The 1,153,433-nt window shown below is 40.4% G+C and overlaps 2 protein-coding genes, 2 long non-coding RNA genes, 1 other non-coding gene and 1 pseudogene across 9 annotated transcripts; 2 read left to right on the top strand and 4 right to left on the bottom strand.

Moving 5' to 3' along the window:
- The first annotated feature begins 50,879 nt into the window (after positions 1 to 50,879).
- LOC142073316 (U1 spliceosomal RNA) lies at positions 50,880 to 51,040 on the top strand. The gene has a single exon (XR_012670118.1). It is a non-coding gene; the product is annotated as a U1 spliceosomal RNA (small nuclear RNA).
- A 59,645-nt stretch (positions 51,041 to 110,685) lies between these two features.
- On the bottom strand, positions 110,686 to 112,640 carry LOC142073293 (uncharacterized). Its single transcript, XM_075132662.1, has 2 exons — positions 111,832 to 112,640; positions 110,686 to 111,243 (listed from the first exon to the last, which is right to left on the bottom strand). Exons 1-2 carry the CDS (start codon positions 112,391 to 112,393, stop codon positions 110,687 to 110,689), a joined length of 1,119 nt encoding a protein of 372 aa, XP_074988763.1. The 5' UTR covers positions 112,394 to 112,640; the 3' UTR covers position 110,686.
- An 883-nt stretch (positions 112,641 to 113,523) lies between these two features.
- Positions 113,524 to 113,687, bottom strand: LOC142073315 (U2 spliceosomal RNA; annotated as a pseudogene).
- An 82,050-nt stretch (positions 113,688 to 195,737) lies between these two features.
- On the top strand, positions 195,738 to 1,034,581 carry DIAPH2 (diaphanous related formin 2). Of its 5 annotated transcripts, XM_075132418.1 has the most exons (28): positions 195,738 to 196,000; positions 230,971 to 231,003; positions 233,700 to 233,873; positions 249,446 to 249,550; positions 263,669 to 263,689; positions 310,771 to 310,910; positions 356,460 to 356,534; positions 356,620 to 356,689; positions 358,603 to 358,739; positions 360,798 to 360,906; positions 366,412 to 366,522; positions 386,286 to 386,404; positions 390,595 to 390,711; positions 395,371 to 395,489; positions 396,404 to 396,468; positions 399,452 to 399,556; positions 403,210 to 403,515; positions 413,306 to 413,420; positions 503,355 to 503,456; positions 513,390 to 513,484; positions 551,880 to 551,981; positions 572,302 to 572,541; positions 614,194 to 614,323; positions 722,741 to 722,866; positions 810,414 to 810,577; positions 839,728 to 839,863; positions 866,432 to 866,527; positions 1,029,439 to 1,034,581. In XM_075132418.1, exons 1-28 carry the CDS (start codon positions 195,869 to 195,871, stop codon positions 1,029,501 to 1,029,503), a joined length of 3,309 nt encoding a protein of 1,102 aa, XP_074988519.1. In that variant the 5' UTR covers positions 195,738 to 195,868; the 3' UTR covers positions 1,029,504 to 1,034,581. The 5 variants fall into 5 exon arrangements, with proteins under 5 accessions (XP_074988519.1, XP_074988521.1, XP_074988520.1 ...); XM_075132420.1 differs by lacking the exon at positions 230,971 to 231,003; XM_075132419.1 differs by lacking the exon at positions 263,669 to 263,689.
- On the bottom strand, positions 488,357 to 499,623 carry LOC142073217 (uncharacterized). The gene is made up of 3 exons (XR_012669966.1): positions 499,500 to 499,623; positions 498,043 to 498,157; positions 488,357 to 491,971 (listed from the first exon to the last, which is right to left on the bottom strand). It is a non-coding gene; the product is annotated as an uncharacterized LOC142073217 (long non-coding RNA).
- On the bottom strand, positions 973,735 to 978,671 carry LOC142073292 (uncharacterized). The gene is made up of 3 exons (XR_012670094.1): positions 978,510 to 978,671; positions 976,419 to 976,471; positions 973,735 to 974,135 (listed from the first exon to the last, which is right to left on the bottom strand). It is a non-coding gene; the product is annotated as an uncharacterized LOC142073292 (long non-coding RNA).
- Positions 1,034,582 to 1,153,433: the final 118,852 nt, after the last annotated feature.

Here is a 1,153,433-nt window from a genome sequence, read left to right as displayed (position 1 = left end):
AGCCTACATACAGAGACTGGAGAGACTGCTTCAGAGAGCTGTCATGAGGGGAGCAGTGACTGCTGAGCAGATGGATCAGACCAGACTGGCTCAAATTGTAAGAGGAACTCAGTATCAGAACCCGATTCTACTTCATCTCCAGCTAAGAGAACGACGGGAACATCCCCCAAGTTACTCCCAGCTGATAAAAGAGGTCCGAGAGGAGGAAGAAAGGCAGGCTGCCAGTGAGTTTTGGGAAGCCCAAACATCGGATCCAGCCAGCGCAACACCACTGCAAACGGCCAGTGTACTGATGGTGAGCACCAGAGAGGAACTTGCCCAACAAATGCAGGTCCTGACGGAACGGATAGCTGAGCTGCAAAGTACCGTTGACCGAGTTAAGACTTCCAGGAATAAGAAGCCTCAAACTGTGGCGATTGAGAAGCCCGCACTTAGAGCCACCATCCCCCCCAGGCGAAGGGGGAAAGGTCAATTCTTCTGCTACCGATGTGGTCAGGATGGACACAGTGCTGCCAAGTGCCGTAATGAAGAAAACCCCTCCTTAGTGTATGGAAAGCTGAGGATCAGTTGGGAGAGATCCGGTAGCTGCCAAAGGGTCTGGGGACGGGGACCCCCCAGGTCTGCAGGATTTGAAGATTCCCCCAGAAAAGACTGTCCAGCTGGGATCCCTGCAGGACTGATAGGGCCTCGAGCAGAGGTCAAGGTGAGGATCGAAGGGGTGGAGTGTAAAGCAGTGCTTGACACTGGATCTCAAGTGACTATTATATTTCAGTCATTCTACCAACAGATGCTTAGGCACCTGCCTATACAGCCACTGACTGGCCTTGGCCTGTGTGGCCTCAGCATGGATGAATACCCCTACCAAGGGTATGTCATAGTGCACCTGGAATTCCCAGAGGAGGTTGCTGGGGTAAGAGAAGAGGTAGACACAGCTGCCTTAATATGCCCTGACCCTAAAGGGACTTCTGATGTGTCTGTGCTGATAGGGACCAACTCCAGTCTCTTCAAGGTACTGGCGGATTACTGCAGAAGGCGGGCTGGGGACCAGTACCTGAATACCCTGATGATCCATACGCTTTGTGCTGAAGCCTATAGGAAAATTGAGAGCGCTAAAAGGGACACATCTGAGCTACCACTTGGGGCACTGAAGTACGCGGGCACAACCCCCTTAGTAGTGCCTGCAAGGACGGAGCAAGAAGTGCTTGTCATGAGTACCTGTCTGAAAGGCAGTAAAGGGACGTTAGCAATGATAGAGCAGCCGATGGGAGGAGAGCTCCCTGAAGGAGTGCTGGTCCCCAGTGGAGTCATAACCCTACCTGCTGACACCCAGGAAAGGGTGACTATACTGATTGTTAATGAAACGAGTCGTGATATTTTTGTGAAGCAAGGACAAAAGATAGCAGACCTCTTTGAGCCTGAGTCGATTGTAAAACCCCAGTGTGAAACTCAAGTTCCGACAATAGACCCAGCAAAGTTTGACTTTGGAGATTCACCAGTGTCCGAGGACTGGAAAGATCGCCTGAGGAAGAAACTTTGTGAAAGATCCAAGGTGTTCTCACTGCATGAGTGGGATGTGGGATGTGCAAAAGGAGTAGAGCACAATATCAGACTACATGACTCTCGACCTTTCAGGGAGAGATCTAGGAAGATTGCTCTCTCTGAGATGGAAGATGTGCGACATCATCTTCAGGAGCTGGCTGCGAATGGCATCATAACAGAGTCCCGCAGCCCATACGCCTCACCCATTGTGGTAGTCCGCAAAAAGAATGGGAAAATCCGGATGTGTATTGACTACCGCACCCTAAACAGCCGTACTGTGGTCGACCAGTACACTATGCCTCGAGTGCAAGACGCCTTAGACTGTTTGCTGGGAAGCCAGTGGTTCTCTGTGTTGGATCTTCGAAGTGGATACTACCAGATCCCTCTGGGAGAAGAAGATAAGGAGAAGACAGCCTTCATCTGCCCATTAGGGTTTTATCAGTTCGAACGCATGCCCCAAGGGATTTCTGGAGCACCTGCCACCTTTCAACGTCTCATGGAGAAAGTTGTGGGAGACATGAATTTACTGCAAGTGTTAGTTTATTTGGATGACCTGATTGTGTTTGGAAGAACCTTAGAGGAGCATGAAGAAAGACTTCTTAAAGTGCTTGATAGGTTGGAGGATTATGGTCTGAAGCTTTCAATTGACAAATGCCAGTTCTGCAGAACCTCAGTGAAGTATGTGGGTCACATTGTGTCCCAAGAAGGTGTGAGTACTGATCCTGATAAAATAGAAGCACTCACTACATGGCCACGTCCAAGTAACTACAGAGAACTCAAGACCTTCCTTGGATTTAGTGGCTACTACCGCAGATTTGTGAAAAACTATGCTACGATTGTAAAGCCTCTGAATGATCTTACCAGGGGACATCAGTCCAGCAAGAACAAATCTAAGTCCAAGAATAAGGGGAGGTCCCCAAAGCCTCCTGTGCAGAGACACAATGGCCCCTTTGCACCATTTGGGCCACGGTGGGATGAGAGATGTGAAAGGGCTTTTCGAGAAATCATTACTTGCCTAACTCATGCTCCAGTCCTAGTTTTTGCTGACCCAAGCAAACCATTTATCCTGCATACTGATGCCAGTTTGGAGGGTCTGGGAGCAGTCCTGTACCAGGAAGTGGAAGGCAAATGTAAACCTGTAGCCTTTGCCAGCCGAGGATTGTCTGATAGTGAAACTCGCTATCCCACCCACAAGCTGGAATTTTTGGCCTTGAAATGGGCCATCACTGAGAAATTTCGAGACTACTTGTATGGTGCTCAGTTCCAGGTGTGGACAGACAACAATCCACTGACTTATGTGTTAACAAGTGCTAAGCTGGATGCTACAGGGCAGAGATGGGTGGCCGCCTTGGCTAGCTATGAGTTCAGCATTCAGTACCGATCAGGGAGAAGCAATGTAGATGCAGATGCATTGTCCAGGCGTCCGCAGGCTCCAGAAGTTGCTGTGATACCCACAGATGGAGTGAGAGCTATTTGCAGTGTGAGTCGCCGAGAGCCAGAGGCCCGTGAGGGCTTTCAGGGATGTGTTGCAGAAGCTTTGGGCCTGCCCCCTGAATGCATGCCTTCTGCTTCGGTGAACTATATTGCATTAGACCAATCTCCTTTGCCCATGCTCAATGCGGCTGACTGGCAAGAAGCCCAGCAGCAAGATATTGACATTCGTGATACACTACTTGCCAAAAGGGAGGGGCGAAGCCCAGCTGCGGTTGTCCCACCTAACCCGGAGGGTAAACTACTATTGAGAGAATGGACCAAACTAAAACTGATTCAGGGAGTGCTACACCGAATGACCACTGACCCTTTACAAAAACAACGAGCACAACTAGTACTGCCAAAAAAGTACAGAGCCCTGGCCATGAGGGCCCTTCATGATGACTTTGGGCATTTAGGGATGGAGAGGACCTTGGAACTTATTCGTAGTAGGTTCTATTGGCCCCGAATGGCTGAAGATGTTCGCAGGAAATGTGAGACTTGCGCTCGATGTGTTCAAAGGAAAACTCTGCCCACGAGGGCTGCATATCTCAAGAACATCACCAGCAACAAACCTTTGGAGTTGGTATGCATTGATTTCTTGTCTGTAGAGGTAGACAAGAGGAATGTTGGAAACATTCTAGTAGTGACTGACCATTTTACACGGTATGCACAAGCATATCCCACACGTGATCAGAGGGCCACCACCGTTGCTCGAGTATTGTGGGACAAATATTTCTCAGTCTATGGATTCCCGGCTCGGATACACTCTGATCAGGGGCGGGATTTTGAGAGTCACCTTCTGAAGGAGGTGCTGAAGATAGCAGGAATTAAAAAGTCTAGGACAACGCCTTATCACCCCCAAGGTGATCCTCAGCCAGAGAGGTTCAATCGAACCCTATTAGATATGTTGGGAACTTTGCGACCAGAGCAGAAGGCAACCTGGAGCCAGCATGTCGCATTTCTGGTGCATGCCTACAATGCCACAAAGAACGATGCTACGGGAGTCACCCCATATCTCTTGATGTTTGGGCGAGAACCAAGATTACCCATAGACTTGTGCTTTGGTGTATCAGAGGATGGAGATAGCTATGAAACTCATCAGCAATATGTATCCCGACTAAGAGAAAAGCTGCAGGATGCTTATCGCTTAGCTACCGCTGCGGCTCGGAAGAACGCAGACCGCAACAAACATCGATATGATGCTAGAGTGCGTTCGCAGGAGCTCCAGCCGGGGGACAGAGTCCTGCTGCGAAATTTGGGTATTGCTGGCAAACACAAGATAGCTGACAGATGGAAGGCAATACCTTACCTGGTGATGGAAAAGCTGGGAGATCTGCCGGTCTACAAGATCAAACCTGAAGACGGTCCAGGGCAAATAAAGACGGTGCATAGAAACCTTTTGCTCCCTGTGGGGGAATTGGTAAGCACCCCTTGTGAGATGGGCCACGGCAGGGCCGCCGGGCAGAACAGAGGTGCTAGACCAAAGCCGCTATCCAACACAGACAGTGGGCCCCCTGCAGCTAACTTATCCCTATTCTGCACATCTGAGAGTGAGTCTGAGGAGGAAGACACAACCCTGGTGTATCCTGGGATGGAGACAAGATTTCAGTCTCGATCAGCTGAACCAAACGAGAGTTTTCCCTCTTCCGCCCTAAACCCAATGGCGGAACTATTTAGGCCCCTTTCTGATACCCCGGTGCTGCTGATGAGACCCCCCTGTGATGACACACACAGGTTATTGGACAATGGGGACGGACAGGTAGAGGATGTCCTGGGCACCTTGGACCCTCCAGCGTTAGAACTAGGAGTGCAGGGGCCTACGCCAGTAGCCGAGGGACCCTCCAGGGAAGCCTCTCCATCCGTCACTCAAGAGGATGTTCCCCCTACCTCGACAACAGAGATTCTCAATAGACGAGACAGGGTGATAAGACCAGTGAAACGGTTAACTTATGATGCACCTGGGGTGACTAGTGAGGAGCCAATACATTTAGCACACAGGCTTGTGGAAGCTAAAGTGGGCTTCCTGAGGCCCTTTGGAGGAAACCAATGAGTTGGTATAAAGGGAGTGTGATTTGTCGGGACGACAAAGTCTCAGCTGGGGGGAGGATGTAAGCAGTGTCAGGATGAGCTCCACCCTGACATCTGGTGGTGAGGTGTGGCAAATTGTGGAAAAGAACTTCAGGGGCCGATCTCATTTGCATAGGCACACCCACCCCGCCTAGAATGAGACCATAGCTGCCCAAATGGTCACTTTGGCTGCTGTGGGATCCCCAGTGTCTCTGTTATTGGGGCAGGAAGAATAAATTGTTATTACCCTGATTATGGGAACTGTGCTTGGAACTGTATGTGGCCTTTTGTTATGATGGAGGGATTCACCATCAACTAAGTAGCACTCGCTAGGCAAGGGTCATGGGTTCCAAAACTGTGTGAATGGAGAGAGGCTGGGGACAAGTATTAATACTTGGTGGCATGGGCCCCTTGGTGAGGGCCTTACATGCTAATTGCACTTCCTCCTCTCTCCACTGTGGAATATCAGAGCTAATTTTGATTTCATTAGAAGTCTAGTTATAGGCTGCTGAGCTCACTTTGGGCTGACAGTGCACCAGCACTGGGGCTCCCCTACTACAAGCTGAATTCACCTAAGAGCTGAAATCACTGAGTGTTGTGTTAAGTAGTGGGGGAGCCTGAAGATATATTGTGGAGCAGTTTGCGGGACGGCTGGTGAAGCAGTTCGACGCGGAGCAGTGTGTGGATGGCAGGAGCGGCTTGTGGGCCGTGGAGCTGAGCGAAGGAGTTCGTGGGGCGGCTGGCGGAGCGGAGCGAAGGAGTTTGTGGGGCGGCTGGCGGAGCGGAGTGCAGCTGAGCGAAGGAGTTTGTGGGGCGGCTGGCGGAGCGGAGTGCCGCTATGGAGCTATGGGGCGGTCAGCTTCAGATCACGTAAGGTGCCTCTTACCCCTGTCCCATTTCCACCCAGGTTGGGAGGTAAAGCTCCGCAGATAAACTTTCGAACTCTGGGGCTGCCCTGACCAGGGTCAGAGACTTTTGGGGCATTGGACTTTTGGGACTTTGGGTGATTTGGGGTTGCTGGACTCAAGAACCAAAGGGAAAAGGGCATGCCCCAATTTGCCTGGGGTGGGTTCTTTTTTTTTGCTCATGGGTTGTGTTATGAATCCTGTTGGTGGTGTTTCCCCAACATAATGCCACATTGTTTCTCTCTGTTATTAAAAGGCTTTTGCTACACTCAGACCATGTGCTTGCGAGAGGGGAAGTATTGCCTCTTGGAGGCGCCCAGCGGGGGTGGTATATATTTGTCCCAGGTCACTGGGTGGGGGCTCGAGCCGGTTTGCATTGTGTTATTGGAATGGAACCCCTAGATATTGAACCCGGCCCTTGTTGCTGCCAACTCTGACGGGCAGAAGGGTTACACAAAGAAAACATTAAAAGCAATGGAAGAACCTACATGCATGCTAATAAGTTTACCAGAATCACCCCCTCACTCCTACAAGAGATCTAGTTGGTGATTAGTCTTTCAAACCCCACAAAAGAGTTTTTCCTGTAGTCTCAGTTCATCACAGCTTCAGCTCAAAACAAGCTCCCTCATGGTGCTGTGAGTCACTCATTTATCCAGTTTGGCTCTCTGAAGAGACCATGAATACATAATCAGCCAGACAATGGGTCCCCTCTCCAGGACAAAGCATTCAAATGGCTGATAATGGGAGGAACTTTATTAGCATACCCCCTCCTCTTAGGGATATCCTGGGAAACTCACTTAATTTCAAAAGTTTACATAATTTCAAAAAGTCCTCTGAAGTTGCTAACATTTCCTAAGGTTTACTTTAGTCACATATCCTTGATAAATCACATATAATCCCCAGAAATAACACAAACTACTGCAGTTTTAATGCAATGGACCCCCCCCCCCAAAGGCATTGAACTTAATTCCATAAGGTTTATCTTAATTCCATACACTTTGTCTAGGATAGTGCAGGCTCTTGTCATATAGGTCATAATCCCCAACAGAAATGAAGCTACCAGGCAGTTCTTTCTAACCATCTGCCACCACCCTTGGTTCACAAGAGAATGAAGCCAAGGTGCCTTAGGCGATGATGATGGCCCCCTATTGTCGATCATATTCTTCAAGGCAGCATTGTTTCACTCCCATTGGGAAGAATAGAAGAAGAGCACTCTTTTCAAAATAGGGTAGTTCTTTTTGGAATTCTATCAATGTTTTAAGATCCTGCTGGAAAAGGAACTTTCTACCATTATTTCTAAAAACATTTATTTAAATCTTGTCCATGTAGGATCTTCCAGGGAGCTTTGGGGAGTTTTAATGAGTCTGTATTATGATGTTAAAACCATTCAGGAGAAAAACAAGTGTCCAACACAGGGTGCAGAAGTTTCTAAAGGAAACTTTTTAAAAAAGTTTAAGCTTACCCGCTTTTACTTTTATCAGACAGTTCATTCTGTACTCAGAATAAGTGCTGGAAGATTTGAGGGAAAAGATGCTCTGTTTTTCATATGTAAAATGGATTAATTAATGACAAAGTTGTTGAATCCCTGCTTTAAGTGCAAAATTCAATGGAGCATTAACTGTGGAACCACAACCGATACTCATATAATACATGTTTGAAGATTTAAGCTTTTATAAATGTTATGTAATATATCCTTATGCACTGATAGCATATGGACCCAATAGAAGATCATGTTTGTACTGAAACGTACAAAAAGAAGAGATTTTCATACCTCAATATGTTTTGTTCTGTAGATTCACCAGGAACAGGATCTGGAGGATTTAGATTGATCCTTTGAATTGGTAGATACTTTAAATAGGTTTTAGGTGCTCAACACAAGGAATATGCTTCCTTTTTACTGTGAGGAAACAGATTCTTAAAGTGTTCTCAGGGGATATCATTTGTGCACATCTCCATCTCTGATCTCCAAAGTAGTTTTTTCAGTTTGTACCTTTTCTCCATATGAAATTCCATCAAGTACCTTAGACTCTCATTTTACTTCTGTAGTTGTGTCTCATTAAAACTCTAAGAAATTATTAGTAATGACAATTAGTTATTAGTATTAGTTATTAAGTAACTATTAAATTATGCAATTTCTTAAATTTGCATATGTTTTTGACCTAAAGCAAATTAGCTACTGTGGCAAGGTATCTCCTTTGCCTCACCAGGCTTGGCATATCCCCCTCTGGTTGGCAACCTGAGTAAATAGGTCCAAAAAGTTTTTATTCCTCACTCAGGTTTTATTCTTCAGTATTTACAAGATGGGCCTCAGGATAAGCCCAAGGAGCACGCTTCAGCCAAAAAAAAACACAAGCTCATAACACAAAGAGGAATACCTCTCCCAGCCCCCTTTTTGGGGTTGCCTTGTTATGCTGGCCTCCTTCCCCAGTCAGTGAGCTTGGTTGCTTCCTCTACAGGGAGGAGAGCAGCCTTCCACCCAGGACAGGAGCAGCCTTTTCTCCCTGCTGCAGCTTGTCTCTCATTTCTCCTCCTCTCTCACCAGAAGAAGGGGGTTTTAAAGATCACAGGCAACCCTTAATTGGATTTAGGTGTCCCTAGTTAATCTGAGGTAACCTCTTTCCTGCTTATGGGGGAAAAGAGCCTTTACACCTGATACACCTGCCTTCCACCACTCTCTGGAAGCTGTCCAGTCTGACTTTGTCACACTACCATAACCATGTTTGCTGCAATGTGTATAGCATTCCATTGTCTTTGGTGGCAAAAAGCTTGTTTCCATCATCTCCATAACCTAATATAACTTTGTCTGACATCTCTATGACTTGCCAAACAGTCACACTGAGGTCCTGATGGATGGATGAAAACATGACCCACATCATGGATTTTGATGCCAAAACAGCAGGTGGTGCAAGGTTTTTGTTTCAAGTTTTCATGAAAGGCTATCTTTTTACCATCCTGAACTAATACTCATGGGCATAGCCATGACTGCGTAAGTGTAGGCCTCCAGCAGCAGCATTCCCATTTCTTCCTTAAGGACTGCCATGCAGCAATATGGTGCACAAAAGACAAAAGGACAGTAGTAGAACTTCCTTTAAGGTAAGGTATCTCTCCCCTTGTGTGACCAGCAAAGGACATCAGTGCTGGCTTTGCCTTTTGAGCTGGTTATAAACCATAAAAACTAATGGCAAAATTCTGCTTTACTTCTAGTATTTCTGAAGCTCACGTTTCCAAATTTTATTTCTTGTTTCCCTTGTGGATCACACAGCTGTTGATTATATCGTCAGTCTGTCATTAAACCACAGAAAGAAACAGTACAATTACACAAAGCAGTTCCATCTAAAGCTTGGGATCGATTCATCACAGAAGGTTTGCAAGATACTATGGTAAATGCTGAGTAATACATACGTTGTCTCTGGCTTTCATCACAACTGATGGAAGAGCAGTCCTGCGTGTCAACTGCTCTGGAAAAAATTCATAAGTGATGCTCACAGCCATGGACAAGTGAGGTCTACAGTGAGTTTTGTGATTCATTGCCATTAAAAATAAAGATATTCCAGGCTTCATAGCAAGGTGGATTTTTGCAAGATATCCTGCCCAAAACACCCTCACTTATTCCATGTGCAACCACATTAAAATTATAAAAAATAACCCTGATTAGTCTATCACTGAATGATTTCTTTAGAGTAATGTAATCAGATACCTCGGGGAACTCCAAAATGCAGACTAGGAGAGCTTTGCAGGGAGGTCTGCCTTATTTTTGGTTGCTAAAATAATAAATCATAGCATTTTTTAAAATGATACTCAGTTTATAAGCAGGAAAGGTCCAAGATCCATGCACTTAAACTTTCTTTATGTAGAACTGGAATTCATCTTTCAGGGCTCACTAAAAGAGCTGAGTTGTCACCAAAAAAAATTCTATGCAAGGATCAGTAATTGACATACCTAGTCAGCTTTCTTCCTCTGCAAACAAAGAAACCTGGCAGGGAGAATAGAGACTTTTTACTCCACCCTGCCCCATAGGCACTTCAATATGATCAATTAAATAGAATTAAGTATTGCCATTAGAACTAATTAAATTGCATTTGCATGTGCATCAGTAAGTGCAGTTTATATCTCCAAACAGAGCCATGGCGAATCGGGGCAACCGCCCTGGGCCCTGAGCTTTGGGGGGCTCCATGCTTGGATAAAATCGTGAGGAGGTGGCTAGGGAGATGAGGTGTGTAGGTGAGCAGACGAATGGAGAGGTGAACGGCAGGTGTGATGGGGGTGAGGAGGCAGGCGGGTGGGTGGACAGTGAGGAGGAGAGCAGCCGTTGGGTGGGCTGGGGAGGTGAGGAGGCAGGTGGGAGAGCAGACAGTGAGGAGGAGAGCAGCGGTGAGGAGGCGAGCGGTAGCCACTGGCAGCCCCCTTACCAAAACCTTCCCCTCCCCCTAGTGCCTCCTGTCCACCAATCAGCACCTCCTCCTTCCTCTCAGCACCTCCCACCTGCCGTGGATCAGATGTTTCACCCGCGGTGTCAGGAGGCGCTGGAGGGGTAGGGGCACAGGGCATTCAGGGGAGGGGGCAGAACTAGGTGGGGAAGAGGCGAGGCAGAGCCTGTGCATGGGCGGGAAGAAGTGGGGCAGGGGTGGGGCCTTGGGGGACAGGGTGGAGTGGGGGCGGGTCTGGGCGGAGCCAGGGGAGAGGACCCCCGGCAAATTAGAAAATCGGTACCTATGTCCCAGACCCCACCGCCCCCCAGGGATGGACCTGTCTCCAAACACATATACAATAGTTTGGCCACAATCATTTAGCACACATTTCAAAACCACATGAATTAATAGTTAAGATACCAGTATATCCTATTCTGTCTGCTTCCTCATGGAATGCAATCTTGTCAGAGGGGATTCACCTTCACAAAGCTGGTGGAAAGAGCTGGAAGTTGACCCTTTCCCTATCTCTCCAGTGGGCATGCACCAGGACCCCAACTATGTAACTACAATGCCATTGATTGGTTGCTTTAAAATAATATATTTTCACAATATATTTCTGTTAAATTTAGTCCTGTCCACCTTATTGTATCTGTGTAAAGGTGACTAGCCACCGTTAAATCCTGGAATATGATAATTTGCAAACAGTTGCAGCTGGAGTCAGGGAATGACCCCAAGAACCAAGTGGGCCTGGATCCAGCTTATAGGTAAGGACCTACTCATTGCGTTAGCTTAAGTTATTTTTGATTTTACTAATTTCCTTGCTGTTCAAATATAGTTGAAGTCACTCATGAATTGAAAAGGCATTTGGATTTCAGGAGATGTGATTCTGGCAATAGAAAGTATTAAAACAGGTTTTCATTAAGATGATTGCAGTTTTCTCTCCTTTTCAAGACCAACTAGTGGTAGTATTGGTAACTGTGTTAGACCCAGGCATGCTTTACCGCTGCCATCTTCCTTAAGCTTCATTCTCTTAGCCGTAATACCAAAGGAAATTTACACAAGTACTCTGTGAACAAGATTCTACAAGAAAATGAGATGACCATATACAACGCTATGCACATCTTCACTGTATCGTGGCTTGCAAACTGAAGGAACCCCTAACTCTGTTTCCTCCATATCTTCCCAAGAGGGGAATGGAATTCCAGCTCTTCCCCATTTCTCCTCCTCTCAATGTCCTTGAAAGTATGTGTGGGATACAGAACCCCATGATGGATGTCCCCGTGAATATTCTCAAGAAAGCCATGCTGAAGTTAAGTTCTCCCTCTCAGCTTCCTGGGCTGTTATTTTGCCTGTGGCAATAGGGACCCCTCAGGACCTCCCCACTATAGTTTGCTTCCTCTACTTCCCACCACCACTGTGTCCCCTGTCCCACTGCTGATTCTGTAACAATCAGTAACAGGGATCTGAGTTAATCCTCTTCAGGGGGTTACTGCTTGTCTGACCAGCAGTAATTGCTGGACTTTCTGCCTTGAATTGCACCCAGACTCAGGAGGATCATGCTCTGGGGAATAGCTGCTTCCCTCTCCGCCCACTTGGAAGGCCAATGAATTTCAAAGTGTGCATACCAAAGAATGCCACCACATGGCCAGCGATCATGTGGGCACCAAAAACTTCAAGGCACAATAAGATTGCCAGTGAGGAATATAAACTGAATATCCAGCCGGCCCATCTTATGAACCTAGGCAAAAACTGATCTGGATGGCACTTGATCTGCAAGGCCACATCCTTCCCTCTCAATCTCCTCCCATTCTGGAACCTGAGATGCATGGTTGGGCTTCCTGGGTCAGATGGTTGGCAGGGAGGAATCCAGTTGAAACACTGCTCTTACTTTTCTTCAGTTTTGAGATTCTGTGCAGTGCAGTAGATGTAGCTTGTGGCCTGTGGTGTGAAAGCAGCTTGACCAGGGGTGTGCACAAGAGGAGGCAAGCACAGACAAGCCCCCGCCCCCCCCCCCCGCCACGCCAATATTCATCCCTAAATATATATATTTCTGCTGATCAATTCATTGCCTTTTGTGCTTTCTATCACTGGCACTCACAAACTGAAGTAAACATATTTCCTCATAACATGCAGTTATGAGGACGTGCAAACTCAGTTAGGTCGAACACATACTTCCAAAACATGAGGTTATGGGTGTGCGTATACTTATTTTGTGCATGTTCCCCACCATAATGTTAAGGATGCATGCGTATTTGAAGTAGAATAACAGTAGAGTTCAGCTGTAGTACTAGAATAGGAAGAAAAAATAGCCATTTTTACATGATGGATGTAAGAAAACTCTTTAAAAACATGTTACCAACACCTGACGTTCAGCCATCTGATTGTCAAGAGTCTGAACCTTTCTCAACTTCTGAAGAAAATCAAGACCTACACACATTTCAGGGGAAGGTAGTGCTTCAACTAGCAGCTTCAATGAAAGAACTGAATGATTGAAACGACATTAATTAAAGGATCTGAAAGCTTCTCTTAAGGTGAGTACTCTAGTAATTCTCATCATGGGCTGCCCTTTTCATATAATGAAATAGAACTTGTACACGTTGTAAAGCAAGGGCCAAATCAATCAGTGCTGAACAGGTACCCCCAACAAATGTTTGGAAATAGATTATGCTTGCTTAATGCAGCATGGCATAAAATACCAGAAGCAGCTTCTTGACTTGAATATTCCGGAAAAAAATGACTATGTTTTGTTTCACATATAGATTGTTTTCATGAAAAACAAGCAAACATGACCCAGATAGGATATCACCTGGCTGTTGCAACTGGAAAAGGGGACCTGAAAAAATGCAAGGGCAGGCAAAAACTAGCCAGCACAGAATGGCAGCTGAACGTATCAGCCATTTTAAATGTGAAAAGTTACATGTGGATTTCATGTTAAGCGAAGCAATGTAAGCATGCCACCAAAAAGGGGGGGGGGACGGAAAATGAGGGGGAAAGGGAGTATATTACACATCCGTTAGATCTGTGTCATACATTGGGCAAGCTTGGCTTACCAGTTCAGGGACATGATGAACATGCAACTTTGGAGAATAGGGGCCTTTTCTTGAAGATAGTTGATTATCTTAATTGCTGGGATCCCTTTATGCAAGAAAGAATGACTCATGTACAGAAAAATGTCACCTACTTATCAAACCATTCTCAAAATGACATGATATCTGCTTTAACCACCATTATACAGAATAAGATCAGAAATGAATTAGCCACTGCCAGATATTTCAGTGTGATACTAGACAAAACTCCCAATTTTGCTAGTAGGGAGCCGGTAGCAGTTGCATTTCAGTATGTAAGGGATAGTGAATATGAAATTATTGAGAGGATCGTAAATCTGCAGGATACAGCACATACAACAGCTGAAGAACTTTTTCATATTTTAGAGAATATGGTTATTAAAATGAACCTGTCCCTTTTGACAAGGTAAGAGGATAGTGCTATGATGGGGCAAAAAACGTAAGCGGTCATGGATCAGGGTCACAAACTCTTGTGCAGAAAAAATAACCAACTGCTGTTTACACACATATTGCTATGCAAATTGTCTAAATTTAGTCATGGTTGATACTGTGAGCACCAATACCATTTCAAAGATGTTTTTTGGACTTATTCAAGAACCTGGATACATTCATCCATGCTAGCAGTCACCACAACACCATCTGTAAAAAATACAGGACACAGACAGAAGGGATGTCAAGTGTCAGTGGCAATGAATATAGTGATCGAGAGAAACATCTTCAGGCTCTTCACGAAGTGTGCTGGTATTTACGCTGCCGAGCTTTGCAGGTCATAGATGAACAGTTTTCTGTTATTAGAGAATCAATATTCTGTTATTAGAGAGTCAATATTCAGCAGAATGCCACTAAACCATGTGTATCAGCAGAAGCAAGGGGGCTTATGATACAGGTGGATTTCAAATTCACAGTCTTCCATTTGGTATTTTTGGATGTGTTAAACTGTGCACATTATTCTATCACTTTCTTGCAGCTGGAAAAGATAGATTTTGCCAGTGCAGTAAAAGCAATAGACTTGTTTAAAAGTTTTGCGCAACCTGAGAATGAATGCTTCATAAAAGCTGAACATCAGGCTACTGAACTGAATCTGCAAATGCCAACTTACAGAAAAAGGCAACCGGCAAAAACTCTGGATCATTTTATTGGGAGTTACAGAGAATCCTACCTTTTTGAATCTTCAGAAGAGAAATATAAATTCCATTTCTTTTTCCCTGTACTCAATGACAGCTGATTTAATCAGAAAATTACAGTAATACTCCATGCCATGTCCTATCTTGCAGCAAAAAACCTGAAAACTTAATATACTAAAAGAAAAAGAAGCACTTGTGAAACTGAGAGCATGTCTCTGCACTAGAGTGACAATTGCACCTCTTCGCTCTCCCGTCAGTGTAATTACTCCACCTCCACGAGAAGTGGATGCTATGTAGACGGCAGAGCATCTCCCTCCTCAGAGCACGGTGTAGACAGCATTTTAAGTCAATGAAACTTATGTCACTCGGGAGGGTGTTGATTTCACACCCTTGAGTGACACAAGTTACATCAACTTAAGCGGTCAGGCAGACCAGCCCTGAATGAAGAATTTCAGAGCTCCTGAAATGCAGTACAAATTATTTCTACGCCACACTGGGCCTATTTTAAATGTTCAGGGATCAGACAGTGCAATATCTTTTCCAGAACTCATGAAGGTCTGTAAAGAACATGACCTGGAACTCCCAAATCCTGATGTATTTGACCTATTGGTGCTTTTGACAACTCTACCTGTTGCAGTTTAAACTGCAGAAAGATGTTTTAGTGCTAAAAAGCACATCCTTAGTAGACTTTGCAGCAGCCTGACAGAAGCTAGTCTTCAGCAACTGTTAATTCTTGCTGTAGAGACTTAACTAACAGTGTTAATGTAAGGGGACTGTTGTAATGTAAGGGGACTGTTACTAAAACTCCGTGGGGGTGTTTTAGTTGGCTAACGCCCAGTACCAAAAGAAAGGGGGAAGGGCCAATGGGAAATCAGGACCCAGAAACTGACAGTCCCCAGGAATAATGGAGAGAGGCCAATGCTCCAGGTCAGCCTGATTGACAAGGTGGGCAGGATAATCAGGGAGTCAGGAGGCCAGGGAGGTCCTGTCCTCCATGTGAACCAGAATTGCCTGGTTCTGACAGAGTGGGGCCGAGGTAAGGAGAGAGCTGGGGCCCAAGTTGAGCTTGTGAGAAGAGCGGTGCCAGATCCAGAGGGGCCAGAACAGCAGCCCAGGAAGCAGGTCAGTGCTGGGAGTAGAGTCACAGAAGCAGCCCACAGAGCAGACCTGTCCTGGGAGGGGAGCTGCAGCAACCAGGGACAGGGCAGCCAGAGAAGCAGCCATGCTGAGGCAGAGTGGAGCTGGGAGACTTGAGTGGTTGAGCTGGGGCTGGAGCAGTCTGGAGCCAGGTGCAGTGAGCAGCTAGGGAGAATGAGGGGGACCCTGGGCAGTGAGCCCAGCGCAGGGAGACACCCCCAGCCAAGACGCCATGCTGGCCAGACTTGGAGGGGGATTGTAACCCTGATGGGGGCGGGGGCGATGCTGGAAAGAAGGGTCCTGCCACCTTGAGCCTGAGGGCATGTGGCCACCACCAGAGCAAGTGTCCGACCCACAGCATCCCTGCAGCACAGCCAGGGCCTGAGAAGGGGCCTGGGACTTGTGAGGAACAGACTGAACTTCCCTTACATTCCAGAGATGCTGGTTGTGATGTCCGCATGCCACAGAGCGGGTTGACATGTTTTCCTTTAACCTTTCCCATTTTTTCCTTATTTTTTAAAATTGATTGCTGTTTAATAAATAGTATTTGCTTTGAATGATCAGTGGGTCAGGGAAGTGTCCAGTGCAGAGAGACCACCCCGGAGTGGGGACACCCTAGCCCCTGCCCTAAGTGACCAATGTTAGGGGTCCAGCCCCCCAGAAATCCTGGGCCAAACCTTGTTGGGGTTACAAGGACTCTGCCACCCAGGAGAGTGGAAGGGGCGCCCTGGAGGTCAGGCAGGCCTCTGGGTAAAGGAAGTGGGAGTGAGGACTCAGATCCTTTCACTAACCCACTTCACCGGGGTAATGTATAAGCCAGGAAAGTTCCTCACAATAGTTGGACCATTCCCCCACTTACATTAACATAGAAGAGGCTGTGGATACATTTATTCAGATTGCTCCTTGGTGCATGGATTTTCATTGAAATGGTGAGCGTCCTGCTGTTTATTTCTATGCATATGATGAATGTGTGTGTTTAATGAGTCCCTGCAAAAGTGGTCAAATTGAAAATCCTGTGCACGCCCCTGATCTTGACAGTATTGTATACAATGCGTTTTTGAAATAGTTTGCTTACTTGTTGAACAGGAGTCTTAATTCCATTAGGGTCCCATGGGAAGATTGCTTAGTTACATTTTTTCAGTAACTTTAATATAAGCTATCACACAGTATTGGGGGCTTCTAGCTTTGCAAAACGAAAGCAACAATGATTTTTAAGACAAGTCCTGCTATCCCCTATGAGTCTCATTTCCACATTATCCTGGGACTTACTGTGTAGGTACAGCATACCAGTGTAAAGGTTTAGAAACTTGCTCTCATTCTTTTCGTTTCACAGAGGTGAGACTTGTTTAAAATCTCGGTCATCAGAGTTTAGTTTAATTAAATGCAAACACAAATTAATGAGGATTTCTAAACTAAGATCAATGTAATATAATATTCTTTTATTTCATTTAAACTCAATTCTATTTTATTATAATATTAAATAGAAATGATTAAACACAATCAAGGAGCATTTTATCACTGTACATCCTCTAAGCCCTCTAAAAGCAGCAGCAATTCCCAGAGCCCACATGGCCAAATCTCTTCTCAGTAAAGAGGCAACAAAAAGGAGCTTTGTTATTATGGTCACAAGGAGGACAATTCCATTTAGGGAAGAACAGTGAGGTTGGCCTGCAACATACCGTCTTTCTGTAGGAACCATATTAAAGGGTGGATATTGTCTTTTACATGGAGATACATAGGAATGCTATCTCGGCATGACCTGCTGGAAGCAAGGCACCTGAAGAAGATATACCAGAGTAGGATCACAACATCCTTTTACAGGCTGCAGCATGTTCCCCTCCCACAAGCTACCATTAAAAACTGGTCATTGCATTGAAAGTGGGGCTCCATCCTGCTCCCAAGTAATACCACATTTAGGATTTGCTGCATTAGAGGAAGAGGATTTTTGGTGGCCTCTCTACAATGAGAGGGTGACAATAGGCGAGAGGCACATTGTGACTGAGGATCACAAAGGGAAGAATCATTCACCTGTAAATAGGTAATGAAAGTTACCTGTCACTGGGAGAAATCCATCTGTATCATACCCAGCTGCTGATTTTCTAACCACAGCCACCTATGTGGACAGGCAAAATACTTTGACTTGTTTAAATGTTGCGCTGGTGAGCAGGTTCACATTGGCAAGGAGCAATTCCAAAAGAGGGGACAGCAACAGCTCCCCCTCCCACTTCTTCCCATTTGCAAGTGAAATATATTCTAGGTAAACACAAACTGATACTTGTGTCTTACTTTGGATAAAGCACTTCCTCTTTATTCCTTTCTGCACTGTTGTTTATGTTAGTGGGTTTCAGATTCATTAAACACAAGCACTAAACTCAGAAACACATTTTAAAACTGCTATCATGAAGAGCTGCACCCACGTTGGATCATCTTTGTTGATAGAGATTAAGGCATCACAGAAAAGAAGATTAACTCATACAAACAATGAACTTCTTCTATTTGTCAATAAAACCTGCCAGTTTGGTTATAATTGCAATGCTAAAGGGTTACAAGATCAAGGAAGATATAGATATTAATCACCTTTGATATTCCAACACCTGAGAAGAAAAGAGAGCTGAGGAATTCAAAAATGGCTGCCAAAGTACTACGAAACAATGGGGACAAATGCATTCAGTGATGTGAAAGAGAGCGAGTGCTCCAGTGTAGCTTTTTGGCTGCACTCTGCAGCTTACTTCAGTGCCACTAGCTGATGGATGGGAGACTGAATTTTATGAATGAATGCAACAGTTCCACAATCATTTTCATTTAACAATTCAAATAGAAGCGAAGGGGTCAAGCATGACAGCTTTAATATAGTGTGAAGCATTGCACTTCCCTGCATTAGAGCTGAACATCTTCACAATGATCCAGTGCTGACCACAGAGTGCAAAACAGCAGGAGCATAATTTAGCAGCAATATACCGGTACGTGACCACACACACATACGAAGCTGTTCAAGGAGGCATGGGGAAAACAGTTCTGGAACTTGGAGCAACAATCAGACAAGATTTATTCCTTACTCCAGCTGGCTAACCAAAAGCAAATTATCCTAATGCTGTCAAGAAGGTAACAGTGAAAATGAGAATTTAACTGATAGGGGGAAACCTGCCTTCTTCCTAGTGCTTTCTAAAGATCCTTATGGCCTGCAATTTTTAAAAATATATTCCAGACAAAGTTGTCAATGTCACTTATAGTTAAGACTGCTCAATACTTACTAATGCAAGACCCTGTTTTCAATTGCTTGTAAATTGGCCAACTTTAACCTTGCAAGCTGCAATTTTCCTAAGCCAATTTTGTGAATTTTCAGCAAAAATCTTTTAGCCATTTGAAAACTTTGTTCTGGATATTAAATAATTGCTATCTGTTTTGCAGACTAGCTCTAGTGCTTCCTGTCCACTAAGTAATGCATGAGGCATGTTGACAAAACATTTTTCTGTAATTAACAACTATCTAATGCGTACACACAAAAGGGCAGAAAGAAGGTTTCATGGGGACACTTATTTCTGATCCTTCCTTGCTTTCAAGTGCTTGACTTTTCAACCTTAACATTTTTATAAAGTAGATTTTTTGTTTATATTTTGTTTAAAATAGAAAAATGGAGTTAGCTCCAGCATAATCAAGAATATCCTTAAGTCTTACACACTTCCATCTAACCCAAGACAAGCAGACAACATTTGAAGCAGTTGGCTAATGTAAGCCAGTGAAGGGGATGGACATGATCCAAGCAAATGTTCAGGTTAAGATTGGTACCTTTATTATGAGGAAATTCATTGGACTGGAGGAGAAAGAAACCACATTTTAAGCAATTGCAGAAATAGTTATGAGGGGAGGAAGACAAGGTAATGGGATTTGACAACATGTTCACTCTGAAGGCAGAGGAAATGATGAGATGGAGAAGAAATGGTAGAATAGATGGGAAGAACCAAGATGTCCGGCGATGGGAAGGTGCTTATTTGTTTGAAGAAGGAGAGAAAAGTGCTTGCTGAGAGACTGTAGTTGAGGATGTGGAAGAGGGCTGCACTAAGAAAGAGCAAGTGTCAGTGAATTTAATAAGGGAGATATCTGTGGTGAAGACTGGGCTAACAGAGGAAAGGATTGCTGTGGGGACAACTGACACTACCTCCTCAGTGTTCTCTTCAAGCACCTTGGCAAGATTCTGGACTTGAACAAACAGGGGGAAAGTGGGGCTATGTAAGATTTTAAGGTGGAGAAGAGATGGTAGGGGTTACAGTACTATTTTGTGCTTTAAAACATTTAAATAACTTATAAAGCACGATTTACACAGAAGCTCTATTTGTACTTTGCATAACTCTTCACATTATCTGAAAGAACTGACCAAGGTGGGTACATATAAATCTCTAGTACGTAGATGGAGAAACTGAGGCACAGAGAACTGAAGAATGTCACATAGAAAGTGAGTGGCAGTTAGGATGAGCATCCAAGTCTGAGTCCCAGTCTGGATGCTCTTACTAGTGGACTTTGTTGCCTTTGACATACTCACCAGCAACCACACACCACACAACAAAAACACTAACCCAGGAACCTATCCTTGCAACAAAGCCCGTTGCCAACTGTGCCCACATATCTATTCAGGGGACACCATCATAGGGCCTAATCACATCAGCCTAATCATATCAGAGGCTTGTTCACCTGCACATCTACCAATGTGATATATGCCATCATGTGCCAGCAATGCCCCTCTGCCATGTACATTGCCCAAACCGGACAGTCTCTACATAAAAGAATAAATGAACACAAATCAGATGTCAAGAATTATAACATTCAAAAAACAGTCGGAGAACACTTCAATCTCTCTGGTCACTCGATTTCAGACCTAAAAGTCGCAATTCTTCAACAAAAAAAACTTCAAAAACAGACTCCAACGAGAGACTGCTGAATTGGAATTAATTTGCAAACTGGACACCATTAAATTAGGCTTGAATAAAGACTGGGAGTGGATGGGTCATTACACAAAGTAAAACTATTTCCCCATGTTTATTTACCCCACACACACACACCACTGTTCCTCACACATTCTTGTCAACTGCTGGAAATGACCCACCTTGATTATCACTACAAAAGGTTTTTTTCTCTCCTGCTGGTAATAGCTCACCTTACCGGATCACTCTCGTTACAGTGTGTATGGTAACACCCATGGTTTCATGTTCTCTGTGTATATAAAATCTCCCCACTGTATTTTCCACTGCATGCATCCGATGAAGTGAGCTGTAGCTCACGAAAGCTTATGCTCAAATAAATGTGTCTGTCTCTAAGGTGCCACAAGTTCTCCTGTTCTTTTTGAGGATACAGAGTAACACGGCTGCTACTCTGAAACCTGACATTTTTGGTGTTTCCTCCAAGCAGAGCATCAGCTGGAGGTGCCACAAGTACTCCTTTTCTTTTTACATGTCAAATAGTGTACCTGAAATTGGTATGATAATTTATAGTGTCACCTTGTGAGCATATGGCAGTGTCAGATCCTTATGACCTGAGGAGGCTAGGTGGGAAGTTAATGCTATTACTTGCACTTACGCATTTGACTTCCAACCTTCATTACTGCATTACTTTAACATTCTTGATTAAAGATTCCACTGGAATGTAAGGAAGTACCCAGTACCCAGGGCAACAAGTACATTTTCTGACATATTTTAATCAGTAACAATGCAATTGAGGGAGGTAATGAGTTTATCATGAAGTGTTCATCACCACACCACCTTGTGATGGCCCTGTAAACATTTGAATGAGATGGTTGCCAGTCTACTTTAGTGCTATTTGTACCTATGCATTCCATGCGAAGAAAATTTCCTTCTTTTCTATCCAGTATGTGGCAGAAGAAAAAACATAAAACTTAATGCCCAAGAGAGAGAAACCTTTGCTTTGACTCATTAGGCAATCTCCAAACAAGTTGTCAGCTTGTTTCAATAAAAAGGCAGGTTAGCATAGATAATCACTCTTCAGCATCAGAGTTGGTACTTGACCTCTCTTCCTCTGCAACTTCTTGCTCATGATTACAGTGAATGGTAAAATGCTTAAGCAAGTTAAAAATAAAGCTGGCGGAGTACAGTGTCTCCCCCACTAAATCGTACTCTAACTAAAAATTGCGATCACGCTGGCAAGAAAAAAGGAGTCTGTCTTTTGTGGGACTGCCAACTTCATATGATATTTGAAGTGCTTTTTAATACACCTGTGGACCCTACACTCAGTCAGTGGTAGCTTGAATCAAGTCTCTTCTCTCTCCATTTTCGTAAAACATCAGTTGATATGCAATGGATCCCCTTCATTCTGCAGTTTTCCTTAATGAACTAACAAAAGTTAACACTAGCTGGCTGGTGAACTCCTGTACATTGTCTGTAGTGTTTGAAATCCTGGAATGTCACCCGAGTTCCACACTGTTCACTTTACACAGTTATAATTTATTAGGAAATGCCTTACGTGACTTGTCTAATGACATCACAGAAAAGGGCTGTACGCATTCCATTTGTAAGGTATCTGATAGCAGAATTACTCACCTTCATGTCTGTATCATTTGAAGATAGCCCCATCATCTCACAAAGGTCATCATTTCTCCAAAAGGCTTTTCATTCATCCAAGCACCAGCCAACGCTGACATTTTAGTCACTTTATCTGAACTGTTAAATATTCAATTAAAACTTCCAGTTTTGCCACACAGTAAAAATTACTAGCATCAGCCTCCATAAATACTGATATTAATCATGAACAGAGTAATTCACTTTCATTTTACCTTTCCAAGTTCAAGTCTATATATTGTTAGGACTTTAACAAGAGAGGGTCCAGGGGAAAGTTACCAAGTTTGTTGGAAAGGCAGGGAGCGGAGGAGAGGTCAGTCCTATCCCTACCCCTCTCATACACCAAACACAGAGGGCCAAGAGAGAGAAAAGAGCAAATGCCTTAATCCATCCTGTTAAAATACAAAACAGCCACTGGGGAGGAGCCCAGATGAGCACACATTCTTTGGAGCCTCTGAGAGGAGCTCAGTACTCTGGTCCAGCTTCATCCTCATCAGTTCAGTGAGCAATGAGCCACTGCCCCTAACTCAGCTGTCTGCCATCTTTGCAGGAAACTTTCCATCCCCTTCCCTCCAGCTTCGCTGGAGGGAAGGGGATGGATCTCAGGAGGAGGTGCACAGTCTTTAATGTTTGTGTGGGGTGTGGTTTATGATTTGTGCATCATGCAGACATTCAATTCATGTTGCTTACAGAAGAAGTATGATGTGTCTTTTATATAACTTTCATATTTGTGCCCTGTTCTCCATGATCATCCCATCACTCCCTCTAAAAATTGTCATGAATATATTGTCTCAGTGGTTTGTTTTCAATCCCAAGCTGCAGAGAGAGTTTGCTGGCGTGTATGTGGAAGTTTCAGGACAGAAGAACATCAATCCACATGATCCAATAAGCATACTATCAATTTGTCCACAGCCTCAGGACTAGAAAAAACATTCATTACTTACGATCTGAAATTTCACCTGTGTGTTCATGGACACTCCTAAAGTAGAAAATATTATCTACTATGCATTGAGAATTCCAGTAGCCAAATGATCCATTTGCTTTTAATCTGTTTTTTAATCTTCAGCCATTAGAATATGATTAAAATAGACTCCACCGACTGGGACTTTAAGGTGCTCCTAAAGCAAGGCAATATGCATGACCTAGAGCTGGCTGCCTCTTTCACTTTCAAATTTACTTCTTACGGGAAGCAGATGAATCCTTTATTTGACAGAGGATTTGGATAATCTGTCAAGCAAAGGTCTCAGTTAACACCACCACAGCATACGTTTCCATGGACAAATGATGTGCAAAAGAGGACATGAGATGTGTATCAAATAAGGACTCATATGGGGAAATCTGAAGCAGTGTGAAATCTGAAGCAAAATTTTTAAATGGTGGAAGTAAATAAGTCATTTACACCTAACCTTACCATAATTAGTCCATGTAACTGACTCCACAAGCTATCATTTAAGGCAAGAGCCTAACAGAGTCACATCAACTTATTACAACTGGCAATTAAATAAAGTTAACCTATTTAGTGTAAAAAGGGACAAGGATAAAGGTCATGTTATGCCGTTACATTAGGAAGGAAGAAACTTTTGGGAAATTTGTTCAGTAATTGTTAGAGTTTCTTGCACCTTCCTATGAAATATTGGCAGTTGAACTGCATTGCCATTTGTCAGACACAGGATACCAAACTAAATAGACCTGATATGATCCAGTATGGCAAAGCCTATGACTGTTTATTTTGTGGGGGAGGGTGAGAGATTAAGATAGAGAAGTCCATTCTGTATTGGCCTGTGGGGAATGAGATTGCTTCAAGAAAGAGCAGCTTTGTGTTTTACCCAAGACACTTTTTGACTTCTTAAAAAAATATTAACTATAACAGTCTAATGCACCAACACACAAATGGCAGTTTAAAGACTTCTCTTTCTTTATGCCAGTGTCTGAAATGGGACTGAAATTTTCCAGTGAAATCTACCAGTCAGGTTTTAATTTAACTCCTCCCTCCCTTCAGGATTGCTTGCTCCCACATCCCTGTCACCTATTATGCATTTTAGGAGAAATGTTCGCTAGAGTCTCATCATGCTTAAGACAAATATTTAATTGAGCTTTTGGTTTAAACAATCCAAGGTTACACATTACTTCCTTTAATTTGATTTCTTTTCTCCACTACAAGTAATGTTCTAACCTTATGGTACCTTCATTGTTCAAGGGAACATAACAGAACTTGTTCTTTCCACGGTCAAGCAAGACAGATTTATTCCAATGATTATTTGTCATCACGAATGATGGGCTAGCAAAATGAGTCATCATACTACTTGAATTAAGTATCCTAAGTGTCCTGGGACTTGCAACATAGTAGATCCAAGTAGTTTATTACAGTTGATGAACGAATACACTTATTGTTTCCACTCTATGCCACCAAGCACAATAGCCACATCAGACTTAGACTCAGTTGATTTCCGCATTTGTTCAACCTAATTGCCACAATATTGGTAATGAGCCACTAGATGTCACTAAATATAGTATAGTACTTACTATAAAGAGGCATTCTTCTTGACCATTGGATTGCCACTCCATTTTTGCTTTTTGAAGTCCACAAACCTACTTTTAGAAAATATAGCTATGGACAAACACAGAAGTATTCAAGGAGATCACTATGAATTTCACAGTTGGGAGTATTTCAGTAATCAGAATGCTGAGAAGCACTTCATACTTACAGATTTAAGCACTCTTGTTTGATTGTCTCAGGAAACCAAAGATAACAAGAGCAACTTAGCATAATAATTGACGTATCTAAACACATCTATAATTGGAGAAACTGTAAAGGTGCAGGACCAAATGCTTTTACTGATCTGCATCATGTTTCATTACAACTAGCAAGTAATGAGATTGACAGTTGAATCATAATGTGCGTGGATATGCAAATTGGACGTTAGAAACTCAGATCCATTGACGAGGCACTGTAACTGATGTTCAAAATATATTCACACATCAGATATGACATTAGAAGAATGTTAAGGACTGTAACAAAATAAAAGCAACAAAAATATCCGTTATATTGAGATGTACCATATGTCCTACCCCACTAAGCACAATGAAGTATATTAAGGAATTCATTCAACTGGTGGCCCATTTTATCTCTGTGTTGGAAAACATATGGTAGATTTATTCCACAACTGAATTTCCTTGTTAAAGAATCTTGCCCTGGATTCTTCCCATGCTAAAGACATATCATTAGTAAATCCCAGCCACATATGATTTTTTCCAAGTTTACTTGATACTCTGATCAATCCCATGGCAACATAGCTGTATAGAGGGCACTATCACTATACTCAGCATTCAAGACAGGTTCCCTATCCCAGTTAATTTACAGTTTGAGGGTACAAAATATGTCCTTTACAGGAGAGCTATATGAACAATAACTGTGAATTTTTCAGAATAGGAAGGATTCTTTAGTATGATCATTAATGAAATTCTGACTGATTTAGATTCCCAGCACTACCATGTCTGAAAGAGAGGGAGGAGGAACAAAAAGGCAAGAAACTTGTAATACTTGTTGCAAATGAGGGACCTGGGGCTGAAAAGGGTTTTGAGGGCCAATTGAAAAGTAAAAGTAATATTTAGAAGACCTACCCAGGCCATCTGTCTGGTTATGTGGCATGAGGGCGAGACTATTAATTGTTGCTTTGGGATAGAAAACAGAATAAATCAATCTGGGAATAAGTTTTCCTTCTCTGCAAAGGGTACTAAATTGATATATCATTTGTCAACAAGTTTTTTAAGGAGAAGAAAAGTACTGTTTAAACATTTGATCTGTTCCCATTGTAGGAAGAGTTGCATGCTTTTTTTTTTTTTAACTTTTTCCTCTATATAATAGGTTAGCCCAACTGAATAAAAGCAATGAAAATTTAAGACTATTTCTATTGATTAGCTTTCCTCTATCACAAGTGCTATCAAACTATTTTATAATGTCAAAGGAATAAAGACACCCATTAAGGAAGTGAAGGTGCTGGTTTCTCAAGCTGTAAATTAGAACGGGATGGGAACCTTTTTGTTGACCCCACAAATATTTTGGAGTTTAATTTTTTTTCAACATTGAATCAGGATGAAAATTGAAAATCTTAAAAAATACTAAGAAAAACTTTTTCATTTTGGAGCAAACTGTTATGTTTCAATAATTTTGAAATGTTCAGTTTCTATTTTGCCCCATTTTTAAGAAACTTTTTCTAAATAGCTTAAATATCTAAGCAAAAACCATTCTGAAATGAAAAACAATTTGTCATTTTTAAAATGCTGAAATGTTTTGACAATTTTGAAACTTTTCTTTTCCACATTTTTTCAAATTAGGAAATTTGTCATACCTGACCCTGTTTTGAGAACAGGTTCAGTTGTGATTAATCAGCATTTTAACAAAAATGAGTCTAAAATTCCTAACCACCTCTACTGTAAATACTATATCAGAAAGTTACCAGCCTTTATGCAGGTACTTCTTGACAATAACGAGAGAAAGGCAGCTGGGAGACTATGGGCTTTAGCCAGCTGAGTTCACCAGCACAGGAAGGGAGGGAGCTAAGGATCTCTCTCTTCTCTCCCGCCTCCACTTTCCCACAATGCTTCGCTGCTGGAGCTCACAGCCTGGGATGCTCACAGCCAGCCTAAAAGCATGCAGACTGCACCCTGAGTGTCTGTGTACTAGACAGTCCTGTAGCCTCCAAACCCTCTTCCCAGGGAGTGAGTGCCCTTTTCCGGCAGCAGCCCCCATCTGTTCCCAGCTTCCTGGCTTTATGGGCCCCACCTGTTCCTGCCCAGCTAAACCTGCTTGCAATCAGTTCCCTGCTCCCTGTCTCTCCCTCCAGCTGCAGCCCATAGAGTTAAAAAATCTACCTGGCCACCTTAACCCTTTCCAGTCCTCTCTGATGTGGACATCGCATCACTAGAACATGTATTCTATAAATACATTAGGAGCAAGAGAAAAATGAAGGAAAGCATAGGTCCCTTAACTTAGGGCTGGTCTGCACTATACAGCTAGATCAAAGTAAGGCAGCTTACGACAACCTAATTATGTCAGTGTCTACACTACAGCCTTCCTCCCACCAATGTAAGTACCCAACTACACCAACGTAATAACTCCATTTCTACAAGAGGTGTAAGGCTTATGTCCATGTAGTTAGGATGATGCAGTGTCTGTGTAGACACTGTGTTACTTAGACTCATACACTCATAGATATTAAAGGTAAGAAGGGACCATTATGATCATCTAGTCTGATCTCCTGCACAATGCAGGCCACAGAATCTCACCCACCCACTCCTGCAATAAACCTCTCACTTACGTCTGAGCTATTGAAGTCCTCAAATCATGGTTTAAAGACTTCAAGGTGCAGAGAATCCTCTAGCAAGTGACCTGGGCCCCATGCTACAGAGGAAGGCGAAAAATCCCCAGGGCCTCTTCCAATCTGCCCTGGAGGAAAATTCCTTCCCGACCCCAAATATGGTGATCAGCTGAACCCTGAGCATGTGAGCAAGAGTCACCAGCCAGATACCCAGGAAAGAATTCTCTGTAGTAGCTCAGATCCCACTTACATCAGCTGTTGGCTGTCTTGTCCCCAGCAGGGAACAGGGATCGGCAGAGATTCCAGAGGACTAGAAAAAAGGCAAATATAGTGCCAATATATAAAAAGGGGAATAAGGACAACCCAGGAAATTACTGACCAGTCATCTTAACTTCAGAATCCAGAAAAATAATAGAGCAAATAATTAAGCAATTTGCAGACACCTAGAAGATAATAATGTGAGAAATAACAATCAGCATGGATTTGTCAAGAACAAATCATGTCAGACCAACCTAATAGCTTTCTTTGACAGGGTAACAAGACTTGTGGATAGGTGAGAACCAGTAGATGTGGTATATCTTGACTTTCATAAGGCTTTTGATACTGTCTCCCATGACCTTCTCATAAACAAACTAGGGAAATACAACCTAGATGGAGCTACTATAAGGTGTATGCATAACTGGTTGAAAAACCATTCCCAGAGAGTAATCACCAGTGGTTCACAGTCAAGCTGGAAGGGTATATCAAGTGGGGTTCCGAAGGGATCATTTCTGGGTCTGATTCTGTTCAATATCACCGTCAATTATTTAGATAAAGACATAGAGATATATTTATAAAGTTTGCGGACGACACCAAGCTGGAAGGGGTTGCAAGTGCTTTAGAAGATAGGATTAAAATTCAAAATGCTCTGGATAAACTGGAGAAAATCCAGAGAAAAGCAACAAACATGATTAAAGGCCTAGAAAACTGACCTATGAGGGAAGGTTGAAAAAATTGGGTTTGTTTAATCTGGAGAAGGGAAGACTGAAGGGGGACATGATATCAGTTTTCAAGTACATAAAAGGTTGTTACAAGGAGGAGGGAGAAAAATTGTTCTCCTTAATTTCTGAGGATAGGACAAGAAACAATCTTAAATTGCAGCAAGGGTGGTTTAGGTTGGTCATTAGGAAAAGCTTCCTAACTGTTGTTGAAATGGACCTTTAATGGCCCACAGCTGGGCAGATTGTTACCGGTACCAGTGAAAATTCAGAAACAATATGCTTAATGCATAGTAATCTATTTGAGAAAGAATCACACAAGCAGTAAAGGTTATGTAATACACATCTCCCTACTAAGCCTCAATTCCCCAAGCATAAACTCTCAGTAACTATGTTGGCCTGACATAGTATCCTGACTGGCAAACAAAGCAGGTATAGCTACTAGTTCTTTTGGAGACTTCTTTTCCCCTCTCAGGTACTTGGTCTGTCAAATGTCCCTCGCAGCAGTGTCTTGGTTACCCCGAGGCCTTCTGTCTCACAGCATCTCTTCAGATGTTCATTGGGGAACTAACTAACTAACTTTGTTTAGCATTTATACCTTTTGTTCTCTGTCCCAGAAATATGCCCTGTGGGCATTTCATTACTGGTTTTTCTAATTAATATTTTGGAAGGCCGTGCAAAACAGACACGGACCAAAGCTCAATCAACATTTACCCTCTCATCAATCATTCACTTCAGCTCTTAGCGTGATGCCATCCAAAGGGGTCATTCTGACCAGGGTCAGCCTGTATCAGCTCACAGATCATGTGTTTTTACATTTTTTTTATTTTGTGAACTGGCCCCCCAGCTGATATATTCCAAAATTCGATGTCAAAATATACATGCAAATAGAGCTTTCATAAACAGTTCAAGTGCAATTTCAGCACTTTCAGTAAATTTCCACACCAACTGTCTAATCTAAGAGATTCCTGCTCCCAGAATCCTTTAGCCAATTCAAACATCCCAAGCCATACCAAACCTCATGCTTACCACATTCATTCATATCAGTCACAGTAATTCAAAATAATTTGGTGCTGTCCCAACAACTGTCAGGGTGGTTAAACACTAGAATAAATTGTCTAGGGAGGTATGGAATTTCCATCATTGGAGATGTTTAAGAGTAGGTTAGTCCTACCTTGAGTGCAGACGACTGGACTAGAAGACCTCTTGAGGTCCCTTCCAGTCCTATAATTCTGTACACTTTGGGTAAGCCCCTATAAAAGCCATAATGATCATGTACAACATGGAGTAGAAGTACCCCTGCACACAGCTGTTTCTGAACTGGGGCACCAGCCGCATCAGATGTAAGATCGTCCAGGCTTGCAGGCACTACTCAGGCTCACATAACTGCATTGGGTATCTTATGTATGTTACTGAGTCTGTTTGACTCAATTCTAGCCAAAAAGATAATAAAGGTCATCAGTCAGTGAATGGTGAACCTAAAAGTTTTGGTTTTCCCCAGAGAAAATCTGAAGAACTGATTGCTCAAACTAGCAGGGTAGACACATACGAAAGAAGAAGTTTGAAGTGTGTATCTCAATCAAATGTACAGGAATGAACTTTCAATCTACTTTAAGACTCAGGAACAGCTGCATAGCCCCAGGAGTGGGGGATGAAAGATGGCTTTAAGCCTTATTTCCTCCCTTCCCTTCTCCTCCAATCTACACAAAGCAAACCAAGGACAAACCTTAGGATCTGGCCCATTAGATCTACAAATATATACCTAGGTCAAATTCTGCTTTGATTTACACCCATCCATCCCCATTTAAATCAGAGTTTAATTTAACCCAGTGACTTCAGTGAGTTGATTCACTTTGTAAAAAAAAACCCAGGAAGTTATGAGATTCAAATTCCAAAAATAGATTATGTATTGAAACAGGTGAAACTTCATTTAGCAGTTGGGAACCACTAACATAGTTTAGCACTTTTGATGTAGCTTGCCAGTAACCAGAGGCTAGTTAGCTACACATCTTTTGGCTTGGGATTCATGTGGTAAAAATATTGAGAGCATAGCCAATTCAGATTATGACCCCAAATTCCATAAAGTTGACTATTTCACTGTGAAAGATCCTGAGGTTCATACTTAAAGGGCTGACCACAATTTGCTGCTAACATAGTAAATTCTCAATTGATGGTGGAATTTAAATATCCAATGGCACTTATTATTTTTTTTTGAAGAGGCTTATAGAAAAAACTGTAAAATCTGCATTTGCTGTTCCATTTAAAAATTTTGTACTGTCGCAGGTTATAGTTAAGTAGCATTTGAATACGTTATTGCTGTTGCTTTTATCTAACTAATCATGTTATATTTAATCATGCCAATATTTAATGTATTTCTTCATATAACAATTTGCAATATCATAAGAATTCTGCATCACTGGAAACTTTTAAGCAAAATTGGATGTATTTCTAGAAGATATGCTGTAGCTTCAAGTCCAATCGCTCTGCCTGAAGAAGATTAAATACAGTGAAATCTTATGCCCTGTGTTATACGGGAGGTCAAACTAGACTAGCACAATCATTTCTTATGGCGTTAAAATCTACATATCTATGAAAGAATAGATGACATTATAGACAGTAAAGTGGTATCTTATATACCCCAAAATCTGAGTCCCTCCTATTTTCTACTAAACATAGGTATAGTGAACAACATGCCAATTCTTACCCAACTGAGTCAAACAGGTATAAAATAATGACACAATATGTAAAGGGTTTACAATTTAGAGATATGAAATGCTATTAACTTAATTTGTAATCTAATATCTCAGTTAACTAAAATCTTTATGCATCCTAAACTTACAAAAATTGCACCTGGTGAAGGTTGATGCTAATATGCACACTGTGTGAGACTGCAGAATTATAATTTCATCTTTGGAAATTTATATGTAGTTGTGCTACTAAATAAAACCCAGGGATCAGAAGGCAGCTGTTGTGCCTTTAACTTTTTTACTGTTAATTACAGAAAAAATCCACGAAATAGATGTGTATTAACTTCTGTATAGATAATGCAGTTTCATCTGTGTCGACTCTTAACAAATATAGAAAAGATATATGTTAAGATCCCATGCAGTAGACTCAGTAAATCATTAAATAGATATAATCTATAAAACCTTTATCCTAATGTAGTACTAAGAAAAAATAAAACTTTTTTGTGTTAAATTACTGAACACAACTCATACTGCTCATCCATTTCCCTCTAATTTGGCTTTAGAGCTCCCAAAAGAATAAATTATAAAGATTATATCTATATCTACCAATTATTATTATATATTATTATATTATATCTACCAATTTTAAAACTAGCCTACTGGCTAAGTTTTTATCAGTAGATATTGTGACACAGTCAGGCTGGGGAGCTGTAAGAGGGTGGTCCTGTTGGATTATGGGAAGTGGGTGGGCACAAACCCGCCCACAGCTAAAGAACCCTTCCCCAACCTATGGGACACAAGTAAGTATGGGGGAGACAACAGAAAAAATGATCAGGTGTGAGGGACAAAGTGTCAAAAAATAGAGAACCTGAAGGGGACACCGAGCAGAGAACCCCACACAGTGCCCACTGCTCCTTGAAAGTGTCAAGGGAGCCAGTGGACGTCCCCCAGAAGAACTCTGCTCGGATACGTGAGAGGAGAGTGGAACAGAAATAGGCCCCACAGCCACAAAGAACCCTCTCAGCCAACATCCTCTCCCTGGTGTTATGGATGGCCACTTTGGCCATCGCTAAGAGGAAGTTGATGAGGAGGTCCCACAACTTTGTGGTGCCATGGACAGGCATCAGGAACATATATAAGAAGGTGGGGGGAGAAGTGCAGCAAAAAATGCAGGTGGTGTTCCAGGAGGAACAGGAATAGGGGCTGGAATAGGGGCTGCAACCTGGCACACTCTAGGTAGGTATGCGCCCGGGTCTCCCTCACGCCGCAAAAGGGACAGGCATCAGGAACAGGGGTGAACCATGCCAGGTACACGCCCGTGTTCACAGCTCCATGATGGAGCCAACAATTAATATCTCCACTGAACCGTGAGACCAAGGTGCAATATAGACTGGCCCACCAGGGTTCCTCACCCTCATTTAGTGTGAAGAAATAGATAGTATGGAGCACAAGCGTGTGGAGATGTGCCCTTAGTGCGGTTCAGAAGCAAACCGGCTGCACGTCACACAGCCAGCTTGGGGTGTTCGGGGAGGACAGTAGGAGTGGCTCCCGGGGCAGAGGTCTGATGTAATGGTCCGGAGGGCCGAGGGCATAGGGTGGGCAGGAAGCACCCTCCCTCAGGATCCACTCAAGGTAAACCCGAGAGATGGACAATAAGGCTGCCCTCACCTCCTGAAGTACGCGCCAGGGAGTTTGAAGGCACCCCATGCACCGAGCAAGCACCAGGAGATCCATCCAGTCTCTCCAGTCATAGTCCAGGAGGCCGCCGATCTGGTGACTCCTGCCAGGACCAACCTCTGGTGCACCAAGGGGGACTCCACAACCTGCACACTCATTAGGGGATTGTGTAGCAGGAGCTCCGCGAGGAGATGTGCCTCCTCATAGCCGCCACCGACCTGGTTGCCAAAACTAGCTTCCTGGCCCAGAGGAGGTCCTGGTAGAACACCGGCAACACATAGAGGTCTCTCTGAAGACCTCTCAGTTAGAGCTAAAGGAGCTGCTGGTCATATCGGAGCGCTCAGAAGCGACACAGAATGGTGTGCACCAGTGTACTCCACACCGGACTACTTGCACTATAAAAAAGTCTCTGCAGGGCCTGTAGGCAAAAGACATGGACCTGGGTGCACAGGCAAATCAGACCCTGTTCTCCCTCCTCCAGGGGGAGACTCGAGACCCCCGCAGAGACCCAGTGCAGTCCTAGTGAAAAGAACTCTAGAACTAATTACTGGGGATGGGCCAGGAAACCCAGGGCAGAGATCAGGGTGTTGAGCTGGTGCCAGACCATAGACAGGACTAGCTGATTGAGCACCAGTGCCCTCCCCCGCAGGGAAAACATGGGAGCAGTCCTCTCCATCTCGGCCACCCTGCCTTCCAAGCCTTTCCAGTTTTCCGGCAGAGAAGGATGCGTGGCGGAAAGGTAAATGCTGAGATAGAGCAGCGGACCCATGCTCCACCAAATGGCCTGAAGTACAGGTGAGAGGGAACTCGTCTGCCACCCGTCCCCGATCACCAGGCCAGAGCGCTTCACCCAGTTGACTCAGGCGGAGCATGCTGCCGGAGTAAATGGCCTGGAAAGCCTCCACCCATACCAGGTTGCCCGGGTCCTGGACCACAAGGAGCACATCATTAGCATACACTCATGGGACCAGCCACAACTCCAGCTCACGGAGCACTCGCCCCATTAACCTGAGACAGAGGAAGGGCTCGATGGCTAGAGTGTACAGCTGGCCTGACAGCAGACAGCCTTGATGCACCCCTCACCCGAAGCCAGATCGGCCAAGGTCCAGTTGAGCTTGACCAAATACTCTGTGGAGGTGTACAACACCTGGAGAAAACCCACAAACTGGGTCCCAAAGCTGAACACCCACAGAGTGCCCAGGAGATACCCGTGGTTCACCCTGTTGAACGCCTTCTCCTGGTCTAGGGACAGGAAGGCAAATGATAGACCATCCCTACACCCGCACTCTAAGAGATCCCGGACCAAATACAAGTTGTCAAAGATGCTACAGCCCGGGACGGTGTAGGTCTGGTTGGGGTGGACCACATCCGCCAGCACGGACCTCAGCCTAAGCAAGATGGCCTTTGCTACATCCTTGTAGTCCATGCTGAGGAGTGAGACGGGACGCCAGTTCTGAAGGACACGGATGCCCCCTTCTTCAGAAACAAGGTGAGCACAGCCTGCCTGCATGACAGAGAGAAGACCCTGCTCCCGAAGAACTCGGCCCAGACAGAGACAAGGTCTTGTCCGAGAATGTGCCAGAATGTGTAGTAGAACTACACGGTCAGCCCGTCCATGCCTGGAGATTTATTAGTGGGCATGAGATGGAGGGTTTTTGAGAGTGAGAGGTAGCTCCAGCCGGTCCTGGTTGTCTGTGCTAACCATCCCAGAGCACTCTGCAGGCATCGACATCAGTTGGATCCTGAGAGAAAAGAATGGCATAGAAGGCCCTGGCTCTTCCATGCATCTCCTCCAGATCTGCGAGGGGGGTGATGTCCTCTTCCAAAAGACAGGTGACATGCTTCTTATCCCCCTCCTTTTCTACAGGACGTAGAAGAAGCAGGAGTTGCACTCCATCTCCCAAAGGAGACAGATGCAATATCAAACAAACGTGCTCCGAGCCTGATGGTTCTCAAGGGCTCAGAGCTCCTCCCTCTTCTCCTGGCACACTCCACAGTGGGATGGATCCTCAGGGCTTGTGGCCAGATGCCTCTCGAGCTCCAAGACCTCCCACTCCAGCTGCTCTATCACCACATCCCTCCTCTGGCTGGTGCCCCGGGTGTAGTCACGACAGAAGACCCAGGTGTGCACCTTCCCCACATCTCACCACTTCTGCGCCCAGGGAAAAGTGCACCTCTGCCCTCACCAGGCCAGCCAGAACTCCCGGAAGGATGCCACAAAGCCCACATCCTCCAACAGACTGTTGTCAAAGTGCCAATATGCCAGCTCTGGCCTCTCCGCAGTCAGAGGGGCTGTCATGGCCACCAGATGATGATCTGAAAATAGGGCTGGCCAGATGCTGGAGGAGTGGGCCCATGAAAGATGATGACAAGATAACTAAATGTGATTGAACCAGAAGTGGCACAACCGGTCTGCCTCCATAAGTAAAAGTAGACTCATCATCCAGGTGGTGGTCACACCAGATGTCCACCAGGGAGAGATGGTCTACCATCTCCCGGATAACATCTGCGGTAGCCAGGCACTGCTTGTTCCCTGAGCGGTCTCGCTTTTCAAGGGTGGTGTTGAAGTCCCCTCCCAGAACCAGGTATTCGCAAGAATCCAAAGAGCCGAGGAAGGTGGACACCTGCCAAAAAAAAATGCACCTACTCTGGGCCCAATGTCAGGGAATAGACATTGACAAGGGTCAATGCCAGCCCCTCCACACAAGCCCAGAGGTGCAGCAGGCAGCCCAGCACAACCTCAGCAACCCCCAGAACCTTGGGCCATAGGTTGGGGAGAAGAGGGTGACTATTCCAGCTACATTAACTGTGAAATGCCTAAATTACACCTTGTCTCCTCATTCCAGCTGCCAGCTAGCCTTGGCAGCTCGATCCATATGGGTCTCCTGCAGGAAGATCACAGATTACCCCCCGTCCTGAAGCAAGAAGAGCACCGGGTGTGATGGGTTGGACCCCCTTTTCGAGGTACCACCTGACGTAGTGGGGTCCCACTGAGCCCGCATGTTTCACCAGCCTGGGGTCCGTCACCCTGTCCTGATGCACACACAGAGGTAGGGACACACCCAGCTGTAGAATCACATAGAGTCTGCAATCAGCTGTGTGTGGGAAGACTCAGTTTAGGGAATTGCCCAGCACTCAGGTGCACACACCTGCCGGAGTGTAAACCCAAAATTGTATTCTCTTGCACCGTATAGAGATCTGTACAGCATAAGTTCATCAAATTCACTCCCTCCCTCCCTCAATGTGGAGAAAGATATGCAAAGCTTCCTACCCCCGTACCCCCCATTACGAATTGCACTAACTAGGTTTTAGAATAAACAAAAAACAAGTTAATTAACTACAAAAGGTAGATTTTAAATGGTTATAAGGGTTAGCAAACAGAACAAAGCAGATTACTGAGCAAAGAAGAACAAACACGCAAACTAGGCTTAATACATTAAAGAAATTGGCTACGAATAGTAATTTCTCACTCTAAATGTTGTTATAGGTAGGTTGCAGAGTTTCTTAAAGGTAAACTGCACTGCTTGCAGCTTAAATCTCCAGGTACACCCTTCACAGGCTGACCTTTCTCCCCTGGGCTCAGACCCAGCCCCCCTCCCCCCTTCAGCTTAGTTCCTTTGTTTCTTCAGGTGTTTCAGCAATCTTCCTTCTTGGGTGGGCAGGCAGTGGAGAAGAGCCAAGATTAACTCACTTCCCAGCCTTAAATAGAATTTGCATATGTCGGTAACTCTTTGTTTCTCAGCCCTAGTCTACACTACAAGGTTAGGTCAAATTTAGCCGTGTTAGGTCAATTTTATAAGCAATGCATCTACACAACCAACAGCATTCCATTGACCAAAAGGGCTCTTAAAATCAACTGCTGTACTCCTTCCCGCCAAGGGGAGTAGCGCTAAAATCAACCTTGCTGGGTCGAATTTGGAGTAGTGCAGACACAATTTGACAGAACTGGCGTCCGGGAGCTATCCCAGAGTGCTCCAATGTGACCACTCTGGACAGCGCTTTCAACTCCGATGCACAAGCCAAGTACACAGGAAAAGCCCTGGGAAATTTTGAATTTCATTTCCTGTCTGGTCAGCATGGTGAGATCAACAGCACAGGTGACCATGCAGTCCCAGAATTGCAAACGAGCTCCAGCATTGGAGACACTGGATCAGATTCCTGTATGGGGAGAAGAATCTGTGCAGACTGAACTCCGATGAAAAAGAAGAAATGCTAATATATATGCCAAAATCGCACAGGGCATGGTGCAGAGAGGCTACAACAGGGACACACAGAAGTGCCGTGTGAAAGTTAAAGAACTCAGGCAAGCCTACCAAAAGACAAAGGAAGCAAACATTCAAAGCCTCTCTGATGCGCAGCGCACCTAGCTGTGCTCTTCTAATCGTTCTGGTGTCTGACTGCTCAAAATCGGCCACCAGGAGATTTGCCTCAACCTCCCACCCTGCCATAAACGTCTCCCTCTTACTCTCACAGATATTATGGAGCACACAGAAAGCAGCAATAACAATGGGAATACTGGTTGCACTGAAGTCTAACCTAGTCAGCAAACAGCACCAGCGAGCTTTTAAACATCCAAAGGCACATTCTACCACCATTCTGCACTTGCTCGGCCTATAATTGAACTGCTCCTTACTACTGTCCAGGCTACGTGTGTACGACTTCATGAGCCATGGGAGCAAAGGTAGGCTGGGTCCCCAAGGATAGCTATTGGCATTTCAACATCCCCAACGGTAATTTTCTGCTCTGGGAAGTAAGTCCCTTCTTGCAGTTGCTCGAACAGCCCAGAGTTCCTAAAGATGCGAGCATCATGCCCCTTTCCAGGCCATCCCATGTTGATGTCAGTGAAACGTCCCTTCTGATCCACCAGTGCTTGTAGCACCATTGAGAAGTACCCCTGGTGGTTTACGTACTGGTTGGCAAGGTGGTCCGGTGCCAAGATAGGGATATGCATTCCGTCTATTGCCCCACCACAGTTAGGGAATCCCATTGCAGCAAAGCCCTCTACTATGACCTGCACATTTCCTAGAGTCACTACCCTTGTTAGCAGAAGATCAGTGATTGCATTGGTTACTTCGATCACAGCAACTCCCACAGTAGATTTGCCCACACCAAATTGATTCCCGACTGACAGGAAGCAGTCAGGCATTGCAAGCTTCCACAGGGCTATTGCCACTTGCTTCTCAACTGTCAGGGCAGCTCTCATCTTGGTATTCCTGTGCTTCAGGGTGGAGGAAAGCAACTCACAAAGTTCCAGGAAAGTGGCCTTACGCATGCAAAAGTTTTGCAGCCTTGAAGGCTGGGAATCATCCCATACCTGCAACACTATGCTGTCTCACCAGTCTGTGCTTGTTTGCTGGGCCCAGAATTGGCATTCCAATGTATCAACCTGCCCCCTGCAGCCTTGAAGGCTGGGAATCATCCCATACCTGCAACACTATGCTGTCTCACCAGTCTGTGCTTGTTCGTCGGGCCCAGAATCGGCATTCCACTGTATCAACCTGCCCCACTGCCGCCATGATGTTCCAATTGCCACATCCCATGCTTTCAGGAACATCTGTGTCCATGTCCACCTCACAATCATCCTCATGCTGGCATCTCCTAGCCAGGTTCTGCACATACTGCAGGATAATGCGCGAGGTGTTTACAATGCTCTCAACAGCAGCGCTGAGCTGAGCAGGCTCCATGCTTGCCGTGCTATGGTGTCTGCACGGGTAACCCGGGAAAAAAGGCACCAAATGATTGTCTGCCGTTGCTTTCACGGAAGGAGGGAGAGAGGGAGGGGAGACTGACGACATGTATCCAGAACCACCCACGACAACGTTTTTGCCCCATCAGGCATTGGGAGCTTAACCCAGAATTCCAATGGACAGCAGACACTGCGGGGACCATGGGATAGCTACCCACAGTGCACCACTCTGTGAATCAATGCTAGCCACGGTACTGAAGACGTACTCCACTGACTTAATGCGCTTAGTGGGGACATACACAACTGACTGTATAAAATCGCTTTCTAAAGATTGACTTCTATAAAATCAACCTAATTTTGTAGTGTAGACACTATACCCGTAGCGTAGACATACCAGTTGACCTCCGCCCCATCTTAATGGAAAAACACTAGATGTCCAAGATGGGGTCTAGTACCAGGTGACATGATCACCTGACCCTGCAGTATCCAAGCAGCATCCCAGGCAACTTCCCAGGAAGGAGGGAGATTAGTATCTTCAAAGGTGCTGAGCCCATGCCTTCCACTTGCCCCGCTTTCCCTCGACAAGGATCCAGCCCCTCCAAGGTGTTAGTGAAGGGCCAGCCAGCAGAGCAAGGCCAGGGGCAAAGGCGATGATACCAAAGGTCAGGGAGGTAATGGGGAGCAGTGTGAGGAATGGAAATCTCACCCTGGGGCAGGCCCTCTGCCATGCCTGGCAGTAGCTCTGCCGTCCTCTCCTCTGCGGGCCGCACGGTAATACACACAACGAAGGTAGGGCCCGCCCACTTGTCTGAGTGCAACAGGGGGGCTATCTCTGGGCCCAAGCAGAGGTGGTGGCAGGCAGGGGAGGAGAAGGGACGACTACCTGTGCCAGGCAACCAGGGTTGCCAGCGGTGACAGAGCCGGCACCGTCCCAGGCATCCCTCTGTGCAGGGCCAGGGGGCAGTCCCTCCGGATGTGCCCCATCACCCAGCAGACGTAACACTGAGCCTCCTCCCAAAAGTAGTACACCCATTACCAGGCCCAAAAAGGACCCCTCGAGCACCTCTCTGTCACATGCCACTGGCTGCAGTTGAATCTGCAGCTGTTGTCGGAACAATAGGACATGATGGAAGGCAGGAGAGGGCTGATCACTGACAGGGGCTTCCCAGGGTAGAAAGAAAAGGGGAAAGGGTGGCATTGGGAAAGAAGACATTGGGACAGAGGTGAAAACCACCTGTACGCCCAGGTCCTCCAAGGGCTCAAGGGGGATGTACACTCCCACACACACACACACAGCCAGGGGCTTCTCCACTGTCTCCTGGGTGGTGACCTCTGATTCCAGGAAGAAAACCATCTTCCTGTACATTTTTGAGGCTGCCAGCACGGCCATGGGCCCCACCATCCTTGTCAATGCCCACATGTTGGTCTCAACGTGGGGAGAGGTGGGCACCAGGAGGCACTGGACACTGCTTCTTGGTCAAGGTGGAAAAGGGGCCCTGGCCACCAGAGGTGGAACTGGAGGCAGTGACCAGGGTAGATGACAAAGTGGTGGGCAGACAGGCCACAGCCACCTGGGCATACTCTCTGGGGGCCAAGGAAGATGCCTCCAGAGCTGGGGGAAGGAATGGCAAGGGATGGGCAGCAGGGGCTGTGGCCAACGGCAAGGCTGCAGAAGAGGGGGCAGTCCCAACCACAGGGGGCTTGGCCTTCTGGGCAGGGCTTTTGCTCTTTTTCTTCCCCTGGCCCTTTCTGCCAGCTGTGGGGTCTCTCCCTAGGGCAGAGGAGACAGGAGGCATGGCAGCAATGGAGTCCATACCCGTGCCCACCCTACTGCCAGTGCCCCAGCGAGGGCGATGGCAAGCAGTCCGGCAGAAGTGATCGAGAGGGCAGCCAGGACAACCCGGGGGGGTCTCACCCACCATTTCTCCCACCATTCGCAGAGAGGACAGGGGCGAGCACTGGAGGCAGGTGGAGGAAAGGGAAGGGGAAAAGGGAAGGGAAAAGGCCAAACATTCCACCCTGCTAGGCTGTAGGCAGGGGAGGAGGTCACCAAGAAGCGATAAGGTGAGACAAGCAGCCAGGTCCAGGATTGGAGAGTAGTCCCAGACAGTGAGTGGTGGTAGTGGGAAGGAAGACATTGGGATGGCCGGGGGTAGACAGACTCCCCCCTTTTCCACAACAACAGTAATTACCACCACAGGAGAAGGATGTTATAGTCACTTAGTCTGGCAACAAACCCCCTCCACAATGGTCTGCAGTAGCTCCAGATGGTCCAAGCTGTGCAGCTCCTCTCCCTTCTCCTCACAAACAGCTAGCTCCTCCACAACAGCAGCCAGCTAGGAGAGACCTCGCAGTTGGTAACAAAGTCAGTGGTGGAGTCCCTCACTTCCCCACTGGGGAGCAGGCCAGCAGGGTTCCCTAAGGAGCAGCAAAAACCAGGGAGACCACCAGCCGGCGAGGTAGCAGAGAGGGCTCTGGCCCAGGCAAAAAGCTGAGGCAAGTGCTCTGGGCCCAGCAGCAGTAACTCCACATCCACAAAAGAATGGTGGAAGACAGGGATATCAGGTCTAGAATGGTAAAGTGCCTTTCCCCCATAAGCTGAAAAGGAGTTACCTCAGGTCAGTTAGGGACACCTGAATCCAATTAAGGGCTGCCTGAGACCTTTAAAAACTCCTCCTTGGGGGCAGACGTGGAGAAACAAGCTGTTGCAGAGTTACTGGCAGTAGGGAGAAGGGCTGTTCCAGGGTGAAGAGCTGCTTTCCTCTCTACAGAAAAAGCTACAAAACAGACTGCATGTTTAGGGGAAGGATTGGCACCCCAGGGTGCCAATAAAAAGGCTACCAACCCTTACAGTGAGGATAAGGAAAGATATTCCCCTTTGTTTTCAGTCTTGGTTTCCCCTTTTTCCCCCTGTTGTTTGGCAGAGGGGTACTCTCTCTATCCTGCTCCAGGCTTGTCTGGAGAATACTGGGAAGTAAACGCCCAAGTGGGAGAATAAACATTGTCCAGAGTGGGCGCTGATTACTCTAGGCCCCTACCGCCAGAGCGGCCGGGGCGGCGAGTTATATCTCCATGTGGTGCCTTGGCACCAGCAATATTCAGAGCCCAGGGGCCCAGCTCCACCAATACTTGGGGCCGGGTGTCCCCCCCCCAGCCCACCTCACCCCCCTGTGCTTCCCCCGAGTGTCCCCCGGCCCCCACTTGCTGCCCCCACGACCTCTCCGGACCCAGGAGCAGAGCATCCCTGGCTACCTCTTCTGAGCAGCTCCATGCTGCCTCCTTGCAGCAACTCCTGCCACAGGATCCTACCACCCCACATCTCAACTGCCAGGGCAGACTGACTGAGCTTGCCCTTCCACCTCAGACCCTTCCCTTTTCTGGCAGGATCCTCCACCAGCACAGGAGGCCCCCCCCACCCGCAGTCACCACTCCTGCCCCATGCTGCACAAGGGGCAACCCCATCCCGCACCCCCAGTGAGGCTACAGTGAGGTGCAGCAGGAGGGGAGGAGGTGCACGCAGCACCCCCCGGCACCCACCATGGGGGAGGCGAGGGAGATTCCTGGACCTGAGCGGGGCCCTAGGACCACATGCAGTGACAGTGGTGGGGGTGAGTGTGCTGCTCGGGGGGGCGGGAAAGGGGGGCTCACTGCTGCCGGCTGGGAAAGGGCTGGGGGAGTCCTCCTCTCTGGCCCCTGACCTGGAGGAGCCTGCTTGCACCCCAAACTCATCCCCAGCCCTGCCCCACCCCAGAACCCACACCCCCAGCCAGAGCTTTCACCCCTCCACACACACACACCCTCAACCCTCTACCCTAACCCTGAGTCTTCCAACACCCCAAACACTTTATCCCCAGTCCCAGCCAGAGCCCTCATCCCCTGCACCCTAACCCTCTGCTTGAGTCCTGAGCCCCTCCAGCACCCCAAACACCTTATCCCCAGTCCCAGTCAGAGCCCTCATCCCTCTGCACTCCAACCCTCTGCCCCAGGCCTGAGCCCCTCTAACACCCCAAACCCCCCAGCCCCAGACAGAGCCCTCACCCCCACACTTCTACTCTCACCCTGAGCCCCTCCCACACCCCAAACTCCTCATTCCCAGCCCCAGACAGAGCCCTCACCCCCTACACCCCTACTTTCACCCTGAGCCCCTCCCACACCCCCAAACCCCTCATCTGCAGCCACACCCCACAGCCCTCACCCCTGCACCCCTCCCATCCCCAAACTCCCTCCCAGAGCCTGCACCCTGCATTCCAATCCCCTCCCCCACCCAACTCCCTCCCAGAGCCTTGGGCAGGTGGGGGCGGAGCTTGCGGGGGGGCAGAGTTTGGGCAGGGGCGGGTTCTGGGCACCACCAAAAATTATACAAACCTACCACCACTGAGAGCAGGATGCTCTTTTGGCCTACTCAGATTACAGCTGACCTTTTCAAATGTAAAATAACTCATTTTGCTTTGTTTCTTCCTCCCCAGAAAAAACAAACAAACAAAAATACCATTACCAAATAGTAGTTCAATTCTTCTGAGCTGAATTCAGTGCATTTTGGGTGGGGGTGGAAAGCAGAGATTTGATATTATAAACACTTTCTCCCCATTCTGTATACCTTCCCCCAAATCCTAGAGCCCATTTTATCCCTGACATGAAGTATAACTGTTCTGGGGTTGCTCTAGTTTCAGACAGTGGAAGTAGCTCCCTTGCTGATTCGACTGGCCCAGGATCACCAGAACTTTGCATTGTGCTCTGACCCTGGCCCTAACTTCCCATTCTGAACATGCATTAATTTGAGGGAATCCCCATCTACCTGTTTAATGCATTTTTAAGTCCCCTCTGTTCCACTGTTTGTCACAAAGACTGGGTGGGAGAAATGAGGGGAAGAACTAACTTTGCCTTTCCTAAAACCTCTTCAAAGTGCAGTTGTAGGGAGTAGTTTCTGCTAGAAATTTTAGATAGACAGGACAGTGGGGAAAAGAGAGCTACCAATAAACTTTAATACACAATGCTTGATTTCTCAAGGAAAAATTTCCCATGATCTTGTATCATAAAAGACACTTAACCATTCAGAATCACTCTAACAACACAATTTAAACAAACAGCATTTTCATTTCTTGTTGGTGTTACAGAAGCACCAGAACAGCTGCTTTTATTCTAGTATTAGAGATATGAGCATTTGCTGTACATCAGGCTGTGAAGAATCAAGAAATAAAGCTTAGGTCAAGGGAATCTGAATTACTTTTGTACGTTGATGGCATTTTGTTCACTATACAAATTTCTTCCTTCAATTTATCTGTTCAGTCTTTAACAGATCATTTTGGCAGCATCCCTGGATATAAAATTAATTGGTCCAAGACAGCATTATTTCCCATTTCACAGGGTGACTGGCATTTCTATCTTGTTTTGTCTTTAAGATTGCTTTGGATAAGATTAAGTATCCAGAAATATGGTTAACCCCAGGGTTGAAATATTTAGTTCAGAGAAACTTTGATCTCTTAATTATTCACATCAGATTGAACACTGGGAGAAATTGCATTTTGCATTGCTCAGGGAAATTAATCTGGTGAAAACAGCCCCTGATGCACAATTTGATTATCTTTTGTGTAGTAGTCCCCTTGATGTTCCCAACATCCACTTTGAAAACCAGATGAAGATGTTTGTGTGAAAGTTATTCAGAACTTATACCATCACAGTCGTGAAACCAAGTTAGTCAACTTCAAAAATGTACTATTCGGTGAGCTGTAGCTCACGAAAGCTTATGCTCAAATAAATTGGTTAGACTCTAAGGTGCCACAAGTCCTCCTGTTCTTTTTACTCTGAGACATGATCCCTTGCTGATTTGGGTTGGGTGGGGGTTTTTTTGTTTTGTTTTTTTAATGAGGGGGGAGGGGAGGGTGAAACAGGCCTCAGTGCTAGATCTGGATAAGACACCTGAAAAAGCTTGGTTTCTTGTCTGACCATTTGCACCTCCAAGCTGAGTAAGTTAAGCAGCCACCACCATGAGCCTGCCCTATTAGTGTTTGGACTCTGTCATATTCTAAATTGTATAGAAAAATCTACCCGACCAAGAGGCTGAGAGTAGGGAAATTGCTAGTTGGCTAGAAATTGCCAGGTGGCTAGTCTAATTACAACTAGAGACATATTTGTGACATCTAGGTTTGATTATTTCAATTCAGACCTAGGAATAAAGCCACACCCCTAAAAAGCTTCAATTGGTATAAAAACATAACACAGGTCACTCAAAGTTGTGCTTGCAGCACTGACTACCCATTGAATATTTAGTCTGGTTCCAAGACTGCCAAACACATTCAAAGATCTCCATTAGACTGGCCCAAGCTATCTGAGTGTAAAAGGGAATGATTTGTTGCCATGACTGGTGAATCTGTGTTGGAATTGCAAGTAATTGTGTTAAGAGCGGGGGAGGAGGGGAGCTTCCTAGGCCCTCCATGCAGGCTAGAAAGCTTTGTAGTGAAGTATACAAGTTCAGTCAGTCTGCAGAGAGACAGTCCACCATAAAGTGGCGGTGTGCCCCGCTGTTTTAGGAAGCAGCCCACTTTGTCGCTCTCTGCTTTTGCGTTCTTGTGTGTTGTCATTCTGAATTCTAAAAAAATATGTTGCACCTTCCAGCCCGAGTATTTATGTTTTTGTCTAGCTACTCTTTGTGTATGCCGGAAACGTAACAATGAACCCCAACCCCCAAAGAATTCACTGTTACCAGTTGAGGAGAAAAGTTTACATTTTATGTATTTCATTCCTAAACTTATTTCCTTCGGTGTTTGCCTACCAAGTATCAGGAGCTACCACAATCAAATCATGAATTAACTTAACACTGTTTGGAGAAGGGAGATAATTATTGAAGCTGGTACGTAACTATCTTTTACCATCTTTTTGAGAATGGCACCTCTGGAGTAGCAATTGAAGTGCTTCCTCCCCTCTTGTCAGAGGCGCATTGACCCAACCATCCCACCCCCAGTATGGAAAACTTGTTGGAATGTTTTCTGAGTGGAGAATTAAGTGCTGTTCTTGAAGTGTTTCCATTTTACATCACGGTGATGAAGTTCTCCATCTTATTTAGTACTTCAACAGAAGAAAACAATGTCCAGCTGTAACTGCAATTTATTCTATACGCTACATGTATAAGTGGTGCTTACTCTGTCGACACTATGTAACAACATATACTGTAAATCATTTCCCTGAACTTACACTTCAGATCCCAAAGAGTGCCTCCAGCACCATGTGTGTGCAGGGAACCACATGTTATTGCTGCTGCTGAAATGTCAAGAGCGTCTAATTTCTTCCTTCATGGAAATTTGTCTTTAAAACATAAAATCTTGAGGCCACGACTAAGTTGACACCAGTTTTCAAGTAGTTACATTTTTTGTAGCTCTTACCATTAGACAGTAGCAAGCAGTTACATGGGCAGCCTATCCTTACCCCCTCAAAATTACCACTTTGAGTCAAACTGGCACTGTAAACATTGCAAGGAAGTGTTTCATCTTCATTCTGATTGACACCACAACACATCAGTACCAAATACATTAATTTAACATGTTTGGAAATAAGATTTTCCCATTTGAAAATCCAGACTCAAAATACCCTAAACTTGGATATTAGTTTTATCTTGGCTGTAGTCAGACAGCATATACAATAGCTACGAAGTCTGATCTTTGCAGTTTCATTAGAGCAAGGGCTATAGCTTGTACAGAAACAAATGACCTTGAAGCATTCTGATCCCCTTTCCCTGGGGCTAGGACTCAAGATTCCTTGGCTAAAATTAATTAGCAATTTGTGTCAAGAAATCCCAGCTGCAGACATAAAGGGTTTAAATCTCTGTAGATCACTTCAATGCTCAATACCATTTTTAAGCAGAATAACAAATTTAAGACCACCTAGAAACATCCTCAGTCCAAACACTGGCATCTCCTTGACTTTGTTATAGTCAGAGCCCAAGACTATACCGACATCCATATAACATGAGCTGTGAGAGATACTAATCATTGTTGGACAGATCATCGATTAGTAAGATCATTCCTGTACCTGCAGCTCACTCCACCACACCACAAACACCCAAAGATTAAGCAAAAGCAGAACAACATCAAAGCACTTCAGGACCAAGCCAGCTGCGAGACGTTCCAGCAACATCTGTTGGAGAAACTCTCTAGCCTGCCTGACATCATCACTGACATTCAAGAGCACTGGGATCAACTTAAAACACCATTCCCAATGCATGTGCTGAAATCATAGAATATTCCACTAATTAGCACTGTCATAAATATAAATGGACGGGTGACCACCTTTCTGTATACAGTGCTATAAAATCCCTCCTGGCCAGAGGCAAAATTCTTTCACCTGAAAAGGGTTCAGAAGCTAAGGTAACCTCGCTGGCACCTGACCCAAAATGGCCAATTAGGGGACAAGATTCTTTCAAATCTGGAGGGGGGGAAAAGGCTTTTGTCTGTCTGTCGGTGTAATACCTTTGCCAGAAACAGATCAAAGATGCAAGCCTTCCAACTCCTGTAAAGTTAGTAAGTAATCTAGCTAGAAAATGCATTAGATTTGCTTTTGTTTTTTTTGGCTTGTGAACTTCATTGTGCTGGAGGGAATGTGTATTCCTGTTTTTGTGTCTTTTTGTAACTTAAGGTTTTGCCTAGAGGGATTCTCTATGTTCTGAATCTGATTACCCTGTTAAGTATTTACCATCCTGATTTTACAGAGGTGATTCTTTTACCTTTTCTTTAAATAAAATTCTTCTTTTAAGAACCTGATTGATTTTTCATTGTTCTTAAGATCCAAAGGTTTGGGTTTATGTTCACCTCTACCAATTGATGAGGATATCATTATCAAGCCTTCCTCAGGAAAAAGGGTGTAGGACTTGGGGGGGATATTTTGAGGGAAGACGTCTCCAAGTGGTCTCTTTCCCTGTTCTTTGTTTAAATCGCTTGATGGTGGCAGCGTATCAGGTTTTTAACCTAAGCTGGTTCCCAAGGCAAGAAAGAAATCTGTGCCTTGGGGAAGTTTTAACCTAAGCTGGTAAGAATAAGCTTAGGGGGTCTTTCATGCAGGTCCCCACATCTGTAACGTAGAGTTCAGAGTGGGGAAGGAAACTTGACAGGCACCAAGACTGGTTTGACAAAAACAACGAGGAAATCCTAGCATTAATTCAACATAAAAGAAATGCATTTTGTAACTGGAAAAATGATTCCTTTAACAAACAAAAACATAAGGCCTATCACCTGCTGAAAGCCAAAGTCCAAAGGCAGCTACGTGACATCAGAAACAAGTGGTGGCAAAAGAAGGCCTCTGAGATCCAGGGTTTCATAGACCAGGATGACATGAGAGGCTTCTTTCAAGCAATAAATGCTATATATGGGCCAAGCTTCAAAGGCCCAACCCCCTTACGTTCTCAGGATAGCTCCACCCTCCTCAAGGACAATGCATCCATTAACAACACTGGAAGGAGCACTTTGAGAGCCTACTAAACCGCGAATCCATCAAGTTTATTCTACAATGCTCAGCAACGGAACACCTTGCTGATCCCCCATCTTCTGAGAAAGTCCAGCATGCCATCACTCAGACAAAAAAATCACAAGGCACCAGGCCCAGACGACATCCCAGCTGAGGTTTTTAAAGCTGGTGGAACTATGCTCCAGCACAAACTTTGCCAACTCCTTGACAAAACCTGAACCTCCACAGAAATTCCACCGGACTTTAAGAATGCCAACATTGTTACAATATTCAAGAACGGGGACAAATCTTTGTGCGGGAACTACAGACGTATTGCTCTCCTCTCCATCGCAGGGAAGGTTCTTGCCTGGATCCTACTAAATCGCCCCTTCCCCCTTGCCAAAGAACTCCTCCCCAAATCACAGTTGGCTTCAGGCCATCCCGAGGCACAACCGAGATGATCTTCGTGGCATAACAGAGTCAGGAGAAGTGCAGAGAGCAACACCAGGAACTGTTCATGGCATTCATCAACCTAACCAAGGCCTTTGACTCTATCAATCGTGATGCCCTATGGAAGGTACTGTGTAGGTTTGGCTGTCCACAGAAATTCATTTCCATCATCAGACTACTCCATGATGGGATGACTGCCACCATTTTGTGCAACGGCTCAGAGACGGAACCATTCACCATTCGCACTGGTGTCAAGCAGGGCTGTGTCATTGTTCCAACACTCTTCTCCATTTACATTGCCATGATTCTGATTCTCATTCGCAACCACCTTCCTGACGGAATCGGGATTGAGTATCGTATGCATGGCAAACTCCTCAATCTTCGACGTCTCCAAACAAAATCTAAGATCATAAGAATTGGCATCACAGACCTTCAGTATGCAGATGACTGTATCATTCTTGCACACACAGAGGCCAACCTACAAAGCACCCTAAATCTTTTCGCAGATGCCTATCACAGCCTGGGTCTCTCTCTCAATATAGAGAAAACCAAGGTACCCTATCAGCCCTCACCTGCACAAACTACTCTTCGTACTCCACCAATCACCATCAGAGGAGAACCCCTGGAAAATGTGAACCATTTTCTGTACCTTGGCAGCCATCTCCCCCAAATAGCCAGCTTTGACACAGAAATTGAATACAGGATCCGCTGTGCCAGTGCATCTTTTGGAAGACTACTCAAACAAGTCTTCAGTGATAGGGATCTACAAACAGGTACCAAGATTTTGGTTTACAAGGCAGTTATCATCCTCACCCTTTTCTATGAGTGTGAGACCTGTGTAACCTACAGACGACATCTCAAGTGGCTGGAGTGGTTTCAGCAGCACTGCCTCAGAAGGATTTTCAGGATCAGCTGGGAAGACCAGTGCCCTAACATCAGCAATATAGAAGCAGAAATCATGAAATACCAACTCCACTGGGCTGTCCCCTGTGTACGTATGCCTGACACTCACCTCCAGAAGCGAGTATTCTTCTCTTAGGGTGACCAGATAGCAAGTGTAAAAAATCAGGACAGGGGGTGGGTGGTAGTAGGAGCCCATATTAAAAAAAAGCCCCAAATATCAGGTCCCTATAATATCAGGACATCTGGTCAACCTATCTTCTCTCAGCTAAATCAGGGAAGAAGGGCTTGCAGAAGTGTTTCAAAAATGTACTGAAAGTACAACTTAAAAAGGGAGGCATCAACCCAACAAACTGGGAGGACTTGGCACAGAACAGAACACAGTGGTGCCACACCATACACCAAGCCACAGCTCATTTTGAGAACAGATGTGCTCATGAGACAGAGAAGAGACAAAGGAGGAAAGAAAGGGCACAACACTCCAGCCAACAAATATGCCTCCTCCAAGATTACACCTGTCACTTCTGTGGGAAAATTTGCAGGGCAAGAATTGGGCTCCTCAGCCACTTAAAAATTCACCAATGAACCCTCTTGGAAAACATCATCCTCTCATGGAGGAATAGCCAAAGAGTAAAGATGCTGGATTTATGGTGCATTGCAATAATCTATAACTATTAGCCCTCTTTTGTCCTACAACTGCAGAAGTTGTAACAGCCCACTTCATTTTGAATGGTCTCTTACAACATGTTAATTCCTCATCTTGTTCCACCTTTTATTTAGCTTTAACATTCTGAGTACCTTTGCTGGTCCTGAAGAATGGCTCCGTGTAAGCTCAAAAAGCTTCTCTCTTTCACCAGCTGAATTTGATCCAATAAAAGATATTACCTTCCCACCTTTTCTCTCTGATTTTAAGACTGTCAACTAAGACAATGCATAAGAGATAGAACAGAAGAGGTGAATAAAGGGGGATGGGAGAAGCAAAGGAAAAATAAGGGTTACATTTAATCTTTTTATAATCAATTCCGATTTTACTGGTTCAGCTTGCTCTGAAATTTGCTGCAGATTTCAGAGTTAATATCATGCTTTGCAAGCTTCTCCACTAATTTCCCTTCCTACCTTAGGTTTGTCTGCCTAAGCATTCTGGAGGCATCACCACTGTTGCAACCTGACAGTACAACTGTAGAACACCAGGTTTCAGAGTAGCAGCCGTGTTAGTCTGTATCTGCAAAAAGAAAAGGAGAACTTGTGGCACCTTAGAGACTAACAAATTTATTTGAGCATAAGCTTTCGTGAGCTGCAGCTCACTTCATTGGATGCCACAAGTACTCCTTTTCTTTTTGTAGAACACCACACATCTACACAGCAAGCTTCCTCAGCACTTGCTCTGAGAAAAGCTAAGCATTAAGATGCCCTTTCCCATTTAGTGGCCTCTCTTGTCCAACTACTTCACTTTAATGCCATTGGGATTGCCTAGTGTTAACCTGGCAGGGGAGATACCATGATCACGAAGGTGGTTTTCCCAGGGTGAGGTTCATCCATTGCACTGTGGGTGTGCTGACCCCTGCGATTTCCCCAAATGCAGGAAACTCGACTGCATAATTTGTTAACTCTCATGGGCGTCAGTGCCAAACGAAGCCAATTTAAGTTAAGAACCTAATTAGGTTGTTTGCCCTTCTAAATGCATGTAAACCTTGTAAACTGGGCTGAAATTCCATTCCCCCCTCCCAGAAAAATACACATTTGGGTCAACTGAAACATTTTACAACTTCATGTCAATTGCACAGAATGGTTTTGATGGGGGAAAATCCCATGAAGTCAAAATATTTCATTTTTTTATTTGACTTCTTTCAAAATTTCTTTTTAGTTTTGTTTAAATAGCATTTTAAAAGCTCAAAAAACAAAACAAAATATTTTGACCCCAGTTTGTTTGTTTTTTTTAAGAACTGCCTGTGAACCAAAAAAAAATTTAAAAATCAGTTATTCACTCATGAGTAGTGGGTTGGTTTTTTTACCCCTAGATGTCTACTCCCATTAGAATATTGCTCTATGGTTAACAGGTCAAGTTAGAGATCCAAAACTCCTTGGCGTTGCATGGAAAATAGAACAAACCTTTCCTCCTAAACACTGAAGTACAAAGCTTGTTTTCTTCCCCAACATGAGGCCAAAGTATTCTGGAGGAAACTATCTATCAAGCATCCACTGGTCAGATGTTTCCTCTGATGCATGTAACTAACTACCCTTCGTTATGTTCACGGCATGCACACAGAGATGTTATATAAAAACATAAATTCTGTTCCTGGAAGGTTGCAACATAACACAACTATATTTTTTTAGGATTCAAAATAATTACACAATAACTCAAAAAGAAAGAGAGCCACAAAGCAGGCTGCTCCCTAAAACAGAGGCAGAACTCACCCTGCCTTATTCTAGGCTGGCGCTCTGCTCCCTGACTCTGATTTCACACTTCCCTACAAAGCCCTGTAGCCTACAAACAGGACCAGGAAACCCCTTATAAATTAAGAGGCTGTAATTTTAACACAGTTTCTGACACAGGTTCCCTGTGAGGATGGGGTTGACAACTAAAGCCTTAATCAAAGTATGAGTAGTGTATTTGTTCAGAAAGAACACAAGTACATTCACTCCTGTGTTTAGAACAAGATCAGTACTTCTGGACTCCTTCTTATTCGTTACATTTTTTCTGACCGTGCATCTTGGTCATGTCAGAGCCTTTAATTATCTAAAGAACCACTGTTCACTGTTAATGTGCCATTTCTGAATGCTAGTAAATTAAGATTTGTTTTGCCAGGTTGATCCTCTACATGCTCTGTACCTGGAGATCCCACTTGCAAGAATCCAGTGTTTTAAGCTTCAAGATCCTCAGAAGAGGAGTCTTCATGAAATTCAAGATTGAAGTTAAGATTCTGTATAGCTCCTTTCATTGCCCTCAGAACAATCACTCTGAAAATTTGGGTAATGGAGAGAATTTTTATTGCAAACATGCTATAGTATGAAGTAGGTTGAAGGATGAACAGAGGAAGGTATTGTGAAGACCAAAACAAGCCTTAAAAATAGGTTTGCAATTACTTTCACAGTTTTGTTTTTCCTCTCAACATTGTCTGCATGCTAGGGGTTTGGGGGGCTTTGTCTGGGGTTAATTTGACTACTAATAGGGTAGCTCATTAGTTACTGTCCTGTAACAAAAGTGGCATGTAGATTCTACATGTGCTGGATTGGCAAGAATTTCTCATTTCATACATCCTTAACATTTTGCTTGCTGTGGCAATTCCACAAAGCCAGTAGGCTTCAAGCAGCTGATGAGAAAAAGCTTGGCTAATTGAAAACATTCTATTGTTTGGGTACACTGGGCAGCAGAACATAGACCACTTTTACCACTAATTCCCTTCTTTTCCACTCCTCCCTCCTATTGCACTGCACTCAAAATACAACAGCTCACGGGGACATTAATGAATGAAAAAGCATGCAAGTTCTATACTTCAGCACATTCAACACTATCGGCTTCATTTTCAAGTGGCAATTTTTAAAGAGAAAAATCCAGATGCCATGCCAGTTTCCATGGGTATGGGCTTAAGGGGCATGGTACCAGGCCTTGAGTTGAATAGTCCTCCAGCCCAGGGGCGGATTTACCATGGAACACACAGTGCCCTGGCATGGGGCTCCACAACAACAGGAGGCCCCAGGGCTGGGCACTTGGGCAGCTCAGCACCGATGCATCCGCTGCAGAGGGGGCTGCTCCACAGAAAGGGGGCTGGGGGGGGTAGAAGTTGTGGGGAGCAGGAGAGCAGGGAGGGAGGCTCACCTGCAGCCTCAGGGGAGCAGGCGGGAGGTGCGGGTGTTGGGAGCGCTGCGAGCACAGGGCAGCCGCGCAGGCGGCCAGAGAGAAGCAGCACTTTGAAGGGGAAACTGCCGCTTCTGTCCGGCTGCTCCGGAGCACACTCTGCTCCTCCTGATTCCTCCAGCCCATGCTCCCAGGGCCGGATTCAGAGAGGGGGTGGGGCTTTAGGGGCTGAAGCCCAGGGCTCCCAGGCCCACTTAGCCCTGGGCTGCAGCCCCCTAAAGCCCTTGCATTCTAGCCCTGCCTGGAGGGGCGTGGGAGGCGGCTCTGAGAATCGCAGCCAATGGGAGCTGCGGGGGGCAGTGCCTGCGGGGCAAGCACAGGGCTGCGCGGAGCCACCTGAACTCTCTGCACCTGCACCCCCAGCACAAAACAGGAGCTGTCCCAGGTAAGTGCTCCACACCCCAACCCCCGTCCCAGCCCTGAGCCCCCTCCTGCACCCTAACTCCCTCCCAGACCCTGCACCCCCACTCCTGCACCCTAACTCCCTCCCAGACCCTTCACCGCCACCCCAGCTGCACCCTAACTCCCTCCCAGACCCTGCACCCCCACTCCTGCACCCTAACTCCCTCCCAGACCCTGCACTCCCAGCCCTGAGCCCCAGGAGGAGAATGCAGGAAAAAAAATGAAAAACGGGGGAGGGACGAGATAAGAGAGTATGCTCTCCCTGAGGGGGGGCAAAAATGAAGCTGAGCACAGGGCCCCACTAACTCTAAATCCTCCACTGCTCCAGCTCCATTCCCAAATGCACTAAACCCTTTTCTTCCTGAAAAAGAATATTCTGTTAGCCCCATGTTTTATAGTGATCCAACATTTCTCCATTTTCATTATATAGCATTAACAGAAAAGTCTTATCCTTTAATAACGTTAGTGTTACCTAGAAAATTGTTACTGTAGTTTCTAGAACAGGCACACAACCACCAAAGTTGGAGGAGTTCTAAAGCCATCACCACAAGTATTAATGACAACTGCAGCTCTGTACTCTCTTTCATCTCTCTATCTTGATGTGTTTTTTAACCCCACTACTCAAGGTAGCAAGCTACAGCAAAATCTCACCTTAAGACATAGCCAACAGTCAGAAAGATAATCACAGCCACTTCAATAGGTTCTGGTTTCAAAATTGCTTTTAGCTAAGCCAAACCTGAGTAAGAGGATCTTGTTAACATCCTGTGACAGGGTCCTTTTCCAAACAAAGGAAACATGCTTCAAAACCACACAAAATTAACTTAGCAAAGAAACCAACAAGTGATCCTCTAGAGCAACACTCAGAATGCCTGTTTCTTCCTTCTCCCCTTAGGAACTTTTGAATGGATCATTACCATTCTTTGGTGCCCACGCCGTCATTTCAATTTAGATCTTAAGTAACTAACAGCCAGATTTTTAAATGTATTTAGACTTTGGTGCACCAAATGTTGCAAGGCCTTTCAGATTTAGAAGCCTAAATTCCATTTTCAAAATGGATTTAGGCGCTGAAGAGCCAAAATGCCACTTGACAGTCAGTGGGATATAGACTTCTAAATCCCTTTTGAAAATGAGATTTCGGCATCTAAATCAGGAAGGCCTTGCAATGCTGAGCACAGTAAAGGCTAAACACCTTCAAAAATCTGGGCCTAAATCAAGGTAAAGAATTCAATAATAATCGCAAGCAAGAAGTGACATTACCATTTGTCACTCTTGCACAGCACTTGACATGTAAGACCATTATTATAATTATAAGCCAATAGCCAAGTGGTGAATGACTTCACATACCTGGTGTCCATTATTGCAGTCAATGTCTCACTTGAAATGGAATTCACCTTCTGCATCAGAAAAACCGCCAAAATAGTATCTAAACTGAGTGAGAGGGTATGGCAAAACAACAAACTGACAGAACAAAGATGTATGGATCGTGTATGTGTTATCAACATACTTTTGTATGGAGGTGAGACATAGACCTTATACTCTCATCAGGAAAAGAGGCTCAACAGCTTTCATATGTGTTGCCTTCATTGAAACTGGAACCTCCTGTGCAGACAGAGTCACCAATACTGACGTGCTCAAGTAGGCCAGTATACCCAGCATGAAAACACTCCTCAAACAGAGACGTCTCCTCTGGCTTCAGCATGTGTGCCAAATGAACGATGGGCACATCCCAAAGAATGTCCTCAATGGTGAATTAGCATCTGGAAAAAGACCCAAAGGATGCCCAAAATTGCGTTTCAAGGATGTGTGCAAGTGAGACCTCAAAGAAATGCACATGGATGTGGATAACTGGGAAGATCACACTTAGGACTGCTACCTTTGGAAACAAGAGCTTAACAAAGGTCTCCGGAGTTATGAGAGGAAGCAGTCCAGTTTAGCAGAGAAGAAAAGAGCTCGCAGAAAGCAGAGCCCAAAGGGTCGAAACATCACCTTTAAACATGACAGACGCAGCAGAGATGGTCTTTTTTGTGTGGGTCTCTTCAGCCACAGCTACCATAAAACCAATTGAGTAAATTCTTTACTTCTCAGGGGTGCATACCCATGGTCTCTCAAGACTACTAGACAAGGGGTAAAATATTCAAAATCTCCATGGGATTTAAGTCAAGGGCCAGATTTTTAAGGTATTTAGGCACCTTAAGATGCAGATAGGCACCTAATGGGAATTTCAAAAGCACCTTGATCCCTAACTCCCAATGTGTACAAGTTCCATACTTAAGCACATTCAGCACAATAGATCCTAGTGGGTATTTGGCACCTAGAATGCAAAATCCCACTATGCACATCTTTAGGTTCCCAAATACTTTAAAAATCTGGCCCCAAATGATTCATCTACTGTTAGAAATGGAATGTAGGAGCCTTTTAAAATTTTACCATAAGCTCTTTGTATTAAAAACGTAACTACAGCCACGACTTTCCACAAACTCAGTGCTACAGTATGGACACCGGCTAGGAAGCAAATGCAAGTTAGCAGATTCACAGGATAGATACACACAACTGTATCATTTGTTCCTGCTAATGCACTATTCATGGCAGCTGATTTACCTAGAGTAGGTATAAACTGGATTTCATTAAGTAGATTTCTACATCACATCACTTATAAGCAACATCTTAGAGTTCATCGTTTATAGTTTATAATTTCAGGGCCTTGCTGGATCAACATCTGTGTGTGCAAAAGATCAAGTAACAACAGTGGTCAAGAAAGCTATTTTAGCACCTATACCTGGCCAGGAGGACACAGCTTATCTTTGGGCTGTAGAACATTACCATCATCTACACTTTTGTCGCTTCCAGTGGTGTGGGGGGTTGGTTGGTTGTTTTTTTTCTGGGGGTGGGAGGGAGTATGTTATTTTGTTTTTGTTATAAGTCAATAGGAAATAAAGTTCTTTTCAATGTTCCTTTTTTTTTGTTTCTGTATTAATCAGAAGTGGAGCAGAATGCATAAAAAGAGTGCTGTCACAAGTTGTCATTTTTGGATGCTGAAATAAGTTTGAATACTAGATGGCCTTGTTGCTATATTATCCTCAAGTAGAAACCCAAATTGGCTTGTTATTTCAGCTAGACGCATGTGATTTTTCACCTCTACCTTGAAGACCCCGGGGAGGAAGCTCCCCTCCCCACAGACCAACCTGAGATGGACCCAATCCACAGCAGGAACCAGAACTCTCGGCTGATAAGTTACAGTGGACCCCCCCCCACCTTCCCCACGAATATCCCTCTTGCTCTGGTGCTCTATGCCTGATTTTTAAGATCCAGAGTATTTTAAAAATTGTGCACTGACGTTTTCTCCCTGGATAATAGACCATGCATTGTGAGTTTGAACTGCAGTGCTGAAGCTACGGCATTGTCATGTCCCATCCCCTTACCAGACTCCTCCAACTTCTCTCCCCTCCTCCATCCAGCATCCATTCTGCTCCACCCTGCAACAGTCATCAAGCAAGACACAGCTATAAATCAATGATGTTATTGATTTCTGTAGAATCACTATTAGAATCATAGAATCATAGAATCATAGAATATAAGGGTTGGAAGGGACCCCAGAAGGTCATCTAGTCCAACCCCCTGCTCAAAGCAGGACCAATTCCCAGTTAAATCATCCCAGCCAGGGCTTTGTCAAGCCTGACCTTAAAAACCTCTAAGGAAGGAGATTCTACCACCTCCCTAGGTAACGCATTCCAGTGTTTCACCACCCTCATAGTGAAAAAGTTTTTCCTAATATCCAATCTAAACCTCCCCCACTGCAGCTTGAGACCATTACTCCTCGTTCTGTCATCTGATACCATTGAGAACAGTCTAGAGCCATCCTCTTTGGAACCCCCTTTCAGGTAGTTGAAAACAGCTATCAAATCCCCCCTCATTCTTCTCTTCTGCAGGCTAAACAATCCCAGCTCCCTCAGCCTCTCCTCATAACTCATGTGTTCCAGACCCCTAATCATTTTTGTTGCCCTTCGCTGGACTCTCTCCAATTTATCCACATCCTTCTTGAAGTGTGGGGCCCAAAACTGGACACAGTACTCCAGATGAGGCCTCACCAATGTCGAATAGAGGGGAACGATCACGTCCCTCGATCTGCTCGCTATGCCCCTACTTATACATCCCAAAATGCCATTGGCCTTCTTGGCAACAAGGGCACACTGCTGGCTCATATCCAGCTTCTCGTCCACTGTCACCCCTAGGTCCTTTTCCGCAGAACTGCTGCCTAGCCATTCGGTCCCTAGTCTGTAGCTGTGCATTGGGTTCTTCCGTCCTAAGTGCAGGACCCTGCACTTATCCTTATTGAACCTCATCAGATTTCTTTTGGCCCAATCCTCCAATTTGTCTAGGTCCTTCTGTATCCTATCCCTCCCCTCCAGCGTATCTACCACTCCTCCCAGTTTAGTATCATCCGCAAATTTGCTGAGAGTGCAATCCACACCATCCTCCAGATCATTTATGAAGATATTGAACAAAACCGGCCCCAGGACCGACCCTTGGGGCACTCCACTTGATACCGGCTGCCAACTAGACATGGAGCCATTGATCACTACCCGTTGAGCCCGACAATCTAGCCAGCTTTCTACCCACCTTGTAGTGCATTCATCCAGCCCATACTTCCTTAACTTGCTGACAAGAATACTGTGGGAGACCGTGTCAAAAGCTTTGCTAAAGTCAAGAAACAATACATCCACTGCTTTCCCTTCATCCACAGAACCAGTAATCTCATCATAGAAGGCGATTAGATTAGTCAGGCATGACCTTCCCTTGGTGAATCCATGCTGGCTGTTCCTGATCACTTTCCTCTCATGCAAGTGCTTCAGGATTGATTCTTTGAGGACCTGCTCCATGATTTTTCCAGGGACTGAAGTGAGGCTGACTGGCCTGTAGTTCCCAGGATCCTCCTTCTTCCCTTTTTTAAAGATTGGCACTACATTAGCCTTTTTCCAGTCATCCGGGACTTCCCCCGTTCGCCACGAGTTTTCAAAGATAATGGCCAATGGCTCTGCAATCACAGCCGCCAGTTCCTTCAGCACTCTCGGATGCAACTCGTCCGGCCCCATGGACTTGTGCACGTCCAGCTTTTCTAAAAAGTCCCTAACCACCTCTATCTCCACAGAGGGCTGGCCATCTCTTCCCCATTTTGTGATGCCCAGCGTAGCAGTCTGGGAGCTGACCTTATTAGTGAAGACAGAGGCAAAAAAAGCATTGAGTACATTAGCTTTTTCCACATCCTCTGTCACTAGTTTGCCTCCCTCATTCAGTAAGGGGCCCACACATTCCTTGGCTTTCTTCTTGTTGCCAACATACCTGAAGAAACCCTTCTTGTTACTCTTGACATCTCTGGCTAGCTGCAGCTCCAGGTGCGATTTGGCCCTCCTGATAACATTCCTACATGCCCTAGCAATATTTTTATACTCTTCCCTGGTCATATGTCCAACCTTCCACTTCTTGTAAGCTTCTTTTTTATGTTTAAGATCCGCTAAGATTTCACCATTAAGCTATTATTTATTGGCTAAACCCCTAGACCTTAAAAACAGATTATTAATGAAAAATCATTGTGCCCCGGTGTCTGTGTATTTATCACCCAGCCATCAGGTAGCAATGATCTCAGGGCCACATGAACTGGGGAAAAGCAAGAGGCAGGTTAGAAAGGACCTGGCTGGGGATGAAACAGTTGTAGAAACTACATAGACTGCGTAGACTGTCGGTCCTTCATCAGTTGAGACTGAGCTGATCACAACACATCTTCCAATCTTCTCTCACTCTGGCCATCCTTCGCCATGCTTGTCCATATCTCCTTGTAAGGAAATCATCCCACCTCTTTGGAGGCCAACCATGTGGCTGTTTCTATTCTCGCAGATACCACTCGGATATAGCTGCAGTCCATCTGTTGTCGCTGAGTCGGGCCAGATGTCCGGCCCACCACATTTTGATGAGCCTGCTTTCAATAACATCTCATACTCCAGACTGCTGCCTAATTATTTCGTTGGGGATGTGATCGCAGAGCAAAATGCCCAAAAACGTTCGTTCCATCGCCCTCTGTGTGACAGACAGTTGATGTTCTTCAATCTTTGTCAGCGACCATGTTTTCGCTGCCATATAACATTGCTGGAAGCACAGTCAAGTTAAAAAGATTTGCACAAGTTGTTTTGCTGATCTTTCCTTGGAGGATGTCCTTAATGTCACTGAATGCGCACCATCCAGCTTTTTTTCTGCGTGACAGTTCACCTTTCTGATCGTGGCACATGTGGATTTCCTGGCCCAATAAAATGTATTTATCAACCTCTTTGGATCTGCTCTCCTCCAAGAGTTATTTGGGTTCTTGGCAGAACATCTGATCTCATATATTTTGTTTTCAACCGGTTCATTTTTAATCCTTCTTGACTACTTTTCGCATTCAGTTCTTTAAGCATTCTCTCAAGCTGGGCTGTATTTTCTGCTTTCAGCACTATATCATCTGCAAACCTGAGATGGTTTAGCAGCTCTCCGTTGATATAATCCCACCTTTCAAGTCTGCTCATTGAAAAACCAATTCAAGACAGACTCTGAATAATTTTGGTGAAACTATCTCCTTGTTTCACACCTTTCTCGATTGGGATTTGGAGGGGAGTATCAAACAGCGATATGTCTGTGCTGCAGCCAGAGTTTGCTTCCTTTAGTAGTGTGATATATTTCGCACTGATGCCCTGTTCTGAAAGAGCTTCAAGAATAGCGTGAGTCTCTACGCTGTCGAACGCCCTCTGGTAGTCCACAAAGGCAATGCACAAAGAGAACTTGTATTCCCTTGAATGCTCTAGTAGTTGGTTTAGAGTGAAGATGTGGTCTATCATGCTGTAATTCCTTCGAAAGCCGGCTTGCTCTCTAGGTTGCTGTTCATCCAGGTTTCGTGACAGTCAATTTGTTATTATTTTAGTGAACAACTTGTAGATATGCAAAAGCAGGCAGATTGGGCAATAATTCTTTAGATTTTCTCCATCGCCTTTCTTATGCAGCCAGATGGTATTTCCAACTGGACGGTATCTTCTGGATTTCCAGGTAGCAGCTGACCCTTTGGGAGAGAGCCTTCCAAAGTTCCTGACCTCCCACCTTAAGCACTTCTGCTGTCAGACTGTCCTTGCCTGGAGCCTTCCCCTCTTTCATTTGATGGACTGCATGACAGACTTCGCTGATGAGAACCGGGAGTATGTGTTCATTGGTTTGTTGAAGTGATGGCATTGGGTCATCCATTGGGGATGCAAACAGCTGGGTATAGAAATCCCTGCAGATTGCCTCTATCTCTGTTTGATCAGTTACTGATTCTCCATCCCCGTTCTTCAAAGCCAATAATGATGACCTGTACAACGCCATTCCCATTTGCATTTTTTTGAGACTTTTACAATCTTCAGCAGCCTTTAGGAGCTTTTCAGTTCGAAATTTCTCGAAGTCTTTCTTCAACTTCATTTGTATGAGCTTGCAGAGAAGGGAGTACTCAAGCCTGTTGCTGCCATTTATTTTCATTTTCCTCCTCTTCTCCAATAAAGTCTTTGTATTCTCAGAGATTCTTCTGCTAGCTCTTCTTGGTCTTTCACACTCAGCTGATTTAACACACTGTTTCAGTCTCTTACTGAAGTTCTCATAATCGTCTTCGCAGTCGTCCAGGAGGCTCCAATCTTCCCTAGAAATGTTTTCCTTCAGGATTGCCTCATCGAAAGCTAATGGTTGGTGCCTTCTGTTTTCCATACACAGTGCCTTTTTCTCTACCTTCACAGTGAATGTGAGTCTGGCTCTCAGTAGGCAATGATCGCTACAGATATTGAATGATGGCACTACTGAAATATGCTGCACGATGCATCTTCTATCGAACAGAAAGTAATTGATTTCATTTTTTGTCTTTGCATTTGGTATGATCCAGGTCCATCTTCTGTTGGCCTTCTTTTGGAATCACATGTTACCAATGAACATTCTCCTTATTTCTGCCAATATAGCTCGTCGTTCTCCGATACTGTACCTTCCTATGGACTTTTTGCCCTCTATCCCTCTTCCAACCTTGGCATTAAAATCTCCCATCACAATCATATATGTGGAACTCTGAGCAAGGGTTTCCTCCAGTTCTTGATAGAATCCTTCCACATCATCATCTTCGCATGCACTTGTGGGAGCATAGAGCTGGATGATTTTGAGGGTACTATTTTGGTTCAATCAGAGGTAAAGCACGCCGATACGCAATGACTTCAAATGGCATGAGACAATTTTCTAAAACTATTTCTTGTTTATGATGAATCCAACTCCTCCAACTGTCCTTGTGCCTTCTTCTTTTCCTAGCATGACCGTGCTTCCACCCCTCCAGCTGACCTCCATCTCCTTCTTTCGTCGTGTTTCGCAAACACCCAGCACATTGCAGGCTGTTTTTGCCTTTTCCTCCATGAGATGGTTTATCGATTCCTCCCTTCTCAGTGTTCTGCAGTTATAGGTGCACACTGAGAGAGTTGTCCAGTTTCCTTTTGGCGACCTGGCACCTGAGATTCTCTGCAGCCTCTAGTCGTTTGAATGCCTCACTGCCTCCGGAGTGGTGATCGAGGAACGTGCAAAGAACTGAGACTTGGTTTTCCATGTTGTTTTAGCCATTGTTTTCAGCCACCCGCTGGCTGGGCTGTTAGTGGCACATGTACCTCCTCAATTTAGCTAGCTTACAGCCTTAGAAAGAGGGATTATACTCCCCTCCACAGAGGAAGCAACCCCCACGCTGAGCTGACAGTCCGACACCTTGATATCATGGTTAGACCTGCTGGAGAATACACTCCGCTACCATCGCTGTCGAACAGCCGGGTCACCGCTGCGCCACATTGAGGCATCGAGGTAGGATTTGCAGCAGTGTAGAAACTGGTAGGGTTTTTTTCTCTCAAGTTAGTAACAGCTGTCTTTTGTCCCTTGGAAGAGAACATAGTTTCACTGCTTCTCTCACCTCCACCCCACATCTTATCATCCCCTTAAAAACAGGAATCTCAGAGAACAGGAGGGAGAGAGGTTGTGTGGGGGAAGGGGGTGGGATAGGTCCAGGATGGAGGAAGGGGAACAGTTGTAGAACACATTGGTTGACTGAGGAGAAAGTCACAGCAGTCCTTTCTCCCTTGGATGATTACAAAATTTTTACCTACCCAGTGTCTGGCCTCTCCCCACATCAAGCCATTCTGCACAAGCCAGTGGAAATGAAGGTGGGAGAAGCATCCGGCCTGGTGGCTTGATAAACACAGTGAAGTGTCCATGTGCAGCAGACAGGCATGGGCCTTGGGGTACCAAATGATGTTGCAGTCTCTCTCTTTCCTTGTCCATTTCTCCACTGTTAGGCAGGCACAGGGGCAGGATTTTCTGGTGATGCCCAGGCTGTGGTGTGGGACCGTGTTTGTGACTTGCATCTCCCTTTACATGGAAACTTTGTATTACTATATTCCCAACTAGCAATTTCCAGTCAAATTGCCTTCTAAGCCTTGAAAGCATATTTCAGCAAATATCTGATGTAGCAGAAACTCCAGCTGTTTCTTGAGGTTCAACAACAGTGCCAGTCTGTTTTGTCCACCTTCACAGCCAACCAAACCCCTCCAATTAAGCAATTTGAAGAGGGGTAACCATTAGGAGAAACAACTCTATGGCATAGACTGCTGGATCTCCTCCATGGGACTGGAAGATCACATCTCTTTTCCATACCGTTACCTTGAAACTCCTATGTTCTCCATATGCTGGCCAGTCTTTAAAGAAGAAATTGCAAATTTGTAACATATCCCCAAGAAGCAACTGCCACCCCCTTCCTTGTGACAGTAAGAATATTTATGTTTTTTTAAAAAATTAGTGCATTTTTCCGATTAGTAGCCTCTGCTCCTTCATCAGGGGCTGCAAAAGTTGTCTGAGAATCAAGGATTCTAACAGTTCCATTGCTGGAACACTTAAACTTTTCAAAATTGTGACCCTTCTACAGCAAAGTTATGTTATGTGGGGGGATTTTTCAGCTTCTTCCAAAGGAAAAAAAGAAATGCTACCCTCGTCTTTGCATTGCCAGGACCTTCAGCTACAGAGAGGAAAACCATTCCAGCAGGAATGAATCTCCAGGAGTGAAGGAGCAGTACCCTCAGAGATAGCAAAGGCAGACAGAGAAGGACCTTGGAAGAGATGCTCATAGGGATTGTCAGAAGAAACCAGGAGCATGTTTGAATTCCTCAGGACATGGCAGGAATGGGTTCTTCAGCAGGAAGAGATTTTGATGAAGTGATTCGTGGAACAGGACACATGGCATAGGGAAAGGGAATATTCCCTGATGGAGAAGCTCCTAGAACTGGTGGCCAAACAAGTTTGGAGTCTGCCTTCTCCTGGGGTCCCTGCACCTGTCAATGAACAACCACCATCAGCTGCTCCTCTGGATGCTGTCCAGCATGCTGCAGAGATGGATGACCCTCTTTCAAGAACCACACCAAGTGACCAGGGGGAGAACCTGAGCCTTCATGACTCCTGGGACAACACTCTCCATGAGCTTCCAAAACTCCTTGCCAAGGTACCCCCTGAGCATCCAGGAGAGGAATGACGAGCTTGCAGGAGTCCTGGAATCCCACCAAATGACAACTGTACAAATTGCATTTGCCACATTGGCATCCAGATGGGTGCATAGGCAATATCAACAAGATTTCAGCTTACTAAGTGCACACCATGACCATTTTACAGCTACTGTAACTGAATTGCATTTTTCCATTTATGTCAGAGTCTGGTTTCACAAGCCAAGTTAGGAGCAGGTCCACGGGGTCCTGGAAAGCAACCGTTGGCAGAGACACACCATACAGAACAATAGTGTTTCTGGGAAATAAAACCTGTTCTTTCCTTTTCAGATACAATCCTGATCTGCTCAGCATGCTGGCATCAGGAATCTTTCCAGTGTTTCTCATATTTGTGTTCATGAATCTGCTTCTGTGATCCACCAAGCCTTGTGAACAAGTGAATAGTGATTTTTTTTTTTTTTTTTGGTTCACACACAAACTTGCCCTCTATTGAGGGGAAAATATTGAGGTACGAGATCCATCAACGGCCCTGGGAAACCTCATCCTCTCAAATCTAGCTACCACACTCTGCTGGGTTTTCTTGCACCAGAAGCAACAGTCAACCAAGATCTGTTCCATGTGAGCTGAATGAATGGTCTTGACCCTCAGGGTCAGCTGCTTTTGAAATGTCACAGTTCTGCCCAAATTCCATCCAGGATCTCCCCAATCACCGACTCCACTGCATAACCATTTTCCTCCACAATAAGGAGCAAAAGCAGATCATCATCCCAATGTGCCATGTCTTTCACCCAATGTGGCAGGGAATAACAGTAAGGCGTGATGTGATCAGGAACTGCCATAAGCAAATGTGTGTAGGCAGTTGACAGTATCAACACCACACACAGCAAAGTACAGTACTTCCTGGAGTGTCTCACTGTGACTCTCAGAACTCTGGGATACTGCCCTGAAATGGTTACGCTTACCTCACATAAAGCAGAATTACACCCATGTCTAGCACAGTACATGAGGACTCTCAGCATGGATATGAGAACCATGCAAAGGCATATAAACAGTCCAGTAATGGGGTATGCATGCCAGTGTAGACAGTCAAAAAGTATGCTTGCTGAGGGGTAATATAGCATTCATGAGCAGAGTAGCAAGCCTAAACAAATCCACTTGAGTTATCCTTTTGTTTGTTTTTTCTGCTCCTGATGCATTCTACCCATTATTTTAGATTTAGCTAAATTACTTCATGGCATATAGATTTGAAACCCTAAAATCCTTTAAAATAATTTTTGCTTGTTTTTAGCTTTCTAAAAGCTGAGGACTGGAAAAGTAGCACAACGGTGACTTCAAAAGAGCGAATAGTGAAATGCCAGCATATGACGCAGTTTAATCATGTTGTTTCAAACCACTACTTCGGTTAGGTTTCTAATAAGTCTATTAGTTTAGTGATCTAGATTTTGAATGAAAGAAACTTTAAGGATTTCACACACACTTTTCTCAGTAAGGCATTAGAACATTTGTTTTGTAAGCTCCAATATCTCCCAATGACCCTTCCTTTAAGAGTTAGGGAAACCGGACTTGAATTCCTGATACAAAAATTTTAAAAAGTGAAAACTTAAAATTACATATATATACACAGAGAGAGACAGACAGACGCCAAATTTTCAAATACCTTTTTTCAGGTTACCTTTAACATGCATCTTTTAGAGAAACTGAGTTGATTAAGTTAATGTTTTGAGCTACTTCCAGTTGCAGCAAGGAAATTAAAGCAGAGATTCAATGAGTTTAGTATTCTGATATTGCAAACAATACTAATATATCTCTAATTAGCTCACTTTTACCCTTTTAGAACGCACTGCAATGTGTGTTCCTTTCTATAGGTTAAGAGGTAGCTGGGTTCTTGAATTCCTGATGGGGCCACAAAGGTGTGGGTTTGCATGTGGGAGGTCGATATTTTCCATTTAACTAAATTTTCCTTAAGTCTGCTGTGAAAATTTCATCAGGCCATTAGTATCTTATAGTGCTTTGTACAGTATGTTAGCAGTTTAAAACAGCTTTATTCCAAGAGACCTTTGAGAAACAGTTCCTATTCAAATGGTGACATTTCCTTTTTGGACATTAATCATTCCTATGGCAATAGTAAGGCACAAGAAACCAGGACAGACATTGGGCTTGTTTTGCAATACTTCATTAAATTTCGCTGTCCAAACTATGAGGAATCTTTCTCAGAACTCAATTAAGTAGTGGTTACATAATCTAGTAGTTCAAGAGTTTTGTCTCATACAAAGACGTAACTCCAAAGCATTACAGGAAATTTAGTTATTTGTTTTTCTTCCTGCTCTTGTGCAGTCATCTTTTTATTATTTTTGGGTGGGAAGGGATGCCATATCAATCGTAAACTACATAACCAGATTTATCATTAAGAGGGAAAGGATTAAGCACATTGGTTGTTAACTTAGTCTCCCTTTCTGAAAGTTGCTTAATCTGAACATTTCACGAAAACCATTTTTTGTTGCTGTATTTTTTGTGGCTCTCACCGAGCTTGTCACGTACTGGTTAAGAGATGTCAAAAGCAGAGATGATTCTTCTCTCTGTAAATAGAAAGTTTCACAATCCTTATCTTCTGAACCTGCTGAACAATATTCCTAATCCGGACAAACTAAGAATGCTCCTAATGCTTCAGGAGCACGCACATACAGTACAATAATCCTAAACCTAAACAGAAGAACCATTTTCAAAAGGGTAAGCCATTCATAGACTCATAGAAGATTAGGGTTGGAAGAGTCCTCAGGAGGTCATCTAGTCCAATCCCCTTCTCAAAGCAGGACCAACACCAACTAAATCATCCCAGCCAAGGCTTTGTCAAGCTGGGCCTTAAAAACCTCTAATGATGGAGATTCCACCAGCTCCTAGGTAATCCATTCCAGTGCTTCACCACCCTCCCAGTGAAATAGTTTTTCCTAATACCCAACCTAGATCTCCCCCACTGCAACTTGAGACCATTGTTCCTTGTTCTGTCATCTGCCACCACTGAGAATAGCCTAGCTCAATCCTCTTTGGAACCCCCATTCAGGTAATTGAAGGCTGCTATCAAATCCCCCCTTACTCTTCTCTTCTGCAGACTAAATAAACCCAGTTCCCTCAGCCTCTCCTCATAAATCATGTGCCCCAACCCCCTAATCATTTCCATTGCCCTCCACTGGACTCTCTCCAGTTTATCCACATCCTTTCTATAGTGAGGGGGGCTCAAAACTGGACACAATACTCCAAATGTGGTCTCACCAGTGCCGAATAGAGGGGAATAATCTAGGGTGACCAGATGTCCCGATTTTATAGGGACAGTCCCGATATTTGGAGCTTTTTCTTATATAGGCTCCCCCACCCCCTGTCCTGATTTTTCACACTTGCTGTCTGGTCACCCCTAGAATAATCACTTCCCTCGATCTGCTGGCAATGCTCCTACTAATGCAACCCAATATACCGTTAGCCTTCTTGGCAACAAGGGCACACTGCTGACTCATCCAGCTTCTCGTCCACTGTAATCCCCAGGTTATTTTATGCAGAACTGCTGCTTAGCCAGTCAGTCCCCAGCCAATAGCGGTGCATGGGATTATTCCATCCTAAGTGCAGGACTCTGCACTTGTCCTTGTTGAACCTCATCAGAGTTCTTTTGGCCCAATCCTCCAATTTGTCTAGGTCACTCTGGACCCTATACCTACCCTCCAGCATATCTACCTCTCCCCCCATCTTAGTGTCATCCACGAACTTGCTGAGGGTGCAATCCATCCCATCATCCAGATGATTGATAAAGATGTTGAAAAAAACTGGCCCCCAGACCGACTCCTGGGGCACTCCACTTGATACCGGCGGCCAACGAGACATCAAGCCATTGATCACTACCTGTTGAGCCCGATGATCTAGCCAACTTTCTATCCACTTTATAGTCCATTCATCCAATCCATACTTTTTTTTACTTGCTGGCAAGAATATTGTGGGAGACCGTATCAAAAGCTTTGCTAAAGTCAAAATATATCACATCCACCCCTTTCCCCATATCCACAGAGCCAGTTATCTCATCCTAGAAGGCAATCAGGTTGGTGAGGTATGACTTGCCCTTGGTGAATCCATGTTGACTGTTCCTGATTGCCTTCCTCTCCTCCAAGTGCTTCAAAATGGATTCCTTGAGGACCTGCTCCATGATTTTTCCAGGGACTGAGGCGAAGCTGACTAGTCTGTAGTTCCCCTTCTCCTTCTTCCCTTTTTTAAAGATGGGCACTATATTTGCCTTTTTCCAGTCATCTGGGACCTCCCCCAATCACCATGAATTTTCAAATATAATGGCCAATGGCTCCGCAATCACATCAGCTAACTCCCTCAGCACCCTTGGCTGCATTAGATCCGGACCCATGGATTTGTGCATGTCCAGCTTTTCTAAATAGTCCTTAACCTGTTCTTTCACCGAGGGCTGCTCACCTCCTTCTCATACTGTGCTGCCCAGTGCAGCAGTCTGGGAGCTGACCTTGTCTGTGAAGACCAAGGCAAAAAAAGCATTGAGTACTTCAGCTTTTTCCACATCAACTGTCACTAGGTTGCCTTCCCCCAGTCAGTAACGGTCCCATTGTTGTTCTCTGCCATCTAGTTTCCCCAAACTGAAGGCTACAAGGTTTTTCCAAGGATGATGCTTAAAATACTTTGACTACAAATGTATTTGGACACTAGTTGACCAGTGTGCCTGAAAGTAATATGTTTGCAGTGCTGTTGTAGCCATATTGGTCCCAGAATATTAAAGAGACCAAGTGGCTGAGGTAAGATCTTTTAATAGATCAACTTCTGTTGGTGAAAGAGACAAGCTTTAGAGCTGCACCAAGCTCTTCTTCAGATCCTGAAGATATCATCTCACCCATCTTGTGTATATGGAATATGGTAGTTGTATGCAAGTACTATACATTTATTAGTTAGTGTCATTTCCCATGAAGATAGTATAGTGTACCAACCAGCACTGACATACACAGCATTTTGTGGTAACTCAGCAGAGTCTGGATGATCAGTTGTAATTTATTTACTTCAAACGAAGTTTTCAAGTAAGCCAAGATTGCACCATTAGTCGGGAGCAGAATTTTTTTTAAGTACAGCCCATACACACTACACACACCCCTATCTTATCTGAAGTTCTACCATCCTGTCATGGTGACCTCTCCTGGCCTGCCTGCTCTAGACACCCGCAGTGAGTTCCTGTATCTTGGTCTCGTTTCAGTCTTGTTCCTCCACCTCCACCTCGCGTTCTCTGAGGGTATGCTTACACTGCCATTTGGAGATGTGATTTCAGCATGTGTAGACATAACCAAGATTAGCTGTGATCTAATTAGATCAAATGCTAGTTTGAGTAGTAATAGCAGTGAAGCCACAGCAACATGGTCAGTAGCTGATGGAATATGCACCCAGAGATCTGGAAGGGAAAGGCGAGCGAGATCAAAGCTAGCTCAGCTATTTCTACACATGCTGTAAATGCACCTCCTCACATACAAGAGTGTCTTTTTAAACACTGCCTGGTTCTTTGTCCTGTGTTTCACAGGCCTTGCACACAAAATCAGAGCTAATCATTCTATCTTTATCCCTTAACAACTCTGAAGCATTTGCTGAAAGGGGCTATCTTGAGCCATTCTTCTCCTTCATGACTGTATTCCACTGAGTTACACCAGGAATCAGATTAACATACGTAACATAATTAACATACTTGTCATAAAGTGAAAGCACTAAAATGGCTTACACAGGTAGCTGCAGCAGCTATATCACCAATTAATGTTGTCCAAATTCAAGCTTCTTCCTTGAGTTTCCTTTAAGTTTCCAAAGCTTTCACTCCAAACTGTGTATGTAGCAATATAAATCTTACACCTCAAGCTCCATCCTCTGAGAAGGCAGATAAAATATATCCATGAAGGACTTAGAACCTTCCCTTCATCTGCACTGCCTTGATGACAGATAGCCTTTTTCATCCTCATGGCACTAATGGTATCCGCCACGTCTGGCTGCAAAGTTGAATCAAAAATCTCTGCTTTTCCTTATATGGTCTTGCAGTCTGACAGCTCATTTGACATGTTCAAAAAAGCAATTCCATGATCAAGATGCAGCATGTTTTTATCGACCTCGCCTGACTGCCTACTAGTGTAAATACTAGAGACACTTGTAGCTTGAATCTTATATGTGGATGGGCCATAATTAATTTGGGAATATTCATTAGAAAAATAAGATTTCATTGGCACTGTACTAGTAAGTAGTCTTCTCTATATTTAAGGCAACAAATGTGCTTTGGGACAAGACAAGCTGTTTTGAAATCAACTCTGAAATTATAAAAGTCTCACCTGATTCCTGTGTATTTCTAAAGGCACAACTCATTAAAGCACAACAAGGGGTAATACAAAATATTCACTTATGCCATCCACTCTTGATGTTCAAGTTGAAAAAAAAAAAAGGCAGAGGCAATGGTCTGCAAAAATAGATGCAGATCACCAGTCAAGGGAGGAACTGATATTACACAGTAAGCTACCAATTACATTTTAATTTCTTCCTTAAAAAGTAGAGGTTCTAAGAGTTTTAGATTCTGACTGGAATTTTCAAATAAGGTTGGTGGAGTATGGTTCTTGGGAATTAAGCACAGAACTTTCTGGGGCTCCTTTGATCATCACAACATTCTCGCTTTAACATCTTTAGTTTCAGGCCACTTTGAATGCAGTGGAAACACCTCAACCAACCTTTGGCACGTGATGGCACATACCAATATAGCTAACCAGTTTCAGTTCAACAACACAAAGTTCTAGGGAGCCTAACAAAATCATAATAGGGAAAGGAAATGTTTTTCTAAGAAAAGTGTCAAGATCAAGATGAAAACCTTATCTTGTATACTAAAATGATGTTTTTGTCTGTAGTAAAGTACTAAAATTGGTTTATTTAAACTCCCAGAAACTCCACCCTACAGAGAACAGCTGTCAATGTGCTGGGGGTATGCATGAAGTTGCAGGAATGGTTAGGCCAGGTGAATTTCTGTGGAAGGCCTTAGCTGTGTGGAAACATCTAGCACAATGAAATTTAGCTTGCAAGGTAGAGTCAATAGTGAAGGATAAGAGTACAATAAAAAATAATAATAATGTAGGCAGAACCACTCAACCAGAAATAGAAAACTGAATTAGGAGAAAGGAAATGTGAATACAATGAAATCCATAAAGGGGCAGTGAAACTAGATGCTATACTCCTAGTGATAGCTGAAAAGGCAAAGTGATACTGCCTTTAGACTAAATAATCCCAGTTTGCCGCAATTTAATTATTTTTGGAGAAGCATTAGAAGATACCAGCATCTCTCAAAAATACTACATGCATAAACTAAATGGAATGTGTTGCAGCAATGTAACTAAGGGCACAAGTTTGACCAGTACATTTAGTTTTAACTTGTAGTCAGCAGACCTATATTTATATATATATGTGCGCATGAAAGAAGGGTGGGCATTGTTTGCTCCCAGTAGAACACGTAACGTACCACAACTCCCATTTGCTTAGAAGAGAGTCTTGCTCATTTTAGTTCAGCTCCTGTTTGGACATTAAGAGGGGATGCTGGCTGTGGACTTCGAGAGGACTGCCAATGTTTTTCATTTCTCCAAAATACTTATACAATTTCTGACTTTTCAGAGACTGAAGGACACTGAATTCATGTTTCAAATGCTAATGGAAGTGATACTACAAGCTTGAGCATGAGACTGCTTCAACCATAGTGACGGTCATCTGTTTCAAATGTCTAAAACAGTAGTTGATAGCTGTTGGAAGTTGGATTGGATATGTTTTTCTGCTTGTACATCTCTAAATAAAATATGTGATTTGTTTAGACATTAAAATTCCACAACCCTTAAGCATAATGAGATGGGGAATGAGAAATATTCACCCTTGAAAGTATTTAAGTTTATTGCTTAGACACTATAGAAGCTTTCTATTTCTTCAACTCTAGAAAAGACATGTATGATTTTTGAAAAGGATGAATAAGATAAAGTGTTTCTTAACATACCAAAACTTTCTCCAGCTATGTTCTGTGAATCCCTTGAAGGTTTTCAGAAAGCTGGGTTTCCTTGTTTCCCACTCCTACACAGCACTTCAAAAGGCCACCACTGAAGATACATGTCCTATATTAGTTAACCATGTTCATATTTGCTGTAGTTGTCAGCTCATTTGATCATGAGTAATACAGGATGTGGCTCAATCCTGAATTAACAGAGAGGTGGGCCACAAAACCCATTAAGGTGTGACTCAGAACCTCTCTACTTTAGCCTTTGCTCAGTTCAACATCTTGGGAAAAACACAAGCTGCCAAAGGCAACACACCTAGAACTAAAGATCATTTATATCACTTTAAAAAAATACACTCGAGTTTCAATTTACTTTTCGAACTATTGAGTCAAAAGGCTACAAAGAACTAATAAAAGGAAAAAACATGAAAAATCCTCAGTAAGGATCTAAAACATTCATGTCTGTAATAAACCATTGACAGATTTCTCAATATTCACACATTGTCTCTTCTCCAAAGGCTTGTAGCTTTTTTTAAACATTCCTGAAACCTCTATACTACTGTGTTAATTTTCCATAAAGTCCAATTTCCCTACTTCTACCATACTTTATACATCTCTTTTAAAGAAGCTTCTAGCATCTGCAGCTGTGTCTGGAAGAAACAGATGATCTCATCTTCTGAGAAAATTCACTCATTTCCCAAATTATATTTTTATTTAACACCACACACAACTATAAACTAAGATCACTGCTGTGAGGTAGATACATACTGAAAATTAATCAGTATATGGTTTTAAAGCCTCAGAATCCTATGAAATTATTTACATGGCCTCCATATCAAGCCTTTTGTTACACTTTTAGATGAGTAGGCTTTGCTTCCCAGATTATCAGCAGTGAATAAATTCCTGGAATGTGGACAAACAACATCTATCCTATTCATTGATGATTAAAATCCCTAATCTAAAGGACCCAAATGATGTTTTATTGTGTTTCTATGAAGGGGTGCAGGGCAAGCATTGGTAGTTTCACTATGATGAGGTCATGCCACTTGAATTCCACATTTCGAGACTCTGTTATAGCATTCTGAATAATTTAATACTATCTCGATTTTATGCCTCAGAAAAGCTTTAAATGATATAGACCTCTTCCTGGCTCCTCCTACATAAAGATGAGACTCATATTTAATTCAGAGTTTTATCAGAAGCTTTATTTCCCATTCCCTTAGACTGACATCCTGACTGCTGAATGTCTTGATTCTCATTTACATGGACAAGTAGGAATTATGCTCGATTTTTAGGTTGTATGTGGTTGATGGATGAGGATACACTCCCAGTGCACAGATCAGTAAAAAATATGAATAACCCCAGATGATTTTGAACAATTTTGTTTATGTAGACTGCACAGGCAATTTCTGAACCTCATCCCAATTATATTGCCTTGAAAGTTCGTCCTATAGCCTCTATGTTGTCTAACCACACCTATATTACATTTTGTTGCAATGGGCAAGCATGCTTTTAGAGGGAATCCAGCACAACTGTTCTAGCGATTGTACTAAGCTACAGATATTGTAAAGAACAGTGCCACGGGCAGTTCATAGAAGGCCTGGTCAGACAATTAAAAGTGGTCATAAATCATAACTTGTTTCCATACATAGTCATAACTTGCAAAGTCTTCCATACATTTTCACAAAAATGAAGGTGGTAACCGGAATCTTATCTCTCCTCATACTCAAGAAAATTTAGTGTCCAATTCTCAGTAATTAATGTTCTTGAATATTAAGTAATTACTTTGTCTCTGGTAATATGCAACAAAATAGGAAGCATCTATAATTACAAGAAAGGCTTTATTATGACATTCAAAATGCAAGCCCATAGCTTACAAGTAAAATCTAATTAAAAGTAACGGGAGAGGAGCATACTTAAAACTCTAACACTTTTTTTTAAGCAAAGGCTCAAAAGTAGAGCTTGTCAAACTCAGAATTTGAGTCATGAGAAATTTAAAGATTTGTTGTCATTCGGAGTTGGAATGGAACAATATTTTCAAAGTTTCCTATGAAATGGAAATTCCCCCAAAAATTCCATTTAAAAAAAATTCATTTTGGAAAAAATTCACACTTCCTTTTCAAAATATATTTTATGTTTATACTTATTGTTTATACATTATTTCATACATAGTAGTAATAATGCATAATGTGACATTTCATGTTATAGACAAAAGGTGAGTGAGGTAATGTCTTTTACAACACTGAAACATGTCATTATGACATAATGCAATGGTTAAAATATTAAGGGCAGCTGCTACTTAGTACAAATTGAAACATCCTATTTTCTTGATCAAACTTCCTTCTGTTTGTCTTAGAATGAAATACTTTGACATTTTATGCCCTTAAATTTTTTATAAATAAAAAATAGAATGTCAACTATTATGTCATAATGGCATGTCATATTATATACAACTTCTAACATGTTATGAAATAATGTACAAATAAAATAAAAAATATTGCAATATTTCCAAAACGTTTTTCTTTTAATTTCAGGAAAATTGTTTTTTGTGGGACATTTTCTTCCAAACTGACATGATTTCAAGAAAAAAAAAAGAGTTTTAAAGAAATATTTTCCAATGGAAACCTGTTGCAACAAAAATGTTGCCAACCAGCTGTACTCAGAAGTTTCTCAAAACATCTTTCTCGATCCAGAAAACCCAATACTTGTTAATACTATTCCACCTTCCCCTTTATAGGATTTGAATGCTCAGCTTTTAACTCTGTCTTTGCTATCATCATATTTGTACCCATTTACAGCATAGATCACTCCTTTCCTCCATCCTAAGTGAGTGTACTGGAAATGACTTCTCAACAAAAGTTCTATTCTCAAGTTTGATATTTGACAGCCTGTACTAACCTCAGTGGACCCAATAATCCCTAGCAGCCTTCAAATATTCATTACAATCTAGTCTGAGTAAATTCATTACCAAGCACTACATCTGAACTACAGGAGTTCAGTAAGCTAGGGTTTTTCACCCCAGTTTTAATTGCCTGCCCCCCCACACACCTTTTTTTTTTTTTTTGCGCCACTTAGCAGGAACTTCCAAGTCTTCAGCAACCTTCTACAAATCACTTCCAATTTAATCCAAAATGTCGAGCTCAGCCCCAGTACCCTTTCTGATGGAAAATATGACCCTTTTTTTTTTTCAAGCAAGAAACGCTGAAGTCTGGCTTCTACCGTGAACTCAGTTGCAATATTAAGTACGGAGTAGCTAACAGTGCAACATGTTACAATATATTTATTAATCTAGCGGTGCACACATTTGTAATTTGGCAAAGAATTGATGAAGAAAAGCTATGCTGGAAGTGGCTCAGTAGATGGAGTAATTCTGGCAATGCACAGTGTATACGATCACTGGAAAGGTTATGTTTCCTTGGCAACTATCAAATGCATTGTTAATGTCCCCCAGGAAGTTTTAGTCAATAATGACTCATGTAATTTAAAGCCTATTTTTAAACTAACTTTTTGTTTAGTTTCATCCTATTTCCAAATTGTATGTTTAATTGATTAATGGGACGTGGCTGAACATTTTTATGAAGAAAGGGTTTTAATCTATAGCTAATTTTTCCTTTACAGGTTTAGAACAGCAAACCTGAACAGACTTAAGCATGTCCTAAAGAGAAGAAACAGCTCACAAGTTGCCTACCCAAAATTGTATGACAGATGCCTGGAAATCAAACTGAATTAAACTGTACACTGTGCTGCTTTATTTTACATAGTTGCAAAGCATGAATTCACATATTAAACTGATCATGAAACTTGAAATCCAAGTCATTCCTAAGAGCACTGAAGAGTATTGGGTAAAAATCACAAGCATTTATATGTCACTTAGGTTTTTAAGTCCCACTGAAAGTTAATAAGGCTTAAACTGTCAAGTCACTTAACATTTTGAGACTTTGACCCATTATACTCATTACAGTAGCATGCAGAAGCTTCAATCCTGTCTGTGTCCCCTAAGTTAAACACTGTATTAAACACTATGAAAGCAGGGTCCCTGCTCCGGACAGCTAACAGTTGAAGGATGGTGGAGAGAACCATGAAGGGCAGAGGACAAAACTAATATAGCTACAATTATTTGTTTTTAATTTTAATTAAATGCCAGCTTCCATTGTTCTCAGCCTACCCATTAGTGAGGTGTTTTGTTACTCATCCTTAAGTGTTGTGTTAGAAGGAAAAGACAGTGAAGCAAAAATTTATTTTCATTATTCATATGAAATGTGCAGATGACTATCCCAGCTTTTAACATCTCTACCCCTTGATTAATTCCATTTTTCTGTTTTGTCCATCCTCCTTGCCTTTTCATGGCACTGTTATCCACTAGCCACAGGAGGTGCTTATGTTACAGACATCAAACGACCATAATCCCAGAAAGATAGCATCTCTTAGCTCATCACTTGTTAGCCACCCAGTTCCCTGTTTGTAATACCATGTCATTGAAGTACTATGCTTTTAGTCCTGGATGTATTGGAAATGCTAATGAAAGAGTTAAGTTGGATAGAAGTTCAAGTGATCAAGATAGTCAAGTATAAAACAATACTAGTTCAGCAAAAACACTCACAACTTGCCTGAGGGAAACTTACCTCACCTTTAAAAACAATCCAGCTACACAACTGGGCCTCACTTTCCATTACAAAGACCAACAGCCAAGTCCTCTGGCTGCCAGTTCAGATCCAAAAGTTGTGTTATCTCTGCATCCCACCCAACCCATGCAGCCCAGCCCCTGGATTAACAAGCTAGCCCAAACTGATAAAAGGATTGCTAAATTTGTTAGGGCACAAAGGGACAGTCAGCAGTTGTAATATCTTATCCAGTTCCTCCTGAGTACCTTTCATCATCTGGGGTCTGCATCTGAGAGGGTTTGCGGGTTTTTGTTTGTTTGTTTGTTTGTTTTTGTTATCAGAAATATTGCAAATCATGGAAAGGTTTGAGGATACTGTCTCTGTCAGCTGGTACAAGGGGTAAAGTTTTAAAAAGTAGCTACAACCTGTTTTCAATAGCAATTTAGGCACTGAAGAGCTTAAGCCTCAGTGTAAGACAATGGGATTTAGACTTTTAAGTGCCTAAGTCACTCTTGAAAATGGAACTTAGCTGCTTTTTAGAACTTTACCCAAAACACATATTTCATAAGAAATGGATGAGAGGGAGGGAGGGTACTGGACAACAGCAATTTTTTTAAATAGTAGATTAAGGCACAGGAATCCAGTAAGTATGAAATCTTTTTGCCACCACAGACCATAGCTGGCTTCAAAAACTAAGCCTACTTCCAATTTTTGTGTTGGGTTTATACTTTAAGCACAGTTGTGAAAGAACAAAAATAAAGACAAATTTTACTAACATCCAGCATGCCCACTCCTTCTGCGTGTCAATAGCACCTTTTAATAGCAATAAGTTTCCACTGATGAACACCCTGTAGCATTACAAGAGGAAGTTGGTTTCTCTGACTTCTTTATCAGCTCAACTCTCAACTAAATTTCAGTGGCAGAATGTATTCCTAATGAAGTTTTAAGAGCCAGAGAAGTTACAATGTTGTTTTCAAATCTTTAGACTGATAAACAAAGCTTAATCTGATATGTAAATCATAAAGAAGGGCCACAGTTAGAAACCCAAGAGGTTAATTTTAATAATTGACATGAACAGGAACATGAACATCATTTGAAGTCAGGCAACAGGATTAAATTTCAAGTTAACACAAACTGCACATTCCTCTTAAAATGCTTATGATGTGGCACAGAGGCCCCACACTGGCAACAAGAAGGTTACTGGTAGCCCCCATCCCACTAGACCTGCAGCAAATGTCAAAAATGGAGAGGGGAGTTAAGGGGAGGATACCAAGCACAATTCAGGGCTGACCAGCAAGGAGAGAAGCCTGATTGCAGCCCAGAGACTGAGCTAGGCTACCAACTTTACAAATACCCGCTAGAAAAGATAACCAAACCCTGGCTGATCAGCAGAAGAACTGACTGCTTGGAGACAAGCTCTGATAGAAGTCTAGGGTTCTACTGAAGGTTTGTCAGATGACCCTCTTTTGAGTTGTGGCTTTTATTGTTTCCAAAGTCCTTAGGGACCTTACCATCCTAGAAAGGTTAGAAATTAAGCGTGCATTGCCAAAGAGCCAAAGCACTACTACCTCAGCCCTCAGAGACAATGACCTACCCACAGAGAGTTGCCCAGAGGGTCCAAAACAGGCAACCCAGACACAGCACCAGAACTGTCTGGTGAAGGCAGCTGAAAGAAAACAGACAAATGTATTTCAAGTCACATAGGTGCAAAGGGCTGAAATGAAACTACTAGTGTGCTAGAATAGGGATAAATTATACTTTTTGCTGTTGATTTCAGCAAACACTACATCAAGCTTGTAGCTGGGGCAGATTCATGTTACCATGTTCACTCACAGATTTCCTTTAATAGAAAAACCTATTACAGAGCTTTATGACGCTGTGCAGACAAAAGTTATGCATGGCCTCTGGAAAGCACGGGCATCACATTCTGTGTTGGGGACCAGTGGTCAGATGGTTAATTACATGTCCATCACAGCAGAAAAGGTGGTTTTCCATTCTGAGTTCTCTCTTAAGCTGCCCTACCACCATGACACAAACAGCACAGGAAATGTATAGAACTGTGCAGCATTCAAGGTTCTGAAAACTATGCTGCAGTCAAAGTACTGCAAAAATGGTATGAAAAATGTGAATGATATGCAAGATATATGAGGTACAGTTACCAATGTGGCATGACAGCATTCACCTCCTGTTGTGAATGGACTTAATATTTTTGTGACTTTTTTTAAATGTTGGTAGGATAAGGACGTTGAAGAAAAAAACCTAACCCATCCCCAGTCTCATTAAGTTACAATTTAAGTTACCGCTTAATTGCAATTATAACTTGTGACGAATCAGGACTGTTCTTAATGTTTCCTCTGAATATTGTGGGGGTGCCTCAGTTTCCCCTATGCAATTCTTAAGTCTCTAGGTGGTGGGATAAGAGTGTATGATCGTTGCAGAGTTCTAGAGGGCAGGTGTGTGCAGGGGTCTGGACACAGAGAATGGCCGACACCCTGTTTCCTGGCAACTGATGGCCTGGGCCCTTCCCCCCTGCAAGGTGAGAGCTAAAGGGTTGGAGAACAAAGGAATCAGGTGACCTCCTGGCCCGGGAAAGGGACAAAGCCCAGAGGAGGAGGGGCTGGAGAGAGTCAGTTTGGGACTGGCTGGGAACAAGGAGTGAAGTGCAGACGTGGTTGACTGTCTCACTACCCCCCAAAATGGACCCAGCTGAGGGGTCCTGTTCTCTGCACCTACAAGCTCTGTGTTAGACCATGTTCCTGTTGTCTAATAAACCTTCTGTTTTACTGGCTGGCTGAGAGTCACATCTGACTGCAGAGTTGGAAGGCAGGACCCTCTGGCTTCCCCAAGACCCCGCCTGGGCGGACTCGCTGGGGGAAGCGCACGGAGGGGCAGCGGATGCTGACTGCTCCGAGGTCAGACCCAGGAAGGTGGAAGCTGTGTGAGCTGTGTGTCCTGCAGACAGTCTGCTCACAGAAAGGAGACTTCCCCATAGTCCTGACTGGCTTCATGAGGAGCAGTTCCAGAGCATCGCCAGGGGACTCTGTGACATAACTCTCTTAAGATTGTGTGTCTGAGGACTCCTGAAATGGCAGAAAGTTTTAATTTCAGGAAAAGCCAAACGAGCTACTCTGCTTGCATTACCCCACTGGGAAACTATGGACATGTTTACATAGTGATCAGATAAAAATGGTTGCCTCTCTTCCCCCCCACAAAAAAAACACTAAGGATTTACTTATCACTTCCTCTGCCTCTCCTATTTCATGTACAGGCAAAGTTTGTTTTACTCTATTGCAATTGGTTTGAAATATTGCAGTAACATCTGAGAGAATAATGGCAGGGAGCCAAGCAAAATACCATAATGGCAAGAAAGGGTTTCAAACTAACTTATGGACTATACTATTTGTTAATTATGTAGGGACCAGTATGGTAGTTTTGATCCAAAGCAGTAATAAATCCAACAGCAACACCTGATTAATCAACAGGTTTCTCTCCCCTCTACCCCATCATGGGTGGCTGCCCCTGTACAACACCAAACCCCTCATCTGCAGTTCCAGAAGGTTCATTTCTCTCTTCCTTCAATTCTCGCTACCATTTTTAATCAGATTGATATCCAATTATACTATTTTTATACATTTAATGACTCCTCCTTGTCCTCATCCCACTTATCTTGACCAATTGCCTTAAATTTCCAAGTCTGAAGAACCTCTGGGCACAAGAAGATTTAAGCTGAAATCTATATATCCTCTACTTCCCAAGGGCTTAGCCTCCTCAGAACCTTAGTGTTAATTTGCTATAGATCTCTTTCTACAGCTTCCTGCCACCATCAATGCAACACTGGCCTTGAGCACCATTGCCATCTCTGTTTATATTTAACCTTTCATCCATGACTATTACATCTCAATTTAGGTCATGCTCCATCAAAATAGCAGCTTTCCTTTCTTCAGCATCTATACAAAGCTGATGTTCATCTTCTCACCATAGACAGTGTGACATTGAACTCCATATGTTTTATGGAAGTATGCTAATGAGTGTGAATATAATGTAACTGGAATATGCTTCATGCAAAAGGTCTCTTGTAAGGTATCATTACAAAGCTTATGATCTACTAAGTCTGTTCATCCTATTTGTTTGCATATATTATTTCTGTGTCTGGAGTTAGGAGAATAAGATAAACTTGTATTACTAATGTAAACATGTTAAGTGGAAGCCATTAAGGGTGCTTCAGAATCAATGAACTGTGAATGGGTTTGTTTACGTGCAGGCCTTCCTGTGTAGTTGTCTTCCAGCTACTAGGTAATGAAGAAGGATATCTTACAATGATGTGATCATGCCTCCTGAACTGAAATCCATCTTAAACCTGGTGCTTTTCCATTTAGAAGGAGGGGTGGGGATCCAAAGAGACAAAAGATTCCCACCTTGTGCCAAAGCTATACAAGGGGGTGGAACAGAATAAAAGGGGCTGCCAGTCATGAGAAATCACCTAGTTACCATCTGAGCTGAAACTAACAAGGACTATACCAGGGGGAAGGATTGGGCCCAGACTAGGAAGGAGTGATTAATACCTGGGGGAGCAAACAGCTGTGCATATCTCTCTATCAGTGTTATAGAGGACAGACAATTCATGAGTTTACCCTGTATAAGCTTTATACAAAGTAAAATGGATTTATTTGGGGTTTGGATCCGATTGGGAACTTGGTGTCTGGGTGCTGGAGATAGGTGACCTGCTGAGCAGTTTTTGGTTTAAGTCTGCAACTTTGAGGGCGTGGACCAGATCTGGGTCTGTGTTGCAGCAGGCTAGCATGTCTGGCTCAACAAGGCAGGGTTCTGGAGTCCCAAGCTGGCAGGGAAAACGGGCTCAGAGGTAATCTCAGCACATCAGGTGACAGTCCCAAGGGGGTCTCTGTGACTGAACCCATCACAGATGGAAACATGATCTTACTACCCCTCCACTCTCTCACTTATCATTTCAGGGTTTGTTTCACAATTACTCATCTTGTTGTAAGATGTGGTTTTAATCAACTTCTCCACCAGTTGCTTTCCTCCAACTCCCTAGCCTTCTCTGTTCCTTTGCAGGGAATTGCTTCTGTTTATGCAATGGCCTTCCATACAACACTTGAAAATAAAAGTGTTCATATGCTCCATGCTGTAACTGACACCAAGTCCTCTTCTATCTGAAGTCTTTCATCACAGCAACATCTCAAACAATAGCAAAAGAAGAAATATTATGCTCTATAGCTATTTAATTGTGTAGCTTTTGGGATATAGTTTGTATGGAAAACACATATTACATTTTATTTCTACTCAGCAAGTGGTTGCAACAGTTGATTTCAGGATCCAACCCTGCAAAATCATTTCTCAATGCTGATTTTAGCAGAAGGATTTGATTTACCCCAACCAGGATGTAGGATTGATTTCAATGTCTAAGGCAAAGGGCACTAAAAGCTGGAACACGGGATGTGCTAGACGGAAGAAAAAACTGGGTAGATAAACATGGGGGAGGGGGAACTAAGGTTGTGTTTAATTTTTTGTTATTTAGCTTTAACTGAAGATGAGCCTCAGGAAGGAAGGAAGGAAGTGGAGTATATGTACTATGTGTATCCTCTGTTCAGAGTACAGTGAAAAGGATACCTGCATACAATGGTTAAATATTTTTAATTAGATAACTATAGTGATAACACAAAATGTGACTGTTCTCAACTATGTTAAAAATATTTCATATCTGAGAAAGCCCTCTGCAATGAGGTAATCAAAATAGTAACAAAGGACAAATGTACTCAAGTTGCTATGACAACCTGGACATTTAGATTGCAATTTATGCAAACCGTGTCATTGTATTTACTAATTAACACCATCCAAATATTGTTTTATTCTTATAACCTTCTCCCATAGACAGTCACTCCATTTTCTGGTACTAATTTTGCAGGAAGTTGCTATTTTTTCTGGTTACATTCAAAAACTCATTCAAATTACCTTCCTGGCATATGGTAACTGAGAATTGCATACAGCAATATTCATTCAACAAGTCTGTTTTTCATCAAGTTTCTTGAATATGTTTACTAAGAGGTGACGTTTCTTGGAAGAAAAGTCCAAGGGCTTTAAAAAACTCAGTGGAATGAAGGTACAAAAGGTACAGGCTCAAAAGGTGCAGGCACTCAGGTTAAGAATTTATAATAAAAGGAAAATCTGAGCTAGCAGTAATGCACATGCACAATTCAATCATACGGAAAAAGGCCAGAGGGCAAGAGGTCCTTCTTTGTTATGGATTTTAAGACCATTGCACACAGGCAGATCTAGAAGGATTTGCCTTTGTGTATATCAAAATGCACATATTATTTAAACATTTAAAATTCTGAATACTAAATAATGTTTTTGCTCAGGTATTAAAACTTGGCTTTATCTGACTATCACACCACAATTGTACGAAAAGCTAGGCTCTCTATAAAAGTGATCAATGATCAGTAAGGCCACTAGAAGGCAGTCCAGTTATTTTCTTCAGAGAGAGATTTTTCTACAAGCTAAAGCTTTGTTGTTAAAGAATTTCAGCCAAAAAATAGTTTATGGGGAAAGGAAGCCAATTGGTTTTGTAAGCTATAAAGGTTAAAATATTTCTGTGAAATATTCCCCCTGGAAGCCTTAGAAGCAACGCTTTTCTCCAAAATTTTATGACAGCTGGTATAGCAAGAAAGCATATGCTTTTTTTATATCTCCTAAATAAAAATGACTAATTTGACTTGTTAACACTGATTCTCTGGAGACAAAGCTAAGAGAGTTTCCTGTAGTTTTATCTAGTTCTTATTATACCTTAACTATGCCTGCTTTACATGAGAAATGATTATCCTAGCCATCTGTCTGCCAACACCAGTTAAAGAATTTACAACTGCACTCTTCAGCATATTGGCTTTTTTTGGAAACAATTTTTCCAGAGATTGTGAGATATGAATGACTCCTTTTCTGAAACTTTTGAGACTATGGAAGTAAACAGATAAGTAGTATGCTGTATTTAGAAGTCATACCTGTAATCATCAGACTTTGAAACCTAATATGTTAGGTTACTATTTCTATTTTGAAGGGAAACTTTGAATTTAGTCTTCAGTGTATCGTGATTATGACTGCAGGTAAGGTCCCAGAGGACCATATATAGAATCTACCAGTGAAATGGAAAATCTACTCTTCAAAACACCCAAGAAGCAAAAAGGAGATTAAGAGAGCTAAAGATATGTACAAGAAATAGACAAATACAAATAAGTCTAACAAATTCAGTACTTAAGACACCGGCCAAATCCACAGATTACTTCAAGGACTAGATAGTTAAATATTGGCTGGCCTGGTTGTCGCTGTAGCAGAAGGGAGAATAATATCTAATAAACTAGAATCTTTACCAAAATGAAAAAACCCCACATCTCCTGGCCTTCTTTCCACCACTGCTGGCACCCTCATTTAGATCTGTGCAAATAACTGGTGTCTGTTTGCTGGCAATTCCAAAAAATTGGAAAACTCTGTTTCAGGCTGAACTGAAAATGAAAATTTTCAGAGTTTTTAGCAAATCAAAAAGTAAAAAAAAAACAAAACAAACCCTTTTGTATCAAAACATCCCATTCAACATGAATAAAATGTTGTCTGTATATTTCCAGCACTTTTAATGGATTTTGCACTTTAAAAAAAAATTGAAGGGTATTTCAAATCAGAGTAATTTTGAACTGCAAAATCAAACTGCTGCACTGTAAAAATGTCCAAACAAGGAAGTTTTGCTGAGACAGAGATTTTTTTTTAAACACAACTTGGCAAAACCAAACAAGTTAACAACATGTTTTGTCATCAGCAAATCTGAATTTTTTGCTAAAAAAGTTTTGGCCAAAAATTTTCACCCAGCTCTACTCTTATTCAGGCAGCTATAAGAGAATACAGTCAGTGAGGCTGTCTAGCTTAGTAGACATACTGACATCTCTTCAGTCTGAAGTGAGGTTAGCAGGCAGTGTGCATGACTTCTTCCAGAGCTTAACGTTAAGTAGGGTTAATGAAGTGTGATTTTAGAGGTTATACATTTGGTGGTCGGCACAGAGGTGAAAGCTGTAAAATAACTATCTTGAACTTACTGTTTAGAGGAAACAAAAGCAAGACAACTGTAAGCTACTCAAAGAATATGATACATCATTGAATCCAGCTACTTGTGCTGAAAGACTGGAGAGTAACCAACTGTGTGTGCAACTTCTTTTTAAAAGGGACCTAAGTTCATATGAGAAATTACAGAATGATCAACCTAGCAAGTAAAACAAGTAGGTATTTAAATATATTGCATCAGAAACACCTTGAAAGTTATAAATTTGGTTTTCCTTTTTAATTTTGTAATTGTAAATTTCCGCAGAATACCTGGGAAAATTTAGCAAAACAGCAGACAAAGAAGAAGCAATACATATGCATTTAGATTTTTCAACTAGGATTTTCAAATGAGCCCAAGGGAGTGCAGTGCCCAAATCCCACTGGATGACTGCTGCACATACAAGGTCCTTAGGCTCTTTCAGAATTCTGTCTTAAAAGGTTTTGATTAAGACACTCACAAAAAACTCTTCAGGGAATCGGCTAATCAAAAGTAAAAAGAAAAGGAGTATTTGTGGCACCTTAGAGACTAACCAATTTATTTGACCATGAGCTTTCATGAGCTACAGCTCACTACATCCGATGAAGTGAGCTGTAGCTCACGAAAGCTCATGCTCAAATAAATTGGTTAGTCTCTAAGGTGCCACAAATACTCCTTTTCTTTTTGCGAATAAAGACGAACACGGCTGTTACTCTGAAACCTAATCAAGAGTGTTTGCTGAACTCCTGTCATGAATTGAAGAGTGGATGCTGAGCTGGGGAAGCATTAAATTTACCGTAAAATAAAGTTAAATAAAAAACAGAGTAGAATTATTGAATCACTTTTGCCCACAGAGCATCTTTCTGGCTCTCAGGAAAATGGAGAAGAATAAATTATTTTTTTCTTTATACTTTAGAAAAGAAAACAAGGCTTTACTCAGCCAAAGGCATTAGAAAGCCACTAGACACTGTCAAATTAGAGGCCTGTTATTGTTTTCACTTTGTACCAACTTCATATAGAAAATACAACACTGTGTGGCTTGCATTTATTTATTTATAATACTTTCCACATACATTTTTATTAGTAAATTAGATAATTTTCAAATTAAATTTAAGATTTGTCATTTCATATGCTTTAGACACTGGCAGATAGGACTGCAGCTGCTATAACAAGTTATTGAAAACTGGTCTCTTTGAAAGTAATTATATTTAACCTCTTCTCTTTGAAGTAAAAAAAAATTTGAGCTTTGTAATTGTCGCTAAGACCAGTTGATTGAATGGCAGGAAAAGCAATTCCTTTTGCTGAGAATTGGTCAATCTATTAAGGTTTTATTTACATACACCCACCACCACTACATCTTCGATTAGCTGTACATACAAAGCTATGTAGCAAGCATCTCTTGTGGATGACGGGGCCAAATGAGAATAGAGGCAATTAGAACTTAGTCTTTAGCCAAGTGGCTGTAGCTTTATGACAGTAGGAACCGCTACTTTATGAAGTAATTGGATTGAGAAGATAAGAAATACCAGAGTTAATAAAACTGAACACCTAAAAAATGACAGCAGGTACAGTGCACAAGTTTATTAACTATTCTGTGATCATGTATCTAACAAGTAGTAACAAATGCATACAGTGTGCCTGATTTCTTTTCTGTTACAGAAAACTGCATATCACGTTTGCTGACATCTCTCTCAGCCTTGTCAAATTTTAGCTGAAGATTTGAAGTCACATTTAGCAGCAGAAAGATGACTTTGGCAGCAGAAAAATGCTTCATCTAAACTGCTACTTTTAAGATCGATATTCATAACAATCAGGGATATACTGTTTAATTTTAAACTGTAATTCCCCTACAGCAACCTCGCCCAGCAACAGTGAGACCGAGAGCAATATCCATCACAAGCTGCCACTGGACTTCCCTCTGTTGATGTTGAAGTTCCAAGTGACTTCATTTGTTGTTCTCTTAACCAGTTTACTTAAAGTCAAGGCTAATGAGCCGCATCATGCCAAGTCCTGCAGCCCTGTGTAGACTGTATGGGGAAATCTCCAAACCTCACATGAGAGATTACAATTCCTTGTTCTTCCATTTCCTTTTGTTACTGAAGGTAGGCTGATGTTTAACATACCCCAACTCCCAACCTCTAGGCTAGATTATCTCAGTGGGGGGTGATAATCAGTCAAGCTCCGGATACCAAGAGCAACTGCTCAAAGTTACAATCCATAAATCAAGTATGTAATCTAAACTGATTCAGCAAGTAGACTACCTATTTATCCATGCAATGTGAAGCCTCATAACTTCTTTACAGTCCAGATACATAATGCAGACCCATGAGCACACTCAGTTAAATCCAGGGGAACATGTCTGTGCATAACATACAAACTGAGCAAGAAGGAAAATGACAGTTTTGCACACAGCTCAATGACAACCTCTGTCCAACATGCAGTGGTGGTGACAAAAGCCAACAAAATGTTATGAGGTAGAAGAAATTAACTGGAAGACATTTTAAATGGCATGCCTTCCTCTGAAGCATGGGGCACGGGTCACTTCCTGGAGGATTCTCTGCACCTTGAAGTCTTTAAACCATGATTTGAGGACTTCAACAGTTCAGACATAGGTGAGAGGTTTATTGCAGGAGTGGGTGGGCAAGATTCTGTGGCCTGCATTGTGCAGGAGGTCAGATTAGATGATCATAATGGTCCCTTCTGACCTTAATATCTATGAGTAAATAGATGGTAAGACTAAAAAGGACCATTAGGCCACCTAGTCTGACAGAAGTCACTACATTTCACCCAGTTAGCCCTGTATTGAGCCAAATATCTAGTATTGTTCTAAAAAGCATACCTTCTAGAAAGGCATCCAGTCTTGATTTGAAGACATCAAGAGATGGAAACTCCACCACCTCCCTTGGTAGTTTGTTCCAATGGTCAACCACCCTCACTGTTGAATTTGTGCCTTATTTCTAATTATGATTTTGTAAGGCTTCAGCTTCCAGACATTGGTTCTTACTATGCTTTCTATGCTAGGTTAAAGAGCTTTTAAGTATATTTTTTCCCTCCCCAACAATGTACTTACATACTGTAATGAGGACACCTCTTGATCTTCCTTGTGATCGTCTGAACAGATTGTGCTCCTTCAGTCTCTTCCTGGAAGGCACTCTCTCCAGCTCACAAATCATATTTTTATGGCTCTTCTATGCACCCTTTCCAGTTTTTCCAACATCCTTTAAAAATGTGAACAAGAGCCTGTTACATGCAATGTGTGTCTCAGCTGGTATGGGAGTTCAAAGTGCCAACATTTTAAACTTGAAACACATTGGGTTTAAATATAGACAGCAAAACTTGTATTCTCAGTGTAAGAAAAGTCTTATTTCAGATTAAAGGAAACAAAGAGAACCTGAATTACTTTCACTGTTACCATTTGTTACTTTAAGTTCACGGTCCATCCTACTCAACTCTTTACTCAGTAGTTTGAAACTTTTCACCCTCTTCATATGCAAATTGTTCCATGCTTCCACCTCTGAACCCTACATCTTGGTTATATCATTTTTGATAGTGCCCTGAAGCAAAAAGTATATTGCAGGTGATGGTGTCAGGACACAAAGTAGCTGTCCATGGAGAATGGGGGTGTTTATAGTGGGGTTCTGTAGGGAGCTGTATGAGGACTGAGGCTATTCAACATTTCTATCAAGGATCGAGGTGTCCAGTGCAAAAAACAAGTGCTGATAAATTTGCAGAGGACACAAAGATTGGTGAAATAGTAAACAACAACAAGGAAGGGGAAAATCACACAGAGCCATCTGGATGGTCTGGTAAGCTAGGCCTTTTCAAACACAATGTGTTTAATACAGACAATTATCCTAGAATCATAGAATATTAGAATTGGAAGAGACCTCAGGAGGCCATCTAGTCCAATCCCCTGCTCAAAGCAGGACCAACACTAACTAAATCATCCCAGCCAGTGCTTTATCAAGCCGGGCCTTAAAAACCTCTAAGGATGGAGGTTCCACCGCCTCCCTAGGTAACCCATTCCAGTGCTTCACCACCCTCCTAGTGAAATAGTGTTTCTTAATATCCAACCTAGACCTCCCGTACTGCAAATTGCAAATGTAGATGTCTATAAACAAGTTGACCTAAACTAATCCAAAGTTAGCACTTTGAGCACTGAAAAAAGTTTGTTTCTCTGCTACTGGATTTCAGACAGGACTGTAAAAGTCTAAGTACCCAGTTACTACTGGCATCTAATTTCCTCCTTGACTGAAGACAGGGAAGACATAAGAACTTAAAAATGGCCATAATGAGTCAGATAAATGGTCTATCTAGTGGCCAGTGCCAGATATTTCAGAGGCAATGAATAGAATAGATAATCATCAAATGATCCATCCCCTGTTGCCCATTCCCAGCTTCTGGCAAACAGAGGCGAGGACACCATCCCTGCCCATCTTGGCTAATAGCCATTGATGGACTTATCCTCCATGAATTTATCTCATTCTTTTTTGAAGGCTGTTATAGTCTTGGCCTTCACAACATCCTCTGGCAAAGAGTTCCACAGGTTGACTGTGCTTTGTGTGAAGAAATACTTCCTTTGTTTGTTTTAAACCTGCTGCCTATTAATTGCATTTGGTGACCCTTAGTTCTTGTGTTATGAGAAGCAGTAAATAACACTTTCTTATTTACTTTCTCCACACCAGTCATGATTGTATAGATCTCAGTCATATCCCCCCAAGACTAAGCTTGCAAGAAAACCTGCTGTCCAGACTCCAGTGCCCAGAATACAAAGTGTGTGTGTGTTTGAAGCTTCAGCTTGAGCTTTCTGTCATTTCATCATCAGTTGCAATACTAACCATACCTTTGTCAGACACCTCCCAACGAGCTGGACTCAGCAGTCCTGAATCCTGGGATCTGCCACAGTACAAATAACAGGCACACCAGAGCTCCCTACCAGTTAATCCACTCATCACCATTCATTTGGCTTGCTGAGAAACGTTCACACAACCACTGCTAGGAACTATGTGCCAACTCAAACTGCGGGAGTCTGACGAAGATGTAGAGCAAGTAAAAAGTAACAATGAGAAAACTGAAATAGCAAAATATAATGAACTAATCCATATTTCTAAGAAATACTCCTGAGGATAGCAAGTCTGGTTCAGCTTCAGGTATCCTATCAACCACAACATGCTAAGACAGCTCTTTAATCTTACAGCCTATCCATACCTACCTATTGAGGCTCTACAGAGCCCAAAGGAACACAATTTCACGTTCCTTTCTACACTTCTTCCCTTGGGCAATATTCAATGTTAATGTGTTAAACAAGCAATTCGCGCTCAGTGTAATACAACTAGAGACAAGCTATTCTTATTTTTCTTACTACCGTCCTTTCTTGAGGAACTCAGGAGGTTTTGATCATATTCTGAAAGTCAAATGTTAGAAAGAATCATGACTTCTTATTTAAAGTGAGATTGTAGCCACAAGCTTGGATACTTAGCTAGATGAATGGATGTAAGTATTTCAGTTCTTTGGTTGTCCTAGCATTTATAAGCTCAGACTCACTGACTTTTTTTATCTGTGAGCAAAATATATACAAGTTTTGTTATACTATAAAAGTTTGCAATTACCATATATTATTTATGTGGAGGTACTCACTCCATCATTAGTAATATTGTGCCCTAGGATCTGCTTGATGCTGACAGTGTTACAAATGTAAACTAGGAAAATAACATATTTCACAGTGATATAGTCAAATCACTTTACCTTAATTTGTTCAGCACAATGAGGCTATTAAATTACCTCATGCTACCAAATAAAATCATGTAACGAAAGTGTCATGCCCTGAGCAGACTGTTTAAGGAGAAACTCGCACCCTTTTGGTTGAGTTCTGATAATCAAATGCCAAGCACAACCTGTAACTTCCCACCTTCCTGACCCTTCCTTGTGAACAGAATTTGAATAGGAGTTTTAGTACAGGCAGCGTCTACTGAATATTGGCTACTGGGCCGTTTGTTAAGTTTCAGTTCCCATATCGTGTCAGAAGGCCATCCTTGTATCAGTCTGCTGTGCCTAGGTATTTTGACTGTCTCTACATTCCTAGTTTTATCTACTGTAGACCCAACCCTGCACTCCTTTAGCAGCCACAATTCCTACTTATGTTAGTTTCGCCTGCAGGAAGCTATAGGTTGAGCACCTATAGGAGATGAAGTGTTTAACAGTCACGTTTAAGTGATAGCAGAGTTTCAATTTAAACACAGTTTATTGGAGTAGATAAACAAATAGGTTCTTAATATTGCAGTTTTCTTGAGTGAAATCAGTTTCTTTACAGAAGATTATATGTTTAAATTGCATGCTGCAATATTTAAGTAACAGAACAAAGATTTAAGAAGAAACATTTTAAGAACCATTATAAAAGAGTATACCACATTTTAGGTCTACGGGTACACACAAAACTTCACCAACTGTGTGTGTGCTTAAGTAATCATAACACGTATTAGCAGAGGACAACAAAAGCAGTGGGCAAGTATTGTCTGTGTGATTTACAATTGTTTGTGCAAGCAGGATAGCTTTTCCCCTTTTAGAAATATCTGTTATGTAACAAGTGTATAAAGGTTTATCAAGATCTGCCATATTTCCATGTGTATGGCGGAAGTATTTCTACATTGTCCTCAGTCAAATTCCAGGTAATGTAGCTGAGATGTTAATGGCAAGTAGAACTGAGCAAAATTTTTCAAACAAAAACTTATTTTTATAGTAAAAAATCTAGAGTGATCAACCAAAGCATTTTGCAAATTCATGTAAGATTTCTGCAAATTTTCATTTCAGTTGAAACAAAAGAGAAGTTTCAGAAATGCCAAACTGTTCAAATGTTACCAAAAATCAAACATTTCAGTTTTTTAGAATAGAATCAGAGGAGGATTTAGGCACCATTCACAAAGTAGTAGATGGTGGTGCCATCTCATAACTTTTAGTCCAGAGGTTAGGGCTCTCACATGGGATGTGGGAAACCCAGGTTCAAGTCCCTGCTCCAGAGCAGGGACTTGAACCAGGGTCTCTCTCCTTCCAGTTGAGGCTATTCCAGTGTGGATATCACAAGATCTACTATTGAAGATGTTCCCTCTCTCTCAGGCTCCATGCAGACCTGATTGTGAGGTTATTTCCATAACAAGGGGAATACCTTGGTTCCTCCAGAGCAGGATTTGAACTTGTTCTCCCAAATTCCAGTGAATGCCCTAACTCTGGCTAAAAGTCAGAAGGCAGGCAGTAGCACCACTATCTTCTCCACTATTAGTCCTCAAGCACTGGGAAAAAAATGCTGCACTACTACAGTTTGCAACCTACATTTACCCATTCTCAGTTTGACTCCCCTGTCATGAGGACAACTATTGTCCTCGTGGTAGCAGATAGCACATTCTCACATTGTTAAAACAGCCATGTAGGAGAAGTCCTGAATTTTGTAGGATGGACTCTCAGAACAACTAATCATTGCACAGCACGAGGCAACTGTTCTTGAAGATTTAGATAAATCACTGAGCTTATTTTAATCTACAATCATGCCATATAGGCTAGGTAACAGAAAAATCTGAAGAAGACCTAGTCATCTGCTCCTATGTTGACCACAAGGAAACTACAGGGACACGTGCATTGTGTACCTTGTTATCACAGGGCACTACTAGAGCTGCTTGGATATTTTTCAGATAAAATGGTCCCTTGCCTTCAACAAAAGGACATTTTCCTCAAAACCAAAACTTTTTAAGATGGAATTTTTGTAAAAATTGCCCATAAAATATTTCAAAATAAAAAAGTTTCATTTTGAAGAATTGTGAAGCTTGTTTGGGAATTACAAAACTTTATTTTTAATTTTATTTAAGGAGAAGCTCCTAATATGCATTATGATTACTAACGTGTCATAATATAATAGCTGAAATATTCTGTTTTTATTTTTTAAATGTCAGGCAGCTGCAACTTTGTACCTGTTGAAATATCTTATCTATTCTCAAAGTGTTTGTGTTGTGAATTAAACAATTTGACACTAAGTAGAAACTGGTATGATCACTTAAGAATCAGAGCCTTGGAGTATGATATTCATTAGCTACTCATCTTTAACAGTTTATTTTCCCTCTGCCTCCAATATGGTTATTTCAAATCTGCGAGTTGCAACCTAAATCCCTTCCAGACTTTTCCTCTGTGGTCATAAGGGAATACAAATAATGGATTATACTGACTGATAAGTATCCTTTGATAGTCCAGACCTAGTTTCATTCCTGCCTATAGCAGTAAAGCAGTTTCGTGCAGCATCATGATATGCTGGAAGAAGATTACTGCATTAAACCCTTCATACAGCTATATGTCATGATTTCCAGACTATGTGACCTAGGCAAACTGCTGGAGGACCTCACTACTGTAGTTTTTTCACAGTTTTGAGGAAGGGAGCTGCAGCCCATAAACTTCAGTTTAACTTATTGGTAGGACCCAACTTAATCTACAGAACGAATTTAAAAACAGGACATCAAGTTTGGCCAGTTTTATCACCACACTTTCATTTTGATATACCTTTTCAAAAATCTGTTGCTCTACAAATACGGAAAGCCACATGAAGACATAGTGAAATGGCAACATACTCTATATTCCATTTTATGCAAAAACTGAAAATAGACTTTTCCCCCCACAGTGCAGTTGTAAACATCCTAGGTGCAAAGTGCAAGGCCGTTAAATATAACGCATCCAGACAAGTGTGATTTGTGTAGATGTCTTTCCTCTTATACAGGTTTAGGGTTTAAAGTGACGGCTTTTTAAGGTGAGACAAGTAAAGAAGCTTTGCTCAGATTCCCAAAACAGAACTACATTAAAATGAAGCTAAGGTTAAGTACATACCAGTATTTTAGAATTCCTTTTACTATGTTCCTGTAAATTATTTTGATCTTAGTACCAAGCAACATAGGCACAGCAATTTTAGAAGCAAGGTTAAAGTTAAGTGACGGAACATATTCAAATATGGAAACGCACAGTTCGAGCATTCAAATGGTTCTGCCACATAGTGACATCATGCATTGACCACAATTATAATTAAGACACTTCAGCAGGGGCGGCAAGTTGTATGGGCCCGTGGTGCCTAGGCTCCAGCAATATTCAGGGCCCGGGGGCCCAGCTCCACCAATGTTAGGAGTTGGGTCTCTCCCCCGCCCCCCACTTGCTGCCCCTGCGCGCCTCCCCCGAGTGTCCCCCAGCCCACACTTGTCGCCCCTGCACACCTCCCCCGAGTGTCCCCCAGCCCCCACTTGCTGCCTCAGTGTGCCTCCCCGGGGCCTGGGAGCAGAGCATCCCTGTCTCTCCCCTGCAGCTCCATGCTGCCTCCTGCATCAACTGCCACCGCAGGGTCCTAGTGCCCCCCAACCACTACTGCCAGGACAGGCTGACCCTGACCCTGCCCTTCCCCTCAGACCCTTTCATTTTCCAGCGGGACCCTCCACCAGCACAGGGGGGCCCCGGCTCACAGTCACCGCTTCTGCCCCACGCTGGGCAAGGGGCAGCCCCATCCCCAGTGAAGCTACAGTGAGGGGCAGCAGCAGGGGAGGAAGCGCACGTGTGATGGCAGCCTCCCCTCCCCCCCACGGCACTCACCACAGGAGAGGCGAGGGGATTTCCTGTACCTGAGAGGAGCCCTAGGAGCACATGCAGTGACAGTGGTGCAAGGTGAGTGTGGTGCAGGGGGGAAGTGGGGGGCCCCCTGCAGAGCTCGCTGCTGCCTGTGGGGAATCCTCCTCTCTGGCCCTTGCCCCAGGGCAGCCTGTCTGCACCCCAAACTCCTCATTTCCAGCCCTGTCCACCCCAGAGCCTGCACCCCCCCAGCCAGAGCCCTCACCCCCTGCACCCCAACCCTCTGCCCCAGCCCAAGACCCTCCCACACCCCAAACTCCTCATCCCCAGCCCCACCCCACTGCCCTCATCCCCACACCCCAACCCTCTTCCCTAGCCCTGAGCCCCCCCATACCCCACAGCCCTCACCCCTGCACCCCAGCCCTCTGCCTGAGCCCCCTCACACCCCCAAACTCCTCATCACCAGCCCCACCCCAGAGCCCTCACATTTTTACATTATTTTAAAAAATATACAGTAACTCCTTGCTTAACGTTGTAGTTCTGTTCCTGAAAAATGCTATTTTAAGTGAAACAATGTTAAGTGAATCCAATTTCCCCATAAGAATTAATGTAAATAGGGGGGTTAGGTTCCAGGGAATTTTTTTTTTTTGCCAGACAAAAGACTATATTTTATATATGTATACACAGTATAAGTTTTAAACAAACAATTTAATACTGTACACAGCAATGATGATTGTGAAGCTTGGTTGAGGCGGTGGCGTCAGAGGGTGGGATATTTCCCAGGGAATGCCTTCCTGCTAAATGATGAACTAGCACTCGGCTGAGCCCCCAAAGGTTAATGCATTGTTGTTAATGCAGCCTCACGCTCTATAAGGCAGCACGAATGGGGGGGGAGGAGGGAGAAGACAGCATGGCAGAGAGAGACAGAGACACACACCAGGTGTGTGAGAGAGAGATTTTGAGACAGCAGCTGCTGCCAGCAAGCTCCCTCCATTCTGAGCCCTGTCGTGTCCCCATGTGCTCTGTAGAGATGGGGGGGGCAGGAACGGGGGGAGGGGGACACCCTGACATCAGGACCCTTCTTCCCCCTCTCCCCTGCACAGCAAGTAGGAGGTTCACGGGAGCAGCTCCAAGGCAGTGGTGGGGAGGGACACCTGAACTGCCCAGCAATTGATAGTCTGCTAGGCGGCAGCCGCACAGGGAACTTAGGAGAGCTGATGGGGGGGCTGTTGGCCCACCCTGGTTCCAATCCCCCGCCACGAGCGCTCCAACGGGCTGTTCTTTCTGCAAGCAGTGGACAAAGCAGGCGGCTGCCAAACAACACTATAAGGGAGCATAGCGCAACTTTAAATGAGCATGTTCTCTAATTCAGGGGTTCTCAAACTGTGGTCCACAGACCACCAGTGGTCCATGAGCTCCATTCAGGTGGCCCGCAGATAGTTCCGTCTAAGATGCATGCCTGGGCAGCCGCACATGAGAGAATGAAGGGCCACCCATCTAATTAGTGGAGCTGCGCAGGCGTGGCTCCACTAATTAGGAGCCTGGACCCTGGAGAAGACGTATATGTAAGGTGAGATGGTGGCCTTGGGGGGAATAGGGGATAGGTGGGAGGGGGCAGTGGTGTGAGAAGAGGGGGTGGGGGGAATTTGGGACGTGCAGGGCTATGGCGGCCAGAGAAAGAGGCTCCAGTGTTGCGGCTGCTGGGAAGAGACCCACTTCCTTCCCAGCTTCAGCTTTGTGGCTGTTGTGACAGGGGAGAGACCCCCCTTCTTTCCAGCCTGAGCTCAGGGGCTGCTGCGGTGGGGGAGAAAGGGAGAGAACCCCCCTTCTTCCCAGCCCCAGCTTGGGGGCTGCTGTGGTGGGGGAGAAGGCACATCCATCGCTTTAGAAAGGTTAAGACTGCTGATATTAAAATATGAGTACTTTAATACTCAACAAGTAATTCCAGAAAAAAAATTATTTTTCATAGTTTGTATCTTTGTAGTATCTATTGAAATCTTTCTTTTATTTTCAAGGCCCAGTCCATTGGCTATTTTATTCCACCCTGCAGCAACCCAAAGCAACCAGAGCACAGCAGTCACTTAAACTGTGTTTACAGCTAATGTGCATCTTCAGATCAGCAGAAAACACCCAGAGCCTACTCCATAATTTCCCTGTTTCTCCTGTCTTCCATGCTCCTCTGAAGACATGCCCCCTTCCCAAAAAACACTCTTCTACCTTCACAAATGTTATTCCCCAGCAAAGACACCACTCATTTCTCCCTTCCTTGTTGAATAACTGGTGTAATCAGGGTTTTTGCCATCATTTTCCACAACTGACGTTTCCCGAAGAAGAAATTCATGCATCATTCTCTGGCAAAGAATAAGAAGTAGAATTCCCCTCTTTCAAAATGGTCACTACCTTCCTTGGTTCTCAGCTGAAGTGGAAACACAATTAAAGGCAAGTTGGTGGCCCCCTACATACTGTCAGGAAGTGCAGAGCAGCAGGTGAGTGGATACAGTGTTTTTCACTGTAGCATCAGGCCCATGAAACCATAGGAGATGGCCATTTTGAAAGAAGAGTTCTTCAAGCAGTTCTCTCAATAAGATCATTCTTCAGTATCTGCTGAAGAAGAAACTTTTGGTTATGACTAACAGGAAACCCATGTATAGCCTATGCAGAATATGTGTCGGCTTTTTAAGACGTACTCCATTAAAGTTGTTAAGAAAGGAGTTCTGACAGCTAAAATTCTTAACAGACCCATTTTTAAATAATTGAAATTCCTAAATTACTTCAATGATACTCATTCTATCCTACACAAAGAAGATTACATGCTTTGATTTTGAAAAGTATGTGTTATATTTTTCCATATGCAAGAGATTGAATCCTTGAGTAAGTGCCTAACTCACCTTGGTTTCAGCTACAAATCTGCAGCTGATGCCCCATAATGTTGTAATATGGAATCTAGTTTCACTTTAGCTTGACACTACATGGTGTATTTAATGCATTATATAGAATAATATACAACTGGTTAGTGAGCAAGGAATAGAAGGGAAGGGGGGTGGAAATCATTGGGTCCTTCCCATTCACAGACAGAATGATTTATAAAGAGTAAGGATTAGTGGAATGTGTTGGAATCTTTGATGCTCGATAATTGGGACACTAATTATTTCCACTGTTTTCTTTAAGCCTACACTTAACAGACATTCTATATGAGGGTTTATATTTATCTTCTCATTAAAAAAAACCTATGCTCTAACTTTTGATTTCACCTAGGTAGCAAACCCAGATTTCAGTGAAGTTGGTGTCTCGAAGCACTATCCATAAAAAACAGAACACCACAGTCCCTATATTATAAAGCACACCATCTAAAAATGAAAAATTGTAACTGACAGCTGTTAGGATATAGATATTCAGGCCTCTGTAAAGGCCTATACTCTAAGAATTTAGGTGTATTCTTATCACTTGGCTAGTTATTGAGGTATAAAAGAAAGAATCAAAATCACTGTCTGCCGGCGTAAGGGCCTTCTCTTACTGTGACAGTCTGAGGCCCTGTTCTTAGGCTAAGGCCTTTGGCTAAGCAACAGAGGCAGCCATAAGCTGGGAAGCGAAAGGTCACATCCTCACATTCCAAACTAGTCACATTGAAATAAGGTGCTATTGGGCTGTTAGGAATACAATCCTGTCCAGATAATGCCTATCGCCTCCAGAGAAAGGGAAGTGCCTAGAAGATGTAAAACGAAACTTAGTTTGATAGCATCCTGTCTGACAAGAACTCACTTATCAATACCTGGGATGTGAAATCCTCACTTCTGTATTGTTTTGTCATTATAGTTCCCACTTTGCTATTGTTTATTTGCATGGTCTCTGTCTGGTTCCGTGATTGTTTCTGTCTGCTGTATAATTAATTTTGCTGGGTGTAAACTAATTAAGGTGGTGGGATATAATTGGTTAGCTAATCATGTTACAATATGTTAGGATTGGTTAGTTAAATTTCAGTAAAATGATTGGTTAAGGTATAGCTAAGCAGAACTCAAGTTTGACTATATAGTCTGCAGTCAATGAGGAAGTGAGTGGGTGTGGGGGGGGAAATGGAAACAAGGAATGGAGGTGGGGAAATTGGAATCATGTTTAGCTAAGAGCAGGAATGGGAACAGGGACACAGGTAAGGTTCTGTGATGTCAGAGCTGGGAACGGGGACAACTAAGGAAGGAAACTGGAATCATCCTTGCTGGAAGTTCACCCCAATAAACATTGAATTGTTTGCACCTTTGGACTTCGGGTATTGTTGCTCTCTGTTCATGCGAAAGGACCAGGGAAGTAAGTGGGTGAAGGAATAAGCCCCCTAACAACAGCATTGAAAAATAGAAGGGTAGAATAACCAATCCCCCACATGCGCACACCCTGAAAATGGTCCTTAGAACTGTGGTATGAACCTCGCACATGTTCCTAAAAAACTGCTTCCCAACGCATAGATAATATAGGTTTCTTAGTTTATAGAGAGCGGCATAGTGAGATGTGGGATTTTGTGTGAAGAAACTGAGAAACTTGAGTCAAATAAGGGAGTCATTTCACTGCAGTTGTGGTGCGGCCGTTCACTGAGTTCTAGAATTTAAGAAGCTGTGTCTTGCATCCATATTTTATAAGCTGTGTCCTGCATTCATAAACCTTCTCTCATAGTTATTGATAGCTTCATTCGTCCAGTAGAAAGTAGCAGTTGTGCGAGGTCATGGAGGAAAATCTGTCCAATAACAAGAGCCAAAGTCTAGGGCCAGGCTTTTGAGTATCAGGACACAGACCCTGAAAAAGCAATCCGTCAGGCAACCAGTGTTCGGTTACAGCTGGTCTAATTTCAGGGGCTTCACAAAAAATCTTAAATGGAAACATGTTAATTGGAAATTTCTTTCCACTCCTCGCCCCCCAATTTTTGATGAAAAATTAGTTATTTTAGTTTTATTTTAAAGAGGTTATGTACTTATTTATTTTCCCCTCTTTCTATTGGAAAGATGGGGAGAGTTTTAGAAATTTTATAATGGTAGAAAAATTAGCTCACTTTTTTAAATAACTTATTTCACACTTCCTCAGTGGAAAGAAGAGACTGGTTTCTCACTTCTTTTACTTCACCTTTGATCCCATTCTTCCAGGGTTGCTATGGTTTGGGGGGGCAGGGAAGGGGGAAAGAAGAGACTATGTTCAAAATAACCTCTCCACTGCATCCCACCACAGCCACTGCATTTTGCAAACCAGGGATAGACCAAAACATTCATTTGTACTAAGTTTGCTCTGGTGCAGTTGAGGTTCAGGTGCACAATAAAATGTAATATTTCTCTACAGTGCATAACTTGCAACAGAATACACAGTGCATGTTCCAAACCCCTTCTTGAAGATGCATTTGCTGTCACACTACATAGACTGCTTTGTTTACCACCAATACCTTTCTCTTCATAATGAGAACTTTCAGTTGTACAAACTGACAACCATTGCTGCAGAAAATTCTTGCATAGCAAAATGGTTTTCAAATAGGCTGCATTAGATCTGATGGGCTAGATAGGTACTGAAATATTCCTAGCCATTTTCATGATGCTCAGGAAACAAAACAAGAAAAGCAAAGCAAATATCTTCTGGGCCAAAGCCTACAACAGGTATACCATCTGGGATAGTCTTCATACAAGAATGCTTTGTAAAATATGCAGTACGTCCTTATAATACATGAGACTAAAAATTTCAATGATAAGCAGTTGAAAATCCATTTATAGTTCAGCAAACAAGTGTATAGCATAGCACAACCCTCTGAAATATTTTTCAAAAGAATTTTAAACACTAACCTGAAGGTTTTTAGATTCTCAACATTACATGTCAATATTCAAGTTTTGTTTTGATGGCCTCTATTAAAAGCTTACATCATAAAGGGGAAGCACAGTTAGAGCAGAAGTCATCATGAATGCTGGGTTCTACTCCCATCTGTGCCACTGACTTCAGTGCCCTTGATCATTTTAAAGGGTCTGAGTACCCACAGCTCATCTTGTGTAGTTACTCAGAACCTCTGCACTAATATCTGTACCCATGTTTTTTCCTGCTATTAAGTCAGGATAGCAATACTTCAGGATTGATTGTTTCCCTCTCTGAAATCCTGTGAATAGCACTAAGTGCAAAGTAATTGTTCATGAAGCAATGATGGCACAGATGTATTGCTCTAAAACTCAAACTAGAGCAACGTTTAGACGAGTGCCTCCATTAGAATTGCAGTACAAGACAGAGCCTGATATTTACACTGTCATATGGGCGTGTCACAAGCCTTCTAAAGCTTCCAGTTTAGATGTGGCAGTCAATGAGCTCTACAGCAGATTCAGTAAGCAATAGCTCACATTAAGCCTCCACAGCTTTTGATGTCTTTTGGCACACTTAATTATTACAAGGTCTTTTAAACCCCATACGGGTAATTCCTATTGATTATTTTGTTGCCTACTGCTGAGAGCAAAGCGGATCCACAGCACATTTCTGTGCTTTTAATCTTTGCAAGCGTGCTGCTCATGTCTAACAATGGTTTTGCATTTTTAGGTGAAAGGAAAAACGGATAGCCTTTCTAGGAGGGTCCTACATTTGGCACTAAGCTCAGCTGAGGGGATGAACATCCCTTGTCACTGAAAGCTGCAGAATAGTGATTTGAAAGGATCTTTTTTGCAACTATAGTTCCAAGCTCATAATTGAAATACCTGAAAATATTTCCTATAGAATTGGATGTGGTAAAAACCCAAGTCACTTTCAATCCACCAAGAGCTAAGCTGCCTGGGTAAAAATCTCCTTCTCATTCCCCACTGAAACTCAACTTTTATACATATCCCCTTGGGAGAAGTGCACAAGTGGCTCCAACGGCAAGCACACCAATATTCTCTCATGAATACCCAAGTCACTCCTCATCCGTACTATACTTAACAGATTAAATTCACAAAGAATATGCAAACTTCTTTAAACCTTTCCCTGTTGAAGTTTAACTTTTTAGTTGGGAACACATTTGGATTTATAACTCAGAACAAAGTCTTAAATCTTTCTGTTATCTCTTATTTCCAAGCTGAATATTGTTTAAGGGAACGTCTCTGCCCCCAACACATCTTTCTGTCCCATTTTGACGCCACTGTGAAGCAATTAATATTTAATTGTATTATTTCCTTATATGACCACAGTTTATTGCCAAGGACACCAGGCAAACAATTCTGATGTCATTGCAGATTCCAATTCAAGGCAAAGTATTTGAGAGAGGAAATGCAGTTATTCAGACTCATCTACTATTAGTTACACCTAAACTGTTCCATCCATACAGCTATCACAAAGAGCCTAACAAATAACGATGCATCAACTCCCCTGAGAATCAAATATTATCCCTATTACATGGACAGGAAAGCTGCAAGTTTGAATCATTTGCCCAAGGTCAGTGCTGCAGTAGGAAATAAAGCCCCTGTATCACCATGCCCACTTTCGGCTGTTACCACTAAAATAGTGAGAACACAGAACAGGAGAGCCAATGAAATTCTCCAGTTATACATTCTTATTTTGTGTGAGCTGAACTATACAGTTGTGAAAACTCCTTGACGCTGTCAACTGCATACTGTATCTGACAAGGCAGAAACAGCATCCTCATACACATGTTTTGTCATTCCCTATCAGTATGGTGCAGTTGTTATCTCACTCACAGAAACTGTCAGCCCTCAGGAGGAACTGTGATTTAATTAGCTTAGGTTACACTCCAAAAGGCACACAACTTGAACGCAAAATACAACAGAATACTGAGAAGCAAATTGCTGTATCTGCTGAGTGTCTGTATTCTGTTAGAACATTGAAAGAAACCTTTCGTATTTTTAGGGTCATTTCATTGGGTGATCTCATTGGACCTGTTCCATTTAAAAATAAGTGTTTAAACGAAGTTTAGTCTGACTTCAGGCGAGCCTGGGGGATACCATGAAGCAGTTTCTGTACCTTCCACATTTAGCAAGACCCTTAAACAAATGCCTAAAAGCAAAGATAATTTTCCTCTCTTCCTACAATCCTGGCATTATAAAATCAGTAGTATTCATAAAAGCTATAGGAATGCCTGCTCACAAAATAGCAATAATATTAAGTGATAAGATTAATTCTGCAGAGTGGGGCCATTAAATATAGCACATATTTAACATTTTTCAATATACTCCTTATTTACCTAAAGGAAAAGGGCTGATGTCTGGATGTCTAGTTAGTCAATATTAACACAAGTGCCTTTATTTATTTTGTGATTTTCTTAGTTACCTGTAATGCTGACTTTCTGCGAATGCAAGCAGGCAAAAAAAACAAGCAGTTTTGCAAATACATCAATTTCAAAGTCATTGTTTCAAAAGAGTAACATTTGTTTAAAATGTTCATGAAATATTCTAAAACAGATGGAAGGTTCACTTTTGTCCTCCCCTGAGCGCACCCTTTATCACACCACCAAGTGCAAGAGAATCAATGATATCCAGGGGTTTTCATCTCTCCTCCCTTAGTTTTTCAAATGCAACAATGACAGAAAGAAAAATGGGAAAGAAAAAGCTTAAAGTGAAAACACCCTGGGAAAAAAAGGCAAGGGGAAAAAAAACAAAAAGCAAAATTCCCAGGTTATTCCTTTTCATATGCAAACAGAGACTTTTTGCAAGAGTATCCAGGTGCAAAGAAAAAAAATTAATGAAAAATAGATTAAAGAATTTTAATCAGCTCTTATCACAACCAATTAGTTAATGTACAAATCTTGGCAAGAAGTGCGCGTTTTCCAGTTCCAAAAACAACAAGTTAGTCTACAGGTCCATAAGAGCAGTTTATGCAGGCCACACTAAGGGTATGTCTACACTACGAAATTAGGTCGAATTTATAAAAGTCGGTTTTGTAGAAAGCGTTTTTATACAGTTGATGGTGTGTGTCCCCACACAAATGCTCTAAGTGCATGTAGTCAGCGGAGTGTGTCCACAGTACTGAGGCAACCATCGACTTCCGGAGCACTGCACTGTGGGTAGCTATCCCACAGTTCCCACAGTCTCGGCCGCCCATTTGAATTCTGGATAGAAATCCCAGTGCCTGATGGAGCTAAAACATTGTCACGGGTGGTTCTGGGTACATATCGTCAGGGCCCCGTTCCCTCCCTCCCTCCGTGAAAGCAAGGGCAGACAATCGTTTTGCGTCTTTTTTCTTGATTTACCTGTGCAGACGCCATACCACGGCAAGCATGGAGCCCACTCAGCTAACCGTCACTGTATGTCTCCTGGGTGTTGGCAGACGTGGTACTGCATTGCTACACAGCAGCAGTTTATTGCCTTTTGGCAGCAGACAGTGAAGTATGACTGGCAGCCATCATCGACGTAGTCCTGGGTGCTCTTTTAATCGGGCACCTGGGCAAACATGGGAGTGACTCAGCCAGGTCATTTCCCTTGTTTCGTCTCATGGCGATTCAGTCCTACCGGCAGTGCACTGTCTTTTAATCTGCAGCTAGAAGATGATGATGGCCGGTAGTCATATTGCACCGTCTTCTGCCGATCACCCAGGTGTTGACGATGGCTAGCAGTCATACTGCACAGTCTGCTGCCAGCAAGCTGTATAAAGATAGATGAAGTGTCTCAAAACAAGAAATAGATCAGATTTGTTTTGTATTGATTTTCTCCTCCCTCCCTCCCTCTGTGAAATCAATGGCCTGCTAAACCCAGTTTTGAGTTCTATCCTTGAGGGGGCCATTCAGTTTCTCACAAAGCCACCCCCTTCGTTGATTTTAATTCCCTGTAAGCCAACCCTGTAAGCCATGTCGTCAGTCGCCCCTCCCTCCATCAGGGCAACGACAGACAATCGTTCCGCGCCTTTTTTCTGTGCAGACGCCATACCATGGCAAGCATGGAGCCCGCTCAGATCACTTTGGCAATTAGGAGCACATTAAATACCACACGCATTATCCAGCAGTATATGCAGCACCAGAACCTGGCAAAGCGATACCGGGCGAATAGGCAACGTTAGCGCGGTGATGTGAGTGGTGAGGACATGGACACAGACTTCTCTCAAAGCACAGGCCCTGGCAATGCGGGCATCATGGGGCAGGTTCATGCGGTGGAACACCAATTCTGGGCTTGGGAAACAGGTGCAGACTGGTGGGACCGCATAGTGTTGCAGGTCTGAGACGATTCCCAGTGGCTGTGAAATTTTCTCATGCGTAAGGGCACTTTCATGGAACTTTGTGACTTGCTTTCCCCTGCCCTGAGGCGCAAGAATACCAAGATGAGAGCAGCCCTCACAGCTGAGAAGCAAGTGGCAATAACCTTGTGGAAGTTTGCAATGCCAGACAGTTACCGGTCAGTCGGGAATCAATTTGGAGTGGGCAAATCTACTGTGGGGGCTGCTGTGATGCAAGTGGCCAACTCAGTCAAAGATCTGCTGATATCAAGGGTAGTGACCCTGGGAAATGTGCAGGTCATAATGGATGGCTTTGCTGCACTGGGATTCCCTAACTGTGGTGAGGCGATATACGGAATGCATATCCCTATCTTGGCACCGGAGCACCAGGCCGCCGAGTACATAAACCGCAAGAGGTACTTTTCAATAGTGCTGCAAGCTCTGGTGGATCACAAGGGACGTTTCACCAACATCAATGTGGGATGGCCGGGAAAGGTACATGACACTCGCATCTTCAGGAACTCTGGTCTGTTTCAAAAGCTGCAGGGACTTTATTCCCAGACCAGATAATAACCATTGGGGATGTTGAAATGCCTATATGTATCCTTGGGGACCCAGCCTACCCCTTAATGCCATGGCTCATGAAGCCGTACACAGGCAGCCGGACAGTAGTCAGGAGCTGTTCACCTACAGGCTGAGCAAGTGCAGAATGGTGGTAGAATGTGCATTTGGACGTTTAAAGGCGCGCTGGCACAGTTTACTGACTCGCTTAGACCTCAGCGAAACCAATATTCCCACTGTTATTACTGCTTGCTGTGTGCTCCACAATATCTGTGAGAGTAAGAGGGAGACGTTTATGGCGGGGTGGGAGGTTGAGGCAAATTGCCTGGCTGCTGGTTACGCTCAGCCAGACACCAGGGTGGTTAGAAGAGCACAGGAGGGCATGGTCCGCATCAGAGAAGCTTTGAAAACCAGTTTCAGGACTGGCCAGGTTACGGTGTGAAAGTTCTGTTTGTTTCTCCTTGATGAAACCTCCCGCCCCTTGGTTCACTCTACTTCCCTGTAAGCTAAGCACCTCTCTACCTCCCTTCAGTCACCACTTGCAGAGGCAATAAAGTCATTGTTGCTTCACATTCATGCATTCTTTATTCATTCATCACACAAATAGGGGGATAACTACCAAGGTAGCCCAGGAGGGGTGGTGGAGGAGAGAAGCACCACGAGGGGGGGTGGAGGAGGGAAGGACAAGGCCACACAGCACTTTAGAAGTTTAAAACTTTAAAACGTATTGAATCCCAGCCTTCTGTTGCTTGGGCAATCCTCTGGGGTGGAGTGGCTGGGTGGCCAGAGGCCCCCCCACTGCGTTCTTGGGCGTCTGGGTGAGGAGGCTATGGAACTTGGGGAGGAGGGCGATTGGTTACAGAGGGGCTGCAGTGGCAGTCTGTGCTCCAGCTGCCTTTGCTGCAGCTCAACCATACACTGGAGCATATTGGTGTCATCCTCCAGCAGCCTCAGTATTAAATCCTGCTTCCTTTCATCACGCTGCCGCCACCTTTCAGCTTCAGCCCTCTCTTCAGCCCGCCACCTCTCCTCCCGGTCATTTTCTGCTTTCCTGCACTCTGACATGGTCTGCCTCCACACATTCGTCTATGTTCTGTCAGTGTGGGAGGACAGCATGAGCTGAGAGAACATTTCATCGCAAGTGCGTTTTTTTCGCCTTCTAATCTTCGCTAGCCTCTGGGAAGGAGAAGATCCTGTGATCCTTGAAACACATGCAGCTGGTGGAGAAAAAAAAAGGGTCAGTGGTATTTAAAAAGACACATTTTATAGAACAATGGGTACACTCTTTCACGGTAAACCTTGCTGTTAACATTACATACATAGCACATGTGCTTTCGTTACAAGGTCGCATTTTGCCTCCCCCCAGTGCATGGCTAGCCCGTCCACCCTCCCCCTACCCGTGACTAACAGGGGGGCACATTTCTGTTCAATGACAGGCAAACAGCCCAGCAGGAACGGGCACCTCTGAATGTCCCCTTAAGAAAAGCACCCTATTTCAACCAGGTGACCATGAATGATATCACTCTCCTGAGGATAACACAGAGAGATAAACAACGGATGTTGTTTGAATGCCAGCAAACACACACTGCAATACTTTTTTCTACAATGATTCCCGAGTACGTGCTACTGGCCTGGAGTGGTAAAGTATCCTACCATGGTGGATGGAATAAGGCTGCCCTCCCCAGAAACCTTTTGCAAAGGCTTTAGGACTACATCTAGGAGAGCCACGAATGCCAGGGCAAATTAATCATTAAACATGCTTACTTTTAAACCATGTATAGTATTTTAAAAGGTACACTCACCAGAGGTCCCTTCTCCGCCTGGCGGGTCCGGGAGGCAGCCTTGGGTGGGTTCGGGGGGTACTGGCTCCAGGTCCAGGGTGAGAAGCAGTTCCTGGCTGTTGGGAAAACCGGTTTCTCCGCTTGCTTGCTGTGAGCTATAGTCATCTTCCTCGTCCCCAAAACCTGCTTCCGTATTGCCTTCATCTCCATTGAAGGAGTCAAACAGCACGGCTGGGGTACTGGTGGCTGAACCCCCTAAAATGGCATGCAGCTCATAATAGAAGAGGCATGTTTGGTGCTTAGACCCGGAGCGGCCGTTCGCCTCTCTGGTTTTCTGGTAGGCTTGCCTCAGCTCCTTAAGTTTCACATGGCACTGCTTCGGGTCCTTGTTATAGCCTCTGTCCTTCATGCTCTGGGAGATTTTGACAAATGTTTTGGCATTTCGAAAACTGGAATGGAGTTCTGATAGCACGGATTCCTCTCCCCAGACAGCGATCAGATCCCGTACCTCCCGTTCGGTCCATGCTGGAGCTCTTTTGCGATTCTGGGACTCCATCATGGTCACCTCTGCTGATGAGTTCTGAATGGTCACCTGCAGCTTGCCATGCTGGCCAAACAGGAAATTGAAATTCAAAAGTTCGTTGGCCTTTTCCTGTCTACCTGGCCAGTGCATCTGAGTTGAGAGTGCTGTCCAGAGCGGTCACAATGGAGCACTCTGGGATAGCTCCCAGAGGCCAATACCGTCTAATTGCATCCACAGTGCCCCAAATTCGATCCAGCAAGGCCGATTTCAGCGCTAATCCCCTTGTCGGGGGTGGAGTAAGGAAATCGATTTTAAGAGCCCTTTAAGGGTATGTCTACACTACGGAATAAGGTCGAATTTATAGAAGTCGGTTTTTTAGAAATCGGTTTTATATATTCGAGTGTGTGTGTCCCCACAGAAATTGCTCTAACTGCATTAAGTGCATTAACTCGGCGGAGCGCTTCCACAGTACCGAGGCTAGAGTCGACTTCCGGAGCGTTGCACTGTGGGTAGCTATCCCACAGTTCCCGCAGTCTCCGCTGCCCATTGGAATTCTGGGTTGAGATCCCAATGCCTGATGGGGCTAAAACATTGTCTCGGGTGGTTCTGGGTACATATCGTCAGGCCCCCGTTCCCTCCCTCCCTCCGTGAAAGCAAGGGCAGACAATCATTTCGCACCTTTTTTCCTGAGTTACCTGTGCAGACGCCATACCACGGCAAGCATGGAGCCCGCTCAGGTAACCGTCACCCTATGTCTCCTGGGTGCTGGCAGACGCGGTACGGCTTTGCTGCACAGTAGCAGCAACCCATTGCCTTCTGGCAGCAGACGGTGCAATACGACTGGTAGTCGTCCTCGTCGTGTCCGAGGTGCTCCTGGCCACGTCGGCTGGGAGCGCCTGGGCAGACATGGGCGCAGGGACTAAATTTGGAGTGACTTGACCAGGTCATTCTCTTTAGTCCTGCAGTCAGTCCTATTGAACCGTCTTATGGTGAGCGGGCAGGCGATATGGACTGCTAGCAGTCGTACTGTACCATCTTCTGCCAGGCAGGCAAGAGATGAGGATTGCTAGTAGTCGTATTGTACCATCTTCTGCCAGGCAGGCAAGAGATGAGGATTGCTAGTAGTCGTATTGTACCATCTTCTGCCAGGCAGGCAAGAGATGAGGATGGCTAGCAGTCGTACTGTACCATCTTCTGCCGAGCAGCCATGAGATGTGGATGGCATGCAGTCCTTCTGCACCGTCTGCTGCCAGCCAAAGATGTAAAAGATAGATGGAGTGGATCAAAACAAGAAATAGACCAGATTTGTTTTGTACTCATTTGCCTCCTCCCCTGTCTAGGGAACTCATTCCTCTAGGTCACACTGCAGTCACTCACAGAGAAGGTGCAGCGAGGTAAATCTAGCCATGTATCAATCAGAGGCCAGGCTAATCTCCTTGTTCCAATAAGAATGGTAACTTAGGTGCACCATTTCTTATTGGAACCCTCCGTGAAGTCCTGCCTGAAATACTCCTTGATGTACAGGCACCCCCTTTGTTGATTTTAGCTCCCTGAAGCCAACCCTGTAAGCCGTGTCGTCAGTCGCCCCTCCCTCCGTCAGAGCAACGGCAGACAATCGTTCCGCGCCTTTTTTCTGTGCGGACGCCATACTAAGGCAAGCATGGAGGCCGCTCAGCTCACTTTGGCAATTAGGAGCACATTAAACACCACACGCATTATCCAGCAGTATATGCAGCACCAGAACCTGGCAAAGCGATACCGGGCGAGGAGGCGACGTCAGCGCGGTCACGTGAGTGATCAGGACATGGACACAGACTTCTCTCAAAGCATGGGCCCTGCCAATGCATGCATCATGGTGCTAATGGGGCAGGTTCATGCTGTGGAATGCCGATTCTGGGCTCGGGAAACAAGCACAGACTGGTGGGACCGCATAGTGTTGCAGGTCTGGGACGATTCCCAGTGGCTGCGAAACTTTCACATGCGTAAGGGCACTTTCATGGAACTTTGTGACTTGATTTCCCCTGCCCTGAGGCGCATGAATACCAAGATGAGAGCAGCCCTCACAGTTGAGAAGCGAGTGGCGATAGCCCTGTGGAAGTTTGCAACGCCAGACAGCTACCGGTCAGTTGGGAATCAATTTGGAGTGGGCAAATCTACTGTGGGGGCTGCTGTGATGCAAGTAGCCCACGCAATCAAAGATCTGCTGATATCAAGGGTAGTGACTCTGGGAAATGTGCAGGTCATAGTGGATGGCTTTGCTGCAATGGGATTCCCTAACTGTGGTGGGGCTATAGACGGAACCCATATCCCTATCTTGGCACCGGAGCACCAGGCCGCCGAGTACATAAACCGCAAGGGGTACTTTTCGATAGTGCTGCAAGCTCTGGTGGATCACAAGAGACGTTTCACCAACATCAACGTGGGATGGCCGGGAAAGGTGCATGATGCTCGCATCTTCAGGAACTCTGGTCTGTTTCAAAAGCTGCAGGAAGGGACTTTATTCCCAGACCAGAAAATAACTGTTGGGGATGTTGAAATGCCTATATGTATCCTTGGGGACCCAGCCTACCCCTTAATGCCATGGCTCATGAAGCCGTGCACAGGCAGCCTGGACAGTAGTCAGGAGCTGTTCAACTACAGGCTGAGCAAGTGCAGAGTGGTGGTAGAATGTGCATTTGGACGTTTAAAGGCGCGCTGGCGCAGTTTACTGACACGCTTAGACCTCAGCGAAACCAATATTCCCACTGTTATTACTGCTTGCTGTGTGCTCCACAATATCTGTGAGAGTAAGGGGGAGACGTTTATGGCGGGGTGGGAGGTTGAGGCAAATCGCCTGGCTGCTGGTTATGCGCAGCCAGACACCAGGGCGGTTAGAAGAGCACAGGAGGGCGCGGTACGCATCAGAGAAGCTTTGAAAACCAGTTTCATGACTGGCCAGGCTACGGTGTGAAAGTTCTGTTTGTTTCTCCTTGATGAAACCCCCCGCCCCTTGGTTCACTCTACTTCCCTGTAAGCTAACCACCCGCCCCTCCTCCCTTCAATCATCGCTTGCAGAGGCAATAAAGTCATTGTTGCTTCACATTCATGCATTCTTTATTCATTCATCACACAAATAGGGGGATGACTACCAAGGTAGCCCAGGAGGGGTGGTGGAGGAGGGAAGGAAAATGCCACACAGCACTTTAAGCACAGCACTTTAAAAGTTTACAACTTTAAAATTTATTGAATGACAGCCTTCTTTTTTTGGGCAATCCTCTGTGGTGGAGTGGCTGGTTGGCCGGAGGCCCCCCCACCGCGTTCTTTGGCGTCTGGGTGTGGAGGCTATGGAACTTGGGGAGGAGGGCGGTTGGTTACATAGGGGCTGCAGTGGCAGTCTGTGCTCCAGCTGCCTTTGCTGCAGCTCAACCATACACTGGAGCATACTGGTTTGGTCCTGCAGCAGCCTCAGCATTGAATCCTGCCTCCTCTCATCACGCTGCCGCCACATTTGAGCTTCAGCCCTGTCTTCAGCCCGCCACTTACTCTCTTCAGCCCGCCACTTACTCTCTTCAGCCCGCCACCTCTCCTCCCGGTCATTTTGTGCTTTCCTGCACTCTGACATTATTTGCCTCCACGCATTCGTCTGTGCTCTGTCAGTGTGGGAGGACAGCATGAGCTCGGAGAACATTTCATCATGAGGGCGTTTTTTTTTTTTTCTAAGCTTCACTAGCCTCTGGGAAGGAGAAGATCCTGTGGTCATTGAAACACATGCAGCTGGTGGAGAAAAAAAAAGGGACAGCGGTATTTAAAAAGACACATTTTATAAAACAGTGGCTACACTCTTTCAGGGTAAACCTTGCTGTTAACATTACATACATAGCACATGTGCTTTCGTTACAAGGTCGCATTTTGCCTCCTCCCACCGCGTGACTACCCCCTCAACCTTCCCCCCTCCCTGTGGCTAACAGCAGGGAACATTTCGGTTTAGCCACAGGCAAACAGCCCAGCAGGAACGGGCTCCTCTGAGTGTCCCCTGAAGAAAAGCACTCTATTTCAACCAGGTGACCATGAATTAGATCTCACTCTCCTGAGGATAACACAGAGAGATAAACAACGGATGTTGTTTGAATGCCAGCAAACATACACTGCAATGCTTTGTTCTACAATGATTCCCGAGTACGTGTTACTGGCCTGGAGTGGTAAAGTGTCCTACCATGAAGGACGCAATAAGGCTGCCCTCCCCAGAAACCTTTTGCAAAGGCTTTAGGACTACATCTAGGAGAACCGCAAATGCCAGGGCAAAGTAATCCTTTCACATGCTTGCTTTTAAACCATGTATAGTATTTTAAAAGGTACACTCACCAGAGGTCCCTTCTCCGCCTGCTGGGTCCAGGAGGCAGCCTTGGGTGGGTTCGGGGGGTACTGGCTCCAGGTCTAGGGTGAGAAACAGTTCCTGGCTGTCGGGAAAAGCGGTTTCTCCGCTTGCTTGCTGTGAGCTATCATCTTCTTCGTCCCCAAAACCTGCTTCCGTATTGCCTCCATCTCCATTGAAGGAGTCAAACAACACGGCTGGGGTAGTGGTGGCTGAACCCCCTAAAATGGCATGCAGCTCATCATAGAAGCGGCATGTTTGGGGCTCTGACCCAGAGCGGCTGTTCGCCTCTCTGGTTTTCTGGTAGGCTTGCCTCAGCTCCTTCAGTTTCACGCGGCACTGCTTCGGGTCCCTGTTATGGCCTCTGTTCTTCATGCCCTGGGAGATTTTCACAAAGGTTTTGGCATTTCGAAAACTGGAACGGAGTTCTGATAGCACGGATTCCTCTCCCCAAACAGCGATCAGATCCCGTACCTCCCGTTCGGTCCATGCTGGAGCTCTTTTGCGATTCTGGGACTCCATCATGGTCACCTGTGCTGATGAGCTCTGCATGGTCACCTGCAGCTTGCCACGCTGGCCAAACAGGAAATGAGATTCAAAAGTTCGCGGTTCTTTTCCTGTCTACCTGGCCAGTGCATCTGAGTTGAGAGTGCTGTCCAGAGCGGTCATAATGGAGCACTCTGGGATAGCTCCCGGAGGCCAATACCATCGAATTGTGTCCACAGTACCCCAAATTCGAGCCGGCAACGTCGATTTAAGCGCTAATCCACTTGTCAGGGGTGGAGTAAGGAAATCGATTTTAAGAGCCCTTTAAGTCGAACTAAAGGGCTTCATCGTGTGGACGGGTGCAGGTTTACATCGATTTAACGCTGCTAAATTCGACCTAAAGTCTTAGTGTAGACCAGGGCATAGTCAAAAAAAGGGCTTTGTCGTGTGGACAGGTGCAGGGTTAAATCGATTTAACACTGCTAAATTCAACCTCAACTCCTAGTGTAGACCAGGCCATATATGCTGTTTTTGGCCCATGCAGGCAACTCTAGTTAACTAGAGTAAGCGAGGAGGCATTAGAAACAGATTCAGGCAGAGACCTCTGCCCATTGCTCCAGCTGCTTTTATAAGGCTATTTTCATGGCTCCAAGTGGCAGGGACCAACTGCCCTTTTTCAGTACGGCCAGCTTCCCTCAGGCACACTGCTACTGAGTTTTTGGAGCCACTCCAGACTATGGCATAGTCTTGGCAGGCTGCCATAAATTTGAAAGCAGACCCAGGGTTACTTTTTTTTTTCTCTTCTTTTTTTTTTTACAGTGGAGGCCAGTTCAGCCCCTGAATCCAGAATCTTGAAGATGCAAAGGTATCAAAGCTAGCTTTGAACCATGGGCGCTGGAGCGGGGGGCAGGGATAAGGGCGAGCAATGGAAGGAGGGGGTGGAGAGGAGCAAGCGGGGGAAGAGTACGGGGAGGGAGAGGCGGCACAGGAACAGGTCCTCATAGAAAGGGGTAGCATGAGGGTGGGCATTCAGGGGAAAGGGCGGTGCGGGGTGGAGCCTCAGGGCACCATGGCATAGGGGCGGAGCCACCGTTCAGTGCCCCCTCCCCACTTTTAGAGCACTTATGCTGCTCCTGCTTTGAGCATCCCCTCCCCCATACGTTTCCCCGGGGCTGCACTTCCTGGAACTCAGTATCATTTTTTTCCCGTTCCTGGAAGCACTGCAATACCAGGTCGATGCATGGGGTGAACAGAGCAAGCTCCTATTCTATCCCCCTGTTCCAAAAATCAATTTAATATACAGTCCTCGAATATCGGACATATCAGATATTAAACTGATAAGATCATATAAGGCAGCAACCTCTTTCATCTCATCAAAATTCAGCTTTTCTTCCTCTGGCATTAGGGGGGCCTGGAGGAAATCAGTCCTGTTCTGCAGGTTTAATTCTTAACACTGGTTTAATTACAGGATAGGATTGGCCAGAGAGGTTTCTTTAAACAACAGAAATACATACCCTGATTCCCACTGAAGTACTGACTCTTGTTATGCTGGCTAACAGTTACCAGCCACCTTTTCTAACCCCCTCTGGACCCAGCTATGCTGGAAACCAAGGCCCTGACCCAAATCAGAAATAAACACAATATTTCCCTTACAAAGGAAAAAAGCCCTTTACGTAGAAGAAGCCTTTTCCTCTTCTGCAACCTGTTTCTCTTCCCTCCTCTTTCTCACTTGAAGAGAATTTAAGGAAAAAAACAGAGCACAGGTTGCCCTTAATTGGACTCAGGTGTCCATAATTAACCTGAGGTAACCACTTTCAGTTCACAGGAAAAAGGACTTTAACCATTCTAAGACTGATGTACCTGCATTCAATCACTCTTTTAGGACTGTTAGATCTGATTTTGTTACAATAGCAATTTAATTCTACTACAGAACATTACTGGAGCTCCATGAGCTTTGTCTAAAAAAGTTTAAACGAATTCATGTTCCCCATATTATCAAAATTAACATTTCTTACCTTTTCCATGGTACTTGTGATAGTCAATAATTACAGATGGCTTCCATTTTTTACTGCCTCCATATGCAATGCACCACTACAAAAAAGCCTCATGTCTACATGCTAGGTCCAACCTTACAAGTGTACTTTGCCCATTTTCTTCTATTCAGCTTAAACATGTACATGCACTAAACCACTGTCATTGTTATGTTTCAGAGTAACAGCCGTGTTTGTATTCGCAAAAAGAAAAGGAGTACTTGTGGCACCTTAGAGACTAACCAATTTATTTGAGCATAAGCTTTCGTGAGCTTCAGCTCACTCGAAGTCTGAAGCTCACGAAAGCTTATGCTCAAATAAATTGGTTAGTCTCTAAGGTGCCACAAGTACTCCTTTTCTTTTTGTCATTGTTATGGTTTTCCATTTTATACTTTGAAATAAAAAACTGAATTCTAACAATTCACTCATCTTTGAACACAAAATAAAAGGAAAAATATGAGCAAATCTGTACAAAGCTATTTCCCAGAACTCTCTCATCAGTACTCCTGAAATAAACAAGATTTATGAAACAGAATTCTATTTGGTGATGGGAGAGTTTATGTTTGGACTACTGTGATTATTTTGGTTTGAGTATATTCTTCAGCTTATGTTTTATTAGGTACAAATGAAGTCACTTTTCAGTCTCATATGACTAGTTTATGGTGGTTGTATTGTGATGCTTTTCTCAAGTATTAGCAACTCTTGCCTTTCAATGGACTGAGAAGTAAGCTGAACTGTAGTCAGGGTTACTCAGTTATTAGGGAATAGCAGTCAAAGTAGAGAAACTTACTGTCAACATCCCACATCCATGGGGTTAACTCAAGAGCTCAAAAAGATTTCGTTTGCCCAGAACTCTGAATCATCATATCAAAGAGACAAGTACCTGAATTTTCATAACAGAAGCAGAACTTCATCCAGTTACACCATCTCCCCTTCCTAAAAGGATAATTTGGCACCTACTGCACTAATCTAACCGGAAATCAGCAGATCACACTATTAAAAAGTAATTTGTTTATGTATCTGAATATATAGAAGTTCAACAAGAGCTTATTGCCAGTTGTGATTCCCTTTTAGAGATTAGCCCTATTTCCATTCAATTTTATTTAATGTACATTTCAGAAAATAAAGAATTACATGGTGCTAAAATATTACACACACAGGCCAGCTCACATTCCTATGTACACATCCCTCCTCCAGATGTAAAACTGCCAAAGGCTGAAGGCCCTTCATTCGAGGATAATATAACTGATGGCAGCAAGGGCTAGCCTTATGTCACAGTTCGGACTTGCCACCAAGAGTAGTTGTCTCACTGATGATCACTGGATGCCATCTTTGAACCCAACAATAGAAAAAAAGAAAGTTAATAAACTGAGTGTGGTAAAGCAATTTGTTTGGCATATAAAGAGTGAGGTGACGAGAAATTTTCTAGCATGAAAGTGTCTTATCTATGAGACCTGGCGCTTCCAAGTTAAGCCCAGTTTATATGTATGTAGCAGCTGTCAGTCTACAATTTAAGTATGTTTAGCTAATTACTGTGAAATTGCAGGATGATTTACTGTACAGTTTTAAATTTTTATACTGACGTTAGCATTTCTTCTGAGGACTCCTTGCATGCATCTCATAGAATTGACTACCACCCTATCTCCCCATACACTTATGCTTCCCTGACCTTCTGTTCCTGCCAGTGGGAGAGAATGGCAGAACCACTTTCAGAGCCCCACAACATTGCCTATCTTCAATACACACTCTTAGGGTCCCTGGCCGTCAGAACAATATAGGGACGGGAACTAGAAAAGTTATGCTCGAGTCCCTCACATGGCATTATGAAACAAGCCACTGGGCTTATTTCCCATTTCAGCACTGCCCTTTCTTTTTCATGTTAACATGCTTTCAGCTCTCATCCTTCCTGCCAATCAGCATATCCAACATCAATGGTTACACAAGGGATCTGACTGAACTTACAGGACAAAAACATTAAGCTCTGGAATATATTCTTCCAGCTGTGTGTTGCTAGCTGCTTTCACGGCTGTTTCTAGTAATTGCTCTCATGAGACCACTGAATTTAACCATCTTGCAATTAGGCTGTTGTCAAGTTGCTTGCCTTACTTGTTATCCAGGGTATACCATTTGTGACTCACATTTTCAGGGTGATAAGCATATCAGGGACCAAATTCCTCATTCTCTCCCACCTCCCATTCCATCCCCTGGAAATTTAAGACAAGGCCCCTTAAATAATGGTGCTGAATGGCAACTTTTGATACATCGTCTTACAGATATGCCTTCTCTATATTGATGTTGAGACTGAACTCTCATTCAAAATAAAAAATGTCAGCCCTTTTTTGAAGTTCACAAGGAGCACAGGAGAATATTACAATACTAGCCGCACACAGTGTTTTTTTACAGGAGACATATTAGTGGCAATGTGGACTCACACTAAGGAAATGATGTTCTACAGCATTTCAGGAGCACTGTAATGAGAAATCTGCCTCAAAAGAAATAACTAGTCCCTTTTTCTCTTTGAAGAGTTTATCTGCTTCTGACAAGCACACCATCAAGCAATACAAAATAAAAAAAAACAAAGAATACAGCCTGTAGTTTAGGAGTTTCTCAGTGTACACAGTAGGCTTTGATAGAACTGCTGCGACATCAGATCAACTTGTAAGCTGGATCAGTTTATAGGACAGAATAACTGCAAAAGCCTGATTTACACAAGAAGCACTAGATGGAAGCTTTAATAGGGGATGTCATAAACATCATTAAAACATATACTCCAAGACCTCAGTTCTAAGTTTCACCTTAGGCAGTTATCTGAATTCTGTGTATCCTAGAGCAGTGGTTCTCAAACTAGGGCCGCCGCTTCTTCAGGGAAAGCCCCTTGTGGGTTGGGCCAGTTTGTTTACCTGATTGCGGTTCCCACTGACCACGGTTCACTGCTCCAGGCCAATGGGGGCTGCGGGAAGCGGCGTGGGCCAAGGGATGTGCTGGCCGCCCTTCCTGCAGCCCCCATTGGCCTGGAGCGGCGAACCATGGCAGGTGGGAGACGCAATCAGCCAAACCTGCGACACGGTAGGTAAACAAACTGGCCCGGATAGCCAGGGGCTTTCCCTGAACAAGCAGCGGCCCTAGTTTGAGAGCCACTGTCCTAGAGGAGCGAGGATTTGGTTTACTGAAGAGTAGTTTCACAGAGTATTTGACAGCAGGGTAATTACAGTGGTTGTCACTGAAGTGTCAGCATTTACCAATCATTACCATATGATGCTGAGATTCTGCAGTTATGTTTTGAATTCTAAATGAGATATTAATTACATCAGCCCCATCCCAATGTTAACCAATATTGATTTCTTGATGGCAACCACTGCACATCTGACTGTTCTCAAAGTTGCTTTAGATGATTTAGTTGGCTTTGTGTGTCCACACACACCATTCAGCTGTTCTCAAACACAGAAATTTTGGGGGGAAGAAAAGTCAATCTGTGTTGCTATATAAGATCTTAAACATTTGAACTCTGCAGTATAGTGTCAGAAAGACGAACAAAATTCAGCTCTCTCATCCATTCTCCGCGCCCCCGCCCTGCCCCATGTTTTACCATAATTTACTGTTGGTTTCAATTTATTTATTGCGATAGTACTCAGTTCCTGACTGATGAATGAGATAACCAGAACTTGATAATTTTCAAGTTAAGTTCCAGTGCTGTTAAAAGAGTGGCATTAATAAAATGGACTAGTTCACACCATAGCATCTCACCCCTTCAACCTACTCTACATATAAGTTTAATATCTCTGAAAAAACTCGAGACTGCAAGAGCCATTGAAGTTCCATGTGATATACACCGTGATTATAGGCGCTTTCTGTAGCGATTTGAAAACAGAGTTTACGGTGCACAATACATGATCTAAAGTTTAGCAGCTTCTACCTACCCCTTGCTACTAATACCTCTTAACAGTCTTCTAATGTGCCTTCAGCCCTCATCTCTGGATATATTACATTTTGGACACATGAAAAATATCTGGGGCCAAATTTTGAGTCCTCTGAGTATAATAGAAGTTGCTGAATACAAAGCACTTGTGAAGACATGACTACTTTAGGTACCTAAATGAGAGCCATGGGGTGCTGCACTCATGAAAATCCAGTCCCTGGTTTCTCCTTGCAGCATGCTTGCCTGTCATTTGACAGTAACTCTACCTTTCTGCTAACCTCTGCATCAACACCTGTGTGTTACCTGCCAAACACTCACTACACTTGTTTGAGACCTATCCTTGGTTTTGTTTATATTCCACTAACACCTTCAAGGGCCCAGCCAGGGCCAGGCCCCATTATCCTCAGCTCCATACACACGGAATGTAAGAATCCCTTTTCTACATTGCTTATAGTTTAAAAGACAAATAGTTAGCTTCACTTGTCATTCAACCAGCAATGGAATCGGACCTGAATTTTTCACCCTAATATAGCATTTTTCTGTATGCAACCAGAATGATTTGCGCACATGATCAGAGGCTAAGCTGTTCCTCCATTACGAAGTCATTACCTTGGCCTTCAAACTGCTATTCTGTCTTGAGTTGAAGATATTTTTACATTTCTCCATTCATTAACTTGGGGTATGTTTACACTACGAAATTAGGTCAATTTTATAGAAGTCAATTTTTAGAAATCTATTTTATACAGTCGATTGTGTAAGTCCCCACTAAGCATATTAAGTTGGCGGAGTGTGTCCTCAATACTGTGGCTAGCATCGACTTATAGAGAGGTGCACTGTGGATAGCTATCCCACAATTCCCGCAGTCTCCACTGCCCACTGGAATTCTGGGTTAAGCTCCCAATGCCTGATGGGCCAAAAACATTGTCGAGAGTGTCGTCAGTCACCTCTCCCTCCCTCCCTCCATGAAAGCAATGGCAGACAAACATTTGGTGCCTTTTTTCCTGGGTTACCCATGCAGACACCATACCACGGCAAGCATGGAGCCAGCTCAGCTCACCACTGCTGTTGTGAGAATTGTAAACACCTCATGCATTATCCTGCAGTATATGCAGAATGGGGCAAAGAGATGCCAGCATGAGGATGATTGTGAGGAGAACATGGACACAGTTGTTCCTGAAAGCATGGGATGTGGCAATTGGGACATCATGGTGGCAGTGGGGCTGGTTGATACAGTGGAATGCCGATTCTGGGCCCAGCAAACAAGCACAGACCGGTGGGACTGCATAGTGTTGCGAGTATGGGATGACTCACAGTGGCTGCGAAACTTTCGCATGCGTAAGGCCACTTGCCTGGAACTTTGCGAGTTGCTTTCCCCTGCCCTGAAGTGCGGGAATACCAAGATGAAAGCTGCCCTGACAGTTGAGAAGCAAGTGGCGATAGCCCTGTGCAAGCTTGCAATGCCTGACTGCAATTTGGAGTGGGCAAGTCTACTGTGGGGACTGCTGTGATCCAAGTAGCCAATGCAGTTACTGACATTCTGCTATCAAGGGTAGTGACTCTGGGAAATGTGCAGGTCATAGTAGAGGGCTTTGCTGTAATGGGGTTCCCTAACTGTGGTGGGGCTTTAGACAGAATGCATATCTCTATCTTGGCACCAGACCACCTTCCCAACCAGTATGTAAACTGGAAGGGGTACTTCTCAATGGTGCTGCAAGCACTGGTGGATCACAAGGGATGTTTCACCGACATCAGCGTGGGATGGCCGGGAAAGGTGCATGAGGCTCTCATCTTTAGGAACTCCAGGCTATTCGAGCAGTTGCAAGAAGGGACTTACGTCCCAGACCGGAAAATTGCAGTTGGGGATGTTGAAATGCCAATAGCTATCCTATTAGCTCGCTGGCACTCTTTGCTGACTAGGTTAGACCTCAGCACAACCAGTATTCCCATTGTTATTGCTGCTTGCTCCATAATATCTGTGAGAGTAAGAGGGAGACGTTTATGGCAGGGAGGGAGGTTGAGGCAAATTGCCTGGTGACCGATTTTGAGCAGCCAGACACCAGGGCGATTAGAAGAGCACAGCTAGGTGCGCTGCGCATCAGAGAGGCTTTGAAACCCAATTTCATGACTGGCCAGGCTACGATGTGACAGTTGTGCGTGTTTCTCCTTGCTGCAAACCCGCCCCCTTTGTTGATTTTAATTCCCTGTAAGCCAACCACCCTCCCCCCTTCGATCACAACTGGCAAAGGAAATAAAGTCACTATCGTTTTGAAACCATGCATTCTTTCTTTATTAATTAAAAAAAAGTGAGATAACTGACAAGGTAGTCCAGGTGGGGTGGGTTGCAGGAGGAGAGAAGGACAAGGCCACACTGCTTCTTGTAGCCACACTACAAATCAAAACTGTTTGAATGACAGCCTTCTGTTGCTTGGCCATCCTCTGTAGTGGAGTGCTTGGGTGCCCGGAGCCTCCCCACCCCACATCCTTGGGGATCTGGGTGAGGAGGATATGGAACTTGGGGAGGAGGGCAGGTCGTTATACAATGGATGCAGCAGGGGTCTGTGCTCTTGTTGGCTTTCCTGCAGCTCCAACAGACCCTTCATCATGTCCGTTTGCTCTGCCATTAGCCTCAGCATCACCTTCTGCCTTTGCTCTTCGCGCTCACTTAATGCTTTCCTGGCCTCTGCCACTGAATGCCTCCATGCATTAACCTGTGCCCTATCAGGGCTGGAGGACTGTGTGAGCTCAGAAAACATGTCATCGCGAGTGCGTTTTCTTCGCCTTCTAATCTGCAATAACCTCAGGGACGAGGATGATAGGGGGAGCATAGAAACTTTTGCACCTGGGGGAAGATAAAAAGGGAGAGTAAAATTTAAGATGATACATTTCTGATAACAAAAGGGAGACTCTTTCACAGTGAATCGAGCAATTCACAGCAGACAGCACGTGTACTTTAGGTACAAGGTCGCAGTTTGCCTTTTATATTGAGCACCTGCCGGTATGGTGACACATCACAAGTGACTGAGCAACAGAATTCGGTCTCCAGGCAGTCATGGTAAACCTTTTGGTACACAGGGTTGGTTTCTTTCGCCTTTGTAACATGTGGGCATGGTTTCAAACTACAGTGCCATCCTTTCCCATAGCAAGCAATGAAAGTTGGGTTTCACATTTAAAAGGAGGGGCTGCGGTTTTCGGGTGGATGTGCAGCACACACCTCCCCTCACCCTGCCACATGGCTATTCTCTGGGATGATCCCTTTTAGCCAAGTGCAAACAACCCAGCATGAACAGGGTCCTTTTACTGTTCCCTTACAAAAATTCCCCTATTTCAACCAGGTGACTATGAATGATATCACTCTCCTGAGGCTGACACAGAAAGATAAAGACCAAATGTTGCTTGAATGCGATCAAAACCCAGGAGCATTCTCTGCCATGCTTTGTGCTGCAATGATTCCAGACTACTTGCTACTGGCTTGGCGTGGTAAAGCATCCTACCGTGGAGGATGAAATAAGGCAGCCCTCCCCAGAAATCTTCTGCAAAGGCGTTCAAACTACCTCCAGGAGAGCTTCATGGAGATGTCCCTGGAGGATTCCCGCTCCATTCCCATACACGTTAACAGACTTTTTTAGTAACTGTACTGGCCACGAATGCATCCCAATTCTTCAGGGCAAATCAAACATTTATCACTATTGCTTTTAAACCCTGTAATGTAGTTACAAATGTGCACTCACCAGAGCTACCTTCTCCGGCTTCAGGGTCGGGGATCCTGCCTTGAGAAGGTATTGGCTCCAGGATGATGAAAAGGTCCTAGCTGACAGGGAAAATGGATTCTCCACTTCCCTGCTGCGCATTCTCCTCCTCCTCTTCATCATCCTCAAAATCCTCCTCCCTGTTGCATGAGACTCCCCCTTGCAGGTGTCCACGGACAGTGATGGGGTAGCGGTAGGGTCCCCCCCTAGAATGCCATGCAGCTGATCATAGAAGCAGTATGTATGGGGCTCTGACCCAGAGCGAACGTTTGCTTCCTTTGTCTTTTGGTAGGCTTGCCTGAATTCCTTAACTTTCACATGGCACTGCTGTGTTGTAGCCTCTCTCCACCATGCCCTGTGCAATTTTGGCATATATATTAGCATTTCTTCTTTTTGATCAGAGTTCGGCCTGTACAGATTCTTCTCCCCATACAGGAATCAGATCCAGTGTCTCCCTTTCGGTCCATGCTGGAGCTCACTTGCGATTCTGGGGGGACTGCATGGTCACCTGTGCTGCTGAGCTCGCCATGCTGACCAAACAGGAAATGATATTCAAAATTTCCCTGGGTTTTTCCTGTGTACCTGGCTAGTGCATCGGAGTTGAAAGTGCTGTCCAGAGTGGTCATATTGGGGCACTCTGGGATAGCTCCCAGAGACCAATACCATCAAATTGCGTCTGCACTACCCCAAATTTGACCCAGCAAGGTCGATCTTAGCGCTACTCCCCTCTCCAGGGAGAAGTACAGAAGTCCATTTTAAGAGCCCTTTAGGTCAACGGAACGGGGTTGGTTGTGTAGACACATTCATTTTAAAGGTTTCAGAGTAGCAGCCGTGTTGGTCTGTATTCTCAAAAAGAATAGGAGTACTTGTGGCACCTTAGAGACTAACACGAAAGCTTATGCTCAAATAAATTTGTTAGTCTCTAAGGTGCCACAAGTACTCCTATTCATTTTAAAATCGACCTAACATAGCTAAATTTGACCTAATCCCATAATGTAGACCAGGGCTTGCTTTACAACATAAAACTGATGTACAGTTTACCATGCATGTAGTGCAAGTTGAATTACTTGCCTCATCCTGAACAGCATGCTGTTGAGGGGGAGGTTTACAAGTAAATTTATCACTACTAAAAATAACCATGATAAAAACCACATTCTTTCCCTGTACTCAGAATGTACTCTATCATTTTATAGTAAAATATCTTAGCTATGTATTTAAATATTAATTCCCAGTCATGATTTCTGGTTTAAAAAAAAAAGAGTTTAAGAAAGTGTATTGTAACTGCTTTTTTGGTTTGTGTAATATTGAATATTAATGCTGAATATTGAAGCTTTACTGCCTAGCTACAAAAGAAAGTGGATTCCAAAGGAGAGCAAGGCTCAAGTTATCTAAAGACTGTTATAATGCAGCATTCTCAGCACAAGTACTACCCAAATGTTTCTACAAACCTTTAACTCAGCCACTTAACTAGCTCTCAAGCTTGTTGACTGAGTAAGGTAGAGCCTCTCCACTTTCAAAAGCTTGGGTACATCACTGACATATGTACTTAACTCGCACTAATTTTCCTTTGCATATTTATGTTAACACACTCAGCTTGGCCTGTAAATTATGTACTTTACCATAGAATAATAAAACATATATCAGAATCACTTCTTGATCAGCTTCTTGCTGAGAAGGCACCCACTTTCACATTACAGTAAAAATAGTTGCAACAACACATAGGCTTACTTCATACATCTTGGTTTCTCCTTTCAAGTTGCAGTGGGGGAGGTTTAGATTGGATATTAGGAAAAACTTTTTCACTACGAGGGTGGTGAAACACTGGAATGCGCTACCTAGGGAGGTGGTAGAATCTCCTTCCTTAGAGGTTTTTAAGGTCAGGTTTGACAAAGCCCTGGCTGGGATGATTTAACTGGGAATTGGTCCTGCTTCGAGCAGGGGGTTGGACTAGATGACCTTCTGGGGTCCCTTCCAACCCTGATATTCTATGATTCTAGATCACTGTGGACAACACTGTCTTCTTGTCTGTCACTCAGACCCATAACTTGGGCATCACCTTTGACTCAAACGGCTCTCTAGGTACTCACATCTAAGCTATGCCTAAATCTTGCAGATTGCTTCTTCATAACATGTCTAAGGGATGGCCTTTCCTAACTATTCACACAGCTAACTCTTATGCAGACTGTTCAGAATGCTGATGCAAAGATCAGCTTCCTGACCCGCCAACTTGCCCATGTTAACGATCTGCTGGTTCCCCCTTCTCTATCACATCAGACATAAACTTCTTGTATTTCCTTATAGGAGCCTGCATAGCCTACCCCAATCCTACCCATAATCTTGCATTTATTATAGGGAGGTTGACTGCTGCCTCCCATAGACCAGCCTCTATCACCCACTTGTTGCATTTTCAAATATCTTATTGCTTTCTCCATGCTGCCCCACATGCTCCCGTAAAGATCTGCAAAGCCACCTCATTATCCTACTTCATATGCCTCCTCAAAACACTCTGCTGCGACCCCTACAAATCATCTGATTGATTAGGCCGCTGATGTGCCGAGATGACCGTCTTTCATGTTGACCAATACTGTCTTATTTTTTCCTCGTACTCCCCATATGTCTGTATCCATCTGTCTCTTGTTTTATATTAAGATTATAAGCTCTTTGGGTCAGCGGCCAACTTTTTGTTCTGTGTTTATACATGCCTAACACAATGGGGTCCTGATCCATGACTAGGGCTCTATGGTAGTATAAATAATAAATCACTGTATTTAAGCATGCACTTATTATGGTAAAAAATAGAGCCAGCCAAGGCCAGCATGCAAAATGACAGCAAGAGTATACAAACTATCACACAATATAACTGCATGGGAAATATGATCAGAGTTGGCAGAAGGCTAAGCCAGCTAGATGATGTGTTTGTCCAATAGCTTTCATTCCTGATTTAAGGAGGAAGGGAATTTATTTTTAGTATGTGGGAGTGAATGTCTTGAAAAATATTTATTTGTGAACATTTAACTCAACTGGAGAGTTTAAAGGTTGTTTGTTCCACCAGATAGGATTTTAAATAACTAGCAAAACATTGAAGTGGATAGTGTCAGACTCAAAGGGGGTAAAAAAAAACAAAAACCTTTAAACTGAAGGCATCGAAAGATGTTTCCAAATGGTCTCTTGCCCCACAGCTGTCAGTCACTAAAGTAGGATTGACTGGGGGTTTATGCTGCAGTGGCTGCTTAGTTTCAGCTTAACTCTGTACATTGACCTTTGAGGATTTCTCTCTCTCTCTCTTTCAAGTAAATATTGGCTAGAGACTTGGCTGGGAAGAGGTTTGAACTAGACCAAGAGTTGCATTACTCCCTTGGGACTCTAGAATTTACATTGCCCATGAAAGCAGGTTCAACTAAAACTAATCAAGTGTTTACCCAGCACCCAAGCAGATGTTCACCATATAGGCCTGCAAAACTTGGAACCTTCAGCAATGAATCAAGGATGAGTTGAGTTATTTATCATTAAGAAATGGTTAATATAACAGGTGCAGATCATCATTTAAACATCCCTCATCAAGTCTGATCTTCCATTACTGAAACATGTTTTCTCTGAAGAATTTAACTAAGACACATGCTTTACTATGTTTATTGCTATTACATGAAGGCAGTGAGACACTCTAAAAGATGATTTTCTGTCCTTAGCTGTCCACATTTCATGTTGACAATTCTGTGCACCTAATAAATAAATGGAAACTAGCCACAGAGACACTGATGCTCCCGGCAATTTCCCATAAAGCAAGAGTTTTAGATGCACACACATGGCTGGCTCTATCAGAAGAAATGAATCTTCCTCTTGCTGCTGTGGATATAACTCAGCAAGTAGAGAGGAAAAGAGCTCAAACTTTTTACATTTGTCCAGTACACTTACATGATGGATCAAAGACAAAACACAAAATAGCACCATTTAAGATTAAGGGAATAGCCTGTGAGTTAAATACAAGTTAAGCTTTTTCACTACTTCAAAGAAAGCCTGGAGTAAATGGGTTCTTTGCAACTTTGAACAGGCTGCACTTGCAGCTTACACATGCACACACCGGGGCTTTGACTACACCGAACTTCTCTGAAAGTCACCCAAATTTCATACTGCCACCACCTCTGGCTGGTGCTCTGTGGTCAGTCACTGGCAGCTGTACCATTTTATCACCATCCTTACACTATCTCTGAGCGGGGTTACATGGTGTGGTGGTAAAAATGCCAGCACTTAATTTACCCTAGAGCTCCAATTGGTGCTGCCATCAGTATTTTTTGTTAAATGATGTCAAAAAACTTGGGCCAAGTTTTTACATTAACACTTTTAATGGTCAAAGTTGTGATTACAGGAAGCTCTGCTTTGAAAGTAACTGGACAATTCAAGTTACTCTTGATCTCAAGAATTAAGAGGAAAATCAGCTTTAACTATCACCCAGTGATCTATCTTTTCTCGATTCTATTCTGGGTATAACCCTTCTTACAAAGTCCGGGATACTTTGCTACATATTTCATTTCCTTGATACTTCGATAAATATATTAGTTTAGTTAATAGTAGAAATAGAGTGGCTTAATAGATACACACACACTTCTTTTCCCTAAAACTAATCACGTTATTTCATCAACCACTCTACAAAACAAACATCAAGAGAAATTAGTGAGAACTTGTAACTAGTCTGTGCTGCAAATAAAAGACCCAGTTATTAAGTATTTCATAGATACAAAGCCATAATTAGAGAACCCTGGCCCTTCAGCTCTGTACATAGGTCTCAAACATCCACATTACAGGAAAGCTCCTTTATCTGGGAACAGGCCTTGTTCTCTGTGGGCCAGTCACCAGAGGGCAACATCACATGCCCAAATCCAGTGTGGTACAAGCTTTCTGCATTTCCCATTATGTGTTTGAATCTTACACAAGCAACTCAAGAAATAAACAGCTTCTCAAGCAGCTTTTTTAAAGTGAAGTCATGAGCTAAATTACTTGGAACCATTTGCAAGCCAAATCTAGCAAAGAATGATGCCAGCTACTCATTAAGTAAAGGTGCACACTGGGCACACATTAAAAATCAGTCATCCATTAAAATCAGACAGAAGGAGGGATGACAGGCAGATGCTGGCAGGCATTCTCTTCAAAAGCCCTTGGAACTCACCCCACCCTTGGTCTGCCCAAGCCCAGAAATGCTAATCTTCCAAGAACTCTGCAAGACCCATTTCCTTCTTCTCTTTATTATGAGTGTTGATGAGGGTGTATGCTGAGATATGTGTATGCCAGTATTTAAATGGTTTTTATTTTCTCTCTTCATTCTTAGAATATGTTCCTGGTGCACTATACCAGTGGATCTCGACTTTTCCAAACTACTGTACCCTTTTCAGGAGTCTGATTTGTCTTGCATACCCCAAGTTTTATCTCACTTAAAAACTACGTTGTTACAAAAGCAGACATAAAAATACCAAAGTGTCACAGCACACAATTACTGAAAAATTGCTTACTTTCTCATTTTTAAAATTTATAAAATAAGTCCATTGGAACATAAATATTGAATTTACATTTTGGTGTACAGTATAGAGAGCAATATAAACAAGTCATTGTATGAAATTTTAATTTGTACCAACTTCACTCGTGCTTTTTATGTAGCCTGTTGTAAAACTAGAGAAGTACCCCCTGGAAGACCTCTGTGTACCCCTAGTTAAAACTCCTGCACTATAGGGATGCGTAGAGGATTTTAAATAAATAAATAAATAAAATAAAGAGTTGACAAATTGGCTGCATGAGTTGGTAAAGTTTGCTGGGACAGTATTAGCTACTAACATCACATGACACTTCACAGTGTTGCTTTGCTGGGTTTCATGCAAATATTCTTTGGTTTTTCCATACCTGGATTCATAGCCAGAGATGTTCACTTATAATTTCAGATTCAAAGCAAGATAAAACAAAGTAGCTAAATTATACCAAAACTGGGCAATGAAAGCAGGAGACACTTTGAAATTCACAAGATTTCCATGCAAATCAGAGAATTGGTCCATACTCACTGAATATGTCCTTTTATTACCTCTGTCCTGACCTTGATCTGTGTTTTTGTCTAATAACAGTGCTCACTTTGTTTATATTGCTCGCTAGAAATAAACACCTATCCTGGCTGCTAGGCACCTTTGACATATTAGAAATGCTTCCTGAGAGATAAACGTTCAACACTACCCTAGCATACCTTCATATGACCTTATGACCCTCTCCCATAGTTAATGGTAAAGGATGGATCTTGCAGCATGTCAAAAAGATAAATACATTCAGGCTTTTTTGGAAGGGGAAGGGAGGGAAATAAACTCTCAATAAACCTGAAACCCAACTGGGTAACCAGTGCAGATCCTAGAAAAACGTTTCTGGCTAAGCACACAACATACCAGCTGCATTCCACATTGGCCTCCATTTCTAGCTTGATTTAAGGCGTGGCCCATATAAAGCACATTGCAGTCATTTCTAGCTGACTGAGGCCTGACTACTGTAGCAAGTTTTACCTGTAAGAGAAATGGTCACTATCCAGGTCAGATATAGAAAAGAGGATTCTGATGCTGCACGACTATACAGCAACAGGCAGAGACTTAATATACCCCTCAACTGCTAATTCTAGTTACAACTGGCAGACACCTTTACAGGGGTAGATACAACACAGGTCCTAACTTCTTATGCATATCCTAATTTACCACCACAAGTTTCTATGTAATTTGAAGTATGGTCATTCCCTGTTGTACACTGCATAATGCTGGGGTCATTTGCCTTAATGTGCTTCAGACTGGACGAATGAACTAAGACAAATGTCTTGAAGAGACTTGACATCGTTTCAGTTTTCCATCCTATAAAATCTTCCACCAAAGTTAATTTGCTCTTCCAACCTGGGGAAACTAGTCATAAAACCACTCTTGCACAAATAGGCTGTTACTAGAGACTTAACTATTGCTTTAACATTCAGCTTTAAGAAGAATTCGCCCAACCGCATGCATATCACCAGTTTCCCTGGGAAGCTAGTGAACTGAAGGGAAAGCAAAATTAGTAGATGGAACAAGTGTCAGTGCCTTGAGTGTTTTATCTTGAGGGCATGAGAATATGACTTTATATGACCTAGCATGCTTGCTTGGCTGCATGGAACACAGAGAAGTCTTTCCAACATTCAAATACAAAGACATAAAACCTTGTTTGTACCATTAAGCCATGATTCTTCTGAGAGATTTAATAAGAGTAAGAAAAATCAAAAATAGGATGCAATAAAGCCCTACTTTTTAAACATGGAAGCTTTAGATAAATCTAGAGCCAGCTACACAATCCTGCTGGAAAAAGAAAAAGAATGATGTTGTCATAAAAGCCTCTGAATCTGGCATGGTTCTGCTTATTATCAGTGTTTGGGTTTCAGGGTCAAACACAGCACCATGTGTCAGTCAGTGTCTGCTTGGTCATTTATGATCACTGAAGCAGAGGCTTTGCATATCTTTTAGAATCATCATTCTTCTTCCCCTCCCCTAACCCCCCAGTAATTTCATTTTCTCTTCCCTTCAGTTAGATCAAGGAAATCTTTCAAGCATCTTCATAGTCTTGAGTTACATCAGCCCTTCCAATACCAGGATTAGGCTGGGGGGAAGAGCAGGAAACAAAGCATCATATTGCTTCACACTGTGCCTCTCTTAGCACTTGGAAATCATGCTCTAGAATGGATAGCTCAGAATAGCTTCTCTGCAGCACAGACCCTCTTAAAGTAAGTGGGACTTTGACCCCTTAATACTGACCCTGTAAGCATACAGTTTGCCACTTCTCCCCCTCCACCATTGATGCTATTACTAAGAGCGCCTTCCCTGGTGCCTTGATCCCATACAGACGGCACAGGAACAAACCAACTCCTGTCCAGTTCCCTGTGGGTGCCTTCAGTCCTCCAAAGGGATTCTCAGGGAGTTCCAAAATCTCACCCTTTTCTCCTTTCTGCCAATCCTTAAGAGCTTGTCCAAGACTAACAAGGCTACTTAGCTCACAGAAAGTTGGTTCGCACTTGGTGAGCCAGCAGAAGCTCCAGGGAATGGGCCTCCAAGAGCTCAAAGGAGGGGTGTGTGCTTTTAAGGATCAACAAGCCCACTACTCACAAGAGGAGCCAACCCTCTTATTGTTCACTGGGGGTTTTCTCCTCTTGCAGGGCTCAGAAGATCCCCAGAAAAAGTAGTAATGCACCCCCATTCTCTTAAATTCCTTTAAAATCCCCCTGGCCCCAGACCTTTGCAGGTGTGCAGAAGTAAGGTTCCTTTCCTATGCACCTACTGAAGTGCTCAAAGAGAAAGGACTTGCTAAGAACAGTGGGATTCAGGAAGCAGATCATCCAGGTGGCTCTCCTAGCTTCCAGTAGGTGCCCTGAAAGTTGGAGGGACTAAGTGAGACCTCACCTAGCAACAGCTATGTATTCAGTGCAGAAAAAAAGTGAGTTTACTTGGATTAGCTAAGCCAAGTTACAATAGCAGGGAAGATGTAGCAACTTGGCTTTTAGCTCAGGTTAACAGCCAGAGTTCAACCCCAGGCTCCCACCAAGGTTTTAAAATGAGCAGAGAATCAGAATTAAAAGCAGACTTCCCACATCTTCCCTTCAATTTTTACCTAAGGTACCTAACCAGAGATAAGAACACTTTCCTGGCACACAACAAAGTCATACCCTCCCCCTCCTAAGGCCTAATACTCCAGATAGTTGGAGGCAGAAAGACAGTTGTCTGCTGTGGTGGCAGCTTACATTTCTCAGGCAACAAAAATGGAAACAAACATAAAACTGAGGGAGGAGAAGAGTGCTCAAACATTTAAAAGGGTCAGGAAACTACAACCACCACCCACCCCACTAATCTGTACCCTGTGTGGTGGCTCCTCCTTTGTGAATCTTCATCCTGATGGCCTGTAGTCACTCCTGGGGATTTGCATGTATTTTGCAATCTTTGCAAGGCAAAACAACTAGAAAGTTGTTGACTAGAGCTTGGGTCTCTAAACAGACATTTGTTGCCCTATACTAAGCTTTCCAGGTCAGCCTATAGCCATGTGGCAAATTCAAAGTTGATAATCAAGTTGGCTTTAAACTCAACTTTGATGATCATGGGCATTAGATCTGTTAGATGAGTCCAAAGAACTTAAATCCATTTTTTCCCATCTAGGAACAAATATCGACCATATAAGTCTAGCAAATCCTTCTTTTTTCTTCAGGGGGGAGGGGGGGTTATGTAGAATCTCCTTGTTGTAGTCATTTATTTTCTTGACAAAGTGCAGGACCCCAACCTAGCTTACCAGCTGAGGACCTTAGGTCTATTTTAGTCTACTTTAAAAGAAAGCCAACATCAGGTTTGCCAGCTTGCAGACTTTCCTGTAAAGCAGCTATATCTGCTTCATAAAAAATCATTTGCATTTACTATGAGTAACTCCCATTATCTTGGCCTATAAATGACATTGTCAAGTCAGAGAAAAAGGAATTTTTCCACAGTCTCTTCACTGAAACTGGCTGCAGTGCCCAGCCTCTGAAACTGGTCAGGCCAGTAACGCTAGGCCTTAAGCTTCCCCACCTGTAGAACGAGTACAATACTTACCACCATTAGGAAGCACTGATATCTGATAATGAGTTACATGAGAAACAGACATTATTACTTGTTATAGCCTTGAGCTCAATAAATTCCTACAAGCCAGATTTATCACCTGGAAAGTTCTCCTACTGCTTTCTCTCCCCAGCAATTTGATTTTAGAAACTGTACCCTGCTCTTTCTGTGAGCACATCATCAATTTCTTCTGACACACCAAGTTCGTCTGGTGATTGCTAGTGCGCTTTAGTACCCAAGAAGCTCTAATATCCAACTAACAATACTTTTAGGCCAAAAAGGTCTATTTTAAGCTGTTCAGCTGTAATTTTGGCTTCAATTTACAAATGTAATTTTTCATCTACAAATACAGAACTGTGGCTCAATTTTTATTAAATTTATCCTAAGTGATTTGATGCAAAGTGTGGTTAATTTTGCATTTAAACTGCTTGTCATTTTTTGTTGTACCAATTTTCCAAGTGTTTTCATGGGATATGCTTTGTATCCAAGTTCCACCTGAAGGAAAAAAAGCTACATTCCACAACACAAGTGGGCATACATCTTTAAGGGTATTCTTTTCTCTAGTGATGTAGTTAGGAACAATAATGCATTTATTAATTTAGTTTTCTGAATTACTAAAGGTACAAAAACAATGCTTAAGTATTATAAGAGTGTCTTTATTTCCCAGCTATGGTCAACAGATTCAAAATTCTTCTCAGGGATTCTGCTTTTTGCCTGGTTAAAAGGAACAGAAACCCACAGTTTTAAAAAAAATGAGTTTGTATTCATCAGAAAAAACAGATTGTTTTCCTGTGTCAAATATAGATCTAAAGTAGGAACAAACCCAGACACTTGAATTTCTCACATCTAGGAGTGAGAATATTTTCAATAAAACCCTCTAACCTGCTACCAGTAACTCTTGTTCCATAAGTGACTTAACCCCATATTTACATAATTAGTTGTGATTGTATCCACAGTAGTTGATTCAAGAGGCTGCATGACAGCCTCCAGTACATGATCTGACCCCTCTGTGGTCCAGAACGTGTTATAAATGGGAAGCCATAGGAAGTGTGATGCTTCCCTCATTATTCCTAATTTATGAAAATTCTCTTTTAATGCACTTCTGTGAAATTTTGTCTTTCAGGTGAATGTTTAAATAGATTGTTGTGATGATTGCTAGTTAAAAATCTTCAGTACCCTCTGTGTATGACATTCTAGCTTATGTAGTTACTATGTTAGCAATGATGATTGATATATATGAACCATCTCTTTCTCGCATATTCTTCTGAGATCTGAACACACATTCAACAATTTGAAACAAATTTTCAATATGTACCACACTACTTTGAAGGCAATCGTCTAATACCTTTTGCCTTGAACATCTGTACTCAACTTTTTCCTTCATGATGATTATGTAGCACTAGTAGGAAAAAGAAATGGAGCAATCTTCCAAGGTTGGAATGGTGTGAAATTAGTAAGTCAAACCACTAATGACAATGATCTAGACAATTGGTACTGAGAAAGAAAACTATTTGACTAAAGAGGACTTCAGTGTGTACAGCTAGTCCTCTACAGCCACATGGTTCAAAGCAATCTACCTTTCTTACCCTTCCTTACGCACATTGAAGAGTAAAGCAGACAAACTTATTTTTCTGGCCAGAGGCTTAAACATTCTGTAGGAACTTAATGCTTGTGACTGCCTACATGAAGCTAGCCATTTCAACCCAATTCCAACATATGCTGCTGTGTAGACAGAAGGAAACTTATTTTGCTAACAGCCCAAGGTGGTCCTTCCAGAGTACATATATTACACTCAAATCAGAGTTGTACTGAATTTTGTATATTTTCGGTAACAGGCTGTCATGCTAATCCTTTATTCCATATACACTATGCAGCTACTCCATAATTAAGGCTGTGTTATGTCTGTCATTTTTGGTATTACAGTTGCATGAAGAGACTAGATTCAAGGCAAGGGCTCTGTTGGGTAGGCACTATACTAGCTATATTAAAAGCACTCCTTTCCCCATAGTTTTTATGCAGCCAAGAAAGGGGTGTAGTACTGTCAGTAGTACCTGCCATACTGCAAAAGTTTCTCAAACAGTACTTCTGGGGAATCTACTTCGGGATATCTTCTGTAGCTGTCCAGAAGATAACTGCCATAATAGTTAACCATTGGTAATAGACAGCAGCATCCTGTGGTGATCTGACAGATATTAGATCACTCCAACCTTTAACCCTCCTGGAGCTCAGCTGAAGTGCCTACAAGGCCCAAGTCCTTAAGTTTGTCCCACCTCCCTTCGATAGAACTTCTGCTGTTAATAGTGTCTCGCCATCTGTATGATATTTTAACTAGGGACTCCCACAAAGTTTTCTTTAGCATCGGTTAAAGCCCAGATGCCTTTAAAGAAGGACAGTTAATGACAAAAAACCATGTGGGGAGTTTGGGGTGGTCTTTTAATTAACAGTTTCGAGGTGGGATAGAACAGGCTGGGTCAATAGCACAGTTGCCAACTTTCACGCAGTAAATAAGCACCCTGACTTTCACAATAAGCCAAAAATCAAGCTAATCCCATTTCAACACTAGGAAAAAACAAGCTAATCCCTAAGAACGCCAACATTCTATGTGACTAGATCCTCCCGGCATGCAGTCTGGGTCTGTGGTGGGCCCGCTGTGCACCCCTGACTCTCTCCTCCCCTTGCCCCTACTTCTTGATCAAAAAAAAAAAAAAAAAAAAAAAAGCAACAAGCTAGAAGCCAAACAAGCAACAAGCCAAAAACTTGCCAACAAGCTCAAAAGCCAATTAAGCCAAAAACAAGCCCAATTTCTGTGTTTTTTCCATGGGTTTGGCATGTCTGGTCAATAGCTTGTCAGGGCCATCTCAGGTGTTTATCTATTAATTCAACAGTATTTTGATCACAGGTCTTAGTTTCATAGTCAGGTGTACTCTGACCCACACTGTTCCAGCATGTGCTGTTCTTCAGCCTTTAATATTCAGCTAAGCTTGTCACATCATTTCTGGTTCCTAGCTGATACTGTGCAGTGGCAGCAGCCAGCTTATTAAAGTCCTCGATGGGTGGCTTCCCAGAGATGAGGTTCTCAGAATTCTGCAGCCATTTCCATGTTTAACCAGTTATTGACAGACAGTTGCCAGATAAGGATGAAAGAGAGATGGCTACTGCTTGGAGAACAAATTTTTGCAGGCATAGAACAGCTGCCAAGGACTGCCACAGTTCTTTCCAGACTGCTCCACCCAGCCAGCAGCAGGAGGCAGAAAGCAAACCGCAAAATCATGACTTTGGAAATACCTGACACTGTGGTAGCCTTCTCAGAAGAAACACCTTGTCATTGGTCTTCTCAATATAAATATAAATTATAAATACTGTTGTGTCTTCATCCCTGCCTTAGCAGGAACCATTTGACATTTTTTATCTAGAAACCACTATCACAGCAAGCAGAATCGTCGTCTGATGTAGTTGGAAAAAAACAAACACACATTATGTTTCCTACAATGTCCCCAGGTCTGCTGATCTCCTCCTGCCTGTCCCTTAACTACTCCAACACTCTTAGCAATTGATATATCCAGTGACTTATGCAATCTTTTTTAATTTTCATGGAAACCATCAGACAGCCAAAGAAGATAATGAGACTTAGGTGACCAATCAGTACACTAGTAGTATTAGATTAAAAGTACACCAACAATCCATAGTTTAGACATCTGAATTTGGCCAGAGTGGACTAAATTCACTGGAAATGATTTTTCATAAATAATTTAATAAGTCAAAGAAAGGCTGAAATTTGACAAGTAGCTTGCTATTAGAAGTCTGCGGAGCTCTACTCAATATCTCTATTAAGAGTAATGCAATACCTTTACTGGAGTTACTACTCGGTAGTCATGCAGTTAGACTTAGGTTTAACACAAGTTCTGAAGGGCTTGTGTATATGGGGAATTCCAAAATAAGAGTACCTTATTCTGAAACAAAAATGTCTATTCGTTAAGTTTCAGAAATAGTAGCCCTAAAGCTGATGGCAACACTCACAAATTATAAAGATTCTTCATTCAACACTGGATCATAGCCATCTGACTGTTACCCAGTTTGTATGTCTCCGTATGTGTTTTACGAAGGTCATGATGAATCCAACAACCGTCCAACCTGAATACTGTTATGTGACATGATCTGGAAGGCACATTAGAATAAGGAGTTAATGCACCAGCTTTTAGTTTCTGGAAACCTAGGTTTTAATCTCAGCGTATGTCGGAGATTTATTACCTATCTACATACATCTCAAACCTCCTCATAACTCTGCTTAGAGAACAAATGGGACTTAGAGAACTCTACTCAACCAGAATTGAGGTAGAATGGTAGAGCTATTGCCAAGTTCGTACTATATTTGCCTTCTCTCTGGAGATTTCATGAATACTGTGGCTTTGTTTTCCAATATTTTTACTTCAAGTGAGGTTTCAGTCCTTGTGGTTGGAGAGAGCTCAGTTATCCACTCCTGTAAAAAGGGAAGAGTGAGGGGGACAGAATATATTCACATTTATCTTTCAACAATAATGTCTGTCACCAGTGTGACATCAAAATAGACAATGCTCAGTCTTCAGCTTTACCTGTATACTTCAATGTGATTCATATCCTGCCACCGTGAGATAGGCTGTCCTGTCACACATTGTTCAATTGAATAATGGAGCAAAAAAGTAAAGCTTTTCATCTGAGGATGCAAACTGAGATGGGTTACATTATGTACTGAGGTTACTGTGATGCATATATGAGTGCATGGAGTACTTTTGCAGGGGAACTGAATATTGATGTTTATTTCTTACAGTCATCAGCAACTTTATCTTATCCAGTAGTCAGCTTTATCATATTAAAGGGTAGCTGCTGTCTTGTGAATTGAGCCCAAAGGCTGAGACTTGACTCTATGTAACCTTGGGCAACTCACTTAGCCCCTCTATAGTCATGATGCTTATATACCTTTGTAAGCTTTTTTGAAATGATCAGATAAATAAAACCATCAAGTGTGTACTTTTGGTAGCCATTTAAAAAGATGTATGCAACATCTTTTGAGTAGGCTTGAAATCCCTTAGAGTCTGGACATGAAGGAGTACTTTGAGCATGATTATATACTTGCTTTTGTACCGTCCTATTCAGTCCTGTATTAAACACTCTAACAGTGGTTTTCAACCTGTGGTCCACAGACCCCGGGAGGTCCACAGATTATATATAACATTTCCAAAGAGATCTGCACCCCCATTTGAAATTTTTTAGGGGTCCATAAATGAAAAGACGGTTGAAAACCACTATTCTAACAGCCTGATCCTGGAAATGCTCTCATGCCAGTAGTAGTTTTGAACTTGCATGTGTAAATGTTAGCAGGATACAAATGCTTTTATAGTATGTGACTACATTATTGCCCTCTTACTAACATTCAGTGGATCCCTGTGAACAGCTGACGTTATTGCAACTATCTCTACATTTAGACCTAGCTCTGTCATCTTTGCCTTTGAAGATTTGCTGGATTGAAGACTCGGACTCTAATGCTAGGGTAAACTCCCTGTTTAAGCCAAAATATTGTTTTCCTTGTCAGCACCTGTGAGTTCATTTTCCCCTCTCCCTAGTTCTCATAAGTTCAGAGTAATAGTAAGATTTATATCAAATTAAAGTGACTTGCCTCATTATCAGCCATCCAGCTATTCACAATAATAGCATTAATGTGTTTCACAGACAGAAGTATACTGCAATGTCCTTAGTAGGTTCTCTCTCTTCTGTATTTAATTACTTGTGTATGCATTTATGTAAGCCTGGCTTCCTCTTTTCACTGCCTCTTCCGCTTTCAAAGGCCCCAAGAACATAAATCGTGATATTATTTATGAATCGTTATTAGCTGTAATGTCTCTTTTCCTTTCTCAGGAAACTGTGCTGTGGTTAGATGTTGCTGTTATTACTACTGGCATCGGGAGACTCACACTTAGTATTGCTGCAATTAGAGACTGAAGAATCATTTCTCATTATCTAATTGTATCATCAAAAATGGGGAGAAAAACATTACAGTATTAATTACCAGCTTCTAAGTATGCAAAATGATCCTAGGTTATTTGCACAACCAATGTGTGTCTAAGAGAAAAAAAACTCTTCTGCTGTCATTTAAACCTGTGCTACTCCACTGATTTCAGTACGATTGCCTGGGTGTAAGTAAGGTCAAGATTCTGGCCATTACCTTTTAAGAGAAAAGGCTGTTATGTACCAGAAAAAAGTATTCTGTTGTAATTCCTCAATTTCTTATCACTTTCTTGTAAACACGGAAACCCTCAACCTGTCACCTTGTACTGACAGCCGCCTTGGACCGCACACTCAGCACTGAAGTCAAATTTGGGTCAGCTGCAAAGAGGGCCAGGTAGACTTTCCAGATTAGTAACCAGCACTTGGAGAAGGCCAGTCAAGTGATGAATTTATGAAAGAAGTCCCTAGCCAAAACATAGGAACAGCTAAATGGGAGGTTGGGAGGGAGGCAGATGAAGTGCAAAATAAATGAAATGTGTCAAGTGGTTTTCCAGTTTATAACCACTCATGAGTAACATGACTATCAAAGTCAAGCAGATAAAATCTTTAGACTATGCTACCATGTGTTCCTAAGTAGTAACACATTCATCCAAAGTCTGTAATGGCACCTGACGGAATGGTATCTCAACATATATATATTTACCAAAGTGGACTCACAAGCATCTCTCCTTCTTTAGTTTTCTAATTGGATTGTTTTAGGGAGGGGAGGAAAAGTAATTGAGGAAAGACTAGACTGAGAAAAGATTTCTACATATCTTTCCAAAGGTAACAAGGTTGATGCCTTCAACTTCCTAAATAAAGCCACACATCTTGATCCTGTTCTCAAATTTGGGCCAGATTTCCATTTGGAGTGTGAGCCACAATACTATATCCTTTTTCTAGAAGATTTAGTAACTGTGATATCCAATGCTGTATTTAAGATTATGATCCAATTCCCACAGCTCTGTTTTCACTTGTGGGGAGAGAAGGGGAAGAGTGTTAGGACTGAAGCATTCCCTTCATAATCTCAGCCATGAAGCAATTATTTTCAATTGTAAGAAAACCTCTTCATCCATTTAAGTTACAGAAATGATTCCAACCATGCATAATAATGTAACCCTTCTGCCTGTTAGAGTTGGCAGCAACAAGGGCCGGGTTCAGTATCTAGGGGTTCCATTCCAATAACACAATGCAAAACCAGCTCAAGCCCCCACCCAGTGACCTGGGACAAATATATACCACCCCCGCTGGGCGCCTCCAAGAGGCAATACTTCCCCTCTCACAAGCACAGAGTCTGAGTGTAACAAAAAGCCTTTTAATAACAGAGAAACAATGTGGCATTATGTTGGGGAAACACCATCAATAGGATTCATAACACAACCCATGACCAAAAAACCCACCCCAAGCAAATTGGGGCATGTCCTTTCCCTTTAGTTCTTGAGTCCAGCAACCCAAAAGTCACCCAAAGTCCCAAAAGTCCAACGACCCAAAAGTCTCTGTCCCTGGTCAGGGCAGCCCCAGAGTTCAAAAGTTTACCTGCAGAGTTTTACCTCCCAACCTGGGTAGAGATGGGGGGGGGTTAGGGGGCACCTTACATGGTCCAAAGCTGGTGGCCCCACCTCTCCGTGGGGCTCCATTCTGCCAGCCACCCCATGGGCTGCTCTAGGCATCCAACAAACTGCTCTGCTCCACCAGCTGCTCCGCTCTGCATCCCGCAAACTGCTTTGCTCCACCAGCCACTCTGCTCTGCTCTGCTCGCCATCCCGCAAACTGCTCCACCATATATCTTCAGGCTCCCCCACTACTTAACAAACACTCAGTGATTTCAGCTCTTAGTAAGTTTAGCTCTTTTGTGATTTCAGCTTGTAGTAGGGGAGCCTCAGTGCTGGTGCACCATTAGCCCAAAGTGAATTCAGCTCAGCAGCCTGTAACTAGACTCCTAATAGAATCAAAATTAGCTCTGATATTCCACAGTGGAGAGAGGAGGAAGTGCAATTAGCATGTAAGGCCCTCACCAGGGGGCCCATGTCACCAAGTATTAATACCTGTCCCCAGCCTCTCTCCATTCACAGAGTTTTGGAACCCATGTCCCTTGCCTAGCGAGTGCTACTTAGTTGATGGAGAGTCCCTCCAGTTCCACTGTCCTTGATTCCCATAATCAGGGTAACAACAATTTGTTCTTCCTGCCCCAATAACAGAGACACTGGGGATCCCACAGCAGCCAAAGTGACCATTTGGGCAGCTATGGCCTCATTCTAGGTGGGGTGGGTGTGCCTATGCAAGTTCTTTTCCACAACTTGCCACACCTCACCACCAGATGTCAGGGTGGAGCTCATCCTGACTCTGCTTACATTAAGTTACCAATTTGGTTAGAATATCATCTTCAAGTAAAAATATTGTGCCTCCATATTAATCCAGCTATGTAGAAAGATGGCTTTCAACAAGCTACAGCCACCAAGTAGTGAGCGTCCCATCTCTCCCCACTCACAGGCAGAACCATCCCACAGACCGGGGCAACCACCGGAGGCCCCTCACTTCGGGACATGGGGTGCAGGGGCGGGAAGAGGCAAGGTGGGGTGGGAGCCTGGGGGAAGGGGTGGAGTGGGGGCAGGGCCTGGGCCAGAGGTGGGGGCTGTTCCGGGCCCCTCACCCCCCTAGGGGCCGCCATGCTCACAGGTGGTGTATACATTTCGTCCTAGAAACCATTTTGCTCATGGACGTATGAATGTCACAAGTTCATAGCTATTCAACTGTAAGAAAAAAGCAAAAATACCCAGATTTTGGAAAAAATAGAGGCATTACCACAACTCTATGGTACTTGTTCTAACTCTAAAGTTAGTCACTATCCTTTGAAAACACCAAGTACCACTGAAAACTCAGATACCTAACTTTCTTCTGCTGAGTACTAAATACACAAGACATCACAAAAAAGCCAAAAAGAGAGGAAACAAATGTCAAGTTTTAAAATAGATCCACTGCAACTAAAATTGTGTCTGATTGACAGTGTAATTGTTACTAAGTTAAACTTTAGTTTATTTAAATGTGTTTCTGAAGATATATTAGTCCTATTCTTTCTGGACTTAAGAGTTACCTTGTATACACTAATTTGTAAAGCAAGTGTTCACTTACTAAATCAAGTGCTAGGAACTATAAAGAAATCCAATATGCAATGAACAAATATTGGTTTTAAAAATTGATTACTACTTGCTACAGGATTTAAAGGGTAAGTTTCACAATAAACTTCTTCTTTTGTTTCAGCCCGATATTTGTGTTTGGCAGCAAGCACGCAGGGGCAGAAGTCAAACTTGCCAACAGAATGATCTTATGAAATTCTATAAAATTAGGTTTGTCAATAATAGATCTGGGCATATGCTAAGAAAAGAACACACTAGGGTTCAGGGGGAACTTTAAAAACCCTTCCAAGAGCTTCTGGACTGCTCTGCTAACAAGAGGAAAGAGGCAGGAAGAAGGCTTAAGAAACAGTGACAGAGCTGCCAGAAACAAACCCAGGGTTGGAATAGCCAAGACGCTATACTTAAACTATGTTTGCTTGAAGTGTTTCCAAAGCTAAACAGAATCCCAGCAAGACCTTGATTCATGATATAGTTTCAGATGGACCCAGTTTGGCAATTGCCATACCCCCATTTTTGTTGCATGCTGCAAATGTTTAATAGTTTTACACCAACCTTGATTGGCCACCTTGTGTAAGTGGTAACTTCCAATCCTCCCCCTCACCGCTTCCCCCACTGCCTGAATGACTGGCTGATGTGTCAACATTTAGACTGAAATTTAGTTTATATATTTCTTTGGCTCTATTTACTAAAATGAAGTTGATAATAGAGCTGGCCAGACAACAAGAAATTCATTTCTCACAAAGATCTGCAGTTTCATCATTTTATTTTGTTCTACATTGGGACAAAACTGATTTTTTGAAATTTTCATGAAAAACTGGAGTGTGTGCCTTCAGAATAACTGATACCACAATAGTTCGGGCACTCAGGTTTAGTTCCTGATTAAATCAGGAGGAGTGGGGACTTGAACCTACATTTCCCTTACCCCAATAAGTGCCCAAACCACTGGCCTGCCGGCTTCTTAGGATATAGATATTCAGGCCTGTCTGCAAAGGCCTGTACTTTAAGAATTTAGGGGTATTCTTATCACTTGGCTAGTTCTAGAGGTATAAAAGAAAGAATCAAAATCACTGTCTGCTGGTGTAAGGGCCTTCTCTTACTGTGACAGTTTGAGGCCCTGTTCTTAGGCTAAGGCCTTTGGCTAAGCAGCAGAGGCAGCCATAAGCTAGGAAGCGAACAGTCACATCCTCACATTCCAAACTAGTCACATTGAAATAAGGTGCTATTGGGCTGTCAGGCACTATCAGGACAGGATTGTATTCCTATCACCTCCAGAGAAAGGGAAGTGCCTAGAAAATGTAAAAGGAAACTTAGTGTGATAGCATCCTGTCTGACAAGAACTCACTTATCAATACCTGGGATGTGAAATCCTCACTTCTGTATTGTTTTGTCATTATAGTTCCCACTTTGCTATTGTTTGTCTGTATAATCTCTGTCTGGTTCTGTGATTGTTTCTGTCTGCTGTATAATTAATTGTGCTAGGTGTAAACTAATTAAGGTGGTGGGATATAATTGGTTAGCTAATCATGTTCCAATATGTTAGGATTGGTTAGTTAAATTTCAGTAGAATGATTGGTTAAGGTATAGCTAAGAATAATACTATATAAATTAGGGGCAAACAGGAAGTAAGTTGGGATTCGAAAATAAGGAAAAAGGAACTTGTATTTAAGCTTGCTGGAAGTTCACCCCAATAAACATCGAATTGTTTGCACCTTCGGACTTCGGGTATTGTTGCTCTCTGTTCATGCGAGAAGGACCAGGGAAGTGGGAGAGTGAAGGAATAAGCTCTCTAACACGGTTATTTACAATGAGGTTGCCCATTGCCCAATTAAATGTTAGTGAAAACATGCTTCAACAAAAAAGTTTTGATGTGAATTAATCAGCATTTTCCAACAAGAAAATGTTTAATTGTTTTCCCACCTCTAGCTGCCAACTGTCCAAGAGCCCAGGCCTGCCTGACATGAAATGCTCTCAAAAGCCAATGACACATACCAGCTGGCTCCCCACTTCCTGCTATTTTAGAGTGCGGGATGCTGAATATTTTGGAGATGCTGCTACAGCACTACGGATAATGTTAGAGTCTGTAAAGTATCATGTTGATCTATCTGCCATGAAGTAAATCACGAAAGGAATCCAGCAGGAACACAGTTGAATGAAGTACTCTTATCCTCCAAGGAATCCGAGGAGAATTTTCTAGCGCTTATTGTTTCACTGAAACATAGGTAAGAAGTGTTTACTCACCTCTAAAAGCCATCCATCACCTCTGATGAGCTGAAGGGCAAGCTAGATGGACTGATGGGGGACTAAGAGAAAACATAACTCATGTGTACTTCACACCACCTTTTTGCCCAAATCCTTTACTTTTCACACAGTAATACAATATTTTAAATTAGAGACCTCCTGGAGTGATTTTGAAATTTTAAACTTCTTTAACATTAATTGCAAAAACAGCAAGATACCTGCCATCCCACCTGCCATCCCCCCTTCTTATGACTATTGCTTCTTAATGCTCTGAGCTTTAGATTTTTTAAAGTTTTAACAAAAATGGAGCTTTTAACCTTCAGGTTCCAGGTTAGTTGAAATAAGGGAAGCAAGTGTCCTAAAGCAGAAAGAATGATGGCCAAGTGTACAGGTGCTGAAGCACATGAATATGTTATTCATCTTCTTCTACTAGCATTTCCCCCTCAAGCTGAACTTCAGCTTGTCAAGTTATTTTGAAGTCAAATAACCTGAACCAAGTTTGTCCTTTCCTCCTTATTTGTACTTTAACTGAACAAATTTATCTTGACCCTAGTATGGAAAACTCACTCTCCATGAACACCCAAGTCCTGACATAACCCTTACAAAGCCTAAAACTCCTGAAAGCAAGACTATATGCAGTCCAGACTAGAATTGGATCTTTTACAACACCGTATTGCTTCACATGTTTTCTGCCCAGACCTCCAAGTGAATTTTCAGTGTCATACAGCAACTTCCAGCCCTGTGTAGAAGAGTGAGTCACCAGTCAGTACACACCCTCGTGGGTAGGCATCGCATAACAGGCTCTTTATCATCCCTTGGCCAAGTCACATTCAGTTCCACCCCACCACAAACAGTGACCTCACACCAGGTCTTTGGTCCTTGACTCTGGGACAAGTGCTCCTTATACCTCTGAACTCCAGGTTTTCATAGGTATCACACACTTGTGTCAGGGCGTTTCACACCACCTTCCTTGGTGGCTGGTAGAAGAACCTAGGCCCTCCCTCTACTCTGGGTTCCAGTCTAGGGACCCCAGAGTAGCAAGCAGCTAAGATCTGCTTCCTCAGACTTTTTGTTGCTTCCTTGGACTTTTTACCTTGGTCTCTTCTCTAGGCCCTTTTCCCCAGCATCTTTCAGGACTCTGCAATTTCTTCCTGGCTCTGGTAGAGAGCAACGCTTCACAGATCTAGTTCTTGCCCTGCTATCAAGGGTCACTGAAGGAGTTAGCTCCATCCCTGTGGCGTCTCAGTCTCTCTCCTGGCCTTTTGCCAGAGTACCCTTCCCAGGGGAGACCACCACCAAGGCTTACTCTCCCCGCAGCCTCCTGACTTCTTCTGGCATGAAATTATTTTATATTACCCACAGAGCTCCTCCCAGGTGGATCTCACCCTTAACCTAGTGACACATGTTTTTGCTACCAGGTGACTTAATTATGCTCTCCAGCGCCCTTCCGAAGTCTGATGGGGTATACATCACACCCTGATTATTCTTTTCCAGCAATTATTGCAATGTATGGGAACGGAATGCAATTGGTTATCCCCATCTTTGTCTGAGAGGATCCGAAATATACCCTTGACACCCATCAGAACTGGTCTTTGATAGTACAGCATACTATAGGGAAAAGTTAAGTTTTCACTAAGGTCATTAACAGCACCAGGCTTCAGATACTTTTGCTATCTTGTTCACTCGATAAGGTCACCTCCCATAAGCGACCATATTAGTTTTCCAAAGCACAGATCAAGTTTTTGTTACACCCTTAAAGAGTTGTCTTAGATGACCACCTTTAAATGCAGCAATGAGACTAAAAAATCATTTGTCTTCTAAGAATTAAAATATTTCTGTATGGCCTTCTAGGTTTGCATTAGAAGCTTTTATTAAAGTGAAAGAGCCGCATGAATGATCACTGATGAGAAAAGCTATAGCATTATTAGAGCAATAAAAGAGTAATTTTAAGATCCAGATTTTATGTTAATTTATGCCTCAGGACATTGATGCCACTAATATTTCTCTTTATGAGCCCAATTATTTAGTGCTGTCAAACCAGAGTTCTGTACAATAGTGAAGTGTTTAACACCTAACAGGCCCCTGTGGCATAAAGGCACAGTAACCTACAAATCAGCAATATAAACTCTTTACAGTTCCAAGCATAGTGTAATTTCATAACCAAATTGTTACACAGAATAGGTTTTTTGAGGGCGGTAATATTGTGTAGGATAAACCAGGATATTGTTCCAAGCACAGCACTGAGTAGTATGGAAGAAAGTATGAAGTCCTGAACAGATGACAGAAGGCAAGGAAGGAACATAGGTATAAGATGGTGAGGAAGAAGAGGGGAAAGGTATGGGAAAGTTATGGACAGATTTTAATTCATGTTTCAGCTAGTTATTTCACTTTCAGAAGTTGAACTGAACCGTGTTCTTCCCCTGTGTAGTGGCAACAATTAAATGCCACTATACAAATTAACATTTTCATTCTTTTGATTGTAAGTAGATAATAAACTTATCCTGACACAGAGCATCTACAAGACAGAAGGAAGATGTGCTTCAGTCAAATAAGCTAGAATACTACTACTTCATTCTTCATTTTAAGCAAGGGTTACAGAATACATTTCTCTTACTGCTGTAATATTAGAAAACATGTATCCCATTATTCAAAGTTGTGTCTGCCTTACAATTGGCATTTTCTATTTTTACGAGTGTGATTACTTTCATAGTAGAGCATGTCCACTTGAGTTTCAGAAGACGAGGTTCATGAGTGATGGTTCATTCTGGATGTTGTGCAAGAGATTTCTCCAAGATCATATCTCAGAAACGTATAAAAAATTACTGAAAGTCAATCTCAAGTTACTTATTGGAATCATTTCACCTTGGTAGGATACATTTAGATGATATGGAGGGAATGTTAACTTTGTCTCCCTGGTGCTCCCTGGTTAACTTTGTGCCAACCATACAAGTACAGCATTTGAGATTTAGCGGAATTGTATCTTGCAAGTCAATTCTCATCTGTTGATGATTTCACATATCTGACCAGTTATCAAACCACACAACACTTCCGTTAGCTTCAGCCTGGCCATTGTATAAAGCTGCAATGTTTTGAATTAATCAACAAGTTAGTCTCTTTTGTAAAGGTTATAGAAAGGTGTGAATAGCAGATGTCTCCAAAAGCAGGTGATAGCTGCTCGTTTTAATACTAAAACCAAGTAATAATTTGGATTTGAAGCATACGTCTCCATGTTCATCTAAACTAGCTAGCATCCTGAGCCACACAGTGATTTGAACATGTACACAGAAGGAAAACAAATTTAGTCTAAAAGTTATTCCCCTTTACATTATACATTACAAAGCAAACTTGTTAGATTTTTCTGCTTTCAATCTGTTAACAAGTATGTCTGTTTAAGAGTTATTTTAGTTAAATGTTAACATAGGTTAGGTTCAATGTTATCCTATGTTTGTTAAGAGATTTGGATTCTCAGATGTGAACTTATACCATCATATGCAGTTTCAAGTTGTTGCAGATACAGTGGGATTTCAAATTTCCTATTTATTCTGTTCTGCAAGGATATCTTTGATTCTCAGTGCTTACATTCACATTTACTTAAATTTTAGAATATCAGATTGTTTCAGATGCAACTCAATGATTTAGATTCCAGGCTTTGTAACTGTGTTGTGGTTAGACTCTACCCTAGTGGCTAGAAAGATCATAGGTGTTATTCCCTGTCCCCTCTGTGCTTAAGAAAATTCCAGGCACTTAAATACTGGCAAAGTTAAGTAATCAACACTGCAGAACTGCATAGGAATCAATTTTACTACTAGTAGGAGTAGGACTTAAAGTTGTTTTACAGGAGAGATTTGAGAGCATTTAATTATGTCTGCTTACATTTAATTGATTACACTGTGTCATCGTGCCTTAGTGGATCACAGCTGAGAATGCCAAATTCAGGACAGACTGCTGAGAAATAGGACAGATTCACCCCAAACTGGTGGTTATTCTATCATTAGATTATACCAAGCTAGTAACAAAAGTGAACTTCAGTATCACCCCACTAGTTAACAAGAAGTCAAAAATGCAGTCTCCTTAGGCATTCCAGCCCTTGGCTCTCCACTCAGACCCTAGACTTTGATGATGAGTGGTAACTGAAAACCAATTTAATCAATTCTAGGGTCTTCCAATCCCAAGGGACCAGCCACTTAGCAAGGTCAATATATAACTCAGATCTTACCCAATAATCACGCAGATAACAATCCTTTAGTGACTAAGAATTAAAGGTTTAATAATAAAAGAAAAGAAGAGAGTTATAAATGGTTAATAGATCATATACATACAAATGCAAAGTCCTTATACCAGGTGTGAAGCAGTGATGGGATAGACTTTTGCAAGCTAGCAGTTTATCTGGAATTACCCAAAGAGATTGGGTATTCAAAGCTTATTCAAAGCTTCCTTGTTAGAAATCCAGTCCAGAGAAATTAAGCAGGAAATGAAGACAAAATGGAGATGTCTCAGACGCTTCTTTACATTCTCTGCCACGTATAGAATGTTACTGTCCCAAACAAAGGCCACATCGCAGGCGCATGGAAAATTACTGACCCAAGATAGAGTCACATGAGCATATTACACACCCTTACATGCTTTGATGACTCACAGAGGAGCCATTGCCCATATTCTTTCTAACGTGTCTAATGTGTCCTTCTAATGCTTATTGGGCAGGATGAATTTCTTTAATTGTGAGCTGAGTGAACTTAATGGGTTATCAATATAAAGCTGTCTGGCTCTAGTGTAAATTCTATCTGGGGGATGTTACCCAGGAATACAATACATGTGCAAGATACCAGTACATAGCCATATTAATAACTTCAGATACAAAGATGATACATGCATATAAACAGCATAATCATACTGAGAAAATCATAACTTTTCCATTGACATCTTACATGATATACTTTGTACCAGATATGTTGCAATTGTAGAACAGTGGTGAAATCAAAAATGTACATCAAGGAAATCATATGGCATCACATACTGTGTCTGGGGATCCCTACTTCTTGCACACTGAATTTGTAGTTGAGAGATTTCCTCTCCACACACACACACCTCCAACAAATCACAGAACCTGAAACAAAAATTTCCTAATCTGAATCTAAAATGCACTATTACATAAATGTAGACCAACTCACATATAGTCTATGTTGGAGATCTGATGAGTACAAACATAAGTGTTAATGCTTGCAGTTTTCCCCTTTTCATTTCATTCAATCATTTTCTCCCAACTATAGACATAGAAATTCAAGTTAGCATTTGTATGTATTTCAGCACTTTGGGTGGAAACAACTTCAATTTTAAAACACACTGAGGCAGCAAGTGCAACAAACCATTTACACTGATGTCATATTTTATCTGGTTTCTGTCAATGGTAATGACTCATGTTTAGAATAGTCAATTGAAAAGGTAATTTTATCAGATGTCTCACTTTTAAAACTCCTCTGAAACTGCTGCCTACAAACTGATATTAATCACTACTCTGCTAGGCACATGAAATAACCGAACTATCAAGTTATTGCAAGGTATTTGCTGTTCAAGATGGAAAGTAGTTAAAATGAAGCATCCATGCACAGCATCTGTGCCTCCCCATATTTTTGATTGAATTAATTGCCCAGGTATACATCATCACAATACTGCAATCTATCAATGCTGTTAGAATTTTATGCAGTCTTCAGAATTTTTGCTGTTATGAATAAACTGTGGTTCTCTATCACCACCCCACTGGTTTAGTTTTTTTAAAAGGAAGACCTTATTTTGGGGTATGGTAAAGGATTTATTTATTTGTCAAATTTCCATCAGTATATTATATTTCTTGCAGTCAAATGTGCACATTTGTATTCTATTCAGCATAATATGACCTAATGAGTAAAGCTGACTTTATTTCCAGAACACTTGTCTACTATCAAGTGTTTTTTCCCCAAGGAATAAACAGACTAGATTACTGAATTTGGTACTCCCACACCCCCCACTGGCATAGTCCCTGAGAGCTTTATATTCTGACATTTACAAGCAGCAAACAAGCATCTCTTCTTCATTTTCTATTTCGCCTTGTATCCAAAGTGGTGCAGTTATTGGGATCAGCATTCCTTAGGTCTTGATAAGACTGTCACTCTTTTCCCCATAAAAGCAACTGAGGTCAGGTAAGAATTTACAAACCTTTCAGGCTCTGCCCATTCTCTCTTTAACAGAGATTTTAAAAAGACAGCGTGGAGCAGTTAACTAGCAGCTAAATCTGAGTTCCACAGGATATACAGCCCTCTAGAGTGTGTCTACACTGTAGCTGGTAGAGAACCTGCGTAGAAAGACTCACTAAAGACTTTAGTGCACTAAAAATAGCAGTGTGGATGTTGCAGCACAGGCAAAAGCTTGGGCTAAGCACCCAAGCTCAGATCAAGATGGTCAGACAGGATTGGACTCAGGTGAGTAGCCCAAGCCAAAATGCACAGCACAGCATCCACACTGCTATCTTGAGTGAGTTAATTTGAGCAGAGTCAGTATATGTCTGTCTATCCAGGCTAGGATGATCACTCCCAGTTACGGTGCACATATAGCCCTAGAAATAACCATTCCTCCCCTTCAAGCTCTTCCTCTATGTCTATCAGACCATGCTGGACCAGAAATCCTCATAGAGAGCTTCCCAAGCAAATAATTCAGCAATTATTCACCTGTAACAAAGCAGTACCAATATTGAGACCCAGCCCTTACAGCAACACTCTCATACACTCCTATGTTTAACAGTCACTAAATCCATACAGCTGTTTTTAACTCCTATTTAAAATCTTCCCCACCCAAAGGTCCGGCTGGGTCAGCTCTCAGAGGGTAACCAGGTTTGGCCAGTGAGGTGGTTTGCTCGCAATTAAAACTTCCTATATAGCTTCAGAAAGCCACAACTGAGCATGTACAGTAACTGGTCTGATCCATACACTTTGGGGGCTCTTCTAGCTGATTTGCCCTGCCCCCTTCTTTTGTGCAGAGATAGAGTGTTCCAGCTAAAATTCTTGTCTTCTGCCCCTTGTTTTTCTCCAATTCTTTAGATCAAAGTCAAATGTGGTAATATTTATTATGTAGGTCTCCTACACACACATAAGAATTGTTAGCTTCTTTAAAAAAGAATTCTCGGGTACTGGCAGTTATGCACTACACAGCAATGACACTTTCAGACTTTCAGATCCCATCTTAATTACTGGCCAAAGAAACCAGTCTTTACTTGTAAGCTGAACAAGTTTGATAGAGAATTCACTGAAAGAATATGGAACCTTCCTGGTGCCTTTTTTGACAGTTTTTGTGGAGAATACCAAAGTTACAGTAAGCACACAGAGAAAAGCAACTATCTTGATCTACAATTCTACCTAACTGGCTTAATTGAGCAAATGGATCAGAGCAGGCTTAAGTACCTGCCTTCCTCAGTCCAGGTGGAAACTGTCTGTAATTGTAAAGCACAACAGGCTCTCTGCCTCACTCTATTTAAAGCAATTAATCCTTTCAAGTAATCCTCATTTACCTCAGAGTTATGTAATATGTAGGGAAAGCATTTTTGTTACCTTATTTTTAAGAGCTGCAAATCAAGCTTAACGTTGGTTTTTACTTTTTTCTATGAGCACAAAAGAGTCAATCTCACTCGAGTTTGGTACCCATTCCTTTTTGGGTTCTTCAGCTCTGTTTTCCAAAAGAAAGCTTCCAGCTGGGAACCTTTTACCTTTGTCTGATCTTTATTACTCATCACAGTCTCATACCTAGGGAGCTGGGTACCTCTGTGGCTTCACCACAGCCCAGGAATCAATAGATGACTTGTCTTTCCAGGATCTCCAATCTCTATACAAATAATAGCTTTATATTTGATGTACTGATCCTTTGCATACATCATAGTATGGTTCAATTTCTGGTAACTGACAATAAGTTACCTTGAAATGCCCAGAAGAACACCCACTAATATCCTTTTGTACTCAAGTGTTAACATTCATTTTTTCAGCCATGTAAGTTATGGTCTATTATCCATTACCTTATTAAAGTGTCCTTAAGAATAAATAAAGTTTTGATATTGAACAGAAGGTATTGTGGAGAGTTATAATTCCACATTGAACAGCCAACACATTTAAAACATTTCAATTATGTTACCCTTACTTGTATACAGAGCTTTGTGAAGTCATTAAAAACATGGCAAAACAAGTTGCATGCTTTCTCTAATAACATAAGCCAACTTGTCTTTGTAGAAAAGACAAAGTAGGAACAAACATCTTTTCATTTGTGTTCACCTGTGTATTTGTCCCCAAACCATTCACTGGATTTCAATTTTTTTTTATTTTTTTTATTTCCAGTATTTCGTGTCAGCTGAAATGTTTCAGCAAATCTAAGTTAAATACAGATCAGAGTTGTAATTGTTTTCCATATTTATACACTGCATATTGTTAAGGCCTCCAGTTTTTAGAAGTTAAATACTATATAGCATTTCTAGGAAGTTTGGGTAAGAGATTTTGCCTAGTTAACTACAATTAGTATTTCCATTGCAAGTTTAACTTATTTGGTCACATAGTTTCATATGCCCGCTTCATCATTTGATCAAGTTTGAACATTGAGGTTAATGAAACAAATTCTATCTAGTTATCAGACATAAAAAGCTTTTCTTTATAATTGACATCGAAACAAGTGATTAGCATGCTGGAGTTCTTGCCAAGCCTTTTCATATGTATTAATTATTCAGAATTAATTCTTTCAAAATTCAGAAAGACAATGATTAGTACAAAATATGTAATTATTCCACATTACATAATGTTCATAATTTATCATTTATTTACATCAAGTCCTTACTTCTATACCCTTCATCCTGAAAATACTTTTTAAAAAAGGAGTAAGGTTTCCTTTGTAGTAAAGATGCAAAAATATCACTAAAGTATTAGCATTTTAACATATTTATATCACACATACAGTACATTTCCCAGAGGCTATATTACACCTTCCTGTTTTGTTATTTTTTGAGTTTGTTGAAAATTTCACATATTTTTATATCCTTTTTTGTCTTCCCTTTCTAAGCTTATCTTCAGAACAGCAATGAGAGTTGGCTTTCTGTGGAAACATTTTAAGTTACTCAATCACAAGTATGTAGAACATATTGAACAATTACAGCAGAACCCTGTTTATCCGATCTAATTGGAAATGGGGCCAGATCGGATAATCAAAAATTCAGATAATCTGGAGAATGTGAAAGTGCAAGGTTGCAGCACCATCTAGCAGCCAGAGGAGAGATCACCCACTTCTGGACCTCTGTGCGCTGTTCGGTTAATATGGAGAGCTGGATAATGGAAAGTCAGATAAACGGAGTTCTATTGTATTCTCTTCTGAGATTATAGGGGACCAAATTTTGGTGAAATAAGCATCTTCACACTGAAGTATCAGTTTATCAGTGGAAAAAGAAGTCAGTGAGGTAGTAAAATTTGCAGATGATACAAAATTCCTCAAGATACTTAAGTCTGAAGCCAACTATAAAGAGTTACAAAGGAATCTCACTAAACTGGGTGACTGGGCAATAAAATGGCAGATGAAATTCAATGCTGATAAATTCAAAGTAATGCATATTGGAAAAATAATCCCAACTATAAATACAAAATCATGGAGTCTAAATTAGCTGTTACCAACTCAAGAAAGAGATCTAGAAGTCATTGTGGATAGTGTGCAGAAAACATCTGTTCAATGTGCAGTGGAAGTCAAAAAAGCTAACAGAGTGTTAGGAACACTTTTCACAAAATGATTACCCCATATCTGACCTCTTAGTACTCATCCTCAGAGAAAACCTTCACAATACCTTCAAAAGATGTGCCTGGAAGCTTAAATTCATAACTTTACTAGTCACTAACAATCAAGAACTCAATAAAAACACTGAATTTATGCCTCATTACCACAAACTGTAACCCACAAACCCTCCTTGAGATGTTAACTGCCCACTTCACCTTGAATGGTCTCCTGCAACATACATTAGCTCTTTTGTTTAACAATTTGTTCCACCTCGCATTTAGCTGTGATGCTCTGAGTACCTGAGACCTGAAGAAGAGCTCTGTGTAAGCTCGAAAACTGGCTCCCTCATCAACAGAAGTTAGTCCACTAAAAAATATTACCTCACCCACCTTGTCTCTCTCCTGACCTTTAATGTCAACATTTCTATCTTTTTCAAACATGGGTTTTCAGAGGACTTTTGCTCAAAGTTCTATCATCTTGCTTGTAAATTATTAAACAGCCTTGTTCAAAATGATTGAGTCCATTTAAATTACATGAAGGCTTACAGAAGTTATTAAGGTGCCATAGTGCTGCTATATACCCATTTTAGTCTGCAAAACTCAGAGAACTGCATCATAATCATTCATGCCTTTTTAGCATCATATTCCCTGGTCCTGAAACAAATCATGTGACTCAGATAAAATGCAACTCAGTGCATCCATCTGTGCCCATCAAAAGCATCCCCAAAAGCCCACTGCATGCTGAAATTCTGATGTTTGTAGACATGCTTTTTGAGATATTAAATCATTTCTAGTAGTCACTGTACAAATACATACAACACAGTCAAGTGCCTAGGAGTTGGGGGGAAACTTGTGCAATCCCAGCTACTCAGACTGGAGAAAAACAAATGGACAACAAGCCAATATGCAACAGATGGCACCTTCTAGAGCAGACAAGGCCAATGAGTAATTTTGGAAAATATCACTATGTATCATTCCCTGAAAAGGGAAGTGCAGCAAAAAAGGCGGTTTCCTAGTTTCAGCAACTGTGTGGCCACATTGTTCACAATATGGCCAAACACCACAATGAACAGTTTAGGTCTTCCCACTGACAAAGTACCTTCTGTTTTCAGATGTTCAGACTTTTTAGAAGGTACAGATTTAAAATAAAATGATTTTTAGATAGGGTGTTACTAAAATGTTAAGAGTCTATTCCTGACTGATTGACTTTTGACGTTCTGAAGACAAAAAGAAACTGATCAAATTATCAGACTCCCCATTTGTCTCTCCTTACAGAGATGTTCTTAGTAGTAGGGCAATAGTCACATTTATTTGCTATGCTCATCATGTAAAGTCTCCATGCTCTCACTGCCTGCTCATTTCCTGCTTATCCCAAAGATACCTCTTTTAGATATTATACCTCATATTATGCTCTTACTTTCACCCCCAATCCCAAAACCTGACTAAGAAGGATCAACTCTGTTAGCAACTCCTCACATTAAAAGAACACCCAAAAACAAGAAGCATGCTTCACACTAATAGATTGGTGCAACCTGAAACTATAGTATATGATCAGTCAATTAATTCAGATTAACAGATTTCATAGATTTCATAACAGATTTCATAGTGACAGATTTCATAGTGACTTAACAAATCTGAAGCATCTTTGTATTTAGGGATAATTCAACAGATTCTTCCTTTGTACCACCCAAGAAACAATTGTGATTTACTAGGACAAGGTATCATCATATTTAACTTATTGGCCTATTGGTTCCAACATGCCATCCTCACGCTGAAAAGAAGGCATTTAAGTTCTTACCATCTGTACAAGACTGGGCCAATTGATAGGAACAAGCTGACGACTCACAGACTGAATGAGAAATGTTATAAATTTTCAGCAAGTAAAATCCTTAATAGAACCTGTCACTATCTTCAGCTCTAATGCTCAAGAAATAAGTTAAGGCATTTTATAACAATGTCATTGCCCTGCTTCAGAGATGGTTTGATTTCAGGGATTACAATTGTCTGAGATACATGGAACCATTTGCCTTGCAGAAGCTATTTAGATAGACCTCTCCTTCACAGCACAGAAACTTCATCTTATAAAACCTCGAGACACAGGCTGATTGATCACTGTTGCTGCACTGCTCCATCATTAAAAGAAGTTTGTTCTGACAAATGCTTCATTCCGCAGAAGAGCAGCATTCTAAACAGCAGTGAGAAGTGAGGGAGTGGGAATGGAAGTATTTGAGGGAGAAGGTTTTTTTAGAGACAGAGGGAAGCCCTAAACATAGAGAGGGAAGGTGTGAGTAAGCAGTTCTCCCGACCTACTCTGCATATAGTCCACAACATTTAAATTCAGACTCAAAATTTCACTATTAAAGAATTGAAACAGCAGCCTTCTTCACAGCCTTGGTTTCTCCTAGGGTTCCTCATTTATGACTGCTCAGACTACCCTTTCTCCTTCAAAGCCACTTCCATCTAAAATCCAGATGGGTTATGAGATGCCTGATCCAATGTGTCTAATATTTTCCCAGCAGGATTGACACCTGCTAATGAGATAGGGTTTTTCAGGCAAACAATGTTAGAGGAATAGGGAAATAAGCAGATCAGAAAAAAACTTGAGCTTGTAGTTAATTTCTAGATATAGGAGGAAAGGGAAAATAAGTGAATTATTTTGCCTTTCTTTCAAGACTAGTTGCATCATAAAGGGATCTAATGCCAGTCGAGGAGTCACAAGTAAAGGCTTCACCTTTTTGCAAAAGCCACTTAGAAATGTTACAATGCTATTCCCCTAGATAACAATGACAATAATGTGGTCATGTTACACATTAGCCCATGTATATAAAAATATTTAAATGGTTCTTACTTAAATTTTTGTGTAGGAGCCAAAAATAAGGACAGTGAAACTATTTTTCTCTGGTGTAGTTCTAAAACCAGTGTTTAATGTAGTGGGAATAAATTCACAGGAAGATAACTTGAATGTTTTTAGTACTAGGTAAAGAAAAGATTCTTAACTCATTTGCTAAAGAGTATCCTTGTATGTATGTATTAGGAATATTTATATCATGCTTCTTTAAAGGTCTGTGTTTATGCATTACTATCAATAGTACTGATGCCATGACTTCAGTATTCCTAATAACATTATGTCCAAAACATTCATTATTAGTTATACTTAGATACAAGAGCTAAAGAAAGACTAAATATAGCATGCATGCATATCAGGGTTTCAACACTGCATTTCTTGAGGTTTCATATAGTTTTGTACATCAAATCCATTCTATCCTGCTTCACTAGCAATACCATCTCCCTCCAAAAGGTCCTGATAAAGTTTGAAAACTGAGTAATTCTAACAGATTTAGAAGCTCTGAGTTCTCCTGTGGTTAGCTAGTGATCTAACTCTGAGCTAATATTGCAATACCTACCAAAACGCTGCACCAGCTCTTTTCCCAACATTATTTATATTACAGTTTCATTCAAATGCCTTAACCAGGATTGAACTAAGAATGTGCATACCCATAGTAAGGTGTGTGCTTACAAAAACGTACACTTTAAAGAGAGAAGACTAAGGGCTGGAGAAGAAGCAAGCAGAGGTGATATGGTTTACAACACATCACACAGCAAGTTAGTGGCAGAGTCAGGAATAGACCTTTGATCTCCTGTGTCCACTGAGTTCTTCCAAAAATGCAGTTTCTATGCACAAAATGTCTGAAACTATGACACTAGCATGGTGAACCCATGATGGATTTCCAATTAGGCACAGTAGGTATGTGCCTAGGGGTGCCAGCATTCTAGGGGCGCCTAAAAATTAAAAGTGGGTTAAAATTTTCATTTTTAATGGAAAACATGGTCAGCTGTAGGCAGGGGGGGCACTGATGATGCTGTGCCTTGAGACACATACAGTGTAAATCTGGTCCTGGGTGAACCCAGGACAGATGTAGGATTAACCACAATCTGTGACACGCTACAAAGTTCTCCAGCTAGCAGGAAAGGATCCTGCAAAAGATATTCTGGTGATGAGAGTTAATGCCAGGGATCAGATGCAAGATAGCCCACTCCCTCTTACCACAGGAAATAAGCTATCTGATGGGCCCGCCGTTTCCACAAAGAACAAAGAGCCCCAATTATTGAGCTTCCTGTCAGCTGTAAGCAATTTAATCAATGTTACATCTTTGGTACAGGATAGACATTTATCATTTTCAGACACCTGTAACCTGGAGTGTAACTGCATTTGATAATGTACAATCTTCTTATATGGGTTAGCATTATGCTTTTTCCTTCAGTTGTCTTTGCTTCTAGTAAATTGATTTTGATGTTTCCTGCATCCCTTAATAAGTCCTAACCCCCATTGGTTTGAATGGGATTTCTGCCTGTTTAGGTTCATTAAAGATTGCAGCTACTAAGAGTGTTAGTTGGAAGAGGAATGCCTTCTTTTATGGCCATGTATATGGCCTGTTCTCATTTCCTTGCTAAGCTATTTATATAACTCCACAGTAACTTATTTATAACTTCATTAAGCCACTGATATGCAAAGTCTTAGCCAGGGGATTTTGTTTTGGTTTGGTTTTTGCACTATTGTGAAGTAGTTGTAATTTTTTTATGTGTGCAGAATACATTAAGGTTGAAAGGCAGATCTTCTGAAGAACAATCAAGGGACTTTGTCCTTACTTCAAACTTCAGTTATTAAGAGAGGAATCCAATAGCCATTTTCTCTGGCCTAATTTAATATAAGAGGGCTTCTGGAATGTCCAGATCCACAAAGGAACTTAGGCATCTAACCCCAGACTTAGGTGCCCAACCCCAGACTTAGGCCCCACTGTGATCCACAAAACTCCTTCCCAACACTGGAGTTGTCTAAGCTCACTCAGTGCCTAAGTTTTTAAATTACAAGTTCCCTAGGTACCTCCCTCTAGGCATGCAGATGTTATCTCCCGCTTAAGCTCCAGAGTGATTCATGAACCAAGGGAAGATAATGTTCATCTGCCTAAATCACTTGAGGGGCCCAATCTGGTAGACTTTCTCAAAGGCTGCCAACCAGATCAGGTCCCATTCAAAATCTTGCCACCAGCAGAGGTGGTGGTGCTGATGCTCACTTCTAGTCCAGTGGTATAATTTGATACGTAGGCTGAGAAAAAGGTAAATATAGCTGTCTGTAAATATTATTCAGCCTGCCCAGTAGTAGGTTATCTACACTCCATCACACTGGAACTGGGGCTTTAGATACTACTGAATTATAGAAACCCACGACATACAAAATAGCATGAACAATCCTGCAAAGAGATTAAATTTATGACAGGGACATCATCCTCTTCCCCTTTATGTCCATCTACTTAACAGACATCAACCGATAAACTGTGCAGCCAACAAGCCCCAAAGACTAACGGCCTCCAACACTTCTTCGTACTGTCTGCTGCACTGTGTTAACGAAAGCAGCAATGTCAAACTTCTGAGTTTAAGAGGTCGTACCTCAAAGAGTTATTCGTTCTCTGAAATATTCACACTGTTTTTAATACCTTAGAATTTCTGGTTTACTATAGACTTTTGTGCCCTTGTACAGTAGTTGAGAGATTGTGAGGCTTTTGGAACCTGAGCTTTGCAGATGAAGGGGTATTGCTCTGTGACCCTACATTTATGGAACATTTTTCCTTCTCACTTCAGAAGGAAGTCAGAATTCTCCCCTTTTCAAACTTGTTGTGTTCTCAAAATGATAGGGACAGTATTGATTTCAAATGTATGCTCTTTATACTTCTGCCCCTTTGTTCATTTTTAATTGAGGATGCACTGATTAATATTTGCCTACGAATAAAATCTTTTTCTATTTGCATCAGCTGCACTAAGATCAGTAAAGGGTGTCAAGAGATGGGGTAAAAAAACAGCTCTGAATACCAACTACTTTTAAAAGCAATTTAAAGCCTACTCATGCATAACTGGGCAGCCCCTCTGTCTATTAGCTTATCAGTTGTTCTGGACACTTTAAGACAATAGAGATACACAAGAGATATATATGCTTGCGTGTCTACAAGTCATTGCTTTTTTGTAAATTATGTCTGTCGAGTGGAGCAAATACATGCCAGATGTTAAGCTGCCATTGCATAAGTTGCTTAGTTTTATTAACAACAGCCACAGATGTCAAGTATCAGGGGGTAGCCGTGTTAGTCTGTATCCACAAAAACAACAAGGAGTCTGGTGGCACCTTAAAGATGAACAGATTTATTTGGGCATAAGCTTTCGTGGGTAAAAACCACTTCTTCAGATGCATGGAGTGAAAATTATATATGCAGGCATTATTATACTGACACATGAAGAGAAGGGAGTTACCTCACAAGTGGAGAACCAGTGTTGACAGGGCCAATTCGATCAGGGTGGATGTAGTCCACTCCCAATAATAGATGAGGAGGTGTCAATTCCAGGAGAGGCAAAGCTGCTTTTGTAATGAGCCAGCCACTCCCAGGCCCTATTCAGGCCCAAATTAATGGTGTTAAATTTGCAAATGAATTTTAGTTCTGCAGTTTCTCTTTGAAGTCTGTTTCTGAAGTTTTTTTGTTCAAGTATAGCTACTTTTAAATCGGTTATAGAATGTCCAGGAAGATTGAAGTGTTCTCCTACTGGCTTTTGTATGTTACCGTTCCTTATGTCCAATTTGTGTCCATTTATTCTTTTACGTAGGGACTGTCCGGTTTGGCCAATGCACATAGCAGAGGGGCATTGCTGGAACATGATGGCAAATATAACATTAGTAGATGTGCAGGTAAATGAGCCTCTGATGGTGTGGCTGATGTGGTTGGGTCCTCTGATGGTGTCGCTAGAGTAGATATGGGGGTAGAGTAGGTAACGAGGTTTGCTACAGGGATTGGTTCCTGGGTTAGTGTTTCTGTTATATATGCCATCATGTGCAGGCAATGCCCCTCTGCCATGTACATTGGTCAAGATGGTCAAGGATGCTACCTCAAGCTCTGGGTGTCCCTAGGCCTCTGACTGCGAGATGCTGGGTCTGGATGATAGGGGATGAATCACTGCATAATTGCTCTATTCTGTTCATTCCCTTTGAATCGTCTGGCATTAGCCACTGTCAGAAGACAGAATACTAAGCTACATGGATCATTGGTCTTACCCAGTATGGCCATTCTTACGTTATTATGAGGCATTTCTAGAACAAATAACAGAAATATCCAAAACACAAAACCCGGTAATAGTGGGTGACTAACTCCCCAGCCATCTGCTGGAAAAGTAACATGGCAAAACACAAAATCTCTAATAAAGTATTTGAATGTACTGGGGACAAACGTCTTGTTTCAGAAGATGTAGGAACCTGGGGGACAGACATGTTATACTTGATTCTGTCCAACAGGGAGGAATTGGTTGCAAATTTGAAGGTGGAAAGCAATTTGGGTTGAAGTGATCAGGAAATTAAATTACTATAAAGTGGGACAAAACTGGTTGAAACACCATATACAACGGGTAGCTATCAACAGTTCACCTTCAATCTGGGGAACGCCTCTAGTGGGGTGGGAGATCTGTTCTGAGTCGGGTAGTAGTCAATATTTTCATGAATGAATGTAACTTGGATAGTGGAGTGCATTGCTTATAAAATTTGCAGATGACACCAAGCTGAGAGGGTTGCTAACACGTTGGAGAACTGGATTAGAATTCAAAACGACCTTGACAAATTGGAGAATTGGTCTGAAATCAAGATGAAATTCAATAAAGACAAGTGCAAAGTACTACACTGAGGAAGGAAAAATTAAATGCACAACTATGAAACGGGAAATAACTGGTTTCGCATTAGTATTTCAGAAAAGGATAGCAAATTGAATATGAGGCAACAATTTGATGCAGTTGCAAAAGAGGCTAATAGTGTCAGTGTCAGTGTGGACACTGCGTTGATTGCATTGACTGTTGCTGCCTTTCAGAAGCTGTCCCACAACGTCCCACGCTGACAGTTAAATCGGTGCAAACGCTCTTGGTGAGAATGTGCACTGCCAACACAAAGAGCACAGTGTGGACATGCAAAAGTGATTTAATTACTGCAGTGGCTGTATGTCAACATACTTTAAGTCAACTTAATATTGTAGTGTAGACTTGCCTTAACACACAGAAGATATAGTTGCCCTGAGTAGTTTCTTTAATAATGGATTTTAATGGTGCAGTTTGAGTAGTTCACAAAGTAGTTATTCTTGGATATATTTTCTGAAAACAATTTCTGTATTGGTGGGTCAACTTTTAAGTCAAACTAAAACTTGCAACACATAAGGAAAACAGGCAGTATCTTGGAGTTCCAATTTAATACAAACTGTCAACCTTCTTAAATATTAGTAGCTTTTATATATGCTGCTTGCTTTAAAATTGGGATCCTCTTTCCTTTTATGGGGTAACCTTCAGAGACATACCTAATGCATGAGTTTTAACTCATGGATTTTCCTTTGAGTATTTTAACGGGAGGTGGGATCAAGGCTTTACACACACTTGAAGAGAGTGGCTAGAGATGTGGGAACGGGAGGTTGTAATATCTCCTTCCACTGACAAGTTCCCTTGAAAGCAGGTTACATTTTAATCTCTCTATCCCTGTTGCTTGCAGACTTGCTTTTTTGTCATCTAAGGTCTCCAGCAGCCACTTGAGGCTATATAGTGAGATCACTGGAGCCAATGTGCTGTCGCAACATTACACACTCTTTTGAAATTGCAATTTAAAGAGATTTTTGTCCTGGGCACTAGATTTCTAGAGTGGCTCAGCAAGCTAACTTTTTTCCTCTTCTTTCTGCACTTTCTTGTCTGCAATGAGAATTGCAGAATTTCTTATCTGCAAGAAAATTGTGGGGTTTTTGGATTACAGACACCTAAATTAAATTTAAGATTATGTTGTGCAATTGACACAACAATTCTCTACTAAGCTTCTACTTCTGTCACAGACCTTACCTACCATTTGACAGTGTGTCTGTGTGTGTTTTTAGAGGGCTTACATGCAAATATATTTGTAACCTTAGCTATGGAACAACAGTAAGGTGACAATATTTCCCTAAACTGAAAACAGGATAGGTGGGGCTGGTCCAAGCCACCTGGTGTTGTCGCTCACCTCCCCCCCACAAATGGGAATGGGTATGGGCTGGGATCTGGGCAGCAAAGCAAGATGTGAGTGTGCAAGAGTGTGTACTTTTGGGCTCAGAGCCAGAAGGTGAAGCTATTGGATTATGATCTGGCTAGTGATGCAATACCCCTTTGGGAACTGGGACAGCAGAGGGACAGGAAAGAGACTCCTGGTAGCAGGAGGGACCAAGGAGAGTCCAGATAGCAGCCCTAGGAGGGTAGGGGGAGGCCGTGATGTGGCAGAAGTGGGCGACTGGAAGCGGTCAGCGTAGGGAAAGAGGCTGGCTGGGAGGGACTGGTGAGGGCTTCAGGGACTGACCCCGAAGGACAAGGGGTGTGGAGGACATGAGGCCAGAGTAGGGGCTCCAGGAACCACTCTGGGGCAGGAGGGCATGAGGCCGGGCTGGGAAACTCTGGGGATGACTAGGGGGCAGGAGGAATAAGGCTGGGGTGGGGGAATAAGGCTGGGGTGGGAACCACTCAGTGGGGAGGAGACACGAGGCTGGAGTGGGGTATAGGGAGGATGGGCTGTGCCCTATGCCCTGGCAGACGCAGATGCTACGAGACCCAGCTGGGCACTTACCAGCCAGGCTCTCTGGTAGGGTCTGGGGCACAGCTCCATGGTCCGGCTGGCCCCACCATCTCCATGGAAACCAGAGAAGAGTTTGAATTAGGGCCCACAGCACTGCCCTCTGATTGGGTTGCATAGTGAGCATGTGACACTGCATTGCATAGCCGGAACACATCAGCCAGGCACCTGTGCAGCCTCCCAGTGGGGGGGTTACTGCCAGGATGTGGAGATGTCCCCCGCCAAACATCGCCACTTACCCCCCCTAAACTTCCCTCTGCACCCCACAGTTTGAAAACTGGGCATTTGTGCTGTTTGCTCATCCAGGACAAGGCTTAAAAAGGGACTGTCCCAGCCAAAACTGGATGTATAGTCACCTTAAACAACAGTCATCCTATTACCGGGAACAAAGAACAGGGAAAGGACCACTTGAAGTTCCTATTTCCCCAAAATATCCCCCCAAGCCCTTGCACCCCCTTTCCTGGGGAGGCGTGAGAATCAACAAGATGAGCACAAACCAGCCTTGGATTTTTAAGACCCAAAAAACCCAATCAGAGTCTTAAAAAACAGAACTTTATGAGAAGAACAAAAAAAAAAGGATAAGAGAACAACTCTGTAAAATCAGAATGGAAGATAATCTTACAGGCAGTCAGATTCAAAGCATAGAGAATCCCTCTAGGCAAAACCTTAAGTAACAAAAAGACACAAAAACAGGAATACACAGGAATACACATTTCATTGTTTTGGCTTTTGAAATCTGCAAATTTCAAAAGCCAAAACAATGAAAACCTAACGCATTTTCTAGCTAGATTACTTACTAACTTTACAGGAGCTTATGCTCAAATAAATTTGTTAGTCTCTAACGTGCCACAAGTACTCTTTTTCTTTTTGTGGATACAGACTAACACGGCTGCTACTCTGAAACCTATTACAGGGGTTCTCAGACTGGGGGTCGGGACCTTACAGGGGGTCACAAGGTTGTTACATGAGGGGTCATGAGCCGTCAACCTCCACCCCAAGCCCCGCTTTGGCACAGAAAAAAATTACATCATAAACACAAACAGTACGATAATGAATTGCATTGACCAATTATTCTTCTGAATTATTTCTGTGATAAAGCTCTGTGAACAATTAATTTTATGATTTACTGCTTGAATTGGGGGAAAAAACACTGAAGAAAAATTTCCTTTATTAACACTAAATGAGAAGTTTTCGGATTTCTCAGAAAAACAATAAATGAATGCATGTGCTTTGGGTCCAATGAAACATTTCATTTGACCCAGAAAACAATGTTTAATTTTGATTTGAATAGTCTAACTGCATTTTTATTAAAAGCAGAGGCTATTTGGAAATACCATTAACAAAATGGGTGGTGGTTATGCCCTTATACCAGGGGTCTCAAACACGCAGCCCGTGGGCCGCATGCAGCCATGGAGCTATTTGCTGCAGCCCGCCAAGCTCCCTCCGCCTACCCCGAGTTATTTCCTGCGGCTGCCAAGCTCCCCTCCCCCACCCTCCTCCGCAGCCTGCCGCGTCCCCACTCCTCTGCCTATCTCAAGGCACTTCCTGCCGCCAAACAGCTGTTTGGCAGCGCTTAGTGCTTTCTAGGGGGAGGAGCGGGGAGAACTGCTCCCAGGGGAGGAGGCGAAGAAGAGGCAGGGCAGGGGTGGGAATTTGGGGAAGGGGTTGGAATGGGGGTAGGGAAGGGGTGGGAAGAGGAGGGCAGGGGCAGGGCCTCATGGAAGGGGTGGAGTGGGGGTGGGGCCGGGGGCAGCGGGGGGGGGGTGGTGTCAGTACTGCGGCCCTTGGCCCAATGTACTAGTCCTCCTGTGGCCCTCATGGTAATTTCAGTTTGAGATCCCTGCCTTATACCCTATAGGCCCATGGTTAGAGCACTCCTTGGGGAGACCTGAGATCAAGTCCCTACTCTGCCTTATGTGGAGCAGGGAGTTAAACCTTGATTTTCCACACTGCAGATTAAGTGTCCTAATCACTGGACTATAGCATATTTTGGAGCAAGTTTTTCAGTCTCTCCTGTTGAAGTTGTTCCCCTTTATACAAATAATTCATTGGTCCATTGTTGGCATATTAAAGAAGGTCTGTATTAAAATCATAGAATCATAGAATATCAGGGTTGGAAGGGACCTCAGGAGGTCATCTAGTCCAACCCCCTGCTCAAAGCAGGACCAGTCCCCAATTAAATCATCCCAGCCAGAGCTTTGTCAAGCCTGACCTTAAAAACTTCTAAGGAAGGAGATTCTACCACCTCCCTAGGTAACTCATTCCAGTGTTTCACCACCCTCCTAGTGAAAAAGTTTTTCCTAATATCCAACATAAACCTCCCCCACTGCAACTTGAGACCATTACTCCTTGTCCTGTCATCCTCTACACTGAGAATAGTCTAGAACCATCCTCTTTGGAACCACCTCTCAGGCAGTTGAAAGCAGCTATCAAATCCCCCCTCATTCTTCTCTTCTGCAGACTAAACAATCCCAGTTCCCTGAGCCTCTCCTCATAAGTCATGTGTTCCAGACCCCTAATCATTTTTGTTGCCCTTCGCTGGACTCTCTCCAATTTATCCACATCCTTCCTGTAGTGTGGGGCCCAAAACTGGACACAGTACTCCAGATGAGGCCTCACCAATGTTGAATAGAGGGGAACGATCACATCCCTCGATCTGCTCGCTATGCCCCTTCTTATACATCCCAAAATGCCATTGGTCTTCTTGGCAACAAGGGCACACTCTTGACTCATATCCAGCTTCTCGTCCACTGTCACCCCTAGGTCCTTTTCCGCAGAACTGCTGCCTAGCCATTCGGTCCCTCGTCTGTAGTGGTGCATTGGATTCTTCCGTCCTAAGTGCAGGACCCTGCACTTATCCTTGTTGAACCTCATCAGATTTCTTTTGGCCCAATCCTCCAATTTGTCTAGGTCCCTCTGTATCCTATCCCTACCTGCCACCGTATCTACCACTCCTCCTAGTTTAGTATCATCCGCAAATTTGCTGAGAGTGCAATCCACACCATCCGCCAGATCATTTATGAAGATATTGAACAAAACCGACCCCAGGACCGACCCTTGGGGCACTCCACTTGATACCGGCTGCCAACTAGATATGGAGCCATTGATCACTACCCGTTGAGCCCGACAATCTAGTCAACTTTCTACCCACCTTATAGGGCATTCATCCAGCCCATACTTCTTTAACTTGCTGACAAGAATACTGTGGGAGACGGTGTCGAAAGCTTTGCTAAAGTCAAGAAACAATACATCCACTGCTTTCCCTTCATCCACAGAACCAGTAATCTCATCATAGAAGGCGATTAGATTAGTCAGGCATGACCTTCCCTTGGTGAATCCATGCTGACTGTTCCTGATCACTTTTCTCTCGTGTAAGTGCTTCAGGATAGATTCCTTGAGGACCTGCTCCATGATTTTTCCGGGGACTGAGGTGAGGCTGACTGGCCTGTAGTTCCCAGGATCCTCCTTCTTCCCTTTTTTAAAGATTGGCACTACATTAGCCTTTTTCCAGTCATCCGGAACTTTCCCCGTTCGCCACGAGTTTTCAAAGATAATGGCCAATGGCTCTGCAATCACATCCACCAATTCCTTTAGCACTCTCGGATGCAACGCATCCGGCCCCATGGACTTGTGCACATCCAGCTTTTCTAAATAGTCCCTAACCACCTCTTTCTCCACAGAGGGCTGGCCACCTACTCCCCATGCTGTGTTGCCCAGCGCAGCAGTCTGGGATCTGACCTTGTTCGTGAAGACAGAGGCAAAGAAAGCACTGAGTACATTAGCTTTTTCCACATCCTCTGTCACTAGGTTGCCTCCCTCATTCGGAAAGGGGCCCACACTTTCCTTGGCTTTCTTCTTGTTGCCAACATAGCTGAAGAAACCCTTCTTGTCACTCTTAACATCTCTTGCTAGGTGCAGCTCCAGGTGTGATTTGGCCCTCCTGATTTCATTCCTACATGCCTGAGCAATATTTTTATACTCTTCCCTGGTCATCTGTCCAATCTTTCACTTCTTGTAAGCTTCTTTTTTATGTTTAAGATCCGCAAGGATTTCACCGTTAAGCCAAGCTGGTCTCCTACCATATTTACTGTTCTTTCGACACATCGGGATGGTCACAAGGGAGTTTGATTCCGCATAGTTTAAATTGCAGGGTGTCATAAATATAAAGGGAAGGGTAAACCCCTTTGAAATCCCTCCTGGCCAGGGGAAAGCTCCTCTCACCTGTAAAGGGTTAAGAAGCTAAAGGTAACCTCGCTGGCACCTGACCAAAATGACCAATGAGGAGACAAGATACTTTCAAAAGCTGGGAGGAGGGAGAGAAACAAAGGGTCTGTGTCTGTCTGTATGCTGGTCTTTGCCAGGGACAGAACAGGAATGGAGTCTTAGAACTTTTAGTAAGTAATCTAGCTAGGCATGTGTTAGATTATGATTTCTTTAAATGGCTGAGAAAAGAATTGTGCTGAATAGAATAACTATTTCTGTCTGTACATCTTTTTTGTAACTTAAGCTTTTGCCTAGAGGGGTTCTCTATGTTTTTGAATCTAATTACCCTGTAAGATATCTACCATCCTGATTTTACAGGGGGGATTTCTTTATTTCTATTTACTTCTATTTTTTATTAAAAGTCTTCTTGTAAAAACTGAATGCTTTTTCATTGTTCTCAGATCCAAGGGTTTGGGTCTGTGGTCACCTATGCAAATTGGTGAGGCTTTTTATCCAACATTTCCCAGGAAAGGGGGGGTGCAAGTGTTGGGAGGATTGTTCATTGTTCTTAAGATCCAAGGGTCTGGGTCTGTAGTCACCTAGGCAAATTGGTGAGGCTTTTTACCAAACCTTGTCCAGGAAGTGGGGTGCAAGGTTTTGGGAAGTATTTTGGGGGGAAAGACGCGTCCAAACAGCTCTTCCCCAGTAACCAGTATTAGTTTGGTGGTGGTAGCGGCCATTCCAAGGATAACGGGTGTAATATTTTGTACCTTGGGGAAGTTTTGACCTAAGCTGGTAAAGATAAGCTTAGGAGGTTTTTCATGCAGGTCCCCACATCTGTACCCTAGAGTTCAGAGTGGGGGAGGAACCTTGACACAGGGTATTACTAATTAAGAGGTCTCTTGTTTTTCTTTTGGGTCTTTTGTTTTTACTGTTTCTCTCCCGCTCTGTGTGAGACTTGCAAGATGCTAATTGTGTCTGTCCTCAAAGTGATACTTTGTAACTGCCCTTCGAAACAGTACACAGAGACTCCCACCCTCTGTAGTTTTTATCTCACTTTGTTGTGTTTGTGACACCCCGAGAGTTGTTAAAGTCGGGAGAGACAGCAAAATAAAAATTGTGATTAAAATGTGGATAAATGTGATAAATGTGATAAATGTGGATAAATATGTGGATAAATAAAGAATAGTAGCAAGATAGAATTGTATATTCTGATCTTTTTATTATATTTACAATAAATGTGGCATTTTGCCTTATCCCCTTTACAAGATCCTGTTGGTCTTATTTTTATGATATAACACCATGGAGAGGAACTAGGTGTTCTCCATCCTAAGTGAGTCCCCTAACCATCTGGGTATAGAGTCATTTCCATTCATGCTCTCTCTCTAGCCAAATGAATAGTTAAGCACTTATGAAAAGTGTAACAGCTTCAACGAGAAAGACCTGAATCAAGAGTACCCTATTGCCTTGTGGGTGGGACACTCACCTGCAACTTGGGAAACCTGAATTGACATGCTTGGATCCACGTCAGCAGGGTGGGGACTTGAACCCAGATTACCTATTATGCAGGTTATTGGTTTGGCCTGTGCACAGCAGGCAGCAGTAGCACCCTGAGCTTCTTCTCATGTGGTTTTGTGAATGGCACCTATATCCCCTTGTAAATCTAGGCTGAAAAGCGCTTCTTTTGGCTGAAACTATGCAGCAAAATGTGTCAAATTCGCCAATAGTTTTGTTGACCTGCAACTGCATTTTTCAGCAAATAAACTATTCACAAAATTTCACCTAACTCTATTCTGTAGTAAAATATGAGTTATTTAAGTGCTGTCTCTCAGATGTTGATATTAGGTTTGCTTGGAACATGAGTATTTACATGGTGTTATTTAAGTCACTGTATGAATAAAAACTGCATGTGCTGTGCAAAGTGGAGGGAGAATGTGTTCCATGCAGATGTTAATTCACTTTATGTAAGAATTAGACTCAGTTTCTATCTAACTGTGACTAGATTTTAGTAATCAAGCTCATTTATTCCCTTTTCAACTGGAAGGCTATTTAACATCCAAAAAAGTAGCTCCAATATTCTCCTACTCATGCCACTAAAACCAGATGAGCGCACATCCTGCCTGCTGTGCATCATTTTAAGTGAATTCCTCATTAATTTCCAAACAAGATAAAAGTATTTAATCCCATGTATTAATGGGATTATGGGAATGCAATATCCTACTGACTCCTTTGTTAATTCCACGATCCTTCTAACACTTAATTACAAAATATAGTATATGAAAATGATGGCAAAGGCCATTATAATTACATAAGTCATGCAGCCATTAAGGTAACGAATGGTAGAATTTTGCAGTGTCATAAATAACAAGGTTACATAAGTCCTGATCTCTTGCTTAAGGCTGGTAGGGGAAGTAGTACATACACAACACACTCCCCAGCTAGCAGAAAGGCAAAGAACAGAAAGTGCTCTACTCAGCAATAACCTCTTTAAATGCTAGCTAATTTATCAGCACTGCTGACAGTCTATGAAGCAAGTTACCATCAATAGTCTGAGGCTGGAAGAATAGTTTACAAGACACAGTGATACAAGGATGGAATGGTAGGGGAAATATGGGTTGTCTCAGGGCTGTGATAAGGATATTAATCCTTTAAAAAAGAAATTTACAAGTATCCAGAAATATAAATTAAATACACTGGAAGAAATTCATTGGTGCTAGTGCATTTTAGTCACAATTATTCTTATAAAGTTACTTAACACTTAGTATGTTTCACCTTAAAGGCTTTGTAAAAACATTTATTGTGAAATTGTTTTATACTCATTTTAATGGAAAAAAAAGTGATGGAGAGGTTGTGTCCAAACTTGAGTGAAAATCTTTGTCAAATCTAGGGTTTTTAATAGTCTGACTCAGATTCTTGCTCAACATCTCTCCATCTAGCGGTTTAGGGACAGTTTTTGATGAGTGATAGGAGTAGCTAACTTATCTTCTCTATATAGCCGCTCAGGAGGATGTGGAATAGAATTGAAAAGGCAGCAAGATTACAACTGAAATATCTCCACCCCTACCAAAATACATGTACACAAAAATTGAGTAGTTAATCTGTGGAGCACGTTGCTGCAACGCATCACTGAGGCCAAGAGTATAGCAAGATTTAAATTGGATAATGACAACATACTGTTACATTAGGTATAAAAAGTCCATAGAGTTTATTTCCCTTCATAAAGCAATCCATTAATGATGTTAGGAAGAAATTTCCTTTGATAGCAGGTACTCTATAACTGGTCACTATGTAGTTTCTTGCATCTTTCTTTTAGTTATCTGCCTGTGACGTTATTGACATAATCTGGGACCGTATAGGTCATTGTTGCAACCAAAGTCCTGTAGTGGCACCAAATCTTATATAAAGGGGGTCAAATGAGGTGTCTAAGACAAGATTATGGTTTGCTGATTATGATTGTGCTGTCTATATGTGTGTATCATTTTTGTAGTTGAAGTTATGAATGTTGGCTCTGTACTGTCTCTGGTTCAAACTTGTGCTATGCTTCTGGATGACACCCCAGATAAGTTGGTGTCAGCTCTGCCTAGCCTGCTTGATGGCTCATTAAGGACCATCAGCTACACAATTGACCCACTGAGAGAAGGCAGACACGCCTTGGGACTCAGCAAGGTATGCAGGGACATGCCTATGGGCAGAACTCTGAGGTGTTTCCAGGCCACGTGATGGACAGCTTGTCTTTGGAACAAAGAAAGAAAGACCAGATGGCAAGAGAATATAAAAAGCTGCTGCAGCTCCTCCATCTTGTCTTCAATCCTGCTTCTTACCTCTGGAGGGACTTTGCAACATTGAAGCTTTGAACCAAGGACTGAAAGACCCATCCCAGCTGTGGATGTACTCCAGAGACTTGATTTGAACCTGAGGTTTATTCTATCACTGCTGCAAGCCTGAACCAAGAACTTTCAAAGTAAAACTATTCCCTCTCCCCCGCTCCCCCTCACCCCCCCGCCGTTCCTCAGATGTTGTTGTTAACTGCTGGAAATGGCCCACCTTGATTATCACTACAAAAGGTTTTCTCCTTCCCCCCCTCGCCCTCTCCTGCTGGTAATAGCTCATCTTAAGTGATCACTCTCCTTACAGCGTGTATGATAACACCCATTTTTTCATATTTTCTGTGTATATAAATCTCCTCACTGTACTTTCCACTAAACACATCCGATGAAGTGAACTGTAGCTCACGAAAGCTTATGCTCAGATAAATTGGTTAGTCTCTAAGGTGCCATAAGTACTCCTTTTCTTTTTGCGAATACAGACTAACACGGCTGCTACTCTGAAACCTGTCATTATGCAAGGCACTGCATTTAGCCGTATGGAGTGGAAATCTATCAACTTCATGAAAAAACTCATACAGATACAGACAGACATCATCTTCCTTTCCAAATGCAAACAGATGGACATCGTACCAAAAGGACTGAAGGTAAAAAATCCATTACAATCTACATACCATACAGACTATGCTGACAGCTTGTGCCACACGCTCTCAAAGAAACTGCAGAACCACCTGATCAACATCCTCTACAGCAAACAGGGAAAGATTAAGAATGAGCTCTCAAAACTGGATACTCTCATAAAAAACCAGCCTTCCACACAAACTTCCTTGTGGCTAGACTTTACAAAAATGAGACAAGCCATTTACAACACACACTTTGCTTCTCTACAAAAGAAAAAGGACACTAAACTATCTGAACTACTACATGCCACAAGAGGCCACAGCAATGCTTCCCTTAACCCACCCAGCAACATTGTTAATCTATCCAACTATACTCTTAGCCCAGCAGAAGAATCTGTCCTATCTCAGGGCCTCTCCTTCTGCCCCTCCACCCCCACGAACATGATACAGTTCTGTGGTGACCTAGAATCCTATTTTCGACGTCTCCGACTCAAGGAATATTTCCAACACACCTCTGAACAACATACTAACCCAGAGAGACCTTCCTACCAAGACTACAAAAAGAAGGATTCTAGGTGGACTCCTCCTGAAGGTCAAAACAACAGACTGAACTTCTACATAGAGTGCTTCCGCCAACATGCACGGGCTGAAATTGTGGAAAAGCAGCATCACTTGCCCCATAACCTCAGCCATGCGGAACGAAATGCCATCCACAGCCTCAGAAACAACTCTGACATCATAATCAAAAAGGCTGACAAAGGAGGTGCGGTCGTCATCATGAATAGGTCGGAATATGAACAAGAGGCTGCTCGGCAGCTCTCCAACACCACTTTCTACAAGCCATTATCCTCTGATCCCACTGAGGGTTACCAAAAGAAACTACAACATTTGCTCAAGAAACTCCCTGAAAAAGCACAAGAACAAATCCGCACAGACACACCCCTGGAACCCCAACCTGGGGTATTCTATCTGCTACCCAAGATCCATAAACATGGAAATCCTGGGCGCCCCATCATCTCAGGAATTGGCACCCTGACAGCAGGATTGTCTGGCTCCCTCCTCAGGCCCTATGCTACCAGCACTCCCAGCTATCTCCGAGACACCACTGACTTCCTGAGGAAACTACAATCCATCGGTGATCTTCCTAAAACACCATCCTGGCCACTATGGATGTAGAAGCCCTCTACACCAGCATTCCACACAAAGATGGACTACAAGCCGTCAGGAACACTATCCCTGATAATGTCACGGCAAACTTGGTGGCTGAACTTTGTGACTTTGTCCTCACCCATAACTATTTCACATTTGGGGACAATGTATACCTTTAAATCAGCGGCACTGCTATGGGTACCCGCATGGCCCCACAGTATGCCAACATTTTTATGGCTGACTTAGAACAACGCTTCCTCAGCTCTCGTCCCCTAATGCCCCTACTCTACTTGCACTATATTGATGATATCTTCATCATCTGGACCCATGGAAAAGAAGCCCTTGAGGAATTCCACCATGATTTCAACAATTTCCATCCCACCATCAACCTCAGCCTGGACCAATCCACACAAGAGATCCACTTCCTGGACACTACGGTGCTAATAAGCGATGGTCACATAAACACCACCCTATACTGGAAACCTATTGACCGCTACTCCTACCTACATGCCTCCAGCTTTCACCCAGACCACACCACACGATCCATCGTCTACAGCCAAGCTCTACGATACAACCGCATTTGCTCCAACCCCTCAGACAGAGACAAACGCCTACAAGGTCTCTATCAAGCTTTCTTACAACTACAATACCCACCTGCTGAAGTGAAGAAACAAATTGACAGAGCCAGAAGAGTACCCAGAAGTCACCTACTACAGGACAGGCCCAACAAAGAAAATAACAGAACGCCACTAGCCATCACCTTCAGCCCCCAACTAAAACCTCTCCAACGCATCATCAAGGATCTACAACCTATCCTGAAGGACGACCCATCACTCTCACAAATCTTGGGAGACAGGCCAGTCCTTGCCTCCAGACAGCCCCCCAACCTGAAGCAAATACTCACCAGCAACCACACACCACACAACAGAACCACTAACCCAGGAACCTATCCTTGCAACAAAGCCTGTTGCCAACTGTGTCCACGTATCTATTCAGGGGACACCATCATAGGGCCTAATCACATCAGCCACACTATCAGCGGCTCGTTCACCTGCACATCTACCAATGTGATATATGCCATCATGTGCCAGCAATGCCCCTCTGCCATGTACATTGGTCAAACTGGACAGTCTCTACGTAAAAGAATAAATGGACACAAATCAGATGTCAAGAATTATAACATTCATAAACCAGTCGGAGAACACTTCAATTTCTCTGGTCACTCAATTACAGACCTAAAAGTCGCAATATTACAACAAAAAGACTTCAAAAACAGACTCCAACGAGAGACTGCTGAATTGGAATTAATTTGCAAACTGGATACAATTAACTTAGGCTTGAATAGAGACTGGGAGTGGTTGGGTCATTACACAAAATAAAACTATTTCCCCATGTTTATTCCCCGCCCCCTCCCCCCCCCCACACACACTGTTTCTCACATGTTCTTGTTAACTGCTGGAAATGGCCCACCTTGATTATCACTACAAAAGGTTCCCCCCCCCCCAACTCTCCTGCTGGTAATAGCTCATCTTAAGTGATCACTCTCCTTACAGTGTGTATGATAACACCCATTTTTTCATGTTCTGTGTGTATATAAATCTCCTCACTGTATTTTACACTGAATGCATCCGATGAAGTGAGCTGTAGCTCACAAAAGCTTATGCTCAAATAAATTGGTTAGTCCCTAAGGTGACACAAGTCCTCCTTTTCTTTTTGCCATTACTGTATGTAATTGATTCCATTTAACCAATTCTAGCTCTCATCTATATCTTATTCCTTTTATGAATAAACCTTTAGATTTTAGATTCTAAAGGATTGGCAACAGCATGATTTGTGGGTAAGACTTGATTCTTATATTGTCCTGGGTCTGTGGCTTGGTCCTTTGGGATCGATAGAACCTTTTTTCTTTTACTGGGGTATTGGTTCTCATAACCATTTGTCCCCATAACGAGGGGCACTGGTGGTGATATTGGGAAACTGGAGTGTCTAAGGGAATTGCTTGTGTGATTTGTGGTTAGCCAGTGGGGTAAAACCAAAGTCTTCTCTGTTTGGCTGGTTTGATTTGCCTTGGTGTGCATAGAAACGCCAGCCTTGGGCTGTAACTGCTCTGCTTTAAGCAATTTGTACTGAATTGGCACTCTCAGTTGGGTCCCGCCAGAACCAGCATCGTTACACTGCCACTGGCCACTATAAGACACTGGACACTGCACTAGATGGTCCAATGATCTGATAGGGCAATTCCTATGCTTGTAGCTCATATTAAACATGACCTTTATAGCAATGAAAAACTAGAAATTAAACAAAACTGAACTGTTTACTTGTGCTTTTCAAAACACACAGTTAATTTAAGCACATCTAACACTTCACAATTTCGGTTTTGCCCATTATTTGGGCAGCAGCACAAGATACTGTAGCATGAGATGAAGTAATAACTGACATGCAAATGATCAAAATGTTAATTTTCCCTAAACTACTGCCATAAAGGGAAATTACTTTCACAACCTCTATAGAGAGCATAATTAATATTCATGTGTAGATATACTTTTATTTACCAATATAAATGAGTTTACAGTGTACTTTATTCTAAACTACTGCTATAAAATGGAAATCACTTTCATAAATGCTATAAAGAGTATCATTAATAATCAGATGTAGATACAGTTTTAGCTCCAGATAGGGAGTTTATCTCGTAATTTGCACTTAACTACTGCTCTGTATGGAAATTAGTTTCATGAACACTTGAAAGCTTAATTACTAATCAAGCATAGATACAGCAGCACAGTTCCAAGTTCACTCTGTATTGTTATACTCCAGAATGACTGCACTCCAAAAAGTGTTTTTGCCAATCCTTTAAAACAAAAGTTTATTACAAAGTTCACTTTAATATTGTTTGCTAAAATATGGACTTCATACAAATATTACAAAAATTATTAGGATACAGACATTGGTGTTTGTCCATACAAATAATGTGGAAGCTAGTCAATAACATTCCCATTTGTATAAAAAGCAGAAGTATCTGCCAAAGTCATGACTCATAAGCCGCTTGTTGGCTGTATTTAACAGCAGAGGAGCCTACAGTTGATTAGCTCTGCTCAAACAATAAATAACATATTACTGCAATCTAAGCAAATTACTGTCTAGTGTTTCAGGGAACATAGCATAATTCATGTGGACCAAGAAAGACTCCAAAATCCCAACTAACAGAAGAAGTCTTGTTAAGAGATTAAAACTAATGGTTCAGTTATCAAAAGTTTAGAGCAGTTATCAATTATGCACTGTTTATCTTTAAAGTCATGGTCAACTATCTATGGTTAAAACATTTTTACTTCAGTCTACCCAAGAACAAACAAGTGGCTATATAATTATATTAATTGGCTCAGTGACTCATCTTTGGTTAGTCTCTAAGGTGCCACAAGTACTCCTTTTCTTTTTGCGAATACAGACTAACACGGCTGTTACTCTGAAACCTGTCATCTTCCTTAGATGACTAGCTAATCTTTTGCCTACAAATATTGCAGCAGAGAAGTGGGGATAGTGTGTTTGAGGACATGAGTTTTCATGAAGCATAAACATGGATTACAATGACCATTGCGGTTACAGCAATTAAACTATTTCTCATGTAATTCCTGACAACTGTCTAGGATATGAAGTGAGACTCCAATAGAAGCAGAATGTAGATTTACAGAATACCTACTGGTAACCCCACATTCTGAGTTTGCGCTGCCTGGGCATACCTGAATAGTGAAGATGACCATATGATCCTAGATTACATCCACAACGCAGCCCTGAGTTTGAGCAATATGATGTAATTGACACTAATGCTATGCTGAGAAACAGTGTTTCCAGCGACGATAAAGACAACGCTCGATAACTTGCCAAGTTCTGAGGTAAGTCATGCACAAAAATAACTGACCACAATACCAGCTGGCACAATACCAGCACTTGGTTTAACTCATCTGTTAGTTGTCTTTTCATGTTCTTTATTACGAATTTTTTTCATACCATTGCATGTGCTTCCATCAAATAGGAAGTAGTAGCTCCTAGGGAGCGAATGAATTAAACTAAGCAAAGAATTAATTATTTTTACAAAGAGCTTTTTAAACATGAAAATTAAATAGTAATCATTTTAATTAGTTGAAAATCTAAGGAGCATTTTGTTTTACACAAAATTGTAAAGAGAAAGTTACGTGGTAATAGTAGTCTAAATATAAGATTGAGTAAAACTTTCATAAAGAGCAGACAATTTCAGCTCTTAGGATCTCGTCTAACACATCCAGCAAATCAGCTGCACAATTGCATCAATACATGCAACTTCCGACTGAGAAGCTGAGCCACCTCTACCTAGGTTAGAACCCAGGGCTAGCTGGCATGACACAATGATGGAATTTTCCATCAGTAGAGGTTAGAACTGCTTTGGTGGTTTTCCTTTCTGTTTTAAAGAGTGCTTCTCTATCATAATAAGCCAGGGTAATCTGTAAAATGAAGATGCTGCCCCACTGCAATGATAGTGTATTCAGATTGTTTCAGGACATAGTCTGAACATGGTAAAAGGGCTTGAACTGAATTTAGCTGTGAATTATAACTTAAGTATAGGAAGCAAAAACAGAATTAATGGCTAATTTCCAATCCTTAAAGAGGTTAATAGTGAGGTGCCCTACACATAGGCTTTGTCTTGGGACATGTATTTTTTTTACTATTGACTTAGAAAGGGATGTTAATTTTGAGATGGCTGAATCTTTTAACCATCATTAAGCTTCATCAAGCTATGAAGTAAGGAATCATAGAATCATAGAATATCAGGGTTGGAAGGGACCTCAGGAGGTCAGGAACTCCTAAAAGAACCCACAGAATTGACTAACAATGATCAGTGAAATTCTGACTAGTGTAAGCTACTAGAATGCAAATAGGAAAGGATTGTTCAGTTATGATGGATCTGATATGTTATCAATTAGTAATAAGCTGCCAGGAAAGAGCTCTAAGCTTTTCTGTGGTTAGCTTGGGGAAGGGAGCTCATTGTTCATTAGTAACCAAAATAACCATACTCTAGGTTCTATCATGAAGAGAAAAGATCACTGGATGGCAGGGGAACATTATTTCACCCTAAAATACTGTGTTCAGTTTGGGTCACCTATCAAAAAAGGAATAGGAATAGAGAAAGTTTTGGGAACCACATCATAATTATAAGCAAAGTGGTTTCCCTCGGAGCAACTATCACCAAAATATGACTGTTAAATTGTGACTCATTTACAGCTGCCTGTAAATAATTTATAAATACTGTATCTTGACCAGGTTATTGTGATGTTTACTGTATGCCTATATTGAGTTAATTCAATAGCAGAATTGTCAGGAAATGCACTCAGAAAAGGGGAGGTGGATCCAGGTATACACACCTCTCAGTACAGAATAGCTATATTCATTGAGCCATTTTGTAGGATGGGATACCCTGTTAAATGGATCATTACTCAATTCTGATCTGGTAATTCTTTGTCACTATAAAATTGATAATCTTTTATTTCTCTTCATGCAACTTTGATCATCTAAGAAATAAGTATTTTAATGGGTAGTTCTAGAAATAAAGCGAACCCTGATCGTGCATAACCATATGGGTCTGAGTAGCCCAACCGAAGTTCCATAATTCCATTCCATTCTACCTGGGTTCTTATACCAGGCTTATCACAGTAGCAGCTGAGTGCTTTCCACTAATGCATTAAGCAACATAACTAACATTTGTCATGTATTTCTATTCATTTTCTTCTCAGAGGGAGAAGTATGTGCCACAGAGTGTTTTGTTTTGGAATTTAGGGTATGTCTAAACTACAAACCTAAGTCGACCTATATTAGGTTGATTTACAGCTACGGCAGTAATTACTGCGGTGGTACACGTCCACACTACCCTCCTGCTCTGAAATTGACAAAAAAAGGTGATATAAGGGACACAGGGTTGACACAGACACTGCTTCGCCTTAACTATACCAACTACATCTCTCATGGAGGTGGAGTTATTATGTCGATGTAATAGGGCACTTACATTAGGGAGGAAGGCAGTAGTGTAGACGCTGACATAATTTGCTTGACATAAGCTGCCTTATGTCTACCTAACTGTGTAGTGTAGACCAACCCTTACTCTCTCTTGCTCTAACGTATACACCTAGGTATACAGTAATGTTTGAGAAGGCAAGATCAAAGAATTATGCCTTGCATTTGGAGCTGAAGGGGGTTAGGTTTAGTAATGGTACCTTGTGCCTGGCAAATTCTTTCCACAGGTTTGGGCCAGCCTCTGAGAAAGCTCTGTCTCCTGAAGCTTGTGTGCTTAAAGTTAAGTATGTTTTGGATTTCAGGATCAGGATGAGGACCAACTTAACAATAGTTCAAATAAATGTTCTTATTTTACCAAGATACACCCTTACCCATTTACAAAGATGGCCAACCCCACATGCAAACAATTTTGAGTACTTATGCCTGAGGCTTACATTCTTCAAATAACTTTGCTGTGAGCAATCCTTAAGGAATTGTTGTCTGACATAGCAAAGAGAAAGCATTCCAATCATGAGAGAAAACAAAATAGAAGGGTAGAGGGGAAGAGATATTTTACTTCTGTGAATTTCATGTAATATTGACTTGATAAAAATCGGCTGGCAGGTTGCAAAACACTAGATTAGACTTAGTTTCCCATCTGGAAGCTGGACTTGCCTATTTCTATGGTAGTGACTAATAACAACTTAAGTAAAACCTGCTAACGCAATGTAGTTACCAATTCAACACAAAGCCATTATATCAAGCAGTCTACCAAAATGACTGATCTATGTAATTAGCTTATTTCGTTTAAGAGGAGGTGGGTTAAAATCATTCCTGATTTAATTCCATTGTTCTGAGGAGTTTAACTTTAAAGTTTTGGACTTTACCATTTTATTGACCTGAACCTATATTTACTGAAAATCCCTTTTAAAAAAGTGAACAGTTAAGCATAAAACAAATAACCAAAACACTTTTAAAAAAAGTTTCTGGAGTGTATCAGATGTGTCAAGTCCTCTCAAACTCCCCTATGAATCTCTCGAATACTAATAAAGATCCCTCACACTGGGACAGGGAAGTAAATAAAGTTGTGAATAAGGGAGAAGACCTACCCTGAGTAAACCTGCCATTCAGGAATAGTCCATCACCTGGGCTCATTACAGCAGGCAGATTAGATAGGAGTGAAGACATCTATAAGCACAAAGTGTAAGTGCTTTCTCTAGCTGAAAGAAACCCCATCTTGATTTCTGCATGTTGAGTGAGGGCAAAGGAAAGCTCCGGTGAAATATGTAGGCCTTGCAGCAGTCATCTACTTTTAACTTTTTTGTTAAACTTTCTTGTACCTTTCTGTAGTATGGCATTTGGCCCTATTTCATGTACCTTTCAGCAGTAAAAGATACAGTCTACTTTCTACACTGAGAGTTTTCATCCTGATTTCGATCAGTGAAACCTATTCAACTCAGACATTTCTGTCACTTTTCATCTCCTGATTTGAACTATGTAATGGTAAAAAGAAAAGGAGTACTTGTGGCACCTTAGAGACTAACAAATGTATTTGAGCATAAGCTTTCATGAGCTACTGTTCACTAGTTTATCTAGTCTAACATCAGATCACACATCCTTCTGTTTCCTTTCCTTTTAGATATTTGGGTACTTCAATGAGTTGGTGATATTTGCAAAAAGAAAAGGAGGACTTGTGGCACCTTAGGGACTAACCAATTTATTTGAGCATAAGCTTTCATGAGCTACAGCTCACTTCATCGGATGCATACTGTGGAAAGCACAGAAGATCTTTTCATACACACAAACCATGAAAAAATGGGTGTTTACCACTACAAAAGGTTTTCTCTCCCCCCACCCCACTCTCCTGCTGGTAATAGCTTATTTAAAGTGATCACTCTCCTTACAATGTGTATGATAATCAAGTTGGGCCATTTCCAGCACAAATCCAGGTTTTCTCCCGGGGGAGGGAGGGGTGTGTGTGGGGGGTATAGGGAGAAAACCTGGATTTGTGCTGGAAATGGCCCAACTTGATTATCATACACATTGTAAGGAGAGTGATCACTTTAGATAAGCTATTACCAGCAGGAGAGTGGGGTGGGGGAGAGAAAACCTTTTGTAGTGGTAAACACCCATTTTTTCGTGGTTTGTGTGTATGAAAAGATCTTCTGTGCTTTCCACAGTATGCATCCGATGAAGTGAGCTGTAGCTTACGAAAGCTTATGCTCAAATAAATTGGTTAGTCTCTAAGGTGCCACAAGTACTCCTTTTCTTTTTGCGAATACAGACTAACACAGCTGTTACTCTGAAACTTGGTGATATTTGTGCTTCTTATCCTCCAATGAATGCCAACAATCTCTTTCAGAGTAATCTAATCCAAAACAAAGTAAGCAGTCCTTCACTTCTTCCTAGAGTGAATGTTTTTCACTTGATTGCAGGGGAGTAAATGGGAGTAATGGATTTTCTGTTTCCTCAAAAACCCACTCCTGGAAGTCCCAAGAAAAAGAACACTTGCCTAGAATAGACCTCAAGCCTCTGCACAAGACCTATCCTAAAACGATTTTTTTTCTAACTCTCTTTAACTATAACTTTTCATATAATATAACAACACTCTCATCTTTGGTTTAAAACTCTCTCATCTTTGATTTAAGGACTCAGTCATTTATTCTGAGCCTCTACTGATAACATAATTAAGGGAATCTGTCTATGAACAACTTATGAATTGTCTGAAATAATGTGTGTATATATCAAACTACAAACTGCATTGTAAGGATGCTGAGTCTTCTCTGTTTTTTGTTTGTTTTTGTTACGTTCTGTTTTGTTTTGTTTCGTTTTTAAAAAAACTCTCCCTCATGGACTGAAATTCTATGGTCTCTTAATACAGGCATGGGGTAATTAAACCCTGATGGTCTTCTATTCAAATGGAGGCACTCTGGGACAATGAGTTGGCTGGTATCCAGAAGTACCAATCTGCACAGGTGGGCTGGTAACCAAACAACTCATCACCTGATATGGTGTTTGAGGTGGCAAGGCAGGTTATCTGACAAAGGGAATGGAAGTTACAAAAGGAAGGTTCTCTCACCTGCCATTTTAGAGATAGAAAAGAGACCAGAAATAGAAGAAAGCATAATGGTGGAATGACAGCACACTCCATGATCCAGAGGAGAAACCATGAGGTGCAGGAGGGAGGTCCAGGAGTAGTGACTGGAACCCTGAAAGGACACTGACCCAGCTCCCAAAGAATGCTCACAAGTGGTGAGGAAACTTAGGTAGAGGATCAGAGGGGTATCCATGTTAGTCTGGATCTGTAAAAGCGGCAAAGAGTCCTGTGGCACCTTATAGACTAACAGACGTATTGGAGCATAAGCTTTCGTGGGTGAATACCCACTTTGTCGGATGCATGTTGTGGAAATGTCCAGAGGAGGTATAAATATGCAAGCAAGAATCAGGCTAGGGATAATGAGGTTAGTTCAGTCAGGGAGAATGAGGCCCTCTTCTAGCAGTTGAGGTACCCTAGAATCCCTAGCCTGATTCTTGCTTGCATATTTATACCTGCCTCTGGACATTTCCACTACATGCATCTGATGAAGTGGGTATTCACCCACGAAAGCTTATGCTCCAATACATCTGTTAGTCTATAGGGTACCGCCGGACTCTTTGCCGCTTAGGTAGAGGATATGTCCTTGAAGGGGTAAACTGTAAACCAGAATGCCCACCAGGGTGATGCCCAGGAAAAGGGTGTATTTAAGCTATTGCAGTGTACTGGTGGTGTCAGCAACAGTTTTGGGGAGCTGGAGTAACTGGCCATGGGGTCTCCCTTGTATGGAAGGTATCAAATGGATGGTCTGTGCTCAGGAAGTGTACCAGAGTGGCTGAAGAAAGATACTGCTGTAGTCTACTCAGAGCAAGGGACGCTGAGGAGCATATTGGTTCAGTGTTGGAATCCAAATACAGAAGCCTGGTGAGTGTCCAAGGGGAGCTTGACAACCACGCTTTCTCTGGTTTATTAGTCTAAATGTAAACCCCTACTGAACATTATTTTCTCTACCCTTTTACTGTCTCTCAGACTTTTCCCCTGGAGCACTGCAGAAAAACATAGTACTCCAAATAATTTGCTCCTCTTTGTCTATCCATTATCTGAACCAGGAGCAACTTCTTTATAATCCTGCTGCATTGACCCTCAGTCACATGACCTACAAGCAATTCTTCTATAATCTTGCTATCATATGACTCTGTCATGTCCTTAAAGGGCCAGAACATGGAACAAAGAGAAGCTGGACCCAGGCCTGTCCTTAAAGGGACAGCATGCATGGTAGCATTCCAGCTATCACGGCAACTAAGGGAAATTATACCTTTCTTTGTGACGCCTATCTTTGAAAATAATATCTGTAGCTATGTTTCCCCTTCACCCCACCCCCTCAAAAGGGGGAACTTCTGCTAAAGCTGCTATCTGTTGGGTACATAAAGACAAAAATCTATTTCTGCTATCTTGCCTTCAAAAGTGTCTTATGAAATAGATCACACTTGAGAATTGAATCACTCATCCTCTTGGGAACTTGGGTTCTCTTCCAAAAGTAAATTTGAGAATATATTGTGCCTGGGAGGAAATATTGTTCTGCAGAGGTGTTGTAATATTTTAGAGCTTTCATTAGTTTTGTCAAAGCTACTCTCTACATGTCCCTGGGAGATGAATATATCGCACAAGAGAGATGTTGTGTAACCAACTGCAACATTGCCTTAGTTTTAGTCATTTTGAATGTTAAGGATTCTTACTTTCAGCTCCATGCAATTAATGTGGCAAAAAGATGCTGGCTAAGGGCACATACCTCCTTGCTTGAGATTTGTTCACTAGATTATCATGTATAATAAATTTCAATCTGTCTCCAAAATTCAATCTAGAGCATTAACATTTCTGGCGGGTTTTTTACTTTTTCATCTGAAGCAACCATCAATTTATTTCCTCTCTTTGTGAACAAACTTTCGTTGTCATGCCACTTGCCAGATCTAACTTCCTGTCATGAATCTTAAAGATTCTCCATGAAAGTCTCAGGAAAATAGAAGACTGAAGGCAATAAGACCAGTTATGGACACAGTGAGCTAGGAAAGGACTAAAAGTGGCTTCTGTGATTTTTAAATGACTCCATCTTTTCTGACTTGTTGACTGTAAGTTTTTCATCTTGCTGAATTAGTCTGACAGTATCAAGAAGCAAAGAAAGGGCGTCTGGATGTGATGCATTACTGTGTTGTAAAAGCTGCATACATATCCATTGAAGACTCATTCTTCTAATTTACGTAAAATTTCCCCTTTCTGTGTGACATTTCCAAATGTAGCTTTTTGGGGGGGGGGGGGGGGAGAGGGGTGAGTTTATGCAAAATGGTTCTGATTTTTTGGAGTACAAACACTCTTTTTCCATTCCAAAGAAATTGGGCTTTTAAAAAATCTCTCAAACTGTTCAGAACCCATTTCAAATTGTTACTGGCTATTTGACCAGAACTGTTAACCAGTGTTTGCGGACATGTAGGATTTTTTCTGTTGGGAGAAGTGGTTGAATATGAGTCGGGCATATTCCTGCATGAAATCCTGTTTATTTACAAAAATGTACTAAAAAATCCTGTTTGCCTGCACATTGCAGAAATAAGCAACAGCAGGCAATTTCCTTGATCGCATTGCCTACATCTGCTCCTCCAGTCAGTTCTGTGCCCCAAGGAGCTTTGTTTATCTGTTCCCTCTCCAGGTCACTTTCATGACTGCTTCTCTAAGTGTTTGCCACCTTTTTATTGGCTTTCACTTCTACCACACACAGACAATCCAACCCAAAACTCAGCCTGCCTTTACAATCAGGGAAACACCTGTTAACCTATTTGGGTTGTTCATGCTTTGCTGTGTGGCTGACTGGCTTGGGCAGCAGCCTCCAATTGTGGCAACTAGCATGTGACAGTTATCTTAGAACCCATAGATGTGAATTCATAGAGCTGTGGACCCTTACACCGATAAAAGTATCTTCAGAAAGAAGGGTGCTTAGCACTTCTATTAGCTTTAAACAGGTGTATAGATCAAAGACCCACTTGATGGCAGCTGTAAACACCTTCTAGTGTGATATGATTTTAAAGAAATGTGCATGCTCCTATAAAAGGGTTCTTCTTTCATTCATCCCCACCAGAATGCCATCAGATGAAAGCTGGGTTGCCATTTTCAAAGCTAGTCCATTTAATGAGTGCCAATTCTCAACTCTGTATGACTCTTACTTTCTGAGGTCTCAGCACTCCTGTAAGAGATATTTCTCCTTCTGCGGATGGAGTAACTGAAGCACAGATGCTACCAGATTTGGTTATGGGCACATGAGATGTCTGGCGGAAATGGGAACAAACTGCAGCACCAGTATTGAGGAATAGAAAACGCTGCACAATGCAGAAACATCCCACTGTCTCTCTTACTATGTTCCACAGAAATGAAGAGGAGTGGGAGAATGTATTCCTTGTGGAAAAAACAACATATAAAATTAATGTTCAGACTCAGGATATCTTTTCTGTTTTGCAGACAGATATTCATCTTTACTTTTAGTACATATGTGCTGAAAAAATCCAAACCTTAGAGAAAGCATACATTTAAAAGGGGTAAAAACAGAAAATGTAATAGCCAAATCCTGGAAGTTGCTCAGCTTTTTCAGTGTCCATTAAATTTTAACAGCTTTTGGGATTTGGCTCTAGGTCAGTAAAGGTAGTTGAGACCATTATGACAAAACCTAAAAAATGGAATATGCATTACAACATAGTATCTGTGCATGTATCTAATGATGTAGAAAAAACACAAGAGAAAAAGTGTTTAGTTGTGATACTCTCTCCATATATATAATGAAAAGATTAGATCAACTCCTGCAGAAAAATGTATCTTGTTAAAACAAAAGTTATGTATTGCAAACTAAGAGGCATTGCTGTCCCATATTCAGAGAAGGCAGTCATGCCTTGTCATAACATAGTGTTACTCAAAATTAGATTATTAACCTAGGCTCTCAATAATACCATCAGTGAAGGGAGGGACATTCTGTGGAAAGCTAAAGGGGAAAGCAGGAAAATTGCTTGTCAAGGACATTGGAGCAATCCCTACTGTGCACAAGTAATCGCATAATAAATATTAATAGAACCAAATTCAGTATCAAGTAGTACAACAACAGATAAAGGCTTTTGCAAAATTAGTAGGTGGCACAAACAAGGAGATAATTCATTTAGGTGCATCTTTATGCAGGACATGAACTATAAAACATCTTGACACCATTAATCTTGAAGTTCATGAAAACTTGTACATTGTTTTGTCTATCCCTTTTAAGTATCTTGGGACCATCTAGTTTAGCTAGTCCATGAAAGCTATGCTCAGTCATTGTATTGCATTGATGGTTCCTCAGTTAAGCTAGAGTGGAAAAAGATGATAACCCAGTAGTCATATTTGCAGGCAGAGTAGAAAATATCCATTTTAATATCTGAATTTCTGAAAGTGTAATAGCTCATAATTAGGGAGGACAAACCCCAACCAGGCTAGGGCAAGGAAGAGTTAATGGTCCATCCATTTGGGTTTGAATTCATAGCTCCTGCCACAGTATCAAACCTGCAGGGAAGACCTTTCAGTTGGAGCAAAAATGAAGCCTTTAAGGGCTTTTGCATTTGAGGGAAGAAGGCAGCTTAGAAATATTGAAGGAAGAAATCTATTTGGAAAATGGCTTGTAGTTAAATCAGTTTTTCTATTTTTATTTTTGTTAATGTAGCTAAGTTTCAGTAGGTGGCTGGATTTCAGTTCTGTATACTTTGTGTATTGTGACTTCCAGCTATTGCTCACTCATGTAGTTAAAGAGAAGCTAGCTTGTAGTTTGTGGGAGTTTTATTATTGTGTGAAAGAAAAATCTGCATGTAAACAGTGTAGTTCTCTGGACTGGAGCCAATGTGTATGTTGAATTGGGAGGCATAGGACCCCACCGGATGACAGTCAACTAAATATTTAACCTTCTGTTGGGTAAACAAAATTTGCAATGAAAAATCCTTTGTAAAAAGAAAAACAAGTTGGAAGTTTTTGTTTTTAGAAACAAACAAAAAATCAATATGTTTCCTTCAGGACTTTGCTATCCTTTTGCCAACAAACTTCTCATAATACTATCATTTTTTAGAAAAGTTGAATGGCTCACAAATATTGACTTATACTATTGACAATCTGATAGCCTCATGTGAATTTTCTCTTGTTATGAAAATATGTAAAGGAAAAATTGGGGGAGTGTGGGAAGGAGAGTGGAAATTCAGTCATGATCTAAAATAGGAGGGTAAACGGTCCAAAATATGGTAGTTGCTGGCAAAATGGTGCATCTTCCTCTAACTTTGCATTCAGTGGGTAAGCACAATTAATCTTGATTGTGTCAAGGAGGTAGAAATTGCTTGTAGCAAGAAAAGCAACTAATTGGAGGGAGTAATAGAGACATACTAAATAGCTATATCAGGTCCTGGTTTCAAAACACTGGATAAATAACTTCACACTTAAATTGCACTATTCTGGAATTAAAAGACTCCCATTAGAACCCGCATAGAGTATATTCCTTGGTTTACATCCATTTCTTAATAGAGGAAGTGACCCAACATAGGCTGCCATTTTCTTTTAAAGATACTATTTAGGAGTATTATTCTTTGCTCAACTCCAATCCCTTGGCAGTTTGTTATGCCTCGCCATAGCAAATAAAATTCAACTGCAAATGTGCTGTGACTTTTCACATGACTTATTACTCCATCCCCACTCCACCTGTAGTATGTAACCTTTTTTATACAATGGGTTACGTTTGTCAGCTTCCTCTTGCAATTAAGTATGAGAGGCAAACAAGTGGGGACTGACTAAATCAGTGACTCAACAGTTTTGCCATTTTAGCTCAAAACTGACCAACTGAGTGCCTAATCACTATATGTTATGACTGCTCCCCAGCCACCTCCTAGCTGGCTAGAAGCAAAACAGTAGTTATGACCACAGAAAATAAAGCCCACTGAGTTAGCTGTAAGGAAGCTGCCTGCATTCATTTCCTTCTTCCCTTTTAGAAATGACCAGGACTACTTGTGTGTTTAATGAATTTCTTATAGCTCTAATAGTAAGAATAGCTTTATTTTTATAACTGTTTATTAAGAAGTCTTCAGGAGTCTACAAATCATTAACACACCGTTATCAGAAATAAAACCCCTAAGAAAAGTAGCTTGACACTTAATTTGGACTAGAGAGAGATTATGCAATTTATAATTATCACACTTTTCTATTGGGCAGGGTATTACTATGGTATAGAAGAAACCTGCTTATGCCATCCAGAGGCATGAACGTTTCTGGGTGTCTACCTTAACTACCTTAACATTGAGTGAATTCTGTTTTCATTATGACTTACCCAGTCTAGACAATTTAATAATAAAAACTTGTCAAAATGCAATTTTTGGCAGTTTAGGTCATTTTGTCAAATATTGAATAAAGGGTAACCAAATAGCTAAGTAGCTGCTCATACACAAATGCTACTTTGTGTCATTTCAGGTTGGCTAATACTTAGGGCATGTCTACACTTACCTCCAGAGTGATCAATCCAGCAGGGGGTCGATTTATCATGTCTAGTGAAGCACTCTCCCATCGACTCCGGTACTCCACCAGAGTGAGAAGCATAGTTGGAATCGAGGGGGAAGTGTCAGCAGTCAACCTACCACAGCGAAGACACCACGGTAAGTAGATCTAGGTAGGTTGATTTCAGCTACGTTATTCAAATAAAGCAAGGATATGTTAAGTTCAGACAACCAAACTTTTCAGCACCCTTTTCCCCAAACTTGAATATGTGATTTTTTTAGAACTGTACAGAAAAACTGGGGTGCAAAGGACAAAAATATGGTCTATTTGTGGTGATGCTATTGGGATGGGGAGAACAAGAATGCTTGAGGAAGAGGGCACTGGAAGCTGGCATCCCTGGGGCACAGTTATAGTTGCGGTATGCTCTCTGTGGTAGAGGGCTCTTGTGCTAATGCTGAGTAGTTTGTGGATGAAGAAGCAGAGGTTGTTGACAGACTTGATTTGCATTTCCTGTTAGTGGTTAAGTTAAATATAATGTGTTCTCTTTGCTCCAGCAGTGGTTTGCAACACAGCAACTTTCTCTCTGCTGTTTCTCCTAATCCAACTTCCAATTTGATGACTCCATCCTTCAATTTGGTAACTTCTTCTTTTACTATTAGAAACTTATAGAACAAATTATTCCCCCGAGCCTCAGATGCAGAGTAGCCATCTGCTTTAGTGCTCAACTGAATTTCTTCAGACAGGTTAGCATTACTGGCTTTGGGATCCATGCCTTCGCTAGCTGTTAGGGGATTCCTCGTGCTGTGAAGCATTCTATTTTGCAAACTTTTTCAAATTACAGATTCTTTTAGGGTATGTATCTTCTGGTATCTTGTGCTGTTTTCTAGGGATGCATTAAGTAGGTTTAGAGGGTTAAAGAAGGATACCCTTTCAGAGATCTTGCCTCAGGCAGCCATTTTAAACAGGGCCTCTTCTCTCAAGGTCTTTCATTAAATAGCCACTAGCCAGTGAATAATAGTTGGCATGTCTCTCAATGCTATGTGCTTGTTATGTCGTAAACCCTCTGATCTCTGTCCTGGACCATATAATGAGCTCACTAAAAGTTGTTCAGATAGCGAATGTTGGCAATTTTATCTTTACTTAATAGTCAAAATACTTGAGATACATAACTTTGTGGCTGAGGTTACATTAGAAACCGCCAGTAGAAATGTTATCCCCTGGGGTGTTTTAGTAATGTGGTTTTCAATGCTATGAAATTATTTTTGAAAATTAGAGATTGCAGTAACTAGAATGGTCAATGAAGGTGCTTAATTTCAAGATAAATATCTCTTTAGCAGTACTATTAAGTGTAATATTCCAGCACCAACAGAGCCCTGCTGTTAGGAAACAGTCTGCAGATTACCGAACAAGATCCTATTTATTATTAGTCTACCCCTCCAGCCTGGAACACCACAGTAACATAAGGAAGATGGGAGTTGTAGGTGGCAATAACATACCTGGGGACATTGTGAAAGGGGACTAAAGCTGTGCTAGAAAAAAAAGAGACAGAAACCTGGACTAGATAAAAGTGTATAGATCTTAATTTTATCACAAACATTCAACCAGTCATGAGGATCACTGTGAATAAAAGAAAAGGAGTACTTGTGGCACCTTAGAGACTAACCAATTTATTTGAGCATAAGCTTTCGTGAGCTACAGCTCACTTCATCAGATGCTTCACTGGATGCTCCTTTTCTTTTTGCGAATACTGACTAACACGGCTGCTACTCTGAAACCTGTGAATAAAAGGGCGCTTCAACGCTACTCTACACTACAGGACACTACAGTATCTTTCTGTCAAACTTTCCATCTTCTCACTTAGTTCTAAAAAACCTGAATGACTTTCATAAATTTACTTCTACGAGTGACAATCACAACCATTCTTACAGATTATAATGCGCATAGTAGGTGACTGGAAACAAAGGATACTTTAAAAGCAGAATGGTGGGGAGCATTGTCTATTGATTTAAGGAGAGCATTAGGAAAAATGTTTTCTTGTGAAGAAATACGTGGGAGTGCCAAGGAGGTGGGAAAATGCTGCAGAATGAAGCTTGCTCAGTTTTTTCTTAAGATTATCTGCAGACTTCAACATTTAACAAGTTTTTTCTTGGTTTTTGAAATGTTTGCCTCACAATGATACCGATTGAAGAATTTTTTGATGAAGGAGGATATTCTAGAGCACAATTAAAAATATTATCAAAAAGGGTGTTGTGTGACCTTTAACACAGATCTTAAACACATTTCAGACAACAATAGTTCTCTGACCTTCTCCAACTTGCTTTCATGTCAAACCCTTCAAATGAGGCATTTAAACCTCCTTGCCCAAAGCCACTGTCACCAACCTCCCCCACACACCATATGGCCCCTTCTGTTTTCAGAAGGGCATAGCTAGCAGGCAGCAAAGCCTCTTGGCAACTGAAAATTTCTGCCCAAAGTCTTGGGATTGTGCATGTGCTTATATAATTTGAGCACGTTTTTGTTTCGCCTAACATTCAGCCTGCTTGCATGCATCCATACAGTTACGAAAATGTCATTCTGGGTATGTTAAGAAGTTCTGTCCTACAAAAGATGCTTGGTACATGCAATAAGACTATTCAAAATGCTTTTCTCTGACTTAAACAGAAAAAAAATCTATTATATGTAGGTTCTTATATTGGATATAGTATGAGCTAGAACTGGGTGAAATTTTTTTCGTGAATAGTAAATTAACTGAAAAATACACTTCTATATTTAGAGGTTTTTTTGAGCACTAAAAATATTTGCAAAAAGAAAAGGAGTATTTGTGGCACCTTAGAGACTAACAAATTTATTTGAGCATAAGCTTTTGTGAGCTACAGCTCATTCACGAAAGCTTATGCTCAAATAAATTTGTTAGTCTCTAAGGTGCCACAAGTACTCCTTTTCTTTTTGCGAATACAGACTAACATGGCTGCTACTCTGAAACCTAAAAATATTTGTAACCTTAGGCTGAATTTGGCAAGTAGTTTCAGACAAAAAAGGGAAAATAATCCAAATATGTCAAAATGGTTTGGTTTGACCAACTTGAAACTAAATATCTCAACCTTTTGTTTCAAAATGTTGTGGTTTGAAATTTAGCTAATTTTTTTAAAAAGAGAGGGAAAATAACATCCAAAAATAACGTTGGGACTGAAAGAAAAAATTGACATTTTTTGTTGAGGGTTGAATGAAACCAAACCAATTTCTTTTTCTGGGGGGAGGTGGTGGCAGAATTTGTCAGTTCCTCCTCTAAATAAAAAAAATCAATCATTAATTCAGCTCTAGTAAGAGCATCTTCTCATAGTACATTACATGATGTGATTAACATCTGTCAGGTGTGTGTTTTTTGTTTTTTTTTAAACTCATCCTTCCCCTGCATTAGAAATGTGTGCAGTGGAATATATTGTCTTGTTTTTGGTAGAGATTTTTAAACACAAACTCACTCACACACACACACGTTTGAGAAGACAACTTCAAAGAAATGCACCTTGCACTTGGAGTGGAAGGCTGAGGTTTGTGATGGTGCTTTGTTCCTGGGGGAGTACATTCCAAAGTCTTAGACCAGCCCCCAAGAAAGTTCTGTCTCTCACAGACTAGCTTCACTCTTATTACAAAGAATTCTATAGTGCCAGATATTTTAAAAAGAAATTAAAAACTGTGCTGGAGTAAACTTTCAGTGTCTCTAAACTTGATTTAAGGGTTTTTTTCCCTCCATATAAACAAACTATACTGAAAGTAAATTGATGTTTCACTTCATTTAAAAGTTAATTAGCTGAACTGAAATCCCAAACGTACCTTCCTCTAGAGCTTATATGAGCCTCCCTATGTATGGTGATTTCATTCAATCCCTTCCTTGGATCTTTATTTATACCTTCCCTGCTGGTCTATTTCTTAGGGAGATGAATCCAATATAAACATTCAATTGGGCAAGAGAAGGTTTCCGTAATACCACAGGACTAGTTCTGTGGCAAATGTAAAGCCTGTGTGTGGTGAAATGAAGTTCCAGAGCACTTGAAATTGTGTTGGATACATAAAATGCTCCACTCCACAGAATGCTTCAGGAGCACTTAAGATCTGTGCATAGGAATTTAGGACAGCTAGGAAGTAATCCCTCTAAACTGGACTTTGGGGTGACTGCACTTGGTGTTTTATGTTAAGTTATGGGCACCTTGTTACTAAAAATATAAGTTATGTCCTCACTGCAGAGTTAACCAAGGCTTTTATTGGATTTTAGCCCAAATGCCTTATCATCCACACAGAAAATCCTCTGATCTGGGGTTGGAGGTGCTTTAAGCCTGGGGTGAAGATCGTTGGCTGGGGGTATAGATTGGAGTCTGAGCTCTGGTTTAACTCTGAATGAAACCCACCCAATTTGCAGTGGGGATGCAGGAAAAATCTTTCTAGCACTTATAGTCCTGAAAAGTCCTTTAAGAATTTCACCCCTCCGTCTCCAGGACAGCCAAGATCTCTCACAATTGACAATATGACTGGAAAGTAGAAGCATTGCCAGCAAATCAAAGGAAGTAATTATTTCTCTCTGTTCGGCACTGGTGAGGCCACATTTGGAGTATTGCATCCAGTTTTGCGCTCCCTCTCCTCCCCACCCCCCCGCCCACGAAAGGATGTGGGCAAATTGGAGAGAGTCCAGCGGAGGGCAATGAAAATGATCAGGGGGCTGGGGCACATGACTTACCAGGGAGGCTGAGGGAACTGGGCTTGTTTAGTCTGCAGAAGAGAAGAGTCAGGGGGGATTTGATAGCAGCTTTCAACTACTGAAGGGGGGGTTTCAAAGGGGATGGAGCTTGGCTGTTCTCAGTGGTGGCAGATGACAGAACAAGGAGCAGTGGTCTCAAGTTGCAGTGGGGAAGGTCTAAGTTGGAATTAGGAAAAACTATTTCACTGGGAGGGTGGTGAAGCACTGGAATGGATTACCTAGTAAGGTGATGGAATCTCTATCCTGAGAGGTTTTTAAGGCCCGGCTTCACAAAGCCATGGCTGAGATGATTTAAGTTGGTGTTGGTCTGGCTTTGAGCAGGGGGTTGGACTAGATGACCTCCTGAGGTCTCTTCCAATCCTAATCTTCTCTGATTCTATGAAAGAATCTTTAGACCATCTCAGCAAAGAATCTCCTGGGATACGCCCACAGACACACCCAGATGAGTGCACAAACACTGAGTGTACAATAAAGGGCGTAGGGTTTTGCTGTGCAAATGCTTGCACTCGGCCTAAGCTACCCAGGTGCTGATCACCTGTGGTTAAGACATGCCTAAATAGACAAACTGTTGAGCAAAAATGGTGTGTGTGGGGAGGAGTGTGATTGACTGACCAAAGAGAAGAGTTGTTGATTTTAATTATATCTGACAACACTTGTTTAAACTGTCTTCATGCTCCAGTCCAGCCTAATTTGGAAAGTGCTGCTGTTTGCATATTGTTAAAAATGATTGCTGGAAATTTGCAAACTGGTAATAAAATTCAAAATTCTTTATAAAATTACTAATTCTAAAGTACATGGAACTTGCCTTGATAACTTAAAGTGGAACAATATCCTTGAAGTAACAGAAGAAAAAGTTACATGAAGTAATACAAAGGGGCTATGCCTAGAATACATGGGATAAATAGGAAGACTTAAGGTAAAAATTAGGAGAAATGTCCCATATAAAATAGGTTAGACATGGGGTGTCAGCCTACAGGCTGGAAATGGCCTGTTTCAGGGCTTGCATGATATTACCAAATTGTGCAGAATCTGAAACTCCAGTTTTAAGAATGGGATTCTAGCTTTCATGGTTGTGGAAATCTCGCCAACCACAGTGTAAACCAATGCAATTTTATCTTCCTTAGTCTGCAAACAGCCTGAAAAAATAATCAAGTAAACTTCCCACAGCCCTCTAATCTCATTGGAATGTTACCCCTAAAGCTGAATGATGACACTTTAAAAGTGTTTAGTTAAATGGTTAGCAGATAGAAAGGGGAAAGAAGTAAAATTGAAAAGCCTGGGGAAGAGTGAGAATTGGGGATGCATGACAAGAGTGCTGTGTGTGTGAGAGAGAGAGGGAGAGAGAGAGAGAATGGGACATAAACAGGAAAGAGGGAGAGGAACAGAAAAAGGAGGCTGGCGAAAGAAACACTAAGGGCAGAAATAACAGTAGTCCTAATGTTGAACATATTCTTCTTCTGAGTGACGCTAAATCCAGGATTTGCATAATTAAAATGTTGATATACTACATAAATGCCACATTAAAAATCTGTGTAAGCCTCCCATTGATATCTGTGAGAGGACTGAAGTGTGTGTCGTACTAAATGTATACCCAGCTACACCGAGGATAATTAAAACCAGCACTTAGGCTCTATGCAGAAGGAGTTTGAAAATCCCCTATCAGACTGTGCAACAGTCTTATAGGAGAAAAGGTGAAATCCCCACAATTTAAAATGGCAGATTTCAGAGTAGCAGCCGTGCTGGTCGTATCCGCAAAAAGGAAAGGAGTACTTGTGGCACCTTAGAGACTAACCAATTTATTTGAGCATAAGCTTTCGTGAGCTACAGCTCACTTCATCGGATGCATTGAGCTTGCTAGTCTCTGAGGTGCCACACGCGTACTCCTTTTCTTTTTACAATTTAAAATGTTTAAGATGGTACTAGAAAATGTTTACCGTAGAGGATGAAGCTAGAACCTGCATTGATTGGAACACATACAGGATGTCTTAAAAGCTAAATATTTCTGTTAATGTCACTTTCCAGTAACTAGGTCAAGTTAACATATTTCATAGGAAATACAGCGTCTTTACTAAGTAAGCATACTGGGGGAGGGGAAGGAAACAGTATTGCCAATTGTACCACTGAATAACTGCATGCTAGATAGAAAACTTCAGTCAAAAGATTTAGGAGAGAAACCTCAGATAAAGGGATGCCCTAATTTTAAAAATAACTGAAGAAGTACTTTGAATCGTACTCAGAAATTACAACTCGGGTTTAGGAACCCTAATCCACTATTAACTGAACACTTATAGCATGATTCTCAGGTTCGAAAACGAAGAAAATATTTTACCATTTGAAGTCCAGTGGAGTCAGGTACCCCTGCAGTTTTAGTGTAAATGTTTTGACTGCAAACCCTTGAGAGGAAATAATTGTTTACAGTATAATTCCATAACAAAATGGAACAAGGGCACTGAAGTGTAGGGTTAGTTTATTCCGAATTTGTTTATATTTATATTGGGGAGCAACATCAATTGCTTGTTTCTGTTTAGAACTTTGTTGTTTCACTGAAATTAAAGTAATATGGGGCTTGGGAACACAGGCTCGGTGAGAGGAACTGCTCCTTGACAAGGAAGTCTCCGAAGTTGTATGGGGAGGGTATTTAGCCCCTCGATTAAGGCTGGAGTCTGGAGCTGAGAGAATTAGATTTATTTTTCCATGTGTTTGGGGAGAGGGACGGTGAGATTGTAGCCGTGGTTTGGTTACACTGGGGGAAGCTGTAAAGCACTTTCCCAACTTGGGAAGCACGCCCTGGCAGAGCCGTCGTTTGCAGCGAAGCAGAGCTGACGCTCCTGGGCTGTCTAAGCGGGGCTGGTACTTCGCTGTCTCCGGGTGACCCTGGAGCAGCCACCAGCCGCAAACACGCTGGCTCCCTACGCGCCCTCAGTCAGCAGATGTGACCCGCAAGCTCCGGATCAACTAGATGCCCCGCCCCCGCTGCTGTCGCATCTGTTGCTCGCCGCCCCTCCCCCTCCCGTTCTGCTACGGGACTTCAGGGAAAGGGAGCCTCGGAGAAGCTCGAGGTAAGGGCGGCAGCTTCGCCGTGGCTTCACTTTCGTAAGGGGCATGCGCAGGCAGCTGGCCCCATGCTCACTAGGCCGCCGTTCAGGGGTAGGCACATGCGCAGAAGGGTGCCGAGGGCTCTCTCCGACTGGCCGGAGGGGGTGGGGGGAGAAGGAGGCGGCAGCAGCAGGGAGCCGCCCGTCTGCCCTGCGGCGTGTGAAGCGCCTATGGGGCCCTGAGGAAGCCGCTCGCAGCACAGAAGGCCGTCGCTCAGGGGCGCAGGGCAGGAGGATGGAGAACCAGGCGGCCCCGGGTGCGGGGGGCGCGGGCGGCGCGGGCGAGGACACCCCGGGCTCCGGCAGGGCGAACCTCAAGCGCAGCGGGCGCGCCGCGGAGGAGGAGAGCAGGAACAAGCCCAAGCTGGTGAGGGAGCGGGGGGCACCGCGGGAGCGGGCGCGGCAGGAAGAGGCTGGAGGGCGTGTGACGGGGGTGGGAGGCTGGCGTGGGGCAGGAGTCACGCGCTGCGGGTGCGGGTCTAGGTGTCGTGCTGCCGCCGCCCCGGCGGTTGGTCCTAGGGTTTGGGAGCCGGGCGGGTCCTGCGGAGCGGTTTGCGTGCCCCTCAAGCCGTGGGTATTGTGCATGGAAAAGCCCTGCCGGTCCCTGAGACAGCTGTTGCACGCCAGCCCTCGCGCCCGCTCGCAACCCGAGAGGGGGCACAGGGAGGGCCCTGGGCGTGTGGGGTTGAGCTCACGATGCTGTCTTTAAAACACGGCTCCTTCAGGAACGGTTCCTCCCGCGAGACAGGACCCGTGACTCACAGCAACAAGTCCGGGTTTTGCCCCGAATCCGCCTGTAAACCTCGTTTGGGCTGCATCTTTGCAAGGGGCTCTGAATTCAGCCGTGGTGTGGCAGTTGAAGTGATTTCAAGTGCTCACACCAGGGCTAAACTAAGTAATCGCTGGGGTTACCTTTACACTGCGACACCTGTTTTGGGATCAAGAGGCACACTGCTGATTCTTTGATAATCAACACACCAAGAAATAGATATATGTAGCCCATGCACTTCATAAAGTGCCTTCTAAATGTGAAAATAATAATTTTAAAGTCACCATTGGGATTCAGCGGCTAACCTGAAGACTCAGAATGTATTAAAATCTAACTTTTCAGCCACTAAGCATTTTTAGGTCTTGTTAATTTTGCACAGTGGAACTTAACCGGTTTCTTAAAGTAGCTGTGTTTACTTATTTCAGTCATGATCTCTATGCTTTTGTGTTTCAATTCCCAATGAAGAGATGGAACTGGCACTTATAAAAAGCTAAATTTTACCAGATCCCTACACTGTCAACTAGGAGACTGCTAGATGAATTTACTAATCTGTCTTCTCACTTGTTAGTGATAAGGGGGCTACCCTGCTCAATTCTCCTTATGTTTATGCTAAAAAAAAAACTGTAAAGCAATATATGTTGAAATTCAATGCCAATAGGTGTTATGGGAGTCCAGAACTAGGAAATAGTGGTTAGCTTCACTAGGAGGGAGAGATTTAAATGAGTTTTAGGAACATTACTTAGTGATGCAGATGGGTATTTCAGTATTGCTTGGTTCCTGTAGTTGTCTAATCTGCATGACTATTCCCAGACTCAGATTTGTGTGGAGAAAATCCCAGGTATTTGCCTATGGTAGGTACACTTACTTCCATGAAACAAGACATACTTTTTCAGAGGCACCCTTCTCTCATTCTCTTTCACTCCTTTGCCCGTGAGAACCATGTGTTTGTGTTAGGCCCTTGGCACTCAGTGGAACTACTCAATGCCTAAAATTACTCGGGTACTTAGTTTTGTAGTATCAAGTACTAAACCTCATTCTTATAAAACTAGCAATATAAAACATGCATATTAGCTTTCAACTTTTGCAGCTTTGTTTGGGAATTAGCATCCTGTTGCAGGGGTGGTGGTGGGGGTACAGAATGCTTGATATACACCAAGCTTGGGGGAGGAGTAAAGGGGAGGGGGTGTAGGGTAAAAATACAACTTGCCACAAGTGGCTGCCTGTGGTGCCTCAGAACTTCCAAGGGGAAATTAGGCTGCGCTCAGCTGGAGAGTTGATCCATACTTTGGAAGAGTAAGCTTGTTAAGTTTTGTTGGTTTGAACTGTAGCTGAGAGGAGCTGTTTGCCTCAGTGGATTCAGCCCCCTGAGCTTCAAATGAGTTGTTTCTCATGCACTTAATCTTAACATCCTTGTCTTTGTACAAGTAATAAAGGTAAGGGAATATTTCAAAGATGGGAGGGGAATTTCACTGTACTTCTACTTATGATTGTTGAGTTGTCTGAAATTAAATTGTGTGTTTACGTGATAGTTTGGTATAATTGTTTTCTTGGCATAATTGGGTTACTCAGGATCTGCCAAGTTAAGTTATGCAAGTCATCCCAAACTAATGCCAATAAAGACGCAATGTGCCTCAGATCTTACAACGTATTTTGTATATGGCAATACATTGTAGAAAAACTGTTTACCTCCACAGTGCCATTCTATAAAACTTGAAATTTGACTTAAATCTGTAAGTCTAGGCTTCCATATTACAGGACCCTGAGCTCAACAGCACTTTGTTATGAGGGAGAGAAAGTGTGTACTGAAGGCAGCAGGGGAAACTCTAAACGTGATCTGAATAACCTTTCATATAACAACTGAATTAAAGAGTAACATCCCTGCACTTCATAGGCATGGAAGAGAACTGTGTTGTATGTCAAATGCTGGAGTCTGCACTTGGCAATTGTACAAAACTCCTCTTCCTAGCTCTCATCAGAATTTATCATATGTATCAGACCCCCAGTGCCACCATCTCCAAGGTTAGTGGAGAGTTCTACCTTTAGGGAAGAATTAAAAGCTTTATGGGAGCAGCTTTCAAAAATTAATTGGGCATGGATGTTAGACATGGTCCCAGATGAGGTGGACTACCCAGCAACAAATCTGAGGTGGTTTAATCTGCGTGACTGACATATCAAACTGCTATGAAATTCACCCTTAGAATTTCACTGTTGTGCATGTAGGTAAATTGGTTAATGTGACTCAGATTTAGAGCAGTGGTCCCCAAGCTTTTTTGGTTGTGCCTCCCCTTACCTTGTCTATGCCCCCTGGGGGCTGGGAGCCAATGCTACAGGTGGGGTCGTGGTCGGGAGCTGGGAGCAGAGCCATGCCGAGAGCGGAGCTGGGGCCATGGCCGGGAGCCAGTGGCCATGGCCTGAGTGGGGCTGGGTGGCGCTCCCTTCCTGCTCTTTGTGGAGGCTGACCTGTGCCCCTCAGTTGGCAACCGCTGATTTAGAGGCATAGCTGAGCCTAAGCAAGGGTGGTGGATGTTGCTTGTTGATTGGTTACACCACATTGCTTTGAGCATCCCAGTGATGCTCAGATATGTGTTCACACGTTTCTGTTCACTACAGTTAGCCATATAAAGTGTGTGGAGTCTATCCAGCTCATCTTTCTAAAGAGGCACAGTCAAATAAAATCGAAGGTCTGACTCTTACCTAAGCTTGTGAGTTAAAACAACCAAAAAACCCAAACCAAAACAAACCCCAAAACAACAACAAAAAACCCTGTGTGAAAGTATTTTGTCTATAGTTTCCCTGGTTGTATATAGTCAGTTTCCTCTTCATTTGGTTCTCTCAGAAACAGAGAAACTCAGAAAGAAAATGTGACTGTGAAATGCAAATTGGCACCTTAATTGAAGAAAGGTAGACTACTTGAGTGTAACATAATTTCACGTGGTATATTGTGAAAATTAACAATAGAAGCACCCAAGTATATATACATTGGCACTAAAAAAAAGGCTTTCCACTTTCTGACCTGTCTACATTTAAAATAGTATAGCTTATTGTTTAAAAATAAGTGGTGTAAAACAGATTTGTTGTTCCTAATGTTGACTTCACAGTTGAGTAATGCTATGATGCAACTACAAAAGGAGGGTTTTTTACATCTGGCATCTGGATCATGGTAAAGTACACTCTTCTGAGGTAAGCAACTATTGATTAAAATATCCAAGGGTGACTGCGGCTATCCAAATGTTAACTGTTCGAATGTGACATACAGGCATATTCGAGAGAGCTGTTCCTTGACACAATAAATTATATAATGAAAAAGAAATCTAGAACACTATCACAATTGACTAACTTCACTTAAACAAGTAGAATTAAAGCCTTTGTAGTGGATGCACAAAGATATTGTCTACAGAGCAAACATAATACCATATGTCAGCAACAGGATTATAAGCAACTATGGTTGACATAGCTCAGGTATGTCTTAACACTGTAAATGTTAACTTACTCAAATGTTTTGACCCTCTCAGCAGGAGCAGTTTAGCACTGGTGCACCTGAGGCCTCTTAGGGTGTGTCTACACAGCGGCTAGACATGCATGTCTGGCGCATGCGAGCCGACTTGAGCTCATAGGGCTTGGGGCTATGAGGCTGTTCCATTGCTGCATAGACTTTCAGGCTCGGGGTGTAGCCTGAGCTCTGGGACCCTGTGAGGTGGGAGGGTCCCAGGGTTTGGGCTCCTGCCTGAGCCCGGAAGTCTGCACAGCAATAGAACAGTCCCACTAGCCAGAGTCGACCAGCACAGGCCAAATATGGAGTTTTCTTTGCTGTATAGACTAAAGCAGACCTGGATGGATTATATTATTGGCCAGTTTCTGACAAAGTTGATTGGAGCTAGGTATGTAGAGCAGCATGAACTGCAAGGGCATCAACTAGAAAGATATAATATGTCCTGAAGTGTTGATGTAGGTAGGCTTTTGTAGTATGCATCATTCCAGGAGAAATATTAAAATGGGAGAACATCTGATGCACAGATGACCTTCACTGTAAATCTTTCTGCATGAGTTCATGAAGTTTACTGCTGTTATGTTGTAACTGATGAGGATGACTTTACTGATGAGGCTCAGGTTTTTATTGTGGTTTTATAGAACACAGGATTATCCAGGGCAGCTGGATGTGATGCTAATGTTAAAATCACTTCAGCAAAATATTTAACTTCTTATTGTAAAGGACAGAAGACTTGGAACTTAAGGCTCACCTCTAATTGAGGAGAGCAACTTGATTTGTGGCTTATCTGTTGGGGGCTTGTTTAACTGGAATTTTAAAAATATCAAACTGCTAATAACTTGTTGCATAAAGCCTAACTAATCTGAGGCACTTGGTATCAGGAAGTGCTATTGATGCTAAGAATTCCATAGGATGCTGATTATTCTCTAATTTTTATGGATAAAAACCTACTGTTGGACAAACAAAGCTAAAGGATTTATCCTTCATGCTTAGAGAAGGAAGCAAATTGCTTGAAGTTAGGAAGATAATTTATATAGGAGTATGTTACTACACTATTGTCTCTGTGGGTTGTTAACATTTTTTTAATGCATCTAATGCTAGCCAGTGACAGACAAGGTACTGGACTACATAATCCAAAAGTTCATACTGGAGTAATTTCACTCTCATCTCTTTAGTCATGTTTTAGTTTCCCTTCCTGTTTACTCCACACTGTTCCTGTGATGAGAGAGTGCTCTTTCTGCATGCTCTCCTGGGTCTTGCTTAACTAGTGGTAGTTCTGTTGTTAGCAAGTATAAGACGTCATCAAAGCAGAAATGTATCAGTGTTGGACAGAGGGAGAGGAGCAGAGATGTTTGTGAGTTGCTCTTGAAGATTTTCAAGAGGAAGTAGTGGGTTGCTGATGGGCCCTTTTTCAAGACATTTTAAGTAGATTGAGCGGTATAAAACAAAATAAATGGTCTCTGATACTGTTTCACAAGGCCTGTAGCCATACCCTTTCAAACTTGGCTCTCTTTTGATGAAAAAGGTGAGCAGGGTTGGATATATATGAAAGAAAACCTTACCTTTTAAGGTAACTCCCCCTTGTCCCTAACCTGTTACATCTAGCAGTGGTGGTGGTAGACGAGCAACAATGCCCCAACTTTAGTTCAAGAACTAAGCTGGCATTTAGAGTTAGACCAGATGCACAACCATGGCCCTGGCCACCTGTAGTAATTAAACTTCTTTGTAGCATTCTTCATAAGAGCAAACAGTGAAATTTCACTGTTTGGTTTATGCTGGTGTTTTGCCTACCTAGCTTGCTGTGCAGATTCAGTTGGATAACACTCTTTCTCCTTGTCTAAAGAGAAATCATTTGACAACTATTTTGTTGCCGCTTAAAGGTGAAACCCTGTGTACAGGATCCAGTTAAGCACTACGATCGTGTAGGCAGTATTTAGTTGTAGTATAGTGCTTAGAGACCTTATAGATCTTGTTATAACCGTTTATGTTTTCACAGAGGTTGTATAATATCCCATTACTTAATGCATTTATGTATGTTGATAGGAAAGAGTAGCAAATGTAGACAATGGATAGGCTGAAGTGAAAAGGAGACTTGGGTTAAAAGATAAATGTAGAATATTACCTGTTAGTAGCTACAAGATAAGATATTGAGGACATAAATATTGGTGTTTTGGTGGTGCCTCGGAGCCTCCCCATGGACAAAGATTCCTTTATATTCAGCACAGTATTACAGATGATAAAAAGATGGCCCTTGCCTGAAAATACTTGGTTTGTAAGGTAACTTTATGACGTGTACATAGTATGTGACACTAAATTGAGTAAATGGTTTAAATAAATGCAGTAAATAGCAGCCGTGTTAGTCTGTATTCGCAAAAAGAAAAGGAGGACTTGTGGTGCCTTAGAGACTAACAAATTTATTTGAACATAAGCATATACATCCGATGAAGTGAGCTGTAGCTCACGAGAGCTTATGCTCAAATAAATTTGTTAGTCTCTAAGGTGCCACAAGTCCTCCATTTTTAATTGAGGAAAAATTCAGTGAAGAGTAAAATTTCAGTCTTGACTATCATAAGACTGTTGATAGACAAAGTGTAAATCCTCCCCCAGAAGTTCTTAATGAAGTGAGAAATCATGAACTTGTTCTTGGGTTTTGTAAAACATCTTGCATTTAAATCAAAATTATAGTTCTAAAGCAGTGGTTCTCAACCTTTCCACACTACTGTACCCCTTTCAGGAGTCTGATTTGTCTTGTGTACCCCCAGTTTTCACCCCCACTTAAAAACTACTTGCTTACAAAATCAAAAAGTGTCACAGCACATTATTACTGAAAATGTGCTTGCTTTCCCATTTTTACCATATTATAAAATAAATCAATTGGGATATAAATATTGTACTTAAATTTTAGTGTATATAGAGCAGTATAAACAAGGCATTGTCTGTGTAAAATTTTTACAGTACTTGTTTCAAATACTGGAATAAGTGTCATAGCTATTGCCAAATCTTACCATCTTCTCAGTGGGGTCTGGTGGTCCTTGTATACAGTGACTTTCTAATAGACTCCTCCTATTTCTGGTTCCAGCACTCAAATAAAACACCAGACTGGTTTGCTTGGAAAATGTCATGTTCAGTCAGACTGCAAAAGCTGTTAGTGTACATCCTTTGAAATATTTAACCGTTTTTGAAGGAAAGCTAACACACTCACTGTACTTGCCTTGCTATTTATCTAGTGTAACTAATTTTTCAAAAGAATAGTTTAAACTAACTGCACTTTTTTAAACAATATACTAATAAAACCAGTGATCAGCACATTAAAACAGTTGTTCAGAATGCTTTGAATCCTATTTATGGCTGAAACAAGTAGTTGATAGGAGTGTGTTTTCAAACAGTTTGCTAAAATTTGACATGCGGTTATATTTGTTTCTAGTTTTGGTATGTGAAAAGCCATTGAGAAATTGGTCAGTCTTTGCAATCTTAGGGGGATCTGATGGTGCGGTGGCAATGATAAAAAAGGTGCGAATAGTTGAAACACCAGTGTTTACAACTAGTAAGGAGTATAGTTAATTGTTAAAACTCAATATTTTAAAGCATGTTGCTATACTTTGACTCAAGCATCATGTATCTAGAACCAAAACTACAGTCAAACTTGGCAATCCATCTTCATGGCTTTAACATGCCCATTCACAATGTATAGATGTGTAAGACTGTCTAGCATTGAAACATATAATCAGTTAAAATAGACAAAGCTGCACGTGCTCTGTGACTCTGAAAAGGGAATGCTAGTTTTTACTAAGTTACTGAACAGTCTGCTTTTCTCATGTGCAACTGACAAGTTTTCACTTGATTATTCATCATTATTCTTCAGATTTCCTACCACAAGCTGCTTGACAGTTATGAGATGAGTAAAATGAATGAGTGCTTTCTTGCAGTCTTGCATGTATTCTATGCAAGTTCTGTTTAAGTTGAGAGTACATCTAGGCATTTTCCTCTTGATGGCTTTTCAGCAGATACTCATCATTTGGAGCATGTTTTAGGGAAATCTGGAGAATTTGATTATCTTCAGAATCTTATTTTCATGTGAAAGTTGGCGATCAAGAAATTTTTTTAGTGTTTGTATAACAATTGCTAACATTGCAGATAGACTTGTAATCAAACTTTGGATCAACTTAAACTTGTGTACTACATTGGAATCAAATCTTCTGTTCCTGTTTATCTGTATGAAATAAAATAGCAGAATGTGCAAATTTCTTCAGATACTTTCTTCATTTGCAGTCTTCTAATAAGTAGATAAACCTTAATCTTATTTTGCTGCTCAGAAACTTTGTGCCACTTTAGTGCAGTGGTTGGTTGCTAACCTTTTTATGTAACTTGTCTTCTCAGGAGGTTGCAGACACTTTCAGAAAGTTAACCTCCATCCTCTAAAAAATCAGGTCCCTCCAAGAGAGAAATCTTGAGTCGACAACCCACAATTGCTAGTCAAATTGGATAATCTTGGTCTAAGATTAATAGGACATATTGATATATAAATTTACTTGGGCTAAATTACATTGCTGCACCTTTCACTGGGTTTTTTATTTTCAACTTTAAAAACCATGATAACCTTCAGTGCCAAGGAAGGCTTTGAGACGCACAGACAGTTGCAGTGTGTGCAGAAAATGTATGGACTTGACTTTTTTTTTTCCTTCTGTCCTCTTTATCAATTTGTGCATAAGAAATTTTGTTTTTGAGGGTGGAAAAGTCTGAAGTTGCATTGAATTAGTATTGTGCTCTCACAACTGTAGCGTGAAGGTATTGGGGAACTGTGAAACTGTAGGCAACTATAATATCACAACATCCAAGTGGATCCACTTAAATCAGGTGGTGACTTTGAATTAGGGGCCTCAAGGGGTGGGGGAAAGAGAGTTGGTCTTCAAGTTGTATAAGGGAAGCCAAGTGGAAAAAAGTATAACACCGTAGTTCATAGTGTTCTGTTTTTTGGTAACTACTTAAAAAGTGTGTTTTGTTAAATGAGTTGTCCAGCTTGTGTGTTTACTTTAGGACACATAGCGAGACAACTGGGAATAGTTATAACCCCCCCCCAATACTTTAACACAACCCCCAATACTTTAACAAAACCACATTAGTTTCATACATGTTGAATGCTGTTGAGAAATATGAAGATTTTAAAAGTAGGGCTGTCAAGCGATTAAAAAAAATTAATCTCGATTAATCGCACTGTTAATAGAATACCATTTATTTAAATATTTTTGGGTGTTTTCCACATTTTCAAATATATTGATTTCAATTATAACACAGAATACAAAGTGTACAGTGCTCACTTTGTTTTTATTACAAATATTTGCACTGTAAAAAACAAAAGAAATAGTATTTTTCAGTTCACCTAATACAAGTACTATAGTGCAATCTCTTTATCCTAAAATGTAGAATTATGTGCAAAAATAACTGCACTGAAAAACAAAACAGTGCAAAACTTTAGAGCCTACAAGTCCACTCAGTCCTACTTCTCATGCAGCCACTCTACACTGCCACTTTACAGTGCTGAAACTTTCTTGCTCAGGGGTGTAAAATAACACCCCACCTGCTCTCCGAGTGCTGCACCTTTCAGCACTGTAAAGTGAAGAGGGGGACATGCATCCATGCTGATGATGGGTTCATCTCAATAACATCCAAAGCAGTGCAGGCTGGCATATGTTCATTTTCATCGTCTGAGTCAAATGCCACCAGCAGAAGGCTGATTTTCTTTTTTGGTGGTTTGGGCCTGTAGTTTCCGCATTGGAGTGTTGCTCTTTTAAGACTTCTGAAAGCATGCTTCACACCTCATCCCGCTCAGATTTTGGAAGGCACTTCAGATTCTTAAACCCTGGGTCGAGTGCTGTAGCTATCTTTAGAAATCTGACATTGGTACTTCCTTTGCATTTTGTCAGATCTGCAGCGAAAGTGTTCTTAAAATGAACAACATGTGCTGAGTCTTCATCCGAGACTACAAAATACATGAAATATATGGCAGAATGTAGGTAAAATAGAGCTGGAGACATACAGTTCTCCCCAAGGAGTTCAGTCACAAATTTAATTAATGCATTATTGCTTTAATGAGCGTCATCAGCATGGAAGCACATCCTCTCGAATGATGGCCAAAGCATGAAGTGGCCTACGAATGTTTAGCGTATCTGGCACGTAGATACCTTGCAATGCCGGCGACAAAAGTTCCATGCAAATGCCTGTTCCCACTTTCTGGTGACATTGTAAATAAGAAGTGGGCAGCATTATCTCCTGTAAATGTAAACGAAGTTGTTTGTCTTACTGATTAGCTGTGCGAGAAGTAGGACTGAGTGTTCTTGTAGGCGCTAAAATTTTGCATTGTTTTGTTTTTGAGTGCAGTTATGTAACCACCAAAAAAAGCCTACATTTGTAAGTTGCACTTTCACAATAAAGAGATTTCACAATAAAGTACTACAGTACTTGTATGAGGTGAATTGAAAAATACTGTTTCTTTTGTTTATCATTTTTACATTGCAAATATTTGTAATAAAAAATATAAAGTGAATATGCCTGTGTATATAAAGTGAGGTGGTTGTATTCTGTGTTGTAACTGAAATCAACATATTTGAAAATGTAGAAAAACATCCAAAAATATGTAACAAATTTTAATTGGTATTCTATTGTTTAACAGTGAGACTAAAAGCTTACTCATGCATAACTTAAAGTAGACACACTTCTTTAACACTAAACTTGCTGTCCTGACTGAGAACTTACATAGAAATACTATATTACATGTGTAAAATTAGGGCTGCCCATTTTATAAAGATAAGTAGCTGCAGTCTCTTCAAGTGGCTTTTATGCTCAAATTTCTCTTTGTTAAAATGAAGTTGTGATGACTCGCCTGTCTAACAGTAAATGTCTCCAGAGGAGTTTCTAGAAACAGTTGCCATAGATGATGCCTCAACTTCAGTCCAGGTTTCAATCAACTCTTTGGATTCTAGCTTTAACCCATGGTGGTTCTGTCTACACTAGGGCTCCTGCAGGAGCTAGCACCTGCTGGAATATAATTTTAAACCCTAGAGTAAAGGACATGGTTTTACAAACTTTGCCTCTCCAGTCTCTCAGTAGAGTGCTCTCAATTAAAACTGCTTAAATATTTTTTAAAATTAAACAAAAATCCAGACAAAGGGATAAGAAAGACATTACTTGAGTAAATTGACTTTTTGGATGAGCTCTAGTCTTAAATGTCTTCGTGGTTGTTAGTATCTTGCAACATTAAAGATGGGTCTTGGTATTCAGTGAACTTTAACCGATGAGGAAGCACACTTTATTTTATGTGTGGGAGACTGAGATTATCATAAATTGTTCTGTTGATCTCTACTCCTTCATAAGTACTGTAGAAGTATTCTGGGCAAGAGAGCTGGCTTGAGGAGCTGTACAGTGGAGGAGGAGAAGAGGCAGAAGTATAAACTGAAATTGTCTCCCTCAAATATTGGAATGCCCCTAAGGAGGAGAAAACATGATATTGTGTTGCTTGTTCGTTTTTTTTTTTTTTTTTATTGCTGCAGCAGGCACTGGGTGTCTGACTGGCTGTGAAAATGACAATTATGAATGCTTCAGACAAGTATATGTGACAATTTGAATATATTTCAGTGTTCTATTGCTCATTCCTTTCATATGATAGTTGACTTTCCTGAGATAGCATATGGTACTATAGCAACAATCTATTTCACTTTGCAGCAATATTCAGCAGTGCAAGTGCACAAAGTACATGAGTAATAAAATCACTGTTCCTTCTATACTTGTTTTCCAGGTTAAGTAGATAAATGAGAATATACAAAAAATTAATGGTTCCAGATGTAACATCTACAGAATGTACAATAGTTTAGTACTTTTCTTGGATTTACACTGAAGATGAAAACCGACCAGCTGCCATCAGTGCATGCTTTCATGGTTACATTTTGGTAGAAAATTTATCTTTTTCAAAGTAAGATGAGGAAATCAGTGACACACTTGTTAGTCTCTGCAGACATGGGTTGATCAGAAAACATTAATCTAAAAACTGTCTTCCAAGTCTCTTTGGTTAAATGTCAGTAAATTAGAAGTGCATCCTGATAGTCTGAGAACCAATTTGAGATGCCTACTTAGATTACCTTAAGTGAATTTAGTGCTTGTGAAAGGTGCCAGATGGGCAACACTGGAGAGAGGGGAAGCCATCTGTTCATATAACTGGTTTGGCACTGGCATTGGAAGAAAGTTTGCTTTAACTATGGTGATGAAAACTGGGGTGAAAGACTAATTTAATCCATTTCCTTTTGCAGTCCAGGAAATGGATTGAGAACTTGTTATAAAATGGTCCCTAAATAGCCTTTGGATCAATTCCCAGTACTTAAATACAGGTGAAAATGTAGCCCATACATAACTGAACAATCCAGTTGCCAAATGTCATGTCTTAGTTATGGGGCTAACTGCACATCTGTCCATGTACCTGTCTCGAAGAAGTTGTGCCTTTTCCCATACTTGTCTTATGGTGGAATTTCATTGTTCTTCTGTTTACATTAGGACTTAAGCACATGATTCTATGCTTACAGTGGCATATGACCATGCAGGTCTGACTATGTTTTTGCTGCTTGCTTCGCCTCCCTTCAGAAAGTGATTTTTCACCAACACTCTTTTAAGTATTTTTATTTAGCAGGTAAATGCAATTTGAGAAAACACATGAAAACCGTCTACACATACATTTAATCTCATCTAACTTCAGGGTTGAGCATTTGACCAATCCCAGAATAATTGTTCAGACATTTTAAAGCACTAATTTATTAGAAAGATAACAGAGTAAGATGTTATGGTCTTCTGTAGGGCGAGCCTTCAGTATTTAGGTCTAATTTTAAAAGAAATTACTTAAATGAGATATATTAATTCAAATATGAAGGGCTGAGTCATAAAAAAAAACACACTTTTTTTTTAACCATGTTAATCTAGTATTGAAGTGTGACGGTTATTGAAGACTGAACAACTACAAAAGCAAGAGAAATTAAAAAAAATAAAACATACTAACAATGTCATTTTAAATGGATTTATACTAGGTTGGCAGCAGGCCAACTCTTCAAGCAGCTTAATGGCTGTGCATCTTTTCTCTGGGGGTGGAAGTTTAATGAATGTGAACCTTCTTCTCCCCTCCTCCTTTCCCCCCAGTCCCTTCAGAGTTATTCTGTACGTTTGTCTAATCAGTTTAGATTTGTAAGCTCTTTGGGGAAGGATCCATATCTCAACTTGGTTTACAAGTCCTATTAAACACCATGTACATTGATGGCCTCGTACACAAAGGAAGAAATATAAACATACATAAAATGTTTGGTTGGAGTCTTTTAGAACAATCAAGGTGCTCACCTTTTCCCCAATAGCTGACATTAACTTACAGTAAAATGCATGATCAAGACATTTAAGTAGGCGTCTAACAGATGGTACTATGATGCAATCGAAAAGGTAGGCTGCAGCCTACATCCTGGCATTCTTGCTGGAATATTTGAAAATATTTGTCCAGTCAGTTGATTGGCCTGCCAAGCCAATCTTACTTATGTTGCCTGGTTTTAGGAAGTTAATAATATTAACTTGGGTAATATGGGTTATAGGCTTACCAATTAATTTGATTAGAAGAAAAGCGTTTTGTTTCAGAATTAGGCTACATAGTGTTTGCAAGGACTCAGGGGTATGACCAGCACACTTACACTGAGACAAATGTAGCCTTAAAGACTTTTGAGATAAATGGAATAGTACTCAAACAGTAATTAAATGCTCAAATAATTAGTTACAAATGAAATAATATTGTTTTAGAGATACATGTGATATTATTATATAGTGTAAAGCTTTTGATTGATATACTCTCACCTTTCTTGATAACCTGGTGGTAAGAGACAGAGAACCAGCCTTGCCTCTGGCATGCCAAAAGAGTTCAGATTCAGGTTTTAGTTCCTCAGTTTTTGAGTGGGAGGTGCAGAGCTTAGAAGAAGCTTAAGAGCTATCGAAGCTAACTTACAGTTTTACTTAGAAGCTTTGGAACTCAGAAGCTTAGCAAAACTGGAATTTAAAACTCAGAAGCTTCCTTGGCATGGTGGGTCACCCCTTTTAGAGCTTGAACACTCAGGCCCTCCTCCTATGTTCAAACTTGATTTTCTCACCCACAAAATGTTATTAGATGTACTTCATAGGCTGGCATATTTGTACATATTGATGACATATTAATGGCATTACATCATTGTCACATCAGTTATTTTTGTCCTACCCGTTTTTTTTTCTTGTGGTGGACCTGTTGAGTTTAAAAGATAAGAACTTAGGAAGCTCCCTTTGCCAACCTGCTTCCATGCATCCTTTATCTATCTATTTTTAAAGGTCACAGCCATATATGTATGCTAACTTTGCCTTAGCTCAACATTCAGGATGTGTCCTGTAGGTCCCTTGCATTACAGCCAATATTCTTTAATATAAACCCATAAATCTATTATAATAAAACAAATATTCAAAACTATAAGAAAATGAGAAATCAGTTAGAAAAAATATATAGGTAAGCAGGCTAGCCCTATAGGCTACACTTAAGCTTTAATGCAAGCTGTTAAAAGGGCTTTGTAGGATTTACAGTTACTGAACAGAACCAGTTATGTGATAATTAAAAACAAAGGTTTTCTTTTGCATCTTGGGTTCTCTAGTCTCCCTTTCCCCTAAAATGTCTACTTAACCACACCTTTTTTTCTTCTAGCAGTTTCTTCTTAAGGGTAGTTAGCAGACTGTTAGGTTAAGGAGGAGGAGTTCCTTTCCAGGTGGATAGAACCGCTAGGACCAGTGGTCATATATGATACAGAAACAACCATGTTAGTGGGACTGATTCATTTAAATCCACAATTTAAATCACCAAGTGGGAAATGTCAGTGTAAATAATTGATTTTAATCATGTTTCCATTTATACTCTCCAAAAAAGGTGTGTTCTCATTGGTTTACATAATCATTAAAACATGTCATTTACAACTACACAGAGCCTTTACACTAGATATGGCGCACTATTTGCTATCTAGGAAGGAGCACAATTGCGGTACTCGTTATTTAAACAATTCTATAGCTTAATAGTTTCAGATTCTTAATTGTTCATTTTTAGTACATTAGGAAACGATGAATGATATATTTTTGTTAATTTGTCAAGCTGCAGTAGGATGGTAACCGGAATTTAAGCACACAACAGTATATAAAATGTATTTTTATTAAACTAAACTTTAAATGTTTGGGATATACAAACTTTTCGACAAAACGTGTTTCACGTTTACAGTTAAATGATTTATTAAACAGGGTTTAGGTATAATCAGTGATTATTTCAGGGCAGCTTGGGAAAATTTTCTAATGTGCCTAAGTGAAGTAACTGGAGTAGAAATGTATGTCTACACTAGAAACACTACATCGGCAGCTGTGCTGCTATAGCATGGACTTGTGGTTAAGTGATGTAAGGGGTTCTTCTGTCACTGTGGTAAATCCAATTCTTGGAGAGGCGGTAGCTAAGACAATGAAGAGTTCTTTCGTAGATCAAGTGCTATCTATACTATGGCTCACGTTAACTTAACTATGTCTTTCAGGTGTGAATTTTTTATACCCCGAGCGATGTAGCTCAGGTTGACTGAGCGTTGGTCTACATTACAGAGTTGGGTCGACATAAGGCAGCTTACATTGACCTAACTCTGTAAGCATCTAAACCAGTGGTTCTCAACCTGTTTACCATTGTGGGCTGCATATGCAGCTCTGTTTTGTTGTCTGCATCTGCACAATATATATACTACATGTATGGCCCTGAGGATGTCACAAGGGCTGCAGCTGTGTGCTGATTGGGCCAAAAGTGCCTGGGGCTTGCAGTTTGAGAACCACTGATCTACACTAAAATAGGGCTCCTAGTGATGTAACCTCAACGAGAGGCATAATGCTTAAGTTAATGTAGTTAGGTCGGAGTAATTTCAGTGTAGATACTGCATTACTTACGTGAACTGTTACTGCCTTTCAGAAGCACAATGCTCCATGCTGACAGTTAAATTGGTCTAAGCGCTGCTGGTGAGGAAACGCACTGCTGACCTAAGGAGCACAGAGTGAACATGCAAAGTTTAATTATTGTGGTGACTGTAGGTTGACATAACTTAGGTTGACTTAATTTTGTAGTGTAGACTTGCCGTAACTATGTTTAGGTGTAAACCAGGCCGTAGTCTCCTGATAATGAGACAAGTCTTCTAAGTTCGTTAGTCTGTCATTCAGACTTTAAAAACTAGTAGATCTCATCCCCTCCCTCCTCATTTTTATTCATAGAATGGAAAAGAGAGACAAGTCTTCCTGCTTTTCCAACTTTGAATGAATTAGTCCAGGAAAAAATACTTCCTTCATTTGTATCTGCAGAAGAGGCTACCACTTCAGAGTTAGCACTTAAATAAAGTCTGCTTCCAGATGCTTAGCTAGTGACTTCTACTATTTCAGTGGCATGACTTTGTTTGAAGCATCAGCAAATACGTTTTGCTTGTATGGTTCATATTCAGTCCTGAAATTTACTAGGGTTGGCATTATTTGTGGATGATAATTAGATGCCCATGCCTAATGGCTGAAAAAGATGCTGGTATAGCATCTACCCTGGCAAGAATATGATCCATCTTCTTTGCTGCCTGCAATTTAACTTTGTTGTTGGGTGTTTGTTTCTTCAGTGTCTCAAAGTTGTTTCCAAACTTCATTAGCAGTACAACAGGAATCTTTCTGCAGTTTGTCCAAAGCTATGGAAATATGCTGAATACACTGAAACCTATCTTGTACATTTCTCTTTACTCCTGTGTTGACTACTTAGGCTGTGATGGTTCTGTCTTGTCACAATTTTCATCACATTGTCATCAGAATAGGCCAATTCTTAATAAATAGCTGAAATCAGTCAGTGGCTGAATTCCATTGTACATCTTGGGGGAGAATTAGTTTGGATCCTCCTGGCCTTTTCAGTGAACCTGAAAGCAAAATGACTGTTACTGAAGTATTTTGCAATTTCAGCAGCACTTTCCTTTATTCCTGGAGCTGTACTTATGTCTCTGGCTAAAAGATCCATCAAGTGACCACTGTAACCATATGCTGTAAGTCGCATTAATTATCTTCTAGATTTCTTCACATCTTTGCTACTTTGGCAGCATTGTCTGTGAGAAAGCTACCCACCTGAATGTTTATTGTCAGTTTGTAATTGCTTATACTGCTTCTGTAAGGGTGTTCCTGATATATCATTTGTTCCTGTAAGATAGACAACCCCGTCTTCTGTTGTCACACAAACACACATTACTAGATCATTGTGTGCATTGCACCACCCATCAAGATGCATTTTAACATATTTCCTGTGAGCATTTTTGCACAGTGTTCAATTTTCTTCTCATACACTGTATTTAGCCATCTTGCATACAAGCAGCTGTACTGGGTCAGACCAGTGGTCTATCTAGCCCAGTATTCTGTCTTCTGCCAGTGGACAGTACCAGACGCTTCAGATGGAATGAATAGGATGGGGCAATTTGAGTGATCCATACCCTGTTATCCAGTCCCAGCTTCTGAAGGTTTAGGAATACCCGGAGCATGGGGTTGTGTCACTGACCATTGTGGTTAATAGCCGTTGATAGTCCTGTCCTCCATGAATTTATCTAATGCTTTCTTGAACCAAGGTATACTTTTGGCCTTCCCAACATCTCTTGACAACAAGTTTTACATGTTGACTGTGTGTTGTGTGAAGAAGTACTTCAGTTTGTTTTTGTACTGCTACCTATTAATTTCATTAAATGACCCAGGTTTGTTTTTTATGTGAAGCAGTAAATAACACTTTCTCCACACCACTTTAAAAAAAAAAAATCTCTATCATGTTCCCCCCTCAGTTGACACTCTTCCAACTAAAAAGTCTCCTTGCATGGAAGCTGCTCCATTCTGCTAATCATTTTTTTGTTACCCTTTTCTATACCTTTTCCAATTCTAATGCAGGGTATCTTTTTTGAGATGGGGCAACCAGAACTGCGTGCAATATTTAAGGTTTGGGTGTACCATTGATTGATATTGTGGCATTATGATATTTTGTTTTATTATCTATCCATTTCCCAATGTTAGCCTTTTTTGACTGCTACTGAATATTGAGCACTTGTTTTCAGAAAATTATCCACAGGGAGTCCAAGATCTTTCTTGAGTGGTAACAGTTAATTTGGACCCTATCATTTTGTTGGGATTACATTTTCTGATGTCCATTACCTGGCCCTTATCAGGATTGAATTTCATCTGCCATTTTGTTGCACAGGTGCCCAATTTTGAGAGAGACCTTGGTAACTCTTCTCAGTCAGTTTTGGGCTTCATAAGAATTACTCAAGATGCCTGCGAATTTTGCCACCTCATTGCTTTCCAGGAATGGTTGCTCTGCTTGGTGGAGAGGAGCCTGCTTAGAATGATTGAACCATGTGAATTTGTTGGTCCTGAATACAAACTCATTGATGACTTTACTGGACGATGAAGTAAGTCATTTGGTGCATGTTTTAGTTACAGCACTGGTGGTGGTACCAGCTGATGAGACTGAAGTTTTGGACATTGCAGATGGTGGACATTCATGACCCCTTAGGCCTAAGCTGGATTCTGAGACAAAATAGTGGTAATCACTCAGAATATTACTCAGTGCACTGCCTTAAAAAAATTGTAAATGAAAAAATACTCCTGCAGCTGTTTGTACCAGTGTTTAAATTGTATAATTTAAACCCAGTTTTGTAGGGAAAATAAAAAACCTTAAGGATTATCTAAATCTATTTAAACCTTTATTTGTAGCAATGTACCAGACAACTTGGAAAAGAGTTAAAATTCCTAAATGCCTAAACGTTACTTTTAAACAGGAAATCTTCACCGAGGATGTTTAATTATCATAGAATCATAGGACTGGAAGGAGCCTTGAGAAGCCATCTAGTCCAGTCTCCTGCACTCATGGCAAGACTAAGTATTATCTAGACCATCCCTCACAGGTGTTTGTCCAACCCGCTCTTAAAAATCTCCGATGATGGAGGTTCCACAACCTCCCTAGGCAGTTTATTCCAGTGCTTAACCACCCTGACAGGAAGTTTTACCTAATGTCCAATCTAAACTTCCCTTGCTGCAATTTAAACCCATTGCTTCTTGTCCTGTCCTCAGAGGTTAAGAAGAAGAATTTTTCTTCCTCCTCCTTGTAACAACCTTTTATGTACTTGAAAACTGTTATGTCCCCTCTCAGTCTTCTCTTTTCCAGACTAAACAATCCAATTTTTTCAGTCTTCCCCCACAGGTCATGTTTTCTAGACCTTTAATAATTTTTGTTGCTCTTCTCTGGACTTTCTCTAGTTTGTCTGCATCTTTCCTGCAATGAGGCACCAAGAAGTGGACACAGTACTCCAGTTGTAGCCTAATCGGCACAGAGTAGAGTGGAAGAATTACTTCTCCTATCTCACTTACAACATTCCTGCTAATACATCCCAGAATGATGTTTGCTTTTTTGCAACAGTGTTACACTGTTAACTCATATTTAGCTTGTGGCTCAGGATAACCCTGAGATCCTTTTGCAAAGTGCTCCTTCTTAGGCAATTATTTCCCATTGTGTATGTGTGCAACAGACTGACTCAGCAGGCAGAGAAGGCTCAGCTGGTGAAGTTTCTTTTCATCTGTTTGTCAGGCAGTAAATGTTGACCACTGTTGACTTCATAGGAAAGTTCCAGCAATCCTAGGGCCTTGTCTACACTTACAAAACAGTGGAGGTCTACACATTGAAATGCTCCTCCTGCAAAAGTAATTCCCTGCTATGCCAACAAAATAAAAGCACAGCAGTGAGAGGCATAGGCCTTATGTCAGTGTAGTTAGGACAACACGTTTTCTATGTAGACACTGCATTCCTTACATTGGCTGTTGGTTGTCATTCTTGTCCATTTCATGGTTCTGGAGCTGTGAAATTGACAAAAAAGCCAACTCCTGGAATGTCTGGTTTCCGCTCTTAGGGGCTGCCACCCAAGGCTCCTGGCTTGGGCTGCCACCTGGGCTCCCTGTTGGAAGCCTTGCTGCCCTCTAGGGTCCCAGCTGTCTGCCGGGAGCATGGCAGCCAACTGGATGCCTGGCATGGATCTTCCAGCTGAGAAGGCGATCTTCCAGGCAAGAAGCCCCAGGGGGCAGCTGGGCTCCCAGGGGGCAGCTGTGGGGAGCTGAGAGCCCTTATCTCAGTCCCTCACTCTGCCCCTCTTCAGTTAATGGAAGTGCTCCTGGTGAGGACATGCACCACTGACAGAAGGAGGGTAGTGTGGACATCAGCAACTGCAGTATTTAATGTGGTGGCTGTAAGTTGACCTAATGTAGGCCGACTTATCGTTCTAGTGTAGACGTAGCCTAAATCAGGTACCCAGAGCCAGGGAGTTAAACTGTACACACTGTAAACTTGTCTGGCATATGCTTTCTGTTCAGGCTAAAAAGCTGTCAAGGCTGATTTCCCCACTCTGGTACTTTGAGTGCAGAAGGTGGGGGCCTGCAAGGATTCTAAAAATTAATACTGGCCCTCCAGGCTTGTATTAAACTCCCAAGGTTACAGCTTTTTTCTGACATTGGATGAGATGCTGCTACCACCCAAGGGCAAAAACCACCTTGAGAACCGAGGAAGGCACACTTGGGAATTTCTTCCTGTGGGGTACCCTCAAGCCCTCTTATCCCCCTCCCTCTGGGGAAGAGCTGAGAAAGAAAACCCAGGAAATCTGTTGCCACCAGCTAATTAAACAATGTGTACACAAACCTCTTGGGACACAAAATCCAATCCTCTTATTTAAAAAGGTAAATTTTATTAAAAACAAAAAGAAAGAAAATACATTTGAAACTCAGGCTATTGCTAGGTTTATAAAACCCACTTACAAAATTTCAGTATCAAGAAAAACCTTCTTGAGGTCCAGCTTAAAGGTTACAAGCAAAACAGAAGCATTTGGGGTTAGTACGGAGTCCACAAGCCATAAAGAAATACAGAGGTAAACCTAATTGTGTCTTCCTAGATAGTTCCTGATCTACTTACTTGTCTGGAGTTTTAAATGAGTAGTTTCTAGAAGATATTTCATACCTGGCCCAAGCTCTTACAGCATAGCTGCTCTGTCCCTTCTTTCCAGGAGAACACCACAGACAGACAAAGGGGAAGTTTTCCCCCAATTTTAAGAACAGCTAGCCTTCCCATTGGCTCTTTTGGTCAGGTGCCCATTCCCTTCCTTTTACCTATGCAAGGAGACTTTTTAACTCTTTATAGGTAAAGCAAGTAGAGAACAGCTACTAACAGGGATTTTATAGCTAACTGGCTGGCTGGGTCCATAAAAGGGAGATTACCCCCCTATTTCATTTATCACAGAGGCTGTCAAGCACTGTAGTAAAATGTTAATACCCAGAAGCAAACATTACATTTAGTTGGATCAAAGACTGCATTGATGGACAGAGTGGTTGGTTGGGTTCCCTCATGGTGTGTTTCTGTACTTTCACCCATTCACATATCCTCTCTGGTCTTCTTATTTCAGCCATGTATTTGTTTACCAGTCCTTGGTGAGATGTTAATGAGAGGGGATACCTCTGTACATGCTTTGCCTTAGCGAGACCGAGAGTTGGGGATGAGGTCCAGACAAACCTTTCATCTTCTTCACCTCTCTCAAGTTTGAAGAATATTGTTTTTTCATGGCACTGAGTGAAGCTGCCCAGCCATTTCTCCTTGAGGAGGAGGAGAACACCCTTTCTAGGTGGATAGGCTTTATTAAAAGAAGCAAAACAAGTGACTTGCAAAAGCATACATGATGTGAATTCTGAACAAAGTCTGGTGTGGAGTGAAGTGTCCTTAATGGGCCATCACCACATAATGTCTGGCTCTAATATAAATTTTACCTGGTGGGTGCTACGTAGGAATAAAACACACATGTATGATGCCAGTACATAGCCAATATTAAAAACTACAAAAAACAAAATGACACATGCATATAAGCAGGATAATCATACTTAGCAAATCGTAACCATTGACGCCTTACATGACACGCTTTGGATATGACCTTTTATATCCTGAATATTGCCACGGTTAAACAACTGCAACAAATCTTGTACAATCAGACAGCATCACAGTAGGTTCCCGTTCTCAGAAAGGAAAATTTCTGATCTCCAGAAGGTATGTTCCTTCTGATGGTCCAACAGGCAGCCAGACTAGCCTTTTCCTTGCTTTGTAGAGATTTACTTTGGCCTCATTGCATCTGCTTAACTTCTGCCTATTAGGGCATCTGCCAGAAGCTGCACGTCATGATCTAAAAAGTTGCCTAATGTGTTTTTTTTTTTTTTTAAGTTGAGTTGGAAAGTGTTTGCATTCCCACATGCTCTGGGAAATGGCATACTCTGGGGAAGAAGGTTCTGTAGTCATGTGAAATAGCAGCTTAGTAAATGTTTGACTACCTGGCTCAAGTACTGCAATTAATAGATTAAACTGGATACAAAAAGACAGAATATCAGTGCTTCCCAAATAGCAGAATGGAATTGGCTTGAAGTACATTACTATCACGTGTCCTTTATTCAGAAATGTAAATGGGCAACAGTCCAGACGCTCTGTGGCAAATGCTTTAACATATTTCAGACCTTAAGTTTAACCTTAGCTCTGAATTTCTGGGTTCATAATGCTTATTTTTGGGATAAAAACTTTTTTTAAAAAAATGTTTTACCCTAAAGCATCTTTGAATTTGGACTCCATCTAAGTATAGTCTTCTTGAGAAACTTCCTTTTTGTCAGTCAACATTTCATATATGGATGCTAAACCCTTTTATTGTGTTGATATCTCTAATAAATTGAGTATAAAAAATATTGCTCCTCTCGGTGGTACCAGAATTCTGGTGCCTTGCAAATTCTCTTCCTAGTGAAGGATAAATCAGTGATATGGAGTCTAAGTATGTTTGAAATGGTACTTGATGTAATTATGTACACAACAGTCCTGGATCAGGTGGTCACAATCAGAATGCAGGCAGTCCCTTCATGGAAATCTCGGCCTAGTGCCTGGTTCCTGGCACCAACGATGTAAAAAATCAATTTTAGCAGAGCGCAAATCTTATTGCTGTTTGTAACAGCTTCATCTAAGTCAGGGTTTCTCAAAGGTGGGGCTTGGACAATCCCAGGTGGTCTTCCCTGGGTGTAGTTTGCAGGGAGTGGCATGGGGGGGTTCCCCCCCCCCCAAAAAACAGTGTACGTTGGCAGAGTGGTAGACTGCAATGGCTCCCACTCAGGGCTGGAGGAGCCCAGCCCTAGAGAGTGGCAGGGGGTGAAGTGGAGCTGGTGGGTGGGAGAGAAGGGGCTGGCCCCGAGGGACAGTGGCTAGAGGAGGCTGGTGGGTTCACTGTTTTTCCCACTCCAAGCTGCTTCACCCTGTAATCCGTGGCTGTTGGGGGTGGGAGGGTGAGTGTGGCTGATCCCAGGACTGGAGCCGTTGTCCAGCTGGGTAGGGGGTGGGCAATGCTTCCTTGCCCTTGCTGAGCCAACGGGCCAGCCCCTAGGCCACCGCTTCCTGTGGCCATGGTGCTCAGGGGGCGTATCTCTAGGGGGAGCCCCTGGACTCAGAAGCTCCTCCCTGTGCATCCCATTTTGGACACCCAGCCAGAAGCTGCTGCTCTCTGGCTGCTGTTGTCAAGAGGCAAGGAGTGGGCTGGGCCTGGGGTGCGAGGCCACGGAAGGGAGCTTGGGGTAATGGGGGAGGGAGGAGGCAGGGGGGCTAGGGAGGAGGTGGCTGGGGGATGCACCGGGGGCCCAGTGGGCCTCAGGGAAAAAAATTTGGAACACTTGATCTAAATGGAAATTTACATAGCTGAAATATCCAGAAAAGCACTTTCAACACTACTTGCTAGCAGACTACAAGTTGTAAAATTATGTAATGCTGCCAACTGGGGACTGTGCCAAAGGTAGATTTGGGATGTAAGAGGAAGAAGAAATAGCTTCTTTCTTCAGAGAAAATGAATTACCTTTCAGAACATAGCAGCTGTTTCCCACTGCTGTGAATGGGACTGAGGCAATAGGCTGCCCACAGGAAAGCTGCCCTGTGTGCAGCAGGTGAGTGGAGGAGCGACTGTCTTTGTCTATTCAACAAGGTGAAGGAGGTAATATTTTTTTATTGGACCCACTTCTGTTGTTGAAAGAGACAAGCTTTCGAGCTATACAGAACTCTTCTGTTTTTGCCTGTGGTACTCTGTGGCCCTGTCTCTTTTGAGAATAGGGAAACAGCCATTTTCAAAGGTGACAGTTGCTCATGAAATCATTTGAAAGCAGTGTCTTCTGTTGCTGAAGATGAAGTTAAAAACAATTGGACCAAAAAGACAATTAATTATCGCTTGCTGCCTTCCTAAACTGTCAGGGAAATCTCAGAGACCAGTGCCAGTCCACTGATAGGTTGTTGAGAAACACTGACCTATTTAACTTGAGAAAAGGTTGGGGCATCTCTGGGAGAAAAATTCGGATAGTAAATGGAGGCTTAATTTAACAGACAAGGGTATGGAAGATCCAATGACGGGAAAACTATTCAGAATAGAAATAAGCAGCAAATTTTTAACATTGATAATTAACCATTGGAACAGTTTATCTCGGGGATGTGACGAAAATCCATCATTTGGTCTTTAAATCAAGATTCAATGTCTTTATAAAAGGCAGTATGTAGCATTACAGCTCAGCCAGGAGTTACGGCTTTGATGCAGGAACCATTTTAAATTCGGTGGCTTGTGTTATGAAGCAAAGTAGACATAATGATAATGGTACATCTGGCATTAAAAGCTGTGCATCAGTAGAGTTTGTCCTGCCAACTTGCAGTCAGGTGGTGTGTGTCTGTGTTGGAAGCAATCATGTAATGGGGTGCTTCAGGAATGGTACTGCAAGTCCCTTATCTTTAATGAGCCTTATGCACTCCAGTTACGCTAACAGCTTCACCCATGCCCTACACCACAATAAGGGGGGAGTCAATGGAACAGTCCTCTCCTGGACATACCACAACCCTTGGTTAGCTTAAGTAATTTTGTGGACGAGTATTGAAGAGAGAGCTTGTTTTTTCTAGTCCTTGATTTAAATTTGGTGGGCTGCCAATGTAGGAAACTGCTTCAAGGGTCTAACGCTTGATGTTAGGGTGTACCTCTATGTTAAATCAGATTAAGTCAACCATGAAAATTGAATATTAGAGGATAGGGTTGTACAAAATCAGTTGTATTGACTAATGGAAGCTAGCTGAAAATTTTGTGCTTAATTTACTATCTTTTTGTACCTCAAAATGTGTCCAGTGCTGTTAATATATTTACTTCTATCTGCTTGATTTCTCTAGGCTTTTAACATACACTGTATGGAACTATCTTTATACATGTGTACAATCTTTGTCATTATCATAACACTTCATGCCTTAAAGAAAGTAAAAGTTAAGATCGAGTACTGATGTGGTGTGCATCAAAAAAAAAAGTGCATGGAATGCCAAGTAGTGATTGTACAGAAGCCTTGCCCCATTCACTGTAGTGACTTTCAGTAGGCACTTCAATTAGCCATGCCCGTATGTGCAGTTGATCTACGCTTTTTTCAATATTAGTAAAAATCAAGGCCTTATTTAATAAGGTAGCTGTATAAATACAGAATTAATGTTTGAAAAGTAAGGACCAAATATAAGCCTAAACAGTAGTGCACCCAAGTTGAAATTACACTTGTGGGAACTGTTAACTTCTCACGTTAGGCTTCAGAACTACATCAGATTAATGATAAAAAGGATAGTATATAAAATGAGCAGCAACTATTGGAAAAAAAAAATCTCATCTGTAAATACCCTAAAATAAAATACAAAGGCAGATCTAAGGATGTGGTGCAATGGGGCAGCCACTAGTAGTTGCTACTGTGTCATGAGTAATTATATTTATCTTTACAAATTTAGGATCTTTATGACAATAGTGGGGAGTGTAATAGAAAGCATCTCCACCTCAGTACCAAAACTCCATAAATTGCTTCATATGTTCCAAAACCAGAAGCCATCTTCCTGATTTGGCAGCACAAAGCTGTCTTTAGCTCATTGTGCACTGATCAGCTTCTGCATGCTTCTCTTTCATGCTCTTCATACTGTATCTCCTTGTGCCGTTAATCTTGTAAGCTATTTCAGATAGGGAAACTTCTGTCTGGTGCAGTTGATTGAAGCTGTGTACAGATTGTTGGGATTTCTGGCAGTAAACATATAAAACACATTGATATGCTTCCATCAGCAAACTTAAATCTAGCAAAGTAATGGGTTCACATGTGCCAGAGCTGGTGGATAGCAATCCTTTTTAAAATGACGTGCATGCTGTTTGTGACATATATAAATTCAGTACTATGGAAACTTATTTTCACCGAGTAAATTGAAAAAAAAAATATTTGTTTGTATCTGTTGATAGATAGTATAGTGGTCATTTTAAAAGAACCAGATGGCCATTTCCCACCAATCTTTATTTGTTTTATGGTATCACTGAACACTCCCCCCCCCCGATCAGGATTAGGGCTCCATTCTATGAGACGCTGGAAAAACTCCTTTGAAGATAGAGACCCTGAGTGGAACAGTGTGAAATCTTATTGGGTTAATGAGGCAAAAAATGGTATTACCAGTGGTTGCCCCTGAACTGTGCTGGTAACCACTGCTGTGAGAATATGCTCTGGGAGACAACTGTTAAACTAAAATGCTCTCCCCAATCAGTATGTCAAACACAGGAGGGTGGAGAGAACCTCTTTTTAGCTTTTAAAATGGAATATGCCTCTAGTTATACTACAAGTAGTAAGTTGGGTGATCTGTCTATACAAAACGCCACATAGACATAGGAATTTTTAAAAGGTTCATTAGTTTTCATTCATAATTCTTTAACACATAATTGATTTAAATTCATTAGGATCCCTAGTCTATTTTGTAGACTGTCTAATGTTTAGTGTGAGGCTTCATTTTTTAATTTAATTTTTGGAACCATTATTGAAACTTTTTATACTAGAAATACAGTTTTTTTGCCTTAATTATGAAGGAATTATTACTTACTTTAAAGGCTATAGTTGGGTAAAGAATACAACAATAATGCTAGTTTGTTATGGCACTACTCTTGTGATAACTTTTTATGTATAATTTTTAACAAAATGTGGTTTGTAATGTTAAGCTTCAAGTATTTAATCTTCATCGTTGGATCCATTAAAAATGTGTTCAGATAACTTGGTTGTAAGAAGGGAATAGCCACATGTTTTGGACAATGCCTTTATAGCTTTTGTTAAAACATTGATTTTTTGGAAAGGTTCAGTCCATTTTACTGTGTGATGGCAAACTTAATCATTACTGATTTATGACACATTTAAAGGAAATAAACCAAAAATAAGTATGCCCATACCGCTAAAGGATGCTCTCTTCCCACCCCCCCGCCCATTTTTGGAGATTACTCTGAAATCAAGCTTTCTGGATGCATTATGCTTTACTGAATCTTCTATCACTAGAATTGCTTACAACAGAATATACAAAATTTCACTGGTATCTTTTTCCCCTTTAGTTAAATCCTTTTATTGTTTTCCCAAGTAATGACCCTAACTATTTGGAGAATATGGTACTGATGCAATTAAAACAAAGGTCGGGGGGGCTCTATAGGGGAAAAATACTAAGTGGACAGCCTCCTGAGTGACACTTGAGCTCTTTGGTTATTGTCTGAGACTTGAGAGTTTTTCATGGAAGTAAAAATGAAAAGCAATTTCTTGCTAAATATTTACATCATTACACATGAACAAAGAAGCCAGAGATGTGGAGGTGATGAAGCATAACCAAATAGGATGCAGGGCACAAGGTTGGTAGAGGGTGACCTTTAGCTGAAATCGGTTGGCCTGCTCTTTGAGTGATCCACTCTCTTGAGTGCCATGTAGACAAGCATGAAGAAAATAGAGAAGAGAAGAAATTGAGAGAAAACCCTAGAATATGAGGGGAAAAAACATGCTGTCCACTTGCTTAAATATCTTGGAGATACTTCAGTTGAATAAAGAAACTCTGAAGATCTAGAAAGCAGTTAAAAACTTCATTATATGCTGGGATTTCTGGCACCTTCAAAATATTGTTTAGTTGATAATAGCCATCAAAATATCAAGGAAATTTGGTGGTGTTCCCAGTACTGGTCATTTGCCTTCTATGAAAAATGGCTCTCAGTAAAATACAAGCTTAACCGTGAGCAGAACCAGTATTACTTGAAAACAAACAAATAATTCCCCCCCCGCCTCTCCCAAGTGTAGTAAAAAGTAGGATACAATTGTGGGCTTAATAAGGCAAAACTAATGTCAGTTATAAGCTATTAAATCTTAGATACGTTATTGATGTGATAGAGTGCTACACTAAATTCTATTTCAAAATTAATTAGATTGAAACTTGGCACAGAGAGTCAGCAGAGTAATGTTACTTGTACTTTTTATGACTGGTAAAGGGGTGCTGCATAGTTCTTTTGGTCTCATTATGGTCTTTATTGATATGGAAAAGAAGAAAGTGTATTAATTCAGATAAAAATTCAGAACCCAGTGAGACCTCCAGGGGACCTAGATGAGAAGAAAAAATTGGACTGAAGAAAACGAGGAATTATGGCAAAGTAAGCTAATTCTTCAGGAGGCGAAAAATGGGAAACTGTGTTATGGGATGTGATAAATGAAGGGGGCTGGGTAGGTCTCTTTTATGGACACCCAGTTAGCTATAAAATCCCTGTTAGTAGCTGTTTTCTCCTTGCTTTACCTGTAAATGGTTAAGTCCATGGGTGAAAGGGAGGGAGTGGGCACCTGACCAAAAGAGCCAATGGGAAGGCTAGAACTTAAAATTGGAGGGAACACAACTTCCCCTTTGTCTGTCTGTGGTGCTTTCCTGGAGAGGAGGGGCAGAGCAGCTATGCTTTAAGAGCTTGGGCCAGGTGTGAAACATCATCTGATCATACCTAGAAACTACTCCATGTCTAGTTGGCAGCCAGTATCAAGTGGAGTGCCCCAAGGGTCGGTCCTGGGGCCGGTTTTGTTCAATATCTTCATAAATGATCTGGAGGATGGTGTGGATTGCACTCTCAGCAAATTTGCGGATGATACTAAACTGGGAGGAGTGGTAGATACGCTGGAGGGGAGGGATAGGATACAGAAGGACCTAGACAAATTGGAGGATTGGGCCAAAAGAAATCTGATGAGGTTCAATAAGGATAAGTGCAGGGTCCTGCACTTAGGACGGAAGAATCCAATGCACCGCTACAGACGAGGGACCGAATGGCTAGGCAGCAGTTCTGCGGAAAAGGACCTAGGGGTGACAGTGGACGAGAAGCTGGATATGAGTCAGCAGTGTGCCCTTGTTGCCAAGAAGGCCAATGGCATTTTGGGATGTATAAGTAGGGGCATAGCGAGCAGATCGAGGGACGTGATCGTTCCCCTCTGTTCGACATTGGTGAGGCCTCATCTGGAGTACTGTGTCCAGTTTTGGGCCCCACACTTCAAGAAGGATGTGGATAAATTGGAGAGAGTCCAGCGAAGGGCAACAAAAATGATTAGGGGTCTGGAACACATGACTTATGAGGAGAGGCTGAGGGAGCTGGGATTGTTTAGCCTGCAGAAGAGAAGAATGAGGGGGGATTTGATAGCTGCTTTCAACTACCTGAAAGGGGGTTCCAAAGAGGGTGGCTCTAGACTGTTCTCAGTGGTAGCAGATGACAGAACGAGGAGTAATGGTCTCAAGTTGCAGTGGGGGAGGTTTAGATTGGATATTAGGAAAAACTTTTTCACTAGGAGGGTGGTGAAACACTGGAATACGTTACCTAGGGAGGTGGTAGAATCTCCTTCCTTAGAGGTTTTTAAGGTCAGGCTTGACAAAGCCCTGGCTGGGATGATTTAACTGGGAATTGGTCCTGCTTCGAGCAGGGGGTTGGACTAGATGACCTTCAGGGGTCCCTTCCAACCCTGATATTCTATGATTCTATACGCATTTGAAACACACAGATATGTAAATAGACCAGGAAATGTCTAGGAAGATGTGGTTAGGTTTATTTCTTTTTATTTCTTTATGGTATGTGGACTCCTCTGTGCTAACCCCAAATACTTTTGTTTTGCTTGTAACCTTTAAGCTGGACCTCAAAGTTATTCTTGATTCTTAAATTTTGTATTTTTTTTTTAAATCTAGCATTAGCCTAAATTTCCAGATGTATCTTCTTTCTTTTTTTATTCTTAATAAAATGTACCTTTTTTAAGGATAGGATTGAATTTTTGCGTCCTAAGAGGTTTGTGGACATGTTGTTGGATTAGCTGGTGGCAACAGCTGATTCCCTTGGTTTTCCCTCCCAGCTCTTCCCCGGGGTGGGTGGGGATGTTTGTGTTTGTGAGAGAGAGTGAGTACACCACAGGAAGAAATTCCCAAATGCGCTTTCCTGGGTTCTCAAAGGGGTTTTTGCCCTTGGGTGGTGGCAGCATCTACCCGTCCAAGGTCAGAGAAAAGCTGTAACCCTGGGATTTTAATACAAGCTTGGAGTGTTAATTTTTAGAATCCTTGCGGGCCCCCACCTTCTGTGCTCGAAGGACCAGAGTGGGGATTCAGCCTTGACATGGGAGGAGGATGCTTTTAATCACTATTGTTTAGAAAGGTGATAAACAAGGTTAGAAAATTGTGAAAGACTTCAGGTACATAAATTGAAGCCCACAAGCTAGCTGCTATGGAGGCAAAGAAAAGCCAGTGCTGTTGAACTTTATTTGCAGACTTTAATGACTAAACAGGAGACAATAATTCAGTATTTAACATTAAACAGAGTTTAAGAATTGGTGTTCAAGGAGAAGGTAATAAACAGTATGTGTGAATCTTGGCTAAAAATTGGGATGGTTAAATAAAAATACACTAACTCCTCACTTAAAGTCGTCCCGCTTAACATTGTTTTGTTATGTTACTGATCAATTAGGGAACATGCTCATTTAAAGTTGTGCAATGCTTCCTTATAATGTTGTTTGGCAGCCACCTGCTTTGTCCACTGCTTGCAGAAAGAGCAGCCCTTTGCAGATAGCTGGTGGGGGCTTGGAACCAGGGTAGACTGGTAGCCCCCCCATAGGCTCCCTAGGTCCCTGTGCAGCAGCAGCCGAGGAGGCTATCAGTTCAGACAGTTCCCTGTCCCTCTCCCAACTGCCATGTGCTGCTCCTGCTCTCTGCTTTGGAACTGCTCCTGGGAGCCTCCTGCTTGCTTTGTGGGGCTGGTGGTGGGGGGGAAGAGGGAGGCTAATATTGGGGTCTCCCCCTCCCCCTTGCCATCCGCTTACCCTGTCTCCATAGAGTGGGGAGTGGGGTGGGGGTGGGACGGGACATGACAGGGCTTAGGACGGAGGGAGCTTGAAGGAAGGAGCTGCTGTCTCAGCTTCCTGATCTAAAAAGGCAGTGTACTTAGTCTCTCTCCCTCTCCCCTCCCCTCCCTCTCTCCCACACATAGGGTGTGTCTCTGTCTCTGTCTGCCATGCTGTTTCCCCTCCGTCCATTTGTGTTGTCTTGTACAGTGTGAGGCTATATTAACAACTATGTGTTAACCCTTGGGGGCTCAGCTGATTGCTAGTTCATCATTTAGCAGTAAGGCATTCCCTGGGAAATATCCCATCCTCTTCCACCGTCTAACTTCATCACCTCAACCAAGCTTCACAATCATCATTGCTGTATACAGTATTAAATTGTTTAAAACTTATACTGTGTGTGTGTGTGTATATATATATAGTCTTTTGTCTGGTGAAATTTTTTTCCCTGGAACCTAACCCCGCCCTCCATTTACATTAATTCTTATGGGGAAATTGGATTCGCTTAACATCATTTTGCTTAAAGTCGCATTTTTCAGGAACATAACTACGACGTTAAGCGAGGAGTTACTGTATATTTCAAGTTTCTGTTTAGGGTTGTTCAGGGTTGATCTCACAGGTGCTGGAATGAAAGTGGGTTACATGAAGCAATTTTGCTTAAATTTAACTTTTTAAAAAAGAAGTCTTTGAAAAAGGGTGGAATGTATCTGTGTGGAAACACCAGTTAATGACACGTACCTAGGCAGGTTCTGTGTATCAATCATGCACAAATTGAGTGACTTCATGACTCTTCAGATCATGGTTAGTCACGCATTTCAGGCCCAGTGGAAATGGACCTAAAGGGTAAATGATCGAGCCTTTTCATGTTAAAACAGATATCAAATAGTAAGAATAAATAACTGGTTACTAACGGGCTTACCAGCTGCCATAGACTATGAATTACACTTTGATTTGATAGCTTTGGTTTAACCATGCACGTATTCTGGACTACAAACATGCATGGAGGCAGATTGATCAATATTTTATGACTTCAGCTACTGAGGACATAACCATTACTGTCACATAAGTAGTTAACCTTCCTAAGGCCAAAGTTGACAAATCTTAATGGCTAAAATTAAGTCCACATTTAGATACCTGAATGGAACTGGCCTCTTTCAGAAGTGCAGAACAATCATTTCCTAGTGGGAACACCTGTCGAAATCAGTTAAAATTAAAACCTTTAGATTGTAGCTTTGCTGTTCTGAAATATTTCAAAAATAATAATTGCCAAGTAAAAATATCCCCATTGAGGTATGAGTTAATGGAAATTTTGGGCCTGTAATTTGAATTTTCAAAATACTAAATGTGTAGTGTGGTATTCACTACTTTTGCTGAGGTATTATTTAAATATCTAAGTGTGAGCTTTGTACATTCTGAGTTGCAGGGCCAAGAGGAGGGAGAATTGAAAAGTTACTTATAGTTATTCTAAGCAACTCACTTTAGTGTTAAGAAACCATTATAAACTTCATGAATAAAATGAATTCCCATATTAAACTGTTTTTACTGTCATTAGTTAATAAAATTAAGTTTTCTAAAGTCTTTGAGAAAAGCCACATAAGAATTAAATTCTATGATTAAAAACAAGTAAATAATTTTAGGTTTTGAGAGTTTTTCCGGAGCTTTTTCAGAAGCATTGTACAATTTAAATCTGTAGGTCATACTTGAGAACTGGCAGAATGAAAGCCAGGCCCCCTAGCCTGAAGCACTGGGGACTCCAGCAGGGGTTCCCTCATTTTGTGGGGTTATGGGCACCTCAGCCTGTTACCTCCTGTGTGGGCAGCAGGTCCGTGGGTGTAGGCAAGATTGTGGTGCAGCTGCCAGGTAAGGAAGCATTGGGATGTGCTGAGCACCGGTTGCAGCCCTGCAAAACATGCCTGTAACTCAGAAAGACCTGTCTTGGTGCTTCCTTTCCTGGCTGCAAATCTGCCTGTGGTCCGGTCTCCTTTTCCCCTACACCCCCAGCCCCCAAAATGAATAAGTGTCAGGCCTGTTGCTAGTATCCAAATACCATTAACATTAAAGACAGTTGGATGGTTTGGTTCCTGGCAACAGTTGCTATTAACATGAAGTTTGTTAATATTAGGGTTGCAATTAAGCAACATCCACTGTAACTCAAGGTGAGCTGTATGAGCCAGTAACGGGGCAGTCTCCAAATACTTGAGTAAAACATTGGCTGCTACTTTGAGAGTACAGTATATGCAAAACTGGAGAGTGTAGGGGAGCTTGTCTGTCAAACCGGTAAGCCTTGCTGGGAGGTTAAGGAGTACAATAGCAAGTGGTAGCACTGGTAACAAAAGGGCTACTTTGTGGGTGGTAGAAGCATTAACTACACTGGTTGAGCTATCACAAGTGCTGCTGTCTTTGAAGCTCCCCTTAGTTTCCAGAACCTAATGCTTTATTTTACACAGTATCCATTACTGATGGCACAATATTTGGTGGTTTCAGAGTTCATTAGTGCTTGTCAATTTGATGATTGACCTGGATATAGAATGTAGGGCAGCGTAAGTGGATGATCTGGCAATAAAGAAAGATGAAATATTCACAGTAAAGCAATGTCTGCAGCCTTTGGATACCGTAGACAGTGAAGGAGTAGTGACTGAGTTGCAAACCATAGCAAGTGGATGATTGGATAGGTTTTGGGTTGCTCCCCTACCCTGGTGAATATTCTCCAAAAGCGTTGTGCAATTTCTCCTCCCTGAGGAAATTATCAGTTTTTCAGGGCTCCATCTTGTCAAGGCTCTTGTTCCGAATGTAGGAGAGGCTGTTAACAGTGCAACATAACTATGTGGGTTGCAGTGGCTATAGTATGCTGCTGATGCACAGCTTTTTACTTAGCCATATCTGAGCTAGCTAAAGCTACACTACTGAGTATCTGCGGGAGACTGGTACATGAAAGAAAGCTAGCTGGGTGAGTAAAACATAGTCCCTATAAAATTATATTGCTTTGATTGTCTGGATGGGGAAAGCAATTAGAATAAATGGGAAGGGCTCCGTTTAGATACTCCATCACTGAGATATGGGATCTTTAATGGAGGGACCACACTATAGCTAATTCTCTGCCATGCTGGCAAATAACTATCAATTCATGGTTTTGGATAGCTCATGTAAATCAGTGACATTTTTCTCTAGAACTCTGGAATGGTTCCTGCTCAAACTACCAAAGCCATTACTAACTCAATGGTTCTTAAGTAGTATGTGGTGACAGTTACCTGAAATATACATTACTTTTTAATGTGAGCCAGGTGAGATCAAAATAAAGCTTTTAAAGAAATGAAACATTGACACTGCTAGATCTGTCCAGATTGAGTCTTCTGGCAAAATTGAGAGAAGGGTGCTCCTGCTGGAAATAACTTCCTCCACACAAATCTTAAATCATCAAATTTTCAAGTTGTAAAACTAAGTAAACTCGGACTTAGATATAACAGTTCTTGCACTGGTTACTAGAATCCCAGAGTGAGTTTGATGAAAAGTGTTTAAGTTTGATGCTGTATGGTATGTCGAAATTAATAACTTAACATCCTACAACTCATCTTTCTGGGTGGAGGGAAAGTAATGCCCTGTAAGGGGTTATAATTATCTGTCTTGCTAGCTTAAACCCATTAATAAATCTCAATTTGTTTCTATTAAATCAGCTAAAGGAGGATTTTAGTTACTGTTTCCACATTAATGTACAAGAGCTTAATTTTTTCTTTGTTTCACACAAAGGTAACTTGCTTTTTCTTTTTTCTTTGGTTTTTAATAGAACATTCAAATAAAAACTTTGGCAGATGATGTGGTAAGGTCTTCATGGCAACTTTTGTCTACAGTGCATGCTGTCTTACTCAAAAGGTTGTGGACAATGTAGCCTGTATTTAAAGGATATTAAATGTTTCACTTGTTGGGTTCTACAAATATTTGCAGTAATTGGGGGTGGTAAAAAACTGTAAATTAATTTATAGGTAAAAATACCAATCTGTCGCAGCTATTCTTAAATCCAGTATTTTGAATGATTGTCACTATCCCCAAATGCTTGATTTAGGTCAAAAATACATTAAGCAAAAGGGATGCAGCTTATATAGGGTTACCTGTTTTCAGTTTTGGTAAAGTAAGTCTTACAGTACTAACTTATTCCTTGCTCCCCCTTCCCCATTTCATGAAAAGTCAAGTGGAATTGAAAACCAAATTTGAGTCTTGAATAAGTTGTAAGTGTTAATTGTAGACAACCAAACTTTTAACCTATTGATTTGTTACTTAACAATATGTAAAACAGTTTAAGTTAATCACTTTTATGAAAAAAATTCTACAAAAAATACACCTGTAACCTTAAATAAGCTGCTTAAGCCTGTTGCAAACGGGCAGCGAGTTACATTCTCTCGTGGTGCCCCGGGCTCCGGCAATATTCAGGGCCCGGGTGCCTGGCTCCACCAATGTTTGGGGCTGGGTCTCCCCCCGGCCCCACCTGCTGCGCCCCTGCGCCTCCCTTGAGTGTCCCCCGGCCTCCTTGTTGTCCCCGCGCACCTCCCTGGGCCCTGGAGCAGAGCATCCCTGCTTCTCCCCTGTAGCTTCATGCTGCCTCCCTGCATCAACTGCTGCCGCAGGGTCCTAGTGCCCCCCAACCACCAGTGTCAGGGTAGGCTGCCCCTGCCCTTCCCCCTCACACCCTTTCGTTTTCCAGCAGGACCCTCCACCAGTACAGCTGCCCTCCACCCCCCGCCTGCACTCACTGCTCCTGCCCCACGCTGGGCAAGGGGCAGCCCCATCCACCACCCCCAGTGAGGCTACAGTGAGGGGCAACAGGAGGGGAGAAGGTGCATGTAGCCCCCGCCCCGGCATCCACCACAGGGGAGGCGAGGGAGATTCCTGGACCTGAGTGTGACCCTAGGAGCACATGCAGTGACAGTGCTGGGGGTGAGTGTGCTGTCGGGGGAGGGGAGGAGGTGCTCTCCCTCAGAGCTCGTTGTTGCTGGCGGGGAAAGGGCTGGGGGGAGTCCTCCTCTCTGGCCCCAGTCCCAGCTTGCCTGCACCCCAAACTCATCCCCAGCCCTGCCCCACCCCAACCCTCTGCCCTAGCCCTGCCTCTCCAACACCCCAATCCCCTCATCTCCAGCCCCAGCTAGAGCCCTCACCCCCCACACCCTGACCCTCTGCCCCAACCCTGATCCCCCTCCTACATGCCAAACCCTCATCCCCAGACCCACCCCTGCACTCCCCCAAACTCCCTCCCAGAGCCTGCACCCCTCCTGCACTCCAATCCCCTGCCCCAGGCCAGGGCTTGCACTTCAGACGTCCTCCCCCACCCAAACACCCTCCCAGAGCTTGGGCAGGTGGGGGGGTGGAGTTTGGGCAGGGGCGGGTTCTGGGCACCACCAAAATTTCTGCAAACCTGCCACCCCTGGTTGCAAATGGACTGTTTTACTGAATCCGTCTTCTTAAGGCTGTTCGATTCCATAAAATATACCTCAATAATGAGATTTGTTAAATGGTTTGTTTGCATTGATGTTAAAGCAGACATAACAAGTATTTCATTCTTCAGTTGGTGGTATAAGATAACAGGTTTTCTGACTAACAGCTTTCCGGGTAGAATTGTGCATTAATTAATATGGTAACAAACAGCCTTAGAATGAAGGATCACAAGATCACTCTAACTGGTGGAATGATTCTTTCTCCTCTTGTAATAATAAACTAACTGAGTATGCATGCGCTTCTAAAGGGGGGAAAAGGAATACAACCCATTCAGTTTTAGTTAAGAACCTTCATTGCAGATCACATGGTATGCTTTTACTAATGTCCGGCAAGTGTATTAAACTGTGAATGGCTGTTTCTATGCAGTAAAACGATTGACTGATTTGTGACACTCCGTGCTAATTACAAGAGACTGTACTCAACAATAGAAAAGTTGGTGACAAAACCTTAAGATACTTTGTATTCCTCTGTAAAATTTCTTTATGTGGCAATATTGTGTACACCTGGTGAAGCCGTGATTATCCCCAAAATTTTGCCATTTCAGCTATCCTCCAAAAACCCACCACCAGTCTTCAGGTAAAAGAGGATTGGGCAATTGTCCTCAAATTTATCAATGTTCATCAGAAATTGGCTAACAGGACTGTTACCAGTTGATGTGCAGCATGCCCTTCTCCCCGTTCCAAATATCTTGCAAGATTTTTGAGACCCTAATGTACTGGTGTGTAGCTGAATATGAGAATGGGAATTAAATGTGGTGATGTAGGCTATACTTCAGTGCCACTACTGTGGATTAAACTTAATTCTGAATGGGGGGGAAAAAAATTCTGTGAGAACGAGGAGTTTTACCAATTTATAAATAGTACAGTCTCTGATTTTTGGCCTTGCTACTTAAAATAACACTTGGTATGTTCGTTGCATCATGAGCATGCAATTTGATCAATAAAGATTTATGCTGCTTTCTCATATTGTGCATATATATATATATATATATATATAGGAATTATTTTAAAATATCTTTTATGTTTTCAGCGTGACAGATTAACCAGTTTTAGAAAATCAGCTGTAAAAAAAGAGAAACCTCTCATTCAACACCCTGATTCTCAAGCCTCTATAAGTGAATTTCCAGTTGCCCAACCATTGTTTGATGATCGTTGTATGAATTTATCAGAAAAAGAAGTTATGGATCTCTTTGAAAAAATGATGGTAAGCAATTTGCTAAGTTTTTTCTTATATTTTCATGTGTATCAACAGTTTTGAAATGTGAGATGTCAATGAATAGTTCTTCCACCTTACTTTGAGACTTGAAACTTTGGCTGCGGAGCTAGCTACTATTGTGAAACACCAAGACATATCCTATGCACTTCATACAAAGGACAGATATTTAATTTATGAGCTACATAATCTGTCAATTGACTGAATAATCAGTAAAACTTGCCTGAGTGTATGGCATGTTCAAGAGTTGCCTAATTCAGGTCTACAGAGAACCACAAAGGACTTAACAAAGGTAGAACAAATTTGAGATTGCTATCCTTGACAAATAACTGTTTTAAACAATCTTCAAATAGCACAGTTAGAGCAATACCAGAAGTTTTACTGCTTATGTGAATGTTGTGAAAGGATTAAGTGATCTCTGAAAAAGACTGGAGGGCTTACTAATACAAAAAGACCTTTTATATACAAATAACACTACATTTTCTTCAGGGTCTTAAGGTTTCATGTATAAACATTAATGTATTAGGGCCTATGATAACAGTGACATTTATGGCAAAATTACTACAATCATGCTTCTTCCTCAGTAACATGGAAACCTGCTTTTAAAAAAGCAAGTGTGTATAGCTTATGTACATCAGAGGTAATTGTATTCACATATAACTTGCAGCAAAAGACCATGGTTTGCTTTGTTTCATAGCTTTCTCAGTTCCAATTTAACTCATATTTTCTTGGAGCTACTGTATGACTGTCTATGTATAGTTTCTGTGAGTGTTAGATGACTGAGGATTTTTAACGCTTCTGAGCATGTAAGTTGAAATAGGCAATCTAATTCCTTTCCTTAGGACTGACTATTCTTTCAGAAAGCTAGCAAGTGGCAGAGCACTATTGGAACAAATAAGTAGCAAAGGGTCTTAATTGTTAATACACTACTGCTTTGATACCTAAATCAACTCCAGGAGAATCTATGTGGGAGGATTTCAGATTTTCCAGATCAATCCAATCGACCCCAGTAAAGGAAAATGTGCATGAAAGAATCAGATTTAATGCTTTAAATGACTAAGCACTTTGTTCTAAAGAGGCATTGAGAGGAACAGGTTCTTTGTGATGGCTCATTTTGGTGAGCAGATTCAATTAACTGTTGTATTTTAAGAGCTCTCAGTTGAAGTTGAAAGCATAAAAAAATCTAACAGTTTGCTACTACCACGAGTAATGGATAATTATTACCTACTGGAGGCTCTTAATTTGTCAACTGAGCACAAACAAGATGCTGAAATATGATAAGGTTTCGAGGGAGTATAATAGAAAGTTAGCATAGTTTTGTGAATGTTAAGCAACGCTAGCACATAGAAGCTTGAATCCGTGGTGTGCCAGTATAAATTAAACAGGAGCAACATGTATTCATGTTAAGAAGGTGAAAATATTTTTTTTAACCTTCGAGTGTATTATTCCAAAGTCTAAATAGAATGTTTGATTGCATCTGAATTTTTATTCAGGTTATTCCCTTTTCGGAAAAGGTTATGCTTACCTTCATGGCATCACATGTATGTAACTGGAGCTGCCATGACTTTGAGCGCCTTCTCCTGTGATCCAAAACACATTCATATCCAGGTGTGAACATAAATTAGGCTTGCTTTATTACAGAGCAGTTGTTAATGCAATCAGCTATAGATTAAAGTAAGATCAGTACTTAAAGCATGAATAAGAAAGTAAATCCATTTGTTCATGTCTGAGTATCACTGATGACATAACAGAATTTTTGGAATCAGTTGCTAACTTTGAGCATTGAGCAACGGACCTTCCAGTGATCTGCCATACATCATCCTTTCATCTCCGTGGTGGTCATCCCCTAGCGTGATATCCTCCACCTTTCCTTCCACAATAATTTTTCCAAGGTTATCTTCATCTCTGAGCCTAATGTGATCAAAGTACATACATTTGCATCTGATTTCCAACATCAGTGTCTGCTTCTCTCTAATAATATAACTTAAGCAACAGGTCAGTTTTGAAATACGTTAGCCATTAATTGCTATTACTCATGGTAGTCAGGGATGCAACTCAATGATTTTGGGGGTCCCTAGACCTCTGACTTGGTGACGGGAGATGGATCACGCAATAATTGCCCTGTTAGCTTCATTTGCTCTGATGCATCTGCGGGTCCCAGAGCTCAGGCTCCAACCCAGCCTGAAAGTCTACACAGCAGTGGAACAGCCCTGCTGTAGCCTAAGCCCAAGTCGGCTGGCACACGCCAGCCACAAGTTTTTCTTTGCTGTGTAGATGTACCCTGTAATACCAGGGTACAAAATATATAGGAATGACAAAATAATACCATTCCCCTACCAGCGTGACCTATCTGGGGGGAGGGGAGGAAGGGGAAAAGCATAGTCAAATATAGTTAAATTTTAAATGAATCAAACAGTACCATAGGATCTCTGTGGATAGAAATTCCGTGCTTGAATAAGAGTATAGCAGTAGGAGTATACTACTTGACCAGGGTGGTGGTGGTGATGGTGATTGTGAAATGCTCAGGGAGATTAGAGAGGCTATAAAAATAGAAAACTCAATAATAATGAGGGATTTCTATTCCATTATGGACAGCCTCAGGAAGGGATGCAGCGATAAAATTTCTTGGCAACATTAATGACCGCTTCTTGGAGTAGGTAGTCCTGGAACTCAAGGGGAGAGGTAGTTCTTGATTTAGTTCCAAGAGGAGCACAAGATGTGGTCCAAGAAGTGAATGTAGCTCAACGGCTCATAATAGTAACCACAATATAATTAAGTTTTACATCCTTGTTGGGGTGGGAAAATACCTAAAAGAAACCACCACAGTAACGTTAAATTGAGAAAGGGGAACTACACAAAAATAAGGAAGCTAGTTAAATAGAAATTAAAAGGAACAGTCACAAGAGTGAAATGCCTAAAAACTGCAGGGAAACTTTTAATAAACAGCATAATAGAAGCTCAAATTAGGTGTATACAACAAACTAAAAGAATAGAAGACTGAAAAATACCACCAGGGCGAAACAGCAGTGAGAGAGAATGGGAGGCCACACCTTCTTGGACCACATCTTGTGCTCCTCTTGGAACTAAATCAAGAACTACCTCTCCCCTTGAGTTCCAGGACTACCTACTCCAAGAAGCGGTCATTAATGTTGCCAAGAAATTTTATCGCTGCATCCCTTCCTGAGGCATCCTTTAAAAATTGGAAGTCAGATCCCAAGGAAAATTAAAAGGAACATAAACTCTGGCAAGTCAAATGTAAAAGTCTAATTGGTGGGTGGAAAAAGAATTTGAAGAGTAACTAGCCAGAGACTCAAAAACTAACAACAAAAAATTTCAGTACCTCAGAAGCCAAAAGCCTGCCAAACAATTGGTGGCACCACTGGATGATCGAGGTGCTAAAGGAGTGCTCAAGGTAGATAATGTCATTGTGGAGAAGATAATTAATTCTTTGCATCGGTATTCACTGCAAAGGACTTGAGGGAGATTTCTACACCAAGCCATTCAATAGAGGAGGTTTTGGAACAGACAGATAAAATAAACCGTAATAAGTCACTGGGACTGGATGATATTCACCCAAGGGTTCTGAAGGAACTCAGATAAGTAATTGCTGAACTAATAGTTTTACCTATGACTTAAATCAGTTTCTGTACCAGGTGACTGGAGGAAAGCTTATGTGCCATAGATTTTTTTTTAAAAAACGCTCCAGATTCAATCTTGGCAATTAAGACTGGTAAGCCAAACTTCAGTACCAGGAAAATTGTAAAGAACAAAATTATCAGACACATAGATAAAAATATGTTGAGAAAGAGTCAATTTGGCTCTTGTAAAGGGAAATCATGCCTCACCAATCTATTAGAATTCTTGGAGGGGGTCAACACATGTGGACAGGGGTGGTCCATAGGATATAGTGTACTTGAACTTTGACAAAGCCTTTGACAAGGTCCCTCACCAAAGGCTCTTAAGCAGAGTCACCAGTGATGGAATCAGAGGGAAGGTCCTCTCATAGATCAATAACTGGTTAAAAGACAGGAAACAAAAGTTAGGAATAAATGGTCAGTTTTCAGAATGGTGAGAGAGAAATAGGAATTTATACTGGGACTAATGCTGTTCAACATGTTCATAAATGATCTGGAAAAAGGGGCAAATAGTCAGGTGGCACATTTACAGATACAAAATGACTCAAGATTCTTAAGTCGAAAACTGACTACAAGGAGTTACAAAGGAATCTCACCAAACTTGGTGTCTGAGCAACAAAATGGTAGATGAAATTCAATATTGGTAATTGCAAAGTAATGCACATGGAAAACATAATCCCAATTATACATACAAAATGTTGGGGTCTAAATTAGCTGCTATTCCTCAAAAAGAGATCATGGATAGTTCTCTGAAAACATCTGCTCAATCTGCATCATCAGTCAAAAAGGCAAAGAGAATGTTAATAACCGTTTAGAAAAGGGAGAGATAAGACTTTAAATATCATAATGCCACTATATTAAATCCATGGTACTCCCACACCTGGGATGCTATATGGAGTTCTGGTCACTCTGTCTCAAAAAAGATACATTAGAAATGGACAAGGTACAGGGAAGGGCAACAAATGATTAAGGGTATGGAACAGTTTCCATTTGAGGAGAGATTAGGAAGACTGGGACTAGTGTGACGGGATCCCCCCCGGAATGCAGCCTGGGACTGTGCTCCTTGAACTCTTCCCAGCCTGGGCTGTCTTTCACAATGCCTTGTTTGTGACCAGAAGCAACCCCCAGAAATATACTGTCTTGCACTGCTCAAGATGGGCAGTGCAAATTTATTAATTGGTTCACCACTTCAACAATGGAAAGTGGACATACACCAGCCTTTGCAAACCTGAGCGGATTTGCCCCATATTTCATACAAAGGATGTATGGATGTGAGGAATCATTAAAAAAGGGATAGAGAAAAAGATGGAGAATATCTTAATGCCCTTATATAAATCCATGGTATGCCCATACCTTGAATACTGCATACAGATGTGGTCCCCTCATCTCAACAAAGATATACTGGCATTAGAAAAGGTTCAGAAAAGTACGCAGTCTAAACTCTCAACCCTATTAGACTGGGCAACATCTAGATTAAGCAGGTTTCTCACCCCACTGGATACTGCAGTTATTAATATACAGGTTTGTTCCTTAAACCTGGGCCAGTCTCCTCTGTTGGAGTCTTGTCTTCTTCTCAGTGTCTTAGCGAAGGTGTGGGCAGGAGAAGAGCCCAGTATGTGTTCACTCTCTGTTTTATACCCTCATGTGCTTGGGGAGCACAAGTCCAGGCATGTCTGGGGAGCATTGCTGAGTCTCTCCAAGCAATGTTGAGCAAATCTCCTGGTGTGGCCTCATGCAAGTGTGTCATTCATTGCATTGTAGCTCTCTTGCTGGACAGTGGCTGCTGATGGATTCTTTGACACCTCACCTGGGCATTGGTTACTTTCTCTGCTTTGCGTTTGGGGAGCTAATATCTGCCTGATTCCTCAACTTACAGTATGTTTTATTGACTACCATACAACAAAATTCTCATAACTTCATATTCATTAATAATGCACGTATATGGATGGAGAAATGACTTTCAGCAGATCATAACATTTCCCCTGATACATATAAAGCATTCCTTGTAAGGTAAGATCACAGTTATATGAAATGAGGACTATGGGGTTACAGTACACTCCCCCAAGGTATAGAATGTCACAACTAGTCAGCTTGGAAAAGTGACAACTAAGGTGGGGTATGATAGAAGTCTATAAAATCATGATTGATGTGAAGAAAGTAAATAGGAAAGTGCTTACCCTTTCACATAACACATGAACTAGAGGGTGTAATGGAATTAGTACACAGCAGGTTTAAAATAAGGAAAAGGAAGTACTACTTCACACGATGCACAGTCAATCTTTGGCACTTGATGACTGGGGTTGTTGTGAAGGCTAAAACTATAACTGGATTCAAAAAAGTATTAGATAAGTTCGCAAAGAATAGGTCCATTAATGGCTATTACTCAGGACAGTCTGGGATGTTACCCTATGCTTTGGGTGTCCCTAGGCCTCTGACTGCCAGAATCTGGGATTTGAGAATAGGGATAATTGCCCTGTTGAGTTCATGGCCTCGGAAGCATCTAACATTAGCCATTGTTGGAAGACGGGATATTGGACCGTTGGTCTGATCAATTATGGCCGTTCTTAGTTTTGCAAGTTGGCAAATGATAGACCTATTCACTACAAAGGACAACAAGTAATATCTGTTATGCTCTGAGGGCCTCAGTCTGGCCTCGCTGGTGAACACCTTCCACCTGAGCTGGCAGTTGACTCTCCTCCATGCTTTCCTCCAATTCTGGTAAATTCACAGATTATGCTTCAGTTGAAACTGTGTCAGGCCAAACTCATTCTCCTTGCCCATGCATGGTGAGGCAGTGTTGGTTTCCCAACCTCCTTGTGCTGTCAATTCAGCCTCCCGTACACCTTCCTATCCATCCTGACTTGCTCAGGATGGAATCATGATTGCATGTTGCATCCTGTGCTCAGCTCCTTGCATTTCGTGGTGTGGCTGCTCTGTATTTTAAAGAGGAGGAAGAGCATTGTTCAGCAGCTATTCAGCAGGTTGTATTCAGTAGTAGAAAACCTTCCACCGGAATGGCCTGTTCAGCAAAATGGAAGTGCTTTTGGCCTGTGGAGTTCAGCCAACTGTGACTTGTATCCAGAACAGCTTGGAGTGTTTGCTGCTTATTCAGTCATTGGGCCTTATGCTTAGTTCATTGAGGGCGTATCTAGTGGCTATCTCAGCCTTTCATATTTCCATTCATAGAAGATCAGTATTTTTCTAGTGCTACGGCAGTGAGATTCTTAAAAGGAATTTATCTCCATCTGCTGGTGTGGAAAAATGTTCACTTGTGAGACCTTAACTCAATCTTGGCAGCACTGATGAGACCTCTGTTCAAGCCTCTTGCATCCTATCCCTTTCCTCTTATGTCAAAAACTACATTCCTCATGACAATAACACACGCAAGCAGAGTGTGAGAGTTGCAGGCTTTGACAGAGGAACTTCCTTACACACAGTTCTCCAAGGATGGTGACTTTGTGGATGCACCCGAAATTTGTGTCTAAAGTGGTCTCTGTTTCTTTCGTACCAGACTTATGTCTTTTCCTAAGCCACATTCATACCTGGAGGAGAAGTGCCTTCATATGTTAGATATCAGATGACGTCTGTCCTTCTACCTTGGCAGGACTAAACCCTTTTGAGCTTTACTTCATCTGTGGTGTCGTATACAGATTATATAAAGGAACAGGTAGTCTCCGCACAGATGATCTCTAAGTGGATAACTTGTTGCATCAAGACTATATCCAAAGCAGCTTCAGCTATGCCCCCTAAATGGGTGTGAAGCCATTCTACGAGAGCGCAAGCTAAGTCAATGGTGTTTTTGAGTGACATTGTCAATATTGGACATTTGTGGGGCTGCATGTGGTCAGTGATACGTAAGTTTCTGAACCATTATGCCATTACCACTGCATCAAGAGCAGATGCAAACTTAGGGAAGGCAATCCTTGTTCAAATAGACTCTGCTTGTGAGTCACCTAAGTGGAATACATGGCTGCATCTACTCAAAGAACATATGGTTACTTCCTGTAACTGTGCTACTTTGAGATGTGATGCAGACATGTATTCCACGATTCACCCTCCATCCCCTCTATTTTGAAGTCTAGTCCCTAAGCATTGGGTGCGAAGAAACTGAGGGTGGTCCTGGAAGTGCTGCCTCATATAGCTGGGAAAGGGCTAGGACCATGAGGCGCAAGCACAGCCCCCACCCCATGGATATTATTAGGCAACATTTTCTGGCTCCAGTGTGCTGGGCATGCACCACACCAGTGGAATTTTGAGAGACAGTTACAATAAGTAACTGTTTCTTCCCTTTGTAGCAGAGCTTGCAGCTCTGACAAAGGAGAAATGAATTTGAGGAATCGCCTATCTGAACATATTAGGTCTGTTAGTCCAGGGCTTCCTGTGCCTCAGTATAGGAGATGCAGGAGGATAAGAGGAGTCTGGATAGATGGGGAAGCATAGATTAGGCTAGGATGAAGGGATTCCTAAGGCTTGGAGGAAGAATGACCTAGGATGAGGAAGCCAGGAATGCAGTATGTGCAGGGGCTTGATGCTGGGTTTGTAAGTTGGTTTCCCTTCCAGTTGTCTTACAGCCAGCCAGACCATCTAGTACAGGTTCTCAGCTTGGATCCTTACTTTAGTAGCTTTTCCATACCCCTTATCCTCAAGCTATTCTACATGGAAACACTTTATATTTTGTGATGGCAGCACAAAAAAAACGCTGTTTTTGGTGTGTGCAGCACCAAGAGCAATGTGGCGTATGAGTAGGGCTCCTAGATGTTACAGTAATACAAATACTATCTTTGGTTCAGAGTTCTGTTTTTATGAATGTTGTGACTCAAAAGGACATTGTGATTTCTTAGTTTCTTGTAATTCTCAAGTTACTGCATTGTGAAGTCAATTATTCTGTGTTTTTGGTGGGCTGAGATCACAATGTGGCCATTACCTCTAAATAGAGGATAATTTACCTGGACTTACCAACTGAAGTTCTTGAATAATTCACTGATTGATTACGGCAAGTATGGACGCTATCAAACTTCATGTTTGTTGTCCAGCTAGTGAGAGTAAATACTAGGATTAAGTGCAGATCGCTTAGGTTTCAGTCCTAGTCTACTAAATGACAAAAGCTATCTTGGGGTATGTTTACACTACGGAATAAGGTCGAATTTACAGAAGTCGGTTTTTTAGAAATCGATTTTATATATTCGAGTGTGTGTGTCCCCACAGAAAATGCTCTAAGTGCATTAAGTGCACTAACTCTGCGGAGTGCTTCCACAGTACCGAGGCTAGAGTCGACTTCCGGAGCGTTGCACTGTGGGTAGCTATCCCACAGTTCCCACAGTCTCCGCTGCCCATTGGAATTCTGGGTTGAGATCCCAATGCCTGATGGGGCTAAAACATTGTCGCGGGTGGTTCTGGGTACATATTGTCAGGCCCCCATTCCCTCCCTCCCTCCGTGAAAGCAAGGGCAGGCAATCATTTCGCGCCTTTTTTCCTGAGTTACCTGTACAGACGCCATACCACGGCAAGCATGGAGCCCGCTCAGGTAACCGTCACCGTATGTCTCCTGGGTGCTGGCAGACACGGTATGGCATTGCTACACAATAGCAGCAACCCATTGCCTTCTGGCAGCAGATGGTGCAATACGACTGATAGCCGTCATTGTCGTGTCCGAGGTGCTCCTGGCCATCTCGGCCAGGAGCGCCTGGGCAGACATGGGCGCAGGGACTAAATTTGGAGTGACTTGACCAGGTCATTCTCTTCAGTCTTGCAGTCAGTCCTATTGAACCGTCTTATGGTGAGCAGGCAGGCGATACGGATTGCTAGCATCTTGTGCCGGGCAGGCAAGAGATAAGGATTGCTAGCAGTCGTATTGTACCATCTTCTGCCAGGCAGGCAAGAGATGAGGATGGCATGCAGTCCTTCTGCACCATCTGCTGCCAGCGAAAGATGTAAAAGATAGATGGAGTGGATCAAAACAAGAAATAGACCAGATTTGTTTTGTAGTCATTTGCCTCCTCCCCCGTCTAGGGGACTCATTCCTCTAGGTCACACTGCAGTCACTCACAGGGAAGGTGCAGCGAGGTAAATCTACCATGTATCAATCAGAGGCCAGACTAACCTCCTTGTTCCAATAAGAACAATAACGTAGGTGCACCATTTCTTATTGGAACCCTCCGTGAAGTCCTGCCTGAAATACTCCTTGATGTACAGGCACCCCCTTTGTTGATTTTAGCTCCCTGAAGCCAACCCTGTAAGCCATGTCATCAGTCACCCCTCCCTCCGTCAGAGCTACGGCAGACAATTGTTACGCGCCTTTTTTCTGTGCAGACGCCATACCAAGGCAAGCATGGAGGCCGCTCAGCTCACTTTGGCAATTAGGAGCACATTAAACACCACACGCATTATCTAGCAATATATGTAGCACCAGAACCTGGCAAAGCGATACCGGGCGAGGAGGCGACGTCAGCGCGGTCACGTGAGTGATCAGGACATGGACACAGATTTCTCTGAAAGCATGGGCCCTGCCAATGCATGCATCATGGTGCTAATGGGGCAGGTTCATGCTGTGGAATGCCGATTCTGGGCTCGGAAAACAAGCACAGACTGGTGGGACCGCATAGTGTTGCAGATCTGGGACGATTCCCAGTGGCTGCGAAACTTTCGCATGCGTAAGAGCACTTTCATGGAACTTTGTGACTTGCTTTCCCCTGCCCTGAAGCGCATGAATACCAAGATGAGAGCAGCCCTCACAGTTGAGAAGCGAGTGGCGATAGCCCTGTGGAAGCTTGCAACGCCAGACAGTTACCGGTCAGTTGGGAATCAATTTGGAGTGGGCAAATCTACTGTGGGGGCTGCTGTGATGCAAGTAGCCCACGCAATCAAAGATCTGCTGATATCAAGGGTAGTGACCCTGGGAAATGTGCAGGTCATAGTGGATGGCTTTGCTGCACTGGGATTCCCTAACTGTGGTGGGGCCATAGACGGAACCCATATCCCTATCTTGGCACCAGAGCACCAAGCCGGCGAGTACATAAACCTCAAGGGGTACTTTTCAATAGTGCTGCAAGCTCTGGTGGATCACAAGGGACGTTTCACCAACATCAATGTGGGATGGCTGGGAAAGGTACATGACGCTCGCATCTTCAGGAACTCTGGTCTGCTTCAAAAGCTGCAGGAAGGGACTTTATTCCCAGACCAGAAAATAACTGTTGGGGACGTTGAAATGCCTATAGTTATCCTTGGGGACCCAGCCTACCCCTTAATGCCATGGCTCATGAAGCCGTACACAGGCAGCCTGGACAGTAGTCAGGAGCTGTTCAACTACAGGCTGAGCAAGTGCAGAATGGTGGTAGAATGTGCATTTGGACGTTTAAAGGCGTGCTGTTGCAGTTTACTGACTCGGTTAGACCTCAGCGAAACCAATATTCCCACTGTTATTACTGCTTGCTGTGTGCTCCGCAATATCTGTGAAAGTAAGAGGGAGACGTTTATGGCGGGGTGGGAGGTTGAGGCAAATCGCCTGGCTGCTGGTTACGCGCAGCCAGACACTAGGGCGGTTAGAAGAGCACAGGAGGGTGCGGTACGCATCAGAGAAGCTTTGAAAACCAGTTTCATGACTGGCCAGGCTACGGTGTGAAAGTTCTGTTTGTTTCTGCTTGATGAAACCCCCCGCCCCTTGGTTCACTCTACTTCCCTGTAAGCTAACCACCCTCCCCTCCTCCCTTAGATCACCGCTTGCAGAGGCAATAAAGTCATTGTTGCTTCACATTCATGCATTCTTTATTCATTCATCACACAAATCGGGGGATGACTACCAAGGTAACCCAGGAGGGGTGGTGGAGGAGGGAAGGAAAATGCCACACAGCACTTTAAAAGTTTACAACTTTAAAATTTATTGAATGCCAGCCTTCTTTTTTTTGGGCAATCCTCTGTGGCGGAGTGGCTGGTTGGCCGGTGGACCCCCCACCGCGTTCTTGGGCGTCTGGGTGTGGAGGCTATGGAACTTGGGGAGGAGGGCGGTTGGTTACACAGGGGCTGTAGTGGCAGTCTGTGCTCCAGCTGCCTTTGCTGCAGCTCAACCATACACTGGAGCATACTGGTTTGGTCCTCCAGCAGCCTCAGCATTGAATCCTGCCTCCTCTCATCATGCTGCCGCCACATTTGAGCTTCAGCCCTCTCTTCAGGCCGCCACCTCTCCTCCCGGTCATTTTGTGCTTTCCTGCACTCTGACATTATTTGCCTCCACGCATTCGTCCGTGCTACGTCAGTGCGGGAGGACAGCATGAGCTCGGAGAACATTTCATCTCGAGTGCGTTTTTTTTTCTTTCTAATCTTCACTAGCCTCTGGGAAGGAGAAGATCCTGTGATCATTGAAACACATGCAGCTGGTGGAGGAAAAAAAAAGGGACAGCGGTATTTAAAAGGACACATTTTATAAAACAGTGGCTACACTCTTTCATGGTAAAGCTTGCTGTTAACATTACATACATAGCACATGTGCTTTCGTTACAAGGTCGCATTTTGCCTCCCCCCACTGCGTGGCTACCCCCTCAACCCTCCCCCGTCCCGGTGGCTAACAGCGGGGAACATTTCTGTTTAGCCACAGGCAAACAGCCTAGCAGGAACGGGCTCCTTTGAGTGTCCCCTGAAGAAAAGCACTATTTCAACCAGGTGACCATGAATGATATCTCACTCTCCTGAGGATAACACAGAGAGATAAAGAACGGATGTTATTTGAACGCCAGCAAACATACACTGCAATGCTTTGTTGTACAATGATTCCCGAGTACGTGTTACTGGCCTGGAGTGGTAAAATGTCCTACCAGGAAGGACGCAATAAGGCTTCCCTCCCCAGAAACCTTTTGCAAAGGCTTTGGGAGTACATCCAGGAGAGCCGCGAATGCCAGGGCAAAGTAATCCTTTCACATGCTTGCTTTTAAACCATGTATAGTATTTTAAAAGGTACACTCATCGGCGGTCCCTTCTCCACCTGCCAGGTCCAGGAAGCAGCCTTGGGTGGGTTCAGGGGGTACTGGCTCCAGGTTCAGGGTGAGAAATAGTTCCTGGCTCCTGGCTGTCGGGAAAAGCGGTTTCTCCGCTTGCTTGCTGTGAGCTACCTACAACCTCCTCATCTTCTTCTTCGTCCCCAAGACCTGCTTCCGTGTTGCCTCCATCTCCATTGAAGGAGTCAAACAACACGGCTGGGGTAGTGGTGGCTGAACCCCCTAAAATGGCATGCAGCTCATCATAGAAGCGGCATGTTTGGGGCTCTGACCCGGAGCTGCCGTTTGCCTCTCTGGTTTTCTCCTTCAGTTTCACGCGGCACTGCTTCGGGTCCCTGTTATGACCTCTGTCCTTCATGCCCTGGGAGATTTTGACAAAGGTTTTGGCATTTCGAAAACGGGAATGGAGTTCTGATAGCACGGATTCCTCTCCCCAAATAGCGATCAGATCCCGTACCTCCCGTTCGGTCCATGCTGGAGCTCTTTTGCGATTCTGGGACTCCATCATGGTCACCTGTGCTGATGAGCTCTGCATGGTCACTTGCAGCTTGCCACGCTGGCCAAACAGGAAATGAGATGCAAAAGTTCGCGGTTCTTTTCCTGTCTACCTGGCCGGTGCATCTGAGTTGAGAGTGCTGTCCAGAGCGATCACAATGGAGCACTCTGGGATAGCTCCCGGAGGCCAGTACCGTTGAATTGTGTCCACAGTACCCCAAATTCGACCCGGCAAGGCCGATTTAAGCGCTAATCCACTTGTCAGGGGTGGAGTAAGGAAATCGATTTTAAGAGCCCTTTAAGTCGAACTAAAGGGCTTCATCGTGTGGACGGGTGCAGGTTTACATCGATTTAACGCTGCTAAATTCGACCTAAAGCCCTAGTGTAGACCAGGGCTTGGATTTAATATCTGTATTTTCTATAACTTTTGTTTTGAAACAAAAACCCTAGTATGTAGTCAAAGTAGAAACTTGTGCTTTTTTCACATCTGAAGCATTTGTGGTAAGCCTTTTTAATTAATTAATTTATTTATTTTGAGACCCATTCATTAAACTGACATTGATGTCCTCAAATACACATATGTATTAAGACTTTTTCTCTGGAATCCAAATGTCAGTGCAGGAATAGAATTAGGAATTAGTTGGTTTTTTTTTCTTGTAATGATTATAATGGGATATTAAAATGCTACTTCAGTTTGACAGTAAAAACTTCTGTTAAACAACAAAATGGGCTAGACTGCCTGTTCCTGAACAGGAAACATAAGCTAACCTCAGTAATTTGAAAAATTGTGGATTTAACTTAAATGTTAATTCTTCATTAACTAATTTGCCAGTCTTAAGACAGCTTCATGAATGGTTTCTTTTAAGTAACTGAATTAAAATACTTTCTTTGGTTTAATAAAACATAGACAATTTCTGCCATTCTCGTGTACAATTGCAGCGTTAACTTCAGATGAAGCAACTTGTGATTGCAGGGTCTGTGTACTTAATGCACACTAAACTACTTACATTCTTGTGATGCCTAGATGTACATCTGAAGAAAAACTTAGTGGTTTAAAGTTGAGTTGGTTCCGCACAATCTACTGGGCACAGTTACAAAAGCAAGAAAATAAGTTTAACAATCATACTACTTTTACTGTACCCATATATACTCACCTTGCAGCTACCAAAATACTAAACATCAACAAAAATGGTGAACCCAAATTCCGTTTGTTGCCGCGAAGCTGGAGTAAAAATATAAGTAAATAAAATGGCCCTCAGGTGATAAACCTGATAACTTTGGAGGACGGCAGAATGAGAACCACCAATAGAGAATGGAAATAGTGGACAGTGTTTAGAGAGAAAAAAGCTCAAATAATCTGGACAGAAATGTCAAATTGGTTTCTGCTAAGGCTAGCATTATTGTGGGGTTTGGAGGTTTCGGTCATTGCTTTCTGAGGAGGATTTAAGCCAGTGGGCTTCAGGATGGAAAATATAGTTTAACAAAAGATTTATATAGATAATACTTTATCTTCTGTAAGGCCTTTATATTCTTTCCATTTTATAATCTGAATGCTAATGTGCATGCTAGAATTGAAATTTTTACGTATATTTTCCTAAAGTTTCGTAGTTAAAATACTCATCTGCACTGGAAAAGAAGTTCAGCACTTCATTAACATCCAGGTTGTGAGAATGGCACCAACTCATAGCAAGCAAATAGCTAGTGTAAATAAGCACCTTCCGAAATCAGAACTTCGACAAGTCAGGGAAACAGGAGTATTCTGATGAGACTCTATTCCTCGATCAGGGAATATGGCTTGATCGTGGGATTGTAGTGTTCCTAAATCAGTTAGGGATAATCCCACCTGTTAGTGGCTAAATATGGGGTTGGGAAGCTAGCTTTTGGTCCTTAGTATGGGAAACTGGCCTGTGTAAGAAAAAATTTACAAATTTGGTTATTGTGTCAAATGTCTAAAAATCTCATTAATACTGGAGCAGTTTTGTTCAAAGTGACAAGTTTTTATGCCATTAAAATTTTTTTTTATAAAAAACATAGCTTTGGACACTGATAATACAAAATTAATGCATGTGGTCAACTTAACATCTGAATTGGATCAATTTTAGCATCTTACTTTCCTTGTTTTTTTTACTGGAAGCATACTTCCTTGTCAGTTGTGTTGAACATAATGCTCGTTGTGGGGTATTATGGAAAATTGTAAAATTAAAATTTATACTGTATAGTTAAAGGTATATAATAAAAATTAAATATTGAGATAATTCAGAGGACAGTGTAAGGGAATAATTGACTGGATTACCACAGATATTTCGAGTAGGTACACAGTAACTCAGTCACTGTTAATTTTCAAATATGGAGCAGTTTTTATTTGTAAAGGGGCATCAGTACTAGTCAAGATAAAAGAAAACTGAAATAAGTATTATCATGTCATTTTATGTTGTCTGCTCATTTACAGGAAGACATGAACTTAAATGAAGAACGTAAAGCTCCTTTACGAAATAAGGACTTGACCACGAAACGTGAGATGGTTGGCCAGTACATTTCTGCAACTGCTAAATCTGTAAGTTAACTTTTCCAAGATAGACCAGAATAATAAGCTTGGCTTCATGTACTTTATGCTTTTTGAGATGAAATAGTCTGATTGCTGCCTCAGTTTATCCTTAGAAATCCATTGTGCATAATGCACTTTATAATGCCATCAATTGTGGATAAATTGTTCGAGGTGTACTAAATTTTAATTAATCTGAAACATGACCCTCACTTACTGTAAACTAGTCAGACTTCAAAATCTACAGCTCTAGGGTAATCAGTAGGACTTGATGATGAAAACATGAAATTGTCAAATTTGTAAAGTAATAAAATTAATGTTGGACAAGGTCTCAATTTGTTAAATTAGTTAAGTAGTGTAGCTGGCTTGGTAGGGCACAAGGTGCTCTGGTGCTGGTGAGAATCATTCTGTAGTAAGATGAAATACCACCATTCTTAGGGATAACCTTATGGAGCTGTCAGTCTTCAGTGTTGAAGAATTTCCATGCTCCTCGCTGTGCGCATAAATACCTGTGTTAGTAGATCCACAAATCACAACTTTGTTATGCCATAAAGGTGTTCAGTTACTTAAAAGTATATGGTTGCATGCAAAGTAATTTTAAATTTAATTTTCCTGATACCTGCTGGGAGAGCAATACAGCGGTGCATAGACAATCCAGGAAGTTTTTTGAAAGCGTAGGGGACAATTTCCTGATGCAAGTGCTAGAGGAGCCAACTAGGGGGGGGGAGCTTTTCTTGACCTGCTGCTCGCAAACCGGGAAGAATTAGTAGGGGAAGCAAAAGTGGATGGGAATCTGGGAGGCAGTGACCATGAGTTGGTTGAGTTCAGGATCCTGACACAGGGAAGAAAGGTAAGCAGCAGGATACGGACCCTAGACTTCAGGAAAGGTGACTTGGACTCCCTCAGGGAACTGATGGGTAGGATCCCCTGGGGGACTAACATGAAGGGGAAAGGAGTCCAGGAGAGCTGGCTGTATTTCAAGGAATCCCTGTTGAGGTTACAGGGACAAACCATCCCGATGTGTCGAAAGAACAGTAAATATGGCAGGCGACCAGCTTGGCTTAACGGTGAAATCCTTGCGGATCTTAAACATAAAAAAGAAGCTTACAAGAAGTGGAAGGTTGGACATATGACCAGGGAAGAGTATAAAAATATTGCTCGGGCATGTAGAAATGAAATCAGGAGGGCCAAATCGCACCTGGAGCTGCAGCTAGCCAGAGATGTCAAGAGTAACAAGAAGGGTTTCTTCAGGTATGTTGGCAACAAGAAGAAAGCCAAGGAAAGTGTGGGCCCCTTAATGAATGAGGGAGGCAATCTAGTGACAGAGGATGTGGAAAAAGCTAATGTACTCAATGCTTTTTTTGCCTCTGTTTTCACTAACAAGGTCAGCTCCCAGACTGCTGCGCTGGGCATCACAACATGGGGAATAGATGGCCAGCCCTCTGTAGAGAAAGAGGTGGTTAGGGACTTTTTAGAAAAGCTGGACGTGCACAAGTCCATGGGGCCGGACGAGTTGCATCCGAGAGTGCTAAAAGGAATTGGCGGCTGTGATTGCAGAGCCATTGGCCATTATCTTTGAAAACTCGTGGCGAACGGGGGAAGTCCCAGATGACTGGAAAAAGGCTAATGTAGTGCCAATCTTTAAAAAAGGGAAGGAGGAGGATCCCGGGAACTACAGGCCAGTTAGCCTCACCTCACTCCCTGGAAAAATCATGGAGCAGGTCCTCAAAGAATCAATCCTGAAGCACTTACATGAGAGGAAAGTGATCAGGAACAGTCAGCATGGATTCACCAAGGGAAGGTCATGCCTGACTAATCTAATCGCCTTCTATGATGAGATTACTGGTTCTGTGGATGAAGGGAAAGCAGTGGATGTATTGTTTCTTGACTTTAGCAAAGCTTTCGACACTGTCTCCCACAGTATTCTTGTCAGCAAGTTAAAGAAGTATGGGCTGGATGAATGCACTATAAGGTGGGCAGAAAGTTGGCTCGATTGTTGGGCTCAACAGGTAGTGATCAATGGCTCCATGTCTAGTTGGCAGCCGGTGTCAAGTGGAGTGCCCCAGGGGTCGGTCCTGGGGCCGGTTTTGTTCAATATCTTCATAAATGATCTGGAGGATGGTGTGGATTGCACACTCAGCAAATTTGCGGATGATACTAAACTGGGAGGAGTGGTAGATACGCTGGAGGGGAGGGATAGGATACAGAGGGACCTAGACAAATTGGAGGATTGGGCCAAAAGAAATCTGATGAGGTTCAATAAGGATAAGTGAAGGGTCCTGCACTTAGGACGGAAGAACCCAATGCACAGCTACAGACGAGGGACCGAATGGCTAGGCAGCAGTTCTGCGGAAAAGGACCTAGGGGTGACAGTGGACGAGAAGCTGGATATGAGTCAGCAGTGTGCCCTTGTTGCCAAGAAGGCCAATGGCATTTTGGGATGTATAAGTAGGGGCATAGCCAGCAGATCGAGGGACGTGATCGTCCCCCTCTATTCGACATTGGTGAGGCCTCATCTGGAGTACTGTGTCCAGTTTTGGGCCCCACACTTCAAGAAGGATGTGGATAAATTGGAGAGAGTCCAGCGAAGGGCAACAAAAATGATTAGGGGTCTGGAACACATGAGTTATGAGGAGAGGCTGAGGGAACTGGGATTGTTTAGTCTGCAGAAGAGAAGAATGAGGGGGGATTTGATAGCTGCTTTCAACTACCTGGGAGGTGGTTCCAGAGAGGATGGTTCTAGACTATTCTCAGTGGTAGAAGAGGACAGGACAAGGAGTAATGGTCTCAAGTTGCAGTGGGGGAGGTTTAGGTTGGATATTAGGAAAAACTTTTTCACTAGGAGGGTGGTGAAACACTGGAATGAGTTACCTAGGGAGGTGGTAGAATCTCCTTCCTTAGAAGTTTTTAAGGTCAGGCTTGACAAAGCCCTGGCTGGGATGATTTAATTGGGGATTTGTCCTGCTTTTGAGCAGGGGGTTGGACGAAATGACCTCCTGAGGTCCCTTCCAACCCTAATATTCTATGATTCTATGGAAGTCCCTAGAGGGGGAGATTTTTTTTCAGGTAAAATGGCCACAGGTTTATCCATTTCCAGTTGGCCAATGTTCAGTTAAGGTTGATTGCAGTGAAAGATGGTAACCTATTCTTGGACATCTGTAGTAATTCCACTGTAAATTACTAATGTGTTTTGCGCTGTATTCCTCTTGTATTTGCTGTATATTGTACTTTAAGCAAGCTGATTTCTGAATGTTAAACAACGCATTGCAGCACTGCCAGAGCAGAGTAACAGCATTTTTTAAAATTTAGCTTTTGGTATCCAAGAGCAGAAATATGTTTCAAGTGATAAGTGAAATTTGCCATTAGCATCATTTTCAATAGAATTGGGTGATGCATAGAGTTTTACTTGGAAATTGGGACTTTTTCCCCCCCATTTTTGCATTGTTGTTTGTAGGAAGATGCTTTGGGAAATACAAGCTTTATATTCAGTGTAATACCTAAAGGCAGAAATTTTAGTAATTTTATGCAACTAAGTCTGAGTGCAAAATACAGATACTATACATGGATAATCATGGGTTTTTATTTTTAAAATGAACTGCAAAATAAGATAGTTTATCTTCCTAATGATAAGCATAGAACTGAAAGTGAGGTAAGTGACTTGAGCTTCTGAGTTTAACAGATTTTCATCAGTACACTGTTACTGTATGAAGTTTTGACTTCAAATTTCTTCGCAACACTAGAACTCCATATAACTGAATTAATTTTTGGAAGAAGTTACATGATTATCCTTTTTCACTGAATGAGGGGAGTTGATTGGTGTAATGTGTAAATAGAGATATTGAAAGAAAGTCGCATCTGTCTTATCTTTATTAAACCAATAGGTATGAAAGCTTAAAGCTTGTCCTTCAGAGAATGAAAAATCCAGAGTGTAAAGCATTACATGTTTCTAAACATACCACAATCATCTAGTACACCAGCTGTAATAACATTTCACTGTTATGAAAATGATTTGGTAATATTTTTGTGTGAACTAGCTTTGGGTTTATTGAGGTATTTTTGATTAGGGTGCTTTAAAGCTTCTTTTTCTCCATTTGATGATGATAAAACAAATCAAATGTAGGATCAGTCCAAGCAAGAAGAAAACCAATTACATGTTACTAAAACTTCCTTGTTGCGGAAGGAATGGAAAAAGTGTCTACTGGGAATATTTAAAGCAATACTCTTTTCAAAAATATTTTCTGAAAGTGGCTTTTCCCCTAAAGATGTTAAGATATAATTTAGGAATTTTATAATAACGCATGACTAAGGTTGCATGCCTAACAGGTTTTGTTTGTATTTTAAGAAACTTTAACCTTATCACAATATGTAATACATTGTGGAGAAGTGTAGCATAAACTTGGGTGTTGATTTTAAATACAATACTAAGTATAGTTTTTGTTTTTTTCCAAAACAACCTTCAGAGAAATCTTCATTTTAAAACGTTGTTCAGCCTTCAGTTTGGATGTTTCATCGATGTCTACAATGTTTTCCTTTTAAAATATTGTACTCCAGCTCAAATGTAGACTTTAAAATAGGTAATTTAGGTGCATGTCAATTGAATTCTAAAGCTTGAATTTATAAATAAACCAGAAGTGTAGATGTATGTTCGTAATTTTTTCTCAGTAACATTATTATTCTCATGGTCCTAACTTTTCTTTTGTCTTAAATCTAATGAAAGATTTATGTAGGTAAAATAACTAAACTTAGGAGTTAATGATTTTAATGACTTGACCCACCTATTAAGTGTCCTTAAGATTCATCTATGTTTGATAATTGCATCTGTGGCAACTACAGCAGTTGATTAAAAGGAAAAAAAAAATTCAACAGTTGACTCAAATGCAATGTCATTTTATTCTTAAGTACTATTTTCATCAGTCTGCTTTGTTTGCTTGATGGTCATCGTCCTCCGCTGGATGTGCTTCCTTCCCACTTAGTTGACTGCTTCTGTGGATATTATCTCTTTCTGGACATTCCCATGAGTAAGTTACAGTTTCAGTGCCTTGAGTGGCTTCTTCTCTTTGTTGCAAAAGTACTTTGTAGGAGATGAAGGGCACCTGGGCTGATTTACTGTGAGTTTGCAGATGATTTGCCAAGTGGCCAGCCTTCTGCAAGTCCAAGTTGATGGGTGACTGTTAGAAGAATTTGGCAGCAAAGGTCAGGCAGATCCATGGGACCACCAATTTCGTGTGTTCATATCACACAATTGAGGTTCACATGGTACATGGTCTGCACCAAGTAGTCTGTACACTTAAGCTGGCAGCTCCTTTCTGGAAGTAAAAAGCATATTAGCGGTAAAGTCTTTTGCATGGTTGTAGTAGGGCTGTTCCAGGTTGTTGGTGGTTGTTTTTTTTTTTTTCTGCCAAAGTCTAGCAGCTTAGTTTAAAAAGTATATTAATCAAAAACATAAATGGCCTTAACTATTTTATTATTTTAGCTGTATAGGTTTCTTAGTTTTGTCTGTACTCCTTTAGATTGTCCTTATTACTCTTGGGATCCATCCATTAATAGCTGAACTATATGATTGTTTTTTGCCAGAAAGTTTTTCCTACCCTGTTACGTCAGATAATATTTCCACAGACTACTTAAGATACAAAACAAATTTAAAAACCTGAAGAGTACAAGACTCCCCCCCCCCCCGGGATATCACAATATCAAAAGACATAGCATTTAAACATTCTAATTATGAGCTAATTTGATTTTTTTTTTTTTTTTTGGTCACATAATTGTCCCTGTGGGCTCACCACTTTGTGGGGAGGAGGTACACCTGTGCTTGAAGACCTTTGGGAGCAGTGTCCACATTGTCTGCTCCATGGTCTGTACGCCCTCATGCCCTGTTTGAGGGCGTGTTCCTGCTCTGTTTCCTTCTCAACTGCCTTTGGCATGACACTGAGCTTTGTGGCGTCCATTAGTTAGTGCTACCAGTCTTAGGCTTGTTACTTTAATTGCCTTGTTTCCTTAGTGTTTTATAACATCTGACTATTTACTTACTGCACAAATTTGTTTGTGTGTTTTGTGGGCCTGCCTTGTTCAGTCTTTCATAGGTGTGGTTCAGCACCCTGTCCCATTTCCACCCCGATAAGGGCTTCTCCCTTTGTCAGAGGCTTTGTGAATTTTATTTTTAAATTTGTTATTCCAGAAACTTAAGTTTTTAAATCCTACCATACATGCAGAGGGTCTCTTCCCCTGAGCGATAGCCAGTCTAATTGTCTCCACTGTCTAGAGGAGACATTTGATCAGGGTGCAAGATCTGCATCCGATTCAGCAGCAGATTGACGAACTGAGGAAGGACCAGCTTAAGTTGCTGCTCCTGGAGTGTTGTAGGAGACTCTCCTCTGGCTTGTTGACCATGGTACTTGGCTCAGAACCAGCCAGACAAAGCCACCTCAAAAAGGTAAGTATTGACCCCTGCTCCATTGGTAGGGCACAAGGGACATTCTGATGGCTCTCTTGCCATAGTCAGTTCTGCCAGCTACAGCACCATCTGAATTGACTCACCAGTGCCTCCTCCAGTAGCATGTAGATAGCTGCTACAGAAGGATCTTCTAGTTTCACAGGAACCTGATTCTCCCCTGCTGATGGTACAGAAAGAAATCCCCCCCTCCTTCTTCAATATTGATGAGTTCAGCATCCTCGTTTGATACAAGGGATGACGCCTCTTTAGAACTGAAGATATCCATTGAGGGATCCACCTCCTGCCCACTCTGACCCCTTTTCCTAGGTTGGCTCTGAAAGAGGGTCTTCAGGAACCAAGCACATGCGAATCCCTCTACAACCGCCCTTGAGTCCATCGCCCTTCCCTTGGGCCCCACTTCAATGGCCCTTTTGAAATCCCTGGGGTATGTATGGGGATGACGATTCCAGCAGGCAAATGCACTAGAGCTCCTACAAATATCGGCAACCTCCATCAGGACCCATATGTGTCCCCTCCTTAGGAACAAGAACTGAACGATGACAAAGAGGTATGCTGATGCCTTTCTGATGGGCTGAGGTGCCCCCTCTTTAAAACCTTACAGTACAGGACAAATGGGCACCTCAGAAATCTGTCATTTGCATCGGTCTCGTTGAGTTCAGAGCAGTTTGGTATGTGTGCAACCACTTTCCACCCATAATGAAAGATCATACATTCAGGATCAAGATGGACAACAGAATAACCATGCATTATGTAAGCCAGTGGTTCTCAACCTTTCCAGACTATTGTATCCCTTTCAGGAGTCTGATTAATCTTGCATACCCCAAGTTTCACCTCACTTAAAAACTACTTGCTTACAAAATCAGACATAAAAATACAAAAGTATTTCAACATTGTTGTTGAAAAATTGCTTACTTTCTCATTTTTACCATGTAAAATAAATTGATTGCAATATAATATTGTACTTAGATTTCAATGTATAGTATATAGAGCAGTATAAACAAGTCACTGTCTGTATGAAATTTTAGTTTCTACGGACATTGCTAATGATTGTTATGTAGCCTGTTGTAAAACTAGACAATATCAAGATAAGTTGATGCACCCCCAGAAGACCTTGGTGTACTCCCAGGGTACACATATGTCTGGTTGAGAATCACTGTTGTAAGCCACCATGTAGGAGCAAGATCCTATCCTTGGGAATAAAAGCATTAGTACTTAGGAATGGATGCATCGCCCATCAGAGGCATGCTTATCAGGTCTGCAGAATATGTTAGCCAACACACTGAACTGACATTTTTGCCAGGCCCACAAATGGGAGCTGAGGAATCAGATTATACAGGCAATGTTTTTCATTTGGGGCTTCCGAGAGCTAGACCTTTTTGGCATCCAACAAGCAATGATGCAAGCTACAATTCAGGGGGGTGGTTCTGACTGCATATTTGCAAGGCAGTGGTTTCCTTGCTGCATGGCCAAGAACGCTGCTGGAAGCTTGTCCCCCAACACCATTGCATCTCAAACTTATGAAAAAGAGCAAAGTCAACATCATGCGATGGTGTCAACCTGCCTGAGGCAGATACGGTTCCTGGATCTGTCGCTTTGGCCACCTCTTTGACTGTCACTGATAATAGGCTTGCTGATTGATTCAAGACTTGGGGAAAACTGTTCACCCCAGTCTACCCATGCCACATCGCATGGCTTGGCTCCTGGATGACAAGTAGGTGTAGAAATAGACTCTTCATTTGAAGTGCAGAACATAGTATTGAACAATAGAAAACTGTCCATGAAGAAGACTAAACTTCAAAAATGGAAGCAAATCTACTTTTGGTAAATCTACTGTGGTTTGTCTGCTTCAGATTCTCACTTAACTCACATATTGGACTACCTGTTAAACTTGAAGATGTTGAGTTTGTCACTGAGTTCTGTTAAAGTCCAGCGAGCAGCTATTACGGCCTTACACTTACCTGTTTGTTCGTTATTTGCACATCCCACAACCTGCAGGTTCATTAAGGACTTTTCCAAACTCTACATGTTAGAGAGCCCACATGGGCCTCTGACCTTAATTAATCAGAATAGTTTTGGCCAAAATTATTTTTCAGGGGACTTAACATTCATAAAACTGGGGTTCAGGTGACCGTTTCTTGCAGCAGAATGAAATCAACCTTTGTCGTAGGGCTGCCTACAGCAGCACTGAAAATTGACCCAAGTCAGTATTATTACCCAGTTTGAGAGCTGTGATAGTCACTGGAGCTGTCCAAAAACTCAAAGCACCGCGCATCGTCTTACACTTGCTTCTCATTAGTTGACTCATGTAGTAACTTGGCCAGAATAAGGCTGTTTGTTTGGTGCCTTAGGGACTTTTAAGGGACTTTGTGTTCCGTAGCTACAACCCAATGCCATGCCTCTGCTCCTCTGCCATGGCTACTTTCCTCATTGGTATGACAGTGACAATGGGTCACTCATACAAGCTGTGCTCTTGGGTCAACACTCGGCAAATGCAATTAAGTTGTGATTTGCAATGTCCCATCTTAATGCTTGTTTCTCCTTGGAACTTTATGCAACACAATGCTTATCTAATCCCCCTAAGGCAAAATGTACTGATGGCAATCTCCTTTCTTCTTTGGTCAGTTCCAGGTCATGGTCTTGTTTCATAAAGCAGATTCCTTTATTCATTAAGATTCCTAAAGTGATCGAGTTTTTAAAACTCTTCTGGCCCTTCTCCAATAAGAATTTAGTATCTCAAAGTTGCGTTGGTACAGCACCTAACACAATGGGGTCCTGGCCTATGGCTGCAGCTCTTAGGTCATATAATAATACAAATAAGGTTGTGCTTCTTAAAGGTAATTAATCTCTTCCAAGATGTGCTGCACCTTTTTTAACTGTTATTTTCCTTACTTCCTACACTTGTTGTTGTTTGTTTGGAAACTCTAAGGTTTAGTTGGAGAAGAGTTACTACTTGTTTTTTTAAAACTATTTGTGCTCCAGCATCACATGGCTCCTATTTTTCTGCTTCAGTATAACTACAAGGAAGATGGTGTCTTTGCTCAGTCAGCTAATGCCTGCTTTCGTGAAAGTCTGTGAGGTGGTGGTAGTGTGGAAATGCAATAAACTAACTTTCTACACAGTCTGTATCATATTCTAGGAATTTTAACACTTGCCATTTTTAGATGTTAAATGTAAATCTTTTTCTACTTTTACTTGTTAATTCTAAATTAGGGTTCCAATGAGCAGGAAAGGGATATTTTCTCTAATGTGGATTTCTGTGATGAAATCCTAGTGACTTTCATCTTCTGATGTTTTAATAGAAATGTAGGCAGGTCATATTAGGAAAATAGGTCCTGTTAGAGGGCTAGGTCAGAGTATTTGGGTATTTGTCCTTAATTTATAACTCATGTCAAATGGGAAACATTGCTTTGGAGTTCTAGTGGAGGCCTCACTGAAATTGATTGCAGCTAGCTGAAGTTGCCTGAAAGGCATGTGAGCTATGTCATTTAAGCCTTTTGGGAGGCCGTATAAGCTGCTGGGCTTTCTCACTACCCCATGTACCAAATAACACTCTCTTCAGGTGTGGGATTCTTCTGTTTTTCCTTCAGAACTTCAGCTTAATTTGTTCAAAATAAGACAAGTTCACCATATTGATGATGTCCTTTCCCTCCTGATTAGGGATCTAGCTGTTGTTTATGGGATTATTCTCTGTAGGCCATATTCTTGGAACACAAGAGAGAGTGTCTCTCTCTCTCGCTCTCTCTCTCTCTTCTTTGTCCTCTGTAGCTTTTACACTTAAGGATTGCACTCTGTGGGCCATCTGTCTGAGCTGTATAATATGGGTCCTTTCTCCTCACCCGGCAGCAGCAGTCTAGCTTAGCTGATTTATTTTGTTAGCTTTTATGAGGACTTGGTGATCTTTCTGCTATTGCCTTGATCCCTTTGCCAGGCAGCTGATTAATCACAGATGGGACTGGGCCTCATCTCCCCTTCAAGGACCTAACACCCTAATAAGTCATCATTAATCATTAAGGGTTTTTTCCCTGGCAAGTAAAGAGTAAATCTGCTTATCTTGCCCTATAGCATTCATTCATTCCTAGAAAACTGGGATGGGAATTGAAAAAGTCTTTCTAGTAGATACATAAGACTGGCTGTGCTGGGTCAGACCAATGATCAGTCTAGCTCAGTATCGGGTCTTGAGACGGTGGCTGATACCAGAAACAGGGCAATGGCTGAGTGATCTGTCCAGTTCCCAGCTTCTAGCGTTTGGAGGTTTAGGGTCACTGAGAGAGCATGGGGTTGCATCCCTGACCATCTTGGCTAATCACTATTTATGGACCTATCCTCCATACATGTATCTAATTATTTTTGAACCCAGTTATACTTCTGGCCTTCACAACATCCTCTGGCAATAAGTTCCACAGGTTTACTGTATGTTGTGTGAAGATAGGCAGCAGGTTTAAAACAAAGAAAATGAACTATTTCTTCATGCAACACACTGTCAACCTGTGCAAGTCTTTGCCAGAGGATGTTGTGAAGGCCAAGACTATAACAGGGTTCAAAAAAGAACTAGATAAATTCATGGAGGATAGGTACATCAATGGCTATTAGCCAGGATGGGCAGGGATGGTGTTCCTAGCCTCTGTTTGCCAGAAGCTGGAGATGAGTGACAGGGAATGGATCACTTGATGTTCGTTCCTTGTGGGGCAGGTGGCATTGGCCACGGTCGGGAGACAGGGTACTGGGCTAGATGAACCTTTGGTCTGACCCAGTATGGCTGTTCTTATGTTACTATGAAGTACTTCCATATGTTTCTTTTAAATCTACTGCTTAGGTGATCCCTGGTTCTTGTGTTATGTGAAGGGGTAGATAACACTTCTTTATTCACTTTTTCTACATCATTTATGATGTGTAGAGATCTCTGTCAGGTCCCCCACTTCCTCATCTTTTCTAAGATGAACATGGTCAGTTTCTCTAATCTCACCTCCAAGTTCTTCCATATCCCTCATCATTTTTATTGCCTTTCTCTGTACCTTTTCCTATTCCAGTTCATCTTTTTTGAGATGAGCCGACCAGCACTGCATTCAGTATTCCAGGTCTTGAAGTACTATTGATTTATACAGCAGCATGGTGATATTTTCTGTCTTATTTTCTATCCCTTTTCTAATGGTTTCTAACATTTGGATAGCTTTTTTGACTGCTGCTGCATGTTGAGCGGATGTTTTCAGATAACTGTCCACAAAGACTCTAAGATCTTTCTTGAGTGATAACAGATATTTAGACCCCATCATTTTTATGTATGGTTAGGATTATATTTTTGAAATGTGGATTACTTTGCCCTTATCACTATTGAATTTCATTTTGTTGCCCAGTCACTCAGTTTTGCCAGATACCTTTGTAACTCTTCACAGTCAGCTTTAGAATTAACTGTCTTGAGTAACTTTGTTTTGTCTGCGAACTTTGCCACCTCGTTGTTTATCCCCTTTTTCAGATGATTTGTGAACATGTTGAACAGCACCGGTTGACAGTACAGAGACAGGGGCTCCTACTATTACATCTTCACTGTGAAAACTATTTATTCATACTCTTTATTTCCTATCTTTTAATCAGTTAGTGATTCTTGAGAAGACCTTTGCTCTGGTCCCATGAGGGCTGACTTTGCTGAGGAGCTTTTGGGGATGGACCTTTTTGAAGGCTTTGTCCAAGTATATTCTATCCACTGGATCACCCTTGTTCACATGGGTGTTTGACCACCTTCAAAGAATTGTAATAGATTAGCGAGGCATGATTTATTTTCACAAAAGCAATATTGGCACATCGTGTTACTTCTGAGGGAATTCTGCATCCAAATTAAAAATCTGCACAATATTTTAAAATTCTGCCTATTTTATTTGTCAGAATAACACAAAATAATCATGCCAGTTTCATTTATTTTGGTAATTTATTTCAAATACCTGTCAGCATTTATGTCTGTAACAATACAGGCACACAAAAATTCTCCCAGGAGTAGAGAGTAAAAGAAACGCCTACAACAACCCAATTCCTGTTTCTCTGCCCCCAGAGCACAGCTGTGCCCTCCTCCCCCATCCCATACCCCCTACTTCCCAGAGCCCAGGGATCCAGAGACAGAAACAGCCTTGTGCTGGGTCCTGAGCTTGTATGGAGTTTTCGGCACGCCATCTCCTTCCTTTAGGGCATGCTGGGAATTGCAGGTGCCTGGACCCCCTCCCCCCCGGACAATATCTTCTGTTTGTGAGCTGGACTCTGCTGGGACCAGTGGCCTTTAGTGGTGGCCAGAAGCTCCGTAGCCCGTTTCTGTGGGCAGGAGGAAAGGAAATTCTGCTCTCAGAACATTCATTTCTGCATCAGTTCTGCGTTGCGCAGTGGCACAGAATTCCTACAGGAGTAATTGTGCACATTTGTCTGATAATTCTGGTCTTTACTGTAGTTTCAGCCAATCTGTCTAGTATTGAAGTTTGGCTTACTGGTCTGTAATTTCCAGGATCAATGCACAGCAGTGAGAAGACGGCCAGATTTGAGTGGTCAGAGGTAATTGCATTCAAGAGATTACAAATATTTACTGTTGCTCCCTGGTTAGGCTGAAAAGATCTTACCTTGCTTAGTTTACATAAGACTAAATCTAGAGAAGTTGAGTGAACAGTTTTGTCATTTTAATTCAATTTGCTGTCTGTCCGTAGTCTTTCAACACTATAGTTGTGTAGGTAACTTCAGGGAGATCTAAGACAACGAAACTCAGTAACCTGTAAGAGGCAGAACAAAATGGTAAGGAGTGTCTGGACCATACACCCCTTGACCACTTGGATCTCAGTCAATGGGCATAGACAAAGGGTCCTTTCCCAGGAAGTTGGATTGCTTATCATGCTGCAGCAGGTGAGGAGAGAAGTTGGGGTCTGTTGATTCTAAAGGCAAAACCATCTGGTGGTAATGAACCAAGCAGATATACATGGTTTTTCTGTGGATTAAGTGTTATGTGCAAATCCAGCTACCTGTTAATCTAGGTGCACGCTTGCTGTTAAATGCAGTGATGGCACAATGAAAAAGAATGGCTTCTAAAAACACAAATTCTGGATTATGTGGTTTTGTCACTTTTGGAAAAACATCCATACTGAATATTTGAACAAAAATGTGATGTGAGGACTTCATGAAAATACTAAAATGAGACTTTCAGCCAGAAGCTACATTAGTGAGCTTATGAAAATTGAATTAAAGAAATGTTCCCTCTTAAATGCAGTAAAAGCCCCTTTCAGGTAAAAAACATTTGCTGTAGTACAAAGGTAAAATGTATATTAATATGCTATTAAAGGAGTATTCACTTTGTAGTTCTTCTCTACATCTGTTAAAATGTCTAGTGCCTGATACCTTAACACTTTTTTCAATCTTTTAATACTTGATGTGAAGATATCAAACTAGACTGCTCTTCAGCTGGTAATGAAATATATAAAATATTGGTAATTGAACATGAGTAACCATCTCAACTATTTTTTTCCACCACAGAATGAGAATATGCTAGTTATGATGTGTTAATTCTTAGACTTTTTGATAAATTAAGTATTAAAAGAGTTTAATTCACTAATAAACATTTGACTACTTCTGTGAAATGCTACAACCTACTAATAACTTTGCTATGTTTTTTGTTTTTTTTCACACTATAACCATTCTTCGCTGACCACTGCATGCAGATAGTTGGAAGTAAAGTTGCGGTGAGTACAAATATGGTAGTGTTTTTCCTAAGTACATTTATATTGTAGAATTTAGGCTTAAAATTGAGTTATTTCATCATATTTTATGCACCCTTAACACATGCCAGATGGTTCTTGTTTTATCATATTATCAGCTTAATAGTTTAGGGGAAAAAGTTGTAAGAAATTATTAATTTACTGTGAACTCTCAATCTGATTCAAAGCCTGTTTAATTCATTGGGAGTCTTACTGTTGACAACAGACTTTGAACCAGGCCTTCTATATGCAGGTGAGGCAGGTTTTGCTTTTTACAGCAAAAGTAATACTTGATTCATAGTTAAGAAATTCAGTTGGTCTTGAGCTTATTGTGTCTCATGTAGACCTTGGTATTCGCCAGTGGCGCATAGTCCAGTACAAACAAATCTGCTTTAGGATATCACTTGGAGCTATGAGAAACTTAGAGTAATCATGCAGATTTCAAGCATGACATGAGGCCTTCCAGGAAATATGGTTTTAATGTTTCATTGGGAGCGTCTTCTGTTTTGACTTTTGTCAAAACAAGAAGTTCACTTTTGTCACTTAGTGTGTGTTAACACCTCATTGCTTTGCCAATAAAGTCATTATATATATGAAGTCTGTCGTGGCTGGATTAGCATTAGTGAGGTCAAAAGTATTGTGGAATAGAAGAAAGCAAATCTAATGTTGAACTCGAACTCACATGTAAAATTGAGATGCAGCGATGACATAATATGGATTTTTGTGGAAAAAGTAAAGTCTGAGATTGAATCAGTGTCATTGACCCTAGATGCACAGTCAGCACCTCTATATGGTTTACTAAACAAATACATTATTTTGTTGTGGGAATAGACTCCGGAAGTGAGGATAGTTTGGCAAAAGAGTGTTTTTTCAAATTTTTTTAAGTACAGTGTAATTAAAAACGTACATTTTAAATGACAGCCTGGAGCCAGGATATCTCTTGATGTAACTATGGTAGCGTCGTTTCAAGAAGACATTAAACTAAACACTCATCTGAAAAGTTATTTAGAAGTCTGCTGCAGTGTTTCTGTTTGAATTACTTCAGTGATTCCTTTGCTGTGTAGTCTTGTGTTATGAACCATAAATTTCAAGTTTTTGTTTTATAAGGTCTAATAATTGGTGCATCAGCATTTTACATGTTCAAAGGCCATTTGAGATATGCAAGTGTTATAAATGACACGGCTGCTGGTTTGGCCTCATTCAGAATAGAAGCTAAAAAGTTTGTCTACTTGCTGTGCTCTTTGGCTTGTAAATAGCGTTATTTCAAATGCTTCTTCGGATGTGATATCAGAGTAGTGATATAGCAGTCTGTGTATTATAAGGTATTTCCATTCTGGGGAAAATGAGTGAAATGGCCAATCCTACTTAATTTTTCTGTTTATGCTGTGGAACAGGGATGGGCAAACTGCAGCCCGGATCTGGACCATCAGGGCTTTGGCTCCGGCCCGCAGGATTGCCCTCCCGTGGTGCCACAGGCCCCGTGCCACTCTCACAAGCGGCCAGCACCATGTCCCGGGGACCCAGGGGGAGTGGGAGGGCGCAGGCGCAGAGGGCTCAGTGCTTTGCCCTTGCCTCCAGGCACTGCCCCCTGCAGCTCCCATTGGCTGGGAACGCGGAACAGTGGCCAGTGGGAGCTTCGGGGGAGGTACTTGGAGGCATGGCAAGGGGAGCATGTGGAGCCCTGTGACCCCCACTTCCCCCAGGGGCCACGCAGGGATGCTTCCCAGAGCAGTGCGGCATGGGGCCAGGGCAGGCAGGCAGGGAGCCTGCCCTGGCCCCGGTGTGTGTCGCTGCCACCCCGGAGCCGCTTTGGGAAAGTGGTGCCAGGCTGCAGCCCAGACCTGTCCTGACCTTGCTCCCCAACTCCCTGCCCTAAGCCCCCTGCCTGCACCTTGCACCCCTGCTGCACCCCTGCCCTAAGCCCCCTGCCTGCACCTCACACCCCTGCTGCACCCCAATCCCCTTCCCTGAGCCCCCTCATACACCCTGCCTCCTTCCTCTGCCCCAATCCCTTGCCCTGAGCCTGTTCCTGCACACCACACCCCACAGTCCTTCCCTCACCCTAACCCCCTGCCCCGGCCTTGCATACAATTTCTCCACCCTCGGCCCAAAAAGTTTGCCCATCCCTGTGTAAAAACTGGGAAAGGGGACAACACAAACAAATTCTTTCCATGTGTGAATTAATCTAAAGGCAGTCCTGAGAGAATATAATTTAAGGAAGGGAAACTGGTAGCATTCCTAATAAAATGAGGAAAATCCCGAGGATTCTAGGAAGTAGCTTTGAAGATTGTATAACAAATACGTCAAGCCTTGAAAGAGGAGTAGAATTGCTAAAAGACAGCCGCCCCCCGAAGCGCTCAAACCAAACCATTGCACATTTCTCTTCTCTTGATTGTTTGTTTCTTGAAGGTTACAACAATGCACTTTTGTTTAGTGTAACATTGGTAAATAATACAATCCTCAGGTCTCTCTTGAATAGGATGTTACCATGTTGGAGTGAGCATCTTTTCACTGCTCATGACATCTTTTTGGTGACTTTATTAAGTTGAGTGACATCTGTGATTACACATGTAACGAACCAGCATGTCTATCAAATATTCTTAATCAAAACAGTGGGCAGGTGTGCTGAGTCTTTAGCAGGTGAGTGTACTTTGATATTCATGAAATGGTAATCAGATTTCTAAATATCTATGTGTCCTTGACTATTTTGCTGAGCACATAATTGGTCCATTAATTTTTCCCTAACAGCTCCCCATATTATCATATCAAGCTATAAACTTTTTAAACAAAATTTTGGTATAAAATAGTTTGGTTATCAACACTTTATAAAACCTCTTTCTGCCCCATGTTGGTCACACTCCAACAGGTGATAATGTCAGGAGCTGCCTGGGTGATATTCGATCTGTTAAAAAGCCCATTGTTCTCTCATGAAATAGGAACCTATCCATACATATGTAATCTTTTCTGAAAAGATTACAATATAGTCATGTTAAAATTTGAAGGGACACAGTTTGTCAGAGAAATCATGCTTTGCTGTACTGAATGATTTCAGCTTTTAGGAAATGTTTGTTAGTAAATTTTCTTTTAATATAGGCAATGTCAGATACGAGAGAAAATAATGGAACTAGTATACAAGGTTGAGGTTCTGTAATAAACTAATTTTATATTAGGTAGCACATTGTAAACCTTACTGCTTGTCTTGATTTATTTGGCAGTATTTTCTTATACTTTAGTTGCTGAAAGCAGAGTATTGTAGCCTTTCTTTTAGAATATTTCTTTTTTTTTCTATTAATACCGCAATAAAACAGCCAAGCAGGAGGAACTATAGGTGCTGCTTGCCTTTTTTTGTGTATTTGTATAAGCACGAGTACCAATTTCTTAAAGCATTGCTGTTCATGTAATGAATTTACAGATATAAAACTTAGATGTCATGCTGGTGAATTCATCGTACAAGCCATGAGGTAGAACTCTTGAAGAGAGGTTATTAGTTGCAGGTAATTTAAATCTCAGTAGTTACCAAGAAGTGGTTTTGGGACTAATATTTCTTGAAACCTTCCAAGTTAGTATGATTTTTAGTTGATGGGAATGATCTGTATAAAGAAGTTTAATGTTTCAGGTGAGGAGATGAAAATGTAAAGAATAATTTATTGAAACTTATGAAAAAAATTTAAATTTATCTACAACTTTTACCTGACCAAAAAGTTAAACTTGACTCATAAAAAAGGGAAAAATAGCATAGCAGATGTGGAGGAAAGCAGTTTTGGAGGAAAACCCATTTCCTGCTATAAATTTAAAGGGGGGAAAAGCAAAACTCAGAGCCTGAAGATTTTGACAGTCAACTGAACACACAACTTCCAAGCATGGTGCCACATTGAATTGTACTGTTCTTGAATTTAAGAAGATTAAAAGTAGCTTTGAAAATACCTGTAACCAACCCTTTGCTTTCAAATGATAATCACTTGAATAAATAAAATATCTAAAAGAATTCAGTATGTATTTTAACTTTTGTTTGGATGCTAATCAACTTTCAAAGGTTTTACTTATCTTATTATTTTTCAGTTATATACATATATATAACTCATTTGTTTCCTCATTGTTTATGCGGGTCCAGTAAAAATGAACAATATTTTTGGAACAAACAGAACTGAAGAAACAAAAATAAAAAAACAAAAATCTTGTCCTGCTATCAGGAATCTAAATGAGTTAAGGTCAGATGAGATCTTTGATCAAATATTATTTTAGACAGAAATTTAATCAAGAATGAATACAGTAAAATTAATTGAAACTGCTGTTTTTCATAATTGAATTGAAGTTCACCTGCTAAAAAAGTAATGTCTGAAAGAGATGGTATTCTTTACCTTTTTGTTACCTGAGTAATTAGCTGCAGATTGATTTGATAGGGTGTTCTCAGATGATATCAAATAGTTGGAAATAAGACTTCATAGACTTACAGTTTTAAACCTTGAGATGAAGTCACATGCAGTTCAATGGGGGTGAGTTTGGAAAGATCTTGATGACCCTGGTCAATTTTCTGACTTAAGAATAATTTTAAAGTTGCATAGTAAAGCTATAAGTAACCACACTAAGAGTTGAAAGGTTGGATGAAAAATATTCTTGAAAGTTGACAAGACTTCTGTATGGTGTGACAGGGTCAGGCCAGATGGCTACAGGAGCATAATAGAAGGCAGATATATTAGCCTCAGGCTAAGTAGGTCCCTTTTCCCTGGGTAAGGTAACAGGAAAGGTTCCAGAACAATCAGGAACTTTCTGGAAAAAATTAAGGCAGACAGGCTGATTAGAACACCTGCAGCCAATCAAGAAGCTGCCAGAATCAATTAAGACAGGCAGGCTAACCAGGGCACCTGGGTTTAAAAAAGGAGCTCACTTCAGTTTGTGGTGTGCGTGTGAGGAGCTGGGAGCAAGAGGCGCAAGAAGCTGAGAGTGAGAAGGCATACTACTGGAAGACTGAAAAGTACAAGCAGTATCAGACATCAGGAGGAAGGTCCTGTGGTGAGAATAAAGAAGGTGTTGGGAGGAGGCCATGGGGAAGTAGCCCAGGGAGTTGTAGCTGTCACGCAGCTGTTACAGGAGCCACTGTAGATAGCTGCAATCCACAGGGCCCTGAGCTGGAACCCGGAGTAGAGGGTGGGCCCGAGTTTCTCCCCCCTCCCTCCAACTCCCTACTTGATACCGGAGGAGTTGAACTGGACTCTGGGTTCCACCAGAGGGGAAGGTCTCTGGCCTGTTCCCCAATCCACTAGGTGGATCAGCAGAGACAGCGGGGATTATTGTTCTTCCTTTTTCCCATGCTGGCCAGTAGTGAGGCTAACTGAGTGAAAGGCAGATTGAGCCACGAAAGTGGCCAAACTGAGGGCTGCCGTGAACCTCTGAGGCAAGCAAATCCGCCAATAAGCGTAGGACCCACCAGTACAAAGGAGGAACTTTGTCACAAGTGGTGTGAGCAGTGGGATCTGGTGTGCACAGCATGGTGGAAGAAGGAGGGTGTTTGGGGAAGGAAAAAATGAGGGTGGGGGAGCGGGTTTATTTTTTTTCACCACAATGGAAGATGTAGTGCGGGCACTGATACAAGCCATGGTTGCCCAGCAGGAGGCTACCCATGTCCAGGCAGCTGCCCAACAGGAGACAGTGCGGCTGCAGTAGGAGACCAATCGCCTGTTGATGGACCAGGCTGCTCAAGGCTGTACTATGTTGCGGGAACTGGTAAATCAAGTGAAGGCCGTTACGGAGATGAACCACGGCCATGATGGGACGAGGATCATATGGGCCAGCAACTGCCTGCAGAAAATGATGGGGGAGGATGACATAGAGGCATATCTCCTGGCCTTTGAGAGGACAGTCCTACGGGAGGCCTGGCCTCAAGATCGGTGGTCTGGCATCCTTGCCCCATTCCTGTGTGCGGAGGCCCAGAAGGCTGACTATGATTTGCCTTAAGAAGCTGCAGCAGACTCCCTCCAGCTGAAAGCAGAGATCCTGGCCAGATCTGGGGAACAACTGCAGTGCGGGCCCAGTGATATCATGAGTGGAGGCACCAGGAAAACAAAACCCTGTGGTCCCAATTATATGACCTCATCCATCTCACACGAAAGTGGTTGCGAACTGAGTCCCGGAGTCCGGAGAACATACTAGAGGTTCTGGTCATCGATCGATACATGAGGGGACTGCCACCAGATCTTGGTGCATAGCTAAGCCAGAACGAACCCTCCACCTATGATGAAGTTGTTGCACTGGTAGAGAGGCGAAGGACAGCAAGGGAGCTGACCCGACCAGTTAAGGAAGAGGTACCCCGGGTTAAACTAGCAGCACCAAGCCCTAGGGCTCGGGTGACTGGGTCACCAGGAGAGTCCAGGTGGAAAAAGAGAGGGGCTGAAGGCCCACCGGAAGCCACAAAGAGTCGGAGCACTGCGGGGGAAGAGGTTAGTGTTACACAGTGTTACAATGCCGAGGAGCCTATGCAGTGTAACCTGGGGAACTGGGCAGACCAATGCTCCCTAATCCACCTTGTTGGGGAGGTCTCACTACCCCACATATGTACACTGGACCAGTGAAACTAAATGGGGTAGAGACCATAGCACTGGTTGATTCGGGGAGTGCTATCACGCTTATCTCGGGGAAGCTCATGAAGTGTAGTCAGCTGCTGTGGGCTAAACGTACGGGGAAAACATGCATCCATGGGACAGTTTACTACCCCACCATCCCAGTAAAAATTGAAATGCAGGGGAAAGCTACTGAGGTAGCAGCAGGTGTAGTCCCTAAACTCCCATACCCGGTGTTCATAGGAAGGGACTTCCCAGGGTTTGGAGACTTACTCCCAGTAGAAAGATTGGAGAAAGAGGGGAACCCTGAAATTAGTGAGACATCCACAGTAGACTGTCAACCCCCAGTCTTCTCTGAAATATCCCCAGATTTGTTCTCCACTCCCAGACAGGGTAGAAAGATGAAAAGGGAAAGGAGGACAGCTAAGGCCTTGGGAACCCGAATACTGGCCCAAAGCCAGAGGGTCGCTCTCGTAGGTAGGCGGACCCGAGCAGCTGAACAGGAGGCCACCCAGGAGAGAGAAGCGCTCTATCTGACCCCCCCACCCTAATGCCTCTTAACCAGTAGAGGCAACAGAGACTGGCCCCCTAGAACTCGGGCAGATTAGCCTCGGAGAGGAAATTTTGGACGGGACCAGGCTGAAGACCCAAGGTACGACATCATTAGGAAGAAGGTGATAGAAGTAGATGGGGTTCCCGTAGAAGGGAAAACCCAGGGACAATGACCCTACTTCATAATGAAGAAGGATCTCTTATATTAGGTTGCAGCAGTACAGGGACAGAAGGTACAGCAGATCCTAGTACCTCAAAAACACTAGAACGCTGTATTAAGTCTTGCCCATAGTCATCTTGTTGAGGGGCATTTGCGGGTAGAGAAGACCCTGGCATGGGTCCTTCGACGGTTCCTCTGGCCTGGAGTACATGAAGTATGGAGGTACTGTGCATCCTGCCCAGAGTGTCAGCTGCGCAATCCCCGTTCCCACTTGAGGGCACCTTTAGTACCCCTTCCCATCATAGAGGTCGAGCGAATAGCCATGGACCTCGTGGGACTCCTGGAGAAGACTGCGCGGGGCCACCAATACAGACTTGTTGTTTTGGACTATGCTACTCGCTACCCAGAAGCTGTCCCTCTGTGGAACACAGCCTCTAAAATGATAGCCAAAGAGCTGGTGGGGATCTTTGCCCAAGTGGGGCTACCAGAGGAGATATTAACAGACCCCATTTATGTTGAAGCTAATGAAGGACCTCTGTACACTGCTCCACATACGTACCCTGAGGACTTCGGTCTATCATCCGCAGACCGATGGGCTGGTGGAAAGGTTTAGCCAAACCCTCAAGGCTATGATAAGGAAGGTGGTAAGTCAGGATGGGAAGGATTGGGACACCCTACTACCTTACCTTATGTTCGCCTTCTGGGAGGTACCTCAGGCCTCAACTGGGTTTTCCCCCTTTGAGTTATTATGTGGGCGCCACCCCTGTGGCATACTAGATATCGCCAAAGAGATCTGGGAAGAGGAACCCAATGGGGGGAGAAATGTAACAGAACATGTATTTCAGATGCGAGACCGGATAGCCCGGGTCACCCTTATTGTACGGGAACATTTGGAAAAGGCGCAGGAGGCCTAACAAATCCATTACAATCGCTAGGCAAAAGTCCAACCATTTCAACCAGGGGATCGGGTGATGGTGGTGGTACCTACAGCAGAAAACAAGCTTCTGGTCCAATGAAAGGGGCCCTATGAGGTGGTTGAACCTGTGGGGGAAGTAACCTGCAAGGTGTGGCAGCCAGGATGCTGAAAACAAGAACGGATTTATCACATTAACCTCTTGAAACCTTGGCACCAGCAAGAGGCATGTATAGTGGTCCAAGAGGCCCTGATCCAGGGAAATAACCTTCATGAGCAGCTCAGGATATCCCCATGTCTGACACTGAACCAGAATAAGGAGATAACTGAGATGATCAGCCGATACCAGGATGTGTTTTCAACCAAATCAGGTTGGACCACCGAAGCATATCCCCATATTGTCACAGACCCCGGGGCAAAGGTAACTTTAAGGTCCTACCAGGTCTCTTTGGCAAAAAGGGAGGAGATCAAGGTGGAGGTAAAAAGGAGGTTGGAACTGGGAGTCATAGAAGAGTCCCACAGTCAATGGTCGAGCCCAATTTGTGTTGGTGCCCAAACTCGATGGCACCACTAGGTTTTGTAATGACTTTCGCCGGCTAAACGAGAGATCCAAATTTGATGCATACTCCATATTGATGAGTTAGTTGACTGCCTGGGCAATGCCCGATTTTTGACCATCCTTGATTTACCAAAGCAAGCTTTTACTACTGGAAATTCTGCTGAGCACTAAGTAGTTCTCCATCTCCTAAGGATGGAAAAAACCAGGAACTAATTTGTTTTAAAACAACAATGCGTATTTGTTAAAGGCTTGCTTCATTAACTTTAAAGAGACTTTTTTCAGTAAACGTTTACTTTGCAAATCCTGAGGTCCACTTCTGAAAAAGGAATGTCTACAATTCATATATTTCTTATTTTGGTGAGCTAACAAATGGATTTCTCCCCAGCTTTTTCAAGTTGAATATTACATTTTCTGTCGCATTTTAACACAACCTGGTGAAGTGTAACTTTTGTCCTAACATCTGTCTCATTATCTTAACAAATTTTTAGCTATCAAAACATGTTATAACTACTGTAGTGCACCCACCACTGGGTGAAATGTCAGCTGTGCCATTCTGCATCAGCAATTTTTTGTATAACAGATTTGTGGCAGATCAGAGCATTTCTCCAGCTGACAATGCAAGGATGTGTTCAGGTAAGCAGAACACAGAAAACAAATTTAAAAACTTGCCAGGACACTTGGTTTGCATGGATTGTGAAAAGTGGGGCTTTGGATTGCAGCTTTCATATATTAGACGAATGAGGGATTGTAGCAGTTTGGCTCTCTAAAATCTTACTTGGGCACTCTTACTGTGTGCTTGGAGGAAAGAGACACCTACTGAACCACGAGTACCATCACTTCATGCTTGGGTTGCCAATTTTGGTTGAATGTATGCCTGGAGGTTTCATCACTGGACATAATCTTTAGTTAAAGATTAATCTTTAATTCATGGAGACTCCAGGATAACCCTGGAGGATTGGCAACCCTACTTCATGCTGAATCGGGACCTTCCTTTGATTGCTGATAAATGTATAGACCCAGGCCCTGTTTAGCTTCACTTAAAAAAAATAAAAAATAAAAATCCATTCTTTCCATAATTACCACTGATCAAATGGCAATATAGGACTGATAATATAGGTAATGTAGGACTGTTATAGCAGGGAAAGTACTTAATTTTTAAGATGACTATGCTTTTAGGAAGTTTCTTAACACTTTAGAGACTTCTTTAAAGTTCTAATATTACATTCAGGGCTACAGTATTGATTACAACCTGAGCTGCCCTGGCTAGCTTTCGAGCTTCCAAGATGATGATGTTGATCTCCTGGAAATGCTAAATAGTTTTGGGTCATGGTTACCCAAGAGTCCACCTTAGTTTGTGTCATGGTACTTCAGATGAGATGAGCAGAAGCTCCTAAAGCAGAGCTTCCTTGTAAAATATGTTTGGGGCTGTTGACAGGGTGTTCAGTTTGAAAGCTCCTTGGCTTTGGATCTTGTTTCACCTAGATTAACCTTCCAGATATGCTGCAGAGGTCTAGCTTTACTTAAAGCATTTGGGTGATATTTGAGGAATTTTAAGTTTTTCATTTTGTTTTAAAAATTTTAGTGGTTAGTAATAGTGCAGCTTAATGTGGGGTGAGCAGTTTAATTGTCAGAATGATGATGAAACTAAGTTAAACTGTTACGTCACCCAGAGTGTAGAGTACTTGAATTGGGGACATACTCCACAAATCTAAACAAGTAAAACTGACTGCAGAACAAGGGGTTTGAATGTAATTAATTTGGCAAATTTAACGGCTGCTACTCTGAAACCACTCTTTATTCAGAAAATCACTTCACTCTTTTTAAAATGTTCAGTGATTATTTGTGAGCATTGTATCTTCAAGGTGGAGGATTTGAGTAAACAATGGAACAAGATAAGAAATAAGTCACACCAGGATTGCCTTTGCCTCCCTTTTATCATGCCATATATATTCCAATTAGATAATGAAAGCATAGAACTTGATAATTTCATTTGGTAGCAAACCCAGTGCAACCAAATAGTTAATGACTATATGGGGGAAAGGGGAATTTTTCATGGAGGTAAACGTTTTTAAATTAAGGTAATGGAGTATTTTTGTTGTCTGCACTCGCTGTGACATATGCAGTGAAAACAACCATTCTGAAAGGCATTATGGAAATGAATGAAGCAAAAAATTGTATCTGTACAGCCTATTATAACATTTGATGCAAACCAAAAGCCACAACTTAAAACTGATGTACATATGTAATAGTTTTGTATAGGTAAACTAATTGCTTTTACATAGTATCAGACAGTAGGTATTCCTGATGCTTTAGATATAAGGAAACAGCCATTTTGCTGTGAATGGTGAACAATGACAGGAGGGGTTTTTTTGTTTTGTTTTTGAAGGTCCAAATGGCTGCAACTTTATATACCTCCTCGAAGCATCCTGTCCTGGCTGCTGTGAAGGGATGGCAATTTAACTTGAGAGCTACCACATGAGCCAACTCCTAGGTCACATACAAGTGCTTAGATTTCCATGAAATCCAAGTGTTGTTTGATGAAGCTTGGCTAATTAGCACAGCTGGTCTTTGATGTCTGGAGTAGCTCCCCCCTTTAGTTTTATCAGACGGGTAATGTCCCAGTCATATGTTGCCTGGATCAGCTGCCACAGAGGGTGCTAGCCTCAAACTTAACTGGCATACCAAGCACAGTAGTGCCATCTTGCTACAGGCATCATGTTCCTAACTAATGGTCAAAACTGGTTTTCAGATTACTTTAGGCTACCAGGAGCTTTTTAGTTTTGCCCCTTCTATGTTCCTCTCTACTATAGACCTTCTAATTTTAGGTGCTAAAGCCTGATGCTTTTTCTTTTAAATCATTACTCTGACTTTGGGAATACAAAAGAGAATTCTGATGCCATTTTATTCTTCATTTGCTTATCTTTAATGACGTGTAAAGAAGTGGGTAGAAAAGTACACATTTCATATAAAAAGTAGCATATATGTGTAATAATGTACAGATTCATAGTGTTTTGTTAAAGGAGTCCTGTTCCAACATTTCAATTCTTGTTTTTAAATGTGGTATTGTGCATGAAAGAGAATTCACCCTTTCCCCCGATGTAAGAGCATTGCTTATTTGTAGGCAGGTTGATTTTCATACTTTCCACAGCTGGCATGCTGAAGAATCAACATGCCTTGTTTCTAGACACCTATCTTTCATTTTCATACCTACATCAGTTGCTATAGGCATAACTGATTGGCTGGCTGGAAGTGTGGGCATATAAGCATGGCATATTATTTCTTCATGTTGACTTTATCCTGGAAATTCATTAGCAGAAAGCTAATGCTCCATGCTTGTGCTCTGCTGACCGAGGGAGTGTGAAAGAGATCCAGACTATCTCATGAACATGCAGTTTTTGCGCTACTATATTTTGCATCAGTACCGCAAAATGTCTAGGTCAAGTGAAGCTATTTATTGAAATAAAATAGAATAATTTCATTTTGACGAGTTGTATCTTGTTAGAAGTAGTAAGTATGGCTGATAACGAGAGTTAAAATGAAACAAAAGTAGAAACTTCATAATTTCTCTTAAAAGTACAAAAAAGGATTTATAGCAGGGGGTGCAGTCCCTGACACAATACCCAGTGCATACTAAATCCTATTAGATATAAGTCATGGGTGAAATGGGAATATGAAAAATGCCTAACCTATCTTTATTAGTCTCAGTTAGAGACTGTACAAAGCTAAGGAGCTTTAGGAGCTGCATATTAATCATAACCAGTCTTCTGTGATAAACCTATTTCTTGTAACTTATCAAAGCTGTTCAGAAGATTAGTCATTCCCTTTGGTTGAGGAACGTTTTGCATATTATTCTGGATTTGAAAACCATAGCTTTAAAAACTGATTAACAGATACTTCAATTCTAAAAGGTCTCCTTGAATTATACAGCTTAGACAGCTATTTTCCTGTAATGCCATCTCAACAGGGGGGTGGCTTCTTTGCCAAAACCTCTATATCGTTATTTTGTTGTGTAGAGAATAAGATATTCTAGGGAGCATTACTAGAGGCCAGACAAAAGAATCTTGCAGTATCAAGCAATCATTGAATCATACAGAAGTATTTCTTTATTAAATCTTTACTTTAAGCAACAGTTGGTGGATTCCAGCTCCTGTTTCAAGTCATTTTCAATTGCTCAACTCCTTTATCTCGGAGGGGAAAAAGAATTAGCTTAAGGGGCTGCATAAGTAGCTCATGTTAATGCTCATCATTACTAAAGATGTGAGACATGTATAATAGGAGTAATCTGGCAGCTCATTCTGATGCTTTAGCCTTAAAGAACTTGTACACGTTTGTGGTAATTCTGATAAAGTACAATGAAATAGGTGTTAAAAGCTTCTTATTGTCAGCTGATGGTGATGGGATTCATAGTGCTGTGAAATATTAGAAGTGCTGGGCTGCCCCATTTTGTGCTTCTGGAATTTGGATCCTGAGTTTTCGCTTTGAATCCTGACCTGTTACTTTGGGAAGGCTTTAAGGGGGCTGGGTGCATAGCCCTGGGTGCGCGGGGAAGGACAGCTCTACTTTCAACTTCATTAAATCCCCTGGGGATACCAGCCATTTGGTTTGTGGTGATTACTACTTAATGGTGTCTAGCTCTCCTCTAATGAAGAGGAGATAACTACGAAGTAAAGAATTGTAGAGTGTTGGCGGTTGGAAATAGAACATGGATAAATAAGGGATCCTGAGTTATCGGTCTCTTTCCCCCAAGTAAAATCTTTAGTGTTGAATTATTTTTTTCCAACACAAATGTTAAATGTTAACAGTGTAGCTACACAAATGAATAAATATATTTGTCTCTATGATTTGGTATGATCTGTCCTCACTAATTGTAATATGTGGGCCTGCTCCAAAGACATGAATGGTGTAATAACATACAGAAGGTAGAATGGAGGAATGAACTTGCACTCAGATGTTTGACTAGTTAGGTAACTTGCAACAACTACCCACTTTCTCCTCATACTTGACTAATTACTCTGATGCTTTAGCACTGGTGCTTTCAAAGTAAGTAAAAAGGACAGGATCTCTGCTATATAACTGGTTTCAGAGGAACAGCCGTGTTAGTCTGTATTCGCAAAAAGAAAAGGAGTACTTGTGGCACCTTAGAGACTAACCAATTTATTTGAGCATGAGCTTTCGTGAGAAGTGAGCTGTAGCTCACGAAAGCTCATGCTCAAATAAATTGGTTAGTCTCTAAGGTGCCACAAGTACTCCTTTTCTTTTTGCTATATAACTGACACCTTAAATTAGACTGGAAACAAAACTATGTCAAAAAATGATCCATGAGATGTATAAAAATGGAAGGGGAACGTTTCTGCTGGGGAACACGACTCTTCTGCATAAAAAAGAGATTGTGTGAACATTAGCTTTGCTGTATTTTTGTTTTTAGTGGTGCAGTATGGAAAGCTTTGAGAAATCCATGGGACTGCTAATGGTAGGTCTATGCTTGGAGCTAGGGGTGGAAGTGATTTCCAGCTTGAGGAGACATACTAATGCTAGGTCTGGTTGAGCTTGTGTACTACAAATAGAATATAGCCTCTGTAGTGGGCGTTGCCCCAAGTATGTGCCTGTGGTATTGGATGGGTACATAGTCGGGGTAGCTAACTTCTCCCACTGCTGTTGCTACACTCTAATTTTAGTGCACTAGCTCAGTCACAGCTAGCATGAGTGTTTCTCTTCAAGATGGAAACCTCAGCCCGAGCTCAAGGTGTAGCCATACTCAAGTGTCTCACTGGACACTCTTCTTTGATTTAATTGTTAGGCGTGAAGAGAGAACAGTGTGCCTTCTATAAGAAATCTAAGAAGAAGTGCATAGTACACTGCTGATAATTTGCAAATAGCTAGGTATATAAATGAAACAATACTTGGTCCAAGAAGTATGCTTGAAAAGTTTTAGAGCAGATATTCGCATCAAATTTTCAGTTCTTTCAGCATGTCCAACTTCGGAGCATGGTGCCAACCTTTTTATTTCTCATTCTGTACCTTTATGGAAGATGGGTTGCTTGTCATTAGTTTATCAAGAAGAAAATAAAACTGTATTGTTTAGAAAGGAGAGATCTATTTTTCAAATAGGACATTTACTTATTGCCCAGAGATAGCTGAGGATTTTAAATCATTGCATGTTAGTGTGAAAAAGCTGTTTAGAATGGGGTTTAATTTTTTTTCTCATTTAATCTTGTGTACTTGGGTTCATGCTAATTGAGTCACCTGGCTGGGTTCATGCTAATTGAGTCACCTGGCTGAATCTTGACTTTCTAATCTCCTGTTTTTAGTGCTTCATGTTTGCAGTATTTAGGACCTTAAACTTATTGCTGGCTCAGGATGATTTTTTTTCTGCACTTCTGTACAGTAGTTTTCAGATAAAATTTCACATCAGGGAAGATAATTCTTGTGACCATTTGTCTGTGGAAAAAGCTTCCTTAGCTGTTCAGGGGCATGCCATGTTAAAAATAGTTAGAGGCAATGGATTAGTGAGCGTGGATCAGAAGCAGCCTAATCAGGTACTCTAGTGCCAGAGGAAAGGAGATGTGGCCCACCCAAAGTCCACCCCTCTCTCCCCAAAGCTTGTGATATCCAGAACTCTGTGTGGGTGAAAACACCTCTTTCTGACTCATTCAGTGCTCTCTATCTTCCTGAGCCATGTGACCTGGATATAGAAGAAATTCCAGGAAGGAACCAGCGTTGGGGTCAGAGAAACTGAAGCTGTCAGTAACAAATGCAGAAGCAGCCTACACAGAGGAGTCATTTGACACCTGAAGTCAGGCTGCTTTCTTCAGTTTAAATTAAGGTCTGTCTCTCTGGTCACTTGACCTTCATGCTCTTTTCTCCTTTTGCCCCATCTTCTCTGCTTTCTTCCTCTCCCCCTGCTAATCCACTTCTAACAAAAACTGACCCAAAGGGTTGAAAAGAATTATCCAACTAACGATGTTGGTAAACCATAGTTTGGGTCATTCTGCTTGTAAGTTGTATTCCTTTCCTTTTCCTTTTGTCTAATGTAGTTAGAGAGCAGTAGTTTGGGACAGGGTTATGGTGGTTATTATTTCTACTGTGCCTAGCACAATGGCACCCCATTCTTGGTTGACCTTAAGACAGTAAACTCTATATAATATGTGGTTCATTGCATGGATAGCATTGCCAATGTATGTTTCTATGTATACGTTCACTTAGTATTTCAAACATGACTAAATATTGTTTAAATCCGTGAAACATTCTTAAAATAATGACACTCCATTTAGTACCTTCAGGATTTAAGGTATAAAATGTTATGATTGAAGTTTCAAATATGTCATATTGCCAAGTCAAATATAAAGTTCGTAATGAAGAAAAAATTTATTTTCTGGACCAAAAATATCACCCGCCATAAATTAGCCTGAAAACTTACTAGATGTCCCTTATTTATTAGCAGTAAACAGTCTGTTCTGTCATATCCTTGTGCTTTCTCTTTATTGTACACTAAATCCTCTCTCTCTTGCTCAGAAAATTCTAATTGACTTTTATTTTGGAGTGGTGTACTGAGTTTGGGCTTCAGGATTTGGCCCTTGGAAAATGGGACATCTCCCCTCCACCCCCCAACCCAGTGCCTCTTAAAGAATTTGCATACATTTTCCCACAAGTAATATTTCGAGGTGAGAAATGTAAAATATGCATATGCAATGTACAATGACACAGCAGTATAAAAAGTATCACTGTGTAAACGATGTGAGGAATTCTGTGATCCATTACAAAGTGGGAAAAAATATAAGGTTTAAGTGACCAGTATAAAATGTGCTAAATACTTGTAAAGCTATGTGTTCTTCAAGTGGCTCTGCGTATTCCCAATAATGGGGTACTGCACCCCCTGGTGGTGCCTAATGGTAAAACCTCCTACAAGCAATGCCTGCTGTCCTGCGTGTGTGGCCCCCTCTCACCTCGGTGTCTTTGAATATTTTGAGGGCAAAGGTATATAAGAGGGCACTGTACCCTCTATTGCTTGAGTTGCTGTCAGACAGAAGTGAATTGCTCTGGTCGTTTGGATCTCCGATTTTCTCCATTTTAGCGTCTTGTTGGTTTTATAGTTATATTTTATACTTTTGTTCTTCGTATAGCTTTAGTTTAGGATAGTTTTCAGGATAGATTTAAAGGACCCTTATATTCAGATTGCAATCTAATACAGTCATCAAAAATACCTGCAGTTCATGGTGGAGGGGTGCCGTTTCCAATCCAAGGTTCTCCCATTTAGCATGTCAACAGCACTTTTTTCGAAGTTCCTTTCCTTGGTAGCAGCACATCTGAGAAAACCGTCTTTTTGTTGACCCATATTTGGATGATTGACTGCTGAAAGCTGCTACACCTGAGGTGCTGTTGCAGTACAACATGGTTAGTCTCCTTTGATTCTGGGTCTGCTTCTCAATGTCAAGAAGTCAATCTCTGCCCATCTGAGAGATTTCCCTTTTTTTTAGGTTCTATACTGGACTCAAACAGGAAGAGCTTTTCTTCTGGATGACAGGTTTAAAAAAATAGAAGAAATGATTTTTTTTTGCAAATTCAAGCCTGTCAATACCCAGGAGGTGATCATCTTTCTGGTTCTCCTGGGCCTGACGGCAGCTATAGCTTATGTAATCCCCCCTTGCTCATCTCAGAACGTGTCCAATGTACCATTAGGTGTCTCAAGTTTTCACACGCAGCTGGGACTGTCTTTGTGTGTTTGTCACCATGCTTCAGGGTATTGTGGTTTCACTGAGGTGGTGGATGAACTGATAAAATGTTCTGAGTTGTTCTGCTCAATCCCCCTTTGCCATTGGTGATGATAACGTGAGATTCTTTCAACAAAGGATGGGGTGTCCATTTAGCTTACTTCACAATCCAGGGTCACTGGGTTTTGCAAGCAAAGAGCTTTCAATTCAGTGTGGTACAATTTAGGGCAATTCATTTGGCTCTCGTGTCATTCATCCCTCATGTGCAAGGGAAGGTGGTCACATTGCAGCGGACAATAAAACTGTGTTAAATGAACAAACAAGGGGGAGCTCGCTCATTCCAATCTTGTGCCGAAGCGGTCAGGTTATGGGATAGGTGCATTCTTCATAATATCTATTTGGTGGCACTGCATTTGGCAGGGGAAAGCAGTATGCTAGCAGGTCGTCTCATCGGGGACCGTTCTCAGATTTACAAGTGGTCCCTAAAGGTTCAAGTATCAGAATATCTTTTCCCATTGGGGTCAGCCCAAGGTAGACATGTTTTGAGACAGAAAATCAGCAAGAAATGTTTCCCATTCTATTGAAGAGCAGGGAGGGACTGTCAGTCCCTGCTTGATGCCTACTTTTCCAAAATTCCATTTCAGTTAATTCAGAAAGTGGTGAAGATTAGTCAGTACAGGGCAAAAATGTTGATTGCTCCAATGTTGATTGCTCCAGCTTGGGAGAGACAGCTGTGGTTCAGATGGACAATATGTGAGTCTTCCTCTGTCTCCAGATAGGTTGTCACAGCAGCAAGGCAAGCTTTATACACACATGCGTACAGTTACTTTCTGTAATTGCTGTACCAATATCCTTTAATATATAAAAAGGATTTGTTTTACGTTGGAGTGGACCACTGGTGTAAGGTATCCTGTTTCTGATGTATACAATATTGAACATTTCAGAGAGAAGTGATCATTGCCCCACCCTAAATAGTGTATCTGGCAAAACATAAAGTGGTATGTAATGGGAAGATGCTTATTCCTGATGCCAGCTGGTAAGCAATTTATGCCTCATAGTATTAAGGTCAATGATCTAATTAACTTATTGCTAGTTTAACTGCCAACATGCTTGTTTGTCTAATGCCCTTTTAGACCTTTTCCAAATTCTTTGCTAGCCTGCAACTTGATTGTGGTGCTCTCTAATTTCTTTGGCTTCCTCCTGTTTTATAGCATTAAGACAGGTGGACAAGTTGGCAATGGTTCTTGTGTTTCCCTTAATGTCTTGAGTAACTTTTTTTTGTAGATATTGCTTTTGTCTGCTACTAAAACTTTGTGTTGTATTGAAAGTAAACTCTGTAGCACTAAATCTCCATAAGCAATCCTAAGAAAAGCAGTGACCATTTCTTTATTTTAGAATAACACACTTCACTGAGCTTAATAGGTTTATTCAGGAACATACTTAAGATGGCTATACTTGACACTTGAGGTAGCAAATAGAGTACACTTAATATCTGCTACTTAGTTTTTCTGAGGCTCTGTTGTGAGTATATATGACCTGTTCGTTGTTCAAACAGTTAAGCTTTGCAAACAGAATTCAAGTGAGCTGAACAGTGTTCTTTTAATAAAAAGTTTCTGCTATGAGATGACTTCTAAAAGTCTTTGTTTCTGCGCCCCTCTCGTTGTTAATTTTATCCATATTAACAGTAGTGTTTTATTTAAATATTGATTACACGAAAGAGAATTGTTTCTGTTTACTGGCATGGAAAAAACAGATTTGTGGTTTGATGTTGAGACGTTCAGGTCGTCCATCACTAGTTTAAAAAAAAATAGTACTAAAAATCGGTAATTGGACATCTTTCGTTGTGTGATAAATAATGGATAGTTCCGTAATATGCTTTACTAAGATGTTGTATTCTTTCAAAAGAATTCTAACCAGGTAATTGGTATTCTCTGTGAATAATTAAAGCCTGCATTAGTAAGATTGTGATCATGAAGTTGGAATTAATTTCTTATCTGTTTAAAAGTAGATATTTTATATCAAAGTTTCTACATTCTTGAATAAGTTTTTTGGTGGTGAAGACAGGCATTTATAGAAAAGTTTTGCTATAATATACTATAGTGGTGGGTAACCTGCGGCCCGTCAGTGGTGGGCAACCTGCGGGCCTTGAGACAGTGTTTACACTGAGTGTCCACAGGCATGGTTGCCCGCAGCTCCCAGTGGCCACGGTTTTCCGGCCAATGGGAGCTATGGGACATGGCAGCCAGCACGTCCCTGCAGTCCTCACCACTTTCCGCAGCTCCCATTGGCCGGAAACGGCAAACGGCAGCAACTGGGAGCTGCGAGCGGCTGTGCCTGTTGACGGTCAATGTTTCGCAGCCTGCCAGCAGATTACCCTGTTGGGCTGCGTGTGGGCCACAGGTTGTCCATCATTGATACAGTATATTATTGTATTACAGTATTGTGTAATGGTAATGTAGGACTGTAGTGAAAATAATTTTGAATAAACATGACAATTTTTTGTCTATGTGCATACAGTCCAGAATTTAGTTTAAGCTTGCATATACAAATGTTGTGTTCTCGTTCTGTAATTGTAAATTTGTCAAACACACTAAAGGTAAAATTCTATGTTAAACTGAGTGTCATCTTCAGATAGTATGTATATACATGTGTAAAACAGATAATTGTTTAAGTAGTTGCCCTATTGGTGTTCCAGGTAAAGTGTGCATATGCCCCTGTGCCTTCAGTGGACAGTTTTTGGCTTGCACATGCATTCTCCAAATCCTCGTGCCCCATACTGAGGATATAAAGGGCTGCATGGGCAAACTGCCTTCAGTGAGGTGGAACATAGGGCCAGCCTGTTCTCTTCATAATTTAGTTTTAGTATAGTTAGGCTTGTTGGTGTGTGTTAGTTTAATAGTTGTTGGGACTATTGTTTCCCCTAATCATTTTTTTTCCCTTGTGTAAGGGGTTCTTCTAGGATATGGTGGGTTCACTGGGGTTGGAGGTGTGCAGGAAGGGGCTCAGGACAAGGGGTGGGGGCAGAGAACGGGTGCGGTGTGTACGAGGGAGCTCAGGGAAGGGGGTTGGGATGCAGAATGCAGGAGGGGGCTCAGGACGGGTACAGGGAGGAGTGCGGGAGGGGGCTCAGGGCAGGGGTACAGGGAGGAGTGCGGGAGGGGGCTCAGGGCAGGCAGTTGGGTGCAGGCAGGGGGTTGGGGTGTGGGGTGCAGGAGGGGTTCCGGGTGTGGGCTCCAGCCTGGTGCCGCTTACCTGGAGGCAGTGGCATGCGCCAGGGCCAGGACAGGCTCCTTGCCTTCCCTGGCTCCATGCTGCTCCCAGAAGCGGCCGGCACCGTGTCTCTGTTGCCCTGGGGAAGGGGGGACAGAGGGCTCCATGCACTGCCCTCGCCTGTGGGTACCTCCCCAGAAGCTCCCTTGGTTCCCCATGGCCAATGGGAGATGCGGGGGGCAGTGCCTGCAGGCAAGGGCATTAGCATGTAAAAATCTCAAGTTTAGACATGGAGGCTAATATTTTTAGAGGAAATAGCCTTAATAATAACAAAAATCATCAAAATAATTTAAAAACTATTTATTTAAATAAAGATTAAGTTGCTACCCGCTATCTTCTTTGGGTATTTCTTTTCATTGGGTTTCTGTGAGCATACTTATTCAAATATTTGAATCAGTCTCATCTAAGTTTAAGGTCCTTTCACAGGGAAAACAGTTATTGAAATGAACGTTCAGATGAAGCTGGAAGTTTCTGAAGTAATGTGGCGTTATTCTATATGCTTCAGCTAACTTTTAAGGGTTTCATTAATTGACTGCGTATAAATTCAGGAGGGACTTGAAGTTTTAATGTTTCTATCAATCAAGCTTCCGAATGCAATCTAGGTGATGATGATGTTGCTCAGTCAGTTTCACATAAGTGTGGAAAAGAGGAATAATTCTAGGAAATTTACCATGACACACATAGACACTTCCTAATTTTTCACCGGTGTTTAGCGTATTGCAGGGGAAGCAATCATCATGTCAATATGTCATTTAATCCACTTCAGATCAATTTTTTCGTTGTGGGAATATTGAATGTAGTATTGCATTTGATAGAACTGCTTGCTTTTAACATTCAAATTGTAACTTTTTAATGATTTTTTAAGATTTATAGAAGTATTTTAGAAAAGAGAACACATTTTTTCCTATTGTACAGTCTCAATAATGTGGGTATATATATATGTGCTGGTTTCATTGGCAATAAAAATGCCTTAGGACCAAAAGTTATTTTGTAAAAATATTTGTCATTCTCGCTTCACCAAAAATCAGACAAAACCTTTGAAAAGTAATCCAGGTCAGCGTATACCGTTCATAAGGGCAAATTGCAGTCTTTGTTCCCTACCAAAGAATAGTCTCTTTCACCTTTATCTGCGATCATTCTCTCTACTACATACTTACGCATAATTATTTAGAAATATAGATTTTTGACATGGTACTGATCCAGCAGAATCGATAAACATCTTTAATATCATACAAGAATTGCTAACTTGGTGCAACATTTTAAAGTGGTATGTCCTATGGCAATTTATTTCACACTTGTCTATGGCTATGGGAAACAGTCCCATTGACTTTCAATGGGGTATAGGCATCCAAGTCACCTAGGTGCTTTTAAAAGGTATTCAGAAGACCAGTGCATTGAAAAAGCTTGGTTTTATGGCAACATTCTCATCACAACTATGTTATGGAGGTTGTATATGTGGTTTATGAGGGCCTACTTTGGTTGATTGCACTCAAGGAATACATTTATAATCCTTTATCTCCTATTTTAGTAGGAGATAGATGAACAATTTACTCAACTGATTCAACAGGTGATTTAAGAAATATCTAATCCATTAATAACTGAAATACAGATCTGTTCATTTGGAGTGGCATTAGCTTATTCAAGGTGTGTTAAATCATTTCAATAATGTAAGAATTCAGTGTCTTAGTTTAATTATAGTCCAGTTCATAGTTGCTTGTAGGAGGGTCTTATCCCACAATTAAATGTTAACATCCCATGAGATAAGTAGGTTACCTTATTGATGTGCTGTAAAACTACAATGGTCAGCAAGGTGAGATGGCATTCAATTATTCTAATTAAGATGCAGGTTTACAACTCAGAAGCTATGTCGGATAGCCATATGGAGGGAAGTCCGCTTTTATCCTAACCATTGAAACGAAGTACAGAAATCCCAAGAAGGCACTTGAGATTGTAATCTAGATATGGTGTGTAAATTTTATTGTACTAAAGATGAGGGGAAGAACAAGAAAAATCACAAAAAAGTCCTAAAATGAATATTTTATTGAAAATAATAAAATCTTTAGCTGTTATGGTTATTAATCATTGCTCTGTTAAATGCTGCTTAGCACACAGTGAATGAAAAATACCATTTAAGAACTTTAATTCCTAAGATCTGAATTGACATTTGGTCCCTGCCTAGTTTCACATAGTTTGCCAGGTAGGTGAGGCAAAAACAAATGGTTCTCATTAATACTTCAGCAGATCTTTATTTTGTGAAAATCAGTGCTCAGAATACTTCAATTTTTTTTATCTTAAGTAACATAGCAACCACCTATGGCTAAATGGCCTAGAATGCTTTTGTAGCACAATAATAAAATTTTGCTGCGTATGCTTAAGAAGAGACGTTAACATTTTAAACTACTTTACAGTTCAAAAACCTGTAAGCCTTTTCGGAATTTCCAGCAATAGTTATTTCCTTGAAAATGATTGAATAATTGGAGAAAAGTCTCTCTTGTGCTTTTATTGTACTAAAATGAGTTTTATGTTTCGCTGCTGTCCTCATGCTTTGAACTGAACTTCTGCTACAAAAATCAGCAGCCTGTCCACCTCTCTCATATCCTCCTTTAGTACTTCTCACTGTATTTGCATACTGCAATTTAAATCTGTGGTAGCAACATATACTCTAGTTTTATGAAAACAAAACAAAGCTGTTGTAAACTAAATTTTGGCCTTTGCTACGGACATATTACTGACAATGGCGCCAAAAAGAGTTAAAAGAGAGATGTCTGAGAAAATGATTTCTCCTTTTTTGTAATCCAGTTGTCACTGAACTACAGCAGTGCTTTAAACATCACATTTTGCATTTGGAAAAAAAAAAAGATGTGGAGTGCTATAAATAGGACTAGCCCTTCTCTGGAGCCCTTTATTTACCTCTTAACAAGCTTTTTCTCTTTACAAAGTTGAATTCCCATATGACTTCCAGTCTACAAGTCTTCCTCAAACATAAAGATGTTCTTCCAAGGGAAAGTACATATTTGATCTTTCCTGGAGTGTGACAATGGCAGGTGTCTGTTTTGTGGGTGTGTCTTAATTTGGTATGCAAACTTGAACACTGTACAGAATTAAGGTTACACACACACTTTTTGTGGTCAGGCCACTGAGATGAGTTACCCCTGTACTGAGCCCACTAACATGTGATTGACAAAAGCATCTTCCAGAAGGGCGTTCATTCTTGATCTGAAGATGAATAATCCACACTGTGGACTATCTGAGGGCTTTTAAGATGAGATTAAAAGTTAGAGACATGTTTGTAAAATGGATTAAAACAAAAGTCACTCAGAATGCCAGGTGAACCTAAAAGACAATAGAATTAATATGGGTGGACCCCCATTAACAGGTCCATTGCTGAGAGTGGAAGATAGCTCCCTGCTGAGAATGTACTACACTCTGTACAGCTAGTAGAGAATCTGTCTCACTTGTATCAGATTTTGGTAGAATTTTAAGAACAGCTTTGGCTGTCTTGATTTCAGTCTCTTATTTGGGGCAGCAGTTGGAAATTTTTTTTTTAATCACCAAATAGTTGTAAAGTCAGTCCATATCATCCACTTGACTATCTGGGAGTGCTGATCTCTTATTGTCTTTTTACCTTTAATATATCCATTGTGTGTGCACTTCTATATACATTATTCGGTTCTATTGATATAAAAGTGCTTGTTTCAGACTAGTTGAGTCACTTATTTTCTGAGCCCTGATTCCCTAAGGCCCGGAATTGATGCAATTTAGCCCTGTATTATATCAGGCCCCAAACAGTCACGATTATCTTAGACCATGACATTAAAAAACAAAACATACCTCACACATATTGGGTCCTTTTTATTTTTTTCTGGTTTTTGAGGCTTTAGGGTTCAGTTTCCACTGATTTTCTTTTAAATTACACCTGTGAGTGTCACTGCTCCTGGACTTGATAAAATTGTCTAAACTGGCAATGTTGGTATGCATAAGTGTCTTTAAAATTAGTATATTCTAAACAGAGTGGATTGTTTGGCTATAACTGCAGTACAGTAATACTTCCAAATGGCTACTATTACAATGCCTCCTACCATTTTTCCCTTCAATTAATGTATAGGTCATTACTTAAAAAAGGAAAACAACAACAAAAAACCTTAATTTTTTTAGGGTCCAAAGCCAGTCATTCAGAAATGAAGAAATACCAGTTTTCTGATTGCTTCTGTAACTTTGTTCTGTCCCACATCTGTGCACATCCGTTTTGACTACGACCCTACTAAATTCATGGTCCATGTTGGTCAATTTCTTGGTCACAGGATTTTAAAAAAGGTAAATTTCATGATTTTAGCTATTTAAATTTGAAATATCACAGTGTTGTAATTGTAGGGGTCCTGACCCAAAAAGGAGTTGTAGGGGGGTCGCAAAGTTATTATAGGGGAGGTTGTGGTACTGCTACCCTTAACTTCTGTGCTGCTGCTGGCGGTGGCACTGCCTTCAGAGCTGGGGGACTGGAGAGTGGTGGCTGCTGGCTGGGAGCCCAGCTCTGAAGACAGAGATGCCACCATCAGCAGTGCAGACGTAAGGATGGGATGGCATGGTATGGGTATTGCCACTCTTCCTTCTGCGCTGCTGCTGGCAGGACGCTGCCTTCAGGGCTGAGCGTCTCGCCTACAGCCACCACTCTCTAGCCGCCCAGCTCTGAAAGCAGCGTAGAAGGAAGGGTGGCTATACTGCGACACCCCCCTCCCCCCCCCAAAAAAAACCTTGTGACTCCCCTGCAACTCCCTTTTGGGTCAGGACCCCCAATTTGAGAAACGCTGGTCTCCTCTGTGAAATCTGTATAGTTACGGGGTAAAAGGACACAAAAGACCAGATTTCACGGTCCATGTCATGTTTTTCATGGCTGTGAGTTTGGTAGGGCCCTAACTATAACAGTCTTCAGTTCCATGATCGCATACTGTGTTTTCCATAGGACCAATGCCTCAGTGATTGCAGAGAATAGATCTAGGTGGGATTGGTAGTGGAATTGAGATTGCATGGGCAACCATAAATCTGGTATTTCCAAACATTCAAGTGCTTGATCTTTCAGCTTAAACTTCTAACATTATTTTGTATGTAACACAGTATACAACTATTCATTGGAGATGCATTGGGCAAGACAGGTCTGAAGACAATTGCATCTCTATCAGAAGTTAATGTGGTAGTGGTTTTAGAAAGATAGATTATGTAGAATGAGAGTAACATGGTTTTTAATAATTACTTTACAGTTGTAGTTAAGTTACATGAGAAATTAACAGGTGATTAATTATCATCATCATGTTCCTATTATGCCTCTGGTGTTTATGGAAGTGATGGAGCTCCTCCACTCCTGTATGTTTCTGGCAAGTCTTTCAATGGTTCCCCAGCTGTGCCCCAGGTTTTTCAGTTCGGCTTCCCCAGCTCTTCGCCATGTTGTTTTCAGGCATCCTTGTTTTCGCTTGCCTTTAGTTATGCATCTTATTGCTCCTCTGGTGCTGTAATCAGTTTCCATCTGAAACACATGATCAATCCATCTCCAGCGGCTCCTGGCAATGATGGTGTTTGGATCCTCTTGGCTGCACTGTGTCAATAGATCTTGGTTTGAGATTGTTCTGGGCCAAAAGATATGGTGGGTTTTTCTGAGGCAGGTTGTATGGAATGAAGACAGTTTAGACATGTCATAATTTCTCATTCTCCAGCATTATGAACTATAAAGTAGTGTTGGAAGTACGGAGCTCTGATAAGTGTCGAGTCTGGTTTTGGTGTTGTATTTTGATGATTTTCAAACTGTATTTAAGCTCCTGAAAGTGTTCCTTGCTTTATTGATTTTGTTCTGGATGCCCTGGCTTGTTCCACTGTCCTCACTTATGGTGCTGCACAAGTATGTGAATGTTTTTACGTTGGTGAGAACATAATCCTCTATCAGTACTGCTGATGCTGAGGTGATTTTAAAGGTCACATCATCTGTCTTATTGTGGTTGATTTTCAGTCCAATTTGGTGGCCGAATGTGTTGAGTAGAGTTTTTTTTTTTCTTGTATATGGTGTTTGGTATGTGATAAGAGAGCGACAGAATAGTTGTATCTAGCTACTCTAGTCATCTTTAATATATTTCAAAGGTAACAAATCTCAGTAAAAAAATCCATTCCGTCAAAAGTCAGCAGAGTAAGAGTATGTTTTCATGCCTTTTAGAAAACAACCTTTTAGATAATTAAAACAAAGCTGTTAGTCAAATAGTTGTTTTTGTTGCAATAACTAAAATATGTCCTCTTGAAACAATTTGCTGGAAAGAAATTTAATTTTAAGAATAACTTCGAGCTCCCTCTGTTATAAATTCTGTACTTGTGGAATACCAGGGTTTGGTGTTAGTATCAGAGAAGTGTCAACAATTCCAAGGGTAAGATGTGCATTTGTCAATATGCACTACTGGTTGAGATTAACATTATGAAGTCTATTTCAGCTTTGAGGAATTGAAATTATTTCTGTTTTTCAACTTGTTTTATACCTTCTAAGTATTACATATGAAACAATATTTTGGTTATTTGTATTAGTTTTTTGAGATTAATTTTAATATAGTTGTGTGTGTATTTTTGAGCTTAAATATTTTCATTTTTAGATCTTGTATCTGACTGTTTATCTGCTCCCAGAATGCGAGTAAAGTCTTCTTTTGGTTAAAGCAAAACCATGAATATTAAAGTAATGCTTTGGATAAATTTACTTTGGTTCACATACCTTAAATGTTTAACATCAGTGTCACCTAAACTGCTTACACACTGAAGTAATTCTATGTGGAGACGTATTATTTTTATGCAGTTTGTGCAAACTTTTTGTTCAAGTTTATCTAGCAGATAAGGAGGTCATTAGGGCTTAAGAAGCAATTACACTTCCAATTACAAAAACAGTTTCAAACTGAAGTATTTAAACTTAAATCATATAGTTCTAGACTAGATTCAATTCTAATTTAAGTAGTTGACAAAAACCCACTAAAATCAATTTGTAAAATTATGATTTTTCTTACCAGAAAGTATGATTATAGCAAACAGGGACAGCTAAGCAGGACTTGCTGAAGTCCTGACAAAGGAGTTTGTAATCATGTCTCATACAGAGAAGGTTTGGCAGAGTTTTGCATGTCACGTGAAATGGGTATAATTTACAGTAAAAATATACTTGTACCATATATATTTATCCTTCGCACATTACAAATGTATAGCCCCTTGATTTCAGGTTCCTATACATATTACCAGTAATTATGGGATATTCATGTTTTATTTTTCCTAAAAGCAAACTTGGTTAATTAATCCTACCTGCCATTTCTGTATATGCAAGAAATCATTCCTCCTTGCTGAAGAGTGGGAAATCAATAAGAACTTACTGTAGCTGTTGACTCATGACTTTGAATAGGAACCCTCTTCACGACCTTGTCAAACAAAGATGACCACAATTTAAGTGCTAGTGAATGTTTTGATGATAGTGTTTGACAATAGTCCTTTCCTTGTACTGTATGCATCTGGAACTTTGGCTTTTAAAGTAATACATTATACAGCATCAGTGGTCTTACAAAATGGTGTGTGGATTTTTTTGCAGTATTGAATGGTTGACACGTAGGTGTTTTGAAGCATAAAGTCTCACTATCTTTCCATTGCTTGAACTTGAACGTGTCATGCAGATCAGACAAATTACATATATCCGGCATGGTGGAACTCTCCCTGTGGATGCTCAACAGGCTGCTGTGCTCAACCTACACTTGGAGTCCCACATGCTCTTTGCTTCTCGGGTCTGAATAGAGTTCAAGCACGGTCTCGATAACTACAGGCCTCTATATACACACTCGAGGTACAGACCCTATGTGACACCTCTCTTGGCAGTAGGAACCCCGCAGTCCAATTGCATAGGCCCTTAAATTAGTGTCTGCTCTCCCAAGCCCCCCCCCCAGTAGCTGTTGCATGCTCTTAAGGATTCCGTGAAGCTGTGACTCCTTCAGTTTAGTTTCCCTCTTTGGGGAGTACCTAACAGTGTAAACAAACTACACACAGATTCTACACAGGAATTTCTAAACATGCACACGCTTCACTCGTGTAGAAAACATAAGAGTCTTAAAAAGAAAAGGAGTACTTGTGGCACCTTAGAGACTAACCAATTTATTTGAGCATAACCAAATAAATTGGTTAGTCTCTAAGGTGCCACAAGTACTCCTTTTCTTTTTGCGAATACAGACTAACACGGCTGCTACTCTGAAACCTGTCATAAGAGTCTTACAGATCCCTGCAAACAAAATAAACATTGTGCATGCAAAACCTTCCCTCCGGGATACTGACCACTCCAAGAGCCCTTTTCAGGGTCCCAACAGAGAGAGAGAGAGCGCGCTTTACTAAGAGCAGACCTTGTCCTTTAATAACTTCCAGTCCTGCTGTCATCTGACCCTCGGCTTCAGTCTCGCTTAGGTGATCCAGGTTGCCGATCCAGGTTGCCCATCAGGTGATCCGTTGCTTGGTTATCACCCATCTGAAGTCCAGACTAGAAAAAACTACTTTCTTGCGGCATGACCACCCTTTGGCAATAACGCCTCTTGGAATTCAGTGCCAGATACAGGCAAAAAGGCAACAGGAAATTGACAGTACATTCTCAGAACCAAAATAATGTTCACAAAGCAAAATGACACACACGGGCACACATACTATGTGGTCTCATCTATTTGCTGAATACATTTACTAATTCACATGTAATGCTCTAGACTTCAAACTCTCTATTTAGGCATCCATAATGCTATGGAATAGAATATACCATTTGTACTTGTTATCCCCTTTTATAAAGTGCTTATTCAGCATTAATTATTCTGAAGTCACATGTTTAATGCCACATTAGGCATTGTGTGTGTGTGTCATAACAGCAAATATTCTTCTAAACATCATGTTGTGTAGCATTGCTATCATTTGTTTAGAAATGAGGGTAGGTTTTGCTGGCTTGCTTATTTCCCCCTCAAACATACCAAGAATCTCACCCAAAAACAGAACAGCCTTTTCAAAATAAAACAAAGACAATAAAAGCTTTGTTGTTTGGCATGTTAGGGTAACGGGGGGGGGGGGGGGCAGGGTCTTGTAGTCAAAAATTTTGGTTAACTAAGGGTTATACTTACCAATGGAATACCAATTTTCAAAGAATTGGAATACAATAAAATGAATAAAGTGTAAAATAGTATACAGGTACTCAGCAATCGGGTAGTAGTACTGCACTGCAGAGTGGTTGCTTTCTTGAAGCACTTAGGTGAATACAGGTAGTTTTCTATATAGTAGGTTATCTTATGACACTAATATCACTATGGGCACTGCATGGCATACACCCAGATCACTAAAAATATACTTAACACTAAAACTATATTGAACATAATTTAATCTTTCTTTGATGGTTCAAAAGGCACTTCAGGATCTTGTAGTACCTCAGTGTCATCGTTATCAACATCAATCATCATTGTAGATTGGGATGAATCTGTAATGGCCCTATGACACACCCTGGAAATTGCTTTTTGAATAAATCCCTAATATCAGCTTGTTTACTTGTCTTCTGCCTCTTTTGCATAAAAGTAGAGTGCAGAATGTGCAATGGCATAACGTCCTGGGCAGTAGACTAGTCTCTGTTGTTAGATTGAAGATTTGTATTGCGAGATATCAGAAATGCTGGATAATAGAGCTTTCTGGCTGATAAAGTGCCAGATAACACAGCTTTTACTGTATTTTGAAAGAGCAATAAAAATTCAGGGCTGGAAGGGAACTCAGGAGGTCATTAGCTCATTCCCCCCGCAATGAGGCAGGACCAGGTATAACCATACCATCTCTGATAGGTTTTTGTCTAATCTTACCTGTTCTTAAAAGCCTCTAGTGACCTGGATTCAACAGCAAAACCTAACCTATTCCAATACTTGATCTACTACAAGATAGTTTCCTTTATTTATCACCAAAATCTCCCTTGCTGTAGATTAAACTGATTATTTATGGGGATTGTCTCAACAATATTGTTAGCACTGTTACTAGCATGATTATTCTGATCAGTATAGACTGTTTTTTATAGATTGTCATGTTGCAAAATGGTGATAAAGATTACCTAGAAGGGCACTGTACTATCTAGGTGGGCTAGCTTGGTTCTCTGATGCCATGCTGATCAGAGAAATCATTATGTTCCACTTGAAAAAAATTTTTTGTTGACATAATTACTAAGTTCTGTTTATGAAGTAGCTTTCAGGGGGAGAAATAATTTTGTAAGGTTTCCTTAAAATGTATTTGGGCATTGTATTAAGTCAAGCTCCGAAAAGAGGAAGCTGTGAAGAGAAATAAAAGAATACAGCTGCTTATTTCTTTTGATAAGTACAATAGAACTTCAGAGTTACAAACACCTCAGGAACAGAGGTTGTTCGTAACTCTAAAATGTTCATAACTCTAAACAAAACGTTACGGCTGTTCTTTCGAAAGTTTGCAACTGAACATTGACTTAATAGAGCTTTGAAATTTTACTATGCAGAAGAAAAATGCTGCTTTCCCTTCATGTTTTTTAGTAGCCTATGTTTAACAGAGTACTGTACTGTATTTGCTTTTTTTTGGGGTTTCTGCTGCTGCCTGATTGTGTACTTCAGGTTCCAAATGAGGTGTGTAGTTGACTGGTCAGTTCGTAACTCCTGGAGTTTCTTACTCTGAAGTTCAGCTGTAGTTGTGACCCCAGCATTAAAATAATACTGTAGTTGCTACTGTGCTCTGGATTCTCCCGGTCATACCGTATGAGGAATATCAGCCTTCCAGGGGCCAAAACAGACTTCAGTGCAGAGGTCCAGCACAGGGTACCCTGTACCACTTAAACTTTTCACAGACTGTTTAAGAAGTGCTTGATATGCAGTCTGCACGAGGATAAAACTCAATACTAAATTGGTGAATATCTTCATCCAGATAGTCAATCCTGTGTATTAGTACAAATGACTGTTACTTGATTTATTTCATCTTAAGTTTACAGAGAAGTAATAACCTAGGTACATATACGAAACACACCTTATGTTGTCTGAATCAAATTGCAAGGTGCTAACTAAAAAAACAGAAATCAGAATGAGGTGAAGTGGTATTAAGGCACAATGGAAACAGGTGTGGAACAATGTCTTTGTAGACTCTTAAAATACTTCTGTTTCAGAATATCAGAAGTAATCTGATGCTCATTTTGTACCCTATAAGCATTTATGAATTTCAGAATAAGAAATAAAGTAGAGATTTTATATGAAGTGCACAATGGGTGCTTTACCTTGGTAGTACAGTATACGCTCACCTAAACCCTTGCTAAGTGCCATGAATTGCCCTCTTTCATTTTATATTTTTAAGGAATAACATGTCCTGATTATAATAGCACTCAGTTACTGATCTGGACTGTTTACATGAGATATCAATGTGTTTTCTTGTGTGGTACTCAAATCAGTTTCCATCTTTGAGGAAGGAGTGTTGCTGACCGACAGTTTGACAGTAATCTTGAAGAATGATCAAATTACCTTTTCTAATGTTATGCTGCTATATCTCTTGTCAGATTATAACAATATAATGACTTATATAGCACTAAGTAGCTAGAATGTTCGTCATTTATAAAATAACTTTTTTTAATATAAGCAGAGAGAAATGAATATTCATATCTAATAATTTCATCAAATATATTGCATATATCTGGCAGGCAGACATCACTTGTGATCCCTTAACAGGTACCCCAGTACTGCCTCGTTGTGGTGTAATCTTAGTGGAGTACTCACTTAATGCCAATTTAGGAGTGTCTTGTCAAATGTGGATGGCAAAGGAAAATGACTAAAATGTATTGGAGAGAGGGAGCCTTAGTCTTGTTGCTAAGCCACAGGGCTGATGCTAAGGAAACCTGTCTAGTGTTTTTGGTTTGGCCATAGATGGCCAAGAACACAGAGAAGGTATTGTGCCTTAGTTGACCCATTTGAAAACTGGCATAATGCTTGGCTAACTCACAGGCATGTTAGGTCAAATTAGTTGAAGATCCACAGATAGAAGGATATATAATTTGACTGTATCATTGCTGTTTTCACTAATAGTAGAGTTCACTGTAGTTGTTTACTTGATAAAACACCTAAAAGTATGAATAATAAGGAATGGAGAACTAAATGTGCCTTGTATTGTCATTAGGTATGGCTGTTTCTTTGTCTGAAATATTACACAAAGAAAAATGAAATTCTACCTTTCCTGCAAGGAATTAATCATCTGTGCTCTTAGTACTAACAAGAGAAGAAAGGCATTAAAGCAGAGCTTAATAGGCTTTCAAAGGTGTCACTAGGAAATTTCGCTGTTGGCTGCCATAACGCAGCTTGCCACTTTTCTTCTGAAACAGATGTGCTTGACCAGCCAGTGTACCCAGCTTTGTTACAAAGTCATTCAAAATGTAGCTGGACCCTCCATTATCTTAGCAGAAGACACCCTCACCCTACAGACAGGACTGGAAATGGTGAACCGAGTCACAAGGAGCAGATCCTTTAATATAAGCAAAAGGTACCAGCCACGTCTGTCATACCTGCCCACTGAGAAATCTTGTGTGAAAGGTTGGATGCAGGCCTCCACAGCCTAATGACAGGTTTATCCAAATAATCAATTCATCTGTTGAAATGAAAAGCACCAAAACTCTTTCTTGGAGTGAGAAAGGAGCAACTATAAAACCAAATGGTTTTGGTTAGTGATATGGTTCCTTTTGGGTGATGGGGTGGGGATTTACTTTGTTTGATGAACCATGCAATATTCACAAATGCTTGAGGACCACTCCCATGTATATAAACAGTGTGCATGGGCAGTTTGAGGCATTCAGCCCCTGTTGGAGCTTGGCTCATACGTGACCAGGCAGTTCTATGGGTTGATACCAATTGAAGAACACGAGGTGCTCCTTAAAAGGAACAACAAAGCCTCTCTTCTAAAGAAATAATTCATCAGCTCAGCGTCTAAGTAATCAAACTGTAGGGCAAAGACCACGAGTATTCAATAGATGCATCCTCCATGAAAATACATATTTGCCATTCTTTGTTTCTCTGAGTAGGTTTGCATATATTTTCCTAATTACAGTATTGTCTTCTGAACCTTTTAAAACTGTTTCTTTTGAAAAGCAGATATTTCTTTTTCACTTATATGGAGTTGTTCTAGTGGGAAGTATTAAATGTGACTCCTTTTTAAAACGTGTTTTATGTGGTAAACTCTGGTATGTTAAAAAAAAATTAGACCATTCAGATGTTACTTTGAAGCAACCTATATTGATCATGAAATACATACTGTACATCACAAACAATTATTTTAGTATGCCTCACTAATTGGAACAGCAGAGGGAAGCTGTCCCATAAGACCAGTGAACAAAATATACAAAAGGAATCTTAAGCCGCAAGAAAGTAAGATGACTTCACTGACAGTGCAGACCATATTTACCAACATGAGCATATATATATAAAAACAACGATCAGAAAGTGTGTGTATATATAATTCACTACTTTCCAAGTGTATAAAAATACTGTGTATATAGACATATATAATTTAGAATGCCTAGCACATAAAATTGTTAATGCAATATAAATCTCTTCATATGTACACATGTTGTACAGCATGGTTGACGTCCTCCTGTTAATATTTATGAAAAAAGAAATCATGTGAAAGACAAAACTAGGTTGTTTAGAGAGATTGCTCTCACAAAAATGTGTTATCTGAACAGTTAACAATGTCCTTGAAGGGAAGCAACATATATGTTTTATCTGAGTGCAAAGTAGAAGTGTTCATCAAATGTACTCGATATTAAAATTTCTACCTCAATAGATTCTACTAAGCTCAGTAACATTCTTCCATGCTAAAATGTCCTACAGGTTGCTAGCTGCAGTTAGTGTTGCAAAGCTACCTGAATAGGTCATAGAACTACAGTCAAATGTCCAGCTGCTTATTGTCTTGTAACAAGCAAACAAAATTAAAATGATTTTCACTACTGTTATATAATTTACTTTTTCTAAGTTGCAGTTGTCAAGGCTGATTCCCCACTCTGGCACTTTGAGTGTAGAAGTTGGGGGCCTGCAAGGATTCTAAAAGTTAATACTGGCCACTGCAGGCTGGTATTAAACTTCCAGGGTTATAGCTTTTCTCTGACCTCGGGATGGGTAGATGCTGCCACCGCCCAAGTGCAAACACCCCCACTTCCCCTTTTAAGAACCCAGGAAGGAACATTTGGCAATTCCTTCCTGTGGGGTACTCTCAAGCCCTTTCAGCCACCCTCTGGGGAAGAGTTGAGAAAGAAAACAAAGGAAATCAGCTGTTGCCACCAGCTAATTAAACAACATATACATAAACCTCTTAGGGAACAAAAAAACCCAATTGTGTTCTTAAAGTAGGTAAATTTTGCTAAAAACGAAAAGATAGAAAATACATCTGGAACTTAGTCTTTTTGCTAGATCTTAAAAAAACAATTAAGAAAATTAAGCATGAAGAAAGCTCTCTTGAGGTTCAGCTTAAAGGTTACAAGCAAAACAAAATGATTTGGGGGTTAGCATAGAGGAGTCCATGATTTGGGGGTTAGCATAGAGGAGCTAATAAGAAAAAAAGAAGAGAGAAACCCAATCACATCTTCCTAGACATTCCCTGATCTACATACATATTTGGGGGTTTCAAATAAGTAGTCTTTAGGTATGATCTGATGTTCTTTCATATCTGGCTTAAAGCATCCTAGAGCATAGTTCAGCCCTGTTCCTGCTCTGCGTCTCCTCTCTCTGGAGAACAACAACAGAACAACAAAGGGAAGTTTTTTCCCAATTTTAAAAAGTTCTAGCCTTCCCATTGACTCTTTTGGTCAGCTGCCCACTCACTTCCCTTTACCTATGCATGTAGTCAGAGTTTTTAACCCTTTACAGGTAAAGCAAGTGGAGAACAGCTACCAAGAGGGATTCTATAGCTAACCGGCTGGCTGGGTGTCCACAAAAGGGAGCTACCCCCCACCCATTTATCACAGCAGTTTAGTCAAGAATTGCATGGTTTAATTGGATTTTTTTCCCTATGGATTACTGCACATAATCTTTTCCTTCAGTAAAGGAAGGACAATATGTAAGATAAAGTAATCATTGTGTGGGGGATGGAGACTGTCATCAAAGATGGTAGTACCTGATAAACTGAGCTTGAAAAGAAAGGTTGAAGTAATCAGTGTTTCTCATGTTGAGAGATCAGTTGTGAAGGAGTTGATGATAATTCGTGAAACACAAGAATCGTTTAGAATCAATGTCAGTAGGCAGACATAAACAGTATGTGAAATGCCAGTGGTGGTCCATCCAGTCTTCCTAACTTCACTAGCACCCGTAGCCTCTAAATGAGTTGAATTGACGCTTCTGTGCTAAACTACAGTGTTCTTAGTGAGTGAGTCCAGCTCCTATGTTGCTATAGTTTAAGGATAAACAGGGTGAAAGATGCTATTAACACTTCTTTTAGGTTTGGAGGCTCTAGGAGCACATAGAGAACAAAGACAGTGACCACTAACACAGTTACAAGGAAAACGTCTTGTTTGTATTATAAGTTTTACTAAGCAGATGATTAAGGTTAATAAGTACAAATGCTGAGAAATTCCATGCAATAGACAGTGCTGTATTCATACTCATGTACCCAAAGAGATCAGAGTCTCGTGGATCTTCAACAGGTGGTCATTGACAGAGGGGTGATGCCTGCTGGGGTCTTCCCAATGGGGTATCCCTTTTTATCCTATGTTATGACCACATGCACCACCTTATCTGTGGGAAGGTTCCACCCTCCTCTTCCTTATTTGTACTTCCACATCCCATAAATTTTGTTTCTCATATACTGTTCAGTTTCTTTTATTCTCATTTATACCTCATTAACATGGACACAAACATGCCCCATTTATAACTTGCGGTAAGAGCAAAATTTATGTATTAAAGTATTATGGCAAAGTATTCTGGAATGGTGGCTGAAGCATGAAGGGGTGTACGAATGTTTAGCATATCTGGCACGTAAAGACCTTGCAATGCCGGCTACAAAAGTGCCATGCGAACACCTTTTCTCACTTTCAGGTGACAAGAAGAGGGCAGCATTATCTCCCGTAAATGTAAATAAACTTGTTTGCCTTAGCGATTGGCTACAGAAGAAGTAGGACTGAGTGGACTTATAGGCTCTAAAGTTTTACATTGTTTTGTTTTTTAGTGCAGTTATAAAACGAAAACATGTACGTCTGTAAGTTGCACTTCCACGATGAAGAGATTGCATTTCAGTACTTGTATGAGGTGAAGTGAGCACTGTCTACTTTGTATGCTGTGTTGTAATTGAAACCAATACATTTGAAAATGTAGAAAAACATCCAGAATATTTAATGACAGGTTTCAGAGGAACAGCCGTGTTAGTCTGTATTCGCAAAAAGAAAAGGAGTACTTGTGGCACCTTAGAGACTAACCAATTTATTTGAGCATGAGCTTTCGTGAGCTACAGCTCACTTCATCAGATGTTTACCGTGGAAACTGCAGCAGACTTTATATACACACAGAAATCATGAAACAATACCTCCTCCCACCCCACTGTCCTGCTGGTAATAGCTTATCTAAAGTGATCAACAGGTGGGCCATTTCCAGCACAAATCCAGGGTGAGAAAACCTGGATTTGTGCTGGAAATGGCCCACCTGTTGATCACTTTAGATAAGCTATTACCAGCAGGACAGTGGGGTGGGAGGAGGTATTGTTTCATGATTTCTGTGTGTATATAAAGTCTGCTGCAGTTTCCACGGTAAACATCTGATGAAGTGAGCTGTAGCTCACGAAAGCTCATGCTCAAATAAATTGGTTAGTCTCTAAGGTGCCACAAGTACTCCTTTTCTTTTTGAGAATATTTAATAAATGTCAATAGGTATTCTGTTGTTTAACAGGGCAAGTAAAACTGTTATTAATCATGATTAATTTTTTAAATCGCGTGAGTTAACTGCGATTGACCTTCCTAATTTCCACCAATGCTAGTATTCATTTATCTTTGATCCTTATTTCCACCTATTGAAGAAAACCATATATAATTTTTAAAGCAACAGTAACTAACGAAAATATTAAAATCTATAATATGTTGATGCTTCTGGAAAACATTATTACCTGAGGGCAGAAGTTTATTTAAATAGTGTGTTTGGAGGAGGTGTCCACCAGCTTAACAATATAGGGGTGTGTGTGTGTGTGCGCGCGCACGGGCATGCTAGTAACAGCACCAGCACCCGCTTCTGTTTTTATCCATGAATTGCAGTCCGATTTGGCCATTCATATATGCATCACCACACACTGACTACTTTGCATCTCTACCGGAGATGCTGGTTAAGGAAATGTTAACCCTAAAGGCTCAAAAACTTAACAGCAAATTAAAAATGACAAATTGGACTTCTGTTTAAAAAAAAAAAATTTTTTTAAGGCACTGGTGGGTTTTTTTTTTGTTTTTTGAGCATGTGAGTTTGTCAACACTGGCACCGGAAGAAAAGTCAGAATGACGTTAAGTCTCTCTTACTGTGCATTTGCTCTTGAGTTTAGAGGGATTTAAGTCTGAGTTTTCAGCATTAGTGACAGCTTGTAGAAAAAAGAAAGCTACAGCTTCATGAAGAATTACTGTGTTAGCTACTGTGTTAAGCCTTGAAGTACTTTTCTAATGGTACTGACGATTTTCTAATATGTAGCATAGTTGACAAATGCTGCTTTTAGTGTAACCTTTAAATGTATTTTTCGTGCGTGCTGTAAGTTAGTTTTATTTACTTTACCAGAGAATAGTAGCTATGTTTCTTAGATGATTAACAATAAAGGTTCAATTTTTTTCTTGTACTTAGTACTTTTTGCTTTTTTGTTAATATATAATGACAGTTTAAATGTTGAACATTTGATAACTTGGCTGAGACTTATGCTCATGTCCAAAGTGAATGATTGATTGTTTTTCTTTGACAAATAATTAATATGCAAATCAGTAGAGTAGCTTTGACAGGTAGAAAATACATTTCTTTCAGGAGGGAAAAACTGTTTTTTAAAAAATTATTTTTGGACTGGTCAGTTTTTAAGGACTCGATGTACTTGAGAAATGCTAGACCTAATAACTAGCAAAGTGCATGGTTTGTCTACTTGGTAAGTCATTTAAACATTAAATACAACTGATTAACTGTATTTCCATACATTAAACATATTTGAGTAATAATTACATTAATTGCAATTACATTTTAGTCATTGGATCATGCTTCATAGATTATAAGAGAGGTTGCTTTTTCAATTGGTAGGTGGTAACAACTTTATAAATGTTAGATATTGAGAATTCTGCTTCTCTAGGCTTTAAATTCTCTTTAAAAAAATTAAAAAAGAAAAGAAAAAAGAGGTTTTTACCACCTGAGTGACTCTCTAAACTGTCAGATAAAATAAAACACATAAAATGGTGACTTTTCCACATGTATTCTCCAGTTAAAACTTGAATCTGTATTTATTTTTCTTTAGCTGTTCCACTGTAAATGCAGGAGTGGTAGCTGCAGTAGATGTAGCTGTTCCTTCAAAGATATTTGATATAACCAAACAGAATTGCTGTAACTGGAGTGAGTTGACCAACGTCTAACTTGAGTGGAGATTTCAATTTTAATTAAACAAAGGAATAACTGAAATCTTAGTATAGTCTGTTTTGTATAATAGTTCTAACCAAAAACAATATCACTGGATATTTAAGTTACCAAACTTAACCCATTAGTTCAGTTTCTCATAATAGGGGTGGGAGGGCAGTGGAGGGCGGGTGATAAAGGCACCAAAAAGACTGTATTTTGGTCCCTGCCGCACTGAAGATGCAGAGTATTTTACCAGGCACAAATAGTGCACTGTCACATCTTGAGAGAATCCTAACCTCTGGTGCTACTCAGTGAAGCAGTGTCTAACTGAATAAGGATGGAAGCATTAAAGATTGTTCCACGTCTCAGTAGCATAATGTCTGTGGAGCACTGTTCAAATCCTTGGTGTATAGCGCATGGAGTGGAGAGCATAATGTTGGTTCCTGTTCTCATTTTCAGTGTACATTAGCAGTTTTCTTTATTACACAGTTTACTATTGAACAGAAATAATAATGTTCTTGTCATGCTTGAAGGATTGTTTAAGTGCTAACTGTAAGTATGTGATTACAATAATATTCATTGTGCTAGGCACTTCCCATCCACACAGAGCTTTATAATCGAAGTATACTGGATCGACTGAGGGTGGGGCAGAGGGGTATAACACCTAAGCAGAATGAACAGTATGATGGTAGTATGTCATGTTAAATTCCACAATCTTTTTGGGGGTGGGGGCTGGAGTTAGTGAGGAGGGGATAAGTGAAACATCAGGATAAGACAAGGGATGGGAAAGGGGATGTTGAAGGGAGAAGGGTAGGGGGGAAAGGGCAGTGGAGGAAGGAGGGAAGAGTATGAAGGGCAGGTGTGAATGGCACTGATGTATAGAGACTAAGGGAGAGGCTGGAGAAACAGCAAATGAGCACTGCAGCATTGCGCCTGAAGACTTAAGTCACCCATTTACTGTGACAGACTGCCTACACACCCTCTTGCTTTTAACAGAACCCTACTGTTGCTGCACATGTGCATTTCACTCTGCTTGGAGTGTTAGTTTAGCTTGAGCCAGGTTGGAATTCCAAACGTAACTATTGATAACTTCTGAAATAATTCTTCCTCAAAGGAGCAGGGTTGGAGTGACAGGTTGAGGCCCAAGTGTGCTCAAAAACAGTTGAAAGAACCAGATGATTTTTGTAAACTTTTTTGTGGGGGAGGAGGGTGTGGATTTTTCTGAAGAACTGCTTGCTGAATTGACTCAAAATTTGGACCACTAACCCTACCCCACATGTCTGTGATCATCTGAGCAAATTTTGAGACGGTCTCCGGGTTTTAGAGAAATTAGACTGTGAGTGAGTGAGTGACTCTCAACTATAATTATAGGAGAGCTGCTGCTCTGCTATAATGTATCACTCCTGGGGAAATTCTGCACCACTGTGCTTGCGTAGAATTTGTCTCCCACAGATTTCTTTGCTTCACCACAGAAAAATGACTTTCTGATGGGGAAGCGAAGGGAAGCTACATGAGTGGTCATGCAACTCTCCTCAGCAGTATGTTTTGGGTGCCCAGGGCAGCTGACAGAGAGGTAAATCACTGTGGAGCAGGGGGCTCCTACCCTGCGCTGGGCTCAGGTGCTAGTCCTGGCTGGTCTGGATGGAACTTCCTCTTCCCCTGCATGGCATTTGGGGCTGTGTCAGACCTATCCCCAGATTTCTCTCCTGGCTGTAGGAAGCTCTGCAACTCCCCTTCCCCCCCACATGCTCCCTGCACCCATTGCTCTTTAGCTGCAGGGGGAGGGGGTCACTGTTCAGGGAGCTGCTCCTCCAGCTGTCCTGCCCCTGTGTATCCAGAATCCCCCGGACGAGCCCCACTCGCCCTGCACCTGGACCACCGCAATGAGCCTCCTACACCCGGATCCCCACTGTCCCGAGCCCCATTCCCCCAGCATCTGGACCCTCCACTGAGCCCCTCGCACCCCTGAGATGAGCTCTATCCCCCCCGCACCAGACCCTCCACCCTGCTGAGCCCCAACCACTTCACCTGGACCCCCCTGCAGAGTCCTATTCCTGTTGCATCCAGAACCCCCCAACAAGCCCTTGTGCATGCAGATCCCCACCACATGTGGATCCCACACTGAGCCACTTGCACCCAGATTACCCCACACAGAACCTTCTCAATCTACACTTGGATCCCCCCACATTAAGCCCCTCCACACTTGGATCGTGCCTTGATGAGCCTGCTTGCCCACACGTGGTCCACTTGGCATGGAGGGGCATGGCCCTAGGGTGTTTCTGGGGCAGGCCTGGTCCTTGTGCTCTGTCAGGGTTGGTTGCAACCTCATTGCTGAGTCCATGTCCTGGGGAGAAGCTGCACAGTGATCTCCCATCTCTGTGCAGTCAGTGGTCTATGCTTCCCAATGCCATGCTGGAATCTTCACATTGATTAGACAAATAAAATGTGCAGAATTTTAAAATTATTGTGTGCAGAATTTTTATTTTTTAGTGCAGATTTAATTTTTTGGTGCAGAACGCCCTCAGGAGTAAATGTATTTTAAAGACATGATTGTGTTCAGCCAGTAGAGGAAGTTTCTGAGATATAAGCTATCTAAGGACTCTTAACTTGTAAGAAATTTAACTGTCCACCTGAAAATTTAAAAAGTATGTAAGTACTTGTTTGTGGTCCTTAAAATTCACATTTGGATATCTCTGAAACATTATTGAAGTAAAAATAACAAGGAGTCTCATGGCACCTTAAAGACTAACAGATTTATTTAAGCATAAGCTTTTGTGGGTAAAAACCCTGAAGAAGCGGGGTTTTTACCCATGAAAGCTTATGCTCAAATAAAGCTGTTAGTCTTTAAGGTGCCATGAGACTCCTTGTTGTTTTTGTGGATACAGACTAACACGGCTACCCCCTGATTATTGAAGTAAATTTTTCATTGATTGTTTTGATTGCAGGTTGTGAAGTGATCCTCAAGTTAATTGTAAATAAGTCTCCACTTAAACTAGAGTAAAAATACTTAGGGACAACTTCAGTCAGGATGAGTTTGGCCCATGGTGTTAAATTAAAATGTGTAGAAGATACCCCATCTCAGATTTAAAAAGTTAGTTTGTGTAAGACTGCTTTTTACTTGTGCTAAATTCTGCTACAAGCACTGTGAGCTCAGTATATCAGCTGACCCGCAGTTTTCCTCCCCATTCCCACCATTTTGGTACTGCATACATGTTTGTGGGGTGGGGTGGGGAGAAGGAGGATTAGTCAAGATGCAACAATTCCCTCCTAATCGATTTCAAATTAAGGAATAAGGCTTTTTGTTCCTCTACTTTTGGTACAGTGTGACGCACACTAATTGCTAGCTTTTGTCTCTGCATTATGTTTTAAAGATCAGAAGGGTATACTAGTAACTTTCATTAATCTCATACAGAGCAGCTAATTAAAATTTGTATTATCCATCCATTTTCTACTTTTTTCCTATGTTCTATATCAGAACGGGATTTCATTAATCCACATATTGCAATAAAATTCTTAAATAATTAGAGCTACATTTAAATCACTGTTCACAGATAGGTTTTACAGTACAATACAAATTTTCAGAAGAGCTTTCACTGATTTGACATGTTGATCCTTAAAGTGACTGAAGTTGAGAAGCTGGAATAATTGGGGGGAAAGGGAGAAGACTTCTTAAATCATTTAAATTTTTAAATCCAGTTTTCCCCTATGCATAGCCCCAAAGAACTTGTTGATAGCTGCAGATAAGTATCTTATCAGATAGATGGAAAACTGCTTGGCTGAGTCATTGAAAGTTTTTCAATACCGGGAGCCTCCATAATCCCTGTTAGCATCTCCAATGTTAGTGTTCTATTCAAAATGGATTTACAATGGAGCAGAAGTTGCTGGTTTACTCTAAAAACAAGTGTTCAATGTGGAATTTGTTCTTACTCTGAATTTTCTAACTAGTGTGTTGTTTTTTCTTCCCCTGAACATTTTATTATTAGGAAGTTGTTGAAATTGGGCTCTGGATGAAAATTTGGCCATGATACCCCTGCTTCACATCAGTGACTGAAACATGGTTTTTGAAGGCTATTTATATTAAAAATCAGAGGTGCATTCTGAAAGATAACATGCAGTTGATAGGGTTTTATACTTACTTAGGGTCCTGTTTTGCAACTATTAACATTACAGCTGAAAGTCTCTGTCGCACACCCAAAGCTGATTGATGAGCTTGTACATGAAATCTTATGCAATACAGAACCTTCTCCAGTAGGAGCTACATTTTTTTTCTCCTTTTTTAATTCTGGTACTGAGAACTTAAATTGGAGTTGCACATAGCTGCTTACAGAAGAAGTCATAAACAGTTTCACTTGTAATCCTCCCTTTCATTCAAACCCCATCCTCACTTATGGTAATTTAAAAAACAAAAACAAAAAAACACATAGAATCATAGAATATCATGGTTGGAAGGGACCTCAGGAGGTCATCTAGTCCACCCCCTGCTCAAAGCAGGACCAATCCCTAACTAAGTCACGTTTGTGGTGTTGCAGTTAGGTTTGCCACATGTAAGAAACCAGACAAAAAAGCAGGGAAATAATCATTCAAATCAAGTCATGTGACATCACATACCTTCTTTAGCATGAGCACAAACTTCACCATAACCGCAGCTACCATACCCCACAGACCAGAGGTAGAGATCTCAGTCATCCAAAACAGCTTTTAGCCATCTCTTTACCACCCAAAAAAATCTCCTAATGTAGCCAAGTATGACACCAATTGTCCATAAGTAATAGGGTTGGAAGGGAAAATAATCATAGGTGCATGCATAACTGATTAGATTGCAGGGGAGATTGGGCTGTGGTATATGGTCTTTGGTGCATGTGGTGATAATTTGTGTATTTGTGGGTGGAGGAATAGAGGCATGTGCTATTGAGTGGCTTAAATTTTCATTTAGTTACCTTGCTTTTGACTCGTGTGTGTGTGTATATATATATATATATATATATATATTTTAAAACAGATTAAAATTGTTAATGTAGTAAAGTCAAGCACGTGTGTTGGGTAATGCATGTGCTGCCTTTCTTTGGCATTAAGATAGTCTGACATATCTGCCCTGTTCCATCAGCAGGATGGAACTTGCTCAAGCAATAAATCAGAGTTGTATAGTGAAGGCAACTCTCTTCTGTAAAATCAGTTGCATTTGTTGCAGATATATTTAGGGAATGAGGCAGGGAACTACAGGAAGAGGCAGGCCCAAGAACTATGAAGAGGCATGAAGGCAGGGATTTGAGTAGTTGGAGATGGTTCGACTTTTGCGTGTCTAGGTCACAAATAAGTTAATATGCCAACTTTTGAAGCTGTAATGCTGGTAAAAAGACAAATCTTCTCTTCATTACATAAAAAGAAAAGGAGTACTTGTGGCACCTTAGAGATGAACCAATTTATTTGAGCATAAGCTTTCGTGAGCTACAGCTCACTTCATCGAAAGCTTATGCTCAGATAAATTGGTTAGTCTCTAAGGTGCCCCAAGTACTCCTTTTCTTTTTGCGAATATAGACTAACACGGCTGTTACTCTGAAACCTGTCTTTATTACATATTTATCTACTTAATTGATTAACTTAACACTTTAGGAGCTTTTTGTAACTGTTACTTGAAACCTGTGCTTGAAAATCTCAGCAAATGACCAGCAGCTGAAATGAATGTGAAAACTGTGTTTCTGCATGCAGTTCCCATAAAATTGGATAGATAAGCCAAGGAGTAAACTGATAAATTTCACGCTTCCCCAAATTTATTTCTTCCAATACTACCTCAATTTCCATGGAGGATGGGGACTAGAGCCCGTGAGCTAAAACTCATCAGAGCTTCCAGTTGCAGTTTGCATGGAGACAACCAAATTTCAGTTCTTACTACTACTTATGTAATAATACCAAAGCTGTTAGTAACTCCTGTAACCCAAGCTTCTTGATATCTATCACTAGACAATCGTAAAGCTTCAACTCTGCTGAACTTCATATGAAATCAAGAATGTAGGGAAACTGATATGCATCTTCAGTGGCGGATTTGGGGTTAATGGGGCCCTGTGCTCAGCTTCATTTTTGGGGCCCCAAGAAAGAGAACATTCGCTCTTATCTGCCCCATCCCTGTTTTTCATTCTTTTTTCCTTCATCCTCGTCCTATATTACAAGTAATAGGAAGTAAATGAAAATAAAGTGAGGTACCTTAATTGTTTTTGTAGTCTAACTTTTTTTTCACAGACCTCTTGAAAGTTGCTAAGGGTGGAGGCAGACCATTTATATGATCTTTCCAAATATTTGTACTGTTAGCTAACTATTGTAAAGTGCTTTGGATAAGAGCACTTTACTTTTTTTTTTTAATTATTATATAAAAAATATTGGGGTGCAGGGTCTGGGCAGGACTTAGGATGTGGGAGGGGGCTCAGGGTTGGGGTGTGGGGTCTGGGAGGAGGTTAGGGTGCAGGAGTGGGCTGGGTGTGGGGTCTGGCCAGGAGTTAGGGTGTGGGAGGGGGCTCAAGGTTGGAGTGTGGGGGCTGGGTGTTTGGGGTGCGGAGTCTGGCCAGGAGTTAGGGTGTGGGAGGGGGCTCCGAGCTGGGGCAGAGCGTTGGGGTGTGGAGTGCTTACCTGGGGAAGCTTCTGTTTGATGCGAGGGGTGCAGGTGGGGATGGGGGAGCACAGGAGCTTCCGTTTGGTGCTTAGGGCAGGGGTGGGGATGGGGGGGTGCAGGAGTAGGGCAAGGGTGTGTGGGGGGGGCTGGGTGTGGGGAGGTGCAGGAGTCAGGGCTGGGGTTGTGGCGGGGAGCAGGAGTGAGGGCAGGGGGCTGGGCCGGGTGTGTGGGGCCGGGTGTGTGTGGCCAGCTCACTGCCCTGAGCCGCTCAGGGTGTTGGCTGCCTGGCCCGGGGGCCCTGTGCCAGGGCCCTGTGCGTTTCATTGTAAATCTGCCTCTGTGCATCTCCCCACATTTGTAGAAAAAGTCCCCACAATTCTTTCCCAGAAATAATGTCTTGAGACAATTGTGTTCCTTCATTCCTTCCTTTGCCCAGCTTCATTGTGTTACTATAACAGATAATGAAGTGCAGGATGGGTGCAGAAAGCTGTAGAGTTATGAAATATTGATGGGATATCCCTCAGATACCAAACTATGTACGTAGGTTAATCTGCCTGGGAGTTGTTTCCTTTCCTTAAATAGGATGTCAGGTGGATTTTCCCATATTTACATATGATGTGTGGAAATCTGTACATTAAAATCTACCTCTTATTTGTATGTTTCATAATGTTAAATATTTTTTTAAATAGTCAATCCTTGTATAATTTGAGTAAATCTTTTTTTCTCAATTTTGTTTACTTTTAAAAAATGAGTTACTTTCAAATCCATGGATAAAATCTTAAAATAATGTACACTATTTTCTTCAAACATCATGTCACAGATTAATTTTAGCTCTTAGGGAATTTTATTTAAGCCTTAATATATCATGTGCTATACGTCACTATTAGCTGCTACTTGGGTGATAAGTTTTTTAAATTTCTTCTCTGGAGGATGGAAGAAAATTTTTTATGTGCACTGGCCGCCTTGCTAGCCATACAAGGAATGTTATTGTATACAGCCTTGTTTCCACTTGTAAGTCAGAAGTTTGGATGCAGTACTCTTGCCAGATAGAAAGAATGACCATTCTAGATGTGAAATTTCACATCTGTATTTGCTTAAATATATTCGACTAATTAATGTAATTTGGATTCTGGCTATGTTCAAATTTCATCTGTTTTTTTTTCTTTTACAGGGAGGATTGAAAAATAGCAAGCATGAGTGCACACTGTCTTCACAAGAATATGTCCATGAATTACGATCTGGTATCACAGAAGAAAAACTTCTTAACTGCCTAGAATCTCTCAGAGTGTCTCTAACCAGCAATCCAGTCAGGTAGGAGATATGTTTTACTTTATAATAACAGAGATATGTAATGGTGTTAATTGTATATAATAAATTGCTCTACCATATGTAGGACCCCTGTGTGAAACATGTTATAAAATCAGTTAATTTCTTGGATTTCAGTACCAAGATTGAAGTCTAAAAGTACTGTGAAAAGATAAATGATCATCATGGTTAAGTGTGTAAGCCTTCTTTTGAAAGGCATAGGCTTTAGGTTAAGCACTGTTAAGAGGGAAGTGTCTAAAAGCAGAGCAGTAATCTTTATAGTTTCAGACTCTGCTAAACAATGTTTCTTAATGGAAGCTTTAGAAACCAGAAGATTTGCTGCTACTGTTTAAAAAGCACATAGCTTTTCAAATTGCTGAAACGATTGTTTTGGTTGAAGGAAGGGAAATCGTTTGACATCAGAGGTGACTGGTAAATCAAGTTGTTTACCTCTGTTGCCAAAGGAGACACTGGTGCAAGCAATGAAACCTGCTGACTAGTAAGCTATGAATGGTTTAATGTATATTACCATATGGCATATTTGCTAATAGATGTGCCCCAGTGGCTTCAGTATGTCTCCTCCTCTGTGCACAGCTTTAGAGTGAGAATGCACAAAGGATTGACAACTGGGCTGACTTTGAATTTGTGTCCATGTTTATGTGAGGAATATTGGCTGACTTTCCATACCCCTAGTGAGGCTGATAACCCGCTGAGTCCCTGAAGCTGTAACATTTGTCCTGGCTGTTCATAATCTTTTTATACAGTCACTAAACATCCCTGAAGGAAGGGGGGTATGTGACCAGTGCACACTTTCTAAGATGTACAGTAATGGAGCTCCTTTAGTGCTGATGGTGGAATGTCCTGAAGTGAAAGGAGGTGAGGGGCCATTTGCTTCATCCCATATGCACTTCAATATCACAGCCATTCTTTCACAACAAAACTTAATTAGCCCTGGCTCAACACAGCTTTTACTTACCATATTTGGAAAAAACAAATCTCACGTGAAATATGCTGTACATCCACAACAGCTTGTTTTCAAAGCATCATAAATTGATCAAGTAATCAAAGTTTGCCTGAAAGCTCAAACGTGTCTTCCTAGTGCAGGAGTATTCCCTCACATATTTAAGCTTTATGCCGACAGCAATTTTCGTATTCGTTCTACTAGTCAAAACAAATAAACTACAATGCTCATATTTCAAAGTGTGGCAAGTGGTGTTTGTCGGTTTATTTATTTGTTTGTTTATTTTAAGCTTTTCAGATATGTTGTATAAAAGTCTTGAGTGGTATTTTAGGTAATGAATCATTTTGTAATCTTCAATGAAAAAACAAAGTGTAGACTGGAAATTTTTTTTTTATGGTACTTTCCTGGCAGACCAAATCTATCTTTTCTTAACTTTTTTGTTTAACTGTAAATCCCTGTTTTAGAGCCTGTAGTTTTGGAATAAGATTATATAGGTATGTGTGATACAGTGTACAAGTCTTTAAACACTTGGGTAGGAGCAACCTAAAAAGAGTTAGACCAAAATATCTTCAGTTTCCTGTGCCAGCTGCTACTGAGTTTGTGGGCCAAGAACGCAAGGGATAAGAATCTTTGAAGTAAACTGGAGCTCACAGGCAACCAGGCATAATGACTATATTTTAGGTTTGGTGCAGCCAGGGGCTACAGGAGTTGGGGAGGCTGCACCATACACAAAAGAAACAGACTGCAGATCAGAGTTAGAAGGAAAAAGTCTGTGTGCGGTTTCTGGTCTCTTTCTGTACAATAGAAATCTATTTTGGCAATATTTCCCCATTCCCTCCTCCCCATGAGTGCTGACCAGGTGTTGGGTGAAGAAGAGCCCACTGTGTCCTCTGTGCACCTCTGTAAACAGATTTATAATCTTCTTCTTCTTCGAGTGGTTGCTCATGTGTATTCCACAATAGGTGTGCACTGGTGCTGGAAGTTTTTCCCCTAACAGTACCTGTAGGGGGGAGCGCCCCCCGCGACCCCTGGAGTGGCGCCTGCCTGGCGCGATATAAGGGCAGCTGTGCGCTTCCCCCACCCTCAGTTCCTTCTTGCCGCCAGTGAAGGTGCGTCGGAATTGCTCTGCTCTAGCTTTGCTGTAGCTCGTCCCCAGAACTGTTAGTTCATTCACCATTAGTACGTCTAGTTAGTTAGCTGTTTAGTTAGTTTAGTCAGTGAGCCCAGGCTGGGGCATGCCCCCCGCCCCAGGGTTTAAGTCGTGCAGCTCTTGTAGGCATTTTATGCCAAGAAGTGACCCGTATGCAGACTGTTTGCACTGCTTGGGAGAAACCCATATCAGTGAAAGGTGCAAGATTTGCAAGTCGTTTAAGCCTCGGACCAAAAGAGAAAGGAACATTAGGCTTTGGGCCATCCTGATGAAGTCAGCACTGACGCCGACTACTGCACGCTGCTCCGAATCGGTACCGGGCACCGCAACGTCAGTACGTGGCAACCCTCTGGTGTCATCAACCTGTCGGCACCGCTCCCCACCCACAGGGCATGCCAAGAGGGCCAGGAAGCCTCCTTCTTTGCAGTGGCACTGAGGGAGGTCTGGGACAGAGGCTAGGCCCGTGTCGGGCAGTCCTCGATCCCCACCGGGCCGCAGGCCTCCGATTCAGGTTGAGCGGAGTAGCCTGGCCCTTTCGGAACAGGCCTCTCTGGATGTCCAGATGCCGTCCACATCTGAAGCCCTCCAGGTGGCCCAGAACGTTATGTCCATGCCGGTGCCTGTAGCGCTGCCAGTGTTGGCCCCGCACTCCAGAGGCAAGCTGCCATTGGGATCTCCGCAGTCGCCTTCGGCCTGGTACCGGTCTCTGTCAAAGGAACGTTCGTGATGCCGATCAATGCCCAGCGACTGCTTGGAGCAGAGTCCAGGTGGATCGCCCTCGACGCCGACCAGAGTGTCTGGCTGGGTTCCGTCCAGCCGGGATTCGCGGCACCGCTCGTCCTCAAGGAATGAATATTGGTGGGACTGTGGCGGGCTTCGCCATTGGTGCTCATCTCGGAGAGAGTACTGCAATCCATCATGGCACGGTCGTCTATGCCGTTCCCTCTCAGACTCCCACTCCAAGTCTCCGCCAAGACATAGCAGCCCTGGGCGTCGATTGCCAGCGTTTCGCCATCGCGGGTCCACCCGCCGAGGCCATTCTGGAACAGCTGTTACTACCGGTTCTACATGTTGAGATTGTGGTCCCGTGGCTGTTGTAGATCCCGGCACCGCCTCTCCTCCCAGTCCAGAGACAGCAGCAGATCTTACGCCAGCCTGGTCTCCATTCATAGCCATCCTTTGTTGGGCCAGGCCAGCCAATCCGAACAGCTGGCCCTGCCTGTGCCACAGCAGGTGCAGTGGCACCAAGTTTCGTGGCTGACCCAGTGGGCACCATGGCCTCTGTTGCAGCCCCTGGTGGGAGCTAGCTCAGTGGCCTGAGCTTCGGAGGCACAGTCGGCCTCCCTCTCCAGACTCCCAAGAAAGGAGGTGGTGGGACGTGTGTCCTCAGCACCATGCCCAGAGTCTGACCAGGTGGTGGACCCTCCGGTGCTGGCCGACACCCAGGGCACCGCACCGGCCTCTTTGCCCTGCCTGGAGGAGGTGACTTGTGGTCCTACCCCCCTCCGTCCCACAGGCGGACTTCAGGGCCTACCAAGAACTCTTAAAGAGGGTGGCAGCAAGCCCCCACCTCCAGGCAGAGGAGATGGAGGAGCCCTCAGAATCCTTGTTTAATGTGTTGTCCCCATCGGCACTGGGTAGGGTGGCCTTGCCTCTCCATTAAGGGGTGGCTAAGATTTCATATGTCCCATGGCAAACACTGGCCTCGTTGGCCCCCATCTCTAAAAAGGCAGAACGCAAGTACTATGTACCCGCTAAGGGGCATGAGTACTTGTATACCCACCCGGCGCACAACTCCCTGGTGGTCGAGTCGGTCAACCACAGGGAATGGCAGGGTCAGCCAGCCCCGACCCCAAAGAACAAAAACTTGTGGAGACTGGACTCTTTCGGAAGGGAAGTTGATCTTCAAGCTTCCACTTACGAGTGGCAAACCCTCAGGCTCTCCTGGACCGGTACAAATTCAATCTGTGGGGCTACCTACTCAAGTTTGAGGACTCCCTCCAGGAATGCGATAGGAAGGAGTTCAAAGTGCTAGTGGAGGAAGGGGCAGTGGCCACTAGGGCGTCCCTGCAGGCAGCCTCAGATGTTGCGGACACGGCCGCACGATCAGTGGCCTCCGGTGTTCATGAGACGGGCGTCATGGCTCCTGCTCTCTGGACTCTCCAGCGAGTCACAGTCTTCCATGCAGGATCTCCCATTTGATGGGAAAGCTCTGTTTGCAGAGGAAACAGATACAAGTTTGCATGGCATGAAAGACTCCCGCACGACCATCCAGACTCTGGGCCTCTATGTCTTGGCTCTGGCAAAACCTAAGTTCAAGCCGCAGCAGACTCCCACCCAGGCCGCCCTCCCGAAAGTATGAGGCCACCGATAAGAAGCAGTGGGCCTATAAGAGATGTTTTCAGAGGCAGTCTTGGCCTGCCCCGCAGCCTGGGTCCTCCAAGGGCAAGCAAGTGGGGAAAAGGCGTTTTTGATGTGACGCTCGGGGGCACTCCACCAGTCCTCATCAGGGATCCACCCCCAATAAAGCTTCCTTTCTCCAACCGGTTGTGTGCTTTCCTCCTGGAATGGTCGTGGCTAACCTCGGACCGATGAGTCCTCAACACCATCTTCTGGGGTTACACCCTCCAGTTTATCTTCTCCCCGTCCCCCTTGGTGGACCCCTCGCACGAAGGAGTGGCTTGTAGGTCTAGGAGCAATAGAGGCGGTGCAGAGCACGCAGCACCCCTTATACCGTGCCAGGCACGCGCCACTCCAGGGGTCGTGGGGAGCGATCCCCCCTAGGGGTACTGCTAGGGGAAAAACTTCCTGCACCAGTGCAGGTGGCGAGCACGCACACCTATTGTGGAATAGACGTGAGCAATACATCTTGAGGAACACCAGTTACAGAAAAGTTAACTGTCTCTTCTGGTACTGTGAAAAGTGCCTCTACAATATGCTTCACTTCCTATGATCAGGTACAATATAATATATAGGCTGAAAAAATATGAATAAGATGTAAACTGTATACACATGTTCCTATGTTACTTGAATCAGTACCTTTAAAAGCCATTTTAAATAAGGGGCTTTCAGTAAGTTCTCACCTGAAAAAACCTTTCTGATTTACTTTCTTTAACTGCGTTAGAGGTCAGAACCAAGATCTAAAAGTGTCATGGCTACATTCATTTTTGAAATGTCACTGAAGAGCCAAAAGATTTTTCGTGGGTTTTTTTGATAGCGTAAAACTTTTTTGTTATACTACTGCTCCTTCTGCTTGACTTTTTTTCTGCCTTTGGACTGTAAATCTTGTCCCTGGGGGTTTAAAATTCCCTGTTCTTCTAGTTAAGTTCTACCAGAGGTGATGGTGGTGGTAGCATATTCTACATAACTCTGAAAACATATAACTTTCCGAGTTCCAGGAAAAAGTGTGCATCAAGTTGCAAACTGCAAAGTCTTGCAATAAAGTCAGATAAACTGTGGAGATCAGGAGGAGATGAAATCCTACTGGAAATAACAGGAAAACCTTTATTGATTGAGTTGAACTCATTGAATTCAGCAGTGATGGACATATCTGTAGTGATTACATCTAGTTCATGAAATGAGGCTAACCAAGCAGACTTCTTGAGGTCAATAAGTAATTCTTATATTAAAACTGGGTTTTCTTCAGGGGCTTCTCCTTATAGCATATATTTGGGCAGATCAGTGCCAGCACTCATGCCAGTAATCATAGGCACAAGAACATAAATCACCCAGCATCTCTTGCAGGGCACATGTTGAAGGGCCTGGGAGAGCAGGATAAATCTTTATTCTTGTATAATTCTGCTGATGTCTCTCTGTGTGTTGCAGTTTGGGGAGGAGGTTGAGAGTGGGATAAATGTTCATAGTATGGACTTTCAGTGACAGTGGGCAACTAAGAAATGTGACAGGTGACTTCACATAATGTGTTGGTTAAATACACAGAGTCACCTGAGCATGAGACAGTGCTGAGCAGCCACACTATCCTTCTCAAATGATTTAAAAAAAAAAAAAAGATTTTTGTTTGGCATAAAATATGATTTCCCTTTCCCAGCCTTACATTGGTGGTGTCTGTAGGTTGATACTCAGCCTTGTTGTCAGTAAATAAATAATTTGGCATAAGGGTGGAGCTGTACTCTGTTGTTGAAAATATGTGGTTAATCCCCATCTGATGTTTGAGTTATGTCAAATTTAAGGGCTATATCATACCTTGAAGGTGTGTCCCAGTTAAGGTTAGCGTGGAGGCACACAAACTCGAGGAAGCATTGTGTCTCAGAAGGGTCCATTCCCCTAAGGAGGCCAGGATGTACAGCAGACCGCTGCTTTTGAACCACCCTTGAAGAAGATGAAGTATTCATTTCCTTCTGCAACTGGGTGCCTTGCCATAATTTCTCTGTTATTATTGAAAAGCTAGTGCTGATGGTAGCATTAGCCTTGGAATAGTTGAATTTTGATTTCAAGGCTGAATTTATTACATTGCCTTCAAGGAGTTCCTTGCCCAACTCCTGTGTTGGAGGGCACTGTCTTGCCATAATATTTTAATTCTGGGAGGCTGATTTACCTATTCAGTTCTGCTACTGAGGAAGTAAAATCAAACAAAACAAAATGAAAAACAAAACTTTTGTATTAGATTGGACATCTTGAGTCTGAAAGTAGCTTTCTCTGAACGTAATAAAAGATGTTCCATGAAAACTGGTCAGCAAAACTCGGAGAAATTCAGAGGCATGTCTGTGTACAGTTCGTGCTCTACTTGTATATTCCCACTTCATACTCTTTCTTTTTCACTTTTAATTTTCTCTGTAGTGTGTGTTCAAAGGATAATTAATGAAATGTTGAAGCTCATCCTCTAATCCCGGAGTCCGCGCGGAAGTGGGGGGTTCGGGAAGGGACAGAACAATTGCTTGGATGAAGAGGCAAATACTTACCTAAAGGTTTTGCTATAGGGATTATTTAGGAGAATTTTAGCACCATTTCTCATTACTTGAGTGAAGTCAATGTCAGTCTCAACAGGTATCTCTTGAGTTGTATTGTTAAATTGGAATGCATTCTCTGTCATGATAGAATTTGTCTTATGGTGAAATACACCCCTCCTGCATACACCTGGGCTCTAGCAGACCATTCTGTTTCACATGCCTTACATGGCTGCTGGGATAACTGCAACCTATGTCCCAGCTCCCGCTTGCTACCCAGATTTCTTCTTCTAGTGGAATTGAGCATGGAGGAGGTCCATTCTCAGACCTGCTCTACATCTGGTTTTTGTACTAGTATAACTGTTTTGGGTGGGAATACAATTTTTTTGGTAAACTGAAATCGTTAAAAGCAGTACTACCCCTAGTCTGAATGCAGTTACACCAGCATAAGCCTTCTTACATAAGTATAACTGCATCCACACTAGGGGGTTGCAGTGTTTTAACTATATTGGGTATAATTCAATCAGTACAACTTGTTTGTGTAGACATGGCCATATAGTTTACTGCTGACAGTGTCCTCTACTCTTTATGGCAGTCAGAAGTAGAAAAGGTCACTGCTGCAAGGTTGCGTATATACTAGACATACTGGGGAGATTCAGAGAATTATGCTAATGTAGTGATTTAAAAACATTAGTTCAGTGAAGGGTGGGTGGCAATAACTCATATTCAGCACTTTTATTGGCAGAGTTTAGAATTTATGGATTTTGTGGGAAATAACTCTAGCAGAATTGGTTTTCAAATTGTTAATTATCCTCTGTCTGCTTATTAACTCATAGAATAATGAGGAAGCAGTAATACCATTGTAACTAATTTGGGCAGGGACTTCTTTTCTGTTGGCTTTCGTGTGAAGGTGCTGAAGGCAAACTTCTGGGTGCCAAAACATATAATTTCAAGTATACTTTTTAACATGTTAGTGTAGATGACTGCATTAATGGGGAAGTAAACAATTTACTGACTCCACTACATGCACAAAAGGATGAACAAGAACCTAAGTTAATTCACAATGTTTTGTTTATGGAAGTATCAGTTATTCATGATATAAGCCTTTATTAAGCTATCTGTGAATTTCATGCATATATAGCAGCCTAGCATTTCCAAACAGCTCATATAAAAATATTGTTTCCCAAGTTTGCGTATCTCTTGCATACAGCCTACTTCAATACTTGTCCTGGAGCTCCGTTCATAATTTCTTTCATTGAGGAAATAATTAATAATTTTATCCAAATAAGTAGATGATAGTTGACTAGCACTTGAGAAAATAGGTTAACGACATCTAGTTTATTGTATGCTAAATATTCTCTGTAAATGTGACATCCTTGCGATGACAAAAAACCCAAAACATTTAATAAGATGAAAACTTAAAATATAAAAGTTGTGATTTTGTTGTGCATTTAGTAATTTTCTCTTCCTTGTCATCATTTTATACTAATAAAATGGGAATAGTGTTGGAAATAAATATAATTTGCTTGGTTGCTCATGTGTTATGAAATGACCTTCAAATAAACATGCAGCATTTTTATATTTAAGGCCATTACGTACCACGTTGCATAACCTGATCATAAGGAAATGAAATTGACTCTTACAAAAAGCCCAGTGATGACAAACTGAATATCGTGGTGAAGCTGGTATATTGTACAAGTTTGATATAATTTGACACACTAATAATGGAACAAAAATATAAAGAAATGTATTCATTTAGAATACCTTCTGGCCATTTTTAAATGTATTACTGTGATTTGTGTCTGTGGAGAAAGTATTGTATTAAGGATAGACCTAAAACATTACCACAGGAGATGTACAAAAATATATTTTTATTTAGCTGCTTTGGGTGAAGTGTAGCTATTAAAGTTAGCCTTGACTGATAATTCACAGCAAGTTCAGAAGACAATTCTTGACACTTTGTACCTTCTAATCTTTGCTAGTTGTTGATAGAATCAGTATATAATCATACTGCTATCAATACTCATTCTCATCACTATGACTTGGAGATCCATAGCTTCTGCCAAGCTCATGTACAGGTGAAAATCTGTCATTTACATCATTGGCTGCCTGACTCCAACAAAGGAGGAATAACTTGTAGAAGAAAGTAACCTTGAATAATATTGATATAGGTTAACTAGGCTGTAGGACAGAATTTGGGCCCTGTTTGTTCCTGTGCAACCTCATTGATCTAAGGCCACACCTATAAGAGACTATTTTACTGTAGCATTTGTGCCAGCATACAGCTAATGACATTGCTGTAGCATGTGCACATTTGGCTTTTTTTTTTTCTCCTGGTGCATCATGTCCTCTCAGTGAGAGGCTTTATTAGCAAAAGACAACTGGCACTGTGGGTAGGCATTCCAATATCTCCTGTGCTATCTTGTGTGCTGCTTTGTCGGTCATTTTTGCAGGCGTTGTGGGATACCAGCATTCCTCTCATGGAATTGTGGGAGCTTGGAGTCAGATTTTCACTATTCCCTTTGTTCCATCCCATAATCTGCTTTTCCTCGCACTGCTTTTCAATCTCTCCACTATCTTGCTGTCAGGAGCAGGGATGCCTAACAGATCAGTGGAGTTCTTGTCTGTTTCAGTGACAGGGCACCTGATAATTCTGTTTGCAGAACTTCAGCCACCACAATGGCCAGTTTGAATTGGAGCAAAACTCCTCTAGGTGGTCTCATTTCTGTGGAAAATGACAAAAATTCTCCTCAGTCAGTGGTGAATTAGCCACTGAGCTAGTGGCCTCGGCCAATGTCCTGACCCACTCTATCTGCCTGCCACTCCTGCTGTGGAGCAGGTTTGAGGTGCAGGTGCTTGACTTGCTGTCCCTACCCTGAGTGGAGCACTGGGCAGGCAAAGTAGGGCAAGCCCCCGCGCCTTGACTACATTTCCCTGGCAGGAGCGCAGGTGGGAGGGGACTGTAGGTGGAAGAGGTGGTGGGGGGGCACTTGCTCTGGAGCTCCCACAAAACCCAAATCCACCTCTGTCCTCAGAATGTCTATATTAATTTCTGTGTATTTAATTTGTAATGCCATTTCTTTGGCCAGATAGGTACCTTCTAACTTGGATTTGGGAGCAAGAAATTCAAAGATAGGACAGCTGTGTGACTTTGGGCAAGTTATTTAACCTCTGTGTCCGTTCCCCAGAAAAATGGGAATAATACGCTACATCACAAGAACTTTGTGAGCATTAGATAATGGTTCTGAAGCAGTTGGAAGCTATGAAACCCTATACAACTTGTTGTTACTATTAGTGAAGATAATGGAGTGTAAGTGACATAGTAGGCTGTTAAAATGTCGGGAGGTGCTGAGATGCTATGAAGAGGATTCTGATGTGAGTGTCTGCTCAGGTAAAATCTCAGCAGTGGATTCCAAAATTGGGAACCACATTAAACTGACAAAAAAGTAAAAGCACCAATAACTTTTTCAGATGTTCGATTTAGTCACCCCTGAGCCACCACTCATTCTCTGAAACACATTTTTTTTTTTACAAAAAATTCCCTTTATGGACTTCTCACAAGATCTTTCCTAATGGAGGGAAAGAACATTCTATAAAGGAAACGTGTTCGTTTTCTAATCACATTGTATCTATTGCTTAATTGATCACAGTTCATCAATACGGAGGTAATTGTGAAGGCACAAACACTGCATTTGACGTCCCTGTTACAATCCAGCAAGCAAGGACAGACAGATTAGGAAGCAGACACCTTATTACAGCTTGTATAAATGCTCTAGTAATTAGTTGGAGTGGTGAAACAAATGGAGGAGAAAGTAATGATAATTAACAGTAATTTTTTCTTAAAACAAAAAGTAACAATACGCTGTTTATACAGGAAAAGTGTCAAATGCATATGTCATGGATAGTTCAAAAAGCATACAAAGACAGAAACACACCAAGTCTGAAGCCTCCTTTCCATTTAGGATTGGTTTCCTAGGGGAGTTATTCGCCCCCCCCCCCGCGCAAAAAAAGTGTTCTATTAAAAATGTGTATTCTTTTTAGTCAATTTTATTTATATCCTTGGGTTCTAAATTTTGTATTTGTTGGTTGCAATAGGTTTGGCAAATAATAAGTTAAATAAAGAAACAAAATATACCTGAGACCTGTTGGACTGATGTTTATTTTCACTTAACTTTTCATGAGAACTCTGAACACGCAGAACTCCTTGGTTTTAGGGTTAGTAAGAAAATTGTATTCCCATGGAATATTTAAAAATAGAAGTTGACTTAAATTTCTAGTTTGCTTAATTGTTTTGTTTGTCTCAACTGCACATTTCCTATATTGGTTTAAGCTTTATCCATTAAATAAGATAATGAAAATATCAAGGTTACAAAGGCATTGCAAACCTACTTGGATTTTGCATTTAAAGTAGCCGTTGTGCAATGTCTATTTGGCTGTCACATTTGTCCCCAGAGGTTTCATTTGTCAAGTGCTTTGGCTTCTTTTGAAATGAATTATGCTATCTTAATGAAAAAAAAGTAGTATTAAATTTGCCATATTCTCATAACAGCTCAATACTCACAAAGGTCACCATAAGAATTGTTCCACATTTTAACTTCGTTTAGAATACCAACAACAAATCAGAAGTGGAAGAAGGCAAACCAGCGTGGGGAGGAATAAGCGGATATCTGAAGCAAAGACGGCCTGTTTAAAAAAGCAGAACAGATTTAAATTTTGTTTGGTTTACTGTAGCGTGGTTCAGGTGCTCAGATGCTAATGTGAATTTGGAGTATCTAGAGCTGGTAGATACTGTGTTGATGACTTAATTGGTTGTTACTGATGTTTTTAGTCAGTTTTAGTGAACATGTTTAAAGTTTAGTGTAAACATTTGGCTTTTTCTCAATAGCTGTACGCTGTTAATTTCAAATACATTTAAGAGCAAGAAAATATTAAAAAATTGGAAAAGGGGGAAAAAAAGAAACCCCAAAAGATTTACATCATTTTTATCCTTAGGGGACAGAGAACACACATTGGGAGAAAACTACATTTATCTTTAAAACAAAACATACAAAAATACAGAAACTGCCTCCAACATTCATGGTGAATAATTCGTGTACTCTTAGCTATGTATTTTTACTTAACTATGATTTTTTTAATTTGTGAAACATTTTGCAATAATTCTTATGAAAAACTATAAAAATGTGTAGTTTTTGCCAGAACATATTGAAAAGTAGTTCCATGACCTCAAATCAGTACTAAAATAGAAAGAAGCCTTGTAATTTTAGTCAGATACAATTGATAGTCGCAGTGCACAGACAGGCTTTTTTTTTTTTTTTTTAAATGCTAATATAAATGGAGGCAAAATATAGAAGAGGTTCTTTTAAAGCTGGCATTGTTGCCACTGAACAGTTACCTTCTATGTGGGGGAGGGGGTGGAGAGGAATAAAGAAGAGCAAGTGGAGTCATATTCTTAGCAAGTAGTAGAAGACATCCCTGCTGCATGCCACCCATCCATTTTAAAGCATGCGGCTGGTAAAGAACCTTCTATACCACTTTCTAGCCAGCTGGTTGCGTGAGTATTACAGGGATACTACACCATCATCTGTATGTGTATTCCCCAGTGAAACTTCTCCAAACTTCATGGGTGCTGTTCAACTGATCCACTATAGTGGATTTCAGGGAAAACCTTAAACATTATTCTCATCTTTGCTCGCACTGTTTAATCATTGGTGGACATGTTTCTCCTTAAGTTGAATGTCCTGACATTGACCATTTGATAGGTTACTACTTCAACAGTTCTATTATTTTTTCTGTACATCCTTCTTGAGAGAGACTCACTTTCCATATGAAAGGACATAAAGGACCTTCTCTTTCAATTACATAATCAGAGGATTTGGAAAGCAACTGTAACTGTGATGCTTTTAAAAACTGCTTCAGAGTGTAAGATCCAGGTCAGTTGTGGAAACATCAGCCTGCTGTTAAGTTAGTTTTGCTTGGACTTGGGAAGGATGTCACAATGTGTACTTAGTGGAGGGAGGACAATCAATGGGACACAATCATTCCGGAAGCCTGCTAAACAACCAGTGGGGCCCCTGGACGATCGAGATATGAAAGGAGCACTTAAAGACGATAAAGTCATCGCAGAAAAACTAAATGAATTCTTTGCTTCAGTCTTCATGGCTGAGGATGTTAGACCTGAGCTGTCTTTTGTAGGTGACAAATCTGAGGAATTGTCACAGATTGAAGTGTCACTAGAGGAGGTTTTGGAATTAATTGAGAAACTTAACAGTAACAAGTCAGCGGGACCAGATGGCATTCACCCAAGAGTTCTGAAAGAACTCCAGTGTGAAATTGCGGAACTATTAACTATGGTTTGTATCCTGTCCTTTAAATCAGCTACTGTACCCAATGACTGGAAGATAGCCAATGTAACATGAATATTTAAGAAGGGCTCTAGAGGTGATCCTGGCAATTAGACTGGTAAGTCTAACGTCAGCACCGGGCAAATTAGTTGAAACGTTAGTAAAGAATACAATGGTCAGACACACAAAAGAACATAAATTGTTGCGCAAAAGTCAGCATCGTTTCTGTAACGGGAGATCATGTCTTACTAATCTATTAGTGTTCTATGAAGGGGTCAACAAACATATGAACAAGGGGGATCCAGTGGACATAGTGTAAGCCTTTGACAAGGTCCCTCACCAAAGGTTCCTATGTAAATTAAGTTGTCATGGGATAAGAGGGAAGATCCTTTCATGGATTGAGAACTGGTTAAAAGACAGGGAACAAAGGGTAGGAATAAATGGTAAATTTTCAGAATGGAGTGGGGTAACTAGTGGTGTTCCCAAGGGTCAGTCCTAAGACCAATCCTATTCAACTTATCTCATAAATGATCTAGAGAAAGGGGTAAAGAGTGAGATGGCAAAGTTTGCAGATGATACTAAACTGCTCAAGATAGTCAAGACCAAAGCAGACTGTGAAGAACTTCAAAAAGATCTCACAAAACGAAGTGATTGGCAACAAAATGGCAAATGAAATTTAATGTGGATAAATGTAAAGTAATGCACATTGGAAAAAATTACTCCAACTATACATACAATATGATGGGGGCTAACTGAGGTACAACTAATCAGGAGAAAGATGTTGGAGTCATCGTGGATAGTTCTCTGAAGACGTCCACACAGTGTGCAGCGGCTGTCAAAAAAGCAAACGGGATGTTAGGAATCATTAAAAAAGGGATAAAGAATAAGGAAAATGTATTTACCTGTTCCCATAATATAAGAACTAAGGGCCACCAAATGAAATTAATGGGCAGCAGGTTTAAAACCAATAAAAGAAAGTTCTTCACTCAGCGCACAGTCAACCTGTGGAACTCCTTGCCTGAGGAGGTTGTGAAGGCAAGGACTATAACAGGGTTTAAAAGAGAACTGTATAAATTCATGGAGGTTAAGTCCATTAATAGCTATTAGCCAGGATGGGTAAGGAATGCCTCTGTCAGAGGGTGGAGATGGATGGGCAGGAGAGAGATCACTTGATCATTACCTGTTAGGTTCACTCCCTCTGGGGCACCTGGCATTGGCCAGTGTTGGCAGACAGGATACTGGGCTGAATGAATCTTTGGTCTGACCAATTATGGTCATTCTTATGTTCTGTATAAGCAGTTTTCAAATATAGTAGTCTGGTTATATGTTATGCAGCTCAGTCTAAATAGCCAGGCTTTTTAAAAAATTGGTACAATGCTTAAGGCCCAGATTGTTGGCTGGAGATTGATGTAGCTCCCTCCTTTTTTCCTGTACTTGGTCACACAAAAATTTCAGTTATAAGGATCCCAATTTCATTTTATTTTGAGCACACAGGGAAGCACCCATTTCTTAGAGCAAGAATTATACCCTCTACCCTAGCTCATTCATGTCTATTGTCTGAAGTGGATGAGAGAGAATATGATCTACTGGGAGAAAACTAATGAATCTGGACAAGTTATTTCCAGCAGTGTCATCTCAGTGCAGGTGGGTGTATGGTCAGTGCTTTTCAGAAGAATTGATGGCAATAAATCACTAACACTCAGAGTTACATGCATGTGGCAGAAATAGACCTAAATCCACTTAGAAATATTTCTAAAATTGTAATTGTCTTGGTTTCTTTTGAAAGCTGCTGCTGAAATTGCATTACACCTTTGGGGGTGACTTACCACAGTAGTATTACTTTCCCTATACTTCATTGTATTCTAGTTGTCGCACATGGAACAGTTTCTGTACTCACTCTTCCATGGTGGTGGTTTGATATTTAATTCCCCAAGCAGGTGCAAAGGATAAATTTCCTAAAGCGTATGTGCATGTAGATTTCCACATGCTAGGTATGGTTTGTGTTTTCTTGCATTTTCTTTTACAGTCAGCATTGCCTCTTCTGAATATTTTGATTTTCCTTTATATATTTTAAATAGGTCTGTCAAGTGATAAAAAAAAAATGTAATTGCGATTAGTCGTGCTGTTAAACAATAGAATACCATTCATTTTAAATTTTTTTGGATGTTTACTACATTTTCAAACATATTAATTTCAATTACAATACAGAATACAAAGTGTACAATGCTCAATTTTTTGTTACACATATTTGCACTGTAAAATTGATAAACCAAAGAAATAGTATTTTTCAGTTCACCTCATACAAGTACTGTTGTGCAATCTTTTATCATGAAACTTGAATTTACAAATGTAGAATTATGTACAAAAAAAACCTGCATTCAGAAATTAAAACAATGTAAAACTTTAGAGCCTACAAGTCCACTCAGTTCTTCTACTTGATCAGCAAATCACTCAGACAAACAAGGTTGCTTTCAATTTGCAGGAGATAATGCTGCCTGCTTCTTGTTCACAATGTCACCTTAAAGTGAGAACAGGCATTCTCATGGAACTGTTGTAGCTGGCGTTACAGGATATTTACCTGCCAGATGTGCTGAAGATTCTTATGTCCCTTTATGCTTCAACCACCATTCCAGAGGACATGCTTCCATGCTGATGATGGGTTCTCTTGATAATGATCCAAAGGAGTGTGGACTGATGCATGTTCATTTTCATCATCTGAGTCAGATGCCACCAGCAGAAGGTTGATTTTCTTTTTTTGGTTGTTTGGGTTCTGTAGTTTCTGCATCAGTGTTGCTCTTTTAAGACTTCTAAAAGTATGCACCACACCTTGTACCTCTTGGATTTTGGAAGGCACTTCAGATTCTTAAACCTTGGGTGGAGTGCTGTAATCTCACATCATTACCATCTTTGCATTTTATCAAATCTGCTGTGAAAGCGTTCTTAAAATGAACATGTGCTGGGTCATCATCCGAGACTGCTGTAACACGAAATATATGCAGAATGCGGGTAAAACGGAGCAATTCTCCTCCCCCCCCCCCCGAAGAGTACAGTCAAAAATTTAATTGACGCATTATTTTTTTACTAAGCGTCATCAGCATGGAAGCATGTCCTCTGCTGATGCATGGAAGGGGCCTATGAATGTTCAGCATATCTGGTATGTAAATACCTGGCAACGCCGGGTACATAAGTGCCATGCGAATGCCTGTTCTCGCATTCAGGTAACGTAAATAAGAAGCAGGCAGCAGTATTTCCCGAAAACATAGTTGTTTGTCTTAGCAATTGGCAGAATAAGAAGTAGGACTGAATGGACTTGTAGGCTTCGAAGTGTTACACTGTTGTTTTTTTTGAGTGCAGTTATGTAACCAAAAAAAATCTGCTTTTGTAAATTACACTCATGATAGAGATTGCACTACAGTACTTATGAGGTGAATTGAAAAATACTATTTCTTTTGTTTATCATTTTTACAGTGCATATATAAAAAATGTATAAAGTGAGCACTGTGAACTTTGTATTCTGTGTTGTAATTGAAATCAATACTGAAAATGTAGAAAAACGTCCGAAAATGTTAATACATTTCAATTGGTGTTCTATTGTTATAAATGCGCTTTAATTGTGATTAATTTTTTGAGTTAGTCATGGGCGTTAACTGCGATTAATTGAGAGCCTGAATTTTAAAGTGTAAAATAATTATTGTAAGGATGTAATAAACCTTGTATTCATATTCAGTTTTCTTATATACATGGTATCAGTACTGGTTACTATGGCTGTCCAGAGGACAACCATTCTGTTTTGTGGTGACTTCTGAGATTATAAAATTAGTTTTTCAATCAAGATTTGAATGAAAATATTTTTTGATCTTGTAAAAACAGATTTGTATTGGCTTGTCCATTTTTGGATTGAAACCTGAGCTTTCTGATTTAGAAAGAAATAAAGGGTGTGGGGGAGGATGGATGCTCAAACCTGAGCGGTGAGGTCTGGCCTGTGATGTAGGAGGAAGCATGTTCCAGTCCCTGCTCCGCCTGATTAAGAGTGATGTGGGATGAAAAACTAGTTCACACAAGCTCCCTTCCTCATGAAAACTTTTTTGAAAGTGGACAGCATATATCAATCAGCTCTACTTTACTCCATACGCAAACAAACACCAGGGAGAGACAAATGTGATGTGACTTGAAATTAACTACAAATGATTTTACTGTCTTTCAAAATATTTTCAATTTCAGAAAATCAAACTCTATTCTGAAACAAAAAATACTTGACCTTGTAACGTTTATACATGGTTGGAGCTTGAGTAGTACTATATAACATCCATGCATTTTCTTCTCCCCTCAATGCCACCTCATGTTAAAGGAAAGAGTTTGTTACTCTGATTGTAGATGATGACTTTCAAATTCCTTATCATGAAACTTTCATCTTTTACATGATCTATAAACATTAATTCCTTAATGCCCCTTTAAATAAACTTAAATATCAGAAGCTACCTCTTTATGTTCCCATATTACTATTTATCAATATTGATTCATTGCACCTTTATGAATCAGATTGTCTTGCTCTTGTTGTGAGTTGTCATATTACGTATTGGACCATTTGTGTAGTGTCAGAGAAATAACAAATTATAAACTGAAAATATGTGGTGTAATACTAATAATTTGAAAGTAATGCTTATCTAAAAGACTATTTCAGGCCTCTAACTTTAAGGGTGGGCGGTGTGGTTTTGATGTATGTTGAGGCGCAGTAGTGTTCACGTTAGACATCAATAGAGGAGACATTTGGGAGTGCAATAACTTAATATCAGAAGTAAGAGAGCTTTGGTTAAAAAATGCAACTTCAAGAAAGGACTAGTATAAAAATGTGTAATTCAAATAATCTTTCAAATAAATGTGTAGAAAAGAGTTTGCTCTTTAAAAGAAGAAACATCTTAGTGTATGCTTTTTTTTTAAATAGAAACCTTTTGCATTTTCTGATTTTTATGTTTTAAGTGCTGTACCATTAGCACAATTTAGAACAGACAGACATCTGTTTGTTCTTTGTAACGCTGACAAATATTAAATTAGAGACTGCATTAGAATTAATTCACTGTACAGAAATGTACATCCACTCCCCAGAAGTAACTGGGTATGATGAACTACCAGTTTATTACTGATGCACAATAGATAAATAGACACAGATCTGCAGTTTGAAGTTTCTTACCTATAACATGATAGTGATTGCATTACTATAGAACGTAGTGTATTTCAACGTAAGCTGAAGTCCCCATCCCTGCCCTTCAGCGGAGAGTAGTTTCAAAAAGTTTATTCAGTCCTTTGCATCTTGAATGAGACTCATAGCAAGTGTGTCAATTGAGATGCTGGTTTCTTGAGAGTAAATACATAAAGTATATTGATAAAAAATGTTTAAAGTGTGGTGTGTTTTAAAAGTTGTTCAGCAGATTGTTCAGAAAATACTGCGAGTTAGTCATGAAAGATTTATTGTATATGTAGTCCTGCAAACTGTTAAACTGTAGCACCACTCTGTTTAGCATAAGTGTAGTAGGAAAGAGCAATTAGTACTACATTACTTTCAAAGTGTGGCTAATTTGCTCTTTACACCAAACTACCAAAAATATTTAGCAGCTGAATGTCATAATGGTCTAAGGAATGATATGGAGTTTAAATTATGTCCTTCTGCAGACTGAACTTTATGAGTTTATGAATTGAGTTGGCCAAGCTAGAATGACAAATTTAATACTGTAAACTTTCAATGACCTTGACTGTATTATGAATCTACTGTGAATTGGCAATTACAGTTCTAACTTAATGCAAATCGAATACTGTGTGTAAGTATGGCGACAAACTAGTTTTAACTGTCCTATATTATTCCTGAATGTGCTAACAATGACAGTATTTTTTTCTGCAGTAGGAAAGGATAGGAATATTCGTGTGCTTCCCTAGTGTGTGATGAGACTGCTGTAAATCTTTTCCAGTACTGTATAGTTTCAAAAACCTTTTATCTATGCACAAAGTTGTCAGTGCGTGAAAATAGGTGCATGCATGTTTTAATTCAAGCACAGAGGTGTGCAAACTCCCATAGAAGACTTGTTTTTTGGAAGCATGGCCAGCATGTCCCTGCAGCCTGTCGCTTCCTGCAGCTCCCATTGGCTGGGAATGGTGAACTTCGGCCACTGGGAGCTGCAGGTGGCTGTGCCTGCTGACGGTCAATGTCAGCAAAATGTCTCATGGCCCACGATCAGATGGGCCGCATGTGGCCCGCGGGCTGCAGGTTGTTCCCCATTGCTCTACTCACTCTCAACCACCAGCCTAGAGCCACTTTTGGTTGAGATCTAAGTACCACCTTACTGCCAACCACCTCATCCCCTGTTGCCTTTGGGGGTTCACTTGCATTCTTCACCTGCAACTGGAACAAGATCACTATGGACAGTTGGATTCTGGAGATTATCCATCAGCAATATTCTGTAGAGTTTCCCTCCTTTCCACCTCACAAACTCCCTTCAGGAACTCCCTCCCCAGCACTCTCTCAAGGAAATTCTTTAACAGGAAACAGAATCCCTCTTATACCAAGGGGCAATAGATTGCGTCCCACCTCATCACCAAGGGAGAGGATTCTATTCCCTATATTTCCGATTTCCCCCAAAAGGCAGAGGGTGGAGACTCATCCCGGACCTTCTACAATTCAACATCTTTATTGGAAAACTTAAGTTTGTGGCTCTTGACAAGAAAGATACATATTTTCACGTGGATGCATTATTCACCCATCACAAAGGAAGTTCCTGCTTTTTATGGTAGGCAAGGAACTCTTACAGTTTTAAATTCTCCCCTTTGGGCTGGTTACAGCACCCAATATTTATGAAGATTTTTTTTCTGTGGTAGCAGCCCAGATGAGACATGAGAGCTATGCGATATTCCCCTACTTGGATGATTGGCTCCTGGTAGGCTGATCTCATCAGCAGGTCAAGTCAGTAACAAGGGTTCTTGTGCAACTTTTAATGGCCCTAGGCGTTGGTATGAATGGAGCAAAGTCTGTTTTTGTTACCTACAAGATCAATAAAGTTTTTAGAGGCAAGATTGGAGGAATGCTCTCATAGAAATAGAGTCCACTTAGAAAGGTTTCATGCACTGAGCACCCTGGTTTCCCACACCATTCGCAGACAGTGAACCATGATGCATAAGTTACGTCACGTAGCTGCATTCACCTACGTGACTCCTTTTGTGGGACTCCACTAACGGTGCCTGCAGACTAGCTCCACTCAACCTTTTGACCAAGCAAGGACTACATCAACTCCAGGGTGGTCATTCCTGCCAGAGTTGTCACCTCTCAAACTTAGTGGTCGAACACCGTTCCCTTCAGCCCTCCAACCTTCATGGCCACCATTGTGACACCTTCTGGGATGAGATGATCATCTGGACAGTCATACTGCCCAGGGTTTTTGGACCCCATCAGACACCAGACTACATATAAATTAATTGGAACTGAGGATGGTCCACCTTGTGTGCGAAGTCTTCCTTCTGCTTATACGCTTGCTCCATATTCAGATAATGTTTCACAATACCACCACTATCTAAACAAACAGGGAGGAGTGAGAGTTTGTGCCCTGTCCCAGGAAACCGTGAGACTTTGGAACTGGTGTGTCAAGAACCGCATCATGATACCTTTCCAGTATTCAGAATTCCCTGGTAGATAAATTAAGCAGAAGCTTCTTGATAGACTACAAGTGGCAGATTAACGACACAGTCCTGAATGAGATATTTACAGATGGGGTACTCCACTGTAGGGACCCCTTGATGTCCCAAATGAACAGAAAGCTCCCTTATATAGATCCAGGGGAGCCATGGGTTGCAACTCCCAAGGTGGTTGATCTGCTGATGTCTCGGACCAATGGCCTCTGTTAGGTCTTTCCTCCTCTTCTCCTACTGCTACTGGTCATAGAAAAGATACATTGTGACAGAACCAACATCATTCTCCTAGCTCCCCACTGGGCCAGACAGTTGAGGTTCACGGAACTTCTAACAATGTTTGCCCACCCACAGGAATCACCCATTCTCAGATATCTTAACCCGGTTAAATTCATTTTATGGCCTGGCTTTTGAGTGGGCATCTAATAGAATGGTCACAGAATCATAGAACTGGAAGGGGACAGGACCTCGAGAGGACATCTAGTCCAGTCCCCTCCACTCACGGCAGGACGAAGTATTTTCTACACCATCCCTGACAGGTGTTTGTCCAACCTGCTCTTAAAAATTCCCAATGATGGAGATTCCACAACCTCCCTAGGCAATTTATTCCAGTGCTTAACCACTCTGACAGGAAGTTTTTCCTAAACCGCCCTTGCTGCAATTTAAGTCCATTGCTTCTTATCCTATCCTCAGAGGTTAAGAAAAATAATTTTTCTCCCTCCTCCTTGTAACAACCCTTTAAGTGCTTGAAAACTGTTATGTCCCCTCTGTCTTCTGTTCTCCAGACTAAACAAACCCAATTTTTTTTCAATCTTCCCTCATAGGTCCTGTTTTCTAGACCTTTAATCATTTTTGTAGCTCTTCTCTGGACTTTCTCCAGTTTCCTGAAATGTGGCACCCAGAACTGGACACAGTAATCCAGTTGAGGCCTAATCAGTGCGGAGTAGAGCAGAAGAATGACTTCTAATGTCTTGCTTACAATACTCCTGCTAATACATCCCAGAATGATGTTTGCTTTTTTTGCAAGAGCATTACACTGTTTACTCATATTTAGCTTGAGATCCACTATGATCTCCCAGATCCCTTTCCGCAGTACTCCTTCCTAGGCAGTCATTTCTCAGTTTGTATGTGTGCAACTGATTGTTCCTTCCTACGTGGAGTTCTTTGCATTTGTCCTTATTGAATTTCATCCTATTTACTTCAGACCATTTCTCCAGTTGGTTCAGATCCTTTTGAATTTTAATCCTATCCTCCAAAGCACTTGCAACCCCTCCTAGCTTGGTATCATCCCTATTTCGGCCCTGGTTCAAGTGATCCTTACCAGAGTAGAAAAGAGTCTAGTAGCCCCTCCTATTGAGTTAAATGGAGACTTTTTAGCCAGGGCACAACTGTACCAACATTATTCAGATACTGTAATAATTCCGTTGGTTTTAGACTCTCTTCTATTGGGGTCTCTCTTTGTTCACTCTGAATACACCTTGCAGAGTTACGTGTCTTCCTCCCACCGGTGGAAGGACACTTAATCTTTACTCACCCAGCTACAGTGCAATTCATGAAAGGCCTTATCAGGACCTTCCCCTCAGTGGGACCTTAACCTTGTTGTTTCCAAGCTCATTAATCGCCTTTTGAATGCATGGGGATTTGTACCGCGGCTCACCTGTTCACAAAGGTGGCATTCTTAGTAGCTATCACCTCAGCCAGGAGAGTCAGCAAGCTCGGGGCCATCATGGCACACTCTTATAAATTGTTTCACAAAGAAAAGGCTTCTCTTTGACCTTACCCCATGTTTTTCTCCTAATTTTTGTGTTCGGCGTATATTACACAATACACTTACCTGTATATTTCTCAAAACTCCACACTTACTTTGAAGTTGAGAGAGATCACTTTATCGATGTCCAGCATCCCCTAGTGTTGCACCTGCAAAGAACCAAACCTGTTAGGAAATTCAGAGGCTCTTCAGTGCCATAGCAGTGAGGTCACATGGGCAAGCCATATCATCCCAGAGGATTTCTAAGTGGTCTTAGGATATGTCACAGAAAGCTACAAGTTAGCAAATATTCCTACTCCTGGAGGTGTTACAGCAGCCTCCATGGCATCCCTGTCAGACATTCCACTCTAGGACATCTGCAGAGTGGCCATCTGGAGTTAGATCTACATGTTCGTGACACACTATGCCCTAGTTGATGCCTCAACTGCTGTTGCAAGAGTGGGACTGGTAGTATTTTTGCTACCAGCTTCTTTGCACCTATCTGCAGTCTGAACGCAGCTTGCCAATCACCCATGTGTGGAATACACATAGGGACCATCTCTCAAAGAAGAAATCAAGGTTACTTACTGTAACTGGAAGTTTTTTGTGATGTGTGGTCCCTATCTGTATTCCACTGTCTGTTCTCCATCCCCTCTGCTTCAGGTCCAGTTGGGTTTACAGTAAGAGGCGGTGCTGTAGAGGAATCCACCTGCACTGCCTCTTACACCTTTGTTTGCAAGCACGGAGAGAACTACTGCGCATGTGGGCCAACAGACAGTGCTTTGTTTTGACGAATTTTCAGAGTTGGGAGCATGGCGCTCGTGCATACCCGCGTGTGGAATACAGGTAGGGACCACACATTTTGAAGAACCGCCAGTTAAGTATCTTCCACTTCCTTTTATAGGTTATGATTTAATTAGAACTGTTCTAGTCTTTTTTTTTTTTAAAGTAGGCTTTCCTTCTGCTCTCTTCAGAGCAGAGGGGATTTGATTTAATCCTGGACTTCTACATAAAAGTGCGTTCTTGTTGGTTGTTATAACCTTAATACATACTCTTCACAACTCACAGTTAGATGTAGGTTTCATTTTTAGAAGGTAGACACTATTGATTTTTAAAGTGATTTATTTTGAAAACTTTTCATATTAATTTTACAGGTATATCAGAAAATTAATGATTGTTTGGTTATTTCATTTACCAAAGGTAATTGAAGCAGATATTTATGAAGTCATTGGGAAGTGAACTATCTCCAATTCAACGCGTTAATCATTATTTGGAGGATTTTCTTGCCATGCTGTATTAGGAGGAGAGCATCACCAGATAAACATTTAAATAGTTTTATTTAACTAAAAGAACAATGTTATGTATTCTGGATTTTTTTCTTCAACAGCAAACATATAACATTTTAATAAAAAGAGCATATGAATTTTTGAATTTAGTTAAACAGACAAGTTTTTTAAAATCAGGTTTGTTTTTGTTAAAATAGTTTTAAACTAAGATAGTTAAATGAATTAAAAAAACAAACAAAAAACAAACCCAAATTAAATAAACTATGCCAGCCAGGTCAACATGAGAAACTTAAAATATTGGCTTCTGCAGCTAACTCAGTTGTCTTCACCTTCATTTTCCTGTTTGTTCATAATCTGGAAAAGAAAAACAAGCTTTCCTGCTTTTTCAGGTTTCAAACGATTTCTCAATTTGGAATGAATTAATCCAAAGGAAGAAAATATTCTTTCTACACCGGCAGAAGAAGCTACTGCTGTTAACAATGAGATGATCACTTCAACAGTGTCTGAATCCAAGTGCTTAACTGACTTCCACCAGTTCACTGGTGTGACTTTCTTTAAAACATGAGCAAACATATATTTCTTGAATGATTCACCCTTAGGTCTGAAGTTTATTATAGTTGGCATTAGGGAGGGATGATTGCTGGATGTCCATGTTATAGCCAACTCCTCTTCTTCAGCTTTAAGGTACTTTGACCTTGGTACCGAGTATTGAGAATAGTTTCAAGAAAATGAACTGGAGATAGTGCTTGTCCCATTTGCTATTTTAATGCTTGTAATTTAACTCTGTCATTGCATATTTCTCTTCTTAAAATCACTCAGTTCCTTCCAAATTTCAACAGCCTCAGCAATAAAACAGCTATTTCCCTGCATTTTGTTCAAGGCTACAGAAATAGGCTTCAGGGTGCTTAGCATATGTTCAGCGTTTCTCTTAAGCCCAATGTTGAGAACTTTGACTTTCATGATTTTGTTCAGAAACTGTCATCAGATTAGGCCAGTTCTTGAGATAGTGCTCAAAACAGTCCACTATTCCTAAGTTCCATTGCACATCTTGTGGGAGAGTTAGCTTGGTTCCTCCCACTTTTTTCAGAGTAGCTGCTGCAAAGTGGTTGTTACGGAAGTATTTTGCAATTTCAACAACATTAGTCTTTATGTCTGGAACACTGAAGTCTTTGGCTGCGAGGTGCATTTGAATTTTTTTTTTCACAGTTTGTTATAGCTTTTACTGCTACTTCTTGTAGGTATTCTGCAGTGTGCACATTTCCTGATGTATCAGTTGTTTCTGTATGGAAGACATTCCCTTATTCTGTTGTCACACAAGCACATACAACAGTATCATTGTGGACATTGCTTCACCCATCAAGACTCAGGTTAACAATTTCACCCTCTTGACCTTTTGCTCACTGCTCAATTTCTCTTTCATACATTTAATCCAGCAATTTGCCTGCAACATCTGCTCTGTTGGGTGGACTGTATCCTGGTCTCAGTGACTGAACCATGCTAATGAAGTGTGGGTTCTCAATCATACGGAAAGGAGAGTTTGTTGCATAAACAAACGGGGCAATTTTTTTCATCAATTACCTCTTTTTGTAATCTTCTGGTTCTTATCACAAATTTATCTATGGTTGTTTCTGGATGATTGTCAAGGTTCCTTCCCCACTCTGAACTCTAGGGTACAGATGTGGGGACCTGCATGAAAGACCCCCTAAGCTTATTTTTAACAGCTTAGGTTAAAATTTCACCAAGGTACAAACTGTTTTACCTTTTTGTCCTTGGACCTTATGCTGCCACCACCAAAGTGTCTAACAAAAACAACGGGAAGTGCCCACTTGGAAGTGTCTGCCCCCCCAAATATCCTCCCAAGCACTACACCCCCTTTCCTGGGGAAGGCTTGATAAAAATCCTCACCAATTTGCATAGGTGAACACAGACCCAAACCCTTGGATCTTAAGAACAATGAAAAAGTAATCAGGTTCTTAAAAGAAGAATTTTAATTAAAAGAAAAAGTAAAAGAAAAACCTCTGTAAAATCAGGAAGGGAAATACCTTACGGAGTAGTCAGATTCAAAACATAGAGAATCCCTGTAGGCAAAACCTTAAGTTACAAAAAGACACAAAAACAGGAATATCCATTCCATTCAGCACAACTTACTTTATCAGCCATTTAAACAAAACAGAATCTAACACATATCTAACTAGATTGCTTACTAACTCTTTACAGGAGTTCTGACCTTCATTCCTGCTCTGGTCCTGGCAAAAACATCACACAGACAGAGAGGACCCTTTGTCTTCTCTACCTCCCCCCCGCCCCTCCAGCTTTGAAAGTATCTTGTCTCCTCATTGGTCATTTTGGTCAGGTGCCAGCGAGGTTATCTTAGCTTCTTAACCCTTTACAGGTGAAAGGGTTTTTCCTCTGGCCAGGAGGAATTTAAAGGTGTTTACCCTTCCCTTTATATTTATGACAATGATGGAGATTTTTTCTTTTTGCCACAGGTGATATACTGTGGCTATGTGACATACATTATGTGACTGAAACACTATCATTGACAGATAACTTTGAAACTATAGAAAATGATGGTGATCTTGAAGGTGGATAGTCTTCAGAATCCTGCATGTTGAGGATGGATTCTCCTAAACAAAATAAGTCAATGCAGCTATTTAATTATTATTACAATACTACTCATTCAGTACTACTCATTGCATTCACTGACACTCAGTACTACTTTAAAGGTAAAATTGTAAAAGGAAGATCTGCCTATTTAAGCTATTTGTTTTTTTTTTTATCACAACTGCATCTAAAATGATAGTACCCGTAGAGTAACAGCTATACTTTTTTGCTCAGACATGAGAATTCAAGAATAGTCCAGAAGGAAGACAGGCAGTCCTCAATAAAGAAGTATGAAATATAAAAGATTACCAAATTGAAGATCTTGCATGTTCAGACATGTTCCTTTCGTCATCTTCAACACAGCTTCCTTCTGAGAAGGAACACTTTTCATGATGTTGTTTCGTTCAGGCAACTAGGGCTTGCATTTCTTTGTTGCACTGTTTTGCATTTTGCACGCATGCCTGTCTTACCCACAGGTAGAGGAACGTCATTAAAGTATTCCCAAACTGGGTCTCTCTTATGGCCTGCTGCCATTATAAGTTTTCCCTTCCAGTGAGAGAATGGTATTGTCGATCTCAAATCAATGAAGGCTACACTCAGAAAGACCTCAAGACTTCTGGAATATGCTGCTCAAACAGTTTCACTTTTGTTTCTCCTGCCTGTCCCTCCCTTTTCACATTTATCTCCAGATTTCTTCTCCTGGTCCAGATCTATACCGCCCCCAACAATCTTCTATTCATTGAACTTTTTGAAACTTTGCCCTTTTAGAGAGAGGTAAGGGATTAACTCTGTGTACACACATTTGCAGAGGGACAATAGGGTTGAGGTCTATTATTTCTCACCTCTATATATTATTTATTTTATTTTATTTTAAAACCATTTTTGCTGTTAACAAGCATGTTTATCTCTGGAGACACAAATTGACAGTTTGAGAATGGCAAAACTAAGCCCCTCTGATGGTATCTTCTAGACAGAGCCCCATTGGGTAGATAGAAAGATTAACCTAAATAATCTATACAGAAGCTCCCGGAACCCTGTAAAATTGGGTCCCTAATCCATGAACTATTAGAACTCATTTACAAAACTTTCCTTGAACGTTACATGACTCTGTGGTCTCATACCATAGAATTAGAATTTATAATCCCTATTCCACGATGAGATAAAATGTATCTTAATTAAAACCATCTTTAAATTGCTTTTTCCTCAAACAGCATTTTATAAAAAAAATCTGATTTAAATAAGTTTTTAAAAATTTTTTTTCAACTCATTGATTTTTATTCACTCTGCTTTAGAGGGATCATAATTGCTTTAAAAAAACAAACCAAAAAACCCCCAAACACCTTATGTTTGAGGTACATAAGCCCACATGAGTAAGACTTTTTAACAGCTTGTTCAGTACAACAGAAAATTTAATTGGCAGGTAATGCTACAGTGTTTAATCTACCAGTATCGGGGTGGTCATGTTAGTAATTTTCACTCCATGCATCTGAAGACATGGGGTTTTTACCCACGAAAGCTTATGCGCAAATAAATCTTAGTCTTCAAGGTGCCACCAGACTCCTTGTTGTTTTGTAGTCTGTCAGTGTGGTCATGGTGGGGGTCTATATATTTGGAATGTAAGGAATTCTGTTATTAGTTTCTCCTGTCTATAAAAATATTGTAATACATGAAATGGAAAGGAATAAAGCTTATAAATTGAAGACAGGAGAGAGTGCACCAGTAAATGTAACACTTGATTTCTTTATCACAAACATCATAAAACTACATTATAGAATATCTCAAAATGGCAAAGGTTGACAGCTCAGATTTTAGAGGTGAAAAAATATATTATAGCAGGAAGCCTGGAGCCCAGAGACAGGAGGGCTTCTGGTGGGGAGTGTGGCCAGCAGACTGGCTTGAAGCAGGGAGCTCTCCACCTGGTGTAGGGTGACAGCCTGAGCTTTGAAAGAGTTGTAGGGTTTATAACAAGGAGCCTACCAGCCTTTCTTGTCAATTTCTTAGCTCCAGCAGGGACTTGTGAAAGACAGCCAACAGCCGATATAAGTAGTGTTTACATGGACACTGCATCGTCCTAACTGCACCGACATAAGCCCTATGCTTACGTCATTATGTTGGTCTAGTAGGGCACTTACCATCGGCAGAACAAGGCTGTAGTGTAGACACTGACATAATTAGGTCGATGTAAGCTGCCTTACGTCGACCTAACTCTGTAGTGTAGAAACCTGTCAAGATGAAAACTTTTATACTACCTACTGTAGTAAATAATAAAGAATGACTGTAAATCCTCCATTGATACATACAAATGGAAGTATGTAGCTTTTAAATATCTGTGTAATAGATTGTTGCTGGTTCTAGAAAAGGGGGTGCATGAGAGAGATATGTGACAAGATACTAGTCATTCTCTTGCACTGTGAAACAGTTGCTCAATCTTTCTGCTTTAAGTAACTTAGAGCCTTATATTGTTGCTGTGTGACACGGTAAAATGTTTTATGGTCTACTTCTGTTTGCGTCATGTAGTTACTATTCCCATTGATGTAAAGGGAAGTTTGATTGAGTAAGGAGAGCAATATTTACTCCTTAAATGATAGTTCCTAGTTATTTGGAATGGGCGTTGATAATGTTTTGTATGCAAAGTAAACACATAGGTTTTCGAGCCTGCCTAACTGGATATTTTTACATTCGTGCCAGTCTCTTAGTTTGTTTACTTAGTGTTGTATTCTCAAAAAGTTGGTCTTTGTGTCCTTTTTTTAATGGAGACTTTAGCGGAACAATTTCATGTGTTGTACCAAACAGTACCTGTTCATACTAAAAACAGAAACATGATGGTTATTTAATGGCCTCGGATGCTTTTTTACTAATAGATGTTATGACGTTTTCTCCACCAAGAAGATCAAGTACAAAAGTAAAACACAAATTACATAAGATTACTGAAGTGCTGCAGCCTCCAAAGATATCAGCAACCACTTCAAGAAAAAAATTTGAAAAGATATGGAAAATAATCCGCTCGAAATTAGAACAAATTAGCATTGTGCTTTGTAAACCTCTTGTAAACCAAGGGGAGCAAATGGCAAATGTGCACTGAGAGAGCCTAGCTGCTTGTCCTAAAAAATTCAGTCCCAAGAAAAAATAATACAGCCATCCTAGCTGCTGAGACTGACTGTATTATGAGGGAAGAAAATAAATTGCTATGACACAGCATTGTGAAAATATAATTAGTACATAGATGAGAACACAACGCGTGACTCTCTCTTTATTGTTGTTAGAAATCAAACACTTCTCACTAGTGCTGCTGTCGCATGAGGAAAGAGGAAGTGCTGCGTAAGGCCAGTTGGGAGAAGACAAGGTTGGCAACGGAGGCCTGGCTGCTATTTATGGCATTGGAGAGGCCAACCCAAGCCCACCACTGTTAAGATTTTGGAATACTGTTTAAAAACAGTTTCACAGTTGCTTTCTGGTTTTGCCTCTTTCTGTATATTTTGTTCACTCATTCGCTAAACAAGATGAACAGGCATTAGCAAGAACTAATATTTCCCCCCCTTTTTTTCATCTGTGTGCTTCTAATTTATCAGCCTGTCATCCTGATCCCATCTTCTCCCAACTTCTGTCCAATCTCACTCCTGTGAGTGTTACAACCTTCTACAGATAGATTTTTGTCACCTCTTTTAGGGGAAGAAGCTTGTCTTTGATCACACCAGCCTGTCCACTACTTCTTAATTCACTTTTCTGCCTCCTCTAGACTTTGTAGCCCAGTTTTCCTCTCCTGATTTTTTAAATATTTAAATACTGTTTCTTGCCATACTCACCACTCAGATCATCTGACAGGTGGCCTTTTTCCCATCCAATTCAAAAGATTGCCTTTTTTCTCCTTACCATGTTCTCATACTTCTGGCAATTAAACAATCCACTTCTGCCACTTTCTGTCCTCCTGTGGGTTCTACAACTGTAGGCTCTTCCCGTTCTCCTTCAGTATCACCTTTGGGTCTTCATCCTCTCTTTTCCTCATATCTCTTGTCATCTCTGATTTATATTCTTGGACGTCTCCTCTTCTGTTATCTCTCCTGAGCTCATCTGCTCATTGCTTTCAGCTGCTACCTTCATAGAAATGAGTCCCAGAACTTGCCTTCTGTGCATTGTAATCTCCTCCTCGATGTGCTGGTGTCATTGAGTTGGTCTTTGGAATAAAGCTTCATAGTTACCTGGGAATCCTCTTGTGCTTCACGAAGCCCTTTGCAGAACACACTGAACTCTGTCTCACGTCTTCCCTGCATATGCCGTCTGTCCTGTGACTTATTCCTTTTCAAGATCTCTTCAATTAAATCATTTCTCTTAGTATCTTCACTTCTAAGCATCTTGGCTTCTTCTCAGTTATCTCCTATCTTTGTTGCTGAAACCTTTATGTCTGACCTCTTGTCAGCTCTCCTTTTCTACCCTCCAATCTATAGAAAACACAATTGATCAAAAAAGGAAAAGGAGTACTTGTGGTACCTTAGAGACTAACCAATTTATTTGAGCATAAGCTTTTGATCAAGTCATAAATCATTTCTCTTTCCTGTTACATTGAATTAAGCTTAATAGAAATGAGTCCTTTCATTAGCTTCCTGTCACTGCATCAAATTCTGTCCCCTGCATGATCTTAAAGAGCCTTTGAAATCTTACCACCAGTTCAGTATGTCTCTAGGATGTGTATTCTGCAATGACAGTCCTCTAAGGCCTTGTTGAACCTAGGTAGCTCTGCAAGGCCATCTAGTGACAGTGGTTCATATGTAGAATTAAACTCTAAAGCCTTCAAATTCTTAAAATGTTGGAATTTTTTTTAAACAAAATGGTAGCAGGATAGGAATTAAGTTTCTATTTTACTTGTTAGTCTTTGACTTGAGCAAGTCAAGTTACTAGAGTTGCCACCTCCAAGATAGAACCTGGGCAATGACCACCCCAAGCGCCACCAACAATTGAGGTCCTACCGCTGACCATAGCGGATAACTCATATGTTTGAGAACCATTTTTACATACACACAGAAAATAAAATGTGTATTTGTTACTTTATCAATTTTTCTTACCGTATATGAACATGACATCACTGTTCATGTAAGGTGTGAATTATTGAGCACTCCAGCATGTCTCAAGTGTGTTTGTGGGGGAACTCCATGTTAAATATTTTAACCATCTAGGCTGGTTAAAAACCCTACATGTTACTAAAATACATGTTCAAAAGGTATGCACTTTAAGCAGGAAATGAAAAAGTAGTGTGCAGTGAGTTCTTGGGTATGAGTGGTTTTTCCTTGAAATCTGTACTATTCACCTATCTGCTTGCTCTTCACAGATTTAGGTTCCATGGTGCTACTTCATTTATGGTGTAACTGCTAACGTTCAAATACATCTTGACACACAGAACATACCATTAATTTCTTTAATGCATGTTTAACAATTAAAGGATACAGTGGCAAAAGTTTCAGAGTAACAGCCGTGTTAGTCTGTATTCGCAAAAAGAAAAGGAGTACTCGTGGCACCTTAGAGACTAACCAATTTATTTGAGCATGAGCTTTCGTGAGCTACAGCTCACTTCATCGGATGAAGTGAGCTGTAGCTCACGAAAGCTCATGCTCAAATAAATTGGTTAGTCTCTAAGGTGCCACGAGTACTCCTTTTCTTAGTAGCAAAAGTGAAATCTCTGAAAGTTGCGTGGGAACATTTTAAAGACACCATAATAGAGGCTCAACTTAAATGTATACCCCAAATTAAAAAACATAGTAAGAGAACCAAAAAAGAGCCACCGTGGCTAAACAACAAAGTAGAAGAAGCAGTGAGAGGCAAAAAGACATCCTTTAAAAAGTGGAAGTTAAATCATAGTGACAAAAATAGAAAGGAGCATGAACACTGACAAATGAAATGTTAAAATACAATTAGGAAGGCCAAAAAAGAATTTGAGGAACAGTGATCCAAAGACTCAAAAAGTAGTAATAATTTTTTTTTAAGTACATCAGAAACAGGAAACGTGCTAAACAACCAGTGGGGCCACTGGATGATTGAGGTGCTAAAGGAGCACTCGGGAACAATAAGGCCATTGCAGAGAAACTAAATGAATTCTTTGCATCGGTCTTCATGGCTCAGGATGTGAAGGAGATTCCCAAACCTGAGCCATTCTTTTTAGGTGACAGATCTGAGGAACTGTCCCAGATTTCGGTATCATTAGAGGAGGTTTTGGAACAAATTGATAAATTTAGCAGCAATAAGTCACCAGGACCAGATGGTATTCACCCCCAACTCCTTCACCTTCGCTCCCAGATCCCTTAGTCACTTCTGAACTGCCTGCCTTGCAGTATCATTAATGCCCACATGGATGAGCTGCAGTGGTTGTAGTCAGAGGGCCAGATGATTCTCCTCATACCTTTGATAATGTCTTGTATATGGGCCCCTGGCAGGGAGCACGTCTCCTGGGATCCCAGGTCACTGCAGCAGATGGATGCCTCTGACCCGCTTAGAAGGCAGTCACCGATCACTGCCATGCTTCATTTTCTCTTTGAAGCAGTGGCTACAGTCCTCCAAGCCTTGGGGATAATGGCTTCTTCTCCACCTTTGGGGAAGATTGCTCTTCTCTGGTTGCCAAGGCAGCATTCTGTATTGATCTCTGTGAACAGTGGGTTGGAAGCGGGGGTAGAACATTGTCTGCTGCCAGAAGTAACTAGCAGCCAGCTTCCTCCCTCTGAAGGTGCCATTTTCTCTTCTCTTTATGGTGCTGCTGCATTTCCCTCCAGCTGGATTGCTTTCTCAGCTTTGGAGGTCTCCAAATGCATGTTTTCAGCAAATTCCTCATGTCACCGAGGCTACCTCTTCCTGTAGCTCTCCCACCTGCTTCCTGAGAGATGCTACTAGTAGACCCCTCTCACAAAGGATGGTCTCCCAAGCTTGGCTTATATAACAAGGAAATGCCAGCCACAGTCCTGGCAAATTCACCCTTAGATCTGGGTAGAGGTATCCCCAGTCAGGTTCTCTGTGTGGACATGGGGGCAGGTGAGGTGATAGTCAGGAGCAGTGTTAGAACTGGAGACGTGGCCTTTCTGAACCATGATTTTATTCTTACTCCCTCTGAATCAAGCTTAACATTTGAACTTTGAACAGAGGCTTCTCAAGTGCTATACTTCTTCAGTGGTTCTGTCCTCTTTTATAGCCTGGTTTATGGCTGTGCTTCTGAATTGCAGAACTGAGACCATATATAACAGTAATGTCATCTTTGTCTTCCTATTTCCAAGCTTTTCAACTATTTATACCTAGAGTAGTGATGGAGATTTTTGGTTAAACTTATGTGCTAGATTTATTCTATTATTCTATAGATTTATTTAATCCAGGGTAATTTGGATTGTAATCCTTTAGGGGCAACACACTTTTTTTGTTTGTTTGTTTGTTTTTGTCATGGGTGTGTGCTTACCAGAATAGGCTCTACCTTAATTAAAACAAGATTGAATTTAGTGATTTAATTTTGAGTCTTTGGATTTTTAGGTGGGATATACATCAGAAAGCTGCTGCTTTGTCTTAATTTGATGTCACTTGTTTATGTTCCTGGAAGCTTGAGACCTGTTGAACAAGTGGAAAGGGAGAAGTTAAAAATAATTTGAAGCCTTTTGAGCTGTGTTGATCTGGCAATAAAAGCCTACAACATGTCCACTGACATATAAAGTACTTTTGGAACTACCTTATTGAATGTTATAAATTCATTTTGATTTAAACATAGGAGTGGCCTATCCATGGTTCTGGGCACTTTTCTGTATATTATAAACATGCAAGTATAGGAATACTACTACTAATGAAAATAAATGTAGTTACTTTGCTATAGCTTAGAAGTGGAAAAACAAAACAATCACAGCACAGATTGTAGCATTAAACATAAATCTTGCTTTCCAAAGGCTCAGAAGTAGAGGTGAATATTGCAAAGGGCTCTTAAGGTCAACAGCTTAAAGCTGTTTCAATTCAAGATTGGGACTGAATTCTGAAGCTCAGGCTCCTTGTCAGCAATTCCTTCTCATTCAAAGTGACACATCTTCAGCTTTTACTTGTGGCATTTGTGACAATATATCATGGGGGGGGGAAAGCTTTCTTAGACCATGCCAAATTGGTCTTTCTTGAGCAAAGCCAACATAATCTCAATGGGGAAACACATAATAAACAACACATTTCAATACTAGCTTCTGTATAAATGTATTTAACAGGCTGCTGATTGAGACTTCGCAAACACTGTGTGGGAAAGGCAAAGAAACTCTGCCTCATTCCCCTACCCAGGATCAGATTTCTTTGAGGGGGGGAAATGTCTGCAGTGGAATTGGTCAATTTGGGATGAGACTGTTGAATCAATTTCAGTCTAGATGTCTTCCCTTTAATTTTGTGCATTTGCTAAGTAAACCATGGTGACTTTATGAAGAGAGAGTCTGGAAAGAGGATGCCAAGGAGCCATTTCATTGATAGTTGAAGATATTTTTGAGCAGTTCTGCCAAGCCACAGATAAGGACAGAACAAAAATATTCTCCTTTCAGGAAGTTTCCCGTGTTCTCTAATACTGACCGTTAACACTGGTTCTTCAGTTGAACTGGAGAGGTGCTGTGCTTTCTCGGTTTGCAGGTTGTTAAAAGGCCAAAATTCAGTTCCTGCCAAAATAAATCAAATGCCAGATCAAAAGTGTGACCAGGTGAGGCATAAACAAGCTGGGCTATTCAGTGGTGGCTACTGTGACTTTTGAATCCTGAGCTCTTTGTGAATCGCAGACATAAATATGGTTTCTGAAAGTCAGCTAATACCAGTTCAGCACTAGTACCAGTCCCCTTTTAGCATCATACTGGGATCATAGACTGTCTATCAGGATTCCCTCCCCACTCTGAACTCTAGGGTACAGATGTGGGGACCCTCATGAAAGACGCCCTTAGCTTATTTCTACCATCTTAGGGTAAAAATTCCCCAAGGCACAAACTTCGTACGCTGCCACCACCAAGTGTTTTAACAAAGAATCAGGGAAAGGACCACTTGGAGTTCCTATTCCCCCAAAATATTCCCCCAAGCCTTACACCCCTTTTCCTGGGGAGGCTTGAGAATAATATCCTAACCAATTGGTTACAAAGTAATCAGAGACCCAAATCCCCGGATCTTAGGATCATAGAGAAATCCATCAGGCTCTTAAAAGAAACAACTTTATTAGAAAGAAAAAAGGTAAAAGAAGCCCCTCTGTGAAATTAGAATGGAAGATAATCTCACAGGCAGTCTGCTTCAAAACACAGAGAATCCCTCTAGGCAAAACCTTAAATTTCAGAAAGACACAAAAACAGGAATACACATTCCCTCCAGCACAGCGAATTTCACAAGTCAAACCAAAAGCAAAATCTAACGCATTTTCTAGCTAGATTTACTAACTCTATAGGAGTTGAATTGCTTGCTTTCTTGATCTGTCTCCAGGCAGAGGCATCACACAGACAGACATACAAAACCTTTCTTCCACCTCAGATTTGAAAGCATCTTGTCCCCTTATTGGTCAGGTGCCAGCTAGTTTACTTGAGCTTCTTAACCCTTTACAGGTAAGAGGATTTTACAGCACTGTGTACAGAAAGGTGGTTACCCTTCCCTTTCTATTTATGACATCTACTGTAACTAGAGAGCTGGTACCTCTCATCTTTCTTTCCATGATATGCAGGATTTTAAGCAATAACAAAGCATAGTTTTGGCACTGATTGTCAATGTAATTGCCAGTAAAACATTTCAGTATTGTAAAATACTACTAAGTTTTCAAATTAAGATATGTATTGCAGGACTCCATATATATTTATAATACAACAAGCCTATGTCAGATGTTTTGTATTGACAAACTCTCTCTAAGGTAAATTTTCAGTCTAGTGTACTATTTAAACTCTCAGCACAAATGATTGTTAATGTGTTATGCAATGAAATGGTCTTTACTTTACTTCTAAGTTTTCTTTCTAATGTGTTATGCAATGAAATGGTCTAAGTTTTCTTTCTAATGTGTTATGCAATGAAATGGTCTTTACTTTTACTTCTAAGTTTTCTTTCTAAAACAGAAAATGAAATAATTGGACAGTATGGAAAATCACAACCAACACATTTAGATACTACTTCAACAGCTACAGATTGTGGCATGGTGGATTAGGAAAAAGGTTGGAGTTTCCTTCTTGAGATCATTGATTCTTATGGATTTGTCAGCTCTTCAGTATTTGAAGATAGTGTCGTCTACTATAAGTCCTTTCCTGCTGCCACACCACAAGTTTTTCTCGGGAGGAGTTTAGAAAGTACAAATAAACCATTTAAAGTAAGAAATGGGAGGAGATTACAGGTGTGCTAGTGTAAGTGTAAATGGTGTGTGTGTGTGTGTGTGTGAGAGAGAGAGAGAATTTTATTAATTAGCTGATATACCAGTTCAATTCTGAAACTGAAATCTAACCAACCAGATTTTTTAATTTGGTAAGTGGTGTAGCCAGTGTTATGATGGCACTTAATTAGGATAGCCCTCTTTTTTGTTGAGTCCAGGGAGCTCTAGCTTAGTGATTTTTAGCACTAGGTATTTCGCAGGTTTGCTTTTACATTGGACAGTATTTCTCAGGTAAGGACACTTACCTTAGTTATTAACCAAAAGTTTATTAATGCTCCCAGAGCCAGAGAAGTATACAATCAAATTTCATTCATTAAATGTGGATATCACAGATGTTCTAGGGCAAAAAGCATATGCAGTCTTCTAAGCAATTAACATAGATCAGAAAAGTGGCCCAGTAGCTATGCCAAAGAACAGAACAAGATTTCTAGTTGCATAGACTTAGTCATCAATTTTCAATTACTTTCAGGACCACTAATACATGACATGTCAAGTAATTCACGTTTTAAGGCACTGTTAGCAATGTGGTCCGTGCTATTTTATTCATTTGGTATGAAAGGGAGTACTGTAGTTTAAAAAATATTGAGAGGAATTGCATTAAGTCTCTCAGGCCTCTTTGCAGGGGATTTTAAAGGAGAAACATGCATATACCATTCGTTACTTAAATCCCAAAGTATGGTTACTTGAGGTCTCACTGTAAAGAGTGTAGACTCAACAGATAACTTTGAAGTTACTTATATTAAAGAACACAGAGAAACAATATATGTGAAATGACTTCTCACCACTTCTTCTTAGTCTTGTTAACCCCGTAGGAAAAGAACTGTTCATGAGACTGGTCTGTGTGTGTGTTAGCACTTCTGGTTTCTACAGCATATTTATGGGTTCAGTCAGCTCTTAGTTCTGTAACCCTGGAGAAGTGGAGAGGCTGTTGAAATGGGTTCAGTTAGGTCTGGAGCCCAACACTGTGACCTCAGTTTGAGAGAGCCTGATTTAGGGTCCATGGAATGGTGGCTGCTTCTGTGTTTCTATTGAACTTTTGCCAACTGAGCACTCAGATTTCAGCTGTTTCACTGCTGCTTCTGTCAAAATTCAAAAGATAGCATTGGTACATAACAAATGTCTTTGATCCTTTTTTATCAGAGGCTTTTAAACTTGGGTTCATTTCAAAGATTGTATTTGAATATTAGCCCAGACTATTAATTGGTGTTCCCCATTCTTTAAACAATTTTAATATTTCAAAGCTATGCCCTCAATCAGTGCTAATACCTTCTAATATTATTTTATCCTTATTGCGCTGTATGTTTGGTACCACTTATATAACACAACAGTCATTTAGAAAGAAAAGAAAAATCTCTTATAGTTCTGCTAAATTCAGTGGACCTACTTGTACATTCTTATGTCTTCTGCCTTTTATTTTTCCACCTTTAAGGTATACAATAAAATATAAAAGAATTACACTGGAGGAACAAGACAGATTCCAGTATAGAGTGAAGTATATCTGATTCTTAGGGCACACAAATGTATGGTTTCTCGTTTGGGGTGAAAGCTCAGTGATTTGGATTGCTTGGGGGTACCAAGCAGTTGGCTCAGTTGGACCTTCAGTTTTCTGCGTCTCGTAGGAAGTGATTTCTTAAAGTGGATTTTGACTTGTAGTTTCCATGCTTTTCTCTGGTCCTTGGTGAGCGCATAAGGGACAATAGAGCACTCTGCGCAGGGAAGAGGGCACTTCTTCTTGTTTGTCAGCCAGTAGGAGTTGCTTTTAGCAAGATTAAGAGGGATGGAAGCTTCGTACACAAGTAAACTATGGGAGTCCTTTATATGAGCATCTAACAATAACTGAAAGCAGCGGCATATTAACGCCTAGGCCAACAAGGCCTAGGCCTCGGGCAGCAAATTTGCAGGGGCGGCAAATTTTATAATAGCAGCCAGAGGCAGCTGCTTCCCCTGCTGCCAGTTTGTGCTGCCCCCTGTCGCTCCCCCCCCGCCCCGGCCATGCCCCAACTCCACCCCTTCCCTGCCCCCTCCTTGCCCCGATTGGTCCCCTTCCCCAAATCCCCGCCCCACCTCCTATCCTGAGCGCGCCTCGTTCCCGCCCTTCCCCTCTCCTTTGTGAAGCTGTTTCGTGCACAAGCACTGGCAGGGAGCGGGGAGAAGCAGGACCTGGTGGCGCGCTCAGGGGAGGAGGCGGAGCGGAACGGAGGTGAGCTGCGAAGGTGGGGGCGGCAATTATTTCTGGGCCTAGGGGCGGCAAAATCATTAATCTGCCACTGACTGGAAGACTCCTTATCAAGTGGTGCTGCTTTCCTTTCCTAGGGAATGTGTGCTTCAGTTTCAGCTTTCCCACCAGTTGTCGCACCTGTTGGATATGCATATTGGTTCCCACTCCCCCGAGCACCAAGAAGAAACTAAAGATTAGGAAGGATGTATAGGGGTAATGGGTTGTAATCTAACTTGTAACAGAGCAATAGTTTACTGATTAAAAGATTCAGAGGGAACTGTAGCTGCTGAATATATTTTCAGGGCATATTTGACATCTGTATTTATACTTAAGGCCCCTCATTCCTAGTTTTTAATTTGTTGAGAATTTTCTGGGAATTTGGTGGTGTTTATTACAAAAATTGAAGGGAAAAAGGTATACATCAGTGGGGAAAACAGTTTAATAGTTTTGGGGTAATTATCCGGTTAATGTTAGGGGATGGGAGGATGAAATGAAGAGTATTAAAAGTAAAAAGCTTAATGTTGTTGTAATGGATTTTGTTTTCTTTTGAAAACAGTTTAAAAACAGTGGAGTGTTTTTATGCTTGATTAAAGGGGTTTCAGTGTAAATGCCAAAAGGCCTGGGTAGCTATCATAAATATAGAGGGAAGGGTAACAACCTTCCTGTATACAGTACTATAAAATCCCTCCTGGCCAGAGGCACAAAATCCTTTTATCTGTAAAGGGTTAAGAAGCTCAGGTAACCTGGCTGGCACCTGACCAAAAGGACCAATAAGGGGACAAGATACTTTCAAATCTGGGGTGGGGGGAGAAAGGCTTTGTTTTTATGGTCTGTGTCTGTCTGTCCTGTGTGCTTGCTGGAGACAGGTCAAAAGAAGCAGGCACTCCAACGCCATTAGAATTCGTAAGTACTAGCAAGGGAATGCGTTAGCTTATCTTTGTTTTGGCTTGTGTTTTTCTTTGTGCTGAGAGAGAAGGCGTATTCCTGGTTTGCTTTTTAGTAGCTTTAAAGTTTTGCCCAGAGGGAAATCCTCTGTGTTCCTGAATCTGAGTACGCTGTAAAATATTTTCCATCCTGATTTTACAGAGATGATTTTTACCTTTCTTTTTTAAATAAAATCTGTATTTTAAGAACCTGACTGATTTTTCCTTGTTCCAAGACACAGGGGTTTGGGTCTTTGATCATTTTGTAACCAATTGGTTAGGATATTATTCTCAAGCCTCCCCAGGAAAGGGGGTGGAAGGACTTGGGGGGATTTTGCGGGGAAGAGGAAGTCCAAATGTTCCTTTTCCCTAATTCTTTGTCTAAATCATTTGGTGGTGGCAGCATACTGTTCAAGGACAAGGTGGAATTTGTGCCTTGGGAAAGTTTTTAACCTAAGCTGGTAAAAATAAGATTAGGGGGTCTTACATGCGAGTCCCCACATCTGTACCCCAGAGTTCAGAGTGGGGAGAGAACCCTGACAGTAGCGCAAACTCTCAGCAGGTTTTTTGAAGAGTCTTTTCTGAGGCTTGTTCTCCTGCACTTCCAAATATAGCTGAAGGACTATGGGTGGGGGTGGAGTGAGGGGAGAGTGGGACAAGGATGAATGAACAGGGAGTAATCCTGCCATTGGCACCTAACCCTGCTCCCACTGATTCACTGAGACAGAGCCACTACTTTCCTCACCATGCCATGTGCTCCTCAGCTCTGTAGAAGGGGGGCTACTGGGGGTTCCTGATACTCTGGGACCAAGGTGGTCATGGGGTGCCCAGCACTCTCAGAGAGCAGAGGGCAAGAGGGGGTGCCCCATGGTAAGGAGTGGTGCCTGGCACTGAGGATGACAGAACCACAAGAACTTAGGGGGCTGATACCACCTTCTTCCCTGCTCTGTGAACACTGTGTGCTGGGGAAATGGAAGGGTGCCCCTTCCTGGCTCCAGAACTCCTGGAGGGCAGGGAGGAGGGGTTCAGGTCTTTTGCATGAACATGGTGCCTGGTACTCATGGGGGTGCCCCATGAGGATGAGGGTTTCTCTCATGCGGAAGTGGTACCTTATGGGGGGGTCGTAGGCAGAGGGTGACGCATGAGGATGAGGGTGCTTGGCACTTTTGTGGGAGGAGTGGATATGGATCTGTGTCCTGTGGCCTCACTGAAGGGGAGGGGAAGCAGATGGGAACCAGTACTCACCGGGGTGCAGGCTTCTGCTCTCTTTGGCGTGTGTCAGTTGCTGGGACGAGGCTCCCTGCCTGTCTCGCCCTACTGTGCCAGCTGCAGCAGCCACCAACTGGTAGTTACCCTCTTGGCTTCCCCTTGGAACAGGTGCGTGGTTCTGCAGCACATAGAGAGGGCTCTGTGGGAGGGAAGCTTGGTCTAAGGAGTTACAGAACTTGAAAAGTTTGCGTTTAAACTGGTAAAATGAGAACTCTCGGTTTTTCCTGGTGGTGTTTGTTTTATATAAAAAAAAAAAGAGAGAGAGAAAAAGCTCTTAAAGGAAGGGTCTTTGCCTACGCTGCATTCTTGGCCATGTCTGATGTGTCATTTAGGGCTAGATTTTCAAAAGTATTGAGCATATACACCTCTACCCCCAATATAATGCGGTCCTTAGGAGACCAAAAAAAAAAAAAAAATCTCACCATGTTATAGGTGAGACGGCGTTATATTGAACTTGCATTGGCCCCCCCGTTTCTTCTTCCCTGACCCCCCCCACCAGAGACCCCCATCGCTAATCGCCCCCAGGACGCCACTCCCTTGCTCCCTGTCCCCTGACTGCTCCTGTTATACCAACAAAATAAAAACCAGCAGGGTCTTATTAAAGGGGAAAAGGTAAAATACCACATTTATTGTGAACACAGAATCATGGTAAGCAGTTAGTTATAGCTATAACGTTCCATTCAATCTTATATTTATTCATACATTCATTCATACACACACGCCCAGGTTCTGCAAGGTTGTTACCATAGTTATCAGCCTTAGAGTTGGTCATGCCAAGCCGCTGGCCAGGTGGCCTGGACATGAGGAGGGAGCAGGGCCTTGTCAGATGCACATCTGATGCTCCTGGAAGTTGGTTTGCAGAACCAGACCCCAAAGTTCTCACTTTCCACAGTCCATTTTTATAGGAATTTCTTCCTATGCCAGTCTATGGGAATTGCTTCATCATGCTGTTGCTGAATCAATCAGCTATGTCACATTACTGACATCACATTCCTCCATGCTGCCAGATGTTATCTTGTTCTTTGGTTCTCTCATTCTTGAGGCTGTTGGGTGGATTCCAGTCTGCTCTCCAGGGGTCCTCTGGTTATTTCCACTTAACGCCTTCTTCAGCCGATGGACACTGGATTCTTAGGTTGGCACCTCCCTGATCATTCAGTTATTATCCACACCAAACATCCATCCACATACATCCTCTATCTCTATTTTAATCACAATTGTTAACAAAGCGAAATGAATACAACAAAAGGGCGGGGAGTCTCTGGGTGCTGTTTCTGTTGTTAGAGTATTGCTTTGAGTGTCTCTCTGTGTGAGTAGTTGTTGTTACAAAGAATTGCTTTGAGAACAGACTCTGTCTTAGAATGTACTAACACAATTAGCAGCTTGCAAGTTTCACACACAGAGGGAGAGAAACAGTACCAAAAACCAAGAGACCTCTTAATTAGTAATACCCTGGAATTTAAACTATGGGGAATCAAACTCATTTGTGATTTTAATACAGAACTTCTTTAATATGATCCAACACTCTGACCCCTATCCACACCTCCCGCCCCCTGACAGGCACTCACTGGCAGCGGCGGGAAGCGGAGCAATGTGGCCCCAGCCTGCTTCACTCTGCCACCTCCCAGCTGTGGCGCTCCTCTTCCCGCTGCTGGTGAGTGTGGGGAGGCTGGGGAAAGGACGCCTCCCTGTACTCACCGGCGGTGGGAAGCGGAGCGCTACGGCTGAGAGCTGGTGGAGTGGAGTGGGCTGGGCCCGGACTGCTCCGCTTCCCGCTGCTGGTGAGTGCGGGGAGGCTTGAGGAAAGGACGTCCTCTGCACTCACCAGCGGCAGGAAGCAGAGCGATGCGGCCCCTCCCCCCTAGTTTCCTTGCCCTGGCCCCAGCTGTGTCTCTGCGGGGTGTGGGAGGTTGGGGAAAGGTCCCGCATTCACCTGCGGTGGGAAGCAGAGCGCTGCAGCTGGGAGCTGGCGGAGTGGAGTGGGCTGGGGCCGGGCTGCTCCGCTTCCGCTGCTGCCTGTGAGTGTGGTGGGGATCCCTTCCCCCAAGTGACATGGCTGTGACCGGGGTGAGGGAAGCAGAGCAGGCTGCTCCCGGTCCCCCGCTAATCCCCCTGGCCACTCTGGGACTGCGGGGCCCCCAAAAGTGCCCCCCCACAGCTCCTCCCTCCCAGACCCTGGTGAGTTGGGAGCCCCTGACTGCCCCTGAGACCTCTGCCCCTTATCCAGTCCCCCAGCCCGGCCCCCTTAACATGCTGCTTAGAGCAGCGTGTCAGAGCTTTACCACATTGTATGCGAACCTGCGTTATATCGGGGTAGAGGTGCAGTTTGCTTTTGTAAGATTTATGGCCAAATTTTTGTAAGAGTTCAGCACCCAATGTGTACGACTATTTTTTAAATCTGGTCACTTAATTTGGTGTCTAAATGGGAGCTGAGCTCTTTGGAAAATCCGATGCCTATTGTAGGTGCCGAGCCCTTGTGGAAACTCTGTCCTCAGTGACAAGACGGAGGCTATGTCTACACTGGCAACTGAATGACAAAACTTTTGTCTTTCAGCCACGTTAAAAACACCTCCCACCCCCCAAAGACACAATTTTTGCCAATGGACAGCTCTTTGTCCGCAGGAGCGCCCTCCTGCTAACAACACTAACGTCGCTCATTGAGGGTGGAAGTGTTTTGTTGGCAGGAGAGCTGACAAACAGTGGCTACACTGTGCACCTTTTAGCGACACAGCTGTAGTGACACATCCCTATTGCTAAAGCTGCGTAGTGTAGAAATAGCCTGAGATAGGTAGCACAAACCGGTGCAGTTGCTGTCGTGCTGAGTTAGAATGATTTAGAGGATTGGAACAAGCGATCATGAGGAGTCATCTAGTCCAGTCCCCTGCACTGAAGCAGGACCTTCCCTTAATCCCCTCCAATGAGGAGAGTCTACAACCATCTTTGGTAACCTGTTCCAGTACTTAACTGTCCTTATGGGTAGAAAGTTTTTTCCCTAGTAGCTATCCTACGTATCTTTTGTTGCACATTAAACTGATCACTTGTGGTCCTACCATTGGTGGGCCTGGAGAACAATCGATCAGCATCTTTTATTACAACTCTTAACAGGTCCCCACTCAGTCGTCTTCTCTCAAGATAAAACATGCTCAGTATTTTTAATCTTTCATTTTAAGTCAGGTTTTTAAACGTTGTATCATTTTTGTGGCTCTCCTCTGAACTGCCCTTCAGTTTGTCCCCATCTTTCCTAAAGTGTAACTCCCACAGGGGGACACAGTGCTCCAGTTGAGGCCTCACTGGTGCCAAGTAGAGTGGGGCAATTACCTCATTTCTTTACATACAAAATTCCTGCATACAAAATTTCTTTACACCCCAAAATATTAGACTTTTTTTGCATTTACATTGTTGGCTTTTACTCAGCTTGTGAACTACAATAATCCCCAGATCCATTTTCAGCATTACAGTACTACACCGTACTAGTTATTCTCCATTTTGTAGTTATGCATGTCTTTTCCTTCCTAACAGCAGTATTTTTGTTCTTAACTTTCTTGAATTTCACTTTATTAATTTTTGACCAATTCTCTAATTTGTCAAGGTCATTTTGAATTCTAATCCTGTTTTCCAAAGTGCTAGAAGCCCCTCCGAGTTTGACATCATCTGAAAATTTTATAAGCATAATGAGTTGGATAATGGAATGGAGAATAATGAAAATATCATATAGTACGAGACCCAAGACAGATCCCTGGGGACCCAACTAGATACATTGTCCAAGTTTGACAGTGAACCACTGATAACTCAACCTGTGGCTGCACCCACCTTATACTAATTTAATCTAAACCACATTTCCCTAGTTTGTTGTGCTGTTAAATATGTGAAGCAATTTCCCAAATGTCAGCACTAGATTTGTATTCTATAAGTGGAGAAATTTTATTAGTCATGCTCAAAGCTAGCCAGAGTCAGTGACCCAAATTCAGGGGTTCGATATCAATACATTAGTTCAAATCTGTTTTAATGTCTTGGTCATTTATAAAATATATTGGGAACATGGGACAAATCATATCGGAGAATAGTTACACATTTGGTCAAATGAAATAAAAAATGAATAAATTAACATGTACATTTTACTCTTCCCACAGCTGGGTCAACAATTTTGGACATGAAGGTCTTGGGCTTTTGTTGGATGTACTGGAAAGGCTTCTGGACAAGAAACAGTAAGAACCCAAAACATTGGGATGGGAGATGGAAACTGCTATTAAGATTTTGACCTTAGTTAAATCTGTTGGTTTTTCTTTCAAGGCAAGAAAGTATTGACAAGAAGAATCAACATAAGCTTATTCAGTGCCTCAAAGCATTTATGAATAATAAGGTAAGAAATATTTTTGTTTAGTCTTAGGTGCTTTTGATCATGCCTGCCTGTTTGATAAAGAGCTAAGCGCAATAATTAAGTTTAACATTATTGCATCTATTAGTGATATTTTCACTTCTTTTATTTTAGTCATGCTTCTTTGTCAAAAGTGAGAAATTCAGAGTGATAGATATTTAAGTCCTGCATTAGTGAATCGGGGATAAGGGTGCAGTACAGACTTGAGTGTCCAGTTCATGTATCTTCAGTGAGTTAAAATGATGTTTCAGTCACAATTATGTTGAATTCTGTTGAATGCACCAGTGGAGGTAGAAGCATAAATTTGCAAGTACCATGGTGTGCTATGGACCAAATTTAATTTGCTTGTTAGGGAAATATTCATAATGCTTCTGTAGAATGGAAATAATAATAAAAAAGTTCTCCCCCGATTTTTTCTTCCTAATACGTGGAGTTTAACAGGAACATGGTGCCTCAAGACTCTTCTCTTTTCTCTTGCCTGTTAAGAGGTGGGTGAAGGGGGAGGAAGAACTACGGTAGGGATTATTTACAGGGAGTTAAAATTAATGATGCCATTATTTCTAAGATACTGTGATCTTGGGGTAATGGGCAGAGTTGGTTTGCTTTTAAGATATTATGAAGGCTACCTAGAGTCTTGGATGGGTGCTCTGTTGGTATGGAGTAGTAGAAATCAAAATACGTAATTTATGGGATCAGCTTTTTTCTTGGACTAAAATGTTTAATTTTAATATATTAAAAAAAACACCATGAATTTGGGAGTGACAATGAACATTATATTTTTTTCTGTAAGAAATGTCAATGCTACATTTGGCGAGCAGATTGTAGTGAACTTCGTGATATTCTTTAAACTGTAGAAATAGAAGGCCAGAACTATATGAGAGAGTAGAGAAATATTTAATATTCATAAGACAGATGATATAGTCATTCAACCATTATATTCAGACATGGATGTCCACATTTAATCACCTAGTTCTGTGATTAGCAAGATAAACACAGGTTTAGGTTTTCAGAGGAGCTGAACTTGCAGCCCCCATTGACCACAAAACAAGTTCTGGATGCTCTGCATCTTGAGGAAGAACATGTTTTTTTTAAACCTGTTTTGAGATTTTACGTTCTGGTAAACAGAATGATTTAAGCTGTTAATTTTAGATACAGCTTGTTTGTACATGCAGATGAAGTTGGACTACACTCAGATATTGTCTTCAATCACAGACATAAATTATACCTATTTTCTCTTAATATGTGCTAATGTATGTGTGTAATTGAAGTTTCTAGTAGTTGCTATTTCCAAACTTAAAAATAGGTACTACTTTTAAGGGAATACACTGGAATTATGTTCCCAGATGTTAACCAGTTAAAGTGGAATCTAACCAAAGTTTGTTTCAAAGATTCATGTCCATGAAGAGTTTTACTTGTGTGAGCTGTTTTTTGAAAGTTGCATTATTAGATGATTTGTGACTTTTAATCTCTCATAACAGACTGCAAAGTATTCCATTACTGGTGTTCACCTTACACTTTCATGCTAAATGTAGCAATTTATTATTGTTAATTAGCTTTATTGATGTTACGTAGCTGAATGTATTGATGAAAGATTCAGTCATTGGATGTAGGTGGGGGGAAAAAAGTGATGGAACCTCTTTGTTGAGATACCTATTATACTTCAGCATATCTGAATTAGTAAGATTTGTCTTTTTCAGGAAGAATATTATAGTTTAAAAGATGATTTTGGTCCACAAGCAATAAAGCTGATAGTGTGCTGAAGCAAGTTTCCCATTTAAGTGAAAATACTTGAAAAAAATAGTTTTTATGCCCCATCTTGGATACTCAGGCTTTATGAGTCTGAGGGGGAGGAATAATCTTTTCATGAAGAACTCATTGTTGTCTCTCTCTTTTTAAAGTACGGGTTGCAAAGGATTCTAGGAGATGAAAGAAGCCTTTTTTTACTAGCAAGAGCAATTGATCCAAAGCAACCAAACATGATGACGGAAACAGTAAAAATACTTTCTGCTATTTGTATTGTTGGAGAGGAAAATATGTAAGTAATATGTTTAAGAGATACTTATTGTATGTAGGGCTTTGAGAAAATAACTAACTTGAGTTATTCCCTTTCATCTATTCCTGCGTTATTTTGGCATGAGAAGGTGATAGCAAATGTTCAGATTAGTTTTACGTGTTGTAGGTTATTTTGTTACTCTCTACTTTCTTCTGGAGTAGTATAAAGTGGGGTAAACTCATGGCCGGTGTTAAGTAATTTCTCTGAAAAGTGTCTTCGGTAACCAGCAACTACACACAACACCACAGAAACACTAACCCAGGAACCAATCCCTGTAGCAAGCCTCATTGCCTACTCTGTCCCCATATCTACTCTGCCTCCATCAGAGGACCCAACCACATCAACCACACCATCAGGGGCTCATTCACCTTCATGTCTACTAATGTTATATATGCCATCATGTGCCAGCAATGCCCCTCTGCCATGTTCATTGTCCAAACCGGACAGTCCCTATGTAAAAGAATAAATGGACACAAATCGGACATCAGGAACGGTAACATACAAAAAGCCAGTAGGAGAACACTTCAATCTTCCTGGACATTCTATAACAGATTTACAAGTAGCTATACTTGAACAAAAAACCTTCAGAAACGGACTTCAAAGAGAAACTGCAGAACTGAAATTCATTTGCAAATTTAACAACATTAATTTGGGCTTGAATAGGGTCTGGGAGTGGCTGGCTCATTACAAAAGCAGCTTTGCTTCTGGAATTGACACCTCCTCATCTGTTATTGGGGGTGGACTACATCCACCCTGATCGAATTGGCTCTGTCAACACTGGTTCTCCACTTGTGAGGTAACTCCCTTCTCTGCATGTGTCAGTATATAATGCCTGCATCTGTAATGTTCACTCCATGCATTTGAAGAAGTGGTTTTTTACTCACGAAAGCTTATGCCCAAATAAATCTTAGTCTTTAAGGTGCCATTGGACTCCTTGTTTTTGTGGATACAGACTATCACGGCTACCCCCTGATACTTTTCCTCTTCTGTTATACTGTTTTTAGTTGAGGTGAAAAGAAATGCATTACGTACTTAAATGGACAGAATCAATATTTTGAGAAGTATGTTGGAATAGTTTATATACTGGAATTATATCCTTCATACTGAAATATTGACACTGACCCCATTTACTAAGGGAGTCAAAATGATTTTTGGGTAAAAGAGATTTTCAGTCCATGGTTCTTTATAATCGACACTTGAGTTTATCCGTATCATGACATGTTTGAGCTGTTGAATAGTTTGCTTGTATTGCAATATACAGCATTTCATGTGTGAGTGAAAACCATGGAAAGTCCCTATGTGCTGCAAAACTTAAAATTGCCATGATAGAGACACTGAGTTATTGGCTGGTGAGCCAGTTCTCAGTTCCAGAGAAATTGACAGGCAATGTATGAATAGAGTAGAAGAGCTCCTGCGTACATATGGGTCAAACCATTATGGTTTGTATGGCAGTAAATTATATGTTTTTAACCTGTTAGAATACTTGCAAAAATTAATGAGAGTAGATAAAGGTGACCAATGGACCCAATAATTTGCTCTTAATTTTTAAAATGCCTTTGATAAGGTCCCTTATCAAATAATTATATGGGAAGAGCCTGAGTCTCATAAATAACGTATTTCGGTTTAGATGAGTCATCATGAACAGCTAAATAACAAGCAACATATGTACATATCCAGTGTTGTTGCTGGTGTCCAGTCAAAGGTGACACTACTACTTAAGTGGCAAAGGATGCAAAATACTAAGTTTTTCTCTGAACTTGTACGATTGACTTTTAATCAAGAAGACTATTAAAAAACAAAACAAAACTCTGAACAGATTTCCCAGATATTGTGATTGAATTTTCATTTTGAAGTAGCCTAGGCATTCTGAAGTTATTTGAAGCTTTCATTTTAACACCCGATGTGGAATATCTAACGTACAGTTTATTACATTCTTGTGTGGTTTGCAAGTGATCAGATCGATATTGGAAGGGGAAGACTGAAAGTAGATAAGCTCTATGGTAAACTGCGTATGAATTCGTCTCTCTCTCTCTCTCTCAGTCTGGACAAACTTTTAGGAGCTATAACGACTGCAGCTGAGAGAAATAACAGAGAACGTTTTTCTCCAGTTGTGGAAGGATTGGAAAACCATGAAGCTTTGCAGTTGCAGGTGGGTTTGCTGTATCTTGAACATGATCTAATTGTCAGATGTATAAGTATAATAAAAAAATGGTAACAAAATCAAATCAGCTCAACGGTTTTAGCATCTTTTAATTGTTTTGCTATGTAAATTTGTGCCTTTATATATTTCAATAAAAGAAAAATTTATTGTCGGGGTAATTAGGTAGATAAACTCAGTGGAAATTATTTTCCAGCAGTTAGAATCTATGAATACAAAATCAAGAAGACTTCAAATTCAGTAGAAATATTTGAAGAGCCTTGCAGACATACAATAATTAATTGGTTGTGTTAGACACTGCTTAATTAACATTCTTAGTAATAAAGGCAGTCTTGGAAAATTCTGGGGAACGTTGACCCTAGTATTACTGGCTGGTTTTGGATTTTGGCATGGTGTATCTCCTATCTACCAACAGATGTGCTGAAAACAATTTTTTGTTTGCATGTTGTTTAAAAATAAAATAACTTAAAAAGAAATGTTAGATGATTAGCTCGTGGCGGGAGCAAGTGCTTGGAACCCCTTTGGCCTTGCCTCCCCCTAGGAACTGCAGGAACATGCAGAGCTTGGTAGGTGAGCCTGCCAGCCCCCCCCCACCCCCTCCCCAGCACCAGTGGGGGTCCCAGGCTGCTTCCCGGACCCCTCCTCCAGCAAGGGTCCCAGGGCACTCGCCGCTGTCTGCCTACCCCGCAGCATCCGCGGTGATCCTGGACCACAACCCCAGAGCACTCATGGCCCCCTGGTCCAAGTTTTAGTTAGGGGTAGATAGTACAAGTCATAGACAGGTCATGGGCCGTGAATTTTTGTTTACTGCCCGTGACCTGTCCATGACTTTTACTAAAAATACCCATGACTAAAGCGTAGTCTTAGTCATAATTGGAGGGGCGGTGGTAGATCCATAATAGACCATGTATTCCCTGGCCATTCCTTTGCTGCTATAGTTGTGTTCATGCTTGCTTGCTGGACACAGTAGTTTAAATCCATTAGGAGAGAGCTTTCCATTAAAAATTATGGTGTACTCTGTTTTTCAAGGACCAGCTGGTTCCCTGAACGACCCTCAAGTAACAACTAAATTTTAGAAGTTAGTGAATTACATACCTGCCGTATGCGAAAAGTCTATTTCCATTTTTCATTACATGTTTGACATTCTATTAATCACACTTCTCGCTTTCTTTATCCATAGAAAATACAAATAATTTTGTTCGTCTCTGAGGTGTCACAAGTACTCCTTTTCTGTTTGCCGATAAAGACTAATATGGCTGCTACTCTGAAACCTTTTAGCCCTCTGTCACAATTTCTAGGCAAAGTGCACTTCTGACCTCTTCTTGTGTATACATTTGTACTGCCAGTTAGGTCTTGAGCACTCATCTCTTATGGTGGAATGGTATAATTCTCCAATTCTTAGACCAGGCCTTGCACAGTTAGCTCTCAGCATTGACAAAACAAATCTTGTACCTTCATTGAAGACAGGATGTAGGATCCTTGAAACTAATAGCTTACCCCATTTTCTTTTTATTGCCAAAATGTTTCTTTGGGAGGCTGCTTATTTAGTCATGTGTTGCTTTCCTGTTGATTTCCCCAACAGACCCGTGTTAAGCTAGACAAATAAGTTCGTGCAGCGAAGCCCCAGTATCCTAATGTATGGTGGTTATCTCACTGACCAGGTCACATGCAGTATTGAGAAAACTATAGATCAGTATTTCTAAATTATTACATGGCAGATTCATGTCTGTCACAACTACTGCTTTAGATACTGTGATAAGTATTATACAGTACCGTAAGATGGGTTTTAGGATTAAATATATGTAGAAGCTGAAAGCATTTCATCAACTCCTGATCCCATAGACTTGCAGGATGGTTTTCTACAGGACATTTTCTACCATATTCTTCCACCATCCAACTCCATGTCGAGTTCATCTGCTCAGTGTTGATAGCCATTGCTAATATAGCTAATTGCTACTTTATATGCAGGCTTGCTCTTTGACCCAAGACATGCAATACTGGTTTGGGAATTTTTTTAAGTCTTTGAAATACAGGGCATGGAAATATAAAAACAGCTGGTTCATAGCTTAGCAATTTTGTCTAAAGTGCTGGATTGGGATTTCAGAGCAAATGCCTAAGAAGAAAATAAGATATATGAAAGACATGAAGTGATTTCAGTGCAGCCACTGTTGCAGAGAACAGGCCGGGGTTGTGCTCATACTGGTTTGAAGAATTTAGCGTGTGTTGTGACTTTTTAGCCTTAACTAAAAGAAAATCCTTGGAATGGGTATCTGGATCGCTCACTTAACAAGAACTTCACAAGAGCAGTCGACTTGGACTGTGGGTTCAGAAAAGCGGCCAAACTGAGGGCTACCGTGAAGCTCCAAGGCGAGCAAATCTGCCAATAAGCGCAAGACCCACCAAGGTAGAGCAGGAACTTTGTCACAGTACTTAAGGCTATGTTCCTGCCATTACTGCCAAACATGAACATAGTGTATGCAGTGGCAAGTGTCCAGATATGCTACAAGGTTTATCTGGTGTCTGGGAGATACTGCCACCATTAGGCAGGATGCCCCACGTCAGGCCACCCCCATGCTGCATTGCACTTTTTACTACTGTTACCAAGAGCAACATGCTCACTCTAACTGTTTCTGGCTAGAACTTTCTGCTTAGTCAGCATCCATTCTCATCAGCTACTCATGCCTCATTAGGTTTTGGTTTTCACCCCATTGGGATAGGTGGATTTCTGTGCCAAAAGCCCTTTGTGCCATGGCAAGATGCCACCTTGCTGTCCACATTGTATACACCACTGTTTGTGTGCCACCTTGTAGCGTCTTTCCCCTCTTGATGCACCTGGACACCCAGGGGCAGTGTTTTATAACTCAGAATTAAAAAAAATTAAAAAAAGTATGACTCTAAAAAGCTATTTTTATAAAGACAAAGTGGATGCAAAGTACTATGAATTAAATGTTTTGTTTTGTTTTTCCTTTCTTCAACTCAAATGGAGTAAATTTAACTTAAATCTTACTTGGGGGGAAACATGGCCATGGGTTGAAAACCCATGTGCCAAAGTAGAATCTGTGGGGTGGGGAGAGAAGGAAGTTACTTATTGATTTTTTTTTTTTTTTAGTTTGGGAAACACAAAAATCTTCATTTGACTCAAGTGCATTCAGATTGGTGTTTTTACATCCATCTTTTACCATTAAGCAGGCTAAATTGTAAAACAGGCAGAAAAGTCTTGCAGCTATCTTTTGCTTTCGCTTTCATGATAACTAAATATTTATGTATATGATCTCTACCTTTGTGGTTGTTTCGTGGTAGACTATAGGTAAGATAATTCAGTTTAGATAGCAGTTTGTCATTTATTGGCCATATCTGAGAACATAAAACCACCTAAATGAAAACTGTTAAATCAATACTTCTTCTCTACGCTTATTCTTTCAATGGTTAACCTCTCACAATATCCCCAGGTAAGTGTTTTATTATTAATAATAATTTTTATTTTGCCAGCTGGAGAAACTCACCTAGTTTCATTACTTGAATATTCTGTAATGCATTTATGCATTGTCTATCAAATGAATATCTTCTATCATAGAATATTATTATCTTTGTACTACAGTCAATCATACAGATGTTACAAAGAAGTTCATTTTATAGGTTTTTTCCCATTTTTATTGTCTCCTTGATCCAAATATATACACTTGAGCAAAGGTACAACTGCAAGACTCATTAACTTGTTTCTGACAAAAATGTTCTTTACTTGTAATGTACTAACACAAGCCATTAAGCCAGAATTTCTTCTGGCAGAAACAATCATAGCAGATGGCACCTTTTCTCTCTATTAATTTCCGATTGGACATGTACTTTGGCTTGTTCAGTCATGTCATAGTTGTAACATAACAAGGATCATTCAAGCAAACACAATGATGATGTAGTTATGAGCTTGTACAGTATCCAGAGCCTCTACCAACTTTCTACAGCTGTAGAGAAGGTTGCATTGCTCCAACCTTTTTTGTCCTTTTCAGTATAAATTTAACACATTCCTTAAGGTGTTTGATTAAAACTAAATGGTAATTAAAATTGAAAAGGGTATTTTTAATCTGTTGCTTATTTTTTTCCCTGGCTACTGTTGATTTTTATGTTGGTTCTGCTTTTACTTGCAGTTAACATCTTTCACCAAACCTGGAATTTCCCAGGAGTCCCCTTGCAGACTTAATGTGTATTAGTACTTTTGGCATTACATTATTGTCTGCCTTTTTAAAAAATAAATCAATTAAAATGCACAGCTGTTCAATTAAACTATAAGTAAGTAGCCTGAGACTTCAGGCATTTTCCAAAATGCTATGCAGGAGTAATGCAAGAGACACCTGGCAATTATCTTTTTGTTGATTGTCTTCTAATCTCCAGTTATCACAAAAATACTGGGAAGATGAAGCAAGTCCTCCAGTATGGACGACATTATCAAAAACAAAACTTGGACCCTTCATTAGCAATATAACTCTATATAGTCCCCATAGGTCTTAATGTAAGCATATGGACCAATATTTGCTATTGCATGTACCTGTTGAGCGTAGTTGTTTAACCATTATAATACGAATGAAACATAATGAATCTGCTTATAAACATCAGTGAATTATCTATATATGAAGAACATGTTTAGGGGTAGCCTAAAGTGTTGCAATAGGACCATCACACTTGTTTTTAATGGGATGAATTTTTTGCTCTTCTGAATTTCATTTATAGATGTAAAAATGGCTATCGTATTTAGTTAAAAGCAAACGAAATAAAACACCATACCCAGTGAACAAAATGTTGGTATATTTGGCAACATTATAGATACTGCATGTAGATCAGGAGAAAAGGTGGAGGGTTATTTGTTGTCTTTGTGTAAAATTTCATTAAACTTATTTATAAAAGTGTCATTAAATTATAGTAAATGACAAATTTGTTCTAAATTTTAGCAGATAATATAATTCATATTATGAAGTGTAATTATATATGAACCTCTCGTATAAACTGAAATCTTGTTGAAGTGTTCCCTAAATACATCACAGAGAGAACTTCTTTCAAAAACAATAGGTATTCACTGGGGAAAATCTCATTATATTTATCAAGGAATTAATTAAAAATCATACAGACGTGCAAACAAAAAAATAAAAACCAAAAACTGTAAACTTTTCCTCAAAGATTCGTGAAAGCATTAAGCTTAAAATCAGATGAACCTTTCAATGATTCAGTGCTGTTCAAACGGCCGTCCTTGTACATTTGTTACACTTATAAAGAAAATTATTTCAGCCATTGTAAAATTATTAGATGATAATGGATTTTAACTGTTATGGGTTCCAGACTGTTGCTGAACAATATGATGAGAAACGTCTTTGTTCTTTGCTATATGCCACTATATTGCATTAGTAAGTTTTAAAAATATTTAAAGGCAGAAAGGATTTATTTGCTTGTATGTAAACTGTGTGTGTACTGAGAGAGAGATTTTTAGTAAGTTAATATTTCTAATTACAGGTGGCCTGCATGCAGTTTATAAATGCCCTTGTCACTTCTCCAGAAGATCTTGATTTTAGGATACACTTGAGAAATGAATTCCTACGCTGTGGACTGAAGAAAATATTGCCAGTAAGTTGTTTCCACATGTTCACTACAGAAATTAAAATAATTATTATTAACCTCAAGACAATGTTTTATAAAACAAAAGTAAACCTGTCTGAGGCAGCCTGGTTGAATTTTAATGTTTCATTTAAATGTCAGATAAAGGAAAAGGTGAGTGAGAAATCACATCACCAATAATGACTCTCACCACCAATAATGACCCGCCTGTCGAATCCATTTTCATTCTACTTCCTGCCTAATATTTTAGGTATTCTTTACTTGTATTTAGGAGCTGGTAATATTTTAGTAGTTTTTAATAATTTTATTCTGAACACAAGAGATTATGCAAAAAAAAGAAAAGCAGTTAAGAGTTGCTTTAGGAATCTTTCTTGCTTTTGCATATCAGCATAACACAATCAGAAATGAATTGGTCAGTTACTGTGACAGTCCTAACGGACTTAGTTTTCATTATGCACCATTTGTCAAATGAACTTCAATATATATCACTTTGAGAGCAGATAGTAATAGATCTGCTTTCCATTTAAAATTATTTCTACAATTCTGTAAAATCCCAGCTCTCCTGCTTGCCTTGACCCCTCTCCAATTTTATTAATTTTTTAAAAATCAGATAACAAAATCAGTGAGCCATTTAAACACTCTTTCTTGGAGAGGACAGATATGACAATGCAAATAATCCTAGTATGAAGATGCTGTTATTAACTATTAACAGTAGGGCATCATAGCATACATGTTTCTGCTTTCTTGCTGCACTGTTTTCTATAAGTAATGGAATACAGTGTGAAGATGAGATACCTTTATCTAAAATCCTCTATTTTTTTATTATTGTACTTCATGAACTTTAATCTCTTGGTGTGCTTCAGCTGGCTCAGGTGTTGCATTACGATGGCGCACAGTACTACTTTACTGTATCAGAAAATGGGAGAGAATGCATCAGGTGCCCTCCACCACATAAGAAGAATTTCGTTCTATATGGTGTTCCAGAAACTGACAGCCAGGATACATCTGGTTAATGCTGAATACAATCATAAGTACCTTCATTTGGATACATGTGGCCTTGGAATGCTGAATTAGGGTTTGACCCTTACAGCTGCCAGTCCAGAAATAATGGCTACCTTAAAAAAAAAAAAAAAAAAAAAAAAAAAAAAAAGAGGAGGGGCAAACAAAAGTTTTACTCTTTGGGGTAGGAATGAGCCCAGCAATGTGGGTGTTAGGTCTGTCATGCATCGGATTTCTGTTGCTATTACTTTCGGAAGTGGAGCCTGTGCAGTGTTAGTGGGTATAAGTGCAGTATCCTGCTGCTTCTAATACTGTCAGCAGGACTCGATGTAGCTACATTACTGATCCTCTTGCCACAGTGCTAATCAAGTACCTTCATTACTCTGAGCACCAGTAACAGCATGTAGATTTAAAAGTTTTGAGGTTTGGGACCACTGATCACTTTTCACTCTCGGTTTAATGGAGAATTTTGATCTGCAGCTTCTGTTATCACACTCAAGTTCAAGATATCTCATTTTTATACTTCTAATTTTTAATCTTTTTTTGTTCAGGTGGATAACTGAAGGGGTTTTTCTAGTTAAATATTAAATGTACTCTGTTTTTTTGTTCTTTAAGCTGCTCCACTGAAGAAGTTTGAAGGACATTTTGCTTTTTCTAGCCATACTGTGAAGAGGCTTAAATATTCATGTTTTTATTTTTTTGAGTTTTGACAGTTTCCCAACGAATTTTAAAACTGTGTCAGCCCCATATAACGATTTTGCATAGTTTCCTCCGCAGGTGAGAAATACACAAATCATGGTGGCTGAGCCTTTGAGGTGGAAGGGAATAGCTTCTGACAAAATGAAGGTTATGTCCCTGAGCTTAGTTACTATGTTGGTAGTGATGAGTTCTTTGAGACCCTGGGACTTCATACTACTTTTAATAAGAGTAAATGCCTTTGATGGCCAACCTTGGCCAACTCCTGTCCTACCAGCATTACTTGAATCTTCCTTGAGTTCATTAGGGCTAGATGCTTTTTTGGTGGCTCATCTCATGCAGATTTGATGCCATTTGCTGAAAGAGATAGCTTGGTGTCATTGGTATGTTTCTAGTCATGGAGCTTGTGGGGTATCTCTGCTTCTCCAAGATTTCTCGTAGAGTCGGGAAGAACATAAGAGTACTGTAGTGTCTGCGTGTTGCAGTTCTCTGATCCTGTTGAAGATAAATGATGGAATTCCTTGTAACATCCACTAGCATCTTGTAAGTGCATCAGCTGCACCATGTCATTGACTACCAAAGTTGGTAAATGCCAAGTCTTGGATTCTACATATGTGGTGATACAGTTTGAGTAGGAAGTGTAGGAGGGACACAAGGTGGCACAGGAGATTGTCCACATCAAGTGTTGTTTTTTGTGAGAACCAGCTGGAATATTGTTTTCTTTAGAGAAGTTAGTAAATAGTCCTTTGATGGTTACATTCCAGGTTTTGTATATAATGTGTCTAGTTTCCCTCCGCTAGCTTGCTACAAAGTGAGAAGGGATAGTGATAAGTTTAACAGGTCGTGGTCCAGCCATTCAAGTTTTCAGTGGTTTTGTGTGTGTTTGATGGTTATTCCTCTCCAGCTGAAGGCAGGAGTCCAAAATCTCAGATGTGGTGAGATGAGATTGGAAGATTTATGTGAAACAAAGAAGCTAAGTAAACAAGCCCAGATGTTCTTGCATGCCACCAAGTGAGATCTAGTCTGTTGGCTGAAAGTGGTTCAGAAGTGTCTGCTCTATTCAAACACTGTTATTCACAGCAAGGAGAAATATTAACCAAAAGACTTTGAGGAAGGCTGTTTGACCTTGAAAAGAAATTACTCTTCCGAAGCACTGTGGGCAATGTAATCTCTATATATTTCACCACAGCCATCATGGAGTGGATGATTGTACACCATGACCTTAGTGGCCAGCATAAGCTTAAATGGGTCAAGGTAGGAACCACACTGCACAAAACGTTTCTGTCAGAAGCCTTTTGTCGCAGACAGTTTCCTTTGTGCTGTGTGAGTTCTGTCAAAGCTGTGTCTTGCAACACTGTTTCCAAGTCCCATGTGTGGCTGAGTTCCAGGACAAGCAGCAATTGACAACTACCAAAATGTTGGGTGAAGATTCATTTGGGGAACAAGTAGCTGGAGTGGAGGCAGTCTTCATCTGGCAAGCTAGCAATCTCTCTTCAAGCAGGCAGTTGGAGAGAATAACACTGGGTGAAATTAAATGGCCTGTTGTCCTGAGAGAAATTTAGTGGCCTGTGGTATACAGGAGTTCAGACTAGAATATGAATTCCTTCTGGCCTTAGAATCATGTATTATTTTATACAAACACCTTTATAGAAGGAAGCAGTCTTTTCAGGCCTCTGTGGCAAGCAATTATAGCAGCCGTGAGGACCAGTGCCCTACAAGAAGATTTAATAGTTCTGGTGACCATAAGGAGAATTTGACCAGAGATCTATGACTGCTCCATCTATGTTAATCACGAAACCAGTCGAAAGTTCAGAACGCTCTGGAGGCAGATTTCTTCCATTGGGTCAAGAGTAGCATCAAACTGCTTGGGACAGATGTGTATTGGAAGTGGCACAAAATAGCTACTCAGTTTCTGAAATTCTACAGAAAAAGTTGTGTGTGTGTGTGTGTATAGGCTTGTTGAGAAACATCAGTTTAAGCACTGAGCTTGTCCCTTTCAGGTCTTGCCACTTTGAATGGAATGGAATATAGACTTGTTTCCTTTCTATGGTTCTAATGCTCCTAAAATTTTCAGGAGATAATGCTGTCTGCTTCTTGTTTACAATGTCACCCAAAAGTGAGAACATGGCACTTCTGTAGCCTGCGTTGCAAGGTATTTACCTGTCAGATAAGCTAAACATTCGTATGCCCCTTCATTCTTTGGCCATCATTCCAGAGGATATGCTTCCATGCCGCTGATGCTCATTTAAAAAAAATGTGTTAATTACATTTGTGACTGACCTCCTTGGAGGAGAATTGCATGTCTCCTTTTCTGTTTTACCTGCGTTCTGCTGTATCTTTCATGTCATAGCAGTCTTGGATGAGGACCCAGCACACGTTCTTTTTAAGAACACTTTCACAGCAGATTTGACAAAATGCAAAGAAGGTACCAATGTGAGATTTCTAAAAATAGCTTCAGCACTTGACCCATGGTTTAAGAATCTGAAAATCTGAGAGGGACGAGGTGTTTCAGAAGACTTTAGAAGAGCAACACTCAGATATGGAAACTACAGAATCTGAACCACCAAAAAAGAAAATCAATTTGCTGGTGGCATCTGACTCAGATGATGAAAATGAACATGTCAGTCTGCTCTGCTTTGGATTGGTATCCAGCACAATCCATCATCAGCATGGACACGTCCCCTGGAACGGTGGTTAAAGCATGAAGCGACATATGAGTCTTTAGCGCATCTGGCATGTAAATATCTTGTGGTGCCGGTTACAAAAGTGCCATGTGAATGCCTGTTCTCACTTTCAGGTGATATTGTAAACAAGGAACAGATAACATGATCTCCTGCAAATTTAACCAAACTTGTTTCTCTGAGCGATTGGCTGAAGTAGGACTAAGTGGACTTGCAGGCACTAAAATTTCATAGAATAATAGAACTGGAAGGGACCTCAAGAGGTGATTGAGTTCAGTCCCTTGCACTCAAGGCAGGACTAAGTATTATCTAGACCATCCCGACAGGTGTTTGTCCAACCTGCTCTTAAAAATCCCCAATGATGGAGATTCTACAACTCCCTAGGCAATTTATTCCAGTGCTTAACCACCCTGACAGGAAGTTTTTCCTAATGTCCAACTGAAATCGCCCTTGCTGCAATTTAATCCCAGTGCTTCTTGTCCTATCCTCAGAGGTTAAGAACAACAATTTTTCTCCCTTCTCCTTGTAGCAAGCTTTTATGTACTTGAAAACTGTTATCATGTCCCCTCTCAGTCTTCTCTTTTCCAGCCTAAACAAACCCATTTTTTTCAATCTTCGCTCATAGGTCATGTTTTCTAGACCTTTAATAATTTTTGTTGCTCTTCTCTGGACTTTCTCCAATTTTTCCACATCTTTCCTGAAATGTGGCACCCAGAGCTGGACACAATACTCCAGTTGAGGGATAATCAGCGGGGAGTAGAGCAGAAGAATTACTTCTTGTGTCTTGATTACAATACTCCTGCTAATACATCCCAGAATGATGTTTGCTTTTTTTGCAACAGCATTACACCGTTTACTCATATTTAGCTTGAGATCCACTATGATCTCCCAGATCCCTTTCCGCAGTACTCCTTCCTAGGCAGTCATTTCCCATTTTGTGTGTGTGCGCAACTGATTGTTCCTTCCTAAGTGGAGTACTCTGCATTTGTCCTTATTGAATTTCATCCTATTTACTTCAGACCATTTCTCCAGTTGGTTCAGATCCTTTTGAATTTTAATCCTATCCTCCAAAGCACTTGCAACCCCTCCCAGCTTGGTATCGTCCGCAAACTTTAGAGGAGAATTCTTGTTTTAGTCAGATATTCCAATCTCTTTCAACCCCTTGATTTGTTGGTTGCCATTGCCTCACTCTTCACTCATGAGCCATATTCCAAGTAAATCTCAAAGGAGTAATCAGTTAAGGCTAGTTTGCAGGTTATGTTAATGAGTCTAAATTGTTAACTTAGCTGGCAATAGATCATCATCTAGCTTTTGCTCTTTCTGTTTTTTGCTCAGTTAACCTCAATCCAAAGTTCTTTTGTTTTCAGAGATTTGAAACTTCAAATGCTTTTTTACACATGTAACACTTCCTGTATGCATGCACCATATGCACTTGGGATCAGAATGCTTTAGCCAATAGTGTCAGTTGACCATACCTGCTTCCTTGATGACCTCGAGCCCCTCCTCCCTCATGAGTATTAAGAGGGCCTGATGACCAGCTGGCTCTTAGTTCCTTTCAGTCACTTATGTCTGTGAAACAGACCAAGCTAGCAATCTCCACTTTTTCCCATTTGCATATTTTATTATGGTTCTGTAAATTACTTATTTAGAGAAGACTTTTAAGTTCCTTTGACAGACTCAGATATTTCTGTATGAATTCTGTTCCAGGGTGTTTAGTTGTGATGCAGCACAAGAGAAGTCAAAACATCAGTCCTTCAGAAGTACTCAAAAGGAATCGGAGCTAAAAATATTGGACTTTTTAGAAGGGTTGTTCATCAGCTATCCTTCAACTTCACAGAGTGAACTATCAGGCCCTTCTAATATGTTACAATATTCTTATGTGGAGCAATGTTACTCAAAGGAATTTAAATCTTTGTACAGGGTCAATTAATGGCTAAATCTCCCTACAAGCCCCCACTGATGCTGCTGAATGCTCAGGCTTGATGGCAGCCACAATTACTATGCAGTGTGCAACATAACTCCAGTTTTGTGGGTTGCCAGTAGAGGTTCAAACTATGCTGGAAGGACCTCCCCTTTGTAGCAAGAATGTTGATACAGAGCAGAAAGCAGTCTGCGAGGACAAGTGATTTTGAAAAAATGGAAGCATGTCATCCTTGGCTTACCAACATCACCTTTCCCCATAAGAGACTTGAATCTTTCATATCCTTTAGTATCTTGATAGATAAGCTTAGCAACAAACCACATGTTTTTAAGGTTATTACATGTTCATTTGACTATTTTTGCACATCCACCAATTCAATACCATAGAGTTTTTTCTCACCCTTCAGTGAAAAAGTTTGTTAAAGGTCTTCTGAGAGTTTCTCTGATAGACAGCCTCTTTCCACCCCCCAAACCTTGGGATCTTAATGTTATACCTACCAGTCTGATTGGACCTCCATTTGCATTATTAGCTTCATGCTTGTTACTCCACTGTTATGAAGATGGTCACCTTCTTCTTCTTTCCCTTATCCCATCAACTGCAGTTGGGTCATCTTTCAAGCATCTGCCATCATCTATCAGAGGCAGCCCTAAGATCCACTTGCTTACCTCTTTCTTTGATGCAGTCTATCCATCTCTTCCTCTGTTCTGCTTGGACATCTTTCCTACCACCCTCCCGCTGTGCTAGCTTCACCAGGTTGCCTCGTTCATCCTCTGCATGTGCCTGAACCAGTGAAGTGGTGCTTCCTGGATTTTGTTAGGCACCTCATGGATTTTGACTTCCATTTTTAATTTTGAAATCTGTCTCTTCATGTAACTCTTCATGGTGTGCAGACATTTCAAGCATCTCTGTATTGAACCTGCAGTCGTTTTATTGCCCATGCTTCTGCATGATACAACATTGTCGGGTACACCGTTGTTTTACACGGTTGGGCTTTTTGTCTCAGTGGCGTATGCTTGTCATACACTGCTCCTGAGATGTTGTTGCATGGTTTTCCAGCGCTCCCCTAACTGGATTGTATTTCATGTTCAGTCTTGCCATTTGCCATGACCCAGCAGTCAAGGAACTTGAACTGTTTAGTATGATTTAGTCTTACTCCACTAATCTCTGTGCCCACGTGACCTCAGTCTTAGTCGTGCTCATTTTCATCCCAGATCAGTTTAGCTGGTCATACCACTGGTTAACCTTTTCCTTTTGAGGATGCCCTTATTGCTATTTTGTCTGCATATAGCATCTTCTTGCCTTTTCCCACTGGTAGCTGCCTGATGACATAGTCTGTCAATATAATAAACAGCACACCTCTGGTGTGGTCTGACTTTCAGTTCAGAGACTTGTCATTCCAAAGTGTGTTCAGATCTCTGTTTTGGGTGATATATAGAGGCAGTCACCATAGTTTTTAGATTCTCAGGTATGCCACACTTCCTCGGCACTGATGCGACGATCCTTCTGTCCACTTGATCATATTTCTTTTTTAGGCCTATGAAAGCCCAGAAGCTATCTTGTTGGTATCTTTACCGGATTAGACATGGCATCTGTAGTTACTCATTGTTTCCTAAAGCTGAACTGCTTTTGTTCACGGAGGGGTTCCACCATTCTCCTAAGCCTAGGGTCCAGAATATCTTCCAGTATCTTTACACCATGTTAAAATAGTGTTATTCCTCAGTAGTTATTCTTATGTATGGGAACCAGGAGAGACTTGCACCAGTTTTCAGGAATTTTCTTGTCTTGCCACATGGCTTTAACCGATTAGGGAAGAGTATAAAAATATTGCTCGGGCATGTAGGAATGTTATCAGGAGGGCCAAATCGCACCTGGAGCTGCAGCTAGCCAGAGATGTCAAGAGTAACAAGAAGGGTTTCTTCAGGTATGTTGGCAACAAGAAGAAAGCCAAGGAATGTGTGGGCCCCTTACTGAATGAGGGAGGCAAACTAGTGACAGAGGATGTGGAAAAAGCTAATGTACTCAATGCTTTTTTTGCCTCTGTTTTCACTAACAAGGTTAGCTCCCAGACTGCTACGCTGGGCATCACAAAATGGGGAAGAGATGGCCAGCCCTCTGTGGAGATAGAGGTGGTTAGGGACTATTTAGAAAAGCTGGACGTGCACAAGTCCATGGGGCCGGACGAGTTGCACCCGAGAGTGCTGAAGGAACTGGCGGCTGTGATTGCAGAGCCATTGGCCATTATCTTTGAAAACTCGTGGCGAACCGGGGAAGTCCCGGATGACTGGAAAAAGGCTAATGTAGTGCCAATCTTTAAAAAAGGGAAGAAGGAGGATCCTGGGAACTACAGGCCAGTCAGCCTCACTTCAGTCCCTGGAAAAATCATGGAGCAGGTCCTCAAAGAATCAATCCTGAAGCACTTGCATGAGAGGAAAGTGATCAGGAACAGCCAGCATGGATTCACCAAGGGAAGGTCATGCCTGACTAATCTAATCGCCTTCTATGATGAGATTACTGGTTCTGTGGATGAAGGGAAAGCAGTGGATGTATTGTTTCTTGACTTTAGCAAAGCTTTTGACACGGTCTCCCACAGTATTCTTGTCAGCAAGTTAAGGAAGTATGGGCTGGATGAATGCACTATAAGGTGGGTAGAAAGCTGGCTAGATTGTCGGGCTCAACGGGTAGTTATCAATGGCTCCATGTCTAGTTGGCAGCCGGTATCAAGTGGAGTGCCCCAAGGGTCGGTCCTGGGGCCGGTTTTGTTCAATATCTTCATAAATGATCTGGAGGATGGTGTGGATTGCACTCTCAGCAAATTTGCGGATGATACTAAACTGGGAGGAGTGGTAGATACGCTGGAGGGGAGGGATAGGATACAGAAGGACCTAGACAAATTGGAGGATTGGGCCAAAAGAAATCTGATGAGGTTCAATAAGGATAAGTGCAGGGTCCTGCACTTAGGACGGAAGAACCCAATGCACAGCTACAGACTAGGGACCGAATGGCTAGGCAGCAGTTCTGCGGAAAAGGACCTAGGGGTGACAGTGGACGAGAAGCTGGATATGAGTCAGCAGTGTGCCCTTGTTGCCAAGAAGGCCAATGGCATTTTGGGATGTATAAGTAGGGGCATAGCGAGCAGATCGAGGGACGTGATCGTTCCCCTCTATTCGACATTGGTGAGGCCTCATCTGGAGTACTGTGTCCAGTTTTGGGCCCCACACTTCAAGAAGGATGTGGATAAATTGGAGAGAGTCCAGCGAAGGGCAACAAAAATGATTAGGGGTCTGGAACACATGACTTATGAGGAGAGGCTGAGGGAGCTGGGATTGTTTAGCCTGCAGAAGAGAAGAATGAGGGGGGATTTGATAGCTGCTTTCAACTACCTGAAAGGGGGTTCCAAAGAGGATGGCTCTAGACTGTTCTCAATGGTAGCAGATGACAGAACGAGGAGTAATGGTCTCAAGCTGCAGTGGGGGAGGTTTAGATTGGATATTAGGAAAAACTTTTTCACTAAGAGGGTGGTGAAACACTGGAATGCGTTACCTAGGGAGGTGGTAGAATCTCCTTCCTTAGAGGTTTTTAAGGTCAGGCTTGACAAAGCCCTGGCTGGGATGATTTAACTGGGAATTGGTCCTGCTTCGAGCAGGGGGTTGGACTAGATGACCTTCTGGGGTCCCTTCCAACCCTTATATTCTATGATTCTATGATTAGCTTATCCATTTTATGCCTCTTTCATCCAAAACTTTCACCAGATCTGCCATCACTTCATCCGGTCCCACTGCCTTACCATTTTTTATTTCCTAAACTGCATTTCTCTTCTCCTCCATTACATCAGGACTAAGCTCACTTGTTGACAGCTCTGGAAAGCTCGTTTTAGGCATTCTGAAAGTATTGTTTCCACCTCTTCTTCACTTGTTCAGGTGTTACGAGCAGTCTCTCCCATCATCATTTACAAATGGCATTACCTTTCGGCAATGCTGTAGATCTTTTTGCCAGCCAGCTGTGGGTCATTTAAAAGCTCGACATATGAATTGTTGAGGGCATTCTCTTTGGCCTTCACTGCCCGCTTGTTAGCTCACTTAGCTTCTTTTATATTTGTTTTCATTTATGCTCTATGGATGAAGATGGCGTTCATCATTACAATTACATCGGTAAGCAGGGTCTGTGAATTGCAAGCTCTGATGAAGGAACCCCTGTACATGATTTTTCACAAGGATAAATTCACACTCCACTCACATCCTAAACATCTTCCTAAAATAATCTCAGATTTTAATTTAAATCAGTCCATTCACTTATCCATGTTTCCCTCCAGGGACTGATTCAGCTAAGGGTAAGGCTGCTGCACATACTCTGCATGTCCTCTGATCTCTGTTGCTTTATTTGTCTAGAACAAAGCCATTCAAGCAGTCCCCTAGGCTATTTATTTCTGTTGTTGAGAGATCCAAGAGTTAGGCAGTTCAACTTGGAGGATCTCTAATTGAGTGTCACATTACATGAAGCTACATTATGAGGGGGCCAATTTAGAACTCCCAGGTCATGTTAGGTCACATTCTTGCAGAGCACAGGCCACATTTTCAGCCTCTCTTAGGCCTTGTCTACATTAGAGGGAAAAGTCTATCTAAGCTATGCAATTTGAGTTACATGAATAGTGTAACTCAAGTCAATGTAGCTTAGACCTACTTACAGAGGGGTCCAGACTACGTGAAGTCAACAGCAGATGCTCGTCCGTCGACTCCCCTTACTCTTCTTGATCCGGTGGAGTACAGGAGTTGACAGGAGAGCGATCTGTGGTCGATTTAGCACATCTTCACTAGACACGCTAAATTGACCACCGATGTATCGATTGTCATGCGGCGATCCCCTGGTAAGTATAGACGAGTATAGATGATATATGTAGGACTTCTACTTGGAATAATGCATGTAGTTCGACTAGCCATTACTCTTTAGTTCAGGCATCTTTTTCAGCTGCCCAGTTTTGGAGGGGCTGCTTAGCAATCTTCGTTTAGACTCGTGGAATCTCCTCTGTCTATTAGATGGTGCTTGGGAGTCACAAGAAGTGGAACATGTGAACAAGTACTTGAAGAAAAGAGGAAAGTTGCTTCCATTTAGTAACTGGAGTTCTTCCAGATGTGTTCCACAACCTGACCTCTTTTCTTCACTACTATCAAGTCTAATATTCTGATTTGGTAGAGGTACAGGAACTGAGGATTGCTTGGTTGCCCTGCCTCCTTTATACCCCTGAGGTGGGAGGTGCTTAAGGTTATCAGGGAGTTGGTGTGACCAATGGACACTTGCTGGCTAAAGTGCACAGGGCACATGCACCTGGATGTGGAACACATCTCAGAGAATTCCAGTTATGAAGGGTAAGTGACTTCCCTTTACAAAACTAGATAAAAAGTTGCCAGAAACAATAGGATTAATTATTTTAAGACTATCTCAAATCAGCATCATTACTTGAAAACTGTTGTGCTGATTAACTATTTTCTTGCATGATAAGTAATAACAATTCTTATCAACCATTTTTACATAGAAATTATCCAATGGATAACTGAGGGAACAGAAAAATAAGTACCTTTCTCGAACATACAATAAACTTCCTTGCTATAACTTGATTCAATGTCATCTGAGAGTAGGTAATACACCATTGTTTTAGTAAAAAATCTTGCTGTCGCAACACAGTGTAATTTTTTATCTTAAGATCAAAGCTTGGAGTTCTAGGCAGAAAGGACAGATGATTTTGATGCAATTTTTCATGTCATTTCTTGTTTACTGATCTTTTGATGGATCAAACTTGTTCCTAGCATAGTAAGCTACAGTTATGATATTCAGTTACCTTGAAATAGCTTAATGTATGCCAATGTCATAAGAAAGATATTACCATAAGAGCATTTCTAGGCTAAAACTAGTGTTGAATATGAAGGTGCTCGTTCATACCTTGTTCAAGTTGGATTGGTGTGGGTTCATTATTAACTGTTTTCCCACTAAGCTTCTGAAATTAACTCCAGTTTCTGTAGAATTCGATAAGAAGGGATGTCATTCGGACTAAAGCCTCCCATCACTTTACACCAGACCTGAAAGAGCCCCTTTGGCTCCAGATTAAATAATATTTTAACTTTAAAGCATCATTAATTATGTTGGTATACAAATGTGGAATGACTTCTAATTGAGAGTAGTTAAGGTTGACTTCTACACTCAGCTGTGATTATATTTGTGGAAAATATCAGGATCAGATGACCTCTTCTACTGCCAAGTCCTGCACATGCATTTTCTCTCTTGTGGAATTTCTTGACTCCACCATTCAGATGTGTGAGAAGTGGGCACGCTTTAAAATCAAGCTTTAATTTATTATCATTGCTTGGACTTCTGTTTGTTTTTAGGGATTTGACTTTGTATTGCTCCATGGTAAATGTCTCTGATAGTACCAAGGCCACTATATATAAAGCAGATTTGTGGGTAGATTATGACCATAATTTTATTTTACACAATTAACGACAAGCATTACTGGTTTCTCAGCCCTTCAAAGGCAGTTTAATTTTGCATAAGTCCTTCCAAAGGTATTGATGGAGAGCCATAGTAATAAATTGGTCCCCCTGCCAATGTCTGTCTTCTGCTTTCATCTCAGTTGAAACATGACATAAACTGGATCTGTTCCCTTGGAAGTTACTTTCCATTTAGAAGAGCTATAATTTTTTTTCTTTTGACACCACCTGATGAAATGACTCTATTTCCAAAGGAACAATATTGAAATAACTTGTTTCCTGCATTTCTATGTGTTATTCCTTTGGACTCATGCTTGAGGCACAAGTTAAAGCTCATTCAACCAGAGCTGAGGCAGGGACAGTAGCCAGCCTCGGGTCAAATTTCACCAGCTGAGATTTGCATGGGAGCTTCTTGGAGTTCATTGCACATTCGCCAGGAAGATTATTGCCTTTGAACTGTGTTCAGAAAATATTTTAAATTAGGTTCAGGATCATATATAGACAGTTTCTGAAATTAGAATCTTATGGGTATCTTTGTGCCTGTTTATATCACATTCTTTTACATCTGGCACTCTGGATTTCTCCTATAAACAGGAAACACCTGCATATTTTTTAAAAATTTTATGTTTTCACTAGTTTCTTATTCTTGTTCTTGTAGATTTTATCTTAACTCGTTATGTCTCAGATTTATAAAAATGTCTGAAGCTTTGTTTCTTGAAAGAAGATCTGGAGAATACAGTATTTGTATTGAAAGAAATGAAAACTGCCATGTATAATTTACTGGGAGAAAATCTACCTAGGTCCTTATCCATCAGTTACTCTCCTGGTGCGACCCTTTTTTAGGTTACTGTAGTTACAGTTGGTCAAAAACTGGGGGGAGGAGGGGAGTTACAGCGTTCTGCTTATATTAAATAATCCCCTTATGATGGTCACAAGGCATAAAACGTATGACAATGCTAATACTGAAAAATAGGAATACTGTATGTGTCACAAGTGCACTTTGAATGTGTACAGCTTAATGTAATTGCAAAATCCAGTTAAAATGCACCAACAGTGTAATAAAGATCCATAGTTTTTGTAACCACACACATTCCCCTCCTTTTTAAGGAAAAACTTACTGTATTTATTTCATTTCTGTGTGGATTTTTAATATGTTAACATCTCAGGGTTTAATTTTTGCAACAGGTATGCCGAAACTATTTACATATGCATTAAGAAATTAATGTAATATATAAATGTCTCCCAACAAAACCCTGAGGATCTATTTTACCTATGAGATTTGACAGCTGACTGACAGCTGAAGTGAAATGTGATATTACATTTCATATGCAAAAGAAATTGAGGTCTGGATAAATTTGTAGTTGTGCATTAAGTGGTTTGGGTTTGATAAACTGTGTATTAATGAAAAAAGAAAAGGAGTACCTGTGCCACCTTAGAGACTAACAAGTTTATTTGAGCATGAGCTTTCGTGAGCTACAGCTCACTTTGTGCCACAAGTACTCCTTTTCTTTTTGCGAATACAGACTAACACAGCTGCTACTCTGAAACCTTTGTATTAATGGTGATCTGACAATTTTTATTTTTATTTTTAATTTTTTAATTAAATATTTTAATTTTTTTTTGTTATATGGGAATGTTCTGCATTAAGTAGAAGTTGAACCTTAATATCAAGTCAATGACCATCTGAAAAGTGCTTTTCTGGGGTAATCTGATATACTACATCACCAGGGTAGTTTATGCTTGCCATAATTTTGATTTTAAAATGTGTTGAGCTGAGCAATCAAATTCCCCAAGCAATAGTAGTGTGAAAAGTTGTTAGTGTAGACAGGCACTAGCCTCTGCATTTAATAAAATGAGGAATGCTTATGTGAGAGATGATAATAGAGCATTTGTTTCTGGCCTTAAGAGGACCAATGTCCGGTCAGACTTGTAGTATTTGCTTCATACTACACTATATTACCCAAAAGTGAAAACTTCACTTTGAGACTAAAGGAAATTTATAATTACCAGGCTCAATACCTGCCAGAAATCTAAAAAATTAGTTGAAAATAAATGCTCATGAAAATACGATAAACCCTATATATTCCCCGAAAGTAAAACTCAGGGGGAAAAGTATTGATACCTCAGTACACCATGCTAGCCTCACCAAGCAACATGGGACAGATACTGTTCTCTGAGAGGTTTGGGAGGCAATAGATAAAGCAGTGTGTGCAAAGTTAAAAACAATAGGTCAGTGATATTCAGATTGAGGCTCGGGAGCTGCAAGTGGCTTTTAATATGTCTCCTGTGGCTCTTTGCAGCACATGATATTAAAACATGGTGTGATTTAATTATTAATCACGAGTCTATCTAGATGTCTTGAGAAATCCACAACTATTTTTAATGTTAATTGTAGTTCAGTATGGTCATGAAATGCTATATAAATATCAGTGTTGCCATAAATTATGCACAAATTACCTCATTGCACGTTAAGTGGTGTAGGAGCTGTTATCAGGCTGTTTGGAAAAAGTGTGCATTCCTTTAAGGGAGAGGGAGCCAGGACATGACTTTCTGCTGCAGACCAGGTTAGCCTGGGACATAAATATGACCATACTGGGTGAGACCAAAGGTCCATCCAGCCCAGTATCCTTTCTATGGACAGTGGCTAATTCCAGGTGCCCCAGAGGGAGTGAACCTAACAGGTAATGATCAAGTGATCTTTCTCCTGCCATCCTTCTCCACCGTCTGACAAACAGAGGCTAGGGACACCATTCCTTACCCATCCTGGCTAATAGCCATTAATGGTCTTCACCTCCATGAATTTATCCAGTTCTCTTTTAAACCCTGTTATAGTCCTAGCCTTCACAACCTCTTCAGGCAAGGAGTTCCACAGGTTGACTGTGCGCTGAGTGAAGAAGAACTTCCTTTTATTTGTTTTAAACCTGCTACCCATTAATTTCATTTGGTGTCCCCTAGTTCTTATATTAGCGGAACAAGTAAATAACTTTTCCTTATTCACTTTCTCCACATCACTCATGATTTTATATACCTCTATCATATCCCCCCCTTAGTCTCCTCTTTTCCAAGCTGAAAAGTCCTAGCCTCTTTTATCTCTCCTTACATGGGACCCCTTCCAAACCCCTAATCATTTCAGTTGCTCTTTTCTGAACCTTTTCTAATGCCAGTATATCTTTGTTGAGATGAGGGGACCACATCTGTATGCAGTATTCAAGATGTGGGCGTACCGTGGATTTACTAAGGGCAATAAGATATTCTCAGTCTTATTCTCTATCCCTTTTTAAATGATTCCTAACTTCCCGCTTGCTTTTTTTGACTGCCGCTGCACACTGAGTAGACATCTTCAGAGAACTATCCACGATGACTCCAAGAACTTTCTCCTGATTAGTTGTAGCTAAATTAGCCCCCATCATATTGTATGTACAGTTGGGGTAATTTGTTCCAATGTGCATTACTTTACATTTATCCACATTAAATTTCATTTGCCATTTTGTTGCCAATCACTTCGTTTTGTGAGATCTTTTTGAAGTTCTTCACAGTCTGCTTTGGTCTTGACTATCTTGAGCAGTTTAGTATCATCTGCAAACTTTGCCACCTCGCTGTTTACCCCTTTCTCCAGATGATTTATGAATAAGTTGAATAGGATTGGTCTTAGGACTGACCCTTGGGAACACCACTAGTTACCCCACTCCATTCTGAAAATTTACCATTTATTCCTACCCTTTGTTCCCTGTCTTTTAACCAGTTCTCAATCCATGAAAGGATCATCCCTCTTACCCCATGACAACTTAATTTACATAAGAACCTTTAGTGAGGGACCTTGTCAGAGGCTTTCTGGAAATCTGAATATACTTTGTCCACTGGCTCCCCCTTGTCCACATGTTTGTTGACCCCCTCAAAGAACTCTAATAGATTAGTAAGACATGATCTCCCGTTACAGAAACCATGTTGACTTGTGTGCAACAATTTATGTTCTTCTATGTGTCTGACAATTTTATTCTTTACTATTGTTTAAACCCAATTTGCCCGGTACTGATGTTAGATTTACTGGTCTGTAATTGCCAGGATCACCTCTAGAGCCCTTCTTAAATATTCGTGTTACATTTGCTGTCTTCCAGTCATTGGGTACAGTAGCTGATTTGAAGGACAGGATACAGACCATCATTAATAGTTCCGCAATTTCACATTTGAGTTCTTTTAGAACTCTTGGGTGAATGCCATCTGGTCCCGGTGGCTTGTTACTGTTAAGTTTCTCAATTAATTCCAAAACCAGCTCTAGTGACACTTCAATCTGTGACAATTTCTCAGATTTGTCACCTACAAAAGACAGCTCAGGTTTGGGAATCTCCCGATAGCATTGATAGCATTTCTGAGAATTCCAGAGATAATTGATAAATCATTATCATAGCAGTATATAATCATAAAAAATTCTTCATTGATGTGAAGAATTGTCTAGTATTTAGTTGAGATGTTAGACAAATAAAATTGTTTAACAATTGCAAATGTTATATCTTCAACAAATGAATTAAATATGTATATTCTGAGAATGGCTAGGTAGTAATAAAGAAAAGCCTGGATAACACTTTCTAAAACATTTGAATGATTTAGGCTCCTAAGTCCTGTTTTAAAAAGTGATTTAGGCACTTCAGCTTTTCAGTTTCATTGAAAGTCAGGAAGTGTGTAAATTACTCCCAAAGTGAGTTAGACTCCTAAGTCATTAAATCCTTTTGAAAATTGTACCTCAAATCTATAAGGGCTTAATTACAGAAGTTATTAGAGTGTTTTGAGAGGTTGGTTCTCATGGCCACAGTGAAATAGCTTAATCAAAGCCTTGAACTTCCTATATAATATCTGTGGAAGCAACAGAAGCATCATTATTCATCTCGTCAGGTCTGTTTCATCTAACTATAGACTCCACATTGCTGACATTTTCCTTTTAGACTCCATGCCTAGTCATCTTACTCTCAGTCGACTTCACCATCTTTGAATATTCCCCACTTGTGATTATTGAATGGCTTTTGAAAACTGCAACTTGAATGGAGACATAGTAAAAGACAATCAAGGTGATATATTAATCTCAAAAATCTCTAGCGTGGCATGCTGTGAAAATGTTGAGTTAGGGAGAAAAAAAGTTAAATATTTGTGGTGCATGTGCATTAATGTAATGTATTAAAAAAAAATCAATGACTGAGGTTTTAGGTAGTACTTAAACATCAGTTTGAGGGGAAAACTATTGTATGGGCTTCAAGAAGTACCATGCAGGAAATCAAGCTACATAGTTTGGGAAATGTAAAGCTTAAAACACACGCACAAAAAAAACCCCTTATTTTTTTATTATACTTTTTTGGTAATCCTACAGCAATAATGTGTACAAAAACAAAAATAAAATAAAAAGTTCCTGCCATACTTGGGACTGTTGTACTTGAATATATCAGTATGTTTTTCTCTATTAATGTTAAAAGAAAAGGAGTACTTGTGGCACCTTAGAGACTAACGAATTTATTTGAGCATGAGCTTTCGTGAGCTACAGCTCACTTCATCGGATGCATACCGTGGAAACTGCAGCAGACTTTATATATACACAGAGAATATGAAACAATACCTCCTCCCACCCCACTGTCCTGCTGGTAATAGCTTATCTAAAGTGATCATCAGGTGGGCCATTTCCAGCACAAATCCAGGTTTTCTCACCCCCCACCCCCCCCCCCCCCCACCCACAAATTCACTCTCCTGCTGGTGCTAGCCCATCCAAAGTGACAACTCTTTACACAATGTGCATGATAATGAAGTTGGGCTATTTCCTGCACAAATCCAGGTTTTCTCACATCCCCCCCACCCCCATACACACACAAACTCACTCTCCTGCTGGTAATAGCTCATCCAAACTGACCACTCTCCAAGTTTAAATCCAAGTTAAACCAGAACATCTGGGGGGGGGGGGGGGGGGAAACAAGAGGAAACAGGCTACCTTGCATAATGACTTAGCCACTCCCAGTCTCTATTTAAGCCTAAATTAATAGTACCCAATTTGCAAATGAATTCCAATTCAGCAGTTTCTCGCTGGAGTCTGGATTTGAAGTTTTTTTTGTTTTAAGATAGCGACCTTCATGTCTGTGATTGCGTGACCAGAGAGATTGAAGTGTTCTCCGACTGGTTTATGAATGTTATAATTCTTGACATCTGATTTGTGTCCATTTATTCTTTTACGTAGAGACTGTCCAGTTTGACCAATGTACATGGCAGAGGGGCATTGCTGGCACATGATGGCATATATCACATTGGTGGATGTGCAGGTGAACGAGCCTCTGATAGTGTGGCTGATGTTATTAGGCCCTGTGATGGTGTGCCCTGAATAGATATGTGGGCACAATTGGCAACGGGCTTTGTTGCAAGGATAAGTTCCTGGGTTAGTGGTTCTGTTGTGTGGTATGTGGTTGTTGGTGAGTATTTGCTTCAGGTGATGAAGTGAGCTGTAGCTCACGAAAGCTCATGCTCAAATAAATTGGTTAGTCTCTAAGGTGCCACAAGTACTCCTTTTCTTTTTGCAAATACAGACTAACACGGCTGTTGCTCTGAAACCTGTCTATTAATGTTGTTTGTTCTTATCACTATTTGTCAAAGGGACATATACAATTGTCTTAACCACATGCTTTCTTCAGGTGTCATGTAATACTGTTTTCTTGCTTGAACTAGTGTGTTAAAAATGAAAGTATTAGCAATTAGTTTACTGTATTGATCTCCTGAAACCTGTAGGTAAAGAAAATCTCCTGTCTAAAACACACATAAGAGTAGAAAGCTAGAAGCAGTATTCTTGCCATAAAATCTTCTCTCTTCAGAATCAGACAATGAGCTGTAACCTGTTAGGTTTTTGGTTCTTTTTAAAACAAAGTTTAATCGGTCTTCTGGTCAGTTCTATCTTGTACTAATGTATTTACTGAAGGAAAAAATTCTGCTTAAAAAGGATGACAAACCTGGTTTTGAAATGTGCCTTTTGAAAACTAGGACCTAAAAGAGAAAGAAAATGAAGAACTTGATATTCAGTTGAAAGTGTTTGATGAAAACAAAGAAGAAGACTTAATTGAATTGTCACATCGTCTCAATGACATCAGAGCTGAAATGGAATATCCTTTTAAAAACTCACTAATTTATTTTAATTTTTATGTATATTCTCTGTAAATATGTAATAAAAGATTCTAGATTAAGTTGATTGGTTGCCACAGTTAAATTATGGTCTCTTGGGTCTATATGTTTCAGGTAGTTTTATGTTCCGGTAGCTTTAATTTGAAAAAGTGTTACATAAAGGTACCAATACACATAAATGCATGTTACCGTATATACTTGATTATAAGCTGGTTCATTTATAAGCCGAGACTCGCAAGATGGATAAGTAAAAATGGAAACTTTTTATGACCCATTCATAAGCCGACCCTGTAATTCAGGGGTCAGCAAACTTTGGCTCCTGGGCCATCAGTATAAGCCGCTGGTGGGCTGAGAGGGTTTGTTTACCTTGAGTGTCCGCAGGCACAGCAGTAAACCTAAGTAAACAAAGTGTCCCGGCGCGCCAGCTGCTTACCCTGACGGGCCAGTACAGCAACTGATGGGGAAATTCTTTTGTGGGGAGAAGCTGGGGGTCAAAGTAACCACCCCCCACGTGACTCCACCCCTAGTCAGGGACCCCCACACTCATATCCCATCCCATCCCTTCCCACCTTATCTGAGGACAGTCAGGGGAGACTGTCTCTGGCTGGAGCTGCTCCAGCAGGCTTGGCAGCGTGGCCTCAGCCTGCTCCAGTGGGCCAGGCCGGGTGGCATGGCCGCAGCATGTTCCAGTGGGTTGGGCTGGGTGGCATGGCTGCAGCGTGCTCCGGCAGGCCAGTTGGCGCGGCTGCAGCCTGCCAACGCTGGAGCTGCAGCTGCTTTGGAGGCTGGGGGGAGAGCAGCGTGGCCAGAAGTGGAGAGACTCTGGCCCCACCTCTTCCCTTCTGGCTGTGCTGCTTCTCCTTGCTCCCTCTTTTGTGGGGAGGGACTGTGTCCCACCTCTCCCTCTCTGTACCTGTTCATAAGTTGACCCCCTTCTCTGATGGTTCCCTTTTTTACTAAAAAAAAATTCGGCTTATGAACAAGTATATACGGTAGTTTACAAGTCATGAAGGGAAAGTAATCTTTCATGAAAAAGGACCTTTCATTAAACCAGTAATTTTGCTCTGTCAGGTAATGATTCTTATAAATTAAGAAAATATACAATTAGTAAAAAAATTATGCAATTCAGTTCACGAAGCCAAACGCTTAATTTTTTTGTGGTATTCAGGGGGTGTTTTGTGTAGACAATAGGCTGCTCTTTTATTAGATGATGAACTCATTTTTACAAATGCAAAATTCTTTAGTGTTTAACATGGTATGCACTCCTGAACGTCAGGCATGTCCTTTAACATTTACACACAGATCTTATCTAATGTTCACTGGTATAATAGGTTGTGATAGGGGGACATTCTTAACCTTACGTTCCAAAGTGCCAGCCGTATTCTTGCCCCTTTCTAGTTGATGCCAGTAAACTCATCACATGTGTATGTGGGTAAAGACTCTGGGTGTGATTTTCAACTGCCCTTGGGTAAATCAATTGAAGGTATACCTACATAAAACTGGTGTGAAATCAGAAATAGGCATTTAGTTTGCAGCTTTATGGAAAATTTCAGTTTCATCTGGAATGAAAAAAGTTAACTCAAATACAGAAGTTCTTCTTTGAGTGCTTGTTCACGTCCATTCCACAGTAGATGTGCGCGCGCTATGTGCACAAGTGTTGGAAACCTTTCCTCTTAGCGGCTCCCATCAGGCCGGTGGGCCTCCTGAGTGGCACCACTGCACCGTGCATATATACCCCTGCTGGCCCGATCCCCTCCAGTTCCTTCATACCGTCTGTGGCGGCTTTGGAACAACCTCTCTCTCGTAGAAGAGCAGTCCCTTAGCCTTTGGAGTAGCTATTATCAGTTAGTTTACATACAGATTGTGGACACTTAAGTCATTAGGTGCTTGGAGGCCTCCAGCACCTGTCCCGGGCCGCGGGGCAAGCCGCAGGCCCACGTCTTCAAGGCTTGTGCCATGTGCCCCAAACCTATGCCAGTTAGCGACCCCCACGACTCGTGTCTACGTTGCTGGGGGGACGGACATCAAACTGAAAGGTGTAGGATTTGCAAGCCATTTAAGCCAAGGACAAGGAAAGAAAGAGACTTTTGTCTAAAGCAACTGTTGATGGAGGCTGCATTGCAGCTGCTGGGCACAGAGCGCCCGACGCTGGCTCAGGTTTCCTCGGTTCATAGTGCCCCGGAGTCATCGAGAGACCCAGCACTGGCTAAGCACTGTAAACTGTTGGCCCCAGAGCACCAGGCTAGGCCCCAGCACTGATCATGTCCCCTGGTGCGGCCCCCGGCACAGCCTAAAGGAAGACGTGGTGGTTCCCCGCACAGGAGGCTGGCGCCTCCCAAGGCCCCGAGTGCTGACAAGAGTGAGAAGGCTGCGGTACCGGCGCTGATGCAGGCGATCCTGGCAGCACAAGCCCCACCAAGCCCAGACCTAAGTGAGCTCCGTGTGGAGAATGGGCTCGGGGGCATAACAGATCACCCCTCTACGCCTGGCACCTTTGAGGCTGCGAAGGACCTCATCGAGCTGTCGGCTGCGAGCCCCCTCCCATATGGGGAGAACCGTCCGGTGCCCATGTCTCAGTTGCTGTCGAGGGGGTAAGCCGGCAATGGTGTGCTGCTCTAAGACACCGTCCCGGCATGGCTCCGGGAGTTGGTCCCGGTTGAGCTCCGACTCTGCAGACTCGCACTTGCCAGCGGCCCAGAAGGAGCTTGTGGCATTGGCAGCAGGTTGATGCGAGGAAGCACCAGAAAGGGCACACCGCTCTCAAGCACTGCCCAGGGACCGGCACCGGGAGGAGTTGAGACGGCCCTCGCCAGAGGTCTCCCGCAGACGGTCCAGGGAATGGTACCTGGTACCGGTCCCACTCAGCTTGGAGCCACTCTTTCAAAGAACAACAGTTACGAGAAAGTAAGTAACCGTTTTTTACCAGCAGTTCCTAGGCCTAACTATTGCCTTGCCAAGCTGCTTCATACATGGTTCTAAAAATGAAGCTTGACCCCCAAAACGAATGTGACAAATATCTGAGCAAGTCCCCCCCCGCCTGCTCCATTCCTTCTCTAAGCATGGGAAATGGGATATTGGCTTACTTACCTTATTTACCATTGGAGATGCTGTCTGCTACAGAGACAGCCACATGCATCTGTATAACTCCAACATTCAGGCTAACAAAGCTGTGCACTGGATATCACTGTCCGGCCCTAAATAAGGGAAGTGCTCCCAGTTATTTCCCGATTCATGCCCATAGAAATTAACCCTTTCCAACATGTGCCACACGGGATTGGTATGGTGAACTGGCACCCCTTGCATTACTGTGTTGTTCTTTAGAATCTCAGCCCTTTTTTAAGCTGTTAAGATGGCAAAGAAAACTTCACAAATGTATAATGAGTGTAACCAATGCCAGGAGGACTACATAAGTCTGCAGAAAGCTGAGAAGAATGCCTTCAAGATGTGAACTGTCCCATTCATTTTAGTGGATATTAACTCAGTAACAGTTTCTTATCAGTTAAATCTTTCACGTTGTCATACCTGTACATTAACTGGTATTTTGTTTGTCAACTTTCAGGCCCACCATGAGATGAAAAGTTGATAGAAACAAATCTCTAGATTCCTTGGATATAATAATGAGTAGACAAAATAGGTATAGTATTCCCAAACAGACATGAAACATGTAATCAATATTTATAATATATATATAATCTAATTTTGTTCCACTCTTAAATTAAAATGCCAAATTCATTTGTTGTATGAATTAATCACAGAACCTCAACTCTTAATGATTTTAAAATGTTTGCACCATTACTTATCTCGATTCATGTAAAAGTATAATGTGTTAATTGGTCGGAAAATGGAAAATACCTCAGGCCCTGGTCCTGTAACAAATAGTGCAGGTATATTGCTGAGCCTACATGAAGCTCATTGAGTTCATTTGGGCTGTATGTGGGCCCATCAGTCCCCATGAACACTGAGTTGAAGGATTAGAGCCTTATTTGGCAGATCTTGTGATGAGCACAGTAAAATAATTTTGGTTAGTTGTAGCTGGAAAAAATAGAAATGTTTTAATGAGAGGGATTGTTTAGAAGGCAATAGAATTTAATTAGAACAATGCAAGTGTATTCCTTACAATATGAACATGTTCATTTCAGTCATTTGGCATTTTCCTTAACAATCTTTGCACTGATATGAATGAAGTATACCATCTGCTGTATAACATGCTGAAGGACACAGCTTCTGAAAACTATTTCCTCTCAATATTGCAACACTTACTACTGGTCAGGAATGATTATTACGTCCGGTAAGAGTCCGCTCTAGCTGTTCTTTTTGCTTTTAATATCAGGTGTCCAAGTTGTAGGGTAATGCAAGCTGAAATATTAACACAGTGGATCTCAAACATATGGTTATTTTATAATCTAGGGTGAACTGCTGAACACAAGTTGTCTTGGTACACTTATTTAAAGGGAAGAGTTTCATTATAGTAGACAAAAGGATGGTTTTATTTTTGAGTTCCTTGTGGTTTTTCTTCTGTATCTCTTAACTCATTGAATTATTCCTCACTTTTCTACCTGCAGGGCAGAAAGGTTCTTGTCTTCAGAAAATCTACAATACGGTTTTGTTCATGTTTTTATTTCAAAACATCTCCATCCCCTTTCAACTGCATATTGTGTCCTTAGAGTGTAAAGTGTTATTACTTATATGTCAAGTGCCTAGCATAATACTGAATCAGGCAGGAGAATTGGTGTTTTCTTATTGTTAAATCATACAACTACAAATAAATGTCAGTTATTCCAGGTAACGGGGGCTTTTCTAGTTTGTAGAGAAAATACAGGGAATTAGTTGGAAGGGATGAGAAAGAGAAGTTATTGGAAGAGGTTTTTTTAATACTTCCCTCAACTATTTTTCTTTTGACTAGTGTGACAGCTCCATTTTGTTTTCTTTTTGCAATATTTCCTTCAGTTAAAATTGAGATGATTTTTCTGGTTCAACAAAATGGAGTGTGAACTTGAGGTGTAACATTTGTTGCTGATAAACAAGTTTAAATTTTTAAATACAGGGTTCGTCAGCACAGAGAGATTACAGAAGTTAGAATAGAGAACTGTGTGTGCTCACAGTACAGTTCCTGAGAAATTAACATGTTGTAACTGATCAAATACTTGTACTATTGCTAATAAAGCCTGATAACCAATCACAGCCAAATGGTGATCCTTAAAAACTTATTAGTTTTACCGTAGATGATGATAGTGTCATAAATATAAAGGGAAGGGTAACCACCTTTCTGTAGACAGTGCTATAAAATCTCTCCTGGCCAGAGGCAAAATCCTTTCACCTGTAAAGGGTTAAGAAGCTAAGGTAACCCGCTGGCACCTGACCCAAAATGACCAATGAGGAGACAAGATACTTTCAAATCTGGAGTGGGAGTGGGAGGGGAGGCTTTTGTTTGTCTGTGATATACCTTTGCCGGGAACAGATCAAGTATGCAAGCCCTTCAACTCCTGTAAAGTTAGTAAGTAATCTAGCTAGAAAATGCGTTAGGTTTTCTTTGTTTTGGCTTGTAAATTCTCTGTGCTGGAGGGAATGTGTGTTCCTGTTTTTGTGTCTTTTTTTGTAATTTAAGGTTTTGCCTAGAGATTTTTAATCTGATTACCCTGAAAAGTATTGACCATCCTGATTTTACAGAGGTGATTCTTTTACCTTTTCTTTAAATAAAATTCTTCTTCTAAGAACCTGATGGATTTTTAATTGTTCTTAAGATCCAAGGGTTTGAGTCTGTGTTCACCTGTACCAATTGGTGAGGATATTATCAAGCCTTCCCCAGGAGAGCGGGTGTAGGGCTTGGGGGAATATTTTTGGGGAATAGGACTCCAAGTGGTCCTTTCCCTGTCCTTTGTCGAAATCACTTGGTAGTGGCAGCATACTGTTCACAGACAAGACAAAGTTTGTACCTTGGGGAAGTTTTTAACCTAAGCTGGTGAAAATAAGCTTAGAGGGTCTTTCATGCGGGTCCCCACATCTGTACCCTAGAGTTCAGAGTGGGGAGGGAACCCTGGCAGTTAGTAATCTGCATTTTCAAAATTATGAGCCCGTTTCCAGTTGCTCATAAATTTCGCAAAACTTCCACTGTTCAAGCTGAAATTTTCCCTGCTGGCATTTTGTCATTAACTGACTTTTCATGTAAGTTTTCCAGCAAAACTATTTAGCTGCTTCTGGGAATCAAGGTTAGGGGAAAAAAATCAGTTGTTTTGGCAACCAGTATTAAAACCAACCAAACTCAAAGAAACATTGTTCCTTTTGGAAGCTCTAATGTGCTTTTGATTTGGAAGAGAGTTGTGGCCCTTGGGACAGGAACAGACTTTTTGCTGTCCCCATGAAAAGCCTTTTAGAATAGGCCAAGTTATCAGACTCTGGAAGTAGCCACTTGCACGTGCTCCATCGATTTTGGTTGGAGGCTTGCTGTTAAAATCTCTAACATTCCATCTTCGCTGAGTGTGCTCCAATCCTAGGGAGTTTCTACATGCCAGCTAGAGTGATCATGCTCCCAAGCCTGCTCAGCTTCCTATTTGGAGGGCACAGAGCAAGACCTCAAGACAGAGGACATAGAGTGAAAGCAGCAATGCTGTTTCCTTTAGATTTGAGGAAGGTGTACCTGGCTGGGATCCAGAAGGATACCTTCCACTGACTGGTGTCAATGATTGTGTTCACTTCAGAAGCCCCTATTTTTGAGCAAGACCTCATATCCCCTTAACTAGGCAGCAGACACATATATTCCCCCTATTTAAAGATAGGTTGACTTAAAGGTTGCATACAGTCACATCTGGTGGAGCTGCAATAGAACTTGGTCTACAATATGACTGTCCCAGGTCTAATCCTTCTAGCCACACTGCCTTGCAGGTGGAATTTACCAAACATGTATGCGTAGCTATGCTAAAGTTGTATAGTTACGTAGGTCTAACTACTGAACCTGAACCTGGGTTCAGAATCTGCTCATGACCTACAAAGAGTTGCATATGGTTCTACAAGGTGTTTTCAGTACTGGGAAATTAGACAGAAAAAAACCTGTTAAAAGAACCAAAGCATTAAAGTCCATCACTCAAATTAGAAAATAACAGAATTAAGATCGCTGCTTTAATCTTAATTTGACCTTCTTGTGCATATGCATTAGTCTTGAATTACATTATGAAGTGTTTTTTTTTCCTCAGCTGGGCTGAGAAAGTTCTATTTCATTGTAATCCTACTAATAATTTACATGAAATTCAAATTATTCAAGGACTGTCAGTCTGAAATAATTACAGTAATTTGCCCCTAAAATGCCCTAAATTTTAGACAGTAGTTTGATGGCAGTAGTTTAATGTACAGAGTATAACTAATATGAACTTAACGTCATAGGACACTTGAAATTCAAATCAGTTTTTATTTGTGTGAGTAGTATTGGGGGGCATGACCATGTTTCAGATAATCGAGATTAGGTAACTGAGGTTGTACTGTATCTGGAAGAACTGTAACAACACTTAAGTAGTGAAGGGCTGACCATCTTAGAAATGTTAGTGTAATGGGCATGTGTTACATTGGTTCTATTAGGTCCATTAGTATGGCTATTAAGTTTAATTTAAAATGGTGTTTTTAAACATATGGCTCATAAATACATGGTTACAAGAAAAAAAGAAATTAAAAGCTAATAATTGAAACATAATGGGAGAGTTAAGAAGTAAGTCTGTCCTCCAAATAGAATTTAGAAAATCCACGAGTAAAGAAGTAGTACACTCCTGCATATAGTGTATGGATGAGGGAAGAGAAGTGAAACACTGCAAATCTCCACATTCAGCTGGTGTCATATTGAAACAACTCACACTTATTCGCGTAAGGAAATAAGACATGTACACAATGAGAGTTGAGAACATAAGAATGTACATACAGGGTCAGACCAAAGGTTCCTCTAGCCCAGTATCCTGTCTCCCGACTGTGGCCAATGCCAGGTGCTTCAGAGTAGCTGTAGTCTGGTCAGTTGTTTTGGTTGCCTAAACATGGATCTTGGGAGCGAAACTCCATTTTTTAAAATCTTGTCTAAACTTATATTAAAAAATAATTTTAAGAAATAAAAGCGCTTTGGTCAGAAATCACATATAATCAGTTTTCTTGGATTCAGAAATACAAGTTCTAAAAAGGTAATGTCCAAACATAATCCTTGAAAATCTTTTCAAATTTAACTTCTCTTTTGAACTTATATTTTTGTCTGTCTGAAAAAATGTGTTCTTGTACAGCTGCAACAGATTGAGTCAGTATATAGTTCCATCCTTCATTTGGAGTTACTTAAACAGTGTGTGGATTTCAAATAATTTGTTTGTTTTTTAGCTCCTTAACGTGGCATCATATCTTAAGCTTCTTTAAGGAATTAAAGTAGTTTAAAAATTAACCCCATAAAATTCCATAATACCCAATCTTTTTCATATTTGGTAGCTGTCATCATTTTTAGATTTGTATTTAGAAACGTTAAAAATAAGAATTAGTTGTGTGTGTGGGTGTAGTGCTCTTTGTTGCCAATTAATGACCAAAAGTGGTAATGAAGGAGGTGGGGAGGACAAAATAGGGTAAGTATCATTTTATTTTCCAAAGTGTGAAGAAAGTGAGATACCAAGTGCAAAACAAGAATCTGAACAGAGACCCAGGAGACAGAAGTGAAACGAGTACATGGACTATGTGAACTGCCATGCTCTGTTTAAAATACTTCATTTTCAGAGACCAAACTTTGGCTTTTTATTTCATACATCTCTTTATGAGAATGACCGTAACAATTGAATAGACAATGTTTAAACAAGGCCTTTTATTTTCAGTCTTTTCTTCTGTTGAATTTATAATTCAGGTATTAGAAGTTATAATTAACCTTTTTTTCTCTGTTCCATAAATTATATGCATGGTTTCCATTATATTAAAACTACATTGATGTGTATTCTTCTATCATCAGAACTCAGTATTACAAGATAATTGAAGAATGCATTTCACAGATAGTACTGCACTGCTGTGGTATGGACCCGGATTTTAAATGTAGAGGAAGATTGGATGTAGATTTTACCCACCTTATTGGTATGTAAACCTGAAGTAACTTGTCTCCTTTGGTTTCTTTGTATTTTAGAAAAATAAATATTTTTATAGGTAAGTGTTCTCTTCAGACTCCAAAAACAGAACTCTGTAACTTTTAATATGCGGTTTTGGGAATGAACTCAAATTTTCTAGAAGTTGAGAGCTCCACTGTATAGCTTGTAATCATATTCTTCTAGAACAGCAAAATATTTTACAATGAAAGTATATTGCATAGACTGTTCAAGCAGATATGCCTGGAAAGTTAGACTATGTTTTATTGAGAACAATGGTCAAAGCGACACCTAGATTATAATTAGGACTGGTTGGAAAACAAAATCTGTTTCGTGAAAATTATTGAGGTTTTGGCATTTGTTTTCATTCTGCATCAGTAAGAAACCAAGATGTTTCAACAGTTTTCACAAAAAAAAAAAAAGAAAAAAGAAAAAACAAACAAAGCATGAGGGGGATAGAGACCACTCCAGAATAGCTGCTAGACCAGTTATTGGGACACTCACCTCAAGCCTAACTCCAGAAGGGGATGGCTGTACTAATGTTGAAAACTTGATTAAAGGGGAGAATTTCCATATTGATTCCATATTGATTTACATTTTATCAGAATGTTACAACTTAAGTAATTATTGGAAAGTAAATGCACTTTTCTGAGCAACAGGTAAAACATTTAGAATTAACATAATATTTCTAAGAAATTGTATAGCTGTGCATCTATTCAAGAGACATAGGGAAAGGAGGAAGGGTTCAAGAAAGATTTAGTCCTCTGGAAGACTAAAAATGCTGAGGTGAAACTGTGGAATTTGGTTCTGTAGCAATTCATTGCACTTTGAAAATATGTGTATTTGTTTATTACTTAGTAGCGCTTATTGTCTTAACCAATTTTGTCTTGGTAATTGTCCTTTTAGATGCATGTGTGAACAAAGCAAAAGTAGAAGAAAGTGAACAAAAAGCAGCAGAATTTTCCAAAAAGGTAAGATCATAAATCATTATCATTTAAGTTATAGACAACTGGAAATCTCTGATTAAAACATGCATCAAAAATCTTTTCCCACCTTTCGGCTGAGGTAGAGAAACTGATTTGCTGTTGTGATCAATATTTGGCAGCATTACTACATAATTTGTATCCTTATTGCAGAAGTGACTTGATATATCAAGTCTACTGTTCTTAGCTGCTAGTGTACATTAGCTTAAGACAATGATAGGAAAAAAAAATCTTGTATTCTAGAGCTTATCCTATACTTGTTTTTTCTTCGGAGTGTTGTCAAGTATATTATCTGTGTATACAGAAAGAATAGAGATCGGTAATTGAGTTATTCAGCATGTGTTGTTTATTTCAAATATGTAATATATACTATACTTTGATATAAGTAGTTTGCTTTATTTTCTTCTGCTCTCACTTGTTTAATGTACTAGAAGGTTCCTTGGAGTTTTGAGAGGTGTTTAAGTGGATATACTAATTTTAGTCTTCAGTTAGTTCCCTTGGTATAAAGGAAATGATGGAACTTTCAATCTTATTTCTCATGAAAGTTAGACTGTGATTAGCTGAAGCTGTTTTCTCTCTTTTCCCTTCTCTTAGTCTTTCTGGATTAAATACAATGATGTTCTTTCTGGAGAATGAACTTCTCAGATGAACATGAGTTGCGCTAAATTCAGATAATTTTTTCAGGTTTTCCTGTAGTTAACTCTCTTTAGAATACAAAAAGAGTCTAGCGATTAATTCGTTGCTCTCTCTTAAGGCTGTGTTTAGATACATATCTTTCTACTTCAGCAAGGTAAAGTTAAATCAGTTTCAGTAGGAAACCGACTACAACTTAGTATCCTTTACTGTTATTGACTGTGTGGGTGGTCAGTACCTATGTTTATAATGGCAACAAAATGCCTACATTCCTTCAGTAGTAATAAACAGCCAGGAGAGCACTCCAGTTCAGTCCTAAAAGTAATCTTACACTGTTATCTCAGAACAAGTATTTCTTAAATGTTAATCTTTGTGATTTAATATATTTCTAAAGATGTTAATTAAGTTATAAAAAAAAACCTAATATAAATGATTTTGTCCTTCTTTTCATTATTAGGAGTAGATTATCAGGCCATAAAATTATTTCCATGTGAAGCATTTCACTAGGGTTGGTTGGTTGTCTTTAGAACATTTAGTAGTCCTTTTAGTAATTTTGCTTTCTCAGAGTTGGTACCAATGTCTTTTTTTGTTTTGCCACATGACATTCCACTTTCAGAGTATCCTTTGAGTAACTGAGAAGCTGCTTCACTTACATCAAACACTGATAACAAACGCATTATGATTGCTCTGTAAAGTTTCCAGCCATCATGTCTTTCTGGGTCCTGTGAGAAAATACTAAGTGCTGGACATAAAATAGACCAAAGCAACGTTGATAGATGGACCTGGCCTCAGAATCCTCCTAATTTGAAATGCAACATATTCTGGAATGTATTGGACACATGAACTTAAAACTGAAGCAGAGTCTTGTGTCTTCCCATTCACTTGTCAGTGCTCTTAATATTACTTAAATACTGAGTTAAACACAGCACTATTGGTGTTGGAATCCTCAAAGTAACAAATGATTTGGATGCTTGTCTGTGCACAGCATTTCTTTACTACTATTTGAGAGTCGTAGAATGTTTTCCTCAGCTATGTCTTTCCATCCATCTTCTTGAAGGAGAAAGCTTTACAGAATTGCTCCTAAGGAATGTTGATAATCATTTAAAAAAGTTTGCTAAAGGAAGCCAAAATAAAAACTTCTATTAGAGTAGAAATAGTTTCAGTACCAAATTTAGAAAATGGTAATATTTCAGACTGGGCTTTATATACATCCTGGCATGTCAGGGCCAAATATCATGTCTACCTGGAACATGACCCGTATTAAATTTTGGGGGAAACATTACATCATGAACTGCAGACCTGTATCTTCACTATATATTAACTGTATGTTCAGCAAGAGTGTGCCAATGCTTGGACATCGTTGCAAATCTGTAAAGTGGCCTCATCTGTCAGATTAGACACGGAAGAATTTATTGAAGATCTCCATTTCTTTTTTCTCTATATTCAGATGTCCTCAAAATCTCCTGGGATGTAGGTCTGTCTTTATTTATCTTGAGAACCCAACTCTTCTAACATATATGCAGCTCTACACCATTTACTTCTGTCAGTGAGTTTTAAGTTTTGTAACTATAAAAGTATAGGACTGCAAGTCACTCCTTTTAAACTATGTCATCTGCAGCAGTGATTGCAGTTCGAAGCAATATTGTTAATCGTCAACAGTGAGAGACTATACTTATCTTCAGATATATTCCTTTAATTCTAACCTATAACGTGTTTTGTTTCTGCTGTGGGGCAAATTAAAGTGATCATCCAAGTGCACGTTGTAGTAACTTAATATTTGCATTCACACAAAATATGGTCATAGATTCTAGGAGCATTACGTTGTGTATGTGAGAACAAAAGCTTATTCCAATCACAGATTGCTTTTTTAAAAAAAAAGAAAAACAAAAACTTCTTGGAATGTAAAAGTCCCCCTTAGAATTGTTACACCCGTTCATAAGCAGGATTCGTTACCCATAGGCCATATTTAATATGATTTGTAATGACATTCCAGAATACTCAAGCTACTTTTAATATTTCAGCTTCATGTCATTTCAGAGGAAATCAGTGTGTTCAAAAGGTGTTAAAAAGGTTACAACTTGGAAAGTGCTGGGGAAAAAAAGCTTTTCTGAAGTTTACAATGGCAATTTGTTGTGTAGCTGGATCTATACACATTGTTGTGAATTCTTAGTGACCAGAAGAATTGTGTTTTCTGTAGTTTTCCAATCGGTTATGCAATATAATGAGCCACAAATGCTTCTGTTGCTCTACTCACACTATTGTTTAAAGCCTTTCTGAAATTACAGTATTTAGTGTGAGCATAGATGGATGAATGAGTTTATGATGGTAATCATTGCAGTTTGATGAAGAATTCACGGCTCGACAGGAGGCACAGGCTGAGCTTCAGAAACGAGAGGAGAAAATCAAAGAGCTTGAAACAGAAATCCAGCAGCTACGAACCCAGGTAATGAAATGAGGTATAGACTGTCATGTCACAGGGAGTTCCACAGTAGAAAATTATAGTTAGAATGAAAGAGAAATTACCACCAAGAGAATTGTCTGGTGACAATTTGAAAATTTCTTTTAAATAATTCGGATTGATTTTAAAAGTAGAGTACACAGTGTGTTACTTGACAAATGTGTATGAGTTGGTTCTACAAGAGCATACAGGATAGAGTCAGACTTTAAGGCCAGGAGGGACTGTTGTGCTCATGTAGTCTGACCCCCTGCACATTGCAGACCATGGAACCTCACCCACCAACTCCTGTAATAGACCCACAACCTCCGACTGAGTTACTGAAGTCCTCAAATCAAGATTTAAAGATTTCAAATTACAGAGAATCCACCATTTACACTTGTTTAAACCTGCAGGTGACCCTGTGCCCAATGCTCTAGAGGAAAGCAAAAAAAGCCCCAGGGTTTCTGCCAATCTGACCCAGGGGAAAATTCCTTCCTGACCCCAAATATGGCAATCAGATGGTCTCTGAGCATGTTGGCAAGATTAATGGAAATAATATATTTTCTCAAATGTAAGTGTATGACAAGCCTGTCATAGCTGGTTTGCTTATTGAGGCTAAAATGTCATTAGGTTTTGAGAAATTTGAACTCATGACAATTTTTTTCTTCCAATTATATCCAAAAAAATCACTAATTTAAATTTTAATATAAACTTTAATATGTATTTTACAGAAGTTCCTACCATGGTTCTGAAATCTCACATTTCATGGTTGTCAAATGTATGAATAATCTATGATAAAACTATTTTGTGAATGCTAAAATGTAGATTCTAGCTGAGATTTCCCCACCCCCGTGAGTGAATAAGCGCACTTTTCCATGGGACATTATATCAAGCAGACCTTCCTGTTGGATCACAAAATTAAAACAAAAAACAGATGTACGCAAACTAATCATGGTGGGTGATTGATCAGTTTATATTTCAATATATTTTATTTATTTTTAACCTTGATTTTGGTTTGTTTACTTATTTAATGACACAAAGTTAAATTTACATTCTACATGCATTTTGTTTGGTGGTTGTGCTCTGTCAGATTGCAAATGCATGTTGACTTGGATTTCCATGTTTGGTTCCTTCTAGGTGTAGTATTAAGTATATTCTTTGTGGATTCCCTGTACTTAATCAGCCTTAAATGACAACTTGAAGGTGCTTCTTGTTTGAGATTGTAAACTCACTGTGGTATAAAACTAAATTCATAGTGACTCATTGAGATATGAGTAACTCTTACTTTAATTTAACTGTATATCATCTCTGGGATTAGATGCGGTCCAACTAATTGGGAGAACATTTTTTAGGTAAAATTAATGCTGTTAGTCTGTACTAATACTCTGCTATACAGTAACTTGAGGTTTTCACTGTCAATATATTTTGTATGTCATAAAGATAACATTTTTACCACTTGCTGGATGTTAGTTTATATTTAGTTATAATTTGGATTAATTCCTTTTATTTACTAAACAGATGATTGATTCATTTAAACTTAATTTACCTAGTCTTGGTTCTGCAGAAATGTTATGGATCCATTTCTGTACACCAAAGGCATGTTTTATACATCGGAACATGTTTTTCCATTTGTAAGTTTAGAGTGGAATGTTGGAAAGCAGAATGTAATTACCCAAATTGAATTTGGACAACATAATTGCTTGAACATCTCTTCCTTTGCACAAGTGTCATGGGACCTTTAATCACAGAAAGTGGTCAAAATCTCTGTGCTAAGTTTCTTCTGAAAGAAAATACTTATTACAATATATTCATACACAGCACATATATCTTCTTGTCATAATTAAAGTATACATACTTTTATTCTTGTATCAGTATGTGTCATAACTTGATTTATTATGTTCATGAAACCATAAAAGTAGTATATTTGCGATAAGTCAAGTTACAGAGAGGATTTCATGCTAAAGCACAGTATTACACAGATTTCATTCATCGGCCGTAGACCTTCCTCACAAATTGCCACATCAAATCTTGATTAAAGCAAATGATTTACTATACAGATAAGGGTCTCACTCAGGTGCTGATAATCCAGAGTACATTTTTTCTATCATTTCAATTTATTGCATGTATACATGGCTTTCCAAATATTGACATATTAGACTTTAGGTTTCAGGAGAATCAACTATGATCATCAGAAATGTTTTATGCAGTGCTTAAAAACCAGAGGACAAGATAAAACTTTGCTTGCACCTTGACACATGCTAGATCAGATGAATACATTACATTACTGATAACTTACGGATCAGAGTTTTAGTATAGAACCACTTCCTGGATTACTAGCATTTTAAAAATATCTGAGTGGATACTCTAATCACTTGCAGATGTTTAGACTGTTAAAATACTTGACATCTCACTAGAGAGTGTAAACTCAGCAAGATAACCCACGGTTGCTTGCGTTAAAGAAGGGGAAATATGTCTGAATTGAAATCTCACCACTTTGTGTTATCTTCTTAACCCTGGGATGGGGGCAAGTGCTTTCCACACGACTGGTTTGAGCGTTGGTGACACTTACGATTCTTCAGCTTCTTGTTGCCTTGAGTGCTGGGGATGGACTAGATAACCTCTCAAGATCCCTTCCAGTTCTATGATTCCATGAACTCTTCTGAGCGCGTTCAGTTTATATACCCTAGTTTCAGGGCTTGCAGGAGAGGGCCACCCTTTTATTCCTACTGGACACAGGTCAAATGAGTGTTTAGTTTTTATCTTTGTTTCTTGCTACTTCCATTGGTATCCAGTGGATGATGATGGCATATAACAAGTTTCTTCAATAGTTTTGTTATTGAAGTTTGATTCATTTCAAGGACTGCATTTCATTATTTGCCACTATTTGTCAGTTGGGATCCCCTCCTTTTAAACAATTTCTCTTAATATCCCAAAGTTTATACCCACTATGAAAAAGTTGGGGAATAGTGGTCTGTTTGTAACCATGTGTTTCTGAATTCTAAGTCTGACACTCCTACTGACTTCCTATCTGATCCTGGATTAAGAGGCACATTTTAAATGGGAATGTGGTGCCTGAGTTTCTTTGTCTTTGAAAATCTCCCTTTACCTGGTTAGTGTTAGTAAGTATTAATGTTGATTTTTACTGATTTGGCATCCTAGAATGCCTGGATTCTCTGATTTAGAAGGGAAATATTTATGTAATCATGATGATCGTGAAGATGCTAAAATACTCATTTAAATGTTAGCTACAAGGACTGTTTCACTACAAGCAAGCTGTTGTGGTGTAATATGCAGCAACTGTTTATTTAGTTAGCTAACCTAGCATTTTTATTGATATAGCAGAAGCCAATTAATGTCATTATTTGCCAGTGATTCATGTAAAACCCTGCTAAGTGTAGGGAGAAAATAAGGTGATCTTAGACACCAGTAGGGTTGGGAAATGTTTATACTTTAAAGTACAAACTGTAAAAATTACTTGTCCTAAATACGGTAGGTTTTAAAAACATTTTTTTCTGAGTACTTGTAGATATCTGAGAAATGCTGTGTTTATTGAAGTAGAGAGAGAGATGGCATAGAAATAGGCTGGTCAGTTAGTTAGTTATCAAAGCTTTTTTGCAAAATTAAAAAAAAAAAATAACTTCATCCTGCTTAAATTTCAGAGTCCATTACTTCCAACTGGTCAGCCTACATCAGGGGCTCCTCCTCTACCGCCGCCGCCACCACCACCACCACCACCACCACCACCTCCCTTACCTGGTGGAATCCCACCTCCCCCTCCCCCTCCTCCTCCTTTGCCTGGAGGAAGTGTACCTCCACCACCGCCTCTGTTTGGTGGCCCTCCACTACCACCGCCTCTCGGGGGCATACCTCCTCCTCCAGGAGCTCCAGCATCCCTGCCTTATGGAATGAAGGAGAAGAAAAAGTATAAACTTGAGGTCTCTATGAAGAGAATCAACTGGTCAAAGGTACCTTAGTATTTTTCTCCTTATTGGGGGGAAAAAAAGGTCTGTGAGAAAAAAGAGGGTGAAATTTGTGGAGACAATACAAAACCCCCCCACCAACAACAAACCCTCTGAGAATTCTATCTGTTCATGCTGTGACCAGGGGTTAGAACAAGGCTGTCTGTGGGAGGCATGGTTTGGGGATGATGCAGTTTTGGGCAAGTGGAGTGTAGCTCCAGCACATTGCGGATTAATTCTCCCCTTCTCCAGATGATAGTGTAAATACTTGGTTGCTTTGGCTGTGTGCTGTTTTCCAGGGTTTGTCTTTCAATAATCTGACAGTATAAGTAGCTTTAAATCTTCATCTATTCGTCTTTTTAAAAAGTTTGCTTGGGATTTTTTTTCTTTTTTTGAAATTTAGAAGAAACAACCTTCAATGTTTAATATTAGAAGAAACAGCCTTTAATATTTTTTGTGTCAATGATGTATACAAGCTTATATTATCATTATTTTCTTTCTCAAGGACAGGATTTTTAAACAATCTCACTTCAGGGAATATGTCATGGGGTGTAGCTGCCCTGTACTGGCATGCTGTCTTTCCATCCGCCCCGTTGGTTGAGTGTGGTGTGGCTGGCCTTCCCTACATCAGTTTCCCTTCCTGAGGTTGCTCTCCTCAGTTTTCCAGACACCAGCCTGTCCTGGCACTGTGGCTTAGTCCTCTGGTCAGGTTCTAAACCTCTTTTGGGATAGCAAAACTACAAGTAAAATGTCCCAAACAAAGAAAAAGGTTCTTCTGCTCTTCAAGGCTTCTGTTCAGCCTGTCCTTTGGGCCCGATTCCGAGCCCCTTACTGAGCTACTTTGAGAGTCCTCTCTCCTGCTCTGATACAGCACACTTGGCCCTCAGGCTTGTTCCGCTGGCTTATCATTCTCAGACCCTTGCTGGATCTGTGCTTTGTCTTTCCCTGTTTTGGTACAGAGCCATTTCTGGGCTTTCCACAGGAGCCTGTTCAGTCCTTATGGATTCCTGATCCAGATGGATCTCATTCAGTCCTTTTGTGAGGTCCAGATGTCCATTAATCTATCACCTTACCCTCCTTAGTCCTGCTACTTCAGGTTGGGAAGCAGCTAACTAATTAAGATACAGATGTGACTGGCCCCATCTCTCTTAAAGGGGTGAGTCACCCTGTGATAGTATAATTTTAAAATCAACTTCTAGTCATTTAAGTGGAAACTTCATGAATGCTCTGTGCTTTTATTATGCGTTGTTAAGGTATGTGTTGTGAAAGCAAATTAACAGAGTTGTATTCTATTTTTAGGTTGCTTATGTGTTTGTGCCACCTGTTGTGAATGTGGTGGAATACTTGGATAAAAATTGATTTTCATAACTTTTTATTGTGTTACCTGTGGTTTGTTGCACAGAACACCCTTTAACAACACTTATCCCATTATCTGTCATGGTGAAACATAAACCATTTCTCTAAAAACGCCATTTACCTTACTTCTGTCAGTTGCAAAGTCTATCAAATGTGTTTTAAAAGCCAGCATGTTAGAAAACATCTGTTCTTTGTTTGCGGAGCCACCAAAATTGCAATGGAAGCCTACTCTTGCAGGATCTGCAATTTCTGTGATATTGCAAATTAAGTAGGGCCTTAAGTATAGTACAAATCACTTCAATTTTAGATATAGTTATAATGTTTACATAAATTCTTTTATATTTTGTTGTTTGGATGGTGGAACGTGTAAGAACAACTTGTTCATTTTATCTACACATTAAATCATTACCTAATAACGTAGAGATGTAACTCACCTTCATTATAAGTATAATCATGAAGAGCAAGTAAGAAACAAACAGGGAAAGAATGGTTGTGTAAACCTTTTAGAGCAGACGTCATCCATTCTGTGGACTTTTCAGAAAACAATGCTTGAATGCTTTTAGCATACTTGTTAGGTCTACAGAGTGCTTAGAGTAAGTTCATAAAATCTCATGTAGTTTTGTTTACTGGGAATGGTGTCATATGCTCCATAATGATACTCACAAAATTACAGCTTTCTCGGTATATAGTGGGATGATCATAATTAGTTCACATCATACTTATTGTTGAGATTCAAATAGAAGAAGTTATGAAAAAGTGTTGAGCTGGAGGATGAACGCTGTGAAAAATAAGCAGAGTTGAGACTGAAAATTTGTTTGCCGCTGGAGGTATAAAAATTCATCTAACCAAACAGTAGACTATATGTATGCCCTTTAAATTACTTCTGGGTTGTTTTTTGGGAGTAAAAGCAATTGCATAGTCAGTGCTGATCTCTGGAGTCAGGTCATCACCCCACATCTAGAAGAAAGTGCTGAAGACTCTGCAGGCATCAAAATGGGTTAGGTGTGGGCAGTGCATGTCCCTTTTCTACTTAACATTATCGTGCTTTTGAGTGAGAGCAGACACATGAAAGGTACTGTAAGCTGTGAGAGTATAGCCAGCTGTGCACAGTGGGGTATGGGTCGTCAGAACCAACTGTTGGAGGATGAAGATTACAAGGACAATTTTAACTGGACAGTAATGTTCTTTACTAAACAGTTCAATTGTAGTATGCAAGCATGATATGTAACAGTGGCCTACTGTCACAAATCTATCAGTCTACAAAAGCAGCCCCAAAATAGAACACATCAGTGGATAACCAAGTGTGTTCCTTTGCTGGCTACATTCCCAGTCACACTTAAGTGATGGGGAGACAAATAGTCACATCTCCAACCCAGCTCTCAAGTTGCTTCCTCTGTGTGGTGAGCTACAGTGGGAAAACATCTGCAGTTACACGCCTATACTATATAGCAAAAAGAAAAGGAGTACTTGTAGCGCCTTAGAGACTAACCAATTTATTTGAGCATGAGCTTTCGTGAGCTACAGCTCACTTCATCAGATGTATACCGTGGAAACTGCAGCAGACTTTATATATACACAGAGAATATGAAACAATACCTCCTCCCACCCCACTGTCCTGCTGGTAATAGCTTATCTAAAATGATCATCAGGTGGGCCATTTCCAGCACAAATCCAGGTTTTCTCACTCTCCACCCCCCCACACAAATTCACTCTCCTGCTGGTGATAGCCCATCCAAAGTGACAACTCTTTACATAATCAAGTCGGGCTATTTCCTGCATAAATCCAGGTTTTCTCACATCCCCCCCACCCCCATACACACACAAACTCACTCTCCTGCTGGTAATAGCTCATCTAAACTGACCACTCTCCAAGTTTAAATCCAAGTTAAACCAGAACATCTGGGGGGGGGGGTAGGAAAAAACAAGAGGAAACAGGCTACCTTGCATAATGACTTAGCCACTCCCAGTCTCTATTTAAGCCTAAATTAATAGTATCCAATTTGCAAATGAATTCCAATTCAGCAGTTTCTCGCTGGAGTCTGGATTTGAAGTTTTTTTGTTTTAAGATAGCGACCTTCATGTCTGTGATTGCGTGACCAGAGAGATTGAAGTGTTCTCCTACTGGTTTATGAATGTTATAATTCTTGACATCTGATTTGTGTCCATTTATTCTTTTACGTAGAGACTGTCCAGTTTGACCAATGTACATGGCAGAGGGGCATTGCTGGCACATGATGGCATATATCACATTGGTGGATGTGCAGGTGAACAAGCCTCTGATAGCGTGGCTGATGTTATTAGGCCCTGTGATGGTGTCCCCTGAATAGATATGTGGGCACAATTGGCAACGGGCTTTGTTGCAAGGATAAGTTCCTGGGTTAGTGGTTCTGTTGTGTGGTATGTGGTTGTTGGTGAGTATTTGCTTTAGGTTGCGGGGCTATCTGTAGGCAAGGACTGGCCTGTCTCCCAAGACTTGTGAGAGTGTTGGGTCATCCTTTAGGATAGGTTGTAGATCCTTAATAATGCGTTGGAGGGGTTTTAGTTGGGGGCTGAAGGTGACCGCTAGTGGCGTTCTGTTATTTTCTGTGTTAGGCCTGTCCTGTAGTAGGTAACTTCTGGGAACTCTTCTGGCTCTATCAATCTGTTTCTTTACTTCTGCAGGTGGGTATTGTAGTTGTAAGAAAGCTTGACAGAGATCTTGTAGGTGTTTGTCTCTGTCTGAGGGGTTGGAGCAAATGCGGTTGTATCGCAGAGCTTGGCTGTAGACGATGGATCGTGTGGTGTGGTCAGGGTGAAAGCTGGAGGCATGCAGGTAGGAATAGCGGTCAGTAGGTTTCCGGTATAGGGTGGTGTTTATGTGGCCATTGTTTATTAGCACTGTAGTGTCCAGGAAGTGGATCTCTTGTGGGTATAGGTGGTCTTGGAGTTACAGCTCTTGACTGGGACGAAAGCAATCTTGGTTAATTTCTGCCAGAGATTTCCTCTCTGACCGTGATCTTGTTTCTTAATCTGTGAAATGGCAGTAGTCCATGTTTATTCAATACCTTCTTGAATCAGGACCCTCCTGAGGTATTTGTCTGTGGCCCTGAGGAGCAAAACTAGTTTGTTACCCCTGTCTCCACACATGGAGTTAATTGGTTGAATGCATGATTTCAAGAATGTTTGAGTCCAAAGTAAGATAACTTTCACTCCACTGGAAATCGGGGATGTTGTGGTCCTCCTTCTGAAAGGAGGACCAAATTGGGCCCATTGTAGCACTATCTTCTTCTTCGCAGATAATTGTGATACTTTCAGTTCTGTGGCAAGTTCCGTTAAGATTTAAAAAACAAAAAGGCCCAGTAGGCGGATATAGCTATGCAGTACTTTAAAACCTCTGAGTGGAAATGTATATATTGTGAACTTATATAATTTACCATGAGAATAAATTTATATTATTTACCATCGTCAGTGTTTTGCCAGAAGACATAGATGTTAAAAGTAATTCTGAAATATATGTAGCATTTACAAAATTAAAAAAAGTAGAGTTAAAAAACTGACCTTTAAACTAAAATATTAAAGAATCAAGCTCTAACTAAAAAGTTAAGCATTCTTTTCTATTTTGTTTTTGTTACTCATTGACCATCTTGAAATACATTTGGACTTTTCTTACAGTGTTCCCTTTTTTTACCCCTTCTATACTTTTATGTTTAAATAAATATCTGTGTGAGAGCATAAATGGTTGTGGTCATTCCCTTCTTTACTACAAGAAGGTGCTTTCTGGATTCCTCTTATTCACCACTTTATTCTTCCCCTTTAAGCTTCTTAATTGAGTTAGCTCATATCACTGTTGCAGATAGATCTATTCTCTCGATTTACAGAGTGCCAAATCATCCAGGTGTCTTGTTATATTTTACTTGCGAGTCCTTATAATTTCTGGGCTGGCTATATGAGGTTACTAAAGAGAGTTATGCAACACTTTCAGTCTTCCCAGGAGCTCACTAATTTAGCAATGCTCTCACTCCAGGAAATTCAGAATGAAGTTTAGTACTTGAATCCTATCCCTTACATGCTGTGCTGTCATTAGACTTCTTGACTTTCCCTCTCATCACATGATTGTTTTAATTAAACTTGTGCTAGACACACAAAATGAGTTGAATCAAAGTTTTGTAAGCCTGCATCTGGTAATTTAAAATACATTTAATCTTAAATTACGTTTAATTTAGAAATCCTGATGCCTGTGTTCCCCCAAATGATTACTCCTTTTGCTAATAAAAAATGCACTGTAAACTTACGTGGTATTGTGTGATTACCACTGCTTGTTTTACTGGGCAGACAATTGCAGTATGAACTCCACTTTTTGGTAATATTTAAAGAAAAGTGTCTGCAATTCAGATTATTGCTGAGAACTGATGTCACTGGGGCCAAGCAATATAGTTCTCTCCTGCTTCATCTCAGCGATATGAAATAAAAGCAATAATTCCTGTTCCTGATGCCAAAGTAGTGACCGTGTCAGTGCTTGATAGTTTGTCGTAGAGAACTGGAGAGCTAGATTGCTGCTGTTATAAACCCAGAGAAAATTACAGGCGTTTTATGTCCATATTAAATTCTAAGTATATGGTTTTCAAAACCAGAGGTTTTTCATGAAATTATCATTAAACAGTTACACAGATTATCTTTTAGAACATCTCTCATCCCTCTTCAATAGCCATTGTTAATGCTAAATGCTATTCTTATAAATAAACAAATGTCTAATTTATTTTGGCTGAGCTCTGTCTTATTCACAGCATGAATTCCTGTGGGTTGCCTTTATACTGTTTAAGAAATGCATTGTATGTTATCTGTTTTTAAGTTTAGCATTGAGTTGCCCGCTTGTTCTTATATTATTACAAAGGACAAATAGTGCAGTATTGCCATTCTTCATACTTTTAAATTATTTTGTGCACCTGTACCAGATAGTTTTCTTTTCTGGGACCAAGTATCAGAGGGGTAGTCATGTTAAACTGTATCCACAAAAACAATGAGGTGTCCAGTGGCACCTTAAAGACTAACAGATTTGTTTGGGCATAAGTTTTCGTGGGTAAAAAACCCACTTCTTCAGATGTATGAAGTGAAAATTACAGATACAGGCATAAATATATATTGGCACATGAAGAGCAGGGAGTTACCTTACAAGTGGAGAACCAGTGCTGAAGGCCAATTCAGTCAGGGTGGATGTGGTCCACTCCCAATAATGGATGAGGAAGTATCAATACCAAGAGAGGGAAAAAGGCTTTTGTAGTGAGCCAGCCACTCCCAATCGCCATTCAAGCCCAAATTGATGGTGTTAAATTGGCAAAATAATTGTAGCTTTGCAGTTTCTCTTTGAAGAAGTTTCTTTTCTGGTGTGACAGCTCTTGCTTTCCTGTTTCCTTGTTGTCATAATCTAGTCAAGCAACTAATGAAGACACGGGGCAGAGCTGTGGGGGGAAGTCTGAAAGAAAACTAGTGTCAGATTGATATGATGGCTCATCTTAAAGCTATGCATTCAAGGCGCAGCTCAGTCCTGAACCAGAACAGAAAATGTCCAAGAAAGACTAATATTTTCTTCTTAAGAGATCTGTGTGAGTAGAGGGCAAACAGATTAAGACTTAATAGTGCATTTATCTCACTGCTTAGCCTGGCTCAGCAAGAGCATTTTGCTGATCATTTTGTCCAGTTTATCCAGGCTTCCCCTATAGGCAGCCTAGAATTTTTTTCCAGATACCTACCCCATACAAATTAATTAGACCCTTATTCACACTAATACTGTAGCAGTGCAACACTCTAATTCTAGAAAGTCTTTAAGCATTGCAAATATTACATATAGAATCATAGGAATGTAGGGCTATCCAGTCCCCTGTGCTGAGGCAGGACCACTTCTAGACCATCCCTGACAGATTTGTGTAATCTGTTCCTTAAAAGCCTACAATGATGGGGATTCCACAGTCTACCTGGGAAGCTGGTTCCAGTGCTTAATTATCTTTATGGTGAGAAAGCTTTTCCTAATATTTGACCTAAATCTTGCTTACAGCAGATTATTATTTTTTTTTTTTTGGTCCTGCCTTCAGTGGACATTGAGCAAAGTTGGTCACAGTTCTCTTAGTCTTCAAACATGTAAAGATAATCAGATTCCCACACCCCATCATTCTTCTTTCTTCAAGACGAAACATACCCATATTTTTAAACCATTCCTTATATATCATGTTTTTTAAGCCTTTTATTGTTTTTGTTCTCTGGACTCTGTCCAGATTGTCCATATATTTCTTAGTGTGCCACCCAAAACTTTACTCCATCTGAGTCTTCACCAATACCGAGTAGAGCAGGACAGTTATCTCTCTTGTCTTACATATGCCACTCCTGTAAATACACCCCAGACTGTTAGACTTTTTTGCTACGGGGAGTGCATATTTTTTGTCCAGTATTAGGGAAGGAATTGGTAAATATGTGGGAACCCAGTGGGGTCTATATGGAGGAAGCCAAGCTAATTTCTAGCACCATTTTATAGCCAATGTCCAGTGCAAGTTCTTGTTATGGAACGGGGATGGTGATCATATAAAATGAATAGGAATGGGATTTAGAGGAAAGCCTCATTTATGGAAGCTAGGAAAGAAGGGTTCAGGGCTGCTGATGTCTGGTACAGTGGGGAACCAATCCCCTTTCTTTTCCGCCCCCTTTGCACTTACATGAGGGGAGGATGGCAGCCTTCCCCTGCTCCCCAGTAGCGTGAACGATTAAGGAAACAATAACTTGCACTGTACAATTAATTGGTGGATACTCCAAGATATTTTAGGTGAATAAAGTTGCAGCCTAATTAAACCACATCCATTGTCTTCTGTCTTTCTTTGGGCATGGCTGGACAAAGGTGCAGCTCTGTATACTGCAACAGAGTTGTGCTCAATAAAGTCAACGATGAAATTCCTATCACTGTCTCCTTACATTTGTCCGTGTATGCACTCAGTAATCAAAGTAGAGTGGAATGTAGGACTTGTAAACCACCAACTTCTTTTTGCATGCTTGTTTTTAATCTAAGGGATAGGTCAAGGGTTGAGAGTTGATAAATTATTTGCCTGGATAGTGGAAAATTCTTGCTGCTAGTCTCTCTCGCTCTCTCTCTCACACACACACACACTCTCACACACACACGTTATTTGTGTAGCTTCCATTGTCTGTTCCTAATAGCAAAGTATGAATGCCGGGCTATCCTTTTGTTTTTTTTTAATTAATAATGATGCCTTCAAAGCAGGAGTGACACTGTAAAAAGGGTTTGAGAAAGCTTTCTGTATTTCTATGGATCTTTATTTTCTGGGCAATTTCTAGTTTTGAGATTATTTTTTAGCAATTCCAAAGTAATTAATCATCCACCACTGATAGGTACCCAAATCCTTTTGAGAGAAAGTGGGCAGGTTCGGGAGAAGGTTGTTTTTGGTGTTTTAGCATTGAAGAAAAGACAATTCACTTGGAAAAAATATATACGTATGCTTAAGTGGACAGTTAGGAGTGTTCTAAAAATAAGTTTGTTGAGATAGCGGACGCTGAAAAACAAGCTGTAATTAAATATCATTATGTCTTTTGCTGTTAGGAACAGACAATGGAAGTGCTGCAGATGATTTTTTGGGGGGAGAGTGTCAAGAACATACCACTATCCAGACAAATAATTTATCATTTCTTAACCCTTTTAGCTACTCCTGAAATTAAAAACAAGTACACAAAAAACATTGATAATTTATAGTGACTACGTGAGTGGTGTCACACTGATTTCACTTCATGAAATCGGAAGACTTATCCATAATTTTTTAAAAAAAGTGTTAGAATTTAAATGTTTCTTGTTTATAATGTGGAAAATAGTTCAAACACTAGGTAAAAAGAAATTGAATTTAAAGGTGACTTTAAAAAAATTATTTCAAGTAATTATATATTGCGTCTCTTAAGGTAAAGGATATCAGTCCTTAAAATATTAAGCAAGTTTGTGTGTAGGCAAGGCCTTATTCTTGTCTCCTTCTGTCCTAGGGCTTGTCTTCACTGTGTCAGTGCACACCAGTTGAGTGTAAATTCTAGTCCGCACCAGTGTGTTTCACGCTAACTGGCCTTTGTGACCCTGCAGGACTTGACACCCAACTGCTGTTTGCTGACACACTGTGAAGACAAGGCCTTAGAGTTTGCAATTCTAAGGTGCTTAAAACCTTTATTTCCCATTGATTTCGGTGGTGCCCAGCACTTCTGAAAAGTAGACCCCTTGTTCAGGTTCCTATAAATGGCGTTAAATGTCAGGAGTGCGGCATACTTTTGAAAATTGTGGCCATTTTTTCACTTGCTGGAATGCTTTTTAAATATCTACTAAGTTTAAACCAAATCCTCCATTAGGATCACCCATTGACTGAAAATGAATATTTGAAGTCTGAGTAGTCATTAACTTGAAGAATGAATATTTTGCTTTTTATTTCAGGTTGAACCCCAGGATATATTGGAAAACTGCTTTTGGTTAAAAGTTAGAGAGGATAAATTTGAAAATCCAGATCTGTTTGCAAAACTGGCGCTTACCTTTGGTACACAGATGAAAGGTAAATATACTTGTTCCTTAATTTGAAGCACTCATATGTGTGACTTGGTTTTAATTAATCTCTGTAGTATAAGAAAATATTTTCAATGGAAAAAAATAGTACTGCAATTCATTTTATAGATAGAAAATGTTAAAGAGTCAGGTTATAGGCTGTTACCACAGTAACATAAAATAAATATTTAAAACGTACATTTTATTAGTTATGTAGAGCATGGATTGCTTTACTGCATTATTCTTGGAGTTAATTTTTTTTTTTTGCATTTAGAAACATTACAATGTACACAGTGTTCTTTGAGGGGGTCAAAAAACATGTGGATAAGCGGGATCCAGTGGACATTGTGTACTTAGATTTCCAGAAAGCCTTTGACCCTCACCAAAGGCTCTTACATAAATTAAGTTGTCATGGGGTAAGAGGGAAGATCCTTTTGTGGATTGAGAACTGGTTAAAAGACAGGGAACAAAGGGTAGGAATAAATGGTAAATTTTCAGAATGAAGAGGGTAATTAATGGTGTAATTAATTGGTCAGTCCTAGGACCAATCCTATTCAACTTATTCATAAGTGATCTGGAGAAAGGGGTAAACAGTGAGGTGGCAAAGTTTTCAGATGATACTAAACTGCTCAAGATAGTCAAGACCAAAGCAGACTGTGAAGAACTTCAAAAAGATCTCACAAAACGAAGTGATTGGCAACAAAATGGCAAATGAAATTTAATGTGGATAAATGTAAAGTAATGCACATTGGAAAAAATAACCCCAACTATACATACAATATGATTGGGCTAATTTAGCTACAACTAATCAGGAGAAAGTTCTTGGAGTCATTGTGGATCGTTCTCTGAAGATGTCCACGCAGTGTGCAGCGGCTGTCAAAAAAGCAAGCGGGAAGTTAGGAATCATTTAAAAAGGGATAGAGAATAAGACTGAGAATATCTTATTGCCCTTTTATAAATCCATGGTACGCCCACATCTTGAGTACAGATGTGGTCCCCTCATCTCAACAAAGATATACTGGCATTAGAAAAGGTTCAGAAAAGAGCAACTAAAATGATTAGGGGTTTGGAAGGGGTCCCATATAAGGAGAGATAAAAGAGGCTAGGACTTTTCAGCTTGGAAAAGAGGAGACTAAGGGGGGGATATGATAGAGGTATATAAAATCATGAGTGATGTGGAGAAAGTGAATAAGGAAAAGTTATTTACTTGTTCCGCTAATATAAGAACTAGGGGACACCAAATGAAATTAATGGGCAGCAGGTTTAAACAAATAAAAGGAAGTTCTTCTTCACTCAGTGCACAGTCAACCTGTGAAACTCCTTGCCTGAGGAGGTTGTGAAGGCTAGGACTATAACAGGGTTTAAAAGAGAACTGGATAAATTCATGGAGGTCAAGTCCATTAATGGCTATTAGCCAGGATGGGTAAGGAATGGTGTCCCTAGCCTTTGTTTGTCAGACGGTGGAGATGGGTGGCAAGAGAGAGATCACTTGATCATTACATGTTAGGTTCACTCCCTCAGGGGCACCTGTCATTGGCCACTGTCGGAAGACAGGATACTGGGCTGGATGGACCTTTGGTCTCACCCAGTATGGTCATTCTTATGTTATGTTCATTACTTACCACATGAATCGTCATCATTCATTGTTTTCAAAATTGTTATATATTTGCATTTTCTAATACATACCAATATAGAAAATGTTCTAATTGAAACAAGATGTTGTTTGTTTGTATTTTTAACTGAGAACTCACTATCCTGAAATTCTGAAAATACTGAATTCAGCTTTTTCTATTGTTGAAATTTTCATGACGTAGAATTTTAGAATAATCTGCCAACATTACAAGAACTGTAAAATTAGAGGGAAACTACAATTGTCTTATTGTAAACTATATATAGATATAGATTCACAAAAGTTAGAAAACTTGCGTCTTCGTGTAATGCCGACAGACCCTGGTTGCTGGGCTTGAACCTGGGCCTCTGGAACTAAATGCGTAAACTAAAAGCCAACTGGCTGTTAGCTAAGGCTGTAGAGCAGACTCATAATCTCTCTCTCTTCTCTTCCCCCCCCCCCCCGATGGGACAGAACACCACACCCAGAAGGTGTGATGTGCATATGTGATTTTTCTGTCTTTTGTGTATCTATTTGTCCCAGAGGTTGGTTCTATATTATTTAAACTGTTTGCATAATGTCATTGTATAATATTCAGTATTCTTCTGGATCATTTTGGAAAACAAAATGAAATGCATATATTGATTGACCATGCCAAAGAGAACAATGCACTAGAAAAGCAATTTTGTGCCAGAGATTTCCATATAGTCAAAATAAGATCGATGCAAGTGACTTTTCAATAGTTCATTTCTGCTAACATTTTGGACTACTAATTAGTTTATTTCTGAAGGATATATTTGCTTTCTCAATCTGTAATAATTTATGTCAGTGTTTCAATTTCAAAAAAATCTGAAGTATAGTTGACTGACAATTGAATGGCTTACTGTGGATGTGATTCTTTATAATGTCTTCAGCTTTTTGTGAGTTTTAAACATAATTTTTGTATGCTCTCATCTGAATCTGGACAGAAATTTCTCAAGACGGACAATTGTTCATTATTATTCATTATGAATAATCAATCACTATTTAATGCTTGGGCCATTTGTCAGTAGTTACTATGTCAGGCATTCATAAAGTGCAAGTACTGTTCAGGTATGGTTCAATAATAATTTACTTACGAGTTAATAAGGCAATTCAACAAATGATAGCACTATTTTGGACTAAGTACTAAAAGAATAAATTCATGCAGTTACAAATCCCTTTTTCCTATTTGTCAGGTAGCTACACTACATTGCAATGCAGGAGCATACAATTCTGGAAGATTAATGGAAGTCAGATAATCAAGTGTTCATAGGTCAACTGTGCAAAGTTGATTTAAAGATCAAAACAGCAATCTAGATTTATGCTTGCAAAACAGAATGTGTTTCCTGAAAGAGTGCACTTCTTTCTTTTTCTTTCTTCAGACATGCAGTTGCTCTTACTTTTCTATTTAATGCTGAGAGTTGGATTTTTTCACAATTATGCATTGTATTTTAACAATAGGGAACTTGGGTTCTGATAAAGGGGACTGGTGTGCTGCCACATGTTTCAGAAATTACTAGGGGATGGAGAGAGTTGCTTTAAAAATACTGTGTAATCTACTCTTAATTGACTTGAGTAAAAAGAGAGCCTTCTGATATCTTAACCACATTTTGAACAAGAATAACAAGAACCATTGTGTTTTGAAACATCTAAGTGCTTGTGTAGACAAAGTTAATTTGGATTAAGGTAGTGGGAGAATTTGAAGTAGAATAGCTATTCCTGAATAACTCTGTGTGTCCAATAAAAGTTCCTATCTCACCCACCATGTCCCCATGTTTGGACACTTACTACAGAATAAAGTACTTTGTGTTTGTTTGACTTTGACAGTGGATTAAGCTAAATAGTTATTCTGGAATAATTCCATGTGTAGACAATCCCTAAATAGAATAGAATACAACTGTATAATAACAGAGTAGCTCTCAAAGTGCCTTACCATACTTAAACTCAATTCCCTTTTGAAGTAGGTATTATACCCATTTTTTTCAGATAGGAAAGCAGAGTTCTGTTAGCTTTTTGTTGTGACACAGAAGCTCTGTGGCAGAGCCTAATATAGTATCTAGATCTCTTGACCCCAAATCCTATATGTTACCTGAAACTTCTCCTACATGTAAGATCTCCAGTTCTAGAATGTGTGTAGGTGTGTCTCTGTGTATATATTGATACATATGTGTAGATACACCTGGAAAAAGGAAACACGGCATTATACCTGTAGAACTGGACAGCGTATATAAAGTTCTCGGAGATAATTAGGTGAAAGGCACTAAATAAGTGCAAAATATTTAATCACCAAATGCAGGACAAACTTCTGTATTAAATGAAGGAAGTGTGTAATCATGGCCATTGTTGTGCTGTAGGTTAGGACCCTGTTTTTATTATTGTTTTAAAAAATTCTCTTGATCCTTAAAAGCTGTGAAATATGGGTAGAGAGAGTTGATCTTACTGTTTCATCATAAGACAGGGTATTTTTAACTAAGTCGAACACTAATGTAGCATGAGTGCTGATTATGAGATGGTCATTGATCATTAACAGGGAAAAAAATGATATTAACTAGTGTCAAGGTTCCTTCCCCACTCTGAACTCTAGGGTACACATGTGGGGACCTGCATGAAAGACCCCCTAAGCTTATTTTTAACAGCTTAGGTTAAAACTTCCCCAAAGTACAAACTGTTTTACGTTTTGTCCTTGGACCTTATGCTGCCACCACCAAAGTGTCTAACAAAAATAACAGGGGAAGTGCCCACTTGGAAACGTCTGCCCCCAAAATATCCCCCCAAGCACTACACCCCCTTTCCTGGGGAAGGCTTGATAAAAATCCTCACCAATTTGTACAGGTGAACACAGACCCAAACCCTTGGATCTTAAGAACAATGAAAAAGCAATCAGGTTCTTAAAAGAAGAATTTTAATTAAAGAAAAAGTAAAAGAATCACCTCTGTAAAATCAGGATGGTAAATACCTTACAGGTTAATCAGATTGAATCATAGAATATCAGGGTTGGAAGGGACCTCAGGAGGTCATCTAGTCCAACTCCCTGCTCAAAGCAGGACTAATCCCCAATTAAATCAACCCAGCCAGGGCTTTGTCAAGCCTGACCGTAAAAACTTCTAAGGAAGGAGATTCTACCACCTCCCTAGGTAACGCATTCCAGTGTTTCACCACCCTCCTAGTGAAAAAGTTTTTCCTAATATCCAACCTAAATCTCCCCCACTGCAACTTGAGACCATTACTCCTTGTCCTGTCATCTTCTACCACTGAGAATAGTCTAGAACCATCCTCTTTGGAACCACCTCTCAGGTAGTTGAAAGCAACTATCAAATCCCCCCTCATTCTTTTCTGCAGACTAAACAATCCCAGTTCCCTGAGCCTCTCCTCATAAGTCATGTGTTCCAGACCCCTAATCATTTTTGTTGCCCTTCGCTGGACACTCTCCAATTTTTCCACATGCTTTTTGTAGTGTGGGGCCCAAAACTGGACACAGTACTCCAGATGAGGCCTAACCAATGTCGAATAGAGGGGAACGATCACGTCTCTAGATCTGCTGGCAGTGCCCCTACTTATACATCCCAAAATGCCATTGGCCTTCTTGGCAACAAGGGCACACTGCTGACTCATATCCAGCCGGTATCAAGTGGAGTGCCCCAAGGGTCGGTCCCGGGGCCGGTTTTGTTCAATATCTTCATAAATGATCTGGAGGATGGTGTGGATTGCACTCGTCCACTGTCACCCCTAGGTCCTTTTCCGCAGAACTGCTGCCTAGCCATTCGGTTCCTCGTCTGTAGCGGTGCATCGGATTCTTCCGTCCTAAGTGCAGGACCCTGCACTTATCCTTGTTGAACCTCATCAGATTTCTTTTGGCCCAATCCTCCAATTTGTCTAGGTCCCTCTGTATCTTATCCCTACCTGCCACCGTATCTACCACTCCTCCTAGTTTAGTATCATCAGCAAATTTGCTGAGAGTGCAATCCACACCATCCTCCAGATCATTTATGAAGATATAGAACAAAACCGACCCCAGGACCGACCCTTGGGGCACTCCACTTGATACCGGCTGCCATCTAGACATGGAGCCATTGATCACTACCCATTGAGCCCGACAATCTAGCCAACTTTCTGCCCACCTTATAGTGCATTCATCCAGCCCATACTTCTTTAACTTGCTGACAAGAATACTGTGGGAGACCGTGTCAAAAGCTTTGCTAAAATCAAGAAACAATACATCCACTGCTTTCCTTTCATCCACAGAACCAGTAATCTCATCATAGAAGGCGATTAGATTAGTCAGGCATGACCTTCCCTTGGTGAATCCATGCTGACTGTTCCTGATCACTTTCCTCTCATGTAAGTGCTTCAGGATTGATTCCTTGAGGACCTGCTCCATGATTTTTCCGGGGACTGAGGTGAGGCTGACTGGCCTGTAGTTCCCAGGATCCTCCTTCTTTCCCTTTTTAAAGATGGGCACTACATTAGCCTTTTTCCAGTCTTCCGGGACTTCCCCCGATCGCCATGAGTTTTCAAAGATAATGGCCAATGGCTCTGCAATCACATCCGCCAATTCCTTTAGCACTCTCGGATGCAACGCATTCGGCCCCATGGACTTGTGCGCGTCCAGCTTTTCTAAATAGTCCCTAACCACTTCTTTCTCCACATAGGGCTGGTCACCTACTCCCCATGCTGTGTTGCCCAGCGCAGCAGTCTGGGAGCTGACCTTGTTCGTGAAGACAGAGGCAAAGAAAGCATTGAGAACATTAGCTTTTTCCACATCCTCTGTCACTAGGTTGCCTCCCTCATTCAGTAAGGGGCCCACGCTTTCCTTGGCTTTCTTCTTGTTGCCAACATACCTGAAGAAACCCTTCTTGTTACTCTTAACATCTCTTGCTAGCTGCAGCTCCAGGTGCTATTTGGCCCTCCAGATTTCATTCCTATGTGCCTGAGCAACATTTTTATACTCTTCCCTGGTCATTTGTCCAATCTTCCACTTCTTGTAAGCTTCTTTTTTATGTTTAAGATCCGCAAGGATTTCACTGTTAAGCCAAGCTGGTTGCTTGCCATATTTACTATTCTTTCGACACATAGGGATGGTTTGTCCCTGTAACCTCAATAGGGATTCTTTGAAATACAGCCAGCTCTCCTGGACTCCTTTTCCCCTCATTGTTATTCTCCCAGGGGATCCTGCCCATCAGTTCCCTGAGGGAGTCGAAGTCTGCTTTCCTGAAGTCCAGGGTCTATATTCTGCTGCTTACCTTTCTTCCCTGTGTCAGGATCCTGAACTCGACCAACTCATGGTTACTGCCTCCCAGATTCCCATCCACTTTTGCTTCCCCCACTAATTCTTCCCGGTTTGTGAGCAGCTGGTCAAGAAAAGCTCTCCCCCTAGTTGGCTCCTCCAGCACTTGCACCAGGAAATTGTCCCCTACATTTTCCAAAAGCTTCCTGGATTGTCTGTGCACCGCTGTAGGGCTCTCGCAGCAGATATCAGGATGATTAAAGTCGCCCATGAGAACCATGAAAACATAGGGAATCCCTCTAGGCTAAACCTTAAGTTACAAAAAGACAGAAAAACAGGAATATCCATTCCATTCAGCACAACTTATTTTATCAGCCATTTAAACAAAACAGAATCTAATGCATATCTAACTAGATTGCTTACTAACTCTTTACAGGAGTTCTGACCTGCATTCCTGCTCTGGTCCCAGCAAAAGCATCACAAAGACAGAGAGGACCCTTAGTGTCCCCCCGTCACCCCCCAAGCTTTGAAAGTATCTTGTCTCCTCATTGGTCATTTTGGTCAGGTTCCAGTGAGGTTACCTTAGCTTCTTAACCCTTTACAGGTGAAAGGGTTTATCCTCTGGCCAGGAAGGATTTAAAGGTGGTTAGTCATCCCTTTATATTTATGACAACTAGAAACCATAATAGGAATGTAGTTAAATAATTATAGTTACAATCATCAATATTAACTGCTTGAAGTAACAGCATCAAATATATAACTGTAATGACTAATACAAACTTCTAGGGTTCTCCAGGGGCTTGATGAGATGCAAAAGATACATAGTTTGTGAAAATTGGTCGGATTTAACCCTGACAAGAGATGATGTTTTCCAGTAATTGAAGAGATGAAAAGGTGTCAAGTGAGATAATCAATACATATATTCGTACATTAGTATAATTGTGCGGGTGAAATTAAGTATTGCAGAATCAAAACCGTATTACAGAATTCAAATTACAAGTTAATTGAAGTTAAGGCTGTTTTTCTACTTTTTTTTTAGACTGGCAACTATTTTTCTAGGAGAGTTAGTCATTGTATGTTGGATAATTCCAGACACAAGAAAAATATCCTAGGTGGAAAGATGAAAAAGCAAAGACTGGTTACTCCAGCTCTATTGGTAATGTAGACTTTCCCTCTTGATAATAGGAAACAATGAGATGACAGTAGCAGTGGAAAGCATGTTCATGAGTCAAGTTCTGATAGTAATGAGGAGAAAATGTCTTTGTCATCGTAATTGGCACAACATGGACAATTTCTGAATGGGACCTTTTTTACAGAGCAAATTTTTTTATTCTCACAAAACTTTATCCAGATTCTTATAAATGCAGCATGTGCTATGTACCTTGCAGTTCTCAAACCTCAGAACTCAGTTAGCCCTAGAAGGAGGCTCTCAAGTCGGTAGGACAGATTTCATAAACTAAAACAAGTGTTTAGTCTCATGTCTTCCATGTCCCTGCTCTTTTTCTGTTTGTCACTGGATCTCAGAATCATTTGTTTCTGACTAAATATTTTCCATATTTTTTCCTTTAAAATTTCTAACAGGAAAGTCTCATTAAGCTATTTTTATTTTAATATTTTGTTTTTATTAGCTAGCAAAAGTATACTTTTATTTTCTGAGACATTTTCATCATATGATGGTGATAAAAGGGAAGAAGTCTGTCTTTTAAAATAAGTTCTTCATGTGAACGTAAGATGGCATTAACAAATCATAAAGGGATTTGTACTTAATGTGCCTTGGGGAAATGTATTTCTCTATAGGCTGTTCTACTTGTTTCAGAGTAGCAGCCGTGTTAGTCTGTATCCGCAAAAAGAAAAGGAGTACTTGTGGCACTCCTTTTCTTTTTGTGTTCTACTTGTGAATCTTATGGTGAAAGAGAATGATAGCGAGAACTCCCAAGTTTTCTTGGGGAAGTGGCTTTATTTTTCCAGCCCATGGCACTGGCAGCTGGGCTCTTAGCTCTGTTTACTTCTTGAATTAGAAATTGCTTATCAGCATAAGGTAAAATAAACTGGAAATTTCTGTGTCTGTAGTGAAAGTTGGAAAATTATAGAGGGCCCTTACCAACCATGCTTAAGGAAAATCAAACAGAAAGCTGTTTTGGCACAGTCATTGGAGGTTTAATGTACTTTTTAACCTTATTCTGTGTCTCCATCCCTTTACCAGTATTGTTTTTTATGAGTTGCCACCTTCCAGTTGGAGTGACCTGAACACACTTTTTTCTTTCAGAGAGCCAAAGTGCTTTACGTGTTATCCTTTTTTTCTGTGGAAGTCTAAGAGCTAAGGTATTTGCTCCATATTTAATCTTCAATGGCTGAACAGGCTCCTCAGGGTTAGCGAAGTTGCATGGTGATCTTGACCGTCATATTCTTTCCTTACTTTAGGATTGTTCCTGTATTTTTAACCTTCAAAGTGCTTGCCTCAATGTCTCAATAATAGGTACTGAAAAATTATTTGGAGTTACACCTGAGAAACCCATTTCCAGGATCAAAATACCGGGACTTTAAGCGTTCATGTGCTTTACTGTAATGACTGTTGGATTTTTTCCAAGTGTTCCTCCCACTGCTTTTGTAGATGTGAAATTGGTCCTCTTTAGGCTTGGCTGATGAGCTAATATTTTCCCATATCTGACCATCTAAGTAAGACGGATTTGCCCAGAAGCATGGAAAATTCAAAACTCAATCTGCGGAACTCAATGAGATCAGGTAACATGTACAGAGCTCACCATTTTAACAAGTCATTAGTAGTTGCTGCATGGTGTTAGACAAGACTGCACCTTTTTTAATCTTACAGATAATAGGACAAGATGTCAATGGTAAGCATACTTTAACAGTGCTGGTAATGTTTGACAAACATCAACATTTTAATCGAGGAACAGCTTGTCTTAATATTAAACTTTAAGCAACTTGAGTGTAATGTAAATCAACCTTAATTATAGGCCAAATCATGAGGGGTAAAATTTTCAAAAGTGCCTAAGTGAGTTAGGCCCTAACTCGCATTGAAAGTCCATTAGGATTTCAGCTTACATGGAACTGAGGTGCTTTTGAAAGTTTTAACTAAAGTCTCTATTGACTTGTTACTTGGTCCTTGATCAGACACATCTCCCATTTACTTCATTAAGAGCTTTGCTTGAGTCAGGTTATTAGTGAAGACTTGAGGATTCGTCCTTTATATAAAAATTGAATTTCAGCTACATATTACTTTACCTATGCAATTGTTAGTTAATTTTTTTTCTGTAGAGTGTGTGATAAGTAACTAGTTATGGCAAACCCTAGAATACAATGTAAGAAATTACTGGGGAGTATGAAATACATTATAATGTAACTGCGGCAGTTTGGCAATGCTTAAAATAGATTATTAAAAATGAATGCTAAAGTAAATTAAAAATAATAGTGGAAATGCTACAGTCAGAAATTGTTTTTTCAATTCAAAATAAGGTGGATAGTTGTGCAGTTATACTTTGCTGTTCATAATAGGGTGCTAAAATTTGTGCAAACAGCTTTGGTTTTACAGACAGTTATTGTACTTATTAATGGTGTATTAAAGAATTAGTGTGAACTAATCTTCATAATACTCTCCTGATCATAAAAGGGTAGTACATGGAGTAGTTTGGACTTCAGAAAATCAGCCAGTTTTTTATTATTTTTTGTGAGTTGTTCTTTATATTTTCTCCCCGCTAGAGCTGGGCGGGAAACATTTTTCCACCAAGCAAAAATTGAGATTTCAAATAATTTTCTTTTCCATATCAGAATAAAACTGAGACCTTCTGAATTATTTTGTTGGAAAAAAATTGGCGGGGGGAGGAGACAATCACTTCAGTGCAGAATAATCCCACCTGGGATATTCAAGACCAAGTTTCAAATCCCTGCTCAGTCTGATTCAGACCAGGGACTTGCATCTCAGTTTCCCATATCCCAAGTGAGTGCCATAACCACCAGGCTATTTGCTATGCTGGCATGAGTCTCTTCCAATGTAAACTTAGTTGAAACTGGGAAGTTCATGACCAGTTTTAGTTTCAGTGATCTGGCATTTTCTGGAGAAAATCATTTAGTTGGAAAACTCTCAACCAACTCTATTCCACAAAGGCTTTAGTAATGTCTGCAGATGGTTTTGTTTAAATTTGTATTAGGCTTACGGTAAAAGCTAAATATAATTTACAATTTGAAAACAAATTATTTTGCCTTTTGGCTTGCTCTTTTTGGATGATATTCTGCTGATTTTAAACTTCACTTCTGAATCGGTATAGTATGGTTACCGTACACTTATTACCCAGTTCTACAGAAACTGCATAAAATAGATTTGTAGAGCATAACTCAGGAAAAGTGTCGTGGCATAAACAGTTTTTTGGAGTGCAAGTTATATTTCACAAGATGTAAGAGATTTGGCATCTAACACTGTGGAGTAGTCTTACACCATAGAAGTAGCAGTACGCAGCTGGTCCCTTAGATGGTGTTTGCAGTTGTAGATGCTCCTCCCAAAAGAACTACAAAAGAGCTCACAGAATAGGTTCAGTTCAAGACTTCTGTAAGTGTATCTGGATGTGCTGGCCATGGATGTTTGATTCAGTTTTCACCTTCTGCTTCATGTAGACAGGGTTTTATTTCAACCATTGTACAAATGCCGTGGTTGATTTTGTATGCAGCAGTGTATAGGATATCTTTTTCTGAGTAGTCATCTTCTCCTAAATAAATGTAGGTAATCAATCTGTGCTGAAGATGTCATTGGCAACATCTGTGTTTCTGGCCAGTGGCTGTAATTACACTTTTTATCTAGTTTACCTCATTCTGCATCTCTCAAGTTAAACTAGCTTGTGAATTGTATTAGTTTTATGATGAACTTTTGATATGAAGAATTGCACACCTATTTGGAATTGTGTGAATAATGGATTTTTCTGTTCACTGGCAATTCTGAAAGATTGAAACAAAATTTTGTTTTGGGTCAACTGAAAATTAATTCTTTCTAAACTTTCAGCAAACCAGTCTGAAACTTTTTGGGGGGTTTTCTGAAACATTTTGTTAGACCCTAAGCAAAACATTTCTGTTTGAATTTAAGCATTTTTTATTGTTTTAAAGAAATTTTAAAACAAAATCGCAGCTTTTTGTTTCAAAAATTATTTTTTCAGAATTTTGACTTTTTTTTTACTGAAAGATTTGGCAAAAATGACACACATTCACAGTGTTCCACTCTGCTGTCATGCTTTGTTTGCTTTTAGGAATTTTTGCCATTTTGTTCCTAAAGGATAAATTATATATACATTTTATTGTAAGATTTTCTAGTGAAAAGTCTGAGGCCATAACTTTCTCAAAATGCTGCTGATAGGGTTTCGTTCATGTGACACATGGTGAGATTGAAACATATTCAACTTCTCTCTGGAGAAGTGGGGTAAATAACCTGAGTTACTTGGAAAAACGTTATTGCATCATGTATTTGAATCTTTACATGAGTATGGGAATAAGATGTCGAAGAACATAAATATTCCTAGTTCTACTCTGACTTATCAACAAATCTCTTAACAGTTCAGCCCTCTGTATGTTGAGAATCTGTATTGTGACAATGTCAGGCACGATGACTGCAAGTGGGTAGTATTGGGTTAGCACCCACCCATGGCTAAAGGACCCTCTCCCAGTTGATGGGGAGGATCCAGTGACCCTGGGGCTCAAATAATTACGGGGGACAACAGAAAAAACAATGATAGGTGTGAAGATCAGAGGGTCAAAAGTAGGGATCCAGAAGGGATGCAAGCGGGTCCTGGAAGGCAGATTTGTTAGCCCTAGAATGTTAAAGGCCCTATAATCTGAGAAGCGGTTACCTCAGGTCAATTAGGGACACCTGAATCCAATTAATGGCTGCTTAAGACCTTTTAAAAACCCCTCCTCAGGTTGGGGGCGGAGCGGGGGGAGGAGGAGGAGACAAGCTGCTGCCAGCCTGGTGGCAGCAGAGAAATAAGCTGCTTCTTCTGCACCCCTTCCCATAGGGGAAATGGCCAAAACTGAGTGTCTGCTAGGGGAAGGACCGACACCCCAGGGAAAACAACAGGACGACAGCTTGCCCCAGTGAGGGAGTAGGAAAAGGTATCCACCTTTGTTTTGTGTTTGTGAGACTTTCCTTTTTCTTTGTTGGAGGATCACCCCTTAGGCCGGCCCTGAGGCCATCCTTGAAAATACGGCCAAATAAGCACAGGGTCAGGATGGGGAGACAAACACTGCCCAGAGTGGAGCTGATTCCCCCCCAACCCCCCCCCCCCACTCTTCCAGAGGGGGAAGTGCTAAGTCTGGTGAGACAAAGAAGTGTCTGCCACAGTATGTTGAGGACTTCTGGAGCTTCACAGAATTGACTTTTTTCTGTCTGCTTAAAGATGTGAAAACCTAACTAAGCATGTTTATTTCCTTTACTTGATTAGGTGAATTTATTGGGCCCCTGGGAAGACATTCCTGTCCTGGGGACAGGTAAAATGTTAAGGACTGTGCTCATAGTTCACAGTTAATGCGTAGGTATCTTCAGACAAACTGATAACCTGTATTTGAGACTTTCTTGACCTCTGAGTGTTCGTATTTCTATGATGCTTCAGGGCCAATATTGAAAAAGCTTCAAATTCTATCCTAGAAGACAGGCATATTGTTGCCCTTTGTCTTACTGTTAAGTTAACTGAAAAGTTGCACAGAATCAAACTAGAAGACCTGACTTGCGAATAGAACACAAGTCAACAATATGCTGTACCAGTGGTGGATTAATGATTTTGCCACCCCTAGGCCCAGAAATAATTGCCCCCCCCCCCCCCAGCTCGCCTCCGCTCCGCCTCCTCCCCTAGCACGCCGCTGGGTCCTGCTTCTCCCCGCTCCCTGACAGTGCTTGTGTGTGAAACAGGTTCGTGGAGGGGGGAAGGGAGGGAACGTGGTGCACTCAGGAGAGGAGGTAGGGCTGGGGCGGGGATTTGGGAAAGGGGACCAATAGGGACAGGGAGGGGGCAGGGAAGGGGTGGAGTTGGGGCGGGGCCGGGGGCAGAGGGTTTAAACCAGCACCGGGGGAAGCAACCTCTGGCTGCTATTATAAATTTGCCACCCTAGGCCTAGGCCTTGTTGGTCTAGGCGTTAATACGCTGCTGTGCTGGACCCAAGTCTTATCCACTGAGCCATGCTGTCTTAAAATGGGTGCTCAAAAATGGGTGTGGTTATCCTGTCCTAACCACTATCTGCCAAACATTCCTTCCAGATGACGGAATAGTCCCTAAAGTCTTGATCTTCAACTTTCTATTGCTGTCCAGGAAATAGTTGTATAAACCACTGGCAAGGTGTGTGCTAAGTCCCCTTCTAGTAGCTGGTCCACAGAAGATACCTTACTCCTCTTGGCGAAATGGTAGAGGTCTGTGCTTGGGATCTAAGGGTTCAGAGTACAAATCCTGTCGATAACCTAGCAGATCATTGATTGCATGTAATAGAATTTGTTTAGTCCTATTTGTTTAAACTGTTTAATTCATTCAGGTAGAGAACTTCCTTCAACACAGGTTTTATAGTTAAAAAGACTATTATCTGTCAATTATACCACATTATGTGACAAAACACAGGTGTTGCACACTTTGGTCTTGTGTCACACAGTTGGATTGCATGTGTGTCATGCTGCGAGATTTGAAGGAGGAAAGATATATTCATTTGCTATAGTTAGGGTGACCAGACAGCAAATGTGAAAAATCGGGACGGGGGTGGGGTGTAATAAGAGCCTATATAAGAAAAAGACCCCAAAATCGGGACATCTGGTCACCCTACCTATAGTATGTAAACTCTAATGCAAGAATGGCTCTGGGTAGGAAGTAGAAAGGTATAATGAGAGGAAGTGAAATTTGCTTGTTACATGGGATTGAAGGGAACATGGAAAAGAAATGCCAAAGTCTTCTCCCATTGTTTCAAGTAGTGTGGCCCCATCTAGAAAGCCCTCTTTCGGAATACTCTATTGGCAATAATTGCTAATGTTCATTTGGCACAGCAAGTTTTGTTTTTCTGTTCGGATGAATACTTTATCATGACTATCCTTGCATTTGCCAATTAAAGACTGTACTACTGCAGTATGCTACTGGACATTGCACTGAGTGCAGCATGCGGCAGGCCACTTAAGTGTTGGTTTCCACTAGGGGTACTTGTGCTGTGGGAGCTGCTCTGGCAACTTGTTTTGTTCTGGGTGAAGAATACAGCTCGATTTGACCTATTTAGCCGTATGTGGTTTGGATCTCTGAGTGACCTCTCTTCTCCTCATGTGATACTGCTGCGGTTGTCATTGATGTGGAGAGAAAACAAGTTTACATCTCTGCAACTGACTTAATTCTGCAAAACCAGCAACACATGCACATTTATCCTGGAGCTCACTATTTTCTACTTAATGACTATATATTGGTCCCTTCCTTAATTCTTTTAACCTTCCTTGTCTGAGCATAAGCCATCTACATTATTTCTGGATGCTGATCTCAGTACACTTTCTATAGAGCTAAACTTTTTTTATGTCACTAATTTGTCTTGAGGAGTATGTTACTGTACTCATAAGAACTGAGACTAAATTACGTATCAAGAGATCTGATAGTGACTCCACACAAATTGTGAAACGTGTAAGGTATTGCTATGACGAGTTGACTTTTTCAGCATTGGAGCATGGCAGGATTATGTTTCTGACAAGATCTGCTTATTCATACATTACGTGCAAAAATAATTCTGATGTCTGCTGGGTTGTAAAGAAGTATGCAGCGAACAAATGTGTTGAAACAAAAATAGAAATGGGTTTTATAATTGTTCTATAGCTATAGTTATGCAACCTGAAAAATCTACTTAGTACATTTTCTTGTTTAGTAGCTGTTTAAAGATATATAATAAAAGCCACATATCTGAAAAATGTTTTTTAATTTTACATGAAGCTAAATTAAATCCAACAAGTTTAAAATAAATGAGCACTTACTTTTGGTTAATTTCATGTGTGTTCACAGTACTACATGCAGTATGTTCTGTTTTATTTTCATGTAATACATGATCCAAATATCCTATATTGAAGAGGCTAGTGTGTGAATGAGTAATTTCTACAAAAAGAGTCAAATTGCAGAAGAGGTTAGTCAATTAAATTGTAACCTATTTCTGTAACTTCCTGACTATTGAGAAAATATTTCAAATGCTGTTAAAGAAGGGGGGCAAGTCTTAATATTCATAAAAGTTGCCAGGTGGAAACTGTTATATTGACCTAGTCTGGACTTGAATCAGAAACCTAGATGTGAAAGGCTTGGCCTCCTTTTCAGTCCCACACAACAGTTGCCTGTCTTGGGAGGGGGGAGGGGGTTGTTTAAATTTGTGACATTTTTTCTAAATTTATTTATTTGAAACAGACCCAAGAATAATTGGAGTTAATAAATTGTAAACAATTTGGGCCTAGTGTTGTAAGCTTAGTCATGAATAGTCTCACTGGTGTCAATAAGATTATTCATTTGAGTAGTGAAACGGTAGGATCTTTTTAATGGATTTATAAATTATAGTGGAGTAAATGTAAGGGGGTGCTGTTGTGTTTTTTCCTGTTATCGAAAGGAAATCTTTAAATTAACAAACACAGATAAATACATGAGAGAAAATTGTCATTAATCTTTTCCGTGTGATAACGTCCAACAGGTCAGAGTTAAAGAAACTCTCTGTTTTTTAAGACACATTTTCTACAAACCTAATTTTCTTACCTATATAGTTATAATAACTTGGATTATAAAAATTAAAAATAAATAAAAAGAGAACCCCATCAGTTTTTAACTTCCTGTTCTTTTTGAATGCCTTTTTCAGGTACATGTGCTTTAACATGTCACATCTCAAGTGTCTGAACAGTGGAACTGAAAATTCCTTGGGGTCCACTTAGATAGCTGTAGTAACTCACACTCTGGTTTAATACCTAAAATTGTCTATGGAAACGCATCATTTTCAGTTCTGAGGTATCTCTTCGTCTGACTGCGTGCTCTTAGTTCTGTTGGCCTCTCTACCCTTCTGGCAGAAATTTATTGGTAACTCTCATTCATCTCTGAAGACAGTCTGCCCTATTTATTATTTCTATCAATTTAAAGAGCTCAGGGTTTTGACGCTACTTCAGTCCTTGGCTCTGTGTTAAATCAGTAATTGTGTACTCAGTCAACAGATTCCGCAGTGTCCTCCAATTTAGAATTTGTTTCTTAAGCAAATTTCCATATGCACCTCAATCAAAGATGTCTTCTCTTGCAGTGGGTCCAAAACAGACTTTTTGGATAAATGCATCTGTTTCCCCCTCTGTCAATCAAAATAGAGGTTGGATGTAAAAGTATATTCTCTAAAAGGGGGAGTGTATAACAAAGAAAAAGGAGTGGACAGTGCCAACTCCAATTTCCAGTGTCGTATGGTGGTCAAGCCTACTTCATGATCAGAATTCATGAAGACAAATGTGAATGAGCGTACATTACGTAAGATACTAAAGCTACAATACAATTTAGTACCATTTCACTTACTTCTACCTTTCATACAAACTGTGTCTCAAAATGAAAGCTAATTTAACTAATAGCACATGGAGATTCTTTTAGCTAGCTCCCCGACTCATGTATTCCTCCCTGGGCCTCCCTGAAGTGTTGTTTAATAATTATATCACAATAGCACATTTTTCTTGGGAATATCTCTGAACCCTTCTGCTTCAGAAGAAGGGCCAGAATTGTCATTAAGACCTATATTCACATCTCACAATAAATCTTGGCATTTGGTTTGATACAGACATTGTAAAGTGAGGTACAGGAAGTTCTTTTGAAAGCTGGCGGGCTAGCTACTAGAAAGACACATTCTTGTCCACATAGATTTAGTGTCCAATTCCTTGTCTGATATTTTCTCTTTTGAAAAGAAAAAAAAAATCAGGACTAACTTTTACTAAGACTAAAGTCAATCTGGCAGCTTATGTTCCTCTTTGTTTATTCATCATATGTTTCTTAAAGTGTGCCTCTGTTCTGAAAAGTGCTGCTTTTGGAATCTTACTGCTGATCAAATGTGCTCTGAGTCATATCTGCTGATTTCACGGAGAACACCAACTTTATGCTACTTTTTTTTTTCCTGTTAGACCTGCAAAACTAATGCTGGTTTCAGAATGAGTTGGTTTCTATTCCTTTTGTGCTCCATCAACATAATTGTTCACTAATTTCCAACTGTAGAGCCAGTCACATCTAGCAAGACACACTGAATGCAATTTGTTTGCATAGGTGTTGCTGAAGCCATAATCTGAAGACAATGAGGTTGTACACGTATAACTGACAACATGATTAGACTTCTTGTAACTTTATTACAGGTGATCTTTTTAATGATAAATTGAGCATATTAGATCTGAAAAATAATTGAGCAAAAAGGAAATAATACAGTACTTACACTGTATAAAATGTTGATACTTAAAGTAAAAGTATGTTTAAAAAGCCTAGTTTTGGTAAATTTTCCTGTTCTGAACTCTAAACTAAACGGTGAATCTAGTACTGGCAGGGCTTCAGAAGCCTCCCTTCAATTCCTGTAATACGCCGGTAATGAATGAGATTTAGGCATAGATATTTAACTCTATGGATAACAGAGAAAGGTCTGCTGCAGTTTCCACGGTATGCATCCGATGAAGTGAGCTGTAGCTCACGAAAGCTCATGCTCAAATAAATTGGTTAGTCTCTAAGGTGCCACAAGTACTCCTTTTCTTTTTGCAAATACAGACTAACACGGCTGTTACTCTGAAACCAGAGAAAGGAGTGAGTGCTATTTCGTCTCCACCCCATTTTTTCCCCCTACAGTGTTAGCTAAATTCCTTATATTGCAGTCTACCAACGTCCCTGTCTTCTCCATAAAACCTCATTATTTACTGTGAGAAGCTAGTCTGTGTGTGTAAAATAAATATTAATGTAAAGGATACAGGACTTCCAAGAGTTTGTAGAATTTGACAAATGCAAGAGAAAACCATTTCCTTCCTGTCTTTCTCTCTCTCTCTCTCTCTCTCAGAAGTCTGAATGGATTTGACACCAGCTGGTGCTGTTGGGACAAGGTGTGTTTAAAATATAGCAAGTACCCCATTCTTGTAAGTCAGCAGCCTTACATGCTCCATGAATGTAATATTCTTTTAAATCTGTTAAACTGACATATGGAGGTCCATTTGTGCCTTCATTCAACATTACTCAACATTTGAAGTCAAATACGGAGCTTCTTCTGGAGAGTGTTTATTCATCTTTCTGGGATTGTTACAAATTGGCCAGTCTCCCAAGAGTGGAGAAATACGTAATGGAGAAAGCTAGATTAATCGTCGGTAACTGGAGTTTTTGTAGTAGTTTGTGACTCTCAGAAATACTTTTTTGCTACCTCTTTTATAGTCCTTAGATAGTATTTTGAATCTGTGTAAGGGAACCAAGGAGTATTGGTCCTGTTGATTCCTTAATGCTCTTAGCTAGACTGTTCAGGTCTCCAGGAGGGCATGTAAACGGTGCGACAGTGGTATATTATGCATCAAATAATTTACTTAATTTTTTTATTCTGTGCGGAACACTTCAAAATCTGCCTGAGGGAAGCAGATTATAATGCATTCCAGACAGATTCTGTGCCCGGGAAAAGTGTTTGATACCTATTTGGAGGAGTATCATTGAGAAGCAATCAGTTTAGCTGTTTGGAAGCAATGACTTTTATTGTGTCTCGGCTGCTGTGCCACCCCCATGCAACAATAGGTTTTCTACATTGTAGAGCCTGTAAAGGTGAAGGGAGAAGCATGCTAAGTGTTGCACCTGGCACAAGAGAAGATGTAATCAAGAGTGGGTGCTGCTCTGTGCAGGTGGGTGAACACTGTCACAAGTAAGCAGGGCAAAGAGGAGAGAAGGGGACTGAGTAGCTCTTCCCAGCCTGAAATGCTGGCAGACCTTGGACTTGACGAAAGAGTGAGATAAGACTAGTGTCTCAGCACTGGGGTGACCAGACGTCCCGATTTTATAGGGATAGTCCCAATACTTGGGTCTTTTTCTTATATAGGCGCCTATTACCCACCACCCTTGTCCTGAGTTTTTGCACTTGCTAACTGGTCACCCTACTCAGGACTTTTGTTGTTTTTCCAAGATCTGTAACTCTTGAGTATTTTTAAGAGCAATGTGACTGTAGTTAAGAAATTCCCTTTGCTAAGTCAGTGTTCCTTGCTTTCCTGCCAAGTTGTGCTAGTTTAAAGGAGTTAAACAGGAAGCCCAGAGTACCCACAGCTTCAGTAGAGTAAATGGGGGGGAGTTAGGGATCTCTAAGGCATTGGTTTGTTTCAGGAATTAGGGTGACTGGACTGTAGCACCCCACATCTCAAGGAATGGCATAAGATGAGTGGTCTGAGGCTAGGGAAGTGCCCTATAGACCCAGAATAAGAAACAATATCTCTACCCTACCCAGAACCAGTTGGCTTAGAAGCACATAGAACCTAGGAATTGGATCCACTCACAACTGATTGGGGAAAGTCTAGCGTGTTACATGAGCAGGTTGTAACACATGGCCCTAACACTTACTGCCTTCTAAGTGGTTTTGGGCCTTGCAGAGGAATGTTCTGATGTGTGTCTTTGCAGAGGCAATATATGTGGTAGACTGTAGTTATCTATGAAGTACTTTCCTTTTCTTTACATTTTCATAATTCTGAAAAATGTTGATGCTGGTAAGAAAATTCTGAACTGTCTTGACCTTATTAATTTTAGTTGTATAGGGCTTAATAAAAGCAACATTAGTGACTTCACAAGCTGTAACATCCTTTTGTGCTTTTGAATAATGACCTTGTGAAATGTCAGATTCAGTAGTGTTCTGTTTGAAAAAGAATGGACTGATACTTAATGATTTGTGCTTGATGTATTGAAGCTCTTCAGTGAAGGTCAATAATTCTATTAGGGCATTTTTTGTAAGTAAAATGTTGACAGAAATTAACTAGGTAGTTAAATTTTAGCCGACAATGTCACTTTTTCTTTTTTTCTTTGAGGGGTTGTCTAATGATAAAGCCAAATTGTACTTGGTGGTTTTTTTAACATTATGAATATCTCATTTATGTGAAGAATTAAAAATGTTGTTTAATTAAAATCTGTGCTAAATAGTAATACAAAACCAGGTCTCTTTGTCATGGATGGATTATCTCAATGGTTTCACCTCATAAAACTTTTTATTGTATAATTACTGTATTTGTATTTGATTATTTGTATTTCATACTTCATTCTTAGTTGTTGTCCCTGTTCAGTGGAAAAGGGTATATGTTTTCTCTTCATTCCTACCTACCCTCTCCTCCCTTTCTCTCTCCCCACCCCAGAGCAAGGTAGATCAGTCATAGTTCCTGTGCTGAATGGAGCAAATGGGCTATACCTTTCTACTATCCCCAGGTTTTCAAACCACCAAAGAGAGGAGTAAGTAAAGCTGTTTTTCTGCTTGTGCATCTATGCAGTAGCAACTGAAGCTGACTATTGTAGCATCGAGGGAGCAGGATTCAGTGGGTTTACTCCCCCACATGCTGGAGGAGGCAGAGTCCTGGCATAATGCTCTGTCCTTGCCATAGTGTAACTTTGTGGGTCCTTGTGAAAAACTCCCCATCTGGCCCTCTGAATATATACAGAATGTGAAACATACCCAAGTGTATAGCACTCTGCAGTGCAAGCCCTTGAACACCCCTTGGAGGGTTGGGGGAGAGATGTGGCCAAATTCTGATCAGCTGCACCTATAGTAGATCTAGAAATGGATCTGTGTGCTGGCCCTAATAGCCAGCCCCTTTGAAGTGATGCAGGGAATGCTAAGGGAAGGTGTGCTGGAGCTGTCTTTGACTACAGTAGGACCCTGTTTATCTGACCCTCCGTTATCCAGCTCTCCCTGTTAACTGGGTAAGCAGTGTGCACTGGTCCAGAAGGGGGTGATCTCTTCTGTGTCCGCTAGATGGCGATGCAGCATTGCAATTTCCCAGTCTCCGGTTTAACCGGGTTTTTGATTGTCCGATCTGGCCCTGGTCCCAATTAGATCGGATAAATGGGGTTCTGGTGTAGTTAAACAAAGGGGAGAAATGCATGTAGGCCTTCTAGGCTCTCTTCTAACCTGTAGACTAGAATGAATAGCTGGGGAGGGGCTGTATTGCCACCACTGCCTGCATTCAGACTGGTAATTACGGATTTTATCCCATGCCACTCCCTCAGAATTCCCAATTCACTACCTAATTGCTTAAGCTTTGTGTATGTTGTGGTTATGTATTTCATTGAAAGAGAGTAACATACTAGTGGAAACGGATTTATTTGTGAAGTGTAATAGGTGCTTGTTCTTACTGCACCATGGCAGGACAATTTTGTGCAGAGTGGTAAATTACAACTCTTCTACTTGCATGAAATTAAAATTTATTGCTAGCTGTTCCTCTTAATCAGTTTAAATCTCTGAAGAATTTAGTAAAAATATAGCATAAAATGGTTAACATTAGGTTCATCATTAAGAACCTAATTAGATACCCATCTATCAAGAGGATTCAAGTAAGAGATTTACTTACTGTTATTGCTTTAGTTTAACTTGGGCTTAAAAAATATTTAGTGCAAACATTTAAAATGGTCATAAATTATTTTGATTATGCCTAATTAGCAAATAAGACAGGATGTCTATTTCTGTACAGGTGGTATATGTAAGGGCAGTATTATGTCTGTAATGTGCTTCCTAAAATTGGAAATCTCTCAGTAATCCTTAATACTGTGAATACTGTGTTTTTGTCATGTTATATTGGAATAAAATAGAGAATCTCACGTTTAGAAAACAGACAAGATTCTGAGACTGTCATCATGGATAAGCAGCTCCAGTATATAGTTCTTCCCAAACAGCATTTGTGTTACTATGTCATAATATTAAATAAGGTTGGCTTTTTGTTATCAAACTCAGTGACTTTTTACTGTGATTCACAGTCCAATTATAAAGCTTTACAAAGTAAGTTAATGTCTTCTCCCTAAAGGTTCATGTTAATTTTTGGCTCTTTTAATTTAGTTTGTGTATTTTGCCAGTCAAGAATCGTAGTGATATGCTGAAGAAATTAATTGTGTGTACTGTAGATCTGTAAAGGTAGTAATTAGTACATAATAGTATTTAACTACTGGGATTGTTCTAGTACAGAATACGTTACCCATTCAACCTATCTCAAGAAAAAATATAATTTATGTATCATCAGTCTGACTTCTATCTGCCTTTGTTTATTAGATTTGTAATGCAGCTGTCATTTTGATTTGTTTGTTTTAATGATTGAAACAGGTTTTTAATAGTAATGTTATATTTTGCCATTCTGAAATCTGTGTTGGGGTGTGTGTGTGTGCAAACTATGAAGAAGATTGTATGATTTCTTAGGAGCAAGCTCAGAATCATGAGGTAACTGAAGACATTTTCTAATGAATACGATCTTAAGGCAATAGTTCTTTTTATCGCGAGCTTTTTCCCGGGTTTTTAGTGTGACCAAAGAGTTAATTATATGTTGCTGATCGTTTTAAATCAAAATAAGGAGTTTTATCTAACTATTAAAAATGTACAATTTTAGATAACAGATTTTGTTTTAGCTCCAGTTTTGACATTGACTCACTCTGGATCATAGACAAGTCACTTGAACTTTCTGTGACTCAGTTTTCATATTTGTAAATCAGGAATATTATTGACCTCAAATGGCTGTTAAGGCTTAAATAATGTTAAAGCACTTAAACATCTTTAGATAAAAGCAGGAGGGGTTAATATTTGTACAGTGGGAGTGTGTTCAATAGGATTGGTTGTTGTGTTTTTTTTATTATTTTCATTAGGGATTCATTAGTTGAAATTACAAGTCTTGGTTTAAATTTAAAGTATATATTCAAAATTAAAGTATAAAATTGTAAGTGTTTCACCTAATTCTTACTTCAGACTTATCAAAAGTGTTTTTATGGCAGAACCATGCCTGCAGATAAGAATAAGATATATAGAAGATACATATCAAGTCTATCATCTCATCTTCATAGCATGAAAACTATGAACATGTAGTGTTTAAATAAAGACCAACTTAACATTTTGATTTAGAAGCTTCACTTTTCTTTAACTTTCAGCACTGTAACACTTCATAAATACAGTCACTCTAATAGTATTGTTCCTGCTTTACTGGAATCATGAGGTGAATATATAATACTTTCCTTAGAATAGCTTTCTCAACAAAGAAATGTGACTAAGTCTTTGGAGTGCTGTTATTGGCGGATTGCATTATAAAGTAAATGGTTAATAAATCAAACATTGCATTGGATTAATGGGCACCAGTGTCAAAGCTTAACATTTTTACTTGGATATGACATATGTTCATAAGAGCAATACAACATAATTTAGCATCACTATATGCATACATTTAAGGACTGCAGTGGATAGGGTACTGTGAGGGCCTGAGAACATGCAAGGAATGTGAGGGTGGAGAGTGGCGAGGGTTTGGAAGGCAGTTCTGTATGGGCTGCAGGGAGAGGCGAGCACGACTGTATTTCAGTCAGGGACCACAGCATGTCTGTTTGATCGTCGAGCAGCTGTATCATCGGCTTCTGGCTATCCATATGCAGTTTCTCATCGATGGCCTCTTTGCATGCTCTCTGGGCACTACCAGCTGCAGAGAATTGCAGCATCTACCGGAACATTCCTTACTCCTCCGATTCATCATTTGCGGGGAGGGATAGCTCAGTGGTTTGAGCATTGTCCTTTTAAACCCAGGGTTGTGAGTTCAATCCTTGAGGGGACCATTTAGGGATCTGGGGCAAAAATTTGGGATTGGTCCTGCTTTGAGCAGGGGGTTGGACTAGATGACCACCTGAGGTCCCTTCTAACCCTGAGATTCTATGATTCTATCTCCTTATCAGACAGAGCTGCTCAGCGGGCACATCTGCAGAAGCTAAAGAAAGAAAATACAGAGGTACTATTATCAGTGCACTCACAAACTTGATTCATACAAGTTAGATACACCTCTTTTCACTTTCCCTTGGCAGACACACAGTGTGAATGGTGAGTTCGGCCAGGGGTGGGGAAAGGGAAGGGCAACATGGGACAAAGGTTGGGCATTTTCAGAGGGGTATCACCACAATAGGGAACACTAGAATAGGGACGCTATTCTGAAAACTGTCTGGCACTGTTTTCCACAGGCAGGGATGATAGCAGCCGATATCTTGCTTTTGATAAAATAGGATAAAAACTTCTTCCCCACAATATTAAAATTATTAACCAAAGAGTTGAAAAGACACTGAAATGCCTTCTTCCTCTTTAAAAACCAAAGGCACCTTAGATGTCCTACCATACAATTTCAGGGGGAAAATAATATATGGGCCTTGGAATGTGTGGGCTATTTTGAACTGGGGATTCAAAACTGTTGAGAGTTCCTCACACAAAAAGCTCTCCCAACATCATCTTCCCATTTTAAAACCACAGGCCTCTAGCTCAAAGATGTGAAAAGTGCAAGGGCATTTAGTGCTTTACTGCTCAATACCACCATCTTTAAAATAAAATGAAATCAGCCTTTCCACATACCTGTCAAGATCTGAGTTAAAATTTCTATGCGAGTCTTACTACTTCACCATGATTGTTGGGGAGCAGCAAAGCATTTGCATTCTCTTGTCTGTGCCTGTTATTTTCTCTCCCTCTTCTATTAATGCTTAATTAGAGTATTTAACCGTCTTAAATTTTTTTTAATCAAAGCCTTTTCATAAAATATGGTTGTATATTATTGTTTCTGATATCTCCAACGTCTAATTTGTTAGTCTCTAAGGTGCCACAGTACTTCTGTTCTTCTTATGGATACAGACTAACATGGCTGCTACTCTAAAACAGTTCAGGGATTGCACTTTTTGGTTTATTTCATTTTTGTGGCACAATATGAACTAATTCTCAGATAAAACATAACCCTTAAGTTGAGTCTTGGCACATGAGTTAAGGAGAGTTTGATTTATCAATAGTTGCTGGGGGAAAAAATGTTGATTTTAAAGAAAAAAACTCTATACAATCTGCATTTGAGACCTTAAATAATTTAGTTTCATGTTTTCTAAAAATGTACTTCTCCCCACAAAACATGGATATTTGGTTTACTATTGACTTTTCAAAGTAGCTGTTGATTTTTTTTTTTGTTTGAACATGTACAGGAAATTATTAATATTATCGGTTTGCAGTTTTGATTCTGTGTAGTTTCATGGTTTGTCAGTTAATAGCCTGATACAGTTTTTTGCGTGTGTCTCTGTGCTTTATTCCTTTCAAACAGGATTCAAAATATATTGGGCCAGATTCTCAGCTGGTGTAAATAGGTGTAGTTTTTATACCTGCTGAGAATCTGGATCATTTTATCTAAGGAAATGGGGAAACTGACTAGAAATTTTGGGTGGTAACCCGTTTCCAGGTGGTTCAGATGAATCCCTAATGCACTTTATTTAGATTCTAAATGGAAATGAATTGTAATGGGGAAAAAAAGTTTTATCGCTCAGTGTCAAATACTGAAACAGTTGATTAATATTGAAAAAGTAGCTTTAAAAAAACTGTAAACACTAACAAATGGATAGTACTTTGATACAATAGACTGCTTTGATAATACTCTTAACCAACCACCATCTTTTGGCACAGGTTAGTCTGTTTTACAACGCTTGTCCCTCTATGTCAGATATAATCCATATCAAATGTTTTAGCTGCTAATGTACAGGTTGGCTTAACTCTGTTTATTTAAGCATTATGTATTTGTTTGAAACATTGGGCTGTTAACACATCCCTTATCAGTTGAACTGAAAAAAAAATCATCTGCTTCTAGAATAACTTTACTTAGAATGATTTAAAGTTTGTGGAATTGTGAAGACTTTATTATGCCAGGCTTTAAATTTCATATGCTAAATATGCTAAATCTAAACTGAAATAAAAATATGCTTTCGCCCTGCACTGAAAGCAGGGGGGCTGTTGTCCAGGCTTGCCAGAGAAAGACACTAGTGTTTTATGACAAGGCAGAGAGGGGAACAAGGTCAGAAACTGCTGCAAAAAGGTGGTGTTCGTCAGCTTTGCAGCACTGACTCACCCCCTTGGAATGTAAGGGTGGTGGAAGGCTTTAAAGATGTGAGCCTTGCCATTGGAAACCCCTTTCTCCATGCGGTAGGCAAGGCAGCACCCACCCTCCCTTCCCTTGAGGTGTGATTATCAGCTGGGTTTGAACCTGCTGTGGGCATTGTGCTAGTCTGTCCTTTTTAGGGGGGCTAGGAAGGAATTTTTTCTCTCACTACCGTATTGACTTTGGAGTGGGGTTTTTTCGCCTTCCCCACAGCGGGTGCTAGGGAACACCTAGTATGGTAAGTACAAAAGGTGTGGTAGGTTATATGTTGCAACTTATTTGGTAAGTGTGGTGCGGATGTCCAGTGCAGGTATCCAGTGACCAGATAAATGGCCTGGTAAAGGACTTAAAAAGGAAGTGTTGGTTAAAGGAATGGAACGGCGTGCAGTTTGGAGCTCCTATGGTTGGAACAGCAGGGAGACAACCCTCCTTTCTTATCGCCCACCTTAACCCTCCTACGAGAGGGGGCGGGGGTAGGGGGATGGTGGGATGGTAAGGTCCCGGCAATGGATTTGCTGGAGGGACCTGGATGGAAAAAGAGGGGGAGCAGGTGGAAGCTCCCTCCCCGGGTAATTACAGAATAAATGGGGGTTACCTGTACTGTACACTTTTATCTGCTGGGTAGCCCCAGATATCTAATAATAAAGTTGTGACCTGATTAAATCCATATCAGGTGTCTCCTGTCCTTCTTTCGGAATAGCTGGACAATAATGATAGCCAAACTTGCACACTTCTGACAGACAACACTTAGTTAAATCCAGGTGACTTACCTGGAAACTTTTAGTGCAGCAGAGAGATGCTGAAGTTTTAACACATTTGTTGATGGTGAAGGGGGGGGATCTCCAAAACACTAGTTGCTATAAAACTTCTACAGTTTCTCTACCATGAAAATCTGGGCATTGGTCCTCATGTAAAATATTTTCTTTAGTTAATATTGTCACAGAGTGTTCCTAAGGTTTTGGCTTCCCCTGCCAGTGATCTCAGTTGTGCACCCCCAGTATGGATGATGGAAGAGTTGTGCCTCCACAGCATATCAAAATCTTAGCTAAGACTCTGTTTTCTTACAACATAAAGCAGTTAACAAATGATGAATCCAAAAATTGTTTAGTATCTTTTAAAGTTACATACACAACCCATTCATACAAAACTTTAAAAACATGGTTAAAAGAAAAGATTTCTACATTCCTTCACATTTTAATTCATATTTCCTACAACATTTTTATAACACACTCAGTAGAGTTTTCACTTTCATCTCCACCAGATAAGAAAAAAAACCTTCTGCACGCAACTTCCCCAAATGTGCACTCTAACGCAAAACATTAAGTGAGTTCAGCAGTGTTAAGGCAAAATAACTTCTGAAATGCATGAATTGTGTGACCCACTCAGATGTGCCAAACTGTTTATAAAATTGATATGAACATATGTGATCACTTAGTTTTGTGTTCAAGTGAACATTTGAAGTTGGAGTGCGTATTGCTTTTGGAATCTGTTGGAGCTGGAAATGCCAGTTGTCTTGTGTGGTATTGACAGGATTTATTATTGACTTCTGGACCTGACATATGTGTGCACGCGTCCCACAACCCTATCCTCTTGCAGTTCTACACCAGTGTGTGCTGCCTCCGTGGTGGCTTTTAATTGCCAATACACAGAATTGTTGCTCACATATGCATACTTGGCTATTTCTTATCAAACTAGCAGGAGTATAGATAGTAATGTACCTGGGGTAGTACAGGTAGTGGCAACAGAGGCATGGCTTAGCCAGGCCAAGTACATATGCGTATGCACTTGGCATAGCTAAGTCCTGCCGCTGCTGCTGCTTCCCATGCTACCGCAGCTGCTGCTATTTATGCTCACTCTGGCTTGATGAGAAATAGTGTGAGTTTGTGTATGTGAGCCGTGCAATCACACCTTCAGCTCATAGTGTAGACATAGCCTCAGAGAGGCACAGAAGCTTGATTTTTTTCAAGCTGCTTCAGGCAGTGTAGGCTTCTTTCTCGTGTGGTAACAGAAGCTGGATCAGTGTTCTGACTCAGTTTAATCATGTTCTCAATTAGCAGGAGGTGTTAAGCTTGAGATAAGGAAATGGTAGATGTATTAAATAGATTATTGGATTCTTTGATTAGATCTGCCCAAACCACTGATGATATTCCCTACATGATAGCAGAGTTAGCATGTGGATAACTGTGTTTAAGAGGATATTTGGCAGATTCTTTAAAGATACCAGTGTTGTGGCAGACAAGCGAAATATAATAGTGTTAGTGAGTACCTTTCGAAAAACTAAAGATTTAAATAGATTAATAGGGATTTTTGAAGGCAGCTTAGGTAGACTCTTAACTCCCATTCAGCGTTTGGCACTTAACACCTGTTGGCTCCTTTGAAAATTCCAGCTTTTAAATAATGAATATTGAGAAGCCATTATGTCAGATGGAAAATGGCATGCTAGTTAGAAAACCCACTGAAGATGTTACGAAAACTATTACCCATGTTATTTTTTTTAAATTCCCATTTAAAATACAAAATAAGTCCTCAAAACCAGAAAGCTTAAATAAATAAAGAAATAAATAGAAATAATTCTGGTAACTACAGCTAGAACATGGACAATACAGTTGAACGTAAATAGAAGTGTAAAAAAAAGTCTAGAGGCAATGAAAATAAAATACATAGTAGACAGTCATTAGATGGAACTAAATGATCATGCACGGAGTATTGGCCTAGAAAGGAAATTAGGCGGTAATTGCAGACTAATGTATTTATGACAGCAGTAAAAAAAGAAATAGACTAGTGGAATGAAAAGCAAAATAATAATGTTACTGTATAGATCACCTATAAACATCAACCAGAAAAGAATTGTTTTGGTCACCTTTACAAAAAATAGAATTGTATTGTTCCTATTTCTATATCATTTGAGATACAGCTAAAGATGAGATGCATATCAGTGTGAAATAGTAAAAACTGTAGCATCACAGTATGGAAATATTGGGAATTATAAAAGAGTTTGAAGAAATTGAACAAGATATACTTGTTTACACTGCAAAGAGGCTCAAAATGAAGGCATCATGGAAAAATGTAGAAAGTAAATAGAAAATGTAAATTTAAGTCAATATATTTTATTCAGTTATGAAAATATGAAATGGTAGTGAATAGGCATTTTGCTTACCAAGCCCATGATGAGTGAACCAAGAGTTGGGTAGAGGGAAAAATAACATGATTGCTGAAGGGAAATGACCTTCCTTGCCCCAGTTCTCCTTTATATACTTCCTGAACAAACTACCTGAAGAGGTCAATCATTACAACCCATCATTCTGAGGCACAGACAGCCTGTGTGACACTCCCTGACACTGCCCTCCTACCTCTGTTACATTTAAGATGTGTAGGCCCAGCAAACTATGACACTTGCGGAAGTGGGCCTGTGTTATAAAGCTACTTTTTATTTTTACTTCATCAAGAGTTCAAGATAATAAATGCTGTTGGCGGGTGGGGAAAATAGGGTTTAGGTAAGTTGCAGACTTTCACCTAAAAAAATAACAATTCTCTGAGTTACAGTGACTTGGCTCATAGCTTTGGGATGGACTGCAGAGAGAACAAAGGGATTATTCTTTGTGTTTTTAGGATATAACTGATAACATTTGTTTTGTTTTGAACATTTTACAAAGAAACTGTAGCTTTGTTTTCATAGGTTATCAACTGGGGAGAGTTGAGTAGAGGTGCACCAAAAAAATCAGATTGCTGTTGATTGACAATTTGCTCGAAGAATATAATAAAGCAAACACGCACACAAAAAATTGGGGTGGGGGTGGGCAAGCAGGAAACGTGTAAAAAGAAAACCACCTCAGAAACATCTTCCACAAAGCAGAATCTTACCTTGAAGTTTTGAAGGCAACCAACTCTTTAATCTAGTGAAGTTTACTCCAACGTCGTACATTTGAAGCATACTGAAATATGATGACAAAAGAGGCTATTTGTATCCCCTCCATCATACCTCCTCTTAATGTACAAATTTACAGGAAGTTAAAAACTTCTGGGAATTCCAGCGTTTGCTTGGGACAGTTTATTCCCAGACATACCACAGTCAAAAAGATGCTGACTGAAATAGGCCTTTAGTCTGTCAGGAAGTTGGCCCATTATAGCATGAAGCATCCTAATTTTCTTTGGGCTTGTCCCATAGTATTTCTTCAAGGGAAAGGTGGATAAGTGCAAGGTTTCATCAATGTTGTACAAAGAAATTTGTCAAATGAACATACAAACAAAACTAGTCAATCACTTTTTTTTTATAGGCCTACTCTTATGCACCTGTTCTTCCCTCTTCGTTTTAGAATGGACTCACCATCCACTTGCTGAGGATTCAACATTTCATGGTATAAAATTAATGTGCCAGATCTTGGAATTGGCATTTAGATCCTGTTGTATTTAGGGGGATTGATTGTATTTGGGACTAGCCAAAACCAACATTTTTGTCAAGTTGCTGAATCTTGATTATACATGTTGAAGTCTCAGTTCAGGTGGGTTAACTCTGGAATCAAGGGTGGGTTGTTTGTTTTAAATCACTCTAATCAGTAACTCCACATGGAGCAGTTAAAAAAAATCTTTAAAACAGAACAGGAAAGATGGCATTCTAAGTTTGCAGTGATGTTGCTATTAGTTTTTGTTTACAACTTCCTTAGTATTTTACTGGAAGTTTGTGCTGAGGCAGCTTTCCTGTCAACATGTTGATTAATTTAGCACAGTTTGCTCTCGGATCAGTAGGTGGGTCAGCTGACCAAGTGTGATATCGACATTGTCTGTCTTTTGATGAACTTCAAACCCACTGGTGGCTAATTCAAAGTAAGAAAAGATTCTGTATTCTCTTTAAGGTTAAGTTATTCCTTTTTGTCTTGAAGAAAATCACAGCCTAAGTATTTGAAAGTGTATTTAAAACAATTGTCAGAAGAAAAAAATATTTGACAGCATAAAGCAAATGAAATATTAGAGAGATGCTGGATTTGTAGCTCTCTGGGTTTCAAAATAAAACTTCTTGATGAATAGCTGTAACCTATACTATTTAAATGTATATGTTCTAAGCATCAAATAAATGCAGTTAAGCAGACACATCGTCTAACTTTGAGTTATGTGATAGGGGAAAGTAGATATTTTTCTGTCCAATAAAACTACATTGAATAGAATTGGTTTGGTAATAAATGTCAACACATTTAAGCTGTAAATTTGACTTTTCCACTCAAAAATCTTATGGGTCTTTTATGCTTTTCTGATTGTTGTGAAATAAGTCAATCTTTATCTTCAGTAGCTTTCTGTTTTTAATTAAGAGTTTAGGCTGATTCAAATCTTTCTCCTCATTGTTCTTTTTGTTTTTTGATGAGGTAGGATGTATGTGAATCCACTAGACCAGGAGAGGGTTTAAAAGGAATATCTCATTTTGAAATTTGAGTGCTTTATGTGTACAGAACCTACACTACAAAGTTGTGTGTCTGTAATCTTAAAATAAAAGTTATATCTTGCTATGAGATGCTCTTAATATGCCGTATAAGTGGAATGTTATTACATTGTTCTGCATACAGTCAAGTTTTGGAAGAGAATTTGCAAATAGGAAAAATTAGGATGAGATATTCTATCTGGCTAAACCAGAAATGCCAAAGAACCGAACTCAGTAATACACAGAGAATAAACTCATGATAAACATTTGTCTTGAATTTATTCCAGATCAGCAGACTTAAAAGTTGAAAAAAATCATGGAATAACAGTGCATCTTTGAGAACCTCTTTGATTTTTATAGATGAAAGAGACTACTTCAGGACTATTATTACTTTATATTTGTATTTGAGTGTATATCCTTTATTCAGAAGGAAAAAATGAAATATTGCTTATCACTGACTTTTTATAATAGAAGAAAGTACTAGAGTTAGCTAGTCTATAACTGATATGTCAGAGTATAATTTTATAAATTGCTCTTTTGTCTTAGCAGAAACTTGTTGAGCATCAACCAATTATGGTAGGGAGAATATTGATGAGAAATTTGATCACGGAGTTAAACAAACATAGATAATAGGCTAGTAAAGTTTCAGTTTCGAATTACTGATGGCTAATGTGAAGTAGATACTTAGGCACAGGCTGTTTTTTGTTTACTTTAAGTATTTTTTTTCTTCTCATTCAAAAGTCCATGTTTAAAAATGCATTAATAGCCTGTTACCTTCACAGTGGTTTGTTTTTTTTCTTGTAAGGAAGTTGTGGATTAGGATAGGAATACAATTAGGTTTCTAATGTTTTAAGTCTTCTGAAAAACATACCACTTGCATTTTGGTGCTCAGCTACTGTAGTCATGGGTCATATAAATACTGTAAATAAAATTTTATGAATATGATATACATTTTTAATCAATACTCTGTGAAGAGGAAGGAGGAGATGGGATTCCTTAGTTATAGTCTCTACTAAAAATTAGTACAAAGGATTGGGTTTCCTAGAAAGTAGTATAGGTGACACATCTTTTCAGTTTGACTTTATTGGCTTGACAACGTGCTACCAAAATGTACCCTTTGGTATGTCTTTCAGATACTTCAAACATTAGTACAGTTGACTTGGGGAGAGCTACACATTGCGTTTAGGATTTGGTCCCTTGGTTTAATTGTTTTTACTATTCCTGATTTGATGGCAGGTGCTATGTAATATGAGGCCATCTCTGTTGTCTGACTCCTTTTTCCCCAGAGCCATGCACAGTAAGAGCACATAAATCAAAATATGATTGTCCTTTAATGTAAGCAGACCTTTGGGGAAGGAAGCCAGATTACTAGTGGCAGAGATGCAGCCTGAAGTGATGGAACAATGTGATTTGAACCTAGAATTTAAATGAAAGTGGAACAGATTCTAAAAAGTTCACAGTGTGAATTTCATATGCACAAAGATTCTGTGGACCAGCACTTAATGAATTAACATAGGACTGATCCTGCTAAAGGTTTTCATTGGTTCATAGAGATGAAGGCTGGAAGAAACTATTAGATCATCTATTCTGACCTCCTGTAGATCACAGGCCATTCCATTTCAGCCAGTTAACTCTTTACTGAGCCCCATGACTTGTGTTTTGCCAAAACATATCTTTGAGGAAAGGTATCCAGTCCTGATTATGAAGTGGACAGTCCACACGTCCTTGGTAGTTTACTAGTTTTAATCAGCCCAATGTTTGTTTCTTTGTTTCTAAATTGTGCCTGATTTCTAATTTATTTGTTTGGCTTCAGCTTCCAGTTGTTGTTGTTGTTTGTTGTTGTTAATGAGCCCATTAGTACTTGATATTTTCTGCCCGTGAAGGTACTTATACACTATAATCAGGTCGCCTCTCTATCTTCTTTTTGATAAACCAAACATGTTGAGTTCTTTGTCTTTCATTGTGAGGCGTTTTCTCCAGCCCTTGAATAATTTGAGACTCTCTTCTGCACATCTTCCAATTTTTCAACATACTTTTTAAAATGTGGATGCCAGAACTGTATACAGTATTCCAGTATCCGTCCTAGCCATGGCAAATAGAGGTAAGTTCTTTCCAGAGCCACTGCTTTCCAGGATACAACCTCCCCACCCCCTTCTGATAATCTTGATGATTACCTGTTGTGTTCATGCCCTCTGAAGCAGCTGTCATTGGTCATTGTTGGAAGACAAGATACTGGGCTAGATGGACCTTTGGTCTCACCCAGTATGGCCATTCTTATGTAGGTAAGGCCTACATTCCTTGTGCCTAGATGTAGTGCATTTGACTGTATTGAAACACATTTTGTTGGAATGGGCTCAGCGTACCAAATGATTCAGATAGCTCTGTATGACTGTTCTGCCTTCATTATAATTTACTACCCTGCCAAACTTTGTCAGCAGTGATGTTAGATATATTTCCAGATCATTGATGAAAGTCTTAAATAGAATCTGCCTTTATTACCAATCCCTGTTGGAACCCCACTAGAAACACCCCAATTCCATGATGATTCCCCCTTGATAGCCATTTTTGAGGTTTGTTAGCCCCATTCTTAATCCATTTAGTGTATGTTTTGCTAACATTTGTATATTCCTTTTCTAAAAAAGGAATATTGAGTAGTCTTAAGTCATATGCCTTACAAAAGTATATTACAACTATACAGTTACCTTTATCAATCAAACTTGTAATTTCATCAAAAGATGTAGGCAGCCCCCTCACTAAAGTGATTAGGGTTCTGTGCACATGTAAGTTCCGGGCTTTAATTTAATTTACCCATATCTTCCATTATTACAAATCCTTAAACAAAAAGGAAGATGGCACTTTTCTGAAGGCAGAATCCACCAGAAATGTAACATAAATGATTATTTATGTTGATACAGGAACAAAATGTCTAATTCGCTCATTACCTCTTGAAGGATGATGTATGTTGCTGCCAGGTTCTGTCTCCATCTAGAATAATTCACAACCTTAAGTGAAGTGGCACTGAGCATTACATTCACACTCAGAATAGGTGCTAATTTCAGGTGACTAAACAGAAATACAATGTGTGGGGAGGGAAGCATTTTCTTTTTCTGTCCTTTATTACTTTTCCTTTTACCTCCTTTGACAAGGACCCTAGGAAGCTGACAGACATGCCTTCATAACACGCTGTCTTTGGCAGCAAAGGGCTAAGCAAGAGATTTCTTAATGTGCACGGGTTGTGATAACCTCTAGGAATGGTTAACAGAAATAGGGCCATGCTCTATGCTGACAATCAACACTGAGTCACTGGGTATAAATCAGTGCAGAATTTGCTGGGAACTTTAATATTAAGCTCTATAAAAATTGAAGGCATCAGCTTTGTTGTGAATGTTCATGTAAAATAGGTCATTGGCAAGTATTTGTGAAATTCACATTTCATGTGATGCTGTATATATGATATGATAGTGGGGCCTGTCAGACTTAAATTATGTAGGATGCAATAAAAATAAATAGTAACTCCCCTGCCCCCTGTGATTTTAATCATTGTCTGGGTGAACAAAATGTTGGCCTTCACACCCAGGGTCTATCTTGGGTGGCTTACATCTCTTTGATCAACAGTAGGAAAGCTCATGCTGTCAGCTTCAGAAGAACAGCGTTGAATTGCTTCACAATGATGCTTCATTTGGTGTGTCTGCTGGTGAGTGGAAAGAAGTCACTGAAAATGATCTGAATGGCCCTAGGTAGAGCAGTGGGATGTAGACAGGCTCAGGAATTTAGATTTCTTAATGGAGATTTTTATAATCCCCCTTCAGGGTTTTACCTCTTTCACCTTCTTTTTTGAACTTCTTTTCTGGTAGGTATTGTATGGGTATTATGCCAGTTGATTGGTTGTGTGTGCGCATGTCTGTAGATATGTATAATATATAGACATACACATAACATTTTCTGTTTCTGACTTTTTAGTTAGTATATTTGGAATGAGTCATTATATCAGGATTGAAATGACTCCTGTGAGTCAGAAGCATTGATGTAGTTTCAATTTTGAGGTTATAGTTTTTCATTAATTGCTACAAATTGGTGAGTAACAGAATTATTTCTGTGATACATTTTCTAACCATCCTCACGTTTTTGCCCACTATAATCTTCTTGACCAATTATATTGAATTGAATGTGTTTTCACAATCTGTCTATAATCCATTTGCAATTATTTGTACATACCTAATTAGCTATGGGGTGCACTAGCAAATAAATTTGCATAAGATAATTTTTCTCACTTTTTCCTTCATGTGTGAGTACATTGCTAATTCATTTATCTTTACATAATAGTTGCTCCAGCATGGTATCCTTCCCCAACAGTGGTCATAACAGGTAATTCAGAGGCAGATGTTACACCCCCAAAATGCACAGATGTTATGCATCACCACAATCAGAGAGGAAATTTCTTCCTAATCCCAAGCAATCAGTGTGTGCCTTATGCCATGAAACAAGAATTTTGATTCATGTACATTTATTCTATCTAAAGTAGCTGGATATTTTCATTCATATATGTTCATCTGATAAATACTAAACTTTTTGCCTCAGCAATAACATGTGACAATGAGTTTCACAGGTTAATTATGTTTTGTATTAAACAACCTTTTATCATTATATATGTATTCTTTTTAATTACGTTAGTTTATCCTTTAGCCCATGTTCTTGTATTATGAGAGTCAGTATGTTCTTGTATTATGAGAGTCAGTAAGTACAAGTGTCCAACTGGCTTCTATAACATTAATTATTCTACGGGCTTCTGTTATGGTCTTCCATATTTTTCTCTTCTCTAAGATAATTAGACCCAATATTTTTAATCTGTCCTCATATGGCAGCTTTCCACTCCTCAAACAATTTTTCTTGCTCTTCTGCAGACATTGTCTGTTTTAGTCAGTCTTTTTTGTATGGGGATGACCAGAATTGAAAATAGCATTTAAAGTGTTAAGGTACAGAAGCTTGCTTTTGCACTGCTACATCAGTGCTTTTTACCACTACTCCCTTCTGAACAGCAGTCTTCATTAAGTTGTTTTAAAGAAAAAAAGCTAAGTATACATTTTTAAGTCTATGCCATTAATTTAGAACCTATTTTTTGTGTATGAATAGTGCAAATTATGCATTCCAGTGTGCATAACCTTCCACTCCTACAGAGAATTTCATTTGCCATTGTGTTAAGCAGCCATCTTGATTGGTTAAATCTTCTGGGTGTGAAATAAGGTTTGCTAATCTAAAAATATTAGAATCGCCCCATAAACTATTCTTAAAACACAAATATGAAATAAGATTTTAGAAATCGGTGCAGAAATTTATTCTTGTCAGACCAATTTTAGATTCCTAACAAATGACCTGATTTTCAGAGATGTTGAACATCCATGTTGACTTCAGTACTTCTGAAAACGAGGACATTGACTTTGGGGCCTAACTTCAGGAGTCTAATCTTGAAATCCCCAGTTAAATACAATGTTGGCTACTTTCCAGTAGTCACTTTTAATGGTGATGACATTAAATGGTGATTTCCTTTGTTCTCACCTTCCTAATAAACCTGCATGACTGCAGTCTGATCCAAGTGGATTGTTAATTTTATCAGTTTCAACACCACCTCTTTTGGCACCATAATCTATGATTAGTGCCTCATCTTTGTTAACAGAAATAGTAAGTCTGTGTTAGATATCTGTTCAATGTAATGGCCCTTAACTTGCAATAGACAATATGTAGGTGGGCAGCTGTGCTTTTTCCCCCCTGCCACTGTTTGTTCCTTTCACCTAAAACTGAATTTGGAAGGATACTTCATTGGCTTGAATAAATTTTTGTATTGTGTTCTGTCTACTGGGGTATACCAGATCAATATATTTGGACTAGATAGGTATTTCAGTGCTTAGAAATGGAGCTGTCATAAAGGAAAGGTCACACTATGTACCTGTGACAGAAATTGTATACATCTTTATATTTTGTTTATCACTTCATCTGTATAAACTAATAGCTTAGGCACCATAGCTTCATTGACCACAACAACATTTTATGGTGGGAACATTTCAATTCAAATAATTTCATATAAAAATAACAAACATTGACATCTGTTTTAGCATAGCCCAAAGAAAACAAATTCTGTATATGGAGTGTATGTCTCGCCAAGAGACAGAATATTTCTTTATTATGTACTTATTTGCCTTTGAGGGGGAGGGAGCCTTTTAAAACTGCATTTGTTTTGTCCCCTTAAGGCCTTATCAATATAGTCATTGCAAATCTTGTAACAATCCATTGTCCTGTAAATAAACATACTGTGTTCTTATTGTACCAATTAACTTCAGATAGCTCTAGTTGTAAAGAACACTAATGACATGCACCTGCTATCTACTAGCCAGAATGGCAAAGCTGTAATGAGATTAGTTTGTAGTTTCCTTTTGCTACTGGCTGAGCTAGTAGATGTATTTAGTTACAGGATTGTGTGTTTAGAGCCCAAGGTCTCTGCTAAGTAGATCTACTAGCTCAGCAAATAGCAAAAGAAAACTACAAACTCATCTCCATAGCTAATTTTCTTTGTCCTTAAGCACCTTTATAGAGGGAGATTTCTCCCAGCATGCCTTTCCCTGGACAGAGCTTCAGAACACCATCTTTTGTACTGGCTTCTGGATTCATATCTGATTAAATTTGGCACTCAGATCCACTTTGAACTGCTTCTACAAAGCATCATTGTGTCTATTCTTTCCACACCAAAACCTCCTGGTTGCTGTGACAGGGAAGGAAACATGTTATCTATTCTTCTTCTTCTCCCTCAGAGACGCAGTTTCTGCAAAGAATGGTGGCTTTTTCTTTTCCTTACCCCACCCCTTTGCCACGGCTTTTGAAGAAGGGGTACTGGGAAATAAAGAGATTTCAGTTGTAATGGGTTTAGAGGAGACTAACTCCTGTCATGTGACCATGGCTATTTTCCTTCAGAGCCCTGCCAAATTCATATGACTGAGGCCAGGAAATACCTGGTGCTTCGTTTGTATGTTGGACTCCTATTTTATCCATTACTCTATCCCTTAGCGCTCAGTCCTGCAGGATGTTGAGCAGCAGAGTACTTAAACACATGCTTAACACTAAGTATGTGTGCAGACCTAGTGAAGTCAATGGGTGACACATGCTTAAATGCTTCTGCTGGGTTGAGCATAGGGTGCTCAGCACTTTGCAGGACAGAAATTCCAGCATCTATTTTTATAATCCTCCTTTGTGAATAACAGAACCTGTCTCATCTGCTGCTCTTAAGTTTTCAAAGTAGATTAATAGTATGAAACGCATGATTGTAGACCAGCTTCCTTGCTGCCTTTAAGGTTCTGAAGAGCATTGGTGGATCTGACGAGAACCCTGTTTATTTCACTTTGCTACCGCTCCAAAAGAATGGAAGCTGGGTCAGCCTGCAGATAACATCATTCACTTACATTTGGAAAGTTAGCATTGCAAATAAAAGGGTTAGAACCTTCTTTTACAATGGATATGGATTCTTCAGATATTGATGACTTAGGCCCAAACACTCACCACAGAAAGCGTTTGTTGACAGCTGGTTGACAGTTCAAATGGATATACGACTCTGAAGTATCATAGCAATGGAAACACTGGACCCAATTATGCTCTCTAAAATGCAGTAACTTAAATGAGAGTTGTACGAGTGTACGTCTGTGAGCAGCACTGGCTCTTAAGGTCTAAGTGAATATTAATCACAGGTGTGCTGTGCTTGCTGTGATCCAGACATAGTCTTGGGAACAAAGAATCCCTGATGATGAGATAAATAGAACAACCCAACCATTAACTTTACTTGCTTCTGAATTTCAAACTGTAGATGGCGCTCTTGCTCTTCCAGTTGGTTCAGATGGAGAATTGTTCTCTGTATTTTCTTCTCATCCCTGAGATACCTAGGAATCAACCAAAAGATGGTATTGCTTTGCAACATAAACTCCCTGCTTTTCATACGAGCTCCTTCTTGATCAACTTCACAATGGCCTAGTTAGTCTTAGCATCTCCATGATTATCAGAGGTGAGAGAAGGGAGTGAAGTAGATCAGCTTACTTGCATCTTCAGGGTATTCTGATGGAGATGGCTCTTTTTGCATAACAAGATGAGTCAGAGAAGCAAGATGGGGGAAGATCAGGTTGTACAAAACATGTTTTCATCCTTCTTATCACTTGCTCGATGAGGCGAGTCCAGCTGTGGGATGCCAGGCTCAGTTATGGCGAAAGTTGGGCATTGTGTGCTTAACCTCTGTCTTCTGCTTCTGTTATTACTTAGCATTGCTACCATCTTAGGATCTTAGGTCCCAGAAAATTCAAACCACTTCAGTTGCCAAGGTGGCAGTGCAAAGCATATATTTTCTTAAAAAAGAGTGATACTCAAAGAAGTGGAATGGTTAAGAATAGCTGTTAACCTATTACGTAATAACCTATTACGTACGTGTGTTTTGAAGTTGAATTCAAAACAAAATGTCATGCATTCACTTTAAAAGTATTCTAAAGCATTTATCTAACTTCAAATGATAACCTTGGCAATTGGTTAAAAATACATTTGTAGTTTCGTGTTCCAAGCGGATGTCTTTGTTATAAATTATTTATATCACTTTATAATTTTATAAGAAGAAAATCTGTTTTCCCCCTTTTTCATAGTAAGTTATCTGCAAATGCTTTTTTCCTTGAATAATAGACTGGGCTAGAATATCAGGGCTAATAGGGAGGCTGTTTATAGAAGTGGTGCTCTCTCCAATCTTTTATTGTGTTAAAACCGTAAGTACTAATAGCAAAAACAATGTCTGTAATCAAGAACACACGCTAACACTTTCACAAAGTAGTGAGATTTAACCCTAAATATTGAGTCCTACTAGAGGTTGTTTATTAATACACATGCAATAGTTGTACAGAGTAACATGGCTTCCAGATCGACCTTAAGAATGATATATGTAGTACTGCTGCAGCTGGGCTATTGTTTAGGAGAGTCACGAGGCCTCTCAGGAGTTATTTGTATGTTGTTTTTTGTGCAACGTTTTTGTCTGGGAAGCCACAGTGCAAACGGTAGCCATTCGATAGCACCTGCTTCTATTGAAGGAAGCATGTGAGCTTTTTATTTAGAGAGCATCAGTAGCCATTTCATTCATTGCTTCACAAAGGATTAGGCCTTCCTATGTTCTTTTTTCATTTGTGCTACAATTACATCTGGACTTAGTTTTTGAAAATAAAACAGCCAGAATACAAATGTATTGTACAACATTGACTAATGAAAAATGCATTGGGCTTTTTAAAATTGAATAGCTTTTAGGGTGCAATGCCATATTTCAGATTGGCTTTACTAATACTTACACTAACTTTAATAGTATTATTTCTGAATAAAATAAAATCTTCTGACATCTTACAGGAGATGTTTCTCTCACATGTTCATACCATTACTTTATGTATGACTATTCTTTTTTCTAACCAGTAAGCAATTGCTCTTCCAGTTGGTTCATTTAATATGACCTGGGTTGTGCCTATATGCAGTACATTTTATCACTGTGTATATTCCTAAACCCGTAGAATATGAAATGTATGGGACAGCAAGAAGGGCAAAGAGCATGAGGAGAAAGCATACATATTTTTGTCTTGAATTCTGCTATTGGCAAAGCTTCATTTTAATTTTGTTTTCTAACTACTTGCATGTTAGTCTTCAAAGTTGGTAGGAATGTGTACCTTAATACTGTCAGCATGCCAATTATATGCAAGTTTAATTAGCCTTGATGTAGTGTGCATAAAGTTCTTGCATTTTCTTGAATAAGCTTTGATTTCATTTTATGAACAGAAAATGTGTTCTCCTTTTGTAAGATCAGTTTAATAGGAGTGTGAAAATAAATCCTAGACATTAGTGATTATTACTTTATTTAAAGCATTGGCTGTGGTAAGTTAACTGTGTCTTGCTTAGATCAGAAGTGAGGAGAGGGACTGTTGATTTACAGTATTTCAGCTCTGTTATCTGACGATCTCAAAGTGCTTTATACATAAATGCAGTGGTTCTCAATAAGGGATACGTATACCCCTGTGGGAAGATAGAGGGATTCTGGGGGTGGGGGGCGAGGAGGGGAACATGAACTCATCTGGATATTTGCCAAGTTTTACAATAGGCTAAATGGCACTAGTGCTATCAATACAAACTAAAATTTCATACAGACAGAAACTTGTTCTATATACTATACACTGAAATGTAAGTATATTTTTATTTCAATTGATTTATTTTATAATTATATGGTAAAAATGAGAGAGTAAACAATTTTGCAGTGTGCTGTGACACTTTTGTATTTTTATGTCTGATTTTGTAAGCAAGTAGTTTTAAAGTGAGGTGAAACTGTTTTGTCTTGTGGGGTACACAAGACAAAACAGACTTCTGAATGGGGTACATTAGTCTGCAAGAGTTGAGAGCCGTTAATGAACGTAAAGGGGGCACACTGGTAGGTCTTGTCTGTGTATTAAAAAATGGGTAAAATGAACTGCTACGTAAGAACTAGGAATAGAACACAGAAGTTGATTACTAGTTAGTTGTCTAACAAGTAAACTACTTTTCCTGTCGCTATATGTATGGAACCTAGTGCCTTGATCCGCTGCCACAACAGGATGGGGTGATGAAGTCCTATCTCAGCAGAACAGCCATAGGGACATCTACTATAGATTTCTAAAGTTTGTGTTTTGCTCCTGAACCAGCTCTGGAGCTCTGATTGCTGTATGGAGTGGGAACTTGTCTATGGCTATCCCTGAGCCTAGAGAACCACTGTCATAGTGAAATGATCTTGTTTGTGCCTATTGCTGTTTTATGGCATTGCGGTGTTGCTCTTTAAAATATGTATGCTTGCTGAATATCTAGCAACCTTCTGGAAGTTGCATGTACAGGTATGTAAGCAGTATATTCTTCATACTGCAGAGATTTTGTTTTACTTTTCATTTGGAAATTTACTTTTTTCTCTCACAAAATTTTGTTAGCAATTCATTAGTAAAAACAAAATACTGCAACCAACTCACTTATTAGATCAATGAAACTTTCCAGAAAGCAAGTATACAGAACCTTGCTTTTTTGATAATTTACCTACTTACTTATTCCAAGGAAAATTAGTCATGGACTGATAAATTGAGTAAGTATTTTTCAGCAATCCTGGTGGATAAAATCAAAAGATTGTCTGTAGGGATGATTAAAGAGAGCGTTTATTTTGTGTCTGTTAGGTAGAGTAGCAAAGAATTGTATTAGTTTATTTACGTATCTAGCATAGTGTTTTAGTGGTAAAAGTTCAAAAAGCTGCTGTTTGTGAATTCCAATATGAGTACTACCATACCGTTACCATCATTGTAACTTGTTTTTAGCCTGTGCTAGATTACATAATTTGAAATAACATTAGCATTAGGATTACAGTGCAGATTTATTTAAGTATCCTTGTTGTGCTTAACTGAGCATTTGCTTTTTCTATATGTCTGCTCTTCCATATGATGATGAGTCATATGCTTAGAAGAATGGGCATTTTTTTTCAGTGCAAAGTGCAGTTTGCACTTCAGGTTCATAAATTCACAGTTTTAATGTGAATTCTCTTCTCATGTTAGTGGAAGGTGTGATCACAACTTAATGCATATGTAATCAGGGAATAGTTTGCCTTTGCCTGTGCACATGCTCATATTGGCCCCTATTCAGCAAAAGCATTTAAGCATGCGCTTAACTTTAAGCAAGTGAGCAATCCCACTAAAGTCAGTGTTAACTTTCCCCCTTTTCAGGGAGCCAGAAATTCTGTTCAGTTGAAGGTTTGCCCTCAGAAGTGTCTGTGGGGGGGTTTAGTATTCTGCCTACTAGTTCCATCTCTGATGATAGGGATTGATGCTAGTGAATGTTCACATAGGTTGTTTAATGAGGCATGGCTTTAAGAAACAGAGAGAGATCATGCTTAGTGTAAATATCTTGGAGTGGGGGTGTGTGAAAGGGGACAAGTAGCTTCACAGTGTTGGACGCCTATTTAGTTTGAAAAAATTACTAAACATATGTTGAGAAAGAAGAAATGGTAGGCCATTTTTTACTAATTGGTTCTCTTACTGCCAATGCAGGGTGCATCTCCCACTGTTTAGTCACAGGAGTTCTTTGGCATACTTCAGGGAAACCATGATCAAGACAAACCAAAATAATCACAATTATTAGCCATGGCTACTTTATTATTAAGGAAAGGAAAACATTAAGCAACACAAATGACTGAACACAAATGACAAACTGGTTTCTTCCATCATGATCTCTTCTGTGTCTCTCACTGTGGAGAGATTTTAACAGAGATTACACCCCTAAGGTTTTTAGGGCAACTGGACCTGATGGTTATTAATAAATAACCAGCCACTTCATAGTTGGCAAAGTAGTAATAATACAAATTTATAAATGATATAAATAGTAAATACAAAGTTTTTAATAAATAACCAGCCTGTTTATAGTTGGCAAAATAAGCAATCTAAACTACATCCTATGAAGCTGAAGAGAATATTTAAATAAGTTACTTAGAAGAAGCCATTTAAGGATCTGTCTTGAGATAGGCCAATTAACCAATACTAAGAGTCTAAATCCAATTAAATCCCAGAGTTTCTCTGTTTACTGTTGTTTACCTACATCTTCTCTCCAGGAATGCAGGTTTAACCAATTGGTGATTAACAGGAGAAACTGTTAGTCTTTTAAGTTACAACAGTATTTCAATGTGACATAAAAATCATTACAAGAGTTTTAAATCTAATCTCTAGGCACTGTTCTAGTTAACTTCCTTCTTAGGTTGAAGTCTTTGCGAGGTTTCCCTGGGTTGGTTTCTTATTCAGTCTTTAGAGTAACAGCCGTGTTAGTCTGTATTCGCAAAAAGAAAAGGAGTACTTGTGGCACCTTAGAGACTAACCAATTTATTTGAGCATGAGCTTTCGTGAGCTACAGCTCACTTCATCGGATGCATACCGTTTCCACGGTATGCATCCGATGAAGTGAGCTGTAGCTCACGAAAGCTCATGCTCAAATAAATTGGTTAGTCTCTAAGGTGCCACAAGTACTCCTTTTCTATTCAGTCTTTGTTTTTCTTACCTTTTTGTGGTAGGTTATTTGCAGAGATGCGCACGATAAGTTATGGAGTGCTTGCTGTCTAAGCAGAGGAGCAGGGGATGCTCACTTCTTTCTTGCTTGTTTAGATTTGGAATGGTTGCTATCGCTGTTTTCTTGGCACCATGCATTTTTGGGTTGATTCAATTCTTGAATATACAGAACTTGGGACATTTCTTTAATTGCCTTTTGTTCTTCTTCTGGCAGGAAAGAACCAGATAACTTTTAAAGTTAGTTTTAATTCTTTCTTTTTATTCAGTCCATTTTCTGAAGTAACTTTTTACTTTTATTAGTGTTTGACAGGATATGAAATTTTGTTTTCAGAAAGTCCAGATACTCTTCGTCTTTATAGAAGAGTTTAGTTCTCAGAATGGTCTTTTCAATTACTCTTAGAAAGCAGTTAGCCTAAGTTGTTGAATTTACATGACAGTTTTTGGAACAATGATTTTCTTCTTTTCCTGCATAGGGTGTGTGTTTGTTTCCACACTGCCAGTAATTAATTTATTAATTCTCCATTATTATAAATACTTTCTACTTTAATGGCTTCTTACATTAATAATTAGTCTAGCATCAAATGACCTTGCTATATTTGTCCATAAAACATCTTACTATTCATATAGCAATGATATCAGGAAGTTGTTGTATGACAGCTTGCATTTAGAACAAGAACATTGTGGTATAGCAGGAGAGGTCAGATTGCACATTTGGGGTGTGAAAGGGTGATTATGACCCAAGGACCTCTTGATGCCAACTGGCAAAGGGCACAAGTGCACACAGGGATGCTGGGATCCCCTGGGTTCACCAAAAGAGAGTCATGTGTGGTCTCTAATGAAAGCCTGTGTCACACTTGTCATAACCATTGTGAGATGTGTGTAAAGAACATAGTGAGGTGTTGTGTATATGTGCTGAAAGTCATGTTCTCTGGGCCTTGTAATTAAAGGTAGGCCACTCAAAGGTAGTGTGTCTTGAGACAAACTTCCCCAGCCATGACATGGGTGACGCTTAACCTCCGTGGTGGACAGATGTCCGTTGTGTGTCTTACAATAGAAATCTATTAGCATATGGAGGCCAAATGCTAATAAAGCACTAGTGGGGACTTCGGAAGGAAATGAACAGGAAGAAGTAAATAGTGGGAAGGACCCTGTTTTCAGTTGAAGATCAAAGGTCTGGTATGGTATATTGGAGGGTGCAGAGGCACACTGGTATCCTTCAATCTGTGAAGACAAGCTGACAATGGGCTTGATCTTATGAAAGGGGAATCTGAGCCATCCTGGCTGAAAATGCTGGGAAAAGGATTTGGGGTAAACTATCCTGTAGGAGATAGGGGAATGTCTTGTGAGTTAAGCTTAGGTTCTGGAAAGCACATTATGATTTTGTTTTATTTCCAGTATTCATAATTTCTATCACTTCAATCTCTGTTCCTTTATGCTAAACTTTTATTCTTGTTTTCACTATGAATATATGTAAGTGCTGTGTGGTAAGTGGAGTGGTGATCCTGAGTTGAATCTAATCAGCTGGTATGTTCTGTTGCTTTGGGAGCAGTGGATCTGAGAGCTCTGTGTGTTCAGTGGATCAGGGGCTGAACACACTAGAGGGACTCTCTGAGGACTCAGGGTTTAATGGGTGCTGGTGAAGAGAGAGAGAGGCCTGTGGAAACCTGTAAGTCAGTGCTTGTATTACCAGAGGGTGGTGGAGTCGGGGAGTTGATATACAGCAGGCAGAGACAAGACTGCCTCAATAATAAGGGCAGATCAGAGTGAGGGTCATCACTACCTTGGGTACCTGTGGGAAGTGTCACAGCAATCAGTTACTACCTTGGTAGAACAAGATACATTAGGAAATCTGCAAGATATGTAGCTTTTGGAAACCCTTATCTTTGATTAGCTATTTCATTTAAGGCAGTCTGTGTGGCTTAACATTGTGTTCAGATTTGTTGTGACTTGAACAAGAGCTTAAGGTCTATTCTACTTGAGTTCTGCTAGCTTTTGCATCCTGATTTTGTTGTCTGTCTTAAGGTAATTCACCAGAACTCAACTTATGTTCAGTTCACACTTACAAAACAGCTTTCTTTTGATTCAGAATTCAGAACAGATACCCCACTGCACTGATCACTGCTTCAGTCTCATTTTAATTAGTGCTCCTTCACTGTCTTGCTATGGATTGTCATTGCAGGTTAGTCTTCTGCATTGGGAATTTTCAGAAACAGTGTTGCAAAAGATGAAAACTGGCTTACTACTAACTGTTCTCTGCTTGTATTGCATCTGCAGATCCACACTCACTCTCCCTTCCCCCTTCCTTCAGAGTTCAATGTGTTCTCTTGAGGTAAAGAGGAACTGAGATATGGTTAGGATGTAAGGTCTAGAATAGTGGTATCAAGCTACTTGTCTGTACACTACAACAGCACTGTTATTGCTTTCATTGCCTCTGTTTTCTTATGACTGGACGTGAATAAATAAGGTATGAATTTGTAGAAGGAATACACTGAGGATCTGAAGCAACTGACAAGTAGCCTTTTTTCCCCCTTAGGGAGAGAAGAGCACATGAGTGAGATGTGTTGGAGTCAGAATTGAGGTCAAAGGAAATGATGCATGATGGGGAAACTGAGCTGTTCCCTGAGCACTTTGTACCCATTTGCTCAAAACTTGCAGGACTTGATTGTGATTGTGAGCAGTAAACTACGAGTTAAACACACACAATAATGTTGAAATATAGTTGGACTAAAAAAGTTGATGCACAAGAATTATTACTAAGACAGTTATTTTCCCACGTCATTTGTGTATTGAATAGCCTTGTATTAACCATAAGAGGCACTGCTGAACCACATTTGAGAGTTTTTCCAACTAGGGTTCGTGCACAGAACCAAAACCTTTTTATACCTACATATTTTAAAAGTTCACGTTTCAAATGGTAACTTCAGGAAGGGGCATCATGAGGTGATGGGCTAATTTTGGTTCCTTGGGAGCTCCAGAGACAGAGCTTGGAGGCAGAAGGCAGCAGCAGTGGGGAAGAGTGTTCCCTTACAGAATTGCCTTCTTACAGCCTGGCAGGAGAGGGAAGAACAGCTCCTTATTCTACTCTACTGCATTTCTCCCAAAGCCCTTGCTCTTCTCAGTTACACCAAAATTAACTATGACAACAACAAATAGTAATCTTTTTGGTTTCTTGATTTGAAACAACCTAAAGGAGTTTGATTTTTTTCAGTGCTGAGCGGTCACCTTCTGGGAATCAGGAGCCTTTTTGGTGTATCAAGGAGGGTACCCAAAAACACTTCTGAAAATCTTGGCCTAGTTCTGTAGCCATCAACACCTACATATACACCCTTGGATCAAACTATTTCACCTGTCAAATAAGTAGGCATAGAGTTTATTTGAGATGGAAAGTGTGGAAATGCTATACTGATGTGATCTAGATTATAGAATGTTTCCTATCCAGCCTATCCTCATTCATACACATTCCAGCACCCACCTACAACCTGAGGGGAGATTGCAGGAAGCTTGATGGGTTGAGATCAGAGGAAGATTCACCACCTTCTCTCTTACCTCTCTTACTTTTGAATTGCATCTCTTTCCTTTGAAGCTTATCGGGGTCAGCCTCAAACCAACATGAGCCGTATTGGGCTTGTTAGTCTCTGTTAAGAGTATGGTGGCTTGTTGGCTTTATGGGTCATCCGAGGCTGTAAACTTTTCATGAGTGAGCCCATGTACCAACCAATAATTCAAGTGCTATTAGACACCCTCTTGCCCCCTGTGAAGCCAGCTGTAAACCAGTGCTCTGCAGTGCACATTTTCAATACTGTAGCTGCAAGGTGTGTAAATACAATGGCTTTTTAAATGCAAACCTTACTATCTGGCCTTCAAGTCCTTAAAAAGTGTCCTTGGTTTTAAAAAAACAAACAAAAACCCACACAATACAAATAAAAATCTTGCCAAGTAGCAATTGAGGGAACAAAGAGGGGAATATTGGAAGTTGAGATTCCTAAAGGTGGGGAAAAGGAGAAGATGAATAGAGGCAGGGTTAAGGTAGTTTGAGTATATTAACTGTGAAATTTCTTACATTGAAATGTTTGAGTTTGTATGGAAATAGTAAATGTAACTTGGAATTTCCTTGCTTTTCTTTTTCTTGGAAACCTCTATTTTCTTGTAAGGATCTATATCCTGAAATGACTGATACATACTTTTGACCTTAACTTAAACCTAAGGATTTTTAAGAGAATTTAAAAGGTTTAGTCTGAGGGTTTTACTGTGCTTTTCTTGTAAATGACAATTGCTTATCAAATGACTGTTGCTTAGAAGTTATACAGATGTCTTTGTAGTTACGACTTTATCCAGAATCTTTTAGAGTATGGTCCATCAGAATAAAATAGCTGGAACAAAACAAAAAGTGGATGTTACAGTGTTAGGGCCAGAGTAAAGAGACTTTTAAAATTAGCACTAGGGCCAGTAGTAATTGTTTTGAAAACTTATTAATGCTTAATTGAACTGTCCTTGTACTCAAGTGAAAATTCAGGTAAATGCATAGAGAATTATTTAAAATTATTAATATCAAAGGTTTCAGTGAATTAGTGCGAAGATCCCTCTTCTTTAAAAGTTTCTGATTTAAGAACTCTGCTGTACAAGAGAAGAATTTTAACAATGTATGATGTTTGTCTGAGGTTCAAAAAATAGAAAAGTCAAAATCAGTGTGGGATTCTCAAGCCTGCATAAGATCTTACCTGGGGAATGTGGAACCTGGATCTGAAGCAAAAGTCAAAATCTTTATCCTCCAGCAGTGTTATTTCATACCATAGGATAGGGAGAAAAAGACCAAAATGAAATCATAGGCATGTCCTGATTTAAAAAATTAATCCGTACCTAAGACCTCTGCACCACTCTGTTACTTTAACATAACCACTTTCTGTTGCTTTGAAGAACTAGATTCTGAATGATACCATTCAGACAGAAGTATGGGTAGTTACTGCAGAACATCCTCTGTTAATTAAAAAGTGAGAATATTAAATAGAGAAAGAGAAGGATGGTGAGTAAATGTTGGCTCTAGAGTCGTCTAAGTCTCAGTGTAAGCATAAGCATTGTATTTTTCTAGATATGGTGGGTCTCAAAGGTCCCCATTAAAAAGAATAAGGATTGTACTTCTCAGAACTTGTCAGACACAGGGCATATCACGTGCATGTACAACTGAGGCACTGAGGACACCACTCTAGCTTTGTGATAACCTTGTTTATACACTTACAGAGCACATTGACTACTGTAAGCATTATTTCTACAACAGTACCAGAGCTTTCCTTGTAAAGATTTTGTAAGAAATACACACGAGGAAGGAAGCAAAGGCTTTGGATTCTAAAATGTCTAATTCAGTCTCAGTGATACAGTGCTCAAATGAACTATAGCAGATTTAATGAGCGATTTGAGGACAGAGACACATGTACTGGACACACTAGGGAAAGAGATTACGTGTACAGGGTCTAATTAGCATGAAATATGAATACATTCATATAAGTAGTCTTGATCTATGGGACTCTTTTATATTATAGAGAATGATTTTTGCATGAGTTTAATGAAGAGAAATTTAGAAGTTGGAATGTACAAAGAATTTTAAAATAGTACTTTAACTTTTTGATTCCGGGAAATCTAAATTCCTGGAGCAAAAAGTGTTCATTCTGAACAGGCAAGAAGATCAAACAAAGAGGGAGCTCTTTTTTTTGTAATCCCAAAATAGTCTTTCAGGATATCTTACTTCACATCAGAGATATCCAAGATATCAAAACAGTGGTCATAAAGGAAAATTCACATACATTCTTCGAAATCTTGACTGCATCAGTCCCAGACAGGATTGTTTTCTCACTCAGTGAGGGAATACCAGAGCTTGCGAAGGAGCTCTGGCAAACTCCAGCCACTATTTAACCCATGTCTAAACCAGTAGGAAAAACTATCAAATGTGCACCCCCATCCCAAGAGATTAGAGATTTTATTTCCACTCAAATCCATGATCATTGGTAGTTGGAGCATTCCAAGAAAAGTCACAATCAATGTAAAGCCTGCCCCAAGACAAGGACCCCAAAAAGCTAGACTTGTTTGGGCCCAAGGCTGCCTTATCCTTTTTTGCTGAAGCTTGATGTAACAAACTATCAGGGTGGTGTTGCCCAAATATAATTTCCTTACATGGGAGAGGGCTGGTGAAAGTAACACAGGACTGTAGGGAGGAACAGAAGATGGACAAATTGTTGCCAGAACAGTGCAGCAGGCAGCCATGGACTCCTCCAACATGGTGTCAAAGTTAAAAAGCATGGCTTTGACCCAGAGTCAGACCTCTTGACTTTTAGCATCTCAAATACTATGGTAACCATGGGTGTAACTATGTCCAACACATTTTTTCTGAAGTGCATCTGACCCTTTATGGAAAAGGGCAAGGCAGCTCCAAAAGGACTAGTGATTCATGATGGTACCATGCATGATCTCCTGTTCGAGGGATCGAGCTCTCCCAGTAAGAGTTTGGACAACATACTTCATTCCTTTGAAGACTTGAAGTCTACTCTGAGGTCACTGGGGACTGGGGGACCTCACTTAATATACTAATCAATTCCTAAATTATCAGCCCCAAAAGAAACTGTGGGATCATCCAACAGTACCCACCGCCAAAACGATTATGAAAATCAATTATCGTTGCCCATCGTCACCTCTTCTTTTGCCCACTCCCTCCCCATGAGCCAGTCAGCAGATCTGATGGGGGTATTTGTAGCCATATAAGAGTAGATCATGAATCACTAGTGCTCTTTTGGAACTCCCTTGCCCCTTTCCATAAAGGGTCAGATGCACTTCAGAAAAAATGTGTTGGACATAGTTACCCATGGTTACCACCATTCACTTCCAGCCTCTTCCCCATTTCTCTTCAGGAACAATTCTCACCAGAGCCTGTTACAAAAATAAGTGGCCCCGTTGCTTTATCTAGGAGCCACAGAAGAGGTTACCCAGGAATACAGGGGAAGAAGCTTCTATTCTCAATATTACCTTATCTTGAAGAAGAGGTCTCTGTGCTAGACCAGAAGAGATTGAACAACTATCTGTGCTGCCTCAGATTCAGGGTAGTACCCCTTGCCTCCATCATTCTATAGCTTCAGGCTCAAGACAGTTTTGTGATGCTCGTTTTCCAAGATACGTACTCCATGTAGCTGGTCACCTTGCCCATTGGAAGTATTTGAGATTCATGGTGGGATCAGATCAAGATACTGTCATTCAGACTCTACATGGCTTTGAGGATATTTATGAAATGCCCAGTACTGGTAATGGCCCACCTGAGAAAGCAAGGCATTGATGTGTACTGCACTTGGATGACTGGCTGATCAGAAGTAGATGACAGTGGAAGATAGCAGTGAGCCTGAAGTGTGCTCTTCACATACCTGGGCCTCCTCGTGGACTACGAATAATCATCACTGATGCAGTCTCAGAAGATAAGAGTTCACAGCAGCTGTAATGAACGCCACATCAAAACCAAAGTCATATATGACCGAAGTCAACTTGCAGTTTGCATCAGAATAGAGTATGAAAGAATGGAGTTATCTCACAGTGTTAAGTCAAATGTCATTGTGCATGCACATTATACTTATACAGACTTTACTTGCCGCCTTTCCAACCCTGGCTCAGGTCACTTACGGAGGAAAGTCTGAGTGCCATGACATATCATTGCAGAACTAACTTAGTGTCTAGATCCAGAAAAGTCATAGAAAAGTTACCCTTCTCTGTCTCCTCCCTGCCAAAGACATTGATCACAGATATATCAGGGACAAGTTGGGGAGCTCATTTGGCCCAATTAAAAATTCACATGGGGTTATAACTTAGAGCTCAGAGCAACTAGACTGTATTGCATTCCTACCTGTTCTTTGAAACTTGGTAGTGCAAATCTTCAGACTGCACGCCAGCTGTGCACTACATTAACAAATAAGGAAGTTCTCTCTCTAGACAGAGGGTCAAAAAGTGAGCAGGGGAACTCTGGAACAAATGGACAGGAATGAAGACACAATGAACCCTTGGTTGTGGGGGGAGTTTGGTGACTCTGGTAGCGGGTAAGGGGAGGCATGCAGAAATTGTGGTGGTGGGAGATGGAAGGGAGTTGCAGGGAGTCCTTGAAATGGAAATGGATGGAAGGTGGCACTCAAGGAGCTGGTAAGGTGGAATGGAGGAATGCCAGGAGCTCCTGGTGTATGCTCTAAGCTCAGCGCACAAAAACTATGAAGTATGTTTTGGGTATTTGATTCACCAGAATCAAGAGACACAACAGTGATCCTTCTCATCGTTCCATATTGGTTGGGATAGTTGTGGCTGACAGATCTCTTTCAGATATCCATTAAGCCTCTAGTCAACCTCCCAGGACTGATCTCACAGCACCAGGGTCAGAGGCTCAATTCAATCTTGGAGTCACTGCATATGACAGTATAGCTCTTGGCTGGTTGTGTAATGTGGATATAGACTGCTCCTTGCAGGTCCAGGAAATTTTCTTTTTCAGAACAGGAAAATATCTACCAGAAGGACTTGCTCATCTAAGTGGAAGAGGTCTTGGTACACTTGATCCAGCCCAGGTTGACCTGGCCCAGGCCTCAATACCTCAGAACCCTGACTATTTCTTTCACTTGGAACAGGCCGGCCTTACGTTCAGGTCTAATAAGGTGTTCCTCGCAGCAGTCTCAGTTTGCCATCTATCAGAGTTCAGGGCAACTGCATCTGTATTCTTCCTCTATTGTCCACAACGGGCACCCATTCTTAGGCTTCCAGCTCCCCAGCCTTCACCTGCTTGGGCAGAGGCACGCATCTCTTTTTCTTCTGAACAGAGGTATTTCCAGACTGCACCGCCCCCGGCTTACATTATGAAGTCCCCAGCAAAGTCAGACTGCTTAAGCAGCCCTGCCTTACTTTTCTTCTTAAAGAGACTAAAAAGTGTATTTGCCACTGTTAAGTTACCACACAGCTCTTTCTAAGCAAGCCAGTTTATTTTGAAGGTAAAATCAGTACAGTGAGAACATATTAATAAAAGAACCTACATGCAGACCAATAAGCTTGCCAGAGATCACCCCTACTCCAGCAAGGACTCTGGCAGTTGAATAATCCTTCAGACCACATGAGATTTTTTTCTGATGTTGCATGTTCATAACATCTGGGCTCAGAAGAAGCACCCACATGAATCTGACAGTCACTCTTTTATCCAGTTTGCGGTCTTTGAAGAGACCACAAATTGGTGATCAAGCAGACAATTGGTCTCTCTCCAAGGCTCAGCTTCAGGATGACGGTTCCGGAGGTAAGTAATTCCCAAGTATTTCCTAGAATCCCTACTTTGTTTGTCTAGCACATTGTTTCAAAGAGTCCTTTGAAGCATGTAACACTAGAGTATATCTTAGCCATGTCTCCTCCTTAAAGAAGTTATGTATCATTCAGCAATAATAAATATTTGTATTGTTAATACAATGAATGCCTAAGATGCTTAAACTTAATTCAGTAAGGTGTGCCCAGTATGCTGCAGGAAATCGCCACATGAGTATGCAGATACTGAACAGGCAAAGGCTATATAGATTCCTCCTAGCACTAGTTCAAGAACAGTACTGAAAAACTTTATAAGAGAAGGATCCTTATACTGTGAATTGAAATAGAGGTTATGTGAGGATAATGCTTCAAAGCTTGTAACAGCATTTGTACAGAACCTGAGGATTAATTCCAGTTATATTTGGTGTTGGCATGAATTCAATGGCTAGCTTTTTGTGTGTCATTGAGTGTGTGTGTTGTAACTTTGGCCTCTGCCTGATACTCTGCAACTAATTCGATCTAAAAGTAGACTTCAATACTTGATAGAATTGATAACAGGTCAGGTAATTTATAATAGGATTTTCATTTATTCAGGTCTGTTTTCAGAACCACAAGCTGGTGCCAATATCTTTCAACATATCAAAAATAAAATGATGGTAGTTATCAGCCAAAGGATGTCAAGCCTTGAGAGGGAATATTTCCATTTCTTACCCACAACTGGGAACCTATCCAGCTGTATTTATTTAGTTGATTAGAAATGTCCAAAAAAACCATTAAACTGAAATTTTCAAAAAGCTGTCTAATGAAAGACAATTACTGTCTCCTTCACAATTTCTTCTGTTGCTCCTCATTCACCACTTATATGTCTTGTATTTTATTTTTCTCTGTTCTTTTTCTCTCTGCTGGGTATTTTTTTTCATCCTTTAAGTATCTTTCATTTTATTTTCTCTGACATTTTTCCGATATGACCTTTTCTTTCCTCTGTTGTTACCTTTATTAATATTTTGATTTCTCCAGTCCTCCCTGCAGATAGTTTGATTCTCTTAAGACAAGGGGGGTCTAAATTTTGATTCCTGTGTAACCAAGAAATGTTGGTGGTAAAGTTTTCAAGGATGAACAGGTGACGGTGGAAAAAAAAAAACAAAAACCTGAGAGTTGCCCTCCAAATTGATGACAGTTGGATACCCTGAATACGACTCAAAAGCTCCATTTCAGTGAATCAAGTAAACACTGTGGGGTTTTTTTGTTTATTTTTGTTCTTTTGCTGAATTAGGGGTAGATTTGAGTATGTGTTTGAGAGGGAATGGAAACCTAATTGCTACTAGACTTTGGATGCTGTGTTAAAATTAGTTTTTTTAGAACATTTTTTTTTACTTACTTACTTAGTTTGTCTAATGGGAATGGTTGGTGTGTGTGTGTGTGTGTTTCAAAGCCTTCCTTTCCATTCCTTCCTTTCTTTAAAAGATGAGATGCTATCAGAGAAGAGAACTTCCCTGTTAATGTGGTAAATACATATTTGTGGGTATAGGCTTAGATAAATATTTTTTGTTGTCCAATGTCTTTTTTGGCTAATGATGTATAGATAGTCTGCTTCTACTAGGGCATGAGGAAATTGAGGTCCATTTCCTCTTTTGTAGCAAAAATTCAAGATGATAAATGATGATTGGATTTTTATGTGCATGTAAAGATTTCTTCTGACTTTGCTTTTGGATAAAAAAAATCTTATGGTTTCTTGTTTCTCTTCATATAAAAGTTTCCCACTTTCAAAAACACACATGGAATACAAAGATTAAATATGGTAGGAAAAATAATCGCAGATACAGTAGAAACTCAGTGTTACGGACACCAGCATTACAAACTGACTGGTCAACCACACATGTCATTTGGAAGTACCCAATCAAGCAGCAGAGACCAAAACAAACAAACAAACAAAAAGCACACCCCACAAATATAATACAGGACTATGTTAAATGTAAACTACTAAAAAAAAAAAAAAACCAACCCTGCAAGTTTAAAAAAAAAAAAGGCTAGGTAAGGAAATTATTTCTATGCTTGTTTCATTAAAATTAAGATGGATAAAATCAGCATTTTTCTTCTGCATAGTGAAGTCTCAAAGCTGTATTAAGGCAACGTTTAGTTGTAAACTTTCAAAAGTTTACATAATGTTTTGCTCAGAGTTACGAACAATCTCCATTCCCATGGTGTTCGTAACTCTGAGGTCCCACTGTATCTCACCTCCTACATTGTTGCTTTTCTTGGACTAAAAAATGGATCTGTTTTCTGTAACAGTTACATTATGTACTTTTGTACTGCAACTGGCAATGGAATGTTTAATTAATTGTTATTGCCTTTATTTATTTTATTACAAAATAGTGTAAATCAAGGAGAGGCCTTTGCATGGAAGAAACTGGAAATAAGGAAAGCTACATGAAACAAATCTGGAAGAAAGGCTCAATACATTTTAGGATTTGGGTATTTTGCCATATGAAAATGCTGTGTTTTTTAATGATAAATCAAATAACCTGTTGCAGTGAATTTTAAGGTAAAGTATCATTAAAGTCAGGCAATAGCACAAGGTTAAATATAAAGTTGTAGAGAATGGGACCATATTTTGTGGACAATTCTTTGCTTTTTATATTTTGAACAGTACATAACTAAATTGTATAAGTACAAACTAATCACTTCTATGGATCAAACTAAAAAAAGGTGCTGGTTGTGGTGATGAATTAGTCTTGACTACTTGAGATGAATGTATGAATTATTAATATAGTGGCTGAGTAAGTCTGTAATTTGATTGTTAGAAGTGCAATCTAAAATAAGACTAAATTAGTTTTTCCTTGGTAGTTTTATTTAAGAATTGTGAATCCTGGTGTTGTGTACCTGTATAGAAATTAAAACAAATTATTTACTAATTTATTATTTTAGACATAAATAACCAAAAACACAGGACAATTGTTTTGTTTTGTTTTAAATAACCATTATATCTGGTGCACTTTCTGCACATGGTTCTAGATATACATTTTGAGGTCCAAAATTGTTCTGCTTCTTAATTTTATTCAGGAATATTATTGGGGGAAAAAGGAGGTCACTGCCAAATTTACAATCTTAGTGGTGAAAAGGCGTAGAAAATTACTTACTTTTTAATGAAAGATTGTGTTGGCCTTGGTATTTATCATGTCCCATGGGCTATGAGTGTTTTTGTGGCTTGGAGCTCCAAAGGCCAGCTTTGATTAATAATGTATAATTTGTAAGTTTCTAAATATATCATAAGAGACCTAATTTCTTTCTTTAACTTTTCGTATATACGGAAAACTAAATTAGAGACTCATGGTAAATGCACTTAATTATTTTGAAACAAAACTAGTGGCCAGAGTAGTAAATTGAGATCACTAGTAAGAGTTCAAATCAGTTGCTTGGCAGATGTAACTTTTCATGTGCATTATATTGCTGTAAGCTCAGCTTTAACTTTTTCCTTTTCTGCATACAAGTTATCGCAGTCTAAATTGTTAAACTTTGTGCTAAACAGTTTCATCACATAATTACCCTTAACTCAATGTAAAATTAATTAAACATCTGCCCCTTTCCCACGTCCATTTACAACATGATAGAACCTGAAATATGCCACACAACTTTTTAAAGACATTTCTTTTAAAGAATCAGACTTCTACACTTCATATGACTTTGCGGGCAGCGATCGATCCAGCAGGGATCCATTTATTGTATCCAGTCTAGATGTGATAAATTGATCCCCAAGTGCTCTCCCATTGACTCCTGTACTCCAGCGCCTCGAGAGGCACAGGCAGAGTTGACGGGGGAGCGGCAGCAGTCGACTCACCGCGGTGAAGACACCATGGTAAGTCAATCTAAGTATGTTGACTTCAGCTACGTTATTCCCGTAGTTTTTAGGTCAGAGGAAGAGAGTACACATCAGCTCAAAAAGACTCCTTTTTAAAGATATTTGTTTAGCTTGTATTGAAAATTTTGATACATAATGCAAACAGAGGACAGATGAATATTCAGAAAAAAGTGGCCATCTTACATCTTTACTATACTCTTACATCTATACTACTCTTAAGAGCAGTGTGGAGATTGCTATCATATATGTTTCTTACATAATATACTCTGTCTATATTGACATACTAGATGTTGGCAGCTGTTCAGATTCATTACACTGTCATCTCAGTGGTTGTCAAGGTTCCTTCCCCACTCTGAACTCTAGGGTACAGATGTGGGGACCTGCATGAAAGACCCCCTAAGCTTATTTTTACCAGCTTAGGTTGAAACGTCCCCAAAGTACAGACTATTTTACCTTTTGCCCTTGGACTTTATTGCTGCCACCACCAAGTATCTAACAAATATATAACAGGGAAAGAGCCCGCTTGGAAACATCTTTCCCCCCAAAATCCTCCCCAAACCCTACACCTCCTTTCCTGGGGGTGGCTTGATAAAAATCCTCACCAATTTGCATAGGTGAACACAGATCCAAACCCTTGGATCTTAGGAACAATGAAAAAGCAATTAGGTTCTTAAAAGAAGAATTTTAATTGAAGAAAAAGTAAAAGAATCACCTCTGTAAAATCAGGATGGTAAATACCTTGCAGGGTAATCCGATTCAAAGCATAGAGAATCCCTGTAGGCAAAACCTTAAATTACAAAAAGACACAAAAACAGGAATATAGATTCCGTGCAGCACAGCTTATTTTATCAGCCATTTAAACAAAACAGAATCTAATGCATATCTAGCTAGATTACTTACGAAGTTCTAAGACTCCATTCCTGTTCTGTTCCTGGCAAAAGCCAACACACAGCAGAGAAACTTTGTTTGTCCCCCTTTCCCCCCCACCCCTCCAGCTTTGAAAGTATCTTGTCTCCTCATTGGTCATTTTGGTCAAGGTGCCAGCGAAGTTATCCTAGCTTCTTAACCCTTTACAGATGAAAGGGTTTTTCCTCTGGCCAGGAGGGATTTTAAAGATGTTTACCCTTCCCTTTATATTTATGACAGTGGTCAATGACAAACTACGAATTCAAACAGTCAGCATGATGGCTTTAGTACATGATGGCTTTAGTGAAAGACCTCTATGGCCAAAGTCATGCCCGTTGAATTAAGTGAGTCTGAAATATGAGGTCTGGATGGTTTATTGGACGAATCACTGGAACCAGATTTAAAATAATCTGAAAGTACTTTTATGGGAAATGATCAGGGAGAAGTAAATTTTATCTCTAGTAATTGGGAGTTACTGATTAACCATACATAATATGACGTGAGTTAATTTGTTAGTAGTTTTGGACAGAGCTGGGGAATAGATTGGACTACTTGTGCCTGGAATGGGCATTACTTTGTTAGAGGGAAAGGAAGTCTGCACACTCTCCATGGTTTAACTCACTACTTTTACTCTTTTAAAGAATAACAACTTTCGGTTTCCTTTTCTTCTAACCTCTCTATTTTTATAAATATAGTCTTAGAAACTACGTTAAGAGGTAGAGATATTTAGCTAATATATGATTAGACCTATTTGCATGTATTAGTTAATATTACATGTTTTAAAATCAGTGGCCATAATTTGATAGTAAGTATGTGTGTATAATATGAAAAGTACACTAATCATCTTTTTAATCGGCATTTATATAAAAAAGTTAAAACAGTAATTGCCACCCCTCTGAGTTATTGACAGAATTTTGGCCAGTGGAGCCATAGTCTGTAGATGCGGCTTGCTTGTACCCAAGTGTGTGACTGCCTCCTATAGCCTTCTTAAACCTTGGAGAAAGTAGCAAGCCTATTACACTGGCCAGAGAAACACGCAACAAAATGATAGTTTCTGGGGGAATAGTAAAGAACTTCAGGTCCTGATAAAAAAAAGATACAGTATTCCTAGACTCCAGACTCCTGGAGTTTAAGGTCAGAAGAGATCATCATGATCATCTAGTTTGACCTCCTGCACGTTGCAGGCCACAGAACCTCACCCACCCACTCCTGTGCATGTTCTAGAACACTTTTGTTAGGGGTGTGAACATATGCTGTCATATAGCCCACTATTCCCACCCCACTGAGGCAGGACCAAGTTTATGCAGATCTCCTTGACAGGCATTTGTCAAACTTGTTCTTAAAAAATTTCCAGTGATGGAGATTCTGCAACTTCCCATGGAGCCCATTCCAATGCTTAAATATCCTTATAGTTAGAAAACTTTTCCTAATACCTAACCGAATTCACCCTTTCTGCAGACTAATTATTTCTTATGCTACCTGCTGTGGACATGGAGAAAAAATTTAACACCATGCTCATCATGATAGTCCTTAACATATTTGAAGACTGTTATCAGCTTTCGCCTCAGTCTTATTTTCTCAAGACAAAACGTCCAGTTCTTTAAACCTTTCTCCATAGGTCAGCTTTTCTTAATTTTTTTTATAATTTTTGTTGCTCTTCTCTGAACTGCTCTCCGATTTGTCCCCATCTTCTTTAAAATGTGGCACCCAAAACTGGACATAGTACTTGAGCTGGTGCCTCACCAGCACTGAGCAAAATGGGACAGTTATTTACTGTGTCTTACATATAACACTCTTGTTAGTACATCCCAAGATATTAACCTTTTGCAGAGCTGATTCTTTACTGCAGTACTACCATGTAGCCATTTATTCACCTTTTGTATTTGTGCATTTCATTTTTTCCTTCCTAAACAAACCTTTCATCTCATTGACTTCATACCAGTTCCCCAATTTATCAGTGCCATTTTGAATTCTAATCCTGTCCTCCCAAAGTGCTTGCAACACCTCCCATCTTGCTGTCATCCACAGATTTTCTAAGGTATCTTTTATTCCATTATGCAAGTCATTTATGGAACTGTTGAATAGTTCCAGACCCTGAACAGATCCCTGCAAGACCTCACAATCCCCTCCCAGTTTGACAGGAAACTATTGGTATTTACTCTGAGTAAATAATATTTTCCTACTTTGCTTATGCTTATGAGACTGTTGTGTGGGCTGTGTCAAAAGTTTTCCTTAAAATCAAGATGTCTCATCCAGTCGTAAGGGACCTCTCCTGTCTGTCTTTCATGAATTTTCAAAGATAATCACGAACGATTCCGAGACTGATTCAGCTGGTTCCTTAAGTACCCTTGGGTGAATTTTGTCAGGCCCTGCCAACTTGACTATATCTAACTTACCTAAATATTCCTTAACCTGTTCTTCTCTACTTTGGCTTGCGTTCCTTCCCTCTTGGTAATATCAGTTGTGCTAAGCATCTGGTCACAATTAAACTTGTTTCTGAAGACTGACACAAACTAGGCATTAAATACCTCGGCTTTCTTGGTGTCATCCATTATTAGCTCTCCTTCCCTGCTGAATAGTGGAGCTACACTTTCCTTTGTCTTTTTCCTCTCAATGTATTTATAGAACCTCTTCTTATTGACTTATGACCTTGGCTAAGTGTAACTAATTCTGTGCCTTAGCCTTTCTGACTTTGTCTTTATATGCTTGTTCTATTATTCTGTATTCATCCTGGAAAATATGTCCATGTTTTCACTTGTTGTCGGATTCCTTTTTCATTTTCAGGTAATGAAAGAGCTCCTGATGGAGCCATATTGCCCTCTATTTTTCCTGTCTTTCCTTCTCAACAGGATAGTCTCCTGTTGTGCTTTTAATACTGTCTCCTTGTAAAAACTGCCAGCTTTCCGGAATTCCTTTTCCCCATAGATTTTTCTTCCCATGAGACCTTACCTATCAGTTCTCTGTGTTTGTTAGTCTGCTTTTTTTAAAGTCTATTTCCTCATTCTGCTGTTTTCACCCCTTCCTTTCTTTAGTAGCATGAAATGTATTTCATGATCACTCCCACCTTCAGATTCACAATCAATTCCTTCCTGTTAATCTGAATCAAGTGTAAAACTACACTCCCCTTGGTGTCTTCTTCAATCTTCTGAAACAAGGTTGTCCCCAGTACATTCCAAGAACTTATTGGTGATTTTATTTTGGCACATTACTACCAAGATATCTGTTGGAAAAGTAAAGTCCCCCATTACTACCTGGTCTTGTGTTTGGATATTTCTGTTTGTTCTATTGTTTGTTCTATAAATGCCTCATCCATCTCCTCTTCCTGATTTGGTGGTTTGTAGTAGACCCCGACTAAGACATCACCCATTCTCCTCCCCCTTGCCTCTTTATCCTCACCTAGAGGCTTTGAACTGGTATGTCTCTCACCTCCTTCTGGACCTCAAAACAAGTGTATATATTTTTGCTGTATAATGCAACATCTTCTCCCTCTTTCCCTGTCTGTCCTTTCTGAATAAGCTCTTATTCCTCTAACAGTATCCCAGTTATGAGATTTATCCCACCAATTCTCTGTGATACAAATTGTCATAATTTAGCTTGTGTAGTAATATTTCAAGTTTTTCCTGTTAATTTCCCATGCCCCTTACATTTTCCAGAAGAGAACTGTAGTCAGTTTTACACCTGCGTAGGTGAATAAATTATTTCTCTGGGGCCACTATCCAATGGGTTTGTGAAATACAGCTTTGCAGAATTTTGCAGTTCTGTCATTCGTACAACTGATCTGCCTTAACTGCCCTACAAAATTGTCAATAGTACCTATTAGATCCTTATTAAATAAATAGCAATTGAAGGAACGAATCTTCTGAAGAACAATACAACTTGATGTTGTTTAACCCCCCCCACCCCGAACCCTGCAAAGGTTGTATACAAACCATGACCATACTGTTTGTGTTAATGCAGTAGTGGCCTCTTAAATGAATCATTATAAAAGAAAGAATAAATATCTATCTATATTGACAGGATGTTGATAATTGCTGGTATCCACAATTTTTATTTTGTGCTAAAGGTTGTTCGAAGGCTAAAATATTTGTTAGTTAGTTAGAGGTGACTAGGAGTAAAAGATCACATCATTTAGACCATTTTTATTGTTCCGATGTGCAGTTCGCAGATACAAATGTAGTCTAAAATATATCTTAATAAAGTGTAGTCAGCTATGTCCTAATTTTGCTACTGGTCATTTGCTCACTAATGTGCATACTTAAAGCAGTCGTCTTTTGCAGGTTACCTGATGCAGTCTACTCCACTTAAAATGGACATGGCTGTCTCAGAGAGAGGATTTAAATGAATATAACTTAGCAACCTCAAGCTGCTTATAAGTGATATTTTAATTCTATCACTTTGCTCTGATAGTATTTAACAGTCAGTGTTTCTCCTTTGCTATCATTTCATTTTGCAATCTGATGAAGAAGACTACCCTGTTGTGTGTGGTTTTGTTTTCTTTTTTCCTCCCTTCCCTATCTTGATAGGCATGTAGGTGTTAATTGTTCAAACAGTGAATAGTCTGATTGGGTTTAACTGACCATAAAGAAAAACGAAAAGATTTTAAGAGCAGTATCCCCTGTCCCTCCCCTAAGGGTGCAAATAGGTACTATTAATAAAAGCCTAGCTAATGGTTGGTGCACTGATATGGGAGGCTCTGTCTGAATTTCTGAAATAAGATTTGAGGTGTTCAGAGGATAAAGAGTAGGTGCAATCAGCACAAAAGGAATGTGTGATTTAATTGTAATAATCATTCTTGTTTTAATAAAAAGCTGTTGTATAGGAGGATTACGTTTTAATCCACTGGCTTTGGTTATCTGTATATACCAAGCAATTGAATAGTCTGACCTACTGCATATTGCATTACTAGATCAAGGTGTGTGTGTGTGAGAGAGGGAAATATGTCAACTTTACAGCTATGTCTGTTTTCTCACTTTCTAGTGTCTAGCTTGACAATTGTAAGACCTGCTACTGTTGAGAGCTAATGAAAAAGCTCATTTAGCTGAAGTAGTAGGTAAAACTTGAATGTTTTCTCTAAATATTCTAAATATTATTCACCATGCCCTATGCACATAGTTGTGAACTATAGTAACTATAAATTCCTACTTCTGGGTTGATTTTACAGCAAATTTTCCCTCCACGTTTCCAGGAGTTCATAGTCCTCGACAAGTGAACATTAAGTTGTAAGTGTTTTGAATGTTAAAAAAACCAAACAAATAAAAAAAAAAACACCTTTTTTTCCAGGAAGATTTAGTTGGGTTTTTTGAAGTTTCAAAAACAATGGTGGGAAACTAGCATTTCTCTTTCCAAGTTCTACAAATAATATCATCACCTTAATCTTCACATGGTTTTTAAAAGCTGCGCAAATCCATAGTGTCCACTAGCAGACTGACAAGCACTCCTCCCCCTTAAATTTAATAAAATTGAAATAAAATAACACTATATATAATTGCTTGAACTGTTCTTGATTTAAAAGGACTTTCTTGTTTTTCTGGAAGTATTTTTTTAAAAGAATCTTACCTATTTTCATGCATGGGAGTTTGCTTGCACCACTTGGCTTGCAAACAACTTAACACTATTTAGTTTTAAATATTTTAATGTTTTTTTTAAAATGACTATTTCATTAGTATTAGGTAGTATGAAACTTTTCATTTTAATAAAACCTAAATTTTCCCCTAAAATACCAGAACAGTGTCTGCTTAACTTGACCATTAACATGACTTACCCTTTCCTATCTTTAAAATAGAAATCACATTTTTATAACTAGCCCTTGTTTTAATACAAGATTTGGATCAGACACACAGAACTAGAATGGAGTGAATTCACTTGTGTTGGTACTTGTATGAAAATGTAGCTTTACTTTCCACAGACTCTTCAGCCAGGAGGTGTAGCAATTGAAATATTTTGCATAGCAGACTCGCCATATAGTAAGAGAAGAGGTGACTAGAATCACCTTGTCATTTACCCAGAGCAATGATTCTCAAACGTATTTGATCACGCCCCCCTTCTTTGTGTCTGTAGTGTTTTACGCCCTGCCTCCCGCCACACAAGTACATGTACAGATTAAAAAAACAAAACAAAACATGGAACTCTCACTAAATATTAAAAACAGTAAGGCATTGATTCAAACAGAGCAAAACAGATTCATTGTAATAAGAGCAAAAGCAAAAATGCAATTGTGGTTGATGCTTCAATTAAATGTGCACATTGTGTCATAGCAAACAGATTAATGTACAGATGGTGGTGGTGACTTTGAATAATACTATGCAAGATTAACAGAAATCTACCAGAATGCACATCTAGATCCCATATAGAGTCAAATGCACAGCGCCATCTGAGGACCTGATATGTCTGGAGGAATCAGCTTTGCTAGTTATTCATTGCTGTGGGTAAAATGTGCACAGTAAGTATTTTTTCCTAAAGCTTCTCAGCCCTGCTCCCCAGAGTACATTCCATGCCCAGCACCCAGTTTGAGAAGCTGTGACTCAGAGCAAAGCTTGATCAAATTCTGTTTTTTCTACTACATTTCATTCTAGCCATTAATTTATTTTGCTATCTTTGAGTCTATCTAATTCCAACTTTTGTTAGATTTTTTTAACAGCTTAAATCAGATCTGTGTGCATTTTTATTGACTTGTTTTACCAGATCCATTCAGCTTTGACAGTTCAGCAAAGATAATAGAAGTGAAACAATTACTATCTGTAAAATGAAGGAACTCTTGCTTTTTATAGTGGATTTTCATGGGCTTTTTTAACTGTCCCAATCTAAATTGAAGGAAGACTCATCCAGTTTATACTGAATAAGTAAATTGTAGAAATTTTGAAAGTGTAGCTGGTTAAGATCAATTTTTGGAAATTTTTTACATAGACAGATAGTCGTGTAAAATAGATTTGTTCAGAATTTCTGAATCCTTTTTTCTTTTGTCCGAGCTTCCTTTTTGATTTTATTTTAAGCATTTGAGCTGTTAGAAAGAATTTTGATTTGAAACATGGAATATGCTATTTACATACATACATAAGTTCTTCAAGATCCAGTCGAGCTTTGCCTAGAACAGTTCAAGTTACCCTGGTAAACCTGAGTTCCAAGAAGTGAAACAGTATTTCACTGGAAAGAGTTGTTAATCAAGGTTAAGCTTCTCAGATGCAGAAAATTTTCTATGTTGTCCACAGTATGTTCACGGATTTTAAAGAATGTTATGTTGTAATGCAGGGGTCGGCAACCTTTTAGAAGTGGTGTGCCGCGTCTTCATTTATTCACTTTAATTTAAGATTTCTTTTACTGTGACCTGAACAGCTGTTTTTCCCCTAGAAATGGGCATTGATCTATAACAATCTTTATTTGGTTCCTAGGTACTGAAGAGGTTTTATAAGTAAGGACTAGAGTCCTGGGACCTAAGAGGTGCCTGTCTATTTATGTGACATTGTGACAGCTGAGATCGTTGGAGGCATTTAGGTCACCATAAACCTACTACTACATGAACATAAGTATGGGCAGAATATTACGAAATGGAGGGTTGCTTAGAAAATTTATTGTTATGTAATGGTGCGTGTGTTTCTAGTGTTATGACATGTCTCTGTTCCAAGGTAGTTCTTACAGAAACTTACCCTTAGTCTATTAAGACCACTTACATTTATAGTTAGATAAATGGAAGAGTTAAATTCCTCAATTTTATTTTGTAACTATTAAAGGGAGGAGCCTTTCTTAGAAGGATTCATTCTGGGAAGCTTTTGTTAATTACATTCTTCTTTCTTCATACTACTCTATCCACACACAAACAGCAGATGGATGAAGGCAACGATTTCCGTCACATTTTGCATTGTTGTTTTTTCCTCAAAGATTTGAGACGTGTTTTTGTTCAATGGGGTCATTTCCAAGGATGATACTATTAAAAATAAAATGAAGATGTAGATTGTGAAGAAGGATTATAATCTCTGTATGACACCAGAATGTGATAAATAGTACCAGTATCATTTGTTATGTTATTTTAAAGGAATCAAACAATTAGGGTAGGATAAGGATGTATCTTTGTTTAAGGAATCAGAGACCTCTGCTAAGCTGCCTGCAATTTGCATACCTGCAGAAGACCAAAAAAAAAAAAAAGTGTTCTATGCATATACAGATGACATCTGCAAATGCCATGTAATCAAAGATAACTTTTTAAAATCCCAATGGCTAATTCCAGTGTATTGTTCAGATGTCACATTTTCATAAACCATGTACTAATTACAGCAATTCAGAAGTGAGGAATTGTATTTGTAGACTTTTAAGTTTGACTGACATTAGACTATTCTTAGGCACAGGTGAATACTGCATAATATTTAAGACAGACAAACACAATGCAGTTGGCCAAGATAAGGTTGTTTAATTAAACATAGTTTAGCTTTGTTGCTATGTTCTAGTAAGCAGTTTTTGGTGTCCCAAACTGATGATCATATGACATCACAGCCAATTGTATTACATTTTTTTTTTTCATTTGCAACCCTCCTTTCCACTCCCTGGATAACCAGCTGGCTTCCTTCAATACTAGGCTTCTAGCCTTCTAACCCAATCACCAGTTGGTATCCTTCCATACTTAACAAGGTGAAAAAAGGTTAGTGCCTTATGAGCCATTCCAAATAATACCTGATGTGGGAGTTAAAAAAAAAAAAAAAAAAAGCTATGTATTGTTGGAAGGAGTAGGGACTGGAGAATGAATATAGTGCAACAAATAAATGGAATCCACAAAAATCTAGATAACCAAAATATTTTCTTCTTCGAGTGATTGCTCATGTGTATTCCACAATAGGTATGCGTGCTCGCCACATGCATCGGTGCTGGAAGTTTTTCCCCTAGCAGTACCCGTAGGGGGAGCACCCGAGTGACCCCTGGAGTGGCGCCTCCATGGTGTGGTATAAGGGGAGCTGCGTGCTCCCCCCACCTTCAGTTTCTTCTTGCCGCCAGTGAAGGTGCATTGGAACTGTTCTGCTCCAGCTTTGCTGTAGCTCGTCCCCAGAGCTTTTCGTTCATTTAGTGCTAGTAGTTAGTTAGACTGTCTGGCTGGGTACCATCTGACTGGGACTCCTGGCACCGCTCCACGCCACGGAGCAATTACCGACAGTACTGAGGCAGATGTCGCCAGAGGTCCTTGTCTTGCAGAGGTTACCGCAGCCAGCAGCGGCATGGACGTCATCGCCATTCCTGCTCAGAATCCCTCTCCAAGTCTCCGCCAAGGCACCGTCTCCACAGCCCGGGGCATAGATCGCCGGCACCGCGCTGTTGCAGGTCTGTCCGTCGGAGCAGATCGCGAAGCAGCAGCTGCAAGTGGTACCAGTCCTCTGCATCAAGATTGCGGTCCCGTGGGTGATGTCGCTTCCAGCACTGCCGTTCCGCCCGGTCCCTTGACAGTGGTCGTTCATCAGCCCGGGCTCTGCTCGTAGTTGCCCTTCCATGGGCCGGGCCGGGCCAGGCCAGCCAGGCCAAACAGCCAGGGCCGTCGGTGCCACAGCAGGTGCAGTGGCACCTGGCCCAGTGGCTGGCACAGTGGTACCAGTAGGCACCGTGGCCTCCGACGCAGCCCCTGGTTGGGGCCCGCTCAGTAGCTGGAGCCTCAGAGGCACCGTCAGCCTCTCTCTCCAGGCCCCCGAGGAGAGGGTTGGTGGGACGTACGTCCTCGGTACTGTGCCTGGAGACCGACCAGGTGGTGGACCCTCCGGTGCTGACGGATACCCAGAGCACCGTACCAGCTTCCTCACCCTCCCCGGATGAGGCGATAGTGGCTCTGCCCGCCTCTGTCCCGCAGGAGGACTTTAGGGCCCATCAAGAACTTTTAAAACGGGTGACATCGAGCCTTCACCTCCAGGCAGAGGAGCTGGAGGAGAACTCAGACTCCCTGTTTAATATGCTGTCATCTTCGGCACCAGTCAGGGTGGTTTTGTCCCTCCATGAAGGTGTGGCAAGGATTTCAAATGCCCTGTGGCAAACGCTGGCTTCCCTGGCTCCCATCTCGAAGAAGGCGGAAGGGAAGTACTTTGTACCTACCAAGGGGCACGAGTACCTCTAAACCCATCCGACGCCCAACTCCCTGGTTGTCCAGTCGGTCAACCACAGGGAGCTGCAGGGCCAACCAGCCCCCACTCTGAAAAACATAGACTCAAGGAGGCTCAACTCTTTTGGCCGAAAGGTTTATTCATCCTCAAGTTTCCAGTTGCGGGTGGCAAACCACCAGGCTCTCCTGGGCAGATACGAATTCAACTTGTTGGGTTAGCTGCCTAAATTCGAGGACTCCCTCCAGCAGCGCGATAAAAAAGAGTTCTAAGTGCTGGTGGAGGAGGATGCAGCTGCTGCCAAGGCGTCACTGCAGGCGGCGTCAGGTGCGGTGGACACTGCAGCTCGATCTATGGCCTTGGCGGTGTCCATGAGAAGGGCGTCGTGGCTCCTGCTGTCCAGTGAGGCGCAGTCGTTCATGCAGGATCTCCCGTTTGATGGCAACGGTCTATTTGCGGAACAAATGGATACATAGCTGCATGGCATGAAGGACTCCCACACGACCCTGCAGACCCTGGGTCTTTATGTTCTGGCTCCAGCCAAAACTAAGTTTAAGTTGCAGCAGGCCCCTGCTTCGGCTGCCCAGCCTAAGTATGAGGCTGCCTACAAAAGTCAAGAGATAAAAGGCACCCTCAGTGGCAGTCATGGCCTGCCCCGCAGCCTGGGTCCTCCAAGGGGAAGCAGGTGGGGAAAAGGCAGTTTCGATGGGATGCTGGGGGGGCACCCTGACAGTTCCCAAAGGGAACTAAATGAAGCTTCTCTTCTGCAGTCAGTTGTGTGCTTTCCTCATGGAGTGGTCGCGACTAATCTCGGACTGCTGGGTCCTCACTTTGGTCTCCCGGGGGCTATACCCTGCAATTTGTTTTGCCCCCGCCCAGCCATTCCCCACCCCTGTTCCTTCTGGGGGATCCTTTGCACGAGCAGGAGGTGCGGCAGCTCCTAGACCTGGGAGCGGTGGAAATGGTCCCCGGGGAGTTCAGAGGCAAGGGGTTCTACTCCTGCTATTTCCTTATCCCGAAGGCCAAAGGGGGACTCAGGCCCATCCTGGACCTGTGGGATCTGAACCAGTTTAAGGTCAAAGTCAAGTTCCGCATGGTCTCCCTCCATCATCGCCTCCCAGGATCTGCAGGATGCGTATTTCCACATCCACATATTCAAGGGGCACAGACGCTTCCTCCGTTTCCTGGTGGGACAGAATCGCTACCAATTTACGGTCCTCCCGTTTGGTCTATCCACTGCCCCAAGGGTGTTCACAAATTGTATGTCGGTGGCAGCAGCCTACCTCAGGCGCCGAGGGGTCCAGTTCTTTCCCTATCTGGACAATTGGCTGGTCAAAGGTGCGGGATCACGAGACACTTCTACTGTCCATGTGTGCTGCCTTGGGCCTGTTAGTAAACGACACCAAGTCCACGTTAGTTAGTTAGCGCATAGGGTTTATCGGGATGTTCTTGGATGCCTCGTCGGCCAAGGCCTCCCTCCCACCGGACAGAGCGTGCCTCCAGCTCCTGGGTCACATGTCGGCGTGCACGTATGTGGTCCGCCTCGCCAGGCTCCGAATGAGGCCCCTCCAGCTTTGGCTGGCCTCAAAGTTCTCCCAGGCCCAGGACAGGATGGACAAGGTCCTCACTGTGCCTGATTGCCTCTCTTTGATGGTGGTCCATCCCAAACAACATGCTCCAAGGGGTCCCTTTCCGAGACAGGGCCCCGTCCTTCAAGCTGGTGTCCGATGCATCGGACCTAGCTTTCTCCCCCCCCCCCCCCCCCATGGGGACCGTTCAGACCCAAGAGCTGTGGTCAGCCCCATCGCTATAAATGTCAAGAAACTCAGGGCGGTGCGTCTGGCGTGCGTGGCCTTCTGCTCGCACTTACAGGGCAAGGTAGTCAGGGTCCTCACGGACAATACGGCCACGATGTTCTATATCAACAGGCAAGGCAGGACCCTATCTTCTGCCCTCTGCCACAAAGCCATTAGGCTTTGGGACTTCTACATAGCCCACGACATCTCTCTGAGGGCCTTTCACGTGCCAGGCGCCAGCAACATGCAGGCGGATCACTTGAGCAGGGACTTCTCCTCCCAGCACGAGTGGTCTCTCCACCCAGAAGTGGCTCACCAGCTCTTCCGAGTGTGGGGAACTCCGCAGGTGGACCTATTTGCAACAAGACGGAACTGGCGCTGCCCCCAGTTCTGCTCGGGGGGGGAGGGGGGGCGGTGTATGGGAAAGGGCGCTATCCTCAATGCCTTCCTCCTGTCATGTTCAGACCAGTTTTGCTATGCCTTCCCCCTGTTCCCTCTCATCAGCAGGGTCCTGGAGAAAGTAAAAATGGACAAGGCACGGGTTCTCCTGATTGCCCTGCCAGCATTGGTACGGGACCCCCATGGGCCTGCCAATGGTTCCGCCGCAGCCATTGCCGCTCCACCTGGACCTGCTCTCCCAGGACTGAGGCTGCCTCCTCCATTCCAACCTCGTGGTTCTCCACCTCATAATGCAGCTGCTCAATGGCTAGGCGGGGAGGAGTGGACGTGTTTGGAGGGGGTCCAGCACGTACTCCTGGAAAGTAGGCGGCCCGCCATACGCCGCGTCTACTTGGCGAAGTGGTCCCGGTTCTCCAGATGGGCTGCCAAGCGGGGTGTTTCCCCGGTGGCCACCCCGATCCAGTTTATCCTGGACTACCTCCTTCGCCTTAGAGCCCAGGGCCTGGTGCACCTGGCGGCCTTATCAGCCTTCCATCTGCCAGTGTAGGGACACACGGTGTTCTCCCATGCTATGACTGGATGATTCCTTAAGGGGTTGGACCGTCTTTTTCCATATGCTAGGCCCCCTGTCCTGCCGTGGGACCCGAATTTGGTGTTATCCCGTCTCATGGGGCCCCCGTTTGAACCTCTGGCCACATGCTCCTGGTCTCACCTCTCGTGGAAGGTGGCCTTCCTGGTTGCTATCACGTAGGCCAGGCGGGTCTCGGAGCTCAGGGCCCTGACCTCCGAACCCCTGTACACGTTTTTTCATAAGGATAAGGTTCAGCTCTGCCCACACCCTGCTTTCCTCCCTAAGCTTGTCTCCGCCTACCCACACCCCGCGTTCCTCCCTAAGCTTGTCTCCGCCTATCACTCGGGCCAGGACATTTTCCTGCCTGTCCTCTGCCCCAAGCTGCACGCGTCCAGTGAGGAACACCACCTCCACAAGCTCAGCGTGCTTAGGGCGCTAGCCTTCTGTCTGGAATGGACTAACCCATTCAGGAAGTCCTCTCAACTGTTTGTTGCCTCAGCTGAACTCATGCGGGGTCAGTCGATTTTCACCCAGCGCCTCTCCCACTAGATCACCTCGTGCATTCCCACCTGTTATTATCTGGCCGGTGTTCCCCTGCCACCAATTGTAAAAGCACACTTGACTCAGGTCCAGACCTTGTCGGCTGCCTTTGTGGCCCACGTCCCTATCCAGGATATTTGTAGGGCCGCCACTTGGTGTTTGGTTCACACGTTTACCTCGCACTATGCGATTGTCCCCCAAACCAGGGATGACACCGGGTTTGGCAGAGCCGTACTCCATCCTGGGGATCTGTGAACTCCTCCCACCTCCAACAGATATAGCTTGGAATTACCTATTGTGGAATACACGTGAACAATCACTCGAAGAAGAAAAGACAGTTATCTTTTCCGTAACTGGTGTTCTTTGAGATGTGTTGCTCATGTCTATTCCACATCCCGCCCTCCTTCTCCTCTCTTGGAGTTGTCTGGCAAGAAGGAACTGAGGGTGGGGGACCACGCAGCTTTCCTTATACCGCGCCATGGAGGCACCACTCCAAGGGTTGCTGGGGTGCTACCCCTACATGTAATGCTAGATAACCAAAATATTTTCCCCAGTGCAGTATTTGGAATGTAACTTTTCCGTAATGTCCACTTTCCATTTTAATGTTGGTGAATCACATCAAGAATCAAAAATCCTATGTACAACATTGATGGACTTTCATCATGATGACATCAGTGATAATTTTTCTTTGGGTATAGATTTTTATATATACACGAACATATGTAAAATAAATGGCTGCCTGTGTGTTAATTGCAACAATTTCCACTTTAAAATGCATACCATGAAGCAGCATATGTCAAAAATTTGCATATGTATTTCAAGGTTTAACTTTCTTTTCTTGTGGACTTGCAACCAAAATAGATGTCTTGATTTGTACAGGCAAAATACATTTGTTATCTTATATCTAATGTTGTTTAAGATGTTTATGACATTTGTAAAGCACTCATCACCATAATATTTAGGCAGCTACCAAACTTGTCCAGTTTCCACCAACTGTCTCCCACTTAGGGCTGCCAATTTTGGTTGGATATATTCCTGGAGATTTCATCACACGGCATAATCTTTAATTGAAGATCAATCTTTAATTCCTGGAGACTCCAGGCCAATCCTGGAGGGTTGGCAACCCTACTCCAACTGCAGATTGAATAGTAATGTTAGAGGGCAGCTCACAATTGGAACTTCCATGTTAAGTGTCCCAAAAGTTGAAGCTAAGGCAGGTTGGGCAGGGGGAGAGGAGAGCATGGGGGAAGATAGGCAGAAAGTGTGAGACTTGTTCCCCTACTTCAGTATGTGGAGAAGAATAGTAAGGAGAAAGGAAGGGAGAAATAGGTGACAAATTTACTTTGTTCCAGTCCCTTATGTGACATTTCACAAAGCAGCTATTCTTGTCTGTGAGGACGCTGTTCATAAAAGGGATACAGTCAATTGAAGCATTTGTCTGAATTTTTTTTGCTCACTAGTTTTAGTGATTTTACATATTGCTCTAAAGGTCAACAGGAAATATTTGGGTTTCCTTTCCCCTCAGCATTGTACTTTGTGTATTTCCAAGTAATTTCTGTTTAGACTGTTTTACTATAATCAGCATCCACTGCTATTTTGATCCTTTACACAACAACATGAACAAAAGTAAAACAAAGCAGAAACTTAAAAAGGGATTTTGTTTCTGTAAAACCACTAAAAAATGGCTGGATGAATTGAGGAGCAAATTTAGTATTGAAAACTATATGAGCTAGCACTTTTGCGCGCGCCCTCAAAAAAACAAAACAAAACAAAAACAAAAACCCCAACCCCCCCCAACACCTCACAACAAGAATAATAATAATAAAAAAGCCCAAACCCCCCTCCCCCCCAAAAATAAAGAACCCAAAACATTATGTTTCAGGTTGGAACTGTTAAGTTAAGCAGGAAATAAACTCTGATATGGAGCAGTTAATGAAACGTGTTTAATGATTGACAACAATTATTTGAAGACCACAATGTGCCATGATGTTCCATACTTCTACTGTGAGTCCCACAATTGATGTTGACTGGATTAAGTAACATTAGTATTTTTTCTTAATGACCTGCCTCCCCCCCCCCCCCCAAAAAAAAAAAAATAATGAATGGTGCAAAAGGCTTTTGGTCTGTTCTTTGAGTGTTATGGTAAATTAGAACACTACCTGCGGACCCTAGAACCTGCATGGTTTTTTTTAGTTGTTACCATTACTTGTTGCATTTTACTTTTTTCGCCCCTTCTCTTTATTCTGAGATAGCTCACTGATCCTTCTTTCTATATTTATAAAACATTTATAAATTAATGTAATTTCCTTCAACACGATGACATTGGTTAAGCAAAATCAGGTGGCACTGCACATTTGTTTTTTGTTTCGTTATTGTGTGAACAGACTTTAAACTTAAAACAAAATGCACCTTCAGATCAATTATTCTTTTTATTTTTAATGGGATTTTTGTTTTCTGCAAGCTTTGATATAGTAACTTTTGATTTTAGTGATATCAAAGACTGATAACACATCTGTGATCAACATAGTGTCTTTGTTGATTTCTGTTCTTTCCTTTACTTTTATAACACCTTGTCAAGGTTGTTAGCTTTTATGAATACCGGGAGGATAGAAATGTAGCAGAGGCACTTTATTTATTTTCATACCAAGAGTGGATAGCTGTACAATTTGCATTTCTACCAGGTGGCATTGGGAGTATGTGGTTAGATCACACAGCTGCTGAATTAATTGGCAAGTGGGTGTGGCTAGCAGATGGTTGGCATATCTGGATTTAAAAGATTTTCAGGTCCACCTCTAGATGGATGGATAAATAGTTTATATTCTCAATCCTGAGACTAGAAAACCAGGACTTTAGATTCTTTTGTACTTTTGTTTGTTTCCTGGTGCTGAGCCGTACTGAATTGTATATAGGTTTGGTAAAATTCAGATTTTTATAAATTTGATGGATGTGTTAATTTTAAGCATTTTTTTTAAATTAGGCTCGTTGCAAATGGACTAGCGAATGAATAGTAAAAACAGATCTGATTTGTTGAGTTAAGAATATTTACTTATTATATTTTTATGTGATGTTGACAAGTGGTTTTAACCGTTCACAAAGCCTTACTTTTTGATTCTCAAAGTCTACTATAAAATAATTGTCTGATTGTGCTTCTTAATTTTCTACAACCATGAACATTTAAATTAGTAAAAATAGGAAAAAATGCTGAAACTCATGATTTTTCTATCACTGAAAATTTGAATCTATAAAAAAAAATTAAGTCTAAATCACTGGATTTTAAATTCTCAAGTTCTCAAGCAGTATTTTTCTGACTTTGCCTATGCGTGCACTTTGATTTTTATATATGAAATACTTTTTCTTCTGTTTGTGTGTACTGTGAAATCGACGTTGAACAACTTTTACTTAAAAGAATCAATCTTTCTAAGCCTAATTTTGTGTGTGTCTGTGTGTGTGTGTTCATATATAGTGCACTACAGGGGCTGTAGTCTTCCTCTCTCTCACTTACATTCTTTTTCCTTGACATGCAATTTAATTCTTCTGTGTTTATAGGAAAGTTTTATGTATTATGCTTATTTATGAAGTGCTGCTGCAATACAAGTCTACTGCAAGTGATCCAGAATCTTCCAGTTAGCACGTTAGTAGGTAAATGTGATGATATAGAATATAAAACTGAACTACAACACTGGAAGACAGGTTGGAATAACTTCCTTGCTTCTGATGAGGTTGCGCCGTTTACATGTCAGAGCCGAGAGAATTCTCTGTCTCTCATAAAATACCTCTGAAGAGCAAATATTTAGATAGCCATTTGAAACAATCTAATCTATTCTGTTACCCCCAAAAATACATGATGGGAGATGAGACCTAAGGGGAGAGAGAGAGATATTTCTTTTCAAACTGTAGGAGAAACAACGAGGAGTCCTTGTGGCACCTTAGAGACAAACAAATGTATTTGGCATAAGCTTTCGTGGGCTATAATCCACTTCATCAGATGCATCGGACTCATCATTATTTTTGTGATACAGACTAACACGGCTTCCCCTCTGAAACCTGTAGGATAAATGTTATTTAAGGCAGAATGTCATGATCTGAATTAGAATATGGCCAGGAACCTGGATCTATTGCCTTTATGACTACCATATAGGTCTTTAAGGACAGATAGGATATAATTTCAGTGCCAAGTGAAAAATGCCAAATAGCTAATACCACTTCCTTGGAGGTTCAGAACTGACTAGGTTATGGGAGGGTCTTTGCTCTTCAGTTTATTACACACCAATGCTGAATGTAACACTGGGGAATTCTTCTGAGAGACCGTCTGCTGGTAGCTTTCCGAAAAAAGAGACTCTGATGCCAAGTTGCTTAAATTCCTTATTTAAAAAGAGGATGGGGGGGGGGGTAGGGAGAGAGAAGAGATTTAATAAGGAACTAGTCTTACAATTTTCATGCCACTTGTGAATTATAGTGGAAGGTAACTTATTGAAGTGCTAGGTTTTAGACTGATATTTCTCTACTGCTGGAATGGAAAGGATTTATATGGCTTGATGGTTTTAGACAGTATTTTAACTTTAAGTAGAATAATTCTTTCAAACTTGTAATGCACATAATACTGAAATTAACAAGGTTTTGAGAGAAAATGAATGACTTGGTATTCTAGTAACCTGATGCAGAAGTGTTTCAACAAAGTTGTACATGTTTGCTTTAAAATGCAAAGGGCATAATAACTTTTATCCAAGCCTGCATTTAACTGCTTCTCTTTATTACCAAGGTGGATTGTAAAAATGAATAGCAATCTATTTCCTATTCATATTTTTCTTTATAATGTGGATACCTTTGAATACATTATTTGTTTGTCTGATTTTTAGTTAAATTGCTTTTTATGGACATTTAACATTTAAAATAATATTGCTAATAAGTTCTGATTCTGGCCAGTTTTTCATTGTTAAATCCTTTGTTTAATAACTGTGGAACATCAGTGACTTTTATATTGTTACATTTTCATACTTTGTCTCTTTGTATGCTTTATTTTACCAAGTTCAGTCTCATTCAGAAGGATTATTATGAAAATTAGTTTTCATTTTTAAAGCTATACTGTGTTGCTCTCTGTGCATGACATATAGTATGTTATATATAACATTCAGTAGAGAAAGAGAAATTGTGAATTCTTTCCCTCAGTCACACTAGAATTCTTTGTTAATCATGAAGGTAAAATGATGCACAATATTTCAGTTTTAGAAGTTGTACTTTCCGTATCCTTGGAAGGGCTTTTTGGAGATTTTTCAACCACAATTCAATAATTACACATACACCTGGGAAATAGTTGCTGAATTACATCATACATTATCTGTAAGGTCCAATGTCTCAATTGATATCCACACTGATTCATCCACTTTCTGTGTAACCAAAAGCTTCCCTTTTCTGATCTCTGTTTTCCCAATATGAGTACATATGTAATCTAATATTTTTCTGCTGATTTGTCTGAATTAATGTTGTACTGCAGTCATACCTTGTGAGATTTCAGTATGGTGTAAGTATCATACATTAAGATGGTTTTAGAGTTGGAGACTTTTTACGCAAATCCAAGTGATTAAGAGGTTTAAATTGGTGATCCAGTAGGTGACAATCTTCCCTTACTGTGCTTGCTGTTACAGCCTTTCAGATGACTTGTAAAACAGGTCCTCATCACTTCCGCAAGACAGGATCTTGTTCAAAGCATATCTGAAATATAGGAAATTAAATAGTCATAAACCACACAGTAAGTCTTTTGAAATGTATCATAGAGACTTGTCTCATCAATATTACTTTTCCCAATAGTACTGGTTGACAGATAATCAACAAGAAACTTGGAAACTTTGAGTTCTTTTGGGGCACTTTAGACAATTCAGCTGTCCGAAAATCCAGTTAAGTACCAATACCAACAGCAAATTCTTTTGCATTTTCCACTATTTCCCCCCACGCTGCATCAGATCTTGCTGATTTTTGTTGTTTTTGATTTCCTTTGATCAAGTGTGTAGTACGTAGTAAAACAAGTCCACTTTATTGAAGTTGCTCTGATAATGCATTTGTCACACCAGTTATTCTTTTCAAGATAAGCACATACAATAAGAAAGGTGACTTTATCTTAGCTTGGAATCCAGTTGGCTCGGCTAAAACTTTTGAATGATATGTGCTGACTCAGATACAGTGAGAATGGCTTCATAGTGCAGTTTTATCCAATAAAACCACCTGGTAGCTGTCATTTACTCTAGCTGAATAATTTTCTGCTGGAGCTGTTTCTGAGCTTGAACAAATAACTTGTGTCTGGTATTGCTTTTGACTACAAAGTGACATGACACTTGTACAATGATAAAGAATTCTGTAACTTTGGGCATATCTGAGATAGTGTTGACTAAAGCAAAGTTTTGCTTGTGGGCGTGGCAGTGAATGTACCCACATGGAGAGCCTTCTCTTTTATTCTTGCTTGAACTCCGTTAGTCAACTCATTCATGATGTTTGCACTGTCTTAGCATTGTCCCACACAAAACTTCAAGTGGAGTCTCATACTGCATACTTTGACATAGATAAAGTTTGCTAAGAATCAGTACAAATTTTTCACATCTGATAATTATCAATAGCTCTTTCTTTTACATGAAGGTATTGGATAGTTAGAGTAAGGTGTTCCTTCTTAGAAATGTCTTTAATCTCATCAAGGGAAACAGGAGAAAATAGTCGTTTCTTGATCTTGAATGTCAACTGTTGTTGTTCTCTCTCTTCACCAGAAACACAAATTAGATCATTCTGACATTTGTGAGATAAGTAATGACCATTCCAACATTCCCTTTTTGAACATAGGTTTGTATCTATACACATGTGAAGTCTACACAGAGTTAAATCCTTGCTTACTTGAAACCAGGTTTGGTTTCTGGCCCTCGTGACACAATATTTTACCATTGGTGGAGTTGCTTATAAAATCCTGAAAGTAAGGACATTTAGAGTTAACTCTCACATATATGCCACGGCATACTGTGACAGGGTCGGGCCAGATGGCCACAGGAGAGTGATAGAAGGCAGATTTATTAACCCCAGGTTAAGTAGGTCCCTTTTCCCTGGGTCAGGTAACAGGGAAGGTTCCAGAACAATCAGAAACTTTCTGGAAACAATTAAGGCAGACAGGCTGATTAGAACACCTGCAGCCAATCAAAAAGCTACTGGAATCAATTAAGGCAGGCTAATCAGGGCACCTGGGTTTAAAAAGTAGCTCATTTCAGTTTGTGGTGCGCGTGTGAGGAGCTGGGAGCAAGAGGCATGAGGAGCTGAGAGTAAGAAGGCATACTGCTGGAGAACTGAGGAGTACAAGCATTATCAAACACCAGGAGGAAGGTCCTATGGTGAGGAGAAAGAAGGTGTTGGGAGGAGGCCATGGGGAGGTAGCCCAGGGAGTTGTAGCTGTCGCACAGCTGTTCCAGGAGGCACTCTAGACAGCTGCATTCCACAGGGCCCTGAGCTGGAACCCGGAGTAGAGGGTGGGCCCGGGTTCCCTCCAAACCTCCCAAATCCTGATCAGACACAGGAGGAGTTGACCGGGACTGTGGGTTCATGAAAACGGCCAAACTGAGGGCTGGCCTGAATCTTGGAGGCAAAGAAATCCGCCAGTAAGAGCAAGACCCACCAAGGTAGGGGAGGAACTTTGTCACAACATGTTATGAAATCAAGGCAGTGCAGCTTTAATAGACTGTAGCCTCTAATACACTGGGTATGGTGCTCTTAATAAACAGATATTCCTCAGTCCAGTTAGTGAGTGGAAACCTGTAATCTGAATCTGAACTCATTCTAGTTCTGGACAGCCATTTCATGTTTCAGTATAGGTCTCTTTTTTTTTTTTTTAATTCCTCCGTAAACATAAGATACATCAGCCACATGGTTACTATGCATAATATATCAAGATAATTTTCCTGCATATTATTTAAAGCATAAAAAGTCCAATTGATATCCAGGATAGAAATGTCATTCTTTTCAATAAGGTTTTATAATATAATAGTGTATTTTGGAACTAACGCACTGTAACATTACTGTCAAAACTGCTGATAGAGTGATGCTTTTTAAGTAAGAAAAACAGACATCTGCATTACTCTTCTTACTCAGTATCTCTTTATGTAAAATAGCTGCACATTGTATGTTTGCCACGCAGTGTTCTGTTTAAATTGCACTGTGCAACTCTTCTGTTTTTTTTAATAGATAGTTTTATAACAAAAAGCAGATGACAATACTGGCAAAACTTAACAGTCAAGATGTTCAGCCATCATTTTGCTGTGGCGGGACATGGGGCCAGGGCGTTTTTCAAGTGATTGTCCACATGGATTTCACTCTTGGTGTACATGCATACTGGTGTGCAAGATCTCGTTGTCTGGCTATTTCAAAAGAATGACAGGAGACATTAGATATGGCTCTAATCAGGCCGCAACTTTATTATTAGATGTCTGGGATTAACCTGTAGTGCAGGCGAAAACCCCCACAATTCAGCGGGGGGGGGGGGAGAGTGCTTTTTTCAGCCCACCCCCACCCCACACCTTTCCGTTCATATCCCTCCAGCAGATCCACTGGCAGGAACCTCCAATTCCAGGAGTGCAGGGGGGCTTCCACCCTTTTTCATGCAGGTCTCCCCAGCAATTCCGTTGCCGGGACCTGACCGCGCCCCCCCCCCCACTTGTAGGAGGGGTAAAGGTGGACTATAATGATGGGGGGTTGGCTCCCTGATGTACCAGTCAGAGGAGTCCCCAGCTGCCCTGGCTTGCTCAATTACCAAGCACCTTTGATCAGTTCTTTTCCCAAGCCATTTATCTGTTCTTTTGTGCCTTAATTTATGGAGTACCTGCACTGAACATCCGCTATACACCTAAATAAAGAGTTGCAACATACAGCCTACCACCCATCATGCTATGCATGAACAGAGCCCACCTGAACCTGCTGTGAGGATGGTGAAGAAACCCCCACTGCATCTGGCCAATATGGTGGTAAGCGTATGCCTAAGTTTAATTCAACCAGTTGGTTTATATAAAGTATTACTTCATGTTATGGGCAAGATAGGGTTCTTTGCCTCTGCACATAGAACCACAATTGTCAACGTTATGTCTGCAGGATTTGAGATTGATCAGACCTGAGACATATCAGTGTCTGTAAGCAATAGGCACTTGAGATGTCTTGTATGTCTAGAAGAACATGTTTCTGAGCATTGCTCAGTATGCAAATCTTTTTCAAAGCACACTCTGAAGGCAAGAAACTATTTCACACAACACACAGTCAACCTGTGGAACTCTTTGACAAGGGATGTAAAACTATAACTGGATCAAAAAAAAAAAAAGGAATTAGATAAGTTCAAAGAAAATAGTTCCATCAATGGCTATTAGCCAAGATGATTAGGGATGCAACCCCACGCTCTGGTGTCCTTTGGCGTCTGAATGCCAGGTGCTGGAACTGGATGACAAGAGATGGATCACTTGATGATTGCCTTGTTCTGTTCATTCCCTTTGAAGCATCTGGCATTGTGCACTGTCAGAAGACAGGATACTGGGCTTGATGGACCATTGGTCTGACCCAGTATGGCTATTTTTGTGTTCTGAAAAGGTAGACTGCAGCTGCATCTTCTAGAAACATCAGACATTTTTTGATCCCAATAAGCAGTTGGAGAGATCTCCACCTAGTCAGTCACACTTCTCTCATGTCACCCAGAGCTCATAGCACACTCAGAGGTCCCATTCTTTTGCTTTGGTGTTGACTCAAAAAGTGGCTGTAAAAATCACCACTTCAAGGACCAGGGTAGATACAAATCTCCCTCCCCTGTGAGGAAATAAAAATCCTCCCCCAATGCTCCAACATTCCAAAGTCTCAAGGCAGAGCTACAGAAATTGGCACCGATGATCACTTCACATAGTAAACACTGTGCCACCTTCTTCCCTTCCCCCTCAGTAGCACTCAGTCGGCATAGAATCATAGAATATCAGGGTTGGAAGGGACCCCTGAAGGTCATCTAGTCCAACCCCCTGCTCGAAGCAGGACCAATTCCCAGTTAAATCATCCCAGCCAGGGCTTTGTCAAGCCTGACCTTAAAAACCTCTAAGGAAGGAGATTCTACCACCTCCCTAGGTAACGCATTCCATACCTCTTTTTGGCATTGAGTGTCCTGGTGCCAGATAAGTTTGTACCTGTGGTGACTGCACTGAGAATGCCTACACTGAGCACATCAGTGCCAGCAACTGGACTCATGGGTATGCATGGAAGATAGCACCAAGACTGTTCTCAGCACAGGTTGATTCAGCTAGGGGACTGGTACTGGCATCTTTAGCCTTGGTCAGATGAAGAGAGGAAATAAGTAACTATAGCCCTTAATAGGCAGAGGACACTTGTCCAAATCACTCCTATGAAAGAAGAATTCTCTTCAGCGTCTTCAGAGGAACAGAGCATATCTGCTAGACTCTGACCCATCTTCACCATGGATAACCCTGGAAATGGGTCAGACAATTTAGGCAAGAATCCCTAAGAGGAACTCTCAAGTCTTCTGGGTCTGGCCTCTAGACCAGATGCAAGTTTCGGTACAGTGGTCCATCGGTTGATCTTCACATAGGATTCCTTTTTACTCATCTCGAGGCATTGTATACTGCATGCTAATCAACAAAAGTGGAATCTGTGTATTCAATTGTTCAAAGAAACAACTCTTACTTACCTTACAGAAATTGTTGTTCTTCAAAATGTGTTGTCCAAATGGATCCCACAACCTGCTAATTTTTAATCCTTCCGTAAGGACTTCTTCATTGGTGAAAAAAGTAAGAAGTGGTTGAGACCACTCTGACCCTTATCACCTCAGCTTCATTGGTTGTGAAGGCTCCCAGAGCACACTGAACACTGCTATTCAAAAATCTGATTTTGTGTGCCTGGGGCACAAGCACATCAAGAGTGAAATCTGTGTGGACAGTACACCTCCAAGAACCACAATTACTGTCATGTAAGTAACTGTTATTTCTAAAACACGATCTTCTTTTATATTGGGAGTACAAACACTTATGCATCAATCAATCAAACTGTTATGCTGATGTGGTCTCAACTTTAATGCCATCTTAATGTAGTGTTTGTCTGAGAAGTTGAAGGGATGCTCACTGTGCTGAGTGTTGTTTTAGGCTGCACTCCGAATCCCTTTTATAAACTCTAAAACCAACTAATTTAAAGAAAAAGAGAAAATGTCAACTCAGAGGGTAAAATATAAAATCTTATTTAATGCTGTTAGGGCCGCTAAACATAGTGTAGTGGTAACATTTAATGGTGTTCTGTAATTGAGTGAGTGAACAGGTGTACAAGTATATTAGTTAACATGCAACTGCTAATTTCCAAAAGCCATGTGTGCTTACAGATTTTTGTACCAACTACTAGAGTAACCTCCTTCCCTCCTCTTAATTAGGTCTCTGAACCATTACAACATGTTTGTGTATGTTCCTTGTGATTAGTACCATTAATCTTGTTTTATATATTTTGAACTTCTAGAACATTTTGACTAATGTCATTGTTACGTCTTCATATGCTAAACAGGTGTAAAATGGAAATAGTTCTTTCTGTGGGATATATTAGTTAGTTCACAGATGTAGGTATCACTGAAGACACATGCTTTATGTACGTGCAGTACATAACATAGAAGAACGGAATGGAAAACAATCTCTTACAGCAGGTTGCATCATCTCTTTTTCCTCCAGCTTTGATAAACAAATACATTATTACTCACAAAATAGAACATAACACCAAATGAAAACAAAATCTTGATTGCTTACCAACATGTTTAATTTAGACTCTCTCTTTGTTGTTCTGGAAAGAGTTGTTGCTGGCCTTTCCCAACACCTGAACCTTTTAATTTTCCTTGATTTGAGTCACATTCTTTCTCCCTTTCTGGTTGAGGCAGAGAGTGAAGAGAAGCAAAGAATAAAAAAGTGAAATCACTGTATATGTGTAGACATTATGAGGCACTGATGTGCAGAAGTTAAAAGATACGTTTCTTTTGGTCTTTTAGTGAATAATTAAGTGAATTAATTTAGTGAATTAATTAAGAAAGGTTCCACTCATCCCAATTTAGGGAAATCTATCTTTAAAGCGACTAAACAAAAAAAAAAAGTATTGTTTTCCATTTAAAATTAATCTCATGCTGTCCATTTCATTATGTTTTTTTTTTTTCTTGAGAACCAAGTATTTTGAATAAAGGAGTTTGCCAGTGAAGAATAATTAATGTATAAATCAGCATTCAACCAAGTGAAACAATGAATGCTTGTTTACTGTAACCTGCTTTTGTTTTAATAACACTCAGAATGAGGCTAATTTCTTAATTACCCTGATTTTCAACATATCTATGAATATTTTGTTTTTGTTGAAATATGTTTTCTGAACAAATGCTTCTTCCCCCTTTTTGTTCAGTTTTTGATTAACAGGTTTCAGGTTAAGTAAAAATTATATTCACTTCCTTCAATGCAGTATCCCTTTTGGGAGATATATTTGTAAATTACAAAAACAAGAGTTAGTATAAAATTATAACACAAACACTGTTTCAGAATGAATTTAGGATTCTAAATAACACAAACATTTAATGTACTGGAAACCCTGAGATAAGGGTCTGACACAGAATTTATAAATCACTTCCTCTTTCTCTTTTAACATATTAATCAGTACTCTACATGAGTACGAATAAAAAATCAAAATTTGTATAGCAACCTTTTCTCTGACACAAGAAATCTGATTTCAGACTTTAGTGTTTTGTGTGTGTGTGTGTATAAATATATCTCTGCACTGCAACTCATTGAGTCTAAAGACATCTTCCTTCCTAAGTATTATATTTTAACATTTGTATACACGTTTTATATATATTTCAACTATTGTGTGTATGTGCATACACAAGCACACATGTAAAGATTGCAGTAAAGTAATGGCTGTTGCAGAAAACATTGTCAAAAGATTCACCATGCTCAAAAACTACGGAAATTACAAGATAAAAATAAAATTGCCTTTGTTGAAATGTCTGACCTTGCTCTTGTTTCATGAATTCAGTTTATTTCAGATACATGTTTGTTGACACACATTGCATATGTGGTCCACAACAAGTACTGTATTAAGCTGAAGTCAACAATGCATGTTAGTATAACATCTGACACAGACATTTCTTAATCACAAAGTTAAAAAAAAAAAAAAAGTAATGTATCCGTGATCAAAGTGAAGGTTCCTACATGATTTTATTCATACTTACCATAGTATATGCATGGGATTTCAAGAGCTTGCTTATTATGTGGTCACTCCTTTTTTCCATCAAAAGGAAGCTAGATATACACTACTTCTCTAATATTATCTTCCATTTATGCAAATGCTGTAGTTTCCATGGGGATGTTGTAAGAAGAATGAAAGAGGAAAGTGGTCCACACAACTGAATGGGAGAGATGTCTGAGAAACTGTCTCTATTAGGGCAGAGTCTACACTCTGAAAAAGTTTGATAATCTCAGAATTTTACTGTCATCCATTTGTAGATTTCTTTAATTTTTAAATTAAATGGAGATGTCAAGATGCCATGGTAAAGGGTATTTAATAGGATTTAAAATTAAAATTATGCTTATTTCCTTTGCAGTCCAGCTAGAATAGAGAATCATTTGTTTATATTTTCCCCATTAATTTACATCGTCATTTAAGATCACTGACATAAATCTATCCTATGTATTTTACTGCAGATGCAAATATGGTTATACTACTTAAACTCACTGAGCACGCACCTACTGGTGTATAATTCAACATATATGTTAAGGTTGCCATGGTAACTTGAGCAACACTTAATCAATGTAACTAATAATGAAATATAATTAATTCTCTGAGTGACACATCCTATTAATGCACAATATATTGTCTCAGTGAAGGGAGAGGAGGGGGAGAGAATGCAAAAAGCAATGGCAGCAGAGGACTTAACAATATCCTTATCTCCAGTAGCGCGCGCGTGTGTGTATATACACCCACACACACATTCAAATAAGTGTTTTTTTTTTAAACCTACAGATTTCTTTCAAATATAAGGCATAATGGTATAAATAATAGAGATGAATGGAAATGCTACCGGGTTGCATTCTCTAGGTTTTTGATTAATGTTTAGCTGTTACTGTATTAATCATTCAATGTTACTTTGTTAAACTGCATTTTAATCTTGGTTACATATAGCAGCTAAACAACTTGTCGTGTTGCATGTACCTACTGGGATATAAGTTAATAGGGGAGTGCTGTAACCACAAACATTACAAAAGGACAGTTTTACTAAACTAGACTGGGGAAAGGATCATAACCAAGTTTAGTTTATTTATGCTGATACCCACGCATCAGTGCAAAACTAATGAATTTTTAACACAATATTATATAAAATATTTGACTTGAAAGAAATAAGAAAATGTAGTAGAAATATGTTACTTAGTAGAGTAATTACTGCTACTTACCTGAGTTGTTAGTTTTAATAATTATTGAAAATTTGGAATGACTGCCTTACCACAGTACTTTTACTAGCCACAGATTTATGCTACAATGTGAATGTTAAAATTTTGCATGGATATTAACTATTAAATTACTGTCTGAGGAGTAAATATTTGTCATTACTTTCCCAAGAGAGCTCTCCAAGCATAACCTGTGCATAATGTGCATTACCATATAATAAACAGGAGCAAATGCAGTGGCAGAGTAGACTCTCTGATGACAATTTACAAATATTGATCAAGACATGTAGGTAAATGAACGACAAAATTGATTTAAACTGCCGGCAGTAACTTTCTTAATTTAACAATAGATGAGGGGTGCTTTTATGCTAGCCCCTTCTCTTGCACCATCATTTAATTGGATCTTGTGTGGAGTTACAGGGCTCCAACCATGTAACCAGTGATTCAGAGTAGACTCTTTTCAGCCTATCTCTAGGACTCAGCTCACTTCTGAATACTCTAGCCCTCCATCTGTGAGGGAGGTAGCCAGGGGAGCCTCTGTCTGTGAAATTTTAAGGTTTACCCTTCTTCCTACAGACAAAAGATCTACCAGCCAAATCCCGGGTCTCATTTAACTCTGGGATCTGGCCCTTTTTATTTTCACTGGACATTGGCTGCAAATTATGATGAACAAAACATTTGTACATTATCTCTAAATATTAAAATTCCCGTTCTTTTTCCTTTTAATCTAACTGCTCCACAATGCTGCAAGGAATGCGCGTGCGCACACACGCACACAGCCAAACCTCCACTCCCCCCTACCCCCCCCACCCAAAATATATCAAACGCATCATAACACACCCCACCAGATCTTCACCAATTTGGCCCGACTGGAAAAAAATTCCTTCCTGATCCTGAAAACAAGTAACTATGACGTTTTGGAAATGCAGGTCCATATAACTTCACTACAGGAACGGAAGCAGTGGGAAGTGGGGCAGTTATTGGGACAAGATTGTCCCCCAGACACTGGGGAAGGCTTTCAATTGAATAGAGAGGGAGGTGATAGCCAATAAAAGTCTGTTGGTGACTGATAGTTGTAAAATTTAATCCTGCTTTTGATATCATTATATACTAATTGAATTGTTGATTCTGCAGATATGAACACTTGAGTAACTTTAAGCATGGGAGTAGGCCATTGCTATTGCGCTCAATGGACCTACTCTGTTGTGTAACGTTACTTATGTGTAGAAGTGTTTGCAGGATCAGATCCTAGGTGACAGTTACTCATTCTTGATTTGTATCCTTCAGTTATGTCTCAGAAGGCATTGACGTTCTAATCTCAAATGGACAAATATTTGTATCATAATTTTTAAAGATGACCTAGAAAAGGGTGCAAGCTAGGTTAAATGATTTTTTGCGGTTGTGTCCTGGTTTTCCTGAAAGTGTTTTGTTTTGCTGGGTTTTTTTTGGGTAGAGGGCTCTTGGAAGAAGTGTGGTGTTCACTCCCATGTTACAGTTGAAGGAGGTGAAGTGTTGCATTTTTGATAGAAACCTGCTTTCTTCCAAACATTCATTGGTCACTGGAAATTCAAAAAGTGTAAACAAACAAAGAGCAAGTTGTACACAGAACGACTAAATGTGCCTTCTCTTTTCCATTGCTCAGTTGTCAACCATGTGTGTTTTGTGATAAGATAATTTCATTAGTTTGGCATTCATTATTGTCTTCCAGAATAATAAAATTATGAATTTCCTAAAGTTGAAAAACAAACAACGAACTTTTAGAGACCACCTTTAAGCATCTTAAAAAGCAAATCTACAAACCCTTTTTTTCCTTTTTGTATTACTTCTAAGGACCGTCAGATATAAAGAAAGCCATGTGTGTGCATTTGCTGGATAGAATTTAAGATTAATTTAATTGGTACCTGTGAAATTTGCATGAAAAATATTTGTCCAGTTATGCAAAAAAGTGTTCGTATGTACGTGTTTAAAATTTAAATGTGTGTTAGTATATATCATTTTATAAGTTCCAAATATAAAACTTTCAGTCAGATAAGCAAATGTATTAATCCAAAACCTAGAATATTCATAATAGTTGTGAATTGATTTTATGCATTACAGCAACGGTATTCATAATTTTGATTAAATTATTAAAAATGTAATAGATGCCTACAGTTTTGAGAGTATTGTCATTAGATCTCATAAACAAAACTGGTCTGTGACTGATGGGTTCAGGACGGTACAGGAAATGGCGGTGCTTCAGCAGATAGCTCTCATCTTCTTTGACCTGTATTGAATCACTGGAGAGTTTAATGTTGAATGTGTTGGATTTCAAAAAAAAGAAAAACTGAGAAAACAACCAGTTTCTGTGATTTTTAGTATTTTTGCAAGAGTGGAAGTATACATCCCAGTGTCCTATCAAATTTCAGTTTGTAAATTCTGTATGGCCCTTCTACTGCTTTTTAATTTTGTTTTATTTGCCATTGTGTTTGAGAAGATCTTATTGTGAGCTAACGTGTTTCTTTTCCCTTGAACTGAAGAAAAATTGAGAAGTTATTTTTTCCCCTCTAAGGTAGCATTAGTGTCTTAAATGAAGTTGTATCTGTTAAAAATTTAAAACTATTATTGGTGAATTAGAAATTCATATGTACACATTTATTTTACAGCTAAAAAGGCAGTAGATGATACAGAAGAAAAGAAAGTAGTTCTGCCAAAGAAACGAGTTAAAGAATTAAGAATCTTGGATGGAAAAACAGCACAGAATCTGTGTAAGTAGTATTAAATCATTTATCCGATAAGCAGAAAAATGAGCTTGCAAACGAGCTTTAACTGGTTGTTGTGTTAATTCCCTTTCCCCCTCCTACCTTGTCATTTTCAGTCTACAAGGAAAATAATAAAAGGAAATAAACATTTATTTTCCTCATGATGCTGCAGCTGTTCTGCAGAACCCAGTTCATTATTCATCTGCTTGTTGCTGAACTCTGGACAAATAATGCATTATATTGCGTGAAACGCAGTGTAGCAAAATGGTTTTGACAATTCTCCAGACTCATGCAGTGGGGAAGTAGGAGCACAACTGCATTCTCTCAACAAGCCTGCAGTCACTTCTGTGGGTCGAGGCATAGGCTCTTAGGAGGAAAAAGAGAGTCAAAGAAGTAGCTACTTCAAATGGCTTTCTCTTCAGGTCTAGGCACATTTCCAGTCAAAACTCACTCAAGATTTACTGCTCTTTACAGTTGGTAGACTTTGTTCTTTGAGTAATTGTATTCCACTGAGGGTTATGCATGCACACAATGCACCCTGACCTTTTGAAAGTAATGTTGTTTGGCAGTCCGCATGTGCACCCTGTGCCACCTCATAATTTTGCCCAATGCGATAAAGGTGCGGCAGGCTGCTGGTGTCTCCAGTTCCTTCTCACCGCCACATGGTCTGAGTTGGAGTTTCTACTCCAAAAGTTTACAAAAATATCCAAACTGTTCATAGTTCAGATTTATTGTTTGTTCTGTATTTTTTTGTTTGATTCCACCTTTTTTGTAGCAGATTTAGAAATTGGGGCGCCATTTAAATGGTGTTTTCTGCCAGACTACTCCCTTCCCCTCTTCCCCCTAGTATCTGGGATTGGGTACTGGATTATGCCAGAGTTGCCGGGGTTCAAAACCTGTACTGCCTGCTCCTGCTCATTTTCCATCAGTGATGAGCACCAGCACTTTCTGTACTGCTTGGGGGAAGCCCGTATCATAGCCACGTGCAGTGTCTGCCTCTCCTTTCCTGACCGTACTCAAGAGAACCAGACTCTCTACCTCAGGAGAGACTTTATGGAGGATGCCATGAGACCGGCTTCGGCTCATGGCTAGGGAACCCACTCTGTACATCAGCCTGAACAGGTGAAAATGCTCCCCATACTGCAGAACCCCCATAGTGTTTCGCCAGTACCAATGCTAAGGACTTCACACCGGAGCATAGCCATGAACTAAGGAAGCATGCACATATTAAGCATGACAGTAAGTTTTACTCCAAGTTTGTGAAGGATTTGGCACTGTCCATGAGTTCTGGCCATACTCCATGTCTCACGAGACCGAGAAATGGATGCACTGATTGCTGGATCTGCCGGTATCAATTACAGATCCTGTCACTCCATTTCCTCCAGCTCCACTGGTGTCCCGGGAACTGTGAGTCTCCGGATAGATGCAGTTCCCTCCAGAACGGATACCCCGGGAGATTGGGAAGAGCCCTGAGTGCCCATGAGTTGTTTGCACTTGAGGGACTGCCGTCTCCATGAGCCCCGATCTTACCACCAGTTTGAAGGGACCTTTCGACTGCTATGTCCCTGCTGCCTTCTATTCCAGTAATTCTGACAGTACCACCATTTGGTGAGAATTCTGACTCCTTTGATTCAGACGATATGGATGTCTGACACTGTGTCCATATCTCTCGTTCTGGAAGCATGACTACTGGAATGTTCCAGTGGCACCATGGTAGTTCTCCACCTTACCTTATCCACATAGTTGTTATCTGGCACTGTGGTCCCAGGCTATGCAACAGCAGGTCAACTGGGATGTGGCCCCAATATTCATGCTCTGAAAGATCCCACTAGATTCAGGAGAATTTCTCCACGTTGCCACCACAACCCTTGTCAGGTAGGTGCTCCGACAGTGTTGGTTGACATGCTGGTTAGCCCAACTTCACCGGTATCCCTCATCTTCTCCAGATGCAGCCGCTCCTTCAATCCCCTCCTCTCTGTTGGACAACTATCACCAGTTCCAAGAATTGCTGTGGAGAATAGCCAATGTCCTATAGATCCCCTTAGAGGAGGTACAAGACAGTCAGCACCAGCTGCTTGACATCTTACACAGTTTGATACCAATGAGTGTGGTCCTACCAACCAGTGGTGACATCCTCCAGTTGGCATGCACTGGCATACCCCATCCACACATCCTGAAAGGGGTTGAGAAGTAATACTGTGTCCCTACCAAAGGGTCAATGTTCCTGTTCTCTCATTCTCTACCGAACTCATTGGTCATCCAGGTGACTTCAGAGTATTCCAAGCTACAACACCCCCGCTCCACCCTCGTGACTCTGCAGTCATGGACATCTTTGACTGATGAGGAACTCCAGTGAGGGATCTTCTCGCATTCCACAACAACAACAGATGCACCCAATATTGTTCAAGGAGAGAAATCAGAGCCCAGTCTCTGTGGGATGCCCTAACCATGAATTGGTGGGACTGCACATGCTATGCTTCCCCCCGCGCCCACCTGGCTCCTCCTACCACAAGTAGTCCACAAGGTCAGATGAGAGAAAGCAGCAACTCCTGATCGCCCCCTGCTGGCCTTACCAATTCGGGCTCCCACTTCTCCTCTGAATGTTGAAGCACCTTCCACTCATGCTTTGGCTGTTCCCAGAGCTACTCACCACAACAGCAGACTCAGACACCCCAACTTGCACACCCGTCGATTGATGGCTTGGTTTTTGGATGGCTACGTCCACTAGCTCAGGAGTACTCTCTGCCAGTGCAAGTGTCCTTTGAAGCATCAGGAAAGACTCCACAAGGTGCTCATATTGAGCCAAATGGATGCATTTCACTTCCTGGGCTACACGACAGGGCCTTGTCCCCGAAGCGATGGGCATCCCACTACCCTTGGGGTATTTCCTCTTTCTGAAGGACTCGGGACTAGCACTCAGTTCCATAAAGCTGCCATTAAGCACTCTGAGCCATAAAGCTGGGGGAGTGAAAGAGCTTGAGGCTACCCCACAGGAAGGAATTCCCAAGTGCGCCTTCCTGGGTTCTCAAAAGGGTTTTTTTGTTTGTTTGTTTTTTTGCATTTGGGTGGTGGCAGCATCTACCCATCCAAGGTCAGAGAGAAGCTGTAACCTTGGGAGTTTAATACAAGCCTGGAGTGGCCAGTATTAATTTTTAGAATTCTTGCGGGCCCCCACCTTCTGTACTCGAAGTGCCAGAGTGGGGAATCAGCCTTGACACCCCCCAATGGGACCTCACCTCATTGACAACCACTCCCTCCTGCTCGCTATTTCTCCTTTCCATGAAAGTCGCTTTCCTCATAGCTATTACATCAGCTAGGAGGGTTGGGAGACATGGTAGCTAACCCTTCTCCCCCTTCAGCACTTTCTATAAATACAAGGTCTCTTTACGTCTTCACTCTAAGTTCCTACCCAAGGTGGTTTCCGAGTTCCACTTCAGTCAAGTCATACATTTACATACCTTCTTCCCCAAGCCTCACATCTCTAATGGAAAAAGGAGGTCTCACTTGTTAGATGTTCAGAGAGCTTTGGCTTTTCATCTTGATTAGACAAAGCCCTTCCGGAAATCTCCTCGGCTTTAGTAGCCATAGCAGAGAGATTCAAAGGCAAGCCATTTCCACCGAGAGAATCTCCAAGTGGGACTCAGGGTGCATTACGCACTGCTATCAATTATTGGGACAATCCTCCCAAAGAGATTTGGGCCCATTCTACGAGAGCACAAGCATCAACTACAGCTGCACTCCACAATGTGCCCCTTGCAGACATATGCAAGGTAGCCATGTGGTGTTCGATACACATCTTATTCCACACACACTGCTCTAGTGCATGATTCTGCCATGGGTGATTCATTTGGAGCAGCAATTCTCCATTCCACAGTCTCCTTACACTATCTTCCCACATAGGTAGTGCTGGTTACTCGCTCTCGGTGGAATACAATAGGGACTATCCCTCAAAGAAGAAAATGAACATACTTACCTGTAACTGGAGGTTCTTCGAGATGTGTGGTCTCTATCAGAATTCCAAACGCACCGTACTTACCCTCTGCTGTGGATCCCATAGATCTGTGGTAGAGAAGGAACTGGAGATGCCAGTTGCCTGCTGCATCCTTTATCACCTCAGGCTTAACCATGAGGCTGCATAGGATGCTTGTGCGGACTGTCGAACACTGAAAGCTCCAGCTCCCGGCACATGTGCATAACCGTCAGCGGAATACAGGTAGGGGCCATGCATCTCAAAGAATCTCCAGTTACAGGTAAATAACTTCATTTTCTGTTGCACCCCATCTCCTTCCGGGGAAATTTCTTAGGAGCTGCTGTTTGGGACTCTGTGATAGCATGACTCATGAAAAAGCTTGGACTCGTCTCTCAATAGCTGTGCCCCCTAGCCATCTAAAGCACATCCCATTTTGACTTATTGCTATTGTACCAGAGAACTAATTCAGACTAATGACTGTGTGACCTGTTGTTTAAAAGAGCACAAGAGCAAGTGAGAGTAGGAGAACTAGTAATCACAAAACGCATTTCATTTAGATAAGTTAATTTGTAGTAATTGTTTAAGTAACACTTCATAGTATATATGTACTTCTAAATGTAATGTTACGTGTCTCAGAAATATAATGAAATCTTAGTAATGCAAGGTCTTACTGCCATTAAACCTTTCTATGAAGGGTGGAATAATTGTTGAGAATTACTTGGATTGTGAATTTGCAAAATTTATATAAAGCAAGAGGTATGTACATTGATGCAGTGATTCATTTAATGTGTGGAATAGGAAATGTTAAAACAAATAAACATTTTAAAATGAAAAACTTTACCCATTGAATCGAACACATGGAGAAGCTTTGAAGTATTTCACACATTTGTGTGTGGAAGTCCCCAGTTAATACCTGTGCAGGCTGCAAGTCCTATCCTAAACTGGGTAATCTTTAATATTTAAATAGGTTAACAAAAACATTTAGTTATTATCATTATGTCTGTTCTTTACCATTATTTTCACTAAACCAGCATAATTTACCCTGAAAGCAAGGGCAGATACTTCTGCCCAATACAATTCTGTTCATTTTTGGAGTAAAGAATCTATTACTGCCATCTATGATAACGCTAGTATATGCCTGCCTCATTGCCCACGTCAAGAATAGCCTTGCAATCTGACCCTATATAATTCATTCTACTTAATGAGGATTTTTGGAAAGTATTTTAAAAATGTAGCAACAAAATATGTGCAGGCTTACAGAAAAAAATACGTTATTAATTAGTACTGCTGAGAAACATGTAGGTTCTCATTTTCTAACTGTCATGGGCTAAGAGCTCAATCAGGCCAAAACTTTGACTTGGTCACCTAAAGTTAGCCGCATGACACAGAACCAATTGACCTAAACAGTTGGTCTTATCTCTGTCTCCCGTCTTCCCCCTCTTCCCCCCCCCCTCCATCCCATTGAATTTAGTGGTAGCTCGAGGTGGTCACTACCTGTGAAAACCAAGCTACTTTTAATTCGGTTTTGAGCTTTAAGGTAGAGCTGTGGCCTCAATACTTAGTGGCAGGATGACGTGTTGCTGTGCATTGATTCTTAAAGGCAGCTTTGATAAATTCCTTAAGGAGCAAGTCCCCTTCATATTCCCAGGCCAAGTGGTCGTTGTGGAGGTGGTGGTGGGGAATTGCAGAACCATACCACTATCTGCCTGGCCCATCTACGCACATATGGAATGAAAACACAATGGAAAAGTAACAATGATTCCCCACCTGGGGTCTCACATACATTCTGTAAGCTTCAGAATGACAATGCCCAATTACCTGAATTGCTTTAGCTCCCATACTCAGCTGGGCGACTGCTGTTGCTGCCCCAATCCTGAATGAGGGGGAACCATATTCATGTGTTAGGGATCCCCAGCCTCATCAGTCCCTGTATTAAAACTGTAATAAACTAATATGTTGTGAGGGGACACCCATCACCATGAATAAAGAGAGGCCCATCCTCCCTGGTCTTATTGCCACGTGTGCCCTCGCAGCCTCCACAGGGAAGATCCCAAGCTTGCCACCTTCCTGTAGAATAGTGGATTCACTCTCGCCCCCTTGATCCATTTTTGACGACTTCCAGGTGAATATAACCAATCACCCCTTCCAGTGTATATCCCTCAATTCCAAAGACCTGCCAGAAGAATCCTTACAGGATCCAGCTACTAGCTCACTGATCTTAAAAGCTCCAAAAAAGGCTGCCACAAATGCCAGCCTGAATAAGGCCATCTCCTGTCCACAGCCTCACGTATGGATTTCAGGATCTACATCAGATCCCTAAGTGTGTTAACGGTGATGGAATGACATGTATCCTCACTCCGGCTGGTGCTTCCAGACCACCCCACTCTAAACCTTTGAACTAAAACACTGGGTAACAGCTTAGCCATTGACAGATGTAAGGGCTGACAGAGATGGTTGAAGATGCCAGCTGTTGGATTGCTAACAAAACCATGCACTGCAGCATATATTTCTCTGCAATGGGCCATATTGGTGACAGGCCTTCCAGATCCTGGAATTGCACAGAATTTAACTCTGCAATGTTTGCGGAGATACCGATCTCTGTGCTACACTGACAACCATCATATGCCAAGATTCCATAGTTAGTGGTATTTGTTCGGGTTCCTTGTTGGCTCCTGGTGCCAGATCCCAAAATCTGTCCATCTGAAAATGAGACAGTGCATGTGCTATGCTATTATCAACCCTGGGCACATGCTTGGAAGAGAAATAGATGCTAATGCTTAAACATGGTAGTACAAATGCCCTTACCAATCACATAACCTTGTGTGATCTGGAGGACTGGTGATGGATAACGTATACCAGCTATGTTGTCACACCAGAAACAAGCCCTTTTATTTGCAAACTCCATTCCCCAAATAACCACTGGAACCTAAACAGGAAAAATTCAAGGAATGTTATATTCTGCACTGTCCCTGTTACCATCCAGGTGGAGAACCATTTTTGGGGTGAACTATCTGCTTTGGTAAAATATCCCAAAACCCATCCCTTCCAAAGCATCTGAGTAGATCTTAAAATCAACCTCCATTATTCATTCCTTCCCTTCAGAATGACACTCCATTAAAATTGCTCAGAAATTGTCCACACACCCTGGGGATGAAATCCTCCTCCATCTTTCTAATAACTCTTTTAAAATGGTGAGGTCTTTCTATGCTTGCAGTGGTCACTGCCAACCCCAGGGCTACCACCGAGCAGGGAAAGTTGTGACTAGACTGCAGTTCACAGAGTGTAACTTTCTTTGCCCCTCTACCTCTTCTAATTAAGCCCAGTACCTCCCAAAGCTTATCCTGAGGGAGTTGCAGTATACCAGCCTCTGCATCTAGCTTGATCCCCAGCTAGGTCAGTGTAGAGGACGGTCCCTCTGTGTTGGTCACATGTGCTGTCTCTCTCCTATTCTGAAAGTCCATTATTGAGAGACAGGCTCAAATATTAACATAGTTGAAAGAGTATCAAAGCAATAATTATCAAAGTTCACCTTATGGCCTGGTCATGTTATTAGAATGAGTGATGATAGACTCCGAAAGAAAGGTTTCTCAGAAAGCACAGGAGGGGTGGTCAATGAAAATATTTTTGACATGTTTAAATAGAATCTTAGCTCATTTAACATAAATTTTGATATCAGACACATAATGAAGAGCAACTATCAATGAAGGTTGTAAACACTTTGAAGAAGATAGATGTGGAAAAACTGATCTTTAAAAAAAGGCCAAGCATCCTGTCAAGTATTCAGTGGGAAACTGCATGTTCCCTTGTGACATCTGTTCAGGATCTTGCTTCTCACAGATTGGACTGTGTAGTCACATGAGAACACCACATGATGCTGTGACGACATTGTCAGATGGGATGGAGAGCCATATCATGGCCAGGGTGTTCATGTTAGCACAGACATGGCTCACCTTGACACAACTGTGCCAAGGCACGGTTAATGTTGAAGTCTACATGGAGCCAGTATTGAAAATGATGGCACAGAAGCCAACCTCAGGTAGAAACTTTGGCCACATTGGGTCTCTGGTAGAAACTGATCTGAGACACTCTTCTCTGACAAGCTGATTTGACACCCTGTCATAAAGGGAAGGGTAAACCCCTTTAAAATCCCTCCTGGCCAGAGGAAAAATCCTCTCACCTGTAAAGGGTTAAGAAGCTAAAGGTAACCTCGCTGGCACCTGACCAAAATGGCCAATGAGGAGACAAGATACTTTCAAAAGCTGGGAGGAGGGAGAGAAACAAAGGGTCTGTGTCTGTCTGTCTATGCTGCTTTTGCCAGGGATAGACCAGGAATGGAGTCTTAGAACTTTTAGTAAGTAATCTAGCTAGGTATGTGTTATGATTTCTTTAAATGGCTGAGAAAAGAATTGTGCTGAATAGAATGACTATTCCTGTCTGTGTGTCTTTTTTGTAACTTAAGGTTTTGCCTAGAGGGATTCTCTATGTTTTGAATCTAATTACCCTGTAAGGTATCTACCATCCTGATTTTACAGAGGTGATTCCTTTACTTCTATTAAAAGTCTTCTTGTAAGAAAACTGAATGCTTTTTCATTGTTCTCAGATCCAAGGGTTTGGGTCTGTGGTCACCTATGCAAATTGGTGAGGATTTTTACTAAACCTTCCCCAGGAAGTGGGGTGCAAGGGTTGGGAGGATTTTGGGGGGAAAGACGTGTCCAAACTACGTTTCCCAGTAAACCCAGTTAAAGTTTGGTGGTGGCAGTGGAGATCCAGGGACGAAGGATAAAATTAATTTGTACCTTGGGGAAGTTTTAACCTAAGCTGGTGAAAGTAAGCTTAGGAGGTTTTCATGCAGGTCCCCACATCTGTACCCTAGAGTTCAGAGTGGGGGAGGAACCTTGACACACCCCTTCAAGTTATTGCAGCTCAGATGGTTGCAACTGTGGTAGCCTATCAAAAGTCACCAAGTAGTCCTAAGTCCAAAATCCATTTGGAAGAGTATAGATTAGCACAGAGGCCACACAGCAATGGGGCTTCCCTGAGATATTTCAGCTAACTCATCTTAAATTTCTTTGAGAGCCTCAGAGCTGTGTTAGGCTTTAAAAGCATACAGCATGTGCTCACCTCAGTACTGGCCCCGCTACTACCCCAGTAGAGGTGGGGAGGAGGGCCACGTGTCTTTTCCCACATCATGTTTATCCCTTTGGGAAATGTTGTACTGCTGTTGATGTTGCATTTTTTCAGCACTTTATCTCACACAATGCCATAGAGTACCAGCTCCCAATGATTATTAGCAATCTCAAGTGCACAATTTACACATACATGTGAGTGCTTTTTGTGAAAGGGGCAGGATTGAAAGTAAGAGATTGAAATATTCTTTTCACAGCATACGTCCAGTAGGTACAGTAGCAGTGCAGACATTTCACCCTTCATAGAAAATTGCTTCAGTGTTTGTGAAGGTGTGTGTTGCAGTATGAGAGAGTAGAATCATAGGACAGGAAGAGAGCTCAAGGGGTCAAAAGGTGTCCAGATAACAAATGTGAAAAATCAGGACAGGATGTGGGGAGCAATAGGTGCCTAGGTTTAAAAAAAAAAAAAAAAAAAGCCCCAAATATCAGGACTGTCCCTATAAATCGGGACATCTGGTCACTCTAGGTCATCTAGTCCAGTTCCCTGCACTTATTTCAGTCTTTGGCCTGTCAGTTCAAATCATCAAGGAGGGAAAATATAATTGCCTTTTTATTTTTTAAGAATGTGGACATTTGTCATTAGAAATTGTCATGAGATAACCGACTTATTTTGCTAAAACATTATGTAGTCTTCTGTATCAATTCGTTTTTTTCCTGTAGATAATCTGACCTATAGTTAACCTATTTCTGAATGTGTTTTTGCAGTAAAAATATTACTTAAAATATGATGTTGCTTCATACTTTTGACTTATTTGTTTTTAATAACTTCCTATTTAATTTCAGCAATCTTTCTGGGATCTTTCCGAATGCCTTATGAAGAAATAAAAAATATTATTTTAGAGGTGGATGAAAAGAAGCTGAGTGAATCCTTGATTCAGGTAAGTCATAATGTCATCTGTTTCAGCAAAACAGCTTTCCTCATAACAATCTCTTCAAAGAAATGAGCTTTAACTCAAGAAGAATAAGGAACTATTCAAAATTGTGTGCTAAACGCATGCTATAAACTCCTCACTTTATCTTCTTTAATACCTATGCATTGTGACTGCTCTTTCCGTTTTATTTTTGGATGCGAAGAATACAGACAAAGTAATTGTTATATAAAGGAACTGTTGACAAAAGGGTACATTTGTTTGCCATAGTCTGGCTTCTTTTTGCTTTCATGTTAATTTTCTCATGCATACAGAAAATACTAAGATAATAATGAGCAAATACTCAAATGGTCATTAAGCTATCTTCTACTGATGACGTATGGGGATGCCCCAACCCCCATTCATGTCTGAGAATACAAGAGCCATGTTGGACATCAGATACATTGATTTAATATGGGGTAATATTTACTGCTTGTTAATTACAATATTTTGCAAGTTCGTGCTTCATCATGATGACTTATAGATTTTTTTTTTTTTTTTGCAGTCTGTGGCAGAGGACATAGTACAATTATATTATTGACACCTTTTATTTAATATATGCCAGGGTATCGTGCTGCTTCATGCAATGCCCCCTTAAAGTCAATGAGTTTTGCCTGCGTGGTGACTGTATTGTCAGGCACCATGTACTTAACAATCAGTCATGTTTCCTTTTGTCACTGTGAACATAAATATTGCCTGCAATCATGAAGTATGGAATTTATTCTCTTCTCTGTGCACCTCCATATATTTTCCTCTTGATAGGGGGAAGTTAGTACAGTGTCTGATTCTGCATGGAGACAAACCTACTCCTAACTTGAACTGATTTGATGAGGAGTGAGGCCTCAGTAAATTATCAATGACCAAATAAATCTATTTAAATCTATGCAGAATCCTTCACAAAAAGTCCTGGATGCTATTATTAGTGGGTTTATGTGATGTACAGCAGAGAAAGCACAAAAATGATACTAATGTGTTGCTCAAGACCCGTTACACCATGTGAAATACTTATCGGGAAAACAAGGTGTCAAGTTTCCTTCCCCACTCTGAACTCCAGGGTACAGATGTGGGGACCTGCATGAAAGACCGCCTAAGCTTATTCTTACCATCTTAGGTTAAAAACTTCCCCAGGGTACAAACTTTGCCTTGTCCTTGAACCCTATGCTGCCACCACCAAGCATGTTAAACAAAGATCAGGGAAAGAGCCCACTTGGAGACGTCCTCCCCCAAAATATCCCCCCAAACCCTACACCCCCTTTCCTGGGGAAGGCTTGATAAAAATCCTCACCAATTTGTACAGGTGAACACAGACCCAAAGCCTTTGGATCTTAAGAACAATAAAAAATCAATCAGGTTCTTAAAAGAAGAATTTTAATTAAAGAAAAGGTAAAAGAATCACCTCTGTAAAATCAGGATGGTAAATACCTTACAGGGTAATCAGATTCAAAACAGAGAATCCCTGTAGGCAAAACCTTAAGTTACAAAAAGACACAAAAACAGAAGTATACATTCCATTCAGCACATCTTATTTTGCCAGCCATTAAATGAAAGAAAATCTAACGCATTTCTAGCGAGATTACTTACTAACAAACAGTTGTAAGGCTGCATTCCTGATCTGTTCCCAGCGAAAGCATCAGACAGACAGACCCTTTGTTCCTGCCCCCTCCAGCTTTGAAAGTATCTTGTCTCCTCGTTGGTCATTTTGGTCAGATGCCAGCGAGGTTATCTTAGCTTCTTAACCCTTTACAGATGAAAGGGTTTTGCCTCTGGCCAGGTGGGATTTTATTGCACTGTATACAGAAAGGTGGTTACCCTTCCCTTTGTGTTTGAGACACAAGCTATATAATATAAGTCTGACCTTATTCAAACTCTTCTGAAAAAAAATCTTCCATTCGAATCTAATCCTCCAGATATGTGAGATTGTCATTTATTTACTAGTATAACATTTTCAGTAATACCAATTGCAAAGTATTTACTGGTGGAGGTTGTTTATTTAATCATTTAATACATTTTAGATCTTCTAAAAAATTGTGTACAAAAACTTAGTTATGCCTCTTACATATCACAGGAGGTAAAGCTAAATTGGTATTATATAGTTGTACATATTGAAAATGCTACCTTTCTAATTTATTGTGTTTTAGAAGATATTACTTCCATCTTGTAATTACCAGAAATAATTGGATTATTACTTATATTGAGTACAGAGGAAAATTAATACCATGGTGCTAGTTGCTAGAGAAAAAACTCGCTGGGAAAGAGCAGCGTGTTGTCATCAGAGTCCTTTTTTCTGCAACTTGTTCCCCCAGATGCTGTCACAGGTCAAATCTGGGAAACTTCAGTGCATGCTGAAAGTCAGGTGTTCGGTTATAGTGTCCAAGATCTAAAAAAAATAAATAAAAAATTGCCATTGCAAAGAAGGCAGCTTGCTCTAATGAGTGGGAAGGGCAGCGGTGCATTTTATAATGATCTGTTCATTTTCAGTGTGCTATGTTCTGAGCAGCAGAGAAACTCACCAGCTTTTCTAGTAAGGCTTCATTGAACTGCTGTCTGAAAGGGACAGTACAGGCGTAGTCAGTGCTGAGCTGCGGGGTGTGTGTGGGGGGGTGGTTCTCAAAGTGTGGGAAAGAAAAGTCTATCTTTGCTTCTCTTGCCGGGAGACATGAATTCTTGCCTTTTCTGTGACCTAAGAGCAACCAACTTGATTACTTTCTTCACTTAGAATATAGGCAGTGTATATGAAACTGTTGAAAGATAAATTGTGATTTACCCCTTAAAACAGCTGTGAGCTGCAAAAGACTGGGGAGGGGGGCATAGTGGTGGGAATCCTGAGCCCATATTCAAGAAGGGAGAAGAGAATGAAAAGCACATTCCTCTTCTCTCTTCCAGGTGGCAGGAAAGTCAGATCAGGGCACAGACCTCTTTTCCTAGAAGTTGGTTAGGTTCTCTGGGAAAACTCTTTCGCAGAATTTCCCAGCCTGGGATTTAGAGGTGAATCACAAAGCTAGTTCAGAAGGAAGTAGAGTAGAAGAGTAATTTCAATGTTGAATTGAATTAGTCATAGAAAGCCATATGACTCTGGATCATCTTGGCTTCACATTATACTTGAGCTGCTGTGCTGAAACTGGAGAACTTTTTGAAATCCAGGAGGAGTCCCTAATATAGCTAGTCAAAAGAGCCAATATACAGTTTGCAAAGATTACCTTTCCTTGGGTATAAGATGTATCAATAAATGTATGGCTGATCCAACCACCTTTTGAATTCCTTTGAATTCCAGTGATTGTATGTTGTTTTTACCTTACCCACTGCAAGTGTTATGTTGAATTATTTATTAAAATCGTTTTTATATAGTAGCAAATCCATATGGTCGTATTTTGTAATTAATCTTTACCTCAGAGTCTGTTTTTAGGAATTGCTGAGAAGTGGAGTAAGATTAAAATTAAAAAAAAAAAAAGACGACTCTTGTGTGGGGTGCAGAGGGTATGGTGGGTTGTGAGAATTATTTGATCCGAAGATTAATAAATTATGAAGTTGTAATTTATTGTGTGTTAGAAGTGTTTTATTATGACAAAACAAAAACAATATACTGCATTACAACGCTTGTCTGTTGAAAAAAGAATATATATATATTTTCAATTGGCTTCAGATTTCTTCAAATCATATTGATCTTTCAGAAATGCTGGCATGTATATGGTGGTCATGCAACAAAAAATTGTGTGTAACTAGCAGTATCCATGAAAATCACGGTGAAGTGTTATGTAAATGGATTTTTGTCAAGTTGTGATTCTCAGCTGTCGTAAAATTAGAGGTCTTTCATTTACTTGTTTATATGACCTCCGTTACTAATAATGAGTACATACAACCTTAGGCCTGTTCTTTTCATCAACAGCTATAGTATTTACATAAGGCATTGATGAATGCTAAATTATGCTAGCTTCTGAGACGAGTGGAAAAAACTAAATTAACCTTTAACCATTAAACAAAAAAAGAGTGAAAATTTTTGCCAATTCTGTTTCTCCTCTTGTAAATTTGGTACATTATTGCTTTCAACTCAGCATAATCCTTCATTGCTTATTCTCCTCCAGTAGAGGGAAACTCAGGTGTGTGTGAAGGTACAAATTTAATATTGTTTAATTATCAGAGCTGCAGTTAACAGATTGTGTGTTCTAACAATTCCTGAGCTATCCGTCAATGCTGGGTTTCCCAGGTTACAACAGTGTATAAATGACAGTGGTCTTAAGAGAGTTTGCCATTTCAGTGCTAAGAACCATCAAACTGTTAAGCTACAAGTAGTGATCATGTTAAAGCAAAATGTGTGCTGAAATGTGAGAGCCAGCTCATCCAGATGTAATGGAAAAAAAAAACAACCCAGCACTTCGATAACTATTAAATATAAATGATTCTCTTGATTCTGCCTGTGTTAAACTCGATGGCAAAACTCTGATGTTGAAGCTTGGGCTCAGTGTTCGGAATGTTTAAGATGAGAATAGCAGCTAACAAGGGAGAGGGGTCCTACAGACAAGAGTCTCTTTTGCTGTACAACCCTGGTTGATCCCTGGAGCAGGTCCATCCTGAGCATTGAACGAGGCAAGAATCCAACAGCAAAAAATATGTGACCATGTAAGTAGATTGTATCATAATGCATTCACACAAGGGGGCTGAATTAAGATTCATAACTTAATGCAGAGGTTAACTTAACTTCTGGCATTTTCTTATTTTTGAGTGCTTGATTTGACATTGTATCCGTAATAATGATCTTTTAACATACTTTTGTATGTAACTTCCTAGGCTTAAAAAAAAAAAAAAATGAAAAAAAATCCATCGTGGCGGCATATTGACGCCCACAGTAGGGCTGGAAGTTTTAGAGCGATCCCAGATCTCTTTCATTGAGCTAAAAAAGTAACTGACAGTATTTTGTGTGCCAGCACTAGAGTGGGATGGGACTTGTAGCCAGTATGTTTCACAGATATTTGCTGAGCAGAGGAATGATGAGAGCGAGAAATCCTGGGTTTCATTCACTTTACAAAGAAATAGCAAATCACTAATTTTGGGTGGAAGGGGGGTAGATTTGGATTTATACCCCATCCTTTTAAATCAAAGTCTAAATACTTAGTGCAAAAAACCCAAACCAAAATAAAGCAAAACCACCACCAAAAAGTAAAACAACCACACATTGGAATAAACCCTGCATGGTAAAGTCCTCCTATTGAGGAGAAAAATACATTCCCCCTTTTGTATATTAGTGCTTAGCTTAAATTCATGCTATAGCCTTCCGTCAGGGCCTGTACTGAAATTCCAGCGAGCTTAATTTTAGCAGAACCAGGCCGTTGTATCCTTCAACTATGAGCCCAACAAGCAGCCTAGTAGTATGTTTCTAGTAGATTATTAAGCTTAATTGTTTGGAAGCTGGTAATGATGTAGGGTGGTAATTTCTGTAGCATATTGTAGAAACGTATAAATGGAAAAAAAATAGAAAAACTGAATACATGATGCATTGTTTTACTATCTGCTTTCCTTTTTTCCCCCCACTAATCAATGTTTCTTTAATACACCGTTGTTTGTGCATTTTTATTTGGGGTATTGAGTCCGTATGTATTGGAATACAGGTGCAATTGAAGGCAACTGTGTCTGCACTCCCTCTTTGTAGAACAGTAGGCGCACCTACACTCTGTCGTCTGGCTCCCCTGGCCATCACCTCTTGGGTGAAGAGATACATCTGTGTCCCATCTGACCCGGTGTATCTCCAGGATGAACAGTTCCTTGCCTTCCCTGTCTTATTCCTAGTAAAAGACTCTGCTTAAGTAGACCTTACTTTCTCTTTGGAGACTAACAGGGTAATTTCCCACAGTTATAAGGTACCGCACATCACTTCCGATGCAAGCCTATTTTATTTGTAAGTAAAAGCATTACACAACAAACAATATTAAAACAATTAAAAAATCTACACTAGGCAGTCAGTTCATGTGGTTTTAAACCAGACAGTTTTGCATTTCTAATGTTTTTCCCCCGTCTAGAACTAAGACCAAACTGGATATGTTTGGTCCAGTATTGGATAATGGGTGCCATTTTAAATAATATTCCCTGCCCCCACTGATGTGATGACACGCTCTTCAAAATGGCGGCCTTCTTGCAGCGTGACCATGCACACTGCATTCAAGGTCTCGCTGGTGGGGGTGAGCCCCCTCTGTTCCCAGAATTATCAGAAGGTCTGGTGTTCTGAAGAAGTGTGAGTGGTCACTTAAGCTACCTGTATGCTAATAAACTTACCAGAAATCTCTCTAATCCTAAGATGGATTTTCTTTTTTACACTCTTTCATTATACAAAAGGGAGAAGAGGGAGGGAGTTATGCAAACAATCCAGTAGAGCACTATTTTTTAATTATTAATTTTTATTTTCCTTTGTTTTGCTTTTATATTTCCGATTAGAAATTTGCAGAAGTTAGTAAGAGTTCAATACATATTTTGTTGTGCTTATGTATTTGTTATAAACTGTCTGAAGTGATGAAAGCTTAGGTGGTTGTAAATGTGATCAGTATGGGAAGCATGACATTGATAAGACTACAAAATCTGTTTACATGGAGTTGTTGTTTTCCCTAGAATTTAAAATAAGAACTCAGATTGAGCACCCAACTCTTGACAGAAAACTATCATCTATTAAATTATAGAAGTCACTGTCAAGTATTGTTTCAATTCCTGCACACTGATTTTATAAAACCAACAATAAGACATTCCAGTTTTCTGTCCTCTCATTGTAACTTTTTTTTATTAGACGTAAAATCCTAGGGTCATAGAGGAATTCATTGATATTTACAGCCAGAGATAGAAATTTTCCTATTTGTGAACCCCATTTCTTTTGTTGAAGTTGGTTTATTTTTTTCTCCATCCTGATATAGTAGACACTGCTCTTTGTGGGGAAAAGTGCCAGTAGCAGGATTAGGTAGCTGATCTGTACTGCACCCTACTGAAGTACATGGATGGAGGGGCTTTTTATTACCTCCTTCCTCAGATACCATCTAAGATGCTAATGAGGCAGGGACTATGTCCAGCAATATCCTCAAAACACCAGAAAGGAAATAGACTTCAAGTAATTGACTAGATATAGGACTTCAGTTAATGTTCTTTCTCTGATTTTGAATGCATAGCGTGGACTTGCTGAAGTACATCATAGATTCAAATACTTAAGGAAAATATTTAAACTCAAAGCATTGAGGCTCCTACATTAATCTACAGTTTGGACATAGTGAGACTGGTTTACAGTGTATTTTCATAGGCACTATAATTTGAGTTCAGTAAGATTTCTCTGTGTGCTTTTACATGTACTTTTTGTGTCAATTTGCAGATTTTTAGAATCAGTGGTGTTTTTTTTGGGTATGCTGTGCTGAGAAGCAGTTTGGGGGTATGTTGCTGCACCATAACAATTGCACTAACATAAAAAAACAGTTATGCCCTTCTTCAACCTTAAACTTGCTTCTTTCATCCTGGCCAAAATTCTTATTTAGTGTCACGCTTCATCAGTTGACAAGTGCAAATCCTCAGGCAGGGTTGGGAAGTGAAGCCAGAATAGTTATGGTCACTTAAATCTGATGTAGCTTGCATCTCTGTGTTAGTTGTAGAGTATATTATACGAGTATGTCTGAATGACTTTCTCTTTTATTACTATTGTGGTCCTATTTTTTGGGGATGATAACATGCAAAGGTGGAACAGATACTGAAACTTTTTAAAGAGAATATTCTTAAAACCCAAATTCTCACTTAATAAACTGCTCCAAAATATCCCTGAACATACTGAATCAATTTCTCGCGTTCCCCCTTTCGAGACCTTCTCCATAAAGCAACGTACTTCTTTTTCTCCATTTAATAGAGGCGTAAGAAATGGAGGGGGAGGAAGGCATTGTAAAATAATTGTCTATATGTAGTTATTCATGGTACCAGCTGTAGCTGGTCAAGAATCAGAGAAAATCAGAGTGGTACATTAACCAAAATGACATTGAAACTCAAAATTCAATTTATTTGATTGAAAAATGTCTCCCTAAAGTCCTTCAGATAGATGTATTAAATCTAAAGTGTTGCTTTAGGACCCCCATAAAAAGAAAATTTGAATGATGAATAAAGTCTATTATTCAAGGAGTTTTGGACCTTGACGATAAACAAAACATTTTTAAAGAGTTGAATAAGACTTAGCCACTTAAGGGTAAGGATCAACTTTACTGATCGTTGTATCTTAGGCACATTCAGTATCTATTAAAATAAAGTAGTGGTGAATTTATTCTGAAAACAATGGAAATTTTTTTTAATAGACTGAATGTTCATCTGTAACATGTAAAATAATGGAATATTTATCTATTGGATATTTTATTTCACTATGATGATTTATTTGTTTCAATTTTAGTTATTTTGGGCTGACGCATTGCATTCCATATAATGTTATAAAGTATGCTAATGAATGTGAATATAATGTAACTGGAATATGCTTCATGAACAAGGTCTATTGTAAGGTATCATTACAATTCTTATAATCTACTGAGTATGGTCATCCTATTTGTATAAATGTATCATTCTTGTATATGAAGCTAGAAATATGAAGTGTTACTCTTAACTCCTATTGTAACTATGTAAAGTGTGAGCCATTAATGGTGGCTTGGAATCTTGATTGCTCCCATCAACTAGGACAGTTGGTTGTAATGAGTCTGTTTACTTGCAAGCTTTCCTGTGAGTCAGGCGAGGAAGAATGAAGGCTTGGGTGTCTCAGGACATGTGACTGTCACCTGGTACTGGAATCCATCTGAAACCTGGTGCTTTTCCATTTAGAAGGAGGGGTGGGGACCCAGAGGGACACAAGATTCCTGCCTTGTGCCAAAGCTATATAAGGGGGTGGAACAGAACAAAGTGGGCTGCAGTCATGAGAAATCCCCTAGCTACCACTGGAGCTGGAATAGGGACTGTACCAGGGGAAAGGATTGGGCCCAGACTAGAATGGGGTCGAAGCTGTGAAAGAAGCTTATTGGAACATCTCTGAGGGTGAGATTTTTATCTGCAATCAGTTTCTTAATGTATTAGGCTTAGACTTACATGTTTTGTTTAATTTTGCTTCGTAACTTACTTTGTTCTGTCTGTTAGTACTTGGAACCACTTAAATTCTACTTTTTATATTTAATAAAATCACTTTTTGCTTATTACTGAACCCAGAGTTAGTGACTAATACCTGGGGAGCAAACAGCTGTGCATATCTCTCTATCAGTGTTATAGAGGGCGGACAATTTATGAGTTTACCCTGTATAAGCTTAAAATGGAGTAGAATGGATTTATTTGGGGTTTGGATCCAATTGGGAACTGGGTATCTGGGTGCTAGAGACAGGAGCACTTCTTAAGCTGTTTTCTGTTAAGTCTGCAGCTTTTGGTGGGGCATGGTTCAGACCTCGGTCTGTGTTTGCAGCAGGCTAGTGTGTCTGGCTCAATCAAACAGGGTTCTGAAGTCCCAAGCTGGCAGGGAAAACGGGCTCAGAGACAGTTTCAGCACATCATGTGGCAATCCCAAGGGGGTTTCTGTGACCCAACCTGTCACGTGTACAATTAATATAACAGATGCTATCTGCCATTCTGTTTTTTGCACCTTTGATGAGTAATAAAACTGGTATGTAAATGTTGGAATTGTCATTTTAGCTGAATATGTAATAGATTTGTTAGGTATCTGAAGAGTACTTAACCTCAAATTAAAAATTTGAGTACAACAAAGCAGTGGTTTAAAAATTCAGTTGTAGGCAAAATTTGAGAGGTAATGAAAATATATAATTTTGGACAGATACTTAACTTTCATGTATGAATTCAAGCTGTTTCCAATTTTTTAAATCTTGTTTTATTTACTTACGTTAAACAGTATGAGAATGTACATGTAATTGACTACGTACATGAGAGAGATTATTATATATAGAATAGGTCCTGCAAAACTTAGTTATATCTCCCAGGTATTTTTTAACGGAGTTAAGCATGGTCAACTTTGTAGTATTTTTTGGAGGGCAAGGGGAAATCAAATTTTATAAAAATGTGTCATAAAGAGCAATCCTTAATTTGTGTTGGATATTCATAGATAAAATCAAATGCTTAATTTATTGAAACCCAGCCTAATTTTGGGCTTTTTTTGAGAAAATTCATTTGTCTCTCCTCCCCCCTTATGCTTATCATATTTTCTTGTATGGAGCGTCATCTTATTCCTTGTCATTATTGAGGCATACTGATTTTTTTTCTCTACATTATGTGGTAAGAAAATATATCATTTAGCCATTAATGTATTTAATGGCTAAATATATCATTTAGCCATTAAATACATTCTGTATTGAATGTTTTTAGTTCATATGAAAGGAATCTTAAAGATGGTGCTAGAAACTCCAGTCAGTTTATTCAAAGTAGTACTATGGTTTATGCAGATGACAGTTCAAGCTGTGCTTTTGTTAATTTGCTAGTATCTTATAATTTCTACTTGTCCTCTAGTGCATGTATTATTTGGCTGCTGTATAGTATGGTTCACGTTATTATTTTTTTTTAAGCCCTGTCCTTCCTTTCCCCATTCCCCTCCTTTGTATGTCTTCGTGTTCTGTATCTGTCTAATTTAGATGGGAATATTTTTGTGGTGGGGAATTTTAGAATATTTATTAGTGATAATAAGCCCCAGGCACGTACCTTTCGCAGAGGCAGTGGGATGGACTCGAACTGTTAATTAGGTCTAGAATGGCAAGTCCTATTGCTATTCTGACTTCATGCTTTTAATGCAATTTATTTTAACTAAAACAGTGTGGTTTATTACCTGCAAATACATTATCACTCTTTTCATGATCCCCAAAACATTGCCGGAAGACTCATATCTAAAACACTTTGTCTCCTACATACAACTCCAAATATGCTGAGCAGCTCTGCAGAAGGACTTCAGAAAAACTGAGGAATCATCTTCTGCACCTCACATATTCCAGAAGGGGCCACTTCAAACAAGAACACAGGAAGGAAGAAAATCATGAAACCTACCTGGAGGTCATGCAAGAAACGCCAGACTGCTATATTTAAAAAAATAAACACCAAAACAAAACGAACTCCCTCCCCCCTCCCCCCCAAAAAAACATTAAAAAAAAAAACCTACAATAACTCCACAAGTCACAGAACACCACCTCTGGAAAAATGACACCAGGACCCTCGATGTGGACAGTACATGACAACCCAAAATCATCAATTTTTCAAGACTGCCCCTACTGGAGCTGAATTATCAGGGGACTAAGGGACTGAAATTCTGCCCCATGTCAGAACCTGATGCCATACAAAATGTGTGGAGAACCAACTCCAACTTAAAGAATTATTTCACAATAATGATGGCACGACCCACAACTGTCCACCAACAGTTTTAAGTAAAAAGAATCATCTGACTGGTCAGCCAACAGTGGATGAAATCACACACTTCTTCATTACATGGATTTCTTCAGGAAAAAAAATTGGTTGTGGAATCCTTAACAAACAAGACATCCTTCACAGTCCCTGAAATCCAACCACCAGACAGTGATCAAACCAGCAGACAAAGGGGATACCATCATAATTCTCAACCAGGTTGACTACCTTGAGGACAACTGACAACTCTCTGGCACCACCTACTGTAAAGAACACAAAGAAGACCGCATTTCACAATTCACCAAGGAATTTTAGAAAGATCAAATCCTTCCCCAAACTCCAAAAGAAACTCTGCAACTTTATGCCTCATGAATTCATCCCAGGGACCGTCTACAGGCTTCCCAACATACACAAACAAGGGAACCTGTGCAGACCCATTATATCTGGCCACGCCACTCTTACTGAAGGGATAATCAGGATACATAGAAACTATCTTCAAACCACTTACCACACAAAAGGCCATCTTCCTCTCGGATGCGGATGATTTCCTTCAGAAACTTCACAGTGTTGTTCACCTCCCTCAGGACACCATTCTCGCCACCATGGATATCACCTCAGTATACACCAACATCTCTCACAATGACTGCAACATTGCCTGCCTCAAATATTAGGATAATGGACGATAATCAGGTATCCACCCCAAGCACATCACCAAACTCACTTACATCTCTACCCTGATACAACATGGTCCTTGGGAGCCAAAAAATCTTACCGCGCTATAGGTGAGACCGCGATCTCGAATTTCCTTTGCCCCCCCGCTCCTTGTCCCCTGACCGCCCCCTCCAGAGACCCCCGTTTCCTAATCACCCCCAGGACCCCACCCTCTACCGAACCCCCCTGTCCCCTGACTGCCCTGACCCCTATCCACACCCTCCGCCCCCTGACAGGCACTTAGTGGTGGGAAGCGGAGCAGCCCGCTCTACTCCACCAGCTCCCAGCCGTGGCACTCTGCTTCCCGCCGCCAGTGAGTGTGGGGAGGTTGGATAGGGGGTGGGGTCCTGGAGGTGATTAGGGACGCAGGGTCTCTGGAGGGGATGGTCAGGGGATAAGAAGCGGGGGGGGCATCCTTTCCCCAATCTCCCCACACTCACCGGTGGCGGGAAGCGGAGCGCTGCGGCTGGAAGCTGATGTGCTGATCCAGTGGAGCGCTGCTTTACCACATTGTATGCGAACCCATGTTCTATTGGGTCGCATTAAAACTACCTTTCTTCCCTAGGCCTTAACTCCTTATCTTTTCCCCTCCTTCCTGCTGACCAACAGCTGTTTCCTTATACGTGAGTTCACACAGAAGATAACACTGGCATGTAGGGTTGAAAGGTCTCTGCTGGCTTCTTTTAAAAAGGCATTCTTTTTGTCTTTTTGAAAATCGTCTTCAATCACCCCTATCAGAGAGAGAGAAAGAGACAGGCCTTTAGAAACTTCCCCTTATTTCATTAGTTAATCTTTGAGTCAGACATCCTCCCTCCTTCATTCCTTTTGTCCTTTAACCCATTATTTTCAAGGCCTTCCTTCTACTTGCTAGTCAGGGCCATTCTTTATAATACACTGTCATAAATATAAAGGGAAGGGTAACCACCTTTCTGTATACAGAACTATAAAATCCCTCCTGACCAGGGGCAAAACCCTTTCACTTGTAAAGGCTTAAGAAGCTAAGATAACCTCGCTGGCACCTGACCAAAATGACCAATGAGGAGACAAGTTACTTTCAAACCTGGAGGGGCGGGAGGGGGACAAAGGGTCTGTCTGTCTGATGCTTTTGCTGGGATCAGATCAGGAATACTCTTCAGAACTTCTGTTAAATTAGTAAGTAATCTAGCTAGAAATGCGTTAGATTTCCTTTTGTTAAATGGCTGGTAAAATAGGTTGTGCTGAATGGAATGTATATTCCTGTTTTTGTGTCTTTTTGTAACTTAAGGTTTTGCCTACAGGGATTTTCTGTTTTGAATCTGATTACCCTGTAAGGTATTTACCATCCTGATTTTACAGAGGTGATTCTTTTACCTTTTCTTTAATTAAAATTCTTCTTTTAAGAACCTGATTGATTTTTTATTGTTCTTAAGATCCAACGGCTTTGGGTCTGTGTTCACCTGTACAAATTGGTGAGGATTTTTATTAAGCCTTCCTCAGAAAAGGGGGTGTAGTGCTTGGGGGGATATTTTGGGGGAAGACGTCTCCAAGTGGGCTCTTTCCCTGATCTTTGTTTAACACGCTTGGTGGTGGCAGCATAGGGTTCAAGGACAAGGCAAAGTTTGTACCCTGGGGCAGTTTTTAACCTAAGCTGGTAAGAATAAGCTTAGGGAGTCTTTCATGCAGGTCCCCACGTCTGTACCCTAGAGTTCAGAGTGGGGAAGGAACCTTGACGTGGTGGCAGAGCGGTGGGATCATTTTGAGATTTTTTTTTTGAGATCATTTTGAAGCAGAAGTACAGTAGGATTTTAAAAGGACATTTTTTTTTCCCTTTGGGCTGCTTGGAAGCAGGTTTTAAGCTGAAAGCAATTAGAGTTTTTCTGTCTCTGCCTGGGGCTAGAGCAGCAGGCATAACAAAAGGGATCGTTCTTTTTGAGCTGGAGTTTTCTCTACCTAAAGGGAGGGTAGTTAACCTCCTGCAGGGAAATTCACAAGTTTTTCACGGACCTGAAGAGGGGTTTTTTTTTTTTTTTTTAGCTAAGAGCAGCTAGAGGATTTTTCTGTAGGCTGAGAATAGCTATCACAGAACATAGGTATCTGGTTACAGCACAACAAAATTTTACAAGCCAGGTTTTTTTTTTGTTTTTTTTTTTTGTTTTCTTTCTAACTCTCGGGTGTAAAGTTAGTTAAAAACAGAGAGGTTAACATGACAGAAACCAAGGCACAACACAGACTGGAGTTAACCAGACTGGAGGCAGTGAAAGAGGCAGAAAAACCCCTAGAGGCTGCCCACAGGAGAGAAATGGAGGCAAAGGAAAATGAGAGGAAGCATGCTGAGGAGGAAAAGGAAAAAGAGAGGAAGCATGCACTGGAGATGGAGAAGGCAAAGGCTCAGCAGAATATAGCAACAAACCCTAGCAATCCTTCTCCAGGTACCACTGCTCATCCCAGAAAGTTCCCCACCTACAAGGCAGGCGATGATACCAAGGCCTTCCTAGAAAACTTTGAAAGGGCCTGCCTTGGGTACAGCATCTCTGCAGACCAATACATAGTAGGGCTGAGGCCGCAGCTCAGTGGACCCTTAGCCGAGGTGGAGGCTGAAATGCCTAAGGAACACATGAACAAGTATGAACTGTTTAAAACCAAGGCGAGAGTCAGACCGAGCACCCGAGCATTCCTGTCGGCGGTTCAGAGCCCTAAGTTGGAAACCAGACATTTACCCGACATGCCTACCACATTGTGAAACATTGGGATGCCTGGATATTAGGTGCAAGTGTTGAATCTCCAGAAGATTTGCCCTTCCTATTGCAAATGGAGCAGTTCTTAGAGGGTGTTCCTGAGGAAAAAGAAAGATACATCCTAGATGGGAAGTCCACAACTGTAATCGAGGTGGGGGAGATTGGAGCCAAATGGATGGAGGTGGCAGAAAAGAAAAAAAACTAGTAGCACTTGGGGCGAATATCAGAAGGGGCAAACTGGAACAAAACGGGTGGAGGGAGGAGAGAGGAACAATCCTGGTCGCAGTTGGAGCGGAGACCAGAAGGGACAACCTCCAACCTCACCCTACAACCGGGGACAGCCCAAGGCCCCCGATCCACACCAAGGAACACTCCAGACACCTTATTGTCCTGCCACACCATTCTCCAGCAATCCAACTCGCCCCAGTGACCCGTCAGCTGGACGATGTTTTAAATGTAACGAGCCAGGGCATGTAAAGGCCAACTGCCCCAAGCACCCCAACAGATTACAGTTCATTGCACCGGAATCACACCAGAGGTCCTCAGGCCCAGATGCCTCCCAGATACCCTCGGAGCAGAGGGAAACTGTGAGCGTGGGCGGGAAGAAGGTCACAGCGTGGAGGGACACCGGAGCACAAATGTAGGCTATCCTTGCTTCCTTAGTGGACCCCAATTTAATCAACCCAGAGATCCAAGTGACTATTCAACCCTTCAAGTCAAAGTCTTTTGACTTGCCTCCAGCCAAGTGGCCGGTCCAGTACGAGTGCTGGTCAGGAACATGGACTTTTGCAGTCTATGATGATTATCCCATCCCCATGCTGTTGGGGGAAGACTTGGCCAATCATGTGAAGCTAGCCAAGAGGGTGGGAATGGTCACCCGCAGCCAGGCTAAGCAAGCTGTCACACCTAGCTCTATTCCAGAAACTTCTACCAGGACCCTGTCAGAGGTGATGGAACAGGATCCCATGCCAACGTCAGCAACAGCAATAGTGGATCCAGTCCCAGAGACCCAGACAGAGCCAGTCCCAGAATCGGAATCGGCGGAACCACCAGCACCAGAACCAGTGCCAGCACTGAATCCAGTGCTGGCAACCCCAACACCAGAGGGCCCACCGAACCTGCACCAGCAACAGCAGATAACTCTACACAAGAGGCTCAGTCGGAGCCTGAACCCCAACATAGTGCATCAGCGGAGAACGGTTCACAGTCAGTGGAAACAGCCCCATCACTTGCATCGCTTCCGGGGGAACCAAGCCTAGGTCCACAGTCCTATTGGGAACTGATGTCTCCAGCATCAACGGAACAGTTCCAGACCGAACAGGAAGCAGATGAAAGCCTCCAGAGAGCATGGACGACGGCACGGAGCAACCCACCACCTCTCAGCTCTTCTAATTGATCCAGGTTTGTTGTAGAAAGAGGACTTTTATACAAGGAAACTCTTTCTGGTGGACACCAGGAAGACTGGCATCCTCAGAGACAGTTGGTAGTTCCAACTAAATACCGGGCTAAGCTCTTGAACTTAGCCCACGATCATCCTAGTGGCCATGCTGGGGTTAACAGGACCAAAGACGGTTTGGGGAGGTCATTCTACTGGGAGGGAATGGGCAAGGATGTTTCTACCTATGTCCGGTCTTGTGAGGTATGCCAAAGAGTGGGAAAACCCCAAGACCAGGACAAAGCCCCTCTCCAGCCACTCCCCATCATTGAGGTTTCATTTCAGTGAGTAGCTGTGGATATTCTGGGTCCTTTTCCGAAAAAGACACCCAGAGGAAAGCAGTACATACTGACTTTCATGGATTTTGCCACCCGATGGCCGGATGCCATAGCTCTAAGCAACACCAGGGCTAAAAGTGTGTGCCAGGCACTAACAGATATTTTTGCCAGGGTAGGCTGGTCCTCCGACATCCTCACAGATGCAGGAACTAATTTCCTGGCAGGAACTATGGAAAGCCTTTGGGAAGCTCATGGGATGAATCACTTGGTTGCCACCCCTTACCATCATCAAACAAATGGCCTGGTGGAGAAGTTTTATGGGACTTTGGGGGCCAGGATATGAAATTTGTAAATAAGCACTTCAGTGATTAGGACCTAGCGTTGCAGCAGTTGCTCTTTGCCTACAGAGCTGTACTACATCCCAGTTTAGGGTTTTCACCATTTGAACTTGTATATGTCCGCGAGGTTAAGAAGCCATTACACTTGAAGCAGCAATGGGTGGGATTTACACCTTCTCCAGGAACTAACATTCTGGACTTTGTAACCAACCTACAAAACCCCCTCCAAACCTCTTTAGCCCTTGCTAAAGAAAACCTACAGGATGCTCAAAAAGAGCAAAAAATCCTGGTATTATAAACATGCCAGAGAGTGTTCCTTCAAAGTAGGGGACCAGGTCGTGATCGTAAAGGTGCTCCAGGTCCATAAAATGGAAGCGTCGTGGGAAGGGCCATTCACGGCCCAAGAGCACCTGGGAGCTGTTAATTATCTCATAGCATTTTCCACCTCCAACTGAAAGCCTAAGGTGTACTATATTAATTCTCGAAAGCCCAAGAATTAAAGTTTTGTCAGTATACAGCTCAGGAAGGAGATGACGCTGAGTGGCCTGAAGGTGTCTACTACAAAGGGAAAAGTGATGGTGGCATGGAAGAGGTGAACTTCTCCATGACTCTTGGGCATATGCAGCAACAGCAGATCAAGGAGCTGTGCACTAGCTACGTGCCGACATTCTCAGCCGCCCCAGGACTGACTGAACGGGCATACCACTCCATTGACACAGGTAATGCTCACCCAATTAAAGTCCAACCTTACCGGGTGTCTCCTGAAGCTAAATCTGCTGTAGAACAGGAGATTCAAGATATGCTACAGATGGGTGTAATCTGCCCCTCTGGCAGTGCATGGGCATCTCCAGTGGTTCTAGTTCCCAAACCAGATGGGGAAATATGTTTTTGTGTTTTCTACCGTAAGCTAAATGCTGAAACTCACCCAGACAACTATCCAATGCCACGCACAGATGAGCTATTGGAGCAACTGGGACAGGCCCAGTTCATCTCTACCTTGGACTTAACCAAGGAGTACTGGCAGGTACTGCTAGATGAATCCGCCAAGGAAAGGTCAGCCTTCACCACACTTGTCGGGCTGTATGAATTTAATGTACTCCTTTTCGGGCTGCGGAATGCACCCGCCACCTTCCAAATACTTGTAGATGTTCTCCTAGCGGGATTGGGAGAATATGTAGTTGCCTACCTTGACGATGTGGCCATGTTTTCGGATTCCTGGGCAGACCACCTGGAACATCTACAAAAAGTCTTCGAGCGCATAAGGGAGGCACGACTAACTGTTAAGGCTAAGAAGTGTCAAACAGGCCTAAACAGAGTGACTTACCTTGGACACCAGGTGGGTCAAGGAACTACCAACCCCTTACAGGCCAAAGTGGATGCCATCCAAAAGTGGCCTGTCCCAATGTAAAAGAAACAGGTTCAATCCTTCTTAGGCTTGGCTGGATATTACAGGCAATTTGTACCGCAATACAGCCAAATCGCCACCCCACTGACACACCTAACCAAAAAGAAACAGCCAAATGCCATTCAAGTGTCAGAAGGCCTTTAACCAGCTTAAAGCGACACTCATGTCTGACCCTGTACTAAGGGCCCCATACTTAGACAAACTGTTCCTAGTAACCACAGATGCATCCAAGTGTGTTGTGGGAGCAGTCTTAATGCAGGAAGGACCGGATCAAGAATTCCATCCTGTAGTGTTGCTTAGAAGAAGCTGTCTGAGAGGGAAAGCAACTGGTCAGTCAGTGAAAAAGAATGTTACGCCATTATCTACGCTCTGGAAAAGCTCCATCCTATATTTGGGGATGGCGTTTCCACCTGCAAACCGACCATGCTGTGCTACGGTGGCTTCATACCACCACGGGAAATAACAAAAAGCTTATTCGGTGGAGTTTAGCTCTCCAAGATTTTGATTTCGACATCCAACACATCTCAGGAGCTTCCAACAAAGTGGATGATGCATTCTCCCCTGAAAGTTTCCCAGAATCAACTGGTTAAAATTGTCCTTGAGATGTGGAAAATATTGTTAGTCTTCATACACTTGGTAGAGCTCCAGGAAGAAATCACAGCCAGTGTTTCACCCTAGCTGAGATTTGGGGGGCGTGTCATAAATATAAAGGGAGGGTAACCACCTTTCTGTATACAGTGCAATAAAATCCCTCCTGGCCAGAGGCAAAACCCTTTCACCTGCAAAGGGTTAAGAAGCTAAGATAACCTCGTTGGCACCTGACCAAAATGACCAATGAGGGGACAAGTTACTTTCAAAGCTGGGGTGGAGCAGGGACAAAGGGTCTGTCTGTCTGTGGGATGCTTTTGCCGGGAACAGATCAGGAATGCAGCCTTACAACTGTTTGTTAGTAAGTAATCTCGGTACAAATGCATTAGATTTCCTTTCGTTTAATGGCTGGCAAAGTAAGATATGCTGGATGGAATGTATATTCCTGTTTTTTGTCTTTTTGTAACTTAAGGTTTTGCCTACAGGGATTCTCTGTTTTGAATCTGATTACCCTGTAAGGTATTTACCATCCTGATTTTACAGAGGTGATACTTCTACCTTTTCTTTAATTAAAATTCTTCTTTTAAGAACCTGATTAATTTTTCATTGTTCTTAAGATCCAAGGTTTTGGGTCTGTGTTCACCTGTACAAATTGGTGAGGATTTTTATCAAGCCTTCCCCAGGAAAGGGAGTATAGGGCTTGGGGGGATATTTTGGGGGAAGACGTCTCCAAGTGGGCTTTTTCTCTGGTCGTTGTGTAAGATGTTTGGTGGTGGCAACGTACAGTTCAAGGACAAGGCAATGTTTGTACCTTGGGGAAGTTTTTAACCTAAACTGGTAAGAATAAGCTTAGGGGGTCTTTCATGCAGGTCTCCACATCTGTACTCTAGAGTTCAGAGTGGGGAAGGAACCTTGACATCCACATATTTCCTTAACCAAGTTTAAGCTAACTTGAATTGTTTAATTTTATACTTATGCCACTCTCACCCTTCTTGACACTCTTTTTTCATTGTTTCTCTGGTGATTTTTCCTCTCCCATACTGATGATTGATAACTCTGGCATCCTGTTGTTGGCCCTCTCTCCTCTTCCCTCTAAACTCTGTACCTTGGCAACTCTCCCCCCAGGAAGAGAATGATCTGTATGTTTCGGACTCCAAGATCTAACTCTCCACCCAACTTCCATGATTTGACCCGTCCCCTCCTTTGACTGCCTCTGTCACTTTTTCTGTGAAGGTATACTGACAACTCAAGCTCATCACATAAAAAACTGAAAAATATTTTTCCTCAAAGATGTTTTCCTTCAGCTCTTTTCTTTATTACCATTGACCTCACAAGTATCTTCCCTGTCCCATTGGCTTGTAAGCTGAATGTCATTGTTTACTCTTCTTCACACATGGATTCTTTAGTCATGTTGGATTTCCAACAAATGGCTATCATCGGTCCATAGACGTCAGTCCTCAACAAGTCTCTCAGACCTCTCTGCTCTTATCTCAGTTTGCTGCTCAGGTTAGACTGTTAATCTCTGTTCCCTTCATGTCAACCTCCTATGCTTGCCTCCACATGTCCTCCTGTATGGTCCTGTATGCCTGAACCACCTCTTGAGCCACAAATGTTATACTTTCACTTTCAAACTCCACTTGAAAAACATACTTTTTCAAGGCTGTACATGTACCAGTGACTAAAATCTGTGTGTATGTATATAAATAAATGCACATAAATATATGTTATAAAGTAATTTTTTTTTTTTTAATTTTTCAGACATACATCACTACCTATCATTTACCTGGTTCCTCCCACACACAACTCTTTTTGTTGTTTGTTACTTCCTCTTGTTCTTGCAAGCTCTAGGGCTGTTTTTGGAAGTCTAATGAAATTAGAAAATACATAAAATCTCTGCAACTTGAACTTTTATTAAAATTCATTGAAATTCATCAATTTTTGTACCAGTACGAGACTACATGAATGATTTAATTTTTCTTAATACAGTGTAGAGAGCAGAGCTCTTTACTCAGCTTTAATAAGCAGCATTTTAACAGAATGAATGTGTAGTTCAAAGTCTAAAAAGCTAGCAATTTATTGTATTATATTGAAAGGGTTAAGACATTGAACATGTAATAAAATAAAATTCAGCTTTATTGACAATGCAGAGAAATAGAACAAATGGGTATTTTAAGCTTTGGTCTGTATTTTAGTTCTTGAAAACCTATGCAACTGGAAGTGTTAAAAGCTGCTTCTAATGAAAAGTACACAAGATCTCAAGTTTTTCTCCCTGTGTGCAATCACTCACTCTCATTTGCTGCTCATGTAGTTGCAGCTACTTCTAATGGCTTCTCCCCTTTTAAATTTTTTATTTTTTGGGGGGAACTCTTCCTTCACTTATAGCCCTGTAGTCCACATCTGTTTCAGTTGAATTACAAAGCTGTAAATGAAAGTGGAATTTGGCCTCAATATTTATCCTGGCTCTGTTACTTTGTTCTTAAATTAGTCAATAAACTGTCACTTATCTGTGATTGGAATTCTAACTGTTCTGGTAGGAGAGACCTACTGTTAACTAATTTTTTCTCCATTTGTTCAATAACGTGTTCAAGTAAATTGAAAACAAATTCACTTCTGCTCACCAGCTACCATCATAGAAAATTTAGAACTAAGTGTGCAGGATTTTTTCTTGTCGAGGATTTTTCCTCCAAAAGAAATCTTTATTGATATAGATTGTACTGAATTAAAAAGTAACAGTAACACTTAAGTGTGTGGCATACCAAGAATTATTACTTCAACTTTTAGGTTAATGTGTACAACACTTTTTAACAGTTTAAAATGAATTGACAAAGTTGGATTCTTTGTTGTGAAAAGTAGACTGAAGTCACAAGTGAACACTATATTAATGTAGATTTAAAAAAAAAATCTACTGAAACAATTTTCTTAAGTTTGTTAATTTCTTGAACAGTGAATGCAAGGCTCTTCCAGACTTATGGAACACAGCCCTGAGTCAGTAACTGAGGCAGTTTCCATGTTCCTATAGCCTAGTTGTCGTGTGTTGAAATACTTTGCACATATAATAGATCTTTCATCCAGTAATTTCAAAGTGCTTTATAACCATTGCTTACTGGAGCCTGAATGCTTTATTGGATTTTAATCAGCACTTGTACTGCTAATTCTTCATCAGTGGCATTTATTCCAAAACATATGGACCATGTCCTATGATCTTCATCAATGGACATTTCAAATGGGAACTATTAAAATATTCACAATGGACAAAATCCAGTCCCTTTCCAATAAACAGTGAGAAAATGTTTGAAATCCATAGTTAAGGTTGAGTCTTATTGATTTATATTATAAATAGGGCTGTCAAGCGATTAAAAAAATTAATAGCCATGAATCATGCGATTAAAAAAATTGTGATTAATTGCACTGTTAAACAGTAATAGAATCCCATTTATTTAAATATTTTTAATGTTTTCTACATTTTCAAACATTGATTCCAATTACAACACAGAATACAAAGTGTATAGTGTTCAATTTATATTTATTTCTGATTACAAATATTTGCACTGTAAAAAACAAAGGAAATAGTATTTTTCAATTCAGCTAATACAAGTACTGTACTGCAATCTCTTCATCATAAAACTGGAACTTACAATTGTAGAATTATGTACAAAAAATAACTGAATTCAAAAATAAAACAATGTAAATCTTTACAGCCTTCTAGTCTACTCAGTCCTATTTCTTGTTCAGCCAATCACTTAGACAAACAAGTTGGTTTACATTTGCAGAAGATAATGCTGCCGGCTTCTTGTTCACAGTGTCACCTGAAAGTGAGAATGGGCATTCTCATGGCACTGTTGCAGCCTGGTGTCACAAGATATTTACGTGCCAGATGTGCTAAAGATTCATATGTCCCTTCATGCTTCAACCACCATTCCAGGGGACATATGTCCATGCCGATGACAGATTCTGCTTGATAAGAATCCAAAGCAGTGAGGACCAATGCATGTTCATTTTCATCCTCTGACTCAGATGCCACCAGCAGAAGGTTGATTTTGTTTTTTTGGTGGTTTAGGTTCTGTAGTTTCCACGTCGGAATGTTGCTCTTTTAAGACTTCTGAATGCATGCTCCACACCTCTTCCCTCTCAGTTTTTGGAAGACACTTCAGATTCTTAAACCTTGGGTTGAGTGCTGTAGCTATCTTCAGAAATCTCACTTTCATACCTTCTTTATGTTTTGTCAAATCTGCAGTGGAAGTGTTCTTAAAATGAACAACATGTGCTGGGTCATCATCCAAGACTACAATAACATGAAATATATGGCATAATATGTGTAAAACAGAGCTGGAGACATACAATTCTCCTGCCAAGAGTTCAGTCGCAAATTTAATTAACGCATTATTTTTTTAATGAGCATCAGCATGGAAGCATGTCCTCTGGAATGGTGGCTGAAGCATGAAGGGGCATATGAACGTTTAGCACATCTGGCACGTAAATGCCTTGCAATGCTGGCTACAAAAGTCCCATGCAGATGCCTGCTCTTACTTTCTGGTGATATTGTAAATAAGATGTGGGCAGCATTATCTCCCATAAATTTAAACGAACGTGTTTGTCTTAGTGATTGAACAAAACACAGGACTGAACGGACTTGTAGGCTCTAAAGTTTTGCGTTGTTTTGGTTGAGTTCAGTTATGTAACCAAAAAATTGACATTTGTAAGTTGCACTTTCATGATGGAGATTGCACTACAGTACTTGTATGAGGTGAATTGAAAAATACTATTTCTTTTGTTTATCATTTTACAGTGCACATATTTGTAATAAAAATAATATAAAGTGAGCACTGTACACTTTCTATTCTGTGTTGTAATAGAAATCAATATATGTGAAAATGTAGAAAAACATGCAAAATATTTAATGTATTTCAGTGAGTATTCTATTGTTTAAGTGCGCTTAATCGTGATTAATTTTTAAAATCATGATTAGTTTTTTTGAGTTAATTGCCTGAGTTAACTGCAATTAATTGACAGACCTAATTATTAACATGATATTGCCCTCACCTTACAATCCTCATGGGGGGCAGGAGTAGATAAGTTGTGTTTTATATAAGATTTTGCAAGTGTGCCCAGTCACAAAAATGTCAACAAGAATAATAATTTTACCCAAATTTAATGTTATTTTGACAGGATACCTGCAAGAGATGTGTTTAAAAAAAATATTGGTAATATTTTGAAAATTCTTCTAACAGTGTTTTGCCACATCAAAACTTCAAAACAATTAATTCTATAAATTTCAAATTAATTTTACTTTAAAATACTTCGGCAAAATCTAGTGCATGGGACAGTGAAAGTTATTTTCTCATGGAACATGCATAGCAGAATGGCACATATGCTCCACTGGCTTTAAAACTTGCCAGTGGAGTCTAAAAGTGTTCTTCCTTTTAAAAAAAAGAAAGAAAAAAAGTGTCTTTTAGCCCTTTCATTTGTGTACAGATAGGGCAGAGATCGGCAACCTTTGGCATGCAGCCCGCCAGGGTAAGCCTCCTGGCAGGCCGGGCCGGTTTGTTTACCTGCTGCGTCTACATGCTTGGCCGATCGCGGCTCCCACTGGCTGCGGTTCACTGCTCGAGGCCAATCTGGGCTGCGGGAAGCGGCGCGGGCCGAGGGATGTCTACACTGCAATTAAAAACCTCTGTCTGGCCCGTGCCAGCTGACTCTGACTGGCGGTGCTTGGGGTCAGGGGTTGTTCAATTGCAGTGTAGAGGTTTAGGATTTGTCTGGAGCCCAGGCTCTAGGACCCTTTGGTGTGGGAGGATCCGAGAGCTCAGGCTGCATCCTGAGTCCGAACGTCTATATGCAATTAAACAGCTCTTTAGCCTGAGCCCCTTAGTTCCAGACAGCTAGCATGGGTCAGCTGTGGGTTTTTAATTGAGTGTAGACATACCTATAGAGGTCACATCATGTCTCCTGCACTTCCTTCACAGTTTTGGTACAAAGTAGAGGAAGCTGCTGTAACTCTTAGAGGATTTTATCCATCAATGAAATTCTTTAATCTCATTACTGACCAAAACCAGGAGAAAGCCTTACCGATTGTTTTTGTATAATTAGTATATGCTTCTGAAGTTCAGTACCCTTCAGTACCTATACTCTCAACCCTAACTCAAATATTACAAAAGTCTGGTTTGGTTTTTTGGTTTGGTTTGGTTTTTTTGGTTGTCTGAGTTTATTTTATTAAGGTGGAACTGTCGCATAACAAGCAGTATGCTCCCAAGAGTGAAATGATTGCTCAGGCTGACCTGTTTCTCTTGACTCAAGGAAGTGTGTGTGTGGGTTTTATTTTTAATGTCAATGTTGTTTTGCTATAAAAATATTGAAAAGTTGTCAGTCTTTAGTGAATGATTGTCCGTCCTGGAGCCAAGGGAATAGTTATTTTCTCAGTTTTGTGAGCTCAAAATCTGTAAGAGGGTTCAGCTTTGTGTTGCCATATAACAAGGGTGATGAAGTCAGGAGTTATTGCAGAGACTGATTAATATATGACCGTGTAAGGCATCAGTCCCCAGTTATGTTAACTGCTATGAATTTGCATGTTTTTTTTTCAAAATACATTCATATTTTGCTAGTTTATGCTGCTCTATTGGATCATATTATGTGAACAAATTCCTTTCCGAACTGTTACATATATAATTATAATATCATAAATTAGGATAGTAAAGATTCATTTGATATGTCCATGGAACGCTCTTTGTCATCCTCATTTTCACTTTTCTTCATGTTTGTATGAGACTACCTTCCTTTTTTCGTTCAGTTTTATATTTTATTATGGAGGTATTCGTAGCAACTGTATATTTAAGGTTCTACTGAGACTTGCAGTTGTGATTGGGATTAATTATCTTTATGTAATACAAATGTACACCAGCATCCATCTTGTGACACTTATACTTATGGTAAAGGCTCTCCAACACCTCTCCTCTCCCCGGCAGGCAAATTTGACTTAAATCTATTCAGCTGCTTAGGAGTTACAGACAGTTAAAATAACTCTTCTTTGACATGTAGCTGTGCAGCCTGTTTCCTTCAGATCCTTCTAGCTAAAAAATACCTTGGTAATAACATCCTATGCTTACTATGTAGGTGGAGTTAAACTAAATGTAAGACTTGTGGCAGTGTTTTATTAAATGCTTCTGTTATTAATTTTGTTTGTCATAACTTATTTATGCCAAGGAATGCTGCTGCCTTCATAAAACCACCAGTCTATTACCACTTTCCTTACCCCCTTAGTCTTCTGCAATCCCATTGTGATTCGACAAAAGGAATCCTTTTCTTAGGGGCCTGGCAAGAATTGCCATATCCAGGCTGCTCTCTGGCATATCCCAGTAGGTCTGCCAGCTGGACAGTATTCCCTGTTAGTACAGGTATATGAAGGGATTCTTAGTTTGCTTTTACAGCAAGCCTCTTCCTCTCCCTGCTCTCTCTCTGGTGTTGGGATGTGGTGATAGGGAAGGGGGGACTTGCAGCAAAACTTGTTTGAGAAGCAAAATTGTGTCTCAATTTGAGAGGCAATTTCTGTGTCCGACTAGCTTTTCCAGGTCACTTTTTTGGCCTCCCTAGCACTGGGTAATCACTAAAACACAGTGAGCTCCTCATCCTGGTTCTTTGCACTGTAGTCAGAATGCTGTCCCCATGCCCTTCTATCCATTATAAAAAAGTAATACCTTTAAGATATAAAAATGTCCAGTTTTAACCTTTTTATCAAACGTATAACTTTCAACTAAATATCCTCCTTCAAGGATGTTTCAGCCTGGCTCCCATGCTAGGACTGCATGCTCCATTGCCCACCTTGTGTTCCCACGCAAAAGCATAAAAGGCAGGGCAACCACATTTTTCCCTCAGTTTCTTCTTAGAGCGTGTGGCAGCGAGAGGGAACCTGGCAAGTGTTTTACCTGCTGGTCATCCTTGTTATTCTGGTGAAGATCTCCCTCTCTCTCATATAATATCTGAAATAAAAGAACTAACAAAAGAAGAAGGAAAAAGGTTAGAGGAGATAGTTGTACATACCCCTTTCTATGCCCCGTACAGTGGAGAACCATCATGGTGAACTGTAAGCTTTCAGGGTTTAGGGCTCTGCCCAGCCTGTGGCAGAATCATTCCTCTTGTCAACAGGCATAGCCAATGTAAATGTTCTGTTCAAATAAGTTCTTTTCTGTTCGAGGAAGACACACATTTCTGATAAATGTGCAGTGTGCAAATCATTCACGTAGAGGACTTTCAAGTCAAGGGAGACGCAGTCCAATTTCATCTGCTCCAGCAGTTTTATGCATTTTGTCCAGCTCAGAGCAGGGAGTCCTCAACACTAGTTTTCACAGATGACTTCGGAGCAAGTGTAGGAGACCCTGCTACAGAGCACTGATCCAGCACTGGCATGACAGGACACAAGTAGGAGGGTACCCAATTTGTATGTCATGGTGGCTCGACATCATTGCATGTGTCCCATAGATAGTTCACTTTGTATAGATCCAGAAAGAGGAAGAGATCAGTCTTTTCAGTGGTTATCACTGCCTAGAACACTGACAATGGGGACAGAGCAGCCAGACTCTTAATTGTTTCGAGACAGAGCTGTCCAACCAGCCCCAGTGGCTGGTGATTTCATGGAGAGAGGTGGGCAAACTGTGGCCCACGGGCCACATCCGGCCTGCGGGACCGTCCTGCCCGGACCCTGAGCTCTAGGCTGGGGAGGCTAGTACCCCGCCCCTTTCCTGCTGTTTCCCCTCCCCTGCAGCCTCAGCGCGCTGTGCTGCAAGCGCTCTGGCCCACCACTCCTGTCAGGCAGCGCGGCGGCATGGTAAGGGGGCAGGGAGTAGGGGGCCCCAGGGGGCAGTCAGGGGACAGGGAGGAGGGGACCATTGAATGGGGGGGGCTGGATAGGCATGGGAGTCCTGGGGGGCCTGTTACGGGGTGGTGGTGTGGATAGGGGTCAGGGAGCAGGGGGTGTTGGATAGGCGTGGGAGTCCCAGGGGGCCTGTCAGGGGACGGGGGTGTGGATGGGGTCGGGGCAGTCAGGGAACAGGGAGAAGGGGCGGTTGGATAGGGGGTGGGTTCCCCGGGGGTGGTTAGGGGTGGGGGTCCTGGGAGGGGGTGGTCAGGGGACAAGGAGCAGGGGGGATTGGATGGGTCGGGGCAGTCAGTGGACAGGAAATGGAAGGGGGAGGATAGGGGCTGGGGGCCAGACTGTTTGGGGAGTCACAGCCTTCCCTACCCAGCCCTCCATATAGTTTTGCAACCCTGATGTGGCCCTCCAGCCAAAAAGCTTGCCCATCCCTGACCTAGGATCTTCTAATACATATTTCCCGAGACTCTGGATATTTAGATGGTGGTTGTCTGTGAATAGTCACACAAACTGTGATATCCTGGCTGCATCAGTCCCCTGCCAGCATTGATTCCCCCATTAGCAAAGGCAAACAGGAATTGGCCAAAGCCCTTTAGCAAACTCCATACGCTGTTCAGCTGACCTCCAACATGGCAGAGAAACATTACCAAGTGCCCCAGCTAAATTCAGAACACTTCTCTTCCCACCCAGTGCCTCAGGTCATTAGTAGTCAACAATGGTACAAGAGAAACCCTAGTCAGTGAAAGGTACATGTACACCCAGGGACAAAGGACCCCAAAAGTTGAATCTCTTTGGGGGCAAAGCTTATTGATTGGCCTCACTGCAACTATAGGTGGCAAATTATCAAACATTATTTGCCAAGTAACATGTCCTGACAAGGAGGAGGTCAACTTACTTTTTGTCCAAGCTGCCTGATGATGGTAGGGAGGAGATAAAGGAAATTCTATTCATGGCCAGATGGTTGCCAGGGCAGCCTAGGACATGGTTGTAAGGTTGGTGGCTGTGACCATGTAATCCTGAGATGAGCCTTCGGAGCTCCACCAGAGGCGCAACTCGACAAAGAGATGGAGCTTTTCAGTTTGAAGGCTGACAAAGCACTTCACCCTCTTGAAGAACATGAGGGCCATCCTGAGATCCATTGAGGGATTGACACACCCTCCCCTACTGAAAGCCCTACAAGTATCAGCCTTGACAGGGGCAATGGGCTCATGCTGAACCTCAGGGCAGACATAATCAAAATGGTCATGGTGCCAAAGGAGACAATCATCCTCTGCTTCCCTTGTCATCCCGGTCGGCCAGACAACAAATTTGGTGGGAATGTCAGGAGCCACATCAGAGCTGATCATCACAGCCACAGCTATTACCTTATGAACATACCTCTCAGTGGTAGGCCATGTGCTGGCATTCATTTACGTGAAGCTGCTTGTCAAACTTTGCCTTCAAACTCTCCAACTTGGGCTAAGGAATGTCTGTTCTTCACTGAAAATGTGATAAGAAACAAAGGTCATAGTACCATGTCATGTTACCACAGAGACCTGATACCCAAACAACATGGGATTACACGCAACCATTCTAGAGTCCAGAGCCACCGGGGTAGCTTGTACAATATTTCTGCCTGTCCTCCAATGGGATGCTCATCCTTCTGCCTGGAGGACATCAACTTCTGGAAATAGTGTGACATGACTGGCCTTAACTTTCCAGGAATCAACAAGTGAGCAGATTTCCTGAGCACATGGTCCCTCTACACACCCTTCATGGAAATGATATTCTATCAGTGGGGTACATGGAAGACTACTTTGTCAGAAAGGACAATGCAAAATGTTAAAACTTTTGCTCAAGAGGGTCCATGGTTGCTACTGCATGACTCTCTTACAGAGGAACAAAGAATTCATATACATCTTCTGTATATCTTCATATACATCTTCATATACATAATCATATTCTGATTACCAGGGTGATTTCTGAACTCAAGTAACAAAGCTATGATCATTCTGGTATCTCTATAGTGGCTGAGGCAGTTCGGGCTGACAGATCTGCTTTAGATGTCCATTTAACCTCTGATCCAGCCCCCACACTTTCTGGATGTGATCTCATAAGGTCACAGCCAGAAACTCCATCTAGACCCAAAGTCACTGCACCCGACAGTGTGGCCGCTGTTTGGCTAAGAACAGTGGACAGACTGCTCCTGTCAGGTGCAGGAAATTGCAATATGTCCCACATTACCCAGGGTCTTGAAAATGTCTGCAGAAAGGGAGACCCATTCACGTACACTTTGTAAGGTCTTTTGGAGCAAGATTTCCCTCCCATAGACGTAGGCCAAATAGAGTTAAAGTTTTGGTGCTAAATAATACTGGGAAACTGCCATGGAAAAGCTTTAACTTAGAGTTGTAATGTCTCAGCTGTATTTCCACACCACTCAAATGGTTTAAAAAAAACACACATAAATCTTATGTTTAAGTAACATGAACATAATAGAGTGTGAATCTTCATTGCCACGCTCAGCCACACCAGCATATGAATTATGTCTCTATCACATTTCCAATTAAACAATGTCCTTATTCTCATCATACACATACAAGAAATGAAAATCACATTGCAATGGACAGCCTTAACTATAACCTATTATGAAGAACTTGCTATCTCTGTGTATGTGAAAGTGAATATGATATTTGTGTGATTTTGTTAGCAATAGAGTTGGTAAATTTTTTAAATGTTAAATTTTGGCCATTTTTTTCATTGCATTCAAATTTTGATATGGAAATACCCCTGAGAATTTCAATGAGCGTGACTGTGCACAATGTTTTTGTTACTTTTCCATTTCCTGTTTTTGATCAGTTTTAGTCAAGAACAATCACATTTAACATCACATTGTCCGGTTGTGATTAACCCTTTGTCATGTTCTAACATAACATCCGGTTGTGATTAACCCTATTCAAACATCTAACATAACCTCTAATCATAACATCCTGTTGTGATTAACCCTATTCAAAGTCATGTTCTAACATAAACTGATTTTCTAATGAATGCATAGGCTTAAGTGTACCTCCTTTTAGCAATGATTTTACTTTGCAACTTCTCTTGGGACCTCCTGAAAAGCAATATGTGCAACTTCTACAGTATAGCTAGGCAGAAATATACATTCAGATAACTTCAGTTTCTGGTAAATAATCTTTGTCATCTTAACAGCCACAGCATTGGACTCATACTCTGTGATGTATTTTTTTTTAATTTAAAATATCACAGTTTGCCAGTGATTCTCTCTCTCTCTGTCTCTCAGAGATTAATTAGAATTATCAAGGAAAAGTGTATTTGATCGTATTTATTTATTTGGGTTAGTTAATTCTTCTGGGTAGCTGCAAAATAAACAGATTTAAACATATCCTCGTGTACTGCTACCTTCAGAGGTTTAAGTAATACAACAGGATTATCATTGACATTAGATCAGTATTAAACTTTATGCCTCAGGTGTGGAATGGTATTCTGTGTTAGCATAGTGAGGAATCTGAAGATTGTTTTTAGGACTGAATTAAAGACAAAAAGACTGACTTGTAAAGATGCTTCGCATATTAATGTCTTTCATTCTGTGTGATTATATTTGAGGTTTTTAGAGATGTGTGACTTAAATTGTTGCCAACTTTCATTTTATAACAAGTACTTTTGAAAACCTTTTTTTGTATATATCAGAATATGCCAACACTTCCCTGTTGTTCTATCTTCAGAACATATGTTAGACACATTGTATTGATAGGAGAGATTGTCAAAAGAAATTTTTTTTTTAAATAAGTTTATATATGTTATGAGCTTCAGGTATATAATATAATTGGAAATACACTTTCATCTTCTGTTTTATTATGGTTCTGTTCCAGGATGTGACTTATAATATAACCTTTTATTTAGTTTTATTTTTCTTAATCAAGATAAGATCAATAATTAAAGGAGGAAGTCTGCAAATCCATCAAATTAATATCTTAATACCTATCTTCCCACAATCACTACATTGTATCTGTGCATAACTTTAAAGCTTCATATTTGATGTTTTATTGACTACCCTCACTTATTAATAATGTCTGGATAAGTTAAGTAAAAAATAATTTCATAAAGAAGTGTTCCAGGAAACCTATATGGTGAAAAATCCTGGTCTATTTTAAAACAGTGGATGGACAAAAGTAGTAGTTTCAGTAATAGTTGACATTTTGTACACCATCTTTCATCCAAAGATCTCAAATCATAATAACTTTTAAAACTGGAAGTACATGAATAACTATATCTGTCTGGGGCTCTGGGCAGCGGTGCAAAAAAGGCAGAAGTCATTCTGCAGTGAAAGGTCACATCCTTAACAAATAATACACAATCATTCTGGAAAGAATTTGGTGAATCCTCTACTCAATGTAAATCACTGGTGAATTTTAGATAGGCAGACTGTAATTTCTCATTGGTATTTTTCTGTACACAAGGATAATAGCCTTAATCCAATGGAACTGTCATGAGAGTTATAACAAATCAGCATTCTTGCTTGCAATCCAAAATAATGTTGTTTTGTTCCATTGTAAATTCCTGGCTTTAGTCTGTATAAGCAAGAGCCATATCATTTAACAAAAAGCAAATTAACAAAACATCTTAAAAAATCATTAATGTGTTTTGAATTGAATCCCTAAGGCATTTCCAAATTCTGTAGCATGAGAAAATCCTCTTCATGCTATCTCAGTCCATTTGTGTACTCATTGCCATGATGACAATATTTTGAGTAAGAGCTTCACTGAAATCATTAATCATATTTATTTATTAAATAAGTGATTTTTAGAATCCAGTACCTTGGTATTAATTTCTTCAAGTTTATAAGAATGATCATTAATCAATTTCCTCTCAAGAAAAAAGGATTTTGCATATCAAAATGCATTTTTAGTTGTTTGATTATGAAGATAGACTCTGGACCATATCTCTCAGAAAATTACCTCTACTTCCATGAACTTCCTGGGCTTCAGAGCTGCAAGAGATGTAAGTTCTTCTAGAAGGAATTATCCATGTAATGTAGGATTAGATGTTTGTTTTCTCTCCCCTTTCCAGGGGTAAAGTGTCTTACTTAGCCCTCAGTAACCATATATGATTAATTAGTATATTTTGGAATGACCTATTAAACATACTCAATGAATCCCCATTACTGCCACCCAGTTTGTTCCCCAGGCTGCCGGAGTGTTAATTACCTGGAAAGATTTAAAGGGGGCAGGGCCTGACATTATTCAAACTTCTCCATGGCTAACATTTCAGATGTCAATAAGAGACTTGAAGAAGAAGAAGACGATGCAGCTCAAAAATTATCTTGTTACCGCTCTCAAAATTTGTATGCAGGCAAAACTGGCAATCAGGATGGTGCAGATTGTCTGATTGGAGATTAAACTCCAAGCCAGGAGGTCTCCGTGTACCCAGACTTGTATAGGATGTTTATTCCAGCCCCAAAGAATAGTCCCATAAAATGAGAACTGTTAATACAGTACCAACTTTTCCATGAACTTGGACCATCCAAACGCCCATAGCTCCATAAATACCTGTATCTGATGTGTGTGCACATGCGTGTGGAACCTTCCCAGCTTCCATAGCTCCATAAATACTGGCAACTGTGTGTGTGTTTGTGTGCGCGCGTGCATAGCTCCATAAATACCTGTATTTGGGGTGTGTTTTAGTTATCCTGTAGAGGAGCCTTGGCTTTCTGTAGTAGTTGCTGACTCAAAATGATGCAGATATTTTAAATTGAAAATGGGTCTTAATAATAAATGAGCATTTGTGCTGCAGTCTGAGTGTGTGCAAACAGAGGTATAATAAACAGCAGAAATAATTTTATCATCACACATCTGCTATTTGTTCTAAATGTAATCCCAGCAGGATTACTCTTTTGCTTGTTCAGTCTGTTTGATTCTAACACCATTTTCGCTGTCTGGAGATGGTTTATCATTTTACTTCTAAAGCAAATTGAACCAGTAACAAAAAAAAGAAGATAATTCGTACCAAAGTTTATGTAATTTTCATAAGTAGATGTAGTTAATCATAAACCTGAGTAAAAATAATTTGGAAATGAATACACTTTATTGGGAAATAAAAACATGATTATCACACAAGGTAAACAGAAGTATAACGATTGTATTTGAAGAGGCTTTTTCTTTTATTAGTACAATAGCAAATTTAACTTTGTACCTCAGTTAATACCTTGAATATCTTTAAACAGTTAACTTGGAGTGGGGAGGGATGAACACAAACAACTTCCTGATGATTAGATGAGACTATATTTGGTTATAGTATGTCTTATTAAAACAGTTCTGGATATTTTAGAAAATATGTTAAAAAAAAAAAAGTAGTAGTGTCTTCCATGGGTATGTGATATTAGTTGCAAGATTGTAGACTTGATCTTCATCTGAGGTAAAGGAGGGAAGAAAAAATGAAACCACCTTCTTTTGAGCTTCAGTGGGCATCAGATCATCTTTCACTAGTCCTTGTAAAATAGTCTTTACAAGGAAAACTGACCATTTCAACCCTTTTTTTCCCATGGTCTCCCCATCTCCATCACAACTAAACTTTTCACCTTCACCTTTGAAGCCCTATATATCCTTGCCCCTCCTTACTCAACCTTCTCTCTTGTTTTGTTGTTCCCTGTCCTCTTCCTTCAGTAAGTGACCTACTTGTCCCACAAGTGTCTTTCATTCTGCTCTTCACTCAAGGAACACCATTCCTGAGCTACTCTGCGCGGAAGGATTTAAGTGAAGACTCACTTCTGTTACGATGTCTATCCCTGAGTTTAGATAACTAACTTTGCAACTCTAAAATAATCAAGAAATGGGCAGCTGTCTTGTTAGTTCTGTGTTCCTGCTGTCACCCTGGACGCTCTGTTTGTACGTTGTGTTCCTTTCTCCCATCATTTGCTTTCTATAATATTGAGATCTCTGTGCATGATTTGTCTGTATAGCACTTAACTCTGCCAAATTATTAATACACTGTAATACATTTTATTAGCTGCAGTGGCGTTCCAGACCATTTGGAAACATACATGATTAAAAAGTTTAATATTAAATATTATAATAAAATACTCCTAAATTACTTTTTATCCATATTTCATAAATAAGTAGACACAAAAGTAGCAAAACACAGATTTCTACAACCTTTGGTTTTAAAACAAAAACAAAATTCTTGGCTGGGTAAACTTAAAAAGAAAAAAAAAAAGTTGTGAACCTGCTTGTTTTCTGCTTGTTTTCAACACATTTTAACATTACTGCAGTTGAAGCACAGTTAGTTACCTTGTTAATGTATTTGTGACTGATAAAATCAGCTTTGAAGCAACAACTACAAGACTTCCCCCTTGGAGAAATAATGTGTGCAGGGTGTCTGTGTACGAACAACTTGAGTGCATTTATGTATGCTTACTTTGTTCCCTGCAGCTCTTTTTAAATATTAGTATTTTCCATGTTGCATTGGATTATGCAAGTAAAATAGAAGACCTTGAAATGCACACTTACTAAACTACATTAACTGTGTCAGTGCTTTGTTTTTGAAAAGGGAAATGAATTATGGAGGAGCATTTTGACAGTTGCAACCATTAAAAGACATTGACTGAAAGATTCTGAGACACTGTCAGTTCCCTGAAATGCTATGTGTAAATTAAATTTAAGTTGTATCCTCTTTTAAAGGGAAAATGAAAGTAATAATGGGCAAAATGACTTTTCCCCAAGGTCACAAAAATTAAATTTCTTTATGTGCTTCCTTGGATATTTAATTTGTGAGAATTTATTATATAGAAAAAACAAATAGAGGTAATTATTACTTAAGCATCAAATAGAGCAAAGGATTCATGACAATGTGTTGAGGCAAATTTCCATTTTCACTTTTATTTCATGGGAACGTGTATCTTGATCGATGTGTGCATTCAATTCAAGTGCATTTTTTCCTATGAAGAAATAAGGAAAGGACAAAGATTTGTTCTTCAGAACTGTGAAAACTAGACTGGAACTGGTCACGTAATATTCTATTTATTTCTATTTTTTTCTTACAGGACTGACACTTTACCAGCTCTGCTTTTAATTCATGTAAGCTTGTAACTGGTATTGAAGGGGTTGTACTATATAATCAGTACGAAACTTTCTTAGTATTCTATCCAAACTCAGTGAGTGTGAGGTTTTGCGTCATTTGAGTCACAACTGCCAACTGTTGATCCTGTATCTGAAGGTTTTAGGCATTGTGTTCACATGTATAAAACAAATGTCTTTGCAAACTAATGTTTTTTGAAAACTATGTACAGTATGCTTTTAGAATCTGTGACTGACAGGTATGTTGCAGGTCTTGGAGCTAGAATAAAGAGCAGGTGTGGTATTGTGTGCAGTCTTTGCCAGGGCTTTCCCTAAAAAAGAAATCAAGCGTGTTTCTCCATAACAAAGTCTATGGACAGAACCAGCATGAGAAAAAGAAATCATAATGTTAAAAAGCAAAACAACTATAAGAACACTACTTAATTCTAGATGGCATAGGCACAGTGATAGTTATGCCATTCTAAAATGAGTTTGACAAAATAAATTAGGGTCTTTTGCAGTTTAAACACAATTTATGTACAATATGATGGACTTAATCATGGAGAGCCCAATTCTGTTCTTCTGCAAGTAGCATGGCTCAGTGAGTTGAAATGAGATGAGAAAGAACAGTTAGGTTTTGGTAAGAAAGTAAGGGCATTATAGTTCAATACCTTCACTTAACTAACAATTAACATTTAAGGAAAATAAAGTTTGGGGAATGCTGTAGGAAAATTGCCAAAATGTGGAAAGTAGTTAAGTTCTCCATTCTATGAACAGGAATAATTTTACATCCCACTTCTGAAATACCATAAAGTGAAAGCTATGATGCATGAAAGATTGTATTCTACTGTTACAGTGGTGTCACAGACTCATCTATACCGAAGTTTTCCATTTAAAAACCTTTAGTTGTAGTAGCCTTACAAAACTACAGTAGGCTGAAACATGAGTAGTGAGTCAGAGATACAATTTTTGTAATTTGAATTCCAACATATATTCAATGATGAAAGTGATTTTTTAACATAAATATATGGAAATACATGTTGACCACAGTTTGGGTCAGCAAGCAGCTGATGTTGCTTAACTGTGATGGAGACTGTAATAAGTCCTATAAGTTTTAGCAAGGACATTTGAACTGCGTCCACTTCCCAGAGGAGTTTGTACATCAGTAAGATAGTGTAATGTTAGCTTGTGAGAATGGCTTGCATTTAGTTAGGGTGTGCATTACTTTTATTCCTTTCTGCTCCGGCTTCCCTTCTGTAGGTCTGGAAAGCGTCCTTAAATGTATTCAACCTTTTTCTGCAACGTAGTCTATTAGATAGCAGATTCTGGAACTCAGCAAAGGCAGTCCAGGTGGACTAGACTGTATGTATGCTATCTGAAACTGTTTTGTAAAGGTGTAGGGGGAAAAAAATGGGTCCTTAAGCATTCATCACAAGGGATCCTATAAAATCCTTATGCTACTCTAGAGCTGATTCAGACATTATCTTCTGCCATCAGTGCTCCAGTTTTCTGTCTTCCCAGTTTGTCTACCATAAGTCATCGGTGAGCAATGGCGATCTGTGGCGGCAAGGCAGAGGGAAGGACAGCCACTAGGAACTAGTGCATTGATGAGTGTGTACAATAGTAGTACACATGTTCTGTCAGCCTGGCAACATTATGATCCAGCTGGACACCTGTGTTTCACAGGAAACCTAAGATCCTTGAGTCTCTTAGAGCAGATAAGTATATCCTGCTCAATTTAAAAAAAAAAAAAGCTAGTCTTTTCTTCTTACACATGACAAAGAAAAAACTGTGCAAGAATAAATTTTAAATATATTGATTTAACTATAAAATTAGGGATTTCTGTACACCTGTACTACCCAAAGTATATTTATTTAAAATAAAGCAATGAAGAGGGGCATGCAAATTAGGCCTGTCCTTTTGCCAGAGTTCAATTGGTCATATGATACATGCAGCATTTTCTTTGTGTATAGTGAGATGAGCTTATGAACCAATTTTACATCTTGCTTAGCATTATCAGAGGAGAAGAGGTTGAAAAGTTATGCTTAATAGCTAAAGCCCCAGAGACTTATGCAGTTTTGGAATGGTTTCCATTTCTGTGTAAATGTCTTTCAAGTGATGACTGCAGACTGCTTTTGTGGATAAGGCCCAGAGTTATTTTGGGAAGTAAAATTTTGCTTTCTATGTGGGTGCGAAGGAAGATAATACTCCTTATTTATAATTTAATGAGGAAGATGAAATCACAGGGGCAAAAAAAAAAAAAGTTGGGAGCCAATGACTAATACTTGAATGTGTTGGTGCCAGTGGTTCAGAGATCACAGCCCTAACTCTTTAATACTGGAAAATCATGATTCCTGTCACAGAGGCTGTTTAGTGGAGATGCTGACATCTGTATAAACCCATCTAACTTACTGATTTGTTGTGTTACTTGTACGTTAAGAGATCAATGTTTGCATGCATTGGAAATATCCAAATGGGGAAAAAAATAGAGGGTCTCACAATATTCCCTTAATTACCAAGTCATCTTACAAACATCGTACAATATAAAATGTTTAACAAATGCTCATTAAAATCACAGCAATTAGCAGAATATGAAGGTAAAGTAATATGCTTTTTTATTTCTTTGGTTCCAGAATTTGGTGAAGAATCTTCCTGAACAGAAGGAACTCAGTGCCTTAGCCCAGTTAAAGCATGAATATGATGATCTCTGTGAGCCAGAACAGTTTGGAGTTGTGGTATGTATTCGACTAATATTCAGCCGGGGTTGTCATTTATAAGATACATTAAAAGGAAAAACATTTAAATAGTGTATTGATTTTTTTCATTACTGTTAATGCATGTTTTTCAGACTGCACATATTGTGGACCACTGTCTGTCTCTCTCTCTCTCTCATTTATTTTGCACAATATTGGCAAAAATCAGGAAATTAAGGTTCTTATGGAATAGAATCCCTACAGGTACTTAACAGAGCCTACTCTATACTGTACCACTGAAAGGAACAGTGATGTATAATTAACGGCCACTTTCTATAAAAGTCATTTCTATGACAAATCAAATCTCTCTGCTGATTGACAATGGAGTGCTGTTGATAAATAATAGAGCAGAAGAGGTACATTTTAGGACTTCTTAAGGATTCATTTATGCAGAGTCATCGACTGATGATTTTTTTCGCCCATTTGTTGTTTGTACTTAATATCTAAGAGACTGCATTGGCAATTGAAAGAGTTAGCCTATGTATTATTTCTCAGTTCAGATATTCCTCCCTCGCCTTGCAATAAAAAATTAGGCTATTCATGCTCATATATTTGTAACATATATCATTTTGCTACTAAAAGGAGTGGAACTTGAGAAAAGATCCAAGATATCTTATTAAGACGAATCAATAAATTTAGAGTTTATAATAAACTTTGTTTATTCAGATAAATTGTGGACCTGACTGCAAAACCTAGTAAAACCTCTGCATTTGGGAAAATTTCAGATCTGGATCCAAATTCTGGGCTAGATTCTGATGATACTCATGTTGAGTTGCAGCACTTGTCTCCAAAAAGTAGTCCCTATTCGGAGACAAAGTATGACCAAAATAAGAAAATCAAAATGTGTCCATTTGTGACTAGGACTCATCTCTAAATCAAATGTTCCAATATAGCATAAGTTACGTAGTAAAGTCTAAGTTCCAAAAGTACTATCCAGAAGTGTTTTGTAAAAAGTGTGTAGTTCAATTGCTATATATGCAGTAAATCAGATTGTCACAAAAATAACTGCAATTTTGGCTAGAGATCGTAGTCTCTCCTGGGAAAAATGTTATAAGCAGATATCCATTAGAACAGGAGTTCTTAAATTTCATTAAACTGCGACCCCTCTTCTGACAATAAAGTTATTACATGACCCCTGGAGAGGGGCCGGGGGGGGCGGAGCCCAAGCCCTGCCACCCCAGGTTGTGGGTGAGAGGGGGTTGCAGCCTAAGCACCATTGCCCCAGGTGGGGCTGGAGCTCCGGCTTCAGCTTCAGACCTGAGTCCCAGCAAATCTAATGCTAGCCCTGGTGACCCAGTCAAATGGGGTCGCAACCCACTTTGGGGTCCTGACCCACAGTTTGGAAACCGCTGCATTAGAAGTTCAGTTTGGGCACCCAGTTTGACTGCACAAAATATAAGTAAGTCAGTCCTTACAACGCTTCTCAGATGTTGAGGCAAAGGAAAAACATTTGGCCTGATCAGATGTGGCTTTTTTAAATATAGGAACTGGAAAATGAAAGGTTTAGTGATTTTTCATATATTTTCTAGCTTTTTAATGAATGGCCTAGTTCTACAATGTCGTCCCTTTTGGAGAGACCAATTTATACAGGAGCAACTTCAAAGGTAATCTGGGGAGGGGGTTCAGGAGGACCCTGTGGTTGGAGGGGAGGAGAGGAGAAGAGAGGTAAAGGTAACAGAGAGTAGCATACAACCTCAAGAAAAGAATTAGTTCAGGTTGATTCTGTTGTTGAGGTAGTTTATTCTATTTATCAGTGTCTGAAGGCATACTTTTCAAAAAGTAGGTCAATTGTTTTGAGACACACCTTACTATTGCTAAGTAGTTTGCTAGGTTTTTTTACAGGCTAAAAAAAAAAAGGCCCTGGTTACTCCTTTTCTGTGCAAAAGTATATAAAAGGGAACTATTTAATGCCAAACCTTTAAGTTACAGTGGCAACACAGAAAAAGTCATCCAGCAGTTTCCATGAAGTCTTCCCTAAGGATCTTCTGTCTCTCCTAAATTATTTTCAGTTTGTAAGCCACACATTCCACCTTGATATGTTTAATGTGTTAAAGCTCCCATACTTTCACCACAGGAGGATGTAGGCTCCCTTTGGAGTCATTGGCATTTGTGTGTGTGTTTGTGTGTGTACTGGTTTTTTTTAATCAACCCATGTTTATCATAGAGGTAGATTCTGTTTAAAATCAGAAACATTCTTCCCTCAGAAGCTGTGTCCTTGAGTCTGCTTCATTCCAGGCCCTGCTGGTCCTGGGATGAGCCATAAATAAGGCTACGTTTTAGTCATGGGTATATTTAGTAAAATTTATGGACAGGTCATGGGCAGTAAACGAAGTTTCATGGCCTCTGACCTGTCCATGACTTGTACTGTATACCCCTAACTAAAACTTGGTCCTGGGGGCTGCGGGTGCTCTTCTGGGGCAGGCGGGTGGTGGTGGGCGGCCTGTGATTCATGCTGGTGGGGGTTGGGGGCGTGGAGCCGGCAGCGGTGCGTGGCCCGGCGCCCCTGCTGGTGGTGGCGTGGTGGGAAGTGTTGGCAGAATCCCAGGCTCCCTATCCAGCTCCGCGTGTCCCTTCAGCTCCTAGGAGGAGGGAAGGTTGGGGGGCTCCGCATGCTGCCCTCGCCATGAGTTCTGGCTCCATAGCTGTGGTTCCCGGCCGATGGGAGCTGCAGGGGCAGAGCACAGAGCTCCCTGGCCCCTCTGCCTAGAAGCTGCATGGACATGCTGGCCGCTTCCAGGGGGAGCCTCCCCCCCACTAGGTAAGTGCCACCGTGCTCTCCAACCCAGCCCTGATCCCCCTCCCACACCTAAACTGCTGCCGAGTATTTGAGCAGCCCCTGAGCTGGCTGCACCGGCCGCTGCAACAGTCACAGAGTCACAGAAAGTCACAGAATCTATAACCTCTGTGACAGACACGCAGTCTTAGCTGTAAATAAGTTTTGAATTAATACAGCCTTATTATAAATTAGGCTGTTCTTTATATTCACTCATCAAGCTGCAATAAGGGAAGTGTGTGTTTGTGTCTGTATGTGCATATATACATTTATATATACACATAGATTTAATATAATATAACATAGTTTGCTAGCAGTGTGCTTTCTACTACATCTGACAAATTTCTGATATCTTTTCTTACCCTTCTTGTGATTTCAAGAAAGCTCATCATTCTTGGTATTCAGTTATCTGGAATCCCCTGCAACCTGACTTTGGTAACAGACCTTATCACTGTATCCTTTTCCCCCTAAACTCTAGGCTTTTTTTTTTTTTCTTTCTTAATCTTGTTTGTTCCTTGTCCTCTGTCAGCTATGGATATGAGTTTTCTCACAGCTGCCTGCATTTTAATAATTTGGTTTATTAAATCAAAAATAATTTACCCTTTTCTCTTCAACCTGTTATTGGTTTGTGGTTATGGCCAACAACTGTTATCTGTGCTAAATAAATTTAATAGTAAAGCTATAAACTGGAAAAATCTGATTGGAATAACATTAGTTAAAGCTATGTTTCACTTTCCTGGCCAATCAGCAAAATGAAAGGAAAAAAAAATTGTGTGATTTCACTAATAATATTTAGAATTTACATTCGGTGTAGTAACTTTCATTGGTCAAAATGAAAATGGAAAAAAAATAATGTTGATATGATCACAAAGCCACAAAGTGTTTGAAGACACAGATTACTTTTCAGATCCAGTAGTTGCTTTACCTTTTAAAACCAGATAGGTAGATTAATATTGACATACGCAAGTAAAAACATGGTACTGAAAATGAAGTTAAATGCATTGCTAGTGTATTAGTGACATATCATGGATCTGAAAAGCTGGTTGTAACAGCTTAGAGGTTGTATTAGTTGATGCAACCTATTTTTAATTACATGCTCATTTTTTGTTATTTTTACTTAATAACATGCCATATATTCATCCTGTCTTGGAGGATGATAGTCATGACCTTGACAGATTGCATAAAGATAACATAGCTTTTATATTCTGTATCTTGATACAGTGTATCTTGACTGGTATGAAATTTATTGTTTACAAATTGGACTGGATTGCCAACATAAATGACAATGTAACTCAAATTATTTTTTGTTCTAAAAAGCGGCAATTAGGTTAGTTCTCAGGCTTACATTTTTTATTAGGTTTGATAATGTCAACAGATATTTAAGTAACCCAATGACAGCCACTGTAATGCTGTAGTGCTAAACTGTCCTCCGTGAATTGTTAATGTTCTTGCACTGAGAGGAAAGTTTACTTACTCTTATGGCAACATCCAAGTTAGAAGAGAATCCTAGAGTAACATCATTTTAATTCACAGTTGTCAGTTACGAGTATTTGCTATTTGTGCATTCATGAGGTGTTTAGCTGCTGTTGTAGTGCATTTGATGTGTGCCATTTCTGCAAAGATGTACTTGGAATAGTTATCTTATTTTGTCATGATGTAATCAGAAAAAAGTTAAGGGTGTTGCTAAGATTATTGACCATTTAAAGTGAAGTTTTGGGTGAGAGGATTTCCCAAACAATATGCCATTTGATATAAACTGATACAAATTCTGCTGTTATACTCGGGTAAATCTGGAGTAACTCAACTGGGATGATGGGAGTTGCTGTGGATTTATACCATTATGAAAGCAGAATTTAGCTTCCTGCTTTTATAAATTGTATGCTTTCTGAAATTTCACTTATTATTATTATTATTATTATTATTTTATTTATTACTATTTATTTATTATTCCAAAAATCATTCTCATGCCCCTTGTTTTTTTTGTATAACAGTGTGGTCAATTTACCTTTGACTCAATCTATCAACCTTTCATTCAAATACTCTTAATTGTTAGTAATTTCTTTTGCATAAAATCCTACTTACCCCTAAGTGCTATTGAAAAAACTCTACCCATCTCATTCTGGTTGTCTTTACGTAGCTGTGTTTCTGCATTTGTCTCCAGACCTCTAATATCAGGACATTACAGTTAAAATTTCAAGTATCTTGTTTTTCATTAAAATAAAAAAAAGTCCAAACTTTGTTCTGTTGTCCACCATCCATTTTAGTAGTGTAAATACTACTACAATTCTGGTTTCATGTCAGTGTGAATCCCAGTGTAGGTGTACAAGTGCACAAGATCAAATTCTTTTGACCAAGAGTGTCCATCAGGGCTATTTATCCTGTTTCTTTATGCTCCCCAATGAAGGCATAAAGGGTAGGGTGGCCAAGACCCATCCTCATCTCTCACTTATGGCAGCAAATTGGAACCTGTGTCCAATATGATTAGATTCTAACATTTGTAAACTCTTCAAAAAAACAAAACAAATCCCCCCACCCCAAACTGACACCTCCTTGAATCTTCTGAAAACCTTCAGGACAATCCTAAGTCTTGAATAAATCAGTACCTGAAACTGATTTAAATGGCTATTTGATCAAGATCTCTGAAGAGAACTCCCTGTACAAGACCACCTCCCGAGAGGAGCAGCCATAAGCTGCGCCGGAGCAATCTTTGACACCAAGATGTCCATGGTGCTGGCACAGACTTCAGCACCAAAAGCATCCTACCCATCGACGGCACCCATGGAGGATGTGTGCTCCTCCTTACTATCATCTTTTTCCCAGTGTCGAACAGAATAAGATCCGACAGTGCTGTGGAGACAACTGAGTATAGGCCTGGCTTGACATGACAAGGGTGAGGCCTCATTTCTTGGGAGAAAGAATTAGGAAGTTAAATGAATTAGTGAGTTGGAAATGGGATGTCTGTACTAGCTAAGATGTGGGGGGGGGTTCCTAGTCTTGTTTATGCATTGATGTAGTGTAATAGTTTATATTTCTGAACACTGAAATTCTGAAACTTCAAAAAGAAAATGCATCAAAATTTGTTAAAGTGAAGAATTTTCTCATCTCTAATCAGATAAGGAGGTTCCTTTTTAAGGGTGTTTTATTTTCCCATTCGATTAATGATCTGAATGGACAGACTAAACTCCAGGGAGTCTTGGATTAATGATAATCTGAATGCTGCTGTTAGGAAGAACATGTTAAAAAGTAAATACAGGAGGACAGACAAGCTAAAATAAAGATAGATTTTTTTAATATGTGTATACCTATTTCTATATACAAATTAGGTATGTTAATTATTAATAAGGTTTTAATTTACTAATCAATGTACCCATCAAACTTAATAAAGGTCAGAATTAAATGTTTAAAATTCATTTAGAAAAGGAATATTTTGTAATTAGGCTACTTATTATAACAGACTAATTAGCTTAATATTAATCTTCTTTGTGAATGGAAATGTGATGCTCCAACTTTCATTTAGATGAAGCATTACGATCAATTATATATTCAAATTAAGTATCTGGACAGTTTTGAAGTTATATCCCAGGCCTAAATAGTTTCACATTTAATAGGAATCAACTTAATGATGTTCAAGTACAATAGGGAAAATATATTTGTTGGCCCAACGCTATTACATATTGAGAAAAAAGTTGTGTCCCTTAATAAGCAGAGCATCATCTTCTCTGACATGGGTGGCATGCACCTCTAAAGGCGGGAGGGTTGGAGCTAGTCAGCCCTGGTCAATCATCAGACTTGATACAGCATGGCCAGAGGGCAGCAGAAGAGTGGTAGAGGGGAGATATGTAAGCCCCAGGATGACGAGAGCATTATTCCCTGTAGAGAGAAGAGAGGTTGCTATACATTAATTAGAGCACCTGAAGCGAATTAGAGTACCTGAAGCCAGTCACCTGATAAAAACCCTCTGCTTCAATCAGATGGGGAGGAGTTGAAGCAGAGTGGTTTGGTGTTGGAGCAGAGGAGAGTTTGGAGAAGTGCTGTGGCGGGCTAGAACACCAAGACCCTAGGTAAAGGGAAACCCGGCTTGTGCAGAGAGAGGGCAGAAAGCCCCACAAGCTGAAGGACCGTTGAGGGAAGTAGCCCAGGGGAAGGAATCGCTAGTTCAAGTGGTTTGCCGCTATTTCTAGGGCCCCTGGACTGGGACCCGGAGTAGAGTGCGGGACTAGGTCCCTCCCTCTCCATTCCCTTTCTCTGGGATACTAGTGGGACAGTTGATACCCCAGATGAGGGGCAAGAAACAGTGCCCAGACCCCCCCCCCCCCCCCACACACACAAGAAGAGAAAGCACGGGATCCATCATAGTAGTGCCGGCAGTTTGCCACACGTGGTGTTAGGGGCGGGATTACCGCACTGTGGACTTAAACTAGGGTTAGCCAAAACCATCCCATCCCTAAAATGGACGACGTGGTCAAGGCCCTAATACAAGCCACCGTGGCCAGCAGGAGGCTACCCGGGTCCAAGCAACTGACCAACAGGAGGCGACTTAGGTGCAGCAGGAGACTAATCGTCTGTTGGTGAGTCAAGCTTCCCAGGACTGAGCCCTGCTGCAGGAGCTGATGAACCAGATGAAGGCCCTTATGGAGATGAACCATAAGTGCGATGGGACCCGGACCATATGGGCTAGCCACTGCCTACAGAGAATGACACGGGAGGATGATGTTTAGGAATACCTCCTGGCTTCTGAGAGAGCAGCCCTGTGGGAGGCCTGGCTCCGAGATCAGTGGTCTGGTATCCTCGCCCTGTTCCTATGTGCGGAGGCCCAGAAGGTCTACTACAATATGGTGCAGCAGATTACCCCCAGATGAAGGCAGAGATCCTGGCCAGATCTGGAGTAATGATGGCGTTGCGAGCCCAGAGGTTCCATGAGTGGCAGTATACAGAGGACAAGGCACCTCGATCGCAATTGTTTGACCTGACCCACCTGACTCGGAAATGGCTGCACCCTCAGGTCCTCAGTTCTGAGAAAAGGATGGAGCTCCTGGTGTTGGATCGGTATATGAGGGGGCTACCACCAGGCCTCTGGGCTTGGGTTGGCCAGAATGACCCCTCCACGTAGGATAAGTTGGTCTCCCTTGTGGAAAGATAGCTGGCAGCCCATGAACTGTTCCAGACCCCAGGAGGTGATACATGGCAAACCAGGAAGCCAGTCCCAACCCAAGGCTCCAGACTGTCGAGAACTCCAGGAGAACTGTAACTGGGAGGAAAGACACCAGGGAATGGTCTGAGGCCAAGAAGGGACCTGGGGGTTTGGGAACAGAGGGCTGGGGCGGCCGGCCAAATAGCCCCAGGCAGAGGGCATCAACCGGGGTAAGGGGTCGGTGTTACGAGTGTGGGGAATTGGGGCGTATAGTGACCCAATGCCCCAACAGGGAAGAGCCAATGCAGTGCAGTCTGGGAGATTATGGGGAGCAATGTGGCCTAATCAGCCTGGTAGGGGTCGCAGTGACCCCGTGTGGGTATACAAGGTTGGTAAAAATGAATGGTATTGAGACCATAGCATTAGTGGATTCCAGGAGTGCTGTCACGCTGGTCTTAAGGAAGTTGATGGGGTAAGACCAACTAACCTGGGCCAAAAACACAGGGGTAACGTGCATTCATGGCACCATAAATTTTCACCCCACAATCCCAGTACGGATTGAGATCCAGGGGAACACTATGAGGGTAACTGCAGGGGTGGTCTCCAGGCTCTCCTACCCGGTCTTAATTGGTAGGGACTTCACCGGGTTTGAGAGCTTACTCCCCCCAGTAGAGCCAGGGGTGGGTAGCAACTCCCGGGCTGAGACTGAGGCACCTACAGATGGCCTCACCCCAGTTTTTGCTGGATTTGCCCCAGAGTTATTTTCATCCCCCGGGAAACCCCGCAAGTCTAGACTGGAAAGGAGGGCAGATAAAAGATTAGGGACCAGGATTCTAGCAGAGAACCAGAAAGCCTCCCTTGTTGGTTGGCGAACCCGTTCAGGAGGCCAGGAGACAATTCAGGCCAGTGAGGACTCAGAGGCGGTTCCTATCCCAAGTAGGGGCAACCCAGGGGGCGGAGTAGAAATAGGTCCCCTGGAATTAGGTCAGATCAGTACAGCAAATGACACAGATGAGCGAGCGAATAACTCGATTAACCCCTATAGTACGAGAACATTTGGAAAAAATCACAAGAGGCCCAGTGGACATATTACAACCTCCGGGTGAAAGTACGGAGATTTCAACCAGGAGAACGGGTGATGGTGCTAGTGCCGACAGCAGAAAGCAAACTCCTGGCCAGCTGGCATGGGCCGTAAGAGATAGAAGAAGCCATTGGGGAGGTGGACTATAAGGTCAGACAATCAGACTGCTGAAGACCAGAGCAGGTCTACCACATCAACTTAATGAAGCCCTGGCGTGACCGGGAGACGTGTCTGGTCATTCAGGGAGCTCCACCTTAGACAGATGACCCACAGGGGCAGGTGAGGATATCTCCCGAATTAACCCCAGAAAAATGAACAGAGGTCATTGATATGATCCAACAGAACCAAGACGTATTCTCTACACAGCCAGGCCGTACGACACTGGTCCAACATCATATCGTCACCAGTTCCGGAGTAAGAGTGATGATAAGACCGTACCAAATACTGGAAACTAAAAGGGAAGAAATTCGGGTGGAAGTGAAGAAGATGCTGGAACTCGGGGTTATTGAAGAATCCCACAGCCAGTGGTCCAGCCCTATCATCCTAGTCCCCGAGCCTGACGGCACCCCGAGGTTTTGCAACGACTTCCGGAAGTTGAATGAAGTAACCCAATTTGATGCATATCCGATACCATGCATCAACGAGCTAGTTGGTTAGTTAGGCAAGGCCTGATACCTAACCACCGTGGACCTGACCAAAGGATATTGGCAAATCTCCCTGGCCGAGAATGCCAAGGAGAAGACTGCCTTCTCTACGCCTGATGGCCTGTTCCAATACACTGTCCTCCTTTTCGGACTCCATGGGGCCCCTGCAACATTCCAATGACTTATGAACAGATTGTTGCGACCCCATGCCAAGTATGCCACCTCCTATTTAGACGACATAGTCATCCATAGCCCTGACTGAAAAACACACCTAGGAAAAATAGAAGTGGTGCTAGACGCTGTGCGGAAGGCCGGCCTCACTGCCAACCCCCTCAAGAGCATGATAGGGCTAGCTGAAGCCAGATATCTCGGGTATGTAGTAGGGAGAGGCTTGGTGAAACCCCAGTGGAACAAAGTGGAGGCAATACAGGGTTGGCCTTGATCGGTCCTCAAAAAGCCGGTTTCTAGGGATAGTAGGATACTATCAGAGATTCATCCCTCATTTCGCCATGAGAGCAAGGCCGTTGATGGACCTGATAAAGGCCCCGAGATAGTAAAGTGGACTGATGCGGCGGAAGGAGCATTCGCAGATTTAAGGACAGCCCTTTGCTGTCGTCCAGTACTCATAGCTCCAGACTTTGAAAAGGAATTCGTCCTACAAGCAGACGCCTGGGAGGTAGGGCTAGGAGCCGTCCTTTCACAGATGGTAGGGGAGGAGGAACACCCGATCCTATACCTCAGCTGGAAACTCCTCCCCAGGGAACAAAAGTACGCTGTTGTTGAAAAGGAATGTCTGGCGGTAAAATGGGCCATGGAGACTCTCCGCTACTACCTACTGGGGCGGCGATTTACCCTCTTGACAGACCACGCCCCGCTCCAGTGGATGCACAGAAACAAGGAGAAGAACACAAGTGTGACTAGATGGTTCCTATCCCTGCAACCCTTTCATTGCCGGGTACAGCATAGGGCCAGAAGCCAACACAGCAACGCTGATGGCCTGTCACGACAGCACTGCCTGTCGTCCGAAGTAGCCCAACCCCATGGTGTTGAGCTGGAGGGGTCGGGGCGTAGAGTGAATATGTGATACAGCATGGCCAGAGGGCAGCAGGAGAGTGATAGAGGGGAGATATGTAAGCCCCAGGATGATGAGAGCCTTATTCCTCTGCAGAGAGATTAATTAGAGCACCTGAAGCCAATTAGAGCACCTGAAGCCAGTCACCTGATAAACCCCCCCGCTTAAATCAGACAGGGGGAGGAGTTGAGGCAGAGTGGTTTGGTTTGGTGTTGGAGCGGAGGAGAGTTTGGAGAAGTGCTGTGGCGGGCTTGAAGACCAAGACCCTAGGTAAAGGGAAGCGCAGCTTGCGCAGAGAGGGCATGAAGCCCCACAAGCTGAAGGGCCGGAGAGGGAAGTAGCCCAGGGGAAGGAATCACTAGTTCAAGTGGTTTGTTGCTATCCCTAGGGCCCCTGGGCTGGGACCTGGAGTAGAGGGTGGGCCCGGGTAGGGCCGGCTGTACAGTTTTTGCTGCCCCAAGCAGTGAAAAAAAACTGCCGCCATGGCCGGCAAAAGGGAGAAGCTGCCCCCAATTTGCTGCCGTGGCCGGCGGAACAGAGAAGCTGCCACCAAATTGCCGGCAGGACAGAGGGGCTGCTGCTGATTTGCCGCCACCGCGAAAACACTGCCGCCCGTTTCTAACTGCCGCCCCAAGCACCTGCTTGGAATGCTGGTGCCTGGAGCCGGCTCTGGGCCCCGATCCCTCCCTCTCCACTCCTGTTCTTTGGGATACTAGTGGGACAGTTGATAACCCAGACCAGGGCAAGAAATGGTGCCCTGAACCCCACCCACAAGAAGAGAAAGCGCAGGACCCATCATAGTAGTGCCAGCAATTTGCCAAAAAGACCTAGCTGGGAAAGTAATGAGTGATCATAAAAAAACAATAATTGCCTTAATTGAGGGGTGACAGTCTCCTGTAGTAGTCACTGATGAAGGAAGACTCCAGGTGGTCAGCCCTTCCTGTCATGGCTGGGTAGAAAGCACCAGCTGGAAGCTTTGTTTGCCTTTTGTGAGTTTGTGGTCATTTTGGACAATGAATGAAGCCAAGAAAGAGGGACTAAAGAGGGACTAAGGTGTGGCTGCTATCTCTCCAGGCTGGTGAGGAAGCAGTGTTTTATACAAAGTACAATATGCAAATTTAAGATATTTTAACATTTTAATTGATTCGGGTGTGGCTGCATCCAAAGGACTGACACTGGTGTCTCATATATTACCAGTTTACGGATACTGGTACTACCAAGGTTACTGTCTGTTTCATTTTGTTTTTGTTTGGTAGGGTGCCGGGGAGATTTATCAGAATGTTAAAGTAGCACTTGGTGTTAAAAGTTAGGCCACATTTTAGGTATGAGGAATATAGTTATAGCACCATAGCTACACTGGCATAACCCTGTAGTGTACAGCAATGGATGGGTTTTTTTGTGGCTGCAGGAATAACAGCTCTATGAGTGAAGGTAGCTAGGTTGACGGAAGTATTCTTCAGTGACTTGGCTACATTTACACTGGGGCTTAGGTCAGAATATCTGTGGTGCTCAGAGGTGTGGATTTTTATATCCCTAAGCTCTGTGGCTATATCAAACTAAATTTTCAGTGTAGATCAGGTTATGTGCACATGGAGAGCTACCAGGAATGATATGTTTCATTCCCTGTATGCGGCCCACCCTTGTCTTGCAGAGCTTTAATGCATCTCATTTATTCCACAGATCCACCTTTCTCCCAGCCCCTGGGAGAGTTGCATTCCTCTCCCATGTGCTCCTATAGAGTCCCATTGTCCTCTTCATGCTGTTCGTACAGGCATAATCTGTGTATTGTTCCCAGGGTCTCCCACCATCTTACTGTTTTATATATATATATATATATATATATATATACACACACACACACTCAGCAAACATTGTCCAGCTATGCCAGAAGGACAGGAGACACTGCATGTGTGGTTTAATTAAGTTGCAACTTCATTCCTAAACATCTGGGAGTATCCAGCAGATAAAAGTGTACAGTGCTGGTGATTCCCTAATTATTTACATATGACTGGGAGAGGGGCTGCTCTGAGCCCTCCCCCTTTACTCATCCTCGTCCCCAGCCAACCCGCTGCTGGGACCCTTTGTCACCAGGGGCAGATTAAGGTTTTGTGGGATCCATGGACCAGAGCAAGTGGGAGGCCCTGCCCATACCTTCCGCTTACAGTCCCCTCCATCCCCCCACTCCTGCCGGGGAAATGGGGTTGGGGCATGGGGACTTGCCCCGTTCCACTTGGAGCTCCTTCCGGGGAGTGGGGTCAGGTCGTGGGGCTTCGTCTGCTCTGCCCACGCACCCAGTGCTCTGCCCACCCAGCAAGTACCTACTCCCACTCCCTGGCTGGAGCACTGCGGGGATGGAATGGAGCAAGCCCCTGCACCCCAACCCTGTGCCCCAGCTGGAACGCTGGGCAGACAGAGTGGTTCAGAGTACTCGGACGCTCTTTTTTTCCGGGGCCTCCAATTGGCTGGGGCCCCTGGGCACAGGCCTCATTGGCCAAGTGGCTAATTCGCCACTGTCTTTCACGCTGACTGGAGTTACTCATGACATGAGTGCCTCAGAGCAGATTGTCAAAAACAGAGCAGACACCCCAAACTGGTGTTGTGTTCTGTAATTAGATTTCACCAATGTAGAACCAAATGTAAATTCCCAAAATGCAGCAATAGCCTTATATTGGAGTCACAGAGAGTTTGCTTAGACTCTCCAGTCTATCTTGCCACCCAGACAATCTGGATTTAGTGATAAATGGCCATTTATACAAAAAATCACAAATTTCTGATTACTCCCATTCCCAAGAGACCAGTCACTCACCCAGGTCAAGTTGCATTCTAGCTCTCATACCAAAGACAACGCTGGTAGCCAATTCTATAGTAAACTAAATATAATTTATTAACTCGGAAAAGGAAATGAGTTATTGGGAAATTAAAGCAGGTAAAATACACATACAGGTGAGTCACAGTCTATAATTTCTAATGGTAGTGGAGTTGTAGTAATCTATTAGTTTCCCAAAAGTCTCCCAGGGATACCCAAAATAATTCTGGGTATCTCTGTCTTCTTGTTGCATCATTCTGCCCTCTTAGAATCTAAACAGTCCAGACACGGATGATTTTTCCCTGAATCCATACTGATAGCTTCTTCTCACAGAAAACAAGCTGACAGGGTCACCACCTATGCTGGCTCTTTCTTTGATGGGTGGAAGAGAGAGGAGCACATTTAGAGTCTTTGGTATTTGTGTGTGACGATCACTTTTCTTCAGATGTGCACAAATTAGCACTTTCCTGCTGAAGTTTTTCATTTCCATTACACAAAGCTTCTTTCTCGTTTGATGGGTTATTTAGTTACAGGGGTATATGCAATGTAAGTGTTTGCTGTTACATTATAACAGGATACAGATAAGTGAAAACAATGCGTGTAAGTTTAAACACCAAATACATTCTTATACATATAACAATCATTTTGATCTGTTCTAATACACATGTGAATTGGCCTGGAGCTTTGGCGTGAGCTGGCATTTGGTCTGCCAGCATCGCACCCTAGAATGAGTGTTAAGGGGGACTGTAAAGGAGGTGGGTTGATTCTCTGCCATACCAGTTATAGGTGCCACAAACTCCTGCTCCCCATCCTCCCCGTTTCTGGTCCTGTAAGGAATACCTCCTTTAAAACCTTTACCAATCCATTTTATATGGTCACCATATCCCTTCCCTATGGAATACCTGGACATTCACCACAAGGAGCTGTCAGTAGTTAGCTGGGCTGGCTCCCCGCCCCCTTCTCCCTCCTAATATCTAGCAGTGGTCCCAGACACCTACTAATGCCATCTTTGATGTCTGCCAAAAACATGACAGCTCCAAGTCTGACAAATTATCCTACCTGAATAGTTCTGGTGCTGTGTCCACATGAGAAATTGCTGATGCCCCTCTGCTGCCTATTAAATATGTCCACCTCCCTTTTACATACTAACCAGTCTCATCCATCTGAGAGGCTTCACAGTTGCCCGCCACACCCTGCATTGCAACATGTCCGACCTAATAATTTTTACTCCTGGGGAAAAAAGTTCCAGGATCTGCCAGAAGTCCTCTTACTCCCCTACCATATTTATCTCAAGTGGTGTGTGTGTGTATGGTGACAGAATGAGAGAGATTTGGAAGAAATGCTCTTTGCCACCTCTCTAAGTGAGAGGTGGGCAAACTACGGCCGACGGGCCAGATTTGGCCCCTCAGGGCTTTGGATCCGGCCCGTGGGATTACCAGCCCCGTGCTGCTTCCGGAAGTGGCCAGCACCACGTCCCTGGCGGGGTGGAGGGGGAGGGGAGGGGGCAGAGGGCTCCACGCACTGCCCTTGCCTGTGGCTACCTCCCGCGAAGCTCCCATTGGCCGGGAACGGGGAACCATGGCCAATGGGAGCTTTGGGGGAGGCTTGACTCTAGGTACCTCCCCTGAAACTCCCATTGCTCGGGAACGGGAAATCACGGCCAATGATAGCTTCAGGGGAGGTACCCACAGGCAAGGACAGCACGCGGAGCCCTCTGCCCCCTCACCGCCATGGGCCGCAGGGACATGGTGCTGGCCACTTCCCGGAGCAGCACGGGGCCAGAGCAGGTAGGGAGCCACTCCCTCCCCGGAGCTGCTCCAGGTAAGCGGTGCTGGGCCAGAGCCCGAACCCCTCCTGCTTCCCGCCCTCCAACTCCCTGCCCTGAGCCCCATGCCTGCACCCCAACCAACCCCCTGCCCTGAGCCCCCTCCCACACTTCACACTCCCTGCATCACTGCCCTGGGCCCCCTCCCGCACTGTGCACCCCCTCTGGAATCTAACCCCCTTCCCTGAGGCCCCTCATACAGCCTGCATCCCCTTGCCACGAGCCCCTTCCTGCACACCGCACTCCCTCCCGCACCCCTACTCCTTGCCCCAGCCCTACATTCATGGCCCTGCAAGCAATTTCCCCACCCAGATGTGGCCCCTGGGCCAAAAAGTTTGCCCACCCCTGTTATAAATAGTGAAATGTAAAGAACATAATACATAAGCAAAAGCATCCCTAACTCTGTGGGGAAATAACTCTTTTGTAACTGCTCTCACTAAAGTCATCGTGACATATTTTAAATATAGTATAGATCAACTAAAGAAATGAGAATCTTTTGATGGTATTTTGGTAGACAACGACCTCATAACAAATAAATCCACAGCGTAATACAATATCATGATCAATGGTCCCACACTATTTTATGGAATGAATTATAAAAACAAAGAATTCAAGTCAGCTAAAATGCTGCAATGAATCATTCTTGACAAATGTTGCTCATTTCAATCAAACTCAAATCACTATAGTGCTGTTTTGTGATCTGTAGCTTTTAATCATTTTATCTTTGTATGCTATTATTCTTATACACCAAATAATACATACCTTCTAAACAAGGCCAGCTAGTGATATTAAGCAGTCTAGAGAGACTGCTTCCCTTAAGCACCTATATACCTACCTATGGATCATATGGGTGGGTCCTTGACTGTGGATTAGCTGGACCTTAGTTGCATAGTATAGAGCCCATCACAAGACCTGCTGGTAATTCCTTCCGATGATTCATCAAGTTCTCTGGCTCAGGGATAGCTCATCAGCCTTATGCAGTATTGTAGCTGTGTCATCAGACTCAGGCTACCAGGTAACTGAGGGATGACTCATCAGGTCTAAAGAGGATCTGAGGTAACTCCAGGTTCGGTAGGCTCAGAGGTATCACACAGTTATAAGAGAGAGTGGGAGGAATAGTTCAGAGGCTTTCTGTGTCAATGCTCCAAGATCCAGGCTTTCCATATCCACTTTAAGTAGCAACCAAACCTTCCTTTCAGGTGAAAGAATGTAGTGGAAAGTCACAGGTTTAAACTTTGAGTTTTATGAGGATGATGACTTTTTCTATGGACTATTCCACAGCAAGGATTTGGATCCTACTATAACTAACGTATATTAGTGGTAGCGATGTTGTAACCCTTATACCTTCTGGGTGTGGTGTTCTGCCTCATCTAGTGACATCGAGACCACTGAGAGAGTCATTAGTGAGTCTGCTCTGCAGCCTTAGCTGAAGTGGCTTTTAGCTCATGCAGTAGAGGCTCATGCTCTAAGCTCCAGAGTTCTCAGGTTCGATCCTGCCCGCTGAGGACCGGGGTCTGTTGGCATTACAATGTCATTGAGAACTTAACATTAGGAATTATAATATATTAATTAAATTCTGCCAATTATAAATTACCTAAAGTTCTTGCTAACCTCTCAGCAGATGCTTGTTGGATTACACTCAGAAGCATAACTCTTCCAATAACTTTTTTTTTTTTAAATCCTTACTATTACTACTCTGGATATTCTTGTTAGCCATATAAATGTCAAAAAAGCTCTTGGCCTCAATTTTGTGACAATTAATTCCACATGTAAATGTCTCTAATACAGAGGTCCCCAAGCTGTACAGCACTCCCCTCTAGGGGGTGTGGAGATACATCGGGGGAGGGCAGGGGGGCTTGGGCCAGTCCCATGTGGGAAGAGATGGAGTGCCACCCAGCCTCTCAATGCCCCAGCTCTGCTCCGGTCCCTCCCCCAGCTGCATCCCCAGCGTCTGGCCCTGTACTTGGCCCTGTCCCCAGCCTCAGTGTATCTCTTCTGCTGGCCCTGTACCATCCCCCAGCCTTTGCTGCTGGCTGCAGCTCCGTTCCCGGCCTGGGGTGGGAGTGTAGTCGCACTTGGCTGCTCTGCTTCCAGCCTCTGCCCCCTCACTCCCAGTCTTGTCCACCCTCAGTCGCAGTCCTGCTCCTGGCCCTGGCTCAGGGGAGGAGATGGAAGGAGGGCACAGACAGGCATGGGGGGGGAGGGGGCAGGCACAACCCTGAAAAGTTTGGGCACTGCTGCTCTAATATGTCTCACGTATTAAGAGATCTCTAAAAAGATTTGCAGTAACTCTCTCAATCAGTCAATAAAGTTATTTAAAACAACTTTTTTATGTGTTTTGCTATTTTAATCATCACAATTTACACTAATGTTTTAATAGTCCATTTGGAAGGTAAGAGGAAGTGTTAGATTATTTGTGATGGATAAGAAAGGCAAGGACATTTTTTGGCAGTGAGCCATAAATCTAGCAAAATTGATCGGGGGGACTAAGTTATTGAATCACTAACGAGTATATTCCTGAAGGTGTAGTGCGTGACTGATTCCTTCCTGATTAGCTGCAGTGTTTGGAGGTATTGTGAATGATTGCTTTGCAACATGAACAACTGTAGCTATTGAGAAATATCCAAAGTGTAAAGATCATGGTATCTTAGTTAACTGTTTTTTTAAAGAAATGCATCAAAAGGACAACAGGCTGAAATCCAAATGTTTAATTGTGTACCACTTGTATCCAAGTAGTTAGGGGAATAGAAAGAATGGAGCTAGTCTGTGTCCTGGCTGGATATTTCTCTGAAGTCTTTTTGCACAAATCTTAGCTCTTGCTTCAAGGGTCTCAAAGTACCAGAATTTTGTGTAACTCTCCTCAGGAGAGTAGGCAACATAATCTGAGGCCAGTTCAGAGGGAGTTATAGTTCATCATAGACTCAAGCAGAAAGCTCTGCCCCTTCCTCTGCCAGTTTTCATCATCATTTGCTGTGATACATTGATTATATAGCTCTTTCTGGAGCATTCTGTGGTGGGGGTAAGTTTGAAAGGTCCCAGCAAGAAGAGTAGCACCTATTAGATTCTGGGGCGAAATTATTCTTGGTAGTCACTCTTCGATAGTATCAGTGAGGCCTGAATTGTCATGCATAGTTAGTAACAACTATTAAGACCACAACTCAAGGTAGTATTGCCTACAGTTGTTAGGAGAAATGACAAGTAATCCATTTTAGATCTCAGTTTATTAAAAACAAACAAAAAATCCCAATCAAAACAACAAACAAACAAAAAAACCCACGTCATATGTTCACAAGATCTCAGATCTTGGCTCCAGGGAGAAGGCCAGCTTGTGCAACTGAGACCTCAACTGAGAGAAGCGATCAGGAAAAAAAAAAACACACACAAACTTGTGAATGTGATGGATATAGCTGTCCTTCAGCTAGTACAAAAATTATTTACAAATGAGCTGCTGTTCCATCACCGTTCGTCTTCCTCCATGATTAATTTACTTTTTTAACCTCTGTTGGTATACATTTTAGACGTTTGAGATTTAATCTAGGTAAGACAAGTTTATATGACTGTGCCTGATTGACCAGGGCAGACAGTTTCAGTAGAGTCTTATGGGGATTGATGAACATTTTGCAGAACTTTGTGTTTGGTTATTAGTCACATTATTGCTGCAGGAAGAAAGAGGGAGAAATTAATTTTCATCTGAAAACGCAGCTTAAGAGTAACCCAACCAAGCATTAATTTAAAAAAAAATATTAAGGGAATTTTACATTCACATTTGGAATTCTTTGCCCCAAGATTGAAGCCAAGAGCTTACTTTTTTTTAATCCTGTATTGGACATTTATGTGGCTAACAAGAATATCCAGAGTAGTTACAGTGAGGATTTTTTTTTTAAATAGTTTTTTAGAAGAGTTATGCTTTTGGGAATAAGCCAACATGTGAAAGTTGGGAGGTTCGCAAGAACTTTTCTTATTGCATGTTATTCCATAATCACCCTTTGCTGGGTGATTCTTGCATATTTTTCTGAACCATTTGGTATTGAGGTCAAGAACAGGATACTTCACTAAGCTAACCACTGGTCTGATGAAAGTATGGCAATATTTATGTTCAATTGGCATGCAAAATTATCTGAATCTAATGGGAATTTACTAGCTGCAGACTCTTTCTCAGTGTTTGCTGCACATTGTGTTTAAGTGGCTAAATGTTGGTTTTATGTACAGTGTTGGAGTTATTTTTATCACAGGAAATAGAACTAATGAGCACTATATAAATAGCTATTGGAAATATACAGTGTAAAACCAAACCTGATAACACAAGAAGCACTGTTGAAGAGAAATCTGTATGCAGTGCTTCAAAATGTATGCAGCACATAAAAGTGAGCTCATAAGACTTTATTATAACGTAATTACTTAACATGAACATTTTAAAAGGGATTTGAAATTTTTCATATACAATATTTCATCTGTGTTATAAAATGTAAGATAATTTTCTAGTGTTACTTTAAAATGTAACAAGTCCAAAAGTAAGAGGTAGTTTTAGAATGTTAAGCACCATAATAATAGGTAATTTCTTTGGAACTGTGAGGTCAGTGACAGAATGTTAGTGACAGAGTCTTATTTAATCTGTAGTTTTTAGCATTCCATGTATCTGGTTTTCATCTACTTCACCTTGAGGAAGTATTTTGGCAGAATGCACAATGCTGGTTGCCAATGATTTTTGCAATTTACCTAAATAAAACTCTCCAATTCTAGAAAATGTTTTATTAATATGAAATAGGTTGTTGCAATTGGTTAAACTGAAATTGACATTGTTCTGGGAAAAGCTCTTATATTTGGAGATACATATTACTTGAAACAATGAGAATGCAGTTGTACTGTATGACTTTATGTTGGAAAGAGACAATATTGTATATAAAATTGAGGTATGAAAAGCTTTTTGTTCTGTTTGTCTATATTCTCACTTAGCATTCTTCATCTTGCAGATGAGCTCAGTGAAAATGTTACGGCCTCGCCTCAATGGCATCCTTTTCAAGCTTATGTTTGAGGAACATGTAAACAACATCAGACCTGGCATGATGGCAGTAACGCTAGCCTGTGAGGAGTTGAAGAAGAGTGAGAGCTTTAATAGGTGGTTAGAGCTAGTGTTGTTGGTTGGAAACTACATGAATTCAGGCTCAAGAAATGCCCAATCGCTGGGGTTTAACATCAGCTTTCTTTGCAAGGTAAGGTTAAACTATAACAACTTTTATTATTTTATAAGTGCAGAGTTGGGGCCAGATTCTGTGCAATGCTGCTCTAAACAAACAACTGAGAGTGCACCACCATGTGAGAATCCCCAGCTGGTACTCAGCCAATGTAGCCAACTCAATATTACCCCATTTATGATAAAGGGTCTGTGTGCCCAAAGGCTGAAGGAAGGGATATTGCTGGAGATTTCCTGTCTTCTACTGATCCTTAATCAGTGTAACCACTCCTTGGAGGAAGTTACAAAATCATATACATTAGAACAGAGCTAAACCTGCTCTGATACTTACTAGAGGTTTCTCACAAGCTCCAGGTGCCCCAAAGATTTAGGTAAAACAAATGTATTGTATAGTTGATTGGGCTCAGAGATCACTCCAGAATGTTATCTACAAAGGCCTATGGGGTGGGAGGAATAAAAGCATGGTTGTTATCATCTGGGTATATCATATGTAACCAGTTCCCTGCCAGTCATAGATTTCAAGGCCAGAAAGGACTCTGTAGTATAGGCCATAGAATTTTCCCGAAATAATTCCTAATATTTTGGTTCAATTTCAGTTGTCAGGTTTATTGTGCCAGTGCTGGGTGATACTGCTGACCTGTGATACATTGGAGGTCAGGCCAGGGATATGTGTAGACCTGGGGGTACGCAGAGGTCTTTAAGGGGATACTCAAATCATCTAGATCATTGTTTCTCAACCTAGTGGTTGCAGCCCCGGGATCACAAGTGGAGGACCAGCATTGGGGGGTGGCAAGCAGGGCAATTGCCCAGGTCCCATGCCACCGGGGGCCTCGGAAAACTAAGTTACATGTCGCCTGGGGGTCGGGCTTCAGACAAAGCTCACAAGTGACAAACAGGCTCAAGTAGCACACTGAAATGTAAGTGCACTATTTATATTCCAATTGATTTATTTTATAATTCTATGGTAAAAATGAGAAAGTAAGCAATTTTTCAGTCCTAGTGTGCTGTGACACTTTTGCATTTTTATGTCTGATTTTTGTATGCAAGTAATTTTTAAGTGAGGTGAAATTTGGGGTACACAGGACAAATCAGACTCCTGAATGGGGTACAATAGTCTGGAAAGGTGGAGAACCACTGGGCTAGATGATCTGGGTGGTCCCTTCTGCCTTTAAACTCTGACTCTGTTTTAGAGAAAAATAGGCAGAAATATTAAATAGTTCCAGTGTAAAAAGGGAACATACATCAGTTGTCTTTGAGTGTACTGAAAAATATGTTTATGATTACAGATGGGTTCCTTATGCTTCAATCTGTAACCATCCTATATTTAACTAAGATTGTGTGACTGCAAAACTGCAGGCACAAAGAAACCTTCAAAAGCTATAGTTTTAATATAATTGAATTTGGTTATGTCCATAGTAAGTACATGCAAGACATAGCTAATCTGAATCACTTTGCAAGATCCAGTTTTATGTGGATTTTAAAACAGTGCAAAAATGGCAGATTATTAAATCACTGATAAATACGTGTTTTAAAACTGGTTAGCACTTAAATCTTGTATATGCACAGTCATGCAGATGGATGAAGTACGGATTAACCTGGTTTAACTAAGTACATAATGTACATTGCAGTAAATTTGGAACATGGGGAATTGGGCACAGGACTCCTGTTACTGTTACCAAGTGTTCCATGCCTAGTTTCCTTAGCACTGTTCTGATTTTTTTCCACTTTTTTGCAGTTCTGCTTCCTCCTCACCATCACACACACATAAGTAGAGGATGTAATACTTGTAACAATTAAGTTTGTTTGGTCTTCTCTGCAGTCCTTGGCTGACATTTGGCTTGTGCATGAAACTATGCTAGCTGTTGCATGCTTTGGCTGCAGCAGTTGAATGCTTTAACATGCATTGGAATGTGTGGCATTTTGCTTACATATGCGAAAACACTGTAATTGATTTTGGGGAGCAATGTAGCAGAAACTGTGTATACCCTAGGACATGCCAGGCAACACGTTGTGGCTCTTATTAAAAGGAGGGGTGTCATGATGCAGAAGAAAAGGATACAACTTTTGCATGACAGGGAGATGCAGAGTGGTTTAAGGGGTGTGGTGCTCATGCAACTGAGGTTGCTATCAATCAAGTCAACTGCTGCCTGTCTGAGCTTGTGAGGAAGCTGTTGTTTTTGAGGGTGTGTCCTACTCTTGTGGCGACTCTCATGAGAGGATAAGAGAAACTAATTTTGACCAGCCTAAATTCATCAGATTAGACGTCAACAATCAAAGTGGGGTGTGTGTGTGTGTGTAAAAGTAAATTGCTTTTCTTTCCACCTTATTTTTTGCCACCATCATGGTTGTCAAATTTCCCCCAGATCATAGGTGACTCTTGAGCTTTTGGAGGAAAATAATGTGGGGAAGGATTTGATGTAGGTGTTTTTATTCTACAGCTGTAATGGAACTGTCAACCCCCCCCCCCCCCCCCCCGATAATGTCTTTGGTCAATGCTGCTCCTTTAAAATATTTCCCTGCCTGATTGAGTGTCAATCAAGGAAGATTTCCTCTTCCATCTTGTCCTTGTTTTAGGATGACAGGTTCAAGCTCATTCTTAAGCAAACTCATATTATTTAAACCAGGGTCGATACCAAGGGTGAAGTACTTCCTTGAAACAGAGAGCAGCCTTCATAATTGCACAGGCAGGTAGGCCTGCAGGGCTTCAGTGTGCATGCAGATATGGTAAGGAGAGGATCCTTAGTTAATATTTAACAGGGATGACGGGCATTCTTCCGGTAGGCGTTCTTGTTCTAGTGACTTACAGTACTACCTAACAGTGCAAACTGGGGATATAAATATAAACAAGCAACCTCAAGTCTTGAGAACAGTTTATTTGCCAAAGTCTGGATAATCCCAAAGTATGACTTTATCAGATTGTTTTAAAATTAAAAGCTTTCAGTTCTGAACCCTCCCTCACCGCCCCCCCTCCAAAAAAAACCCCCACCAAATTAAAACAGGAATAATTTAAACTTGATTATTTTTTTAAAGCGTGGCAAACATTTTGTTTTTTTTCTTTTGTGTGTTATGCTAATTTAGACATCCAGTGTGTCTAGATATGAAGTTGTTAATCTTTTACCATATATTTTTTTGGTTAAAATCTTTTCTCCTGTACTGAACCTTGCTTATTTATGTAAATTGACTCCTTTGGAATAAAGGGAATAAATAACCTGTACAAAAATTAAAAGGGTGAACATTAATCTCACGGAAGACTTTTATAGCAACTTCATATGTTTTGGTGATAGCCTTTCTGTCATCTACCTCTCAAATAAAAGTTTTGCCACACAACACTGATCTGACATCTTTCACTAGAGGTAGACTCAAAGGATTTAGCACAAAGATTTTGCCAACTTCAGATAAAATAAAAACAATCTGCTGGGAAATACTATCATGTAGTAATAGCAGTTTTAAAGAGAAAGAGAGAGAGAGAGAAGACTGAAGGTTTTTAAATCAAATACTGCTTTCACTTTTCAGTAGAATTTTCATCTAGTCGGAAATTCATGCTTTAAGCAGGAAACGACTTGTCCTTAATATGTGAGGAAGACTATGCATGCATAGTATTCCTGCACAATGTAGATACAGGAAGGTAATTCTTAGAGTTCAGGTAATATGTTTATGGATTAGCTGTCAGCATAAATCTCTCCGATGCTGACATAGTACATGTAAATTGACTAATGTTGTAAATTGTATTCTGCTGAATTAAATAACTGTTGAAGCATAGCTAATTACGGTTGCAGCTAAATTCCAGTTACTATATCTGAGGTATAATTGCTTCTTTTTAGTTGGACTGTTCCATACTAAACTTTTTTTTTTAAGGACTGCTATTTCCATTTAAATTATTTTAAAACTAATTTTCTCTTTGGTAGATTTGGAAAGAAAGTAATAAACTGTTCTGTGTAATAATCTAGGTTGTAATAAGGTGTTTACTTTGGTTGTGGTTGCAGAATATATCAAATGTCCTTTGTTATCGGTTGATGTCAAAAATTAAACTAGTTACCATACACAATCATTGGAATAAAAATCCAAGAGATGGCTAAACCAAAAATGTTAATTATACCAAAGGTGTCATTAATGCATATCTAGAAGTATTACTTTCACCGTAGAATATTAATTGAGAGCAGTACATTTTCGCTATGTGATACACCAAACTAGCATGTGCTTAACTGAAAGAAAATTAATGGAAGTGAAGATGAGTTTTCTGATAGAGTGCCCTATGGATGTCTGTTAGTTATTATAGAAACAACAGATAGTGATGCTAGCGATAAGGGTCATTGTGCCATTTCCATTGTAGACCCCTTTTTTCAGCAGTTTACATCTTGGCCATTCTAATTTACATTGGATAAAAAGAAAATCATACAGTAGTCAGACAAAAAGTATTTTTCCTTGTAAAATATCATTGAATTGTGTTGTTTTTAGTAACTTTTTGATTCCTTAAGATATTTTTTGGCTGAAACTTTTGTTACTTGTACTTTAGTAATCCTCAGATACTTGATTCTTAGTATTAACTCTGTCTCATTTACTTCCTTTTAAAAATGAGATATTTATGTTTGAGAAATGACTTTCTGCAGTACTTTAACTTCATAATTTTGTTTTGTTCCCTAGGTAACTTTGTTTTATTGCAAGTTATTAACAGTAATAATGGCTACACGTTGTTTGCTAAGAATCCAGTTTCTGGTAGATAACAATGAAAGTCTCCTATTCAATTTGTACCTAAATTTCACTGATACTGTATCGGTTGATATGGAGGGATTATAAACACAATACAATATTAGTGGATTTTACTTCCCTCTCGGCCACCCCGCCCCCACCCCCGGTGCTCGTTTGTAACAGAAGTACTCTTTATCCATAGTGGTTCATGACACAAACTATGCTGCTTTGCCCTCATGGTGCATCTAAGACCTCTTCTGGGGCGGCTTCTCTGAGAGTTTACAGAATACTTCAGTCTTCACGCCCACTGTGTCCTTAATCTTCATTTTGATTTTGGCAACCTTTGGGCCAGTTGTTTCTTACCACTTCATTGTGTATAATACATTTGCATTTCTGTTGTAATGGCTCCGAAGCGATTTAAGAAATTGAACAATGTCAGCTGGTGACTTTTTCTTTTATAAAAACACATTAAATATGATACCTGGCTTTAAATGTAAAATTTAGTTTATCAACCTTATTACAACAGTCCAGGCAAGTTTGTGTTTTAAGGTTACCAGCCAATATTTGTCTCATGTTGAAATGTAGTTAATTACAACTCAAGACCCCTACAATTCCTAAGCAAAATGGGTATATGTTGGAAGTATTTGATTTGTTCAGTGTGTGTGATGCTTGACCTTCATTTTAAATGTTATTTTATTCCAGTTAATAGAATCTTCTTATTCCTAAGACATTCAATAATTCACTGTACTATTAGAAGAATGTTTCACAAATGAAATACTTCACTTGTCCTTTGATTTTACATTTGAATTTATTAGTTTCATCTGACTTTGTTTTTTCTCCCTATTTCTTGTTTTTATTGTTATGGAAAAGCACAACACAGGTCAACTAATATCAGTAATCAGTAATCACAAGTTATTCTATTGGCCAGTATTATGTTGCCTTCAGTTTTGTTTCATGCCATCCAGAGTTATACAGAAGCCAGCAATTCCATAGAAAGCAACTTAAATATGTGAAATACAGAAGCCAGCAATTCCATAGAAAGCAACTTAAATATGTGAAATATCTTATGTCACTATGATTTGCTTGGATTCCTTGAGCGTGCTGGTACTTTCCTCCTTTGAGAACTCCAGGGGAATCTTTCTCTTTACAAGGAACTTGACCATCTTTCACTTTCCGAGTTTCATTGGAGGAAACTGTTAGTCTTTTTTTCAGTTGGGTAGAGTGCACATATTATATAATGAGTAAGTTTTAAACTTTATACCTGTTCCATGTAGTTAGTTTTTCAAAAACACCCTTTTTTAAAAATGGCGGATGATCATCAATGGTGAGAGTCACAATCTGTACGTGGCATTTGCATGAGCTCTGTTGCAGGGTTAGATTAGAAGTAGGCTGTGATAATTTACAGCCAATGTAAGAAACACATTTCTTCCATTATTAATTTTTTAAGCACTGCAAGCTGGAAAACTGACAACTTTCACCAGCTTTAAAATAAATAAATACAGAAATGAATATGCTTTTTTTACATTTGTTTTCTCAGAGCCTATTTACTTTTGTTTAGGTATGATAGCATCACACATCAAGATTTAATTATAAATCTCAGTTTATAGTGTAATATATTTTCTATAGAACAATGCTTTATTAATTTGATCGCCTTTTGGCTATTAGATTTACTTACACACGCACAAACACACGTTATTAAAATAAATGTTGAGGAAAGAAAGATAACCAGGCAATACTCACAGTAAGTTTGATTTCTTCCCTTTGAAAAATTTCTCTTTAAAATAATGGAATTTTCACTCTGGGTTTGGGGGGGAAGCTATAAAATACTGAGAAAGAGGCCCATTTGCTAGCGAATCTATTCAATGTGTGTGTGTATATAAAAACTGACATGGGTGAGCTACTTCCTATAAAGAGCTATCAATGTAGTGAATGGAGAAGGGGAAGGGTGGGAGGGGACAAAGCCCCTTGTTCCAGCTAGGGGGAAGCATCCACCTGCTGAGAGATGGGCAGTGAATTAGAGTTTTGGCTGTTACCAGTTTCCTGAATAGGGTACTGGTGCCACAAAGTTTGTTTGCATCATACGGATTAATTGTTTTATTAGTCACTACGAAGGCTACGCTGGGGAGAGTTTATTTTTAGTACAAATGCAGATATACCCATTTTCATATGAAGGGATACATTTTGACTCTTGGTTTAACTGGACTTCTGTGTTAGTTCCCGTCATTTGAAAGGCGGCCATATAGCGACTGTGCTTTAGGTGCATTTTATTTCCTTTTTTGGTTTATGGATTATACCAAAATAAAAAGTTACATGAACTGTGTCTGCATTACATAAATATACAGTAGATGTAGACATATATTGTCCTAAACAAGAAAAAAGATGTAAAGAAACCTTCCTTTTTTGGTAAAACCACTGATGGGAAGTGACGAGTCTCAGGTTTGCAAGAAAAGAACAAATGTTGATGAGTCCCCATATATCATACGTGGCAATAAATAATTTCAACATTGGAACAGACAAAGAAGAAAAATATGGTTTATGGTCTAGCTGTAAGCTTTACTTGGTTCACCACAAAGGCTCTTTCCATAGAGAATTTGAGATCAAATTAACCCAGCTGGTTTAGTATTCTGTGGTCTCGTGTATTCATTTTCTCAGTCTAATCTATGCCTGATTTTATGATTCTCAAAGTATGGGAAAGCTGACAAGATAAAGAACATTTTGTGTATATAATTAGTCACTTAGAAAACAGGTTTTTTTTATTCTCTAAGAGCTCTCATCTGGAGAGACTTTCGCCTTTTGTGAATGGAATTTAGAAAGAATCTAATGGTGTGACCTTTCCACTTAGTTTTTATACTATATTTTCCCCCAATATAGAGATGTTGCCAGTGGGTCAGCCTTCAGATCTGACAAAAGGCAATGGGCACAAATACAAAAGCAAGTGGGAAGTATAGGAAAGCAGGAGGAACCAGGCAAGCATATTAAGTTGAAAATGTAGACTATGTTTAAAAGTTATGAATGTCTTAATGGTTGGACAGTAATTCAAGCCATCACTTACTAGATAAGCCTCCACACATGGTAAGAGAGTCTGAAGTTAATTGCCTTAGAAAAAATAAAATGTTTTAAAATTTATTCAGCATATTTCTTTAACTATGTGGAAAATTTACCAGACTTACAAAGGGGAGTTAGGTGTCCAATTTCTATTGAAAATCATTGTTGTTTGAGAACCTAACTCTCATTTGTGGTTTGGAAAAATAGTCTGGCAAGTGTGTTAAGTCATGAAGAGAAGAGATGTAGAAGATAGAAGTATAGTGGTTTGGATTGCTTCAGCTGTATATTTCTGCTATTTCCAACTGTGTATGTGTAATCTTTGCCATAGGTTTCTAGACCTTCAAACTGTAGGTTTTATATTCAAACTACAATATTATTTTAAGATGCGTTCCAAAATGGTTATGTGTATGTGGGCTCAATTGTAGCACCATTTTCAGTTAGGTTTTTAATGGACTACAGGATTTTTGCCAGAAAAGTTTTTCTCTTTCTGAGTTCCTACAGATACTTCATTTGATAGTGAATGTCTCTGGCATGTCTTATTGTCTATTGATTGCACAAATATTCTTTTCAGATATTGGCAAGCAATGGAGCTTTTCTTTTTGGTCCACAGTTTGATGATATGCAGTAGAACAAGAGACATTGCAAACAGCGGCAATGTTGTAGGGATTGAGAGTTGGAGTCATTACACTTTTTTTTTAAAATTGTGGCATGTGTTATGTGTAGTAAATTGTGGTATGTGTTCAACCGAGTTAGATGGAAGGTTTATACAGAATGCTAAACAAACATTAAGAGCTTGGTTTCTTTAAGTTGACACAAGTGAAAATCAGGTTTATCGTCACTGAAGTTATGCAGGTACAAAACTCTGTGACTTGTTGAATTTCATGAAGTAGTTACATAATTGAAATGTATATGTCTGTACAAAGTTCCTTAGATCCCACCTGCAGGTTTCTGAAGGATGGGTTCTCAGAACTTTCTTCCATAAATGTTTTGCATATATTCCATTAGTCTTACCACTTGATTTTATTGGAAAAAAATCATCGATGTTGTGTGTGTGTGTGTGTAAATATTCAAAGTAATAGTACGGATTTTAAATTTAAACATTCAGCATGAAGAAACCATACATTTAGAGGTTAGAATATTAAATAGGAGCAGGTTAAATCATGGATAAGAATCTGTGATGTATTACCTAAATGGATATGATTTAGGGAAAGTTAACTGATTTCTCTGTAAGTCTGCTGAGGAAGTTGGATAACTTAGTTAAGTGGGACTTCATGTCTCTATATTGAATAAAGACTAAAAAAAACAACTTTAGATTTGTCTGTCAGTCTGTTAAACAGCTGTAAATATAGAACAATGCAGTTTGTGTTTTTGTAAAGTACATATATGTGATGGGCCAAAATTTCTGTGACTGTATGGACAAATGCATAACTCTCAGTAGGACATAACATACAGATGTATAAAAGAACATTTAGCTTAATGCTGGATAATGACTGGGTATCGTATTTAATAGACAAATCTTCCAATAAAACATCATTCTTCTTCGAGAGCTGTCCCTGTGGGTGCTCCACTCTAGGTGTTGGTGCGTCCCTGTGCCTTCGCTCAGAGATTTTTACAGTAGTACTCGTACAGGTCGCGCATGTGCAGAGCTCGCCTCTCCCCCCCCCCCAACACACACACACACACGCTCTCTGAGTGTACCTTCATAGTATGCGTGCACGACCGGTCTCCTCAGTTCCTTCTCTGCCGTCCCTGGCCTGAGACGGAACTCAGAAGACTCGTTAGAAAACTTTTTCTCCCTTGTTACTCTTACCCTTTTAGATAGTTACTAGTGTTAGTTATCACTAACTAGTGTTAGTTATTAGTTACCACTAGTGTTAGTTATTAGTGTTACCAGTAGTGGGTGTTAGTTTCTCTCTCAAAAATTCTCTTAGTTCCTGTCAGTGCACCCACTTCGGACATGCCTGGCTCCCCAGGCTTTAAGCGCTGCTCTAATTGTAAGGATGCCATCCTTCTATCTGATGGCCATTCAAAATGCATAAAATGTTTGGGGGAGTCCCACTTCCCCCCAAAATGTGCCCACTGCAGCAAACTTAAGTTTAGGGCACGAAAGGACAGGGAGTTGAGGCTAAAGCTGCTACTGTTGCAAAAATCCTTACGGTCAGCTTCAGACCCAGGTGCTGATTCCGGCTCTGCTCCACACCACAGCCCCCCGCCTCTAAGAAGACTAAGAAAACTTCAAAAAAAAAATCACCTTCTGTCACCCGCAAAGCAAACTTCGCGGGAGAAGGCTTCTTCCGGCAGGTCTACCACCTCCCTCCCAGCGATCCCCCGGCTGAGCACTTTTGACGCACCAGGCTCTGGCGCTGTGCGAAACCTGCCTGCGGCTGCGGGGGTAGTGCGAAGCTCCGGTGCCGAGGCTTCAGGCTTCCAGTTGCCTGCCTCTCAGTTGGCACCTTTCGGCACCATGATGGAAGTGGTGCCGACACATGCAGATGTGGCTCCTCCCCCCTCTCCACCCTGCAGGCTATCACCGCTGCACCGACACCCGCTGAGCTGGCCGTCAGCGAAACAACTTTAAAGACATCGGTGCAGAGGAACTTTTCGTTGCAGCAGATTCCTCTCGCACAGCCCTCACCTCACAGAGAGGCTTCAGCACCCCAATGTACTAGTCAAATGACCTGCTTTTGTCACCCATTTTGCAGTCACCCTTACTGAATGTCTGCTTCTCGCCAAATGCTCAGCCAGGGTCTGAACAGCCTTCCTCCAGTGAGGAGGAAGCTGGTTTCCAGGAGCATTTTTCACCATACGAAGTCTCTCATCCTCAGACCCCAATTAATAGAGGTCCTAGAAACAGCACCTCTTCCTACTCTCAGGATCCTGCCCCATGGTGTGTAAACCTGTGGATGGCCACCACAGTGGCAATATTGGGCCCCGTGGGCATCCTGTCCTCGAGACCACACTCACTATGCCACCTCAACCAAGCCCAACACCAGCCTGGCACCACAAGCTCACAAACCTGCCACTGATGCCAGTCACCAGACAGCACCATCACAAGTGCAGAATCAGGCACGACCTGTCTCTAACCCAGCAGACCCAGTTATGCCTGACGAAGCTCTGCTTCCTCCTCCCCCCATCATCTTTAGATGACTTCAAAATTTCAAGACCTTTTCAAAAGAGTGGCCAGTGAATTAAGAAAAGGAGTACTTGTGGCACCTTAGAGACTAACCAATTTATTTGAGCATAAGCTTTCACTTTGAAGTGAGCTGTAGCTCACGAAAGCTTATGCTCAAATAAATTGGTTAGTCTCTAAGGTGCCACAAGTACTCCTTTTCTTTTTGCGAATACAGACTAACACGGCTGTTACTCTGAAACCAGTGAATTAAGAATTAATCTGGAGGAGGTTCCTGAACAGCAGCATGAGTTAACGGACATCCTGCGGCTGCCGCCTTCTTCTAGAATTGCATTGCCGATCAACCCAGCCCTTCTGGAACCTACCAAAGCCATCTGGCAGACTCCTGCTGCAAGCTTTACCTACCTGCAAATGAGCGGACCGCAAGTACTTCATCCCTTCCAAGGGCTCTGAATTTCTTTTCACTCATCCAGCACCTAATTCGCTGGTAGTTGATGCAGTCAACCAAAAGTACGAGCACCGGTATCTCCTCTCCACCCCAGCCGATAAAGAGAGGAAGCTTTTAGATCTGCTTGGACATAAAATATACGTATCTTCCACCCTACAATTTCGAATTGCTAATTATACGGCCATTGTGGCAAAATATGATCACAAAAATTACAACAAAATGGTTACCCTCGCCACCATAATCCCAGTGCTGGAGCAGGGCAATTGGTTTTTAGCCCTTGACCTACAGGGCACCTATTTTCATGTGACAATACATCCAGCCCACAGACGCTTCCTTCGTTTCACCCTCGGCTCGACACATTTTCAATACAGGGTACTATCCTTCTGCCTACCCACTGCCCCTCGTGTTTTTCCAAGCTCCTGGATGTAGTTACTGACCACCTCAGGAAGCAAGGAGTCATAATATTTCCTTACCTAGATGACTGCTTCCTCAAAGCCTCAATGCTCGACGAAGTGCTTCGATTCATGCAACTCACCGTTGATTGTTTCCTATCCCTCGGCCTATAAATAAACAATGACAAATCCACATGAATTCCTACCCAGCACCTGGAGTTCATTGGAGCACACCTCGATTCCCGGATGGGAATAGCATCTCTCCTGTCCAATCGCTTCAACACCATAAAGCAGCTGGCAACAGAACTTCTCAACAGTCCTAAAGTCACCACTCGAGACTGTTTACGAGTACTATGTCACATGGCCCTGTGCATTTTCGTAGTCCAAAACGCAGAACTCTACATGAGGTGCTTCCAAGCTTGGTTGGCCATAGTTTACAGACCCAATGTGCATGCACTAAACAAACCCCTATCCATACCTTTCTGAGTCAAAGACTGTCTCCTATGGTGGACAGTTCCCTCCAACCTCTGCTCTGGAGTCCCCTTTCTCCAGGAGGCTCCATCCATCATAATGACTACCGACGCATCCCTCACAGGGTGGGGTACTCACATGTTACATTTCGCAACCCAGGGGCTATGGACTCCAGTGGAAACCTCCCTGCACATAAACATTCTGTAACTTTGAGCTATGAGCAATGCCTGCCCCTTCCTCCCGTTAATCTGGAACCAATGTACGGATAATGACAGACATCATCGTTTGCAAGTTCTATGTAAACAGACAGGGAGGAGCTCGCTCTCATTTGCTTTGCACAGAAGCTATGAAACTCTGGAACTGGTGCCTTATGAACAATATCTGGATATCAGCCGCCTACCTTCCCAGGGCTATGAATACCACAAAGGATGAATTAAGCAGATGCTTTCCCTTGGACCATGAATGGGAGATAAATGAAACGATCATCACCAACGTATTCCGCATTTGGGGCTACCCAACCATAGACCTCTTTGCAGCTGCGAAAAACACGAAATGCCCTGAATTTTGATCCAGAGCAGGACTGGGTAAACACTCCCTGGGAGATGCATTTATGATCCGTGGCTCCGGAACTTACTCTATGCTTTTCCCCCGGTCCCGATTCTCCACAGAGTTCTGACAAAAATACAAACAGATTGTGCCCTGATTGTCCCAGGGTAGCCCAGACAGCCGCGTTCCCATTCCTCACCAGGATGTCAACTCGACCTCCAATCTCATAGCATCTCATCCGAACCTCCTAACGCAGCAACATGGCCGATTTCTCCACCCCAATCTGTCCATGCTTCACCTCAAAGCTTGGTTCCTACATGGTTCTCCCAAAACAAACTAGCATGCTCTGACAAAGTTCAAAGAGTGCTCCTCTATAGCAGAACACAATCTACTCACACCACCTATCTCTGAAAGTGAAAGCGATTCACACAATGGTGCTCAACTAAACAACATCCTCCTAGTTCTGCACCTCTTTCGCTCATACTTGACTACCTATTAGACCTCAAGCAATCGGGCCTTTCTTTCAGCTCCATCAAAGTCCACCTAGCTGCTATTACAACTTTTCATGACAAGATGGAAGATACCTCTGTTTTTGCTCATCCAATCACCAAGTGTTTTCTCAGCGGGCTCCAATCCCTATACCCGGACATTAAACCTCCGACCCCTCCGTGGGACCTTCACTTAGTATTATCTTGCTTAACTCAACAACCATTCGAACCCCTAGCTACTTGCTCCCTCTTACACCTTTCTTTGAAAACAGCATTCTTAGTGGCAATCACTTTTGCCAGTCGGGCAGGAGAAATAGCAGCTCTCATGGCAGACCCACTGTATACCCTATTTTTTAAGGACAAAGTTACCCTTCAATTACACCCCAAATTTCTTCCAAAGATGCATTCGTCACTCCGTATCAACAAGCTGAAACACCTACCAACTTTTTTCCTAAACCACATGCAAACTCTTTTGAATCCACAATGCATACGTTAGATGTACGCAGGACTTTGTCCTTGTATTTGGATAGAACCAAGCCCTTTAGGAACTCTTCTAGACTCTTTGTCTCCATTACGGAGTGATCCAGAGGGACACCTGTTTCGACCCAGAGACTTTCAAAATGGATTTCTGACTGCATCCGATTCCGTTACGCCTCCAGCAGACATCAGAACTCACTCCACTAGATTAGTGGCTACCTCTGTGGCTTTTCTACGCAAAGTTTTCCTGACTGACATCTGTAAAGCAGCCACTTGGTCTTCTGAACACACTTTTGTTAAGCACTATGCCCTTACTCAGGGCCCCCTCTCGGATACATGATTAGGCAGAGCTGTTTTATCTACTGCATTTCCACCCAATCGGAAGTCCCTACCTCCTTGAGATACACCCCTTTTAAGTCACCTAGAGTGGAGCACGCACAGGGACAGCTCTCGAAGAAGAAGAGGAGGTTACTCACCCTGTGCAGTAACTGATAGTCTTGGAGGCCAGTATCCCTGTGGGTGCTCCACTACCCACCCTCTCCCCTCTACTTTGGAGTTGGGGTAGCCTTCATTGTAGAGAAGGAACTGAGGAGACCAGTCGCGTATGCGTACTATTAAGGTATGCTCAGAGTGGGGGGGCAAGCTCTGTGCATGCATGACTGGTACGAGTACTGCTGTAAAAATATCCGAGCGAAGGCGCAAGGATGCACCAACACCAGGAGTGGAGCACCCACAGGGACACTCATCTCGAAGAACGTCAGTTACTGCAGAGGTTGAGTAACCTCCTCCTATGCATTCTTAAGTATACATTCTTAACATAAATTAATATTCAGGTGTAGTACTTATCAGTTGTTGGACTTTTGTTCAACAGTAATACGAAGATTTAGAAAAACTGCAAAAAAAAGGCCTCCAAGAGGAAGACATCTTCCTACTATAAATTACATTTTGTTGAATTAGAGTCAGTCCCAGTCATGGAGAATCCGGAAAAGCGTTTTTGATGACAGATTTAGAAGTAAACCCAGAAAACCATGTATTAAACCTGTCTGGTCGTAGCTACAAAGCTAATGTCTTTATGGTAATTACAAATCCTTAAAAATACATTATCTTTCTGGATGTTATATTGCAATGTGTGGTGTTATTGAAGAAAGCAATGATTTGTAAACAACCCTTGGCAGAGAGCACAGAACTTAATTTTGTTTAAATAAAGGAGACCAGCATTAGAATGCATGTGCTGTAGCAAGACTGGCAAGCAATAGTAGCTGTTTTGATCTATGCACTGGAGTGTTCATGATTGCTTAAGTATTAACTGTTCTGTGGATATACAAATATGATAAAGAAAGAAGCAACGACTAGAGAAAAAAAGATAATGCACTAGGATAACTAAAGGTGAAACTTCTGAATATGTTGGTGGGTTTGACAATTTTGCACCAATAAACCAAGGACTACTCTTTACCATGTTGCAATAAATATTAACTTTTTGCTATGCCAAGAAGATACTTAGGGTTGTGTGACGTTGCCATGGTAAAAATCTGTTTCATTGAAGGGGGGGAAGAGGGGGGAAGGAGGGTTATTTTTAGGCTTGCAGAAAGTTCAGGTTCTGTTTTTGTTCTGCTCTGAATCAGTGGAGTGAGGTACAGCAGGAATCATTTCATCTGTAACAGAGCTTTCTTAGTCAATGCTTCCTTCACCTCAGCTGCTTACTGTGTTCACTTTATATGGCAGATGTTAATTATTACATTTTTGTATGTTATAAATGATTCAAAGCCACAGTGTTTGTATCCAGCTCCAGAACACCTCTTAAGTTTGGGCCAAAACTATACTGTACATATAAATAGCTATAAAACATACTAGTAAACATTTAAGGTAGGATTTTCAAAATTGCCTAAATGATTTAGGAGTATAAATCTTGTAAATCAGTGGGACCTGTGTTTGTAATTCATAAGTGGATTGAAACCCCCACCCTGAGAAAATGCTAATTTTTATCAATAAACACATAGTGCATGTACTTTATAGAGGGGTCTTGAATTTTAATATTTTTAAGACTATTTTGTGAGATTAAAAACACATTCTCACACCTCCAAAGGAACGATGTCTCTGCTTTCTGAACCAATCCTCAGAAAATGGGGGTTTATTGACCTCTTGCGTCAACTACATTTGAGAGCTCTACTTCTAGGGTCAAAGTGAAGGAAACAGCCGCCGATACTCTCCACTACCTGCCCATTCCCATACCATGTCCCTGCTCTCATCATTTCACATCTGTTCCTCAATTTTCTTCCACTTTTAGTCTGTATGCTTTTCTGTTTTTTATCTTCTCTCCCCTCTTCCACTTATCTGTTCCCTTCCGCCTTTCCTTTCCCCTCTGTTCTTCTCTTCCCCTCATTCTGTTTTTTTATCTACCTTGTGAACTTACAGCTTCCCACCCTGCAAAATTTGAGGTGTGTAAGAGCTTCCTGGATATCTTTCCAGACTGTTGCATCTTGCAATACCTCTAATTATTGCTACACTTTTTGGTATGCCTGATATAACACATCTGGCAGAGCTGGGGACAAGTGTTGGAGTGGTAGCGTTGGTGATGTTGGAACACGATGAATAAAACTTCCCAGCACGTGATTAAGACCTCTTTTTGTTGAAGGGTAGGGGAAAGATAGACTTTGAGTAGTGTAGTCTCTTTAGAACTAAGTATTAGAGGGCCTCGTTACAGCTTTGGTACCAAACAACTTTGTGGTATGCGGTGGTATAAAAACAAATATATATGTGTATGTGTGTGTGTATGTATATGGGGTGGGGGGTGAGAGGGAAACTGTTAAATTAGGGCAAGACTGTGGTCCCCCTTAGTCAAATTGGTGAGCAGTTACTCTCAATGAATGCCATTGACATTGATCACTGATGTGAGTAAAGAGTTCATAATTTGGTCCCCCCTTAAGTAATAAGCCTGCTTTGTGCACTACATAAAGCATTAATTTGCATTTTATACCAAGTTTCTGAATCTCTCATATTGGTTTTGTTCACACTATAATTAGATTTCTCTTAGTTTGTTTTTTTTTCCCCCTAGAAAACTGCAGGAAAGTTTAGCATTTTCTTATCTCTCTCTTTACAAGAAAGCAAAATTGTTTTCTTTGAATACTTAAACATTTTAAATGGGAAATCTCATTCTGTTACTACTTTAAGTTTTTCAGTGCAATTTACACATTTCTGCGTATAAAGACGTACTTAATTGGCAGTTTTGTACTTAATATGTTACCTAAAGATGTCAAATGTATTTTTTTCCTGTCTGCACTATGTATTTTTGTTGAATGCAAACTGAAAAGCACGAGTGACAAGTTAGTTCTGCCAGAGCAATTATGCAGTATTTAAAACCATTCTGAAACTTGACTTATTGTATATTTATTCATACTGCAAATGCAGAAATATAATGTGCAAAGTACAGTATCTATTCTAGTTTTAAAAAACATCTGACAAAATATCTTAAGGCCACTGGACAGACATGTATTTTATAACTGCACTGTGGTATCTTAGGAATTAGAGATAAAAAGAATCCATGTGGTCATCTAGAGTCCTTCACAGTGCAGAATTGTTTCTTAAAGTACGTTTCTTCATAATAACTTGTCTAGCACACTTCTAGTTGACTGAACCCATGGGACTTCCACCACTGTCCTTGCAAGAACATTTTTACCATTTAATGTAAAGAGTACCTACTGTTTCAAATCAGTTATAGATAGATACCTACAAAGAATAAGGGGAAAATTGTGTGTGTGTGTATATATATATATATATATATATATGCACACATATGCATACTATGCTTAGATGAACAATACAGATGGTTTGTCTTTTCTTTTTGTTTTTCAAATCAGATGGCAACTATTGCGTAGTCTTACTTGGTATAATCATGGAGCTGATAATGACATATTTCAGTTTATGGAATATTATTAAAACTTCTGTATGTAGTTTGTTGTGTCTTAAAGAAGGTTGATCTTAAAATCTGACCATTTGTGTACAATACTATTATGAAAGCTCAGTAATCCTTTATCGTAAATGTTGTTGATCTTTACAGTGGGGTCTATTATAATCTTCTGGATTTGCACGGTATTGTGCTAGGCTTGAGCGTAGAGCTGCTCCATTATAGGGATTTTTTTGTGATTGAGTTAGATTTAACAAATAGGGAGGAATTAACATTGCCTGTTATAACTTTCATTGCCCTTTTAAGAGATGAAAGTGTTAAAAAAATAATTAAATAAAACACATTGACAAAACCTATTACACTGTGAAATAACAGATAAGGAGTTTGTCTAAGAAGGAACAGATGCTAGGAATTAAGGAGCTAGGAGGGGTTGGGATCAGACAAAATAGTATATACAGAAGAAGAGATCTGGGAACTGGCATGCAGGTAGTTAGCACATTTGAGTTGCAGGGCAGACAAATTCCATACAGAGTGAGAAGGGGGAGGAGTGAACTGTTTACTATTGGTTTAAACCAGAAGTGAGACAAATGATTCTGCAACTGGAAGTACTGCAGTACACCTGAGAGGTGCAATATTTTAGGAGTAGATTTCTTCTGTCATCCCCAGTCTGCAGTGCATGAGTAGATTTGGGCAGTGTAAAAGCTGTGTGAGTGTTTAAAGTGGGGGTGGAGTTCTGAGAGACAGAACAAAGGCCCAGCAGTTGGAAAGACAGGATAAAGCAGAGATGTCTTGTGTGGACTGCTCTTATAGGCTACTTGGAGAGAGATGAGATGGAGGATTCAAATGGAGAGGCCAAAGCAGCCAGCAGAGATGGTGTACTTCTGAGCTTTTATTTTGAACAACTGATTTCTGATTCTTCTAGCCAGATAACCCTTCCCTATTATCTGAGAAACTTCCACAGAACTTCACAAAGCAAAATAAGTATAAATCAACACTCCTCCACTGAAGATTACTTTAAGACTTACCCTTATCAATAGATGGCAAGAAAGTGGATGAAGGAACTAAAGGCCTTTATTGTTAATTCTTTTGGTAAAAAGTATTAGCCCATAATCAATTTTCCAAGTGTCACAACTGGTCAGTGCAGACTGTATAAAGCCTAAGGAAGGTGTTTAGCTATCCTGGTCTGGTGGTTACTGATAATGCAGACTTCACACGTCTCTAGGTAAGTAGCCTATAAAACCTTTGGTAATTATCTGATACAACTGACAATCAGTTTTACCTCTTGTAGGCAACTGTTAAAGTCACATATCTAAAAAGTGGAAGGTTTAGCTGTCATCTCCATTGTCAAGTGATTATTCTTCAGTGGGCATGAGGAATTGGAAATGGGACTCATCCTCTGGCAATATAATTAAACCATACCCACAAACTACAAAGTGAACAAATGAAGTATTTGTACTTCAGTGCATACCCCTGTCATCTGTTTATCACTGCCATTCGCTTAGGGGGGAGAAAAAAAGGCTATGCTAGGATGTTAGAGGAACATAGTTGAAGACCAGACGGTGAACCTTCCCTGAAGTGCCTAGTCAGGTCTCTGATCTTCAGGTGTTGCTTGTCTCTTTGTAAGGATCCTTGACTCACTCCTTTCTGAATGGGTTCAAAGGCGTACAGTTCTCTGTCCCCCCACCATACGTTGTGATATCCACTGCAAGACAGTATGCCTAACAACCAGCACCTGTGCTTGCTTGCTTTCTGAGGATAATGTCAGTGTTTTTACCAGTAATCTCACAAGTTTTCTGAAGCAAGCACATTTATTCTTAGAGCAAAAGCAATACAGAGAAAACATTTAAAAAGCGATAAATGACCCTAACGCACTGTAAAAGCTTACAGTTGGTCACCCCTACCTCCAACATCAGGCTCTGGTAGGTGTCAGTCTTTCAGAACCTTCAAATGTGTTTGCTACCTTGGATACTAATTCTTGTCAGATTTCAGGTCAAGAATAAGACCCATTTGGGATAATCCAGGCTTTTTTTTTTTTTTTTGGTCGGGTCTCCTATAACACATTATCACAAATCAATGGCCCTCTTCTCTGGCTGAAGCTTCAAAAGGCTGTGTTTTTGCATAACCAGTGTTGGGAAATCTGCATTTATCAGCCCCTGGTGATTCTAGATTTCTTAGGACCCTCCCTCCCCTAGTGAGACAGGAACACACAAATACACATACCTGTTTTGATACAAAGGTGGATAAATATTCTATTGCTCATATTGTTTGGTCCGTGTCAATATATTGCTTTTTGGGGGGTTTTTTGTGTGTTAAACGTAAAATACAATATGGTTCCCAAAGGTGCTGCATGCAGTTGTAATGTGTGCCACAATTCCTTTCTCCTGTATTGGGATAACAGTCCTATAGAGGACACTTAGAGCGAGAGACAGAGCATTGATGAACATCGGAATGGTTATGGTAACATCTCCAGTTAACGATAAATGCACCTGACCATCGTGGCTACAACTGAAAATTGTTTGGCTCTTGAGGCAAAGCTCTTGACTTTTATAGTGGATCTGCAAAGGGGAAAAAAATCTGAGAATTCTGTTTACAGCCTTTTCTACTTTTATGTGAGTTTGTTATGAAATGCTCATTCTCCTTACATTCAGTTTGTAATGCCACTGTGTGTGTATGTACACACGTGCACACATACACTGTAGGGAGAGAGCATGTATGTATATGTTGGTTAAAACTGTAAATATTGTATTACTGATCAGACACTTGGAAGTATCTTTCAGAAGCAATCCTGTAGCTAACATGGCAGGTGGAAGTATGCAAGAACTATAGAATCATGCACTAATTGTAGTATTTAATATTAGCAAAGTGCTTCAGTTATGTGTAATCAATAGGTCTACATGCATGTACTTATATATTTTCGGGGCTGCTGGCCATTACCTTAAAAAAAAAAAAAAAGGTATAACTACGTGTTTACTTAAATACACTGGAAAAAATATGGTATTGCAAAATAAATTGGATACTTGCAAAAGCAAATCTTAAGTTTGCTCTCCATTCCAAATCCTATAGACAATGGGAGTTGTTGATGGGCAAAGGCATCAGGATTGGGGCCTTTATGGAGAAAATCATTAAAAAATGAAACGTTTATAAATACGATGTGTTGTGTTCTGACAGTCACTTTGTTCAAAAATGTTTAATACTAACCACGTAAGTTCAATAGTAGTAGTGATGGAGTTTGTTTAGTGAGGGTTTGGATGGCAATAGATGCTTTGGGGACAGTTATGGTGAGTTTCTCTACTTGATTGATGGCTCCAATATCCAGGTGAATCGTATCTTGAGAAGTGGGGAGAGGACGTAGATTCTTGAGCTCTCAGCATGCAGTATTTAAAGGTTAAAACAAAAGGCAAATGTGAGAAATATTTTTGAGTAACATTACCTCAGAAAATGGCACCTTTTTCTATATTGTTGACCCATATATTAATATGTACTTTTGTAAATCTTAAATTACATACAACCCTGATTTATGGACATTAATGCAGTAATCTTAGTCTGTTTTATTGAATAGAAAAAGGCTTTGATTTGTTAGTGCTTAAATATTGCCCTGTGGTTACACTTAAGTAGTTGTTTCTCTAACCTCCTTTGCCAGGTGCCCATTTTTATTTTATGTATCTATATGTACATAACGGTCACGTTCTTCTTCTGTCATGTTCAGGAATTATTTTTTCTTGTTTTTGCAATCATCCTTTTTGGGTGGGGTTGCCAATTTTGTTTGCACATATTCCTGGAGGTTTCATCACACGATGTAATGTTGAATTAAAGATTAATCTTTAATTCTTCTTTGAGAGGTGTCCCTGTGGGTGCTCCACTCCAGGTGTTGGTATATCCCTGTGTCTTCGCTTGGAGATTTTTACAGCAGTACTCGTACCGGTTGCGGACGCGCAGAGCCTGCCCCCCTGCTCTGAGCATACCTTAATAGTACGCATGTGCGACCGATCTCCTCGGTTCCTTCTCTGACATCCACGGCCGGAGACAGAGCTCAGCAGACTTGTAAGAGACTTTCTCTCCCTTCATTCACATACCTTCCCTGTTAGTCTGTTTGTTACCAGTAGTACTTAGATACCACTTTTCCTGTCTTTTTCTCTCTAAAACAAAAAACAAAAACAAAAAAAAAATTCTTTGTTTCTGTCAGTGGCAGCTGCTTCCGATATGCCTGGCTCCCCAGGCTTTAAGCGCTGGTCTAACTGCAGTGATGCCATCCCTATTACAGATGGCCATTCACAATGTATAAAATGTTTGGTGGACTCCCACGTCCCCCCAAAATGTGCCCACTGCAGCAAGCTTAAATCCAGGGCATGTAAGGACAGGGAGCTGAGATAAAAACTGCTCCTTCTTCAGAAATCTTTAGGGTCAGCTTCAGACCCAGTCGCCGACTCTGTAGCCACCCTGCCTCAAAGAAAGACAAAAAGTTTTTTAAAAAACCTGGCACCCTCTCTCACCTGCAAAGAGTTCTTTGTGGGGCAAGACTTCTCCGGGCAGGTCTACAGCCTCCCTCCCTGTGCTGCCCCAGCTGAGCACTTTTGACGTGTCGGGCTCCTACGGCGCCACATGAAACCTGCCTGAGCTGCGGCTGTAGCACAAAGCTCTGGTGCCGAGGCTTCAGGCTTCCAGTTGCCTTCCTCTCTCGTGGCATCGTTCGGCACCATGATGGAAGCGGTGCCGACACATGTTGACGTGCCTGACACACACAACCCCCTTCTTCCCCCGCAGGCTATTCCTGCTCTCCCAGCCCGTCTTCCGTTGAGCTGACTGGCAGTGAAACAATGCTCAGGACACGGTTGCAGAGGAACCTTTCTTCACAGCAGATTCCCCTCGCACAGCCCTCACCTCACAGAGGAGCTCCAGCACCCCAATTTACACAGTCAAGGGACCTGCTGGTGTCACCAATCCTGCAGTCATCCCTGTTTAATGCCTGCTTCTCTCCAAATGCTCAGTCAGGGTCCAGACAGCCTTCTTCCAGTGATGAGGAAGCTGGACTTCAGGGTGAGTTTTCACCAAATCAAATCTCCCATCCTCAGACCCCAATCAATAGAGGTCATAGAAAAATTACCTCGTCCTACTTTCAGGATCCTGCCCTGTGGTGTGTAAACCCCTGGATGGCACCACCCATGCCCTTCCCACCACAGTGGCAATATTGGGCTCCATAGGCATCTTATCCTTGAGACCACACTCTCTGTCACCACAGCCAGGAGTGACACCTGCCCGCCACCACCAGCTGACGATCCTGCCACTGATGTAAGGGACCAGGCAGCACCGTCACAACTGCAGGAGCTGTCACGACCTGCCTCGAACCCAGCAGACCCAGTTGTTACGCCTGATGAAGCCCTACTTCCTCTTCCCCCATCATCTTTGGACAACTTCTCAAAAGAGTTGCCAGTGAGTTAAGAATTAGGTTGGAGAAGGCTCCTGAACAGCAGCATGAGTTAACGGACATCCTGCAGCCCTCTCCTTCTAGGATTGCATTACCAATCAACCCAGCCCTTTTGAAACCTGCTAAGACCATCTGGAAGACTCCCACTGCAAGCCTACCTACCTGTAAGCGAGCGGACCGCAAGTACTTCATTTCTTCCAGGGGGTCTGAATTCCTTTTCACTCACGCAGTGCCAAACTCGGTGGCAGTAGACACAGTCAACGAAAAGAACGAGCATCAGTTTCCCCACTCCACCTCATCCGACAAGGACAGGAAGCGATTAGATCTGCTCGGATGTGAAGTATACGCATCTTCTATGTTACAATTTCGCATTGCTAATCATACTGCCTTTCTGGCAAAATTTGACCACAAAAATTTCAACAAATTTGTGGACTTTATTGATGACATTCCGGAAGAAAAGAAACACAATTTACGGCTCTAGGTTCTGAGGGACAAATCATCTCACATTTCGCTCTTCAAGCGGCCCTTGATGCAGCCAATACTGCAGTAAGATCTACTGCTACAGAAGTTGTCATGCACCAAGGTTCGTGGTTCTCCTCCTCTTCCTTTCCTCGAGAGGTCCAGAGTACTATCGAAGATCTTCCCTTCGACGGCGACAAACTCATTGCCTCCACGATGAATGACATACTTCATTCAATGAAGGACTCAAGGGTAACTCTCCGGTCCCTAGGGATTCAAACCCCTACAACCAGAAGGTGACAATATAGAAATCAACCTTACCAGCGCCCACAGTACCCGACATACACCCAGCAATTCCATAGGTCACATGAGCAACAACAAACAGCAATACCAGAGACCCGGATACCAGGATCACTGCCCCAATTCCTTGACAGCATCTCAATCCCCTCCAACTAATAAGCAGATTTGAAGCCTTAGTCAGGTGTATAGAAAACAACATTCCCACTTCAGTGCTTACACCCTATGTCCCTATTTTTGGACACCACCTGTGGCCATTCTCCCATCAATGGCAAAACATTACCACCGACCAGTGGGTTATAGAGGTCGTCACAATTGGCTATTCCATCCCTTTCATATCCTTGCCTCCTACCCATCCACCCTCCCCATCCCTCTTCAGGGACCCCTCTCATGAGCAACTGCTTCTCCAAGAAGTACAACACCTTCTTCTATTGGGAGCAGTGGAACTTGTGCCCAAAGAACACAGAGGGAAAGGGTTTTATTCCCGTTATTTCGTAACCGAAAAGAAGACGGGGGGATGGTGACCAATCCTTGACCTCAGGCGGCTCAACAAATTTATTAAAAAACAAAAGTTCAAAATGGTTACCCTCACCACCGTAATCCCAGTGCTGGAGCAGGGTGATTCGTTTTCAGCCCTCAACCTACAGGACGCCTATTTTCATGTGACTATACATGCGACCCACAAATGTTTCCTTCGTTTTACCCATGGTTTAACCCATTTTCAATACAGGGTGCTACCCTTTGGCCTATCCAACGCCCCAAATGTTTTTTACAAGCTCCTAGCTGAAGTCACTGCCTACCTCAGGAGACAAGGGGTCATAATATTTCCTTACCTCAACGATTGTCTTTTCAAAGTCGCAACACTCGACAAAGTGCTTCGATTCATGCAGCTCACCGTCGCTTGCTTCCTATCCCTCGGCCTACAAATAAACAAAAACAAATCCATGTTATCTCTGACCCAGCACCTGGAGTTCGTAGCAGCACACCTTGATTCCTGGATGGGATTAGCATCTCTCCCGCCCGACCGCTTCAACACCATAAAACTACTGGCCACGAAACTTCGCAACAGTCCTCAGGTCACTGCTCTAGACTGTCTACGACTATTGGGTCACATGGCCTCGTGGACTTTCGTGGTCAAAAATGCACAATTATACATGAGGTGTTTGCAAATTTGGTTGGCCACGATTTACAGTCTGAATGTACACGCTCTAAACAAGCTTCTATCCATAACTTTCCCTATCCATACCAAGTCCCTACCTCCTTGAGATATACCCCTTTTAAGTCACCTGGAGTGGAGCACCACAGGGACAGCTCTCGAAGAAGAGGAGGAGGTTACTCACCCTGTGTAGTAACTGATGTTCTTGGAGACAAGTGTCCCTGTGGGTGCTCCACTACCCACCCTCCTCCCCTCTACTTCGGAGTTGGGGTAGCCTTCATTGTAGAGAAGGAACTGAGGAGACCAGTCACGTACGCGTACTATTAAGGTACACTCAGAGGAGTGGGGGCAGGCTCTGCATGTGCGTGACCAGTATGAGTACAGCTGTAAAAATCTCTGAGCGAAGGTACAGGGACGCACCAACACCAGGAGTGGAGCACCCACAGGGACACTCACCTCGAAGAACATCAGTTACTGCTCTTGCTTCAGACTCCAGGACAATCCTGGAGGGTTGGCAACCATAATTTTGGTCCCTGATTTTATTATATTTGTCATCTAATCCAAAACAGTGCACACAATCATAACTAGTTTTGTACAAGTTTAAACTGCTGGAAATTTGACTGAGAAGGCTTGGGCCCTCATCCTGCAAACACTTAGGCATGTGCATATCTTTAGTAATGCAAGTAGTTTAATAGAGTCCGTTAGATTAGTCATGGAAATAAATTTATACATACAAGTAGTTGCAGAATTGAGGTCTACATTATTTAAGAGTTAGTTTAAAGGTAAACTACAAAGCTTCAAGAAAATCTCTCCTAAACTCAGAAATAGCTTTTGGTGTGTTTTTTAATCCTTTCCTACCTCTACAGGAAAATTCTATGTAACTCGTATGTAACTCATCCTCAAGCAGTTGTCTATATTTGTTCATATGGTGTTAACTCTTCTCTTTTGTCTACAGCTGTTGCATAGACTCTTCATTGCAAATTTGAAAGAATTTAGATTTCTGTAAATGCAGCTAAAAATTAGGAAAACCAAGCCTTAACAGCCTCTACTGCGGCTACTGCTACATAGTAGGAAGAAAAAAAAATAAAATCCTCTTCAAAGAGGTGCACGTCATCACCAGAGTAGTAGTACTTTGTGTCTCGGAGAGCAGGAAGAGAAGTTGCCAGTGTATCTAGCGGGTAGGGAAGAAATCAAGATGCAGGGAAGCATTGGGGGGGAAGAGTGGGAAATGTGACGGACGGAAATGAAGAGCAAATTTTTCAATTTGTTTTGAATATCATAGGAGTTTGTTCTTCATTTCCTTCTCTCTGTCACATTTCCTCCTCTTCCCCTGCAAATGATGCCCTGCATCTTGGTTTTCCCCAATTCCTCTATGAAATTGTATAGGTAGGTTACAAATTCTATAGAAAGAATGTTTGATGTGTAAGTTATTAAATTTTGTGAGGGGTTTTACTCACACAGGCCGTGAAAGGGTTAATATGGGCCTGAAAAGCTGGGTTAACCTGCCTTCTTATATCAGGAGAGCTACAGGCCTAATTGGAAATAAAGCCCAGCTGGGGGAGAGCAGGGCTTGTTTCCCTAAAGAGTTGGGTAAGCCTCTGTAGAGGAAAAACCAAAAATGGAGGAGAGGATGTGGGGAGTTACCTGTGTCTCTGAGAAGCAGCCTGAAGGAAGGCTGAGAATGAGGAAGGAGATAAGAGCAGAAATCCTTTCCCGGGGCAAGCTGGAGGACAAGCTGGAACGGTGCTGTTCTGGTGGGTCCCAATTGAGAGTGCCAATTCAGGACAAATTGCTTAAAGCAGGGCAGTTACAGCCCAAGGCTGGGGTTCCTTTGCTATTAAGGGACACCAAACCAGCCACAACAGAGAGGACTTCGGTTTTACCCCACTGGCTAACCACAAGTCACACAAGCAATTCCCTTAGACACTTCAGTTTTCCAGTATCACCTCCAATGCCACTCATTATGGGGATGAATGGTTATGAAAACCTACACCCCAGTAAAAGAAAAAAGGTTCTCTTGATCCCAAAGGACCAAACCCCAGACCTAGGTCAATATACAAATAAGATCTTACCCACAAATCACACTGTTTCCACTTCTTCAGAATCTAAAATCTAAAGGTTTATTCATAAAAGGAAAAAGATATAGATGAGAGCTAGAATTGGTTAAATGGAATCAATTACATCCAGTAATAGCAAAGTTCTTGGTTCAGGCTTGTAGCAGTGATAGAATAAACTGCATATTCAAATCAAGTCTCTGGAGTACATCCACAGCTGGGATGGGTCATTCAGTCCTTTGTTCGAAGCTTCAGTGTAGCAAAGTTCCTCCAGAGGTATGAAGCCGAATTGAAGATAAGATGGAGATGAGGCAGCTGCCTTTTATAGTCTCCTGCAGGTGTAAGAACACCTCTGTTTTTACTGTGGAAAATTACCACAAAATGGAGTTTGGAGTCACATGGCTACAGGTGGTAGCCATTGCCCATATGCTCTCTTGAATGTCTTCAGGAAGACTTCTTATGTGGATTGGAGTCTTCCAAGGTCTATTGCCAGTTAAGTGTTTCTTGATTGGGCACTTAACATGTAAATTCCTTTTTCAAGAAGCTGACCAAATGCTTTACTAAGGCTACTTTAGAATTAAAACACATTGATATACAAGTACATAGCCAATATTCAGAACTTCAGCTACAAAAAATGATACACACGCACACACAGATAGCATAATCATAATTAGCAAATCATAACCTTTTCCATAGACACCTTACATGACAACCTTTGTACAATATTTGCTGCAGATATATAACTATGGTTGCACCAATGATCTATACAGTCACAGGTTACGTCAGTAATGTCACACAAGCTGAATGTGTGAGGAGTAGTGGGCCTGTCCCTGGATTGTTGTGTGGATTGAGGAACAGAAGGACAGTCTAAAGCACCAGAGGCATGCTTCTGACAAGATGGTTGCCAGCTGTGAGACCGTTTGGGTTGAAGGTGTGGCTGTGCTTATATTTATGTTGGATTTTTGGAAAAAGACTCTGAGGCCACAGAAAGGGCTGAACACTGTATAGTGGTCTGGCTAGAGGACAAAGTCACTCTTATGTTCAGCAAAGTCCAAATGAATGTGGGGGAAACTGAGATAAAAGGTGCTTCAATGATACATCCAACCAGAAGGAGGGGGCATGCTGAGTTGACAACTTTGCTACAAGTTGTGTAGAGAAAATTCAATATAACGCATTTGTTTTCATCCCTGTTCAATTGTATAGTCTCTCTTGCCATCCTCCACCCTCACCCACCTGTCCCTATCAGGCATTTAGGATAGAGATGTTTTAAGTTACTTGACTTTTAGAAAGTTATTTTTCTCTTCTATTAAATCCTTTGACAGCTCTCGGTTTACTAAAGACATTTCAGAAAGCTCATTTTACATAAACATTTACATAAGCACTGATAGTAGAAGTGGCATGCAAACCATGTACTTATGTCCCAGTCTCCCATATTTATATAGTTGGATGAAGAATAGACATTTAGTAGCAAAGAATATTTGAAAAACTAAGTTCATTTAAAGAGATACAGCCAACTAGAAATCTAGTCAATTAAATATATAGATATAGATCTCACACACACACTCTTTCTGGTGCTGAACTTGCCATTTTGTGTATTTTTGAAATCATAGTTCCATAATGTTTTTTTTACCTCCCCCCTGCTGATATGTAAAAGACCCACATAAATGTATGGGAAAGTGACTGACCATGGTGGGGAAACAATAAAACTTACTATTCATAAGTGCTGTCAAATATACAAAGTAAAAATATCTTGTGCTTTGGATAGTTTATCTTCAGTCTTTCAGTTACAGTATTTTTAGGTGTCATTTGTAACAATGGTAGGTAAAAAAAATTTGAGAATGAAGTTTGCTTTTCAAGTTGACATTTACTTCAATCTCTATGCTCCTAAATAGCCAAACCAAAAAGCAGATCCTCTAAAGCTTTTTACAAATGGCTGTGGCATGATGTATGGCTTCAAAACTCAACCAGAATGTTACACATAAAGGAAGATTTATCTCTTTCTGAGGCATAGACCTGAAGACTGGAGAGTTCAGAAACTAGATGATTGGTATGTCCATGCCACAAGTTTTACGTTCTGTATGTATGAGATTTTAAATAATTTAAATAATTGACGTTTTTGACAATGTATCTGTTACTATTGATTTTCCAATTTTGTGCTTTGCCATTCAACTGAAAGTTGTTCTTAATAAATTCCTATTGAGCATTGTGTTGCTCTATTGAAATTTATCAATTATACTATGCACACAAAGATCTCTTTCATAAATCTGAGCAAATTTAGAAAAAATCAATGTATTATGAAAAATAACTTTGTCATAAAAATCAGTTATCTATATTTAAACTTGATAGCATTTAACCAGCAACTTCTTCTTTAGCTATAAATGAACTGGGAAAAACTGAACCAAACTAGAACTGCATTAAATTAGTAAAGTGCATTGCAAGCCCTGTATACATAAGTGCCGTTGTGTTAAGATTTTAATACTCTTGCACCATTTCATAAAGTTATTAAAGATGAGGGAGATAGCATTGATTTTATTACACTCTGAGATCAGTTACTTACTGGCCAAATGAAAATTACAATTAAAATTGCAATATGTTATATTAATTGGTGGTATATTAGCAGTTCTGATAGTGTAGTATTATCATTTCCGTTCTTCAATTCTTTAATAATTTAATGATTCAGACTGACACATTTGCATAACTTTGAAAAATATTTCCAAACTGTAAAACTGTATTTATTTAAATGCATATTGAACTTAGTCTCACTTTTATTTCTTTCAATGTACTACATTTGAAACAACACTTACCTTGTAAGCATTTCTGCCAAATTACATGCTAATGTGGGAGAAAGGGAGACTGGAATGACCAATCCTGATGGTGTTTGAGCATGAAGCAGAGTGGATTTGAATAGGATTCTTGCTTACAGCCTGGGGTCTAGGTGTGGAGCTGTTTGGAAAACAAGGACCTTATGTAAATGAATCCTCTCCTTTCCTGCACACGCAATGAAGACTTCCAAGATTTCCTTTTATCCCTGGATTTTGCCCATGGGGGGCAGTATGTGTGATATTTTTATCATGAAATAATGAAAGACTTACATAGGAAATTGCATACAAAGCAGGTTTCAGAGTAACAGCCGTGTTAGTCTGTATTCGCAAAAAGAAAAGGAGTACTTGTGGCACCTTAGAGACTAACCAATTTATTTGAGCGTGAGCTTTCGTGAGCTACAGCTCACTTCATTGGATGCATACCGTGGAAACTGCAGCAGACTTTATACACACACAGAGAATATGAAACAATACCTCCTCCCACCCCACTGTCCTGCTGGTAATAGCTTATCTAAAGTGATCATCAGGTTGGGCCATTTCCAGCACAAATCCAGGTTTTCTCACCCTCCACCCCCCCCCACACACAAATTCACTCTCCTGCTGGTGATAGCCCATCCAAAGTGACAACTCTTTACACAGTGTGCATGATAATCAAGTTGGGCCATTTCCTGCACAAATCCAGGTTCTCTCACCCCCTCACCCCCCTCCCAAAAACCACACACACAAACTCACTATCCTGCTGGTAATAGCTCATCCAAAGTGACCATTCTCCCTACAATGTGCATGATAATCAAGGTGGGCCGTTTCCAGCACAAATCCAGGTTTTCTCACACACCCCCCACCCCCATACACACACAAACTCACTCTCCTGCTGGTAATAGCTCATCCAAACTGACCACTCTCCAAGTTTAAATCCAAGTTAAACCAGAACATCTGGGGTGGGGGGGGGGGGTAGGAAAAAACAAGGGGAAATAGGCTACCTTGCATAATGACTTAGCCACTCCCAGTCTCTATTTAAGCCTAAATTAATAGTATCCAATTTGCAAATGAATTCCAATTCAGCAGTTTCTCGCTGGAGTCTGGATTTGAAGTTTTTTTGTTTTAAGATAGCGACCTTCATGTCTGTGATTGCGTGACCAGAGAGATTGAAGTGTTCTCCGACTGGTTTATGAATGTTATAATTCTTGACATCTGATTTGTGTCCATTTATTCTTTTACGTAGAGACTGTCCAGTTTGACCAATGTAAATGGCAGAGGGGCATTGCTGACACATGATGGCATATATCACATTGGTGGTTGTGCAGGTGAACGAGCCTCTGATAGTGTGGCTGATGTTATTAGGCCCTGTGATGGTGTCCCCTGAATAGATATGTGGGCACAATTGGCAACGGGCTTTGTTGCAAGGATAAGTTCCTGGGTTAGTGGTTCTGTTGTGTGGTATGTGGTTGTTGGTGAGTATTTGCTTCAGGTTGCGGGGCTGTCTGTAGGCAAGGACTGGCCTGTCTCCCAAGATTTGTGAGAGTGTTGGGTCATCCTTTAGGATAGGTTGTAGATCCTTAATAATGCGTTGGAGGGGTTTTAGTTGGGGGCTGAAGGTGACGGCTAGTGGCGTTCTGTTATTTTCTTTGTTAGGCCTGTCCTGTAGGAGGTAACTTCTGGGAACTCTTCTGGCTCTATCAATCTGTTTCTTTACTTCCGCAGGTGGGTATTGTAGTTGTAAGAAAGCTTGACAGAGATCTTGTAGGTGTTTGTCTCTGTCTGAGGGGTTGGAGCAAATGCAGTTGTATCGCAGAGCTTGGCTGTAGACGATGGATCGTGTGGTGTGGTCAGGGTGAAAGCTGGAGGCATGCAGGTAGGAATAGCGGTCAGTAGGTTTCTGGTATAGGGTGGTGTTTATGTGGCCATTGTTTATTAGCACTGTAGTGTCCAGGAAGTGGATCTCTTGTGTGGACTGGACCAGGCTGAGGTTGGTGGTGAGATGGAAATTGTTGAAATCATGGTGGAATTCCTCAAGGGCTTCTTTTCCATGGGTCCAGATGATGAAGATGTCATCAATATAGCGCAAGTAGAGTAGGGGCTTTAGGGGACGAGAGCTGAGGAAGCGTTGTTCTAAATCAGCCATAAAAATGTTGGCATACTGTGGGGCCATGCAGGTACCCATAGCAGTGCCGCTGATCTGAAGGTATACATTGTCCCCAAATGTGAAATAGTTATGGGTGAGGACAAAGTCACAAAGTTCAGCCACCAGGTTAGCCGTGACATTATCGGGGGTAGTGTTCCTGACGGCTTGTAGTCCATCTTTGTGTAGAATGTTGGTGTAGAGGGCTTCTACATCCATAGTGGCCAGGATGGTGTTATCAGGAAGATCACCGATGGATTGAAGTTTCCTCAGGAAGTCAGTGGTGTCTCGAAGGTAACTGGGAGTGCTGGTAGCGTAGGGCCTGAGGAGGGAGTCTACATAGCCAGACAATCCTGCTGTCAGGGTGCCAATGCCTGAGATGATGGGGCGCCCAGGATTTCCAGGTTTATGGATCTTGGGTAGTAGATAGAATATCCCAGGTTGGGGTTCCAGGGGTGTGTCTGTGCGGATTTGATCTTGTGCTTTTTCAGGAAGTTTCTTGAGCAAATGCTGTAGTTGCTTTTGGTAACTCTCAGTGGGATCATAGTGTAATGGCTTGTAGAAACTCGTGTTGGAGAGCTGCCGAGCAGCCTCTTGTTCATATTCCGACCTATTCATGATGACAACAGCACCTCCCTTGTCAGCCTTTTTGATTATGATGTCAGAGTTGTTTCTGAGGCTGTGGATGGCATTTCGTTCCGCGTGGCTGAGGTTATGGGGCAAGTGATGCTGCTTTTCCACAATTTCAGCCTGTGCACGTCGGCGGAAGCACTCTATGTAGAAGTCCAGTCTGCTGTTTCGACCTTCAGGAGGAGTCCACCTAGAATCCCTCTTTCTGTAGTGTTGGTAGGGAGACCTCTGTGGATTAGTATGTTGTTCAGAGGTATTTTGGAAATATTCCTTGAGTCAGAGACGTCGAAAATAGGATTCTAGGTCACCACAGAACTGTATCATGTTCGTGGGGGTGGAGGGGCAGAAGGAGAGGCCCCGAGATAGAACAGCTGCTTCTGCTGGGCTGAGAGTATAGTTGGATAGGTTAACAATATTGCTAGGTGGGTTGAGGGAACCATTGCTGTGTCCCCTTGTAGCATGTAGTAGTTTAGAAAGTTTAGTGTCCTTTTTCTTTTGTAGAGAAGCAAAGTGTGCGTTGTAAATGGCTTGTCTAATTTTAGTAAAATCCAGCCACGAGGAAGTTTGTGTGGAAGGTTGGTTTTTTATGAGAGTTTCCATTTTTGAGAGCTCATTCTTAATCTTTCCCTGTTTGCTGTAGAGAATGTTGATCAGGTGATTCCGCAGTTTCTTTGAGAGCGTGTGGCACAAGCTGTCAGCATAGTCTGTGTGGTATGTAGATTGTAATGGATTTTTTACCTTCAGTCCTTTTGGTCCGATGTCCATCTGTATGCATTTGGAAAGGAAGATGATGTCTGTCTGTATCTGTACAAGTTTTTTCATGCAGTTGATAGATTTCCACTCCATACGGCTAAATGCAGTGCCTTGCATAATGACAGGTTTCAGAGTAACAGCCGTGTTAGTCTGTATTCGCAAAAAGAAAAGGAGTACTTGTGGCACCTTAGAGACTAACCAATTTATTTGAGCATGAGCTTTCGTGAGCTACAGCTCACTTCATCGGTCTACAGCCAAGCTCTACGATACAACCGCATTTGCTCCAACCCCTCAGACAGAGACAAACACCTACAAGATCTCTGTCAAGCTTTCTTACAACTACAATACCCACCTGCGGAAGTAAAGAAACAGATTGATAGAGCCAGAAGAGTTCCCAGAAGTTACCTCCTACAGGACAGGCCTAACAAAGAAAATAACAGAACGCCACTAGCCGTCACCTTCAGCCCCCAACTAAAACCCCTCCAACGCATTATTAAGGATCTACAACCTATCCTAAAGGATGACCCAACACTCTCACAAATCTTGGGAGACAGGCCAGTCCTTGCCTACAGACAGCCCCGCAACCTGAAGCAAATACTCACCAACAACCACATACCACACAACAGAACCACTAACCCAGGAACTTATCCTTGCAACAAAGCCCGTTGCCAATTGTGCCCACATATCTATTCAGGGGACACCATCACAGGGCCTAATAACATCAGCCACACTATCAGAGGCTCGTTCACCTGCACAACCACCAATGTGATATATGCCATCATGTGTCAGCAATGCCCCTCTGCCATTTACATTGGTCAAACTGGACAGTCTCTACGTAAAAGAATAAATGGACACAAATCAGATGTCAAGAATTATAACATTCATAAACCAGTCGGAGAACACTTCAATCTCTCTGGTCACGCAATCACAGACATGAAGGTCGCTATCTTAAAACAAAAAAACTTCAAATCCAGACTCCAGCGAGAAACTGCTGAATTGGAATTCATTTGCAAATTGGATACTATTAATTTAGGCTTAAATAGAGACTGGGAGTGGCTAAGTCATTATGCAAGGTAGCCTATTTCCCCTTGTTTTTTCCTACCCCCCCCCCCCCACCCCAGATGTTCTGGTTTAACTTGGATTTAAACTTGGAGAGTGGTCAGTTTGGATGAGCTATTACCAGCAGGAGAGTGAGTTTGTGTGTGTATGGGGGTGGGGGGTGTGTGAGAAAACCTGGATTTGTGCTGGAAACGGCCCACCTTGATTATCATGCACATTGTAGGGAGAATGGTCACTTTGGATGAGCTATTACCAGCAGGATAGTGAGTTTGTGTGTGTGGTTTTTGGGAGGGTGGTGAGGGGGTGAGAGAACCTGGATTTGTGCAGGAAATGGCCCAACTTGATTATCATGCACACTGTGTAAAGAGTTGTCACTTTGGATGGGCTATCACCAGCAGGAGAGTGAATTTGTGTGTGGGGGGGTGGAGGGTGAGAGAACCTGGATTTGTGCTGGAAATGGCCCAACCTGATGATCACTTTAGATAAGCTATTACCAGCAGGACAGTGGGGTGGGAGGAGGTATTGTTTCATATTCTCTGTGTGTATATAAAGTCTGCTGCAGTTTCCACGGTATGCATCCAATGAAGTGAGCTGTAGCTCACGAAAGCTCATGCTCAAATAAATTGGTTAGTCTCTAAGGTGCCACAAGTACTCCTTTTCTTTTTGCATACAAAACAGTAGATTAAAAGATAATGTTATGGCTGCAAGGTAGAAAATGCCTGAATTAAAGCTAAATGTGTTACCTTAATTTGATCTCCTTGGGAATACACTTTATTAGAGGTTTAATTACACGATCATATATTATTTATTCTACGAGAGTCATGCTCTATTTAGTGCATAGTCTAATGATGACTAAAGTAAAAGGTTGCAAGAAGAGAAAGGATGTTTTCTTGTGTTAAAGACACTGGGCTGGGACACAACAGAGGCATGTTCTGTTCTTGGCTTTGCCACAGACTACCTATGAGATAGTGGGCAACACCATTACAATGCACCTATGCAACAAGGATAAAATAAGGTTGCCAGGGCAACCTTAGTTCTGGCTTTTACTTACTTTTGAGTGCTTGACTTAGGAACCTTCACTTTCTGTTAAGTCATTTTTGCATGCAATTTCCTACATCTCTCTAAAAAGGAATGAAAAAACAAACCCCAAAACCATAATTACCCCTATGTGGGCTATCAGCAGAGTTGGAACCCAGAATGTTTAGGCTAAAGGTGTAATTGGTAGCAGGTACTGTGGTGTTACTCTCTGTAGCTGATGAAGTTTAAGGCCAGAAGGGACCGCCAGATTATCTAGTCTGACCTCCTGTATATCACAGGCCACCAACACCACACGCATCTAAACCCAACAACTAAAATTAGACTAAAGTATTACAGCACACAGGAGACTAGGCTATTTAGAGAACAGGAGACACTGAGGTGTCCCAGTGCCCGGAGTAGGATTGCCAACTTTCTACTCACACAAAATCTAACACATTTGCCCTCCCCCACCCCTCCTCTGAGGCCCCACCCTCCGTTTACTCAATCCCCTCCTCCCTCTGTTGCCGCTCTCCCCACCCTTACTGACTCTCTCATTTTCACCTGGCTGGCTCTGGGGTAGGGCTGGGGATGAGGGATTTGGGGTGCAGGAGGGGATGAGGGCTCCGGCTGGTGGTGCAGGCTTTGGGGTGGGCCTGGGGATGAGGGGCTTGGGGGTGCAGGAGGGTGTTCCGGGCTGAGACCGAGTGGTACGGAGGACAGGAGGGGGATCAGGGCTGGGGCAGGGCTTTGGGGCACAGGAAAGGTCAGGGGTGCAGGCTTGGGGCGGCTATGACCTCAAGCGGCTCCTGGAAGCAGCAGCATGTCCCCTCTTCAGCTCCTAGGCGGACAGGCCGCAGTTCCTGGCCAGTGGGAGCTGCAGAACCGGCGCTTGGGGCAGGTGCAGCGTGCAATGTGGAACCCCCTGGCTGCCCCTACACATAGGAGCCAAATGGGGGACATGCTGCTGTTTCCGGGGGCTGCGCGGAGCCAGGGTAGGCAGGGAGCCTGCCTTAGCCTCACTGTGCTGCTCATCAGACTTTTAATGGCCCGGTCAGCAGTGGTGACCGGAGCCACCAGGGTCCCTTTTCAACTGGGCATTTTGGTCATAAACTGGACACCTGGCAACCCTAGCCCAGAAGTATCCATTAGATGGGATGCAACACACTTTGCCAGTTTTGTGCTCAGCTTTTTTTATGCAGCATCAGTATTTTGAGAATTGGCTATCCTGGTTTCTCTTCCTGGCTATGGAAGGGAGTGTTTTTTAATGTTTAAAGATAGCACAGCCTAGCACATGCATTCAGAAAGGGAAAGGAGTAATTAGAGGCTCCCCTTTATGAACTGCAGCTTACCACCACTATCCTGTTTGATGAGCAAATTCTGCCAGCTAATGCTTTACCTACTACTCATCTGTTTTCTCCCGTGTTCCCATGCGGGAACATTTTGGCTGCATCCCTTGCATTCCCAGAAATGCTTGGAGTCAAAACCTGGAGGACACTAATGAGGGCTCTGATAGTGGAGGGACAGTTCTTACTCCCACCGACTCCACTGCATGGCCACATAAGCCCTAGGAACAATTTGGCCCTAATGATGTGTTACTAAAGTGTATTTTCATATGTTTGTTTTGGGGATTTTTTTACTTCCCTTGAAATAAGATCAGCTTTACTGACTACATTTCAATAGGTATTTGTTCTAATGTTAATGTACTGTAAATCTGCCTCGAAGTAGTTCTCTACAGTGAGAAGTGTAAAGAGAATGAGAAAAAAAATAATCTTCTCATCTGCCACTATTTTCCTTGTCTATCATCTTTAAAAAAAATCAATGTTCTATTTCAGATGTAGCTTTTATCTTATAGCCCAAATAAGACATTTCTCAGTTTGAGAAGACAGTGACTAAATCTCAGCTGTCCATGCTTTTTCAACAAATACCTAGCTGCTCAGAAAAAACACTTACATTGATTCTTGACTTACACAGTCTTTTCTGCATTCATTGGCTATTTAACATAATGCAGCATAAATCTGTGGCTCATTTTTAAATGTATTTGTTCATCTAAAACTTGCACCTGGCGAGCCCTACCTTGTTCAGTGTGCAGTTCATCACTGTGCAAAAGGCCATCCCAAGATTGTGGAATGTCAGTGAGTGGACTTTAATTTATGATTAGGACTTGTGTCTTTATTGTGTGCAATGATTTAATTTCACCCTCAGAGCATTCGTAGTGTGTCCAAAGAATCAGGTATGCTCATTCTGTGTTTGTGTGTGTGTGCGGCCATGTGCATGTCACACAACCTACGTTAAATCTGAATCTTGGTAGCAGAATCAAAAGTAAATGTACTACAGACTTACAAAGTGTGAATCTCAAAGCATTATAACATGGCCAAATCAAAACCAGTTTTTACTGGAACATTCAAAAAGTATCTCTCATCCATGATGATCAGTTTTCAGCCAAATTCCTACTTTGACTTTAAAACCATATATTACTAATATTGCACTAGAGCAGTGGGATCGGAAGGTCATAGATTTTATTTTATTTGAACTCAACTCAAAAATGGCTGTACTATTTGTTTCTGATCAGGGGTCAAAAATCACGCTCTGACAAAGTCTGTGACAAAGACAAGACTTTCAGCCTAAGAGATTAAAAGTTCTGAGAGACTGAAAACAGGCCTTAGAATGGAAGCTATTAGGAAACTTCATGTTACTAATGTCCCAGTCATACTGATAATTACTTGTTTAGACAATGCTTGATTGTCACTGAATGTAAACGACTGTTTATTATTGTTTGCCTGTTGCTGGTAATCAGTTGGGTTATCTGTAGTTAAGGCTATGATTTAGTTATGGAGGTTGTGGAAGTCACAGAATCAGTGACTTCCAGTGACCTCCAGGACTTCAGCCTGCGGTGGTTGGGAGCTACAGGGTCCCTACAGCCTGTGGGGACAGGGAGCTGTGGGGTACCCCCAGTGTCTCTGGCAGCCCCCCGGAGCTCCAGGCTGCCATTGGTAGTGGGGTACCCCATAGCTCCCAGCTGCCATGGGTGGTGGGGGAACCCTGAGCTCCTGGCTCCTGGCCCTCCATGTGGCGGGGGTACCCAGCAGCAGCAAGGAACCCCCGGAGCTGCAGGTGTCGGGGGTACCTCACAGCCCCCAGCTGCTACAGGCAGCTCCTAGCCCCTGCATAGCTGCCCCACTTCAGGCAGTGTGAGGATCTGCACATCCCTATTTTGTTAGGGATATTTTTAGTAAAAGTCACGGACAGGTCAGGTCACTGCTTCCATGACTTTTTCTTTTTTGCCCGTGACCTGTCCGTGACTTTTACTAAATATCCAAGACAAAATCTTAGCCATACCTCTGAAGCATAAAACATAACACTGAAGATAATGGCGACAATGGCATAAATGTACCCATTGTGGAACGCCTGTCAGTCGAGTTCCACTGGGGATTAATTCAGCCAAGTTAGATGTTTTTCCTATGGAGGACTTCAGGACTGAGTTTCATGTTGTTTTATTTTGTGGGTCTTAACTTGTTAAATAGTAAAAATTATAAAGGAAAACCCACCTGAAAATAATATTTGTTTGATATGTTCTTAGCTCTATTACCTAACTGTTATAAATACCTTGAAGAAGGTGCATTTAATAAAGATATTATTTAGTGAGCCCAGTATACAGTGCAAAAGGCAAAGATTAACTTCATTAAATCAGTCTTCTCACTGTTTCCATCTGAGCAGCAGGAGTGCCTAGACAAGTAGATTTCACTGCATGCTTTCTCTTTTGTTGTCATTGGCAATCCTTAAACTATATTTGGTCACCCCAATAACACTTAACAGAATTCAGTTGATCAGCTTTGTGACACAGTGCTGTCCAAGATTTTTAACAGTATGAGAATATACTAAGGTGTTTAAGTAGTCCAGTAAAATACCAACACAGACTTAGTATAGTATTTTTATTCGTACCACAGAACCCAGCTCTGATAGTCTGAAGGGAAGATAAATTTTTAGCCATTTGAATTAACTCAATTTTACCTACTCTGTGATGATGCAACACTGAAAAATAAATCTTTTTTTTCTTGTTAAACCCTTTGAAGAAATAATTAAACTTAGTTTACTTTTTAAATTTAGTGGATACGGAACTGAATTTAGGTGTTTTTTTTTCTTTTTTCTTTTTAAAAAAATTGGGTGGGAGGGGGGGACTTTTGTGGAGATGGTGCGGTAATACATTAAGACCTGATTTATACTGCATACCATTACTAAACATTTTTTGGTCTTCAGTAACCAAATCAGTATGAATTAAATTGCTTTCTAATTGCCTCAATATCCTATATTTTTAAAAACCTGTTTATGGAGTGTACTCATTCTTAACAGGGTAAATCCTTAAAGCTGAAAGGCCTGCATTAAAATGAATATCAGCAGGGCAAACCTGTCATCTGAGGATTATAGAATTATAACTTCTAACAATTTACAGAATGAGACAACAAACTGGAGATTTTGTGCACATATTTATGTATTCTTTTAAAATAAATCCTTGATTTCATTTGCAGGATATGCTGTAGCTTAGTCTGTATTAGACAAAGCACTAGATGTCAAGGTGGGTTAAAAAGCATTTACAAATTCATCTGTGATAGTAATGCTCATCGATGAAAAAGTCTCTGAAAATAATTATGTGCAGTCTGTATCTGCGTTATTCTGTGCTGTTAGTATCCTTGCAAGCAAGTAATAATTACATCCTCTATATCAGCCAAATCTAATGAATACACACAAACACTTTTGAGTTATACCTGCATGGGTGGGAGACGAAGAGATGAGGTAGGTGACACTATCTTTCATTGGATCAACTTCTGGTGGTGAGAGAGACAAACTTTCAAGCTTACACAGAGCTCTTATTCAGGTCTGAGAAGTGTACTTAGTGTGTCACAGCTAAATAGAAGGTGGAACAGGCTGTGTAGCATAAGTATTTGTAGTTGTATGTAGTGGTCAGAGGGTTATAGATTGTGAGACCTCTGGATGATGTTTTGTTTAGTTGTATTTTTAGAAGAAGTAGATGCCACTGTTATGTTTTGCTTCCCCTTTCTTCACATTGTGGAGTTAACCAAATTTTGCCATCTGAAATGGAATCCTTCATTGTTGGGTGGGATACAGAAACTCTGAGCTGAGACTTAAATGCATCATCTGATGATTCCCTTTGATCCATAGGGTTCTTCATTAGACACCCAAACACATACAGATGGGAATTAGCATGGGGGTTGGCCCCAAAATCAGTGGTTATCTGCAAATTTGTCAGAACCCATGTATCTTAGCAGTGCCACAACTTTCCCATGATTCTTGCTGTCCATAAGTTTCTTTCAATGGGGAGTGATTCAGACCATGCAAGGAGCCCCCATATATGGTTGGTGGTGGAACAGTGGAATGGAGAGAGGCCATGTCTCCATTTGTTCTCATTGAGTCTGAAGAATCTCCAGCAAGCTCCTGTAGAGACGTTTCCATGGGAGAGCAGAAAGCATGATGAGCTATTGAAACTACTCCCTCTCTCATTCTCCTGCTAGCCAGCCAGTCTGGATCTCCTGGGCTTTTCACCTCTCTTTTTGCAGAAGAGGGTGGGGGATTGGGAGGAGGCTGTTTAGTTCTTAATTTCAAACGTTCTGTGAAGGACCAACCAAATAGGTTATGAAACACTAATATAATTCCATCTTGATTGATTGATTACTTATTGGATTTTGCTTAAATGAGTAATTGGGATTTGTGATGGGAAGAAGCTCCATTAACCTCTCCCTTGAGAGCTTAAAAGAGCAAACGTAGATTAGGGGGCACTGTATCCCAGAATACATGCAGCAGAGGGATTGCTTTAGAAGTTGGAATTCATTTAGAAAGGTGAATTGAATAACCTATTCAATTTCTAACAATATTTTAACTTCTAGACTAACAATGTTTCAACATTCAGTCCTCCCCTTAGTGTGGACCATCTTTGCACTTCATACTGAGCATAACTGACATTGAAACAGATGTGCAGAACCACGCATCTCTGTATTCTGAAAAAAAAAATTAAAAATTTATGGTGTTTGGATTTTTCAAATATTTCAGATCTTTTATATGATTAACATTGTTTTAGAAACCACACTAAGGTTAATTTTAAAGGAAATGATTTTGAGGATCATAACAATTTTTAATTTCATTCACAAGTTGGAAATGTAGATAATTTTCACTAAAATCGTTAATTAAGTGAATTAAAATAAATCTTAAAGGAGATTTAAGAAAACATTTTCATAAAGCTAAATAATATATTCTTTCCTTATGTCTTTACTCTGCTCTTATCTTTGCAGATTAGAGATACTAAATCATCAAATCAAAAAACAACACTCTTGCATTTTCTGGCTGAAATCTGTGAAGAGAATTATCGGGACGTCTTAAAATTCACAGACGAACTGGAACATGTTGAGAGTGCAAGCAAAGGTAAGCATGTAGATAATATATCTAGAGTAGTTTTTATCTGTATTGGTATGGAATGCTCTCAGAACATTTAATTTTAGATTGTAGGATTATGTAACCTCTAAGCATTAATAATCCTCATGGATTTTTCTTCTTCTGGTTGTTTATTGACCCGGGAAAAGGTACAGGGAGTGGTTGCTTTTAAGTGGAGTGAGATAACACAGCACATTACAGTGAAGTACTTTGAACTTCACACAAGGAGTTTTATAACATCAGCATCCCAATAATTTTCAGCTCCCCATTAATGGTTTTAAAGACCTGCTTTATTGTTCATATATGTAATCACAACATACACAATTAAATAGTCAAATCTCCTTAAATCATTATTATCTAATTCAAATTGCAAGGAAACCAAGACATCTTAATTTTACAGGACAGTTAGTCAAGTCCTCAGAAGTATAAAAATTCCTTACATTAGTAGTCATTGGACATTTTGAAGGATTTTTCCAGGACTGTTTGGATAGATGATGACTGGGGATTTGAAACCAAAACGCAGTTTTACTGGTCAGGTCTTTACCCATGTATTCATTCACATTGTCAGGTTTGTAGAGTCTTGTGTTTTTTATTCAGACAAATACTGCCTATGTTTTTGAATGCTAACGTTATTGATCAACAAGTAAGAGCAAAACACTTCAGTCTCTGCTCAGAGGTAACTACTATAAGTGGTGTTACACATTTACAGATATTTTGTTCCATATTACAAGCCTGTGATTTTTGATGCTATAATCAAGGAAACAATAGACTTAGTACAGAGTAATTTTTTTCTTGTATTTTGCATTGTTCAGTATTATCAAATGAATAAGAAACTGTGCTTCAAAAAGGTACCAGAATAAAAAAAGGTTGAGGTTATGCTCTCTATCATTTTCCCAGTAAAACAGATAAAAATAGAGGTCACTTGTCGTTTGTACAATTTATTTAATTAAAAAACAATTTCTACTGGAACTAAATTAAAAAAGATCATATTTAGTCCAGCGTCTTTAAACAATTTATCTTTACAAAACCTAAATGTTAGGTCACTTGCCTGGTTTTAAAATGGCAAAATCTTCCTGAAAGATCTCTTGCACACTTTAAATACTGGGTTAAATTCTGAGGTGCTGTAATCAATGGAAGTTTGCTTGAGAAAAAACTGAGTCAGGAACTCAGAGCTTGACCCTTACTGAATCTGTCTTATATGTTAATACCCAATATTATCATAATTTAACATAAAAACTATTCCAACTGTTAACTAAAGAGCATTTAAAACTGTAGCCTGCCACTGTGGAGCCCAATTCTGCAAACCTTTCTGCATTTATGTAATGTAACTCATATCTGTCAGTGCTGGTAAGAGTGGACCATAACGTTGTGCTAAAAACAAATATTCGAGAAATCTTCATGAGGCTAAGTCTCAATGAATGTCATTTAGGACTTTAAGTTACTTTTGGAAATTTTACCCTTTATCCCAATATTTGGCAGAGAATAAAAGCCACCTCTAATTCTTTTTCACACAGTAGGTATTATACTGCCATCAATTAATATTATTTTAAGGTTGTTTACGGTGGTATCAAAAGTTTGATCTGTTTAAAGTGTGGGGAATGAATGGGCTTTTTTTCTTATTTCAGATATCAGTGTGGTAAATGTGGGTAAACAGTGATGTATTAATGGTGACAGTTGGTGAGCATGTACCTTTCTAGGCACAAGTACTTCTACACAAAATTAAAGATCCCAATTAAAATACTAATGTCACAGTCATAGGGTCAGCTGTGCTTTAGGCCTCTTTTAAGTTCCTGTCAAGTACATAGGTTTTGCTACTCTCCCCCCTTACTGCCTTACAGTGGTAGACTGGATCTTTGGGCTGCAGCTTTTCTGTTTACCAGCTATGTTAATCCAACAGGCCCAACTCTCTTCACAGTGGTGTTCTGGCAGCACTGTGCTACACACACACACATCTCCCCCATAGCTCTAGGGCAGGGTTAGAGGTCTGATTATAGTGACTCAAAAACAGCATCTTCAAACAAGGTATGATTTATTTATGGAAAGATACACAGTATGCAGAGTAAAGGTACAAAACCAATAAAGGTTTATGCTCATATTTCTCTTTGCCTAAACCTTAATCTTTCCTTGCAAGCTTTGGTACATTCTGTTCAGTGCAACTACCTCCATCTCAGGGCTGGTGATAGAGAGCCTGTTTGTTGCAGTTCCTGTGTATCTTCCTCAGTGTGTCTCTGTCAGCCCCTAAGACAGCCTCTGACAACCCACTCAAGTTCCTCGTCCCATCCCCTCATGCTTCTTACCTAGACCCGCATCATTACGATTTTAGTAACCCCTTGGATCCAAGGTTTCTGGAAAGAGAAATTGCCAGCCTGGTTGGAGTCAGGGAGGGTCATTCCCCAATTTATAGCTTCCGTATTCTTTCCTTAAGGATCCTTGGTGCCCTCTAGACTCTACCTTATCTTTGCCAATATTTTGTTCCCTTCCTAACAGCCTTTTTTGATTGAACTCCTTGCAGTCAGGCAGAATAATAGCAAACTGATAAAGTGAAGTGCCTAAAATATTTATTAAAAAGAATACACATAATTCCCTCGTTTGCCACAATAAGCAAAATAAAGCTAAACATAAAACATAGTTTGCCATGCCAAAAGCCCTCTGAAGTGTAAATGATCTGATCAGGTACACTCACAATAATAGTGCTTCTTCCATCTTTATTCTGTTCTTTTGTTTACTTAAATTGGGTCTTGCACTGGTTAGTCTCAACATTTCCCTCTCCTCCCCTGCAGTAAAATTGTTTGTTCTTGTTTGCATGTGTTAAATTTCAAGATAAAAATATTTCCTTTGTCTGTATGTTCACATTGTCATATTAATAATTTGTCTCCTTTATTGTTATGGATGTGTGAACTTTCTTTCTTATATCTTATTAGTGCTGCCTGTTAACTCTTAGTTAACTTAAGAGTTTTATTATTGGCCATTCTGTCACTTTTTAATATTTTTTGCCCTTAATTCTTGGCTGTACAATTTATCATACAAAACTTGTTTAAAACCTGCATGAGACCAGATTTGCAGTCTCACTTTGAGTACAATCTCTACTACACTTGGAAATTGCCAAGTAGTTATTGTATCCATAGATCTCCAGTACCGATCTTGCCACGCAATCACTGAATATGTTCTGCACTTAAAGGAAATAAGTAGTTAGTGAGTGTCAAGAGTTTGTTAAAGAGATGTATTTTTTTTTATTCCCCCCCTTTTGTTTTGGAAACAACTTCCCAAGTTCTTTCTGGAGATATCATATTTATGCTGATTTTTTGTTTGTTTATAAATATGTGGCTGTTTATGTAAGAACTTGGCAACAGGTTTCTCCAAATATGTCATGTGGAAACCCCAAATTGTTGAATTTTCATTAGTGATTGTGTCGTACAAAAGTCTTAGCATTTTGTAAAGTATTGAAGGGTTACTATAAAAAAAAAATGTACCATGGCCCTAAATATTAGTTTCTGGTGTAAGTATTTAACTAAACATGAGTTAGATCAGGAGAGAACTTGATCCTTCACTCTATTTTACGCATTTGAGAAAACCCCACCAAAAAAAAACAGTACATGAAATGGGCATGGTCAAATAGTATAAATTCCCAATTTGATTTACTTTAAAATTATTATATTCTGATAATGAAAAATACTTTTTGAGAAATTATATATATACACACAATAGAGTCAATAGCAACATCATCTATACGACCCTATATAATTTGGCTGTGCTGCTGTACAGTCTGTCTGCCATAATTCTGTTCATCCACCAAAAATGTTAAAAGTTAATTAAATCTTTACAACATTAGTGGTTCTCATGACAAACAATGTGGAGTTGTGAAATAATGTTGGCTTGATTTGCATAAGAAATACTGTTTTCAATAAGAAATAAAAATTAAAAGCTGAAAACTTAGATAACCCTGTATTTTAAAAGCCCTTTTTGTTTTATTGCCAGCCTCTGTGGCCTTTATAATGGATTGGTCTATCTGTCTCTTTAACTATTTATTATATGTATTATAGTTAAACGTAATATACTTCACAGAAATTAATTTAGAGCTAATACAATGTCTGGTTTGAGAGCACTGATTGTGTAAGGTTTCCAATACCACTGTATTCAAATGTATTAACCCTGGCCCATAGGGACCATCCTTAGGGCTTTTAACCATTATGGAGTAATTCATTCTCCATATTACATATAAACCTTGACATCTAATGACTATACTGGAAGAATTCCAGTTATTCACAAGTCGGTTGTGGGCACATGTTAGGAAATGTACTGGAACCCAAAATTCACTACTTAATAAATGTACATAGGGACACAGAAATTACCATAGTGGATCAGAACCAAGCGGTCTGTTTGCTCTATGACCTTGTCTCTGAGCATGGCCAGCACTTGATGCTTTAGAGAGGGTGGATTAAGAAATCATTTAGTAGGCCGCTTCCCTCCCCCCCCCCCACTTTAGAACTCATCTTAATCTTTAATAGCTAAAGATTGGCTAAAACCAGGGGTTCTCAAAATGGGGGTCGGGACCCCTTAGGGGGTCATGAGGTTATTACATGGGAGCGGTCGTGAGCTGTCAGCCTTCACTCCAAACTCCGCTTTGCCTCCAGCATTTATAATGGTGTTAAATATGTAAAAAAGTGTTTTTAATTCATAAGGTGGGGTCGCACTCAGAGATATGCTATGTGAAAGGGGTCACCAGTACAAAAGTTTGAGATCCACTGGCTTATACCTTGCATGAGGGTCAATATTCCTTCCAGAATTTGTTAGCATTAACTATAGTAACTCTGGATATTCTTGTTATCCAATCGCTTTTTGAATTTTCCTAAACTTTTGGTCCCAACACCATCCTGCTTCCTGTGGTAATGAATTTCATAGTTGTGTTTTGTGAAAACATATTTCCTCGTATCAGTTTTTAAATTGCCACCTTTTCTATTCATTGAATGTCCCCTTGTTTTTGCATATGGGACACTGAGATCAGAATTTCTTGATCTACCTTCTCTATTTATTCTATATTTTATTCATTATTAATTCATTCATTATTTTATCATATCCTCTGTTATTTGAGTCCTAAACAATCACTATCTTTTTTTCTTTCCATGTGAGAGTTCATACTCCTAATAATTCTGGTTGCCCTTCCGTAAACCCCTTTAATTTTGCAATACAATATGTAAAGTATTCTTAAACAGTTACCTTAGTCTTACAGAATCAAAAGCTGCTGTCGTGGGGTTTGAATTAAATACTTCTTGGCCATTCAGATATTTAAACTGACATCTGCCAAAGGCAGTGTCTCCTGTATACTAAACTTTTAGAATCCATAATAAATATGGTCCATACTCTTGGAAGATCAGGAATTTATGTCGTAAAAATTAGTCACAGTACACAGCAATATCATGAAAACTGCCTCGTGGGTTGTATTCATATTGCTTCAGGGGAAATTTTGCATACATTTCTTTACTTCAGTAGTGTGCAAGCTGATAGCCCAGAAAGCTTCCAACTAAACTTGTCACTGTCCATTTTAACTCTCCTATTAAAGGAAACACACACACTCACTCACTTTCCATAATCCTGGATAGGCAAAGTGATTTTTAAACAAATACAGTAGGCAGTGTTCTATGTACTAACGCAACCTAGCCAATAGAATTATAGAATATCAGGGCTGGAAGGGACCTCAGGAGGTCATCTAGTCCAACCACCTGCTCAAAGCAGGACCAGTCCCCAACTAAATCATCCCAGCCAGGGCTTTGTCAAGCCTGACCTTAAAAACCTCTAAGGAAGGAGATTCCACCACCTCCCTAGGTAACGCATTCCAGTGTTTCACCACCCTCCTAGTGAAAAAGTTTTTCCTAATATCCAACCTAGACCTCCCCCACTGCAACTTGAGACCGTTACTCCTTGTGTCATCTGCTACAACTGAGAACAGTCTAGATCCATCCTCTTTGGAACCCCCTTTCAGATAGTTGAAAGCAGCTATCATATCCCCCCTCATTCTTCTCTTCCACAGACTAAACAATCCCAGTTCCCTCAGCCTCTCCTCATAAATTATGTGCCCCATCCCCCTAATCATTTTTGTTGCTCTCTGCTGGGCACTTTCCAATTTTTCCACATGCTTCTTGTAGTGTGGGGCCCAAAACTGGACACAGTACTCCAGATGAGGCCTCACCAATGTGGAATAGAGGGGAATGATCGCATCCTTCAATCTGCTGGCAATGCCCCTACTTATACAGCCCAAAATGCTGTTCGCCTTCTTGGCAACAAGGCACACTGTTGACTCATATCCAGCTTCTCATCCACTTTAACCCCTAGATCCTTTTCTGCAGAACTGGTGCCTAGCCATTCGGTCCCTAGTCTGTAGCGGTGCATGGGATTCTTCCGTCCTAAGTGCAGGACTCCGCACTTGTCCTTGTTGAACCTCATCAGATTTCTTTTGACCCAATCCTCTAATTTGTCTAGGTCCCTATGTATCCTATCCCTACCCTCCAGCATATCTAGCACTCCTCCAGATCATTAATGAAGATATTGAACAAAACCGGCCCCAGGACTGACCGTTGGGGCACTCCGCTTGATACCAGCTGCCAACTAGACATGGAGCCATTAATCATTACCCATTGAGCCCAATGATCTAGCCAGTTTTCTATCCACCTTACAGTCTGTTCATCCAGCCCATACTTCTTTAACTTGCTGGCAAGAATACTGTGGGAGACGGTATCAAAAGCTTTGCTAAAGTCAAGGAATAGTTTACCATTTTCTTACAGCAGTGTTCATTTTACTATAGTCTGCTGTTAATTGTTTGCAACTTTTTTGCATCAATTACAGATTCTAATAAAATGTGAAAAATGCTGCCATAGGAAGCTATCAATTTTGTATTATGAATTCAGAACTTGTACTGTAGTTACAAGGAAACCAAAGGAGAGTTAAATTTTTGACTAATGTCTTGCACTTTTTTTGCATACAAAAGATGAGTCTGACAACAAAAATCCATTTGGGCTGAGTTTCTAAATCTGCAAATGAGGGTTTAGGAAAGGGCTAAGGGAGTCTTATCTATAACCACTAGCACATTTAACATGCTGTATATGCATTTTACTTACTAATATTAGTCATGTTATGTAACAATTACACAGTAGATTGACTAAGAATAGCCACCTCTTTCAAAATTCATTGTGTTTGATGCAAAAAACATGTTTTATTCATAAATCATCATTTTGTTTTCTTCCTTCTGCATGTGCTGTGCCTATATTGAGACAACAATTTTCTGTGGGGAGTTCTGCTTAAAACTCTTGGCCCAGTGTATCCCTCTTTGATGTGTTCTGTACTAAGTGTGGTGTAGAAGAAAAAATATGGTTACAGTGTATAGTGCATTTTAGTTAAGTACATTTGATTGTGTTTAGTGCTAGTTGTTGGAAAAGTAGAAGAACTACAGCTTTTGTCTGTTTGAGAAAGCTAATTAGGGGCATGCTGGGAAGAGCACCCACTCTGTGAGGTTCAAACAATATGTTTGTGCATCAGTTTCTGTTCAACTTTCATCTTCATGTATACATCACACCTTTGCACAGCACTGATCCCCTGAGGTGCACAAATGCAGATGAAATAGAAGCAAGAACAGGTCCGTGATTCATCTTCGTCTGCATACCATGCACAGTCTGTGTGGCACAATAATATGAAAAAGTGAAAGAGAAGACTTTCTGTAGTCAGGGTGGTGGGACAACATTTTTGGAAGGTGATGGGTACTAATGGTATTTCAACATTATTAAAACTGTTCTCTCAAATTTGTGAAACCATGTTATTCTGATTTTTATTTATTTATTTATTTTAAGTATGGAAGTCACAGATAAATGTTTATAAAAGACTTCTTTGAAAAATGTGCTTGAAAAATTCCACATCCACTGGAATTCTCTTGTGTTTCTTCCAGTAGCTCCTGAAACCTTCTGATTTTTCTTGATTGTTCTTATCATCCTATGGTGATTTATCTGCATTCTCTCATATCCCACTGACAGTGTTTCAGATCATTATTGAAATACAGCATCTTATCCTGTACCTACATTCCTTAGGACAGGATCAATGTCAGTGTGCTCGAGGGCCAACAAGCACAGGTAGTTTATAATGCTTTTTGCCCAGTACATTCTGAGTTTTGTGGACAAAATGTTAACTTCTTACCAATTGCCTGTGGTGATTTTGAGGGACTTCCTTAAGGTATTGGCAGAGGACATGAAAAGGTTTTTTTGATGTACAGTAGAACCTCAGAGTTACAAACACCTTGGGAATGGCGGTTCTTGATAACAACAACATTTTCTCAAGTTTGGACATCTTGAGAGGTCATTCCTGGCATACCCTATTTAAAATATGGTTATACAGGGCTCTGCTGGGCTCCTCAGGCTTTTCTCCTTCTAACTAGGGTTTGGATACATCCATTGTGATACTTTGTGGGGTTAACTGGAGTGTGTGGGGTTAATCGCTATCACCTACTTATAGCATGAAGCAAAAAGAAAAGGAGTACTTGTGGCACCTTAGAGACTAACCAATTTATTTGAGCATGAGCTTTCGTGAGCTACAGCTCACTTCATCAGATGCATACTGTGGAAACTGCAGCAGACTTTATATACACACAGAGAATATGAAACAATACCTCCTCCCACCCCACTGTCCTGCTGGTAATAGCTTATCTAAAGTGATCATCAGGTGGGCCATTTCCAGCACAAATCCAGGTTTTCTCACCCTCCACCCCCCCACACCCCCACATGTAGCTCACGAAAGCTCATGCTCAAATAAATTGGTTAGTCTCTAAGGTGCCACAAGTACTCCTTTTCTTTTTGCGAATAAGGAGGTATTGTTTCATATTCTCTGTGTGTATATAAAGTCTGCTGCAGTTTCCACGGTATGCATCTGATGAAGTGAGCTGTAGCTCACGAAAGCTCATGCTCAAATAAATTGGTTAGTCTCTAAGGTGCCACAAGTACTCCTTTTCTTTTTGCGAATACAGACTAACACGGCTGTTACTCAGAAACTTATAGCATGAAGGAGTCTTGTCTGTGCCCACTGGGGATACTTCTCCCGGAGCTACTGGCTGCAGGGGACACAAGCATTCCACTCTGGGTTACTGTAAGCCCCTCTCTCACCCTCTGCAGGCGAGCAATTTACACACCCTGCTTTGTTACGCTTGAGTGCCCAATCCTTTTTGTTCTCCTTACCAGCAATGTATGCCAATCCACTGTTTCCCTGGAAGCACCACACCCTAGTTTACCAGTGTCCCCTCAATTCAACACTCTTTGACACAAGCACTTGATTGTGTCTGTAGTAAAAAACAAATACAAGTATATTTAACACAGCTTAAGATAAAGATCCAAAATAGATGAAGGTGAAAGGATTGGAAAACAAAGTTACAGATAAAAGAAAAAATATAAAAATCAATCTATAGCCTGGACTTATTGACAAATTCCTTCCCAGTCCAGTACAGAGCTCACCCAAAAGTCAATCCTTACAGCATATGTCCAGTCCAGACAACATTCTGTGAGATGCTCGTGCTGATAGACCATCACCTCCATAATGGATACCGTTGTCCCCTTTCTTCTTCTGTTAGACAGTCTGAGACTTTTTTGTCTCATTTTATAATAAGAGCATTAGATTTTAACTTCAGCTGAGCCCTGAATAGTGTCTCCTATTCAGAGAGTTTCCTTGGGGTTCTTTTATCTTCATAAATACTCAGGTCTGCATGGTATTTAATGCAATATAGTGATGTCTAACTGAGTTTGCATAGAGCTTTGAACAATAGCTTTAGGAATCTTGATGAAGAACCAAGAACACCCAGTGGCAATAATTGAAAAGTTAACATTAACTATTACACTTTTGATCAAATAATGTGAAAAAGCAAGGAGAGAAATAACCTTCTGAAGATATGTACAATTTACTGTGAAGGATAGTTCAGAACAATGCCTTGAATGGGTGGCACTTAGTAGATATTACCACTTTTCTGATACTGTAGTTAGTATTTGATACTACAGTATTTCTGATTTCTGTAGTAAAGAAGAGAATTATCAGAGACATAGATGAACATGACATGTTGGGAAGAGTCAAAACTGCTTTTGTAAAGGAAAACCATGTCTCATCAACCTGTTAGAATTCTTTGGGGGCGGGGGGGGGGGGTCAGCAAACACGTGGACAAGGGCGATCGAGTGGATATAGTTTACTTGGACTTTCTGAAAGCTTTTGACAGTGTCCCTCATCAAAGACTTTTAAGCAAAGTAAAGCAAAGTCATGGGATTAGAGGGACGGTCCTCTCATGGATCAGTGACCAGTTAAAAGATAGGAAACAAAGGTTAAGAATAAACCGTTTTCACAGTTGAGACAAGTAAATAGTGAATAGATTAAAAACACACAGATTAAGAACAAGAAGATTAAGACTAGCATAAGAACACAGGAACATGTAATAAATTAAAGGACAGTACATTTAGGACAAATAAATGAACTACTAATTACACTGTGTATAGTAAACCTGTGCAGTTGTCTGCCACACTAGGTAATTCAGATACATGCTGTAGCTGGATTTTCAGAAGGGTCGGATAATTCCATGACCACTAAAACATGTAGCCATGCAAGGTGAGACAATGAGGGTCGTCAAACATCAGAACATATATTGATTACCTGCCAGGAACAGGGATTGATGATTTGCATTTTATGAATTTTGAGATTGGGAAGCTTTTTCAGATTTTGCATCAGGGATGTGAAGCCCAAAGCTTGTGCAGCAGAAAGCTTAGAGGACCCCTATGCAAATCTAGCTTTCTAGAATATTTGGAATGTTGTTGTAACGTTATGTTTAATTGTCCAATCACAAGAATAAAAATTGCCACATTTACAGTAATAGATATTATATGTTATAGATATTAGAGTCGATATAGATGTTTATTGTTTTAGAGAGAGAATTAATAATTAATCTAATGCTGAAATAGAGCTGCCACTGGAATGGAACACCACGGGCATTCTATTCTACCAATATTATGCAACTGTTTTTAGGAGGGGAAACTACACAGGGAAATTTTAAGTATGAAGAATTTAATTACTGGAAATCAAATTTTTCTGTTACATTTGGTTAAAAATAAAATACTTGTGAAATGACTTAGGCTGTTCTAGTAACCACAAATGTTTCAGACTTGATCTAACGTGGTATCTTTAGCAGCATAGCACTACCTAACTTTGTAATTACTGAGTGAGGGAAGAATGCCACCTATAAAAGAAACTCATCTGAGATAGCATCTGGGAATCCTTGGAGGAATCATATTCTGCTTCTAACCAGGCCTGAGCTTTGCTTTACTTATATCTGAAGAGATCATAGCCTGACATGGAGTGCTATTTCTGCATAAAAGCAAGATGATCTATTTAATATTTGTACTTGGTAGTTTATAGAAATATAAATATACCTTAGATAATGGATTACCAATTTACTAACCAACAGTAGGTCACTTGCTTTGCAGAGGAGTTTTCTATATGTGTGCTGCTCTAAAATGGTGGCATTTAAAACAATTTCCTTTGATCTGATTGTGTAACCTTACGTATGTGTGTTGAAGTGTAAAAAATAGATTATTAATTTTGGAGAATTTTAGACCTTGTAAAAGTGAAGGACTGATTGAATTTTCTGTGTGTATTTGGGACAGGCACTGTGCTAAATATAAAAAGTGTATTAAAAAAAAAAACCCCGCAATGTACCCCGGTTTTCAAATGTAGCACCACTGCTTCTATAATTCTAGTACTGTCATTTGTTCCAGAAGTTGTCACTGGTATTCTGAGATTAATAAGAACTGAGACCAGACTGTCTTCAGGTCAACGGAATCTTTCTATTGTGACCTATTTCAGAAATGAAGAATAAATATTTTTAGTCCCTTTTAAAAATTAAAAAGGTGAGACGTGGTTCTTTGTCACCCAGAAGATACCTTATCAGAATTTTTTTACCCTGTTGACTATGCTTATCTCTCTCTTTCTCTCTCTCTCTCTCTCAACAAAAAACAAAACAAAACCTCACTTTGCTCACCCTCGCAGTTGTATAATTGAGGAACAACATTTCTTACTATGAATAGTTAATGTTTATTTTTCTGACCCAACTATTGGTGTGGAGAGTCCTATTAACAAGGGATGTCAATTATGATTCTAGCAGCATACTCAAAATTGCTTCTGTAAAGGTGAAATGATTCCTCTCTTCCAGGCCCCTTTCTTGTTTCTGGCATGAGTATGGAAAGGGTAAAATTAACTCTTGCCCAGAAGAGCTTATGCCAACACTATATGTCACTTAATTTCCATAGAGGGAGTTGTTCAAAACAACCCTGTGTATCCTTTTTTACCCCATAGGAGGGATTTAGACTCACTCCAAATACACCATCATGGTAGTAGTTTTGAGGCTGACCGGGCTAGAAGAATGACCATGTAAAAAGTTGGGGTATCAGTTTAGAGCATTTTTTTTTAACTTGGCTTTGTTTCAAATTAGACCATAACCAAAGTTTTCAGAATTTCCCTCAGGGCCCTGCCTGTGATTTGATGCAAGTTCATTAAACACAAGATGTTTTTGTAAAACATGTTAGGTTCAGTGACTCTGCATTTTCTGATTAAACAGAATTTTGTAGGACCAATTCTGACCAGATCTATAGGGCCATGAGATTCATGACTGTATGGATACAGTGCCTCAAAACCCCTGAATTGGGGCAGTAAATCTGTAGGCTGGAGTATCTAGGAGAAGGCTGCATAGCAACCCCATCACCTAGCAGGGCTGAAATGCAGCTCTGTGCACAAAGATTGATTGTTTGGGATTCATGTAGATAGGACGAGATGATTAATTTCAGCTTTAATTAATAATGAAAAAAATCTAACTGTGTGTTGTGTGTGGCAGCCTCATGTTAGCTGCATGATGATAGCCTCTGACAGCTGTGTTTTACAATTATGATGACCTATAATGCATTGGCATTATAAACATTTTTGAGAAAAACTCCAAAATATCTCTTACAATCTTTTTTAATTAGTTAACTGTAGAATAAAATAACAGTTAAATGATGACATTATTGAACAATTAAACCATTGATAACTACCTTAAATTAATCTTTCTCTTTTGCACTAATACCTAAAATTATCACCCCAAAAGAAGTGTACATTGAGGGATGTCTTTTCAGAGTTAGCCTTTAAAGCATGGAAGTTACCTTCTAAAATAATGAGTAATTTATCTCATTATTATTGTTGTTCAGAATCTACAATCTTCCCATGTACTTCCTTGCATGTAATGAAGGAAATACCTTGGTCATTGCAAATGCCTGTGTTATCTAACTACAAATGCTTAGTCATCTAAGTCCCCATGTTTCAATCAACTCTTGGTGATTGACCTCTGAACCCGACCTCAGTGGAGCTTCATGTGGGTACAGGGATTTTCTCCCCACAACATTTGCTGTGGCATCAAGGCTTAGAGCGATTTTCTGGTTTTTAAGGGCTATTGTGTGTGTGGTTTAAATATTTGTGTGTATGTGTACAGGTAAATGCTAAAATAACGTGTGGCTGGTGGCATTTATTCATGGTCTGTTGTTTGTGATGCATAAAGAGCATACCCCATTTGTAGTAGGAAGAGATTTCACTATTCACCATAATTGATTGCCTTTTTAATTCCTGTATTATCAGGATATTTGTGATGGCCTTTTGTAGAGGTACACCGTTGTCTGTAGTAATATGTGTTTTTATATCTAAGTAGATCCATTAATAGCCACAAACTTCCTGGGAACTAGAAGGACAGACAGTAGTCTCACTTTCACTCTACCTAGTAAAAGTATTAGCCCTCTGGTCATCTTTTCCATTTGGCAATTCCTTATCAAAACCTCAACTGCTATTCATATATAGTATATTTAGGGTTGAATTTTAAGCTTAAAACAAGTGTTTCACTGTAGTTTATTATCTTCTATGTTGAAAATGTTTTTGATACACCCGTGTAATTTATTTTCTAGAGATTAATTTTTAAGATTAATCTATCTTTTCTTTATAAAAATTCTCTTTACAAAGGTTTACTGGTTTACTAGACATGTTTGATAAATCCTGTATTGGTTTTCTCCTGTGGCTAACACTTTTACTTGCAGCTTTGTGGATATTTACAGTTTGATTTAAAATCTCTAGTGTTTTATAGGTCGGCTTGAGGGATTAAACCAAAAAGGGTTAGTAAAGTTTAATTAAAACCATTGCATCTGATAGAAAAAAGCATATTAATGGATGTGAAGTCACTATTAATCCGAAGGTTTTGCATAAATCTGAAATGGGTTTCACTTCAGTTAGATTTGTTCCATTCTACAAGATAAAAGCTGGTTAAGTTCCCTATAAACAGCATTAACTTCTTATAAACAGCATAAATTATTGTAAATTTTAATGACCAAAACCACATTTGAGCTGTTCTATACTTTGACTTGCAAAGCAGGTTTTTTTTTTGGCAGAATGAATGGTATTTGTACAACTTGCTTCAACCATTGCCTGCTGTAATTTTTGTTTAAACATAATTGGTCATCTGTTCCATCATGTGTGACTTTTCATTGTCCCAGACTAGTTAGCATGATTTGTGTGCAAGAGGATTGTCATAAATATAAAGGGAAGGGTAAACCCCCTTGAAATCCCTCCTGGCCAGGGGAAAGCTCCTCTCACCTGTAAAGGGTTAAGAAGCTAAAGGTAACCTCGCTGGCACCTGACCAAAATGACCAATGAGGAGGCAAGATACTTTCAAAAGCTGGGAGGAGGGAGAGAAACAAAGGGTCTGTGGGTCTGTCTATATGCTGGTCTTTACCGGGGATAGACCAGGAATGGAGTCTTAGAACTTTTAGTAAGTAATCTAGCTAGGTATGTGTTAGATTATGGTTTCTTTAAATGGCTGAGAAAAGAATTGTGCTGAATAGAATAACTATTTCTGTCTGTGTATCTTTTTTGTAACTTAAGGTTTTGCCTAGAGGGGTTCTCTATGTTTTTGAATCTAATTACCCTGCAAGATATCTACCATCCTGATTTTACAGGGGGGATTTCTTTATTTCTATTTACTTCTATTTTTATTAAAAGTCTTCTTGTAAGAAAACTGAATGCTTTTTCATTGTTCTCAGATCCAAGGGTTTGGGTCTGTGGTCACCTATGCAAATTGGTGCGGCTTTTTATCCAACATTTCCCAGGACAGGGGGGGTGCAAGTGTTGGGAGGATTGTTCATTGTTCTTAAGATCCAAGGATCTGGGTCTGTAGTCACCTAGGCAAATTGGTGAGGCTTTTTACCAAACCTTGTCCAGGAAGTGGGGTGCAAGGTTTTGGAAAGTATTTTGGGGGGAAGGACGCGTCCAAACAGCTCTTCCCCAGTAACCAGTATTAGTTTGGTGGTGGTAGCGGCCAGTCCAAGGACAACGGGTGGAATATTTTGTACCTTGGGGAAGTTTTGACCTAAGCTGGTAAAGATAAGCTTAGGAGGTTTTTCATGCAGGTCCCCACATCTGTACCCTAGAGTTCAGAGTGGGGGAGGAACCTTGACAAGGATACTTTTGCACTCTCCCCAAAAATCCTGGCTATGGTGTGATCTTTTTGTAATTTAATGGGGTGCTTTTTTTTGTTTGTTTTTTTATCATTTAGTGAGATTCTGAGTAATAGAATGACTTCAAATATAAAATCATTCAGATCACTCAACCGCACATACTAATTGGAGGAGTGGAACTTGTGTGAATTTCAAATAAGAGCTAAGGGATCATCTTTTTGATGATGTAAAACAGCAGTAGTTGTCATGGCCTAGTACTTTAGATTTGTCCTTGCTGTTTTTAGATGGGTAACCATGCCTCAGATTGAGCTACACATAAAACCTAACCACATAAAAATATGTACAGGATTTCCTACATTTGGCTTTCTTCCTTGCTAATCACAAGTGGATGTAGTATATTTTTCTCTGTCCTGAGCAAAATAGAAGAAATAAGGCTCAATTGCTCTAATAACACAGAAATAATTTTGTTTCAGAAGAGAGAAATCAAGATTAGGAAAAAAAATGAACAGAATTCACTTATTTAAAGACTAAACTAACAATAAAACATGAGTTGAACAGAAATTAGATTTTAATATGAAAAAGGATTAGGAGAGCAAGTCATGCATTTCCTAAAATCTCCAATAATCTGCTGTTAGCTGGTAGCAAAATTCTTGATCTTTTTAAAGTTGGAAAACCTACCTCAAGATTTTTGAAAAACAAAAACAAACTAAGAAGCAGTTTTATACACCTTTTCTGGGAAATATAAACAGGAGTCAAAATAACTAATCACTGAAAGATTATTGAATTTGTGTTGTTTGAGCAGGAAATAGGACTTCATAGAAACTTACTTTGACATTTGCATATCATTTTGGATATGTCATGTGGTAAGAAATTATAGGCCAGTGACAAGCTGGATGCTTTTCCTGTTCAGTTCCAGAAATGAACAATTAAGTTTTTGAAAAGATATAGTTTTTTTGTACTAAAAAAATATTTTAGAGCCAGATGGTCTGCATCATACACACTTTCAACTTTAATTCTTTATTTAACTTCCCATTTCTTAAAATGAACATCAAAAATTTAAATTGTGTTGGTGTATGAGGACTACAGCGAGGAGCCTTGATCCAGATGAACCTAGATCTTTGGGGTTGTCATAGTGAGGTTTCTCTATGAACAAATCTATTGGAAACGTAGAGGGGTGAATGTTATGTCTGGTGGGATATGAGAGTAGTGAATCGTGCAGAGGGCTTTATATTCATATAAAACTTTGAGCATTTAAAATGTAGATTCAAATTTTTAAATGTTTTAAAGCTTAATGTGGAAAAATAGATTCATGCTCCTCTTCCACGTCTGCTATTCCTTTTTCCTTTTAGCTGCTTCCAAGTTTTCTCTCTCTTGCCCCTGTGCCATATCCCCGCTGTAACCCGTTCCAAGATCAGACCCCATATTCTCATCCACTCCACTACACTCATTCCATTATCGCCTTACTATGTCCCTTCCTAAACTCCTTTTCCTTCACATTTTCTCCATCTTAATGTTTGTGAGCTATCGTAAGGTAAAAACACAGTGAAGACCAGACACTTCAGTTTTAAAACCCTCTTCGGAGGGGATAGAGGGCTGTTTACCTTGTGGTTTACTTCGTAATAAAACGAATGTGCCTGGTCTTCACTATGTTTTTTTTTACCTCAGGGTGTATCATGCATTTTAGTTTTTATGAGGTCAAAAATGCACTTTCTAGCAGTGAAGGCAAGTCCTGATTACGCAAGAGACTTACAGATCTATGGAAAAACCACGCCTGAATGCAGTTTCCTCCGGGAGAGTCCTCACCAGTGATTGGCGTCTTTTGGTCAGAGTCCTTTGGCAGGAGGTGGGCACTGGGTTTGGAGGGGCAAGTAGGTTCTTCCACTCCTCCTGCTCAGCTTTCTGCTTCTGGTCATGGTCTGCCTCATTGCTCGGAAATCATGTCTGTCTTTTTTTTCACCTTCTTTCTTTTTAAGAAAGTTTGTAACACCTCTCCTTCCCTTGGGGATTGGCGGAGAGTCATTACAAGTTAGAGGCTCTGCCAGTATCTATCATTGTTCCACAAGGATAGAACTGCTGAAGACACCTTGATGGCCTGGTTACACATTTCCAGACATAGTACTTTTGCTACATTCAAGGACCTTGCTGACAAATTGATGTTCTAATTAACAAGAACTGTTAAAAATCTTAAATAGTATTATGCAAAACAAAAAATTTCACAAGTTTACATGGACAGGTTCTCTAAACTGTCACAATATACAGATGAGTTAATTTGGATGAATGGGAGCTAACTACTTCCGCCAAGAGAAGGCGAATAGTTTTGTTTTCTGCATCTCCAAGTGTATTTCTCTTTTGGCATGTTAGATTCCAGGAAAACTTCTACCTTTCTGAAATGGTCATAGTGGAAGAATTCTAAACATTTCTAGTGACAACATAAAGGTCATATTAAGTAATAAAAAGATTTCTTGGTTTGGTGAGTATCGTGATGAATCGGGTGTTTGGTCACTAAGTCTTGACCTGAAGTCTACGTAACTCTTTTGGTGCAAGGACAGTCTCTTGGTTCTGTGTATGGACAGCACCTAGCACAACGGGTCCTGGCCAATAATTGGAATTCTTAGGCATTATTGCAATACAAATAACAATAATAATGTTTTCTGTAGCTCAGTGACAACTTTACGGTAGGTTATCTGTTCCCCTTTAGCTTTTTGTTTCATCGAATTGTAGAACATCAGGGCTGGAAGGGACCTCAGGAGGTCATCTAGTCCAACACACTGCTCAAAGCAGGACCGATCCCCGATTAAATCATCCCAGCCAGAGCTTTGTTAAGCCTGACGGTAAAAACTTCTAAGGAAGGAGATTCCACCACCTCCCTAGGTAACGCATTCCAGTGTTTCACCACCCTCCTAGTGAAAAAGTTTTTCCTAATATCCAACCTAAATCTTCCCCACTGCAACTTGAGACCATTACTCCTTGTCCTGTCATCTGCTACCACTGAGAATAGTCTAGATCCATCCTCTTTGGAACCACCTTTCAGGTAGTTGAAAGCAACTATCAAATCTCCCCTCATTCTTCTCTTCTGTAGACTAAACAATCCCAGTTCCTTCAGCCTCTCCTCGTAAGTCATGTGTTCCAGTCCCCTAATCATTTTTGTTGCCCCTCCGCTGGACTCTCTCCAATTTTTCCACATGCTTCTTGTAGTGTGGGGCCCAAAACTGGACACAGTACTCCCGATGAGGCCTCACCAATGTCGAATAGAGGAGAACGATCACGTCTCTAGATCTGCTGGCAGTGCCCCTACTTATACACCCCAAAATGCCATTGGCCTTCTTGGCTACAAGGGCACACTGTTGACTCATATCCAGCTTCTCGTCCACTGTAACCCCTAGGTCCTTTTCTGCAGAACTGCTGCCTAGCCATTCGGTTCCTAGTCTGTAGCGGTGCATGGGATTCTTCCGTCCTAAGTGCAGGACTCTGCACTTGTCCTTGTTGAACCTCATCAGATTTCTTTCGGCCCAGTCCTCCAATTTGTCCCTCCTTATCCTATCCCTACCCTCCAGCGTATCTACCACTCCTCCCAGTTTAGTGTCACCTGCAAACTTGCTGAGGGTGCAATTCACCCCTTCCTCCAAATCATTAATGAAGATATAGAACAAAACCAGTCCCAGGACCGACCCTTGGGGCACTCCACTTGATACTGGCTGCCAACTAGACATGGAGCCATTGATCACTACCCATTGAGCCCGACAATCTAGCCAATTTTCTACCCGCCTTATAGTGCATTCATCCAGCCCATACTACTTTAACTTGCTGACAAGAATACTGTGGGAGACAGTGTCAAAAGCTTTGCTAAAGTCAAGGAACACCACGTCCACTGCTTTCCCTTCATCCACAGAGCCAGTTATCTCGTCATAGAAGGCAATTAGATTAGTCAGGCATGACTTGCCCTTGGTGAATCCATGCTGACTGTTCCTGATCACTTTTCTCTCATCTAAGTGCTTCAGAATTGATTCCTTGAGGACCTGCTCCATGATTTTTCTGGGGACTGAGGTGAGGCTGACTGGCCTGTAGTTCCCAGGATCCTCCTCCTTCCCTTTTTTAAAGATGGGTACTACTTTCGCCTTTTTCCAGTCGTCCAGGACTTCCCCGGATCGCCATGAGTTTTCAAAGATAATGGGCAATGGCTCTGCAATCACATCCGCCAACTCCTTTAGCACTCCCGGATGCAACGCAAAAGGACAAAGTGATTTTATTTATTTATTTATTTATCTTATTATTTTAAGTTTATGATGATTTTCTTGTCAAGACTTAATGGTAAGCATTTGACAGTCACAGTTCTTTGATTGTCTTTGAATAGTAGAAAAGTGAGACAAACTGCATACCACAACGTGTGTCTCAGTGGAACATTCTGAATAACTGAAGAGTAATCAAGGACACATTGTCAAGGTAGTGATGCTATGAATTCCTGGAGTAAATGTTAGTGGTCTTCATTGCATCTTTGTTTATAAATGTGAGCAAAGCAGTGCTATGGTTATTCATAAATTTATGCTTTCACGGTATTGGAATCAAAGTGCAGATACCTGATCCCCAGCAGTTCTCAAACTGTGGGTCAGGACCCCAAAGTGGGTTGCGACCCCATTTCAGTGGGGTAACCAAGGCTGGCCTAGACTTGCTGGGTCCCAGGACCAAAGCCCGAGAGCTTCAGCCATGGGCGTCTGTACTCAGGTTACAGGCCCGCTGCCTGGGGCTGAAGCCCTTGGGCTTCCGCTTTGCCTCCCCGCCGCCACCCCGGGCTCGGGCGGGCGGGCTCAGGCTTCAGTCCCCCATCCTGGGGTCACATAGTAATTTTTATTGTCCAAAGCGGGTCATGGTGCAATGAAGTTTGAGAATCCCTGAGATAAACTAATCAAGATCTATGATTTTAAATTTAACCTTCCTTAGGAAAAACTCATTTTCTGTAGGCTAACTGGTTTCCAGTGAAATCTGTTTTTTTACAGCTTACAATAAAAACTACAGCACGTGCATACAAAGTTTGATGGGTTTTGTTTTGTTTGTTTGTAGTATCAAAAGAAATAATGTTCATATTTCTATTTTGATTTCTCTATTGTCTTTCTTTATATTGTTATTGAAATCCAAAAAAATGACAAATACAGTGAAGAAAAAACACTGTTCAGAAATGCAGTTCTTGCAAAGTTATTACTTAGACTGTGTAGAAAATGACTGCACCACAACCAAATGGGGGCAGAATTTGTCTGGGCTTATGCAAAGAAGGGCAGCTCTGCTTTGTGGTTGTGGGGGCGGAGAGGAGAAGAAGGAGGTCAGAAACTGCTGTAAAAGGTGCTTGGTGGTCAGCACTGCAGCAGTGACTCAACCCCACCCCCACGAACATACATAAAGGCACAAAACCTGAGTGGGCCAAGTCTCTATCTAAGCAGTGAGGGGAGGGGGTTCGGGGACTCTTATGATTGGTATGGCAGGAAACCAACACCTTCCCCCCCACCCCCCTTTCTCATAGCCCTCCTTAACCCCCTTACAAGTCTGGTGGATGGTAAGGTCCAAGCCATGGGTTGGCTGGGAGACCTGGATGGAAACAAAGGGGGGCTGGTGGAAACCCCAAGGATTGATTTGAATAAGCATGGATTTGCCTACACTGTACACTTGATCTGCCGGGTAGTCCCAGACATCTGTATAATAAAGTTGTGGTATGATTAAAAGCCATAACAAGTCTCCTGTCCTTCTTGCGGTATACCCAGACAATGAGGGAAGTTTATCTTTTCCCTTTGAGGATTTAGAGTGTATTTCTTCACACATAAGTATCTTCCGTCTTCTCCCCTCCCTGTGTTTTCAATTAGTAAATATTATCTGAATTTGTGTCTGTTTGGTTGTGATGCTTTAGGGTTCAATCCAGACCAGTAAGAGGTTGTCACCACCTGCTCTGCAACTTTGGGTACCTTAAATGCTATGCTGCTGTGGCTCACAGCCTTCATACCAGCAGCCAGCCACACAAGCATACAGGTCACAGTCTGGCTTTCACCAGCCAGTTACTTTTTGCAGAATGATCCCAAAACCCTCCCAGTCCCAAATTTTGCCAAAACTATCTACCAATGTGACAATAGGCTGAGGTTCCAGAATTGAGAGTTAATGTGTTACCCTCTCAGGCCCAGCAAGTGAGAGTTTTGCAATTGCTAAGCTGTGTGACAAAGGTCCTGACACAAGAGCTTATCAGCCTTGTTAGCAAACTCTTCAAGAGATATCTGTCTGCAGTGTCCAGCCCTCTCCTGGAACACTCACAGAAATTATTCAGTTTTATTACTCCTTTAAAGAGGCAATACACTGTAGCTCATTAATTTAATTGCTCTTATTTTAATCACAACCTTAAATTGGTTTACAGTAAAAGTAAAGCAAGTGTATTTAACAAAAGGACATAGCATTAAGTGATACCAAGTATAAGGAATAAAGATAAAAAGGGTTACAAGCAAACAAAAGTAAAACTATATTTCTCAGACTAAAATTTAATTTCTGCCATTTACAATCTTTGTCTCAGCGGATTTCTCATCTAAATTCAATTCCAAGAGACTTCAATCCCCTTGGTTGAAGGATCTAACGTTCTGTGATTTCTTGATCTCTGAACCCTTTAATCTACAAGTAATGGATAACTCTGGGGTTCTCTCCCCTTTCTTTTTTAGTCCAGTAAACCTTTGAAATTTGTTCTTTGAAAAGTAAGCCCGGCCCAAGCTTCTCTCTCAACAAACGTTTTTAACAGAGGCTCTCTGTGCCAATCCTGCAAAGACATGCTGCTTAGTACTGTATTATGTTCCAAAGACGTATGTGGGGCTACTCATGATAGTAAGCGCCGCAGCTGTTAATTCCAAATTGGGCTATTAGAGTGAATTTCACTCTGTGCTGAGTTACAGCACAAGGCCTAAGTCTTCAAAACAGTGCTTAATTGTGACTTAAGTGGTTCACACACCTAATGCTGGTACTCTGCACAGACATTAATTTCACCCTTTAACTATTCTAACTCTGATAATCCAGCCCCAAACTACTTATATACAAAGAGTATTTTTACTCAACCAAGCAAAGAAAGTCCACATCTTGTTCTTTGTCACAATCTCTGGAAAATGATTATCTATCTTACCTATAATTTTGATATGATCTAAAATACATAGTATCTTCATAAGTCTTTTGTAGAATAGCTGAATCTCTTTCTCGGGGATTTCTAAGCTGGATTGCACATTACGTTTTTCAGAATTGTATATGTAATACATTTTAACAAAGGAAAAAGAAGACTGTATCAAATTCTTCTGCTTCCCATGCAGTTATTTTCTATCCCAAAACATGAATACTTGGAACTATGTCGTTACTAGTATCCATCATTGGAGTTATGGCAATTTATACTGGCTGAAGATCTGCCCTTTAAGGACATTGTAAATTGGAGGATATTTTAAACTTTTGGAAAGCATGCAATTCTTAAGATATTTATTCAAGTGTAAATGTTATGACTGCAGTATGCTGTTTTGTTTGTTTTTGCATACTATGAAAATAAGGCTATCTGGATAGTACTAAGGTTGAGTTGTTAAATAATTAAAAAAACTGCTTTGATCATCATGTTTGGATAGTGTATTGCATTATGTAATACAATGTTATGTAGTAGGAGGAATTTTCATGCTAATTGCTTAACTATTACAGAAAATACCTGGCTCATTACTGTTAGTGAGAACACTAAAAAGTTTATTGAATTTGCAAACGTTTTTTCCTTGCTCTGTTACTATTTTAACAGTATGCAGAACACAAAAAAGATGCTGCCTGAAGGTATAAGTAAGTTATGCAATTATTTTGTACATGAGTGCTGGAACAATTTTTATAGCGGGGGTGCTGAGAGCTATTGAACCAAACTATAAACCCTGTATATGATGGAAACCACTTCAAGCCAGGGGGAGCAGCAGCACCCCAAGTTCCAGCTCCTGTGACTTTCTGTGATTTATCTTTTGCCATCTCACTCAACATGCAAAATAATTATCCTGGTTTGCAATACAGATACACTTAACTGTGTTTCTAGTGAGTTGGTTTTGTTTAATAAGCTATCAGGAGGCTATGGTGGTTCAAGGGCACAGTGATTTTCTGCATCTTTAAACTACAGATTTTTTAACCTACTCTCAAAAACAGCTATGAAATTTGTAGAGACTTAAATATGCACACTATTAGAAAAACCTTACGTCAGACAGACCCACTGGACTAAATTTAATTTTGGCATAATTCAATTGACATTATCAAAGTCTTGGTCCTTGAAAGTTATATTGTCATAGCTACATAGGTTAGGGTGTGTGTGGTTCTCCAAGCACTTTTACAAATAATTCTTAAGGCAAACTTTGTCATGTTGCTCTTTGAAACCAGAGATCCTTCTGTGTTAGGGATTTGAAACACTTTAAAGTAGATCTTGCCACAGATTTTTTTCCCCCACTTGAGAAGGGGTCTACTCTTCTTGACTGTAACATGCATTACTGCAAATTCCTACCTTCCTTTACAGTCCTGGGCTTTTGGAAAGGACTGAAAGGCAGGGAGAGTCTGTGTTTCTTAAGGGAGCACTGTTATATGGTCTGCTTCAAGCTTTATTTATTTCATTAATTTTGTGTGGGCTCTGTATGTAAAATTAACACCTAGTACTTGGAATAGCTAAATGTCTATATTAACATGTAAAATGGGTAGAGATTGTGGTTTGTCTAAAAATTATAATGATTAAACATGTTTGCGTAGCTGTAGTAAAGATACACTGTTTTGAAGTAAATATATAGAATCAAATATTCTAGCTCTTCCTTGTCATGCAAGACATTCAGCATTCATTGCATCCTTGCATAAAATGAAGGGCAAGAATCTATGGAAGAATGTGATATGAAACCTATGCTAAATGTTCTGTGTGGTATGGACCTGAGCTGCTTAACTGTCAGGACATTTTGGTAGGGGGAGCTGGAGTAACATGGCTTGTACACAATATACACTGCTCCAATGGCCCAAACCCACATGTAAGAAGCAGCAGCATGGTGCATGCACTCCTTGTTCCCAAACTTCTGGAGTAGTAGCACAGTGTCCCCACACCTATTAAGGCAGGTTACATCTTGAGGATTCTATTCCTTAAGTTCCACACCAGTTTCGCTGAGCGTTAAGTTGATTTAGACAGACTGTGTGTCTATTCAATGATTTGGTACTTTCTTACAGAATGATGAAGGCATGAGAGAGATCTTGTCAGGGGCTACTGAAAGATAGAGAAGGTGGATTAGGCTAAGATGCTTGTTTTGAGAGGTTGTGGGTATCTGTGTACAGTGGCAGGTTGGGAAATCAGCTATATTATTTGCCCTCCAATACCCTACCCCTTCGCAGCTTGCAGTTATTCACTTTTCCAATCAAGTAAATCTTTACATCGAAAAGGAATGGTGTTACTAATTTGTAATCCTCAAATCTTTGTTGGGAAAAGCGTCCTTGTGTTACAGGAATAACATTTAATTTTCAAAAAAAGAAAAGGAGTACTTGTGGCACCTTAGAGACTAACACCTGTAGCTCAGGAAAGCTTATGCTCAGATAAATTTGTTAGTCTCTAAGGTGCCACAAGTACTCCTTTTCTTTTTGCGAATACAAACTAACACGGCTGCTACTCTGAAACCTGACATTTAATTTTCAGTGTGCGGTTTTCTGAGATTTTTACAGCTGTCAGTTAAAATTGCCTAAACAGACACAGGGGTTACAAAGGTATTTCCACCTCTCTTTCTGAAAATGTACGAATGTAATATACTTATTTCAAAACACTTAGATCTACACATATAACACAGTAAACTTTTACTTTTTTGTATTTGTTTGGCCATGGGAGATAGACTTCAGTTCATTATTGATTTAAAAGCAGTTACGTATGGGATGTTTGTCTCACGGGTAATAATTTGGAGGCCTCAGCCTGTTCCTAGTGGATAACTATTCCCATTAAAAATAAAATAAAATTCAAATCTGTAATAAACATCCCCTTGCTAGCGGACGTAAAGTAAAAAAAAAAAAAAGGCAAAGGATTTAATTTTCATTGAGACCAAATTTTCCTCCTATACCCAGAAGTAATCCCCCCATTCAAAGGGGGTGAGGGGGCATATTGATGGGACAGTGTAAGGAAGCTAAAAGAAAAGGAGTACTTGTGGCACCTTAGAGACTAACCAATTTATTTGAGCATGAGCTTTCGTGAGCTACAGCTCACTTCATCAGATGCCCACCTGATGATCACTTTAGATAAGCTATTACCAGCAGGACAGTGGGGTGGGAGGAGGTATTGTTTCATATTCTCTGTGTGTATATAAAGTCTGCTGCAGTTTCCACGGTATGCATCTGATGAAGTGAGCTGTAGCTCACGAAAGCTCATGCTCAAATAAATTGGTTAGTCTCTAAGGTGCCACAAGTACTCCTTTTCTTTTTGCAAATACAGACTAACACGGCTGTTACTCTGAAACCTGTAAGGAAGCTATTGTTCATGCTGCACTTATTTGTGGATAAGTAGAAAAGATTTCATTTTACTGGGTTGTCGTCATGTCACCTTTCATTAGAGCAGGTAGTCAACGATTTAAAATGCTCCATATTTTTGTTTACTTATTCTGGTTGTTTCACTGACATCTACTGTTGTAAATTGTAGCAGCTCTGTTTTAAGTCACTGAAGCTGTAACGACTGCCTATTGTGCTGATCAGTATTGTCTCATTGTTTCCTTGTACTCTGTCTGTAAATCTGTCTGTATCTCTGTTGTTTTTTGTCTTAGGCTTAGATTGTAAAGTCCTTTTGGATAGGGACCATCTTTTTGACCTGTGTTTGTACAGTGCCTAACACAATAAGGTCCTGGTCTGTGAATGGAGCTCCTTGGCACTCTGATAAAAAACAAAAAAAACCTAATAATCTCCTAATCTTTTTATACCGGCAGAAAATTTGGACCATATTAACCAGTGTAAGTTCCCCCTTTGTGACATAATACAAAATCTGATTGAGTCTGGTGATATTTCAGTGTGGATGGTGAAAGTCTGAGAAGATCAGGGGTTTTGTTTTGTTTTAAATCGTCCACTCAAAGGGGGGAAAAAACAACCTTAAGAATACAAAGATATTAAAGTTCTTGAAAAGCCCCATTTCACCATTAAGGATGCTAATGATATACACTATATTCTATATGAAACTTTGAATATGATTGGAACCAATGAGGGATGTTTTTACATGCTTATTACGTGTACTATCTTCGACTGAAATTTTCCAGGTACTTTGTGTGATAGGGCAATTTCCTGCAATATCTTTCAAAGATCTTATTTGAATTAAACGTATGCATTATTCTGGGATTCTGTGACAGGCCTGATACCTGGGACTTCAGAGGACAATAATGAAGATGTGCCAGACAACCATGGAGTTTTGGGATAAGTGAAATCCTGGGCAAATTTCCCAACTCTGGTTATGCAAAACCCCAACCTTTTGAAGCTACACCTTGAGGAGAGGATCATTGTCTCCTGATTACTTGTTACAGAAGGCCAACATCAAAGGCCCATGCTATATGATGAAACAGCTGATTGCCCAGCCTTTATGCTGGGCCTTCGATCTGGTTCTGGATCGAAGATGCGTAAACTTATAACCACTGGGAAAACTCAGTTTGGGGTTTTGAAGGTCTAAAACCCACCAGAGCTCTAAGTTGGGAGTAGGGGGTAATTTCTGGTAATCTTTTTAACATGGTGTAGTTTTTTATTGTGTTAATGTTTTCTCTGCAGTGCTTTGAGCTTCAAGAATAAATTAACTTGCTTAGAAGGAACAGTGTAGTAAATAACTGAGAAACATGCTGGTAACGGTCATCAGAGAGAAAGCAAAGCGCAGGCGCTGGCCTGATTAGATAGTCTGGCTTGCTGGAGATATAACAGTGTAAGGCAGGGAGCTCTGCAGTCTTAAAAATCCCTGGTCAGGAGGGAGTGAGACACCAATCTCTGCCCAAGAAAGGTGATGGCTGGGAACCAGCATCCTAAAGTGGGTGCCCTTGGTGGATCATAGATCGGCAATACTGGTGCAATTGCCGTGAGACTGTTGCATTTAGTATTGTACAATGAATTATATTCTCTTCATTATTTCTGAACTCATATACATTCATTTTTCTTTTTAATTGTATGTGTATAGTGAAGTCAAAGTAATTGTAACCATTTAGAATTAACACTTTTGCAGAAGTGATAGTCTTGCAAAACAGGTAATGAGAATTAAATCTATGGCTACGTCTGCATTCAGTAGTTAATTGTGTAGACAGCTACACTGCATCTCATTCCCACCATGCAGGTGAAAAGCAGTGGCTGTGAGTTTAGTACTGGTAGAACTATGCAATCCTTTGCAAATATAAATTAAATAATAATTATAACCCTTGTGGGTTACATATTCTTATCACATTTTGTCAGCTGGCAAAACTGAGACAGAGAGAGGTTAAATCACTAGCTCAAGGCCACACAAAGTGAGCACTAGAGCACATATTAAACATCAGAGTCCTAGGACAGACAACACACCTCATGTAACAGTGACAAATCTTTAAAGACTAAGAGATTCTTGATAAGAATTCTGAAACTTTAGGAGAAGTGCTAACTCTAGCTTTAATACTGGTGGGAATTCAACATCCCAGTTCTAGAATTCAGGCTGAGGAGAAAAAGCCACTGGAGGAGAAAATATGCTACTTAAGCCTACTCAGATGTAGTCGGATAGGTACAGTTATAGTAGAAAATAACCACTCATTTGGACACACTGATTCTTATAAATACTAATATTAATTCTAAGTCCATAGCTGGCAGCTGTAATTCCAGTTTTAGCAATGGACAGGAATTCTTTCAAAACAAAACTCCCCCTCACCTTTTACTTCAAAACTCCTCCTTTGGCTTTGTCTGTAGATCAAGAATGGCGACTGAAAACAATCTCAGTTCTACACTTACATTCTCTATAATGTATTGATTCTGGGACAGTGAGGAGGAAGAGGAATTGTGATCCCTTAATACCAATGAGGCATATTTTGCTTGTGGTAACTAAGGAATTCAGGTGTAGAGAGGCTAATAAACGTTGCCAGTGGCAATCTAGAAACACTTCACCACCATGTTTGTGCTAAAATCTGAATGTTTATGTTTAAGTAACAAGACATATCCAAAATGTAAGCTCCAATTGTGAATATGGATGAAGGTTAACAATCCTCTGGATGAAGTGAGACTTACTCTGAGATAGGTTTTCTCTGAAGGAGGTTTTTGTCCTATATAGCTGAGGCAAATTCCTAGGAACAGGAAAAGTGTTTGCTGACTCCTTTATGGAATTTAACTGGGAAGACCCAGATGTCCATCCTGACAAAGACAGGGGTATGAAAGGAGTCATAGGAGCTTTGCCAAAAGAGATCAGTCAGGGAACAACTGAGATGAGGAGAAAGAGTTCAGATAGGAGAAGCATTGCATTGAGAAGCTGCTAGTAACAAGCTACTGTTGTTAAACCACTAGGATTTCTGGTTTTGGATTGGGTTATGGTCACTCTTTAGACCAGGGGTCTCAAAGTCCCGGGGGGCCATCTGTGGCCTGAGAACCTCTCCACTGCGGCCCGTGGAAACTTTTTAAAGAAGTTCTTTCATCCGGCCCTCATGGCTGCTGGCTGGCAGGGGAGGGGAGCAGGCAGGAGAGATTCACATGCCCCTTCCCACAATGTTGCTCCATCCTGCTGCTTATGGGACCTTCCCAAGGGTTGCACTCGGCAATGTGCCATTCGCCTCGGGCGCTCCACTCCCTGCAAGCGATTCCCTATCCCTGCTGTTACCGGTGGAGTGACCCATGCAGCCACACTGCTGGTTGTCTGCTACAGGAGCTGAACCCCGCAGCTCCCATTGGCTGGGAAGGAGAGGGACAGAGATACCATCACTAGTTGCTGGGCAGAGTCAGCCATGGAGGCAGCATCACTAGTCGCCGGACAAAGTCAGCCAGGGCGGCATGAGGCCAAGGGAGTGAGGGAAAAGGGTGGGAAACCGTCTTGGAGGTGGTGTGAACACCATCTTCAGTGACCTTATTGGCCCGCTGGGAGGATTTGAGGACTGCCACTGGCCCAAAGATAAATGGAGTTTGAGACCCCTGCTTTAGACCAGTGGTGTCACCTCCAACTATAAGTTAAAAAACCTCAAGAGACCATCGTCAGAACTGGAGCAGAATCTTTGACCTGCTCAAGCAGTGCATACACTTTTGCATGAGTAGGAATCTCCAACATAGCATCTGTGAAGGAGATGTGTTATAGCCCAGGGCTTACATACCACAAGGAAGGATGCTGATTTCCATCCAGCACCCTCAACTCATGTTTCATATACAAACATAGATCTGCTTTGGATCAGACGAGTATTCCACTTATCATAATCCAATACACTGTCTCAGAGTGACCAGTACTTTATGTTTCAGTGAGAGGTGCCAGAAATCGCAAAGTTGACAATTATGGAATAGCTTGCCCATAATGGATTTTTCTTTTTAACTCTGCTAGATTGGTTAATTCTGGAAACACAAAAGTGCACGTCTCTCTCTCTCTCTCTCTCTCTCTCTCTCTCTTTTTTTTCCCTAAATCAGACCTAAAGTAATTGTTAATGCTCTCATTAGCTATATAAAAGTCTAATCTTACTGTAAATCATTTAATAATCCTGGTCTTAACATCTAGCAGCAATACATTCCACGGGCTACTTATGTATTGTATGTCCTTTGATCAATTTTAAACGTGCTTCCTTTTAAACAACTTCAGTCTGTTCTTGAGTTGTGAGGTTAAACAAAAAATTCTCGTTAAACTTGTCTATACCATTGTTTGTTACGTGTTCCCTCTAAACAGTCCCAACTCTCTTCAGTCTTTCGTCATACAGAAGTCTCTCCATGACTGTAATAATTTTGTGTTTCCCCTCTCTGAAAGTCACCTTTTTCTGCTGCATGTTTTAGATAAGGTAACTAGAACAGGACACAATATTCCAATACTCCTCTGTGGGAGTACCACAGATGTATGGAGGAGTGGCAAACTTCACCCATAGAGAATGGGGATTTTAGGGAGCTATAGCATGGATGTTTTAACAACAGTACTGTTGTTGGGACAATCTTTTATTGTTCTGCTCTTCCTCCACTCCCTCTGTACAGGATCTCTGAGGCATGTATTGGAGTAGGTAACCTTAATTGACCTGTTCTCGCTGGTTCATGTGTGTGTAAAACGTATTTATTATTTCCAGAGAGAGTAGTAACCCTTCCAGTAGAAAGATTTAGCTTTGTTTTGAATCTATAGTTTCATTGATGAATTTTGCTGTTTGAGTCTAGCTGTTTTATTGACTGTTTACTGTCCTTCTGTACTCATATTGCAACAGTCCACGAAATGTTAGAGGAAAAAAGAACAGTCAAATAAAGAACTTCTACAAATAAGTTCAGCTATCAATCAAAAATAGAAGAAGAAATACATTTAAGAAAATGTGATAGAAAATGTAGTTCTACAAAGATCTAGATATCTTATATGCCAGGGATTTTAATGACACACACATTTCTAGGGAGCTTCTCAGCGCGGTATCACTAACACTGATAATTTTGAAGAAATCCTGACTTAAGGGCTTGTGATGGGAGGAGCAAGGAGACTCTCCTCATCCTCAACCAAAACAATACTCACTGATTTTAAAAAAAAAAAGCAAAAAAAAAAAGCAGCATGGCAGAAGACAGTAAGGGGAAAGCGAAATAAAGAGGCGAGTCTTTATACTTCCTTATATATAGGAGGTAAAATTTGGACTCATTTAGATTTTAGAGATCACCGAAGAGAGCAAACTCCACAACCAAGGGCCATACACAGAAAATGCCTTATCCTTATCAATGTAAATAAAGCTCTGGAAATCCATATTATAAATGTTGCTGTTTAACACACATTAGTATGCCCATAAATAAAAATAGCTCTGTTTATGGTGACACCACCAATTTGATCATCTCTTAAGCATGAGAAATCCTTTTAGTTTACCCCATCACCATTGCTGAGATGTACCAAGATAACTGTCACATACACACTAAGTGAATGTGATTTAAAAAAATAAATACACTTACATTTACTCAGCAATGAGTTTTCTAAAAGACAAAACAAAATAAAAAATACCCAGAGTATTCCTTATTTTTTTCTACACACAATGCCTGAAAAGAGAGTTATCCACACTACCAATTCACAATTCCTGCTCTAAATGAAATCAATGGAAGTTTTGCCATTTACATCAATATGCAATAGATTAGACCCTAAATGGCAGTATTTCCATTTTTTTTAAAGTATAGATGGCATTGCAAAGTATTAAAGGCTAAAACAATCAACTTCTGCCCTCAGGTGCATGTGTGCAAGTGAAGGCATCATTTGGCTCTCTAGGGTTTAGAGAAACAGAAGGGCAGAAAAATGCATTTTAAAAATATTTTTCTAAAACCCTTTTTATAATTCAAAGAGAGATAAATTATTTTCTAGATTCACGGAGAAGGGCTGCAGGGTCCGTTGGTTTATGAATTCTATGCCTAGTTACCACCCTGAAATAATTTTAACAGCTGAGTAATGAACCCCGTGAAAAGAGGGTTTAATAACAAGAATTCTGGCAAGTTTAACTAGAAGGCTTGAATGGCATCACTATAATAATATCCTTTGTTGTTGTGGTTGTCTAAATCATAAAAAGTGAGAGCCAAAGGCGATGAGTAGCTCAGTATATTTAAGCTGTTTTCTCCACATTCCAAATCTTTTACTTTTTTTTATTCCTTTCAAACTAATGCCTGATAACTTTTCAGAGAGTTATATTTTACACAAAAACACAGTGTATATTAATAGCTCTACAGGACTCCTTAAAAAACAGGATTCCTTCGCGCCCCCCCTCCCCCCCCCCCCTTCAGCTTGTGAAACTGCTGATGAAACTTCCAAGAAATAAATGTTATTTTTGTATGACCGTGTTTTGCATTTTCAAGATCCCTAGGAATGAACTTGTTCAATGAATTAGGAGAAATAATGAGAGTCCCAGTGAATTCTGATGAGAGAGCCTGTAGAATTGAATCTGCATTAAAATTGTCAGTGTAAAACTAAAGAGGATAATATTGTTCCACAACAGTTTTAATTAGCACTTCAGTTTTTCTGAATGTCTGAGTGTTTTTTTTTCCCCTTCACTGAAAATCACAACGAAAGAGGGAACAGAAGAACACTTGAATTCAAAAAGCCCCAGCATTAAGCAACAGTGACAGCACCACATTTTTCTTTGTTTTAATGAAGACGTTACAACGCTCAGCCACTCACAGTGAGTGAGGCACGCAGCAGTGCATCCGGGTGGTTGGCAGTGAGCACGACAGTGAAGAATAAAGCCAACAAACAGTGAAATTACTTTGGCTACCAAGATGTTTCCCTCCAGTTTAGGTTGTGTGTGTGTATATATGCAATCCCAGTATCTGAAGGAGAATTGGTTGAAACCAATTTAATTAAACAAAAGTCAACTTGAAGTTGAATCCTCCATGCTTCTTGAAAAAAGTATTGCCATCATTACAAGGCTCAATGTTTAAAAATAAGAGAGATTAAGCCATATACCTGGATTCAGTGACAGTACTAAGGTTTAAGACTGGAAGCTTTACCTGGAAAAATGGAATTCTGAAGGAAATAATTTCTACAGTTCTTTTCTTTACCTTTCTTTGCTTTACTTCTGTTTCTCTTTCTCTCTCTCTTTCTTTCTCTCTCTCTGTATTTAAGGTTATTAAAAATACTTAAGTTGGAAGAAGTGTGGAACAACTATGGAATCCACCATGAACAGCACTTTACAGACCTAACTAACCTGTAGAATATCCACGGTGATAAACACTATGGGAGGGAGGGAGAAGGGGAAATAGAGAAAGGAAGAGACAGTTGGCTTTCCATTTCCAGTTTTCAAAACAAATGAAATATTCTGAAGAGAAAGCTGATAGATACATTGGACACTTGTATTGTCCTTTAATATTTCCCATTCTTAGTCTGATACACGGACCAACATCATGTAAGTATGCATATAAATAAAGAACTTATTGGTAGATGAATAGGGGATGGGAGAAATGAAAGACCAAAACTATTTATCTGTTTATTTTGTAGCTTTTCCTCTCCTCAGGGGAGGAATAATGCTTTTTAGTAATATATATTGTAGAAATACTTCAGTATCACCCAGAAGAAAAAAAAGTTTCAGATAAAGACAGGACTTGTTATATTCGCTGCTTGCTTCATTAAAATCATTTGCTGCATTTCGAAGGTGGGAGAAGTTTTATATCAGCTTCACAAACCTGTCAAAGTTTAATAGCTCAGGCTGAAAAATCCAATAACTTTCTCCTTACCATGATCACAGAACTTTTTAAAGTCTGATTTACATAGATATTTTATGGGTGTGTGTGTGTGTGTTCTAACTCTGATCTTTATAAGAGGATGTATGGCCTGATTTTCACAAGAGCTCAACAAATGTGTCTCTGATGTAAATCAATTGAGGTTTGGGTGTTCATTACTTTTGAAAGTGAGGTTATAAGATTAGGGCTTTATGATAAAAGTAGGAGAAGCAAGGGAAATGAAAACATAGGGGGTAGGGCAAAAAAAAACCAAACAAACCAAGAAACCAAGGTCAAAGGTGTAGATAAGAATTTTCAGTCAGATGTTTTCTGTATAAATTACTGCTACTAGATTTGATAACCCCAACAGCCAATACCCTTCACCCCACCCTCAAACAAATAACCATGAATTTCCCAACTTCCCAGTGGTACTGACTGAATATACTGCTACAATACAAAAGTCAACTTGGAGTTGAATCCTGCATGCTTCTTGAAAAATGTATTGCCATTTTTTACCATTTGAATTTCTCCATACATGATCCTGGTCCTCCTCTCTTCAACAACCAAAGCCTAACCTCTGCCTCCACTCATGCCTCCTCCCCTCCCTGCCCCTATTGGATGCCTCCGCAAATCCCTGCCCTGGCCCCGCCTTCTCCCCCAAGCGTGCTGCGCTAAACAGCTGTTTCACGGAGCAAGCGCAGGGAGGGAGGGGGGAGAAGCAGGACCGAGCGGCGTGCTCAGGGGAGGAGGAGGTGGTGGAGGCAGAGGTGAGCTGGGGCAGGGTGGGGAGATGCTGATGGGTGCAGAGCACCCACCAATTTTCCCCCCTGGGTGTTCCAGCTTTGGTAGACTTTTAAAGTTTAACACTTACAACTAAAAGTTTTCCATAGTAAAACAGATAGGAAAATCTGTTCAAGTTTTCTTTAGTTATAAAATCAATACATAAACCGCTGAACACAGAATATATTGTAATCATGTATTAGTTTGAATTGACAAGACATTTCTACAGGCATAAAATTGTGTGTGGAAAAAAATGTAAATACAAGTTAATTCAAATACTTCCACTCAAAAAAATCTATGCCCTACACATTAATATGCATATATATAGGGTGAGAGATTCTGCAATCTGTTACACCAGTTTTATGTTGGTATGACAGCACTGAAATCAGTGGCATTACACCATCAAAACTGGTGTAATGGAGTGGGGAACCAGGCCCTTAACGTTTAAAATGTATGTTGAATACAGCACATACAGACTACCCTTTTCCAATATTCAGCTTCATGATCGGCTCTTCTCGTCTTTTACACAGAATTCTGGTATGTAAATTTTCTGATGAACTTCAGGGATGTGGATGTGCACAAATATATTATTAAGAAAGGTAAAGTTAAATTAAAAAGAGTGCTAAGATTTCAGGAATACAAGCCATGAGCTTGAGGGGAAGACATAGTCAATTTTTTTTTTATTTAAATAAGAATTCATTTTTTTCCTCCTTCTCTCTAGTTGGTTGTAAATATTCTTAAAATTTTGAAAATCTATTTTTTATCAATTTTGAACTTTTTTACCGTTTAGCAGACAGTTTTCTCTGTATGTACCTTGTGGAAGTATAAGTAAACATAGCTCATCTCTTTTTATTTCTGATTGTGTTCTGAGAAATTGAATGTCAAGAGGGTTCTTAGACTAGAATTTCCAATTAAGTTGCGCTCCTTTTGCTGGTTGGCTGCTTGACTGGCTGTCTGTGCAAGCAGAAGAGCATATAGTAGTATAGATCAGAGGTGGGCAAACTACAGCCCGTGGGACCATCCTGCCCAGTCCCTGAGCTCCTGGCCGGGGAGGCTAGCTTCTGGCCCCTCCCCCGCTGTCACCCCTTCCCCCGCAGCCATGCCGGCGGCGCAGCTGGCTCTGTCCAGGCAGTGTGGCTTCCAGTCCTGCCTCTCTGAGTGGCATGGTAATGGGGTGGGGAGGCTGGATAAGGGGCAGAGGGTCCTGGGGGGCAGTCAGAGGACAGGAGGTAGGGGGCGGTTGGATGGGGCAGAGGGTCTGGGGGGGGGGCAGTCAGGGGACGCGGAGCAGGGCGGGATGGATAGGTGTGGGAGTGCTGGGGTGGCCGGGCAGGGATGTGGATAGGGGTTGGGGCAGTCAGGGGACAGGGAGCAGGGGGGTTGGATGGGGGTGGGGTCCTGGGGAGGCGGTTAGGGGCAGAAGGTCCTTGGAGGGGGCAGTCAGGGGACAGGTAGTGGGGGGGGAAGGGGGGGTCAGGGGAAAAGGAGCAGGGAGTGGCTGGGCGGGGCAGGGTTGGATGAGTCGGGTTCTGAGGGGGGCGGATGGGGGCGGGGGGCCAGGCTGTTTGGGGAGGCACAGCCTTCCCTACCCGGTCCTCCATACAGTTTCACAACCCCGCATGTGGCCCTCGGGCCAAAAGGTTTGCCCACCCTTCGTATAGATTCTATATAAACAAGATAACAGTTTGCATCTAAGTTACTTAGCAGCGTCCCTTTAAGCTTTTCAGCTCCAGGACTTTGAAAATAACTGCTAAATTAAAGTTTGCGCTGCTATAACCTATGGATTATATTTTTGGGCCCCATGTTCATTCTTTTGTTGTTCAAGCACAAATGATTAGTGGCAAAAGGAATAATGTAATGGTGTAAACAAGGTTCTTATTGTGCTATTTGTTGTGCTAATAGCACAATGCACTTTATATACTATTACTACCGATAAAGTAAATATAATACAATAGCTATGGCCAAAGTTCTTGGGAAGACCAAAAACAAAATTATTTTTTGGTGTTTTCACGAAGAAACTTCTTGTTGCCCAGCTAATAGTGGGAGCGGTTAGTTTGGTTAATTGTTTTGATAAACCTTTCCTTTTAAAGCCTCTAGTAATTTTCAGTAATTATTTGGGCCAGGAAGTCAACATACGCCACAATCAGAAAGGCGATGTTATATGTCAGTGAAACATGGTTGCTGACGAACATCAACTGCCTCTCACACAGAGGGCAATCGAACGAATATTTCTGGGCATTTCGCTCCTCAATCACATCCCCAGTGAAATAATTAGGCAGCAGTCTGGAGTGCGAGATGTTGTTGTTGAAAGCAGGCTCAGCAAAATGCGGTGGGTGGGACGTGTTGCCCGACCTAAGTGACAACAGATGGACCGCAGCTCTATCAGAGTGGTATCCGTGAGAACAGAAACAACCATGCGGTCAGCCTCCCAAGATGTGGGATGATTTCCTAACAAGGAGATATGGACAAGCATGGCGAAGGATGGCCAGAGCGAGAGAAGATTGGAAGACGTGTGGTGATCGGCTCAGTCTCAAACCGATAAAGGACCAACAGTCTACGCAGTAATTTTCAGCTTGCCAGTGTTTAAAAAAAAAAAAAAAAAAAAAAAAAGCTGTCTACATATTGTTCATTTGACTTGAATTACCTTAATCCAACTTGGATCTGGATAGAATGATGAGAGTTACTGGGGGGAGGTGTGTTTCAGGTTAAAAACAGCAGCTGAATAAAATTGCGTTGAGGCTTTACTTAGGTTTGTTTCTATTATATCATGTTGTTTGACCATTATGGCAAAGAGTATTATGCACTGTGGATCTTAATTTTATTGAAAAGCTTACAAAATAGAGCAAGTTTCGTAAAACATAGCATTTTTAAAGTTTTCCCTGCTGTCTTCACTATGTGGTATCATAATCTAGAGTTGATAAATCTGATCAAAATAATTCTAATATTTCAGTCCTTATGGCAATAAGTTTAGATATGATTTTTAAATTCTAGGCAGTCTGTAATGATGGATGATTTAAAAATGTTTGGTACAGTTGCATTTTGATCTATATCTGCATACTGCTGCCCTTTTTCATCCAAAAGTGTTTATTGATTCTGGGAGAGTTTTCATAATTTAGGTTGAGAGAATAAGGAACCTAGTGAATGTTTAAAAAAAATGTAATAAAACCCTTGAATTAAAATGACTGTAGTACTTGGTTGGGTTTGTTTGTTTATTGTTTTGTTTTGTTTTTGGTGCTACAGAATTAAGTAATAATCTTAAATGAGTCAAAAAGAAAAGGAGGACTTGTGGCACCTTAGAGACTAACAAATGTATTTGAGCATAAGCTTTCGTGAGCTACAGCTCACTTCATCGGACGCGTTCAGTGGAAAATACAGTGGGGAGATTTATATACACACAGAACACGAAACAATGGGTGTTACCATACACACTGTAACGAGAGTGATCAGGTAAGGTGAGCTGGTGTGGGGGGGAGGAAACACCTTTTGTAGTGATAATGAAGGTGAGCTATTTCCAGCGGTTGACAAGAACGTCTGAGGAACAGCGGGGGCGGGGGGAATAAACATGGAGAAATAGTTTTACTTTGTGTAATGACCCATCCACTCCCAGTCTCTATTCAAATCTAAGTTAATTGTATCCAGTTTGCAAATTAATTCCAATTCAGCAGTCTCTCGTTGAAGTCTGTTTTTGAAGTTTTTTTTGGTTGAAGAATTGCCACTTTTAGGTCAGTAATCGAGTAACCAAAGAGACTGAAGTGTTCTCCGACTGGTTTTTGAATGTTATAATTCTTGACATCTGATTTTTGTCCATTTATTCTTTTACGTAGAGACTGCCCAGTTTGGCCAATGTACATGGCAGAGGGGCATTGCTGGCACATGATGGCATATATCACATCGGTAGATGTGCAAGTGAATGAGCCTCGGATCATGTGGCTGATGTGATTAGGCCCTATGATGGTGTCCCCTGAATAGATATGTAGACACAGTTGGCAACGGGCTTTGTTGCAAGGATAGGTTCATGGGTTAGTGATTCTGTTGTGTGGTGTGTGGTTGCTGGTGAGTATTTGCTTCAGGTTGGGGGGCTGTCTGTAAGCAAGGACTGGCCTGTCACCCAAGATTTGTGAGAGTGATGGGTCGTCCTTCAGGATAGGTTGTAGATCCTTGATGATGCGTTGGAGAGGTTTGAGTTGGGGGCTGAAGGTGATGGCTAGTGGCGTTCTGTTATTTTCTTTGTTGGACCTGTCCTGTAGTAGGTAACTTCTGGGTACTCTTCTGGATCTATCAATCTATTTCTTCACTTCAGCAGGTAGGTATTGTAGTTGTAAGAACACTTGATAGAGATCTTGTAGGTGTTTGTCTCTGTCTGAGGGGTTGGAGCAAATGCAGTTGTATCGTAGAGCTTGGCTGTAGACAATGGATCGTGTGGTGTGGTCTGGATGAAAGCTGGAAGCATGTAGGTAGGAGTAGCAGTCAGTAGGTTTCCGGTATAGGGTGGTGCTTATGTGACCATCGCTTATTAGCACCGTAGTGTCCAGGAAGTGGATCTCTTGTGTGGACTGGTCCAGGCTGAGGTTGATGGTGGGATGGAAATTGTTGAAATCATGGTGGAATTCCTCAAGCGCTTCTTTTCCATGGGTCCAGATGATGATGATGATGTCATCAGTGTAGCGCAAGTAGAGTAGGGGCATTAGGGGACGAGAACTGAGGAAGCGTTGTTCTAAGTCAGCCATAAAAACGTTGGCATACTGTGTGGCCATGTGGGTACCCATAGCAGTGCCGCTGATTTGAAGGTATATGTTGTCCCCAAATGTGAAATAGTTATGGGTGAGGACAAAGTCACAAAGTTCAGTCACCAGGTTTGCCGTGACATTATCGGGGATGCTGTTCCTGATGGCTTGTAGTCCATCTTTGTGTGGAATGTTGGTACAGAGGGCTTCTACATCCATAGTGGCTAGGATGGTGTTTTGAGGTAGAGCACCGATGGATTATAGTTTCCTCAGGAAATCAGTGGTGTCTTGAAGATAGCTGGGAGTGCTGGTAGCGTAGGGCCTGAGGAGGGAGTCTACATAGCCAGACAATCCTGCTGTCAGGGTGCCAATGCCTGAGATGATGGGGTGTCCAGGATTTCCAGGCTTATGGATCTTGGGTAGCAGAATACCCCAGGTTGGGGTTCCAGGGGTGTGTCTTTGCAGATTTGTTCTTGTGCTTTTTCAGGGAGTTGCTTGAGCAAATGGTGTAGTTTCTTTTGGTAACCCTCAGTGGGATCAGAGGGTAATGGCATGTAGAAAGTGGTGTTAGAGAGCTGCCTTGTAGCCTCTTGTTCATATTCTGACCTATTCATGATGACGAGAGCACCTCCTTTGTCAGCCTTTTTGATTATGATGTCAGAGTTGTTTCTGAGGCTGTGGATGGCATTGTGTTCTGCGCGGCTGAGGTTGTGGGGCAAGTGATGCTGCTTTTCCACAATTTCAGCCCGTGCATGTCGGCGGAAGCACTCTATGTAGAAGTCCAGTCTGTTATTTTGACCTTCAGGAGGAGTCCACCCAGAATCCTTCTTTTTGTAGTCTTGGTAGGAAAGTTTCTGTGGGTTAGTATGTTGTTCAGAGGTGTGCTGGAAATATTCCCTGAGTCGGAGACATCGAAAATAGGATTCTAGGTCACCACAGAACTGTATCATGTTCGTGGGGGTGGAGGGGTAGAAGGAGAGGCCCCGAGATAGGACAGATTCTTCTGCTGGGCTAAGAGTATAGTTGGATAGATTAACAATATTGTTGGGTGGGTTAAGGGAACCACTGTTGTGGCCCCTTGTGGCATGTAGTAGTTTAGATAGTTTAGTGTCCTTTTTCTTTTGTAGAGAAGCAAAGTGTGTGTTGTAAATGGCTTGTCTAGTTTTTGTAAAGTCCAGCCACGAGGAAATTTGCGTGGAAGGTTGTTTTTTTATGAGAGTATCCAGTTTTGAGAGCTCATTCTTAATCTTTCCCTGTTTGCTGTAGAGGATGTTGGTCAGGTGGTTCCGCGGTTTCTTTGAGAGCGTGTGGCACAAGCTGTCAGCATCGTCTGTGTGGTATGTAGATTGTAATGTTTCAGAGTAACAGCCAAGTTAGTCTGTATTCACAAAAAGAAAAGGAGTACTTTTGGCACCTTAGAGACGAACAAATTTATTTGAGCATAAGCTTTCGTGAGTTACAGCGGATGCATTCAGTGGAAAATCAAGTGGGGAGATTTACATACACAGATCATTGTAAATCATTGTAAATGGCAAAGGAACAAAAATATACCCTTTGTCTTAGGGCTTTTAATATGTTTTTAAAAAATTACTGAAATTTGCTGTGTGGCTTCACGATTGTAAGAAAGAACAGAAGTTGAGCTTGTATTTCAGTTTGACAAGGAAGAATCCATCTCAGAGAGGCAAACGTTCATTCCCTTTACATCTGTGAAATATGTTCTTCTTGCATGTTCCTTCCAAAAAATATTAAAAGTTCCTGGGTTTTTTCTTAGTTTTCATTGGCTGACCGAAGTACACGGTGGCCTGTTATGATTTTGTACTGTTTCTGGAAATCCAGGCAATTTGTGCGTGGTGGGGGGGAGGGCAGGCGGAATTAAAATTAGAAAAGAGCTAATAAAGTACCTAGTTGATCCCCCTGCCAGTGCAATTCCCCCCCTTTCCCCCCCAAATCTCTGTAGTGCTTTGCTAGTCTAGTTTAAGTGTTGAATGTGATCAGCATTCAGCCACTTCCCTTGGAAACACACACAGCTTCTTGTTTTAGTTCAGTCAGTGAGTTTGTATTAGAGCTACAGAACTCTGTCTCAGGCAGATGACAACCTAGAGAGTTACATCAATGAAATTCCAGCAGTCCACCAAACTACCTGGTAGCTGTTAGCATACCACATCCGAGTCCAGTCCTGCACTGCCCTACACAACTGGTTTCATAAAAAATTCAAGTCATTGATTTAAAATCAGCAAAGCCCTAAATGTTCCTATATTACAGTTATGTGACGGTTTGCCTTTTCCCCCCCATGTCACATTACAAGATGTAAAATCTGCTGTTGGTTCCAAGTTTTAACCTTGCCATCTTCAGCAACTGGGCATTTTTAGTGGAGAGTCCATGTTTTTGATATCTACTTCTGCTAGATGTCCAGCTGAGCCTGAATTTGGCCATCTTAAATTTGGTCAGGCTTTGGATCAACATTATTGATGACAGGGAATAGATATTTTTGTTAGTAAACAGGCAGATTTATTATTTTGATGTGGATTGTTTGCTTTTATTGATTTATGACATCTGGGTGATTGTGATGGGCATGGGCCTCAGTGTGACTGTCTAAGTAGATGGCATATAGCTTTAGACCTGACTGTGGGATGGAAAGACTTAATGAAAATTATAGCATTATTACCTTCAGGCCCAATCTTCTGTGCTACGTTAATTTTTTCTCCTGTAGAAATTGTATATTTGTTTAGAGGGTAAGGGAGAGGCATTGCAAATATTATTAGGTAAGTACTGAAACCCACTGAGGATTAGTTGTTTGACTATTTAGGATTTTGTTTTCAATGTGTTTTGCAATCAAATGAAAATGCTAAATTAAATATACACATGAAAGAATTTTGGATGGTGGCATTGTTTTGGAACGCATTGTGCTTATGTGTTTGGATGGGGGCATTTCTGGATATTATTGTAGTGTGTGTATGGTTTCTAACTATTTTTTTCCTGTTTACTCTGATAATCTTTATTTGGACACTTGGCTATTGCCCTTTAATAACTGCCCTGGGTTCTGAAGTATGTTCAGCAACATTGTTTCACACACTATGTAGGGAGACCACGGAGCAATTATTTCTGGGGACTTGATCTGTTCTGTTCCTTGGGTAGTGAACAGGGAAAAACAAGACAGAAAAAGATTGTGCAGATTAAGCATAAACTTAGACTGAGACATTTTGTGTTGGTCCCATTGATTTTGCTCCCTGTTTCCTCTAGGGAATATAGTGTGTGTGCTTAGAGTTGGCCCTGGGAGTTTTAATGACCTTAGTGATGCACTGATTTTCGATTAAACCTTTGATCAGTTATAACTGGAGATCTTTAGTGAGGTAGGATGTGCCAGGAATGCACAAAGGGGATTCTTTTGTTTTTCCTACTGAACACCCCATCGTGGTTGGGGAGTCACTTATCACAAACTGAGCAGTAGTTCGCCTTACATTTTAGCTCTGTAGGAGCATAAACTACTTATTTAAAGTATCAGAGGGGTAGCTGTGTTAGTCTGTATCCATAAAAACAACGAGGAGTCCGGTGGAACCTTAAAGACTAACAGTTCACGTACAGCCCCCAGCTAAAACCTCTCCAGCACATCATAAATGATCTACAACCTATCCCGGAAAACGATCTCTCACACAGACCTTGGGAACCAGGCCAGTCTTCTCTTACAGACAGCCCCCAACCTGAAACAAATACTCACCAGCAACTACACACCACACCACAGAAACACTAACCCAGAAACCAATCCCTGTAACAAACCTCGTTGCCTACTCTGTCCCTATATCTACTCTAGCGACACCATCAGAGGACCCAACCACATCAGCCACACCATCAGGTGCTCATTCACCTGTACATCTACTATTGTGAAATGTGCCAGCAATGCCCCTCTGCCGTGTACATTGGCCAAACCGGACAGTTTCTATGTAAAAGAATAAATGGACACAAATCGGACATCAGGAATGGTAACATACAAAAGCCAGTAGGAGAACACTTCAATCTCCTTGGACATTCTATCACAGATTTAAAAGTAGCGATACTTCAACCAAAAAACTTCAAAAACAGACTTCAAAGAGAAACTGCAGAGATACAATTCATTTGCAAATTAAACACCATTAATTTGGGCTTGAATAGGGACTGGGAGTTGCTGGCTCACTACAAAAGCAATTTTCCCTCACTTACTATTAACACCTCTTCATCAGTTATTGGGAGTGGACCACATACACACTGATTGAATTGGCCCTGTCAGCATTGGTTCTCCACTTGAAAGGTAACTCCCTTCTCTTCATGTGTCAGTATATTTATGCCTGCATATGTAATTTTCACTCCATGCATCTGAAGAAGTGGCTTTTTTACCCACGAAAGCTTATGCCCAATAAATCTGTTAGTCTTTAAGGTGCCACCGGACTCCTTGTTGTTTTTATTTATTTAAAAAATCCTCGTATTTGTTTCTAATTTATAAATGTTAATTTTGAAAGGAAAACATGGTTTTATAGTAAATATTCAGTGATATTTCATAACAAACTGAACATTTTATCATAATCTCAGTTAGTTTATGTATATGCCATTTCAATAAATAGTATCCCAGGAGAGTACAATGCACAGTATGTCACAAATAATATATGTTTGGACTTACAACTGGGTATATCACATGATCATGTAATATATATGAACTATATAGCCTTAACTCTGGATTTCTTTGGTTTTATTTAGGGCTGTCGATTAATTGCAGTTAATTCATGTGATTAACTCAAAAAATAATCACGATTAAAAAAATTAATTGTAACTAATCAGTTGTGATTAATCAGTTCATTAATTGCACTGTTAAACAATTGAATATTGAAATGTATTAAATATTTTTGCATGCTTTTCTATATTTTCAAATATCTTTATTTCAATTACAACATCGAATACAAAGTGTACATTGCTCACTTTATATTTTCATTACAAATATTTGCACTGTAAAAATGATAAACGAAATAGTATTTTTCAGTTCCCCTCATACAGGTACTATAGTGCAATTTCTTTATTATGAAAGTGCAATTTACAAATATAGATTTTTTTTTGGTTACGTAACTGCACTCCAAAACAAAATAATGTAAAACTTGAGAGCCTGCAAGTCCACGCAGTCCTACTTCTTATTCAGCCAGTCGCTAAGACAAACAAGTTTGTTTACTTGTTTGCAGGAGATAATGCTTCCACTTCTTAATTACAGTGTGACTTGAAAGTGAGAACAGGCTTTCTCATGACACTTTTGTAGACGGCTTTGCAAGGTATTTACATGCCAGTTATGCTAAACATTCATATGCCCCTTTATGCTTCAGCCACCATTCCAGAGGACATGCTTCCATGCTTATGACGCTCATTAAAAAAAATAAAGCGTTAATTAAATTTGTGACTGAAGTCATTGGGGGAGAATTGTATGTCTACTGCTCTGTTTTACCCGTGTTCTGCCATATATTTCATGTTATAGCAGTCTCGGATGGTGACCCAGCACATGTTGTTCGTTTTAAGAGCATTTTCCCTGCAGATTTGACAAAATGCAAAGAAAGTACCAGTGTGAGATTTTTAAGGTTAGCTACAGCAATCGACCCAAGGTTTAAGAATCTGAAGTGCCTTCCAAAATCTGAGAAGGATGAGGTGTGGAACATGCTTTTAGAAGTCTTAAAAGAGCAACACTCTGATGTGGAAACTACAGAACCCGAACCAAAAAAAAATATCTGCCTTCTGCTGGGGGCATCTGACTTGGAGGATGAAAATAAATATGCGTCGGTCTGCACTGCTTTGGATTTTTATAGAGCAAAACCCATCATCAGCATGGACACATGGTTGTTGAAGCATGAAGGGACATGAATCTTTAGCATATCTGGCACGTAAATATCTTGTGACACTGGCTACAACAGGGCCACATGAACGCCTGTTCTCAATTTCAGGTGACATTGTAAACAAGAAGCTGGCAGCATTATCTCATGCAAATGTAAACAAACTTGTTTGAGTGATTGGCTGACCAAGAAGTAGGACTGAGTGGACTCATAGGCTCTAAAGTTTTCCATTGTATTATTTTGAATGCAGTTATTTTTGTACATAATTTTACATTTGTTATTTCAACTTTCATGATAGATTGCACTACAGTACCTGTATTAAGTGAATTGAAAAATACTTTTTTTGTTTTTACAGTGCAAATATTTGTAATAAAAATAAATATAAAGTGAGCAACTGTACACTGTATTTGAAAATGTAGAAAACATCCAAAATATTTAAATAAATGATATTCTGTAATTGTTTAATAGTGTAATTAAGTGCACAATTAATCATTATTTTTAATCATGTGGTTGCATAATTAATCACGATTATTTTTAATCACGTGATTAATTGCACAGTTAATCACGATTATTTTTAATCACTTGACAGCCCTAGCTTTATTACTTGAAAATTTTAGCCTTTATGTTGCATTAACATAGTTCTTTGCTTTTAATAGATATCCCTTTTTATGTAACTTTTTTTTTTGGCTGAAGCTAAACATGAAGAAGGTTTGTGCATTAATAATACATGAAATGTAACAAGGAAGATATTTATTCCTTTTTAACGAATCTCAGCTGGAATGGCAAAGGCTTTTTTATGGTTTCTGGGTGAGAAACACTATTTCTTTCTAACCAAAAAATGAATTTCCTTTAAGTTGCCTTAGGTAAATTTAAGATTGTTAGTTCCTAGCTAAAGCAGTGAATTGAATTTATAAGTGTGACTCCCTTTCCTACTAGTTTGCTTGAGGATTTTAGACAAATTCACTTTACTTGTCAGATAATGCTTGCTACTTATCTTCTCATTCTAGGGGAAAAAATACTCTTTATCTATACTTGGCTGTTCTCTCTTTTCCTCCCTGCTAATGGTTTTGAATGTTCAGGTCTGGAAAAAAAAATGGTTTTCTTATACTTGTAATAGTATCTCTGCCTTTCACATTATACATTATAAATAGGGTTTATTTCTGTTTTATGGAGACTCTGACATACCAGAAGAATACTGAAGACCCAGTATACTCTGTGATAAACTGGAAACTTGGCTAAACTATGTAGCAAGCCCTCCTAGATTTTGCAGTAGAGTAGAAATTCTCACAGCTCAGGTAAACTCAGAAATTGACATTTTTACTAAACTGAATTTGAAAATTCATAATACTGTCAAATCAGAATATTTTTTCAGTGAGTGTATTCATCTAAATTAAATGTAATTGACTTCACCCTTTAATTTTCAATTGTCACTGTTTGTACGGACAGCCTACAAATGTGCTGTGGAAGTTGTCAGGAGGAAAATCTGTCATGTTTGGCTTCTGCTTGGGGCAGGTGATTCTTTTGGTGCTAGACAAACCATGGGAGATGATTTGACATTTAAATTGTTATTGTTAGGGTTGTGCGGTTTTTGTTTGTTTGACATTGCACTCCATTGAGATGAGCAGCTCAATCTTGCATTGGTTGATATTCAAGACTTAATTGGTTACACCTGGTTCATGTTCTTAAGTCTTTCTTCATAGTCATATGTTGTCATTCTAAATGAAATCTTATGTGCAGAAGAACGTTGTTGTTATACCCATAATCCGTAGCAAATTCTGGATCCTATCTATATAGAAATACAATTGGTGATGTTAAGATACTATTTGCAAGAACCAGTCCTGCAAATGGCTTTAGTTTAGATAGTACAATTATGCTGGCTCCGATGGCTGGATAATATATTTTTAAACAAGGTGTTGAAAAACATTCTTCAAATGTTACAATGTTGACAGCCATTTCAAACAGTTATACCCCAGCCACTCTAGCCAGCACATCTGTTGCACATTTTCAACATTGTTCTTGAAAATAGTTAACCTGTCACATTTTGTAGTATACATAGGGTGTTATTTATACAATAGGAATACACAGTCCCTTATCACAAAAATGAGTCATTATGCTGCTGCGTAGAGACTCCATAGTTAAACTAGTAAACCTTTAAAAGCCTGGACCCCTCCTTTTGGTTTTTAGCATTTATTCCTTTCATCTAGTCAAATTCCTTTACCATTTACCTAGCACTATCCAATTTGTTGCTGCATTTTTTTTCATTTCCATTTTACCCTGTCCCCGGGTTGTCGTTGTTTGTTTTAAATAGGACAGTTCATTTTCTAAAATAGGCAATGGCATTTTTCCCCCTTTTCTCTAAATCCAACCCAGAGCAGCACAATAGGGAAGACTTCCTTTAAATTTATTTTGTGGCTCAGCAGGTAAGATTTCCCCAGCAGTGAATGGAGAATAAGTATGGGTAAGATGGCAGAGCTAAGCTCAGTGATGGGGCAGTAACTATTTCCAAGCTTTCTGGTGTACTCTAAACATCTTTAAAGGGAAAACATCTTTTACAACAAACCAGTACAGTGTTTTAATTGGCTAACATTCATTTGATTTTTTAAAACTATCTAGAAGATTATTTTTAAATGGTAGCATAAGAATGGCCATATTGGCTCAGACCAAAGGTCCATCCAGCCCAGTATCCTGTCTACCAACAGTGGCCAATGCCAGGTGCCCCAGAGGGAGTGAACCTAACAGTTAATGATTAAGTGATCTCTCTCCTGCCATCCATCTCCACTCTCTGACAGAGGCTAGAGACGCCATTCTTTGCCCATCCTGGCTAATAGCCATTAATGGACTTGACCTCCATGAATTTATCCAGTTCTCTTTTAAACCCTGTTATAGTCCTAGCCTTCACAACCTCCTCAGGCAAGAAGTTCCACAGGTTTATTTGTTTTAAACCTGCTGCCCATTAATTTCATTTGGTGGCCCCTATTCTTATATTAGGGGAACAAGTAAATAACTTTTCCTTATTCACTTTCTCCATACCACTCATGATTTTATATACCTCTATCATATCCCCCCTTAGTCCCCTCTTTTCAAAGCTGAAAAGTCCTAACCTCTTTAATCTCTCCTCATATGGGACCCCTTCCAAACCCCTAATCATTTTAGTTGCCCTTTTCTGAACCTTTTCTAATGCCAGTATATCTTTGTTGAGATGAGGGGACCACATCTGTACTCAAGATGTGGGCGTACCATGGATTTATATAAGGGCAATAAGATATTCTCAGTCTTATTCTCTATCCCTTTTTAAATGATTCCTAACATCCCGCTTGCTTTTTTGACTGCCACTGCACACTGCGTGGATGTCTTCAGAGGACTATCCATGATGACTCCAACATCTTTCTCCTGATTAGTTGTACCTCAATTAGCCCCCATCATATTGTATGTATAGTTGGGGTTATTTTTTCCAATGTGCATTACTTTACATTTATCCACATTAAATTTCATTTGCCATTTTGTCGCCAATCACTTCGTTTTGTGAGATCTTTTTGAAGTTCTTCACAGTCTGCTTTGGTCTTGACTATCTTGAGCAGTTTAGTATCATCTGCAAACTTTGCCACCTCATTGTTTACCCCTTTCTCCAGATCATTTATGAATAGGTTGAATAGGATTGGTCCCAGGACCGACCCTTGGGAACACCACTAGTTACTCCTCTCCATTCTGAAAATTTACCATTTATTCCTGCCCTTTGTTTCCTGTCTTTTAAACAGTTCTCAATCCACGAAAAGATCATCCCTCTTATCCCATGACAACTTAATTTACATAAAAGCCTTTGGTGAGGGACCTTGTCAAAGGCTTTCTGGAAATCTAAATACACTATGTCCACGTGTTTGTTGACCCCCTCAAAGAACTCTAATAGATTAGTAAGATACTATATCCCTTTACAGAGACCACGTTGACTTTTGTGCAACAATTTATGTTCTTCTGTGTGTCTGAGAATTTTATTCTTTACTATTGTTTCAACTAATTTGCCCAATACTGAAGTTAGATTTGCCGGTCTGTAATTGCCAGGATCACCTCTAGAGCCCTTCTTAAATATTGGCGTTATATTAGCTATCTTCCAGTCATTGGGTACAGTAGCTGATTTAAAGGGCAGGATACAAACCATAGTTAATAGTTCCGCAGTTTCACATTGGAGTTCTTTCAGAACTCTTGGGTGAGTGACGTCTGGTCCTGGTGACTTGTTACTTTTAAGTTTCTGGGTTAATTCCAAAACCTCCTCTTGTGACACTTCAATCTGTGACAGTTCCTCAGATTTGTCACCTACAAATACGGCTCAGGTTTGGGAATCTCCCTAACATCCTCAGCCTTGAAGACTGAAGCAAAGAATTAATTTAGTTTATCTGCGATGACTTTATCGTCTTTAAGTTCTCCTTTTGTATCTCGATTGTCCAGAAGCCCCATTGGTTGTTTAACAGGCTTCCTGCTTCTGATGTACTTAAAAAACATTTTGTTGTTACCTTTTGAGTTTTTGGCTAGCTGTTCTTCAAGCTCCTTTTTAGCTTTTCTTATTACATTGAATTTGTTTATGCTCCTTTCTATTTACCTCACTAGTATTTGACATCCACTTTTTAAAAGATGCCTTTTTATCTCTCACTACTTCTTTTACATGGTTGTGAAGCCACAGTGGCTCTTTTTTAGTTTAGTTAGCTATCTGTTTACAAACTTAATTTTGTCTGAGAGTATGGTAAAAAAACAAAACAGGCAAAGAGAAAAATTGTGGGAGTGAATATTATTGTCATGATATACTATTATGTAGTTAGATAAAGCAAAATCAGTAACTTTGAAATGGAGTATCATGTAAACGTCTGTGAAAAGTAGTACATTTTAGTAATGTGTGATTGATTTGCTCTGGTTTAAAGTGCTTTATCTTAGACATACTCTATAGTTCAAATGGCATTGGATATCACTACTGAAAAAAGAACATAATGAGATATGCATGTTTCTAGCTGTACGTCACACTATTGCTTATTAATGCAGTGCCTACCAATCGAGTGATTCTGTGATTTATACTGACTCATTATATAATGTTCGATTATGGTAGTATTCAGATGAGCAAAAGGATTGAGAATAGTTAATCAACAAGGAAAGTGGCTTCAAGCAACCTAATATTTTTTTTGTGAAATTCCTGTAAAAGGGAAGCCATAATCATCTCTAAAATGTATGTTAAGGTAAATAATGTTTCAGAACATATATACAGAGTGTTTGGGTATTCAACTTGAAGTAATACGTAGATGCAGATACAGAGTAATACAAAGAATGATTTCATACCTGATCTGGAAATCAGAAGAAGAAGGTGGGTAAGGCAATGTTTGTATTGGACCAACTTCTATTGGCAAGAGAGAGAAGCTTTTGTGCATACATAGGTTCTGAAGAAGAGCTCCGTGTACTCTTGGAAGCTTGTCTCTCTTGCCAAAAGAAGATGGTCCAATAAAAGATATTACCTCACCCACCTTGTATCTCTAATATCCTGGGACCAGCACAGCGACAACAACAACACTGAATATATGATTTGGAAATGGTGATCAATAACCCTGGTGTTGCAGATTAAATAAATTCACAAGATTGAGAGCAACTGCAAAAATATCTTGCATTAATACAACATGGGAAGGGGGAAATGTAGGGAGCATTTTCTCCATTTTATGCCCCACTTAAAGGACAGTTATAAAGATTGCTTCCTTAATATGTACCCATTGGTGAGGAGTGGAATGTTTCACCACCTTAGAGTACAATGTAACTTGTGCACTGACCCTTTTGTATCAGGGAACTCATTGAGGGATTTACATGTGTGAGGTACAGATTCCTTCTGGAGCTCCTCTTGTGGTGTTGTGCCTTTAAACGCATCTGTCAAGGTTCCTCCCCCACTCTGAACTCTAGGGTACAGATGTGGGGACCTGCATGAAAAACCTCCTAAGCTTATCTTTACCAGCTTAGGTCAAAACTTCCCCAAGGTACAAAATATTACACCCGTTATCCTTGGAATGGCCGCTACCACCACCAAACTAATACTGGTTACTGGGGAAGAGCTGTTTGGACGCGTCTTTCCCCCCAAAATACTTCCCAAAACCTTGCACCCCACTTCCTGGACAAGGTTTGGTAAAAAGCCTCACCAATTTGCCTAGGTGACTACAGACCCAGACCCTTGGATCTTAAGAACAATGAACAATCCTCCCAACACTTGCACCCCCCCTCTCCTGGGAAATGTTGGATAAAAAGCCTCACCAATTTGCATAGGTGACCACAGACCCAAACCCTTGGATCTGAGAACAATGAAAAAGCATTCAGTTTTTTACAAGAAGACTTTTAATAAAAAATAGAAGTAAATAGAAATAAAGAAATCCCCCCTGTAAAATCAGGATGGTAGATATCTTACAGGGTAATTAGATTCCAAAACATAGAGAACCCCTCTAGGCAAAACCTTAAGTTACAAAAAAGATACACAGACAAAAATAGTTATTCTATTCAGCACAATGCTTTTCTCAGCCATTTAAAGAAATCATAATCTAACACATACCTAGCTAGATTACTTACTAAAAGTTCTAAGACTCCATTCCTGTTCTGTCCCTGGCAAAGACCAGCATACAGACAGACACAGACCCTTTGTTTCTCTCCCTCCTCCCAGCTTTTGAAAGTATCTTGTCTCCTCATTGGTCATTTTGGTCAGGTGCCAGCGAGGTTACCTTTAGCTTCTTAACCCTTTACAGGTGAGAGGAGCTTTCCCCTGGCCAGGAGGGATTTCAAAGGGGTTTACCTTTCCCTTTATATCTATGACAGCATCTACAAATGGATAAGCTATAAGCAGGCAGAGTGCCAAATGTTGCATCTGGTATGTCTTCCTCATGCTATGAATAATCAAGTAAAATACTAATGTAAATTCCAAAACATTAGATTATTTTTGCAGAACTTTTAGGTAATCATTTAGTGCTAGCATATAAGTGAGATCTCTATAAAGATAAACAGGCCATACTAAAAGGTTGATTCCAGATAATTTTCACTTCTTCAGCACCTTCCATTGGAGTATATCAAAGCATTTTACTGGTACTAATAAATTGAGCTGCACTACTGCTCCATCAATTAGTTGTTTATTATTTCAGAAGGGGTAACTGAAACAGAGAGGCTAAAGGACATAAAAATGGCACGGTTCTTCTCCCCTCCCCTTTGTAATGTATATGAATGAGGCCTGAAAATCTTTCCCCTCACTTTATATCTTGGCAAATTAAGAGTAAAGAATGTCAAGTTTTATCTTTTCTGTTTTTGCTGGAGAAATGTAATGAATTTTTTCTTGGACTTTATTAGTTGAGTCTGAATGTTTCACAAACAGACGTTTTTTCTCGTGCATTTGTTAGGCATTGAGTTAAAGATATTTACAAAAGCAAGAAAACAAACAAATATTTTTAATAGTTTGAATAGAAGCCCCTTCCCCTTTAAGCTTCCTTGGTATTGCACTTGATGTTATTCTATTTTCTGTACCGTTATTATTTATATTACCTTGTAAGAAAAAAAAACATGTCAGCTCGACCCAGAATTCTAATTTGTAGAAAGAAGAGGGGAAAACATGACTTTAAGACTTCCTTGTAAGACTTCCTTGTGTCAAAAAGAAAGAAAACAAGGTACAGCCCTTTTTTTCTCCTTGTCAGGAGACTTGGCCAAGGACATGTGGAAAGTCAATGTTAGAGCCAAGAAAATATTACACATCTCAAACTCTCTGAATATTTACAAACTACCTTTAAACACTGTGCCTAAGAAATGAAGCCTCATTTTTCTCATCAAGAACAACAAATGCTGGCTTTTCTTTTCATACATGATGCCAGCTAATAGTCATGTGTTGATGGCTGACTAACAAATGACATTATTTGTAACACTGATATCAGGCACTGGCCTAAGTGGTTACTAATTAACATCCTTGGATTAAAATGCTGCTCCTTTGGCATTAGAATTGTCAGTTTATTTTTATATTTCCACCAGTGATTTCCACAGTATCAAGTGATGCAGCCAAGGAATTGGAGACAACTGCTTATGATTAGGACAGCCAGTTGCTAGAGGCTTCTCTAGAAAGTGCATTTTAAGCATTTGACAGGATTGAGAAGATTAGTTCCATATGAACTAAAAATAATCTTAAAGACTGTAATTAAGGTATGCTTAAAGGGTAGCTACTTTTGGGGGTGCATAACGCAGATGTATATTACCTGACAAAATGTTCTGGTTGGGACTTATTTGGGAATCGTTCTTCTACTATATACAGAAGACTTGGTTCAACCATCCATCACCGAATTATTCCAAAAATGTCACAGTCTGCACTGCAAACAGCAAGTTTGTGTGTATTCTTTAGCTGATTTACAAATAGCTTCCTTATCCCTGTAGCTATGTAGACAAAAGTTAGTAGCTCATGTGATTACATTCTTCTGTCATACTGTAGTGAAGCATTCTTTGTGAATTCCTGCTGTTTGTTGCATAGGAGTACTTCAGGGTTTGGAGAGTGCAAAACTGCAATGCACAATGAAGAGTTACAAACCAAGGCTGCCTACTGTGGTGTCTGGTGCTCTGTGTGCCCTAGGTAGCATGGTCTGTCTAGAGGGGTTGTCTTGATAGCTAGTGCGTACATTGCATGTGGCATGACATTCTAGCCAGAAGTTGCTTTACGCTATACTTTTTGAGGTCAACACCAAAATGTGCCCAAAGTCAATGACAACACTACTCCAGTACTCAGTCTCCATCTTCCTTAATTAAAGAGTGCACATTGAGGAGGAGAAATTAGAAGGTTGACATTAGAGAGGATGTAGGGGCAGAAAAAGAGATGGAATCTCTGATTAACATCTGAATGACTGCAAAGAGTGTTGGTTGTGGAGCGAGATGTAAATAACATTTATCTGCACCACATTAGCAAAATTTTGCCCAGTATATGTAAATAACTGATTGGACGCTACATAAAGTCTAGGATACATTAATATAATTCATGACATGAAGCACATCATAGTTGCTACTGTTTATATTGCATATAAATGTTTTATGGCCACTACCGTGTGGAGGAGTATGGAGAAAGAGAGTGAATTAGAATCAAGTGGCCTCATTCTCAGAGCACCCACAGCTCTCTCACACTTAGTAAGAGCTGTTGATTCTCACCATCTTTGAAAATTAGGCCATATTTATTAAGGGCCTAACTATGGATTTTGGTGCATAATTTTTGGTGGCCAAGTTTGAAGATGTTAGTCTGTTGAAGACCACATTGGCATTACCCCAGAAATTCATTTTTTCCTTAAGAAAAGAGGTTCATTTTTCTGGGGAATTAACATGTCATGTAAGAATCAGCTATTCAGTTACCTGGAGATAAACATTCAGTGATGTTTATTTCACTGCTTTTGGGAAAAAATACTGTTATTTCCCTATGCATAAGTTGATCATATTACAGTATCTAATATCCTGATGCAGAATTAGGAAAAATGTGCATACATATGCAATCCTTGTGCATGGTACAATCCTGACATCACAGGTCAAACTGGGAGAGAGCAGATTCCATATTTTATGTTCACAGTCTGAAATGTAACATCAGGACTTCATTCTCCCCTCAATCCACAGTGGATCTCTCTCCGATATCAGTGGGAGATTTGCACAGAGAGCAAGGGGAGAACACAGCCTACATATAGTAACCAGATGTTTGTGAATTATTTAATAAATACCTTATTTTCCTATTCAGTAAGGAAATGTGTTCCTGTTAGTCAACTGCTGATTCTGCCTTTTGTTTCTCTTTCTTTCCTATCTTCCTCTCACTCTTCTCTTTTCTTGCACATATCTTGTTTTCCCTTCTGCTTTTCTTTCCCTGAAACAACTGCTAATCTGTTTACACTCTGTTTGTATTTGGAAAGTAAACTTTGCAGCCATGAAGGCTAGAAATTTCATTTTTAAATGAAAGCTTAGATTCTGCTGCATCTGTCTGTCTTGTAGGCTGCATAAATAGATCCAGTGGGGTGAATTTGACACACGAGCAGCATATTTGACACCATGCATGAAAATGTGAGCAGCTCAGTGCAGGAACTGTCTTTGAATTTCAGACATAGTGGGCAGTGCCACAAATAATGTTTAGATGGTTCTCTTCAATTCAGGGACTGTCTTATGGTTTTGTACAGTGTCTAGCACAGTGGGGTCCTGATCCATGATCAGAGTCTCTAGGCATTACTTCAGTATAAATAACAGTAATAATATATTTAAAATAAGAACATCTTGAATGTGGATTGTGGATGTGAATTTCTGATGACAGATTTTCTTAACAAAGATCAGTATTGTACGAAATAATGTGATAGTTGTTTATCATATTGTATCAGATTTTGAAAATGTTATTTTGAAAATGGAACTGAGGTGCTGGAGACAGATTTCTTTTAACACAGTTTCTGTGACAGGTGAGTTTCAAGCTGGATATTACTGATTACTGTGAAATGCAAATGGTGCTATTTTGCTTTACAGCTATCATTAAAAAATGTCTTGTATTCATTAAGATAAATATGTGCTGCATGGGCAACAAAATTGAGAGAGAGAATGGAAATTACGTGTACAATAAAAGCTCAACCCAGCAGAAATTAGTGAATGTATCTTTTCACTAACAGGGCAAAAAAAGTTACTGTTTTCAGATATTTTTCTACATGTGTAAAATTTTAAAATGCCTTGATTTAAAATTTAATTTAGTGGTCCATATTGGGGTCTAATCAATTAGGTAATTTGAATAGAAAATGGAAATGGCCAAAATTGTTAAACTTCGAGTGGCAACTGTGGATAAGTGACTTGAGTCAAGATAATCTCAGAGATTTCTTTTATTCAAGGATGCATTTACAAATAAACTATTACTGTTTCATGTATTAGAACACCATTTTAATATATATTTGATTATAATATAGTGTCTAATAAGGTATTTGTCTTCAAGGATGTATAATTTACTTGTCTTCAGCTCTATGAACACGTTAATAACTTTCAAGCACACGTATAAAGATGCAAATTGTATTTTATTTATTTTTCCTATACTTGGTTTTTTTTCTTCTGAAAGCTTCCTTTCTCTTTTAACACATGTGGGCAATATAGCTATTCAAATTTGAGCAAATTGATTTTAAGGGAGCAAGGAGAGTTCTTCCATGTTCCTATTACACCTCTACCCTGATATAACACAAATTTGGATATAACACAGTAAAGCAGCGCTCCGTGGGGGCGGGGCTGCCCACTCCAGTGGATCAAAGCAAGTTCGATTTAACGTGGTTTCACCTATGATGCGATAAGATTTTTTGGCTCCCGAGGACAGCGTTATATCGGGGTAGAGGTGTATATATTTCTTTAGTGTGGCACTTGTGAGCCTTTTCTGATTTCACATATAGCTTTGTGGTGCTCATCATAATTTCAGATGAATACCACGGTACTAACCTTGTTGGCATTAAAACTCCTGGAGTACTTTTAATAAGAGATTCGGTATTAACCCCAGTGTCATAGGCAAATTCCATTTTGGGTAAAAATAGTATATGTTGCTTCCTAAACATTATAATTTCAATTGGGTACATAACCCTTTACCTCTGTCCCTTGTCATGTTGCTGGAGCAGAATGGGAGCTAAATTCTATGCAAGTGTGTTTCAGCCCACAATTAGTTGATGACTAACTATGCAGATTATCATGCTGCTACAAAGTCTTTCAGAATAAAATATGCTGTAAAAATGCATATAGTATAGTGTCATATAAGGTTACTGTTATCTAATTTATAGTATGTGGCCAGACTACTATCCTCTAAAGCATGCCCACTGTCTTCCATGGAATACTCTTCAGGCAAGCATTCTGCCCATGTGCTATCATTTTGCAAGGTTGAAGCCTGATACCATCTTGACCAAAGAATGAGCTTCAGTTTAGACTTTTCCATCTGAAATCTAATCTGATCTGAAATCATAACTGGATCTGTGCTTATGTGTCAAATGCAAAAATAACTGATAAACCTAATGGGTAAGTGTCATAAATATAAAGGGAAGGGTAAACCCCTTTAAAATCCCTCCTGGCCAGAGGAAAAATCCTCTCACCTGTAAAGGGTTAAGAAGCTAAAGGTAACCTCGCTGGCACCTGACCAAAATGACCAATGAGGAGACAAGATACTTTCAAAAGCTGGGAGGAGAGAGAGAAACAAAGGGTCTGTGTCTGTCGGTATGCTGCTTTGCCGGGGATAGACCAGGAATGGAGTCTTAGAACTTTTAGTAAGTAATCTAGCTAGGTATGTGTTAGATTATGATTTCTTTAAATGGCTGAGAAAAGAATTGTGCTGAATAGAATGACTATTCCTGTCTGTGTGTCCTTTTTGTAACTTAAGGTTTTGCCTAGAGGGATTCTCTATGTTTTGAATCTAATTACCCTGTAAGGTATCTACCATCCTGATTTTACAGAGGTGATTCGTTTACTTCTATTTCTATTAAAAGTCTTCTTGTAAGAAAACTGAATGCTTTTTCATTGTTCTCAGATCCAAGGGTTTGGGTCTGTGGTCACCTATGCAAATTGGTGAGGATTTTTACCAAACCTTTCCCAGGAAGTGGGGTGCAAGGGTTGGGAGGATTTGGGGGGGAAAGACGTGTCCAAACTACGTTTCACAGTAAACCCAGTTAGAGTTTGGTGGTGGCAGTGGATATTCCAAGGGCAAAGGATAAAATTAATTTGTACCTTGGGGAAGTTTTAACCTAAGCTGGTAAAAGTAAGCTTAGGAGGTTTTCATGCAGGTCCCCACATCTGTACCCTAGAGTTCAGAGTGGGGGAGGAACCTTGACACTAAGGTTCTCAGGTGTGTCCAAACTTGGCTCAGATGCATCATGAAGGAGCCATCAGGGACTTGGTTATGGCGCCTGGTTCCCAACTAGCATGATGGCAGTGCAGTTTAGAGCTAGAGGAGGGCAGGTGGGTAGGCATGATCCCTTTCCACAAGAGCTTACCATCTAGGAATCAGGCAACATATGATGGTGGGGAGGGGAGGATAAAACTACTTTTTTTTTTTCCGATTTACTTTTGATCAATATAAATAATTATCCAGTACACTAAAAAAAAAGGATAAAAAGAACATTTATGAAGTTTGCTAAGTCAATCACTCAAAAGTTAGGAAATTCCTACAGGCAACTGTCCTTGACTACATAAACCTGTTTGCTATTCAGAGAAGCAATGAAGCAATCAAATGTTTTACTGTCTTTCTGAAGGGCTACAAGTTCATGTTTATTCTCAAAGTTTGAAGGAGTTTGTCTAAAATGTTTTTGAAATAATTTGAAATATATATTACAAAAATTAGAGCATAATTGCTCTCAACAGCCATCTTGTTGATTATTGAGCATCATTAGCAGTATGAGAACTCCAGTACAAGAAACTGCAGACTAGTTTTCATTCTGTTACAACAATCAGAAGAGAAATTGTATGCTGAAAATTCGACTCCATTCTGTTTGGTGGTTTTCACAGTAACATGGAAATAATCGATTGACGTTACAATGGTCGGTATTAAAAAGTCAACATTTAGGGTGTGAATTTAAAGCAGGTTAAAGCTGATTAACTCCATGTATGGAAACTCTTATTCTGGAATTATGCTTTATTTTGAACTAGCTTAATCCACCTAATTCAAATATAGGAAAATATGATGGTATTACAGTTTCCATGGTGTGGTAATGGTTAGAAAATGTTAATAGTGATTGTACTAATATGTAATGTCAAAACATGATTAAATTTCCATAATATACAATGCAAATTACTGCACTACTATTTTGTCTCTAGAAAATCTAGAATTTAGTGGTATCTAGTCTCCTATAGACTGAGTCTATCAAAAATCTATTGCACTGTTCAGTTAAAAACCTACTTCAGAGAGGTGGAGAACTAGAAAAACATTTTTGTTTTGATTAAACATTTTGTGGGTTGATTAAGATTATACAGAAGCAATTTGAGTTAAATTGGTAGCTATCTATTTACGAACAATGGGTAAAGGAAGACGTACAGCCAGGAAAATGTACATTCAGATTCTAAAACTGCGTGCCTATTCTTCTTCATTGTGCCCCACCATAGGTATTGTAAAGGTCTCTGAAAAGTGTATAATCTTCTTTGGTACATGTCCTCCAGTAAAATACGTAGTCAGAAGGGAATGGGTCATGACAGGTTACCACCTTAGTTCTGAATTTTCTGTGTCTTAATGGTGGTTTATTGTTCATATAATTGTCTTCACAACTGAGTGTTGGATACATTAGAAGAGAAAACAGGAACTTGTTATTTGCTACATTTTGATTCTTCACTGGAAAAATACCAAAGACACTGTGGTGCTAGGCATAGCATATAAACCTCTTGAGAACGATAGCTCTTGTGTGTTTTTGCATCAGAGCTAAAAAGAGTATGAAAGCCACTAATGAAGTGGAAGCCTAATATTTTCATTGAGCTTCTGTGACTGAATGTAGGAGTCTAAACTATTAAAGAAAGAGAGAGAGACTGTTCAGAAAAAGCTAATTATGTTTCTGGAATTGCACTGGGGTGGGGGAAATCAGGGAGCCAAGGAAGCATAATACCACTATTATATTTATTTGAGCATAAGCTTTCGTGAGCTACAGCTCACTTCATCGGATGCATGCTCAAATAAATTGGTTAGTCTCTAAGGTGCCACAAGTACTCCTTTTCTTTTTGCGAATACAGACTAACACAGCTGCTACTCTGAAACCTACCACTATTATAGTAAATGCTAACTGCTAACTTCCTCTATCATAGTTCCCCTTATCTTAATATGTGTATCCATCAGCTCCAGAAATAGTCTGTCAAGACAAGTATTGAATTTACAGCTTAAAGAACAATCATCTAATTTATAACTCACATTAAAAGTGTCAGCTTTTTTTCTTTTTAATTTTTGCAGTGTGAGTGTTCCAAACGATGCTGTGCCTGTGCAGTACATGCTCGCCTTCGTTATACAATTAAATTAGGTTGTCAACCTGCTTTTAATTATTGGTTTGTCTCTTGCTTTAGTAAAGTAAATTAAAGGTGCATTTGTCTTGACAGAAAGCTATGGCCTTATATTTTCCTTGTGTTTTCACTAAGTTGTCCTACTTACAAGCAGTATCGTTTAATAAAGTCATTGATTGCATTCCATTTGGCTGCCTTTACTGTACTGCTGGAGTGGTCATTTACTTAGCTACTTGTGTTGTACTGGCACAAAGTGAATGGAATAGGCATTGACTTGATGAATTTAATAGTCCTTTGTTGTACAGTATGTTGCAATTACAAACCTGTCTCCAGCAAAAGGAGTCTTGCTTGTGGTAACTGTTTGTCATCTCCCTAATATCACCAGCCTTCAGCCATTCAAGCACTCTCCTTTGGGCTATGCCAGCCCTAACTTTGCCTTGTAAATTAACAAAAGGTTAAGCCCAGACCCTTTGAATTGCTCTCCTGTGATATCCAGTCTCTGATTCTGAGTACTCTCAGAAATTCCAGATCCTTTTCACACAGCGGTGCCATGTACCCCACTTTAAATCGTTGCTCCTGTAAACCACACAGCACTTGTGAGTGCTAGTTATAAAACAAAAATAGGTTTATTTAAGAATAAAGATTTAACTAGATGGTTATAACAGAATCATAAAATGTGAACTTGGGTCTGCACTTATCAATAGTTACTCTATAAAGTAGGTTTTCCCCACAAAGTCCAGTCTGCTGCAGAGCTGGCTGGTTTCACAAGAACCAGGATCTAAATGTTCATGAAAGCCCCATGCTCCTGAAGGGGTTTCCTCAGTGAATGAATACAGAGTGCATATACATACACTTTGTTATACTGAAACAGTGTTTTGTCCATCTTTATAGCCAGGGCAATCTCCTCCTGGCTCTTTTGTTCGTTTTCACCTCCAAATGGTTTTGATCATTTGCAGTTGTCTTTGATTATTTTCTGTAGACTGTTCTGGATTGTGGTCATTGTAGACAACACAACCTTGCATAACCTCGCCAGCTGACTAGGGAGGGGTTACAGCTCCCATTTGATGGAATGGGTCATCACCAGGACACATTACACCTGGTCACTATTTTTTATTCAAAGTCTCTAAAGCATATTTTCACAATAAATACATATCTGTATATATGTCTTGCAATGATGGACTCTTTACAAATTATGACCTTTCTGTAAATACCTTGCATGTAACTCTATGAAAAAATATCCTGTAAAACAAGTATTTGGTGCAGTGAGTTTGTCAGGTCTGAAGTGAGAGTTCTTTGCAAGGAACAGGGAACCCTTTGAAAAGGAACCTCTGAGTATGTCAACACAGCATTGTAAGCCTGCGGTTAATGGGACTCATGTCAGGGAACCCTGGGCTTGAGTGTTTACACTGCATTTTTACCCTAGGTTAAGGATTTTCTGTCCAGTGCTCAAACCTAGGGCTCTGGCGTCCACACTGCAGTGCACAGACCTGAGTCAAAGTAACCCTATCCCGGAGTGCCTAGTTTCCCCCCCTCCCCCAGTGTTGACAGTCTATTCTTAGAAATGTGTTGCGCTGTGGGAAAACTCTACTGCTCACCCTGTTTCCTAACTGTGACTGTGCTATTGATGGGACTCAGGTGCCCATAAGGAGCACATGGGTACATAAACTGCATGATTAGCTCCTTTGGTGGCTGTCTCAGTAGAATGACTGCAGTTTGAGAAGGCTTTGTACTGAAGTACCATCTAATCTGCAAATTGGGTTCTCCACCTCTGGGCGGAGTCACATTGGCAGGAAAATGCCCATGTGCACCTGTATTGAGGATAATTAGCACATCAGTTTCCAGGGCTGTCAAACTATTACAATGAAACTTTGCAATTCTTTACTTTTAAATAGGATGTTCAATGAGGGGGTTTTGTTTGCTTTTTTTATTTAATTTTGTCTGGTTTTTTTCAGAGGAAAAACACACACACACACACCCTGGCTGCTGCCGACTGTGGAGCAGTGAAGTGCCTCCCCAGGGTTTGGGGGTGCAGTGTGCTCCAGCACCTCCCAGGGATTCCTTGTCCCTGCCCCTGCCACACCCCAGGAGGCAGGGATAAAGGATCCTCAGGAGGCTATGGGAAAGTTTTGGGGCTGGCTCCCACTCGCTGCCTTCACAGTGTACGCTGCCCGGGCACCTCCACGCGCACAACCCCAGAGAGGGCAATGGGGACCAGAGAGTGGAGCAGAGACCAAGCGGATGCCCTGTAGGAAGGGGGAGCAGCCAGGATATTGGGGGATCATCTCTCCCCCAGCCATGCTGAGGTGGGAGCTCTGCCACTTACCTTCCCTGCAGGGCAGCTGCGTAGTCCCCACTGTGCTCTTTGACCTTTGCTCCCGGGCTCCCTTTCCCACCCTGGGCTTGCATGCGCTCTCTTTGCAAAAAAAGCTTCCTCTAATCCATCTCCATTGAGAACCCTGCAGGCTGTGTGATAGTGTGCTTGAAGACTGGTATTCAGCAGACAATAAGTTAACACTGATCTGAACTGCTGCCATTTCCAAAGGGAGGTGTCACTTCCATTTGCATTAGACTGCACTACAGATTGTTGGCAGAAAGAGGACGAGGACTAAGGAAGTTGCCCCAAGGAACTCTGGGATACATCTGGAGGACTTCTCGACCCAAGCCAAGCTGGGGCTGTGTGTACACAAGAAAGCCATAGGGCTCGGACCCTACATCCCAGCTTAACCCTGGCTCAGATCCTCCAATCCTGCAGGGTCCTGGGACCCTAAGCTCAAGCTCTAGGTCAACACAACTGATGTGCAGACAGAAGCGGGGTTGGGCTTGAGCCCAGGCTTGTATTGTTGTGTAGATGTACCATCTGTGTCACAAAGACCCAGGGTTGAATCCCTGTTCTGGAGCAAGGACTTGAACCCAGGTCTCTCACGTCAGAGGAGAGTGTCCTAGCCACCAAGCTATAAGGTATTCTGGGGTGGGTCCCTCACTTCCTTATGGTAATAGACTCAAAGGTCCAATCTATTTCACTTAACAAAGAGAAGGTGAGGGAGTGTCTTGATTACAGTCTATAATTATATTTAAGAATGGGCTCTTCAGTCTAGCACAGAAAGGCATGTTACAGTCCAATGACTGAAAGTTGAAACTAGACCAATTCAGATGGGAAATAGCGTACTAGCTAGTGTGAGCCCTGCTACCACAAACCAGCCTACTAAGGATGGGAAACTCAGTCCCAGCTGCAGTACAGACATGCCCCAATTTTCTAGTTGAGGGAACATGTTATTATTTATACGAAATGGAACAGATGAGATTAAGAGATACCCATCACAGAATACCCTTTAGCCTAGTGGTTATGACAATCACCTACACTGTGGGAGGCCCATGTTCAAATTCTTGCTCTGAATAAGCATGTCCTGGATGAGTGCCCTAACTACTGGGTATAAAGTCAGTTCTGCCACTACCCGCTCCTCAAGAATGGTGGCTGAGTCCTCTTGTGGATTTATCAACTTCACCCCTCTCCTCCTCCCTCCCCCTCCCCCCAAAAAACAAAAACGCCAAACAGCTATTTGGTGAATTCAGCTTGAATTCACAAATAAACTTCAGGTAACCTGAAGCTGCATTGTAAACAAATCAGCTATTTCCCTGAAAAAATTCACCTAACTCTTCTAATAACTCCACCTTTGATTGTGCCTGATCCATGGGACGTCAGGTTCTACAATCAAGTTCCAGATAAAATATAGCAATTTAAAACACTGGCTTTTTAAAGGTACTTACTAGTGTTGTTGGAAAGACAATCACCTTGCTTCATTTTTATTTATTTATTTATTTTTAGTAACAGTGTTCCCAATAATGCCAACTTGGATATCCACCAGCATTAGTATGCTATATTTAAACACCTGTGATTAATTCATATTACTGTAGTGTGTGTGTGTGTGTGTGTGTGTAAAAATTGTATTTTGCTTTTCCATAGCATACAAGTTTAAATAAAAATCGATCATATATTGGCAGTAAAACATCCTGCCTCTCAAATACGAATTTTTTAAATCAACTATAAATTGATAACAGTGAGGAACAACCATATTTTAAAGGTCTGATTGTTTACGCAACATTGCTTGCCATAGTATAGGAGGACATTCAATTGCTTTAGTATGCTTTTTGTTGAAATAGTGTGGGTGTGTTGCAAAGATTTACAGCTGCATGAAACAGTTTACAAATTTGTTTTCTTAGCTGATTAACAAAATGATGTTTGGCGTCTAATGCTGACATCAGATTAAAAAACAGAGATGCCATTATAAAATGATTGCATGCTGGAAATATAGGAAATTGTCCCTTAGGCAAAGAAACATTTGGAAGTTTCCTTCTGCTTCGTTCTACAATAATATGCTGATATGGAAGGAAATAATTGCCTCTAAAGCTTGACCATATAGTCATAACATTCTTAATTTAAGGGTCATGATTTTCACAGGTGTAGACATCCACAACTCTTCCTGTCTTAAATAAGAGATATAGGTGCTCATCCTTTCCAAACATCAGGCTCATTGGATGGAAGGGCTTTTTCAATTTACATTTAGCTCTATGGATTTATTGTGGTAAAGGAGCAGTTAGTTCCTTCTTTTTTTCTCGTTCTTTGAGCTGTTGTAATATGTTTACTACTTAAGAGAGTTTTCTGGCATATGACTATGTAACAGACCCCTAAACATTTTGAATGGAGATGTGGTCCCCTTTGGAAATCTTAGACATAGTCGGCTGACCCCAAGGGGTCTGCGGACCACAGATTGAAAATCAGTGTTCTATGGTAACGACAACCTTTTGTGGACCCCTTAAACATAGTCTGCAGATCCCCCAGAGGGTTGAGAACCACCCTATATAATGTTATGTCACAGACAATGGGCCATTTTGTCTACTTCTCCATGAACTACAAAGGAGAAAAAAGCAGCAGCAATTCAACTCTACTTCTCCCAAAACTATCTGAGGGAGACATCATTCCCCACTTCTTGCCCTGCACTTCCACTGCCATCTTTGCAACTAAGCCAATGGAAGTTTCTCCAGACAAGTACCATGTAGTAGCGGCTCTGTGGGTTTGGGGAGGAGTGACTAGCTAATGAAGGTGAAGCTGTGAACAGCTTCTTCATGTGACATTGTGATCTATGAAGCTTGTGAAATCTCTGTAGGGATTTAAAGCTGCTCCTTTCAGTATTAAGTCACAATTACTTTTAGAGTCCTTGGGTATGCCAGAAGCAATAGCAAGGAGCTGATGGCTGTCTTGTACCATCCTGCAAGTATGGAAAAAGGCTTGTGAAGCTGTTAAGAGGGGCTAGCCTGTTGAATGAGTGCTACAAAATCCATGACATTTCTTTTGAGCTCTGGTGAGGCCTATGTGACCAAATGATGCTCTTGGCCACTGCCACAGACTCAAAATTTCCCCTCCGGGGGTGTGTGTGTGTCAGCAATTCTTTAATGAGTCATTCCAAGCTCCCCAAGTGGTTGTTTCCCCAGGAAGAGGATATTTAGACTGTTTCAAATTTTCTGAGTAAATTTAGGAGTGATATTATTTACTTTATAAGTATTACTGTGTGTTCAAATATTGGAAGGCACATCCAGAGCACGAGATAGACAGTCCTAATATATATATGTTTTAAACATTTAAAGAAATATCAACTGTTCTGTCCTTGATTCTAGATGCTGTAGATACAAATATAAAATATCAGCCCATAAGAAACAAACCAGTGACTTCTTCAGCAATCCTAAGTATCTGTACGTGTCTTCTCAGCCCATAGGCAAGGGACCTGGTGATTTGACCCCTTTCTGCCCTGGCAGCAAACTATAGTAACTCCTTGACTTACTACCTGATGGAAGGAAAGAGTGGATCTCCCAGTCCTTCCTTATTTCCACTACTTTCAATCAGCTACAAATTATTTTCTCATGCTCCAGTGCTTGTGCATCTCATCATATTTTCTACAGATAATCTTTTAGAACTGATACATGTGAGCACTATACTAAATGGTTCTTAGAACATGAGCCTGGTGATCGGGGTTTTGTGCATGTGTAGGGGGATGGGTATTTGGCTGAATTTCAAGTGAATTCTCCCTTCATTGAGATGAGTTTATTAAATAGGTTTAAAATTGTATTTATTTTGCTTTTTCTAGAAGTTGAATTTTAAATGTTTTAAGTAAGGAGAGGAAGTCTAAAGTATCTTTCAAAATGGATCCTAATTTTTAATAGAAAGTCATGAGTGGAAATACTTTGCATATTCTTTTTCTGCTCCTTCTTTTCCATTCATCTATTTTTTTCAATGGAACAAGAAAATCTACTTTTGTCACTTTATGGCCGCTATAGAATGTTGTTGGGTTTTTTAACACAGTTTCAGTTATAGTATCAGTGTGGTGGTGACCTGTTGTCATACCTTGCACGTGCATCCGAGCAAATGAGGAGACCGCAGCAGGGAGCAGAATGAAGGAGCAATAGGTCTATGGGGCAGTCCTTTTTACTTTGCTTTCTTCATGCACAGCAATATCATGAAAAAAACATACACCTACACATACATGTAAGGCTAGAATTCCAAATCAGAGTTTAAATAACAATCATAACATTCTTTAGTTTTTTCCCTTGTATTTGAAGCTACCAAAATATCTCAATAAAATAACTGCTAAATGTTGGTTTTGGCTTATTTTGCATATATCATGCAGAAGATTTTGAAATTACCGTAACTATTGTAAGTATGGGTTTTTTGGTGAGACTGTGTAACTGTTTCTGTATGTTCAGGCTGTCATCTTGATTTATTAATCATGTTTACAGTTCATTTTTAAACCACAGTGAACACTTTTAAAAGAGCCAGAATAAAACTATATTTTTGAGAATGTAATTTCTTATCAGTTGTCTTTAGGGATCAATTGCTTAACGACTACCAACAAGCAGTTATTTTACTCTTATCAACTCAGACATCAAGTTCTGTTAATCATGGCTACCTATTTTCTGTTCAACCACAATGTATGTGCTTTCCCTTACTACTTTATAAGTGCAACATCTTAGAAAATCTTAGCTCACTGGTGTAGCTTAAGAAATCAACATCACAGTAACATAAATCCTGATCCCACGTGATAGCGCATATGTTTTTTTGGCTTCATGTTATTCAACAAGACCTTTAAAAATGCATTGATCTGCTGTCCTTATCACCCCTTCTAATCATCTTAATTACGTGTTGTAGCTATTGATGATTCCTCTAACTTCTATGTCAAAATATAATTGTACACCATAAAAAGCTTCTCAAAAGCAACACCACCTAGTTAAGGGAGTACTGTAGGACTTATGAAGTAGTATAAGGATCTACCCAAAGGAATAACAAATTTAAAATATTTACAGGGGATTGGAGCCTGTCTGTTATGGGACATTATATAGCTGTAAAATGCGCAGTGTTTGCTTGAAACATCTCATCCTATTAGCAAATGATGATCCTTTTGGAAAAGGATTATGTAAATTCTGTTGACTTATTGGGGGTATATAGATATAGGGAATGTGGCTCTTGGATGAAAGAGGACCTAAGGTTTGGATTAAACAGTCCTAAGGTACGACTCCTAGCAACAGCTAAGCCTGAGGAGAATGCTGAACAAAAGATACCCCAGGAGAGGGGTGAGCTTTTATTGATATGCAGTTTGCAGGCTTTATTATATTAGGTACAAACACACAAATACACAGTAAATCTAGTAAAAAATATTATTATGGTTCAGTTGTTGGGCCAGAAATATAAGTAAGAAAAAAGTGTGTCTCTGGACAAAATCCAGGTGGAAGATTGAGCTGAAGGAGTTACTTGTGCCTGCGTGAATGTCTAGAACCTACTCTAAACATGGCCATAAACTCTTCCTTATCCCATATGGAAGCAAGCACCAACATCTGTTGTGCAACAGGCTACCTGAAGAGCTGGCTCAACAGGTGACTTTTAGCTGTTCCATACCTATTTATGCTAGAGACCACACTGAGTGCAGTTCCAAAGTTCTGAATGAAGTCACAGTTGCCAGGGCAGGTCTTTAGCTGTCTCCCATTTTGTTGGCAGTTTTACTGCCCCATAACTTCCTATGACTCTCAGCCTCCTCATAGGGTTTATTCCAGTTTCGAAGCTTTGGCAGCTGAACTGGCCAAAATAAATAGTGTGACTGAAGTTCAACATTCCTATTTTTTCCCAGCCATTCCTTGTTATTTCTTTGTTTTATGAGACCAACAAAACAGTGACACTTTCGCTCTTACTAATGCCCCTGTATTTAGATGCCCTGCTTCATATCCATCTTTTTCCAAGGTTAGTTTAAACCAATGTTTCCCAAACTTGAAAATCCCCCCGCCCTCCACCCACCGCCACACACATTTCAAGAAAAAGAAACTAAATGCACAAGACCTTTGCCCCTAGCCCCTGCTACTCAACAATCTGTTGTTTAAGGTCAATCTGTTTTAATGTATACATCTTCCACAGACTCCCAACTTGTCTTTTGCATCCTCCTCACCAGTTTGGAAGATGGTGGTATCTAAGGGACACACTGTCACCTAGTGGACAGAGCACTGGACTGAGACCTGGGTTCTATTTCCAGCTCCATCACTGGTCTGCTGCGTGACCTTGGGGAGTCACTTCACCTCCCTGTTTCTCAGTTTTTACATCTCTGATGAGATCTAATGATGAAAAGCGCTATATAAGAGCGATGTGGTATTATTATTATTATTATTTATTAATGTATTAATTATATTTTCATACAATATTTCCTTTCTGTTCTTACATGGTTGGATGAGCAGTGAAATAGGGAATGATATTGACATTTGAAATATCATTGACAGCTGACTGAGCACCCACTGAAGTGAATGGGGCAGGGCTCACCAGAGACCTATCCTTTTAGGCATTCTGTGAACATATGCAGATCTCTGTACTGGGTTACACTTCGTATTTTGAAGGTTTTCTTCATAACCGTAATAGCCAGAGACCTCTGAAGAATCCGCAAATGAGATGTTTGTCTGTGTGAGCCCCTACAACCATAACTAGGGCCCTACCAGTTTCACAGTCCATTTTGGTCAATTTCACAGTCATAGGATTTTAAAAATCGTAAATTTCATGATATCAGAAATTTAATCTGAAATTCCATGGTATTGTAACTGTAGGGGTCCTGACTCTAAAGGAGGTGGTGGTGGTGGGGGTCACAGGGTTATTGTAGGGGGGTCGTGGTACTGCCACCCTTATTTCTGCGCTGCTGCTGGTGGCAGTGCTGCCTTCAGGGCTGAGTGGCTGGAGAGCGGTGGAGGTTGGCCAGGAGCCCAGCTTTGCAGGCAGTGCTGCTACCAGCAGAAGCGCAGAAGTAAGGATGGCATGGGTATGGTATTGCCATCCTTACTTTTCTGCTGCTGCCTTCAGAGCTGGACCTTCGGTTAGCAGCTGCCACTCTCTGTGTGCCCAGCTCTGAAGGAAACAACGCAGAAGTAAGGGTGGCATGGTATAGTATTGTCACCTTTACTTCTGTGCTGCTATTGGCAGGGTGCTGCCTTCAGAGCTGGGTTCCTGGCCAACAGCTCTGGCAGTGCAGAAGTAAGTTTGGCAATACCGTGACACCCCCCGCCTACCCTCCCCCAATAATCTTGCAGCTCCCCCATAACCCCTTTTTGTGTCGGGACCCCCAGTTTGAGAAATGCTGGTCTTCCCCATGAGGTCTGTATAGTAGAGGAGTAAAAGTACACAAAAGACCAGATTTCATGGGGAGACCAGATTTCATGGTCCCTGACATGTTGTTTGTGGCTGTGAATTTGGTAGGGCCCATACCATAACCACACACTTTCTATTTGAGAAACACTGATTTTTAGCCACTGTGACAAAGCTCTGTCCTTGCCTCCGTGGGCCCCGCATTTCCTGGTGGATTTCACTAGCCTCAGAGGCTCACTGTGACCCTCCATGTAACCCTTCTTTCTCTAGAGACAAGGGTCACAGTCTACTGAGCCATTTTCATCATAAGCCAGCAAGGGAGGTGAGGAGAAGTTATCCTTCCTTGTGCCTGATATGGTGTGTACTACTCAGCCTCGCCAACAACGCAACTTCCTTGCACAGCTCCTGATGTGCACACCCACCTGACTGACTGGGGGGCTTTTAACTAGTTTCAGCCAGCTCCTGATTGGCTTCAGGTGTCCCAATCAACCTAGCATTCTCCCTGCCTTCTGGAAAGTTCTTAATTGGCCAGGTGTCTTAACTGACCTGGAGCTACTTCCATTTCACTTAACCTGGTACGAGGGATTTGTTTAGCCTGGAGCTAATATATTTTTCTCCCACTACTTTTCTATAGCCATCTGGCCTTGCCCTGTCACACCACTTTAGCACAAGCTGTGGCAAAAATGGATCATCATGAGCAGTATACAATATCTGCTACCTTGAGAATGTAATTGATTTATCCTTTTGTCATTTCCATCACAAAATATATACACTTCATAGGGAGTTTTTTGTGGGTTTTTTTTATTTTCTATTACTAATGGTAGCTGATAAAAGATTCATACTGCTGTAGAGAGATTAGTGATTTTTTTATTTCTTTGTATTCTGCAGTCACACGCTTGAGCGGGGAAGACATACACACCCAAATATAGTATATTATTACTATATAAGTAGATTTCCTTTTGCCATATATAATAACAATATTGTGAGAAACAAAACAAAAAGTGTTTTAAGTACTTAAGTGTACAGGCATCTGAATGTGCTTTGGGTGAGATGATAATTTTATATTATAGCACAACAAATCATAATACAACACTCCAGGTGCATTGTCAATCATTGTCTTAGGTATTTGTTCATTTGCAAGTGTAAAGATTTAAAACATTCTTGAGAGGAGTTTGTGTAATCTGATTTTCTCCTCATCATCATCCTACTCCCAACCAAATGAAAAAGTCCCTAAATATTGCTGTGGGTGAAGCTGTTCTTTGTACAAGGAAAAGCTGCAGTGTTTTCCTCCCCATACAGTTTAAATTGCTGAAGAAGACTTTACCAAACCTAGAATCATAGAATATCAGGGTTGGAAGAGACCTCAGGAGGTCATCTAGTCCAACCCCCTGCTCAAAAGCAGGACCCATACCCAATTAAATCATCCCAGCCAGGGCTTTGTCAAGCCTGACCTTAAAAACTTCCAAGGAAGGAGGTTCCACCACCTCCCTAGGCAACGCATTCCAGTGTTTCACCACCCTCCTAGTGAAAAAGTTTCTCCTAATATCCAACCTAAACCTCCCCCACTGCAACTTGAGACCATTACTCCTTGTCCTGTCTTCTTCCACCACTGAGAAAAGTCTAGAACCATCCTCTCTGGAACTACCTCTCAGGTAGTTGAAAGCAGCTATCAAATCCCCCCTCATTCTTCTCTTCTGCAGACTAAACAATCCCAGTTCCCTCAGCCTCTCCTCATAACTCATGTGTTCCAGACCCCTAATCATTTTTGTTGCCCTTCACTGGACTCTCTCCAATTTATCCACATTCTTCTTGTAGTGTGGGGCCCAAAACTGGACACAGTACTCCAGATGAGGCCTCACCAATGTCGAATAGAGGGGAACGATCACGTCCCTCGATCTGCTCGCTATGCCCCTACTTATACATCCCAAAATGCCATTGGCCTTCTTGGCAACAAGGGCACACTGCTGGCTCATATCCAGCTTCTCGTCCACTGTCACCCCTAGGTCCTTTTCCGCAGAACTGCTGCCTAGCCATTCGGTCCCTAGTCTGTAGCTGTGCATTGGGTTCTTCCGTCCTAAGTGCAGGACTCTGCACTTATCCTTATTGAACCTCATCAGATTTCTTTTGGCCCAATCCTCCAATTTGTCTAGGTCCCTCTGAATCCTATCCCTGCCCTGGCACGTTGGTGGAAATGAAATAGATTGTGCTTTCTGGCATGTTAAATTTAGTGCCTGCATCTATGAGTGTTCTTTCCATAATAGCATCTGAAGATTGGCATTTTCTGTCATATTCAAAAGCTAACATCATACTGTATGGTGACTTCCATCATTCTTTCAGGTTTCAGAGTTGTAGCCATGTTAGTCTGTATCAGCAAAAACAACGAGGAGTACTTGTGGCATCTTAGAGACTAACAATTTTATTTGGTTTATAAGAGTGGGTTTTAGCCCACGAAAGCTTATGCCCAAATAAATTTGTTAGTCTCTAAGGTGCCACAAGTCCTCCTCATTGCTTTTATCATTCTTTCAGTTTCCACAACTTGTAATGTTGAAATTTCTGAAACTACCTTAATGCCCTTGTGAATGCCTTAAACACAAGAACATTAGGCAGGGCCAGATTCACGAATTTTGGGGCACTGTGCACTCCAACAATTGCCCCACTCCCCACCTTCCATAACTTGGGCGTGGGAGGTAGGTGGGAAGTCCTTGGGATTGGAAAGTGAGCCCACCCTGCAACTCACCCCACAGCAGCGCCTGTCCTTCAGGGCTGCCCCAGCTCCTCGCTCTGGCCCATTGACTCTGGCCACAGTATTCAGGCTGTGCAATTTCCCACTCCACCCCTTCCTAGACCTGGGTTGGAGGTTTTTTTTATTTGCTGGAGGAGGGGCCTGGTAGTTTCTCCCCACCATCAAGTTGGGGGCCCTGTGCAAGTGCACCTAGTGCAGTCCACATTGGTTATTCCAGGCCTGGCATTCGATAACTACATTTTTTGAGTAATGCTTATAAATGTACATGTATAACCACATTGACAGCCGCTCATGCCCCATTCAGATCAGTAATTCATGGTGTCTTGTCCCTCACACACACACACCCCATCAAAATGTCTTACTGTTCTGCTCTCTTAATTAGGGGACAGTGGAGAATAAAGTTAGGGAGAATTTCAGTCTATGAAAGCAAATTTTCATTCATATTTTGTTGTTGGCAAATTCCAAAATAGAATTGCTAAGATACAGCAAACAAACAGCTTTTGATATAATTTGATTGGTCTAATATTCCTGAGGATTAAATTTTATTATATATGACTTTATGGAATCTAGACCGTACTCAGCACAACTGTTTGCAGTGTTATCATTAACTAATCTTTATACTGAGATCTTTAAAAAGATGCCAAATATTTAAGCAATATTAAAGGATAAAAATGGTTAAGAGACCCTTGAATCTTGAGCTAAACTTAATACAAATCACATTGTTTTACTAATTTCTCTGTTTGTAATCCACGTTTCACAATGGGGTGCAGATTCATGAATGGGGGTTCTAGGTACTATGACAATACAAATAATAATTAATAATCAACATTGCAATATTTGGTAGTTATCACTTTACTTTGGTGTCTCTCTCTCATTAAAAACTGTCATGGGGCAGCTAATTCGTGAGTCAGCTGAGAAACACAGTTTGGTATGAAAGAAATACATTTGATATCATCCCTGCTAAATTATAGATCTATTTCATATAGTGTTGAATTTTTATCACCTAAACAAGTCCTGAGATCCTGAGTCAGCTGCAAAATGCAGTAGTTCTACTGGGCTTTGCAATGTGTTTCTGGTTTCCATTAAGGTAGTTACAAAGAGGTAGTATATTCCACTGTAAAATATATAATGGATGGGATGTCTGTGCTTCAGTGGTACTCTGTGTTATGTGCAACATGCTGAATGAGGTTACAAATCAGGCTGCTGTCACTGGATACAGTTGTGTTCATATTGGAAGTATGGAACGTACAATATAATGTTCAGGGATTATGTGATCTTACTGTAACACCGATCGACCCCAGTCACTGGCGGGCAGAATCAAACCTGGGACCTCTGGAGCTTAGCGCATGAGCCTCTACTGCATGAGCTAAAAACCAACTGCTTGTTAGCTAAGGCTGTAGAGCAGACTCAGTCTCCCTCTCTAAGTGATCTCAGTGATACTAAATGGGACAGAACACCACACCCAGGAGGTTTGTGCATTACATTAGCTTCTTGTGTAACTATAATCATTGTTTCTTACCCATAGCTCTCACTCATCCGAAGAGCAAATGACCAGCTAGCTTGCTGTCTTGTGTTGGCTGGGTAATGGATTAGGTGGCCTGTTTGTTTATCTTTCATTTTTTTCTTTATGCATTCATTTTAAACATATAATTAACAGAATAAATAAGTTCTTGTTTTTCATCTCAGCTACTTTTCATTTTCAGTCACTAAAAGCAATATTATTTATAATGGTAAAATAGTTTTTGTGCATTATGAATTTTAATATAACACATGAGCAACTATTGACAATTTCTTCATATTTAAACTAAGTCTAAAATTATTTCTTTGTTTATAGCTTAATATTAAAGTATTGAATGTGGGTCATAGAGACCAAAAGGTTCTTTTTTTAAAGAGACCTATTCTGACAGTTGTACAAATCGTGTAAATTATTTTGGTTTTGTTTCCCATTCTTTGTTTTTTTTCTTTGTTTTCCAGTCCTGACTGTCTTCTAATTTGTGTGAAATGTTAGGTGATCTAAAGGCTATTCAGAATTTTGAAGCAAGCCAATTATGTCTGCATCACTTAAATGGCTTTATAGCAATGAGCTATGGTGAGAGTGTCAGGTTTATGTGAATCATCTGAAGAACATTTCTTTCTCTGAAAAGACAATGGAGATTATTGTGTATGGCATGAATGTTGAGTATCTCACTGCAGTATAAGGATTATAGGATGGAGCTGGAGGACAATCTAGGTGGCCTTGATGTGCTTCTATTCAGCTAGGAAACACAAGATTGAGGCAGCTAAACCAACTCACTTAGCAATAGAAGTCTAAACCAGTTTTCAACTCCCTTTAATCCCTTGGGCTAATAGAGTTCTTTAAAAACAGAGTTAGGAGGAAACACCAATGTGAAAACGATGTATAACAGCCCCTTCTCCTTCTCTTGAATGCTGGCTTTAAATGATTCTGAAAGGTTGTCTACGATTCTTTACACCTCTGGGAGTACGGTTCTCACTTCAACAAATTGAAAAGACCAGAAAGCAGTTACCTTTCAAAAAGCATAGAAATTCTGAAACCATGAGAGAAGTAGAACATTGGAAGCTTGCCCGTATATATATGTGTTTTTCTTTCTCTATGTATAGTGTGTGGTTCTATAAATACACAGAAACGTGTGTGTGTGTGTATATATATATAGAATATAATGTAATGTGCATGTAGTATATATACACATAGTATGTGCGGACATTTGTATGTGTTTCCCTACATAGGGACTGAGACAAATCACAGTAGCAGAATGACTCTGTAGGGAGTGTTTTTTAGCAGCAGAGAAGGGGTGCAGAGAAAATGGAGACAGAGCTGGTTTGTTGCAGAGAAGAGCACTTCAATGACGGGTGAAAGTATCCTGTGTAAAAAGAAAAGGAGTACTTGTGGCACCTTAGAGACTAACAAATTTATTTGAGCATAAGCTTTCATGAGGTACAGCTCACCTCATCGGATGCATGCAGTGGAAAATACAGCGTGCAGGACAGTTGCAGCAGACAGGTCTCAAACTCCTGCCGAAGTGGGGGTTGGAGGTGGGGGTGTGCAATGTTTAAAGGCAAAATGAGGTAGTGTCTGTAAGACGGACTATAGCCTTATGCAGTACTAAGTTCCATTTTTCTAACAGGGTGGTTCTGAAATGAGCTATCACCAAATTGTCATTATTTTATTTTAAAATACAAGAAACAGAATTCATACTTGTAGAGTAGATTTACGCATGAACAACACATAATCATAGATATTTTATTTCCAAAATAGAAGACCTGACATGTCTCCTTAATAAGCAATTCCAGCTCATGTATTCAATCATAAAACAAATTAGAGGAATTGTTTTTTAGTTCACTGTTTTATTAAAGAATGAACTTGAAAAAGATTCATTTGAAACTCATGACAATTTTTTCTAATGTTTTGTAAATATTTTTGCATCTAAACTGGCATCTAGTATTCCAGATTTCATCATGGTATGATGTAAATCTATTAAAAAGCAGGGTGCTTAAAAAATCTGCCTCAACTACAGTGTGGTTATTATTGTCTCTTTACTGATCTTTCATGAAATTTACTGAAGTGATGTTGCTTTTACTTTTAGCTGAGCTACCCAGGACATATAATGATAAAATTTCTGTCTTGTGAAGGACTTTCACTCAGAGATCATTGAGAAAAATGTACCTACACTTCAACTCTATATTCTCTTCATTTTTTATTGTTTTTTGAGTGAAACATGGTCTTCTATTAATCCACAGATTAGAGGTAAAGCATGATGGAACAGTGTAAACATATTTCCCTATTAAAAAGAAAAGGAGTACTTGTGGCACCTTAGAGACTAGCCAATTTATTTGAGCATAAGCTTTCGTGAGCTACAGCTCACTTCATCGGATGCATATTCCCTATTAAAGTGTCTCAACTGTTTTGGAGGGATCACCAGGTGTAACACGGACATTATGGTTAGGTCTCTGTGCCCTCTTACTCTACACATCCCCCTACTAATGCTGCTAACAAAGGTGACTATTGCCTTGATCAGTTGTGATCTTATTTTGTGGGTTTTGGTGGGGTTTTTTCCCCCAGTATGAGTATGTTTTCTGGGGCTAGACTGAGGTATAGACTATCAACATTCTGTCTTTTTGCCATACTTATTTGGCAAGTTTGAACTTTGGACTTGTTGGTGAATAATTCTGTGTCTCATTGGTCCATTTGGCTAACCAGTTCTACATACAACATTTCCTTTCAATAAATCATTAATATACATTTAAATCAATTTTATATTTTTGAAAAAGGAACTAGGTTTTTAAATTGTCAAAATATCTGAATTTGGGGATGGAAGAAAGCTGCTAGTAAGCATAAATTCCTTTTTAACATAAGGTCTGTGAAAGTGTGTGTTGTTGAGGATGGGTTCCCCCATATAAGTTTTGAATAAAGACTTAGGTCCCATGTAGTTTGTGATTTTTCTTTCACTGTTCATATCACTAAACATAGAATGTGTCAGTTTCTTCAGTTGGTATTTTACATGAAGGCATCTTGGTGTTCATTTGAAATTAAACAAACCTATGCAAGTCTGGTGTTAGCAAATATCCAGTGAAAGTGTGTGGAAAATATGTAAAGATAAACATAACTGAAATGCTATTTAATTGTATTAAAATATATTTAGCTTTAATAAAACCATACAAGTCAAGAAATTAGGACTCTATCACACTTCTAAATCAGTCCTGAGCCAAAATATTGTGCCTCTCTTTGAAAGACATAAGGTTATAGCTAAATAGTGAGCTAAGTTAATTGTCTCTGTAACCTAGTCCCAGCCCAGAACATGTGTATGGTTCCTTAATTCTTGGACCATTTCCAGGATGTAATTTTCCAGTATGTAATAGGCAAGGAGACCTATTCTGTGAAATCACTGTAAATGATGGTCTTAAGTACAAGTACCTTCACGTATTTCTGTTTCACTTACATTAACATGTTGACTTGGTTTTAGGAGCTTAGGTGTTAATGTGTCTCCATGAGCTCAAGAAAGGCTAAGATTGATGTTTATAGTACATATTTTGCCACTGTTTGTAATGTCTTGTCTTTCAGGCCGAGTGTGCAGTGGTTTCATTTCACTACATCGTATGCTAATGGTACACCCTTTCCAATGCAATTTGTCACAAGTTTTTGGTGCATGATATTTAAGTGAAATCATAGTTCTTGTCATGGGTTGTTCTTTGTTTTGTTTTTCTTTTAACTCAGGCTTTTCCTGTTTCTAGATTTTGAAAGTTTTGTATTTGCCCTGTTACAGTTTTCCAGTTTAGGTTTTTGTTTGCTTGGTTTTTTTTGTTTTAATCTGTACGTATTTTTGAAATCTGTATTAAAAATACTGTATTATTCAGATAGCAATAAGACAATGATATATGAAATTAGCATTAGCCTTTGTAAGATGTGTAAGCATTTGTGGTGTCAAGAAGACTAGAAGCTAGTTCTGGATCATGATTGAGATCATGAGTTTCCCAAGTTCAACAGTTTCTATTCCACAGAGTGCCATTTTGTCCCAGATGATTGATAAAAGTCTCCTGCCTTATTCTGCATAGATTATGAAAAGGCTATCACTATCAAGAGCTTCCACAGATACCCGCTTCATTAAACATGATCCCAGATTGTCAGTTAATTTATTTCTTAGATGGAATGTCTCATTAAACTCTGATGAGGCTAGGAGCTGCTCAGAGTTAGACTTATAAAGCACTCTTATCTTAAAATTGTGCTCTGTCCCTGCTGGCAAAGTGATAGGACAGAACAGTGAAATCAATGCATAGTTCATTTTATCTTTGACAAACTGAAATATTGTTTTGCTGCAATAGTCCCATGGGGTCGAGAGATTTAAAATCTCTCACACAGTGGATTAGCAGTGTTTTACAAAGCCCTTTGTGTTTTTGTTTGCTTTTTGTTTTGTTTTCCATTTCTCCCTTCTACCTACAGAAGTAATTATTGTTTTTTTAGCTTTGGGGGATAACCCGTAACTGCTTAACTTAATAGCTTTATAATCAGTAGTACTTGCCATCCTATTTTTAAGCTACATTTTTTCTTTGTAGACAATGTATTGGGTAAGAAATCCTATAAAAACACCAAAGTCTGACATATTTAATATCTTGGTTTTAGAAAGGCTTAAAAAGCAAATGCAGTGGTAAAGAGAGTTCAAAAGACAATCTATTACTTGATTCTGCCTTTTTGAAATTACAGTTAAAAGCACTAGTTGTCGTATTTTTCAGTAGCAGTTTTTGTAGTGGTGCATTTCGACAACAAGAAATCTAGATTCTAAAAGTCTTAAAGAAAAATAATTAAAAATCACTTAGTTATGGCCTTTCTCCTTTGTTTTCCAGATGTGGCTTGCAGAGGTAAAAATGGTGCATATTATCATTGTCAAAACTAATAAGATGGCTTTTATAATACTACTTTGAATTTACACAAATGAAATGACTGATGTATAATACTGACAGGAGATGATTTTTCTGGAAGAAAAAATGAACTTGGGTGAGGTATTGAAACTGAGTCACTTTTTGCCAACAAGTTGACAAAAAAGGATGAGTAATAACGTGAGGTGGGGACGTTAGTTCAGTCGCTGATGGCGTCTCTACACAGATATACTTAGGAAAGTTGAGACAAATCAACTCAAGTTGTGAAGTAAGCCTGATCTATGCTTAAAATTTAGGTTAATTTAGCTCAGAGGTGTGAGAAGCCCACACCCCTGACACCATAGCTGTGCTGACCTAACCCCAAGTATAGGCATAGCTAGTCCACAGAAGAAACGTGTGTTGACGTAGCTATCGTCACTCTGGGAGTTGGTGTTCCGAGAGTGACAGAAGAGCCCCTTCCATCTCTAGAGGCTGTGTCTATACCTTGCAGTTATGCCAGCATAGCTACAGTATCATACCTATGCCCTTATAGTCCCCGTAGTGTAGATGTGGCCTTACGTGTGTTAAAACTCTGTGTGTATGTTCTCATTCAGAAGTAAATTGACCTTAGTTGACTGTAGCTTAATCTTCCTCCAAGGAGGACATAATATAAAAATCCTAGGAACTGTTGTAGATCAATTAGAAGTCCAGAAGAGCTCATCTGGAATCTGAAACCTGAAGCCATGCCCTATGCTTGTACGCTTCGACTCTGCTATTAGTGATTCTGCTAAAGCAACAAGTACCTTTACCAGAATCTCAGGTGGATGAGTTTGTCTGGTTTTACTTTGATTAAGGCTTGAAAACGTCTGTAGGTCAACCAGCTGTAATATTTGCTATGGAGTTACATAGATATCATGCTTACTACTGACCTTGTATGTGGATATTAGTTATAATCTCACTCAAGTCTGACCTTTTCATGAGTTGAATGAATAAATCTAAAAAGTTCCCAGTTTTTATAAAGTTTACCTTTTCCAAAAACCCTGGTGTTTGCCTCAAGGCAGGAAGGAATATGATGTACTATTTCTGCTGAGGGCACACCTGTGTTTGCTTCAGTTTGGCACTGGGATATTCAAGAATAATTACAGGATATTAAATGAAAATATGTTAAACAGCAGCAGTTTTTCAGAATCCAAACTTTAGTAGTGCAGATCGAATTTGCATTCCTACAAACTGAGGTGTTTTTTTTTTGTTTGTTTGTTTTGTGGCTTTGTTTTGTTTTGTTTTGTTTTGTTTTTCCCCTGAGCTGTTCATCAAGCTCTTTTAAGAAGACTTCTATTTTCACTTTCCCTCAGGGTTAAGAAGTAAATTCATCATTAAAATATTCTCAGTGCATGGAGTTAGTCTTAATACTATCCAGACTCACAACTAAGCTAATTCACTCATTTTACATCAACTTGCCTTTACTTATCAAAGCCATCTAAATACTGTTATTAGCTCTCCTTCTTCAGAATCTTTGCTTTGCGTCAACTAATATGACACTCAGGCATGATAAACTTTGCTTTTCATTAAAAACAGGAAGGTTTACAGAGCTTTTGAATTTTTATTGTGTAAAAGAAAATGTCTACATTCACCCTCTGTTCGAAAACAATTCTTAGTCTGATGTGGTTTTTCTTAGACAAAATTATTAGCATCTCCCTGGATTCTATGACAAACTTGCTAATAATGGGACTGTATTGCAGTGGATATAGTGTGTAATAGAATGCTCAGGCTGGCTTACTTTCAAACACTTTCCCACTCTGGCTGGCACTTGACATTAACATGAAATTAACTGTTTCTAGCATTTATGAAGATTAAAGTAGCCTGCTAAACATTTATTGAACCTTTGTTCACACATACTCTGAACCACTGTTTTCTGCAAATTAAATAAGTGATAAGAATTTCTAATGACAAGGGAAGAAATAATATAGGTAGAATAGTCAAAAGAGGGGAAAAAAGAGATCACCTTCCATGTCGAAATGACACCATGCATCATGTTAAATGACTGCAGATCTCTATTAGTCATAAATAATAAACAAAATCATCATTTCATCAGTTACAAATTTAATTATGTATGATGACCAGAGCGTTGACTTTTTGTGATAGTCTCTGAATAAAGGGAATACTAATCAAACGAGATGATTATACCATTACTCCCTATCATGGAAAAGCATGTGCCATTACCCCTCTCGCCCCTCCCCCCCACATATAACAAAACTTACTTACAGATATTTAATCTTCATTAAAAGACCTAGGCGTGGGAGAGATTTTGTTTTTGGAACTGAACTTAATCTCTCCGCCTCATAAATACCATCAGTTATAGGTAGACTTGGAAGGATTAGATTTTTATAGGTAAATGTCAGTAATTGTTGATTTCACCATACATACAGAAGCTGATGAAAAATATTTCCCTCAACGATAATCAACATTTATAGATAGAGTAAGAAAAATTCTGCTTGAGCACTTACTAGAGTTTGATTTAAGGTTATTTACTGTGTATATTTTCACACGTTATGTTGATGGCCTCATAATTTTGTTCAACTGTGAAAATGTAAATAAAAAAACCAAAAATGGTTGGTTAAAGCCACATAATTTTACATATCTGTGAAATTTAAATCAATCAATAATAATCTTAAAAAATTCTAGTTATAAAAATGGAAAACTGAATTCTGCCAAGCCTAGTTATAGGACTCCAAACACAGACACACGCATGCAAGACACTGTAGTTTACTCAACCTGAGGGCACAAAAGTTTCATGTATCTCAACCACCCAGCCTTCTCATATTGCTAAATGGGAGGGTGATCCCCACTGATTCTGGGACAGGAAGCCTTGCTTGGTCACAATATGGAAGAAGGTTGAGAACCAATTTAATAAAGCTGTGTGGAGTTAGATATGTTTTTGTGTAATCATATAAGTTAGAGATAGAAAACACCACTATTTACACTAACCTTCGGGGAGAGGTAGATATGCTGGAGGGTAGGGATAGGGTCCAGAATGACCTAGACAAACTGGAGGATTGGGCCAAAATAAATCTGATGAGGTTCAACAAGGACAAGTGAAGAGACCTACACTTAGGAAGGAAGAATCCCATGTACTGCTACAGGCTGGGAACCGACTAGCTAAGCAGCTGTTCTGCAGAAAAGGACCTGGGGATTACAGTGGATGAGAAGCTGGATATGAGTCAGCAGTGTGCCCTCGTTGCCAAGAAAGGCCAACGGCATGTTGGGCTGTATTAGTAGGAGCATTGCCAGTAGATCGAGAGAAGTGATTATTCCCCTCTATTCAGCACTGGTGAAGCCCCACCTGGAGTATTGTGCCCAGTTTTGGTCCCCCCACTACAAAAGGGATGTGGACAAATTGTAGAGAGTCCAGCGGAGGGCGATGAAAATGATTAGGGGGCTGGGGCACGTGACTACTTACGGGGAGAGGCTGAGGGAACAGGGGTTATTTAGTCTGCAGAAGAGAAGAGTGAGGAGGGATTCAATAGCAGTCTTCAAATACCTGAAGGGGGGTTTCAAAGAGGCTAGAGCTAGGCTGTTCTCAGTGGTGGCAGATGACAGAACAAGAAGCAATGGTCTCAAGTTGCAGTGGGGGAGGTCTAGGTTGGATATTAGAAAAAACTCTTTCACTAGGAGGGTGGTGAAGCGCTGGAATGGGTTACCTAGGGAGGTGGTGGAATCTCCATCCTTAGAGGTTTTTAAGGCCCGGCTTGACAAAGCCTTGGCTGGGATGATTTAGCTGGTGTTGGTCCTGCTTTGAGCAGGAGTTTGGACTAGATGACCTCCTGAGGTCTCTTCCAACCCTAATCTTCTATGATTCTGTGACCACTTAGGTAATTGCTGGATTGTTCTCTGGTGTGTACATTAGTGATTTGTCTGGTACAGATTTCAATAATTCAAGCAGTGGGGCTTCTCTCACCTGTTTTGGGGGTCTATTCCATGGTTGAACTGATTTCACTGGTCAGATTTTCTTTTCTTTTTTTCATCTTTTTCAATATGGTTTTTATTCTTGAATGTTGGCTGTATTTTTTTTTAAATTGAACACAGTTACTGGCTATTGATAATGTAGTCTAATATTTCATATTGGATATGTTTTTACTAAGTTTTATGGTTATGTTACAATAGAGAAGGCAATATAGCTAGTGCTATTCATAGAACCATAGAATATCAGGGTTGGAAGGGACCTCAGGAGGTCATCTAGTCCAATCCCCTGCTCAAAGAAGGACCAATCCCCAACTAAATCATCCCAGCCAGGGCTTTGTCAAGCCTGACCTTAAAAACTTCTAAGGAAGGAGATTCTACCACCTCCCTAGGTAACGCATTCCAGTGTTTCACCACCCTCCTAGTGAAAAAGTTTTTCCTAATATCCAACCTAAACCTCCCCCACTGCAACTTGAGACCATTACTCCTTGTCCTGTCCTCTTCTACCATTGAGAATAGTCTAGAACCATCCTCTCTGGAACCCCCTTTCAGGTAGTTGAAAGCAGCTATCAAATCCCCCCTCATTCTTCTCTTCTGAAGACTAAACAATCCCAGTTCCCTCAGCCTTTCTCATAACTCATGTGTTCTAGTCCCCTAATCATTTTTGTTGCCCTTCGCTGGACTCTCTCCAATTTTTCCACATCCTTCTTGTAGTGTGGGGCCCAAAACTGGACACAGTACTCCAGATGAGGCCTCACCAATGTCGAATAGAGGGGAACGATCACGTCCCTCGATCTGCTGGCAATGCCCCTACTTATACATCTCTGTATTAATATATTTTGTTTACCTTCAGAACAGGTACAGTATAAGTGGTGCCAGTGTAAACTTCCCCATATCTAGGGATGAGAGATTGGCCCACTCGCTCTCCTGTTTTGACCATCAGTTAGTACCAGTTAAATTGGTAGTTTTATGGAAGGGGCACATCCACTAGCAACTGGACTGACAACTCATTAAACACAGGGTCAAGCAGCTATCAGGTAACTTAATTTATGTGATTATAGAATCATAGAATATCAGGGTTGGAAGGGACCTCAGGAGGTCATCTAGTCCAACCCCCTGCTCAAAGCAGGACCAATCCCCAACTACATCATCCCAGTCAGGGCTTTGTCAAGCCTCACCTTAAAAACCTCTAAGGATGGAGATTCCACCACCTCCGTAGGTAACCCATTCCAGTGCTTCACCGTATGTTACAATATAAAGTTGAACTTATGAAAATATCAGCCTTTTTTTAAAAAGTAAGTTTCTAGACATCATGGGTTGCAGAGAAAAGCTTGCAAACATGACCCAAGTACACATTAAAAGCTCAGATACCAGAAAGAAAAGACAAAGAACTGTGAAAACTTTGAGAACTCACTGTTTTTAAACCAATGTTTTGATTTTGTGGGGGCCTAACTCATGATCTGTGAATACTTGGGAATGATAATACTGTTCTTCTTTGAGTGCTTGCTGATGTCTATTCCACATTAGGTGTGTGTGCATGCTCTGTGCACCCTTGTTAAAGATTTTTTCCCCTTCAGTGGTATCTGTTGGATCTGCTCTAAGTGCCACCTCATACACCAGTATAACAGGCTGGTATCAAGTGGAGTGCCCCAAGGGTCAATCCTTGGGCCGGTTTTGTTCAATATCTTCATAAATGATCTGGAGGATGGTGTGGATTGCACCCTCAGCAAGTTTGAAGATGACACTAAACTGGGAGAAGAGGTAGATACGCTGGAGTAGGGATAGGATACAGAGGGCGCTAGACAAATTAGAGGATTGGGCCAAAAGAAATCTGATGAGGTTCAACAAGGACAAGTGCGGAGTCCTGCACTTAGGACGGAAGAATCCCATGCACCGCTACAGACTAGGGACCGAATGGCTCGGCAGCAGTTCTGCAGAAAAGGTCCTAGGGGTTACAGTGGACTAGAAGCTGGATATGAGTCAACAGTGTGCCCTTGTTGCCAAGAAGGCCAATGGCATTTTGGGCTGTATATGTAGGGGCATTGCCAGCAGATCGAGGGACGTGATCGTTCCCCTCTAGTTGGCATTGGTGAGGCCTCATCTGGAGTACTGTGTCCAGTTTTGGGCCCCACACTTCAAGAAGGATGTGGAAAAATTGGAAAGAGTCCAGCGGAGGGCAACAAAAATGATTAGGGGACTGGACACATGAGTTATGAGGAGAGGCTGAGGGAACTGGGATTGTTTAGTCTGCGGAAGAGAAGAATGAGGGGGGATTTGATAGCTGCTTTCAACTACCTGAAAGGGGGTTCCAAAGAGGATGGATCTAGACTGTTCTTAGTGGTAGCTGATGACAGAACAAGGAGTAATGGTCTCAAGTTGCAGTGGGGGAGGTTTAGGTTGGATATTAGGAAAAACTTTTTCACTAGGAGGGTGGTGAAACACTGGAATGCGTTACCTAGGGAGGTGGTGGAATCACCTTCCTTAGAAGTTTTTAAGGTCAGGCTTGACAAAGCCCTGGCTGGGATGATTTAGTTGGGGATTGGTCCTTCTTTGAGCAGGGGGTTGGACTAGATGACCTCCTGAGGTCCCTTCCAACCCTGATATTCTATGATTCTATGATAAAAATCTCACTTTAGTAGTCTGTCTATGATGGGATCCCCAGAGTGCAGCCTGGGACTGAGGGACTGCTGTGCCCTCTTAACTCTCCAGCCTGGTCTGTCTCTCACAATGCTTTGCTAGTGACAATCAGCAAACCCCTCCAGGCGCTGTTATCACTCAGCACAACCGCATGTGGAGCCCCGCACCCAGCTAGATTGCATGAATGCTCCCAGAGCCACTCATGAATCACACGGAGAAAGTCACCAGCCGAATCCTGCCAGCCTTGTACCTCAGGAATCTGCTGTCTTGCACTGCTGAAGATGAGCAGTGCAAGTTTATTAATTGGTTCACCACTTCATCAATGGAAACTGGATATACACCAACCTTTGTAAATCTGACCAGATTTACCAAACACTTCAGGCAAACTCACTAGTAAAGATAAACAGTAAAACAAGTTTATTGACTGCAAAAGATAGATTTTAAGTGATTATGAATGATCGGCAAAAATTCCAGAGTGGTTACCAAAAGAAAAGAAAATATAAACATGCAGTGTAAACTCCTAACCCTATTAGACTGGACAACATCTAGATTAAGCAATTTTTCTCACCCCACTGGATATTACAGTTCATAGTACACAGGTTTCACCCTTGAAACCTGGGCCAGTCTCCTCTGTTAGTCTTCTGTCTTGCTGCTTGCAGCATAGGTGGGGACAGGAGAAAAGGCCAAGCATGGAGCTCCTGTGTTCCGTTCTATACCCTTAGTCCATGTGCTTGGAGAACACAAGGCCAGGCATGTCTGGGGGCATTTCTGAGTCCCCAGACAAGGTTGAGCTATGTCCCTGATGTGACCTTCTTCAGAGGAGTCACTGAATTGTAGCTCCCTTACTGGACAATGGCTGTTGACTGTAGTTTGACACTTGCCCAGGCTTTGGTTACTTTCCTTGCTGTTGTCTGTGGGGAGCTAATATCTGGCTGATTCCCCCAACTTACAGCATGTTTTAGTGGCAGTCATACAACACAGTCTCATAATTTCATATACACTAATGATATACATATTTAGATAGAATGGTGAATTTCAGCAGATTGTACCCTTTCCCCAATACCTTACATGGCATGGATTATATAAATATCACAATTATATATAAATGAGGAATATAAGGGTTACAGGGTGCTCCCCAAGGTATAGAATGTCACAATGTCTATCATAACAAGTGTAAAGTGTCTTTCTGTTGTGAACTATTTATGGTGGGTGGTTGTTGTTGGTCAGCTTCTATGTTCTGCCCCAGAGGTGGCCGCTTTCAAATCACTTTCAATTTAGGACTAATCTCAGCCCTAGGGCTAAAAATAATATTTAAAACTCAACAATACTTCTGGAGCTGAAAAGAACCAATCTTTTGCATGATGAATCAGAAACTGATAATCTGGGGGATGAATTTGTTTCTACACCATCCTTTTTAACTCTCTGTGGACTACTTCATGCAGGAAGAACACTTATGAATTCTAGTAAATTACTTCTCTGGCCAAGGAAATTAGGTTTATGACCTTCCACATATTCCAGGCACTCACAAGGATAAATAGGTCACTAAACAATCATCTGTTTAAAAAGTAAAGTAGTTATGAATTATTTGTGCATATATGACATAATGAAGAGAAAATTATAGTGTGACAATAATACTTAATCGTTGTAATCAACAATGCCAATAAGTGAAGTACTAAAATAATGCATAGGTATTTCTGCTGTTGTCTCCATGAAGTTATTTTTCAGTAAGAAAATATTAATATCAGTATATGACCACTCTGTTTCCAATTCTTTTAGCTATTTATAGCACAGTTTTTCCTCAAGTTCATCATTGCATTTGATTCATTAATGAAGTAGCTGATGGCTGTGGGATCTCTTGGGAAAGTTCCTTTGTTCTATGATCAGTCTTGAGGAAAATAGAGATCATTAAGCAAGTGTGGGTTAGTAGTATGTGGCAAGTGTAACTTTACATTTCACATGCTCTTTTCACTAAATGGTTGTAATGCTGCTGTGAGGCCAAAAGAAAACTACTGAAAATTCCACTAAAATATGTGAGAATTCTTGCAGACAGCAGGAATTCTGCAGGGGCTTTTCTGGCTTCTTTCTCTGTTATGAACGTACCTCTTACCATGTTAAATATGTAAACAGTAGAAGAACTACAACACAGTTTACACGGAGTAAAACAACCGAAGAAATGGAGGAAGTGCACAAAATGAACAGACAACACAACCAAATAAAAATAACAATGAAAAACCAGAAAAAAAATTGGAATCAACAAACAAGACAGAATATGCTGTAACAGAACCATAACTAAGACCCAGAACTTCAGTCTTCACAATAAGAAAAGGAGTACTTGTGGCACCTTAGAGACTAACCAATGTATTTGAGCATGAGCTTTCGTGAGCTACAGCTAGCTCACGAAAGCTCATGCTCAAATAAATTGGTTAGTCTCTAAGGTGCCACAAGTACTCCTTTTCTTTTTGTGAATACAGACTAACACGGCTGTTACTCTGAAACCAGTCTTCACAATGTTATAAACAAAAGAGGGTTCATGGGAAGAAATTTTCTACATGTACATATGAAAATGAAAATGTGTATGTTAAGAGAGACAAGAGTGTGACAGAATATCTGCTTCTTCTGCCATGTGATTGGCTTACTCCGTGTACGGGTGGTGGTTAATTAGAAATTAAAGATGAGGAAATTGTCCTTTGAGCACATTGAGCTATCTTCTAGAGCCAGGTTTCAGAGTAACAGCCGTGTTAGTCTGTATTCGCAAAAAGAAAAGGAGTACTTGTGGCACCTTAGAGACTAACCAATTTATTTGAGCATGAGCTTTCGTGAGCTACAGCTCACTTCATCGGATGCATACCGTGGAAACTGCAGCAGACTTTATATATACACAGAGAATATGAAACAATACCTCCTCCCACCCCACTGTCCTGCTGGTAATAGCTTATCTAAAGTGATCATCAGGTTGGGCCATTTCCAGCACAAATCCAGGTTTTCTCACCCTCCACCCCCCCACACAAGCCACACACTTAATTCATTTAGGGTGTCTGTCACCATCATTTTCTGATAGCAACTCTCCATGATATGGGGCCGAATTGTTACAGTTCTTGGTTGTAATGCAAGAAACTGAAAGATTCTTGCTAGTGTTGTTTCATTTAAATTTTTGACCATGGCAGTTGGAAAGTATTTAACACAGTCCATGTTATTCCTCCTTTCATTTTTGTCTTCTGCTGCAGCTTCCTTTTTATTGCTGCTTCTTTCTGTGTCAGTTCTCAATACTTTGCTTTATCATCTTCCTCTCCATCTCTCCCATTCGGTTTCTGGAAATTAACAAGATATGGTCCTTCAGTGTGTGTATGTCATGCTAGTTTGTCCATCAAGCCTGCCTGCTATGTACCCACGTGTGTATAATACGATCTTATATATAAAATATAGTAAAAATTGGGCACCAGGTTTTAAAAGTCAACATTTTTTTGTGGGGAAGGAACTCCACTCCCAGTCTCAGTCAAGCGTGTTTGGTAGGTGTGCCAGCCCACTATCAGTTGTTATCAGCCTTCATTCTCTAACATTATCACTTCCTTGGGGCACTCTCTACATAGGATATGAGGAAATAAAAATGCAAGCTGAAAGAAATGTGCATTGTTTTGAGAGAGAGAGAGAGAGAAGCAGTTTGGCTTTGTTTTGCAATGATCACAAAATTCAGTTTGGCTTTTGAATAAACAAAACAGAAATATAGCCCGTTCCTCATCTCTGCTAAAAATATGATTTTGTGCAACTGCAGGGATCACTAGATATTTAGTGGGGAAAAATAAAGCCTTTGACCTGTAGGTAACAAGTTCTAATCTATGTGAGGTTAATAGCAATGGAAAGCTCTTACCTTTTCTTGGTGGTTGGATGGTTATGTTAAAAACCTGGAGGTCTGAGTTTGGTTCCTTGAAAACAGGTGTCTACTTTGCAAAAATCACTTCACAATTGGCACCATTCTTTGCAGACTTTGTATAGAAACCAGGTATCGAAGGGACATTTAGACTGAATGTTTGTGAAGCCTTAGCATTTATCCCTCAAGAACAGGGTTGAGGCACATTATCAGGGGGGCTAAACATATTTGGCTGCTGTCCATTCCTTCTCTGTGGGTAGAGAATAAGTTAGTAGCTTTAACCACTAATTTTGAATCATGTGTTTTTTCATATCAGCGTGTGGTACATAATTCTAAGACTATTAAATGCGGATGTAAGCATTATAAATAAATATAAAGGGGAAGAAGTAATTGTTAACTGTAACAAAGAATATCATACATCCCTGAGCTGAAGACTTATTGTAACATAGAAGACAGAATGTTTATATTTCAGCATTGATTTTTTTCATTTAATTCACCAATGATTAAATTAATAGTCTGAAAAAAAATCATTGAAAATTACAGAGCACATAGAAAATTACAAAGGATGCAATAAAACTGAAAACGGAGGTCTTGGTAGCTTAGTAAAATCACTGTTGTGATTGTGTGTAGTGGGGGGCGGTTTCAGGCACAGATGGGGAAAAGCATACACAGTTTTTGCATCCTTTCATTGCAGAATGAACGCTGGATGTAGGATACACATGTTCTTTGTCAAGGCACATTTTTAATTCAGAGGAATTATTCCTCCCTGACAAAACCCAGCTTGATTCTTGGTGTACCATTGTTCAAGGAATTATTTCCTCTTCTGTGGGTGTTCAGAGAAGTACCATTGAGGCCTTATTCTTTGACTTCTGCTTTTTCCTCTCTCTTGCTCTCAGATCAGGAAGTCAAGGTGCATTTATACCTTTCAGTCATCCAGGATTCAGAAAAAGTTCACTCTGATAACATGTTTCTCATTTTTGAAGTGACTCATTATCAGGAGGCTGTGAATTTCAAATAGAAAAAAATACAATTGCTGCCTTTTTTCCTGGTATTCAGTCCAGGTCTTGAAGGTCATAAATAATGCAATATCTTTGGGGAAAGTTGTCTATGTACATGTAAGTTCTGTGTTTCCATTTGCTCTATTAGCACACCTATAACAAAACTACATTGTGAAGGTTTCAGAGTCTAGTATGACCAAAGCTGCCTTCCTCCTTACACACACACACACACACACACACACACACACACACACACACACACACACACACACACACACACACACCCTGGGTGCACCAGGGTGTATGTGTATATAGATAGATACGCTACTTCACTAGCTAGACTTGGGTTGTTTTGTGCCTAATCTGTTAGTTCTGATGCCCTCTCTTCAAGGTATTGTGCCTTATTTATGCTATTCCAAATGAATTTAGCCCCTTGCTTTTTGCAAACATAGGCCAAAGATTATTTTTTAAGAAGGTTCTAAGCCTTAGAGTTGCTAAGCAAACCTTCCAAATGTGAAGAGATTGAGTGTTGTCTTCCCAAGTCTGAAAACAGAGAGACTAAAAGAATGGGTACAATTTTGCTGTCACTTACACAAAAGTAAATCTGGAATAATTCAGATGAAGTCCTGGAAGTTACTCTAGAATTCTCTTCAGTATGAGAGCAGTGTGTGACCCAGTAGTTTTAAGAGGTGTGACTTGTTTACTTTAATGGGATATTAACGGAGGCTTAGTGATGATTTAAATGTCAACATTGTTAATTATTCCCCTTCCAATCATTTGAGCAGAAACTCTCTGAAAATGCAGCTGCAGTTATTGCTGGATGCAGTGGTGGATACTGGCACAAGGGTCAGCTGGTTACTATTAAGTCTTTCTGAAGATAGGATCTAAGTTCAAACCTAATCCCAAAATGCCTCATCACTTCTTTTCTTTCCTCCCCATAAGATAGAAGAAAATAGGAACTTCTCTCTGTATCTCGTTCCCAAAGCATCAACTACTTCCTAAGAGTTAAATACTTAAGCAGCCTCTCAAGCTTTCCTGGGTGTTTAAAAAACACACAAACAAACAAACAAACCACTCACCATTGGTCCAAAAACCAATTGCCAAAACTTCTAGCTTTTTTCCCCTTTCCCATGTGATTATGCAATGTCAGCAGAAATGTTTGTGTTGCATAAAATCAGTGTAATACAAAATTAATTAGGGGTATGGAACAGCTTCCGTATGAGGAGAGATTACTAAGACTGGGACTTTTCAGCTTGGAAAAGAGACGGCTAAGGGGAGATATGACGGAGCTCAATAAAATCGTGACCGGTGTAGAGAAAGTAAATAAGGAAGTGTTATTTACTCCTTCTCATAACACAAGAATTAGGGGTCACCAAATGAAATTAATAGGCAGCAGGTTTAGAGCAAACAAAAGGAAGTATTTCTTCACACAACGCACAGTCAGCCTGTGGTACTCCTTGCCAGAGGATGTTATGAAGGCCACGACCATAACAGGGTTCAAAAAAGAACTAGATAAATTCATGGAGGATAGGTCCATCCATGGCTATTAGCCAGGATGGGCAGGAATGGTGTTCCTAGCCTCTGTTTGCCAGAAGCTGGGAATGAGCGACGGGGGATGGATCACTTGATGATTAGCTGTTTTATTCATTCCCTCTGGGGCACCTGGCATTGGCCACTGTTGAAAGACAGGATACTGGGCTAGATGGACCTTTGGTCTGACCCAATAGGGCCATTCTTATGTATGTATGTTAATATAAAATTACTCAGAACACACATATGTTGCTGCATCTCTTCCCCCCTTCCTTTGTTATTGCCTGATTGTAATCTTTGTGGTAGAGACCTTGTTGTTTTGTTTGTAAAGTGCAGTAAATTATTCCTCTGGAAATGTTCTTGCATGGCTTACAGCTAGTGGCAGTATAATAATGATACTGTGAAGAATGAAAGCACATTTCCTCTTAATATTCTCCTCCTCTACTGACCCAAACTATTCTCAAATACTGGTTGATAGTGTGCTAGAGTACTGTCCTATCTCTCAGGCCACTGATGTGACTGATTGTGGAATGACAGAAGTTAAAGGTGGAGAGGACCTATCAGATCATCCTGTCCATCTCCTTGCAAATACATATGTCACTGCCTGAATGTAAATATAAAGCAACATGTTTGTTTAATCATTTGGTGCAGGGATTTTTATAGAAAGCTCATTCTTAGTAGAATTGCTTCGAAGAAGAAATAGACATACTAGTAGCTGGGCATTTTATGAAGTCCTCCAGAATCAGTCTTTCGCTAACAGTCCTGTTGTTGTCATAAATATACGTACTACTGTAGTATGGCCTGTTCACCTGTATACGTTTCTATGTGTTTGGGGGATTCTCTCAAAAGTAAGTGTTAAAATATTAAAAATGAGCAGTTTCTGTTTGTTCTAGCATTTTGATAAATATTTTTCAAGAAAGAAAACAGTCTACTTTTTGTTGTAATTTTACTGTATGTCTTCAAAGTTCTGTTCCTGTAAAAAAAAAAAAAAAAAAAAATCCCCCACGCCCACCCAAAAAAGATTGTGTTGTTCAGTTGCTGCATCCAAAGAATCTTCAGAGGATGTACAGAGTCAGCTAATTCAATGTTTCCAGCCATCTGGCTCTGTTACTTAAGGATATTAAGAGGAAATATATGATGGGGTATTATGAAAGTTTTATTGGCAGGTTTTGGAGGTAGTCACATAACTCACAAATAGTGAAGCCACAAGTGATTAATGCACATCATCTCCAGTGAGTGGCAGCAAAACTTTTTTATGCCACACCAGACCACCATTCATTTGGTAGAGGTAACATGTTTTGCAGAAAAAAGGCATTTTTTATATATTTAAATGATCTTTACGTATTTGTATTTGAAATGTTTTTAATCTCTTTCTGGCAAAATCAAGCTACTGTAAATCCAACTGTCCAGGCTACACAGAGAAAAATAACTGATCAATATTAGGAACCTCTAAAAATAGCCTACAATAAAGTTTTCTCTTTTATATTGTAAATTTACTTTTATATCTCCTATCTGATGTACCAAGGGTAGCAACAGGACTCCTGGAATGTGGGATTTTGGGTTTTGCTCATGATGTAAAACTACAGTTTCTGTCCTTGGTGGGCTGTGAAATGTCAGAACTTACATAAGATTGTTCCAGACTCATCTGTAAAAAAAAAAAAAAAAAAAAAAAACTGTAATTTTGAGAGGAAATTCCATATTGGGAGGAAGAGAAACTTTGTATGGCTATTTGTGTATTTGGGTGAGAGGTAGTTAATAGTTATCAGAAAAAAATCCCAGCATTTATCCTGTCTCGTTCTTCCCTCCCCATATTTCTATCATGTTTAATCTCAAAACCATAGTACTGTCAGAGAAGAGAGAGATTCTTTGACCATGGGAAATTTTCTCAATATGGAAGAGGACATTACTTTTCCTAGTAGTGGATCATATTCATCAGGCTTCTGTATTACTCGTGACATCATGGAAGCTGGGAATTTTTTGATAGATGCATTTTAGAATAGGACTGCACTGTTTCATTTGGTCTTTCTGTGTGTGTATTTCAGCAGGATCTGTTGGACTCAGTGCAAAAAGAGCCAGCACCCTATTTAGCATGGGTTTGTTACTGTCTTTCTAGTGATATGCATGTGGTGGTGTGGCATCTTGTATAAGCCTTTAAGGGACAATGGAGTTTACAGCCAACAGAGCCTGGGTGCAACTAAGGAGCACCCAGCCTTCCCCTTGAGTCTGCTTTCTCTCTGAGGGCTGTGAACCCTGTATTGCCAGCAGTTACAAGTTATCAACACAGCTCTTCCTCATCAAGCATATTCATTCTTCAGGTAAAAGTATTACGTAGAAAACATATAAAAACATTAAATGTTCATGTATGCATGTTGAAAGTTTACCAAGTCTTTCCAACCCTTCTGCAAGGATTGGGGGCCCTCTCTTGGATAGAAGGTTCTGTTTGTTTGCTTGCTCAGAAAGAAGAACTTCAAATCCATTCAAATTCAGGCTGTTTTTATTCAAAAGTCCTTTCTTTGTCCGTTTATCACTGGAGAATCCAGTTTGTACTAGTATATGTGAGCCTCCACAGGCAGTGATATATCTCTGGGGTATGAGGTGGAGGGTTAAACTTGCCGATTTGCCTTAATGTTTTTAGTTCCTGTAGGAGCCGTGGTGTAGAACACAGTCAGATATGAACCATTCACTTAAAACAATGGACCCCAAAGATACTGGGATTACAATATCTGTCACACTATATAGCAAACTAATTATGTGTCAAAGTATAGCTGAGCTCACCTAGTTGCCTACTAGTTGGGCTCTGTACTGACTTGTGGAAGATCTATGTACAGTGTAGGCTCTGGTTTATGCTTGCAGTAGCTTAGGAGTAGTGTGGAGACAGGTGGCCTACCTGCTTGTGTAGTAATGTAGAGAATTCCCCACATACAGTGGCCCCTCTAGCTTATGCTCTGGGAGGTAGTCCCACCCAGTTCTCCTTGGCTAGAAAGATGGTGTCCACAACATATGGGAAAAGGAATACTACAAAGTATTGTGATATGAATCCCTTTTTTGTCAGTCTTGCTAGTTATTAATGACTAATGTAGGTAAAATTATAAGATTTATTTTAAAAAAAATTCATGTCACTCACTAGCAGTTCAAATGATATCTTTACACTTGAATTAACCCCAAGGAAAGATTGAGATCATTCGTACATATCTAACTATAATTTAGCACCATTAAGGAAAGGATCAGATTAGAATAGGATTAGAAAGGATTCAAATAGTTTGGACTGAACAATGAAGGGATATCAGTAAAATGCAGTCTGGTTCTAATGATTCTACTGTTACTTTATAATTATGTGCAAGCAAAGTAAACCACTTTACCTCCATTTTTCTTTAGCGAAGTTGAAATTGCTAATGTGATTTTCTGCCCTCCCGGTCCACACCACCCCTGTCATGTCCCATAATTAAGCTTTAAATCACAACAGTCTACACTATCGTAAGAAGAAGTTACACATTCCATTCACAGATGTTTGTTTGCCATTATCACAATTAAGCAGTTTGTATTTAACTACAATCTACAGTATCTCCTGTGAAGAATGTTGTGTTGCACAATACCAGCACATACTGTATATTTGGATTGCATATCAGTTAATAGTTTCAGATAAACTGCTTTTTGAGTATATATATCTCAGCTTTGGGCAATTATGTTACAGAATCTTTGTCAGCAACCATAACACGGACTTTGTTTGTTTGTTTTTGCAAAGTGACTATGGGTGAATTCTTTGATGATTTTTAATATTTTTGCCCACATAAGGGGGAAAAAATGTGAATGGCAGGAGCCACAGGCAAAATTGGAATCTTTCAGACAAGTAGTAATAGTTTTATTGGATCTTTAACTTTAAGACAAGTTGTCACTGTTCTGGCAGCTGTGAAAGTAGGGAAGGAAGCAGCTGCCCTGAGCTGTCATTGACCTTTCCCCTTTTCAGTGTTCAAATGCCAAGCGTCCTATTATTCCAAAATCTGCAGACCCATGCAGACTACTGCATGGGAAGCCACCAAAGCTTCACAGGAGAGTTTAGTTCTCCCTGCAGCTATAACAATTTCTTCAGTAAGAGTGAGCTGCTGTCTGATTTGCAGGGTGGGGATAACCAGTTACCAGACCCCCATTAATTTTATATTTGCTAAGGGTAACATAACACTTGCTTCTAGAACCAACCCCAGAGAGGGGATTTTTAGCACTTGTCCTTACTTAGGATAAAACATTTATTGTAAATAAATGAATACGCTTTCACTTAACCATTAAAATGGTCTATACTGTTGAAATGGGTTGTTGATCCATAATCTCTTTTCTCGTTAACGTAACATCTGTTTAATTTCCTTTTCTCATTCTGGGTTATGCTATGGTATTAAAAATGGGATTGAGAATTCAATCAATGAAAAATATTGGCAAATTTACTTGTTTTTTATTTGTTTCTATGCCTGTTTTTACACACTTAGGACACTGAGGCCTGCTGTACACAACACAGTTATTCAGGTACAGCTGTGTCAGCCAAGAGTGTAAAAACAATCACCCTCCCAGTTGACACAGCTAAAATGACAACAAAAAAACAACAAAACAGTTTCTCTCTCTCTCACACACACCCACACACCCACCCTGAAGAGTTAGTCTGTCCATTTAGCTGATGTCTCTTGGGAAGGAGGTATTGCTCTGCCAGCAAAAGGATGTCTCCTGTCTGCATATGCAGCATCTATACTCGGGGGCTACACTGACATTAGACTCTGTAGTCTAGATATGGCTTAAGTAAATAGTAATAATAATGCTCTAGTAGAGAGAAGGGTTGTTAAAACAGTGATTTGGTAGTAGGTTACAGTTGGTTTTCAGAAAAATAATTCTGTGGATACTCTGTTAATCTCCTAGGGATTTCTATCTCTTGTATATATCCATTATACTTGATATAAAAAACACTCTTAAATAGACATGGTTTGGTTATTAGATGAAGTTGGGAATGCTTTTAAGCTGTTCTATTTTAATAGATTTCAGTGTTAGCAATTATCATTGATCTTGGCTTAATAGTTTATGGTGTTTCACATCAGCTTATTTGTTGGTATATTATCAAATACTAGGGTTATTTTAAATAAATATTGTCAGAAACTAATGCAGATCAACTGTATTGTTGGTTTACATTTAAAAAATCACATTCACCACCGAATCAGAATTACAGTATAATAATTTGAAAGAGAAATAGAAGGTAAATGTAGTAAAACATAGTCACCAAAGATGTAGGTGTTTGTTAAGATGCATGATGTAGAAATTAGGAGATCTATCTTTTTTGTTCCTAATATACTTCAAAATTTTCTCTTTATTGTCCTTAACTCTACCAGTCATAGATTTTTTCCTTGTGTCTTTTTGCTTGCCTTATCAGTTATCTACAATTCCTAGCTTCTAGTTTGTATTCATTACTGTCAACTTCCTCTTTCTTCCATTTCTTATACATTAGAGAGAGAGAGAGAGGGTGTGCTGCCTTCACATACTCTCTAAACACGTTGGGTTTTTAACCAATGCAACCTTCTTCCTTGATTGTGGTTTTTGGGAATCTTGTAAAGTGTTCTTTAATAATGATTCCTAATTATCATTTAAATTTGTTCTGATTAAATTTTTCCTCCCAGCTGATTTAGCAAAATTGTTTTCTGCTTTGTGATATTGGCCCTTTTAAAGCCCGCTTAAAGCTGTGTTCCTTGATGATTAGAAACCCTAATTTTGACATCCTATATTGAGAATTCCAGTTTCAGGAGGTTAATGTATGGAGGTTAATATGTGATCATAAGTGGAAATGATGCACTACCTAATGCCCAAGCATTGGGACAAATATGTAGATATTGCAATAGGAATTGGGATTTTGATTTTGTATTTGTTGGATGCTGTTTGTGATCACATTTTTAAACACACTCCTTAAAAATTACATAGATTTATGGTGAGTTTTCAGATCCACTAATAGAATTTAATATATGCATAAAAATAACATTTTGAAAACTTTTTTTAGTTTAATCAGCATTTACCTTGACCATATTAGTCAATATGTTGTTGCTTATTTAAGCTCATATTTTTATTAGGCAGCGATAGTATACTAGTGGAGAAAATAAAATTTGCTGTTTGCAAGTAGGCACATAGGAAGTCCTTGTTATTTTGAGAACAGCATTTGTTTTTATTTTATGAATAAAATCTTAAAATTAGAAAGTGTTCAGATTGACACTTTAAATGATCCTAATGATTAATAAATTTAAAAAACATTAAACAAATATGAAACAAAACAGATTTATCTTGGTAAAACTGAGTTTTCCTTCAATATGCAGGGTAGATAATGTACTACAGAACTTGGAGCTTGTGAAATCAAGGAGGGATATGGTGTACGCAAAATCTGCCTGGCAGACTAAAAGAACTAAAGTTGTTTTTTTTTCTTTGCAAGTGGCCACTTTGGGGAGGGAGCCGTGACAGAATACTGGTTCAGTACTCACATATTTATGGCAAGGGCCACCTGTTCAAAGAAGTTCCATTTTGCTGCATGTACACAGTATCGTGCCTCTTTATTATTAACAAGCTTACTGACCCAAAACCTCCAAAGACTCTTATCAAATGTCCATGACCCATCACAAAGCCAATGAAAACATCTTCTTATTTGTCATCCTTCATAATACTTAAGTAGTAAATCCTTCACAATGATTTACTGATGAGTGGAAACAAGGAAAACGTACATGCAGCATTATATATGTAAATATACATTTAACATGTATTTATTTAAAATAAAGACTCAAATACCTTTCCTAAACTGCAAGGGGTGGGTGGGTGCAAGCACATATGTACACACATAACATGAGCTGAACTCCGATGAGACCGTGTTTTGTCAGAAAATGCCAGTTCATCGCATCTGAAATGTTTCATGAAAAAGTATTGGATTTGACAAGGGCACCCTCCCTGTTACTTGGCAGACTTGTGAGGACCCCAAGGTTTCAGGGTCCAGCTCTGAGGCAGATTACTGAATTCCTTAATGACATTCTCATTAAAAGTTCTTTCTGGGAAATGCTGTTTTGTTTTCATTAGCAGAACTGTCTGAATTAATAATGAATAAGTTCACTTGGAAGTTATTTACATAAAGTACTGTTCTCATGTCACTGCCACAGACAGCTTCTCCTATCAGGGGTGAGAGAGAGCATCCTGCGACTGAATTTGTAGAGTGTCCAGTTTAATGCAACACTACATGCCATGGGATAGCCTCCTAGAAATCCAGCCCAGCACGTGAGCTAGTACAGCACCATTGTGGATGCAGTTACATTGGTCTTGCATGGATAGGGTTTTGCTGTGGTGATGCTCCACCCATGTTAGCCCAGACTAACTGCATTGAAGATATGCTCACAAAGATTGGGGAATGACCTGCTTGACTACTGATGCTTTCAGAGTATTCAGAATCACCAAGGAATCAATAAGTACCTAAAGGTTGTTTACTTCATAAACAAAAGGCAGACATACTCCCCCACATAAAAGGAGAAGATCTCACCTCTGACATTTTTCTGTTTTTAAAAATGTCATTGAATGACGCTGGTTTGGCTAGTTAAGGGACATCTTACAGATTATCTACAAAATTGTCTTTTGTCCTGTGTGTCAAAAACTAAAATACTTCAATAAATGTAGAGAGTAAGTCTTTGCCCTTGTACTTTTATCTTAGTTAAGACATTTAGTTGAATAACGCAAGTGCTTTTGAATTTCGTTGTTACCTCTATCCATGAGCTGAGGCTTAAAATGTTGTCAGTTGAAGAAACAAAATTCAATTTGTTAGGATCTTAGGAATCAAAATATAAGGTTTTATCAATAGAACGCAGTTTCCATGCTTATGTGCTCGTAAGATACACGTTTCTACAAACGTCTGGCAGTGTTTCCACTGTTTGGCTGTTTTTTTAGAAATATCCATACATTTGACTGTGACTTTTTCTTTAAATTCTAGCTGCTTGGAAGCTGTGATGATGTCATTGATTCACTTACAAACACTTCCAAGCAAATGAGACTGCCTTTGGGATTTTGTGCAGAACCTACACATGCTAATTCAAATATGTTGTAATCTATTTCCACACATAATTAGCAGTGCTGTTAATGAAAGTTGGGCACTTGTCAATGGAGGAGTACAACTCTTTCATGTGTAAATCATCCCTCAGACTTCCTGTCTAAAGATCCATTAGTACTGATGATCATCTTGGCCTCAGACTTGAATCTGAACTGTTTTCTGAATTTTGTTTTTTAAAACCGCTGAAAATTCTTCCCTTGTTCTATATAACCTCCTAATGTTTTGGGGCCTATCTGACCACAATGTGTGCAAAAATGTAAATGAAAATTGTCATGCCAAATCTGTGCTTCTTAAGTATTCTCAAACTAGGATGGAGTTCAGTCTTTCCTCAGTGGTTCTGTCATCCTACCTGTTGTGGTTTCTGTGTACTGATAAAAAAAAGTCATTAAAAAGGTACTGGAGTCAGTTAGACCCTTCAATGTCAGTGGTAAAAATGAAATATTACACTTCTAAGATCTTTGGGGTCTCCTGGACCCCAAACGCGTACCAAAATTGAAATAAAACATGACAGGCAAACCACTGCCTCTTCTTTCTTTACATATTCTCAAACTGTGATGGGAACAACCTGTTATAATTTATTTAATCCGAATACCAGTTGTAGTAGGCTTTAGTGTAGTAAAAAAAGTCATTCCAATTTTATTGGGGTCAGTTTGACCCCCACATTAATTATGAAGGTATTCTAGCATCAGATTGTTTTAATTTTGAGGCAGCAGTTATGATATGATTATATTAATATTTCAGTATTGTTATTATCTTCATCATTTCAGTGGTTTTTGTTTTTCAAAAGAAATGCACCAAAAGAGTCTTGGGAGTTTTTGAGACCCCAGATAGCATTTGCCACATGTATCATCACAATTGTCCAGCTAGTTGAGTTTCTTCTAACATAACACTCTCAACTTGATTTTCTGGGAAACCTACGCTTGCTAAGAAGAGTTTTTAGGGAAGACACAGTTGTCAGATCCACTTTCTGGCAAACCCATAGTCGCTGAGGCAAATACTCATTGTTGTGTAGAAAAGACTCTTGTTTGCTGGGAAAAAGACTCACTGTTTCATTGCACATGCACATGTCTGAATGAATATATTGTTTGAATTTTGTTGAATTGCACCTGGCATCAAAAATCTCTGACTAAGAGATGAATATTTCTCAGGGGCGTAGATACAGAAATGGTGAAACTACTGTGTAAAAAGAATGACGAGTACTTGTGGCACCTTAGACTTACAAGTTTGTTTGGGCATAAGCTTTTGTGGGCTAAAACGCACTTCATCAGATGCTTGGAGTGGGAAAAAACAATGGGCAGGTATAAATACACAGTACGTGAAAAGATTAGTTTTTGTAGTGACCCATCCACTCCCAGTCTTTATTTGTCCAGTTTGCAAATTAATTCCAGTTATTCAGTTTCTCGTTGGAGAAGTTTTTTGAAGTTTTTTTTGTTGAAGAATTGCCACTTTTAAGTCTATTATTGAGCGTCCAGGGAGATTGAAGTGTTCTCCGACTGGTTTTTGGATGTTCTAATTCTTGACACCTGATTTGTGTCCATTTATTCTCTTGCATAGAGACTGATTTAATTGGGGATTGGTCCTGCTTTGAGCAGGGGGCTGGACTAGATGACCTCCTGAGGTCCCTTCCAACCCTGATATTCTATGATTCTATGATTCTGTCCGGTTTGGCCAATGTACATGGCAGAGGGGCATTGCTGGCACGTGATGGCATATATCACATTGGTAGATGTGCAGGTGAACGAGCCCCGATGGTGTGGCTGATGTGGTTAGGTCCTATGATGGAGTCCCTTGAATAGATATGCAGACAGAGTTGGCAACGGGGTTGGATGCAGGGATCCATTGCCAACTCCATCCACATATCTGATATATGCCATTATGTGCCCCTCTGCCATGTACATTGGCCAAACTGGACATTCTCTATGCAAAAGAATAAATGGACACAAATCAGACTTCAAGGATTATAACATTGAAAAACCAGTCGGAGGACACTTCAGTCTCCCTGGACACTCAATAACAGACTTAAACGTGGCAATTCTTCAACAACAAAAACCTTCAAAAACAGACTTCAACAAGAAACTGCAGAACTGGAATTAATTTGCAAACTGGACGCGGTCAAATTAGTCCTGAATAAAGACTGGGAGTGGATGGGTGACTACAAAAACTAATTTCCCCCTACTGTTACTCACACCTTCTTGTCAACTGTTTGAAATTACATTGGCCTCATTACCACTACAAAGTATTCTACTGTTGAGAATAGCCCACTTCCACCTTAACTGAATTGTCTTGTTAGCACTGACCTCCTACTTGCTAAGGCAACTCACATCTTTTCATGTACTGTGTATTTATATCTGCCTAATGTATTTTCCACTCCATACATTTGATGGAAGTGGGTTTTAGCCCACGAAAGCTTATGCCCAGATAAATTTGTTAGTCTCTAAGTTGCCACAAGTACTCTTTGTTGTTTTTGCTGATACAAACTAACTTGGCTACCACTCTGAAACCTGTAAAAAGAATCTCTCTGGAGTGCCTCTGTAGCTGAGGGGTGGTCTTTCTCCATGCCTAATTTCCATCATGGTGTTGGACTGGTACAAGCCACAGTCTCTGATTCCTGATAGTGACCCCCTCCTTGTTAATGCAGGGTTTAAACATCATGTCACACTGGTGCAAGAATAAAAACTTGCAGCCTTTCCTCAGGCTTCTGGGGAAGGAGCATCTAGCATGCTGGGTACTGATGTGTAGGGCCTAGGAAATGGGGAAGGAGTTACATCTGTTCCAGAGAACGAGACAAAAAACACATAAAAATGAGTGAAATGTAAAAACTTGGTATATTCAGAACATGGCATCTAGGTGCCTCATTTGTTCAAAGTAGTAGGTTGTTTACTTCCACTTGGCTGCATATGTACCTTTTATAATGTTGCTGTTACTATCTGTTTTCATTATCTAAACATGGGGTGAGTTAGACCCTGGCGTCTGTAGAGTGTATAGCTTTTTAAAAGTTTATTTGATCATGGTGTCAGTGAGACACCAACACAAATACTGTGTAGTGTGCTTCTGAATCCAGGGAAGTTTTAACTTGTTCGTAGTTCACTAATTATAATAAAGTCACTTTTAAATGCATCCCATGTGGGTTTCCCCCCCCCAATTTCAACATACTAAGATTTCCAAGACCCAGTAGGGAAGTAGTTGGGTGATTTTTCATCTAATATGAGGATTAATTAAGCACAGAAACTCGTTATACTTTTTTGTCATTGTTAATTGGTTTTGTCTTGATACTTTTAAATTTCAAATGCAAAGATAAAGGACTATTTATGCTAGGCAATTATGCACTTAAATATTTTCACAGTGCTGAATGCAGTTAAACTTTGTTTTCTGTTATTGTGCCAGTTTATTTACCAGCTCCTTTTCTCTTTACCAACAAAATAACCATTTCCATCTTTCTAATCTATTTTTCAGTTCTAGCACATTTTACTTCTGTGCTGTTTTCTCTGTATCCAAATATATCATGTTGCTGATAAAACCTATTACTGTTGTAATTCAAACAAGTTCTTCACTTACAACATAAATATCACTGATTCTCTTCAGGCTCACCAAAAATGAATAAACCAATAAACTATTTGCACTGGGTGCAAAGGTCAGCCTGCATGGGTCATGTTTGCAAGACCTGGGCCTTACTACGTTGGCTGTGCTATTGCATCTTCTGCTCATCTAGTATCTCACCCTCCCCCCTCAATTAAAATAATCAATAAAAGAAGATAGATGCAGTATATTGGAATTTGATACTTATGACTTGTTGCCTCTTTAAATTGGCAGTAACTACACTAAGTTCCATGAAGTTACACCAATACGAAATGGGTTCAGATGAGAACAGGGTCAGTTTAATAGATTTTTGCTGTGTGTAGTGGATTTACATCTGCATCATTTTTTTCGCTATCTGTGCCTCCACTGTGTGTGTGTGTGTGTGAGACTTCTCCTGTCTTTTAGTTTAAAACCTTTTGATTTATTGTTTTTTAATCACACCGTTTTATTTTAAGTACAAAAAGAAAAGGAAAAATATAAATATTCATAGTAAGTGTTCTGGGTGAGTCACTTGTGAAACAGCAGAACTTACCAATTTAATAAAAAATGAAAACCTGTGAAAAGGTGTCTAGTGTATTACACCTATAGATCAACTGAGTCCCCTTATTAAAATGAACTTTGGAAGCACAATCAGATAAACTGCAGGAAAGAACTACATAACTGTAGTTTTAAATGGCTTGGTACTGCATCTTGTATGCAGTGATATGGTATAAGACATAAAACATTCAACAAAGAGACCTTGTAATCAATCAGTAGATATCTGCCTTAGAGTGAGACTAGTCGTCTATAAAGCTGTCTCCACTGTCTTTAAAAGCTTGCTAGTTTGTGTCAAAGACATTTCCTTTAAAATGAAAGCGGCAAAATTCTAGACTCTCAGAAAGTAATGCTGAGGAAGGATCTGGCTGTGAAACAGTACACTAATATTAAAGGGTTATTCTTGGAAAATATGCTATTGTGATTTCTTGTCCAACCTCAGGGACTGATTTTTGTGAGCTCCACAGCTATATGTGGTGCACATCAGAAGGCAGATGGCAGAATATGGTTCAAAAATGCGTATTTTGCATGTAGAGATAGCACATACATATTTGTATTAAACCGAACCTAACTGTTTTGTATGATCAGAGAGGAAACTAAAGGAGGAAGTCAGTACTTCAAGATTTTTTAAATACAAATAGCAACCTGCTTTGTCAGTATTTTCTTCCTATACTGAATACATTTGGGTTTGCTGAGAGCATTCTCCCTTATAACCCTGCTTCACCTTCCATGTTTGTCCTCCCACTGGTACAATGGAAATAATTGTGATGTGGAATGTTCTAACCATATCAAATGGGGGTGAGGGTGAGGGAGAATGGGGGTGAGGGTGAGGGAGAATGTGAAGGAGACACCTCTTGTGGAATCAGATCTCTTTAGTTAACAAACCTTCTAAAACAAATTACAAAAAAAAAAAAAAAGGGGTTGAATTGGTTAAGGTTTAAAAAAAATACATCTGAGCTTCCTCATTATGAAGGTCTCTCTTCACAGTTGTCCCTGCCAGTTTCTGGGCATCCTTAATTCCCAGTGAAGACCATAGTAGTTGAGGCTCATTTCACAGGATTAGTCCCTAAGAAAAGCAACAAGTGCCAAGATATTTTTGGTGTGTGTTTTTTTTTTGTTTGTTTGTTTTTTTGTTGGTTTGCTTTGGTTTGGTTTGGTTTTTAAACAAGACAAATCCTTTTTAAACTCCTCCAGTGGAAGATCAGTTACTGGCTTGCCATTAAAAAAAAAAAAAAAAAAGTAATACTCAACTGTGCATGTTGAACATCAATTAATTTCTTATATTCCTATATTTGGTGTTTGATTCCTCCACCAGCCCCTATTCTCTCTCTCCCCCTACAATGTCTGAAATTTCTGTGTATATTTTCTGGCAATTTCTCCACTCTGAGTTATGAAAGGACTCATGTCATTGTAGCAAGAGTACTTTGCTACCACAGTAGTATCATTCTACTGCTGAAATTCTGCCAAGAATTTGATTTTGCATATTCCATTCTAAAACCAATACAGCTGTGAAAGATTTAAAATTGCCAGCTAATACTGTAGTTCTATCCTTTTTTTTTTCCTTTTCTTTCTCTGTTGGGGACAGGGTAGATTTGATTTAAATTGATTTAAAACATGATTTAAATCACTAGTCTGTAAGACTCGATTTAATCATGGATTTCTACATAAAAGTGCATTCTTGTTGGTTGTTATAACCTTAATATATATTCTTCACAACGCAGAGATAGATGTAGGTTTCATTTTTAGAAAGTATACACTATATACATTTTTAAAGTGATTTGTTTTGAAAACTTTTCAGATTAGTTTTACAGCTACATCAAAAAATGAATGATTGTTTGGTTATTTCATTTACCAAAGGTAATTGAACCAGATATTTATGAAGTCATTGGGAGGTAAACAATCTCCAATTCAAATATGAATTAATCATTAGTATTTGGAGGATTTTCTTGCCATGCTGTATTAGAAGGAGAACATCGCCAGACAGGCATTTAAATATTTTTATTTAACTAAAACAATAAAGTTATGTATTCTGGATTTTTTTCTTCAACAGCAAACATATAATATTTTAACAAAACAAGCATAGGAATTTTTAAATTTAGTTAAACATTCAAGTTTTTAAAATAAGTTTGTTTTTGTTAACATTGTATTTAACTAAAATAATTACATGAAATTAAAAAAAAACCCAAAAATTAAATCGACTGTGTCAGCCAGGTCAACATGAGAAACTTAAAGTATTGGCTTCTGCAGCTAACTCAGTCGTCTTCACCTTCATTTTCATGTTTGTTCATAATCTGAAAAAGAAAAACAAGCTTTTCTGCTTTTTCAGGTCCCAAATGATTTCTCAATTTGGAATAAATTAGTCCAAAGGAAGAAAATATTCTTTCTACACCAGCAGAAGAAGCTCCTGCTGTTAAAAGTGAGATTATCACTTCAACAGTCTCTAAATCCAAGTGCTTAAGTGACTTCCACTAGTTCACTGCTGTGACTTTCTTTAAAACGTCATCAACAAACATATATTTCTTGAATGGTTCTTATTCCCAAACTGGGTCTCTTTTACGGCCTGCTGTCATTATAGGTTTTCCCTTCTAGTATGGTAGATCTCAATTCAATGAGGAGTACACTCAGAAAGACCTCAAGACTTCTGGAATATGCTGCTCAAACAGTTTCACTTTTGTTTCTACTGCCTGTCCCTCCCTTCTCACATTTATCTCCAGACTTCTTCTCCTTGTCCAGATCTATTCCGCCCCCAACAGTCTTCTGTTCATTGAACTTTTTTGAAACTTTGCACTTTTAGAGAGAGGTAAGGGATTGACTCTGTGTACACAAATCTGCAGAGGGACAATAGGTTGTGGTCTGTTATTTCTCACCTCTATATATTATATATTTACTTATTTAATTAAAAACATTTTTGCTGTTAACAAGCATATTATCTCTGGAGACACAAATCCACTCTTTGAGAACTGCAAAACTAAGCATCTCTGATGGTATCTTCTAGACTGAGCACTGAGTCCCATTTGGTAGATAGAAAGATTAACGTAAATAATCTAAACAGAAGCCCCTGGAGCCCCATAGGATTGGGTCCCTAATCCATGAACTATTGGAACTCATTTTCAAAACTATCCTTAAACATTACATGAATCTAATGTCTTATACTATAGAATTAGAATTTATAATCCCTATCCATGATGAGATATCTTTGAGCTATAATGTATCTTAATTAAAACTATCTTGAGATATGCTTTTTGAGGAAAAAAACTTTTATAAAAAAATCTGATTTAAATTTAAGAAAATGTTTTTTTTATTATTTCATTTTTAAAAAAAATAATTTATTTTTATCCACCCTGGTTGAAGAATGTGCTTTATTTCACATGGAAGCATATTACAACCCACAGTCTGGAAGCCCTATGCTTAGTGTCATAGCCATCCAAATTAGGAAAAAGTTAATTCTTTAGATCATTGTCAGATAATATTCTTCAAAGATGCTGGCAGGAGTAGGAAAGCATGGAGCATGGAGCAAGTGAAAGGTAGAAAAGGACCCTGTAAGAACCAGGCTGGAGAAGGTGTAAAATGAATATGCAATACTAGCACATTTTTAATAGGGTCCTTGAGATAAGTCTTCAAGGAGAAGGACAGGAAAAAAGGTGCGAAGAATTTCAAGGATAATAAAGCCATAATTAATACAGTGTTTGAGGGTACATTGAGATATTACAGAATATTTTATTTTAAAATTAATATTATTGCTGTTTCACCCTATGTTCTTTATTTGTATTTGTGTAAAGTGTCAATAGCTCCTAGTATCCAAATCTTTGTCGGTAGGTGTTAAAAGTATTGAGGGCTTCCATAGATGTTGGTTTATAGAAATCAGTGTATTTCAATAAAAAGAAAAATATTTGATCTTTTTCTATAATTTTCCCTTAAATCATTTATATAGCCAAGTACATGCATTAATAAGATAAAATCTCTTTGAACCTTAGTTTCTCTTTAATCTTCAAATTAGATTTAAAAGAATGAAATATTAGAATTTCCATCAATAAATTTAAATAGAAATAGATCCATTTGAACTAATGGCTGAATAAAATGGTGACATTCCCACATTTAACATGATGATTTGGTATATTATATTACACATTCTCACTTATTTTATGAAGGGTAGAATTTTTATGAGCAGTAATTCAGAAAAATGAGAGCCTGCTTAGTGGAATTATTCTCTTTACCTCAAGAATACTTCTACCGACATTGCTTTTCTTGATATTGCTTTTCTTTAACATTTTTTCTTTAAATCAGAATTCCAGAAGTTTTTCTAATTCATTGTCTCATTCCTTTTCTAAGTTTCAGCTCAAAATCTCAAGAGCAACCTTGATTCAATGGAACTTCAGATCCAGCGTCTAGAAAACGACATAAAGATGTTCCCTAAATCAGAAGATGCACATGATAAATTTGTGGAAAAGATGACCATATCCTTTTTGCACTTCTGGTTTGATAATCTTAGTTTTTTTGTCTGTCTTATTAAATATTTACAATATTTGAAATTAACAGTTAGAAGTGTGTGTTGTTTCATGTTTATTGTTTTGCACAGGGAAGAGCATATCAGAAAATTTTGAGTGTTTCTTCTCTGTAGCTTGTAGCATTTATAATCAGACTTTTAAGAAAAAAGATGACACCACTCTCAAGGCTTCCCACTGAAGGAGCTGAATACCCAGGATCCTGTCGTAAACTGGAGAGAGTATATCTTTATATGATCCAAGAACAACTTTTTGATAGTGGTTGCATCACTTCAGGCTCAAAGAATATGGAAAGAAGGGTAGAAAATGGAAAATACTTAGTGAGAAGTTTTGGCTGCAAAATTTTGGCTCATCAAGAAAACTTTAGTTTAAAGTATTACAAGTTGCTGATAGTCATTGTCTGTTTTGATTTTTTTGAAAGTTATAATTTTAGGAGAAAAGTGCCAGCTCTGGTAAGTATGATTAAATAGTCTGAACTGAAGATTGACTTATCATTTTATCTCTGTAGGGAATAAATACTGTGAATTCTTTATCTAAAAGTAACTAAAATAGACAGCTGTATGTCAGTCACTGTCTCAAGATTTAACTTCTGGTTGTTCCACCCTTCCGCTCTTTCAAAAATTTTCACTTATGAAGTAGTTCAACTTTTGGTCAAGAGTAAAGAAATGTAAGTGCAAGAAGCTGACTATCAAATTTATGTGGAACTGACTACATTTCCATTGTGCTTAAAGGAAATTTTCAGTCGGTAATTTAATATAGAAATCCACATATTTCTTTAAATGAGAAAATGTTTAATGTGTGTTTGCCTGTTCCTGACTCATGAGGTTTGTATATGTATTTATTTACAGCAGCTTGAGGGGCTGATAGAATGTAGCATGAGTATTCAACTTCCTCCATAGGAGAGGCCGTACAGGTAGGTATGTTTGCCAGTGGGCTCACCTTAATGCATTTGGAGAAATCTGTTGAGCATGATCAGTGGACTAATGTAAAGTGGAGCAATCCTGCCAACTGGCATACTAATTTGTAAGGGAGTTAGAGAAAAGTCATTGTTCGGCCATGCTGGAAGAAGGCCAGGAGACACTGGATTTAATTAGGCCACAACTTTATCCTTACATATCTGGGAATACCCAGCAGATAAAACTATACAAGTAACTGCATAATCTTTTCAATATATTCTCAAGGGGCTTCTGTCAACCCTCCCCCTTACCCATCGTGCTGCTGGGACCTCACCATCCAGCCTCTTGAATGAAGGTTTGGAGGGAGGGGAGTTTGGCTCCCTGCCATACCAGTCGTATGAGCCCTAAGCCCCCCTCCTCCCACCCCCTGGTTTCCACTCTTTTAAAGAATACATCCTTTAAATCCTTTACCAATCTGTTTTCTCTGATTGCTGCTGCATCCCTTCCCTACAGAGTACCTGCACTGGACATCTGCCTCACATTTACATAATGAGTTTCAACGTTATAGCCTAACTCCCATTTCAAGTTTGCTCCAACAAAACCCCCAAACCTGCTGAAGGGAAGGCAAAAAAAACCCAGAAACCCCGCTTACCTTGGCCAATCTTGTGGTAAGGAAAAAATTCCTCCCCAGTCCCCCAAGAAAGGAGCAGCTAGCACAGTGCTGCCCACAGCTGATCCTTACAGAACCCAGTATTTCACTACATTCATGGGTTGAAGGATTGGTGCTGCTCCACTTGGTCCAAGTAAAAGACTTTTCTTGCACTGGCATGGACCTATATAATCCCTCACCCCTTTTCTGGTCACCTACGGGGGGACCTGGTTTGAAGCTGCACAAGAAAGTCACTCCCTGGCTCAATAGCCCTTAAAGCAAGTGGTACACACTTTTTCCAACAAGCCAGTTTACAGCCCACACTGCGGTGAGGTCCAGTGAGAGAGTGAGTCATAAGCTCTCAAGTGCTGTCTTCCCTACATGGACCATTAACAGTTTCTGGCTGGACCACAGGAAAGTAGTTCAGGGCTAATTTATATCAAAAACTTTCCTCTTGCTTTATGCATTGCCTTCCATCCCATTTGCTTCAGGGTTTCATAAGAAAACGGTCCTGAATATGGCCAGAATAATCTGTGTTACCAGAATATTTTGGATAACAGTTCTAAAGCTCCATCCTCCTACTTCATCTACTTTCCCAGGCTCCCTTCCTTAACCACAATCCAGTCTGCTCATTCAGTCAGCTTGTTTTGTGAACAGAGCATCCTTCAGGAGCTAGATCCACATTTAGTTTAGTTCACACTTGAGAAAAAAAGAGTACCTTCTCTGCCTATTATAGGGAATCACTTCCAGTGTTTTAAGTCCTATTCTAAAGGCTTTGGACAAAGGGCTCACTCCTGGGTTCCTCAGGGTGCAGGTTTCAGTTGTAGCTGCACTTAGGCTGTCAGAGTTTTCACATAAATTCTAATCTTAGTTTCTCATTTCCCAGCAGCTTCTTGTATTTGACCACCTGTCAGATCCCCATGACCCATTATTTAGGGCTTCTCTCTTTTATTTGAGATGGTTTTCTTGATTTCGAGGGTTTTCTTTATTTTCAAGGTGGTTGAAGGAGTTTTCTTCATCATCCTCAAGTTCAATATGTGGGGAAGAGCCAGTCAGATCAAATCCATCTGCAATGGTGATATTTAGGATGGAAAGAGTGTAATTTCTTACCTGGTAATTCTATTGGTACACATGAGTTAATTATATTGGTACACATGTCCTTCAGTTCTCTGAGAAAATGTTGATGCTCTTGTTCTGTATGTATGTTTATAGTGCGGATCAGTTACTTAAATCTTTGAAATAGCTCACATAGGGTAAGTATGAGTGACAATGGTGGCTGGATCATATGAAAATGCTAAAATTCTGTTGCTTCCTTCCTGATTTTTTTAAAGAAATGGGACTCCTTCATCTGACTGCATTGGTAGAACCAGACTGCACAGAGGAATTAAAAGGTAAGAACAATTTCATTTTAATAGATCGCTGCTAACTTTTTCATGCTGCCAAAATTCTGGGGCCTGATGAGTTTTCTATGGAAGTTAAGGCTGGAGCTGTGAAACTGAACTAACGAAACTGCTTCACTTCATTGCACATCACCACACTTCTGATATGACAGCGAGATGCCATCCATGGCTCTTGGTAATTAAAAGAGGCATGTTAGGCAGTAGTAGGTGCCTGGCTGCTTTATCATACTGTAACATTGAACAAATTTGATGACTTGACAAAATAGATAAGTCTGTAAGAAAACAACTGTTTCTGTCTAAGGATTTTTGTTTTCATAATTAATTGATGACCTGATAAATGGTTGATTTTTATTTTTAGAAAGGCAGTTCCAGTAAATTAAATTGTAGTACATGATCAAAATTGATATTTCTTATCACCATTAAATACACCCTTTTATTTTATACTCAAATACTTCTTTTTTTAGACTCAGGAACAACACTGCTGCTTAAAAGAGACAAAAAGGAGGTCTTTCTGCTTCCCTTGTGTGTTTCTTCTATTTCTGTCAGCCCAGTGTAGAATTGTTTGGGTGCTGATGGCACACAGTGAAATTAGAAACTTGTGGAATTTCAGGGAGAGTGAGCTCAATGTGCTTTATAACTGCTTGTACTTTTCAGAAAAAGGATGACAAAAATGTCAGAACATTAATCATTCTCAGCAGAGGGAGCTCTGGGATGCACTTCCATGTATATATCGTAATTAAAGGTATTGTTTCCCTTTCCCTGTACACCAATACATAGAGGCTACTCAGTATCAATTGTAGCTGGAGCTGTCTTCAGTGAATATTAAATAAATATTGCATGATGCCGTACTAAGAGAAGAGGTCAGTTAATAGAGCACCCTATTCCCAACAGTGAAGCAAATTTTATGATGAGAAAATATTGACCCAGTTTTCATGTGCTTAAAAAAAAGAGAGAGAGAGAAGAGAAGTAAGAAACAGGTCCAGGTATTGATTAGGCTTTAAGTGATGAAGAATGAATGTAAAGCTTACTTACAAAATTGAAATATGTATTCTTGCTTTTCTTGTTCCCCCTTTAAACAATTTAATTTGTAATTTCATATCACCTGTTTTTTTCTCTCTTTCTCTGTAAGTTATGACTTCAGTGAGTAGTATTTCATGTACTGTAATCTGTAACTATCAGAGCGATTATCTCATGAAGCTGCATTCATATTTACAAAAAGACATGGAAGAAGAGAGTAGTGATACAGTATTCCACAAACTGTTCAAAGCAAAAACATTGCAGAGAAATTTTATTCAGATAAACATGGTAGGCTGATTAAAATGTTAAATTAAAACTTTTTAATTTTAATTTATGTAGTTATTTTGTCTGTAGTCTTTAACTTGATATAAATTTGAACTGTTATTTTAACACATTTTATGGTCTAAAAATGTGAGGAATCATGGAGTCACATCTATCTGAATAGCAGATTTAGTGGAGAAGTTGCTGAAACTAAATGAAAAGAGAGCCTTTGATAGTAGAATTAGATTTGGTTTATTTTAGATTTGCTTTAGAACTCTGCACAGACTTGTTTTTAGATTGGTTGTCCTAGAAATATCAATGCAGCTCCATGTTCAGGAGTATATATATTTTCCCTGTATAATTGTTCAGAAATTTCAGTTTAAAATAGTAATAAAAGCACTCCAGGCAGTATAATTGTCAAGGTTCCTTCCTCACTCTGAATTCTAGGGTACAGATGTGGAGACCTGCATGAAAGACCCCCTAAGCTTATTCTTACCAGCTTAGGTTAAAAACTTCCCCAAGGTGCAAACTTTGCCTTGTCCTTGAACCGTATGCTGCCACCACCAAGCGTGTTAACAAAGAACAGGAAGAGAGCCCACTTGGAGTTGTCTTCCCCCAAAATATCCCCTCAAGCCCTACACCCCTTTTCCTGGGGAAGGCTTGATAAAAATCCTCACCAATTTGTGCAGGTGAACACAGACTCAAAGCCTTGGATCTTAAGAACAATGAAAAATCAATCAGGTTCTTAAAAGAAGAATTTTAATTAAAGAAAAGGTAAAAGAATCACCTCTGTAAAATCAAGATGGTAAATACCTTACAGGGTAAACAGATTCAAAACATAGAGAATCCCTGTAGGCAAAACCTTAAGTTACAAAAAGACACAAAAACAGGAGTATACATTCCATTCAGCACAGCTTATTTTACCGGCCATCTTACAAAAGTAAATCTAACGCATTTCTAGCTAGGTTACTTACTAACTTAACAGAAGTTCTGAAGAGCATTCCTGACCTGGTCCTGGCAAAAGCATCACACAGACAGACAGACCCTTTGTCCCCTCCCCTCCCCCCCTCCAGCTTTGAAAGTATCTTGTCTCCTCATTGGTCATTTTGGGTCAGGTGCCAGCGAGGTTATCTTAGCTTCTTAACCCTTTACAGGTGAGGGTTTTTATAGAGGGATTTAAAATCAAGAGGGATTTGATAGCACTGTATACAGAAAGATGGTTATCCTTCCCTTTATTTTTATGACAATAATTTTAGGGGATTATTTCCTTTTTCAAGTGGTTAATCATTGTTCTTTTGCCTTAATGTGCATAGCAGACAGTACCGCTAGAAATAATGAGGTCTGAGTTGGAACTGTTAGGGTTATAAGGAGTAGACACCTTGCAGAAGCAGACAGACTCTAGGCTATTACTACTTCCACCTTGAGCAGTTTACTTTCTAGATTTTAAGGCCAGAAAGGGACTATTAGGAACATCTAGTCTGTTCTCCTGCATAGTACATGCCAAAGAATGTCAACCAATCAATTCAGCATCAAATCCATAACTTCTGTTTGAGCAGTAGCATATCTTTTTGAAAGGTCTTGATTAAAAGGTGTCAAGTAATGGAGAATCCACCATATCCCTGGGTAATTTGTTCCAAGGATTAATTACCTTCACTGTTAAAAATTGAATCTTATTTCTAGTCTGAATTTGTCTAACCTCAGCTTCCAGCCATAGGATCTCATTATGCCTTTTTCTGCTAGATTAAAGATCTGTGTGCTGTCAGAAATGACTTCCCCATGTTGATACCTGTAGACCATGATCAAGACTCCTCCTAACCTTCTCTTGGATAAACTAAATAGATTAAATTTCTGTACTCTGTACTGTATTTTCTAGGTCTTGAATCATTTTTGTAACTCCTTTTTGAACCTTTCTAATATGTCTACATTCTTTTTGAAGTGTGGAGTTTAGAACTGAACACATTATCCCAGTAATAGTCTCACTAATGCCATATGCAGAGGCCTAATACCACAGCTCTACTTGTACTTGATATTCCTGTGTCTCATTGGCCCTATTAGTTACAGCATCATATTCAGTTAGCTACCATGACCTTAAGTCCTTTTCAGAGTCACTGCTTTCCAAGATATAGTCCCATCTTATAAGTGAGACTTCGATTTTTTGGTCCTAGATTTATAGAACTTCTTTTCCTTTCTTTTTTCCAGAGTCCTTTGCTTTACATAATGTTTATAGCGCCATTGTATACAGCGCCATTTATTAGCAGCCTGCTATAGTATAGCTACTATATAGCTTACATCTCCTCAAGCAGGGAGAAGGCTGCAGCCACTACACAGTCCCTCTGGCCTTCTTCATTTTTGGTGGTTAATCATCCCAACATTTTGAGAGCCAACCAAACCCAGGTTATTCCAGTACCTACCATTTTGTTTTTATTAACATATTTTCCCATGCCTAATAGTTTTTGAATGGTCCAAACTAGATGCGAGCTGCACTTAAAATTTAGCTCAACATACATCTGTCAGGCAGGGGTATGAGAGAAACACAGCCCTGATGCCATAGCTATGGCAACCTAACCCCCCCACCGCCCCCTGTAGATGCGGGTATGTCAGTGGAAGAATGCTTCTATGGCCATAGCTAACTTTGCTAGGGACAGCGGAGTATTAACGCCTAGGCCAACAAATTTGCAGGGGCGGCAAATTTATAATAGCAGCCAGAGGCTGCTTCCTCTGGTGCTGGTTTGCACCCTCTCCCCCCAGCCCTGCCCCAACTCCACCCCTTCCCCGCCCCCTCCCTGCCCCTTTTGGTCCCCTTCCCCAAATCCCTTGCCTCTCCTCTGCCGCCGCCTCCTCTCCTGAGTGCACTGCATTCCGCCCCTTCCCCCCTCCTTTGCAAACCTGTTTCACGCACAAGTACTGGCAGGGAGCCGGGAGAAGCAGGTCCCGGCACCGCGCTCAGGGGAGGAGGTGGTGGCAGAGCGGAGGCGAGCTGAGGGGGGGGAGGGGCAGCAATTACTTCTGGGCCTAGGAGTGGCAAAATCATTAATCTGCCACTGGCTAGGGCAGGTAACAATTGTACACCAACATAAAAGTCCTTCTGTCTGGCTGCATCTACATTACAGGGTTATGCTGGTATAGTCTCTGTGGTGTAGAGACAACCTTAGGCTTTTTAAGTTCATATTCATTGTTGTGAGGGGAGTGTGGAAGGGGAAGTTTAATCCTTAGTTGCTCTCACTGTATGGGCAAAGGCAGTTTTCCGCAAGGCTTGTTAAAAAGATAGCACTATATCTGATTACATTGTGAAGGCAGTTCTTGGAAAAAGTAAGGCAAATTTATTTATTAACCATTAAAGCAAATGCAGATTATTGTATTATGCAGGAAAAATTCAAAGATGCATGCTGCCCCCCTTCCCCTGAAAAGCACAATCTCTTGTTTTCAGTGCCTTTTTCTTATCATCGATCAGTGAGGGGGTTGTTTTGTTTGCGGGGATTGGAATTTGTTTCAGTGAGACATTCACAATAACATTCATGTATGTTGTCCCAGATGATTGGCAAAGTCTCTTCTGCCTTGGGACATTGTTGATTAATCCAGCCATCAAGGGCCTAGTGGTAAAATCTGCAGCTGGCAGAGACAAGACTGGTAGTACTTGCAGGACCAGTTTCTTCCTGTTATAATAATTATACCAGGGAGGACTTTGTCCTGTAATAAAGAAACCATCTGATACCATGTCTAGATCTTGGAATACTTTTGACCAAAGGTTTGCTAGTTCACATTGCTTGTAGCTTGTACTAGGAATTTCCTATTCTTTGTGGGCAAATCACTGTTTACCTTTTGGAAGGAGATGTGCTCATTTGTCCACAGAGAGAAGCAAGATATAGTTAAAAGGCCGATGGTTTCACACCATTACCGTTGACTTTTTAACTATATCTTGACTAATCAGACACGAGGTGCAAGTTAGTGAGAAAAGAGCCGGAACAGCTATTTCTAATAGTGATGCTTGGTTTACTCACCTTACTATATTGCATTAAATCCACCTTTGACAAGTTATTTTTTTACTCTTTTATAAAGAGAAAAGATGGTCAAAATTTTTAATGCCAGGTCCAGCAAGTATTCTCACTAAATGCAAGTAGTAGTCATAAGAAATAATGTAATAAATATGCAGCATTATTGTAGCTATCTTTTGTTGGACCAACTTCTGTTGGTGAGAGAGATAAGTTCTCTCACCAACAGAAGTTGGTCCAATAAAAGATATTTCCTCACACACCTTGTCTCTCTCAAGGCAGTAAATAGACTGTTGAAGTTGGGCTTGCTATCTTTATTTGGAGTCAGGGAACTGAGTTGGGAACTCAGCCTTATTTTTTCCACTCGTTGTCATTTATCTTCCCCTCTCCCCCCCGCCCGTATTGAAAAAAAAAGTTATAAAATAAACCTGTTATTTTCTTCATCCTAATCTACATCTATACTCTTCATAGAATTTCTTAATGTCAGTTTTCCTCTTTACCTGCTAGTAAAACCTTTCAATAAAAAGTGGTGTTGTTATGCTTACATAATGGGTGCATGTTGATGGGGTGGGGCGGAATTTTTTCTCTGGTTGTCTTTAAGATCATTGCCTCTCTGACATTCAGAAAACCTCAATAAATAATTACTGCCACTCCAGGCAGGGAAACCCAGTGCCAGGCTTTCTATTTTTGAGAGAGAGAGAGAGACTGGACTGGGTGTGTAGGAAAAGAAGTCACATCAATGAGAGTAGAGAAGGAAGGCTACGAATAGCAGTTTGACAACTTTAGAACAAACTGATGGTTTGGATTTTGTGGGTTAGCTTCCTCACACAGCTGTGTTACTGCACATGTGTCCTGACGTACAACTAACTTACTGGTAGTTGCTTCAGCTGTGGACCTATCTTGAGCGGAGACTGTACATTTTGATACTGTGTGGTGGTTTTGTGATGTACACAAATGAAGACTAGGCTGAAATAACCAACCTCATTTGCACTGACAACCTACTTGCTAGGATTTGAGTTGAAAGGTTCATGCATTTAAGTCATTCTGCCATATTTTTGATACTTTTGAAGAATTGTATGTGGTGATATGTAGTATATAATAGTGTATGTGGTATGCAATAATGAGAAGAGAATTTTATTTCTTAAAAAATCTAGTTATGTTGTAAGTAATGAACCTAATGAGATGTATCCAGAATGCAGCTCTCTTTTAATTTACGTATTTTTAAATCAATGAAGCCTTTCTTGTTTTATCTGTGGGTGGTTTCTATATTTCTAGTCACTGATACTGCATCTGTCACAGTATTAACTGAACACTAGACAAAAAACATTGTCACATACACAAATCACAAAGTTTTGGTGCTGCCTTTCAGTTTTCTCCATCCTGCCTACAAGTGATTACAGATCTATTTTTTATTAATATTGTCAGAGGAAGCTTGTAATTATGGGAATTATATTGCAAAGAGATGTCTTGAAAGGATTCTTGAAGGTGGTGATATCAGTAGCTCTAATGTCTCTCAGGAGGAATTCTATATTTGTGTTCTCGATGCTAGAAATGCTGTGTGCCTGGATCCCACTAGTCTCATTTATACTGTGGGCAGTTCAATGGTTCATGATAAATAAAGCAGTCATGGTTGTAAAATGAGAGGGAGGGGAAGTGTCAATCTGTGAGAGTAGCCTAGACCATCTCATTGAGGGCCCAGTTAATCTGTGAAGGACCTTGAATTTGATCCATTATTGCATATGGAGATATTGTAGCAAGCAGAGCACATGGGGAATGTGTTTGCAATTGGCCTGAGTAGCTCTTCAGGTATTCTGTGACATGTTGTGTCATATGAAGCTTTAAGGCCACTACATTGATTCCAAGATACAGAGCCTTGAACTAGTCAGGCCTGGCGTTCACAAATGCAGGTCTGTGTTCAATAGCATGACGTGTACAATCTCCTACCCTGGCACAGACTGGAAAAAGGATTTTGTAGTGGGTGCTGCTACTGTTTTTAGTTTGGTATGTAATATTAGCAGAGTGTGAGGAATCTGAGAACTCTGTGTGCTATCTTAATGATTTAAGGATTAGATACACTCTGTTGAAGGCTGGTATAATGGTGGTTGTCTGTCTTTGAGGTGTTTCCCTATGACCATTAACTTCCTCCTTTCCAGAGTTTATTTGGATTTGGTGCATCAAAAGAAAAGCTGACCCATTAAGAGAGATCCAGGTCCCATACTTCCCTGTTACAATTTCAGCCTAGAACAGGAGAATTCTGGTGCTATTAGCTCTTAAGATTTATGGGAGCTGTAGGCCTGATAGTGAGGGATGTTGGAAGAGAATCTGTATATAAGAACTTTTATTTTGTCCAGTGTGGAAAACTTGAAAGGAATAAGATCCGTGGTTAAGTCTCTCAAGCTGAAGGGTCTGGGAAGAGGCCTACATGGACAGCTGGGTAAAGTAGCCCAAGGAAGGGGTGAAATTTAACTAAACAATCTCAACTAAACGTTGTCATAGCCTGAGAAGGGAATCTGGGGACTGTTGCAGAGTATAGGAAGTAGCACTGAGGAAACAAGAAGTGGATGGCCTAGATAGCTTATTCTGAGTTCTCCCTCTTGAGGGGGAAGATATCTTTACTGCAATGTAAGCAAAGGGTTAGTAGAATTTGAGTTAGCAGACCCTGACTTTGTTAATCTAGGTCTTGAGTGTCTACACTCATCTGTACTCTCAGGTTAGGATTTGCTGAACCCTGCCTCCCAACCTGGGGCTCCAGTGGCTATACTACATTATGCAAGTCTGAATCAAACCACCCATATCCCAGAATTCCTCATGCCTTGAGATAAACAACTCCTTCTCTTTTTAATCCTTGATTACTCAAGTACACTCAGTAACCCGTTGTACACTAGTTGATCTTTGTGTCTACTTAAGTGGTTCTTAAGTGGTGCAGGAACCTTGCTGTTACTGCTGTCCCCAGACCACTTTTGCACAAAGGTTCTGTAAGTCCATTCTCCACTGCATGAGATTGTCCTCTGAGGGCTTACTAATTAATTGTCCACCCATAAAATTAAAAGATCAAGGCATCTAAGAGCCCTGGGAGGGTCTGCAGAATCAGAGATGTTTTGGGGAAACAAGGAAACTTTGAAGATGCACAAAAGAGAGTGGAAAATAATTATCCCATTGCAAAGAAATGGACATATAGGCAAAATTCCTTTCATGTAATGTACCAGAGCAGTGATTTGTTATTTCTCTTTATTCTGATTTTCAAAAAGAGATGACATTTGCCAAAACAAAATACTATTTAAACAAAATTAAAACTTCCAGCATTTGGGTTTTTGCAATTTTTTGACGCCAATGACATAATTTCTGGCATTCAGCCATATGTCCAGGTCACCATTACTTAAGGTAGTGATAGTAAGCCTTGTTGTGTGGTAATAACAGCTGTATTCACAACATGAGTTTTGTTGGTTCCTCGCATAACCTGTCTTGAGTGTAATTGTTGTACCAATAAAATAAAAACCAGCAGGATCTTATTAAAGGGAAAAAGGCAAAATACCACATTTATTGTGAATACAGAAAGAATCATAGAAAGCAGTTAGTTCTAGTTATAACATTCCATTCAATCTCATATTTATTCACACATTCATTCATACAAACACACACACACACACACACAGGTTCTGCAAGGTTGTTATCATAGTTACCAGCCTTAGAGTTGCTCATGCCAAGCCACTGGCCAGGTGGCCTGGACATGAGGAGGGAGCAGGGCCTTGTCAGATGCTCATCTGATGCTCCTGGAAGTTGGTTTGCAGAATCAGACCCCCCAAAATTCTCACTTTTTAGAGTCTATTTTTTATAGGAATTTCTTCCTATGCCAGTCTATGGGAATTGCTTCATCATGCTGTTGCTGAATCAATCAGCAGATAGCACATTCCTGACGGCTCCAAGATGTTATCTTGTTCTTTGGTTCTCCCATTCTTGAGGCTGTTGGGTGGATTCCAGTCTGCCCTCCGGGGGTCCTCTGGTTATTTCCACTTGACGCCTTCTTCAGCCGATGGACACTGGATTCTTAGGCTGGCACCTCCCTGATCATTCAGTTATTATCCACACCAAGCATCCATCCACATACATCCTCTATCTCTATTTTAATCACAATTGTTAATACAACAAAAGGGTGGGGAGTCTCTGGGTGCTGTTTCTGTTGTTAGAGTATTGCTTTGAGTCTCTCTCTCTGTGAATTGCTTTGAGAACAGACTCTGTCTTAGAATGTACTAACACAATTAGCAGCTTGCAAGTTTCACACATAGAGGGAGAGAAACAGTACCAAAAACCAAGAGACTTCTTAATTAGTAATACCCTGGAATTTAAACTATGGGGAATCAAACTCATTTGTGATTTTAATACAGAACTTCTTTAATATGATCCAACATAATGAGATCCATTTGAGAAACGACGTGTTACCTTCTTTAAACGTTTTTGGCAATATGTGAAATGTCCACTCTGCATTAAACTGATAGGATGACTCCTATCAGAGAGTTATTTCATGTAGTCATCCAACTTGGCACTGGAGAAAACCATGTACTGGGAGGCAAAAACTACTGATTGTCTGCCAGCTAAACATTTTCTCCAGCATGAGGGCTCAGAGTGACTGAGCAGCCAGGCATCGTTAAGACACGGACAAGGAATGCTGACAGAATGTTAATGGCATTAACATACTGTCATCTGTTAGAACCTGTAATCACCTTATAGCTTATTATGGAAAAAATAATTGACTTAAAGAAATGTCATTTCAGAGAAGCACATACTCTTTTTCAGGCAGATTGAAATATGGGGTGTCCGTTGTTTCATAAGTGTGATGGGGTACCACCTGACATACTGGGATACCGCTGAGCCCTCCTGTTTCACCAGCCTGGGCTCCCTTACACTGTCCTGTTGAGCCAGGCCCTCAAGCCTCCTCCAGCACACACACAGTTAGGGACACACCCAGTCGCAGAAAGACAGACACTGAAATCAGCACTGCATGGGAGGGTTTCAGCTAGGGAATTGCCCAGCACTCAAGTGCATACCCCCTCTGGAGTCTAAACCTAAAATTATATTGTCTTGTGCTGCACAGAGAACTATACAGTGGAAGCTCATGAAATTTGCCCCCTCCCTCAATGTGGAAAACAGTATGCACAGCTTTTGTCGTCCTCCCCCGCAGTTATGAATTCCACAGACTGGTTGTAGAGAAAACAAAAACCGGTTTATTAGCTACAAAAGATAGATTTTAAGTGATTATAAAGGATAGCAAACAGATCAAAGCAGGTTACCCAGCAAATAAAACAAAAAGCAATATAAGCTTAAAATACTAAAGAAACTGGCTACAAGTAGTAATTTCTCACCCTAAATGTTGTTTTAGGTAGATTGCAGAGGTTCTTGAAGGCAAACTGTTCTTGCTTGCACCTGAAAACTCCAGGTATTTCTTTAACAGGCTAGATACCTTTCCAGCCTGGGCTCATTCCTTCTACACTCCCTCCCCTCCAACCCTTTGTTTCTTAGGGCTTGTCTACACTGGCAATGTACAGCGCTGCAACTTTCTCGCTTCGGGGTGTGAAAAACCACGCCCCTGAGCTCAGCAAGTTTCAGCATTGTAAAGCACCAGTGTAGACCGTGCACCAGCACTGGGAGCCGCACCTCTTGTGGAGGTGGTTTTTTTAGAGCGGTGGGAGAGCTCTCTCCCAGCACTCTGCTGCAACCACACAAGCCGTGTTAAAGCACTGCCAGCGTAGACTAGCCCTTAGATGTCACAGCAGTCATGTTGGGTGGGGGTTCAGTGAAGAATGACCACTGATTATGTCACTCCCCTGCCTGAAATAGGATTTATATATGGTGGGAATCCTTTGTTTTCCAGGGTGATTTCCTCTCCTCCCCCAGTGGAAAAATACTGGTATTCTATCATGGAGTCCAGTACCAGGGACATAATCACATGACCCTGCAGTGTCAAAGCAGCCATGAGTCAGAGGTTGTTTGTAGCACCCCAAGAAAGCTTCTGAGGGAGGTGGGAGATTAGCATTTTCAAAGACCAAATGGTCCATTGACTTGTTCCCAGTTAGCCTGCCACACTGATTGCATTCTGTCTGGTGTGCGTTCCCCAGATGCAAACACTTTTGTATTACAGATGTATAGTCTATAGTCCTAACTTTAGATACAAAAATGATACATTCTTACAAATAGGATAATCCTATTCAGTAAACCATAACCTTGTCAGCGATACCTCACATGACCTATATTGCATAAAATACTTTGATTATGACACAATCATATCATTATATTACTATGAAAAAATATGGGATGCAGTGTCAGATGTCATTTCAGAGGAGCCCATTCTCTTTTACAGGCAGATTGAAATCTGGGGTGTGCAGTGCTTCGTGATTGTCTGTATTAAATTCTGATCTCGTTCTGAACTACGGTCTTTTCAGAAATAAGCGAGATGAGGCAGTTAGGTACTTCTGTGACCCCCATTTCTGAAGTTGAGTTTATTTTAAACTTGCATTTCTGATATGGAGGCACCCCTTAGTACCTGGAGGTGGAGGGGGTAATTGAAATAGCTCCAATTGTAGGTCTTTTTAATAAGTTAATGACAAAAGGATTATACATGAGCTTTTAGTTTATAGTATTTATCCAAAGATCTTTCCAGTAGCAGTCTACAAAGGTGACATTTTAAAATATGTTGATTGAAAAGCAAGTTCTGACCTACAATGTGTCTTTGGGAAAATCACTGCTAGTTATCCAGAGAGAAGCATTCTCTTTATAGTGCCCAATGAAAAGAGAATTTCTTATTGACGTTCATATGGGTTGTGTGAGTCTAATTGCCTGTGAACAATACTGAAAAATACCCTGCAACAGATCTTCGGTGGAAAGGATGAAAATCTTCATAATTATAGAATTTTTTTCAGACCTATTTGTTCTAAAACCTAGTTCTCTCATTTTAAAAAAATGAAACAAATAGCTTTCAGAATTCCCTTAAGTAGGGAGCAAAATTCTAATGGGAGTTTAAAAGTAGCTACTCACTGTTACCATGTACACTTCAAAGTTCTGTGGCGATTAACATTGCAACAGAAAAGAGTGGCTTGTAGACATAACACTGGTGTCTTGTTATTCTGGTATAAATCCTGTGGTTTTGTTTGTTTTGTTTTTTTAAAGAGAGAGAAGAGAGACCCACTCAATATTTTTCATATGTTATTCCTTTAGTGTTGGGCTTTGATTTAAAATGCGGGTATTGAGACCTTTCTCTTGACAAATTCTGCTTACATCTAGAAAGCATAGATACAGCCTCCAAGAAGCGTATGTATTAGGATCTGTTACATCAGGGAATTAAGTCTTGTTCAGAGAGGTTTGCCAGTGCATGGAAGGAAAGTGATACAGGATTGATGCCTTTAAAATTTAGCCTAGGAGATCACAGAATATGAGCTGTCCTTCATAAGAGTTACTTAAGAAATTGATACTCAAACAATGCTGTTAAGTGTTCTCTTGCCATTAGTCACAATGAAAAGTAGGACTTCCTTGCCATGCCAGTATAGGGAAAACTAAACAAATAATGCTACTAATGTCACGTATTGTCGATATTGCATGGAAATTAAAGAAATTTAACATCAACTGTGGTTGAAAATTGCCATTTTTCCTAACAGGGGAAAGTAATGTGAGCCAAATTCTGCCCTCTGTGAAGCCCCATACAAGTGCATTGAAGTCAATGACTCCTGTGATCTCTTGATTTCAGTGGATTTTATAGGGTTTAAATGATGGTAGAATTTGGCCCAGAATAAGGAATGCCACCTTTGAAAAAATTTCGAAGTTGTTGAAACCATCCTGAAGAAATGATGAACACTGTCACCACACTGTAATTAGTATTTATTAGGAATGTTGGTAGTGTAGCATTTAAGGAGGATGTTCTTTTTGATACTGTGTTTCTGGGCTAAGCATTAATTTTGTATCTTTTTTTATAATAGCTTAGTGTGAGTTCAGTTCTATCTACTGAATAAAATGTTCTATTTAGTTTGGATGCCTCTTGAGAATAACTTATATAAAAGTTGAGAAATAGAAAGTAATTATATTGTTTTCCAAATTTCTGTGGTATGTAGCTGAGGAAAGTTTGCCCCCTTTAACTAAGGTCAACGGGCAAATACAGAAAAGTCAGCCTTCATATGCTGCTGAAACTTTAGTATGTCATAGTATTTCATGGAAATATGGAAAAGCTTGCAATAAAACTCAAATATTAATTTTGTAATGTAGACTTTCCATGTTCTCATTTTTTCTCTTGTTTATCCTGCTTTTGAAGTTTCTAACGGCAGGGAAAGGAAGTTGACCAGGTTTATAGAAAGGAAGTCTTGTTCACAGCTCCTTAGCCTCTTTGCTTCCTGGTAGGTGAAGACTTGATGACTGTCTTTCTCACAGGATGGGAGAAGAGGGAAATAGAAAGTTACTAATTGGTCATTCTATTTGCTATATGTCCCTCTTCTCCCATCCTGAGAGAAAGACAGTCATCAAGTCTTGATCACATATAATTAAAAATTCTTTGTTGACATCTTCTCACCAAAACAGATAACGGGAAGGGAAAACATTTAATAGCAACAACGAAAAATATGGCATTACTATTAGGACTGTGCCAATATGTTTCTTGGCCCTATCTCCTCAGGATAGCTATTTAATTTCATTATCCTAATCCTATAAGAGAGGAGCATTGCAGGTGGAGATTGGATGTGAATTTAATTAGCTCTGAAGTTCTTGCTACTCTCATGCTTCACCTCTGATTAGATTAATTTAGTTGTTCTGCTCAGCTGAGTAGGTGACTGGAGTAACAAAAGAGGACGTAGGCAGGGAATCACTGATTGGGAAGTGTAGCAGCCAGGAGTTAGGAGTGTGGTTGGGTGAGAATGAGAAGCAACTAGGAGACATGGTGGGGACAAAGATATGCTGTTAGAGGGAGTCAGTCATGGAACAGAAGGGGGTTGAAGAAAGAAAAACAAACAAAAAGTTAAAGTATGAATGAATGAGAATGAAGAAACCAAACAAGACAGATGAAATAGGGTATTTTGGTATTGTCTTTCTATATTTTCCAGTAATCTGATATTGCCAGGACAGCAGGGGGTGGAGGGAATAGTTACAGAATTCATTTGTAACTCGATATAAATGACAAAGTGAGTACTAAAAGACTATACTGAAAGATACCAACCATAAAAATTCTTCTTTTTTGAGTGAAGTCCCTTTGTGTATTCCACATGTGGGATACACATGCACACCATTCACCTGAGCCTGGACTTTTTTGCAAGCAATGTACATTGGCCCACACATGCGCCATAGCTGTCCATGTGCTTTCAGCTGAGGGCCATTGCCTCTCCAGTTGCTTCTTACCACCACATGGTCTACGTTGGAATCTTTCATGTCCTCAGCTCCTTTTTACTGCATCATTCCTGTAAGAATTGTACATAGTAAGTTTTTAGTAGTTTTAAATAGTATAGTGTAGCATAAATTATTAGATAGCTTTTTTGTTTTCCACCACCCGGGGACTTTTTCCCTGAGAAGCCTGGGAAATGTCCAGGGTCCCTGCATTCAAAAACTGTGAATGACCAATACTGTGGGTGACCAATATCAACACTGTCTGGGTGAGGCTCCCGTTTCTGCCAAGTGCAGCATCTTCCACTTCTCCCACCCCTCTGAACTCATGGATCAGGATCAGGAACTGAAACTCAGAAAACAGCTCATGAAGAAGACAGTGGAAGCCCCAATGAGATCTGGGCCCCCATACATCAGCCTTGAAAAGTGGACAGCACCCCTCAAAGCACAATCTTGGGAACAGAGGCTAATTCTGTTAAGCCTAAAGAGAAGGCTTTGCAGGGCAGTAAGAGGCACTCTCATAGACATAAGGACAAATTATCTATGTGCATGGCACACCCCAAAAGAAGGGAAGAGCCAGCACACACGGGTACTAAAGTCTAAGGCTGACTAAATTTTCACAGATCCGATGATTCCAACACCAGTTCCAGTGGTGAAGATGTGAGAAAGACAGCTCCTGGTACTTCCATCCACTTTGGGAACCGGGGCAGTACCCATAGTGACACCAGTGGACTCTACTTGTGCTTTAGGAATGTCTGAGACATATGTCTTCCCAGAAGACATTTTGCTCTCCGCATTGACTGCTCTTATTGGGTCTGTCTATATTCCAGTAGGTTGTAACACCAGCGGAAGAGTCTATCAGAGATTAAGTCATTCCCCCATTCCACCCACTTGCCTTAAATCACAACCATTGGTACCATCAGTACTACTGGTGATCAGAGATCTAGCTGTCTTCTCTTCTGATGATCTGGAGGCTCCGCAGGATTCTGCGACCTCAGACATAAGCCCTAGAAAGTCAGGGATTCCAACCGGACATGACTGGCCAATGGACAGGTGGTACCGTATGCCATGGGCTTCCCTCTGCTGGTGGATCGAACATATTGGCAATATTGGAAACCGTGGGAGCTCTGTGCCAGGACCCCCTCCCCCCCCCCCCCGATCTATGCATCTGTTCTGCTTGCCATTGCCCACCCATATACAACTGGCCCTGTTGGAGTATTCAGAGGAAGAAGGTGAACTGGTTGCGATGGTTCTCACAGTTTTGGGAGCAATCTCATCACCGAAGAAGGTGGTCACTATCTTTTTCATGTCTGTCAGATGACTTTAAATAATACCAAGAGCTCATGCACAAGGAAGTGGCAGAGCTACAAATGGAGCTAGAGAAAAGTTGCCCTCTCCATCAACAACCCAGCAAAGGTGGTATTTAGCACACGCCTGCTTGTTGTACTTCTGCCCCTAAGATGGCCAAGAAGTGCTACTTTGTCCCATCCAAGAGGAGGAAAATTCTTGTATCTCACCTTCTGCCAAACTCCCTGGTAGTGCAGGCAACTACAGAGCAGTCCAAGAAACAGAACCCAAAGGCTACTCCATCTGATAAGGGACACAAGAGGCTTCATCTGAGAAGAAAGGTTGTCTCTTCCCCGTCCCTGTAATTCAGGATCTCTAATTATCAGGCTCTCTGGGCCAAATAAGATTCCATCCATTCTAGAGTTTAAGGACAAGCTCCCTAAAGAGGATAGAACCTGCTTCCATGCCTTGTGGATGAGGGCAAATTGGTGGCCGAAACTTCACTCCAAGCCATAGCTCTGGCTATTGGGAGATGGCTGTGGCCATTTTTATGAGGAGACTCTTGTGGTTGCAAACCTCAGGTTTCCCTAGAGAGGTGCAGAGTACCATCCAAGATCTACCCTTTAATACTATCAATACATTCCATGAGACAATGGAGGAGTTTCTCCACTCCTCAAAGACTTAATAACAACTCTTCATTCGCTGGACATTTATACCCTTGTCCCCAAGAAGAAGCATTGTAGACAGGGGTATAGAGGAAGATCACCACCTCAGTCCTTTTATCATCAGCATCCTGAGGAGCCACCACACGAGAGACAGAGGGTATACAGACCCAGGAACCCAGCCTCTGCAACATCCATTCATCCTGTAACCCCCAAGTGAAGAGTTTCTTGTCATGGGGCTGTCGAGACCCACATCCCTTTATTGGTGCCTTTTCATTCCCCTAATCAGATGTTTGGAGGCTGTCTTATCCAATTTGTCAAAGAAAGGAGGGCCCTAACTACAGACAAATGAGTATTAGAGGTTTTGACAGCTACCTAATAGAGTTTCTGACAACTCCTTCCTGCCAATCCCCTTCCCAATTCGTATTCAGGGACCACTCTCATGAGGAGATTTTATGACAGGCAGTGAACTTGCTGATCCCCAGAGGAGCCATAGAAAAGGTTCCAGCTCAACACTATAGGGATTCTATTCTCCTTATTTCTTGATCCCCAGATGGAGGCCAGTTCTCAAGCTATGTCAGTTAAACAAGTTTATCCACAAATTAAAATCTGCATGATATCCTTGGCATCAATAATTTCCTCATTAGAGTGGGGCACATGGTTTATGCCTCTTGACATGAAAGATGCATATTTTCTTATAGATATCCATCCAGCCCACAGGAGTTTCCTCAGGTTCCTCTTCAACCAAGACCATTACCAATTCAGAGGCCTTCCCTTTGGTCTGGCCACAGCGCCCAGGGCGTTTACAGAATTTTTTTTTTCAGTGGTGTCTATTGCATGACGAGAAGGTTTTAGTCTTCCTGTACCTCAACAACTGTCTTCTCCTAGGCAACACCTGCAAGGCGTTTCATAGGGCAACTCAGGTTCTGTACGGCCTTTTACCTTCCCTAGGTTACTGCGTCAACAAAAAAAAAAAAATCCATGTTGACCCCCACAAGGTCATGGGGTGATATTAGACTTGACTGCAGCAACAGCAGTATCTCTACCTCCCAAAAGGTTTCAGGCCATAAGCGTAATCATACGGCAGGTCACTGTCAGAGCCAGGATGTCAGTGAGAACTTGCCTTTCCCTCCTTGGCAGCTATGTTGGTGGGAAAAGCCCTCCTGCTGACATAGTGCTGTCCACACCAGCCCTTATGTTAAAGTAACTTATGTCTCTTGGGGGGTGTTTTTTCACACCCCTGAGCGACATAAGTTGTACTGACAAAAGTGGTAGAGTAGACAAGCCCTTAGATAAACAAGCAAGGGGGAATGAGCTCTCTCTCTTTGTGCTTAGAGGCAGTCACCCTCTGGAATTGGTGTATCAAGCATCACATAACCTTATCAGCAGCATACTTACCAAAATTGCCTAGCAGATACTTTTGCAAGAGGGAGTAATCACAAGAGGGAGATTAATGATTCAGTTCTCACCGACGTCTTCATTTAGTGGGAATTGCCAGCCTTTCTCCTCACAAGCAAACAGGAAGCTTCCTTTGTACTGCACCAGAGTAGCTCTGGGCAGATTGGGAGATACCCTCCTGATGTTGTGAAAGGTCGCCTGGGGTATGCTTTCCCTCCAGTTCCTTTGATAGTAAAGGTTCAATGGAAGATTTGCCAAGACAGAGCTTGACTCATCCTCATCACACCCAACTGATTGAGGCTGTTCTGCTTCACAGATCTGTGGAAGATCTCAGTGCAACCATCCATGAACATCCCCACTTGCCGGACCTTCTGAAGCAACACAGGAGCATGGTTTCACAAACCAATTCAGGACCACTGCAACTAAGAGCCCAGTTTTTAGAGAGAATCGGAGACAGAGTGCTCATGTTCCAACAGGATGCAAAGTATAAAAGATTCTACAAGAAGATGTTTCTCAGTTAAATGGAAGCATATCTCCACTTGGGCTCATCAACACAATTTGTCTCTGGACTCCACTGGATATGTTACATTATCTATGTACCCTTAAGTCTTTAGGTCTTGTATTCAGTTCCCTGCAGCTACATTTAGCAGCAATCAGCACTTTGCATCGACCAGTGGATAACCATACCATCTTCACGCATCCTGTCCCAACAAGATGTTTGAAGGGGATTCTGAGATCCTTTTTGCCTGTGGTGGTGATTGCACCTCAGTGGGACCTTTGTTTTGTTCTGTGGTATCTAAGACTCCCTTTGAGCTGCTGGCCACATGCTCTATGACTCATCTGTCCATGAAGCTATAATGTTGGCCAGAAGAATCAGTGAACTGGCAGTGCTTAAATCGGGTCCGCCATACAGGAAAGGTCTGACTACACTTCCTCCCCAGATTCATACCCAAGGTAGCTTCTGAGTTTCATGAGTCAGGTCATCCGCTTATCTGTATTTTTTCCTAAACTACATGCCTCAGAAGAGGAAAGAAGACTGCATTTTCTGGACATGAGGAAGGCTTTGGCCTTTTATCTGCCAAGAATAAAGATTTTTAGAAAGACTCCTAAATTTTTTGTTTCTATGAGAGTGATCAAGAGTTCAACTTATGTTGGTGCAGAGACTTCTGAACCGGATCTTGGATTATATTATCACCAACAATCTGGCATCCCCGCTGCCCCTCTCTTTGTGCCATCAGTTGAGAGCACAAGGAGAGAGCTACAGAGCATGTGTGGGCCAAGCAGTACTGCTTGCAAAAAAATTCCAGACTTAGGTGCATGGTGCACATTCATATCCCATGCGTGGAATATAGATAGGGACCACACATCTCAAAGAACCTCCAATTATGGATAAATAACCTCCATTAACACACACTTTTTTCTATGCATTACTTGATACAGAATTTCCTATCAATGTATTGTGCCATATCTATCATATGTGGGAGTAGCTGACAAAACACCAGGGTAATTGAACACTACCAGGGCTGGGCTAAAGTTCCTTCACACACCCATGTGACTGGCTAAAATAGCATGTATTTAAAATGCAGATAAATTATGAAAGACAGATTATTGAGATTTCATTGTCAAATATAGAGTGGGAGTCTCATTCTGCTTGGGCTTTGCCTTTTATCATGTACTGGAGAGCATAGCAATTCTCCACATACAATCCCATATTTTATTTAATATAGCTTGTCAAGGTTCCTCCCCCACTCTGAACTCTAGGGTACAGATGTGGGGACCCGCATGAAAACCACCTAAGCTTACTTTTACCAGCTTAGGTTAAAACTTCCCCAAGGTACAAATTAATTTTATCCTTTGCCCTTGGAATATCCACTGCCACCATCAAACTCTAACTGGGTTTACTGGGAAACATAGTTTGGACACGTCTTTCCCCCCAAAATCCTCCCAACCCTTGCACCCCACTTCCTGGGAAAGGTTTGGTAAAAATCCTCACCAATTTGCATAGGTGACCACAGACCCAAACCCTTGGATCTGAGAACAATGAAAAAGCATTCAGTTTTCTTACAAGAAGACTTTTAATAGAAATAGAAGTAAAGGAATCACCTCTGTAAACTCAGGATGGTAGATACCTTACAGGGTAATTAGATTCAATACATAGAGAATCCCTCTAGGCAAAACCTTAAGTTACAAAAAAGACACACAGACAGAAATAGTCATTCCATTCAGCACAATTCTTTTCTCAGCCATTTAAAGAAATCATAATCTAACACATACCTAGCTAGATTACTTACTAAAAGTTCTAAGACTCCATTCCTGGTCTATCCCCGGCAAAAGCAGCATATAGCGACAGACACAGACCCTTTGTTTCTCTCCCTCCTCCCAGCTTTGGAAAGTATCTTGTCTCCTCATTGGTCATTTTGGTCAGGTGCCAGCGAGGTTACCTTTAGCTTCTTAACCCTTTACAGGTGAGAGGATTTTTCCTCTGGCCAGGAGTGATTTTAAAGGGGTTTACCCTTCCCTTCATATTTATGACATAGCTGATCAACCTCTGACTTCGTAAATTATAATTTCTAGATTTTATTTTATGATTGTGGGCGTTTTGTCTTTGTTGAAGTAGTACATTGCTATTCATGATAGTGCCACTAAAAGAACTACTGCTGTGAAACATGTCCAATATTTGCCTAGATGCTATGGAGATAGTTTCTTTAGAAATGGTTAAAAATAACTACGTAATAACAAATAATGCAAATATTACTTTTATGGCTCGGAGAGATCATTTCCAAGGCCATGCAGAACTCCAGCTGGTATAGAAATCAATTACAGATTATTGTTTTAAAATATTGTAAATATGCCAATCCAAGAACATTCAGAATAGCGTTGTTTTCTAAAGCAATACTGTCGCACAAAGAAATTACTGTAAGGGTTCTTAATAGTTCAGTAATAACCTTTCTGAAACCCTCTTAATTCTCGTCTCCTGCTTGGTTAAATAGGAGGCGTTTATAATTTATACACAAGATGTACTTTAAAACATAATTGACAAAAAATATAGCGCTAATACAGAAGTGGAACACAAAGTAGTTCCAGGTCTACAAAAAAGCCATATGTTCATTTAAAACATATTTTTATATATATAAATAAGGATGGCATTCCAGTTTTTTTAAATGCTGTAAACTACTGTGAACAGTGGGTAACTGGGTATTTTAAATCAAGATGAAGACAAATCATTCAAATTAATTTATTTGTTGATCAATTAAATATAAGAATCTATAAAATTATAGCAGCTTGTGGTGCCCTGATTTTTATACATTTACATGTATATTTTGCTTTTTGTTTATGCTAATGTAGTTGCAAATTGAATTCCTTAAGAAAGTGAAACTTCAGCTAGAAGTGTTACAGGTCATGTGACAGTGCCTAAGCACCAAGATTTAAACCTCATTTGTTACAGAAGAGAAAGATAAAGAAAATACTGATATCTTTTTCCATCTTTCTCTTCTCATTTTTCAGTCAACCCAACCAAATCCCTCAAAGTTCTATACTGCCTATGGATTTTTTTCTTTATATAGGTTATAGAATGGGATAGAAGAACTGCCTCATTCAGAATGTCAGAGAACGATTCCATCTTGCAGGAAGAGACGACAGATGTCAGACCTCACTAATCAACCCCATTTTGCTCCCCTAATCAGTGAGCCCATGGTAGAGGGTTTTTTTCCATGTTATTTTAACTTGTGTGTGTTATCTCATTTAAAAGTAAAAAAGCACTGACTTTTTTTAAAAGTAAAAAAGCACTGTTGCTCGGACCTGGGGAACCCTACAGCATTCAGGTGCATATGAAAGCAGCGCATTTTATTTGAGTGTCAGTTCAGTCACAGTATATCTGCTTTTGAAACACAACTGTGGTGTGATAACCCTCTAAAAAGACAACTGCTTGTGTGTGTGATATGTTATATGTGTATACGAATGTACATGATGAATTGTAGGTAACAAAACAATACTATTGAAGTTGAGTGTTCCATCTTACACAGGTATGTGAAAAACGACAATAAGCTCGTTGCCAGTTGAGCCCCACATAAACATGTGTTTAACAGTAGTTGTTTAAGACCATTTGTTAACACTGGTATTTTCCATAACCATGTTCTAGCATGATACAGTGTGTTTTGTGGACAGGCTTGTGGACAGGCCTTAATCCTGTTACAACCATATTCAAAACCATCTACTTGTTTAGACTTCCAGGAAGGGTAAAAACACAGAATAAGAGCCTCATCTTTGCTCCAGCCTCTTCATGTTGCTGTAACTTAAGCCACCTTGACTGCTTAAGTTACACTGGGGCTCTCTCCAGCCCCTGGAACAGCCCAGTATCAGGGTGGCATAAAGCCACCTTAGCCCCCTGCTCCCTTGAGTGGCAAGTTCTGTGCTGCAGCTCTTGGTGGCACAGGACAGAATCTCATCCATCTCTCCCAGTAACCACACAGGTTACAGACAAGGATAGGGAGAAGGGTTTTAAAAATATGTTGTGACTGCAGTGTAGATGCGGCTTTCATCTAGAATTTGGAGCTTGAGAGAGAACGGTATGTAACGCCACAAAGAAAAAGCCAAGTCTTTGGTAACAATGCAGTATTGAGATTCCCTGAGAACTCCATGCACAAATAAATAAAATAAAATACCCATCTCATGATGAGTGAATGGGAAGCAGAGTAGATGAGGACATAAGTGATAGATAAAAGATTCCAGACAGTAACAGAAACTGAAAGAGGTTGCAATCCAGGAAACCAATATGCTTTAAATTGTTCCTGAGACACAGCAATACCTGCTTGAAAAGCTGTTTGTCAGGGAGAAGAACCACAGTGATTCAGTGAATTTAAAATTATTCAAGTGTAGAAGGAGTAAGCGACACTGCTAACACACATTCTTTGGGTGAAGCATGTCTGAGAGGAGATTCTGTTGTCCAGTAGGAGGCATGTGGAAGTAAGCTGGGGATAGAGGAAAAGCAATGGAAAGTTTTGGTGATGTGAGGTAAATTCTCACATTTCTTCCAAGAAAAAAGAGACTCTCAACTTGAGATCTAGTCAATTAAAAAAAAAAGTGACATGTTCTGTATTTCACTTACCCATTCCTCAAGTCGGCTGCCAATTTTTAGTTTTATAAACACATTCCTCCTCAGCCCTCTGCCTTACTGTTGCTTGAGGAAGACCCTCAATAGGGGGACCTGACTGAAAATACAAGGGAAACAATGAAACTGGCAATACAGAAAGCATAGAGTAAACCATAACACTTCAGAATAAACTGTAATTTTTAAGTTGTTGTTGTCTTAAAACTTTTAAATAGTCCAAAAGGAACATACTAGAGCAGTGTAACAGGATCCTCTGCCCACCCCTCTTCCTGGGGACCACTGACTGCCCCAATAAAGCTCAGAGAGGCTTCCTGTTATGCAGCACCCATGGCTTTATTTACACAAACAGTTCTCCCACCACCAGTGTTGACCTATTTACAATGCTTACAGGGTTAGTTCCCTCTTTGGCTTGCAGTCAGCCCGCAGCCAGGAGACTGTCCATTCTCCTGGCAGCCCCTCTTCATACTGGCTCCTAGCCCTTATAACTGCTGGCTTGTCAGGCCCACAGGTGGAGCCAATCCCCAGGCCAGGCATCATGCCTGTTACACCAGCCCCAGTCTATTTCTCTTGATTGGAGATGGCTGAGCAGGGGCTAATTAGGTGCTTTTGCAACAGCACCCTGCTACAAGCAGTAATCATAGAAATGTAGGGCTGGTAAGGACCCCAAGAAGCCATTAAGTCCAGCCCCCTACATTGAGGCAGGACCAAGTAAATCTAGACCATTCCTGACAGGTGTTTATCCAATCTCCTCTTAAAAATTTCCATTGATAGGGATTTTGCAGCCTCCCTGGGAAGTCCATTCCAGAGACTAACTGTATAGGATAGATTTATCTAACCTAAACCTCCCTTGCTGCAGATTCAGCCCATAACTTCTTATCCTATCTTCAGTGAACATGGAGAACAATTGATCAGTGTCCTTTTTATAATAGTCCTTAACATATTTGAAGACTGATCAGGTCCCTCCTCAGTCGTCTTTTCTCAAGACTAAACAAAACCATTTTTTTTATCCTTTCCTTATAGGTCAGGTTTTCTAAACCTTTTATCGTTTTTGTTGCTCTCCTCTGGCCTCTCTCCAGTTTATCCATATCTTTCCTGAAGTGTGTGGTGCCCAGAACTGGAGACAGTATCCTGCTGAAACCTCACCAATACTGAGTAGAACAGGACATTTACCTCCCATTGGTTACGTACAACACTCCTTTTAATACATCCCAGAATGATATTAGCCTTTTTAGCAACTTCATTACATTGTTGACTTGTATTTTGAATTTGAATCCTCTTCTCCCAAGATACCTGGGAGACATCCCTTCCTGGGTTACTGTCATCTGCAGATTTTGTACGCATACTTTTCATTCCATAACCCAAGTCAATAATGAATAAATAGAATGGTACCAAACCCAGGACTGGTTCCTGTAGAACCTCAATAAATACACCCTCTCAGTTGGACAGTGAACCCTTGATAACTATTCTTCCAACCAGTTGTGCCTTTACCTTATAGTAATTGCATCTAGAACACCTGTTCCTAGTTTGCTAGAATGTCATGTAGTACTGTCAAAAGCAAGATATATTTCATCTACTACTTGCCACTTCCCCCACCACCACCACCACCATCCCATAGGTCAGTTACCCTGTCAAAGAAAAAAATTGGGTTGGTTTGGTATGATTTGTACTTGACAAATCCATGTTGGCTATTCCTTATAACCACCTTACCCTTTAGGTCAGTGGTTTTCAAACTTTTTTTCTGGTGACCCAGTTGAAGAAAATTGTTGCGACCCAGTGGAGCTGGGGCAGAGGGTTGAGGTGCGGGGGTGAGGCTGGAGATGAGGGTTTGGGGGTGCTGGCTTTTTGTGGGCTGGGGTGGGGAGTTGGGGTGCAGGAGGAGGTCAAGGCTTCAAGCTCGGGGTGCAGGCCCTGGGGTGGGGCTAGGGATGAGCAGCTTGGGGTGCAGGAGGAGGCTCCAAGTTTGCGGGGGCTCAGGTCTGGGGCAGGGGATTGGGGTGTGGGAGGGGGTTAGTGCTCTGGGCTGGAGTGCAGGCTTTGAGCTGAGGCCAGGGATGAGAGGTTTGGGGTACAGGAAGGGCTCCCAGTTTTGGGGGGGGCTCAGGGCTGGGGCAGAGGATTGGGGTGCAGGCTTACCTCCGGTGGCTCCCAGTCAGCGGCGCAGTGGGGGTGCTAAGGCAGGCTTCCTGCCTGTCCTGGCACCATGTACTGTGCTGCACCCTGGAAGCGGCCAGCAGCAGGTGCAGCTCCTAGGCGGAGGCGCACAGGCACACACACACACACACACACACTCCCATTGGCCGGGAGCCAGTGCTCGGGGCGGGGTCAGCGCACGGAGTCCCTGGGGTCAGCGCACGGAGTCCCTTGGCCCCGCGCCTCGGAGCCGCACCTGCTGCTGGCCACTTCTAGGGCGCAGTGCGGTGTCAGAACAGGTAGGTGCTAGCCTGCCTTAGCTGGGCAGCACCGCCGACGGGACTTTTAACGGCCTGGTCAGCAGTGCTGACCACAGGCACCACGACCCAGTGCCTGACATTCTGTGACCGAGTAGTAGGTCATGACCTGCAGTTTGAAAACCACTGCTTTAGGTGCTTACAAACTCATTGTTTAGTAATTGTTCCAGCATCTTTCCAGGTAAATTAGGCTGACTTGTCTATAATTCCTCAGGTCTTCTTTGTTCCTGCTTTTAAAGATAGGTACTATGTTTGCCCTTCTCAAGTCCTCTAGAACCTTAGCCGTCCTCCATGAGTTCTCAAAGATAATTGCTAATGATTGCAAGATTGTGTCAGCTAGTTCCTTAAGTAACCTGGCCCTGCTGGCTTGAATACATCTAACTTATCTAAATATTCTTTAACCTGTTCTTCCTCTGTTTGGGCTTGCTCCTTCCCTCTTATTGTTTAATATTAGTTGTGTTGAGTATCTGGTAACCATTAACTTTTTCAGTGAAGAGTGAATCAAAATAAGCATTAAACACTTAAGTTTTCTTGATATAATCAGTTATTAGCTCTCCTTCCCTGCTAAATAGAGGACCGACACTTTTCTTCACCTTTCTCTTGCTCCTAATGTGAACCTCTTCTTATCGCCTTTTATGTCCCTGGATAGGTGTAACTCGTTTTGTGCCTTAGCCTTTCTAATTTTGTCCCTAAATTCTTGTGCTATTTGTAGTCCTCGCTTGATGTGAGTAATTAGACTTGAGGGAGGCCTCACTTCTTGGGACAGAGAATTAGGAAGGTAAATTGGTCAGCAGGCTGGAAAAGAATGTCTGAACTAGCTAAGATAAGGGGGAACCACTAAGGAACCATTTCCAATGGAAAAGAGAATAATACATAAGATAAGTTGTGGACGTAAAGGTGTACATGAACAGTGCGTGAACTGAGCATGCTCTACAGATATTGGTTTCTACAAAACATGTGATGCAATGAATAGTAAATGCAAGGTAATGTGTAAATGTATATGAAGGAAGACATTACTGTGTAACTTTGACGTGTGGTGTAAGAACATTTATACAGGGTGAGACTAAAGGTCCATCTAGCCCAGTATCCTGTCTTCTGACAGTGGACAGTGCGAGGTGCCCCAGAAGGAATGAACTGAACAGGTAATCATCAGGTGATCCATCCCCTGTCACTCATTCCCAGCTTCTGGCAAACAGAGGCTAGGAACACCATTCCTGCCCATCCTGACTAATAGCCATTGATGGACCTATCCTCCATTAATTTATCTCGTTCTTTTTTTAACCCTGTTATAGTCTTGGCCTTCACAACATCCTCTGGCAAAGAGTTCCACAGACTGCGTTGTGTGAAGAAATACTTCCTTTTGTTTGTTTTAAACCTGCTGCCTATTAATTTCATTTGGTGACCCCTAGTTCTTGTGTTATGAGAAGGAGTAAATAACACTTCCTTATTTACTTTCTCCACACCAGTCATGATTTTATAGACCTCTATCATATCCCCCATTAATCGTCTCTTTTCCAAGCTGAAAAGTCCCAGTCTTACTAATCTCTCCTCATAGGGCAACTGTTCCATACACCTAATAATTTTTGTTGCCTTTTTTTTAATCCTTTTCCAATTCCAATATATCTTTTTTGAGAGGGGGTGACCACATCTGCACACAGTATTCAACATGTGGGCGTATCATGGATTTATACAGAGGCAACATGATATTTTCTGTACTATTATCTATCCCTTTCTTAATGATGCCCAACATTCTTTTAGCTTTTTTGACTGCCACTGCACATTGAGTGGATGTTTTCAGAGAACTATCCACAATGACTCCAAGATCTCTTTCTTGAGTGGTAACAGCAAATTTAGACCTCATCGTTTGATATGTATAGTTGGGATTATGTTTTCCAATGTGCATTACTTTGCATTTATCAACATTGAATTTCATCTGCCATTGTGTTGTCCCAGTCACCCAGTTTTGAGAGATCCTTTTGTAGCTCTTCGCAGTCAGCCTGGGTCTTAACTATCTTGAGTCGTTTTGTATCATCTGCAAATTTTGCCACCTCACTGTTTATCCCTTTTTCTAGATCATTTATGAATATGTTGAATAGGACTGGTCCCAGTACAGACCCCTGGGGAACACCACTATTTACCTCTCTCCATTCTGAAAACTGACCATTTATACCTACTCTTTGTTTCCTATCTTTTAACCAGTTACCAATCCATGAGAGCACCTTCCCTCTTATCCTATGACTGCTTATTTTGCTTTTGGTGAGGGACCTTGTCAAAGACTTTCTGAAAATCTAAGTACACTATATCCACTGGATCCCCCTTGTCCACATGCTCATTAACCTCCTCGAAGAATTCTAGTAGATTGGTGAGGCATGATTTACCTTTACAAAAACCATGTTGACTCTTCCCCAATAAATTATGTTCATCTATGTGTCTGACAGTTTTGTTCTTTACTATAGTTTCAACCAGTTTGTCCAGCAATGAAATCAGGCTTACCGGCCTGTGATTGCCAGGATCACCTCTGGAGCCCTTTTTAAAAATTGGTGTCACATTAGCTATCCTCCAGTCATTTGATACAGAATCTGATTTAAAGGATACCTTACAGACTACTGTTAGTAGTTCTGCAATTGCACATCTGAGTTCCTTCAGAACTCTTTGGTGAATTCTATCTGGTCCTGGTGACTTATTACTGTTCAGTTTATCAATTTGTTCCACAACCTCCTCTAATGACACCTCAGTTTGGGACAGTTCTTCAGATTTGTCACCTAAACAGAAGACTCAGGTTTGGGAATCTCCCTCACAGCCTAAGCCTTGAAGACTTGCAAAACTCCCGTTAGCTAGCTCCTCTGGTATACATTGTATCCACCCCTTGCACTTAATCAACTCAAGTGTAGTTTGATTATATGTCAAAAAAGACACCTCAGTGTCAAGTTTGGAGTCTAGCTGATTTCTTAGAAACCAGGTGAATAAGGTCTCAGAAGCTGCCCCAGTATACGGATAAGCGGATAAGGTTTCAAAAGGTACACCAACATACTGGTGTCATGATTCGGAAGCACTCCTCTGGAGCAGGTAACATATATATCACTTAATGTGAGGATCACAATATAGCATTAAGGGAAATGGCATTGGAAATGTTAAAGGATTTAAATGAAGAAATTAGTACCATGCTGCAGAAGTCGGTTAAATCTAAAGATGGACCTGATGGACTCCCCAAAGAAGTATTAGGGGGAAACTGGGCCCAGGTGAAAAAGGAACTCCAGAGAGTGGGGGGAGGGAAAGAATGCTTCAAGAGCACAGCAGAGCTCTGTTGAAGGACTCTGAAATTTTCAAAAAATAGAGCCCATTGGCCTCCATGGAAAAAATACTATCTAGTTGTTGTGCCCTCCTCCCTCGCACTCTCCCCAGTAGAGAGAGTCCAAATCAAGGGAGCAGTTTCTCAAGGATTATTTTTGATGGCTAAAACATCACAACAAAATGTGCAACCTTGAGAGGTGAATATAAAAACAATAAAAAGCAAATAAAAGTTGTAGGAGAGGAAACAAACTAAATGGAAAAAATTCCTGGAAGTTCAGGGAGAAACCAGTGTCTGTTACCTATTTGTGAAAATTCAAAGTAAAAAGCAGTCATCCATCAAGGACTGTATTTGGAGAGTTCAGCTTTGCAGACAGAGTATACTAAGTTAAGAAATAAGTGAAAAAAAAATAGCTTAAACCTACCAAAAGCATTCGGCTGAAAAATGTGTCACTTTGGGATATAAGCAAGCAATTGGGGGTGGGGGTGGGGGGCGAAAGACCTTAAAAGCGGCTTTTGCACATATTAACACTGCAGAGTTCAGTGGGAATTAACAGATGAGGGCTATGGAAATGTTTAACAGTGAATGTGTTAAAAAGAATGTTTAAGTGTTAAAGAAGAGAATGCTTGCTTTGATAATGAAACTGAGTTATGGCAGCATATCTCAGTGCAGTAACACCCGTGAAACCCTCAGGAAAAAAAAAATCAAATTATACAAAGGAGAGGTCAGGTGATAATTACCACCACTACATGTTTCCCCCACTCCCCTCTTTACAGCCATTCTGAAGGAAATGGACCCTTCCCAATGAATCTGTCTGTACAAGATCAATTGTGCTGGCTGCTGCAGGCAGAGTAATAATCTGATTTGAATCACTGGACTATGAATAATTTAGTCAAAATCACTAAAAAGAAAATAGGGATTTTGTATGGTTTAGCTGTTTCCAGGTATACTAATGGGGAAGTAACCTGTGTACAGTTGTGTAGAAAAATAATTAAAACAACAAATTGCTAAAAGGTGGTGTGGGAAGAGGAGGAGGAGATGACCCCTAGTAAGTTGAAAAAGAACTACTGCCTGTCCAAAAAAAAAAAAAAAAAAAAAGTAAGGTGTATCAATCTGTTTACTAAAGCCTCAGATAACTAAGATGCAAAACATAAGGGAGTGAAAATAGCAGTAAAACAAAATGTTGCTAAAATACATCAGATATTAGAGCCCTGGCCAAAAAAGTCATCTTGCCTTTAAATAACTTATTTAAAGGTTAAATATAAAAATAAAAATTGTAGTTTAGAAATATAAGCAACTTAAATGTCATCTGCTCATAATTTGTAATTTTCAAAAATAAAACTACCCTAACAGTATTCTTCTGCACTCCTTACCTATTTTTCCACGTTTCCACTTTTTGAAGGATTCCTTTTTGATTTTCAGGCCATTCATGTTTAGCTGTACTTTGCTTTTTAAAATTGCCTAATTTAAAATTTGCACTGTTCATTAGCAGATTTATCTTACATTTTGATAATTCTCATGTAATGACTGACTGAAACTAGTAACTATTGACTGTCTGGTGAGAGTCTTGTCTTGTGAATTATCCAGCAAAACTTCTCTGCCAAAGAGTTTCTCACAAACTTTGGGTTCTTATTCAAACCAAATCTTCAAACACTTTGTTTTCTACCCCTCACTTGTTTATGTAGATCTCCACTGCCATGTCACACATTTACTTTTTTATTTAAACAGTTTTAATCAAAAGTTGTAAAAAAGCTGCATCAAGCTTTTCAAATCAAAATTAAATAAAGCCACAATGTTTTGTTACTGTTTTGGAAGGAACCTGGTTGCCTGCAGGCATTTTAGATATTAAACTTCTAAAAAAACAAACAAAAAAAAAACCCTAGCAAACAATGTAATTTTTTTATTGTATGTTCAAACCATTGAATTACAAGTTTCTAAAATTGTGGTAATTTCACTGATTTGTGCTGCTTTGCTCTGTGTGCCTGCATGTGTGTGTGTTGCAACTAAACTCACTTTTAAACTTCGATAGTTAAGCACCCAAGTTATGAAATGAGAAAGTAACATCTGAGAGATTGATTTTGGATTTTCTAATCTCAATTTTCTTCATATTTTACTGATATAAGATCAGCATCATGCCCAGAATACACAATATTAACTGTACACACTTACACGTTGTGATACGTTGTTTAATTATAAAGCTACATGCTATTTCTCAAATAATGCAATATAAGTGTTCTCTATAATGCTGGATAATCCCTGATAGGCTATCCCTGATAGTTTTGTTCCAAGAATGAGCATAAAAGATGGAGTAAACAAATACGGTTTTTTGAATCCTTGCTCTACTACTTGTTTAATATTAACATTGGCCAAGACTCTTCATCTCTCCTCTGAAGTTTTCCATCTGTATAATAGGGATAATGATTATTATTTCCTGTTTAGAGCTGTAAAGAGGATTAATTAATAAAGAGGTGACCTGTAAAGGGGGAAAATATGACTTCTGTTTTTACTTCTTTATCATTCATAATGAGGCATGAAAGTTTGAGAGTGTTGAGAGGTAGGGGATTGGTAATCATTTCCTCGTTCCCCAAGAAATATTATGAACATCTTCCCTCATTTTGCTGGAGAACTCTTTTGAGAATTGGAGTGGGAGGTTTCTCTGACTTCAGTAGAAAGGCCAAGGGTGTTCGAATATTTAACAGAGACATTTTTCTCTCAAGTGTTTGCCTGAGTTTGAATTAAATAAGTGTCATCATAAATCAGCAAAAACAAAGTTTAAACACTGACAACAACAAAAAATAAAAACAACAAAAACATTTCTTGCTCATATGTTTTTGCTTCTGTCAAGTCTCCTTGTTTTTTGTGATGTCATATTCCCCCAGTTCTGTAGTCCTCCAGCAGAAATAGAGAATTCAAGAACTGATATATTTAGTGTGTTTTATTTTGGGAGTGGAGGTATCAAGAAAAATATGTTTTGGTCTTTAATCCACCCATACACATAAACACCTTTTCATTTCTCTGCAGGTCATTTTTTAATGTTTTTCATCAAGCAATAGGTATTAAGTATAAGTACTATTTGTGCTGTGTGATCCCTAGTTTTATGTTTAATTCTGATTTTTCTTGCCTTTGTGCGTGTAAGTTTGACAGTAAATTAAAATATTTTAAAATATTGTGTTTAAATAATTGAGTTCCCCATTGGTCATTTGACATTGAGTCGGCTTCAAGTACTATAGCTTTTGTTCTTGCTGGATTGTAAATTGCAATTTATTGGAACATAAATGAAGTAATAGTGGGGAAATTTGAGAAGGAGGAGAATAACTTATGAATGAGAGCAGACAAGGGGAAATTTACCAAATTTTCTTATTTAATGTAATTCTACATTTTTGTACAACATTTTATTCAAAGTGCCACAAGATGGTGTGTAACCAGCTTTTAGAGCCATTTTTAAAGTGTAATATATTTTTAAACAAATATAGGTGTTACAACTGAAATTGATTTTTTGTTTTGCCTCTAAATTAAAATATCTGGATTTCGGTGCATTTGGCAGAAGTTATGGAAGAATTCATTTGGCCAAAACAATGTACACTGGGAAATCAGAGATTAAATTTAAAGTACAACACATGTGTTTATTATGGTGAATTATGGCATAATAAAGAGTTGGCTGTTTGTACAGCTAATTTTCCAGAGTAAGCTTTTAAAATGTTACTTATCAATCCAACAAGTGATGTGGGTCACTGGGCTAGGTGAACCACTGGTCTGCCCCAGTTTGGCAGTTATGTTCTTATGAAAAATGCGCATCTAAAATCATTGATTATGCTGCACAGGAAACTGACACTTGGACTAGAGTTGAGTTGTAACATAAATTAACTAGTCAATTATTGACTGTTCCATTTGACTTTGTATGCCTTAAGAATCTGAAAAGATTTCAGTGTTGTCAGAAACAAGTACTGTCCAGGGATTCTAATGGGTTCATCAGCTGGGTCCTAGCTAGAACTTTCAGCAAATGTTGCTCAGCTGTGCCATCTGCCATGTATGCCTTCTGCATAGCATTTTAATCCAGTAAAGTGTTTCTTTTTATTAACCTGTTTACGCAGTATTTAAAATCTGCACATGAACACCTGATCCCTGCAGTAACCAGAGCCTTTAACATTGTATGTCTGTGTTCTCATTAAGAATAATGACAGGCCGAAGAAAATAGGGCATGTTCTTCACTCTGTTAGTGAACAGTAAGTTTCTTTAACTCATACAAACAGTTAATTTGGACTCTGAAGAATTGTTTCTGAAAACTAAGTGAAGGAGTAACAGTAAAAGGTAAATGTGCTTTGTGCACTCTTTATGTAGTTTTGGCAAGGTACTATAACTAAGGGCAAGTCTACACACAAAATTGCACTGGTTTCATTTATAGTGTTTAGTTAAACTGATGTAACTTTATGTGTGGACACTCAAATAGGTTTTTAACCTGACTAGTATCAATTTAGCTAGTGCGACAAGTAAACAGACATGAGCCAGATTTAAACTTATATGAGCATCTACACACAAAGTGACACTGTTTTTTAGCAAATCGCTATAAAAAGCTTTGTGGGTTATATTGATACAACTTTGCACATAGACCAGGATTTAAGGTGTTTCACATCGTATAAACGGTAGATGCAAAGTGAACATCAAGGTCAAATTCCTCACTTTCTCTTCAGTTTTATTTTTTTATTACCATCCTTAATTATCTTAAAGTATGAACAAATTGTTGGCTAAATTGAAGTGATTTTTAGCATTTTGGGAATCACCTCAAATTGTTTGAAGAAAAGATATTCTATCGCAGGCAGCAACTATGTAACTATAATAATATTTTTAAAGTAGAATAAGTATTTAAGAACACATATGTGTGTGTGTGTGTGTGTGTATATACTTTTAACTTTTTTTCATTGTACAATTTGATTTTTTTCTTTTCTTTTTTTTTTTTAAATACATTAAATGGAGTGCTAGGATAAATTTAGTAAATTCCACAACATAGTATGTGCAGAGAATTGGCATATTGTTTGATTGCAGTAAAGTGGTTAAAATATATGCATTGGGCCATAGAGTCAGGGTCATTGTTCTTAACTGTATAATTTTGCATCCACAATCCATTGGGTCCAAACTTTTGCACCCAGAAATATGCAGAGCCTAACATTAAAGTAGAATAAAGACAATGGATTTCAAGAAGGTAGATTTAGCATACTCAGAGAATTGGGAAGTAAGATGCCTTCGGGAAGCAAGTGTAAGTGAAAATGGAATTCAAGAGTGTTGACAGTTTTTTTAAAAAGAAACATTATTAAAGGCACAAGAGCAAACTATCCCAATGCCATTCCAAAGATAAAAAGTTTGTTAAGAGAATACCTGGCTTAACAAGGAGATGTTAAAGAGTCATACAAAAAGTTGAGATGGGTCAAATTACAAGGGTGGATATGAAAAAACAATGCAAGCCTGTAGGGACAAAATTGGAAAGGCCAAGGCAAAAAATGAGATTAAACTAGCTAGGGAAATAAAGTGAAACAGGAAAAGATTCAAAATACATGAGAAGCAAGAGGAAGACCAAGAATAGGGTAGGTCCATTACTCAATGGGAGGCGGAGGGGAAGAGATGACAGCAGAAAACATAGCAATGGGTGAAGTGCTAACTGCCAGTTTTGTTTCAATTTTCACCAAAAAAGTTAGCAGTGATTGTGTAAATGGGTGGGAGGGGATCTGTTAACTAAAATAGGAAAAGAACAAAGTTAAGAATTACTTAGACAAGTTAGGTGTCTTCAGGTTGGCAAGACCTGATGAAATAACTATAGAATACTTAAGGAACTGGCTAAAGATATCTCTGAGCCATTAGCAGTTATCTTTGAGAAGTCATGGAGGATGGGAGATATACCCGAGGACTGGAAAAGGGCAAATACAGTATCTATCTATGAAAAGGAGAATAAGGACTACCCAGGAATTATAGACGAGTCATCTTAACTTCAGTATCCGGAAAGATAATGGAGCAAATAATCAAACAATCAGTTTGTAAGCACCCAGAAGATCATAAGGTGATAAGTAACAGTCAGCGTGGATTTGTCAAGAACAAAACATGTCAGACCAATTTACAATCCTTCTTTGACAGGGTAACAAGCTTTGTGGATAGCAGGGAAGCAGTAGATGTGATATCGCTCAACTGTAGTAAGGCTTTTGATATCGTGTCACATGACCATCTCATAAACAAATTAGAGAAATATATCCTAGACAAACCTCCTATAAGGCAGGTGCACAACTAGTTGGAAAACCACGCTCAGAGAGTAGTTATCAGTGTTTCACAGTCAAGCTAGAAGAGCTCATTGAGTGTGGTCTTGCAGGGATCCATCCTGCGTTCGGTTCTGTTAAATATCTTCATAAATGATTTGGATAAATGGCAAAGTTTACAGAGTAAACTTATAATTACAGATGATACCAAGCTGGAGGGGTTTCATGCACTTTGGAGGACAGGATTAGAATTCAAAATTATCTTCACAAACTGGAGAAATGGTCTGAAATAAATAGGATGAAATTCAATGAGGACAAATTCCAAGTATTGCACTTAGGAAGGAATAATCAATTGCACAAATACAAAATGGGAAATGACTGCCTTGGAAGGAGTACTGAAGAAAAGGGTTCTATAATGTATCCCAAACTAAGTATGAGTAAACAATGTAATATTGTTGCAAAAAAAGCAAACATCATTCTGGGATGTATTAGCAGGAGTATTGTAAGCAAAACACAAGAAGTGATTCTTCCACTCTATTCAGCACTGATAAGGCCTCAGCTGGAGGATTGTGTCCAGTTCTGGGCCCCACACTTTGGGGAAAGACATGGACAAATGGGAGAAAGGAGAGCAACAAAAGTGATTAAAGGTCTAGAAAGCATGACCTAGAAGGATACATTGAAAAAAATGGGGTTGTTTTAGTCTGGAGAAGAGAAGACAAAGGGAGCTCATTGTAAGTCTTCAAGTATGTAAATGGTTGTTATAAAGAAGAGGGTGATAAATTGTTCTCCTTAACCACCAAGGACAGGACAAGAAGTAATGGGTTTAAAATACAGGAAGGGAGATTTGGGTTAGATAGTAGGTAAAGTTGCAGTGGGAGAGGTTTAGATTGGATATTAGGAAAAACTTTTTCACTAAGAGGGTGGTGAAACACTGGAATGCGTTACCTAGGGAGGTGGTAGAATCTCCTTCCTTAGAGGTTTTTAAGGTCAGGCTTGACAAAGCCCTGGCTGGGATGATTTAACTGGGAATTGGTCCTGCTTCAAGCAGGGGGTTGGACTAGATGACCTTCTGGGGTCCCTTCCAACCCTGATATTCTATGATTCTATGATTCTAAAACTTCCAAACTGTAAGGGTAGTTAAGCACAGGACTATATTATGTAGGGAGGTTGTGGAATCCCTGTCACTGGAGATTTTTAAGAACACGTTATACAAACACTTGTCAGGAATGGTCTCGATAATACTTAGTCCTGCCTCAGTCCAGGGGACTGGACTATGACCTATCAAGGTCCCTTCCAGTCCTACATTTCTCTGATTCTATGATTTGAACACCTAATTTAAGAATGCAGTCAACTGCTTAGATGTGTAAATGGTAGAACACACACCATAAATTGTAGCTATAACAATGTAAGACTAGTCAAGGTTCATTTAAAATAAAAGATTGCCGTTGGTTAGTGTATTTTTAAAATTAAGAACAAACCCCATTTTTGTATTTTCTAAAAGGTTGGGTTTTAAAACCCTTATCTCCAAACACTCACATTTTTCCCCTCCCCACTTTTCACTCCAAAACTGTCCCCTGCTTTTGAAAATTTAGGGAATGATCCAACAGAAACACTGGCAAAATTACACTGTCAACAGTCAATCTTTCTGTCACTTTTCTTTCCACGCCTGTATTCCCATTCTAGTGAGCACTGTTCCTTCATCCTACAGTTGCAGAAGACTCTTATTTTCTGTGCAGAGAGATAATGGGAGCCCTTTAGTTTAACAGTGGATAACTGCTGTGACCTTTACAAAAGAATATTCTCTGTAATTCTTGTTCTGATGGTAGTTGAGTACTGCCACACCCACCAATCCACCCTCTCTACAGAATTGGAAGACAGATATTAGTCTATCCTTACAAATTGTTCTTTATTATTATTATTATGTGTTTGTTTGTTTTGTTAGAAAGGGACTAACCTCTAAGGTTCTGCAATTGCCATATCCCCTTGCATTGGCAAGTATAACACTACCCTTGACAGCACAAAACTAATGTGCATATGGTTCCTGTCCAGTAAGCCATCCCTCTGTGACAGAGGTGGGCAAACTTTTTAGACCTAGGGCCACATCTGGTACAGAAACTGTATGGAGTGCAGGGTAGGGAAGGCTGGGGGAGGCTATGCCTCCCAAAACAGCAAGGCGTGGCCTGGCCCCCGCCCCCATTCCGGCCCCCGCCCCCATTCCAGCCCCCCCGGAACTCCCACCCTTATCCAACCCCTCTTGCTCCCCACCCCTGGCTGCCCCCGGGACTCCTGCATCCTATCCAAACGCCCCTGCTCTCTGCCCCCTGACCATCCACCCGGGACGCCCATCCCCTATCCAATCCACCCTGCTCCCCAACCCCTGACCACCCCTGGGACCCCCCGCCCCTATCCAATCTCCCCTGCTCCCCACTTCCTGCTCTCCCCGCCCCATGTTACCTGTGGGGTGGGGGAAAAGGGGGCTCAGTCCTTTCCCTGTGCGTTTCCCCTTCTCGTTTGGCTGCTCTCCCTGGCCGTCGGGCAGGGCTTGCTCCCTGTCTGGGTTTGGCTGCTGGGGATAGGGGCCAAGCATGCTGGAGGTGGAGGGAAGCCCTGGCTTGCTCTGCCTCTGTCCCCGGCAGGAGGGCCCAGGGCCCTTGACCGCCTCCCCCCGGGGCACTAGGCCTGGCAGCGCTATAGCCGTGCCACCTGGCCAGAGCTGCAGCCACACTGCCCAGGTGCTGGGGGAACTGTGACTGCGATGGGGGGGGGGGAGCAGAAGGGGAGGGGCCAGGGGCTAGCCTCTGCCCCACTCACTGCGCTGCCAGGGAGTTGGGCTTGCTCCTCTGCGAGCCTGTCCTGATCCCACTCCCTGGCAGGAGCTTGGGGGCCAGATGTGGCCTGCTGGCCGTAGTTTGCCCCCTTCTGCTCTGTGATCAGAAAGGAGAAAAATCCATTGGAAATTATCACATCAAGGTCTTCATTTTTCCTTTATCCTCTGCCTCAGTTTTTTTGGATATGTGTTCCATAGAGGATGTGTTGGGAACATAGTTGGAAGTGATGGTCAGTGTCTCCTGTACATTAAACATCACTCCTGGTTTAGTAGTTTAGGGAAGTAGGGCCCTTAGGAGTATAGCATGGAGCCCGTTGAGTACTGCAGATGCACTGGGCCTCTGCATTAATGTCCCAGTCATTGGTGTGTGTCAGAAGATATGTGATACTATGCTGTGAATCTCAGGATACCTGTATGTGTGTTTGGCTCTTATCTCCCTGTCTAATATGTGGAGTTGTGTGAGTGAACTGCACTCTCCAGTCTTTCCTCCCCAACAGATTGGCAAGCTGAAGCTCATGGAGTTTCCTGGCCTCTGTGTCCATTTCCCCCCCGTAAAAGGAAATATAATCCTTACCTAGGTATTCGTCCTTTTATATGCATAAAGCATAGAACCAAGATTGGGAATCTGCTGTGACTGCACACCATCAAATAGCAAGAATTTCTTATCAGTAGTGTTGGGTTAACTGTTTAACTTGTTACATTCTACATAGTTTTCAGTGAAGCAGTGAAGGTAACTTGGTAACAAACCAAGTCAGACATATTTGAAATTTCAAATGTTATGTTTTTATCCTAATTTGAATTTTAAATACTAATTCACTGCATTCTTGTTTCGTTTCTTGTTAACATCCCACTTTACTTTTCATTCATCTCTTTGTTACTATCTCTATATTTTTTTCCTCATTTCTGTTCATTGCTTGAGTTCATGTTCCTTGATTAAAGGAAGGGAATCCTTTATGAACGAAATGCAATAGATGTACACCAACAGAGAGAGTTATTAGTAAGGCACTGATGCTCTGTTTCACCAAGTATATGAAAAAATTAAATTTGTGATGCGATGACTGCCTTATGGACAACAAACTTCCTTAAGGGCATAAACAAAGGATAGTGATAAATAGGAATACATTTAGCAGGGTAATGTGTTTAGCGGGGTGCTTTGGGGGTTGGTGTAAGGTCCAGTTTTGTTTAACAGCTTTATGAATGATCTGGAGAATAAGATAAACAGCACATCAATTAAATTCACAGATAATAAATTGGTAGGTAATGCAAACACCAGTGAGAGCAGAGACATAATACAAAGGGACCTAGGGAGAGTGGAAATATGAGCAGGAAATAATAAAATGAGATTGAGCCTGCAAAAGTGCATGTTAATACATCTGGGAAAAATAATACAGAACACATGCGGTTATTGGGAAGATAAGTTGCTGATGGAAGACAGCAAATTGTATACAAGTTCATTCTGGTATATGGCAAAAAAACAAAACGAAAAAGCGAACAAAACTTGGTGTTGCATTATAGATCATCATATCTTCAAAATGGCTTGACTTACTAACTCAAAATTGGTTTTATTGGTCTTGTTTGAGAAGTGCTTGTTTGCTTTGTAGGGATAAATGAAGGAATTAAAGATATACAATAACAACAACTTGTGAAATGCACATACAATACACTCAGGCCTTGTCTACAGTACAGATGCTTTGACAATATAGCTATAGTCGTATAGCTATGCCTGCAGAGCCCAAACAATGTAGACATAGTTCTATACTAACAGAAGGAGCTTTTTTTGTCAGTGTAGTGTTTGCCCAACCACACAGAGCAAGAAGGAAAGGGAAACTTTACATGAGATTTTGTAAATTGATGAAAGTGCTTGCATTTTTCTTGGCTGAAACAAGCTATCATTTGTTTCCTGGTTTTTGGGGTGAAGGTGGTATAAAGATAGATTATGGAGGTGGAGTAGTCTGATGCCTGTATGCTGACCTGTGGATGGGAAATCATCTGCATGGATATGCATGTGCATTAAAATGGCCAGATGAGGTATTTTGTTTGTTTTTAGTTTCTGCTTGTTCCTTTTCTGTTATCGCCAGGCTGTCACCCACGTTGTGCTCTTACAGAGTTGTTTTCATAACTAGGTACAGAACAGAATGGCTACTACCTTAAGTCACACTCTTACAGATTTGTTTATGGATAGTCAGAAGAATGTTTACAATTGTTTAAAAACATAAACTAAAGCTCACCTGTTATTCACTATAGGCAGTGAAGTGGCATCTTCATGTGCTGGCCCAGTTGCTGGTGGGAATGGCAAGTGTGGATGGGTAGAAGTGGAGTTGGAAGGGAATGTGCAAGGACATATGCCATGTTGAATGTAAAGTAGACCAGAAAGTACATTGGGGATATGGAATATGGATTTGGGTGCGTGTATGTTGGAACATAGGGATCTGGGGGAAGCAGGAGTTGGTGTATAGAGGAAGAGCAATCACAAACTGGCAGGGCATGGAGAGGAAGTGTAGGTATTGCCAGAAAGAGTTGGTGGTGGTGCATGCAGGGGGAGAAGGGTACAGGGAAAGGCATGGAGGTGAATGTGGGGCTTATAGGGAGAAGGGGAGTGTGGGAATTAGCAGGGAGGGGAGTACAGGGTTTAGCAGGGAGGTAGAGGGGTCTTGCAGTTAGCAAGTAGGCAGGTATGGGGATCAAGGAAGGAGGGTATGAGGGAAGATGGGGAGATGGGAGTGGGGCATGCAGGGATGAGTGGTAGGGGGGAAAGGCAGTCATTTATCAAGGTTGAATTTTAATATCTCCTACTTATGCAATATTGTAGGGCTTACTTTTCAGTGAGGATAAGAGTTTTTGTGTTAATCCTGTTAATATATGTCTACCCCAAGACCCACATTGATGTAACATTCAATGGAATTATATTTGTTCTCTATGCATTTAATTACTACACATTTAATAAACTACACAGAAATGTACATCCAACAATACCTTCCCAATAAGCAAACAAAATAAGAGGTCAAAGTGAAGGGTGGGTGAGTGATATAGTTTTGGGTTGGTGGTTTACCTTTTTTGTTTGTTTTTTTTATGAGACTATGCAGATACTCCACATGAGGGAGCCCCTTTCTATTCGTTAATGCAGACTGCATCTGGAAAAGTGCTTCATTTCTGGTATTTCTGTACAAGAAAGATACAGGCAAATTTAAATAAATTCATATAAGAAAAGGAAAAAATATTAAAGAGCTGAAGCAAGTAACTTATGAGTGAAGAGTAAAAGCTAACTGTTTATATTTTGGCTAAATACTTATGAACAGGCTATTATATGTTTGTGGGAAATGATGGAAAAAATGTTTAGAGTTTTCCAAAGGGAGAGGTATACCTAGGAATACATTAAATTTAGCAGGGGAGAAATATCAGGCTCTAAATAGAAAGAAAGCCTTCCTAACACTGAGTACTGTTGGAATGTAGAATAGTTTCCTAAGGGAAATAGTGGAAGCTCCATAGTTAGACTCACATAAGTTAAGCTGTCCAGATCACTTGATTATATTGTAAGGAGGGATCCTGCTCTGGTTGAGGAAGAGACAAGATGATGCAATACGTTTTTCTTTTCCAATTGTTGTAATTTTTTTAAACATACAGTATATGAAATTGAAGAAAAAAGGTGCCCAATAACCTCCTAGGGTGCTGACAGTATGGTCCTGTCCTGCTAAAAGTTAGTGCATTTAACAGGAACTGAAATGGGTTTCACAGGTTACTGAATCGATTGCCAGGGAGTTAATACTAGAAGCAGGTGAAAAAACTGCAGCAAAGACAAGCAACAACCCCAGGTCTCACTGCAGTTGCAAAATTATCCCTGGCAAAATGTTCCATATGTGGACACAGTTGGCAACAACAAAGCCCGTTGCCACATATCTATTCAGGGGACACTATCATAGGGCCTAATCACATTAGCCATGCCATCAGGAGCTCGTTCACTTGCACATCTACCAATGTGATATGTGTCAGCAATACCCCTCTGCCATGTACATTGGCCAAACCGGACAGTCTCTACGTAAAAGAATAAATGGACACAAATCAGACGTTACGAATTATAACATTCAAAAAGCAGTTGGAGAACACTTCAATCTCTCTGGTCACTCGATTACAGACCTAAAAGTTGCGATTCTTCAACAAAAAAACTTCAAAAACAGACTCCAACGAGAGACTGCTGAGTAGGAATTAATTTGCAAACTGGACACCATTAAATTAAGCTTGAATAAAGACTGGGAGTGGATGTGTCATTACACAAAGTAAAACTACTTCCCCATGTTTATTTTTCCCCCCTGCTGTTCCTCACACGTTCTTGTCAAGTGCTGGAAATGGCCCATCTTGATTATCACTACAAAAGGGTTTTTTTTTCTCTCTTGCTGGTAATAGCTCACCTTAACCGATCACTCTCATTATAGTGTGTCTGATAACACCCATTGTTTCATGTTCTCTGTGTATATATATATCTTCCTACTGTATTTTCCACTGCATGGATCCAATGAAGTGGGTTTTAGCCCACGAAAGCTTATGCTCAAATAAATTTGTTAGTCTCTAAGGTGCCACAAGTACTCCTGGTTTTTTGTGGATACAGACTAACATGGCTGCTACTCTGAAACCTACACTTGTTCTATCTCTTCTTATTGCCTAAACAATACAAAGCTGACAAACTGCAACATTTCTCATTCTTGCAGTCAGCAGCTTTTGATTTAATTAGCGGATTCTGCACGATACAGTGCGGATTTTACTTTTTTAATAGTTTGACAAGGAGATTGCAACAAACAAGGCAATTGGAAGCCTGCTAGGGTTCCAGGGGCTTCATAAATATGCAATGTGCTTCTCTTCATTTCCCCTGGCCCCTAAAGAAGAGAGATGCTGAATAAAATTAAAACCACGAGAACTTTGGAGTTATTACTCATTTAAAATGAGCACTGGCCATTTTACAGGTTTATCTAGATTTGAAGTCAAACAAGTAAAATTAATGAATGATATAATATTCATTTTATAATACTGTTTGCTTCTTATTACTATTTACTGCTTACCTTTAAACTAAATATCTTTAGGTAAAACTATTTTCCCTCTTGGATTATCCTTTCTGATTTAATAGCTTTAATATGCTCCAATATTATGGTGGTGGGGGCATGTAAGTATTAAAGATAGTGTAATAAGTTTCTAGCTGAAACATGTAGTAAACCTATTTAATTGAACTCCAATAACAAACAGGATAGGAGAAAATAATGTTTTGTTTTGTTTTCTTATGGGAAGGTAGAATAGTCATAAGGTAAATTGACTGACTGCTGTACTATTAAAGGTGAACTTTAAAGAAAAAAACTTGTTCTTTTACTGCTTCTCTGATGTGTAAAGATATTCTGAATTCTTTCTTCACAACTCCACTCTTGGTTTTTGGTGGTGGTATTTTGGGTTTTTGTTGTTGTTGTTTTCTCTCTTGTTTTGTTAGCATGGTCCATTACAAATAGAGGAAACTCAGAATCTTTTGTTTTTAGTTTCATTACTCTTTCAAGCACAGAGGTGGGAGGGTGACAAACCAGAAGAGAAGAAAGGTGGGAATTTCACCCCTTTTATTCCAAGTGAGGTGAGAACTCTAAAAATGAATAGGTACAATTTAAATTATTAACCAAATCATTGGTCAATTAACCAAAGACAGTTTTCTTTTCTTTTATAGTTTAAAAAATGCATTAAATGCAGAGAGGAAGGATGGTCTTGTGTTTAAGGCACTGGACGTGGACCTAGGAGACGTGGATTCAGATCCTGACTCTATTACAGCCTTTCTCTGCTTCTGTGTAAGGCCCTGATCCTTATACACATGGTTAGCCATAAGCACATGCATAAGTTGTTGAAGGATGGGGCCTAAATTGGTGAGAAGTTTTCATTTCTCCCATCTTTTGTCTGTCCAGTCTATTTAGATTGTAAATTCTCAGCTATTGTGTAGAACAATAGGTTCCTAATCTGGGAAAACATTTATTCTATGTAATAAAATGTTAAGGTTACAGTCTTAAATACTAAAAGTCAGGAATGGAAAAAAGTTATCAGCCACACTGCACACACTGTGTAGTATGGTATGCATTTAACAGGACAATTAGTAGACAGAATATTGTTTAGTCACATCAGGTTGGCCACATTGTGCCTATCGGAATCTTAACATTTTCATACTCTGACTCTTGTGCATTTGAATATGTGGGCACTAAATTATCAATACATTATGGTAGTTGTTTGCATTAAATATATTTGTTACTTTCTGTATGAATTCTCTTTATATACATGTGCTCTCCTGACCTAGGCATTCATTTTTCATACTTGGTTTCGGATATACTAAACCTTGAAATCTTATATACTTCAAAAACTAATTCTAGAACTTTAACAACGGAGAAGAATAAGGGACTTACTAATGTTTCTGCTTTTGAAAGAACCTTGGAAAGGGATTGGAAGTGAACCCCCATAGAAGTGTATTTCTCTCGTGGAAGTGTCTATCAGGTCTCCTGATTCAGCTTGTTAAAGTAGGGTACACCGGGCAACTCAGATAAACCCCAGCTAATTAAATCCAAACGAAGCAGGGAGACTGCATGAGCAAAAGGAGAGCTAAAATGGTTGCAATTTATATGAAAGATTTAGGGCAAACAAAGTTGTTAATGTTATAAGCTACATTGTATCACTGTACATTTCCAAGCTAATATAACTTGTCCAGTAGTGGCAACCTTATAACAGTGTCATTCAGTTTTGTGCCACACTCCTACTTTTTATTGTTCATAGCACATCCTGTGACAGTGCCTTAGTTATTTGAAATGATCATGTTTAATTAATACGAAAATAATATGCAAAATGAGTTTTACAAAACCATAACATAAATATTTGATTTCTTTGCAATACCTGCATTTCAATCGTTTTCTTTAACTTTTCTTTATTCATCTAAACAGATTTTACCTAGTTACTCTCCGGGGAAGGTACACTAGAGATTCATTACTCTTACAATATTTTCTGTTTGATGTATTCTTGACTATCATGTCTTTTGTGTTGCTTCCTAATTTGTGTATCAATAGTGATTACCGTTAATTGTGGCCACCACTAAAAGTGAGTGAAATTTGAATTTCAAAGCTATATAAAACCAGTTTGCTTTTTAGTATTGTGTCAAAGAATCTAAATCGAAGCAATTTTAAATGAGAATTAGAATAAAACAAGATGAGTATCCTTTGTAACAGGTGTTATATAAACCTTGATTAAAATTCATATGTAAAAATATAGTCAGTTGTCTTCTGATCTTTAAACATTTGATTCCTGGTGAACTTGAAAGACTGGTGTAGACAGGCATGCAAGCAGAGCTTCTCCAATTTATGAGTATGTAAATGGTATAGAAAAATAATTTAAGATCAGCAATACAAGCAGCATTATGAAATGTTGAAAAGGAAAGCTGCAAACAGTCTTTACATTTTTGATATCAAGCTGGCTTAATATTGATTTTTCTCCAAAGATTGTTTTTTAAATATGCTTCTTATAATTAATTAAACACTTCAAAGATTTTGACGTATTTTAAGATGTCAAGACTAACACACGCACATTTTCTAAATGTGAGGTTCCTTTTCTTATGTATTGAAGAGGACGGAAAATTTGAATAGCATCACAGAAAGGCACCTAAAGTTTCATTCAAATTAATTGTGGTGTGTTGTGTAAGTATTCAAAGACAGGAAGATGTCAAATACTTATGCCATCAGGATTTAAAATGCCATAAGGATGGTACTATATATAGTTTGAGTTACAAAATAAATATATTATTTTCCTCAGGAATTTAAATATATTCCATACCTCTAGATTTATTATTATTTACTTTCTTATTATTACAATATGTTCCGTTAAATCCCTGTGGAGCAGAATGTGCTTAAATCTTACATCCGTCAAAATTAAGCAAATAAATTAATCTATGAAATCTATAAAATATTTATTCTGAATTTATGAATTCAGAAACATCTTTACTCTTGGAATGGGTGGCAACAATATAGTACAGGATGAAAAATTATTCCAAAAATAAATTAAATCCAAGTTCTAAAATTGATCTTTATCGTCTGACTTCCCTGTGATAATAGCAAGAAGGTCATCAACCTTTTAAATTAAAACATTTCATAATGATTCAAACTTGCATACTCCAGATACTGAAGTTATATTTCATTGTTTAAACTGAACATGTTTAAACTCTTAAGGCTCTTTTTCCATCTCTTTTCATTACCTATGAGTGACATAAAGTATGACTGGTATTTTGTCTTGTCATCTTTTAATATTCCTCATTGTGTCCTATCATGAACTGAGAATGAAGACAAAGACAACTTGGATTTAGAACAGAATTTTGGTCGCTTTTTAGGCCCCGGGTCCTCTTGCTGCCTCTGGTGCCTTATCGCATACAGAGGGGTCTGCTTCCCCTAATCATCAGGCTAAAAGTTCTCAGACTAGTTTAAATCACCCCTCTTTTCATGTCCCTGAAAACATATACATGAGAGCATTGTACTGCAGGTCTGGAGAAAATTGAAGAACATTGGGGGAAGAGTGAAAAGCACTCCCAATATATTGTACCCTACATGGCTATGTTTACTTAGTTATCAATTAGACTGCTCTAGTCCTGTTCTTCTCCATTGCTCTGTTCCAAAACATATGTGGCCAAAGTGGGTGGAAATGACCATCTATCGCACTACTCTTCTTAACTTTGTGAGCTCGGTATATCTGTTACTCTTTAAAAGTGTGGCACACTTTTCATTCCTGTGGGAACCATGAAAACCCCATCAGACCAGCTTTACAGCTCCTATTGTTGATTTGTACTGTCGGAGGAGCACAAATGCTTATAGTTACTTTAAAAAGTTATAAAGTTCCATTTTCTGTTACAAAATGGAGCATTGTATGTTTTCAACTGGGCATTTGCAATAGAAAACAAATCTTCAGAAATGATCTGTTGGAATTTATTCTTCAGATGGAGCAATTCAGAAGCCCTTATTTATTTGCCCCTGCCTAGAGATTCCATGAAGATATGAAGCACTGAACTGCATTTATTGATCAACAGAGATACAAGTCAGAAAGACAGCACCAAAGTTATGCTGATATAAAGTTCTATCACTTAGATAATAGACTAGTTTATATTTATGTAGGGGGAAAGGGCCCAGCAGATTGTCTTCAGTAATTATTCTGTAATTTCCTTTGAAATTTGACCTCATGAAAGTGATAGATTAATATCATTGCCTAGAGCCAGGAATATTGTAGATAGACACTGAAGGTTCCCCAAACAGCTCTCCCAGTTTATACTGAGATTAAAAGAATTTTGCTTTTTTTCCTGTTTCCCCTGCAAATCAGACAGGACTTGCCTTCATTAGAAAATTAGGTTTTGTTTGAATACATCATTCAGATTTTGTATTAAATGTGGCTTTCCAGTTTGTGAAGATAGGGACTGTTATAAATATAAAGGGAAGGGTAACCACCTTTCTGCTTACAGTGCTATAAAATCCCTCCTGGCCAGAGGCAAAGTCCTTTTACCTGTAAAGGGTTAAGAAGTTCAGGTAACCTGGCTGGCTCCTGACCCAAAATGACCAATGAGGGGACAAGATATTTTCAAATCTGGAGGAGCGTGGGGGAAAGGTTTTTGTCTGTCTGTGTGACACCTTTGCTGGGAACAGATCAAGGATGAAAGCCCTCCAACTCCTGTAAAGTTAGTAAGTAATCTAGCTAGAAAATGTGTTAGGTTTTCTTTGTTTTGGCTTGTGAAATTTGCTGTGCTGGAGGAAATGTGCATTCCTGTTTTTGTATCTTTTTTGTAACTTAAGGTTTTGCCTAGAGGGATTATCAGTGTTTTGAATCTGACTGCCTGTAAGATTATCTTCCATTCTGATCTTACTGAGTTGTTCTCTTATCTTTTTTTGTTCTTCTAATAAGTTCTGGTTTTTAAGAATCTGATTGGGTTTTTTTGGTCTTAAAAATCCAAGGCTGGTTTGTGCTCATCTTGTTTATTCTCAAGCCTCCCCAGGAAAGGGGGTGTCAGGGCTTGGGGGGATATTTTGGGGAAATAGGAACTCCAAGTGGTCCTTTCCCTGATTGTTTGTCAAATCACTTGGTGGTGGCAGCGTTTACCTAATCCAAGGGCAAAGACTTTATGCCTTGGGGAAGTTTTAACCTAAGCTGGTAGAAATAAGCTTAGGGGGTCTTTCATGCGGGTCCCCACATCTGTACCCTAGAGTTATCTAGTTTTGTTATATAGACAAACATCCAGTAATATTTTTTGCAGTCACAAAGAACTTTTCATCCATGGATCTCAAAGCTTTCTGCCAGGACAAGATTTTGTGTGAACAAGACACCACATTTTGTCTAATCGAAGACCTATAGAGGAAAAGTGTTACGTAAGAGCAAAATACTATAGTGTATTCTCTTTCAAATGCTTCCATCACTGTAGTATCTAGCTATTGTGTCATCTTTCAATGATGGGTTATCATTTTGGTTTCCTTATTAGCATAGCTGGATTACAGTAAGAGTTCAGTATGAAAAAATGACTTTTCAAATCAAAAAGTATTGAAAGTGGTTTTATGTCAATTTGACAATAAATGACATGCATACGATCTAAATTAACTGATCAAAATAACTGGTATTCCCTTCTTTAAGTGAAAATTATAACTAATTGTCCATCTAATTGTCTATCTATCCAACTGTCTGTCTATCTTTAGGCCAGATTTGGCAGAGTTTATACAGACCAAACCAGCTTCTGCATCTAAAATTCCTCACTAATCATAACAGTTCTTCTTTTTTATCCACTTTTAAAATGCCAAAGGATTGAGTGATGGTAGAATTGAGAAGATTTACAGACTGTGGCTTTTTGCTCTGCTCTGCAGTCTCTAAGAAGGTCAGCATGTTAGTAATAATTTCCTGTTTCTACCGCTGGTCACTAACATTATTTATTATAGAGCCGTAACATCCATCTTCATTATGTATCTAAAACAGTATTACAATGAACATAAAATTATTGTTGATGGCTGTCGACACTGAAGTTTGTTCTATTTGTGCTTTCTCTTAAATCTTACTGTCTGAATGAACTGTTAATAATTGCTGTACTTGAGACAGCTGAGAACCTGTTGGATTTCTTCTGTGTTTCCCACAGCCCTTTGGGCAGAGCCAAAACATTCCAGTGACGATTTCAGCATTATTATGCAGAACGGACAGACTTTCTGCAGGAAGAAATAACTACATAGATATCTTCATTACAACTCAGATTAATGAGTGTATGCTATATGAGCCTTGTACTAAATGCTCTCTATAGCTATATAGATATACCAAATGCCTTCCACTGCAGCGTAGATCACTTGTAGGTTTAAAGTAGTGTAAATGTGAATTCTCTGTAACTTGAAGTCTTTAAACCATAATTTGAGGACTTCAGTAACTCAGTCACAGGATAGGGGTCTATTTCAGGACTGGATGTATGAGTTTCTGTGGCCTGCAACGTGCAGGAGGTCAGATTAGATGATCACAGTGATCCCTTCTGACCTTAAAGTCTATGAGTATAAGTCTATCAAGATGTAGAGGTACATACAGTAAATAGGTTACACGGTAATTAGATATGAGAATGCAACTACATTAAACCTACATTTCTGAAGGTCATTCCTTCGGTATTTGGGTAGAATAGTTGAGAGTAAGTTGTGTGTATGTGAGTTAGAGGTCTGCATGTATTTAAAAATACTTAATTTGTAAAAAATCTGTTCTAGCAAGTTCTAAACGCAGTCTTCAAGGTGCAATGTGCCATTTGATCTTGTTTCTATTTAATTTTATAGCACCTTTATTGAAACAGCACTATGGCTCACATAAGTGTCAGCTAATATTTATTTAGGAAACTAGCATAATAGGCATCCATGCTCTTGTCAACATGTCTATGTATATTGCATTTAAAGTTAGTAGGAATTGTGTACCCCAAGAACAAAATGTGCTTCACTCTATAAACATGATGCAGCAATAGGGATAGTCTGCTGTGCTGATCATTGCTGTGTGCTGTTGCAGCTGAAGAATGTGAAGTGATTACATTCTGTCTCATGGTTTGTGTTGGAGGTCCTTGCATCACTCCGAAGTACATTTTTTGTGAAGTCAATAAAAGAGATTTGTACGTGTAAGTACGGATCAGAAACTAAACAAAAAACAATGCAAATTGTGAAAAAATTGGAAAAACAGTCATTTTAGAATATGCATTATATTTGTTCTTACTAAATAAGTAGATGTATAGATTCCCAGGCCAGAAGTACCATTATGATCATCTAGTCTGACATCCCGCATAACACAGGCCATAGAACTTCCCCAAAATGAATCCTAGAGCAGATCTTTTCGAAAAACAGCCAATCTTGATTTTAAAATCCATAGTGATGGGGAATCCACCATGACCCTTGGTGAATTCTTGCAATGGTTAATTACCCTCCCTGTTGAAAGTGTACATCATATTTCTGGTCTAAATTTGTCTAGCTTCAGCTTCCAGCTATGGATTAAGAACATAAGAACGGCCATACTGGGTGAGACCAAAGGTCCATCAAGCCCAGTATCCTGTCCTCCGACAGTGGCCAATGGCAGGTGCCCCAAAGGGAATGAACAGAGAGGTTATCATCAAGTGATCCTTGCCCTATCACCCAATCCCAGCTTCTGGCAAACAGAGGCTAGGAACACCATTCCTGCCCATCCTGGCTAATAGCCATTGATGGAGCTACCCTCCATGAATTTATCTCGTTCTTTTTTTAACCCTGTTACAGTCTTGGCCTTCACAACATCCTCTGGCAAAGAGTTCCACAGACAGTGTTGTGTGAAGAAATACTTCCTTTTGTTTGTTTTAAACCTGCTGCCTATTAATTTCATTTGGTGACCCCTAGTTCTTGTGTTAAGAGAAGGAGTAAATAACACTTCCTTATTTACTTTCTTCACACCAGTCATGATTTTATAGACCTCTATCATATCCCCCATTAATCGTCTCTTTTCCAAGCTGAAAAGTCCCAGTCTTACTAATCTCTCCTCACAGGGCAACTGTTCCGTACACCTAATAATTTTTGTTGCCTTTTTTTTAATCCTTTTCTAATTCCAATATATCTTTTTTGAGAGGGGGTGACCACATCTGCACATAGTATTCAACATGTGGGCGTACCATGGATTTATACAGAGGCAACATGATATTTTCTGTACTATTATCTATCCCTTTCTTAATAATGCCCAACAATCTGTTAGCTTTTTTGACTGCCGCTGCACATTGAGTGGATGTTTTCAGAGAACTGTCCACAGTGACTCCAAGATCTCTTTCTTGAGTGGTAACAGCTAATTTAGACCCCATCATTTGATATGTATAATTGGGATTATGTTTTCCAATGTGCATTACTTTGCATTTATCAACACTGAATTTCATCTGCCATTTTGTTGTCCCAGTCACCCAGTTTTGAGAGATCCTTTTGTAGCTCTTCGCAGTCAGCCTGGGTCTTAACTATCTTGAGTCGTTTTGTATCATCTGCATATTTTGCCACCTCACTGTTTATCTCTTTTTCTAGATCATTTATGAATATGTTGAATAGGACTGGTCCCAGTACAGACCCCTGGGGAACACCACTATTTACCTCTCTCCATTCTAAAAACTGACCATTTATACCTACCCTTTGTTTCCTATCTTTTAACCAGTTACCAGTCCATGAGAGCACCTTCCTCTTGTCCCATAACTGCTTATTTTGCTTTTGGTGAGGGACCTTGTCAAAGGCATTCTGAAAATCTAAGTACACTATGTCCACTGGATCCCCCTTGTGCACATGCTCATTAACCTCCTCGAAGAATTCTAGTAGATTGGTGAGGCATGATTTACCTTTACAAAAACCATGTTGACTCTTCCCCAATAAATTATGTTCATCTATGTGTCTGACAGTTTTGTTCTTTACTATCGTTTCAACCAATTTTCCCGGTACTGAAGTGAGGCTTACTGGCCTGTAGTTGCCAGGATCACCTCTGGAGCCCTTTTTAAAAATTGGCATCACATTAGCTATCCTCCAGTCATTTGGTACAGAAGCTGATTTAAATGATAGGTTACAAATGCCAGTTAGTAGTCCTGCAATTTCACATTTGAGTTCCTTCAGAACTCTTAGGTGAATACCATCAGGTCCTAGAGACTTATTACTGTTTAGTTTATCAATTTGTTCCAAAACTTCCTCTAATGACACCTCCATTTGGGACAGTTCCTCAGATCTGTCACCCAAAAAGAATGTCTTGGGTTTGGGAATCTCCCTCACATCCAGGGAAGACCTATGCAAAAAATTCATTTAGTTTCTTCGCAATGGCCTTATCATCTTTGAGTGCTCCTTTAGCATCTCAATCATCCAGTGGTCCCCCTGGTGGTTTAGCAGGCTTTCTGCTTCTGATGTATGTATAAAAAAAATTTCTGTTACTTTTGGCGTCTTTGGCTAGCTGTTCTTCAAATTCTTTTTTGGTCTTTCTAATTATATTTTTACACTTCATTTGCCAGAGTTTATGCTCTTTTCTATGTTCCTCATTTCCTCTATCTTCCACTTTTTAAAGGATGCCTTTTTGCCTCTCATTGCTTCTTTTACTTTGTTGTTTAACCACAGTGGCTATTTTGTGGTTCTCTTATGATGTTTTTTAAATTGAGGTATACATTTAAGTTGAGCCTCTATTATGGTGTCTTTAAAAAGTTTCCACGCAGCTTGCAGGGATTTTACTTTTGGTACTGTACCTTTTAATTTCTGTTTCACTAACCTCCTCATTTTTTGTGTGGTTCCCCTTTCTGAAATTAAATGTAACAGTGTTGGGCTGTTGTGGAGTTTTCCCCACCACAGGGATGTTAAATTTAATTATATTATGGTCACTATTACCAAGTGGTCCAGTTACATTCACCTCTTGGACCTGATCCTGTGCTCCACTTAGGGCTAAATCAAGAATTCCCTCTCCTCTTGTGGGTTTCAGGATCAGCTGCTCCAAGAAGCAGACACTTAAGGGACCCTTGGAGTAAGTTTGTTGTCTGTAGTGTTTGTGGTGTGCTTGCTGCTTGACTGAAATATACCGTGTAGTCCGTTTGTTTGGGAGACCTCATGCTGACCATGTGTGCCGTGTACCATGTGTGTGCTGAGCCTATATTTGATACACATAGGTACTTATAGACGATAATCAAGTCACCCCTTTACCTGCTCTTTGTAAAGCTTAAATAGATTGAGTTCCTCGAGTCTGTCATGCCTTATCATGTTTTCTATACTTAAATCTTTCTCGTGGGAGTTCTCTGAACCCTTTCCAGTTAATCAGCATCCTTCTTTTGGCCCTTTTGGCCCAGTGTCACACTGACTTATGTTATGCTTAACAGCTTATGTTCTGTTGATTACCTACCATGACCCCCAAATCTTTTTCAGAGTCTCTGCTTCCTAGGATAGAGTCCCCCATCCTGTAAATATGGCCTACATTCTTTGTTCCTAGGTGTATACATTTGCATTTAGCTAGATTTAGTTTGCTTGCGCCCAGCTTATCAAGTGCATCAGTGACCTGTCCTCTTGATTACTTACCAGTCCCACAATTTTGTCATCTGCAAACTTTCAGTGATCATTTCATGTTTTCTTCTATCTCATTGATAAACTTGTTAAATGTTAATGTTAAATGGTTGCATAGTCTGTGAAACTAAGTGTAGTAATCAAAGACCTAGCTTTCTTTAGTGAAGAAACTTATTTTAATAATTAAAAACTTTTCATGCATTGGAATCATTAACTTTTCAGCAATGTTATTTTGTCCTGAAATGTGGTCATATATCGTCCGTTGCAGTGGGAATTATGGCAACACACCCATTCTTTCCTAGTGTACTGTACTTCTGTTCTGCAACTGTTCTAATGCCCTGGTTTTGCCTTATACATACTTGGAGGAAAAAACTCCAACTGCATCAAAATACAGCATATATGCATTCAAAATTCCAAATGTTTGAAGTTTATTAATGGGTTATCTTTCAGCCTGCATTTGGTATGTAGTTGGACTATATGCTAAGTTCAAAAGGTTAAAAAGTCATCCATTTAAAAGATGGGCAGTTTATTGAAGAAGAGAATAATAAGAAACATGTCTTGTCCATTTTAGGGTCAAACGGAATACAATTCAAAGTAAAGGGTACAAACCAGGGCTTACTTCAGCCTTCATGGACATAGAGGGCCAGATGTCTCTGGTGTTTTCCTTGGTATTATATTAGGGATGAATCAAGCCCAAAATATGCAAGTAGAACATTCCCTGGTTTCTCTCTAGCCTCCTGTCCACTTTCCCCTTTATTATTCCCTTTTGTTCTTCATTTCTTAGCCCTGAGGGTGTCAGATACCAGCTCCACTGCCAATGAGGTTCATTTGCAAGCTGCATTTGCTAATCCACCCATCCTTGTTAACAGAATGCAATGTTTACTCTTTGGTGAGGGTTTTAATCCCCTCCCTGCCAAAGTGTGTGTACTTGTGATTATTTGCAGAATTTTTCTGCACAATTAGATTTTTTTCTGCCTAATTGTATCTTGGTTTCCCCCTCACTGTTACATTTAAAAGTCAGTATTGTCCCTTCAAGCTTAGCTAAATATTTTTTCCATACACTCAAATGTCAATTTTCAAAAAATATTGGCAATAATTTACAATGTGTATTGATCTAATCTACTGTAAGACAGAATGGTTTAAGCTTCATGGGCCTTTTTATCTACAGGATTGCTCACTGGTTCATATTTGACCCAAAGTGACGGCTGCCAAAAGTCCTTACCAACTGATAGGTTGTTCGCTTGGGTGAAATGAATCTTTGGTTTTATTCTCGTTCATAGTGGGCATATGTCCAGTTCACTGTAACCATCCCCCCTAAGTAGGCACTAATTACCTCCTTTAACAACAGCGTCAGAGGCACTAATCTTCAATGGGGCATGGAGATTGCACTCTCCTCTTGCCCAGGGTTAAAGTACATTTGAGGCATTATGGGAAAGCTTATACTGTTGCTGCCTGTACTGCATCTGTTTGTTGTGTGGCTTAATTGAAGATTTCCACACACACACACACACACACACAATATCGGTTAGTCATGTAAAGAAAGATTAAACTTTAAGCAGCTCTCTTTAGAACCCTCTTTTCCAAGCAGCTTTGCATAAACAGTAGCAATCATGGAGTAAAGTACAGCTTTCTAGCTAGTGTACTCAGGTGCTGCAGTAAGATAACACCTATGACTCCTGAAATTTTCCTGGGTATGAGTAGAGAACTGATTGTTGTTGATCAACAGTGATGATGTAGAATCATTCTCATGAAAACTGGTTACCACAAAGTATTATTAAAAGTTTGCAGATTCTGGATACATAAACATCCCAGCCATTGGAGTGAATTGCTTTGAAAAATGCTAAGATTTCAGTGAGCATTTACCACAATTTAAGTTGGCCAATCTAGCTTGGGGGGAAAAAAACAGATAAATGAAAGATGCAAAACTCAACTGTAAGTATGAGAATTCCTGGAAACAGAATGTAAAGAAAAGGAGTACTTGTGGCACCTTAGAGACTAACAGATTTATTTGAGCATAAGCTTTCGTGAGCTACAGCTCACTTCATTGGATGCATGCAGTGGAAAATACAGTAGGGAGATTTTATATACACAGAGAACATGAAACAATGAGTGTTACCATACACTCTGTAACGAGAGTGATCAGGTAAGGTGAGACGTCAAGAATTATAACATTCAAAAACCAGTCGGAGAACACTTCAACCTCCCTGGTTACTTGATTACAGACCTAAAAGTCACGATTCTTCAACAAAAAAACTTCAAAAACAGACTTCAACGAGAGACTCCTGAATTAGAATTAATTTGAAAACTGGACACCATTAACTTCGGCTTGAATAAAGACTGGGAGTGGATGTGTCATTACACAAAGTAAAACTGTTTCCCCATTTTATTTCCCCCACACTCACACTGTTCCTCACACGTTCTTGTCAGCTGCTGGAAATGGCCCACCTTGATTATCACAAGAGAAGGTTTTTTTCCTCTCCTGCTGGTAATAGCTCACCTTATCTGATCACTCTAGTTACAGTGTTTATGGTAACACCCATTGTTTCATGTTTCTGTGTGTATAAAATCTCCCCACTGTATTTTCCACTGAATGCAGCCGATGAAGTGAACTGTAGCTCACGAAAGCTTATGGTCAAATAAATTTGTTAGTCTCTGAGGTGCCACAAGTACGCCTTTTCTTTTTGCGGATACAGACTAACATGGCTGCTACTCTGAAACCTGTCAGAGTGTAAAGACACTCCCATGCAAGTTTCCTAGAATGCTGTATCTCTTTTGAAAAAGATATCCAGAGAAAGCAGTTATCCCAGATTTGTGGACTTAAAACACAGCATCAGAAAATCCCATAAGGGAGAATACTTATTGTATGCATCTCCAAAATGATGCTCGTTTCACAAAGTTGGGTTTGATTTTTGATGTGTGTGTCGACAGTGCAATCATACTGTTGCTATTATTAACAGCTTATTGTAGCTGTTTCTTTTCTCATACAAAATGTTGTAACACACTGATGTTATCTTTTTAGAAGTATCATTCTGTGTGTTGCCATAGATACACAAAGCACAAAGTGACTGCTTTTCTAGCAACAGTGAGAGAGAAAAAATTACAATATGTGGATTAGTCTAATTTTGAACTATTGTTAATAAGACCAATCTCAGGCCCTGTATCACTTGTGTGAGAAGGAGCGCCTGGCACAGGGAGCGTGGCCAAGGTGCCCCAATGCCCTCATGATCCCCAACTCCATAGGGCTGTTGGTAGCTAGTGAAAGTGGCTGCTCTAATTTGTGTTGCTGATCAGTTCAGTATCAGAGCTTGAGTCTAACAACTTGATTGTAGCTGAGGATCTGGGCAATCTGATGTGTACCTGGTATTTCCTCTTTATAATTTACACATAATAACAGTTGCACATACAGTAATGTGGATGCAAGTCATATCTAAAGATGTAGTGGAATTTCCTAGATTAAACACAACTTTAAATGATTAACCAGTCTTTTTCTCTGTATATTGGTAAAATAGAAATGTACAGTATAAAGCAAAAAAGTAGAATTAATGTACATTAGTAAATTTAATCTGCTTGCTAATGTTATCATGAATTGTCATATGTCCACTGTATTTAGGAAAATTCAGTCTTGATGTATGGTGCTTTGCTCTGCATGCAGGGAAAGGAATTAGTTTGTGTCTTTGTTTAGTGTGTTCAAAATGCAATGAAAGGCAATCATGTTTTTATAAAGTTTAATTTCTGATACTGTGTATTTATATAAAACATGAACATATTTTATTTCTCCATCTATTTCACCATAAACTCGAAGGCATAGTTGTGGCCTAGGGTGAATTGGTCCCACAATATGGTGCCCACAGTTCATAAGGTAAGTGCTGCATTGCTGGCACAAAACAAAGGGAACAGGTCTTGACAGGTGGAAAATTGCAACTGCAACAGTGGAGACAAGGTTTGAAAATCAAGTCCAAGGTGGTGTGATGATATAGTAATAAATAATAATCATAATGATCAGCAGATAACATTTTTATTTTAACCTTTTTGAAGGAGAAATACTGAATGACATGTATGTCTAACTTAATTATAATATTTCTCACTTCCTTTTTTACTAGTCAGATTCTGCCCAATGTCTGTGCTCTCTGACCATAGCGTTTTGGACACAGTATGAAAAATTTTCTCTTATGCATACTTTACATATACAATGGATATAATTTATTTGTGGACTTTAGTGGGGATGAATTGGACTTAGCAAGTTTCAAGGGAGTTTCACATAACCAGTTTAAAAAAATACACATTTTTTATAGATTCCTTTCTACTCAATTTTGGGGTGGAGTGGAGTGAATTTAGGCCCTAGTGTGAAAGTTTCTTTTTATGGACACAAGAGTGTGCATACATAACTACCTGGACATGGAACTTAAATATTTAACTCCTGATATAATTCTATTTAATTTACTGATTCCCGGTGTTGTTGGGCTATCATTAAGTTGATACATATACATACTCTAAAGAATGAGGGAGATTCATTTTGAAAATCTGTTTCTTTCTCAGCATTTTAAGTTGGCTTCTGTGGGCCAGCTATACTGTCTGCAAGGAGAAGCCCTTAAAAGGAGTTACAGAGATGAATTTGGCCTATTGTAATTTTGTTCTAAAAGTAATTATGTTGTTTTTAATGTCATTTACATATAAATTGGGGCAAAACATAAAAACCCTGTTTTTCATCAAGTTAAGATGCATCTGTAAATCAGTTGTATTTTAAAACACATAATTAAGTTGAGGTAGGTAGTCTACAACTAGAAGAGAGATCTTCTTTCAGAAAGTCAAGTTGCTATTGGAAAACTGCGAGTGGTTGAGATTTGCAGTCTTTTAGATCTCACTACTCCAGAGTGAGTTTTTATTTTTGAGAAATTCTTAAATTGTTTTTAAAATTGGCATGATTCATAGAAACAGCAGCAAAATTGTTATGCGGAAGACTGGATTGAATTCTTTTCCTGATCAATTGTGTAGCGTTTAGCACAATTGACAGTGGTTAGTTAGTTTAATATATTTTCTCTTCCTACTTGGCATTGGGGAGGAAATGAAAGTTCCCAACAGTGAAAAGCAAACTGGGAGCTCTCCGATATGGGACAGCTGTAATTCTGCACCTGGTTCAAATGTTGAAGTGTTTATCTGTGGAACTAAGACTTCTATGTTGCTATGTTCGGGACGTACTATCTTTATTGTAATTTTATATGCTTGGCATTGGATTTGAGTACTGGAGGCCCGTAAAGCAAGAGTGAAAGAGTTATTTCTTCAAAAGAAATTTGACTTACTTTTGGTTAAAGATGTGTCTTAACTTCCAACCTAAGCTTCATATCCACTCCATCATTGTGTAAAGAAGAAAACAAAACTTAGAGAAGTTCATTAGCACTTGCAAAATGTCTTATTAACATTCTTTACTGCTTCCAGGCTTTTTTCATGTGGTCAGTGTTAAGGTTGTGGAGTTTTTTTTTGTTTTGTTTTTTAGTTGTGGCTAGATTTATATAGACTTTATTTTATTTATTTATTTATATTACACTTAGGCGTAATGAATAAGAAGTTATGGTTAATTTTTGTTCAGATAAAAACAGATTTTAATTTGTACATTAAATGAAATTCCTTCTTCATTTTGTTTACTCGACTAAAACTAAACTTTGAAATAATTTGATGAATTTGGATTTTCTATTTTTGTTTAATGTATTACAAAGTAAGTTGTGCACATGATGTAGTCTCACATGTTGCTGCTTTTGACCATTCAAAACAATGACTACTGTGTTATGAAGTGTGCTTGTTGCTTAGGGTTGTTTGAACTGTCAGGACATTTTCTAATGGTGTTTGTAATGTTAAATGTATAGTTTGTGTTATGGAAAAAGTACTTTGGGGCTTCCAGCTCCGACCACACAGTCCAGTCATGTTGCACATTTGGTCATATCAAATGAACTGTCCTAGCAATGATATTAGTTGCTGTTTTCAGCTTCTCTTGTGTTTAAACGTATGAGCTTTATTATTTTCATGGCTGTTGAAAATCTTGCTTTTTTCTATTTACTTTCATAGGGCCTAATTCTGCTCATGTTTGCCATTAATTGGAAGCAAGATCGGACCCTTCTTCCTTGCACCCTTTTTTGTGAATCTACTTATTTTCCCCTCTATCATTCTTTATTACCTTTTGCTTCTGCACTTTGACCCATTCCATATTCTTTCCTGTCTGTTATTCTCCCCTTTTAATTTCTTTTTTCTGTCTTTAGCCCCTATACTGCTCTTCTGCTTCTTGACTTCAAATTTTTGTTTCTTTCCTAACTGCTGCTCCCTCTTTAAAAAGCAGGGATTTAGTGGAGGTCATACTAGGTAGTGGGTGCGGTGGGGGAGGGTTGGCACATTAGGGTATATTTTATTATTTATATTGGCAAAGGTGTATTGAGTAGGCTACAGTCTTTGCCTTCACGGTGTTTGCCACTAGCTAGTCATCATATATATAAAAAGTGTGCATGCATGTATTTTCAATTTCATGAGCAGAAAAAGACACAACATAAAAAAGTGTAATGGCTCAATTGTTTCTGTGCAAATATAGGCAGTATAGAAGGCATCTGCAACCAAGTTGGAACAGTTCCACCATGGCTCATTGATGGTGATAGAATCTAATATCTCTGCAACTCAGTTGGTAGCAGTAGTAGGCTGTTATGGTCTATGTGGATCAGCTGGAGGCTGTATATTTTTTCAGTATTCTTTTCTGGCCCAGAGTGGAGAAGGAAGATATGTAGCCTGCTTACTCTTTCCCTTGGTCTGCCCAGTCTTCATTGTGGGAGCTGCAGTGTGTCCCCCAGGAGGACAAGACAATAGTGAAATGGAGACAGCTGAGTCTTCCCTCTTGAAACCCACTTTTTTGTGGAAGGGGGTGGAAACCATGCATGTAAATCTCTCCAAGTGATCTGCAAAGTGAATCTTGAGTGGATAATCTTAGTCAAAGTCTGCATGTTCCATGGGTACAATCTTCTTGGTCAGATCACTATTATCTTGTCCTCCTGGAGGACACACTGTATTTCCCACAATGAAGACTGGGCAAACCAAGGGAAAGAGTGAGCAGGCTACATATCTACGTGATTGGACATAATGAGACCCTATACCTGGATGAAACTTAGTATATGGAGGAAGAATGCATAAACACTTGAAAATGCAGAGTTGCACTGCTAGTCATGTTTGGAAAGCATTTACAGTTAGTGTATGGTTTTCTTTAGATTTTCCACACTTGAGTTATGGCGTGGATCTTATCAATTGAGAATGTATACAGATGCAAACTGGTATGTGGAAAAAAAAAAGCAGGCAAGTGCAAAGTACCATGTTCATAATAAATTTGAGCATAAGTGGGGCATGAGAAACAATATAACTGACCATACAACATGGTCAAAATACTTAGGAAAGGCATTTTTATAAATAAAGTAAATTTAGTCATCTCAATGTCAGCAATAAAGAGTGTACCAATAACAAATGGCAAACACAACTTTTTAAGAGAAAATATGTTTTCAACAACAAAGAACAATAAAAAACTTCAAAGATTTTTCTGTTTACTGTAATGCGTGGGCGCACGTGCGTACACACAGATATAATGGTGGAAAGTGCAAAAACTTGGATGATTTGAAATATTTTCTTTGTAAGTTAGCTAAATGTCCTGTAATGCAAAAATTGCAATGAAATGTACTGTGATGGGGCAAGGCCTGATGGCTACAGTAAAGTAGTGGGAGACAGATATATCAGCCACAGGCTAAACAAATCCCTGTTACCAGGATAAGCAAGTGGCAGCTGCTCCAGGTCAATTAAGACACATGGGGCCAATTAAGATCTTTCCAGAAGGCAGGGAAGACAGCTAGGTTGATTGGGACACCTGAAGCCAATCAGGGGCTGGCTGAAACTAGTTAAAAGCCTTCCAGTTAGTCAGGTGGGTGCATGTGTCAGGAGCTGTAGGAGGAAGCTGTGCTGTTGGACAAACTGAGCAGTACAAACCAAAACAGGCAGAAGGAAGGAGGCCCTGAGGTAAGGGTGAAGGAGATATTTAGGAAGTGGGGGGCTGCTGTGAGGAAGTGGCCAGGGAATAGTACATGTCCTGTTTCCAAAAGGTCAGCTACCATAGCTGATACTATTAGGGTCCCTGGGCTGGAGCCTGGAGTAGAGGGCGGGCCTGGGTCCCCCCCCTTCTCTCTCCTTCCCCCCCACCCCCCCTAATTACTGTAATCAGTGAGACTGGGAGACAACAGAGACTGTGCAAGGGAGAGTAGCCTCTCCTCACCTCCTTTGCTGGCTTATGATGAAAATGGCTCAGTAGTTGCCTCTAGAGAGAGAAGGGCTAGGTGGAGGGTCACGGTGAGCCTCTGAGGCTAGCAAAATCCACCAGGAAGCGAGGGACCCACGGAGACAAGGACAGAGCTTCGTCACAGTATGTAGTGCAGAAAATAGTGAAATAACCTATATGCCAATGTTATCCCCCACAGTACAGGGCCAGTTTTGAGATAATGCTCCTGTACTTTTCCAGAAGAATTGTTATGTAGCCATCTCCATTCACTTACCTGCAGATTCCAGTCAATCCCACTTCAGATATTTAGGTGGATGTGATCAGTCACATGAAGCGTGAGACTTGACACATGGAACAGGCTTAAATACAATATAATAAAAGAAACATGAATCAACATGAATAAGTCTTGATAAGAAATTTAGTTGCACACGATTGTGATTTTCCCTTCATCTTAAGATAATGTTAAAGGTGTTAAAAGTATCCTGACACCTCTGCACTAAATAAAGCTGCAATTGTAAACATAGTTCTCTGGTTGATGATGGCCAATCATACGATAACCCGTGAGACAGAAGGTAAAATAATGAAGGAGGAATAATTTTCCTCCATAGCTTTAAAATACTGTTAAGAAAACCAGTGACTTTATTTGCAATTACTTTAAAGTAGTGTCTTTCTTTCTGCTTGCCATAGCATCACTTCATGGACTGTTACCTTTGAGATGGAGAGTTGGTCTTCAAGAGAATTTTAAATAGCATTGCAAAGAGGCATAACAACATTACCAACAAAGGTTACTAGCCAAGAAAACACTGTGGGGAGAGCTGCTTTTTGGAAAGTATTGAATCAAGGATGTTCTATTTCTTAGAAATGTTATTTAAAATTCAGAGACCAGCCTCCTGGTTTAAAAAAAATGTTTACGTTGATGATCATATTGCAGTTTGTGGGTGTGGGCTTTTGTTGTTTGTCATGCCTCCAGGTGGAATTCTCACATGATGATTTCTTACTTGCCACGTCTGATGTCTCTTGTAAAGATCTGATGTCAGATTGCATGAAATTATACTGTCCAGCTTGTTCTGATCAAAATACTGCCTCAGTGACATTTTGGAAAGCACTTATGCTAATTTCAGGCTGCAGAATGCCAGAAGTACATAAATTATGCCATTCATCTTTGTCTGAAAAAATGTAATAATAAAATTGTTAGACAGTTGTTACTGTAACAGGCTGGGTGTGTTTGCCTGAAGTATCCCACCCTCTTCGCAGGTTTTTATCCTTTTGGGGAAAGGGCTAAATGGATTAGGCTGACTCACCGAGGCAGGTTTCTCATGATCTTATCCAGATATAAGAGAGAGAGAAGTGGGTATCTAGAGAGAGGAGGTGGTGATCAGTCCTGAGAGAGGTATCCCAACATTAGGCAAATTGGGCTGAAAACTGGAGCATAGCTCTATGTTGCTAATTTCTTTGTCAATAAAACTAAACCCCAGGTTGATGATGAATTTTATTTTCACTACCCAGCTTGTGGACAATATGTGGGCACCCTTTTACAGTTTCTTGTGAGCAAGACACATTTCCCATTTGGATTTGTCCTGTATTTGTTTTTGGTGATCATATGCACTCTGTGAATAAAGACCCCCCAAGAAGCTAATGAAAATGGAAGAGCTTTTGTGTTGGTATATCTTTAAAAAGCCACATACAGACTAAGCCATGATAGGGCAGAAATAATGTTAGGGACGTCCATTCAGGGCTTCTGGGGAAGATGAAGTCAAGTTGAGACAAAATATGAATTGTTTGCTACTGTGGTAGGGTAGATGTGCACGAACTGAATAGTATGGTGAACATCTTCGGGGTGTATTTTTTTCTAAACAAGGTGTGAGCAGCCAGCTTTTGTTCAAATTATCATCAAAGAGAAGATCATCATGATAAGAAGAAGGGACACTTGAGGAGCACAATGTAAGCAGGCTGACATTATTGCCCAAATCCATATGTTGTAGAAAAATTGACAGACCCGCTCCCAATGTTCATACGAGAGCAGATAATATTTCCATGCTGTATAGAGAAGCAAACAGTAAAACAGTCCCCAGAATTGTCAAAATATGCATGGGAACATACAACTGGTAAACGAGCCAGCTTTACAGAATGGCTTTCAAAGCATTCCATAATGCAGCCACTGACAAAGCCAAAACCCACATGGGAGCGCACAGTGAATTGCAGCCCGTCCAGAAGCCTCTACAAGGTAAATATCAAATAAAATTCATCTGATAGTCTCAGAAACAGGCCAAGATTCATTTTAATTTGAAAAACTTGATAGCATTCACCAGTGAGCAGGGGAGACTTGAAAATTGTAAAATATTACGTTAAAATTTTTGATAAAGTTTCCTGGGTTCAGAATTAATTGGAAAGGGGAAAAATGAAGACTCTGATTTTAACAAAACATGGCCACCCGAGTCAATATTTTTTTCACAATTTACAATGTAAGAAAAGCAAAGAGAATATAGATCAATAGAAAAGATTCTTCCAATAGAAGAAATGCTAATGTATAGGTAATAGGACTTGTTTTTTTTCTAGAAATGAAGTTTGTTCTTACTTTAACTGCCACTGTTCAGAGATATTTCCCAGCGCAATAGTGTTTTAGCTTATTTTTTTCTTTTGATAGAAATGAAAGTGGTTCTGATACACAGCAGTATTGAAGTAAATACTTGATTTGGTCTTTTCCATGTATGAAATCTTACAACCTGCTGAAAGATTCCCTCCCCCCCCCCCCCCCCCAGGAGCATTAATACCAGTTATAATTGGTGTTAGTTTTCATGATGAAATTAGTGAAAAGATAAGGCTGACTTGTGTGTGTGCATGTGCACATACGTATGCAAGGAGCTTCGACATACTGAATTATTAAGTATATGGCTGTGACGGGGATCCCAGGGGAGCTGCACTGAGTTAGGGTGAACTGCAAAGGGTGTTTAGGGTGTTACTAAGTTAGGGTGAACTGCAAAGAATGGGGCGGACAATCCCCTCCCAGGCTTGCCGCGCCAAACAGCTGATTCGTGACAAGCCTGGGAGGGAGAGAGGGATGGGGGAGAAGTGGAGCGGCGGCAGCATGCTCAGGGGAGGAGGCAGAGCAGAGGTGAGTGGGGGCAGGGCAGGAAGCTGCTCAATTTTTCTCCGTGGGTGCTCCAGCCCTGGAGTTGGTGCCTATGGCAGCGGCATGTTAAGGGGGCCAGGGCCAGGGGGGTTGGATAAGGGGCAGAGGGTCTTGGGGGACGTTGGGACTGGGAGCAGGGGGGTTGGATGGGTAGGGGATTCTGAGGGGTCAGTCAGGGGCAGGAAGTAGGTGGGGGTCGGATGGGGGCGGGACCAGGCTGTTTGGGGAGGCATAGCCTTCCCTACCGGGTCCTCCATAGCAAGTTCGGTATAGTGTGGTTTCACCTATAACGCGGTAACATTTTTTGGCTCCCAAGGACCATGTTATATTGGGGTAGAGGTGTATTGGGAAAAGGGAAAACTAGGACCAAGGAGAGTTCCTTGCATATTCCTTCAAGTTGAGAGGCAAGACCTGAATCCCTTTGGGAGTCTGACTCACTAAAGGGAGCTGTGGTGCCTTACTGATAAGAGTGCAGTCTTTACAAAAACAAGGCTTCTAGCGAGAACCTCTCACCTCTTCTCCCTTAGGCAGAGTGGGAAATCAAGCATCAGTACTGAAGACTGTTGTGGAATTTGACTCCAATCCAGCAGCTATCAGGACTCACACTAGTGTGCCAAAAATAGCTATGTGGATGTTATCACCAGTGGAGGTTCAGACTAGTCACCCGAGCTCGGACCCAGGGGACTGTGGGGGATAAGGGGAGCTCTGGTGGCTAGCATGAGACTCCACCAGGCTGCAGCATCCACACAGCTGAGTTTAGCACTCTAGTGCTAGCCCTTCTAACGCAAGTTTGTCTGCTTGGGCTGGAAGCATCACTCCCAGCTGCAGGTTTCTGAGTAACAGCCATGTTAGTCTGTATTCGCAAAAAGAAAGGAAGACTTGTGGCACCTTAGAGACTAACCAATTTATTTGAGCATAAGCTTTCGTGAGCTACAGCTCACTTCATCCCAGCTGCAGTGTAGACATACCCCTGGAACCTCTACCCCACAATACTGACAATATTGTTCTATTAGTCATGTTATAGCAGCAGAATTCATGCTGAAACAATCAGGATCAATGTATGGGCAGTTTATCATGTTATGTACTATTCTGTGGAGTGCATGTGATGTAGGGCAGAGCAAAGGAATAGATGTATTTTTTTTAGTTGATTCACACCCAGTACAAACCAACATAGGTTGCCAGTGTTTGTCCCCTAGGCGCTGCATGGTGCATAGCCACTTTTCTCTTTTTGCCACACACCATAATGTACGGTGAAGAAGAGCATATGACATCTTTGAGTGTGTATTCTGGCATGCCAAACTCATGAAAAAAAAATCAGAAATTGGGCTGCTTTTTGCTTAATTGGCTTATGAGTTCTTTGTTGGCTAGTTTTTTGCTTGTAGCTTGTTTGGCTTGTTGTAGCCTGTTGCTTCTTCTTCTTTTTTTTTTTTTTTGATCAGCTCCCGGCAAGGCAAGGCAAGGGGCAAGGGGGGGGAGAGAGTCAGGGTGCACAGTGTGCCCACCACAGTCCCAGACTGCACGCCAGGGGGATCTAGTCACATACAGCTTTGGGGTTCTTAGGGATTGGCTTGTTTTGGCCTTGCTTTGACATGGGATTAGCTTGATTTTTGACGTATTGTGAATGTCGGGGTGTTTATTTACTGTGTGAAAGTTAGTAACGTGGTGTACATGTGCATGTGAAAGTGGTGTATGTGTGCACGTCTGTATCTGAATACATGTATACACTACCCATATGCTCCTAGAGCACCACTGTTAAAAGTTTCTCTCTGCTGTCTAACATTTTTCAGTGCTGTTCTGCACGAATAAAGTAGGATTTGGCAATATTCAGGCCAACTAGTCAGGAATGCATGGTTTATTCCTCCTGTTGAACAAATATTTTTTTTTCATATTATGTTTATAAACATATTTGTTTTATGGTTGACAAGGATATTGATCCTTCCTCATGAGTTTTCCAGGTATCTGATTGCTGGCCATTTATGTGCAGTATTGTTAATCAGTGTGCAGATATACAAATGCTTTCTACAGTTGGTGGATTTACATTCAGGAGATGTTGACTGTTCAGTGAGTATGCATGCATCTTTGCTTGTGCCTAAGAGCACAAATGTTTCCCACGATCAGCATCTGTAATTTAAGTCAGTTTCACTGTAGCAAGACTGTTCCAGATTTTTCCCAAGCTCAAACTTCTTTCCTCTTCGTTCATTTGCATCCTGGTTTCATTCAAACAGATTCTTTAACAGAAAAGGAATCAAGTGTAGGTTATTTCCATAAAATAGATTTAAGGCATTTGAGAAGAATTGGGTTTTATGAGATATAGTTCCTTTTGGAATTTTAATGCACAACATCTTAGCCCAGTGAAAATAAGGAACATTTGTATCCTAAAATGTAGCTCTTCCCTAATATGTTTGAGCTCTTTGTTTAAAGACATAACATTGATTTTTAATGGTTAGAATCTGATGATTAGAGTAATAATATCTCTCTTAACTGGGATTTTAGAACAACCATAAAAAGTTAATAGGAAAAAAATTGTTTGAAATGTAATCTACATAGTTTTTTTTTTTCCATTTCTGCATCATAGTGACCTTGATGAGCTGTCTTTCACATAGCTAGTTTGTGGTATGTATGTCCCTTTTAAAGACTGCAGAGCCACACTGCTTAATTAAGACCATAATTAGGTGTGTACCTGAAGAAACTTAAAGAAAAACGGTTATGCATCTTAAAGAACTATGGAACTGAGATGAAAACAAATTCATCCACTGTTTTGACTAAGTGGTTATTCATTAACAAAGTTGGTGGACCCAGTAGGTCATTACATATATTTGAACTTTATGATAACTTTTAAAAAATAGATGCCATTCAATGGATGGTAATGACTAAAGGGATTATGATGATACAAATAGACATACAACAAAAATATTGGAATTTGACCATTTGAATGTTGACATGTTTTCAAACCCTTAATTGCCATGTTATTGAAAGTCTCATCATAGAGTCCAAGGATCAGATGGCATAGAGACTTAATTACCTACACATCCTTAGAAAGTTGTCCTCCAAAATAAAGTAGAGGCATGTCAGTTGTTCAAATGACATGTCTTGTTCCTGGTCCTTGCTGTTACATGGATGTGTGAAGAAGGGTGTTGCTACCCAAGCTAAATCTGTGGTAAGAAATAAAGATATGAGTCTAGCACCTCTCTCAAACACTAACAGTAGGTTAAATACATTTTATTAAAAAAACACTCCCCCCCCCTTCCCCTTGCAATTTCATGACATTATTCTCCTCCCATTATCATCCAGAGCTTACACAATAGCTTGCTTTAGAAATAAAACAGGATCCTTTCTTATGAAAACTTGTTTTCTAAATAAGTTCTCGTTGCTTCTTTAAAAAAAAAAAAAACAGGGAAAGCCCCACACAATAGGATGTACATGCAGTTTAAGAATGGCTGAGAGCTGAAACATTGTGTATAGTGCTGCAGTTTCGAGTTAGTTTTTACAGTTAATTTACAAACATTTAAAAATGAATGTTTATAATGGATACCACCAACAGATCTGTCAGGACTTCTGTGCTAGTGGCTGCCTCTGTAATGGTTCATCTACATTTTTGACCATCAAAACAAATTTTGAACAGGATGAATAAAATAACGACATTTCATATGGTTTCTATGTGTACTTGATTTTTAAGTATGTGCTGAGGTTTGTTCCACAGAAGTTAAATATAAGGCCTCTGTAACAATCTGTAGTATTGGCTAGTCCTTACTATGTTCAGTACTGTTGGTAAATCTTTTAGAAGGGAGAATTGAGTGTACTTTTTTGAGTGTCCCTATCAATACTCCACTTCAGGTGCACTTTCAAATGGAGATTTTCATTAGCAGTGTCCATTCAGCCCTTGCATGCACTGTTAATATCTTGGTGCCCCTCACTGAGGCTATTTCACACTGTGTGGGTGACCCACCTTCAGTTCCTTCTCAGCTACCTTGGCCAGAGATGCAGCTTCATGCATGTGCACTTCATGTGCCTCTGATATTTGCTGACTTTGGTCTAGCTTAGTGTATTTGAGTTTTTAGTTAGTGAGTAACATTAGTTAGTTAGTAACATTAGTTAGTTAATGTTAATTAATTAGTTAGTTAGTAACATCTGATGAAGTGAGCTGTAGCTCACGAAAGCTCATGCTCAAATAAATTGGTTAGTCTCTAAGGTGCCACAAGTACGCCTTTTCTTTTTGCGAATACAGACTAACACGGCTGTTCCTCTGAAAACTAGTTAGTGAGTGTGTTTCATAAATATAAAGGGAAGGGTAAACCCCTTTGAAATCCCTCCTGGCCAGGGGAAAGCTCCTCTCACCTGTAAAGGGTTAAGAAGCTAAAGGTAACCTCGCTGGCACCTGACCAAAATGACCAATAAGGAGACAAGATACTTTCAAAAGCTGGGAGGAGGGAGAGAAACAAAGGGTCTGTGGGTCTGTCTATATGCTGGTTTTCTGCTGGGGATAGACCAGGAATGGAGTCTTAGAACTTTTAGTAAGTAATCTAGCTAGGTATGTGTTAGATTATGATTTCTTTAAATGGCTGAGAAAAGAATTGTGCTGAATAGAATAACTATTTCTGTCTGTGTATCTTTTTTGTAACTTAAGGTTTTGCCTAGAGAGGTTCTCTATGTTTTTTAATCTAATTACTCTGTAAGATATCTACCATCCTGATTTTACAGGGGGAATTTCTTTATTTCTATTTACTTCTATTTTTATTAAAAGTCTTCTTGTAAGAAAACTGAATGCTTTTTCATTGTTCTCTGATCCAAGGGTTTGGGTCTGTGGTCACCTATGCAAATTGGTGAGGCTTTTTATCCAACATTTCCCAGGAAAGGGGGGGTGCAAGTGTTGGGAGGATTGTTCATTGTTCTTAAGATCCAAGGGTCTGGGTCTGTAGTCACCTAGGCAAATTGGTGAGGCTTTTTACCAAACCTTGCCCAGGAAGTGGGGTGCAAGGTTTTGGGAAGTGAGACGCATCCAAACAGCTCTTCCCCAGTAACCAGTATTAGTTTGGTGGTGGTAGCGGCCAATCCAAGGACGACGGGTGGAATATTTTGTACCTTGGGGAAGTTTTGACCTAAGCTGGTAAAGATAAGCTTAGGAGGTTTTTCATGCAGGTCCCCACATCTGTACCCTAGAGTTCAGAGTGGGGGAGGAACCTTGACAGTGTGTTTAGTTATTTGGAAGACTATTTTATTTCCTCCCGGGAGGTCCTCCCTGAGAGGTGCATGCCCAGTTCACCAGAGTTAAAACACTGCCTGACGTGTAGAGAGGTCCTAAGAGGAGGAGCTCCATCTCAAAAAGATCTTGCTCTCTGAGCAAGTGAACAACTTCAGAGACTTCAACCTTGAGAAATGGTACTGCAGAAGCAAAGCATTCTTCTGGTACCAGAGTCAGGTGGGAAAATCCCATAGCTCTTCTAAGAGTAAGCATGGCTCTGAAAAGGCAGTGGTACTTTCTGGCAGAGATGGTCAGAGTAAACACAGACGACCAGTATGGTTTGACTTAGCCCCTCTCCTGGAACCCCTGTAGGGTTCTTCAGTACCGTGTAAGAAACAGCCTCCGTCTATGTCAGTGCCTTCTGTGAAGTACTCAAAACCCTCAGTTGTGTCCCGCAGTGAAAGACATACCATTCTGTCTGTCATACCATATAACTCCACTAGGTGCCACAACTCCGCTCAGTACTTCAAGACTTTAGGTATCCGAAGGACTTATCGGTGACTGCTGAGTCAGTCTCCATTGCTTGCAAATAGCCAGCATCTCTAGGTACTGAGAACCACTCAGTCTCAACCCCCTTATACATCTCCAGTACCATCTGATTCACCTCACTTTTTGGGCATAGCTACCCCATTAGAGGAAGAAGAGGTCAGAGATGGAGACCTCCCTTCAGTATTATCAGTCTTTGTCCAGGATTCTACTGTGTACCCACTTACAAACCCCCCTTTCTTGAAGAGACTAGGAGGATTTCTGAGGAGCTCATCATTCTTGGTGGGAACAACCCTGGATGTCACCCTTTCCCCGAGATGGTTCTCAATAGCCATATTGGAACCCCTGGGCATCTTATCACCAGCTGTTCTCCAGAACCCTGACCCTCTCCCATTGAGATGATAGGGAGACTCAGGCTTCTCCTTCCTGGCACACCACTCAACTGGAGGATACATCTGAGGATCAGGAGGCTAGGGCAGACAAATAAGCTGCCCCTCAGACCACCATCTTGTCGTCCTCACCGGATGAGGCGATAATGCCTTCTTCTCTATCACCAGTGATTTTTGGCAATTTCAAGACCTCATTAAATGGGTGGCAAACTCTCTGTAGATACCGCTTATGGAGGCAAGAGAAGCATTACACGAACTATTTGATATTCTCCACTCTGCAACACCTTCCTATCAGTGAGGCTCTGCTGGATCGTGCAAAAACCACTTGGCAAACCCCAGCCACAGTAATACCTATGTGTAAGAGAGATGATAAAAAGTATTATGTTTCCATCAAGAACTCTGAGTTCCTATTTTTCCACACTGCACCCAACTGTCTGGTAGTTGATTCAGAGAGTGAATGGGGTAAAAATAACACTGGTGTAAGTCCATTCTGTGCAACAGAGATCAGAAGCATCTGGATCTTCTAGGGGAAAAAAATCTTTCTCATCTGCAGCTTTATAATTCCACATCACAAATTACCAGGCACTGGTAGCCAAATATAACTTTACAAATTGTGTAAAATTTGGTTCTTTTATTGAACTCTTTCCTCAAGACCAAAGGGAACAATTTAAGGGTACCATTGCCGCAGGACAGGTACTGGCCAGGAGGCTTTGGAAGCTGCAAATACCGCAGCCCGTTCCATCTCCGCAGCAGTGATGGTGCACAGGGCATCCTGGCTCTGATTGTCAGATTTCCCCAGAGAAGTCCAGAATACAATAGAGGATCTCCCATTTGATGGACTGAAGTTTTTTGCGGAGGATACCAAGTCATTACATTCTCTTAAAGACTTCAGGGTCATATGTTCATTGTGCATCTGCACTCCTGGAAGCAAAAGAAAGTTCAGTAGACTGCAAATGACCCCAAATTCTTCGGGTTTCAGAGACCAATGGAACTTCAAGAAAGAGACATAGGTTCCAAAGAGAGAGATTCTAACCCACCCAACACAATTTCACAGCCAACTTCGTCTTTGAAGCAACATTTTTTATTAGAAGTTGGCTGTTTGCCTGACTCTTCCATTTCTGATAAGCATGGGAGTGTGTCACCTCGGACAAGTGGGTGCTGAGAATAATATCAGCGGGATACCCCTTTTATTTTGCCTCCCTTCCTTCTCATCATTCGTCTTCCTTGGCCCTCTCCAGGGACCCCTCTCAAGAGCTCTTACTAAGACAGGAAATAAACTCCCTTCTTTGTATCAGAGTGATAGAGCCAGTCTCCACTCAGCACAAGGGACAGGACTTCTATGACTTCCTTGTGCCAAAGAAAGACCTTCAGTCAGAAATAGTCTTCAACTTCTAGATCACTTGGCATCTTGCACTTTTGTCACAGAAAATGTGAGGTTACACCTTCACGGTTTCCAGGGATGGCTCAGATCAGTTTACTTGCCAAACAGACATAGCCTAGACAAACAGGTGTCAGTTCTTCAATAGGTAAAACCCTTACTAAACTAGTAGAAGCACATAGCTGCAGGAATTCCCTCCCTTCAACCAATGCCAGTGTTAAATGTAACCACGGATGCTTCTCTGCTAATATGTGGAGAGCACCTTGATACTGTCATGGTACAGGGCAGATGATCACCCCAAGAAACCACTCTCCACCACAACCAATTGGGGTTCCTCCATTGGCCATTTCCCCCAACACCTCTGATCCTCAGACTGGTGAACAAAATCAGACAGGACAAGGGCAGAGTTATCATAATCGTCTTGATGTGGTTGAAGCGAGTGTGGTATTCTTACTCATTTCACCCAGCTCCTTTGTCCATTAATAAATCTTCCAACCACTCCTCAGCTTTTCTTCTAGGATGCTGGTCAGCTGCTGCATCCTAATTCAAGAATTCTCCACCTCATGGCTCCCCGATGGTCCGCTTGGGTAAAATTAGCCTGTTCTACAGAGGTATAACAGATATTACTTCATAGTAGGAAAGAGTCTATCAGAAATACTTTATTTCAAAAGTGAAGACTTGGTCACTGGTGCAAACTCCGGAAAGTAGTTCCTGAATCTGCCTTGCTTCTGCTTGTTGTGAATTACCTTCTAGAGCCAAAAAAGAAAAAAGGAGGGGGTATTGTTAGTTATCTCAAGGTTCATTTGGCTGCTTTAACAGATTTTCATTTCTCAGTTGAGGTGTTCTTGCTGTTTGCTCACTCTACAACTGTAAGGTTCATGAAAGGATTGGGAAATATTTGGATCCCAGTTTGGGACCTTAATTCAGTTCTTAAAAGTCATTTGAAACCTTCTTTTGAACTGACGGTGACCTGCTCCTTACTAAATTTGTCTGTGAATAAAGCCTTCTTAGTGCCTGTTATATCCGCCCATCAAGTCTGAGAAATTGGGTCCTTCCTTAATGGCAGACCCTCCTTTCACGATATTCTACCAGACCAAGGTTTCCTTATGGCCACACCCCAAGTTCCTTCCTAAAGTGTCATCTGAGTTTCATCTCAATCAGATAATTTACCTACCAGTTTTCTTTCCAAAACCACCTAATTCCAATTAGATAGGACTAAACTATTTCAAAAATCTCCCACAGTAACTCCTCGCTTAAAGTCATCCCGGTTCATGTTGTTACATTGCTGATCAATTAGGGAACATGCTCGTTTAAAGTTGCACAATTCTCCCTTATAATGTTGTTTGTCAGCCGCCTGCTTTGCCCACTGCTTGCAGAAACAGCAGCTCGTTGGAGCTAGCTGATGGGGGCTTGGAACCGGAAGCTCCCCTATCAGCTTCCCGCTCCCCTAAATTCCCTGTGCAGCAGCCGCCCAGCAAGCTACCAATTGCTGGGCAGTTCAGCTGTCCCTTCCCCCACTGCGATGTGCTGCTCCTGCCCTCTGCCTTGGAGCCTCCTGCTTGCTGAGCAAGTGGGGAAGGAGAAGAGGGGTGCTGATGTCAGGGTGTCCTCCTCCACCCCATTCCTAATTCTGTACCCCTTCTCCACAGAGCGAGGGGGGGGAGGGGGTGACATGACAGGGCTCAGGAGCTTGCTGACAGCAGCTGCTGTCTCAACTTGCTGACCTACTTAAAAAGGCAATGTACTTAGAGTGGGGTCAGTATACATAAAGGGGCAATGTGCATCTCTCACACACACACACTCTCACTCTGTGTCTCTGTCTCTCTCTGCCATGCTGTCTCCCCTTCCTCCATTCCTGCTGCCTTGTAGAGTGTGAGGCTACATTAACAATGTGTTAACCATTGAGGGCTCAGCCATCATTTAGCAGTAAGGCATTCTCTGGGAAATATCCCACTGTCTGACTTCACCACCTCAACCAAGCTTCACAATCATCTTTGCTGTGTACGGTATTAAATTCTTTGTTTAAAATGTATAGTGTGTATATATGTGTGTGTATTCATCTATCTATCAAATATAGTCTCTTGTCTGGCGAAAAAAATTTCCCTGGAACCTAACCCCTCCCCTATTTACATTAATTCTTACGGGGAAATTGGATTCACTTAATATCGTTTCGCTTATAGTAGCATTTTTCATGAACATAACTACAACTTTAAGCAAGGAGTTACTGTACTCTCTTTGGTTAATTTGTAGACCAATCTAAAGGTTCTGCTATTTCTACCCAAAGGCTGTTGAAATGGATTTCTGGTTGTATTATTGCTTGTTACAGTGCTGTCAGCATTGCTCCTTCTTCTGCTGGGTCAGCTCGTTCTGAAAGGTCACAGTTGACGACTATGGCTCTACTTAAAAATGTCCTCAGTTTCTGAGATCTGCAGAACTGGTACATGGTTCTCAGTACAGTGCTTTTCCAAGCATTATGACCTAGTCGATGCCTCTAGATCTGCTAAAAGAAAAGGAGTACTTGTGGCACCTTAGAGACTAACAAATTTATTTGAGCATAAGCTTTCATGAGCTACAGCTCACCTCATCGGATGCATTCAGTGGAAAATACAGTGGGGAGATTTATATACACAGAGAACATGAAACAACGGGTGTTACAATATACACTGTAAGGAGAGCGATCACTTAAGATGAGCTAATACCAGCAGGAGAGCGGCGGGGGGGGGGGGGGGAGAGAAAACCTTTTGTAGTGATAATCAAAGTGGGCCATTTCCAGCAGTTGACAAGAACGTCTGAGGAACAGGCCGGGGGGGGGGGGGGGGGGAATAAACATGGGGAAATAGTTTTACTTTGTGTAATGAGTGGGAGTGGATGGGTATTGCTTGAAGTGGAGCTTAGGGACACGACTCAAAGAAGAAAGAGAATTTATTCACTGTGAAGGGTGTTCACCCCACACAGGAGTAGAAGAAATTAATGGGGGCCTCATGGGCCTGCCACACCCCAGAAAGGAGCAGTGGCCTAGAGAGGTGGCACATAGAGCAGCCAATCAGGGCCCAGCGGACTATTACAAAAGGAGCTGCAGGGCACAGCAGGGTCAGTTGCTGCAGAGAGCCCAAGGAGTGAGGACTGCGTTCCTAGCAGGCTATAGCAAGGGTAGCGCTTTGGACAAAGACGTTGCTGGCTGGGGCTAGGGAAACAAGAGGGAGCTCCTAGCTGGCTGCTGGGACTTGCTGACAGAATGCCTTGAGAACAGGTAGACGAAGGTGCTTGGGCCATGGGGAAGTGGCCCAGGGAATTGAAGCAGCATTGAACGAAGTTAAGGAGATGCAGCAAGAGGCTGCTATCTACGGGGTCCCTGGGTTGGGACCCAGAGTAGTGGGTGTGTGTGGGTCCCTTCCATTCACCACTGGGGAAGTGTCTTGAGTGGAGGACAGTGAAACCCACGCCCTGGAAGGAGGAAACACAGATGATGACATGACCAGAGAGCCAAGTCAGGAAAAAGATGTGTTTTTGGAGTGACACAGGTCCGCAAGCAGAGACGACGACAAGAGAGGCACCACCAAAACAGGGTGCACTGGCTGGCAGGCCTAATCCCCAGGACAGCCAGCAGGAGGCACCACCATGGGGAGTGAACTCTGTCACACTCGCCCTGTGCAATGCCTGAAGTTCTTGGAGATGTGTACCCCCCTATGGGTACTCCACTACCGTCCCTCCTTCCCCTCTGCTTTGGAGTTTCCTCCTGAGTGGAGAAGAAACTATGGGTGGTTTGCCCACATTGCCTGATGTAGCCTTGGAGCAGGAAACCAGCATATTGGCAGCACATGTGTGGGCCAGATGGACACTGCTCATGAAAATCTCTGATTGAAGGCAGGTGGGGTGCACCTGAAGTGGAGTGAGCACCCATGGGGGACATATCTTGAAGAACTACAGTTACTGCACAGGGTGAGTGTGACTCCTCTTTTTAAAAGTGAATAGTTGAGAGTTTCCCTTGAGGACAGGAGCTGGTTTTCTCAGTTGGTCTTTGAGTGTAGAGTACTTTTCTCATACTTTCTGAGAGCAGGGCTCAAGCTGAGCTTCTTTTATATTTTGAAGTGGTGAGGTCTTTTTTGTGCATTAAGCTGTAGTGGTGCACCAAAGGTGATTTTACTCTATCGTGTATATACAGTGCAAAAGTAGTTCCATTACTTGTATGGATAAACTGTTAATCAACAACTCATTTTAAGCCAGAACACAAAACAGAGATGGCATATTAACTTCAAGATGTGCAAGTGGCAGATCTATTTAAACCAAGAAAAAACTATTTATATTGGAAACTGCAGTTATGTCACAATTTAGAAATGACCCTTTGTTATGACGCAGAATAAAACTTTCTGAAAAACGGATTTTTTTCTTCACCTAGAGACAACACAACTGGTTAATCCACTACAGTTTTGGAGGCATAAACTTTGTCAGGTGATCAAATATGAAAATTCCATGCTGAGTTCAGATTTTGATGATCAACAGGTGGTACTGAGGGGTTCATGGTAATCCTTTAGTGGACGTACTAGACCCATACATTTTGCGGGGAGAGAGTCTTAACACTTGAATAGCAAAAGCGTTGCTGGTCCTGTTTAAAATGAATTACATGAAGCACAAAAGGGGCTTTGAATAGCAGTTGGTTTTCAATTATATTCATTCTTCTCTAAAATCTATATAGTTCATTATATGTTCTTTTTCTGGCTTTTTCTCTGTTTGTTTTATTGTCACTAATTATTCTGCTTGTATGTTGCAGCTCATATTAGTAAAAGAGAACCTGTGAAACCACAAAAATATTTAAATAGCTGGAAAGGAGTGATATAAAAACTCCAGAGCAAAGCTAGTAGGAGTTCAGGCTGAAACTCTAATCTAACATTGTGCACTGTCACACTTCTGAAACTTTTGTAATACTATGTCATTACAAAATATATCCAAAAGTAATGAATTTTTAGCTTGCCTTTTTGTTTCTGTGATTGTGATTTTCAGAAGAGCCAAACATTCACAGCTCCTGTTGAAGTCAATGAGAGATGCGGGCGCTCAGATCTTCTGGAAATCAGGCCTTACATTTATGTATATTACAAAAATTGATCCCCAATAAACATTCTACATTCTCTAGTTCAGCTGAGAACAGACTTCTACAATCAAATTGGAAAGCTTTGAAAAACAGACTTTATCTTGGAAATGTTGATAGTGTGCTATAATTAAACTTCATTATCTGAGATTTTGAATGTCCTGAGAGAGGGTACCATTGTCGGTACAGTGAGAATATCATTCAATTAAGAGTATGGAATACCTAATTGAATAATAACTTTAGCTATTACAAACTATGAAATCATTGCATGAAAATGACAGAAGCAGGTAGATGAATACTGACCTGCATATTTTCTCTCTTGCAGCCTTTAGCATTAAGGGAGAAAATGGTGGAGTGCTTCATCTTTACATTGTTATATAGCTCATAGACATATTTTGCTTGACCTTCACCTGATTATGATTTAGCAATCTACAGGTATAAAGAAAACTATTTCCTAACTCTGTTCCTAAGCTATACGAGTTTAAAGTATATTTTAGAAATAGCAAACGGGTCATCAGATATTCAAACCCGGCAACAACTCTCAAAGCTGTTTCATTATTAGGTTTCCTTAGGGAAACTGAAGTGTAATGACACACTTATTTTCCAGCATGGGGGTAGTCACTTTTCAGTTGTATAGCATTGTTTGCCATCAAATGGTGATAATGAAACAAATTGACAAAACACTGCCAAATGCAGAGTGGGGTGCTTAATATTTTTCACCTACTAACAGCACTGACATTGTATATGCTTCCTTTCCTAACTTGGCAGGGGAGGGGCAAGAGGAATGATGCCCAACCAGTCCCTGTACTGAGTTGTTTTCTTTATTTCCCCTCACCACAAAGCAGACATTTGGACATGTACAGGTCTTTAGTGGATCCATAAAGGCAGGTTTGCACAAATTCGCGAGAAACCCTCTGAAGATTTATTACAAAAAGTAGTATTTTCCATATTTAATAATGGTTCCATGTTTTCCTATGACCGTTCCAAAATATGTTTAAGGCATATATGTTCTGTACCGTGACAAGCCTTCAAACAGCAAGTACATTCTGAACATAATGAATGGGCAAATAGTGGATAAAAAATCAGACTTCTTTATTTTTGCCAGTGCTGCTTAGGAATCCCACACTGACTGTTGCTTACCTTTTCATCTCAATGCCAGTTTATTTACTCCGGTTAGCTCTTTGATTCTTTGTTTTCCAGGCAGTAGAGCGAGAACTTTGCCACAGCAGATATTTTAGGAGCAGGAAGTCTTGCACCTTACTTCCTCACAGACCTCAGTTTACCTCCTCAGTGGTGCTTTGCTTTTTACTGGGAATTGCATAGTTATCTGTAGTATAATGCCTCCTGCCCACCTCTGTTAAGATGCACTTATTCATATCTTCTTATAACCACAAACTTCAAAAAAACAAGTGTGAAAAGGAAAATCTCCCAATGGAATATATCTCTAACTTCATTCTTTTAATTCAGAGTCTCCTATAACAAGTAGCTATGAGGAGCTATCAGAGTAACTTTGTTTTTAATTGTTATTGCAGGGATGGGGTCTTCTGGGGCCTCTGCTGGGCTTCTTATTCCCCTTCTCCTCTTGCATTGGCTGGTCAGAGGGGGAAGGAAAGATGCTTGTACTCTGATCTCTGTTCATTGCACCACTTCACATTCCCAGCCAATGTGACCAAAATTCTGGTTGTTCTTTCTATCCCACCTCCAGTCTGTGGTGGCGAGAGGCAAATTACCAGATTTTTGTTTTGTTTAATTGCTGAGACAGACTTAGGGCATTGCAAATAGGTCGTATGTTTAGGTTTGAAATTGGTCAGATTCCTGATATCTTCAGGAAGGGAGTTCTGTGAACATGGACAGGCTACTGTGAAAGCTCTGTCTCCAGCTCTTGCCAATCTTTTACTTGCTTTGATTACCCCTGTCATTCTTTCAAATATGCAGTGTCAGGGTTACTGAAGATGTGGCAGCTCAGACCCAAATTGCAGAGAGATTTAGAAAACTAGGAACACGATCCTGAACTTGAAGTCGGCCTCCCCTCAAAGCTGGACCTTCAATTTTTGTTCTTTGAACTTGACTTCCTTATCCCCCTGTCTGATTTATGTATTATATGATAGAAACCAATAAACCCCAAGGCAGCAGAGGTCATTTTTACTACCACAGGCATATAGCGATTCAGAATCACACTTTGTGCTCACTGGGTGATAACTATTTTCTTATGTTTGACAGTATGCAATAGTGTGGCATGTATATCCATCAGTTGCTTAAGTTAGTGAGCTTCTTCAGGCCTTTGGTAAAATGCCAGCAAATGATAGTCATTTTGTAACTTTCCAAGTATGAAGCTCATTGACCAAATGACTGAACATTTCTTTTCACCAAATATTACTAGTTTTATAGAATGACATATTCTTAATACTGAGGATTCCTCGCCACGCTTTCCAACACATACTCTTCTTAAATTTAATTTGCTCCTCACAACTCCTTATATATAAGGCTAAGATTTTGTCATGGATATTTTTAGTAAAAATCATGGACGTGTCCTGGGCAATAAATAAAAATTCACAGAAGCCATGACCTGTCTGTGACTTTTACTGCTGCAGGTCCATGGTTTCCCCTGCCTCCGTGGTGGCTGGGAGCTGTGGGGTTCCCCCTGTGGAAGCTGGAAGTTTTGGGGGGGATCCCTCTTCCCATGGTGGCTGGGAACTGCAGGGTGACCATATTTCCCAAAGAGAAAATGGGACACCCCCAGCCACTCGCCCGAGGTGTCCCCCTCCCTCCACACAAGACTGTTGCCCATCACTGGAACCCTTGGAAGGGCCCCTCAGGAGTCTGTCAGCTGTCACTGGAACCTTGCAGGGAGCCCCCTGTCGCTGCTGTCGCCTGTCTCTGGAACCCTTCCAGAGTCCTGCAGCCCCTGGAGCTGAAGCAGAGAATGTCATGGCAGTCTCTGGAAGTCACAGATTCCGTGACTTCAGTGACCTCCGTGACATAAACGTAGCCTTACTTATATATCTTTCTGTGTCTAAACACTGACTTGTTTGCCTGTGTGTTGGTCTTCCATGTCAAAGTAACAAGAGGTTTCAGAGTAGCAGCCGTGTTAGTCTGTATTCGCAAAAAGAAAAGGAGTACTTGTGGCACCTTAGAGACTAACCAATTTATTTGAGCATAAGCTTTCGTGAGCTACATCCGACGAAGTGAGCTGTAGCTCACGAAAGCGTATGCTCAAATAAAAAAATAACAAGCGAATCAGACAGTACTTTTAATATGGCAGCTCAACTGATTAAAAATGAGCAGTTTCTCCGGAGGGAAAACACTAATGTAGCAGACACATGACATTTTAAAGTAAAATGTCCTAGTCAGCTGAATAATCTGTTAATGGAAGCTCCACTTGCCTACCTCTTAGAGCTTTGAGAGAGAACATTCTTCTTGTTTGGCTTGTTTAACTGAATGCTTATATTTGAGGTTACTTTAGAGTTATTTGGGGAGAAGTCATGCAATGAGTAATACTATATTATCTAATAACATGCATTGGGTTTTTTTCATTTCAATAACTGAACCTTTTATTTTATTTTCTGTCTGAAGGTTAAGTGTAGTTGAAAATTAGAAGGAAACAGATGGCTTTTAAATCATCTCGTTTATTATTGTTGTTTGTTATTATTCTAGACTAAAATAATGCAACTTCAAACCTTCTAATTTGGTGCTCAAAAATTCTCAAACTCTGATTTAAAAGCAGTTGCCATCTGTAGTAAGATGAAAACGAGAAAAGGAAGTAGAGTAAAGGGTGTATAAAATGCATATACTAAGCTCTTTTTCTGTGACCTAATAAAATAAAATTTTCAAAGCTTTACTGTGGATAATGTATGGAATGTTACATAGATGGTAATCAGATACTGTTGTGTTATTAGCTTGGTGGAGTATTTTCTAGCCTAAGAAATGAAACCGCTAATGAAACAAATACCCTCTTTTCCTAACATGCCCCAAAATAGAAATCATGTTCCTGTGGAACATGTGGAATTTGTCTAAAAACCTAGCAAAATCAAGGCTGAAAATTTAGCAAAGACCGCAGCAAAGACGGCAAAGCATCCATCAGCGGGGTAGCCGTGTTAGTCTGTATCCACAAAAACAATGAGGAGTCTGGTGGCACCTTAAAGACTAACAGATTTATTTGGGCATAAGCTTATATTATTCCCTCAATCCAGGAATGTGCCATTGCTGCCCACAAATGTGCTAGGCCCCGATGCATCATAAATGCCAGCCTCGTATTCGTTTGTGTATATCCTAATTTTCAGTGGAGACAGAGGTACTCCAAACCATGGTCCTATGTAAACTGAGAGTTTGTAGCCATCCAAGCTCCACTGTGGATAGATTGTGGACAACTGAATTGGAAAACAGTAGGCATTGCTGACATATATGTACCTAAAAAAAAGGTTCACAACCTCTAGTTTAGGGTTAGCATGGAAGTTTTTCCTATTTTTAAAATGTGATTAGTTCACACTACATTAAGATGCACCTTTTCCATCATCTTACTGATTATATTTTTTTTATGTCAATGGATTTTAGAAGCTAGCAGGAAAAAACATTATGTAGCACTCCACAAAACACAAAGAGCAACCTGAACATTTCAAGACCTTATAAAGAAAATCTTGGGTAGTTTAAGTTGTCTTAGTCATTTTTTGCTGATAAAAATTATACATAAATGTATAGGCAGGGCACGGTGGAACATAAGCACTAGAAGCAAAAAACTCACCATGGATATCCCATTTGCTTCTTTGATGTAGGGTTTTTTGTGCCCAGATTTCTGTTGTAAACAAACTTTGTGAGTGTCTCATCCACCTTGTAATCTAACCAATTTTCCTCTCTTTTTTGCTTTGTTTTGTAGATAATAGTGATTTTATTTTTTGTTTGTTTTTGGTAAGGAAACGTGCATTCTAGCATTTTGACGTACTGCTTATACCTCTAAAATATCTTGTCAGTGATAGAAAAAGAGGTTGTTATGTTTCTGATTGTACATTTGTGGAATTATTTTCTTCTGTAACACTTTATATACTGCATAACACTAAGGATTTTGACATTTAAAAATGTAGAAATTGCCAGGATTAGACCAAAAGAGTGTAGATGCTCCAAGTTGGACACAGTTTATCAGTAAATCCAGTTCTCATTTCAAACCTGTGAGTATCTCACTCATTAAGTTGTAGCAGTAATGTACATAGAGAAGGAAAATATATCTTTGATGTACCCGCAAGCTTTGTAGGGAATAAACCTTCCTTGGTTATTTCCCCTCCTTCCAAAAAATATTTGCATATGATTTACAGTAAAATTTGTCTTAAAAGCCACTGAAAGTCTTCAAAGAAAGATGAAACAGAATTGATATGTTTGAGATGATTTGGAAAAATAGGTTGCCTAGAAAGAGGTGGTCTCTCTTGCATGGACTTCTCCATGTTGTTCTTAGAATACTGTGTTTAAGTGAGGGGTTTGATACCCTCACTTAGTCACAAACAAGGAAAATTCAAGCAAAATATTAGAACTGTTTTCAATAGAGCATCTTTTCACGTTGGTATTGCATTGCATGAGGCTTCTAAGATTGCATAGGCTTTTGAGATATCACCCATACCTAAGTAAAATGGAAATGTTAAGAATAGAATTTCAGCCTGGATTCTCTTACCTTTTTTATTCATGGGTGTCACAACTCGATTACTTCTCTGTTGGATTGTTTGGTTTGTGGGTTGGGTGGTTTTTTTTATGTACAGCACAGCAATTTCATCAACTGAAGTTCTGGGTCAGAGGAACTTGTTTAACCATGGACTAACAGTTTTAAAGGTGGTGTGTGCCTGATCTTAAAACAAACAACAAAAGAGAGAAGTGTATTGAAGCTGTTAATAACCTTTGAGGAAAACAGTGGGGAAACTCTCTCTTAATTCTTCCCTTAATAACGTGTGTTTACAGTTAAATATTCTCAGATACGTTTTTCTGAAGATAGATTATATTGTGTTTACATATGAAATGACTTCCTTTCATGTGAAGTGATAGTTGTACCAAATTTCTAATGAAACCTATTGTGAAGGTCAAGTGGATCGCTACTTGATTTCTAGCCCCTCTTCAGTTACTAATAAGTCTGTGCAATATACTTCAGCATGCAACAGACTTGTGACATTTTAAACAACGGGCAGATACTGTGCATTCTTGAGTCCTATATACATCCCTACCATTTCATTCCCAATCTGCTTTTGAGGAGAGATTGACAATTTACATTTCATGTCTAATTCTTTGTTGTTTATATCACGCATGTTTTCTACCACATCCAGGGACAGTGTGTGTTTGTTTTTTGAATCTCTAACTTCAAGTGAATGACAGTGTCTTATTGACAGCTTCAGGGTTAATTTAAAGTATCAATTTTCACTAGCTATTTTTATGTTCATTGTTGTAAATGTTGCACATTTCAAGTAGTGATTCTCAAATGTAGTCCAGCAAGCCACTTCTGCCACAGTTGTAAAGCATCTAGTCTTTCTTTAGGCAGTAATGCTTCTCTTGTTATGCTTGATGCTTCCTGCTAGTCCAGAACTCTTTGGAGTTCAAGATGTTTTTTTTTAAATCAGCTAATCTTTAAAAGAAAAAAAAGTGAAAAATCTTCACCTCTCTGCACCCTAAATTGCTACTTTGTCTTTATTTTGGGGGTATTTCGTGTAAATTCAACAGTGTTCAAAATTGGAGCTATAATAAACACATAGAAGGATGTAATCAAACCGCAAAGTGAGAGATTAGTTCAATAGGTGGATATGGGCAATTAGATGCAATTCAGTGCAAATGGATATAAAATCCTACACCCATGGAGAGCACATGGACATTACAGAGGCAAAATGGGGCTCAGCAGTCATTGCATTATGGCAGGATTGTTTCATCTTGTCTCTAATACTGTCTGGTATTACTTTTTTCAGGTAACTAAGCAGTAGGATTTTCACCATTAAATGAGAGGCCATAACAAGGGGAAGTTTGCAAACCAATGATGAAATGTTCCTGAGTACATATAATTCTGCCTCACCCCCATAAAATCAGTAAATATCAGGTTGGATTATAGAGCAATATCAATTAAATGAGAATATAATTTAACTTTTGTGCTATTTTGTTGTTTGTTTTAACACTGAGATGGTTATATTTGCATGATCTTCCTTAACACAAACTTACAGCTTTGCTAAGAGTGCCCGAGACCAGTATGAAAAGTTGTCCAACATGCATAACAACATGACCAAGTTATATGAGAATTTGGGAGAGTACTTTACCTTTGATCCCAAAGCAACAAGTATAGAGGAATTTTTTGGTGATCTGAGCAACTTCCGAACTATGTTCTTGGTAAGTAAAGACTAACAAAATAGTGATACAACATTATTGTGTTTTGCTTCAAACTTTTCAGTGTTGTTTTTCCCCCAAGTGCTCATTGATAAAATAGACTGTGTGTTTTGATCCTATAACAGAGAATGACAGGTGTAAATCGACAGTTTAGAAACAGATTGAATTATTTTCTCATCGAGAGCTATTGATTTGCAGTCCCCTGGTCCAACTTGTTAGTTCACAATTCTTAAAAAATTACATTTGGATTTGATGGTTATTTAGGTATGCATATAAAATGTTCTTCTCCCTGTTTAAAAAACAAACTGAGGAAGAAAAAAACCACCCACATTTAACACATGTGCAAAAAAACTACATGAAATTGGGCAGGTCCATGTTTGAAAAATATTAAAATAAAAAATCTGTATGGTTGTCACTGGTGACGCCGACATTTGCATCATTCTGAAATCTAGAGACTAAGCTTTTTAGTAGAATATTGCAGTTTAGCAGGCAAGAAGATAGAAACCTTCAAAATAAGCTTTCTATCTCTGATTAAAGGAATCCCCCAGAGCTCCTTTGGGTCCTAAATTCTATTATTCCCAGCCAGCCAATGTGTCTGACTCGTATTTTTTTTTTTTTTTTAAGAAATTTTGTTTTTTCAAAATAACATGTAAGTAGGGAAGCAGGTAGGGAAAAGAGATGGACAGAACATCACACTGTGCCTCCAGGGAATAGTCAAATTGCCTTGACTTATCAGTACTACTTAGCCATTTACCACACAGCTAAAGCAAATAGATCCGTATTGCCAGAAACAAGCTTTAATTCTTTAACTATCAGGATTTTCAGTATAGTAGATGCAAACTGCTCTTAAAGCATAACTTTAGTACATAATTTAATTTTTTTAAACTTTAACTACAGCACATTTTAATTATTTGTAATACAGTTAAAATTGTTCATTTTCCTAAGTCATTTATGCAATGCTGCTATAATAGGACATTACCACTAGCACATCAGTATAAAGATTGGTCATGGACAAAAGCAAGTGTAATGAGATATATCCGTGCATCTATTTTTCCTGAAATCCCATACTAAAATTTTCAAATGTGGCAGCTTAAATTTGGGCAGCTGAAATAAGTAATTCTACCCAAATAATACAATAGCTAGGGAAAAATTAGCTGATCTGGAGATTGTATTCAGATGAACAAGATTAAGCATTATGGCCAAAATCTGTCCTCAGATGTATGTATGTAACTCCCATGAAAGTATATAGGACTTCACTGAATATTTGCCCTTGCATTTCCTAGAAGTCACATTACAGTGGGAAATCCCATTTTTATTTTGCTTAAACCCTACTACTTAATCTTCCTTCAGACTTACTGGATATTTAGACATAGAATGTCTTTTTACTCTTCAGTGCTTAACGGTGAATTTCTGGAAAATACATTATAACTGGTTTGGACTTTTATTCTTCAGATGTTTTAAACCAAGTGGCTAGTTTTACAAAAGCATGTGGCTTTTGAGGGGACTCTACCACTAGTGGGAAGAAAAATTTGTGATATTTGTGTTTTCAGTTGGGAGAAGAGAGAACTAAAATAAGATGTTCTAAACTCTGCCAAGAATAAAAATGTAAAAAATTGTGACCTTTCCAACTGAACTGAATATATAAAAAGAACTATTCTATAGCTTCACTAATCCAGGAGGAGCTGAAAATGTCATTAATTCATGTATAAAATGTGGTTCTTCCCTGAAGAGTAATTCTGTAAGAATCTTATTTTGGAGTTCCATGTTTTTCTCACTGATATCAAAGGTGTTCATTTTGCAAGAAAAAGATATCTCAAATATAACCCCTATAAACTCCCCACGTGATCATAGAGTTGAGCTGGGGTCTTTCCTTCTCAGTCGTCATTTCTAGTAATAAAGACTCAGCAAGCCTCAGACTTGGCCTGCATTTACACTCGTTCTATCTCACTTCTCAAATTATGAATCCTCCTGTCTCCCCCCATAACACCTGTGGGAAACACATTTTCTTCAGTAGTTTTGATTTGATGATGATGGTAATAAATGGAGTAGAGTCCAGCTCACTCCATCTTGGCAACGCTGGCTGTAAAATGCTAATATGGTAAGAAGCAATAATAAAAGGCACTTTTGTTCCTGAAATCAGCAGATCTGCCTGTAAATGTACCCATGTGCAGGAAGCAGATCTATTTAGTATAAATGTGCATTTGTACACATCCATTTTTCAGAGTAATATGGCACTTTATAAAAAGAAATGACTGCAAAACCGTTGTGTATTCAGTTGTTAATTTTATCCAGTACACTTTTTCTTTTCCTGTTTTGCCAGTCTGCATTAACTTAACACCATTACTAATAACGTTGCATTTATTAATGAATAATTAAAATACAGTATATGTGTATTATATTATAACTACTGTAAACAAATTTGAGAGGAAGCAAAAAAAAAAGTTACATTTATATCTATGGAAAGAGAGAGACTGCATAACTCATGACAAAGGTGTAAAATGAAGAGAAAGACCTCATATTTTTTTAAAAAGCCATAGTGAGTGATCATTTCTGTGTGGAAGTCACTTTAAAAGGGAATAATGAAGAGCGAAGAGACAAAAATACCAACTGAAAATAAGTCTTTGTTTCATTCAGGTTAATGACAAAGCTACTATTGACTTGATTGCAGGCTGAATTTCACCCCTAGTGCCACATCCTGCATTCTCTGCTCACCCAAAACTCCCATTGATTCTAAATGCAGGATTTAGCTTACTTTACAACAGCATTTTAGATATTTTGTAGTCTTAACCACATAGGAAATATGTATTCTGTGTTGTAATTGAAATAAAAAAGTATATTGTTTTTATTACAAATATTTACACTGTAAAAATGATAAAAGAAATAGTATTTGTCAATTCACTTCATTCAAGTACTGTAGTGCAATCTTTGTCATGAAAGTGCAACTTACAAATGTAGATATATTTTGTTTTATAACTCAAAACACTCAAAAACAAAACAATGTAAAACTTCAGAACCTACAAATCCACTCAGTCCTACTTCTCGTTCAGCCAATCACGAAGACAAACAGTTTGTGTACATTTATAGGAGATAATGCTGCTCTCTTCTTATTTACAATGTCACCAGAAAGTGAGAACAGGCATTCACATGGCACTTTTGTAGCCAGTATTGCAAGGTATTTACATACCAGATCTGCTGAACATTCGTATGCCCCTTCATGCTTCGGCCACCATTCCAAAAGACATGCTTCCATGCTGATGATGCTCATTAAAAAAAAAATGTTTTAATTAAATTTGTGACTGAACTCCTTGGGGGAGAATTGTATGTCTCCTCCTCTGTTTCACCCATATTCTGCCGTATATTTCATGTTATAGCAGTCTGATGATGATCCAGCACATGTTGGTCATTTTAAGAACACTTTCCCTGCAGATTTCACAAAACGCAAAGAAGGTACCAATGTGAAATTTCTAAAGATAACTACAACACCACTTGATTCAAGGTTTAAGAATCTGAAGTGCCTTCCAAAATCTCAGAGGGACGAGGTATGCAGCATGCTTTCAGAAATCTTAAAAAAGCAACACTCCATTGCAGAAACTACAGAACCCTAAAAAAAGAAACTCAGCCTTCTGCTTGTGGCATCTTACCCAGATAATGAAAATGAACATGCATCGCTTTGCAGTGCTTTGGATTGTTATTGAGCAGAACCCGTCATCAGCATGGATGCATGTCCCCTGGAATGGTCGTTGAACCTGAAGGGACATATGAATCTTTAGTGCATGTGGCATGTAAATATCTTGCAACGCTGGCTACAAAGTGCCATGGGAACGCCTGTTCTCACTTTCAGGTGACATTGCAAACAAGAAGCAGGCAGCATTATCTCCTGCAAATGTAAACAAACTTGTTTGTATGAGCGTTTTGCTGAACAAGAAGTAGGACTGAGTGGACTTGCAGGCTCTAAAATTGTACATTGCTTTATTTTTGAATGCAGTTTTTTGTACATAATTTTGCATTTGTAAGTTCAACTTTCTCGATAGAGATTGCACTATAGTACTTGTATTTGGTGAATCGAAAAATACGATTTCTTTTTTTTTACAGTGCAAATACTTGTAATCAAAAATAAATATAAAATGAGCACTGTACACTTTCTATTCTGTGATATAATTTAAATCAATATATTTGAAACTATAGAAAACATCCAAAAATATGTAAATGGTATTCTATTATTGTTTAACAGTGTGGTTAATTTTTTTTTAATCTCTTGACAGCCCTATTTATTTATTTATCCCAATTTCACTATAATTCTTTGATTGACTTTATATACATGTGTATAATTCACACATTTGCAAATGACAGGTTTCAGAGGAACAGCCGTGTTAGTCTGTATTCGCAAAAAGAAAAGGAGTACTTGTGGCACCTTAGTTAGTCTCTAAGGTGCCACAAGTACTCCTTTACATTTGCAAATGTTTCTCCTTGAATACAAAAAATAAAAACTGTGCAGACTATTTTAATCACTTACTTTGGCAGACATTTTATACTTGCTCTATATGCACTATGTTCCCTTTAAACATGATTCTGCCCTCAAATTTGTGCACACAAATCTTTGTGAGTATTTCTAAGGCAATATTTGACCTTAACAATTTACCATAAATATAAACCTCACCTGTTTCATAATTGTATTAGATGTCCAGTGTAAAAACCAACAGTATTATATTGGAATGCTAAAGTCAGGTTTTATGGATTTTTCCTTTAAATATAATAATAAATAAAATAAATAATAAATAAAAACTAAAGCAATGCCTATAGGCCAACCAAGAACAGGACACTTTTGTGCTGGACACTGTATGAACATGAAGTAATAGACAATACCTTCCCCAGTGAGCTTAGGGCACTATTTTTAAAGGGAATTTGGCACCTAATGGGAGTTAGGTGCATATTCTATGTAAAAATCTGGTCCTTTAAGGATTGTCTAGAAAGACATTTAGTCCGTAGCAAATTGGGGTAAAGTTTCCATCTGGATGCTCTTGCTTTGCACTCACAGTTCCTTAGTGTACTTTGATCTACCCTGCTTTGAAATGGAAGTAGATTGAACTGCAGCATGGGGCATGGGTCACTTGAAGTTTTAAACTAGTGTAAATGGTGGATTCTCCGTACCTTGAAGACTTTAAATCATTATTTGAGACTTCATTGACACAATGAGAGGTTAGGGATCCAGTAAAGGAGTGAGTAGGGGAGGTTCTGTGGCCTACAATGTGAAGGAGTTCAGACTAGATCAGGGATCGCCAACCTTTGGCACACGCCACACTAGGGAAAGCTGCTGGCAGGCCGGGACAGTTTGTTTATCTGCAGCGTCCACAGGTTCGGCCGATCACAGCTCCAACTGGCCATGGATTGCTGTCCCAGGCCGATGGCGGCTGCAGGAAGCAGCATGGGCCGAGGGATGTGCTGGCCACCTTCCCGCAGCCCCCATTGGCCTGGGACAGCAAACTGTGGCCAGTGGGAGCTGCGATCGGCCGAACCTGCAGACGCTGCAGGTAAACAAACTGTCCCAGCCCGCCAGCTGATTTCCCTGGTGGGTCACATGCCAAAGGTTGCCGATACCTGGACTAGATGATCATGATGATCCCTTCTGACCTTAAAGTCTACGAGTCTATGAACTGTTTGTGTGTGGCAGCAGAGTCCAGATGGACATTTAGTGTGCAGCATGCTAATACAGGATAGATTTACACCCCAATTTGCTGCAAACTGTGTATGTCTCTGTAGACAAGCTCTAAATCTAAAGAGAGAAGAGAGATGAAGATTAGGGAGGAAAGGATGTAACACAAGCAGAATTAACACTGATAGTTAACTAACATCATGTTAGTTTCATGATTTTTTGGGATTTGGGGCTTGGAGAGCTTGTTGTTTAAATCCTTTGGTGGGATTGTATTGGAAGAGAATTAGCTAAATGGAAAGAAAAAGAAAAAGAGAGGGGCCATAAAAGGGAAGGAGGATAGGGCAAGTGAGAGAAGGCAAGGACGGGAGCATGGAGGAGAGGTGGAGCAAGGCTGAGGTGAAGACTGAATGGAAGGGGGTTGGAGTAAACAGCCAATCTGCACAGGAGAGAGAATCACAGAAATGCATGGCTGGAAGGGACCTCAAGGTCATCTAGTCCATCCCCCGTGCTGAGGCAGGATTAAGAATACCTAAACCATCTCTGACAGGCATTTGTGTAACCTTTTCTTAAAAACCTGTAATGACAGCAATTTGACCACTCCTTTAATATCCTGTTTTAATTCTTAACTATTTTTATAGTTAGATTTTTTTTTCCTGATATCTACCCTAAATCTCCCTGGCTGCAAACCTAGCTGATTTCTTCTTGTTGTACCCTCATTGGGCATGGAGAACAAGTGATCACCATTCTCTTTATAACAATATTTTACATATTTGAAGTCTGTTACTATTCCCCCTCAGCTTTCTCCTCTCAACTAAACATGCCCAGTTCTTTCAACGTTTCCTCATGTGTAATGCTTCCTAAACCTCTTTTGTTTTTGTTGTTCTTGGTTTCCTCTAGGTTCTTTCCAGGTTATTCACATCTTTCTTAAAGTGAAGAGTCTGAAACTGGACACAGTACAACATCTGAGGCTTCGCTAGTGCCACGTCGAGCAAAAAATTAGTTCTTGTCCCTTACATGCAACACTCGTGTTAGTACATCCCAGAATGACATTTGTTCTTTTTTGCAACAGCATAATGTTGTTGACTTATATTCAATTTGTGTCCCTCCCCACTCTGAACTCTAGGATACAGATGTGGGGACCCGCATGAAAGACCCCCAGGCTTATTTCTACTCGCTTAGGTTAAAAACTTCCCCAAGGCACAAATCCTTCCTTGTCCTTGATGGGTAATGCTGCCACCACCAAGTGAGTTAAACAAAGATTCAGGAAAAAGACCACTCCGAGTTCCTGTTCCCTAAAATTCCTCTTCAAACCTCTTCATCTCCTTTCCTGGGGAGACTTGAAAATAATATACCAACCAAATAAGTAAACCAGATTCTTAAAAAAACAGAACTTTATTGTAAAGAAAAAAAATTAAAAGAAGCACCTCTGTAAAATCAGGATGGAAGGTAACTTACAGGGTAATTAGATTCAAAACACAGAGGAGTCCCCTCTAGGCAAAACTTTAAAGTTACAAAAAGCAGTGATAAACCACCTCCTAAGCATAGGGAAAATTCATAAGCTAAAAACAAAAGATAATCTAACGCACCTTGCCTTATTTACTTACTCTTTTTGCAATATTGAGACTCATTTTAGGATGATTTTAGGAGAAGGAGTTTTCTGACCTGATGTTTCTCTGCTTCCCCAGAGAACACACACAACAAAAAACTCAAACAAAGCCTTTCTCCCCTCCCCCCAGATTTGAAAGTATCCTCTTTCCCCATTGGTCCTTTTGGTTAGGGGCTAACCAGTTTATTTGAGCTTCTTAACCCCTTACAGGTAAGGAGGAATTCTAGGCTACCTTTAGCTATATGGTTATGACAATTTGTGATCCATTATAATACCCGGATCCTTTTCTGCTGGAGTGCTGCCTAAGCAGTTATTCCCCATTTTGTAGTTGTGCATTTGATTTGTCTTTCCTAAACACAGTGGTTTGGCAATGGCCTTTATTGAATTTCATCATCTTGATTTCTGACCAATTCTCCAGTTTATCAAGATCATTTTGAATTGTAATCTTGTCCTCCGAAGTGCTTGTAACCTCTTCCAGCTTTGTGTCATCTCCTCTCTATTATTCAAGTTGTTATAAGAACAGTCAGGGTCAAAACTGTGCAAAACAGTCTGATGATATCAGTGTCAGACAACCCTGGCTTAAACTGTACACAGCACTCTAATGTCATCATCGGACAACTGCTGCTTAAACTGCTTCTTCATCTGCTCCTGCCAGCTCAAGTCTCTGGCTGCCTCCTCTCTTCAGTTTCTTCCCTTCTTTCCTCAAGACCACATATGGGGAGTTAAAGTAAGTTGCTTCATGGATACTATTGCCCCCAGAAAAGGGAGAAGGGTTCTCCAGAGTTCTAGATCTGCAAGGCACTTCAATTTGTAAATATATTGTGCGATATGTCCTGCTAGTGTTCTATGTTTGTTTAGAGATCTGGATATCTATATCTTTTCATAAACACTCAAAAATACATATATTTATTTGTAGATTTTGTTGCAGTGTGGCGGGAGTGTAGTGAACTGAGAATTTACTTGAAATCAAAGTTTTTCCCAGACTCTTCTCAGATTTATAAACTTCAGACTGCACCATTAAACTTTCACTTTTAAGTGAAGAGTCGTTTGGCTAAAGGATAAGGCTATGGAAATACCTTGATGGGTGAGATTAGAAGACAGTAATAAATGATTTATTTGCCTTGTGCCACTCGGCTCTTCCTTCTTCAGACATCTCAATAAGAATAAGGATTAAATACATGTGGCCGAAATTTTTGTTAAACAATTTAAAACCTGAGACTTAACTTGTTACCCAGCAAATAAGTCCTCATGATCCAGGGTACTGTTGTAGGTCCTAGTGCCTACAGTGCCAGCTGTGTCATCCTCCTCTTTCTTCCCAGTGCGCAGATATGCGTGCAGGCAGAAACACACACCAGTTGGGATATCCCCCTTGGGCCACAGCTGGAGAAGGAAATGGGTGCTCTGGAGATGGTGCCCCATTTCTGTGCCCAGTACTAAGGCATATCCCTTGAGGTGTTCACATCACTATCTATATGTTCCATCCAGTTATCCAGTTCAAGCCCAGATTTTTTTATTAGCAGCCTCCTTACATTACCAACATTCAGTGAACGTTCGGCGACTGTCCGCACTCCCCAAAACCCTAGCCACCTATCAAGAGGTCTGCAGAGATGTACTGAGAGAGACAAAAAGCTGTTCTTCTTCAAGTGCTGTCCCTTGAGTGCTCCACTTTAGGTGTTTGTGTGCCCCAGCGCTCGTAATCAGAGATTTGTAGTGGCAGTGCCTGGTTGGGTCGCACATGCGCAGTCCCTGTCTTGTACTGCTTTGAGCAGTTAACCGGCGCTGTGCGACCAAAACCCCTCTCCCCCCGCAGTTCCTTCTCTACCGCCTTTGGCTTTGAGGTGGAGCACTTAGCAGTGCCTCGCTACTTAGTTCTTCTAGCCTATTTACTACCATCATTTAGTTAGGATAGTTAGTGAATTAGTTTCTCTTTGTCCCTGTTGCCTCGTTTAAAAAAAAAACATAAGCAAAAGAAAGTATGTATTTTTATTATTATTATTTGTTACAAGCTAAGTTTCAGTTGACCCTTTAGAATAGTTAGCCTCTCTGGGGGCAAAAGCCTTTCCTGATGGGAATGCCTGGTTCTCCAGGCTTTAAACATTGCCTCACCTGCAGTCTGTCCATACCAGTTTCAGATGGATACGCGCAGTGTGTTCGCTGCCTAGGAGAAACACACATAACACAGAAATGTCCTCATTGCCACAAGTTAACTGCTTGAACAAGAAAGGCTAGAGACTTAAAACTAAAACACCTTCTCATGGAGAAGTGTCTCAGACCGGTATCTGAGCCTGAAGCCCGGACCCCACCTGGACAAGCCTCGTGAACCATGGCTTCGCGAACCAAGGGTCCCTCCTCCACCACCCAGGCGTCTGATTACCCTATTAAAAAAGTGTCCAAAAAGCAGGTAGTCATATCCCTGATGCAGGAATCGGCCAAGAAGTGCCGTTAAGAAAACGTCAAACAGCATCAGCACTGACCACACTGGTTGTGCCAGTAGCCAAGATAGCATGACCATCTGGCACTGCCGGTACCCCGAGAGCTAAGGGCTCTAAAAGAGCCAGCTCAGATACAGGCGCCATGGGGAAATCAAAACCCCATGCCTCAACTCCAATGCATCCAAAGCCGCTATCAGCACACAGTGGCATGGCACTGGTGCACACTGTGACTAACTCTTCAACTGCATGCCCTCCACTGCATGCCCAGTGCACCCACCAGCACAGCCTGTGGTGCCAACATATACACCATAGCTCCCAGCACTGACTGTCATGCAGCCTCCAGTATAGATGATGCAGACACCACAGCAGTTCCTAAGGCACAAAGAACTCTTAATCCAGTTCTACATGTGACTGTCCCATTTTCGGCACCGACGTGTCCCCGGCACATTCTGCACCGAGTCTTCTTACGACTCCATCACGCTCCGCTCCACCTTTTTTGAGCGATGAGGAGGACGACAAAGAAGGGCAAATAGACTCCCCTCGAAAATCTCCTGCCCACCATGAGCCATCCAAAATGGGCCCCCTCAGGGGGTGTATTATACTGATCCCAGACATCCACAATGGTACAGCCAACCCTGGGGCTCACCTATGTCCCTTTCACCCCAGTGAACATACTGGAATCTGTGGGCAACATACCCCACACAACAGGGATTGCCTACCACATCCAGACTAAGCACACACCAATCGCCTGCACCTTCAGTACCTGGATCTTTGGAACCAGCAGGGAAAGGAGATGAAGAGGAGGAAGAACCCTGAGACCAGGGCACTACATACTCACCTGTCATCATCCTCCACAGATGACATGCTGCCTCCTCCCCCTAATATCAGGGCTGATTTCAAACAATTCCAGGACCTATTTAAAAGGATGGCGAGTTTTCTGGACATCTCTGTGGAAGAGGTAAAGGTGCAGGGGTCAAAGTAACTTAAAGGACTTACCGGTATGCCGGAGTCCTGAGCGGGGGGGAAGGGGGGCCGGGGCCTCAACCGAAAGGGGCAGGGCCTTTAAATCCCCGGGCCCTTTAAATCTGCTCAGGACTCCGGCGTACCGGCTTCCCCAGGCCGGCGATTTAAAGGGCCTGGGGTTCCCGGCCCTTTAAATTGCTGCCAGAGCGCTGGGGCTCAGGCTGCAATTTAAAGCCCCGGGCCCTTTAAATCGCCACTCCGGGGCTTTAAATCGCCGGCCTGGGGAAGCCGGTACAATCGGACTGGACCAGCTTACTTTCACCTCTGTCCATGGGACAAAGCACAAACTAGTGGACATTTTGAATACATCCTCTTCTTCCCAAATCTATTTACCTATGAACTATACAATAATGGAACCTGTCAAAAGCATTTGGCAGACCTCTGCAACTGCTCCTCCAACCCGCAAGAGGTCTGACAAAAAATATTTTATGCCAGCCTAGGACACAGAGTTCCTCTTCTCCCATCCAACACCCAATTCACTGATAATCAATGCAGACCATGAATGTGGCAGACAACAGCAGCCCAAGAAAACACCTTATGATAAGGACTGGAAAAGTCTCGACCTTTTTGGCCACCAGGCTTACATCTCTGGATAGCCAGTTATGAGGCCTTTCTGGCAAAGTATGATTACAACAATTACACGAAGTTTTCCAAATTTATTGACTTTATTTATGAAGGTATAAAAGAAGAATTGATAGCACTTGTATCAGAGGGACAGCTCATCTCTAGAACAACTCTCCAAGCTGCACTGGACTCTGTGGATTCAGTGGCGACCACAGTGGTGATGAGAAGGGCCTCATGGCTCCATCTCTCCGACTTCCTTAGGGAAATGCAATCCATAGTCAAAGACTGACGATTCTCTCCGTACACTGAAAGATTCACAGTCAACACTCCGATCTCTAGATCCAAGAAAAGACTGGAGTTACTATGCCGCAGTGCATATTCACAACAACAATGGCAGTACGAGTCACAGGATCGCAAATAGAGGCTATCAAGGAGAGGACAGCCTACTCCTCCAGCAGCTGCTTTGCAGCCATCGACGGGGGGGGGCAAAAAATTTGAAGCCTTGGTCGAGGGCCGAAGAACCCCATGCCTTTTTGTGCTGAAGACGTCTACTCTCTCCTGAGCATTCAGAGATTGCCTAGTTCCATTTTATCCAATCTGGAAAACCATCACATCCACCAGATGCATGCTAGAAATCATACAAACTAGTTACACCATCCCTTTTCTTTTCAAACCCCCTACACACCCTCCCTCCCTGTCTCTCTTCAGGGATCCCTCTCACAAACATCTACTGCGTCAGGAGGTTATCCACCTCATACATCTACGAGCAGTAGAACCCATTCCAACAAGACACAAATGGAGGGTATTTTATTTCCACTATTTTCTCACAAAGAAAAAGTCAGGCAGGTGGAGACCCATACTCGATCAGGACCATGAGTGAGAGCTCAACAACAACTACACAACGACACATATTTCAAGAGTGGGGTTACCAACAATAGACCTCTCTGCAACCGTGTGAAATACCAAATGCCCCAGGTTTTGCTCCAGGGCAGGTCTTAGTACACATTCTCTCGGCGACACCTTTCTCATCGAGTGGAATGCTCTCCTCTTATATGCCTACCCTCCTCCTGGCTCAAGTGATCCATAAGATCAGGCAGGGCAGAGCCACAGTAATCCTAATAGCCCCCACATGGCCCTGACAAATCTAGTATCCTTACCTTCTCCCGCTGGCAGTGCATCCACCACACATGCTCCCGCTTCTGCCTCAACTGCTGTCCCAGCATGCAGATCACATCCTGCATCCGTATCCTCAAAGATTCCACCTGAGATCATGGCTCCTCCATGGCTCAAGGGATCTGAGTTGACCTGCTCAGAAGATGTACAAAACATATTATTAAATAGTAGTAGAGCAACTACCCACCACACGGACCTACACAAGTGCCAGCAATTCAGTGCCTGGTGCCAACGAAAGCAGATGGTATCCATTTCAGCCTCCTTACCCTTAATATTAGACTACCTCTTAGATCATAAAATGGCAGGCCTTTCCATGAGTTCAATAAGAGTACACCTCTCCGCTATCACAGCGTTTCACCACAAAGTGGATCAACTCTGTCTTTGCTTGCCCACTCACCAAACATTTCCTCAAAGGCCTCTCCCCAACATCTACCCAGAACTACATGATCCTACTTACACCATGGGACCTCAACCTAGTCCTTCAGGCCCTCACCAGTTCCCCATTCGAACCCATGGCTACATGCTCAATATTATATGAAGGTGGCATTTCTAGTGGCAATTACATCTGTCAGACGTGTAGGAGAGTTGTGTGCTCTCATGGCAGATCCCCTCATACACTGTCTATTTTAAAAGATAAAGTATCCCTGAGACCGCACCCCAAGTTTTTACCAAAAGTCATCTCAGCCTTCCATCTGAACCAAGCCATTCACCTACCGACATTCTATCCCAAGCCTCATAAGGATAGGAGGCAGTCCACACTTCATATTCTCGATGTATGGTGGGCAATGGCCTTTTACATAGACAGAACAAGACCATTTTGTAAACCACCCAAACTGTTTGTTTCCATCACTAAACACTCCAAAGGGAGTGCCATATCCAAACAGAGGCTCTCCAAATGGATATCTGCTTGCATAAAACAATGCTGTCATCAATGTGACTGACAGCCTCCTATGGGGATCCGCACACTTCCTCCAGAGCCCTATCGACCTCCATTGCTTTCCTTAACAACGTACCCATCATGGACGTCTGTAGCGCTACAACCTGGACCTCAGCCCATATCTTTACACAGCATTATGCATTAGAGCAACAGGCAACATCTGATGCTTCCTTTGGACTCACTGTCTTCTGCCATGACTTCAACTCCGAATTCCCCTCCTCCTACCGGAGGGCACTGCTCTGAAGTCACCTAAAGGGGAGCACCCACAAGGACAGCACTCGAAGAATAGAAAGTTACTCACCTTATGCAGTAACATAGGTTCTTCGAGATGTGTCCCTCTGTGGGTGCTCCACTTCGAGATGTGTCCCTCTGTGGGTCCTCCTCCCTTCTACTTTGGAGTTTATCACTTAGTCTCTCCAATAGAGAAGGAACAGAGGTGGGATTGGTCGCACAGCACCAGCTGACTGCCTGAAGCGGTGCAAGACGGGGACTGCACATGTGCGACCCAGCCGGGCACTGCCACCACAAATCTTTGATTACGAGCACGGGAGCACGAACACCTAAAGTGGAGCACTCACAGGGACACACATCTCAAAGAACCTACGTTATTGCACAAGGTGGATAACTTTCTCATTCCAGCTGTTCCAGGTCATGACAGATAGTAATGTTTTCCATATCCCAAATATGGTGTTCACTGTTAGCCTGTGCAAACCAGTGGAAACCTGAACAGGTTAGAGCTGAAGCTCTATAGAATGCTATACCACTCTTATCTATAATAGCAAGGAGTCCAGATGAAAGCCACATTGCAAATAGAGGAGAACAGAAGATGTCCTAAGAATTTCTCCTGTATTCAGTAGTGTTCAAAAAGAATTTTACGTTTATGTACATAATGAAACTGGTTGTCGATGAATCGCAGTTAACTCATGCGATTAACTCAAAAAATTAACTGCGATTTAAAAAATTAATCACGAATAATCGCACTGATAAACAATAGAATACCAATTGAAATGTATAAAAAAATTGATGTTTTGATTTTCAAATATACTGATCTCTATTACAACACAAAATACAAAATACAGTGCTCACTTTATATTAAATTTTGATTACAGATATTTGCACTGTAAAAATGATAAAAGAACTAGTATTTTTCAGTTCACCTCATACAAGTACTGTAGTGCAATCTCTATCATGAAAGTGTAACTTACAAATGTAGGGGGGGTTTGTTACATAACTGCACTCAAAAACAAAACAATGTAAAACTTTAGAGCCTACAAGTCCACTCAGTACTACTTCTTGTTCAGCCAATCGCTAAGACAAACAAGTTTGTTTACATTTACAGGAGATTCTGCTGCCTGCTTCATATTTACTATGTCGCCTAAAAGCGATAACAGGCATTCTCATGGCACTTTTGTAGACAGCATTGCAAAGTATTTAAGTGCCAGATATGCTAAATATTTGTATGCCCCTTCATGCTTCAGCCACCATTTCAGAGGACATGCTTCCATGCTGATGACTATCGTTAAAAAAAAGTGCATTATTTAAATTTGTGACTGAACTCCTTGGGGGGAGAATTGTATGTCTCCTTCTCCGTTTTACCTGCAATCTTCCGTATATTTCATGTTACAGCAGTCTCGGATTATGACCTAGCACATGTTGTTTGATTTACCAACACTGTCACTGCAGATTTGACAAAATGCAAAGATTTGCAAAGTGAGAGATTTCTAAAAATAGCTACAGCACTTGACCCAAGGTTTAAGAATCTGAAGTACCATCCAAAATCTGAGAGGGATGAGGTATGGAGCATGCTTTCAGAAGTCTTAAAAGAGCAACACTCAGATGCGAAAACTACAGAACCCAAACCACCACTTTTGCTGGTGGCATCTGACTCAGATTAAAATGAACATGCATCGGTCCACGTTACTTTGGATCATTATCAAGCAGAACCCATCATCAGCATGGATGCATATCCTCGGGAATGGTGCTTGAAGCATGAAGGGACATACGAATCTTTAGCGCATCTGGCACGTAAATATGCAACGATGCTGGTTACAACAGTTCCATGCGAACATTAAATGCGCTCACTTTCAGGTGACATTGTAAACAAGAAGCAGGCAGCATTATCTCCTGCAAATGTAACCAAACTTGTTTGTCTGAGCGATTTGCTGAAGTAGGACTGAGTAGACTTGTAGGCTCTAGAGTTTTACATTGTTTTATTTTTGAATGCAGTTATTTTTTTTGTTCATAATTCGACCTTTGTAAGTTCAACTTTCATGATAAAGAGATTGCACTACAGTACCTGTATTAGGTGAATTGAAAATACAATTTCTTTTGTTTTTTACCGTGCAAATATTTGTAATAAAAAGTAAATATAAAAGCACTCTACGCTTTGTATTCTGTGTTGTAATTGAAATTAATATATTTGAAAATGTAGAAAACAACCAAAAATATTTAAATAAATGGTACTCTATTATTTTTAACAGTGCTATTAATCGTGATTATTTTTAATCGTTTGACAGCCCTAAATGAGACTATTTACAGATCTACTGGAAAGGGTAAACCCCTCATGTTCCAGGACATAAGCCAAACAATAAACAATGCAGTTGGTGTAACAGGGCCTCCTCGATCCCACATCTGTCTCGGTCTACAAACCATGCAGAGACCCTTGTGCTGGTTCAACACCCTGTGCAGTTTGTTTATTATTGAGTCCCACTACCTTCACAGAATACCTAGCGCCTTTACAAGCAGGGGAAGAGCAATCTCTCTCTCTCTTACTGCCTGCTTTCCCCCTTTTCATTTCCTTCCTGTGCCTATTTGTGGGCTCTGGCTAATGGCTTAATTAGCCTTTCTGCCCTGCCCCACCCACAAATTAGGCACAGGTCTGCCTCGAAAGCTCCAATCTGCTATGCCTGATTGGAGCTGCTGTGAACAGAGAACTGGCTCAGGGTTTCCTACCTAGCACTCTGTTAACGTTGGGAAGAAACTGCCTGATGTATAAGTTATTACATAATTGTCCACCTACTGTTTTTTTTCTCCCTTTCCGCTACAATATCTTTCTCTGTCAGAAACAGGATACTGAAGTAAATAGACTAGTGATCTTTGGTATAGCCAGTTGTATGTTGCTGTGTTCTGGTTCACAGCCACTGATAACTCCCTTCCAACTTTACACTATTCCAGGGTTTCATGGCTCATTTAGTAAGTTTCCAAGCTGGCTAAACAAATAGCCCATCAGGATATTCTTAAGGGTGGAGTGAAAAGAAAAGTCAAAATTAAATGAAGTTAAAAATATGTTCTAAATGTCTCCTGTGAACATTCCATATAAATATTCAGCGATTGACTTCAACATAATTTACACAAGAATAACACAACTGAAGTCAAGTTACTTTAATGTTACCAAGATATTTAATCTCACTGGCAAACTCATGTTGTTTTCTTCAGAGAAGTGTAGAATGAATGGTTTCAATGAGTACTTAAAAAAAGATAATTAGATTATTAGTTTCTGAGTGAAAAATAGCCATCAACCCTTGTTTGCTATTTTAAGCAGATTATGGTTACTTTGGGTCAGAAGCAGATATACATATTTTTTCTTCTCTAATTGTTATCTTCATCAAAAGTTAAACATATATTGCAGAGAACAGAAAAATAATATTCAATAATAGGAACTTAGAATAAAACTAGTTTAAACAAGATACATGTGTCAATTAGTTTTAATAAGACATAAGCTTCCAGAGCAAATTTAAAAAGGGCCTAAATGGATAAATTAATCTTTAACAACATTGTGGGGATGTTGCTTTTTTTGTCTCATCTAAAAATGAAATGTGTCCAAAAATGACTTCTTTTCCTAGTGGGATTTGTTCTAGGTTTTCAGAAGTTATGACAATAAATGACAAGATATTACAGAGTTTTTTAAAATCCCAAGCAGTCAATGTTAGGCCAAAAACTAACTTTCATTGTCGTGATCAAAGCATATCAGTGACTGCAAAATAAGAGAAAATTCCCTTGAGTCTTGCAGTTCATCTTCACATATGATTTTTTCAGCAAAATGTTCCCTATGAATAAGTTGTTGTTGCATTATCCCTTAGCATCAGGAAGAAAGGAAGTTATAAGGGAGGCAATATGGGATGGTGCAGTGGCTGACCTTTCTCAGTTGCTTTGTGAGCAGATACAGATATTGATTACTATCAAAATATTTTCCGTGCTTTGGAAAAGGGCACTTAGCCCAACAAGCCTGCCTTGTTTGTTTCTTTGTTTTTCTCTTCTCCCCTGATTTCCAACTTTATTTTTGAATCACTTCTCCTCCTCCACATACCAAGTTGCCATTAAAATGTCTAATTGTTTCTCTTACATAGTTTTTACCACTACATGATTAGCTTTGTGCTTTAAAGGTAGTGTTATTTTGGTACTATTATGTGATGATTATAACAGCAGAAAATACACTGTAGAGTTAGTTATAAGGGCCGTCAGTCAAGGGACTGCTTTAAATCTGGAAGGCTGTCAACCATATGACTGCAACTAGGCAAATACAATTGACAGCAATCCTGCCTAGTAATCTAGTCAACTGTTCCCTATAGGTCATGATGGTACTCTGAGCTATTATGGTTCCATCTAGAGATGCGGGAACTAGAAAGAGAACCGTCCATTATTCTGATTTACAAAAGCTATGCCTACACCTCCTTCTCCTTATCTTTTTTTTTTCTTTCCTCTCCTTGCTGGAAGCACAGAGCAGGCAGGTCAGTCACCTTTACCATGCCTTCCCTTTTCTGATTCTTCTGCATGGAAGAAGGAAGAAAATAATAAATCAAGGAGGCAAAACAGCCTTTTCCTCTGGATGCTCGGGACCACCCTCCCATCCCTGCATCCCTTTTGGTCTCTTCTTCGCTTGCAGGCTCTCTTGCATTAGATTGGTTCCCTGTCCTCACAATGGCTGTGTTGGCAATTCTACGTAAACAGGACTAAATGATTAGAGAGTAGTTCTGTTGAGTAAGAAGATGCCGTTTTTACACAGATGTTTTACAGAAGAGACATTAATTTCTAGTATCATTGATTTAGTCTTTTCTCTAATAAGGGTAAACTCAATCTCCTTTATTCTTGGTTTATAACAGAATCATAGATCAGGGTAAGTACCATTGGGCAGGTGCACTGCCTTTTATGTTCTGTTTAGTGCAGCTTGGGGCACTTAATAAATATTAATAGTAATTCAGGTTGTTAAGCAAGATACCATTTTACTCCATTTTACTATGGATCCTTACTTTAGCCAACCAAATTCTTATCAAATGCTCTTTGACATTGTCTTGGACATGCAGGAAGAAACGGAGGACGTGGTTCAGTTAGGTCACAACTTGATTAACTTGACTTATCTGGGAACTACCAGCAATAATTCATACAGCGCAGGTCATGATTCCTTTCTTAATTGTTTCCACTTGGTAGAGAGCTGCCATTAGATCCCCACTCCTCCAAACCTGGTCCCAGGCATTGCTGGGACTCTTCCACCCTCCCTTCTTATGAAGGTTAAGAGGTTGAGGAAGAGGGGTTGTCTCCTCACTGTGCCAAATATTAAGTGCCCCAACCCCATTCCCCAGCATCTTTAGGGGATGCCTTTCCCTAAGTCTACTTTAAATTCTGCTTTATCAGGGAACTGGACGCTGATGTGTGGAACAAGTACCTGCATTGGACACCTGCTCAGTCACGAGAGTTTGAACCTAACCTCCTGACCTACATCTCTGGGTCCCTGAGCTGCTGTGGAAAAGGCAAAAAAACCCACGCCACCGAGGCCACTTTGGTGCTGAGGGAAAAATTCCTTCCCAGTTCTCAGAAAGGTCACTAGCGCAATGCCAATAGCAAAAATCCCGGCCTGTACTAATCCCATGGGTGGAAAGGTGGGAGCTGTAAATTCAGGCATGAGAGGGGGCTCAGGGTGGAGGAACAGAGCTTATGTGACCTACCCCAGAGGCACAGGAACCAGTGGCTTGCTGTGGCTCAACAAGCACTCAGCTGATGCCTTCCCCCCTTCCTGCCACCTCCTCTCAACCCCTGAGGAAGAGGAGGAAAGACCCACAACCCTTTTTTCTCATCATTTCAGACAAAGTCACCCCTTTGAGGTTACGTGGATTGCATTCTAAATAGCTAACATTCATTTTGTATTAATTTGTCTTTCTTGGCATTTCCTTAACTAATTCACTGAAATTCTTTAAGAAAAACTCTTCTCTTACAAGGATGTGATGGCTATTTTCAGTCAAATTAAGTCTTCAACCCCCACAAAACTGTATTATATCTTATTTACCTGGCATTTAGAGAAGGACTCCCAAAATAAGGAGGGTGACTCACAAGACTTATGATCTGCAGGCTCTGCCTTTTATGCAGATACATTCACAAGCACATATTGACCGGTCTAAAACTAATATTTGAAAACAGAATGTCTGCCAGAAAAAAAGTTGGACTCAATTGGAAAAGGTAATCACAAGCATTTAATGGCCTGGCTGTCACAAGTTACAGATAAGCTTTTTTCTTATTCTTTTTCCACATGAGCAAATTATGTCTGGTAGTCTGTGTCTCAACAATAACTCTGCTTTCCTGAACCCAAGTATCCCCGCTTGTGCTTGAGTAAGAGATAAAGTCTTTAAATTCGATTATGAAGAAATGAAGCACAGTTTATAGTCCAAAGGGAGTAAACATTTAAGCATATATGAGCAGTTTATCAGTTGGCAGTGTAGATGAATGGGTTCCTGTAAAAGAAAAAAACAAACTCAGCTGTAGTTTTGTATCAACAATGACCATTGATTGTCAATCAGTCAGCATATGGAGGATGCACTTTGAGGTTACTCAGTGGTACAAAAGCTGTTCTTTGTGCTCCAGCAAAATGTAAAGCATGATTAACTGTTAATGGTTTGACAGCCAGCATTAGCCCACACGTATCTCAAGTGTTCCTAGATTTCATAAAGCTAAGTTGTCTCTTGTCCACTTTAAAATGGAGGGAACTGAGCATTTGTTTTACTTCCTTCACAGGAAAAATGTTTTTCACCATGGTAGTTTTCAGTGTGTTTTAGCACAAATGCCATTTCAGTTAACCTTGTAATCCTTCCTTCCAGTTTGTTGCATTTGCTTGCTATACATTGCTTAAATGAAATGGCAAGCTGTTCGGCACAGAGACCATTTCTTCCTGGGTTATTTACCAGACCCTCTATGAATGGGTGCAATTCTCAGTGGGTCCATAATAATAATTAATAATAAATGATGGTCTGTGTTTGTACACTGTCTGGCACAATGGAGTCCTGATCCATGACTGGGGATCCTAGGTGCTATGGTAATACTACTATGGTATGGTAATACCACGGCTACTAATAGATTCATAGATTATAAAGCCTGAAGGGACTACGTGATCATCTAGTCTGACCTCCTGCACAGTACAGACCATAGAACTTCCATGAATTTATTCTTGTTTACATTTTGGAGCATATTTATTTTAGAAAAACATTCAATCTTAATCTTAAACTTGTCAATGATGGAAAGGCTACCACAGCCCTTGGTAAATTGTTCCCATGATTAATTAACCTCATTTCCAGTCAGATTTATCGTGCTTCAACACCAAGCCCCCACATTTTGTCATACCTGTGTCTGCTAGATTGAAGAGTCCATATTGGTTCCCCATGTAGGAACTTATAACATGTTCTCAAGTCATCCCTTTACCTTAGTAAACAAAGTTGACCAAGCTGAAGTCTTATTACATGTCTTGAATGCCTGGCAATTGAATAAATAAATTGAGACCAAACTGAGATGTAGAGATCTGCCCACCAGCTTACTATGGGATGGTTAAATATCCGTATTCAGAATGCTTAGAAAGTAACGGGTCCATGGAATAGTCTTAAAAATGCCTGTATGGGGTAGCAGAAAGGTGTGGAAAAATAAACAGTAGAAGTTCCAAATTTTTGCTGGCAAAGCCTTAGGCTAAGAAGGACTCATTCAACATAAAATTTGGATCCAAAGATCTTCTGAATGGAATCCCATTATGAGGTCTTTCAATGTACTTATTAATCAAAGTGGCTCCCGCTGGGTTCATATTTAGACACAAAGCAATTTTATGATTCTGCACACCACCTAACTACATGGTTCCACACCAGTGACTAAACATGTGCAGTGGTAGAGTAAGCCCAAATAGGCACTGGATTTAATCTAACCTAATAGCTCCCACCTGGCTCCTTGTCCCTACCAGTCCCATGTTCAGACTTATAGTGCTGAGTACCTAGATCCTTTCTACACTTAAGTACATGAAGTACTAAAAGAATATGGAGCTAAAAAGTGATAAAGATTGTAACACAGCTGATCATAACTGAAATACTATGGAAAATTAATCTGACCAATGTTATACTACATTAAAAACATCATAATGAAATTATAAAAAGGAACATTGCGCAGGCTCCACACCAGTTCCTTCAGACCTTCTATCAATTCCCTTCTGAATGGAGGCTGCTGTATCATCCTTTACTCTCTGCAGCGTTACACAGGCATTAATTAACTTACATCAATCCTGCACAATCTTCTTTGCAACTCTTGGCAGTTCTCGCATTCTCCATTAACTCTCCCGAAGGTTTTTCAACAGAGAATTTTCTTCCTGGGAGTAATTTTTAATGCACAATATCAAGGTCAGGGTGTACCAAAGTTTCTGAGTCTTTGCACTTGAGCTGCTCACTCTAGGCAGTGATCTCACACTATTATTCTACCTTGATTTTAAATGAATACAGTGCTGGCAAGCTCTGTTAAGTTCTCTCTGCACACACAGAGCAGACATGCAACGATCAAAGCTTTTGCATACTGCTCGACCAATGAGCCTCCACCCTGACCCAGAAGGACGACTTTCTGGGATGAGAGAGTAGTTCAGTTGCTACGGTCCTTTCAGGCTGTGCTGAGATTTTATGCTATCGATCAATTCATTCACCAATTCATTTAATTGACATCAGAGAATAGCTACTTCTGATCACTACATTCATAGGCCAGATTTAGCAACCTGAGTGCCTCTGTATTCCTTTATTTTTCTCCAATTTTTATTTTTGTTTTATTTATATTCACCTGGCTTGATCATTGTGGCTGAGTATTGTATTGTGACAAAAAACTAAATAAATGAAATTATAACAACTAATGGCTAATTAGAAAACTGCATGAAGGTTACATATCTTTAGCTTAAAGTGGAAAAGAACTAAAAATCTGTGTGTAGCCAGTTTCTGTCATTTTGCTTTTAATGATAAGTGTACATTTTGTTGAAGTGTAACTACTCATTTCAAATCTTCCATTAATTATCTGAATGAGGACTTTCCATGTCAATTATGAAGTCAAGATTTTGATTTTTATCAAATATTTTAAATATTTGGGTGGAAGTAGCAATTAAGACTGTAGTCCAAAATCTATTCTCCTAAAATCTATTTTTCAAATGTACAGCACATAAATGTATTATACAAAGTTAAAGGACATACAGCATGGTTGGCTTTTTGTTACTAGCCCTGATCTTTATTCACTCATCTCATTACACATGGAAAACCACTGTTGCATTAATGTACTATATTGTCATCTTCAGCAGTTATGCTGTGGTGTTGATAAGATGGTTAGCAAAGCCCATCTCCCCACTGAATATACCACAGTAGCAGTATTTGCCAGGAGTCATAATCTCTAATGACATCCCTTAGAAGTTCCATTTCAGACATGAGGCCTCTGATGCATGAACCACAAGATTAAATCACGAGTGCAATCATGATTTTTACCCTTATTGTTTCATATTCACCTACTGGGAATCACAAGCTTTGCCTGCTACATTTTATACTACCTTGGTTCGTCATGTTTCAGGGTTCCTTTCCTTTGTTATTGGGTTAGCATTTTATTTGAATTTGTCATTCATCCCAAAGAGATAATGGAATACTCAGATATATAATGAGAAAAAAAAACATATTTAGTTTGGCAACACTAAGCTTGCATTCCTGTAGCTTATAGATTCATTTCCAGTTAATCAAAGTTCACCATTCTAATGAGCTGTGACGAGAAAGACGTTTTTTTTCTTACAACTTCAGGTTGTGTTTTTTGCAGTTGTAAGGCAAATTTAAAGGAAGGCCTTAGGGATCAGAGCCAGCCTTCATTATCAGTGCATGACCGCTTTGTAACTAACTGCATCTTTAATATCCAAGGAGATTTTGCACACTACAATCTGTTTCTTTGTTCTTCTTTTTAATAATTTATCTTTGTGATGCTATTCACAACTGTGTTAGTGTGCAAAGATCTGTTTGTGCATCAAACCTCAAGATATGTACAGCATGTAAGAGACGCATTAATTTTTTATTTGATTCTTAAGGAAGCTGAGCAGTAAGCTGGCTGTGCTGAAAACAAGAGGCTTACTTCAGTGAATCCTGATAAAGACAAGGGGGAACATGTACTCACATTTTGCTTCAACTTGCTTCCTAAACAACAGATAATTTCCTCAAAGAATGTATTTCTCTGCCCAGAAGGAGTCGTTTGTACAATTAAGCTCAAATAAACTTTTCATCTGATCTTCAATGCGCAAGTGAGGAAAAAAAAATATTAACCTGAAAGCTCTCTGGTACTCTACACCAACAAATATACTTAGGATTGTGTTTGTGCATGATATTTAGTCCCCCAAATAGGTCATAATTAAGGTTTTAGCTAAATTCAAGAGGGCCATTTGTTTATAATATTTATACTTTACTGGAAATCTGAAATTAGTGTTCCCATCTGCACTTCCCCAAATATTATGCCAGACTACAGAGAATGAAAAATACGTAGAGAATTAAATGTTTTCCATCGTTTTTTTTAATGTCACATTTATCCTGATCATTAAATAGACTCTTCCTCTTAATATCTGATATAACAAAGATATAGGATTAATATGCCTGGGGAAATAAGTACAGCATTCTTTATGAGCACTTTATATAAAAAAGTGATATTTTCCCTCTAAGTGCTTTTTTCCTTTTTCAATCCTTAGTCCCCACTATGGTAGCATCTCACGGTTTTCTAAATTACACAAATATTTTGGCCCCAACAACACTGAAGAGTAAACTTTTGTATGCATTCATGATTCTTTCTGCATGAAAAAACATTTCCTAACATCTGCTCGAAAGTTGTTCTTTCTGTTATTTTTACTTATATCCCTTTGTCCTGGGTAAAAAATGGAAACTTCATTTAAAGATTTTTATGCACTTTAATCAAATCCGCTTTTAACATAATCCCAAAGAAGACAACTGCCACATGAAACATGATCACTCAGCCCGTCTCTTATACCTACCACTTTCCACTGTAAAATGTAATCCTTATTTTTCTTCTGTATTACAGTGATCATTTTGCCAAAGAAAAGTGGATGACAAAACCACCTTGTAGAACAAAATAATTCTGAACCTTTTCATTAAACACCAAAAATGTATCTCTTTGAATAAAAGTACAATTCATATTGATGAAAGATTTTATATGTACTTACGTATATTTTGAGAGGGAAATATTATATGAGTATCTTTACAAATGTGCTGCAGGTGCCCACAGCAAGATTTTTATTCGTAACTTTGAATTTTCTTTTGTTTTGCAACACTTAAATGTGACGTGTAACTATTAACTTAATATGTAGTGTTTTGAGTTGTAAGAGCAATGCATAGTTGTGTAGTACAACTGGCAATTGGTGGTATATGGTTTGAGTTTTTATTAACTTATATTGTAGTAACACAAACTTCCTCTTTTTAAAACGCAATTTCTAAGTATAAAACGTTGCCAGTATTGAAGCAGGGCATCCCAGAAAAGGGCATGGCTGGTGTTCAATACCCAAAAAAAAGATAACCTGAAATTGCACCATGGTGTGTCATAAGCAAAGAGCTTTAGCACAGTAGTATGAAGGAGAATGTAAACAGAATAAAGGCCAGCAGAAGGAAGGAGAAATGAAAAAGTGTGAAGATTGAAAAGTTTTAAAATCTGTTTTGGCCCTTTTATTGTTTCTTTCCCTAGCTGATCTCCTTGTCATCCTCAGCCAGGAAGAAATCTTTGCCATATCCATGCAATTTTTATCACTGAACTCTAAAAGGCAAATTTTGCAGGTGAAAATTGACTCTTCAGTTTTCAAAGCTTATGAACTTCTTCCAAAGCTTATGAATGTTTGCAGAAGCCCAAATATGGGGTGGCCAGATGGGAAAGATTTGTCCTTTAAACAAAGTCTATTTATACTACAACTGATACCATTTTCTCCTGAGCTGAGGTATATAAGATTCTAACTCAATCTTGGGCACAGGAGACTCCCTCTAACAGTGAACTACGGAAAGAGCAGGTACTAGACATAGTGGAAGTTTGAGGTCCCCAGAAAGAATTTTTCCCTTTATTAACTTTCCTCAAGCCAGCACCTGGCATAGCTATTCTGCCAGATGGGAAGATGCCACTCTCAAACAATTTTGCCATTTTCACAATGGCAAAATTTTTCAAAATGAACACAGAAAAAACGTGAAAAAAATTCATAGGGCTCCCTTTCTCACCCATCTATGGTTAAGCTCTTGGCATGCAGAGTTTTCTGTAGATGAATCAGAAGGAGAATGCATGTGTTTTATATATAGCTGGCAAAGATTCATTTAAAGTTAGCCAGAAAGATGGACAGACACACAAGTGTGTGCGTGCGCAGTGTTGGTCCAAGGAGATTAGCTAGACAAGGTGAGGTAATATCTTTTGTTGGACCAACTTCTATTGGTGAAAGAGAGACATTTTCAAGCTTACACAGAACTCTTCATCAGGTCTGGGAATGATACTCAGTGTCACAGCAAAATGCAAGATGAAATAGAAACAGATGTTGCAAGAGACCATTCAAGGTGAAATGGGTGATTAACATCTCTACAGTCATAGAACAAGGAGGTTGAGTGGGTTACAGATTATTGTAATGAGCCGTAAATCCAGTGTCTTAATTATGGTTTTTGGTGTCTACCAGAGTTATAGAATTTAATTTCCCAGGCTCATCTTTCGATGGTGTTGTGCAGGTTTCCTCTGAGCATGAGAACTGAGAGGTCAGATATGGAGTGATCGTTTTTTTGAAAAATTTTTGCCCACAAATAATAGTGGTGGTTTTATCTTGTATTATTTTTCTGTGTGAGTTCATTCGAGAGCATAGCTATTCTTGTTTCACCCACATAGATGATGCTGGGGCATTGAGTGCACTGGATGAAGTACATCACATGTTACGGCTAGTCTTAGTCCTAGGTGTTTTTTCTGGATTGTATTTGTCTGGGTACACCACAAGAAGGATAGGAGACACTTGTTATGGATTTTAATCAGTCCGCAGCTTTATTATATAGATGTCTGGGACTACCCAGCAGATAAAGTGTACAGTGCAGGCAAATCCATGCTTATTCAAATCAGTGTCAATGGCTACTGGGCTACTAGTTTGTTAATCTGTGACATTTCTTCTTTGTTTTTTTCTTAAGGTTATGGGGATTTACTTTCATTGCAGTTTGTGAAGTTGCAATGAAATGAAGTGTCTGCCAGTTGTGATCAAATGTGCAGAAACAGAACTGTCCAAAAAAAGAAGGGATAAAATATTGTTTTCTTCTTTTTTTTTCTTTCTCTAAAAATATTGTTGCTTTTTAACAGTGTACTTGGTGCAGTAAATACCAATCTTAAGGTCTAATTTTCAGAGGTGCTCTGAACCTTCAATTCCCTTGATATCAGTGGGAGCTGTAGGTACCTAGCACCTCTGGGGGAAAAACAGGTCATTAGCTACTAAATAGGATGCCATATGGGGTGGGTTCTTTCAGGGTACGTATACACAGGGATAAAAGACCCACAACACGGCCCTGGCTGGCCTGGCTCTGACTACAGGGCTGAAAATTGCTATGTAAACATCTGCGCTCAGAATGGAGCCAGAGTCCTGGGACCCTTCACGGTCTCAGGCTCCAGCCCGAGCCCAAGCATCTACACTATTTTCAGCCCATCAAGCCTGAGTCAATGGACCCGGGCCTGCCATGGCTTTGTTTTATCTTTTTATCCCTGTGTAAACACACCAGAATAGCCCAGTGGCTAGGGCACTTTACTACAATGTGAGAGACCAAAATTCAAATTTCTTCACCATAGCAGGCGGAAAGGGGAATTGAACCTGGGACTCCCACATTCTAGGTGAGTGCCCTAACCACTGGGCTAAAAGTTTTAAGGAGGCTACGAGCCTCATCATCACTACCACCACCTTCTCCTCCTTATCAAGAGGTTTTGTGACTCCAGCCCAAAATACCAGAATGTTATAAAAATGTTAAAAACAATTATTTTGATTTAACATTTTCAGAACATTTTGATTTTTTGGTTCAGTTGAAGTTATTCAGCAAATTTGACATAAATTCATAAATAATTTTGCTTTGACCAAAACTGCAATTTCCACCAGATAAACTTTTCACCAAAAGTATTTAGCCCAGCTCTAACCATAAAAAAGATGTCTTCATGGGGTCCTTAAATGTACAGAAAGTAAGCGTTTTCGGCTGAGCCTAAAATGGCCCGGTTATTCCATGTGTAAAGGGCAGCAGGGAACAACGCATCATGATGGGCTCTTTTGACCAAATATGTTCCTCCTCCTTTGTAGGTTTGAGTTATGTCATTTGCATGATTTGGGCTGACATAGAGGCTGAAATTTTTAGAATTTAAGAAATTCAGACAGATCGCTTCCCTTAGTGTAAATGCAGGATTTATATCAAAATCACCTACATGAGGGGTTCTGAAACTGGGGGTCGGGATCCCTCAAGGGTTCGCAAGGTTATTACATTGGGTGGCCAGGAGCTCTCAGCCTCCACCCCAAACCCTGCTTTGCCGCCAGCATTTATAATGGTGTTAAATATATTTTAAAGTGTTTTTAATTTATAAGGGGGGTCGCACTCAGAGACTTGCTATGTGAAAGGGGTCACCAGTACAAAAGTTTGAGAACCACTGACCTAGACTGCTTTGAAAATCTCAACCAGAACATTTTAGAAAGCATAAATTAAACTGCAGTAGAAACCAACAGAACTGTAGTAACTTGTATATAAAGTGCCTTCACACGGGGGACTTGCCTTTCTTCCAGCTTGCCACTTGCCATCCTCAAGGTTTCTGTCTGAGACAGTCTGACGTAGGTCCATTATCTTACCTACGTAAGCCCAGGGGATTGCTATAGAAAAATTTCATGCATTTCATCTCCCTATAGGTGTTACCTGCTGTTCTAGTTGTGAAGAACTATTTCAGTATTTCTAATCATCTTCTCTATCTCTCTCAAATCTATTAGTATTTCATGTTGCACTCTCTCCAAGGGTTGTATAGATTGCTACATGTTCAGGATCATTAGGTACTAACTCTTTTTCCTTTTCCCTTATTGGATACATGATAAAATAGTAGATTAACACCTCATTTTATTACTGGTCTAGTAGGCACTGTGTATTTCAAAACCTCCCTTTTAAGTGTATCTAATCTAGGTAAAAATCTGCTTCACTTGTGCAAAATATCATCCTTCAGTAATTCTTTAACACAGATGGTTCTTTAATTTCCCACCTCCCCAAGCTGTAATGTTTTGGCTTGATTTGTACCTGATTTTTTTTTTCTTATAGAAAAAGAAACAGGAGGCTTTGACTAAATAAAGTTATTTACTTAATGCTATCAAAAGCACATAAATCTCTCTTCAGGAAGCAATAGTGTAGCCCCAGTACGGGCAAAGTCTACACACAACCAATTTTTTTAAAATTAAATTACCAGTTCCCCAATTTACAGTGCATAAATCATGGAAAAATCCTATTTTCAACATTTCTTATACAGGAGGCACTGAAGGAAAACAACAAGAGAAGAGAAATGGAGGAGAAGAGCAAGAGAGCCAAGCTGGCAAAAGAGAAAGCTGAACGAGAGAGACTAGAGCGGCAGCAGAAGAAGAAGCAGCTGATTGATATGAACAAAGGTAAGACAACATTTTCAGTAGAGGAATTTGTAAACAGAACAAAAGATATTCTAGTTAAATCTCCTCCAGGTTAGAATGAAAAGTCCTTAATTGCTATGTTGAAAGTGCAGAAACCAAGTTAACTTTTCTAGTGTCAATTTTCTACCTTGGTTTGGCATACCTGATTTTCATGTTATTCTGCATCTGTCATTCACTATATGCAATGTCTCTTCCAATGCATTTTGTGGTGAATTATTGACTTGTTTTCATTTGTTGCAGTCAACTGATTTCTTTTCATATGGATTTCCTCCCAAGAAAAAGTTTCTTTCTTGTTTTGTTGTTAATTTTATTCTGTAAACATCTCCATAATCAAGATATTGTGGCAATTAACATCTTTCTTTTTGAGCTTGGAGGCTCCATGTTATAAATGGATGTTCTCCCAACAGTACTGTTATGAGCTGAAAAATCTGGTTCAGCTGTGAGCCTAAATACATAGTGACATTTCAGCATGATAAAAAGTAATGTGTTGAGCTTACTGGTTAGCTAGAATGACATTATGTAGTTCATGAGGGCATTCTATGAGAGAGCCCCAGAGGGAGAGGAAGGAGAAATCAATTGGCTCCTAATATCTATTTTTTGCAAAGTTCCAGAAGCCTGCAAAATGCAGGCTTTACTTTCCATCCCTTTGGACCCCATAACTGAGGGGAGAAGACACAAATATGAATTAGATTGAACAAGAGATTACTTTAGACTTCAGTTGCTGTTCTCCTTCTGTGATCATTTTTGTGCTGTTGTGAGACTGAACTAATCCTTCTCAATCATAAAACGTATAAAAATGCTCAGTATGTGACTACAACTTCTCTTTTCAACCCAGTGAACAAATCTGACAGGTTCACTTCAAGCAAAATAATAGATTTCTTTTTCTTTGACAAATCTTATGTAAGGTGCCAAGATATATAAGTTTTTTACCAGAATGATGTTACAATAAACCTTATAATTAGAGTGAATTGAGATAGCACTAAACTGGAGATCAATCAATTATGGAGAAGGGTTTGAAATAAAAACATTATATTTTAAGTGTGTATATACAGTATTTGTAGTGAAAGGTAGTTTATTCAGGGATGCTTTACACTTCAGAAATATTAGGACAAAATTTTCAAAAGTGATCAATGCTTTTGTGAGCCTTTATTTTTGGATGTCCAGCTGGAGAGGCCTTTGGCCTTATTTCCAGATATGTTGAGCACCCACAGCTCTCATTGAACCACAGGGAGTTCTGAGTGCTCCTCAGTTTTGAAATCAGGCCCAAGATATCCTAAAAAATGGAGTTCCCATAGTAACTGGCCTTCATTTTCTATGAAAACTGCTTTGCCGATATACTTTCAACACAGTTTCATTAAAATGTCTCCTAGTGAGTTTAATTGGGGACTTTCACACTATAGCAAGCCTGGGAAAAAAATATGGCTACGATTTTCAAATGTGACCAGTGACTTCGGGTTCCTCAATTTTTGGTGGCACAACTTGAGACATTTTAAAAGGGCCAGCATATCAAAAGGTGGGTGCTTGGCACTTAGTGAAAATGAGGCCACTTTAAAGTTCTCAAACTGAGCACTCAAAAATTGAGGATCTCCAGGTTACTGGGACTTTTGAAAATGTTAGCTACATAATATTGTTGTTTTTTCAAGTTTGCTACACTGTGTAAGTCCCTGTCAGTCTTTTAATATAATTAACTTGTCTAGCAATATTCTGTATTCCCTTTTGCAGTTATTTCATATCTTCTCACTTTGTAGAAAAGAGCGGTCTACCTCTCAGCCTAGATTCTTTTTGCTGCCTTTCCAGTGAAATCATAATTCCAGCAGTATGTCTGTGAAATCACATGCTTAATTGCAATGTAAATGGGAAATAAATGGGGAAGGGGAAGGGAAGTAAGGACAACCCCAGGGACGGACCAGTCAGCTTAACTTCAGTACCCAGAAAGATAACGAAGCAAATAATTAAGCAATCTATTTACAATTACCTTAAAAATAATAAGTAACAGTCAGCATGGGTTTGTAAAGAACAAATCATGTCAAACCAACCTAATAGCTTTCTTTGACACGCCTTGTGTATGTGAGGGGAAAAGTGATAGATGTGGTATATCTTGACTTTTAGTAAGGCTTCTGATATCGCATGGGGTCGTGCCAAGCATCAGTTCTGGGTATGGAACTGTTGAATATCTTCATCAATGATTTCAATGATAGTATAGAGCAGTGGCGGGCAACTTGCGGCCTGTCAAGGTAATCCGCTGGTGGGCCACCAGACTGTTTGTTTACATTTGCACAGCTGCCCACAGCTCTCAATGTCCGCAGTTTGCTGTTCCTGGCCAATGGGAGCTGTGGGAAGCAGTGTCCAGCCCATGCCGCTTCCCACAGCTCCCATTGGCCGGGAATGGCAAATCGCGGCCACAGGGAGCTGCAGGCAGCCATGCAAATGTAAACAAACGGTCTGGCGGCCTACCAGCATATTACCCTGATGGGCCGCAGGATGCCCACCACTAGTATAGAGAGTACACTTATAAAGTTTGCAGACGATACCAAGCTGGAAGAGATTGCAAGTGCTTTGGAGGATAGGATTAAAATTCAAAATGATCTGGAGAAATGGTCTGAAGTAAATAGGATGATATTCAGTAAGGACAAACGCAGAGTACTCCACTTAGGAAAGAACAATCAGTTGCACACATACAAAATGGGAAATGACTGCCTAGGAAGGAGTACTGCAGAAAGGGATCTGGGGGTCATAGTGAGTCACAAGATAAATATGAGTCAACAGTGTAACACTGTTGCAAAAAAAGTAAGCATCCTTCTAGGATGTATTAGCAAGAGTTTTGTAAACAAGACACGAGAAGTATTTCTTCCGCTCTACTCTGCATTGATTAGGCTGCAACTGGAGTATTCTGTCCAGTTCTGGGTGCCACATTTCAGGAAAGATGTGGACAAATTGGAGAAAGTCCAGAGAAGTGCAACAAAAATGATTAAAGGTCTAGAAAACATGACCTATGAGGGAAGATTTTAAAAATTAGATTTGTTTAGTCTGGAGAAGAGAAAAATGATAACTGTTTTCAAGTACATAAAGGTTGTTAGAAGTTTTCTTTTTAGGGGGAAAGGGAAATTCTTAAATAATGGTGTAAAAAAAATCAGGAAAAAACTAGGACAACGTACTTTCTGAACATGAATAAATAGATTCCTGGCTAGTTTTCCAGAACATGTTGTTGCAGTGACCTTTTTCATGAATATGTGAAGTCATCTCGCTGGAGAGTTTTCATGAAATTTTCTTGTATATGTAACTAAAGCCATAAAACCCTGGGTGGGAAAATTCATGCATTGTCATTTTGACTAAAGAACAGTATACAAGTCAGATAGTTGGCTGTGTCAACCAGTTGAGATGTGATTTCAGTATTGCACCACCATTATGGAGGTCTATGAAAGAGATTGAAAAACAAAAATAACATCAGTTTGTTGTAAAGGTTTAAAAACTGTAAGAAGAATTTGACTACATTTTTTTTCATATTTCCTGTTAAGATTGTTACACTAGTACAGAAACATGATTGACTCTAGTTTACAATTATTTGTATTTTGATCCCATATGCCCAGTTCTCTCCTGTAATTAAAAAAAATTGGAATGGGAAAAAAGCACAAAGAGCCTCATCCAGCTACTGCTGAAGTCAGTGAGATACTCCCATTGACTTCAACAGGGGCTAGATCAAACTCAGAAACTCTGCCAGGCCTGACTTGTGCAGTTTCTTCTTGTGGAGGGCTGTCAGTCTTGTGGGCTAGTTGAGATAAGGCGTTTAAAACCCACAGAACTTGATCATCATCAAGCCATTTTGTTGATCCTAGGGCTTTAGTGTAGATTGCCAGCCACTTTAATGATGCTGTCCAGCCTCACCTTCCGACTGGCAGCCAGGCTGCCTTAGGAGCTGTGTTCTATGTCTCTGCACATCCTCACTTTGAACAGTGTATGTACAGAGTGGAATCTGTTTAGAAATATATTAGGGTTTTGAGAGTAGTGTGGTATAGAATACAATTTCTTCCTTGCTGCTGTATCCTCTCAGACCTCCATGCTCCATCCCAATATCCTGTAGAGGGGCTCCTGGAAAGTAGGAACCCATGCCATCAGCCCACTATGTTTTGCCTTTCAAAGTTTTACAAGCATTTCCACCCCTTGTTCTGCTTACATTACATTTTGTGCTATCCAGAAGAGGGTTCCTTTGGGACATAGTGCCCCAAATAATCTGAATTTTCCGAAAGATAGTTCCCACCATCGCTGGGCGATGAACATGTCAACTACACTTTCAAACCTACATCCTGGTCTTCACACAGTTTTTGTACCAGTACAGCTATTTGTACTGGTTCAGCCCCTACTGTGGGTGCAGTTATAGTGATGCAAAGGTACCTTATAACAGTCTACCTTATTCCTCTTCTCATGTGGGAATTGCTATGCCAGTATGTTGCATCCACACTAAAAGAGTTGTACCACTTTAACTATATAGATATGTAGTTAAATCAGTGCAACTTTTGCATTAGATAAGTCCTTGTATAATTAATATTTGGCAAGAATGGCTAGTCACCTGTAAACACTCAGAACTTTGCAATGAGCCAAATTAGAACAGTTTTCCTTTCATCTTGGTCTGTGATCTTTCTTAGATGTGCAACTAATTATTTTTAAGAGAACATATTTATTAGATACCTTGCTATATTTGTTGACAGTGATAAATTATGTTTTCCTATTTCTTTCATGTTTTGCATTGTATTTTTTAAAGTAGTTGTACAAACTTCCACTGTAATGTATGCACAGAGATATACATACACAAATTGTTTTTGTGGTAGTCTTGTAAAAATTCTTGGACATAATATTTTTGGAAGCTTATACACATGATTTTGCCACAGAGCCTCTAAACCTCATTATGTTTGTTTATATGTTTGTTTGGGGGGCTTTTTGTTTGGTTTCTAGTTTGTTTTGTTTGAAGTGACTTCTTCAGAGTTTGCGGTGAACTTTATTTTTATGACATATTGATGATGTAATCTTTTTTTAGCCCCATGAAACCACATATTCTAACATTATTTTGTATCTGGCTAGAGTGGAAAAGATACCAAATTAAAAAAAAAATAGGAATAACCCATAGATTTGTTCAGATAAGCCTTTGATGACTTGTGTAGGTGGCAAACTCTTTCAATTCACAGTATGATGTGAATTCTTCTCTAGTTAGTTTCAGTTTAAATACAAATTCTACCTAAAAGAGTAAACTTCCATTTTATTAGATTAAGTTTAATGAGATGTGTTCAACACTTGACCAATCACTGGGCTTCCTTTATTTCTTATTAAGTGTCAGATGACTTTGCTGGAAATTTGTTTTAATATGTAGCCGAAGAAGGGGATATTCTGGGAAGTGTTAATGCATGATGCCTCAAACTGTCTTGATCATATATCTTGCTCATAAATATGAAGGAACTTTACTGGAAGTAGATTTTAACTGAAGTTTCAAATTTGGTCCTTGGTCTGTGTGGAAAATACCAGTGTGTGGTTGGCTATCCAGTGTAAAATGTGCTGAAACCACCATATATAATACTGAACTGCCAGTAACTACCTTCAGTGGCCGTGTTCAAATCTTAACCAGGGCCTGATGATGAAAATAACCCTATCTACCTGTCTTCATTGCTGAAGTATGTGTTCTCTTCTATAATAAAACCATTGTATGCCATAATATCCATTCCACATGTTATACCTCTAGTGAAAAAGACAATTAGAATCCAGAACATTCTCATTCAATAAGTATGTCTTAGTTTACCAAATGAGTTTTTTTCCTTGTTACGTTCAGCTTTGCAGGGTCATTGCTGCTTATGAAAATGGCTTGCAATTTTTTCTAAGCCAATATGACACAGAAGTCACAGTGGAAAGGTGCATACGTCCTCTCAAGCTGTCATTTTGACAAGGTGACTCTTTTCACCCAGGGATATTTTAACCTAACACTGTTTTTTCACTCATTCTCTAACTATTTTTGAATATAAAATTCTAATGCTCTCCTGAAACCTTTCAGTGTGGAACAAACAAGTGCCTTCAGTTTTCCAGCCTCTTAGTTTACATGTCTAAAGTAATCTTACTGCCTACCTTCATTTTAAGGGCTGAATCAAGGAATTTTTTTAATTTTTTTTTTACATATTGTAAAATGACTAGCATATTTTAGACATTATATAAATATAAACAGCAATAATAAATCCTGCTTCCTGCAGCTGGTAGGACAAAAGATTATAGGGAGCCCTTTTCGCCCCACTCCAACAGTCAAGCAAAGCATATACTGGATAACATCTGTGCTAATCCCTTGCTGCTCCAGCCAGGGTAGTATTTACCCCTAAAATATTAAAATATATCCATATTAAGACAATTCAAATTTTTCCCATGAGGACAAAGGCAGGGTGATTTGAATAGGTAATGTATCAATTAGTCCCTCCCAGAATCAAGTATCAAAATTATATTTCCACCAGTAAACTTATGCAAGTACTCCTTTGTGTGTCTGTTTTATGAAGGTATATTAATGTTTTCCCCTAACACAGATGAAGATAATGTAAATGGAGTTCTTTGGTAGTGGTTGATGGCTATCTGGGATGTCTAGGTGTTCTAATTCTAAAAACATATGGACATCCCAATATTGAATCATAAGTCACCTATTAAAAATGTATCTATTCTATTAATGTTCAGACCTGCGTTCGTAATAATAGCTGAATTTCACAGAACTGTTTCACGGGCATTGATGATGTAAGGGTCCAGTGCAGAAGGTCACTTTCACAACTAGTCCCTAATGTCACAGCAGTGTCTTAATTTTTATGTACTTATTCTGTGTCCTTCAAGATAAGCATGCAGACTGGGAAAAAAAACGACCCTAAAATTGGTGTTAGAAGGATATTGCTTTTGACCCATACTATTGCATCAGCATTCATATAACACTGCTTTGTGCTAACTGATAGTGTTGGCTAGTGGTTAGAACAGGATACCTGGAGTAATGAAACCTGGATTCAGTTGCCTACTATTGGGGGATGCAGCTTCATAGCTTCTGTAAGTCAAGTGGATTGTGCACCTGCCAGGGGGTTCCTTGCATTTATTCCTCCCTCAAGTTCCCATTGTGCCACCCTTCCATGCCCTTCTATTTCAGGGACTCGTGCAACTCCACACACCCCTCCTCCCTCATGCCAGGGGCTCTGTGTGTCCACACATGGTTACCTTCTCGCCATGTCAGGGGATCTGTGTGGCCCCCATTCTCTCCTCCCACATATCTGGGTCCCACATTGTCATTCCCATGCTAGGATCTCTATTTGCTCTCCTTTCCCACCTGTGGCAGGGTCTCTTTGTTGCCCCACATTCCCTTTCCCTGTCTACATTCACCCTTTCTGGATCCCTGTTGTCCCCACCCATTCTCCACCTCCACATCTCTGAATCCCTGCTTCTCCCCATCCCCACTTCTCCCTTCCCTTCCCTTCTGCTGCCAGAGTCTGCTTTCTCCTCTCCATCTCCAGTCCTCTCTTTCTAGGTTCCTGCTTTCATGTCCACCCACCAGTTCCCCCTTCTGGTTCCCCGCTTTCCTTACCACAGCCACTCCCCACCCTGTCATTTCCTTGTGGATCCCTGCTTTACCCCTTTCTGGGTCTCCATTCCCTACCATCTCCAAGTCCACTTCCCCTCTGGGTCCCTGCTTACCCACACTGCAATCATTGGCCCTTAGTCTTCACTGGGTCTCTGCTTCCCCCACTGCCACTCGGGAGCACATCCTTTGGTGTCCCTGGAGCTTGCCACCTAGTGTTGCCCCCTTCTGCTCCAGGTCCCCTACTCTACTCATCTTTCTTTCCCTTGGATCCCAGCTTCCCCTGTAGAAACTGTCCTTGTAAGGCTCTCATATTTCTGTTAGAGTCCAGGCTACTGTCAAAGTTCCCATACAGGAAGTTACGCTATTGCTTCTGGCAGCTCTGATTTTCTTGTAAATTGGGCTTTTCTGGTGTTGTGACTTGCACCAAAATCAGTAGGCTTGTGCCTACTCATGCCTAGAACATTCCTTGAAGTTTTGGAGTTTATTGGATATGATGTTCAAAAGTTATCACATTACTGACAAACAAAGAAGTTATATCAAGTTGGGTATTACATTTCGCTTCGCTCAGCCACCTATTTGTATTAGGAACCTAGGGTCAAGGACTGGAAGAGACCTCCGTGACATCAAGTCTAGTCCCCTACAGTCACAGAAACCATAATATAATCGTGTACTTAAATTTATCAGGCTTCATTTTAAAATTAGTTCGCTTCTTTGTCCCCACTACTATTAGAAAGCACTCCTCTGATGGTTAGAAACCTTCATCTAACCCTACTTCTTTTCATCATATGTTGTGATGGTGGTTTTGTTCCACCACACACATCATAAAACGTGTAGCAATCCTTAAAAAAGGGTGTGAATATGTTAACTGGCAAGTTAGGTTCAGATAGCAATAATCTATCAATCAAAACTTGGGATCATTTGAGCATTTCCCAAAACTTTAATACAACTAATCATTTATAATTTTTCAAGAGCTTGAAGAGCTTGAAAAATGTGCTTGGAGGGTTCTGGGGAAGAGGAGATACCAAATCATAAAGGCTGGAGTAAATATGTGATGAGATTATTGGGTGGTAAATGCACTTGGGGGTTACAGAACAGTTATAACTGAGCCAAAGGGTAAGAAGCTCAAGTTATAAAAAGGTGACAATAAAGACAGCCAATGAGGATCATCTTGGGATCAATAAACTCATTGTATTTACATTTTAGAAAATATTTCCTGGAGAAAATAAAATGGTAGGGTATAAAAATGTTTTGTAAAAGAGTTATCAGCACTTACTATGAAAAAACCATGGCACTTCTTCAAAAAGAAGAACTTACCAAATTACAACTTACAACTTACCAAATTGTTGGCTGAACTGACCAAGTTCCAAGATAATTGCCTATATAATTCCCACATCCTGTCATGTCATTTGGACAAACTATTCTTATCCAAACTGTTATGCAGTAGTGGTGTTCTTGAATATGACAGCTGTGCTGCATCCCAAAGGTGGCCATACTTTTCAGTGTAATTGTTCAGTAAAATGATGCTTATACATACTATACTTGATGGGTGTTAGATAAATAGTAATAAAAATTTCTGAAATAAATAATTTAGTTGGTCAGCTAGCACCTCTTTACTGATGGTTTAGCCAGTAGTCAAAGAACAGGAAGGAGATTTGCACTTTAAATATAGAACTGTCATAAAACCGAAGCTTTATCTGTATGCAACTGAAGAGTGGGAGGAAGAATGGGTTGCTTGTTGAATTTTGCATCAGTGGAATGTTGTTTTTGTAGCTGCAGCATATAGTTTCACACGTCTGTTGAGATTTTTTTCTCCCAAGGGGCTTTCTACCACAGTATGTCGAGACAGAGACAAATTAATCATGTTGATAAGTTTTTTATCTACTGTACCATGGTGTTAAACAGCTCTGAAGAAATATACTACTGAACTTTTCAAAACTAGCTTAATTAGAAGTGATTTGAATCAATTAACTTTCATTCTCCATCAGCTAATACCGTAATACACCTTAGTTTTTAATATTGTTTCCACTGAAACATGCTGAGTTACTAAGGGTTGGAAGGTTCTTTTAGATATTAGCCTAATACGGCACTCCTATACATTGCATGTTATTATTAAAAACATTTAGACATTACATTCAATTTAAGAGCAAACTGATGATTAGACACCGCATACAGCACTTTTCTTCAGGAGAGTAACTCCACTAGGTATAACAAAGAACCCTTGTTTAATATCAGAAGTCTGCCTATCTTTTTTTTTCCCCTCATATGCAGACATCTAATTAAATGAATTGAACCTTTCTTTCATTGATTTAAGTAGAGCTTTGTCAGGATCAGATTCCAGTAATTAAATATGCAGCTTCAAATTGCAAGTCATTGGTGAGATGTGTAACCTGTTGTGCGAGGAAAGTGATTAAAAAAACAAAGAATATCTATAAACTAACACTGTGTTTAAGATTGAGTATGTGATGCCTCATCTTTTTAAATTGAAGAAGAAGCAACATGTGATCATTCCTAAAGTTTAAGGCAGTAAAACTAGAGAGACAAGGTGGATGAGGTAATATCACTGGTAGCTACAAATTTGTGTTCTGTGTACAGTACATGCCTGCTGCCTGTCACAGTGTGACTTGTCCATTTAAGGAGAGATGAGACCAGTCAGGCTTGTGCCATAATAAATTAGCTGCTTCCCAGGCTGAGGGGACAGGACTAAAGTGGGTCATGTGATAGCTTAATGGACATCCGGGCCTTAAAAAAGGGCTGAGGGAGATCCGTCGGGGTGACAGGCTGGTCTGGGCTGGAGGCAGTGAGTCAGGGTATGCTGGACAAGGTAATCTAGAGGAACCAATTTTGGGGGCGCAGAGCAGGGAAGGATGTAAGGAACAGAGAACAGTAAATATCTCAGAGGAATCGGTCTAGAAGCTGAGTGTTCTATCTCTGAGCCTTAGAGACACTCAAAGGTAACCCAGAAAGGGGCTGGAATAGGACCCAGAGAGCAGGTTGAAGAGAAGTCCCCAAAAGGGAGAAAAACGTTTTTGTACTGGGGGCAATTTTTCATTGGACTTTTGCTATGCTGGAAGGAGTTAAATTTTATTTGTGATTTGGCTATAGAACTAAGCCACATCTCCAGCACAGTCTGGTGTTTGGAAAGCCATGGAGACCAATCTCAGGAAGGGAGATTGAGGCAGAGAGTGCCAGCTGATTATTTTTATTTAACTTTATCTTGCAGAAGACCATTCTAAGATATGAGATAAAGGCTGAAAACAATCTAAATAGCTCTGTACTAAAGGAAGTGCCGTAATAGCACCCTTGTGCTGCCTAATCATTAATTAGAAACTTGTTTTAGTTTAATATTTCAATATTGTAATTTTTTTTACCGAAGTGTCAAATGAACAGCTGCTATTCATCAATATAGCAATTAAATTAGTTGTGTTCTCAGTCAAGTGTATTTACATTCAAGTCAATAGTTGTTGCTGACAGATTCATAGTATCAACTGAGAGCACTCAGCCCAAACAAAGAATATCCAATTAATAGATTTCATAAGCCGACATGGAATGTATAGGTTCCTGGCCTATATTTGAATGAGTACAGAGAACCTAAGTCTCAGTGTTCAACAGCAGATTATTATTGCACCACCCATTTGATAGTTGTTTGTCAGCATTTTATAGTGTGCAGTGGTGACACATTACATTCTGGGTGTTAACACCTCATTCTATTTCCATTCAATAACTCTAGGTGTTTAACTCTCCTACAAGTGTCTTTCTATTGCAAAAGAATTGAGAGAGATCACTTTTAAGCAGAAAGTGGTAAAGAAAATTAACAGTACGCAACTGAAATCAAAAGAGTACCGCAAGAAATTCCACCTTGAGGAAAAGATTTGAGGTACCGCTAGGGGCAGAGGAAGAGAGAGAGACTGGAGCTGAAGAAAAACAGGCAGGGCTCAGAGACAATGTGATTCAGGCAATAGCAGTCACAGTTGGACATCAACATAGAGCAAGAAAAGGATAAGCTGGAAAAGGAAAGGATATGAGGTCTCAGTGAGAACAGAAAAATACTGAACGGAAAACTCCTGAATGCTAAAACCAAGGAAATATTGGGGAGAAAAGGGGAAAAAAAGGAGTACAAGAAAGCAAACAAAGCCACGGAAAGCAAAACAAAGCAAGGAAAGATAAAAGTAGAGATGTTGAAGACCTAGCTGCTGAAGCTTGTGCTGTAATGGGAAACCACAGAGTCATTTATCAAGTGACTAAAACCCTGTGTGGAAATATCAAGACAGGAAATGGACCAGTAAAAACCAAAGATGGAAAAATGCTCACAATTGAGGTAGAACAGAAAAATGGTCAGAGCATTTCAAAGTACTCAACAATCCCAGACCCACTTCACCAGATTTTGATGAAAAGCGAACCTGATCAACTTGACATTAACATTAACCCAGTAGAGGCTAAAGTTAAGAAGCTGAAACATAACAGAATGGCAGGCAATGATCAAACTGCAACAGAAATGCTAAACGCACTTGAAACCAATTAAACTGACAACTGTTCAATTAAGTTTTGGGAAAAGAGACCCTTCCTGACCAGTGGAAACATGCATTCATTGTCAGAATACCCCAGAAGGGTGATCTTACTGACTAACACCTGGAGAAAAGTACTTGTGGCACTGGGTTTTGTTTGGTTTTTTTGCGGATACAGATTAACACAGCTTCTACTCTGAAAACCGGAGAGGAGTTGCACTACTCTCTGTTGTAGGGAGTCTTCTGCAGTGTGATACTATATAGCAGTGGTTCTCAAACTTTTGTACTGGTGACCCCTTTCTCGTAGCAAGCCTCTGAGTGAGACCCCCCCGTTATAAATTAAAAACACATTTTTAAATATTTAACACCATTATAAATGCTGAAGGCAAAGCAGGGTTTGGGGTGGAGACTGACAGCTTGCGACTTCCCATGTAATAACCTCACAACCCCCTGAGGGGTCCCAACCCCCAGTTTGAGAACTCCTGCGATGAAAGAGGCAATGGATGCAAAGCTTAGAGAAGAATATGTTGAATTCAGACCCAAGAGATCCTCCGTAGATCTAGTATTCACGTTAGGTAGCATCATAGAAGTGTATATATAGATTGTCAAGGTCCCCTCATCATCAATTTCATTGATTTTTCAAAAAGTATTTGACAGCTTGTACAGACATACATTGAGGAATGTTCTTCAGTCCTACAGAATCCCAGCTAAATCTGTCAGCATCTCTCAGGTCACATACTGAAGATGCTAAATGCTCTGTAAGGGTGAACAACCAGACAACAGACAACAATAGTAGACCAAACAAGGCTCAATTTAGTTATGCTAAAACAAATATTCTTTCAACCCAGACATCAAACAGTAACTTCATATGACAAGATAAAAATATCAAGAACAAACAACATTTCACTTAGCTGGGCAGCACCATAATGGCTAACTGAGATCTCAAGAAGAAAGTGGCATCAAGGATAAGGAAAGACATCCACAGCATTTACCAAACTCAGCAATGTATGGAAATCAGATATACAGCACTATACAGAATGAAACTGAGCATTTTAAATGCAAACATAATGTCTGTTAATGAGAGCTGGAGATCTACCAAAAAGTAGGAAAACTAAGTGCCTATAAAAGATTCTGAGCATTGGTTGGAAAGACTTTATCACCAGTGACAAGATCTGAGATATTACCAACCAGCAGCTTGTTTCCACTAGAATCAGAAGGATGATCTGGACATAGTTGGGGAATATCCTCCAGATGCCAACTCCTGCATGAAGCTGTCAAGTGGAAACCAAAGGCGCCCAACAGAAACTTTAAGAAGAACTTTAAGAAGAAAGCTCCTACTCAAATTCTGTCACTGGGACTATAATAGCAAATTCAGATTCTTTCAGTCTATTGAAGCTGTGATTTTCAATAGAGCGTAAAGGAGTTAGGAACCCAGGTGCCATTGCAATCCAATTTTGTGTGCCTGAATAAATAACATGCCCTATATAAGAGCATATAATACAAATTCATCGGACTAGCGAGATTAATACATGTTGTGCAGTGACAGTATGTACGTATACACACACACATACACACACATTTGTTTTGGAATGCAGCTATTTTTGACAAAAAGACTTCGCTGTTTTTCCCTTTGTGTCTGTGTAGTTTGTTTCCCAAACTTTTAAGTTTAGAGCAAAATGTGTTTGTGACAGGGGGTGGCTCCTCTCCCACCTTCTCCCCGCAGAAACTGTACGGACTCCAGTGTTGGTGCCTTCACTATATTCTTTTAAGTTCCCTGCACCAGGTCCACCAACAAGCCCTGTGCAACTGTCTATTGATAGTGCCAACAGCACTTTTGACCCTCTGCCCAGGACATGAGGGAAATAGAGGGACCAGCTGAGCTCAACTAGCCCTCGTCCGTGCCCCCCGCCCTCATCCTTGGCACTTCCTTCCTGCCTCTTTATCCACCTTGCGCTGATGAGGTACTTGACTCCGTAAATCATACAGTGGGCCAGCCTGACTGCCTAATTACCCCGATCAGCTTTCTCAAGGGGAACTAATTAACACCTGAGTGATCAGAGTGCAGGCTCACCAGTTTGCACACTGCAGTCTTACAGTGGGGTTTCAGAGTAGCAGCCATGTTGGTCTGTATTTGCACAAAGAAAATGCATCCGATGAAGTGAGCTGTAGCTCACAAAAGCTTATGCTCAAATAAATTTGTTAGTCTCTAAGGTGCCACAAGTACTCCTTTTCTTTTTTACAGTGGGGTTTATAATTTTACATTTCACCAAAGTGTATGTATTTTTATAAAGTTATTTGTTTATCTGGGGTTGGGGAAATGCTGCCTTTATGTTCGTGTTTTCCCTGTAGCCCTTTTTTGGTCAGAAACCCTTCAAACATTTTATTTTTTATTTTTATGTATTTATTTTTTCACCAACTGGTCCTTTTTGAAATGCAGAAGGAGAGAGATTTTGCTTATTCTTGCTAGTCTGAGGTCATGTGCATTAGTTTAAATCTATTTTGAAAGGTGGATATCTCAGCTTCTGTTTATTATGATTATTTAAAAACAATTGAAAAGGAAAAGCAATTGTGTCAGAGCAGATTCTTTGAACTAATTATCACTATAGTAAATTTAAGTTGGAAAAGGAAACAGACTTCACCTTCTAGTGCACTTAACAAAGACTCACTGCAGTAAAGAAAAGGATTTCCAGCTCTCATTTCCATGGAAAATAACCTGAAGCTTTGCCATTTTTTCTTTAGTTTCTTTTTCTCGTCCGAGGAACGCACCCTAATTAAGGTGGGGGTGGGAGGAGAATTAAAATTTATACATTAGTCTTTGAGTATTTTCACTCTAGTGGGTCTTCCAAAAGAATGTTCGGCTCAATTTAGGGAGCTACCATCTTTAAATCCTTTCTGAAAGCTTCCAGTATTCTTAGGAGTCACTAATTCTGATTATTAGGCCGTTCTGTCTTTAGGGTCATTTCAAGTTATAAGCTTAAATACGTCACTTGGAGAATAGAATTTAAGTGGAAGTGACATCAGAAATGAGACTGAGTAAGTCGCAAGCTTTAGCAATAAATCCTCCTTGTATATAATTCTGGGTAAAGCAAACTGCAGACACATTCGATGCTTACTTCCCAAGGTGTAAAGTTTTAGTTTTATATTTTCAGTGAGGTAATGTCACAAATCAAATATTTGGGAAGGAATTCTATTTCATCTTGTGCTATAAATGTTAAAAGGACATTCTGCTAGTATATTTTTAGCTGCAAAACTAGATGTTTGCCTTGGCCTCATATCAATAAAAAGAGAACCTTTTTGATTGGTTAGCTATCTGCATTTTTGCGAAGAAGTAAGAACCTTTATGAGTAGTATTAGGGCTCAGTCCACAAGAGAAAAGGCCTTGGAGCAAGTGAACAAGTTTCTTCTTATTAAAATAGTATATGAAGATGTAACTTTGGGTTTTGAATGCATAGTTTTCATTGAAAAATTCAATTTGATATTCCTTTATAATAAGTAGTCTGAATGTGGGAAGCCTTTTGTTCTTCACTTTAGCATTCTCTCAGTTTCTTGTATATTCATTCAATCCTACATAGCTCAATCAGACATTCCTCAGTTACTGGGTTATAGAATACAAACGCATGTGTTATAAGTTTGATATATACATATAGAGGAAAGAAATACATTAGTGAGTTAGGTTTCATTTTTAATGCTATGAGTCCATACTCTAATATGCTTTTTACCTTATTTCCCACCTATTTCCTTCTACACCGTATAATCAAAATTCAGCTATGTGCTATAAGTTGAACTGTGTATCCTATCTATTGATAGCTAAATGGTGATATGAGAAATGAGGAAATTACTGGGAAAAATACTATTCCTTATTAGCTAAAGTTTTAACTTATGCTTGGTTTTACAGAGAACAATATGAGCAACATGTTTCTAGTGAAATTTTTGTAAATATTAATTGTTCATAATATCCATCCTAGTGATACATTAGTGTATCATGCCGCCATGCTGGAAATTAAAGTTGAACCATGAATTCTGGATTCAGTGTTTCTCTTACTGGGAATCAAGTGTGTGATGAAAGCCAAGTTATATTTAGCAGTGTGTGCCTCCTGGCTGACTTAGACTGTTTAGATCTCATAGTAGGCCGACCCTGAGCTGCAGCGTATGTGTGTCTGTCTCCCCACAATCTCTGGCCAGTCTTAAAAATGGGATCTCAGACATCTGTTTTAAGTATTTTCCTACACTGTTGGAAAATCTGCTCATCATTTGTTCTACATGGAAGACAGCCAACTATAGATAAGCCAACAGATAGTCTGTTTGAACAGCATAGTTTTAGCATTTCTGAGTATTTCTTCATTTCAGTGTTAACATGGATGTTGTCCTCAACATCCCTTCCTGACGAACAGAAAGAATCTAACTCAGGAGCTTGGATTTTGCTTCTGCCTGGGCTGGCAACCTACCGATTTTGAAGTGACAATGCAAATTAATCAAGCCTGGGCGCTGGTAGTCTTCCAGTCTCATCCCATAATTACACATGCTGCAGTGTGCTTTCATCCCATATTAGCCTACTCTGTTTGTGTGGCACTTCAAGAGCATTTGAACAGAGAAATCCTTCTCCCGTGCTGCCAGCTGTCCAGAAACTGACACCAGTCTTTGGTAAAGTCGCAGTGTGATATCAGTAAGTCCCAAGAGCCCAGGAAGGACAGACAAGTTTTTTCCCACAATACATTGTAAATGAATCGTTAGACTGGCCTGGATAACTACAATGAAGATGTATTAGCAGCAGCAGCATAAAAGTGGAACAGTAGTTTTGGTGCAATGTAATGCTGCCCCAGGCTACACACATCAGTTGCTAACACCTTTGGGGATGTAAGACACTGATAGGCTATAAAGTTTCAGTGGCTAGTCTCCTAGCAGATAAGCTTTGACCTGGGTCACTGTTTCCTACTATCTCTCACAGGGAGTCAGTATCTGGTCTGACGGTAAAAAAGCTATGAGTTTTTAGAATCCAGATAATTCTGTGACCTTAACAGCTTTGGGCCTGCAAAAGGTTTTTCCCCCAGGAGAAATCATAACTTGGAAAGTTCTCCATTTATGCACATCCTCCAGTATTCATAATTCAGAAAATACCTATACAAGTAAAAACCATAGGTACAGATACAATCATTATTGTGTGGTTAAGATTAGGTAGCTGTCACAATTTTACATAATGTTAATCACTGTAAAGAGACAAAATGGTTGATGGTTTCATAGTGATGGTAGACATCCTCCCACCCCAACAACCCCCCATTTTACAGAGATCTCAGTGGCATAAGCAACTTTAGCAAAATCTACTGTTCAGATAAATAGATTTCAAGCTCTGTTTGAGTCTTGACAATAGAGGACAATTAAATTTAGAATAACCTGAATTTCAGACAGTCTGTGTTTGGGAAATCAGGGTTTAATTTTATAGTGAGGAAACTGGCATAACATAGTCTGTTCATTCAGGCTGCCACATTTGATCGTTTTAAAACTGCTGCTGCCTCTGTGTGCTCATTCTGAGTGAAGAAGGAAAGAGCTAGCCAGCACTCTGAATTGGCAGAAATCAATATTAGAAAAAAATCAGTCCCACAGCCCAGAAGACAAAATAATTGGTGAAGATCACTTGAACAGTCTTGTTCTGTGGTGCTGTAGTCTCAAAGAAGGATGCCACATTAAAAGGCTCATGCATGGAACACAATAGTGTACTCTGTCAGTACCTTGAAAAATTGTAAGAGGGACCTCGTGGAACTCGCATGTAAACACGTAAAATATGTTAAAGAAGTCATGTGCAAAAAAGAAACATGAGATCCCAGTGTGAATGATAAAAACCTTTCTTTTCCTAAAAAAAACAAGATAAGTTCTTAAAGAAGAAAGTAACCTTTAAAGGAAGATGACTCCATTAATGCTAGAAGGATTCAAGACCTTGGATTATATGATGCTTATACATAGGTGCCAATCGCAAAACTTTAAAGTTGCTCCAGTTACTTGACTTCCAATCATAACATTAAGAAAGTAATTGAACTTGTATATTACTGTAAAATGTATATTACTTTGGGTACAATACCTCTCGTATTGCCTCATTTTCTGTCAGTTTGGCAGTTTTGTGGCCCCCATGTTAGAGGTGTGTGTCTATTTGTTACTGAGCATTCCACATTCATGCTTATTTTTCTAAGTTTCATGAAAATCAACCTTGCAAAGGCCATAAATCCATTCAGAATAAGGCACCTGGGACAATGCTGATGCATTTTAGTTGAATACATTCCTGCTAAAATAGACCTTGACTAGTGTGATATTTTCTGAAAATGGAAAATATGTAATTCTAGAAATCTTTTTTATAGCTTGCCAGTACAACTAAGCATAGCTTTGTCATTTTATTAACCTGATCTCAGGCTTATGTAAAGTTATCACAAACAATGAGTTGAAATGTTATGTATGGAAGGCCTTGTGTTGTTTTGTAGACTGACGTGAGACATTGATTCTCTTATCGTTCACACTTCCCTAACCTGTTCTTCTTTTAATTAGAAGTTGATAATATTCACAGAATTTTACTCTGGTAGAAATTGCTGAGGAAAACTGGTTCTCAAGGGCATTTTTACTCTGTACACAAAATGAATTTAGAAAACAAAAATTGAAAACCAGTGCTATCAAGAGAACAAAAATATAAAACTTCCAAGAAAAAAAACTGACCATCATACACTATGTTGTGACCAAATATTTAATTATATAGTAATTATTTATATTAGTTTATTATACTAAGCACTTTCTACTAGTGAGTGGTCTGTATATACAATGACTATGATTACACAAACTAGTAAAAGCTGTGAAACTCTTTAACCCTTTCACTTTTAAAATGCAGCCAGTTTTGGAATGTGGCAGCTATTAGCAGCCCACAGCAGTGTAATATAGGACAAGAAGTGCAGAGGGAAAGTATAGCAGTTTAAAACTCCATGAGCAATGAAGATGGACAGAATGTAATTATCCAAAGTGGAATTTGCCCAGGATGTGGAAGTATGACCTCTAGCTCCTGGAGAACTTCCTTGGGATCTTTAATAACTGTAAGCTGTTCAGGCCTTGCTTTTGTTTTTTATTCTTATTTTGTGTAATGCTGTAAATCTTTAGATGCTATGCAAACACGTTGAGACATTTTCCTTGCTTGCCCTAAGGAACTTAGTCAAAGACAGACAAATTATACTACAATAATTCTTGAAAGGAAGGGTATAAGGCATACTGGTGAAGAGAAAAACGTAGGAAAGATTTAGGACATAATTAGATTTCAGTGAATGACTGGAATAGAGATTTGCTTCCATGGCAAACAAAAAGCACATTTCACACTCAAAAATGAGTTTAGGAACAACAGAAAACAAGGGTTGTAATGAAAACTGTTTTTCCGTCTCAACTGTAGTGGTCACTGCTACTCTGGCTATACTAAATGAAGAAAAAGTTTTTCTTGTATTGATTTGTCAACTGTAATCCGCATCCTGATGATATGATTTATAAATGGGAAAGCAAATACCTTTCTGTTAAATGTAGGTGGGCTTATCTAAGGTTTAGCATATGAAATTTGTCAGGGAAGAGATAAAAGAACACTGTGGCCACTAAATCTTAGCTAAGGAACACCTAGTCCCACATTGAGAACAAAATCAAGAAAACATTTATTCTTCATTTCCATGTTTCCTCACTTTTTGATGAGAACTAGAAATCAATATTTGATAAGATAGATTTCCATTGAAAAGAGAGAGAGTGGATTCACAAACGTGTGAAGGATTGTAGTTGCTCTGTGGAAAAAGTGCTAAATAAACATATTCTTTATCATCCTCAATTTCATCAGGCTTGTGATTTCTACCTTTACAACACATTCATCTAGGTTAATTTAGCAGTATGTGGACTATGCTAAAATATATTGCTTTCTAAGTTGTAGAATCCTAGCTTCTACAGATACTTCAGATATATCCACAATATAATGCAAGTGCCACCTGTTCCAATAAATTGTTATAAAAAAAGAAGATACTTTAATCCCTTTGCTCTCTCTCTGAGCTGGCTTAAATGTCAGATTCATATGGTTATTCATGTAAGTTTAGAAACCTGGTGTGCTTGATGATCACAACTTCTGATCTACATTAATTTCTTGCACTGTTCTTATCCAAATTATGATAACCTAGAAACGACTATCACACATGTGGTGGAACAGAATGTTTTGCTTCTTTACACCTGCTATGTTGCATAGCTGTGAACTGGAAAATGCCACATTAGGAAGATATTTAAAATATTGAAACAGTAGATTGGTCGTTATACATACCGAGAGAGAGATCCCTTAGCAGTAACAAAACATTTATATAAAAGTGTTTTAAACAGTTAGCCTTTCATTTGTATTTCTCTTGATTTTTACATTTAAAAAAGAAAGATTTAAGTAGTGATATGCAAGATATGCAATCTCTTCACTGTTGATACAATCAGTATAAAAGCAAAATTAAATAAACATTATTTTTTTAATTTAAACAGTAAAAAAATAAAACCAGGATTAAATGTTGTCCTTTGATTTCCAGCTACCATTGGTGAGGAGCAAAATATAAGGAACAAGAGTCTAAGTTTGAGGACAGATAATCTGGCATTAGGATGGTAATGATTTCTCTATATATTTAAACGCTTCCAGAAAGACATGCTTCCGTTTAGTTTAGTTTCCATCTTATCTGCTTCACTCTCTGACATACCATATTATATTAGCTGTAGGTTGCTAGTTAGTTGGACAACAGTTTAATGGATTCATTGTAATGTTTCAGATCGAGTTGTTATATGAAGAAAATGTAAGATCATCCCTCACACGCACCATCAGATAGTTTCTTAAAGGATATTTGGTTTGATAAGTATAATGAACAAGCAGCTATGTTCCCTATATAAGAAAGTATATAACTGTTATATGTTCACATTTGTAGAAGAACGTATTTAAAAAGTTTATTCAATGGAAAACTTAAGCCTCCTTTTCCATTATGTGTTCAAGAATCACAGAAATAGACTGTTTGCTCTCTATAATGTATGCAACAATGTAAGTTGAGGAAAACAATTGGTTTGGTAACTCATTGGGTTTTTTCTCCCAGCCCAATTCATCCTTTTGGTGCATACTAATCACAAACTTCCTGGAACATTTTTGGTGAATTCTTACCTCTGAAATAATTCTTATCAAGCAAATCTAGCGTCTCAGGTGAAAACTGCAGGTTGAGGTTTCTTGAGCATAGCTTCTATTCACAACAGATTTTTCCCAGTTTTGTGATGGACTGTTTAATAACTGGTTTTGGTATCAGTCCTAATGGTTGAGTCAACTGGATGGATTTCTCTTATTCCTGCTGTCTCTGTGCTCCTTCACACTCCTGTCCAACCTCATTCTTTTTTTTTCATTCTGGTCATAGGTTGTCTGCTCCCACAAAATCTTCGCTCCAATGTCTGGTTCCTCTCAAATTGTGGCTTAGTTGCTTTGCAGTTCTACTTTCTGTATATGTATTTGTTTCTGTAATACAAGCGGAATTTTGTACAAGTTTTAATGGACCTGGTATAGGAAGCTATTTACACATGTGCCTTGCTTTCAACATGTTGAGAACAATGGGAAAACTCCTGTGCTTAAAGTTAGTCATGTACTTAAGTAACTTGACTTCCTGAATCAGGACCTGTAGGTATTTGTTAAAAGTAAAACTGAATTTTCATGAAGATATATGGGCTCTAAGGGTTACTCTCTCGATTCCATAATTTACACTGTCCTGATGAATCTAATCATTTATTCCAGGTTCAAAACTATTTCTTTTCTTTTCTTTTCTTTTCTTTTCTTTTTTCTTTTACTGGATAGGAGCAAATCAGCAAAGATTCATTCCAAAACACTTTCTTCCTTCATGATAGCAGAGAGCTCTATTCACCTCTCTCTGAATGGCTGTCATAATCTTTTCCACAGACTTCTTTTTCAGAGAAACTGTACTTGTCTGGTAGTGCGATTTCTAACTCCACTGATTTTAAGCTGCAATATTCTTCATTTGGCCAGTAAATCATTAAGTAGTGATTCAACAGCTCAGGTGGCTTGGCTGTTGGACCATGTGAGCTGAGTTTCTGAAAGCTCCAGGTAATCCACTCTGCCCTCTGCCAATACCACGCAATACTTTGAGAATTCAGAATTTATTTCATTGTAATAATTGATACCATGTTTCATATATTGGTTAAATGATGAGTCATCATGACTTAATTGTGTACCTATATAATACTGCCTACTTAACCTGTCTTTGTCAAAATAGTATGTAAAGCCGTGCATTTGAGAACTTTGAATTGCATATTATTTACTGAATAATCAACTCCTACTGCAATACTGATGTGACCACTCAGCTTGCTCTGCCAGTCAGATGACACAAATTTGAGCAGCCTAGAGAAACTAACTGAATGTATCCATTGGAGCAGATTTGTGAGTGGTGGTGTGCTGGATCTATGTGGTTCAAAGGCATTAAAAAAGTTATGACCTATTTCTTGATAACGTAACAAGCAGGGAGCTATTGGATTATAATGTGGAGTTCTTGTATTGTTTGAGTATAATTAAATGCTAGTTACTAATACTGTATATTACATTTACTGGCAGCTTCAGTTGGTGGACAGCATCTGCCCGCTGGAGGGTTTTATTGATTTTGAAATTCAGTGTCACTTCTGTTCGAGGGCATGTGCTGTTTGAATTATAAGACATAATTAATTTCTTCAAAATACAAAATATTTATTCAGTTCACCTGCACTCCATGTAAGCGTAGACATACAACACCTGCTCATTACCAAAATTGATTATTTTTGCTAAAAACAAATATGTGATTAAAATATTAGAAATTATTACTGACCAAGTGGACATGCTTTGAGTTGTCTTGGTTTGGGCATAGCAACACTGAAGTACTTCCTTGTGCAAGAAGATCTGTGTCTTTAATTTCCCCTTCAGTCTCATGTCTGACTATACAAAGTCATTTTGACCCCAAATGAGATTACACAGACTACAGATGACCTAGTTATTGTAGTTTTGTGTATTCTTTACCATAATACTGCATATGTTTGCGCTAACGTTACACTACATGCACGCCCTTTTTTGTAATGGGGCTGTAATGATAAAATCATCGAATGCCGTATAGGTCTTCTGCAGTAAACCTTTCATTTGTATTCTTGAAGTTGGGTTACACTTAAAAATAACTGCAGCCAAGTTTTGAAATACATCATTTTTATTAAACTGTGGCTTAAAAAAAAACCTGAATGTAAAATCTGCTAAGAGTAGAGGTGGGCATGAATCAAAACTCCTGTTCTGAACAGCCCCAAGCTTTAGTCTCTAAGGTGCCACAAGTACTCCTGTTCTTTTTGCGGATACAGACTAACTCGGCTGCTACTCTAGAACTTGTGGTGTATATCTAAACTTAGCAGACCAACCTCTGTGCTAGTTCAGCATATCTGTAAACAATGACATTTGCAAAGTGATTTTGTCCTTAACACTTGTGGAATAAGACACAGGACAGCGACATGTGGTTTAAATAAGGCTGCAACTTTATTAGCTTTAAATAACCAATTAGCATCAGAATGGGACAGATCACTCCCAAGCTACCCAGCAGGTGCAAGTCCTATCCAGTTCAGTTTTCCAGTATTGGACCCACAAAACAATCATTCGGCTGTTAGGGGAACAGACAAAATGTGGCTTTCAGGTGTGAACCATTTCCCTGCTCTAATTATACCAACTCCTTACACTCCCTGCAACAATTAGGCAATTGCAGGGCAGTATAGACCTGCTTTCTATCTTCATTGCCCAGGGCCAATCAGGATCCTCACAGCAAGTAATCAAGGGGTCAAGAGGGCCAGAAAACAGGGACCCCTCAGATTCTAGCTCTTCCCAGCATGATGTTGCAGGGAGAGAAGTTTCACACACATTCTCTAATACCCCCTTCCCTTCTGGTTCCAGAACTCCACCAAGAAAGAAAGGGTGAACTGAGAAGCTGCTGCCTCATTCCTTGAGGCCAGGTCCAACTCTCACCCCATTAATGTTCTTGCCATTTGGGAAGAAAGAAATGAAATAATTATTTTTGTTTCATATAAAATACCTGCGCTAGATAGTGGTTTCTCAACTTCATTAAACTTGAGATTTTCGTTTTACAAGTTTCTGTGCCTTTGCAGGTGGTGTAGAACAAATTAAATGTATTACCAAAGATCTTTTTATTTTTTTTACCTGGTACATAAGCAAAAGCTGCTAGGGAGTCTGAAATTCCATTCTAACCATACTCATCACTTTTAGATGAAGATCAACCCGAAGTGGAGCTTCCTATTCAATTCCCTGTTAGTCACTTGAGAACTTCTGGTTCAGATAAAATTTAATTAAGATCTGAACCCAACCCAAAACTAAAATCTGATTGACAAAATTCTGAAAGACACAGCCTCTGTAGTCAATGTCTAGTGTTACACAGTTGTTTACTTTGATATTCCATAAAAATTTGTTGTTTTAGCTGCCACGGTAACTAAAGGTAGGACAGTGACATCCACTGTAAAGTAGTGGAAGTTTGTATAAAGGTATGTGAGGTGTTAAAGGAGTTAGTAGATTGTTTCTGTACTTTTTTATTTATTTTTTTTTTAGTTGGAAACACAGTAGATTTTTTTCTAAAATGCATATTGGTAACCACTGTGTTTATTAATTTTTCAACATAAGGTCTATAATAGAACAGCTAAATTTACATATGAAGTGACCATATTCACTCTGTGTTTGAAACTTGTACTGTATATTTTTGGTTCCATGCTTTGATAAGCATGTGAGGCTAAATGTTTGCTGTAATAGTTCATTCTCATTTTAATTTCTCTTAAATCTTTATCTTTTGAACATAAATTCAATGCAGGAAAAACTACTAACAAAATCATGTAAGCAAAAACAACCGCTTCCCCTCCACACACACACTTCTGATCTAAGTGGCACAAGGAGTAGTTCCATTGACATCAAGGGTTAAAGATTCACAAGGATAAAACAAGATCAGAATCTGGCCTGCTCTTTTAGAGGCTTCTGTTGTTGCTTTTCTGGCTATGTTGCCTTCTGCCTCCCGCCCCACATAACTTACAAGTTTTCCACACCTACTGAATGCTAAATGTTTTCTCTCACTTTGATTTACAATTTCAGTATACCATTTAACTTGCACTAATGTTTGTTGTCTACAAATATGAACAAAGGACTGTTATGGGATTGGCATATTCTTACATGGGGTCTGAATGTGGCCCAATTAATCTATATGTAGTAGTGAACCAAATTGAAGAACCATAAGCAACGGAAGAATGCTATAAAACTAATGAGGGGTGGGAGAGACAGAGATAATGTATCTTCTGAATGTGTCTTTCAGCATCCTATCGTTTCTACATGATTCACAGACTAGAAATATTTACAAAGACACAAATCTTTCATGTAAACTAATTGTCTTCCTACAGTCCAGTGAGGTACTTAATATTCAGTTGACAACAAAAAGTCCCAGAGATGCTAATAAAAATTCAACATCGCATTACTCTACCTGTTCACTCAGTCTAGTCAGCTTTTGAGATTTAGATCTTAACATATTCACATGAACAGAACAAGAGACATGGTTCATTGATGCAGTTACAACTTATGGCAATCCTTGACCTGTATTTCTTGCATTTATTACATGCCACCATGAGCCCTTAATAACAGAACAAATTGAAACATGAAGAAAGTTAAACACTCAGATGAATAACATAAAAAAAAATTAATCATTTTTAGCCAATCTCCCATAATGCTCCAGGGAACCAGGCAATTTAAGGCCTAATGGCTTGCCTCCCTGAATACGAACAAATGGGAGCAAGAAAGAAATGGCATTCTGTGTACTGAGTTCAGATATATGTCTAGCAATGAAGGCATTTTTTTTTATTCCTTCTCAAAGCTACCTGCTTGAAAGACCAAGGAGAACCCATGTGAAATTAGTAGGGATACAGTATAAATAGAATGAATAAATAAATAAATGGTAAGAAGTGTGTTTATTTTATAGATCTCTGAGATAGAAGCAGACTGTTTTAAATGTTTGCAATATTAACACAATTGGTACTTAACCTCAAGTCACTGTGTTTTATCAAATCACTCCACGTGCATTTATTCCATTAAATAGGGTCACTAGATTCTTGCTCAGGAATATCTTATAAGGTTCTTAACCATCAAGTAGCAGTCACAGATCAGCAGTTATTTATTTGCATACTGCACATGTCATCAATAATACACAGGACAAGATCTTTAAATTGAAAGAACAGTGAGGTTGTCATCAGTATTGCTTAATAGACAATCATAAGCAAACTAGTCAGGAGTCTGTATGAAGCGTTCATTATATTATACTATATATGAATTTAATTTAGAGGTTTTATGTAAATCTGATGTCAGTTTTGCTTTCTTTTTTTCATGCAATCTCACTTTAATTGCACTGAGATTAATTTTACTTTTTCCCCTATTCATAGAGGGTGATGAGACAGGAGTGATGGATAATCTGCTCGAGGCCCTGCAGTCAGGAGCAGCCTTCCGGGATCGCAGGAAACGAACACCAAGAATTCAGGGTGAGTAAGACATTTTCTACTAGATTTGTGGTTATGGAGGGAGGGGAATCTAGTGTTCCAAATATGGGGATGAGGGGAAGAGTCTTGCCCAGGCTTTTAAGAGCTTTCACTGAAAGTTGGTCTTTCACTTCTGGTATGAAATCTCAGCAGGTTATAGCTGTGTGATCACAATTTTAAACTTGGTAACTAATTATCTTCAGATAATTGTAGACTCTGCAGAAAACTAGAACAAGGGTTCCCACTGTGTTTAATTTCACATTTTAAAAAATCATTGTTTTTTTAAAAGAGCATGTGTGTATTTTATATCATTTAAACCCATCAGTATAATTAAATTATTTGTTGTAATTGGCCCTAAGAAAGTCATAGTAACTTCTTACACTAATGGAGTGATGCATATGGCCGCTAGCTTTTCTCAAGGGCCATGCTCGGGTTCATGCTCATTGGGCTAGAAGCTGTAACCTTTATGGGGAGTAAAACTCAATTCATTATTAAAGCAGCTTCATTCTGTTGATTTACTAACATTCTGTAGGGATGTTCTTGAATTATTGTCCTCTGTACAGGTATTGGTTTTGAAGTGACTCAAGGAAGAGTGGAGCAAATACTCTCACACACATAACTTTCAAACACATAAAATATATAAATTATTGTTACTTTGAATCTATCTCTTATTAAAGTATATGGCAACATACGTTGTATTTTGTAATTTTCTAGTTTTAACTTGTCTTATAGCAAAAATAGTATTTTAATAAATCAGATTGTTTAAAATGACTTCTTTACACAGGGCAAAATCAAGCCCTTATGAGTCAGATCCATGCGGAGGGTTTGGAAAAGTGGTATTGGTGGCAAATTGGGAAGTACATCTTACCACTCCATAAAAGAGTAAAGTGAGTCCCCGCTCACCCCGTTAGTTCTGATCCTGCAGTTAGAGCCATGTAGACAGACTTCTTGCGACTTACCTTTACATCCATATGTAATATATAAGTCTTGGGGCTATCTGACTGCAAGAATACATTTTATCTCAAAGGGAGAGGTAGCCAGGAATATTACCACTGTTTTCTTCACACCCTATCCCTGACTGCCACATAGGGCTTAGGACTTCGAATTACCACTACTGTTCAATTTTGCTCTGAACTATCAGTGCAAAATCATTCATTGTCATTTTAGACTCAGCATAGTCTCCATGCAGCTGAGTTAATAAGGCACAATGTGCTACCTTCTATCTGGTAGCAGTAAAAGTAAAGGAATATAATAGTGATTTATTATTGTTTATAATTTGTCATAAACCTGATCTTAAAAAAAAGAACAAGAGTGAAATACTTGATGCACACACTATTCGCAAACTGTGCTACATTTTCAAAATCATCCTTCCATCTGAGCAATATTTCTGTTCTCCCAATTAAAAGAAATAATATGAGCATGCCTGAGTAATTAATTTGTTATTTTTAAAATGGAAACAGGACAAAGTATGTTTTCTGTTGTCCTTGATCTGAAAGCTTATAAATACAATGTGGTGCATGTCTGCAGTAAACTTGGTCAGAGTAGGCAATCTTAATGTAGTCTGTCAGATTTTTTTCTTTTTTGCTAACATTGGCTTTGCTTTCGTCTGTGATAGTCATAAGACTAGATGTAGAAATCTTGATTGATTCTGTCATCAGTGGTGAAAATTAATATATTAAATCCTACCCCCACTCCCCGTAAAGTCTGTTGAACAATCAGGGGATCATTCATTTTACCTTTTATTGAACCTTTTGTCTTACAACCCGGCTACATAAATGAACACCCCGAATTTTCATAAGTGCATTCTGTATTTTCTAATGGCACCGTGACGCAACAGTACTTTTAGTTAAGGGTCCGCATAAACTCCTCTGTTCAATAGCTCAGAACTTCCTCCAAAATATTCACCTGTGGCTGAAATTTATGATGCCTCATTATTCTTTTTCTTTCTTAGAAAGTCTGTGTGTCAGATATGAAGTAGACATGTAATAATGTTATGAGTACTGCTACGTAATAGTTTTATGAACATGGTATGTGACCTGGTCAGTGAGGTCAAGTTATTGTATATTGAGGGTAGTGGAATGTTTATTGTATACTTATAATGGCTGAATTCAACTGCTTGTGTATATGAAGGTGACACACTGGCTTCTCAGATAAGAACACTGAAGAGTACGCTTATAAAATCATAGAAATGACTAGTTTCAGTAATGCTGTCTTCACTCTAGTAAGTTGCAGGACTTATTTTGGCAAAGCTTGGCACTTGGAAATGAAAAGAATGCTAAAGTGTTAGAGCCCTTCTCAAGGGAAAAGGGGGGAGGGGTGTCACTTGCCAAAAACTGTCTAGGGAGACAGGCTAACACAAAGAGAGATATTCTGTGGAGCATGTCTAATGATTTGGGCTATCCCAGAGCCATGAAATGGTAAGCCTGAAGGAAAAGCTAAATATGCATACAGTCTGTTGTCGTTTTGAAGTTGTTTTCTCTGAAACACTTTTGTTCCAAATAAATAATACTTTGCTTTAAGGAGGCTGTTTGATTACTGTGTCACTGCCCCAGAGAGAACAGAATTGCAGGGTCAGAATATGTGAGACCTACTGAGGTAAATCATGGTTGATGCACAGGGAGGGGACTGCAACTCAGGGCCCAGTCTGAGAGTGTGAGAATTGCATGATTCCACTCTGAGAGACAGGTGACAGCTTGAGACCTAAAGGGGGGTGCATGTGGAGAGAACAGGAGGGGGATTAGAGATTCAGTTAGCCCAATAACTGGGGAAGTTTGTACAAAATTGCTTCCGCCACTGTTTTTCAATCAATCCCGCTCCTGCTATTCACAACCTATCCTGTACTTTCCCACTATTAGGCCAATTCCTCTGCCTTGTTTGAGGAAGTAAGCAAGGGTTTGACCCTTCATCCTGGAGACACATATGTGACTAGGACTGTAACTTGTGACACAATGGCAGCACACATTTATTTTAAAAAGATAGGGAGCCCTATTTGAGTGGAGAAGAGAAGTGAAAGCTAGGGAGATATAAAGACTCCCAATTATGGAGAGGTGTGAGAGAAGGATGTAGCACTGGTGCAGAGAGATGAGAGCAGAATTTACCCAGCTCACTTCCCTTAACAGAGACTCTTCTGTGTAGTTACGGCTCACTCCACCAGTAAACATAATCTTAGAGGTGCTGCTAGCCAATTGGGGGCCCTAAGAAGGAGTATTTTACACACACACACTAAAAAGCAAGTAGGGGGGCCCCTTGAGCTGCTCAGGGCCCGAAGCAATTGCTTAGTCTGCTTATGCCTAGCACCAACTCCAATCTTGTCTTTAGTCTATTGGCTGTTTATCATTAAGTAGCTGTAGTGCCACTGTGGATGGAATATTGTGGGTTCAGAAAGGATGTAGAAAAAATAGGGAAAATATAAAAAAGGGAACCAAATCTGGAAGAAATGTTAAGAGACAAAGGGAGCTAAATGTATATAGTTTAAAAAGGAGAATATATGAAGATAGGTACACGGGGACATCTTCAAGGAGTATAAATAAAGGAAGGGAATTACTCATAGACTCAGAGTTGATAGGACATTGAGCAATGACCTGAAAGGAAGGAAGTGAGGATAGTGGGGAATAGTTCTCAACAGCAAGAGCAATTGGTCAATGGAACAAGTATTCAAGAATAGATTCAGAATAAAATGTTAGTGGAATTGATGTTTCAAGCAGTCCAGCAAAATGCAAAGAATGAAACTGAATGAATCAAGTCTTCTTTTCTGGCATCTACTTTCCATGGTTATATTAGGAGTTTAACAAACTATTTACTCATATTTGTGCTGGAAATGGCCCAACCTGATGATCACTTTAGATAAGCTATTACCAGCAGGACAGTGGGGTGGGAGGAGGTATTGTTTCATATTCTCTGTGTGTATATAAAGTCTGCTGCAGTTTCCACGGTATGCATCCGATGAAGTGAGCTGTAGCTCACGAAAGCTCATGCTCAAATAAATTGGTTAGTCTCTAAGGTGCCACAAGTCCTCCTTTTCTTTCTGCATATGTTGGTAGTCATCAGAAGTGGTTGCCAGCTAATAACAGTTCAATAGCCTATGTAAAAGGACGAGCTGGTCTTATTTCAGTCCCTAATAAACATTATATCACAAAATCAGCTCACTGTTTGGCACCCTTGTCTCTCTGTGCAGAAAGGCCAAGAACTGAATTATCCTTTTTCCCTAGAGTGAGTCTTTCCATAACGGTTTTCAGGCACAATAGCATAGCAGTGTGAAGGTGCATGCACTGGAGCTGTCCATACTGTACTTTCTGTATTGATAAAGAGAGTCCTTTATTTATCAAAGTTTTTAAGCTAGGACCTTTCATGGCCACTAAATTCACTTCTAGAAAAAGAGAGAGAGAGAAAGGAATGATTAAATTAACCTAAATCATCAGGTTCTTGAATTAAAACCCAATATGGTGTATAAAAGAATAAATAGCAGATGGGAAAGATACAGCACAATTTATTTTCACACACAAAGTAATTACATTGGCCATTCAGTACTCACTTTGAGATATTTCTAAGACAAAATAGCATGTTTAGATTCCAGTGTAACCCTCTTAAAGCTAATGCATTTGTTTCACTGTTCTTAAACTCACACCAGACCAATTCTAGCAATTTCTTTGACCTCCAGATCACTTCTTTATAGCAGCAGATCACTTCTTTATATTCATTTCCTTCTGATCTTCAAATTATCCCATAGATCTTACATAAAAATAATTTCAATCTATGTTCAAGTATTGTTCAGATGCAGCACATCAGACTAGAGATTTTACCCACTTATGAGTGAAGGTTTTTCATTATAAATTCTGTGTTCTGCTTCTGCATGGATTACTTCCCAGACATTAATAGTTTCTCATGTCAGGACCATTGACAATGGTCCTTGGCCTCTGACTCATTTTGCAGCTCCTTGAAGAACTGCTTTCCTATTTCTATATTAGCTCCTGGATCTTTTCAAAACTAATCTCAGAACTTATTTGCTTGATACTGATTTTTAATTTGCTTTCTTATTTCATTTATTAAGGGCAATGAGATTCTCATTTTGGGTGGCTCTACATAAGCATAGTGATTCACTGATTGATTAATCAGATCTAGGTTTGCATTACCAGAAGATAGAAGTTTAGGAGTGCAATATACAGTGGAGTTGATGACATTTTTTGTCAACAACTGGAGAACAAATTGAGTACAGACTGTTTTATGCCCTATTTATATGCAAAATTGTTCTAAGCAAGAACTGATGTTCTCTATAGAAATTTCAATCACTACTTCTTGTCCCTTTTCCCACAGAATATAATCAGCTCTCATGCATATTTCGTCAGCGATGATCTCTGCAGGACAGCGAGATATAGGGTCAATTCCATTTGACTGTTGTGAAAGCATGAATTTAGCAGGCTGATTTTTGATATAGGAAATGGTGTAAAGGTTAGCATAAAGAAAGAATATTCTGCAAGAAACTTCCTCTTGTGATGCCTATTTTCATGACAGAAATTCAGACTACTATTTGGCCACAAGCCAATATTCCCCTTTGACAAACCTACAGTTTAACAGTGATGGCGTAGATGTACCAATCCTTGCGTATATTCTAGAAATATGGTGAATAACCACATGTGACTGACATTCTTAGAACATTTGATGGTTCTTCTGCCCAGAATCAATAGAGGGTTCAACAGAATTTTATAATCCATTTTTATCTTAGTCTCTTGTGAGTCAAAAAAAATTTCAGCTTCATTAGAAAATAATTAGTTATGACATTTTACATTCATTTTTATACATACATCATTTGCATATATAAGGAATATAGCAGGATGTAACTATCCTGGAATATGTCATTTCATCTTGTGGGTGTGAGTAACGTATGCTGAATGGATACAGTCCATATCCACAAATAGCTATTTGTTCAAATCAACTCTGTCTTTAAAATTCTCTTGCTTTTAAATCCATTTATTGTTGAGCTATTGCCACCTTTAATTTCATGCTGTGTTAAACTGAGCCAGCCTTGAAAAATTAAAAAATGTACTCTGGGTATTATTTTAGGTAAATTCTATGGCCTGTGGTATACCGGAGGTCAGACTAGATTATCACAATGGTTCTTTCTGGCCTTGGACTTTATGAGTCTTTCAATAATAGGCTTTAAGACCTAAATTTTAGAAGATGATTAGTGATTTTGCATGACTCCATTTTTTAGGGAGCACCCAATTTGAAATTCCTTACAGGGACGTGGTTTCTCAGGAAGTGTTGAGCAGTACAGACCCTCTAAAAATCAGGACGTATGAAGGTGTGTAAAATTGGCATCCAAAAATGAAGGCACCCTAAATCATTAGTCCCTTTTTAACATTTAGATCTAGTTGTTCATTTGTAGTATGAGAAGGAAGGGGTCTCTAAAGTGTAGTCAACAAAAAGCTGAACTATATTAGGCTTGGAGGTATCAATAATCGGATATTGCTAAGGACCTTATGAGATTCACAAACTAGTTTTTTTAATTGCTCCAGCACAGATTAGTTCCTTGAGAGTTATGTGGAACTCCTGTGCTTCTGTCTTTACAGTAACACTGATCTGTGTGTCGATTTTAGTTAAAACTAAAGATGGGCGTAACCATTCTCATGGGGAGCCTTTGAGTAAGTACAATGCCACCAAATAAGGAGAAACTATTTTACAAATGAAATAATAATAAAATTATTGGAGGACTCTTTTGTTCTGTACCCTTGGCTAGTACATTGTATCCTTTTTGTCCATCACTTGTCTGTGTTTTCATTTGTTTGTAAGCTTGTTGGGGCAAGGAATAATGTCGTCGTCTTTGTTTTCCAGCACCTAGCACAATGGGACCCTTGTCATTATTTGGGTCTTTGGGCAGTAACTCAACAAATAGTTTAATAATAAGCACTTTTACTGGAAGAATATAAAAACAAACATGTTGCAGACTTACAACCAATATCTAAATGGGAGCTAGATGGGAAAATTTTACCAACTTTTAAAACTCACTATAAACTTCTAAAGAGAATGTTATTTAGTTTCCTTTTTAGTATTCTGGATGGATTCTGATGATGGGGGCTTGGAGTTTTCATGAGTGAGGATCTTCTTTAGACAGGAGCTAAGTGAGTGCCTCTGGGGTTTTAGCAGGAGGAAACAAAAAAAATATTTTATTTTGTTTTAATTTCCTGTGGGAGAAGTAGGGTAGGTCTTGGGATTTCTTAGCTTGCTGGGCTGTTTGGTTGTGTTTGGCTAGCATGTAGCATATAGCTAGCTGTCTGTACTTTCTCTGTGCAGTAAGCAAGAATTTTTCATTTCATACATTATTCATAACTTGCTGCAGTGCTTCCAGAAAGTCAGCATCTTATATCCTTCACACACACAAAAGAAGAAAGAGGGAAATATATTTTTGCTGTTGTTTTGAAAGTTAGGGCAAAGATTTCATCTTCAAGTGGTCTTGGTAGCAGTCATCCATCCTTAATCAAAAGCAAATAAGAGAGAGAAACATTAATGTTATATTTCTTTCTGTTCTCTGGCAACATTGGACATAGGTTTCATTTCACTGCTGCATCTTGAGCTATTCTGACTGCAAATAACATAATTCTTAACAAAAACCAAGTGAAAGAGAGATATTTTGTAGGTTGTTACTGTTGCAATTGTGGTATATTTCCCTTAAGTACATGATAACAAGCAAACTCAACCACATGATAAAAATACCCCAGCAATATGGTCATTTCACACAGTTTCTTTTTCATGCATGTGTTCTCTATCTCAATGAAGTTTCATATCATAAACCTGTTGCCAAAACCAATGCATAATGAAAATGAAAACAACATGAGAAAGAGAGATAATAGCTGAAACCGCTAGTCTTAACATAAAAAGTAGATCTTTCTTTTGGTGTATTTGCTTCTTATGGTTTTATCAAGAAGATCTAAGATAGAGGCACAAACCTGAACGTGATGGTATGATATTCTGATCAGCTTGACTGATAAAAATATCATTTAGCAAAAGAGGCAAATTGTCAGTGGTGGCTGCTAATATGTAAAAGACAATTTTACTACTAAAACCACCAATTGTAATGTTTTCCTTCTTTTTGGTCTTTGAAAGAACTCTGAAAGGACCAAGATGGGCTCCCTAACAAGAGCAAATAACTTTCATAACAGGAACGGGGAAGTACCGCTAACAAATAACAGGAGCTGTCCTGGTAGCAGAGTTGAGTACTAAAGTGTACTGTAAATTCCAAAGAAACTTAAGTTAAGACACACAGACCAGTGTGGACCCACCCCATCTCAGGGGTTACTCCTAACGGCATTATGTTCCATGGGGATACAATGACTCCCACAGTTCTTGGTTTGTTGGAGCTCACTGGACTTAGCTGGGGTTGAAGGAGAGGATATATCCCTTCCTCTTTCCCATTTAAGGTATGCTGGTCCTTGTGCTTTGGGGAGTTTGGGAAAAGGGCAAAGAGGCTCTTTGTTCCGCCTTTCCACCTTGCATAACCACATCTTGGCTGGCTAATATCTGACCTTAAATCTGAGATGTACAATCTGGAATTGGAGATACTGATGATGAAAGTTTTAATTGTTAATAAAAGAGGAAAGAGTGCATGACTGAGTTTTAAAAGTAAGCTTTACAATGGTAAAGGAAAGCGAAAGTGTTTTTTTCTGGTTTATAGAAAAGGGCCCTTATTGTTTGTGCTATGTTAATATCTGGTAATGCAGAAAGGGGTATTGCATCTGTATTTGGGCTGCAGATGGAATTATCATTATAAACATTTGATACATACCACAAGTGCGGCATCAAAGAAGAGAAAGAAGTTATCCTTCTTGATCTTGTCAAGGAAGGGGTTTACACATGCAACTAATGGTGGTGCAATTTAGGAAGTTCCCGAAAATGTAACCCAAAAATGTATGTTTTAAAATAAATTTATAGTTTTGATATGAAAATGTTACAATATAAGTATAAATGTGTTTGCTTTCAAGGATCAGGAAGTTTGGTTATATTGACAGGCCGGGGGGGAGGGCGCTTGGGATACAATACAAGACCCAGTGTACCTGTTTGTGATGCATAGAATAAACTGCTTTAGTAAGGGAAGTGGGGCATTTTAAGAGTGGGCTACAATGACTTTATGTAATGTCCTTCATGGTAGAGAAGTAGGAGTTTTGACTGTCATGGGTAAAAAGAAGATTCTTCATTGCTGCTACAAATCACAAACAAGACTCCACTAACTAATCACACCTTATGCCATCTAGCATCTTCGCCCAGGGACTTCCCAAGGCCTCCTGGCTACCCTAGAGTATAGATTTGGGTAAGAAATGGCAGTGTTGATGAAAATGAAAGATTTATCTTTTATTTTTTTAACAATTGTGCAGTTGCTACAGCCCAGACACCCCAGATATGGATGCTAAGAAGGATGAATGGATTTTGATGTTTTGCTTATGGTAGATGGAAAGAAAATATGTTAGGGGGTCTCTGTAGCTTTTGTGGCTCCAGACTTAGTTGTCATCCATTTCTAAGTCAGAAGAGTTAAGGGCGTATTACAAATGTTCAGCACTGCAAGATTCAACAGACTAGAAATCTTGCCCTTGAAAGATGCAAAGGCCTTTGGTGCCTACGAAGTTTTTATTTTACTTTTTCTTGGACCCAAAGCTATAAGGCCTGTGAAGTACAGATGTAACATATCGTATATTTTCTACTAGACAGAAATGGTTTTTTTTCTTGCCTGATGGTATTTTTAATCTGTGTGTGTGTTGTATTTTGAACAAATGGCAAGTATAGCAAAGCAGAACAGTTGACTGGGTTTGTTGGTGGTGTAAAATCTTGTGCACAGTGCCAGTTAGTATTGTAACTTTTCTGGAAGAATATACCGAACAGGGCAGTAATAGTTCAAAAGTGACTGAAAAGAAATAGCACCTTCCTTTGAGATAATTCATTCAGACTTTTGCCCATTCAGATAGCCATAGTGAAAAACTCCAAGGCTTTTTTTTTTTTTTTTTGCTTTGGGACGAAATATTGTTTTTTAACAAAGTTGTTACCAGGAGTTTTGACAACAGCAAAATCTCATGTTGGAGTTTTGCCTGAAGGAAGACTTCAGGATTTAGCCCAGTATGGGAATCATTTTCTTAATGATCCTTTTAAACATTAGTGTATGCAGCCTTAAAATAATTAATTTTATTCTATTGTGAAAGAAATTCACTGTAGAAGCATTTATTTTAAAACTTGAAAAGTAACACTGTTTGTTTTCTCTATGATAGCAACCCTGAGTGGAGATATATTTGATATAGAAATATTTATCTCTTTTTCTCTGTGCATTTATATACACCTAGATAAATGTGTCTGGGTAAAATCCATAGGCAAATAAATTATGGGTTTGGAAAAGTACATCTAGTTTTGTGTACGAAACTGTTGTTTTTTCCTGTCTCCTGTTTTGCAAATCTTGCAAATGAACAGGTAGATTTTAATATAATACATTATAATTAATTAAACACTGTTTCAATAAAATCTCTTCCTCATCAGGGTGTGAAAATAAAAAAGACTACATTTCATTGCAGTCCTACATATTAATTGATACATTGATTTTTCAAATGCACGATAATTAATGAGACACACACTGCATGCTCTATCTTCTTAAGCTTGTTTTATTATTGTACATGACTACAGGATTTAACTGCAAATCTTGTACCTTCACTAGGTTTCTTGTCTTTAGAGGCTATACTCTAAACATTAAAAATTGCATATTTTCAATGTAGTATTGTTTCCTTTTAGAAAAATATTCTTGCTCTTTTACAACTTTGCCAATGTCCTGACATGCTAAAACTGAAAAAGGGAATAGCCTCAGGGTACAAGATTATTAGAGAAATCTGATTCTGAAATATTTTCCTTCTAATATTTGTTTAAGCAAATTTCTATGCAGACCTAACTGTTCTTTCTGGTTTTTTTCTTACCACTAAACAGCTAAATGTTTTCTGTGGAATTAAACTTAAAGTTTCCAGAAATGTTAATAGCTAGTGCCCTTTTTTGAGTGTCCTAGTTCAGAAATATTGCAGCTGCAATGGCATTATGTGCCATCACTTTTCCACTTTCTCACTGCAGGGGAGTTACAGCTTTAAGGTACATGTATGCTCTTTGTGCTTTAGATCTGAGTGTGGAATATATTAATAGAATATGTACTGCAGTCTGTGCTGAAATGCAACTTTTGGATCATTTTTGAATACCATACATCAATATCATGTCAGCTTGCAGCACATCAATGAGATGCACACTGGGCATAATTTAAGAATTGTCTTGTGAACTTGATTTATTTGAGGAAACTTGTTATATTGTCATTACCATTTCCATTTTAGCAGTATGCATGAGAGAGAAAAAATTAAAACAAACCTGCCTTATTCAACTTTGACACCTAATTTGAATCTTTTATGCGAGCTATCTGGAAAGCTGCCACCACTTGTTAAACTTCAATAGGATAAAATGAAACTGAGACAGTAGAACATTACTGCTTTTTAATGGCTTTAGATAATTTTCAGATTACATAAAGACACTTTTTAATTAAAAAAAAAAAATTCAGTGCACGCTTTTAAAAAATTACCCAGATCTATGTATTATGTCTGAATCCATCAGAATTCTCCAACCCAGAAAAGAACAGAAATTATATTTTACTGTAATTTGAAACTTTTGATGATGAGCATCCTGAAGGTTAGAATTAACACATGACTTTCACATTTATCCTTCTATTATACCAAATAAAATCATGTTAGACAGTTAGGTTTCTTGATGGCTGCTCTTATTTGTTAAAACACATTAAAATAAAACTTCACACAGCTAGAACCCAATCCATTTAAAAGAATGTATTGCAAATGGTACTTTTATGAGTAAATTGATTTCTGATATACATGTTTGTTGTCTGAGCTGGTAAGAATGTTTATCGTTATTTATATAGTTTGCAAAGTGTGCTAGATGCTTTTTTGACAAACCAGAAGCTAAACCATATCCATAATAGTGTTGTGGAGTCATTTTGCTGCCTTGTTAATCAAACAGAATGGCATCACCTGTGCTTTGCATACAAGACAAAAAAATTATTGCAACAGACTACCTACAATTAAATGTCTCCCATGCTTTGAAAATAAATGGCTCAATGTTACTTTCACCAAATATCTGGTCTTCATCTTAGAGATCCTATAGTACTGAGGCACTAGTATCCTTTGATTTTGTTATACTCCACTGACAATATCTCTGTAATTTGTTTATTTTTTCACAATATGTAGAAGCATTTTTCATATCTCATTTTTAGATGGAGGATTTTTGCTTACAATAGAAGAGTCGTGGACTAATGAGACTTATTCATATCATTTAAGTACCTCAGAGTTATCCCAAATGTAATGGCAAAAGATAAAGAAGGGATCACAAATAATAAATTTGTCCGGCTTTCTCCACCAAGACATTATTGCAAGCTTTAAGTCTGCTTTTATTGGTAAATATAAATATGGGTTATATAAGAAAAGACCATCTATAATGGCATTCAGATCTAGTTTTAGTAATTGCTTTAGTCCAGAGAGCTCCATAAACAGTCCCAAGGCAATTTAAAAACAGGTATTTGTTGTATAATCAGTTTTTACTACGTATGCATTTTATTTTATGATTTTGGTAGTTAAAGTAATACAACTAAATAATATATCCTAGTCGACTAGTATGTAAACTACGGTCACAGCATGTCCATGTGTTACTTTGCATATGGGATGAATGTCGTTTGCAAAGAGAAGGGAATTAAAAAAGCAAAATACTAAAGCAATGTTAACCCCTAAGCTTCCTAAACCAGACTGCCCTGGGTTTTAGCCAAGAACTTCCATTATAAGCTGTGGGAGTTACATAGGTATGAAACATTTCACAACTTGAAGTATTTAGGAATATGAATACAGGCAAATATACAAAAAGCAGAAGTGTGTGAATTAGGATAAGTACAGTGTCCTTACCTGTGTGTCATTGTATCTAGGCATAACTGTATTGATTATCTTCCACTGAAGAATGCTATGTCTTGGTGAAGGGTTGTTTTTTATGTTAACCTCAGATCCTATTGCAACTGATTCGCAAAATACCAGACAATCCAGATACGTATAGACCATATCTGTGCAAGAAGTATTTTCCCAAGTGTGTAAAATCATCATCTTTCTCTGATAAAAAATGCTAATGCTTGTGTGTTGTAATTGGCAGACATAGCAATATATGGCACTATTAACTCCAAACATTATATATATTGTTGTGTTGCTTGTACACTTGTATACTGCTTTAAATTAAATTTGTGTTAATTTCCTTCATATTTTTTTTTTAATTCAAGCTAAAGGGTAATACTTGAATCTGTGTAAATGAAAATATGCAATGGAGATTGATATCCTTTCTGAATAATGTCATTCAAAAATATAGTGCTAAGGATAAATGTTTATTATAAATTACTTCTGAGTTTACATAAGTAACCCAAAGTTCAAGTATTAATTACCAGATTTATAAATAGTGAAAAAGAGCTACCTGCCTTTATTAGTATAAATTATAAGACAATACAGCCTGCAAATATTATCTGTAATGTTATACTGCAAAGTATCTGAATACATTTATAAGCATAAAAAAAAGTTTAAATATCTGCACTATATTTATTCTCTTACTTCCTTAAGAAACAAAGGTATAAGTTCTCCTGTTACAATCTACAGATATATTAGTATGTGTCCTTTTGAAGCAAATATATAATGTCCATTAATGATAAACATGACACAAGAGTAATGAAAGAACTGTATGGTACCATGGTATCTGCGAAACATCTTATGTAACATAATTGCTTACAATGCTTCATACATATAGAGTAAGTCAAGGGTACCATGCTAATTACTTCTGGTATCAAATTTGACTATTATTGCTCTTATTTTTAGACGCCCTTTCGAACTAAGCATATGATTTTGCAGGTCCCTAGGAAAGCTACACAATCCGGCTGTTATCATGGTCTGAGTTGCCACAGCCTATTATGAAGCTCCTAAAGCTTTGTTTTCAATTCCAAAAGCCTATTTAAATGTCAGATGTGGGGAAGTAAGCTTTGAGAACTGAAAAATAAGCTTTTATGAGACTCAGAAATGGATGTGGCAACCTGTCTCTCACAAAGAGTAATCCAAACACTAGCTGCAAGTTAGTATGGTGGGGTTTTATATGAGTGGCAAGTACACCATCATTTACATTTTTGGCATCTCAGTTCAACTTAAAGCTGTACTGTTCTGATGAGGAATGTTCACTAGATTTTAAGGGCAAAAGTTTGAAAGCTTGATGTCTAAATTGTGCATATACAGTTAGCATGCACATCCATTGAGTTAACAGCAAACACACCCATTCAGAAATTATTTTTATACATTCAGATACTGATTTTTATATGCACAAATGAAGGATATACAAGTTTAGCATAGATATCAAATCAAATTTTGGAACTGACATGTTTTTGTTAATAAAAACTGAGTTATCTTGAAATGGGTTTAAACCCCCACCACCAACTTGCTGCTTGAAAAATTCTGTTTCTGCAATATTTTTGCATTTCTGTAGTGGCAGCATGCATTTCCCAGGGGATCCCAAAAAACCTGTGCATAAACTAAGGAACTGTTTATGGCACAATGGCCATGACTTTTTTAATAAACATAACGTAAAGTAATGAAGGAGGAATATGAACATAGTCTTTCCAGCAAAGTGGTGCTCATAGCTGCGCAGCCTGACTTGCAGATCCTAACATCAAAACTGCTACACAGCCATCATACTGTTCAGCCTATCCAGGCCTAGACATGCACATTAGACCACAAGCCACACTATATCCCCCACCAACACCGCCTCTCGAGAGGGTTAGGGGCACCACTGAGACACTTCCAGGCAGTCTCTGCCAGTAAGTGTGTCTGTCCCAGCCACACACTGAATCTCACAATTCTTGGAGATACGAATCTCTTCCTACCTATCGTGTCAGCCTAAGCAGGCAAATGTGTTTATTCCCTGCAAAGAATGTCTATCCGCACAGTTTTGACAGAATATTCTGAGACATGGAAACCTGAATGAGACTCTGCCTAGACTCAAACAGAAAAGAAAATGCAATGCTTAGTCAATGTAACAACAACAACACATTTAGCAACTGAATGCCAATACGATACCCTAAGGATAAGGATAATAGCCCTGAATCACACTCCAACGGCATGGGTGTGTGGAAAATCCTTGCTACAGGTAGAGAGTGTGAATGGTCCATTGTTCCTTCCCTGCTCAGCCTAGGCAGGGAGCAGTTCCCGAAGAGGGCTCCTTAGAGCCAAAGGGAATGTCCATTGGCACAGCCCAATGCAAAGCCAGGCTATGATTGGTCAGGAGAGGGAAGTATCCATTGGCATCCATCTAGAGAAACCTCTGGCAAAAAAGTACCAGCTAGCTACCATGCCACTGTCCTGTGAATCTATTTGTAGAGCTAAGGGAAGGGCAGCTGATCTTGTCTCTGAATTATAAACACAATATAAACATAATTTTCTCAGGTGTCTCCCAAATTAGCAGGTCAGCTTTAGATTTGTTTGTAATAAAAGATGCTTGGCCTTATGGCCAGTTTCAGAAAATAGGTCTCAGAACGCTTTCATTCACGTTTAAGTGGGCAACAATATGTTATGATTCTCCTTTTATTTTCTTCCAAGTAAATTATTGGTAGGATAAAGATATTTTTAAGTCATAGAAAAAAATAACATCCATAAAATAGATTGATTCACACTGTTCAAATGTCATCTTGTGAGATTTAAACATATTGCATAAAGACAATAAATGTCATCCTAAAAGTTTAGCAATCAGCTGGACACATGTCTATTAAGTTTGATTACAATAATAAACCTGAGTGGTGTTAATTTGTAGAAATGTTAAATTTATTATTGCTTTTATATTACCTGAATAAATGGCTGTTTCACTCCTTCCACAAATGATCATATGACTTGAAAAATATTTTCTGAAGTATAGATACGATATAACATTTTTATATGTAATTCTTCTTATGAAGTGTCCATAAAACACTTCACAGAAGAGGCTGAAACAGACAGAGAGGGTCTTCAAAATTAGATCCTGGGCAGTGATTATCATACAAGTAGAAAAGGAAAAACTGCAGGAAGGTGGACTAGAGCCAAAGACGAAATTTAATAATGGTAAAAATGCAAGTATTATTACAGACTACAGAAGCTACAATGAAGGGAGAATGTAAGGATGCAATAACATGAGGAGAAGATAAAGTTATTCATTTGATTTGAGGAAAGGAATATTAAAAATAAATAAATGGGAAGCAGTTCAAGAGAGAAAACAACACAAATATCCACACAATGAAAAGAGTCCGAAAGCCAGGAGTATGTGAGTTGGGTACGGCAGTGAATTTAAGAGAGTCAGAGTAGAACAAGAATCCATGTAAGTTTCAAAAACCAGGAACACAAGATACATAGCTTGATGGAAAGTCAGTAAAGGTTATAGAAAACGAGTGTTCTGGTCCTGCTTCCTGGATCAAATGAACAGTGTGGACACAAAGTCTGACAGACCTGAGATTTAGAGAGAAGGGATTTAGGAAGATCAGAAAGGGGATTTGCAATAGCTGATGGGAAGTAATTAAGGCGTGAATAAGTACTTTTGTAGCCAGTGGTGTCTAAGGGTAAGGATGAATTGTGGTGTTGGATTTACAGATGAATGATTGTGTTAAAGCACAGTGAGTTAGAGAATGAGTCAGGAACATGAAAAAAAGGATTTTTCATTGGCACAGAGATTATTTTGGTAGAAATTTAGGTTGTACCAAGGAGCATCAGGAAACTGGTGGTAGAGAATTCAGAGTGTGAAACAAAGGAGTATAGTGTATACTGTGTCATCTGCATATGTGATTGTCAAGTCTGAAGTGATATCATCACATGAGGGGACAGATCCTTAGCTGCATGCATTGAAATTGTCATAGCTCCGTTGAATTCAGTTGATCTATGACAATTTAGGCAAGTTGAGCATTTGACTCAAGATATCCAACAGTAAGAAGGCACATAAAAGACACACTTTGGAGCACTTCACATTGGAAAGAGAAAAAGATGATGTGAAGCCTCTGTTAGAAATGCAAAAGTTGTGGCTAGAGGGACCAGAAAAAACCAACTATAGGGATATGATTAAACAATCCACCCCAACATTCCTGCCTTTTTTCTTTCTTTTACCATTATTCTTAAAATCCCTAATTCTTTCAAAATAAAGCAAGATGTCTTGAACTCATTTATAGTCTTTATTACAACCTCTTTCCACAGTAACTTATTCCATATATTTTATACCCTTTTTTCTGGAGAACCTTTGCCCAAGTACCCCCTATTTTTAAATTACAGTAGGTCTCATGCATTTTAAACCTCTTACTTCTGAGGGAATGCTGTAACATTGTTGATGACAGCAATTTAGAATAAAACACTGAATAATCTTGTGAAGACAAGTAGTGATGAAGCTGATAGATTGGGCAAGGGTGAAGATGCTATTAGTCTGTTTTTATGGGCCAGTCTACAATGAAAACTTACATCAGCATAGCTAAGTGTCTTAGGGGGTGTGAAAAATCCACACATTTGAGAGATGTAGCTTGTCAGCCTATCCACCTGGTGTAGACAGTGCTTGGTCAATGGACGAATTATTCCATTGACCTAGCTACCATCTCTCAGGGGGGTGGATTAACTACAATAGTGATAGGAGAGCCCCATCTGTCACTCTAGTGGGTGTCTACACTGAAGTGCTACATCAGCATAGCTGTAGCGCCACAACTGCATCAGTTCAGCATTTTAAGTGTAGACCATAGGTCTCTTTATCCAAAGATCTCAAAGTGCTTTACAGAACTGTTTATTCCGCCTCCGTTTTACAGATAAAGAAACAAATGTACAGAGAAGTTAAGGGCCTGGGCGTCAGAAGAGCTTAGTACCTACAGATCCCATTGAAATCAAAGGGAGCTGCATGTTCCCAGCCTATCTGGAAATCCAAGTGCTTTGTAATCTACCCAGGGTCATACAGTTGGTCAGCGAATCAGTGGCAGAGTCAGGAGTAGAATCCAAGTGTGTTGGCTCCCAGAACTCTGCTGAATCCACCAGACAATTAGGTGTATGGATTAATACACTGGGGCAGGACAGAACAACTGATCCTAGAAGTTTCACTGAGGCAGATCTTTTGTTCATGCTGAAGATTATATTCCGGTTGATTTACAGGCAGTAGAAGAAGTGGGAGGGTGTTGCATTGCTGGTGGTTCTAGCCAATAAATTGTGAAGTATAAAGCAGTTTGCTACTTTATTGAGTTTTATTAAGAATACTGAAGTGATATCTGCAGGTTAATTTCCTTTTTCATGCTTGGAGAGGAATGATGTATGATGAGAGCAGCATAACTAGGGATATGTGTCTACAGTACTCCTAGATTTATTTAAACTGCATTTGTAGATACAGAAATATCTGAAAAGAAAAATGTTGAGAGACTGAAAAGTGATAGAAATGTCATTTTCTGTTACCCAGGGATACATTCAAACCATTGGTAGTGCCACCAACATTTCCATGGGGAAAGAACAGTGTCTCTCCTGATTCAGAAAAAGGTTGTATTGTATATACAGCACCAACATTCTCATGGACTCATAGACATTAAGGCCAGAAAGGACCATTATGATCATCTAGTCTGACCTCCTGCACAGTGCAGGCCACAGAATCTCACCCACCCACTCCTGCAATAAACCTCTCACCTATTTCTGAGCTATTGAAGTCCTCAAATCATGGTTTAAAGACTTCAAGGTGCAGAGAATCCTCCAGCAAGTGACCTATGCCCCATGCTACAGAGGAAGGCGAAAAACCCCCAGGGCCTCTTTCAGTCTGCCCTGGAGGAAAATTCCTTCCCGACCCCAAATACGGCGATCAGCTGAACCCTGAGCATATGGGCAAGATTCACCAGCCAGATACCCAAGAATTCTCTGTAGTAACTCAGATCCCACCCCATCTAACATCCCATCACAGACCATTGGGACTATTTACCATGAATAGTTAAAAGATCAATTAATTGCCAAATTCATGTTATCCCATTATACCATTTCCTCCATAAATTTATCGAGCTTAATCTTGAAGCCAGATAAGTCTTTTGTCCCCACTGCTTCCCTTAGAAGGCTGTTCTAGAACTTCACTCCTCTGATGGTTAGAAATCTTTGTCCAATTTCAAGTCTAAACTTCCTGATAGCCAGTTTATATCCATTTGTTCTTGTGTCCAAATGGTACTGAGCTTAAATAATTCCTCTCCCTCCCTGGTATTTATCCCTCTGATATATTTATAGAGAGCAATCATAACTCCCCTCAGCCTTCTTTTGGTTAGGCTAAACAAGCCAAGCTCCTTGAGTCTCCTTTCATAAGATAGGTTTTCCATTCCTCGGATCATTCTCGTAGCCCTTCTCTGTACCTGTTCCAGTTTGAATTCATCCTTCTTAAACATGGGACACCAGAACTAAACACAGTATTCCAGATGAGGTCTCACCGGTGCCTTGTATAATGGTACTAACACTTCCTTATCTCTACTGGAAAACCTCGCCTGATGTATCCCAAGACCGCATTAGCTTTTTTCATGGCCATATCACATTGGCGCCTCATAGTCATCCTGTGATCAACCAACAGTCCAAAGTCCTTCTCCTCCTCTGTGACTTCCAAGTGATGCGTCCTCAGTTTGTAACAAAAATTCTTGTTATTAATCCCTAAATGCATGACCTTGCACTTTTCACTATTAAATTTCATCCTATTACTATTACTCCAGTTTACAAGGTCATCCAGATCTTCCTGTATGATATCCCGGTCCTTCTCTAAATTAGCAATACCACCCAGTTTTGTGTCATCCACAAACTTTATTAGCACATTCCCACTTTTTGTGTCAAGGTCAGTAATAAAAAGATTAAATAAGATTGGTCCCAAAACCAATCCCTGAGGAACTCCACTGGTAACCTCCCTCCAGCCTGACAGTTCACCTTTCAGTATGACCCACTTTAATCAATTCCTTTAGTTTCCCCTTTAATCAATTCCTTATCCATCTTTCAGTTTTCATATTGATCCCCTTCTTTTCCAGTTTAACTAATAATTCCCCATGTGGCACCGTATCAGATGCCTTATTGAAATCGAGGTAAATTAGATCCACTGTGTTTCCTTTGTCTAAAAAATCTGTTACTTTCTCAAAGAAGATCAGGTTGGTTTGGCACGATCTACCTTTTTTAAAACCATGTTGTATTTTGTCCCATTTACCATTGACCTCAATGTCCTTAACTACTTTCTTCTTAAAATTTTTTTCCAAGACCTTGCATACTACAGATGTCAAACTACCAGCCTGTAGTTACCCGGATCATTTTTTTTCCCCTTTCTTAAAAATAGGAACTGTGTTCGCAATTCTGCAGTCATATGGTACAACCCCTGAGTTTACAGATTGATTAAAAATTCTTCTTAATGGGCTTGTAATTTCATGTGCCAGTTCCTTTAATATTCTTGCATGAAGGTTATCTGGGCCCCCTGATTTAGTCCCATTAAGCTGTTCGAGTTTCGCTTCTACCTCGGATATGGTAATATCTACCTCCATGTCCTCATTCCCATTTGTCATGCTACCATTATCCCTAAGATCCTCATTAAAGACTGAGGTAAAGTATTTGTTTAGATATTGGGCCATGCCTAGATTATCCTTAACCTCCACTCCATCCTCAGTGTGTAGCAGTCCTACTTCTTCTTTCTTTGTTTTCTTCTTATTTATATGGCTATAGAACCTTTTACTATTGGTTTTAATTCCCTTTGCAAGGTCCAACTCTACTTGACTTTTAGCCTTTCTCACTTTATCCCTACATGTTCTGACCTCAATAAGGTAGCTTTTCTTGCTGATCCCTCCCATCTTCCACTCCCTGTATGCTTTCTGCTTTTTCTTAATCACCTCTCTGAGATGCTTGCTCATCCAGCTTGGTCTACAACTCCCGCCTATGAATTTTTTCCCCTTTCTTGGGATGCAGGCTTCCAATAGCTTCTGCAGCTTTGACCTGAAGTAATCCCAGGCCTCTTCCGCCTTTAGATCCCTAAATTCTTCAGTCCAATCCACTTCCCTAACTAATATCCTTAATTTTTGAAAGTCAGCCCTTTTGAAATCAAAAACCCTAGTCACAGATCTGTTTTTGTTTATCCTTCCGTTTAGTTTGAACTGAATTAGCTCATGATTGCGCGAACCAAGGTTGTCCCCTACAACCATTTCTTCTATGAGGTCCTCACTACTCACCAAAACCAAATCTTAAAATGGCATTCCCTCTTGTTGGTTTAACAACTACTTGATGAAGGAATCCATCAGCTATCGCATGTAGGAAAATCTGAGCCATTCTTAAATATGGCATCACTTTAACTGTCAATATAGTATTTAAAAGAAAATGAGCTTTCCAGGAACCTTTCAGTTGTGTTTCTGCTTGGGTTTTTGATTTACAAAATCAGGTAGAATTATTGTTCACCATTGGGAAAAAATTGAGCTAATTAATTTGGCTTAATCCAAACAATACGTGACTGTAAGAGGATATGTGATAGTAACATGCATGTGAAATGGTTACTTCTGTGTATGACAGCTTTGTGATAGGCCTGTCAGTTCTGAGAAATGTTAGAGCTTACTGGGGTAAATAAGCTTCCACCTCCCTGGGCAGTTCTTCATGAAACCTAATTTTTTCTTTCTTTCTCTGAGGCAGAAGTAGTTGCTATAGTCTAGGACTTAAGTTACCTCCCACAGGGCTCCTACAGACAAAAGAGAAAAGTCAAGAGTGGCTTCCTCTGAATGTTCATAGAATATTAGGGTTGGAAGAGACCTCAGGAGGTCATCTAGTCCAATCCCCTGCTCAAAGCAGGACCAATTCCCAACTAAATCATCCCAGACAGGGCTTTGTCAAGCGGGCCTTAAAAACCTCTAAGAACGGAGATTCTACCATCTCCCTAGGTAACCCATTCCAGTGCTTCACCACCCTCCTAGTGAAAGTGTTTCCTAATATCCAACCTAGGCCTCCCCCACTGCAACTGGAGACCATTGCTTCTTGTTCTGTCATCTGCCACCACTGAGAACAGAGAATTTTGTTTTGTTTCTTATAATATTTCCTTTTGTGTAGTTGATTGTGGTTTGTGTCTCCTTTGACCTTGTGATGGCAATGCCGTGGTCAAAAGGGAGAGGGGCTGGTGGACCCAACTGCAGTAGCTAACTGAATGGCCTATTTCAGAGAAGTCAACCAAGGATACTTTTTAGGCTGGCCCATTCTCTTACTTTACCCAGTTATGTCATAGCCAGGTAGGACTTCAGAGAGACAAAACTGTCTCGAGGTCATCCCTTTTTGACTTCCCTGATGGCAAGAACCATGGATATAATGCAAGCATTGCATGCGCATATATGCACTGCACACTCACCAATTGGGTGGGAGCACTGTCAGGATTCATGGATTTGCACATTACCTTGAAAATGGGGTGGGAAGGGCCTGTGCTGCCCAGCAGGATCAGGATTTGGCTTTTCAGCACATTCCTACTTTTTTTGAACTCTGCCTCCTTTTCTGTCTCTTGGTGTTCACATTTTTATGGCTCCCTATCCCTCACATGAACATAATCTGTTCTTGTTTTTGTTTGTTTGTCCCACTGCCCTTTCTGCATTTTCTCTGAAGATGCTACACATGAAAACAGAAAGGATGACAGAAGAGTTTACAGAGTAGCAGTGTGTTCATGAAGTACAGTATAAAGTAAAGGAAGTTGTGCTCATTTTCTTTTAAAGACGGGCCCAGATATGGGGAACTGTTTATCAATAATTTTGAAAACCTACAGCTAATGCATTCAAATGGCACCTAATTGCATAATGGCATGGTCATACCTTTCAGAAATAAAAGGCTCCACTGTTACTTTTTGTCAAAGAAATTGGTCTTGCAAACAAAAGTGAAATCTTTTTTTTTTTCTTTTTTAATCATGTAGTGCTGCTCTTATGGAAGCTGTAAACATGTTTACAACCAATGTTCATTTCTTATATCAATCTCATTGGTGGTAATGCTAAGATATTAAATGACAGGTTTCAGAGTAACAGCCCTGTTAGTCTGTATTCGCAAAAAGAAAAGGAGTACTTGTGGCACCTTAGAGACTAACCGATTTATTTAAGCATAAGCTTTCGTGAGCTACAGCTCACTTCATCAGATGCATACTGTGGAAAATACAGAAGATGTTTTTATACACACAAACCATGAAAAAATGGGTGTTTATCACTACAAAAGGTTTTCTCTCCCCCCATGCTGCTCTCCTGCTGGTAATAGCTTATCTAAAGTGATCAATCTCCTTACAATGTGTATGATAATCAAGGTGGGCCATTTCCAGCACAAATCCAGGTTTTCTCTCCCCCCGCCCCCAACCCACTCTCCTGTTGGTAATAGCTTATCTAAAGTGATCACTCTCCTTACAATGTGTATGATAATCAAGGTGGGCCATTTCCAGCACAAATCCAGGGTTTAACAAGAACATCTGAGGAACGGGGGGGGGGGGGGGGGGGGGGGGATGTATTTGCAAATTGGATACAATTAACTTAGGCTTGAATAGAGACTGGGAATGGTTGATTCATTATAAAAAGTAACCTATTTCCCCTTGTTTATTATCATCATCCCTCCTCCCCCCCCCCCCCCCCCCCGTTCCTCAGATGTTCTTGTTAAACCCTGGATTTGTGCTGGAAATGGCCCACCTTGATTATCATACACATTGTAAGGAGAGTGATCATTTTAGATAAGCTATTACCAGCAGGAGAGCAGGGTGGGGGGAGAGAAAACCTTTTGTAGTGATAAACACCCATTTTTTCATGGTTTGTGTATATAAGAGCATCTTCTGTATTTTCCACAGTATGCATCCGATGAAGTGAGCTGTAGCTCACGAAAGCTTATGCTCAAATAAATTGGTTAGTGTCTAAGGTGCCACAAGTACTCCTTTTCTTTTTTTTTAAGATATTAAATAAAATTGTTGAAGCAGCTATATGCAGTGTACTTGACAAATAACCGAATCTGCTTTTCGAATTATAATTATTTTGTGTGTTCCTGGTACTTTACTGTAGTTAAGTAAACATTCACCCCATGCCTCCATTTTAGAGTTTAAGATGAGAGCATTCGGGCAGATGTTGGAAGTAGTGCATGTGTGAGTTCAAGTCAACTCGTTTTTTGTCCCCTGAAGTAAAAAGAATGTGGTGAAGGAGCAATATAGCAACATTAAGTTTAACCAACAAAAGGACAGGGATTTATAGGCAAGATGACATTTTCCTTTTCTAACATGATTTACACTGTGAAGTGTTTATCAATCTTCTTGCTTTTTTTGTTATCGTTCACTTCCCCCCCCCCCCATCCCGGCTGTTGGTTAATGTGTTTTGCAGTTAGAGGCCCATTATTGGCAATGTAAATGTTTACATAATGCTCAGCATCTGCACCATAATATGCTTAAATGAAAACAACACAACCCCAAACCAATCAAACGTTACTAAGATACTTCTCTGAGTTTTTCATGGGAGGACTGCATTCCATTCATGACCCTTTGCAATCAAACCAGTTTACGAAAGGTTTACCCAATTTACTACTAAGGTCTGGATGCAAACCAATATTACAATCAGTGGGTCTAATTCTGCAAAGATTTTCACCCCTTGCGATACCCTAAAAGTCAAGAGGCCTCTTTGTATGGTTTTATCATGACATTACATATCACTTCCAGGATAAGTTTGTTTGGATTGCGCAAGGAGTAGGTCAGGATAGAAATTTTCCCTTGGGTTCTTTTCTGGCTTTTCAGTGCAACCTTGAGCCAGACAAATCAGATAAAAAAAAATGACTTAGTATTTGATTTGTGGCTAAGCTTTACTACTACAGTAAATAATGGGAGTGATGAAATTCCTTTTGGCTGAGGAGCTTCAAACAGTCACTTTTCTATATGAAAGCAGACCCTGGGAAACAATCATAGTGGTAACATTACATTTTTTGATAGATTGAATCTTCAAATATCTAAGTCATAAGTGGACTGAAAAAATAGTATCTCTTTTGTTAAAATATAAACTAATAGTCAAGTGTGTTTCTAGGAAATGAGACTTGATTGTGGCACTAATGCTATTTCCGTAACGATTTTTATACTGTTATTCTAATGCAAGTGCCCATTACTGCTGACAAATAGTATTTGGGAGCCATAAAATTGGAGTGTCCACAACTATCTCAGCTCTGTCAGGAGCAGCAACATGAAATTAATATTTTAGGTTTCCATTTGAGTTTGTGAAAAACATAATCACAAGCTATCAGTGTCCTGTAGCTGTCTGGAATTGACAAATTCTCAATATACTTTAAAAGTGTGATTCTGTGCTTTCATGCCGAGATCTGAAGTTTTGTTCATGATGACAACTGATTTTAGATGGATTCTTATTTCTACTGGTAGTTATTTGTAGGTTGTTTTTTTTAATAAAACCACGATTTGAAAGAAGTGAAGATACAGAAGAGGATGTATTCAGTATGAAGAGACTAATGATTCTGTGAAATCTGACTCAGTTTCCCTGAAAATTTTTCTTCTTTGTGGTAACTGCAGTGCTGCTACATAGTATGATAGTAAAGTAAACATTTACCATTTATGATGGTGCAACTATAGAAAGTCAGATTAGATTTTTCTTTTCTACATTTATTTTCACCATGTAGTCCATTTTGTTTGACGGTTATAATAATTGTTTGTTAGTCCTGGGGTTTTAAAAACTGTGAGTACCTTTTGATGATGGCTGAGGTGATGATGATGACTTGCCATACATTAGCTACTCATTTTTATTCTTGATGTTAGTGTTGTTAGTTTTCTCCTGTGAAAGTTTTCTCTTTTTACTCCTCATATTCAGTACTCATCTACCAATGCAGAGACTCTTCTGTGCAAATCCTACCCCCCAAAACCACAGAAACTATCTTATATTGGAACTGGAAGACATTTTTCCTGATGCCAGATCTGATGGCACAATAAAGTGAAACCATTATAAGAATTTCTCAAATATGCATTGCCATAGTGATTAACATTGGATGCCTGGCAGACAACTGCTTTTCCATGAGTATGGCAAAAGTTCCCGTCAATTAAATGGTGAAGTATTTGGTAGCATGTGCCAGTCTAGAAATCACAAATTATGTATAAATATTTGACACCACAACAGATGGTATGGCCTAGATCACATGTAAGGTATCATGTTTTCTTCTTTGCCACCTCCTTCTCCACTCACCCCCCTTATTCCCCCAGTCAACTGACTGTAAACGACATGTGTTGCTTACTAAAGGGTAGAGTTCTTGGAACTATTAAGTCATTTTAGTTTCAAAACCACAGCTTTGGCTGAATAGAATTTCTGAGAATTAAACTTGCAACAAACATTTCATAAGCCTGAGTAATGTCCTTGGACTTCTCTACATAACATCTGATCTGGTGTACATTACCTACTATAACTATAATGGTAAAGTAGAGAAATTTGAGAGCACTACAACACACATACCAAAAATCTGACTTTTGTTTCCCGCAGAAAACTTTTAATCCTAAACATTTCATTACCTCTGCTGCTGACCCTTTACATCAACTAACCTTCTAAGTAAGGGACACTGATCTTTCTGATGTACCTCTATCTTTATGAGGGATATTCCTTTCTCCTTGGTAAGAGGGAAGTTGACCTGCAAAGAGGTTGAGACGGTTGAGATGGTGAAGGTGCTGGGCAATCTAAGACCAGAATGACGGGCCTCAACAGCCCACTATCCCAGCACTCCTATTGAACCCCCCTCCCCTCTCAAAACCTTACATCATAGTGTAGGTCTTTGAATAAGTGGCTGGGGAGGTGAATTAAATGAAATGAATGGGTGAGTGGCTGAGGTCGGTTAGACCAGAGCAGAGGAGAGGGGAGCAGGACTCAGGCAGTGGGTGGCTGGGATGAGAACCTAGATGTAATCATGTTGCAAATCATTGTTAGTTGATGGACAAATTTGTTTAACATATTTGTTATCTTTTCTTGTTGAGGCTGGCAGTATTTTTAATGAAACAAGTAATTGTGTGGATATTCCACTATCATGTACTTAAATCAAACTCATAAGAGTCAAAGGCTGGTACAATAAAATTTTGTGCAAAGCAAAGTTCCAGAATGATAGGACAGAGGATTAGTCTTCCATAAGACTGGTGTGGGGAAGGTAGAGGTGCTTTGATACTGCAAATGCATCAGTTGTGCATTTTGAGGAGAAAAATATTTTATATACCCACTGCGTCCAATAGGAAGCAAAGCAAGGAAGCAAACACCCTACACTCAACTTTTGAGTTCTTCACAATAATTGGGTGTGAACTCCTAGCTCTCTCTCTTTCTTCTGCATTTTCCCCTGCACTCCTGAGATTAATCACTACAAACTCCCTTGCTAGGAACCCACTCAAACCGGATGCCATCTATAGGGCCTAATTAATTAATTAACTTGAAGGGTGTGCTGATCAAGCACAGATGGATGGGCCCTATGTTACACATAAGGGCTAGTCATCTTGTGACAGTTTCTTACACCATGACTTACGTTAGTGCAAATGCTTAAGTAAAAGGCAGACATAGTGACAATACTTCAAAACAGCTTTAAAAATAATCAAACCTGGCTACATTCAGAAGTTATTTAAGTACATGGAACATTGTTTGTTATGATCAGACAACTGAAAAGTTCTTGGAAGCAATGCGAGTTTTGAACCCCCTTCAAGGCTTCTTATGCTACACTGGTACATAGAGAGGATCATGTCTGTTCCAGCATACTAGCCTTTTGGGTAAAATGCAGTATGCCAGAACTTAAGTAAATTGAGATTGATAGACTGAAAGCAGTAACATCATTCTATTTTGGGTGTCTAGCGCAAAATATCTTTCAGATATGATAGATTTTGCAGTTGTTTTTCTCTGGGTGAAAGTGTTGAAGATTCATTGCATGTAATCTTGCACTGTTAAATTATAAACATGGGAGCACAAAACAAGAGACTTTGTATCAAGCATGTTGCCACAGAATGAACTCATCTGAGGAAGCTAAAGTCACTATGGTCCAGTGTTTCTCAAATGTGGCCACCAGGGGGCTTTTCTTGTGGCCACAGCCTCCTGGGCTGGGATGGGGGGAAATATATTGGCCCCTCCCCTCCCTGTTGCTCCTGAATGCACTGCCTTGGTGTTGATTGCTGCCGCCGCCAGCAGAAATTTGTGCCCTACCACCTTCTGACGATACCTGGGGCACAACCCTGGAATAACAGGCGGCCAGTGAATTCCCACCTTCCCAGGGGCAGTGGGGCTCAGGCTTTGGGCTTCAGCCATGAGATTGCAGGGTGAGGGGCTTTGGACTCCAGCCCCAGGCTCTAGCTGTGTTGTGGCAGGCCCCAGGGCTTTGGGCTCCAGCTTCCTGCTGCCTCCTCTGACCCCCACATCCAGGGCTTAATTTGTCCCCAGGCTAGGCAGGACTGGATAAGTCTGCTGTGAAAAGTGATACTTGTATGTTTATTAATATCACTTTTAACAACAGACTTAGTAGCTAGCAATAAATAAGTTACAATGATTTGGATAGGTATATGTGCATATTTCGTTGTTTTTCCTAAAGCTAATGCAGTATTGTAGCAAAAAGTGTGAGAGCAGCCACCAGCAAGAATTGGTGGCCGCACTCTGAAGCCACCACAAATTTGTCCTGAGAACCCCTGACTGTTCCAGAACTTTTGTTGCAGTTGATTTTATGAAGTGTTATTTTTGAACCAGTTATCTACAAGCTATCATTTGATTCTGCACCTTTATCTTGAAAATTCTAATAATCAGAAAAATGAATGGAAAGTCTTTACATTCTTGAGGTGTCAAAACTTCTAGCAGCTTAGCAAAGCGCATTGTTGGTTGAAAATGGTCATAGAAATGTTTGAGTGTATATATGATACGTAAATTTAATATTATCCCTTGAAATTTGCCACTTGCTTCCTGAAAACCACAGACTCCAGATTAGTACTATTAGTAAGAATGAATGGAAGCCAAGTTTGCTGCTTTTCAAACACTAACATCTGTTTTGCAGTGCATGGAAAGAAACATCACAACCATTGCATATAGTTATTTAATTTCACAAGGAAACACATTTATGTTAATTTTGGCATGTACACTGAATACTGACATTTGTATACATTTTCTTCAGGAAAAATGTAAATTATTTCAGATGAGAGTTATGTGCTGATTTTTAAGTGAGGATGTCTCTGGATTTTTTTCTGTATAAATACCGCATTCACGTAAGAGTTCAGTTTTTCTTCAGCTGCGAACAGTAGTGTTGACTATTTGATATATGTTCCGTTTGTCTGGTGTAAAAACTGCAGAAGAAAGTTAATTATGAAGACTTTGAGGCTTTCATCACTTTCCAACTTTAATGAAATTTTAAAATATAGTGAGATGTACGTTGTTGCAGTTGGTAATAGTTCAATGTGTCTTGATACTTATGTCAAGTACCACTCAGAAAGGTGGTGACAGGATATAGATAGGAAGAGGTTAACCCCATACCGTAGGCTAAGGAGCCCACGCCCCCTCACCCGGCATGCTCCAGCTAGAACCACAGTATAAAAGGGAGCAGCTCAGCATAGTCAGGGTTGACCATGGAGGAGAGAGGATATACATTGCTGGCTCCTGCCTGGGAGCTATCAGAACCCCAAAACGCAGAAGCCAGGCACACCAAGACCCAGGTCAATACCCAGCTGTCTGTGGACACCCACAAGGGAAAGGAGTCGCAGGGAACTTCACCTGCCGACCTCCCTGAAGAACTAGAGGACCTGTGGATTATGGAGCAGGAAGATAAGGTGGGAAGTAGCCTAGGGGAACCAGACATTGATCCAGTTGTGGAACTGGGAATGGAATTAGTGTTTCAGGGAGATCTCCGCTGACTCAGTGGCAGATACACTCGTCAGTGATAGGGCCCTGGGCTGGGACCTAGTGGAGTAGGGAGGTCCTGGGTCTTCCTACCCAGGCTGCCAACCCACCCTGGTTGGTGGCCTACCCCCTTTTTGGCCACTAAGCCATGCTGCCTGGCACAGAAGGACAGTCCTATTGACTTTGGACTTTAGGCCATGCTGCCCTGAGCAAAAGGGCAGCCCTGTTGACCCTGGACACTTGTCCATGATGCACTGCACAGAAGGGCAGCCCTATTGACTCCAGCAACTAGGTCACGCTGCCCTGCACAGTGCACAGAAGGGCAGCCCTATTGACCCTGGACACTAGGCCATGCTGCCCTGTGTAGAAGGGTAGCCCCATTCACTCTGGCCTCTAAGCTGTACCTCCCTGCGTTGAAGGGTGGTCCTATTGGCTCTGGCCTCTACGCCATACTGCCCAGACTCTAAGGACAGGTCACTGGCACTGGCCATTGTGCCATATTGTCCTGAGCTATAGGGCTCCCCTAACAGACATAGGCCACTCAGCCAGGCTGCCCTGAATTTAAGAGCAGCCTCCATCCCCCCGATTCAGACCATTAGGTCATACCCTCCTGAGAAGAGGTGCAGTTGTTTGGACTTGGTCACAGCGTCAAAACACTCCAAAGAGGTGACAGGGTATTCCTGCCCTGTGACAGAAGTATTAAGGATTACATTATGGCTTTGTTATTGGTGCTAGTAGTGCCATTAAAGGCTGACACACCAAAAAAGGAGGTTCAGTCATGGAGTATAATAATCTTAAAAGGACATGCAAAAAAAACCCCTTGCTATCACTTACTCTGATGTTGGTGTAGGTGATCTATCACGCTCACCTACTAATGCCTTGTAAAATTGTGTTGTAATATATTCAGTTTGGAAGCTGGACGAAAACTTCCTTGAACATTTAGGAGAAATGCAGCAAGGAATCAATTCTGAAGCACTTAGAAGAGAGGAAAGTGATCAAGAACAGTCAGCATGGATTCACCAAGGGCAAGTCATGCCTGACTAATCTAATTGCCTTCTATGACTAGATAACTCGCTCTGTGGATGAGGGGAAAGCAGTGAACATGTTATTCCTTGACTTTAGCAAAGCTTTTGTTACGGTCTCCCACAGTATTCTTGCCAGCAAGTTAAAGTATGGGCTGGATGAATGGACTATAAAGTGGATAGAAAGCTGCTTAGATCATCGGGCTCAACGGGTAGTTATCAATGGCTCCATGTCTATTTGGCAGCCGGTATCAAGCTGAGTGCCCCAAGGGTCGGTCATGGGGTTGGTTTTGTTCAATATCTTCATTAACGATCCGGAGGATGGCGTGGACTGCACCCTCAGCAAGTTTTTAGATGACACTAAACTGGGAAGAGTGGTAGGTATGCTGGAGGGTAGGGATAGGATACAGAAGGACCTAGACAAATTAGAGGATTGGGCCAAAAGAAATCTGATGAGGTTCAACAAGGACAAGTGCAGAGTCCTGCACTTAGGACGGAAGAATCCCATGCACCGCTACAGACTAGGGACCAAATGGCTAGGCAGCAGTTCTGCAGAAAAGGACCTAGGGGTTACAGTGGACAAGAAGCTGGATATGAGTCAACAGTGTGCCCTTGTTGCCAAGAAGGCTAACGGCAATTGGGGCTGTATAAGTAGGGGCATTGCCAGCAGATCGAGAGACATGATCATTCCCCTTTATTCGACATTGGTGAGACCTCATCTGTAGTACTGAGTCCAGTTTTTGGCCCCACACTATAAGAATGATGTGGAAAAATTGGAAAGCATCCAGCGGAGAGCAACAAAAATGATTAGGGGACTGGAACACATGAGTTATGAGGAGAGGCTGAGGGAACTAGGGATGTTTAGTCTACAGAAGAGAAGAATGAGGGGGGATTTGATAGCTGCTTTCAACTGCCTGAAAGGGGGTTCCAAAGAGGTTGGATCTAGACTGTTCTCAGGGGTACCAGATGATAGAACAAGGAGTAATGGTCTCAAGTTGCAGTGGGGGAGATTCAGGTTGGATATTAGGAAAAACTTTTTCACTAGAAGGGTGATGAAGCACTGGAATGCGTTACCTAGGCAGGTGGTGGAATCTCCTTCCTTTGAGGTTTCTAAGGTCAGGCTTGACAAAGCCCTGGCTGGGATGATTTAGTTGGGGATTGGTCCTGCTTTGAGCAGGGGGTTGGACTAGATGACCTCCTGAGGTCCCTTCCAACCCTAATATTCTATGATTCTATAAAAATATTTCCTGTGTATGAAATAATGGCTCTGGGTTCAGTTCAGGAACACCCATTATTATTTTAAACCTTATTATTTTAAACCTTTGGATTTTGTTATAGTTTGAAACATTGACACAGGTGTGCATTCACTCTTACGCCTGTGTGAAAATATGTAGTAGGCCAAATCGTACAGCCCTTGCTTGGTAGGAGTTTTGGTTCAGTAAACACAAATTCTGTAACCCTTCCTGACAGCAGGAGTTTTACCAGAATATGATATTTGGCCATTTGTTATATATATATAAATATAAGCTTTAAACAAGCAGATCACCCAGTGCCCAAAATATGAATACCTTTTGGCCCTTGCAGGAAAGGACCAGGCTCGTGATTACACTTGTGAACAATCTTGGCAGTGTACAGACAAATGAATCTCAAGTGTTCTTCAATTTTCTCTCTCCTTCTTACCACTCTGTAGTACTTCACTTTCATATTTGACTTGTCCAGATTGCATGTGCAGTTCTGTTATTGCCAGCATATGTCAACAACAGTGTCAATGAAAGTACCCTGCCCTTCATTCCACAGTCAGACAGTTCTTCCCTACATTAGTCCCAGATCCTGCAAAGTGAACATTGCATATATACTCCTTCCATCCAGTGGACAGCAAGGAAGTAATGATGTGTAATTATTATTTTTTCTGTACATTTGCATCTGTCTCAGGAAAGGTGTGATCCTATAAGTTGTCTGGTTTGTTTGGTGGTTTTTACTCTGAGGCTTGTAGCTTTCAGTATTACTCACACATTCTGGATTTTAAAAAAAGACATTTTATTTTTCTTTTGGTGGGAGCTGGGGGGAGGCAGGAAGGGGGAGATTATGGCAATTATAGCTGTTATTCCTAACTTATTAACCTTTTTAATAACTCAGAGGGAGAACTAATGATTCTGTGCTGCAAATACTGTATCAGTTGTTTCATGAACATTTTTGGACCTGGTCCTGCAGTCTATATATACACACGTATTCTCATGGAACTCGTATTCCTTGTGTGTAAGGGTTGTAGTATCATGCCCTATATCGTCACTTTTGCTGTAGTTAAAAGACATGGCAATATTTTAGGGAGGGTTAAGAGACTGGTGAGGTAGAGGCTGTGACAAGAAATGCATAAACACTGGCTCCTCTAGAGCAGTTAAAACTGATATGACTTGCTATTACAATAGCAGCTAAAAGGATAATAATGGTCTTTGAAAATTAAAAAGCTCTAAGGCAGAAATGTCTTACTGTACATCGAGTGTGTGGAGGAATCAATTACAAATGTTGCTTTGCTCTTCCCTTCAAAAGACACAAGTCATGCCATTATATTTATTTTAATGCTTTTATTAGTGAGATAAAATATCTGGGACTGGGTGGCATCAGGAAAACTTTGGTATGAATGTAGACCAGGGTACTTTTTTATTTTTTGCTTTGTGGCCTCTCTTAGACTGTCCTGAGGGGACTGTGTGTGTTTGACATCTCATTCTAAAGTATATAAAATCATAAAAATAATTGTAAGATCTGTGATAGCGTCATTCATCTCAATAATTGTCATTAGTCCTATTAAAACAAGAAGCACATAATAACAATGCAGTGATTATGTATTTTCCTAGTTTTAAGTAGCAGAAGACACAGGTTTACAGAAAGCAAATTCCTTGCAGCCATGCCACAATAACACTGCAGCTGTATTACAGGCAAGTGTGCTAAATTGGCTAACTGGCTGGCATGAATTATGCCGTTACAAAACTGGTTAATTCATAATTCAGAGAAGGTTGGCTTCAAAGCTACCTTATTGACATGCCTGAAGAAAGTGGATGGAACTAATTAACACTCAGCATTATATAATAGGAAGAATTAAATAAAGCAGCTTCAGTGTTAAACTCAGACCCCTATGAAGATATTCCCTTTAGTTATGGGGATTTTGGAATGATGGACAGGCTAAACCAAAACTCATAATCCTATTACAGTCTCCTATACCCATCTAATAAACTTAAAGGGCTGGGGTTGTTTTGGTTTTTGGGTTTTTTGGGTTGTTTTTTTTTTACAGTCTATGATATTGCCTTTTCCCTATAGTTTTTCCTGATAATATATTATTTATTGTACACATTGAACATCTTGTTGTTTAAAATGTTTGTATAAATGTTGATATATTTTAACTGTAATTGTGCTATTGGCTTCTAGGGATTTCAAATTATATTTTTACTAAAGGTATTCTGTTATGAGGAACATAAATATGATAATTATAACTGAACCTTTACAAGGGTGATATATATGGAAATATCAAACCCGTAGGGGTATCATGAACTACAGAGTGCAAACAAGTGATGTTTGAACTGTATTATATACTCTAGTGCTTCTGTTCCCGCAGAGTTATTATTGTATCTGAGATTACTCACACCTCCTGAAGTAGCTTTCTTCCCCCCACAACTTCTACCCTCACTAAACAATTATTGTGAGAGACAATACTCATGTTCCGATGGCTGGAAGAAGATGAAGCTGGTGGTTTAGACTAGTGAATCAATTTTCAGCTGAGCTATGTGGTTCATATGAATTAATTGACCCTTTAAGAGCATTTGTCTGACTATCAAACTTCTCATTCAGTTCAATGAGCTTTGTAATTATCATTTAACTTAAATTTTGCAAGATACTGTTTATATCAATACACTAAGAGTGATGTGTGGAATTTTTTGGCTGCAAATCATGTGACATTGTTCACAGTTTGAAAGTTGGATGTATACGTTATGCTTTCTGTGCTCATGTTCCAATTTTTAACGATGTCAACCTACTGGGGTGAGTTAGCAGCTTATTGAACAGGAATAATGCTTATCTATAACTAGTCAAAGAATAAATAGATGATACAAATCTCAACTGTTAATTGCTGACACTTTTGTCTGAAGTTCTATCTGAGTTCTAATTCAAAATGTGTTTACCAATGCCAACACCAATGTTGTGTGCACCAACCCACACAACAGAAATATCTTGCTTATTTATTCATGTAAAAAACAAAACAAAAAACCCACACTTTTTTGGGCCATATTGTTTTGGGGCCTTATATGGGGGTCAGTCAGGGAAGGAACTTGTCCTTACACTTCACACTAAGAAAATTAGCTTAAAGATCATTTTAGCCTTAATTATATAACATCTAGATTAACATGGTGGGACAAACAAAGCAGGGCTTCTATAAAGAAAAGATATTCCTCTCTAATGTAGTTGAATTTATTGAGTGTGTCAGCAAAATAGTACATAAAAGAGAACCAAATGATGTAATTTATTACCTTCAAAACAGACTTTTAAGCATGCACACTAAATAGTCATGAACAAGAGGTAAAGCATTGAAATAGCTTCAAAACTGGCTATGAATCTGCAAGCAAGGGTAGGAATAAATGGTCAATTTTCATCATGGCTAAATGTGTCACAGGGGATTCTCTGCAGTTCTTTACCGATTTTAATATATATAATCTGTAAAATGAGATAAACCTGGAGGTGATAAGTGTTCAGATAATTCAAAATTATTTAATTTAAGTAAGTGTAGAGAAGACTGTGGTTAACTTCTGAGGACACTAATAAAACTAGATAAATTGGCAATATGTGGCAGATAAAATTAGCTCTGGCAAATGGAAAGTAATGCATGTTGAAAGGAATACTTTTATCTACATATACATGTTCTTTTATCTACATATATGTAGATAAAAGTGTGTGTGTGTGTGTATATATATAATATGTATTCCTGGGTTTGAAATTAACTTTTTTTACATAGGACAAATAGTATTATTGTGGAGAACTAAATGCGAATCTGTTCTTGATGGGCAGTGGCAGTCAAAAAATAAACTGGATTGTATAAAGAATCAAATAAAATACTGGTTGTATTTCAAAAAATATTTATAGCCGCAATAGAAGAGGTTCAGAACTAAACAAGCAAAATTATTAAAAGCCTGGAAAGTTTTCATGTGAAGAGGTTGAAAAGATCAGCACTGTTTAGTTTAGAGAGGGGACAAATAAGCGGAGGCCTTCATTAAAGGGATACAAAATTATAAATAGTATAAGTAAATAAGGCCAGGTCTACAGTGCAAACTTTAGTGCAGTATTCTTGGTTAGGTGTGTGATTTTATGGGGTTTTTTTAGGACATTTCTATACAGGCAAGGCCCTAATGCAAATGCAGTTATACTGGCAAAAAAGTGCTTTTCCCAGCATAACTTATTTTGTTTTGGAGAGCTGGTATAAGCTATGCCAGCAAAAGAACTCTTTTGCCTATTGTATAAGTTGCATCTACGCAAGGAGGGTTTGCCAACATAGCTGTACCAGCAAACCTTTTCTGTATAGACTAGGACTAGGGATGTTTGTTTTTACCCTTTCTCATGATACAAAAACAAGCTGACATTTAATTAAATTGAAAGGCAATAAATGTAAAACAGATACTTTTTACACAATGTATAATTAACTTGTGGAACTCACTGCCATAAAATATCATGGAAGCAAAGGGTTTAGTATGATGATTTTTTTAAAGGGTTAGACATTTACATGTACTATTAAAATCCTCAGTCACATTAGATCCCAATTACATTCACAGTACATTAGGTCCTAGTTCAGTAAAGTATCCTTATTTCAGAGGGCTGCTTACATATGTACTTCACTCCCATTGAAGTTAATTGGAATTAACGTGCTTAAGTACTCTCCTGAATTAGGGCCTTACACAGGATAAAAAATATAAGGGACATAAATCTGCATGCTTCAGGGCATAAGACATTGATCAGGTTAGGCAGAAATTGTGCCTACTAGCAGATTACTGCATAATTGTCCAGCATGAGGAGGTTTGCACCTTCCTCTAAGTATCTGTTATTGACCATCAGACACAGGTACTGGATTTGAAAGGCCACTGGACTGAACTTGAATGGTTATCTTTATGTTTGAATGTGTCCTGGACCCTCACTTTTATGCACTAGGATTGTTGAACCCTTGAAAGGGCTACGTCAAGACCCTGCCATCAGAGCTTCTATAGTGTAATTTCATATCAGTATCTCCATGAAAATTTGCAAAGATGAAACACCGAATTCTCATATTTGTATGTGTTATTGTCTCAACATAATGCCACTGAGATGCTCAAAGTTTGGAGTAGATGCAGTTCAGAAATTGTTCCCAAAATGAGTTCACATTTCTTCCCACCAACCTTGGATGTTAAGGTGTTTGTGCTGTGTACGTTTGTCCCTTTTGTGTTCTGTGTATACATCTAGTATAACTACTTAAAACAACTTCATTTTCTTTGTCTCTCACACACATACACACACACACACACACACACACACACAAATGTAATTAAAAGAATCCTGTGTCTTCCCGGGTGGTTTAGATAGCATGAGTTTTCTTTATGATATTGGTAGAGGTAGGATGTTGATATATTTATTAATAATAGTAGCAGTCTTAATAGCAACATAATATAGTTTTTTATTATTTCTGTAATGCCAGAGTTTTAAATGGCATTTGACAGAGATATACAAGAGGACATGGTCTATCCTCTGAGGAGCTTACATGAAGCTTAGTGCTGTTTAGATTATGTTGTGAAGGATGTTCTCTGGTATGTTTTGTTATATTTAAATTAATCTGTATGAAGAGCTCTTTCTACCTGGCATTTCCAATATTCATAGACGGTATCTTTTAGTGAGAGAAGAATTACTAACCCGTAGGTAGGATTCTGTGAGACTAGTATAATCAATATACACACTATCCCATCCTCTCCCACCTCCCCCAGGGAAGTTTTATATCATAATTTTAAATTGCTATCTTTAAATCAGATATGAAATACAGAATTTACTGTATGACTTAAAAAAATTAACTGTCTTTGAATATGTCTTTGGATGCCATGCACTAGATGCCTCACATTCAGGAGTGTGAATCCATTCTACAGGTCAATAGTGCTTTTAGAGAAATTTGCTTATAGGTACGTAATTGTCCTTTTGATTAAAGCAATTGCAAATTATTCACATAAAATTGTACAGAAGTGGCTGTATGTTTGTAAATCAGTGAAGATATTAAGAGAATGGTTTGCCAAGCTTTCGATTTTTTCCCTACAAAGTAATAATAGAGGAGGTAAAGAAAAGACACTTCACAACTGAAATAGGGTAAAATATCAGATTGTTAAATTAGTTGCATATTTAAGTAAAGAAACTATTGATCAAGCAGATTTCCAAATGAATCTTTGGAAAAAAATCCAAAAAAACCCCAAAATGAACTCAACAGCATTCCTGCAGGGATTGGCCTTCATCAAATGTTTACAGTGGTTTTTGGTACCTTGGCACTACAGTCATACCACTGGGGGGTTGAGAGACAATGCCGAGGGTAAAATTTCAGTTCATTGCTTCCGAGGAGATGTGTGCAGGCTTTTGAGCTGAAAGGTTCATTAGGTCAGACTACATGAGCTGTCAGTTAGCCCAAGAAGACAGGAATGTATTTTTTTTTCTTCCTACGAAAGGAGGAGGGGAAATAATCCAACTTTAGGAATTGCATCATTCATTTCCTACAATCACAGTTCCTATACTATCAAGTTGTACATCTTTACATTCTGCAAGAATTAAAGGATAATAGGTAAACTAGAATTGGATATGTGATTCAATCATAACTAGATTATTTAGAAGATTTTTATTTATTAAGTATGGTGAGATTTATGTAGGTTTGAATAGGAAGCCAAATGCTTATTCTTTAATGCCAGTGATATATAAACTATAATAGTATGATGTACAAACAACAATTTTAAATTAAACCAGTTTCTCAGTTTTGTTCTCTTACAGACAAATTAAAGTAGTCAGTGTCTGCTTCATCCTTTAAAGATGTTAAATAACTAGTGTCTAACTTTTGGTTTGTGTCAGATATTCTGAAGATACTTCATAAATTCTTTTCCTTATGAGCATGTACATGTTTCAAAGCAAGGGTGACTTGGACAGCCTATTCCATTATACATAAGTCTATTTTATTTCTAAGTGTCATCCATTAGGACAAACATCTTGAAAAGGACACTGACTGAAATTTCATTCCTTGTCCTAACGGGTAGATATAAAATAAATTTATGTTTAATGGAATAGATTATCTAAAATTCCTGTTTTTGAAGAGTGGATGTTATGAATATTTATTAAATAGATCCTAATACTAACAGACATCCATATCATAGGAAATAACACCTATTCATTGAGGGCAACAATGTTTGCATCACAGCAGCAAAAGTAATATAGCTGCCAAACGGGCAGAGACTAAATAAATTAAGAAAGAAATTTTGTATTAAACTTATTCTCAGAGTAAAAATTCATTACAGTCTAGTTGAAAATTTTCCTTCAATAAAGAGAAACAGTTTTTAGTACTAATTTCCCCTTTAGATGAAATATTTTTATCTTAAACTGTTGTTAAAAGGCAATTTCAGTAATATTATTGTAACTATATTATACACTGCTGCTGTTAGAAAAGGCAGCTGAAAGGATAGGACATTCAAAGGCAGAGCAATGTAATGGAGTGCAGGCCCTGCACAGAAATTATGTTCCCCAATTCACAGAAAGATGCTCAACAGACAAAAATATGCAAAAATTGCTGCAATATTGAGCTGCCTAATGCAGAATGCATCCCGTCATGAGAAAAAAAATGCGGTACACCAAATAGCACTGGTCATGGACTGAAACATCTATTGAAGGAAAGTGAAGAAAAAAAAACACCTCTGATACTGGGAAGACGTGGTACACTGTACAACCACACATATGGCTGAATCTGTAGTAAGAGGCCTATGGGAATGTGTAGCCAACCTTGTCATCTGATATTAAGGCCACACATTTTCAGATGGCACCTGTGTACTTAAATATACACTGAAACATTTATCTTTTGCCATATGGGGGTGGAATGATGTGAGTGTGCAGATTTTTTTGCTAGTAAGTTAAAGCTACTCTGAGCAACTTTACTTTTATAATTCATTTCCTGTAGCAGCCTACTTTGTTCTTCAGGATAGCATATGTGTTATTTTTGTCTTTGTCCTGACTCCCACCAAGTTACTTCTGACTGTGCCCACTTTTTTAATGAGATCTTTTAGGAATCTTTTATGTAGATTTTTTTTTTCAGTGTGGCCCTACCTTAGGAAAATGTGTGTATTAGATAGCCTTTCACTGTACCTTTGACTTGAAGGCAGGCACTAAACTACCTATGAGCCATTTTTCTATGTCTGTGTGCTAAAAATTAGAGTAACCTTCAGAAGTGCGCACCTATGTTATGGAGAAAGCACTCTAGAAACTCCTGTAAATAAATACAGTACAAAACCTGACTATGCCCAAACCATAACCACCTATTTAATACTGTATTACTGATTATACACTATACTACTGACATAAACCAGAAACATTATCCCATGCAGCAGGTTCACAAAAGAGTTGCAAATACTGGTTAAGAGGAGTATAATATGGGTGCAATCAGAGTACTATCAATGCACTGCAGAAGTTACTCTCTCGGGAAAAAGTATGTTTCTGCAGAATGCTGGTAGCCAAGGTATTGCCACAGTGACAAGAACTCTCTTGCTATTGGCAGAAATTTGCAACTATTTGTAAAGCTTTAAATATATCAGTATAAAAAAAATATAAATTATATACCACCATCTGAAAACAGAGTGCATATATGGCCTACAAGGGACTCAGAAAAGTTCACTGCATATTAGAACACAACTGACTCCTAAAATCTGATTGTCAGAACTTGCAGAACTGAAGTTCAATAAAGGTGTGGTGGCCAGGGGGAGAGTACTAGCAAAGTTTGAGAGAAACAGATTTTTTTTTTACTAAGAGAAATAGTTCTTCACTAAGCAGTGTGAAGAGCAGGTATGATCGATCCTAATCAGGAAATTACAAAATCTTTCTATGAAAGAGCGATAGACTTAGGTCATATTCTGTCTTCAGATGCCTGTGTACAGCTGTCATCAATTTCATTGAGAGCTCCACGCCAGCATCGAAAGACAGAAGTTAGCTGTTATTTAGAAATACAGCTACTGCTTCAGAAATGTTTTCTGGGTTCCATCATCCTATTCAATAAAATAAGATGATGACAAAGTTCTGGAAATTTCTTGTTGAAACACAAGACCTTTGCTCTTGCTTGTGGCTTTGCCTGAAAGGCAATTTAGTAGTGCTCTGGAGAGTCTGTGCCTGGAATACGCGGCTTAAAATACGCAGATTAAAAACTTTATTTGTATATCACAAATATGTTGTCAGTATTTTGATTTTTAATTTGTGGAAGTGATTTGAAATAGCTAAGATATTAAACTTGAAATAATTATCAAACCCAAATTGTCATTGAGATGAGGCTAAACAATGGAGGTTCTATTTTAAGAAAATTCCAGTCTCCTTAGCTGCAAATAAAATTAACAGATGGTGTTCCACAAAGATGACATCAGAAACTGAAATACTGAGAGCACTGGTTTAATTAAGTCAAAATCAGAGAATGAGCTTATCAACTTTAGTGAATATATGTCACTGCATACACTAATATGGTATGGTAAAGTGACATGACATCATCTTGAGTGATGGTACATGGCACAGGAGGAAAATGGGGACAAGGGACTACAGCTGTCTAAAAGGAGGAAATGTCTGCAAGCAAGCAGAATGTGGTCCTCTATAGTGGAGTAAATCCTGTGCTCCCAACAACCTTCCCCAATCCCATGTCACTCACACACACTTATGGAGTGCCAGGAGAAGAGAGAAGGAACTGAAAGTCATTCTATTTCTCCTTGGTTTTAGCAGAGACTCCCTTTTCTTCTGAAGGGCAGGGGGAGCTGGAGGCAGTAGGCTCTTTCTCATTTTCTCCTTGCCCCCTTGAGAGAAAGGGAAAAAAATCTTCCTATAGAGGAAAGGAGGCAGAGGGGGGACCTAGATAAGACAATTGTTTTTCTTGTATCTATCAGGTTCCTTCTGTGCTCAGTCTATTGGCAGAAAGGGATTTGGAACTTCATCTGCCCAGCCAGAAACCAGCCGCTCTTGCTGCTTCTATTTCATATTCTTCTATCTGATGAGTGCTTCTTTCACAAGCCAGGAAAGAGGAGGTGTGTTTTGGGGGAAGCTCATGATAGAGAAAAAAGGGACAATTATCCCTCTGTTTTAGCAAAGAAAGAGAATTTGTGCTCCCCTTAAAAACTCTTTACTCTGTGTGTTTGAGAGAGAGAGAGAACGTGCCCACCTTTTGTCTTACTATGTCAATAAGGAAAAAGAATGAGGAGTACTTGTGGCACTTAGAGACTAACAAATACATTTGAGCATAAGCTTTCTTGGGCTAAAGCCCACTTCATCAGATGCATGCAATGGAAAATACAGTAGGAAGATATATATATATATATATATACAGAGAACATGAAAAAATGGGGGTTGCCATACCAACTCTAAAATGGCAAGCCCCATTTTTTCATGTTCTCTGTGTGTGTGTGTGTGTAGATATACATATATATCTTCCTACTGTATTTTCCACTGCATGCATCTGATGAAGTGGGCTTTACCCCACGAAAGCTTATGCTCAAAAACATTTGTTAGTCTCTAAGTGCCACAAGTACTCCTCGTTCTTTTTGCTGATACTAACATGGCTACCACTCTGAAATAAGGGGCATTATATGCCAGTTGTTTCTCACGCACATTACCTGTTAGCATCAATAAGAGATCTGTGTGTGGGAGCATCTGGCCCTACATATCAATCTAAATGAAGAAACCCACTATTTTAAATTGAAGATATGTTTAAAAATGAAATATGTCTTTCTATTTTTGTTTTTAAATCACTAAAATATATCATGTGATAAATGGCTGTTTTCATGCTTCTAAGAGGGAAAACCTTTGAAATAATAAAGGCAAGCTGTTATTTTTTTTTATGTAAATCCTTAAAGTTTAGAGTTAGGATATATAATATACTCTCCACTAATTTAATCTGTTAAAAAAATTCAGTAAGAAGTTATTTTAATTGTGGGCTAATTAATTATAGTTGACTGAGTTGAGCTAAATATAGTAGGTTTATTTTAGACATACAAATCAGTGGTTTGTCAGCTTTTCAAGGCATAATCCTAGTTTCAACATTATCTGACGGTAGTCAGTCCATCAGGCCTGAAGATGTGCTCTGGAGCATCGCATCTTTTCACTCATGACTAGTTATTTATTTTATGAAGCATAATTCACAACTGGCATAACGAAAGTGGGCAGGGCTGAAGAAAATATTCCAAAAGGTTCCCTTTATTTTTATTTGTTTCCTTCATTCATATAATAGGCAATTGTCAGTGAATTATAAATGCAGCTGCAACCTGCATCTCCATGTGTGGTTTTATTTCCATGGCAAAAAATAGCACCCAAACATAACAAATTTAATTAATGTAAATTATGTCTCTTCTGGCTGTATATTCAAGAATATGTAAATTTAACCTTGCTCCATAAAAGTAACTCACTGCTAGTAGCTTCTGTGACAAATAAACCCTGCTATATAACATACTGCATTTTCATAATACTGCATAATGCAAAGGACAGTCTTAGAAACTGCCTTCATAAGACAGGAATTTTCACTTTTTTAACTGAATATGGTTTCTTTGGTTCTGTTTTAATCCAGGCATCTGTGGATGTTGTTTTTATTTGAAAAGAAAGGGATGAGTTGTTTCTAAATGTGTGTTGTTGCTCCGGGCATGCGAAAGAATGAGTTTCAATCAATCAGCTGTTTACAAAAAGCCTGTCTTAGTGTCAGTGCCAGTTGATGGATGTTAGGAGTTGAAACCAGGATTTGTGCTCTTCGGTCACTGAGCTGACAAGGGAAGCACGCTTGCTCAGGTGAAACTCTCTTTCTCCAAGAAAGAGGGTATCAAGGTGCCCTGTTTGAGGCCATTCTTCCCCCAAGCCATACTGGTATTCTCAGCCAGAGAGGGGTATTACTCATCACTCGTGGAGGGAAACTGAACAGCATAAATAATCAGTATTATTATTGGTTGCATTGAATAGCACTTTGAACAGATAGAGCCCTGCCTGGACACAAAATTTGTATCCACATCCGATCCACAAAAAATATCCCCGCATATAAAGCGGATATCTGTGGATTTACAGGGCTCTATGGATAGACATAAGATTGATGTTAAAATTCAGTGTAGAAATGAGGAGATCCATTTTTAATACATACACACATAATGGTAAAGTAAAATGGTGCTTTAATAAAAGCACCAGAATTGAAAATGAGCTTGGTCCAATTCTAGTGTCCAGTAGATATTAATGTCAAAGTTAGAGAATAAAGTCACATTATGTTTTGTGCATGAGTTATAACCTTACTCTCTACCAAGTGGACAGAAACACACACCAAAACAGCAACTGGAGAACTATATTAATGGAGATTACCTTTCCCTCTTCAGGGATTTTTTTTTCACCTGATGCTTGCGTTGGCTAGCCATGGAGAATGTACTCCATTCCACAATACTGTGATACTTTATTTGCTACCAGTTCTACTTGCATCATGGATTTTTTTCCCGCATGGAGGAGTCTGCATTTGCATACCTCTCTCGGGATGGACTTCACCTTAGTAAGGAAGGAAATAGACTTCTAGGATGGAGGATGGCACAACCGATCAAGAGAGCTTTAAACTAGGAATCTGGGGGAGATGGTTGGGAGATGTCCAGGTAATCTCCACGCCGAATTTTCTCTTTGAGAGGGAAGAAAACGAAGTAAGAGAGGATATAGCCGTGGGTAGGAGAATGGACATCAGTAGGAACAGTAGTGACATACCAGTCAAATAGGTGATACTGATGGTAGAATGTCTGTGCCTAATTGGGTAAAGAATGTGAGTGAGGCCAAACAGCAAAAATTAAGATGTTTGTACGCTAATGCCAGGAGCCTGGGTAACAAAATGGAGGAACTAGAGCTACTGGGGCAGGAAGTGAAACCAGATTTTATAGGAATAACAGAAACATGATGGAATAGTAGTCATGACTGGACTACAGATGTTGAAGGGTATGTGCTATTTAGGAAAGACAGAAATAAAGGCAAAGGTGGTGGAGTAGCATTGTATATCAATGATGAGGTAGACTGTGAAGAAATAAGAAGTGATGGAATGGATAAGACAGAGTCTGTCTGGGCAAAAATCACATTGAAGAAGAAAGCTACTAGAGCCTCCCCTGGGATAGTGCTTGGGATGTGCTGTAGGCCGCCGGGATCCAATTTGGATATGGATAGAGATCTCTTTAATGTTTTTAATGAAGTAAATACTAATGGGAGTTGTGTGATCATGGGAGACTTGAACTTCCCAGATACAGACTGGAGGACAAGTGCTAGTAATAATAATAGGGCTCAGACTTTCCTGGATGCGATAGCTGATGGATTCCTTCACCAAGTAGTTGCTGAACTGACAAGAGGGGATGCCATTTTAAGATTTGGTTTTGGTGAGTAGTGGGGACCTTATAGAAGAAATGGTTGTAGGGGACAACCTTGGTTCGCGCAATCATGAGCTAATTCAGTTCAAACTAAACGGAAGGATAAACAAAACCAGATCTGTGACTAGGGTTTTTGATTTGAAAAGCGCTAACTTTAAAAAATTAAGAAAATTAGTTAGGGAAGTAGGTTGGACTGAAGAACTTGTGGATCTAAAGGCGGAGGAGGCCTGGGATTACTTCAAGTCAAAGCTGCAGAAGCTATTGGAAGCCTGCATCCCAAGAAAGGGGAAAAAATTCATAGGCGGGAGTTGTAGACCAAGCTGGATGAGCAAGCATCTCAGAGAGATGATTAAGAAAAAGCAGAAAGCATACAGGGAGTGGAAGATGGGAGGGATCAGCAAGAAAAGCTACCTTATTGAGATCAGAACATGTAGGGATAAAGTGAGAAAGGCTAAAAGTCAAGTAGAGTTGGACCTTGCAAAGGGAATTAAAACCAATAGTAAAAGGTTCTATAGCCATATAAATAAGAAGAAAACAAAGAAAGAAGAAGTAGGACTGCTACACACTGAGGATGGAGTGGAGGTTAAGGATAATCTAGGCATGGCCCAATATCTAAACAAATACTTTGCCTCAGTCTTTAATGAGGCTAATGAGGATCTTAGGGATAATGGTAGCATGACAAATGGGAATGAGGACATGGAGGTAGATATTACCACATCCGAGGTAGAAGCCAAACTTGAACAGCTTAATGGGACTAAATCGGGGGACCCAGATAATCTTCATCCAAGAATATTAAAGGAACTGGCACATGAAATTGCAAGCCCATTTGCAAAAAACTTTAATGAATCTGTAAATTCAGGGGTTGTACTGTATGACTGGAGAACTGCTAAAATAGTTCCTGTTTTTAAGAAAGGGGAAAAAAAGTGATCCGGGTAACTACAGGCCTGGTAATTTGACATCTGTAGTATGCAAGGTCTTGGAAAAAAATTTTGAGAAGGAAGTAGTTAAGGACATTGATGTCAGTGGTAATTGGGACAAAATACAACATGGTTTTAAAAAAGGTAGATCCTGTCAAACCAACCTGATCTCCTTTTTTGAGAAGGTAAAAGATTTTTTAGACAAAGGAAACGCAGTGGGTCTAATTTATTTTGATTTCAGTGAGGCATTTGATATGGTTCCACATGGGGAATCATTAGCTAAATTGGAAAAGATGGGGATCAATATGAAAATTGAAAGATGGATAAGGAATGGTTAAAGGGGAGACTACAATGGGTCACACAGAAAGGTGAACTGTCAGGCTGAAGGGAGGTTGCAAGTGGAGTTCCTCAGGGATCAGTTTTGGGACCAATCTTATTTAATCTTTTTATTACTGACCTTGGCACAAAAAGTGGGAATGTGCTAATAAAGTTTGCGGATGACACAAAGTTGAGAGGTATTGCCAATAGAGAGAAGGTCTGGGATATCATACAGGAAGATCAGGATGACCTTGTAAACTGGAGTAAGAGTAATAGGATGAAATTTAATAGTGAAAAGTGCAAAGTCATGCATTTAGGGATTAATAACAAGAATTTTTGTTATAAACTGAGGACACATCACTTGGAAGTAACAGAGGAGAAGGACCTCGGAGTATTGGTCGATCACAGGATGACTATGAGGCGCCAATGTGATATGGCCATGAAAAAAGCTAATAAGGTCTTGGGATGCATCAGGCGAGGTATTTCCAGTAGAGATAAGGAGGTGTTAGTACCGTTATACAAGGCACCGGTGAGACCTCATCTGGAATACTGTGTGCAGTTCTGGTGTCCCATGTTTAAGAAGGATGAATTCAAACTGGAACAGGTACAGAGAAGGGCTACTAGGATGGTCCGAGGCATGGAAAGCCTGTCTTATGAAGGTAGACTCAAGGAGCTTGGCTTGTTTAGCCTAGCCAAAAGAAGGCTGAGAGGAGATGTGGTTGCTCTCTATAAATATATCAGAGGGATAAATAGAATAATTATGTAAGGGATAAAAAGAATAATTATTTAAGCTCAGTACCAGTGTGGACAAAAGAACAAATGGATATAAACTGGCCATCAGGAAGTTTAGACTTGAAATTAGACAAAGGTTTCTAACCATCAGAGGAGTGAAGTTCTAGAACAGCCTTCCAAGGGAAGAAGTGGGGGCAAAAAACATATCTGGCTTGAAGACTAAGCTTGATAAGTTTATGGAAGGGCTGATGTGATAGGATAGCCCAATTTTGGCAATTAATTGATCTTCATCTATTCGCAGTAGATATGCCCAGTGGCCTGTGATGGGATGTTAGATGGGTTGGGATCTGAGTTAAGACAGAGAATTCTTTCCTGGGTGTCTGGCTGGTGAGTCTTGCCCACGTGCTCAGGGTTTAGCTGATCACCATATTTGGGGTCGGGAAGGAATTTTTCTCCAGGGCAGATTGGCAGAGGCCCTGGAGTTTTTTCATCTTCCTCTACAGCGTGGAGCACGGGTCACTTGCTGGAGGATTCTCTACACCTTGAAGTCTTTAAACCACGATTTGAGGACTTCAATAGCTCAGACATAGGTTTGGGGTTTGTTACAGGAGTGGCTGGGTGAGATTCTGTGGCCTGCGTTGTGCAGGAGGTCAGACTAGATGATCATAATGGTTCCTTCTGACCTTAAATTCTATGGTTCTCTGACATACGTAAAGAATTTGTATTCTCAGCCATGCTCACAGAAATAAATTACTAACTGTAGAGTTAGAATTATTTCAGTGCTGCACAACCTTTCCTGTATGGTCACCAGATTACATATTTTGGCATCAATCATAAAACAGAATTTGATTAAGTCAATTAACATAAAGTTTCAGAATGTGTCTCCCTGTTGATTATTTGGAAACACTCCATTCATATTGCTGTATAATGGTATAAAATAAGGAGAACATCCAAAGATGTTTTAGAAGGAAATTTTCCAAATTTTACTCTTACACTATATTGTCAAAACGGTACTCTGTCTAAGATTATAATAATCAATGTATCTTTGGTGGACACGATTTTGATTTCAGCACATAATTTGATGGCAGATGGGAAAGTGACGAGATCTCTTACTGATTTTAGTTGGCTCAGTTATCAGATTTGCTTGCAGTGGCTTGCATTTGAGTTCTAATACATGCGTACTTTATACCAGAATTAATCTTTTTGCATTGTCACAACTCAATGCTAATTCCAACTGAAATTATGTAGCACATTCATTTTAATAAATTCAGTTTGCACTGTGGCTTGTATTGGCCAACATTTGATATTTTAAACCAGCAGTTCATGTGCATTTACTGTATGAGGTCCAAACACTGTTTGTCAAACAGTATCATTTTTAAAGAGAGGAAAATAAAACATGACAGACTGCACTGTGTCTTTGAATGTGTGATTATGTAAATTTGTTTATGTTAATCTCCGATACATTACCTAGCATTAGCTCCCTTTCCTTTATCTAGCTGACACTAAAGCTTGTGTTAATTTACAGCAGAAATATAGGTATGCTTGAAATCACCTAATTTGAAATTGTAGTTCTTAGACTGAAGAAGTAAGAAATCTAATTATGTAAAGAGTATTTTGAATAAAATATTGCATAAATGAGTAGAAACATAGTTAATTTCCAAATGCAACCAAAAGTAACAGTCTTTCAAAGTAGTAGTTTGTCATCATAACATTAAGCCATTTCATTCTCTTTAAATTAATATGCATATTTTAAGTATGCCAGAGTGAAGAAGTCTACTGTTTTCATTTTGATAGTATTTCTCACAACTTGATGAGAAACTAATTCTCTAAAAAAGAAAAGGAGTACTTGTGGCACCTTAGAGACTAACCAATTTATTGGAGCATGAGCTTTCGTGAGCTACAGCTCACTTCATCGGATGCGTATCATTAGATTTACCCATGACTTTCTCTCTAATCATGAGACTAGAAGTTTAAGATCCTTCTTAAAAAAAAAAAAAGCCCCACACCGTGCTTCACTTTATTTAAGATGGCGAATTTACAACTGCCGTCAGTATGTCCTTATTTTCATTAATGTGAACGCTCTTTGTACAAATAATGAAGTTTGCTTTTTAAAATATTGTTAAACACAATAGACCAACTCCTGTTTTCCTTACTTAAGCAAAAGTACCTTTTTTACTTTTTTTGTGAGTTTTGCCTGGATAAAGACTGCAGGATATGGTCCGGTATTCAAATGAAAATAAAATATAAAAATCCATTTCTATGTAAGATACATTTTATGTAAGTAAGATTCAGCTTATTCGTATATTCTATTTTATATACCTATATGGTAAAATTACTTTTTTGAACAGGAAGTTAGATTGAGATATTGACTGAGCAAGCTCTGCAGTAGAAAAGCATTCCTATGTGCGATAGGCAGCAGATAGGAATGATCAGAGTCTGCAACTCTGCCACTTGCTTCAGTTTTTACAGAATGTAGGAACTAGCATGACAGTTCTCATTTCCTATTCCAACTAAATTTGCACTATTAGAACATGAGAAACAACAAATGTAAAGAACTAAAGTAATCTGCCTGTAGGGAAAAAAAAATGTTCAAAGAACTCCATGGATAGGCACATTGAAATAAGATTTTATTTGCACACTGTGATTGTGATTTTGCAGAGTTTCCCCTCTCCTATCCCAGATGATGATTATTGAGCAATTAGAGTACTGTATCTCTATCAATAAAGTGCCTACAAATAATAACCCCATTAGGACACCATTGCAACATTAACGGTAGCATATGTAACTCCTTGTGAATTTGTTAAACTTATACTTGTGGAGTTCCCACACACAATAGACTGATTAGTGCACATAAATAGTATTATGAGAGCTAGATACAGTTTGCCCAAGGCGACATGTTTCATTACGTCAGTCACTATCTGATTCAAGCACCTAGGACATTTTTAAAATTAAACTATTACACATAACCAGGAACTTGATGTGAAAAGATCAACATTAAGCCCAAAAAATTGAGGCTTCTAATACTGAAGCAGTTAAGAATTTTAAGTAGTGCAAATTAATGTTTGCTGTGCTGCAGTGCTTCTGCACATGTAATAATGATTGGGATAAGAGGTCAATAAGAAGAGATTTTATAGCAATAATGGTTCCCTGCCCTGTTTTTCTCTTGTATCTTTGGCTCAGCAAAGGCAAAGCTTTTTGTCAGAGGATCTGACACAATGCAGCTGCAAACAGCAGGGGGAGAGTTTGGCCAAATTGCCAGCCTCTAACAAACATCTATAAAACAAAACAAAATTTACATTACCAATGACAAATCAAAGCTGAAAGTTCGCCTTGCCTGTTGTCATTCATTGCCATTCATATTTAGGAAGCAGACTGCTGTGATAATTGATTTGATGGTCCAGCTTGAGTGGAAGCACTTCTGGGCATAGCAGGCCTCAGAGATGCCAAAAAAGAAGAAAAGGTGGGAATGAAATAATGCACTACTTTCTCCTCAGAGGCATGTGGCCCAGTTTTTGAGAACAGAAAAACATGCTTTAGAAAAAAAAAAAACTCTTAAGAACTCAGTAATAAATACAAAAATGACCATATAGCCTCAGTCAGATTAAAAATAGGCATTCAGACAGAGACAATGAGCATACATATTTTACTGGCAGGTGAATAATAGGAGAGCACTGTGGAAATAATCTGATTTTTAACGGACTCTGTCCATGGGAGTACCTTTTTCGCTGCTCTTTTGTGTAAGGACAAAAGTGGTTCCCTTTCTAAAAAGTCTTTTAATTTTTTTAAGCTGTTCAAAGTGGAATTGATGGTTCAGAAGAAGAAAATGAAAACAGTAATTGAGTTTCAAAGGCAATATATATGCCTGGATTATCCAAACTCCTATTGAGTTTATTTACTTCAACCAATAGGTGATAATGAAGCTTGTCTCTATATTTGTGTCTGGAGGGTGGTGTTCACCCATAGCCTCCTGCTGATATGAATAACTTAGGAGTCTAAAGTGCCGGTTGAGAAAAATAGATAAAAAAGGTACTCAATTCAGTGCCTGACCTCTTAATCACAGCTCCCAGCTCAACTGTGTGCCCTGTCATCAATTTAAAGAACCAAACAAAACCAGAAAAAAGACGTGAGCTGTCAAAACACAAATTTTAATCAGAACCTGTTTGTCTTCTGAGAGAAAGGTACTTATTTACTTGCAGAAGCTGTGTAGTACTTTAACTTTGCTGAACTGTTTGTATTCATAGTCTGGGGTTTGGGATTGTGGGTTTGTGTGTGTGTTTTTGGCAACTGTAAAGAAAGCAGGCATGGCTCAAGTTTGACAGCAGAGAGTTTTAAAAAGAGAAAGGGGGTGGGGAGAGCTGATGAACTAGACAGAAACAAGTTTATAAATATGCTGCCCCAGTTCAAAAGTAAATCTCGCCACCTCTGATTTTCAATTTTTTATCAGTATTTTCTCAGCTGCAACAAGATAATAGGCATTGTAAGCCTATTGTCCACTCAATACATACATTGACAATAGACAAAAACAACTCAACTGTACAAAAGAAGTTCTATAAAAGACTCATGTATTAACTGCTTATGGAAACACTTGGTATTTTTCTTTTTATCCATTATAATTTTTTAATGCTTCTTTTGGTATGTTGGAAGCACAGACTCAGAGTTTAAGATAATACGTTAAACATCCAAAAGTGGGATAACTAGAGTCTCTCACATATTATATCCCTTTATTATCTTTACTAATGTATATGATACCTTTTTGCAAGGATCAAGGCACTTGACAGAATTATAAACAAGAAACCCTTTCACTCATCACCACTGGTGTGGAATGTAGTGAATACAATAAAAGTTTTTTAGGAGAGGAAGTGAAAAAAATGTTTACTGTCTTATCAAGACACTCAGTAAAACACAACACAGATACAGGGTTGGCTGGCAGAAGACTACAACTTTATTAGCTTTACACTTTTATCTTTATTTGGGGGAGAGGGCTAACCTGCCCCAAAAAAGACTATGCATTTTTTTTATTCCAGTGCATTGTTAAATCACCTCCATGCCAAACATACAATATTCAGGGATGGGCCTCTTAAGCCTAACCCCTAGGATTCAACATCTCTCTGAATCCTCTCCCCTCATCTCCCTCTGTGTGAAGAGGAACGAGGATACCTGCAAAGGATACTTCAGTCTATGAAGATTTAAGACTTCTTCGTCTAGTGTAATCGGGTCCACCTGTTATCTCCCAGGGCTCATGTTTTATTTCTGTGAGCTGGCCCATTTGAGCGTCTCCTGCACATTGGCCATGGGGGGTGCCAGCAACAGCTTGGCTACAGCCTCCTCCCCACTGCCTGGTATCTACCTCCCATCAATCCAGTCTCTTAAATCCTCCCAACCACATATCTGTCCCTGTGTCTGATAATTCTCACCTTCCCTGTAAAGTCCCAGAGCATTGTATCTGATTTCCCTGTGTTTGATCACCGGGCTACCAGTGTCTCCAGAAAAGACTCTAGTGACCTTTCAGTTCCTACTTCTTCAGGCCTGATCCACATCAGCACAGTTGACATTTCTCTATCAAGCATTTCATACCAAACCACATTCGGTGCCAGCAACAGCCAGGTAATCCAATCCAAGTTCCTGCTAAATCCTGACTCTCAGATTCCTCAGTTACATTCCCTTCCCTCACACTCTGGCCACAGACAGACAGACAGACACAGGCATAATCTTCACATTCATTTTGGGAGGAGAGGAGGCCCTAGAGTAGCCAAGCCTGGCCTTGCTTTCCTCTACTCCTCTCGGAATTCCCAGGATTGTCCGTCCTCTGTTTGTCATTTCAAATAGTGTCCCCACTGAGATAGGGATGGTAGGGGGGCAGTGAAGTTACCAGGTAATTTAGATAGGCAAAGACCAAATCTGGTTATGACATTGGGATTTAACCCCTGCTCAAATGTGTCATAGATTTTCAGTGACCATAAGTGGTCAGAAACCCTCAGTTGTATATGTTGTGACATTGGATATGTCTTCACTGCACAGTTAACCCAGGCAACTGGCAATTGATTCTGAGCACCTACTTTAGCCAACATGTGTGTGTCCCCACAACAAAGCTCTACCCACGTAACAATGTCCTCACTGTTTTTGCATTTGCCCCTATGTGACTAGGGGCATGTTTCATAGTTCTTTGTGCTGAGAGATGCTTGAGAATTCTTTCCCTGTTAATTATGGGGAACTTGTCTGCCCTTTGGGGAGGGGATGTGGGAAAGACATTGAAAAACTATAAGCACTCGAATGATTTTTACCTGCATCCTCACGGCAAAGTTAAAGTGGAATCTGGGTTCTAATCTATACCCCCCCAGCCATGTAAGGTAGCTGAAGCATCCAGCACCTCCAAATCCAGATTAGAGGCTTCTGTGTGGATAGTGAGCGCATTGGACTAAAAGCCATATAAGAGCCTGGGTTAACTGTAGACTGAAGGCAATACCCATTATGTAATGTTACAACATGATGGTGTGTCTCAGGTTTTCCTGCAAGTCCCATTCATTTAAATGAGAGACGGTTCTGGTTCCAAATTGCAACATATCTGCATTTTAACAAGTTTTCTATTAACGACATTGTGTATTCTTTTATATTAAATTACTGGGTCTTTTTAATGTATTAAATTTGTTATTGAGATATCCTGGTGGTTTTCACCCTGCAAGTATTTATTTAAATAGAGTATAGATACATTCCAGTGCCTTACCCTTTGACACAATCTTGGAGAAGAATCCTCATCACAAGACACTGTGTGTATACATACATATAGAATCACACATACAGAATATGTGTTGGTTTGGTGTGGCCATAAAGGCTTTATAAACATTACTCATGAGTGGTAAAGCCAGGAGTGAGTTACACAAAATATCAATTAATTCGTGCCAGTAACATCTTTATACTACCCCACACTGCCACACATTTTGTACCTACCATGAAAGTTACAGAAAAACTATTTTAGGAATATGTTAGAGAGGCTTTAATAATTCTGGGTTATTTCTAGTATTTCTTCCTCTGTAAAGCCAGGTGCCTTAGGTACTTGTCTTCAGGCAAGCTGTCCTGCAGTACCTCAAGAGCCTGAGTACAAGTCTCAGGGAAGACTGTTAAGAACCAGGGCACAAGCTGGTTGTGAGTTCTAAACTTAGCCTTCACCAACCAATTATCAAGTTTAAACTCCTCAAGCACTATAACAGCATTAACATGGAGTCAAAGACAGTCCTCTTGGGTACTCTGATCTGTCTTGCCACGCAGGTGAGCCTACCTTTATAATAGATAGATACACCAAGAATCACAGCATTATTCAGGTTACTCCCAGTCCCAAAGAACCAGTCACTTACCCCAGGTCATTTGCATTAGATCACACCTAAAAAAATGCTTGTAGCCAATCCTATTATAAACTATCTAAAGATTTATTAAAAGGAAACGAGTTATTTACAAGGTTAAAAGCAGGTAAACATATATACACATATAAATTACAAGCTTAAGTTGCAAAAGGTAATAGACGCTTCTATAGCAAGCAAGCTTTTTATGTTCTTCAGGGTTAACCCAGGCTAAATAGCTGAAGATCCCTTGCTTATGCCTAGAAACCTTTACCCCCAGAGTCCAAGCAGCATAGAAATTCCTTTCCTTTTTGTTACAGTTTTTCCCTTCCTCCCATATGCTATGGCTGCAAACTCAGGTGATGGGAGGAATCCACTTGCATTACTCATCTTAAGGGTGAGGAAGAGCAGAGCAGCAGAATCTTTTGTCCTCTTTAATGTTCCACAGTAGTCCGTCTGGGACTGATGGACCTTCCTTGTTGGCCAGGACGTAACAGCTTCTGTTGGAGAGCAGCACTAGTTAATGTCTCTCTCGTGTGGTGATTTACACAGTCATAGAGGCTCACAATATAAATGCTCAAGTATTACCTTACATTATGGGATAGGATGTTAAAAGTGAAATTAATGCATGCAGCAACTCATGAGCATTCCATACCCACCTTCTTATAATTCTGTTATCTATTTCAACAATGCTGACACACAGGTGAGCCAGACTGGTTCTAGCTATGCATTTATCAGTGTTCAGGAGAGACATGGGACTTTGGCATGAGATGGCGCCTAGTCTGCTAGCATCACAACTTAGTTATTACCATTAATCCAGCTGTGCAGGAATGTGAAGGAAAGAAAAAAAAATCAAAATAATTAATGTAATATTCTTGTAAAATTATCTAAAATAGCATTTCGAACCCTAAAAATCATTAATTCAAAGCCTAGTATTTCAGGAACTTCCCAGGGAAGTTGCACATGCTGGGGACTAGTTAGTGTGCGAGAATCTGTGACATGCTTCTGCCCAGTGGGACAAACTCCCATTTCTAGTCTGAAGGGTTGCAAAATATTGCATTTCAAAGCCATGATATTTTTTGAAGATGCTCAGGATTTTGACATGTTAGAGTAAGTCTGATGATCTAGATTTGTGAGTAGAGAGAAGCTGATACAGCCATAGGGATGTGATACATTTAATTGTCACATGCTTGTCTAATTTATGACATGAATATTGCCTAAATGATGACCAGGGAGAGGGTGTATTTTTTCACATCTGATTTCTTCAGCTTAAAATTGGGAGGAGTTCTGCATAATACACAGAAGTCTGATTCCATGGCCTCAAGAAAACCAAAAGTAATGAGAATTATATTTGCACAAATAAATGCTGTTTTCCTGCATTATTTTTTTTAACCAAATGCAAACAATTGTAACATAAGCACACCCTATTTTCATGTTGGTTTGTTCAAGGAGTGAAGAAAATATGACAGTTTAGGATTTTTATGTTGCTATTCTGCAACATTCCTTGGAGAAAATGTATTTGCAGTTCATTATTTTTGGATTAAGAGAAAAAATAAGTGAGAAAATACAGTAATACACACATATACACACAAAAAGTATGTTATACACATAGTATATAATATGTGATGAGTTAAGTTCAAAATAACATTATATTCACTGCTGAGAACTATTGATAACTTTACAGTCATATAATCACACCTGACTTATCTGTTGCACTCATGAGGATAAATAACATATTTACATTTAAGTCATCACATATCCTGTACAATATGTAGTCATTAAATGGAAATTGCATTCTGTGTATTCTGACACATATTCACTGAATTCATTTTAAAATATTACTTTTAGTTTTACTGTTGTTTCCAGAGAAACCCTATTGAAAGCTAGAGATGAGGATTCATGAAGTAAGCATGTCTGGTGTATTTCTGTTTGAGATAACTGTGCTCCCTTACTGGACCTTTTCATATCTCTGATTGTATGCAGCCCAGTGTATTATCTCCCTTGTCAAATAACTTTCAGCTTTGGATCTGCAATCCCTTGATCAAAGCCTTAGCATAACACTTAAGCATTGCACCTTAATCAGTGGGCTTCAGCATATTTGTACATTAAGTCAAATAATTAGTGCTGCCCCAGTTTCTTGAGGGGCTGATAAAGGTTGGATTTGGATGGACTGGCAGGGGAAAGTCATCCCTAGGGTCTTGGTTGGATTGCCCCCTTCTTGACAGCCTTGTGCATGAGCAGGGATTGGCCAGATGAGGCTGGGGTAGGGCACTTAGTTCCAGTTTCTGTGTCTTGATTGGTCCATGCATGGGCACTTCTTTGGTCTGATGGGATCCCCACACTCCTAAGGGGAAGGGGACAGCTTGCATTGCTCTTCTTGGACTTTCTTCCAACCCACCCACCCTTTCCTCGGGTTTTTGTTTTGTTTTGTTCTGCTGCTCTGGGTTGTGGTCAGTGCCCCATACTAAGAAGGAAAGGGGAAATCTGAGGCCTTTTCTGATGAAGGTGAATTTCATAGGAAAAGGACTGATGGTGACAACTTCTTAAGGATTGTCCAGCCTTTACAGTAGCTTATTTATGAACCACATTGAACATATCCTATTGGGTAAATAGTCTGGGAAGGAGCTTCCCAGATATTCTCCCATTACTTGTGTTATGTTGTAGCTAATGAAAGCTCTGGATTTCGTTTTAACCATTTGGATGACCTTGTAAACTGGAGTAAGAGTAATAGGATGAAATTTAATAGTGAGAAGTGTAAGGTCATACATTTAGGGATTAATAACAAGAATTTCTGTTATAAACTGGGGACGCATTACTTGGAAGTAATGAAGAAGGAAAAGGACCTTGGAGTATTGGTTGTCCCAGGACGACTATGAGCCGGCTATGTGATATGGCCGTGAAAAAAGCTAATGCAGTCTTGGGATGCATCAGGCGAGGTATTTCTAGTAGAGATAAGGAGGTGTTAGTACCGTTATACAAGGCACTAGTGAGACCTCATCTGGAATACTGTGTGCAGTTCTGGTGTCCCATGTTTAAGAAGGATGAATTCAAACTGGAACAGGTACAGAGAAGGGCTACTAGAATGGTCCAAGAAATGGAAAGCCTGTCTTATGAAAGGAGACTCAAGGAGCTTGGCTTGTTTAGCCTAACTAAAAGAAGGTTGAGGGGAGATATGATTGCTCTCTATAAATATATCAGAGGGATAAATACTGGAGAGGAAGAAGAATTATTTAAGCTCAGTACCAATGTGGGCACAAGAACAAATGGATATAAACTGGCCATCAGGAAGTTTAGACTTGAAATTAGACAACGGTTTCTAACCATCAGAGGAGTGAAGTTATGGAATAGCCTTCCAAGGGAAGCAGTGGGGGAAAGACCTATCTGATTTCAAGATTAAACTCAATAAGTTTATGGAGGAGATGGTATGATGGGATAACATAATTTTGGCAATTAATTGATCTTTAAATATTCATGGTAAATAGGCCCAATGGCCTGTGATGGGATGTTAGATGTGGTAGTATCTGAGTTTCTACAGAGAATTCTTTCCTGGGTATCTGGCTGGTGAGTCTTGCCCATATGCTCAGGGTTCAGCTGATCGCCATATTTGGGGTCGGGAAGGAATTTTCCTCCAGGGCAGATTGGAAGAGGCCCTGGGGGTTTTTCACCTTCCTCTGTAGCAGGGGGCATGGGTCACTTGCTGGAGGATTCTCTTCACCTTGAAGTCTTTAAACCATGATTTGAGGACTTCAATAGCTCAGAGATAGGTGAGAGGTTTATTGCATTCCGGTGGGTGAGATTCTGTGGCCTGCGTTGTGCAGGAGGTCGGACTAGATGATTGTGATGGTCCCTTCTGACCTTAATATCGATGAATCTATGAAACTAAGCTCTCTGTGGGCAGTCTTATTTACTGTGGTGTGTAGGCCAAGTATCTGTGGGCATCTCATCTTTATCATTTCTTATACTATCTTTGAAATGACCAGGACGTTTACCTGGAATTAATGTAAGATGTAGGAAGAGTGCCATGTAAAATTAAAAAGATTAGATAAATAACTATAGACACAGTGTTGACATACAAAAGCTAAAAATGAGTATAGCCTATTTTCATATTTGAAGTGACTCTTTTTCTAATGACAGGTTTCAGAGGAACAGCCGTGTTAGTCTGTATTCGCAAAAAGAAAAGGAGTACTTGTGGCACCTTAGAGACTAACCAATTTATTTGAGCATGAGCTTTCGTGAGCTACAGCTCACTTCATCAGATGTTTACCGTGGAAACTGCAGCAGACTTTATATACACACAGAAATCATGAAACAATACCTCCTCCCACCCCACTGTCCTGCTGGTAATAGCTTATCTAAAGTGATCAACAGGTGGGCCATTTCCAGCACAAATCCAGGTTTTCTCACCCTCCACCCCCCCACACAAATTCACTCTCCTGCTGGTGCTAGCCCATCCAAAGTGACAACTCTTTACATAATCAAGTCGGGCTATTTCCTGCATAGATCCAGGTTTTCTCACATCCCCCCCACCCCCATACACACACAAACTCACTCTCCTGCTGGTAATAGCTCATCTAAACTGACCATTCTCCAGGTTTAAATCCAAGTTAAACCAGAACATCTGGGGGGGGGGGGTAGGAAAAAACAAGAGGAAACAGGCTACCTTGCATAATGACTTAGCCACTCCCAGTCTCTATTTAAGCCTAAATTAATAGTATCCAATTTGCAAATGAATTCCAATTCAGCAGTTTCTCGCTGGAGTCTGGATTTGAAGTTTTTTTGTTTTAAGATAGCGACCTTCATGTCTGTGATTGCGTGACCAGAGAGATTGAAGTGTTCTCCGACTGGTTTATGAATGTTATAATTCTTGACATCTGATTTGTGTCCATTTATTCTTTTACGTAGAGACTGTCCAGTTTGACCAATGTACATGGCAGAGGGGCATTGCTGGCACATGATGGCATATATCACATTGGTGGATGTGCAGGTGAACGAGCCTCTGATAGTGTGGCTGATGTTATTAGGCCCTGTGATGGTGTCCCCTGAATAGATATGTGGGCACAATTGGCAACGGGCTTTGTTGCAAGGATAAGTTCCTGGGTTAGTGGTTCTGTTGTGTGGTATGTGGTTGTTGGTGAGTATTTGCTTCAGGTTGCGGGGCTGTCTGTAGGCAAGGACTGGCCTGTCTCCCAAGACTTGTGAGAGTGTTGGGTCATCCTTTAGGATAGGTTGTAGATCCTTAATAATGCGTTGGAGGGGTTTTAGTTGGGGGCTGAAGGTGACGGCTAGTGGCGTTCTGTTATTTTCTTTGTTAGGCCTGTCCTGTAGTAGGTAACTTCTGGGAACTCTTCTGGCTCTATCAATCTGTTTCTTTACTTCTGCAGGTGGGTATTGTAGTTGTAAGAAAGCTTGACAGAGATCTTGTAGGTGTTTGTCTCTGTCTGAGGGGTTGGAGCAAATGCGGTTGTATCGCAGAGCTTGGCTGTAGACGATGGATCGTGTGGTGTGGTCAGGGTGAAAGCTGGAGGCATGCAGGTAGGAATAGCGGTCAGTAGGTTTCCGGTATAGGGTGGTGTTTATGTGGCCATTGTTTATTAGCACTGTAGTGTCCAGGAAGTGGATCTCTTGTGTGGACTGGACCAGGCTGAGGTTGGTGGTGGGATGGAAATTGTTGAAATCATGGTGGAATTCCTCAAGGGCTTCTTTTCCATGGGTCCTCGTGGCTGGATTTTACTAAAACTAGACAAGCCATTTACAACGCACACTTTGCTTCTCTACAAAAGAAAAAAGACACTAAACTTTCTAAACTACTACATGCTACAAGGGGCCACAGCACTGGTTCCCTCACCCCACCTAGCAATATTGTTAACCTATCCAACTATACTCTCAGCCCAGCAGAAGCAGCTGTTCTATCTCGGGGCCTCTCCTTCTGCCCCTCCACCCCCACGAACATGATACAGTTCTGTGGTGACCTAGAATCCTATTTTCGACGTCTCCGTCTCAAGGAATATTTCCAAAATACCTCTGAACAACATACTAATCCACAGAGGTCTCCCTGCCAACACTACAGAAAGAGGGATTCTAGATGGACTCCTCCTGAAGGTCGAAACAGCAGACTGGACTTCTACATAGAGTGCTTCCGCCGACGTGCACGGGCTGAAATTGTGGAAAAGCAGCATCACTTGCCCCATAACCTCAGCCATGCGGAACGCAATGCCATCCACAGCCTCAGAAACAACTCTGACATCATAATCAAAAAGGCTGACAAAGGAGGTGCTGTTGTCATCATGAATAGGTCGGAATATGAACAAGAGGCTGCTCGGCAGCTCTCCAACATGAGTTTCTACAAGCCATTACCCTATGATCCCACTGAGAGTTACCAAAAGCAACTACAGCATTTGCTCAAGAAACTTCCTGAAAAAGCACAAGATCAAATCCGCACAGACACACCCCTGGAACCCCGACCTGGGATATTCTATCTACTACCCAAGATCCATAAACCTGGAAATCCTGGGCGCCCCATCATCTCAGGCATTGGCACCCTGACAGCAGGATTGTCTGGCTATGTAGACTCCCTCCTCAGGCCCTACGCTACCAGCACTCCCAGCTACCTTCGAGACACCACTGACTTCCTGAGGAAACTTCAATCCATCGGTGATCTTCCTGATAACACCATCCTGGCTACTATGGATGTAGAAGCCCTCTACACCAACATTCCACACAAAGATGGACTACAAGCCGTCAAGAACACTATCCCCGATAATGTCACGGCTAACCTGGTGGCTGAACTTTGTGACTTTGTCCTTACCCATAACTATTTCACATTTGGGGACAATGTATACCTTCAGATCAGCGGCACTGCTATGGGTACCCGCATGGCCCCACAGTATGCCAACATTTTTATGGCTGATTTAGAACAACGCTTCCTCAGCTCTCGTCCCCTAAAGCCCCTACTCTACTTGCGCTATATTGATGACATCTTCATCATCTGGACCCATGGAAAAGAAGCCCTTGAGGAATTCCACCATGATTTCAACAATTTCCATCCCACCACCAACCTCAGCCTGGTCCAGTCCACACAAGAGATCCACTTCCTGGACACTACAGTGCTAATAAACAATGGCCACATAAACACCACCCTATACCGGAAACCTACTGACCGCTATTCCTACCTGCATGCCTCCAGCTTTCACCCTGACCACACCACACGATCCATCGTCTACAGCCAAGCTCTGCGATACAACCGCATTTGCTCCAACCCCTCAGACAGAGACAAACACCTACAAGATCTCTGTCAAGCTTTCTTACAACTACAATACCCACCTGCAGAAGTAAAGAAACAGATTGATAGAGCCAGAAGAGTTCCCAGAAGTTACCTACTACAGGACAGGCCTAACAAAGAAAATAACAGAACGCCACTAGCCGTCACCTTCAGCCCCCAACTAAAACCCCTCCAACGCATTATTAAGGATCTACAACCTATCCTAAAGGATGACCCAACACTCTCACAAGTCTTGGGAGACAGGCCAGTCCTTGCCTACAGACAGCCCCGCAACCTGAAGCAAATACTCACCAACAACCACATACCACACAACAGAACCACTAACCCAGGAACTTATCCTTGCAACAAAGCCCGTTGCCAATTGTGCCCACATATCTATTCAGGGGACACCATCACAGGGCCTAATAACATCAGCCACACTATCAGAGGCTCGTTCACCTGCACATCCACCAATGTGATATATGCCATCATGTGCCAGCAATGCCCCTCTGCCATGTACATTGGTCAAACTGGACAGTCTCTACGTAAAAGAATAAATGGACACAAATCAGATGTCAAGAATTATAACATTCATAAACCAGTCGGAGAACACTTCAATCTCTCTGGTCACGCAATCACAGACATGAAGGTCGCTATCTTAAAACAAAAAAACTTCAAATCCAGACTCCAGCGAGAAACTGCTGAATTGGAATTCATTTGCAAATTGGATACTATTAATTTAGGCTTAAATAGAGACTGGGAGTGGCTAAGTCATTATGCAAGGTAGCCTGTTTCCTCTTGTTTTTTCCTACCCCCCCCCCCCAGATGTTCTGGTTTAACTTGGATTTAAACCTGGAGAATGGTCAGTTTAGATGAGCTATTACCAGCAGGAGAGTGAGTTTGTGTGTGTATGGGGGTGGGGGGGATGTGAGAAAACCTGGATCTATGCAGGAAATAGCCCGACTTGATTATGTAAAGAGTTGTCACTTTGGATGGGCTAGCACCAGCAGGAGAGTGAATTTGTGTGGGGGGGTGGAGGGTGAGAAAACCTGGATTTGTGCTGGAAATGGCCCACCTGTTGATCACTTTAGATAAGCTATTACCAGCAGGACAGTGGGGTGGGAGGAGGTATTGTTTCATGATTTCTGTGTGTATATAAAGTCTGCTGCAGTTTCCACGGTAAACATCTGATGAAGTGAGCTGTAGCTCACGAAAGCTCATGCTCAAATAAATTGGTTAGTCTCTAAGGTGCCACAAGTACTCCTTTTCTTTTTCTAATATTGTGGTTTCTGCAGTCAGTATGTAGTAGATAGGATGCATGTTTTCCTGCATAGTTTTGGCCTAGACTGTTTAATGAGAACATGAGACAATTAATTTTGGCCTACTACTATGTTTTCCGTTTGATTACCAGATTTTAAAGTTCTCTGCCACCTCCCCAAAATGTAGCTTCCCCCAAAAAGTGGAAATATGTTTCCACTACATTGCCCAGGAATTTATCCACAATACTCTCATTAATATTCATTGCAATTGCACTGATAAATTCCCAGGCAACCCTTTGAAAATTTATCTGAGAAGGCTCGGAGCTGTCTTCCAATGGATAATAGAAAAAGGAGTGCACTGTGTTAGGGTTGCCAACACTCCAGGATTGTCCTGGAGTCTCCAGAAAATAAAAATTTCTAATTAAAGATTATGTCATGTGATGAAAGCTTCAGGAATATATCTAACCACAAATTGGTAACCCTAACTGTGTTGGAAATATTGGATGTAGAATTTTCATTCACAAGCTAGTAGACACTCAATTATTTTTTGTTACCTAAGTTAGTAAGAGCCATTATGATGCTCTGACATGATAAAATTCTCCATAATATTTTAGGAAAGAACCAAACATTTTGCAACAGGATTTAAAGTTGTAACATTTTATTTTACACTGCTACTCCATTCTTTAAAAAACGGCAAGGAAAAACTCACTGTAATATGGAGATGCCAAATTGTTACATATAAAGCCCTTCTCAAAGCACAAGAGAGAAGCACAAAAGCGCCTTGCTTAAAAAGCCAGAAAGATATTGGAAGGTGACAGATGGTATTCAGATGCCTGATCTGAGTCATTAAAACTTTTCTAAGAACTAGGAGAAGCAAGTTGGACTTGAGGTAGTTTTAGGAGTTAGTTAGGCAGGTCTTTTTGAACATTAGGAACTCTTTTGAAGGATAAAGTTACTGAAAACTAGTTCAGGGCTTTCACACAGCATAAATTAAGCCAAAACTTTTTATAGATCATTTTAATGCAGACAGAATTGTTCTTTTGAGCCCTTCTATTTCTTTCTACCTAAAAATATAAATCAGCAAACATTCTTTTTCAATGATTATATCATTTCTGTCTTCCTAAAGATTTATTGATATTTTATAGTACGGTGGAGGTTTATTCGAAAGCAATATGCTTGTATAGATTATAAATAGTTTAGAACTGTTGAAAAAACATTGGATGAGATTGTCAAGAAAAAGACCCTTATACATTGGTACAACTGATACTGAAAAATAAGTATATAAATCTGTCTGCTTAAAGTTTTATCTAGATATTTTTTGTACATTTGCTATGAAATAAAACTTTAAATAAAACTAAATTTTAACTGTACTGAAACTGGGAGCCCATCTCTTAAATAATGAAAAAGACATGAAGCAGGTGGGTTCGTTGTCTCCAGCTTTTATATGCTTCTTGAGCTCTGACTTTGACATTGAGTATCGAAATAGCTGAAGAATAAGTTTTCTCTCAGTGGGTATTGGAAGATGGGAAAAGTTTAGGAGATGGTGCATTTTTTTTCTGATTGAAAGCAATTCGGAGTGTGGGGAAGAAAGAACTTCTTCATTTTTAGTTACTGTTTATTAAGTGTCAAGCATGTGCTCAGTGCTTTAAAAAACATAGAACAAAATACGGCCCCTGCTCCAAAGAGTTTGCAGTGTAAATTAATCTGAATTAGAGAGTACAGTCTAAACTTATTATACATAAAAACAGAGGACCAAATTCTTTACAGATAAACTCCATGGAAGTGAATGCAATTACTAAAGTCAAGAATTGACACTATATTTGGTATATTTTATATATATAAACTCATACCAGATATATAAATTGATGCTTATAGCACAGTCCACTGACAGTCACATGAGTTGTCCTGTTGTCTTCATAGCAGTAGACCAGTTGGTTTAGTAAGGGTTTGAAACATGGGACCTTCGAGTGGCACCTTAGGGTACGATATCACAGTTTTCATTTTCTGTTTGCATACATTGGAGAGTTTTATTTCCTTTTTCTACCTTTTAAAAACTCTAGCAACTTTTTAAAGCTTTTTTATAATTTCAATTTGCCACTTCAAAATTTTTTTGTTTTCTCTTTACTGTGTTTGTTTAAATGCCTGTTTTAAAAATAACTCATAACAGACTTTAGCTTTGTATACAAAACAAATAAATGAATCAATTCAGTTGCTTTAATGGAGAGCCACCTGGGAATACAAGAATAAAAGTAGTAAACATAATATTTCTTGTTGCTGAAAAATAATTGAGAATATCACACAGAGGAAGTCATGCTTTAAATAAAGACTTCATATCACATTTAAAACTCAAGTGGGACCTTCAAGTATTCTGTTTAGTAGAATAATATATTGATGAACTCTGAGACAATTAATTATGTTGTTTCACATCAATTACAAATGCATCAGTTGCATTATCATTTTACATATGTCCCTTACAATTCATCACCATTAAATATTAGCGTTATTATACAAATTGAGATACATACAATATATGTTTTTTCTAAACAGTGACATGAACCAACATCATTAATTTAATTTAAAATACATAGCTTGTAATGCACCTTCATTATTTACTTACAGGATGAAATTCACCTATTGCAAAATGCTCAGGTCGGGTCCTCTGTGCCACAAAATCCCTATACTTCAAAACAAGTCCTAGGCAAAGTTGGATGGTTTCCTGATGTGTGCTGGGGGGGTAGTCTCCATGGCAGTTCCAAATATGTGGGCATGAAGGGGGTACTGGTGCTTTGCTTTTGCAGACAGTGTTTGGAAATCCCTGAATTAGTCGTAGTCAAGGAGCAGTGGCTGCTTAATTAGCCCATAGACTGCTGAACCCTCAGGAAAGCGGTGCTGCAGTTCCACAAATATGTATTCCATTTCCACTTAAGCCTTCCACTCAAACAACACAGCCCATATATGACCCTTGAGGATTTCACTCTTGATGTACATAATGTGGGTGTTAAAAGTTCTGATCAAAAACCTTGCAGATTCCAAATTTCTTATGGAGATATAGACACATTCAACTTCTTTCCAAGTTATTTTTTAGGTGAATTTCAGTAGTAGACATTTGGAAATATGGCATAAATATCATTTTCTTATGCCGTTGATTTTCCAAATCTAAAGTTTCCAAAAAAGTTACCATGCTACTTCACTTCTTGGTACTGAGAGTCAGGATTTCCCAACATGAATTGCAGCCCTGGCAATATAGGCAGACAGTAATTGGAGGTTGGTACATAAGGTTTTAGTATTGGTCTCTAGTGAATTATTTAAGAATATAATGCTTGATTCCCTTATGAATCAGTACATACTTTCTCATTCTAAAAATAGATGCTGTCCCATTAACCCTGGAATTTTGTACATGACGCACTAGCTAAAACGTAAGATATTCTATTCCTAAAAAGAACAGATAGTTGGCAATCTTTACTAAACAGAAGCATGAAACTGTAAACCTGGCAATGTGTTATAAAACTGTCTCATAAAGTACATATAAATCACATTTACAGTAGTGTCAAAAGGGATAAAAGCTTTGTTTTGGTATTACAAATCAGTTGCCTGAATGTGTGGATTTATTACTACAAACATATACAAGGAATTATAGTTGTGATCATTAAATCCGTTTTCTCTTGTGATCTCAGCTACACTTGAACATGTCTTCAGAGATGAAAATCTAAGCATATTCACCCACCATGACAACTGGATCTCCAATACTATTTAAACTATAGCTGTTAAAACATACCACTGTGATCAATATAAGTCAGAATTTCAGCACAAAAACCATAGATGTGCTGAAGGTCTTTTGGAAATTATTTTATTGAAATGAACTTTGTATACAAACTGAGAAATCTACAGTGGCAAATATAAACCGGAAACCTGTAAACAAATCAGTTCAACTGTTTGTTTCACACAATGTGAAATGCTACAGTAATGCAAAAAACCTCACTACTAAGCCTCTGAAATGAATGTGGTGTTTTTTCTGTATTGTAATCCAGTTGCATTGTTCAGGAGCTACTGCTATGCTTTCTCTCTGTGCTGTATCTGCTTCAAAATCATTATTGGGGGTGATATGGGGGTTGGGGGGGGGTGACACTAGTCATATTGTGCCAGGATGCTGAAAACACTGGCTTTCCACAGGGAGCAGCAAATGGGCATAATTCATATAATATATACAAAAGAATCTCAAACCATATAAATCAACTTAGCAGAGAAACCTGCATGTAGGATATTCTATGAGCAGAATCACAGATATTTAGGAACATACATTTTATACAGCCTGTATGCCTAACTATTATAAAAGTCTAATGGGTCTAAAAACTCTTGAGTAACCACTTTTCTATAAAGAACATCGTGGGTTTTGTAATAAAGAATCTAATACCTCTGTATCATTTTGAATACATTTGGATGTCATGCAAAGAATGAGCATATGCAGGACTTAATAAAGAAACGTCAGTTCTTCTATAGTGATCACTGAAGCATAATGCAGTAAATGAGGTATTTTTTTAAACTGCTCTATCCCAGAACAGTCAAACATATATATTCAAGAAGCTGCAAAATGTTATACTTGATACATCTGCTGAACCCTGAGCCAACAGCAGTTTAAAGCTGACTTTACACCTACACCAACATATTGCAAATGTCAAATAATTTGTGGGAAAATGCTGATATGCAATTTTTACTTGCAGTAGATCTGGTTTGCCAGTGCATTTTCTTTTCTGTTATGATCCGCATTTTTGTTATGATTTTGAGTTTGTGTCCCCATTTATCTCCCATTTACTGATGTTTTGAAGAAAATAATAATTAAATTGCAGGATAATTATTTTCTTAACTCCAAGCATTGATACAATTTGTCTTGCCCAGATTGCTTTATTTTCTGCACACACAATGCCTTGTTGTTGTTTTTGTTATAAAATGTAGTAAACACATCAATTTATTCTGCAAATTGTTTTTTCTTTTAAGGTTTGATTCATTAGTACAGACATCTTGCATTCCTTTTGGTAATGGTGCATTTGTCAGGCAGCAGCCTACAGAAAAGTGAAACTATAACTTTTTTACTGTACAATCTATAGTACCTTTTATAGCACCAGCCTGTCATTGCTAAAAAAGGTGGTTTCTCAGGAGACGTTGAGACTTTTTTTTTTCACAATACTGTTTTTAAAATGACTCTTTATCCTCTGTTTTTCAGTAAATTATCTCTAAAGCAAACAGGGTGTATTTCACTCCAGCTAGGGATGGGAGGCTCATTTATCTATGGATCACTGTGTGTTGCACATCAGTATCACAGAACATTGGAGATAAAATTTATACACAGCAAAAAAGAAAATGTATTTTTCATTTAAGAAGTCAACCTCTTGCTCTGTTACAGAAAGCAGCTCAGACTGACTTGTGTCTGTATTCAGTGCTAATGCTAAAACAGAGTTGCAACTCTGTGCTCTATTCCATATTTAATAAGCTAGAGAGTATAAATAAATGAGTGAGCAAAAGTCAAATGCTGTGCATAACAGCCATCTTCTGTCTACTTTTAATTTATTGTCTGTCTCAGTGGGGCAGCATGCAGAACTTTGCTTTCCCACCTTCCTATATTGCTAATTCTAATTCCGTTTTTCCCAATGCTGTCCCTGCAGCACTTCTGGCTGGTCAAATGTGTTGAGTTACTTGCCAGACTCACTCCATTCGTTAGGTGCTTGAGGATTAAAGTGTGTTTTCTTCCATTAAAAGGAGTTCTTGTGGCACCTTAGAGACTAACCAATTTATTTGAGCATGAGCTTTCGTGAGCTACAGCTCACTTCATCAGATGTATACCGTGGAAACTGCAGCAGACTTTATATACACACAGAGAATATGAAACAATACCTCCTCCCACCCCACTGTCCTGCTGGTAATAGCTTATCTAAAGTGATCAACAGGTGGGCCATTTCCAGCACAAATCCAGGTTTTCTCACCCTCCACCCCCCCACACAAATTCACTCTCCTGCTGGTGCTAGCCCATCCAAAGTGACAACTCTTTACATAATCAAGTCGGGCTATTTCCTGCATAGATCCAGGTTTTCTCACATCCCCTCCACCCCCATACACACACAAACTCACTCTCCTGCTGGTAATAGCTCATCTAAACTGACCACTCTCCAAGTTTAAATCCAAGTTAAACCAGAACATCTGGGGGGGGGCGGGGGGAGGTAGGAAAAAACAAGAGGAAACAGGCTACCTTGCATAATGACTTAGCCACTCCCAGTCTCTATTTAAGCCTAAATTAATAGTATCCAATTTGCAAATGAATTCCAATTCAGCAGTTTCTCGCTGGAGTCTGGATTTGAAGTTTTTTTGTTTTAAGATAGCGACCTTCATGTCGTGATTGCGTGACCAGAGAGATTGAAGTGTTCTCCGACTGGTTTATGAATGTTATAATTCTTGACATCTGATTTGTGTCCATTTATTCTTTTACGTAGAGACTGTCCAGTTTGACCAATGTACATGGCAGAGGGGCATTGCTGGCACATGATGGCATATATCACATTGGTGGATGTGCAGGTGAACGAGCCTCTGATAGCGTGGCTGATGTTATTAGGCCCTGTGATGGTGTCCCCTGAATAGATATGTGGGCACAATTGGCAACGGGCTTTGTTGCAAGGATAAGTTCCTGGGTTAGTGGTTCTGTTGTGTGGTATGACCACACCACATGATCCATCGTCTACAGCCAAGCTCTGCGATACAACCGCATTTGCTCCAACCCCTCAGACAGAGACAAACACCTACAAGATCTCTGTCAAGCTTTCTTACAACTACAATACCCACCTGCAGAAGTAAAGAAACAGATTGATAGAGCCAGAAGAGTTCCCAGAAGTTACCTCCTACAGGACAGGCCTAACAAAGAAAATAACAGAATGCCACTAGCCGTCACCTTCAGCCCCCAACTAAAACCCCTCCAACGCATTATTAAGGATCTACAACCTATCCTAAAGGATGACCCAACACTCTCACAAGTCTTGGGAGACAGGCCAATCCTTGCCTACAGACAGCCCCGCAACCTGAAGCAAATACTCACCAACAACCACATACCACACAACAGAACCACTAACCCAGGAACTTATCCTTGCAACAAAGCCCGTTGCCAATTGTGCCCACATATCTATTCAGGGGACACCATCACAGGGCCTAATAACATCAGCCACACTATCAGAGGCTCGTTCACCTGCACATCCACCAATGTGATATATGCCATCATGTGCCAGCAATGCCCCTCTGCCATGTACATTGGTCAAACTGGACAGTCTCTACGTAAAAGAATAAATGGACACAAATCAGATGTCAAGAATTATAACATTCATAAACCAGTCGGAGAACACTTCAATCTCTCTGGTCACGCAATCACGACATGAAGGTCGCTATCTTAAAACAAAAAAACTTCAAATCCAGACTCCAGCGAGAAACTGCTGAATTGGAATTCATTTGCAAATTGGATACTATTAATTTAGGCTTAAATAGAGACTGGGAGTGGCTAAGTCATTATACAAGGTAGCCTGTTTCCTCTTGTTTTTTCCTACCTCCCCCCCCCCCCCAGATGTTCTGGTTTAACTTGGATTTAAACTTGGAGAGTGGTCAGTTTAGATGAGCTATTACCAGCAGGAGAGTGAGTTTGTGTGTGTATGGGGGTGGGGGGGATGTGAGAAAACCTGGATCTATGCAGGAAATAGCCCTACTTGATTATGTAAAGAGTTGTCACTTTGGATGGGCTAGCACCAGCAGGAGAGTGAATTTGTGTGGGGGGGGTGGAGGGTGAGAAAACCTGGATTTGTGCTGGAAATGGCCCACCTGTTGATCACTTTAGATAAGCTATTACCAGCAGGACAGTGGGGTGGGAGGAGGTATTGTTTCATATTCTCTGTGTGTATATAAAGTCTGCTGCAGTTTCCACGGTATACATCTGATGAAGTGAGCTGTAGCTCACGAAAGCTCATGCTCAAATAAATTGGTTAGTCTCTAAGGTGCCACAAGAACTCCTTTTCTTTTTGCGAATACAGACTAACACGGCTGTTCCTCTGAAACTTTTCTTCCATTGTCAATCTATTTCTTTAAAGATTAAACTAGAGAGAGCCTAGTCTGGTGAATAAGATCGTGTGGGAAAGGGGAAATTTTCCAAATTCAGGTTTTTACATCCAGATAGGCTTCATTAAAATTATCAGTTTATTTTATTCTGAAGGGGAGAGGGTATTTTTTTTAGTTTTATGAGCTTTCACAAAATAATGACTGGTTGTATATATTCTCCTGCTATACATATGTTTTAGTGTTTGACGGTCTACTTGCTAAATAGATTTTTATGAGAAATTTTTCAGGGTGGTTAGAAAGAGCAAGTAGTTCACTGGCTTTAATAATTTTCCTTTTTTTTTTTTTAACTAATTTAATTAATTTACTAATTGATTTTCCATACTCATTCTTTTGGCTTAAGACAGGCTTCACTCTTAAGTTTTTTGCCTTTTTCCACAATAGAGAATTCAAGTGAGCAGAGATTTGTGGCTACACTTAGGTGGGCACTGAAGTTACTACTTGGCTACAAGTTCTGAAGTTTGTAGTTCTGCAAGAGTCTTTTAATTGTTCATATAGTGGAGAAGGGAAAGGGTAATGATTCAGTAGTATCTCTTGAATTTCTCATATTGTCAGTCAGATCTGGGCATATACTACAGATATGCCGTTTCTAGACGACACCTGAGGGCGTGTGTGTAAATATTGCAAATCTTATTAATATTGCAAAGATAGCAAATACCTTTGGATACAGCAGCTGTGTCAACATGGGGAAAAAATCTGCATATCGGATGTTGTCTGGGAGAAGAGGCACCAAGCACTTTTTGATAGATTTTTTTGTTTGGTTGTTGGTTTTTAGTTGTGCTATTATTAGTCTGTTATTTAAGAAGTTTTTAGTAAGGTTTTGGGGGTTTTTTTATGGGTTCTTCCTAGCAAAGAGTCTGGTTTGTGTTCTAGAACTTTCCAAGCTAATCAACATCAGTGATAAATTTCTTTGAGTAAAGTCACCCAACCAATCATTATTTGACTTCAGTTCAGATACCCTTTTTTCCCTGCTGTTTCCCTGACTATTTTATATTTAGTAGAACAAAATAAATCTTCAAGAAACGGTGCTCTTGGTCAGCTTTTTAAATGCAAAGAAAGGCTGTTTCTCTTATTTGTGTTTGCTTATTGGACACATTTTAATATCTAAAAATTCTTAAATATAGCTGGTTATGGAGGTGGCAGGGGGATACTTTTTAAGATTTGGCTGTGAAGCAATTTTCTGCTGGCTTGATTTTGTAATTTTGAGCTCCCTATTTCCTTTATCCTTTAGGCATGCTCTTTCTTTTGGTCTTAATGGGCATATTCAGACTCATAACAAAAAAAAAGTTTATTGAGTGAAAAGCAGGCAGCTTCCAGGGTTGAGCATCTTGTTTGCCACTTTGCTATGTACTTCACTGTAGTTGCTGCGCTTTTGCTGTCATGTTGTTAGATCTCACAAGTTTAGCCGGTTAGGACTGTCTTGGTAAATGTGTGGGAGATCCCGTCACTGCTCCTAGGTGCCCTTCTGAATTCCCCTGTGGTGTCAGATGATGTATTCTTCACTTTCCATTCTAAACTTTTGTGATTCTTGTGCCCTGCTAAATTTACTTATGTATGAAAATGTGTAACCTAATATGTAAGTATTTTTTGAAGGGATAAAATTGTTCACAGGTTTGACTTGTATTTAATTATTTACCCACATGAACAACTGGCTCTAAGTCCAGTTTCTAGTCCAGTTGACGCAGGACCGGCAGGGAGTTAGGGTATTGGGGGGTGGGGGTGAAGAGCACAAGCTTGGGACGGGGCTTGGGACACAAGAGGAGTTGTGGGGTGCCGGATCCAGGCAGCTCTCACCTTGGGCAGTTCCCCGCAAGCGGTAACCTGTCCCGGCTGGTCCTAGGCAGAGACGTAAAAGGCGGCTCTGCACACTGCCTCCGCCCGCAGGTGCCGCCCTCACAGGTCCCATTAGCTGCTGTTCCCGGCCAATGGGAGCTGAGGAGCCAGCCCTCAGGGTGGGCAGGGGCAGTGGCAGCGCGCAGAGCCGCTTACCGCGCCTCTGCCTAGGAGAAGCCGGGACATGTCACCACTTGCAGGGACCCACCCAAGGTGAGTACCTGCCCAAGGTGAGTACCCTCTGGATCCAGCCCCAATCCAACCTCCCTCCCAGAGCCCGTGGCCCTCACCCCCTCCCACACCCAAACTTCCTCCCTCTTAGTTAACCGGCATTTTTCACTTACCAGCACCCCCCATTTTGCCAACATGCTGGATAAAACAGCTTTTACTGTATATAAATGTAAGTTATTATTAGTGTAAATGGAACAGGTGTCCATTGCTGCTCTTTGCTTCTACTAGACCAATGCTTGGACACTAAAGTAGAAAACACATGTTGGGCCCTATAGTTAAGGTTGCACTAGTGATATTGTGAACAACATTTTTTTTTTCAAGGGATTTTATAACTTAACAATAATAACTAGTCCTATAGTTTATGCACTTGTGATAAAGTTGGCCTTCTGTCATAACACACACAGATTCCTTAATTTCTAATTACTTTAAAAATTACCTTAGACTTCTGACTTTTTGAAATTTAGATGGCTATAAAGGTAGGTGGATGTGTCATTGTGGATGGATAAGTCATTGAACAAACCTCACTGAGAGCCTTGAAGGAAGTTAAGCTCTGCAGTGCCCAGAAAGCTCAGGCTAATATAGAGCAGAATAGTACTAATGTTTAAAATTGGAGAGGGAGATGAACATTTGAACCACTTCCAAGTTAAGAACATTTAGTTAGGGCTTATCTCTTGCAGTTCCATTATGGTTTTCATCTGAGCATCTCGAAGTACTTTAACAAATAATTTATCCCCAAAACACCTTTGTGAGGGGAGATAAATATTGTGCCAATAAACAGTAGTGACTAATGGTTCTTAAAACTCCCTAAATACATATTTATGTCATCTACATTTTAAAAGTTTTTATTAATATGGCATGTTAGAGGTAGTTAGACAGTTTTTCACGTCAACTCTTACTTGTTAGAGAAAATGTATTATAACTTTTTAAAAAATTAACCCCTTCACTGCCCAATAGTTGCTTAGTGAACATCTAGCAAAGCAGTATGTACCTCTGTGGCACCATGGACATAGCACCATCAACGTGTCCTGTTGAATTTTTGCATATGAAGAAAACTAGAAAAGGAACACCAAAAATACGTGTGTACTGTCAGGATTGTGATGCAAACCAACAAGAGCAAGACAATTCACTGTTAAGAATGGTGTTTCATCTGTAATTCATTCCATTCTGCATAGGTATTGCAGGTACTATAGAAGGAAGCATGATCTTACATCCTATATGATCTGCAATACTTAAGCACAGTAGAAAGATTTAAGAAATAGTGGCAGCTTATAGTTCAATATCATTTTTTCTTGGTCTCTGTCCTACAGCTTTAATTTTAAACAGTTTTTTGTTGCAAATTGTTTAATATTTTTTAAAAAATCTATGTTATGCCTGTTCATATTTCATTCATTAAATCAGAAACTTTAACTCCCCCCGCCTGTGGAAATCAGTCAAGACAGCGTGATGTAATTTATTACTTTAATCTTTACTATTCTTGGACTTTTCAAAAAAGAATTAAAAATATAAAGCCTTGCTGTTGAGATAAAAAGGATTTTTGATGTATCTGGAGACTTAAAAAAACAGAAACTGTAAAAATTTTACAGCTTCAAAGTGTTTCTCAGATGTTGCATTTTCAAGGACATTTTGTTTATGTGTATCTTTTCCCAAGCTTCTGTCTTTCCTTGCTTTCCTTGTTGCTCTGTCCAACTTAGTGGTATCTTAATGATTCTGGGTGAAATTCTGGCCCATTTAAAGTGAACCACAAAACTCCCATTAATTCAAATGGCTCCAAGATTTCAGCTGCTGTTCCTGAAATCCCCCAGAGGTATTTACAGGTTTGAGTTTTCTGTGCTCTAATGTAGTTTTTGTCAACATTTCCACTATAAACTCCTTGTTTTCAGGATTTTGCAACTCTGTTACTATAATCCATAGTTGGATCACTGCAGTAAAATTTTGTCCCTTGGGCCAGATTTGTTAGATGGTGAATTACAGTAGATTTCCTTCTGCAGCTCGAAAGTTACTTCTCTTTCCCCTTAACAAGTTTCTCAGTAGCCTGTTTTAGATGTCATACACATGGTTCTTTCCATCTTTAATTGTGATTTTTTTTTACTTAAATTGTTCAGTGTCATAATCCTTATCCACATTTGTCGTTTTAAACATAGAATGTATGTTGTTTTGAAGTTTATTTTGGTATTTAGTAGCTTCTTTTGCTCAATAGCCCCTGTAATACATAGGTATCAAATGTGCTACTCTACCTAAGTTAAGCACGCCAAGGTATCAAAATACAGTTTGATATTACTTTAAAGTGTTTGTAAATACTCAGTTCTCAATGCTGTGCAGCCTGCTTCTAAACACCGTAAAAGCAGCAATATGTTTTTACTCTCTGAATGACCCCTACAGTGTAGTCTCGGCAAAGTGGCCGAGGATGCATACTTCACATCTTATTTCTTCTCCTTTTCCTTTAAAATAAATAAATAAATAAAATGCCCATCCTCATTCAAATGGTTCTGGGTTGAGTGGGCATTCTTAGCACGCAAGGGGTTAAGACAGCTGTGCGCTTTTTACCCAATGCAGTGTTTTGAAAGTTCACATATTGAGAAGCTTTTTTTTCTTGCTCATTGTAAAGGTACAACATACACTAGCCCTGTGTGCACTCAAAATGATTGACAAAGGGTAAAATAAATGTGCAATTTTATTTATTGTCAAAAATGATCAAATACATGAGAACAGGAAGCTTGGATGCCACAATATGTTGATTAAGAGGCCTTTTGCAAGGGTTGTAGTAAAAGAAATATGCCCAGAATCTCTAGGCAGCAAGCATTTGGATTCAGCCAATTTTGTCCTTTGAACATTGTACATCATTGGATTGTACACAGAACAAAAGAACTGTTATTTAGGCCTTGTCTACACTATGCAGTTTTGTTGACAAAAGTCAGCTTTTGTCGACAAAACAGTGGAGGGTGTACACACTGAAATGCTCCTCCTGCCGATGTAACTCCCCTGCTATGCCAACATAATAAAACCACCTCAAGAAGAGGCAAAGAGCTTAAGACACTGCGTTCCTTACGTCTGCTTTTGACTGTCATTCTTGTCAATTTCACGGCTCCACTCGAGCAAGGAGCCCCGCTGAGAACGATGCTGCCCCCCCAGGGTTCTGGTTGCTGCTCCCCACTAGGAACATGGAAGCCAGCCAGACTCCGGGCATGGATCACCCAGCTGGAGATGAGAAGCCCCGGGTGGCTTCCCCCTGCGTCCTGGCTAGGAGCACAGAGGTGAGAAGTCCCCAGGGAGCTGCGTGGAGCTGTGAACCCTGGCTCCCAGTCCTCCATACTGACCACCTTCAGTTGGTGGAAGTGCTCCTGGTGAGGATGCTCACCACCAACAGGAGAGTAGTGTGGACATCAGCAACCGCAGTAATTAATGCAGTAGCTGTAAGTCGACCTAACATAGGTCGACTTATCTTTGTAGTGTAGACATAGCCTTAGTCTCACTGCCCACTGCCCTTCGACAGCAAAGACTAACGCATCCCCAAGTATCTCTGTCTACCTGCAGTTCATAACCACTGTGTTCTAATCATAACTGAACTGGTGTGTACAACAATTCAGATGTTAAGTAGAAACTGCAATGGCTCAGACCCTTCTACTCTATGTTCTAAGGCCAGCCTGGTAAAACAATAATATTGAGTGATTGCTGTTAGCAGCACTTTAGTTGATAGGATTGAATTTTCTTGTGAGGTGCTAGGTGATAAGTGAGGATCAGACATTTGCTCTGATTGGATGAGGATGTGCTGAAGGAACACCTTCAAGGTGATCAGACCTTTGCCTTTCCCCCTGTGAGTTAATATCAATTGTTCACCTCCCCCCCCCCCTTTTTTTTTTTACAAGCAATAAGAAACATCTTTATCACACAACCAGGATCCTTAACAAGAATTCAGTAAATATGCATGGGAACAAGTATATTTTTACCCCTGTAAAATAATTTACCACTTTTCAAAGAAATTGCTCTCATCACCATTTGGAAATAATTTTGTTTCAATTTCATAGAACTTTATAAAGATGTTTAATACTAATATTTTATATTTCTATAGAACCTTTCATACTGAAGGATGGAAGAACATTTAAAATTCAGTTTCTGCTCCAATTCCATTATTGGCAAGATAAAAGAGACGAGTTGTCACCATGCAACACATATCTGTGCATAGCATGGTTTTTCACGATGGTAAACCCTATTTTCTCTTAGTACCTGAAGGGTCTGTGTATTCAGTTAAAATAGCCTGCAATATTTTAATATTTTTCTGATTTATACTCCTTCCTCAATATTTTATTTCCACAAAATTTTGCTGACTAGTTATTCAAATATATTAACTTCTGATAAATAGCAAAATTGTGGATAACAAACTTTTACTGGAGTATAGTATTAATATAATAGTTGATGTCCAGACCTAGGCTGTTGAACAGAATGTAGCATTGTCTGTTTTGGCACAGCAGAAACCTTAATCTAGAGGGAGAGAGATTCCATATCCTAGATGCCAAAAGGCCCAGAATTTATAATGTCATAAGATGAAAATGTTTAGAAAATTATTTAGGCTTTATCCACACTAAAAAGGGTTTGCTAGTTCAGTTATATGGTATAGCTATACCAGGAGGAGGGAGCTGGACAGGGGGCAGGTGCTCTGCGACTGAGGGGACTATTTCCCATCCCTCCTGAAGTCACGCCTGGGCTGAATCCACTGGCTCCCTGGGGTCCTCTGTTCGGTGTTCTCTACTGGATCCCTGATTTCATCCCTCTGACTGTCACTTCTGTCCTTGTTTTTTCATTTGTTGTCCCCCGTGATCAGTTGATGCCTGGGTCCAGTGATGACTCCGCTTAAGCTGAGGGGTGGGTGGCATTTATTAATGGGTTGGCCTACACCCACCCATTCCCAGAGCTTCAGTAGGTATATGGTATAGCTATAGCAGCAAATTCTTCCAGTGGAGTTGCCCCTTATGTCAGCAAAAGGGTGCTTTTGACAATATAATTTATACCTTTGAACAAAGTAAGCTGCACTGACATGGAGGTTGTGGTGGCATCACTGTTTGTTTTTCATAGAATCGTAGAATCATAGAATATCAGGGTTGGAAGGGACCCCAGAAGGTCATCGAGTCCAACCCCCTGCTCGAAGCAGGACCAATTCCCAGTTAAATCATCCCAGCCAGGGCTTTGTCAAGCCTGACCTTAAAAACCTCTAAGGAAGGAGATTCTACCACCTCCCTAGGTAACGCATTCCAGTGTTTCACCACGCTCCTAATGAAAAAGTTTTTCCTAATATCCAATCTAAACCTCCCCCACTGCAACTTGAGACCATTACTCCTCGTTCTGTCATCTGCTACCATTGAGAACAGTCTAGAGCCATCCTCTTTGGAACCCCCTTTCAGGTAGTTGAAAGCAGCTATCAAATCCCCCCTCATTCTTCTCTTCTGCAGGCTAAACAATCCCAGCTCCCTCAGCCTCTCCTCATAAGTCATGTGTTCCAGACCCCTAATCATTTTTGTTGCCCTTCGCTGGACTCTCTCCAATTTATCCACATCCTTCTTGTAGTGTGGGGCCCAAAACTGGACACAGTACTCCAGATGAGGCCTCACCAATGTCGAATAGAGGGGAACGATCACGTCCCTCGATCTGCTCGCTATGCCCCTACTTACACATCCCAAAATGCCATTGGCCTTCTTGGCAACAAGGGCACACTGCTGACTCATATCCAGCTTCTCGTCCACTGTCACCCCTAGGTCCTTTTCCGCAGAACTGCTGCCTAGCCATTCGGTCCCTAGTCTGTAGCTGTGCATTGGGTTCTTCCGTCCTAAGTGCAGGATCCTGCACTTATCCTTATTGAACCTCATCAGATTTCTTTTGGCCCAATCCTCCAATTTGTCTAGGTCCTTCTGTATCCTATCCCTCCCCTCCAGCGTATCTACCACTCCTCCCAGTTTAGTATCATCCGCAAATTTGCTGAGAGTGCAATCCACACCATCCTCCAGATCATTTATGAAGATATTGAACAAAACCGGCCCCAGGACCGACCCTTGGGGCACTCCACTTGATACCGGCTGCCAACTAGACATGGAGCCATTGATCACTACCCGTTGAGCCCAACAATCTAGCCAGCTTTCTACCCACCTTATAGTGCATTCATCCAGCCCATACTTCCTTAACTTGCTGACAAGAATACTGTGGGAGACCGTGTCAAAAGCTTTGCTAAAGTCAAGAAACAATACATCCACTGCTTTCCCTTCATCCACAGAACCAGTAATCTCATCATAAAAGGCAATTGGATTAGTCAGGCATGACCTTCCCTTGGTGAATCCATGCTGGCTGTTCCTGATCACTTTCCTCTCATGCAAGTGCTTCAGGATTGATTCTTTGAGGACCTGCTCCATGATTTTTCCAGGGACTGAGGTGAGGCTGACTTGCCTGTAGTTCCCAGGATCCTCCTTCTTCCCTTTTTTAAAGATTGGCACTACATTAGCCTTTTTCCAGTCATCCGGGACTTCCCCGGTTCGCCACGAGTTTTCAAAGATAATGGCCAATGGCTCTGCAATCACAGCCGCCAATTCCTTCAGCACTCTCGGATGCAACTCGTCCGGCCCCATGGACTTGTGCACGTCCAGCTTTTCTAAATAGTCCCTAACCACCTCTGTCTCCACAGAGGGCTGGCCATCTCTTCCCCATTTTGTGATGCCCAGCGCAGCAGTCTGGGAGCTGACCTTGTTAGTGTAAACAGAGGCAAAAAAAGCATTGAGTACATTAGCTTTTTCCACATCCTCTGTCACTAGGTTGCCTCCCTCATTCAGTAAGGGGCCCACACTTTCCTTGGCTTTCTTCTTGTTGCCAACATACCTGAAGAAACCCTTCTTGTTACTCTTAACATCTCTGGCTAGCTGCAGCTCCAGGTGCGATTTGGCCCTCCTGATATCATTCCTACATGCCCGAGCAATATTTTTATACTCTTCCCTGGTCATATGTCCAACCTTCCACTTCTTGTAAGCTTCTTTTTTATGTTTAAGATCCGCTAGGATTTCACCATTAAGCCAAGCTGGTCGCCTGCCATATTTACTATTCTTTCGACTCATCGGGATGGTTTGTTCCTGTAACCTCAACAGGGATTCCTTGAAATACAGCCAGCTCTCCTGGACTCCTTTCCCCTTCAAGTTAGTCCCCCAGGGGATCCTGGCCATCCGTTCCCTGAGGGAGTCGAAGTCTGCTTTTCTGAAGTCCAGGGTCCGTATCCTGCTGCTTACCTTTCTTCCCTGCGTCAGGATCCTGAACTCAACCAACTCATGGTCACTGCCTCCCTAACCAACACCTAACCATACACCTAACCAACACAGCTATGTTAGCAAAACTTTTCAATGTAGTCCAGGCTGCAGAATTTTTGTAGCTCTTGTAAGGAGAATATCAACTCCCACCCACTGGCTGTCTAATATCACTATTACAGGAAATAAGTCTAGAAATCTTTATGATGGCTATCTAAAGTCCTTCGTTTATACTCTCACACACTAGTCTCTTGACCTTAACATCTAGATCTGATGCTCTCTCTGTGAAGGTTGTCTTGCAAGCCATGTGTAATCCTAATTGCTCAGCTCCCTTACATGAGGGTTGTGCTTCTTACTCAACTTCCACAAACAGAAACTATGTAGAGTTCTACGTACTACAGGTTCTACGTTTAGAATTCTAGGGTTTACAGAAAGGAACTGCCACATTTAGGAGGACAGCATAGCCTTTTTATAACCTCACCTCCTGATGCTCAGTGTTGTGAAAGAGCTTACACAGTGCCTATTGGATATTGCTTTCTAGAAACTCCATAAAGCTCAGCTGTGCCGGGGTGCCCATTGCACAAGTGTGAATATGCAGAGGCTATTCTCTCAAAGAACTACCATAACTGGTGATAAATCTTTCATTAAAAGGCTTAACAGTAGTGAAAATTCAGGCACGACTGATCTGAGGCTGCCTGCAGAGAAGTGAGGAATCTCCAGATAACCCCATCATCATTTGTGATAGGAGAATCCTAAAATCCAAACCAAAATAGTAAACTAGATTATACTGTGAGAAAAAGAGGATTTCTGTTTTAAGGCAGTACTGGCCTTACCTTGCACTTCTAGATCTGCAAATGTATGATAAGGGAGTTGTCTGGTTATAATTATGCTTTGGAGAATTAGATTTTTATTGGTAAACGGTAAATGTGATTTCACCGTACACACAAAAACAGACGAACTATTTCCATTGCTAATAACTGAAATGTTCAGACAGGTAAAGTAAGAAAAATGCTGCTTAGAATTTATTAAGAACTTAAAGAAAGAAGTACCTCAAAGTATGACTAAATTAAGACGCACTTGACATCTAATTTCATTTAATTTTATCACTGTTGTCAGATTTATTGGATGAACAAAACTGTTACATTTTTCTTTTAGTTGCTTTAAAGTACCATGGTTGTGAGCATAGTGGAATGGAAATTCCAATTACAGAATGTGGTAAGGGATTACAGAATGCAGAATCTGGTAAGGGATTACAGTATTTTGGGGAGCACATGTGAGTGAAAATTAGACATGTTATATGCAAGATTTTTTGGGGAGGGTATTGTGACATAGTGAGTGCTGCTTGCCATAAACTATCAGGGTGGTGGTATGGTGTAGGTAATTTAGCACATATAGCCAAAAACCACATATGTGTCTAACGCTTGCTGAAACCCCTGCTGCGTGATGTTGCAATCCAGACTAGGTAGTGTGGTGGAAAATTAACCATGTGTTGTGTTTGAATCAGAACCCGCCTTTATTCAAGCATACGTATGCAGGGAGAGTCAGCCATAGCTCTTCTGTGTAAGCAGAAAATACAGGAGTTTATATAGCTGAAAACCACAATTTGTTCAGCACACTTCCTTTAACAGCATTTTTCCTTAATTGGCATATAGTGCAAGTTCTAACAGTAGCTTTCCTTATTTTGGATATGGCAAAACAAGCTTTTCCTGTTATTGACAGGTTGTTCTTTGTGGTTAACAGGTGTTTCCTAATTTCTAACTATTAGGGTTACATTTCTTAAGCTGTTCTGTTGCAACTGCCCCACAATGGAATTTTTGTCAGCTTCTACTTATGCTTTTACACACACAGTTAGCTTGACCAAAGTTTTAGGCCTACTTGGGAAGTTTAGGCCTACTGGATTTTTCCTCCACAGTAGAAATATGGTGAGATTCTTCTCTTTTAGCAGAAACATAAATGTGCTTGAGAAAATGATATTCCTAGTTAGGAATTATCAGTGTACCATCAAGAAAGAAAATTATAGGAATGAGGCACCTTGAATTAACAAAAACTGATTAAATTTATCTTTAGCTGTGGAACCAGTAATTTAAAATATTTGTGATTCAGAAAGGTATGCTCCTAATACATGATCCGTATGTGTGTATCTCCCAAAAGTACCTTAAATTTCCTTCTGTTGTTGGCTGAAGCATTCAAATTATTCTCAAGAGTCTTCAGCATAAATCCACAAAAAGAACAGGAGTACTTGTGGCACCTTAGAGTCTAACAAATTTATTAGAGCATAAGCTTTCATAGACTACTGCCCACTTCACTGGATGCATAGAATGGAACATATAGTAAGAAGATATATATATACACATACATACAGAGAAGGTGGAAGTTGCCATCCAAACTGTAAAACGCTAATTTATTAAAAAACTTTTGTAGTGATAATCAAGATGGCCCATTTAGACAGTTGACAAGAAGGTGTGAGGATATTTAACATGGGGGAATAGATTCAATATGTGTAATGACCCAGGCACTCCCAGTCTCTATTCAAACCCAAGTTAATAGTATCTAGTTTGCATATTAATTCAAGCTTAGCAGTTTCTCACTGGAGTCTGTTTTTGAAACTTTTCTGTTGCAGAATTGCCACCTTTATGTCTTTTACTGATTGGCCAGAGAGGTTGAAGTGTTCTCCTATCGGTTTTTGAATGTTATGATTCCTGATGTCAGATTTGTGTCCATTTATTCTTTTGCATAGAGACTGTCCAGTTTGGCCCATGTACATGGCAGAGGGGCATTACTGGTACATGATGGCATATATCACATTGGCAGATGTGCAGGTGAATGAGCCCCTGATGGCGTGGCTAATGTGATTAAGTCCTATGATGGTGTCACTTGAATAAATATGTGGACAGAGTTGGCATCGGGCTTTGTTGCAAGGATGGGTTCCTGGGTTAGAGTTTTTGTTGTGTGGTTGCTGGAGAGTATTTGCTCCAGGTTGGGGGGCTGTCTGTAAGCAAGGACTGGTCTGTCTCCCAAGATCTGTGAGAGTGAGGGATTTTTCATAAACCCAGGTTTGCACATCTTTCGTATTTCTAATGTTGGCCATCTCTGCTTATTTGCGACATTGTAGGCTAAAAAGGTTACTTGTTTGTGATCAGAGGTTATGAACCTAGCACAGAACACTCACAGTTTCTGTTTTTACCATATATTCGAGCACAGGTAAATTAATATAGTTATACTGATATAAACCCCACTGGGGACATTCTTATTGCAGTAAAAGTGGGTTTTTCCCCCCAATTTGGCTTAAATCCTTTCCTAAGCAACGTAAGTTAAACTGAGGAAAATAAAAAAGGGGAGGGGATTTTATTAGAATGAGTGTGTTCACGTGGGGTTTAATGCCAGTGTAACTATATCAGTTTCTATCCCCACCTTATCTTATGCTGGTATAACTTTCCTGTTGTAGGCAATCCCTTAGTCTTGGTCACAAGGGCATAGACCAAGGATTCTTTCCCCCTGGTGAGTTCTGTGGCAATGAGGATACAATTGGCATACAAAATGGGAGAAGTCTAAGGACCCAAAGAGAAGACATGGGTTGAGCTGATGGGCACAGTGGTGATATTGAGCTTGAAATCTTACATCACTGAAACTCCCAGTGCAGCTTCCACGTATTTCATACTATTGGAAGCAAGAAACAGGGGAATTAATCATGAGGCTCTCAAAGAAGAATTTTGCTCTTAATACTGAACTTCCCTCTGTATTATAGTAAGAGTTATAGACACACTGTACAGTGAGGGTTAAATGAAATCCTGTTGCCCCATCATGACAGATTATAAAGAAAGAAAACATATTTGTCATATAGGAGTTGCCTTGTTATAACTTCCATAAATCTTAATTCCAGTACCTGGGTGAGTTCAATCATTTATGAAATGGTAGAACATACACGCAAATATAAAGCTTAGGGTGGATAGTGAATCACATGTTGATATACACTTGTTCTTTTTAGTGTAGGTCAAATACTTATTTCCACTTGCCTTACTTTTTTTTTTTTCATTTTATTTATTCTAATACAATTATTGGAGGGGAAATTATTATATTTTGTTGGTTCATCATCGTTGAAACTGTGGCTGTTCTGATGTAATTAACCATCCAAAGTAATGAATTCTAAATTGCATTTTCAATTACTAAAATTATCTTGAACTAAAAAAATTCATTTTGTCCCATAGAAAGCTTCATTGCTTTATCACTGTTGTTGTACTAGAGCTTTAGATTAGGGTAACTTAGTTTTTAAATTAAATGTCAAATATAATTTGTCAGTGGAAACATGAAGTGTATGACTGTACTCTGAGGGGAAAAAGCCAGCTCAGCATCCTTTAAAATTGATATATACATAAAATCAACTTTCCACCCAATTAGATCATGTCTGGCAGAATGTGAAATGTAATTTTACATATACATGCATACTTACACTGCTGTAAATAGAAAGAATAAACAGTACCTAAGGCTAAAGTTTTGTCATAGCTGTCAGAGAAATATTAGATTCCATAATTTTAATTTTTATTAAATATTAATGACTTTTGACATTGAGATTTTTGCTATGATATTTGAAACTTTGGGATGTTTGTGTGTGCATGAGTGGGTGTATGATTGGCTTTGTAATAGTAAACAGCTGAACAAACTTAACTGAAAGCCTCGGAGAGCACCAATTTGAACCCTAGGCAGTATGGAAGGCTAATAGAGAGCAGGAGGTCAGGGATAATGCTGTGAGTAACATAAAGGATCAAACCCATGGACTCCCAATGAGAGCTGAAATTCTTCAAAAGATCCAGGGGCCAACCCATGCTTTCCCATGATTAGTGAACCCCAAAAAAATAAAGATTTTTGGTAGAGAAGAACACAGATATGTTTTGCTAACCGGAATCACAGCATCTACCCTTGAGGTACAGATTTAATTTCTAGAAAGTTAGAAGTAAATCATTAAAATACTTTTGGAGTTGCAAGGAATTAAGCATTTTAAATAAAAATTCCTAGCACTGGTGTCTCATGGGTTATTCGGGGCGGGGGGGTTTTGGACCACTCTGGTGTAAAAAGTTTACGTAGATGTAGAGCTAAAGAAAATCTCATGCATACACTGTCTTTAAAAAAAATAAGAACAAAGTTATTAGCATCATTTGTTATTCATGCTTCTGTCTGGCGCATCGAAGCCAGCAAATAAAACAATTCATCAAATGCCAGTGTTTATAATTTTCCATGTGATAACTCTGGCATTAAAATTGAGAGACAAAATGAGTGTGCTTACCTTCTAATAGGCTGAACATGAGATGCTAGCTGCTTGGCACTACAGAAAAGTTACAGTGCATAAAGACTTGTGCTCAAACACCCTAAGAAGATGGAAAACCATAGAAAACTTTAGGCACCTTTCACATAAAGTTTTCTATCTAGCTTCCTTCCAGAGCATATAGGTCTGTGCACAGAATACTTTATGCACTGAAGTTCACATGAAGTTTTATAATATCAATATTTATTAACTGAATTTACATTGTTCATTTTATCCACATGAAATTTTATATCATCAATATTTATGAAGTCTCTTTACATTTCAAATACTGTATAATATTGCACATTTTAAAATAGGCAATTTGTGGGCAAAAACAATCATTAGCTAAAAGTTAAGATGGTTATGGTAAATATTAAACCATATGCAAGCAGTTTAAAGAAATAAAAGTTTAGCCATGTGTCTTTCAACATAAATATTAACAACATATTTTCCATAGTTGAAGACATGCGTATTAATTCTCTGTATATTAAAGTAGTTCAAAAGTATGTCTTTTGGGTCATAGTATAAGTTTTTCTGAATACATTTCAAGCAAAGTTTTGTGTGCTTATATTGTAAATCACTGAACATAGGTGATATAAGACAAAGGAATACTTATGTAAATTGCCTTACATGGTGACTTTCATAGTTTTAATATTTGAATTATGTAACTGTTATTGTTTGAGAGGAAGGATAGCTCAATGGTTAGGGTTCTATCCTGGGATTCTAGAGTCCTGGGTTCCATTCCTTGCCTTACCACAGACTTCCTATGCAACCCTGGGCAATTACCATAATGTGTCTGATCCCTTAATCCCTCATCTCCAAAATGGGGATAGCAGTAATTCCCTACCCCACAAAAGTGTTGTGAGGAAAAATATATTAAAGATTGTTAAGCATTCAAATACTATGGTATAGGGGACAAGACAGATAGATAAAGATTAGGTAATTTACTACAGAAACTTGACCTTTCAGTGAACAAAGTATTTTTTTTTGGGGGGGGAAGTGGGAAGTACATGAATTTGACAACTGTTATATGCTCTCATGAGTAAGTAGAGAGAGATCTGTTATCTCTATGACTTAACTATTTTCCATCCTAGTCGGTTTGATTATTTCTACATTCATTTTAAGAATTAAAAGAAAAATATACTTAGTCATATTACACAGGCTAATGAGAGCCAACAGTTTTAGTATAGCATGTCTGCATGGCACAGCTATGTCATTAAGCACTGGAAAAACTACTGAGTTGAAGTCCCAGATATGCACATTGCATTCTTTATGCATAAAGCCACTTGTCTGAGTTTTTTTTTTCTTTCTCAATTTGTATTAATTTTTCCTTTTTTTTTTTAAAAGGAATTTGGTAAATGCATATCTTTTTGGTGGCTGACAATTTATTGTTTAGACATCTCACACTATGTACTATGTGAAACCACAGGTTTCTATTTGGAATAGTAAAATGAATAAATAGAGAATAACTTGTGCAAAAATGGGATTATGATTAGAATTGATAATCAACATAGAATAGGCTGTTCTCATACCCCTTAGTTTAGACCTTGTTTCATGAGTTGGCAGGTTAAGGTAAAGACTTGGGGGACCCTAGATTTTACCTTGACCTACTAACTCACATGTAAACTATGAACTGCCGTGTCTGTGTATGAATTTTACCTTCCATTAGTAAATTTGAGTTAATTAGCTTTGAGAGAAGAACACACCTTTTTCCTATTGAAGGTTCATCCTTAAAAGAACCTTATTTTATCTTCTGTCCTATGGTTGTCAAACAAAAAAAGCCAAAAAAACCCAGCAAGCCAATTATATGCTTACCCACCCAATCAGAATTTAAGGGTATCAGTAAAGTGTGGGAGCAATGCACATAAATTGTGTGGATTTCCACAAGAACAGTTAGGACAAAGTTGCTTCTTGTTGAGCCAAAACTACATATTTTTAATCTAAAATTAATGAATCCCTTTCTTTTCCCAATTTACCCTTTAATATGAACTCACCAATAAGGGCTTCTTTACACTAAGTGTTCTAACACAATGTCACGTGTTCAGTAATATCAGATTAAACACATTAGCACTCGTAGACAAGGACTGTTGTCATAAAGTTTGAAGCTAGAAGGGACCACCAGGTGATCCAGAGATCACCTGCTGTGTTTAAAATCCTGACAGTTGGCAGCCGGTATCAAGTGGAGTGCCCCAAAGGTCGGTCCTGGGGCCGGTTTTGTTCAATATCTTCATAAATGATCTGGAGGATGGTGTGGATTGCACTCTCAGCAAATTTGCGGATGATACTAAACTGGGAGGAGTGGTAGATACGCTGGAGGGGAGGGATAGGATACAGAAGGACCTAGACAAATTGGAGGATTGGGCCAAAAGAAATCTGATGAGGTTCAATAAGGATAAGTGCAGGGTCCTGCACTTAGGACGGAAGAACCCAATGCACAGCTACAGACTAGGGACCGAATGGCTAGGCAGCAGTTCTGCGGAAAAGGACCTAGGGGTGACAGTGGACGAGAAGCTGGATATGAGTCAGCAGTGTGCCCTTGTTGCCAAGAAGGCCAATGGCATTTTGGGATGTATAAGTAGGGGCATAGCGAGCAGATCGAGGGACGTGATCGTTCCCCTCTATTCGACATTGGTGAGGCCTCATCTGGAGTACTGTGTCCAGTTTTGGGCCCCACACTTCAAGAAGGATGTGGATAAATTGGAGAGAGTCCAGCGAAGGGCAACAAAAATGATTAGGGGTCTGGAACACATGAGTTATGAGGAGAGGCTGAGGGAGCTGGGATTGTTTAGCCTGCAGAAGAGAAGAATGAGGGGGGATTTGATAGCTGCTTTCAACTACCTGAAAGGGGGTTCCAAAGAGGATGGCTCTAGACTGTTCTCAATGGTAGCAGATGACAGAACGAGGAGTAATGGTCTCAAGCTGCAGTGGGGGAGGTTTAGATTGGATATTAGGAAAAACTTTTTCACTAAGAGGGTGGTGAAACACTGGAATGCGTTACCTAGGGAGGTGGTAGAATCTCCTTCCTTAGAGGTTTTTAAGGTCAGGCTTGACAAAGCCCTGGCTGGGATGATTTAAGTGGGAATTGGTCCTGCTTCGAGCAGGGGGTTGGACTAGATGACCTTCTGGGGTCCCTTCCAACCCTTATATTCTATGATTCTATGATTCATGGTTAACCTATACTAACTTGAAATGTAATGCTTTTTATAATAAATCAATTGCTGGAGGAGTCTCTTTAAACCACGATTTGAGGACTTCAATAGCTCAGACATAGGTGAGAGGTTTTTCGCAGGAGTGGGTGGGTGAGATTCTGTGGCCTGCGTTTTGCAGGAGGTTGGACTAGATGATCATAATGGTCCCTTCTGACCTTAGTGTCTATGAATCTATGAAATCATTTAACATCTGACTATGACTATATGACAAAACTTTAAATACAATAGTTTTTGTCGGCGCAGAGAGAAAACACATTTAACGTTATGTTGATTAACATATTATTTACCCAGTACTGCTTCCCACTGTAAAGAAATGCTGAAAAGAATTTTTCTTTCCTCTGCTTACTCAGTTTAATGTGCATCCCCTTACAGTCTGTCCAGTCATATTTACTTTGAAAGATTGGTGTTTCAAGAGAGATTTAAATTAGTGTTTTACCGTCTAATCCACGACAGGAAAAATAAGCCCTGCTATCACTGAATAAGAAATATTAGAATTCTGTTTCCATATCTGAATGCTAAATTTTGAGTCCTTGGTGCATAGAAGTGATGCCTGAGCATTGCCATAGAATCACAAAGTATGTTTCATCCTCTTAGGGAAATATTTACATTTTTCTATCCCATCACTTTTACTCCTTCTGACCTATATATTTTCTCATCCTTTCCCGCTATTTCTCACTTGCTATCTCCCTTTTTCTACTCTCTTCTTTGCTTCTTTCTTCTCTTCATCTCTGCATACTTATTTTTTCTTTACTTGTTCATTTTTCAACTCTTGTTTACTTCCTGTTCCCTTGTCACAGTTAGTCCTTCATTTTGAGTGTTCAAAAGTACCACTTGACCAGTTAATGTTCCCCAGTAAGAGGTGTCAAGACACTTAGTTTTTTGTTATAAACTATTTGCAGAGAAGCTCAATAAATCTATTTTTTGTTAGAAAAATATTTCACAAAAGGAAACCTCCTTTTACAGTAACAGCTGTCTGCATCCTTACTCATCTGTATCGTCCATCATAAATTAAAAGTTTTATTTTTTAGGAAAAAAAGCCTTGACAACGATCATCTTCTCTTACTGCTCAGTGATATGGAGTTGCAGGCAGGGCTCAGAGCAAATTCATCACTATGTGTTTCTTTATACTGTGACAGGGCATCGGGAGCCCTCCTGAGGTAGGCCTGCAACAACCAGTGTATTTGCCTCAATTTTCCCTTTTGTGCCAAATCTAGAGTTTCCCAGCACAGTCCAAACCGTACTTTCACTCATTCAGGTCCCAACAGTTCATCAGCTCACCATGTACACTCCAGGGTCTCTTGCCACACCCCAGCTCTGCCTTTTGGCTCCAGCATCTGTCACCACATCCCAGCTCTCTGGAGGAGTTTCAGCATCTCTCTCCACACATTCCAGCCCCTCCAGCTGGAGTACTTCTCTGCCCCGTTTCATCCTCAGGTCTGGTTCTAGCTATCACCCAGAAACATTAGCAGGCTTACCCTTCTATCATTCCTCAGTCTTTTCTAGCCCTCTGGCTTCAGTTCTCCAGCTCAGAGAGCAGTTGGCATCTCCCACTGCTGCTGCCAGCCTTCAGACCTGTCTGGCTATGCCTCTCTAGACTGGAAACGTTTGTAGAGGATCCTCTGACTGTCTTCTGCTTTCACCACCCTGATGTGGCTTTGCTGCTCAACTAGGGAACTCTCACTGCTCCCTCCTTCAGGGGCATCCCCTTCCTGAAGCCTTCAGCCCAGCTTTGCTCTTCTCCTGAACTCTGGGTTGTGAACTCTCTGCTTCCTCTAGATTCTCTGTCTCTGGCTTCTAATTTCTAAACTTTCTCTTGTCTTTGGCTGTCTGTCATTTATGATTCCCAGGGGCAGCCCCACCGTCCTAATTACATTAAACTAGGGCACACCTGGACTGAACATTTAAGGTGCCAGCTACCTTATTACTATTACCTTTCAGACAAGTTTAAGAGAAGTTAGGTGAGTTGGACAATGTATCATAAGTGTGCATTGAATTTGAAATCAGGCAGAAATATTTTTAAATCAGAGAAGCCAGTCCTGTTAATGTAAGAAATTACATGAAAAAATCACAGAATCTTAAATCTGCTGTAGTTTTTCCAGTGACCCAGATCTGACAGCACTGTTTCAAGATACAAAAAACAATGAGCCACACTTAAAAAGGCTGCACACTTACTTGCTTCTGTAAGCTGAGCTCATTTCACACTGCGTTCCTCCATTCTGCCTTGCTCCTGCCCCACAAACTCAATTTCCCTCAATTTCAAAGAGACTCTGCAACCACATTTTGCCAGGGGATCTGTATGCCCCTTCCTCTTCCTTTCCTCTTCCTGAATGTGGAATTACAAATGTTAACTTTAACCAGCAGTTATTTCAACCTCTGTATGTAATGTTAAATTTTCCTTAACAGGAACTGATAAGAGATCTGTACTAGACAGCTCTTAGTAGAATGTGCATTCCAATCTCTCAAACAACCTATGGGAGATCACGTTCAAACAAAACATTCCAGAGATGTAGAAATTTTAGGAAAGAGCAGCTAGAACTTAAAATATTTGGCAATCTGAGCGAGCAACTTCATGGCTAAAAAAACTATAGTTACTTTTTCTAAAATCCATCATATGGCACAAACATTGACACTTTAGTATTATGTGGAGAAAGAAAAAGCACTCTCTTCAAGAGTTCACTTAGAAGTGAGCTTTATTTTCCCTGACCCAGATGTGTCCAAGTTACGATAAAAGAAAGAAATCAGCTATCTCAATTGATGTTACTGATCTTTAGAGTACATATACATATGCCCACAAAAGTCCTCTAAAAAGATTACCTTCAGCATATTCTTTTAATGGCTTTGTCAAACTGTCATACTGAAATGTTTTGTGTTTGGCGATTAATGCTTTGATATGAAAGTTTTTGCAGGAATTCCATGGAAAAAATCTTACCTGTGTCCTTGGGAGGTTCCCTCTTTCTTCAGTATCCCTTGAAATGCCATTCTCCATTTCAGGATGCTCAGTTTTTCTTAAAGGAAAACTCTAGTGATTGGTGCTTATACCTCAAATAGGTAAATAAATATATATTAGAATTTAATGATATTTTCCACTATTCGCACAGGGCATGATTCTCCTTTTGCTTACACCCGTTGCACTCCAACCTAGTGTCATTTGACATAACAGCAATTGCTGAACATGTGTTACAATGTATTTCTCTTTTTTCCCCCCAAGTGTTACCCCCATACTTCTACAACATTAAAAACAGCTTTGACAAATGGTGGTTTCTAAAGGGAGAACAAGTTCACTGCTACTTTTGCATCAATGGATACCAAGATGGAATCTTATTGGTGATTTTGGATTGTTATTTATAGCTAAAAAACTTAATTACTTTGGTTATTGACTCTTTTTTGTGGTTACTGTGGTTTACTCGAAAACTGTTGGGGGGGTGTTGTTTGTTTGTTTTTGTTTTTTTGCCTTTGATAACTAGATAATATCACCTCAGAATTCATGAATACTGTTAATAGTAAGGAAACTTTATATAGTTACCAAAGGTAGAGCTGGAAGATATGGTGATTAGGATATCTCTTACATTGTATCAGATTTTTATTTTAAATATCTAAGCCCTTCATTGCAGAGATCAATTCCATAATGTGTGTCTCCTTCCCAAGACGCAGAGTTGAGAATCACTACTTTAAGGATTCTTTGTGTCTGCAATAATGAACAAAACTACTGAAAAATAATTAAAGAACTTGATAATCAGTTCATTAATCAAGTATATCTGCTGTACATTATACAGAGACAAATAGAGAAGGACACTATGATAGCCAGAAATCCTCTCTCAAAATCAAAAGTAAAGATAAATACAATTGAATTTCCCTTTGTGGTTTGATTTCTGTCTCGCTGCATTCATCTATAAACCATCTATCAAGGCAAGCTGCCCACTATTAGTTGATTCAGAGCTGGTTTTGAAAGCTGGACCTGAACCTCCCTTGATATTTGCCTGATAACCACCTAAAATCTGCTTGTTGCTTGTAAAAGCTGCATTTAATCATCCAGTCTTTAATTTTGTTCTCTCAATGAAACCCACATATCACTGCACTGTAACTTAGCAAATGTACACTGAGAAAAAGAAGTAAAAGTGCTCCCTGTTGCAAGGTTTCTGAATTCCAGTTATATTAGAAGTGAAACATGATCTTTCTCAGATATTAACGCCATAGTTATGTATTTTTCTCCTCTCCTTCCTTCCCTCCATTCTAGTTCTGTTGTTAACCCCTGGTTAGATAAAAACATGTCATAAAAGCCTCCCTTCATTTAATCTGTTTATAGACACAGTTGTATCTTACTCAGCAGTGCCCCGAGTGCCATGGGGAGGCATATTTTATTCAAGACATACTCAGTAATGCAATACAAGTTTACTTTGCATAGTATGACAAGAGGATGATGTAATATCATTTATTGGAACAACTTCCGTTGGTGAGAGACACAAGCTTTCAAGCTTACACAGAGCTCTTCTTCAGGTCTTCTTCAGGTCTGTGTAAGCTTGAAAGCTTCTCTTTCTCACGCTATGCAAATAAAACGCTACCTTTTATCTTTAATATCTTGGGACCAACAACACTGCATACAGTTTTGCATGGTGTATTTTGTACAAGGGTAATAGCGTTAAAGAAAAAACAATTACAGAATTAAATAGCTGCAGTATTTATAACAGACAGTTATAAAGTCCACTCCCAGCTGCTTTATATGAGACAGACTGAAACTCAAAGGTTTTCCAGTTGTTATCCTTTAAGTGCAGTTTCCCCAGCTCATAAGGGTGTGGTGGATAAAGGGCTGTGGGATAAATTCCAAACATTCTCAGTGTCTTCTCCTCCTATCAATGCAGCCATAGCTTCCTTTACATCCTCAACCCAGCACCCAGCCTGAATAGATAATGTGAGAACTAGGTAAATGCCTGTGATGGGGTTTGGGGCTGTCTCCCCCCAAGCTCATGGAGATGCAGCAGAGCCACTTGGTGGAGACGACTTCAGCCTTGTGGTCAAAGTAAACTATGAGCATCCCAGCCTCATGTGGCTGGGAGGATCCATGTAGTGGTGGACGCTTTGACCCTGCCCTTAATGTGCACTACCTTTTAGTAGCACCCCTTTGAGACACTTTTCTTCGAGTGTATATCAAAAAATACAAAGCAACCAAAGAGTCCCTAACTTATACCGCTGATTATACCATTCCAAGGCAAAATCATAAAACTAAACATGAAATTACAAGTTGCTCATATTTCAACTTTTTTCCTAAAGCATCGTCCAGCTTGATTTCTCACTTTTCAGTCTATTTACGTAGGTTTCAGAATCCACTGTTTATGCACGTCCTGGTGCAGATTTAATTGTAGAAAGGAATGGTGTTAATACAATGTGTGTTTTTCTTTGGGGTGTGGGATTTTGGTCTACAGTTGATACAATAGGTGTGTTAACAGAGGCCTACTCTCTGAAAGCTATTTTTTTTTAGCATGATATAAAAATCAGAAGCCTTTCAAATATAAAAAATATGGAACACTTTCTGCAATTTTCTACAGGAACAAAACCAAAATCCTGTAAATTTCATTAGAATTTTAACTTCACAGAGGGCTATGGTGTTTCATTCTGACATTACATATCGATGGCAAGTGAGACATCTTCATCTGTACTAATAAGGCTAAAGTTCATAATTCACAGGGAACAAATGTTCCATACTCTGTCCAGGTTGTTTAGGAACAGTATTTATATTCCACTAAATTTAGTAATATTTAGTTGTTTAATCAGAGTATATGAGATGTGTAAATGATGTAAGATCTGTTCTCAATTAATGACAACTCAGATAAAAAATTATATACCAATTTTGGTCTCTGCAAAAAGTCATGAAGTAGTCACAAATCAAAATGAACCTAAGTGAAGAACTACTCTATAGGAGATCATTAGGAGAATGTTCATTATTCAGGTGTAGTCTGTAGGCTACTTTGCCTTTTGGAACCCTTTGTAATTGAGCTCTCTTTCTTTGTTCTTTTTTTTATTCTTTAATTTGGCATCCTGTTAAATGAAACATTAATTTCTCTTAGGGCCAAATGTTCATCCCACTGTCTAGCTACAGAAGCTGGGCTGGATCCTGAGGAGATGCCCTCCCCCGCAATGCCTAGGTCTGTAGAGTTGCTTCAGTTTAGACTTATTAAATATATGTAGTATGTTATTCCAAAAATGAATTGGTCTTCAAACAAAGAGACAAAATCTCTGTCCCAAAAAGCTTTCAAGCCATGTGCGCCTTTTGCTCTTCTGATCCTGTCTTTAGCCTGTCCACAGTCTGGGAGCCCCCATAAAGATGAGCTTGGTACCATAATGAGGTACACACCCCTTTTACAGCTCTTATAAATCCAGCTGCACATGCCCTTGCACAGGGGCCTTAATTCAGAGTGATAGAGCATAATTTAGAAGAATGTCTGTTTAGGACATATGTACTCTTACATAATGCGTTTCTTTAGCTAGACTGGGTTACTGTTTGATCTTATAGCAGATCCTGTCTCAGATATTTTCTTGGAGGAGTTTAATTTGATATTCATTTATTCAGTGTAAACTTTTGTACTGATACTTTGTGTACTTCAAAGCTCCCAACCTCCTCTCTAGTAGATTATGGCTGTTACTCTACTCCTGTACTGCCTTTATCCTCAGTTTCCCTTGCTGGAAATTGCTGCCAGAGCAGCACTTTTCTTCCTCTTGGGGTGTTATAATTCGCAGCCTGTTCCAAAACTATCATCAGTGGAGCTGCATGGTTAGGATTTTGCCAAGTGAACTTCAGGTCACATATTCTTCGTGAAGGTCCAGAGAGGATGAGCCATCTGTTCATCCATTTCTACCTGTTTAATAAGCAAGAAATTTCAATACATTTGTTATTAATCACTCTGTAACTGTGGATTACATAGTCACCTTTTGCAGCTTTAATGTAGAGCGTGTTTTTGTCTAACAAGGTAATACTAAATCAATCACTGAGAAATTCTGGGATTTCTACTGGATATATGTATCTGGGAGATACTCTAACCAGTTTCTTTGGAACCTTAAAATAAATGATATTTTGGTCAACCATGTTGAAATTACATATCTGACGAGCTTTCTAGAACTTCAGGCATGTGTTTGGGATTTTCAAGGTCACTCCTTAACTCCTAGAACCAGGAGTTATCTGTCCAGTGTGTGGCTGATTTTACAATAATGATTCACTTTTGAGACATTGCTAAGTGTATCTCGTAAGGTAGCTGCTTTGTTATTTATTTGCTTTTTGTTTTTTAAAGACAGTTTTAGTTTTTTCCCTTCTGTCCTACCAAAGTTGGAATGTTCAGGAGTAGAATCCCCTCCCAATACCAAGTCACTGAGACAAGAAAACTACATCCTTTATCCTTTTACACGATTCTTGGAAAATTTGTAATGGTTCTTAATTGTATATTCTTCCTTTACCTAGTATTGATTTTAGGGCTGACAAGCAATTAAAAAAAATTAATTGTGCAATTATAAAAACTAATCGTGATTAATCATGCAATTAATCACATTGTAAAACAATAATAGAATACCATTTATTTAATATTTTGGGATGTTTTCTACATTTTCAAATACATTGATTTCAATTATAACACAGAATACAAGGTGTACAGTGCTCACTTTATATTTATTTTTGTATACAAATATTTGCACTGGAAAAAACAAAAGAAATAGTATTTTTCAATTAATCTAATACAAGTACTGTAGCATAATCTCTTTATCATGAAAGTTGAACTTACAAATGTAGAATTATGTACAAAAATATAACTGCATTCAAAAAAAAAACAATGTAAAACGTGAGAGCCTACAAGTCCACTCAGTCCTACTTCTTGGTCAGCCAATCACTCAGACAAACAAGTTTGTTTACATTTGCAGGAGATACTGCTGCCCACTTCTTCTTTACAATGTCACCTGAAAGTGAGAACAGGTGTTCTCATGGCACAGTTGTCGTCAGCATCGCAGGTTATTTACATGCCAGATGCGCTAAAGATTCATATGTCCCTTTATGCTTCAGCCACCATTCCAGAGGACATGCATCCATACAGATGACAGGTTCTGCTTGATAACAATCCAAAGCAGAGAGGACCGATGCATGTTCATTTTCATCATCTGAGTCAGATGCCATCAACAGAAGGTTGATTTTCTTTTTTGGTGATTCGAGTTCCACAGTTTCCACATCGGAGTGTTGCTTTTTTAAGACTTCTGAAAACATGCTCCACACCTCGTCCCTCTCAGATTTTGGAAGGCACTTCAGATTCTTCAATCTTAGGTCAAGTGCTGAAGCTATTTTAGAAATCTCACATTGGTACCTTCTTTGCATTTTGTGAGATCTGCAGCAAAAGTGCTCTTAAAATGAACATGTACTGAGTCATCATCGAGACTATTATAACATGAAATATATGGTAGAATGCAAGTAAAATAGAACTGGAGACATACAATTCTCCCCCCAAGGAGTTGAGTAACAAATTTAATTAACAAGAATCATCAGCATGGAAGCATATCCTCTGGAATGGTGGCCAAAGCGTGAAGGAGCATATGAATGTTTAGCATATCTGTCACGTAAATACCTTGCAATGCTGTCTACATATGTCCCATGTGAACGCCTGTTCTCACTTTCATCAAAAATCAAAAAAACATCAAAAATATTTAATACATTTCAATTGGTCTATTGTTTAACAATGTGATTAAAACTGTGATTAATTTTTTTGAGTTAATCGCATGAGTTAACTGCGATTAACCCATAGCTCTAGTTGATTTACAATATCTTCAGTTACATTCCCTGATAATTAATGCCCACCTGAGGTTAACTGAGGTAGCAGTTGCCTTTATCACAGTTTTAGACCGCTTGTTTATCTAATTTTTAACTGTATTTTCTTTAGAATAAAAATCAAATGAATAAACACATTACATTTAAGGACGTCAAAAACAAAGTAAAGATTCTTCTTACCTACTTAATACCAGCAAGAAATACAAAACTATAGGAATATTCCCCATTACACAGCTGTGTAAGAAAGGACAAAATACCAATGTCTCTGGGTCTCAAACTGCACATATTACAGAACTTTAAAGTTGAGAATAGCATCTCAGAAGGCAAGTACTTAACTAATAATAGTTAGCTATAAAGGCAGCCTATAAGCAATGCAATGGATTTTAACAGCCTTATTGGGAACTGCCTCCAGAAATGGAGAGGTTGTGTTGTTCATAGGGCCTTTGATATTCATCAGCTATAGACCCTTTAAATTTCGTGGGGTGTTTTAACTTTTCTTTTCCTTTTTCATGAATTCTTCCAACTGATCATATCATTACTTTGACCTTATGTTAATATGTCTGTCAGTGTTTCCAACAAGTGGATTAGCACTTAAATCGGCCTTGCCGGGTCGAATTTAGGGTACTGTGGACACAATTAGACAGTATTGGCCTCCGGGAGCTATCCCAGAGTGCTCCATTGTGACTGCTCTGGACAGCACTCTCAACTCAGATGCACGATTGTCTACCGTTGCTCTGACGCAGGGAGGGGTGACTGACGACACGGCTTACCGGGTTGGCTTACACTGAGTTAAAATCAACAAAGGGGGTGGTTTTACATCAAGGAGTATTTCAGGCAGGACTTCACGGAGAAAGAAATAAGAAATGGTGCACCTAAGTTATTGTTCTTATTGGAACAAGTAGGTTGGTGTGGACTCTGATTGATACATGGCTAGATTTACCTCGCTGCACCTTCTCTGTGAGTGACTGCAGTGTGACCTAGAGGAGTGAGTCCCCTAGACGGGGGGCGGGGGCAGTGGGTTGCAAATGAGTACAAACCAAATCTGGTCTATTTCTTGTTTTGATCCACTCCATCTATCTTTTACATCTTTGGATGGCAGCAGACGGTGCAGAAGGACTGCATGCCATCCACATCTCATGGCTGCTCGGCAGAAGATGGTACAATAGGACTGCTAGCCATCCTCATCTCTTGCCTGCCCGGCAGAAAATGCTACAAGAGGACTGCTAGCAATCCGTATCGCCTGCCTGCTCACCATAAGAGGTTCAATAGGACTGACTGCAGGACTAAAGAGAATGACCTGATCAAGTCACTCCAAATTTAGTCCCTGCGCCCATGTCTGCCCAGGCGCTCCTGATTGACCTCACAGAAGCAACCAGGAGCACCTCGGACATGACAATGACGGCTACCAGTCCTACTGTACCATCTGCTGCCATAAGGCAATGGGTTGCTGCTGCTGTGTAGCAATGCAGTACCACGTCTGCCAGCACCCAGGAGACATACGGTGACGGTGAGCTGAGCGGGCTTCATGCTTGCCGTGGTATGGCGTCTGCACAGGTAACCCAGGAAAAAAGGCGCAAAATGATTGTCTGCCCTTGCTTTCACGGAGGGAGGAAGGGAAGGGTGGCCTGACGACATGTACCCAGAACCACCTGCGACAATGTTTTAGCCCCATCAGGCATTGGGATCTCAACCCAGAATTCCAATGGGCAGCGGAGCCTGCGGGAACTGTGGGATAGCTACCCACAGTGCAACACTCCGGAAGTCGACGCTGTGGAAGCACTCCGCCGAGTTAATGCACTTAATGCACTTAGAGCATTTTCTGTGGGGACACACACACTCGAATATATAAACTGATTTCTAAAAAACCGACTTCTATAAATTTGACCTAATTTCATAGTGTAGACATACCCTAAACCTAGCAAGCTCATAATGTTGCTGCAGGAATGATAACAGCTGAGACGAGAAAAATAAAACACCTTTTTTTTGTCACTGATACAAAAAGTAAAATTATATGATTAATATTTAATTATTATTAACATAACTCCCTAATTGTCCATGACACTTCAGAATAGGTATTCAGTGCCAAATTTGTAATGTTGCATTGGAAACAGGAGAAAGAAGAAAAAATACTGAATCAAGGCAAGAGAAAGGGAAGAGAGTTAATTACTTTCCACGAGGGTACCAATCCGCTTACACACTTCCTAGGATACTCAGCACTTTCCATTGTGGCATTTAAATTTAACACATTTAAAATAGTGATCAAATAGGTTTTATAGAAGCTAGTGGGATCATTATGAGGGCGCACAGAGAAATACTGTAAAAAGCTGGGAGGAGGGGCACAACTCAAAGAAGCTCTGAAGGAGATACAAAGCCAGCTTTAACCCTTTCCATCTTTCACAATCCACCCTTTCCATCTTTCACAATCCACTTAAGACCAGAGAAACACACAAACTGAGAACTACAAGAGAAAATGAAAAGGCAGCGATAAACTGCATGAATGAAAATAGGAGTTGACAGAAGTGACCATAGAATATTATAGTAACGTATATGGGCCCTTTGTCAATGTCAGTAACAAACATTCACTTAAATGGGAAATTACTACCACTTACATAAAATATGTGACAGGACACAAAAGCACTAGTAAGAAAAGGGTACTTTAAGGCAAGTATAAAGGTTTCACTCCTGTCTTCTTCATGCTACCAAGAACAGGCCTTGGGATTTTGGGAAGGGACAGAAACATGATTCCTTAAAGGAATGTCCAACTTAACTGATTGTAAGAAAGGGTAGAGGGTCTTTGACATGGGGGCTTTAAAAATACTCTTACTAGTGCTAGGTTATATCTAGGCTGCACTCTGTCTCTGTCACTTATTATCTTTACTGTGCAGCGTAGCTAGCAACATTAATATCCCATACAGTGGTTTGCATTGCAAAAATCAGCTTTTCCCAGTATCGGATATATCAAAGTTAATTCCTATTCTAAGTGCAAGGTAGTGGTGCGGAGCAGAGAGGGAAGCAGAGAAATGATTCCATCCCTAATATCACTGTGTTATATATACTATTTTCAACAACCAGAGAATCAGCTGTGAACATGCTTGTTATTTTTAACTGTTTTATAAAATAGCCAGTATTAAAATTACATAGTATTATAAGCAACAAAATGAGCAATGTAATATATAAATGCATTGCTAGTGGCTTGCTTAGTTCGTTGTAAAATATTTTTTCAAGCAGAGAGAAGGCAAGGGGGCTATAAATCAGTGCACAACTTGTAGAGTTTCTGCATCTTCATTTTTCCACATCAATTTTAGTTTTATGTTATTTCCCTATGGAGCCTATCTAAAAACTTATATAAAAATCACTTAGTCCATGTCACTTTTACAGACTAGAAGTCAGTTTTCCTGTAAAATTTACAAAAAGACATTATTTTAACTGTTTTGGTTCAAGGGGCACCTTGCTGTACAGACTGACTGCCTGATCTTGAACAGTGACGTTCTCCTAAACTGGGCTCTAATACATTTGACTGATTCATTGGGTTAAAAATTATGTTCGTGTTTTCTTCTTACTGAAGCACTTTAAAGGTGGTTTGTTTGGGGTGGGTTTTTTTGTTATTTTCTCGGGGGGTTGCTAAGGTGTGGAGAAGGTTCAGCAAATAACAGAATAAACCCTTTCATGTTTGTAGCCTCTTTTTGCTGAACATTTTGAAACACATTTTTTGTCCTGCATTTCATCAGCATTTACAGATAAAAAATTTGTCACTCGTGCCAAAGGAAATGTCTAAACTAACATTTGCTGTTCATTCATTATTCTTCATAATGTTTTTCGTATATATGTAAAAGCACTTTATTTTGTCTGAACTATCATCTACAGTTACTTTGTAATTCCTAAGGGTTGTCAGATGTTCATTAAATCTTGATTTCCTATCAAGAGGAATTAATAATCTTGCTTTTGAGGGAATTTAGAAGCAATGAGGGATTGAGCTCAAATATTTGAATACCATCTCAGTGTTAAATTGGTTATTCAATTTTCAACTTAGTTTTAACTGGTGGGTGTGGAATAAATTAAGTTCATATATCCTTATCTCCATTTTAATATTTGCCTTTTTCCATAACTATGTTACAGTGGACATGTACAGTAGCTTCTCTTAATTTACCAAAAAAATCTCTTTTCATTCATTTAGAGTACCATCTCAAATAAGAATAAGAGCTAATAATGATGAACTATATGTCTAGATGGTATATAATGTGATCCTTAGGAAATCAAAGTAAATTCAACAGAATACTACAGACATTGATTTGTAGGACAGTTGATCACCTTTCTTCCAAAATCAAGCTAAAAAACTATTCATTTTCTAATACTGTTTCGCTGCAGACTGCCAGTTATATATCTAGGAACACAAGCTCTAAAGTCTTTACCTGTTATTGCTTTATTATATTTACTTTTAACGGCTATGTTTTTATTAGTTTGCTTCATTTTCATTTGCTCATCTCAGTTATAGTGTCCTTTGATAGAAAATCAATTAAAACAGCTAAGGATTTGGAGATGTTTACAGTCTGGTTCACATGCTATCTATCTTTTTCTAATCTGTGTTGTATCAGCCAAGATAGAGCCATCATGTCTCCACACCTTGTGCTGTCAAACAGTGACAAGCCAGGCTGCTCTTGTTGACACAGTATGCTCATCCAACATGTAGTGTGGCATTACGTTTACATTCGCCTGCACTTCTGAAACAAAATATGGGTGATGGAGCTTATTTTCCCCTCGCTTTATTCCCTTGCTATATGAATTCGTGTATGTTGTTTACATGTGCTGCCATATCATGGCCAATCTGAAGTTGTGCAAATATTACACTATCCTGAGCTGCAGTGCTTTTCAGGACCTCACTATTTAGCTTCATTTCTCCCCCTCCTTGTGTAACAGATTTCTGACCAGATTTCCCAAGTCCCATGTATATTGACACAGTTTCCCAATCCTCCTCCAAGTTCATATTTTCTTCTTTTGATATTTTTAGACGTGGAGTCTCTACAGTAGTTTGAACCCATATGCCATCCCGTCTGTCCCTTAAATAAATAAATAAATAAAATTGCTTGCCTGTATTTTGTTGGCATTTATCTTGCCCTTCAATGGGTAGGCTGAGCTTTGGGGACAGTATCCAGCTCTCAGTGGCCCACAGCTCAAGAAATCTAAATCACTTTTTCATTTCTGAGGCAGAACAGTATGCTGCAGGCAAAACACTGTTGCAGTTCAGTTAGAATAAATGCTTTAAATTCTAGAACTAATGACAATGGATGATGTAGGGAATTATCTTTTTCAAGAAGCAGTACAGAGTTACTGTATAGCATCCAGTCAGAAGACTTAAACGGTTACATTTTTTCCTATTATAGTAATTACTTTATGTATCTGATTGCTTGTTTGCTTTCCCGTTGACAGTGCCTGGCTTTTTTGCCCTTTTGGGAAGTGCTTTTTGTGGTAACTATTTTTTAACCTTGAGGTTTGTCCTTTTCCTTTATTTTGTACTATTTTCTGTGACAGATTTTCCCAGTAGGCAGGCAGCTACTCCGTGAGGGCAGGAAAATTCAGCAAGTTTCCACTTGAGAAGCTTCCCTGGAATTCCTCCATCAGAGAAACAGAGTTCGTCCCATTCCCAATGGAACCAATGATGGTTCTACCCCCTAAACCTAAGATTTATGAAGGTACAGGGCCAGCCACACACATAGGCTCTTTGCAGCCTTGTTGGCTCTCTGCCCTCTTCAGCTCCAGGTGGACCCAGAACCTACTGCAAGGCGGGGTTCCACAGGGCAGAGGGGGGAAATGGGTAGTATGATAAACTCAGCATTAATATTTTTTTTCACAAATCTTGAGATTGGTAAGAGAACAATCCCACCAGCCTTGTTCCACCCCTCCCTCAACACATACTCCAGACCACTTAAGGTCAAGGCATGATAATGTGGAGGCAGCAATACTCCTTCTGTTCTCTTTCCTTTGCAACAGGGATCTTCAAAATGAGTGAATCTGGCCATGGTGGAGGTTAAGAAGGCTTCATATTGGAGTAGAATGGGCAAATATGTGGCTTGTAAAACCAGAGAGTACAATAAGCTATGTATCTGGGCATTTTACTTCAACATGAAGCCCTCCTAACCTCTGTAGCAGCCAGGCTCCACAGCTACTTTGCATCCATTAGCAATGCTGTCTTCCTCCACTCAAAGTGATGCAGGGCAAGTTCTGACTTTTCTTCACTTGAATAATAATATTCTACAGGTAATAGAATTCTGTAAGGACATAAAACTTTCACAAGATTTCATGCAATTCAGTATAAGCTGTGCCGTCTCAGCAGCAGACCACTGGAATTTGAAAATGTTCCAAGAAACACTGATCTTTTCAGCAATGTCAGGGCTGCAGAATAGCAATGCTTTCCATCTAGGCCAAGTTTGGGGAATTTTTTTTTTAAAAGCTGCATGCAGTTGAGGGGAAATGCCATGTTTCCAGATTTTCAGCATTTGTGAAAGGTGCAAGCATCCCAAGTGGTGTCAGCTTCAGAAGTGGGAATACTAAGTTGACATAGTGCAGACAGAAATGGCAAAGTTTTTGTGAAGGAAGCAGTATGTTTTTAGGATTTTACCTGTGCCCTAAAACTTGAGGTGTGTTCATAGTCACTTCATTTTGACTGCATATAAAACAAACAGGGAACGTATTGTGTAGTAGGGGAAAGATCTTAAGGATGATATAGGTAGAAGTATTTCTATCGCTAAAAGTTGCTCATCAAGCGATATTTTTCCTGTATTATAGTGATTTTTCCTATTTTAAAATGTTTTATATGAAGAACACTGTATTCCAGGATAGTAAATCCCAAATTCAAATTAAAATAATTCATGTAATAGTATGTTTATTTACAAGACATAGGATTTTCTTAGGTCCTGGAAGCTGTTGCCCTTCAGATGGAGCCTCATACTTTATCCCTTTATATATTGCATTATTGCATTGCACCACATTCCTAACCATGCATTGTAAAACTAATTCAAAATTAATTCCATTATTTAATTTTTGCAAGACACATGGATAATCTTTTAGTGATAAAATTATGATTGAGTACTTAGTATTTACCACTAGGAAAACCAGCCAGATGTGGATGGCTCCTTCATCTCACAAGATTTATGGTGCATGCAAGAGCAACGTCCATCTTTTTCTGCACAAAGGCACAGTCTGATATTTGCTTCCTCTTGAATTGTTTTTGTGAGGCATAAAAACGCCCCTTGAAATACAACTGATCCCAAACCATTAAATGTACCTTAAAAAGCATTTTGCACATTGTGTTTGCATGATTATTCTTTTATAAATTTCATATTCATATTAGTTGCTTTATTTAGGAAAAAACTAAAGAGAATTGTTTAATTTTCTATTCTAGAAAAAGCATTTATCAGACCAAAAACAGATGAGGCATCAAAAGCTCATCTGTCTTATGGGCTTTGTGTTAAATAAGAGGCTATGAATTCCAAATAACTATAGCCCCCAGCTGATATTCATTATTGCATTGTGACTAATAATAACATCACCTCTATAGAGCCAGACAAATAAACCAGCAAACCAAACTGTTTTTGTTGTTTAACTTCAGAAGTGTTTGTACATATATGATTACATAAATTTTGCATGTGTGCGAGGAGACATAAGAACTGCTTTTGGCACAGTTTGTTTTAGCTAAACCTCTTTTCTCAAGCCCTGTTAGTTAGCTTGAGTAAAATTCTTTCTTGGTCCAGTCTGTCCACTCGGACGCTCTTTATGTCCTGTCCATTGGTTGCTCCACTAAACAGGTTGTCTCAGGTCTCCCACAGGGCTGTTAATCAAAACCTTTCCTTTCATTCTGCACATGCTTCAATTAATTTTATTTGCCACCATGATTTAAGGTTTAATTTGTATGATTTCCACAGATTGACCTTTAAAGCCACCATAATATTCCTTCTGTCATCTCTGCAATGTCTCTCTTTACCAGTGGCCAGGTTTGGATGTGTAAAAACTCAACAGATGTAACCAGCACTGGCCCATTGTTTGTAGGATTTACAAACAACATCACCCCCCTCTTTCAGTCTTGTATAGCCACCTTCTCTGGTTTGAAATTTGCAAAAATGTCTGGATCCTGCACTAGAAATTGAATTGCATCTCTCTCATTTGGCGAAATCTCCCACCTTCTATGAACACTATCTAATTACGTCCTCTTCCCTTATCAAAGGGATTTCCTTTAGATTTGTTTCCTTGCAAAAATATATACAGCAACTAGCACAAACAGTTACACCTCAATTATGAATGGCACCAAAGATATCAAAGACAATTGTAGCTTGGTTAAAGTAGATCCTTCTCTAAAGCTCTTCAAAATCACGGTCTGTTGCGGTCCAAATAAAAGACAGCACAAAGCTGCAAGCAAGCAAGCAGGCTGGTCTGCCAACGGGCTGCTGCCTGTCAGCTTTTCACCCTCTCTTTTATTTCTCTCTCTCCCCCCGCTCATTACATACTCCAACAGATAAAAGGAATACACTGGCTTCGTATAATATTCTTATTTACCAATATCTGTCTACCACATTCCTTGCTTTCGGGCCTTGAGCCCAGTCCTGGGAGGCTTCTCACGGTTCATGTCATCTGGGCGAGTTTCCAATGTTCATGCCCTTGAGAGGAGCTGTGTGTGCACTGCTCCTACACAACACTCCGGGTGTGCCCTGAATGTTGCCAAATGCATGAACCTTGTATGAATGCTACATCCCCTCCTTCTTTGTTTATTTGTGCTTGGCCATCTCATGGTAGCCATCAGTTTGCTTTTGCAAGCCAATTAACTCCCGGACAAACAAGGTCATAACTCGTGGAGCCTGCCAGGGCGGGTCTTGACAAAGCCTTAACAAAAAGGAAATACATTGCACACAGCAACAGCAAAAAATAAGCCCAAGAAGGTAAAGTGTAATTGGCTGGGCCCCAATTAGCCATGCTAGAGTACTGGGAAGAGAGGTTCGCATAAGCAGCGAGCATCATCTCATTCCCTATTTCCTCAGGGTGACAACATACTGGAATAGGACACGTACCTAACAATTCTTCAGCTGCTACAAAATCAGATAAACAAAAGTGGGTAACATTTACTATTAAAGCCAATCTTTCCCATAAGATTATATGTCATTCGGGCCCGTAACGGAGGAGGCGCTCCCAAGTCAACCCCTACAGGAAATAGCAGGCACATAAGGCACACAATCAATACAGAATTAGCAGTGATTTGGGCGAGAATGGCCACAAACAGAGTCTCAGGAGTCTCTGGCTGTTGGTTTGCTGCCAGTCTTCGTTGAGCCGCGGCGACCAATGCTTTCACTGCTCCCCATGTCACGGGCTGGCTTGGGATGCTACATCTCCTCCATCTCCGTCCCGCCATTGTCGACCCGGGAGGCATCGCGTTCTCCTCCAAGGTCAGCTGAAACTCCGGTATGGGGTTCGACAGCCCCTGGTGCCACGCCATGCTGTTTCATTGTCGGTCGCACACACCAGGCTGGAACCCACAACGGTCCTGCAGGGAGAGAGACATCAGCATATCCCCGACCCCAAGTAATTAAAGGTACTGGGCCTAACCATTGCGATCGGGCAGCTGACGGTAATAGACATGCGGTCTTTCCAGTACCTCGGACTTATGAAAATGACAATCCGCTGGGGTCTGCTGATCTGTATTCAGAGTTAAATTATTTAAAGTAAACAAAAGGACATGCAATTGATGCTGAATGTCTCCTAAGGTTCGGAGACGCAGCTCCCCTTGTTTTAATTGTTTGTCAAGCAAGGTTTTTAGCGTGCGATTTGCACGTTCAACAATAGCTTGGCCTGTGGAATTATAAGGGATCCCGTGTTTGAGACGGACGTCCCATTGGGCACAAAAGGTGGAGAGGGCTGTGGAGCAATAGGCTGGGGCATTATCCATGTTTATCTGGCTCGGGCGACCCAAAATAACTGTAAGGACAAAAACAGGCGAAGAAGGTCCGCATCGACCTGAGGGGTAATGAGAGCAAGGGGTAAATGATCAATTACCTGATAAACATAATGGGTGTCCACAATTAAATTAAAGGGACAATCAGCAAAAAGTTGAAAAAGGCCAAAATAACAGCAGCCAGATCTGAGCGCTGCGCGGAACACTGAGGCAGCGTAAAACGAGAATGCCAATGAGGGGGGTCACCTAATTGATAGGTGACAACACCGCGATGTGGAGAGCCATCAGTAAAAAGAGTGATAGCTGAAACAATAGGTCGAGAGCGGCTAAGGCGATGTACGATTAGTGGCACCTTTTGTGTGATCACCAACCGAGGATCTTTTGGGGGATTATAAGAAATCTCTCCCACAAAATCACAAAGAGCAACCTGCCAGGCCAAGGAAGTGTGGTACAAGGAAACAAATTCACTACGTGACAAGGGGAACACAATGGCAACTAAATCAGTGCCCGTGAGTTGCGCTGCACGGTGGTGGGCTTTACGAACAAGGTCGGAGATGGCGTCTAAATAAGGATAAATATTCCGAGGAGGAGTGGAAGACAAATATATCCACTCTATGATAGAGACGGCTGTGTCTGTACGAGGTACAAACAGAGCCGCAGTAGGCGTATGAGGGGTGGCAAGGAGAACTAACCACAGGGGACAAACCTCAGTGAGTCTATCCACAAACTGCTGACTCAACACTGCATTGATCTGTTGAATGCAAGCAATGTGCTCCTCAGTGATGGCAATAACTGCGCCCGGTGCCCGAGCTCCACGTAGGAGCTCGAACAACGGCTGCAGCATTGATGTGGGGAGACGGAAGTAGGGTCGAATCCAATTTAAATGACCCAAAATTTGTTGTAATTTAACGAGGGTTAGGGGTTGGGGTAGAACCACTTCCGGGCGAACAGGGGCAGCATAGGTTTGTAAAACCTTATGCCCGAGATATTGGTAGGGATAAGAGCGTTGAATTTTTTCTGGTGCCACTAACAGGCCATTTTGGCCGAGAATCTGGAACAAATATTCAAGCTGTTGTGCCGTGACCTGGGGACCGCTAAGCAAAATGTCATCCATATAATGGTAGACCTTTAGTGTGGGGTATCGGGCATGAAAAGGAGCGAGGGCCCGATCCACAAAAAATTGACACAAGGTTGGACTATTTTGCATTCCCTGGGGCAAGACTTTCCACTGATACCTTTGAGAGGGTCGCTGATTATTATATTCTGGCACCGTAAACGCGAATTTTTCGCGATCTTGTGGGCAAAGGGGGATGGTGAAGAAACAATCTTTTAAATCTAACACACAAAGCTGATCGGTTTGAGGAATTAAATTCGGGTTTGGCAACCCAAACTGCAAGGGGCCCATGGGTTGGATGCGTTTATTTATTTCCCTTAAATCATGTAACAGCCGCCATGCACCAGATTTTTTCTTAATAACGAACACCGGGGTGTTCCAGGGACTAGTGGAGCTCTCCAAGCGCTGCGCATGCAAATGTTGTTGTACAAGCAAATGAAGCGCTTTCAGCTTTTCTAGGGGGAGGGGCCACTGGTCAATCCATACGGGCTCTAAGGATTGCCATACCAATGGTAATGCGGAAGGCAAGGTGGGTGGGGGAGGGTTTTGGGCCATTATATATTAATATCGAGGGTGGTGTCCAGCTTTACAAGTAAGTCACGGCCCCAAATATTGAGGTGGACAGGGAGCACAAAAGGGCGGATTGTAGCAAGGGCACGGCCTCCTGGTTTAGAGACCGTGACCCAAGACAAACTTTGGCACCCGGGTTTGCTACCCCCGATCCCCCACAACTCTTTAGAGGGAACTGTTGGGCAACTGACCGGCCAGTCCTGATCACGAATCACCGTAACGTCAGCTCCAGTGTCCACCAGCCCTGTAAAAGGAAAATTATTTAAAAGAAGTGTTAATTGAGGTTTCGAGGGGCGGAGCGACATTGTTAGAGCAACAAGTGGAGAGGACGTGTCGTGAGTCGGCGACTGAGACAGCGTCGATCCAAAGCCGCCTCCGCCCCGGGCTCGATCCTCTGCGGCTGGCACCTGATAGGGGACTAAAATCAATTATGCAATTGACAGTCCACGCGGGAGCGACTGCGGAAGATGGGTCCACACCTGAACCTTAATAACGCCGGTGTAATCGGCGTCAATGACCCCTGGGATGACAAAAAAACCCTGTTTCCCAGCGTGTGAGCGAGGGAGAACCAGACCCACAAATCCGGCAGGAAGAGGTCCCGTCACCTGTGTAGGTATGGCACAAACATCCCCCAGCAACTGAAAATCGGCGTCCTCCTGCATAATCAAATCAAGCCCTGCACTTCCGGCAGTCGCTGCCCTCATAGAGTCTATGGATTGTAAGGCAGAGGAACAGTTGTCTGAGTGGGGAACACCCCCGTTTGGTCCTGGGTTCGGGGGGACCCGTCGTGCGGTTTCCCGACCCACTACGACAATGATTAGCCCAGTGATAGCCCTTCCAACACTTGGGGCACTTCTTTGAGGGGCGGGCAGGCGCCGTCGATGAGTGGCACTCCCGCTGAAAGTGACCCTCCTTACCACAGCAATAACAACGCTTCCCCTCCTTCCCGCTTTTCCGCAGGGCAGCGGCCAGAACCCCAGCTTTATGTGCTTGTGTACCGATGTTTTGGCACGCCCACAGCGTGTCCAACAGCTCTAGAACGCCAGCGGCTTGTGCATCCTCGTTCGCATTTTCAACCGCCATTTTTAACGGAATCTCCTGAGCTGCCGCAGGGTTATCCACCTGTCAGAGGATAGCCTCCTGCAATCTGTTGGTAAAATCCATAAAGGACTCTGATGCACCCTGACGGATACTGGCAAAGCTTTTGGTAGGCCTGACTGAATCTGGGACCTTCCGGAAAGCATGCTGGGCGCAGGCGGAAATAATGGGGAAGACGGGCCTGAGGGAGTTGAGACTGCATCTGAATGGTAGCAAACGGGCCCTCCCCTGCTAACTGCTCATAAGTGACACCTTGCGCTATATATACCTGGGCTTGGCGTTCCACCATCTGCCGATACTCACTAAGCCAATTAACGTACTGACTGGGCGTCAGCATCATGCGCAACAGCGCCTTCCAATCTTCAGGGACCAGGGTGTACCCAGTACCTAGCCCTTCAAGGAGACCACTTACATACGTGCTAGTCAGGCCAAATTCGCGAATCGCTTTCTTTACGTCTCTGATCACCGAGTAAGGCAAACTGACCCATCATCCTGCCAGGTCACCAGGCAAACTGAGACCAGATCAGCTAATTCCTCTGCTGTAAGATCTGGGCGAGTCCTCGCTGCGTGAACCATTTGTTGCACCAGCAAAAGCCCCTGAGCAGACGCGGATGATCCCCCGGGGGGCCCCGGAGACCACTCACCGGCTCCAGAGGGGAAGAGGAGGAGGCGGCAGTAATTGAGGCACTGGGGGCGAAGCAGGGGGAGGGATGGTTGCAGGAGCGGACGGGGGTGGCGAGATCGGCAGCCCCTCTATTGGTGCGGGAGAGGGTCTTTCCGAGGTGACACGCTGTGTCGCATCGCCAGGAGGGGGGATGGCTGCAGGAGCGGACGGGAGTGGCGAGATCACCAGCCTCTCTCTCTCTATTGGCGCGAGGGAGGGCCTTTCCGAGGCGACAAGCTGTATTGTGTCGCGGCAGAGGTGCCAGGCATGTAAAGACTGCACGGGCGCCCGAGGCTCTTTGTGCAATGTCTGGCCCAACCGCTCCCAGTCCGCTAGCTTAAGGGTTCCGGCTTCAGGGTACCACGGGCATTGGGCACTCACCTCCTGTAGCAGGAGAGTGAGTTCTCGAGTGGGGCAATCATGCTGAGCCTTACGCAGCAAATATTGTAGCTCATTGCGGTGTTGCACTTGCAAAGCAGAGAGGGAGCTTTCCTTACTTACCACAATGAAAAATACTCACCGGGATCCGCGAAGCGGATGAGTGACGCGTCTGAATCCCTTGTCGGGCGAGGTGAGTGCTGAGGGCCCCACATTTGCGCACCAGTTGTTGCGGTCCAAATACAAGACAGCCCAAAGCTTTAAGCAAGCAAGCAGGCTGGTCTGCCAACGGGCTGCTGCCTGTCAGCTTTTCACCCTCTCTTTTATTTCTCTTTCTCCCACCGCGCATTGCATACTCCAACAGATAAAAGGAATACACTGGCTTTGTATAATATTCTTATTTACCAATATCTATCTACCGCATTCCTTGCTTTCGGGCCTTGAGCCCAGTCCTGGGAGGCTTCCCACGGTTCCTGTCATCTGGGCAAGATTCCAAGGCTCATGCCCTTGAGAGGAGCCGTGTGTGCACTGCTCCTAAACAACACTCCGGGTGTGCCCTGAATGTTGCCAAGTGCATGAACCTTGTATGAATGCTACAACAGTCTGTTGTCTTTTACATGGTCACCAATTACATTCCCCAGTAAAAAGAAAAGGAGTACTTGTGGCACCTTAGAGACTAACCAATTTATTTGAGCATGAGCTTTCGTGAGCTACAGCTCACTTCATCGGATGCATACCGTGGAAACTGCAGCAGACATTATATACACACAGAGATCATGAAACAATACCTCCTCCCACCCCACTGTCCTGCTGGTAATAGCTTATCTAAAGTGATCCTAAATAAACCTGAAGTTTTCTACATGATACTTGAATTCTGAGCATGCCACCTTGGGTATCTGTTTCTCTGTCCATCCTGGTCTTTATAATGCCCTCCATCACTGTACTATCCAAGCCCATACCAAGATGTACTTCCAAAATTCACAACAATAAGCCAAGAGTCTCGTTTTCTCCTTAGTTCCTTTAGGCAGCCAATACTATGACTGTGTATTTGTTTTCCTCCTTAATTTTGTTTAATTCTTTACCATATATAGCAAAACCTGTCAGTCAACTACTGTGTCTTTTTGATGTAGTCTTTTCATGTGTGTTTTCTAGAGCTGTGCAAATAACAGATTTTTTGGTTTGCTAGCAATTCCAAATATTTCAAAAATAAAAATTGTTTCAGGTCAAATTAAAATTGTTTGAAATTTTTTATGCATCAAAAAGCTGAAAAAAAATCAATCTGGGTTGAGCAAATTGTTTCATTTTGACAAATCAAAAGCTTTTGTTTCAATTACAACAAACTATTTTAATTTTTTAAATGAAATTGAAGGAAACATTGAAACAAAAAGTTGTTTTAAGCCAAATATCATTTTGAAATGTTGAATGTTACTCTCAGAATTTTTTTAAGGTAGTGCAGCTTTTTGGTTTTTTGCTTTTTACAAAAACAATTTGGCAAAACTGGCACAAATTTGTAAATTGATTTGGTGTTACCGAAACTGCATTTTGGCGGGGGGGGAGAAATTAGGCCGAAAAATTTAACTTAGTTCTAGTCTTAGCATAGTCAGATAAGAGAGTAGTTAGAATTGACCTTTCTCGGTTTCCCGCGTTCTTCCTCTTTCCCTCAACTTCCTACTCTCTCCCTTCCCCAGAGGTTCCATATCCGCCTTTTAGCTAAACATGGCAGGACAATTTACTCTAGAACTCTTGAACATTACTTCAATATCAGCCAATGGGTTTATTCTTCGTCTACAAGGCTGTTGGAAACTGCATTAATGTATCATACCTGCACAATATCCATAGCAGCATCTCCTAAGTGCCTGTCCTAAAGCTTGAAGCAGATTTATGTCTGTAATATGTGAACATTAACATTTTACAGGTACTTTGTTCCCTATTTTTACTGTTATTTTATGGGTAAAGAGCCCAGTTGCCAAAGTACTGCTGAAATCCTAGCTCTAACACATCTCTTCTGCCATTGAGTTCTCGGATAATGATGTAGATCCACAGTAGCAGCACTGAAACTAAACTGCCTTTGTTGTTTTATTCTAATAAATCTTTCAGAGTAAAGACGCAAGATTATAAATAGCTAAAGAACTTATTTGTTAAAAATAAATGGTAATTTATCTTCACTGGCTTACAGAAACAAAGTAAATTAAGAACAGTAACTATAGAATTAAGTTTTAAGCTGCGAATAGAATATAGGACTCAACAATAGAAATCTTGCAAGGTAAAAAATCCCACCACAGTAGACCATGACCAAAAATCCCAGTATTTAGAACCATACATGGTATGAATGCAGATAGTAATGACAAACCAAAAGTAGTTGTTAAGCATTGACAATATATTTGCCACTGTACGAGACAGAAATTAAGGACAGGTCCTACCCCAAATAGCTTACGTCTAAATGAAAAAACCAGGCAGGCCCATTAGGGAACACAGCAGAGGCATTTGTTAGATTTCTTTTTGTTTTTTGTCAGAAATATGTACGGTTAGGATGTAGAGCGCATATAACGTGGATCAGATTTTGTGGGATTTGTGCAAGAAATTAATTTTCATAGGAATTTGAATGAAGATAAATTGTGGGTCTCAACAATTTTGAATATGCTGTAATTTGAGTATGATCAATACTAGCAAAATAGGTTATTACTATAAACAGAATAGGGCATGTAGCCTGATTTTAGTTGCACAGTCAGCTAGTAGGCAGAGATGGAGATATTTATAGATCAAAACTGACTTGACTCTGACTTGACTGTGAAGTCAGTATCAGAACAGAACAAGAAAAGATGGTCTTGTGGTTAAAGTACTGGACTGGGAGTTACTGGTTGATTTTTGGCGCTGCCGCAGACTTCCTCTGTAACCTGGGCCAGGTTCATATAGCACCGAATTTTTGAAGATATTTAGGTGCTTAAAGAAGCTGATAGATTCTGACAGAGGTTTTCAAAAGCACCTCGTTGCTTATAATCCATTGATTTCAATGCCAATAGTGGCATCAGTTTCATGACCAATTTACCTTATACCTCAGTATAACTTGTATTAATTTGACATTATTTGGATGTGCAAAATTGTTATAGCTTTCATTTTAAGGGGCAAAGTTGTTCTTCATATTGATGTGTGCCAGGTTTGTTGCTGTTGGAAGGAGAGAAGGGGGAGCTAGAAGCTGAAATAAACCCAAACAAGTAGTTACTACTAAAAAGGAGGTTGGAAGTCTTCAGGACCCAATCTAGCAAGTCTTCTGACAGAGCATGTTGAAGATAGGGTGAACTTATGATCTGATGATTTGGAGGCCTTTGACTCAGAAAGAAAGGATGAATAAAAATATTTTGCAACGTTTTTTATTTACATTGTAAAGCAACACTTTTTTACAGCCAAATACAACAGAGGCACATGGACAACTGTAAAATCATATTGTTGTATTTCCCCTCAGTAGCAATATTTAAACAGAGGAAGATTACACAGAAAGATTTGATGTACTTGACCTAGTTTTAAATGGTCTTTTTATATTGTTGTTACAGTGACTTAGTCACTATTTTGCTAATTCCAGAATCAAAACAGATACTTACCCTGGAACAAAAAGGAGCTTTTACATTTTTTTCATTCTTTCTTTCTGGTTGCTTTGCACATACTTACAATTCTGCAATGGCCTCTTCATACTAGTGTACTTTCTTAAATACATTTGTGTATATAAAAATGAATGTTTCTATTGTCCAGCCAAAAATCTATGACAGTCAGATGTAATTTAGACTTTCTCTGTACTTCATGATTCAATGTAGCGATGCAGCTTTGTATTGTTATACCTGCCTTGTAAAAGTCCACCCTGCATGCAGTAAGAATTTGGAGATAAAGCATTAAAAATATGTGACAGGACTGGGCACGAGGTGTGATGCAGTATAGTCAGATGCTTCATTATCCAAGATAAAAATGTTAAGTGTGATTTCACTCATGATATATATTCACATATTTGAATCTGTTGCAAAGTAACCTAAAATTGTCCCTAGTACTATAGTCTGAGTTCTGCTACTCTATCCATTATTTACATTCCTGTTGTTGTTGTTATACTCTTGTCTAAAACATGGCTAAAATTTAACTAGGACTCAATTTCAAATATTAGAGGACCACAGTCCATACTCATGTGTGTGCACTATCACAACTCCAGTTTTGCACTTACCTAGAAAGATATCTATGCAACCACGTGCACAAGCAAAAATCAGGAGGTAATTTGCATGGATATTTTCATGTACACACACAAAAGTAGGTTCACTTATGTACCAGCATGCAAGAGTCTAATCTTTTCTAATCTCTATTAGAAAGTGAGGCCCACACGAGACAAACTATGTAGCAAATTTTCTTAAAATGTTTACCAAGAATATATTTCACCATTTTTAAGATCTACAATTGACCTGTTTCAGCTATTTGCTAACATGAAATACTTCTGTTTGGATTTCTTGTATCCTAAGTATCAGCACTGTTGTTCTATAAATTATTAGTTCATGGTATAGATTTGATCTTTTGATATTTAAAATAAAAAACCATTCAATAGCTCTTTTTTTTTTCTTTAGTGGCCTATGATTGAAACAGCACGGCAATCTTTGATCCTTCTTCCACTAAATGCCACTAATTTAAGTAGCTTCTGCAGGTGCTTGTGGATGTTGTATGCATGTGGGCGTATTTTGGGCAGGGATGGAAGGAGGAAATAGAAGAAAAAATGTTAGTGGCTATTCATGCCGCATATCTCTGCATTCAAACTATACAAGTGCTACAAAATGAGTAATATGAAGTATGAAACTATTTCAGAAGAAAGTGTCTGGGGACTTTCAAGGAACCAGTGTGATCCACTTTCTTAAAAATTATGTCTAACAATATCTATATGTGGGTTGTAGGTTTCATTTTTATAAATACAGTCGCGCAACAGGTCGTCCTAAGTAATACTCACATGACTATTATGGTTCAGCTGATTAAACCTTCCACATGTCCATAAGATGTTAGGGTGGTTGTTTTTTTTTAAATTCTCTTTTTATAATATGTGTATAAAGGAGCAAAGAAAATAAAATCACAAAAAAACTTCTGTTTTGCCAAAAAGTAAAATAATATTATAATCAAATATTTTATATATACATTTAGCTAGTACACTTGCCTAGAAATACAGGCAGGTTCAAATTCTAGACCCAGTCTTCTGCTCAGCTCCTGCATGTTTGTTTTGGGGATGGAGGATTAACCTCTTGTTACGCCTTTTATGCATCCATCTGTCAGATGATCAGAAGTAGTATTTACAGATCTTTACTTACTGTATTGTGGTGGTTTCATACATTACAATGAGTGGATTGAAAGAAAGCCAAGTTTTATGCCTGCCGAGAAGAAGCATGTAAGAGCTTATGAAAATGCATTAAGAATATGGAATGTATTTCTTCACAATACATTTTAATTAAGATAATTAAGTATTCACAATAGTTTCATAGTGTTATAAGAATTTAGAGATACGAATTTTATTAATTGTTAAGTATCAAAGAATCCTTAATGTTGTTCAAATATCACATCATCCAATAAGCCAAGGATTTTTACAGTACATGAATCTAGTAGGATTTTTATGCACCGCAAGTACAATTTATTGCTGTTAACTTTGAAGTTTTTATTATTAATTATGCACAAAATAATTTTACTAACAGGCATTATTATTTGTATTACCATAACACCTACGAACTCTAGTCATTAACCAGGGCCCCATTGTTATTCTTTCCTTTTTAAACTGAGGATATTGAGCCAAATGTTATAGTCAGGCTTGCATGAAGTTACCCTGGTTATATTTGCATTGTAGTAACTAAGACCAGAACTTATGTTTTGTTTGCTTGTATGTATATAACTTGTAGGCAGCAGCAGTACGCCAAGGAAAGCTAATTCAGTCAGAGACTAACTAAGGCAGAATGGAGGGTTTTATGCTGATGATATAGTCATCCTCTGAAAAAAAGAATCACAACTCTCGATAAGCATTTTCCCAAAATCTAATTCCAATACATTCAGATAAACAAAATTTGTAACACTAATAGTACCATCTGGTGACTTCCAATAATGTTACATATCTGGCCAATTAGATATATAATATAATTTTTATGTTTTGGTTTAAAGACAGAAATCTGCCTCCTGATATATAGAATTTGCCATTGTTTAGATACAAGTTAGCATATTGTGATATTTAAGCAAACTTTCATTGTTCTTCTCCTCTTGAATTTTAAAGTTTTAATATTAATTATGAAATAAGGATCACACAAAAATCTAAAGCTACCTGCACATTTCTGAGAAATGAGGTAAGAAATGTTGAAACTTATACAAAGCCTAATAATAAATGTTTTGAAATTGTGTATCCTTTAAATACTATTTAAGTCAAGACACATATGTGGTTTTAGTCTTATTCCTCTTTTCTGTTCTTATAATATATATAAGTTAAATGACATGAGCTACGCAGCAGGCCAGAGAGAGAAATGATTAATCAAATCTATGCACCCAATTTCTTGCCTTCATCTCATCTCTGTCTCTCTTTGGATCTAAACCTGTCATCCCTCATCTGTGTCATTTTGGACCCAAACCTGTCATTATGGGAAAGACAAACAGTTGCCACTGACTGCTATTACTTCTCTGTGGGGATTAGTTCAGTACCAACAAAGAAATAGTCACATGCACATTGGCTACAAATGAGAGCTGCGTTCATCAGAAAAGAAGCTGTCATGGCAACCTTTAGAAAAACCAGTCTTCCTTTTTTCAAAAGTTTTTTGTTTTTATAATTCTTAAATGGAGACGAGGAGAGAGAAAAAGATACAGTTAGCTGGTAAGGTGAGAGTTGAGATATTTTAGAAGAAAGACATTGCTCAAGTCAGTTGTCTAATGGGATGCACTGGTAAATAAGGAAAGTGGAAAAAAGACTAAGACAATTGAGAGCAGGAGAGTGTGGGGGAGAGATCTGTGGTACAACAATAAGGATTAGGAAAAACAATGAAGGAATTAGCAAAAAATCCCCAAGAAAATGAAATACTCTAAGCAATAGAACCCGTGTTTGTGCATATTTATATAAAAGACTTCAGTATTTACAGATTTCAGAGTAACAGCCGTGTTAGTCTGTATTCGCAAAAAGAAAAGGAGTACTTGTGGCACCTTAGAGACTAACCAATTTATTTGAGCATGAGCTTTCGTGAGCTACAGCTCACTTCATCGGATGCATACCGTGGAAACTGCAGCAGACTTTATATACACACAGAGATCATGAAACAATACCTCCTCCCACCCCACTGTCCTGCTGGTAATAGCTTATCTAAAGTGATCATCAAGTTGGGCCATTTCCAGCACAAATCCAGGTTTTCTCACCCTCCACCCACCCACACACAAACTCACTCTCCTGCTGGTAATAGCCCATCCAAAGTGACAACTCTCTACACAATGTGCATGATAATCAAGGTGGGCCATTTGCCACAAATCCAGGTTCTCTCACCTCCTCATCCCCCTCCAAAAAACACACACACACAAACTCACTATCCTGCTGGTAATAGCTCATCCAAAGCGACCACTCTCCCTACAATGTGCATGATAATCAAGGTGGGCCATTTCCAGCACAAATCCAGGTTTTCTCACCCCCCCACCCCCCCACCCTTTTTTTTTCCCAAAAAAACACACACAAACAAAAACTCACTCTCCTGCTGGTAATAGCTTATCCAAAGCGACCACTCTCCCTACAATGTGCATGATAATCAAGGTGGGCCATTTCCAGCACAAATCCAGGTTTTCTCACCCCCCCCCCACCCCCATACACATACAAACTCACTCTCCTGCTGGCAATAGCTCATCCAAACTGACCACTCTCCAAGTTTAAATCCAAGTTTAACCAGAACGTCTGGGGGGTGGGGGGGTAGGAAAAAACAAGAGGAAATAGGCTACCTTGCATAATGACTTAGCCACTCCCAGTCTCTATTTAAGCCTAAATTAATAGTATCCAATTTGCAAATGAATTCCAATTCAGCAGTTTCTCGCTGGAGTCTGGATTTGAAGTTTTTTTGTTTTAAGATAGCAACCTTCATGTCTGTGATTGCGTGACCAGAGAGATTGAAGTGTTCTCCGACTGGTTTATGAATGTTATAATTCTTGACATCTGATTTGTGTCCATTTATTCTTTTATGTAGAGACTGTCCAGTCTGACCAATGTAAATGGCAGAGGGGCATTGCTGGCACATGATGGCATATATCACATTGGTGGATGTGCAGGTGAACGAAAAAAGCTGGAGAAGGTGCTGTCCTATAGATAAACCATTAAACCATAGTCCCATTTGACCAATCATGCTGGAGGTTCAGGACATAAATAATCCTGCCAAGATATCTCCTGAGCAACCGGCCAGCAGCATCAATCTCAAGCCGTTCTCAAACAGGTTAAATATTACAATGCTACAAGAGTTCACAGCATGCCTGGCTATACCAAAAGAAGGACAGGAGAGATGGCTGCAACTTATTATCAGATGTCTGGGACTGTCTGGCAGATAAAAGTGTACAGTGCAGGTAACCCCATGTTTATTCCATGGTTACCTGGGGTGCTTTTACCAGCTCCCCCTCTTTTTCCATCCAGGTCCCTGCAGCAAATCCATTGCTGGGACCTTTCTATCCACCCCACACACACCCCCGTAGGAGGGTTAAGGTGTGCTGTAAGAATGGGGAGTTGGCTCCCTGCCGTACCAATCATAGGAGTGCCCAACCAGTTCATTCCTTTAACAAACACCTTTTTAAGTCCTTTTCCAAGCCATTTGTTGGGTCACTATATACCTTTTCTGTGGAGTACTTGCACTGGACATCCGCCCTACACTTAAATAATGAGTTGCGACATTTCACCTACCGCCCTTCATGCCATGCATGAACAGAGCCCTTCCTGAACCCGCTGTGGGGAAGGCGGGAAAAACCCCAACTGCACCCAAGCCAATATGGAGGTAAGGGAAAAATTCCTACCCCCGCACCTCCCCCCCAAAAAGGGGTGGCTAGCGTAATGCCCACAGCAGGCCTTGATCAAACCTGGTATTTTACCACTAAAGGGGAAGGAGGGTGGGCCCTGCTTCAGCCTGCTCCATGTAAAAGGGAGGCTTCAGGCGCAGAGCTGCCCCCTTTAAAGCCTGCATTCCTAGGGGATGAGTCAGCGACCTCACTGACCCTTTTGCATCAGTTTTCACCTCTCTTCCTCCCCCGCCCCCAGCACTGTTCCCTTCATTCAGCCAGCCAGCCAAATACCACCAGCACCACGCCACCCCCACCCCACTTAAAGGTGCAGGATGGTAATTATATAGAAACCAGAAAAGTGCTCCAAATTTACCAAGTACTGTCTATATCTGCATGGTACATAAATTGCACCACACTAAATGGACATGGCAGATACACATCAGAGGCATTTTTACAGCAAGGGTCTCTTTGTTCAGGTTTTCTGCCCACTGCATGTTTTGAATCCCTTGGCACTTAGGGTTGCAGGGGCGGCATATACAGAACTCCATTTGGGAGTCCCACATAAGTATGTGCCGGATTAGGTTCTTAATATACCTGCTGCTGTTTGCTGTGTTGCGTTTTTTCCGTGATGTTGCATTGCTGGCTATGGAAAATCAGACTGATATAAAACAATATTCTTTCCCCAAAGTAGTGAGCATAGACTTCCAAACCCATGTCAAGTGTGCCACACCTATTCCTTCCTTTTTTGCCTTGCTTTCCAGGCTGCATTTTCTCCTGCCTCTGCCCCACTGCTATTATGCTTACCCGCTTCTTGCTTTTGATCCATTTTGATGCAGATCACTCCCCTCCCATGTTATTCCTGACTTTCCTGCTGACTAGGCCCCATGTTGTTGTTGCTCCTCCTCTTTCTGCTCAGGGACTACCTTACCACTTGATGTTCCTCCCCATACTACTATTTTTTTAATTCATCGCCTTCCACCAAAACAGAAAAGAAGTAAAAACAAGTATTTTGCTGGCTTTTGATCACGCATGTCATCTCTCATGCCTTTTTGCTTAATTAGATGTTGTTGGCTCTTCCTGCTGTTGAAAAAGATTCTGCACCAGTTTTGTTATTAAAGAAGTTTGTTATAATATTTTGCACTTTTCAAGTGCTTGAGAGCTGTATTCATTTGAGGAGAAAACTAACGTGCAGAGAAAATAATAGTTTGATTTTGAAACGTCACTGAGCACCAGCAATTGCTCTTGATTCCAGTGGGAGTTTCTAGTGCTTAGCCTTTCTAAACATCAGACCAAAAGTGATCTCCCAATAGACAGAATCCCAACCAGTGGAAAAAGCAGGAATACAGCTCAAGTCACTTGACTGTCAGCCCTGAATTCCTGGCACTAGACCACAGCTGCCCAATTGTACATCGGTCACCATTAAAAAAAATCAGCATGTACTAATAGTTTACCACACAGTGGCATCAGAAATGCTACAGACTTTTTCCTGTGCTTATATAAGGAAAACTCTCACCTGTGGCTCCTAAGATACTGTGGTACTATAACAGCTGGTTAATATTGACTTTTTAATGGCAACCACTGTACTTTACCAAGGAGGCAAAAGGATGCTTCCCTATGCACCCCAACTTCTGAAAACAACTTCTGAAAACAAACCAATATAGCTCCCTTTTCTTCCCCAAAATAGTGCATTATGTCGTGTTGCTTATTTTGTTTGTCTTGGTGACATGATAAATAAACTGAAATTTTCTACTTTATTATCAGTGTGCTTCATACTTGCTGCTTTGGGGATCACTTGTAGCTCAGCATGTTTCACCCATCCATTTTTTTTACATGAATTTACACCTGTTTGTCTTCCTTGTTTGGAACGGACAGATTGTATTGATATATAGCATAGCTGGAAATGTAGAGTGCAGAAGATTTCAAAATATTATTTCGCCTCGCTAAATTAATGCCCATATAAACTAAAGCTTTATTTATAAAAGCAGAATACTTTTATGTATCTGTCAGTGATCCAAAGTGTTACATTTTGGAGGAATTTACTTTGTTGTTAGAGAAGATAGTTTCATATGACACATAATGCTGAATATAATACATTTCTTTGTAGTAACAGGGCTTCCATTCTGATGAAGTAAAGTTATTCCACTGAATATATAATTTGAGTGGCCAAACAGAAAATGTTGCCAACTAACAAAAATTTGCAGTGTACTCTGACATCAGAGAATTGGATTCTTACCCAGGAATAAGTTTTTTGCATAACACAATTTCTTATGAAAAAGTCTTTTTGAGGTTTGGCTTTATCGAGATTTGAGATTTAGCTTTATCAATTGGCCCTTGGCAAAATTGTAGACTGAAATCCAATCAGGTATCCCCTGATAAGCAGAGAACCCCCTGGTGGTAACTGTCATTACATTTTTGCTTATGTAAAATTTCTAAAGCTTCAAATCTCATCTCATTGTTCTACTTTAGAAGAAAGGGGATTTGTAGCTTATGAACAGATTTAACCTTTTGGAAATTTACTATCTAAGTGGACAATTGTATTGTAATCAAGAAATGAAAGTATAATAATGTGATCAAAGGCAACCCTAACAGTGAAACTAGTAGCATAATAAAATATCAGTAGTGTCTGGGTAGAATTTTGGTTGCATTTATACAATATTTCAAAATGCTAGTAACCACTTGTAAAAGTATAGGAGAGATCTAGCAAAGCCAAATGAAAACAAAAATCCATTCAAAACCCTTCTGCCATTGCAACTTATACTGTGATTGTGTCAGATCTCATAATTAGTGTTTGAGCAAAGTCAGTTCTTGGGGTGAGGGACATCCAAGGAATTACATAATAACTATTTAGAAGTTATTCTCTCACTTCAGAGGTAGAAGTGTTAGTGAATCACTGATGTCAGCGTTTCATTAACATTTTTACATCTGAAGTGGGAGCATTAATACTGAATAGAACTGGTTGGGAATTTTTCAACTAAGCTTTTTTTAACCATTTTTGTCAGAAAATTCTGATTAATAAAAACTGAAACTGTTTGCAGGAAAGAGTCAGTTTCAACAGAAATGAAATATTTCAAAATTACCAAAATGAAACATTTCAGTTAACCTCAACACAAAAAAAATGCACATTTTCAGCTTGTGAAAATTTGAGATTTCCACTTTTTGTCCCAATTCAGAACAGCAATCATTTTTTAAAATCTCAAATTCTCATAGGATGGAAAAATCATTTCCCACCCAGCTTTACTATTGAACCATGCCCCATCATGCTGTTGAAGAGGACAGTGCACTGCTAGTGTTTTCATCTTTCAGAGAAGGCATAAAACCAATATCAGTTCAATAATAATTTGCACTTAAGTCTTTCATCTGAGGAACTCAGTGCTTTACAAACATTAATTAATCCTAACAGCACCCACCTGTGAAATCTGTTAGGTGTGATAAGAATAATACCCATTTTATAGACAGATAACCTGAGGCATAGAAAAATTAAATGAATTTTCTGAGATTATACAGATAGTAGGTATCAGTATTGCAAATTAAATTTAGGAGACCCGAGACTCAGAGTCTTGGACTAATCACTAGAAAACTCCCTCCCATGGTACTTTGCGTGAGAGAAGGGATTTAACTCCTGAGTCTTGGCCATCATCTAGCTCAGGAAATTACATCTACCTAAAATTCTCCCTGTAGTTTTAGTTGGTATTCTTCACTTTTCTGCATTAGGGCCTGATCTGAAGCCCACTGAACTCAATGGAAGATTCTCTATGACTGCAGTTGGTGTTATAAAATTAGACCCCTGGACTGCTGACTGTGTACTCCACTTATATTTCACCCCAGCGGTAGCTGCATTTCAGTGGTGGGTGAGTGGTCTTTACATATGGTATGATTTGTACTTGTAAAGACCTTTGGGATGACAGTGGCTATATAATATAGCAATTACTTTTAAAACATGAAACCTCAATTGTGCAGGCCTTTCCCTGTTAGATACGGTTAGTTTTATCCCCTTTGTTCTGGCAGTCACTATAATGTTCATACAACTTCTGACAGGGAAAATGGTGAATTATTGTGTCTCATACTTTCACCTTCAAGATGTTCCTTTTGCCACATAACTGGAACCAAAAGGGATCTAAATCCATTGTTTTGATTTTCACCACTACATGATGGAATAGCCTTCATGGATATCAACATACGCTTTGTATTTTAAATCTGAATGACTTTTTCTATTTAACTTAGATGGCTCAAAGAGTCTATTTTCATATTTCCTTTGCTGGATTATTATATGATTGTATCATTGCATCAAACAGCTGCAAGTGAACGTAAACTGATCACAATGCTAAGTGACCTTTTAGTTTCTCATCATTAAACTTAAGTTAGTTGACCTTTCTCCCTCATGCAGGCTTTCTCCAAAGCACCCTGCTGAACCTTTGGTACTAAACTCTTGAATCATTATCTGTCTTAAGGATTTCCTGTGCCTCAAAGGTACTATGACATTTGCTAAGACTCCCCATTGAACTTTCCAGGCACTTCTGAATCGTGATAGTGTCATTTGATATGTTGGATTTAAAGTACATGAGACTTGTTTTTATAGAATAACTCAAACCAAACAAAAGGAATCAAGTCAGAATTAGCACTTTGACTCTTTGTTGGCACTGTGTGTGTATGCAGGCAGATATGGGAAATGTTTAAATATATTCTTATTGCAATAAATGATAAAAGGTTGAGAAATGCTTTTGAGGTTTTAGAGTGTGCTTTTTCCTCTTTTTTAATAGTCCTGCAAATTCTATTTCCAATCCTTTTACAACTCTACATTTCTAAGAAAATAACTGATATTCCGAACTTGTAGTTTAAATCATTTCTTAGGCTACATAGTCAGTAGACTACATAGGATATAACTGATGTCATTTACATAATTTATGAGAGAAGTCCTGTAACAGATCCTATATGACAACTTTTGAAAATTCTTTAGCTGCAGTTTACTGTTTTTTGTTTTCACTGAGTCTGACGTGCTAAAGTAATAGACTTGAATTTCAGACAAAAAAAGTATTACATTTAGAAGCAACATACCAAAGTCAAGTTAATATAGTTTACTGTTGCAAATCAAATGTATCATGCCAAAATTCAGCCTCTCTACAGATAATACAGTTAATTATTTTTATTTGTTGATGTTTTTTGTTGTTGGTTTCTTTTGAAATATTAGGTCAGAGGGAAAATGATAATTCTGCTAATTGATTTTTGTGTTGTATTCACAATAAGCAGCCCCCAAAATAATTGAAATGCCTTAGAAAGAAATAGAGAGCTATTTTATTTACCTTACAAACAAAAATAACAGATTATTAAAGTTAATAAGGCAGCAGATAATATTTACCAACACTTTCTGTTTTTTACTTTAACATTATTTAAACATGCAAGAAATACGAAGCAAACAAAATAGCAGAAATATGCCACTGCGGGACAGGAGTGGAAATTTAGGTTAGATCAGAGGTTCTCAAACTGTGGTCCGCGAGCTCCATTCAGATAGTGCGTGGATAGTTCCCTCTAAGGTGCACGCCTGGGCTGCCACACATGAAAAAATGAAGGGCCACTCACCTAATTAGTGGAGCCATAGCTCCACTAATTAGGTGCCTGGACCCTGGAGAAGATGCACATGTAAGGTGAGGTAGTGATCTTGGGGGGGATAGGAGGTAGGTGGGAGGGGGGCAGTGGGGTGAGAAGAGGGAATGGGGGAATTTGGGCTGCGCAGGGCTGCAGCGGCCAGAGAAAGAAGTGACTTTCCCCAGCTCCCGGGCTGCGGCTGCCGGGGAGAGATGGCCCTCCTTCCCAGCCTCAGCTGTGTGGCTGCTGTGACGGGAGAGAGAGGGGACATCCATCTCATTAGTAAGGTAAGACTACTGATATTAAAATATGAGTTGTGTGCTTTTATTTGTAGAACAAAAATGTTAAATATTAATTTTTATATATATAGTACTTTTATCCAAAGCTCTTTACAATAGTTAGCTAACAGTACAAACAGCAAACAGAAAGATCATTAAGTGGTCTGCCGAGACCCTCAGCAATTTTCAAGTGGTCCGCGGAAAAAAAAGTTTGAGAACCACTGGGTTAGATGATCTAAAGTGATTATTCTTAGTGGTGATCACAATTGACTCTGGGCCCCGGTCTCTGGGCTGCTTAGTCCCTTACAGATATGTGTTTCAAATAAATGAAAGGTGGCAACCCAGTTTACATTTTCTTTGTAATAATGAGGAAGAGATGTAGAAAATGTTTTATCACTGTGCTAGAGAAGAAAATTAAATGTGCTCTCTTGAGTATATTACCTATCTATCTATCTATTTGCTGGCTGACCTGGTGTATGTAATGAAGTACCTAGGCACTGACCAAGTACTATTAACAACATTCAGCAATCAGCGCTAATTCACAGTCCTGCCTGTCATGAAAACTGCTGGCCTTAAACATCCAATTAATCAGAATAGAAACAAAAATAGTATCTCTTTTAGTCATAAGCCTGACTGAATAAAAAAATCCTTGCACTGTGTGCTCTTAAGCCTGACACATTGTAATTCTGGTGAACAGTGGGAAAGCAGGATATTAGCTATTTTCTGAGGTTTAGGTTCATCAACAGAGTACTCTATGGCAGATGTCTTAGCAAAAAAAGAGTTCAAAGCACGATGCCCTTATTTAGCAGTTAGCCTGAATGTCCAAATGCACACATGGATGGTGGTTTAAGGGTCATAGAGCATCTCAAGGACAAGCAAGAGCTCACTACAATGTTATGTTTAGGGGGGATTCTGATTTAGAGGCTGTCATAAAAATAAAGGGAAGGGCAACCACCTTTCTGAATACCGTGCTATAAAATCCCTCCTTGCTAGAGGCAGAACCCTTTCACCTGTAAAGGGTTAAGAAGTTAAGATAACCTCACTGACACCTGACCAAAATGACCAATGAGGAGACAAGATATTTTCAAAGCTGGAGGTGGGGGGGAACAAAGGGTCTCTCTGTCTCTGTGATGCTTTTGCCGGGAACAGATCAGGAATGCAGTCTCAGAAACTCTGTTAAGTTAGTAAGTAATCTAGCTAGAAATGCGTTAGATTTCCTTTTGTTTAATGGCTGGTAAAATACGCTATGCTGAATGGAATGTATATTCCTGTTTTCGTGTCTTTTTGTAACTTAAGATTTTGCCTAGAGCAATTCTCTGTGTTTTTAATCTGATTACCCTGTAAGGTATTTACCATCCTGATTTTACAGAGGTGATTCTTTTACCTTTTCTTTAATTAAAATTCTTCTTTTAAGAACCTGATTGATTTTTCATTGTTCTTAAGATCCAAGGCTTTAGGTCTGTGTTCACCTGTACAAATTGGTGAGGATTTTTATCAAGCCTTCCCCAGGAAAGGGGGTGTAGGGCTTGAGGGGATATTTTGGGGGAAGACATCTCCAAGTGGGCTCTTTCTCTGTTCTTTGTTAACACACTTGGTGATGGCAGCATAGGGTTCAAGGACAAGGCAAAGTTTGTAACTTGGGGAAGTTTTTAACCTAAGCTGGTAAGAATAAGCTTGGGGGTCTTTCATGCAGGTCCCCACATCTGTACCCTCGAGTTCAGAGTGGGGAAGGAACCTTGACAGAGGCATTCAGTCATAATCCCATGGATGGTAGCTTCATTCCACTGGCTCCTCACCCAAAAGTCTGAACCTGTAGCTCATCTCATACTGAGCAGGATTACTATTGCAACAACACGTCATCAGCGTGAAACTAATCTCTCTTATGACCGTCTCAAAAAGGCACAGACTGTTAGTCGCTATGACCTAATACTTGAAAAGACAGAATTCGTTTTTTCATATAGAACGTTCTCCATAATAAGGTTAAGGAATCATGCAGTTAAAAATATTTAAAGTTGACAAAACAGGAGTCTGAGATTAACCACATCCTCAAATTCCAAAGGAAGTAGGCAGCTTTGGGCAAATATGAATCCTGATGGAATAGGACAGTTTTAGAGGGTGACTAGTGTAGTTCACAGATTTAAAACAGGATCAAAGACGAACTCTAGGAAACTCAGACATTCAAGAACCTAATCTCCATTGTGGTAATTGGGAAGACACTGGAGACAACTGATGAAGGGTTTGATTATAATGTCAATTTAGACATTTTTCAAACAACTAGATCCATAAAATGAGAATTAGAAGGGCAATGTGAGTGAACAGCTGACATTTATCTAAATTGCAGGAAAATGTATGTTGTTCTGTGGCATATAACAAATTGATTTTACAAGGGTAGAAAGCATGTTATAGGAGTTGCCAGTGGTAGGTGGTTAACATCATAGTCTTAGACTTGGAAGTTCTAGGCTGAAGTTTTGTTTAGTGAAATGGTCTCAGACTATTCTCTGAGAACCACATTACCAACTCAAGATATCTGTGTTCAGGAGAACCTGAGGATCAGGACTGTAATGTCACTAGCAAAAGCGCATGGTAAAGTTTATATATCCCCGTTTATTTTGGGGTGCGTCAGCTGATATTTGGATATCAGCTGTGCCTGGGAAATTGAATCTGAATGTTCTACATTTATTTTTAGATCTGTGACTATAAATCACACGGTGTCTCAGACTCTCCATGTTCTCTTCCTCTAGCCTCTTTGCTAGTTAGATTCTCCCCGACCTGCAGAGCCCAACCCCCGGTCTCTTGCCAGCCCTGAATTGTTTCCTTATTTTTGTATTCTCACCAGTGGCCTGTTCCACACCCTTTTCCTTCTTGCTGCTCGGAGCATGTGGCCAGCTTGCTCTTGCCCTGTCATTCCCCTCCCTTATCTTATTTTCAGCCATGAGGGAAGTTGTGAAGAGAAGACTTCATCTTCCCAAAAATCTTCCTAGGTATCTTTGGGTTTGGGGATGACATTGCTGCTCCCCAGCCTACACCTGTTTCTACTACATTGGCATTGAAGCACTATGCAGTATCTCTCAGTTTTGAATTAAAGGACCAGTGAAGCTGGATGAGAGAGCTGGATGGTCCCACTGCTGCAGGGGAGATGAAAGGAGCAGAGCGACTGTCCACTCCTCTCAAGATACCCAGGTGATTTGGGGACAGTTTGCCCTGGCTTTTCACAGAAGGATGTGGCATGCATGAGGCCAGCCATTTCGCCACACTCTGAAGACACCAACAGAGGAATGGAGTTAAAATGTCATTGGTCATCAGCAAAAAGAAAAGCTAAAGACAGGAGTGGGGTGGCTCATTTGTGGGAGAGGACTTTCCAAGAGACCTGCAAAAGAATCTGAGCAGTCTGAATAGTGGATGTATTTCATTTCCCATCTGTGGTAAGAAGGCCAGGAAATGGGAGGTGAGGTTCAGATATTTTATTTCCCTGCCTCACTGTAGTGACTAGAAGGAGGGGAAATGAGATTGGGTTTGTTTGTTTTTTTAAATATTCCCTATTGAGGAGCCCAGGGGAGCAGGCTGAGATTGAGGTACTCTATCTCCTCTCTGCCTCCCTCCTCCCTTATCTCTAAAGAGGCCAGCATAGGATGATTCTTCTCTCCATGTGTCCTCAGATGGAAGGATGTGTTTAGCTGTTGCCATCTCCGTTGCACTGGCTACTGCTAATGGCAGTGGAGACAGGTGACCCAAATATCAGACCAGCGAATATTACTCAAATGTTATCTTGCCAACTAGCACAAATATCTGTGCTATCTATAAATGTAAGATTCTCTTTGGCTATCCCTACTACCCAGTGCTGTAGTCTCTTGTTTATGAAAAAAGAAAAGCAGTACTTGTGGCACCTTAGAGACTAACAAATTTATTTGAGTATAAGCTTTCATGAGCTACAGCTCACTTCATCAGATGTATTCAGTGGCTTGTTTATGTAAGCATTAACAACATTTGAAAAAGAGAAAATTTTCTCTTCCCAAATCCACATTGTGGATCTTATTCTTCGGTATACGTGCAGCTCATCCGTGGATATCACTGGAGGAGCTGGAGCACAATATCTCAGTTGTGACCTGAGGGGAGAATTTTATCCTGAAATGAAATAGGGTTAGTGTGTCAGGGAAGAAGAGTAGAAAGATAAGTTATTAAAGAAATTAAAAACTGACATAGGGACCAGGAGCACAGAGGGTGTGAGCTACTGCAATACATGGAAACAATTATGCAATGCTCTTCTCCCTGCAGTGTGGAAGCAAGCCCATGAGAATTAAAAGTGGTGGAAGTCCTGGGAGGGTGGGAGCAGTAGGTTTTCCCTGTGACATGAAGCTTGTGGAAGGCCCTTTATGAGCACAGTATGGTTGGAAGTTCCTGGGTCCTGCAATGGGCTGGAGGGGAGTGAAGTTGTGTAGCAGCCATACTGCATGACAAACTGTCCTGGCAAATTAACATGGTGTGATGATAAACACAGAAGGTGAGGCACTCCATGAAGATGCCATGAATTCATGGGAGTAGGGCTTGTTTTCACCAGAGATCCTTGACCTCAGAGGGGTAAGGATGCCCACTCCACTAGATTTTGAGGAGCCTCCATATTGGAAGAATGATTCATCCCTTGCTTTCAGCTTTAACTGTGAAGCTTCTTGCTTCTATTAGTTTGTGTCACCACTATGACTGATTAAATTCCACTATTTTTACTGTAGCTTGTATGGGCATTTGTGTGTGGGTTTTGTTTTATGGTGTTTTTTTGTTTGTTTGTTCATTCAATACAAAGCTCAAGAAAAATCCATCTAGTCTGCATTTTAATTTGATTTAGATAAAATTAAGCTTCTCAGTTGATAACTATTTCATGCTGTTTAATGTAGAGATAGATGTGCATGATAATGAACGTAGGATCAAAAATTATCAAAGAAATCTGTTGTTTACAAGATAGCACAGTGTAAAATGTAGACAAGGAAACAGGCACGGGAGTGAGAATGGTAACAATATAGCAGCAGTAGCCACACACACAAAAAAGACAATAATTGTATAGAGCATATAGAAAGGTCTGTAGTCGATACTGGCACATGGTTTCTAGCACTTACTCAGCATTATTAAGACCACATTTGGAATACGGTGCACAGCTCTGGTCATCCAAATGTACTATAGCAAAATATTGTTGAGTTTGAAAAGGTGCAGTGGAGGGTAAGTTACGTTTTTGAGGGTATGAATCATAAAGCAAGATTAGCTAGCTAGACTAGCCTGTTTAGCATGGAGGAAAAAAAACTGAGAGATCTGAGACGTACGAGATTTTGAGGAGAAAGGACCTCATAGATGCCAATAAACTGTTTGGGAGAGTACATAATTCAAAAGCAAAGAGATCACGGACTGAAGTTAAGGAGGAATGGCTAACATCTTATGGCATAGTTAGCAATATTAAGCCTTATTAGCATGCATATGGTGAAGGTATTTTTTATTCATGTTCTGAATGCCTCTGTTGACATGCATACATAGTTAATTCGGAGTCAAAGAATAAATGAAAAATTGTGAATTTAACTCATTTAACTCATTCATCTGTCACCTGGCTGTGAATTGTATTATACTGTAAATCAACTTAAATTAAAATTCAAGGTTGATGGGTGAAAAAAATTGCAAGCATCCACTAGAATATTAAAAAACAAAAACTATGTTTAAATAACGTTAGGGTTGTGACATTGCCTTTGTCAGGTTATGACAGTCAAAGTTAACCTTGTCACTGACCCTCCTTCCATTAGAGGTAATGCATTTTATAAGAGTTTACGGTGTCAGAAATCTGGAGTTGTGGTATCAAGGGGTTTAAGGCTGCCACTGAGTTCTCAGTTCATCTCATTTTGCCTAGGCATTGCAACACTTATGGCTTGTAATACAGTATCATGCATTAGTTGGAAACCCCAGCAATATCTTTGGTAGGAACCATGGGACAAGCAAAGGACAGTATGTCCTAGCTCCAGTCACTTTTTGTCAGTCATAGTTGTATTCAGATATAGGAGTTGGGAAGTAATTTATTTTCTTTTATTTTAACTGTAGATTGTTTTTGCTTCAAAGAGAAAAAAGAAGTCCTTCATTAAAGTCTGTAAGATTGACATGACAGATTCTATGGCTGTATGTCTTTCTGCCAAATGGCACGTCTTTATGGCATCTGTCTATTATTGAAATCTGTTCTTGATTTTTATTTAGTGCAGGTGATAGATTTAAAAAATAAGGCCTTTTAATAATGCAGACTATGGGCTCCCAACATTCACAATGCATTACATAGAGCAATAAGGGTTCATTGTTCTAATATTCATTTGGGAAGTTTAGAAGAGGCTGACCCTGCACAGAGTTCATTGTAATATATAATGTAAACAAGACTAAAAAGAAAAGTTTCTGGAACAATTGGAACAGTTGTCTAAATAGGTATATTAAAAATGTCCAAAATGCATATAATTCACCCAAAAGCGCACACTGGCTCTTTTGGAACTAATGTATATGTGCTGGTATATATAAGAGGAAATCACTTGTGAAATGTCTCAAAAATGCTCAGTTTAAATAAACCTGTGGTTTGTTTAAATATTGTTATCCTTATTATCTCCTCTGTCCCTGCTCCTTTTGCCACTCTGGTGGTGCAATGCTGCTGTACAGTCACTGGAATCAGCCAGCAATTGATACTCCCTCCAAACAGGAGTTCCTCAGATGGCATAGAACTGCTCTCCTCTCTTCCCCCCACCCAGGGCTTTAGCTTAGGATGGTGTGGGAAGGGTTGCTACAGCTGGATATTTATACTCTGGAAGTCAGGCAGGCCCTTTCCAGGATAGAAAATAGGAAATGTGCAAAGCTGGCTTAGAAGCCACTTTTGCCCTCCATTCCTCTATTAGAGTGGAGAATCTGGACCTACATTTATTTATATTTTTTACATGGCAGAGGTGAATTATGGACTAATTATCTGCTAAATTTGGTTTCCAAATAATCCAGTACATTTGATTTTTGGTACTGCATCATCCACATAAGAGTATCACATAGGGTGACCAGACAGCAAGTGTGAAAAATCGGGACAGGAGGTAGGAGGTAGTAGGAGCCTACATAAGGAAAAGACCCAAAAATCTGGTCACCCTAGTATCACATTAGGCTTCAAGGATGTTGTCATTACACACAAATACCATTAAATTATAGCTGTTCTGAACTCCAAAACACACACACAACAGAACATTGACTATGTTCAGAACATTAACTGTTCTTATAATTTTTAAATGGTGAAAGTGATTTTTTTAATTTTTATTTTTACTAGCAAAAACTGTGCAATTTGTGCTACACTTTAGGGGTTTGACCCTGCTCCCACAGAAGTTGTTGGCAAAATTCTCATTGATTTCAGTGGGAATAAGATCAGATGCTTTATAAACCTGTAGAGAATTTTAGTGGCAAAGGTATTCTATATCGTTGACACAGCTGTCATTCTGCTGCTGGGTGCACCATCAGATATAGCTATAATACATAAAGGAACCAGCATTAAGGGCTAAATTCTGCCCTTGAATACACACTTGGTCTCCTGTGAATTCAATGGGAGCTGCTTGGGCTCAGCCAAGAGGGAAATTTGGCTATAAGGGTTGTTTTTATATTTCATCTCACAATTTGAAATGTGTTTCTCTTGAGCTCTAAATTGCCTTTTGTATAAATCCTTTTAATAAGGAGTAGCTTCACATTTCATAACATGTACATGCCTTTGTTGCAAATAATTTATAGTTAAAGACACATAAAATATTTAGTAATTCACAGTGGGTGGGCTTAGAGAAGTAACAGGTAGTAATGAGATCATCTTGCCAAGCTCGAACAGGAGCTTTTCTTTAATGCTATATAATGAAGACAGTGGACAAGCATTAATGATTACTGCTTGCACCAGCCACTCAGACAGGAAAGATGCAGTTTTAAGTTTTTTTCATAGCATATTCAATTCCATTTAAATATTGCAAACTAGTGAATTGCAAATGTTAACATAGGCATAAATTAAAAATGTTGATATTTTATTTAATCTAAAAATAATAATTCTGGATAGGCTGCCTTTATTGTATTATTTAAAATATCTCATTTTACATGTGGACTACAAGCTATTGCAGAGTTGTCACTATTTTTTTTATAAAGCGAATTTGTTGCTGTTGCATTAAAAATACAGGAGGAGGACTACTGTAGGATTTGGGGGAAAGTGGTTTGCCTTTGACAGGCACTGTCACTAATTGTGGGCTAGGAAGAAAACTATGGTAGCCAGTTTATATGAAACACTAGGAAAGTCTCAGTGCTCAGAAGAATGTTATCCAGCTCCCATTATAAAATAATTTCTTTTCAGAAAAGAGAGAGTTTTCCACTTTCTTTCCCATCTTTGAATTCATTGCTTTCATATTGTATGCAAAAAATAAAGCATCTGTGCATGGAAGACTGTAACTTCTGGTATTTAAACTGCCAACTGCTAAAACTGATTAAGTTGAACCAGAAGAGGGAAAAAATGTCCTGCTGAGGCAAATGCATTCTTACACCCCTCTTTAATAAAATATTGTAAGGAATAGCTAGAAAGCTTCCCCTTGAACTTTCATCTGGCAGTTTTTGATTGTAGCCTTGTGAAGGAATCACTATTGACTCCTGTCAGGCAGTTTTGGAGAGGAGGTGAAGAGCCTTCTCTCATGACTTTCTGTGTGTTTTGTCAAATCTAGTGCTTTCAGTTGAAGTGCAAAGTGAAGGCTGATGTCAGGAAATGCCTCAAAGCGTGAGCTGGTGCTGGTCTCCCGCGACTTACTTTTTTTAAAGAATCAGATTGGATTGTAAAATGATGGCAATCTGACTGGACATAAACACGTTTATTGCAGGCTCAGCAGCCGTTACATATCATTAGTGAAAGGAGGCAAGGGGACCACTTTGATGTCAGCTTCATTCTTTTTAAGGACAAATGCGTTCAGATGGGAAGATACTAACTTTATGACTACTTGTTTACTTAAAGTTCAGAACCCATTACTGCCTTTATTTTTTCTTCCTATTTTCTGGCCTTTAAGTCAAACTTACTTTCAGTGCTAATGCAAATTGAAAGAGTAAGAGAGAGAGAATGGGGAGCTGGGAGTAGTAATAGAAATTGGAAGCCATTTTAAGTTATATTGTTTATGAATTGTTATTTATTAGCATCAGATCAAGTCTATTCAAAATGTGCACATTCTGTTTTTTTCGCCACATTCTGTACTATTTTCCTTAATAATAAGTCTCGGTGCCAGTTAAACTAGTGAAACACATTTTTATCTCAGCACATTTGTTCTAGCTGACATAAGATACCTTTTTTATTAGTGAATATAATTTTACTTTAGTACAGCCACTAAAAGGGTATTTGCTTTGCATGTTAGCCCTGAAGGGACAAGGTAAGATGTTTACTAGACAGTTCTGTCCCTGTGTTGTTGTTTTTTTCATTGCCAAAGCAGACATGTAATTTGTTTGCTCTTTGAAATGCTTTTTGCACTTTTGAATATTTGACATGTTAAGAAACTGAAGATGTAGGGATAAATGTTTAGCACTATGCATGGGATTCAGCCATGGGATTTCTAGTAACACTAATGGTAGCCCTGCAGTTCAGTCCCAACGATCCAGCGGAAAGGTTGCACATTAGGGGTTTGCTTTGAAGCAAGTTTCAGTGTAAACAGAAGAGGAATATAAATACAGTATAGTATGGAATCTGTATGATACTATAAGGCATATATCTTGGATCTGACCTGCTTCCAAGCTCTGACACATAATAGAATTCATCCTTCTTTTGTGTAATTTTTTTTTAATGAAGCACTTTCAGTTGTCCCATTTGGTTTAAAACAAATCAGAAATTCATGTCCTAAATGTGTCACTAGTCAGAATAATTAAGTTGATCAGGTCTGGGAGCAGTGGAAGGAAAATAATGGGGTCATTGAAGCATTCAAGCTCTAATGGGAACCTGAATTCATTCAGATATCAAATCTAATAATTGCTCTACACCTGTATACACAGTCCCACTGAGCAAATTCACATTCAAGGTTTAGTAGAACAGTTTCAATACTGTGCTCCAAGGGGACTTGATACTGTTTTTAAAAGACAGTGTTATTTTTCAACAACTTCCTTTGTATGGCCAGTTGTATTTTAGCTGAATATGCAGCCTTCATTTATCGGCTTGGAAAATATTTTCATGATGACTTTGTTGCTCGGAGTAACTGTATATCAGACCAGATAAAGAGCTAAGAAAAAGGTGAAGAATATCATGTGGTTTTCAAGGTTTTCACTTTCTGGAGACCAGTTGTTTTGGCCCAAAGCACTAGCGTGGTGAGTAGCAGAGATTATTGTACTCAAGTGGGGCATTTGAAAGCATTTGTCTCCATTTTATACAACATGGTAGAAGGGGGGAGATAGCTTACCCACTGGCACAACCGCTGTTTGGAAGAGGAAACTGCACATAGATGAGGTAGTAAGGAGTCAGCATAGATTAGTGAACTTTCAGTAAGGCCACTTGTAGTTCCTGAACCTGCTAACACTGAAGTCAGTTGCAAAACTTCCATGGTCTTCATGGGGTGAAAGTTTACCCCGGCAGTGTTATGACATTATTGATTTTTTTTATTTTCTCTCACACGCACACACACACTCTCCCTCCCCCCACTGCTCCCTCCTTCCCACTGGTATGAAAATGAAAGCTAATGGAGGTAGCTGTTATTAAACGCCAGAGCCAAATAATGCCCAGAGTACTTCTTTTTCCAACCCGATGCAGTAGTTCTTCTTCACCCTTCTTTTATTCTTTCCACTCTCCCCTCAGCCGGGAATTCAATCTCCAAATGAGACAGAATGGATGTATATGGCTCTGCATGCACTGGCACAGAGGCCTATTTTCGTGTATGTTTTTTAAAGGCCAGTTACCCTTGGAGGGAAGGAGAAAATAGATTGATTTGTCTTGTAACCCTTGAGGCAGGCATGTGTTGTTTCAAAATAAGGCTTTCTATAGTCACCAGTCATGGAAGAGCTTTCAGTTCTTTCACTGAGGTGTCCCCCAGGTGCTGGCGTTACCAAAGGAAGCAAAATGGAATTTAAATATTAAATAGAAATTTCAAAGGTTAAAGGAATTTTAACTTGATGGATACTTTCCTTTCATAGAGATGTGAGGCAGTATACATCACTGGAGTCACTACTAATAAAAAGCATGCCCAAATAAATCTGTTAGTCTTTAAGGTGCCACTGGACTCCTTGTTGTTTTTACTACTAAAAAGCTGTCTGAATTAAATAAATTGAATGTAAGGCTTGAGAATAATCCTATCTTTTTCCTGAATTAATATTATATGTTGTTTAAATTGATTGGATTTTGTGAGCTCAGAATAGGAAAAATATTTCTTTACTGGATGGGATCAAGATACAAATAGACTCTCAGATTTTGGTGACAAAAACACTCTTATGTTTTCCTCATGAATTGAATGTGGTCACAGCTGGATTGCAGTGCACTAGTAAATGTCATCCCGCATACCATTAAACATTCTAACTTGCACATTATCCATTTTTAAAGCATTTTTGTGTATAAGACACAGAGTATAAACAGTCACTATGAGCCACATTTTTTCATGAATCGGACAAAGACTGCAATTAACAGAACATATAATATCATGTGTCACAGTTACAGGGCTAGCTGCACCTCTGTCCCTTTCTGGTCTCTCTGAATGCCCCCCTCTCCAGTCAGGTTTTAGGCCTTTTGTCTTTACTTATCTTGGGGGTGGAATTCCACAATTCCCACATTCTTAGATCGGGCCCAGCAGTACCCTATATATCAACCATTCTTACCCATCAAATGCAAGTGGGTTCTTCCTTTGGGGAGTCTGTGACCAACGGTAGATAGTGGTCAAGTCAGCCTTCTTAAAAACCATGAATTGTTTATTCTAACAGTAGGAACAAAGCTTTTAGAGAAAAGGGATTAAAAACAATAGTCTACTCACATGTCTGTCTTACCTAAAGGCCTTAATGGCAACCTAATGTCTTCAAACACCCCAGTGTGTGCCTGTCTCTCAGTCTGGTTCCACCAATCAACTACCCCTGTCTCTTGAGAGAGTATTTGTTTTGAAATCTGCCACAGTTCTTTTGCTCTCCTGTGTTCACATGCCTTTCCCTGTCCTGACATTTTTTCTTAACAACTCTCAAGTCATTGCTGAGAAGCAGCTTATGTTGAGCCATTTTTTCCTTTCCAGTTTGTTCTTCCTGACAGGCCCTATTAAACTAAACCAGTATGGTCATACAGTAAACTTACTAGTAGCCAGGTCAGCATACAGTATCGTACAATGTTACAGAACAGATCCAAATCCATTACATAATGAACCTATAAAAGGGATGGGAACAGGGAGTACATGCAGTGGGTCAATTAGTAGTCACATAAGTTACTCAGTTCAGTCTTTGTATAACTTTCAGGAGACCCAGGGTAATGTACCCAACTCTGTTATGGTGTAACAGCATTGTGACATTGCCCAACGTACAATCTGGACAGATGGACAGCTGTGTCCCCTCAATTCTCCAATCTGGAGTACCTCTTACACTGCATCACTGAGAGTCACCAATCCTGGTCTGCTTCAGCATGTAAATCACTCCCAGCTATATTGTATGAGTGCTATTGCCAGCCACACATGAATTACATTGTAGGGTGACACCAGCAAATTCCCAGTCCCAGATTTTCCCCTAGAAATGTGCATCTTGTACTGCCCAGCACTCTCCTGGACAATACAAGCGCATATAAAGTCCATCATTTCATTAATAGAAAATGATATGCACAAATCTTGTTATCTCAAATGGAGTTTCCCAAACACTTCAGTCCAAGCATACTAGTTTAGATAAAACAATAAAACAAGTTTATTAACTCCAGAAAGATTTTAAGTGATTACAAGTAATGAGGCATAAAAGTCAGAATTGGTTACAAAGAATAAAAAGTAAAACGCACTAATATCTAGCTTAAGAAGCTAAATTAATTCAAAGCAAAGGTTTCTTTCACCACATGCTTAGAGCAGTCTGCCTGGATTCCTTTCAACCAGGACCCTTCCCCCAGTTCAGTGTTACTTCCTTGTCTTTCAGGTGTTGTTGAAGCGGTGAGCAGAGAGAAAGAGTGGAGTATTTGGGGGCATCTGTTCCTGTTTTCCTATAGTTCTCTTTTTTCTTTGAAAACCATCTCCAGCTGGAGTTCAGGAGACAGAAGGTCTATGGGGACAGGAAACTCCAGCGGTTCCTTGCCAAAATGTAGATTTCTCGCTCACACCTTTTTTCCTGCCAAAAAGTGGCCGCTTAACTAGATTATAGTTTATTTGATTTTGATTTTGTTGACACCTGGCTGAGGCATCAGTGTGCCTTTTGTCTGTGAGGAACTGGTTTGTGCCTGCTTTTCTAACTTGGAGCATGTCTCAGTGGCATTATAGAGTAGAATATTATGACTTTCCGTACAATATTGCCACACATATTTTACCAGGACAGTAATGATCAGCAAATTGAGTTTACAAATGATACCTCACAAGCTATACTTTATACAAAATCCATCACAGCCTTGTAAAAAAAGGTGAACATAGGAATGCAAACTGTCACAAGGATCTAAGAGACGGTTCCTGTACCTGTCAAAATTAAAAAGTGTGCCCCATAAAAAGATACATACTTACTCAGAGAAACTTTGCAATCCAACAATTACAAAAGGATTCATTTATTTAGCTTATGTTTGATCCTTATTTGGTTTTTCAAAGTTTTCTATAATTTATCGGTGCTTCCTGTGGGCCAAATTGTGCTCCTGTCTCTTCAGTCTGTAGGACGCTTGACCCTCAACTCAGAACCTAGTTGCAGAGTGAAGAAGAGGGGAAAATGCGGGGACCCCACCCAGACAGTTTTTGTCTGGTGCTCAGTAGGGCTCTGTTCCAAAGGTGACCCCTGAGCTTCAGCCCCCTGGAGAAGATTGAGCTGGGAAATCCAGAACTATTGACATGCACTAGCCATTTTCTCCTCTGCAGTAGCTCTGCGGCCTGGGAAAAGGATTCTTTTCTCCTCTGCTCCATATCCCATATATCCTTTATACAGTGCTGGGCCTCACGCATTTTGTGCACTGGGGTTCAGGATTTCAGTAAAATAAGTAAGTGACTTCCCCAAACATGACTTTTGAATCTACTGCTGTGTCAATTGCTTGAAAACTCACACTTTTACTAAAGGGTTGAAATTAGGGCTGTCAAGCGATTAAAAAAATTAATCACGATGAATTGCATTGTTAAACAATAATGGGATGCCATTTATTTAAATATTTTGGATGTTTTCTACATTTTCAAATATATTAATTTCAATTACAACACAGAATACATAGTGTACAGTGCTCGCTTTATATTTATTTTTATTACAAATATTTGCACTGTAAAAAAAGAAATAGTATTTTTCAATTCACTTAATATAAGTGCTGTAGTGCAATCTCTTTACCATGAAAGTTGAACTTACAAATGTAGAATTATGTACAAAAAATAACTGCATTGAAAAATAAAACAATGTAAAACTTTGGAGCCTACAAGTCCACTCTGTCCTACTTCAACCAATGGCTCAGACAAACAAACTTGGTTTCAATTTGCAGGAGATAATGCTGCCCGCTTCTTGTTTACAGTGTCACCTGAAAGTGAGAACAGGTGTTTGCATGGCACTGTTGTAGCCGGCATCGCAAGATATGTGCGTGCCAGATGCACTAAAAACTCTTATGTTCCTTCATCTTCAACCACCATTCCGGAGGATATGCAATCATGCTTGTGATGGGTTCTGCTCGATAACGATCCAAAGCAGAGCGGACCGATGCATGTTCATTTCCATCATTCGAGTCAGATGCCACCAGCAGAAGGTTAATTTTCTTTTTTGGTGGTTTGGGTTCTGTAGTTTCCGCATCTGAGTGTTGCTCTTTTAAGACTTCTGAAAGCATGCTCCACACCTCCTCCCTCTCAGTTTTTGGAAGACACTTCAGATTCTTAAACCTTGTGTTGAGTGTTGTAGCTATTTTTAGAAATCTGACATTGGTACCTTCTTTGTGTTTTGTAAATCTGCTGTGAAAGTGTTCTTAAAACAAATGTGCTGGGTCATCATCCGAGCCTGCTATAACATGAAATATATGGAAGAATGCAGGTAAAATAGAGCCGGAAACATACAGTTCTCCCCAAGGAGTTCAGTCACAAATTTAATTAACACATTATTTTTTAACAAGCATCATCAGCATAGAAGCATGTCCTCTGGAATGGTGGCCAAAGCATGAAGGGGCATACGAATGTTCAACGTATCTGGCACATAAATATCTTGCAACACCAGCTAAAAAAGTGCTATGTGAATGCCTGTTCTCACTTTCAGATGACATTGTAAATAAGAAGCAGGCAGCAGCATCTCCTGTAAATGTAAACAAACTTGTTCGTCTTAGTGATTGACTGAACAAGAAGTAGGACTGAGTGGACTTGTAGGCTCTATAGTTTTACATTGTTTTGTTTTTGAGAGCAGTTATGTAAAAAAAAATCCACATTTGTAAGTTGCACTGTCATGATAAAGGAATTGCACTACAGTGCTTGTATGAGATTAATTGAAAAATACTATTTCTTTTGTTTATAATTTTTACAGTGCACATATTTGTAATAAAAACAATAATATAAAGTGAGCACTGTACGCTTTGTATTCTGTGTTATAATAGAAATCAATATATTTGAAAATGTAGAAAAATATCCAAAATATTTAATAAATTTCAATTGGTATTCTATTGTTTAACAGTGTGATTAATCATGATTAATTTTTTGTGTTAATTCTGTGAGTTAACTGCAATTAATTGACATCCCTAGTTGAAATAGATCATAGTATAGCCATTTTAATTGTCAGTTAGATTTGCTGAGTGACAAAGATTTGACTCAGAGGCTTGGAAGTCAAATGAATACAGGGACACTGTATCATTTTATCTTTTCTGGTTTCAGGTTACAAAAAAGACTAATCCCGATACATTTAAAATGTCACCTTAAGTTAGTTCTGAAAGGTCAAGTTCAGATTTATTTCACCACGCATGTTTAAGATGCCTATTGAAGCGCTCTTTTAAAAAGTTTGAGTTTAAAATATTAATTAACCAAAATAAAACATACCAACTACTCAGCCTCCAATAACACAGAAGGTAACTGCATTCAAAAATCTGTTTTCGGAATCAAAGGATGTTAGAAATTTAATAAATCTGCCAGGTTAAACTCTGGGTTCTGTTGTATTGATCTGCAACATCAGAGGAGATAAAGAAAAAAGTGGTTGCTAATCTGAATTATGGAGTAAGGATTACTTGACCTAGAGCAGTGGTTTTCAACCTGTCCAAGATTTCCAAAGGGGTCTGCACCTCCATTTGAAATTTTTTAGGGGTTTGCAAATGAAAAAAGTTGAAAACCACTGTTGTGGAGTACTTTCTGAGCTCAATTTACACATGGGTTGTTTTAAGACTAGCCAATGAGTCCAGTTGACTGGACCCCAATTTAGAGAAGCATCTGTTGCTGACTTTCTCAAAGGGTAGTTATTTTAAAAGCTGGAATATGAAGGTGAGATCTTAAAGTATATTTGGTGGTAAAATCAAAAAGATGTTCAGAAATTTTTTTCAGACTTGCCTTGTTTGTGAAGTGCAGATGAAAAGAAGTCAAGAGAAAACATTGACAGAACAAAGGGTGTGACATGATTAATTTATTAAGTACCTAAAATACAATTAAATACCAGTGGCTATCACAAACGTGTAGATAGACTAGTGCAACCTATTACAATATGGCAGACCCCTGTCTGTGTTTCGTTAGCTTGCTTTATTTATCTGTAGTGGTACCATCTCCTGAAAGATCTTTATTTCAGGCCAATTCTAGCCCTGTGCCAAGTAAGCTGTTGGACACACCGTTCTGTTAGTATTCAATCCCACCATACACACCTACATCTTCACCTTGCTGTGCTTTTACATGCACCCACACCTTGAAAGATTAATTTGTTTGTTTCAACACAGAGTCGTAACAACAGTGGGGTTAGGATGGCCATGTATTCAAACCCAAATATATCACCATTTTTCCTAGTACTGCCCTTTCCTTAATATATATTTTACTTTGTTCCTTAGAAAGATTTGTTTCTATAAACTAGAAAGAGTTCTCAGGCTCTTAATTAGTTCTCATTATTGACTAGAATAAATTGTCATAATCACTCATAGGAACAACTGTAGGCAATACCTGAAAGAGAATATGGTGTTCAGCCACTAGTACTTAGAAAAGATTGGACAATGATGGGCTTCCTGGCTGCCTTTTGCATTCTCCAATGTCACCAACAATTACCAAGGGAATTTAACCTACCAAGGAAGAAGGTTCAAGTGTTCTATGGGGAAAAGTAATAAGTGGGTTAATAGTCACCCTTAGTTGCTGTTTACAGCTACTGACAATATGCTGTGTTACAGCAAACTGCATTGAAACTTAGCTTTAATGTTCCCTATCTATGGGTGGCCCAATGCAGTCTGTTGAAGACATGATAACATTACAGACAGAGACTGTGCAGGATGTAGCAAGCCAAATTCACCATGATCCAGCTTCAGTGAAAGAAAAAACAGTTCTAAGCAGCTACTGGAACTTCCATGCTTTCATTGAGGTCAGGTGGTATGTTCAATCTTAACATGAACATCACAGCTGCACAACTTGCTCATTGGAATTAAGTATTGTGGCAGTGGTTTAGGGTTCTTCATCTTCAGACAGTGTGGTGGCCTGCTTACTAATTTTTAGTGCAATCACTCTAAATACTTATTGTAATTAAGAGGTTGAAAGGGTAGACCACTTCACAATTCATCAGCTCTGTCATACTAAGCAGAGTTCAATGTTTAATTCCTTACAGTGCTAGAAGGATTGTGCAGTAGTTTACTGGGCAGGAGCTTGTTTTGTTTTAACGAATATTGATTGTAATGTCCCCAGAGACCAAACTAACTGGGAATTGCTGACCCAAACAGTGGAAAACCGTTACAATGGTTGCCATTAAAAAGTTTTCCTTTATACTTAGACCTGGCAAATGTTGACTTTTTTTATTGGCAGGCATTTGTACGTTTTCCACAGAAAGAGTCATTCAAGATTTTTGGTTTTAAGAATTATTTTCAAATGAAATTCACTATAGTCTGCCATTTTATATTGTTTATTGTTTATGTTATAGTAAAGTACACTAGAATTATATGAATATTGTCCCCTGGGTCTCTTATGAAAATGAGATGGCTTTCCCAGGGAGAAAAATTGAAAATGAATGAATGAATGAATGAATGAATGAATATTTGATGCAAATGCTTTCATTGCATTCCAAAGGCATAGGCCTTACAAATGCCCATAGAGGGTGCATTTCCCCATCTTCTGTGATGCTTCAACCAAAATTACTCTGATAAAATGGAACTTTTCTTGTTCTTTCCACTGCTAAATTGTTCTCTTAGTTCCTTTTTTGAGTGGTCATTTTCAAGTTTACTCAGCCAGGATATATTTTTAACATGAAGTACTGCTCTGTTTTATTTTGATTGCTCTGGAAAAGGTCATTCTTTCACTTTTGGGAAGTTTAAAATAAAAGACATATTGACTTTGGACACTTAACTTAATAATGTTAATTTTTTAAATATACCAACATCATCGTCTCACTCTTAGGTCTCATGCCTCCTGCACAAAACTTCCTGGCTACAAATTCCTCAAGCTAGAGCATTTAGCACAAATACCACTCCTCGCCCTACATACCAGCAACATGCTGACACTGGTTCTCGTGCATACTACTGTGACCTGTCAGCCATAACATTTATTAGATGGGTCTTTTACTCTTCAGTTGTGAAAGCACGGTCACAGGATTACTTTTCAGGGGCAAGGGGGAAATAATTCCCCTTGTACTGTTGCTTCTCTGAAGATATCATCTCCCACGACCAACTTCCCCATAGCATTTGGGGGTTTTGCTTTTACTGCTGCATATAAGTGAATATCTCATCCTTTTGCCTGAAAAAGGATCAGAAGGTTCAGGGCACTGGGTCAGAATGTTTCTAGCTACTCTTATGTAGGGATTCTGTAGCCATCCAAAACTCTGTAGCTTTGGGATTTCAATCCAGATTCATGTGGCAGGCTTGATACCCAAGAGAGGGAATGATGTCTTCAAAGAAGTATAATTACAAGGTAAGTAATTTTCCCTTACAGGCATAAAACCCAGTACATAGAGATGAACCCTTTAGTCTTGATGACTGTTGGCTACTATAAGAAAAACAACAATCATCACTGACATATCTTGCAAATGAATGAAGGCAGTTACATTATATTTTATTACAATATAGAAATGAGCTTTAAGTTGATTTTACAATTAAAATGAAATTCCAGATTCTATTTGTCATATCTGCTGCTGTGTGCTCTTTTCTGGAGACTTTAAAAACCTCAGGTTTCAGAAATATGTTGCAAATTATGCATGAATACAATTGAAGTAATTACACATGCAGTAGCCATAGTTGACTGCACAGTTGTTTGCTCATTTTTCTGAAAGTTTAAGCTACAATTCTTTTCAGGGGGAAGAGCGAGGACACTATTTTCATATTTGAATAACTGAATAATTTTCCACTTGAGAATTATTGGATTTTTTTAAACTATTCACTTCTGAAAATTAAGGAGAAAGTAATGTTTATAAACCACAAGAACTACACCTGGGATATATGCAACTCATGTTACTAGTTTAGTTGAACAACAAAATTTGCAACGATTTAATTTCAATTGTCATATTTAACCTGTTGTCTAGATGTTAGAAGCTACTGTTTCCCCATTTCTCCTTGGAGGAATTGTTCTATGTTTGAATAACGAGGTACAAGTGGTAATAATTTCCTCTTTCTGAGCATTCATTATTTCTTTACCTTGTCACACAAAGTTGTCACTTTTGAACTCTTGGGATTTAAAATCAGACAAGTTTCTTTACTGTGAAAGAGGTAAAGTTAGGTTATCATTTTTTATTCATAAGGTATAACTGTAGTAACTAGAAGTTTTTAGAATGCACATGTAACTATAGAGCAGGGGTGCGCAAACTTTTTGGCCCGAGGGCCACATCGGGGAATAGAAATTGTATGGCAGGCTCACAAAATTGGTGTTGGGGTGCGGGAGAGGGTGTGAGCTCTGGGGTGGAGTTGGGGATGAGGAGTTTGGGGTGTAGCAGGGTGCTCTGGGCTGGGACGGAGGGGTTCGGAGGGCAGGAGGAGGATCACGGCTAGGGCAGGAGTGGGGGAAGGGATGCAGGTTCCGGCTGGGGGCGCAGGCTCTGGGGAGGGGCTAGGGATGAGGAGTTTGGGGTGCAGGAGGGTGCTCCAGGCTGGGATTGAGGGGGTTGGAGAGCGGAAGGGGGATCAGTACTGGGGCATGGGGAGAGGCTCGGGGTGCAGGCTCCGAGCGGCGCTTACCTCAAGCGGCTCCTGGAAGCAGTGACAGGTCCCTTCTCCGGCTCCTACGGGGAGGTGAGGCCTGGTGGCTCTGCACACTGCCCCATCTGCAGGCACCAACCTTGCAGCTCCCATTGGAGCGTGTAGGAGCTGGAGCGGGGTCATGCTACGGATTCCGGGAGCTGCGTGGAGCAGCCCCCGACCCTGTGCCCTGGCTAGAGCAGCCCCCAACCCAGCACCCCGGCCAGAGCAGGGCCAAGCCGCTGCTACGGCCCCCAACCCAGTGCCCCGGCCAGAGTGCTGGAGCAGGGCCGAGCCATGTGGTGCAGTCCCCAGCCCGGCTCCCCAGCTGGAGCTCATGGGCCAGCTTAAAATGGCTCACGAGCCAGATCCGACCCGCAGGCCATAGTTTGCCCACCCGTGCTATAGACAAGGTTTTACTGCTCCTGTCAGCCATAAATATGCTATTAAATACTCGTGTGCTCATGGATCTTATTCAAAGCTATTGGCAAAATGATGGGCAGAAAGGCATTTGTGTACAAAGGGTGGGTGTTAAATGACAGAGGTTGTGAAACCACTGAGCTTATCTGTATGACTCCTTCCTCATTCATTACAAATAGTGGAAGGAGTGTAGTGAATGAGGCATTGGGTTGCAGGAAGAGAAAGTCTGATCTTGTAGTTAAGGTACTGGACTAGGACCCAGCCTTGTCTCAGCCACAAACTTTCTGTGTGATGTAAGTTAGATCAAAACGTTCCAAGTGGTGACTGCATGTGAGCTCTTCCCTTTCTCTGTGACCAGCATGAGATAACGTGGACCTGATTTTCAGAAGTACTGAGTATTCATAACTCTGAACTCAGTGAAGCTGCAGGTGCTCACTACCTCTGAAAAATTAATTATCTCAAGGTGAGCACTCAGGCTAGCACTTTACACTAGCACTTATGTCAGCAAAACTTTTGTCACTCAGGGTTGTGAAAAAACACCTCCCTGAGTGACATAAGTTTTGCCAGCGCTGTGTTGGCAGGAGACACTCTCCCGCAGACATACCTACCGCAGCTTGTAATTAAAACCAGCTCAACAAAAACGGGAGAGCTCTCTCCCATCGGCATAACGCGGCTACACCAGCGTTCTTCCAGTGACACAGTTGTATCAGTGCAGCTGTGCTGCTGTAAACTTGTAAGTATAGACAATCACTGAAGCATCCAATTTAGTGGACACTTTAGACTCAGTTTTTCTCTGTTCCTCATCTGTAAAATGGAGGCAGTAGTGCTTTTCTGACTCACAGGGGTGTTTTGAAGATAAATTAATTCATGTTTGTGAGGTATTTGGCTATTATGCTGATAAGCACTGTAGAAGAGTTCATAAGGAAATAAGATTTCACACACTTAGTAAAGTGTCTGGAGGGTGGACAGTAAACAAGGCTTGGAGCCACACAGTTTGTGGGGAGGATTAAGAAATATTGAATGGGTCTCATTTTACTGAGCATTGTCTATCCTGTACATGGAATGTGGCCGCTGTCCTGAGGAAAAAAATATGTATGGTCATATTAAAGACTGTATCACAGTTAGAGCTATGCGAAAAATTGATTTTTTCCAATTTGCTGGCAGATTTGAGAAATAAAAAAAATGTTTTGTGTTGTTTTTAAAAAAATGTGGCAAACCAATTTAAAAAAAATTGATCAAAGCGTTTAGTTTTAATATTTTTACAGAAAATTAAAGAAAGTTTCAAAATGAAAAGTAGTTTTGAAACCTAAAAATAAAACCTTGAGTTTCAAATGGAACATTTTGGCGATTTTTGTTTTTTCAACTTTGACAATTCAGCAAATTCAATATGAATTTGCTAAATGGTTTGGTTGATTTGAGTCTACAATATTTGCTGAAATATATTTGGTCTAAACATTTTGCCCAGTTCCAGTTACAATGCAAACTAAGGTTATCTGCACAACCATAATTTTAGCATTTCCTAACTTTTGAGTTCTTTACACTTTGGAGCCTTATCCATATTTTTAACTGTAGAGTTATTTAACAGAATTTAACATAAAAATACTATCACAGATGTGGACCTTAACTTGCCAATAGCCTTAACTATATGTTTTTTTATTGGATACCTTGAATGTGCAAATAGAGGTTGTTTCCTATGATACGTATAAGAAAGCACAAAGGAATACTGTAGATATTGAATAATCTTCAGTAAGCTTAAATTGGTTTGTTTAAGGGCTATCACTTTATAGAATTCATTTTTTCATTGATGCTTTTGTGCATTCAATTTATTGTCTAGTCTCACATAGGCTCTCAGCATCTGAATTTAGCTTTGTAAGTGCATACCATATTTGTCATAGAACATAACTAAGATCGAAGCTCAATTATCAAATGAAAGCCTTATACAAAAACTGAAATGCACACACCCAGTAACCCTTTTCAAAAAAGGTCTTTTTAATGAGCTTTGACATTTTGCCCACAGAAGATCACTGGTGCTGTTTCTATGCAGTTCCAATGTTAAGCTGAATAACTGTTTTTTGACTGTTACTTGGACTGATTCATAAGATTTGACTTTACTCCAGTGAATTAGTCAGCTTAGTAAGTATGTAAATATTAGTCATTAAGAGCCTAAGAGAATGGTTTTATACACTTGTAGTTTTAATGGTAGACATGTCAAAGTAAACACTTCTGTACCCATTATAGCATAATACAGATTTAGTTTTGTGTTCCTTGAAGCTATAGTTAGTACACTGTGGATTTTTCTGCTATCAAGTATTTCAGTTTCACCAAAGTTGCTATAATTGAATTTATTTGATCATGTAACCTCTATATTGCTACTAGAGATGATAGTTTCCAAAAAGGGAGGTTCGTAATAAGAGAGAGAGCACCGATTTTTAATACCTGGAAGGGGGGGGTAAGAAAGTGAAATACAGAAAAGTGATTTAATCTTAGTAGTGATTACAGTTCTGTAAAATATCATTTGTTTTTTCCTCTAACACAGCAGAGTTTCATGCTGATAACAAGCTACTGAATTAATAAATCCATTGCAACTATTGAGAGGTTTTTTTTAATAACATAAGTACTGTTGAGCACTAAGAAAAGGAGACTACCTTTCACAGATGTTTTTTTCCCTACCGGATCTGTAATTCCTCATACATAAAGAATGTAGGGCGAAATTATACATTTGAAATTTCATATCAAGTCAAAGGATATAATTAGAATATTTTGCCTAAGAAATAATTGTTCAGAACTTTTCCCCCCATTCATCTCATGGCACAAAACTGACAGGCAGGTGGGCATCTCTTTTCATCTTTACACGTGGGTAATTTTGCATTACAGTTAACGAGAGGTAGGTGCATGTATCCACAGCAGAGTTGACTGAATATTATTTATTTCCATCACAAAACTAAACTGAGATGAGAAAGAAGCAGTATGGTAGGTCTTTTCGTGGTGCTTCATTTGTCTGAACCTTTCTTCGACAGACACTGAAGCAGAGTCAATGAGTGAGCAAAAAACTCCCTCTTGAATTTTTCTTCCAAACTTCCCCATCACTTCATCTCTGCCCTCATAAAGAAACTGTCTCTTCTTCTGATTAATACAGGCTTTACTCCTAAATTTTTCCATTTCTTTGGCAGCAGTGATGGCATCTTCAAATTCATTATGTCTGCAGGCCACAACAAAATCAAGGCAGCTTCTCATCAAAGTAGTAGTGGTCATGCTGTCCATCGATTGAGTTTGTAATACCTTGCTTACAAAGTTCAGTTTGAACAGGATGTCGTGCCAAACCACAATTGAGACCAGAAATTTGAATTCAGTGATCTGGTTTGCCAGGCTTTTTGCCTCATGTCATATTCCGACCTTGGCATTACTCAACTGTGCCAGTTCCATCAGGGAGTTGTAAACCACAGTCACTTGGTACCTTGCTGGCCTTTCGCTATCAATGCAGCTCTCCCAGTGAACATCACTTACTGCCTTCACGGTCAGATCTGTAACATTGTCCATGAGGATCTTCCACCTGATAGTTGATGCTGAAAACAGGACATATATCATTTGCAGTACTCCAAAGAGAGATATTAAATCTAAAGAAGATGATGCTGCATCTGACACAATCAGGTTGAGGGAATGGCAGCCACAAGGCATGAAGGAAGCTCTTGGATTCAGCATAAGGATCCTTGCCTAGATGTCACTGTTTCTTCCCTTCATGTTCATGCCATTGTTATAACCTTGGCCGTTCTGAAGCTTTATTTTATTCTCATTCAAATCTTTTATAAACAGTTCTGTTAAGCCTTTTCCAGTAGAGTCATCCACAGACTGGAAACAAATAAAGTGTTCCTTTACTTGGATACAGCCATCCTCGCTGTCAACAAGTCTTACTGTAAATGACATCTTTTCACTGTGACTAATGTAGGGAGTGCAGTCCATTATTACAGCATACTACTTTGCTGTGATGAACCGCATCAGTATTATGAAGCACCTTCCTTTCCATAAGGTCAGTAAATTAATTTTGAATTGTTTTGCTGCAGTAATGGCTCATAGCTGCTTTACAAACTTCTCCATGTAGGTGCTCATGCATGACGTTGCCATATTTCCCAAGGAGCTCTACCAACCCAGGAAATTACCATTATGTTCAGTGAACGTCGTATCCAACAAGCCCCGGGAAGCCAAATTATTCTTTGCAAGAAAGAGGGTAATTGAGATCAGATGCTTGAGCACATTCCTCCAGTGCTGTGTTTCCATGGTACTTACACACTTCAAGTCTTAAAGCGCATTGTACACTTTCAAAATTACACAATAAAACAAGGTTCACAATACCGCAGCTGGACTCTCGCTTCACTTGGTTCTTATATCTCACTGTCGATGCCCCACACCTTATATACCTGCGAGGGCATGGCTGACAAGATTCTAGGTGGTTCAAGGAAAACGTAGTTCTCAGAAAGTCTGGAAGGTTCCGCTAGATTCTCCAGAACGTTCTAGGAGGTTAGTGAAAATGAATCCACATACAAAATACTGGAAACATTTTACTTCAAACATTCTATTTTCCCTTTTGTCACTAACAACAAAAATGGCACCCCAGACAGTCACATGGGTCACCTGCTCCTAAATCTGGCCATGAGGCACTGATACACTGTGCCTGATACACTGAGGCACTGATTAAGTATGTGAAGTCTAGCTATTTCTAAAGACCGAACAAATAACATCTTGTGTTCTGCATTTAATGGTCAGTCTTATAGTAATTAAGCAGATACAGGACAAGCTTGGTTGTGGGATCAAGAACTACTACACGGAATCCACAAGCAGCTAGTAAGTTCTTTGGGACTATTTTAAAATTCACATATACATGTCCAAGAGTGACCATCACTTCTGCACTAAGTGATTACAGCTTGTCACTCTTCCTGGGTGGCTTATTTTTACAGTAGTTCTCCTGACAATACAGACATTTTGTTGTAATTACTGACCACCTTCTGCAGACCTAAACTACACATATATAAACAAATCTTGTCCATCAGCTAGATATGTATGCTGGGATGGATGAATAATGGCCACAGAAATTTTATCATTCACCATGATTTTTACCTGCTCCTGCAGTGTACATCTATGCCTTCTTGATATTTGCTTTCAACTGTAATGTTGGATGCTATCAAGTTAAAGCTAAAGTCTTGTATCTTTGTTTTTTCCCCATGCTTTTTGTGGACATTTGCCCTTCATTTAAATGGTGAGAGTGGGATTTCTTTGCAATAATAGCTTTACATACACACAAAAAACTTGTTTTACCCAATGTGGCTCCGATAAAGCAAAAGAGAAAATACAGCCACTGTGGATAGCTGAAGGTACACTTCTGTGGAGTTATTTCATTCAGGTAATTATTTTACTTGACATTTTAGAGCTACTCACACTTTATTTAATCGATTTGGTCCACATTGCAGCCTCCGTTGTGAAATCTCCTGTTTTAGCGCTGTGTCAGTCAATGTTGGATGAGCTGTAAAGCTTCAAGCTTATGCTCTGCTGAACCAGCTTTGACACGTTTGTCTGCTGACTGGATGTGGAGTGAATACTTTTGTATAAAGCTTATCACTCTACGCTATAGCAATAGCTATTCTGTATCCTTCATTTAAATTTCTTAATACTTGAATTTGTGGCTATGGAGGGTTTGTATTGAGTTTTGGTTATTTACTGCTTGCTTGATCTATAAGCTCATCCACTCTTCCAGCCCAAATACCACTAGGGGTTCGTATATAATTTGGTTTTCTGGCTTTTGGAGGAAGTTTCTTTGTCTGCAGATCATTGCATTAACTTTGTTTTTTGCCTTACCATTTCTATGTGAGCTGAGATCAGAGGCTGCTAATAGGAGAGCTCAGAGGTAGTGGGACTAGTGGTGAGGGGTCCATGGTTTCATTGTTGGACTTTGTTTGTTCTTTTTGTATGGACTATGTAGCTGGGCCCTGGGCCCCTGAGTAAACACCTGAGACAGGACTTTGTTAGTGCCATAGTAAGGGCCTCATGGTTCTGATTCTAGGAGCGTTGATCAGCCCCATTTTTGAAGTCTGAGTGGTTAATTGCTTAGAGACTGGTGGTGAGGTTTGGAGGTGACCTGAGCTAAGCAGCAAGACTTGGAATAAAAAGTTGCTTGCCACACAAACTCAGGAACTGCAAACAGAGGCAGCTAACAGGAAAGTTTCAGAGGGACTATGAATGGCTTTCATTCCTGGTTCTGCTCTATATGTGATTTCAAGATGGCCAGCAGTAGAACAGTGGTGATGACCTACAGTAACTGTGCTATGTTTGCTTTCCTGCCTGAAGCCAGAAGGTGCTTCTTGTGCATAAAGTGCAAGTTGATTACTGCTGGAAGAAAATATTCTTGGATTGGAGAGGCAAGTAGAACTGTTACTGAGAATTAGAGAAGCTGTGGAGTTCCTAGATAGCCAGGTTCAGGAAACTTCAGTCCCCCACATTCAAGAAAGAAAGGAGCTGGCCACCAAGAAGACAGAGAGAGAGAGGACTCCAGAGAGAAGGATGGCAGTTTGTAACCACCAGAAACAAGCAGTCATGGCAACGTTCTACACAGCTCAAGATAGACAAGAATGGGCAGGCTGTGGCCACCAGAGAGAAGAGTACCAGGAGAAATTCCACACAGCTAGAAGTTTCCAGTTGATACCACGTCCTCAGCATGGGAACTGTGGAATATAATTGTCAAGATCCAGCTAGTCCAAAGGAACAGAGAGTTGTACAGGACACACCTGTCAATGGCAGCTTGGCCCAACCTGTAAGACAGGATTGCCCACAAAGTGTTCTTCAACCATCTAAGGAAGACAGACGATCCTTGTTGAGAATTAAATAACCAGAAGAATTGAAAGGACATTCTCTATGTGGCAGGCAGACAACAGAATGATGTGCTGCCATCCCAGAGTCAAGACACAAGACATCACTCTAAAATTGGATAGGTTTCTGAAGTGAATGTGAAAGGATCAATTGGTGATGATTCTTATTACCACCAATGATAGTGTTTTGTGGGCTCTCTCACATATAATAGATCACTTCAGGGAACTCAGAAGCATGCGGAAGAAGCAGAATGTCCAAGTGATCTTTTCTGATCCTTCCTGTCCCACAGGTGAAGGAAGATGGAATGCAGTAGATTCTGGAAGTGGCTCAATAAGTGGATGATTCTGGTTTTGTGGAACATTCATCCACCTTCTGTGGGGAGAGGAGACTGTATAGTTTGGAGGGCCTGCACCTCAGGAGAAAAGAAACCAATCTTCTCAGGGACTAGCAGACCAGAGTAGTCAGGAGAGCATTAAACTAATAACAAAAGAGGAAAGATATGAGCATTCAGTTAATACAAAAATTGAGGTGTTGAAAACCAAATTAATCAAGGAACCAAAAATGTGAAGAGAAGAAAATATTTATTTGCTTAATACACCAATGCTAGGAGCCTGGGTAACAAACAAGAGGAATTAGAATTGCTTACTTATGATCATAAACTCAATCTAGTTGGTGTTCCTGAAATCTGGTGGGATGATTCACATGATTGGAATGTTACAACCTATTTAGGAAGGATTGAATGGGCAAAAGGGGAGAGGGAGTGGCACTCTATGCCAAAAAATGGCGCTACCTGTTTTCAAGTCACTGATGACTTGGAAGAAATGGTCTTGAATGCTTATAGATCAATGTACTAACAGATAAAGCACAAGATGAGGTGCTATCTGCTACAGACCATCAAATCACACTAGGGAACAGGATGACCAGCTCCTTACACACCTATCTATATAATGTGTAGGAAAAATGCTGGGTGATCATGGGGGACTTCAGTTTGAGTGACATCTGCTGGAGATCTTGTGCTGCTAATAATAAAACATCCTTGGAATTTCTAAATATTACAGTGACAATTTCCTAACTCAAGAAGTGTTGAAGCCAATACAGTGGAATTATTTATTTAGACCTCATCTTAACAGATAAAGAGGAGCACAGAAATAAAAATTAATGGTAGCTTAGGTACAAGTGGTCATGACTTGATCACATTTATAATGTGCAAACAGAATAACGTCTAGACCAGTAATAACGTCTAGACCAGTATATATATTTGGTGCTTTAAAATGTCACATTACTAAAAACAATTATGAGCCAAATTAGTGGAGAAGAAGAATTTAATCAGAAAAATGTGAATGATAATTGCAAATCATATAAGAAAACTATACCAGATGTACCAAAAGCCACAATTGAGGAATAAGACCATATTGGTCATAACACAGATCTGGTTTACAAGGAAAGTGAAGATAGCCATAAAAATATATAACAAATGAAAGAAAGAGGAAGTTGATAGTAATGAATATAAATCAAAATCTAGGAATTGCAGAAAATTGATAAGGGAATCGAAAGGACAGAAGGAAATCTTTGGTCAGCAATGTTAAGGACAATAAGGAGTTTAAGTATATTAGTAATAAAAAGAACCCCAACAATAGTATTGGTCCATTAGTAGATGGAAGTGCTAAAATTATCAATAATAATGCACAAAAAAGAAGTGTTCAATAAGTATTTTTGTTCTTTATATGGGAAAAAAACAGATGAGGTAGTTGTATCATATAACACTATTTCTACTCTACTAGTATCTCAGGAAGATGCTAACCAGCAGCTATTAAAGTGAGGCATTTTGAAATCAGCAGGTCCAGATAATTTGTGTCTATGAGTTTTAAAAGAGGTGGCTGAGGAGCTTACTGGACCACTAATGCTGATTTTCAAGAAGTCTTGGAACTCTGGAGAAGTTCCAGAAAACAGTTGTTGTGCCAATATTCAAAAAGGATACATGGGATTTCCTGGGTTACACAGGCATGTCAGTCTGTCATCAATACTGGGCAAGATAATGGAGTGGCTGGTCCAGAACTCGATTACTAAAGAATTATAGGCAGGTAAGATAATTAATGTTAATCAGCATGGGTTTATGGAAAATACATTGTGACAAACTAACTTGATAGGTTTGACAAGATTACAGTTTTGATTGATAAAGGTAACAGTGTTGATATAATATACGTAAAACTTCTGCAAGGCATTAGACTTGATATCGCACTCATTTTCATTAAAAAACTCGAATTATATAAAATTAACATGGCATACCTTAAATGGATTTAGAAGCTGACTAACTGATAGAACTTAGTATATAATTGTAAATGAGGAATCTCATTGAGCAGGTATGTTTCCAGTGGGGTCGTTTCTAGTGTGGTCCCTCAAAGATCGGTTCTTGGCCCTATGCTGTTTAACATTTTTATCAATGACATAGAAGAAAATAAAATCATCACTGTTTGCAGATGGCTCAAAAATTGGAGGAGTGGAAAATAATGAAGAGGACGGATCACTGATTCAGAGTGATCTAGATCAGTGCTTCTCAAGCCATCTGATGTGGGGGACCAGCAATTTTTTTTTCCAATATGTGCACAGACCGGCACCGGTCCGCGGACCACCACTTTGAGTAGCACTGATTTACATCATTTGATAAGCTGGGTGCAAGCAAAAAATATGCATTTTAATATGGCTACATTTAAATGTGTACATCTAGGAACAAAGAATGCAAGACATGCATACGGGCTGAGGGACTCTGAGAAGCACTGATCCTGAAAAAGATTTGGGGGTCCTGGTGGATAATCACCTTTACATGAGTTCTCAGTGTGACATTGTGGCCAAAAAGGTTAATGTGATCCTTAGATGCATAAACAGGTGAATCTTGAGTCAGGTTATTTTACTACTGTATTTGGTACCGATGCAGCTGCTGCTGGAATACTGTGTCCAGTTCTAGTGTCAACAGTTCAAGAAGCAATTGGAGAGGGTTCAGAGAAGAGCCACAGCAATGATTAAAGGATTAGAAAACATGCTTTAGAATCCTTATTGTTAAAGACTCCAATGAGCTCAATCTGTGGTGTGTTACAGTTTAATAGTACCTAACTGGAGAACAATTGGCTCTTCAATCTAGCAGAGAAAGTTATAACACAACCCAGTGGCTGAAAGTTGAAGCTAGAAAAATTCAGACTGGAACTAGGGCATAAATATTTAACAGAGTTAATAACCACTGGAACAATTTACCATGGATTGTGGTAAATTCTCCATCACTGGCCATTTTTAAATCAAGATTAGATGTTTTTCTAAAAGATCTGCATTAGGAATTATTTTGGGGAAGTTCTCTGGTCATTGTTATATAGGAGGTCAAACTAGATGATCACTGTGTTCCCTTCTGGTCTTGTAATCTATATACAGAAAAACAAAAACTCTGCTCCTTCTGCTTGCTTCTTGTCTCTTTTTCCCTGCTTAGCCACTCTGAACAGCTGTTGGCTAAAACAAATAAAACTATATTTGTTGGATAGGTCTGTTCTAAGGAGCTTGTTCTATATTTGTTTACTGACAGCGAGTGTTCTGCTGTGTACCCATGGTATATGACCTAAAGACAGTACAAATTAGCAGAGTCATCAAGAGAATTTCTTTGCCCTGGAGAATTTTATATGCATTCTGCCCCTAATCTCCCAGCATTGTTGTGGGAATGGAAGCAACAATACTTAAGGTTGCAGAATGGTTCCATTCTCATCCCCACTACCATTTTCAGTCACTTTTTGGAGAGAAGAGAGCTAAAACTTCCTTCTCTTGATGTGTCGGCCCCTTATTTATTCACTTAAAAAATTGAGCAGAAATGCTTAACTTCTTTGAGAGTACCAAGCGTGAGAGAGAACTTTTGATTGGCTTTTGAAAATCATATACTGTTAATTCACACTAAATTTTGAATGCCTGCTCTCACTAAAGTCATTCAGTGTGCATTGTAGAGAGGATATGGTACATTTTCTTATGTCCATGGACTGAGGCAAGGCTGTGTGGTTATCTTTCAATTTGCCGCTTCCTAAGGTTTGCAGAAGCAAGGAGACAATGATGCCCTTGTTTCCTATCCCTGCTGATCAAGATGGGAGGCGGTCATTAAGTGGATCATACTGGACTTTAGTAAGGCATTTGACACAGTCTCACATTCTCATAAGCAAATTACGGTAATAATGTCTAGATTAAATTACTATAAAGTTGATGCACAACTGGTTGAAAGATAGTAGTCAAAGAATAGTTTGTTAGGTGTTACTGTTTCACGTTACTCAGCCCTGGGAAGGCTTCAAACAAAGTGCAGAAAAGAGCAACAAAATTGATAAGATGTCGGAAACATGACCTATGAGGAAAGGTTGAAAGATTGGACATGTTCAGAGAAGAGAACCTGAAGGGGGACATAAGTCTTCAGATATGTAAAAGGATGGTGTCATAAATATAAAGGGAAGGGTAAACACCTTTAAAATCCCTCCTGGCCAGAGGAAAAACCCTTTCACCTGGAAATGGTTAAGAAGCTAGGATAATCTCGCTGGCACCTGACCAAAATGACCAATGAGGAGACAAGATACTTTCAAAAGTGGGAGGGGGGGAGAAACAAAGGCTCTCTCAGTCTGTGTGATGTGCTGAATGGAGTGTAGATTCTGTTTTTGTGTCTTTTTGTAATTTACGGTTTTGCTTAGAGGGATTCTCTATGTTTTGAATCTAATTACCCTGTAAGGTATTTACCATCCTGATTTTACAGAGGTGATTCTTTTTACTTTTTCTTCTATTAAAATTCTTCTTTTAAGAAACTGAATGCTTTTTCATTGTTCTTAAGATCCAAGGGTTTGGGTCTGTGGTCACCTGTGCAAATTGATGAGGATTTTTATTAAACCTTCCCCAGAAAGGCGGGGGGGGGGGTAATGTTTGGGAGGATTTGGGTGGGGGAAAGACTTTTCCAAACAGACTCTTTCCTAATAATAATACCGGTTAGATGTTTGGTGGTGGCAGCGAAAGTCCAAGGGCAAAAGGTAAAATAGTTTGTACCTTGGGGAAGTTTTAACCTAAGCTGGGAAAAGTAAGCTTAGGAGGTTTTCATGCAGGTCCCCACATCTGTACCCTAGAGTTGACAGTGGGGAAGGAACCATGACAGATGGTGATTAGTTGTTCTCTATATCACCCACGGGGAGGACAAGAAGTAATGTGCTTAGTTTGTGCCAAGGGAGAGTTAGGTTGAATATTAGGAAAAACTTTCTAATTATAAGGATAGTTAAGCACTGGAGGGAAGTTGTTTTCCATTACTGGAGGTTTTTAAGAACAGGTTAGACAGACACCTGTCAGGGGTGGTTTAGGTATACTTAATCCTACCTCTTGCAGTCCCCTCCAGCCCTACATTTCTATGGTATTGTATATGACAGCAAATTTTAACATAAACTGTTTAAAACTAAAAAGAAAAGGAGTACTTGTGGCACCCTAGAGACTAACAAATTTATTTGAGCATAAGCTTTCGTGAGCTACAGTGAGAGGTGATGCTGTAGCTCACGAAAGCTTATGCTCAAATAAATTTGTTAGTCTGTAAGGTGCCACAAGTACTCCTTTTCTTTTTGCGAATACAGACTAACACGGCTGCTACTCTGAAACCTGTTTAAAACTAAATGGATTGTGTTTTCAAAAGCACCTGTGGTGCAAAAGTCCCACACTATGTACTTCACTGTCTCAGTAAAATCTACTGTGTACATTCTGTCATAAATGGCTGTAACTGATTCTGGTATACACTGTACTACAACATGTTTCACAAACGTTTTAGAAGGAATTGTAGGATACTGTATTTGAGAAATAGTGTCTTAGATACAGGGTTGCCAACCCTCCTGGAGTCTCCAGGAATTAAAAATTAATCTTTAATTAATAATTGTCATGTGATGAAAGCTCCAGGAATATGTCCAATCAAAATTGGCAACCCTACTTAGATAACTAAAGACTTTCACACTGCATGTGCAAATCTCCACTTTAGTACTGAACTGTGCAGCCTTTTTTCCATAAAACATTTGCACACAGATGACTATATATCTGGCTGTGTGCGAGAATAGGATGAGGTTGAACTTAGTATATATTATGGAACTTCTTGTAATACAAGGTTTTCATAACAATTAACTGTGAACTTGTTTTTGTTACCCTCATTCTTATATCCAGTGTTTGTATCTCTTATTTGCCTTTTCCTACCACTACATTTTATGTTCTTCAGAAACATATATGTTCTAAAACATACAATGATGATCAAATTGACAGACAGAATTACAAAATAAATATCATTGAGATTAAAAATTGGCTCAGTGGATGTAACATTTCCTTTACAACGGCTGTGAGATCTATGGATAAAAAAGAGCTATAGACATACTATGAATCACTGGTAAGGCCTAATCACATTTTCAGCAGGTCTGATTATTACAGTGCATAAACCAGTTTTAATTTGCACTAAAAGAGGTTCTCAGATGAAGTCTATCCCCATAAAGATCTTAATATGAAACTCTTTGTTTTAGATTAAGGTGTGTATATATACACTAATACTTCATTTCCTCTGTAAACCCTATGAACACAAATGGAAATTTTGATCACAGCGAAACAGGTGACTACACTAATACAATCTCAAAATACAGTAACAGTTTTACATAGCTACTAACAGCTAAATCTAATCCATCGCTATTTTTAGTGTGGCACAAAGGTAAGACCAGAATATAATTTGCATTCTGCTTCCCTTCCCAACAGTAAAAGTTGCAAGAAAGTTCTCTTGTTGAGCACTGTCGACCTCTCTGATCCAGTTTTCTAGTTACTTATTTACATATTTACTGCAGAAAAATCTCTTTAAGTGCTAATATCATGTCTTAGTGAGAATAACTGGATCATTGCCCTCTCCGATGGAGTTGTCCAGAACTTTCTCCCTGCCGCCGCCACCAGCTACCTCTCTAGCTTATGATCTGTGTGCTTGCCATCCTTAGTAAATGTAAATCCTTTCTTAACAGTTGCAAATAATTTAGAAAACCAATTCAGGTTACTGCTAACGATTAGAAATTAAATTAGCTTGATTTGAGGTCATCTTGGGAAGGAAAGTCCAGTGTTGCCAACTGCTGGAAGTTTGATGTTTTTCTTAAGGCCTCGGCTCCTGGACTCACATAATTAGACGAGAATCTTAACTTTCATTTGAGAAAAAAAAGTTTCCTGCCACCTTCACTGTTGAGAAAACATGAACTCTAAAGAGACAAAAACCATAAAGCAAATAAAAAGAAACCAACATTTACTATCGTTCGTAAATCTCATGATTTTTTGCACATTTAGAGTTAGTAAAATGGAAAATCTATCAACTAAATAGCTCAGCAGATGACAGTACTTGGGCACCTCTCCCTACTGCTAGATACTTTACCGCTCACTGTTGTATTAGAAGCACATCACATGTTTGAGTCGATACTCCCCTTCCTGGATTTTTCCTGCTTAGGCAGCAGTGCACTGAGCTTTAATTTCCAGTAACTGCTGACCTTATCATTGGCAGGTGAGGTATATTCCCTCACAAGAGGGGTAGCGTAGATGCATTATCTTAACCATGCAAGGATGGAAGCGGGGAAAGGGAAGGCTGCGAAAACACCAACAAGAGCTACAAAAATACTGTGGAGGAGTTTCCATTGGATTGGGCAAGGGATCTACACCATACACTTTCCCTCATCTAGGCAGTCAGCCAATTTCTGGCTTTGTTGGTTGAGGACTTAAGTAATCAATAGAACACCTTTGTCAAACAAGAATTTTATCCATATCAGTTGCATTTTGTGCAGCAGACTAGCTGCCTCTGAAATCCACAGAAACAAATCCATTCTTGTTTCGAAAAAGAAAAGTCTGTTTTCTGCCACATTCCTGGCTTTTAAAACAACTTTGAAAGCATTTGTCTTTAGCCCATGATTATTTCTTCCTGTGACGGGGATATATTCATTGCAATAATTACTCTGTAATATTTCATACTGAAAGTTGTTAACACCACACAATCAGGAAATGCTTAGGAAGTGGCTGATTTAACTGTTCTATTTATATAAGTATGTGTACCCAATTCAAGTGAACAATCTTCCAACCCTTACATTTTTTGTGTATCTTGTTCTGTCCGAGAGGTGTATTTTCACCACATTTGTACTGAACACTCAGTGGAAATTTGAATTGCCTTTCCTCCAAAGTCACTGTACATAGACACTTTGTAGAATAACACTTTTACCCAGCATTTTAGTTGTCATCTGCTATTTCCAAGGGGAGTATGCTTCAGGATTCTTCCAATGCTTTTATCACCCTGCTTCTCTGATCAAGTAAGTAATTTATTGCTGATTGCAGAACTCTTGAACTCAGCCTGGCAGCTGCAGTGTAAAACCTCTCTGATCCAGTTTTCTAGTTACTTATTTACATATTTATTTGAAATAGTTTTCAGGACTGTTTGAAAACCTCTTGACATTGCAATATCCATGTTTCAAATCTTATGGTGTGTTGTTTTTTCTCTCTTTTTATTACAGATAACAGACGAGTAACTTTGGAAAGGTCACGTTCTCGCCACAATGGAACTATTACAGCTATATGATTCCTCTGAAGCCAAAGAATTGGAGAATTGTTTTACTTACTTTAAAATGCAGATCTATTGAAAAAAGTTATACATACAGACACCGGCAATGATCAGAAATGAAATTTAAATGAATTCTAGTGAGGAACAGACCAGAAGATAAATACACATTATGTACTTTTAAGAGCTAAAAAAAAAAAAATCCACTTACTGTACTTTAGTAACACAATTATCAGGATTTGTAAACAGTGTTAAACTATAAGGTTCTATGTTATCTTGTTATCTAATGTGTTACTTGCCATTTTTAAGGTGGCAACTATCTTGAAGAGAGTTGAGACTTCTAGGAAAATATTCTATAAGGAGCAGAATTAGAAAATAGAAACTTGCTGAAAAAATGCAGCAACGAACAAGATCAGGTCACAGAAGGGAGGCATGATTCCAATTTGGACATTAAAGGAAAAATGAACAAAAATTTGCATATTAATGAATTCAGATATGAGCTGATATTGCACACATCATAGGAGACCTATTTTGTAAGCATGAGAAAGCAGTGTATAGCCCCAATCAAGTTACTTACAATCTTATCTCAAGTTAAAGCTTGATGGATTTAGCTACTTTGGTTGCAGTTAAACTTACCATAAATCTAAGGTTTCCGTGGTTTGATGATATAAAACTACTTATTGCTAAAAACAAAACAAAAGCATAGGATTGTACCAAAGTTAAACCGTATCAATTGCATAATATGTTTTTAACTATATTTAAAAGAAGTATTTTCTAATTATGCACTTATAAAATATATACTTTATGCACATATTTTTAAGGAAAAATAATTATCATATTGTAATTATTCTAAAATGCCTTTGTTTAGCTTTTAGAGACAAACTACATTATGCAGCTGTTCAGGGCTGCCTCTTTCTAAGTTTTCCCTTTGTTTCTCAGGTAAAATACCCTCCTTTACAGTTGGATCTTCGTGCTGGAGAGTAAGCAGATAAAAAATTGTGTTTTTTACCCTTCAACACTAAGCAGCAGTGACCACAATCATTGTAGCAGCCTGACCTTCTAAGGAGGTGCCTCCCATTCTAATTTAAATACAAGCCCCTACACTTAGCACCTCAGGTGAGCTTAGTAGCTGAGACTGCTTACATTCTACCATTTAATGGGAAACTACAGTCCAACTACCCTTACCTCCCCAGCCTGAACCTGAACATGCGGCCTTGCTGGGCGTTGACTTTAACCTCTACCAAGGACTCAAGGGTTATTGTTTTTATGTCATCATGAATGGAAGTGAGCATGGAATGTGGACATTCCACATAACAGGAAATGGTATAAAAAAGTAGAGATATGCTCTGCAGTTGATTCAGTTTTGCCACCACGTGGGTTATATTTTTATGGAAATTATTATTCCCTGAGGATATTGGACACCTTTTTTCTATGTTATAAACAGTGTTTGAAAAGTAGGGTAGGCACTCTATTTTTTGTGTACCAGTTGTTAATCACAGAAAAAGTGGAGCAGTCATATTTGGAAGCAGTATAACTTTGCACTACTCTTTTGAACCAAAAGTCTTTATACAGTAGCTTCATTATGCTTTGCTGGCTTAAAGACTTTCAAGATTACTGACTGGTCTGGGCTAAATTCTTACAGTATTGAATTTCATTACAAGAAAAGGCATTGAGCTTCTAAATATGCAGGAATGAATAGGATCAGCCCTGCTGATATTTCACATAAGTCATAAAATAACCTAGTAAATTTTGCATCCATAGTAGGGAAAAGAAATACCGAGGGGTAGTTAAAGCCACTGGTTTATTTGATGGCATAAATTGCAGGCTTTTATTTTAGGTTCTCATTGAAGTCAAATGGGAAAATTCCCATAGAATTAAAAGGGAGCAGGATTTTTACACATTATTACATTTCTCAACACAAACATGACGCAAACCTAGTGAAATGTATGCTGTAAAAATAATACGACTGTGTCTAGTTTCCTTCTGGTAACAAAGTAAAGAGTTGTGTGTGTATTTTAGAAAAAAATATAAAACATAATTGTCTGCACTGTTTCAGTAAGAGGCAGTAAGAATTACATTCCATTTTGCATAAGCAAACACTGGCTTTGTATTGATGAGTCTAAATTTTTTAAAATTTTAAAGTAGTAAATTCACAGTTGTAAAAAGGTGCTCAATGTAAAATAGTCAAAATGTAAAGAAATTAGGTCTGTAATGGCTATATTTCTGATTTATACCATCGTGAAACAATGTACTGAAGCTCTAAAGTAAGATAAACAATTTACTAGGATTTAAAGGCAGAAATGTTGAAAATAATCATTAGAACACATGTGAACTTAACCTAAAACCCACAATGGATTCGTTATACTGTAGCACTAATTGTTACAAGTACAGAGTTCTTCATTTCCTGGCATTGTGTTTTTGAAAAAGCTCTGTAGTAGCAGATTGCAGATATTTAAAAACCAAATCCTAGCAAAAAGCAAATCCAAAAAAGTAACATGATCTGATATTTCTATTTTGCTACACAGTCCTTTTTTCATGTTTGAAACATTTCTATAATTTAACGGACATATCTGTTAGAAACAAAAGTGTGTTTCAAAGGAAAACTAGTTTGAGAAGATAATTTATGTAAATACCGGGTGCTTGTATTTATGAAGTCTAAAAATATTTTCTGAAATGAATGCTGGGTCACTTTGTCTTTTGATAGCTTTTCAGTCGATATGAAATTGCAGCTATTTTTAATGTTTTTATTATTGATAATTTTCATAGTTGTCACATTTATCTAGTGACCTAGAAGGTATGTTTAGCCCAGAAGTGCAGCACCTTTTTCAGAAATGGACTTGCCTTATTTTCTAATATTAAAAAATAAAAATAAAAAAATATTTCAGTTAAATTATATTTGCACTCAGAGTAATCCCAGAAAATAAATCACCAGAGCTTTTTGCACACATTACAAACCATTTAGGGAATACGACATAAAATTCCTACTAATTATATTTTATTATAAGTCCCTTAAGATATTACATTACACCTATCACAGCACATTGGTTTGCATTCACATTTTAAAATTTAAAAGTAACAAAGGAAAAAAACATTTTATGATATTATTCTGTTTACATTTCTTAGAGGTTTTTTTAAAGAGGAAATTATTTGTGACTTTAAAATGAATGAAACTACATTTGTAAGTTGATATGGAAATTTAATATTAAAGTAAAATTTATATATGCACATATCTATTACTTAAAACTACTGACAGTATGGGTCAGACTCATAAAAGCACTCGGCATTATTTACGCAAGGTTTACGCTGTTAGCTCAGAAAAAAGTGCAACACACCATGTAATGTATCAAGTCTGTAATTCTGCAAATGTCCTTTTCCTTCACATAAGTGACATTTGTTTTGAATGTTAACCACACCTTTGACTAGTGCTCAAGCCAAAACAAATATAATGGCTCCTAGGTCATTAAGAAGCATTCCCAAAAATACTGTTGCACAAGTTTGGTCTGGTTTTGGACATTAATGGCCCATATGGCAGCAATCTACATACATTTGCCTGTTCTTATTTAAAAATGCAAACTTTACCATACGTTCCCTTTTATCAGACACACACCTGATATGATATACACACACTGTATATGTTAATATGTACTATGTGTGAAATCCACTGAAACCACTGAGTTTTTCATGGTTTCCATCCAGACCACTGTTCAGCACAGGCTTACTTAAAACTCATCCCACAGTTGAAGAAGGATTGCAAAACTTGAAGAGAAGCTGCAAAATTTCAGGTTGATATCCAAAGGTTTGATTGGCTGCAAATTTCATAAGGAAGTTTTGTATAGCTCTACTTGTACAGCTGTCAGCCACAAAGGACCAAGCTTATACTGGGTACTTCCCCAATAGAATTGCTAGTTTAAAAAACTGTGGTAGGTACAATAGGGTCAAAAGTTGTCCTTACCCTAAATTGCTAAATGCAGATCTGTGTAATTTTTAAGGGCCACAGTCTGGCAGAACTTGCACATGTTGTGCTGTTCACTCTATTCTTGAGAAAGGAATACCGTACTTGACACTGCATCTTGCACATTAAACAAGGACTTGCTTGAATTGTGCTTAGCTCTCTCCATGTTTAAACCTCTGAAAGTTCAGGCATTCTATCACCTGTTAGTAAATCGGATCACTGTTGAAGAAAGGAAGCAGTAGACATATAATCCCACCTTTTGTGTGCCATATTGCTTTTGTGCATCTTACATACTCAAATGAGTGTTTCTGAGCCACATCTCTTCTACTACACACACATTCCTTCTGCTGTGAGATGAAAAAACAAATTTCTCCAAAATGCTTTGTGTTTGTATACTCAAAAACTTGTATTCTTCTGTGCACAGAAAGCGGTGTTATACATGCTTGCTGGTAAATTCTACTGAGAGAGTGAGTCTCTCTGGGTGCAACTCAGTCCTCACTGAAGTCAATGGAAAGACTTCATTGGAGTGAGATCAGGCCCTCAATACACATAACTTCCATTAGTACCCTTTTATACATAGGGCACAAAATATGAACATATTCTTTTACAATTTACCTTAATTCCACACACTTACCATGTACCACTCTGTGTGATTTCTGTTTGGAGTCAGACATGTAGGGTAATGTGTCTCCAGATGCCAAAACAATACAAATGAGAAATAAACCAAAACTCATGCACTTGTATTTTTTAAGTGAATAATGCCCAACTATGTGTTTGTATATTATCTTTAAAATATTTTTGGTGAAATTAGAGCCTGGTTTTTAATGAATACATTCTGAACACTGTAGCAAACTTATATGTTTAAGATGATTTTGTTAAATTCTCTAGTGTTTACCTGTTTAATCCAATTGACCAATGTCAAGCTGAAGCATATCTATATTACGTGACATAACGGGGTATGAAAGTTATGTCCTATTTAAGGGGTTTTTTTTTACTCTGAGGTGTCAAGTATGTTTGTTTGAATTATGGGGAATGATGTCTTCTTTTATGGATGACTTTAAAAATACAGCTGAAAAAGATTGTATACTGTTTATTGGTGATGCCATTTTAGTTAAAAAGTAACAATAAAATGCAATCATTGAACACATTACAATGGGTCCATATTAAACAGATTAAATATCTTGAGTCAACCAGAGACATTTCATGATACAGATATTATAAATCAGCTAGCCAGCCATTGCTGGTATTTTCCAAGTCGTTTACTTCACTCTATCACAAAATGGCCATATTGGAATAGAAGCTTGACAGGATTTTCACATTAAAAATAGTCTATTGTGCATTATGCAACTTAATTATACTGCCATAGTGGACTGAAATGACTTAAAGAGAGGAGATTGCCCTGAATTTCTCAAGTATCTCGCTGCAGCTTCTAAATATGCAGGAATGAATAGGATCAGCCCTGCTGATATTTCACATAAGTCATAAAATAACCTAGTAAATTTTGCATCCATAGTAGGGAAAAGAAATACTGAGGGGTAGTTAAAGCCAGTGGTGAGCTGGAGCTGGTTCGCACTGGTTTGCTAGAACCGGTTGTTAAATTTAGAAGCTGTTTTAGAACTGGTTGTTCCGCGAGGAGCACCCAAGGTGGGTGCAGAGCACCCGCCGGCAGCTCCCCGCCCCATCCCCGGCCCCAGCTCACCTCCGCCTCCTCCCCTGAATGCGCCACCCTGCCCTGCTTCTCCGCTCTCCCCCTTCCCCCAGGCTTCCCGCAAATCAGCTGTTTACACGGGAAGCTGGGGCAGGCTGAGAAGCAAGCGGTGGCTTCCCGCTCAGGTCCAGAGAGGCGGAGGTGAGCTGGGGTGGGGCGGGGTGCAAGGAGGGCTGCCCACACCGCAGCAGGTAACCCAGGGCAGGGGGACGCGCGCAGGGGAACCGTTCTTCACCCCAGCTCATCTCTGCCACCCTCGGCCTGAATGGGAAGCCGCCGCCTACTTCTCAGCCCTCCCCGGCTTCCCGCCGAACAGCTGATTCGCGGGAAGCCGGGAGGGGCGCGGTGTGTTCAGGGGAGGAGGTGGAGGCGAGCTGGGGCTGAGCGTGGGACGGGAGCTGCCGGTGGGTGCTCTGCACCTACCAATTTTCCCCGTGGGTGTACCAGCCCCGGAGCACCCAGGGAGTCGGCGCCTAAGGCACCACTTTTGATATGATCAGTGGGGGAGCGGCTGCTCCCCCTGTTCCCCCCCAGCTATGCTCCCCCGCTCCTAGGAGCCAGAGGGACCTGCTGGATGCTTCCTGGGAGTGGCCCCAGGTAAGCACCGCCGGGACTCCCCATCTCGCCCCCCCCCGGCAGGTGCCTCTGGCTCTTAAGGGTGGGGTGGGCACCCACTACGGTGGCCCACAAGACCCTCCTGCCCGGTTCTGGGGGCAGTCAGGTGACAGGAGAGGGGAGTGGATGGGGCAGGGGTCCTTGGGGGTGGGGGGATCAAGAAATGCGTGGGGGTTGGATGCGGCAGGAATCCCGGGGGGCGGGGGTGGGCAGTGACCCCCTCATGGGGTGAGGAGGGAACCTGTTGTTAAGATTTTGGCAGCTTATCACTGGTTAAAGCCACTGGTTTATTTGATGGCATAAATTGCCGGCTTTTATTTTATTATAGTGCAATTGTAATTATTGTAAAAGAGAAAAAAACTACCCAAGTTTACTGGGTTAGAGATTTACCACATTAAATGAAAACAACTCAATGCCTGTTGTAAGTCTAAAGTCTAGGGTTGTTTCAGTTTTGCACTATTGGTTCTTCGCTTCCTAGCACAAGACAAGTCCGAATTGCAGTCACTCGCAGATATTTTGGCCTTGGTCTCAGAATGAGGCTGCGCCTATCTGTGTCTCAGACTGCTAGCCCCACACTGTCTTCCTCAACTCCAGTTACTTTCCTCTGTACTCAGTTAAGAAGCTCACTGTGAGAACTGTAGTGTCACAACCAGTTTTGGTTTTTTACCTCCACCTACAGATATTAGCTTACATGTGCATATCCTTTGTGTAGCCTTTAATTTGCCCTCTTTCCCTTCACTCTTCCCCAAAACTGCTCCTCAAGTACCCTTTGCACAATTTAACTATGGAGTCACTATGTTGGCTCTCTAATTTAATTTAAAATTTGCTCAGTTCATTGGCCTCAAAAGTACTTGATAAAGCAAAGTAGACTTTATCTGGAGAAGATTATAATAAACAATACCAGACAAAACATTTCAGAAATTCTTTAACTGTTGTAATATTGAAATGGGAAGAGAATTGCTACTTTGGACTGATATAAAACAGAGGGTAATCTGGTACTACACGCTAAACAAATACTGCCCTTAGTGTAGTATATACTGTATTGCAAAAAAAAGAAAGAAACTGATCAGTCAACCAATTAGCTGGATTGTGCAATGAATGGAAAAACCACCCAGATAAAACAATTCCAACATCATTTTACATATACAGTATAGTTTCTGCTGCACAGAAGATGGCACCATATGATACGGTATGTAATATTCCCATAATCAATGATGGGCAGAAACAATTTCCATGCCTGTGCACTAAATCAGTGTTTCGATCAATACATAGCATTAAGCCAGATGCTTACTGCAGTTCAAACATAATTTATATGCATAGTTCATAGTAATAAGGAATCGTAAGTATATTCCTAATAGCTTAAAGAAATTAATATGCGCCATAGTTCTCATCATGTGGTGCAGTTTCGAGGAACGTGGAAAATCCTTTAACATGCTGAAAGATCCAGAGTTTAGTGGGTTTGTATTATGGCTGTGTTTAAAATAAATGGGCAAACTTAGTCCTGCTCTAAGTTGTTTGACTTCAAAACAGTTACATAAGGGAAGAATTTGGCTCAGCATATTACAAAAGAGGAGATAGTTATACTACAAATTAAACTGAACAGATATGCCTACAACCACAGAAAGAAACAATCCTATTTCCAAGTAACTCAGGGACACTGTTGGTGTGGTCTAAAGTAAGCTGTGTTCCACCCTCTGCACCCAGAAGATGACCAGAACAACATGTGACTAAGTGCAATAGGCAGAATTTCCCAGGAGAACTGATGAAGTGGGGAGAAATAATTGTAAATAAGATAAAATGAAAGTTTTAAATTGAAGAAATACAATTATTCTGTACTAGGGCTTGATTCTGCACCCATTGAAGTGAATGGCAAAGCTGCCTTTGATCTAAATGGTGCACGATCAGTTCCCCAAGAGTAGCAGCGTTCTTAGCTAAATGGACAGACCCAATCCAGATCTCATGGAAGTCAATGAGAATTTAACCACTGACTTCAGTGGGAGTGGGCGGAAAGATGGAAAAGAACTGTGAACCTGGAAAGAAACCTTGTGTTATGTGTAAAGGAATATTCCTAAAACTAATTCAAACCTACAGGGAGGTACATCTGCCAACAACATATTGGTGATACACTTAAGCAATAGTCCTTGGAATCTGAATTTATTAATTTAATGCTGTCCATATACCTATGAGGATTGTGTTTGGGATTTTGAAAATCGCTGATGAGGTAGAATAGCCAGGGCAAAATCCTGCCTGCAGCAATGCTTCAAAATTCTATTATGCCAGAGAAAATGAAATTTAAATCCAGACATTTGCATGTAAAGATTTTTATAAATTACTTGAAACTGAAATAAGTCTATAGATTTAGGATGTTTCTCTTTGACAATTGTGCGCGAAAGACTGACTGAATCTCAGCCGGGTTTGAAAGTAGTGAAAATAGCAAAATAATTTGTATTACATAACTCAGATGCTCTGTACATAATTCTGTGATCAGGGGTCCATTAGCAATAGAAAGACAGGCATAGTGCCCTTCCTCTAAAGAACAGAAAGCACTTTACAACCATTAATGACATTAGTCTAACAGCCCCATATGAGTTAGGATAATTAATCCTTTTTTTGCAAATGGGGAAACTGAGGCAAAAAGTTTAAATTACTTGCCTGAGGTCACAAGCCAAGTTAGTGCCTGAACTAGGAATAGACCCTGTAGATCATCAGTTCCAGTCATGTGCTGTAACTATGTGTATGTATATTCTACAATCAGAATTTGCCTCTTGCTGCACAGCTTCAGTCCAAAATCTTAGCTTTCTTTCTTTTACGTTTTTTTAAAAATTGGTTGTAGCTCTTATGGTTGCAGAGAGAACATAAATTTGAACTGAGGGTAAACTGATGCAGTGAGTCTGAGTCTGCAGAGCCTGAAACAGTAGCTCAGAGGGATGAAGAGCCCCATGCATCTCAGTCAGGGCCCTCTGATTCCCCAGCCACAGAGTTTGGCCTTTATTTTTTCAGGAAGCCATGGGAATTTACTTTTCTCCCACCCCCTGTCTCCCTGCCCTACTGGGAACCTGCCTACAGCTGCCACTTGTTCTCTGACTTTCCCTTCAAGAGGGTATCGGTCAGATTATAACACATGCCAGGCAGCCGCAGGTCCCAGAAGTATAGACTGATGAGTAGGACTGCAGGGACATACAGTGTAGCAGCAGAGGTCCAGGGATATTAGCGGCTGTGGCCACTTACAAGCTCTCCCTTTTTTTCCACACACTGGAGAAAGGTGGTTCTGAACTGGGCCACCTGAACAACACTATGGGAATCAAGGTCTGGGGGCTGGAACTAGGCAGCCTGAAGAGCATAACAAAAAAATATATATATATATTGAAAATAATCAATGATGAATTGTCTGTGATTTGCATCTAGGAACCATAGTTGGGTTGGTGTGGGGCGAAGGATATTTAATTGTGACAGAATGGATTAATGTTGCTGTACAATATAAGGATCATTGCTGAAGAATTTGGTCCCAGTGTGCTGTGATGTATACACTGTTCTCCCTGTAACACGTCCTCCTTCACTCAACCCAATGTTACTGTACAATTAGTGTTTCTCAACTATTGTAGTTGAAGGTCTGCATTGCTGATTGGATTTTCTGCCTCACAAGGACAGACCTGAAGGCAAAATGCTTGCTTCAATAATTGTATCTTTAAAAAAATTAAAAGAACATAACTCAAACTGAGAGTCATTTCAAATTGTATCCGATTGCTTTCTAAGAAGAGATGGCATCACCATTATCACAGAAATTGCTCAATCCCAGCAGGTTCCACTTTCCAAATCCATGCTTTGTATGTGTGTGTGCGCAGAATGCTGCTATGATTAACTGAGTTATATTACTAATTGACAGCAGTGTCCTGGGGTGAGTATAACATACCAAAATTAACTATTAATCTAACATGTTAAAACTGCCTATCAGCTTGAAAATTGCAACCTCAATAATTACCAGCTTGTTTCCATGTTCAAAGAGGTTGGCAAAGAGACTGTTCTTTGGACTGGTTGGTTGTAGCAGTCCAAGGTCTTTTTGTTCTCACTCTCATGAGTAACATATTGGCAGAGTTCCATAGTTAGGCAGTCTGCAAAACTATTTCAAGTTTTCCAACACTGTCAATTTGAGCACAATTCCAAACGCTCAAGTAAAATGGAGAGTGAAATACTGGAAACAGAAATATATTCAGGCGAAATATATAAAAAAATGCTTTATTGCTGTGATTTCCATGTGCTATTTGAAATAAAAATACATTGAAGGATCCCATTACTGTATTTATTCACTTTTTAGATGTGTAAATTCCTCAGAGACACAATCACAGCCTTAATTATATGCAAGGGTCTTTGTTGCACATATGATACTCTGTGCAATCATAATGCTTTGTATATCGATTGACTCAGACCCTTATTCCTTCTAAGCAGCAGCAAATCTTAAAGGCCTGGAGCAGCTGCTGGAATGTGATTCCTATATGATGGAATGAAGCTTATTCAGCAATCTTGTAATGATTAAGGTAATAAGGGTAATTTATAGCCTCTTATGTCTTAGCAATACCTCAGGCCAAAACACAGAACTGATGTTAAGGGAAACAATAGCCTGCTAAAAGACTTGTGGACACTAAACCACACCAATTCTGTTAGGTACTGACAAGCAAGGAAATCCTGTAGATGATATATAATTTATAGGAAAGCTTTAATTAGTTTATAGCTGGGGCTTAAATGTCTGGTTAATATTCCAAGCCAGACATCTAAAAGGCTCTTGATTTTAGAATTATTGGACAAATTATCTAATGAAAGATCTATACTTATTGCAATTGTTCACTTGGATGCTGCTGTGTAGCCGGTAAATATTCAAATTTTCAAGATTACAACCCAACTTTAATGTTTTTAAACTAAATATCTCCTCAGTGCCTGATTCAAAGCTCACTGAAGTCAACAGGAGCAATGCCATGGACTTCAATGGTCTTTGGATAATGCCACAACAGCATATTATATAACCTTTGTTACAGCTCTCACTTGTAGTATAAATCAAGTTCTTCAACAGCAACAAAACCTAACTAGTGCCCAACTTTATTAGACAACTTACTGCCCTAAAGTATCCTGATGAGCAGTTCTGTTCCAGCTTTATTAGAAAGTCACCTCTGGTAAGCAACTGGTTTTTATTGGTCTTATGAGTAGCTGTTTTCAACAGGTTACTCTGCATTTATGTGGTCATGTTTGTGGATATAAGAGACTTGTGTAGCAGCTGAAGGGCTAAAGGAATAACTTATGGGGCTGGGAATCAGGAATTCTTATGTCCTGATGCCAGTTCCACCCACTGTAGTGCCTTGATCAAGTTATTTAACCTCTGACTCTGTCTGAACTAGTTGTTTCCACCCTAAAGTAGCCTATCATTGTTTTAGCCACAAAGGTGTCTAAATCTACGGAGTTTTCTCTACACCAGTGCTCCCACCAGTGCAGTTGCCACAGTGGAAAATCTTAGGAGAGAAAAGCTAGAATAAATAAGGCTACTGTGCCATTCTGTGCACTTTCCATCTTATTTCACAGGAGTGTGATGCAATTTCATTAGCAGGGCTGGTTCAGTTTTTTCACTGAAAATTATTTTTGACCAAAAGAGGTTTTTTAAAAAAAAAAATTGTCAAATTTTTGTTTCTATTTTTTTAAAAATATGTTTTTAAACACCAGGAAACAAAACCAAAATTACTATTTGTTTAATTTTAAATAAAAATTTTTGTTTTGGGTCAACTTGAGAAAACAAACAAAAAAGTTCAGGTTTTGCTTTTTCATCAAATTCCCTGACACCCTCCACCCACGTCCGCTAACAAAAAAAAAAACAAAAAACCCAGAACATTATGGGGGGAAAGATTTTTTAAAAATTTTCCTGCAGAAAAAATATCTTTTTTTTTTGCTAGCCCTATAAATTACATTGTGTTTGGACAGTCTGTGAAGATTAAAAGTTTTATATAAATGCTAATTCTTACTAGATTTTCAGTCTTGGAGCATTTCTTTATTTTTATTTTTTAAAACATTTGAATTATAGAATGCCATTTTTATCACTGTCCGAGGTTTTTTCTGTGAAAGCCTAGAATTTAAGTGGTTTTATTAAATGAAATATTAAAACACATTAGTGATTAATCTGTCCAGATAAATCTATATATCCCTGCTCTGGGATTTTTTTTCTAAACTCAAATGTTGTCAGTTTAGTAATATTTGATCCATACTCTACCACAGAACTCACCCAGTCCTTAAAGGGAAAAGAATTCAATGATCTAATACATCTTATCAAATTTCCTTTTTTGTACTATGAGCTAAAGTACAAACACATGGGATGACGGAAGTTTAATCATACACAGTTTGCTCAGTACAGTCACTTTGCAAAAAATAATGCTGACCTTATTCTTGATAACATATGGCCCCATTATGTAGTACTCAGCTATTAACTGTACTTTGTAAGTGCTGCCTTACAGAATACTTACCCCACCTGGGTATTTTCTAAACAATTTGGAATGCAGGAGCTATTCCAGCAGCATCTTTCTTGCGGTTCATACGTGTATAAGAACCCTGATTATCTTTCTTATCAATACCAAGTACCAAGAAATTGAATAGTCACTGACAATACTTTAGGTCTGATTTAGGTTCGCACAAAAATCAATTAAAAATTTGCATACCTAATAATAATAGAAATAAGTGTTTTTTCTTTTTAAAATGTCAATAAAAATGTTTTTGTTCAGATGTACATATTCTCCTGCAGAATCAACAACCCAAATATTGCAATTGTATGGGTCTTTTAAGGCAATTCAATGTTTGGTTAAAGTTCCATACAGTATTTAAACCATTTTTCCTACAAAAAGCATTGATTTATCACTTTCAAAGGCATCAGTAGCTGATGGGCCTTTCTATGGATCACAGAAGGCATCGGTATACAGAAATGGGCAGGAACAATGCTCTCTGCTAATGGGTTTGGGAAAGTTGGAGGGACTTTGAAGGCAATATGGAGAAGTATAGTGCTGCTATTTAGACCACATCTGTGTATAGCGGTACTGTTCAGAATCACTTCCAGCTACAGCACAGATTGGAGTGCCAGGTCCATCACACCACAATGGAGGTCATTTGGAAGTGCAGGTAATATCCATAGCTGGCTGAGTGACAAGGAAGGAAAAAGGAGGCTATTGAAGAAAAATGAAGAGTGGAGGGGCAGGGATGAGAAATATAGAGGAGGAGGAGGAGGAGGGAGAAAAGAGAAGACAATGTAGGAGCAAGACAGAGAGGGAAGGTGGTAGAGGGAAGAGAGAGGCAGATTTTAGAAGAGGAGTAGTTGGGAGATCTCTATCTAACCATATCAATGATGAGGGACAGATAAAACAGAAAAGTGGAAGTGTGATAATTAGATGACCATCTTTGCTTTCAGTCATTCCAGTATAAATCCCCTAAGGAGTTACTTCAGATTTAGAGTGGTGTGACAGCAAAATTTGGCACAAAGTATATCGGAAAGAGAGCAGGAGGGGAATTAGTGAAGGGAGAAGAAGCCCAAAAGAAAGGCAGACTCCAGGGGAATGAAGGGTTTGGAAAAGAATAATTGGTCTTGGAGTAAAAAGAGAAACTTCTGAGGGAAAATGCAAACAATGGAGAGAGCAAGCCTCCAGCTATGTAAAGTTATCTCCATGCCTGCTAGGAGGGAGTTACATTCATCAGAAGATACTATCAGAATGCCATGAGCATGTTGTCATCGAAGACTGATTAGAAAAAGGTTTTTGCCAATGCCATTAGAACGATGTTAAAATACATTCAGTAGGAAATATCTTTTTAACATATTAATTGTGTATAAAGATCTCATTTTTTTAAAATAGGGTGCAAAAAAGAAACCACTTTGCCACCCTAGAATAGATTAAAGTCAGGCATCTGAAATCATGGTTGTATTAGACATGTTGAAATGAGATAGCTGGTAAAATTAATTGGAATACTTAGTCCTTTCTTAAACTGGAATTCTTCCAAAATATCATAACCCTAATATTAATCATACACTTGCGTAGACACAAGTTACAGAAAGGGTCAGAGAAGAGGTGTGCTTCAGTGAATCTGAAAAAAATGCAGGTGCTTTCCAAGCTCTTTGAGTCTGCCCTCACGCGTCCTGCCCACATCATCGCTCCTCTAAGGCATTATTTATACAGCAGCCGCCACCTAAAGGAATACCAGATCATAGGAAGTATAATCCCTGTTACATAACAAAAGAACTCAGAAGGATAAAATTCCCCATATCAGTGGTTTTCAGCCAACTTTGTGAGGAAAGCTGTCAAGGTTCCTTCCCTACCCTGAACTCTAGGGTACAGATGTGGGGACCTGCATGAAAACCTCCTAAACTTACTTTCACCAGCTTAGGTTAAAACTTCCCCAAGGTACAAATTAATTTTATCCTTTGTCCCTGGATCTCCACTGCCACCACCAAACTCTAACTGGGTTTACTGGGAAACGTAGTTTGGACACGTCTTTCCCCCAAAAATCCTCCCAACCCTTGCACCTCACTTCCTGGGGAAGGTTTGGTAAAAATCCTCACCAATTTGCACAGGTGACCACAGACCCAAACCCTTGGATCTGAGAACAATGAAAAAGCATTCAGTTTTCTTACAAGAAGACTTTTAATTGAAGTAAAGAAATCACCTCTGTAAAATCAGGATGGTAGATACCTTACAGGGTAATTAGATTCAAAACATAGACAATCCCTCTAGGCAAAACCTTAAATTACAAAAAAGACACACAGACAGGAATAGTCATTCTATTCAGCACAGTTCTTTTCTCAGCCATTTAAAGAAATCATAATCTAACACATACCTAGCTAGATTACTTACTAAAGTTCTAAGACTCCATTTCTGGTCTATTCCCGGCAAAAGCAGCATACCGACAGACACAGACCCTTTGTTTCTCTCCCTCCTCCCAGCTTTTGAAAGTATCTTGTCTCCTCATTGGTCATTTTGGTCAGGTTACCTTTAGCTTCTTAACCATTTACAGGTGAGAGGATTTTTCTCTGGCCAGGAGGGATTTTAAAGGGGTTTACCCTTCCCTTTATATTTATGACAAAAGCCTCTTCAGTTTTCTTCTTTTCCTGTTCATTTAGCCTGACATCACTAAGGGTATGTCAACACTGCAGCTGGAAACAAACCCCTCAGCCCAGGTAGACAGATTTGTGCTAACGTTACTCTAGCTAGTACACAAAAAACAGAAATGTGAACGTTGTGGCTTTGGCTGGTGCTCAGGCTCTCAACTCAAGCCTAGGTGGGGTGGGCTTCAGAGCCCAAGTCGCAACCGCCACACTGCTATTTTTAGTCTGTCTACCTGGGCTGGGAGGCTTGCTCCTAGACATACCCAAAGAGCTCTGTCCTGCAAAATATCAAGTGCCCTTAACTGCTCTGTTTGCAAGGACATAACACTGCCAGCAAGTCTATCTTTCTCAACCTTACCAATCCCGGTGATAACGAGTGATTGAGACTCGTTGTCCTTTATTTATGAACTATATAGGATCTAACTCATAGGCCAAAATTAATTTCCTGTGGAGGAAAAAGTATAATATAGGACTTAAAAAAGAAAAAGAAAAGTAAAATATGGAATCATAGGCATCCTGCTTTGACACAATTTAATATGGAGTTGAGTGAGGCTGACCTGTTAAAGCATGTATTAAGGGGATGCTTTTTCTTTGCATCAAAGTAAAGACACATTAATGTAAATGATTAAAGTACCTGGTAAAAGTCTTCTAGCAAGACTTTTCTCAGATATTACAAAATGGATTGTTCCACACAACCAAAAAAAAAAAAGTAAAACTTCACCAAACCAGGCCTATCCTTTTGTCAGCTTCTTTCAGTATTTAATGATTTTCAGTTTAGAGGTGTATAATTGATTGAACTATACCTAGTTACATGATTTTATCAGAAACTGAGATACTGTGTTAGGCCATGTCACAACTTCTTTCATTTGTTGTGAGGGAGTTTTCATTGACTGATTTACTATCAACAAGAATCAGATACAGGTGAATAAGCCTAAACAGATACTGGAGTAAAAGATCAGGTAGGATCTGCTTTGCCTGATTCAAACACTGGAATATTTTGTTGAATTTATGACAATTTTTCTGATTCTCAGATAATTGTAAGATATGCAAAATGAATTTAACATACTCGGAATGAATTGTGACATCTTACATTGGTGTCAACTTGCATGAAATATATTATACAAAAGTGCTCATGTATCTACCTCAGAATAATTTCAACCACCACCAACACGCAGCCCTGAGAACTGTGGAACATAGACCCTGTTTATCAGTGCACAGCAACACTAGACAAATTTTAGTCTAGGAAACGAAGACTACCACAATATCTAACAGTAACTGTGGAGGAATTTACGGAAGAAAACTTAAGAGAAAAGTGCCGTCTTTAACAGTAGATGTAGACAAGATCTCATCCAGAGAGCCAATTAGATGAAAATGAACATTTCAACCATACTTCATGCCCCTCTGATGCTTTGGAAGCAAGCTGATTTTCAGGTGGATGTTACCTGGTTACTGGCGGATTTCAAGATTTGGGTGGCCAGTGAAGGGAAGGTTATCAGCCACTGGAACATGGGAGTAGGTGAGTTTAGGGTGATGGAAATCCCATCTTACATGTACCTCCCTTACCATGAGCCTCCACGCTTCTCCGACCTGGAGTATTTCCTTCCCCGGTTCTCAACCACATTGTCAAGTTGGGAGTCAGCAAGACAGAGGTGGGACATAGCTATAGCTGGGAAGAATGAACATGGGGCCATGACCATCTGTAAGGAGGATCAGCATGTGAAAACAGGGAAAGTGAGGTACTCAGCTCATTGGTGGAGAGTTTTGGTGACAGGGTGCTAGACAAAGAGGACTTTCACTGCGTTTTGCGGGAGGGAGAGAGCTACAGCTGGATTGGGTAAGTGTATATATGTATGTAGTATCTCAGTGGAGAATGATGAAAGGGTTAAAGAAGCAAAGTGTTTATATTTCTCATAAGGGCTGCTTACTCAGGCACAATGTAAATGTACCAATCCAATAGCGTGTTATATGAATAAATGTTTTGGCCTGAATTAATAGCGGATATAACTTCATCAACTTCAGTGGAATTAGAACAGTGATTAATCTGGTTTTCTTTCCCCTTCGAAGAAGGCTGTCCCTCTTTGGCTCAGTGCCCTACACTGAAAGCCTTCACAGTAGGAAGCAAATCTCATCCTGAACGTCCCAATGTGAGCTGTATTTGAAAACAGTATTTTATTTTAAAACTGGTATTTTTAAGCCTTATGCTTTTTATCTCCAAACGTACGTGTTTTGAGTTTGTAACACACTGTGAAGTTTCACTAATATAGGCAAATTCCTTGAGCAAAAGCAGGCCCATATCACAGCAAACAACAGCATTTAAGCAAAGAGGATTTTGCATCCAAAATATGTAAAAATGTGTATTTTGATTTGATTTAATCAAAACTGCAAATAAAGCCCAAACAAAGGGGGGAGGGAGGAGAAAATCCAATGAAACTGTAAAACTTTCCCTATGAAATTCTGAAAAACAAAGAAAAATTTTTGCATTTCTCTAGTTGCAACTAAACCAATTTAACCACAAACGAACTGTACAGAGGAAGCATTATTGCTACTGTGAATAGTGCTTTCTACTTCTACATCAACATAAAGAAAAGGAGTACGTGTGGCACCTTAAGGACTAACAAATTTATCTGACCATAAGCTTTCATGAGCTACAGCTCACTTCATCGGATGCTTATGCTCAAATAAATTTGTTAGTCTCTAAGGTGCCACAAGTCCTCCTTTTCTTTTTGCGGATACAGACTAACACGGCTGCTACTCTGAAACCTGAAATATATCAACATAGGATTTCCTGGATGTTAATGAATAAAGCCTCACAATGCTTAGGTGAGTATTTATTCCCCTTTCATAAATTGAAAAATGTGGGTCTTCGCCTCTCTTTGCCTTAGTTTTCCCAAGTGACTTAATTTTAGGCATCTACATTTTTGGTGCCCAATTTTAGGAACTTAAGACCCAATTTTTGGAGGAGCTCAGCACACACAATTCCCACTGAAGTCCATGGGGGCCATAGGCAGCAAACACCTATGGAAATCAGGTCCAAGGTGTTTCACGTTTGGCACTCAAACATGAAGGCACATAAATTAGAGGACATTTTTCAAATTTTCGGCCTTTCTTACTTGCCCAAAGTTTTACAGAGTCAGTACTAGGGTTAGAAACTGAACCCAGAGTTCTCGACATCAAGTGCTCTAACCACTTGAGGACCTGTACTATACTAGAGGTCAGACTAGATGATCACAGTGATGCATTCTGGCCTAGAAGTCTATGAAATACTCCTTTCCATTCAGCAACATGTGAAGGGGTTACATTCTCTGACATTTGAGAGTTATTGTGACTAATTTTCCCAGAGCTGGACAAATACCTGGAAATCACAGAGACCTTCATCTCAAAGCTGCTGGTTCTAATCTAGCCCAGGATGGTAGTGACCAAAAGTTATTTCTATTGGATGATAATTTGGCAATGTATTGTATGTACAATTGGTTTGGGTTGTTGGTCCAGTTCTTAGTGGACATCTGTCTACAATGCAAAAACTACCACCAGAATTGGCATTACTTCACACTCTTATTAGTAGTATAAATATTAAGGCGGTAGATTGACCAGTCCTTTCATATCACATCTCTAGCTCAGGAGTGAATTACAGTTGCGGGATAACTTGCACTACTACTTCCTATGTTGAAATAATTCTATGGATAAACAGAAGTCGTGACTATCCAATGTTGTCTGACTCCTTCCACTTGTCCAAAATTTACACCAGCGGGAATACACCATAACAGATTTTCCCTTTAAATTTGTTAAGCAAAACATCTCTTCTGGACTGAAAATGTGCATTGCCAAATTTAAGATGGCAATGAGGACAAAATTGCAGTAGCTGAAAAAATAGAAGTTTATTCTGAAAACACTGAGGTGTGGGTGTTTTTTTTTTCTTTAGCACTGATACAATAAGAAATGGAGCAAGCTCGATAAATGGATCAGGGAAGAATCTCTCTCCTCCCAGGTCCTGCTTTTAATAAGCTTCTTAAATATAAGGTTTAAGGCATTTTGTAATTATTTTAATTATGCTAATAGCATTTGTGCACAAAACTCATGAATCTAGGAACTACTTTTCTAAACAGTGTAATACGTGTAAATAGTGAAGCTCAGACAAAGCTCGTGCTGCACAATTACTACAAGAGACACAGGAATGCTGTGCTTCACATAACCATTGCAGATGTTGCTAAAGCTACTGATCTAAATGGACCTCCTAAGTTATATGAGTTATCTACACTGGAAGAATTCAGAGCTGTAATTCTCAAGTTCAGTTACAGCAACAGTGGAAGCTGTAGGGTAGACAGGACTCAGGGATTTGAAACTCTTTACTGTTTCACTCTTCAGGATCCCTAGTGATGATGACTTCTCAATCTCCCCAGGCAAGTTTGTCCATTCTTATCATACAATTATAAATTGTTTTCCAAGGTAAATAGGTTGCTTAGAAAATTGTTAAAACATTATTTGCAAATTAAGACAGGATACCTTGAGTTCTAGGGTCTAGCTCCCAAATTTGGAAATGGCTTCTAAATTTGTCAACATGAAGCAAATAGTTTGAATGATCATTCAGCCATAGTGGGGGAGCAATATCTGATTACATGAGTCTGTCTGCTTAAGTGCTAAACTCACTACCTCTATTAGAGAGCTGGCTTAGGGGATGGAACACTAGATCAGCAGGCTCAGCCCATAGATGATGTTGCAGCTGCTGAGCCTTTTTTCTGCTTATGGGGGAAGCTACAGAAGGGGATCCTAATATTTGATGGATTCAGGTCTTATTTAACCTTAATCCGCTCCCAAATGGCTTATCAAGCTTTTATCTTTAGCTGACTGGCTCAATACTGGGGCAATTCAACAACAGCAAATATACCTTTGGTGGCTTATATGCCATGAACGGGTGGGCAGATTCCAGGTTTTAGCAGACAGATGTCCTCAATCCAAATTACCCTCAGGATGTTGTCAGTTTCAGTAGAGAGCTTAAGGATCAGGTGTGCCCTTAAGTCTGATTTGTCATATCACCATCTGATGTGGTCCCTCCAGATTAAGGATCAGACATATTAGCAGGGCTGCAGTGGGGGTGGGGTGGGCAGCCCATTCTGAACTTGTTTTATATATAAAACAGACTTCTGTTTCTGCAGCTGTCAATCTGACACCTTCCATGAGCGCTAGACTCCCCTAAGATACATTTCTTCATATTTAGCTTAAGGTGCAAGGTGAGCTGCAAAGTCAGCCTCAAGATTCCATTGACATCAGTAATATGTGCGGGATGTTCCTTTTGGGCTGGAGAGGGTCAATCACACTCCAGCCAAAGGCTGGTTCTTTTCCTCACATAGGTATTGAAGCTGTATAACTCTATTGACAGTGGAATTATTCCTGATTTACATATGTGTACATGACAGCAGAATCAGGATAATCCTTTTTACAACTTCCTTCAGGTCCCCCTATAGTCATGGTGGCAAATTCCAACAAGCCAAGAGGCTCTGTGGAATTCCATGGCAGCAGGAAACATTCTAGGGCATCACTGTGAAAAATAATGAGGATATTTTTAAGGTAGTAACGTATTGAATGCCCCTTTAGCTGGAAGGGAGACTTCAGCACATAAGGGAGTTTTGAGATGATAGATGTAGTTCACATTGAATAAATATTTCCTGTTATATTATTTTCTCCCAGTGTAGTTTGTCTACAGTTACCAAATCCTCTCTTGGAGCCTGATCTTGCAAGGTTCTCATTAGTGGGCATGCTCTGAGCCACCAGAATCAGACCCTCAGTTGTCTTTTCTTCTGGATGTATATTGGAGATCAAAATTGCAACCACATAATTCTAGAAAGCATTACAAATATTTACATCTAGAGGAGCATCATGAATCTTTTCTCAAATATACAGGCTGATCTACAATTTAGACTGAGCTTCAATAAGGACTAGGGACACTGACTCTGTAGAAGATTCAGTTCAAATTAGAACCCAGAATAGGTTTTGATGGGTCAATATTAGTTTTCAAAAGTGTCTGCCTGTGAGAAAGAGAGAGCAAAACCTTAGAGACCATGCATCATGTTTATAAATCTTTGTACAGGTCACAGTGCTTTTATGCATGATGAACATTCCTCACCACCCTACTTGTCTGATTTGAACAAGTCCTTTTATTTAAAAACAACACAGTATACAACAAATTGCTATGGACAGTGGAAAATTGCAAATCTAGTCAGGGAAAAAAGCAGAGATCCCACAAGTTTAGTTTCTCCCTGTAATTTGTCTGCTATTTTCTACAGCCTCCCATTCCTTCATTTGAAAACAATAACTACATCAAGCTCTAGTCTTATATGAAGATGGCCCTCCAAATGAACTGCTAGCCTGTTAATCCAGCCTTAAAGACCAGACAGCAGCAGCAAGCTGGAGCCATTAACCAGCAAACTAGTGTGAAAATACATACACATTCACACCCTCTCACGATGAATCTACAACAGCAAATTTAGTGCCTATTTTTCAGCACAAATGAAGCTACAGAGAGCTAGCAATGGTGTAAGTGATAGTGTAGAGAGAGCACAGGGGTTTTGTCTCAGCACTGCATACACAAGGTTTACAATGGTATCCATTTTTCAGCACCTTGTGTTAGCAATAAGGCCCTGATGCTGCAATTTGTTCCACATGACAAGACACTATGTTCTCACATAGCCATGTGCAGGTGCAGAGGTCTGCCTGTGTGGAACAAAATGCAGGATCAAGGCTTGAATTTGCTAGTCCTATTGGCTGTGTCTTTACTAGACTTCTTAGTTGTGTTTGACACCTGTTGATAATACTGCTCCTCCAGACTTGTCTCAATTGGCCTTAAACTCTGTTGTCCCACTAAATGGACATAGGGTCAGCCAAGCGTTGTTTAAAATTACACCTATTTTAAACAGTTTGTTGGCTCCAGCTGAACCTTGTCTACACGATGCATATTTGGCATACCAACCACTATGCAGTCCACCTGGCATGCTGAAACACATATCTGACTCCACATCTGGGTACTCTTAACAGTGCTAAGGTGTTACAATCCTTTCCGTATTAGATTTGCATCAAGCAAGGCTGACCACAATACGGTCCTCCCACATGCTACTCTCCATCAGAGATGTATTCATGTGGACATAAGTGCCTGGTGAAATAGCCCTAAGGGTACAGATTGTTCTTGCACTGCCACCCCACACTGGGCACTATTCAGCTGGCCTGATTGGGTTTCCATTTGTACTCCAATGCACAGTGGTCAAGTCGGTCACAATCCACCTAACTGCACAAGTCATGCTGCATACACCTTGGAGCACAGTTGCATGCTATTTGCACAGTGTAGAGCTACGACTACTGTCACTAATATTGTATAACCCTATTCTACTGTCAGCAGGTCTCAGAGGAGTGCAACAGAAGAGAATGTCTTAAAGCAGACATCCAACTGGGAAAAATCAGAGCTCTGGGTCCAGCAAAACTTGGTAATACATGGTACTTTAATTGTGTATGTCAGGGTGTCTCACCATGATGGGCAAATGGAGGCACAAGAAGACAAAGGATCTCTTATGGAGCCATTGCATGGATTTCAATAATTATGGCACCAACAGGGATCCAAAGAGATTATTCTGAAAACCTATAGAATGTAATAGAGAATGAGGCCCTTTCAACCATTCTGGAGCAATCTATAGCAGATACCCATTCTATAGAATTTACAGATGATTCTTTATCATTTTCTGTTAAACCACATGGGACTCCATAAGGAGCTGTTTAAATCTTGGCATAATTAAACATACATGTCTAACTGTCTGCATATTGTTTAGCCACTGCTGACAGAAAGTCTACTGCAGCAGCTCTACTGATTCATGTATTAAAACATAAATTATATTATCTACTGCATACAAAGTCTACATCTGTTTTTGGTTCACCCCCCTCCACCCCCCACCATGTATCTTCAGTGTAGTGTGTAACAGCTACTTCATTCTGTCAGAACATATAATCATCCTAGGTTAATTCTGAACTTTCCCTCTTCCTCCCAGCTCTACCCTTTTACCTCCATTGCTTTCTTTGTTTTGGGTCACTGGGCCAGGCATGCTCTCTTGTTATCAGAGTTTCACAGTTCACAGTTTGAAACCCCACCAGTTCTTAACACAGATGTTGCAGACAAGAGATATTTAACCACTAGTGTTGCATTTGTAAACAGAGCCATTGTGGCAGAAGGTGAAGAACTGCATTCAGAAATAGAAAGGCTATGGTAAGACATTTTGCTAAGACTTATCTTACAATTATTTGACATTTAGAAAAACTACATTGTAACGCTTCATCTTTTGCCTTCAGTTATCTCTGTTTCACATGGGATTTCAATCCCAGTGCTTCTTGGAGGTACTGTCCAGATGCAGCAGATGCCTAATATTGATCCAAATGCCTGGAATGCTGCATCCAACAGTAAATATCTACTTCAATAGGTGTGTTTGTATATAAGGCTCTGAACATATGGAATGGGTTTGAACTAGAACATTGGCTCCAAAAACCTTTGAAGTTTGGGGGATTTCAAATCCATACTGCTCCTGAACCATGAGGCTTGGCTCCATCTGTAGAAGGTGATTCCATACGTCAGCACCAGATCTAAAGCCCTTTGAATTTTTTGGGGGGGAAGTCTGAATCCAAAACCAGAATTCATGGCTCAAGCCATCTCTAATATAGACTTTTGCAAACTAACTTTGACAACAAGCCCATTGTTTCTACATACATAAATATAAAGCCATTAGTGCACTTCAGCTAAAACAATGATGGGGGCTCCTTCTTCAAAACAGCCAGCATGAACTATAGCTGAGGGTTCCCGGGGTAAGCCATGACCTTCCATCCTCATACAAACCAATGCCACTGAGCCTAATAGTCTCCTCCTCTTTTTCTTCATTAGAAACTGCAGCATCTGGGAGAGGCCTTTACGGCTCCCAGACATCAAGAGAGCTGTGAAAGTGACAGTTTGGAATCTTATCTGCTGTGTTACCAATGGTTGTGTTCCCCCATCATCACACCCCTCTCCTACAATTTCTACCCCTCACATCCCAAACTTTTTACTTGGCGTCCTTTTTTCCTCCTCCCTCTTATTTCACCCATTCGCCTCCTATTTCCACATTCCTCTCCCCACTTCAGCTCGGAGTGATGGTTGCCAGCTGTCATCATCACCACTAAGCTGGCCCTGTGCTTGTGTTTTGTATCACTTTCTCCCACTCCTCAGCTGTTTGCCTTTTTTAGATTGCACGGCAAAGGCTGTTCCACATATATATTTCTACAGCACCCACCACAGTAGGATCCTCACTGAAGCCTATGGGCACTAACACAATACAAAGAAACATCTTAAAAAGTAATAAGGAGCATTCAGCGTTGACTTTCCCTGATGGCAAAACTTAGTTATTCATAAGCTTCTGGAGAGTAAACACAAATGTTAAAAAAGAAAATGATAGATGAGAAACAGGTGTAGCATCTGGGGAGCACTATACTCTTGAGTTACTGCAAGCTGTTTGACATGCTCCTTACATCTACATTTCATAGAAGAGGGGAAATTATTACTTACCTTGGCAAATTGGATGTGAGAAGTAATTAGAAGACTATCCCCTTGAAATTTCAGAAGATTATGCAAAGAGCGACAGAGTCCTTTATGTTTCCAGGGCATGGATTCAAATCTAATTCAGACTTGTCATTGCCATGTTAGTGGTCTATAGAAGGGGTAGTCGCAGCCCAACTCTGTCCTGAATACTACTATTGCTCAGCTGAGTACCTAACTGGCTTCTGCTCCCCACAGGCTGTTGCTGGATGGAAGGCTGATCCAGTAGTTAGGGCACCAGCCTGGCATTCAGGAGTTCATTTACCTCCTCTGCCCCTATGACTTTGGGCACGTTACTTAGGGTATATTTACACTATGAAATTAGGTCAATTTTATAGAAGTCAAATTTTAGAAAGGGATTTTATACAGTCAATTGTATGTCCCCACTAAGCGCATTAAGTCGGTGGAGTAAGTCCTCAATACCGTGGCTAGCATCAACTCACAGAGTGGTGCACTGTGGGTAGCTATCCCACAGTCCCTGCAGCCCATTGGAATTCTGGGTTAAGCTTCCAATGCCTGATGGGGCAAAAACACTGTCACAGGTGGTTTTGTACATGTCGTCAGTCTCCCCTGCCTCCCTCCCTCCCTCCCTCCCTCCCTCCATGAAAGCAATGGTAAATGATCGTTTTGTGCCTTTTTTCCTGAGTCACCCATGCAGACACCATAGCACGGCAAGCATGGAGACTGCTCAGCTCAGCACTGCTGCTGAGAGCATTGTTAACATCTCATGCATTATTCTACAGTATGTGCAGAACCTGGCTAGGAGACACCAGCACGAGGACGATTTTGAGGAGGACATGGCCACAGACGTTCCTGAAAGCACAGGAAGTGTCAGTTGTGACATCATGGTGGCAGTGGGGCTGGTTGATACAGTGGAACGCCGATTCTGGGCCCAGCAAACAAGCACAGACTGGTGCAACCGCATACTGTTGCGGCTCTGGGATGATTCCCAGTGGCTGCAAAAATTTTGCATGCCTAAGGCCACTTTCCTGGAACTTTTGAGTTGCTTTCCCCTGCCCTGAAGTGCAGGAATACCAAGATGAGCACTGCCCTGACAGTTGAGAAGCGAGTGGCGATAGCCCTGTGGAAGCTTGCAACACCTGACTGCTACCGGTCAGTGGGGAATCAATTTGGAGTGGGCAAATCTACTGTGAGTGCTGCTGTGATCCAAGTAGCCAATGCAATCACTGACTTTCTGCTAACAAGGGTAGTGACTCTGGGAAATGTGCAGGTCATAGTAGAGGGCTTTGCTGCAATGGGGTTCCCTGACTGTGGTGGGGCGATAGATGGAACGCATATCCCTATCTTGGCACCGGACCACCTTGCCACCAATACATAAACTGCAAGGGGTATTTCTCAATGGTGCTGCAAGCACTGGTGGATCACAAGGGACGTTTCACCAACATCAGCGTGGCATGGCCCGGAAAGGCACATGACACTCGCATCTGTAGGAACTCTGGGCTGTTCGAACAGCTGCAAGAAAGGACTTACTTTCCAGACCAGAAAATTACCATTGGGAATGTTGAAATGCCAATAGTTATCCTTGGGGACCCAGCCTACCCGTTGCTCCCATGGCCCAGGCTGCCTGTGTACGGCTTCATGAACAGTAGTAAGGAGCAGTTCAACTTTAGACTGAGCAAGTGCAGAATGGGCCTTTGGACATTTAAAAGCTCGCTGGCAGTGTTTGCTGACTAGGTTAGACCTCAGTTCAACCAACATTCCCATTGTTATTGCTGCTTGCTGTGTGCTCCATAATATCTGTGAGAGTAAGCGGGAGACGTTTATGGTGGGGTGGGAGGTTGAGGCAAATCGCCTGGCAGCCGATTTTGAGCAGTCAGACACCAGGGCGATTAGAAGAACACAGGTAGGTGTGCTGCGCACCAGAGAGGCTTTGAAACCCAGTTTCATGACTGGCCAGGCTACGGTGTGACAGTTGTGTGTGTTTCTCCTTGATGAAGAACCGCTCCCTTTGTTGAATTTACTTCCCTGGAAGCCAGTCTCCCCCTCCCCTTAGACCACAGTTGGCAAAGGAAATAAAGTCCCTATTGTTTTGAATCCATGCATTCTTTATTTATTTTTTTATAAAGGGAGATCACTGACAAGGTAGCTCAGGTGGGGTGGGGGAGGTGGGAAGGACAAGGCCACATTGCTTATTATAGCCACACTACAAATCAAAGCTGTTTGAATGACAGTCTTCTGTTGCTTGGGCCATCTTCTGGAGTGGAGTGGCTGGGTTCCTGGAGCCTCCCCCTTTGCATTCTTGGGCGTCTGGGTGAGGAGGATATGGAACCTGGGAGGAGGGCAGGCGGTTATACAGTGGATACAATGGCGGTCTGTGCTCTTGTTGCAGCTCCACCAGACACCTGATCTTGTCCTTTTGCTCCCCCATTAGCCTCAGCATTGCCTCCTGCATGTTCTGATCACATTCACTGACTGCTTTCCTGGCCTCTGCCACTGAATGCCTCCATGCATTCAGCTGTGCCCGATCAGCGCGGGAGGATTGCATGAGCTCGAAAAACATGGCATCGCGAGTGCATTTTTTTCACCTTCTAATCTGTGATAACCTCATGGACAGAGATGTTAGGGGGAGCATAGAAACATTTGCACCTGCAAGGGGGATAAAAAGGGAGAGTAAAATTTAAGAAGATACATTCCTGAGAACAAAAAAGAGAGACTCTTTCACAGTGAATCAAGCAATTCACAGCAGACAGCACATGTGCTTTAGGTACAAGGTCTCATTTTGCCTTTTATATTGAGTGCCTGCCGGTATGGTGACACATCACGCACACGTCTGGGCAACAGAATTTGGTTTCCAGGCAGCCATGGTAAACCTTTTGGTACATGGGGTTGGCTTCTTCCACCTTCATAATATGTAGGAATGGTTTCAAACTTCAGCACCCTCCTTCCCCATAGCAAACAATGCCGGTTGGGTTTGCCATTTAAAAATTTTGGGGTGGACCTGCAGCACACCCCTCCCCACCACGTGGCTATTCTCTGGGATGATCCCTTCACCCCTCCCCACACTCCATGGCTATTCTCAGGGATGATACCTTTTAGCCAAGTGCAAACAGCCCAGAATGAATGGGATCCTTTTGCTGTTCCCTTACAAAAATTCCCCTATTTCAACCAGGTGACCATGAATGATATCACTCTCCTGAGGCTAACACAGAAAGATAAAGACTGAATGTTGCATGAATATGACCACAACCCAGGACCATTTGCTGCCATGCTTTGTGCTACAATGATTCCAGACTATTTGCTATTGGCTTGGCATGGTAGTGTCCTACCATGGTGGACGAAATAAGGCAGCCCTCCCCAGAAACCTTCGGCAAAGGCTTTCAGAGTACCTCTAGGAGAGCTTCATGGAGATTCCCGCTCCACCCCCAGACAAATAAGAGACTTTTCCAGTAGCTGCTCTGGCCGTGAATGCATCCCAATTCTTCAGGGCAAATCAAACATTAAACACAATTGCTTTTAACCCCAGTAGTGTAGTTACAAATGTGCACTCACCAGAGGTGCCTTCTCTGCCTTCAGGGTCCGGGAACAATAGGCCCTGGGAGGGTATTTGCTCCAGGGTGATGAAAAGTTCCTGGCTGCCGGATTCTCTGCTTGCCTGCTGCGCATTCTCCTCCTCTTTCTCCTCTTCCTCATCCACAAAATCCTCCTCCATGTTGCATGAGACTCCCCCCTTGCAGGTGTCCACAGACAGTGGTGGGGTAGTGGTAGGGTCCCCCCCCCCAAAAAAAAATGGCATGCAGCTGATCATAGAAGTGGCATTACTGGGGCTCTGACCATTTGCCTCCTTTGTCTTTTGGTAGGCTTGCCTGAGCTCCTTAACTTTCAGGCGGCACTGCTGTGTGTCCCTGGTGTAGCCTCTCTCCACCATGCCCTGTGCGATTTTGGCATATATCTTAGCATTTCTTCTTTTTAATCGGAGTTCTGCCTGCACAGATTTTTCTCCCCATACAGGAATCAGATCCAGTGTCTCCCATTTGATCCATGCTGGAGCTCGTTTGCGATTCTGGGACTGCATGGTCACCCGAGCTGCTGAGCTCGCCATGCTGACCAAACAGGAAATGAAATTCAAAAGTTCCCAGGGCTTTTCCTGTGTACCTGGCTAGTGCATCAGAGTTGAATGTTCTGTCCAGAGCGGTCACATTGAGCACTCTGGGATAGCTCCTGGAGGCCAATTCTGTCGAATTGCACAATGCTGAATCTGCACTACCCCAAATTTGAACCAGCAAGGTTGATTTTAGGGCTACTCCCCTTACCGGGGAGGAGTACAGCAGTTGATGTTAAGAGCCCTTTAGGTCAACGGAACGGGGTTGGTTGTGTAGCCACATTGCTTATAAAATTGACCTAACTCAGCTAAATTCAGCCTAACCTCATAGTGTAGACCAGGGCTCAGCCTCTGTAGGCCTCAATTCCCCATCTGTAAAATGGGGACAACAGAACTGCTCTAGCCCACGGGGATGTTATAAGGAGAAATACATTAGAGATTTTGAGCCATTCAGTTACAGTGGTGACAGGGGGCATATGGGTTCCTAAAATAGATTTCGATCATGGTTGTGATACCTTGTTAGGGTTAGTATGGAGGAAGCTTGCATTGTTTATTCCAGTGCTACTCCAGTTCTGTGGATGACATCAAGCTCTAGCTCTAGATCTTTCAGCCTGGCACCTTTCAGTGCTGACTAGAGAGAATAAAACCTGAAATCTAGTTACGGTTTCTAACTGGATAGTAGAAACTGACATAGTCTTTTCTTTGGCTCCTTATCCCCTCTGCATTTCTGGTTTTCATTATGACATATTTAGAAAAAGGATGGGGAGGGTTGGTGGGTGAGGGAGAGGATACAGCCCTTTATAATTTGTCGCTTCCAAAATGACAACTTTTGCCCCCTTCCTGTTTTCCAATTCCATGTTTATTGTTCCATTAAATCTTTTGTGCTAAAGCTATGCATGCCTATCTGCTTGATTAATTATACGCTATCTTCCTTCATCTTCAAAGTTAAACTGACAGTAATTGCCCAAAATTGAATGCATGACCTCTAAGTCTCTGCCCTGTTTAGTGTACCAGAGAGGGATTTGGTTACACTCTCTAATCTGCTGTCATTGAAGTATACAGAGATTTAGTCCCCAACTCTGAGACAATGTTTCATATCAGAATAAAAAAGTGCTGATAATCACCATTCATCACCTACAATACAAACCAGAGTCCTCTCTATCTGATACACTGGCATGTAAAGTAACTACTGCCTAAGGGAGTTAAAGGTGTTGCCCCCATTGGCTAGTGCAGGGTCAAACCAAGACCGGATGGGTACCACTCCTCCTCTTAAAGTTAATCACTCATAAGGAAAAAATTGCCTATTTTTTCAATCATTAAAAATTATTTGCTTACTTAATTTTTACTTGTTATTGGTAATTAAGCATTGCTAAGGAACCTCCATCAAAACATATTTACTCGTGTTTCCTATTTTATTTAAAATCTAAAAATATTTATTGCAAACGACTGTGTTTTAAGAACAAATGCAAATATTTATGCACAAAACAACAAGACTCAAGTTCAGAAATCACCCTCCTCTTCTATGAGCATTGGGGATTGAGAGTGTGTTGAATGGATCTGGGGGCACTGATAAGATACGTCATCTCTGTGGAATCATCCCATCCCCCACTGAGAACCTACAGAGGCCCCATGCTGCATCCTTGCAAGGACCAGGTTCTACTAAGTTTGAGGGTCAGGATGGTTAGGAAGAGGAGCTGCTGCTCTCATGGCTGAACTCTCATTGGCTGAACCTGCAGATATCCGCAAAGGAATCAGGCGTTAATGCTACTCCAAGCAACTCTCAGACAAATACACTCAAGCTTTTGGTCCTGTTGAAACTCAAGCTAATAGACTGCTAATACGATTGTAAATTCTAGCATTGATGCTCCACAGACATGTGTTCAAGGAGGTTTAAAAGTGTCTCCCTTAGCTTTTACAAATGTCTGTGATTGTCTACACTAGACTTTACAATTGTGGTAGCTAATTTGAATGATCTGACAATCAATTAGCTCAACCAAAGGTTGTGTCAGTACATCTGTAAGAAGCCATGCTGCCATGAGTAGGGAGACTAGCTGAGTAGCATGGAGCAATCGGCCCGCTAAGTGGCCATCTCTCCTACTCCTGCCTATCTAGGGATTGCCTTTCCCATGGATCCCCATGATCTGCAGTGGTGGAAAACCCCAAACCCTATCCACTTTGTAACCTCTTGAACTCCTTGCCCACCCTGCTGTCCACTCGGTGATCCTCATGGGTTACTTTGTGAAAGAGGATGCTAAAGCCCTGAATAAACTTTCTGGATTAAGCACTGGTTGACACTTGTGTTCTCCAGAAGTGCTGAAGAACTTTTGAAGGCAGCTAAAGTATCCAACTGACAAAGAACTATCCAAGTGGCCAGCTTCCTTAGGGCAGTCATTACCTTCTGTTCCATGGGGAATGGTGCTCTCATTTCAATACTCTGGCATTACATTGCTTGGGCTAGCTCATCAAGAAGGTAGAGAAAGGTCTCCTTCCATATGCTGATGTGCTGCTTATCCTAGATCTGAAGAACAACTTGGTCTTACCAATGTGAAGTCATGATCTAGACCTCCCGACAATGCTGTACCTCATAAGCATCGTCCTCAAGCACTGCATGGAACTGACTACTCTGAGCTTGGCATAGGGGTGCACAATCATTGCAGCAAACCCCCCATTTGTTGCTGTTCTTGGTCTATGTCTCTCTGAAAATACTGCTGGAATACCACATAGCTATGCCTCCCAGTGACTTTTCAAGAGCTTTAATAGAAACCTTTTTGGCCAAGCAAGGAGCAAGAGCCTGGTCTCCATTCTGAGGAAAGGATGAGGAAATGTCAAAAGCCTCAGGGGCTCATGGTTGTTTAACTACTTCAACAACTTCCCAAAATATCCCAGAAAAAAAAACTGCCTCAGGGATCTGTCCCAGGAACTGTTGGAGAGGTATCCAGAGTGACTGTAACATGGTCACAGAATGTAGTTCAGTGCTAGCATGGATGCAGGGTAAACTACAACTAACCTCCGGCAAAAATGGTATGCCCAGTGTGGACACTGCATTGCTGATACTTCACACTGAGAATATCCCACCAGTTCAAAATTCTGTACTGGGGACAAGGCCTATATGACGAACATTTCCAACTAAAGATGAACCATAAGCTCTGCTACAGCAGAGTACTAACAGGAAAGGGTAGATGCAGCTCAGAGAGAGGCCAGGCAATTTGACAGGAGAGAAGGGAGAATGAGACTATAAAGTCAGGCTCTGCCTCCACTGGCCAGGGAAACGTGTTTGCACCTTTCTAGCAAGCTGATCTTTATCATGGTTCTTGATGGAAAGATGCTAATATCTTGTCCCTGGCCAGTAGAGATGAGCCTTACTTGTTTGTCAGGTGTCTTGGCTCTGCTTGTTTATCTCACAGAACAGTTGCTAAGATAGTGAAGAACAGAATTCACACTTTTCCTGATGCTCCTGCTTTTGCTGAACACAGTTTTCTGCAAGGTTAGGCAAAGAGGGGAAAACCACATTAGTTTTAATTGGCTACAGTCTTTGCAAAGGAAATGGATAGAAATATAATTCATAGCTTCAATATGAAAGCTCAACCTCTGAGGCAAACAAGAGACACACTGAGCTCAATTTTTGGTTCAGATCAAGCTGTGCTTGGCGCAGGACTGGAGCAGAGATGGGTGGACTATATCATTGTGCATCTCTTCTCAGAACCTTGAGCCACTTCATCCCTAGCCCAAATTAGAGCAGCCTCAAGGCTATTCTAATTTGCACCTGGCTGCAACAGCCACCAAAGGGCTATCAGAACAGCCAAAATCAGCAGAGTACAATAGCGCTCTCTGTATGCCTCCTTCCCACTACATCCTTTCACCAGGGATGACACAGAACTGGCTAAACTGGACTCACACAAAAGGGAATCTGAGTACTGAGCAGTGGAGTACAGGATCTGGCCTAGTAATCATAAGTCCACGCTTTCTTTATACTCATGATACTACACCTCTTCATTATTTGTGCAAAGGCTTTCAGATGAAGTATCTGAAGTATGAAAGGGTTTTTATATGATCACATTCTGTTTTATTCTGGTCTATTGTATTATATTTTCTACTTCCTCTATTCCAGCAATTCTGCCTTTAAATTGTGGCTTGATCAGAGCTGAGAAGTACAAAACTCTTGTTCTTACAACTACCCAGCAGGAGAAAGGACCAATGCAACTTCTTCTATAGTGAAAGTCTACTTAAGTGACTATATAACATTAACAATAGGAGAAGACCTCCTAGTAAATTCAGAGACAAAAATCTAAAGATCCACCTTGACTTTAACTGCTGTCAAGTTTTAAAGGAGAAATTTTTATCCTGGGAGAACATAGACTCAGAAATTAAATCCATTGACTTTTTGTTTGTTTTCCATTACTAATTTTCATATTTGCTAATTACCAAAGCTACATGTGTTTAGATAAAAGGTTTAACTGCACATAGCCCAATTACTCATCCTATCTGATCATGTTAAAGTAGCATAATATTGGGGCTGTGACAATGGCATTTCACTGTAAACCTGAGTTTCCTATTTTTTCCACTTCCTTTTGAAGTGAGGTTGTTAAGACAGAGCTGAAACAAACACTGGATCAAATATTTCCTTCCCTGTATTTACTGGAATGTGTATTTTTAAAAGTTATTGCAAGTATGGGGTTAACAGTAGTGGAAACTAAAGTCTTCAGTTCACCTATCAACAAGGGTTCTCTTAATGACCTTGGTGGACTCCTGGCCTATAGGAACTGAAGGAAGAGAGTGGAGAAGATTTCAACAAGAGAAAGTCAGCAGAGGAGAAAGAGGAAGGGATTGGCTAGCAGGCGAGTGAGGTTGAAGGGATGAGTTGATGATTGAGAGATGGAACTCCACTATTGAGAGATCAAAGAAGGAGCATTGTTTAGTGAAAGCAAAGTTGAGTGGATGGCCAATTTTGTGAGTGGGGAAGCTGGTGTGGTCAAATGAAGAACTGAAGGAGTTGGGAGGCGAAGGGGCCAGATTGCATATCAATAAGGAATTGGAAGTTGCTGAGGATTATGGTAGGGATATTATGAGGGAAGAACAGTATTTGCAGATGGGAGGAGCTTTTAGGGGGGGTGGAGAAATCTGACATGATGGAGGAGAGGAGAATAGAGAGTCTGATGGTGAGATTTTAGTATGGTTAGAACTAAACAAAGATTCCTCAAGTGTGATTTCATATATGTTGGATAGAGTTCTCTGCAGATATGTACGGATGTCTGCTGCTACCAGTGACAACAAACACTATGGAAGTAGGAGAGTCATGCTGCTTTGTGTGCATTATTCAGGTTTATGTTCAATATTAATGTATATCTCTCAGTGAAAGCAATGTCAGCTGTGCTTCATGTCTTCCTGCCCCTCACACTGTTAGGAGTTAGTTCACTAAGTTTTGGAACCGTCTTTCCGGGTAGAATTAGTGGGGGAAGCAAAAGTGGATGGGAATCTGGGAGGCAGTGACCATGAGTTGGTTGAGTTCAGGATCCTGACGCAGGGAAGAAAGGTAAGCAGCAGGATACGGACCCTGGACTTCAGGAAAGCAGACTTCGACTCCCTCAGGGAACGGATGGCCAGGATCCCCTGGGGGACTAACTTGAAGGGGAAAGGAGTCCAGGAGAGCTGGCTGTATTTCAAGGAATCCCTGTTGAGGTTACAGGGACAAACCATCCCGATGAGTCGAAAGAATAGTAAATATGGCAGGCGACCAGCTTGGCTTAATGGTGAAATCCTAGCGGATCTTAAACATAAAAAAGAGGCTTACAAGAAGTGGAAGGTTGGACATATGACCAGGGAAGAGTATAAAAATATTGCTCGGGCATGTAGGAATGATATCAGGAGGGCCAAATTGCACCTAGAGCTGCAGCTAGCCAGAGATGTTAAGAGTAACAAGAAGGGTTTCTTCAGGTATGTTGGCAACAAGAAGAAAGCCAAGGAAAGTGTGGGCCCCTTACTGAATGAGGGAGGCAACCTAGTGACAGGGGATGTGGAAAAAGCTAATGTACTCAATGCTTTTTTTGCCTCTGTTTTCACTAACAAGGTCAGCTCCCAGACTGCTGCGCTGGGCATCGCAAAATGGGGAAGAGATGGCCAGCCCTCTGTGGAGATAGAGGTGGTTAGGGACTATTTAGAAAAGCTGGACGTGCACAAGTCCATGGGGCCGGACGAGTTGCATCCGAGAGTGCTGAAGAAATTGGCGGCTGTGATTGCAGAGCCATTGGCCATTATCTTTGAAAACTCGTGGCGAACGGGGGAAGTCCCGGATGACTGGAAAAAGGCTAATGTAGTGCCAATCTTTAAAAAAGGGAAGAAGGAGGATCCTGGGAACTACAGGCCAGTCAGCCTCACCTCAGTCCCTGGAAAAATCATGGAGCAGGTCCTCAAAGAATCAATCCTGAAGCACTTGCATGAGAGGAAAGTGATCAGGAACAGCCAGCATGGATTCACCAAGGGAAGGTCATGCCTGACTAATCTAATCGCCTTTTATGATGAGATTACTGGTTCTGTGGATGAAGGGAAAGCAGTGGATGTATTGTTTCTTGACTTTAGCAAAGCTTTTGACATGGTCTCCCACAGTATTCTTGTCAGCAAGTTAAGGAAGTATGGGCTGGAAGAATGCACTATAAGGTGGGTAGAAAGCTGGCTAGATTGTCGGGCTCAACGGGTAGTGATCAATGTCTCCATGTCTAGTTGGCAGCCGGTATCAAGTGGAGTGCCCCAAGGGTCAGTCCTGGGGCCGGTTTTGTTCAATATCTTCATAAATGATCTGGAGGATGGTGTAAATTGCACTCTCAGCAAATTTGCGGATGATACTAAACTGGGAGGAGTGGTAGATACGCTGGAGGGGAGGGATAGGATACAGAAGGACCTAGACAAATTGGAGGATTGGGCCAAAAGAAATCTGATGAGGTTCAATAAGGATAAGTGCAGGGTCCTGCACTTAGGACGGAAGAACCCAATGCACAGCTACAGACTAGGGACCGAATGGCTAGGCAGCAGTTCTGTGGAAAAGGACCTAGGGGTGACAGTGGACGAGAAGCTGGATATGAGTCAGCAGTGTGCCCTTGTTGCCAAGAAGGCCAATGGCATTTTGGGATGTATAAGTAGGGGCATAGCGAGCAGATCGAGGGACGTGATCGTCCCCCTCTATTCGACATTGGTGAGGCCTCATCTGGAGTACTGTGTCCAGTTTTGGGCCCCACACTTCAAGAAGGATGTGGATAAATTGGAGAGAGTCCAGCGAAGGGCAACAAAAATGATTAGGGGTCTGGAACACATGAGTTATGAGGAGAGGCTGAGGGAGCTGGGATTGTTTAGCCTGCAGAAGAGAAGAATGAGGGGGGATTTGATAGCTGCTTTCAACTACCTGAAAGGGGGTTCCAAAGAGGATGGCTCTAGACTGTTCTCAATGGTAGCAGATGACAGAACGAGGAGTAATGGTCTCAAGCTGCAGTGGGGAAGGTTTAGATTGGATATTAGGAAAAACTTTTTCACTAAGAGGGTGGTGAAACACTGGAATGCGTTACCTAGGGAGGTGGTAGAATCTCCTTCCTTAGAGGTTTTTAAGGTCAGGCTTGACAAAGCCCTGGCTGGGATGATTTAACTGGGAATTGGTCCTGCTTCGAGCAGGGGGTTGGACTAGATGACCTTCTGGGGTCCCTTCCAACCCTTATATTCTATGATTCTATTCCACCAGTCTATAATTGTGGGTCTTCCATTCTCCCTTTCCCTATAATCTGAGGTTTGTTTTGAAAAGATAAGTGAATGTTGTGATCATGAATCTGTGAGACTATTATCCATAGTATGAGCGGAGATTGGAGCAGGCACGTATGCTGTGCGTGCAGACTGCTGGCCTTACAAGAGCTCTGTGGACAGGCAACCACCTGTCTGTTGGAAAAGCAACTGCATGTAAAACTAGCAATTACACTGAATTCTCAGCCCCTGGCTTGTCAACCTTTCTGCCCACAATGGGAGTCTGCTGCATTCAATCATACATCTGAGAAGTGATTTGAAGTAGTGTGGAGATCCTCATCTCCAGAGCATGGGCTGCAGTAAAAAGGTTGCCATTTAGCTGACCATAAGAATCTCCCTCTTTGGGACTGTTATAATCCCAGAAGTGATACCTAATGTGTGAATGTTTCCACCAATGCCAAGTGGCATGTAAACTTCCCCCTGTCAGCATCTCCCACTCCTGACCTGTATCAGCTCCCAGGATTTCAGTCCTGGAGCTTTGCTGAGCAGAGGTTGTCATTCATGCCAGAGTGTGATTTGGTTTTGAGACATGTACAAGTGGGCACTAAGATAAAACCTCCTAATTTATTACTACAGGATTGAACTCTATCATTTCTGAAGCACAAATGTCCTTTGCCCATAAACTGAGCAGATCTCATGTCTGATACAGCATCCTCACACTCTGAAAAGCCTGCTTTTTTGTACAGTGACAGACCTCTGAATAGGGAATCAAATCAGGCAAAGAGTTAAAAGAGTCATACAAGAAACCCGATCAAATCACTGCAGGAGATGAAACTCAGGGGGATCGGATACAAAATGCTCTCACTTCTTATTAGGTTAACTTGTCCACAGAAAAAATAAATATGGCCTTGCCGTGTTTGTGGCAGAGCACAAGTGAAAAACAGATTGAAAAGGTGATTTTTAATTTAGAATGATAAGATTACTGACTCCATTTCCTGACGTGCTTGCTGTTCTCAGTCTTGGGGCTACTGTTTTTTAATGCATTCCAAATGTAAACAGGAAAAAAGCCATTTCTCATTCCAAACTCTCGCTTTCTGTCACTCTTTATCTGAAAACATATTGAAAATCTGGACATATGCACTCATCCTAACTATGGCCCTGATTCAATAAGATATTTAACTATGTGCCTAACTTGAAGCACATGACTAGCTCCATTGAGTTTGACACCAAATAGCAGCAATAAATTAAAATTAGCTACCCCAGGTAGAACTTATTACATATAGTAGCCGTCTTTCAACTTTTCCCCCTCCCTCCTCCATGTCACCCTCTTTATCAGCATAGGGGCTTTGCTGCATGAATTATACGAAAGGGTTGATGGCAGATGTGCAGAAGTTTGAAGTACAGTTCCACATGATTTTTGTCTGCTTTCCACTGTTACTTTAAAGGAAAGGGAGCGTATGGGCCATTATATATAGGAATTACTTTCTCACTACTGAAATGCAGCTACCTGTGAGAGGGAACAAAGCAGCTGTTTGAAAATACACAACATCTTAGAACAGGAAATGAAAAAACACTCTCCCCAGACATAAGAACATCAGTATCTCTTGCAGCTGTCTAGTGGCCCTTTAAGTTTCTGCAGAAGAAAAGGTTTCGTTTTAAACATGTGATGTTTCTAGCCCTCCTGATGTGAAGAAATTCTTCAGAATGTGGCCCAGTACAGCATTTTCTTTAATTTATAGAAGAAGGCAGTCTGAAATGATATTTCTAAGGTGTGAACTGATCCATTATCTTACCAGAATGTTACCTCTGAAGCCTAATGACATCAAGCGACACATAATTGGGAAAGATTCTATACTCAGTTACAAAAGTCAAGGAATTGACATCAAAATCAGACATGAAATCGCCCACCTGCATTATTTTGGCAGATATGTCCAGCTAATGGGCTTACCCAGCATGACTGGGCATCAGTGAAATTGGAGATGGAAGAGAGCTGTTAGATTAGTGGTGTACAACCTGCAGCCCAAGACTGCTCCTGACACTATAGATTTCTTGAAGAATAAAGTACCAGTGAGAACAGTTGGTGAAACAGAGTAGAAATCTTCTGGTTGTGTTAGACTGAGCATATCTAGGGGTTTTCAGCAGCAGTTGCCAAGCTCATCCTGTGCCTCTCTTTGCAATGATCAGTGAGGACTGCTACAGGAGCAGAGGTCTTCACTTGCAACTGTAAGGTTTTTTTTATGAAGAACTTCAGCAAATTGACCTTTGCCAACACATTCTCAGGAAACAGGAGTATGATATCCATCCCTGTATTGAACTGATCAAGGAGCTTTAAGGTTTGGTCAGCAGTTCAGAGACTACAAAAGGGTTCAAGCTGCTCCCATTTTCAGCTGAATCTTAAAAAGCTGAGGCTAAAGGTCAGGTAGAACTGATTACTTAAAAATTATCTTAACCAAGTTAAGTGAAACAAATGTACTGAATTTTATGAAAGCCTGCTGAATCAGAGACATGCAAATTTACAGAAGGGGGCTGCTGTTTCCATATGTTTTTGTCAGTATGTATATTTGTGAACAGACTTTTTTATAATGAAGCTGAAGAAACCCAGCACAACAGTCACCTGTGAGATCCCATAGTGCTAGCTGATCTAAGAGATCGAGCTAGATATCAAGGCAATGATTTCAGAGAAGTAGGAAAAGTCTTCTCATTGCTGTAACTACAGGCTTGAAATACCAAACAAAGCAAGGAATTAGAGATCTTAGGTTCCCATGGTAATTAATAGGACTGCTTTGTGTTTATGCGTTATAGGCTTGATCCCATGAGGAAGTGAGCACCCTCAGCTCCTTTTATTGCATCCTGTTTTATGATCTTTCATATAAATAAGTGCATAACATTTGGAAACATGACATAATACTTGATAGACATGTAGTTTGAGAATACAGTGGGCCATATATAGCCCTGGATTATGTGCATTACCCATACAGAAAGCATTGTACCTCAAGAGCTTATTAGGAAGTGTATGCCTCTCACTCTTAATGGGGTACAAGTTATGCTCCCCTATGTAGCTGGCCAGTTCACCTAGCCTATCCAGAAGGTGGGCAAGAATATAGTCCCACCTCCTCTTCAATACAGCCTACCCCAGAGGTTCTCAAAGTGTGGTCCATGGCCTACCAGTGGTCCGCAAGCTCCTTTCAGGTGGTCCATGGATAGTTCCCTCTAAAGGTGTGCACCTGGGCAGCTGCACACGAAAAGAATGAAGGGCCACCCACCTTATTAGTGGAGCTGCACAGGTGTGGCTTCACTAATTAGGTGCCTGAATCCTGGAGAAGATGTACATGTAAGGTGAGGTGGTGGCCTTGGGGGGAATGGGGGTAGGTGGGAGGGGGTAGTGGGGTGAGAAGAGGGGATGGGGGGAATTTGGGACATGCTGGGCTGCGACAGCCAGAGAAAGAACGTTCCCCAGCTCCAGGGCTGCGGTGAGACCCCCCCTCCTTCCCAGCCTCAGTTCGGGGGGCTGCCGTGGTGAAGGAGAGAGGGCACATCCATTGCATTAGAAAGGTAAGACTACTGATATTAAAATATGAGTTGTGTGCTTTTATTTGTAGAACAAAAAATGTTAATAATTAAGGGTTTTTTTATAAAGTGCTTTACAACAGTTAACTAATGGTACAAACAACATTTGGAAGGATCATTAAGTGGTCCGCCAAGCCCCTCAGCAATTTAAGTGGTCCGTGGAAAAAAAAGTTTAAGAACCACTGGCCTACTGTATTTGTGGTGGCTAGCACCCCAGGGTTCACTAGCCGAAAACAGTGTGTGCTCCAATAAGCAACAGGGTGTGCAGTTATTTTTGTTAAACATTTGTATTACAATAGGGCCAAGAAGCCCCAGTCAGGATCAGAACCATATGTTGAGGCAATGTCCAAACCCTGAAGTGATTGCTATCTAATTTAAGGTATAATAAAATAGCAAAAAGTAGGAGAGAAAAAGAAGGAAAAGAGTAACATCAATAATAATTCATCAGTATATAGGCTAGCTACTTAGCACACAGCTGGTTGGTTACAATTTCATATGCCTGTGTTGTGCGACAGTCCATGATCACCAACTGGGTCTAATTGTACATCTCTGAAATGGACAGTTGTGTCATTTTTCCCTAATGTGTCCGTGGTGGCAATATTTACCTGCAGAGAAAATACAAACTTTAAGATAGCACAGAAAAGTTCATTTTGAGCAAGTTAATTAACACAAACCAAAATTCTAATAGTTGTTGCTGCTTTATGAATAAAGATACTTAAGTATATAAATATTAAATAGAAATATTTTAATGGACACATTTAAATATTTAATATGCCATTAAGTCTTATTAATGTCATGTTTTTGTTTTTCAGATTAAAAATTCACAAACTCTCTCATCTCTTTCATCCTGATAAGGTAATGTATTTATCTTAATTATTTGTTAGATATTGTTACAAACATTGTGAATATTTTATATTTAAAATAAAGCAGATATATTTTCCCCCTTTCTATTATGGCTGTGTGGAGATAACATTAGTATTTAAGTAGGTATTTTATGTACTAGTTAATAAAATTTTGCTACATCAACCAAATATAGTTAATTACTGATTGTATAGAAACATGGTTGTACACACTTTGGTAACTCTACAGCAGTTTTTATATGAGGATCTCAAAGCACTTCACAAGCATTAATAACTTGTGCTATAAGAGCTATGAGTTAACTCAGAACTGATTTCATTTTGCAGATAGCTAAACTGAGTTTTAGGGCAAAATCTTGAAAACTGAGTGAGCAAATGTTTTAAGATGAAGCTTGTAAAGTAGGAACTCTAGAGTGTTTAAATTAGAAGTAGAATCCAGTGGTTCTACAAGTGTAATTTATATTTGAAGTACAGTAGTTTTCACTGGGGGGGTGTGTGGCTAGCTAGCAAGGTTGAAAGGGAAGACTGTTAATACAGGAATTTCATAGAGACAGCAGAATGCATGCAGTACCACACAATTTAAAGAAACAGTCTATATCTGCAATACCATCAGATGAGCGCGCTCTCTTGAATTTTCCAAACATGCCTGGACTCTGATGCCACTTCCTTGCTTACAGGTAGCTGGCCATCTAACTGATGCCATGTGTTGTGGCTTTATTTATGCCACTAGCTGCCTGATTTTAGCCTATTCCTTCACAGTCAAATAGACATGGCAGTGTAATGTGTGGCTCTGCCCTTGACTGCTTCCTTGTAGGGACTGGCTATTTTCTTTCTTCCGCAGTTTGCGCATGTGGGCTGCTCCATGGCCATGACCTTCAATGTTATGTTCCAGGTGATAAACTTCAGCCCTTGCCCATGTTGCATGTGCAGTATACAGCACTATATAAGTGATGAAACGACATGTACGTAGCATTATTCTTTGCTGCATAGATGTGTGTGTTCTTTAATTCAAGACCCAATTGCAATACATATAGCAGGTAGAGATACAGAGACTGTGGGAACTTGAACTCAACAGTGTCCTGATGTCTGTGTGCATATGTGTGGTTTTTAAAAACTACTGCTTCATGCGCACATGCATGCTCTCTCTCGGGAAGATGCTCACATGCTATAGTTATTGGCATTGTATAAAGAACCTGAATAAAGTAGGATAGATAGAATGGAGTGCAATTACAGTATCACATTTCCCATTCCATTAAGGTTAATTTTTGCACCAAATAGTCAGGTTATTTTATTGTATTAAAAGAAAAATTGTAAAAAACAAAGGACAGATGTAATTGAACCCCCCCCCTCACTCTGTGGAAATAGAAAAATATGACAGCTAAACAAAGGGGGCTTGATATGTATATTTTTCCCCATGGCATGTTGTTAAGCAGCATTTTTTTTAAAAGTTAAATGGAATGCCTTAAATGTTCATCTTGCCACCAACACAAGAGTTTATTAATGTATAAAGGTTAAATTAAAAATAAATACAAACTAATGCACAAACTCATACTGGCAAGAATACATCAACATTGTAATGTCAAATGTTAACAGGGCACACACAGGAAAGCAACCGAGTGAGTAAACATTGATTGAAAAATTATCCTTATTTGTGAGAATCCTGTTAATAAAGAAACCTAATGAGTGACACTTACATCCAAAAATTTAAGGCAACTTACTGAGCTAAAGGAGAATTTGCTTTAACTGCCAGTTAAATACTACTGATTTCCTCCTCCAAGCATCCAGTCATTGTCCTTGAAATTATAGCATGCAGCTCCCGTAGCTTCTTCATCCTAATGAACCCTTACTCCTCTGCTATACCATTAGCTGAATTGATTTTACTATTTGTTCTCCAAACTGTCATCCTGGGATTGATCCAAAGCCCCATGAAGTCCTGAGTGGAAGTTCAGAACTGTTGAGGTGGTTCAAAATTTTCTTTTTTGATGGCCTTAAGAGTTCTGCATCTCCTCCATCCCTTCTGTTTTTGAATGACTGGTTGTTCAAACACACAAAGGTGTCAAAATAAATGCTCATCCATATGTCTCTAGAGGAAAGAGACTAAGGTCTTAGACATGCTCAATGTGCTATTTTCAAGTCTCCAGAAGTTTGGTATTTCTAAGTGCTCATGTTCCTTATTCAGTGCTACTCTCACAAGTCTTGGGAGACAGGCCAGTCCTTGCCTACAGACAGCCCCGCAACCTGAAGCAAATACTCACCAACAACCACATACCACACAACAGAACCACTAACCCAGGAACTTATCCTTGCAACAAAGCCCGTTGCCAATTGTGCCCACATATCTATTCAGGAGACACCATCACAGGGCCTAATAACATCAGCCACACTATCAGAGGCTCGTTCACCTGCACATCCACCAATGTGATATATGCCATCATGTGCCAGCAATGCCCCTCTGCCATGTACATTGGTCAAACTGGACAGTCTCTACGTAAAAGAATAAATGGACACAAATCAGATGTCAAGAATTATAACATTCATAAACCAGTCGGAGAACACTTCAATCTCTCTGGTCACGCAATCACAGACATGAAGGTCGCTATCTTAAAACAAAAAAACTTCAAATCCAGACTCCAGCGAGAAACTGCTGAATTGGAATTCATTTGCAAATTGGATACTATTAATTTAGGCTTAAATAGAGACTGGGAGTGGCTAAGTCATTATGCAAGGTAGCCTGTTTCCTCTTGTTTTTTCCTACCCCCCCCCCCCCAGATGTTCTGGTTTAACTTGGATTTAAACCTGGAGAGTGGTCAGTTTAGATGAGCTATTACCAGCAGGAGAGTGAGTTTGTGTGTGTATGGGGGTGGGGGGGATGTGAGAAAACCTTGATCTATGCAGGAAATAGCCCGACTTGATTATGTAAAGAGTTGTCACTTTGGATGGGCTAGCACCAGCAGGAGAGTGAATTTGTGTGGGGGGGTGGAGGGTGAGAAAACCTGGATTTGTGCTGGAAATGGCCCACCTGTTGATCACTTTAGATAAGCTATTACCAGCAGGACAGTGGGGTGGGAGGAGGTATTGTTTCATGATTTCTGTGTGTATATAAAGTCTGCTGCAGTTTCCACGGTAAACATCTGATGAAGTGAGCTGTGGCTCACGAAAGCTCATGCTCAAATAAATTGGTTAGTCTCTAAGGTGCCACAAGTACTCCTTTTCTTTTTGCGAATACAGACTAACACGGCTGTTCCTCTGAAACCAGTGCTATGAATGAAATGCATGCCAATCATGGCGGTGTTTTTTAAACTTGTTACTTCCAGAATGCATATATGCACTGTTTATTTAATACTAACTTTATGCTTGGGTTCTCAGTTGAAGAATCCATTCCTGCTCCCTGTGAAGCCAGTGGAAGTAGAATTTGAGACAGAAAAGTTAAGGATATTATTGCAACAGGGCATGAAGGTGAACAGTGTTTGCCAATAAGATTTCCAAACTATGAATTGCGTATATTCTTTTGGAATGGTTTAAAGGTTTCTCCTTTCATCAAGTGTAAAGTCACTTTTCAGTATTCATTTATGTGTACAGAGTACACCGTTTCCCTCCATTCACATACATATACAGTGCCAGAGAAGTAGTTTGATGCCCTTTGCAAGAACCAGATTTGATCTACAGTGTCTAAATGTTATTAAAATAGCCACTATGAGAATGTTAGTTACGGAAGCGCACATTGGTATGGAAACTAGATTTTAAAGACACGTTAGAGACCCAAACCTATTCCCATAGGAATTTTGTCATTGACTTCGATGGGATAATGATCAGGCATTATTTATTATAAAACTGTTAACTAGAGCTGGTCTTTTTTTATTTTTGGATGAAACCGCTTTTTATTGGAATATATAATTTCACTGAAATGTTTTGCAGGAATATGTCAATTTTTACTAAATTTTCAATGGGAGAATGTTAAAATGAATTGTTTCAGCTTTCTTGTTTTCTTTCAATGTCGTAACATTTCATTTTACTAAAGTAAAAAATTGTTTCTCATTTTACAATATTTTTAAGCAATATTTTACATTATTGAAACAAAACATTTTTCTCTTATCAAAATGAACCATTTTGACATTATCAAAACAAAATATTACAAAGTTTCTGAATAAAAATATTTGAGAATTTCCATTTCACCGAAAAAATTTGCCATTTCAACTTTATTTTCCAATTCAGAATGGAATCATTTCAAAATGTCAGAATTTCCCATGGAACAGAAATTTTGTTCTACAATCAGCCTGCTTGTGCTTGTTGTTTCATTTTTTTTTATTAGTGGATAGGGTGGTCTATCTATCAGTATGCAGTTTGTTTTTCTTTTTAGACAAAATGTCTCTTGCTCACAGAATAAAAACATGACAGATTTCAAGCTTGAAAATGAAACTGACTTTTGATGGGAGCAAAAAAGGCCATTAAATCCAACAGGTTTTCCCCTTTCTCTTTCTAATTAAAATACATTTAATCAACTTGATAAAAAATACTCTAAGATCAAGATAAGACATGGATTTTGTCAAGGTGAATAGAATATTGTTAAAGTTGCAGCTTTGTGAGGACATTGGTTTTGTATGGAAATTCCATTGTAAGCAGACAATGTCACTGACATTCTATATCTCACACATGTTCAGATTCATTCCCAGCAAGCCCACTGCAATCAGTGGAGTTACTCAGGATTCGTTAGTGTAAATGAGATGAGAATTTGGTCACTGTAGATAGCCTAAGTATAAATAGAGATTGGAAAGTTGATCTGCCAAGTGGTATGATTGGGCCAAATCATATAAAACTACCGTTGATTGCAATTAATTTTACCAGAATACAAAGTGAATTAACACTAAAATATATATCTTCAGGATCCAGCCTATTGTAAATACATCCTTTTCATGGCTTGAGATGGCAAGTCTGAACTAAGCACTAGGACACATTTTCCTGATCAGATATTAAAAACTACCGTCTGGAAAGTATTTGGGAGCCTTACTGGGAGGCATGAATTTGAACATAAGGCAATTTGTCTGCTGCAAAATGAGAAATCATAATGTTCTTGCTACTCAACCAAGCTTATTTCACAGCCTGATTTATTATGGCACAGAGTGGATGACCAGTTTGATGCAGAAAGAAAACATAAAAGGAGAAGAAAACATGAGACAGTGAGTCACCGAAGTGAGTAAATCTTGTGAGAAAGTTTTAGCATAGCAGTTAATTTAAAAAATTGCCTAAACCTTTGCTATGTTGAACACATTTTATGCTTATTATAGTACCTGCTACCACTCAAATCCAATCTTGGTTCTCTTTTACTTATTGATTCATGATGGAATTTAAAAAGTACGATCTGCAGCACACAAGCCTTGGAAGAGAGGAGAGTACAGAGAAGATGAACCTTTCTCCAAGATGTTCAGAAAATGTGTAAGATCTTTACCTCAGCTTCTCCTAAAAACAAAAATCTCCAAACAGATGGTTGAAGAATTGGTAGCTGACAAGACTGTTGGACAATCAACAATAGAAACTAATTACCATATAATCCTACTAATGGTACCTAAGCAGGTACTTTTTGACACAACGTAAGTTCTTTGACTGGCTAAGTATCTTCTCTTCAGTGAGCAAAGTTAAAAGGCATAATTAGAAAACTACTTCAAGAAGAAATCATCAAATCACTTCAAAAGAGTAAGTATAGTTATCTGACAACTTCCAAAGTTAACTTTGTTGGCAAAAGGAAAAGTAGCATTCCAAAAAGTTCTCCCTGTTGACAAAGTATCAAGTGGCCACAGAGACTAGGGAATAAATCACATCTGCCTGTAAAAAATCTGGAAGAGGGATTGAGTAAAGTAACTTTTCTGCTGAATTCTCCCATCAGAAGGGAGGTTGATATTCCTTTCTACTGGCCACAGGGCATGAGCCTCCAATTCCAGCTTGGTCAGGGCAGGCTTTCCCTTTTCAGACTGAAGACACGGATTGTTAACAATAAGGATAATCAACAACTGGAACAATTTATCAAGGGTGGTGGTGGAGGATTTTCCATGACTGGAAATTTTAAAATAAAAAATGGTTGTTTTTCTAAAAGATATGCTCAAGTTCAAACAGGAATTATTTTGGGGAAATTCTATGGCCTGTGATATACAGAAAGTCAGACTAAATGATCACAGTGGTCCCTTCTGACCTTGGAATCTATGAACTTCACAGATGTTCCAAATTCTACAATATTTTAAAATATATATCTTTGAACATTCTTTTGAGCCATGACTATACCAAAATGGCATAGCTTCCCAATGGCTTCTAGGCCAAAACCCCTTTCCCAGAAGTGGGGGTTTTACAGCATGGAGAGGGAATTTTTTACAGTCATAGTGGGTGGCAGGGCTAGTGAGAAAATTCTCCTGGATTGTTACTGTGGAGAATGGCTCTTCTCCAACTTCTCCTCACTCCTTGACCAGCCACAAGCCTGAAAACACATCGTATGGAGTTAGAGGGGAGTCACAGTTGCTCCCGCTGCTAGAATTTTGGCCGAGTGGATTTTCGACACTCTTTTCATCCACAGCAAAAAAGAGAAAGGATGACAGACCTCAAAGTCATTTGACAAGATGTGTGACTTTTACGGTGGTTTTCTGGGAAGTGCTAGTAATTTTGCTGCTTTAAAAAAGTCCAAAATTAAAATATTACAGAAAAAAAATCAGATTTAATTAAACTAACTTGAGATTTGTAATTTCATATTTGTAAGGCAAATTTATTACCTACTTTATCAATGTTTGTACTACAATATAAATTGTAGCCCATAAAAATAGTTTGTATAGATGTGAGAGAAATACTGAAAATAGATTTTGCTTTATTAGATGGTACAAATATGAGTGATTGATTTTTTTTTAATCAGTTTTTGTATTTTGACAAGTCAGAGAATATGAACAAAACTTTTCAATTTAGTTACTGTGGTGTCACTCACATAATCAATAAAATATTGTGTTTTACTTAGATCTTTATTATGGACAACATATTGTCAGTTAGTTTTTGTTTCATGGAAGAGAAAAAAGCAAACAGAGATGGTTCATTTTCTTTTGCTTCAATGGGTGCAGTAGAAATAGAACCTGCTGTAGAATGTTAATAATGGCACAAGAATCCCACTTGCTAGAAAAACCTTTGTTTCTTACTGAGATTTTTAGAAGGCTGCCAGAGACCCATCATGTTCTAGTGACTGGAGGAACATTTTTACTTAATTACAGTAGTTTAAAGCCATGAAGTAGATGAGATTTTGGGTTTATTTCACCCTTTGCACCTGAACAAAAGAATCTGGCTGTACTAGAGTAGCAAGGACACTACTTAGATTTGCAGAAGCAGCACGCAGTTATTGAATAGTCTGGGTGTAAAAGGTAATGGTATCAAGAGACACTTTACTTTCTGCTGCTAACAGATTCACCTGCAGTACTGCAAATCAAAATGTTCATGTGTAGCACAGCAAGTCACAATATGAAACTGGCATGGTGAAAAGTGTATTGCCGAAGCAGTTCCCAGGAATGAGAAAAAAGTAATGGGGGAAAATTCACTATTTACATTTTTTTTAAATTTGCAACTTTCATGATGTAAATTAAAAGTAGTACACAAAGGACCTGATCCTGAGAGCTGCTGAACCCCCAAAACTTGCATTAAACTCCATTGGTCTGGATCAGGCTGCTGTACATTTTATGGTTCCTTAGTTAATTGTCGATCAGCCTAGGTGTGGGCAATAATCATAACTGATTCCATGTTTGTCTGCACTGCAGAACCCTAGGAATTATATACAGTATGGATGGGGTGATCAAAACCCTTCACCATTAACCTAGCTCTGCTCTGACTGAAGTCAGTTAACAGAGTTAGGCTAAGGGTGAGTGCTTTTGAAAATCCCATTTTACCTCTCCCCATTGCCAACTAGTGAAACCCTGAAGAATAATGCTGAATACCTGGTTTGTTTAATTTTAACTGGCATGGGGAATGAAGCAGGACAGACTCTCAAATGGTTGGTCCCTGTAATCCTTTCAGTTTATGATGAAAAGTAATCAACTGAAAAGGCACAAGTTTGTCAGCCCTGATACTTATCCTTTTCTCCATTTTCTTCCTTTGCTGGAGATTGAAGATTGCTGAAATAATAATAATTTGAGCCTAATAGCATCCTCGTCAATAAATGCTTTGTGAAGGAATAGCCATTATCAAGTTCAAAAGAGTGACATGGTTTTACTGGGCAATATTGTTTTATTTGCTTCCAGAATATCTGGTGGTTTAATTACATTACAGGTGTGATCAACTGCTATTTATATTTACACCCATTCTAGAATAAGTCTGTATGATCTGTCAGTTTGGCATAACCTCTTGTGCACTTGACGGGGGCTAATAAGGTGTCATTAAGTGGGTGTCATTCACAGCGAGGCTTGCAGATTTGTATATCTCAGGACAGAATTTGTCTGGCTTTTCTATTGACAAGCAGATCCCTCACTCATGCTATAAAACTGACAGATTTTTGGAAGGAAGAAATATGGAGCAGAGTTTGGAATTTAAGCCTTTACTACCCTCTGTAGTTTAAAATATTCACTATCAATAATAAGTGAAGATTTAAGAAAAACATATATAATTTGACATCTGAAGTGGAAAACACAGCTTTGGGAACTGTATGACCCTGGTGGTGCTTATGCTGCATGTCAAATAAGTTAAAACTGAATCAATATTTATTGAATGCTATGTATTTGCTAGGGGGGGAAAAATCAGACTTGTGAGCTGACAAGTATTAGTGGAAGAGTTAAACATTCAGCTTCATTTTAGTTGAAATAAGCTAGTTTACTTCTCCTAATGAGAAATGGAAACATTTTCCATGCAGGCTATTAACAATGTGCACTTAGTGCTTGTGCACCCTGACACCAACAATAAGGGTGTGTGTGTGTAGTATAGGAACTAGCTGATAGCTCGTAAAATACATAAACTCTTTAGTTGTTTGAGTTTTATAGGTCCATGACCTATTGCCCTCTCATGTGTCACTGGACACTAACACAAAACACCTGAAGTTCCTAGGCAAAGCTAAACATTTCTCTATAAAGCAAGGGGAGGTTTTTATTTTTATAGCAAATGACGGATGTAGATTTATTCTTTTCCATATAATCAATGTTGTTACCATGAAGTGACAACTGATCTCACAGCACACTGCATTTTGAGTCCTTTAGACCGGAAAGCTGTTGGGTGCTGTGTCAAGTCAGGGACTGGTTTATCTATAAAGAGTATAAAATTTTAAAAGATATAAGACAGATTTCTCACAGGTTGCAGTTGTTTGTTGTTTTTTCTAAAGAAAGGCAGAATATATCAGTGGCTAAATATCAGCAATTCAGTGGGTAGGGTGACAGATTCTATCTGGTAGAATAGAAAAGGAATTATCTTTGGATCAATTTTCTTTGTTCCTCAGATTTAATGATGGAGAAGACACTGTAAAGACGAATGCCTGGAAATATAAGTAGTCTGATAAGGAATGCAAGATGCTGGACTCTTTGCTGCAGTGAAGAACACACCTCACGGAACACAGAGTGAAGCCAGATAATCTGATTGGTCAGGTTTAGGAGAGAGCAGCCAAATGTGTAGCAAACATGCCGGTGTCCAGAGCTTAATCACTTAAGATGCTTTCCCCCCTCCTCCAATCACTTGTGTATTCTCATGTAGTGAATTCTAATCACTACATCTGCTTCATTCCTGAATCCCACATTATTACTGATCGAGTAAAATCAACCTCTTTATACTAAGACAGCCCCAAAGGGGGCCATTAGTACAGAGTTACTGCACAGAAAAGGAGAAGCTGTTTTGGATCTATGTGTAAAAAGATGGGCTTAAAGACAGAATACAAATCACCATCTCATCAAAGTTACAAGCTAGACACTTGATTATTCATATGACTGGCTTTGACTTCTTTATTATATTATTATTATCATCTTCAACAGTGTATTAGACCCCCTCATGACTAGAGGAAATAGCAAGTAAGTTCAGGGATCTGCCACAGACATACTGGATAATTAATGGAGAATCAAAAGGCACCAGTAAAGTTTACAAGGCTATTTGTAAAAAGAAAAAGGAGTACTTGTTGCACCTTAGAGACTAACCAATTTATGCTCAAATAAATTGGTTAGTCTCTCAGGTGCCACAAGTACTCCTTTTCTTTTTGCGAATACAGACTAACACGGCTGCTACTCTAAAGGCTATTTGTGAGGCCTCAGAAATCAGATACAAGAAAAATCTTCCAACCTTTCCGAGGGAAAGATGGAACTCCTGTCAAGAATCCTACACAAGTACGTACAAAATGGCAAGTTTCTGTTAAAAATACCACTGTAAACTAGTCCAATATTTTAACAGAAGCAACTGATTTACAGCTAAGTTGAAATCAGTATCTATTTTAAATGCCTTTTTTAAATTGCTTGTAACAAATTCCTTTTTAGTTGAAGTTGTGTATGCTAGGTCTCAGTCCAGGGGTGGGAAATTTTGCAGTGTTTCAGAAAAATCTCTCCAGCCATTTTTGTGTTCTCTGTGTGGATGCTAAATATACTTGCATCTTTGGTCAAGATATGATCTCACATGCAGTGGTGTTCATACAAGACTTGGAGGCTTACAATGGTGACATGATCAAGGGTACGTAGGTGGAACAAGGGAGTGACATTTACATTTGGAGCTAGTAAAATAATTTCAGTTGAACAGTTTTCCATTGGAAAATGCTGAGTAGACAGAATTGCATGGATGCAAAGGGAATATATGGATTCCGTCAACACTTTCAGTGTAATCATAGAAGGCTGGTCTGTCTGCCTAGTTTCCTGCCAGCTTATCTGCCAGGCTGCCCACCTGCAGATGGACAGGCAGGCAGGCAGCCTAGCTGGCCTGCTGCCCTTTCCTCTCTTGCCTGACTGGTTTGCTGCTTTCCAGCTCCCTCCCTCCCTCCTTGTTGGGTCACTGGCTACATAGCAAGATGCTAGCTTGCCATTGGACAGCTCCCTGAACAGCTTGCTGGCTGGCAGGCAGGTTACCCTGCTGCCTGGTCACCTGGCTGCCTAGCTATCTTGCTGCTGACCAGCTGACCAGCTTCCCAGTTGTCCAGCTATCTGATGGTCAGGCAGCCTGCCCGGCTGTTTGGACAGAGGGCATCAAATTGGATTGTTTTATTTCACTGAAAATTTTGCAGTGATGCGGATTCATTATGATTCAGCAACCTAAAATTTCCCTTGAAAAGGAAGTTCATTCCAGATTCCGAGTGGTTATATTTAGTTTAAAATAAATTAACCAAAATAATTTTTGAACTGTGGAAACACCTTGACAGTGCGTCTGCCTTAAACTTTTCTGATAGTATGATTTTACAGTGGCCAAGTCGACTGTTATTTTGAATGTTGCAAGCTTCATTTTCACATCTTGCTTACAGCTCCACACCCAGATTAACTGAAACTAGTGTAGAAAGGATTATTTTACATTTCCTTGCGCCAGTCTCCCCTTGTATTGTTGGCAGGGTTGTGGGAGAGGGGAGGATTTCACTCTGTGGGAGGCAATCAGTGTTGTTGCCTCCCTTCTCTCAGAGTTTTCAATTTCCATCATCATGGATGTTGCAGCTTGCTAAAGTGATTTGTTGAATCAACACATCCCTTTAACTGTCTTAGTCATGCCCCCTACTGGTTTGGCACCAATCAGTTTTTGAGCTGTGATGATCCCCTGGAATTTACTCTTGGCAGCCTTTGTGCTGTGGGCCTCTATGGCTTTATATCAAGTGTCTCTGCACATTGAACACCATGTGGACCCAGAACTGGATTTCGCCTACAGTTTTGCCTGGGAACCCTGACTGACTTTCCTAAATATTTACTGCAGGCAGTACTGCAACAACACACACAAAGCAGGATTTGATGAACTCTGAGTTTCTATAAGGCTGGTGCACTTAAATTAGTCAAGCATCTCCGGGTTTATTCATAATAAAAAACCTGATTCGTGGAGTTTTAGTAGTAGGGTGTGCAGAGGAACAGCTTGCTGGAATTCACTACATGTTTTTGGTGGATTCCATTAGAAAGAGGTGACGGAATGATAAAAAACATGTAACTCTCACATTTCCTTTAAGAATTTGACATTGATTCAAATCCAGAATCTATCCCATCCCCAAACAATGTTTTTAATGGGATTAGCCATGGGGTAATATCGGTTGTTAATGGGCACTAGCCCAGAAGCCTAGGGCGGGGATGGGCTCCAGCCTGAGCTGCAACTTCAGAGTACATTTGCACCTCAGAGTTACAAATACCAGAGTTATGAACTTACCAGTCAACTACACATCTCATTTGGAACTGGAAGTACACAATCAGGCAGAAGCGGAGACCAAAAAATACATAAATAAATAAAAGCATGCATATGTAAACTACTGAAAAAAAAAAAGGGAAAGTTTCAAAAAAAAGATTTGATAAGGTAAGGACACTTTATGTGCTTGTTTAATTTAAATTAAGATGGTTAAAAGCAGCATTTTTCTTCTGCATAGTGTGGCAGAGGTTCGACCTTGTCTCAGTGCCTCCCACGCTTCCTGGAGGATTACACTAGCCTCAGAGGCTCACTGTGACCCTCTATGTAGCCCTTCTCCCTCTAGAGTCAAGGGTCACAGTCTATTGAGCCATTTTCATCATAAGCCAGCAAGGAGGTTGGGGAGAGAACTCCCTCTATGGGTTTATTCCAGAACAGTTTAGCCTCCTGTCCTGACAGGGGCCTGTCTTCCCCTCCCAGGAGGTGTTTCTGTAGTGGCAGGTTGGGGGGAACCCAGGCACACCCTCTACTCTGGGTTCTGGCCCATCAGCTGTTGGCAACCGACCTTTCACTGCCAGAGTTGCTACATTTCCCTGTGCCACTTCCCCACAGCTCTCTCTCAACACCTTCTTCTCTCACCCCTTACCTTAGGGCTCCCTTTCCAGTAGCTTGAGGATGTCTTCATTACTCAGCCCTTCAGCCACACTTCCTCTCCCCAGGCTCTCCTTGATCTGACTATATACCTTTTATAGTATCAGGGGCCCTTAATTAGAGTCAGGTGTTCACATTAGCTTAATGGCCTCACCTGACTCTTTTCAAGTTAATTGGAGCCAGGTGTTTTCATTAGCCTAATGGCTTCAACTGACTCTTTACAGGCTAATTGGAGTCATGTGTCCACTCTAGCCTGGACTAGGGAAGCCTGCTCTGGTCAGTCAGGGAACAGAAAACTGCTTATCCAGGGGCCAGTATATCTGCCTTCTACTACTCTGTTGTAGTCCGGGGTTCTCTGCTCGGTGTCCCCGTCCGGTTCCCTTCGTTTGACCCTTTGACCGCACTCCCGTTCCTGTTTTTCATTAGTTGTCCCCCATAATTAATTGGCTCTCCAGGCTCTGTGGATCTCCCCCTTAGGCTGGGGGGGGGCTCCTTTTGTAGTGGACGAGCTCCGCCCGCCCACGTCCTGGATCCCAATAGGACTACTCTGTTGTAGTCCGGGGTTCTCTGCTCGGTGTCCCCGTCCGGTTCCCTTCGTTTGACCCTTTGACCGCACTCCCGTCCCTGTTTTTCATTAGTTGTCCCCCGTAATTAATTGGCTCTCCAGGCTCTGTGGATCTCCCCCTTAGGCTGGGGGGGGCTCCTTTCGTAGTGGACGAGCTCCGCCCGCCCACGTCCTGGATCCCAATAGGACTACTCTGTTGTAGTCCGGGGTTCTCTGCTCGGTGTCCCCGTCCGGTTCCCTTCGTTTGACCCTTTGACCGCACTCCCGTCCCTGTTTTTCATTAGTTGTCCCCCGTAATTAATTGGCTCTCCAGGCCCTGTGGATCTCCCCCTTAGGCTGGGGGGGGCTCCTTTCGTAGTGGACGAGCTCCGCCCGCCCACTTCCTGGATCCCAATAGACTACTCTGTTGTAGTCTGGGGTTCTCTGCTCGGTGTCCCCGTCCGGTTCCCTTCGTTTGACCCTTTAACCGCACTCCCGTCCCTGTTTTTTCATGAGTTGTCCCCCGTAATCACTTGGCTCTCCAGGCCCTGTGGATCTCCCCCTTAGGCTGGGGGGGGATCCTTTCGTAGTGGACGAGCTCCGCCCGCCCACTTCCTGGATCCCAATAGGACTACTCTGTTGTAGTCCGGGGTTCTCTGCTCAGTGTCCCCGTCCGGTTCCCTTCGTTTGACCCTTTGACCGCACTCCTGTCCCTGTTTTTCATTAGTTGTCCCCCGTAATCATTTGGCTTCCCAGGTCCTGTGGATCCCCCCTTAGGCTGGGGGGGATCCTTTAGCAGTGGACAGGCTTCGCCCCCCCACTTCCTGGATCCCAATAAGGACTACTCTGTTGTACACGCTCGTGCTCCACACACTTCACGTCCTCACCCTCGTGTCCCACCCTGACACAAAGCAGTGGGACCTCCTGCCACCTCTAGAGGGTGAGGAGCCGTGGTGGGCCAGCCTATATTCCACCTTAGTCCTGAGGCCTGCCGAGGATATCAGTTGGCGGCTCCTTCATGGGGCCGTGAGCACGGGCATGTTCTTGGCGTAGTTCACCCCAATCCCGGACACCTGCCCCTTTTGCAGCGTGAGGGAAAACCTTGCGCACGTATACCTGGAGTGCGCCAGGCTGCAGCCCCTATGCCGGCTCCTCACGAATATTTTGTTAAGGTTTTGGTTGCACTTTTCCCCTCACCTCCTTATCTATGCACTCCCTGTCCGTGGCCCCACTAAGTCAAGGAACTTCCTGTCAACCTCCTCCTGGCCATGGCTAAAGTGGCCATCTATAAAACCAGGGTGAGGAGGTTGGCTGATGGAGTCTCCTGTGACTGTGGGGCCTATTTCCGATCCTCTGTCCGTTCACACCTCCAGGCAGAGTTCCTCTGGGCGGAGTCCTCTGACTCCCTTGACGCCTTTGAGGAGCAGTGGGCGCTGTCCAAGGTTCTCTGCTCGGTATCCCCGTCAGATTCCCTTCGTTTGACCCTTTGACCGCACTCCCGTCCCTGTTTTTCATTAGTTGTCCCCCGTAATTATTTGGTTTTCCAGGTCCTGTGGACCCCCCCCTTAGGCTGGGGGGGATCCTTTAGCAGTGGACGGGCTTCCCCCGCCCACTTTCTGGATCCCAATAAGACTACTCTGTTGTACACGCTCATGCTCCACACCCTTCACGCCCTCACCCTTGTGTCCCACCCCGATACAAAATGGTGGGACCTCCTGCCACCTTTGGAGGGTGAGAGCCCCGGTGGGCCAGCCTATATTCCACCTTGGTCCCAAGGCCTGCCGGGGATATCAGTTGGCGGCTCCTTCATGGAACCGTGAGCACGGGCATGTTCTTGGCGTGGTTCACCCCTATCCCAGACACCTGCCCCTTTTGCGGCGTGAGGGAAACCCTGGCACACATATATCTTGAGTGTGCCAGACTGCAGCCCCTATTCCAGCTCCTCGCAAATATTTTATTATGTTTTTGGTTGCACTTTTCCCCTCACCTTCTTATTTATGCACTTCCTATCTGTAGCCCCACAAAGTCACGGGATCTCCTGGTCAACCTCCTCCTGGCCCTAGCTAAAATGGCCATCTATAAAATCAGAGTGAGGAGGTTGGCCGATGGAGTCTCCTGTGACTGTGGGGCCTATTTCTGATCCTCGGACCGTTCACGTATCCGGGCAGAGTTCCTCTGGGTGGTATCCACTGACTCCCTTGACACCTTTGAGGAGCAGTGGGCACTGTCTGGGGTTCTCTGCTTGGTCTCCCCTTCCGGTTCCCTTCGTATGACCCTTTGACCGCACTCCTGTCCCTGTTATTTCATTAGTTGTCCCCCAGGATTTATTTGGTATCCAGGTCCCGTGGATCCCCCTCTTAGGCTGGGGGGATCCTTTAGCAGTGGACGGGCTTCACCTGCCCACTTCCTGGATCCCAATAGGACTACTCTGTTGTACCCAACTGGCCTGGGTCTATCACAAATAGTTAAGTTTCAAAGTTGTATTATGTCAATTCAGTTGTAAACCTTTGAAAGAACAACCATAACATATTGTTCAGAGTTACAAACATTTCAGAGTTATGAACAACCTCCATTCCAGAGTTATTTGTAACTCTGAGGTTCTACTGTACAGGTACCTGTCATTTGATCAAGAAGCTTTAAAGCTCAGTGCCTTGCCCATAACAATGGGACATTTATGTGTAAAACTTGGGGAAATCCACTGCAGTTAAGTTAATGGAATTTCTTTGTCTTTACATCAAGATAATCTCTTCTAGGACAGACAGACAGACAGAGAGAGAGTGTGTGTGGACAGTACCTATCACACTGTAGTTGCTTCTGGCATACAAATGTAACTGAGCAGAATTTAGCCCATAGTTCTTTCAGAATATTCTGTATACTAATTGGATGCACATGTCCACAAGTGGGCACATTGCTCATAAACTTTGCTCAGCAAGTGAATAGACCAAGCTTTTTTGTGGCCTCCACCACATTTCATTACTCTTCTACTATTACTGGAGCACTTAGGAGACAGAGTCATGGATCAGGATCCAATTGTGCTAGGCGCTTTACAAACACAGAACAAAAAGACAGCCCTTGCCCCAAAGAGCTTACAATCTAAGTATAAGACAAAGAAAGCAGAGGGATTCACACAGACCAATGGGAGAGGACAATATTGGTCAGTATAATGGACAGTGATCTCAGCACACCAGTAGCTTGTCAAAGTTTGTAGGCATCACAGCAAAGGAGAGCTTTACTGAGTGATGTAAAGGCGGATAATAAGTTAGTTTTGCAGATATTTACAGAGAGCTCCTCCCAAACCTTCTCTCTTGCTCTATCTATCTCACCAAGCAGTAAAATATTTAGGGGAATGGGAGTGTTTGCTCACCTTAGTTTGTCTGTATGTCACTGAAAACTCTTGCTGCCAGCTGAACCGGCAGAGGGCACAAGGGGTGCATAGAGTTTTAGAGGGATCCTTTGAGTCAGATGTATGCATATTAAGTTTACCAAAAGGTGGTACGTGAGGTCTCTAGAAAGAGCCAGTAGCCCACTGGTCATCAAAATCACTGCAGAATGTATGGATGGATAATATTGAAGGAATTTTGTATCTTCACTGAACATTATGTTCTTAAGGTATGTGAATTAAGGCAGGTCACCAGAAATTGATAAACATGGTCCTGTCAGGCAGTAGGGAAGAGATGCTTATCTTGCTTTGGCTGGTCTTATGTGTACTGTAGTCCTTCACAGTGGAGGCCTACCTACAGTCTGAGCCAAATGCTAATCAAGAGATTGTAAACTCAACAAGAAAGAGGCATCCAGGAAAAAGTAACAAGTGGGGTATGTTTGTATGTGTCCTGTTTACGAGTGAAAGCTATGGTTTTTGGGGATATAACTTGGGTACCGGGAGACACCCTGAATCTTTCACCAAGGAGGCAAGATGACAGCATGACTTGTCACATGAATTGAAGATCACAGCAAAGCCTGGCTGAAAAACACAGAAAGGACTGTGGGGTGTGCTTTGCAATACAAGAGATGAAAGTAACTAGTTAAATAAGTCTAAGATCTAGAATGCAAGTTATGATTGTATTTTATATATAACCATTTGTTTCCAATATTTCTACTTGCTATCATTTGAATCTCTATGCTTTCATAAATAAACTTTTCTTGTTTTCATTATAAACATATATAAGTGCTATGTGTTAAGAGTAGCTATGATCTAAGGTGTGATTGGTAAGCTGGGGTGGGGTACTGGTGCTTTGGGAGCTTAAAATCTGTGAATTCTGTGACTGTCCAGTAAACGAGGGGCTGGACACTATAGGGGGACATGATAGGGCTCTGGGGTTGGAGTATGCCTATCACTAACCTGCAGAGGGAGAGTGGACCTTGCATAGGCTAGGAGCAGAGTGCTTCAGTTGCCTGTGGCTGGCGGAGTCAGGAGCTGACGTACGCAGGCACAGATAAGGCTTCCCCATGCTAAGGGCAGGTGGTAACTCTGGATGCCCCTGGTAAGTGTCACAATTCCTGGACACCGCTGTCATGGCACTAAAGTTTTTTTAGCTTCCTGCTGTAAGATTTCCCATTCTGTGTTTGACACCTGAGGCTATTTCTATGCCTGCCTGCAGCCATGCAGGTGTGTGAAGTACTGGGAATCCTGATAGTGTTTTCCCCGGTTCCTATACAAAAGTCACCTGGATCTGCGCAGACTGCTGCTGCTGCAGAGGCTGAATGATGGAAAGCCCTGTAGGTCCTGACAAACTGTGATGTTAGGGTTCCTAGTTTGAGATGAGAGGTCCCCACCAGGAGGCATAATTATGAGCATGCTTGCTTCTCACTCCTCCTCCAGACCATGTAAGGAGCAAATAATCAAGGACCATGTAGGAAGCAAATAACTGTGCTGTGGACTGAAGAGACTCTTGACTTCCACTATTTTAGGCAGCAAGAACTAGCTGGAGCGGGCCACCGGCTCGCATTTAGACATATAGGCTGCTGAGGGATCTCCCTCCTTGGTGTGGTATGATGTTTGGATCAGCCTGCAGAAGTATCACTGTCCTCATCTGGATTTACCAGTAGCCTGGATTCTACTGCTCCCCCTGCTGGTATCTCCAACAATATCTGGCCACTGCAGTCTGAAGCCTTGATGCAATGTGCTCCCGAGAAATGGGGGATGCTGCTGTTCATTAATATGTCTATGCTTGTGTCAGTTTCTGCACTCCATAGTCCAATCCAGCATTACCTCACAGGTGGGAGGAGGACAATCAACTTGGGCCATAGGGACCCAGGATATGTTTAAATTATCCTTGCTTGACTGGACATTTGGATTTCCTCTAAGAACTTCCCTGACTTATTTCCGTTTGCACCCTCTTGAGCCTGGGTCCAAGAAAATCAAATAAGAAACAATTTTGCAACTTTTGTTACAAATCCTGTTTAATGGAAAGGGGCTAGTTTCCACTACTGGGCTTAAAAGCGCATAGTTCTTCATTGAAAACAGCGCACTTTTGAGGGAATACTTTGTGCATTTTGTACATTTTTGAAAAATCTAGAACAATTTTTGATTTGAAAATGAAAAGTGGACACATTTCTAGTGTTTTCAGTTTCATTTAAAAACCTTACACAACACATGGGCATGAGAGCACTTTCTAACAATACATCTGTTGCTGTTTCCTTTGAGAGTAAGCTGTGCAGTTCTGTATTCCAGCATTTGCCAAAATCACTCATCCTGCAAGCTAATTGCCAACAGAGGTTATTGTGTTTGATGAATGACTAAAGAATGAGTGAGTAAATAAGTTGCCCCTCAAGGTCCTGTAGACTGAGTGTCCCTGGTTTTTGCAGAGGAAAAAATCCAGCTACGAATGCCTCATCCTGCATGCAATACTCCCACCAACAGCAGTGGAACTACTTGGGTGAGTCAGGATGAATGACCTAATCCAGCTCTCATCAAAGTCAATGAAAGATCCCTGTAGACTTCAACAGGAGATCAAGCCCCTGTCACATAAGGGTTGCAGGATTGACCCCTTGGCTGTTATTGTCATGCCACTTTTTCCTCTTCCCCTATGCCCTGTTTTTAAGAAGTCCCCTTGTCTTTAGAACAATGTAAAAAACAAATACAAACTGAAGAAAAACAATGAGGAGTCTGGTGGCACCTTAAAGACAAATAGATTTATTTGGGCATAAGCTTTCATGGGTAAAAAACCCACTTCTTCAGATGCATGGAGTGAAAGTTAAAGATAAATTTATGCCTGTATCTTTAACTTTCACTCCATGCATCTGAAGAAGTGGGTTTTTTGCCCATGAAAGCTTATGCCCAAATAAATCTGTTAGTCTTTAAGGTGCCACCGGACTCCTCATTGTTTTTCTGAATACAGACTAACACGGCTACGCCTCTAAAACTGAAAAAAGTACAACAAAGCCAAAATACCATTATCCGTCTCTTATGATATTTTCCTATATTGCTTCTGCAGTAGCATGTTATTTTCAGTGCCTCTTTCAGCAGTTGTGCTTCCTACATTGTCTCCTCCAATATTTTACCAGCTTTTTTCAATATCCTGTAACTCATCCTCCTTTCTATCTGTATCCTCATTTCTCTCAGAATTTCATTGCCCATCTTCCTGTGGCCCTAATGCAATAATCGGGTTTGTGATGCTGGTAAGCCAAGTGCCAGCTCTGGTCAAGGCCACAGGCATCAGCTAAGAACTGACAAACACAGAGGTGGAAGCCAGACCTGCTCACTTGTGTTAGTGTAGTTCAAAGTAGATGTTAAAATGTATAAGAATGTATTTAGTGTTTAAACTCCATGAAAAACTGGTGGGATGTTGGAGGCATTGTTTTCACTTATCTGTACCCTGTTATAATGTAAAAGCAAACATTTGCATTGTATATACCCCTGTAACTAAGTAACCCATCAAACAAGAAAGAAGCCTTGTGTAATGCAAATGAAGAATTTTAACAGGAAAGTGCTGATTTCTGCACATGGAAAGCTAATGGTCGTTGTGTAAGAGATCAAAGTTCAAAGTCTGCAAGTGCATTCCTCTCTCCCCACCATAAAAGAAAGGACGTGAGGACTGTCTGGTCAGCTTAGTTTCTGTGAGAAGAAGCTATAAATACAGACACAAGGAAAAATGCTTAATCTGTGGACTGTGTGGAGCCTAGCTGAGCAGAATAACCAAAAAAGAAAATGGAGATCCCCAAATTTACTCTGGATGGCCCTAAAAGACTTTTTGGAAGACTCCCAGATAACTTCACCTCTGCTACCTTTTGAAATTATAGACTGTGACTCACCTGTACATATATTTTTACCTGCTTTAACCTCTCAATAGCTCTCATTTCTTTTTCTTAGCTAATAAACCTTTAGTTAGTTTACTATGGAATTCGCTACCAGCATTGTCTTTGGTGAGACAGGTAGGTTGCAAATCCACCTGATGTGTGACTGGTCTCTTGGGACTGGGTGTAACCTGAATATTTTGTGATTTTTGGTGTAAGTGGCCACTTATCACATAGTCCAGCTTGCCTGGGTGGCAAGATAGACTGGAGTGTCTAAGGGGACTGTCTGTGACTCCATTATAAGGCTATTGTAGTACTTTGGTAGTTCACATCTGTTAGTGGATTGGTGAAACCTAATTATAGAACATACCACCAGTTGGAGTGGCTGCTCTGAGGTTGGAAGTCTTGGTTCTGAGCCAGTCCAGACAGTGTGACAGGGTTATGCATTCTTCAATCCATTTTCAAACATCCCCTGCCATCTTATTTCTATTTTTGATCACACCGTTTGTCTCCTCCTGTATTTTCACTCTACAATAAAACTTGTGTGTCACAGTGTCCTTTCTCTTCCAGCATCTATACTATCAAATTTCTCCACACATATTTGCCCCCTGACTTTTCACCTGAACTGCACATTACCCTCTCCCCACCTTCCTGTGTTACACTGCTGTATGGTCCCTCAATAATAATGTTCTAGCTCCTTTTCTGAAAATTGTCTTTTCCAGGCTCCATATGCTTTTTGGCCCCTCTTTGCTCTCCACACTTTCCCCCAATACTGTCTTTCGCTAGAGATGACATTATTCTATTGCTTTCCCCTGTTAATCTATTTCACATGTTCTCTGGAGTGTCATTTTTTCAGCTTCAGCTGTCTCCTAATTACATTTTCTAACACTTTCTGCGCTAAGTACTGTACAACACATTATAATTCTACTACACCTTTGCACATTCTGCTCTGTACATCTCCACTTCTCCTCCCCATTGTCAGATCCTCATAGATACCATCTTGATGAATAAATTATCAAGATTGTTCTACAAGAAATCTGCCATGTGGTATGTGACCTCTTTTAAATCTGAGAGTTAGTTATGAATCCCATATTAGAACGACATGAGCTGTTCTTGTGCAGTTGTGTGTCAAGCTATTGTAGCAGCCAGTTCATCTGAATATGCACCATCTTCCTTTTGTTTTCTTTCCCCTCTTTTCTTCATCACTTTTAGGACAAAATAAACTAAGAATAGGAGGTATGCACAAAATAAAAATTGATCCAAACCTTCAATCAAAACTCAAACTGAACCACAGCAAGTCTTCTTTGAGATACAAAATTAAATATATCTATATAGATGTATATCTTTTTTTCTTCTATTCCTCTGCTGTCTTGAGTTTGGTCAAGAATCAGAGAGATCCATGTGTCACTAGGAGGGTTAATCATGTTTGCTGGCCCAAGTAGAAAGGAGTATTGGAAATCTCACAAGATTCTCTCATAAGAAACTTATATCAGTTTTACAAGTTATTACAGATCAAATAAGCATCCACACTTTTCGGTTCTTATCAAAACTGAACTGTAAGACTTCCTGACATGCATCCATCAACAGCTAAACAGAAACCCTAATTCTAATATAGTGAACATTCAAGGAAAACATTGTTTAGTGCCTTTCTTTTACATTGTTATTGCCCTAGTGCAATCTCATACTTCTAAAATGTACCTTAACAGTAAGAAGCATTAACAAGTGACAAAGAGTGAAAGCAGAGCAGAGATGAGAATGGGGGGGAAATAGCCCCTTTCAGCTATCTAGCTTCTCAGGCCTGCTGTACAGCCAGGAACTTATTTCTGAGGCTATTAAAGGGAGTGGCAAAAGGAAAAAGAAACCATACAGCAAAAAATTTCTGGCATAGCTTTCCCTAACCTCTATAGAGAAAGGACACCTCTTGCTGTTATTTCAGTTGGTATGTGTGAAATCTACCCCTGACAAAGTGAAACCCTGAGAGAGACAAGGTGCGTGAAGTAATTGGACCAACTTCCATTGATGAAAGAGACAAGCTTTTGAGCTCCACAGATCTGTCCCAAAGAAGAGCTCTGTGGTGCTCAAAAGCTGGATTTTTTTTAAAAAATAAAAGAACATCTGTAACATTGCTATATCATGTCTGTATGTGTATGGTAATGTAATGAACATGAAAGGGTTTAGTGCTTTCAAAGATGAAAGAATCTTATCAGTAACTGTTCAATCTTTCTAATTCACCAGCACCCCATTCATTGAGACATATTATCACACCCCAGTGGCCCCCTCCCTCAAGGAATCCCCTGGGGAAGGCAGATTAGCATTGTATATTGCTAACACTGCTGCAAGCATTGCAGGATATTTTGGGAAGGGTCAAAGGTGTAAGTAAGTGTGAAATGGAGGATTCCTTTGCAGGTCGCGAGAGGCGGGAGGGTGGGGGGGGCTGGAGGGGGAGATGGAAAAGAGCAAAACATGGGTTAACTCCACGCTTCTGCTAGGCCCAAATATAAGACGCTGACTCCAGACTGCTCAAGGCACACAACACATCTAATTCTCAGCTGCCTGCAAGAAAGAGGGGGCCTCAGAATCCACCGGCAAGCTGTGAGAAAGGGAGATCAACTGAACAAACCCGCAGAGCCAGCCCATAACAAGAGAGAAAATGAAGGCCAACATGGAGAAAAACAAAGAGGACAACAAAGTCTAACTGGTGTGTTTTGGAAAAGTCAAGGAGACCACAGAAAACTGGTGTAGACTAGCACAAAGAGCACCAGGAACAGAGGTCATGGAATGAAATACCCACAACGGAGACCAGAACTTAAAACCCTTCTAAAAGCTGGAGCAATTCAGAAATCACAGCAAACCCCGGACGACCTGGGCCCAGAACAGAACTCCCATCCACCCTTCCCCCTCTTCTTCTTATGTTACACCCAGGCTTGGCCAGCCTCGGGTAGAGTGTGTGTAAGTATAAAAGTGGGTTAGGGCTGGGGACACTAACGCTTTCTTCCTTCCTCTAAATGACATGGGGAGCACCCATCACTCTTCGCTGTTATTTTATTATTTTATCAATAAAGCTTTAAAATTTAAACACTTGGTGTGTTACTTCATCTCCTCCCTTAACAATCCTGTGGCCTCAGCCTGATCAACTAATGCCTCAGGCAAATTGGTAACAAAAATCTATCACAGTATACTGCTGTATAATCACAATCAAGGAAGTCTAAGCAAACTTCATAAAGACAATTTTACTTTACTTGTTACAGGGTTGTATGTAATTTTACACAATCACAGATTATGTACCACTGATCGAATTTAGAAGGCACCCAGAATAAGGGGATCTGCTATGTACTTTAAAGCATCTTATTTAAGTCCCCTAAGTCATTTTCCATTTTATATTTCCCGTAACACCATCACATGAGTCCAACCAACCCTGCCATAAGTAATTAACTAGAACAATGCCATTGTCTCTAATGGCAAGTGAGGTAAGAAGCAGTGGCCCCCTTAAATTCAAGCTCGTATTTTAAAGAGCCACTAAGTAATTTTGCATAGCACTTTTACTATGGCAGTTTACTCACCTTATCAAAGCAACACACTTTCTTGCCATGAGAACATATCAATCTAAAATCAGATTGATGCAAAGCAAAAGTGAGGTGGGATGAGGGGAGTTCTCCTCACTTGTCATAGCCAGAAATTGTTGAGAACTCCAGCTGAAGGCATACTACAGTATTTTCGTTTCCAGTTTTAACACAGTACATCGCTACTGGTCCCATAATGCACAGTACTACATCTGAAGCTTGCTACAACACCCTGTGTTCTCTCTCTAGATTAAAATGCTTAATACAAAGATTTCTGTTCATGTCTGTAGATCAGACACAGTTCTCCAGTAGATTGATGACCTGAAGAGTGTACCTTTGAGCTTTGGCTACAAACAAGGGTGAACCAATTAGTGCAACCTAAGAGAACACAAGCATTTGACTCTGAAATGATTTAGGCAGTGTGAAATGTTTCCAAAATGAACACAAACCTGACCCAGTCTTTGTCTCATCACCCAAATGAGGAATCGTGGGCCTATGGGCTCCATCTGCTAGGGTGTTCATGGTGCCTATGTACTATCGTAATAGGCCAATTACAAAATGAATAGATGACTATATATTATTCCAAGGTCACAGAAGCCTTAAGTTGGAAATGCACAATTACTTTTACCCAAATACCTATAACTGTACCCCTACCCCAATAATAACCTCTCTGTATTAGCCTTATTACCAAGGTCATACAGCATCAAATGATCAGTATTCTCAAGAATTATCATCTCTCTCTCTCTGAATCTTATAACAATTCCACACTATAGTATTATTAAATTAAATTTGATTCATGCATATATTACCAACTCCCAGGACTTCTGCCTGCCTTTTTATGAGCATACACAGATCGCAGAAAAGGGTTGTCCATAAATTACATAACACACTTTTTGGTGATTTTCAAGACCCACCCACCCACTTGTAGCACTTTATAATACTCCAACCAACACTCTGTCATGTAAAATGACCACCCCCCACAATGTGTTACGTAATTTATCAACAGTCCCAAAGAGATGAATGCATTTTATCTCCTCAATGAAATCAAGCATGTTAAGGAAAGCCAGTCCCTACTCTCCCTAAAAGGTACAGTACATGTCACCATAGCTAGTCCATCGACAGATGCAAATCTCCAAGTCTGAAATCCTTAAATTAAGGGATATATATGGTAAAAGCACAGGTTAGTGTGGTGACTAAGGATCGTATGCCATATGAGACAAAGGGATGTACAGAAATGTTTTGTAGTTCAGATTTACTATGTTCTATACACGATAGAACAAATACATGCTTTTCCTGAATGTAAAATGTCGCCTTCATAGCTATGGAAGTTTAAAGTCCTATGGAAATGTAACTGAACTAATTCAAGGAAAGTACTCATAAGACCACATCTTACAAAATAAGGAAGGTAGGTGTAATATGGCAGACTGGCAGTTGTATGGGGGCAATGCTAAGGTTGTTTGCATGACCTTAATCGTATATTTTCACATGGCAAAGTCCATCCTTTCTCTTTGTCTTTTAGAAGGAGAGGGTGGCATTTTGACGTTGGTGAGTGGTTGGGGGACTGGGGATGACAAATTCTTATGTTTTTTCTTTCCCTGGCCATCATTAATTAGGGATGTTACATGGCAAAGATGGAGCTGTAGTAGTAATTGATGTTATAAATCATTGTATGTTTAAATATTGCAAATACGTGTACAGCTACTGATCAGGACTCTTATCTTTTACAATATAAAGGAAAATGAATAAGTAATATCTAAATAGAGTATTTGGAAATATATATAATTAATTTAGTGGATCCAAAGTGAATTTCCATATTTCTAAAACAGAAAAAAATCACAAACCTGTCCCCAAAACCCTGAGCTGTGATTTCTTAAAAGATCATTTTTCTTTTCCCCAAAATATTGCTGCTACATCTACGCAACTTTAACTGCGGTTTAAAGACATAGGTTCTAAAAAATGCTCCAGCGGCTATTTCAAGGCACTGGGATCCAGATACTCAAAGGTATTTAAGTGCTTAATTGCCACTGAAGTCAATGGAAGTTAGACGTCTAAATACTTTTGAGGATCTGGTCCTGGGACGTTGAAATGACGGGCCTTAGAAGCGAAATGCATAAAAGGACTCAGGCAGAGCTCCCAAACTGCGCAGAGAGGAACCCCGTTCTTTTTTTCATTTTGGCTCCCACCTCCACATGTGGCTTCTCTCTTCCTATCTCCAGATCAATATTGCTTTATGAGGCCATGGGGCCGAAATTAAAAAAAGAAATCTACACCAGAACATGCAGAATTCTATGCATGCTTTATGTGCACATTAGCCAGGTGTGCTTTATGTATAGGAGTACAGCTAATTATCTCAATACCTCTCTAAAATTAGTAAGAGACACTACTCACCAACTCCAGCTAGAGTAAAGTAAATTGGGCATATCTAGGCCAAGTCATTTTGAAGTCAGAAAACTCTGCCCAAAATAAAACCCTATCTTAACTTTCAGGGGGTAGCCGTGTTAGTCTGTATCCACAAAAACAACAAGGAATCCGGTGGCAGCTTAAAGACTAACAGTTTATTTGGGCATAAGCTTTCATGGATAAAAAACCCACTTCTTCAGATGCATGCCACCGGACTCCTTGTTAACTTAACTTTGATGGCCATACCTCCTATACCTCTTGTCTGATTTTCCTCAGACTTTGTAGGAAAATGTTATCCTTGTATACCAAGGATCTGAAATGTGGAATGGTAGGCAAATTCATTCACTTTTGAGAAATTTAGGAGGGTGAGTACCTGTGCATGTGTGTAAGTGCAAGTCAGACTTATTATGGACAGCATATTTTCATTTTGGACAATGTGTGCCTTTACATGTTTAAAGAATACATATGATTATGAAGTGAATAACTTACAGAAATGTTTTGATTTTTTTTCAGTGAAAAAAGCAGCTGTTTTGGAGGTTGGAAGAAGAAATCAGAACTCTGCCAAAGGATGTTTGATTCCTTGCTGAGACTTTGTGGGAGAGTTTGGTAAGAAAATGGGGAATCCTGGATCTTACAGTTGACTCCAGAGGGCCCCCAAAACATGGAATGTATAAATATTTCATTATATGTCATGTCTGTCATTTTGACTGGTTAATGAAGCTCTACAGAGATTCTAAAAAAGGTATAACTCAACAATATGCAGATACATACATTAGTAAGCAGTATATAAGATTTTAGGTTAAAGCAAATGCAGTTTTCTAGCAGATCATAATACAATTTGCACATAATTTTCATCCAAAATTCATAAGGCTTTTTAAAAGCATTAACTATTCCTACACCCAAGATAGACAAATCAAGGTAGAGGAATTTTGAGTGACTTGGCCAAAGCTACAGTGAGCTAGTGCCTGAGACAGGATTAGAATACAAGGATCCTGACCTTCATCCCTCTGCCTTAACCACCAGAGTATACACTCTCTTCCATGATATACAAAGAAGGAAAAAAACACTCAAATGGGAGCTGGATAAGCAATAGGTTTTCTTGAGTGAAGACTCTTACAATATTTAACTCCTTTGCTGCACTGCATCTGCTGTGTTGATGCATTCAGCTGCAATCAATGCAATGTTCAGGTTCCAGACATACATGGTGCAGTATGTTCAGCAAAACAGCAGATGCACCTTATCTGCAAGTTTGCAGCAGTCAAGTGGTTAATGTTTGACTAGAGTATGCGCCTTCCCCACATTGTGTCCAACTTTCACATGACATTGTTTTAATTCAAACCCTGTAAGTTTAATTTTTTCCACTTTCCATTGCCTCACATTTTTGTGTCGATCCCTCACCATTGCTATTTTAGCACACAGATGCACCATCAATACTTCACATCTTCTACTAAAAGTACTTTGAAAGCAAACCTTCAACCAGTTCTGTCACTGTTTTAACGTTAAATAACCCAAACCCAAGGTACTGGAGTGCCCATCTCTCCCCTTATGCTGGTCCAAGACAGCTGTGATTGTATGGCTATATCCTTGCCCTCTGACCAGAGATTCTGTTTCTCCATCTGAAGCTGCCTGAGGGCAGGGTTTTTTCAGTTCAGGAACCATCTCTGTGGAACTCCCTTCCTATGCATGTCTGATGAATAAGTCTGCAGCTGTATTCAAAGCTTTCTGCAAGTAAGGCATTTCAGTTCATATCAGTTCATTTCTGTCCTTTTTTCCTCTGCTGTTCATTAATTGTTTTAGATTATTTTCTCTGCCCATGTTGCTTGAATGACTTATATTTCTTGTCTGTTGAGTCTACTATTTTAATTTTGTACTGAAGCTCATTTTTTGGGCAATGGATGCTTTAGAAAATAAAACAACAGAGGGAGCTATGTCAAGGTAGAGGTTTTTTACTTGGCTTCTGCTGCTATATGATGTACAAAAATGCATAGTCAGAAGTTTTACTTTATACACAAGATTGCCCTGGAGAAAGAGGTTACAGGCTAAGATGAAGATTTGTTTTGCTTAACATTATTAAATCCTCCTCCTCATCTTTGTGCTATCCATTGCCATTTTATTTTGTGGAAATAGCTTCACACCATAGGTTAACAAAGTTGACAACTGGTAATACTTAAAGGGGGTATTAAGTTAATGCATTTAAAACATCAAAGGTTTACAGCCCAAAATTGATCATCCCAAGCCATTTTAAGTAAGAGAGATCAATACAATCAGCTCCTCCTCTTTAAGTATAAATAAATGCTTTAATAGACATAGGCATAGACACTGGCCGTAGATTATAATTAGATGCAGGATTTACTTGCTACATATTGCAGAGAGGTCCCTTTAAATACCCTGATAACCAGCCACAATTATTAACGTTGCTTGACTTTCTAGCATTACAAATATTGGAATGGATGCACTGGCACTGAAACCCTTGATGAAAATACCAGTTAAGAATCTAGACTAGGGATAAGATTTTCAAAAGTGACTAGTGATTTTGGTCTCCCAAATTCAGGTAACATATAGTCTTTGAAAATCAGGCCACCCTGAGGTGTCTAAAAATGGGCACTCAAAATCACTACTCACTTTTGAGAATCTTAGTGTAGGTGATTGTTTGATCTTTGTGCATGTTGGTGGGGACATATGCAGCACCATAGCCTGTGCTATGCCTGTTACATGAATATATTACTTACTTCAGTCTCCAAGGTTATCAGTCCAACACTTTTCTTCAAACCCTCTAAAATTCACTTTGAGAGGGAAAAATTAAGATCAGTTCCACCTTAAACCTTTTCTGGGGCCCCATAGGGGGACCACATCTTCCCCCTCCTCTCTCCCTAGTACTCACTCCATAGGACCTGTGAATCTAAAATTCTGGGGACCAGACAGGTTGTTAGCTTGGAAAAAGCAGGAATCACATATTTTCAGAATCAATCCATATGAATGCCAGCCAATTTGTTCTACAGCCTGTGCCCATGTTAAGTGAAACAATGATAAACAATTTTATTGAAACCACCACTTGGATCACTCACCTACATCAGTATATTTATCACTTAATATACAGTGGTCAGAGAAGTGCATTTTATTTATTAAATATTTTCTTTTGGGTGGAACCAATATCTATTTTCTCAAAGATCAATTTTAACTAGAACCAATGCATTTTAAATTTTCATGCAAGTCAGGACTAAGTATTTATGTTGTTTTTCTTTATACAGTACTGCATGTGGTGTGTTTTACTTGGAAAGTTGAATGCATAGGAATAGTGGTTCAGTGGTATATTTCTTCCTCATACTCCCCAACTTTCACAAAAAATAAATTAGGTTTTCTTACTGTTTTGTGTTCATCATGACCAGGAAAATCTGCTGCCAGTGAAACTTTCCTTGTGATGCCCAAGGCCTTTTCAAACAGATCCTTAGTTATAAAAGGCAGCTGTGGGTGGATGTAACTAGCAAGCATCTGCAATAATTCAAAAAGGAAAGAGGCAATGTTAGTGCTGGGCAAATAGATTTGGATAAATAAAAACAGATCCAAATGTAATGTGTAAGTCAAACAGAAACTGAACCAAAAGATTTTAGGAAGTTCAATAAAGTTCAGTTAAACTAATAATAATATTTTTCACTTGTCTCTGTCTTTCCACCTGCTGGAATGGTTGGTGGAGGAAGTGCCAAAATACAGCAAGGGAGGTTCTACTGGCAGTCATTCCAGCCTACCCAGAAGCTGGATGTACTGAAAATCTCCCCCAAAGAACCATTCTTGCAAAGTAACCACTATAGTTTGGATATACATCTGAGTTTTGAGAGCGGCTATCTGGTCAAAACGATATTTTTTTTAGGTTTGTCTACTGCTAGAAAATAATCCAATACCTCCTAATCTCTATAGTTACTTGTGTAAATGAAAAAGAATCTTGACAGATTAGCACAGGGCTTATAAAGGACATGTAGAAAGATAATATGCCTCTGAAGAATATGTGACCCGAGGAAGAGCTCTGTGTAAGCTCTAAAGCTTGTCTCTTTCACCAACAGAAGTTGATCCAATAAAGGATATTACGTCACCCTTCTCATCTCTCTAATATCCTGGGACCACCATGGCTACAACAACAAGCCTCTGCTCATTTTATATGTGCTAGATATACAACAGGAGACTTAGTGGACGGTCAATAAACAGGTTGTCAGTATGCCAGAAGGGATGAATAGAAGTGATGGGCCAAACTGGTTTGGTAAAGAAGAGATGTCTCTGAACAAACCCTGAGGCCTACTGTTAGGCAATATATTCCATCTACCTTGAATTGTTGCTATTTTTTGGAAGAGCCATCCTTATGTGTGATAATGCTAGAGATGATATATTAGACAGGAAGAGTGATCTAAAGAACACAGAACTGAGACTTAAATGTTCTGGGTTCTAGTCTTGCTTTTCCCTGCAGACCTCCTGTGTAACTTTATGGAAGTGCTTAACCTCACTGTGCTTCAGTTTTCAACTCTAAGCATAAAATACATTCCTATCTCAAAAGGAGGTATGTCAGACTTAAGTCACTGGTGCTTGTAAAGAATACATTGTATTTCTAGAATGCTCTCCATCTGAGAATTTCAAAGTAGGATCAAGCAAAGCCAACTGGAATATCATACTTGAAACTCAAACAGAGTCTTAGGACATTCACTAACAGCATCAGCTGAGAACCTGGTTGTGGGTGATAATGGTTATTCTTCAAGGAAAACACATTACACCTGTGTTTTATTCTCTGCACAGGCTGCTACTTGACTGCCAGGGGAAATTATTGGTGCTGATAACTACATGGAAAATCCTAAATGGAACAGACCAAGGATAAAAAAGTCCTCTCCACCTCTAGCCCACTGTCCCATCTATGCTCATCCAGGACACTGCAACTCCATTGTTTGTGTGAAGTTTGTGGGAGTTGAAGGCAGGGCATTCCCATATCTCAGTAACTTGTTCCCACTCTAAGTATGCTTGGGTAAACTTGGATCTTTCAAAGCGTGGCCATCTCTCTGCCTGGCTTTTCCAACTGATTAAAGCTATGAAATCCTTTATCCTTCACTAACAGACTAGATATGTCATGTATCTGTGGAGATAAAGGAAGAAAGAGGCATGCCTCGGGGTCCTATTTCACCCCGGGGTGTTCGCTACTTCCCACCACCCAACACAGATGTAATGAGGTTAAGTGGTGTCCGTATAAAATAAGTAAGAACTACTAATTATTCCTCAAGAAAGGCTTTTAATGATTTTCGACTATAGTAACAGCATAAACAAAACAAGAAAAGGAAAACCAAACACCAGCACTGAATAAGAATTAATACAAAAGGCAGATTATATTGAAGACAAGTGCAAGTACATGTAATATTGTGAACCATTTGCGAGTTTCTGAACAGTGACTCTACATATGCTGGTCCTGGCAGGTCATAATAAAAGACCTGAAGACAAGCATAAGTAAAGCTATTATTCACCAGTTCTATATTCCTGGTGACAAACTATTTCAAAGGCAACATAAAGCTGATGAACGACAGCGCTACATGCATTTGCTCGGACTACTTAAAAGACAAGCACTAACACATGCAAAGCTATTATGCATCAGCCAGCTACTATAGATTTTATACTACAGTATCGATAAAGCTATGATCAATTTGGCTCGAACGACCAGACTTCTTTACTCCATAGACTTACCCTGCATTTGTCCAAAAATACGTTACCCTTCAATCAGCTGCTTTCCACACCGGCCAGGTACAGACAGTCGAGAAGTGCACGTCCCTTCAGTTCAGGGGGTGTGGGTACCGAAAACACCTGTGCCTTCATTCTTTTTATCTGATCTGATAGCCGTGTTTTAGAACAGACCAACCAATCAGGGTGGGCCACATTGTTTATGTGGTTGCCCTAGTTGTATAATTGATGCATATTTAATTTTTATGTCCAATTGTTAGTTGTTCGTATAATTGAGGCCTATTTATTTTCGGTAGCCAATTAGATTTTGAATGTGGGTAATCTGGGGTTGATAAGTACATAGGAGTCAGCATAAATTATTGTCTGGTTGCAGCGCGTCCTGACGACAAGCCACAAGCTTAAGTTTTGCTTTTGCAAGGCTTGCATTTTAAAGCATACGGAAGTTTGAGGCCTAACGTTTGCAATACTTCTATTTTGTTCAAGCTTGACAAGACAGTTGCTCAATTTATTCACAGTGTCTAAATGCAGCAAGCAGCAGGGAAGCATTGTGTTTTGTTCCTCTTACATTTAATGTTAAGTACTCAATCATGTGAACTACTGTGCCTAGATACCATGAATGATGGGAGTTCTAGAATTGAATATTTAAATACTCCTGTAATTATCTGAATAGTGTATCACAAATCCTGTATTGATTTAGCTCAGGTTTTAGAGGGGCCTGCGCTTTTGGAGAAGAATAGTACTTCTGTTTCCCCACTGGCTGTCAAATGGCCAGGATGTTCATTGTACTAATGTATGTGAAAACCTAGGTAGCCAGGGCTTTGTTAAAGTTATTAATATAGCTATAAATATGCTAGCCAGCATATATTAGCCAACACAGTATTTAGCACATATGACAGTTTACACTTTTAGCACATTGGTAAACTAACTAATCCTCACTACATTATCCCTATTTGATCTATAAAGTAGAATCACAGACTTTAAGGTCAGAAGGGACCATTATGATCATCTAATCTGACCTCCTGCACAACGCAGGCCACAGAATCTCACCCACCCACTCCTATAACAAACCCCTGACCTATGTCTGAGCTACTGAAGTCCTCAAATCGTGGTTTAAAGATTTCAAGGTGCAAAGAATCCTCCAGCAAGTGACCCATGCCCCATGCTGCAGAGGAAAGCGAAACCCCCCCAGGGACTCTGCCAATCTGCCCTGGAGGAAAATTCCTTCTCAACCCCAAATATGGCGATCAGCTAAACCCTGAGCATGTAGGCAAGACTCACCAGCCAGACATCCAGGAATGAATTTTCTGAAGTAACTCAGATCCCACCCTATCTAGCGTCCCATCACAGGCCATTGGGCATATTTACCGCTAATAGTCAAAGATCAATTAATTGCCAAAATTAGGCTATCCCATCCCCTCCATAAACTTATCAAGCTTAGTCTTGAAGCCAGATAGGTCTTTTGTCTCCACTGCTTCCCTTGGAAGGCTGTTCAGAACTTCACTCCTCCGATTGTTAGAAACCTTCATCTAATTTCAAGTGTAAACTTCCTGATAGCCAGTTTGTATCCATTTGTTCTTGTGTCCACATTGGTACTGAGCTTAAATAATTCCTCTCCCTCCTTGGTATTTATCCCTCTGATATATTTATAGAGAGCAATCAAGTAATTGTGTCTGATTTGGAAGGACTCCAAATGACTTACATTGGAGTTAGATTACACCCTGAGAGAGGCTAACTATCCCCAAGGCTCATGAATCAGTGGAGAAGAACCAGGATGAGGACGCAGGAATTATTGGCTCCCAATCCTATGCTATTAGCCACTAAGTCTCATTTAATGAACATTCAGCACATTTCACACTCCTTACTTGGGAGGACACCACTAATAGACGAGGGAAAACATATAATTTGTCTGTATCATAGAATTATAGAACTGGAAGAGATATCGAGAGGTCATCTAGTCCAGTCCCTTGCACTCAAGGCAGGACTAAGTATTATCTATGCCACCCCTGACAGGTGTTTGTCCAACCTGCTCTTAAAAATCCCCAATGATGGAGATTCCACAACCTCCCTAGGCAATTTATTCTAGTGCTTAACCACTCTGACAGTTAGGAAGTTTTTCCTAATGTCCAACCTAAATCGCCCTGGCTGCAATTTAAGCCCATTGCTTCTTATCCTATCCTCAGAGGTTAAGAAGAACAATTTTTCTCCCTCCTCCATGTAACAACCTTTTATGTACTTGACAACTGTTATCATGTCCCCTCTCAGTCTTCTCTTCTCCAGACTAAACAAACCCAATTTTTTCAATCTTCCCTCATAGGTCATGTTTTCTAGACCTTTAATAATTTTTGTAGTTCTTTTCTGGACTTTCTCCAATTTCCTGAAATGTAGCACCCAGAACTGGACACAATAATCCAGTTGAGGCCTAATCAGTGCAGAGTAGAGCAGAAAAATTACTTCTCGTGTCTTGCTTACAATACTTCTGCTAATACATCCCAGAATGATGTTTGCTTTTTTTGCAACAGCGTTACACTGTATACTCATATTTAGCTTGAGATCCACTATGATCTCCCAGATCCCTTTCCGCAGTACTCCTTCCTAGGCAGTCATTTCTCAGTTTGTATGTGTGCAACTGATTGTTCCTTTCTAAGTGGAGTACTTTGCATTTGTCCTCATTGAATTTCATCCTATTTATTTCAGACCATTTCTCCAGTTTGTCCAGATCCTTTTGAATTTTAATCCTATCCTCCAAAGCACTTGCAACCCCTCCCGGCTTGGTATCATCCGCAAACTTTATAAGCGTACTCTCTATGCCATTATCTAAATCATTGATGAAGATATTGAACAGAACCAGACCCAGAACCGATCCCTGCGGGACCCCACACGTTATGCCCTTCCAACATGACTGTGAACCACTGATAACTACTCTCTGGGACGGATTTTCCAACCAGTTATGCACCCACCTTATAGTATCTCCATCTAGGTTGTATTTCCCTAGTTTGTTTATGAGAAGGTTATGCGAGACTGTATCAAAAGCCTTACTAAAGTCAAGATATAGCACATCTACCATATCTCCCCTATCCACAAGGCTTGTTACCCTGTCAAAGAAAGCTATCAGGTTGGTTTGACATGATTTGTTCTTGACAAATTCATGCTGACTGTGATTTATCACCTTATTATCTTCTAGGTGTTTGCAAATTGATTGTCTAATTATTTGCTCCATTATCTTTCTGGGTATAGAAGTTAAGCTGACTGGTCTGTAATGCCCTGGGTTGTCCTTATTTCCCGTTTTATAGATGGGCACTATATTTGCCCCTTTCCAGTCTTCTGGAATGTCTTCCATGACTTTTCAAAGATAATTGCTAACGGCTCAGTCTGCTCCTGGAGTATTCTAGCATGCATTTCATCAGGCCCTGGTGATTTGAAGACATCTAACTTGTCTAAGTAATTTTTGACTTGTTCTTTCCGTATTTTAGACTCTGATCCTACCTCATTTTCACTGGCATTCACTGTTAGATGTTCAATTGCGGCCAACCTTCTTGGTGAAAACCAAAACAAATAAGTCAGTAAGCACCTCTGCCATTTCCACATTTTCTGTTATTGTCTTTCCCCCCCCCCCTCATTGAGTAATGGGCCTACTCTGTCCTTGGTCTTCCTCTTGCTTCTAAGGTATTTGTAGAATGTTTTCTTGTTTCCCTTTATGTCCCTAGCTAGATTGATCTCATTTTGTGCCTTGACTTTTCTAATTTTCTCCCTACATACTGGTGTTATTTTTTTATATTGACCGAGTTTCCACTTTTTGTAGGACTCTTTTTTGAGTTTTAGCTCATTGAAGATCTCCTGGTTAAGCCAGGGTGGTCTCTTGCCATACTTTCCTATCTTTCTTACACAGTGGGACAGTTTGCTCTTGTGCCCTTAATAATGTCTCTTTGAAAAACTGCCAACTGGTATGAACTGCCATCAAGTCAATCATACTGCTTGTGAAAGGGGCATGAGATGCTTGACATGTATGGAAAAATATCGGTGAAAGAGGGTTATATTATTAGCTCTGAGAGGGGAGTGGGGTTCCTTGGGTTAGAGCATTGGGGGTGGAGGCAGCTGGAAATCAGGATGTGTGTCTCTGGGAGGGCAGCGCTCCTGCAAAACCTGAATGTGCTCCCCCAGTGCCTTTTCCTTTTGCCTGCACGCCAAATGGATTACACGAGATAGAATTCTTTTCCTCTCTTTTTATTTTATGTCTGGCATTTAGCCAAAGTAAGTGCTTTAATCTTATGTATACTTAAAATGTGGCTTTTTGCCTAGGAATTCCTAACATATTGGCATTTTGCCTAAAGTGCTTTATCATGCACTATCTATAAAATGAGTTACTTAAAAAAGGCATTTTGCCATAGTATTGCTTATTATAGAACTTCACCCCCGACCCCACAGCCTGGCCTGGCCATCTGCACGAGTGTAAGTTAAATTAACAAAAACTAGTGTCCCACTACTTAATGACCATTATCCCCCACCAAGCAGTTAGGTAGCAACCCTGTACTGCTTGTTTGGACTGATCTTTTGGCTAGATAGCTCCTGGCTAACTCACCAATTTATTGATAAATTGTATAATCAATTGCTTGAGCACACATTGGGCTGTTATGAAATATATTCAAGAAGCCAAATAACCAGTGTCAGTCAGGTTTATTGCTCTAAGCCATTAAAAATATAGTACAGGAAAAAAAGTTCTATGCAATAGCAGGCTCCAGGAAACCATCTTATGCAGTGATGTTACATTCACTTTATGCAGGTGTGCTCCAAAGTTACACATTTCAGCTGGTATTTATATGATGATTTTACAAATTACAGATCTCAACACTTCACTAAAATCCAACCCATCAGTTTGTCCCTAACACATTGTTCATTTTCTTCCTTATCTTAGTTTTGGATACTAGTATTCCAGGTATTGGTCCATGAAAGTACTTCCCTAGGTTACACGAAGACATAGAACGAAATGTATCTTCATTTTGCCAAGTTTCCTATCTGTGTATACAAAATGCTTTCTTCAGCAAATGCAAGGAATTATGGGATACTTAGCATAAATGAACAGGATTATTGTACACTATAGGCCAGTTTAGGCTCTATCACTGTTACAATATTTGTTCTTAATTTTAGGGGTGCTTAATGTACACTAATATTTATATAAATATATATGGTGTGGATAATACACATTATATATATATATATGTGTATATATATATATGCATGCTAGCTAGCATGTATTAGTCAACACAGTATTTAGCACATATGACAGTTTACACATTTAGTGCATTGGTAAACTAACTAATCCACACTACATTGTCCCTATTTGATCTATAAAGTAATTGTGTCTGATTTGGAAAGACTTCAAATGATTTATATTGGAGTTGAATTAGAGCCTGAGAAAGGCTGGGTGACAATCTCCAAGGGTACATGAGTCAATGGAGTAGAACCAGGATTAGGACTCTAGGACTCAGGAGTTCTTGTCTCCCAGTCCCATGCTATTAGCCCCTATGAACACCCATCACATGTCACGCTGCTTTCTTGGGAGGATGCCACTAACAGAAGAGGGAAAATGTGTAATTTGGCTGTATGGTGTGTACTGCCATCAAGCCAATCAAATGCTTTTGAATGGGGCATGAGAGTGTCACAAGAATTTACAGTAACTATTAAGTCACTTACTAAAATAACCAATGCAGGTCATTGAGCCCAAATTGATTTTCTCTATTCTTTCCATTCTCTCTCCTCAGTAGGCAAACAAACATGTTCTCTATGAATATACATCACAACAGACTGACAATCACTGAGCAACCCAAACTATTTATCCACAAAATCTATCATTCAGCTTATTACAATGTATCCAACCACCACCACATGCTTTGCTTCAGGGAATGAAATACATAGAAATTGCTGAATAAATGGTGTCACCACAAGACAAGGCCAGAATAATGAGTCAGTGAAGTTCTAAGTAAGACATAAAGTCCATTTTTCACCCCCTCTTCAGGGTGCTGGAACAATTTTTATTATGGGGGTGCTGATTTTGTTGAACCAAACTGTAAATAATTAAAACCACTTCAAGTCAGGGGGTGCAGCAGCATGCCTAGAATCCCTAGTTCCAGTGCCTATGCCTCTCTTCCTCTTTTCTTGTCTTTTCCCTGCCTTTCCTGCTTTGTTCTCTACCTTTTATCATTTTTCTGTCTCCTTCACACTTCTCTGATTTTCCATTTCTCCAAACTCATGCTTGTAGATGTTATCCATTCCTCTTAAATATACCAGGGTGTCTTGTTTTGTCCATTTCCTCATTGCCTTTTTCCCCATGGCTTTAGGAGGGTCATTCTAAGCACCTGAGGCGGTTTGGTGACCAACTCCCATTGAATTTTGGTGAGAATTGGTCACCTAATTCCCTAAGGGATTTTTGAAAATAGGTGTTTGCAATATTTGTGGAAGTTAGTAGTAAACTACTCTTACCTTCCAAAAAGGAACTTTGAAAATGACAGCTCTTCCACAGTCTGAAATGAGAATCTCAAAACAAAAATTACTCTTTCTTTGTGTCTACCCGCTGGTTCAGCCCTCAAGAATTATTATTTTGCAACTGCTTAGTATCAATTTCCATGTACATTTTAAAATTTGAATGAATAGAAGGTCCTACTCAAGGAGACAGAAACTGGAGCAGCTACTTAAGTCACCTCTCATCAAGTGTGAACTTCCTAAACACAGAATTGAATAATCGAGCTGATCGGAGGATAACAATGCTGTTTCATGGCAACTTTTGAGGTTTCAAAATTTGTTTTTGATCAGTATTGGAACAAAACCAAAACCTGTCAAACATTTTCACAAAAATAGAAGAAAGTGTGTATGTGTCTTTGTGTCTATATCATGGGTGGTGTGTATGTGTCAGGGTGCTGGCCAGAGATGGGAGAGATCCAAATTCAAGTACTTGCTCTGCCTGATTTAGAACAGAGTTTTTTATCTCAGATCACTCCAAATCAGGAATTTGTATCTGTCTCCCCCACATCCCAGGTCAGTTCCATAACCACCGAGCAACAGAGTCTCTCTTTCTCCCCTTCCCTCCCTAGTTTAATAGAAACTGATTCAGTTTCAGCAAAAGTTCCAACCAGCTCTGCTGAACAACTTTCAAATGATGTATACCACTCTTAGCCCAGTGGGCTGAGTCCTGCTTGCCTTTCTAACACAAGCAGTGTCAATGGGAGCTTAAAAGCAAGAAAATAGAACAGAATTTAGACACTCACAGAAGTTACTTCACCCATGTCTGAGTCAGAACAGAGCAGCAATGCTGCACAACAGTTCAGGAAATGGGGAGGGGAATAATATAGTGTCCAAATTAAACTGCTGGGGGAATTTTAGGTAGGTGGAATGTAATTATGAGATTGGAATTTGGCCAGGACACCATCGAAGGAGTTGTGAACCTGCCAAGCAGTCATGAAACAACCTGCCTCAGAGTTTTCCCTAAAGTAGTGGGGAAAGGACAGTCTTTCCACTGACACAATGTTGGATAGGCCAACAATTAAATTCCTTCCTTGTGGTCCCACAGTATCAAGGCAAACAGGGAAAGAAAAATTCTGCTTTCGGCCTAAAAAAAACCACAGTGGCTTTGCAGGATATTCAAACAAATACAGAGAAAAGTGGTATACAGAGTGAATAATATCAGTGAGTTTCACAATATATATTTATTTTGTCTTGTTTTGTTAGTAGGTGGTTAGTATAAACACTGTCTCTAATGTTCACAAGAGCCCATAAATCATCTTAAAGTATGCAGACTGCCTTTCTCTAGGTGTGTGTTAGCTTTCAACCAGTGTTTTATGTCATAATCTTTTGTAAAAATGCATAGAGAGGAAATTTAGATGAAAAAATTAATAAAAATCCAATTTTATGAAGCATTCAAGCTGACTAAACAGAACTCTGTGACTGGTTATTAAGTTATGAAAAGACCTTTATCATCTCCTCCCACTTACACACAATCTAGAAATCCTGTTTAGTGAAACCATGGAATTTTCAAGAATCAGACAGTGCTGTCGATCAAGAAGCCAGGCAACCTTGTGGGTCTGCTGCCATTATCAGAAGTAAGGGTGAATTTGCGGTGCTTCTGATCAGGTTCAGAATTGATACCACAGAAATTAGAAGTGATTTTCTTGATTTCTTCCCGTCCTTCAGTTTTACTGTGCATGACATTCTCCAGAGATTAAGGTGACAGTTTACAGTTCAGCTAGAAGGGACTACATCAGAAATATCTGCCTAGTGCAGAATTGTCTGCATTGGATTGCAACAAGGTCCTGAAAAATTAATGTTGGAGAGAGAGAAACTTTAATTTTTATCAAAGTTTTGCCACTGGCCCTCCTTTCCTCAAAGAAGTGCTGATTTTAAAGCCCTGTCTGTTTCCATCAATCTGTTGGAATTAATCCTATTTAAATTTGTTTCAGTAAGTTCTTTTACTTCTCATTAATTTTAAAATATTTTTCTTCAGTTGAATGTAGTCCAGTGTAAGTCTAAGTACATAAGTCAGTGCCTGACGGTTTTTTTGCCCATTAGCACTGCTGTTCAATAAAAGATGCAACGCAGAACCACTGCTTACACTAGATAAGTAAATGACAGTTTCCTTAATCAGATTGTAGGGAGCGGGGAAAAACAGAGATTTTATTTGGAAACAAACTGTTTAAGTTTTGATTCCTTCAGAAATTAAAATGAATGGTTTTACATAAATGTTCCTGCTAAGTGGCTACAGAGGAAAACATCCCCTGCTAATGGAATATAAAATAAACGTATACAGTTAAAAAGAGAACACTTTTTGATTTGTAAAATTTAGTATAATTAGGTAATTTCCCTTTGTGTGCAAGCAACCTTGGCACTAAACTCCCACAAAGTGATGAGTCACATGAAGCTGATTATTGCCTTGTAAATAGCAAGAAGCAAGCAAAAATTATCATTTGAATACAGTAACCTGTGAGTATAATGCATTCTTATAATTTTATTGCAGAACCAGTAGCAAAAGTGCACCCTGATGGTTGAGGAAGTTTTACCAACATTGTTTTCTGGAACTCTTGAGGGCCTGACAGAATGTATGTGACAAGTAACGTTAACACGCTCCTTTGCTGAGCTGTGCAAACACTTTCAACCACCACTTGTAGATTAATTCACTCTTTTAAAGGGCTCATTTCTTTGATACCTTTGTAGCAATTTGGTAGCTCTAAGCATTTCTTTGATTTTTTTATGCACTGTCAAAGGTACATAGTACAGAAATTTGACAAATCCTTACATCAAACTTTTCAGAATAAAGACCTCAACTAATGTAGAAGCAAAACTATATACAATTACTCATGCACAGAGTCTAGGCTTTAATGAATATATGGGGTCAAATTCCCTTCTGGTGAAAATCCATTGAAGTCAGTAGAGTTATGCCATGAGGTAATCTGGCCCAAATCCTTTAGTATGTGTAAATGAACAGATTTACAGAATGCTAATCATAGTGCAGTTGGTTTTCAAACTCATTTAGTGAGCGTCTTACCAAAGGGAATTGTATCTTCTTTAGTGAATGCAACACCCACCAAACCGTAGGATCCATGGAGTAAACCATGGAGTAAATATAGTCTTACTCTTTTGCATAATTGGTAGCAATGAGAAACCTTCTGGGGTTTAACAATTTTTTTAAAGTTTGGTTTTTACATGTATCTTCCCCATAAACTAATTGTAAACATAAGTATTCTTGTTTGAAAGGAATTGTCCTGATTCTGGAAATACTGTGCACTTCTTGTTTCCTGCCTCCATGTGGCCGCTCAGAAACTCACTTTTTACCAGAGCCAAAAAACCCGACCCTCTAACAATGACAGTAAAACTCCGATTTAGCACGTGTTTTGCTAGCCGGTTCTAAATTTGGCAAGAGCAAGTGGTCTCATCTCTCATCATTAGCATGTACATGACATGTTCAGAGGGCCATACCAAGTGCCTTTTTATAGTACATATGCTGTGTGACTTGAGACACATTAAAAGATAATTAAGTACATTAAAAATAATTGATTTACTTATTTTTTAGGTTTAAATAGGGACATAAAAATGATTCATGCCCACTTTATTTCCCAAAGAATATCTTTCATAGTACCAATGTACATTATGTAGAAGCAATGCTCTCTACACAACACTTCCTGTGCAGTGTCAAAGGAACAGGCAGACTGTAATCAATAAGTCAGAAATATAAAATAGGATGAAAATCTGGACAGGTATTTGGTTTGAAAAAATCCAAAATCCCTGAGTACATCTAAAATGGTAATAATAAATGGACCAGTGCAAATAATGTGAGGGAAAGTACACAGCGGCCAGCCCTTAACTACAATGGGAGAAAAAACACATTTTCCTGCTAGGAGTGCCCATTCCCAGTTATGAATCTAAGTAGCCATTTTCATGTGCAAAATCCCAAACTCATTCTTGGTAATTACTCTTGAAGTTTTGCATGCATGACTGTGTGCCCAGGTATTTGAAAGTCAGGTCCTAAATTTTTGTGAACGTTCAGTTTAACAATAATTTCTTCTGTATTAAACTGATTTCTAAAGTATGTTCTTCCATATGAGCAATCACAGGGGTCTGAGTCAGTTCCATGTTGTGGTGGACATAATATCAATAACCTAGAAACAGTGATGGATGACTACTAATAGGCAGGTGGAAAAATACATGCTACCCACTACTAGTGGGAAAAGGATCTTTTATTATATTTATTTATTTTTAGCAACTCAGTGACCCGTTTGTAAATGTTATTGTTGGAGTTTGTTTTTGGTACTCTTGCTATTTATACTGAATTGTGCGAATGTTACTTGGACTGACTGGATGTGATTTATTTTTCAATCATATGCACCAAGAATGTGCTGATTCTGGTTTCTGTGGTCTAGAAATTATGACAAGGCTCTGGGAACCTGCAAGAAGCTTCTGTGCTCCTGTTTTCTTGGAGTTCACTCAGCCAATAAACCTGCAAAACTGAGCAAGTAACAGGACTTCACTGAAAGAATGATGCAGCTTCAGATATGACCATTTTTTGGTAGGAATTGTGTAACTAAGGAGTTGGCCCACTCAATTAACGTTTATTTACTCTGATTCCACTTCTCTTTGGTTCCATTAGAATCCTAGTTGCCTCTGAAACAGCTCCAGTCCTTCCTCATTCCTAGAAGATTACTGGCACTGTCAATATTGGAAGATTCAGTTGACTGAAAAAAGGGTATAACAAACCAAACAGCCTAGTACTTAGAGCTCACCTAAGAGGCATTCAAAATATAATCTATCCTCTTTCCATTCCAGTAGCAACTGCTTCAGCTGACTGGAACATGAACATTATCAGTGTCCCATTGTTGTATGACATCAGTTATACATGGCTACTTTCTGCATCTTATGCAAAATATCTATTCGAAAACTGTGGTAGGCTTGTAAAGAAGAGAAAAATATCCAAAGGCACATGTGTATACAAAGATAAATGTTCATGTCTATAGGTGCATTTCTTAAAGGGGTAAAAGCAACATACAGAAAGCATGTGCCAGCATTTTCTATTAGAAAGAATGGACAAGTTGCAAATTTCTAAACTAGAGATTTTTTTTTAAAGAGTTATTTTCTGCTCCATAGGAAAAAATGGGGCAAGATAGAGATCTAGGGAGAAATATAGTTTGGAAATAATTTAAGGAAAAAAAGATGTGAAAAATAAGAGGAAAAAAAGCTGATTGCTATTTTGAGAGTTATCTTGGTTATGTGCAGGTATAGTCACCACAGTTGTCTGAATAACTAATTTTTTGGTTCAGTGGCTAAAATAAGAAAATTTTAAAAAATCGTTTCAGGGTTATCCAAAACTAAACTTTTGCAAAATTTTTTGTGAACCAAAAATGCTGAAAATTAGTATTTCTGGTTAAACAAAACATTTTGTTCAACAGAATTTAAAACTTTAATTTATGTTTTAGAAGGTTAATAAAGTAAAATTTGAAAAAAGTTTTGAATAAAAAACCCAAACATTTTATGTAAAAATTTTTTTTTAAAAAAAGTTTAGATTCTTAGGGATTTCCCCCCATTTTTTTAAATGAAAACATTCAGACCCGAACTTGCAAATTGTTCTAGCTGATTTAAATCTACAACTTTTATTAAAAAAAGGTTTTACATGAAAAATGTCACCCTTCTCTAGTAGTCACATGCTTTCTTTATACCACTTTAAACCACTATGCTCAGTATGACAGCTTAGACCAGCCATGTGTGGCACTAAAGATTATTGGTGGGCTAATGAAACCCTGATCCAAATACAATGAATAATTTCATATCCATCCAGATTACTTAAAAAATTCTGTGTGAAATGTTTTAAACACAAATCTTTTGTAGCATTTGGGACTCTATCTTGAAACTCTCCAAATCTAAGGAAATTCATTTGGTAAAATATAGCACATGATCCAGACTTCCATATTATTATTCTGTGATTTCTAGTCATTTAAGTATCTGATTATTTGTAACCTTGGACTCTCCTTATCTGAGATTATTGTGTCAGAAAGCTTGGCAGTCAAAATATCCTTGCATGGAAATGAAGGTGAAGAAATAGCAGACAATATTCATGATTACTCTTATTACAGCTATAAGTTCTTCCATCAAGGATCTCAAAGCACTTTGTAAGTATTAATGAATTAAGACTCAAACACATATTCCTGGTAAATATCTTCATGTTACAGGTAGGACTGAGCTAAACCCTTAGAGCTCGATCCTCAGCTGCACCAGGGCATATCTTGGTGTGGGTGAGGAGTGGGCAAGTCCAAAGTCACCTTTCTTTCCCCTGCTTCCAATCCTGCGGCTGTTTGGAGGCCAGATTGGGTCTTGACATAAGTTAAAGTAGCCCTTTTAACTTGCATCGCTTGTAATAATCACTAGGAGCCATTGCGCTGGTAAGAATCTGCAGCACAGTCCTCTCCTAATAATATTCTTCAGATTCTCATGCAATAGTGAGACAGGAATCATGAACAGTTTGTTCAGCTGCATCAGTCCCTGCATATATGAGAGAAGATTGCTGTCTGGTCTGAAGACATTCCTCAGTAATTCCCTGTTCCGACAGGTCTGGCACCCTGAAAATCATTCACATTTGGCCACATTTTGTAATATCTCTGATTTTAAATCCTGAGATTCAGCCCTTTTTTCCACTGTGGCCTAGATTGCAAGGCAATGCATAATTCACAGCCCTGTCATCGACAGCCAGTCCAGCTCATTTCTGATGTTTTTTAAAAACATGCTCAGATTCTGAGGGAAAAGCCAGGAAGCTGCTCTGATGATAGCTGAAGAGAGTGCTTTGAATGAAAAGAATGAAGAAAAAAGAAATGAAGATAACTTTTCCAACAAGAATTTCACTCTGACATTTCCCTAACTTGACATAGTGTTTAATTATCAATTTATCTTCCACTTCGGTGATAAGGAGTATACATTTAAATAAACAAGGTAGCAGTGATGGCTTGTCAGCCCAGGCAAGCAAGGCACAGCCTAGCCAAGAATTCCCAAAAGCTACACAATAAATTGTGCATATTCTTTTTAAACTGATAAATATATATAGATTTAAGAATAAATTGTGATTTGATTTAAATATCTCAACCCACTCTTTCAGGAAGTGAACTGCAACACCAGAGTGTTCAAAGAATGTAGTGCAGTGTGAGGCTCAAATCTTGGTATAGTTAATAGTGCCTCACAAAGCTGCCTTGTTACCATGGTAATTTACCACGTCCAGGAGTCACTTTACAAGGGCCTTTCTGTGGTAACCACAGCTTGGTGTGCCCACAGCAGGACTGCAGCAGTTAAGCCCTGGCTCCAGGTGTTTTGCAGAGGATAAGGCCTGTGCCTCGCTGGTCCCCTCCCTAATGGGGCGGGCTGTGTGTGTGCGCATGAGGAGCCAACAGCGGTGGCTCCAGCTCCCAGGTCTGCCTGCTGCTTCTTCACTATAAAGAAGGTAAGATTTTAATAGCTATTACATCATACGTTGGATGGGCGTGGAAATAACTATTTTGTGATTTGTGCCTCACCTGTCAAAAAAGTCATCAGCCATCACTGCAAAGTAGGAGTATTATTTATCTAACCCCATAGCACCTAGGAACCCTAGTTGTGGATCAGGGTCCCATCATTGTAGGCACTATACAGACATGTAACAGTCTCTGCCCCAGAGTCTTTACAATCTACAGGAGAGTCAGGGTGCAGGAGCAGGACAATAGAGAACATGTGGCTTGAGATGGGCGATGTAACAAAATGAATAGAATCAAGCAGAAAAGCAGAAGTTGCAGCTCTTCATTTGCCTAAAGCAATGACAATGTATTAGATATGGCATTTAAGAGAGGCATTAAGTATTATCAACATAAATCCAAAAGAAATTATGTGCCCACTTAAGAAAACAAAATATTTTAAAGTAATATTTATTTTCATTGTCTGAAATTATATACTTAAGGTCATGACCTTTCCTCTACAGATGGTGTCAATTGAAAGAGGTTTGAAATTTCTTCTAAATATTCAGGTTGCTTACATATTTGATGAGAGAGAGGGGTTGGTTTTTTTTGTTTCACATAAAGCTGAAATGCTATGTTCTATATCTGAATCTTTTGAAAATTATTCAGAATTCTGGTGGAAGATCCAGGGCTGCTCCTTGGGAAGAGGTGGAGGCCTGGGGATGGTCTTAATTTTTTTTTTAAACAAAAAGCTGAATTGTTATTAAAAACAGTTCTTAAAAGCTAAAATATTTTGGTATTGTTTTATTGTGAAAAAACTAAAAATTGCAAAAAGGCAAAAAAATTCAAAATGTGGGGGGAGGAGGGGAAGGAATTGGCAGTTTTTGAATGTCTTTAATGACATCTAAGAAAGTAAAAGTTTAAGAACTTGTAAATGGAAATATACAATTATCAGAATTCATTCCAGCTAGAGTAATATTGAGTGCCTTGTACCCAACTTCTTCCGTGCAGGGTTTGCACTGATAGGCTTATTGCCTGTAGGTTGATGTTCGCGATGCTGCCTTTGCCACAGGGCTGCACCCAGTGCAGCCCAGAAATAGGTGGTTCTCTCTTAGGAGTATGAGTGTAACTAGGATAGGTTCTACTGAGGGGTCTTAAAGTCCCCTTTCTTTAACAGACCCCCTGGAAGTGGCAGTAGTACAAGCACTGCCTGGCTTTCCCCAAGGGTGAAATCCCTCTGGGGGTACAGAAAGGAGTACAAGTTGAATTTCCCTGCACCAGCTCACTTCATTTATGAAACCTTAGGAGACACTTTTTTGCATCTCTCATAACACAATTTATATAGAAATTTATTCATTTACATGATAGGCTGATGGCATTAATCATTTGCTGCTATCAAATAAAGTAATGCAGCAGAGAAAACCAGTACCGGCTGATGGGCAAGGGGGGAGGGGGCAGAGTGAGAGCAGCAGCTTCAGCAGATGTTACTGAGCATGCTCAGTCCATGTGAACATGCTCAGTCCAAGCCAAGCAGCACCTCTTTGGGGGCATATGACTCTGTGTGCCCCCTTCCATGTAGACTAGTCAGGTGTCCGGTTTTTAACCGGAATGCCCAGTCAAAAAGGAACACTGGTGGCTCTAGTCAGCACTGCAGATTGGGCCGTTAAAAGTCCTGTCGGCAGCGCAGTGGGGCTGAGGCAGATTCACTGCCTGCCGTGGCTCCGCGTGGCTCCCGGAAGCATCGGCATGTCCCTCCTCTGGCTCCTACATGTAGCGGTAGCCTATGTGTGAGGACAACAGCCTATGTGTAGGCTCTGCATGCTGCCCCTGCTCAAGCGCTGGCTCTGCATCTCCCATTGGCTGGGAACCACAGCCAATGGGAGCTGCGGGGATGGCATCTGTGCAGGGGCCAGAGCAGGGACATCCTGCTGCATCCGGGAGCTGCTGGAGGTAAACGCCACCTGGAGCCTGCCCCCCAACCTCCTCCCACACCCCAACCCCCTGCCTGAGCCCTGATACCCTTCCTTTACCCCAAAGTCTGATCCCCAGGGTCTGTACCCCAACCAGAGCCTGCAACACAACCCAACCCACAGTCCAGAGCCCACTCCCGCACTCTGAACCCCTCAGCCCCAGCCTGAAGCCCCATCCTGCACCCCAAATCCCTCAGTCCCAGTTCCACACCAACAACTGGAACCCAACCCCCTACTCCAGCCTGGTGCAAATGAGCAAGTGAGTGAGGGTGGGGAGAGTGAGCAACAGAGGGAGGGCGGATGGAGTGAGCAGGGGGTGGGGCCTTGGAGAAGGGGTGGGGCAAAGGTGTTCCGTTTTGTGCAACCCTACTCCCACGCGTCACCTCTGCAATGTGCTTTGGCTAATATGTTAATGGAAGTTGTAAATGCTAAAGATTCTTGTGTATTCTTGCATGATTTTAAGCTATTGTTGGACTAAATTCTGCTTACCTTATTCATTGACTTCAGGTTTGTTACATTGTGTTTGTTTTATCTATAAACAAGACTGGAAGCTTTAATGGGAGGGGGGGAAGGAATGAAATATTTGTATCTCATTTAGTGGACAACCACAGGTCAGAGAGTGCTACCATTAGTAACCTGGGATGAGCACACATTAATTGATTTGTCTTTAATGAGGGTTGAGCAGGGCAAATCCTGTCAGGTGCTGAACTGTAACTGTCTCTTTGTGACAGTTTTACCTTCACCCTTTATGTTATTACCACCATTATAGAAAGTGAAAAACTGTGATGAGGTGTATTATAAAACCTGCACTGCCAAGGAAAGGGTTTGGGGGGTTGTGTGTGGTAAGGTAGCCCGCCTCGCTGGCCTTGCTAATCATGCACTATAGCTATAGGAAGGAGGACTTTAAAAGGAGGAAGCTGGAGTATGCAAGGGGTGAAGCTCTGAGAAGATTGGCTCCTGAAATAGCAGGAGTAGCCCGCCACACCAGAATCCTCTCCCCACAAACCTCTGCAAGGTGTCCGTGAACCCCAGGGCAAGACCTGATAGGGGGACTGACTTGGCTACCCAGCCATAAGGACTCCAACAAAGCTGTTACACAGGCATCCCTGAAGTAACGTGGAGCCTTGGATTTTTTTAGCTTTTTCTTGACCCCAGGAAGGACTAGGTTTGTGCTGACCTGAACTTTTGCTCCCCCACACCCCGAAGCAAAATAAGCAGTACATGATAGTGGGGCTGCTACCAGGACTAAGATTCTGTGGCCTGTAGTAGGCCAAACCTGTGGTGGAAGCTGGGTGTGGTGAGGGGTCCCAGCCCGGCACCGGAGACGCCCCAGAGGTACTCTTTACAGTGTCTCTATGGCGTCTTCCTATCTTCACTTTTAAGGCTATTTTTTGTTTCTGAGAGAGCATTATGACTGCCTCTTAGTCAGATTATAGATGCCATGCTAGCTATACTGTTACAGTACTAAACCTGCCATTGGTGGACTCCTGGTTGGCCACCAGCTAATGAGTTTTATGATTAATATACCATTTTGCTCCTCTAGTCTTACGTCTTGGCCAGAGAGAGTTTCCAATTTCTGGCTTTAAGACAGGCTTCCATTATTCTGCTAGCTGACATTCTCAACCACAGCCAAGGCAAAACTTTGGAAGAAGAACTCTCATGTTCTAGCTTTTCAGATAATATCCCCGTTTTTTTTTTTTCCTGAGGATGGGTTTCTCTGTGTTGTCTACATTTATTTGAGACTTGAATCTTATAAGACAACACCACGGTGGTTGGGAGAAAAGAAAGAACGGAGAAATATATGTATGGAAAAATATGCGTATGGAAAGTTAACTCCTATTTTCAAGGTCTTAATATTTCCAGTTGGTTTGGGAATTCCCACAGTTAGCTCTATTATGGGTAAATTACAAGTTTGTATTATGTAGTTCTCAAATTCCCCCAGCACCTGTTTTAAGGGCACACTGTTTTGCTGATGAATAACCCAAGCCTTAGATAGTGATTTGTCATTAATCATTATAAGCAATAGATCTAACAAGTTATAAATTCAAAGTAAGTCTGTTTTACTAGCTCTGTATTTATTAAAGCTGAAATAGTCTATTAATTTCATTACAAAAGAGCACATAGAAATGTTTCTGTTGTGACAGGCCCTTTGTCTTTAAGGGACATCTCATATTCTGTCAGGATGGCCCAATGAAACAACTGTTTGCCTCTGCAAGGAAACTGTGACAAAGCCCATTCTTAAGTTTATCCAGGTACTTGAACAAGCCTCATCACTGTTTTGTCTTAACACCTTAGTCTGACTCCATGTTGCATTTGTTCTAACACACTAACTACTGCCAAAGCATCTGCCAGTCATTGAAATCTAGTCCTCTCACGCACTTCATGCATGGAATGGAAAAACTGTTTTGTCCGGTCATTATAGCCTGAAGCACTAGGAGAGCAGGATCAGCAATCAAGATTATTTCCCCAAGAGTCAAGTTGAAGTTGTGTTTATCAAAAACTACATTATTTTAAAATGTATCTAAGTTACTGCAAGCAAGACAAATAATTGGCACAGTCTTTTCTCTAAAAGCTATGTTTTGTTAAAACTGCATCTTGGTTATAAAGGAAGAAATGCTGAGAAAAATCACTCACATGTTTTACTGAAATTCATTTCCTTTCTATACTATTTTTCCAGGACAGCACATAATTGCTCCTTGAGTAGTCCCAATCTTCAAAGTTGTATTAGATTTTTATGGTTTTCATATGCCCTTTGGAATCATACTGACTTCATCACAGTTCACAGTGATTTTACATTTGCACTGTATCAAACCACATAATTACATGACCAAAACGCCTATCTGGTTAACTTTGGTTAATGACTATAACATATTACCAGCGTGTGGAGTAGTTGGTGCACTTGGATGTGAGAGATTCCTCATAGAAATGGAAATGTGAGGACAACAGACATAAGATTTGCTCAGATCAATCCCACTTAACTATTTATAAATATAAGAGTCCAATGACTTATGTATTTTAACAACAGGCAGTATAATTCACAATTGCTAATGGAGACTAACTTTTAAAACTTTCACCATGCATGCTTGGACACTCCTTGGGTTCACTGAGCACAGGTGAGACGTCTCTTTTTTTCTAATGTTCAGTTCCAGTTCACTGAAGCCACACCCACCCTCTCAGGGAAGGAAAACTCTGAAGGTTCCTCTCATTGTCCTTCCTCAGAATTATTCTCTTTGAGAAGGCAGGATCTGAACGCCCTTCCTATTGAGTAAGGGAGCAAACAAACCACAAACCCTTCAATATTATCTTGAAGGTACTGGACCTTCTCTGCAGAGGCCATTTGCATCCGTTCCATCTCTGGGGACCCCTTTTTCCATTGACTTTCAGGTAGCATATCCTCAACATACCCATATTGCTAGAGACTTCAGGACAGCCACTGCTCCACACCAGTTTAAAATGACTGGGTCCTCCAGTATAGAATCTCTGCATAGAAAGTTGTAGCAGCCTACCAGCCAACAATATTACCTAGTTTGTAGAATCTACCAGAGGTCTGGAGGGAGGTATGTCCCTGCTGGGTACTCGCCTCCACATGTGGATAGTAGATCCCCAAAAGGCTTCTAGCAGATCTTGGGAAGGTGGGGTAGTGACCAATGACTAGAGCTGAATCTGTTAGCAGGGACTTGAACTTGTGTCTCGACATCCCAGGTGAGTTCCCTAACCACTAGCCTGTTAGTTCTCACTGTGTTTTTCATGAAAAATCTCAAAGGTCCTGGTTTCATCTTGATGCAGAACAGAAACACATGTCAAAACCTTGATTTTTCTGTGAAACAGAATTCTTGTTTTCTGTCCAGCCCTACTGACCACCATCCCTCTGTGAGGAGTGGAGGATATTTGAGCATTGAAGGTCTCCTCTATCAGCAGATCTGTAGGAACAATCTGGAACTCCATGTGTAACTCCTCTGAACACATTAAAGGATTCTTTGCCACATGATTTTGGAGCCCTTGATATGCCTAAAGGATGAAGTCTCCTGAGCTAACCCTCAGAACAGCCCATCTAGGAACAAGGGGTACAGTCTAGAGCAACTCTGTCAACACTTGAGAGATGCCATTTAACAGCTCATATTATCTATTCACTGTCTCCCTCATCTTCCTCCTCACTGGCTTAATGGTACCTACTGTGCTGTGGAATTGACTAATCCAAACTTTGTTCTTGACTCTTATGTAAGCCCTTTGGTCTGAAGCCTTAGAGAATGGGCAGTGCATATAAGAGGCTTGGGAAGGCTAAGCCTGCCCCAAAAGAGCTGGACATGCAGGAGGGCCAATTCCAGCCCACAGCCTTTCGAGTGCTAGAAGTGAAGCTCCCTAGAAGTGTGGGGGGGAGGGCCACCAGCATCGGCACCATGGCCCTGCTCACACTTTGCCCCAAGGCCCTGCCCTCATTCTGCTTCTTCCCCTTAGCTCCCACCCCACCTTCCGCTCTCCTTACCCATCAGAGTGGTGTATATAGTTGCCTAGATTTCTAGGTGGAGCTCAAGCAGGTGTTAGTTTAAGTCTTTAAACCCCTAGAAAACTGAACCAACTCTTTTTGCTCCCAATACCCGGCATAAGGGTTACACCTATATTCTAGTGGGAATACATGCTGGAATAGGCAATTCTTCCTCATTTCATGACGTCTATTTCCTCTAATAAGTTCTTTACCAGTTTTGTCAAATCCTATAGCTAAGTACCAGTACATTATTGAGTATGAAGAAAGAAGCTAAGTTTTTAAAATGACAGAGTTGGGGCTAGAAAGAACACTGATTAAAATCAAGAGAGCATGATGCCAACTACTTTGTAGCTAATGACTTTGGAAAACATGATCCGTAACTAGCACTAGGTTTTCATAAGATAAGTGTGTCTGCATAAACTCCACAGTAATATTTTACATGTGTCCTCTTGATACAAAGCATGCTGGGAACTCATTCAGTAACAGACAAATCTCAAACATATTAACCTTTATGAGCCTGATTTTCAGAGGTGCTGAACGCCCAAATGTTCCGTTGACATCAACTAGAGTTCTAGGTGTTTGTTAGCATCTTTAAAAATTTTACATTTCTTATGCATCAATTGGAAAAAACAACAAAACACACATTTACCTTTTAGAAAGTTAGTTCACATCCACTTCAGCAAGGTAGTGACTTAAAATGTAGAGAGGTGACTTTTCAGTCACAGCTGCAGGGGCTATACTTTCATATTCAAGCCACTATAAAGTCAAAAAGCATTATTCATCGAGATTTCATCTGTTTACCTGTATTATTATGAAAGTTCTTTGCCAGTGTAGAAAAGTGTGTTCATGACACACTTATCAAAATAAGAGGCGAACCTCTTAAACACATGGATGCTTCACATACTAATATGTGCACCAGTTTTAATCATCCATAATACTCAATTGTGGATTTCAAGTAGAAAGAGAATACAGACATATTTATTTCAGGGGTTACATAAATAAATAGAGAGAATAAATATATGTATTTATTTCAGCAGAATAGAATCATAGAATCAGAGGACTGGAAGGGGCCTCGAGAGATCATCTAGTCCAGGCCCCTGCACTCAAAGCAAGACTAAGAATTATCTAGACCATCCCTGACCGGTATTTGTCTAACCCGCTCTTAAAAATCTCCAGTGATAGAGATTCCACAACCTCCCTAGGCAATTTATTCCAGTGCTTAACTACCTTGACAGGAAGTTTTTCATTATGTTCAACCTAAACCGCCCTTAATGAAATTTAAGCCCATTGCTTCCTGTCCTATCCTTAGAGGTTAACAAGAACAATTTTTCTCCTTCCTACTTGTAATAACCTTTTATGTACTTGAAAACTGTTATCTCCCGTCTTAGTCTTCTCTTCTCCAGTCTAAACAAACCCAGTTTTTTCAATCTTCCCTCATAGGTCATATGTTCTGACCTTTAATCGTTTTTCTTGCTCTTCTCTGGACTTTCTCCAATTTGTCCATATCTTTCCTAAAATATGGCACCCAGAACTGGACACAGTATTCCAGTTGAGGTCTAATCAGTGTGGAGTAGAGCAGAAGAATTACTTTTCATGTCTTGCTTACAACACTCCTGCTAATACATCTCAGAATAATGTTTGCTTTTTTTGCAACAGTGTTACACTGTTGACTCATATTTAGTTTATAATCCATTATGACCCTCAGATCCCTCTTTGCAGTACTCTTTCTTAGGCAATCATTTTCCATTTTGTAGGTGTGCAACTGATTGTTCCTTCCTAAGTAGAGTATTATGCATTTGTCTTCATTGAATTTCATTTTATTTGCTTCTGATCATTACTCCAGTTTCTCCAGATCATTTTTAATCTAAATCCTATCCTCCAAAGCACTTGCAACCTCTCCCAGCTTGGTGTCGTCCACAAACTTTATAAGTAGGGTTTTACCAAATTCACAGTCCATTTTGGTCAATTTCACAGCCAGGGGATTTTAAAATCAATCAATTTCACTTTTCAGAAGTTTACATCTGAAATTTCAGGGTGTTGTAACCATGGGGTTCTTGATCCAAAATGCGGTCAGGGTTGGGGGAATTGCAAGGATACTGTACAGGGATCATGGGATTGCCACCCTTGCTTCTGTCCTGCTGCTGTCAGGGGCACTGCCTTCAGATCTGGCCAGCCAGAGAGGAAGGCTGCTGGGCATCCAGCTCTAAAGCCAGCACCACCACTAGCAGCAGCTCAGAAATGTGAGTCACAGGGTATGGGGTGGGGATGGGTTCCCATAGGTCTGGTTTTGCTCAGCAGTCTCCTGCCCCAGTGGGGGTGGGGGTGTGACAGCTTGAGCTGCAGCCTCTCTGCACGAGGTGGTAGTGGTGACAGCTCAAGCTGCCGAGCTTCCTGTAGCTGGGGGATATCCTAGAGGTGGGTGTGACCCACCCTGGGAGCGGGCCCTGCAGGGGAAGAGGAAGTCTTAATCCCTAGCTGGGACTAGCATCTGGAGCCGTATGCAGGGTAGGCGCCCCCGTCAGGGTGTCATGTTTCACGGGGGGGGGGGGTGAGGGAGGTCATATTTCATGGTCCATGACGCATTTTCCATGGCCATGAATTTGGTAGGGCCCTATTTATAAGTGTACTCTTTATGCCATTATCTAAATTATTGCTGAATATATTGAACAGTACCAGACCTGATCCCTGTGGGACCCCACTCACTATACCCTTCCAGCTTGGCTGTGAACTACTGATAACTACTCTCTGGGAAAGGTTTCCAACCAGTTATGCATCCATGTTATAGTAGTTCCATCTAGTTGTATTACCTTAGTTTGTTTATGAGACAGACAGTCATGAAAGAGAGTATCAAAAGTCTTACTAAAGACAAGATATACCACATCTACCACCTGCCCTCTATCCACAAGGCTTGTTACCCTGTGAAAGAAAGCTATCAGGCTGGTTTGACATGATTTGTTCTTGACAAATCCATGCTGTTACTTATCACCTTATTATCTTAGGATCATAGAATATCAGGGCTGGATGGGACCTCAGGAGGTCATCTAGTCCAACCCCCTGCTCAAAGCAGGGCCAATCCCCAACTAAATCATCCCAGCCAGGGCCTTGTCAAGCCTGACCTTAAAAACCTCTAAGGAAGGAGATTCCACCACCTCCCTAGGTAACCCATACCAGGGCTTCACCACCCTCCTAGTGAAAAAGTTTTTCCTAATATCCAACCTAAACCTCCCTCACTGCCGTTTGAGACCATTACTCCTCATTCTGTCAACTGGTACCACTGAGAACAGTCTAGATCCATCCTCTTTGGAACCCCCTTTTAGGTAGTTGAAAGCAGCTATCAAATCCCCCCTCGTTCTTCTCTTCTGCAGACCAGTTCCCTCAGCCTCTCCTCATAAGTTATGTGCTCCAGCCCCCTAATCATTTTTTTGTTGCCCTCTGCTGGATGCTTTCCAATTTTTCCACATCCTTCTTATAGTGTGGGGCCCAAAACCGGACACAGTACTCCAGATGAGGCCTCACCAATGCCAAATAGAGGGGAATGATCACGTCCCTGGATCTGCTGGCGATGCTCCTACTTATACAGCCCAAAATGCCATTAGCCTTCTTGGCAACAAAACACTCTTGATTCATATCCAGCTTGTCATCCACTGTAATCCCTAGATCCTTTTCTGCAGAACTGTTGCCTAGCCACTTGGTCCCTAGTCTGTAGCAGTGCATGGGATTCTTCCGTCCTAAGTGCAGGACTCCGCACTTGTCCTTGTTGAACCTCATCAGATTTCTTTTGGCCCAATCCTCTAATTTGTCTAGGTCCCTCTGTATCCTATCTTCACCTTCCAGTGTATCTACCACTCCTCTCAGTTTAGTGTCATCTGCAAACTTGCTGAGGGTGCAATCCACACCATCCTCCAGATCATTAAGATATTGAACAAAACCGGCCCCAGGACCGACCCTTGGGGTACTCCGCTTGATACCGCTGCCAACTAGACATGGAGCCATTGATCACTACCTGTTGAGCCCAATGATCTAGCCAGCTTTCTATCCACCTTATAGTCCATTCACCCAGCCCATACTTCTTTAACTTGCTGGCAAGAATACTGTGGGAGACCGTATCAAAAGCTTTGTTAAAGTCAAGGAATAACACATCCACTGCTTTCCCCTCATCCACAGAGCCAGTTATCTCGTCATATCTTCTAGGTGTTTGGAAATGGATTGCTTCATTATTTGCTCCATTATCTGTCTGGGTACTGAAGTTAAGCTGACTGGTCTGTAATTCCCTGGGTTGTCCTTCTGCAGCTTATATACATTGCATGGGGCATGTGCTCAGGAAGTCAGAAGCAAGAGCTGTGGTAAAACGGTGTTAGGTTGGGAGAGTTTGAAAGTTTGACTTAAGTGGATTCCAGCTTTCCTAACTTTTAAAGCTACTCTCCCCTCCCAGATCCACAGAGGGGATGATGTGATGATGCAATAGTGGAAAGGAGCTACAGATATGTTCCTTTCTCCCCTCTTGTTCAAAGGGAGGATTTTAGTGTGCAAAGGGAGGATTTAGTGCTTTTGTAGTGGGCTGTAGCACGAAGCAAATTATGCCAGTGCTCACTACTGAGTTCAGTAGTCTGTTCTATCTATCCATTTATGTTAGTGCACTATAAGAATCTATCACCATGGTGTCTATGTTCTTTCCAAGTAAAGAAAACCATTTTTACCCTTTACTTAGCAACATGGACAATAGGTTCCAGTAGCAGCGGAATAAGTTGACTGCATGGCATTTTGCAAGATAAATTCCTCACCATAGTCTGTTTCTTTTTGCATTGTCGCTTGCAAAACCTTCAAAGTTACTGTCTCCTCATCCACCGCTGCTGATACCCACTGTACACACTTGAGCTATGGATCAGTGGGTACACTCTGTACCTTTGCATGCCAAGATGAGGAAAATCAATTTCACTCTTGAAGAGAGGAAACTAGTGTTGCAGAAGATCAGTGCGTACTTCCAAGTGCTCTAGGGCACTGAAGTCTTAATGGGGATTCAACAAAACAGGACATAGGTATGGAACAAAATTCTCTATTCTAATGCTAGGAATACTTTAAGAAAATCAAAACACTCTAAAGGAAGAGAAAAATATTCATTGCTTTAACTGCAGTAAATACTAATGTCCTTTTACATTAGTCACATTAAATACTATATGTTATAATACTAACTATAAATTAGAACGGTTATATTATAAACACAATAAAAGCTGTAGGTACACTAAGAAAGGGAGAGGTAAAAACATCAGGCGTGATGTTGGAGGAAAGCCAGTGTGTGTCTAAAGTATTGCTGAGATTAAGAGAAATTCACCTGTAAAAAATATTTTGGTTGTCACTTATCTAAGTAGAGATCATGTAGAAAGAAATATAACTTTGTTTTATTGCTTCTTAATTCTTTTACCCCTATAAAAGTTATATATGTTTACAGAACCTGAAGAAGTAAACACAAAAGGGTGTCTTCTTTAAAAATCCTCATTTCATTATATATCTCACATACATTTAAAAGTATGAGTAATGACTGTTCTTATTTTTCATGTTTTTGCTGGAGAGCTCTTTGGATGACCTAGAGATGCAGATTTTGAGTTTTCTTAGCCATTATTTGAAGGGGGGGGGGAAAGGCTGAGTCATTTACAAAGAGAACTTTTCTATCAAGTGCTTGAATAAAAAAAACCAACAAAACGATTGAAATGTTAATTGTCTGCATAAACCCCGCCCACTGCTTCTCACACGGTTCATCAGAATTAATTTACAGGGCTTCTCTGATGTCATAAGCCATTTCTCTAGCCATGCAGTTAGACAAACGGAGACAGAGTTCAATTTCTAAATCAAACAAGCAGGGTGGGGGATGGAAATTTCAAGTTATTTTATTCACCAAATGAAAAAAGACCTTGGATCTTGCAAGGAGCAGCACATGAACAGACCCTTGTGCCCACAGAGATCCCTACTGGAAACAATGCACAGAGAACTCTTTGCAAGATCATGGCCTGAGCCAGGAAAAGAGAGAATGGGAGAGTCAGAAAGCTAGACTTGTCCAGGGGCTTATTTCACTCATGCACTCAAGCTTTCAGCAAATTCTATAAAGTTTTGCAGGAATGATTTTCATCCCTTTCACATTCTTCACATATTGAGTATTAGAGATTTGTGGAGGAACAGACAAAACTTGCTTAGTCATGTCAGTTTCCTGTCTGCTGTGTTTGGAAAGAAAAAGGCAGCCAAGTATCTTGTCACATGCTAAAAACTCTTTTCTGAATATCAATTTTGCTCAACTGGCTGGGGAAAAGAAATCAAATATAAAGCAAAGCTGATGTAGGAAAATCCTGGTATAGAAGTAACAGGTCTTTCGTAAACCTGACTTTTACTGAAAGATGGAAATACAACAGTAGTTTTGAACTGTTTGCTTGTGGGAAAAAAAGATACACTTTGGATTTTTGTTCTTTTTTAAAAAGTGGTGATCTAAACAATTATAGGTTTTCCTTAATGCACACCATTATTTATAATGATATATGGACAAAACAAACATTCATTATTTAACCTTTGGCACTATTTACATAATGAACTACTAAATTAAACAATTAGTCTGCATACATACTTTTAGAGCTTTAGCAGCTAATGCTTTCAAAGAAGGTCAAACATTTCAAAAGGATTAACTTTCAAAATATACAGCAAGAAAACAAATTGGGTCTTTTGTAATGGAGATAAAGCCCTCACAGACCCTATAAGGCCACAAAGTCTGAGTTTGAGATGACAAGCCATTAATACCTTTATAAATTTCAGGTGCAATCTCTACAAATGTATAGTACACACTGTCACATAGCTAGGATCAGCACTCTGGATCCCACATTTTATCCAGTTCTTTATATACTCAGGACTACAGTGTTACTTTTCCACATCATAATTCCTGGAAACTGCCTTGGCCCCTGATTTTGCAATGAGCTCTGCACAGGCAGACCCTGGATGCCTTTAGCTTCAATGTGGCTCCAAGAGGATATCAGAGTCTGCCTGTGCAGAGCTTATTGCAGGATCCAAGCCATATTATGGAAATGGATGTCTCTGGACAAGTTAGAAGAGTTGGTGCTTTGGGGATATCTACAGGCCCAGATTTATATACCTGTATGTCCTTTATAGAAAAGCAAAGATGACCAGTTTGCTTTTGTATTCTGTGAATAACTCATTCTGTAGGTAACAGTTACCCCTACATTTTTAAATCTTGCATCCTTTTTCTTTGGTTCATCATAAATCAGAATATCTATGACTGAAATCATTAGCGGTTTCTCACTTAGGGCAAGTATTTGGGGGTGGGGGGTGTTAAGCCCTGTAAGTTTAAATTGTGTAAGATGCCTTGCTAATTGCGGTGCTAAATATAAGAACCATCTCTCCTGGTTCTCAGCTTCTGTGTGGTATAAGTGATACATTTCAGCAGTTTTTCATTCAGATGCAAATTATGGAATATCACTGCCATCATTGTAGCTTATACGGGCAACTGGGGGTATCTACACAGTAAAGACAAACCTGCAGCTGGCCCATGCCAGCCAACTTGAGCTTGTCGGGCTTGGGCTGTGGGACTGTTTCAACGCTGTGTAGATCTCAGGGTCCTAGAGTCCGAGCTCCACCTGAGCCCAGAAGCCTACACAGAATGAAACAGCCCCACAGCCCAAATCCCGTGAGCCCAAGTTGACTGGCATGGGCCAGCTGTGGGGTTTTCTTTGCTGTGTAGACATACATGGAAGTCAATAAAGCAATAGTGTAACAAATCTGAAGCCATCTTTGGAATAGTTGTTGCTATGGTGCACAACAGAGCCACTTGGAACTTCAGAGTGACATCAGGCACAACACTCAGATCCTCCCTTTCCAGTACTAAAAGGACCGACCAGTTGGCTCAAAGGTCCACACCACTGAGTCATGTAGTTATACCAACATACGTTGGTTGCGAAGACCCAGCCTAACTTTAACTGAGGAAACAAATTGGCAAAAGAGAAAAAGAGGTTGTCAAGGTTCCCTCCCCACTCTGAACTCTAGGGTACAGATGTGGGGACCCGCATGAAAGACCCCCTAAGCTTATTTCTACCAGTTTAGGTTAAAACTTCCCCAAGGCACAAAGTCTTTGCCCTTGGATTAGGTAAAACACTGCCACCACCAAGTGTTTTAGACAAAAAACAGGGAAAGGACCACTTGGAGTTCCTATTTTCCCAAAATATCTCCCCAAACCCTTACACCCCCATTCCTGGGGAGGCTTGAGAATAAACAAGATGAGCACAAACCCCTTGGATTATTAAGACCCCAAAAACCCAATCAGATTCTTAAAAATCAGAACTTTATTAGAAAAACAAACAAACAAACAAAAAAAGATAAGAGAACAACTCTGTAAGATCAGAATGGAAGATAATCTTACAGGCAGTCAGATTCAAAACACAGAGAATCCCTCTAGGCAAAACCTTAAGTTACAAAAAGACACAAAAACAGGAATACAAATTTCTTCCAGCACAGCGAATTTACAAGCCAAAACAAAGAAAAAACAATGCATTTTCTAGCTAGATTGCTTTCTAACTTTACAGGAGTTGAAGGGCTTGCATCCTTGATCTGTTCCTGGCAAAGGTATCACACAGACAGACAAAAGCTTTTTTCCCCTCATCCAGATTTGAAAGTATCTTGTCCCCTCATTGGTCATTTTGGGTCAGGTGCCAGCGAGGTTACCTTAGCTTCTTAACCCTTTACAGGAGAAAGGATTTTGCCTCTGGCCAGGAGGGATTTTATAGCACTGTATACAGAAAGGTGGTTATCCTTCCCTTTATATTTATGGCAGAGGTACATAATAGCTGGCCAGCCTCAGAAACAGACCAAAGTAGGGAAATCAAGTAGCGTGAGATCAGATATCTTCACTACTTTTAGTTATTCTGTGGGAGGCAGTCCTAGAGCAGTTATCCCTTTTGCTGTCATTAATCAACTGTATGCTCCTCTACTTCCTTGCTTTATCTAAACAAAAAAATATAATCAACAAATATCACCTTTCATCCGAGATTCTTATGTCAGGGACTCCTAAAAAATAAAAAAACTAATTACTAAAATGCGGCCCAATCTAAAACACAAATTTCTCCAATGGTCAATTCTTCTTTCCTCCATCTGCTGGGACTTGATCCGATAAGATGAATCTGTGTGTGTTACAGAATAAAAGTTGGCTAACTGAAACAAACTGCTCCATGCTAGCTCCACTCCCCTAACAATTCATATCAGAATTCTGAGTCCAAATCACAACCTGTTTCTGTGGCCTGATCCAAGTAAGTATTTTGCGCAGGGGAGCAGGATCCATGTGTAAATTGCTCTTGACTTGCCTGTGTTGCAGTGTCCAATGATGATAATCCATAAAAACTTTGAAAAGATGTCTATTGACTGATCTAATTGCTACAGAATCTGTTAGTCAGAGTCTGCCCTTTAAAAGTTGATTAAAATCACTGAATGCAATAAAAGCTGGATCAAACACAGCGCATAGCTGACTAATTGGTCTACAGCACTGAATTCAAAATCTTAATCAGAGCCTCTAAGAAATGCTGTGTAAAAAAAAAGATTCTTAATAAATTGTCATAAGATCCTCCTTATGTTCTTTGTCTGAATGCCACTGTGAAAATGCCTTTTCAGAGATTGCCTACTGGCAAAGGCTTTGTGAACTTTAATGTCCTCCTTTCTCCTTTTCTGTTCTCTGTAATATATTTTACATTATTTTTTTCCCTTTGTTCCTATAGAAAAATTCTCTCAGGGACAACATCTTTGCTTTTTCTTCCTTTGGGTATGTCTACACTGTCAAAAAAAAAAAAAAAAAAAGGACTTGGCATTGTGGTTTTCCAAAAAGGAAAAAATACCAGCACAAAGCCAGATGCTGTAGCTATGACATTTGCAAAGGCATCCTAAACACCAGGTGTACCATACAAATACCCAGTTTCTTTTTGTACCCTGCCACACTGGTATCGTATGGTTGAAGCATCTGGTCATTCCTACCCATGTTTTTCATAGACAGTATTTGTTAAAAGCAAGTATACAACATGGCTTATTTATGTGCTGTGAGCAGAAAGTGCCACGATGGCCTTATTGTGTATGCTAATGGAAGCAATAAAGATAGGCACAACTGTTAACCTACAATTATCTTCACAGCCTAGTCTAATTTCAGCAGGTTTCTACTCTTTTGACTTTGAGTTGCTGAAGAAACATGGTTTTTATAGTCCTTCATGCTTTTGCAGCAAAATAATAAAACCTCAAACCACAGGCTACAAATGCAAGTGCTTCTCATGAAGGTGAGAGCAAGAAGTGAAGTAACCAAGGTGGAACAATTTACATTTGTTTCTAACATGTATATTAATGTTCTTAGAAAAGACCTCTTAACTCAAATAATGAATTTTGTGGTATTCCTAATTCTGTGATACTTGAGTTACTGAACCATTCATATTTCCTTACCATGACCCTGTACCTTCAGCCTGCCAACAACCATCTAACTTTCCAACGGGTGGATGTTACTCATTCAGCACCTGATCCTGCAAGAGACTATGTGGGCATATCCCTGTGGTGTACACAACCCTACTGAATTCAGTGGGGTTATGAGTGGGTGTGGGGTTCATCTGCCCAGAGTTTCTTCCAGGATCAGTAACTAAGGCCCAGATAATTGATTTCAAGAGGATTTAGGTGCCTAATTACCTTTGAGGATCTGGGCCTAAGCAAACAGAGAATCATTATTAATATCTTCCCATAAGGGCAAGACAGTTTCTTGACCTTTTGCTTTAGCAGACATTTTAATATGGTTTCTGGTCTAGGAGACCATGGTTTCAAACTAACTATAAAAGTAAGCAGAACACAGCCACCCACCCTTCCTCCATACACATACTTAGTAGCTTCAGAATGCTGTCAGGTAGAAGAAGTAGGGCTAGAGTGCCTACCCTCTTGTCAAAGTAGATTCTACTAAGGTACAAACATTCTATATAGTTGAAAGGACCTGCATCCATCCATCACTTTTCAGAGCAAGGGAACAAGATTCTGAAAAGCAATTCCTCTGTTGTAGAGCATTAGCGATTACTCCTCTTCCCCCCCCCCCTTTATTAAAAAGGGATTATCAACAAGCTGTTTGACATACTGACTACAGTATTTGGAAGACGTTAAGAAATTTAGGCAATCTAAGAGCAGGTTGTCTTATGGCGCAAGCTGGCAAATCCAATCACAGAAATCACTAGCATAAATTGGATCACTGGGGTACAATTTTGGAAAAAGCTAGAAAATAACTAGATTTCAGGGTAAGGATGATGGGTTAAAGTTTGTCTGGTATTGCCTGTAGTTATGTGGGCAGGCATTGATGGACTTTGAATGTTGCTTGCTTTTTATAATGTTGTTTTACAATCAATGTGGTAACAATGATTTTGGGCTTTGTTTGTGTTTGTTTAATGAAGACACGAAGAAGTTGAGAGAGAGGTTCCTACTCTTCCATTAGAAAAAGAATAATCATAACATTCAGAACTATGTGGAACAGTTTAAACTTTTGCTGGGAATCCTCACTATTGTTACTGCAAGTGTCAGGCTACAGAATTTATTCATTTGTATTATATCTGTAGAAATCCACTTGTGTGAGCCCTAGCATGTAATCCCAAACTGTTCTCATGCTGTTCAAGGGATTGTTCTGCATATAGATTGGTTTGTGTGACCATATGTTTAAAAGTTCATTTCACAGGAACAGCTGAATCAGTTGATGAGATTGAAGTGTATTCACATTGTCTCCACAGTCTTCATTAAAGGAGATGGGGGTCAATATTCATTCTGGAGATTCCTGTGTCTAGCCGTTATTTTGACCGAAATGGAACTGGAGGAAAAAAATATCTTGTCCCCAATTTATTTTCCATCTTTATCAATATATTGCAGATGCTGCTGCTATTCTGTTTCTATTCATTAGCATTACTGCAAATTGTGTTATAACTGAGGATTTAACTAGTCTCAGTAACTGGCAGGATCCTCCTTAGGAAAAATATCCATCTCATCCTAGTTCTTTGCTCATTTCTGAACTCGGCAGATGGATCACTTGTCCTGTTCCTTTTCATCATTTGACTTTTTAAAATTATCTTTACTATGCCAAAACTAAAATCTCTGTGCTTTGAATTATAAGAGATGTATATTAAATTTACTATGGGAAGAAAACTTGAATGAATCTCTGTAAGTTAGAATTTGTTGTTTATGGGAAGGAAATGTAACAGAGAAATAATAATAAAAAATCTCCTCTAGTTTTCCAGCGCTAAAGCCTTGCATATCTCAACTAATCACCCCTTCTATTAGTTTATTATGTAACATCTTTACAAAAAGATTACTGCATGCAGCCCACAGGTACAAAGAAACTATGAACTCATTCATTAGCTGAGTAAAACTGCTTCATTGACTTGAGCTGCCCAATGTGGTTCCATTTTGATTCTGGTACATCTCATTTTGAAACTGAAAACAAACTCAGTGTTTTGTCTTACAGCCCATATTCAAAAAGGACTTATACATGTACTTTCATGCTTATGGCTCTTTCCACAGTCAGCAGCTGTATAGTCTAGAGCCCTAAACTTTGTTTCTTTTCCTAAATCCCGGGATAAAGGTATTTACCCTCATCTGAACATCTTAGTCCTGTAATATTTTAAAATATGGACTAAAAAGCTAATAGTTCATAGGACGTTAGACAAGCCCGTTATATGAACTTAAAGTTGTTTCACTGGAGTTTAGCACTACACTTAATAGAACAAAAAATCTGTTCCTTTTAATACAGTAAACCTATTTGGGAGTGAGTCTAAAATCAAACATCTTACCTTCACATGAAATGTCGTGACAAATTGGCAAAAATATGTTAAAATTATTTGCTGAGTGGTCTAATAAAATCAGCTTGATACATAAGCATGACAATGTAGCAGAAGGATAAACAAAGACAAATTAATTACTTGAACTTGGAAACCTCTGTTAGGCTTCATACAAACCTCCAAAGACACACAGGCTGTATATTTTGCTCCGGTCTTGCTGTTTTTTTCCAGTAATAACCTCCTATTTTTTCCTCTATTTCTAGTAAAGTGTTTTTATGACATTAAGAAAAACAATAGTGCTGGAACAAAATTCCCTTTCAAATGCATGTACCCTGTGTTTTAGTAGTTAGTTTGCAAACAACTGGAGTTTAATCCGTATTCAATTTAATTTTGGCAAGGTCAGGCCATCAGTCTGTTACAGAGACAACAAAGCTGAGTATTACTCTTTTGAGTTGGTATCTTTTTAGACCATTGAACTTGAAAGAAGTGTGATGAACTAATTTATTTTTAAACTAAGCATATAAGAAAAGACAATGCAGTGGTCATTCACACTTATTCGGTGGGAAAAAGATGTATTTTAATACAGTGCATGTTTTTTGGTTCTATTTTTCCTTTTCACCTAACACTCCTAACTCCCATGAACACCCCCTTTTTGTCTCCCTCCCCCTTTGTTTTCTAGTGTCCTTGTTTATATGACTCTGTTCAGTCCAAAGTTTAATTCCTGCATTGGGTTAGGGTAGAATGAGCACAATACCTCCAACAGTCTGGGTGTGTCCAAGGCAAAAGTGTCACAAACTCTGACATACTTACAATACAATTCCAAATCCTCAAACCTCACATTTTGCTTATTTGAGAAAATGGTGTGGTCTGTGCAAATTAGTTTTTCTATTTTAAAGCATAAAGGTAGATTTATAAATTTTCATACTTTACATGTCCATATTCCAAGTTAATGTTTGGACAGAGATTAATGTTCATAATGGAACATGCAAACCTTTCATATTCTGTGTATCTAAATCTAATTTTATGCAATCTTGAAAGGGACGGAGGGAGGGCAGAGAAAGAGACAAAAAGAAAGTCGTTGACACAACGTTGCAAAATTTGTGTGATTTTTTCCCCCCTACAATTATTGTACACAAAAAAAATCCCTTATTTAACCCTGAACCTCCACTCGCATGTAAGGTTATGCTGTTCCCCCCTCCTGCTTTTCAGCATGCCTAATTAATTTTGTTTACAGCCACATAGCAAGGAGCACTGGTGGGAGAACAATCAGGGTCACCAAAAATTGTGGATATAAATTTTGTTAATCACTGATATATAATAATGAATGTCGGTACTGAAGGCTTAAAACTTCTGTATATTATAAAGAGAAAATGTAACCTCTCACTCAGTTTATTTCAAACAGTGCAGTGAAACTGCTATAAAAGCATGTCAGCTGAAGTTATTTTTGTTGTTGGTATGGAGTAAGTCACATACCTAACATGGCGTCCCAGTGTATGTTTATGCATCTTTGAGGAAGAGACCACAGAACATAATATAGGCAAGATTTTGTATCCAGGCAGCTCTTTGCTGAATAGGTTGGCAGATTATAAGAATGCCATTTTGACCTCTGATTATTTTAAACAATATCTTAAAGAATAAAAACACACACTAACCAGCAGAATGACACGAGCACCAATTTTGTAATGCTCTTTGATCACACCTAAAGCTTCATTTAACCAGATTCAGCATCCATAGAAGAGTTGTTTCTTCCCTTGATAATTGTGGCATCAGCCTTTCCCCTGAATTTTGAATAATAAGCACAGTATTAACCCACAATGATTAATGGCCTCACCAAAGAAAAGTGTCAAGTCAATGCAATTTTTTTTTTGAATAGCACCATTACAGTTTTCTCACTGAGAGACTGTCAGGAGACATTGTCCAGATAGTCAATTAAAGAAAAAAGTCATTACCTGTGTTGTCAACATAGGGCCAGAGCATGGCTTGCGCTGCATGGCTGCATAAGGGAAGAGCTTGTCTTCATTTGAAATACTACGGCAGCTGTGCAACTGTAGTGCATCCGTGTAGATACTACCTCTGCGGACAGGAGGTTCTCCCATCAGAGTAGGTAGTCCACTTCCCCAAGCGGCAGTAGGTAGGTGGACAGAAGAACTCCTCCATTGAACTAGCGCTGTCAACTGGGGGTTAGGTTAGCTTAACTATGTTGCTTAGGAGTGTGGATTTTTCACAGCCCTGAATGACATAGCTCATATGCAAATGACATAGCTCATATGCAAAGCCTTCCCCAGGAAAGGGGGTGTAGGGCTTGAAGGGATTTTGGGGGGAAAGACGTTTCCAAGCATGTTCTTTCCCTGTTATATTTGTTAGAAGCTTGGTGGTGGCAGCAATAAAGTCCAGGGACAAAAGATAACAGTTTGTACCGTGGGGAAGTTTTAACCTAAGCTGGTAAAAATAAGCTTAGAGGGTTTTTCATGCAGGTCCCCACATCTGTACCCTAGAGTTCAGAGTGGGGAAGGAACCTTGACAGGGTATTTGTGGCACCTTACAGACTAACAAATTTATCTGAGCATAAGCTTTCATGAGCTACAGCTCACTTCATAGCTCACAAAAGCTTATGCTCAAAAAAATTTGTTAGTCTCTAAGGTGCCACAAGTACTCCTTTTCTTTTTGTGAATACAGACTAGCACGGCTGCTACTCTGAAACTTGACAGGGTATGTTTTCACTGCAGAGTTTGCCTGGGTATGGGAACTCAGGTTAGCCAAGCTCAGGTACGAGTGTCCATACTTAAATAACAGTTGAGCCCAAATCCTTGGTTTGTAGAGGAAAGTGTGATGTGGAGTAGTTATTTATCTGTGCTATAGATATCTACTGTTATTGGGAGACTTTATTAAAAGTTTCTGTTTACACTTCCTGCCTTTGTTTCCCAAACATTCACATGCCAGTGGATTGTGCAACCAAATACTTAATTTTTTTAAAAAACAACAATTAAACAAAATCACCACCACAGGCAGCCCAGTGCAAGTGTTAAGAAAAAGTGCATTGCAGAAATAAAAAACAAGGCTAATCAGTGTTATAGCACTGGTAATGGAATTGCACATTGCCACTGTACTGTTCTGCCCCCATGGAGGTAGTGTGAACAAGGTACATCTTCCTATGCATACTTCCATTTCCTACCCAGAACTGTCCACTTGTTTCAGGATGTGGTAGCGTGGAACAATGTTCATTGAAAATTGCTGCATCAGGGTGGCCTGAGAAGGGGCAGGGGCTTGCTATCTCCTGGTTACCAGGCTAAGCAGCCACTCGAATAGTTCACTCTGCTGCTTTTAGTCCTGGTTCCTTGTTGCCCTGTTGTGCTCAGTGTAGTCCACCACCATTCTCTCCTCCCTCTCTCTGTCCTGTTCCAGCATTTCCCTCTGTATTTCTACATGCTGGTCCAACTTCTGGCCAGAGTCCTTTTACAGGTCCCACAGCAAGTTGTTGCTGTCCCTTTTCCCTGATTCACAGTCCTCTCCTCAAGAGGCCTGGGTGGATGCCTTGCTCCAAATGAGGTAGAAAAGCCTGGCACAAGCAATAAAAAGACTGACTTTGTTGTTGTTTAGGGAGAAAAAGAAAATTGTATCTCCTTTAATATTCTACATCACAGCAAGGCTACAAGTTGTAACTTATCTCCTGGGTGTGCCTTAATTCTCTCTCTTTATCTAGGGCTGAATTTAAGGGTAGGTGACCCAGGCAACCACCTGGGCTGCTAGGCTTGGGGCATGCTGGGCTCACAGATTTACAGATCCTAGCGTGCAAATTTATCATATTATATGACAGGGATATATCATGTATGTAAATCATGCAAAGTCATGAAATGGGCTACAAATAAGTTATTCAAAAGTTTAACAAATGCAAGTGATGGGGTGGGGAATGCATGGCATTAGGCTCTGTGCTTTGGACAGTGCTGAGCACCTACTCAGATTTATCAGGTTCACAGTAAGTTAAAAACTTGCTGTTTGGTGTCTTCTGCCTTGCAGCTTATGGCCTTCTTTTTTTTTCCTCCTTTTTCTATACTGAATCACCATCGACTTATTCCAATTATCCACCAGCCTGCCATTTGGAGAGTTAGAATCATAGATCCTTATACAAGTGATGATTATCAGTGATAGATTTCCAAATTGTAGACTTTACTGACCACACACCAGACATCCACCAGGACCCTGGTGTGAGCCTCTGATCAGCTAGTAGCATACTGAGATGAGGATCTTCTAGTTGGCATCTCTCTGAGTGCTATGTAGAAATGGAGCAGATCATGTGGAATGTGGGGTTTAAATATTGACCAGATCTATATAATCTGGTAGGTTTCAGAGTACCAGCCGTGTTAGTCTGTGTATATAATGTCTTCTGCAGTTTCCACGGTATGCATCCGATGAAGTGAGCTGTAGCTCACGAAAGATCATGCTCAAATAAATTGGTTAGTCTCTAAGGTGCCACAAGTACTCCTTTTCTTTTTGATAATCTGGTAGGTGATTTCCAGTGCAGAAGAAGGGAGTAGTTGGAAAAGCAGAAAAATACAGGCCTTAGGAGACTGTGGGAAGTCACTGGAGGACTATCAGCACTCATGTTCTGTAATCTGGCTCAGAGCCTGCATCCATACTGCAAAGTAGGTGGGCTAGAGCTTGTGTTGAAGAAAAACCTGGGCTCTAACCTATTCATCCAGCCAGGTAAGCAAGTCTGGATTGAAAGCGTATGTAAACCCCAGGTAAAAGGTTTGTGTGTGTGGATAGTAGGAAAACCTGGTTTAACTCTGCAGTGAAGACATGTGTAACACCGACAGACCCCGGTTGGCGAGATCGAACCTGGGAACTCTGGAGATAAATGCATGAGCTAAATGCCATACAGCTGTTAGCTAAGGCTGTAGAGCAAACTCATTAATCTCTAAGTGGTCTCGTGCCACTAGATGGCACAGAACACCACACCCAGAAAATGTATAGGTTACACACCTCCCCTAGCTGAGGAAGCATGTCCTGAGCTTCAAAGACTTACCAGTTGAAATCCTGGACAAGCCCCTTCTTGTAACACTGACAGACCCTGGTGGGCGGGATCGAACCTAGGACCTCTGGAGCTAAATGCATGAGCCAAAAGCCATATGGCTGTTAGCGAAGGCTGTAGAGCAGACTCATTAATCTCTCTCTAAGTGGTCTTGGTGCCCCTAGATGGGATACACCACCACACCCAGAAGATATGTGGGTTACACATGCCCACAAAGAAATGCCATTAAGTTGCGTGTAAGACCTCACTTCACTCAACCAAATAGTGTAGCCCAGAGTGTAAAGTGAATTTTGAATTGGGGATGCAGAATTGTTTTTTAACTCTTTGCCTTTCACTCATCTTGACCACGTAGACTGGTTGGTTTTGTTTGTGTTTAGTCTCCTTCATTCACTTCTTCTTATACAAAGTTTTGGGGTTTGTTTCTGCACACAGTTCAATAGCAAAATCCCACTTTACACAGATATATAAATTATTGAAACATGCCTATTCATAGTAAGTTTTTATAAACCCTTACCTAAAAATACTCAACTATTGGATTAACCCCACCTTACATTCTCCCTCCCCCTGCCCCCCCACCACAATCAAATCAGGTTCCTTGCAGACTATTTTATAATATTCAAGATGATTAGATTGAAAGCTTCCATTTGTTAGAAGTCTAATTTGAATGTTTATGGCTATTTAATTGGTCTGCCCATACAGTGCATGCCTAGAATTAAAATCCATCCTCCCACCCCAAGACCCTACAAACATGGTTCAACATTCTTCAGAAATGTTGTATACTACAGAATACAGCATGGAAAACTGCATGACTCCCTGACTGCACAGAATCAGTGGTACTGAAGAGGTTAATCAAAATAGCATTACTCCCTGTAATATTGAATACTTTTCAATTTGCCGCACAAATATTTAGAAATAATGCACACTGGAAAAGTTAATCCCAGCTATACATATAAAATGGTGGGGTCTAAATTAGCTGTTACCACTCAAGAAAGAGATCTTGGAGTCATTGTGGATAGTTCTCTGAAAACATCCACTCACTGTGCAGCAGCAGTCAAAAGAGTGACCAGAACGTTGGGAATCATTAAGAAAGGGATAGATAAGATGACAGAAAATATCATATTGCTTCTATATAAATCCATGGTACGCCCACATCTTGAATACTGTGTGCAGACGTGGTCGCCTCATCTCAAAGAAGATGTATTGGAATTGGAAAAGGTTCAGAAAAGGGCAACAGAAATGATTAGGGGTATGGAACAGCTTATGTTTGAGGAGTGATTAATAAGAATGGGACTTTTCAGCTCGGAAGAGAGACAACTAAAGAGGGATATCATAGAGGTCTATAAAATCATGACTGGTGTGGAGAAAGTAAATAAGGAAGTGTTATTTACTCCTTTTCATAACACAAGAACTAGGGGTCACCAAATGAAATTAATAGGCAGCAGGTTTAAAACAAACAAAAGGAAGCATTTTTTTCCCCACACAGTGCACAGTCAACCTGTGGAACTCCTGGCCAGAAAATGTTGTGAAGGCCAGGACTATAACAGGGTTCAAAAAAGAACTAGATAAGTTCATGGAGGACAGGCCCATCAATGGCTATTAGCTAGGATGGGCAGGAATGGGGCCCCTAGTCTCTGTTTGCCAGAAGCTGAGAATGGCTGACAGGGGATGGATCACTTGATGATTACCTGTTCTGTTCATTCCTTCTGGGCACCTGACATTGCCCACTGTTGGAAGACAGGATACTGGCACAGATGGACCTTTGGCCAGACCCAGTATGGCCATTCTTATGGTCTTATGTCTGGGTGTTTTGCTACTTAAAATGCTTTCTTTACCAGCAGAAAGAAAAGGATTTTTTTTCTTTGTATTTCTGTCATAAAACAATTGGTGTGTCATGTTGCATCACATCACATTGCATTATGAAATGCAAACTGACATACTTTATCCTTAAGGTATTTGAACATATCATGTCAAACTGGAAGAAAGAATGCTCTCTCTCTCACTCTCTCTCTGGGTAGTATCTGTTTTTTATTCTTGTTTTAATTTCTCTGTAATCTCTATTTAAAAAAGTAGTAAAGGACAAGCAGCCAGCTCTCCTACCTAAACTCAATGTCCATTCTAACCCCTATTCTTTTCTTAAGCAAACTAAGAAAGAAGAAAGCCACGAGAGCTTGAGAAAACCCACCAGATGAGCAAGGTCACTTTAAAATAAAAATCACTTGTCCGGTTTGAGTGCCTGGAGGAAAAAAATAATTAAAGTCAATGGAGAATTTAGAAGTGAGAAAAATATAGGGCAACAAGAAATCATAATAAAACCAGTCCCTGGGAAGCCAGAGGGGCTTAATGCCACTCATCATCAATTTGTGGGATGGGATATATGTCAAGGATTAAAAATAAAAGTTTGTCAGAAAATACAAGCCAGACTTGGGCTTTTGTACAAGGAGGAAATCAGGGATCTAAGTGGTGTTTTGGTGTCATGGCATTCAGGGCCACGCCTTGGCATTTTGTTGCCGTAGGCGAATTACAGTTTGTGTACCCCTGCCCTTCTACCTTATTCACTTTACATTTTTATTATGCATTTAACTTAACATTTTGGCATTTACACTTTCTCTCCAGAAATTTTTTTTTTGTCTTTGGAAAAGTTATTTTTCCAAAATGTTGCTGCCCCCTTGAGTCCGACATCCAGTGTAGCTGCACGTCTAGAAGGTAAGGTTGACCTTGGTAGGTATTAACTGTCAGAGACTTATTTATCTAAGGATTCATTTAGCTTTGCAATGACAAAGGGCTTCAGATGAACTTTGTAAATTGTAAAATATCTATATTCCTATGGGTCACAAATCCAAAAGCAACATTGGGGTGGCTTGTTTTTGAAAAGCAACACAGTGATTTGAAGTGATTAAAGATCTTCAGCGTAGTGGCCTCTAGTGGTAATCCAAACTTTTGCTATTAGTACCTCACTTTCAGAAGCACTGAAATTGCCTTACCGTGCATTTTAAAAATCCCCTCCACTCCACAGCAGACTTAGATTTATTCTCTGCATTTTTTATGAGTTACAGTTTACAACTTACAGTACATTTCTTAATAGTCTCGTGAATAGGTTACTTGATAGATATGAACCTATTTATTCACTCTTTCCTTACATCCTGAGTGACTTCCCCTAGATGTTGCAAGATCTGACGTGAGTATTCCATAAACCTCCACTGCCCAGAAGGTTAAAACATGTTCTCATGCCCATTGTCAGTGCCCTTGTGCACTCATGTCCTGTTTTTGTTGGTCTGACAGCCATTTTAGCATAAACTAGTTGGCACTTATTCCTTTTTTTGGCTGTCCATGTCTAGAGTACTTTCCCGTGCGATTTGTGCTAGTCTTTATTGAAGGACTAAAATGCCTGCACATTAGGCAAGCCAGAGAGAAGATACTTCAATCCTGTCAGTTTTCTTAAGGAAATCTTTTGGGAAACGTGTACTGCCCTTACTCTGGTCTGTGCATACCTAGAAGGTGCCAGTGCAGCAACTTTCAGAAGCAATACATTGACTTCAAAATGGGTATTTATTTTAAAGAAAACCTTTCGCTATGCACTTCAACTAGTATAACATTCAGACTATGATAGAAATCCTTAGTTCTTTGCCAGTGTTAGATTGTCCTGTATAGCATATTTCCTACTTCTTAACTCAGTCTAATTTTCATCCATTGCTGGTTATTAAAAGCCAGACAGAAGATCTTGTGATACCTTTATTAGTTCTTTGGTAATCCTCTATGCAAAATACTATATTTTATAACATTTGTTAAACATTATAAATTTGGGTTCCAAAACGCTCTATCCCTTTATTGTACTTTCAATCTCTTCCCCTTCGTGGGGTCCAGTATGTTGTTACTCTCCTGCTTTACTCCAGCATCTTTTCCAGTTCCCCAAATTCAAAGTTGATTTGTGCTGGGATACGTATTGTAGGGTGCCTGAATTGTCCTGGAGGTTATTGCTGCTCCTACAAGGGACACGAAATGCAGACACACTTACACAGTCTTTGTCCCTGCCTGGAAATCTGGCCTGTCCTCCTGGGAGACAAATGTGTTGGGATTTGGATCTTTTCCCTAACAATAATTTAGTTGGGTGATGAAGTGTTAGAATTGCACAACAAGGCAACCCAGATTTCTCTCTCACTTATTGCCTTCCCAGCTTCCTTCGTTTGTTTGTTTTGACATTTCTTTTGCACATTTTCTTTTCCTTTTCTTACAGCAGTATGGTACATCTAAAGCTATACATGTTTTTGCTACTCCCACCATATCCCTTTACTTAACATAATACTCATTTGTGTTTCACACTAAATGGTTTTGTTTTCACCTCCTAGTTACAAGAAGTCTGAAACATTCTACAGGAAAAGGCACATAAGGAAATATGGACTTAGCCATAACAGCTATATTTGAAATTGTAATAAACACTCAGAGCTATTATTGAGTTTCAAAAATATATGTGTGTGGTGTTGCAAGCAATGTGTGGAAGTAATATTTAATATTCTTCTCTTAGTGAGATCTTTTGTTAGTTTTCTGAAACAATGATCTAAAAAGCACTGCAAAGCAGACTTTCTACTAGTTAGATGAAAGTAACTTTCTCCAAAGAGTTTAACACTTTCATTCAGAAACTTGATTGGTGTGGGTCTATGGTTCAATAGTTATACAACTTCTCCCACTGTCCTATTTTCTTCTAACTTTATTAAACTTAATTTACAAGCAGAAGAGAAACCCCTGCTAAGGCCAATGCGAGAAGATAAAACTGCCAGTACAGGGTTAAGGACTACCTGCCTGACACATGATTCATTAGGGGATTTATTCATTCAACATCCTTCTGGAATTGTGGACACTAGAACTGGACACAGTATTCCAGAATGGTCGTACCAGTGCTAAATGCACAGATAAAGTAATCGCTCTCCTTATTGAAAGTTTAACTGACCTATAGAATTCTATCTTCCATATAGGATACATTTTAAAAAAAAATCCTTATTAGAAGATGATCCTTTTCAAATTCTATAAGTGTCTAGAATAATTTCTATATAAATCTAGAGGGCTCATCCCTATTAAATTGTAAAGGTCTTTTCCTTATGAGAAGCTTCCTTTCTTCTTTTAGGATACTTAATTTAAGGGAGACATTGGGAAATTCTAAACCATTAGAGGAATGTGGATCATTTGTTGCATCTATACTACTATGCTTTGGACAACTGGGAGCCCCCGCCAGGTTTCCAGCACAAGCTTTTTTATTGCCTCCCAGTTTTGTCAACTAAGTTGGGACTGAGGCTCTCTTGGCATTGCTCTGCTGGCTTCAGGAAAACAGCACCCTCTGTAGGCCCCTACAGAAGTTCTCCTTGTTGGCAAGCACTAACACTTTTCAGACTAGCACTTTTCTAGGTTTTGCCTAGAGGGATTCTCTATGTTTTGAATCTGATTACCTTGTAAGGTATTTACCATCCTGATTTTACAGAGGTGATTCTTTTACCTTTTCTTTAATTAAAATTCTTCTTCTAAGATCCTGATTGATTTTTCACTGTTGTTAAGATCCAAGGCTTTGGGTCTGTGTTCACCTTACAAATTGGTGAGGACTTTTATAAAGCCTTCCCCAGAAAAGGGGGTGTAGGGCTTGGGGGAAGACTTCTCCAAGTGGGCTTTTTCCCTGTTCTTTATTTAACACGCTTGGTGGTGGCAGCATATGGTTCAAGGGCAAGGCAAAGTTTGTACCTTAGGGAAGTTTTTAACCTAAGCTGGTAAAAATAAGCTTAGGGTGTCTTTCATGAAGGTCCCCACATCTGTACCCTAGAGTTCAGAGTGGGGACAGAACCTTGACATGGTGCCACAAATACCCTTTTACTTTTCAGAGAGTTCTACAAGACTGCAGGCTGGTTCTCATGCCACAACTGCTCTTTGAAAAAATCATATCCTTAATATATGATAGAGATCTTTACAAGCTATGGGTTTTCTTCATGTAGGAATATAGATTGCAATTTGTTTTGGCTTGGCCCTTTAAGCATATTTCATTTTAACGTATGCAAAAGTATCAATCAGCCCATATTCTATGCACATTTCCAGTATTTGAAACATACTCTTATCAAGTGGGTAACTGAGGTTTCTGACTAGATACCTCAAAGGGCTTCCACTAACCATGTCTGCCTAGGAGAAAAGATTATGTCCTACAATTACAGGCCTGGAAAAACAGAGCTCATGTTCTATCCCCACATCAACCAATGACTTGTTTACTAGCTTTGGTCAGGATCCTTTTCACTGATTAGAATATGAAGATAATACTTAACTATCTCCAAGAGGTATAGAGAAGCTTGATTTGTTCATAAAAATGCTTTTGATATTCTCTGATGAAAGACACTAAAGTAGTTCAAAGTTTGATGCCTACCAATGAAATACCCTAACCCTCATGTTTTAGCAACACTGGGAATATATCCATGTTCCTTTTACTACAGCATGACAAGCTTTACTGCCAGCAAAGAAGCCATAACTCAAACTAAAGAGAATACAATTTATTCTATTTTCTGAGTTCGGTCTGGTTATACTTACAGATTTCATTGGACTATAGGACAAACAGAGTGAGCTACAACACTTGAACCACCAAGCTGGCCTGACTATATAGACAAGTTACTCAACTATGTCATTTTAATGTTTCCTACACATTTTGTTTTATATATTGTGTATCTCACTTGAATCTGATGTCCCCACCCCAGCGCTATAGGCTTAAGTTCCGTAAAAAATGCTCAAGTGTAAAAAAACACAAAGCAACAACTACTGCATAGTGAAAGAGGGGAAGTCTCAAGAAGGTTGCTGTAGCTACTCATGATGCCATTTCTCAGAGGCGGTTATGGCTTATCAGTCAAACAAACATCAGAGCAGCATTAGCTGCTGCTAATACATCTGCTGGGAATCTTTCCAGTGTCAGAGTTCACACCATAAAAAATAAACCTACACACCTTCTAAAGTATGGATTAGCACTAGTGCAGGCTGCAAATGTGTGAAACAAGTAATTGGATAGAAAAACACAAGGGCTACAACTTCCTTCTCATCTGAACAAAATGGTGAGACCAGGAATCTGATAAGAAGAAGAGAACTTGCAGCAGGTGCATGCAGAGACTAAATGTTATGATACCATCTGCACTCATCTAATTCTAGGCACATCGTTGCAGAGAACCATAGAAAAATCAGACAACAGCTTTGACTGTGAGATATAAATCGAGAATATTGGCTCTGCTCAAAAGCAGGGATTGGAGATTAGTGATAATGGACCATTTTCTAGCATCAAGCCTGGGCCTCCTCCCAAAATCTGGTGTCTCTTGGCCAATAGAAAATCAAAACAGCTGCCTGCCAGTGACGTACAGCTGTTTATTGTTTGCTGATCCATGCTGCAGAATATGCCACATGCGATAAAGCAATTGCTGGATAGTGAGAGCTTAAAGATGAAACTAGAGTAATCTCATCTTGATAAACACAGAGAGAAGAGTAACTAACAAACACACTTCAGTTCTGTAAGCCAGTATCCCGAATGAGTCAATCTGCTTATTAAGTTTAGGGATACAGCATGGAATGCACATAGCCTATATGACGGTAGCGTTTCTCCAAAGTGTAATGATCATAATAGAACAGCAATTACTGGAGACCTAACACCTAGGGAGGTGGTAGAATCTCCTTCCTTAGAGGTTTTTAAGGTCAGGCTTGACAAAGCCCTGGCTGGGATGATTTAGCTGGGAATTGGTCCTGCTTTGAGCAGGGGGTTGGACTAGATGACCTTCTGGGGTCCCTTCCAACCCTTATATTCTATGATTCTATGATTCTATGACCACTAGGAGAAACTATGACCACCGCTACCTGTTTTTGCACCTTCCAGCTCTTGAAGTTTGGTGTTTTATTTATACTTGAATAGTTTAGTGGTCTTCCTAAAGCTACATAGCAGCCACTTAGGTCTGGAAAGCTATGACCTAAATTTCAGGGTTTTTTTTGTTTGTTTTTTTTTTAACCTAAAAGAGAAAGTAAATTGCAGATTTTTTCCTAACCTAAAGAGTTTAAATTGTAATGCAAAACCATAGCAGCACATTAGCATTTCTACTTTGGAACAAGCTAGAAAAGTTCTGAACGCCCCCTCCTTCACTATAAAGAGACAAAAGTTCATGCAGTAAAAATGTTTTTCCATAAAAAAATGTAGCAAAAGAAAATATAGAAGAGGGGTCACATGACACTGGCAAGGAGAATGACGGTCTTGCAGCCAAATTCCTGTGGTCTAGAGGTCAGTCCCACTTTGTGCTGTTCTATTTACATCAATCAATTTGTTTTTAAAAGCACTTCCTGTACTGCTGTATTTCCTAATCTATGTATAGGAAATTCTCTGATTACAAAAAGTAAATATTAATTAGCATGACATACTAAATGTCTCTCTCCTTTTAAGGCCCAGGTCCACCTTGACATTTTGTGATGCTGCATCTGCAATCCAGTGGTTGGGAGAAGGCTATTTTGATAGTCTTTGAGAGCGCTTCAATACTTCTTCATTCTCAAAGCTCTCCTTCCTTGAGTATTTCTAATTCACTTTTATGACTGGCAGGAAGCATGACTGGTAAAAAGTGGTGCATCATGTTTGGGGAAAGTTCTCTGTTCTCCCATCTGGTCAAAACTGGAATGTCTGGAAATTAAAACTCAACAAATTCAGACTAGAAATAAGGTGCAAATTTTTAACAGTAAGGTTAACTAACAATTGGAACAATTTGCCAAGAGTTGTGGTGGATTCTCTATCACTGGACATTTTAAAATCAAGATTGGGTGTTTTTATAAAAGATAGGCTCTAGTTCAAGTACAGCTATGACTTGAAGCAGGAATTAATACAGCATACTCTTATGGCCTGTGTTATGCAGGAGGTCAGACAAGACAATCACAACAGTCCCTCTTGGCCTTAAAAATCTATGAATCAAAGAGATGGTAGCAGTTGTCTTTGCTTTGACAACCCTCTAGGGAAATGGATCTGACACAGGGCCTCTCATATCCAGATATTCAGTTGAGCCACAGTGCCCCTAGTGTAGCAAATATATCAATAGTTGAAGTCATCCTTCAAAGAAGGGTCAGCACTTGAGGACATTCAGACCCCGGCTTTGCTCAAGAATAGGAATGCCTCACTGTATTCGAATGAATACCTGCATTGAGCTAAGGATATGGTAAATAGCACAATTGGCACTTTACATCAATGTAGACATAACAGGCCCTATTCTGAGTTCTAGCCAAGGTGCACTTGGTGCAGTACTCCAATACCAACTATCAAAGACCAATATGACTGTGTGAATTCTTTATGCCCCTCAGCCTCAATCCTCCCAAACCAGTAGCTCGTATAGCAGCTCTCTCTCTCTCTCTCTCTCTCACACACACACACACACACAAAATCATGCATTCCCTCATAGCCTGGTCCCTTCATTTTTCTCTATATATTCGTCATCTCTGGGCGCATGTGGAAGACACCACCTTGTAGGAGGAAAGAGCTTCAGGCAGGATTTGGGGCATTAACCAATACACAGATACAGGGTGTTTAAGGGCAAAAGGAACCATTAGGTCATTTATTTTTATGTCCTGGGTATCACAGGCCATATAATTTCACCCAGTTGAGCACAATACCTTGTGTTTGGCTAAAGTGCATCTTCCAGAAAAGCATCCAGACATCAAGAGGTAGAGAATCCACCACTTCGCTTGGTAGTTTGCTCCAAAGCTCACTGTTAAGAATGTGTGCCTTATTATGAAAAGGCAGGGAGAAACAATGCTGGGACTGTGACTGGTGGAAGGGAGGATGACAAATGGCAGAGATGGGTTGGAGAACTTGATAGCTTGGGAAGTCTGTCCATGTACCACTTATGAATTCTGATTAATTTTATTAACTCTGTGCTTAACTCTGTGCATTGTTTCAGGGGCTATGTCACAAATTGTGCCCCATCTGGAAGCAGCTAAAGGACAACCAAAGAAGTCATTAACATGGAATGACTTTGTTCAGTGGGAAAATGAATATGCTAAAAAGAGATTGGCCAAGCTAAAGGAAGATGGTTATCCAAGGTTGTTTGCAGGTGGCAGGGGAGGAGGAATGTGGGCTTGGAGAAATGGAAGTTTATCAGAAAAGGAGAGCAGAGAAATCAGCATCAGAAGCTGCTATTAAAAAGACCCATGGTCTCTGAGCTAGAGGAACCATTTCACTACTGGACCTGAACAAGCCAGAGGGATCTTATTGCAGCGGCAGGGAGAGAAAACCTGAAGGCTGAGTAAGAGGAGAGAGTCTTGGGACCGTGAAATGACTGACCAACAATCCAAAGAGCTCTTGGAGTAGCAAGGATGTAGGAGGGAGGTAGCATGCAGGTTTTGTTATTTTGCATGGATCCACAATTGTCTAGGCTTTGTGTGTGAATGAAGTGTGTACTGTGTGATTAATAAGTTATTTTGAAAAGTCTCTTGAGTTCTTTACAGTAAGTATTGTGTGTCCCCAAAGCATAACACTGTAAATTGCAGTATCTAGGAGAGTGGAGCTCTGGATAAGCTACTGGGGAGAGAGCTGGAGGGTGGGGAGTTCATCCCTGATCTTAGGGACCAAGGCAGCTAGACAGTGGGGTCCCACTTCTGCGAAAGGTACTAGACAGGGAGTCTGTATCCCAGGAGTGAGCCTGCGAGACCAGAGAGGATGGCTGGATTCTGTTCGGACTGTATAGAACCACACAAAATTCAGTGGGGGCAGCTTGACCACATCTATGATGCATGGACTGGGGGAGAATAATTACAGTGGCAGTCACTGAAGAAAGGTGAGAACGTGAGTGAACTGGTTTTGGGTGCAGGGCGGGGGGCGGGAGCTGTATGTTAGAGAGGCGGGGGGTGGGGACATCTGAAGGGAAGAAGATGGAGAAGAAGAGAGTGTGATATTGGAGGACATCATTGGCAGTGGAAAGAAAGAGTCATGTTTTCCTCTCTGTAGAAGAAGAGATTTTACCAGGAGCTGGTAGAGCTTTCCATAAGTGCTGCTAGAGGGCTCAGAAGAGTATTGCCTAATCAGCGAGCTGAGAGGAGGCGGTGGGAAATGGATGGCATGGCAGTACCTTCCCATAGCAAGAGGCCTGTGGCCTAAAACACAGAGGATCTGCACTGATAAGCAGGAAGTGAATCTTTCTGATGTGGACTGTAGGGATTGCATGTGTGTTGATCTCTAGATTTGCACATATTTAGTAAGTGTCCCTGTAAGGGAAAGCAGTCTGTTGCCCACCAAGAGTTGTCTCTCAGGTTTTCCGTGCCCTAAGCAAAAGAGTAAAGTGTCCTCCTTCTGATAATCTACAGTCACTAAATGTTTTGCTGCTGTAGACAATTGCTTGTGTAGTCATCCCTAACAAGCACTAGATGCTCATGCCTATTTGTTTGGAAGCAGGCTGACTACAGAATCCCTATTGCTAGCTCATTCATGGATGTGTGTGTGTGACCAGCATATTTGAGTGTTACTTAAATCTTCTGCCAATCAAATGATCAGAACATTCTGAAAGTGTTTTACAGAAGATCAGTAAATTGCTGCTATTTTATTGTTAACAACATTTTGTTATGTACGAGCCCACAAATTTTCCTTTGATACCATCACAAATACAAGAGACAAGAACTAATCAAAAAGAGGAATTCTTTTTTATATAATTCATCAAGGAAGAGAGAACATTAAATAAACTAATCAAAAAATAAATCATATGGCACAAAGCCATTTGAATTTGATTCTAGTAAAAAAAAATCCACTTATTTCTGTTAGAAATGTTTAATATTTAATGTTATTTTCAGCATACAAGTGACCCAGAGGAGGAGTAAATATACACAGACACACCATACTAGATTCATAAAGGGTACCCAAGTGTAACTTTTGGATGCATGCTGCCTAACTTGGGATTGTGAATTCCACTAGGCACCCAAGGTCCCTATACAACGCATAGGGAGAGTTAGATGCCTAAAGATGGGATTCACAGGAGCCTGCATGGTGAGAGGGGAATCACTTAAGCTAGTCAGTTGGAACTGCAGCTGAGAGGGAAGTGACCTTATCACTACTCCTCAAAAGGAAGCTAGGTGCCTAACTCTGGACTAGAGGCAGATCCCAATCCTTGCTCAAGATTCACAGCTATGGATCTTCTCCTGAACTTGGGCACTGAAGCCAGGTCAGCCCTTTCTCAAGAAAAA

Source organism: Caretta caretta, chromosome 9 (genome assembly GCF_965140235.1).
Source record: "Caretta caretta isolate rCarCar2 chromosome 9, rCarCar1.hap1, whole genome shotgun sequence".
In the NCBI taxonomy this organism is placed as follows: domain Eukaryota; kingdom Metazoa; phylum Chordata; order Testudines; family Cheloniidae; genus Caretta; species Caretta caretta.
This window is presented reverse-complemented; position numbering and strand designations above follow the sequence as displayed.

What these genes read in the sequence shown, in the direction of transcription:
- LOC142073293 (XM_075132662.1), bottom strand. Translation starts at nt 112,393, where the DNA reads ATGCAGAGCTCATCAGCACAGGTGACCATGATGGAGTCCCAGAATCGC. An exon ending in AGGCGGAGAAGGGACCTCTG is followed by an intron (nt 111,244 to 111,831) that starts GTGAGTGTACCT and finishes TTTCTCCACCAG; the next exon opens with CTGCATGTGTTTCAATGACC.
- DIAPH2 (XM_075132418.1), top strand. Translation starts at nt 195,869, where the DNA reads ATGGAGAACCAGGCGGCCCCGGGTGCGGGGGGCGCGGGCGGCGCGGGC. An exon ending in AGATTTTACCCACCTTATTG is followed by an intron (nt 395,490 to 396,403) that starts GTATGTAAACCT and finishes TTGTCCTTTTAG; the next exon opens with ATGCATGTGTGAACAAAGCA. An exon ending in ACTTCCGAACTATGTTCTTG is followed by an intron (nt 810,578 to 839,727) that starts GTAAGTAAAGAC and finishes TTTCTTATACAG; the next exon opens with GAGGCACTGAAGGAAAACAA.